General features: G+C 41.5%; 2 protein-coding genes, 1 long non-coding RNA gene and 4 pseudogenes across 8 annotated transcripts; 2 read left to right on the forward strand and 5 right to left on the reverse strand.

The window, feature by feature from the left end:
* Positions 1–96,585: 96,585 nt before the first annotated feature.
* LOC100354418 (interleukin enhancer-binding factor 2 pseudogene) lies at positions 96,586–97,698 on the reverse strand (annotated as a pseudogene).
* A 180,933-nt stretch (positions 97,699–278,631) lies between these two features.
* On the reverse strand, positions 278,632–540,026 carry ADCY8 (adenylate cyclase 8). Of its 4 annotated transcripts, none has more exons than XM_051844023.2 (18): positions 537,837–540,026; positions 482,859–483,008; positions 432,824–432,954; positions 425,373–425,484; positions 410,033–410,160; positions 382,676–382,834; positions 377,272–377,446; positions 356,714–356,911; positions 344,260–344,360; positions 334,403–334,604; positions 332,535–332,624; positions 324,197–324,369; positions 309,993–310,071; positions 301,594–301,752; positions 290,117–290,263; positions 283,740–283,832; positions 281,843–281,957; positions 278,632–279,201 (listed from the first exon to the last, which is right to left on the reverse strand). In XM_051844023.2, the coding sequence occupies exons 1-18, from the start codon at positions 538,794–538,796 to the stop codon at positions 278,714–278,716; spliced, it is 3,660 nt and encodes a 1,219-aa protein (XP_051699983.1). In that variant the 5' UTR covers positions 538,797–540,026; the 3' UTR covers positions 278,632–278,713. The 4 variants fall into 4 exon arrangements, with proteins under 4 accessions (XP_051699983.1, XP_002710595.2, XP_051699984.1 ...); XM_002710549.5 differs by having other exon boundaries at positions 377,176–377,446; positions 537,837–540,025; XM_051844024.2 differs by lacking the exon at positions 356,714–356,911 and having other exon boundaries at positions 377,176–377,446; positions 537,837–540,025.
* Positions 540,027–550,845: 10,819 nt separating this feature from the next.
* On the forward strand, positions 550,846–552,322 carry LOC138850032 (large ribosomal subunit protein eL8 pseudogene; annotated as a pseudogene).
* A 913-nt stretch (positions 552,323–553,235) lies between these two features.
* Positions 553,236–745,667, forward strand: LOC103348134 (uncharacterized). 3 transcript variants are annotated; one of them, XR_011389341.1, is made up of 9 exons: positions 553,236–553,984; positions 554,654–554,773; positions 576,979–577,199; positions 590,524–590,727; positions 598,694–598,844; positions 606,953–607,035; positions 723,154–723,197; positions 724,745–724,852; positions 744,840–745,667. It is a non-coding gene; the product is annotated as an uncharacterized lncRNA (long non-coding RNA). The 3 variants fall into 3 exon arrangements; XR_011389340.1 differs by lacking the exon at positions 598,694–598,844 and having other exon boundaries at positions 553,701–553,984; XR_011389342.1 differs by lacking the exon at positions 598,694–598,844 and having other exon boundaries at positions 553,701–553,984; positions 724,814–724,852.
* LOC100338131 (Y-box-binding protein 1 pseudogene) lies at positions 594,802–596,400 on the reverse strand (annotated as a pseudogene).
* A 25,215-nt stretch (positions 745,668–770,882) lies between the features above and the next one.
* LOC100338385 (neutral alpha-glucosidase AB-like) lies at positions 770,883–774,128 on the reverse strand. The gene is given in 4 exon segments (XM_051844030.2): positions 770,883–771,247; positions 771,382–773,151; positions 773,154–773,281; positions 773,283–774,128. Coding segments are annotated over 4 exon segments (2,826 nt in total). The 5' UTR covers positions 774,101–774,128; the 3' UTR covers positions 770,883–771,137.
* Positions 774,129–794,989: 20,861 nt separating this feature from the next.
* LOC100338637 (heterogeneous nuclear ribonucleoprotein F-like) lies at positions 794,990–796,215 on the reverse strand (annotated as a pseudogene).
* Positions 796,216–1,153,433: the final 357,218 nt, after the last annotated feature.

Consider the following 1,153,433-nt stretch of genomic DNA (forward strand, 5'->3'; position numbering starts at 1 on the left):
GGCCCTCATTCAGCTTGTAGTCGAGTGAGGAAGACCATAATCAAGTCACATAGACAAAGAAAAGTGAAATTCTACTACAGTGGTGCCACTAGAGATTCTAAAGTGTAATGGAGGGGCTGGTACTGTAGCGCAGTGGGTTAAAGTCCAGCCTGCAGTGCCAGCATCCCATATGGGTGTCGGTTCAAGTCCCAGCTGCTCCTCTTCTGATCCTGTTCTCTGCTGTGGCGTAGGGAAGCATCAGAAGATGGCCCAAGTTCTTGGGTCCCCACAGGAGACCTGGAGGAAGCTCCTGGCTCCCAGCTTCAGATCAGCTCAGCTCTGGCTGTTGCAGTCATTGGGGGAGTGAACCAAGGGAATGGAAGACCTCTCTCTGTCTGGCTCTATCTCTTTTTGTAACTCTGTCTTTCAAGTAAATAAAATACATCTTTTAAAAAATCGAAATAAAAGTGTAATGGAAGGGTTTTCATCTAATCAGGAGCAGAGAAAACTTTTCTGAGCCGTATATAAATTAACTAGGCAAAGAAAGAGGGAGAGTGTTTTGTGCAGAGGAAACAGTATGAGTACAGGTTCAAGAGCAAAACGGAGGATATCAGTTAGGCTTCCCTGCATAATAGACCATCTCCAAATGCAGTAGCGTAAACACAACCATCCAGCCTTTAATTCTGCACATCAGCAATTTGGGTGAAATTGCTGGATGGCTTTCCTCTGACCTGATCTGATTGGGGCCATCTAACGGACAGGAACTAGTTTCTTCTTTTTTTAAATACATATATTTTTAAAATATTTATCTATTTATTTCAAAGTCAGAGTTACAGAGAGAGGAGAGGTAAAGAGAGAGAGAGAGAGAGAGTGAGAGAGAGTCTTCAATCTGCTGGTTCACTCCCCAATTGGCTGCAACGGCCGGAGCTGCGCCGATCCAAAGCCAGGAGCCAGGAGCTTCTTCTGGGTCTCCCACATGGGTGCAGGGGCCCAAGGACTTGGGCCATCTTCCTCTGTTTTCCCAGGCCATAGCAGAGAGCTGGACTGGAAGTGGAGCAGCCGGGTCTTGAACCAGCACCCATATGGGATGCTGGCGCTTCAGGCCAGGGTGTTAACCCGCTGCACCACAGCACCGGCCCCTTAATACATATTTTTAATAACAGTTTTTTTTATTTATTTATTTGAAAGACAGAGTCACAGAGAGAGGTAGAGACACACACACAAAGAAAGGTCTTCCGTACACTGGTTCACACCCCAAATGGCTACAATGGCCAGAGCTGGGCTGATCTGAAGCCAGGAGCCAGGAGCTTCTGGATTTCCCACATGTGTACAGAGGCCTAAGGACTTGGGCCATCCTCCACTGCTTTCCTAGGCACATTAGCAGGGAGCTGGATCGGAAGTGGAGCAGCCAGGACTCAAACTGGCACCTGTATGGGATGCCAGCACTACAGGCTAGGGCTTTAACCTGCTCTACCACAGCTCCAGCCACGGGAACTGGTTTCTCTACCTTGAATTCCTTTTGTTGTTGTTTTTAAAGATTTATTTTATTTATTTGAAAGGCAGAGTTACAGAGACAGAGAAATCTTCCATTTCCTGCTTCACTCCCCACATAGCCAACCAAAGCCAGGAGCCAGAGCTACTTCCAGACCTCCCATATAGGTGCACTAGCCCAAAGATTTGGGCCATCTTCCACTGCTTTCCCAGGCACATTAGCAGGGAGCTGGATTAGAAGTGGAGCAGCAGGGGCCGGCGCCGCGGCTCACTAGGCTAATCTTCCGCATAGCAGCGCCGGCACACCGGGTTTTAGTCCCGGTCGGGGTGCCGGATTCTGTCCCAGTTGCCCCTCTTCCAGGCCAGCCCTCTGCTGTGGCCAGGGAGTGCAGTGGAGGATGGCCCAAGTGCTTGGGCCCTGCACCCCATGGGAGACCAGGAAAAGCACCTGGCTCCTGGCTCCTGCCATCGGATCAGCGTGGTGCACCGGCCGCAGTGCGCCAGCCGCGGCGGCCATTGGAGGGTGAACCAACAGCAAAGGAAGACCTTTCTCTCTCTCTCTCTCTCTCACTGTCCACTCTGCCTGTCAAAAAAAAAAAAAAAAAAAAAAAAAGTGGAGCAGCGGGGACTTGAACTGGTGCCTGTATGGGTTGCTGGTGCCAAAGGTGGCAGCTTTACCTGCTATGCCACATTGCTGAACACTTGAATTCTTTTTTTTATTTTTAATTTTATTCATTTGAAAGGGAGAGAGCAAGAGTGAGAGTGAGAGCAAGAGCGAGAGTGAGAGGGAGTGAGCGAGAGAGATCTTACATCTTTTGGTTCACTCCCCAAATGCTTACAACACCCAGGGCTGGGCCAGGCCAAATCCAGGAACCCAGAACTCTGTCCGTGTTCCCCATGTAAGTGGCAGGCGCTCAGGCACATGAACTGTCACCTGCTGCCTCCAAGCATGCACCTTAGCAGGAAGCTGGAACTGGAAATGTAGCCAGGACTCCAGCCAGGCACTCCAATTGGGATGATGGTACCCAAGCAGCATTTTTTGTTTTAAAGATTTATTTATTTATTTGAAAGGCAGAGTTACAGGGGGAGAGAGATAGAGGCCTTCCATCTGCTGGTTTATTCTCCAAATGGCTGCAACTGCTGGGGCTGGGCCAGGCTGAAGCCAAGAGCCAGGAGCTTCATCTGGTCTCCAACATGGGTGCAGGGGCCCTAGCACTTGAGCCATCTTCTGCTGCTTTCCCAGGCACATTAGCAGGGAGCTAGATTGGAAGCAAGCAGCCGGGACTCAAATCGGAGCCCCTGTGGGATGCTAGCATTGCTTAACCTGCTGCACCACAATGCTGGCCCCCTCAAGCAGCATCTTAGTCCCTGCGCCAAACGCCTGCCCCATACCTTGGGTTCTTTTCACCTTCATGTCCTTGCTCCCCTCCACAGTGAGGTCAGTGAAGTTTATCTAAAATGCAAAACTTACCTTATAACTTCCAGTGTTTCCCCAGTTCTGCCAAGCCTATTTGTAGGTCACAGTCACCAGGAGATGCTGTGGACAATACAGACTCCAGCCCACTACCTTAGATGCAAAGTGAGAAGTTCTGGGCTGGGAAACTGGGACTGATATTTTTCAGAAGGTTTCCCAAGGAGTTAGATGCAACTGATCCAGCTTTCAGGGATTACTGCCTACCAGGTCCTCCAGACTCAAATATTGAAAACAAATTCTCAGGACTGGCGCTGTGGCATAGTGGGTGGGGCCTCTGCCTGCAGTGCCGGTATCCACTGGCAGCTCCACTTCCAATCCAGCTCTCTGCTATGGCCTGGGAAGGCAGTGGGGGATGGCCCAGGTCCTTGGGCCCCTGCACCTGAGTGGGAGACCTGGAGGAGGCTCCAGGCTCCTGGCTTTAGAGGGGCTCAACCCTGGCCGTTGCAATCGTTTGGGGAGTAAACCAGCGGATGGAGGATCTCTCTCTCTCTCTCTCTGCCTCTCTGTAGCTCTGCCTTTAAAATAAATAAATAAATATTTTTAAAAGAAAGAAAAAAATTCTCTGTCTAGCATTATTGATCACACAGAACCTGCCTTCTTTAAGAATTTTCCCACCTCTTCCCCTGCACCATCCCCGGAATGGAAGTCTCACTTCACTGTATCTTGTGGAGACTTATCATGATTCACAATGTATCATTAAAGCTGGCTTCATTTAGATATCTGCTCTGTTCTTACCCCCCTTCATCCCAAGCCCTTTCATCCACTCCAAGCAAACTGTGAGTACCTGAGTGTGGTGTTCCTCATATTAACTTTAGTGTCTACTTTAAGGAGTGGCATAATATTGAGCCAATAAACCCAAATGTCTATGTTAAAAGTTTCTGAAAGTTTATTTATATGTTTGAAGAGAGACAGAGATGGAGAGATCTGCATCCACTGGTTCATTTCCCAAATGCCCACAACAGCCAGCTTTGGGTCAGGCCAAAGCCAGGAGCCCCAGACTCACTGAGTCTCTTAGCCATCATCTGCTACCTCCAAGAATGCACATTAGGAAGCTGGTTCAATAGCAGAGTCAGGACTCGAACCCAGGCACTCTGATATAGAATGTGGTTATCCCAAGCAGCAACCTAACTGCCGTGCCAGATGTCCATCCCCAAATGTCTGCTGATGGATGAACAGATAAACACATGTGGCCATGATGATAGGGTATTAGTCGGCCTTCTAAAGGCAGGTAGGGGGACTCTGACACGTGCCTCAACAAGAACCAACCTTAAGGACCTCATACTAAGTGAAATGTCAACCACAGAGGGGCTGGAGTTGTGGCAAGCACATTAAGCTGCCACTTATGACACTGGCAACCCATCTGAGCAACAGTTTGAGTCTCGGCTATTCTGCTTCTGATCAAACTCCGTGCTAATGCACTTGAGAAGGCAGTAGATGATGGCTGAAGTCCCTGGGCCTCTGCCACCCACATGGAAGACTCAGATGGAGTTCCAGACTCCTGGCTTCTGCCTGGCCCGGCTCTGGCCATTGCATGCATTTGGGGAATGAATGAGCAGATAGAAGATCTTAGAAGATCTCTCTCTCTTTCTCTCTCCTTCTTTCTGTAACTCTGCCTTTCAAATAAACAAATAAATATTTAAAAACTAGTAATTAAAAAGAAATGTCAGTCACCAGAGTGACTGTCAGAGTGGTCAAGTTCATGGGAATGGAAAGTTGAATGGTGGTTGCCAGGGGCTGGAAAGGAGGCAATAGGGAGTTAGAGCTTAATGGGTGCAGGGTTTCAGTTTTACAAGAGGTAGAGGGTTCTGGATATAGGTACTGTTGTTGACTACTCGATGGTGTGAATATATTTCATGCCTCAATTTTTAAGTACACTTAAAAATAGTTGAGATGATGCATTTTATGTTATATGTATTTTATCATGGTTAAATATTTATTTATTTATTTATTTTTGATTAAATACTTTAGAAAGAACTTGAACCATTGGGAGTATGGATGGTCACCAGGCATTCACTGAATACCTCCAGCCTGGGGACATTTCCTGACACAATGACTTTGCCAGAGACCAGCTCATGGCCTCAATTATAACTTGGATTCTTTAAGATAATGGTCTACATGTATTCTGTAGAGCCACTGATGGGTGACAGCCAGCTGAGGTTGGGCCAAGGCTGGTAGCTTTCCATCTATCTCTGCCAGCTCCCAAGGTTTGGCCCTGGTCCCACTCTGTAGTGCATTCCCATTGTGGTCTCTGTGCTGTTCTCACTCGCAGACTTGGCATGGCTCTGCCCCAGTGGCTGTCTCTGTCCCAAGACTCCCACAGCTAATGGACCCTGCCCCAGGCAGACTGCGAGGATTTAGACCCCACCTCACATCAATTTCCTTGGGAAAAGGAATCAGATAGAAGATTCTGTCTTAAACAGAACCAAGGCCCCATTCTGGCAACTTTCTGTGGGTCAGAATCCACTAGTTGGAATAACGGGGAAAATCCACAGAGCAGCTCTTCAGATGGTTGTATACAGCTCTTATGATCCCCAAGTATTCCCCAGCTCTTCAGTTCCTCAGAGACGAGATGCCAGATCCTTCTTCCCAGTTCCCACTCAGGACTCATAGCAGTGGATTCATGTCCTCTTGAAACATGGCTCGGAGGGAAGTGAAGGAGCCATTCAGCCTGCATCCCACGTTGGAGAGCCTGATTCTGATCCCTGGCTCCAGCTCTTGGCTCCAGCTTCCTGCTAACACAGACCCTGGGAAGCAGCAGATTGGCTCAAGTTGTTGGCTCCTTGTCACCCACATGGGAGACTTGGATTGAGTTTCTGGATGCCAGTTTTTGTTCCCTGTCCACTGTAGGCATTTGGGGAGTGAATCAGCAGATGGAAGTTTCTCTTTTTCTCTCTGTCTCCCTCTGAGTCTCAAATAAAATTTAAAAAAAATTAGAAGAAAATGAGTTCTCCAGCTGGCATCTGACCAGTACAGAGAAGAGCAGACTTGCTGTTTTCACAATGTAGACGCAAATCTGCTGACCCTTGTAATGACTCCAAATATCCATTATGTGTTTAAACTTAACTGTAAACCCAAAGCCTGCTTGTTTAGCCACACACTTCATAGTCTGCTCTAAGTAAAATTGAACCAATGTACAGAAAACTTCTTCTGAGCTCCCTAACTACACTTTGAGCAGCCATCTCTGTTGTGTTAATGTCTTTTGATTAATTTTTTTTGAAAAGTTAACTGACTTACAAAGGAAGCTGGGATCTCCATGGTCCTCGCTGGGTTATAGTCAGGACTCAGGAATCACAGACTTGTTGTCCTCATTTGCCCAGACAAGATCTCAGCTCCTTCCCATTGGAGTCTGGCCCAGTTATTTCAAGGATCCCCAAGGGGGTCTCACATGGGCTCTAAACAGGCCTCAGCTGCATCTATTCCAGGTCCCTGTTGCTGTCAGCTGCCCTGGGAGCCCTCCCACCAGACAAGTGAGCACCACCAAACTGAGTCTGTGCCCAGTCTGGCACCTGCTGGGAGTCCTGGCATCACCAAGTCCATGTCTCCCACCCTTGACCCTGGCCATGTGGTAGTTCTGGGAGGTTCTGCCCTGCTCCTGATGTCCCAAACCTCCTCTGGCCACAGCCCGCTTTCTGCAGGGGGGCCAATGAGATGATTGTGGCCAGACTCCTGGTCTCTCAGTCTCTATTCCTCACCCCAAGTCAAAGCACAGTAGGTAAATTACAACTAGACGTAGCTTTAGAATCCTTTGCTATTTCTGATCTCTGACACACTAAGAGAAAAGTGTGATTGCCATGCACGCATAGTACTAAAGTCTTGTAAGTGATCTAACACGTCCTTGTGCCCTCCTCCTACCCCATTCTGTTCCACAATAAAGTTGAGACCCAATAGGGACCCAGGGTTTAAATGTTAAAGCCAGAAATAAGTCCCACTCTCCTGAGACCTCTGGGAATCATTACCCCCTAAAAGAAAAGAAAAGAAAAAAGTTAAAAACCTTCATGATATTTATCTAGAACCTATAAGGTATTTTTAAAGATGTTACTGAAAAACTGGGGCGGGTGTTTGGCCTGTGGGTTAAGATACAGCTTGGGATTCCTGCATTCAGTATTGAAATACATGGGATCCTGTCCCAGCCCTGCTCAATTCCAGCTTCCTGCTACTGTGCACCCCCAGAGGCAGCAGGTGATGGGTCAAGTGTTTGGGTCCCTGACATACACATGGGAGACCTTCCATGTCAGCTTTGGCACGGCCCAGCACTAACTGTTGTGGGCATTTTGGGGATCTCCCTCTCTCTCTCGTTCTCTCTCTCTCTCTCTCCCTCCCTCTCCTTCTCCCTCTCTCCCTCTCCTTCTTTCTCTCCTTATATTCTTAAAAAATAGATAATTTTAGAAAGATATTGAGAAATTGTCATTTGTTTTAAACCCCAACACTTCATTCAGTTCATTGCCCCATCTTCTACTATCCTTTGCTGTTAGATACCAACTATGGTTCTGTTAGCAAGATTGACAAAGTCCTCCAGGGACGTAGCTAGAAAGCATGTTTTGTAAGCTGGAAGTTGGACAAGTTTCTCCTTCAGGGAAAGTGCTAAAATGAAGACAAGCAGGTGGACGTCTTGTTTTTTTTTTTCTGAGATTGGGAGTTGATGTTCCTTTCTACTCAATTTGCTCTTCTCTCTGAGTGTGGCGTCAGACTCAGACTTCTCCCTGAACTGTGGAAAACGCCTGACTCCTACCTACCTCACTATGCTCATGTAGAGAATTGGCTTTCACTGTGCCTTTAATGGAAAATGGAGCCTGGCAAGCCATGTGACAGAATCAATCCATCCATGCATGTGCTCAGAAGGCCTTATTACTTACCTCTTAGGTTCCTGCTTCCAACAAGTATTTACTGAGCGCCAACGATGTGGCAGGCCCTACTCTTGGTGCTGAGACTGTCTCCATCCAAGAACAAAACAAACACACAGTTGAACAAGGCAAAGATCCTTGCTCCTGTGGAGTTTACATTCTAGTGAGGACACGGGTAAGCATGAAACGCCAGCACGTGGTATATTGGAGGTGTTACTACGGTAGAGCAGGGTAAGGATGGATCAAGAGGGCTGGGTCTGGGTGAGGGAGTAGAGCCAAGGCCGCCATTTTTTTTAAACTTGCAGTAAAATAGCTACACCACAAAATTTGCATGTCAGCGATTTTTCTGTGTGCCGCTCAGTGGCAGTCAACACATGCACATTGTGTGAACTTTGACCACCATCCATCTGCAGAACTTTATTGTCACACCAGATTCAAACTCTGTCCCCATTAAGTACCAATTCCCATCCCCTCTCCCCCAGCCCCTGGCACCCACCATGCTGCTCCCTGTGCCTGTGAGTGTGACTGCTCTGGGGACCTGGTGTAGCTGAGAGGGACTTTCTCTGCTCACTCCTCACTGCCAGCAGCCAGCACAGCACTCAGTAGATGCTCAGGTAAGCAACATGGTTGACGCCCCCCATGGAACCCCTCTAAGAGAAGTGTGCTGTGAACACACATGTGTTCTTATGGCAATACGCAGTTATGATTACGTTCTTTTTTTTTTTTTTTTTTTACTTGACAGATAGAGTTATCAGTGAGAGAGAGAGACAGAGAGAAAGGTCTTCCTTCCGTTGATTCACCCCCCAATTGGCTGCTACAGCCAGAGCTATGCCGATCCGAAGCCAGGAGCCAGGTGTTTCGTCCTGGTCTCCCATGGGGTGCAGGGCCCAAGGACCTGAGCCATCCTCCACTGCCTTCCCGGGCCACAGCAGAGAGCTGGACTGGAAGAGGAGCAACTGGGACTAGAACACAGTGCCCATATGGGATGCCGGCGCTGCAAGGCGGAGGATTAACCAAGTGAGCCACGGCGCCGGCCCCATGATTACGTTCTTAAAGGCTGTACGTTCAAAGGCAGATTCGTGGACACTCCTTCAGACTTCTAGAAGTGGAACCCGAGGATTGAGATGAACAGTAAGCACATCCTGAGAGTACTTCTTACAGGATTCGAGGTTAGACCATGGCCTTAGGGTTGTACAAATGTGGTCAGGTGGGAGACCTTGAGCAAGTGACCTCCTCTCTGAACTTCAGTGTCCTTGTCTAGGGTTAGCAGTGTTTATGTGTTATGAGCATTAAGACGAAATCAGGCGAAATGCCCAGCATGATCCTGCCCTGTCTGAGGCCAGCGATGAGACAGAACTTCTCTTCCATGTCTGGTAGACCAGCAGGCCGTGGGGCTGGATTCTGGCTGGGCAGCACCCATTGACGGAAGTGCAGAAAGACAATCACACAGGAGGTGGCAGTGCAGGGAGGGGCTGCACGGCTGCTCTTTGCCCAGCGCCCATTTGTGGCCAGCTGCAGAGATCACAGCAGGTCAATAGATAGAATTCTGTTCTTTCCCTCCTGACTGTGGGACCAGTCGGGAGACAGAGTACATAGAGAGATGTCACCTTGGCACCTGATAAAACTGAGGGCAGGTCGAATTTTTCTGTATCTCTAAGATGTGTCTCTTGCAAGCAGCATATAATCACTTTTTAAAAATCCATTAGAACAGTCTTTCCCTTTTAATTTGAATATTTAGCTCAGTTACATTTAACGTAATTATTGATATATTTGGGGTGTGTGTGTGTGTGTGTGTGTGTGCCTAATTTTTTAGGTATGAGGACTGGCTCCTCATGATGTTTGAAACCCTGATCTTGCCTTAGTGCTTCGTTGCTGGGAAATAGAGTTGATAGAGCCAGAATGGACAGATTTAGAGAAATATAAATGCATAGCCCTCCCCACAGGTCATTCATTCACATTTTCACAGCTGCTACAATGCAGTAACCAGAAGAAATGGCAAATGCAGGAATTTCAGCAGCACCAGGGCAGGTGTGCCTTCTTCTGCCAGGAACAGCTGCCGGACTGTGTCCTCAGAACCAGCCCTGACCAGCATGACCAGAAAAGTTTAAACTGAAAATGGGAGAAGATTTCTCTAAGTCTTCTCTGGGTTGGTGTCTGATTTCTGTATTTGCTCTGGTGAGGAAGAGAGTCTATGGTAAAGCAAAAAAAGATGAGCTGCCAAGCCCCTTTTATGATGGAGACGGTGGCCACCTTGCTCTCCACTTGTCCTCCAATGCCCAGTACTGATTAAGATCTCATTAAATACTTGTTGAATGAATAAATGAACAACACAAAATATACAGCGTAATGACCTTCCTTTCTCTGTCATTACATTGCTGTCTGAACTTGGCCAATCAGTTCCCTATTTTGGATCTTAGTTCATGTTGTACTAATCCCACAATGTGAGCTGTAGGCCTTTTATGTGAAAATAAGATGATATTAATTAGAGGAATCACATAGTGAAAAAGTTGTCCCCTCTCTGATGATCTCATTAGTTGTTCATTTCAAAGAGAAAGTCTCAAATTTTTTTCTTAGTAAATTTTGGGGACCACTTAAGCACTCCTTTTTCAAATATTCTATTTTTAACGAATATAGGATAGCTTTGAGGTTCAGAGCCTTGCCCCAAATAATGAGAACTTAATAGTATTTTTTCATTTTCATCTTGTGTAACCATCTTACAAGCACTTGTGCTTGTGGCAAATAACGTTGTTTATGATGTCAATGTAAAATTTCCTTTGAAAATAAATCTAATTTAAAATATTTGTCTAAGGAAAGTTGTCAGTGTCAATGCATGTGATATGTGGTCAGAACAAAAAGCTTGAAGACGGTACGCTGCAGTTGGCATTTGCCCAAAGTTTGCTGAATGCCTGAACCTGACCTTGTTTGAAAGGAAATCCCAAAGTGTGAGTTTGTCTTGGTGGAAGGCAGCATCCGTCCCATCCTATGGAAGCTACTCCATGGCTATTAAATGGGGGCAAGAGAGCTCTGCTGGACTGATCGAGTGCTCCCAGGACTTTACAGGTGCAGAGACTGGTGCAAAGTTGCAGGTACAAGAGATCTTCTCCACAGTGGCTGCAAGAGATTCAAAAGAGCACCAACAAACGCAAGCCGCGGTGAAACAGCAATTCCACTAGAATCACTATACTTAAAAAAAACCAGTGCCTACATCTACCACAACTACAAGCATTTCCATTATAGAGTGATTTATCAAAACCCCAAACTAGGAATAATCCATATGTCCATAGAATGTAGATGGATAAAATATTTTGATATAATTGTAAGACAAAGCACTACACTACAGTATTAAAAAGTGAACTATGGGCCAGCGCTGTGGCTCACTTGGCTAATCCTCTGCCTGCGGCACTGGCACACTGGGTTCTAGTCCTGGTTGGGGTGCTGGATTCTGGCCGGTAGCTCCTCTTCCAGTTCAGCTCTCTGCTGTGGCCTGGGAGTGCAGTGGAGGATGGCCCAAGTCCTTGGGCCCTGCACCCGCATGGGAGACCAGGAGGAAGCACCTGGCTCCCGGCTTTGGATCGGAGCAGCGCGCCGGCCTTAGCAGCTATTTGGTGGGGGGGAGGCGAACCAACGGAAAGGAAGATCTCTCTCTCTGTCTCTCTCTCTCTCACTGTCTAACTCTGCCTGTCAAAAAAAAAAAAAAAAAAAAGTGAACTATGAGCTATTACTATCATTACTATAGCAACATCAGAGGTGTATCTTAAAGATATAACAAGAGGGAAAAAAATGACCATACATAAAGGAATATGCAGAGTAAATACAGTATAGTTCTACCTATACAAAGTTTGAAAACGGGTATAACTAATCTGTAATAGAAGTCAGAAAAGTAGTGGTGGTGGGGTAGCAGCATGAGAAGCCCTTCCAAGGTAGGAGAGCCATGAGTATTCTATATGTTGAAAAGGATGGTAGTTACACAAGTGTAGGTGCCTTTGAGATGTGCTTGTAAGATTGGTCTACACTTAACTCTACATATTGCTCCTCAACTGAAAAGAAAACAAAGCCCAGTAGCCGGAGTGGTGTCCACCCCTGGCAGCCGTGGTGCTGCACTCTAATTAGACATGCTTTTGGCTGTGTTCTCGGCTGCTCGGCCTCCCTTGATCCCTGCCTGCAGCCGGAGCCAGCTCCCTGGTCCGCCTGCTGAGTCTTGAGCGGCAAGCTTGCTGTCCTGCCAGTAACTCCTTCTCAGGCTCCTGTTAGCCCAAGCCAGTCTCTGCTGTTTGCAGTCAAGTCCCCCAGTGGGCACGGGCATGCACGGACTCACACACAGCTAGGTCACTGCCAACTCTGACCTGTGATTGTGCCACCCCAAAACAGGAGTCCACAGGCACTCCAACACGCTTGGAGAGGCTGAAAGAGGCTTTCGAGTGGGAAGACGTGGCTGTCTTCAAGGCTGTCAGCCGCAACGTAATCATGAGGAAGTCTGGCCAGGCTCCGATAGTGATCCAGGAGGCCCCTCTGGTACTTTACCGAGTTATTAAATTTAAATTAAACATTAAATTATTCAATGAAAAAAGCCTTGGTTATTACATTATTCTCGCTTTTGTCTTTTTCTTCCTCTCTCCCTGTCCCCATGACCCCTGCCTCTCCCTTTGTTGGTGACTTCGACTCTTGCCCTGCCATGTAACCTCTGGAAAGGAGAGTCAAATAAAACAGCAAATGTGACTGGATTTTATAAATTGTAGACCTGGAATGCATTATTATTAGTTTGAAGAAGGTAAAGGAAATTGATGTGTGAAATGTTCAGCTGGTTTGAAACAGTAAAATCATTTTAAATCCATGCTTTACAAGGATGCCTAATTGCAAAAGCTATAAAATGTCTTGGGAAAACAACCATTAAAAAAAAAGCATGACATTTCAAAAATGTGATACAAGTCAGGATCAACTATCTCATGATGGTTATTGTAGCAGAATTGTTATTTTGGTTTAATGGGACACTAAAAAATACAATTAGATTTTTAGAGCTGCCAGAATAAAAGCACACAGTGAAATTAAGATAGTAGGTATATTGGAAGATAATGTTACATAAAGAGATTATTTTGGTGAACTTTATTTGAATCATGATGATTCATGATTGTATAATTAGATACTTGAATTTAAACATGAAATATAATAAATTATTCAAGTAGCAAACAAATCTTCTCTCCCCGGTATTTTCCAATGAAATATATCAATGAGACACTGGCATTGGTTTTTTCCTCCAGACAACAAGTTGTGATTAGTTTATGGGGATGTCTGCAGACAGTCTTCTTAGGGTGAGACCTGGGAGCTCAGGTTTCCTTTTCTTGTAGCCACTCCCCATTCCCTGCTCTTGGTCTCCCCGAGGGCTCCTGAAGCAGCACAGCCTTGCGCCCCCGCCCCCGCCCCCGCCCCCTGAGTTCTGAACAGCGCGCTGTGGGGACTGTTCATAGCGTTGTGCGGATGTCCCAGGGCATGTTGCCCGCAGGCCCGACTTCCCTGCCTGCAGACCCTCTGCTTGCCGCTGGCTTGAGTGTCGGATGCTTTGACTCTGGAATCAGACTGGCTTTCCTGTCCTTTACTCCTGCGGCTTTTAGAAAGTTCTTTAATGAATCTTATTTGGGAGAGAGAGGCCAAGGGAGCGAGGGAGAGAGCACTCCCATTCAGTGGCTCACTCTCCAAATGCCTGCAACAACAAGGACGAAGCCAGGTTGAAGTGGGATGCTGGACACTCAATCCAGCTCCCCCATGTGAATGGCAGGGACCCAAAAACCTGCGACCATTGCCTGCTGCCTGCCACTGTGTGGATTAGCAGGAAACAGGAATCAAGGACGGAGCCATGACTCGAACCTAGGCACTCTGATATGAGATAGAGACATTCCAAGTGGCATCTTAACTGCTGGCTAAGCCAAACCACTACCATAGCACTACCAACACCCGGCCATCTTTGTTCAGCGGCTCCAGTCAGGATCTGCCTTGGGCAAAGGCAGACAAGAGGTAGCTAATTTGTTAGTTGAAAATCTGACATTTAGGTACAGTTTTACAAACCACACTTCTAGTCTATCTTACAGAGCCTCTTTGGAGGCTCTCTTTGGCCTCAGGATTAGACACGATTTTTTTTTTTTTTTTTTTACAGGCAGAGTGGACAGTGAGAGAGAGAGAGACAGAGAGAAAGGTCTTCCTTTGCCGTTGGTTCACCCCTCAATGGCCGCTGCGGCCGGCGCACCACACTGATCCGAAGCCAGGAGCCAGATGCTTCTCCTGGTCTCCCATGTGGGTGCAGGGCCCAAGGACCTGAGCCATCCTCCACTGCCTTCCCGGGCCACAGCAGAGAGCTGGCCTGGAAGAGGAGCAACCGGGGCAGAATCCGGCGCCCTGACCGGGACTAGAACCCGGGGTGCCGGCACTGCAGGCAGAGGATTAGCCTATTGAGCCGTGGCGCTGGTCAGACACCATTTTCAATATCTTTCCAGCCCTTTGCTTTGCAAATGGAGGAACCCACAGAAGGTTGCTGCCTTGCCTACAATGTAGCCTGTAGTGGCAAGAGCAGGATCAGAAAAGTTCTGGATTGGCTAGAAAATTTGGTTCTGGTGCAGAATGAAAATGCGGAACCCTCTGTTCGAAAATTATTAAGAATTGAGGAGAGCAGAGCACAAACCCAGCTTGGGACTTGCGAGCGCCTGTGTAATCCTCTGACATCCAGCTGGCTGAGTTTAGGTTGGTTGTTTTCCAAACACCAGTTCTTTAGAGAGTGGGCTTGGTGTTTGAGGAGGCAGCTTTTTTCCTGGCCAGAATTCTAAACCAACGGACACAACCAAATCTGCCAGGGAATGCTGATAGAAATGCAAACTTAAATTAGGGTAAAGGCCAGGCCGGAGGCTGTGATATGCCTAGGCGTGTGTCCACAGTGGGCTGCCTAACTCTGGACCTGGAATGAGAGGTGTCCCCAACCCCAGGTGGCTCCAGAAAACGAAAAGCCTCTTCCAGGAGGGACAGGGCCTTTTCTGCTTGTCTTCCAGCACAGCCAGGAGCAAAGCAGAGCGGGTTCTCCGTGATGGGCAGATCCCAAAGAAAAGAGAAAGAGGGGCTGAGCTACACCCACTGGTGCCTGTCCCAAGACTCAGAGGCAGAGCTGTCCTTTCATGGGGGAAGAGTCCCCCAGGTGGCAGAAAGAGCCCAGGTGCATCCTGTTCAGGATTATTCCTGCGTGTGACAGACCCTTCTAACATGGCACACAAGATCCCTGCCTGTGGTGTCCACACCCTTCCCTCTTGTTTAATCCCCTTGCTTTGAGAGTGGTGCGGATTGGAAGTGACGTACTTCCACAGTTAGGTAAAAAAAAAAAAGACCTCTCTCTCCTCTCTCTCTCTCTTTCTTTCTCTCTCTCTCTCTCTCCCTCTCTCTCGATTGCCTGGAGGAAGCCAAGGCTGTTCTGTTCTGTGGAGAGGCTCATGGAGCAAGGAGCAAGGCTCCCATCCCGCAGCCTCCATGGCATTGAGTCCTATCAACAGGCTGGTGACGGAGCTCGGAGGCAGATCCACCCCAGGTACTCAGTGATGATTGCAGCTCCCAAGAACTCGCTACGTCCCCCCTGCAAGAGACTCCTGCTTTTCTTCCCACCTCCTCCAGCCGCAGTTCCATCTCTCGTCCCTGCTGTTTCACACCTGCAAAATCAACTTGGCCCCTCCTAAAAGCCATCGGGATGCTTCCATTGCCCAAGTAAAAGTCAAACCCCTTAGCTTTCCCAGTTAAGTTTGGTCTCTCACCAGAGCCCAAAGCGACTCGGTCACTCTGATGTAGGAGGGGAACAGCTGATTAACGAGGCGATCAAACCAACTGAGAGGACTATGAAAGTGTCCACACACATAGCGAAGCTGTGTGCCAGGAAGTGGCAGCAGTCTCATGGATTCCAGCTTGGTTCATTAATTCATTTATTCACCCAGCAGATATTCATCAGCCAGGCATTTTTCTCGATGCTGAGGTACACAACAATGAATGAAACAAACAATTCTTGCTCTGTGAGACAATGTTCTCCTGGGGAGAAGCAGATCATAAACAAATAAGAAAACGAAAATATATATTATCCTGGGTATTGAGTAATGGCCATGTAGAAAAATAAATCAGGTAAGTGAGGCTAAGGCCTGCTGAGTATTGTGATGTAAAATAGGATGGCAGGAAGGCATTCAGTGAAAAAAATGACATCTGGACAAAGGCCAGACTGTGTAGGTCTTAGAGGCCATTGAGAGACCCCAGTGTGTGGAAGAGAAGTAGCATTGATCAAATGGTGATGCACTTCTGTACTGGCAAAGCAAGGAGGCTTTGCAAGTCACTTATCTCGGCTTCCACATCTGAATTACAGTGGTGCCCACCACAGAGGTGTTGCACGTGTAGGCAGAGCTTTCATTCATTTACTCTGTCCCCAAAAGTTTATTGAGTGCCTACTATGTGCCACAAATAAATACATACACACACAGTGGTGAGTATTAAAAAGAGTCAAACTGATAGGTGAGTTTTGTAATTAATTAATTAATTAATTTTTAACAGGCAGAGTGGACAGTGAGAGAGAGAGACAGAGAGAAAGGTCTTCCTTTTCCGTTGGTTCACCCCCCAATGGCAGCTGCGGCCGGTGTGCTGCAGCTGGCGCACTTCGCTGATCCGAAGCCAGGAGTCAGGTGTTTCTCCTGGTCTCCTATGCGGGTGCAGGGCCCAAGGACTTGGGCCATCCTCCACTGCACTCCTGGGCCACAGCAGAGAGCTGGACTGGAAGAGGAGCAACTGGGACAGAATCAAGCGCCCTGACCGGGACTAGAACCTGGGGTGCCGGCACCGCAGGCGGAGGATTAGTCTATTGAGCCATGGCGCTGGCTTGTAATTTATTTTTTTAAAATGGCAATTGCCACAATCTTGGCCAGGTTTATCAGGGACAAAGGGAATGATTTTCATTTATTGGTTTCTCTTCCCTCTGTTATCTCATAAGCTTTACTTCTCCAGGGGCCATAGTATCACTCAGTGTAAGATCATTTGACTGGAGTGAAGTCCCCAAAGACCTTACAGCAAATCAAATGCTAAATAATCAGTGATGCAATTGGCAACAATGGCTCCATGCTATAAGAGTACTTGGGCCTTCCAACTGTCAGTGCTAATAACCTCCAAGATTTTATTATCTTGAGCTTGATGGAAGGAATAGACCGGTAGCTTCAAGGCACAGACAAGAAATCCTGGGAAGGTTAAAAAAATCCATCACCTTTTGGGGTCACCTCCTTCTGAGACAATTCAGTGAGTTTCCTTGGGTAGATGCAGGGTTGCTTACACTAAGGAGTGGGGAAAGAAAACAACCAAACCCTGAAGATGCCAGGTTGATGCTTCACCCCCTAGATAAGTCATCTGAACTCAGGCTCTTTGCAGTGCAACAAAATTGCAAGCCTTTCCTACCAGGTGTTAGACACAGAGCTTGCCTTTGGGGGTCTCAAAATGAAATAGACAGCCATTGCCCCCTGAGAGAGCTGCTGTCTCTTAGGTGAGACGCACAGAAACAAACAACGATGATCCGCCCTGACAAGGCTCATGAAAGATGTAGACATAAAACGCGGTGGGAAAAAAGCTCAGACACGGTAATTCTGCTCTGTGCATGCTGCCGAGTGGTGTTTGCGAGTTAATGAAGGCTACGATTGTTTCCAGGATGCAGTTGATTGTAAGCTATTCTCTGATTTAATAACAGCTTCCGGGTAAACAACAAGGAGTTCTGCCACATTAGATGGTCACTTCAATTATGATGTGCGTGGCAATTACAGAAATGTTAACATCGTGAAAATGTGCTGCTTGAGCTCTCTCTCTGCTGAGCCCGGGATCTCCTGCCCCAGGGTGGAGACTCAGAATGTCTGACATCAGCACTGGGGTAGGCAGAACTAGCTTTGTGGCCTGTTTTATGGCTTAGAGAAACCTGAAAACAGGCAAGGTCCACTAGGCAGTCACCAAAACAGAACAAGGCAATGCCGGCGATAAGAGATGGGGGAAGCAATGACTCCCAGAACTCCTTCCAAAGAGAATGCAGTACAGGGCTGTAAGGAATCTTTCCAGGAGATGCTTTGGGGGTGTTGGAAGTGAGGGCTGCTGAAAGCCTGCTCAGGCTGCTGACCGCCTTCCAAGGAGGCTGCAATCGGGTGAGATGTGGGGACTTTAGCAAAGTGCGATGTGCACTTGCTGCAATAATTGAGGACAGGCTGGGGGCAGGCACTAGCAGCCTCCCCTTCCTATCCTGGCCCCTCCTTTAAATAAAAGCTGAATGAAATTCCAAGGATCCCCATTTGAAGGGGCATGGGATTATCTGCCACTACTGTTTCTATCCAAGGATCGAAGCAGGCAGTGAAGATGAAGAGTCAACCTGCAGGCTGGGTGGCCTGGAGGTGGGAACAGAGGGTGAAGCTATGCACAAAGTCACCAGAGCAGAGAAGGCAGGCTGAATGCATGTGTGAGGCTTGGAGCTACAGGGCCACCATAGGGCACAGGTGACCTCCTGGCACTGTTAAGGTGCTGAGGCTATTTAGATCATATGCACCGTCCAGCTTTGTGCATTTTGGTCAGCAACTAGGGGATTCCACACACACACTGTCATCTTCCTATCGTGTGTGTGTGTGTGTGTGTGTGTGTGTGAGTGGAGGAGTGTGGGCCAAGGAGTGCAGAAGGAAGCAAAAGGGATCCAGGAAGATCACTCAGGTAGCATCCTGGAGACCACTGTTGAGGTGGGACTGGGCCCTCAGGTAAGGGGAGAGTTGACCAGAGTGGCTGACAGCACAGTAGTGTGAACCTTCAGTCCTCGCAGTCTTGACTGGTGTTGGCCCCTGTGACCTTGGCCAAGTCGATTAATCTCTCCACAGTTTCAGTCTCCTTTTCTGTAATATCTATGTTGTAGGATTATTGACTGAATTAATTGAGATCATATATGCTAAAGGGTATATGGAATTGTATCTAGTGCATAGTGAATGCTTGCTGAAGAATAATTATATTAAGATATTCATACTAAGACACATTTTTGATCATTTGACTCAAACAAAATTCTGAAATAACTGCTCCCAAACAGTCATTAGGCCAAAGACTCTATCATGGATTTCCAAGTGAGACCATCTCTTCATTGAAAGTTAAAGTCAAGTGCAAAGGTCCAGATTTTTGAGTTTTCCTGCTGAAAGGCCATGAGGATCTCACTTGACTTCTCTGAGTGAACTTCCCTGCCTGATAAAGGAGATGGAAGCTCTTAGAACTAGTATTTTTGCCTAATAGCTCACATTCTGGAGAGCTGGAGATAACACTGGAACTCCATTCCCAGGAAAAGGAAAAGTTCAAGAAGTCTCCTATCAGGATTTCTACCTTGCTCCTCCTATGAAGGCCTACTCCCTAGAGCTTAGGACTGACTTATGGTCAGTGCTATAGAGATATGTGTTGAATGGACAAATGAGCAGATTAACCCATGTATCCATTTGTACATCTTTCAGAAAACACATGTTGGGGCCAGTGCTGTGGCACAGAGGATAAAGCCACTGCCTACAGTCCCAGCATCCCATATGGGCACCAGTTCGAGTCCCAGCCGCTCCACTTCTGATCCAGCTCTCTGCTATGGCCTGGGAAAGCAGTAGAGGATGGCCCAAGTCCTTGGGCCCCTGTACCTGCATGGAAGTCTGGAAGAAGCTCCTGGCTCCTGGCTCCGGATCAGCCCAGCTCTGGCCATTGCAGCCAATTGGGGAGTGAGCCAGCAGATGGAAGACCTCTCTCTCTCTCTCTCTCTCTCTGCCTCTCCTTCTCTCTCTGTATAACTCTGAATTTCAAATAAATAAGTCAATCTTTTTTTAAAAAATGAAAACACATGTGTCTCAAACAACATTTCTTAGCAAAGGGATGCTCCTAGCCTCTGGTGTCCTGGATGGCTCCCAGCACCTGTTCATGTTGGGCTCCTTCTCCTCCTTGTCAAGGGGGATTAGGGCTCCCCTGGCTCGAGGAAAGTTATAAAAATGGGAGAATGAATGGAGAGAGGAAGTATACCCAAGATATGGGGGAAAATGGGGAAGGACTCTTGCTTAAAGTAGAAAGGAAACAAAGGGCAGGCGGAAAAGTCAAGCTGATCTTCACAATAAAGAATGGAGAGAGATGGACATGGTGGAGGAAGAGGGGATTCAAAGAGGAAGAACAGGGGCCTGCATTGTGCTGCAGTGGGTGAAGCCGCCACCCCCAGCTATGCTGGCACCCCATGTGGGCTCCAGTTTGTGTCTTGGCTGCTCCGCTTTTTTTTTTTTTTTTTTTTTTGACAGGCAGAGTTAGACAGTGAGAGAAAGAGAGACAGAGAGAAAGGTCTTCCTTCCATTGGTTCACTCCCCAAATGGCTGCCACAGCCTGCGCGCTGCGCCGATCCAAAGCCAGGAGCCAGGTGCTTCCTCCTGGTCTCCCATGTGGGTGCAGGGCCCAAGCACTTGGGCCATCCTCCACTGCCTTCCTGGGCCACAGCAGAGAGCTGGACTGGAAGAGGAGCAACTGAGACAGAATCTGGCGCCCCAACTGGGACTGGAACCCGAAGTACTGGCGCTGCAGGAGGAGGATTATCCCAGTGAGCTGCGGCGCCGGCCAAGGCTGCTCCACTTTCAATCTAGCTCCCTGCTAATGTGCCTGGGAAACCAGTGGAATATGGTTCAAATACTTGGGCCCCTGCTGCTCACATGGCAGACCAAAATGAAGGTTCTGACTCGTGGCTTCGACCTGCCCCAGCCCTGGCCGTTGTAGCCATTTAGGAAGTGAAACAGTAGAAAAAAGATTCTCTCTCTCTCTCCCCTTCTCGCTCTCTCTTCTTTTTTTTAATGCTGCGTTTCAAATAAATACATCTTTAGAAAAAAAAAAAGAGGAAGAACTAGTCGCTCTGGCTGGTGTTAGAGACAGTGTGTGCGTGCATGCGTGTGTCTGGGTGAAGGAATTTGGGGTTGGCAGTTAGAGGCTCCAGAGTGATTGCAGAGTATGAGAGCTCAGGGGAGGAGAGCAAAGGCGTTTCAGAAGAGTGCCACTGTGAGTTATGCCTCCCAGCCCCTTTCCTGTTCTTGGACATACATGGGTAAGGAATGGGGCTCCTTTCCATTCTGTTGGCTGCTCGGCTCTAATTCTTTCAGTTCAAATGCACCCAGGAACAGCCACATGAGTCTCAGAATTTATAAACTTTATACAAATAATGGGCATTCTACCCATACCAGGAATTAGGTGGGGAATCAGGGAAATAGAAATAAGTCACACAGCAGGCATGCCTTTGGGAAGCTCACTACCTAGCAGAGCACTGGGCTTCTCACACACACCCACTCACATGCGTGTGCTCATACACCCACACTCACATATTCATCCTGGCACTGAGGCTCAATGCTTTGGCAGAGAATTAGACAAAAAGCTGTTGGTGGGAGCAAGGAAGGCTTACAGAGGAGGTGCATCTTGAGCTGGCCTCGAAGTGGGAGGGATCCAAGTCATTGTGGAGCCACAACCTACAAAGAAACAAGTATGCATATGTGTGTGTAAATATTAATAGTCATGTGTAACATGGGTTCTGTGTGATGAGCATGGTGTACTGGGAGCACAGAGGAAGGAGAGGCTGGGTTGGCAGAGGACTGACCCTTCCCCTGGGTCTGGCGGATTGCCAGGAATGGCATCTGAGTCTAGACCGAGGGAACATGTGTCCAAAGACCAGGAGGCGCAAGGACCTTGGTCCTGTGACTGGACAGCACAGCTCTCCTGAGGCTTAATCCTGGTCTGGCCATGTCTGATCAGCTGATGCTCTGACGTCTCCATGGCGGATAAGACCATCTCAGAGATGGTCACAACCAGCAGTGTTCCCAGTTCCATTCTGGTGACAGCAAAGTCACCTTTCCAGGAAGGTGAGGCCCCTTGGGTTTGGCTCCACACATCCATTCGGAGGAAGGCGGAACCCACCAAGGATTGCAGGAGCAGCAGTTTGGAGAACGTAAAACCTTTTCTAGTTGGTGGAATTTGGGGGGTAGGGACTGTGAAGAGGGGTCAGAGTTACAGCCTCACTCTGGTAGCAGCCCCTTGCATGCATTGCTCAACAAGTGTTTGGGTTTTCTGGTTCCAGATCTTATCTCCTGATTGCTCAGACAGTTGTCACCATAGGAATGTGGAGGAGCTGGAGGTGGCCAGGCTGGGGCAGTCATGGAAAGTCTCTTGTGTAACATGTGATTTGAGCTGAGCCCTGGGGGTTGGGGGGGGGCATTTGGTTATCTGGGCCAGGGGAAGTTGAGTTCATTGGTAGGTGACTTAATGTTGGTCAACTGTTCAATGTGCATTATCATGCTATTTTATGGAATTTGTCTAAGGATTAAATGAGATATTATGCTCCTACTATGTGCTGGGGGCAGGAATACCAGCCCCATTTTATAGTTGAGCAGGCTGAGGTCTGGCACACAATACGTACTCAGTAAATAGCAGTTGTAGTTTTCATTGTCATCCCAGGCATGTAGACAGATGTAAGGAGAACAGATGCAGGAGGCTTCTGACTATCTGGTTCACTGATATTTTCTAACTCTCTGGTTCACAGGAATAGTACCTGCATAAAGAAGGCGCTTAATAAAGATCAGCCCAAGGCACAAAATCCTAGCTCCTCCACTTACCACTTCTGTGACTTTGTGGAGACTGTGTAACCTCTCTGCGTCTGAGTTTCCTCCTCTAGACGATGGCGATAATAAATAGTTTCCACCTAGTGGGGTTATTGAAAATACCAAGATAGTGCCTTACTGAATGCTCCCTGCTTTTATTACTCCTTGGCAGCGATGAGAGAGTCACTGATGAGAAATTCTCACAACTGCTGCATTACATGTTTACAAACACTTCTGTGGACATGGGAGAATTTTTCCACTCATACGTTTAAGGGAGCACCCCTCCCTCTGAAGGCCAGGGCCTGAGAGCTGTTCTGTTGACTTCCTACCAGGAATAGAGGGATGGGAAATGGGGAAGTCTCGGGTTAAAAGAAGGGGGTATTGTGTGTAATGGTTGGGCACCCCCGTTATGGATGTATGATGGCTCTGCTGATTGGTATGTGACCTTGGCTGTGTCCTTTGACTTTGAGCTTCAGTCCTGCACCCACCCATGACCTTGGCATAGAGCAGCCATGAAATGGTAGTGGGCAAAGCACCTGAGCGGAGGCAGCAAGGCGCACACTTCCCTTTGCTTGCGTGTCTGTATCCTCGCAGGTGCTTGGGGCAACAGTCACTGACAAAGGGGACTCCATAACAGGGCAGGCGGGGGAAGCCACTGGTGGCCTGCAGTTCTTGTCACACTGAATTTTTGGAGACATGGGTAGCCGGGAAGATGTTGGAAGAGGCCTCTTCAGGCCTCGTCCTTTACTCCAAGTTCCTTTCCAGTTGGATTTGTTTTCTGCCAAGATGTTTTTTTTTTCAGTCTGCCTCCAAGGAGAAGCATTGACAAGATCTCCCAACAAGAAACAAATTATGCCGCTTGTAAACCACACACAGATTATGCTCATGCCTTGGATGTCTGACAAGGAACCTGTTGGCTTTGGTAGAGAGAGCCCTGACCGGGGACAGGTGAGGTGGAAATGGTAAGCCCTTGATTCAGCCAGCATTCATTTGGCATCTCTGTGTTGTGCTATGCACAGGATACACACAGACTAACCAAGACATGGTCCCTGCCCTCAAGTTGCTCACAGTCTAGAATGTGTTGGGGGAATAGAGGGGCAGCTCAAAGTCCTGAAAACACAGCACCAAAGGGACATTGGAGCTGGAAGCGCTGTACTGAGCAGGGAGGTCGAGAGGGTCGGAGTGTTTGCTTGATAAACCCTCTCTGGCTGGGAAAGAATATTCTACCCTTCATTACCACCTTGCACAGTGCCAGAGAGCTGCACCATTCACCTTACTATTCAGTGCGTTTCTTTTTTCCCAGACTTTCTTTTTTTTTTTTTTATTTTTTGACAGGCAGAGTGGACAGTGAGAGAGAGAGACAGAGAGAAAGGTCTTCCTTTTGCCATTGGTTCACCCTCCAATGGCTGCCGCAGCCGGCGCGCTATGGCTGGCACACCGTGCTGATCCGAAGGCAGGAGCCAGGTACTTATCCTGGTCTCCCATGGGGTGCAGGACCCAAGCACTTGGGCCATCCTCCACTGCACTCCCTGGCCATAGCAGAGAGCTGGCCTGGAAGAGGGGCAACCGGGACAGAATCCGGCGCCCCGACCAGGACTAGAACCCGGTGTGCTGGTGCCGCAAGGCGGAGGATTAGCCTAGTGAGCCGCGGCGCCGGCCCCAGACTTTCAAACCTCATCCTCACTCGATGTCTCCGCTTCTTCGAATGTGACTTATTATTTGGCTCCTTAAAGATCTACGCTCGTTCATTCCACAGGCTTTCATTAGGCCCTTGATTTGGGCAGGTGGATGGTGGATGGACCAAGCCTTGGAGAGGTCCTGGGGGAAGGGAGATGCTAGAGGAGGATCTGGCACTAATCCAAGGGGATTGGGGGATCTGAACCAAGGTGGCAATGATGACGAGGAAGAGGGAGGCGCTCAAGGGGCATCGAGGGGCAAAATCTATAGGATCTGATGACAGACTTCATGGTGTGAGGGGGAGGAAGGGGTCTGGACTGGGTTTTCCGTGGCTGATGTCCTTGCACTGAGGGCACTTTAGTGTTTTCTTGGTAGGTGAACCAGTGTTTCCACAGGACCATCTGGGAGCCACCAGTAAAACATGTCTTACATGCACAGAGTGGTTGACTTTTGGTGGTACCCCAACAGAGGATTACTTTAAAATGCAAAGTGAGGAAGTTTTTTTTTTTTCATTCTTTATTCCTTCCTGCAACAATGGAAGGGAAGTTTCATTTTGGAGTTAATATGAATACCTTTCTCACTCTTCCTAGTCTCTTGAACAAAGAATCGTAAATAGGCTGTGGAATTTGGCTAGAATTCAAAACAACTCCTTGCTTTCATTGTAGATCTTTTTAATTACCTTTTATGTATAACAAGCACTTTCCATTTTCTGTGTCAAGTTCCTTATGTAAATAAATTTATTTAAAGGTTAAAAGGGAGTTTCTCTAAAGAAAAAAAAAAACCTCTAAGCAGGTAATACAACAATTGTGCTGTTATCTGAATGACCAAAACTCGGGGACACACGTACCCTGTGTCTCTCCTCTTCTATTGCTGCTAGCAGAGAGCCACTGAAGGTTACAATTGAAAGGGGCCGAAGAATTGGCAGTATAATTAGTACTCTCTCCAGTAGCTGCCACGGCCGATCATCCTGACCTCCGTCTCCTGGGATAAATGAAAGACTACTCCTTGTACTCTGCATAATCATAAGCAATAATTTTATTTCCACTCAAATAGGCTTAATGTTTCCATGTCCTCTGATTTCTTTCAAGAAATAATGTCCTCAGATGAATTGCCAAATAAAGAAGGCGTGAAGGACCCAGAAAGAGGGGGGAGGGAGAAGTCATTCACAATTTATCCTACCACGGAGATTCACCTTATTGTGTCATATTTTCCCTTCTTTTGGGAGCAATTTCATGAAGGAGTCCAGGTGGTCTCAGCTTCCCAGGAATTGTGATTGTCACTGAGGAGATGCGAAGTGACTGATGACCGGCCAATGACTTGCTCACAATCACACAACTCTTGCCATGTGCTCAGCACCACCTGGGCACAACACACACTCTGTGCTCACGCAAACACCTGCAGCATCCCTGCTAGGCCAGGACGGTCACTACGACCATCGTCTTCATCTCTGAGTTAGGAACAAGGCAGCCGACTTTACTGAACTTGGTCAACATCACCCACACAGCAAGTTGAGATCTTATTTGAACTCAGTTTGGTGACAAGGTCTGTGCACCTAACAGCTTTGCTCTTGTTAACGCGTGTTAACAAGTTGTTTAACTGCTCTTGTTAACAAGTTAACAAGTTGTTTAACTGATGTGGTGGCCAGGACTTAGACTTGTGACCCTCTGGGACCCCAGAATCTGATGGGTAGAAGGAGAGACACACACAGAGTACAACATGACAATTGCCTGTAGGGGGGCAAGAGCAAGGTCGTGTCACAGCACAGAGACTTGCTTGGGAGGGTTCGCTGGAGTTGGCCTTCGTGGGTTAGTGTGAGGTCACCTACCTGGTGGATGGACATGGCCAGAGGTGGCATGAGGAGAGCATCTTGGGTGGAACAATAGCTGGTGGGGATAGTTACAGAGCAAGATGATATCTCTGGGGAAATGGGATATGGTCTGGCAGCAGCAGCCCTGAGAGCATCAGGAGAAAGGGGAACCGGGACATTAGAGGAACATGGGTGCCACAGGGTGTTTTGTCTGAAACATTTGGTAAGACAAAAGCATCCTCCCCATCTATCCACCACTAGGTAACAGCCAGGAGATGGCCACACAGAGACAGCATTGAGAAACATTCATAAGAAAATGCAGCTGCTAATGCAGCCTTAGAGCTGGTAGTGGAAACACCCACAGCAGGAAACAGGGCCCTGGACGCCCCTTAAACTCAACTCCTTTCAGCACTGGAAAAACGCTCTATCTCGTTTCCTTATGGAGACTCCATGACATTTGTCATTTGTCATTTTTCCATTCCCTTAATAAGATTGTTGCATTTAATTTTCACCTTCTCTGCATTTAATCATTCTCCTTTGAAGAGGGTTGGTGCCAAACAACCTCGATGCAGTCATGCAATTATGCTGAGTAGAGGAGAAAATTATCATCAGTATACCCTGCCAGCAAAGCCCCATGTTTACTCAACTCTACCATCCCTGCCATATTCGTCTCTGGAAATCATTTTTGCATAAACTCATAGTCATTTTGAACAGAGTGACAAGCTCGCTGTTTAGTATGCACAGACAGGCCATTCCAGATTATTCTGAGGCGTCTAACGACAGGCAACACCGCTGAGCATTGATGGAGCGCCAGCAGTACACAAGGCACTGTACCAAGGGTTGGGGGGGGGGGAATACTGAGATGAATGAGGTGAGGAGCTGGGTCTGGCAGAGGAGAGAAAAACTATAAATATCTACAGTGTGGACTGAAGACCTTAAGAGAGGCAGAGCGTGTGGCTTTGACATTCAGAGGAGGGCCAGTGTTTCTGGCTCAGGGACCCAACAAGGCTTTGGGGTGGTCCCATCCAAACTAGGTGCAGCTGAATTGGCAGTTAAACGGGGGGCCCCTGTTATAAAGGCCAGTCTCCTTACCACCACTGTTGTCCCCCATTGTTCAGTCTTCTGCTTCCTCATGGGGCTCACTGGCTGTGCCCAGGGTGGCTCCCAATCCGTGTGTCAAGCAGCTTTGTTTTCTGATGTGGTAGTGCATGCTGGGAGCTGTTTTGTTGTAGAACATGACAACGAGTAAGAAGCCTCAGGCCTGTTTTGAAATAGCTGTCGAGACTAATAAAGCAGGTTTTTCTGATTGCCAAGGAAATATCAACTCTCCTTGCAACACGCTGAAAAACTGCAAGTAAGTGAAAGGAAGGTAGTAAAACAACTGGCTTGTTTTCTCTGCCTTTATCCGTTTATATTAATCATTTATCAATTGCCTTAAGAATACTGTTCTTTGCATTCATAATTATGACAGATACTTTTCCCCCGTCCAGTGTGTTATTTGGTATTGCATTTTAAGAAGTGGTTTTGCCTGTTCGAAGTGGCTGCCCAGATTTTAATGGTCTGGTCCGTTGCCCTGCAGAAATCTGGTCTCAGTGTCCGGGCTGCCTGATCGGCAGTGGCCGTGTCAGGCCTTGACGCTGGCTGCAGCAAGTGTTTGCCCAAGGCTTTCAAGGTTCTTCTCACCCAGCTTGACCTGGAAAAAAACAGTCTTGTCCTCAAAAGTCCCATGCCATCACCACTCATTTTCTTTTCCTGGGCAAGTAGGGCTCTGCTTCGGCGGCTGAGAGCCAGGCCCTCAGGACTGGAGTTCCATCCAGGTTTTCAGAGCCTGTTGCATCAGCTCTGGATCAACTCGATCCTGCTACATCTCTCTTTCCATGTGCAGAGCTCCATTCAGTTTCCATTTGCTTTGAGTTCCAAAGCCCCTCTATAGGGACAATGCGCGCAGCTGGAGGACTATCTGTGGCCTAAACTCCCTCAGTGACCAGAACTCCTCCTGGTTGTGGTGTTCACACAAGATGGGTTTCCTGTCCCTCCCCGTATGCAGGAGGTAGGCAGAGTAATTGTGATTAGTTTACTTGGCACATGAGTAAACTGAGGCTCTGTGGTAGGGCTGTGTCTAGAATCTGAGCTCAAATGAACCTTCCTGGTACAAAAAAAAGATCTTGGTCCTAGGAGCTTGTGGGGAAAGGACTGTCTTAGAGTTTGGGAGATGAGGAGGGAGGAGGAAGACTCATCTCTGTGGGTACCTGGGCTGGAGACACAGAGTGCACCTGTTTTGCCCACTTATCCTGGTCAGTTCTGTCTCCTTCTGTTCCCTTGTGTCATTACAGTCAGGAACAAGACATGTCTGTGACCTTGATCCCTACTAGCAATGTCACAAGGCATAGCTGATGTGTTGAGGAAGAAGAAAAAGATAAAAGATGTATACCTTGAGGAGGAGACACACTCATTATGTGTAGACATGACTTCATGCTAATAAGATCTAAGATATTCAAATGAAAAAAATATTGCCAACAATAGAATCCAGGAAAGTGTCTGCCTAGCAAAATCAGTTTCTTCCAATCTAATAAACAGACCTCCAAAAAGTCCATTTACAATAGCAACAAGCAGATAACATACATGTTAAATTATGTGTAGGATATACATGAGGAATACTTGAACTTGCTACTGAGGAATACATAGAAACACACGGAAGAGCAGAAAACACATTCCAAGTGTGGCAGCTCTATTCTGCTCATGGGCCAAGGTTCCTAAGCTAATGTTTAAATGTAACATAATCCCAATTCAAAAATAGATTTTTATCTGAAATTAGGCATGCTAAAGTTTATATCAAAAAACAAACAAATGAGAATAATCACATAAATTCTGAAAAACAAAAGATGGCCTTGAGATATAGAGTCAAAAGGAACTAAGCAGCTTGTAACCCTGCGTGTATAGACAGACAGACCAACAGAACAGTGTGGGGAGTCCAGAAATAGACCCAAATATACATATAAATTTAGTTTGTCATGAAGAGGACATTTAAAATGGGTGAGAGCAAAGGAGATTATTTTATGAGTGTGTAATGTTTAGACACATGGGAGTCATCTAAAACAAAGTTTAGAGTGCTGCGTAGTTCCTTCCACCAAAGAACTTCCAGATGGAGCAAAGATTTAAATTAGGAAAAAAAAACCTCATGAAAGTATTAAAAGAAAACAAGGGAGATTTTATTTAAGTGATACCCAAAGGAGGAAGAACTTTGTCTTTTTTAACCTGCTACAAAATCCAGAATCTGTTTAAGAAAAGAAAATTGGGGCCAGCCTAGGGTACAGCAGTTAAGTTGATTATGAAGCCGGCATCCCATATTGGAGCACTAGTTCAAGTCTAGGCTGTTCTGCTTCCAATGTAGCTCTCTACGAAGGTACCTGGGAAGGCAGCAGCAGAAGATGGTCCAAGTGCTTGGACCTCTGCCACATGTATAGGAGACCTGGATGGAATTCCTGGCTCCTGACTTTGGTCTGGCCCAGTTCTAGCTGTTGCTCCATTTTGGGGAGTGAACCAGTAGATGGTAGCTCTCTCTGTCTCTCTCTGTCTCCACCCCTCTCTCTGATGCTCCACCTTTCAATTAAATTAATCAATCTTTTTTTTTAAGAAAAAAAAAAGAAGATTGACAAACATGGTATTATAAAATTAACTTTTCTGCATTGTAAAAATTACTGTGAAGTCATCAGATAGGCAACAAACTTGGTTGGAAAAATGTTTCCAACATATGAGACAGGAAGAGCTAATTTCCTTGATATTGACATAAACTCCTACAGAAGAATAAAGAAAAAAGACTAATAACTCAAAGGAAAAGCAAGGACATGAACAGGGAGTTCCAACTTCATAGAAAAAAGGATAAAAGGGGCCTTTAAACACAGGAAAAGTGCTCACTGTCCAGCTAAAAACGTGCACACTAAAACTCTGGTGAGATGCCACATTCATCTGCAGGCAGGCAGAAATGAAGATGTTTGCTAACACTTTTTTTTTTTTTTTTGACAGGCAAAGTGGACAGTGAGAGAGAGAGACAGAGAGAAAGGTCTTCCTTTGCCGTTGGTTCACCCTCCAATGGCTGCCGCGGCCGGCGCGCTGCGGCCGGCGCACCGCGCTGATCCGATGGCAGGAGCCAGGAGCCAGGTGCTTTTCCTGGTCTCCCATGGGGTGCAGGGCCCAAGCACCTGGGCCATCCTCCACTGCACTCCCTGGCCACAGCAGAGAGCTGGCCTGGAAGATGGGCAACCAGGACAGAATCTGGCACCCCGAACGGGACTAGAGCCCAGTGTGCCAGCGCCGCAAGGCGGAGGATTAGCCTAGTGAGCCGCGGCACCAGTCGCTAACGCGTTGTTGTTAAGGGCAGGGAAATCAGTAGCGCCTGCTGTTGCCTACCCTCTTTATATGGCCATATGATGATGGGTTTCAGAGTCAAACATGCGCCTTTCCCTGGACCTAGCAGTATCACCTCCAAGAATTTATCCTACATATATGTTTGCACACTTGCTAATGACATAAGGCTCTAACTAGTAGAGAAAAATCGCAAATAAATTCTACATGTATCAACAGAGGGCCACCTGAGGTCCGGTGCACCCTGCCTGTGCAAGAGCCTGCAGCTTTCAGAGGCGACGTGGCAGCCTTATCATGACCTGAGACAAGCTCCCAAACCACTGACTCTACGGCAGCCTGCACAGCTGGAGCTTTCCAGTGCTTTCAGTCATCACTTCCCAGAAGAACCACATTGCACCTCATGGACTGGTGCATTCGCTCCTTTTCTTCCAACAAATACGAAGTAACTACAATGTCCTTAGACATGAATTAGGCATTGAAGAGACAAAAGTGCATAAGACAGATGAAAATTTTCCTGCCATAATATATATAATGTGTGTGTGTATATGTATATATATACACACACACACACATATATATATATATACACACACACACATATATAAAACACTGAAGCAAACAAAGCTCTAGAAGTAGCAGGAGGCAGCTCACTGTTTACCAGGAGGGAAGATGAGGTGAAGGGGTTGACTTCACAGGATGTCAGGGTACTTTTTGTGGTCATGAAAATATGCCATATTGCAACAGTGATGGTAGTTACACGTCTGAAAACATGTCCTAAATCTCATCAAATTTTACAATTTATTAAAAGTGAATTTTATTGTTTGCAAAGTGTACTTCAATAAACTTGACTTGAAAAACTGAAGCAGAAGTTTCAGGAAGCAGTACTGGGGCTTTCCATACAGAGTGTTCTCTGATCCACTCCATTCACTTTTCATTACAGCAAAACAAATGTCAAATAAGACCTCACTGATGGAGGCCATATGGATTATGTAAACTATTAATACATTGCAATATTCATGGTCTATGTTACTACTAGTGTAAGTACAAGGTGACAAATATCATCTATGGAAATATATATTCATAGGTGTCTGTAGATACCTGTGTATACGAAGTGTCTCATGGGAACTATTGGGTGCTCTGGGACCTCAGAGGAAGACCACTACTACCACCTGGGAAGGTAAGGCAAAGCTTCTCAAAGGAGGTAAAATCTCAGGAGAGACTGGAGATAGAGTAGGGCAGGAATAGTGTTATAGAAAGGAGGCTGTGAGGTGAGGCCAGGAAGCACCACTAGTTGGGGAACCATGGGTGCTTTTGTGTTGCTGCATTGGAGATGAAGGGAGGGCAGATGGGAGAGGTCAGGTGGGAGGGAGGGCAAGGCTGGATGGGTGTATTCTTTGTCCTAGAGGGCTCTACTCTGAGCACACTGGGAGACTCTGAAATGGACAGTTGATGTGAGACATGTCAAAGGGCCGACTCATCAGTTAGGGTTCTCCAGAAATAGACCCTGGAGGCAATAATGCATGTAGACATGTACCCAATGCATGTGTACATTCATATCTGATCTCTCTCTATAAGTACATATGCAATACATGTACACGTGTATCCATCCTACTGTACACACTCCTATCTGATCTCTCTCTATATAAATATGTACGAATTACATGTACACACGTGTCCATCCTACTCTATACATCACATCTGATCCCTATATAAGTATAATTATACACATATGTATGCATTTATCTTACTGTTTATATGTTTGTGATCCCTCTATATAAGTACACATATAATGCATACTATATGCAAATACATACACACAAGGGATCTTCAAAATGGAAGATTTTCCTTCAATATGAAAAAACATATTATGAAAACACTATGCATAGATTTCAAACTATTTTTGCACCAAAATAAACATCTTTGTGTTCCACTTTCTAGAACTTTTTGAAGTTCTCCCATGTAATACATACAAACTCTGTAGACCAGCAGGCTGGAAACTGAGGCAGGAATTGATACTACAATCTGTAGACAGCACTTCTTCCCTGGGAAAACTCAATTTTCACTATTAAGTCTTTCCACTAATTGTATGGGGCCATCTCACATTACTGAGGAAAATCTGCTTCACTTCAAGTTGACTGATGGAAATATTCACCAAATCTGCAGAATACCCACATAGCACCTAGATTTGTGTTTGATTAAATAGCTGGTATTCAAGCCTCAACAACTTGACATAGGGAACTAACCATCAGAACTGAAGTGGTCAATACAGAGTTTTATCACCAAGACAGCCATCAGAGGGTACGGGTTAAGCACCTTAAGGCGAGTTGATGCCAAAGCTGATGATGCAGCCACTATAAATAAGGGAGGATCTGTTTGTGCTCACATGAGAAGGTCCCAAGATTTATTACCAAGTGAATAAAACTTCAAGATACATACAATTGCATCTCTGTGTGTGGAAGCACGCATTTGTGTGTATTTACATGGAATCATAATACATCTATGTGTGTGTGTAGAGACTTCTAGGATGGAAATGCAAGGCATGTAAGTTGTTACTTAGGAGAAAAGTGGTTGGAAAGAGAGAAAGAAGGAGACCTTTACTTTTCGGTCTTTATTATTTCCTACTGTTTGGGGGCATTTTTTTCTCAAACTCTATATTGATACATAAAGTTTCAACCAATAAAAGTTTAACACCTGGAGTGGAAGGCTTTGCCTTCTCTGCTTTCTGAGTATTTGAGTGGCAATCATGTCTCGCTTCCATGGTTAAACAGAACGAAGGTGATGAGTGGGAGGGCAGGCACGCCAGTGGGTGTGGGGGATGGGCTGGAGGGGCAGGAGTGGAAGTGGTGGGATGCAGGCCCGTCAGAAAGCTCTAGGCACAGCACACAGAGCCTGTAAGGCAAGCAGAGCACCAGGGATTCTGGAAGGAGACTTGCTTGTGGATTGCTCTTTTTCTGGGACATAAAAACTTATCTGGGCTGGGGGAATTGGGACTTCTCCTGTTGTCATGGAATTGGCATGTAGACCCAAATGAGGGCGCAGAGGTGCCGCACGTCTCACACTGGGGAGGGTAGACATCCCTCTCCCATGGTTTGTAAGAGGGCAGATGAGCCTGGTTCTCTGAGCCTTTTCCATCACTTCCTACTCATAGATCCAGGAGAAGGACCTGGTGATAATCCTGGAATCTTTTTCCCCAACTCAACACCTGCTAATGAAACAAACGGACTGATCCAGCCCTTCCACCTATGTGAGTAGGGGAGTAGAGTGGCCTTTTGTAGAACGCACGAGTTTCCTGAGAGCTGGTAGACACCTGGGAGGTAGAAGAGCTTGTGCTGTCTTGCAAGTGCCAGGGAATTCCAGAAACAAGAGGCTGGGGAAAGACAACGAGGAGCCAGGGGTTTGAAAGAGGCTCCATGGAAGCAGGGTCTCCGCGGGGAAGGCACTGTACACTGAGGGACTTGACATTCAGGAGATGACAGGAAGCAGCTGCATGTTCAGGGCTGATTGGGATTTGGAATATGTTCTGGGGATAAATAAACAGGTAGTATGCAAGCAGACAGGAGTGGCTGAACATATCAGAGAGAGTGTGTATGCTGGGTAGGCAAGAGATTAAGGCTGGCTGGAGCCCCGTGAACACTGCCATTTGAGAAGCGGGTTTCACAGGTTGTGCAAAGCATGGTCAGAGAGTCAGGAAGGAGATGGGAGAGGATGTGGCACATAGTCCCTGATGACTACTGACCAAAGGTCAGACAGCATCCTCTTGAGATGTGCATGGGATGTTTTGCAAGGTGAATTGGAGGAGGAATGACTTCAACAATGGAGCATCTCTCATTTTATATTCTGCATATTACAGCTTCCCATATGCTGTTTTGGCAGGCGTCTTTGCATAAACATATTTACATATGTACATACCCAGATCTCTGTAGGCATGCATATATTTCAATCGATTAAACTAATACATATTGAGTCTTTCCGATATGCAAATGTCTTTACATCCCAGGCAATGGATTTGACAGGTGCATTGCAATCTGCTCTACACTTAGATCCAGTGGTGGGGTGAGCAGAACAGATGGGTCCCAGGCAGGTGTCTGCCCCTGAGCACAGCACCTCACAGCAGACTTGTGACTCAGTGTTTCAGATCTACCTGGACGGAATCATGCATGGAGCAGAGAATCCCATTGCTATGGACTGAATATGGTTTGTCCTCTCTGGAACTCATGTTGAAATTTAATGCCCGTTGTGAGATATGAGGAGGTGTAACAAGGTGGACCTTTAAGAGGCCCTTATGGAGGGATGAATGGATGAATGAGTTAATGGGTTATTTCAAATGTGTTTGGCTAAGTCTCTCTCTTTTAAAAGATTTATTTATTTGAAAGCGGAGTTACAGAGAGGCAGACACACACACACACACACACACACAGAGGTCCTGCATCTGCTGGTTCATTCCCTAGGATGGCTACAATGGCCAGAGCTGGGCTAATCTGAAGCCAGGAGCTTCCTCTGGGTCTCTCATGTGAGTGCAGGGGGCCTAAGGACTTGGGACATCTTTTACTGCTTTTCTAGACCATAGCAGAGAGCTAGATTGGAAGTGGAGCAGTCGGGACTTGAACCGGCACCCACAGGGGATGCCAGCACTGCAGGCAGTGGCTTTACCTGCTGCGCCACCGCGCTAGGTCTCTTGCAGGCTCCCTGTCTCTTGCTGCATGCTTTCTCAGGACTGTGCTAGCAAGGCTGTCACAGATGCAGCCCCTTGCCCTTGGACTGCAGCTATGATTCAAAATAAACCCCCTTTCTTTATAACTTCCCCAGTCTGTGGTGTTGTGCTATTAGCAATAGAGAATGGATGAGGATATCTGTCTTCCCTGAAAACCTTCTGCCTAGGGAGAAATAAGCAAGACAACTATTAGTATCCTCACTGGTATTTGCAGACATGCAGCCCAAGGATCACTGCAGAGAAAGAGGGACAGCCTCTGAAGGCTGTCTATCATTAATCTGCACGGGATGGAATCTCAGTTTGGTAACTCGCTTTACTGATTTGCTTAAACCCATGTTTGGGTTTTGTTCCTGCTTTACCCCTGCCCTTCCTTGTTGCCTGATGATGACGCAGCTCACTCATGCAAGAGTCCTGGGTGAGCATTGCACTGCCTGGGAAAATGAAAATATCTCAGTCCACGAAGTCCAGAGCTGGGGGGTGGGTGGAAGAGCGGAAGCTGGACGTCAAGATGCTTTTTGACTAAGTTAGAACAACTTTGGGCACAGACATAGCAATTTTGGAAAGAGTGAGAAATGACTGACCTCCAGAAGCTTGTTTTTTGGCAGGTAAAGATAAAAAGGGCGTCCCTCATTCATCCCTCATTCAGTTTTATTTTGCTTTCACCATCCTGCGAGGAAGATGGCAGGTGCAAAGAGAGAGGAGCTTCTCCCAAGGCACTGCTCCTGGGGACAGTGTGACGGATGTCACGACTGAGCAGCCACAGGGCTCCTGGCAAGGCTGCTGTTACGCCTGAAGGGTCTTTTATTTGGGAGACACATCATTTTGCTGAATTTAATTTTAAATTTATAATCATGGGGAGGTTCTATTATTTATTTATTTGCATGCATTTCATAAGTATAATTTTACAACTTATGCATTTTGGTTATGTTTCTTGACAGTTCTTATTTTTCTCACTATACCTAGTGAAATATTAGTGAATGATGTTCTATGATCAGTATGAGTCAGTGTAATCTTCTGAACTTATGGTCATCCAGCCCCTGGCCTTGAACTTGTGACTAATCCTGCTACACCCCCTGCCTTCCTTGTTTATCATTCTGAAGCAAACAACAGGCATCATAGAACGTCATTCACTAATATTTCACTATGTGTCTGAGAAAAATAAGAACTTTCAAGAAACATAACCAAAATGCATTATCAACCTAACGAGGATGATTAATATTTCTTTCATATAATCAATTATTAAGATGGCATTCAAATTTTTATTCATCTAGTAAATGTCATTTTGTAACTTTTTTCCATTGTTATTGTTTGAATAGGGTATAGAGGAGACCCACATATTGTGATTGGCTTAATATATCTTTTAAGTATTTTTTCTTTCTTAATTTAAAAACAACTATTTATTTTTAAAATATTTTTGCAAATCCCTTTATTTTAAAAATTGTTTAAAAAAGATTTTATTTATTTATTTGAGAGGTTGAGTTACAGACAGAGGGAGGGAGAGACAGAGAGAAAGGTCTCCCATCCTCTGGCTCACCCCCTCAAATGGCTGCAATGGCTGGAGCTGGAAGATCCGAAGCCAGGAGCCAGGAGCTTCTTTTGGGTCTTCCACATGGGTGCAGGGGCCCAAGCACTTGGGCCATCTTCCACTGCTTTCCCTGGCCATAACAGAGAGCTGGATTGGAACAGGAGCAGCCAGGACATGAATCGGTACTCTTATGGTACTCAGCGCTGCAGGCGGAGGCATAGCCTACTGTGCCACAGTGCCAGCCCCTATTTTTTTAAATTTTTAATTAGTTCTTAACAATTCAATGTGGTTTGTAGATACAGCTCTGAGAACATAATGATATTTCTTTCCTCCCTCTCTCCCCCTTTTTTTCCTCCCACCCTCCCTCCTTCTCCCTTTCTTTTTTCTTTCTTTTTTTTTTTTTTTTTTAGTTTTTGAGATACCATTTTAAATTTACTTTACAGTAAAAAGGCTTAGTGGCCCTCTGTATCTCTGTTCTAATCCTTGCAGTTTATTTGTTGAAGAAACTGTTGCTGTTTTGGCCCTGCATGTTTTGCAGCCTGGATCAGGCTGGTTGCAGGCCACTGGAGTAGTTTATTTCTTCCATATTTCCTGTAAATTGCTAGTACATTATAGAACTTCATTGTCCCATCTAATAACCAGTAGCCACATGAGGCTATTTACATTAAATTAATTAAATGAAGTAAAATTGCAAGTGCTCTGTAACCATATGTGGGCTGCAGCTACCACATGGGACAGTACAAATTCTAGAACATGCCATCGATGCAAAAGCTTCAACTGAGCATGTAGAGGGCTAGAGGTGTCATCACATTTAAATGTAATGAAAATGTAAAATTACAACTTTATAGATGATCTGTGAGTCTGATGGAAGCGGTCTCTGAGGGTCATCAGTAGCCTTTGGTGCTAGCTCCACTTGTTCACTAGGAGAAAAATGTGGCTTTAGAGTCAGTGGCCCCAAAGTTGCCTCCAAACCATGTTCCTTCCCTCCATCTCTCCAGTCCTGTGAGTCACGCTTCCATAGTCATCCTTGGTATTTGCCTTCGAGTTTGCCTCTTGAGTACCTCTGGAATCAGGCCCCTTGTGTCCATTTTTGGTGCAAACCCCTGTTCCAAGACCCCTTCCTCTCTGAGTAATTGAAGGTACAGGGCGCTCCGTGCTGCCTCCGGGACTGATGCTTAAGGGCGCCCCTGCCCCCAGATATTGCCTTCTGCTTCTCAAAAAGGGCCACCTCCCCACCTGGGCCTCCAAAGACCAGTAGGGTCTTTGCCCAACCCCCTCCCTGCATGGTAATGCCTCCAGGGGTCAAGCAACTTAACTGTTGTGCAGGTGGGGTTAACTCTTCAACTGCTGGGGGTCTTGAGGGAAGAGCCTGGTTGCTGAGGGATTACCTGGGGTGCTAAGGCCGTGGCTGAATTTGCCAAATGGCACAGAAGCACTTTCCTATTGTAGCCACTGGTTAAGCTCTAACAGCGCATTTGGTGCATTTTTGGCTGTGTATCCCTCACCCTTTATTTGGCCATACTGGCTTTCTTCCAGCTGTTGGGACTTTCCGCTCTCCTGTCAGTCAATGGTGCTCTCTCCCCAACGCCTACTCACTCCTTGAGTCTCAGTTCCGGATTCACTTCCTCAGGGAGCCTTCCCCGGCCCATCAGCCTCCTTTGTAATCCTCCGAGGGGTGACATTTGCTTCTTGCCTCATTTCTGATCAGACCTGCGTTCCTGGCTCTTCTGTGCTTAGTGGGGCTGCAGAGCAGGTGCACGTCAACCCTTGTTGAAGGAGAAAGATGAGAATGAGTGAAAGACTGAACCTGTGACAGTATTTGCTGAAGTTTGCTTTGTTGTGTGTTTCCTGTTTGCACTTTGCACTTTGGAGCATTATTAGATTCCAAATAACAGTTTATCTTTGCCGACACTCTGTGTCTGTGTTTGATTTGTTGTTGGGGCAGTGTGGTTTGTACACATCCTGGAGAGACCCTTCTGCTCACCTGTAGCTGCTCAAGCTGCCTGGCGCTCAGGGACAGCTGGTGCCAGCTCCACCACGGGGCTTCAGGTCTCCCCAGAATGGCCTGCACCATGGGGAAGAATCTCACCAACACAACACACTGAACATGAATGTAGAGGACGGCATGCGATGTCTGGACCAGGGAATTGATTGAGGAGTTAGTCAAGGACTTTGCTTATTGAGTGCTAGGGTGGTTTCCAAGTGTGAGAGTGAATAAGTCAGAGAAGGCCCGTGCCCTCACGGGGCTGGTGAGGAGAGCCATACTCTAAGCAGGCAGACAAACAAACACAACAATATAGGTCATGTGGGGTTTTGAAAAGAAAACAGAGGATGGATGGAGAGGAGTGAGGAGTGGTGGGGAGATACTGCAGAGGACGGTGAGGGAAGCTTCTTGGAGGAGGAGGTGATATTTAAGCTGGGCTGTGAAGGAGGAGGGGATGGGAAGGATTTGGCTGCAGAAGAGCTGGGAGGGGAGAGTTTTAGGCAGAGGAGCAGCCACATAGAGAGGAGCAGCCACATAGAAAGAAAGGAGCAGAACTGGACAGGTTCCACTGGTGACTTAGGAGGGACACCCGGGGCCGGCGGTGTGGTGTAGTAGGTTGAGCCACCGTCTGCAAGGTGCTGGCATCCCATGTAGACGCTGGTTTGTGTCCTGGCTGCTCTACTTCTGATCTGGCTCCCTGTTAATGTGCCTGGGAAAGCAGTGGAGGATGGACCAAGAGCTTGGGCCCCTGCACTCACACGGGCGACCAGGAAGACATTCCTTGCTCCTGGCTTCAGGTTGGCCCAGCTCTGGCTGTTGTGACCATTTGGGGAGTGAATAAGAGGATGGAAGATCTTTCTTTCTCTATCTCTCCCTCTCTGTAACTTTGGCCTTCAAATGAATAAAATAAAACTTTATCAAAGAAAGGGAGGCCAACCTTAGCCTTGGTTTACTCATCTGTAAAATGGTGGCAACGGCACCTGCTGCAGAGGTTGTAGCTATCACACTAGAGATTATGATTATTGTTCTGTGCAGGAGTAGCTTTAACGAAGTGGATGCTGTCCAGGAAACATGCTGTGACTTTTGACAGAGAATGTGACTTTTCCAAGATAGAATATGACTTAGGCACTAGAACTGGCAATGATGCCAGGCCTAGCCCTCCCTCCAACACACACAGCACCCCCACTGGTTTTGAATCTCCCAGGCTCTGCTGGGGCGAGAGAATGCAGATTTTGGTAGTTAAGACTCCCAAGTATTCTCTCCCTTCCCCTCTCCGGCAGTCTGTGGGAGGAGCCAGCTGGCAGAGGCGCAGAAGGAGGGGGGCGAGGTGGTGGGTGGGGACCAAGCCACTTCATGAGCACACTGGGCTCAGGCTCGGGAAGCCTGCTCCAATGTGCCTCTGCACCACCCCCAGGGAGACAAGGGAACCTCCTGCAGCCCAGAGTAGACCCTAAAAGGGAGCAAGAAGCCGAGCCAGGCATAGACAAGGAACTGAGATGAGGCGAGAGAAGCTACGGTGTAGTAGGGCGGAGCAGGTGTTTCCTTGGGGAAGCAGAAGCAGGGAGAAGACAGGACAACAAGAGATGCAAAGGCCAAGAAAGAAACAAAAGAAACATGGAGCCAGTTCAATCTCTTTTTTTCTCCATGGGCTTTCTGGACTGCAGATTGGGGAGTACTTTTTTTTTTAAAGATTTATTTTGTTTATTTGAAAGACAGAGTTTCAGAGAGAGGTAGAGACAGAGAGAAAGATCTTCCATCCGCTGGTTCACTCCTCAGATGGCTGCAATGGCCGGAGCTGTGCTGATCCGAAGCCAGGAGCCAGGAGCTTCTTCTAGGTCTCCCACACGGGTGCAGGGGCTCAAGGACTTGGGCCATCTTGTACTGCTTTCCCAGGCCATGGCAGAGAGTTGGATCAGAAGTGGAGCAGCCGGGACTAGAACCGGCGCCCACATGGGATGCTGGTGCTTCAGGCCAGGATTTTAACGCACTATGCCACAGCGCCAGCCCCAGGGAGTACTTTCTGAAAGGATTCCTTCTCTCAGTAGAGCAGGCTCATCCTTCCAGCTGCTCACAGCCAGAGTGGGCCACCACCCTTGACTTCTCTCATTGTCTCACACTCCACATTCAATCTATCAAGATCTCTCATTGGTTGACCTTCAAAAGCCACCTGGAACATGGCCAGACCACTTCCCCTGGCTGTCCTGCTACCTGGCTGCTGTCAGCCCACGACGTGTCTCAGCTGGATTCATGAGTGTCCTTGCTGGTGCCCTGTTTCTACTTTGTCCCTTTGCAGTCTAGTTTTAGGGCCACAGGGACCCCATTAGAGGTCCATCAGGGCAGGTGGCTTGCACAACCACTTGCAGGGTTCTGGGAGGAGCCCTGGCAACATCTTCACATGCTCATATGTTTTTGTAAAATCTGCAAAAATAAGAGCCTCACACTGTAGTCAGTTATGATCACTGTCTCTTCCCACCCTGACTGTCCTCCCTTGCACCTCCTGTTTTGAGAGACAGTGTTGGAGTGGCTGGAGAATTTGGCGAATTTATGAGGGGTAAGTTGAATTGGGTTTGCACTTTTGTGTGGTGGTTCACAGTAACTTCTGAATAGAATAAGCTTGTCATTTGCTCCCCAGTGTAGGAATGGCTTTACAGAAAGACTTGTCCCACCCATGGGCCCATACCGAGCTTCTGTGGCAACATGAGCAAGCCCTATAGTGCCCTGGTGCTGAAGCCTGCGGGTAATAAATATGTATTAGTTTCCTGTTGCTGCTGTAATAGATGAATGCAATATGGGGTTTTAAAACAACAGAAATATGGGGAGGGTGTTTGGTGCAGTGGTATGCATGCATGCCATACTGTGGTGCTCGGGTTCAAGTCCTCACTCCACTTCCAATGCAGCTTCCTGCTACTGTACACCCTGGGAGGCAGCAAGGTGATGGATCAAACATGTGAGTCACTGCCATCTATAGGGTTTGGGGCTCCTGACTTCAGCCTGGCCTAGCCCTGGCTGTGGCAGGCATCTACTGGGTGGATAGAAGATCTCTGTCTGTCTTTGTCTCTCAAGTAAAGAAATAATAAAAGTAATAACAGCAAGTATTAACAATAACAAAACTATATTCTCCCATAGTTTGATAGGCCACAGTATCACCAAGCCAAAATCTGGGTGCTACCAGGGTCCTGTGTCTTCTGGAGACATTAGGGGAGAATCCATTTCTTGCTTCTCAGTTTTTGCTGGTTGATGACTTTCTTTGATTTGCAGCTGCCTCACTCCTGTCTCTGCCTTCCATGGTCCCACTGCATCTTCCCCTCATCTGGGTTTGTCTAATCTGCCTTTGCCTCTTGTGTATAAGGGTGTTTGTCATGACATTCAGGCCATACCTGGATAAATCTCCTCATATCAGGATCCTTAATGTAATCACAGTGTGGTCCAAGGAGATGCAAAGAGACCACTGCTGGGGCTTTTGGCAAAGAGTGTGCTTTTTCTTTGGAAAACAGGAAGCAGTGAAAATTCATGTTTAAGAACTTCTCTGGTCATTTTTGGCTCAGTGCAAGGAGGCGCTGAAGATGAAGCAATGCACAGAGAAAGGCAGGCTGTGCAGCAGCAGAGAGCCGGAGTACTACTGATGTGGCGTGAGCACCTGGGTCATGCACAGCCTGGAACCCCCTTCTCTGGTCTTCTCAGCCTTGGAACCCAATAAATCCCTTCTTTCATTTAAGCCAGTTTGAGCCAGATGTTCTGTCACTTATATTGAAAATAGTTCTCATTGATATTCTCTTTAAGGCTCAGTTTGTCATCTTTAAAAAGGGGGCTAGGGCCAGCGCTGTGGTGTATAAGGTTACACCTCCACCTGCAGGGCTGGCATCCCATGTGGGCGCCGGTTCAAGTTCCGGCTGTTCCACTTCTGATCTAGCTCCCTGCTAATGCATCTGGGAAAGCAGCATAGGATGGCCCAAGTCTTTGGGCCCCTGCTATCCCAGTGGGAGACCTGGAAGAAGCTCCTGGCTCCTGGCTATAGCCTGGTCCAGTCCCAGCTATTGCAGTCATTTGGGGAGTAACCAGGAGACGGAAGATTTCTCTCTCCTCCCTTCTTCTCTCTCTCTCTGTATCTGCCTTTCAAATAAATAATAAACAAATAAATCCTTAAAAAATGGAGTGCTAAATACCCTAAAAAGTTATGGTCAAATATAAATGAGACAGCTCTTGTAAAGCGTATATGTTGGTTCCTTATATAAAGAAATTCTCTTTATGAATGATGACTTAGTATTTAACAATTTAGTGTGATACACGCAGAACTAATATAACTTCCAGGAAACTGGCATGTATGTGTTGTATTTTAAAATCATAGATTCCTACTGGAACCCAATACCTCTTTTCAATGCTGCAAGAACTCCTTTGAGTGTTTTTTGGCCTGGGCAGGGCTACCTCCTGCAATGTCAAACTCATGACCAAGGAGGTCATCTCTCCTATCCAACTCTTCGATTGAGCTAGAACCTGCCTCCGCTGTTTCTGATTCCACTTGTTGGGGCTGTGAGTGGGGAGCAAAATGAGCCTGATGCTTTAGCCTCTACTGCTCTTTTTTTTTTTTTTAAGATTTTATTTATTTATTTGAGAGGTAGAGTTACAGACAGCCCATATGGCACGCCGGCGCTTCAGGCCAGGGTGTTAACCTGCTGTGCCACAGTGCCGGCCCTGATCCAATCACTTTTTCAGTGATGGCCATGTGCCCTGGGAGATCGGATGCGGGTCTCATCAGTAGACCATCATTTTTTTTCTCTCTCTCTTTTAAGTTCAAAACCTGTTAATCAGGCACCTTTTGTGTTTCAGGCACAGGGCTAGGAGGTGAACATATAACGGAAATCAAAGGCACAGTTCCCAGTGCTAGCAGAGCCCACAGTCTGGTGGAGGAGGTCTATACTAACCGTTTGACGTGGTGGTTATGGTGTTGGGGTGGGGTGGGATGTGGAGGACTCAGGGCAATGCAGGAAGGCTTCTTGAAGGCAATGGTGTTGACACTGAGACCTGAGAATTTGCAAAGGAATTCATTAAGGGAAGCACATTTGGGGCAAAAAGGGCATCATGTGCAGAAGCCTGTGACAAGAAAGTATAGGAGACTGAAAGCGGGCTGGAGAGGTCCAGAGAGGGCGGAGTGAGATGCAATGAGGAACGGAGGGTGAGTGGCTCAGGCCACGTGGGTGCCCCACAGGCCAGCTTGGGGATTTTGGTCTTTGCTGTAGAATCCATCAGAGTAGTATTTATGGAGAAGGGGCAGGTACACAGAAATCCAGAGACACGTGGAAACTGACCAGTACTCCAGCAAGTCAGAGGGTTCCAGCCTGCCCGTATCCTGTGTAACAGGTGTCCTGCCCCTCCCTCACGCTGGATTGCTAGCTCTGCAGGTGCCAGGACCAGAACTGCCCTCTCGCAGCTCAATCCCTGGTGCCCAGCACAGTACCCTACACCCTGACTAGTGCTTGATGAGTTCCCTGAGTGAAAAATGAAAAGATTTACAGACAAATAGCATCATGTGTGGGGCCAAGGGAGGAGACATTACTCGGCCTGATCGGCTGGAGAAGTTTGGAGTCAAGATCAGTTACATAAAGCTTAGGGCCCAATGCAAATTGAAAGTTTGAGGCCAGTAATTCGAAAGTGATTAGGGGCCAGCATTGTGGCATAGCTGGTAAAATCACCACCAGTGGCAATGGCATCCCATATGGGTGCCGGTTCAATCCTGGCTGCTCCACTTCTGATCCATCTCCCTGCTAATGCGCAAGCAGTGAAAGATGGCTGGGGTACTAGGGTCTCTGCTGTCCATGTGGGAGACCTGGAAGAAGCTCCTGGCTTTGACCAGGCCCAGCCCTGCCCTTTGTGGCCAATCAAGAGTGAACCGGAGGGGGGGCAGCACTGTAGTACAGTGGATTAAAGCCCCTGCCTGCAGTGCCGGCATCCCATATGGGCAGCGGTTCAAGTCCCAGCTGCTCCACTTCTGATCCAGCTCTCTGTTATGGCCTGGGAAAGCAGTACAAGATGGCCCAAGTCCTTGGGCCACTGCACCTGTGTGGGAGACGTGGAAGAGGCTCCTGGCTCCTGTCTTCGGATCAGCTCAGCTCTGGCTGTTGCAGTCATCTGGGGAGTGAACCAGCGGATGGAAGACCTCTCTCTCTCTCTCTCTGTAACTCTTTCAAATAAATGAAATAAATCTTAAAAAGAAAAAGAGAGAGTGAACCAGTGTATGGAAGATCTCTTTCTCTCTCTCTGTCGCTCCCTCTCTATCCATTTTTTCCTTTAATCTTTAAAAAAAAAAGGGGGTTGAGCATTTCAAGATGGCGACAGCAGAACTTTAAACCAAACAAGGTTCCTTCTGAGTGCACTGCATGTGTGACTGCACAGCTCACAGGTCTCGCAACCCTGGTTGAAGTTGATCATGGATGGCTTCATGGTGGAAGGGGCAGTTGAGTCCAGTCTGGACCTGGGGACAGACAGAGACAGGGATAGAGTTGCAAAGACAGGGGGAGGGGCAAGCATGTGCAGGGAGCAGCGAGGCTGAGCAGGGCCTGGGGGTGGGGTTGGGGTGCTTCAGCTTTTGCTTCGCTGTCTAAGCCTCACTCCTCTGAGCTCTATTTTGGGGTGGGTTTCATTAATAACAGATGAAGTCTGACTCTGGGGACATCAGAGGTAATTTTTCATTTGCATTCTCACCAGGGCTTAATGAGTCTTAAGGACCATGCAGGAACCTGTCCCTAAGCGTAGCAGCTTCTTTCCCTTTTCTCTGCTTTGCAAATAAACAGGAGCCACCAGCAAAGAAGGCTGCGGCTCAAACACACACCCCTGGCACAGTGCCTGCTGGTGTCAGCCACTGTGCAGCCTGGCAACTGCCCTGGCTAGCTCAGGTGTCGTGTGCTGCCTTATCTTCACCATGCCTCCCATGGCTTCTCAGACATAATATTGGGCAGGAGAAAAACATGTGAGGGCTGTGCTGGTGGCAGACAGTAGTCAGGGCGGAGGGCAGGTGGACTTGTCGGGCCAGCAGCGTGATTACCTGGCACTGGGGCTGCCGTAACTAATAACCCATGAGCTGGGTGGTTTAAAACAACAGAAACTCATTGTCTCCTGGATCTGGAGGCTGGGAGTCTGAAGGAAGTCTGGGCAGGGCCACGCTCTCGGGAGGCCGCCCCTTCCAGCTCTCGGTGGCTCCTGAGAGTCCTGGTGCTCTTTGGCTCACAGCTGCGTCTTTCGGATTCCTGCCCCTGCTGTCATAGGATGCTCTTCCTTCCGTGTCTGCTTTCCAATTTCCCTTCTTACAAGGACAACAGCCAGTGGATGGGGATCCCCCAGGTTGAGGATGACCTCACTTAAACGTATTACATCATTCAAGACCCTATTTATTTATTTTCTTTTTAAAGAAAGGCAGAGTTACAGAGAGAGGAAGAGAGAGCGAATGAGTGAGTCTGGAGCTCCATCCGGGTCTTCCATGTGGGTTCAGGGATCCAAGGACTTGGGCCATCTTCTGCTGTTTTCTCAGGTGCATTAGCAGGGAGCTGAATCAGAAGTGGAGCATCTGGGACTCAAACCGATGCCCATATGGAATGCCAGCATTGTAGGCGGCGGCTTAAGCCCACTGGTCCGCAATGCCGGTTCCAAAGATCCAATTTCTAAGTTGCTAATGGGTTGGCACTTGAATACGCCCTTTAGAAAGGCGTGGTCACAATCCAACCCATAGCACACTGCAAGTTTCCTTTGCTTCCAATTACTAAGCATCACCTGCACAGGGTACCCTTGGCAACGTGCGTCTGCATACCCCCTCCCTCGCTTATTCATCAGCTGCTCTGTTGAGTAGACTGGGAAGAGATCTTACCTGCATTTTGCAGTCAGGGAAATTGAGGTGTAAACATTTTAACTGGCAGCAAAGGGCACAGGTGAAGCTGTTAATAATACGTGGGCAAAGGCAGAATGGAGTGTTAAAAGAGAGAGAAAGGGGCCGGCGCCGCGGCTCACTAGGCTAATCCTCCGCCTTGCGGCGCCGGCACACCGGGTTCTAGTCCCGGTCAGGGCGCCGGATTCTGTCCCGGTTGCCCCTCTTCCAGGCCAGCTCTCTGCTGTGGCCAGGGAGTGCAGTGGAGGATGGCCCAGGTGCTTGGGCCCTGCACCCCATGGGAGACCAGGAGAAGCACCTGGCTCCTGCCATCGGATCAGCGCGGTGCGCCGGCCGCAGCGCGCTGGCTGCGGCGGCCATTGGAGGGTGAACCAACGGCAAAGGAAGACCTTTCTCTCTGTCTCTCTCTCTCTCTCACTATCCACTCTGCCTGCCAAAAAAAAAAAAAAAAAAGAGAGAGAGAGAGAGACAAAGGAGTTAAAGTGTGAGTAGAACTGGAGAAATGAGATGGTCTCCAAGACACCCTCCTGAATCAGGTTTTAGGACCACATTCCTGTCTGCAACTCAACACTGGTTAAATGCTTTCCATCTGATGCCCGCTGGGTTAGCCCTTCACCTGCATCCTTGAATTGCTATATCATCCTGATGCTGCGGCTGTTATTCTCACTTTGAGAGAGGGAACGGAGTGAGGCTCTGGGAGGGCTCACATGGAGAAGCTGGGGTTTATAACCATGTAGGCTAAACTCGAAGTTCACGCTCTGTCGCTGTGCTTTTTTTTTTTTTTAAGATTTTTTATTTATTTGACAGGCAGAGTTATAGATAGTGAGAGAGAGACACAACCATCTGATGGTTCACCCCCAAATGGCCGCAATGGCTGGAGCTAAGCCGATCAGAAGCCAGGAGCCAGGTGCCTCTTCCTGGTCTCCTATGCAGGTGCAGGGGCCCAAGCACCTGGGCCATCCTCCACTGCCCTCCTGGGCCACAGCAGAGAGCTGGCCTGGAAGAGGAGCAACCAGGACTAAAATCGGCGCTCATATGGGCTGCCGATGCCGCAGGCGAAGGATTAACCTAGTGCGCCATGGTGCTGGCCCCGCTTTTTTTTTTTTTTTTTTTTAAGTTTTATTTATTTACTTGAAAAGCAGAGTTACAGAGAGGCAGAGAGAGAGAGAGGTTCTTCCATCTACTGGTTCACTCCCCAAGTATCTGTAACGGCTGGAGGTGCGCTAATCCGAAGCCAGGAGCTTCTTCTGGGTCTCCCACACAGGTGCAGGGGCCCAAGGACTTGGGCCATCTTCTACTGCTTTCCTAGGCCATAGCAGAGAGCTGGATCAGAAGTGGAGCAGCCAGGACTTGAACCAGCACCATATGGGATGCCAGCACTGCAGGCGGCGGTTTTACCCGCTGTGCCACAGCGCCAGCCCCTCTGTGCTGTTCTTAAGGCCGAGACAAAGGGGTGGGGCAGCCGGTGTCCTGTTAGAACCCGCCTGGAGTTATGTGGATGGCCGGGGCTACAGTTCCATTCAGTAGGCAGGAGAGCTATCAGCGACAGCCGAGTTCCTGCTGCTAGGAGAGGTGTCCATCAGTGGTGTGTGTTGCAGGGAGGATGAGGCAGGAGTGTGGCACCGCCCACCCACCATTACTCCTCAGAAGAGCTGGGGAAGACAGGGAGCTGTGGGGCTGAAAGCTCGTCCTGCTCTCCAGGGCCAGCGTGGGAAGCGTTGGCAGCAGCTGCTGCTGAGTAGCTGAGCACAGCCCGGGGGTGTAGCATCGAGTGGGGTTGTGGGTGGGGGCTGGGATCGCTCTAAGCAGAAGAGGCAGGGAGGGAGCCCAGTCTTTCTTTCCCAGCTGGACTCACACCACCACCTTTCCGGGAGCTGCCATTGCACTAAGCCTGCTGGAGAGAGGCAGGTGAAAACAAACAAACAAACAAACAAAACAAACAAACAACAACAAAAAAACAAGGGCAGCTGCTCCCCACACTGAAAACAACCCAAGTGCCCATCAGCTGGAACACGAGGAAGAAAAATGCCATCTCTCCTTCCAACGGGATACTATCCAACAATAAAAGCAGATGAACTATTGATATGTGCCATGACCTGGATGAACAGCAAAAATACAGTTCTCAGTGAGGGCTGCTGGAGGCGAAAAGACGACCACTGTGTGCAATTCCTCACGGTCAGACAGCAGATCAGCGGGTGCTTAGGGCTGAGACTGGAAGTGGGAATTAATACCTGGGAAGCCTGCGGTGACGGACCTGGTTAAAAACTGGATTGTGATGGTGGTTGCCCACCTACACATTTCCTGGAAGTCATAGACTAGTGTCGCTCCAGTGGGGGCGTTTTAGGTATGTAAGGCTGTTAAAACAACAAGGGAAACAACGAGGAAGACACAGAGTCAGCTCCTGCCTTCATTCTGTTCTAACACCGATTAGCTGTGTGACCTTGGCAAACTTGCTGAACCTCCTACCCCCCCCCCCCCTGCCCCGTGAGGAAAGATGGAGAGCTGCCCCCTGGTGGTGGGGTTGTTTTGAGGATTTAGATCAGCGATGTCCCGTGCCTTGCTGGCGCACAGTGTGTCCTCAGGGAACAGCAGTGCTGCAGTGATAGGGCACACATCTGTCAAGATCAGGGGTCACTTTAAATGTAGAATTCATGGGAAAAATCCTGTGCTACCAAATCCAGGAGTGAAGTCTCCCTCCCAGCTGGCTCTCACAGGGAAGGTTGGCTTCCTAAATCCCACTTGATATGCAGAATCCCCGCCCCCTCCCTCCCCGCCCCTGCTGTTTTTGCTTCTCCCCCTCCTCCCCCTAACGACTAGCCCGCCCCTTCCCGGGGCAGACACAAGGAACTCATCAGACATTCGAAGGCGAGGATGGCACATTTTTAACAATTGAGTTGTAAAGAAAAAAATAATCGAAATTAAATCCAGCAATTAAGTTCTAATTGCGCAATTACTTCACTTTGTGGCTCGGTGCCAGGGTTGGGAGACCGACTCCCACAAATGGTGTTTTGTGAAAACCAGGGAAAAGGGGAGGTGGGGGGAAAGGAGATGATATCTGGGGACCAGGGCACAAAGACATTTTAAAAAGAAGACATCTCGCCACTGAGTTGATGCCAACGTTCTGACAAGCAGGATTGTGGGGTGGGGGTCTTTTCAGAAGTAGAATGAGCAAATACACTGCGCTCTGGGCTTTCTTGAAGGAATTCCCACTGGCTTTTCTTCCAAGGAGGCCCTCTCTCTGCTGGCCTGAGGTGAGTGCCCGTCTGCTCAGATCTCAGGTTGGAGACCCTCTCTGCAGCCCCGGGGTGGACCCTCTTCTGTTTAGACTTGGAGTGGGAGACCCTCTCTGCAGGCTGAGAGTCTTGGGGCCTGTGGCTGGTGCTGGAGCAAGAGCCACGACAGGACCCACACAAGGTTGCCCCCAACGGCTCCTAGGGAGCCAGGAGGCTCTTGTGGGATCAGCTGACCCCATGGGCCCATAGTTATGTGCTGAGATCTGGGAGAAGAGAGGTCAGTGTTTAAATCAGTGGACGCCATAGATGAGTGTTGAGAGCGGCTTCTCGGCCTCTCATTCATTCATTCACTCTTTTATTTACTTACTTATTCACGTATTTCCCTCACTTGCTAATTCTTACTGACATTTGTAGAGCATCTAATTTCCATAAGTCTCTGGCTCTATGGGGAAAAGAAAGATTTACAATGGACCTTACCCTCAAGGAAAAGATATGTACCATGATCTGGTATTTAGGGAGCACCTACTGTGTGCTACCTGGGCTTATGGTTAAACCCACATGGTCCCCACATATTGCTCTCGGTTCCATTTTGCACACAAGGGAACTGGAACTTAGGGGAGGTTGCAATGCCTCCCTCTCCAGGGTCATACCATAAAATCAGGCTAGGAGATCTGGGACTGGAATCCAACTAGGCTTGGATTCTAAGCCAGGACTTTTTCATGACATTAAGATACACAATGGGAGTGTTCCAAGTGAGAAAAGCCATACCAGGAACAGTGAAAACACAAACACAAGGGGTAGGTGTTTGGTACAGTGATTAAGCCATAGCTTTGAACATATGCAGCCCCTATCAGAGAGCCTGGTGCGAATTCTAGCTCCTGTGCTTCAAATCCAGCTTCCTGCTAACATGCACCCTGGGAGGCAGCAGATGATGATCAAGTGCTTGGGTCCCTGTTGCTCACAGAGAGACCTAGATTGAGTTCTGGGCTCTTGGCTTCAGTCTGACCCAGCTCTGGCTGTTGCAGGCATTTGGTGAGGGATGAAAGCTCTCTCTGTCTGTCTCTGTCTCTCTGCCTTTCAAATAAAAATGAAAAAAAAAAAAAAAAAAAAAAAACCCCAAATATGGTTGTTTCCAGGCTCTCCCTCCTCTTAATGGAAGAGACCAAAAGCAAAAACGGGGAGAGGAAGGGGACATGTTAGTGACACCACCACGGGAACAGTGGCACGCTCAGTCCCTCAGGCAGGAGTCCTGTCTGAGCAGCTGCCACAGCTGCCGCGGGGTGTCCTGGGCTCTCCCCAGCTGAGCGCCTGCCACGTCACCCGAGTAGGCCAAAATCTCGCTCCGATGGGTTGCCAAAGATAAAGGCTTGCTTGGGAGGGAAATTCTGTATCATCCTGCGCTGCAGCCAAACACAAAAGCTCCGGAACTCCAGCTCTAAAAGAAATCCAACGCAGGCATCAGAATCGCCTGTGTTGTTCACAGGAAACTCTCGGAGCAGAGCCACGGAAGGGAGGCGGAGGAGGAAGATGAGAATGGCAGACGCTCCTGTGATCATGTGGCCACAGCGCCACGGCCTTCCTCCAGCCACCCCCACCTGCCCTCTGGAAAGCTCTTCCATTTGTCAGTGGCTGCTAGAAAACTGCCCCCTGGGAACCCCTTCCTTCATCCACCCTTCCCCGAGACAATTAATTTATTACGATCAGTCCACGGGCACAGGTGTTAAGACTGTGGACTGAGCCCAGCTGGTTAGACTCCCAACTCTGCTACTTTCCGTGTGGCCTTGGAGCAGTGACCTTCCTCCTCTTCGCCTCAGTCTCCATATCTGTACACTTGGCACAACAGCGAGATTCCTCTCCCAGCGTTGTGTTCTTAGTTCTACTTGAGTGCCCAAAGGGTGCCCAGTGCTGAGGATACAACAGCAAACAGGGCAGGCTGGATTCTTCTAGGCTTTGATGCAGTGATTTATCTAACGGGTTCTAATCCAGTTCCTGGAGAGCTCAGTTAATGGATTATCTATGTCCTGTGGGATTCTACAGGCACCTCTGCTGGAAGTTGCATGGGATTCTTGTTCATGTGGTTTTCCTTCACAGAATCGGGGCTTGCTGAGTGTGGGGACGGTGGGTGATTGGCTCTGCATTCCCCTGGCCTGTTCCATTCCTCACTTTCAGCCCAGCCTCCCCTTCATGTTTCACTGCCAGAAGTTAATGATGGAAGACAGCAACCCTGCAGTGCTTTGGCTAAAGAGGTGGCCTACAAAGAGGTGGCCACCAAAGGCAGTGGAAGGTAGAAAGATCGTCACGAGGTAAGGGTTGTTACTTTTCCCATGGGATGTAGACTGGTGTTGAAAGGAAATATTTTCATTTTTCCCAGAAAACTGGAGCTGAGTCTTTAAAAATGAGTAAATGTTTTCCAAGAAAGGAGGGGAAGGCCAAGGGATGCATTTGGGGAGCAACGGGAACCCCCAGATTGTCTTCCTTTCTCCTTTGCTCCTGCTCCAGCCTCCTGAGATGTTGCAAGTCTGGAGGACCAGAGAGAGGAGAGGGCGGAAGGGAAGGAAGGAAGAATGGGTGGTGAGAGCAGACTTGAGCAGGAGATGGGCGGGAAGGAAAAGGTGACAGGGTAGGGGAGCAAGGACAGCAATCCTCCTCCCAGTGCTGACAAAGCACACGTGGCCTCGGCAATGTCCCCGGGGCCTTGCAGGCACCCTGGGTGGACAGCAGCGTCTCTTTCCAGCAGCTACTTCTGTGCTGCTGCCTTTACTCCTCTCTGGGGGACTGTGAGCAGACCTCCCCCCTGGCTTGCTCGCCCGCAGCCCATCCTCCTCCTGCGGTCTGTAAGATGAGGTTCTAACAGCCTCGTTCCTCTACTCCACAGGACCCTCAATACTCCCCGTGCTGCTCAGAAGAAAGCCCACGCTCCTGGGATCACAGTGAAGCCCCTCTGCTTTCTGACCCCTGCCAGTGCCTGGCTCTGGCCAACTCCTCTCCCCATGGCCACCGCTCCAGCCCCGCCCCGTGCAGTGCCACATGCTCCAGTCACTTGATCGTCCTCTTGCTCCCCAAATGCATCCCTGGGCCCTCCCTTCCTTTTTTGAAAGATATTTACTCATTTTTCAAAACTGTCCAAGCATCATGGCCTCCTTAAATATTTCCCTGACTCCCACATCTCCAGTGATAAAATTATTCACTGGAACCAGTACAAACTCCCCTTATGGTGCTGACAACACTGGAGCACACTTCATAATGGCCGCTAACCCTGTGTTGGTGAAGCATTTATTAGTATTGCTGTGTGCACTTAGAGTAGGTACTACAGAACACTTTTATGGGCAGTGAGTAAACAGCCAGCTCCAATGGAGAGACGTCAACTGGAGGAACAGACTGTGTTTCTTACTGGGGAACTCACATTCTGAGTTCTCTGAGCCCATTTGCTGCCTTCAGTTTTCTGGAGGGAGGTACAGAAAAGATTTGTCGTCATGACATCCAGGGCAAGGTTGAGGGGTTTTATATGTGTTGTTGGTTGAGAGATGAGAAGGGAAATTTCTGGTTGCAAAAACTAGTAAAATCTGATACCAGGAATTCTTCTTTTAAAGGTTTATTTATTTATTTGAAAGAGTTACAGAGAGAGAGAGAAGAGACAGAGAGAGAAATCTTCCATTTGCTGGTTTACCCTCCAGATGACTGCAATGGCCATAGCCAAGAGCCCAGAGTGTATTCTGGTCTCCCGCATGGGAGTAGCAGCCAAGGACTTGGACCATCCTCCACTGCTTTCCCAGATGCGTTAGCAGGGAGCTGGATCAGAAGTAGAGCAGTCGGGTCATGAACCAGTGCCTGTATGGGATGCCGGCATTGCAAGCGGTGGCTTTACTGGCTATTCCACAATGCTGACCAGGAATTCTGAGATGGGACTCAAATAGAAAATCATGAAAACAACTAATATTTATAGAGCATGTATGTACTGAACATATAGTCACTATCCAATACTTGTTTTTTTGGATGCAAATGTTTTCATTAACTCTTTCAACAATTATCATTGAAGATTTACTGTGTTCCAGTCATAGTTCTAGGGCATTTAGGGAGTGAGACAGCAGGTGGAAGTTATCTGTCTCTGTGTCTTTCAAATAAAATGAAAATAAATAAATATTTTTGAATATAGGTATTTATTTGAAAGGCAAATAGAGAAAGAAGAAAGAAAGAAAGAGAGAGAGAGAGAAAGAAGGAAATTGATTCACAATGGGCATTTGTGGAGTCCATGCTTCAAGGCTTGCATTTGCCCCTTGCTCAATCCATCTTTTGTGAGAGGTTCTAGTACTGAGAACTTGCACGAGGCCTGACACTGAGATTCCCAGTGGGGTCTTGGTCCAGAAAAGAAGGGACAGGAGAAACAATTTATTCTACCCTCAAGGGAAGTAGAAAATAGCAACTCACAATCACAAGTAGAGACAAATGGAAAGCCACTGGCAGGCTGTTTGATTGGGGCAGGAGGGTTGATGCTACAGAGAGTCCCTGTTGGGCTGGAGCTCAGGTCTGGGGGCCTAAAGATCTAGTTCAAAGCCCCAGTTTGAATACTGACCAGCTGTGTAGCCTTGGGCAAATCAGTGAACCTCTCCGAGCTGCTCGAGCTGCTGGTTTGCTGTAGGAACAAAAGACTTATTTTTCATTTATTTGAAAGAGTTAAAGAGAGAGGAGGAGAGATGGCGGTAGGGGGATGGGCTGGGGGTAGAAGGGGAGGGAGGGGGGAGGTCTTCTAGTCACTGTTTCATTCCCTAAATGTCTGCAATGGTCAGGGCTGGGGGAAGCGAAAGCCGGGAGCCAGGAGCTTCATCCTGATCTTCCACTTGGGTGCAGGGGCCCCAGCACTTGGGCCATCCTCCTCTGCTTTCCCAGGCCATTAGCGGGGAGCTGGATCAGAAGTTGAGGTCTCGAACGTATTCCCATGTGGGATGCTGGCACATTGCAGGCGGTGGCTTAACCTGTGGTGCCACAATACCTGCCCCAGAAATAATTTGTTAATGGTAACATCCAAATCCATACTAATTATCATCATTGATCTTATTTAAGTTTCCTCCCAAAGATAAATGGCAAGTTTGGGTTCTTTGGGTGCGAGTAACAGAAACAAGACTCTGGCTTCCTTGTATAAAGAAAGGGGTTCACTGGAAATACCTTGGGGAGCAGTGGGAAGAGGAGAAAAGCTGAATAACTGGGTCTTCAAGAGAACAGGGTTCATTTTGCTCTTGCTTGTTGCGGGGGAATCCAGTCCACCCCTACTCGAGGACAGCAGCCTCAGAGGGGATTATGCTCGGTGCCCAGCTGCTCGTCAGGGGAAGGAGGGGCATTTAGACTGACAGTCCCACCATGAGTAGGGGAGGGGTGGTTTCCCCAAGAGGAAGTGGGGCACTGCACTGTTACCAGCAGGAGCACAAGGGGTAGCGATGAAAACCATGCAAGTGCTTCAGTTCCTGTGCTCCTGGCTCTGTGTGTGCAGGACTCTGGGGGGGGAGCGAGGGCCAAAGAAACCATAATGCTCGGCGGGGTGGGGGGGATCGATTTTTCTTGCAGGTGGAACCGTGAGGGGGCTGGCTGTAAGCTTGAATGTTCTCTAATTCCACAATGTGTTGGGTCTGCAGGTTTGCTTAGCGCTCCCTCCTGGCAGTTATAGGACTAACGAGGCGAGTGCAGCCTTGTGCGGGTCAGCGTCAGAGCAGGCTGTCACCTCTCTAGGCCTGCCCGTGCTGTCCCCCCATACTTTAGAGGGTGCAGATTCTCTGCAGAGCAGGACTGGCTGCTGTGGCCCTCACGAGCTTTCCCACAGCAGCCACCACCTGGTGACAAAAGCCATTTCCGAGTCATCCCTCTGTTCTGTGGTCTTACCTTGTGACGCTGGTGAGCGGCTGGTGGTGTTGTCATTCTTCAGGGCACGTCCTGAGATGAAAGCAAGGGGAAGGGATGTGGGTGCATTTCTAGTTCCCTTTGGGCTTACAGGTCCTTTGCCCAGATAACACTGTAAAAATAACTCTATGCTTGCTTTTGTGACTAGAAAACGAACAGTTTTACAGCAGAGAACTTAAAAAGAACAAGAAAAGAGCTATATAAAGAACAAGGCAAGTGTCTCCCTTGATCCCACCCTGCAATGTCATCTTTTTGGGAAGTACACTGACTATTCCAAGATACATACATACCTCGACAAATGCAAGTATGTGGCGATTTTTCTACCCTCTGGTCTCCAGGGAGTCAATTGCCACTGGTGAAACCACACTGAATTATGCAGACCAGAGGAAGAAATTCGCTGTTCATCTGTGTTGCTGGGATGTAAATTAAAACAGAGGCCCAGTTGCATCATGGTGAGCAGCTTGACCTCTGCAATTATAGCACAAATGGTTAGCATGCATGAAGTGTTTCCTCTGTGTCAAGTATGTTTCGTGTACATAGTTTATTTAATCTTCACAGCAAGCAATGAGCTAGGACTGGTGATTGCTACTCCCATATTTCTAAAAATTCAAAAATACATTTTTATTTATTTAATTTATTTGGAAGGCAGGGAGAGTGAGATTAGAGACAGAGAGAGAAAGAGATCTCCCATCTGCTGATTCATTCCCCAAATGCCCACAATGGCCAGGGCGGGGCAAGGCTGAAGAAAGGAGCCAGGCGCTCAATCCGGATTTCCCACGTGCGTAGCATGGATGCAAGTATTTGAGCCATCTGCTGTCTCCCAGGGTGTTCATGAGAAGGAAGTTGGAATTGGGAGAAGTGCCGAGACACAAACCTAGACTCTCCCATATGGAATATGGACATCCCAAGTGACATCTCAACCACCATGTGAAATGCCTGTGTGTGTTTTTTTAATAAAAAAATTTAACAGACACACAGAAATTATATATATGTATGGGGTACCATGTAATGTTTAATATAGGTATGCATTCTATAATGTCCAATCTGGGTAAATAAACCTATCTTCTCAAGCATTCAACATTTTTATGGAGAAAACATTCAAATACCTATAGCCTAGGGTTTTTTTTTAATAGAGAAATATGTAGCACACACATAGATATATAGATAATGATTTATCCTCTCTCATTATTTATAGGTCACCTTATGGTGCGATAGAGAGAGAGAGAGAGAACTTCTTCCCGCTATCTTACTATAACTTATTACCCATTAATCAACCTTTCCCATCCCTCTCTCCCCCTCCCCTCCCCAGCCTCTGGTAACCACCATTGTGCTTTTACTTATATGAGATCGCCTTTTATTGAACTCCACGTAGAGTGAGATCATGTAGTACTTAGCTTTCTGTTCTTGGCTTATTTCACTTAACACTGTGACCAGATGGGGAAACAGGGCTTAAGGTGAGCAAGGAACCTGCCCAAAGTCCCATGGCTGCTAAGTGGCAAAGCTGGGCTGTCACAGGGCCACCTGGCTTTAGGCTTGTTCCTTTAAATGCTACGGTTCCCTGTTTCTCCATGATATGAGCTTCATGATGGTGGTGGCAAGGCTGTGTTTTGTTCACCCTTCCATCCCCGTGTCTAGCACAGACACTCAATATTTATGGAATAGACGAGTTGAGTTGGAGTCCTGGCTCTGGCTGTTATGAGCTATGCTAGCTTGATGACATGAAACACGTTTACTTATTTATTTGAGAAGGAGGGAAGGAGGGAAACAGAGAGGAGGCGAGAGATTGAGAGACAGGAGAGATTGATGCTGTTGCTAGCTCACTTCTCAAATGCCTGCAACAGTGGGGAGGAGGAGCAAACCAAGATCTCAGTTCAGATCTCTCCCTGGGGTGGTGCAGGAATGCAACTATTTGAGCCATCACCACTGCTACAAGTCTGCATTAGCAAGAAGCTGGAGGCAGGAGTCAGAGCGAGAGCCAGAGCCTGGAATCGCATCCAGGCACTCTGATGTGGTAAGTGGGTATCCTAACTGGCATCTTTATTGCTAGGCCAAACGCCTGCCCGTACTTCTTACCTACTCTGAGGAACTGGCTCAATCCAGGGTCAAGGTCCCTTCTTTCCCTTCTAAGTTTGAGCGTACTTCGCACCATGCCTACCACTGCCATCTTAGGTCAAGCTGCCATTGTTCCTCCCCAGGTCTTTTTCTATAGCCTCCTGCTGAGTTGTTAGCGGGCACACTTTAAATCTTGATGAAGCTGGTTCCTATCCAACAGTCAAAATGATCTCTGAAAAAACTAACACAGCTCATTTCTCCTCTACTCAAATCCCCTGGGGACATCTTACCACACTTGCTATAAAACACAGGCTCCCAGGATCTTACCTCCCCAACTGGCTTTGTCTCCGTCGCTTATGCTATAGCAGCCCAAGCAGAGTGACCCACATGGGTATGTACAGGTGGCTTATTTCTGGCTGTGGTACATTCTGAATAGTGAATGACCCAATATTGGAGCAGTTGGCTTCCACGATCTTCCACTTATAAAATATTTCGGATCTTACCCTGCCTGTAATTATTCATCAGTCCATCTTCTCCTACCCTGTCCTTGGCGCTGTGTGTTTGATTGCAGGAACTATATACTACTCACCTACATTTCCCAAGGTATCTAAAATGGCTATTAAATGATTGGACCCATCTTATTTCCCCCCCATAAATAAAAGGGTCACTCTCTTTAAAGATATAAAGCTCTGAGCATCTGTATTTGACTCAATATCCTTCCTCAACCTAGCCGTGGATTTCTGGGTGTGATTCTTGTGTAGAGTTAGCCCTGGGCAGATGGTCCTGTGCCATATTCAGAGTGTAACTTGTGCAGCAGGAGACACAAATGTTATCATATGTACATGAGCATGTATGTGTGCCTGTGTGTGTGCGTGCACTCTGCTGACTTCTATCAGTTTTAGGCTTACAGAAAAATTGAGCAGGAAATACAAGTTCCCATATATCTTTTCACCCCTGCCCTCAACCTTGCCCTATTATTAGCATCTTGTATTGGTGGCACTGGATGCAAGGGCTTCCAAGTACTGGGGTCCTTGACTTCACTTGAAGAAAAAAATTCAAGAGCGAGTCACCATTGCAGATAGTGAGCAATAAATGTTTTATCGAGAATGCAAAGATCCGCACTCCACAGAGAAGGTCTTAAACTATGTTTAACATTGTTTAACAATGTTAAAGTTAAATTATGTTTAACATCCTCTGGGTCACTTAATGAAAAGGTAGGTATGTTCTAATAAAGGGGAGATACATTCTAAGAAAGGGGAGTAATAAAGACTTTTCTAGGAAGTAGGTAGAGATTTCCCAGACTTTAGCTTACCACCGTTTTTTGCTCCCTTTATCATCCGATCTTTCTTGTCATGGCAATTGGAATGTGTGTCACGTGCATGTCATGTACTACAATAAGTGTATAATGAGATGTAGGTCAATCTGGATCAGCCTTGGCTCCCTAAACTGGTAGGAACTTGATCCATGTTGGGGGGTCTGTTTGTCTTCAGAGCAAGGGGAGCCAAACCTACATTCTGTAGGTCTTGAGACAGCAAGTACCACCCGCAGGTGGCTCCACGTCTCCCTCTGTCTCCCTATCTCATTTGTTAAAACTGATGAGCCAATATTGCTGCATTTTTACTATGTCCATAGTTTACATTAGGGTTCACTCTTGGTGTTATACATCCTATGAGTTTTGACAAATGCGTGGTAATAGCGTACACACTTCTGACCTAAAAATCCAAGACCTCCAACTATTCATGTACATGCACTTTTAATGCATTGTTCCTGCCAAAAAACAAACCAACCACCCTCAGTTGGAAATCTGACTATTCTCTTTTCATTTGCCCCAGCTAAGCCATAAGGTTAGGAGAACTGACTCTCTTCTAGAGACATTCATTGCTTTGCCTCCACCTTAGAGTGGGCATAATAATGTCTGCCCCACAGGGTTGTTATCCAGATTAAAATATATGAAAAAGAATCCCAGCTCTACAGATGTTAGCTATCACTGGAGTCTCTAATTTTGGTTTGGGGTTGCTCTGTCAGAGGTAAGTTAGTGTTTATTGTAACATGCAAAAGTGCTTGCTAAGCAAATCCTAGGACTGCACGGGAATGTTTAACTTAGAGAATGAGCTTTTTGAAAACAATGAGCAGTGGCCATTTGTGAATTAATGTGCCACCCAACTGGGTCATTCCCTAAGGCTTAGCTCTCCCTTTCTGCTCTCCTCCCTGACTCTCAACAGCAATTGTTGTCTTTGTGGCTTCTCTTTCTTACTGGGTAAGCTTCAAGTCTGTCTGCAGTAGGCTCATGTCACCTGATCATGGGTCCCTATCTCCTGGACAGTTCCACTCAGACTTTCTGTCTTCCTATCAAATTCATAAGGGACAATCCCACTCTTCTGTGGACTTGGGGAAATTAATAGTTTGTGCATAGGTGGTGGGAACATAAAATGGTGCAGCTGCTGTATGGCAATTCTTAAAAAAAAAAAAAAAACTAACAGTAGAACTACTGTATGACCTAGCAATCTCAATTCTGGGTATGTTTATTTATTTTTTCTTTTTTTAAAAAAGATTTATTTATTTACTGAGAGACAGAGTTACAGACACAGAGAGGGAGAGACAGAGACAGAGACAGAGACAGAGACAGAGAGAGAGGGCTTCCATATGCTGGTTCACTCCCCCAGATGGCTGCAATGGCTGGAGCTGGGCTGATCTGAAGCCAAGAGCCAGGAACTTCCTCTGGGTCTCCCAAGTGGGTGCAGGGGCCCAAGTAGTTGGGCCATCTTCCACAGCTTTCCCAAACCATATCAGAGAGCTGGATTGGAAGTGGTGCAGCAAGGACTCAAACTGGCATGCATTTGGGATGCTGGTTCCACAGGCAGATGCTTAACCTACTATGCCACAGTGCTGCCCCCGGGTATGCTTCTAAAGGAATTGGAAACAGGAACTGCAGGAGTTAGTTCACACTCATGTCCATGGCAGCATTCTTCTCAATAGCCAAAAAGTGGAAACAATGGGTGTACATCAGTGGATGAATGGATAAACAAAAGGTGGTCTACTCAAACGGTGGAATGTTGTCCGGCCTTATAAAGGAAGGAAGTTGAACACCTGCTGTCACATGAATGAACCTTGAAGGACTAATTGTAAGCAGAATAAGCCAGTTACAAAAAGACAAGTAGTGTATGAGTCCACCTGGATGAGGTACCAGGGAAGTCCAATTCATACAGACAGACAGAAGAATGGTGGTTGAAGGACTAGGAGGAAAGATGAATGGGGGCTTCTGGTTAATGAGTATAGGGTGCTGGCTTTTCAAGATGAACTATAATGGAGCTTGGTTGCCTAACAGTGTGACTATGCTTAACACAACTGTGCCAAGCCATACAACTTAAAATGGTTAAGATGGTCAGTTTTATGATATGTGTATTTTTATGGTCTGTGTAGTCTAGCACAATTTAAAGAAGACACCTAGCTTCTTAACTCAGAAGAGTCACATCATAGCCTAGTGAGAAGGATGGAGTATGGTGGCAAGTTCCTCAAGGTCTCTGTTTCAGTTTGCTCATCTGTGAAGTGTACTTAGTGGTATCTATTTCATAAAGTTATTATGAAGATTAAAGGAGTGACATACAGAGCTTAGAAAAATGATCAGCGTGTAGTATATGCTGATTAAACACTGTTAACGGATGGCCTCTTTTCTTTTGGAAATCCTATCTGAATTCTAGACCTATCCAAATCTCCCACATCTTAAGACCCAGGTGAGATTTCACTTTCTTCTTTAAGCTTTTTCTGACCATGACAGCCTGTAGAAATTGTCCTCTTGCCCAAACTGTCACAGTATTTACCGATTATAACACTCACTGATACATTATTGCTTTGTATTGTATATTATTAACTCTTATACTACATTTGTCTGATTAAGATGCTTTTGAAAGCCATTAATCATTGCAAAATGATTAAAAAATTGACGAGGAGTTGGAGGTTGGGAGAAGGATCACTGGTGTTGCATGAGGTATGTACTGAGTTCCCCTGAGAGCAGAGCATGAGATGAGGATTTGGGTGCACATTGTTTATGTGGGAAGTAATTTTAGGGAGCAGGAGCAAGGGATCAGGGAGGATGAAGGAAGGCAGGAAGGCCCAGAGAAGAGTATGTTATTGAGGTCTCTGCAGCAGAAATCCGGGGCTTGATCCTGAATAGGCTCTCCTAAGGACTGTCAAGAAAGCCTCTCAGACTTGCCTACTTGTCTGCCAGAGACTTTACCTCCAGAAGCTTTGGAATCCATCCCTGGCTTCTGTCTTCCCTGGTTGAGTGGCACCCAGGAGTGTTGATTTCCTGGCACTACTGGGCCGACAAGTACACTTGATGAGCAGGCTCCTGTTGGTCTCTGATGGCATCAAAGAAGCCCTAGGCCTGTTTGGGCAAGGAGTTGTCCACAAAAGCTTCAGGGACTACACAATATAGCTTTCTGTATAATCAGTAAGATGGCCACCAGTCCCTCCAAACTCCTCACTACCCACCAATGAACTCATTAGAGAGAGATTGATTTTTTCTTTTTTTCTGGTAGCATTGGCCAGACTCCTAGAATGTCCATGTTGAGGTCCTACACCCACTCTGAGTGATCCCTTTGGTCAGGGAATTGAAATTTTCTGTTTGGACAGGCTTGGGTCGAGACTTGAAAAATATACAGACTGAAGGTTGGACAGGAGTGGTTCCTCAAGAAGCTGCCAAGAAGGCAAAAGTCATTCTGATGAATCCACAGTTTCCATTTTTTAGGGTGAATGTGTAGGAAATGATGTAATTACAGTGGTTATTCAATAAAAAGCAAACCCACAAAAGCATCTGATTTGTTATTATTTTATTATATAGTCATTTATCATATAATCATGATCTGATGTCTTATTATTTTCATTGTACAGTTGACTCTATACATGTGGATTGCATACCCACAGGTTCAACTAACCAAGAATTGAAGAAATTTGGAAAAAAAAGTGTGCCAATTTTCTTCTCATTATTCTCTAAACAATACAGTACAGCAATCTATTTCAAAATATTTCCATTGTAGTAGGAATTATAAGTAATCTAGAGATGCTGTGCTTGGTTGAACATCTGTGGATTTTGGTGCCTGAGGTAGGTGCTAGGACAATTCCTCTTGGACGTGGAGGACAACTGTATCGTGGTTTCACCAGGGAAAATCCCGAGTTGGTATACAAAAAATAAATGGCAGGGGTGGTAGGGTCTTGCACAGCGTTCCTGCTGTGTTTGCCAGACATTCTTTGCTTCCAACAGTTTGCTCTTCTCTTCCCCTGCAATATTTTTAACATTGAACTAAGGTGAGAATTTCCAGTCTACCATTTTGTCCACCTCCCTGGCCCAAGTGTATGGGAGGAGGATCTGGTCAAAGTTTCCATTTTTTTTTCTTTTTAAAAATTTATTTTATTTATTTAAAAGACAGAGTTATAGAGAGAGGGGTAGAGACAGAGAGAGAGGTCTTCCATTTGCTGATTTGTTCCCCAAATGACTGCAATGGCTGGAGCTGAGACCATTTGAAGCCAGGAGCCAGGAGTTTCCTCCAGGTCTCCCACATGGGTGCAGGGGCCCAAGGACTTGGGCCATCTTCCACTGATTTCCCAGGCATATCAACAGGGAGCTGAATTGGAAGTGGAGTAGCTGGGACTTGAATTGGCACCTATGTGGGATACCAGCACCACAGGCCAGGGCTTTAACCAGCTATGCCACAGTGCCAGCCCCTCTGCGTTCTGACCTCCGCTGCATTCCTTCTTTCTGTGCAGTGCAGTGTGCCTATGAGGAGGGGGCAGCAGCATTGCCATGATTATTCAGGGGAAAGCACCCACATACAAAAGAACATAAACAAAGGTCTGTCAGACTCCAAATTGGGTTTCCTTTTTGTACATATTTTCAAACAATATAAAAGTCGGTAGAGAAAAGTTTCACTCCCACCCCATCTCTCCAACCACCCATTTCCCCATTTCCAACCAGTCCTCATCACTGTTATTGGCTTTCTCCTAGGGTTCATGTAATTATACAATATGGATATATAATATTTTCATCCATTTTGCTGAAATTTGATATGTTTACATGCTATTTTGAATTTTCCCTTTCCCAGAAATTTTTCTATTTAATAACTTAAGTCCTTCCTAGAGCAATTCATAGAGTGTCCTCATTTATCCTCCTGTTACTGTGTAGTATTCCAGCATATGGAAGAATCATAGTATTTATCCAGTCCTCTAGCATGAACATGTATTTATTTTAATCTACTTGAAAGTCAGAATGACAGATAGAAAGAGAGAGGTGGGGGGAGAGATCTTCCATCTGCTAGTTCATTCCTCAAATGCCCACAATAGCCAGAGCTGGGCCAGGCCAAAGCCAGGACCCAGGAACTCAATCCAGGTTGCCCAGGTGGATGGCAGGGACCCAAGTACTCAAACCGGCACCTATTGTCTCCCAGGGTGAGCATTAGCAGGAAGCTGGGATTGGGATTAGACCTGGGATTTGAACCCAGTCACTCCAATATGGGATGTGGGCCTCTTAAGCAGCATCTTAATTGCCATACCAAATGACTACCCAAACTTAGGCTTTTATAGCAGTTTGCTTTCCAGAGAAGTCACTCCAGACCCATAATTCTTGAGGGCATGCCCCTAGTGACCTAAGAACCTTCTTCCAAGCCCCACCTCTTGAAGGTCCCTCCGCCTACACCCAGACCCTTGGGGAACAACCACATCTGCATCTGAGTCAGGAACCAAGGCCAAGAATGGATGCTTGGCTGGAGCTGCAGCAGCAACAGCTTCTCCAAAGTAAACGGACTGGGAGTGGGAGGTGTGGTTGTCCTCATGAAAATCAGAATTTCTTCCCAAGGGAGGTGAGCAGATATGGGGGAGGTATCCATGGGGTGTCCTTCAGGATGAGTTTCCATCTGGGAACTAGTGTTTTGTGATTCTGTATGGATGAGATTTTTGGATGCGAATGTTACCTAATATGTTTGTGTCTCAGTTTGTCTTTTCTTTCCCTAGTCACGTGGCATCTTTTAGTTATTAAGGGGGACAGATTATATTTGCTTGAAAAACTCTTGTTCTGAAGTCTCTTGCTGACCATCTTATTTTGTGAGAAACAATTATTCAGTCATGGACAAATGGTCACTTGTTTAACAATAGAACTTACAGTAGAAAATAAGTTTCATTTTTCTTTGAAGAGACTATCTTCCTGAAGAGACTTGTGTGTGGGGGCTATTTGCTTCCTGTTGAACATGTGTCTATTTTTTTTTTTTTTTTTGGACAGGCAGAGTTAGACAGTGAAAGAGAGAGAGAGACAGAGAGAAAGGTCTTCCTTCCATTGGTTCACCCCCCAAATGGCCGCAATGGCTGGCAAGCTGCACCCATCTGAAGCCAGGAGCCAGGTGCTTCTCCTGGTCTCCCATGCGGGTGCAGGGCCCAAGCACTTGGGCCATCCTCCACTGCCTTGCCAGGCCACTGCAGAGAGCTGGACTAGAAGAGAAGCAACTGGGAGAGAACCGGCGACCTGACTGGGACTAGAACCCAGAGTACTGGCGCTGCAGGCGGAGGACTAGCCTAGTGAGCCACGGCGCCAGCAGAACATGTGTCTTTTTAATGTGCAGCATTGGTGTGGGGTGGGGTGGGAGATCTGTGGTGCTGCCTTAATTAACTGTCTGAAGCACATGGGAGCAAACCAGTTCAAAGTTTACCTTGTCAAGCCTCAGTTCCCTCATCTGTAGCATGGGATAGTAATTTCTCCATTATTTGTAAGTTATTACAAGATAGCCAGGACTGATAACACACTTTCTGGCACATAGAATATATTTGATAGACACATGTGTAAGTAAAGGAGCATCTCTTTTGCAGGGTTGCTATGACGATGAACTCTAACACTATAAAATTCAGCTTGGAGTATGCCCAGTAAGTGGCCCCTCTTATTACTATCATTATGATAACAATAGCAACAGGGGAGGGTTGGGAAATTGGGCTTGGATTCCACGGGATGGAGCAGATGGCATTGGCCTTGGTCAGTAAAACCACTCTGTGTGTCCTTCCTGCCAAATCTGGCGTCTTTCCCTTTGCCCTGCTGTCAGGGGAGGGGCCTGTGATTATTTCCCCCAGTTGGTGAATCTCTGAACTTTGAGGGTGAGCCTGCGGGTGGGGTTAGGTAATTCCCCAGGAGAGGTAAAACCCATCAGGAATCGCTTCTCCAACCCTGTTTCTGATTGTCAGAGAATGTAAGGGGCTCCCGTGGGCTTAGCTGACTTTTTTTTTTTTTTTTTTTTTTTTTGACAGGCAGAGTGGACAGTGAGAGGGAGAGACACAAAGAGAAAGGTCTTCCTTTTGCTGTTGGTTCACCCTCCAATGGCCACCGTGGCTGGCGCACTGCGGCCAGCACACCGTGCTGATCCGATGGCAGGAGCCAGGTACTTATACTGGTCTCCCATGGGGTGCAGGGCCCAAGTACTTGGGCCATCCTCCACTGCACTCCCTGGCCACAGCAGAGAGCTGGCCTGGAAGAGGAGCAACCGGGACAGAATCCGGTGCCCCGACTGGGACTAGAACCCGGTGTGCCGGCACTGCAAGGTGGAGGATTAGCCTATTGAGCTGCGGTGCCAGCTTAGCTGACTTTTAATTCACTAGAAATGGGTTGTGACTGCCCAACCAATCAGAGCTGCCTGCTTGGTCTTCAACCCACGACCAGGGCCTCTGCAGCCCAGATGAAACTAGAAAGGAAGGGAATGTGCCCAAGTCCCTAAGTTAGAAATGTCAGAAGTGCACCCACCTGGGCTCTTCCCAGCTCACTCTAGTGTGAACTGTAGCCCTGTGCCATACCCTGTGGGAAAGGGGTCCATAGTCGAATGCTTTTGATCACTGTCCACAGAGAACTGGAGAACTGGAGTTTGCATTAGGACTCTGAAGGTCCGAGGAGTCTGGCAGTAAGGAAGCCCATCAGACTCAGTTGAACCCAGCAATTCTCACATGACACAATCCCTGCCTCCAACTTCTTTTTCAAGTGTATGGGATGCGTATCTAGGAGACTTCAAAAAGTTCTTGAAAAATGCAATTTATTGTGGTGTAAAAAATTTGAAATCTATGCAAAGTGTTTACATAATACACATTTTCCTTGAATTTTTATAAAGATTTTATTTATTTATTTGAGAGGTAGACTTACGACAGTGAGAGGGAGAAACAAAGAGAAAAGTCTTCCTTCCATTGGTTCACTCTCCAAATGACTGCAACTGTCGGAGCTGCACTGATCCAAAGCTAAGAGCCAGGAGCTTCTTCTGGGTCTCCCAAGCGGGTGCAGAGGCCCAAGCACTTGGGCCATCTTCTATTGCTTTCCCAGGCCATAGCAGAGAGCAGGCTTGGAAGAGGAGCAGCTGGGACTTGAACTGGAGCCCATGTGGGATGCCGGAGCTGCAGGCAGAGGATTAGCCTACTGTGTCACAGTGCTGGCCCCCTCCATGAATTTTTTAAGACTCCTTAGGTATACACGTGTCTCTCTCTTTCTCCCTCCTTTCCTCCCTTCAATTCCAATTCAACACCATTGGGTTCATTCCATATTTGGAACTCTCTTCTTTCCCAGTGTTCAAACTGAGTCTCATTTGTTTAATCCTAGAATACATATTCTAAATTTTTGGAATTGCTCATCAATACCACTGTGAAAAACAAACTCACCACTTGAGGTTTAATATTTGCTTAGCATTCCTTTTGTTTTTAGCCTGAAAGTATAAAGTCAAGATACAATGTTGGCGATTACATGCGTTCTTTTTATGGCCTCTTTTAAGTTTGGTTGTGTTAATTCATTTGAAGCATAGTTAGGTTTATGTATTTCTATTTGAATTCCATTTTGCTTTTTCTCCTCAGACCATGCTGATTTTTCCCTGGAGGATGTGAAATGTTATACACTTCTAAAAGTCAGAACTATATAAAAAGATGCATCCAGAGACATGCTCATCACTCCCTCGCCTCCTCTCTTCCTCTTCCATCTACCTGTCTCTTCCATTCCCACCCACCCCTCGACCTAATTTCAGTTGTTTCTGATTTATTCTTCCAGTGATTCTTTTTGCTCAAGGTGGCATATTCTTTAAAACAAAACAAAACCTCTCCTTCTGTATTAGCTAGGGTTCTCCAAAGAAACAAGGGCAATAGATAGGTGTAAACATATACTGATACAGGAGGTGAAGTCCCAGGAGATGCCACTTGCAAGCTAGGGAAACTGGGAAGCTGGAGGTGAGGCTCAGCCCAAGGACCTGGAGCTCAGATGCCCAAGGGCAGAGAAAGGGGTCTCAGCTGCAGGAGAGAGAGAAGGATAATTTGCTTTTCCTCTGCTTTCTTGGTCATCTGGGCCCCTAGCTCAGATAGTGTATACACACTGGTTGAGATTCAAACGCAGGTCTAAAGATGAGCCAAAAGCTAGCCCTGTGGTTCCATTTAAAAAAAAAAAAAATTGTATTTCTGGATCTCTGATCCACTTGAGGTTATTTTTCAAAACAGACAGTGTGAGATATGGATCTAGTCTTTTTCTTTTCTTTTTAAAAAATTAATTAATTAATTTGAAAGACAGAGTTACAGAGAGGCAGAGGCAGAGAGAGAGACAGAGGTCTTCCATGTACTGGTTCACTCCTCAAATGGCTGCAATGGCTGGAGCTGCACCAATCCAAAGCCAGGAGCCAGGAGCTTCTTCCAGGTTTCCCACACGGGTGCAGGGGCTCAAGGACTTGGGCCATCTTCTACTGCTTTCCCAGGCCACAGCAGAGAGCTGGATTGGAAGTGGAGCAGCTGGGACTCAAACCAGCACCTGTATGGTATGCTGACACTGCAGGGAGCAGCTTCACCCGCCACACCACAGTGTCAGCCCCTAGGTATGGATCTAATTTTATCTTTTTCCAAATGGCTACCCAGTTGTCCTGGTAGCATTTATTAAAAAGTCAATTTTTTGCCTCTGAGAGTGTTTTTTAAACATGCAGAGCTATTAGTTTGGCTTCATAAAATGCTTGACTAAAATTTCTGGCTGGAATCTACTGCCCAGGCTTATTTCCATCCTCGCTGAAGTAACTGACCTCTGGCTGGCTAGCCAAGCACCTGCAGTCACACTGAGCTGGCTCTGTGATGTCAGGGCTGCAGCAGGGCAAGGCCCCGCGGCCCATTGCAGCCTCGGAACTCTCCTGGCCTGCGGACTGGCTCCTGTGAGAGCTCCCCAGCCTCTCTCTGGGTGTTTCTGTGTGCTGGAATGGCTCCAGCCACTCTTTGCCTTAAATTACCATGGTGTGTTTTCTTCTTTGGTCTCCAAAAAAACACAGGCCAACCTTTTAAACACTGATTTTCAAGTTTGATTTGCATTTTTGCATTATTCTTGATCTAAATCCAAGTAACTCAGTGAAGTGAAGAAGAGATAAAGGAACCAAGAAAGAGAAGAAGGCATTTCTCCTCCCGGGTTTCTCTTGGAATTCCCCTAACTTTTCTGGTTTGACGTTAGACTGGAGAAACTGGAGGTATGTGCCCTTCTTTATACAGTAAGCACTTATTGACGCCCGACTGTCTGCTAGCTCATGGATTAGCCTGGACAAGGCACAGTCTAGGCTTTCTTGAGCTCATGGTCTAACGGAGGAAATGGTTCAGAAAGCAATTGATGATAAAGCTAATACGTAAATAGATAATAGCAACTTTAAGATAGGATATAAAATGTGCTGGAAAACACAGGATATGAGAAATTGGTGATTTGAGAGTTTGCCAGTTGTGAAGGGAGGCTGGAGAAAAGCTTTCAAGATGATCCCCTCAAAGATAATAAAAATATATCCTGCTCTATGTTGGAAAGCTCTTTTACTTCTAGTATCTTACTTGACGCTTAGAGCACCACCATCTGGCAGATATTAATGGCACGCCCATTTTGCAGATGAGGAAACTGAGGTCTAGGGAAAGTAGTATACAAAGGGCATAACTGTGTGTCCAGAGCATTTGATTCCAGCATTTGTTCTTCCTGTGCCACGTGTACCCTCTTTGGCTGTGGTTTGCTGCCTCTTTTTCTTGGAATTGGAAGGAAGGTGTTGACACACAGTCTGGATACTTTGAGGCTGTGGTTCACCCAGTCCACTTAGGAGCAGGTGGAACGCTATCAAGAATTTGTTTCCTGTTTTTCCCCTCACCCCTCCCTTGTCTCCACTTCTCCTTCTGTTTTCTCCTTTTGAAACAGGAACAATGGTAGTAATGAAATCTCACTCTGAGGGCTGAAGGAGAACGAAGGGAGAAAATGCATGTGGCATGGGTGGGAAATGATAAAATACTCCCCAGGATGGCTGATTATTGTAATTTTCTCCAATGGCACACATGCACCAAGAACAGATGACAATAGCCAACAAGAGCGACTGGCTTTGATAGGTAGCATGTGCCTTTCTGTATTGGGCACTGTATATACGTTATCTAATACAGTCCTTGAAACAAACCAGCAAAGAATTATACGTGAAGAAACTCAGAAAAAAAATCATGCAACTAGAATTTGAATCCAGCGTGACACCAAAGTCTGCTCTCAAGGAACCTGGGTTAGATGGGGAACGGGCAAAAGCTATTCTGGTTCCTTCCTCAAGGCCCCCACAAACCCTGCTTGCTGACTGCCAGACTTTCCCTGACTGTTGGACATATCCAGTCTCTTCTGGGCCCTTTGAGGCTGGCCAGGGCACAGAGTGGCCCCCAGGTATGGAGGAGGAAAGGGTTCCCTCCAGGTCTGGGCAGAAGCTCAGGGGCCTGCCCAGTGGCTGACTCTTTGAGGGACAGCTTGCATGCTGGACTCCCAAACTGCAGAGTGACTGCTGTCAGCTCTGAGGCCTGAGACCATGAGAGAAGAGGACAATGGTGGCATCGGCAGCACCCCGGATGAGGGACCAGGTCTGTCTGGAGCTGAGTTATCTTTGTCTCGCTGGGCCAGCATTTCTGCGGCCACCCTATGCCACACTGCTACCGTCTTCAGCTTCTTCTGAGTGCCCTAAGGACATCCACAGGGAGATTCGGAGCATTGGGTTACTCTTCAGCTGCCTTCCTTAGAAACTGTAGGCTGTGGTTCTCAGGGGTACATAACCAGGGCTCGCCATCTATGGAGGTAGGGAGAGCACTTGTTATGGTGGTCAGAATGATGTGGGCATGGGTGAGAGAAATGCAATGGGGGTCAGCTTAGCATAAAGGAGGCTGGTGACTGGCTGTAGGGAGGGAGGGTGAGATCATTCCTCAAGGCTTCTCCAAAGTTGGAACCCTCGGTGCTCTTAATCCACCCTTGTCCTCCTTCCTTGCATCTTTGTGAAGGTCCTTTAACATAGGCAGACACTGTGCCCATGATGGGGTCCCTAGGGTGGTGTGAAGAGAAGTCTGGCAAGAGGAGCTTTTCTCCTAGTTTGCAACTTGATGAATCTGCACTGACAGAACTGGGCCCAAGATGGTGCACTGTGCATGCTGGTCAGATTTGTTGGGGATGGAGATGGAGTCAGAGAAAGGGGAGTCAGAGAAAGAGAGATTTCAAGCCCATTGCCTGGGCATGGACAGATGACTTGCCCCTCTTCTTTCCAGCTGGTTAAGAAAAGGCACCACTGAATCTCTCCCTGAGAAAGGCCATGTGAGTGGCTGGTGGCATGAGCCATCATCTCACCCTGTATTTCTCTCCTCTGTAAACTGAAGAGGGCTAAAATACTAAAAACAAACGTGGGAGAAAGATTGACTTCTGTTTCTTTTGGGGCCAATATTTGCCTAAAAATGCTTTTAAATTTTATTTTTTTGGTAATAAGACTTTTTCTCCCAGTTGACATCTTATCCAGAAGTTCTATGTGTCTGAGATTCATTGCTGCATCACCATTGACGCCAAAACATAGCACTGAGCCCTGAACACAACTCTATCTATCTATCTATCTATCTATCTATCTATCTATCTATCTATCTATCAGAGTTACACACAGAGAGAAGGAGAGGCAGAGAGAGAGAGAGAGAGAGAGAGAGAGAGAGAGAGAGGTCTTCCATCTGATGGGTCACTCCCCAACTGGCCACAACAGCTGGAGCTGCTTGGATCTGGACAGGAGCCAGGAACTTCCTCTGGGTCTCCCACGCAGGTGCAGGAGTCCAAGGACTTGGGCCATCTTCTACTGCTTTTCCAGGGCATAGCAGAAAGCTGGATCAGAAGTGGAGCGGCCGGGTCTTGAACCGGCACCTATATGGGATGCCGGCCCTGCAGGCCGCGGCTTTACCGGCTATACCACAGCGCCGGCCCCTGAATACAACACTTTTGATCTCACAGTCTCTGAGGGTCAAGAGTCGAAGCCTTTAGGTCCAGCTGTCTCACGAGGTTTCAGTTATCTCAAACTTTGGCTTTAGACTATGTTTCCTGATCTTTCCTGTAGACCATTGTCGTGGATTTGGTCTTTGCTTAGAAACCTTCTCAACATGTTTACATGGTTTGTCATCTGGAGAAGATGAGCAATTTCAACACAATCAAGTCTTCGCTCCTTTTTTGTTCATAGCCTTTTCCTCAATTTGTCTCTCTCCTCTCACCTTTAACCCCTAGGTAGCAGGAAGAAACCCAGCAGAATCTTTGAAGCTTTGCATGGAAGTAGTCGTGGCTGGATTACCCAGTCCATTTGGTGTATTCCACTTTTCATATAAATGCAAGCGAATTTGGCTAAGCTCTCTACTGCTTGGTTATAAGCATCTCTTCTTCAATTTCCAAGACAATATCCTTTGATTTCCTTACCTTAACATCCTTTACTTGTTTACTTGGTTTTACTCATTGAGCCATCTACCAATCCTTAATCCAATAGATGTTCCCTGAATCCTGGAATGGATGAATGAAAGTTGTGTTTAGCACGTGTCATACTGACAGCTGATGGTATAATTTAACTAGAATGTCAACATTATTAGAAGATGAAATCTCTTCATTGTTCCCTGATCTTATTGGGGTATCCACTGACAATGTTATTTACTAATACTAAAAGTGACAGCATATTATTGCTGTCATTTAAGTTTATGCCTGAGTGTGATGTTGCTCCCGGAATAAACATGATCTTTGAAGTGAAACAGAACTAGTTTCCAGTCCTGGCTTTTCTCTTTCCTGGTTGTATTGATTTAACCATGTTGAACCTCAGATCTTTCAGTGGGAGTATGGTACTAATATGACCTGCCTCTTAGGTTTGATGTGAAGATTGAATGACATAACACATGAAAGGCATTTAGTACAGGGCCTGGCACAAAATAAGCATTTTAGAAATGTTCGCCATTATTAGTATTACAATAAGAATAGTAAAAACTACACTGCCTGCCAATGAGATGCTTGACAGATGGTAGCTGTATTATTACTATGATTACAAAGGAATGCTGTGGTTTCATTGTAATGACTCTGAGATGGATTGGCAGGAAGCTGTTCTTTGGGGGTAGGGAAATGGGAACCAGTGCAAGGAAGGCTCTTCCCCTGGATTCCTGGATGCAGACCAACAGTGGCCTGGGCTGGGCCAAGGGAGTGCACTGAAAAGGAGTCGTTTAAAGGGCGGCATCTTCTCCTGGCCACTTGCTTCTTGGAGAGGCCTCTGTTGAGGAGCTTGGGAGCTTTCCTCCTGCCAGCCTGAAGGGATGAAGAAACAGCCCAGGGCTGCATGTAGAATTCCATGGTGCAGGCAGGGTGAGGGTGTTTAAAGAAAAAGACAGTATTTGTGAAGCTCTGTGGGGACCTCGTAGCCACCTCTTGGTAACAGGCACTAGAGTTGTTGGAGGTTTGACAGCTAGTCTGAAGACATTTTGGCTCTGGCCCGAGACTTAGCAAGGAGGTGACCTGGGCTGTAGAACCCCAGGGATTTTGATATTTAGAGTAGGCAAACCTGTTGGTGTCTGGCTTCTGCTTGAAAGAGGGCCCTAGCACCTCCCATGTGTGGAATTAGGACTTCTGCTTCTTTGGAGGGTGTGACAAGGAGCCAGAGTGTTGGAAGGAGCTAGGTTTGGGGTCTGAGCAGAGCTGAGTGGTCCTCATTCCACTTCTTTGAGTCCATGTTCCTCATCTCTAAAGGGGGGGGGGTCACAGCTTCCCTTCATTAAATTTTTGATATGTTTGGATTTAGTTCTACCATTTTAAAATTTGGTTTCCTTCATTTTCATTCTTCTCTTTTCTATTTCTTGACTTCTTTTGAATTATTTGACCTTTTTTTCAGTATTCTATTTCATTCATCTATGGAGTTGTTGAGCTTGAGGGCCAGCACTGTGGCTTGGTGGGTAAAAGCCACCACCTGACAACCTGGGTGCTAGTTCAAGTCCTGGCTATGACATTTCCAATCCAGCGTTCTGCTATGGCCTGGGAAAGCAATAGAAGATGGCCCAATTCCTTGGGCCCCCGCACCCACATGGGAGACCTGGAAGAAGTTCCAGGCTCTTGGCTTTAGATTGGCATAGCTCCAGCCACTGCAGCCGTCAGGGAGTGAACTAGTGGATCGAAGACCTCTCTCTCTCTCTGCCTCTCTGTAACTCTGTCTTTCAAATGAATAAATAAATCTTAAAGAAAATGTTCCTCAACAATTAAGACAAGGGCTCTTTAAAGTCATTGCATCTCAGAGTGTTAATTTCATTTTATAGATTACCTTTGAGGTGCTTTATTAGTTATCACAGGTTAGGGAGAACATACGGTATTTGTCCTTTTGGGACTGGCTTATTTCACTAAGTATGATGTTTTCCAGTTTCATCCATTTTGTTGCAAATGACAGGATTTCATTTTTTAAACTGCTGTGTAGTATTCCATGGTGTACATATCCCATAATTTCTTTATCCAATCTGGAGTTGACGAGCTTTAATTATTGTTTTGTTCCTTTGTTTTAGCAGCTTGATTATGAATCATCTGGGCCTGGAAGTCCATGTATTTGTCCTAGATATTAAAGATATTGGCAAATATGGGAGCTTTTCAACTAAAGTAGGAACTTCAGACTTTTGTACTAGAAGATTAGGTAACAATCCTTAAAAATATAAGCTAATTGCTCTCTTCTTGGTTATGGAAGAAAGGCTATTAACATTCATAAATGGGGCCACAAACTCAAATCAAGGTTGCATCTCTGTTAGTAGATGAAAACAGTGGCAACAAGAAACAGACCTCAAGTGGCCCAAGGCCCATTGCAATTACCATGATGAATGTGAGTGCTGTAATTCAAAGAACTATGGGGCTGCGATCCAGATGACACCATCAAAGGACAGTCTGTGGTGGCTCCAGTCCCTGGAGGACACGTTACTGTCTTTGTCCCAGGCACATCTCTATTTCAGTTCCTTCTCATTCTAAGTGTGACTGCCAGCACAACACTGCACTTCATGCCAGCTTTTTAACTCAGCCTGTAGATTGAATCTACACGAAGGAATTCTGGATAAAGAATTGCCTCTCATGTGGGTGGATTATGCTCTGTGAAATTATACCTAATAGTCATGCAAAGTGACTCTGGTATGAAGTCAGAGATCAGTGGACAGCAAGTCACTAGTCAAAACCATCACCAGAAAAAGGTGAGCTTAATTCCTCAGCTCACTACTCATGTCCAATCTTCATAGCCCCCAACCCCAAGTTTTTGTTACCTTATGATTTTATAGCAAGGTCTTGAAGAACTATCTCAAACCATAGCAACAATGACTTCTCAGGGCCACTGCTATAAACTGGAATAGCACTGAGCCAATATCAACCACGGAATTCCTAACAGTCTTTGCACAACTGTGAATTCCTACATCCACAATGGGGACTTGGAGTGGGGGAACAAAAAATGCCCCACATATTCTAAAGGTGAAAAGCTCAACAAGCAAACAACATTTTAACCTCTTAGTCTTCTAATGTCATATTCTCTTTGACTCTTCTGAAGGAATACTGTGACACTTTCTTTTTAAGTGCCTATCTACATTGCCTATATGTATATTTTGCCATTACTGGTACTTTCTGCTCCCTTGTTTGCAAAATCTACAGATGAATCACTATTTTTTTTTGACAGGCAGAGTGGACAGTGAGAGAGAGACAGAGAGAAAGGTCTTCCTTTTTCCGTTGGTTCACCCTGGCTGCAGCTGGCGCACCGCGCTGATCCGAAGCCAGGAGCCAGGTGCTTCTCCTGGTCTCCCATGGGGTGCAGGGCCCAAGGACTTGGGCCATCCTCCACTGCACTCCCTGGCCACAGCAGAGAGCTGGCCTGGAAGAGGAGCGACCGGGACAGAATCGCACCGCGACCGGGACAGAATCTGGCTCCCCAACCGGGACTAGAACCCGGTGTGCCGGCACCGCAGGCGGAGGATTAGCCTATTAAGCCGCGGTGCGGGCCCAGATGAATCACTATTAACATGTATATTTTTGGCCTCTTAAAAATTTCAGTGTGTCATAACAATGGCCACTTTCTCCTGAACATCACAGCACTAGTCCTAGGAACACAGTGGTGATACTGGGCTTTGGACTCCACTCATGTATAAACAGAGACCCATAAAATGGATGTGTTAAGATCTCAGATGGGGCCGGCGCTGCGGCTCAACAGGCTAATCCTCTGCCTAGCGGCGCTGGCACACCAGGTTCTAGTCCCGGTCGGGGCACCGGATTCTGTCCTGGTCACTCCTCTTCCTGTCCAGCTCTCTGCTATGGCCAGGGAGTGCAGTGGAGTATGGCCCAAGTCCTTGGGCCCTGCACTCCATGGAAGACCAGGAGAAGCACCTGGCTCCTGGCTTCGGATCAGCGTGGTGCGCCGGCCACAGTGTGCCAGATGAGGCGGCCATTGGAGGGTGAACCAACGGCAAAAGGAAGACCTTTCTCTCTGTCTCTCTCTCTCACTGTCCACTCTGCCTGTCAAAAACAAAAACAAAAAAATCTCAGATGGAATAGTTCCTGACTTTATTTTGGTTGCTAACCCTTCTCTTAAGTGACAAAAGCCAACATTTTCTGAGTTCTTAAACTGGGTGAAACCACATTTCTCTCTGAGTTCAAGGTCCAGATAGGCAGCCTAGGGCTTCTGGGATAACTACATTTGTGGGATTGCATTATTCTGTCTTGTAGCTGTCGTTTTCAGCATGCAGATTCCTTCATGTGATTCAAGATGGCTGCTCCAACTCCCATTGTTACATTTGTTTTCCAGACAAGGGAAAGGGGGAAGAAAAGGGAAGTTTGACTTCTTCCTTTTACCAATGAGAACACGACAAATTGTCTACTTTAACAAAATATTTTTGGTGACCTGCATTTATGTGACTTCATCATTCCATGAGCTTCTGGCTGAGGAAGATGGAATTGAAAATAAATTTATACTTGGTTTCAGGAATTTCCTTTCATTAGAAAAATAGACTATTTGTATAATTATCATTTGAGTAAATGCCTCTTCTCAGGAGGTTCAAAGAACCTGAAGATTGATGACTGGTTTCCTTACATCATGATGTTCATAATCCTAACTACTTTGTTTAAGATTTATTTACTTATTTGAAAGTCAGAGTTACACAGAGAGAAGGAGAGGCAGAGAGAGAGAGAGAGAGAGAGAGAGAGAGAGAAAGTCCATCCGCTGGTGCACTCCCCAATTGGCTGCAACAGCTGGAGCTGTGCCAAAATCAGGAGCCAGGAGTTTCCTCTGGGTCTCCCACACAAGTGCAGGGGCCCAAGGACTTGGGCCATTTTCTTCTGCTTTCCCAGGCCATAGCAGAGAGCTGGATCAGAGCTGGAACAGCTGGGACTTGAATGGAGCCCATATGGAATGCCGGCACTGCAGGCAGTGGCTTTACCTACTACATCACAGTGCCTCCCCCCCAAATCCTAAATATTATGTCACAAATTTTGCTCAATCTCAGTCTCACTGCCCTTCTCCCAATTGAAATATCCACCTGAAACCAGACTTTAGATCTCACCTTGACTTTCCTACTTTACGATGCTACAAAGATTGTGTTCAGGTAACGGTCTCTTTTATAGTGGTAAGCAGTAAACTCAGTTTTAGTTTATCAATTTTAATGGTGTTTCAGGGGATCAGCAGTTATCATACCTTGGAAATTGCACACACAACTTCCTTTTGGCCAAACTTGGTCATGTGGTCACATATAAATGCCAGACAGCTGGGGAATGTAGTCTTTAGATGGGTTGTTTTATGTTCAGCTGAAACTTCTATTGCTATAGTAAAATTGGAAAACAAAAATGGGAGAGAACAGTATTAGCTACGAACATTCATACCAACATAAAGACTAATAACCAGATGGGGTGCCGGATTCTGTCCCAGTTGCCCCTCTTCCAGGCCAGCTCTCTGCTGTGGCCAGGGAGTGCAGTGGAGGATGGCCCAAGTGCTTGGGCCCTGCACCCCATGGGAGTCCAGGATAAGTACCTGCCTCCTGCCATCGGATCAGCGCGGTGCGCCGGCCGCAGCGCGCCAGCCGTGGCGGCCATTGGAGGGTGAACCAACGGCAAAAGAAGACCTTTCTCTCTGTCTCTCTCTCTCACTATCCACTCTGCCTGTAAAAAAAAAAAAAAAAAAAAAGACTAATAACCAGGATTCACTGAAGCCTGCCTATGAAAATCACTTGAAAATCACTTTTCACTAAAATTGACTTAATTAAGTCTTTTGAACACCACAAAGTAAGCACTACGGTTATCCCTGTTTTATGGAAGAAATTGAGGCACAAAAAAGCTAAGTGATTGGCCAACTTTACAAAGCTCATCAGAGGTGGAACTAGGTTAAATTCAGGATGTTGGCAATGGAGCCCAGGGTGTAAGATGGGCAAGAAGGATGTTTGGTTTTGACTGAACTATTTCAGAAGGAATAGTAGGTGTAGCAGCTTTCTATTGTTATTTAACAAATGACTACAAAACTGTCAGTTTAAACCAATGCGCAGTTATTATCTCTGCTTCTATTGGTCAGGACTCTGAGCACATCTCATGTATAGATAGGAAAACAGGGACTCTCTGTTCAGGGTCTTACAAGTGTGCATCCAAGGTGTCATCTGAGCTATGTTCTCATCCGGAGGCTCAGATGGGGCAGAATCTGCTTCTAAGCTTGTTCACGTTGTTGACAGACTTCAACTGAGGATGCCAGAGTGTTGCTGGATGGTTGCTGGAGTCCACCCCGGAGTTCTGAAGGTTGCTAACAGTTGTTTTCCATGTAGATATCCAGATGAATTGTCACAACATGGTAGAGTGTTCCTTCAAGGTCAGTGGGGGTGCTTCTGCACATTTATAGAGTCTTCTATAACCAAAGATAAACACAGAGTGACATCCCACCACCTTTGCCACATTATAAGCAAAACACAGGTTCTCCATAGACTCCAGGGTAAGGGATTATACAAGGATATGACTCACTGGGGCTTAGTTTGGGGTATGTCTGCCATCCTGAGTTATAAGATAGATGGCCTGCATTTTTCCTTGACCTCACTGTCTACTGGATATATTTCTGTAAGCTGTATCACCTCTCTTGGTCAGAGTACTTGGGTCTCAAAATTGAAGCTAATAGTTTGCTCCCTGATCACATCACAGTTTCTGGGAAGGTTAAATGAGATAACGCATGTGCAGAACATACAGAATTATGGGATTACAATTTACCAGTAACATGCACTGATTACCCTGATAAAGCCTTGTTAGAACTAGTTATCGTCTTTGGAATTGAAAAAGAAATCTTGGGTTGCTTGAATTTCTGATCTATCTGACATTAGGGACTTTAAATGTAATTGGATAACAAAGAAATATGCTTAATTTTATACAGGCATTATTGCTTAACCAATTATGCCAATAGAAAATGTATATGCAAAAAGCTTGACAACTCTGAGACTCTTGACAGCACTTTTCCAGAATGATTTAAACATCATAAATATAGATTACACTGCTTTTGCATAATATCCTCCTAGCCAGATATGTCTGCCAAATAAATGCTGAGCTGGAGTCATGTAATGAATTATGAGTCCAAAGAGCACACTTCTGGATCCAGCTCCACGACCTTGGGAAAACGGACTCGCGACACTATGAACCTCAGTTCCTTCTCTTGTAAAATTGAGGAGAGTGAGTTCCAAAATCTCTGGGGTGGCTTGCAGCTCAATGATTCTAAGAACTAAAGCAATGATGCCATCTTGACTCAGCATAGTCAGGATTTTTGGTTATAGTGAGTGGAGCTAACTTTCATGCAATTCACTCAAGAGGGTCCATTTGTTTACACAACAACTTGAATTGGAGGTGATGTGTCTGTGGTGGGTGTTCTGGGAACAACGAGGTCATTCCCGCAGTTGCTGTCCATGTTGTCTGTTGATGGTTCATATGGTTCATAGCTGAGTTCTTCTCCAAGAACTGCTCTCAGAAGAAGAGAGCTTCTTATGTGTGTTAGTCAATTTTCTGTTGCTATAACAAACTACCTGACCCTGGGTAACTTCTAAGAAATGAGGTTTACTGAACTAAATGTTTTGGAGGCTGAACACACAAACACCAAGGTGCCAGCTCTGGGGAGGGCTGCCCTTGCGTGTCACATCGTGGCAGGTGGCAGAAGTGTGTGTAAGGAGGGGAGGTCATAGGCCAGACCAAAAGTCAGAGATTGGGGAGGGGCCAATCTTGCTTTTTTATACCATCTCTCATGAGAACTAACCAGGGAGCCATGAGAACTATGTCAGTGCCCTCTGAGAGCAGTGTCCCATGCCCTAATTACCTTGCATTGGGCCCCGTCTAAAAGGTTCTACCACCTTCCAACACTGCCACACTGAGGACCAATCTTCTCACACATGAACTCTTGAAGAACACACTCAAACCATATTCAAACCATGGTGCCACACCCCCTGTCTGGGAGCAACTCATACCCAAGGACTTGGCAATGAGGGAATCAGGAACCAGACGCACTGAGGCCTGATCTCCTTGCCTCCCCTTGGGACAGCTCTACACTTGCTCTTAGCCAAAAGCTCAGAACAGCTCTGATGATCTATCCTGGACCTAGACTTCCCCATGGATGGGCTGACAACTGTTTTGCAACAATATTGTACTCATCTCCTTCTCCCGGTCCTGTCAGCTTCCTCACAGGTGTGGATCTGGAAGGTATTCCCCATTCAACCACCATCTCAGTGTCTCTTCCAGGGACCCCAACTGAAGAGTTACTGGATAGTATCAGCTTCAAGGGACAGAAAATCATGCAAAATGCAGGTTAAGCAATGGAAACTAAGTTAGTTCAGTGGCTCAAGAATATCCTTACAGATCTAGCTGCTGTTCAACTTTTCCTTTTGCCATCACCAGGAAGGAAAGAAATGTATAGCTAAGCAAGTTTCCAATGTATACAGACCAAATGGGACCAGTGACAGCCTTAAACATTACTTTTTAAATGATTTTTGAATTTTTTAAAATTCAAAGTTAACATTTCTTTTTTTGGTAAAGATTTATTTGTTTTATTTGAAAGTCAGAGTTGCAGAGAGAGAAGCAGAGAGAGAGAGAGAGAGAGAGAGAGAGACAGGGGAGGAGAGAGAGAGAAGTAGGGAGTTAGAGAGAGAGAGAGAGAGATTGAGAGAGAGAGAGAGAGGTCCTGCATCTGATGGTTCACTCCCCAAATGGCTGCAACTGCCAGGGCTAGGTCAGGCAAAAGCCAGGAGCTTCTTCTGGGTCTCCCACACGGGTGTAGGGGACCAAAGACTTGGGCCATCTTCCACTGCTTTCCCAGGTACATTAGCAGGGAGCTGGATTGGAACTGGAGCAGCTGGGCCTTGAACTGGTGCCCATATGGGATGTCAGTGTTACAGGCAGAGGCTTAATCGGCTATGCCACAATGCCAGTCCCAAAACTTAGGCTTTCTAGATAATCACTGTGTTTGCTAAATCAGTGCTGACACAACCAGTATTGGTTGATTATTAGTTATTGAACACATTTTTCCCTTTTACTGTATTTAATGCTTACAATTATCTGTGAGAAGGGCATTATTTTTTTAAAAATATTTATTTCATTTATTTGAAAGTGAGAGTTACAGAGAGAGAGGTAGAGGCAGAGAGAAAGGTCTTCCATCCGCTGGTTCACTCCCCAGAAGGCTGCTACGGTCGGAGCTGCACTGATCTGAAGCCAGAAGCCAGAAGCTTCCTCCGGGTCTTCCACGTGGGTGCAGGGGCCCAGGGACTTGGGCCATCCTCCACTGTTATTCCAGGCCATCGCAGAGAGCTGGAAGGGAAGAGGAGCGACCGGGACTAGAACCGGCGCCCATATGGGATGCCGGTGCTTCAGGCCAGGGCGTTAACCCGCTGAGCCACAGCACCGGCCCTGAGAAGGGTATTATTAACCCTACTTTACATTTGAAGAAACTGAGGCTCAGAAATATGAATGATATGCCCAAGGTCACATGCTACTAAGAGGCCAAACTAGGTCTCCTGATCCTGAACAAGGCTTGAACTTTTCCTAGGATTATAGCTTAGTTCCTGTTAAGTGTCAACTCAGGCACTTATGGAGACGGTTCTGTGATTGCAACCTGTGGAAACTGACTTAGGTAAGCAAAGCAAAAAAAAAAAAAAAAAAAAAAAAAAAAAAAAAAAAAAGATTTGTTGGAAGTGTATCAATAACAATTTTGTGCAGGAATAGAATTCTATAGTTCTGATAAGATGGTGACTAAATGAGAGAATTAGAGGTCAACAAAGTCATTAGAAAGGCCGAGAGAGAAGATTCTAGGTGGAACCTCCAGAAACAACTGTGAACAACAAAGGAAAGCACAAGAGGAGTCATTCCCTCTGAGGCCACTATTGGAGCTACACTTGAACCAAGGGCTCACTGTTGATTCCACCCCACCACAGCCACTGCTGCTACTGCTGCTGCACACACAGAAAGCAGGAAAATGGACACTCGGAAGGTTCTTCAGAGAAACTTATATCCCATGTTCTGATTTGGAGAAGAAGCAGCCTAAAAAGGTTGTTTTGGTAATTGTTTCCCAAATCCCACTGGGGTGCATCTAATGGGTGGAACTAATTTGTATACAGAGTTGCATTTGCAAGAGACCATGCAAAGCTTTAATTTCTAGACTCTTCACCCAGCAGGTGAGTGGAAAGGAGGCTGGGAGTAACATTTAGCTCACAAAGGCATGGATAGCTCACAAAATGAAAGGGCATTTGAGAAAACTGATCTTGGGAAGAATGGGAACCAGAAAAGTCCCAGGGGTTTGGCGGCAGGGAACAGTGGCGAGTTTTGCTGGGATTTGACTTGGTAAGTTCTTCTGCTTTTAGCCGGATTGGCCATCAAGTCACAACAAAATTAACAGGTGTTTGGAGCCTCTGCAGTGTACACAGCCTAATGGTAGGCACTGGATGGGAATCCAGCACCAGTGTGAAAGTGTCTGGAAGTGCTGTCTGTATCATCAGGAACCAGCAGTTCTGTTGGGTTGTGCCATTCAAAACTCAGTATAAGTCATAGAATAGCTTTTGTACATGGTATAGGTTTTTCGTGAGTAATTGCTAGAATTTGGGATGATTTGTTTCCATATTGGAGGTTGTTTATAAACTGTTTCTTTATGACACCGTTTTATCTCAAGGTTCTTATAGTCATTAGAAAGTATTAATCCTTGTGCCATCTTCGTCTGAAGCCATCAGGAGCTGGGCTTATGCTCCACAAGGTTCAGTTAGACTCACAGAAGCAAGGTTGTGGTCTCCTGCTTTCCCTATAATGATGCGGTCATATCTTCCTGGCAACAGGACCTGATAATAAGAACCAGAGCAAAGCAATAACCCAGAGCTCTCTGCTGCTGCTATTTAGGGCAAAACAATTTAGTATTCATTATGGCCAAATCTCCTTAAACAGAGGCAATGGATTGATTTTCCTCATGTATAATGGAATGCAAATAGGTGAGTGCTCCTTCTTAGGGGAGAGGACTGGTCTTCTTCAATGTGGAAAGAGATTTTTAATCCCACGTGCTGATATGAATAAGTCACACTTCTTACTATATAAAACATATATTAGATAAAAATAAAAATTATAGTTCATCCCTCTGCATTCATGATGTCTACATCCATGGATTCAATTAAACTCAGAATGAAATATTTTAAAAATATTGTGTCGGGCAAGGGTTGTTGCACAGTGGATTAGGCTCCACTTACAATGCCAGTGTCCCATTTTGGAGCTCTGGTTTGAGAAATGGCTGCTCCACTTCTGATTCAGGTGCCTGATAATGTGCCTTGGCGGCAGTTGAAGATGGCCCAAGTGCCTGGGCTTCTGCCACTCATGTGGCATAGAAAGTATTAATCTCATGTGGGAGACCCGAAGGAGTTCTTGGCTCCTGGCTTCATCCTGGTGCAGTCCTGTCTGTTGTGGCCATTTAGGCAGAGAGCTAACGGATGGAAGATCTCTTTCTCTGTCCTTCCCTCTCTCTGTCACTCCACCTTTCAAAACAAGAAAATAAATCTTAAAAAAAAAAAAGTGCCTGTGCTGAATATATACAGATTTTTCTCCTGTCACTAATTCTCAAACAATATAGCATGACAACTATTTACATAGCATTTGCTCTGTATTATTATTACAAATAATCTGAAGAGGCATAAATCTTCAGAGGAGGTACATAGTTTACATGCAAACACTACACCATTTCAGACAACAGTCTCTCCTGGAGCCAATCCCTTTTTCTCATGATATGGAAGGGCCACTGCATCTTTCAGATATTGCAATGAATTAAGCTAGGTTACCTTTTCTTTTTTTAATGGCTTCTTCTGATCTTCTCTTCTATCACAGTTTGCAGATTGCACAATCATAGTATTGATTAGTTGTCTTCACTCAGAAATACCAAAATGTAGCTTTGACCAACTATAGGAATTCTGATTTAGCAGGTATAGGGTGGGGCCTAGAAAAGGGCATTTTTAAAAAGATTTATTTATTTATTTGAAAGTCAGAGTTACAGAGAGAGAGAAGGAGAGGCAGAGAGAGAGAGAGAGAGAGAGAGAGAGAGAGAGGTCTTTCATCTGCTGGTTCACTCCCCAGTTGGCTGCAACAGACAGAGCTGCGCTGATCTGAAGTCAGACGCCAGAGGCCAGGAGCTTCTTCTGGGTCTCCCACGTGGGTGCAGGGGCCCAAGGACTTGGGCCATCTTCCACTGCTTTCCCAGGCCATAGCAGAGAGCTGGGTTGGAAGTGGAGCAGCTGGGACTCAAACTAATGCCCACATGGGATGCCGGCACTGCAGGCGGCGGCTTTACCCGCTATGCCATAGTGCTGGCCCCGAAAGGACATGTTTAAACATGTTATAGGTGATTTCCACATACATTCGGGGTTGAGAACCACTGGATAAATATAAATCTGAGCGCACATGCACTTTTCTTGGACCTGCATAATGACCACTTCTTGTAATTGTAACTTTCTTGCCTAAGGAATGTTTTCCAGTTTCTGCTTTAATCATTTAAATGTTTTTGGTGAGAGATTTTTCCTTCTAAAACTGTAATTATGTTTCACAAACTCAAGTATTGTAATGCTTAGTCTTTTCTATTCAGACATTGTCACAAAAAAGAGGGAAGAGGCAGAAAAAAATTGAATACCTCCAAGCAATCGGGGACATGGACATTCCCTAATTCAGCAAATGCCACCTCTCATGCAACAGGGACATGCTTAATGCTGGGGAGCTTAGGACTATTAATCAAGAAAATGAGGCATAAAATGATTTTTGTAAAAGCAAGGAAAGCATTTAAGATTTTGAGGCAGGCATTGCTCCCGTTAGTCTTGCTGCACACATTCATTGGTCTCCATTGCATACTAGTCACAGTCCTAGGTATTGATGATGCAAAGATAATTACAGATCACAAACCCAAGAATGTATATCAAGCAAGTGCATGCATTTATGTTCTAAAAATTCTTTAAAAAAAGAAAATGCACTTCTTAGACAAAATGAACTTGATGTAATCATCTCAGTAAACGCCTTTAAGTCTGGGTGGGACCCTGAAGTGGGATCCTGAATGGATATACCCTGGGAGAAAGGATGAATCAGAAACAGGTCCTCTCAGGGACTTGGGCTCAGCTTTGAAACATTTCAACCCCTGAAACTGGATTAATGTGACTCTGGAGTAGTAATTCTTCAGGTAGCTGGCAATGGCAAACATGATCCTCTCTGGAGAAGAATGGATCATCTTAGACCTCAAATTGATTGTACAAACAGATTTACAAGAAGTGCATCAGGGGCACCAGCATGGGAGACCGGGAAGAGGCATCTGGCTCCTGGCTTCGGATCAGCACAGCTCCGGCCATTGCGGCCATTTGGGGAGTGAACCAGCGGATGTAAGAACTTTCTCTCTGTCTCTCACTGTCTATAACTACCTATCAAATAAATTAAAAAAAAATGGTCCTATACAAGAGCCTAGGGTGATTACTGATGCCATAAACAAGAGTGTCAATTTGTTAAGTCAACAACAGGAGTCACTGTGCACTTACTCCTCATGTAGGATCTTTGTCCTTAGTGTGCTGTACATTGAGATTTAATGCTATAACTAGTACTCAAACAGTATTTTTCACTTTATGTTTCTGTATGGGAGCAAAGTATTGAAATCTTTACTTAATGTATGCTAAACTGATCTTCTGTATATAAAGAGAATCGAAAATGAATCTTGATGTGAATGGAAGGGGAGAGGGAGTGGGAAAGGGGAGGGTTGCGGGTGGGAGCGACATTATGGGGGGGAAGCCACGGTAATCCAGAAGCTGTACTTTGGAAATTTATATTCATTAAATAAAAGTTTTTAAAAAAATGGTCCTATAAAGAAATAAGACAGAATGAATGAGTAACAGTAGAAGTAACAGACCTATAGTTAATTTTTTAATAATGCAATGTTTATGCATTTAACAGACTTTTTAAAAATTAGTTCATTTTGCATAAGAAATAGAACTTCATGCATTTAATATATACAGATTTGGGAAAATTATGATTATTTCTTCCCCACCCCCCATACTCCTGCCCTTCTTTCTCCTCCCTCTTCCTTTTCCATTCTTACTGTTTACAGAGATAATTTTTTCAGATAATTTTTACACTCATAAAATTAAACCTACACTAAGTAGAGAGTTTACTGATTAGTATGAAGAAAAAAGAAAAAGGACAAGAAAAAGCAAACAGACAAACTAATAAACAAACAAAAAAATGTTCCTTGACAGTCAAGGCACAGGCGGTTCAAAGTGTCAGTTTCACTTTTTTTTAAAGATTTATTTATTTATTTGAAAGTCATAGTTACACACAGAGGAGAGGCAGAGAGAGAGAGAGAGGTCTTCCATCCACTGGTTCACTCCCCAACTGACTGCAATGGCTGGAGCTGCACTGATCCAAAGCCAGGAGCCAGGAACTTCTTCTGGGTCTCCCACGTGGGTGCAGGGGCCCAAAGGCTTGGGCCATCTTTTACTGCTTTCCAAGGCCAAAGCAGAGAGCTGGATCAGAAGTGGAGCAGCTGGGACTTGAATGCAGCCCATATGGGATGCTGGTACTGCAGGTGGTGGCTTTACCTGCTGCACTACAGCACCAGCCCCCAATTTCCTCTTATAGATTACATTTTAGGTACTCTATTAGTTACCACAGATAGGAGAGAACCATAAGGTATTTGTGTTTGTGACTGGCTTATTTCACTAGTATAATGGTTTCTAGCTGCATCCATTTTCTTGCAAATGAAAGGATTTAATTTTTTTAACCACTGTATTATTCCATAGTGTATATATACCATAATTTCCTTTTTAAAGATTTATTTTATTTATATGAAAGAGTTACAGAGAGAGAAGTAGAGTCAGAGAGAGAGAGAGGTCTTCTATTCCATTGGTTCACTCCCTAAATGACTGCAACGGCCAGAGTTGAGATGATCTGAAGCCAGGAGACAGGAGCTTCTTCTGGGTCTCCTATGCGAGTGTAGACACCCAAGGACTTGGGTCATCTTCTACTGCTTTCCCAGGCCACAGCAGAGTGCTGGATCAGAAGAGGAGCAGCTGGGACTTGAACTGGTGCCAATATGGGATGCCAGCACTGCAGGCTGGGGCTTTAACCTGCTGAGCCACAGTGCTGGTGCCATACTGTAATTTTTTTTTTTATCCAGTCCTCAGTTAATGGACATCTGGGTTATCTCCATATCTTATGAAGGGAGGAGAGAACTTCCACTTTGTTTATTGCTCTGTCTAAATACTGACGGAGTTTGTGGACTCAAAAGGCTTCCATAGCTTTGGCAGCTCATAACAAGAGCCTTGGATGATCTGTATCTTTTAACTGGAGAGTTGAGGTCATTTACATTCAGAGTAACTATTGATAAGTAAGCACTTGGCCCTGACATTTTTCTGTGAATGTTCTTATCATTTTGTTTGGATTTCTTTTGTACTTTTACTGGGGGGTTTTCTGTCTTCGCATTCTTTCATGATGATGGCTTTCTTATTGTGTTCCTTTGTGTAGCACATCCTTAAGCATCTTTTGTAGAGCTGGACAAGTGGTGACAAAATTCTTTTGATTTTTGTTTGTTACTGAAGGTCTTTATTTCATCTTCATTTATAAATGAGAGCTTTACAAGGTACAGTATCTTGGTTGACAGTTTTTTTTTTCTCTTAAGATTTGGATTATATCTTGCCATTGTCTTTTAGCCTGTGGGGTTTCTGATGAGAAGTCAGCTGTGAGTCTAATTGGAGACCCCAGGGAAATTATCTGGTGTCTCTCTCATGTGCACTTTAGAATCTTTTCTTTATGCTTTATTGTGGAAAGTTTGATTAATATGTGTCATGGTGAAGATCTATTTTGGTCATATCTATTAGGAGTTCTGTGCATTTCCTGTACTTGGACATTCCTTTCTTTCTCCAAGTTAGGGAAGTTTTCTGTAATTATTTCACTAAGTAGGCCTTGTAGTCCCTTCTCTCTCTTTCCATACCTTTAGGAACTCCTAAAACCCATATGTTGGATCTTTTGATAGTACTCCATATATCTCCAACACTGTTTTCTATTTCTTCTTCTTGTTTTTTGTCTGACTATAAGATTTCCAGAAATTTGTCTTTTAGCTCAGATATTTTTTCTTCTGTCCCACCAACTCTTTTGTTAAGACTTTCTACTGCATTCTTTAATTTAATCTATTGCATTCTTCATTTCTAGTACTTCATTTTGATTTCTCTTTAAAATCTCAATTTGTTGGGAAAAATTTTTATTCATGTCATATATAGTTTTCTGTAGTTCATGAATTTGCTTCTGATTGCTTTTGAGTAATCTGATGATTAATTTTTTGAATTCTATTTCTGGCATTTTCTCAATCTCTCCATCTTCAAATTCTAATATTGAAATGTTGTAGTGCTCCTGTGAGGGGCTCATAATGTCTTCCTTATTTTTATTTCTTGAATTTTTGCCTTTATTTTGAGGCACTTGTAGAATTTTTTTTTGTCTGATGGCTTTTATCTTTGATCTGTGCATCTGTGGCTTAGTAGGACTTCTACACTTTCAGAGAATACCAAGAGGTATGTGCTGAGTATGGCCAGGGTGCTCTGTTCAGTGCTCCAGGATGGGGCAGGTATTCAGGGTAACACCCAAGTTGGGTTGGTAGCTCTCCTCTGGTTAACAGGATGGAGAGGAATGGTCACCTCTGTTGGTGTGACCAATCCTTCTCCTCCCAGCTGAAGAAAACGCTGATGCTAATACCCAGTGTGCTCAGCACTCATCAGCACCACTTTATGAGCTGCACATATGATCTGAGGAGTCTCTCCTGTGAGCACTTTCCCTCTACTGTGAACTGCTCTAGTCCACTGAGGATTTCGGAGAGTGTGGAGAAGCACTCTGCGGTTGCCCAGAACCTAGTCACACTCTGCTCTTAGGTAGTCACTGTTTTCTTAGTCCCAGCTCCCAGGGCTCTCAGGGCTGTAGATTGCCAGTTGGGTTACTCTACCCCCCTTGATAGTCCTATCTGCAACGAAACTAAGGTGTTCCCAAGGCCACTGTCTGTGTGTGTTCCAGACTGCTGGATCAAGTCTGGTCTTCCCAACCAATTTTGATGTCAACGAGGAACATGAGTTTTTCTCTTTGGTTATATCTGTGGTGTACAAAGTACCCACCCACTGCAGCCCTGGCCACTTCACAATTGTGTTTGGCGTGTAGAAGTGTCCCAAGGGTGGCACTTCTCCTCCACAGGGGCAGCTTCCCTCCCCTCCCATTGCAAGGCAACTGGCATGATGCAACTGGTGCAGTGGAAGCCCTCCTCCTCGATTTCTTCTGAATTGGTGTGGTTGCCCTTGCAGACTGGGCGGAGGGTGACCCCAGTATTTGCTGGGTGTATGCACAGGAGTTGGGGTGGCCACTATCTGCCAGTGTCCAAAAATGGTGCCAGCCCTCCCACCTCTGGTTGTAGGTCTCTGCTGTAGCAAGGAGGAGGTTAGGGAGAGAGGCACACCACCTTCCTGCTCTATCCACCTCCGTCCCAGTTTGTGATCTATCGTCTGCTATCTTGGGGGATTTGATTGGAACTCTAAAAGGTGCAGTTCACCAAGCTCTCCCTCCCGCTGTATCAGCAGCACAGTAGACCTGTCCGCTGTCACCTGGTTTGCCGGGGGTGGGGCAGGGGTGATCCAAGCTGGTGGATCTTTTGTTGCTTGTCTGCTCTTTCAGCATGGGTGCAGACCACTTCTACTGCTTTCCCTGGATCTCTCACTGCAGTTCCCCCACAGATTTACCCTGAGAGTGTACTTTTTCCCCTTTTTAAAATATTTTTAAAATATTTACTTATTATTTATTTGAAAGTCGGAGTACATAGAAGGAGAGAGAGAGAGAGAGAGAGAGAGAGAGAGAGAGAGAGAGAAACTCTCCCATCCACTGGTTCACTCCCCTGTTGGCTGCAGCTGTGCCGATCTGAAGCTAGGAGCCAGGAGCTTCTTCCAGGTCTCCCACATGGGTTCAGGGGCCCAAGGACTTGGGCTATCTTCCATTGCTTTCCCAGGCATAGCAGAGAGCTGGATCAGAAGTGGAGCAGCCAGGACTTGAACTGGAACCCATACTGGATGCCGGCACTGCAGGCAGCAGCTTTACCCGCTATGCCACAGTGCAGGCTACCCCTTTTTAAAATTTAATTTCGCCCAGCATAAATCAGACCATTCTGTTGCTATTCTGCCATCTAGGAACTCCCCACAGTTGATTTTTTTAAGGTTTATTTATTTATTTGAAAGTCAGAGTTACACAGAGAGACAGAGAGAGAAGAGGTACAGAGAGGTCTTCTATCTGATGGTTCACTCCCCAACTGACTGCAATGGCTGGAGCTGTGCTGATCCGAAGCCAGGAGCCAGGAGCTTCTTCCAGGTCTCCCAAGTGGGTGAAGGGGCCCAAGTACTTGGGCCATCTTCCACTGCTTTCCCAGGCTACAGCAGAGAGTTGGATCGGAAGTGGAGCAGCCGGGACTAAAACTGGTGACCATATAGGATGCTGGCACTACAGGCCGGAGCATTAACCTGCTGTGCCACAGTGCTGCCGCCCCCCCTCCCCAAGTTGATTTTATTTATTTTTTCTTTTTTTTTTTTTAAACTTTTATTTAATGAATATAAATTTCCAAAGTACAGCTTATGGAGTACAATGGCTTCCCCCCATACCTTCCCTCCTACCCGCAACCCTCCCCTTTCCTGCTCCCTCTCCCCTTCCATTCATATCAAGATTCATTTTCAATTCTCTTCATATACAGAAGATCAGTTTAGCATATATTAAGTAAAGATTTCAAGAGTTTGCACACACATAGAAACATAAAGTGAAAAATACTGTTTGAGTACTAGTTATAGCATTAAATCACAATGTACCGCACATTAAGGACAGAGATCCCACATGAGGACTAGGTGCACAGTGACCACTGTTGTTGACTTAACAATTTGACACTCTTGTTTATGGCATCAGTAATAACTCTAGGCTCTTGTCATGAGCTGCCAAGGCTATGGAAGCCTTTTGAGTTCACCGACTCTGATCATAGTTAGGCAAGGTTGTAGTCAGAATGGAAGTTCTCTCCTCCCTTCAGAGAAAGGTACCTCCTTCTTTGATGACCTGTTCTTTCCACCCAGTTGATTTTAAATAGTCACACTTATGGTCAAGAGGATAAAAAACATAACTTAGAATGTTAGCAGAATACTGCAAACTATTTGGAAACCAAATAGAAATTCTAAAACTGAAAAATTTAATATATAAATTTTGTAAGAAAACTTTTATTTATGGCTGGCGCTGTGGCTCAATAGGCTAATCCTTCGCTTGCGGTGCCGGCACACTGGGCGGTGCCAGATTCTGTTCTGGTGGCTCCTCTTCCTGTCCAGCTTTCTGCTGTGGCCCAGGAGTGCAGTGGAGGATGGGTCAAGTCCTTGGGCCCTGCACCTGCATGGGAGACCAGGAGAAGAACCTGGCTCCTGGCTTCAGATCAGCGCAGTGCACCGGTCACAGTGGCCATTGCGGGGTGAACCAACGGAAAAGGAAGATCTTTCTCTCTGTCTCTCTCTCACTGTCCACTCTGCCTGTCAAAAAAATAATAAAAAAGAAAAAAAGAGAAAACTTTTATTTAATACATATAAGTTTCGAAAATACAACTTCTGGATTTAGCAGTTTTCCCCCCATAACTACCCTCCCACCCGTAAACCATCCCATCTCCTTCTCCCTCTCCCATCCCATTCTTAATTAAGATTCATTTTTAGTTATCTTTATATACAGCAGATCAACTTAGTATATACTAAGTAAAGATTTTAACAGTTTGCACCCACACAAACACACAAAGTATAAAGTACTGTTTGAAGACTAGTTTTTACCACTAATTCTCAAAGTAAAACATGTTAAGGACAGAGAACCTATATGGGGAGTATGTGTACAGTGACTCCTGTTGTTGATTTAACATCAATATATAAAATTAAGAATTCAGTAGATGGAATTTACTAGCATATTAGAAAATGAAAAGAAAAATTGTAAATTTGAAGATTGCTTAGAGGAAAATATTGAGGATGAAAAAAGAAGATGCACAGAATGAATAAACCAGAAGGAAGAGCCTTAAATGAAACTGTAGGAAGGGCTAATTTATAATAAATGGGAGCCCATCTGAAATGGAGAAAGAAGTGTGATATTTGAATAAACAATAACTCAAAGTTCCAAAACTTATTAAAGACATCAAAACATGAATCAAGAAGTCCTTAAAAAATCTACGGAATAGATACAAAGAAAAATGCACCTAGATACTTTGTATATGTTTTGTTAAAATTCAGATCAAAGATGAATTCTTTTTTTTAAAATTTTCAACATTTATTTAATAAATATAAATTTCCAAAGTACAACTTTTGAATTATAGCAGTTTTTCCCCCTATAACCACCCTCCCACCCGCAAACCATCCCATCTCCCACTCCCTCTCCCGTCCCATTCATCAAGATTCATTTTCAATTATCTTTATATAAAGAAGATCAACTTAGTATATACAGAGTAAAGATTTCAACAGACTGCACCCACACAGACACACAAACTATAGAGTACTGTTTGAGTAGTAGTTTTACCATTAATTTGCATAGTACAACACCTTAAGGACAGAGATCCTACATGGGGAGTAGGTGCACAGTGACTCCTGTTGTTGATTTAACAATTGACACTCTTATTTATGACATCAGTAATCACCTGAGGCTCTTGTCATGAGCTGCCAAGGCTATGGAAGCCTCTTGAGTTCACCAACTCTGATCTTATTTAGACAAGACTATAGTCAAAGTGGAAGTTCTCTCTTCCCTTCAGAGGAAGGTACCTCCTTCTTTGATGGCCCGTTCTTTTTGCTGGGATCTCACTCAAAGAGATCTTTAATTTAGGTCATTTTTTATTTTTATTTTTTGGCCACAGTGTCTTGGCTTTCCACGCCTGTGAAACTCTCATGGGCTTTTTAGCCAGATTCGAATGCCTTAAGTGCTGATTCTGCGGCCAGAGTGCTGTTTAGGGCATTTGCCATTCTATGAGTCTGCTGTGTATCCTGCTTCCCATGTAGGATCATTCTCTCCTTTTTAATTCTATCAATTATTATTTGCATACACTGGTCTTATTTATGTAATCCCTTTGACACTTAATCCTATCTTCTTGATCAATTATGAACTTAAACTGATCACTTTAACAAGTAAGATGGCATTGGTACATGCCACCTTGATAGGATTGAATTGGAATCCCCTGGCACGTTTCTTTTCTTTTTTTTTTTTATTTGACAGGTAGAGTTATAGACAGTGTGAGAGAGAGACAGAGAGAAAGGTCTTACTTGGTTGGTTCACTCTCCAAATGGCCACTAGGGCTGGTGCTGCGCCAATCTGAAGCCAAGAGCAAGGTTCTTCTTTCTGGTCTCCTATGGGGTGCAGAGGCCCAAACACTTGGGCCATCCTCCACTGCCCTTCCCAGGCCACAGCAGAGAGCTGGACTGGAAGAGGAGCAACCGGGACTAGAACCCAGTGTCCATATGGGATGCTGGCACTGCAGGTGGAGGATTAACCAAGTGAGCCATGGCGCGAGCCCCTCCGGTCCCTCCCTTGGCACATTTCTAGCTCTACCATTAGGGATAAGTCCGAGTGAGTGTGTGCCAAACTGTACATCTCCTCCCTCAAAGATGAATTCTTAAAAGCAACCAGACAAAAAGATCCCATTTCCTTTGAAGGAGCAAAAGTAAGACCGACAGCCAACTATCACACAGAAACAGTGGACTCTAGAGACAAAGGAATCACAGCTTCAAAGAGCTTCAAAGAGAGAAAAGCAGTCTGCTAATGAAGAATACGATATCAAATGAAAATATTTTGTGCAATGAAGGCAAAATAAAGACATTTTCAAAAAACAAAAATGAGAGAATTTTGCATGTACTCTAAGGGAAATACAAGAGTATTCTCCAGACAGAAGGCAAATAAATAATACATATTATATTTAACAAATATTAAATATTTAATGAATATTAAAATCATGTGCACACTCAACATGGGGAAGTGCTAATCAATGGGCATACAGTTTCAATCAAGCAAGACATGTATGCTTTAGACATTTGCTGTACAACATTGCACTTACAGTAAACACCATTGTATTGTGCACTTCAAAAATTTTAAGAGAGTAGATCTCATGTTAAGTGTTCTTACCACAATAAAATAAAATATTCAACAGCAATGAGTTGGAAAGATGTTAACCCATTGTAAGAACTGCATTATCCTGGAAGTGGGTAATCTGAGACTTAAATAAATGAAGGCTGCATATTGTGTTTTCTAGATTAACCCCTGGAATAGCTATAAAAGTGTATGTAACTTCCATGCCAATGGATATGCTATAGAGTAAAAGTTAAAAACAAATTCAACTGCTATGGATGAAGGAAAGAAAGTTTTAAAAAAAAGTGAGAAAGGAACACAAAAGGTAGAATGCCTGCATCCCATATCAGAGTGCCTGGGTTCAGGTCCCAGCTCCACTTCTGATTCCAGCCTCCTGCTGCTGTGAGTCCTGAGAGGTAGCAGGTGACGGCTCAAGGGCTTGAGTCCCTGCCACCCATCAGGGAGACTGGATCGAGTTCCTGGAGCTGGCCTGGCCCCAACTGTTGTTGTCATTTGGGCAGTGAACTAGCAGACAGATGATCTCTGCATGTGTGTCTCTGACTTTTTGTCTCTCTGCCTTTCAAATAAAATAAAAACAAATAAAAATTATAGCAAAGAGCGTCAAAGTGGATTTTAGAAGTCAAACTTCAGATATGTATTTTATCTTTAAAAAGAGTAACATCTATTAAAAAGGGACATTTTGTAATAAAAGCTCAGTTTTCCAGGAAGATGTACATTTTTAATTTGTGTATATTTAATAACATAGTCTCAATGATATATAAAGTTAAATTTGACAGAACTATAAGGAAAAATATACAAATTTGCTACCTGAGAAATTCCTGCACATGCCTCTGTAGGTAATAAACAGACAATTTTACAGTGTTTTTCACAGAGAAAATATAAAGACCATTCAGTCTTCTCCCTACTACGGTTGACTGAAATTTGCTTTTCTGTTGATGATGTTTCAAGACTGTTTCTTTCAGCTTCACAATCTGTTATTGGCCTTGTCAGACTTGGGAAGCTCTCCATCAAATTTCTCTCACGTGTGAGTTACAAAATGAGGATGAATTTTCTGCCAACTTACTTTTCCATTTTTTCTTCTTCTTCTTCTTCTTTTTTTTTTTTTTTTTTTTTTTGACAGGCAGAGTGGACAGTGAGAGATAGACAGAGAGAAAGGTCTTCCTTTTTCCGTTGGTTCACCCCCCAGTGGCCGCTGCGGCCGGCGCGCTGCGGCCAGCGCACCGCGCTGATCCGAAGCCAGGAGTCAGGTGCCCCTCCTGGTCTCCCATGCGGGTGCAGGGCCCAAGCACTTGGGCCATCCTCTACTGCACTACCGGACCACAGCAGAGAGCTGGCCTGGAAGAGGGCCAATTGGGACAGAATCCGGTGCCCCGACCGGGACTAGAACCCAGTGTGCTGGCGCCACAGGCAGAGGATTATCCTAGTGAGCCATGGCACTGGCTCCATTTTGTTTTGTCTCCATATTTTTGATGCCAGCCACCACAGGAGCAAATAATTAATATATATATATATATATCTTTTAAGAATATTTATTTATTAGTTTGAAAGAGAGAGAGAAAGAGAGAGAGAGAGAGAGAGAGAGAGAGTGAGAGGGAGAGGTAAAGAGCAAACTTCCATCTCCAAGTGGCTGCAATGGCCGGACTTGTGCCAATCCGAAGCCAGGAGCCAGGAGCTTCTTCCGGGCCTCCTACTTGGGTGCAGGGGCCCAAACACTTGGGCCATCTTCCACTGCTTTCCCAGGCCATAGCAGAGAGCTGGATTGGAAGTGGAGCAACTGGCTCCATATGGGATACTGGCACTGCAAGCAGTGACTTTACCCGCTATGTCACAGTGCCAGCTCCATGAGAATATCTATCTATCTATCTATCTATCTATCTATCTATCTATCTATCTTTTTTTACTAGAAAGTACTTCAATCGTTTTTCTTAGAAAAAAAAAAAAATTCCCAGACACTAACAGTTCACAGCATTTCAACAAAGGTACTGGTTCAGAGGGGTTTCAGGAGTTGGGGACTCTAAGTACTAGGAAGAAATGTTGGTATCCTGCTTTATTATAGATGGATGGCACAGGTCATTAATGGAACACTTCTGCCTGCTAAGCCAATATCAAACCCCAATGGAATGGCATTTCCTTCTCCTTCTGGCTGCTCCCCTACCCCATAGAAACCCCACGATGGAGCCCAGCCATGGCTAGCAGAGGCTCCAGTGTTCCTGCTGGGTAGGAAAGGGCAGGTCACTCCTGAGTCTCCATGCGTTCCTCTTCCTCTCCTTGAGGTGGTTCTTTGGTGTTCTCCTCCTCTTCCTCACCTTCCTTCTTCTCTGGTGGCTTCTCATAAGCCTTTTCTGAAGGAGTCACTATCGCTCCGTCCCAGGTAGACATTTCAGAAGCAAGATAGCTCGTGTCCCCCTCCTGGCCGAGGATCTTCGTAGAGCCCCCGGGCGAGAGCATTCACACCAGAGTCTGAGCTGTGTAGCGCACCATGTCCTGCTGCTCCAGGGTCAGGACTGTGTGCACTCTGAAGTTGCCACTCTCACAGGGGTCAGTGATACCCACGGAACCTGGAAGGAACAGTCCTGCAGCCAGAATCTGCAAGCATCGCCTGTATGCCACGTTTAGGGCCGGAGGCTGTCTCATGGGGTTGTTTATCATGGCGCAGTGCCCAAGCAGATCAAGGATCCAGGGTGTGAGGGGCTCAAAGCTGGGAAAACGAATCCTCAAGTCCTTCAGCAGTCTAATGAGAACTTAGTGGACTGAGAGGCATTTTCCTCAAACCAGAGGGCGTGTCGGATGGTTGCTAAGGCACTCTGCAACACCTTGATATCCAAGTGGAATTCTGGGTTCAGTTTTCGGAGATTAGGCAGCACTGTGGTAATCAGAATCTTCACCGTGGCACCCGAAGAACTGATTTCAAAGCCAATTTCATTGGTCAGCGTGGTCAAAACTTCCAAAGGATTCTGTGCTCTCAGGCTTTCCACGACTTTGTTCCCCAGGTCAGTAACAGCTTCCAATGTTGGCAGGATCTTGAATATCACCACCGGGTCAGCCACATTGTGTCCTGTAGTCATGGTTCCCTTTATATAAGATCATGCCTGCCGGACTTCTTCAATTTGCACTTCAAATGTCCCTGGAGATACAATCAAATTGTCAATCACATTGTTTATTTTTGTCACCACAGAAGGGTATCTGTCTATCTTGATAGATATTTCTGACCCTGGACTTACTAGTATCCTGACTCTAAGAGGGCTGGGATAGTGGGCAGTAGGAGTATTTCTAGAAGTCATTCCTTTCTGGCACAGCTAACCACAATGTAGCCATATATGGAAGTGACTGAAGCCACATCAGTATATCACTCTAAACCATGTTTGAGCCTAAGGGGATCTGCAAAATTCTGCAACCACTCCCACATCAATCAACGTGAAGGCCAGTGAAGAATGAGGGAAAGATAGCGTGGAGATGGTGGGTCTACCCTAGTAAGGATCAAGTATCTCTTTGGTGGCCTTTACAAACACCTGTGACTGCATAAAAGGTTGGGAGGGGCCTGTCCCAATAAGCCCAGAAGACCACACTTGATTGACTTCATAGCGGATCTGCTCTTGCCTGGCACATGGTAGAAGCTCAGTAAATCATTGAATGAATGAATTAAACCTGTGCGACCGAGTCTTACCAGAACAGATGCTGGCCATAAATGATTAGTGCAGCCCTGCTGGTGAGTTCCAGGAGACCTCTGGTCATGACTGTTTCAGGGGGATCTCGTTTACAGATTTGCTTTGGCTGAAGAAACTCTCTCTTAGGGGAGATGGAGCCTCCATAAGTAATTAAACAGTCCAAATCCAGTTGGGAAACACATCAAAGAGCATGACTCTTGAGATTGTGAATAAGACACGTGAATCCAAATTTAGCTCCTACAAAATTGGCATCCTGGCCCCAAATGCAGAACGAAATTTGAGACAATTTAGCATTGCCTAGAGTTAACAATTTAGAGCCTCATCCCTAACAGTGTGCAAAAGAACACAGGAAGCTCGGCTGCCTTACAGTGGCAATGCTTTTGTATTCTGTTCTATTGAAATTTTGGTCTATCTTGTAGTTTGAATGGATTTTTTTACCCTTGTATGGTCTTGAACAGTATGTGCTGGTTGTTTGGAAAATATTGGCTTACTAAGCTATACAGATCCCCAATTGCTGACACTTTCCATCATGCAATCTGAAATCATCACATTTATTGCCACGACTGCCTCCGATCTGATCACAAGTCGTTAAGTATTGGGAAGCTGTTTGAAATTCTAATCTAGACTTAGAAAATTAAATTTTCCTTGGCAACAAACACTGTCAGTTGTTTGTTTGAAGTGACTGGCACACTTCATTCATTTTCAATAAAATGTCTGCCAAATACCAAGTCTGAATAATAGTAATTTGTCTTTTGGTGATCATTCAAGTAAGACTGGTGTTCTATGAAAAATGCAGCTATTTCAGCTTGCAACTGAAATGATTGCGCAAATGCGTTTCCTTGAGACAGCCATCCTACACTGCTAGGCAGCAGAAGTACTTTATGCATACTTTCCATATTTTATCAGAAATATAGAAGATGAATACTCAAAAGTCAAGATTAGACAGAGTTAATGGTTTTTACAGTTGCATTGAAAACATTCTAAAACGCACTTGGCTTCAATAAATGTTCAGAACTTTATCACTGCGGAAGGTGTTTAGCCTAGTGATGCCAGTTAAGACACTCACATGCCTTATCAGTGCCTGGGTTCAGTACCCACCCCTGACTCCAGCTTCCTGCTATGCACACCCTGTGAGGCAACCGTGATGGCTCCTCCACCATTACTGGAGATATTGGAGGTGTGAATTGAATTCCTGGCTCTTGGCTTCAGCTTGGGCCACCCCAGACTGTGAATAAGCCAGAAAATTTGGGTAGCAAAGCATCCGAATGAGAACTCTCTGTCCATCTCTCTGATTCTCAAATAAATTTAAAAATTCAAAAAAAAAAAAAAACCTTATCGTCATCAGCATTACTATTTTTATTGTGAGTTTAAGGCAGTCAGCAAGACAATCATTACTGTTAGTCTGGTGTCCCTGCTTTGACTTCCGCTGAGGTTTCAGCAGTTTTACCTGTTACTGATTTTGCTCCTTCAGTGCAAATGAAAACAGTGAAAAAGGCAAATCAGAGTGTGAACACCCTGAAAACATCGCTGAGACCCTGGAGGTCCTCAAATTACACGTTGGAAATCATTCTCCAGTGATGTATGGATTCTTCCTTGGTCTGAACACCAAGAGATGCCCAAAGCTGCCACCCACAACCTCCGGCTCAGAAGAGATAAGTGCAAGTGACCAGGGCAGGCCTGGGCTCAGTTTTTGGACCTCCCAGAGCGCCTGTTCTCATCTAAAGAGTGCGTAAGCGGATTGTAAGCTTCCTGAATGTCAGGCTGGAGAATGTGAATGGGTTGCAAAGTTTAATGACGTCTGTAGCTTCCTGAATCCAGTGGATTGAGTGCTTCAGTTTGTCTGGGGGCCTCTGTTGGCTGACTCCCCTGCTGCGAGAGCACAGCCATGATTCTCCGATGGCCCATCATGAACTGATTTTATGTAGCATGGAAACCAGTGATTTAAACACACCATAAAGAGTATTTTTATGGGGCATGCAACATAGCCACGAGGGAAAAGAATGGTTTTAGGAGCAGTAACTTGTCTCCTGTTGCTTGAAATGTTTAATCGCACTCATTTATTCCCAAATTACTCAATTTACACCTAAATTGCACAGCTACATTTTGATAAACTTGAAGACTTAAGTTTGCAAAGTTAGGACTTCAGGAGATGTTGGTTTTCTAAAGTGACTCTAATCTTGATTTTCTAGATTTCCTGATTTTTCTGGCTTTGGGGGGATTATTCGTGGTTTGGGTGGCAAGTACATGGCAACCTTAAAGCATCTGGGTTCTTTTAACTCTACCTGGACTTTTTGCTCTTCTCAGTTGACATGCGTTCCTGGAAAATGCCACCCACTCTGTTTTTCCCCTCCCTTTGTCCCTCTTCGAGGTGCTCACATAGGACAGGCTGCATCCACTCCAGAGCCTTTATCCATACTGGACCCTCGGCTTGGCGAGTCCTGCCCCACCTCTTCCACCTGGTTAATTCAGACTAGCTTAGTTCAAAGGAGACTTGCTTCAGACATCTTCCCTGACATTCCAGAGTAGGTCAGACCCTTATTCACTGCTTAAGGTTGTGCACTTCTTTTTTATAGCACTTACTACGAAGAAATTGCATCATTATTTCTATGTAGTAGCATCCCCTCTTATCTACAGTACAGAAATATTAATACTATTTTGTAAAAAAGCCAGAATCTCCTGCCTCATTCTAGCTCCACTTAATCAGAATCGCACTTCTACAGGATCTGCTGGTGATTTGCATGGGTATCACACCAGGAGTCTAATTGCTGACAGTGGTCTCCTGCGGTTGTTGTTAAAGTGACAAACATTGGGGGGAGTTTGAGAACCAGGAGTTGGGATGCCTAAGGGTATGCGAAGTTGACAAGCTTTTTGGGTGACCCTTGGGGACAACTGGGCAGTACTGTGTCTGGGCAATCACCTTACTCACAGCAGGTTTGTTTAGTGCTTGTATGTTCACACTCGTAGGGGCTGGAAGACACAAAAATGAACAGGAGTTAGTCCTTGCCTTTGAGAAGTGCAGATGCCAGTGGGGACATGCATGGAAGGCAGCACGTTCAGGATAAAGTGATAAGCACAGTGATGGATGAGCAGTGGTGCAGCCTTGGGCAGGGGACTGAGATTTTTGAGCCTCAGTTTCCTCACATGCAAGTTGGAGCAGTACTGCCAGGTATTCAGGCTTGTTTTGAAAGCTGATGAGTTCATGCATACAAATATGGAACCATCCTGGAAGAGAGGGTGATGCTGCACCTGCCGCCCAAGGTGCTGAGGGAGCAGGTGGGACTGCAGTGCAACCCCTCCAGGTCAAACATTCTGATTCATTCATTTTAATTGCTACAGACAACCAGAGAAGGGGAAAGTCAACACTAGCTAGAATTAGAGACGAGCATCTTGGGAGCAATGGGATTTGAAGCTGGAATCAAACGGAACTCTTAAAGAATTTGAATGTGAAGGTGTGGGGGAGAGCAGCGGTGTCTCCAGTAAAGGGAAAAGTCCCTGGGAAACCCGCATTTTTTTTCTCCTATTCAGGGATGAAAAGAGCTGCTCTGTCTATGTGAATCTGCATGAATGAGACTGGAATCCCAACTTTTGTTAGACTTTGTTTTGGAGTAGCACACAGCATTGTTGGGGAAACCATGTGGAATTTGTAGAAGGTGGGAGCTTTGAAAGACATGTCGAGTGTGCAAGAACTCTGAGTGGCTTCTTTGCAAGGGGAAGCCCGAGACAGGTGCGGATGAGAAACCCAGGACCACTGATGCAGATGGTGGGGCTTAGCAGCTTCCCGGAGGACGTGCACTGACGCTGTGCCTTTGGGAATGTAGAAGTACAGGGCAGCAAGGAGCATGTTGGTGTGTGAATTTCCAGACATTTATTTCTCTTCAGTTACACTTAAATCTGCTAGAAAGTCCTACAGGGTCAGCTCATTACTAGCAAGAAAAATAGTCTAACAAGCAACCAATCAAAAACAACCAGGAGTCTATAAGATGAGACCTTCCTACATTTTCCTGTGTGGGTCCTTCTGCAATCCCTTGAGAGTCTGGCTAAAATGGTTTACCAGGACCAGCACCAGGAATCTCCACCATTTTTTATCTGTGGCAGATAAACCTAACCCCTAGCCTAACCCTAAACCCAACCCTAACCCTTACACAAACACTAACCCTAGCACTAACACTAACCCTAACACTAGCCCTAGCTCTAAACTAACCCTAGTCCTAGCCGTAGCCCTAACCATAACCCTAACCCTAACCCTAATATTAAACATAGCCCTAGCAAACCCTAACCCTAACCGTAACCTTAGACCTAGCCCTAACCCTAACACTAACCCTAGGAATAGCCCTAACACTAACCCTAACCCTAACACTAGCCCTAGCTAGCAGAGGTGCCCTCTCCCCTGTTTTCTCTTCTTCCTCTGTTCTTTTCCCTTCTCTCTTTCCCTTTTTCCATCCTTGCCTTTAAGCCTTTTTGTTTGTTTAGATCTTTTAGGATGGAAGAGAAGCAAAGGATATGAGCACGACCTCAGTACTCTTACAGAAACTCCCTGTCACAGCATCACCCTGAATATTACTGTGCTAATAACACATTCAGTCCTCTCACTGAGTCACCCAAAAGATCTGAATGAGGAAAAAAGCAACCTTTATCCTGTCTTGCATTCAGTTTATAGTCTTCCACATTCTCACTAACATGAGAACTGGTGTTGCCAGTCTTTTCAATTTAGGCTATTTGGTAGGCATTCTTTGATTATGGTTTTAGATTTTCATTTCTCTGACAGCCAATGAAAGTGAGCATCTTTTCATATACTTACTGTCCATTTAAATGCCTTTTTTCATGAAATACAAGTTTAAGTGTTTTGTCCATTTGAAAAATTGGGGCATTGTCTTTTGCTATCAAATTAGTAGCAGTTCTTTATATATTTTTATTTTAAGTCCTTTGTCAAATACACGTATCATAAATATTTTCTCCTAATCTGTGTCTTGCTTTTTGTTTTTTGAAGATTTATTTATTTATTTGGAAGGCAGAGCTACAGAGAGAGAGGTAGAGACAGAGAGAGGAGGTGGGAGAGAAAGATTGGGAAAGAGAGAGGGAGAGGGAGAGGAAGTGGGAGAGGGAGGGGAATGGAGGGAGGGAAGGAGGGAGGGAGGGAGGAAGGGTGAGAGAGAGAGAGAGAGAGAGAGAGAGAGAGAGAGAGAGAGAATCTTTCATTATCTGGTTTACTTCCCAAATGCCAAATGACTACAACTGTCAGAGCTAGGCCAGGAACTCCATCCAGGTCTCCTACATGGGTACAGGGTCCTAAGCACTTGGGTCATCTTCTGCTTTCCCAGGCACATTAACAGGGAGCTGGATCAGAAGTGGAGCAGCTGGGACTTGAACTGGTGCCCATGTGGGATGCTGGCCCTACAGACATAACAGGTGGCGGCTTAACCCGCTACAACATAACCAGACATGGTAACTCGCCTTTTGATTTAATGTCTTTAGATAAACAGAAGTAATAATTTTGACAAAGCATCATTTATCAAGTTTTAATTTGTGGTCATACTTTTAATATACTAACTTTTTTTTCCTACTCCAAGTTTAAGGTGATGTTTTCCTACATTTTCATCAAGAAAGCTTGTAGTTTAGCTTTCACAAAAAGGCTTACCTTGAAGTGACGTTTGTGTGTTTGTGTGTGGTGTCAGAGAGATCAAGGTTTGATTTCTGCCTGCATATATTCAGTTGTTTCAACATCATTTGCTGAAAAGACCTTCTCCCTTGATTTTTACTGGTACCTTTGTCAACAAACAAGTGATTTTTATTTTCATTGATTTATTCATCTACTTCTTATCAACCACTATCTTCATTTATATAGCTTTGCACTAAGTTTTTAAATTTAGTGATACAAATCTGCCAAGTCTGTTCTTTTAAGATTATTTTGGCTAATCTAAATTCTTTTGATTTCTAAATACACATTTTAAAGTCAGCTTATAAATGATTAAAAAATCTTTTCTATCAATTCAGGGGGGAATTTACTTTTAAAAATATTTATTTTTTATTTATGTGAGTTACAGAGAGGGAGGGAGGCGGGGGGGGGGAGAGAGAAAGAGAGAGGGAGAAGGAGAATCTTCTATTCACTGATTCATTCCCCAAATGTCCACAATGATTGTGGTTGTGTCAGGTCAACATCCTGGTCTCCCACACAAGTCCTTGGGCCATCTTCCACTGCTTTCCCAGACACATTGGTAGGGGGCTGGATTGGAAGTGGAACAGCTGGGACTCGAATCAGTGCCCATATGGGATGCCAGTATCACAGGAGATGGCATAACTCCCTACGCTGTGATGCTGGATTTGAGAATTCACTTCTTATCTTTTCTCTCTCTCCCTCTCTCTCTCTTATTAAAGATTTTATCTATTTATTTGAAAGGCAGAGTTACCAAAAGTGAGGAGAGACAGAGAGAAAGGTCTTCCTTCCATTGGTTCACTCCCCAAGAGGCCACGACGGCAAGAGCTGCACCGATCCGAAGCCAGGAGCCAGGAGCTTCCTCTGGTCTCCCATATGGGTGCAGGGGCCCAAGAACCTAGGCCATCTTCTACTGCTTTCCTAGGCGATAGCAGAGACTGGACTGGAAGAGGAGCAGCCGGGACTAGAACCGGCGCCCATATGCTTCAGTGCTGGCCCCTTATCTTTTCTCTTTAAAGGTCTTCTTTAATTTCTCTGAACAATGTTTTGTAGTTTTCAGTGAAGAAGTCTTCAAATCTTTTGTGAATTTATTCCTTGATGACTATTTTTTTTGGTTTATCAGTGTTTATTTTTGTTAAAGATTTGAATTTATTTGAAAGGCACAGTTACAGAGAAAGAGAGAGAGTGGGAGAGACAGAGAGATCGTCCATCTTTCGGTTTACTCCCCAAATAACCCCAATAGCTAGGGCTGGGCCAGACTGAAACTGGGAGCCAGGAGCTTCTTCTTGGTTTACAACATGGGTGCAGGGGCCCAAGGACTTGAGCCATCTTCTGCTGCTTTCCCAGGCATTGAATGTGGAGCAGCCTGGACTCTCACTGGCACCTCACGTGGGATGCTGGCGTTGCAGGCAGGTGGCTTTACTCTCTAAGCCACAGCGCCAGCCTCCAGTGTTTTCTTACTGTCACAGTGCGGTTTTTCACTACCTTTTACATCCCAAATGTGAGCAGAATCCAGCTATGAGATGGTGTTTTTTTTTTTTTTTTTGACACATTTTATAATTTAATTAAAGAGTTCTTTACTGTTGGAGATTTAGGTTATTTAAAAATTTAGGTTATTCTGCTCATAAATAAAGATGAGCTGAGCATTTAAATGAAGTCTATTGAGCCAGATACTGGTCTTTCTTTAGGATACATCTCTGGATGTGGGGTTGCTAGAGAAAAGGGAATGTGTTTTTGCAAAGCCCTTGAACTTCACACCAAGTCATTTTTGTGTAGCCAGCCTAACAGGGCTGTACAGTTTGCACAGACAGGCACAGAGAGGTGGGGACAAAATTTTTGGAGTTAATTTCCCACTGATCTTTCAATTTCTGCACAACTTGTGAGCAGAAGCACTGAGAGTTTTTATTTGCTTTCTCTTTTCCAGGTTATGCGTATAAAAAACAGCCCTGCAACATAGAGGAAGTGTTTTCCTCTAGGGCAGAAGCAGATTTATCTGTCAGCCAGTAATGTCTCTTTCTAGAGCAAAGATTGGGCAGCCTTGCTTTGAAAGATTGTGATTTCCTAAGCTGGGGGTTCCCCTCCTGTAATGCAACCCCAGTGTGTGCAGGAGTGACTTGGCACTCTTGGTATTGCCCTATTAGAATTGGAGGTCAGGGAACCAGCACTTGTGATGATATTCTGGCTTCTCCTATTGCTAAGTAATACTTGTGCCTTATTTCTGACCCAGGAGTCTCATATCTTCTGCCAGCATCCATAAATTATAGCAGATTAACTTGTTAGATCTCAGGTAGAGTAGGGTCCTGGACTGAATGCAGGGTTGTACGTGAAGGTTGAAACTGAAGCACTGAATTTCCTACCATTTTCATGACCAATTGAAGCAATGAGATAAAAGTTAGCCTCATGCTCGGATCATTGATAAACCTGTCTCTGGGGAGTGAGGGAGGCAGTAGACAGACTGGAGGGCCGGCGCTGTGGCGTAGCGGATGAAGCTGCTGCCTGCAGTGCTGGTATCCCATATGGGTGCCTGTTGGAGTCCCAGCTGCTCCACTTCCCATCCAGCTCTCTGCTATGGCCTGGGAAAGCAGTGGAAGATGGCCCAAGTCCTGGCATGGGAGACCCTGGCTCCTGGTTTCGGATTGGTGCAGCTCTGGCAGTTGTGGCCATCTCGGGAGTGAATCAGCAGATGGAAGACCACCCCCCTCTGTCTCTCTGTAACTTTGGCTTTCAAATAAATAAATAAATAAATAAATCTTAAAAAAAGGCAGAGTGGAACAGGGACAGTTACACAAGAGGTAAGACTCAACTCAACGAATTCTTGTTGATTGACAACAACCTTCATTGAAAGCACAACAGTATGGTGGTAGTGAGGGGATAATGAGAAGAAGGTGGTGATCAAAAGTCCTGGGCAAATTCTGATCCTACGCATCCAAGTCTTTATTGCATCCTCATTGCAATAAGGGTCAGTAAGACCTGCAGAACTCCCTCTTCCAGAGTGGTACCAAGGCTCAGATGATATAGTGCATAAGACAGTTTTAAAGCAAGAGGTATAAAAGCAAGGATGCTATTCTGGTCCACTTCCCTGTTATTTGAAATAAATAAATCTAGGGCTAGATTAAATAAAATAATGGCTACAATTTGCGAAGCATGTATTGTTCTAAGTATGTTACAATCATATCATTTAATATCATACAGAGAGTAATATTATTATCCCCAGGTTAGGAATTGGGGCAATGGTTGTATGAGGCTCAGAATACAAAGGGAAGACCTAGCTCAGTCACCAGGGAATGAGGCTGACTGTGGGGACTGGTCCGTGGGATGACTGTGAGGCAGATTTCTCTACTCCACTCTGCTCTGGCACCACTTTTTGACTCCTTTGAAGATGCAGACACAGGGGAGGGGGCAGCACGCTGGCCAGTTGCTGTTAAAAGTGGCCCTGGCTGACTCTGTGCTAGATGGTTCCCCTCCTTAGAAACCTTGGTCAAGAAGTTTGAGCTCTTCTCATAGGTGACTCTGTCTCTCCCTCACCTGTGAACCTCACAAGATAGGACTTTTCCACACCTGAACTTCAATGGAGGAAGGAAGGTGCTCAAAGTGAGACTGGAAGGTAAGAAAGGGGAACTGGGCAGGGATGACAGGAGCTTGTTGAAACGCAGGTAAGGGTAAGTTATGAAGTTGGAGGGGACTCTGTTACCAGTCCTGGATTCAGAAGCCAGGCTGCACGAACATCAGGTGCACATATCTACTCCAAACCTCCCCTACCTGAGAATAGAGGGAAAGGAAGCTGAGTGTGTGTGATGAGGCATGGGAAATCCTTTCCCAGAATTTCCTGGTATGAAAGGAGAGAACAAAGCCTGTTCCTGGGGGATGCAAGTCCTGTTGGTGTCAGAGCCCATCTGGAGTGTGGCGTTCATTGTGGAAAACGTGGATGGTGCGGATAAATTGGAGCAAGATCAGATGGGAGTGGGCAGGAGGGTGAAGAGCCTCCCAAATGTCATGTGAGGAACTGCTGCCAATCTGAGGGAGAGGAGACAGTGCGAATGGGGTCCCAGGAAGGTCTGGCCTGAGAAGACCAGCTTGATGTGTCTTCAAGGGAGAGAAGAAACAGAAAAGGGAATTCAAGCTAGTTTCCAAGATCCTCCCCTAAAATGCTCCTGGAATCCTCTTCAGGGGAAGGTTCCCATTCTTGATGGTCTTCAAAGAATGTAGGATGATTGGCCACAAGCTGGGGCATAACAATTTGGAGTTTGGGTCCGGATAGATGAGAATTTAAATCCAGTTTCCAACACTTTAAAACTGTGATGTTGGACTAACACCTTGAGTTTTCTGAGCGTGTATTTCCCTGTGTGTTATTGGATATAACAACTTTTGGTAAAGTAGGTTTTTAAAAAAGACTTATTTATTTATTTGATAGCAGAGAGAGAGAGAGAGAGAGATCTCTTCCATCACCAAATGACTACAAATGGTCATGGCTGGTCCAGGAGCCAGGAGAATGGCATCCAGATCTCTCACATGGGTGGTAGGGCCCATTCTTTGCTGCTTTCCCAGGCACATTAGTAGGGAGCTGGATCATAAGTGGAGCAGGCAGGAGTTGAACTGGTACTCCCATATGGGAGGCCAAAATCCCAAGGAAGCAGTTCAACCTGCTTCCTTACAATGTCAGCCCAGCAAAGTGTGTGTGCACAATCTTTTTCTTTTTAGAAGTAAACTGATTTCCAGGTAGTCCTTATCATTACATCTATAATCAGCACACATAGTGCAAAAAGGAGCATTGTATCAAGTGGGTGAGGGTGGGAAGATAGCGATCAGAAAACCTCTAATGTCTTCTCCAGTATTCCAAGGAAAGGCCTTGGACTGAACGTGACTCTGGACAGTTAGTGTTGCTATTCCATGCCTTATGGAACATGATTATCTTCTATGTATTGATGCCCTGGTAATCCCACAAAGAGTTTGGTTGGTTAAGAAAGAAGATATGCCTAAGAAAGAACATGCAGATAAATAATTATGACCATCAAGTGAAAGTACTCCAGGTGACAATTTCAGTGAAAACATCCATCTGAACAGGTCTCTTGGACTAGGTCAGGTGTCCAGTTGGCATAGTCTCTCTCCTCCCCTGGGGTAGTCCCCTGTGCCAGTTGACAGCTGTGTGGTGATAGACAAGGCTCTATTTGACTCCATTTAAGACAAGTTGAATGGGTCTCATTAGAGAAAACTGAAGAAGTAATGGACAACTTGGTTGAAGTCACAGGAAGAGTGTGGATCCCTTTGCATTTGACTCAAGGCTGGGAGGCAGAGCTGAGCTGCTGAGTGAGATAACCCTGGCCCGTCCAAGTGATCTAGGCAGGTCACAGCCGTGAATTGGGTCACATTTAATAGAGAGAAAAGTTGACATCATGCATAAAGATTATAAAATGAACCAAACTTTGTAAACATATTGACAAGGACTGAAACTAAAAATCTAGGATTGATTAACTTGGGGTTAACAAACCACAAATCACACGTGTCAAAGACACTGTAAGCAAGCTGAAGATGAACTATAAACTGGGAGTAATAACAACAACGTATATGAGAGCAAGAGTGGGTTGCTAGTTTAAGGGATCTTTCCAAAAAATAAGAAAAGAAAAATATCTCACTATAAAACTGAAGAGTGATGTAAACAAACTGTTTAGATGCCAAGAAACCAAAATGGTTAGACAACACATGAAAAATGTTTACCCACAGTATGTATGTATGTATGTATGTATGTATGTATTATTAAAGTGTTGTGCTGTAATTTTATTGCATTTTTGGAAAGTGTTAAGTGGTAGGTATGATTGGGGCACATTTAAAAATATTTTTAATTATTCACTTTCATTTTATTTGAAAGGTAGAAGCAAACTAAGGGAGAGAAATGTTGGGGGGATAGGAGCAGTGGGACAGATCAAGATCTTCCATCTGTTGATTCACTCCTCAAATGGCCACAATAGCCAGGGCAGGGCCAGGCCAAAAACAGGAGACCAGAACTCAATTCAGGTTTCCCATGTGGGTGGCAGGAATCCAAGCAATTTGAACTGCGATCTGCTGCCTCCCAGGGTGCACACTAGTGGGAAGCTGGCTTGGAAGCGGAATGGTTGGGACTTGAACAATACACTTTGATAAGGAATGTGAGCAACTTAACTGCTGCACCAAATGCTTGCCCTCATCATCAGTATTCAAAAAATGCAAATAAACACAAATAATGAATATCCTTTTTCTCTATCAGATTGACAATAACTTAAAGGAGTACAGCTGTCCCACCTTCTCAGTGGGGAATGTAGACCCTCGGTGTATGCTTGGCATTGCAGATAGCACTGGCTCTCATAATACTGTTTTTTCCTGTGCATACACACCTAGGATAAAGTTTAATTTATAAATTAGGCACAGTAAGAGATTAATAACAAAAATAAAAAAGTAGAATTGTTGTAACGATACATTGCAATGAAAGATATTTAAAGCTGATGAATCATTTATTTCTGGAGTTTTCCATTCACTATTTTTGGACCACAGTTGTTGACAGAAAGCAAAAACAGAAGTTAGGGGGAACCACAGTAATGATATTTAGTGACAGCAGAACTCAGGAGAAGTGGAGAGGCTCAGCCACTTCAGGAGATTTGAACTGGCACCGTCTTGATCGAGATCAGTTTGGTAAGGTGTACCAAAAGCCTTAAAACTATACAGGTGCAGTTGTTCAGCCTAGAGGTTAAGAAGCCCGTCCCCTATTGGAGTGCTTGGGTTTGATTGCCACTTCTGGCTCCTGACTTCAGTTTTCCACCAGTGCAGATCCTGGGAGGCAGCAGGTGATGACTCAAGTGGTTGGGTTCCTGCCTCCCACTTGGGAGACCTGGACTGCATTCCTGTTTCCTGGCTCCGACCCCAGCCCAGCCCTGGCTGTTGCAGACATTTGGGGAGTGAACCAGTTGATGGGAGCTCTGTCTCTCTCAAATAAATCGTCAAAAAAAAATTGAAAATATCCAGCACTTTGACCTAGAATCTCCTTCTTAGAAATGTGTCCAGAGAGGAAAAAAACAGAGGAGACACAGGTGTAATTATATATAAGGTTATTTATGGTAGCATTATTTAGAACAGCAAAAAGTTGCAACCTAATGCTCACTGATAGAGGACTCATTAATTAGGATGATGAGGACAATGAAATAGTGTGCAATGATTAGATACTGCAGACTCGAGAGAATGTTCACAGTGCATTGCTGCGGTAGACACTAAGGCTGTTCAGATCCTCCTTCAAGGAAGGACTTGCTAACCACGTGTGTTAGCTCCTCTGGGATTTGTCACAACTGCAGAGAGCCGTCTTAGCCAAGAACATCCACTTGACTTGCCCCATATCCAGTGATCGTTTGGGGCAAATTTGTGAAAGCCCAGTCATTTCTGCCATTGCAGTACATTCTGTCATACTATTTACACTCCAGAACTCCCCAAGATATTGGACTATGTTGTTTTAAGCCTGCTACTGGGAGACAATTCTCTGCGAACATTTTCGTATATTCTGTAGAGTCCAGGATTTCTCAGCAAAGAGTGCCAGCAAATTTAGTTAAGAAGACTGAGTTATTATCCTGTCTTGCTAATTAGAGATTGTGTTGCATTGCTCCAAAGAGATTTGGAGACGTATCTCCCGTGGAGACATTAGCTCATATCTAAGGTAATAAATAAGTCTGAGGATGCTTCTTTCCTGTAGAAACATGTATTTATATCCCAGACTAAAGATCTCTCTTGCCAGCCTCCCTGTGTAAACTCTGTCTCATGATTTTGGGGTTGCAGTCTACGGAGCAACCCCGCTGAATGCAAGGTAATATCTACATCTCATTGCGTTGTCTGTGGGGATTGGGGTGTGGGGAACTGGAGCTAATATGCTATTGGAGTGCAAAAACAATCTGTTCCCTGAACCAGAGATTTCATGTTCACTGTTAGAATCACTCTTCATCTCCCACTCTCTGTGTAATGGATGCCTGCATGTATGCACCTATGTGTGTATATTTTGCACCTGTGATGATGTTTTTCTTCTCCCTCTGCCCAGTCTCTCTTCCGGCCCCTCCCTCCCCCAGGTGTCCACCCCTAGCAAGCATCTTGCCCACCTCCAAGACCGTCTCAGAGTCTGCTTCTGCAGAACCCAACCCACAGGAGTTGCCAAGCAGAAAGAAAATCAGTGTATAAAACCACATGTAAACACGAAGGCATTTTGTTCTTTCCATGAGGTGCTTTGAAAAAGAAAAATAACAAAACTACAAAATATTGATGACGGTTTTCTTTTTGGTGGTGTGAATATGAATAATTGCTTTCCTTTGTGCTCATCCCTGCTTTCCAAGTTTCCTGCATTGAGCATTTATTACTTTTAATTGCAGGGCCTGTCAGGCTGCTCTTGCCATAAGCCGGAGTTGGCAGGAAGTACAGGTGGGGATGAGCTTGGAGGAGCTAATGCTTACACACTGTTGACTCTGTGGCAGTACGGCTGGAAGCTCTTTGCATTTAATTTCTTCTAATAAGGAGCTATTAGTATATCTTTATCATAAACAAAAGAAACTGAGGTCCGGAAAAGACAGGAAAAAAAACCATAAAAAATGGCCAAAGTAGAGACAGGGTATAAGACTGACCTCTGTCCGCAGAGCCTGAGCTCCGAACATTCTCAGCGTTTGCAGCAGAACCTCACCCTTCCCTATACAAATCAGCGCCTGGCACACCTGCTCTTGTCAGTCTTGGAGGGCTCTTCTTTGTCCAAACTCATAAGGCTCATCATCCCTCCCCTGCCCCTTCTTCCATCTTCAAGCACCAGGTCCTTAGAGCCCCCGTCTGTGGAGACCTGTCCTACAGTGCTCTTCCTCACTGCCCTGTGGCACAGCGGTTAAGTCGCTGCTTTGGATATCTGTGTTCTATACAAGAGTGCCTGGGTTTGAGTCCCAGCTGTACTTCCAATACTAATGCGCGTCCCTCGATGCAGCAATTGATGGCTCAAGTAGTCGCCACCCATGTGGGAGACTCAGATTGAGTTCCATGTCCTGGCTTTGCTCTGGCCAAGCCCTGGCTGTTGCAGGCATTAAGAGAGTGAAGCAGCAGTTAGAAGATCTCTCTGCAGGTTTCTGTCTCTATGCCTATCAAATAAACAAAAATAGCCGGCGCCGCGGCTCACTAGGCTAATCCTCCGCCTAGCGGCGCCGGCAACACTGGGTTCTAGTCCCGGTTGGGGCGCCGGATTCTGTCCCGGTTGCCCCTCTTCCAGGCCAGCTCTCTGCTCTGGCCAGGGAGTGCAGTGGAGGATGGCCCAGGTGCTTGGGCCCTGCACCCCATGGGAGACCAGGAAAAGCACCTGGCTCCTGGCTCCTGCCATCGGATCAGCGCGGTGCGCCGGCCGCAGCGCGCTGGCCGCGGCGGCCATTGGAGGGTGAACCAACGGCAAAGGAAGACCTTTCTCTCTGTCTCTCTCTCTCACTGTCCACTCTGCCTGTCAAAAAATAAAAAAAAATAAAAAAAACAAAAATAAATAAGTAAATTTAAAAATAAATAAAAACCTCCCAGTCTCAAAAACAACAACAAAAAGAGCAAATGCAGAGGCAAAGGTTCCATAAATGCTCACTGAGGTGTAATGATTGACACTTTGATCTGACTGTGAAGCACTTAGTTTTGTTCTGAGTTTTGCATCTTCCTGGGAAGCGAACTGGTGTAATGAACCTGTGCTAGGCTGTGTCTGTGAACACCGAAGTCTAAGGATGCTGCTTGCAGAGCCTGAGGCTCACAAATGAACTTGAGGTCTGGTACACAGCTCATTTTTTAAAAAGATTTATTTATTTGAAAGAAGGAGTTACATAGAGGCAGAGGCAGAGAGAACGAGAGCAAGAGCGAGAGCGAGAGCGAGAGAGAGGTTTTCCATCCACTGGTTCACTCCCCAGATGGCTGCAATCGCTGGAGCTGCACCCATCCAAAGGCAGGAGCCAGGAGATTCTTTAAGGTCTCCTACGCAGATGCAGAGGCCCAAGAACTTGGGCCATCTTCTACTGCTTTCCCAGGCCATAGCAGAGAGCTGGATTGGAAGTGGAGCAGCCGGGTCTGGAATGGGCACCCATATGGGATATGGCACTACAGGTGGCAGCTTTACCTGCTATGCCCCCAAGCTCATTTTTTTTTTTCACACATTGGACTTAAACCTTTGAAGTGAGATAGATTTGGTGATCCCTTGCATAGCATTTGTGACCTCATCATTCAAGTAGGAACACATACTTTCCCTTCTCTTGTTAAATTAAGTACCTACTGCTGTTAAAAGAGCATTAGCAACTTCAGTTTAATTTCTCATCTTTGCTTCTCGTGGGTGACATAATCTTTCAGTAAGATTACCTCTTGTTCCATAATTGGTCCCCCATGCATCTCCCCTTATTTACCATGATCTGCTTGGATTCAGAAACTTCTTGTACATCGTTTCAGACACAAGTAAGCATTCAGTGCTTTGTGATGGAATAGATTAAATCTCACTAAGGCAGAACTGTGTTGTACTGATCCTTGTATCAGCAGCTCTAGCACAGTACAGGCACATAGCTGGTGTTCAACGAATGCAGTCAGCCATTCATCAGCCATTGCAGAGTGCATAACAGGTTCCAGGCAGAGTACTGGAACTAAAGAAATAGTGAACTCTGCATTTACTCTACCCTGGAAGGAAAATGTGAATGATCAAATGAATGAGTTGTTTTGCTGATTTGACTATCTTGGTTTGCACAGCAGCAAATACCATACTCCAACCTGAGGGATCCTGAAGCACTGACTCCCAGAGAAAAGATGGGGTACTGACAGGGAATGAGGGTGGCAGGCACTTAGCTGGAGGGTTAAGCAGAAGAAACTGCAAGATACAGACACGGAAAAGACCCAGGGAAGGGCTGCTATTTGCAGAGTGCAAAACCTAGAGAGAAGAATCAGAAACGCTGATAACTCAGAACCTGGTCTGGGTTGGGACATGAGAAGGATGTCAAGGATCGTGAGAGTAAGGGCTGTGGGGGTGAAGCCCAGACACAGCCTGTTGGCCCTAGCAGGAGGTTCTGGATGTGTTCCAGCTGTGGCTGCGATCAGTTGTCGGTTCTCAGTGAGACTGTGTCTTGCATGTGAATGTGGCGTGTCTCCCTTCTTTCATGGGACACACTCCTTTCCAAATAGCAGTGATGTCACCAGGAGTTCCAGGATTCAGATATTCATGTCATGATCATAGGAAAGGCCTTTTCTTGCTCACAGGTGCCATGCATGGAAACTGCTGAGTCTCCAGGCTCCAAAACCCGGGGCTTCTAGCCCCACCTGACTAACATTCACAAGGAAATGCACCAGGACGACCTTCCTGGGGATGAAATATTGGAACAAGTCCATGCAAACCGGTGCAAAGCCATGCCTTCACCACCACCCCTCCCCATCAGTGCCCCGTCTCTGCCACCTGGCACCCCAATCCTTCTCTGGGACCCGTAAGATTGATACTGAGCATAGGTGGGCATTCAGGACATTCTTCAGTCACCTTCCGTGCTGTTTGGTCGATGTGATTAGTGTTTGGTGATGTGATTTAGTGATTAATATTAATCACTAATGTTTTCAGTATCCCCTTGCCTCCTTGACACCATTTGTCTTTCTATATGGGTTATTATTAATTTCTGTGACTCATTATCCCCAATCCTTTCTCTAAACTGCAATCAGGGTAATCTTTCTAAAACGTAACTCCCACTCCTCTTTTGCTTAAAATGTTTCAAAGGTCTTGCAATGGCTTCATTAAAACATCTGGGTTCCTTAACCTGTCTTGAAGGCTCTCCATGACTCACTGCTGTCCTCCAACCCCACCTATGCCTGCAGTCCTCTCCCAGTCTCTGCTCCCACTGCACCGATCTTCTCCAACTCTTTAAGAGCTCTGTGTCTCCTCTTCAGACCATTCCTGTTCTTGACCAACCCTGCTCCAGTGAAGTCCAGCTTCTCCATTCCTGACACTTCCACGCTGCTCATGCACTGCTTCCCTGGAAAGCCCCTTCAGAGTGCTCAGCACCTCTCATTTCTTTTTTAAAGATTTATTTATTTCTTTGAAAGTCAGAGTTACACAGAGAGAGGAGAGGCAGAGAGAGAGAAGGCTTCTGTCCGCTGGTTCACTCCCTAGATGGCCACAACAGCCGGAGCTGCGCCGATCCGAAGCCAGGAGCCAGGAGCTTCTTTCGAGTCTCCCACATGGATGTATGGGCCCAAGGTCTTGGGCCATTCTCTACTGCCTCCCCAGGCCATAGCAGAGAGCTGGATTGGAAGAGGAGCAGCCGGGACTCGAACCAGCACCCATATGGGATGCTGACACTTCAGGCCAGAGCATTAACCCACTGCGCCACAGAGCCAGCCCCAACACCTCTCATTTCAATACATGCATAATGCCTGTCCTCAAATCGTGTTCTTCCCAAGGACAGAACCCTACCTGTCAGCTTTCTACCATCTTTCATGGTACCAAAGATGCAAAATTGGTGACATGGATGTTATCCAAATAAATTTTTCTCCCACTGGGATGTGAGCTCCTTGGGGTTCTGGATCTTACAGAAATGCCATTGTAAGGGGCATCACTAAGTGCTCAGTGGATATTGATCGCACCTTTGAACAGAAATAGATTTGGCTTTCTGTGGCTTTCCTTTATCTCACTGGTCTTCAGCAAGTCCTCTTCTGTCTTGGAGTTCAATGTGCTTGCAAGAGTGCTGCACAGTAACAATGGCTTTGTAGAGTCATTCAAGTGGAAAGTCAACACTTTATGTGAAGCTTTTCAGGGCCAGTCTCCCATAAGCTATAGGTATTTTGTCTGATTATAGCAATTCGTATGAGGCAGATATTATTTTCCTCTTCTGTAGAGATTCTGGGGGGAAGAATAATTTGCCCAAGATCATACACAGAGAAAAGTACTGAGCCAGGACTTCAACATCTACCTCACCTGACTGCAAAGTTTACACTCTTTTTGCTATCTTGTCCTACCCTGCTCTATGGAAGTACAATATGAGGATTTGAGATCTGTCTCTCTCATCTATTTGCTCACCTGCCTACCAACCTATGGTACCACAGTGCCTGACACACAGTAGGTGTGCGATAATTGATCATTGCAGATGTTTTAGGTTTCATCTTGCTGGAATGCAAGTTGTGAGCAATGTGATCCTAGTGGATTCCATTCACTCCTAGGACACCAATATGTGGAAGAGAGAGAAGATGAAGGTCATGGCAAGCTTGTTTCCTTTCAAGCCATTACCCTTTTCCTGATATGTCATTTTCATATTCCTCTAAGCACATGGCAGCCAGTTTCCAGTAGGGCAGGTGCACTAAGGGAGAAGTTATGACTTTTCTTGTGGTTGAACTTGATAATTCCTGGATCTCTCTTTACAGAAGGGGAGAAACACATTCATAGCTTATCCCTTCACTTGTTTCCTTAGTTAAGTCATAATAACCAGTGTTTATGAGAGTTGACTCCACGCCAAGGGCTGTGTGACAGCTGTCCTCACAACTGCTTTGACAGGCTGCAGCTATTGCTACAGAGACGGAGGCAGAAAGAGCTTCCAGGGTGGGAATTAAGAAACTAAACATAGGGAACCCAAATGTACCTGCCTTCCACATCTACAATCAACTGCAGATTGAAAATATTCGCAAAAAAATTGCGTTTGTACTGAATAAGTACATTTTTCTTTCTTGTCATTATTTTCTAAGCCGTGCAGTGTAACAACATAGCAAGTTCATCACATTAGGGGCTATGTGTAGTCTAGAGATGACTGAAAGTATCGGGAGCAGGCGTGAAGGGTATATGTGAATACTGCATCATTTTATACAGGGACTTGAGCATCCAAGGAGTTTGGTACTGGCTGGGGCAGAGGGTTATTTACCAACCCCTGTGGGGTTGCTCAGAGTCACCTCTCTTTTTAATTTATTTTTAAAAGAATTATGGAGAGAGAAGGGCAGAGAAAGAGAGAGAGAGAGAGAGAGAGAGAGAGAGAGAGAGAGGCTTCCATCCACTGGTTCAGTCTCCAGATGCAACAATGGCCAGTGCTGGGCTAGACCAAACCAGGAACTGTATGTGTGGCGGGGTTCAAACACCTGGACCATCTTCCACTGCTTTTCCCAGGCTATTAACAAGGAGCTGAGTTGGAAGTGCAGCAGCTGGGACATGAACCAGTGTACAGGTGGAATGCCAACCTTGCAGGTGGTGGCTTTACTTGCTGTGCCACAGCTCTGGCCCTAAAGTCACTCTATTGTAAGCATGAATCTGGGCCTTGGTGAATGTTCAAGAATGGGTAGAATTCAATAAAAAATGGGCCAGTGCTGTGGTGTAGCAGTTAAAGCCACCACCTTCAGTGCTGGCATCCCATATGGGTGCTGGTTCGAGTCCTGGCTGCTCCACTTCCCATCCATCTTTCTGCTATGGCCTGGGAAAGCAGTGGAAGATGGCCCAAGTCCTTGGGCCCCTGCACTCGTGTGGGAGACCTGGAAGAAGCTCCTGGCTCCTGGCTTTGGATCGGCACAGCTCTGCCATTGCAGCCAATTGGGGAGTGAACCAGTGGATGGAAGACCTCTCTCTCTCTCTCTTTTTCTCTCTGCCTCTCTTCTCTATGTAATTTCAACTTTCAAATAATAATAAATCATTAAAAAAAAACAAAATAAAACAAAAACAAAAAAACTCAAGGCTCCTGATTTTGGCATCAGCTGTCACATTGGGCAAAGTTGTTACTTGTCCTTTTGTCCTGTATCCAGTTTCTTTCTTTTTTACCCCTAAAAGAAAAACACAGGGAAATACAAATCACACAAGCAAAGCAGACTTCCATTCCCCTACAGAGAATGTTTCTGAGGGTTATTAGCTCAGCCATTTTCCATTAACAAAAATAAATGGCTCAGAAACATCTGGGCCACATTCGTCAAAATCCACTGTGCACTGGCATTTCACTTTCAAACTTAAAGTCATTTTGGACCTACTGCAAAGCCCTTGAGAAAACAGAAGTTTCCAGAGCCTGCCAGGGCTCCCTCTGCCACATCTCTCCTTTCGCTTCTGAAAAGTTCAGAGGCACCAGCAGCCAAATAGCATTTGGTTGGGCTGGTGGAGAAAATCTCTCCCTGGCTGCAGACAGTTCTTTTCCTGCCAGCACTCAGTCCCATGCACCTGGCCCCATGCCCTAAGGGAGAGGATTTGGGCTGGTGGTGGGAGCTGGAGCCTCAGGGAGCCATGGGAACAGGCAGCAAGGCCACATTTCCAGCTCAGAGGGAGCATCCAGCCCAGAACGGAGGGAACCCTGTTTACCTTCAGCGCTGCTTGCCACACCGCTTTTGATTCCCAAGCAGCTGACTTGGTTCATCACAGCAAGCATCGACTGAGGCTGTGAAGCAGCCAGCCCCAGCCTGAGGTCCTATGAAGATGCTGAGTGTGTTTGGTTGTCCTCTGGTGCTGTGGGTCCCAGAAGGGAGGAGATGGGAAGGACACTATCATTGTCCATTGGCTTCCATCAGCCTATGCCTTAACCCTGCAGACTGTAGGAGAAGGTTTTAGTATTTAGAGAATGAACCTAAATGCAAAGGGCCTCTGAGGCCATCTCAAATGAGCTTCCAGTTGACAGCTCCCACACGAGGAAAAGGATTTGCCCAGGGTCACATGTCTGAGCTTGGAAGACAGTTCTCAAGCCTCTCAGGCTGCCCATGGCAGAGCGCCCACAAAGGAGGAGGAAGTGTCTACAGAATGGCCACTGTGCTGGGGCTTCCATGGGCTGGAAAACGTTCATTCCTGCTGACCTGTGATCACATACGGTGTCCGATCATCCTGATGGCTGACAAAGGAGAAGAGAATCCAAGTAGGTGGTTTAGTGTGCATGTCTGCATGTGTACACGTGTGTGAGTCACACAGAGTCAATGAGTAACAGCTGTGTGGTATCTCATGGGGTGGGGCATTGGAGAGGAGCACGCAGTGGGGAGTGGGAAGGAGTGTGGTTCAAGAACAGTTCAGGACGCAGAGGTGAACAAAAACAGAGAGAAAAACGGGGCAGAGGTGAAAGTCGGGAGCATAGGGATCAATTAGATGAAAAAATTCAGTTTTTGGTTTCTCTTTTTGTGAAATGATTGATTTTACCATTTTTTCCCTGAAAGTAGCACTGGGCCTGTCAAACCCCATCATCAAACTAAGAACAGCAAGTAACAGCTGGGTGGAATCAATTACCTCTCCCGGAGGCAGGGTCAGCAGTCAGCCGCTGTCTGCCTCCAGCCCTTCCATTCCCAAGGTCTTCTTTCTGTCTCTTCCGGCCAGTTTCACACCTGGCTCCAGGTAATATCCACAAAGCTCACTTCCTGTGCTGCTGCTCCTGTGTGTAGTTCCCTACAGCCAGGAAAGCAAGCCTGAGGGGAAAATGTCTTCTTTTTCTGATTCCTGGCCCCGGGCTTCCCTGCCCACAAGTGCGGTAGAAGATGGAGTAATTGCTAGAATTCTGTTTTGATAGTTGAGTAGCTGGCAGTACAGCAAAGCTGAGTGCTTAGCACCTACCCCTGCCCCTCACCTCCATAGCAATTTCTCATGACCTCCAGGTCCAGGTGCATCTGGTGTCTTCCCCAGGTTCTTGTGCAGGATTTACCTTCATCAAATGTGAAGGTGGCTCAAGCCACCATGTTAGCTCTTTGCCCACTTCCCTATCACTTCTCTATCCTAAGGCCACACTGAAGAACCCATCTCCACTCTCACCCAGCCTGAAGCCTTCTACTATCCCTCTTCCATCACCTTCTGGTCCTTTGACTTGCTGGGCTGCCCAGGGTCCAAGGCTGGGACATGTGAATCTAGCCAATTTATTCCCACTGAGGGAACTCAACACCAGCAATCACCCAGTTACTCAAACCTGACATTCAACTAAAGGCTTCATGCTAGGCGAGATGGGAATGCCTGGGTTGGATGGGTAGTAGTGGGTAGTCTACAGGGGAGATGGGTCCTTGCACTGTCCTTTAAGTAACAAGGTGGTGGATGGCCAACCCTTCCTATTCATTCTTGTGTGAAGGAGGACTATTGTGTGAGGGGATGGACTATTGTGGAAAAAAAAAAAAAAAGCAATGAACTTGAGACTTGAGCAATGTGGTACTTTCAAGTTTCCTAACTGATCTTTTCTCCACTCTGCCTCAGATTCCCTGCATCTTAAAGGAGGGGTGTCTTCTATATATTTCTTAAAGATTTATTTATTTATTTGAGAGGCAGAGTTGCAGACAGAGAGAGAGTCTTCCATCCACTGGTTCACTCCCCAAATGGCTGCAACAGTGGAGCTGGGCTGATCTGGAGCCAGGAGCCAGGAGCCAGGAGCCAGGAGCCAGGAGCCAGGAGCCAGGAGTTTCTTCTGCGTCTCCCACATGGGTGCAGGGGCCCAAGCATGTGGGCCATCTTCCACTGCTTTTCCAGGCAATTAGCATGGAGCTGGATGAAGTGGAGCAGCTGGGACTCCAACAGGTGCCTGTATAGGATGCTGGCGCTGCGGGGGCTATACCACAGCACTGGCCCCGGGGGATGTCTTCTGAAGTTTGGTCTGGGTGCAACTTTCTGGTAACCCAGATTCGTGAGCTTCACCCCGTCTGTTAGCTGAGGTCCCACCCGAAGAGAGGACGTTGGCTGGTTCTCTAGGCTCCCTGCTAGAGAACTTGATCCAGGATCAACAGCTGCCCTTAGTTTCCCAGGAAAGATCCCAGCCATCACCCCTCTATCCTGGCAACATGAGCTGTGATTAATTTCCTTCCAGAGACAAGTACCAAAAATAAATTTTACCCTGCTCCCCATTTGGTTTGTACCTCTTTTTTCTTATGAAGAGCAAAATCGAGTGAATACAGGGCTGTTGAGGCTACTGGGTCCTGATGCAGGGGCCAGGGATGCAGGCAGGCATATGGCCAGCAGGCAGGCTGCACTCAGAGTGTTATTTTCAAAATTGATGTGGAATTTGCCTCAGGCCAGATCACGGTAGGTGGTCTCAGTTCTTGAATCATAAATCACTGGAGGGAACTACTTTTCCTGGCCCCCTTTATGATCTAATATAATGTTATTGGGATTGAAAGAATGATGGAGAAGGGGCTTTTCCCGTTTAGAATCTCTGGGGTTTATAAATCTTCGTACTTTCAGCGTCCTACGGACCACATAGGATGTTGTAGACAGCACTGAGGATTTACCCCTTCAGGTACTGGTGTTAAGTTCTCTGCCATTACTCTTTGTGTGACTTTGTTCAGATTGCTTGTATTGCTGAACCACATGTTTCTCATTTGTAACAGTGAGTCTGAACTGGTGGTCCTCCACGTCCCCTTCAGACCTAATATCCTGGGTCTTAATGATTCTGTGACAAGAGTCACTCCTGGAACCAACTCAGAGGACCACGTCTCAGACGACAGCATCACTGAGTGGCATGGGAGGCCCCTTGCGGCTGGGTCTCCTGTTGTGTTTGTGACTCCGTCGCCAGGCATCCCAACACCCATTCCTCCCTTTTCTCCCAGTTCTCTTCAATGCAACTTGTCCTTTCACTGTCTATGTCTAAAAGGAATGACCTTGCTGACACCTTGACCTTGGAATTCTGGCCTCCAACGCTGTGAGAAAACTGGTGTGTAAGCCACCCAGACAGTGGTCCTTTGTTATAGAAGCCTGAGCAGAACAATACAGACCGGCTCTTTAATGGTCCATGTGAGTCTCCACCTCCAGGCCATGAGCTCCTGGAAAGCAATGGCTATGTTTTATTATTAAATAAATCAATTTTATTTTTTAAATCCAGAGCTCATTGTTCCTTAAAATACTCAGTGTCACTGGAAAGAAGTCATGGCGTTCTTGTCTTTGTGCAAGAATGAATTCAGGCATGAGACGGAGAGCAAAGTAGCAAGGTTTTATTGGCGACAGGGCATTTGTCAGAATGGAAGGGACAGAGAGAGAGAGCACCCAGTCACCCAGACTGGGGGAAAGCAAGGTTACATGGTTAAATGGAGAAAACACACCTGGCAGGTTAGCAGAGAGTTGAGAGAGCTGAGTGCAGTCTTTGTTTAGGCTCAGAGCTTACAGGGAAGGGTCCAGTTCATTCTAGCTGTCTCTCTTCCTCCTCCTTCTCCTCCAAGACAAAAGGTTTGCTGAGTGTAAATTAAAAAATTCCTTCCCAGTTTTACCACTGGTGTTATCAGACAGGGGGAGTCTTGCTGGCACCAGGCCAAGGGGTTTCCCTAAGCTGCCTGCCTTGCATGAGAATATAGAGGTTTTACTGCTCCCTGTTAGCAGGCCATGTAACCCATTTGGTTGTGAGGAGAGAGCTTTCCCTTGGCGGAAGGGCTGGGACCACCTGGAAGGTTATCAGGGTCTGGGCAGGACTTTGAAGTGCGGATGTTGGGCTCCTGCAGATGTGGGTTTCCTCAGGCCCCTCTTGCACTCACATAGGCTAATTTCTAACTTCCTACCTAATGATGGGTCTCAGATCATCTGTATCAGAATCAATGTTCTTCATAACATAGTTGACACAAAATCAATTTAGTAAGTCTTAGCTGGCATGAAAACAATGAAATAGATAAAAAAAAAAAATCCCCCAGAGCGTGGAATAGAAAGTACTCATATGACTATGCATTGCAAGCCCTAAGGGAGATCATTGGGTAATCCCTGTTTTGTGAAACTTTTATTTTAGTTGTACACTGGTCATCATGTAATCTTTTAAAAAGTTGGAAAGAAAAAGGTTAAAAATACTGAGACAAAGGTACTTATTAAAAATGTGAGCTTTTTATCACTTGGCTGAGAGTTTATGTCCTTTGATTAATAACTTGTATTTCCTCCTTCTTCTCCACTCCCCACTGGCAACCACCAGTCCACTTTTGATTCAATGAATGTGACTATTTTGAGGACCCCATAAAAGTGGAAACATGTAGTATTTGCTCCCTGTAATTGGCGTATCACATTGAGTCTAATGTCTTCAAGGTTCATCCCTGTTGTTGAATATTGCAGAATTTCTGTTCTTTTAAAAATACTGAATAATATTTCATTTTTTATATATACCCCATTTTCTTTATTTATCTGTAAACAAAAATGTGTTAAGAGGGTCAATCTCCTGTTAGGTGCTAACAAAAATTTGTGAAGAGGCTAGACTTCATGTTGTGTCCTTATCACAATCACTTCAAAATAAAGCAGATTTTGAACATCACCCCAGACCTACTGAACTTGAATCACAAGTGGCTGCGGCCTTGGAATCTGTATTGCCTCTGAAAAATTCTCCTTTACACCAAAATTTGAAAATTACTCCTAATACCTAAAGCCAGTGTCATGCATAGAATTATCACATAATGTGTATTTGTTGAGCTGGTATAATTTTCACACTCATTAATTGTATTTTTTTTTTGACAGGCAGAGTGGACAGTGAGAGAGAGAGAGACAGAGAGAAAGGTCTTCCTTTGCCGTTGGTTCACCCTCCAATGGCTGCCATGGCCAGCACACTGTGGCCGGCGCACCGCGCTGATCTGATGGCAGGAGCCAGGTACTTCTCCTGGTCTCCCATGGGGTGCAGGGCCCAAGGACTTGGGCCATCCTCCACTGCACTCCCAGGCCACAGCAGAGAGCTGGCCTGGAAGAGGGGCAACCAGGACAGAATCCAGCGCCCCGACTGGGACTAGAACCCGGTGTGCCAGCACCACTAGGCGAAGGATTAGCCTTTTAAGCCATGGCGCCGGCCCATTAATTGTATTTTTACATTATCCAGAGAACCAGTGGAATACGATCAGATACTAAGATGCATAGCAAAGCACAACCAACAAAATGACTACTACCCTAGTTTCTGAACTGTATCTCCAAATAATGGAGTAGAAATTAAATTAATTGTTAAAGTAATGGTTTTTGCAGGTCATTGTCTCATTTACCTTTATTTAAAAACATTTCCATGTATTTCTTTTGATGTATTTGAAAGGTAGAGAGAGAGAGACAGAGATAGATAGAGATCGTCTGTCTTCTGATTCATTGCCCACATGCTTGCAATAGCTGGGGCTGAGCCAAGCCAAAGCCAGGAGCCAGGAACTCAATCCAGATCTTCCACTTAGGTGACAGTGAGCCACACACTTTCTGCCTCCTAGGGTGCACAGTAAAAGGAAATTGGAAGCAAAAGCAGAGTCAAGACTTGAACCCAAGGACTCCAGTATGGGATGCAGATGTCCCAAAGCAGTGTCTTAACCACTGTGCCAAATGCCCACCTCATTTATGTTTAAATCCACCCTGGGAGGTGAGTGTTTTCATTGCCATCTTATGGATGAAGAATCTGAAACTCAGAGAGGTGATGCCCAAATCACATCCCCCTGGAAAGGGGAGAACTAGGAAGCACCTGCTGATCGCATCCCATGCTGCCCACCAGCAGCCCTTGGTTCACCCGAGACTCTTCCCTGCCGTGGCTATTGTGGAGACATTTGAGAGGTCAAGGCCACTTCAAGAGGCTCCAGAGGCTGGACTTCCCTTTCTGCCTCAGAGAAAACGCATCAACCTCTGTGAGGGACCAGGTAGCATCCCACAGGGGCATCCAGGGGCACACCAGTCTGTACTTCTGGGTGGGCCATGAGAAAAATGTACATATCAAGATCCCCTCCCAAAACACAGTTCTTGCTGACTGTCACCAAGCCAGTTCCCTTTTTGGTCACAATGAACCAGGGTGAAATGGATGGTTTGGGACTTTTGGTGTTTAACTCAGGGAGCTCAGTGTGGTCACAAACCAGGGAAGGTTCCAGGCCCCAGTCACTTCCGCCCACCAGTTCCCCACAAGGAGGATTTCAATGAAGGGAGGATCCACTTGAGGGTTTGTCCCATTGTGACTGCTGGAGCCTCACTGATGGGTAAAACGCCAAGGCACCAGGCGAGACAACGTGACCGGGAAGCCAGCATTTGACTCATATCATATGTCTCTCAGGAAAATCACTGCCTACCAAAGTCAAGAAAACCCATTCTTAAAATTCCAATATCTGTTTATGTGTTTAAATATAAACCTCAGGCATTTTTTTTTTTTTTGACAGGCAGAGTGGACAGTGAGAGAGAGAGACAGAGAGAGAGAAAGGTCTTCCTTTGCCGTTGGATCACCCTCCAATGGCCGCCGCTGCAGCCGGCGCACCGCGCTGATCCGATGGCAGGAGCCAGGATCCAGGTGCTTTTCCTGGTCTCCCATGGGGTGCAGGGCCCAAGCACCTGGGCCATCCTCCACTGCACTCCCTGGCCACAGCAGAGAGCTGGCCTGGAAGAGGGGCAACCAGGACAGAATCCGGCGCCCCAACCGGGACTAGAACCCGGTGTGCCGGCGCCGCAAGGTGGAGGATTAGCCTATTGAGCCACGGCGCCGGCTACCTCAGGCATTTTCTAGCCCCAACTTTGTCTCTTCTCGCTACTCACCATCCCCTTCCTCTCTGCATCCTCAGACATGGAGTTTTTCTTTCAGTCCTGAAAAGAAGCTTGGATATTGTCGCTCCCCCTCTGCGTGGAGGAACGACACAGGACCCTGCGCTGTTCTTTTGTCTGCTCGGCCCTTCCCGGGTTTGCTGCTGGTTCTTCCCGGGTTGGCTGCCATCCCTCCACCTCCGTGGAGGGGCAGGCCCCCCGCCACTTTCCCCACTTCCGCGGGGGAGTGGCACACCACCGGCTGGCTCTCTCGGGGGCTGCTCAGATGTTATCCGGATGTTCCCTTTAGATGTTCCTGGTGCATGTTGTCTCTCTCCTCCTTTATAGTCCTCTTCCACCAATCCCAACTCTGCTACCCACACGCCGAGCACGCTGCTCTCCTCCAATCAGGAGCAGGATCAGCTCCTGCAGGTTACTGGTTGAACTGGAGGCAGCTGTGTAGAAGCTGTTTACTCCTCTCCCAGCGCCATATTGTGGGAGAGCAGATGCATAGAATAAGTCTTAATTCCAGTAACTTAGTCTAGTCCGAGTTGCTCCCCACAGATATTCCCCAGCAGTCAAGGGCCCCAAATCTCCTAGGGTTGTTGATGTTATTCCTTCCCAGCAACAGCCGCCCATGGCTGAATTTAAAATTGACAGCATCTTTGAAAACTATACGAGAACTATGCCAGCTCAGGACCATCTCTGGGGACAGACAGGTGACGAGAAGACCAGGCATTCTTGTTGGTTCCTGAATCATAAATTATGGGCCGGAGGGTGGAATGCGGCTCTGTAGCTGGTTTTCAGAACAGTTTTCAAACACAGGCTGCTAGCTCACAGGAGATAAAAAGAGGCTCAGTGCCAGGTGCCTTTTCTGCCTCTCTCCCACTGAAGGTTCCTGCTCCAGTGCCAAGGCCTGGTGGTCTCCAGGGGCCAGACAAAAGTTTACCAACGTCTTTTCAGCCACGAGTCATTGGTGCTTCCATGACTTGTCCTCTGGATGCCCCTTTGAGGAGCATTGTAATTACCGAATCTGAGATTATGGCTGTCCTTGGGGGGGTCATTTCAAGCCATCTGGTTCCCAACCTGTTCCCAAGTTACCTCTGTGCTCAGGAGGCTTTTGTGATTGCCTTGTGAATTCACCTGAGCATCCATGGGCTCATGGGCTCATGGCCCTCCATTGTGTCATTGACATTTTCTCTCTTATTATCTCCTGGGATATCATCCTGCCTGATGGTGCTGAGCTCAGTGCCTTAGGCAACACCCCAGCAACATTGACCATAGTAATATTTTTAGAGGCAGCCACCTGATGTCGCTCAGCAATCCACACCTGGGTTTCATTCACCTACTAGCTGGGCAAACGACCTAGATCTAAAGTGCCTCAGTTTCCCTGGGAACCTAATGAATATAGTTATACCAACCATGGGGACACAGTAGTTAAATGAGATAACCCAGAAAGTTGCTTACAGAAACTCACGGCACTTATTAGATCTCCCAAAAATAGTATATTTACTTCCTGGTTCCCGTGTGCTTTTATTTTAGCATCTCGTTTGGAAAGAATTGAATTAAAATGCAGCAGGGATTGCTTTCATCGAGTGCCAATGGATTTCTCAATTAGTTGTGGCAAAAGGAGAGTCACCTTGGGAGGAAGATGTGAAATACACAACAGCTGACATAGTCCTTGGGTCTTTTGCTTGTGCTGTGTCCATGGTCCTGGTTTGGGGGTTGCAGATGTGGACTTCATTTGTTACTACGAGGCTTTTAGCCTCTGTGTGGCTCCCTCCACTGGTGGGGCTGTCTGATCATAATCATAAATCATAAGAGTGTCAGTTGACACTCTTAATTATGGCATCAGTAATCACCCAAGGCTCTTGTCACGAGCTGCCAAGGCTATGGAAGCCTCTTGAGTTCACCAATTCCGATCTTATTTAGAAAAAGTCGTAATCAAAGTGGAAGTTCTCTCCTCCCTTCAGAGAAAAGTACCTCCTTCTTTGATGGCCTGTTCTTTCCGCTGGGATCTCACTCACAGAGATATTTCATTTAGGTAATTTTTTTTTTTGCCACAATGTCTTTCCATGTCAGGCATAATTTGATAAGGGATCTGGCTCTACTGCTGTGCAAAATCTCAGCTCCAATCTGTCCAGAATGTTAGCTTCTTCAGGCTAATTTCCTTCATGTATCAAGATACCTGAGTGGAGCAGCTTTCTCGTAACCAAAAGATGTTAACTTGAATTAGACCATTTTACCTAACGATCCATACTAGACCAGCATGACAGCATTTTGACCATTTGCAGCTCCCATTGCATCTGAGATTGGTTATAGTCAAATCATCTGCAATGCAGCGACAGAGAGGTGAGAAATGAAGACAGCCAGCACAAGACTCAGAGTGGGCTTTTGAGGTCTCAGGACTGGCTTGGTAGTACTAATAGCAGACAGTTTTTGAGAACTGATTTTGTGTCAGGTAAGTAGTGTCTCATTTACTTCTCACCATACCCAGCACCACGATAGCAGCTAGCACTAGAGAACACACTGTCAATACACCCACTCTCACCTCTGTTGTGCAATGCAGAACCCATCACTCTTATCCATCCATTTTCTCTGACACTGTCTTTAATTACAACATTTAAAATTTTTTTAAACTTTTATTTAATGAATATAAATTTCCAAAGTACAGCTTATGGATTACAATGGCTTCCCCCCCCATAACTTCCCTCACACCCACAACCCTCCCCTTTCTCGCTCCTTCTCCCCTTCCATTCACATCGAGATTCATTTTCATTTCTCTTATATACAGAAGATCAGTTTAGTATATATTAAGTAAAGATTTCAACAGTTTGCACCCACATAGAAACACAAAGTGAAAAATACTGTTTGAGTACTAGTTATAGCATTAAATCACAATGTACAGCACACTAAGGACTGAGATCCTACATGAGGAGTAAGTGCACAGTGACTCCTGTTGTTGACTTAACAATTTGACACTCTTGTTTATGGCATCAGTAATCTCCCTAGGCTCCAGTCATGAGTTGCCAAGGCTATGGAAGCCTTTTGAGTTCACCGACTCTGATCATATTTAGACAAGGTCATAGTCAAAGTGGAAGTTCTCTCCTCCCTTCAGAGAAAGATACCTCCTTCTTTGATGACCTGTTCTTTCCACTGGGATCTCACTCGTGGAGATCTTTCATTTAGGTCATTTTTTTTTTTTTTTTGCCAGAGTGCCTTGGCTTTCCATGCTTGAAATACTCTCATGGGCTCTTCAGCCAGATCTGAATGCCTTAAGGGCTGATTCTGAGGCCAGAGTGCTGTTTAGGACATCTGCCATTCTATGAGTCTGCTGTGTATCTCGCTTCCCATGTTGGATCGTTCTCTCCTTTTTTTGTTCTATCGGTGAGTATTTTCAGAGGCTAGTCTTGTTTCTGTGATCCCTTTGATTCTTAGTCCTATCATTATGATCAATTGTGAACAGAAATTGATCACTTGGACTAGTGAGATGGCATTGGTACATGCCTCCTTGATGGGACTGAATTGGAGTCCCCTGGTAACAACATTTAAAATCAATACTAATTGTACATATTTATAGACTACAGTGTTACATTTAAATACATGTGTGTGATGTATACTGATCAAATCAGTGTAATCAATATTTCTTCCTCTTTGACATTACTCTGTGATTGGAGCCTTGGAGTGCATCTCTTCTGCTTGCTTGTAAAATGTGTAATAGATTATCATGAACTATACTCACCTCCTGTGCTGTGTAATAGCAGGAACTTACTACTTCTACATACCTCTGGTTTGGTACCAGTCATCCAAGCTTCCTCTAGTAACCATTGTTCTGTGTTCAGATTCAATATTTTTACCATCTGCATGGGATGGAGAACATACAGTATTTGCCTTTCTGTGTCTGGCTTATTTTGCTTAACATGATGTCCTCTAGTTCCACTCATTTTACTGCATCAGACGTGAGAATAGGGCCCGTATCCGTAACCCTATCCTGTCTCCTTCTGATCCATCATGGATGCCAGCTGGCCTTTCCCTCTGCCTTCCTGCCCTCTTCCCAGCTGCTTGCCCACCCTGTACTTACTCATATTCCCATTGTTTTTAATGGATTCCTTACCCCTTGTGCCGGGCTCTGTCCTCCCTCACGAGCAGAACAAATGCCCTGGCCATTCCGTGTTCTATCCCATTTCAATAGCTAATCAATATTTTCCTCAGCCACTCCCAGAAATTTGCCACCTAAAACGGATTTGGTGATGTGGATTCTGGTGACCTCTTGGGAGGTTTATTGGCTTGGGGTTATGTTTAAATGTATAACCAGGCAGGTGCCGGCCTTATTGCATCTCTGTTTCACAACCACTCTTGGAGGAAGGTTCTCTTATTATTTCCATTCCATAGACCAAGAGAATCCTGCCTGGAAAGTTGCCCAGCTCATCAGTGGTGGGGATTGAATCCAAACCTGAGCAGTGTGCCATCAGTTACCTGCTTGTCTGATTGGGTAAGGTGGCATAGCAAAGGCCAATGGTGTCCATCAGGAAACAAAGCCAGGCATCAGGACACAATATACACAAGCATGTGTGTGCAACCATGTTGTGTAGTAACTCCCAGAATGCTCCAGGAATCAATGCTTCTTCTACAAAATAGAAAGAACTGGTAATAATGGCCTTATTGAGTGATAATAAAGACTTAATTCGAGGGACGGTGCTGTGGTGTAGTGGGTAAAGACACCATCAGCAGTACTGGCATCCCATATGGGCACTGGTTCAAGTCCTGGCTGCTCCACTTCTGATCCAGCTCTCTGCTGTGGCCTGGGAAGGCAGTAGAAGATGGCCCAAGTCCTTGGGCCCCTGCACTCGTGTGGGAGACCTGGAAGAAGCTCCTGACTCCTGGCTTTGGAATGGCGCAGCTCTGGTCAATGCAGCCAACTGGGGAGTGAACCAGTGGATGGAAGACTTCTCTCTCTCTTTGCCTCTCCTTCTTTCTCTGTGTAACTCTGACTTTCAAATAAATAAATCAATCTTTAAAAAAAAGACTGAGCCTTTGGATGGATGTTGTAATTGCATGGGAACCTTAAAAAAAAGAATTAATTGGATGAAAACAATTGAGTCTGTTTCTTTGTGCTTGCTCAGAATTATTATTTTACATATAGTATGTTTAGACATGTGTTACATAGCATGCAACATACATAGCGCTATGTGGTTTGAATAAAATGCATCCTCACCAAAACCTACATTGAGGCTTGGCCCCAGTGCAACAGTGTTGAGTGGTGTTGGAGACTTTGAGAGGGGCTAATGCTTTTCTTATGGGAGTGAATTCTCATCCTCTTGGGCCCGGCTTGGCTTCTGTGAGACGTGGTGGTCATGAATTGAGCTGGGCTCCTCCCCTTGGGCTCTTTGCTTCAAGTGCTCATCCTCACACTCCTGCTTCCCCACTCTGCTTTCCCACCATGATTTGAATGGCTCACCAGAAGCCGAGCAGTAGCAGGTGCCATGCTTTTGGACCCCCAGAGTGGTGAGCTACATACAACTCTTGTCTTTATGGAGTACTCATCATCAGGCATGTTGTTAGAGCAGTGGAAAATGCACTAAGACATATATCATCTTTATATGTCATATTCAGTTGCATAAAATTATATACATTAGTGACACACACACTAATTTCCTGTCTGTTATCACATCTCTCATAAACAAAAGGATGTATTTTCATTAAGTTTGAGAATTGAGGTGGCTTGGCTTACATATTGATGGGCACCACCCTTGGAATTCATGTTTTGGGGCTACAACAATGAGCATGTCAGTGAACTAGCCAAAACAGTTGCCCAGTGTGAAGCTGATGTGGCTGCTAGTGATGGACGGGATGTTACGGCCGCAGGGAAACAAAAAAGGACACCAACCCCAGGCTATGAGGCAGAGCCTCTATTGCAGGCGTCGGCATGTAATACAAGTGCTTCCACAAAGACAGCTCTTTGCCCCTGGGCAAGGAGCAACAGAGACCAACTCATAAAACCATTGCTCCAGGTTGCGGGGCTCAGTTTGCAGGTAACACAGACCTAGGAAAGGAGACTGAGAGTGGCTTACCTGGATTCAGGGATGAGGTTGGGAAAGTCTTATAAAGAGAACACAATGGCATTGAGTGGAGAAGTGGGGGTGGGGGGGTAAAGTGAGAGTGAGCACTGGGTCTGAGAAGTGGGGAGCGTAAGGATTGGGAGGGTGGGAAGCAGAACGTTGGACATAAGGAGGCAAGGAGCCCTACTCCAGGTGAACCTTTGTTGATAGGGGTAGCTTAGCTCACATGCTGTCTGGGAAATCCATGGGTTCCCTCCTGCAGACAAGACTGACAGATGGAACTGCTTAATGAGTTTAAATTTTGAGTTCCACCCAAGGCATTGACACTGTACTACCCAAAGCAGAAAGCTTTTTGAATTCATTATGTGTTGGCTTAAGGCCAATATTTTCCCCACCAAAGACACCTATAAATATTTTCCCACAGTGAACTGCATGTTTTAACAGGTCTTCCAATACAGTGTATTTATTAAATTAGACTTTGTTTTTGGTTTTTGGGTAAAATAACTTGCTAAGTGGAGCAGATATAATTTCAAGTGGAAAAGGTTATTTTAATCAGAAAATGTAGGATATCTTTGCCAATCTTTCTGAAATACTGCAAGTAGCTTAAGTAGCTTATTACTTCCTTCATGGCCCTTCATTTAGGAAGCTCTCATTGCATAAAGGAAGAAAAGCAGACACAGGGTTGAATAGTCTTTACCTAATGACAGCGATGGACACACGTATTGTGCATTAAGCATATGTATCACGTGTAGTGTATGGAGGAAGATGTCTGTGAAGGTTAGCTGTCTGTCCCATCTTGGCGGGGCTCTTGTGCTCAGTTTAATCAATCACTCAAATCTGTGTATGTGTATGGCAGATGAGGTGAACATCCACAATCAGGCGACTATCAATAAAGCAAATGTCCCTCAGAAACTGTGGGTCGGCTTCATCCAGCCCGTTGAAGGCCTTCAGAGCAAACACTGAGGTTTCCCAGAGAGGAAGCCATGCTGCCTGAGGACGGCAGCACCACCCCAGCCTCAGCTTCCAGCCTGGCAGCCTGCCTCGTGGAATCTGGACTTGGCAGCTCCACAGTCATGTTAGAGAATTCCTTAAAATAAATCTCTCTCTCTCACTTTTCATATCTATTTTATTTATTTGAAAGGCAGAGTTACAGAAAGAGAGAGGGAAAGAAGGAGAGAGAGAGAGAGAGAGAGAGAGAGAGAGAGAGAATGGGGTGTGGGCCCAGGAGTCGAATAGCCTGCAGCTCCTTACCCTTGAACTGACCTTGCCGAGAGAGAGAGAGAGAGAGAGAAAGAGAGAGAGAAAGAGAGAGAGATCTTCCATCTGCTGCTTCACTCCCCAAATGACTGTAATGGTCAGAGGTGGGCCAGACTGAATTCAGGAGCCAGGAGCATCTTCCAGGTCTCCCACATGGGTGCAGGGGCCCAAGGACTTGGGCCGTCCTCTGCTGCTTTCCCAGGCTCATTAGCAGGGAGTTGGATCAGAAGTGGAGCAACTGGGACTTGAACCCGCACCCATATAGGATGCCGGAACCTCCGGCAGTGGCTTTACCTGCTGTGACACACTGCTGCACACTCCCGCAGACAAACACATTCTCGCACACAAGCATGTGTGATTGATTCTGTTTCTCTGGAGAATACTGAATAACGATACAATGGTCATGAACAACAAAGTCAGCAGCACTCATGCTCGTGCAGATGCCAATTTCCAGGCACGAGATCAGACACATCCTATGTTATGCATAAGATTCTGGCTGGGAGTGGGGAGGGGTCAGCTGCTGTGTTATTTATTGTCGGATAGTTGCAAGTTTATTTGTGCAGCAGACCTCGTCATGGGACCTAATAAATTAAAACATCATGCGTATGTTCATTTATTTGTTAAATAACCAAATATGTATGGAGTGCTTACTAGGCACTGAGTTGATATAAGCATCTTCCAAATGAATATAGATATTGTTGTATATAATGAAATGCAAATGTATCCCAAACCACTTTTGAATTCAGAACCTTTATCTATTTGAATTACCAATAGATTCAAAAGTATAATTATTCTCATGTGGGTGTTTGTGATACTTTTTGATATTCAAAAGGTTTCTTTGTATTAGGAAATGTTGAAAATTAAAAATAGATGGCATTGGTTTATACATGACTACAGAATAGATGCAATGCATTCCACCTGAACTCTGATGGGATCCGAGGGGGATACAGTCACACCCAGCTGTGCTGACTTTCCATGCCATTGTGACATGGATACCAAAGTCAAATAGGGATACAAGTACTTACCGTTAGCCCTAGTGAAGATATATTAGAGATGGAGTGTGAACCCAAGAGTCAAATGGCCGGCTGCTCCTTCTCCTTGAACTGACCTTGCCTCCACAGAGCAGGTGCGCAACTGCAAGCCTCGTCCCATCCTGACACTGGGGTAGAGACTGCCCTGGGTGCTTACCTTGAGGCAGAGCCAGATGGAGAGATGTAGAGTAAAAATACTCACTATATTTAAGACATTCAGATTCTGGTAAAAGACATGGGTAAGTGGGGGCCAGCATTATGACAAACTGAGTCAAACCACACTTGAGATGCCAGCATCCCAACTCAGAGAACTCGTTTGAGTCGTGGCTGCTCCAACTCCCTGCTAGTGTATCTGGGAAAGCAGCAGAAGATGGCCCAAGTTGGGCCCCTACCACCTATGGGGGAGACTTGGCTTCTTGATTTCTGGGCTCTTAGCTTTGTCCTGGACCACCCCCAGGTGCTGTGGCCATTTGGAGTAAACCAGTAGAGGGAAGACCTCTCTCTTTCTGTCTCTCCCTCTTTCTATCATTATGTCCTCCAAATAAATAGCTAAATAGATCTTTCTTAAAAAAGAAATAATCTAGAGTGATAAAGTTAATGAGAAAGATGAATTCAAAGGATGTACAAACTTGACTGGGTCATGGAGTGCCCAGATATTCGGTCAAACACCACTCTGTGTGTTCCTGGAAGCATGGTTTTGGATGAGGTCACTGTGTAAGTTGTTACACTACAAAGCACGTTTCCCTTGCTAATAAGTGTGAGCCTCATCCAGTCCGTTGATAGCCTGAACAGAGCAAAAGGATGGCCTTTCCCAGAGTAAGAGGGAATTCCTCCTTCCTGGCTGCCTTTGAGTGGAGATACTGATTTTTTCCTGCCTTTCATCTCAGGCTGAAACACTGGCTCTTTCTGGGTGTCAAGACTGTTGGGTCTCCTTTGGTCTGGAACTACAGCACTGACTATCTTGGGTCTCCAGATTGCCAATTCACCCTGCAGATCTCGAGACTTGCTAGCTTCCACAGTCAGGTGAGCTACACACACACACACACACACACACACACACACACCCTATGGGTTTTGTTTCTCAGGAAAACCCTATTATAAGCGTCTTGCCCAGGTTGGGGCAAGAATTATGGAAAACTCTGTGGAAGGGAGGGAAAACAGATCCATCTAATGCCACCAAAGTTAAGGAAGAAAAATTTCCGGGACAATGAAAATTTAATGGTATGATAGCATAGAGTGAATATGGGAGTTGAGTGATGAAAAGTGCCAGCTGGGTTAGCTTTGATCAGGAGCAGGGTCTGTGGAGTGACAAGGCAGAAGTCCGGGGGTAGGGACCTCAGGTATCAGCTAAGTCGACGAGGTGCTGAGACGGAGAAGAGTTGAGTATGTTTTAAGGCTGAAATAGAGATGGAAGGGGCAATGAAAATGATGATGATAAAAGAGGGAGAGAAAGAGAGATGACCATCAACATCCCAAGAGACCTGTGGAGCTTGGAGCTGGATCTGTGCTTGGATCAGAGGAGGCCAGAGGAGACCAAGCCTCCCCTGGGCAGGAGGGAGGTTGGCAACCACAGGTTGGCTGCAGCTGGTTGTGTAGAGTGGTATCTGGATGTTGGGAATTTCCACCTGATGGATTCTAGCTGTGCGATGTGATGGATGCAAGGCCATCTGCTGAGGTAAAGGGTAAGAGGTGGAGTAAAGGAGGCTTGGGAGGAGTGTAGGGAGTGTAAAATAACCACCGTGGGGAAGGAGGAAGTGGTCAGACCAAGGAAATGCTGCATCTTTAGGGTCCCAGGAAAGCCAGAGACTTGGAAAATGCACTTTAATCCATGTGGTCATGAGCTGTCATTGAAGATTCTTTAGAGATGGCTGGATCTGATTGCTCCTATCTCCTGACCTCTAAACATCTCATGAGCAAACTGAGAAACAGAGGAGATTCTGTGATTTCAGAAACATTGCACAGCAGAACCTAACAGGAGCCACGTTGCTGGGCTCCAAGGCTCCTGATCAATTTGTTTTTAACTACATGTAAAAAATTGTGCATTTCTTATGGGGTGCTATCTGATATGTCTATTCATGGATACACTGAGTAATGTTCAAACAGGTCAACATATTCACCTCCTTAAACACTTAACATTCCTTTATGGTAAAGAATTCAAAATTCTTTTTTCTTTTTTTTTTAAGAGAAATGTGTAGCACCTTATCATTATGTATAGCACCCCCTACTGTGCAATAGCACAGCAGGGCTTCCTATTTCCATATAACCACGACTCAAAACCTGTCGATCAACCTTTCCCCATCTCTCCCTCCCTGATAACCATCATTATACTCTTTTTTTTTTTAAAGATTTATTTATTTGAAAGGAAGAGTGACAGAGGAAGGGAGAAAGAGAGATCAAGCTTCCCTCTGATGGTTCACTTACCAAATGACTGAAATGGTCAGAGCTGGCCCAACCAAAGCCAGGAGCCCAGGGCTCCATCTGGGTCTCCCACATGGGTGGCAGGGTCCCAAGTACTTGGGCCACCCTCTTCTGCCTTCCCAGGCACATTTGTAGAGAGCTAGATTGAAAGTGGAGCAGCTGGAACTCAAACCAGTGCTCTGATATGGGATGCCCGAATTGTGGGCAGCAGCTTAGCTCACTGTACCACAATGCCGGCCCACGCCATTGTACTCTTAAATTCTATGTGATCAACCTTTGTTAATTCTACCCATAAGATTCCAGCTGTCTCACAGTGCACAAACGTTCCTGCTTTGCTCTGTGGAAGAGCATTTGTGTTTAATGCTAACATGATTGGGGCTACATTTCCACTAACTGCAGAAATTTTTTTCCTTTGAGTTTTTTCTGTCTTAGAGATGACAGGAAAGGCTCTTTGGGTGTCTATCACTCATATATCATTGTGCTATGGCCAAGATTCGATGCTACACTGCTCATATCCCATTATTCTTTGAGATGCATGGCCTTTGTTCCATCATTCTGCTTTGCAAATAAACATTCTCTCCCACCAAGGCATGGCTGAGATTGCCTGCATCCACCTAAGGGAAAGAGTGCTGAGGAGACTTCCAGAAATGTTGACCAGGAAGACTGAATATGTCCTGCTTTTAAAATAACAATAAATCAGTGGTTTATTTAAAATGCAATGAAGAAAAAGATAATACCAGAAATTTGACCAAGCATGAACAAGCCAACAGCTCCTAATGCACTGTGAATTAATCATCAATGCATATATTGGTAGAAGACAATTTCAAGACATACATCAAAGCAAGGACTGACAGACTCAGAAGGCCTTAGCTAATCAGAGTAAGTCAATCCATTTTAAGATGACATTCCTCTTATGGGAAAGCATATTAAATTAACCTAGGTGCTAGTGAGCTGAGAGTACTTCTAGCTCAGTATCCACATGAAGGAGACATGGAAACACTTGATTTGGTATGTGAAATGGAGACTCCTGGGTAAAGTTCTGTGTTGCTGTGAAACATACACCTTGGTTCTTGATTCTTTTCCAGATAGAGCACATTGCCTTTTAGATGAATGAGTCCATGAAGGGAACAGTATGGGAACATTTGCCACAAAATATTCACGTTCTCCTGAGAGCATGGGTAGTGCTGAAAGGCAGTTCAAGCCTGGAATTCAATTATGTGTTGGGTTCCTGCACAGGAGAGCACCACTCTGCTAAGTGCTAGGATTGCAAAGGTAAATGGGGTAGGGTTTCTGATCTTGAAGGAAAGACTGACAAAGGAGTATTTTACACACTAACAGAGGCTCATGGAGACTTCCCGCCTTCCATCTCTCCCTCTTGGCCCCTATCAGCTGTGTTCCACTCCTGCATGCAGGGGGAAGATGGCTGCAGAGATCCAGTCCGATCATTCCATTCCAGGCACCTCAGTTGAAAGAGAAAGCATTGTTCTCCTAGGGTTCAGTAAAAATCCCAGGGCTCTGCCTGAGCCTTGTGAGCATCCCTGAGGCCAATCACTGTTCCCAAGTGGGTGAAATACTAAGACTGGCCAGAAGTAGAAGCCAGCCCAATGGCCCAAAAGCAATGATGCTCTGGTTGACAGCCTCTTCAGGATACGCAGAGTGAGAAATTGACATTGTGAGCAGAAAATCAGAAGATATTGGGAGGATAAGCAACAACAACAACAGCAAAAAAACAAACAATAAGATGTCTACTTTATAAGAGAAGCAGACCCATTGAGGTGCAGACCTATTGAGATGCTTGATTCTTTGACTTGTATTAAGCCAGTCCTTTAAGTCAGAGCTTCCTAGCATTTTCTCAGCCTCCTGTTACTGAGTCCTGTGGTAGCCTGATAAAGCTGCCCCAGAAGGAGATGAGCAACCTGGGGTTCCATCAGCTCCCAGCCCTTCCCTGTTGCCTGGGAGCCAAGAGGACCAATATCTTAATATTATCCATTAGTCAAGAGGTCCTGTTTTATGTTACTTTTGCTCTTAAGATCCTGAGGAAGAAATACATTAAGCCAACAATGGTCATTTGTTTAACTCCAACATCATGGTGTAGACACAAAGGACCACAATGGACAGAGAGGATAACAGTATCGAGTCACCTCCTCTGGTTGCAGAGGCTTCCTATTCATTCAGGGCAAAAGACTCACTTTCCTTCAGTGGGTATCTAGAAGCCAAGGGTAAATACTTTGTCAAGTGCCATAACAACCCCCCTGGGCAATGTCAGTAGCATGTTCCAAAAGTTTGCAGAAGACTGTGACATAGGCACCTTGCAGTGAATGGTGGGTCAGTGAGGTCAGGTGGCTGGGCAGTACCAGTGGGTCCCAGCAAGCAGAAGGCGGTAGCTCAATTATCGTCAGCAACAGAAACTTGTGCCTGAGGGGGAACTTCGACATGTGCTTGGAAATATGTTGCAGGGGCGAGTTGAATGCATAGAAAAGGCTGGGAATAGAATGGACACATGGCAGGTTTTTGTAAAAAGCAATTAAGCCCTTTAGAAAAATGATATTCCTTTTTAAAGCTCTCTTCTTCTCTCATCTTTCTTCCTTTTTTTCTCCCATCCTTCCCACCTCCCCCCACCCATACCTATACACATATACACAAAGTTAATGAGTGCTATGCTTACATTCTTATAGTGGGAATTCAGGGTGACTAGCACTAACAAAACAAGTCTGGAAAGAAGACTACAGAGCTAGAGAGAATCTTAGTGATTGCCTAGACTAGCACTGACAATTTACAGAGGAGAAAACCATGGTTCCCCGTCCACTTCTCTAACTTGAGAGGCAGAGGCAGGCAGGGTCTTTAGGATCCCAAAACAGTGCATGGCACTGCTGGGTGTGGGTCCTTTCCATATCTGGAAAGTGAAGAATGCATTGACCCAGAGTTTACTCAAAGTCCAAGAGATATGCCTGAGCTCAGAGCTCAACCACATAGCTGTGTGGTCCCTGGACAGATTACTTCACTTCTCCAAGCTCACTTCCTTTACCTATGATGGAAGAGTGTATATATTTTAGGGTATTTGTGAGACTATATAAGTTAATATAAAGGCCAAAATTATATTAATACAATGATATACCAAAAAAAGAGAAAGCTCAACTGTGTATGTAAAGCAAGAATTCTAAAGAAATCATGTTGGTATAGAATCTAGCCAGTGTCAAAAGAAGAATACACCAGGACCAAGCAGAATTTATTGTGGGAATAAATGGGTGTTTCAATATCAGGAAAGTGAGAATAATCCCTTACATAAAAGAAATAGAGTAGAAAGAAATCGATCAGATCAGTTGATGCTTACAGCATCATTCTACAAATGATGCAACATCAACCTTCTTAGTATCATGCTTAACACATAGTCATAGTAGTTCCTCATGCAATGGTACCTCTTATCAATTACAGGGCTGGGATTACTCTGTGCCAACTGAATTATACAAAGATACTTTTTTGAAGATTGAAGTTATTTCTTGGAAATTTCCCTAGCTGGATCTCAAATATAAGCCAATTTAATTGAAGATATTGAGAAAAAAATGTGGATTTTATTAGGTTCATATGATCCCCACCAGACCTGATCCTCAAGCAGAAAGTTATTTTTAACTCCTCTATGACAGTGTTCCTCCATTTATAAAGTGGAAAGGATAACGTGTCTCCGTTATATGTTTATGAGGATCAGACCAGACAATTGCTGCACCAGTGCTGGGCAGATTGCTTCCACAAGGCAATCATTCAAATGTGCTTATGTTCCCTGGGAGTGGCATTTGTTTCAATCTCTGAACAGCAACACAACTGCTGAATGAAAAGTCTCCCATTCAGGTTAAAATGATAAGGAGGGCAAGCTTCTGTGATGGGAGTTAGTGTGGTCTACACTGGCTATGGGTGGCATTAGCCATGGTGAAGTCCATGCAGGTAAATCCCAGGGTGAAAGGCAAAGGGCCATTGAAGGCAGAGGAAATACTAAAAAGAGGATACGCTGAAATAGAGCTTCAGAAAAATAGCAAGAATAGCCTTTGGCTTGAACTAGTGTAGTGGGAAAGACTTAAGAAATCCACAAAAACTCATGTCTTCCCTAAAGTGTTGACCTCAATATGTTTCAAAGAAATAGTTGGTTATTCATTTTTTAAATTGAAATAATTTCAAAATTATAGACCAATGCCTTTGACTAAGCAATAACAGTAAAGAATTTATTCCTTCCTCCTAGAGATACAGGCAACTTTTGCCAAGTGCCCCAATAACACCTTGTGTAACAAAGGAGTCAGGTCAGAATCAGTCACCCTTAACTCTCATGTCTCTTCCTGTCTCCTTCAAGGTGGAGTTCTTCCTCAGGCCTGCCTTGACATTCATAGCTTCAACATGTACTTTTCTCCTTAATATGACATTCCTTTGCTTCAATTTATAGCAGTGATTATGACAATAAGAAATAATACTTACTCGTGATGGAGGTAGATACCAGCCATGTTCAAGGTCCATTGTAAAGTTTTCTTAGGATTCATGTACTCTTCTTGGATGAAAACATTTTTTCAGAAATAATTTTTGAATACTATAGGCCATTTAATGTGTAGACTGTCCTTTGATTTGAATTTTTAAAGATTTATTTATGTATTTGCAAGTCAGAGTTACACACAGAAAGAAGGAGAGGCAAAGAGAGAGAGAGAGAGAGAGAGAGAGAGAGGGAGTCTTCCATCCGCTGGTTCACTCCCCAGTTGGCCATAATGGCCACAGCTGCGCCGATCTGAAGCCAGGAGCCAGGAGCTTCTTTTGGGTCTCCCATGGGGATACAGGGACCTAAGGACTTGGGCCATCCTTTACTGCTTTCCTGGGCCATAGCAGACAGTTGGATCAGAAGTGGAGCAGCTGGCACACGAACGGGCACCCATATGGGATGTTGGCAGTATAGGTGGTGGCCTTTACCTGCTATGCCACAGCGTCGGACCCCTTGATTTGAATTTGCCTGATCTATCCTGATGATTAGATTGAAGTCAGGCTTTTTGATGGGAGTTCACAGCAGTGTTCCTGGAATTCTCTTGCTGCATCCCCTAAAGTGGATACAATGTTTTTGTGCCATTGTAGATGTGATTTTTTTTTTGACAGGCAGAGTGAACAGTGAGAAAGAGAGACAGAGAGAAAGGTCTTCCTTTTTCCGTTGGTTCACCATCCAATGGCCGCCACGGCTGGCACGCTGCGGCCAGTGCACCGCGCTGATCCGAAGGCAGGAGCCAGGTGCTTCTCCTGGTCTCCCATGCGGGTGCAGGGCCCAAGGACTTGACCCATCCTCCACTGCACTCCCTGGCCACAGCAGAGAGCTGGACAGGAAGAGGGGCAACTGGGACAGAATCTGGCGCCCCGACCAGGACTAGAACCCAGTGTGCCGGCGCCGCAAGGTGGAGGATTAGCCTAGTGAGCCGCGGCGCTGACCAGATGTCATTGTTGATCCATTGATCACAGGTGCTGGTCTTCACCAATGTGAGGTTACTCTTTTTCCCTTTTCATTAATGAGTATTTTTGTAGGGAAACACTTTAGAACCGAATATATCATCTTTCTTGTTCAATTTTACCTCCTCTACATCCATACTACATCACCAGTTCATAGTTTCTGCCTGAATTTTAACTATGATGGTTACCAAATGGTAACTTTCTAATTCCATAGTTCTTCATATTTATTAGTTGGCTTTCTTTGGAAAGGAAGAGCTTTTCATTTTTCCCTACTTATTCATTTATGTATTTTTATCAATGCTGAAGTTTAGAATGTAACTTATCTAATGGTATACCAACGATTATTATTCTCCTTATTTATTTTGATACTCAGTCTTCTATTTGGCCAGTGGGAGCCCCTTCAGGCTGGCTCTTGTGTCCTTTTGATGTATTCCATCATTCTTGGAACACTTTGGGCATTTTCTAGCACAACGTGTTGTTCCAGACTCATCTTACATTTTCTCTGACTCAGCTCTGGGATTAGCCATTTCTTTAAGGAGCAGCACAGGCTCCCTTTAAGGAGAATGGTATTTAGAAACCAAGGTCTGAGTGCTGGGTGTGCTCACTACTACTTGGGGACAAGGCTTTTAGGCTCTCTCAGTCTGTAATTCAGTAACACATGGCTCATCCTAGCAGCCCCTTTTTCTATATTTGTAACTCTGTTTGATTGGAAGCAGCTTCACCCTTTTTACCCCAGAATCTTGTTTCCCATCCCTCCTACTCCCCACTATCTGTTCTCCCAACCTTGCTGGGCTAACAGGTCACATTATCTTTTTCTCATTTGAGTCCTGATGCTCACTGGGCTGCCTTCCTCATTTAGGATTGCCAAATGGATTTGGGAGTGAATTATTCAGGAAGGAAGGAAGAAAGGAAGCCAAAGAAATGGTAATATACATTTTTATTAATATCCAGTGTAGGCTTGGTGTGGGGAGATGGGCATGTTTGTAAATATCCAGAAGTACAGAATTGTACAATGTTTCTGTCTTAGTTATGATGCTCCACTACTGTACATCCAATATAGCTGATTACACATACATACATACCTTCAAACTCATGCACTTTACCTAGAAATTTCACTTCCAAGAAATTTCCAAATCAGTAGGTAATTGCACAAATGTGATAATATAACCACATCAGTATATTTTTTGCAATATCATAGATAATAGTAAAATTTGCAAGTGTAAATATTCAACAAATTATGGTTTGCCAATATAATGCATCAAGTAAGTGTAAATTAATACTGCGGCATATAAAATAACAGTAATATATTGTAAACTGAAAAGAGTAAATACAGGGGCTGGTGCTGTGGCATAGTGGGTAAAGCCACTGCCTGCAGTGCTAGCCTGCCATAGGTGCAGCAGTTTGAGTCAGAGCTGCTCCACTTCTAACCCAGCTCTCTGCTATGGTGCTCTTTACCCACATGTGAGACCCGGAAGAAGCTCCGGCTCCTGACTTTGGATTAGCCCAGCTCTGGCCAGTGCAGCCATTCTCTCTCTCTCTCTCTGCCTCTGCTTCTCTGTAACTCTGCCTTTCAAATAAATAAATCTTAAAAAAAGTAAATACAGAGGAAATATATAAAAGAGTAATTATATGCATGTGCACATTTACAACTCTGTTTATGGAGAATTATCTCAAAGGCCATTTATCACACAGTTTTTTATCTCTGTGTCATAGAATTTCAGATTGTCATATTTTACCTTGTTGGTTACTCTAAATTCAACAGTGGACAAGAATTTAAGTTTGAAAAAAGACTAAAAGCAATCAAGACACCTCGAACTCAATATTTTATCTGAAAAAATGGCATTGATCCCATAAACCAAATCCACACCATCATCACCCTACCACACACCACTGGGAAATGATTCCTAATGGTTTCTACCAAGCTTGGTTTACCATGAGACTAAAGAAATCATAGGCATTGCAGTGTGTAAGGTAGTGAAATGAAGCAAAGTATTGTTAATATCATTGCTGTTATCATCAACATTGCCATGAATTTCAGCTCTTTCTACAGATTCCTGATTTGTAAATTCAGAGGGGAAAAACGCCAGGTCTCTGTTGAGCTGTTTTGAAGGTAGAAGGTGAGCATTCGGAAAGGAACCTTCTCTGAAGGCACTCAGAATCTAGCCGGGAAGGTAATTTCCCAACACTGCCAGATCCCAGATGCAGCCAACAGTGAGATGCTATCCTGAGACTCTTGCTCCTAGCAGCCCGAGGCCAGAAGACTCCTGTGGGGCTGGGAGTAGAGGAAGGTTTCCGAGGTGTGCAGTAACATATTCTTGTTAGGCTGTGATAGTATATTGCTAATTGCGTTTCCAATGCTGTGACTGGATTTATTCACACTTTATGATAAATCTGAAGTGTAAGTTTAGAAACCAGTTAGAAGGCTAAAAATGATGCTGAGAATAAAATCTACTTTGTTCGTATTTTTAGACATCCTGCATAGTTTAACAGGCTCTAAAGCCCATTTTATCCAAGACAATAATATCCAAAAGATAAAAATATGAAAGGGTGGGTATAGATCTGTGTCATTCTCTCTCTAGCTCCTGTCCCTGAATCAGGAAGAAAAAAGTCAACCTCAAGAATATAAGCTAGAGGCTGGTGCTGTGGTGCAGCAGATCAAGTTGCTACCCTACAATGCTGGCATCCCATACGGCCGTCAGTTCGGATCAGTGCTGGCATCCCATACGGGCGTCAGTTTGGATCAGTGCTGGCATCCCATATGGGCGTCAGTTCGGATCAATGCTGGCATCCCATACGGGCGTCAGTTCGGATCATGGGTGCTCTACTTCCCATCCAGCTCCCTGATCATGCACCTGGGAAAGCAACAGAAGATGGCCCAAGTCCTTGGCCGCTGCACCCACATGGGGGACCTGGATGGGTTTCAGGCTTCTGGCTTTGACCTGGAAGTTGCAGCCATTTGGAGGGTGAACCAGTGGATGGAAGATCTCTATGTCTCTCCCTCTCTCTGTAATTCTCTTTTTTCAAATAAATAAATAAATCTTTAAAAAAAGAATATAATCTCAACATAGGAGAGTGATTTTGATTTCTCAATGATGAGTCCCATGTGTGTAGAACAGAGTGGGGCATATGGTAGGAGCTTAATGACGTGAGAATACTTCAAATACTTTAAATACCTAAAAGTGATCACAGGAAAATGGAATGAAAAATGAAGTATATTTTTGTCCTCCACCCCCAGTAAGATGTTTGAAATACACATGCCAGGGACAGCCAGGGCTAAACCAGGTCAAAGCCAGGAGCCCTGAATGCAATCTGAGCCTCTCATTTGGGAGGCAGGGACCCAAATATGTCACTTTTAGTGTGCAAAGGAGTCAGATTTCCAAACACATTGACTCTTTTTTTTAAAAATTTATTTGACAGGTAGAGTTATAGATAGTGAGAGGGAAAGACAGAGAGAAAGGTCTTCCATATGCTGGTTCACTCCCCAGATAGCTGCAACGGCTGGAGCTGGGCCAATCCGAAGCCAGGAGCCAGGAGCCAGGAGCCAGGAGCCTCCTCCGGGTCTCCCACATGGGTGCAGGTGCCCAAGGACTTGGGCCATCTTCTACTGCTTTCCCAGGCCATCAGCAGAGGACTGGATCAGAAAAGGAGCAGCTGGGACTAGAACCAACACCCATATGGGATGCCGGCACTGCAGGTGGAGGATTAACCTCCTGCACCACAGTGCTGGCCCCCACAGTGACTCTTTTATCACTAATGACTTGGCATTAGTGGATATTATTAATTAAAAGTGTGCTTGCTTTGTGCACTTTTACAGGTAAGGATTTCCTAGGGCTTGGCTTCATACTGGGAAGCCGGATTGCCTGTCACACACCTGAGGTCGGAGTGAAGCCTCCGTGACACATGGGGCAGCCATCCTCTGGATTTGAGGATTCCCACTGTCATAAGTTACTGACAGTTCTTCCTCCGCATGGTGACAAATGACTTTCAGGCTGTGCTTTGGAGACTTTCCCATGAAAAGGGCTCAGGTTTTTGTAATCCACATTAAGTGGCAAATTTTCTATCTGTTTTTTATGCTAAAGAAGCAAACAAATTTCCTTTAGTCTCAATTACATTGAGTTTCCTCACAGCACATTTATTGAAGATGAACTCTTTATTGGCCAAGTTTACCCTCAGGATTCAATCCACTTGCACCACCGGCAGCTGGCCTCTGCCTGCCTCCTCGTGCCCCTTCTCATCACCACAGGCATTCGCTTCCCCAGTCTTAGGGGATGATTTTCCTTCCTCACGTTGCCCTCCCCACCTTCATGACCTTGACCTGACTCTCAGCGTTCATTTTGCTGTTCCTCTGCGTATAACACAGCTCCAACCCTTGTCCTTTGACCAACTCCTTCCAACTTTTCCCCTTGACTCATCCTGTAGAAGAGAAAGGATGGCCCTGCTATAATCTCCCCAAGTCCTTTCTTACAGGGAAAATGCACTGTATTTTCTTGGTTTGCTTATTATCGTTGGGTTTATTCCATGTTTGTTTGGGGTGAAAACCATACTTGGGTTGAGATTTCCCATGACGAATGACTTTGGTAGAAGATAATTTACCTATTCTTTTTCTAGATTCATAGTAGTTCTGGATTTAGGTATCTTACCTTCCAAAAATACTTAATGGTAGATACTGAAGTAGGCAAAATAGATTATGACTGAGAATTCTCACCAGAGAGGAGGCTGGTGCCATAACTGTGGTCCTGTCTTTCCAGCCTCCTAAGCCACAATCAGCTGGTGGGTGAGGACCCACTGTATACAGCATAATGTTATGAACTGTGGAAAATTGTTTTTTAATTATCCAGAAGCATAATTTTTAGAATGGATGATGTTTTGAGAATTTTATATAGTCTCTGTTTCATTTGGATTCTTCTTGGATCTGGACCCCAAAATATACAATCTGATGCATGCATATAAATCAAATTGCTGTGGGTCTATTTACAACTCTGATGAGGATGATAATTTCTTAGCTTGTACTGAGAATGCGTGGTGCTTTCATAATGACTTTAATTCAGACAAGATGTTGGCTGAGGTTAGGAACATGATACCTGGAGGTTCAACCAGGTATCGATTGCTTCCTAACAGCAGTCATGACTGCAGTAAACACTGGAATCTCAGTTGGAAGAAACACTCGTAGCAGAGGTCTGTGACTAGCTCCCTGCTATCCTGCAGCTGCTGGGTCTCCGTCAGCTGAGTGCCTATAGGCTACTGGAGACTGCTTATCCTCTTTTCTACAAAAATCATATGTGTCTGGGAATTTCTGTCACTCCAGAGGCAGATCTTGACTAATGCTGAAGAGAACAAGGATATTCTATCTTCCTTGTCCTCTGAGTGGGACAGCTTGGGTGTGATTCATGTTTTCTCCGAAGCTCCCCTGCTAGATTGAGCCCAAGTTCCTCTCGGTGACACTTTGCTTGATCCTGAACCCTTGCTCCACTTTCTTCTCTTCCCTTCTTATGTCCCCAAAGCTCTGCTGTTGTTTTTTTTTTTCCTGAACATTTTTCCCAATTAATCACTTTCTTGAGCATTTTTTTTTTTTTGGCCAGGCAGAGTTAGACAGTGAGAGAGAGACAGAGTTTTAGACAATGAGAGAGAGACAGAGAGAAAGGTCTTCCTTCTGTTGGTTCACTCCCCTAAAGGCCGCTATGGCTGGCACCGTGCTGATCTAAAGTCAGGAGCTGGGTACTTCCTCCCGGTCTCCATGCGGGTACAGGGACCCAAGCACTTGGGCCATCCTCCGCTGCCCTCCCGGTCCACAACAGAGAGCTGGACTGGAAGAGGAGCAACCCAGTGCCCCAACCGGGATTAGAATTTGGGGTGCCAGCGCCGCAGGCGGAGGATTAGCCAAGTGAGCCACGGCGCTGGCCTTGAGCATTTTTGTGTCAGGGTTTGCTTCTAGAGGGATCCAACCTATGAACACACTTTACAAAGAACTGGAAACAAGGTTCTCAAAAATTGCTTATCAGTCCCCTACCAAAAGCACTAATCTAAATGGGTCTTTGGGAGGACCTCATAAGGTTTGTGCAGTTGACCTAACACATGAACAGATGCTGCTAAAACTACTGAGAACGCTCTCTTTCCTTCTCATGCTCAACCTTCACCTTCTCAGATTTATCTTCCCTGATGACCATGCCTAAAATAGATGCCAATTGCTGCACTATTCTCCAATCAGCATCTTGACAGTTTTCTTCAGGCCTCCTGTCACAGCCTGTAATTAGCCTATATATTTTTTCTCTAGTTTTGCCTGGCTTCACCCCTAAATTGAAAGTTCTGGTAGGTCAGGAACCTGTCTGTCTTGTTTCCTGCTGTGTGTTCTGTAGCTGGCCCAGTGTTCAGTGACAGTTTGTTGAATGAATGGAAACCACAAGTGACTGCCTCCCTGTTCACTTCACATTGTGCCCACCAACAGTGACCTTTGCTGAGGATGCAGACATAATTTTGTAGAACAGGTAAGAAACTAGTAGAAGTTTGATATGCAGAGATTTTGGAAAACTCACCTGACCCAAATAAGGAAACCAGACGAGCATGTGGATTTATAGGGATTGTTTAGGATGGAACAAACCAGCCAATGAACAGACAGTGCCTTACAAGTCTTCATGACAGGTGTGGATGTTTTGAAGTCAAACAGTTGCTGGCATTCATTTGATTCTTGGAAATCATAAACTCTTTTCTTCCTCTGAGCTCTTCTGCATGACTGTGCGTGGTGTCTCAGAATCAGATTCTCCCAAGCAACAGTTAGGCCAAGGGACAGAGATTTCTGTAGGTTGCACATGCACACTTCTGGGAAATTCTCCAAGGCAGTGAAGATGAGATGAGTTCTGAAATCTCAAAGAGGAAATAGAACACATTATCTCCAGGTGGGTCCCTCAGGACACACAGAAACAAAGCATCTGGGAGTGACTATATATATATATATACACATTATATATATATACGCTAATATAATGCTAGCAAATTTGTGACTATAACTATGGACCATAAAACCTTTTTTGCAGCTATTGTATGGTAAGAGTTTCTGACAGCAGAGACTATGAAATTGCTACTTTGTACATGGTCTTCATGGCTCTGAGTCTCCATACTTCTGACCTGAAAAAAGTCCCACGTGGAATATTTCTAGGGCCTCCTTCACCACTCTCTGATTCGCATCTTATGCTGTTTTCAAAGTGTATTCACTAGTCCATAAGTATTCTACCAATTTTTTAACTTTCACTTTATAAGAAATCAGCACAAAATTCAAAATGGCCTAGTCAGCACCAATTGATGGTTTAGGTTATGGATCTGCAGTTTGGGCAGGCTCAGACAGAAAGCCTCAATCCCATTTCATGCAGCATCCACTAGGGCTGCTGAACGGGACTGGAGAATCCACATCCAAGATGGCGCATTCACGTGGCTGGATTCTGAGAACCCACCTGGGGCTGTCAGTTGGAACAGCTTTGCATGGCCTCTCTCTGTGGTTGCTCGTGCTCTTCACAGCATGCCAAGTGGGTTCCAAGAGACAGGAAATGGACTGGGCTTCCTAAGGCCTGGGCTTGGAAGCAGCTCAGTTTTACTACCACTGAATTCCATTGCATTCCACTGCATTCCAAACAGTCACACAACTCAGTTTCTAGGGCAGAATGACTGTAACTCCAACTCTTGATGGATGGTGTGACAGAGAATTTTGAAGCTGTGATATAAATTGGCTGTAGAAATTCTATGAATTTGCTTTTAAAATTTCTTCTGCCTATAGTGTTTATTCATTCCTGTCCCTACATTTCCACCTGCAAAACTAACTGATTTTCCAAGGCCAAACTCCAATAAGACAGTTTCTAAAAATATTCCTGTTGTGCTTTCTTTGCAGGTTGCTTCATTTTGAGTCTCATTTTTAACACATTATAATAATCCTGGTTGTCTTCTTATTCATTCTGTATTCCAGTTCCTGGCACAGGGCTCATTGCTGAATTAATTAGTTCACTGATATTCCAGACCAACTGTTATCTTTACAACTACCACTTCATAAATGTTTATTGTTCGATTGGCCTTAAAATATACACCTTATAAATTTTATCTATCCTCATATAGATAAATAATCACAACCAGGGAGCTATCATTAGTCCCATTACATAAATGAGGCAGTGCTGAGAGAGTCAAGTCAGGACTCCTTGTCTCCCTCTGAATCTCCTTGCTATGTAAGTGAGACCCAGTGGGAAGCTGAGTCTTTCTCTCCACCTGTCCTCCAGGAGGCAGAAGGAACTGGTAGGAGGTAGAGCCGGTTGGCACTCTACTTCCCTCCTCCTCACCTCTGGTGTCAGCAAGGACCTGGTACTGAGCTTCTGGCTTGGTTCTGTAGCAGCAGAGTGGTGTGAACCAGCCCTCCGCCTTCCTCTCTCCCTGTTGGCAGTAGGCTTCAGCAGAAGGCCAAGCTTACAACCAACTTAGAGGCAACCACATGACACAGACAGTGCCCCACCTTCACCTGGAAGGTGCCAAGGGGAAGCTGAACTTCCACCCTAGTCACCTGCAAGGAGGCACTGAGTCAGCTGGGTGGGGCCCAGTATGAAGCCAAACACATATTCACCCAACAGGTCCTTGGTCTGCACCTCTACAGGGGGACTGCCCGTGAAAAAACAGACGACTAAATGTGAGGAGACACCAAAAAATTCATGGAAAATAGAATTAAAAGATAAGCTTATTTTGGTGCAAAAAACGTGAAAGCCAAGCATAGTTTCTTGGTAATACACATTTCCATGAACTTTTCAAAGACTCCACATGGGATCCAGAACTCATTATAAAAAAATATTCAAATGTCAATATATCAAATGTCTAGTATGCAATAATGAACTCATTTGTCAGTGAGTCAGTAAAATCACAATGCAAATAAGAGAAATGTTTAATACATGCCAACATTGGGGTGAGTCAGATATTGGAATGATCTGACAAAACTTTTAAGGGCAGTCGTCAAAAATGCTACACAAGACAAGCAATTATAATTTTTGTTAACATAAATGAAAAATAGACAATTAAAGAAATATGTTATAAAAATGAGCCAAATGAAAATTATAGAACTGAAATTTAAAATCACTTAAATAAAAGGTCTGCTGGATGGGTTCACTGGTAGAGTGGAGATGACAGAGCGTAGAATCTGAACTGGAGGACAGAGCAGTAGAATTTACCCAACAACAGAAAAATAGATTGAAAAAAGTCAACAGAGCTTGTGAGACATAACCAAAGAGTTAATATTTGCATCATCAGGATCTTAGAGGGAGATGAGAGAGTAGAGCTGAAACAGTATTCTGTAAACTAACAACTGACATCTTCCTCAACTGGGTAAAATGCACAACCTACAGATTCAAGGAGATGAGAAAACCAAGTAGGATAAATTCTAGGAAGAAATATCATAAACTTTCCCCCAAACAAACAAACGATGTGTTGTTTACATTGGAGATGCAGAGTAACAGAAGATTTCTCACCGGAAGCAATATAGTCCAGAAGAAGGTGGAACAACACTTTACAAATATTGAAAGAAAAGTACTATCGACTGCAAATTATGAGACTCTACTTGGGGACTAAAAGGGAAATACAGATATTCTCAGGGGAAAGAAAACCAAGAGAATTTGTTGCCTGCAGATCTTTTTGTAAAAGTGGCTGAAGGAAATTCTCTGCACAGAAAGGAAGTAATAACAGAAAAGGTGTAGAACTTCAGAAGGGAAGAGGGGCATTGAAACTGCAGATTTGGTTTTTAAAATTGCTCTTCCTAACTAATTATGTTAATGCATGTTAAGGTTTTCTCTGAACTGTGTGGCCTAAACAGAGTAGAACCCAATTGTATCTTAGAGTTGACCCGAGGTAAGAGGAAGCCCAGTGAAACCTCAAAGCTCAAATTCTTATGTTCTGAACAACCTGACTCTTGTCAGTAAAAGTGTTACACTTTCAACTCAGTTCTCAATTTTCAATCCAGACATATGCTATTCTAAAGTTTTTAAATGTTTGAAAAATATTACTGTCTTCTCATGATGTCCCTCTGCTCATAAGCATATCAATTTTTGAATTTATTGTAAACAACATATTTGCCTTAAAAGATAATTCCCTTTCATTTTTTGCAGACAGTAGCAAAAGCACAAGTTTACTCTTACTAATTTTAAGAATTATATTTTTATATGACTTGAATTTTATTTCCAAGCTATGGTAAGAGGTTGCTGAAATTTTCACGTTTGGAGTGATTTTCAGTTGTAAAACTCTTGAGCCACTACTGTCCTTACTAGGATTAATCATTATAAAATAAATGTTCAAACAAGCACTTCAAAAGAAAGAGGAGCCACAAAACTGAAATAAAGCCCTGCTGGTTCATTTAAAAACTGACAGACAAACTTTGGAAGATTCAGGCAATATCAGAAACAAATTTACAAAGCAAGCAACTTCACACAAGGCAGTTTCATAAATGAGGAGGAAAGTAATGTATGCTCCCTTTCCTTTAAGATGTTATGAAGTGACTCCACCACGCTGTGACCAGGGCTTAATGCTTCTAACTGTTTATCGGAAGACAATTCTGCATGGGTCTCTCATGTCTCAATGTCTTTCAAGCAGAGGCACTCATTGTTTTTATTCCAGATCATTTTTTCAAGGATGTTTGTATAGCAAACAGCCATGGAAGATATAGCATCTTCTAGAACAACAGGCAGATTGACAGTCTTGAAAGATAGACATAATGTCTCCCTTTGGAGCAAAGGACAAGAGTCCTTGCTGCCCCTTATAAAAGAACTGGGTTCCCTAAGCTCTTGGTGTATCTCCTGTAATGTGATACAACATCATGTACTGTGATACAACACCCTGCCCTCTTTGTGTTACTCTGTAGGAACTGGGGCTCAGCAGACCAAGAACAAGCCCACCCTAGTGCTATTGCTGTGAAGAACAAAGTCCCCATTCTCTGGGAGGGAATAGAACACCCCCTCAAGAAAACCCCAGGTCCAGAGAATGCCATGGTGAATCCTACCAACATTTAAGAAAAAATAATACTACCTTCATAGACAATCATTTAGAAAACAGAAGGGAACAAACATTTGCTCAGTCATCTTATGAGGTCAATGTTATCCTGTTGTGAAAACAAGACACAGACATTGTAAGAAAAAGATCATACATCATAACCATGTGAGCTTTATGGCAAGAATGGAAACTTGGTTTGTCAGAAACCAAACAAAGCTTCCCACCATATTAAAAGAATTAAGACCAGAAACCATCTGTACTGGTCTGCTCAGGCTTCCCATAACAAAATAATATCAATGGGGTGGGGACTAGAGTCCAAGATCAAGGGTCTGGCTCACTTGGTTTCTGCTGAGGGCTCTTCTCCTGACTTGCAGAGAGAGCTGCCTTCTCACTGTGTCCTCACATAGCATCTTCTCTGTGCGTGCATATGGGGAATGAGGGAGCCAGATCTCTGGTGCTGCTTCTTATAAAGACATTAACTCTATTGGATCAAAGTCCCACCCTCACGACCTTGTGTAGCCTTGATTACTTCCATAGAGGTTCCCACATCTAAATATAGCCGCCCTGGAAACTACAGCTTTAACACATGAATTTTGGGAGGACACAAACACTCAGGCTCTAACACCATATGACTATCATGTTGGAAAATGCAGTATCCAAAATATAAACTTGTAGCACACTAAGAATAGAAGGGAAATTTGCTTTTTGCATGAGATGTGATGTAACAAAAAACCTGTCCACCCTGAGGAGAGACAACAGGGAGAAATCCATGGGGATGTCACAGGGTTAACCACTAGAACCAGGGGATTTTTGATGTTCTGGAGCTGAGTATGGAACCTACCTTCTCTCAAGCATCTGGACATGGAGGAAATGCTTCCTCAGAGAAAACAGACGTGGTGTTCCTAGAAGGGTGTGCAGATGCTGAGTAGAAAAACAAGAGTGGTCCATCTCAGAAGCCTTGAGTTCAACCATATCAGGGCTGGATAACTGAGGAAACTGGCCCAGTGACGCATGTTAGTAAGTGATCAAGTCCAACTCAGGACCCACAGACACCCCAGTCCTCTTCTAGGGGAAGAAACAAACTGGCTTCTCACAAGTGCCTGCAGCTCCACTCACCGCAAGACCTCTGAGTCTTAGAACCATGGACACGTCTGTTCCCTGCATATATATGTTAACGTACATGTCTACATTTACTGGAATATATACTCATGTACATAAATAAATGTGTAGAAAACAACCTGGAAGTTTACACACCATGCTGTCAACACTGCTTAGCCCCAGAGAGCAGAGAGAGTGAGGACAGGGGGTGGTGTTTGTAATCCTGGGTAGTCTGAGACACACACACACACACACACACACACATTCCTAGATTATTTCTCCATTCTGCCAACTGGGACCCAGCCTGGCATCTTACCCACCTACAGGACTCACCTACAACACTGTTGTGTTGTGTCATAACTTTTTGAAGATAGGTCTTCTTGCTGCTGTCAGAATTAAGTTCAATGTCCTCCATTTGGTAAATTGGGCAAATTCGGCACTTACTAGTGACAATCTAACCAGCTCATGCCCTCACTAATACTGTTCCATCTCCTCCCAGGCCCCATCTGCAAACACTTTCTGCTCTGCTCACAACAGGCTCCATGTACCCTCTCTAACACACGTGTCAATAATCCTTTAGCCACTGGACTTTTCCCCCTGCACATGCTCTTCGCCTTCCTCTAATTGCTTCTATTCACTCCCTATACCTTTATGACTTCTGCTTAAACGTCAGAGCCTACCTCAAGGGTTACCACTACATGAAGCTCACATCAAGCCATGCCTTCATCTGGAGCTGGTCCCAAACATTCTCTGCTCCCAGTTCCCAGTTTTCTGTCCATGCTGCATGCACACCATTCTATTGTTCTTGGTTCCTTGCCTGTCTGTCTTCCCACTGGACTATGAGCTCCTAGAAGCCAGCTTCTGTCTGATGCATCTTGGTATCCTTAGTGCCTATGTCAAGTCCTTGAACAAGATAGTCCCTCAATAAATATCTGTTAATTAGTAAATCAATCTGGCCAGGGAATTGTCTGGCTTTCTGTCCTTGCTGAGATAAGAGGCAGAAAGGCTAGATACCTTTCTTAGTATTGTATATATGTAATTCTTTTCATCTTCACGATGACTTTATGAGGTGGACATAAAAGTATGTCTTCTGTTTTCAAGATAAATGGTCAGTAGAAAAAGGAGTAATCACATGGAAATCTGGAACCAGATAGCCTGGGTTTAAATTCTTGCTCTGTTATTTCAAGCTATATGAAATTGGGCAAGTGGCTCAACCTCTCCTTTTCTCAGTCTTTTGATTTCTAGAGTGGAGATAGTGATAGCAAAGGCACCCAGCTTATTAGATTCAATGAGTTTCAATAATGCAAAGCTATGACACACGGAATCGTTTAAGTGTGAGGAAGAAGAACACAAATTTATAGGTTAGACAATTGCAGGAGAGGTGAAGCCACTTACCCAATGCCTCCTAGCCTAAACAACCTGGATTTGGACACCAGTGGGTTGGCTCTAGGGACTAACCCCATGACCACTACTGTACCTTCCCTGTCAGGAATCAGATCACTGGTTGTCACTTTACTAGGAAAGCATCAGATTCAAGCTGGGTCTCCTCCCACACTGGGAGTCTTGCCTACTTGTCCCTGTTTTGTTTGGAAAGCTGGTGACAGGAAGTGCAGTCTGATACTAAGGCATGACTAAGTAACACTACCCCCACAGGTGCTTCTGAGCACCCCTGAACCGGCCAATCAAAATGAAAACCTGTGAGAGCAGGCATGGAAAGCCACGACATGGTGGCAAAAACAATCTAAATGAAAGATCCTGGTGAACAAGACCCCAGCGGAAGGAATAGGCCATCAAGGAGAGAGGCGCCTTTCTCCTAAGGGAGGAAGGAACCTCCACTGTGATACAGCCTTGACTAAACAAGTTCAGAGTTGGTGAACTCAAGGGGCTTCCATAGCCTAGACAGCTCATGGCAAGAGCCTCTGGTGATTGCTGATGCCATAAATAAGAGTGCCAATTGTTAAATCAACAACGGGAGTCACTGGGTACAGGCTCCCCACGTAGGATCTCTGTCCTTAATGTGTTTTACTATGAAACTTAAAGACAACACTACTAGTAGAACAATACCCTATACCTTGTGCGGTTGTGTGAGGGCAGCCTGTTGAAATCCTTGCTTAGTGTATACTAAGTTGATCTTCTGTATATGAAGGTAATTGAAAATGAAACTCGATGAAGGGCAGGATGGGAGAGGGAGTGGGAGAGGGGAGGGCCGCGGGAGGGAGGGAGGTTGGGGAGGGGGGAAGCCACAACAATACAAAAGTTGCACTTTGTAAATTCACATTTATTAAATAATAATAATAAAAAAAGAAAACCGTGAGAGGAGGAAGTTTCCCCTGATCCAGGTGGTCCCCAGATCTCCTCTTGCTGCTTTTTCTTTTCCAGACGCTGCTCCTGGAGCCCCAGGAGAGATGGACTTATAGGTCTCACAGCTCCAGGGGGGAGAGTAGAACTTTGGTCTGAGACTTCAGCCCCTTGAGGTGAATTCCCAAGAATAGGGCAAGGCACATAGTAGGTACCAAGAGTGGGGATCAGCACATAGTAGACTCTTGATGTGGATGAGGGAGGGATCTCAGGTTCTGCAGCCAAAGGGTGTCAGCATGGCTGACATTCAGAGAGATCCTTTCTCAACTCCCTTTTCAGCTCTTTCTCTGAACTGACTGCATCCTAAGCTTGTCTCTCTACTAAGTGGAGCAACAAAAGCCTCAGGAGAAACAGAAACTCCTCCCTCTTCCCTTCCGTTTCATTTCTCCTCTTCTTCCCAGCCAGGAAGCCACACCTATCTAGTGATGTGCTCCAGAATGAAAAACCCACCCTGCTTTGTAGTGCTGGTCAATTTCTATGGTGTAAATACTCTCACCATGGTGACATCAAGCTAACCAGCATGTGCCACTGAATGTGGGTTTGGGACAAGATGAGTGTGTTCCATCAACTCTCAAACTGGTTGCATGATATAGGGCTGTAGATGTAGGCTTTAAAAACACACAAGTCAGATACAGTTCAGACTCCAGCACTTAGTAGATAGGAACATTGCGTAGTCTCCATGCATCACAGTTTCCTTATCTGTAAAATGGGGCTAATAACAGTAATATTGCACAACATGGAGTTGTGTGCAGGGTAGTCAAGAAAATGTATGCAAAAGGCTTGTCTGACACGTCTAAGTAGCAAATATTAGTTGTTATAACCTTAAAATCACATAATATGATGACTCCTTCCCTTGCTCTCCAAATATTGTAAAAGACTGGCAGTATAGATAAAAACTGTCCCGCCCTCTAAGATGTCTGGATCACTTTGTGTGGCAGTCACAAGTTGGGACCAAAGCAGATGCTGACGAAGTGGGGGAGTCAGCCTTTGGGGATTCTAGTGGCTGGAAAGACACAATTACTGCAAAGATGCAATGACCTTCTTCCCTCTTCACTCAGAGTGCATTCTTGGCTAGTAAGCATTATCCAGTGAGCCCTTAACAACCTTGAAGAAAATAGATGATTTGGACCATAAAGAAGACTGCATTTCTGATGTATGCTGTGGCTTCCAAATGAAAGGGTGACTTTCCTCTTTGCTAGACAGGAAAGAAAGAGAGCAGAGTTCCCTGAACGGGAGACAGAGGTAGGTCACAAAGTGCCTCCCACACCTAGGGGCCTCTTTGTATTTGCATCCACAGAGCCTTGTCCAGTGGCTAGCACATGGTGACTAACAACATCAACACAAGTCTGCACGGAACACCTACCTTGTGACAGGCATTGTGCTCACACAAAGATAAAGGAGCCATGTACTTGGCCCTGAGGAGCTCATTATCTACTGGAAAACAAAGGTGTATACACACCAACAGCTGCTACTTCCTAATATGGTGTGAATGATAATGTCCTAGGATCACAGTGGAGGTCGTGATTTGATCTGCCTGGGAGCTATCATGAAAAGATTGGCACAGATGACATAGCGACCTGGTCTTGAACCATGAAGGTCCTCACCAGTCAAAGAAAGCAACAGAGCCATCCTTGTAGAAGACACAGCATTCAGGCAGCAGGTGCCATTTCAGAGTTAACGGGTGAATGGTTCTCCAATCTAGGCTCTGGCTCTCCAGCACTCCTCAAATTCACCTACTAGTCCCCAGAGGCAAAGCCAAACCAGCAAGTTACTGATGTGGGATGGGGAAGGTGCAGTCCCAGAAAAAGTAAATAGGGGTGCACTGACTATAGATAACTGAACAAGTTTAACAATAAAGTTAAATATTTTTTATCACATGGGCTGGCTATTGTAAACAATGTCAGCAATAAACTGCCTCCCTTCCTCTCTGTTCATCACCACTAGCAGGGCCAGATGATCCTCTCCCAGCCCCACGGACTTGAAATGTCATTGAACCAGATTCTTCCATTTGGGGTGGAACCAAATGATGCAAATGTAGGTCCGTGGGTTGGAGGAAACACATAAAAATGCACCACACTTGAGTAGTCCTCTTACTGTCCTACAGTCACACAATGTATGTCTCAGTCAAGGGGTTTTCTTCCAGTGCTTGGGTTTCCAACATATACAAAGTTACACAACATAACAACTAGCTTCCAAAACTTACGGACTTAAAAGAAGTAAGGTTTCTTTCTTGCTCACACGATAGGCCCATCACTCCTTGGAGAGGGCTGCTGCTCATTGTTTCTTCATTTGAAATTCAGGAGGATGGAGCCTGCACTTCCACAGGAGCTGCCAAATATCATTGGCAGGTGACAAGGAACGGCAGTACCAGACACCAGCCATGAGCACTTCTGTTCATGCTCCATCAGCCATGGCAAATCATTGCCTGAGATGATGATGGAGGAAACACGGGAGCTGGTGTGTGGACTCAAGAAAGGAAATGCCAGAACATTTGTGATCATGACTCCCACAGTCATGTACACGTATGAGCTTAAAAAAAGAGTTAAAAGGTGCCATTTCAGGGGAACATACGTAGTGGATATGGGGAGAGAAGTCAATGGCCTCATGCTTTTCCAACCTTCTGTTCAGGTTTCTTTCTAGGCCCTAGGACCTCCAGCCTCCAGCCTAGACTTTGGCCACCAACTTTGGAACTAGAAACAGAAACCCAAGGCCAGACTTTTATGCTCCAAAGTCACAGGTCAAAGAGAAAGGAAAAGATTTGCACACTTCTTTAAAAGCACATTTCCTATTGCAAGGGGTCAGATACAGAGACACATGGGCTGGGACGTGTTAGCACAAATGCAGATGAGGCTGGTCTAACAGAGACCCCCAGCACAGTAACCCCCATAGGACACATGCCACTTATTTCTCCTGCAGGCAAAACTTCAGGGATAGGAGGTCCATGGGATAGGCAGCTTTACCATCCTCAAATTTAATTTCCATCTCCAGATGGATCCAAGGTGACTCTTGTAGCTGTCACCAACTCCAGCCAGCAGGAAGGGAGGAAAGGATGAGGGAAATCCACACATACCCACTTTTAAGGACTCACTACTTCTGATCACATTTCCTGGGTCAGAAACCAGACACAAGTTTCACTTAGGCACAAGGAATGCTGGGAATGGGTGATTTATTTAGGCAGCCATGTGCCCAGGTGGAACATTGTCCATGTGGGAGAAGGGGGAAAGCTGTTGGAGTGCTCTCTGCAATCTGTCACACATGAAGGCTAAGGATAGATCCAGACAGAGAATGCGATTGAGGAAGCACCGTCCACCTGAGCAAGCAGCCTTGACCTCCAGTGTAGGGAGCTGTGGAAGGCTGGACAGATGGAGCCCCTCCTGGTTTTGCTGTCCCATGAGGTCTCCCAACAGGCAATAGCCATCCCACCCAGTGTGTTGGTGCAGTGAAATGCCTCTGTGCCCTAAATCTCTGCTTAGCTTTTTCCTCTACAGCTCAGCCTCCAACCCATAGCTTCCCCTTCCGCCAACCTTGAAGCTAAATAAGTTCCCACCTACCACCCCAGCAGGGAATTATGTGGTGTTCTCGAAGATGCCGACATGAGGGTCATGTGATCAAAAAGCAGTCATGCAGCCAGTTTCAAATGACCCCCCTGTGCAGGACAGTGGGGTCCACCTTAGTCCAGTTACCTGACAGCAGATGACAGACCAGTCATGAGTCAGGTGCAGTATTAGGACACCTGTAGGCAGTGCTTGGTGGCTGAGGCTCAGCAGGAATGTGAAGTGGAGGAGTCAACGGAGACAAACCAGAGTGAAGTTACACTCAGTTTGAGGAGGTCCTTGCCTCCTCCGAATGCCTGAATGCCCGTGGTATAGCCCCAATTCCCAGCGTGATTGCATATAGAGATAGGGCTTGTAGAGGGTAATTAAAGTTAAATGTGGTCATGAGAGCCGGCGCCGCGGCTCACTAGGTTAATCCTCTGCCTTGCGGCGCTGGCACACCGGGTTCTAGTCCCGGTCAGAGCACCGGATTCTGTCCCGGTTGCCCCTCTTCCAGGCCAGCTCTCTGCTGTGGCCCAGGAAGGCAGTGGAGGATGGCCCAGGTGCTTGGGCCCTGCACCCCATGGGAGACCAGGAGAAGCACCTGGCTCCTGCCTTCAGATCAGCACGGTGCGCTGGCCGCAGCGTGCCAGCAGCGGCGGCCATTGGAGGGTGAACCAATGGCAAAAGGAAGACCTTTCTCTCTGTCTGTCTCTCTCACTGTCCACTCTGCCTGTCAAAAAAAAAAATGTGGTCATGAGGATAGGGGCCTTAATTCAATAGATTGGTGGCCTTGTGAGGAGAGAGAGAGAATTTTAACTCTCCATGCACAAGCATTGAGGGCCGGCCATGTGGGGACACAGCAGGAAGGAGACTTGGAGCACAATAGAAAGAGGGCCCTTGCTAGGAGCCAACTTGACCACAATCTTGATCTTAGATTTCCTGGTCTGCAGAACTGTGAAAAATGCATTTCTGATGTACAAGCCGCATGGTCTATGGTATTTTGTTATGACAGCCTGAGTGGACTAAAACACCCTTTGTGTACTTTGTGAAATAAAAAGTAATAATTTATATTACAGGAAACAGGTACTGGTCAACTGTATTTTGGTTGAGCTGAGACATGGACAGATTGTGGTAGAGAAAGATGGTCTGGATGCAGAGCAAAGAGAATTTGAAAGTGGAGAAATTCAAGAAACAGGAGTCCAATGTGGAGTTTCTAGCATGAGGTTCTGGGCAGGAATCATAAAAGTTGAGCAGGATGTAGCAGCAAGAGTTCCAAGGAAGGGAATTGATTTCTGAGTCCTTTAGCAGTTAGGATTTAAAGGAAGTGAAGGATTGAAAATGATTGCTCAGATCCCAGAGAAGGTAACGGGCTCAGTGAACTCTGAGATTCCTGAGGAGTTTCAGGTCTTGAGTTAGTGACAGGGTTCTTCCCCAGGACAAAACGCAGGTGAGGTATGCCTGCAAGGAAAGTTAAGAAGCGTACAGGCTAAGTGAGGATGCACCCTGCTCCCTGAGCATCCAGTCGAGGTGGCTGGCCTGCAGATGGCCTTCTGCATGTGCTGTTGAATTTAACTGAGTTAAACTCAGTGTGCTGCATTGACACAAAGTCCTAATTTCACCAGTGATGGAGAAGAATCACATTGGCCACAGCACTGGACTCTTAGTTCCGGACCCACAGGATGGTGAATCTATCTCTGGAAGGGGAACACAGAAACAAAGGAAAGAAGGAATATGAGCATCGATTCTCTTTCCAGGGACATTTGCTTCCATTTGGATTCCATGTGTGTGTGGATAGAAGAAGGCTCAGAGATGTTTCCGTGGTTGGCAATAGATGTACCACGGCCCCGCTCCCCTGGAATCCACTTCCCTGCCTTGCCTGACCCTGCACCAATGTCAGCTTCTCTGACACAAGCACATCTCAGTGAAGATAAGCATCTTCTTGGCGTGGGGAGCTTCAGAGGGAAGTGGTTTGCGGTCACTGTTTCTGTCTGTGCCTTTTGTGTGGCTGCCATATGAAAGCAGTTCATTAAAAAGTTTCAGCTCAGGGTAGAGGTCTTCCTGTTGTCCTTTCCACTCCTGGGATGTTGCTGCTCTGGCTGGGAAAGCAGCAGAGTCTGGCCAGAGACAGCAGGGCCTGAATCACTGGGTCACCATCAGGTGAAGGAGATGGAGGTGTGGGGCCCACTGCGGGGTGGGTGGCTGGAGAGCACGAGCTCCAGCTGTCGGCTCGGCTCTCTCTTAAGGATGGTCTTGGCAAGTAATTGCACAGGCTGAGCGCATCTCAAAATTGATCTCTGTCTCTAGCAATCTACAGGTTGTTGGGATGTTAATGCCAAAAAGTGTGTGTGTGTGTGTGTGTGTGTGTGTGTGTGTGTTGGGGGGGATGCTTATGTTCTCGAAAGGATACTACAGCACAGAATGCTAAGAGAATCACAGATCTAGAAGAAACAAACCTCGGCATCCTCATTTCACATCCTGAGCCAAAGTATTTGGAGTGCTTACTTTGTGCGGAATACTGGGAACACAGAGCTCAAATGCAGTTTGGGGTGGGGGGGCAGATAGTGGCCAAATAGCTAGCATTTGTCAATAACCACAGCATTTTAGACACAGTATATAATATCTTGAAGCTCCTATTTCATAATAACCGCAGTTGATTTTCAGACAGTGTGCTATGCTGTTAAATGCATACTAGAATATCTACTATGGAGACACACATGGTTTTCACTTTGAAGATGCAAAGACTGAGGCCAAGCTGACCCAGTTGGCAGAAATCCCACAGCCACTCCACTCCAAAGTTCATACCATTGGCCTGTGCATAGTACACACTGCTTGCCTCCTCGATGCGTGTAATGAAGGTCATCTCCATTCACTCAGAAGTCACTTTGAAGATAATTTGAAGATGAGTTTGATGTGCTCATCCAGCAGCCAAGCACATGGCCATCCTCATTGCGTGGTGTTCTCACTGAAAAAGGGGTTTCAAGTTTAATTGACACGCTTCTCAGGCCTCTGGCACGGATGCCTCTGTCCCAGCTCCCACCCAAGGGGCTTCCCTTCCTCCTATTTCCCATTGCCTTCTCCAAGTTGAAAGAAAATGAGGGGCCGGTGCTGTGGCTTAGATGGTAAAGCCACCGCCTGCAGTGCCAGCATCCCATATGGGTGCCAGTTCAAGTCCCGGCAGCTCCACTTCCAATCCAGTTCTCTGCTATGGCCTGGGAAAGCAGTAGAAGATGTTCAAGTCCTTGGGGCCCTGCACCTACATGGGAGACCCTGAAGCAGCTCTGCAGGCTCCTGGCTTTGGACCAGCGCAGCTCTGGCTGTTGCAGCCAATTTGGGAGTGAACCTGCGGGTGGAAGACTCTCTCTCTCTCTCTCTCTCTCCGTCTCTCCTTTTCTCTCTGTGTAACTCTGACTTTCAAATAAGTAAATAATAAAATTACAAAAAAGAAAGAAAGTGAACACCAGGCTTCATGTTAGTTACAACAGCTGGGGCTGTATCTTTTCCATCACTGTATCTTACAGAAGGGTCTGGATGGTACAGTTTTTAAATAGAAATAGTTGCTGAGGGGCAGGTCTTGTGGTACAGCAGGTTAAGCCTGAGCTTGCTGGTATCCATACTGGAGTGCCAGTTCAAGTCCTGGCTACTCTGCATCTGCTCCAGCTTCCTGCTAATGCATTTGGGAAGGCAGTAGAAGATGGTTCAGGCGCTTGGGCCCCTGCCACCAGTGTGTGGGAGACTAGGTTGGAGTCCCTGGCTCCTGGTTTTGGTGTGGTCCAGATCTGGCTGTTATGGCCATTTGGGGATTGTGGTCATTTGGGGAGTGAACCAGTAGATGGAAGAGCTCTTTTTCTGTCTTTCCCTCTCTCTGTGTTGCTCTTCCTTTCAAATCAATCAATCAATCAATCAATCAATCTTTGAAAAATAGTTGCTAAGCTGATTGCATACCCTTTTAGCCTCATGGATAAGAAAGTCGTTTCCTTCTCTCTACCACTGATGTCACTGCTCCAAGCACCTAAACAAGGCACCATCCTGCCAGAGCATGGAAGCTGAATGGTGGACATTCCACTTCATCTAACCTCAGTAACCTGAGATAGTGACTATTGTCTAGCACAGAGGGTAGCCCCTAGAAGAAGCCCTGTGCCCTGGCCAGCAGCACCTTTGCGTCTTGTGGGTGGCAACCGGCCGTTGGCAGAGGTGGGAGCCTGGAGCCGATCTCCACACTCACTCAGGCTTTGCTGCTCTCACCCACTTCTGTGGTCTCACAGCAAAATTGCTGCCATATGTGCTCCTTGGCACCGGCCCTAAGGACCACCCAGGCGTTAAGGCAAATGCAAAATGCAGCCGCTGACCTCAACTCAAAGCGAGTGCCTCTTCCAGCCAAGCCCACCCTGTGGTCTCCCTTGGTGTAAGGTTCTCTCTTAGGTGAGCTCCCAGCAACCAGAAAGAGGAACAGTCACACCCATATGGCGAGGAACTGCAGAGGTCGGTGGGGATCCAGACAGCAGCTTTGCAGCCTGAGGACACTCACCACCTTCCTGGCACCGACTGGATGCCTGTCTTCCACTTCTTGGAACCAGTCCTTGCATGGCAGAACACTTTTTAACTTACAAGGACAGTTTATGCTTTCAAAGGTGTCACCCTGAAATCCTTTTGTAAAGAGAGCGCCTGCCCCATAACCTTCTTCTAAATCCTCCTGTGTGTATTTTGGATTTGCTTTATGCCGTATTTCCTTGCTGTGCCTGAGAAAACACCACTGATGAGCAGGCAAAGGTCTCAGAGTGTGTCAGAGTGTTTCCCTTGCTGGGTTTTTGGCCTTGACCTTGGGAGAGCACCTAACCTCTTAGACTTATTATTAAATGATGCAATGCATTTAAAATGACAGCATACTGCCAAACACCAATTAAGCACTCAATAAATGGTAGACTTTTAGGGCTAAGAGGAGGGTGTTATAGTTTTCCTCTCAGCAATATTGAAATATTACTTGACCTGCCTCCTCATGGGTTGCTGAGTATATACCTCACTGAGCAAATTAAGATATTATTTATTCATTCATTCAACACGTATTTTCGAGTGTCCACTAGAAATATATGCTCTATTTGGGAATAAGCGATCACCCACAGCTGGTCATTGTGTTGATGGAGGTGAGCAGAGAGCAGAGCGGGTGTGGAAAGTGTGTTTTGCAGAGCAGGGATGCATGATTGCTAAGGTAGTACATGGCTCTTGGCCACCAGGAGGGTAAGAGTCTGCTAGGCAAATGCCCGCAGGAGGAGGTTGTAAGCAGAGGGAGAAACAGCATGGATAATGCACAGGGCAATGAAAGTGAGCATGTTCTGGGAGGAATCTCTGGTGAGTGTTAGAATGTGAGTAACAGAACAGGGCTTCAGTGTTGCTGCGATGACTCGTATAGACTGGCCCGGCATGGCCTTTCACTATTGCTTTTGTTTGTGGCCTCGGGCTCTCATGCAGGGTGGTGGCACTTCCCTGGTCTGAGAGGCAGCACTATTTCTACCACGTTAGGGTCCAGAAGTGAAGGCTGTTAAGGCCCAGGGCTAGGGACATTAACCCCCCTGCAGTGCGTGGGATGGTCCCCCACAATGAAGAACTGGCATGCGTGAAATGCCAGGGCACCTCCTGGGGGCCACTCTGTGTGGTCCTTTCCTATCCTTATGCCTCTCACTGTGCCTGGGCCTTCCTGGGTCTTGCAAAGTATGTGTAGTTCAATCAGCAATTGTGGGGAACCTGAAGACTATCTCTGTACCGTCCAAAACATCTAAAATATTCTCAAAAATCGGCATTCCCACTCCCTCTGTGGGTTACATTTGGTTCAGAATGATCTTTCTGCTTTCTTGATTTCGACTGGCAGGGCTAGTAAGGAAAGAACCTTGTTGGTTTCAGGGCTACCTGGTTGGAGCCACTTCATTCTCTGGGCACCAAGCTGTGTGGACTCCACAGTCTCAATACTGCAGGAACTGAGCACCACTATCCTATCCATTGCCACCGCCCTGGGTTATGCTTTCTCCTTGCTTTTTGGGTTTCTAACCACCCCACAACCCTAGGGTCCCACACTCCACTGACTTCCTCTCTCTGCTACTGAGAAATTGTCTTTCCCTGCACAGATGGCACCGTCTCCCCTTCTGCTCTTCCTGTCACCTACAGAACCAAATCAAGGCCTTGGATCCTGGCCCTGGACCTCCTTCATGCTCCGTGGAAGGCAGAGAAGCCCAGTCCTTGAGACCATGGTGCCAACAGCTGGGCTGATCATATCCCCATTCCTGTTCTGCCACTGGCTGACTGCATGGCATTGAAAAGCTCCCTTGGCAATTTTGTGACTCACTTTGTTCATTTGTAAAAGTCATATCATTGGTTATGCCAATAACAGAACCAATTAAATCTTGAAACTCTTGGTTCCTGGCTTTGGCCTGGCCTAGCCTTGGCTGTTGTGGCCATTTGGGGAGTGGACCAGTGAATGGAAGATCTCTCTCTCTCTCTGTCTTGCCCTTTGTCTCTAAAACCCTGTCATTCAGATAAATGCAATCAATCTTTTTTTAAAGGTTTATTTTTGTTTTTATTCGAAAGGCACAGTTACAGAGGGAGAGAGAGAGAGAGAGAGAGATCTTCCATCTGCTGGTTCATTCCCTAAATGGTGCAATGGTCATCACTGGGCCAGATCAAAGCCAGGAGCCAGCAGTTCCTTCCAGGTCTCCCACATGGGTTCAGCGGCCTAAGGACTTGGGCCATCCTCCGTTGCTTCCCCACGTGCATTAGCAGGAAGCTTGATCAGAAGTGGAGCAGTCAGGACTCAAACAGGCACCCATATGGGATGTCAACACTGCAGGCAGCAGATTTACCTGTTACACCATAATGTAGATCCCTCAATAAATCCCTCCTCCTCCTCTTCTCCTCCTCCTTCTCCTTCTACCCCTCTCCCTGCCCTTTTCTCTTCTCCCTCTCCCTCCCCCTTCCCCACTCCTTCTCTTTCTCCTCACTCTCCTTCTTCTTCTTCTTCTTAAAAAAATACATGTGCGGGCCTGGTTCTGTGGCATAGTGGGTAGACACTGCCTGCAGTGCCAGCATACCATATGTGTGCTGGTTTGAGTCCTGACTTCTGATCCAGCTGTCTGCTATGGCTGGGGAAAGCAGTAGAAGATGGCTCAAATACTTGAGCCCCTGCACCCACGTGGGAGACCCAGAAGAAGTTCCTGGCTTCTGGCTTCGGTCAGCCCAGGTCTGGCCATTGTGGCCATTTGGGGAGTAAACCAGTAGATGGAAAACCTCTCTTTCTCTGCCTCTCTGTAACTCTGCCTTTCAAATAAAGAAAGAAATCTTTTTTTAAAAAAGAAATACATGTGCTTGGTTGAAGTGTTAACTTGTAAGATGCAATGGTAGGTCTAATATTTAAGGCAATTTCAAAGCACAATGAATATAAAGGCTGTTTGGAGATTCTGAAAAACCCTTATGGGAAACAAAAGCATCAGTTGTTCCTACTGGGGAGGAACCCACAGGTAGAAGCCCTGAGAACACTATGTGGCATGTGCCTATGTTGATGAATGAAGGGCAATCCAAAGTTCAGTTAAAGTACCACATTCCCCCAACCCAAATTTGGATTAAAGCCAGGCAGTTGAGCATTTGATGTGAAGTCTACCCTGTAATGGCCAAACCTACTTGTCTTTGGGCCACTTGGGAGCAGCATGGTCCCCTGGTTTTGTTGTTTCCCAAAGATGTCACGTGCTTTCATCTGTGGTCACTGGTCTCACGTAAGCCCTTGATCCCAGATGCCCGGCCCCTTCTTCACATCTCTACCTGGTCCTTGCAAATCCAGCCCCAGTGTTGCTGTCCCAGTAAGCTCTCTAGCTGGGGCTCTGGGCCTGCCCTTCTCTGCCTTCTCCTACAGCAACGCAGGCCTCTATCGCAGCAGGCACCACACTCTCCTCACTTGCGTGTTCACTTATCGGCTTCCCTAGTGGGAGGGTGGGCTCTCTGAGGGCAGGGGCTCTTCTGTTTTACATCCTCTCCCAGTCCTGGAAAGGGCTTAGCAAACGTTCTTTTGAAGGCATGAATGAGTTAAATGAATGAGTGGACCGCATGACTTCTAAGGTGCTTTTCAGTCCAAAGATGATCCTAGGGTTGGACTTCCCAATGCATTGGCAGGCCAAGACTTTGCTCACAGACAGGGCTGGAGCTAGGGGCATGGTAAAATGGGTAAGTGTAAAATATGAATGAAAGTACGGTGCTGCTTTCAGATTCCCACGTGAGGTTCCTCTGATAGTCTCTGTCGGGCAAATCTTCCTCCTCTGAGGGTGAATTTGACTTTTTTAAATAGACATAAATCATTTTGAACTGCTTTTTATAAACAAGATGGGAGAACAAGATGAGAAACAGCAGTTTTATCTTCCTACAATGGGCAATGTAAGACTGTGAGGGAATAAGACTGATGGTTTTGCCTAGCTTGTAAATCAACTATAATTTCCAAAGGAACATTCCAAACACGTTTGTGTGAAACAGCATCATTAGAGTAAGCCTACAGCTTAGTAGGAGAGAGGTAAAATGCTTTGAAAGGACCGAGGAGATGTCTGCATCATTTCCTTAAAAGATCGACCTCATTGTGTTCTCAAATCAAGCATTTGCAGAGGGACTTCTGAATTGGTTGTTTATTTAGACCTCACAGTAATGCTGTAAAGTAGTAGTAGCAAGTACTATCAGCCCCTTTTGACAGAAGGAAGTGGAAGATCAGGGAACCTGGTGATTTGCTGAAGACTAAAGAGCTAGACGGAGGCAGAGCCACCCCACACATGCTCCACCCTGCGTCCTCAAGGAGACCAATGAAGCACACAAGGCCATGCACGAGAGCCCAAGCTATTGCATCAGTGTCTCTAGTGGTACAGCCCTCACTGAGGTGACATGTGGGGGCCAATGTGTGCATCCAGCTCTACAGCTGGCTGGCTGTGTGACCTTGCACACATCATGTACCTTCTTGGTGACATAGCTGCCTCCTTTGTAAGAAACAGAAAACCACATACAGAGTGTTGTAAGTAATGTATTGGTGTATGTATAAAATATAAACAATGGTTGGTCTATTGAAAAAAGATTGAGTTAATTATTTCCTTTGAACTTCTCAACCGCGGTGAGATGGCTGTAGTATTTTCCCCTACATTTCAACTGGTAAAACTGGAGTTTATTTGCCCAAAGTACTAGAACTAAGGTTTGGAACTAGGTCTCTGTCTGCAATGATAATTTGTGTTATACTCTCTCGATTAATGTCCTCTTTCAAACTGTGCTCAGTGGTTGGCAAGTGACTATGTTCACGTTAATTAGTTTGTAGATGCAGGCAGTAAATCCCTTCTTTTGTTTCACTCATGTGTTCTTCAGAAAATGTGTGTGAAAGTCCATGTTTGAGAGTGAATGAAATCAGCAGATGAAGAGTTATTTGTACCCACATGTTTATAGCAACTCACAATAGCTAAGAAATGAAATCATTAACTGATGACTCTGATGACTGTATAAAGAAATTGTGATATATATAAACACAATAGAATACTACTCAGCCATAAAAAAGAATGAAATTCTGTCTTCTGTGAGAAAATGGATGCAATTGGAGATAGTTATGCTTAGTGAAATAGGCTGGTCTCCCAAAGACAAATACCATGTGTTTTCCCTGATTTGTGATAAGTAATATACAGAATACAAAAAGATGTAATGTATATGAGTGAAACTGACGTTGTGATATTTGATTATTATTTTTAGTGCTTGTCTATACTCCTGAGGAACAGTTGTTTTTCTACTTACTACTTGTTGAATTCTTTCTTTAGTGGAAGGTTAAACTTGTTATTATAAAGGACACTGGAAATGTGTCACTGTAGAAATTAAAAGAAAAAATAAGAAAGAAAGGAGGAGGGTGGATGGGAGCAAGGGAGTGAGGGAAGGTAGGGTGGGAGTTATCATTATGTTTTTTTGACAGGCAGAGTGGACAATGAGAGAGAGACAGAAAGGTCTTTCTTTTTCCGTTGGTTTACCCCTCAATGGCCACTGTGGCCAGTGCACCACGCTGATCCGAAGCCAGGAGCCAGGTGCTTCTCCTGGTCTCCCATGCGGGTGCAGGGCCCAAGGACTTGGGCCATCCTCCACTGCACTCCTGGGCCACAGCAGAGAGCTGGCCTGGAAGAGGAGCGACCGGGACAGAATCTGGCTCCCCAACCAGGACTAGAACCCGGTATGTCAGCACCGGAGGCAGAGGATTAAGCCTAGTGAGCCATGGCGCCGGCCCTCATTATGTTCTTAAAACTGTAAATATAAAATGTGTAAGATTTTCCCCTTATATAAATAAAAAATTTTAAAAAATACTCAGCAAAAAAAATTCAAATTCTATCCTTACATATTGCAAAGGGGACTCCATCCCCAGTGGACTGCAAAACAATTTAATCCTCAATTATAGCTTACTTTGCAACACAGTTCTCAATAATACAGTTTCAGAACCATGGACACACTCTTTGATCCTGTTTATTTCCTTCATAATCAAACAATGACTCATCTTGAGGCTCAAGATTTCTCAGTTTAAAACATGACTAACTACTTCCATCTCTGTCACAGGTGACTTGTTTATTTATGAACTCTATGCTTCTCATTGTTAAGGTTAGTACTGTCATTTTTTAAGAAAGCAGTTCATTTTTAGAATATAATGAATGCAATGCAACATTTAAGTAATTGAAATAGAAACCATTAGTACACAAATACAGAAAATCCACCAATGCTGACTGTTGGCTTTCAGGCCACTCCATTACATGACAGATAACTTGAATAACAGGGTTACAAAAGTCTGTTAAGCAAATGAAAGAGAAACAACAGCCTACATTACATCTAAAGAGAAGGAAGAAACAAGAATGAGTGAGGACAGGAATTTTAGAAAATTTTCCCAACCTTTTAAAAAAATATTTATTTTAAAAGCAGAGTTTGGGGCCAGTGCAATGCCACTCCCTCCACACCTCATCCTTCTTCTTTTCCTCCCTGAAGTTTTGTCTTGGCTTCCTTATGAATACAGTTATAGTTTTCTTCCTCTATTGAATTTAGACTGAGGGTGTTTTTGGCCAGTGGAATGTGGCTGGAAGTGGTATGAGCCAGTTTCAGACTGAAGCATTAAGATGCAAATTCCTTTTTTCCCATATTTATTTATTTATTTGAAAGAGAGAGTTAGAGGGAGAGGGAGGGAGGGAGGGGGAGAGAGATGGGAAAAAAGAGAGAGGGAGGGAGGGAGAGAGATAAATCACCCATTTGGTGGTTTACTCCCAAATGGTTGCAATAGCCCTGGCTGGGCTAGGCTGAAATTAGGAGCCTGAAATTCCATTTGGTTCTTTCACATGGGTGGCAGGGGCCCAAACACTTTGGCCTTCATCTTCTGCCTTCTCACATATATTAACAGGGGGCTTGATCAGAAGTGGAGCAGCCGGGACTCAAACTGGTGGTCATGTGGGATGCTAGTACTGTAGCAGGTGGCTTAACTTGCTGCGCTACAACACTGTCACACAAGGCAAATTTCTACCAGCTCTTTGCAGTTTACCACCATGAAAGATCTCACCAAGTGGTATTTGCTCCTTCAGTTTGGGTCCTGGAATGAAGACAAATCAGGATCTGAACATAACCAGAAGCATGGGTTACAATCTGGCCCAGCTGAACTGAGAGAAATATCAACGTTTTTTCACTCAATCACTGAAGTTGGAAATCACTTATTATGCAGTAGTAGCACTAGAACATAAAAACCTGACTAATACTCAAATTAAGATCACTTAAGTGTTGTTATAGAGATTATATGGATATGATTAAGTGGTAAAATGATTGTATAAATAGAACTAATTGTTTGGTAATAATAATAAACAGAATTAAAAAGAGTGAATACTACAACATGGGAAGCAGTCCATACAGCAGACTCATAGAATGATAATCACCTTAAGTAGCATTCTGACCTCAGAATTAGCTATAAAGACATTCTGGTCTGGCTGGAAAGCCTAGGGGAGCATTTCAGTCTTGGAAAGCCAAGACACTGTGGAAAAAATGTTCTACATGAAGGATCTCTATGGATGAGACCCCAGTGGAAAGAAGCAGCCACCAAAGAAGGATGTGCTTTTCTCTGAAGGGAAGAGAGAACTTCTACTTTGCTAATGGCCTTGTTGAGTTAGTGGATCCAAAAGGCTTCCATAGCCTAGGCAGCTCATGTCAAGAACCTCGGGTGATCACTGATGTCATACATAAGAGTGTTAACTTTTAAATAAACAACAAGAGACACTGCACTAACTTCCCATGTAAGACCTCTGTCCCCAAAGAGTTGTATTATGAGACTTTAATAGTAAAACTTGTTCTCAAAGAATTACTTGGTTTTAGTATATTAAGTGAAGGATATTCTTATGTCACATAAGTTATAGTTATGTCTAAGTGCTCACAAAAGATGTATTATTCTTGGGTTTTTCTTTAAACATAATGAAGTTTCTAAAAGGAAAGAAGGGGAAAAAGGGAAGGAAGAAAAGTTGAAATTACCTTAGAGATGCAGTAACTTTGAACAGCCCTTACCTGGACTGTTGAGGAACAGTTTCTTCTTCCTCCTCCTCCTCTTCTTCTTCTTCTTCTTCTTCTTCTTTCTCATACAAAGCATTGAACTCTTTGCCTAGAATAGAGTTAATCCTCTGTATATAAAGTTAGATGAAAATAGATCTTAATAAAAAACAAGGCAGGGAACAGGAGAGGGAAGAGGAAGAGGGGTGGGAGTGTAGGTAGGAGAGTGGGTAGGGTGGGAAGAATTATTTTGTTCCTCATGTATTTATGAAATGCATGCAAATAAATAAATAAAAATTCACTTAAGTGGAAAAAGAATGGCTCATGGAACAAGTTTATTTTATATCATGGACTCAGATTATGTTATCTTTCTCCAACTATCTACGCATCCATTCAGCCATTTGTCCATCCATCCACCTGACTATTCATATCTACTTTCTTCTCCTTCCTGATTCTGCTTTCCTTTGATGTGACCTCATTCCCTTCTCATGGAAACGGGTCAGTGTGCATTTGCTACCTCACAATACTTGCTTCTCCTTCCAGGCTTTAGATTCTCCTTTACAAAATGAAAGGGTTGGATTAGTTGGCCATTTAAGACTCTACCATGGCCAGCAATCTGTAATCCTTGTATTACGATGTAGTTCATGGAAGATAGGGTGATATGGTCTGTGAGAAGATGGCTAACTTTGGCCAGAGAAGCACCATCTGGAACTATGGATATTATTTCACCAGTTTTTATGGTCCAAGCATTATGGTCCAACACATTCAGAGTAAGGACGGTGGTGGGGATTTAGTAATGGAAGCTCTGTTTGTTCACCTTACCTGTGGACTTGGACCCTCAGTCTTAGATTTCCAGAGAGCTCCATATTCCCACCCACCTCACGTGGCACAGAGTCCCTCACCGTCTTCCTTATGCCTTTGTTCTTTGCCTCCATTTCTTACAACTACCCAGTCCTTCAGATCTCTTGTATCCCACCTTCCTCCTACGGTGCCTGTTTCTGGTTGTGCAGCCTGTGCAATGGGCTGTTAGCTATTCTCAGTGGTGTTCAGTTCAGCTGCTGGATGGGGGAGGAGAGGGAGGAGAGTCTGCTTTGAATTCTGTATTAGTCAGGATGCTTTTGGTGGCATAAACAAAGCCCTGACTCAAGCTGGCTTAAACAATAGGGAATTTATTATCTCACATATCAGGAATTCCAGGGGCAGGGTGGTTCCAAGGCTGCATGATTCAGCCATTCAACAATGGCAGGCAAGACCGGTTTCTCTCAGTTTCTCTGCTCTGTGCCCATGATGTGGTGGCTTCCTTCTTGTTGGTAACAAGAGGGCTGCAGTTCTGAACATTGTTTCCATACAAGTTGAGTTCCAGGGTAAGAAGGAGTCCAGTTCTTTCTGTGGTTCTTTCTTAGAGGCAAAGACACCTCCCCCAAAGCCCCTAAGCCACTGCCCACTCTGGAAGAAGACTTCTGCTCTGTGTTTCATCAGAGGACCACCATTTCTCAGTCAGCCACTGGCAGAGGGAGTAGGATTACCTTTAGAGCAGTCAACCCCATCCTTGGAATTGGAGGCGAGGCCAACTACCACTGAATCTGATCTATCTGGGAGAGCGAGCAAAACCCGAGTTGTGTTAGGAAAGAGCAAGGGAGAAATGAATGCTGCATAGACAACCAGCAGTAAGATCTTAAGGAAGGGGAAGGGAAGAGGCCCTTGGCATAAGCTGGCCTCAATCAAATCTTTTAGCTAAAACATTAACTTATTGCTGACATTTTTGGTGCCATATTGTGCTAAAAGAATATCAGTCTGCTGTTCAGCCCTGAGTTACATGACAAATGGACTTCTCCTTAGCCTCTGTATGTTCCAGGCTCCAGGAAAAGAAGTAAGAGGGAGAAATCTCATTCTACCTTACTTTAATAACCCTATTTATGCTACAAATGTTTCCCACATTTTAATGGTCCTGCCCACTAGCCCTGGAAAAGCCAGTCTGAGGGAGTCTGCTCCACATATAAGCAATCCCCTCCTGGTGTGTTGAGCCCTTATCTCCTCATGAGAGCGAGGGCAGCTTGGTCCTTATTCCCATAAACTGAAATACTATGCAAAGTAGCTGCACAGTACAGGCTCACATCTCCAGCTTCATGGATAGGCTGGTACAAGTTGGAATCTTACTTCTACCACTTCTTAGAAATGAAATCTTGGGTAAATTGTTTAATCTCTTTCTTCCCCTATTTGCTTCTCTGTATAGTAAAAATAATTTCCACTGCATAGAATTATTGTGAATGTTAAAGAAGTGAGGGCACATTAATGCCTTGGCACAGTGGGAAGTATCCAGTTGTCATTGATTGTTATTACTTTTCTGATCATAGGTATATAGGTGTTACGATGTCAGTGACAAAAATCCCAGGGCAGTCACTGGAGCCAAGCGGAAGCTTCTGACTCACCAAGAGTAGGCGCTTCTTTTCCTGTTGGTGCTCAGCTGGCACCCCCCTTGTGGAGGGACACAGCATTGCATGGCGGAGGGAGGGAAGCCAGAATTCACTTGATTCAGCAATGACTCCAGCTGCCAAGGACACTTTTGGAAAATGTCTTGCTCCCCCTCCTGGAGCATATTTTGGATGCCTGCTTGTCATATTGCAAAGTGGATGTGACACAATGATCAGGGATCTCACTGATAATAATTCCCTTTATGTTGTAGCTTGGAATCAGCGAGTGCTGTTGGCCTCAGAAACCCTGGCATAAAGGTAACCACCCAGCATGACGTCAGAGGCAGAGCAGGGTGGGAACCTGTGTGTACTAAACCAGGTGGACCTTCTTCCCCAGACACCTCACAGAAATTTCCTCTCTGTAGAAAGCAAGAGGCTTTCCAACCTTGGTTGCTCATAGAAGAGCAACAGCTAATAATATGAATGCACTTTGATTAAGTCCTGTTTAGTTATATAATATCGTTGTAACAAATTACCCCACACTTGGGGGCTGAAAATGGCATATTTATTGTCTCAAAGTTCCCGAGACCAGAATTCTGAAATCACAGTACCCACAGGGCCCTGGTCCCTCCAAAGTTGAATCTTCCAGCTTCTAGTGGCTCCAGGTGAACCTTGGCTTGAGTATGCACAATGCTCACCTTTGCTCCTGTCTTCACATGGCCATCCCCCCTCTTCCCTTCAATCCTTCTCCTCTCTTGGTACTGAGCATTGGTGTTAGGGCCCTTCCCTATTCCAGGACAATCTCATCTCGGAATTCTTAGCTTAATGAAATCTACAAAGAACCCCTTTCCAAATAGTACCACAACATATCTTGCATGGCCACTACTAATCCATTACAAGGCCTCTGTGCAGCTCCTCTATGCACATGACCCAGCTCCATCCACACAACAACCTTGAGTGTTTCCTGATTTTAGTCCCTCCTTCCAGGTGAGGAGCCTGAGCTGTCCCAACCACTATCCATGATTAACCCTTTTGGCCCTCACACAGCCCTTTGTGATAGGAACTTCTTAATCTCCATTTATAAGTGAAGACACGGAGATTCAGGGGAGTGACCTGAAAGCAAAGCCCAGTACTCAAATGTAGATATTTCTCATTAGCTACATAAAGATAACTCTTGCTCCTTCTACTATACTTTCTCAAAAGTATCTGCTGAATGAGTAACAACTTGAGGACAAGTTAGCCTGTTCAAATCTCCCAAGGGCCTCAGCAATTTCCCAATTCTAGCTTCCTGGTAAGGAGAAATTCTGAAACCATGGCTGAAGTTCCAAAGAGGCCTCGGAGACATGGCCACAACAGCACTGAGCTACAAGAAGCATCTTCAAGGGTTGCTGATAGGAGCTTCCCATAGCAGAGCTGGACACTTGTCTTAGACCAGCCGTGGCTTTCACACTTGAAGGCCCAGAACTGTCATCCAGAAATCCTTTCCGAGGATAGCTGATTCCTAAGTCTCAGTCTTTCTACACTGCTCACAGGAACGCAGGGAAAAGGAAGAGAACTATGAATCATTGGTCACTCCCTGCATGTCATATCCTATGAAGGGTCCTTTCAAACAAACAATTCCACGCAGTCCTCGGATATTATTATCTCCATTCCAAGATTTGGGGGTTGGGGACAGGAGTACTTAAGGAGGCACCCAACAACATTTCAACATGTATGGTTGAAAATCGGGCTAAAATTGTGTGTACCCCAACACGCAACCTAGGTTCTATGCAACCTGCACTCACAAGATGTGTCCCCGGGCCACCACTTCGGTCTTAAGGGTGTACACACAATGGAATGACCTCAGAAAAGAAAGTCTGCCAGACCCTGGACTTGACTCAGGACCACCTGGCAGGGAACTCTGTAGCCCTGCATACATGTAGCAGAGGCTGTCATAGTCCTTGGTCCCTTGTATTCATCCCCCTTGCTACAAAAGGCTTTGGCAGGAGAAGATAAGAGATTGGATGAACAGGAATGGTGCATCTTGTCTGAGTTAGGATGCTCTGCCTCCTGTTTTTTTTTTTTTAAACTTACAAAGCAGCTAGCCAATTAGTATAGTAGTTATTAGTTAACTTATATATAACTTTCTACCAAACTTAGTGACTTAAAGCAACCAACATCTATTTTTCTAAAAGTTTCTGTGGTCAGAAACCTGGGTGTGGCCTAGCTGGATTTTTGGATTTAGAGTCTGTCTTGGTTCATTTTCTTAAGAATGCTTGAGGCTGGATAATTTATAGTTAATTTGGTTCATGGTTCTGGAGACTGGAAATCCCAAGAAAAGACATGCATGACGTTGGCACTTGGTGAGGGTCTTTGTGATGCATCATAGCCTGGTGGAGGGCCTCCCAAGTGCGTCAGCTCCAGTCTATGTTTCTCTTCTTCCACGCTCAAGGTCTCATCTAATTCCAATGATCTCTGAAGGCTCACTCTCAAATACCATCAACAAGTGAATTTGGGGGCTGGTACTGTGGCATAGTGGGTAAAGTTGCCGCCTACAGTGCCAGCATCCCATATGGGTGCCGGTTCGAGTCCTGGCTATACTACTTCCAATCCAGCTCTATACTATGGCCTGGGAAAACAGTGTAAGATGGCCCCTGCACCCGTGTGGGAGACCCAGAAGAAACTCTTGGCTCCTGGCTTCGGATCTGCGCAGTTCCAGCCATTGCAGCCATCTGGGGAGTGAATCAGCAGATAGAAGACCTCTCCCTTTACTGCCTCTGCATCTGCCTCTCTCTAAGTCTGCCTTTCAAAAAAAAAAATAAATAAATATTTTTTTTTTAAAAAAGTGAATTTGAAGACTAACTTTCTAACACAGGGACTTTGAGAGGGACAAATTCAAACCATAGCAGGGCCTCTGAAAGGTTGCCTTCAAAACATTTCTCCACGATGGTGCGGCTGCTTTCAAACTCCCTCACATGGTTGTTGGCAAGATTTGATTCCTCCCAGGCTATTGGGCTGAGGGTCTCAGTTTCATATCACATGGGCTGTTCCACTGGGCAGCTAACAACATGGTAGGTGGCTTCACCAAAGCCAGCAAGGGAGAGGGAAGGAGAGAGAGTATAAGAAAGATGGAACTGGGGCCAGTGCTGTGGCATAGCGGGGAAAGCCACCGCCTGCAGTGCTGTCATCCCATATGGGTGCTGGTTCGAGTCCCAGCTGCTCCACTTCCAATCCAGCTCTCTGTTATGGCCTGGGAAAGCAGTAGAAGATGGCTCAAGTCCTTGTGCCCCTGCACCTGCATGTGGGAAGACCTGGAGGAAGCTCCTGGCTCCTGGTTTCAGATCGGCACAGCTCTGGTCATTGCAGCAAATTGGGGAGTGAACCAGCAGATGGAAGACCCGCCTTTCTCTCTCTGCCTCTCCTCATCTCTCTCTGCAATTCTGACTTTCTAATAAATAAATAAATAAATCTTTTTAAAAAAAGATGGAACTAGGAGATTTTAATAGATGCTCCAACACTGGGAATTCCTGAGTAAGCCATTCATAGAAAATTCCTCTTCAGATCAGTTGCAGCTTCAATTGAAGGGACCTTACCTGGTGCTACTGTGCTGCCTCAGTGAAATTAGGATTAAACTTTTACCTCTTAAGTCTTCACAGGTGAACTCAAAAGACATGGCTGATAATTCCGTAAGCCAACATAGACCTTAAGTACCTCTTCAAAAGATAGGTAAAGCTTTTGCTTTCCTCACATCAAGCTGCTGCACCTTAAGGCAGACATGCTGTACCTGTCTCTTTTGATTCTCTCTGGGAACTGTTATTGACAATAAAACTCCTAATGGGTTCTTCTGGTGTAATTCTCTATGCTCAAGCTAAATGAGTTTATAATCTGCATAAGGGTAGCCTATCATCACCCACTATCTGGGAGATGTGAGATATGTTCTTTCCATCTTAAGGGGCACACCACTTGCAATTGGTTTTGTTCTGGTTTTGCTTATGCTAATTAACAAACATATGTTTCAGAACTCAATGACTTCTGAGAATAACTGACCATGTAGGGAACACAGCCATTGGTGGTGACTGAAAGTGCTCTAGCTCACGAAACAAATTCGTTAGATAAGATAGGCGAAGACTTCCAGACCTAGAACAGGCAGGGCCTGTGCTATGCCCCTCATAAGCAGAAAGCAGCTATAAAAGATATGATTCTATGCCCCTCAACATCCTTTAGGATTTAGGGCTGGAATCTTAGGGGGGGAATGATGCAGGCAGGCAGATAGGATAAATTTGATTAGATTTGTGTGCTAGAAGACCATGGCTTCACCACACCCCCTGTGTGATCTCACACCCTTGCCTGATCCCACCTGTACGCCCACCTGCCAATCAGGCTATGTAACCACGCCCCTTTGGAAGTGGATAAAAGGCCTGGACCATCGTGGGCCCCTCCCTTTATTGCCCTTATTGCTTTGTGTGTTGCCCCACACCTCTGGGGCGCATGGCCTTTGGGCCACCCGCTCCCTGCCTTCCTGCCTACATGCTTGCTCCACACGGCTCCTGGCCTGCTCTCTGCTTGGTATGGACCCAACTTAGCTTCTAGACTTCTCTTTCTCCCCTAAATAAAGCCCTCACTCTCCTATGCATTTCTTTCACTGAATGAAGTCCTTAAAAACTTTAAAAAAAAAAAAAAAGGAAATCACAGTTCTTGTAACCTAATCAAAAAAATGATATTGCATCAACTTTTTCTTGAATCACTAGGTCCAGCAACAGAAGTCCTATTGGAGGGTGAACCAATGGCAAAAGAAGACCTTTCTCTCTGTCTCTTTCTCTCTCACTGTCCACTCTGCCTGTCAAAAGAAAGAAAAAAAAAGATACGGTGGATTATATATCTCTCCTGCTTAAAAAATGAATACAACCCTTTAGGACATCTTTTGGGTCCTACGGAATATGGTCTCTTCCACCATTAGTGGTCACACTTCCTACCTGCCTTCCACCCTTAGAAGGTCTCAGATACCTGGTGGGTTTTGTTTAGTATTTAATTATTTATGTATTTTATTTGAAAGACAGAATTAGAGCAGGATATATATATATATATATATATATATATAGAGAGAGAGAGAGAGAGAGAGAGAGATTGATTTTGACTTATTTTCCATCTGCTGTTTCTTACATCAAATACTGCAACTACCAGGACAGGACCAGGTGGAACTCCATCTGGGTCCTCTGGATGGGTGGCAGGGACACAAGCACTTGAGCCATCACTGGTTGCCTCCCAGTATGTGCTAGCAGAAAGCTGGATTGGAAGAGGATTAGCCAGGCTATGAACCTAAGCCCTCTTGCATAGGTTGTGGGCATCCAAGCAGCGGCTTATCCCACTATGGCACTCCATGGACCCACCAGACTCAGGCTCGTTCTGGCCTTAGGGCCTTCGCTGAGTGAAACTCAGCTCCTTTCACCTGGCTCTCAGCTCAAATGTCATCTCTTTGAAGACTCTTGGTTGACCACCCAAGTAAAGTAGCTGCCTCCTATGGCCTCTGTACCCAGCCACTTGCTTTCTTTATAATGACTGGTATTTTCCAATATTATATTATATTATATTAATCATATCGTATCATATTGTTTATTGTATGTCTCCCACAACTAGAAGGTAATGCCATAAGGGCAGGGCTTTTATCTGTTTTATTTTCTTTGCTCCTGTAGCTCCAACATGGAGAACACATCATAGATACTGGTTAGACAGTAGACTGGATAGAGAAATTATGGGATATGTACTCTATCGAATACTATACAGCAGTAAAAAACAATGAAATCTGGTGATTTGCAACAAAATGGGGGAATCTGGAAAACATTATGCTGAGTGAAATAAGCCAGTCCCAAAGGGACAAATATCATATGTTCTCCCTGATCGGTGACAACTAACCGAGCACCAAAAAGTAAACTTGTTTAAATGAAATGGACACTATGAGAAACGGTGACTTGATCAGCCCTTGCCCTGACTGTTGATGAACAACTTAATATGTTATCCCTTTTAGTATTTTTTGTTTGTTTGTTCTACTTAATACTATTGGTTGAATACTGTAATCAATACAGAGTTATTCTTAGGTGTTGAAACTTAACTGAAAAGTGATCGCTGTTAAATATAAGAGTGGGAATAAGAGAGGGAAGAGATGTACAATTTGGGACACACTCAAGCTGACTTGCTTCAAACGGTAGAGTTAGAAACACACCAGGGGATTCCAGTTCAATCCCATCAAGGTGGCATGTACCAATGCCATCTCACTAGTCCAAATGATCAATTTCTGTTCACAATTGATCATAATGATAGGACTAAGAGTCAAAGGGATCACATAAACAAGACTAGTGTCTGCAAATACTAACTGATAGAATAAAAAAGGGAGAGAATGATCCAACATGGGAAGCGAGATACACAGCAGACTCATAGAATGGCGGATGTCCTAAACAGCACTCTGGCCTCAGAATCAGCCCTTAAGGCATGCGGATCTGGCTGAAAAGCCCATGAGATTATTTCAGGCATGGAAAGCCAAGACACTCTGGCAAAAAAAAGAAAATGACCTAAAAGAAAGATCTCCACGAGTGAGATCCCAGTGGAAAGAACAGGTCATCAAAGAAGGAGGTACCTTTCTCTGAAGGGAGGAGAGAACTTCCACTCTGACTATGACCTTGTCTAAATATGATCAGAGTCGGTGAACTCAAAAGGCTTCCACAGCCTTGGCAACTCATGACAAGAGCCTAGAGTTATTACTGATGCCATAAACAAGAGTGTCAAATTGTTAAGTCAACAACAGGAGTCACTGTGCACTTACTCCTCATGTAGGATCTCTGTCCTTAATGTGCTATACATTGTGATTTAATGTTATAACTAGTACTCAAACAGTATTTTTCACTTTGTGTTTTTATGTGAGTGCAAACTGTTGAAATCTTAATGTATGCTAAACTGATCTTCTGTATATAAAGAGAGACGAAAATGAATCTTGATGTGAATGGAAGGGGAGAGGGAGCGGGAGAGGGGAGGGTTGCGGGTGGGAGGGAAGTTATGGGGGGGCGAAGCCATTGTAATCCATAAGCTGTACTTTGGAAATTTATATTCATTAAATAAAACTTAAAAAAATACCATAAAAAAGATGCTGGTTAGAGGGTTGGTGAGTGAGTGAATGAATGAATAAATGAATTAAATTTACCTTTTTTATGACAGCTGTTAAGATTTTGTAGAAGGCTCTCAGGGCAACCCGGGATCTTTTAAATGTAAACATACCCAGATTTCAACAATTCCTTGAGATACGGTTTTGGGTGTCCTCCATGTCCAGGGAGCCCTCACTCAGAAGAGTTTCAGTTGTTATTACCTTTGAAGTAAGGCACTCAGGGCAGAAAAAACATTCCAGACAATGTCTGAACCACTGTATAGGATAAATTTACATCACTACCGACTCTTCACTCTCTGGCTAAACCCTGCTACCACCAGCCCCTTTGGGTTTTTTTCTCTCTTGGAAGCCTCCCTCCATGCTGCTCTGGCTGGAAGTCTTTGACTCTAATAAATCTTGTTTTTTAAAAAGGGGGGGGGGGAGAGAGAATACATAATCACCTCTGATGTTTTGTGAATGTTTTTGACTTTAAGCTCGACCATGTCTAAAAATGTAGCAATGGGGCCTTTAAAAAATGATACATGTATATACCATGTACATACAAACACACCTGAACATACTCTCCACCTTGTACTGATTGTCTCTTAACAGAAGATGTGACTTTGAACAAGATCGTGTCAGTGCAGGAGAGAAGCCCCCACCTTTTTTTTTTTACATAATTCTCATAGTGTAGGGCCATTTCCTAATTGGTGTACTCAATAATTGCTCTATAATTCATCTGCTTAGATTGGTACTTTTCTCAAATTCCCACAAAGGAGCCATCTGCACTAGTATCAGTCCTACAGAACATTTGTAGGAGAAACAGCACTATAATTGGAAGCAAAAGATAGATCCATGTCCCACTCATTCATTCATTTGATTAGTATTTGTTGAGTACCTATAATATAATAAGGACTATTTCAGAGTATGAGGACATACATAGCTAGAGAACGTTCCCATCCTCATGAGGTTTACATAAACATGAGGAAATATTACAAGGATTGCCCAAATTATACAGGGACTCAAAAGCCATCTGGTGACAAATGACCAATGATGACTTCAGGGTGTGTGGTTAGGGAAGGCATCATTGAATGGTAAATTCTAACCTAAGTTCTGATTACTAAGCTGGAGCAAGCTATGAATGAGGGCAAAGGTGTTGAGATGGGAATACACTTGACCATGTAAAAAGAAGAAAAAGAAGACCGGGACCTCAGATTAGAGTGAGCAAGGGGAGCAGATAGCATGAGATGAGGTTAGCTGAGTTCATGAATTGCCCAGACCTGGACCTGGTTCTCCAAGTGGGAAGGAGCATTGACAGACGCTGAGCGGAGATGTGAGGATCTTGGGCCAAAAGGGAAGGAGAAGATGTAGTGTTTTCTGTGCAGCAGGAGGGCCAGCTTCAGTCTGGGTAACCTGCTAAGCCACTCTCCCCACTTCACCTCTGCCTTCTCCTGGGGGAACCATTGAGTACAGCCATCATTTAATATCCATGGTTATTGGTTCTGGGACACTCACCCACCAGACAGCAAAAACCTAGTTTGCTTAAATCTTTATATAAAATAGCAGAGTATTTACATATAACCTGTACAATTCTCCCATATGTTTTAGATCATCTCTAGGTTACCATAATGCCTAATGCAATATAAACACTGCATACATAGTATTGTTTAGGGAATAATGACAAGAAATAAGCTTGCATATGTTCAGTATAGATGCAATTTTTTTCTCAAAATTTTTCAACTTGCAGTTGATTGATGCAGAACCCACCACTATGGGTTCTGTCTCTGATCATCCTTCAAACAGCTCCCGTACTTCAATTTATCCACCTTTCATAGTTGTTAGGAACATTCAAGTTAGGAAGGTAACAACAATGCCTTAGACTTACTATGTCCCATAGTCAGTTCTCTCTCTCTCTCCTCTTTGGAGACAGAGGGCAAGAGAAAAGAGAGCTCCCATCCACTGGTTCACTCCTCGAATGCCTGCGTCAGCCAGAGCTGGGCCAGGCAGAGCCAGACGCCAGGAATTCAGTCCAGGTGTTGAGAATCTAATCACTTGAGCCACCTCTGTTACCTCCCAGAGTCTGCACTGATGGGAAGCTGGAGGCAAGAGTCAGAGCTAGGTATGGAACCCAGGCTCTCCAATCTGGGCTATGGTTGTCTTAACCACTACGCCAAGTGCCCTTCTGATACAGAGAACTCTAGGTGCTTGCCACAGTTTCTCAAGACAGTGTTGTCATCAGTATTCCCATTTCACAGTTGAGGAAAGTGAGGTCTAGAGGAACTAAGCAAGTTTGCCAAGATCACACAACTAGGAAGGGACAGAGCCAGTAGCCAAAACCAGCCAGGTTGGGACCAGTGCCTGTGTCCTCGAATGCTACACCAAGCTATCTCTCAAGGGAAGCCTGTGGCACTTGGGCCCTAGTAGCGATTACATTCTTTTATTTTGCTTGCATTTACATTATAGCTGGGCATGTGAACACAACTTCATCATCAGAATAAATTACCACCTTGAACAAGGATGACTGTGTCTCCTCTGCCAGAGGCATTGCGATTGAAGACCTGCCAGACACTCCGAGCTCTCTGTTCCAGTCTTAAAGAAAACATGTATTCCTCAAGCCCTGTAATTAGGTAGGTTCCAGCATTTGCAGCGGCAATAACAGATAATTAGTTTACCCCCAAACTATGTGATACAATTAGTGTTTTCTATGTGATGTTGGATAGATTTATTCCAAAGTCACAGAGGAGAACTGCAGGTAGAAGCTAAATTTAAGCTTCCTCTTTGGGAGAAGCCAACCTGGTAATTACTATTTTAAATTCCCTGCCGAAAATGAGTCAACAAATCACCTTGGTCATTAACCATAACCAAGGCAGGATCACCTGAAAGTCTGCTTGGAATAGCAAAAGCAGTGCTGGCTGCAGAGTTAGGAGCTGTGGGCTCGAGAGGGACACTCTACTACTTCCTCATCACAGGGATCACAGAAGGGCCAGGAGAAGATGGTCTGTTCTTAGGAAACTTGTGTCCACATGCAGTGTCAGGACATGTTGCCACCAACTCCAACCACGAGGGACAAGCTTGACTGGCAGAGAAAGATGGAGTGTCTCTGGTTCTCAATGATATTATTGAGGGACTAGATAAGTACACTGTGAAACTGCCTTATGTTCAGACATTTTGGTATCTGAGAAAATAGGTCTTTTGATAATTGTACCATTTTGAATGGGGTTTCTGTTACCTGGGGTTGAATGTGTACTAACTGATGTATTGGGCAATCATGAGGGGAAATTGAGACAGTGTATGTAAAATGTGTTGTATGTTGTCCAAAGCAAAATAATATTAATATAAAGTGAGGGTTCTGCAAGTCAGCATCTTTATGTTTTTGTTGTGATGCTTTCTTTACCTGTTATACAATGATGACATTTTAGGCGCAGGAGAAGAGAATGCAGAATATAGTACGGAAAGGCTAAAGATCATAATAATCATGCAGGAATGGGAACTGTGTGGTTGTGGGCTGTCACTGGCCCTATCTGAGCCCAGGGCAGACATCAATAATCAAACACAGAATATCTCTATGGGCTGGAAAATCTCTCAAGGAAGTAGCTACAGCCACTGTAGGCTCATCTTATTTGTTTTCTTTCTCCTACAGATCACTGCCTCTCCATGCCTGATGAGAAAGTTTACATACATTTTGTCATTAAAAAAGTTATTATTAAAGTATTATGTTTTATAATTGTGTAATGTATAACAAAGTCATATAACAGTAATATGCTACACATATATTATGTACATTAGTATGTGTTATATGCATAGATATACAATTCCATAATGTATTATATAATTATTGTAATAACCAACATCCTAGGGATTTATTATTTCAAAGATTTCTCACTGTGAAAGGAATGTTTGGTATTCCATTAAAGACATATACATCAGTATGTAGAACACATGACTCTAAAATTCATTATCAAATAGTAATAATCAGTTTCCTGATAATTAGTGAACTTTCAAACGTTCTTACTGTGAAAGGAGTGGCTTGGCTTTCTGTAAATGGAGTTTCAAGCAAGCAGGGCTTGGAGATGAGGTGCAGGACTGTCTCTTCTTTGCCTCCAGAGAGCACATCTCATAGAGGGAGAGTTGTGGAGCACAAAGCTGGGCTGGTTGGTGGCCTCTGTGTGATCTCGGCACATCCAGGTAATTTATGTGGCTGCAGGGCCTGACCCCTAAACCGCGGCCAGGACTGGGGTGGCTGAGCATGGACACACAACAGCTTCTGTTCTGGTTTACCCCCACTCCAGCCCTTAAACTTATTTGGAATAAAACAGTACAATTTAGAAATGAATGGATGGTGTTTTTCATTCCTGAAAGTAAAGAGTTGAAGACTTTGTGGTAAAGACACAAAGCCAGAGGGGCCAAGGGAGGGGGCAAAAATCTCTCTGTTCCCAGTCAGGGTAGCTAGCTTCCCCGAGCCTCCTCTTCCACCAGAGGTGGAGGATGGGAGTCCTGGCCCAAGCTGCCAGGTACACAAAAGGTTAGCCAAGGTAACGCCCCTTTAAATCTTCAAGGCTGTCTCTAAATTACTGAGGATAAATAATCCTCAAGTTCTAAATGGACAGGATTAATTCCACTTGGTAGGCCAACTGACTGCTACTTGGGGAAACTGTGGTCAATTGCAAAATGTCTCTCATTTCCTCATTCCTCCTCTCCTGCATCCCCTACCCTGTGCAGTGTGGCTTTGCAGCTCCTTTGTCTGCAAGATGGAGTCATGCCTCAGTCTTTGGTCCTGGGCTGGCCTTAGGCAGGCTTTGGCCAATAGAGTGTAATGGAAGTGACATGAGCCAGTTTCAAGCCTGGGCCTCCTACCGGAGACCTCTCTGTCTTGGAATCCCTCTAGACATCATATAAGTATGCTTGGGCTATCCAGCTCAAGAGTGAGGCAAGCCATTCTCAATCAGTGGCTTCCCACAGAGCCAGGAGTTGACCTGGTGGCTGCCTGCATATATACAAATATAATTGGTGAGACCAGATGAACTGCCCACTCTAAATATGACCTGCTTAAAGAATCATGAATGAAAACAAGCTTTTTAGGGTCACTGCATCTTGAGGTTTGTTACAAGACAGATGTAAACATTTTTCAGAAGGCTCACTGCTTTTACACATGTGCCTTTTCCTGCTGTGCACACATATCAGGAAGGGCAGATATTGAACAAGAAGTCAGAAATGTGGGTTCTGCAGCCTTTGCAAGTTCTGTAATAGCCCAAAAATTTCTAGAAAGGTCATGAGAGCCATGTCTCTCAGAATTTGCCTTCCAGATCCACACCCCCACATCTGAGTATATTAATTAATATTCGGGATGCAGTGAAACAGGCATTCTTGTGCTAATGGCAATGTGAGTAGGCACATTATTCATTAAATGAATATTTACTAAAATATATCCTATGTCCAGGCGTGGTGATATGAGATGGAGTTATAAGGTGAAAACACAGAGCTCCTGTCTTCACAAAGCCCACAATTTATAGGGAATAGCAGACAAAAAGTTAATCATGAAACCAGCTCATACATAAAATGAAATGTTGGAAAGGAACTTGGCAACATGTTCCACAGGCTTTAAATTATTTTTACTCCTTGGTACAATGATTTCTTTTCTGAAAATATATCATAGAGGAGTGATCCAAAATGAAAAAAAGGTCTTATTCACAAAATGTTCTTCTCTAAATATAAGTATAGGAGAAATAGATGAATTCCCAAGATCAAATTAGATTTGATATATAAACCAGCTAGAGCATTATGCAGTCATGAAAATTGTTTATGAAGAGTGTATTATAGCAAAATGACTATGCTATGTGCTCAGTAAAATAAAGAATACAGAAATATACCCACAACAGCATTAACCTTATGTAACAAAATAAAGGTTGGGATAGAATGTTCTTAGTATTTATAGTGGTTTGGACAAATAGTGGGAAAAAGTGATTAAAGATACTTATTGGGACTGGCACCGTGGTGTAGTAGGCTGTTTCCGCTTGCAGGGCCAGCATCCTGTATGGGTAATGGTTTGAGTCTGGGCTGCTTCGCTTCTGATACAACTCCCTGCTAATGTTCCTGGGAAAGTAGTGGAAGATAGTACAAGTGCTTGGGCCCCTGCACCCATGCGGGAGACCTGGAAGAAGCTCCTGGATCCTGGCTTCGAATCAGCCCAGCTTTGGCAATGTGGCCATTTGGGGAGTGAACCAGCTGATGGAAGACCTCTCTGTGTCTCCCCCTCTCTCTGTAACTCTGACTCTCAAATACATAAATCTTTTTAAAAAAAGTTGTCACATTGACTTTTCAAAATAATAATTATTATTTCCATTTTACAGATAAGTAAAATGAGCTCAGAGTAGCTGAATAACCTTTTCATGCTTATACAGTGGGTAGATGGTTTTGAATTGTGGAATGTTTGACTCTAAAGACTATTCCCTTTTCATTAGAACTGTCAGACTTATTATTAAAGAGATTATGGACGTTTCCATTTTCCTTGTTTCCCTCATATTGGAACTTCCTAATTCTTCTTCAATAAGTTTTATACCTTTAAATTTTAAATGTAATTAAAAAAACAAACTCTTTGTTCACTTGGTTTCCCTCTTGCTCAGACCCACAAGCCAAATGTGTAGCTGCCTGTACGGAAACTATAAGCTCTTTGAAAGGGTTCTTCTAGTCTCCCAGATGGAGAATGCCTGGAATTCTTTTAAAAAGGGTTGTGTTAGCCAACTTTTCCTTTCTGTAACTAAAATATCTGAGAGGCGTCACTCGGGAAGGAAGAAGGTTTATTTCAGCTTATAGTTTTAGAGGTTCTGAGTCCAAGGTTAGCCCCATTAGTGGCAAAATTTGTGTGTGTGTGAAGGGAGGATCACACAGGGAAGCAGAGAGAGGGTGGCCAAACTCTGTGTAATCAACCCACTTAAAGGAACTACCTTCCAAGGGCATGCCCTCAATGACCCAAGGACATCCCACTAGGTGCACCTCCCAGCCACTATGATTGAATCAAGCCTCTACTCTTAATTCATCAATCATTAACATAAGACTTTGGGATTTGAACATGAGTTGGGGAGCCAAATCCTGCTCTAACCATAACAAAGGGGCAGACCTTCCATTGCATAATTGGAGTCTTAACATGCATCAAGCCCAATCCTATTCTTGATGTCCCAGATCCCTGCCACAGTATCACTGTATACTTACAAAGAGGCTCCTCTTGAACACTCCAATAAATGTGAATTCTTTCTATTGCATTAGGCAGCCATCTTCCATGGTTCATGGAATGGAGACAATATTCCTTTGACTAAACTGATCCTTGTCTCCTAGTTCTATCCTTCCATGAGTGTTTGTCCCATAAAGCAGAAGGTGGCAGAGAGAAAGTGACAGAGCACTGTGGGGAATCAGAATGAGGACGAAAGGAGGCAAGTGGCCAGCTGCAGGTCTAAACCCCATCGTCCTCTTTCAGCTGTCCAGCATCCAGGTCTCCTGGAGAGGCCAAGAATTTATGGGGAAGGTAGGAGGCAGGACTGTTGTTGTTACCCACAACACTAAGGCCTTTTATCCTATCTGCTGTCACACACATGAGCCCTTACTCAGAGATTATGAAGTTAACACATAACAGCCAGACTGAACAGCCACAGCAAGGAGTCAGTCCAGATTTATTTCTATCCTATAATTTGGAAAGTCTTCCCTGACAGTCCTGAGTTTATGCTTCCACAACATAACTCTTCAAGGGCAATGTATGTATTTTGGTATATTGGGAAGCATATGGTTGGTGCTTCATAAATACCTTTTGGATCTATGATTGTATGGCCCAAATCAATCTTCAAGAAGAAAACTGGAAATCCAGTTCAATAACTGTATTGAATGTGAACATGGTAAATATTCTTCCTCAGATATTAAGAAAGAAGAAGTTATTATCAATACTAAATGAAATTTTACCAGACAGTTTGCTTGGTATCTTTATTGGTTATTTCATTTAAATACCAACATCATTGGGTCAGTAATATCATCTCAATTTTATAACTAAGGAAACTGATGCTTTGATAGATTAAGCAATTTGATCAAGTTCAAATAGAATTATCTGATTCCAACATCCATACCCATGTAATGGATGTGTGCTTCAAATATCTTGAACTTGCAAACTAGTTCCTTTTGGCCATTTCTGTTCTCTAGCAAACCAAATATTGGATGCTACAGCTGCCTTACACCTGAGCCTGCACAAATCTTAACAAAAGCACTGACTTGTAGAGTCTGCTTATTATTTCGGTTTTATGAGTGACTGTATGGTAATGATAATGACCATTAGCTGATTTTCTACTATAGAGCAAGAATTTTACACACAAGCACTGTGAATTCTAATTGGGAGGGCATTAGTCTTACCATTTGAAAGATGAGGAAATTGAAACTCAGTAGGGTTGAGTTCTGACTTAGATCTCTCAGCCAGCTACACCCTAGATCAAACTCCCACCCTGTGCTTTCCCATTTGATCAGTTTGTCCTATTGGCTCTAAACTCTGCAGGGATAAAAAGATGAGTGAGGTAGTTCTTGTCCCTTTGGGTCTTATTCTCATGTTGGAGCAAAAGCTGAGGCCCTGCTTCCTTGTGCTGCCCATTCTGCCCCATGTCCTCACAGTGGCTAAGGGATGGTCGGGAATATTCTGTCCTCTAAGTCATCATACTTTCCATCTTCCAGGCTCCTTGTTTCATCAGTTGGTCCTGCCACTTATTCGTCATGTGCTCATGGGACACATACTGAACTCGTGTTGGGCTCATTCTCTTCATCTGTAACTGGAGACATTGTTTGGGGATATGGCATGCTGTATTTTTTCAAAGAAAGAAGCCCCAGTGCATTCCATGTGCAGGTCCTATGATGTGGACTTGACACTATACCACTGAGAGAGAGAGTCCTTGTCCCCTTCTCTTGAACTTTACTAGATCTATGGACAGCTTTTTTTTTTTTTTTTTTTTGGACAGGCAGAGTGGACAGTGAGAGAGAGAGACAGAGAGAAAGGTCTTCCTTTTTCCGTTGGTTCACCCCTCAATGGCCGCTACGGCTGGTGCACTGCGGCCAGCGTACTGTGCTGATCTGAAGCCAGGAGCCAGGTGCTTCTCCTGGTCTCCCGTGGGGTGCAGGGCCCAAGCACTTGGGCCATCCTCCACTGCACTCCCAGGCCACAGCAGAGAGCTAGCCTGGAAGAGGAGCAACCGGGACAGAATCTGGCACCCCAACCAGGACTAGAACCCGGTGTGCCGGCGCCACAGGTGGAGGATTAGCCTATTGAGCCGTGGTGCCAGCTGGGATAGCTTTGATCAACACACTATGGCAGAACTGGTTCTGCCTGGCTTGCAAGGCCAGGTTCCAAGGAAATACAGCTTCTGCCTTGTCTTCTCTCATGAGCCATGCATGTTGGGAACCTGGCTGACCTGTAGGAAGACTTGAAACTATGATAGCACAGGCAATACCACATGGGAAGATCAAGGGATGTGTGAGGAGCCTCAGTTGGTCCATTTCCAGGTTCTGAGTCTACCTAGGCCAGGTGATGATGAGCCAAGGAGCCCTAAGATGACTCCAGCCTTCAGGCTGCTCCAGCTGAAGACAGACAAAACAGAGACGGATAGTGATGGAAGTTTCTGCTGAACTTTGTTGAAAGTTCTGCCGTGAATTATAGCTATTGTTTGAAGTTACTGAGTTTTGGGGTGGTTGATTATTCAGCCATGTTACCTGACCCAGAGGAGTAACTGAATCAAGGCATTTAAAGTGCTTAGTTCATCAGGTTTACCTGAGGTCACCTCTGTAATTTGGGATTGGAGCAGTCTCAGGAAACTTGGATTTCTGGTGCTGGGAAATCAGAAATCGGGGCTTTTCAAGTTACTCAATTTCTCAGGAGGTGGGTTTCATCCAATTTCAAAAGATACAAGTCCACAGGAATGTAAAACTCAGTTCAAAACACACTATAAACCGAGTCATTTTCACGAGACTATTTAAAAAAAGTAGAGCATATGCTTTAATTTTCTTAGAGCTTCCAAAAACAATAGGAAAGTCTTTCAAATGGAGCCATGTGTGTGTGCAGAGAATTTGTCCAGATTCCAAATTGTTCCCTAATTTCTTAGCCTAAGGAAAATTCTTTTGTTTCATTGAACCTGGAGGCAAAGAAAATTGTTGGACTGGAGACATGGCGTCTAGGCATGCATGCACTTTGAAAAGTGATATCAGACAGATTATAGAATAAACTAGGACAGTTTCCCCTTTGATAACTGTCTCTGATTTTAGGTCTTGATTGTATAAGATACACACGTGATATGATGACTCCTAAGTGGTGTGGAGGAATGAGGAAACTATAGGTTTGGTTGTACTCAGATTGTAAAGTAATTGTTAAAGTGAAAAGAGTTTTTAGGGATTCTATAGCTGAGAGCTGTTTCTAAATCTGAGAAGTTGTAAGCCAATTCCATGAATGTGACTTACAGGGCTGGTTTTGGAGCTGAGATAGGATCTGAAGGCATCTGCCTCTTTCCTGAGACACCCCAGCAGCCCAGCAGTAAAAGCACTTAAATCTCAAAAGAAAACTTTGAGCAGATCTTAAATGTTCTCATAAGAAAACAACAAAATTTATCAGAAAACTCAACAACAATAAAAAAGCAGTGACTACATGAAGTAATAGATGTGTTAACTAACTTGACTGTGGTAAACCTTTCACAGTATCTCCAATCACCTATACAATCTCATTTACTAATTATACTTCCATGAAGCTAGGAGAAAAAAAGAAGGAGGGCCAAGGTAAAGAGACAGTGAAAGTCAGTAGTGCAGAAAGATTTGCCCCATTGTTTCCTGGAATTCCAAGCCATTCTGAATAACCATCACTTCATTTATTTAACTCCTCTTGTGAGGATACATTTGAAATGCACTTCCTTAGATTTAATCATGCCACATTTTACAGGCTGGGCATCCTTGACCTGAAAATCAGAAATGTTCCCAAATCTGGAACATTTTGAGCCCAACATGACATGCACAAAATTACTTAAATAATTGTATGGCATTAGCTTTAGGTTATGTGTATAATGTAATGAAGCATACATCTACTGTTTAGACTTGGGTCCTATCCCCATGATATCTCATTATGTTTGGCAAATACATACTCCAAAATATGGAAAGGTAGAGTTTACAGAGAGAGATTGAGAGAGAGAGAGAGAGAGAGAGAAAGAGAGAGAGAGAGAGGCAGAGACAGAGAGATCTTCCATTTGCTGCTTCATTCCCCAAATGGCTGCAATGGCTAGGGCTGGGCCAGGCCAAAGCTAGGAGCCAGGAGCTTCATTGGGGTCTCCCACGTGGGTGGCAGAGGTCCAAATACTTGAGCTATTTTCTGCTGCTTTTGTAGGCACAACATCAGGGAACAGGATCAGAAGTGGGGCACGCAGGACCTGAACCAGAACCCATATGGGATGCCTGTGTTGCAGGTGGTTGCTTAACCCACTGTGCCACAATGCCAGCCCCTGGAAAAAAATCTTAAACACTCTGGTTCCAAGCATTTTGGATAAGGGATATTCAACCTATGTAATATATCAAAACATCACATTATACTCCATAAATGTAATAACCTTATGATTAATCTATTAAAGTAATACTAATAACAAAAAATTGGCAGCTTATAAAGGATTCACTCCTAAGATACAAGTTTCCAATACATGAGGTGGATGAAGTAGAGTGCCTGTGTGTGTATGTGTGTGTGTGTAGCATGAATGGAACATAAACAGGATGGCTGAATAAGTGGATGTGGATATGATGAGTATGTAAGCTGAGAACTGAAAGAGGAGGTTTCATTTGCCAAGAGAGGGAGTGGAATAGAGGGCGCTTGGTACTGACAGCCACCACTCCTGACTTGGTGGAGGGAGAGCGTTGTAGAGATCTGTGTTAGCTTTTTACTGTAACAGAATGCCCAAGAAGGAAGTTCGTTTTGGCTCATGGTTTTGGAAGTTCACAATCCACCATCAGGTTGGCCTCATTGTTTTGGTCATCTGGTGATGTTGGAGGGTGACAATCGAGTTTGTGCAGAGGAATGGTCTCATGGCAAGCCAAGAAGCAGAGAGAGAGAGAGAGAGAGAGAGAGAGAGAGAAAGGTTAGGCCCAACTCAGCTTTTACAACCAACCCTCTAGTGGGAATTACCTTCTGAAGTGATGTAAGGACCTCTCACTAGGCCAAACTCTCAGACACCATAACTGGAGCACGTTTCCACTCTCTTACTACCATTGACATATGACTTTGGATATTGGACATCCCCATGATTTCAAGAACCAAATCTTGTTCAAACCACAGCAAGACATCACTGAGAAAATAAGCAAAGGACAGGACTAGAAGACCTTGTAAGCCCTGGTAAGGAGTTTAGACTTTCTCTTGAGGGCAATGTGGAGTCACTGAGGGGATCTTAGAAGAGTTTCTCACACTTACTTTTTCAGAAAAAATATGGTAAAGAAACAGAGAAACATTTCTCTATTGAAGATAGTGGAACTGAGTTCTTGGAAAGAACTCATTCATTGTATTCTGGAAGGATCTGGGTGACCTCTTGACAGGAATGGCATGAGGAAAGTAGATGATAGTCTTTTAACTCTTTTTTTTTAAGATTTGTTTATTTATTTGAAAGTCAGAGTTACAGAAAGAGAGAGAGACAGAGAGATCTTTCATCTGCCAGTTCACTCCCCATATGATTGCAATGACTGAGGCTGGGTCAAGCTGAAGCCAGGAGGCAGTAGCTTCTTCTGGGTCTCCCATGTGAGTGCAGGTTCCCAAGGCCTTGGGCCATTGGCACGTTATCAGGGAGCTGGATTGGAGGTGGAGCAGGCCATGGTTTAACCTGCTGTGCCATAGTGCCGGCTCCTAGTCTTTTAACTCTTATGTCATGTGCCTTCTTCAGTTCACTGTATTCTTACATCAGTTGAAGATTTGGCTTTCACCCACCCTTATGGCAAACATTTTCATCACCTTTGATAAGTCAGGCACAGTATTAGGTGCCAGTGTGTGTGGCCAGTGCTCACTGAACACAGTTTTCATATGCAAGATGTGGTGTGGTGCCATGAACGGAGTGGCATGAGTTGGTGCACCACAGAGCTCTTCTCACTTAAACCTTTCCTTAAGGAAGTCTAAGGAGCTCTCTCACCTGATAGTGTTCCGAAGTCTCTCCTTTTGTTGCCATAGCAACAGTGTAGCATCCTGTGATTCTCATCTCTGTCCCTGCTGATCTTTGCTGGCTCGTGTTCAGTTCTTGTCACATCCTTCTGTGAGAGATTATTATTGATTGCTGATTCTCTGTAGTTGCCTACCTTTTTAGATAAAAATTGATTTTATTTATTTGAAGGACAAGAGTTACACAGAGACAGAGAAAGAGAGGGAGTGGCCTTTTACCTGCTATTCACTCCCCAGACAGCTACAACAGCCAGGGCTGGGCCAGGCTGAAGCTGGGAGCCAGGAGCTCCTTCGAGTCTCCCACATGGGTACTGGGGCTGAAGCACTGGGGCCATCCTCTGCTGCTTTGCCAGGTGTATTAGCAGGGAGCTGGATCAGAAGTGGAGCAACCAGGACACAACCTGTCATCCAAATGGCTATGGCTGGCGTGCTGCACCAATCTGAAGCCAGGAGCCAGGTGCTTCCTCCTGGTCTCCCATGAGGGTACAGGGCCCAAGAACCTGGGCCATCCTCCACTGCACCCCGGGCCACAGCAGAGAGCTGGACTGGAAGAGGAGCAACCAGGACAGAATCCGGCGCCCCGACTGGGACTAGAACCCGGTGTGCCAGCGATGCAGGCGGAAGATTAGCCTAGTGAGCCACGGTGCCGGCCGGGGAAAGGGTTTATTGATAGGGAAATCCCACAGGCCGGAGGGAAAGGGTGAAGAAGAAGGAAAGAGAGGGGCATCAAGAGAGACAGATCAGGAGAGAGAGAGAGGGCCAGAGAGCACGTGTGCAGGAAACAGGCCCTATTATGCGCTTGCAGGTGGAAGGGAGGTGGGAGCAATGAATGAATCCCATTAGGATGGGGTTGGATCTGACGCCTATGGTTGGACCATTTGGTCACCTGACTTTTAGTGAGCCAGGCTGGCATTGAGGGCCAGAGCCTGGGATGGCACTGCACATAAGAGACCATTTTACTAACGAGGAGTTGATCCTAGATACTTTCATATGGGAAGTGGGCATCCAAAGTGGCATTTTAAAATCTTCACTGAATGCCTGCCCTGTGAGACTAATTGGTTAGAAGATACATCATTATTTCTTTAACATCCTTAAGAGGTAAAAATACATATCTTATTCTATTTCATATACACTTGAATTCTAAGTCTCATCTCAGTTCCAGAGCTTGAAAATGTGAAAGACTGGTGGCTTAGGTGAGGAAGGCTTCTCATAGTATTGTGTGACATATCTGAACACTTACAGTGTGCTCAGCTGTGCATTTGAAAAATGGCCCCAAAGATGTTTATATCCAAGTCCTGGAACTTGGGACTGTTACCCTATATAGGGAAAAAGAGAGTCTTGGCAGATTAGTTAAATTAAGGATTTTGATATGGGGAGATTATCTTTTTTATTATTATTTATCTGAAAGAGTTACACACAGAGAGAAGGAGAGGCAAAGAGAGAGAGAGAGAGAGAGAGAGAGAGAGAGAGAAGTCTTCCATCCTCTGGTTCACTCCCTAGTTGGTCACAATGGCCAGAGTTGTGCTGATCTGAAGCCAGGAACCAGGAGCTTCTTCCAGGTCTCCCACGAGGGTGCAGAGGCCCCAGGACTTGGACATCTTCTACTGCTTTCCCAGGCTATATCAGAGAGCTGGATTGGAAGTAGAGCAGCCGGGACTTAAACTGGTGCCCATATGGGATGCGGGCACTGCAGGTGGCGGTTTTACCTGCTATGCCACAGCACCAGCCCTGGGAGATTATCTTGAATTACTCCAGTGGGTGCTAGTACAATCACATGTGTCCTTGTGAGAGGGAGACAGGGGAGAAGTGACACACCCAGAGCAGAAGGGGAATATGATCATGATACATGACATGTGTGTGTTACCTGTTGTGCTGCGTATGCTGCATTCTCTGACATGCTTCTCTAGCATTCAATTAATATATTTTAAAAATTTATTTATTTTTGGAAAGGCAGAATTACAGAGAGAGAAAAGGAAGGACAGAGAGAGATCTTGCATCTTCTGCTTCACTCCCCAAATGACCCCAATGGCCAGAGCTGGGCCTGTCCAAAGTCAGGAGACAGGCTCATTAGCAGGGACCTGGATTGTAAGTGTAACAGCCTGGACTTGAACCAGTGCCCGTATAGGATGCTGGCACTACAGGTGGCAGCTTTACTGGCTACACCACAGCACCAGCTCCCATTCACTTAATATTGACTGAGGATCTACTACTCTCTTCAGCATGGTTCCAGATGCTTCAGGTATATAGGTGAATGGAACAGATAATTATTGCTCTCACTGAGTGTTTTTTAGACCCATATTTTTTTTTACAGGCAGAGTGGACAGTGTGAGAGAGAGACAGAGAGAAAGGTCTTCCTTTGCCGTTGGTTCACCCTCCAATGGCCGCCACGGCCGGCGCGCTGCAGCCTGCGCACCCTGCTGATCCGATGGCAGGAGCCAGGTACTTTTCCTGGTCTCCCGTGGGGTGCAGGGCCCAAGCACTTGGGCCATCCTCTACTGCACTCCCTGGCCACAGCAGAGAGCTGGCCTGGAAGAGGAGCAACCGGGACGGAATCCGGTGCCCCGACCGGGACTAGAACCCGGTGTGCTGGCGCCGCAAGGCGGAGGATTAGCTTATTGAGCCACGGCGCCGGCCTTAGACCCATATTATTTATGATTTTATTTATTTATTTATTTGAGAAAGAGAGAGAGAGAGAGAGAGAGATCGTTCATCTTCTTGCTCATGGCCCGCAAATGGTCACAACTGCACAATTGTCAGGTATGGGCCAGGCTGAATCAGGAGCCAAGACCTTCACCTGGGTCTCCCATGTGAGTGGCAGGAGCTCAAGTACTTGAGCCATTATCTGCTGCCTCTCAGGTGCATTAGCAGGGAGCTGGATCAAAGCAGAGCTGCGGGGACTCTAACCTGGTGCTCCCATATGAGATGCCAACTTTGCAAGTAGAGGTTTAACCTGATGTACCACAATGCTGGTCCCTCTCTCAGTTTTCAAAGACAAGATGAAGGCACTATAATACTCCCCAAAACTATTTTTATTATTAAATGGCATGCAAGGTCATGAAAGCCTGGTAAGATGGAATTTGGGGTCAGAGAAGCGTCTCTGAGCAGATGACCGTGCTCAGATGCCTAGGGAAAGTGAGGCAGCTGGGGCATGAAAGCCTGCACGAATCCACGTACCAGGCAGCAGGCCCAGCCCGCACGAGGGCTTGGAGGCAGGGAGAGGCTGCTGGACAGCAGGAAGAAGGCACGGGGGGGAGTCCCACAAGCCAGAAGCAGCAGAGGTGAAGAGGCTGGGGAGAGGCACCGGCTCAGGCCCCACAGGGCACAGCGTGGACCTGCACGGAGTCCAGAGCCTGCTCAGCTAATAATGGGAAGCCTTGGGAGGACTTCAAGCTGGGCAGCCAGAAGCTGGAGAGATCCCTTAGGGCAGGGACACGGAGACCAAGAGGCAAGACACAGCCCTGAGAGCTGTGTCGGAGAAGCAGGGGAGGAGGAGGCCAGGGTTCTGGGACTGCGTGAAGCTGCTCTCTGCCCATCCCGGTTTTTCAGTTCCTGATCTCATTTCCTCCTCACTTCACTCCCATGACTAAGCAGTGAGGAAGTGACCACCTCTATTTTAAGACCGCAAACTGAAGTGAAGAGGGGCTGACTCACTCGGCCGAGGCCCCTGTTTGGATAGCTTGGGCAGGGTCCTGGTCCCCTGCACCTGCTCCGGGGCACTCTCTAACCCGGACCGTTGCTCTGCACAGGTCAGCAGGAGTCTCCCTGGGTGCTCCATGCACAGGTCAGCAGGAGTCTCCCTGGGTGCTCCACTGAGGACGTCAGTGCACTGCCTCTGAGGAAGCAGAAATGCACAGCCTCACAGAGTGGGCACGGTCACCCGTGAGTTATTGGCCACCTTGGGACCGTCTGCTTCACAGAGTAGCCCAGAGAGATGTTGGCGAGGCAATATGCAATGTGTGACAAATCTGCGCTGAAGCCCAGGGGGAGCCCCCCACACCCCTCACACGTGTGGACCCCTAAGAGGCAACTATGACCCAGGCTTGTGACTCAGGTGTGCTGGGAAGGTGACTGTTTTGGTTCTCCACCAGACAGTCTTGTTTTGATTTCTTTTTTTAAAAGATTTATTTATTTATTTGAAAGTCAGAGTTACACAGAGAGAGAAGGAGAGGCAGAGAGAGAGAGAGAGAGAGAGAGAGAGAGAGAGAGAGGTCTTCCATCCGCTGGTTCACTCCCCAGTTGGCTGCAACAGCTGGAGCTGCGCCAATATGAAGCCAGGAGCCAGGAGCTTCTTCTGGGTCTCCCACACAGGTGCAGAGGCCCAAGTTCTTGGGACATCTTCTATACTTTCCCAGGCCACGGCAGAGAGCTGGATTGGAGGTGGAGCAGCCAGGTCTCGAACCAGCACCCACATGGGATGCTGGCACTGCAGGCAGTGGCTTTATCCACTACGTCACAGTGCCTGCCCCTCATTTCTATTCCAAGCCGCTGCAGGTGAGGAGGTGAAATGCGACTTCCGGCCAGCGGGGCCTCTCTGCTGTGGACAGTGCTAAGGCCCGGAGCTTCACTGACCTCGAGGGGATTGAGTGGAGCAGATGTGTGGCGCTCAGCAGTGCCATCCCCCAGGCTGATGCTCCCGTTTGAGCTTCTGCCATTGGTTCAGCTGGGTCCTCTCTGACTCTGACCATGGGCGCTAAAACCTCCTACAGATTCCTGCCCCAGCCAGAGATAAAGGAAATGCCACTTCTGGCTCTTTCTGCTGCTCTCACCATGCACCAGGCTTGGGACTCACACACGTGTCCCATTGACCACCCAGATGTTTCTCCTGCTCCCACGCCGTTCTGAGCTCGGGCTTGCAACAGAGTCTTGCTGACCCCAGGATTCCCTAAAGCTGTCAAGTGACTGAACTACCTCACACCCCTCCTTGCACTCAGCTGGACTGTGGCAGGACCCTAAGTCTCTTTACTTCTCCCTTGTTTTTACCCCAGCCCAGGTAAGCGCCACGTAGTTTGTCCTTGCTACACATTCTTCTAACTCTACTGTCTTGTATTGGAGGGGTTAGGCTTTAAAAGCTGAAAGCCCCATGTTGCATCCTTGGTTCTGTTTGCCTTCCTCTTGGTCACCTCTTCCCTGAACAATAGACACTGAATGCTCTACTTGATGCTTAAGTGCAGGGAAAAGACCCTAGGGTACCAGGCACTGTGAAGACCACACAACAAAACAAAATCTTGTCGAGTTCAGCCCCGTAACCTTTCTACTCCATTATGGGCCTGATGTTGGCAACATCTGGTTTGGAATCAGGCAACCTGGTCTGAGTCTTAGCTATAAGGTGGTTGATTCAGCAATTCATACACACATAGGAACTCCAGTCTCTCATCTACAGACTGGAAGCAGTTATTTATGATGGGTTACTTTGAATCTTATAAAAGACAGTGTCTGTTAAGTTCCTGCAGTGCCGAGCCACTGTCTGCTGCTGCCCTGTGATCGTGGTCACAGTTAGTGTGGTGCTTCTCTACCTGGGCATTCTCAGAAACCTCCGAGACCACTCTCCCGTTCAGTGGTTTCCTAGAAGGCCCCATAGAACTCAGAAATGCTGCTGTACTCGTGTTTATGGTTTATTGCAGTCCACAGGCCAAATGTTTGCATCTCCTCCAAATCCACATGCTGACCTCCCAGCTGTGATGGTGTTAGGAGGTGGGGCCCTCGGGAGGCAGTTAGGTCACTAGGGCAGAGCCCTCATGAACAGACTCATGTCCTTAGAGAGGACACTGCAGGCGAAGCTCCTTCACCATGCCAGCAACAGCAAGAACACAGCTGTGTGTGAACGATGAAACAGACCCGCACCAGACAGCACATCTGTCAGCGCTGAGACCTTGGACCTCCTGCACTCCATAACTACGAGTAATAAATGTCTGTTGTTTATAAGTCACCCAGTTGATAGTATTTTGCTGCAGCCTGGATGGATCAGGACATGCAGTGAAAGGATGCGGATCAGAAAGGGCAAAGAGAGGAGGCATACAGGTTGGGAGGGTTCCAGACATTAGCTTCTGTCTGTCTCCTCCTGGTGGACTTGTGCAGGCAGCATTCACTTCTCCTAGTAACAATACATGGCAACCCTCACGGAGTGCTGCAAGCCAGGGAAGCTCAGCTGAACCTTGGTCTCAGAGTTTTTACTGGGGATTGGTCAGGTGGACATTGCTGTCTGCCCAAGTGGCTGACCTTGACCTACAGCCCCTCCTGAAGTCAAGTTGATACCATATGGCCAGATCTCCTATCAGAAACCACATTGCTAGCACAGACTATCTGCCATGGACCAATGCTCCCAGGTAAATAAAGATGTTCATCAGGTAGGATATTCCCAGATCTTAAAAGTTATCTCCTGGCCGGCGCTGCGGCTCACTAGGCTAATCCTCTGCCTGCGGCGCTGGCACACTGGGTTCTAATCCTGGTCGGGGTGCCAGATTCTGTCCCAGTTGCTCCTCTTCCAGGCCAGCTCTCTGCTGTGGCCTGGGAGTGCAGTGGAGGATGGCCCAAGTCCTTGGGCCCTGCACTCCATGGGAGACCAGGAGAAGCGCCTGGCTCCTGGCTTCGGATCAGCACGATGCACCAGCCGCGGCAGCCATTGGAGGGTGAACCAACGGCAAAGGAAGACCTTTCTCTCTGTCTCTCTCTCTCACTGTCCACTCTGCCTGTCCAAAAAAAAAAAAAAAAAGTTAAAAGTTATCTTCTAGGAGCTGGGGGCAAGGGACAAATCTTTCTTCAGGCGAAGCTGATCCCTTACTGGACAACCTCTGTCTTTATTCTCATCAAATTCACAACGTTCTGCCAATCCAGCATAGTGTGGGTATTTCATGTTTGTAATAGTTTTTATTGATAATATATATCTGAAAGGCAGAAAGAGAGAGAAAGAGAAAGAGAGAAAGAGATTGATTGATTGATTGATTGATTTTCCATTCACTAGTTCACTCCCCAGCAGCTGAATGAGATTGGGGCAAGCACAATTCAGGATTCTGGAAATTCATCTGGGTGTCCCATGTGGGTGGCAGGAACTGAAATCATGCTCCCTCCCAGGGTGTACATTAACAGGAAGCAGGAATTGGAAGCCGAGTCGGGACCCTACCCTATAAGGAACACGGATATTCTGAGCAGTGTTTTAACTACTGTGCCAACTAATAACCATAATCATCTTGGTTTGTCTTCCTTCCCCTCTTTTCTGCCATATTCTTACTTTCCTTCCGCAGCTAGAAAACCACCCACTCTGGAATCTATTTGCATTCTCAGGTCCAGGCAGGTGATCCAAGCCCTCCTGAGTATCTCTTGCCTCTGAACCTGCTCCCTATCCTCACTGCTGTGGTCACTGTTAGGTGACGTGATACCCCACTGGGACCAGAACAAGTACCTCCTAAGTGGCCTCTACACGAGACTTGCTCTACTCCACCTAGCCTTGCATCCTACTCCCAGATGGCCTCTCTGAACAGCACCAACCAGGTGTTATCCCGGGATTAAAAGTCTTGAGTAATTCCTGTTACCCATTAATTCCAGGCTGTCTTGGCAAACTAGGAGCTTTGCTTAATTTTCTGACCCACTTTTTGTCGCTTCCTCCTGACTATTCAAATGCAATTATTCAAACCTCTGGTCTTTGCTCTCTCCAACTGGGTCATTTTGTGCCTCTGCAAGTAGCTCTCCAAAGAGAGCTTTCTTGTGCCCCACTACCCACTCACCAGGACAGGACAGCTGCCTCTGGGCTCAGCTAACATGTCACCTGCCCTGAGAAGCCTGCCTGAGTGTCCCTGAGTGTTCCGAAAGGCCTTGGATAAGTCAGAGTCCTTTCCACATTATGCTCAAATGCTTTCAACTTTGGCCCTGGTGCACAGCAGACATTTGGTGATGCTTGTCTACTTAGCACACAGTGGGCAACTGATAAAATCTTCAGTGTATCTGACCTCATATTTTTTACACTGGACTTTATTCTGGTTATTCTCAAACATGTGATGTTAGATTTCTGGTTCTCATGTTTATTTATTTATTTATTTATTTTTGCAGGCAGAGTGGACAGTGAGAGAGAGAGACAGAGAGAAAGGTCTTCCTTTGCCGTTGGTTCACCCTCCAATGGCCGCCGCAGCCGGCGCGCTGCAGCTGGCGCACCGCGCTGATCCGAAGGCAGGAGCCAGGTGCTTCTCCTGGTCTCCCATGGGGTGCAGGGCCCAAGCACTTGGGCCATCCTCCACTGCACTCCCTGGCCAGAGCAGAGAGCTGGCCTGGAAGAGGGGCAACCGGGACAGAATCCGGCGCCCCGACCGGGACTAGAACCCGGTGTGCTGGCGCTGCAAGGCGGAGGATTAGCCTAGTGAGCCGCGGCACCGGCCTCTCATGTTTATTTTTTAAATGAGCTTCGGCCTTAAATTAAAATTTTTGTAGTTTAATTTTTAACCTCCTTACAGTTCATTCTTTACTCTCACCATTGCTTTCTGTTTTTCTACATATATTATTTCTTCCTTCTTCAGTGAGCTTTGCTTTGGGATTAGCAGGCTGCTCAGACGTTTTATCATGTATTATTTGGATGTAAAGAAAATCAAATACCCCAGAATGTTTTACTTTATGAGAAAATATGTATTATGTTTGAGCTCTGGCTATGTTTTAATATTGTGCTGTTTTTACCTTGTTGCTTCAGCTGTCTGCGGAGAGAAATCCCAATGGTCTCAGATGCTGCCACCTGGTGGTGAAGTGAGATGACAACCAGCTCTTCTATCAGAATTGGCTATCACTGCAGGCCAGACCCACCGCTGGGAAATTGCAGAGGCTGAGAAGGGGAGAGCTGTATCTCTTTAGGCATGGCACGTACTAGCTGTTGGTAATCTAGTTCCCGCCTTGGCGCTACAAGGGAGAGACCACAGTCTCAGTTCATGGGTGAGGAACAGGAGCGCCAAGGAGTTGTGTTGCGAGAGTCCTGAGGGTTAGGGGATTCCCATCCAGAGGCACCTGACCCCAAAGCCCATGTTCTTCCCTCCACCCCAGTGATGGCTTGTAGACAGAGTCAGCCATCTGGAAAGCTCAGACTCACCCCAAATCCTTTGCCCTCTGGGTAAACAGGGACAAACGTCCAGTAGATTCACATATCTGGAAGGATGTTGCTTGGCCGAGAAATTAGATTCATGTCCTAAAGGGATGAGAAACAGGTAGAAGCTGCACAAAGGAAACCTTCAGCTCCACACGGAGAAGAGCCTTTGATAAGATGTATCTGCCTTTCAGATATATATTATCAATAAAACATAAAATGCCCACACTATGCTGAGCTGGCAGAACATTGTAAATTTGATCAGGATAAAGACAGAGGTTGTCCAGTAAGGGATCAGCTTTGCCTGAAGAAAGATTTGTCCCTTGCCCCTAAGACCGCGTCTGTCCTTGGGCTGCTTCTTCTATCAGGTGATATTTACTCAGCGTGCAGCAATTTGGAGTGCACTCACTGTGTGTCTCACTCCAAAGACCCCTCCTTGGGTGAGAAGCTGTGTCCCAGGGTCTGGGACAGAAGCATGCCTGTTGCTCCTAAAACCAAGTATCAGGTGAGTGAAGGAATGAGTCAGAGCAGTGGCTCCCCTGGAGAGGTGGACACCCTTCCCTGCAGCAGGGTGCTCTAGGGCTGGAGAACCGCCCAGCGGGGGTGCTGTCCAGGTTCCTCTGGCTCTGGTGGGGCTTGGTGAGGTCTCTGAGGTGGAGCTTCCCTACCAGTGAGCTGTGCTGAGATGCTGATGTGTGAGCTCGAGGGGACAGCCAGGAGAACACGGGGGTGGCGGTGTTTCCTGGGCACAAATTATTTAGTCATGAGCAGCTTTGTCCATTTACTCCGTGTGCCACATGCAAGGACACACTGATCCAAGGCCTTTCCAGGTGCGGCAAGCTGGTGTTCCATGTCCACATGTCATCCCACGCTTTTTGCAACGATCACCTCATGGTCCCCATAAACAGGTCTCGAAGCTCTATCCCAGGCCTCCAGAAGATGCTCCTGGAATTAACATGTTGGAATCGTAACCCCCAGTGTGACTGGATATGGATGGAGCCTTTAGGAAAGTAATGAAGGTTAAACGAGATCATAAAGGCTGAATCCTAATCCAGCAGAATTGGTGGTTTTGTAAGAAGAGGAAGTGAGAGAGAGGTCTCTGTTTGTACCCCTGTGTGCACAGAGCAAAGACCAGGAGAGGGCACGGCCAGAAGGTGGCCACCTGTAAGTCAGGAGGAGAAACCACAGCAGCAGCCACATCAGCCAACAACCCCGTCTGCACCTCCCAGCCTGCAGAACCATCAGAAAAGATGTCGGGGGCTGGCGCTGTGGCATCGTGGGTAAAGTCGCCACCTGCAGTGCCAGCATCCCGTATGGATGCCGATTCAAGTCCTGGCTGCTCCTCTTCCTATCCAGCTCTCTGCTGTGGTCTGGGAAAGCAGTAGAAGATGACCCAAGCCCTTGGGTCTTTGCACCTGCGTGGGAGACCCAGAAGAAGCTCCTGGCTCCTGGCTTCGGATCGGCACAGCTCTGGCCATTGCGGCCAACTGGGGAGTGAACCAGCGGATGGAAGACCTCTCTCCTTCTCTCTCTGTGTAACTCTGACTTTCAAATAAATAAATTTTTTTTTAAAAGAAAGTCTGTTGCTGAAGTCACCTGGTGTGTGGTTTTTATTGCGGCAGCCCGAGCAGACCAAGACTCGGTATACTGTGCTCCTCTCTTACTCCTTCATCCAGGCAGTAAATTGGATAATTGATTATTAAAGTTAATATTGAATTTATTTAAAAATTAATAATGCATAAAATAATTTAAATACACTCACAAATGTCTACTGGAAGCAGTTATTTTGTGGAAATAGGATAAAGGCTTGTGTCTGAGTGAAATGGGCTAAAATAATTGCAAATGCAGATGTAGGCAGTGACTGGAGGGGCCTGGGAGAGAAAGCCTGGGAAAGGCACAGAAATCACAAAGAGGACTGTGGAATGATAAAGGCCGTGGGGGGAAACTGAGTTTACAATAAGCTTCTGAGCATCCAGTTGGCTGGGTTGCTCATAAACCTAATAAAATAAGTGACAGATTCCTTCCAAGTTATAAAGTGGACAGACCTCCCTGACGATTTTCATCAGGATTTTTGTGGTCAGGTCAGGAAAATCACAGGATGTTTTTCTTGTGACTCTTTCTTTCTGGGCATGATGCAGTTTGTATAGTACTGTAGAAAACCGCTAATGTAAGGTGTTTGTGTTACTATTATCTAGTGGAATAAACATTAATAAAGATCAGAATAAAAATATCCTTGCTTCTTCCAAGAAGTGTCTGCTGGAGGGAATTTTTTTTTAAGATTTATATATTTATTTGAAAGTCAGAGTTACATGGAGAGAGAAGGAGAGACAGAGAGAGAGAGAGAGGAGAAAGAGAGAGAGAGAGAGAGAGAGAGAGAGAGAGGTCTTCAGTCCACTGGTTCACTCCCCAGATGGCTGCAATGGCCAGTTCACCAATCTGAAGCCAAGAGCCAAGAGCTTCTTCTGGATCTCCTACGTGGGTAGAGGGGCCCAAGGTCTTTGGCCATCTTCTACTGCTTTCCCAGGCCATAGTAAAGAGCTGGATTGGAAGAGGAGCTGCTAAGACTTGAACCGGTGCCCATATGGGATGTTGACACTGCAGGCAGCAGCTTTACCTGCTATGCCATAGCACTGGCCCCGGAAATTTTGATGTGTGTGGGCAGATCAGGCTGACAGACCTGGGGTGGTGAAACTCCAAGTCCAATTGTGAGCAGATGAGTGGTCTCCTGCGGGAGAATTCATTCTAATTGGAGCAGAAATGGATTGGAGGAGGCAACTGATAAGAATCTGGGCCTTGTGACAAAGCTCTGGACGGCAGAGTGGAGACCAACTTGAAAACAAGTGTGGGCCCGGGTCTGAGCTGTGGTCTCTGGTCTCCACCATGGGCTTTCATCTCAGGAAGCTTGGGCGAGAGGCCAGAATATAAATGCCAAGGCAGTGAGTTAAAAAAATGGAAAAACTGTTTTTACTAAAACTCATGGACAACTGAGCCAAAGGGAGTACTGCTTGATTGCTCAGTGCCAGAGATATATGAAAAGGTCTCTTCCCTCTGAGTTACATCAAACAGTCTTCTTTGGATGTGTAGTAGTTAACAGTGAGAATCCAGGGGCTGCTGTTTGGTGCAGTAGCTAAGCTGCCACTTGGGACACTTGCATCCCATGTAGGAGTGCCTAAGTTCAAGTCCCAGCTCGGCTTGTGCTTCCAGCTTCCTGCTCATGTGCACACTTGGAGGCAGAGGTAGTAGCTCAGGTTGTCAGTTGTCCTTGCCACGCATGTGGGAGATCTGGCTTGAGTTCCTGGCGCCTGGCTTTGGCCTGGCCCAACCTTGGCCATTGCAGGCATTTGGGGAGTAAACCTCTGTCTTTCAAATAAATAAAGTAAAAATTTAAAAGGGAGTAAGAATACAGGGTTCTGTTGTCTTGGCTTTGAATCCTGGTGCTGACAATTTCAGCTACATGACCCTGGGCAATTTATTTAATTTCTCACAGCTTTGTTTTGCTGTCCTATTAAATGTAGGTAACTAGAGTTTCTGGTCATAGTGATGTAAGGGTTAATTCATGAATGCAGCTGGCCAGCAATCTGTGCTAGCCCCATGGGGAAGCGCTGGTGCCTTCCTGAGTGCACAGGTTTGGTGCTGTTGGGGATGGCCATAGTGGACATTGGTGCCCAGAGATGTCAAGACAGAGAGATGGAGAGGCGCTGGTGGTGACAAAAGTCCTTGGGAAGTGGCCCAAGCCATTGTTATCAGAGAAAAGGGGGACTGTTCTTGTTGTGGGAGTTTTGTTCTCATGGAGTCTTGGTAGCAGCTGTGGTGTGGGACCATGTTGGGCATGTGCATACTGACCCACAGCATTGCCCCTACTTCCTTGTTTATTTGGACATTGGCAGCAAGCTTAGAAAAGGAGGGCCAATCCTATTCCACTTGTGGGAGGTTGGTTAAGGGGTAGGTGAGTGATGCGTCTGGTCCAGTGATTGGTTAAGGGATAGGAGTGTGACTCATCTGGGTCAATGACTGGTTAAGGGCTAAGTGAGTGACCTATCTGGGTCCAAGAAATGAAATGTAAAACATTTTCTGGGCGGAGGGCTTCTGGAAGGAGTTTTCCTCTTCTTAAAGAAACCAGCAAGAAAACTTGCACAGTGGAGTCCACCTCAAGTGACTTTTTGGACACAGCCTGGAGATTCAAGGCAAGGGAGCCAGAGGGCAAGGTGAGCAAAACGGTGTGTCCCAGAGCGTTGGAGAGGGCTGTGCTTGGGCTCATGCAAGCACCTTGTTTTATGACTGAAAGAGTATCCCAGTTAACACCACGCCTTGGGAACAGTATAAATAGATGATTCTACAGTTAGCTAATCAGGTTGGTAAGGAAAAAGTATACAATTTTATGTAATAAACAATTATATGCAATTCCCATTCTCTAACTCATTTAAATGAGTTTTGTTTGAGTAGACAAGAGCTGGGGTAGACATAAGCTCATTGCCCTTCCAGCAGCTACTCCCTGCTTCCTGTGATATGTACAGGGGCAGTTATTGTATCATAGTCACATGTATGGGCTTCCAAGTTGCAGTGCATGGCTTAGAATCTCAGCTCCCCTGCTTCCCACTGTGTAAACTTAAGCATCTTACTTAACCTTAATCTCTCTGCTATACAATGGAGATCATGATAAAGCCTGGCTCACAAGATTGATGTCAGGATCAGGTGCGTATGTTGAGTTATTAGGACACTGCTTGGCACATACTCAATATTCAACCAAAGTTATGCCTGTTTACTCACTCCCCACCTCCTCTATTGTCAGGAACCCTGATTAGCATAAACCACCCTATACAATCCATGCACCTCGATACTGTGATTGGTTCAAGAACAGGCACATGGCTCAATTACAGATTGTTTCTTTCAACTATGGAGAGCAGTCTTCCCTCTCTGCCAGAACATTGCTCCAGGGGCTGCTGGCAGATACCTGGAGACCACAAGAGGAGAACTTGCTTAGAAAGGAGGCTCTACAAAGAAAACAGAGCTGAAAAAGAGAGATAAATTGTCTTGACCACATCACTTGAGCCCTAGATACAACTTTGCCTAAAGCCCGGATCTGTTTAGTTACACAAGCCGATCAATTCCCTTTTCACACAAATCAGTTTGGACTGTATTCAGTATTATTTGTAGTAAAGAATATTAATTAATAAACACTATGAACTGCAGATCAAAGAGACACATGGGACATGGATTCTGATTTCAGAGAATTTAGTCCAATGATTGGCTATTGCTAAACTTGCCTTCTGCTGCTGATTAAATCGTTAGCCAGTTAATTAGCTTATACACTGCAGCCAACTCAACATTCAATCAAATAATGTTGACATAGCATGATACGAGGAATTCAACAAGGTGTCACTTCCCCTGGTGGGTAGTCATACATGCTATTAGCCAAATATTTTCAGGCACTCTGTCATGTTAAGCTTCCTGAACTTCTTCATGGTTGGGTGGGGCCGTGGGTAGCACCAGCCAATGAATTGTGAATGGAAGCAGTTGGTATCACTTGGACAGCTTTGAGACCTGCTGATATTGTTTTCCCTTTGCACAATGAATGGCAAAGTTGCAGATGGTGGCTGCTCTGAGGCCTGGTTCCTGAAGCATTCTGGTGAGCGCAGAGCCACTTACCCACAGGGACTGTGTGGCGAGAGTAAGAAATAAACGCCTGTGCTTCTGAGCGGCTGAAACTGTTGGTGCTGTTGCTGCACCGTAACCCGGTCTTTGGAGTGGTACAATGAGGTCTTTACAAAAGCCATCCTCACTCCATGCACCTTTCCTGTGCCTTTAGTTAAAAATATGCCTGACAAGTAATGAGATGATTTGTCTTTCAAGGGGGTGGACATTTGGTAGATACCACTTGGAATGCCTGAATCCTACATTGGACTATGTAAAACAACATTTCATTAGATGCTGCAACGCATTCATCCTACTGTAAGCCTTGGAAAAGTTGATAGGAACACAGGATCAGATAAACCCTATTGGCTCAGACTTTGTCTTCTCCATACTAAATCAAATTTCCCTCTACATTTGACTTTTATTAGGAAGAGACAAAAAAAAAAACCAAGAAAACAGATATACAGATTTTTATACTTATATAGTTTTTTTTTAAAAAAGATTTTATTTATTTATTTGAGAGGTAGAGCCACAGAGAGAGGGAGAGACAGAGAGAAAGGTCTTTCATCCACTGGTTCATTCCTCAGATGGCCACAATAGCCAGAGATGAGCCAGTCTGAAGCCAGGAGCCAGGAGCTTCCTCTGGGTCTCACACGTGAGTAAAAGCACCCAAAGACTTAGGCCATCTTCCACTGCTTTTCTAGGGCACAGCCGAGAGCTGGATCTGAAGAGGAGCAACCAGCACTCAAACTGGTGACTGTTTGGGATTCTGGTGCTGCAGGTGGAGGCTTAGTCCATTATGCCACAGTGCTGGTCCCTTGTATAGTTTTTTTTAAAGATTTATTTATTTACTTGAAAGTCAGAGTTACACAGAGAGAGAAGGAGAGGCAGAGAGAGAGAGAGGTCTTCTATTTGCTAGTTCACTCCCCAGTTGGCTACAAAGACTGGAGCTGTGCCGATCCGAAGCCAGGAGCCAGGAGCTTCTTCTGGGTCTCCTATGCAGGTGCAGGAGCCCAAGCACTTGGGCCATCTTCTACTGCTTTCCCAGGCCATAGCAGAGAGCTGAATCAGAAGAGGAGCAGCTGGGACGTGAACTGGCGCCCATACGGGATGCTGGCACTGTTGGTGTTGGCTTTACTATGCCACAGTGCCGGCCCCTTGTATAGTTCTTTTAACTTTATCCAAGAGCAAAGCTCACAGGGCAATTGAATGTAATTTAGCACCTGGGGGAGAACAGATTTCATTAGTGTCTTGATGAGGACGGTTCCCACAATTCCATCAGGTGAATGAGCATGTTAGTGTTAATATTCCAGAAAGGTGACATGCTGAATGAAAGTCATACAACAAGATCATAGAAGAGTTGGACTGAGAGTCCAGAGGATCTGTGGTTAGAACAGTGCCTAGGGGCACTAGCTCAGGGCTTGGAGCTTCATTTCTCTCATAACATGGAACAATCTTATCCTTGTGGGGTTGTTAAGAAACTGAAAGTGATAATGTGTGCAAAATCACTTTATAAACCTTGAGCTATTTAAGTTTGTTGATGTTGGTAGATTGTAACATTTTTAATGTTTTGTGTTGTTTGTGAACCTAAATTCAGAAATGGATATTTTCTGAATAGATGCCTAAACATGTATAAAAAAATCATTCCAATTCATATAATCTCTCTCTCTCTTTTTAAAGATTTATTTATTTGTTTGAAAGTCAGAGTTACAGAGAAGGAGAGACACAGAGAGAGATATTCCATCAACCGCTTCACTCCCCAGATGGCTGCAACAGTCAGAATTGGGTCAGGCCAAAGCCAGGAACCAGGAGCTTCTTTCAGGTCTCCCACATGGGTAGCAGGGGCCCAAATATTGGGCCATCTTCCATTCCAGGCCACTAGCAGGGAGCTGGATCAGAAATGGAGCAGCTGGAACATGAACTGGTGCACATATGGGATGTGGCATCATAGGTGGTGACTTTACCTGCTATGCCACAATGCCAGCCCCAAACACTTTCTTATTAACCTGAGTGTAGACAAACTCTCCTGGTAATAAGTAGGCCAACTCTCATTAAATTTAAAAATTGAAGTACATTAATAATTTGCTCCTTTGTATTCTTTTGTAACACAATATACAGATGCTTCTTCTTACCCTATAGTAACCTTGAACTGTTCTTACTTGTTTTCCTATGTATCTCCCTCAAGTTGGAAGGATAGTGTATTGTCAAAATAGAAGTTTTGGAATCAGACAGACCTGAGTTTGGTGTCTGGCTGCCTGTGGTTCTGGACGCCATCTGATAGTCCTGGACACTTCTCATCCATTTCTGTGCTCTTCCCTGGCTTGCAGGGATCGGAACACTGGGCACTGTCCTCCTTCCTCGCCTGGGGCATGTTTCTAGATGCAGGTTAGGTTCTTCCAAAGAGAAGCCCTCAAATGAGACAGAAAGAAGAGGAGAAGCAGAAGCCATTTTTTTCCCTCTGGCAGCAGTGGCGAGTGTGTGGTTTGGGGAATGCAAGATTCTTTGTAGTGGCTTCTCTATGTTACTAAAGGCGGTTACCTGTTTGGGGCTTTGGAGGAGACAGCACTGACAGTGTGTGCCCAAATTATTCCCATCTTTTTTTTTTTTTTTTTTGACAGGCAGAGTGGATAGTGAGAGAGAGAGACAGAGAGAAAGGTCTTCCTTTGCCGTTGGTTCACCCTCCAGTGGCCGCCGCGGCCGGCGTGCTGTGGCCGGCGCACTGCACTGATCCGATGGCAGGAGCCAGGTACTTATCCTGGTCTCCCATGGGGTGCAGGGCCCAAGTACTTGGGCCATCCTCCACTGCACTCCCTGGCCACAGCAGAGAGCTGGCCTGGAAGAGGGGCAACTGGGACAGAATCCGGCGCCCCGACAGGGGCTAGAACCTGGTGTGCCGGTGCCGCAAGGCGGAGGATTAGCCTAGTGAGCCGCGGCGCCGGCCCCCATCTTTGAGTGTCAATCCTTGTACTCCTGCTCAATATCATTTCCTGGGTCCTTCCAAAAGTTTTGTAAACTCTCAATACCGAATGAGGATACACATGCCTTGTCTTTCTGCTTAGAACACCTGCACCATTTTCAGTTTGCCTCACCTGTCTCTGGGTGATACTGCTGTTGACCTGCTCTGGGATTTGGGGCAAGACAATTGACCTTTTTCAACCTTGGTCTCCTCATCTATGAAGTGGGAAAAATAACTCGTGAGAACCCTTCCAAGGATTAAACAAATGATACACATAAATTAGTCAACATAAAATAGAGGCTCAGTAAACTGTTGAAACACTTACTTAAGGTATACTAAGCTGATCTTCTGTATATTAAGATAATCGAAAATGAATCTTGATGTGAATGGAAGGGGAGAGGGAGTGGGAAAGGGGAGGGTTGTGGGTGGGAGGGACGGTATGGGGGGGGAAGCCATTGTAACACATGAGTCGTACTTTGGAAATTTATATTCATTAAATAAAAGATAAAAAAAAAGAAAAAAAAAAGAAAAAAAATAGAGGCTCAGTAATGTTAGTTTTGGTTTTTAGTCTCCCGCATGCCTTGACCCTTCCGGGCTCAGTGTCTTCTTTGAGGTCCAGGATTCCCCCCACCCCCCGATGTTTTTTCTGGAATTTATTAGAAACCTAAGTGCTTGAAGCTCTATGAGTGCTTTGTGGGTGAACTCAGTTTGGGATGGAGTTGGTGCTGGCTGCAGTCTTGATGCTCCACTTTTTTGGCCCAGATTCATCACTCCCCTCTCATGACAAGGACGGCTGATTGCCGTCAGAGACTTGGATGATCAGCTGGTGAAGCTATCCTAAGACAGTCCGTCAGCACTTTCCTCATGCACACCTCTCAGAGTCAGTTTTAGCTGGGTCAGATTCATTTGTCTTGTTCTGAAACGTAGCAAGAAAATTCCTAGCCAAAGGGGAAGTCTTCCAGGAGGAAAGTGGTCTTTTCATAATTCCTACTCTACTTATAGGCTCCCACCTGCTGCCGCATGATGTCTGTGTTTGGACTTGAAATAGCTGAGAAACCAGCTCCCTTGGCCTGTGGAGTGCAGTAAGCAGGAGTCCTAAGAGCTTCTCTTTTGGTCTTTGCTCTGCCTCCCCTGGATGAAGACCTAAGGACAGGAGCTCTCGCTCTTGGGCCTTGATTTCCTCCCTTGTAGAACTAGCAGACGAACCTCTGAAGGGACTTGGAAACTATCCATGGAATGAGCAGAGGGCTCTGGTACCTCTTCTGGAATTACCTCTGGGGCTAGCATCAGTGAAATCCATTGGTTCTCACTGACACTGTTTTTTCTGTCTCTCTGCCTGTCCTTGAGTTGAGTTCGCCAATAAGATGAGACTGATTTTCCAGAGTGTTCCCTAAATACCCAAGGCTGGGTGAATAGACCCATTCTGCAGTTGTTTGTTGGGTATCACGGGCAAGTTTCAACTGAATTCACTTCTGATAGTGTTTATTGCATGCCTGATGTGTGCCCGGTGTAGGCTCTGTGATGAAGATAAGAGGAGCTGTCCTTAGTTATGGAAGACAGACAAGAGATGCTGATGAAATGCATTGATGGGATTAGATTCTATGAGGTGCTTTTCTCCTTTAAGCATCTCTGCATCTGTGAAATCCCAGTGCCAGTGCATCTAGGTGGAGCCTTTCACTTCCACCTCCCATGGAGCACTCACGAGGTTCATGTCTTCAACAAAACCTGCCGACTCCGTCCATAGATGAGATTGCCAGACACCTATTACTGCTAATGGCAAGTCAGGGGTAGGCTTATGTGCTGGAGGCAACCTTTACAGGGCAGAGGAGTTGCAGATGGAGTTGCAGGCATTGATCCACATTTCTTTGAAAGCTAATGCTTATAGGGATGTGGTCCCTGGGCGAAAGATGTTGGACACGTGCTTCAGTTGAAAGGGCCATTAGCAGATTAATACCCTCTAGTGAAAGCCGGACTAGGGCATAAATGGTTTCTTTAGGGAGGGGCTCAAGGAAGTAACATTAACCCCAGCAACCCCAGGACCTTGAGGGAGCTGAGTCCATCTGGACAGGCGCCTGCTAATTCTGGAGGGGTCAGGATATGGACTACATTTGGCTCTGATTTTGTCACCTCCTAGCCAATGACCTTGGACCAGTTTCTAAACCCCTGAGATCAAGTTTCCCAATTCATTCAATGGGATCAATGACACCTAACACACAAGGGTTGCTGGCAGGACAAAATTGAGTAACAAATGAAGCCTACCCAGTGACTTGGCTGACATATACTAGATAGTCTATACATATTCATTCTCTTCTGCTTCCTTATTTTCCATCAAGGTTTATTTTAATTTCTGTTTCTCTGCCTAGAATTAGAACTGGAGGTAAAGCAAAGTAACTCAGAATTTATTATGAACTCTCATACATCACTCCTAAAGAGACAAACATTCTAAATAAAATGTCTGAATGGGCAAAAAACACATGCATAGACACTGTGAATAATAATATGATACTTTTCTGCATCAGCAGAATGGCCAGTATTACAAATGTAAGGTAGGTATTGCAGGCATGATGAGGGAGTGGAGTCAATGGAACCCCCTTACTTAACTGGTGAAATGAAAAATAGTACAAATACGAGTAGACTCCAGAAAGTCATAGAAAATTTGTGTGATCAACTAGGTCCATGTTCCCATGAGTTTTTTGAAGCTCCCTCTTATTTTGACAAACTCTTTGGTAGTTTCACACAGAGTAAAAAATGCATTTTCTGTAGGATACCAAATCTGATTCAAAAATTATGATTACATCTTCCTCTCTTTTTTTTTTATTTTTTGACAGGCAGAGTTAGACAGTGTGAGAGAGAGAGAGATAGAGAGAAAGGTCTTCCTTTTTCTGTTGGTTCCACCCCCAAAGTGGCCACTACGGCCGGTGTGTTGTGGCCTGTGCGCTGTGCCAATCCGAAGCCAAGAACCAGGTGCTTCTCCTGGTCTCCTATGCAGGTGCAGGGCCCAAGGACCTGGGCCATCCTCCACTGCACTCCTGGGCCACAGCAGAGAGCTGGACTGGAAGAGGAGCAACTGAGACAGAATCTGGCGCCCGAACTGGGACTAGAACCCGGAGTGCCGGCGCCGCAGGCGGAGGATTAGCCTAGTGAGCCGTGGCGCCAGCTACATCTTCCTCTTTCATGGCTCAGTTGAAAGTTCACTGAGTGATGGACTGAAATGTGTAGTTTGTGGTTATTAAAATTGATTATTACACATTCCTGCTTTTGAAAGTCTTGAGTCCTGTAAGGATAAATTCCAAAGAGTAGAGTGGTATACAAATATTGTGAGGCTGCACACAGCCTGCTCCCCATTCCTCTCTCCCTCCTGCCGTGTATCTTGTTTTTGTGCAATGTGGAAATGCAGATAATTTCTCTCCCACCTTCCTGTTTAAGCTTCCCCATCACTGCACGTTTTCCTCTCTTGCTGTAATTTTCCCACCTGACTCCCATCTCCAGCCTTAGTGAACTGCTGCTCTTTCTTGAAAGCCCATCACACAGGGCTGTCGCTGTCACCTCGGTCCAGTTCCTTCCAGGCAGAGGCAGATACCTCCTCCTCTGTGCTTTCATGGACCTCGATTGCAACACCACACCCTCTTTACTATTTAAATGTCTCCAAAGCTGATGTCCCTGCCATGTTTGCCTGATAACATAAATCCAATCATGGCAGCCCTCTGCATTCATTTTTTCTGTGTACTTCATAACAAAATCCAAACACCTTCCTATGGCATATAAGTAGCTCTGTAGTGTCTGGCTTCTCTCTCTTATCTCCTTCCACTTCCCCTTGCTCAGGGGATTCCAAACACTATGGGCTTTTCTAGTTTCTTGTCTGCACAAATTTCTCCTGCTGACTGGAGGCAGTGCCATTAGGTGACTGAGGGAATCAATAAATTGCTGATTCATCTTAATTTAAAGATGATGGTGTTGATAGAATTATTTAATATCTAAGATACATATTATATTTTTACATTATAAAGTAATATGTGATCACTGCAACAAGAACAACAAAATAAGAAAGGTATTAAAAAGGTTAATAGTTTCCCTCTCTTTCTGTTTTCCATTATAAAACCAATGTTAATAGTCTTTGTGTGTTCAGCAGACTCATAGAATGGTAGATGTCCTAAACAGCACTCTGGCCTCAGAATCAGCCCTTAAGGTATTCGGATCTGGCTGAAGAGCCCATGAGAGTATTTTAGGCATGGAAAGCCAAGACACTGTGGTAAAAACAAACAAACAAACAAACAAAAACCCTAAATGAAAGATCTCTGCAAGTGAGATCCCAGTGGAAAGAACGGGGCCATCAAAGAAGGAGGTACCTTTCTCTGAAGGGAGGAGAGAACCTCCACTTTGACTATGACCTTGTCTAAATAAGATTGAAGTCGGCGAATTCAAAAGGCTTCCATAGCCTTGGCAACTCATGACTAGAGCCTAGGGAGATTACTGATGCCATATACAAGAGTGTCAATTTGTAAAGTCAACAACAGGAGTCACTGTGTACTTACTCCTCCTGTAGGATCTCTGTCCTTAATGTGTTGTCCAATGTGGAGTAATGCTATAACTAGTACTGAAACAGTATTTTACACTTTGTGTTCTGTGTGGGTGCAAACTGATGAAATCTTTACTTAGTATATACTAAACTGATCTTCTGTATATAAAGATAATTGAAAATGAATCTTGATGTGAATGGAATGGGAGAGGGAGCGGGAGATGGGAGACGTGCAGGTGGGAGGGAAGTTATGGGGGGGGAAAGCCATTGTAATCCATAAGCTGTACTTTGGAAATTTATATTTACTAAATAAAAGTTTAAAAAAATAGTCTTTGTGTGTGAAGGTACTCTTACAGATTTTTGAGTATATACACATATTTATTCCTTCATGTATATGTAGTTCCACACTCACATGAGTATGTAGTTTTTTCTTTTATAAATGAAAAACTAGTTGATATTTTACACATTACACTGTAACTTGGTTTATCCACCAAACATTTTTCACTCAATAATGTGTCATGTCTATTCCTCCAATTCATACATAGATATCTCTTTATTTTCAATAGTAACATAGTACTTCATAGCATGGCTATCACAGCACTTCAACTAATTTCCTGTTGCCGAATGTTGAAGTTGTTCCCAGTTCATTGTTGTTACAAATAACAGTAAAAGTATGCAGTAAATACATAGTCTTGTATCAGAGAAGTAAATACACAGTCTTCTGTCAGTGTTTCCTTCTGCATTTGAGTTCTCCCAAAATAACACTAATGGTGTATGCATTTTAAAAAAGATACTAGCAGGCTGTTCTCTAGAAAGGTGATTAGAAATTCCTTCAGCAAGGGACATTTTCTCTCTGCTAACAGTGGACACTCTGGTTTCTAGAAACGCTTTTCAGTATCCTGTTATGGCCGATGAGAGCTTAAAGGGAAGTCATCATTCTTCTGGAGCCCTGAAGCCTAGGAACTTGAAGACAGCTTTCCTCTCCTAGCTTTACAGATGGAAAACAACCCCTCAGGGAATGGGGCCACTGTCTCACTCTGCAGCTCGGTTCACCCATGAATGCACAATGCTGACTTGGTACAATTTTCTGAGCATTGTTTACATGACCCCTCTAAACAAGTGCAGCCTGGTAATGGGAACAGACGGACATGTGACAGGAGATGCTTCCATTTGGGTATCAAGTTTAGTGAAATGCTGTGTCAGGGGAGATGTGATAAGAATTCACACTGGCTGCTTGACTTACTAGCATCACAAGAGGAATTTGTGTGCAGCATCTAAACAGTAGGTTCCCGGAAGGACAGATGGCAGGGAGAGGAGTAGAGTTCTGAAAATCCAAATTGGTGAAGCAGAGGCTACATCATCTCTGCAAATGGAGACTCTTTTCTTAGGAATTTTGAGGACATCTCAGACGTTCTTCATGCCACAAAAAACCCACAACTATTTCTGGTTTCTTCCTTTCAGTTGCATCTTGCACTTCACGCTTCCCTCTGGTGAAAGGGAAGGTAGCACCTTCGCAAAGTGTCAGGTGATTCTGGGAAAGACAGCAGAAAGAGAAGCTCTACACTTTTGCTTTTTTCAGATTTGTCATCTAGCACTCAACCGCCTCATCTGTGTCTGGTGGCAGCAGCTACCTGGTGGGGTGGGGAAAAGGGGACCCAGGATGGTTAAAAGGTGTTTCTCACATTTCAGTTTTCCCAGTAACGGTGACATAATTTTTGCCTTGTCTTCCCTTATCTTCATACTTTCTGTACTAATCACTACTGATTTTTTAAAAAGCTAATTCACTGTTTAACTTGACCTTGCATGAGAATAATGTATTTGAAATTCTGGCTTTGCATGCAGTAGTCCTGTATAGTTACCTATTCCACCCTCTAGAGGGTTTTTTTGTTTGATCTTGAACAGGCTAGACAGTATTACAATTCTGGACTTCTGATAGCGTCCGTCTCTGCCTTGTGATTGATTGTTAGTTATTATTCTGCTTAAAAGACCCCACTTAGACATGTTTCTTGGGTCTTGCTCTCCTGGAACCCCCCCTCCTGGTGCTACAGCAGATTTCTGACTTAAATAAATCTTGCTTTGCTCACAAAAAAATTCTTGCTTTGAAGTTATGGATATAGATATCTTCATAACTCTCCTCATTCTTCAGTGCAGACAGGAAAAAGGTACCACCCTAGATTTATATAGAAAACTAGACAATTGTTCAAGTATAAAATCAAAGTACAGATATTTTCAGGCATACAAAGAGTAAGAAGTTACAGCTGAAAGGACTGCAAAATGATGAAAAGCATTAAGAAAAATGAACATGGAAGGAAAAGTAAGGTGCAAGAAGAAACTATGGAAAAAGGAATTGGTGAAATATGTAATTAACTGTTTAGAGTAAAATACACACACATACACATTTTTTAAATTAAAATAAAATGAAGTGAAACTGAAACTTCCTCATAATATTTGCAAATAGGATAGAAATATTCAGTCTCTATCTCAGTTTCTTTCCCTTTTAAATAAGTAAAATAAATAGAAATTTTAAAAAGAGCTCATGGATAATGCATATAATGAAAAATGATAAATGATCTCAAAATATTTTTTATGAAAATAAACTTATCTTGTAATTCTGTTCTGCGTTTACTTAAGCCAAAATTTAGTATTTCAGGTTCTTGCCATTTACTTAGATAAGAATTCTGAGCACCAGCTCAAACAAGACAAGCAACATGGTAAGGTTTAAGATTTCTTTGGAAAGTGAGAAAAATACATAGGAATGTGAGGGTTTTATTAAGGGAGAGTGGGTCAGAAAGATTAAATGGGGAGTTCCATGCCAGTCTTTCAGGGGTCTACCCTGGGAGCAAGCCAGGGAGTGGGAGCAGGCAGACAAGAGTGCAAGTGAACAGCAGCAAAATGGGGGGTAGGCTCAGCGCTCTCCAGACTTTGTATTCACTTCCAAAAGGGGAGTGGTTATGTAGTCTGACTGACAGGTGGAAACAGGTGATAAGGGATGAAAGGGATAAGGGAGCGTGGCCTGAGTGACTAGTCCCATATCAATTCCATTTTCTTGAATATTTTGAAGTACCTATGTGAAGCTAAAAAATGATAGAATTATAAGGAAAACTGATACAGCTATGCTATTAAGAGGCAGTTTTAATAAATATATTTCTAAAATTACATATCAAAAATATATCAATTCATTGAGATTGTAGTTGTCTGAAAACTGAGAATAGATGCAAAATTATGTATACCCCAAAACTTCAAATTGATTAAAAATGGAATTAAAACATAAGGTTGGATTGGGCATCTGGCACAGTGATTAAGATGCTACGTGGGATGCTTGTGTTGTGGGATAGGTTGGGACAAAATTAATATCCCAGGCTCTTGCTTTTTACCTAGAGAAGAATTCTAGGTACAGGCACAAACACAGCATGGAGTGTGATAAGGTTTATTTACAAAGTGAGAAGGATACACAGGTGCATGGGGGCTTCATTTAGGGAGAGTGGGCCAGGAAGGGTGGAAAGGGGAATTTCATACCCTGCTCTGTTCATCCTAGGTCCAGAAGGGGAGAGAGAGAACGAGAGAGTGCCTCCTCCCCTTCACCAAACTTCTCAAGAGCTTCAAAAAGGGGAGTGGCTACACAGTACTGCTGCCAGGAGTGTATCTTGGGGAAGGGTCATCCGATTGATAAGTGGGTTGATAAGATTACATGTGGGGGGAGGTGTGGCTTTCAGCTCATGAACTACCTATTTCCCAGACTTGTCCCGCATCAGCTGCATCCCACATTGTATTGCCTGGGCTTGGGTCCTGACTGCTGCACTTCCGATCCAGTTTCCTCATAATGCTCACTTTGGAAGGCAGAAAATGTTGAATCAGGTGCTTGATTTCCTGTCACACATGTGGAACACCCCAAATGGGTTCCAAGCTCCTGGCTTGGGCTTGACACAGCCCTTGGTTATTGTAGGCATTTGGGGAGTGAACTAGTGAATGGAAGATCTTTCTCTCTTTTTCAAGTAAATTAATGGATTAAAAAAAGATGTATATTTTGATGCAAATTTTCTGAAATCTATGCATAGCTTTTGAATATACATATTTCCATAAACATTCTGAAGACCCTTTGTATCTTCCTTCATTCAAAAATCAGATAATGTGAATTCATTTAAAACACAAAGAGAGGCCTGTGCTGCAGCTCAATAGGCTAATCCTCCGCCTTGCGACTCCAGCACACTGGGTTCTAGTCCCAGTCGGGGCACCAAATTCTGTCCCTGTTGCCCCTCTTCCAGGCCAGCTCTCTGCTATGGCCTGGGAGTGCAGTGGAGGATGGCCCAAGTGCTTGGGCTCTGCACACCATGGGAGATCAGGAGAAGCAGCTGGCTCCTGCCTTCAGATCAGTGCGGTGCGCTGGCTGCAGCGTGCCGATTGGAGGGTGAACCAACAGAAAAGGAAGACCTTCTTTCTCTCTGTCTCTCTCTCACTTCTCTCACTGTGCACTCTGCCTGTCCAAAAACAAACAAACAAACAAAAAACAAAAAAACAAAAAACCAGACAAAAACCAACCAAACAAACAAACAAAAAACACAAAGAGAGGAGAGAGTTCCAAGATGGAGGAATAGGGAAGGAGCTTACTGATAGTTCAGGAGAAGATAGTTTACTAAAAGTGGAGATAGTGTAGTCTCACAGAAGAGTTAGGCAGAGGAAACTCTTCTGTAGATCCACATGGAAGGTACTGGCGCCCACGACTTGAGACCCCAGCTGCTGAGATCCTCCACACCAGCACTGGAAACAGAGGTGAGATGAAACTGCAGAAGCCTGAGACACTGCAGAAAAGTGGCAGGAAGAGCCTAGAGGGAACGAGGCTTGAGGGAAAGTACACCAGCCTAACTAGAGGAGAGAAAAAAATAAAAGGGAAGGTACAGGCATGATTCTTTCCAATCACCTTACAAAGGCATATGAGCAGACAGAGCAGGTAACATTTTGGACATATGTAACAGCTGTGCCAGCTCAGGGCTGTGCCCAGCAATCAGCCAAGCAGAAAAACCTGACTCTGGTGGGGAGTAATAACAGGAGACTAAGATGTAGTGAATGTATGGAACTTAGGAACTGGGACTGCGAAAAAAAAAAAAACTGAGGGTACATAGGAGAACTCTCAGGATGGCTGAGATGTGAGTAGTCTTGGTGGGAAGTGTCACAAGCTGAAAAAGAGAAAGAGAGAGAGAGAAGATTTACCATGCCAAACCTCGGTGTGTCACCTTAAGCACACCCTTAATCCTGAGGAACTGAACAGAGATCTCTGGCCACACCCACCACAAGCCTCAAGAGATTCACTGAAAGCAGACAGTCCACTTATCAACAGAGTCATAGTACAATTAGAAAAGCCACCAGAGCCGGCGCCGTGGCTCAATAGGCTAATCCTCCACCTTGCGGCGCCGGCACACCGGGTTCTAGTCCCGGTTGGGGCGCCGGATTCTGTCCCGGTTGCCCCTCTTCCAGGCCAGCTCTCTGCTATGGCCAGGGAGTGCAGTGGAGGATGGCCCAGGTGCTTGGGCCCTGCACCCCATGGGAGACCAGGAAAAGCACCTGGATCCTGGCTCCTGCCATCGGATCAGCGCGGTGCGCCGGCTGCAGCGGCGGCCATTGGAGGGTGAACCAACGGCAAAGGAAGACCTTTCTCTCTGTCTCTCTCTCTCACTGTCCACTCTGCCTGTCAAAAAAAAAAAAAAAAAAAAAAAAAAAAAAAAAAAAAAAAAGAAAAGCCACCACAGCAGAAAAGAAAAAGAAGAAACCAACGAGTATCTCCACAAATGTCAAGCAACAAACACAATAACCGAGGAAACAAGAACAAGGAAGAGAGCAAGATACTCCAAAAAGAACATGACACTCCAATACAAGATTTCGAAGATGATTAGATAGAAGAAATGAAAGTTACAGATTTCAAACAATTTATGATAAGAACATTTAGAAGTTCTCAAAAACAGATGCATGAACTACAGAAATTCATACAAGATAGGACAGAAAATCTCTCTCATGAAAATGAAATCTTAAGGAGGAATCAAAATGAAATGAGGAATTTAATAGAACATGAAATTGAGATATTGAAGAGAAATCAAAATGAAATGAATTCAATAGAACAAATAAAAAACACAGTTGAGAGCCTTAAAAATAGAATCAATGAGGCAGAAGAGAAAATATCAGACTTAGAAGACAGAGCACAGGAACGTATACAGTCAAACCAAAGAAAAGAAGAGGAAATCAGAAATCTAAAAAATATTGTTGGGAATCTACAGGATACTATTAAAAAACCCAACATTTGGGTTCTAGGAGTTCCTGAAGTCATGGAGAGACAGAAAGGATTAGAAGGCCTTTTTAGTGAGATACTAGCAGAAAACTTCCCGGATTTGGAGAAAGAAAGAGACATCCTAGTACAGGAAGCACACAGAACTACCAATAAACATGACCAGAAGAGATCCTCACCACGACACATTGTAATCAAAGTCACCACAGTGAAACCTAAAGAAAAGATCCTAAAATGTGCAAGAAAGAAATGCCAGATTACTCTCAGAGGATCTCTAATTGGACTCACAGCAGACTTCTCATCAGAAACCCCACAGGCTAGGAGGGAATGGTGAGATATAGCCTAAGTACTAAGAGAAAAAAACTGCCATTCCAGAATATCTGCAAAGCTCTCATTTGTGATCAAATGTGAAATAAAGATCTTTCACAGCAAACAGAAATTGAAAGAATTTGTCACCGCTTGTCCAGCCCTGCAAAAATGCTTAGAGATGTGTTACACACAGAAACACAGAAACACGATCATCAATATGAAAGAAGGTAAAGAAAGAAAACCTCACAGTAAAAGATCACAGGAAGTTCAAAGTATATATTAGAAATATCTTTGGTAAAATGGCAGGGCAAAGTCACTACTTATCAATAGTCACATTGAATGTAAATGGCCTCAACTCTCCAGTTAAAAGACACAGACTGGCTGAGTGGATTGAAAAACAAAACCCATCTATTTGTTGCTTAGAAGAAACACATCTTTCCAATGAAGGTGCATGCAGACTGAAAGTGAAAGGTTGGAAAAAGATATTCCATGCATAGCCATCTTAATATCAGACAAAATAAACTTTAACACAAAAACTATTAAGAGAGACAAAGAGGGGCACTATATAATGATTAAAGGATCAATTCAACAGGAAGATGTAACCACTATAAATGTATATGCACCTAATTACAGGGCACCGGTCTATTTAAAAGATATGTTAAGGGACTTAAAGGGAGACAGTAGATTTAATTGACACTATAGAACAAATTGATCTAACAGATATCTACAGAACTTTCCCTCCATAACCTCCCTCCCACCTGCAAGCATCCCATCTCCCATTCCCTCTCCCATCCCATTCTTCATCAAGATTCATTTTTAATTATCTTTATATACAGAAGATCAACTTAGTATATACTAAGTAAAGATTTCAACAGATTACACCCACAGAGACACACAAAGTATAAAGTACTGTTTAAGTAGTAGTTTTACTGTTAATTCGCATAGTACAACACCTTAAGGACAGAGATCCTACATGGGGAGTAAGTTCGCAGTGACTCCTGTTGTTGATTTAACAATTGAAACTCTTATTTATGACATCAGTAATCACCCGAGGCTCTTGTCATGAGCTGCCAAGGCTATGGAAGCTTCTTGAGTTCAAAACTCTGACCTTATTTAGATAAGGCCATAATCGAAGTAGAAGTTCTCTCCTCCCTTCAGAGGAAGGTACCTCCTTCTTTGATGGCCCATTCTTTCCACTGGGATCTCACTCACAGGGATCTTTCATTTAGGTCATTTTTTTGCCACAGTGTCTTGGCTTTCCAAGCCTGTGAAACTCTCATGGGCTTTTTAGCCAGATTCGAATGCCTCAAGGGCTGATTCTGAGGCCAGAGTACTGTTTAAGGCATCTGCCATTCTACAAGTCTTCTGTGTTTCCCGCTTCCCATATTGGATCATTCTCTTCTTTTTAATTCTATCAGTTAGTATTAGTAGTCACTAGTCTTCTTTATGTGATCCCTTTGTTACTTAATCCTATCATTATGATCAATTATGAACTTAAACTGATCACTTTACTAGTAAGATGGCACTGATACATGCCACCTTCATGGGATTAATTTGGAATCCCCTGGCATGTTTCTAGCTTTATCATTAGGGGTAAGTCTGAGTGAGCATGTGCCAAACTGTACATTTCCTCCCTCTCTTATTCCCACTCTTATATTTAACAGGGTTCACTTTTCAGTTAAATTTAAATACCTAAGAATAATTGTGTGTTCACAAATAATTGTGTGTTCTAGTTAAATTTAATTAATTAAATTTTGTGTTTCAGTTAAATTTAAACAGCTAAGAATAATTGTGTGTTAAAGAGTTCAACCAATGGTATTAAGTAGAAAAAATACCAAAAGGAATAAAATAGTAAATTGTTCCTCGTCAAGTCAAGGGCTAATCAAGTAATTGTTTCTCATAGTGTCCGTTTCACTTCTACAGGTGTTTTTTTTTTTTTTTTTTTAGGTGCTCAGTTAGTTGTCACAGATCAGGGAGAACATATGATATTTGTCCCTTTGATTGGCTTATTTCACTCAGCATGATGTTTTCCAGATTCCCTCCTTTTGTTGCAAATGACCGGATTTCATTTTTTTTTACTGCTGTATAGTATTCTATGGAATACATATCCCATAATTTCTTTATCCAGTCTTCTGTTGATAGGCATTTAGGTTGATTCCATGTCTTAGTTATTGTGAATTGAGCTGCGATAAACATTGAGGTGCAGACAGCTCTTTTATTTGCCAATTTAATTTCCACTGGGTAAATTCCAAGGAGTGGGATGGCTGGGTTGTATGGTAGGGCTATATTCAGGTTTTGAGGAATCTCCAAACTGTCTTCCATAGTGGTTTTATCAGTTTACGTTCCCACCAACAGTGGATTAATGTGCCTTTCCCCCTACATCCTCGCAAGCATCTGTTGTTAGTTGATTTCTGTATGTAAGCCATTTTAACTGGGGTGAGATGGTTTTGATTTGCATTTCCATGATTGCTAGTGATCCTGAACATTTTTTCATGTGTCTGTTGGCTGTTTGGATTTCCTCTTTTGAAAAATGTACATTGAGGTCCTTGGCCCATCTCTTAAGTGGGTTGATTATTTTGTTGTTGAGGAGTTTCTTGATCTCTTTGTAGATTCTGGTTATTAATTCTTTATCTGTAGCATAGTTTGCAAATATTTTTTCCCATTCTGTTGGTTGCCTCTTCACTTTCCTGACTGTTTCTTTTGCAGTACAGAAACTTCTCAATTTGATGCAATCCCAATTGTTAATTCTGGCTTTGACTGCCTATGCCTGTGGGGTCTTTCCCAAGAAATCTCTGCCTGTGCCTATATCTTGCAGGGTTTCTCCAATGTTCTCTAATAATTTGATGGTGTCGGCTCATAGACTGAGATCTTTAATCCATGTTAAGTGGATTTTTGTGTAAGGTGAAAGGTAGGGGTCTTGCTTCATGCTTCTGCTTGTGGAAATCCAGTTTTCCCAGCACCATTTGTTGAATAGACTGTCCTTGCTCCAGGAATTGTTTTAGATGCTTGATCAAATATAAGTTGGCTGTAGATGTTTGGATTGATTTCTGGTGTTTCAATTCTGTTCCATTGGTCTATCCATCTATTTCTGTACTAGTACCATGCTGTTTTGATTATAACTGCCCTGTAGTATATCTTGAAATCTGGTATTGTGATGCCTCCAGCTTTGTTTTTGTTGTGCAAGATTGCTTTAGCTATTCAAGGTCTCCCGTGCCTCCATGTGAATTTCAGGATCATTTTTTCCAGATCTGAGAAAAATGTCTTTGGTATCTTGATTGGTATCGCATTGAATCTATAAATTGCTTTTGGGAGAATGGGCATTTTGAAGATATTGATTCTTCCAATCCATGAGCATTGAAGACTTTTCCATTTTTTGGTATCCTCTTCTATTTCTTTTTTTAAGGTTTTATAATTCTCATAGTAGAGATCTGTGATGTCCTTGGTTAAGTTTATTCCAAGGTATTTGATTTTTTTTAGCTATTGTGAATGGGATTGATCTTAGAAGTTCTTTCTCGGCTGTGGCATTGCCTGTGTATACAAAGGCTGTTGATTTTTGTGCATTGATTTTATACCCTGCAACTTTGCCAAACTCTTCTATGAGTTCCAATAGTCTCTTAGTAGAGTTCTTTGGGTCCCCTAAGTAAAGAATCATATCATCTGCAAAGAAGGATTGTTTGACTTCTTCCTTGCCAATTTGTATCCCTTTAATTTCTTTTTCTTGCCTAATGGCTGTGGCTAAAACTTCCAGAACTATATTGAATAGCAATGGTAAGAGTGGGTATCCTTGTCTGGTACCAGATCTCAGTGGAAATGCTTCCAACTTTTCCCCATTCAATAGGATGATGGCTGTGGGTTTTTCATAGGTTTCTTTGATTCTATTGAGGAATGTTCCTTCTATCCCCAATTGCTTAGAGTTTTCATCATGAAAGGCTGTTGTATTTTATTGAATGCTTTCTCTGCATCTATTGAGATAATCATATGGCTTTTCTTCTGCAGTTTGTTAATGTGGTGTATCACATTGATTAATTTGCGAACGTTGAACCATCCCTGCGTACCTGGGATAAATCCCATTTGGTCTGGGTGGATGATCTTTCTGATGTGTTGTTGCATTCTGTTGGCCAGAATTTTATTGAGGATTTTTGTATCTATGTTCATAAGGGAAATTGGTCTGTAATTCTCTTTTTCTGTTGCATCTTTTTCAGGTTTAGGAATTAAGGTGATGCTGGCTTCATAGAAAGAATTTGGGAGGACTCCCTCTCAATTGTTTTGAATAGTTTGAGAAGAATTGGAATTAGTTCTTCTTTAAATGTCTGGTAGAATTCAGCAGTGAATCCATCTGGTCCTGGGCTTTTCTTTGTTGGGAGGGCTTTTATTACTGATTCAATTTCTGACTCAGTTTAAAGTGAATACATAGCTTTTCAGAGAAACGACTATCAGAATATGCCAGTGACTATAGATTCCTAGCTTAGACCACCGAAGATTAGGAATGGAACTGATCACCCCCTTGACTTGCATCCTATTAAAGGTGTCCTCTGGTCTACTTTATCAGAAACCAGGGGGAAAGAGAAGCAAGCTAGGCAACAGGAGCAATGGAAAGATAGATGGCAGGTCATTAATGGCTGCTTTACACATGATCTGCCATCAAGGAGACCCAATAGGCCAGTCCACAGCAAATGGTTTTCTATGTGGAAAGTCAGGGCTTTGGGTGGATACGGAAGTCAACTTATAAAGCTACCTGGCAGCTCTGCCAGCCAAGAATTGGGTCACTGGAAACAGAACTGCCCTAGGGGTTGAGGGACTTCTGGGTCAGAGCCACAGATGCCATTTGCTCTAAGCTGAAAAAAGCCCTTCACTCAGCCCAGCTTCCAAAGTAACCACCACTGTTTGGGGGACAGCCAAGGAGGGTCAGTAGCTTTGCAGAACTGTAAATTTCCTTTTAGAGATGCCACCTGCCTTCTGTACAGGCCAGCTCTCCACCCAGTCCAGCTAGGTAATGGAAATCAGTAGGATGCCTTCCCTAAGGAGATTCACATCTCCTTTTTGATGTCTCTTCCAGTACCCCATGTAAAGAGATAGATAGGTCTGGGCCTCACACTTGGCCAGGCCTTAAAGCCCACCTGATTATTATCAGGTCCCTTCTGTCAGTTTCCCTTTGCCCCTCAATGGGAAAACTTGCTTGTGGTTTAGACAGCACCTTTCTTAAGAGGACCTAAGAAAGGACCTGTTCTTTGTTTTAGACCCTGTGAGTTTAATATGCTTGTTAGACTTGTTTTCTCCAGACTTGAAACAGTGAAATTCTAGATGGCCATGCCATGCACGTGAAACCTTGGATGGAAGCAGTTTCTGCAAGCTGGCACTGCATCCTTCTCGTAGGCACCTCCTGCTGAGAAGCCATCTCCTGCTGGAACCCTGTCTTGACTGCCCTTCCCCATGATGCCCCATTTCAGCATGAAACAGCCAGAGTGGTCATTGCCCAGTTCCCCTAACAGAAGTTAGGGTCCATTCTTCTAGGGAGGGAGATGGGTTAATAGGCAATCAGTGTGGTCCCAGTGGAAACTGAGGGTGCAAAATCTTGAGCGAGGTCAAAAGTGCTTGCCTGCCCACTCCTTGAAAGCATCCAATCTTATCAAGAGAATAGAAAGGGAATAGTGATTCTTTCTGAGCTCCCAGTTCATTGTAAAGTAAATTAGATATCCCACCCTTCTGATGGCTCTATTTGTTTTATCATGAGCAAACCAGACAGGATAAAAAGATTGCAAATCATGTCTTTTGATGGCTTCTGTCCCAGCCTTGTAACTGTCTGTCAAGTTTTATTCTTCCTCAAAATTGTGCTTAAAAACCCCAGTACCACTGGCCTCTACAGATTTTTTCCTCTCTTGGAGTTCCCCTTCATGACACTCTGGCTGGAGGTCTTTGACTCTAATAAATCTTGCTTCTAAATCTAAAAAAAAAAAAAAAAAAAATAAGTAAAGAAGCTGTACGGTTTATTCCATTTCTGGGCTGAGTCTCCTAGTTTCTATTATTTAAATATTAAAGTAATAAACCAGAAAAAAACATTTTAATAAAAGATATCTTAATAAAGAATACCCTTTAAGATTGAGGCAAAGATATAAGTAAGATGAAATTAGATTAAAATCTGTGATACATAACAAGTTATAGATTGCTCTGACAAGTACGATTTGGTAGGGCTCAGAAAGCCTAGAAACATGGTGAAGATTGTGTATTTTTGGTACTGTTTTCTGATTGCTAATTTCATTGCTTTACATTTAGAGATAAAGAAGCAGCGGACGGTTTATAAAAACTAAATTGAGCAAATGATTTGAAGATTTTAATGAATAAATTACTTAAAAATAAACTTCTTTAATGTTTCTCAATTCTTCAGATGTCTTGTAAATGATATAATAGGACTTTAGATTTGCAAAAAAAACCTAGGAATTGTTATATAATGGAGGTGACAGTGCGGCGAGTAGTATCAAGTAAATATTTAATATGTAACTTATCAGGATGGAAAAATGTACTCTTCCCCTCGAATCTGTCCATGTAAAAAGCAAAACTTTACAACTTTAAAAACAAATATAGGAGAATGAATTTTGGATTTGATGGCTTTACTAATCTGTAAGGGCAGAGCCTGCAGAAGGGTAGTGTTTCTTACTCATGCTAGAGTTCAGCTGGGTGCTCACTGGACAGCCTTCCACTGGTGATCCAGGAATTCAGGGGCTTTTCATCTGCTGGTTCTGCCTTATAGAGTCTTGAGGTCCTCTGTGGATTTTTTCCCATCTACATTATGATGAAAGGGAAAAGAACATGGGGAATCCTGCAGAAGTTTTCAGAAGAGAAACATGCACCCTACTAGTCCTCCTCTGATAAGCTACACAGGTGGGGCTTGGGAAAGGTTGCAGTGTAGCAGCCCATTAGGGAAAAGAGAACATGGATTTTGGAAAACAGCCAAACCCAAGGGTGAATGCTTTCTTAAGACACAAGCATCTGAAATTCTAAGTGAAAACTGTGATAAATCTGACCATACTAAAATTAAACTTCTTAATGAGAAAGGTGGATTTGCAAAATTAAAATATAAACCAAGACTGGAAAAAGATACAACAACATATACAATAGAGTTATGCAGGACACACACACACATACATGCAAACGTACAGTCTCCATGGGTTAATCTGAAATAGGCAACGTAAGGAAAATGTGAGTATAATTTGGCATGAGCATTCACTGAAGAAGGTTATTGAATGACATTTAAGACAAGATGTTCACCCTTAACAGAATTCACAGAGATGCGAATTAAACAACAAAAGAAAACACCATTTTGTGTCATTCATAGCTTGGCAAAATTTAAAAGTTCTGAAAATACCACGTATTGGTAAAGGTATAAGGAAATAAAAACTTTTCATCCACTGCAATCTCCTTGGAAAATAACTTGGCAACATCTAGAAACATTGAAACGTGTGAACATTAGAGAGAATATGCTTGGAGTATCCAATTCTAAGTATACCCCTTGACAAAACTTTCTCTGGTTCTTACAAGAAAAGTCACATGGGGGTAGTTAATGAAGTGAAGTTTAATAACATAAATCTGGACAATCTACCTATATAGCAAAAAGTGAATGGAGGAATTATATTAATTCCTCATAGTTGTTGAACATATATGTATATTTGTAAATATAAGAAGAAATTTTAACGTTTTCTTTAAAAAAATTTTTTTTTTGTTTGACAGAGTTAGAGAGAGAGAGAGAGACAGAAAGGTCTTCCTTCCACTGGTTTACCCTCCAAATGGCCTCTATGGCTGGCATGCTGCGCCGATCCGAAGCCAGGAGCCAGGTGCTTCCCCCTGGTCTCCCAAGCGGGTGCAGGGCCCAAGCACTTGGGCCATCCTCTACTGCCTTCCCTGGGCATGGAATTTATGACAGTAGGTGCCTCTGGAGCAGGCGGATGGAGAGTTAGAATGGGGAGGGTAACATATAGGGCCCAACTTTGCATATTTGTGTATCTTTCATTTTTATAAAAGAAACTGAAGCAATTATTTATTGTAATATTGCCATATTTTATGTACTTTCAGCATTTTAACTTGCAGGAGGAAATCTTCATTTCATCCCCACTTATTGCAGGCCTCATTATTAGTATTCTTTGATCTTGGCACTGAAGCCATTTGATGTCTTAGAGAAAAACATGAACATGAGTATTTTATGCTCATAAGATTATAACAAACCATTGTGTTCTCATAACTTAAAGATTTCTTGGTTGGCGAGCATCACCCAAAAGCCTTATTCTGATGAAAGAGACAAATGTAGAGCATTAAGGAGTGTTTTAAGAAGTGGATGTGTGATACCTGGCCAAACTAGAATGATAGGGATATGCGCTAGATGGCTCTGAAGGATCGTACATCCATCAGTGTGGCTTTCTTGATCTGCCAGGAAGAAGTAGCTCTCTTGGCACTGGCATCAAAGTCAAGTCAGACCAGATGCTCTCCCATTAAAATATGGAAAAAACATAATTATAAATCAGGGTTCCAGTACACCCACCTAGTGATTTTGATTAGAAAACATTGCCGTACGGGAATTACTGCTTAAAATATTTTTTGTGGTATTTGAGATCTAGATTTGTGACACCTGGAAAAATACTATATAGCTCACCCGATGATGGGACTGTTCTGTCTGCCTTCATCTGTAGACTGCATGTCTGGGGTTCCCCAAAGGCAGATTGTGAGATTTGGGCTTAGGTGCTGGTAGTTCATATGCACAGTTATTGCAGAAAGCAAGGATGAGGACTGGGGAGACGGAGGCTGGGAGAAGGGGAAAAGCAACACAATATGCATTGATGCACAGGTTATTACTGTGGGCAACTGGAGCTCACTTCCTCCGGGATCCTGTTAGAGAGCCATTAGAAAGCATCTTGCAATTTCCCTTCCAAGATGAGAGGCTGTTACTTGTTGGTTTAGGCTTGGTGCCAGTGGAGTCAGCGTATTGAGACTTGTGTGCTCCATCTCCACCAGCTGCGAAGTAGTCCATGAGTTTTCATGTTGGGGGCTTGTGATGGGGTACAGGTACATGCCCACAGCAGCTGTGTTAAAGCAAAGTGGGGGAGGGGGTGTGACGTGGGCCATAAAACATGCTTGCTGTTTTGAGAAATCAGATTCTGTTTCTCAGTGGTTGATTTCATACTCACACTATAGTAGTCTGGGGCTAAGATTGACACTGCTGCAGTTGTTGGTTAAGAGCAAAACCATATCCAGGACCCTAGCTGCAAGGGAATCTGGAAATTTTGAATTTTAGATTTCTAATCTCTGCAGGACCAGACAAGACCTTAGAAGAATATTGGTAGAGAGGTAAAAGTTTAATTTGGTACAAACATTTTTGAAATCTAGCTATAGTTTTTTTTTTTTTTAATTTTTTTTTATCCGGCCTCCGCAGTGGTCCGCACCAGACGAAGCAGTGACGGGTTCCTGCAGCCTCCGGCGCAGCCTCTCCCACCGTCTCTAGCCTGGCAGCGGCATTCGAGCTTACGCGCCAGCCGGGGTGGAGGACCCGCCCCCAGTTTTTGTCCTAAAAAGCTTTTTCTTTCTTTCTTCCTTTCCTTTCCTTTCCTTTCCTTTCCTTTCCTTTCCTTTCCTTTCCTTTCCTTTCCTTTCCTTTCCTTTTTTTCCTTCCTTCCTTCCTTCCTTCCTTCCTTCCTTCCTTCCTTCCTTCCTTCCTTCCTTCCTTCCTTCCTTCCTTCCTTCGTAGAGTTAGAGGATGACAGAAAGAATTTTCCATCCAGGAGCCAGGAGCTTCTTCCAGGTCTGCCATGTGCATGCAGGGGCCCAAGTACTTGAGCCATTTTCTGCTGCTTTCCCAGGCAAATTAGCAGGGAGCTTATCTGAAGTAGAGCAGCCAGAATTCAAACTGGCACTTATATAGGATGCTGGCACCACAGGTGGTGGCTTCCCCTGTGCAGCCATAGTGCCAGCCCCAATAACACGCATTTTCCATGAATTTTTTGAACACCTCTTGTGCATGGATTTCAAAATTTTTCACACCAGGCCGGCGCCGCGGCTCAGTAGGCTAATCCTCCACCTTGCAGCGCCGGCACACAGGGTTCTAGTCCGGGTCGGGGACCCGGATTCTGTCCCGGTTGCCCCTCTTCCAGGCCAGCTCTCTGCCGCGGTGGCCATTGGAGGGTGAACTTTCTCTCTTTCTCTCTCTCTCTCACTGTCCACTCTGCCTGTCAAAAAAAATTTTTTTCACACCAGAAGAAATTTATCTTTTCAAAAAAGGAAATTAAGTTTTTCAACGTCTATTTATTTGAGAGGCAGATAAAAGACAGGGAGAACACTCACATGTTGTCTCACTCCTCAAATGACCCCAGCAACTAGGAGACAGAAGTCAGGAAGGAGGAACTCAATGCAAGTCTCCTACATGAGTGACAGGATTTCCAACCACTCAAGTCATCACCACTGCTTTCCAGGGTGCACGCTAGCTGGAATCAGGAGCCAGAACAAATTGAATTCAGGTACTCTAATGTGGGATGTGAGCATCCAAACCAGAGTCTTAACTGTTTGCTCAAATGCTCACTCAAAATGTATCTTTTAATTCAATTTTACATGAGCTTTTTGCAGTACCCTTATGCTGACCCAGCTGGACTTACCCAAGTGTCATGTATCGGACCTGCTGAGCCTTTCCTCCCAGTTCTGTTGCTTTGTGATTTTGCTTGGGTAGCATCTGCCCGTGAAGCCAGCCCTGTCCACCATCAGGCCCTTCACCAAGTTTAGCTCAGTGAAAGATGAGGTTGGGGTGGCATTGTAGTTCAGGGATCACATCGTTTACCTCTTCCACAATCTTAGAAAACTATTTTTTTTTTTGACAGGCAGAGTGGACAGTGAGAGAGAGAGACAGAGAGAAAGGTCTTCCTTTTGCCGTTGGTTCATCCTGCGGCTGGCGCACCGCGCTGATCCGATGGCAGGAGCCATGTACTTATCCTGGTCTCCCATGGGGTGCAGGGCCCAAAGACTTGGGCCATCCTCCACTGCACTCCCTGGCCACAGCAGAGAGCTGGCCTGGAAGAGGGGCAACCGGGACAGAATCCGGCTCCCCGACACGGACTAGAACCCTGTGTGCCGGCGCCGCAAGGCGGAGGATTAGCCTAGTGAGCTGCGGTGCCGGCCAATTAGAAAACCATTTTAACAGCTGTTGATTTACTCTCTGTCTCTCTGCTGGGTCAGAGACCTATTGAGGCAGAGATCTTGCCCCCGGCTTGTTTGCTGATATCTTTGGCACCTAGAATATGCCTGACTCTGAGAGACAGCTTCTCAATGCAAAGTCTTTGAATAAATTAATAGAAAACATGAACAACAGGGGATATGTTTCTTTCATCTGTAGATGGATGATTGATCAGTGCACCAGGAATAAACAACCTACATTCAGCACTGGTTTTGAAAACAAGGACAGGAAGAGAAGGGTCTGGTCTAAAGTGACTAAATTATTCCACTGAAGGAATGTGATATTTTTGGCTCCTGCTGTTATCTAAGGGCTGCTATTTCCAGTCCTTGAGTGCAACAGACATTAGTGAACAAGGCAGGTGGTTGCAGGGTATTTGGGAGAAAAGGCAGTGTGATAATTTCACACCCTGGTTTGTTTGGGGCCCTGAAGACAACATGCTGTGTGATACAAGAAAATATGGGACCCTATTAAGGGGAAATTTTCAAATAATTGGAATGAAAGGAAAAATGGCCTTTCAAAATGGGACGCATATGGTACAGAGTGTTTTGTAAGGACTTCTGTAATTTCAGCTCAGCTAACTCTAAATAGCTGTACATCTTCTAACACGTTAGAATGGGAATCCAGTACGTAGTGATGCCTACCATAATATGGGCTGTCTGATGTTTCAGGAAATGTTTGGGATTTATCATTTCTTCTAACCCTTGGAACAAACTTATTATATCCTCATGTTATAGAGAAGGACACTGACGCTTGGAAGGATTAGTAATATCTTCAAGGTCATACAGCCACCAGGTGAGGATTTCCAGGACTGACTCCAGAGCACCAGGCTGCTGGGTCTGCTGACCCGCTTTCAAATTCAGGATTTCCCTTCCCAAGTTGTGTGACTAAGAACAGCTGGAAACTGGTCTTCTGTATATAAAGAGAATTGAAAATGAATCTTGATGTGAATGGAAGGGGAGAGGGAGCGGGAAAGGGGAGGGTTGCAGGTGGGAGGGAAGTTATGGGGGGGGGAAGCCATTGTAATCCATAAGCTGTACTTTGGAAATTTATATTCATTAAATAAAAGTTAAAAAAAAAAAAAAAAGAACAGCTGGGCCTCAACTCCCTCAGCAATAAGGTGTTTCTGGGAATTGGTGCTGATGAAACAGAGCGCTTTCCCGGTAGGTGCTCAATCTGCAGTCTCAGCGCTGTGTAGATCATCTGTTTAGACAATGGGAGGGTAGGACACCAGGATATGGGGAGGTGCTGAAGAGCAGAGAGCACCACTTGTCCGGTGATATCAAAGGTAGGCTGTGAGCTCCTTACTTTTCCCATTTTCTCTCCTCTTCAGATTTGCAGAGGCAGGGCCATGCACCCATGCACTTACTTGGAGTGAGTGCGAGCTTCAGGACGCTACTCTCAGAAGTATCTTCATGTCTTACCAGTGAAATGCTTGTCCTCACTAGACTGTGAACATATCCCGCATCTCCCAGTTTCCTTGTACCCCTTTGTAATGTCTTCTTCCAGCCTCTGCCTCATGTCCCCAGGAAACATCTGATATGCTCTCCATCACTATAGATCAGTTTTTATTTTCTGGAATTTGACATTCATGCGATAATACAGTAAGTGCTGGTTTTTATCTTGCGTTTTTCACTCAGCATAATGATTTTGAGATTCATCCATGTTGTTGCTGATATCAACAACACCCTTTCACGTTGCTGATGAGTATTAATTTGTATGAGGTTTCCAGAGTTTTTGCAGTTTTTTGAATTTTATTTTGACAGTTTATTGAGATATAGTTGATGCACAAAACTGCACATATTTAATTATACAACTTGAAGAGTTTGGACATATGTGTATGTCTGTGAAATAACCAATACACTCAAGCTAATATACGTATCTATTCATATATATGGATATATACATAGATTATATATATTCACCATTTTCAAAAACACTGCTTCTTCATGCTTTTTGGTGGTAAGAACAGGTAACAAGATATCTATTCTCTTAGCAACAATTTTCAGCACAGAGTACCACACTGAACACTGTAGGCAGTGTGTTGTGCAGCAGATCCTAGAATGTATTCATCTTGTGTAACGGAAGCTTTATACTCACCGAGCAACAACTCTCCATTTCCCTTCCTCCAACCACCTGCCTACCACCATTTTACTCTCTGCTTCTTTGAGTGGGACGTGTTAGATATCTCATATAAATGATAGCATGCAGTATTTGTCCTTTTGTGACTTCTATGTCACTCAAAATAATGTCCTTTAGATTTGTCCATGTTGTAAATACCAGATTTTCTTTATCCATTTATCTGTTGATGGACATTTAGATTGTTTCCATATCTTGGCTATTATAAATAATACTTGGAATGAATATAAAAGTGCACATATCTGTTTGAGGTCCTAATTTCAATTATTTTAAGTATATAAGCATAAGTTGGATTGCTGGATCATATGTCCATTCTATGTTTAATTTTTTGAGAAACTTCCATACTGTTTTGCATAGTACCTGCACCACTTTACATTCCCACCAGCAATATATGAAGGTTCTAATTTCTCTACATCCTCTCCAACACTTCTTCCCTCCTCTCTCCTCCCTTCTTCCCTTCCTATGTCTGTTTCTGTCTCTCTCTCTCTTTTGGATGCCAGCCATTCTAACAATGTGAGCTGATATTTCATTGAGGTTTGATTTGAATTTTCCTGGTGGTTAGTGGTGCTGAGCATCTCTCTACATATTTTTGACCTTTTGTATGTCTTCTTAATGGAGAAATGTCTATTCAATTCTTTGTACATTTTCAAAATTGTTTTTCTCTTTGCTATTGAGTTGTACACATTCCTTATGTATTTTGGATATTAATTGTGTATCAAATCTGTAGTTCATAAAATTTTTTTCCATTTCTTAACTTGTCTTTTACTGTATTGTTTCCTTTATGGAGTAGTAGCTTCTGAATTTGATGTAATCCCATTTGTCTAATTTTGCTTTCTTTGCTTGTGCTTTGGCTATATCTGAGAAATATCTCAAGCCCAGTGTCTTGGAGCATTCACTTACTTGTACCTTTGGGTTGTTTTAGTTATTCTTACAAATGCAGCTGATATGAACATTTGTGTATGTGTCTTTATACAGATGTACGCTTTCATTTACTTTAGATAAATACCTATATGATCATGTGAGAGCTAAATGCTTATCTTTTCTAGGAATTGCAAAAGTGTTTACATCAGAGTGTCTTAATGTTTTACTCACATGAATGCCACACATTCCATATTAAGGTTATTTCTAAGAAGTTGTTCTTCTTTATTGCTGTTGTAGCAAAGTATTGGATTTTCTTAACTATTTTACATTTTAACTAATCATTATTTGTGTTCCTGAAGGATATTAGTTTCTGTAGTTGCTCCTTTTGCAATTTGCCATATTATTATTATGTTATTTATTTGAATTAGTTTTTTCATTGATCTACATCCCTGGAAACAAACATAGCTTTACCCATTCCTTTTTAATTCTCATTCCTATAACTGATTTGCTTTGTCTGATTACATTGGCTAACACTTCCGGTTCAATGTTGAATAGTCGAGGAGACAGTGAATATACTTTCTGTATTTTGATCTTGGCAGTGTTTCCTTACTAAATAAGATGCTGCTAAGACAGTATTTAGGGCTGGGCAGTTTTTGCTTTGGTTAAGTCTTCCCGGGGATGCCTGCATCTCAAGGCAGAGTGCTTGGTTCGAGTCTTGGCTTTTCTGCTTTGATCCAGATTCCTTCTAACACACACCTTGGGAGGTAGCAGATAATGGCTCAAGTAGTTGGTTCCCTGCCATCCACTGGGAGACTTTGATAGAGTTTCAGGCTTTGGCTTCAGCTTGGTTTAGCTCTAGCAGTTATGGGTATTTGGGAACTGAACTGGAAGATGGAAGATCTTTCTCTGTCTCTGTCTTGTCTCTCTTTGTCTAGCTACCTTTAAAATAAAGAAAAAAATAAAAAAAAATTTGAAGGGAAAAAACCAACAACATTAATGGCCAGAAATATAATATATATCTATATCTATATATATATATATGTGTGTGTGTGTGTCTGTGTGTGTGGATGAAAGTATTTAGCAGGTACATGAATTTTCATATACATATGAAAGAGTTCAGTGATGACAACACTGAGAACACACATTGAATATGGATGCTATTCAAGCATCTCTAGCAATAATCACATTTTTCTTTGATCTATTAATTTGCTGGGTTATACTAATATAATTTCTACTATGAAACCAACCTTGATTTTCTGGAATAAATGTCATTCAGTCATTTGCTTTCATTTTTGAAGGACTTTTTTGGAGAGGGGGCTGGGCATGAAATCTTGTTTGGCAGCTCTTTTATTTTCATATTTTAGAGATATCCTTCCATTGATTTTCTTCTCTAATTTCTGTTGAAAAGCCGGCTACAGCTGTTCCTTTGAAGGTAAGGTATCTTTTTTTATCTGGCTGCTTTTAAGGCATTTACTTTATCTTTGATTTTTAGCAGTTTTACTGTGATGTGCTTAGAAGTAGTTCTCTTTATATTTATGCCACATGTGGGTTAAAGAGTTTCTTTAATCTGTAGCAAGTTTTGGAAACTTATCGGTCAATACATTTGCAAATATTTGTTTGCCTAACCTGTTTTCTGATTTTGAGATTTCAATTATAGATACATGACAGGTATTCAATGTGTCCCATATGTCTCATGCACTTTTCTGCATTTTCCACTTCAAATTTTTTATTTGCTTTAATTTCTCTGTTCTCTAGTGATTCCTGGGCATTGATCTTCACTTCATTTTTAAAATGCTATTAAAGATGTGTACTGTTTTCTCAATTTTATTTAGCTTTTTAGTTCTAAAATTCTTTTTTTTCTTTTCAACTTTTATTTAATAAATATAAATTTCCAAAGTACAACTTTTGAATTCTAGCATCTTTTCCCCCCATAACCTCCCTCCCACCCGCAACCATCCCATCTCCCACTCCCTCTCCCATCCCATTCTTCATCGATTCTTTTTTTTTTTTTTGACAGGCAGAGTGGATAGTGAGAGAGAGAGAGACAGAGAGAAAGGTCTTCCTTTGCTGTTGGTTCACCCTCCAATGGCTGCCACGGCAGGTGCACTGCGGCCGGCGCATGGCACTGATCCGATGGCAGGAGCCAGGTACTTATTCTGGTCTCCCATTTGGGTGCAGGGCCCAAGCACTTGGGTCATCCTCCACTGCACTCCCAGGCCACAGCAGAGAACAGGCCTGGGAGAGGGGCAACCGGGACAGAATCCGGTGCCCCGACCGGGACTAGAACCCCATGTGCCGGTGCCGCTAGGTGGAGGATTAGCTTATTGAGCTGTGGCGCCGGCCCATGATTCATTTTCAATTATCTTTATATACAGAAGATCAACTTAGTATATACTAAGTAATGATTCTAACAGACTGCACCCACACAGACACACAAAGTATAGAGTACTGTTTGAGTAGTAGTTTTACCATTAATTCTCATGCTAAAATTCTTATTTGATGCTATTAAAATGAATTTCAATTTTCTAATGTTTCCCATTTTCCATCTATTTCTTTAAATAGCTCACTTTAGTCTCGGTGGCAGTTGAGTGCATGATACCCCCATGTGTGGATGAACTGCAGGACTCCTTGTGTCAAACCCTACCCTTGCCCTTGTTCAATTGTTTCCATCACTTGTCATGCCTCTAGATTTTTGACTGAATGCTGGATATTGTAAATAAAAAGCGTATATTCTTTGTGGAGTGATCTTTCTCCAGGTGGATTTAGTGTTCCTGTGGCAAGCAAGTGGGGACGAGCACATTACCTTGTCCCAGGTGAGGCTGGGCTTCAGGCTTCCTGGGATGGTGTGTTTCAGGTTTGTTCTTCATCCTAGTGTGTGTCTCAGTGGTGTCTATCAGGGTTCCTCTTCCTTCAAGGGGCTTGGTCTCTGACTTTGGCCTCCCTAGTGCTACATTGCTGAATGTCCTTTAATTTTTAGCCTTTTATTAGTTGCCTTATGCTAGGTCTAGATAAGTTACTTCAAAAAAGTTCATGGAAAATGGAATAAAAGGTAAGTTTATTTTGCTGCCAAAAAAAAAAAAAAAAACCCCAGAAACCCATGCATTGGAGGGCATCTTCAAAAATTCATAGAAATGCAAATTATGAAAAAATTGTGTATGGATTTCAAAATTTTTTGCATCAAAGCAACCTGATCTCTTAATTTTATTTTCCTACAAACTTTTTTGAAGCACCCTTGTATACACAGCTTGGGAATCAGACAATTTCTTGAAGGGAAATTTTGTGCAGAATTTCTCTAGGGTTCTATTTCTTTTTCTGGGACATTTCTCCCTGAAATCCTGACTGCATTGTTAGCCCTGAGCTTACATTTCCATCCGTCTATCACAGGGAGACTTCCACTTGCTCTAGGCTGCTTTTTTGGCCCTCTCTGCATTGTGCTATGAACTGGAAAATACCCTAAGAGCAGAAAACGACATCAGATGCAGGGGTCATCTTCAGGTCTTCCTCTTCTTGGGGAAATTTTGGTTTCTCTTGTCTTACTCAGCTCCCTTGATTGCTCTCAGGTACTTGCAACAGTTGTTTGCTTTTGTAGTTTGTAGCTGAATACAGTGGAAGAAAATATTTAGTCCACAGAAACAACCTACTAATGTTGATATATTTTAAGGAGTAGAGGAGACATCTCCATGTAAGGGACTACTTCAAAGTTCCCTTAGTCAAAGTACAAAGATCACTCCTTCCCAGGGTCTGCCAAGGATCACCAGGGACTGCCTAGGATCAACCTGCCCCGTCTCCAGGCCCTTACATACTGAATCTGATTTTGTATCTGTTTTTTTTTTTTTTTTTGAGAATATTGGTCTGATACAAGAAACTCCATTACAGGTGGAAGCAGAGTTCTCTTTAAATAGATTCACTTTGATATAAACCAATTACCTACTCTTCTAAGCAATAATATTCATGATATCGCTGGTTTGATGTGCTAGTGAACTTTCCTTTAGAAAGAAAACATATTGAAATAAATGCATATTAAAATATTCATCTGGGTGCATTCTAAAATAATTTCCTACCTTTTGAATATTTATACCACACTTGGGAATTTTTCTGGAGCATGCTCAAAAGGTCATTCTTAGCATTATTTCTCTGATACAGTAGGAATGCAGCAGGAACCCCCAGTCTAATCCCAGTGTTGCCATTTACTTGTTTGCTGTGGTCTGAATATCTGGCCCCCAATTTCCTGTGTTGAAATCCATCACTAGCAAGATAGAACTAAGAGGTGGTGTCTAGGAGGTGCTTACCTTGGACTTTCAGCCTCCAGAACTGTGAGACATAAATTTCTATTATTTATTAGTTGCACAGACTAAGGCATTTTGCTTAGTCTGCTATAGCAGACTACGACTGCTGGATCTGTGTCGACAAACCACATGACCTCTCTGAGTGTCTGTTGTAAAACCCAGGAAGTCTAGCATTCCCTAAACTGTTGCGCAGCATTAGCATTGCTTGTTGATTCCTGGCTCTGGATCCTGATACAACTCACAGACCTTGGTTGACTCTGGATTTCTGGCTTTTTCCACTTCTTCCCTCTTGGGAGGTTGTCTTTCTTCGTTTCTAGTGAACTTCAAGGTTTCCTACACCTATGCAGAATCCAGATTCAGTATATAAGGACCTGGTGACGGGGCAGGTTGATCCTAGGCAGTCCCTGGTGATCCTTGGCAGACCCTGGGAAGGAGTGACCTTTGTACTTTGACTAAGGGAACTTTGAAGAAGTCCCTTACATGGAGATGTCTCCTCTACTCTTTAAAAATATATCAACATTGGCCTGCGCCGCGGCTCACTAGGCTAATCCTCCGCCTTGCGGCGCCGGCACACCAGGTTCTAGTCCCGGTCAGGGCGCCGGATTCTGTCCTGTTGCCCCTCTTCCAGGCCAGCTCTCTGCTGTGGCCTGGGAGTGCAGTGGAGGATGGCCCAAGTGCTTGGGCCCTGCACCCCATGGGAGACCAGGAAAAGCTCCTGGCTCCTGCCATCGGATCAGTGCGGTGCGCCGGCCGCAGCGGCCATTGAGGGGTGAACCAACGGCAAAGGAAGACCTTTCTCTCTGTCTCTCTCTCTCACTGTCCACTCTGCCTGTCAAAAAAAAAAAAAAATCAACATTAGTAGGTTGTTTCTGTGGACTAAATATTTTCTTCCACTGTGTTCAGTAAGTGTCTGTGAGCACCTACAGAGACCACGGGAAAGGTTCTGTGAAGGGGTGATGTTTAGACTCTGCCATATGAAGATACAATGCACACTTGGCAATCTTCCACTGGGACCTGGACCCTCACTAGAACTCAGTCTTGCTGGCACCCAGATCTCAGATGTCAACCCTCCAGAACTGTGAGAAGTAAATTTCTGTTGTTTATAAGCTGTGCAGTCAACGTTACTTTATAATAACAGCAGGGCATGACTGAGACAGACAGATGAGTTTTCAGGCACAGGATTTGAATTTGATTCCAGGCACTGCTACTTACCAGCAGTATGACCTGGGATAAGTCCTGTGATCTCTGCTGCTCCTTCTAAATGTCAGTGATGTACCTTTTACATGTCCCGCAGTTATTGTGAGGGATTCCCAGGAAACCGATGGCAGTGGTTAACTGCAAAGGTAGGATGCAGAGGGGTGAACAGAAATAGCAATGCACTGGGAGTTCTCAGAGCATGTCTCACTGAATTGTTCTGAGTTTTGAAGCAAATGCATTGCAAACTCTAAAGCTGTTTTAGTAGTTATAGGCGAGGAATATAAAGATGTCACATAAAGATGACTACTTGAATCTTGATGCCTTTGAATTCCCTCTTGTTTCATTGTTCTGAAAAATCCAGTCTTTCAGATTTTTCCCTCCGAATCACAGCATCTGGCACACAGTGGTGCTCAGGAATGTTTGATCAACTCATCTGAATGGGTGAAGGCAATACCTGCATTTTGCAGATGAAAGGGAGGACCAGAGATTGACTTTTAATGTTATCTTGGGTCAGTGGTTTTTGCCTTTTTCTTTTTCTGAATGTCTCTCAAGTCCAGAGCCCTGTAGTAGAGGACTTGATAGGGCCCCTTTTTATTTTAATTGCATGTGCCTGGGCTACAGAGGGGCAAGAGGAAGACAAGGCAGAAACTGTGACTGTTGGCACTTCAGGGTCAGAGAGGCACCTCTGTAGTCTCAGGATCTTGATTCTGTTAGTTCTTCCAGGTGGAAGAGTTACAGACCTGTCCCATACCATCCAAATTGCCAAGAGCCTGATGGATGAACCAACGTGACACACTGATCATTTCCTCTGTGACATTTACATGACGTGAGGGACCAGGACAGAAAGTATTCACAGACCTCTTCTTGCTGGGAGAAATGTAACTGCCAGAGATCAAACCACTGGCCGGGGGAATGTTTGGGCAGCACAAAATCAGAGAGAGAGAGAGAGAGAGAGAGAGAGAGAGAGAGAGAAAGGGAGGGAGGGAGGGAGGGAGAGGGAGGAGAGTTATAAGGGACATGTGCATTGGGATGTCATAAAATGTGTTTCCCCTTTCTGCTTTACAGCTATTTTCACTCATTTGCTCATTTATTTACTCTATTCAAATCTCTGGAGCTTGCCCTATAATAGGAGCTGGAAATGCCATAATGAATAGTTTTAACCTTCCAATCTAAAGGTTCTAGTCCAGTGGGGGAAGATGGACAAATGAAAAATAGCACACTTGATCTCCTTGATCCTAAAGTATTATTGAACTTAGATGCACAGTTAATTTACTCACAGCTTGTGAAAATAAAGGAAATGCTATATTAAATATACACAGTGCTTTTAAAATATATCTTAATCTCAGTGTGGAAGAACATGTTCTTCTCATAGCTGAGGAAATGTGGTTCTTTTGATACTATGTGTTGTGTAGGAATGGAACTAAAATCACATAAAAACCAAAGTGGCAAGTTGTGTTTCAGCTCTTGGGAGGATGGCCCCTGTTGGTAACAGTGATCACACCATGGGGTGACTGCTAAGGACAGGATACTTTTGGTACCCCAAATTCTTAAGTTGAAATTTAATATCCAGTGTAACAGTAGTGAGAGTGAAGCCTTTGGGAAGTAATTAGCTCATGAGGACTTGGCCCTTATGAATGGGATAAGGGCCAGAGGGAGCCTGTTCACCCCTTTCTCCATGTAAGGACACAGAACAGAGCTGTCCTCAGACACTGGACCCATTGGAGCCTTGATTTCAGATTTCCCAGGCTTCAGAACTATGAGGAAGACCTCTTTACTGTTCATAAATTACCCTCTCCCAGGTGTTTTGTTATAGCAGCCCCAGCAGACTGAAACCCTGATGTTTTCCTCCGTGCTTTTCAGAGCTGTCTGAAGGTTGTGACTTGATGTGAAACAGTGTGCTCTCTCCCTGGATAGCTAGGGGTGAACACAGCAAATGCTCACCCTCCATGATATCCCCAATCTAAAGTCAGCAACAAGCCAGAACACAGCTGAACATGCCAAACAGGTGTGCTGTCTGGCAGAGAACCAGGAAGCTCTTTTTGGCTGGACACCAGCTCCAGGACTTTGAGCAGGTAGAAGGAGCTGATGGTGACCTCAGAGCCCTGCTCTGAGGACACAGGAGGGAAGAGTCTGGCACATCTTCTGTTTTTAGCCCCAAGAAACGTGTCTTCTGTGACCTCCCCCTGCCACTGCTGCGCTGGGTCCTCTTCCCACTTTCTCTCAGTTGAACCACCAGAGGATTCCTGTTGCTCTGTGGTACCAGGGCATGGATTCCAGCAAACACTACCATGTTGGACAAGCTACTTGAGTGCAGCCTTGGTGTTTCCCTGCCAGCACCGTTGTCCCAGTAGAAACAGAAGCTGGGCTGTTTCGAGTGTCTCAGTGCTGAGGTCACAGCCAGCTGTGACGAGGGCTCAGGAGAGATCTGCTTTGTCTGATGGCAGCTGTGTTTTCTAGGAGAGGGAGGACTTAAAGAATCCCTAGGGGAGAAGGGACCTTAGGTACGTTGGATTCAGACCTCCATTCCAGAAAGGAAGCTGGCCAGGGAGTTGCTACCTCCTTGGATTCCTCCAGTGATGGAGAACACCCTGCGAGTTAAGGGCTCTCATTCCATTGTTGGGTGCTAGTGGTGTAAAAGATTCCTTGTTCTCACTCACAGCTCATTCAAAGGGGCCCACTCTGTTACTAGTCTTCTTCTCTGTACCAGACGCTGTTTTGAGCACTCGAGATGTAACAGTAAGCAAAATAGAACAAAAAACTTATGCACTCATGGTTTGTATTCTAGCAGAGGGGCCATATACAAAAAATAGTAAGTACATTAGCATTATAGGTTGGGGTGTGGTACATGACAGTGTAATATTAAGAGGAGCTTCAAATTTGGCCTTCTGGGGAAGAACATCTTTGAGCAAAGATTGAAAGAATGTAAAGAAATGAGCCTAGAATCTATCTGAAGGAACAGTTTTTCAGTCAAAAGTTATAATTCGTGCAAAGGTCTTGAGGCAGATGTGAGCCTGGTGTGTTCATAGTGTGAGAGTCAATGTGTTGTCTGATAAAAGCATGGTGATAATAAGAAGGCTGCTGTAGCAATACAGGCAAGAAGTAACTGGAGTGATGGCAATGAGAATGAAGACAGAGACATTTAGGAGATGCCTTAGAGAAGCCCTGGATGGGATTTGGTGAGCAAGAAGCTTGAGAGGATGATGGTGGAGGATAATCTAAAATAGCTGGCTGACCTGGGTCATCAATTGGGGAGAGGTAATGTTTATGAGAGGATAGATATTTGGGGCCTATTTTGGAGTTGACAAGAGGAAGATCGTGATTCAGATTTGGTGCTGTTGAATGGAACACATGTGCGAGACACTCCAGTGGAAATGGAGAGTTGGATGCCAGTGGACCCTCCAAAGCCTCCATTATCAGCGAGGTCGCCTGGGGAAGTGAGAAGAAAAGAGGGTCAACAGCAGTACCTCAGGCCATGCTCCTAAGGATGCAGAATAGACTGTAGAGGGAGAGAGAGGCGGGGGACCTGGAGAAGCTGTGTTCTTAACATCAAGATTGGAAAGACGGTCAAGAAGAAAAGAATATATGCACAAAATTTGAAGGGTGATCCAGTAAGATGAACCTATCAAAGGAAATGTTTGAGTTCGGAGATCATTGCAGACTGGCATAAATCCTAGCAGTGGAAAGTTGGGCGCAGAAGGCAGCTTGAGATGGCTTGAGGAGCAAAGAGGGGAGTGAAGATGTGCGTTAAGCACGAGTCCTGTCACAGCCTAGCTGGATCCTTTGTCATACTTTGAGTTCCTATGTAATGCACTCAGCCCAACTTAGTCATAAACCAGCCTAACTAGTAGGTAAATGAACTGAAAGCCTAATTTAGGAGTATACTTTTGTAACAAACAACTGAGTCTCAGCCAATTACAGCAATCAAGCTTTTGTCTGTCACAGGCAGCCAGCAGATCAGACCATGTTCGGATAAGGCAAACACGGAGCTGTAACCAAACTACCTTTGTGCCTCACCCCCTCATCTGTGCAGAGATGCTGCCTGCCCTGCGTTGTGCAGCCAAGCACCTTGAACCTTCTCGGGTTCTGAGGGCTGCCCAATTTGCGAATTGTTCTTTGCTCAATTAAACTCTGCTACATTTAATTTCTCTAGGGCTTTTCTCTTAACACAGAAACTTGGAGCAGGAGGAAATTGAAGTACTTGAAAAAAATTAAGGTGACATAATACTTTGTTAAATGGATGACAATTTACTGAAACTTGTTTTTCCTGTGGCCATCTCTAGAACCTTGGTAGATGCCTTAGAGGAGCACGAGACACAGAGGCAGGTTTTACCCCAGTGCTGCCTTGTGGTCTTTCCAGGAAGCCTGTTAATGGGGGTGGGAGGTGGTGGTGATGGGAGGTGGGGGTGGAGTGGGGATTGGAGGGGGTATCCATCCTCAGGAAATGCTCATCAGAGTCTTGGAAATAATGCCGGCTGGTTGGGAGCTGAAAAAGGTTTAAGTAGTCATCAAGTTAAATTGGAAGAGCAGGAGAAGAGCCAGAAATTCAAACAGGGCTGTAAAATGGATGGTTATGTAAGATGACATTTGAGTAGATTGAAGGCTAGTTTTTGGAAACACCAAGCAGCCAGAATATTGTTTTTCCTGTATGTGGCATGTAGCATTTTGCTGAGCTGGGGACACCTGTGAAGGTTCCAGTGTGATGGTGCAGAACTTGGCCAAGAGTTAGTGAGACATGTCAGTTCATTGGAAAAGTGCATTAAATTCTTTAATGACCAAATGATAGCCATTATGTTCTTATTATTTTTAGTTTGGCTATAATTGTGCCTATTAGATGTTTTTGGTTTTAATCCTTCTCTTCTCCAAGATGCTCCACCCCCTGAGAACTGTCAGTCAGGTGAGTGGGCACCCAGCTTGAGGAAACAGCTGGGAGGGGGTGGGCTGGGGGTGGGAGAGTAAGACACAATCTGTATTCTTCCTAAAAATGGCTCTCCTGGGAGAAAATTACTAATCACTGTCATTATTCTGCATCTGGTGTTCATTATTCCAGGTAAAGGACACTGTAAATGGAATGCTAAGTTCTTAATTTAGTTTTTTTTTTTTTTTTTTTTTTTTTTGGAGGGGAGTTGTTTATTTTGGTAGTCACTATTCAAGGCATGGAAAGGAGCATGAAGTTTTGATATTAAAAGAAATAGATAACTTGGAAGGGCTGTGCAATGTTTCTTTTGAACATCCTAGTTGCCTATTAAAATAATTGCACCTTTGCTGGCTTTATAGATGTCTTTGGCATGCTGTAATGGTCAGAAAAGGAATGGGGATAGGTCCTGAGCGTCTTTCACTTTCACTTGGACTATTACAGTAGCCTGTTCTCCTGCTGCCATGTTACTCCCCTCCAATCCATTCTTCACACAGTAGCAGAGTGATCCCCTTAAAATCCAATGTGAAACTTAACAAATGCAGGGTCCTGTTACACTGAGTAAAATCACCTTCTTAATTTAGGACTTCAGAGTAATGTCTGCTCCTACTCATGTCCTTAAATACATTATCTCTTGCTTCTCTCTCTTTAGAAAGCTTTTATTTAATAAACATAAATTTCAAAAGTACAACTTTTGGATTATAGCGGTTCCCTCCCCCATAACCACCCTCCCACCCGCAAACCATCCCATATCCCACTCCCTCTCCCATCCCATTCTTCAAGATTCATTTTTAATTATCTTTATATACAGAAGATCAACTTAGTATATACTAAGTAAAGATTTCAACAGATTGTACCCACAGAGACACACAAAGTATAAAGTACTGTTTGAAGACTAGTTTTACCATTAATTTGCATAGTACAACACATTAAGGACAGAGATCTTACATGGGGCGTAGGTGCACAGTAACTCTTCTTTGTTTACCAAGCTCCAGGAGTGCTTGTCTCTTTTTAGCGCCTGAACTAAGATACTCTTGTTTTTGTACCTGCAAGAGCCCCTCTCATAATTATGTTCTTATTCTTTAGATCCCTGTTTAAATAATCTCTCTAAAGAGGTTTTCCTTGGTCACCAATTTAAAAGTAGGACCTATTATAACTTTAAATCTCACTAGACTGTGATGTTTCTTCTAAAGAGGTAGTAGTGACCTCAATAGATAATTATTCAGTTTTTCAAATTGCATAGTGCTTTGCTATCCCACCGGAGCTTATGCTACCAGTGAGCTGTGATCATATGTGTCTTGGTATTGCCTAGAGCAGAGTCTGTAGAGCCCAATCCCAGCTCAAAGTCCAGTGCTGTTAGTGACTGGCTGTGTGCCAATCCTGGGGCCAGTGCGTAATCCTCTCCTGCTCTGATTTCCTCATTTGTAAGATGGAGAATACACTACGATGGGGGAATAATAGAACCTGGTTTCAATTAGCATTGCTGAAAAAATATTAAAAATATGTAAAGAGAAAAGTATCCTCTGTAAAATAAGTTAAACATAGGTAATGGATGAGTAGCTTTCAGTAATAAAGGCCTTTCTGCTACAAAACGGCCCAAGTTTCTAGACATGAACCTGGAGGAGTCCAGGAGGGATACAAGTGCCAGGGCTGTTAATTGCTGGCTCACGTGCACAACAGAGGCGTCATCTCTTTCCAAGCACAGGCATGTGACTCACGCAATCTCTGGTTCTCCTTGATGTGACAGATACTATGCAGCCGTTAAATAACTAGACTCCTTTTCCTAGAGATGTAGCTTATGTATCTGAAAAAAAAAAAAAAAAAGAGAGCAACTGACATTATAGGATGAATCCTGACGTAGATGTCTGTGCAGAGGACTGCCAGAACAGAGGCTGGAGGCATTACCTCCCTTCTCGCTAAGTACCCATGAATTGTGTTTCAGGAGCTGTACAGTGGGTGCTGTTCCATTGCCTAGATTTCCACTTTTAGAACCACTGCTGGATGTGTTGGTTACTGAAGACTCAGATCACTGTTCTCGAGGACTGACTCAGTTTCCCCCTCATTTACCTCCTTAACTTCTCTCTTACCTTTGCCAATCCCACATCTAATCATGCAGCTACCATAAAGGGTGGCTCCCCCACTTCTCTAGAGGAGATCTCCTAACTCCCAGTTGCAGTATGAGCAGTTCCGCTGTTGGGTCGAATACTCCGGCAGCTGTTACAATATGTGAAATATGTGGCATAAGAAAAGGTACTGTGCCATGCTGTGTGGAGCTCACAGTAATCCACAACAGGACATTCACAATGGAGGGCTTTGGGTCCAGGGACACCTACGGTACAGAAGCATACACTATTTGAAAAGCATCATCCTGGGCTGGTGCTGTGGTATAGCACGTAAAGCTGCCACCTTTGGTGCCAGCATCCCATATGGGTGCAAGTTTGTGTTCCAGCAGCTCCACTTCCAATCCAGCTCTCTGCTAACGAGCTTGGGAAAGCAGCAGAAGATGGCCCTGCATCCACATGGGAGACCTAGAAGAAGTTCCTGGCTCCTGGCTTCAGATTGGCCCAGCTCTGGCTGTTGTGGGCATTTGGGAAATGAACCAGCAGATGGAGGTATCTCTCTGTTTCTCCTTCTCTCTGTAACCCTAACCCTGCTTTAAAAAAATCTTAAAAAGAAAAGAAAAGCATCATTCTATAATGGGGAATCAGGTGGTTCTGTGCCTAGAACTGCTCATCATGGCCTGAGTTCTATTAGAACACTGCGTCTTAAGGTCACTTCTGTCCAGAGCAGGTCCAGAGGGCAAAAGTAAGCTACACCAGCATGTGGCCTAGACTTGGTGTCATTCACCACTGGTCTACTGTCCTATCCTTTAGGAAATTCTGCCTGAGTCCCTTATGGCCAGTAGATGGAGGAGGACAATTATGTAGCTTGGGTCACAGGTTGGTTGACTCAGTATGTCTGTGCAGGACAAACTAAAATCCTATTATAGCTCCACTCAGGAGTGTCTTTCAGTGGTGGGGAAAGGTCATCCACTGAAAAGAACTTTAAAAAGTGTGCCCATTCATTTCCTTTGTGTGGAAAAAGAAGTGACCCAAGGTAAGAAATATATATATATATATATATATATATATATATATATATATATTTACTCATGGAAAGTGTCAGATGATTAATTAGTAGATCAGGAGACTGAGCATTGACAGATTAGATAAGGATATTTGGGAAGTAGCTGTAGATGAACATATGAGTTTCTCAAAGAATGGATCTTTTGTGTTATGTACTAATGCTGACCAGAAGAACTCCTTCATGAAAGAACTGAACCATCAAGTAGACAAGATGACATAACCAGGTGACAGCAGCCAATCTCTATCACTGGGCATGACACCAATGTGCGGATAATGAAAACTCTTTACTGTGACAGACATGGAGACCATGCATGGATCCAACATATGGGCTCCCTCTCACCCATGGAGATTTAGTTACTACTGCTGCTAAGTGGCTAAATGCCCAACCTGCCTGCTGAAGAAATCAGGGCTATGTCATTAATATGGTGCCATCCTTCAGGAACACCAGCCTAGCACCTGTTGTGTAAGTTGACTGCATTGGAAGGGGAAGTGGTCCATCTTGGCTGGAATGGATACAAATCCTAGATATATAGGCTGCTTTTCCCACCCATGAGATACAGGATGGTACCATAACCTGAGAGCTTACAAAACAATTGATCTACAAATGTAAGATCCTATGTAACATAAACACAGAACAGTGCACTCACATTACAGCAAAGTAGGGGCATCAGTGGTCACACGATCATGAGATTCATAGTTTCTGTCCTGTAACATGTCATCTAGAATCTGGTTGCCTGGAAGAGTGACGACACGGCTTGTTGAAAATACAAAGGAAACATTAGTTTCAGAAAAAACTTTGTGGAAATGAGTACTATCATCCAGAATGAACCTACATCAATGATCACAATGTGATGCTGTGATCCAATAGATAGGATAATTGGCTCCAGGATTGGAGCAGTTGAAGTAGGAATAGTCATGCTTACCATCACAGCAATCCACTGGGGAATTTGTCCTTTCCATGTCTGCAACTCTGGAGTCTACATGTTTAGAGATCCTGACTCCTGGAGATGGAATGCTTTTTCATCAAGCAGCAGAATAAGTACCCCTTGGACCTTTAACTATTACCTCCATTACTTTGGATTATGACCTCTTTAGCTATCTCATTGCAAAGATCAGAGTTCACCTTAATATTGTATAATTGGTATTTATTATTAGGAGGATACATGGTATGGCTTTAGGAGTCAGCTGCTCTGCTAGTTTAATTTTATTTCTTGAGAAAATCTGATTCATGCTGATCTTTTACTTTCTTATTACCCATATCACAAAAATTCTGTCATAATTTATGTGTTTTATACTCTCCCATCTCTCATGATTCCTTTTCTGTACTATGATTCTATCCAAGACTTTATTTAGCTAAGGATGTATATAGTTCAGCTCTTGGTACAGCATAGCATCTCTATAAGTATTTCTAGGCTCACACTAAATCAACATAGACCTCAGCAGCAGAAGTCATACAGAATACATAGAAGGCTTAAATAGGGAACGATATAACATTTCCGGTAAAAATTATTTATTTATCTGAAAGGCAGAGGGGGAGAGAGAGAGAGAGAGAGAGAGAGAGAGAGAAAGATGGAGGGAGGGAGATATCCTATCCCTAGGGTGGGGCCAGGTTGAAGCCAGGGGCCTGGACCTCCATCTGGATCTCCCATGGGAGGCAAGGACCCAGGTATTTGATCCATCAACTGCTGCTTTCCAGGGTGTGCATTAGTAGGAAGCTGAATCAGAAGTGGAGTAGCCTGAATTTGAACCAGACATTCTAACAGAAGATGTGGACATCCCAAGTGGTGGCTTAACTGCTGTGCCATTTGCCAATCCCGGCACACAATATTTCTTAGAAAAATAATGGTACATATTTTCTTCAAGGCAATCTTATTCTTCCTCTTGGATTGTATTTTGATGCTGTCTATAGAAAATGTAATTCAATTGCTTTCTCACATTTGATTTTATGTTGAATAATGCCATTGCAGGAGGGAACACATCCTCACGTTCCCATTGGTAAGATCAGTGCTACTCCCCAAAGGCAGGAGGATTTGTGGAACCCTCTGAATTCACTCTCTTCAGTACTCCATGAGAGGGCAAGCAGCTAATATGGTGAGATTGTTGGTGCTTAGCCTATTAAGAGAAGGGGGAACGGAGCCCTACTGATCGAACAGTATTTTGAAGTCTCCCATCTCTGGGGGTGTCTGATCATTGGCAGGCATGAGCTGGTGGAATTCCTCTCTTTTATTGTTTTTGCTGTAATCCAATAATTGAATGTATCTGAGTAAAATGAGACAGCATTCCATCAGAAGCACTAATATTGTGTTTGACAAATATAAGTACTTAGTAAATATTAGCTACAATAATAATTTCTCCATCACAGGTGACTGTCAAAATGAAACTCTGATTGACAGAATCTAAATTTCTCTGTTGAGATTTTCAGTCAGACAATAATAGATAGCTTAATGGTGGAGTCAATGGCCTACAATTGCCTGGTATATTTTCATCATAGGAAACAGAGTATTTCTTCATGAAAAGCAGCCCTGGGATGGGTGCATTTTCTCTTTCTCTCTCTTTTTTTGGTTCAGAAGTGGCCAACTGATGGGCTGGAGCCCATGATAAAAATGGAGGATAATATGAAGATAAAATTTTATAAAGGAAATTTATGGTCTTAAATTATTTTGAATACTTTGGGATCCACACATTCTCATTCAGAGTAAAACTATTTGGAAAACATGAATTCATCAATGAAAATTTTTCAGAATTATTCTTCTGATTGCTGAGCTTTGAGCATGTCTGCAGAACTTCTGGAAAGAACTTTTTTTTATTATTTACCTAGAGACCTTTTATTTAAGGTATACAAACTCCATGCATTTCATATATACAAATTTAGGAACACAGTGATTCTTCCCTCCCTACCCTCCCTCCCAACCTTCTTCCTCCTCCCTCTCCTGTTCCTGTTTTTAATTTCTACTAAGATCCATTTTCAATTAACTTTATATATATAGGATTAACCCTACACTAAGTAAAGAGTTCAAAAAATAATATAAAAAAACTGTTTCTTAACAGTGAGACAAGAGCTGTTCAAAGTCATTGCATCTCAAAAGTGTCAATTTCATTCTATAGATTACCTTTTAGGTACTCTGTTAGTTACTACAGATCAGGCAGAACATATGGTGTTTGTCTTTTGGGTCTGGCTTATTTCACTAAGTCTAATGTTTTCCAGTTGCTTCCATTTTGTTGCAAACAACAAGATTTCATTATTTTACTGCTGCGTAGTATTCCATGGTGTACATAACCCATAATTTCTTTATCCAGTCTCCAGTTAATGGACATGTGAGTTTATTCCATATCTTAGCTATTGTAAATTGAGCAGCAATAAACATGGGGGTACAGTCTGGGAAGAACTTTAACAAAGAAAGGTGACGGCCAAAAGACTAGCACAGTGACTTGACTCAGTGACTAGGTCTGGTTGATCGAGTTACTATCTGTGCACAGATTCTAGACGTTTTCCCTGTCTGTTGGAGCAAATCCCTCCTCTCCCCTTCCTGCCACCCTCACCAACTCAGCCCACATCTGCTTATAGGTAGCTGAGACTTCAGCAGGAAATACCCGAGAAGTGAACCACCACGACTCAGTCTCTAGTTTACATTTACTTTTCCTCTGGGATCCAATTTGGTGATATCCAACAAACTTGACACATACATTCGATAGAGCTAGGAAGCTGTGCCAGTGTGTTCCTGAATTTTCTAGTGCCCTGGTCTGGCTCAGAGCCACACCCTACCCTCAAAATGTTCATCCTCAAGAGATGTGGTAGAATACCCAGATTACATAAATGTGCATGGATAACATGGAGAATACTGATCTGAGCTCTAAATATGTAACAGTAGCCCAATCACAGAGGAACTTAACATTGTTTTTTGTTTGTTGAAAGAAAATAGCATCTTGTACTTCTGTCACTGTGGGAGGCATTCCACTTTATTATAATTAGCTGCCTTTCCTGTTACTGTGTAGGTTTGGGGAGTCCCTCCCCCCTTGCCTTCTCTGTATTCTTAAAACTTTGTGCAGAATGAATATATATTTGTTAAATAGGTAAATGAGTGAGTCTGGGTGTGCCAACATGGTTCCAAGTTATATAAAGAACACAGACCACCAGGAAGGTTTCAAAGCACGGGTTCTTGAGCAAAGAAGGAAGAAGTCAAACTGAAAATAAGAGTCCCTTATGCAGAAGACTCAGCACACTTCTTCCATATTCCATTTGTGAGTCCCCTGTTACATTTGCTCCACAGTAACATTTTGATGAATATCAAATTTTCAAAAATAGACACTGGCCATAGCAGGAGCTTTCCTGCTTCTACTCTGGTCTCTGGGGTTTACTTAGGCACGGTAATAACTGGCTGTCACTGTGGTGCAGGAGGTTAAGCCTCTGTCTGCAGTGTCCACGTCCCATATGGGTGCCGGTTCCAGTCCTGGCTGTTCCACTTCCGATCCAGCTCCCTGCTAATGTACCTGAGAAAGCAGCAGAAGATGGCTCAAATGTGTGGTACCCTGCACCCACATGGGAAACCTGGAAGAAGAAGCTCCTGGCTCCTGGCTTTTGTCTGGCCTAGCCCCAGTCATTGTGGTCATCTGGGGAGTGAAGCATTGGATGGAAGATCTCTCTCTCTCCTCTCTCTCTCTCTCTCTCTCCCCTTCTCCTTCTCTCTCTGTATCTCTGCCTTTAAAATAAATGAGTAAATCTTAAAAACAAAGAATTAGCTGATGCTGTGGAACAAGATGTATACTGATTATTAATGGCTGTTTTTATCAAGAGTATGAATGCACACGCATGTGCACACACACACACACACGAGTCAACAGAAGAAATTATGAATGACCCAAAACCTATTTGTCTCCAGCAAAGGACTATAAGCCTTTCTAGGTATGGTGGTCTGAAACAGTCAGTGGAACTTGCCCAAAAACATGTATACAACTGGAAAAAAAAATCATCAAAGAGTCGTTTCTGGTCTTTGAAAAACAACCATACCAGAAAAGAAATTGAGAACCAATTATTTTTCTTAACAGCTTTGTTGCGATGTAATTTACATACTTTGAAGTTCACCTCTTTAAAGTGAAAGATACAGTAATTTTTTTGTGTGTGTTCATGGTATTGCACAGATGTTTATTTACTTTGTGGTGAAGTTTTCTTTTTAACAAATCTGGATTAATAGATGATACTTGTACATTTTTAAGAGTACAGTGCAACTTTTCCACACACATACATAGCTTAAACCAACCATACTGGACAACCAGCCTTTCCATTTCCTATTCTTTTGTTTTTGTTGGGAGTCCACCATCTAGCTCCTATATGCCAGTTTTTAACACAGGATATAATTCATCATTGTGAGTCATAGTCCTCTCTCTGCACTGCAACCTACTAGTCCCATTAAACTCACCCTACTGGGTTTTGGTACCAACTATTTGTTTTTGGAAATGTACACCTATGCAGGAGAGTTGGGGTCTGTGACCCTTTTGCCTGGAGCTGTCCTCTGTACTCTCCCAATATGGGGATGAGAAGCAGCTGGGCCCAAATACCCACAGCTTGGCTGAAAGAGCCACTCAGAGCAAGGACTGAACATCTGAGCTATGACATCAAAAATCCACACACTTGGTACATGGATGGGGAAACAGGCCTGCTTTTCAATGAGCCCTAAAGAAAGGAAAAAAGCACTGCTAAATAAATCTGACATTGCTTGTACAAAACATCACAACAGTAGGGAAGTTAAATGTGAGTTTTAGAATGAGTAGTCTACTAGGTGTGTGGTCAGGAATACAGAAGGTGATAAGGCTGTCTTTGACCTACCAGTGGGACAGAGGCAGAGGTGTCGAGTGAGAGGTCTGAAGCTGAGGGAGGGCCCAAGTATGGATAGAAATTTAGGTGTGTCAGCCTGTAGGTAGAGTCTGGTACTCTGGGGAAAGGTGTGATGGTCTAGGAGGGTGTGAGGAGCGTGGCACCACTGATAATTCTGTGTGTCTGGAGTCATCTTGCATATTAATTGATGTTTAGCCTCTAACCATAGATTCCACTAAGTACTCTTCTCCCAACTGAGACAAACGAAAAATGTGTGTAGGTATTGTCAAATGTCCTGCCTTGCCTACTCCCAAGTCACCACTGAGAACTGCTAGTGTAGAGGGGGGCAAGGGGACAGGGAAGGTACCAAGAGGACACTCACATTTTTTAAAAAAGATTTATTTATTTTACTTGAAAGTCACAGTTACACAGAGAGAGGAGAGGCAGAGAGAGAGAGAGAGAGAGAGAGAGAGAGAGAGATATCTTCCATCCATTGGGGTTCACTCCCTAAATGGCCGCAACAACCAGAGCTGTGCTGATCTGAGGCCAGGAACCAGGAGTTTCTTCTAGGTCTCCCATGTGGGTGCAGGGACCCAAGGACTTGGGCCATCTTCCACCACTTTCCCAGGCCACAGCAGGGAGCTGCATCGGAAGTGGAGCAGCTGGGTCTCGAACCCGTGCCCTTATGGGATGCTGGCACTTCAGGCCAGGGCGTTAACCCACTGTGCCGCAGCGCTGGTCCCAGGACACTCACATTTAAGATGGGCTTAAATCCTGAATGTACACACAGACTGAGAAGGAATTTGGAATTGATTGAAGAATGAGGGACCTAGTTATGCTTCATACAATTTTTTCCCCTTTGTTCATTTTACATGGCACGAATTGCGTGGTCTTGAGGATACTGAACAGGCAGTGTTATAGCCAGACTTTCAGAGGTCATATCCCATGTTTGGCCATGCCCCAGCCTATGGCTTTGATCATGTCTACCTGCAGGACACTGACCACTCCCTTCTGGCAAGAACTTAATCACCCCCCTGCCACATGAACTTGGCCTCTCTCTAGCTGCATGGCCTTGACCACCCCAATCTACATGGCCTTGACCACTCCCAAGCTCATGACTGACCTTTCCTTAGCTACAGGACGGGTGGATCAGATTCTCCTTTCTTGTACTTCGGTCTATAACTGACTGTGAACAATCAATTGAGATAACTCACTACCTTTGGACCAGCCAGTCCTTTCTTGTATTTCCCTCCCTCCCCCCACCTTTCTGTCTCTCCCTCCCCAAGGCCTTCCTTTCCTAAGTATTAACTGAGAGCCAAGCAAGTTTGGAAGGGGAAACCATTAAAATGATAATGAAAAGGAATGCATTATTAAGAAGTGTTACAAATAGGGGCTGGAGATGTGACATAGCAGGTAAAGCTGCCGCTTGCAATGCAGGCAACCCATATGGGAGCTGGTTTGTGTCCTGGATGCTCCACTTCTGTCTAGTTCCCTGTTAATGGCCTGGGAAAGCAGCTGAAGATGGTCCAAGTGCTTAGAACCCTGGCATCAATATGGGAGACCTGGATGAGCCCCTGACTCCTGGTTTCCACCTGGCTCAACCCAGGCTTTTGCAGCCATCTGGGGAGTGAACAAGCAGATGGAAGATTCTTTCTCCTCTCTCTCTTGCTCTCTTTCTCTCCCTCTATCTCTGTGGCTATGACTTTCAAAGTAAATGAATCTTTTTAGAAAAAAGAATTGTTATAATTGCTATGGAAGAAAACTACTCCAATTGTCATTGAAAATTTCAATCAACCCTTACATGACAAAAAACCTATAATCAAGGGGCATTAGAATTCTCCAGGGATGACTACTTGGAGAATCAAAATTCCCATAGTGCCTCTGTCAGTGAATTTTGGAGGCATTTTACATTCCATGAATAAGATCAAAGCTTTGGAGATGAATTATTCTACTTATTAGCTCTGTGACTCTCGCCAAACTCCTCAGTTTTATCTCCCCTGGGATGCTATTACACAACTAATAGGATCATCGAGAGGAATAAATTAAATGATTTAAGAAAAGTGTGTGGAGCCCTCTCTAGAGTGTAGTCAGTGCCCAGTAAACATTGTGGCAATTGGAGAGGTTTAGGTCGAATGGCTAAAGAACGAGTTTCAGAATGGGGTGGCAGGCAAGGGACAACTTAATAGGAATAGAACTGAATTGATCAATACAGCCCATGTGACTGGACTACCCAAACCACATAGACAGTAAAAGGATGGGATGTGCAGATACTGCAGAGTGTGATGGGTCAGGAGCCGAGGGAGAAGCATCCATCAAGGCAGACACAGGCCATGCTGGGCTGTTTGCTCTTGGGAGCAGGAAAGGGCAGAGGGTGCAGCAGTGAGGCAGAGGAAACAGTGAGGTGGGCAGTCTGCTAGAAGGGTGTTTGGGGAAGGAAAGGATCAGGTTCCTGGCTGGAGGTGAGGGAGGTAACAGGGAGAGAGAAAGGATTCTTCACATTCCAGATGGGTTTAGTAGGTAATAGTGAAGTCTGGGGAGTTTGGAAAGAAAAAGGTCCAATCTGCATGGCTTTTCTGGCATTGCTCTGTCAGGGCTGGGGCTGGGGCAGGAGAGGGAGTAGGATGGCAGCTACCATGACTGATCATGGAGACCACTAGAAGTACAGAAGGGTGTGAGGGGAGGAGGCAGTCAGCTGGGGAAAGCTGGGGGGACCAAAAGGGGCAGGAGCCTTAAAGAGCAGAAAGGTTGAGTCTTAGAGATCTGGGAGGCTTGAGGCTGTGGCTTGCATGGCAAGGGTCCTGGAAGGGAATGACCTCAATTCATAGCACAGTGAGCATACATGCTAGGGATTAAATTAATGTTGACATTGGGATGAAGAAACCACAGGTCACATAGTTCTTTCCATGCCCATTTTGCAAATGACTAGAGATATTCACTGATTTTCTTAAGGTCACATAGCCAGAAAGTGGAAGGACTTAGACTTGAACTCAGATCTCCAGGGTTCTGGACCAGGGCTCTTTCCCTTCAGCATGCATCCTATTTTCTTAGAACTCACCATCTGTTTCTCAGCTTACATTCAACATCCTGTCTTCTGGACAGACACGTGGGAAGCCAAGAGGGCTCCATGCAAAGGGAGTGCTCAGTTCAAATTCTACTTCACAACTTGCAAGTGTTATCTCCTCATCTCCTCTCTCCGGTGGGAACAACTTGGCATTTCCACAGCTGTATCTGAGACAAGCAGCTGCCCAGGAGCTCCATGACTGCTGGACATTGTTGTGTTGTCCACTGCTCTGTCTCCAGTACCAACAGCTAGAACAGTGCCTTGTCATCCTGATGTCACTCAGGGTGTATTGAAGGAAAGCACCACCCCCCACTTCTGACTACTGTGCAAATTTGACCACAAGATGGCAGCAAAGGAAAACATGTCTCTGTCAATAGTGTTGGAATTCTTAGAACCTCCGCAGCGTTCCGTATTGCTGGTCTCCCTGCATTAAGGCAGCTTTCACTGCCTCTGAAGTTCACTGCCACCTGAGAGCTTGAGTGGAGCCTGCTTGCTAACCCTCTTTGCGGTGGTCTAGTGCTGCTCCGGTGTGAGGGGACAGCGCGTTCTGGACAGTGCTTTCTGGCTTTTATTTAGTAGAGCCGTGTGAACTCCCATGAAGAAGCTCTCCAGTCTTGTGTCTTAAATTGTCTCCCCTGGGGCACTGAGCTCTCTCTAGCCCCTTTCTGCACTTGTGGAAGAACAAAGCTCCGAGCCCTGCAGCAGCTCAGAGAAGGTGGAGGCAGCCTTCAGCCGGGGCCTCTGTGCCTCGCTGAACGCAGATGTGAAGGGAGTCGAAGGAGATAAGCAGTATTGTGACTTGGCTGAGTTGCTCTCATTTCTGGTTTCTTTTCCTGTGCCTCTTTACCTCGGCTCAATCCTGTTACCTGCACTTTGGGCCTCCTAAGAGGAGTCAAATCACCTGTCTGGCAGGCATTTGAATCAGGGTCCCTGCACTCCCTACAACTGGTAGCAGTGCATGCACTTGAAATAACCTCCCTCTCCTGGCAGCTCCCTCCCTGTCTCCTTCTTGAGCTCTGCAGAAGCCAGCTCAGAGCCAGCTCCCAGCCCTGCCCAGGATAGGACTCAGCTCTGACCTAGGCTTTCCTGTTCCTTGCTGAGCCTCTGTTCTCCTCCCTCTCCAAGAGCTCAGCCCAGGGGCAAATCCAGGCCATCCTTCCTGCCCTTGTGGACTTCAAGCCAATGGCACACCCTCTGCAGGCCTATAGATACCAGCTCCTCTGCACAGCCCTCGTCAAAACAATCAGAGAGACTGAACTGAGGCCAGTCCAGAGGGACTCTAATGAGCAGGGGAAAGGCTGTAATCCCAGGCCCAGGCTTGGGCTAAAGCAGCCTGTAGGCTCTTGCAGAAACAGAGAAATTCAACACCCTGAGCAAAACAAAAGGTAACAGCCCAGGGCCCACCGTGGTGATCTGAGATTCTGTCTAATGGTGATGTGTTGGCTCTCAGGTCCAAAGGAGAGTACAGAGTGAGGACTCCAGGGGCCTTCAGCTGGGAGTGTGGTGGTCTATGCCCTTTACACAGCTGTCCTCACCCTCTAGTTCAGAAGGCCGTCTTCAAAGACTTTTGGATGCAACTCTCCTTGGTCCTGTTGGGCTGTTCCCCTCCTCCCCATCCTCTTCCCATGCCTTCTTTCCATGGGGGAAATGGGCTTCAGCATAAGTCAGGTTCAGGACACTCACTGGGCTATGGTTTGCTCCTTGGCAGGTGACAGTACCGCAGTGTGGAAGCCCCATTCTCTGTCCTGTTCTTACACTGTCTCTTGATCTTGCGGAAGAAATGATACACTGAGTCAAAACCCCCTTTTGGCCTTCCAACTTCATATCTGGCCATCACTTTCTTCTCCTTCTGTCCCACCACCCTGGCCCAAGGTGTCCACTGGGTGGAGAAGTAGGAAGCATCTCACAGGTTGAAGATGGTTTTGAAACTCAGTTTTTACTTGTGGAAGTGCACTGGGGCCCCCATCTGCTGAATCTGGCAGAATTCTCCTTCTGTGTGTTGTGTTGTGTAAAGACTCTCTCCTTGACCAAACTTTGTCTAGGCCACTTTATGAGCCCTTGACTTTGGACTTCTTTGTCTATCCTGTTCTTGTTGAACCTCATTAGTCCACTGTTAGCATGAATCCTGCTAAGGTATCCTTTTTCCTCTTGATACACAATAACGCTTGATATATAATCAAGTTCATCCTTCCCCATTTTTGATGTTTATTTACTTATTTTTAAAATATTTATTTACTTATTTGAAAGAGAGAGAAGGAGACAGAGAGAGAGAGAGCGAGAGAGAGAGAGCGAGAGAGAGAGAAAAACAATGAGAATGAATATGTTTCATTCACTAGTTCATTCTCCAATTGGTCACAATGGCCATGGCTTGGCCAAGCTGAAGTCAGGAGTCAGGAACTTCATCCAGGTCTCCCACACTGATGGGAGCCCAAGCACTCAGGCAATCTTCTACTGCTTTCCCAGGTGCATTAATAGGAAGCTAGATCAGAAGCAGAGCAACCAGGGCTGAAATTGGGACCTGATATGGGATGTCAGTGTTACAGATGGTGGTTTAACCTGCTGTGTCTCAATGTTGACCTACACCTTTGTTGTTCAAGTTTTTGGTGTGCCTTGAGGAAGAATCCTGCCAGATCAGTTTGGCAGGAATCCCCCCACCCTGATGTCTTACTCCTACCCTGCTACCTGGCTATAGATCCTCACTTGTCCATTTTGTATTTGGAGTTGAGCCTGACCTCTGTCCCTTAGTACAACACACCTATTGTAATAGTCTTGAATAAGGTCTTTCTTGTCATTTTAGCCAGCATCAGCATATCTTTTACCTTTATCTGTGTGTGTATGTGTGTCTAGGGTTCTCTCAGCTTCTCCTAGGGAAGGCGGAGGTGATGGGGAGCGTGAGATTAGGGCATTCCTGGATCCCTAGTCCTGAGAGCATCGCCTTGAATACCTAATATGTTAGAATAATCACAATGGGTCAAATCAATCTGCTAGAACGTGAACTCCAGGGAGGTGGGAGTTTCCTATGCTTTGTTCACTACTTCTCTCTCACCACCTGGAGAAGAATAAATACTTATTGAATAAATGAATAACTACTTGCCCAGGGACCAGCACTGGGGGTGGAGTGTCACATGGGGAGGGGAAGGCCATGAAGATTTGCGGTGTGTGGGACCGTGAGTGGTGTTTCTAAGTCCAAGTTCAGAGTGACTTTGAGAGTCAGATGGACATGGTCCCTTCGTCATGACAGATACAATTTTGTTGAGGGTTGGGGTGGGATCAACGATTCATCAAATGTCAATGCAAAACGTGGCACGTTGTGCACCAAGAAAAGTACATTGTGTCTGGGAGCACTGACAAGAACACTAGGAGGTGCACACTCTGGAGGAAGTGGCTTCTGATGTGAGTCCTGAACTTAGAGTCAGCCAGGGGAGGAACAGACAGCAACCCTGATAAGGAGGCAAAGCAGGGAGACAGGAGCAGCTGCAGTGCCCCAGAGGAAACAGGATGATTTTGTCTGTCTGGAGCAAGGATGGAGGTGGCTGGACAGGGGCCAGGTAGTAGGGACCAGATCTGGAAGGGCCCTTCAGGGTGTTTAGGCTGTACCTGCTGGGTAGGCTGACCGGTTTCCTGCTTGTTTGTATCTTCCTTCCTGTGCTTACTTATCATGCAAAACCTGGCAGGGCCACCCTTGGCTCATGGACTGCAGGTACTTGGCCAGGGCTTAGACCAACCATGATTCATCACCAAGGACTGGGCATGAGATTGAGCAGATGAGGGGGCAGTCGATGGTGGTGAGTTCAGTGTCTGCCATGCTCAGGATGAGGTACTCTGGAGTCCAGGTGGCTCTGTCATCTGATGGCCCTGGGTTCAGGGTGACAAAGGGAGGAAGGCAGTGTCCTTTCTTTCCCTGACCAGACTTGTGTTCTTAGGAATGGATGGAGGCTGTGATGGTGCATTGGACCTATTGGTCCCAAAGTGCCATCAACACTAGCAGTGGGTCAGCTGACCAGCATCAAGGACATGGCTGCCTGGGGCACCCAAGATCAGCAGGTCAGGCCTCTCTGACACTGTCAGGGCTCCACTGGTTTTAGCAACCTGAGTGACCTGTAGGAATTCCTGTCTCACCAGTTCTAGTGGTCACAGCAAACTACAAGAAGCATGGGTGGGTGGCCGGCGCCGCGGCTCACTAGGCTAATCCTCCGCCTTGTGGCGCCGGCACACCGAGTTCTAGTCCCGGTCGGGCGCCGGATTCTGTCCTGGTTGCCCCTCTTCCAGGCCAGCTCTCTGCTGTGGCCAGGGAGTGCAGTGGAGGATGGCCCAAGTGCTTGGGCCCTGCACCCCATGGGAGACCAGGAGAAGTACCTGGCTCCTGCCATCAGATCAGCGCGGTGCGCCGGCTGCAGCGCGCCGGCCGCGGCGGCCATTGGAGGGTGAACCAACGGCAAAGGAAGACCTTTCTCTCTGTCTCTCTCTCTCACTGTCCACTCTGCCTGTCAAAAAAAAAAAAGGCCGGCGCCGCTGCTCACTAGGCTAATCCTCCGCCTAGCGGCGCTGGCACACCGGGTTCTAGTCCCGGTCGGGGCGCCGGATTCTGTCCCGGTAGCCCCTCTTCCAGGCCAGCTCTCTGCTGTGGCCAGGGAGTGCAGTGGAGGATGGCCCAGGTGCTTGGGCCCTGCACCCCATGGGAGACCAGGAAAAGCACCTGGCTTCTGGCTCCTGCCATCGGATCAGCGCGGTGCGCTGGCCGCAGCACGCCGGCCGAGCGGCCATTGGAGGGTGAACCAACGGCAAAAGGAAGACCTTTCTCTCTGTCTCTCTCTCTCACTGTCCACTCTGCCTGTCAAAAAAAAAAAAAAAAAAAAAGCATGGGTGGGTGGACACATGTCAACATGACTTGAGGGGCTGCCAAATGTTTTAGGAGGAGGGTGGGTTCTCTGGACAAGAAATAGATTCCTCCTATGTTAGCAAAAGCATTGTATTTGGAGCAATTAACGTGAACTATGATTCCCTCAGCAGTGGGGAAGCCACAGATAATTGGTGCCTTGCTACAAAGTTCTGGTGAAAGTATGAGCTTGCTTTCCTGGAGGAGAGAGGCAACGCACTGGGGGAAGATACCTGGTGTGCTACCTGTGTGTTGTCAACTGGGCCCTGTTGCCACCCTTTTCTAGGGTCTCCTCTGCATTGCAGAGAAGCTAGGAACTACATTGCCTGGCACCCCCTCCCCAGGTATCTTGGACCACGATTCTCTCAGGTTAAGGTATTGGAAGAATTTGGGATCTGATGAGGGAGACAGTCTGACCACTTGTTGTGCGGAAGAAGTGGGTCCAGGTGATGACCCTTAGCAGCACCAGGAAGAGGCACTGGGTCAGAGAGCTCCAAAGGGATTGGCCAGTCTCCAGGCTCTGTCTCATCAGGGGTGAACAGATGCTGGCTGTAGTTTTGTGGGGCATATAAAGCAGGCAGGCCCTAATAGCTAAAAATCTGCTTGTTTGGGCTGCTTTTGGAATAGCCAAATGTGTGAAAATCTGAGTTTACTGCTGGCAGGCTTTTGATCTAATGGGTCTCAGCATTCAGTGATGAAATAAACAACCCAGCAGCCAAGACACAAAGACCGTCATTGGCTCATTTATATCAGACAGAAAAAAAACACTCAGGCAAGAGCTGGGATTTGAAGCGAAGAGGCCAGCTGCAGCCCCTCATGTGGACAGAGGTATGGCCCCGGTGGCTCCTAGGGGAGACTCAAGAACCTGTTCACAGGGCTTCAGGCTGAGGTCTCCAAAGGTGCTTCCTGGCTCCAGAAGGCTCCCCTGGCTTGACTTTGCAGCTCTGCACAGGTGTGGGCTCCCAAAGGTAGCTGTCAGATTCAAGCGTTGGTGTTATTATGTTGCTCTTCCCTGGGAGGACAACCTGTCTGAGCCTTCACGTCCTCTTCTGTGAAATGGGAATAATATACTCTAGAATGTTCTCTGTGAGATATTTACACTAATGACTCATCAGAGTGTTTGACAAATAGCAGACGTGTGATGAACATGAACTCCTTTTTTTCCCTCTTCTGGCTTCAGAAATAAATGTCTGGGGGTTTGTGAATGGAGGAAATATTGGCACAGAGCCCAGACTACTCAGCAGGTGCTGGTGCTTTCTTTGCTTAGCAATGGCCTAGGATGGGGCGGTCCCTTGTCCAGGATGGTGGCTGATGAGTGTGGGAGGCATGGGTAAGCTCAGTTAGTGCTGGAAGGATCCTTGATGGGAGGAGCTCAGAGCGCATTCTTTCCCCAGAAGAGAGGAGCCCCTATTACTCTACCTCCGTCCTGTGCAAGGCACGTGGTTGATTGCTCTTGCACAATTTTTCTCATAAACTCTTCACAACAGGTCAGAGCTGTGGTCATTTCCCCCAGGTCACTACGTTACAACGTGGTGGGGTCTGCATGGGAAATCTGGAAGAAGCTCCAGCCTCCTGGATTTGGATCAGCCCAACTCCAGCTGTTGTGGCCATTTGGGGGAATGAACCTGCAGATGGAAGATTTTTTCTCTTTCTCTCCCCCTCATTCTGCCTTTCAAATAAATAAACCTTAAAAACAAACAAACAAACAAAAAAACAAAGTGGTGGATAACTGCTGACTTGACTCCAAGTTTCTTGTGCTAAACCACCTCCCACCTCCCTGTTCACAGCCTGGCTGTGGCTGTGGCTGAGGCCTCAGAAGTGAGTTGGTTGGGCCTTTTAGTGGCTCCCACTTGCAAGAGGATTGGTCTGTGTCCTTCTACTGGAGGCCCAGGACTCTATAATCAGGTGGACTTGCCTTTTGTCCACTGGGCTCACGATGTTAGGGTATAGAGACTCAAAATCCAGCTGGTGCCAGGGACTCAATTTCAGTAAGCCTGGCTGGAGATGACCCTGGTGCACAGCCGAGCTTGTCCTACTTCCAAAAGGACAGCCCCTTCCAGCTCCGGCCAGTTCCTGCCATGTGGATTACAGACTGTTGTTGGATTGTCCAAAATTTGTCTCTTCTTATTTTCTTTTTCTTTTCTTTTTTATTTTTTTTTTGACAGGCAGAGTGGACAGTGAGAGAGAGAGACAGAGAGAAAGGTCTTCCTTTGCCGTTGGTTCACCCTCCAGTGGCTGCTGCGGCCGGCGCGACGCGGCTGGTGCACCACACTGATCCGAAGGCAGGAGCCAGGTGCTTCTCCTGGTCTCCCATGTGGGTGCAGGGCCCAAGCACTTGGGCCATCCTCCACTGCACTCCCGGGCCACAGCAGAGAGCTGGCTTGGAAGAGGGGCAACTGGGACAGAATCCAGCGCCCCGACCAGGACTAGAACCTGGGGTGCTGGCGCCGCAGGCGGAAGATTAGCCTATTGAGCCGCGGCACCGGCCTTCTTATTTTCTTTTATCCTGTTTCATTTTAATGGGCAAAAGTGGTATGCATCTATGGTGTACACATGATGTTTGGAGACACGTACACACTGTTGGAATGGTCAAATTGAGCTAATCAGCATATACATTATATCACATACTTATTTTTTGTGATGAGAACATTTAAACCCTACAAATGTTCAATAGTTATTATCTTCAGTCAGCATGAGTCACAATAGCTCTCTTGAATGTATTCTTCCTGTCCAGCTGAAATGTTGTATCCTCTGACCCACGTCCCCCAGTACCCTCAGTGCCTGGGGACCATTGCTTTACTCTCTGCTTCTGTGAGTCTTACTATTTAAATTATTTACTTACTTAAAATTAATTTGTTTATCTGAGTGAGGGCAGATAGAGACAGAGAGAGGACTAGTGTGTTCTCATTCCCTGGTTCTTTCCCCAAATTCCTGCAGTGACCAGTGCATATGAAGCTGGGTGCTGGGAACTCAATCCAAGTCTCTCACATGAGTGGCAGGAAACCAAATACTCAGCCATTTCCACTGCCTTCCGGGTTCCATGTTAGTGCTGTTTGAATTGAGCAGAGCTGGAACTTCAGGCCGGGTGTCCTTGATATGGGATGTGGGCTTCTCAGCTGGTATCTTCACTGCCAGGTGAATTTCCCACCCTTAATTTTTAAAAATTCCAATTGTAAGTGAGATCACAGGGTGTTTTTTCTTCTACGCCTGGCTTATTTCACTTAATATAATAGCTCCAAGGTTCATCTAATCCTATTGTGATGGGATTGTCCAAATTTTTAGAAGCCAGAAAACCAGATATTGATGTACAAATTTTCTATGTTATAAATTCTGACTATGCATTTGATTACAAAAAAAAATCTTTGCCTCCTGTTCTCCTCCCTGCATAAAAGAATCTCTGGATGGTGACCCAATACTCCATTCAATCATTTGTTTAATGATTTGGCACATGTTTGTTCATTCTTTGTTCACTGCCAAGCCTGGGCCAGGCACTGCAGAGCTGAGAACAAGACAGGGGAGACAGACAATGTAAGAAGCAGCACCAGTCCAGGATGCCACAGACAAATGGGAAGTAGTTTTTGCAGAGTCAGGAGGTAGCATTTATTAATTCTTTAAATCCTTTTTAAAAGGTTTATTTATTTATTTGAAAGGCAGAGCTAGAGAGCGAGAGAGAGCGAGCTTCCATCCATTAGTTCACTCCCCAAATGGCAGCAATGACCGGACTGGGCCAGGCTGAAGGTAGGAGCCAAGAGTTTCCTCCAGACCTCTCACATGGTTGCAGGGGCCCAAGCATTTGGGTAATCTGCTGCTGCTTTCCCAAGCCATAGCAGAGAGCCGGATAGGAAGTGGAGCAGCCAGGACTTGAACCTGTACCCATATGGGTTGCCAGCACTGCAGGTGGTGGCTTTAGCTGTTATACCACAGTGCTGGCTCTGACATTTATTAATTCTTAAAGTTTATTATTTAGTTGAAAGGCAGACTGACAGAGATAGACAGATAGGTAAAATCTTCATCTATTGGTTTACTCCCTGAATGCCAGCAACACCCAGGGCTAGACTAGGCTGAAGCCAGAAGCCAGAAGCCAGAAGCCAGAAGCCAGGAACTCAATATAGGTATCTCACATGAGTGGCAGAGATCCAAGTAGTTGGGCTATCATCTGCTACCTCCCATGGTGTGCATTAACAAGAAATTGGGTGGGAAGCAGAGGCAGGATTTGATCCTAGGCTGTCTGATATGGGACGTGGGCATCGTAAGCAGAGGCTGAACCTGCTGTGCCACAATGCCCGTCCCCAGGGTGTAGCATTTATGATATTCTCAGTTGTGTTTTTGATAAAGTGGAATATGTTTGAGGTTATCATTATTCACAAGTTTTGGGGAACTGCAAATCTGCTCACCCCCTTTGACTAAAACTCTTAAACCAGTTGTTGGGAGAAGGAAATAGAAGGCTGTAAGTAGGGGAGTAACATGACTTGGCAAATACTCTGATTGCTCTGGCTGCTGTTGGAGACAGATGGAGAAAGTAGGGGGCAAATTACGCAGTGCAGTGAGGAGACAGTGGGAGGATCTACATGGGATGTGGGCTAGGCAGCAACTACGCAGACTAAGAGAAGCAGAGGTTGGAGAAACAGTTGGCTGTGGACTTGGGGTTGAAAGAAAAAGCTTGATGGAGGAATTAGTGATTGGAAGAATTGCTTTTTGTTGCTTTGGTTAAGTCTTGTGTGTTAGTTTGAATTAAACTTTGCTGCAACAGGACAGAGAACTCCTAATAATGAAAGCTTAAGCAAGGTAGTGTAATATTTCTGAATGTTACAGAAAGAAACAAAGTCTCTGGGTGACCCAGGGATGTCAGAATGTTCTATGATATAGCTTCAACCTTGTGAAATGTGGAGTTTAAAAAATGTGGTTTGTGTTCCCTTTGAACGTGGGCTGGACTCAGGGACTTGTTTCTAAATACTGGAAAGTGATGGAAGTGTTAGTGTGGGACCAAGTTATGAGCATGTATTGATTTCCTCTGAGATCCCTTGCTCGGAGGGAAGCCAGCTGCCATGTTGTGAGAATGCTCAAGCAGCCTTGTGGAGAGGTCCATGAGCCAGCGAAGTGAGATCTCTTGCAGAAGTCAGCAAGGAACGGCAGTCTCCCCTGTGACTACACCATCCTGCAAGTGGTTCTTCCAGTCTCCTTCAAGCCTGAGGCGATGGTGGCCCTGACGCTCAGCTTGGCTGCAGCTCAGTAGGGATCCTGAGTCAGAACCACACAGGGAAGCCTCTTCTGGGTCTCTGACTTGTGCAAACTCAGAGAAGCAAGGGTTCCTGTGTGAAGCTGCTCAGGGTTGAGGCGATCTGCCTGGCCCCAGATACTTAACACATGGTCCGAGGTGGCAGTATCCATATCCAAGATGCAGGTTGGAGGCAGAGGAGGAAGGTGAGTCTTTAGCAGGTGGGACCTGACACCTTACCTTACTTTCCATTGGTCAGGGCTTGGTCCTAATTGTCCACAACCAGTGTCAGTGGAGACTGGCAATGCTGGCTCCATTTTTGGTGACTTTGTCACCAGGGAAGGCAGGAAAGTGGGAGCCAGAGAACACTGAAGAATCTTCACTATGACTTGGTAGTGCTTTGTGTTCTGCCTAAAAAGAGTGCTTTGTGGGGGCAGGCATTTGGCGCAGTGGTTAAGCTGTTGCTTGGAACTTCTGTATTTCATCTTGAAGTGCCTGGGTTTGAATCCCAGATCTGCTCTCCATTCCAATTTCCTGTTAATGCACACCCTGGGAAGCAGCAGGTGGTGACTCAAGTCCTTGGGTCTCTTCCAACCATGTGGGAGATCCAGAGAGAGTATTAGGCTTCTGGTTTCAATCTGGCTGAATCCCACCTGTTGTGGGCACTTGGGGGAATTAACCAGTGAATGGGAGATCTCTGTCTGCATTTCAAATAATTACAATAAAGGCTTTCTTGTTGATGGAAAGTAATCACCTCTCAGTCATTACTTAACAGAGGAATTGGAGAGCTTACCTTTAAGAGGAGAAATACCATTTTCTTCCAGAAGGTGGCAGCAGAGGCAGTGTTTAACTCTGCTCTCTGGTGATGCCTCCAGTTGGACTGGGGTTTTTGTCCCTGAGATTGCACTTTACGTAGACCTAGGTTTGTGGTAACTGTGCTTGGCATCTCCCTGAAGGGCCCCACTGAGAGAAAGAGAAACCATAAGGGATTTTTCTGGTGAGACTGGGGAAAGCAGGACAAGAAAGGCTCTCATGGAAAAGATAGAACGTAGCAACTGGAAGAGGGAAGGGGATGGGTTGCACAGGGTGGGGAAGAAGACAGGGGAAGACGAAGAGCAGGAGTGGGAGGTGCGGGTCAGAAGTGGTTGCCAGTGGGAGGGGCTGTCGTCTCTGCAAGCTCTACCATGATGGGCTTGGTGTGGTCATCCTGGTCCACGCCATCTACCCATAGAGCTGAGTCTGGGGGAAGAGCCTGAGCGTGCTGAGAACAGCTCCTGTCTCTCATGGCGGTGGTCTTATGGGATAAGCTCAATTGGGTAGAGTTCTCCGCTGAAAGAGGTGCTTTGTATATGCAGATAAACCTGGAGTATGCTTGCTTCACACCAGCACAGTGGTCCAAGCACCTTCATCTCACCATGTTACTGTCCAGCCTCACCTGCTCATCCTTGTCCCACACTCACCTTTACTGATGCATTATTGGCTGTTGTAAAATCCTAAGTCCAGAGGCAACAACTTCTCTGTCTCAGTGTTCTCTGTCTCAACCTTCAGTGTTGCCCATGTCCTTTAAAGGCAAACCCTTCGCAACAGCCCAGCAAAGCAGAAGCCAGTGTCTTGTCAAGGGCATAGCCAAGGGTGAGAGGGCATGGTGAAGGGGACCTATCTGTTGTCAGCCTGGGTGCTGTGGGATTTGTTTAAATCTCAGTGTTCACCATCCCTATCCTAAAAACACGTTAGCCACCCCCAAATACAGGTTACTCCATGGGAGACCCGTTGCTTCATGCAGGCAGAGGCATATTTCAGCTGAACAAGCTCAGTGTCAGGAGAGACAAGCCCTGGCTCGAGGTGTTTCTGAGGACGGTCAGGGTCTGTTTTGCTGTCTCTGTGCACCCAGCAGAGGTCATCTGTCCTACAGTGTCCCAGTGCTGCTAGGAGAGGGCATCTCTGTCTGAGGCAGGTGCCCGAGGTGAGGTGTCCCAAGGATCCATAACTCAGCAGCTTCAACAGTTTCTTTGTTTTGTCTTCTCTGCAGGAAAGATGGAGTAAGCTGTCACTCAAAGAATCCTTGGTCCAGGTTTGGCCTAGTGGCTAAGCTCCTGATGTGGACACCTGCATCCCATATTGGAGTAGTTGGATTTGATGCCTGACTCTGGTCCTGAGTCCGGGTTCCTGCTAAAGCAGACACTGGCAGTCAGTGGTGATGGCTCAACTAGCTGAGTCCCTGGAACCCATGTGGGAGACCCGGATTGTGTTCCTGTTACCAACTGTGGCTCCCTGGCTGTTGTGGGCTTTTGGGGGAGTGATTGTTGGCTCTCATTTAGGCCCTTGGGCTGGGGGGATCTAGATGACCTCCTGGTGACAGGACTTGCTTATTTACAGCCAGCAAATGACAAGAAATCATGTAGGAGTCAAGCCACAAGGAATACAGTTGTCCATATTCTGCCCTAATTCTGCATTTGATTGTTGAGATTTGGTTGGATAAATGGTTTTCTTTCTTTGCACTTTAGTTTATTTATATGTAAAACCAAGATATTGGACCTCATATGATTTTTGGGTTCTTTTCGGCATTAACATTCCATTTTTAGGTAGAGTTTTATAATTTATTTTTACCACTTTTTAAGTTTCAATTTATTTTTATTTATTTAAAAGACAGAGAGAAGAGGGAGGGAGGAGGGGAGGAGGAAGGGAGGGAACGAGGGGGAGAGAGAGAGAGAGAGAGAGAGATGTTTTCTAAACTTTTGGTTGACTCCTCAAATGCCCAAAACAGGCAGACAGGGCTGGGCCAGGCCAAAACCGGGAGCCCAGAACTTAATCAAGGTCTCCCACTGGATGACAGGGGCCTAAGTAGCTGGGCCACCACCTGCTGCCTCCCAGGGTCTGCATTAGCAAGGGGCTGGAAGTGGTACCTGGGGCTTGAAGCCAGACACTCTGGTATTGGATGCAGGAGTTCATTTTAATTTCTGGGCCAAATGCCCATCCCTATTTTTATTATGATCCCCAGTTCCCTGGAAAATTAGGATAATAATCTCTTTCTCTGAGAGCTGTTATGAAGATCAGTTGAAGCCGTATTTGGCAATGCACTTTGCAAACTGCGAAGCACGCTACAAATGTTCGTGCTCATTGTTATGATAATGCCACGAAAGGGGTCAGTGTATTATGAAAAGATTGTGTCTGATATTACTATTTTCAGACAGAAACAGTTGGCGTTAGAGTCCTGCTGTCATCTGAAAGGCAGTACCCGGAGTTCACATGGAGTGCTTTGGGTGCTCACCCAGGAATGGCGATCTTATCTTCCCAGTGTGGGCGGGGGCAGGCGGCTGGTTGGCAGTGTGCGGCTGATGTGCCATTAATAATTCACACAGGCACATGGTGTTATTCTGCAGGGCACCCTGCCCCTGGTAACTCATCAATAAAATATGGGGTCCAGTTGTTTGGAGCCCAGAGCCAATCCGAGAGCCACTTTCTCACTTGGAAATGTGGCTGGCACAGGCTCCAGGGTGTCAGACAACCCCATGGCCTGGAGTAAGAATCAGGGAAGAAAACAGGCTTCAACACCCTTCTCTTAGGGCATGCAGAAGGGCAGGGGATGTCCTGAAATCTGGTCAGCAGTGTTATTTACTCTGACCCTGGGGGAAATCCTCTCTCTGTGCCTGCAGGGGAGCTCAAAGGGGAGGTCTAGCAGCTGGAGGCCCCTCTACAAGGTGCCCACGCCACCCAGACCTTTGAGTGTCGAATCACCAGGGTGAAATGAAACATTTTACAGTCCAAGAAGTAAACCCACTAGCTTTATTTTTGCTTAGTTATCGTTTTTCATTATTAAACTAACACAAGCTCAGAAAGGAAGAATTTGCAAATACAGAAAAGTAAAAAAAAAAAAAAAGATTTAAGGACACAAAAACATTGCAGATGGCCACTATTTTGATAAAATCACTGTGTGTTTAGTAACAGCACAACCAGCAACATTTGAGTGCAGCCCAAGGCCAAGCTGGTAAGTGCTTTAAACGCATCCCTGCCTGTTATCTTCATAGCAGCCTCATCATGGGCGGAGGCCTGGCACTCTTGTAAGCACGAGACCAAAATCCAAAGAGCTCTAAAAGCCAAAGTTCATTTTTAATGAACAAGTGTGCCAGACTGTTCTTGCTGTTCCATTTGCACAGACCATGCCTTGTAGGGAGTCTGCTAAGGCACCCAGCTTTCAACTTCGTTGAGTGGCTATTATTCCCCCCATCACAGGGCTGGGCTTTCATGCTTGGGACAGGACTCCTGCCTGGGCCAGACCATCTGTCTTTGAATTTCAGCACCACATTTTCAGGTTGTGAGTTCTTAGGTGAGTTGCTCAAACTCTCCCTGTGGCAGTTCCCTGGTGTGTAAAATGGAGATGATAGCTTAGTGCTTGCTTCCAATGGGGAGCAGCTACACTCACGTGGTTCCCAAAGACAGAAGGAAGAGGGTAGCTGATAAGGAACTTCTGGGCTCATGGTGATCTGTCTGGCGTTAAGGGATGGTGGCTCAGAAGGCAGCACCTGCTCAAACTCAATCCTTGCAGGAATGAATGCTGCACACAGCCTTGCCTATCCTCGAAGCAGGACTGTGCTTGTCTCAGGGAGCCTGTATTCCCTACACAGGCTGGTCAGTGGCAGCAGGGGTGTGTCACTGGATCAGCCTCCCAGATTCCAAGCCAGGGAGGCAAGAGCTATTGAGAAAGCCTCCCTATCAGACCCAGAGACACTTAGACTCCACCAACCATACTCTCGTTCTCTTTGTGTTTCACCATTTTGGACACCTTTCCCTTTGCAAGAATTTGACCTTGACAAAACCTCCAGTCTCACTAGCAGAGTTAAGGGGAGAGGGGTGACGGTGAGGTTGAACATGTTTACCAATTATGCAGCTTCCTAGCAACTGCTTGCCATTTCAAGTCCTTTCAATAAATGAACTGAACAGAGCAAACTTGTAGGCAACTAGAAGCACACTTCTAATTTCACAAGGACTGTTTGCTTTTATTCACTCTGCGGACTATTACAAAGCCCATGAAGAGGCTTGTTTCTTAGGCATCCAACCACAGCCAGTTTGCTGGTTCTGTCTCTTGTCTTCTTGCTCTTGGTGTGGGAAGACTGCACACTTGCTGGTGCTGATGAGGGAGCTGATCTAGAAGGCAGGGACTCAGTGCTTTGGAGTTGGGTGAATTGGCACAGAGGCCAATTGATGGGGGTTCTTGGTGGTCTCATGGAGATTCCTGGTGCCATCCTGCCTCCTTGCTCCATGCTTTGATGGATCCCCAAAGGAAACCACACCTCCCAGGTCCAGTTTGGGATGTCAGAATGTGGTCCTGGGCATGATAACTGGACAGTTGTCCAGGGATTTTGTCCTGAATCCCAGCTTGGGGGATAGGAACAAAAGCTGTCCTTGGTAACCTCTGTTCCTGGAGCTGTATTCATCTGTCTGCTCACTGAAGTCTCTGCTGAACACTGTTCTTACTCTAGAGCAGACCAAGGCTTGATGATTCACAAGTTTTCTCTGCCTGTTAGGTATTACGATTTCATTGTCTGGCTGTCTTTACTGAGTCAGCCTCTTAATGTGGTGTTATTTATCAGGCTTCTGACCTACTTGGACTCACTCCCTACTTCCATCCTGTGGTTCCAGGTCTCTGCATTCCTTTAGTTTTTCCTTCTTTAAATGTCCTCAGCAGGTTGGACTGAGGCTTTTCCAGCCTGAGATTCTCTGAGTTTGTGCAGATTATAACAAGTCCAGCACTTGTGAAGGGCTTTTTAACATGACATCTTCTCCACAATTCTACTGGGGCTTCCTGTGTATTTTGGAGGCACACATGGTTTCCAAGAGCAAAAGGCGTTCCAAGCATGGTTCAACGTTCAAGGTCCTCCTGAACCTCAGCTCCCTCTTTGTGTAGGAGAATATGGTTTCACTCTGACCATCGGGGTCTGAGACAGGTATTTCCTTGCCAGCTTATCTACTGTGGATTTATTATTGGAGCCACTTATTTTTCCTTTTTCTTTTTTTAATGGGCTGCTATTCAGAGTCAAGAATTTAGAGTATGATTGGGGTTTCATTCTTCCTGCTCATTTCTTGAATGTTTTACCTCCAACAGTGCATTTACCAGAAGAGCTTAGTGTTTATAAACACGGACTTTGGGCTTGGACAGATGTTCATTCTTGATTGTATTGATAGAGGCACTACTACCCACTGCACTTCATTTCAGTTTTGTAAGGAAGCCCAGGAAGAACCCATGTCTCAAGTTCCCTTGCAGAGTAAGTGTGGAAGAACAGTAACATAGGCAACTTCCTGGCCAGGCATCTGAGACCTTCTGAGTTATTCTTTTCTCCCCTCCTTTCTTAAATTGGCTGGAGAGGACCTAACTGAGGACTGCAATGCCCCGGGAAGGAGGTTAGGCCCTGAGGTCACCGCATGGAGGACCCCTGCAGACATCCAAATGACTGTGAACAGAAGCTCCTCTTCCGCTGTGCCTAGCCACTGAGCTTGGGAGTTGCTTGTTGCAGCAGTCAGCTTTGATTCGACAACATGGTGCTGAAGCTAGCTCAGCATGTTGACTGTATGGTTTTGGGCAAATCCATTCGTTTTTGTGAGCTTTATCATCTGTATGAAACTTTTCTGCAGCCTGAGGGTCGTAAGAGGATAACTTAGAATGCAGTCTTCCCAGGAGACGGTGGATCTGCCTGCAGCAGCTAACCCGGTTCTAATATATCTGGATTGAACTCATGTCAGGGCTTTTGCGTTTGCTGCTCTCTCTGTTTAGGTCACTTTTCTCTCAGGTCCTGTGTGGTGCTTCCTTCTTTGTATTTAGGGTTGATCTTGTACATCATGTCCTTGAAGAAGCCTCCCCTGTGACGACAGTTAAGTCAGCATCCCTGCCTTCCCACTCATTATCCCAACTGTCCTACTTCACTTTCTTTATTGTATCTATCTCTATCTGAAAGTAGATGACTTATATGTTGGTTTGTAAGCATATTGTCTGCTTTCTCACAACTAGAATGTCATCACCAAGAGGAAGACACTTCTGTTGGGTTTTTCTAAAACATGCAGGCACCAGCCTAGGCCAATATAAAATGCTCAGTGTACACTGGTTGAATGAATAGTACATACTGTGAGGATTACATGAGGTCATTATGTAAAGACTTTGACACTTGTCCTGGCATGACATGTGCTAAAAGCATGGAGATTGAACACGTGTTGTGGTATGGTGTTTGGGCCACCACCTGGGATGTGTGCCTCCCATGTGGGAGTGCCATTTTGACTCCTGGCTACTCTGCTTGAGATCCGGCTTTCTCCTAATGCAGCTGTTAAGGCAGTGAATGTTGGACCAAATATTCAACCCCTGCTACCAATGTGAAGAACCAGGATGGAGCTTCTGGCACCTGAATTTGGCCTGGCTCAGCCATGGCTGTTATGGACACTTGGAGAGTGGACCAATGAGTAGTCTCTCTGTCTCTCCCTCTTTCTCTGTCACTCTGCCTTACAAATAAATGAGTCTCTTAAAAAAATCATGAAACTTGTCATTGAATGTCTCGTTGTGCTAAGTCTCTGTTTTACAAGGCCTTTGTTCCCACGTAGCTGGGAGCCTCTCAAAGTCAGAAGCTTGCTCTTATGTATCTTGTTCCCCATAAACCTTGAACATGAGAGGTAGGCAATCAATGTGACTGAAGAGGACTTGGTGCATTCAAAGACCAATGAAACCATCCTTGTTCTAAAAAAAATTAAACCTTTTTATTAGTATATTTATTTTATATATAAAAGAAATACAAAAAAAAAGAAACACAAAGAAAATGCATTTATGGCAAATCGGATTTGTCAGTGCCTTCAGCTTGGGCCCCAGGCTCCGGCCCAGTGGGAGTCAGCAAAGTCCGTCGGTTGTAATGGCCTTTGATGATCCCCGTGTTGTTGTTCTCATTGAGTAGCTGCTTCTGCCTTTGCCGGTTGAGGGACTGGACAAGGCCCAGAACGACTGCAGCCAAGGAGTACTGCCCGGGTAGTCTTCTTGGGGGCAAGATGAATGGGTTGGGTTGGACTCTTCCTAGGAGAAAGTACGTTTTGATTTTCCCTTCCTGTTCACTGATGCCTTTCACGTAGATCTCCCCTCGGTAGTCAAAGGCAAAGCCCTGGTCCTTGAGGATGAGATAGGTCTCCTCTGGCACTTGGATCCGTCCGCTCACCCCTGTGCTGTCCATTCGGCTGGCCAGGTTCACGGTTTTGCCCCAAATGTCATATTGAGGTTTCTTAGCGCCAATCACACCAGCAACCACTGAGCCATGGCTGATGCCTGTGAATGAACCAAAGGAGCAAGAGATAAGAGAGAGAAGAGTGACAGCAAAGGTCTGTTAAGGAGCTGTGGGTACAGTATGGGGTGGGTAAGGGGCAGTGGATGAGGCTGGCAAATTAGACACCAACCAGATTGGAGCAGCCTTCATTTGTGATCCTAAGGAGCGCTGGCTTTATCCTATAGGTAAAGGAGCGCTGGTAGATGTTGGCGTGGGTTGTAACTGGATCCAATGTGCGTCTCATGGAGACTTTCCCTTCTGCAGCAGTGAGGGGACAATGGAGGACACAGGAGGCCTGTCAGGAAGCCTGCACCATGAACTAGGAAGTGGTGCTGAGCACTTGCTCAGCTCTCAGAGCGCTGTGTTGGCAGAGGCAAGAGGAGGTGCCACAGAAATGACCCCTGCCAGCCACTTCACACTCTTCCTCTCTGTCTTTCTCTCTGCTCAGACGCTCACTTCCTCCCAATCCCAGAGTTTATTTGGTAAATTATTTTAAAGGCAGTTGCAAACAAATGCAAACGTCTCCTCTAGAAGTTAAAACATTTCACTAAATGTGTTAGCAAGCATGCATGTCTCCTGCTAGAGTTTCTTCATTCTGTAGTCATTGACTAAGCACCTGCTGTGTTCCAGATACTATCTGGGCATTGAGAATAGTCTGGAAAAGAAGAGAGATATAGCCAGCCCTCATGCAGTTTACATTCTGCTGGGGAGAGACAGAAAATAATAAAGAAAAAATAAATCAGGCTATAGGAGTAGACAAAGACGGGAGAAGGTGCATTTGGGAGTAAGGTAGTAAAGAAAGACCATTTAACCAGGTAGAGATTTGGGTAAGGTTGTTCTAGTCAGCAGTGAGAGCACCACACACACACACACACACACACACGATATAAAGGACTAGAAACTTGCAAAACAGGCTATGGAACATATGGGAATCACAGTGATAGTTAACTCTTTAAAATTGCAGAGCAGTTTTTGACCATTATCACATTTTTTAAACATTTCTTTAAAATTTTTAAACTTATTTAATTGCAACATGGGGGGGCAGGAAGATGGAGGGAGAGAGAGAAAAAAAGAGAGAGAGGGAGGGAAAGTGCAATCATCCATCTGTTGATTCACTCCCCAAATGTCCACAACAGCCACGGCTGGGCTCTGGCAGGCTGAAGCCAGGAGCCAGGAGCTTAATCCAGGTGTCCTGCGTGGGTGGCAGAAACTCAACTGCTTTAGCCATCACCACTGCCCCCCAGGGTGCATGTAGCAGGAAGCTGGATCTGGGTGCTGAGCTGGGACTGGAACCCAGGCACTCTGATGTGCGACGCGGGATTCCCAAGTGGTGTCTTTACAGCTGTGCCAGACACCTCCCCCATTATTTCACGTGATCGTCATGTTCCTTCTGTGAGGAAGGCAGCCGGGGATGTAAAATAAAACAGCCAGCTCACACGCGAGGAAAGTGAGAGTCAGAGGGTTTGAATGCCTTGCTCAGAGTCACACAGCTGGTTAGAGCAGGTTCCGAAACACACACTGCGATGCCCAGTCCAACTGGAAAATTGATTTTCTAACCCTAGAGATTGATGAAGCTCTAGCAGCACTGCCACAGGTCACACCAAGGGTTGGCCCTGCTGTGGGCAACGTCTTCCGAGTTTGCTTAGAATGTCGCTCTGTGCAGGGTTAAAGATCGCTGTTCATTCCTGGGTCAGTTGTGTAGTCAATGATTTCAGAAGGGACAGGCAGGGTCGATGGGAGGCGTGGGAACAAGCCCTGAACGTCCCATCCGAGATCAGAAGCATGAACTATGGCTTCTTTTATTCCCAAGAACAAAGGCCCACAGCATTCCTCAGATCTGGCAAGGCAGATATTGGTATTTCTTGACCCCTTTTTTCTTGAAAGCTTCTAAGGAAGAACCGAATACAGCGGGGGTTCAGCAGTGACTGTTGCTCTAAATCACACCCTGGCTCGCTGTCAGAGGACTCTGGAGGTGCTGCGGGCACTGCCTGGCTGTGTGGTCTCAGGCCAGTTACTCCCCCTTCTGGGCCTGTGTCTAGTCATTTACACCCTGAGAATGTGGACAGAGGCTCCACGGAGAGGCAGAAGGACGCAGCACATTCCATGAACCATAAGAGATTTTTCATTTGCAGTGATAGTGGTGCTGCTGCTTTGCACAGAGGTGTCTGTGGGCCCACAGCAGGTGAGCTGAGGCTGAGTAAGGGGCTGGACAGCTCGCTGCCTGTCCCTGGGTCAGTATGAGTAGAATCCTGCTTTTGCCTGGAGGCAGTTTCTAGCAGAACCGGAGAGCAATACATGAAGTGATGCAGAAGTCAGAACTAAATGACTGCACTGTGGAAGGGATAGTGGACAGGCAAGTTGGAAGAGAGGTCACCACAGTCTGTGCTTGCTAATGACGGGCTGGTTTGTGTTTCTGCACACGGGTCAGTGTCCTTGCCTGGCTTCCAGAGTCTTACTTGAGAGAAAGCACAGGAAGGCCTGAGCTGACCCTGTCCCTGTCCTTGGCAGGGCCACACCGAGCCTATTGCAGTTTGTAGGAAAATGCTTCCCTGGGTTAATGTCCCAGGCATGGGAGGAGCTGAGGGAGCAAGGCCAGCCAGCTCCACACACTCACACTTGCCAGTTTTACCAGCTGCTACTCACCGATCCGGAGTTCAAAATTGTTGAAGGAATGCTTGTTGATCTCCTGTATGCTTTCAGTGAGGGCGAGAGAGAAGTCGGCCAGGGCACACAAATGTCCCCACTTGTCTTCACATTGCTGGAGCAAATAGGAGAGGAAATTCATTTAATGTGGCTGTCAGTGGCATTTCTGAGGCAGGGGCTTTATGTCATAATCCCACCTGCTCAGCCCTCAGCAGGAAATAACCCGTGTGTGAGCCTTTGTACCCTCAAGTCATGGGTATTCCAGAAATACAGGATTGCATGAGATTTTCTTATAAGAATGTGTAGGGGTGGGCCACCATATACCTTCCCTTCCCTACATTTATCTGAATCTCATGAATTCCTGAGTGTGTTCACTGATTGGCACGTGCCCACATGCATGTACCTATGCCTTTATGCGTAGCTTTTCCAGGCCAGGAATCATGCCTATAGCCTGTGAATTACTCACAGCATCCGTTTGAGGGATGTTTCACATAGACAGTTGCTCTCCAAACCCCTGAGTAAGTGCAGAATAAGCTTCTGTGCCTCTCTGAACCTTAGTTTCCAAATCTATAAAATGAGTATAAGAAAACTTGCCCTCTCTACTCTCAGGACTGGATGAGATGATGTTGGTGAGAGAACTTGGCATTCCTGTAGAGCAGAGGGTGGTAGCCAGTTTCAGTAAAAGGCCAGGTAGCAAAAATTCTCATCTTTGTCATGAATATTCAACACTGCCCATGTAGTTTGAAAGGGGCAATAGGCAAAATACAAATAAATGGGCGTGGCTATGTATCAATAAAGACTTAATTACAAAGTCAGATGGGAGAGTCACATTTGATGTGTGGGCCATAATTTTATGAATGCCACTGTTGTGTGCCCCACACATGTACCAAATTACCAGCATGACTTTCTTCCCATGTACTCTCTCTATGAGTTTTTTTAGGGTTTTTTTTTTTTTTTTTTTTTTTTTTTTTGACAGGCAGAGTGGACAGTGAGAGAGAGAGACAGAGAGAGAAAGGTCTTCCTTTGCCGTTGGTTCACCCTCCAATGGCCGCCGCTGCGGCCGGCGCACCGCGCTGATCCGATGGCAGGAGCCAGGAGCCAGGTGCTTTTCCTGGTCTCCCATGGGGTGCAGGGCCCAAGCACTTGGGCCATCCTCCACTGCACTCCCAGGCCACAGCAGAGAGCTGGCCTGGAAGAGGGGCAACCGGGACAGAATCCGGCGCCCCGACCGGGACTAGAACCCGGTGTGCCGGCGCCGCAAGGTGGAGGATTAGCCTATTGAGCCACGGCACCGGCCCTTTTTTAGGGTTTCGGTTGGGAAGAAAGTACAGGAAGGATGAGATGAAAATAATGAGGATTTCATCTCCCAGAGGAATTTGGACTTGTATTCATTTAATTTTGAGGATGTACGCGGTGCAAGGCTTTGTGTGGGGACATGGCATTATCTCAGGCAATTTGTGCATCAGCTGTGGAGTGTCCTTATTTAACACGAGTGCCTGGCACACGGTCAACACTCCCAAAGGCAGAAGCTGTTATTATTGGTACATACAACCTCTGAAGGCAAAAGCAAAAACAAGAAAAGAGGCTAGTATAAGGGCTTCAGTAACATCCCTAACTAATTTATTACCAGGGTATTTCTTAGATCTGATTTTGTTCAAGTGAACGGAGAGTGAGGCTCAGAACCAACCTAAACGCTTCTCAATAAAGTCATGTTGTTTCATCCAGGAGACTCTATCTGCCTTGGAGCAAACGTACATCACACGACCATTATGATCCAATTCTGAGGATTTTCTCCTCACTGTTCCCCAAGTCTCTTGGTGATGGTGATGTAACCACTTCCAGTGACAAGATCGTGGGGTCCCGGGCAAAGTCTGTGATTGATTCCAGAGTCCTTTACCTGTTTTTCTGGTGACAGGCCTGACACGGCCATGTAAGTGCTGCCAATGGTTTTGATCTTTTCAATGTCCTGGAACCGGTCTTCACCAAGCAACTGAAACAGACACAAGTAACACTCTTAGTCCTGGGGCTGATTCCTCTAGGAGGCTGGGGGCTGCTGATACAGGCCCTTGGCTCACCACGAAGATCGAATTCTAATGGTTTAGCATCCTTAAGGTAGCTGCTTGTCTCTCTGAGGATCATGAGATCATGCATTCTGTCACTACGTATATTTATTGAACAACTGCTAACCACCAGCAGCCACAGTCTTTAGGGAGTAAATCTGTTTGTATGAATCTTTGAAATAAGCAAAGCTATTTGATCAGCTTAAAGAAGGAATCACAAATGTTCCCCAATCCATCGAGAAGACTTTGTGGCTTTGCTGTCGCAATGTACTCTGCACTCTGCGGCTTCTCAGCACTTCTCTGCACACTGTTAGCCTTCAGTCCTCTGCGATAACTTGTCTCTTCCTGCTCTCACCTCCTCACTCCCAACACGGCGGCCAAGGCGACCCATTCACACGGAGTCAGCCCACGGCCCTGCTCTGTGCTAACCTCTCCTGTGGCTTTCTGTGATTTTCAGGTCAATGCCAGTCTTTCCTGTGACCTGAAAGGCTTGACACGTCCTGCCTCCTCCTGTGTCACTCTGCCCTTTGCCCTGGTCACCCAAGAGCCAAGCAGTCCTGGTGTGCCTCAGGAACCTTGCATTTACTGCTCCCCTGTTGGATTGCTCTTCCCTGAGACTACTGCTTGCTCTCCTCCCTCATCTCCTTCAGGTGTTTCCTGTCTTTTTGGTCACTGCGTCTAAAATTGAACACAGTGTCCCATCCTCGCAAACATAGTCTTATCTTCTATTCCTCTCCTATCTTCCTTCTCCAGCATCTCTCCCTGGCTTTGCTTATTCACCATCATCTTCCCCACCGGAATGGAAGATTCCTGGGGCAGGCAGTTTTGCCTGCTGTGTCAGTGACTACGCTTCTACACAGAGCCGAGAGAGACAGTGTACTCTTTGGTGTTTCTTCTTGCAAGAATACTAGTTCTGTATGATCAGGGCTCCACCTGTATGATCTCATTTGACGATAATTATCTCTGCATGGGTCCTGTTTTCAAACAGTCACACTGGGAGTTAGGGCTTCAACATGGATTTTGGGAAAGGAAACAATTCAGTTCTGGGCACAAAGATCAGTCTGAAGTATTTTCTGATCTTCGCATTTACGGTTGAATGACCCAGATTTATTTTCATCTTGTAGATGAGTAAACTGAGACACACAAAGGGATTAAATACTTTGCTTAAGCACATGGAATGAGAAAATGACCGAGTTATGTTATTTCAAATGCTCTCTTGATAACATTAAATTTAGAATCCCAATGTAGCTTATATTTTCAAGACATAAATGAAAAATTTTAAGAGATTAAAAGGCAGACCAGAAGAGGTAATGACCACGTCCACTGGGGCACTGATCTAAGGACGCCACCTCTGTCTCTTATTTGTTCTTCACAGCAGCTTTTTGCGCCCAGCGTTCTTCACTCCATTTAGCTGATGTATAAGCAGGGATCCAACATGGTCGAATAACATGTTCTAAGGCTTCAGGGTGAGAAAGGGGAGGCAGGGCCAGCTGCAGAGTGTACAGGGTCTGGGGCAAAGCGAGATGTGGAAGCCCTTAAGAATTATACAGTGGTGATAGCAGACAATAAGCCAAGAGCTACAAGTCCCTTGTAGCTGCCCAAATCACATGCCCATGACACTGGCCTTGAGCAGAAGAGCTACATCCAAAACAAAACCTCCCTGGCTCCCACATCTAAATTCTGGCCTCTTGTTTCCCCACTGTTGGCAGCAATCTGTGTGCAATCTCTTTGCCTCCCTTTAGTACTGTAATAAATGCAGGGTCTCATGTCGACCCGAGGGTGGACAAAGAGATGAGCCTGAGTGAGAGAAGACAAGCTATTTATGGGCTGTCTTGCTATAGGCAACAAAATTTGGAAAATTCCTGCTTCAGAGAAACTCTTGCTGGAACGTGCAGAACACAGGCAGGTGTTTTATAGTGATTGGCTGTGTGTGTGTGTCTAGCTTGATTTGCACTGGAGGCATCTTTGTCCATTATTTTATGTTTCTCTAATTAAAATGAAGCTCCCTTTCTTGCTGTTGCTGAGATTCTTCAAATGTGTCCAGGGTACGCAGGTCCCCAGCGTTGGGTATCTGGCATTTATCTTCAGACACCACAACAGGTTTGGTCTTTCAGCACAGCCCTCAGCTGCCATTATTTTAGCTTGAAGATCTTGGGATAGGTTGCCCACCTCTGCCTGCACACAATTTCACATCTGCAGCTTTCAGTTGTCTGTGGGCTGACATGGCCCTGTAGGGAGTGGGGACCCTTCCAACTTTCCTTCTCTTATGAATTACTTGGCAAACAACTAATTTCAGGTCCAGGCAGAGCTGTCCCTCTGAAAAGTCAACTTGAAGGTAGCAAAATACTTCATTATTTCATTTACTATCTATGTAACAACTTTACCTGCACTACAACTGATAAGAGGCACAGTGGGGTCTTGAGTCAACCCCTTGATGAATCCACGAGTGTGCATAGGGACCTGAGATGGGAAAAGGCCCTTTGTCGGCCCTTCCTCAGGCCGGGCCAGTGGGATGAGTAGCCTGGTGTTGGCTTGCTGCACACAGACTTGCAGAGGGTGCCCTGTGAATGGGTAACTCCTCTGAGCCAAGAGGGCATTTCACAGGATTTGAGACTCCTGTGGAAACCACATCAATAAGAGCAACATCCTTACTAAAGTGAGGACCACATATCTGGCTGGAGTTCAACCAGGAAAAATCTATAAGGCCCATCTTGACCCGAAAAAGGGCCTGTGTGGGTGTCCCCAGCATCCACAAGAGGAAGCTGGGTGCTTGGGAGTGGCAAGTCAAGAAATCCGTTTTTCCCATTGACTACATTCCCTTCCACCCTTCCTCCTCATCTGTCTTCCTCTACCACTTTCTCTCCCTTCACTTCTCTTTTCTCTCTCCTCCTCATCCCTGCCTCTCCTCTCCCTCCCTTTTGTAAGACAGCCTTCTGGACCGATGCCCTCAGCTGTGACTTCTCTCTGCAAACACTCATCTATGGCAGTAGAGGTGCTGCCCTCCTTTGCTTTGGGAAGACACCAGAGTGTCTACAGTTTGGTTTGTCAAGATGCAAATTTAGTTCAAACTTTATTACAATTTAAAAAGACACTAGTGAGCACTGTTGAGAATGGTTATAGAGTTTAAAATACAACAAAGCTTGATGTCTCTGCCATTAGTTTTAATAGAGTTACTTTTAAATGTGGAAGTGTGTTTTGGACCACACTAGCCCATTCTCACCTCACTATTTGCAACCAGGGTTCCATCTCCTCCTCTTAGTTACTTGGTTAACTAATTCCTCTGGGGAATACTTAGCAAACACCTGCTATGTGCATTTATTCTGTGCTAGGCCCCAGAGACACAATAAGATAAAAAGGAGTGTGGTTTCTATCTTCATTAGCATTTGGCCTAGCATGAAGGGCAGGCGTTGAAGATGCTCTTACCATGTTCTCTCTCCCCTCTCCACATTGCAAGGCCCCCTGCACCAGTGCAGGATCAGTGACTTCTTGCAGAAAAGCAACTTACAGTCAACCTGCCTCCCTTTGCATGGTAAAACCATGGGAGGCAAGGATGGATTGTGTTTTTTTTTTTTTTTTTGGACAGGCAGAGTGGACAGTGAGAGAGAGAAAGATCTTCCTTTGCCGTTGGTTCACCCTCCAATGGCCGCCGTGGCCGGTGCGCTGCGGCCGGCGCACCGTGCTGATCTGAAGCCAGGAGCCAGGTGCTTCTCCTGGTCTCTCATGTGGGTGCAGAGCCCAAGCACTTGGGCCATCCTCCACTGCAATCCCGGGCCACAGTACAGAGCTGGCCTGGAAGAGGGGCAACCAGGACAGAATCCGGTGCCCTGACCGGGGCTAGAACCCGGTGTGCCGGCGCTGCAGGCAGAGGATTAGTCTATTGAGCCATGGTGCCGGCTGGATTGTGTTTTTTTATCTTGGTCCCCACACTCCTCCCTAGGATGACTAAAATAGCCATTGCTGAGATTAGGACTTTAATGCAACCACATGAGATGCCACCAAGTGGGAAGCAGTGTAACATAATGATTAAAACAGTATGACATACATGGTTCAAATCTTGGCTTTGCCATTTAGTGCTGTGTGACCATGAGCACTCCCAGTATCTCTGAGTCTGTTTTGCTTATTTATAAAACATAGACCATTAATTCCTGTGCTGTGTGTTTCATGTGAGAGATAAATAGCAATTAAATGGTAAGAACAGTTAGGAGATGACTGCAGTGATTCAGGTGAGATATGATATGGGTTGAGGCGAGGCAAGGGCAGCACTAATGCTGGGAGTGGACCAGGTCCTGAGAGATCCAGACAAGGGTGATGGGATGTTTGTACGGCCATGTGCACAGCAGCTACCCACAGTTGCCAAAACACGAACTTAGATTTGCACTGGATTGATGGGACTCTCCCTGCTGGAAATGCCTGGGAGGTATACTTCTACAGGACCTCTCACAGCCACACGGACTGACTGGTACAGGTATTCAAAAGCCTGGCCCCCTTGCCCCAGTGGCCCCGGTGTGAGACAGTTGTGCCATCCATGTTCTGAGTCCTGGTGGGATCAGAATTTGGCCACAACACAGATGAGCCCGTGTCTTCGCTTGGATTCTTCCCTAGCATTTTCTCAGTAAATCACCTGATTCCCACTTCAGGCTCTGCCAATTGGATGGACACTGTGTCCTTCTTCCAGATGGCGTGGGGGATGGGAAGGCCCACTCCTGTCAAGTTTGTTCATGTAACTGAGGAGCAGCACAAGCATTTTCCCTCATATTATGGATTCATAACTCATGGAGGCTGGAGTAAGAAACTGATAATTGTTAGTGTTAGTTCTCTGACACAGTGCTAACTGCCTGGTTTCTTTATTTTTATTTTTATTTGACAGGTAGAGTTATAGACAGTGAGAGAGAGACAGAGAGAAAGGTCTTCCTTCTGTTGGTTCACTCCCCTAATGGCTGCTACGGCCGGCGCTGCACTGATCCGAAGCCAGGAGCCAGGTACTTCCACCTGGTCTCCCAAGCAGGTGCAGCACTTCTGGGCCACAGCAGAGCTGGACTGGAAGAGGAGCAACCGGGACTAGAACCCCGGGGTACTGGTGCTGCAGGCGGAGTATCAGCCATGTGAGCCATGGCGCCAGCCGCCTGTTTTATCTTTGACACATTGTCTTTTTATTTTTGATAAAGATTAGCTTATTTATTTGAACGGCAGAAATATAGAGAGAAGGAGGAAGAGAAAGAGAGAGCAAGAGAGAGTGAGAGTGAGAGCGAGAGAGAGAGAGAGAGAGCGAGAGAATTTTCCATCCGCTACTCTCCAATGGCCACTATGGCCAGGGATGGGTCAGGCCAAAGCCAAGAGTCAGGAGATTCTGCTGCTTTTCCTAGGTGCATTAGCAGGGAGCTGCGTAAGAAGTGGAGCAGCAGGGTGTGTGTGTGTGGTGGGGGGCAGGGAGAGAGGTTAGGTTGGGACTATGGGGTAGAAGGTTAAGCCTCCACCTGCAGTGCCGGCATCCCATATGCATGCTGGTTGAGTCCTGACTGCTCATTCCCAATCCAGCTCCCTGCTAGCACACCTGGGAAGGCAGTGGAGGGTGGATCAAGTGCTTGGGCCCTGGCACCCATGTGGGAGACCTGGAAGAAGCTCCTGGCTCCTGGGTTTAGCCTGGCCCCACACCAACTGTTGCAGCCATTTGGGGAGTAAACCAGTGGATGGAAGATCTCTCTCTCCTTCTCTCTCTGAATTTCTGCCTTTCAAATAAATAAATAAATAAAATCTTAGAAACAAGAAGTGGAACACCTGGGATTTGAATCAGTGCCTATATGGGATGCCGACACTTCAGGCAGTGGCTTTACCCACTATGCTACATCGTTGGCCCCATCTGTGGCACTTTGAATAAAAGGAGAAATGTCCCCATTGGCATCCAGTGCCTCTGTGATGCCAGTGCCTCAGAGAGTCCCCCTCATCAGATTCTGGTTTTGCTATTCGCTAGTTGTTTGACACTGGGTTAAGTTACCTAGTCTGAGGCTTACAGTCCTTTATCACAAAATAGAGAAACAACAGCATATATTTTAGATGCTAATTGTGATAATTAGAATGGATGATACATGTCTGTGTTTATAATGCAGTTTGAAATTCCATAAGTGCAGAAAAGTGGCCAATCTCCCAATGAGTAACACAGTACTATGACAATCAGGATGTGCATTTGTGATTGTATATTTCTGAGGGTTATCTTTACCTCATCGAAGTCAGCAATGATCTCATTCAGCAACCGTAGGCATTCCACTCCCTGGTTATTCATTTCAGTCTGAGAGTAAAAGTCTGCAAATCCTGGGATGGAGGCAAACATCACCCCAACGGCATCATAGGATTGAGAGTACAGTTCCTATATAGGGAGACACAGAGAGAGCACCACAGACCACCATCAGGTTCTGCAGTAGTGCTAATTGGATGTACAGTACATATATACATGTATGGGTGCTTACCAAAGAACAGAAAGTGGGAGCTGTGACACCATTATATCAACACCATATGTCTCAGTCTATTATGGCTGCTATAATGAAATAACTTAGACTGAGGGGTTTATAACAACAGACACACATTTCTCACAGTTCTGGAGACTGACAAATCCAAGATCAAGATGTTGGCACATTTGGTGTCCAGTGAAGGCTCACTCCCTTGTTCACTAATGATGTTGACCTCAAATAGTGGGAGGGGCAAGGCAGGTTTCTGGGGCAGCTTTTATAAAGGCACTAACTATTTTTACAAGGGATTTACCCTATGACCCAATTACCCCCCAAATGCCTTGCCTCCTAATGCTATCACCTTAGGATTAGCTTGTGAACATATGGATTTTGGAGGGACTTAAATACTGAATTTATTGTACCATATAGACAGCATCATTACTCTATCATTTGAGATGATAAAAAATTCTTGGTCTCCAGCCTCAGCTGGGTCCTGAATTCTGACTGCCCATTTATTTGTCCTTGGTTAGCTTCCTTTTTCGCTCTCCTCGGTGGTTTGGCCCAAACTCTGGCTAATTTCCTTGACTTAACCCTCTCCTCTATTCCGCTTGGTAGATTACCTTTTGCCCACTTCATTGAGATAATGGTGGTTCAGACCCCTGCTCATGTTCATGTTCATTTTCACCTCATTTATTATGACTCTAGATGATGTATTTTTCTTTCTCATACTCAAGGCCAAGGCGTCTGAGTCCTTGATCCCCTTATAATTGAAGAGATTATTGCCTCAACAATCCTTTCCTATCATTTCTCTTTTTGCCCTCTTTCTCTGCTCCTCCTTCTCTTAAGCATGTCTTCTAGGAAGAACAATGCTCCCAATACATAAACTTCTCAAGCTAGTTTCTTTACTGCCCCTCTCCACTCTCTCAATGCCTGTCACATCTCAGGCTGGAAAGAAATGAATCAAGAGTATGCAAGCATGCCAGTTGAAGTGGAAAGATCAATGCACATATGTCTGTTTATCTCCTACTAAATGCCTTTGCAGATTTCTTTATTGATCACTCTCAGGAGCTCAATCCTCTTGACTTTCTGTGTTTTAGAAATGTCCTTTGTTATTTGTAGCTTGACTCCTTAAATGATGCATATTATTTTGGTTTATCTTCTGCCTTCAATGTTTATAACTGTTATGGTTCTGTCCTTGACACAACACGTGTTTCAAATACTTACCTGGTCCCTCTAATTCAGTATCAGCCTTATGATATCAACACTTATGTGCTGACAGTTTCTAAATTTCGATCTTCAGGTCAGTTCTCCTTGGGCTTCCAAATTCCCTGTCTCATGCTTGGCTCTCCCCACCCTCCTAAGCTTGCATATGCTATCAGATCACCTCTCCAACTTGCACCCATGCTTGCTTCTTCATTCTCTACTTCAGCTGGTGGCTCCAGAGTTGTCAAATCATCCACATGAGAGATCCTCAAAGTCACCTTGGATTCCTTTCTCCCATCACATTCAAACTCAGAAAATCACCAGGTCCTGGAGGATTTTTCTCCTAGACACTTTTTTCTAACCTTTCTACCATTATTAGACTCTCCTCATTCTCCTACTAGACCACTACTGTAAGAACCTCCTTCTGAGTTCTTTGTTCCATTTAAAACCTCTGTCCACAAGCAAGCCAGAGAAATCTTTTATATATACATTGAGCATGTCTCTCCCCTTCTTAAAACTCTTCAATGTCTCACCCTTATTGCCAGGATAAAGATCAAACACTGCAGCATGACATATATTCATGCCCTCACCACCCATCTCTTCATTCTCATCGCCTGAAATTCCCCAAGTTGGACCTTGTTTTGCAGAAACACCAAGGCATTTGCACTGCTATGTGCATGCTGTAGCAGATGCTGGAGGAGCCTTGGCTGTCTTCTCTCACTCAAGGGTCAACAGTACTACTGTTTCTTTGTTGGAGTTTGTCTCCGGCCAGTAGAGGGCACTCTGCCCTTGTGAACAGCAGGCTGCATGCACAGGAAATCAAACTTCTCAGGAGCTGTCTTCAGTTAGTGATGATGTGAATTCATGGATATTACCAGCTCCTTCACCCATGGGCCAGTCAACTTTGAGATGTGCTTGTATACCATTTCCCCAGATTCTATAGTAGGAGTAAATTCCAGTTGCCCACAGAGGTAATGGCCTGATACTATGTCATTTATCGGTAGCTTTCCTTCTCTGCCTTCTTTTGCTCTCTCCTACCTACCCTTGCTTCCTGCGAACATCTCCAAGTAAATTATTTATACCCAAATCCTTGTCTCAAGGTTTGCTTCCGGAAGAAGCTAAAGACAGAAACATTTAAATACTTAAATGTTCTGTTTCACACTTACATGTTTTAGCTTCTACTGTCTATCCCTTCGTGGGGCAATCCTTTGTATCCTGAGTTTATCTTCCTTAACCAGGCTCATCCTTGTTTTTTGCTTTCCTAACCATTTAGAGACATTGTCTTCCATAAACCTTTCCAGACTCAAATTGGGTGGAGAGGTTGAGCTGAGCGCTATTGTAGCTCCCTGAGCCACCCTACCATAAACTCCCTGCCATCATTGCTACTGTCCTAATGTACATCTTTTCCATTAAATGTGGACTCCATGAGAGCCAAGACCAAATGCCATTCATCTCATGCATTCAAATTTTACAATGATTTTGGATACTGGAAATTAAGCACACACTCTCTGTAAGGTCTGTTCTAAAGTAAGCACTCAAAGCTGCTCAATTAATTACTCTCTGGTCTTTGGGAGAACTCCAAAGCTTAAAAGGTGCTTCCATATGAATTCAATGATTTTATCTTTGAAACAATTGTGATATATCACAATTGTGACTTCCACTTTACAGATAAGGAAAATTAAACAGAGTTGAGTCAGATTATTGATTTGGAACACATAGGTTGTAGTGGAACAGACAGGGTTAGGGGACTCCCAGGACCTTCCCCACTCTACACATATGTGTGTAGCTTGTCTATCTGTCAGGCCCCAGGTCTAAGAAAAGTGAGGTACTGACTCATGGTCAACTGGTCTTGAGCTTTAAGTGTAGATGAATGTGCCTTCTCTAGTCCTTGTCCCAAAGGGTACAGGTATCTCATGATGGCCTCAGTGAGACTGGATTGGAGTGTTATGGGGGAAGTATAGATCATAGCCAAAGAGAAGGGCAATGGCAGATGGCTTTCTAAGGGAGGGCCCTGTTCACCTTGTCCTTGAACAGTGTAAAGATGCTACTGAAGAAGCCCGATGCCCTTTGATGAGTCACAGTACCCATGCATATAACATAAGCTTACAGTATCACATCCTCTTAAAGGCTGTAATTTGAGAAAATGCCTTGGTTTACTCTGTTACCTATAAATTTAATTTTCTGGGGCTGCCATACCAAAATACCACAGACTGAGTGGACAACTAAAATAAATTTTCTCACAAATCTGGAGGTAGAAGTTCGAGGTCAACCTTGGCAGGGCTGGTGACTTCTGTGGTCTCTTCTCCTTGGCTTGAATGTGACAATTGTCTTTCAAGTCTTCATGTGGTCTTCCTTCCAGTATATGTCTGTATCCTATACTCCTTTTATACAGAAGCCAGTTGCACGGAATTGGGGCCCATCTTAATGATCTCTTTTCAACTTAATTGTCTCTTTAAAGACAATGTCTCCAAATACAGTCACATTGTAAGATTCTTGGGGTTAGGGCTTCAACATATGCATTTTTGGGAGACACAATTTAGTCCATAGCATCTAAATTTATATTTCTAATTTATGCTTAAAAATAGAGAAAATTCTTCCTTCTAAAATATATTCCATAATTACATCATCCAATTCCCCACCCACTTCAGTTTATGGCTTGCAATATAAATGTCTCTTTGAGATAAAGTGGCCAATCAGCAGGAGTTTTTAAACAACTGTCTAACTACCTGAGTGTTCTAACAAGTCCTAGTTCCTTCTATATTGTTCTCTTTAGCCTTCTATTTCTGAGCCTTGCAAATACCTAGAATGTTTTGATGGCTGAGATAATAAAATAATAATAATTATATTAGTTACTTTCATTGAGCACTTAGCATGTGCCGGACACAAAACAGAATGTTGCATATGCATCATCTTATTTAATGCCCACAATGACCTCATGAGAAAGATAAAATTAAGATCCTTATTTTAACCTATGAGAAGACTTAGAGGTTAAGTATTTCATCCAAGTCCTATAGTCCTTAAGTGCTGGAGTTGGAATTTATACAAAAACAGGCTGACTCCAGAGCCCTTGCTATTGCTAATAATAATAATAGCCATAACAACAATGACAACAACACAATGATAAGCAGCAATTTTATTGGATCTAGAAACTGGTTCTGGTTCAACTGTCTGAGTGGTTGTTTGATTTGATTTCAGAGGGACCCATAGTAGAAAGAGCACTGAACTTGAGGAAATATGGCCTGATCTTCACTCTGTTGTCTTCTATCAGAGGTTGAAGAGGTGGAAATAGGGTGAACTGAGACTCACACTTCTCCTCTGTGTCAGATGCCAACTGATAGAGGGAATAGTCCAAAGGGACCAGTGGCTAATTCAAGACCAATCCCACAAACACAGACTCTCTAGGAACAATGGGCTGGACAACCTGGCTTGGAAACAAGACCAGAGTGGGACCCTCTTGATTCTTACCATGAGACAGAGCTGGGTTGACTTGGCTGACCCACCTATTGGCAGGCAGGGAGCCTGTAGAATGGAGGTCTCCATATTCATGGGGTCAGCATAGAGGTATCTGTGCTACTGGGCTTCCTACATGGGAGGAGAAAGCCTGTTCATCTTGTACACAAACAGATCCATAAGGAGATAAGACAGCCTGAGTTACTCATGGGCCTTCAGCACAGTGGCTTCCACTAGTGACTCATGTTCCAGTGACTCTGGCTTTCCCTATTCATATCCTCCCTAATCAGATGGGTAAAGATAGAAACTCTTTCCCTAGAACTTCCCTGTAGGGTGGAAGGTATTGCAGGAAGCACTTTGCTCAGTGGGTCGAGACAGGAGTGTGGGAACAAAGGAGAGGATGGCCCTACAGAAGAGGTCCTGTGGCTATGGGCAGTGCTGGTGAATGTGCCTCCAAGGCCCACACATTACAGGCTTGATCCCCATGGTGATTACTGGGAGGTGGTGGCACCTTTAGAAGGTGAGGGCCAGGGGGAAGTCCTTAGGTCATTGGGGTGTGCCATTGGAAAGTAATACTCCTGTGGCCTCTTAAGTTCTCATGTGAGTTTGTTATAAAAGCCCAAGGTTGGACCTACTTTCTCTGTTCTTGTCTTGTGATGGGACCATCTCTCCAGCATGTGCTGCCATCACTGTCTTGTGCTGACTTCACCAGGCACCAAACCGAACAGGCTGCCTGATCGTGGACTTGAGCCTCCAAAACTGGGAGCTAAATCATCTTTTACTCTTATAAGCTAGTTGGCTCAGATATTTTGTTGTGTAATGGAAATCAGATAAAGTCTCAGGTCCCTCAGCTATGGAAGAAGAATTGTACTTTCATTCTGTTTTCGCCCCTGCTTGCACTGAGATGTTCTGCCTGAGTTATCCATTTGCTCATGCATCTGCTCTCATTGGTTTCACTAAGTGCTCTTACCACTTGTCCCTTTGGACCTGGACTTGGTGAGAGCTTCCCATGACTACTGAGCCCAGGAGGCTTTGGCTTTATCATCCCTTCATTATCTATATTGCTTAAGTTAAAGACACAACAGACAAGAGGTGCCACATTAAAATCAAGAATACTCAAGGAAGGTTAATTTTCAAAGGCCTTAATTAGAAAAATGAAGGAAGAACATAGAACTCTAAGAAATCTCTCAGGAACCTAGGACTAGTGTTAGTAGAGCTGTCACCCCTATAGGCTGAAAAGTATGAGAAAAGGTCAAAGGAGTGAGTTGATTTGACATTGGAAGCAGCTCCTTAGTGGCCTTCAGATGCGTTGCTAATTTCTGTGGAGGGACATGGTCAGCCTTAGGTAATCACAAGGAAGTACACTTCGTGGTCTTGCGCTCTTCCATTCCCCTGCCCCTGTCTGCCCAGAATCCCTTATTGCTGACCCTGAACTTGGTACCAGAGTCCATGGAAGGTCATTGAATACCCTAGGTAGATCACTCATCCACCACCCCCTGCCCATCTCAAACAGAACAGGGAGAAGATGGTGAAGGGATGCAGAGAGGCACACAGGAGGTGTCCCACCCACCAACCCACACGTTTGCAGATGGCCCCTTCATTCAACTTACTCCAATCAACTGCTTTGAATGTGCCATCTGTTTCTTGCTATTTCAGGCTTAAAGAAGATAGGCGCTTTGTAAACTCTGGAGGGATTGCTGAATGTAGAAACACTGTTATGTGTTATTGTCATCCTCCTGTGGTTGGTTGGAGTTACAGGATAGGACTTAGCGCAGCACTATCAGCACGTGTATGTGCCCACTTCTGCCCTCCACATGGCAATAAGAAGGCATCAGCATCCTCTTCCCCAGGGAACGATAATCTATCTGGTTCTTCACCTGCCCAGGACTGTGTGAATTCAGTCTTGTGTTTCTTATACATTGATAAACCAACTCCCAGAAAGGACTCTCCTGTCCTTGTTGGAGTCCTTTCCACAGCTCTTAATAAAGGCACGATGAGCCAGCAGATTTTCCAGGACTTAGCACTGGCCAGCTTGATTGACAGTGATGACTGCCTAGGCGTGGACTCCCTGCTGGCTTTATTTGCAAGAACGTCTTTCCCTGGAGAGATAAGCACTATTTTAAGCCCAAAGCCCAGCAGAATAGCAGAAGCTGCCCAAAACCTTGTGTGGGTGACACAGCTGGAAAAACCTTGGACAAGATGTATCTGGGAATGAAGTCCCATCCACCACCCTATGTATGGATGGCTTGAGTCATTGCTTGTCTCAAATCCCCTTTTCTGCCTATGCTTATGCTGTACTAAGGGAGAAAAAACACACTGGCTCTGGTGGTACCCATACTTGGGTTTGAATTTGAGCTAACTCCCCAGCATCTTTGTGAATCCTTCTCTGTGCCTAAGTTTCATTGTCTATGAAATGAAGTTCATACACTTGCCTACTTATTGCACAGAGAATAAAATACAAGCTTCTTCAATGCCCTTCAAGACTTGTCACTTTGTACCTAAGACTCCTCTATTCCTTCTCATTAGTAGGAAGGTCACAGCAAATAACCTTCTTGGCAGTGACACATTTCAATGTCTTCAATCATTTGGATCTGACTGCCTGATTAACATCTGTGTCTTAGGAGAATAAGTACAATTGCAGCCATTTTACAGATGAGAAAACTGAGGTGCAGACAGCTTAACTAATTTACCCCAAATCACACAGCTGGAGGAGCTGGTATTTGGATACACGTTTCTGTGGCTTAATTGCTCGGGCTGTTCCCACCGGGCCCCATGACCTCCTTTGGAAGATCTTAAGAGGAGTTAGAATTTGAGAGAGGTGAGAAGAGAGAGCCTGAGCTTGCAGCAATGATGCCTGCAGGAGCTCAGAACATACTGCTGTGGCCTGGGACACACATGTGCGTGCACACACACACAGATGGGTTACATGTAGGGAGTCATCCAGCTTGCCAGTCATTATCGTTATCTATCCTCTGAGTTATGGGTAGGTCCATTTGATGTAAACAAGTTAGCTGGAGTCTGAGTGTACCTGTGACTCCTCCAGAGCAGCAGATAGTTGGCCATGACCCTGGGTGGGTGGAGAAAGGTGCTGCCTGACCACAGTTGAATCTCAGAGATACCCTCAGTTAGATTTTCAGAGGGTTGTAGCTTAGTTCTGGTTTGCAGCAGAGGAGAAGCTAAAAGTGCCTTTGCCCCTTCATTTACAGGATATTACATTGAGAGTTCTTGTGGGTCAGAGCAGTTCCAGACCTGCCAAGATGATTTTCAACAATTGCCAATGTCAGTATCTGGCATGCAGTAGACATACAATAAATGATATTTCATGATAATGAGGAAATGCTCTAGTCAATATAAACATATTCAGTGTCTAATCTTAGTCAAATGTGAACTGTTTAAATATTTATAAAATCTCAAATCGTCTTGACAAGGGCTTTATTGGAAATGTCTTAGGCATCTGATGAGGGCGGAAGCTGTCATTTATATTGGCCTGGATGACAGCTGATGAACTGGAGTTTCAACATGAATCTTGGTTGGTTTATTTCCTTTCAGGATGAAATTAACACATCTTTGATCTTCCCCAGTGGTCCTCAATCCTCATTGTTTTGGAGTTTTTATCAAAAGCAGCTTTCCTTTCACTTCTCTCTGGGCTTTCCCTCTTTGGTTCTGGTTCTCCAACCTTGATTTGGTGGTCATGGCTCATGCACATCAACATTCTCTCTGTTTTTGTGGCTTTATCAAGAGGCTCTTGCAACAAAGCCTCTAACCTTAGGGAGCCTTGGGAACACATGGCCTGAACTTCATCTGCTTAAGAGGGTAGGTGGTGCTTTGATCCGCATCTGAGAGACCCTCAAGGGTCTGAGTACATCAAAATGCAATTAGCTGGTGACTCACCCCTTTGGTTTTTCTTCCATTGGTCTTTCTCGAGTGGCTTGGATGGACCCCACAGGTCTCTCCCAGTCCTACATTCTAGGATCCCAAGGCAAGGGTCACCAATCCAAATTCTTTAGGGTTATTGAAGGTAACAAAAATGGCAGGGTATAGATGTGGAAATTGGGAGCCCGTGCTATGCCTAAAGGCATCACATGCACAAATTGAAACCAATAAACCAACCAGCTAGGCATGATGTAGCCATGTGAATCACAGGAAAGATCTGTCTTAGGGTCACCCAGTTTGTGACCGTTGTTCTAATGTTTCTCAATCCCTATATATTTCAATTTGGAAAGGCTATCTTAGCCCAGCTTTAACAATCCATGCTGCTTTTATAGCATCCTTGGCAAGAGATTGTTTTCCCTATTTGAATGTTTCAACAAGGGAAATCACCACAGTTCATCTGTACACGTTTAGAGAGCAGGGGCTATGGGATAGGAACACCAGGTCCCAAGGATCAGTGATAATGGAGGTTGACACAACCACAGCCCTATGAATCTCACAGTCTTATGGGGACAAGGTGGACTGGTGGCTCCACTGGCTCTATCCTTTAAGGATCCTCTTGACACAGACCCCAAAGCTCTACCCTTTGGCTTTGTCCATGGTCCTAGGGCTGTCCCCTGGAGTCCCATAGACTTAAGTCCTCATATCAAGACCACTCAGGCACTACAAGCAACTTTAAGTTCTCTCTTGGATAACTGCCCCTTGGATATTAGAGGGGGAATCAAATTGTTTGATATTTTCATTTTTTAATTCCCATAACTGCTCCATATTTGAGTCTTAATGACTTCAAGTCTTAAATGTATCTGGAATTCATCTCACTTCTTCATCTCCATAGTCAACATCCTAGGCCTCATTGCTGGGGTCCCAACTAGGCTATTTCAGGATCTCCTGTCTCATTTCTGTGGCTCTTCTATCTACTATCTTCTTCTTTTTTTTAATATTTATTTTATTTATTTGAAATACAGAGTTACAGAGTGAGGTAGAGAGAGAGAGAGAGAGAGAGGTCCTCCATCTGCTGGTCCACTCCCCAAATGACCACAAAGGCTGGAGCTAAGCTGATCCAAAGCCAGGACCCAGGAGCCCCTCCTGGGTCACAGGTGCAGGGGCCCAAGGACCTGGGCCATCCTCGACTGCCCTCCCAAGCCACAGCAGAGAGCCGGATAGGAAGTGGAGCAGCCAAGTCTCAAACTGGCACCCATATGGGATGCCGATGTTGCAGGCTGAGGCCTTAACCCACTGTGCCACAGCTCTGGCCCCAAATCTATCCACTATCTTCTATCCACTAGGTAGCATCAGCCAATCAATTAGGTTATGCTTAAAAATTCCAGAGGCTCCCATTTCACTTGAACATGTGCCCAAATTGGACCAGAGCTCACCAAGTCCAAGTGCTTCCTTTCACATCTCTTGCTATTCTATCTCCATCCATGGAATGGCTGAATAGTGTACCCTCAAAATCATGTCTAGCCTATACCTGACAATGGTGGCTTATTTGGAATAGGGTCTTGGAAGATATAATTAAATTAAAATGAAGCCATACTGCATTGTGTTGTGCCCTAAATCTAGCAATTTGTATCCTTATGAGGGATGGCCATGTGGAGATGAAGGCAGATATTAGAGTAATGTGGTCATAAGCCTGGTAATATGTGGGGTTACTGGGGGCTGGGATAGATAAGGCAGGATTCTTTCTCAGACCACCTTGATTCAGATTCCAGGTTGTGCTCATTGAGAGGTCCTTCAGGTATAATATAAGAAAAAAGGCTTAAGGAAAGGAGCATTTCTGAGCACTTGTTACATACTAGGCAATGTGCTCAGAAGTTACAGCTATAGACAGACGTATGTGAGTATGTTTACACATACATTTCTATACATGTATTTACTATAATTATGGTAAATGTTTATTACATACAGTTTGCCCTCTTAGCATTATATATATAACTCAGTGGCATTAAGCACATTCATGTTGTTTTTCAACCATCACTACTTTCCATCTCTAGAAGTCTTCTCATCTTGCAAAACTGGAATTTTGTACCCATCAAACAACAACTCCACACTTCCCCTCCCTTAACCCTTGGAAACCACCATTCTACTTTCTAGGTCTGTGAATTTGGCTACTTTAGTACTTCATATAAGTGGTATCAAACAGCATTTGTATTTTATGACTGGTTCAGTCCATCCAGCATAATGTCCTCAAGGTTCATCCATGGTGTGGCATGTGTCAGAATTCCCTTCCTTTCAAAGGAGTCATAGCATGCCATTTAATATACATACCATTTTGTTGATCCATTCATCCACTGGTGGATTCTTGGGTTGTTTCTACCTTTTGGCTATTGAGAATAATATTGGTAGGTATACAAACATCTCTTTGAGGTTTTTCTTTCAATTCTTTTGAGTATACCCCCCAGGAGTACAGTTTATATCTACACATATAAAACTTTAAAATTCCAGTGGACATGCTATTATTCATCTTAGAGATGAGGTACCTGAAGCTGGGAGAGGCCATATGTAAATTTCATGGGGCTAACCAGTTTAAGCTGCCTGGCACTATGGGGTAGGCATGGTCTCCATTCTCTTGACTGAGACTGTGGACTGCCTCCAGAACTTGAGATCAATGTGACCAACAGGACAGACCCATCAGCCCTTCTCGCTTTCCAGAGAATCCTGGGCTTACCTCATTGTCTCGGTCTTTCTCCAGGAAATGTCGGGCCACGTGGCTGGGTAAGATATTCCGGAGCATGTTCTCATTGTGTTCCCTCAGCTCCTTCATTTCATTGATCTCCTCCTTGGCCTGTACTCGCCAGAGGAAGTCCAGGCGGGCTGTGTACTCCAGCTGCAGTTCAGAAGAGAGGAAGAGAAGACATGGTGAATTCTTGGAGTATAGTCTTTAGGCATCAATGCCCCAGAGGAGAAAAGGGTTCTCTGGAACTCTTCACACATGAAATAGAGTGCAATAGGAGCATTGTGAGAAGCATTGGCCCGCAGCCAAGCAACCTGAGTATGATCCAATTTCAAAGGGACCTTTGGGAAGTCATCAGGGTTAGATGAGGACATGCACATGTGGTCCATGAGATTATTGTAGTTATAAGAGGAGACAGGAGAGATCTTGCTTGTCGCCTCTCAATGTGTGCACACCAAGAAAAGACCTGGGGAGGGCACAGCAAGGAGGTGGTCATCCACCAATCAGAAATAGTCCTTATCAGAAACCAAGCCCTGTTGGACTTTGACCTTGTACACTAGGTCTCCAAAGCTCTAAGAGAAAAAAATTCTGTTGTTTAAGCCACCTGATCCATGGCGGCTCATTACAGTATTCTGAGAAGACTAACACACTATCTGTGAAGTAAAACATTTGTCACAGGGCAGGTACTTAACCAGTATTTGTTTGTTCAAGAGATAAATTACTATAATAAATATAGCTAACATTCAGTAGTGCTTCTCATGTGCCAGACACTATTCTAAGCAATATACTTCAATATATTGAACCCTTTAATCTACAACAACCCTCAGAGAAAGATATTATCAATCCTGTTTTACAGAAGAGAAAATCAAAACAAACATCAGGAAGTAAGTTGGCCAAAAATTACTCACAAGTTAGTATCAGAGATACAATTTGTACTTCCAAAATACAGCTCTGGAGTTTGAACTCTTGAGCAACAGACAATAAGGAAATAATGTATGAACTCATATTGGGAGGAACACGGATTTAGTTGTTAGAAAGATCTGACTTGGAGTTCTAGTTCTACATTCATACATTGTAACTGCACTAGTGACTCATCTCCTTGTTCTCAGCTACAAAATTGAAATGAACACCAATGACTTTCCAAGGTTGCAATAGGGATCATTTAGGAAGTTCCTGATAAAGCGTGTGGCTCGCAGTAGGGACCTGACACACATCAGTTCCCTCTTGGCCTAGCTTCCCTTTGCAGTGGAATGTAGGGCACCTCCTGTCCAGTGAAGCTCAAAAGCCATTCTCATCACAGCTTTGGGGATGTCATTACTTCTGTCTAACTGTTGAGATAAACAGTATGCTTCACTGGTAAACACATGATTAGATGCTCCAAATCAAAGGGCTGAAAGCATTCAGTGAATATTTTATCCTTTGCCTTGTTTTAAAGTCTCAATGGATGGCAAAAATATGAAAAGATAGAGATGCAAGTTGTTCATTCATTAGAATTGATAATAGCAAAAAAAAAATACACCATATTGGCTAGATAAACTACAGTACACCCATGCTATAGATTGTGATACATCTATAAAAAGAAAGGGGTGTCTCTCTGCAATTTTAAGGGCTTGTATGCCTTGAGTAGAAGGATGTGTATAGTAAGAAAGGGGGTGATATCTATCTTTCCCCCCGATCACTCCTGGTGCACCCATGCATGCATGCACCCGCACACACACACACACACACACTGGCACAGAGACACACATTTCTTAATTTATTCACTAAATTCGAAGTATAAACTGCAAAAATAGATTATCTATGAGATGAGATAAAGAATGAAAAGTTTTGGAATATGATAGAAAAAAGAATTTACTTGTCTTTACACCATATTTTAAGTAAAAACCATTAGAATTATGGTGACATTTTACTTAATTATAGAACTAAATAGGTTTCCAAGAAACCTCTGCAAAAATATATAAACAAATAAATGAACATACATATATTAGCCACATAGAGGAATTCCATATGCCAAATGTCTTTTTACCTAATAATTTACAAATATTTTTAAAAATGTACTTATTTTTCATTTTATATGAAAGACAGTGAGACAAGAGATACAGAGACAGAGACATCTGCTCATTTACTCCCTAAATGTCCACAATAACCAGAGGTGGGCAGGCAGAAGCCAAGGAGCTTGGAACTCCATCCAGGTCTCCCATGTGGATGGTAGGGACCCAAGAACTGGAGCCATCACCTTCTGCCTCTCAAGGTGCACAACAGCAGGAAGTTTGATTGGAAGTGGAGGAGCCAGGACTTGTACCAGGACTCCAATATGGGATACAGGTGGTATCTTAGCTGCTGCACCAAATGCCTACTCTTACATAGTTCTTTGTTGGCACATTCCTGGAGAGAAATACCCTAACGATAAAAAATTATTTTAAAACTGTTTAAAATAATCATGTTGTAGGTGGTAATAGTTGTATATTACTCTTAGACTATTTGAAGTATATGTTAAGGTGAATGAGTCATGGTGTTGGGTGTCATCAAAAGCCAGAGAAAAAGGATATATAGGTATATAATCCTATGTGCAGATATTAATGTGATTAAATCAAAGTCTTTGGTCCCAAATCTTAAATGGAAGTATCACTTTGAACTCACAATATAGGCATTTCCTAGCTCTGCTCACTGAAATCAAGGTCAACTGACAGAATGGGAAAAAATATTTGCAAACTATGCAACAGATAAAGGGTTAATAACCAGAATCTACAAAGAGATCAAGAAACTCCACAAAAACAAAACCAACAACCCACTTAAGAGATGGGCCAAGGACCTCAATAGACATTTTTCAAAAGAGGAAATCCAAATGGCCAACAGGCACATGAAAAAATGTTCAAGGTCATTAGCAATCAGGGAAATGCAAATCAAAACCACAATGAGGTTTCACCTCACCCCGGTTAGAATGGCTCACATGCAGAAATCTACCAACAACAGATGCTGGCGAGGATGTGGGGAAAAAGGGACACTAACCCACTGTTGGTGGGAATGCAAACTGGTCAAGCCACTATGGAAGTCAGTCTGGAGATTCCTCAGAAACCTGAAGATAACCCTACCGTTCGACCCAGCCATCCCACTCCTTGGAATTTACCCAAAGGAATTTAAATTGGCAAACAAAAAAGAGGTCTGCACCCTAATGTTTATTGCAGCTCAATTCACAATAGCTAAGACCTGGAACCAACCTAAATGCCCATCAACGATAGACTGGATAAAGAAATTATGGGATATGTACTCTTTAGAATACTATACCGCAGTAAGAAACAACGAAATCCAGTCATTTGCAACAAAATGGAGGAATCTGGAACACATCATGCTGAGTGAAATAAGCCAGTCCCAAAGGGACAAATACCATATGTTCTCCCTGATCGGTGACGACTGACTGAACACCAAGAGGGAAACCTGTTGGAGTGAGGTGGACACTATGGGAAATGGTGGCTTGATCAGCATAGCCCTGACTGTTAATGAACAACTTAATACATTATCCCTCTTAGTAGTTTTTTTATCTGTTCTACTTAATATGACTGGTTTAGATCTGTAATTGATGCACAGTTATTCTTAAGTGTTGAAAATTAACTGAAATGTGATCCCTGTTGAACATGGTGGTGGGAATGGGAGAGGGAAGAGATGTATAATTTAGGACATGCTCAGGCTGACTTGCCCCAAGTGGTGGAGTTGGAAGCATACCAGGGGATTCCAATTCAATCCCATCGAGGTGGCATGTACCAATGCCATCTCACTGTTCCAGGTGATCAATTTCAGTTCACAGTTGGTCATGGTGAAGGGACTGGGAGTCAAAGGGAGCACTTAGACAAGTCTAGTACCTGCTAACGCTAACTGATGGAGTAAATAAAGGGGAGAGTGATCCAACATGGGAAGTGAGATACTCAGCAGACTCATAGAATGGCAGATGTCCTAAATAGCACTCTGGCCTCAGAATCAGCCCTAAAGGCATTCGGAGCTGGCTGAAGAGCTCATGAGAGTATTTCAGGCATGGAAAGCCAAGACACTCTGGCAAAAGATCTCTGCGAGTGAGATCCCAGTGGAAAGAACAGGTCATCAAAGAAGGAGGTACCTTTCTCTGAAGGGAGGAGAGAACCTCCACTTTGACTATGACCTTGTCTAAACAAGATAAGAATTGGAGAACTCAGAGGGCTTCCATAGCCTTGGAAACTCATGACTGGAGCATAGGGAGATTACTGATGCCATAGACAGGAGTGTCAATTGGTAAAGTCAACAACAGGAGTCACTGCGCACTTACTCCTCATGTAGGATCTCTGTCCTTAATGTGCTGTACATCGAGATTTAATGCTATAACGAGTACTCAAACAATATATTTCACTTTGTGTTTCTATGGGGGTGCAAACTGTTGAAATCCTTACTTAATGCATACTAAACTGATCCTCTGTAAAAAAAAAAAAAATTATCAATTCCCAACTTGACTCTCACTGGGATTAAACATGACAATAGGTCTGCTCTGATTTCATCATCATTTTAAAAAATCATCTATTATTTTTCACTTTATGTTTCTGTGTGGGAGCAAACTGTTGAAATCCATACTTAATGTATACTAAGCTGATCTTCTGTATATTAAGATAATCGAAAATGAATCTTGATGTGAATGGAAGGGGAGAGGGAGTGGGAAAGGGGAGGGTTGTGGGTGGGAGGGACGGTATGGGGGGGAAGCCATTGTAATCCATAAGTCGTACTTTGGAAAATTATATGCATTAAATAAAAGTTTAAAAAAAAAAAGGTCTAAAAACAGTTAAAACCTAATAGCAACGAGTGCTCCTTGTGTCCACACAGTGGTTTCTAAATACTAATCCCTTTAAAAATAACCTCCACTCTTTCCATAAATGGCTAAAGTTTAGTTGCAAAATGTACAACCATAAAACATTTTGCTGTATTTGAGAGGCAGACAGAGACATACATGCAGAGCTCTCATCCAATGGCTCAATCCCCAAATGCCTGTAATGGCTAAGATTGGGTTAAACTGATGCCAGGAGTTGGGAACCCGATCAGGTTTCTCATGTGAGTAGAAGGATGCCAACCATTTGAGCTGTAGCTGCTGCCTCCAATGGTCTACATTAGCAAGAAGTTGCAGTCAGAGGCCACAGCCTCAAGCGCAACCCAGGTGCTTTAATGTGGGATGTGTGTATCTTAACTTGTGGCTTACCTGCCAGGCCAGATACCCAACCTGACACCGAAATTTTTAAAATAAAAATTCTTCAGCATTTTTCTCAAAAACCATCAACTGAATGGAGTATACTCCATTTCTTGATTTTACCAGACCACTGAGAAACTGGCTATTTAAAAAAATTACAAAGAAAATGAATACATATGAAAGTACTTAAAAAAGTTCACAGAAAAATGGAAATAAAAAAAGTTTATTCTGGTACAAAATCCATGCATAGCTTTTTAAAAAAATATTTTCAAAAATTTCCAGAAATTTTTTGAAGACCCTCATATGCGTAGATTTCAAAAACTTTTTACAAAAATGAATCTATTTTCATATTTCATTTCCTCACAAACTTTTGAGATGTCTTGCTTCTATATATTGTGCAAAGCTTTCACATAATGCTAGCCAATACTGAGTGAACTTTTGCCTCAACTGAATAAGGTGGGCATTCTAATATCTACATTTCACAGGAGGGAAAATGAAGAAACACAAAGTGAAATCCATCTCCTAGAGTCTCTCAAATTAAGGCTGGTTTGAACCAACAGCATTTTGACTCCAAGCTGCAACTCTTACCCCTTCTATAGGTCAAAGATCTCATTCATATATTCTCCAATCCTCAAAAGATCATCATTTTCATTTTAGATAAGGAAATGACAGCTCAGAGAGGTTATCTCAAAGTCATCTATCCAATATGTGGCACTGTTGGGACTCAAGCAAGACTATTTGCTTAGTAGGCTCAGGTCTTCCCTTCTGAGACAGTAGATCCCAGCACGTCTTTAGCAGACCCAGAAGCAGGTAACTGGAGACACAGCCTCATTGATTTCTGTCCCCACATGCTGGCGTGGCTTCCTCTGCTATAAATGAAGATGGCAAGGCACAGTCCCAAACTCCAGAGCTGTGAGTGAATCAGGCACGAGGTGGGAGGCTCTCCCTGCCCAACATCCAGAACGTTCACCTGCCTCAGTGTAGGAGGCAATGTTTGGCATATCATTTCCACATATGGGCAAAATGAAATCTCCCAATTATTCTGTTACATAACCGCCTCCGTCACTCTGGAGATGTATAATTACACATGCTCCCACCGGACTCTTTAGCAGCCATCAGTGGGCATTATTCAGCTTTTATTAAAAATAGAGGGCCTCTGAGTCACAAGGAGAAGCTGGTGAAGCAGGTAGCAAGCCCAGGAGTGGGCAGGTTTGATCCGGGATGAATAGGGCCCTGGAGGATGCTATAGATAGAAGACACCTGAAGTGACGCAGCCCTGCTAAAGGCCGCCTCTCACACAAGGAGGTAGCGGCATGCAGCAGAAACAGGGCGGAATGAGGAGCTGCAGCATTTGGATTCCTGCTGCAGTCTGGCTTCCCCTGCTCATTTTGTGACCTCAGGGGACTTGAGTCTCTGCTCTTGTCTTGGGACCAGATGGATAATACTTATTTTCCTATTGGTGTCATGGGCTTATTTTCAAAGTAAAATTTTAACAGCTAAAGATTTCTAAGTACTTGCTATATGTGCAAGCCACTGAGATACATAAAATCATATTTCATATGAGGCTTTAACAAGCCTGTGAAGAAGAATCTGTTCTCCATGTACTCAGAGGAAACTAAGACACAGAATATTGAAGAAATAGAAGGAGGTCATATTATCTATTAAGTGGCAGAGTTTGGGTTTGAATTTTATCTGCCCAATCCTAATGCCTGTACCTATAACTGCTACTGTTATGTGATTTGATTATGAATTTTAAAACCCTTTGAAAGTTAGAGATGAAAGGGAAAAAATTCAGATGTCACTTAAACCCTCAGACCCTCAGTAAGCACATACATTCTTCCACTTTATACATAATCTTAACATAACCGAGTTACCCAGGACAAATGAAGAATCAGAGGGCTAGAAAGGTACCATTTTAGAAAGGGGGCACTGATGGCACAAACAAAAACATCCTTCTTATTATAAAAGGAAGACTTTCATTCTGAATTTGTCCTCTCAGCTATTTCTGGACATCTCTCACTTGTCAGTCTTAAAACTGTGATGCAGTGAGTATATGCTTTTCTGCAGAACTGTCTGATCTGCTTCTGTCATGATAGCCCCTCATTGATTGCCATCTGTGTGTTCAGGTAAGGAGTTCTCCCTTATCGATGGAAGCCATCAAGACATGGGAGAGTGGATTCCATCCTCGCAGATAGCTGGAAAGAGCAAACTACAGGAATTTTGGGAAAGGCTAGACTCTGGCATTTGGCTTGTTCTTGCATTATAAATTCAGCTAAATGTGAAAGCAAGTCAAAGTCATATTGCAGGGTTTGTTACTTCCTTGTTTCCATGGTAATTTCCCAGTGATAAGTTCATATTTCTGCTATGGATGACAGTCTTCTTGTTTTGTTTTCACCCTTTTTGAAATGCACACAGACAGGAGAAAGATGGACTTGGTTCCAGAGCAGAGCATGGAGGCTGGCAGGGCCTGGTTTCTATTGAGAAGTGAAAGTCTTCCCAGGGGATGAATGTTCATGGATTGGGGTCCACCTGGAGAAGTCCTCCTGGTCCCTGAGAGCATGTGACATCCCTTGGATGAAGCCTTCCATGATGTCTGCATGCAGAATTGCTTCCTTTTATGAAGTCTTAGGGAAAGTGTGTTTTATTTTGCATTATTAGGATACAGTCTCCTTCAGGCACTTTATCTAATTAGGACAAATCAGCCATGAAGCTCATCCTAGCAAAACGCAAGGCAGTGCACAAACTGCTGTGCATGATAATCTCAGATGAACCCTTAAAATAGCCCTACTTGGATAATCCTATTTTACTCAGAGTTGAGTAAAGTAAGGCGCAGGGAGATAAGTAACTTTCCCACGTCCGCACACTGTGAGGTGAAGACCTGGGATTACAGCCCCTCAGCGGATCCTCTGAATGTTTGCCTCAGTTTGACTCAGACAGAAATCAAGAGCTCTTTTGTTAGCATGATGGTCTTTTGGGAAGAGATGTGCCTAAAGAGAATTTGGACCACGTTGTTTACCAAGTCATCTTCTTCAGCCTCCTTTTTCATTAGGTGGTCTTTGTTATAAATTGATCCATTAATAATCACACTTGTTGCAAGCAGGTAACCGTCATTTGAGGAGAAGAACAGTGGAGATTTTGCAGGGCATATTCATGGCAGCGGCTAACCAAGGGTAGATAGAGCAAAATGTCAGATTACCTGCTGTCCGTGGTAGAATACAGCAAGGAGGAACATGGCCATTAGCAACAGTGATGCTTCTTTGGTCCCCAGGAAATCTCTGCAGGAAAAACAAGTGCAAGATGGTGCATGGTTACTAATAACCAGAGGAGCACTTCAAGGAAACTCTTTAGAGAGCAAAGGTTTAGAAACAAACGGAAAGAAATGTTTTTTTGAGCATATACTGTGTGATAAGAGCTGCTTGAGGGCTTGCACCTTAGCTGATTCAGAAGTCAGCTGATCTCCAAGTGTATGTCACCAAGACATACCAGGTGAAAAGGATTCTACAGTCTAACATCTACAGTCTAAATCTGCCTCCTTAAAAATGATGTCTTCTATTTGCAAAGCACTTTTTCTAAGCTTCAAAGCTTTATATGTTCTCATTACAAAAATCCATGTGAAGAAAATTATCCCTCTCTTTCTGTTTCTTTTTAGAAAACTTTATTTGTTTATGGAAGGGGAAATGTATAAGTGTGTGTGTGTGTGTGTGTGTGTACATGTGTGTGTGTGTGAGAGACAGACAGGGAGAGAGAAACATGAATGCTCTCATTTGCTGGTTCACTCTCCAATGCCTGCAACAGCTCTAACTGGGCCAGGCCAAGGGCAGAAGCCAGAATTCAATTCAGATCTTGTTTATGAGGGGCAGGGATTTGATTATTTGGGCCACTACCTGCTACTTCCTAGGGTCTGCATTGGCAGGAAGCTGGAATCAGGAGCTAGAGCTTGGAATTGAACCCAGCCAGTCTACGTGAGACTAAGGATATTAACCAGCATCTTAACTATTAAACACTTGATCTCTTTATCTTGTTAAATATATTACTCTATTTAAGAGACCATTAAGCAATGTCTTCTGCGTGGCAGCGTGTATTCTAAGTGCCTTCATGTTAAGGTTATTATATTCATTCTGTGAGTTAGACCTTGTTTTATTTATCAATTCCTTTAATCTTTATTTCAGTTCTGTGATTTGGGGGACTCATCCCCATTTTAATTCCTCAGCATTTTAATAAATATTTTGCTTCCTTTGTCCTCTTCTCCAACCCTCAATTCCCAACAATAGTGGAGACACACATTGAGGTACTGCTGAGCTGGGATTTCCCAGGTGAGATTCAGCAGCAAGAGTAAATATAAACGCCGATAGGACTTCCAGTTGCCAGAGCAATTCAGACGACCATGGCAGCCATTGTTGGATTCTGAGTGCTTTCTCTCTTTCATTTTGGCTCAGAATGAAGTCTTTCTTAGAACAAATTAGGAGGCAAAAAGTTTGGAGGAGGAAATCTTGGACTTTGAATGTGGACATGGTTGATTTGTGTAAATACACAGTCTTTTGACAGGCTTTCATTGGCTAAAGAAAAAAACACAACATAAAACTTTCAAGTACATGGAAGACAATTTGGAGATTCCTAAGAAATCTCAAAATAGCTCTCTCTTATGACCCAGCCATTCCAGTCCTGGGAATTTACCCCAAAAAAATATAATCTGCACTTGAAAGAGTTATCTGTACCCCTATACAACTCAACTCACAATAGGTATGAAATGGAATCAACCTAGATGTCCATCAACTGATGACTGGATAAAGAAATTATGTTATATATACATGATGGAATACCACTCAGCCATTAAAAAAAGAATGAAATCCTGTCTTTTACAACAAAATGGATGCAACTGGAGACCACCATGCTTAGTGAAATAAGCCAGTCCTCCAAAAATAAATGTTTTCCCTGATTTGTGGTAACCAATATACAGCATACAAGAAAAGTAATGTATATGAGTGAAATTTACATTTTGAGATCTGATTATTGTTTATAGCCCTTGTTTATACTTTTGAGGAACAATGGATTTTATACTTCCTGCTTGTTAAATTATTTATTTAATCGCAGCTTATGAATGTGAGTATGAAGTAAACTGAAAGCATGTCATTGAAAAAATTATAATAAAAATAAGAAAATAAGGAGGGAGGGTGGGAGTGAGTGAGGATAGTGTGAGACATGTCATTATGTTCTTACAACTGTATATATGAAATACATGAAATTTGTTTTTTTTTAAATAATAATATTAAAAGAATTCACAATTAAAGATAATCTATCTCTGTGGATGTCATGTCTTGCCTGATCTCAACTAGCGTTCTATCTTCCCAAGATTACTCCATCTTAGGCAATGGTCCCCAAGCATTCATCCAGTTGCTTGAGTCAAAAGCAAAACCAAAACTCAGACAGCCCCCACCATTGCCCCCACCCAACCCTTAACCAAATCCTGTTCCCTCTACCACCAAAATATATCTCCAGTAGATTTACTTCTCTCCATATCCACTTCTGCCAACTCTCCATATCCAACTTCAGCCACTATGATATCCAATAGACTCATAATATTCCCCTCTATAATATATTTCAGAAAATTTTCACCATTAAAACCAGATGATGCTACACTCTTATTTAATTCCCTCCCAAATGCGAGCACATGTATCCTCAAAACTCACTCAGAGGTAACTTTGATGTGGCCATCAAGGATGAGATGCAGTATCCAGAGGGAATGGTAGACTCAGCATCAATATGGTGGCCCTAAAACAACCTCAAGCTTTCCATCTTCTTTTTTTAACTTTTATTTAATAAATATAAATTTCCAAAGTACAACTTTTGAATTATAGAGGCTTTTCATCCCCATAACCTCCATCTCATCTCCCACCATCTCATCTCCCACTCCCTCTCCCATCCCATTCTTCATCAAGATTCATTTTCAATTATCTTTATTTTTTAACAGTATAGATATTAATTTTTTTAAGATTTACTTATTTATTCACTTGAAAGTCAGAGTTACACACAGAGAGAGGAGAGGCAAGAAAGAAAGAAAGAGAGAGAGAGGTTTTCCATCTGCTGGTTCACTCCCCAATTGGCTGCAACGGCCGCAGCTGTGCTGAGCCAAAGCCAGGAGCCAGGAGCTTCTTTCCTGCATAGGTGCAGGGGCCCAAGCACTTGGGCCATCTTGTACTGCTTTCCCAGACCATAGTAGAGAGCTGGATCAGAAGAGGAGCAGCCGGGTCTCAAACTGGCACCCATATGGGATGCTGGCGCTTCAGGCCAGGGCGTTAACCTGCTGCACCACAGCACTGGCCCCAATTATCTTTATATACGGAAGATCAACTTAGCATATACCAAGTAAAGATTCCAACAGACTGCACTCACAAAGACACACTAAGTATAGAGTACTGTTTGGGTAGTAGTTTTACCGTTAATTCACATAGTACAACACATTAAGGACAGAGGTCTCACATGAGGAGCAGGTGCACAGTGACTCCCGTTGTTGATTTAACAATTAACACTCTTATTTATGACATCAGTAATCATCCGAGGCTCTTGTCATGAGTTGCCAAGGCTAGTGAAGCTTCTGGAGTTCACCAACTCCTATCTTGCTTAGACAAGGCCATAGTCAAAGTGGAAGGTCTCTCCTCCCTTCAGAGAAAGGTACTTCCTTCTTTGATGGCCCATTCTTTCTACTGGGATCTCACTCACAGAGATCTTTCATTTGGGTCATTTTTTTTGCCACAGTGTCTTGGCTTTCCATGCCTGTGAAACTCTTGTGGGCTTTTTAGCCAGATCTGAATGCCTTAAGGGCTGATTCTGTGGTCCCTCTTCTGTTTTGTTGTAGACTAGCAGCTCCAGTGAAGGGATCAGAGAAACTGGGTATGAAGTCAGCTGCTAAAACCAGATTTTCATTTGGCTTTATGCTAAAAGATCCTTCCAGCTTGTACTGGGTAAGCCTTAGTCCAGTTCACCAAGATTGAGCAAGGACTTCAGGAATGGAAATATGAATTTCCAGCATATACAGAGGGCCCAAGAGATACTGTGTATAGGGGTCCCAAGAGGATCAAAGAACTCTAGGCTGGAACAAGGTTCAGATCTGCAAATTTTTAGATTTATGTACTTTTTCTTGGAGATAAGATGCTGATAATATATGATACTCATTATTCTACTCCTCTATAGTGTCAGTAGGAAAGAGCGCTTGGCTCTCCTGGAGCTGTCCACCATAAGTGCTGAAGTGAAGAGGGTTGGACTGTGAGCCACGTATTGTCATAAGTGCTGTGTGTGTGTGTGTGTGTGTGTGTATGTGTGTATGTATATTTACGAGGTCCCATACATTCATTTACTCATTCACAGTCACCATTGCACTTGTTTTGGAGGGAATTGACATGACTTAATATTCTAGCTCCTGAAGTCTGTGGACCCCTGAGAAAATGATTAAAGACATGAGCTTTGGATTCATGTAGACCCAAGCCCCAATCTCAGCTTTGTTACTGATGAGTTATTTGATCACAATGCATTTAACATCTCTGAGCCTCAGTTTATTTATCTGTGAATGACTAATAGCATTTGTCTCCATAATTGCGAGGATTAAAGCGTGAATCACGGTAATGTACCTGACCCTGTGAAGCACCCGGTACATAATCTTGCTGCTGATGGAGGTGTTTTCAAAGGACCACTCATTCACAATGTATAGCTTGAATGAGAGAAGTCCTATGTTTAGCTCCTTCTGAATCTGTCCAAACTCCTGCTCTTCTTGGCACTTACGATTTCCTTTTCTTTGTGCTGCAGAAGACTTTCTTAAGGCTCACAATTTATCACTTGAAACACATTTTCCAGAGGAAACATAAATACCTCTTGAATCACTTTGAAAGCAGTGATTGACCAAAAATAGAGAGATGACTAGACCAAACTCAGAAGAAAAAGTAAAGGAAAATTGTGAACGATCTTTGAGTCTTTAGCTGTATTTTGGATGGAAAAAAATAGCTTGAGTAGAGATTGCGGAATCAACACAGTAAGTCAGCCAGGCTGAAAAGCATCCAAAAGGAATTGTGATTTGAATTTAGAAGAATCTTTTCCTTATTTTGTAACTTCTATAATTGTTTCAAATAATTTATGAAAAAAGCTAAATGAATGTATCATATTATAATGTATCTCTTGATTTTTGGTGTCAGGTACTTAAAAACAGGGCATTTTGAACTGATCCATTTGGATTAATAAAGTCATTAAATTAACCCTGTCATTTTCCTATGCTAATAGAAAAGAGCATCATTAAATGAAAACCCATGTAGAAAAATGTAATTCTCAGGGCTATAATAGTCCTGAGAGATAATGTTATTTAATGTATAATAAAAATGTTTGAGTGTTACTCGGTACAGAAAAGTTTATGCTAAATATCATGAATTTAGAACATAATAAAACTCACAAACAAGAAAATAAACAGCGCTCAAAATAGAAAACAATAAATATTTTGAAGTCAACAAAATACCATTTTCTTTTTCCCTGTGCAAAATGTATTTAAAATTTAGGTGCGTATGTTTCACAGTGTTTTCTAAGCCACTTTTTTGCATTTAGTAGATATTATGAATGCAACTCCATATAATTAAATATTTTAAACATAAATATGAACTTGGCAAATATATTCTATTCTGATATATATATATATATATATGACATACATAATATATCCTTTGCAAGACTTTTATTTTATAGGTAGGGGTTTGAGGTCTAGAGACAAGAAGTCTCAAGGTCAGATAGTTAATTTATGTTAGGGGCAGGATGAGAACTCACATCTCAGGCATCTTATTCCTTATTCAGAACTTTTACTACTGTGTGCTTACCTCTGAAAATTTAATTTAGTTATTAGTTTCAATTTGCCTCCATATTTATTCTGTTTTCTACTAAAGACAGTTTGCTATTTAAGCCATATTTTTAATAACCACTTTACAGATAGTGATAAAGTGCATCAATAATCAAGATATTATAAACTCTATTTTAGAAGAGAAGAAACTGAGGATTAGATGTTAAATAACTTATTCAGTTCACAGAACCAGTGAATGGTGTAGCCTGGCTATCAATCTAGAACTCAGTGATGTATTTCAGTTGCTACAATGCCCTTTTATATGCACCTACTTATAATTGCTTCGTCCTGTGCTCCCAAAGCATGTAAGCATAGTCATGCACTGATAGTGATTTGCTCTGAGAAATATATTGTTGTGTGACTTCGCATTGTACAAACATGATAGCATGTGCTTACCCAAAGACACTTTTGATGTTACAAACTGATATAATCTTAAGGGACATTGCTCTAAATGTGGCCTATTTCTGAACAATATGTTATTATGTGGCACAAAACTAATATCTTATTCATGTGTGAATCTGCAGAGCCTAGTGAAAGCCTGTACCAAAAAACATAGCATATATCAAATGGAGAGATAGATGGATGGTTGAAGGTTATGTGATCCTGTGTGATAATGTTTGGGTTATTCCCTGGTTATTTTTCCTTGTATCCACTATGATATCTCTTGTGAATGAATGCAATAGCAGAACTAGCTCCAGAGTTCATGAGGCCCAGTGCAAAAATTAAGAGGCAGTTAATCTCCATTTGCCCATTCTTGTCTTCCTCTAATTCTTTATAGTAGATAATGTTGCTTCATAATATCTCCATTTCCCTTTGTAAAGCCCTTCTGTTAATCACAGAACCTTTCTGATGCTCTAAGAGGCCTTCATGTTCTCATAGCTATGCCTCTCTCTCTAACTTCTACTCTGTACCACTTAAAAAACAAACTGTGAGCTGAACTTGTCCGGTAGACCACAGTTTGCTAATCCCTACACCAGCCCCTACAAAATGCCCCCTCCCTTGAGTGTTGGAGAGGAGACAAGGAAGTGCTTAATGGGTAAGGGTACTGGGCATGAGGGCTGAGCATGACCTCAGATCTCTAAGAAGGACTGATGTGCTAAACAACAGACAGGGAACAGGTACAGGCACCTGTTTCCATTATTGGAAAGCAAGACCTAGAAAACTGGTCCTAATTCTACATCTGTGTCACTGCAGTAAGAAAATTCACCATTTTCCTGATAGTCTGAGGATGATGGGTGGGAAGTTCATTCAAGTTTGAGTATAACTGTATCCTATGTTTTGTGATCATATTTTTCTTTGAGTAACCAAGACTGATGAAGTGCACTTGGGCCAAGTGAAGTGGTCTCAAGCATTGACCTGGGGAAGCACTTGCTTAAAGACCAAGACCTGAGATATCAATTAGACTCAAAAGATCCTTACACACGTTATTTTCTGCAACAACATGACAACTGATGTAGCATTTGAAGATGTGAAGCTTGAACCATCTTTGGAAAGTGTGGCTTATCTCTTTGCTCTGTGTCTTGCCTCTATTGATTTCATTTTACCTTTTTAGTTGAGCAGACCTGGATTGGCTTACTCCAGTGAGGTCTGTGCCTGGTATTCCTGTATATATGACTCACTATTTGTATTGGTCAGCATAGTGGCTACATAGGTGCTCCCACTGAGACCCCAGGAGACCTTGCTACTGGATGAAAGGCAACTGAAAGTCCATACATGTAAATATGAGGGAACTGGAAGTAGTTCAGGGAAAAGTGCTTAGAACATGAGTGACATTAAGACCTGCATTCCATAACCAGCATTGTCACTTACAAGTATTAATAGCTTCCCTGCCAATAAAAGGAGACTGAGGGTAGGGAAAGGTTGGTCAGTGGACACTAAGTTATAATTATATAGAAGAAAAACAGTTCTGGTATTGTTTGGTCCAATATGGTGACTACAGGTGACAATACATACTGCATATTTCAAAAAAAATCCCAGAAAGGATTTTGAATGTCTTCAATGGAATAAGTGAAAAATGTTTGAAGTGATAGAAATTCTTACCCTGATTTGAGCATTACCCAATGTATACATGTATAGAAACATCACATGGTGCCTCATAAATGCATATTTTTTACATGTCTTTTGGAAAAGTTTAAAAAAGGATAAAATGGAGTCTCCCATCTTTGAAAAGTGGATAACGACACCTGCATCAAAAAGTTAATATGATGTTTAAATGAGACTACGGTTTCTAAAGGGATATGTGAAATATTAAGCATTATATATTAATGAGCTTATCAATCTTGACAATTCTGGTTATTTGCCAGAATGGGATGGACAAATTGATCTTTCTAATGGAATGAACACATGGGACTCAAACTTATCATTAGATTCCCTTGCCACATGGCTTCTAGATACTGCCAGCATCAGTTTTCTTTGGTTCCCTCCAGGTGTCTGGATTTTCCCGACATATTTATTACATTCATTATGGTTTATGAAAGTCTCATCTGGTAACATAGTTTATGTCTGAAAGCTTTTCGATACCTAACATTCTTGATAGAGTCTTGTAAGGATAATTTTGGTAGCTGTATCTGTAGCCTGAAGGTCTCTAAGAAACCACTTGTGTTATTTGGCCTCCATGTACCAGAAAGCAGAAAGAGCAGTATCTGGAAGTGAAAGGTAGATGTGGTACAAATCCCTTTTGCAAGGACCTACTTTGTAACAAAATGCAAGTTAGATCTTGAGGCTTCTTTCTTTTTTGTTGTTAAATTAAAATAGGTGTCCTTTCTGTTCTCCTGGAAGGAGAGGAATAGTATGAATACTATCATTGCCACCTCCAAACTGTAGAGTGGAAATAGAATGGATATTGGAGGAAAACTGTCTTCCAACATCATCACTTACAGGATGGGCTAACAATTGCCAGAATCAGCAAAGCTTAGGCTCTTAGTAAGCATATTTTGTTACCTTCCTAAATTAACAAGGTGGTCACTGATGAGTAGAAACAAGTATCAGGATTTGATTCTAGGATTTCTAACCTCAACTACAATGCATCAATGCATTGGCATGTAAGAGGACTTCAGCAAGTTCATAGACAATGTCTATTATGAAAAAAGAAGTATGCATAGGTCTCGATTTCTTTGCATTCAGACTTACCTTTTAATTCAATTTTCTATGAACTCTTTGATGTACCTTTATATTTTTCTTTTATTTATTTTTTAAAAATTTATTTATGTTATATCATTTTAAGAAAGCAACAAGGCATAGGTTGTATGAAAATAGCATCTTTCTGATTATCAGTTATCTGCAGCTAATAAAGCCAATGAGAAAGTAAAGGTATATAAAGACAATTGAAAACGAATCTTGATATGAATGGAAGGGGAGGGAGAGCGGGAAAGGGGAGGGTTGCAGGTGGGAGGGAAGTCATTGGGGGGGAGGGAAAGCCAATGTAATCCATAAGCTGTACTTTGGAAATCTATATTCATTAAATAAAAGTTAAAAAAAAAGAAAGTAAAGGTCCTAGAGTAAGCTAGAAAGCTTGGTAGATATAACTTCATTCGGTATGAAGTTTGATAATTAAGTTCAAAAACAAACTGTGCTTACAGCAAGGAGAGCACACTGTTTAAGGGCAATAGGGAGAAAAAGATGATAGGGATTGTAGGTGATGGTTGGCTTACTGTGGATCAATAGTGTAATATGATTCTTAATGAGCTAATGTGTCTTTTAGTCATTGATTCATTTAGTATTTCACTCTACAAATATTTAAGTAGGCACCTACTGCCAGATACTCTAAGTGTTGAAAATATGAATATGAGTAATGATCCTTGCCTTCAAAACCTCCTATGTTAATGGAAGATAAAGACATGAAAATTAAAGACTACAACAGAGACAAAACTGTAAAGATACAAAACTATGAACATAGATTAGAAAACAAGGAATGACCAAAAAGAGATTCACCAAGGATAGTGTTCTTGGGTTGGGTTTTTAAAAAGCTGGGCTGGAATTAGGGAGTTATCAGGAGAGGGAATTTTTACATAGAAGCTCATATGGTAAAGAATATATTATTTTCATGGCTAGAAAATGGTGACTTGAGGAGTTGTGAGAAGATAGTGTGGGCCAGGTGAAAGAAGGTTTTCAAATCCTTAGCAAACTGGTTGAAATGTTGGCTTCTGAGAAGGGATAGGGAATCATTGAGGGGTTTAAAAAATATGCTTTTACCAGCTGGCTTTGGTAAGGGTGAACTGAGAGTGGATGCTGGGAGAACAGTTAGGAACAAAAGTTTGGATATGAGGATGATGATCTATCCAAAAAGGCTGAATTTGTAGTACAGAGGGGTCAACAGTAAAAGAAAATGGTAGTACTTGCTTCAAAATCTTAGCCATTGTCAATGGCTAAAATAAACATGGGAGTTTATTTTTGTATCTGCTTTTATCAGGTACCTGATGTTCAGGAATCCAGTAGGGATTCCCCGGAATTATTGTGAACTCCCAAAGGGTTGATTAAAACCCAAAAGCATGATTGTTCCGTGCTGCCAAGTCAGAATGCTGAGTGAACTTATAGTTTCTATGGATTTAAGTTGAGTTCTATTGGTAACAGAGTGAGGTAATACAAGACTAACCAGCGATTGATCTTGAGTCAGGAGCAAGCTGGAAAAAGCACTTGATGATCAGTAACAGTTAAAAATGAGCTTGGGATTACTTGTGCTTTCACAACCCCATTTAATGATTCAACTACAAACGTTTCCTTAAGACCTCAAAACAGGGGTTGGTGCTCTGGGATAGCAGGTTAAGCTGCCATCTGCAGCACCAGCATCCCATAGGGGTGCCAGGTTGAGTCCCAGCTGCTCGATTTTTGACCAATGCAGCTCCCTGTTCATGGGCCTGGGAAAGCAGCAGAGGATGGCCCAAGTGCTTGGGCCCCTGCACCCATGTGGGAGACCTGGGGGAAATTCCTGGTTTCAGCAAGACCCAGCCCTGGTCGTTGCGGCCATTTAGAGAGTGAACCAGTGGATGGAAGATTATCTATCCTCTCTCTCTGTCTCTCCCTCTCTTGCTGTATCTCTGACTTTCAAATAAATAAATAGATAATAAATAAATAAATCTTTAACAAAGCTTCTCGCAACAGAATTCAGAAGCATTTCCCTCTGAAGAAGAGAGGAGGGAATAAGAGTAATCATGTATTGAGTACTCACAATGTGCCAGGAAGATCAGAGTTTCACAGCTGTCATGGGACAGTGCTATGAACCGCATTATTTCCCTCTAAAATTCACATGTTGAAGTTCCAGTCCCCAATGTGACTGCATATATAGATAAGCTCTAAAAAGCTAAAATTAAAGTTAAATGAATTCATAAGAGGGGCTTCAAATAGGGCTGATGCCCTTCTGAGAAAAAAAGAGACAGTTTATCTATCGTTTGAAGACACAAGGAGCAAGCAGGTGGCTATCTACAACCCAGGAAGGCAGCCTTCACCTGAACCTGGAACTTCCTAACATTCAGAATTGTGAGAGATACCTGAGAATATGTAGGAAACGTGTGTTGTTTAAGCCATCTAGTCTCTGGTATTTTGTTATGAAGTCTGAAATGTTGAGTACAGATAGAGTGCTTATATTTCACTTTTACCCGTGAGCAAACTGAGGTCCAAAGACTGGAAGTGACTTTATAATAACACAAAAGAATCTGGATGTCAAGCCCAAATCTTGGCTTCTTCCATTAATGCTGTGTCTTTCTTTGAATAGGCTAATTTCATATGACTTTATTTTCACTAAAAAGGTAGTCTAGTTTGTTCATATCTCTGTTTTCTCTTTTTTTATGTTTATTTCTGTATGGCTGTGGGAATCTGTTGCCAATAACCGTCTTCTTTTGAATTGCTTTGATTTTCGTTGAATCCTGGATGGGATGCTCTTCAGCATGATTTAAAAGAAGGATATGCAGCATTCGTAAAGGTGGACTTTGGAGCCAGAAAGAACCTGGCTTGAATCCAGATGTGTTATTTACTAGAAACATGCACATGGGTAATTGCTAGCTTCTCTTCACCTATGTTCTTTAGAATGTTATGGCCCAGGTGCTTGGGCCCTGCACCCTATGGGAGACCAGGAGAAGCACCTGGCTCCTGGCTCCTGCCATCGGATCAGCGCGGTGCGCCGGCCGCAGCGCGCCGGCCGCGGCGGCCATTGGAGGGTGAACCAACGGCAAAGGAAGACCTTTCTCTCTGTCTCTCTCTCTCACTGTCCACTCTGCCTGTCAAAAAAAAAAAAAAAAAAAAAAAAAAAAAAAAAAAAAAAAAAAAAAAAGAATGTTACTGTGCAGACTAAATAGGGTAAAGCACACAAAATGCATCATAAAAGACACACATTGATATCTACAGTTTATAGAGAATTCTCATTCCTTTGCCCTTGTAGATAAGCTGCAATGAGCAGCCTAAGTATAATCAATTGATGAATGAATAAAGAAAATGTGAAAATGTGAGATACACACACATATAGGAATACTATCAGGCCTTAAAAAAAGAAGGAATTAGTGTAATTTGCTACAACACGGATGAACTTGGAAGACACTACTTTAAATGAAATAAGCCAGTCACAGAAAGTCAAATGTGCAAGCTGTCACTCATATGTGGAATCTAAGAGTTAAACTCATGGAAGCATCAATTGGAACGGTGGATTCCAGAATTTGGAGAGTTGGGGGAAGAACTGGGGAGATGTTGGTCAAAGGATACAAAATTTTAGTTAGGAGGAATAAGTTCAAGAGAACTACTGTTTAAAACGGTAAAAAAACAATGTTTTTTTTACTCAAAATTGCTAGGAGAGTAGAATTTAAGTATGCTCATCATGAAAAACATGCACGTGAGATAATACATTTGTTAATTAGATTAATTTAGCTACTTTATAATGTATATATATATCAAAAACTATATAGCATACTATGAATATATACAATTTTTCTGCCAATTAAAAACAAAATAATTTTATCAATTTGGTTATGAAAGAATCAACAACCTAATAGAAATTTGGGCAAAGGATATAAACTGTCAATTCATGTAAGGGGAAATTCACATGGTCAGTAATTACACAAAGTGATGCACAAAAATATTCATAATTTGGGAACTGCAAATGAAAACAAATAGAATACACACTCATAAATTCAGCAAGAATTTCCAAAGTCTAACAGTGGTCTGGACAAGAATGAGGAGCAGGGAACTGCTGCTTGTAAGAAGGAAATAGTTTCAGTTATGTTGGAGAGTAATTTGGCAATGCAGTGTTTTAAAAAGTGGAAAATGAAAAGATAACCTACAATCCAGCAAGTGTGTCATTGTATATTCCCCCTAGGAGACATGTTCAAGCTGGTCACTGAAGCATTTTTTATAAAAGGGAAGCCTTATGACAATCTAAACATCTAGAGTAGATCAAAGGATACATATATTTTTGCATGTTCATATTATGTAATATTACAAACAACAGCTAAAAAAGAAGCAAATCTATAGATATCAATCTACATGAATCAAAAGAAACAATACTGTATGACAATAAAGTAATATAAATAAATTATAGACAATGACTTAGGTAAACATGCATTTTAAAACATGAATTAGAACTATATTAGAGTATATTATGTTTAGTAGATTTTGTTCTTGGAGGAAAAGGAGAATATTGGATTATCTTGTCTTTCTCTCTGGCTGTTAGGCACTTATTTTGGCCTCAGCTGGACCTCTGTGCTTCCTATACATCATCCTGACACTCCATGTCTGGCTCCTCCATCTAGTGTAGGGTCTGTTTCCCCAGCGGCTATGTAGTTGATCAAGTGATGTCACCAGAAAGTGTGCCCGGAGTGTGAGAGCTGTGACCAATGGGGAAAGGGGAAAGAAGAAGCCAGAAGACACATCCCTCTGCCTTTGGAGTTATGTTTCCCCCACCTTCCAGCTTATCTAGGTATGTTTCAATCAGCCAAGGGAGGAGCTATACCACGGCATCCGCCCACTCTCTTCACAGCTCAGTTGCCAGCATGATATGACATTGACATTTACTTGCATTTGCCTCCCAGGCTTTTTTCCCTCACTTCCCTTTTCTCCCCAGTTTCACTGCCCTGGGGTTGTATTAGCATGTAAGCCTTGCTCCAGGCTCTTTTCTCTCTGAAATCTAGCCTAAGATTTTTTAAGATGATTTTATACTTAAAAAATAATCCAATGCAAGGTGCATATGAGCTCAATGCACAGTTAACATAATTAATATGGCTAAACACAAATTATAATTTGACCTTATAAGCCTTTGAGTTTCTCAAGTTGAAGAAATCTCAGATTATTAGGTTTGCAGAAGAACTGAGCGCCTATTTTGGTAATATTTAGTCCAAATTTTGATGAACTGATTCATTATCCATATAAATGGTACAACTAGAAAGTAGGGATTTTGCCTAGACTTTTAAACTAGAGGATGTCTGAGTTGAGATACAAATCAATATCCAGTCAGTCCTTAAGTTTCAATAACTCTATTGTGATCATTTTCCCTGTGGTTCCACTTCCCACCCACAGGGAGTTGAGCATATTTTGAACAGAGAATGGTGGGCACTTACTCGCCACTGTGGTTCAAGTTGTCATAACGCAGAAAGAGGCCAGCGTAGATGGTCTCTGTCAGCAGGGCATAGATGGCGATCATGATTAGCAGCACAGCTAGCTTCAGGACAGAGTTAAGTCGGAGGAACACTGCACAGGTCACCATGGCCAACACTCCGGTGAAGACAAAGTACTGCCAACAGAGAAGCAGCAGTCAGAACGAAGAGGAATGTGAGAGGCCCCCTCTCCTAATCATGGAAGCTGATGGATTCCCTTATACAGATGTTTGTTGATGTTTCTACCAGGAGATCCTAGGGCCTCCAGAAATTCAACGGATCCCAAACAGAACTCTTCACTTCCCTATCCCCTAACCCATGTCTCCTTTTCTGTGAATGATATCACTTTTCACATCTTCGCCAAGACAGAAACCTTGGTTTCATCTTTGTTGTGTTCCTCTTGCCCACACTTCGCGTTCCAGCCATCCTATCTGCAGGTTCTATTTAACAGAGTCCATATTCAGTCGATATTCTCCTTCTGCCCTGTTTCTATCTTTACCTCTCACCAACACCTCTGGAACAATTTTCTAGCAGCTCTGCCTGCTCTTAGGTCCCAATTCCCACCTAATCCACACGATCATTCTCTACCTGGTATTCCTAAGAAGCGATCATATCACTTCTTATCTAGGAGCCCTCCTATTGCTCTCCATTTCCTCAAGTTATTCTCTCCCTTTTGAGTAGCAGAGCCCACAAGGTCGTCATGTGTTAGATTTCCTTTCACATTCAATGCTTTTCCTATGCCTCTGTGTTCTGCATCCCCAATGTCTTGTGGATCAACTGTCGTCCCTGTGACCAAAGCTTATTCTGCCAATAAATGTCAGCTCAGGTATCTTCTCTAAGAAGCCTTCTTAGGTATTTCCAGATTCTTTTGGATCTAGCCTTATTCCTCTGTGTACCCTGCATGGACCAGCATAACAACTGTTACCCTCTATTAGAAGGCACAATTCAAATTGCAAAATTTACAACCATCCAAGAGCTGGAATGTTGGAGTAGCCCCCAGGTGTCACTGCTCATTCTGATTTCAGCTTTGGTTGGGGGCTCTTCAGCCTACTGAGATACCCCAAAACATCATTCTGTGTGGTGGGTTCAGATTCTGACTAGCCAATTGGAAAAAAGAGCAAAACCTTGAATATCAAAACTCCACTTTAAAGCAGTATTGTGATCTCTATCCATACTTTCTATTTTAATATTCAAATGAACTGATCAAAATTAAACACATATTTCCCATTTGGTAGGTGAAGAAACTGAGGCTCATAAAACTTTGGCAAACTGAGGCTCATAGCTAGAAAGTGGCATCTAGCTCACTTGGATACAACCAGTTTGTGTACATGGGACTCTGGTGGGTGGGAATACTGGACTTGATAATTTCTAAAATCCCTTCCAGTCTTGTCATGAATGACTTTTTATAACAATTTTTGTTTTTCCCTCCTATTATGTGGGGAGATATTTTCTATATGGGTAGAGGAGACGGGTAAGAATTTTCAAAAATCCATGAAGATGCGTTTACTGATTTATTAAGAGGAATCGACCATTCATGCATCCTTTCAACAACTATTAATATCAACAAATCTGGATGGTGCTCTGAGTTCCCAATGAAGGCACAGGCCTGGCCATTGAGATGCATGAAGTAGACTCAGAAATGAGTAAGATATCATCTCTGCTCTTAAAGAGCCCAGTGCCTGGTGCATCTTTGACTTTTGTTTCTCCCTTTTCTAATACACCCAATTATGTCATTTTCTCAATTGGGATAGTAAGCTTTCTTTATTGTCCTTTAAATTCCTCCTTTGGGCCAGATTGTCAGGTAATTCATTCCAATGCCTCTGTGTGGAGAAAGCTGTGTGAAATGACCAGGTGAAGAGTCTCATTCTTTGGAATTTATTTTCTCTATCCAGGGTCAAAGAAAAGAGAAGGAGATCTGAGGGCTTCAGTTCCACTGTTGCATGCATCATAGGTAAGGGTTGTCATTGCAAATTATGTATCATACTTTGAATCAAAAGCCATTGAGAGGATTGTACTCTTGGGACGAAAACTGATGGGGACCCAAGAACTAAGTTTTCTAAAAGTAATAAGCATTTATTGATGCCTACTCCAATCAAGGTATGATGCTAGCACTGCATGTTCAAAGGGGGATAGGATATGGCTCAGGTCTAAAGGAAGTGGTGATCTAAAATGAGCAGCAGACATGAAACTGCCAACAATTCACCATGCAAAGTGCTTTGTAAGCAATGTGACGAAACACAGCGGGAAAACAGAGGCAGGACAAGCGTACACTATCAGGGAGAAGGCTCCTCTGGGGAAGGCTGTTTAGGAGACATGAGTTTGAGCTGGACCTTGAACGATGGAGAGGCTTTCACATGATAGAAACTGGGAAGACTGGCTAGTATGAGTATAAAGTTATGAAGGAGCAGAAGAATTAGTTCCTCAGGTTATGTTAGAGGACCACGCAACTATTTATGAGAGGTATTATACAGGTGGGCAGAGCAATGTCAGAGGTTCTCTAAAGGGCTTCTGAAGGTTTACTAGGCAAAGATGATCATGTATTTGCAAAATGGATCAATAGGAACTAATTTTTTTTTATTGCCTCAACCAACTGGGTTAGTATCCTCTTGCCATCTCTGCTCACCATCCTGTGCTCCATTGAAAGAAATCACCTCATTGACTTCCCCTTCCTGCTTCACAGTGTGATGTTGAACCTTCTAGGAGTGCTGCAAACCATGAAACATCAACTGCAATGAGGCCCCTGGACAATATCAAGGACATCTCCTCTATCCCTTTTAAACCTTGATTGGATAGTGCAGGTGTGACCAGGAAACAGGAAAATAGGAAACTACGGAAATTGCAGCTTTGTGAAAACTTTTCTCTCTCCTTTGGTTTGGACTCCTCTATTGCACATTCCCTATAACTTGGGGAGATACTAGGCTTATTGCAATTACTAAGTTTCTATCAAACAACAGTTTCTGTGTTTTTATGCTACCCTATGAAGACAGATCAAGTTGGGAGATGCATTTTTAGGATTGCTCAGCCAAACCTACAGGTATGGAAAAGACCATCAAAGCAGAAGATTTAAAAATCAAAACAGAAGATACAGAGATTAAAATTTAGGAACTATCATATTTGAGGAATACTGGAAGAAAAAATATAAGTATACAGATTAGGAATTGTTAGAGATTTGAAGAGGAAAACTATAGGACAGTAGTGAAAAAGCACACAGGATAGCTCCAAGATTAGACAACGATTTTGAGATGAGCATTCAAATGGCAATGTAGAGTGATTTTAAAAATAATTAAACTAGAAAGTAGGTTATAAAATTGTGTGTATATCCTGATTACACAATTCAAAAAATGTACAGTAATGCAAAATATGTACATGATGTACAGCTTTTGAGCAAATTTTTTCCTTTTGTAATGTCCTTTAACATGCAATATTAAATGAGGGAGTGGATGAAATATACTGTTTGGAAGTGAGTCTTTGTACCCATTATCTTTTTAAAAAAGTTTTATTTATTTATTTTTAAAGCAGAGTGATAGGGATGGCGGGAGAGATCATCCATCTGCTGGGTCACCCCCCAGATACCCGTAACTGTTGGGAACTGGCCCAGGCAGAAGCCAGGAGCTAGAACTCCATCCTAGTCTTCTTCTTGGATGACAGGGATGCAGGCACTTAAGCCTTGGTTTGCTGCCTTCCTGGAGCACTATCAGGAAGCTGGATCAGACAGAGGATAGCCAGGACTTGAACCAGGCATTCTGATGTGCAATGCAGGCAACCTAAGTGGCTGCTTAACCTGCTGCTCCACAACGTCCACCACTCTTCTTAGACATTTTAATGGCATAAATTAGTAATACTGAAACATGTGTGAAAAAATGTTAGGGCCTGGAAAGGTTCCCAGGAATCTTTAATAAAGGAAACAGGCAATCTGCATTCTAAGGGTGTTACCTTTACTTTAGGAATGAGAAGAAGAGATTCAATGATAACACATTTAATTTAATTTAATCATTGAAATATTGAATTCCATAATGTTCAGTATCACTTTCCTATCCAAGCGAGGAAAAAGAGGTAAAAGGCAGCTTAGTAGGTATGGTGGAATGTGCATAGAAGAAGAAGGACAAACACCAGAGATGTGGAAATGTGATACAATCAGGTCTCTAAATTAGATGAACTCTAGGTAAGAAGGGGGTACCAGCTGGGAGTGGTGATATTTGTGCATCAGGGGAAAGTTGGTGTAGCATAGATGTAATAATTACAATTGAACATTTACTGGGCAAATATTCTGTGCAAGGTACCCTATAAATGACTTTCCCTGCTTCATTTTACTTAATTCTTAAAATGACTCAAGGATGAGTACTATTCTTTTGACTCTTTCAGAGAAGAGGGGAATATATGTAACATTTTTTTCTGCTACTAAATACAATTTTCTTCTGTCAGATTATATAGTGGCTTGGGATATCACAAGTGGAGCAATCTCTTCCATGTTTGGAAAAAAATGGAAATTTATGGTATGAGAAGGTGTTAAGGGGAACAATATGTGATTCTGTTTATGTGACATGAACATTTTATTAACTAAACCATGCTTTTGTTATTCTGCACTGCAATGGTTGACCAATGCACTACTCTGTGCCAAGAATTGCACCAGGCTGTAAGGCACCACACTAGTGTTAGGGCATTGTCATAATGTATTCTAAATTACCTTGGCAATATAGCAAATCTTCATAGAAGCGGTGGGGGAGGAATTTGGCAAATGATCACTGAAGAGGAAGCTGAGTCTCTACTATGCAAGTCATATAAACTGGGCTCCCTTCACCCATTGGTCGCTACCCAGATCCCACAGCCTTATGAACTCCAATGATGAGAACAATGAAATCAGAAAAAAATTCAAAAATTTCACTGTGATTCAAAGGAATAATCCAACTTACTGACTCACACAGAATCTAATTCTTAGCCATCATAACTCATGGTGCAAGCAGCACAGTGAAGTCCCAACAGGCAAAGGCAGAGGCTGTTCTACATCTCCCCGAACCTCAGCCCACATTGCCCATAGCCCAGGAATGAGGGTGTTGTAAGCCTGCGAGGGCACCACAAGGGCTGAGTTGAGACAACTGGACTGACTCTCCAAACTCCAGTCTAGATTGTGTCATGTAGGAAAAATAGAGCGAAGGTTGGGTAGTTACTGAATGAGTGGGAAAGAAAGGGGAGAAAACACCAGGATGCCAAGACATGGAAATACTGGCTTGCAGGGATCCTTTAAGCCAAGCTCCTATTGCTCTCACAAAACAGCGAACTGTTTATTCAGATGTGCCAGAACCTATCATAAAGGGGCTTCATTTGAAAATGAGGGTCTTTCCATGGAAGCCACTGAGAACCACATTTAGGTGCTGGAGTGAAAGACATTCTGTTTTGTGCATGTGATCTCCATTCATTTTACCAACAGAAGTCTTTTCCCTCCCTGAGACAATTTTACAGATCACAGCTGGAATATGCTTTTTTTCACTCTTATTTTCCCATTTTATGTATTTTCAGTAGCTGCCAGAATTCCAGTTCAGAACTCAGCTACATTTTACACCATATGCTACAGCAGCCTCAGGTTTATGTCACATCAAGCAGTTTGAGAATGTGACTTTGGACTGCGTATTGTTTCTCATGGGGCAGAGTAGAGCCATCACGGACTCAGAGGAGGAAACCAAGGCTCAAGTCTTTCCAGAAGTGAACATCTAGTTCCTTCAAGTTCGGCAGACACATATCTAGGCAGACAAGCACAGCTCTGTATTTGCAGAAGGCAAAGCCTGGGGCAAGCCAGGTGCTTGCAGTAGATGGCAAATATGTCCTGTGGCCTCAATTTATTGAGCAAGATGATCCTTTGGTTGTGGAGGAAAATAGTAAGATTGTGCCTCATATTTCTTTTATCTGACTTTTTAACATTTTTAATTTTTGACTATATTTCAAAACATGCATGTATGTTAGCACCACGCTACAGATGTGTACAGCTCTATGTTTACATATAGTGTAAATTGACAGTGCAGGTTTGAAGTCTTTTTACTGGAAACAAAAAATAAATCACAGTTGACGTTGAAGTAGCAGATACTTCCTGCCAGGAATGGCTCTAAATGTTCTACATGGATTAATTCACTTAATCTACAAAACCACTATGTTTAATCCTCATTTTAGAGAACAGAAAACTGAGGCACAGAAATTAAGCTGTGTGGGTAAGAAGCTTAACCACCACTTTTGTAGGACTGGCACATCCAGGATTTTTGTGGCTCTGAGTTCGGAAGCCCAGGTGTGAGGTCCAGAGTAGACAAAGTTAATGAAGAGTGAGGCTGAGACACATTTTAACAGCTTATAAGCATCTGCCCCAGATCAAATGCCATGCTAGTGACTAAACGTTTGCTAATTCATCTAGGCACTGTGAAAACAGGTAACTCCCTATTATCCGCTTGGAGAAGGTATTAATTTTCCCATTATACAGATGAGGAAACTGAGGCTTAGCAAAAGTAAGAAATGATCCTAGATTTCACTGCTAGCAAGGCCTGGTTGGAAGTAAAATCCAGCTTTTGTCTTGTTTTCATCATCCAATTCTGGGCCTACTTGCTGTCCCTTGAGCCTAAAACATTCCCCATGTTCTCCAAACTAAGAGGTTCTCAGGAATCTGACATCCCACAGTGAATGCTAACTAGGGCCCATTCCTTGCTAGAAGGAAGGGCTCATGTCCTGCCCATCCTGACACATGCCTAAGAAGAGCTTGCTCCGCATCTAGGGACAGGGCCTGGATTCAGAAATGTGGCATTAGGATAAGATATCCATCTTGGTTTGAAGTACCAAGCCTTGGTGACTATATAAAAAGAGAGGGAAGGAAAGACAGAAAAAGGCAGCGTCAAAGCAGTGAGGAAGAGAGGAAGCCAGGCAGGTGTGGTGCTGAGTGCACCTAGCAAGGTACTGTCTGGGGCCTTGCTTCCTTCTGTATGAAGTGGACAAAGCAGTCTCTGTCCCACCCATCTGCAGGATTCCTTCATCTTATGATTACCACGTAGGTGCTCTGCACATTCAGGTGCAGGGAGGTGGGGCTTGCCCTCCTCTCACAAGGCTTTTCAGAAAAGTTCCCAGGCCTAGAGGAGACTACCTAGAGCCTCTCCCCATACTGGGGGTCCCTGAGCCTGACAGCCCCTTAGAGAGCAAATCCACCCACAGGCCTCAGGGCATGGGGTTGGTTGGGGTGTGGTGTGACCACGCAGCTGCTCTTCCTCCTAACCCAGAACTGCTACACAGTCTCCCCTCCCTCCCTTCCTCCCTCCCTCCTTTCCTTCCTTCCTTCTTCCTTCCTTCCTTCTTCCTTCCTTCCTTCCTTCCTCCCTCCCTTCTTCCTTCTTCCCTCCCTCCCTCCCTTCCTTCTTCCTTCCTCCTTCCCTCCATTCCTTCTTCCTTCCTTCCTCCTTCCCTCCCTCCCTCCCTCCCTTCCTCCCTCCCTCCTTTCCTTCCTTCCTCCTTCCCTCCCTTCCTTCTTCCTTCCTTCCTTCCTCTTTCTTCCCTCCCTTCCTTCCTCCTTCCTTCCTTCTTCCCTCCCTTCCTTCTTCCTTCTTCCTTCCTTCCTCCCTTCCTTCTTCCTTCCTCCTTCCCTTCCTTCCTTCCTTCCTTCCTCCCTTCCTTCTTCCTTCCTCCTTCCCTTCCTTCCTTCTTCATTCCTTCCTTCTTCCCTCCCTTCCTTCCTTCTTCCTTCCTTCCTTCCTCCCTTCCTTCCTCCTTCCTTCCTTCCTTCCTTCCTTCCTTCCTTCCTTCCTTCCTTCCCTCTTCCCTTCCTCCCTCCCTCCCTCTCTTCCTTCCTCCCTCCCTTCCTTCTTCCTCCCTTCCTCCCTTCCTTCCTTCCTTCTTCCTTCCTTCCTCCCTTCTTTCCTCCTTCCTTCCTTCCTTTTTCAGTGCAAACACTGAGCAACAACTCTGTTTCATAATGGAGGCGACAGCACATTCCAGTATCGGATTTTGCAGAAGAGTTACTAGAAGTGAGTAGCAAAGGAAAAGATGAAAACGGGTGGAGGGAAAAGCAAAGCAGGAAGAATAAGAAGAGGGGGGAAGGAAGAGGGACAGGGAAAGGGTGGAGGTGAGAAAAAAGGAGAGCAGGGAGCAGGAAAGAAGAACAGTCGACGTCAGGGGGAAGGGAAGGCAGCAAAAGGGAGGAAGAGAGGGGAGGAGGAAGAGAGAGGAGAAGCAAAATGGTCTCTTGGGTGCTTTCGTGGGCTCTTTAGCCATTTCTGTATACTTGGAGCCGGCAGGGCTATCTCTGTCCGACTCTCATCATGGGGAGCCCATAAATAAATACCTCTGGGTAGGAGCAGATATCTGTAAACACAGCTGAGGAATTGAAAGTCAGGTTCTTCAAGGGTATCGACTTGTCAAAATCACACCACAGCTGCGGATTAAAAAAAAAAAAAGAACAACAACAACAAAAAAAAACAAAAACACACAGGAACAACAAAGTCAGTGTGAGTGCTGGCAACGGAGCAGTGTGCTATCAGCTGCTGGGCCTCAGCACAGCTGGGGTGGACTGGGCCCTGGAGGGGGTTGGTTTCAGAATGGCAGGACCAGCGTTGCTCTCTTTTATTTAGAAAATGAGTATTGGCTCAGAAAAAGCTTTTGCAAGCTGGTTGAAGCTAGTTGCTCAGTTGGCCCCATCACACAGGGTCACTGGCGTGTGCATGTGGGGCTTGGAAGAGAGAGGAAGATGGTGGGAGAAGTCCAGGGTGAGTTCACGGCCTGTCTCCAGATAAAGAGCAGGGCGCATTTGGGGATCGTAAGGGACACTTTTTCCAGGAAGACTCTTAATGTGGTGGGCGATGGGCATTTTCAAGGACAGAAGTAGCTGTTGGAGATTTTGTGGCACTTGGAAAAGAGCAACTACTGCTGGCCCAGTGCCTTCTCTGTGCCAGACACTTTGTACAAAGCCTCACAGCCACCTTGTGATGGAGCTGCTGTGTTAATCCCCATTTTACAACTGAAAAATATGGAACTCCGAGAAGTAAAGTAACTTGTCAGGGTCACTGAGCTGGTGACTGGTGGAGCTGAGATTTGAAGGCAGGTCTATCTGACTCCAAAGCCTTTGCTCTTCCTAACACACGCCTGTGGCAAGGGTGGCCCCAGTGGTTGCCCTGTCCTAGAGCCAGCGGGCTTATTTCCAAATCCCGTACCCCGGAAATATCTGACGCATCATCGAGGCAGCCTGTGATCAAGATCCTAGGTACTTTCATTTCAATTGTGATAAACTATAGGGTTCTCCGAGCGTCACTCAATGGTGATTTTCCTAACTAGCCCCTCTCCCTGGGCCAAGTTTAAGACGTGGAATCAGAGAAGTCACCTCTTACATCCAGCTGCCTGAGTCATGGACACACAGACTGCTTGTGTATGTACGGACAAGACCTGTAGCTACCCTGGCACCAGTCCAGAGAGAAAGTGAAATCGTTACAACGAGGGTCACCAAATTAACAACAGTGACATGTCACAGCGGTCGGGATTTCATCTATGTGTCACATCAGCTACGCACTGTGAGAAAGCCAGAGTTGAGATACTCAATCTTCCCCAAATGCCATTTCCTCATCCAATAAACAGGGATGATAATACCTACCTGTGGCACATAGCAGGTGCTCATTAAGTGGCAGCTCTATTATGTCCACGTCGCCCACCCCACTCCCACTCCAAGAGATCACTTAGTATATGAGAATGCGTGTGGGTCATGGAGTCAGACAGACCTCACTAGCAAGTTATTTCATGTCTCTGAGCCTCAGTTTCTTCAGCCATAAAGTGGGGATAATGAGACTTACCTCACGGGGTTTCTGTGAGGATTAAATACGAAAAATACACAAAGCTTCTCCTTCAGTGCATGGCACATAGTAGGTAGGTACTGGGAATAAGTGAATAGTGATGCTTATAAAATTATAATGGATTGGCCCAAGAGTAGGGAAACTGAAGGGCTTTTGGAGTTCCTTTGGAGTAGATAACTCCTGCACTGGGAAAAAGACAATTTTCCAACAGACAGTAGCCACATCTTTGTTCTCTGTCACTCTGTTTGGGGCTGGACAGGATCATAAGGGTAGCTGTTACTAAGGAAGGGAAATGCAATAAGCTATAGGCTCCATAAACTTTTGATCCCACTGTACACTAGACATAGAGGGTTGGAGGACTTGAGATGCTTACGATATTTAGGACGGCTCCCAGGAAATTAATCAAGATGGAGGCAAAGATGATGACGTTCCGGGCCAAGTAGTTCTCGTTAATCCAACAGCAAGTTTTCCTCAGGACCAGGGGCAAACACTTATAATCCTCTGCTGTGGTGATCAGGACCAGAGCTGAGTGCAGCATAATCAGAATGGAGAACTGGATGGTCATTGGCATCACTCTGTGGGGAAACACAGAACACTGGATCACAGGGGACCAAGCATCTGATCTCCACCTGTGGTGCAAAACTGTGGTTATGCCCATGATCTCTCTTCCCCACCCCTGCACCCATTACTTCTTCCAAAGTTCTATTTGTTCAAGATAAGCACTGTGTGCAAGAGATTTTTTTTTTATTACATCCATCAGGAGAATACTGTCTCTGTTGAGAAACTTTACAATAAGCATTAAATATTTGGCTTGATTTATAGCTGCTGTCTATGTCTCCCTCTTCTTTTATCATTCACTTTTCTCACGAGGCAACTGCTACTAAGGCAACACATCACTGGAATTTTATTTCAATATCATGGCTATGGGAGGAACATATATGTGCTTTCCCGTTCAAGACGAGTACCCTTATGCCAAGAACTAGACTTGGCACTGGTTCCATGTTGCCTGGTTTGGTTAGTGATGGCATGGAATATCCTGTATGCCAGTTGTGACGTGGGTGAGGAGAATCCATCCCTATCCAAGCATCACTCCAAAGCTTGTGCTTCAACTTTCAAGGTCTCTTTAAAGCCCTATCACATGGTAATCTGTCTGCTGCGCGCCTCTGCTGAGCGTCAGAATATTCCTAGCAACTCAGGGACCTACAGCTCCTTCTCCTTGGGAATTCATTTCTTGTTCTCTATCGAATGTCCAGTCATTCATGTCCTACACTGACATCTCCAATATTTTTCACCTAGTTTCAGCCAGCAGTCTGGTACAGGTAATAAAGTATATCTTGATAGATATGCTGGGAATTATTTTTAAAGATTTATGTATTTATTTGAAAGGCAGAATTACACAGAGGCAGAAGCAGAGAGAGAGAGAGATACAGAAGTCTTTCATCTACTGGTTCACTGCCCAGATGGCTACAAAGGCTGGAGCTGCACCATCTGAAACCAGGAGTCAGGAGCTTCTTCTGGGCCTCCTATGAGGGTGCAGGGGCTCAAGGACTTGGGACTGCTTCCCCAGGGCATAGCAGACAGCTGGATCGGAAGTGGAGCAGCAGGGACTTGAACCGGTGCCCATATGGGATGCCAGCACTGCTGGTGGTGGCTTTACCACTTTATGTGCTACACCACAGAGCCGGCCCCAGGAGATTTTATATCTGCTATTTATTTCATAAATTGAAGGTCATTCATCTGGCTTTCATCTCTCCTACTGCCTGATGTTTAGTGAATTAAATTGGACCTATGTCTTCTCTCATTATCTCTTAATATTGTCCTGTCTGAACTTGCTAATTTATTAGAATAAAACTAGTATAACTAATGTATTGATGTCTGACCATGTGCTATAGGATCTATGTTGAGCACTTCCTATATTCTCATTTCTAGTTCTAAGAACACACCTAGGTTGTGTTTTGATCGCTCTCTCTTTCTCATTCCCTCTGTGTTTTAGATGAAGACGTAAGGCTCAGAAGGAAGGCATTACTTCCCAGGGGCCATTCATTCGGTAAGTGTTACAGTTAGGATTTAAAGTCTACTCTGCTCTGCCATCCTGCCATTCTAATCACCTTGGTGACTAACAGTATCTGGTGAGTTTCCCACGCATGCAGTCATCTGTTTTCCTTCTGTGGTTTTGCCATAATAACTGTTCATTCACAGGTTTTCCCCCCAGGCACAGTGGTGGCATCAGGGGTACTGGGATAAAGGATGCATCGTCCTTCTAGGAGATCATGGTCCAGAGTGGGATGGAGGTGTGCTACTGATGAGCTACCATATAATGTGCTGTGATCTATGGAGAATTACAGAAAACAGGGAAGGGAGGTAAGGGAGTTTCACAAAAGAGGTGATATTTGGGTTAAAGATTGGGGTTTAAAAATAAAGAGAAGGTTCAAAGTGGGGAACATGAACAAAACATCAGAGGAATGAGAATGACCAGTGTTTTTAGGGGTTTCCAATAATCCAGGTGCTGAGGCTGTGGGACAGGAGGGGATAAGGCATAATACATGCTGTGCTATGGAACTAGGGCCCTATAGGTGATGTGCACATGTTTCAGATGTCTAATGAGAGAATGACCTGATCAGATACTTGTATTTGAAAGACAACTATTGTAGGAGGTGGAGGATGCACTGAAGAGGAAACATGCTTAGAAGGTTAAATTAACAGTGGCATGGGTTAACCAGGATGAGCCTGGGGCAACAGCACTGATATTGGGAAAGGCAGGAAAAAGTGTGGGGAAATTTCCAGCTGTGTGCACAGGGGTATTGAAGAGAGGGAAGTCAGGAGTGACAGTAATGTTTTTACCATCTTACCTGGTCAGTATAGGGAGAGCAGCTAGTTTTTCACAGGGGCCGGTGGATTTGATTCAGGGGAATGTAAATGTTTGGCCCTTGTGGATCACCCACTGGGATATTTGTGAGTGAACAGCTTGGGTGAACAGGGGTGGCTGGAGATTCTGTGAGTGGAAGGACTTGTCCAAGGAGGGAATGGACAGTAAAAAGACAGAGGATGCAGGATGGGACTGAGGGAGGAGACAATGGACTGGAAGAGAAGGCAGCAAAGGGAATTTGGGAAATGTGTTTAGGGCAGCCAGGGATAAGGAATTTACAAGGTGTGGGTAGCCAAGAGTGTCCATTCCTTCTTCCTGGTCAAGCAACTTGAAGGCTGGGATATGATTGCTTCCACAGCCCCAGGTATTGTTGTTGGAGGGTTTTGTTCTTTTTCATTTGCACAGTTTTGATTTTGTGGATCACCTTGACAAGAAATCTCTGTGGGAGTTGTAGATACAAACAGAAGGTTTGTGCAGCAGTATGTCCCCAGAGGGATTCAGGCAGATGGGAAGCCTCCCCCAAAGCAGACTGCAATAGCACTGCCTGACAATGCTCCATTATTCCTGGGTACCCAGGGGAGGCAAAGCAAGGAGAAGGCAGGCAATCGCTTTGTCAGGCAGCCCCACGAGAGGAGGGGCAACTTCCAAGGCTGATGTGTCTCAATAACGTGAGGCAGCCATGGAGAATGGAGAATAAGGATGTCTTGTTTCAGGTGTGAGGCAGAAGCAAACCCGAGGAAGGCAAGTCTGAAAGCTGCTTGGCAGGGCCTCTGAAGTCTACATGGTGACCACTATCAGCTAAAGTCTATGGTGTCAGCATGGTATCCTGGGGCTTTCAGAATGTTTATGGAAAAGTGCATATTATGGGAAAACTTGTTTGGATTTCAAATTCTTTTGTACCCAAATAATCTTTTAATTGAAAATTTCCATGAACTTTCTGAAGTTCCCTTGTGCAAGGACCTTAGAAAACTGATTTTGGTTCTCACTCCTACCTTTTCTCTCTCTCTCTGTCTCAGTACTCCAGGCCCAGGCCATATTGAAATAAATGCAGCCTGTCCCAAAGGCAATGCAATGTGTCTGCACTTAACTTGGGCATATTTATCCTGCAGGTCTCAGATTTCTTTTGGACACTTCTGTGACACCTGGCACAGTGCTAGTATACAGAAGGTGCTCAATGAATGCCATTGACATACTTTGTGAGGGTAGAGAAGACTCTGTTCCTCTCCTCACCGGCCTTTACAGGGAAGAGGACCGCTGCCTGCACTCCCAGGTTTGCTCTCTCCCCGCTTACTCTGTTCTCCAGGCAGGCGCAAGTACTAATCCAGACCTGTCTAGGGCTCAGTGGACCTCAATCTGCTCAGAGGAATAGGATCACTGTCAAAGGTTAGTGTTCTGCACAGTTAAGACACCTATCCTCTCCTCCTCTTAGCTCCATGGGGCTGATGCAGAAGCCAGAGCCTTGATCTGCCCTAAGGCGGAGGCCGAGTATGTCTTCCTTTAGGCAAGGAAGCCCAGATCGGCTTAGCCTTGGCCCTGGGCATAGATGCGCACCTTCTCAGGCGCACCTCACTCAGTTCTGGCACTGATGGCTGTGTCTTTGTTTGATCTTGGTCAGCATCACAGTGTGAAGATCTCACATGAGTTTCAAGGCAGGGTCTAAGGGTAGGTGCATTTTCAAGGGGTTCCTCATGGAGCAGGTGAATCACACTCTAAATTCTAGCTTTTACTGCAGTGTTGCCTGGGCTATTAGGCACCTGCTCAGAAGTTTATAAAATTGACACTATGTTGCTCATTTAGCTGTTGGGCTTTTGTATACTCTTTGGGGAATAGGAAGGGTCAGCAGAGAATGCTGCAGGGCTGTGTGAGAAAATTCTTTCACGGAATCCACTTGAATCATGACCCAGTATCAAATGACTTCCTAGCTTTGCTGCAGAAGGGAGAGGAAAGATAGGCAGGTATGGTTCAGTTCTAAGAGCAGAGCTATGTGTACTTGAACCTGAAGTTGTAAATCAGAACTGTAGCATGGCTTGGGTAAGGTAAGGAACTTTCTGAGCATAGTTTTTAAATATGTGAAATCAAGATTTTTAAGCTTGCCTTTGAAAGGAGGCTCAGCAGCTAAATCTAGTAATAAAGCCATTTAGTAAGAACTCAAAATATTAGTCCTTTTCCTGTGTTCATAGTGAAATTTGGGAAAAACAAGGAACTTTAAGGTTCTATGGGAAAAGTATTAATTACAAGACAGGCATTTGAAGCAAGATACTGGCACTGAGTACCTTGGTTAGCAAAGTAAAATGCCTCTGGAAAACTCTGCAGCAGCTCCTCCGTCTTCGTTTATTTCTGCACACATAAACATTATAACATCGTGTTGTAAATTTCATCTAATTATAGAGCTACTCAGGCATCCAGGGGTTCTGAATTTGCATTTGCATTGTTGGTGCACATTAAAGGCAAGAAAACCTTTCATTTTTGAAACTGAGTCTCAAAAAGAATGACAAGGAATTGGCAAACAGCTCTACCAAATCCTTTCTAGACATTAAGTGCTAATCACTCCCTGCAGTCTGTCTTCAGAGCAGGGTTTGGGTTGATATCATGCTTTGACGTTTGCTGGGGAGGCAGGGAGCAGTGAGCAACTGCATATGGTAGTTTGCGGTGTACTAGGACACAGAATCTCAGATCACAGCGAAAGATGACATTTGAGAGACACTTTAGAATGCGCAGAGAGCTTCTGAGCCTTGTTGCAACTCTTAGAGATACACATTCACAGACCTTTGAACAGGTGAAAATTCTATGGCCTAGAAAGGGAAAAGGGACTAAAATTTGCTAAAAATGAACATGGCTAATTTACTTCTTCCTGCAATACTGCAAAAATGGGCATTATTGTTTCCATTTTACAGATAAGGAAACTGAGGCCTCAGAGAGATTACATGCTTACATATAGCTGGTAAGATTAACAGAAAATAATAAGACCCAGTGCCTCTTTCATTCTTCTCTTCCTTCTGACCTTCCCTTGCTCACTACCCACCTCCCTCTCTCCTCTTTCATCATTTCTGTCTGTCTGCCTCTCTGGTACATTGAAGATACATTATTATGTAATCAAAAAAATCTTTTAAAGTGTTTTTCCAGAGTTTGCTCTCCTCAGAGCAAAGTCTATGTGCATGTGGAAAAGAAAGAATGGCACTGGGTATTGTCTTTCTTTGTAGGGTTCACTAACTTTGCTTTGGGGGCTGGGGATTAGCTGTGGTCCTATGAGTAGAGATGGCCTCATCTGCTAAAAAACCCATGCCAGAAGAAATGTGAAGGAGAGGCACCCACCATCTGCCTCGGTGCAAACATCAATCAGAAAGAAAATGAGTTGGCGAGGAAACCATCACATATTAAAGCGAGTTTTTGACGTGTCTGGGGCGAATGAGCCTCCCAATTCCCACAACAGGTGGACTGGCTGGTCCAAGCTCAGCTTTGAAATTTCCTTCATTGTCAGGTTTTCCCCTTCACTAAGTAGGTGAGGTTGGGCCCTGGCTGTATTTCAATTCCAGGCTGCAGCTTGAACCCAGGAAATCAGGAAACTCTGCTGGCTGGCTGCTGGGTAAAATTCTGGGCCTCTCTCTCTGTGACTCCAGGAATCAGGATGCCAGGGCTGGCTTCCCTCCCTGCTCATGCCATATGGGAAGGTGGCATGCCCCCAGTCCTCCTCTGTCCTCTTCTGCCTCCTAGAGAGCTCCTTCAGGAGGCATTTGCACAGCCACTGTCACCTCCTCTGGGAAGCCCACCTTGATCTCTTTTCCTCACTCCCACCCATATATCCTATCCCATCTTATCATTTCCCTATCGTGATTGTGAATGCCCTGTCACAGCTGCTCATCTGATTGCCTTTTATCCCTATTGTCTTGTAAGCTTCATGATTGCAAGGCCCTGACTGTGTCTCAACTGGCACAGATGGCACATAGTAGGTGTTCAGAGATGTTTGTTGGGAAAGTTAATACCACAATCCTCTTGGCTCCCACTTCCCCACAGAGAGAAGTGAAGAGGGGGTCCAGAAAGCTTGTGTGACTATGACAAGACTCCACCAACATTCACAGGTCTGTTCCGAGATCCCCTTTCCCAGATTCTCACAGGCTCCTGGATAGTCAGAGAACCCATTCTCTCCTGGTGCTCCCTAGTACCCTTCTGTATTTCATATGCATATATGCATGTAGCGTCCCAGAAGAATTTTTTGTCCCCTTTTTGTTCAGAGATATGTTCTGGTACATAATAAACTTTCAATGGCTGTTGTTGGAAGACTTTCCTAGCACACTTTTGGCAGAAGTACACAGGCCTTCTCTCTCTCTCTCTCTCTCTCTCTCTCTCTCTCTCTCTCTAAGACTTAAAAAACTTTAAAGCCTATCAGAGAGGCAGACACCCAAATACATACATATACACGTGGAGGGGGAGAGAGTGAACACACACACACATACACACACAGACAAAGAGGGAGAGGGAGAGGGAGAGGGAGAGAGGGAGAGGGGGAGAGAGGGGGGAGAGAGAGCGAGAGAGCGAGAGATTGCGTTGGATCCAGGAACTAGGAATGCAATTGAGGTCTCCCACATGGTTAAGAGGAAACCAATTACTTGAGCCATTTCCATTGCCTCTCAGGATTTGCATTGGTGGGAAGCTGGAATAAGGAGTCAGAGCCAGGAGCTGAACCCAGGGACTCCAATGTGGGATGCTAGGACACAAGTGTTTTAGCTGCCAGGTTAAATGCCTACTCCCAAGAACTTCTTCAAATTGTAAAATGAGGCATCAAGAAAACCACACAAAAACACAGCTTAACTAGTTATGAAGTGTTTGCCTGTGTAACAACTCCTGGCTCCTGAAATAGACCCTGCAGAGCACACCCAAGGCCCATCAGTGTGCCCTGTCCCAATCCCAATCCTTTCTACCAACTCCAATTAATCACTTTCCGTTTCTGGATAGTTTTATCATTCATTCTTGAATGTTATAGTTTATTCTTACTCATTTTTAAAAATCAAATTTAAATTCCCTTTTAAATCTTGAACAAAACTAAGTTCTCTCTCCCTTTATTTTCCTTGCAACTTATTTATTGAAGAATATGTGCTTTTGCTGCTGTCTGGATTTCACTGGGGCCACTCATTCAATACCCTCTGTGCTCTGTAATTCCTGCCAAACGGAATCTGGATTCAAAAGCCTGATCAGACTTGGGCTTAATCCCTCTCCTGTTCTTCCATCATGAGCTATGGTTGTCTCTCCATTTTGTGCTGAAGTTCCTTTGATGTTCAATTCCCAGATCCATTAATTCTTGGTGAGGGGGATTTGGCATATGGTGACATTTTAGCTATGAAATTTATTTAAAAATTATTGACCTGGATACTTTCATGATTTTTCTTTTTAAGGTACAGTTCATATGGGAAACAGAAAAAAAAAATACTTGCTTCATCTGTTCACTAATCTGCAAGATAATGTAATCAGTTTCCTATCATTCACCCCAAATTTTCAACTTTAAAAACTATCACTATAAACTCACAACATTTGCTGGGTTTTTGTTGAATGTTTGAATAATTATCTACAGTGAAGTTCAATCAAAGTTCAGTCAAAGTCAAAGTTCATCTCTGGACAGTGACGAATGTTCATCTTTGGACAGATCTTTAATATGGCTTCTGAATCCTTTTCATGGTTCCTTGCATTTTTGTAGGACACGCTTTCCACTTTGCCAGTGATGTTTCCTAAATGAGATTTGTCTTCCATTCTTATTCCTTCATTCTACTCAACTCAAAATGATGGCTTTTCTGCAAATAGTTCCTTGCACAATCCAGTTGGAATGAATTACTGATTGTGATACAAGGCAGTTACGTTGTCAAAAGCGAAGACTTTGGCCCTGGGTCCAAATTCCAGCTGACATGTTTTATAGAGGTGTGACCTGGGATAAATCTTCATCCATCAAATGGGTATTAGAAATGCTGCCTCTCATAATGCTTATCTTTGAGGCTTTACTGAGAAAATCCATGCAAAAGATTTAGCATTTTCCTGGCATATAGTAAATCCTTGGTAATTGCGAGCCATTTTTAATGTCTCCGTCTCCTTCTAAATTATATCTCACAGGCTAGAGATTTCCTTTTGCAAAATTACATCATGCTCAGGGGCTAGCATGTAATAGATATTTGTCTGTGATAAATACTTTTGTCTATAATGCATATTTTAAAAATTAATTATTTTTAACCACATGAGAGAAAACTCATGATAAATTTGGGAAGAAAAAATTTAACCCAGAAAGCAATCAGGAACTAGCTTGCAAGACAGGAAACAGGAAAAGGGAGGGTTATTGGACTAATCCAGATTTAGGCTCAATTTCTGGGTTTGACACCTAAAACTTGTGTGATATAAGCATGTGTCTAACAAGCATGAGGAACTGAGGCTTTAGGGTTAGGTTTGCTGGGCGTGAGGCTAGGCTGCAATATGATTCAACTGAGAATCTGGGCAACTGCATTCACCAGTCTGAGCTCCAGTTCTCTCCTCTTTAATGTGGCTATAACCATTGTGCCTAGGGTTGCCATGAGGATTCATGTGTAATTGTATGTAAAATATCTGGAACAGTACACATACAGACGTTTGTACTATTATTGAAGTGCCAGTTTTGCTGACCCAAGAAGCAATGATATTGTATCTGTGAATCACTCACATTAACAAATGAACAAATAAATGGCTGTAACAGTTTCCTTGTTCATGAGTGCTATGTCCAGTGAGAGTGGAGCCTATTCTGATTTTTGTGGCATTTTTATTTTGACTGGGGAAAGACTCTTGCCTTGGCAGAATAATAAGACTATTATTCAGGGTAGGATGATCAGAATAGACACTGCAGTTGTCAAACATTTTGATGTGAACTGTGTATCTTGACATTTTATTATTTATTTATTTATTTATTTATTTATTTTTTTTGACAGGCAGAGTGGACAGTGAGAGAGAGAGACAGAGAGAAAGGTCTTCCTTTGCCGTTGGTTCACCCTCCAATGGCCGCCGCGGCCAGCGCGCTGCGGCCAGCGCACCGCGCCTATCCGATGGCAGGAGCCAGGTGCCTATCCTGGTCTCCCATGGGGTGCAGGGCCCAAGTACTTGGGCCATCCTCCACTGCACTCCCTGGCCACAGCAGAGAGCTGGCCTGGAAGAGGGCAACCGGGACAGAATCCGGTGCCCCGACCGGGACTAGAACCCGGTGTGCCGGCACCGCAAGGTGGAGGGTCAGCCTAGTGAGCCGCGGCGCTGGCTTGTCTTGTCATTTTAAATACTGGTCCCTTGAAAAGGTCAAGTGGCTGACTCCAGGTGCACAACACCATCTCTAAGACATTGACCAGATAACTTAGTCCTTTTATACTTACCTTGAAGAAGGAAGCAAACTTTGTATTGTCGTGATAAATAGAAGAACAATAAATGCACAGACTAAGTTTGACTTGAATACTTCATCCCTCATTTGAGAATACTGTAATTAAAAAGAGAGAGAGAGAGCAAATGAATTACTTTGCAACAGAGTTGAGTTTTTGGAAGAGTTAAGTTTGAGGAGAGTTTGGGGTTGGGGGAAACAGTAAGAAGGAACAAAGCAGTTAAATCTTAAAACAGATAAACAAACAAGAATCCGTATCTTATAATCTTAATGGAACATTATCTTTCAGTGTGATACAATCTCATTCAAAATGAAGGTGGTATGGGAGGGGAACTTTGCATGAGCTTATCCAGTTTTTTGCCTCACTTTGAACTAATATCATTTTAACAGAACAGTAGAAAACACAACCACAGTGACTTTCTTCACACGTAAATGTAAGTCAAGCTCGGGATTTTGCTTTCTTTCTCGATTTGTTTAGGGATATGGGGAACTATTTGCCCAGGAGTCTTTCTGCCTCTATTTTTGTTAAACTATTGAAAATGAGTTCACAGAATCTTAGAATAGAAAGTAGCCTAAGAGATTTAAAAAATGTAGCCCTTTCATTTCATAGAGAAACCAAGACTGAGAGACCAATGTGTTTGACGCCCTTTGGTTGTCTGATAGAGGTGGCCCTGAGGAATAATAATAACGTTATTTCCATTACTCAGAGTACTTAGTAATTCCATTGCTGAGCTTAAAACCTTCTGGAAGGTCAGAACTGAATGTGGACTTCCCTTTTCCTGCCTTGTCTCCTGAACCATCTTGGAATTTTTAAGCTGAAGATTAATCTTTCAGAAGGAAGGAAGGATTGATTTTTTAAAAGAGTAAAAGATCTTAAAATTAACTAAATGAAACCTCTCATGTTACCTCACATATATCACATCATTGAAAATATACACAAAGTAGTACATTCAAAGGAAGAGACATGCCTGAATTCCTTCTAACAACCAACTGCACAAGATATAATTATTTTTTGCTGGCTGACTGATAATTTCAAACTGGCTTCATAATATGGATTTGTTGATGGTATTTTTTCAAACAACAGCAACAACCAATAACAGTTATCTTGGGTGTACTTCATCCTTCCCCTTTTTATTGTCAGCATCTTCATCTTTACTTTCTGTCACTGTCACTAACCCTCACAGCCTCTTAGACTTGTAGGGGACCATCACCTTCCCACTTCAGAGATCCTCTCCATAACATCCCTGTTGTCTACTCACATGGATGTTGATAATCCTCAGCTGATCTTCTCTGCTTTGTCTGGGGAAGTGGGTTTCTTTGTAAGCTGGGCCATAGCATGTTAAATATTCCTAGGTACTCCCAGTGCCTGAGCCAGAGACTTACTCCTTTGTGAAGAGTCCCTTTCCATCGCTGGCCGGTCCTCACTATGAAAAGAGTCTTTCCTATAGATACTAAACCTGAGGCTCTGTGAACCCTTTCCTGAATATTTCTTGGTGATGGCTTGAAAAAAGTCACAGAATCCTTATTTGCCCAGATTAAAGGTGCATATGGTTTCATGTTTTCCTTTTTCTTCAGATGGTAAGCTGTGTGAAGAGAAAGAAGGCTTGCTTTTCCTCCAAACCTGCAAGTCTTTTCCTGTGAACAAAGCCAATTTTTTGAACCTCACTTCTGTTTTTTTTTTTTCCTGTCAAATGGGGACATTAATACAAGTCACAGCTATTGCAATAATAAAACATTTGATTATTTTCATGTATGAAATCCAGCGTCTAGCATAGCGACACTACAGAAGAGCCCTATAGTTGTGAAGTTGCTGTCAATCAAATATAAAATATAGGGTTTCAGAATGGAGTCCTTTATTATTTTGAAAATGTAAGGAAAACAGGACTATGAAAAGAACATTCCTCATTAGCTCGGATTGATAGGGTACTGGGATTGAGTGGTGATTCATTTAACTTCCTCTTGACTTGTGAAAGTCTGAAAATTCTGATTCATAGTGATATTAGATTAGTTGTTTGCTCCTGCCTGCCAAAGTTAGACCCCCCTTGTTTTGCATCTGTTCTGTCCTCACCTGACATGGACTATTCTATAGCTAGACTACCTGTATTTGAATGCAAATCCAGCACTTACCAGCTATGCAATCCTGAACAGATTCACTAAGTTTTCTATTTTTGTTTCCTTATCTTGAAAATGGGTACAATAATATGAACTATTCATACTGTTTTTGGACTGAGTAGAACAACAAGCTGCTTAAGAGTAGTCTGATATTACAGTAAAAATAAAATCACAAAACATATCAGCAAAGTATCTGACATAGAAAAATGCAAAAAATAGCCATGACCATGTAGTTTAAGTTTTATGGTCTCACTTTATGCATCTAAATAAGAAATGGAATGGTTCAATAAGGTCTAAATGTCCTGAAGATAAAAATCTGTATTTATTCTCAATGTCTTATTCCAGAGTCTAGCATCCTAATCCATCAGAAATTTTATCCTTGTACCTGGCCTTCTTTTCTTTGCCACTTGCCTTCTTGATCATCTTAATGCAATCATTGTAAATCTAATAGGAGTTGGTGGGAAGAGAAATAAAACATTTGGAAGTTTATGGTGCATTTTTCTTCAAATCTTTAAGCCTCCCTTTAACTCTGATTTTCTTGAAAGGGGACAGAGAAAACTGAGAAATTCTAACTTAGATAAGAGCCCGTTGTACTCCATTGGCTGAAGGATTATGTAGATTCCCATGTGTGGCAATTCCTTGTTTTTATGTGGCTGCTGGTGGGGAAAACAAAGTCATGTTAAATAAAAACTTTGGAAATATTCAGCACAGAACTTGGTTCATGGCAAGTATTGTTTGTGATAGTTGTTATCACACAAAAAAATGGGCAAAATCTAGTAGCTGATTTCCATGTAAAAACTGAAGCTTATCTTTACTTTGGTCTGTTGTTGGGCCAAACTGGTTTTGCTGCTGCCTGAAAACATTCATTCACACAACTGACACTAGAATGCTTGAACTGATTTGACTTTGCGTGGAAGTCACAGCTTACACATCTTGTGAGTTCAAGGAATCATAATTCTCTTCCTTCTATCCTAAGAGAAATGGTGATTCATGTGTCCACTCATTCACTTAACTGACTTTCACAGGGGCATGGTTAGCCATGGTGATTTGCACTTGTTTTAGTCTATTTTTATCAAAATTTTGGATTCTTCAAGGACAATGCTTTAGATTGCTTGGGTATATTGTATAGACATATGTGTATGTTTTTGTGTGTGCAGAGTGAAAAGGGGATAAAAGAAATGTTCATGATTTCAGTTTTGCCATTTTTTTTTGCCTCTAAGGTATTTGCCTCATGCATTGCTTCATAACCCCTCCAACACATGCTACTTGCTACATTATCAACCCATTCCCAAAGGTATGGGAAACAGTCCTATGAAGATGTGGTAGGATCTTTCATTGTGATAGTACAGTCTGGACTAGGTGACACAGTGAATTTGATTTGAATGCTAATTCTGTTGCCTTCTACAGGTGTGAGTATTGGAAAACTGCTCACATTCTCTGTGTCTTCTTCACTTGCCAAATAGTAAAGTGAATACCTTCAGGTCAGGATGTTGCAATAATTAAATCAAATATATATATATATATATATAATATTCATGATAAGTTGGCAAGTGATCGACAAATACTAATTTACTTGTGACATCCCTGCATTAGCCTCTGAGGCACTTAATAAGGACACTTCAAAAAAAGTGCATGGAAAATTCAGTTAAAAGATAAGTTTATGGCTGGCACCGCGGCTCAATAAGCTAATCCTCTGCCTGCGGCGCCAGCACATAGAGTTCTAGTCCTGGTTGGGGTGCCGGATTCTGTCCCGGTTGCTCCTCTTCCAGGCCAGCTCTCTGCTATGGCCCGGGAGTGCAGAGGAGGATGGCCCAGATCCTTGGGCCCTGCACCCCATGGGAGACCAGGAGAAGCACCTGGCTCCTGCCTTCGGATCAGCACGGTGTGCCGGCCGCAGCACCAGCTGCAGCGGCCATTGGAGGGTGAACCAACGGCAAAGGAAGACCTTTCTCTCTGTCTCTCTCTCACTGTCCACTCTGCCTATCAAAAAAGAAAAAAAAGGTAAGTTTATATTGCTGTAATTTTTTTTAAATACACAGATATGAGGGGTCTTCAAACAGTTCATGGAAGTTGAGTATAATGAAATACCTATTCATGGATTCCAGCTTTTTGTATCAAAACAAAATTGCCTGTTAAAAGTTTACTTATTTGGGGCTGGCGCTGTGGCTTAGTGGGTTAAGACTCTGCCTGTGGTGTTGGCATCCCATATTAGCTCAGTTCATGTTCCAGCTGCTCCTCTTCTGATCCAGCTCTCTGCTATGGCCTGAGAAAGCAGAAGATGTCCCAAGTGCTTAGGCCCCCGTACCTGTGTGGGAGACCCAGAAGAAGCTCCTGGCTCCTGGCTTTGGATCTGCCCAGCTTTAGCAGTTGCAGCCATTTGCGGAGTGAACCAGCAGATATAAGATCTCTCTTTCTGTCTGTCCCTCTCTCTGTCTGTAACTCTTTCTTAAGTTTCTTAAATAAATAAATAAAATCTTTAAAAAATTTGTTTATTTGAGAGAGAGTGAGAGCGAGAGTTAGAGAAAGAGAGAGAGAGAGAAAGAGAGAGAGAATGCTATTATCTCCTGTTTCATTTCTCAAATGCTTGTCTGAACCTGGCCAAAGCTGGGAGACAGGAACAATCCAGATCTTTTTCATAGGTGACAAGGACTCAACCATTCAAGTTATTGCCATTGATTCCCAGAGTTGCAATAACAGATAGTTATAAGCAGGAACTGAAGCCAGATATCAAACCCAGCTACTCTAATATGGGATGTGGGCAAGCTAACCAGCATCTTTTTTTTTTTTTTAGATTTTTATTTACTTATTTGAGAGGTAGAGTTTCAGACAGTGAGAAGGAGAGACAGAGAGAAAGGTCTTCCATCCATTGGTTCACTTCCCCAGATGGCTGCAATGGCCAGAGCTGCGCTGATCTGAAGCTAGGAGCCAGGAGCCTCCTCTGGGTCTCTCATGTGGGTGCAGGGGCTCAAGCATGTGGGCCATCTTCTACTTCTTTCCCAGGCCATAACAGAGAGCTGGAGTGGGAGAGAGGTAGCCAGAACTAGAACCGGCATCCATATGGAATGCCAATGCCGCAGGTGGAGGATTAACCTACTGTGCCACAGTGCTGACCCCAACCAGCATCTTAAAGACTAAGCTAAATGCCTGCTCTCTAAACTCATCTTTTCCTATGAAATTTTGCAGTCCCCTAGTATTAACTGTATGTTATCTGGATAACACCCTTGTGAAATAGCCATGGATATTCCAATTTTTAGGAAAGAAAGTTCAATGATTAGCCCAAGATACAGCTGAAGTGTAGGTTCCTAGGGTGTGATGGACATTGCTTTTTATCTCCCTACAGCACATAGTATCTGATGCCTGGTGGAGTGTATACAAATGGAGAACAAACCAAATAGAGTGAAGGTTCTGAACTGGTCACATGGACTTCCTAGGAATCATAAGTATGGAAGGAAGGACAATTCTTGCCGATCATATTGAAACTTCCATGTGAAATAATGTAAACCCTTGGCTGGCTTGTTCTCATTGCAGAAGGCACAGTCTTCAAGGATGACCAAGCACTAAATGTCCTAAAAGAGAAAGACTATCTTTCACATCTCATTTGGAGGATGGTAATAATAGGGAATTTAATAATCAAAGCATTCGATAAAAGACAATCAAGTAATGGTTACATATTTGAACACATCTGGGGGGCCAAGGTGATCACTGCTTATGCTCTAATTGTCCAGAGACCTGGATGAGAACAATCCTCCTAATAGGCTATCAGTTTGTCCTTGGTTAGAGTTATGAAGGTTGGGAATCTGGTCCTGTTAAGATTGACCCTCTCAGCTCTAGAAGAAGTGTGAGATTTATTTTTAAGTGAAGATTTAGCCTCACAAGGTAAACAGCATAAGATTAATCAGGACGAGGGAAAAGAAAATCTAGTGCATTTATTCAAACTTCTATTACATGACTATAGTGTCATGACAATTTTCATACTAACCTCTAGGGACAGATGATTATCATCATGTCAGTGAGATCAAGGACCCCATCTGTGAGACAAATCATCAATGGCAGGAATTTACCCAGCAATCAAGTCTATGTTTTTTCTTCTTTTAACAAATGCTAAACACTTTTAAGTTAAATGAGGATTTTTCTTGTGCATGGCCATGTCTGGTTGAATGACAAAATGATATTGACTTGTTAGTACCTACTAATGGTCAGCTAACTGATAAATGGTCCTCTGTGCCCACTTCAGCTCCAAAGTGAGATTTGAACAAAGGTCTGTTTGATCTCGGAGTCTGTGCTTCTGGGTCCATTATGAGCCATATAGAGACATGCCCTGTAACCCTACAGGAGGCCATACTGATCTTCACTTTGGACCTTCTGATATGAGCTGATCTTTGATGGCAGGGAACCAGCAGAAGGTTTTAGTCTTCTCTCTTGAAACTTCACTGAAAAAGGGTCAGATCCAAATTGGCTTGTGTCTTTCGGTTCTTAGATTTTGCAGAAAATATCCTGAGACCAGGCAGTATCCTCCAATTATCTTCTTAACCTGAGTCTGGATGTGAGGTAGGTGATCTTCCCAAGTACACTCAGCCATGAACAGAGGAAGATGACTGACATTTCACAATGAGAGAATCTCAAAACAGTGTTTTTCAAAATGTACATCTTCCTTCAAAATCAGAAAGTTGGGGCCATTTGAAACAAGCTCCTCACTGATTCTTGAGTTTGAGAACTATTAATCAAGGGCAAAGAGGAATTCATTGCATAAATTTGTCACAAGGACGAAAGGGGACTTCTGTTGAAAAAAGATTTTCAGAATTATGCAGAAAGATATCAGCATTGAAAGAAGGAAGGGCATTTAATTTTCATTGATAACATTTGATTGAACACTTAACCTACTCAAAGACCCACATGTAAAACATAAGTACCTGATAAATTTTGAAGCTTATGTATCAAACGTCCTAATATTCATTCAGGATGAGTAAGCTGCCTCATTCTAAGGTGGTGACATTGTTTTTGGAACAGAAAGCTTCATGAGCTCATTCCAAATAAATGTTCCAATGCTATCAAGTTCTTTTAAGGCGGCAAAGGTTTGGGATTGGTTTCTCTGGTTTGGAAATATGTATAAATAATTGTAATTAATTTCCTTCCTCATCCTATGCTTCATTCAGACTCTTGTCCCAGAAAAGAAATGAGGACTAAAGACTGAGAAACATCATCTTCTTGTAAGTGTTTTTTTTTTTTTTTTTTTTTTTTTTTTTTTTTTTTTTTTTTGGACAGGCAGAATGGACAGTGAGAGAGAGAGACAGAGAGAAAGGTCTTCCTTTTGCTGTTGGTTCACCCTCCAATGGCTGCTGCGGCCGGCGCACCACGCTGATCCGAAGGCAGGAGCCAGGTGCTTCTCCTGGTCTCCCATGGGGTGCAGGGCCCAAGCACTTGGGCCATCCTCCACTGCACTCCCTGGCCACAGCAGAGAGCTGGCCTGGAAGAGGGGCAACCGGGACAGAATCTGGCGCCCCGACCGGGACTAGAACCTGGTGTGCCGGCGCCGCTAGGTGGAGGATTAGCCTATTGAGGTGCGGCGTCGGCCTGTAAGTGTTCTGAAAATGGGAAGGTTCAAGGGAAATGAGTCTGCAGAGGGCTGCATTCCTCACTGTGTAAAGAAGCTCACAAATCAGTGAGACAAAGATGAACGTCATCAGACAAGTGTGCAAATCCCAAAAGGAGAAATATGACCAAAACACATACAAAAGACCTTCAACCTCAATCAGAATTAAAAAAAAGATTAGGGAGACATTGTTTGCTTCCTATCAAATTGACAATTTTAAAAACATATGAAGTTTCAGATGTGTCTCAAGCATTTTAAAATGTGCATTATCTTGACCTACTTTTTGGATTTTACCCTAAGGAGATAAATGAGTCTGCATGGATGATTTAACTATGACAATGACCATTGCAGCAGAGTTGGTAATTTATAATAGTGAAAAACTGAAAAAAAAAATGATTAAAATGTACAATGCAGTAGTGTATAATCTAAAATTACTTTGCAATGAAATACTTAATAGTATGGGAAAAGGATATTAGCACTATATTACAAAGTACTATTTGACAAAATGATCCTTTTTATAAAAATTGCATAGATAAGTATATGGAGACTCACTGGTGTGAAAATAGCATGACAGATGCCAAAATATTCACAGTGCTTATCCTGGTATGAAAGATCAGAAGAAATTTCATTTTATTCTTGTTGCCTGATATGTTTTGTATAAACTTTTTTAGTGAAAATTCATCTCTTTTTTTTGACAAAGATCCAATATGATTAAAAATATGTAAAATGTTGTTTTCTATCTCTTTACCATAGTTCTAGCCTTTGATTGCTTATGAGATTTGTAAACTCCCTTGGGAAATAGCCTGACAAAAGATGGGCAGAAGACTGCTTTGTGAAATGTGGCAGGGGCTGAAAGGGACTCTGTGAATGGACTAGGTCCCCTCGCTGTGTCCAGGTTCTGCTCAGAGTCCTCATAAAGCTACTGGGGAGAGGGCGTGTTGAAAGGCACCCCAGGCTGACTGAGATCCAATCCTTGGGTGCCATGAGGTCTACACTGGGGACTCTATAGATTGGAATGAGGTGCCACTAACAATGACACTGGGAAAGCAGAGGTAAACCAGGATTGTCCCAGACAAAACTGGCATATAGTCATCATGATCATGGGGATTTGTGGATTCATAGCTCCTGTTGCTGACAGGTGAGGTACTGTCCAACCTTCTTACTCACAGAAACCAAGGACAAGAGGAGGGAAAATGTTTCGTCCAAACTTAGCTAAGCCACATGCGTCATGAGCATGCTTTTTCGGAAGCTTGACTCAAAACAACCATGGGGGAGGTGGGCTGGGGAGCCACCTTGCAATTCGATGGTAGGGAACTAGCAGAAGGCTACAGTCTTCTCTCCTCAAACTCCACTGAAAAAAGGTCAGATCCAAACCGGACTGTGTCATTTGGTTCTTAGAATTTGTAGAAAATATTCCCAGACCAGGCAGTATCACCCAATTATCTTCTTAACCTGAGTCTGGATTCAATTTCTTATTTACTCAAGAAGAGAATATGTTGCACTATATACTGATATACCAATTCTCATGGGCCTTAAACAGGAAATGTGAGAAAATTTGTATACATTCCAATGGAGCTTTTTATGTATTTTTTTGCTTTATAATTCACTCATAAAAGTGAAGAGGTAAGAGTTCTCTCATTTATGTATCTTGTTATTGTTCAAACAGCATGAAGCCGTTTCTTCTCTATAAAGTTTGCAAGGTATAATCATTGCTTACATTTTCATTTTTCCTTACAGAAAAAGTTTTATGTCCAAACTGGCTCCCAAGAAATAGGGTATGGTAGGAGGAAGAGAAGAGGCTTTAGATCATAAATACTGTATATATTTTAGAAATTTTAAGATGTGTATTTTAAGTTTGAAATGTAAACTTCTTGTTAAAAAGCACATTTTCACTCTCTGAATACAGAATGCACTTGTTTATCAGTGGTATCCTCACATCTTGAGCTATTTCTGGGGCCCTTTGCGATTGCTTCTGATGGTCACCAGGTGGCAACACCACCCCAGTTCCACTTTAAATGTAATTGCCCGAGGCTTTATTTAGACCACATTTAGGGTGGGAATTCAGGCGGCAAAGCTCTGCAGATTTCATTTGGGAGTTTTAATTTTGGGAGAGCTATTTTATTTTATCTAATCAATACCGTAGTAGTAGTAGTAGTATAGGTATGTTGATTTCCTCACTGCTGTTGTCTATTGTATGTTAATTTTTTTCTGTTCCTCTTTACTTCAAGGGTGTAAATTCAGCTTATTGTGTGTGCGCCTGTTTGTGTGTGTGTGTGTGTAGGTGGGGTGGTGGTGAATAAGTGTGTTTCCCCTTAGACTCCCAATATTGGGATATGTTTTCTTTCTGAGTACAGCATAGAAAATAGAGCACCTTGTAGTTGAAGGCATCTTATAGTCAATGAAAGATAGTAGTTGATTTTGATATCTATGACCTCTGCTTTGCATCTCGGAGACTCGGTTTTCTCTATTGTAAATGGGATCTTAAGATTGAGGGTGCAATCAAGTGATCTATGTAACACTAGGTACAGAGCAGCTGCACAAAAATACTATTCAAGAACTCTGGGGTCTTGTGCCTTTGAAAACATTGTTTTTGTTTTGCTAATTCTCTGGAAACTTCTACTTAATCTCCTCCAAACCCCTTCCTTGTGCATCTTGCTTCATCCAAAGTTCAGAAAACAGAGAATGAATGTAGCATAGGATTATCTTCTTCAAACAAGAGGCAGGGAGAGCAAGTCCTAGGGACTCCAGACAATAGTACTGGCTTCCGTGTCACAGCGGCCTCAGGTCCTGGTCCCCTAACTGACAGCTTGACTTCATAATTATTTCTCCAGGTCTTCTTTCATCAAGGGTAAGGTGAGAGTCATAACAATATCTACTTTGTACTGTGGTTGCCTCTTAAATTGTACAGAAAGCTTACAAATAGTGCCTGGGTTTTGGTAAATACTAGATGAGTGCTACTTATTACATGTTGTTTTCTTGCAGTATCACAGTCCCTCAACAGGATCTTAGAGATCTCTGTGACACGAGAGGAGTGAACATTTTCTGATGTGTCCCATTGATTCACTACCAGGGAACTTATGCAATGTGAAGAACCGGCTTGGTAGTGCATGGCAAGACTGTCCATTGGCAAGAGCTCTAACCATGTCCATTTTGGGTTCTGCTTTCTGATCCTCCTAGTCATGGAAATCAGGCTAAGATACCCTGGTCCTGCCCCTGGTCCATTCCTCCTACAGTGTCAGGGGGCTATACATAAGATTATACATAAGGGTATTCATAAAACCCACTAGAAACTAACTAGAGTTTGCAGGGGTTATGTCATTAGTGAAGCAAGTATATCTTTTGGCAGGAATGAATAAAAGGGTTTTGTATAACTCTGGACAGAGGTTTCTACACAGACTAATTGAGAAGATTCTTTGTAAAGCCACTCTGCTCATCATTCTAGCCCTTTCAATGTAGTAACCAGAAAAGAAAATGCATTTAATTTGGACCTAAAGCCCTTAATTATATTATGAATAGGCAAAGTGCACCTGGTATTTCTGGGGGATTGAGTAAGGCAAAATGTTTCTTTTCCTTTTGTTGGGTTAGTACATAGACACAATACATTTCAAATTGGGAATTGCCAGTGAAGGTATTAATTTTGCAGTTTGTAATCTGTAGGTAGTTATCACAGAAACTCATTGGGAATAGTGCATGTGCACAGAAGTGTGAATTTCCCAAACCAAAGAAAGCAGAATCTCCCAGGCAGCTGAGCAAACTCACACAAAAAATTGCTCACTGGAGCTTTACAGAGTATTGGATCAAACTCTGAAAATTTGCTTGCAAATTCCCTGCTGTTCTTGCCCGAGGCTCCGTCAGATGCCACGTCCTCCTGTGCTCAGTCAAGGAAGGTCTGTCAGCTTCCATCAGTGAAGAGGAGCAGCCCAGTTAGGCAGGGACAGCACCCTGTTTTCCCACTCCCCTTTGCAGGGCAGAGCTGGAGGGGCACAGGGCAAAGTCATCATTGATAGATTGATGGCTGCCAGCTTTGAACAACTCCCCTCATCAAGTCGCTACCTGGGAGCCTTCCTCAATAACTGATGAGGGAGGCAGTTTCATTACACTTGTTGTACAGAGAGGAACTCATACTCAGAGAGCTTGCCTCGCTTATCAAAGGTCACATAGCCACAGAAGTGGTAGAGGTGGAATTCAAACCTAACTACATCTACAGTCCATCTTCTTTTTACTATGCTGAGATGGAGGAGAGGAGCAAAAGGAGGAGTGAGATAGCAGACAACTGGGAACATGGGGAAATAGATGTCTAAAATCTCAAAAAGACAGCATAGAGCACTAGTGTTTACATCAAGTTAGTGGGTGCCCTCACGTATGAAAATGCAAGGCTTGTAACTGATGTGAATTCATCCAAAAGCAAAGCCAAGGCCGAGTGTTGTTAATGCCACTTGGCTTAATAATCTCAAAGTGGAAGATAATCCTTTGATGCTCACTGAGTTAAGGGATCCGATACTTTAGCCATCTTTTCCTTAAGGAGCTAAACTGTAGCTCTTCCTCTAACTAGCATCTCCTTTCAAAGCTGGCCTTCAGTCTACTCATGAGTTTCAAAGGGAAAAAGAAAAGACGGTGCCAAACTGAACCAAACCAAAGCAAACGAATAACAGACAAACAAAGAAACTGAAAACCACGGACCTTGGGTTCTCTCTCTAGTCCCACACACATTTACAACAATGTACTTAGAAAAAGAGCCACTCAGCTCTACCTTGTGCTCCAGGCTGGAGTCTTTAAACATCAGTGAGAATGGCTTGATATGCTCTCTTCTCAATTTATCGCCACTCCGCAAGTCGATGGTATGTTCTATTCTCTTGTTAATTTCCTCAGGCCCAGACTGGACATGCAAAGCTTGTGCAAGATGGTTTGGAAGCAGATTTATTGAATTTCTTGTTAGGGCAGCCAGAGTCTAGGGGGAAAGCACATGCAAACACAATAAACCTGCTAGTCCCCTTTGGATCAAAAAGAAATGAACTGTTTTTAGGTCATGTTGCATTGCAAACAGTAATAGCATTTCATGCAGTTGTATTCAGTGAAACCTACAGAAGCTGACTTGTTAGCATTTGGTTTAGAGAAACACAGCCTGGCAAAATACCACATTAATAGGGATACTTCCCTTCCTCTATGTAGGTGCACTGAATTCCCTGGGTTGAGTTATTTGGAGAATCATTGGCTTAAGAAATGTTATCAAGGGCCTTTCTCCAACCAGGTATATTCCAGGTTTAAGAGAAAGAGAACTCCAAAATAACAGAAAGCAAATATATCTGAAAAACCCACAAAATGATCATCTCCACGTTTTCATGTGGTTTTTGATTCCATGGTCGTGGAGAGACCTGGGGTCCCAAGGCTTGCATTTTTATTTTAGCATTCCTAACAGCCAGACAGCCAGATATGCCAGGATGTGCTCCTTCAATTTGATAAAGGCTGTTAAATTTTACACTTCACAAATACGCCCCCTCCAAGTAGACCATTATATATCTATATACTTATATAGATATATGTGTGTGATTTCCTTTTTGGAAAAAAATGCAAGCAGTCCCAGCCTCCCAGATTTTCTCAGGGCTCAACAAAATAAAGTGGTGTAAGGTACAGCCATCAAGGTTAGCAGCTGGATATGGGTACACAGATGCAGATATTGCATTGGCTTAGTGAAAACACACCAGCTCAGACAAGAGAACTTGTCTTCTGGTGACTTGATCCACCAGTGACAAGATCCACTGGTTGGATCTAGCCAAATGCAATGGTCACTCAGAGCTCCAGTTTGACTGCTACTTTGACAAAGTGTGATTTGGAGTTGAAGGGATGTGGTACAGGTGAGGGAAGCCCATTCCATCACTCCAAGAGACTTCTTTGAGGGGAAGGATGGATGGGATGCATCTGTGGAGCTGAGAAGTGAGCACTCTGCCTCTGTTCACATTCCTATAGCCTCTGCTATTCTTGGCTATGTTTAGAACACAGCTAGACTGCGATAAAATGATGATGCCACCAAATGGCAGACTGTGGGAGGAGACAGACTACCAGAAAGATCCTCCTGTACAAGCCTTTGTATATCTATGAGCCTCCAAGAGACTTGCTCAAGAGACTTTAGCTCACTTGCAGTTCAATCAGACCCATTGTTTCTAGGGCCAGAGTTGGCATGCGGGGCTTTGACCTCTGTGAAGCCATCCAGCCTACTCCATCCATATAGATATGGTGTTGTTGGATACTTCATGTTCATCTACATGGATGACCTGAATTGGAGGTCTCTAAAGAATTCTGCAGCAGGGCTTCATCACTGGCAGGATTTACTGAAACCCCCTTATCCAGCGCTGGACAAAGAATAAAGCTGCTTGTGCTAAAAATGAGAAAGCAGCTGTATGATCTTAGGGCACTGAAGCGTTAATTTCACCTCTGGGTATTAAGGAGACCACTGCAGGTTAAAAAGATAGTTGTTTGCAGGGGGCAGATACAGCAGGATGGGAGGTAAGGAGAAGGATTGGATTAGAGAGGGGGAAGCAGGGACCAATGTTCCAGAAAATTCAGCAGCAGGAGACACAAGGAGCTAAAGGGCTTGAGCTCTGGGACTTAAATGCTGTTAGTGCAGCAACCCTGAACGCAAAGGAAATGACCTGTTCCACTGGTTTATTGGGTAGAAATTCTTTCCACATAGCTTGGCAATTGGCAAAACTCAAGTTTTTTACGTTGTAGAGGATATGGAAAGGAAACTCAAGCTACCTTTGTTGGGATACATTCTGCCAGGATGCCCCCTGGACTGTACTTGGGACTGGCTTCTCAAAGCTGGAGATAAAATTTACTGAAATATCTAGGAATGTTCATAGTTAGGCATCTCTGACATTTTTGGTAATTTTAATTTGCTTATCCATTCTACCAGGTCCTCAAAGACCTTTGCATTTCACGGAGCAGGGGAGTTTCAGAAAATAGGTTTGGGACTGATTCACCTAAATTATAGTGAAAGCAACTGCTGCGACAAGAGTTACAACTGCACTGCTCTAATACAAGCTCTAATGCAAACTCAGAGTAACAGCCTCTTACATTTACTTTAATGAATTAACTCTCAACTTTGTCCCTACTTTGCTCCTATTGATACAGACTGGTCAAAGTGTCATCAGGGACAAATGCTGGTCTGTTGAGGACATTTGGCACTAGGAGTAGATGTTACCTCCTGGCTACCTGTACTTTGTAACCCTTTTCCACTCAAAAAAGGATTCAGCTGCCACTGGAGGCACAGAGCAACGAAATCTCCTTTCAGAGCTCCTTTATATGGTTGATTCAAATGAAATAGAACTTTGGAAGCACCAGCTCTTTCACCACTACCACCACCAGGTAGAGGAACCAGCTACGGAGGAAGCCTTTTTGTCAAAATGCCAATGATGTTGTAGTGGAAACTTCTTTTGTGGGCTAAGCAGTTATTTATATTTCGTGCAATTATATCCCTAGTACTTTGTGCAGGTAGGCAGTGCTCAGTGATCTTCTCTCTGATCATTTGTCCTGTCAATTGTATATGACAATTACACATGTGTACCTCCTCCCTTCAGAGCACACACTCACATACTCAAGAGATCAGCATCAATTCCAGAAGGCAACCAAATTGAAATCAGGAAGGGACATAAGGAAATATACAGCCTCCATTAACCTTTAATGAACTGCAACACATTCATGACTTTGGGGGCAACTATGGTTTGAGAGTATCTGTGATACTCCTCTCTTTCCACAACTAAAGACCACTAAGATTTGACCACATCTTCATCCTCAGTGGGATAATATCGCCAACACCCAAAATCCATGCACTGATGTCTCCAGTACGTCATTTGTCGAAAGTATTGTGGAAATGTTACATGCCTAATTAGCCCATTTAGGATCATGCTGGAATGAGTATTTTTTAATTATAATATTTTTCATTCTTTTTAAAAAGACTTAACAGCCCCAGTGTGAACTAGATTGAAGTTGTGTTAAAAATAGAATAAACTTTAAAATACAGTTCCAATCTTAAATTGACCTCCAAACTGTTAGATGGTTCTTTTATACAAACAACTTAAGCATTTGACTACAAAATAGGAAAAACAGAAAGATGGAATGGAAAGAAATGGCAAATGGAATTAGATTAAATATAATGTATATAATTGAACACCTAAATCCAAATATATGTTTCAATGTATGATTAAAGTATACACTATAGACTATATTTACACACAATAATAAATATATACATATTTATTTATTTTAGCTGGATTTTTTTAGATATTTGGGAGGTCAGATTGAAGCAGCAATGCTATAAATAATTATTATATTTATTTTATAAATATTGCTATAAATAATGATGTAAACATTTATAATGTTGTCTGTTTACTTTAGATATTGTTCTAGATGTTTGGGTGGTCAGATTAAACAGTAGAAATGTCAAAGTTTGGGGCCAGCATTGAGGCACAGCAGGTTAAGTTTTTGCTTATGATGCTGGCATCCATTATCAGAGTTCTGGTTCTTGTCCTGGCTGCTCCTCTTCCGATCCAGCTACCTGCTAATGCACCTGGGAAAGCAGTGGAGGATGGCTCAAATACTTGAGTTTCTTCCACCAGTGTGGAAGCCCTGGTATTCTTGGCTCCTGACTCTGGCTTGGCCCAGCCCTGCAGCTGTTGTGCCATTTGGGGAGTGGATTGGTGGATGGAAGGTATTCTCTTTCTCTCTCTCTCTCTCCATGTCTTTCAAATAAATAAACTTTAAACAAAGAGAAATGTCAAAGTTTGTGGCTGAGGTGGCCTCCTGTGGCTGAGTTCCTAAATAAGAAAGTATCATTGCCCCTGGATTCATCATAACTGGGACCTATGTGCCCTCTTTGGATCTCTCAGAAGTTAGTTCCTCCTTCACAAGTGTGTCAGACAGAGCAAAGCCCAAATGGGAGCCGAAGTCCCCTCTGAACCCAGGTTTCTGGTGATAGGGTCTTGCTTGAATTACTACATGGGTCTGGTGAGAATTATAATCAGAGGTCTGTGTAACCCTTGGCAAATTTTGTTGGAATGGGGTAGGAGTGGCCATGGTTTCTCTTAAACCCATCAGTTGGTTTATTCTCAGAAGACTTTGGATTTGTGTCTATCTGTGTACCCACAGAAGCCCTACTTTTTCTATAGGATGTATTACTTCGTGGTGGACACAGATTTTGGTATTCGTTAATGAGCTTGTCACAGTGAGTAAATTCTTTCCAATGGGATTTCAGGCTGAAGACTGACTCTTTAGAAACATTCAGTTTTTATGAGTCAAGAACCCTTTAGCTCTATGAAACACAAACTGCCATCTCAAAACCCTGAATGTCAGCCGGTGCCGCTGCTCATTAGGCTAATCCTCCACCTTGCGGAGCAGGCACACAGGGTTCTAGTCCCGGTCGGGGCGCTGGATTCTGTCCCGGTTGCCCCTCTTCCAGGCCAGCTCTCTGCTGTGGCCAGGGAGTGCAGTGGAGGATGGCCCAAGTGCTTGGGCCCTGCACCCCATGGGAGACCAGGATAAATACCTGGCTCCTGGCTTCGGATCAGCGCGGTGCGCTGGCTGTAGCGCACCGGCCGTGGCGGCCATTAGAGGGTGAACCAACGGTAAAGGAAGATCTTCCTCTCTGTCTCTCTCTCTCACTGTCCACTCTGCCTGTCAAACAAAACAAAACAAAACAAAACAAAACAAAACAAAACAAAAAAACGCTGAATGTCTCCAACATCACTGTAGAACTCAGGGTCAGAGCTGGAAGGTTCTGTTTCCTTCTCAGGGCTTCCTAATCCACTTTCTTGAAACTGTGTTCCAGAAAAGGCAAGAATGACAGCATGCTTTCTTTGAAATTGGTTCTGTGGTTTAGGCCATGGGGATCCATTATCTGTTTATCCTATTTCTGCTCACCAATCTCCTTGGGAAAAGGACTTTGCTCCCAGTGCTGGTGCCAATGTCTGATACTTTGGTGCCACTTAGTGATGAATTTATATTAAACTTTTGGAACCTTACAGTCCACATTACTCAGATAAAAGCACTGACAAGTTTTGCACAAAGGAGACATTTAAACTGAGTCTTTCAAACTTTTGTTAACAAAACCCCTCTTTTCTTGAATTTCCTTTATAAATTCTATGGAATGATAATTGGAAAACAATGCTGTAAAGTTCTTCCTTGCTTTATTCACAACTCTCACCTCCTGGACCTCTTCCTGTTCTCTGAAAAAGATCTTCTTATCTCCCTCCCGTGGCTGTCTTCTTTTTTTCTCCAGGCTAATGAGTAGGGTTTCTCCAATTGCTTCTCAGGTGACCAAGAGTTTCTACTTAGCTCACAATGTTTTCTTTCTTTCTTTCTTTCTTTCTTTCTTTCTTTCTTTCTTTCTTTCTTTCTTTCTTTCTTTCTTTTGACAGGCAGAGTGGACAGTGAGAGAGAGAGAGAGAGACAGAGAGAAAGGTCTTCCTTTTGCTGTTGGTTCACCCTCCAATGGCCGCCGCGGCTGGCGCACTGCGGCTGGCGCACCGCGCTGATCTGATGGCAGGAGCCAGGTACTTATCCTGGTCTCCCATGGAGTGCAGGGCCCAAGCACCTGGGCCATCCTCCACTGCACTCCTGGGCCACAGCGGAGAGCTGGCCTGGAAGAGGGGCAACCGGGACAGAATCCGGCGCCCTGACCGGGACTAGAACCCAGTGTGCCGGCGCCGCAAGGCGGAGGACTAGCCTATTGAGCCACGGCGCCGGCCACAATGTTTTCTTATTTGTGCGTTCTCCATGCACTACTGCACAGAGTATCTGGCCTGATGCAAATGACATTTGACCTTGAGCTGGAACTCAGACTCCTGACACAATCTGACCTCTTAAATAGCTGCTCAGTCCACCATATTTATGCATTGGACCATGTAGTATCTAGGCACATGTCTTACTGCTACTGCTACTTTAACAACCAATGCAGACGTTACTTCTCCAGGAAACTTGTTGAATATTTACTTGTCCTTAGCACGAAATTGCTGTGATTTTTTTTATAATTTCTTAATTTTATGTTTATTTCCTTTAGACTATGATCTCTTGAAGGTCATACACCATATCTTATGTATAACTTAGTTTCTAGCACCTGTTTTTTTCCCCCTAGGTGGAACCAATAGGTGAGTGGATGCATGGAATGGTGAATGTTTCTCTAAGAAAATTACTTCTAGGGCACTGTTTCTGGTCTTTTGCTGCTATAAATACTTTTTTTAAAAATTTTTCGTCTTCTCTCCCATGTGGACTCCACATTTAGAATGATTATTTTTATCAAGCTATATTAAACAAAAAGTAGTTTATTTTCCTACCACAAATCAAAATAGGCTGGAAAGCAGTGATCTTCAAACTTTTCTGTGGCCAGAACTTTGACTGACTTCACTCCGAGTGCTTTTCATGAGCCAACTTGCAAAGGAAGGTTAAATTCATTCATGCAAGGGCTTCAGCATTTCTAAGCTCCCTTATGGGGTGATGTGGCAGCCTTGACATTTAGCTATAGGTAGTTGTGACTGAAGTCCCACAGTCTGGCCCTGCCCACTGCTGATTTGGGAAAGACCAAGTGAGAAGGCCAAATCCAGCAAGTTCAGGGCATGGCAGTAGGATGTCCACCTCTTGTGTATGGACAAACTTTTGTGCTCAAATACTCTTTCAGGCTGGAGTCTGCACTCAGAAGTTGGAAAGCCAACTGGCGTCTTCCAGCAGTTTCAGAACCACCTTTCTTCAATCCAGTGGCAATATTTTCCAGTGCTAACTTGGCGGCCTCTGCAGATTCATTTCAAACTTGCTGCTCACAGGGTATAGATTCTAGAAAAGGTAGAAATTTTATCTTTCAGTTATCATTCCACTTCCTATGCCCTACAAGCTATAGGAAACATACTAACCCTGAGCACGAGCAAACCAGCTGTACACACTAGAACTACTTTCCCCTCAAGTATTAAAATCCCCTCTGACCTCTAAAAGGGAAGATTCCTACTTACAACAGGTATTTTGGGTTATTTTTACTTTTGACAAATTATAATTGTATCTAATGATAGAATACACAGTAATGTTATATAAGTATATGATGTAGAATAGTTTAATCAAGCACATTAACATTCTCATCACCTTCAAATTTACCATTTACTCTTTTTGAGAAAACTTACTCTTTGGGAAAGCTTTGAAGAAACCAGTCCACAGTGGTTTGCATTCAGAGCCTCAGGGAGAAGCCTTGTGTTCCAAACAGGCCCCGTTTCCCCCCTCAATTCTGGGGATAAAGAGTAGAGATTTCCTTGGGTGTGAGATGTAATATTTTTCTGGTAAGAAGGCAGTGAATTGTATTTCTGAGATTGATTTTGGGGGCCTTTGGGAAAATATACACACATGACCTCCAGAACATTCCCAAGGGAACTGATGTTAAGTAAGACAGGTCAGTCAGATTGCTGCCACATTTTTGTAGAGAAAAGGGAATGTCACATCCCTATGATCTGTTTGATGCTTTTGTAGCTAGGACTCTAGATTTTATTTTCATCATAATCTGTCTTCCAAACAAAACAAAAGAGCGTTTGATGAGATGTTACTGTGGAAGGGGGTCTATGGATTCCCCCATGGGAAGAGGTGGAAATAAACTTCATAATGGTCTCACAGCTGCTACCCTAGGAAGCAAGATAATGAAGATCAGAATGTCCACTCTGCTGGCATCACAGTCCAGACATTTCTAACAACCCAGTGGTAATATTCCAGCACCCTCCGCAGCCTGGCCTCACAATAATGAAGGTCAGATGGTACGCTCAGTTGGAATAATACTCCCGACATTTCTAACTACCCTGCAGTAGGTTTCTAGCACTTTCTGCAGCCTGGCTCCCAGCCCTGAACCACAACAAAATAATGTTGATCTGGGGCCCACACCATTTGGACAATTACTGCTTCCCTCTTGAAGGCAGAGTGTAGAATAAGAATGCTGTTTGCTGTGGATTAAAAGATCTGTGAAATACTTTGATTGACCTTTGTGTCCTGAACTTTCAATAATCCCTTAATAATGAGGAGAATAAAACAATGACAAGCAGGCTGATCGCACAGTAGGCACTTAGTAATTGACTACTCATTTGAACTCTACACCTCTCTCTTAACCTTTCAACTGATATTGGTAAGCTGGACTATTAAAACATCATTTTGAGATTTTGGTCCCAGGATGTTCAGGCAGGATATTCTCTGCCTGGTGGACTTTGCCTGGCATTAAATGGCTCACCTCTTGCTTCAGTTTATCCTACTGGTGTACTGTGTCTTTGGACATAACTCACTGGTCTTGGTACTCTTTGAATTTGTAGTGGGAAGACGGTCAGCTGTGGCTGACCTTCCCACCCAACCACCATTCCAGAGGGCTGGGCAGAGCACTCAGGACAGGAAGACGCAGAGCCTTTCGGGATATCTCCTGCATCCTGGATTTTGTCCTTGATCCCTGGTCCGAGTACCCCAGCCAGTTGAACTCTGGGCAAGTTACATCACAAAGCTATTCTGTCTAGCCTGAGAAACTTGCCTAGCTCTGTTTAACTGGTCTGCTTATCAGCTAATCCTGGGCCGCTGATCTGATATTATTCTTTGAGTTCATCAGAAAGAAAGCTCTCATCTCAGATGGGGAAATATTGTTATGTCTGAGTCATCCCATGTGTGGGCCATTTTTAATCAAAAAGAGTTGCTCCATTTCTACAGAACTGGCTGGAACATAACTTAGCATATCCATTTATTCATGACTATTTTGAAGTATGTTGTTTGAAGCAAGTTGTTAAATAAAAGTTTTAATTTTTAAGACATTCTACCCATGGTTATGTGTGGAACAAATAGGCAAACCCCAGCACTGATTTCATCTCAGGGTAAGAGGCTGTTTAGGTACGTGAATAGGGGATGATCTAGTGCTGGAGTAGGATGCCTGCTTTGCATGTGGCTTGTGAGTTGGAGACAGAGAAGTTGTAACATTAATGGTTTGTTGCAGGGGTAGGGAATGTCCAATGTATAAAGCCCACAAAATCATTTGGTCTTACCCTGCAAAAGCAGTTGGGACTCAAAAAAAAATTTTTTTTTTTTGACAGGCAGAGTGGACAGTGAGAGAGAGAGACAGAGAGAAAGGTCTTCCTTTGCTGTTGGTTCACCCTCCAATGGCCGCCGCGGCCAGCGTGCTGAGGCCGGCGCACCGCGCTGATCCGATGGCAGGAGCCAGGTACTTATCCTGGTCTCCCATGGGGTGCAGGGCCCAAGCACTTGAGCCATCCTCCACTGCACTCCCTGGCCACAGCAGAGAGCTGGACTGGAAGAGGGGCAACCAGGACAGAATCCGGCACCCCGACCGGGACTAGAACCTTGTGTGCCTGCGCCGCAAGGTGGAGGATTAGCCTAGTGAGCCATGGCGCCGGCCCTGGGACTAAAAATTTAATAAAACTATAGCAGGTTAATTTTATGTTGATAATTTTGAATGGCCCTTGAATTATGTTATAAATATCCAGTTGGCCCTTGTCAAAGAAAGGTTTGCCACCTTGGCGGCTGCAGGGTGGGCATAAATAAAAGAGCCAAAATATGGAGATGTCTGGGCTGAAATTGTCAAAGGCTGTCTTGTCGATGCAGTGAACCCTGCCTCTCTTTCTTTTCCCCAATTATGGTGAGGATAAACCAGGGAAAGAGGAAACCACCCATTGAGAGTCAAACTACATCTTTGGAGCTTTGTGTCTTATACTTGCTTTTTTGTTTTTTATCTGACAGAGATATAGACAGTGAGAGAGAGAGACAGAGAGAGAGGTCTTCCATCCACTGGTTCACTCCCCAAATGGCCGCTACAGCTGGAGCTGTGCTGATCCAAAGCCAGGAGCCAGGTGCTTCTTCCTGGTCTCCCACGCGGGTGCAGGGGCCCAAGCACTTGGGTCATCCTCCACTGCCTTCCCGGGCCACAGCAGAGAGCTGGCCTGGAAGAGGAGCAACTGGGACTAGAACCCGGCGCCCATATGGGATGCCAGCACCGCAGGTGGAGGATTAACCAAGTGAGTCACAGCGACGGCCCCATATACTTGCTTTTACGCTAACCTTTCTCCCACATACTTTTGTATCAAAATGTTTAATTAGTTTAGCTTTTCTGGGTTGCTATTATTCTCAGTGTTTGCCTTTGAATATATCACCTAAGTGTGTTTGAGTACTCCCAAAATACGGGGTATTGAGTGGGTGATACCACACTTGATGTTTCCGAAGCCCTTACTATATCATGTTCTGAAGAGATCCTTCAGGGGAATGAAGATGACATAAAAGTCACAGAATTGGAAGAGATGCACTAAATCGAGCAGTTCACAATCTGGAATTCTTAACAACAGTTTGGAGATCTTTGGAATGTGAGAGGATGTTGCAGAAAGTCCTATAAATAATGTACACTTACCCAAGATAAGCCACTTTTTGACCCTAGGTGAATTAAAAAGAAGTACATATAGAAATAGCCAAGATGAGCCCATGTAGGGCAAAAAAAAGTCAAGTGTTGTTGCTCATCTTGGAATTAAGTTACTTAGACTGGTAATAGTCTCTTATTTGTGCAGAACAGTAGTGGTGGCAGTCATGGTGTGTGTACAGAATCACTTTATAAAGTGGGGCTACAATTCATTCAAAGCAAATGCAATTTTATTTAGAAACAAAACCCTTCCCAGAAATGAACTGCACTGAATCAAAGTAACAGCAGTTATTTTTGGTGTCAAAACAGAGAAGGATCAGACTGTGGCTCAGTGAAGAAATTCTACGATGACTGATGTTAGCCCAATCATTGACAAAGTAAAAACAGCATGTGACTAATATAAGGCATACCTCTTTGTTTTCAAATAAATAAGGAGGTAAGAAAAAAAATCCAGACTTTTTTGCTCCTTCTCTTCTTATGTATCTTCACTTATTTAAAATATCATTATTTACTTCTACACATTTAAAATACTATATGCACAGTTACTAGTTCCTGTTGATCAGGCCATAGTTTTATGACTCTCCAAAAAACTAGTCAATCCCTGGTCAAAGAAGCATTTAGCTAGTTTGTTTAGAAAAGTTTCAGGCTGTGGAGTAACCACAGGTTGCACCTTGTTTGTTTGCCAACTTCAATGTCCATTTCCAGATAGGTAATTCTATATGAGCCACATACTCAACTCCTCCACCTTTATCTCTTCCACCTGCTCTACCTCAGGAGATGCAGAGAAGGAGAGGGTAATGAGGCAACGTTAATGGATCAAATTGCCTGCTTAATCCACTCAACGCTCCCCAGAAGGCTTCAAATCTACTTGCCTCTCAGCACAGAGTGAAAAACCAGACCCCCTCTAATTCTTCTGCCTGGCGGAACTCAGCAGCCATCCTCAGAGCCAGGGCTGAGGAGAGACAGCCTAGGGAGTTTTCTGATCAGAAAAAGGCATGTTACAGGAAGAGTGCAGACTGACTTCGGGGAAATTTCCAAAGCCTCTATGTTCTGGACCCTAAGCCCGCAGATGTACCATGCAATGAAAATCAAAACTTAATCTGATGTTAAAATCATTAAAAACAAATTACCTGTAAAGAAAATTTTGCCTCTGAATTTCTGAATACTGAGATTAAATAAGAACAATTAGGTATTTGGCAGCTTATACCAAAAGCAATAAACTCTGAATATATATATATATATATGTATATATGTATATATGTATATATATGTATGTGTGTATATATATATATATATATATACAGTTTAAGACAAAACCCAGTTTTACAGGTGTTTTTATAGGGAGGAATTTCAGTTAGAGTTTTGAGTAGGGATGAGAAGCCTGCTCCTTGGTCTTGAGGATTAGAAACCAAGACCAAAGTGGTGGACTTGCTTTTCCATCTTCCTTGGCTCCTGTTCTCTAATCCTTAGCTCCTGACTCTAGACCTCAGGGTCATTTCCTTGGGAACATATTCTTCCCTGATTACCTTGGGTAAGTTTTTCTTCCATCACAGCTCTGTTCTGAATTAATCACACAGTGCTCAACCTGAGTCTGCACTCACTGTTCTGCTGTAGTCACACAGTGCTCACACAGAAACTGTTGACTTGTTGCTAATGCCACCTAATTTTGATTTCCCTGTTTTATTTCTCACTGGTACTTTATACTTCACCTGGAAAATTATAGTTATTCAATAAGTGTTTGATAAATTTATGACCAAATGAGTGGGTGAAGAAATGACCATCTTCATAGAACTGACTTGCTCAAATTGAATGATAGAAGTAAAATGGTTCTTCATTTAGAGAATTCTCTTTTTTTTGGTTTTGGAATATACAAAGGTGGGGCTTGCACTTGGTGTACATTTGATCCTTAAGAGTCAGAAACAAGAAAGAAAGACAGCAAATCCCAGAGACGAGAGAACATAGTGTTCCAGCTGAAAACGCGACCTTGGAAGAAGTGTGAGTGTAATGATGGTAGAGTGTTCACACACATGAAATCAAAACCCAGTTAGGAAGGAGACTTTATTTCCTAGTGAGATTTTATCCCAAATAGTTTTATATTTTGCTTTAGTTTGATATTCATGTTTCAGACTGTTCACTAATGTAACAGCTTAAGTATAACTGTTATCCACACTTGGATAACTGTAATTGGTGGTTGTGCCCACCACTTCCTAGTTTTTTGAGTTTGGATGGTAGGATTCTGAAATGTGTGAAACCCAGCAGTATGGCCACAGATGTCCAGCATGTGTCTAATGTGGAGAAATTGAATGAGGCAATATCAGAGCTGGGAGAAAAGATTGGATTATCCAGTCCAGGTCTGTCACTACATCAATGAAACCCTGCCTGGGAGAGAGGAGTGCCTACAAGTAGGTGGCAAAGTTAAGGCTGTGACTCATTTCTCTAAGTTTCCTTTCAGTCACTTTCCACTATCACAGAAAACTTTGGTTCCTGCAGAAAATGACACCCAAATTTCAGGACTCGCAGGCTACAGAGCTAACCAACTTACTATGAGGAACTTGGGATCAGCATTGGGTCCATTTAAGAGCGTTACAACAGTGATCAGATGAGAATTCTTTTAATTCTCCCAGAGGATTAGAACAGTATCTAACAAAAGTCCCAACTGGCACTGATGAAGATACAGTGTAGTCTACATATGTTTTTACATCCTGCTAGTCAGTCCAGCCCACTCTCTCCACATTGTCTTTTCTTCCTTTCTCAGCACTCTCTAGTGCAAGTGGTTTTAATGATTGTTTTATACACACACACACATACACACTCCTCACATAACTCATATACACACTAACTACCATACACAAAAATACATGCACACCACATATACATACATGCACAACAGATACTACACATAGATTTATCCTTACTTGCACAATACATGCATTTACATGCATTTACATAGATTTATCCTTACTTGCACAATACATGCATTTACACCACACGCCACATACACACACGTGCAACACACATGCATGTAAACACATACACGACACACAAATCATACACAAACACATATACACGTATTTAATACACAACACACATATATATCACACAAACTATAAGTATGCACACACCACACATTCATATCATACATACACACTGTACACACATGCGCATATACCACATGCACATGACCACATGCAACACACACACATACACATACATTTGCACCTTCTGAGACTCACTTGAAAAGCAGGCAGAAGGTAGAAACCCAGTATACATCTTTGGTCCACAAGGGGGACCGGAGTGTGTGTTTGAGTCTGTGACTTTTGGACTCAGACATAACAGGGTTCTCATTCCAGCTTTGATATTGACTGGCTGCATTGCCTTCAGGGAATGAATGCATCTCTCTAAATTATAGTTTTCTCATTTGTAAAACAAGCACCTCACACCCTTTAAGGTTGGTGTTAGAATTAAATTGAAACAATTTGCATAAAGCTCCCAACATGATACCTGGCCCAGTGCTTTCTACTTCTAGTGTGAGAGATGCTATATATGTTTATCTGTATTCCAGGAAATGGGGCTCACTTCCTTCTCATTTGTCGGGTGGATTTTGGAAATCCCATATATGCTTATGATCCTTGTGGTAGGTACATGTACTTCAAAATAATAGTAATGGTTACAGACACTCTTGTGTAGAAATGACTAAAAAATACAATGAATGTACCAAAGTATACTTTTGTTTCTGTGACTCTTTAAAAAGACCTGAATGAGTAACACCAAAATGCCCGTATTTTGAAGCCAACATAAATATAAAAGGATGGGATGAAGGTGATGACTCTACAGCATATGGAAGGCAGACTCTGGGCTCTGAAATGGGGTCTCACTTCTAAAAAGGTGGATCCACTTCTCTTGGCACATCACTCATACAAGAATATCCTTTATACAATATATTTTCCAGCTATGTAAAAGCCTCACCCTTCAATCTCTTCTTGTAAATCACAAGTCCATGATGCATTTTTTTCTGATAAGTACACTCTTGGCCTCTACAATCCATTATCTGCAAGGCAGCCAAAGTGTTTTCCGAAAAATCTAAATCAGATCATGTCGCTACCCTGCCTCGAATCTTTCTATCACTCCCCTTGAGATAAAATAGAAAATCAACAAGGCTTTTAAAGTCATGCCTCTGTCTCCGTCAGCTTCCCTATTCAGTATGCTCCAGCCACTTAGGGCTCTTGGATCTTACAGTAGATTTTCCTCCACCTCAGGGCCTTTGTACTGGCTGCTTCCTCTGTTGAGAACACTCTGCTTCTGGTTGTTGGCATGCATAATCCTTGCATCACTTGGACTGAGCATTTAGAGAGTCCTCTTTTCACCATCCTATTTGCAGTAATTCTATCTTCATCCTGGCCACCAATCTCTTTCTATTTCCTTCATAGCACTTGTCTGTTTTGCTTAATTTTCTGCCTTCTTGACTCCCTGAAGATGTAAGCTCACAGAGAACAAGGATCAAGTCTGCATTTTTTTTTTTGCCAGGCAGAGTTAGATAGTGAGAGAGAGAGAGAGAGAGAGAGACACAGAGAGAGTTATAGACAGTGAGAGAGAGACAGAGAGAAAGGTCTTCCTTCTGTTGGTTCACTCCCCTAATGCTGGCTCTGTACTGATCTGAAGCCAGGAGCAGGGTGCTTCCTCCTGGTCTCCCATGCAGGTGCAGGGACCCAAGAACTTGGCTATCCTCTGCTGCCCTCTCAGGCCACAGCAGAGAGCTGGATTGGAAGAGGAGCAACCAGGACTAGTACCCGGTGCCCCAACCGGGACTAGAACCCGGGGTGCCAGCACTGCAGGCGGAGGATTAACCAAGTGTGCCATGGCGCAGGCTGCAAGTCTGCATTTTCATAACTGGACCTCCATCTAGGATATTGGAGTACCTATTTTTTTTTTTTTTTTTTTTTTTTTTTTTTTTTTTTTTTGACAGGCAGAGTGGACAGTGAGAGAGACAGAGAGAGAAAGGTCTTCCCTTGCCGCTGGTTCACCCTCCAATGGCCACCGCTGCAGCCGGCGCACCGCGCTGATCCGATGGCAGGAGCCAGGATCCAGGTGCTTCTCCTGGTCTCCCATGGGGTGCAGGGCCCAAGCACCTGGGCCATCCTCCACTGCACTCCCTGGCCATAGCAGAGAGCTGGCCTGGAAGAGGGGCAACCGGGACAGAATCCGGCGCCCCGACCGGGACTAGAACCCGGTGTGCCGGCGCCGCAAGGTGGAGGATTAGCCTATTGAGCCACGGCGCCGGCCTGGAGTACCTATTAAATCACTGAATGAACAAAGAGACCAAACCCAAATATAGTATGTATTTAGAGCATGAACCAACAGGGAAAAACCTAATATTTTAAACCAAGATCCTTTGTGAAAAGTCTTCCTTTCGTCTCCAATTTTGTTTTTATTGTGAGTGATTGAATGATCATGTTTATGACTCACCCAACAATCTAATCTTGAAATTTCTGGATATCTTCCCCCAAATGTGAAATTCTTGACTGTTGGTTTACTTTTTATACTTCCTCGTTTGTAATCTGAAGTTGCAATCATTTACGTGCCATCATAAATTTCTCACCTTCTAGTTTACTTGCTTTCATTCCCCTTGGAAGCTCAGGGCTTGGGAAGCCTCACTGGCACCTTCGTTCACGGAGTTCATGGGGCCACGGTACCAAATCAACATACAGAACATACGTCCTTGTCAAGAGCCAAGGATGCAAACCATAAGTACTCAGGATGTTCAAGGGCAACCGGAATTCAAGAACCCGGACTGGTTGAAACCAGAAATTTTAAGCCAGATACAGGGACAGGGAAGATGACCACAAGACCGAAGGAGTATGGTCAGGCATACATAGGGACTGGAGGACTCACGTGGGGATACAGAACTGTTAGTGATTTTCTGGACTGCTGAGATGGTTAGAGGGTCAGGGACTGGGATGAACTTGGAGTTCCTGGAAACCCAAAGCTCTCTCTTATCAACCGTAACACTCAGGGTTCTGACTTTACCATCTTACTAAGCCTGGCTCTTGCCAATGGTTCTCTTCAAATCAATTCCAATAGGTAGTTCTCAGCCTTTATCTTACTGAGCCTCTTTGCCATCATGTTTGATTTTGTTGATGACCCTTCTCCTCCTTAAGATGCTTTATGCTAGGTTTCCGTGATACCAGATCCCCTGGCTCTCTTCTGATCACTCTGACTGTTTTGTCTATGCCCAAGAATCCTAATCTTCTTTCACTTTCTATGTGGTGTCCTCAAGGGCTGCCCTCCGCCTTCTTATTTCTTAATTTTACACATTCCCCACAGTGATCTCTTTTACTTTCTTAGCTTCTACCAGGACTCAGACTCATATGATGACCAGATCCACATGTATTTCTAGTTCTTTTATGCCTGAGTTTCAGAAACATATACTCAGCTGTGTCTCTCTCTGTATTTCTTCCCCTGGCTCTTTTCCAGGTACCTCAAGCTCAGCATGTCCCAAACAGAATTTCTAGTCTTTCCTTTCCAAACTCTTTCCAGTAAAGCATTATTTCAGTTGGAAGTTCTATTATTTACAGAGTTATACAAGTAAAAATCCTAGAAGTCAAATTTGACTGGTTTTTCTCCCGTACCACCCACGTAGATCATTTCACCCACTCATTCAACACATTTTAATCATGTCCTGTGATTTATCAGTTATTATCCTAATCGAAGATTAATGGGTGATAGGCGAAAGAGATATAATTCTTTTCTTCATGCAGCACATCCAATTCTTGCTGACCTTGCCTCTAACATGTTTCCTTCCTTTGTCCCTCTTTCTTTTCTCTACCAGCAGTAGTTGACACATAGTATGCACTCAATTAATCCTCATTGAATGGATGAATATGTAAGGATGTAACTCTGAACATCTTCTGCATACATAGCATAGAATATGGCACAGTTACCTGATGCCATTAAAATATTTCTAGGCACACATTATGAATCAATAGAAATTAAAACATTGGGCTAATTTAGCTGGAAAATCCCCAAGGAAGCATTAGTATGTTTTATCTGTATTGTGCAAACACTCAGATGGTTTGGCCTTCTGTGGGATTGAAAGAGTGTTTTGGCACTTTGTAGGCTTAGCCAGATAAGTCTTGAGTTCCTTCAGGGACTCAGTATGCTTTTGAATTGCATACCATGGTTTGCTGACTGTGAGAGTTAAGTCTATGTACAAAGATGACACAGGTGGACTCAGGCATTGCAAGAAATATCCAGTATGGTTAAACATCAAGACTAATAATTTTGACCAACAATGACACATTTTATAATAATTTTTATGATATCAGCAAATATATTTAGGGAATAGGCAATGAAATATTTCAAGAATTACTATACATTTTACTACTAGATCAATCAATCATGGAATAAAGCCAAGCATCTCTATCACTCTCTTCTTGATTCTAAATTATCAATAGTAAGGTCAGGTATAATTCAGATTACAACAAGAATTATCCCAATTCCCACAATCAACTTAAATAGAGACAATTTTCCAAAATAAAAAATAAAAATACCAACAAAACAAAACCAAAAGAGAGAATTTTCTGCAGCGTTATGGAGGGAGGTATTCACAGTGAGGCATGCTCGTTGTTCTCTTTAAATAACCAGCATTCAGGTTCAAGCTGATAGGAAGAAAGCAGAGAGGGCACTGCTAGAAGAAAATGCACTCACTGCAGAATGTGTAAGACCCTTATTTTAAATAATAGCAAATTGTACCGTGCATACCACTCAGAGATGGAAAGAACTAGGCATTGGATTCAGAGATGATTAGTGGGTGTAAGAATTTTTGGGAAATTAAATACTCACTACATAGTAGGAAAGAACTAGGGTAACGCTTGCCAAACATGCAGGCCAAGTTCAGTCTGGAACGTGCAGCTTTTCCTGGTGGGATCTGGCCCATGCATTGATTCATAGCTCCTTCTCACAGAAGTGGAAGGAAACCCATTTTAACTTGGCTTCAGAGTGCCCCACCAATCTTCCAAAGGCAGAAAAGAGGCAAGACTTTCAGCATTTTAACCTTTTCTTTTTTTAAGTGTCTTCAAGGAGACAGATTTTTCTTTCCTACAATTTAATGAGACGTGTTCAAGACCTCATATTTAATAATTAACCTTCTGAAGCCTCATAAAGCTCCAGACACTACTATCAGTTTGTTCCATTTACTCTATAGTACTCTCAGCTGCTGTTCTGCTCAGGAGAGCCAGGCACCATCAGTTAAATCTTACATGATGACCTTTTTCATTTGTTTTTCAAAGACCTATGGACAAGACGCTGCTTGGAATGCCTGCCCAAATCCCATATTCAAGTGCCTGGGATTGAATCCCATCTCTGCTTTTGATCCAGCTTCCTGATAGTGCTCACCCTGGGAGGCAGCAAGCAATGACTCAAGTACTTGGGTCCCTTCCATTCATGTGGGAGACCTGGATGGAGTTCTAGGCTTCTGGCTTTACCCTGGCCCAGCCTTGGCTAATGTGGGCATTTGGGTCCAGAGGACAGTGAAATAGCAAATGGAAAATCAATCTCTCTCTCTCTCTCTCTCTCTCTCTTCCTTTCTCTCTCTCTCTCTCTCTCTCCACCTCCATCTCTCTTTCTCTAAGTAAAAGTTTAAAAAAGTACAGTGGAGTCACAACATCTAACTTACATGAATTCAACTATATGAGCTCTGTCTAAATGGTTAAAAGGAAGACCCACATCAGAGCAGGTAGGTTGGTGATGTTCTGAACCCACATCCTGGGAGAAGAGACTCAATCCCTGTATATACTATGGTCCTTTTGAAAATATTATTTATGTATTTGAAAGGCAGAGTTACAGAGGGAGGGAGAGAGAGAGAGAGAGTGAGAGAGCGAGAGAGAGAGAGAGAGAGAGGGAGAGATTCTTCCATTCACTGGTTCATTCTCCATTTGTCCACAAGGGCTGGAGTTGGGCTGATCTGATCTGAAGTCGGGAGCCTAGAACTTCCTCCAGGTCTCTCACGTGGGTGCAGGGTGCCAAGGACTTCTACTGCATTCCCAGGCCATAGCAGAGAGCTGGATCAGAAGTGGAGCAGTTGGGACTTGAACCAGCACCTATATGGAATGCCAACACTGCAGGCACTGCCACAGTGCTGGTCCCATACTATGATTCTTGACCTGGCTCAGCCTCAGTTCTCTAGTGCCTCACAGAGTCTGAGCATCTCATTGGGTAGAATGTATTTCTGATATTTGAAGAAATAATTTTTAAATATAATTTTGCTTACTGACGATTTACTCTTTATGTGCTGACTCTTTAGCTCTGTTCAAAATATAAGATGCAAATCTGTTATTATATAAAAATGGAATGATGTGATTGACTTTGAAATTGCATGCTGGGCTTGAGCTCCCTTACAGATACTTTAGCATCACTTGGTGCTTTCTGTGTTCCAAATCAAGGGTGTTCTACTGACTTTGAACCTCAGAAGCCAACTCAAAACTGCCTGCTGTCAGCTGCTTAAAAGGGTCACGCTCTTGCATTTGACCTTCCCCTCTTTTAATTTAATAACTTCAAATTTATCTCTTCCAACATGAGTGTTTTTGTTTGGTAAAATTATAAATGTCACATGACATTTAACATAAAAATTTCCTACCATTGCACACATTGGTTACTTCTGTCCTGAGAGAGAGAGCTGTTTGGTCATTTGCAGTTACGGTGCTAGGTGAAGAAAAGGTTAAAGAGGAATCAGTTTCCTCTGCAGTGTGTGGGTCGGAGATGCACTCTCGCATGCACTGGTGGCTAACCTGAACAAAGAAGCAAGGACTTACATTCTGCTTCCCCACAATGTTATCAAAGGGCAGTTCGGGGCTCCAGGATCCTTCAGTGAATGTTGCCCCACTGTTTCTCCTGTCAGAGGGGCTCACCGATTCCTTGACGATGTCTTCCGGCAGGGAGAGCAGACTCTCCTCAGGCTGCTTAATTAAATAGGTCTCTATATTATGCTTCCTCAAGAACTCATTTCGTTCTTTTCCATGGCCTTCTTCCACATTATAGTCACCATTGAGGCAGTCCAGAGTGGCTTTGGAAATGTGAATTCTCCTGTGTGTACAAAGCACAAGTCATACACATGGCTGATCTTGCTTGCAAAGAGTATTACTGCCTTCTATCCTGTGCAAAACTTTTGTTAGGCTGTACATGAGATACTGTTAGGACACATCACCAAGGACAACACTTACACTGCTTAAAAGTGGAAAGAGTAAAAGAGAATAGATGTTTAACTGTAAGTTCATCAATAGGGTATTACTGACTTTACCCCAAAGAATATTACAGTCTTTTTTAGCATACAGCCATGTTGAGCCACACCTGAGCACTTACTCTTGAGTTTTTTATGAGTGGCAGTCTTATTCCAGCAAACTTTAAGAATCAGTGTTTTTCTTCAGTGTATTGATTATGTTGGAAAAATAAGTGTCATAAATGTCTCTGGACCTTAATGACAACTATTGCCCAAATCACTATATAACAACAGTTGTGTTACCATCTTGGAATCTTTCTTGTCTCTCCAACTTGTTTAAACTCTTCTTAAGATCAAGTGCAAGTCTTATACCTCATGGGGCTCCACCACGGGTCCTTTGCAAAAACTATAGTAAGATGCACGTTCTCCTGTAACATGTGCATTGCAAGGAACATAGCAAAGCTACGGACACTTGCAGGCAGATAGCTGCCTTGGTTCACTCACAAGTTAAATGACTCATTACTGCATAACTGTCAGCCACTGCAGCGCAAGGTTTAAGTTTCTTTTTTTTTTCTTTAGTAAAGTAACATGTGACATCAAAGGCCTTAAGGAAAGCCTGACTCAAGGAAACTTATATGGTAAATACTTCTGGGGAAGAGTTGCTCTGTCCTCATAACTGTCAACTCAGGCAGATTACTTATGGAGCAGCATTATGGTTGGTGTAGACTAGACAGGAGGTTATATACATCGACTTTGTTGCAAAATTATCTGGATTCAGACTCCAGCTATACCACTTATTAGCTGAGAGATCTAGGACATATTACTTAACTTTTCTACAAGTCAATTTTCTCATCCAGAGAAATGGGAAAGATAATAGTACTTATCTCATAAAGTTATTGTTTTATAAGATTGATTGTATTATAAAAATATTTAAAACAGTTCATGGTACACTGTAAATATAAAAATATATAAATTATTAGGAATAGTCTCAAATTTCATTGTGTTCATATTATTACTACTTCATGCCTTATCTAGGCTTGCAGGAGATAGTCTAACTTTTGAATGAGGCCTCTGAAACTTCTGTTCTGTGCCCTATTACTCCCAAGCTCATTTCATGACATTCTTCCATGATATTTCTTCAAGTTCAGTGTGCTGCTGCATGCTTTCTAGTGGTTTCCTGCTCCTTATTCAGCTTCAGTCATTTCTCTAACCCAACGTCACTGGACTTTGGAATGGATGGATGAATGAATGAATGAATGAAGAAGATAGATGCTTAGACTTTGCTTGGGTTTTGGGACTCTAGAACCAATATATCTGTGGAAACAACGATGCTTTTCTTTTTAATTAAAATCACTTTAGAGTAGCATTTCCAAATGCACTGTATTTTAGTTTGTTTCTGTCTCTCACTCTTTTAACCCATTCTGTTAAATTCCTATTCACAAACAGAACAGTTCATTGCAAAGGACAAGTAAGGACATAAAAACTACGGAGAACGCATTGCTAATAATTTAAGGCACATTATCCACATCTTTCATATAAATACCCTGTACATAGTCACTGATTTAAAGCTAATGATATTAAAAGTGTGTGAAAGATGTTCGACTCCCTTGAGAAATGTGTTGAGCAAGTACAAAACACTCTCATTGATGCATTTTGTTAATAAGTAAGAACTTGGCAATATTGACCTGGAGGAACGACAAATCATCTGACCCTCTATGAAATGGATGGCCAATCTGCTTTTTCAGAAAAAGTTCAGAATTAGGTGCTGGAAGCCAGTATTTCTCTCCTGTGCAAAACAAACCTCCTGGAAGAATTTTGTAAAAGTCCAATGGCTCATTTTCTTCATATTCACTTATCACTGATCCTTCTGATGCAGGACTAATCAACAGACACTTAAATGCTTTGCTAGAAACTGGACTACAGATGTTTATTTTTAACCTTGCTACTAACTTGAGCTTTGGGGTAAGGCACTTATAGGTGAGTTTCTGGTGACTGCATTTCTCTCTAAGGGAATGAGTTCATTCTCTGGCAATATTTTCAAAAATTGAATGCTAGATAAACCTTACATTGCTAGGATATAGTAATCATGAGAGTGAATAAGATCTAACAATCATGTAACATTCATTTTTTTTATTTGACAGATAGAGTTAGTAAGAGAGAGACACACAGAAAGAAAGGTCTTCCTTCCATTGGTTCACCCCCAAATGGCCGCCATGGCTGGAGCTACGCCGATCTGAAGCCAGGGGCCAGGTGCCTCCTCTTGGTCTCCCATGCAGGTGCAGGAACCCAAGCACTTGGGCCATCCTCCACTGCCCTCCTGGGCCACAGCGGAGAGCTGTACTGGAAGAGGAGCAACCAGGACTAGAACCTGGCGCTCATATGGAATGCCGGTGCCACAGGTGGAGGATTAACCAAGTGAGCCATGGCGCCAGCCTCGTAACATTGATTTTGCACAAAACTTTTTTTTTTTTTTTTTTGCCACAAGTACTGGTGTATGCTCGATTCCATGGATTATCTCATGTAGGTGGTAGGCTTTTATTTTACTCACATTGCAGATGGTAAAACTGGCCCAGAGACAGTGACTCTGTCTCTGACTCAGGACTGTCAGTGGTTGTGGCAATGCTGGACTCACACAAGGACTTGACTTTCAGACTAAAGCCCTGCAACTCTATCAGATGATAAGGACTGTAACCATAACCATGATTATTATTTACTGAGCCCAGGACAAAGGACTTAATATCACGATCTCACATAACAAAAGCTCAAGAACAGCTATCCTCAAAGTGTGGTGCCACGGCCAGCAGTGTCCCCATCACTCAGGGACTTGGAAGAATTCCATTTCAGATACATTGGACCAGAAATTCTGAGAATGAAGAGCTCCACAATCTATGGTTTACAAGTCCTCCGGGGATTAATTCAAAAGCCTATTGAAGTTTGAAAACCGCTCTTCTAGGAGTCCAAAGCTCAGAGAAGTTAAAGTGTGGGGCATTTAAAGAGCAACAAAATACAGCCACACCAACCTCAAACTATGGAGAGTTTGCAGATCTGTTTTGGAATTTCTGCCTTTTTGCACGTTGGCACATCCCATTCTATGGAAGAGCTGGCTATTGTGTGCAAAGTCAGTATTTTTATAAATACTAGCGTATTTGGAGCTAGCTCTTTGAGACTGATGGTGCTTTCAACCGAATCTTTCAGGAAGAAACTGGATAGGAAGTGGAGGTACTTGTCTCAACCTTCACAGCCAGGCAGAAGTGAACCCATTGCTCAGATTCATGGCACATGATTTAAACTCAGTTATTTTTCTCTTTCTTAAGGTGATTGAAAACATAGTCTAAACTTGTTTCCAGATGTCAGAACATAATCTTGCAAGCTCTCAGAACTATATTCTGGAATTTGCAAAGGGAATTTATTGAGTATATTGATAATTCCCATGTTAAGTATGTTTTTAAGATACAGCCCTAGCAAGAGATGGATCAACTACATGGTTTGCTTAAATTCAGCAGGTAGCTACCAAAAATCTCAAAGAATTTAAGGACTTAGGGAACCCAGCAGTGACATGCCAGGCTTACCTTGGTGTTACAGTGAGGGATCCCTCACAAGAATGGGGATGTCCCTGCACACCTTGTAAAATGCTCAGGAGAGATCTGTGAGGTGGATTATGTCCAGGTAGCAGATGAGGAGACACTCTTGGAGGAAGGAAATGAATTCACAAGGTACAGTGTCACAGCATTGTGATCTCTCATTCTGCAGTGAGGAAAGTGAGACTCAGAGAAGTTAAGTATGGGCCCGAGATCACACAGGTGAGATGATGTAAGACAGATCTGCATGAAAGTCTCCTGCCAGGTTTTATGCTTAGTTTATATAACTTGAAGACAATAGAGCTAAGTACAGGGAGCGTGGTAATCTGATATTTCTCCTGTGATATAATATTACCTAATACTAAATATAACTGTCAAGGAATGATGGAAGATAGTAGAGAACTCTGCAACTCCAAAGACAGATCACTGAGGTGGAGAGAGGAATATATGTATTCTATTTGTCTGTCTATGTATCTGTCTGTCTATCTATCATCTATCTCTTTGCCTATCATATATCTTTTATCATTTTGACATTTAATTGCTCATTTATTTTCACTTTATTTGAAAGGTGGAGAGAAATATAGGGAGAGATCTTTAATTCACTGGACCACTCTCCAGAAGTCACAACAGTCAGGACTGGGCCAAGTTGAAGCCAGGAGCCCAGAACTCAATCCAGGTCTCCCACATGGATGACAGGGACTCAAGTATTAGATCCATTTCCTGTTGCCTCCCAGGGTGTGCATCAGCAAAAAGCTGGATTGGAAGTGGAGCTGGATCTCAAACCCAGGGACTCTAATGTGGATATGGGTGTCACAAGTAGCATCTAAACCACTGAGCCAAACACTCGCCCCATCACCCTTCTCTGTCTCTCTCTCACCTATTTCTATAACTGCTCATAGAGAGCAGCTGCAGAAAGTTAGTTCACTGGCTCACATGTATTTGAGATCGAATTAGGTCCAAGCTATGTAAACAGAATTACAACACTACTTCTTAAGGGCCAGTTGGCTAGCACCTTAGTGAGCTCTATACCAACCAGTCTTCCCAGCCAGATTTGGGGAGCTGAATTTTCAAGGAAGGTCCTGAATTTCCTGAATTAGGCCAATGGTTAAATACACACAGAAGCTCTTTAGGTCTTAACTTTGGCTTCCTGTAGACTTGATTCAAGAACTTAAAATAGATTCTCCCCGGGCTCTGCTTTAACTGAAGCAGCATGGAATTTGGACACCAGTATTTCTAAAATTCTCCTCTGCTGACTCTGATGTGCAGCCAAGTAAAATAACCAGCACTATGTGGGTCAGGGACCTGAACACCACAGTGTCATGTCATCATCTTTGTGGCCTCTGGTAGACTTTATTAGATATTGGGGACCAATATTTGTGTAATGTTGCAATGTGCAGTCTCTTCTCAAATTATTGCTTCTTAGGTTCATGACTCAGAGTCTGCACACAGCAAACCTTCTGTCACAAAGTCAGTTGAATGACAAGTGTTAAGAAATGAAAGCATGTTGCTTTGGCTTACCCAGGGATTCCTCCAGATTCCAGTTTATTTGCAATGTCCACATCCCAAGACCAGACATCGAACTGCCACTTCCTCAGGCCCAGCACACCACATAGCACGGAGCCCGAGTGGATTCCAATCCGCATATCCACATCATGCTTTGTCCTCGACCGGACATACCTGTTGACATGGATGGATGGAGAGACACACGTATAAGACAGTGAGCATTCTTGAACACCAGTGGCAGTCCCACTCTTGCCTACTCCATACATTTGTCTCCCACTCATTTAAATGTCCTCTATTCCATAAAGCCTTCTTGGATTCTTGGATAACAGGAACGATTCTCGGCCTCCCCTGAAACTCCTGCCCCTTTTTACGCATCTAAGGGTTTTTATTCACCTTCTCGTCATACCTGCTACAAACCTCTGTCTCAGGGTATGGCATTAGAACCTTTTCTATGCAAAAGTCTTTCCTGGGATAGGTTAGTGACTCCATACTTCATTTCTCGTTCCATTTACAACCCAAACTGCTGTTGTTTTCTTCTTGCTAGTGTATCTCTGAAGACCCTCGTTCAGGCCACCACTATGCCTCTGTCTGGGGTCTCTGCCTCAGCCTGATCTCCTTGCAGCCCATGGTTTGGTCTATGCGGCTAACAGAGGCTCCTTCTGAATATTAATGTGACCTCATCCCTCTATCATGTCCTGTATAAAACTCTTCCATGGACTGCCCCTGATGGTGCCTGAAGCAAAGTTCTCTAACTCCAGGGTTGAACTGGCTCATTCATAGAGATGCAGGGAGAAAGGTTAGAACTTCCATTCACAGCTTTTGCTTTGTATTTTGAAAAAGCTTTAACTCAATTTGATAGACAAATATCAGTTGATTTAAGCCACCTTACAGTGTCCATGCTGGGTTGCCCTCTAACAGTATCAATGGAGGAGGCATCTTGAGAAAAGAGGACTTCCACCATTGGAGGACTTTTCCAGGCACACAAGCCCTTCTTTTTTCTTTCTTCTCAACATTTCTGTCTATCAAACGTTATTGAAAAAAAGTACAAGCAGCAAATGAAAAAGGTGAATTGGATTTGTCGAAAGTACATTTGTTCTGCAAAGGACACCATCAAGAAAGTGCAAAGGCAACCCATAGAATATGTAGAAGTCTTTTCAAATCATATGGGGACTCTCTGAGTATTTTGAAAAAATTTTGTTTATGGTGAAATAATGCCATTTATGTAACAATTCAAGTGATGGAATTTGAAACTTTGAAACAGAATAATTAGAATAATCTTCAGTGCCCTAAAATATGATGGTTATTTAAATGCTTCAAAGAGTTGTCAAATCTGGAGATCAGTTATCTAACCCATTTTTCTTTGACAAAAAAGATAGATGTCTTAAATTAGTTGATTTTCTCTGATAATGGGTTGCCATTATATCACTTACAGCAAATATTTGAATGAAAACTAAGCTTTTATAATTTGTTTTTTGTTTCAAACTTAAGATGATGGTTTAAATTGTGTGAGAAAGTAACTGATTTTCAAAAGAAATTGATACTCTGAAGAGAGCATTTTGAAAATGGAAGTTTGGAAATACTCTCATCTTTATGAGAATTTTTGTCAAGCCTCAGTAATATTATGTCATCTATCAAATTTGTCAGAGCTGCACACTTACTAACCTGTTTACAAATCTTCCAAGTGAATTTTGGTAGCATTTGAGCCCATTTGTTAAAAATATGAAAATGTATTTCCTTCTCATGAGCTTGTAAAAGTAACTGACAGACATCAAGGAAGGAGAAAATTTACCAACCAGGCTTAGAACTTTGGCATAACTAATGAGTGCCTTGACAGTCAGGAATGCAAGTCCCACACAAAATCTGCCTAATTTATAATATTTTTTAACTCTGATAGGTATGTAAAATTGAGTTTAGAACCTCACTTTGACATGACTGTATCACAAACTACTGTCAATCCCTTACTTAGAGCTACTTAGAGTAGTTTAACTTGATAATTTTTTGACACAATGTTGTCAAAGCGATATGCATTCAACATTAGGAAAACTCAAATTTGTATTTCTGAATTGTTATCTTGTCTTGGGCCAGGGGTATGTAGTATGATATTGTCTAGAGTTGTTGGGTAGCAGCAGTGGGCTCCAGCTTCCAGGCAGCCCCACAATCAGAAGGATAATTGATTCTCCACACTGTGCCATGTTGCTAGGTTATGGTGTTGTATAAGTTAGGTATATTTTTGACCAAATGATATTTTCAACTTACAGTGAATTTATTATTATGGGACCCCATCATAAGTCAAGGAGAATCTGTGCTAAGATTTCTAGAAAAGGAACTTATTATGTTCAAACCAACTGCCTCCAACAAAAATGATTAAAGCAGAAAGATTTTTGAAGTTTAATTTAACTAAGAATATTTAAAAATACTATTACTTATCTCATCATTATCCTACAAAGTCTATATTCCTATACATTTTATGACAAATGCATTTTAAGTATATCAATATAATTAACAGACTAGATAATATCAATTTTTTTTGGACAGGCAGAGTTAGACAGTGAGAGAGAGACAGAGAGAAAGGTTCACCCCCGAAGTGGCCACTACAGCTGGTGTGTTGCAGCCGGCACACTGCGCTGATCTGAAGCTACTGATGAGCTACTGATGCATTTTCTAGTTTCCATAAGCAAAGTTATTGAGAGCAGTCATTTGTTCTGTCTGACAACTATGTCCACTACTAAAGTGTCCAAGAATATAGTAGGACTGCAATTTCCTGTACCTTTGATGCTATTTTTGATCAATGAAATGTGAGCAGACGTGAAACGTGTCACTTCTGGGCAGGAGCTGTAAGAACTTGATTAATCCCACTACCTTTTGTTTTCTCTCTTCCATATCCACCAACAACCACAGAGTTCAGGAATGCAGTCCCCTTGATCAGCACCCTTGAATGAGGATGGTGTATAGTGGTATGCCTACTCTCGCTTCATCCTCACTTAATGGGAATAACACATGAGTGAAAAACAAACTTCGTCATAAACAGGACTATTCTAGCTGGTATAATCACTAGTCCTAATTTACATTTTTCACATCATGTTATTGTCATTTAACTGTATGGGAGTTAAAACCACAGATTCTAATGCCAGACTACTGAATTTGAGTTTTGCTCTGTCATCTCCTGGCTACATGACCTTAGGGAAGCTACTTTACTTCTCTATATTTTAATTTATTCACCTATTTTAATAATAACAAAGATAAAAATGTTATTAATAATAGCATTGTCACGGTTAAGCAAATAAATGTATATAGAGAGTTTAGAATGTTGCCTGATATATACTAAGGATTACTTGATTAATTTTTTAGAGATTTATTTATTTATTTGGAAGTCAGAGTTACACACAGTGAGAAGGAGAGGCAGAGAGAAAGAGAGAGAGAGAGAGGTCTTCCATTTGCTGGTTCACTCTCGAATTGGCCACAACGGCCAGAGCTGTGCTGATCCGAAGCCAGGAGCCAGGAGCTTCTTCTGGGTCTCCCACATGCGTGCAGAGGCCTAAGGGCTTGGGCCATCTTCTACTGCTTTCCCAGGCCATAGCAGAGAGCTGGATGGAAGTGGAGCAGCCGGTACTCAAAACGTCGCCCCTACGGGATGCAGGCACTGTAGGTGGTAGCTTTACCTGCTGCTCCACAGCGCTGGCCCACTTCGTTAACTTTTAAGAAGGAACTGCAGCCTGGGAAAGTAAGACTACTTCTATGATCACACAGCTGATAAGCAGGATTCTCGGTTTAAATTGGCACTGTTTTGTTTTTAAGCCCCATACTCTTTGCAACATAGGCATGGCATCTGCATATGATCCTAGGCCAACAGCTTAGACTGACCTTGAGTTCCAGGGATTGTAAACTAAGGCTGGAGCTGATTGCTTCACTACAGAGCTGTTGGAGCCCCAGAGGAGATAATGGATGTTAAAGTGCTTTGCCAACAAATTGTGAGAGACTATTAAACAGTGCACTGTGCTGATGTTATTAGGTAATTAACATTATTCAGAGAATGCACTGGAGCATCTTAATGAAAAGACACTTAGATTTCTTATTTTTTCTACAAGGCAAAAATCACAACGAGAAGACTGAAACGTTCTTTCTGTTTTTTTCCCCTTTCGTTTGCTATGACTGAAATTTGACTTAAATAAAAGATAAGAATGAAACTATGCAAGCTGGCGCCGCGGCTCACTAGGCTAATCCTCCGCCTTGCAGCGCCGGCACACCGGGTTCTAGTCCCGGTCGGGGCGCCGGATTCTGTCCCGGTTGCCCCTCTTCCAGGCCAGCTCTCTGCTGTGGCCAGGGAGTGCAGTGGAGGATGGCCCAGGTGCTTGGGCCCTGCACCCCATGGGAGACCAGGAGAAGCACCTGGCTCTTGCCATCGGATCAGCGTGGTGTGCCGGCCGCAGTGCGCCAGCCGCGGTGGCCATTGGAGGGTGAACCAACGGCAAAAGGAAGACCTTTCTCTCTGTCTCTCTCTCTCTCTCACTGTCCACTCTGCCTGCCAAAAAATAAAAATAAAAAAAAGAAACTATGCAAAAGTCATTCATAATTTATAGGCATTGATCCTCTTTGGGAAAGCTACCATGTGGTTGCAAAAAACCACACACATGCCGTGGTTCAAGTTCAGCTCTTCAAGGGAGAACCTTTGAATTTTCTTGAAGCTAAAATGAAAGTAATTCTGCTCTGAGTTACAAATTTTGCTCAATCCTTCAGGAGCAGAGACATTTTGCTGTGATTTATCAGCCACAAATTAAGAGAAAGTGCCTATGGATCATTTGATTTACTAACATCTGCACTTTTTTTCCCCTCCATCAGCCCTGAGGTTCTTGAAGGAAAAGATCTTACTATTAATATCTGCAAAGCATAATACTCACACTGGGCGTCGTCAGTGCTGAGAAGCATTTATTGAGTTAATAGTCCAGGCTCAGTGGCTCTTTTGCTAAATATCCCTGTGGCTGTCAGAAGACTGAACTAAGAGCACCAGAGGAACCACTCAGTGCCTTTGGACCTGCTAGTTGGGGGAGGGGCATGACTCCAAACCATTTCCCTTCAAATACAGCAGCTCTGCTCTCTGTTTTTCATGGTAGGCCTTCATTGAAGATTTCCTTTAGATTTAAAAGATACACTGACTATTATTATTTTGCTGTTCTTTATGGGTAGGGACAAATAGTGTAATTATTAACAAGCAGAAAACTGAAGATTGTTTTTAATTGGAGCAATGTTACAGTTATATGGTAAAAAGATAAGAAATCTTACACTTTTTCATTTAACTTAAACACTTCAAGTAGTTGTTTTTCTAGTCAATTAATCAGTCCATAGAAGTTGCTGGAGGAATTACAGGAAGCATAAGCCACTAGAAGTCATTGATCTGTAAATTGGACTCTCTCTATTGTGAAATAAATAATCAAAGAAAGAGTAATTTCATCAGAGTAGTAGTTTCGCACTGTGGGATGAAGAGCCCCCGACTCCTCTATTTTGGGGACAGAGACTGGAGTTCCGGTGCCAATTTTATCATTGTTGAGGTGGTTGCCAGACCTAGTTAAATATTTTTTTTTCCTCCATGAACAGGAGATGTAGAATAATGCTGCACTGGCTGTGAAGTGATGCTTCTTACTTATTAGATGTGAATCAAAGGCTAGTTTCACTGGTCTCAGAATCTTGATTTCCTCAGGTACAATGAGGAGGAGGACTGGACCCATGTAGGGTTGTTAGGATGAGCCGTAAGATCAAGGATGTAGGGTGCTTAGCCTGGTGAATATTGCATGCTCAGAAATAGCAGCCGCTTCTAATTTTTGTCAGCTGTGACAACTTTCAATTACATAGGTTGAATCAGAGGAATGCAAAATTTATGAATCAGCCACTCTACCTTCCATTTCCTGTGAAAACTGTGACACCCTCCTCTATTTACATCAAAATAGCTCCACCTAATCCATTTAATACAGTTACCTGGAAGAAACAGTGCCTTGGAACATTCCAGAGCAAAGAAAAGGTGAGGAAGGTAGTTATGAAGGTCAAATTGTATTTGCAGAGTGTTGTTTGCAGATGTGGAATCTTTACAAAAATACAAATGAGGACACTGAGTTACAAGAAGTGCAATACTGGGGCTGGCGCTGTGGCATAGTGGGTAAAGCTGTCGCTTACAGTGCTGGCATCCCATATGGGCGTCAGTTAGAGTCCTGGCTGCTCCACTTCCAAATACAGCTAATCCAGCTCTCTGCTATGGCCTGGGAAATCAGTGGAATATGGCCCAAATGCTTGGGCCACCCATGTGGGGGAGCTGGAGGAAGCTCCTGGCTCCTGGATTTGGATCCGTGTAGCTCTGGCCATTGCAGCCATTTGGGGAGTGGGCCAGTGGATGGAAGACACCTTTCTCTCTCTCTGCCTCTGTATCTCTGCCTTTCAAATACATAAATAATCCTTAAAAAAAGAAATGCATTACTTTGGGTTAAACAGCTTTAGGTAGAATAGCTGGAGTTTTATCCCAGGTATGTGATTCTAAAATCAAGGGTCACTTTGTGCTACCCTGCATGGCTTCTTTCCAAAAAAAGTATGAGAAAAGTAGATGGACCAGAGTATGAGCTGGCTGGGCTTGGTATATGGATGTCAATCTTCACAGATTAATCTCCAAAACAAGAAAACTTATAATTGGCTCATTTTCCTGAGTTCTCTTAGGATTCTTCAAGAGTCACTGTGGAGTTGGGGATGCCAATGTGGTGTCCATGGAACCCTACTTTGTTTTCAACTTTGATCCACTTTCTGGCCTCTATTGGACTTGAGCATCCGATGGCATTACAAAATAGGGCCCATCTGAATCTTAGAAAGTTGAAAGCCACTATGTCTGCAATTTCACAAAGCACTTACATTTCCAAGGGCTCATTTTGACACACACAGTGATTCTGAAGTGTCATAAGTGTGCTGCAACTTTCCATCTTAGAGATGAGGAGGTTGAGGCTCCAAGAGAATTAAGATATTCCTATTACCTCTTCTGTGCAAGGTCTTTTAGCTTCATTAATCTTATATAATCCCCATAATCACCCTATGCTATATGCATAGCTCATCCATTCACCCATCTGTCCACCCATCCATCACCATCCATCCAAGTTGAAGATCTTGCTAGACGTAAGGAGTGAACCAAATAGACAAACCATTTTGGGTACTTATGGAACTTGGTTTGGGATGAGTTATTCCCATTTCCTAGCTAAGGAAGCTGGAGTGGAGAGAGGGTAAGTTACTCTTCCAAGATCACACAGGTGGTAAGGTATGGGGCTTGATGTGCACTCAAAATGCCAGACTCCAGAATAAATGTGGTTTGGACACTTTGCTGTGTGTGACTCTTTTAAGCTTCTGGGAGTGGAAACATGACATTCCAGCAACATCACATGTTTGTTCAGAAATTTTATAGGTCTTGTGAAAGGAAAGTGAGAACAGTGTTCTTCTTAGTCCTGACTTGCTGTTCTTGAGGAATTATATGATGCTGACCTTGCTTCCCTTGGTGCGCCTGAATATGAGAATAATGACAGACTGAGTCAAAGTGGCTGTGTACCCAGGTCAGCATTTCTTTGTTGAGCTAGCTTGGGGAAGGAGGGAATTCTGGATGTTTTAGAATAATTTATCTCCTTCACATAAATAAGACCAATGTCTGCTAATAATAATTGATAGAATTAAAAAGGAGAGAGCAACCGTAGATGGAAAGTGGGATACACAGCAGACTCATAAATGGCAAATGCTATATATAGCACTCTGGCCTCAGAATCAGCCCTTAAGACATTTGGATCCAGCTAAAAAACCCATGGGAGTTTCTCAGGCATGGAAAGCCATGACACTGTGGCAAAAAAAAAAAAAAAAAATGACCTAAATGAAAGATCTCTGTGAGTGAGATCCCAGTGGAAAGAACTGGCCATCAAAGAAGAAGGTACCTTTCTCTGAAGGGAGGAGAGAGCTTCCACTTTGACTATGGCCTTGTCTAAATAGGGTCAGAGTTTGTGAACTCAAGAAGTTTCCACAGCCTTGGCAGCTCATGACAAGAGCCTTGGGTGATTACTGACGTCATAAATAAGAGTGTCAACTGTTAAATCAACAGCAGGAGTCACTGTGCACTTACTCCCCATGTAGGACCTCTGTCCTTAATGTGTTATACTATGCGAATTAATGGTAAAACTAGTATTCAATCAGTATTTTATACTTTCTGTGTCTGTGTGGGTGCAAATTGTTGAAACCTTTACTTAGTATATACTAAATTGATCTTCTGTATATAAAGATAATTGAAAATGAATCTTGATGAAGAATGGGATGGGAGAGGGAATGGGAGGGGGGATGGTTTTTGGGTGGGAGGGTGGTTGTGGAAGGAAAAACTGCTACAACCCAAAAGTTGTACTTTCAAAATTTGTATTTATTAAATAAATTTTTTCCAAAAAAAGAATAATTTATCTCCTAAATTGGCACTTACAGAGGGATGTTGGAGACTCAGGCAGTTGTGAGTTTCCGGAGTAGGAGGGTAGCACTCATTAGCACATCTTTGATTCCTTTTAATCTCCTTCTCTATCACTTCTTAATGCCCATCAGTGTTTGTCTCCATGCTGGGAGCCTTGTTGCCTCCACAGCTGGTAACCATCAGCATCTCCTAGCATCTTCTAGGCCACATCTAGCCACAGGGGCAAAAGTTCTAAGTTTCCCAGGCCAGCCCTGTTTTTTGAATGTGTCCCCTGGGGAGATTCTAATTCAGCAGATCTGGGGTGGAGCCTGAATTTCTAGGTTTCCAAGAAGGTCCCAGGTGATGCCAGGGCTACTGATTAGGGATCACACCATGACCCATCTGTACATCAGCACAAACAACCATGGTCAGCCATAGTTAAGAGTTCTTGTCTTCTTGTTGGTCAAGACCTTGTGTCCTCTGATTCTCAGTGGCAACAATGGCCCCATCTCCTTTTCCAGCCTGAAGCTAAGCTTTCTTGCTATGTCCTCCCATGATGGACAGAGACAATGAATGGCAAACTCTCTGTCTGGTTCTTTTCTTCTCAGGGTATTAAGTCACCCTCATCACCTCATCTAAAACTAATTATTTCACATAGGGCCCAACTCCATATATCATCATCAGGATAAAGGCTTTAAAACATGAAGTTTTAGATGGCCAATATTCAGTCCATAGCAATGTACTTTATTAAACAAGACAGCAAAATCTATTTTATGAAAATCATATCATTAAATAAACTCTTATTATAGATTTTTCCCATCTTCTTTTTATTATTTAATACATTTAACTTCATGCAAATAAAATAAGAATAGTTTTATGATTAACAATTAGATATCAACTTAGAACTGTGTGACTGGTGTAGCTTTCAAAAGTGTTTGAAGGTGTATGGAGCAAGAAGTTTTTTGATCACCACTGAAAGAACCAGAATCAAATTCTTCTACTGGACCAATTCTGATTCAATGTTACCAAAAGTATGTATTGCAATGTGCATTATACAAAACATAAATCCCACTCTCCAGAAAAATAGCTCCTTGTTTAAACAAGATGACACGACAGTCAGGTTCTCATGTCTAGGCTTGGAGTGTGATTTAACTCCCACCCTCTCCTTGCTGGTTTCTAAAATGGCCCAGATACTCACAGTCCCTCATTCACATGTGGAGTGTGTGAAGACTTGGTCAAATATTTATGTGTATGTTATTTAACTTAACTCACAGGTACTCACATATAGATCATATATATAAACATAGAATATATGTAATGGGTTGTGGCCAGGCCAGTTGCAGGTGCACAGCTACAGGGAGAACCATAATATTGCTCTGACTGTGACAACAAGAATATCTTCATTTGTAATAGTGTTTATCTCTGATGCTGATGTGGCCTCTGTCCTATCCTATAGAAGTCTGAGTGCAGTGCTTGAGGGTTGAGCCCAGTGTTGTGTTGGTAAATGCTTTACAGCTGTCTCTCTGGGGGACAAACTATCTTGATTTGTAATGCTTGTCAATGTCTGCATTGTAAATACTCCTGTCATGGCTTATTTCAGGCTTCTAACTTGATGCCACCTGGCTTCTAAAATTCCTCCAAGTTTGACAACTGGTTCTTCCAAACAGGCAGGATCTAACTCCACCATGTTAATTGTTGAGGCTTCTAACTTGATGGATTTCTCCCTGTGTATGGGCATCAGAGACCTCTACAATTCTCTTGGGTTTCTGTGCAGAATAGAGGTGGGCATCACAGACTCAGTCCATGTGTGCATCCCTAGACCTTTGAACACTGCACACAGATTGTTTCTGCTGGGGCTGTGAGTTGACTGCATCACCACTGCCCTCCAGTATCCAAACCTAACTATTGTCATCTTCCTTCTCATATGATTATCACAATTTTTAGAGGAGGAAACAGGCCCAACATGTTAAAGATTCTTGGAAGTAGAACATCAGCCACAGTCTCCTGAATGCTCAAGTCTAAGCATTTTCCATTATATAATGTAGCCTCTCTTAGGTGCATCACTGGATTAGCATGAGAACTATGTCTCATGAGTAAAGTGAGGAATGGATCAACAGGGAATCATTCAGGTGCTCTGGGAGGAGTCTTACATTTGGAGTGAAAACACATTGATTCAAAGATGCTGATGGAACACAGCTCCATCCAATGAGATATTCCAGGCCTTTAAATGGGAAAGACAGCTTTAACTGTGCTGGACTCCTCTGCTTACCAACCTCCACAGGTCCTGTCCCCTTTACAAGGGAGCAAAAATGTTTTTGCTCCTTGTTGACAGCTGTCCAAACGCATGCATCTCCCCATATTCTAAATCAGTGCTGTTACAGATATCGCTGCCCCAGGGAGGGAAGAACACTGTGCTGGTTTTTTACGTGTCAACTTGGTTAGCGTATGGTCGCCAGATATTTGATCAAATATATGCTGCCATGAAGGTATTCTTTAAAACATGAGATGAACATGTACATCTGGAGATTTTGAGTAAAGCAGATTACCCTTCACAACGTGGGTATGCTGGCCTGCTCATTTGAAGACCTTAAAAGAAATGATACTGCCTTACACCAAGGAAGATGGAATTCTCACTGCAGACTGCCTGGGCTGGAACTGCACCATCAGCTTTCCTGAGTCTCCAGCCCAGTGACCTACCACACAGATTTCAGATTTCCTGGCCTATGCAATCTTTTGGCTGTTTCTCTGGAGAGCCCTAGTACAAGTGCCTTCCTGTTCATTGCTACTTGTAAAAACATCTTTTTTAGTTATTTCAGTTATACACGATGATGAGGGTCTTCAAAGTGTTCATGGCAAATGTACATTGTCTTTAATTCTGATTCTTCTAAGACTTTTTGAATACTCTCATGTTTTTGAAAAGCTAAAAATGCAGAAAAGAACACAGATGAGAACGATAACCACCTGTTTTCCATTACAAAGTTTTATATCCTCTCTTTTTGTAAAAGTAAAAGTAGACTTTTTTCCTAAAAGTTTGTGTATTTTTCCCAATGTGTGTTTATACATTCTATGATGTATGCTTTTTAAACTCATAATCATTTTCATACGCCATTGAATATTCATGTAAATTGTGATGTCTAGTGACTTCCCATTTATCTGTTTTGTATACATGTCAAACTTACCTGGCCATTTCCCTACCTTTAGATAGGCATGGATTAGGTTGCTGCGGATCAGAGTCTTTGATCTGTCACATACAAGCTATCTATCACTGGTCAGAAGTTTCTGTGCCCTATGGATGCTTCAGTTTTACTTAAAAATTAGGGAAAGTATGAGTAGTTTCTTTATATTGTTGTCAGTATTATGGAAAACAAGTTAAGAAGGTTTAGCTCTAGTCACATGGTGAATACTCAACCTGTATTGGCTTTATCAACTATTATTACTAGAGCTATTCAATTTTAGCCTTTATAAATAACTTTGTAAGAAAAAACCCTGAAAACATGCCTGTGTGCTGAAAGCTGTTCTAATTGCTGCATCCTTGAGAGGAGTGCAGACTTCTGAGTGCTATATTTAATAACATCATTTTGGGATAGGGTGAGAAATGGTGCTTTAGGGGGAGGAAATAGAAACAGTGAGAACAGGGGAAAAAGGGAGAGAGAGAGGGAAGCTGGTGAAAGAGAGAGAGAGAGAGAGAGAGAGAGAGAGAGAGAACATACAGGATGCTGAGGGCAGGCTTGGGAATTCTTGTCTCGGGCAGTGGAAAGCAAGGTAATTGCTGTCATTCTTTCCTAGTCTCACCATATTGCTTAGCAGGGCAACTCTGTTACAAGGATGAAAACCTTTGCTCTAATTAACTGTTGGAGAAAAGCCAGTTCCTACTTGTTATTCTGGTGTTATTGCTGTGACTTTTTAGCAATTGCACCAAAAAGCCCAGGCTCTGCAATTTTCATTAAGATGCACCAAGGACATTTTTGTAAATCATTAGTAAAGATATTATAAAAACAGAGACCAGTGTCAACTCTGACATCTTCTCAGCTATCAAGACTCCCAAAAATAGACTCAGATATGTGAAGAGGAGGCACCTGGAGCCACTTTTAAACCTATGTGCTAGAAATTGTTATCAAATCGTGTTTTAATTAATTTTATCAACAAGCATGCATGAGACAGCATTATTAGAAACAAAATTACATTTAGGATCTTTTTAGCCATTCATTTAGCTAATACCATATTTCTAAAATCAAATATTTTTGATGGGATGAATTTACTGTTAGGCCATTTTGATTAGGGATTATTATCTTGTTATTCTTGGATGTTTACTGACTTTCCACTCTTAAATATCAATTCTGCTAATTTACCGGGAATCTCTGTAAGAGCTCCTAAGCCATGAGTTGATCTTTCGGGTATCGATTGTAGATTTCAGGCATCAGAAGAAATTATTCATATTCAGAGCTGAGAGGCAAGATACTGCGATGGTTGAGATCTATTGCTATGTAGTCGTTTGGTTCCAGAATGGTACACTTGTTTTGCCACTGAGGATTTGTGTGATATTGGGCAGTTATACAACCTGTTTAAACTCAAGTTTCTCCACTGTAACGTAGGAATTCAATTCCAGAGTCTCAAAAGTTAGGAGGTACCCATAAGGCTGCAGTGATTGTTCATGGCTGACATCATTTTCTGGGTAGCTCTAAATTTCTCTTCTTTCCTTTTCTTTTCCTTTCTTTTCTTTTTTTTTTTTTTTTTTGACAGGCAGAGTGGACAGTGTGAGAGAGAGGGAGAGACAGAGAGAAAGGTCTTCCTTTGCCGTTGGTTCACCCTCCAATGGCCGCCACGGCCGGCGCGCTGCGGCCAGCACACTGCACTGATCCAATGGCAGGAGCCAGGAGCCAGGTGCTTTTCCTGGTCTCCCATGGGGTGCAGGGCCCAAGCACTTGGGCCATCCTCCACTGCACTCCCTGGCCACAGCAGAGAGCTGGCCTGGAAGAGGGACAACTGGGACAGAATCCGGCGCCCCAACCGGGACTAGAACCCGGTGTGCCGGCGCCGCTAGGTGGAGGATTAGCCTAGTGAGCCGCAGCGCCGGCCTTGCTGGGTAGCTCTAACCTATTCTGGTTAGTCCATGCTGTAGCCATATTATGAAGATTTAATGAGATAATGCATGTGAAACATTATCTCAGTGCTTGGCATGCAGAAAGAGATTAATGAAGTCAAATTGCTACCATTGTTTTACAAGCATTTAAAAGAAGACATAATAAAGAAACCTGTAACTTAACTAATTCAAATTTGCCAATATTCAAACTCATCTTGTCTTTCAACATACTACTAAAATATTTCTATAGTAATAATATGCATGTTCCCCATTGGGGTTTACAAAGTGGTATTCTGAAGTTGATATTATTTCCATTTTACAAAGAGGTTGTTGGAACTCTAAGTTAAGTCACCCATCCAAAGTCACATGCCTAATAAGAGGAAGAAGCAGGTCACATACTGGGTTTGTTGCTTCACGATCTGAACTCCTCCTCTGCATTCAGCAAGCTCCCCAAAAGTGACCTTACAATACAACAGGCAGTCCTTCAAAGAATATTTGCCATAATCACATCCAGCATCAAATGATGTTGCTCATGAAATGGAATCCTGCCTGGAATTCCAGGAGTATTGTTAATTCAAGTATCAACTTACTATTACGATAAGTGTTTGATTTTGTAAAAATTTGTATGTCACATATCATCTCTAGTGTGTTTCCCAGGGTCTCAGTTTTGGATAGTTATCATTCTTTTCCTTCTATTTCACAGTTCTATTCCAATTTCTTACTTTTTTTTTGTTAGGCTGGTTCAGAAATATCTCCTAAAAAGTTTCCTTTCCTTTGGCTTCTGCTTCTTCTCATTCAGTGTCAGGTGCAGAGACAGCTATCAATCTCCACAGTTATTTTTCTGACATACAATTCAGACCATGTCACTTTCCTACTGTAAGTGTCACTGACTTAATGTTGCCTATGGAATAAAGTCCCAGCATGTCTTACACTAGCCCCATTGTCTGAATTTAGAATTGTAATAATTACCGAGGCCTACTTCAATGCTTACTCCACCCCCAAACATACCAGCACATCTATATATAGCCACATGTATATATCCATGCTAAAACATTCACACCTCTTTCTATCTACATACATTCACATATATACACCCATGCAGACACAGATGTACACACACATCCACACTCACATACATACACACACACACACACACACACCATTCTTAACAGCTAGGTTGGTTCATTATTCATGCCTTTGTTTCTAGGAAGAAAAAATATCTTTTCTTGGTAAAAGTGTAAAATTCACATTATTATTTCAATAGATACAGAGAAAGCATTTGATGAAATACAACATACTTTCATGATGAAAACATTAAGCAAATTGGGTATAGAAGGAACATTCCTCAACACAATCAGTGCAATTTATGACAAATCCACAGCTAGCATCTTACTGAATGGGGAAACGATGGAAGCATTCTCACTAAGATCTAGAACAAGACAATGATGCTTATTCTTTTTTGTTTTATAGAAAGATTTTATTTAATAAATATAAATCTCATAAGTAAAACTTTTGGATTATAGTGGTTCTTCCCCCAATACCCACCCTCCCAACTCCAGGCCATCCCACCTCCTATACCCTCTCCCATCTCATTCTTCATTAAGATTCATTTTTAATTAAACAATGCCTATTCTTACCATTGCTATTCAATATAGTCCTGGAAATTTTAGTCAGAGCCATTAGGCAAGAAAAAGAAATCAAAGGGATGCAAATTGGAAAGGAAAAGTCAAACTATCCCTATTTTCAGATGACATGTTCTATATATAGGGAAACCAAAAGATTTTACTAATAGACTCTATAAAAGAATTTGGTAAAGTGGCAGGATATGAAATTAACACACAAATCAATAGTCTTAGTATACATTGACAATACCATGGCTGAAAAAGAATTTCCAAGAACAATTCCATTCAAAATAGCTGCAAAAAAGCAAATACCTTGAAATATATTTAATCAAGGAGGTAAAAGATCTCTATGATGAAAATTATAAAACATTAAAGAAAGAAACAGAAGAAGACACAAAAATTGTAAAAATCTTCCATGTTTATAGATTGGAAGAATTAATATCATCAAAATATCTATGCAACTGAGAGTAATTTACAGAGTTAATATGATCCCAATCAAAATACCAATGACATTCTGTGATCCCAATCAAAATACCAATGACATTCTTCTCAGATCTAGAAAAAATGATGCTAAAATCCATAAGGAAACATAAGAGACCCTGAATAGCTAAATCAATCTAATACAACAAAAACAAAGCCAGAGATATCACAATACCTGATTTCAAGAAATATTACAGGGCAGTTATAATCAAACATCCTGGTACTGGCAAAAATAATAAACATGTAGACCAATGGAACAGCATAGAAACTCCAGAAATCAATCCATACATCTACAACCAACTTGTATCTGACAAAGGAGCTAAAATAAGTCCCTGGAGCAAGGACAGTCTCTTCAACAATGGTGCTGGAAAAACTTCATCTCTGTACACAGAAGTATGAAACAAGACCCCTATCTTACACATTATACAAAAATCCATTCAAAATGGATCAAAGACATAAATCTATAACTTGACACCATAAAATTAATAGAGAATGTGGGGAGCAACTCGGACTAGACTAAGTTACTGGAATTAAGACTTATTCTATGCATCTGCTCTCCCACAATATGGCGCTGGGAGAGGAGAAAACAGCTTCTATGCAGCTGCCTCTCGCCAACTTGAGTGATGACCTGCAGGAGCTGATCCTGCTCCTGATTGGAGGAGAGCAGCGTACTCGGTGTGTGGGTAGCAGAGTTGGGATTGGTGGAAGAGGACTATAAAGGAGGAGAGAGACAACATGCACCAGGAACATCTATCTGAAGGAACACCTGAGCAGCACCCGAGAGAGCCGGCCGGCGGTGTGCCGCTCCCCCACGGAAGTGGGGAAAGTGGCAGGGGGAACCGCCCTTCCACAGAGGTGGAAGGGTCAGTAGCCAACCCGGGAAGAACCAGCAGCAAACCCGGGGAGGGCCAAGCAGACAAAAGAACAGCGCAGGGTCCTGTGTCGTTGCTCCACAAAGAGGGGGAGCGACATAATGGTGCCGTGACTCGGATAGGAAACCTAGGCAGGGTTTAGTGTCGTTCCTCCACGAAGAGGGGGAGCGACAGAGAACATTAGGGTAATGCTGCAAGACATTGCATAAGCAAAGATTTTTGGAAAAGACATCAGAAGCACAGGCAATCAAAACCAAATTTGACAATTTAGATTATATGAAGCTGAGAAGCTTCTGCACTGCAAAAGAAACACTCAGCAAAGTGAAGAGAACATAACAACCAACAAAATGAGAGAAAATATTTGCAAACTATGCAACTGATAAAGGATTAATATCCAGAATCTATAAAGAGCTCAAGAGACTCAACAACAACAAAACAAACAATCCAGTTTAGAAATGGGCAAAGGATTTGAACAGGCATTTTTCAAAAGAGGAATTTGAAATAGCCAACAAACACATGAAAAAATGCTCAGGATCACTAGTTATCAAGAAATGCATATCAAAATTACAGTGAGGGTTTACATCACCCAGATAGAATGGTTTTCATACAGATATCAACAAACAATAAATGCCGATGAGGATGTGGGGAAAAATGTACCCTAATCTACTGTTAGAGGGAATGTAAACTAGTGTGATCGTAATGGAAGACAGTATGGAGATACCTCAGAAATCTCAAAAGAGATATACCATATGACCCAGCCATCCCTCTCCTGGGAATTTACCCAAGTAAAAGAAATTAGCATATAAAAGAGTTTTCGATACCCCCACGTTTATTTCAGCTCAATTCACAATAATTAAGACATGGAATCAACCCATCTTAGGTCCATCTTCTTTATTTTTTTTTTGGCAGGCAGAGTGGACAGTGAGAGAGAGAGAGACAGAGAGAAAGGTCTTCCTTTGCCGTTGGTTCACCCTCCAATGGCCGCCGCGGCCGGCGCGCTGTGGCCAGCGCACCGCGCTAATCCGATGGCAGGAGCCAGGAGCCAGGTGCTTTTTTTCCTGGTCTCCCATGGGGTGCAGGGCCCAAGCACTTGGACCATCCTCCACTGCACTCCATGGCCACAGCAGAGAGCTGGCCTGGAAGAGGGGTAACTGGGACAGAATCCGGTGCCCCGACCGGGACTAGAACCCGGTGTGCCGGCGCCGCTAGGCAGAGGATTAGCCTAGTGAGCCGCAGCGCCGGCGTGGTCCATCTTCTTATGATTGAATAGAAAAATTATGGTATATATACACTATGGAATACTATTCAGCAATAAAAAATGAAATCCTGTCATTTGCAACAAAATGGATGCAACTGGAAACCATTATATTTAGTGAAATAAGCGTGTTGAGACAAATACCATATGTTTTTCCTAATCTATGGTAACTAATGAATACCTAAACTATAATGTACTGAATGAAATTGACACTTTGAGATTCAATGATTATTTATAGCCCTTGTCTCTACTGCTGATGAACAGTGTTTCTTTTTTTCCTTCATACTATTTTTTAAACTGCTTACTTAGTGTAGGGTAAATCTTATGAGTATAAAGTAAACAGAAAATAAATCTTTGTAAAAAAAATTAGGAGTGGGAATAGGAGAGGGAGGATGTAGAAGGGTGGGAATTTGGGTGGGAGGAGGGTATGGTGGGAAGAATTAATATGCTCTTAAATCTGAACATATGAAATGCATGAAATTTGTATGCGTTCAATAAAATTTTAAGAAGTGCTACTTTGTACATAACTCAGTCAGAGATAAATTGATGGAAAACCAATTTCCTTGAAGCTCCTACTTTCAGTTGTTTTGACTCTTGCCTACTTTGCATTTTGAAAGTTATTTTACATATATATACATTTACATTGACTAAATTTCATTTACCATGTACAAATGGATGTTTTGAAGTTTACATACATTCTGGAATGACTAAATGTAGCAAATTAACACATATATTACCTCACGTACTTATCATTTCTGTGATGAGAACACTCTAAAATACTAATCAGCTTAGCATTTTTCAAATATAGGACTAACTATAGTCACCACGTTGCACAGATAATTCCTGAACTCATTCCTCCAGTCTAACTAAAATTCCATATCCTTTGACCAACATCTTCTCAGCAACAACCATCCAATCAGCTCAGTACCTGGTAACCACCATTCTACTCTCCATTTAATGAGATCAACTTCTAGATTCCACATACAACTGAGAACTTGCAATATTTGTTTTTCTATTCCTGGCTTGTTTCAATTAACATAATGTCCTCCAGGTTCATTTATATTGTCACAAATGATGTGATTTCCTTCCTTTATGTCATAATAGTATTCCATTACATATATGTACTTCATTTTATTTATCTATTCATCTATTGGTAGATACTTAGATTGATTTTGTACCTTGGCTATTGTGAATAGTGCTACAATATACATAGGAGTACAAATAAATATCTCTTTCTCATACTGATTTCATTCCCTTTGGAAATTTATCCAGTAGTGAGATTGCTGGATTATATTAAACCTATATTTGGGTTTTTGAGGAACACCTATGTTATTTTACATAGTAGTGATATTAATTTATATTCCCACCAAAGAAGTACAAGTGTTTCCTTTAAACCACATCCTTTGCCAACTCATTACTTTTTGTCTTTTTGATTATAACCATTCTAACAGGCTTGAGGTGATATTTCATTATGATTTTAATTTGCATTTCTCTGATGTCTAGTGATGTTGAACATTTTTTCATATATCTATGATCCATTAGTATATTTTTTGTGGAGAAACGTCAATGAAGGTTCCTCGCTCATTTTTATTTAGGTTGCTTCTTTTCTTGCCATAGAGCTGCTTGAGTTCAATATATATTCTGGTTTTTAACCCCTTGTCAGATACACAAATTGCAAGTATATTCTCCTATCTTGTAGATTGTCTCTTTACTCTGTTGATTGTCCATCTCCTTGTGAAGAATCTTTTTAGTATGATGTAGTTCCACTTGTTTATTTTTACTCCTGCTAGTTGTGTGCTTGGGGTCATATCCAATAAGTCATTGTCCAGATCAGTGTCATACATCTTTTTCACCTCTGTTTTCTTTTAGTAGTTTCAGGTCTTACATTTAAGTATTTATGGCATTTTGAATTAATTTTTGTATATGGCAAGGTATAGGACTTATTTTCTTTCTTCTATATTTGACTATCAATTTCCCCAGCATCATTTATTGAAGAGACTTTCTCTTCCATTTTTTGTGATTTTGATTCCTTTGGCAATAATCAGTTGAATGTAAATGTGTGAATTTATCTCTGGGATTTATTTCCTGTTCCATTGGTCTATATGTCTATTCTTTGGCCAAACTCATGCTGTTTTGGTTACTAAAGGTTTGTGATATATTTTGAAGTTAGGTAGTATTATGACTTCTGCTTTGTTCTTCTCAAGAATGCTTTAGCTACTTGTGGTCTTTCATGATTCTACTTAAATTTCAGATTTTTTTCTATTTCTTTGAAGGTAGTCCTTGGTATTTTAATAGAGATTGTTTTGAGCCTTTAGATTGCTTTAGGTGGTATGGACATTTTTACAATATTAATTCTTCCAATCCCATGAACATGGGATGTCTTTTGATTTATTTGTGTCATCCTCAGTTTCTTACTTCATTGATTTATAGTTTTAGATATTTTACCATCTTAGTTAAATTTGTTCCTAAGTTTTTTCCCCCCTTTTTTGTATTTGTAAATTTTCCTCTTTTTTTGCTATTGTAAATGAAATTATTTTCTTGTTTTGCTTTTAAAATATTTCATGGTCAGTGCACAGAAATGTTGCTGATTTTTTCTATGTCGATTTTTTTATCCTGCAACTTTAATTATTTATTTCTGTTAGTTCTAATAGTCTATTTATTAATAGAGTATTTTCTAAAAATATATTTGTTGTTTGCAAACAGAGATAACTTACTTCTTCTTTTTTGATTTGGATGACTTTGATTTATTTCTCATGGTTATCTGCTCTGGCTCAGACATCCAATACTGTATTGAGTATAGGTGGTAAGATTTGGTATGTGTCTTTCTTGGATTTAGAAACATTTGAATTTTTCCATATTGACTGATGTTTGCTATGGGTATGTCACATGTCACCTTCATCATGTTGAGGTACTTTTCTTCCATACTTATTTTGTTGAGAATTCTTTTAATCATGAAGGAATTTGAATTTTGGCAAAATGCATTCAGCACCTATTAAAATTATTGTGTGATTTTTCCTTTTTATTCCATTAAGGTAATGTATCACATTTACTGATTTATCTGTGTTGAAGCTTCCTTGCATCCCTAGTATGAATCTTACTTGATAATCATGCAAAGTATTTTTGATTTGCTATTTAATTGTTTGCTAGTATTTTGTTGAGGATCTTTGTATTTTTGTTCATAAGTGATGCTGGTGTATAATTTTCTTTGTTTCTGTGTCTTTGTAGAGTTTTCGTATCAGGGTGATGTTGGATGCATGAAATGAGTTAGGAAGTAAACTGTTCTCTTAAATATTTCAGAAGAGCTTGACAAAAATTTTTGTTATTTCTTCCCCAAATGTTTGATATAATTCAGCAGTGAAAATATCATCTGGTCCTAAGCTTTTCTTTTTTTGGGGGGAGGGGGGATTTTTATAACTGACTCAATCTTCTCACTTGTTATTGAAATGTTAAAATTGTCTAGTTCTCCATGAATTATTCTTGGTAGGTTGTATGTCTCAAATAATTTGTGAATTTCTCCTATATTATTCAATTTGCTATTGCATAATTGCTTATAATACTCTCTTATGAGTTCTAGTTTTATACAATTGGGGTTACAAAATATACTTGATATGATTTCAATCTTTTAACATTTGTCAAAATTTGCTTTGTGTTCTAGCACCTGAACATATGGAAAATATCCTTTGGAGGTTTTTTCACAGCTGTTGGATGAAATATTCTGTAAATATATATTAGATCCAGGTGATATAAAATGTAATTTAAGTCTTATATTTTATTATGGATACTCTGCCTGATTGATTTACCCATTGTTTAAAGTGGGGTGTTGAAATTCTTTACGATTATTGTATTATTGCAATCTATCCTTCCCTTCATATCTGCTAATATTTGCTTTACATATTTAGGTGCTCTGATGTTGGGTGTATATACTTGAGATAATTATGTTCTGTTGCTTTATAACTATGTATTTGCCTTCTCTGTTTCTTTTTACAGTTTTAGATTTAAAGTCTACTTAATGTGATATAAATAAAGTTATTCCTTGTCTCTTTTGGCTTATATTTGCATGGAATATCTTTTTCCATATTTTCTTTTTTTTTAAGATCTATTTATTTATTTACTTGAAAGTAAGAGTTACAGAGAGAGAGAAGGAGAGGCAGAGAGAGAGAGAGAGAGAGAGAGAGGTCTTCCATTGCTGGTTCACTCCCCAGTTGGCCAAAGTGGCCGGAGCTGTGCCAATCTGAAGCCAGGAGCCAGGAGCTTCTTCTGGGTCTCCCACATGGATTCAGGGGCTCAAGGACTTGGGCCATCTTCTACTGCTTTCCCAGGCCATAGCAGAGAGCTGGATCAGAAGTGGAAAGTGGAGCAGCCGGGACTCAAACGGGTGCCCATATAGGATGCCGGCACTGCAGGTGGCAGCTTTACCCGCTATGCCACAGCATCACCCCCCCATGTTTTCATTTTTATTATTATTAGTTTTGCCATTTAACCTTTATACAGAGTATATAAATAATTTTAACACCACCACTGTATTATAATATTAGAATATTCTGAATTTGACTATGTGCTTATTTTTATCATTGAGTTTTATACCTTCAGATATTTTTGTCCTTTTCTGTCAGCTTGAAGAATTGCTTTTAGTATTTCTTATAACATAGCTCTAGTGAGGTTGAATTCTTTTAACTTTGTTTATCTGGGACAGTATCTCCCCTTCATTTCTGAAGGACAACTTCACTAGTTAAAAAAAAAAAAAGTAATGTGATGTCATTTGCACCTCAAAAACCTGTTAGAAAATAATTTCCTGTATTTGTATTTCAAAATAAAGCATTTTTAAAAAATAAAAAAATAATTATTGACTGTTGGTTTTTAAAATTAAGCTCTTTGAATTTGTCCTTCCACTCTTTCTTGGCCTGTAAGGTTTATACTGAAGTCTGTTGCTAACCTTATTTGAACTCTCTATATGCTTTTTGCTTCCTTTCTCTCTCTACCTCTGGTATCTTCTCACTTTCTTAGATTTTTAACAGTTTGATTATGATATGTCTTGAGGTATACTCATTTGTATTGAATCTTATTAGAGATTTTTGGCATTCCTGTACCTGGATAGTTTCCACATTCTTAATATTTGTAATGCTTTCTACCTCTATTTCCTTTTTCTGTTTTTTGATACCTTATGATTCATTTATGCATGTATGTTTAAATTTCTCCCATAAATCCTGTAAGCTTTCTTTATTCCTTTTCATTCCATTTTTCTCCTCTTACATTATATTTTCACAAAATCTTATAGTTTATTATTTCTTTCACCTGACCAATTTTGCTGTTCATGCTGTCCATTGTATATTTTCATTCATTGTATTTTTCAGCTTCAGGACTTCTTTTTCACTTATTTAATTTTATCTCATTCTATTAAGATTTTAATTTTAATAACATCATTTACCTTCGTTCATTGAATTGTTCCTGTATGTTTTCTTCAAGTTTGCTCAGCTTTCTTAATACAGCTATTCTGAATTTTGTGTCAGGCAGTTACTAGGTCTCTATTTGTTTAGGGTTAGTCATTGGAACCTTATTTTGTTTATTTGGAGACTATTTGGTTTCCTAGTTGTCTGTAGTCCTTGTGGTCATGCATTGATATACATGAGTTTGAAAAAGTAGGTACTTATTCCAGTCTTCAAAGACTGATTTTGCTTTGAAAACCAGAATCCAGGGGCCACTGAAGCCTTCCTACTGCTGAGCACTGTCCAGAGAAAACCTGAAAATATGATGTCAGAGGTGGTGCATACCAGGGACTGAACTCATCACTAAGCCTGACAGCTGAGGCTTTGTGGTTCTTCCTTGCATCAGGGCAGGTCTAAGGCTAAGTCCATAAGTATCATCCTGGAATATTTGACTGGGAATCTTCTGGGATTTTCTGTGGCAGGCCTAGTGTTGGAGTCCAAGGTAAAGTTGTCAGCTTACTTCTCTCTCTATCCCAAGGATACAATATCTTTCTCTACTGTGCTACCCAGGAGTTGGTAGAAGAATGATGTGTATGTTGTATAACTATTGTCCTTTTTGCTCTCAAATATGTCTTTTCTTGTTTTTGTGCTATAACTACACACTGTGATTTCTTTTTTGGTTTCTTCAGCTTAATGAAGTTATTTTTCTGTGTGGATAGTCACTTAAATTGATATTTCTCTGTGTGTATGGGATGATGTCCTGCTGCATCATCTTGTTCTTCTCCTTGCTCACTTTGAAACGTGCTGGTACTCTAATAGCAGCCAACCTTGGCCTTTCTGAACTTTGACACTCTGTCCTCATGTGTCTGATTCATAGAGTACTTTTGTTACACATTTGGAATGTCAGTGAGTGAAGGACCAGGGTCATTTTGAGTGTCTGCTTGTCATTTGTGTAAAAATGATAACTCTTACCCAGGCAAGGAAATTATAGGTGTTTCTGGGGCCTAGTGACGAGGATATGTCATTGAATCTGTTCTTTGTATTAATATCACATCAACATAAGAATTCATGAAATTGTGCTGTAGTAATTATCATTCATTTGCTGTGACCTGTTTTGCTGAGAATCTTAGGTATTCACAAATTCCTTAAAAATTTTAAACAAGAAAGCCCTGGAGTCATTTCAATATTCTAAATTTCACTTCTTACTCCCCAATTCCAACACACAAGAAGAAAGACTTTGATTGGATAAAATGGTCAGGGGGACCAGGTTCTCTCCAGGAATATAAATTATATTGCCATAGGTATCTTAAAGCATTTTCATAGTAGATATTCATTTATTTTGCAATGACATCTCTGCAGCAATTCTTATGCTTGCAGTCACTATACAAATTCCTATTGAAAGTCTGTGGAAAGTGTAGCACCTTATTTTTTTTGTGTTACCAACTCAATTTTCACAACTGTCAGAGACTTCAGAGCCACCACCTGACCTGATTTCCTGATTATGTGCCAAAAAATCCAGTGATCTCCTTAATGGACACCCATAAGCAAGGAACCCTGAGTGACAAGATCATCACTCTATTTTCAGGGCATTGTACAGTGTTTGGCACGTGGTAGAGCTCAACATGCATTTATTGACTGACCTATTGATTGATAGAATAAGGTTCGGGTTCCTAATTAGCTGTAAGGATATCCAGGCTTCTGGATATCAGTCCCATTACCTTCCTCAAAACCAGTTAACACATTATTACAGTTCATTTTAGTTTTCATGGGAAAATACCCATGTGTCCAAATTAGCAGTGTAAAACATCTACCACCTTTTCCATTTACCAATGGCTGGCCAAAAGGAAACTCATGGTTGGAATCTTTAGGATCCTCTCTCCATAGTGTTTAAAGGAGAGAATTCTTCCAACTTTACAGAAGACAGGAAAATCGTGCAGTGGACATTTTTAATCTCTTTACTCATCATCCTACGTGGTCACAGAGGTGGTGAAGGCTTAGTTTTAATCATGTGTCTTATAGAAAAATACCATAAGTTCATCTCACCTGCTTAACACCTGAATTCTCTTCTTGGCTTAGTGGGAGACTTTCAGAGGTATCCTTTGAATGGGGCATGAGAACTGTGGAATTGCTATTCAAAGATTTTCCTTCCCATGAGGAAATATGGGATGCACAGACTTAAAACTGTTTATTTTTCTAACATATATGTCATTTTGTAAAGATAGGCTGCTTTCTCTATAGTCACATTATTTCTGTTAAAGGAAAGGTCTCTGCCCAACACTAGAACAGTAATCTAACAGTTTGTACAGAAGTGTGGATGTAGATAGAATTATTCTGGATCCCCTGTCACCTATCTGGGCAACTCAGGACTAGTGTAGTGGCCCAGAACAGGGCTGAAAAACTTATATAGATAATACTTAGAATTATACTAGGTATCCCATAAATGAGTGTTTTTGTCTTCTTAACACCGAATTCTTTCTCATTTGAATAAAAATATTAAAATATGATCCTGCCAAGACAAAGAAGGGATCCCAGGTTTTGACCGTAAGACAGCAAGAACCGTGGCCCTTGGTTCTTCCTGATTCCCCACCTTCCTAAGCACTAAGCCCGGTCTGATGAACTCTTGTTGCTTCTTTATTGTAACCATTGTTTTCAACCAACTGAATACTCTATGTATTTGGGTGCAGAGTCCAGCAAAAGTTCACAAAGAGAACTTAGCTTGAAATGGCTTTTGAGTGTTTCTATTTCATTAATTGGATGTTATATCCCTATTACTAACAGCTCATCAAAATATTATTACAAGGTAGGAATGTGGCACCGTAGATGAGCTGCCATTTCTGATTCCTGTAGCTTACATAGGTTCACTTGGTTCAAGTCCTGACTGTGCTTTCAACCCAGTTTCCTGCTAACGTGCTCACTGGATGACAATATGTGATGGCTCAGCTACTTGAGTCCCTGACACTCTTGTGGGAGATATACCCGGAATTCAGGGCTCCTAGCTTCAGCTTGGCTTGGTGCCAATTGTTGTTGGCATTTGGTGAGTAACCAGAGTGGAAGGTCTCTCTGTCTCTCTCTGCGCGAGCACGCGCACGCACACACACACACACACACACACTGACAAGTCTTCAAAAAGTTCATGAGAAGTGTGCATTGTGAAAAAACTAAACATGGATTTCTAAATTGTTTTACGTCAAGATATCGATACAGTTTTTCCATAAAAAATTTAAATACTTGTATGTATGTGTGTTTGTGGGTATATATTTCAAAATGAAGACATTTCTGTTCTTGTATCTTCTTGTTAATGCCTTTGTTGTGGTTGTGTGAAGATGACATTTAGATCTCTGTCACTATTTTGAAATTTCAAAAGGAGTAAGACAGAACTGAGCTTCTATCTGAAAGCCACACACAGTTTAGGTCCCAGAGTTCTTAGTCTCGATAAATTCTCTCATTTTGATTAAGCTGCTATTCACCATATATGCAAGCTAAGCCCAAAATACTTGCCATATACCCGTGAAGCGAATCCTGGTGTAAGCCCTTTAATGATTTTCTATTTGCCTTATTGCAATGTGTGACTCCTTAACATGACTGGTAGAGCCCTGTAGGTCCTGGATACTCCAACCCATAGTTCATCCATATCACTGTTTCCAGCCCAGGTCTCATAAGCTACCATTGTATCACATCCTGATTCTTCATTCATCCACTCTCTTCTCAAATCTGCCCACTCTACCTCTAGAACACTGCTGATGTCTACTCACCTTTTAGGAAAACAGCTTAGACATCTCTACTCCATAAAAGCTTCACCAACATCCTTGGCTGAATCATCTATTCTTCACCTATTCCTCCCAAAGAACCTAGGTTTGATTTGTCACAAAACCTATTGCACAACATTGGAGTTGTCTATGCGTTCATCTTTGCTTCTACACTGTAACCCCCTGAAGGAAAGGACAGTCTTCATCTTGTTCTTTGTTGTAACCCCATGAGGACATTTATTATACCAACTCATGGCATAAAGTGAGTTAGAATTAGAGATGAAACTAATAGGTTCATTGGTTTCTATGGGAGAACTAATGGGCAAATAGCTTTTGTGAAATACGTTAAGGGGATCTACCTTTCATGATGCATTTGGTTTACTACAAAGGGTAGATGAAGAAGTGAGTTTTAGTCATCATGCATATTGAAGGCCCAGTTCACATTGAAGAAATTACAAATTACCTGATGGTTTTGATCATGCTGAGGCCCATTTCAACACAGCAGTGGGCATGGTCCTGGCGGGGCTCAGGCAGTCCGGAAACACAGTAGTAGCAGTCTCCCAGGATTTTAATACGAAGGCAGTGATGCTCCTAGAATGAACAGAGTGAGGATGACAGGACTGTGTCAAAAGTAGCACAAATTCTTTTCTTAAAAAATAGTTATTTATTTATTTGAAAGGCAGAGTTACAGAGAGGAATAACAAGAGCAAGAGACAGAGAGAGAGGTCTTCCACCTGCTGGTTCACTCCCCAAATGTCCACAAGGGCAGGAGCCGTGCCAATCTGAAGCCAGGAGCTTCTTCTGGCCCTCCCACAAGGGTGCAGAGGCCCAAGGACTTGAGCCATCTTCTACTGCTTTCCCAGGCCATTGCATAGAGCCGGATCAGAAGTAGAGCAGCCAGGTCTTGAACCAGAGCCCAAATGGGATGCTGGCACTGCAGGCGATAGTTTTACCCACTACGTCACAGCACCAGGCCTGGTCCAATTCCTCAGAGAGGCTTTAGTAAGAAGCAAGCAGGGTCAGGTAGTATGCTCCTTGGGATCAGCAACATCTCCTGTGATACGTACTTGTATCATCTTCTCAGGAAATAAGGCGTGCATCTTAAATTGGGGTTTGGATGGCTCAGAAGTAGGGAAGAATAATGGAAAAACGAATTTTGAGCTGAGCAGACACATGACCATATCCAAACTCTGCCATTGATCAGCTACATGACCTGTACACCCATCACTTGGATAGTCCTAGAAAAGAATGTTCCAAGTTTTTCCCTATGAATCTGATACCTGGAGATGTTTTTCTCAGAACTCAACTGGGAATGAACAGCTTTTAGCAGTCTTTTTTTCTGTAATAAGCAGTTCAAACGATAAATCATTTGGCAATTCCTATTACTTCAAGTCTGATTTAGGTTCCTTCCCAACTAGGATATTGGCACTCTAAGAGATGCTACTGTATCTTATACATTTTATGCATTATAAAAATTAATTTGCTTGATTACTGAAAAAAACCCCATCAACCGGGCATCTGTGATAAGATAAACATGGTTCCTGATACAACAGTGATTGATAATGGGGCCCATATTATGGTATAGCAGGTAAATCTGCTGCCTGTGAAGCCGGCGTCCGTATGGGCACTGGTTTGTGGTCTGGCTGCTCCCCCTCCAGTTCAGTCCCCTGATAATGACCTGGGAAAAGCAGCGAAGTATGGCCCCAGTATTTGGGCCCGACTACCCATATGAGAAACACAGTTAAAGCTCCAGCCTCCTGACTCAACCTTGGCAGTTGAGGTCATTTGGTGAGTGAATCAGTGGATGGAAAATCTCTCCCTCCCTCTCTCTCTCTGTAACTCCTTTAAATAAATAAATAAATCATTTAACAAGATGATTAATAATATTACCTCCTTTGTGCTATATATTAAACAGAACTAATCTTAACAACAGCTGTGTGAGGTAGATATAATTGATTTCTTCATTTCATAGGTAAGAATCAGGACACAAAAGTTAGTTTGATAGATTCCCAATCATAAGTATATAAGGAAACTTCAAACAGTTCATGGAAAAATGATACTAAAATGTTAATTTTGTTGCAAAAATTTTTGAAATCTCTGCTTGGTCTTTTCCTAGCATGAATTTTCCATGAACTGCTTGACGACACCTCAGATGATTCTTAGAAAATCTCAAAGAGCAAGAAGTATCAAGGAAATGGGGCATCCTTTGATATTGTGTGGGAAATGGCTAGATGTTTAAGGTTTTAGAGGAAAGAGAATACGAAGTTGTATAGCATGGGGCTAACAGCACTTACTTAGGAATCACACTACAGAAATAAATGTCTTCAATTACCCCCACCTATCTTTGTGTTGTGCCTTTCAGCAAATTACTCAACCTCTTAGTGTCAGTTACTCCATCTGTCAAATAGGATAATAATAGGACCTGCCTCTTTCTGTGACTCAGAGGAATAAATCAGATCATGCACGTGATGGCTTCATGAGGAAGGTGTGGCAGTTGGGGGGCTAAATTAATGCTGCTTCCCTTGGTGATGCCGACATGGAATTCTTGCTCTATCACATACCTATCTCTGCTCTCATGTAGGTGAGTTTCCTTGGATGGTTAGTTGCCACTGGATGACTTCTGAGATGCCTTCTATATGTGATATCCTAGGGACCTGTGGTTTGATGGGTGGAGCAGGGTGGAAGGGGTTTCTCCTGGGGAAAGCACAGTCCCAAGGGAGGAGATGGCAAATTGTTGATAGAAAAGATCCCATTGAGAGGAAAGTACGGTTGCCACCCCTGTAGTGCCAAACTGTAAAATACTGTGTTTGGATAAGAGTGGATACAATAATTTTCTTAATAAAAAATAAACATTAAGTGGGATAAGGAGAATTATAACTGTCTCAGGTGTTTCTTTGTCTGAATAAGATTTCCAGGGCTTTACTAACCTTCCCAAATGGGCACAGATGCAATCTTTACAACTCTGCGAGAGCACAAAAGCCATGCCAGGATTATTTTTAGGAGTCTGGAGTTCTTGGCTGTTGGCTCTTTGATTACAACTAATTTTGCAAGTGAACTGACAATAAGAATAAAAGAAGCGCACAACCTTCATTTGTTTCTGCTAAGAGCTCTAGAGTAGTATGATCAGAATGGAACTTAGAGAATAACTTTGCCCACTGGTGCAGGCAGAGCCCAGATTTTTGGAGTCCATGGAACTCTTTTAAAAACATCAGAGGAACTGAGGGCCTATTGTAAGATAAATTAAAAACACTTGTGAAGGAAGTATGGACAATTAATCTAAATCTAAAACAACCATCAAATCCAAGACAATTAATTTAAATCCCAAACAATAATTAATCTAAATCGAAAACAACAAAATAGTATTTGCTACCCTTATCACTTTACAAAAGCAAGGGCATTTTTAACACCAAAAATGTAAAAGGACATAGTCTTAAAATAAATGAACTTTCTTTACCTAAATAAATTCAACACCATAAAAATGTAGTATATTGCTCCTATATTTTCTTTTTCACTCATCTCATGCCCACAAGTTAAAATTTTCTAGTTTTTGTCTACAAGGAATTTGAGAAACTGTATTCTAAATCCCTATTCTTGCAAAGGGGTCCCAGGATGGCAGTATAGCAACAGGACAATCGGAGTCACGCGGGGCAAAATAGATAGTTAAAAGGAGAGAAGATACACTCTGGAGATTGAGCCAGGCAATTCGCAGTGGAAAGCCCAGGAGAGCAACACAGACTGGGCAAATCAAGGATGGAAGAGCAAATGAGAAAGGGAAACAGTGGAGGACTGCACCGGCAGGTCAGCACCAGTGCCAGCACCTAGCAGACCAGGTGAGATGGGAAATCCAGGGTCCTCGGAGCTGCGGATAGCAGTGGGAGGGAAAGCTTGGTGAATTGCTTTTGAAGTTCCATGCAGATAAAAAGAAATAGTATAGAGGAATGAATGCCCCGTGCCCACCGCCCCTACCCCCACCTGCAGCTGGCTGGGAGGAGCCTGTTTTTTGGTTTACTTTTCCTTCCTTCCTTCCTTCCTTCCTTCCTTCCTTCCTTCCTTCCTTCCTTTTTTTTTTAAAAAAAAGATTTATTTATTTATTTGAAAGGCAGAGTTATAGGCCGGCACCGCAGCTCAATAAGCTAATCCTCCGCCTACAGCGCCGGCACACGGGGTTCTAGTCCCGGTCGGGGTGCCGGATTCTGTCCCGGTTGCCCCTCTTCCAGGCCAGCTCTCTGCTGTGGCCAGGGAGTGCAGTGGAGGATGGCCCAAGTGCTTGGGCCCTGCACCCCATGGGAGACCAAGAGAAGCACCTGGCTCCTGCTTTCGGATCAGCGTGGTGCACCGGCCGCAGCGCGCCGGCCGCGGCAGCCATTGGAGGGTGAACCAACGGCAAAGGAAGACCTTTCTCTCTGTCTCTCTCTCTCACTGTCCACTCTGCCTGTCCAAAAAAAAAAAAAAAATGCAGAGTTTCAGAGAGGCAGAGGCAGAATGAGAGAGAGAAAGGTCATCCATCCATTGATTCATTCCCCAGATGGCTGCAGTGGCTGGAGATGCACTGGTCTGAAGCCAGGATCTAGGAGCTTCTTCCAGGTCTCCCAAGTGGGTTCAGAGCCCCTTGCTTACATTTTCAAATGTAAGCAGGGGACTGCCACCTTTGCCTTCTGTACAAACGCCCATCAATAGTGGGGGCCACCTCACCACACCCCCCCATGCAAGTATGAGGACAACATTTCAGAAGAATTTCTTCCCTAACACACAAGCTATACAACAAGGAAAAGTCCTGAATATTGAAAATTTGAGCCCGCTCCCTCCACCATTGAGAAGTGAGCCAGGCTCCAGTAGGTAGGGCTCTGTGCAGACCCATAGCAGCTCAGAACAGAGGGAAACCTCACCACAAGAAAATCTCCAAAGATTAGAGGTGCAGTTCCTTAAGCAGGGCAATATAACCCTGAACACACCAGAGACTAACACGGGGGTGTCCTGCAACTGTGAGGAAAAGGGCAAGTCAGAAGTGACGAACCTCCTCTAAAGCAATCTTATACAACACCCTTTCATGATGAAAAATAAGCACACTGGGTATAAAAAGAACATTCCTCAAGTCAATTTATGACAAAATCCGCGGCCAGAATGCTATTGAATGGGGACAAGTTGGAAGCATTCTCACTGAGAATTTGAACCAAAGACGCCTACTATCACCATTCCTACTCAATATAGTCCTGGAAGATTTAGCCAGAGCCATTAGGCAAGAAAAATAAATCACAGAGATTCAAATTTGGAAAGAGGAAGTAAAACTATCCCTATTTGCAGATGACATGATTCTATATATAAGGGATCAAAAAGACTCCACCAAGAGACTACTGGAACTCATAGAACAGTTTGGTAAAGTAGCAGGATATAAAATCAATACACAAAAACCAACAGCCTTTGTATAAACAGGCAATGCCAAGGCTGAGATTGAGCATCTCAGATCAATCACATTCATGATAGCTACAAGAAAATCCAATACCTTGGAATAAATTTAACCATGGATGTCAAAGATCTGTACAATGCAAATTACAAAACATTAAGGAAAGAAATAGAAGAAGATCCAAAAATATGAAAAAAATCTTCCATGTTCATGGATTGGAAGAATTAATATCATAAAAATGTCTCTTCTTCCAAAAGCAATTTACAGATTCAATGCGATACCAATCAAAATACCAGTCATCCTTCTCAGATATAGAAAAAATGATGTTGAAATTCATATGGAAACACAGGAGACCTCAAATAGCTAAAGCAATCTTACACAACAAAAACGAAGCCGGAGGCATCACGATACCAGATTTTAAGACACATAACAGGGCAGTTATAATCAAGCAGGCTGGTACTGGTATAAAAATGGATAGACCAATGGAACAGAATAGAAATGCCAGATCAATCCATGCATCTACAACCAACTTACATTTGACCAAGGAGCTAATGCAAATCCCTGGAGAAAGGACAGTCTCTCTTCAACAAATGATGCAGGGAAAAATGAATTTCCACACACAGAAGTGTGAAGCAAGACCTCTAGCTTATACCTTACACAAAAATACATTCAAAATGGATTAAAGACCTAAATCTATAACCTGATACCCTCAGATTATTAGAGAACATTGGGGAAACCCTGCAAGACTGGCACAGGCAAAGAGTTCTAGGAAAAGACCCCTGAGACACAGCTAATAAAGCCAAAATTAACAAATGGGATTATATCAAATTGAGAAGTTTCTGTACTGCAAAGAAACACTCAGAAAAGCGAATAGGCAACCAACAGAATGGGGGAAATTATTTGCAAATTATGCCACTGATAAAGGATTAATAAGTAGAATATATAAAGAGGTCAAGAAACTCCACATCAACAAAACGAACAGTCCAGTTAAGAAATGGGCCAAGGACTTAAACAGAAATTTTTTCAAAAGAAGAAATCCTAATAGCCAACAGACACATGAAAAAAAGTTCAGGATCACTAGCCATCAGGGAAATGCAAATCAAAACCACAATGAGACACAACTAACCCCTGTTAGAATGGCTTTCATACAGGAACCAATAAGCAATAAATACTGGTGAGGATGTGGGGACAAATGTACCCTAGTCCATTGTTGGTGGGAATGTAAACTGGTAAAGTCACTATGGAAGACAGTTTGGAAATAGCTCAGAAATCTGAATATAGACCTAGCATATGACTCAGCCATCCCACTCCTGGAAATTTATCCAAGGGAAAGAAATCAGCAAAGTGAAGTATTACCTGCATCTCCATGTTTATTGCAGCTCAATTCACAATAGCTAAGACATGGAATCAACATAAATGCCTGTCAACTGAAAACTGGATAAAGGAATTATGGAATATATACTCTATGGAATACTACACAGTGGTAAAAAATGAAATCTGAACATTTGCAACAAAATGGGTACATCTGAGAAACAGCATACTTAGTGAAATAAGCCTGTTTCAAAGGGACAAATGAAATATGTTCTCCCTGATCTGTGATAACTAATACAGCATCTAAAAGGAAATCTGTAGAAGTGAAATTGACACTTGGAGAATTAATGACTTGAACAGCCCTTGTCTTGACTGTCAAGGAATAGTTTTTTTCTTAATACTATTTGTTGAACTCTTTACTTAACACAGAGTTAATCACATGTGTATAAAGTCAATTGAAAATAGATCTTGGTGAAAAATAAGAGGGGGAATAAGACAGGGAGGAGGAAGTTTGTAACTGTAAAGCTGTATAGTTCTGCATTTATTCTTATGGACTAACTTCTAAGGGTATAGTTTAAAAACTTGCCATGGGACCCCAAATCCTATTAAGCTGTGTGGTAAAAGTGCCATCTTAAGTGTTAAAGTGATCATATAGACAGAATTAAGTGTTGAAGGGATCATATAAATAAGATCAAGTGTATTGTAATAATAGAATTAAAAAGGAGAGAATATTCCAACATGAGAAGCAGTCCACACAGCTGACTCATAGAATGACAATTGATCGAAATAGCACTCTGACCTCAGAATCAGCTCTTAAGGCATTCTGACCTGGCTGAAAAGCCAGTGAGAGCATTTCAGGCATGGAAAGCCAAGATACTGTGGCAAAAAATGTTCTACATGAAAATCTCTGTAGTTAGACCCCAGTGGACAGAAGTGGCCATCAAAGAAGAGTGTACTTTTCTCTTAAGGGAGGAGAGAACTTCCACTTTGCTTATGGCCTTGTCTAAATACTGGCAGAGATGTGGATCCAAAAGGCTTTCATAGCCTTGGCAGGTCATGTCAAGAGTCTCAGGTGATCACCTATGTCATACATAAGAATGTTAATTGTTAAATTAACAACAGGAAGCCGGCGCCGCGGCTCACTAGGCTAATCCTCCGCCTAGCGGCGCCGGCACACCGGGTTCTAGTCCCGGTCGGGGCGCCGGATTCTGTCCCGGTTGCCCCCTTCCAGGCCAGCCCTCTGCTGTGGCCAGGGAGTGCAGTGGAGGATGGCCCAGGTGCTTGGGCCCTGCACCCCATGGGAGACCAGGAAAAGCACCTGGCTCCTGGCTCCTGCCATCGGATCAGCGCGGTGCGCCGACCGCAGCGCGCCGGCCGCGGCGGCCATTGGAGGGTGAACCAACGGCAAAGGAAGACCTTTCTCTCTGTCTCTCTCTCTCACTGTCCACTCTGCCTGTCAAAAAAAAATAAAAAAAAAAAAATTAACAACAGGAGTCACTGTGCTGTTACTTCCCACGCGGGACCTCTGTCCTTAATGAGTTGTATTATGAGAATTAACTGTAGAACTTGTTCTCAAACAGGTTTTTTTTGTGTGTGTGGGTACAAATTGTTAAAATCTTTACTTAGTATACAGTTGGTCTTCTGTGTATAAAATTAATTGAAAATGAATCTTAATGGAGAATGGGACTTGGAATGGGAGAGGGAGGAGGTGGCAGAGTAGGGGTAAGGGCAGGAGGGTAGGTATAGTGGGAAGAATCACTATATTTCTAAGCTGTACTTATGAAATTTATACTCATTAAGTAAAAGGTCTCTTTGAGAAAAAAAAGACAAAGTAAAATAGAACTACCATATGATCCAACTATCCCACTTCTGGATATATATCCAAAGGAAATGAAGTCAGCATATCAAAGAGATACATGCTTTGTTTATTGCTGTACTCTATTGTCATAGTAGGTAAGATGCAGAAACAACCTAGAAACCTATCAGTGGATGCATGGATAAAGAAAAAATATATAGATATATACACACACAATCAAACATTATTCACCCATAAAAATGATGTCATTTGCAGGAAAACGGATGTAACTGGAGGAGATTAAGACAACATCAGGTCAATCTGAATGTGGAAAAGTAGTTAATAGAGACTGGGAAGGATGTGTGTGTGGGGTAATAAAGAGAGTGGACAATAGCTACCAAAATACAATTAAGCTAAAGGACAATCGAGAGATTATAGTTGATAATAAATTATAATATATTTGATAGATGCCTGAAAGGGAGGAGCTCCAATACTCTGACCCGTGAGGTAAGAATGGAGAGATGAAGCTGTTCATTGCTCGGATTTGATCAATACACAGTGCATGCTCACACACGTACTGGAGTGTCACATTGTATCCCAGACGCATGTTCTTTTATTTGTATTTATCAAAAATTGCTTAAACTGTTGAAGGAATTGAACATACCAACCATCCTATGTGATCATTCACCTTAAACCCATGTGATGAACTATCACAGTGTACTCTACAAAAAAGTACAGTAAAAATAACTACAGAAAACAAAAAAAAAATCCTTTTTCTCAGATCACAACACAGAGGCTGGAAGGCAGGGAATGGTGATTTCATCTGCAAATGATCTTTGTATGCCGAGTCGGGTGTGAGGTCTCAGGATAGTGGGGGTCTGGTGCTGTTAAATTCAGGTGTGCCATTTGCTTCTGTTGGCTGCGGGGAGGGATGAGGGAAAGAAGTGTAGCAGAAATGCTTTGGTATAGGATCGGACTTCTGAATTCCAGTTAAGTTTGCCAGCTTTTTGACCTTGAATGGCACCCTGACCTGAAACCACTGATATGTGGGTTTCAGCTTCCCATATGGGACAAGCACCGGAGCAATGTGCCTCGTCCATAACACGTACTAGAGCAAGCCTGTCATTTAGTGATGGCAATGACAGCAGCCACCAGGAAGGAGCTTTCTCAACGTTCAACATACTGCTCCTTATCTTGTCATTGGGTTCCTCATGGTGAAATCCTGAACATGGCAGGGCAAGTAGAAGTCACAATTATTCTGTCAATGCGAGGATTTCCACACAAGAGATTTGAGAAACTTCCATAGCCACAGATGAGCAGCTGAAAGTCACAACCTGGACCAGATGTGAAACTCCCCAGCTCCTAATCAGTGATCGTTCCATGAAAACAGAGATGAAAGCGTTTTGGAATAGTCTAAGTAGGGAGAAGAACTGGTACTTACGGAGCGCGTGCCCTGTGCCAGGCTATGCGTTAAATGCCTCACACTGGTCTCACATCAGGCTGATCTTCGAGTCATCACAAGCACTTGGAGGGGAGTGTGCTGTTTTACATTGAGAAGAAGCCAGTTTTAGGCCTGAAGGGCACACTGCAAGTCAGAGGCCGTGTCTGTCTGACAGTGGGGCTCTGTGCTCTTTCCTCACAGAACTGCAGGAATTATGGCAGAGTCCAGAATGCTAGATCTCCTGACAAAAATGTGTTTTGGAAGGAGATTGAATAAAACGGTTTATTACTCCTCTGGGGCAGACACTGAACAGTGATGTGAAGATGTTCATACCTAGGGTATGTTTTTCTTGTAAATAAAAGGTGAAACTGGTTGCCCCTATCAAATTCTGTGCAACCTCCAATAAATAGTATATATAAATTATACCCTATTCATAGTTTGTGTAGAACCTGACATGTATTTAGAGATACAGTCTCTATATAAAATATGCATATTGTATTGCATATTTCACATATAAGTATGTATAAATAAATGTGTGTGTGCATCTATCTTTGTAAGTAAGCATACATGCATATGTGTATATATGAAAGGCCTGGCTTCTTATCTGTCAAGCTCTGTAAGTTTGCAGACAGCTTTTTCTGACCAAATCCTATAAGCTGTCAGATGACTTCATAGTAATCCAAGCAACTTCTTTTAGCCAGAAATTTATTTGAAAACATCTAAGGAAAACACGCTGTTTTAGAAAAAGATATTTAAAAAGGAAAGTAAATCAGGGTGAGGATCTTCTTGCAAATTTTATTTAGTTTTATTATAATTCTTTCCCTCTCATCTTGATGTTTTGATATGAAGTCTCAGGAAAATCCAGAAAATTTATAAAATCGTATATGTCAATAGCAAATGAAAATTATGAAATGAATATATGAAATTATCAATGATGATTATATTATTGAGACCTGTTAGAGTTATAGGAATGTGTGCTTTTTGTGTAAATTAGAACATTTATTTATTTGAGAGGCAGTGAGAGAGAGAATGAGACATGATTCATTCCTCCAATATCTGAAACAAGCCAGCAGATGGCCAAAAGCAGGAACCTGACTGCAATTCAGGCCTTCCATGTGGGTGGCAGGAACCACATTACTGGAACCATCATTGCCACCTCTCAAGGTCTTCATTAACAGGAAGCTTGAGTCAGGAGCTATAACCAGGGGTAAACCCAGGTACTCTGATGTGGGCTGTGGGTAACAAGACTGACTTCTTAATGCTAAGCCAAGGGCCTGCCCCATGTACATTTTTTTTCTTTGACAGGCAGATGGACAGTGAGAGAGAGAGAGAGAGAGAGAGAGAAAGGTCTTCCTTTGCGTTGGTTCACCCTCCAATGGCTGCAGCGGCCGACGCACAACGCTGATCCGATGGCAGGAGCCAGGTGCTTCTCCTGGTCTCTCATGGGGTGCAGGGCCCAAGGACTTGGACAGTCCTCCACTGCACTCCCGGGCCACAGCAGAGAGCTGGCCTGGAAGAGGGGCAACTGGGACAGAATCTGGCGCCCTGACCGGGAGTAGAACCCGGTGTGCCTGCGCCGCTAGGTGGAGGACTAGCCTATTGAGCTGTGGCTCCAGCTCCCATGTACATTTTTGATGTTTGCATTTTATATAATTAATAAACATTACTTTAGTCAGTAGAAAAATGAATAAAAGGTGAAAAAAGGATTGTGAAAAACACTGGTGTTGTTAGTGTGCTTTTTAAAGAGGAGTTATGCTAAAAGTTGTGACAGATTTTATAGTATTTTATCCAACCTTAACCACACAAGTAGTAAGTGTGTCCTAGTAAAAACGAAACAGTGAACGAGGTTAAGGTTCAAGGTTAAGGCTCACTGTCAAGCCCCCTTTCATCAGGCACATAGTGCTTGGGAGCCTGATCTTGCCCCCTCCTCAATGCTGCTTTGCCTTCACCTGGACAGGTACACATGTAAACAGATGCGCTATTTTATTCTCTATAAATCTGCCATAGCATTCAGGCACAAAACAGGCCTTTTTCATGCAGGGAGATATCATGAAATCCTTTCTACATTGGTAAAAATTGCTGTCTCATTCTTGTTCATCTGTTGATTGGCTTCCCATAGTGTTTGTTCATTGCTGGAAATTTAGTTTGCTTATGGTTTTGACAGCAATTTAAGAAACAGTTTTAAGATACAGTGATAAAAATAGTATAACAACAAATATGTTCTTCCTTTTAAGGCCTAAGTTAGATGGGGAAGGAGTAGAGAAGAACTACTTTATTTAAAAGATCAAATAATAGAGTTATGGGTGTTGTCGAGGGCATGGTTAAGGGTCAGAATGTCCTATACTGGGCAGCTTGAACCACAACGGCACTGAAAAGTTCAATCCAACTAAAATGAATTTTAATAGAAGACTTTGAGGTTATCTCCACATTTTAATAATGCAGTGAATAAATGAGTACAGTGTATACCATTTACATTTGAGATGGATTCTTCCTGAACTTCAACATAATACAAATCTACTGCAAAGCATCAAGACAAAACAACTAAAGAGCATTATAGAGTCATGGAATTTTGGTGCTAAAAGACACTGCAAAAAGTGCAAATTCAACCCCTTTTATACATAGGTTGAGCCTGTCACCTAGCTGGTCAAGCGACTTGCCTAAATTTGGGGGCTGAAACGGGTAGACTTTCTTTTTGCAACCATAGCAGTGTTGTTTTCACTGGGAGAGTTTTTCATGCTTTTCCAAAGAGGATCTGATGTAGGTACTGATGAACCTGGGGTAGGCAGGGAGGCGGGAAAGGGTAGACTGGGAATTACTAAGGGCGAATTATGCTGAGTACTCATTTGGAGCTGTCTGCTGTATTGGGACACTGAAAACGTACTGTTTAATTTAGTCTTTACTTCAATTCTTTTAGGAAATAGAGTCAGCGAGATGATTTGCTCAAGTCACATTCAAGTCAAGCCCTTCAGCCCGTTCCACCTGAGCAGCCACACCTCTCTGCTGTCTTGTCCTCGATCCTGTGCCGTGGATCGGGGATCAAGAGCAGCCACCTAGTCTCAGTTGTTTGGGTTTAAACCATAGATGCCCAGCTACTAATGGTTCTGTGCAGATTATTTTGCTTCTTTGAGCCTCAGTCAATCATTCAGTAAAATGAGAACAATAAAGAACTTGCCTCATGGGTTTGTTATGAGAACTACATTAGTTGATTCGGGGAAAGCATTCAGCAGAGCACATCACACCAATCAGGCAGTTTATGAACGTTTAATATTCTTATCAAATCAATCAACAATAAGCCTCTTCATCATACATCTCTGCTTCATTTGATTTTTTTCTTTAAAATCATGTAATAAGATTCAGGCCTCAGACAATAATCACCATTCTTGCACCCACTAGTACTTGACTGATCGTATCTCCACTTCCATCACTTTCATCTCCCGTCCTGTGAATATGATGACCAGGGTGGAAACCCAAGGCTACAGAACAAAGTCCATGTTCCTTAAAATGCTGCTCCATGCCCTCCAGGGTTTGTTCAGCCTTTCCCTTTCAGGTTAATTTCTCACTGGCAAATCCCATGCCCTTCATGCTCCAGCAATTTTGAGCTCCTCGCAGCTCCCAAACAAGCAGTATGCTTTCACACTTGCCTGCCTCTGCACCACGACTCAGCCTAAAAGGCACTTCTTTGTCTAATCTGATGCCAGGAAAGCTCCTGCTCTTCATCAAACCCAGCCTGCATGTGGTTCTTCTCTGGATGCTGCCAGATTAGCCCCCACACAAGCACTGAGGACTCCTCCATCCATCAGTATTCCTGTGTGTATTTGTTACTTGCTTACACCACTCTGCTGCAATGATCAGGGACTGTTTTTGTCTCTTGCCAGCCTCTGAACATCTTGAGGGAAGGGACTGGTTTAGTCTTCCCAGAGTGTTTCATGGTGACTGGCACACAGTAAGTACTCAATAAATGGTCAGTTTTTACTTGGCTGCCTATTCTCTGGGCCAGTGGGATTTAATGTGACTGCAATTGACCTTGATCATATCTGTCAATTCTTATCGGAGGGCAACTTTTGTTCTACTTGACATCTTTGAGCAAAGAAAATTCAGAACAGCAATAGGAATCGCAAAACTATGTGTACATAACACTAACCACCAGCAATGCCAGAACTCAAGGAACTGGTATACATGTTTTTCTCCAAATTCTCCATCCTCTAGATAAACCCAACCCTCCCATTAGGAGACCTCAGCTTCTACCTCCCTCTCTGGTCAGGTTAGCATCCTTTCTAATGGTTGCTCAGTACATACAATTTTTTCATCCAGGTTCTTTTTCAGGTTCCTGCCTGTCTTTATAGCCTCATGATCACTTCTTAGCATATACTTTTCCTTCCAGCAACAGCTTTGGCTTTCTTCACATAAATAGAATAACATCTTTATTTTTGTTCTCACCCCTGCATAAAATATCCATTTCTGATTTCTTTACTTTGATAATTAGTGTTTAAATTGTTTACAATAAAATTCACTGTTCTGGCAAATGTGCACAGTCATGAAATCACCATAATTTGGACAAATCAGCCGTATCACCCCTAAAGCACCCCAGTCCGTACTTCCTTATCAATCATCTCACTTCAGGTACAGTGATTATTGCAACTGCTAATTTGTTTTCTGCCTCTCTAATTTTACCTTTTATAGAATGTCTTGTAAGTGGAATCACAAGATATCTAACTTGTTATGTGGCTTCTTTCTCCTGGCTTATTCTCCTGTCTTTGCCTATCTCATTAAGTGACTCTCAACTTAAGTGTCACTGTCTCCAGGAGAGCGTCCTGCTCCAAGGGTTGTGTGTTGCCTGTGCTCACACACTCCAGACATCCTTGACTTACCTTCATCATGCCACACAACAAACACATTGTGCTTTGGTTATCTATTTGTGTATGCCTGACCAGATTTAACTCTAGGAAAAAAGAATATATATATATATATATATATACACACAGACACACAGACACACACACAAAATTTTCATGTTCCCAACATGCACCAACATGCACAATATCTAGTAGCTCAGATGCAACTCTGAATGGATTTCCCTTAGAGCAAGGCAGACATAAAACAGTACATTTTGATACTGTAAAAATAAACTCCCACTTGTTGTGATCTTATTTAATTCTCATTATAGCCCTGTGAAGTTGGCACTAATATATACACTTTAGAAAGCAGGCAATTAGTCATGCCTATTTGAACTCAAAGCCCACTCTAAAACACAATGTGACAAGATTACTCCTCTGTAACTTCAGTGGCTTTAGGACTACAGATCTGGTTTGGTAGCAAATGTTCATCTCCTTTGATCTGTTTTCTCATTTAGCTCCGATTAAGCCAGCTGAAAAATGAAGGTGGTGTCTTTTTGGCTAAAAACAAAGCTCTTAAGTTATGTCAATCACAATGTTGGTGGGATGGCCTAGCAGATTACTGGTTCTTAGAACAGGCTAATTCATTCCAGATGGCCAGGGTTGTCTAGGAAGCTGCAGGCGGCCATCATTGCATGCATAAGCACCAAGGGCTGCAGCTGTATGGCACCTGGCCACGTGAGGAGAAAATAATGATGGGTAACTGGAAAGCAGATAAAAAAGACTGGCACTCAACCATCTGCCTCTCAGTTGGGAAAATTAATCTGAAAAAGTTCCCACCCAAGACCTGTAAATAACTGACATTAGTCCCCAGAATGTGAGAAGGTCAGGGGTTTCTGCCCAAGAAAAGGATGCAGAATGGTAACGGCATTGGTGATGGAAGCCTAAATCCTTCTCTTCCTTAATTCTACATGCAGTGCCTCACTCCTGCAGAGGACTAAGAGGGAATTAAATTCAACTCACATGGGCCAGTCGATCAAATCTGGCAAAGAGCTCGTTGAGCATCCTGACCAGCTCCTGAGCGGACAAGGTCGTGGAGAGGTTGGTAAATCCTTTAACATCTGCAAAAAGAATACTAAACATTGGGGAGGGGGGTGGGAGGAAGTGAATTAATATTTTAATCCATCCTGAAAGACACACAAAATAAATAATTATATCATTCAAATAAATCAATCATGTCTGTGGTCTGAGATTTTAGCTCTCCTTGCCATGGGAATCAGGAGGAATGCTTCCTATTTAACAAGTATCTCGGCGGTGAACATCCACCCAGGATTTCAGGAAGCACAAAGGAACACCAAAGGCCCTTCTTCCTGTGCAGGGGTGTGGAGTATAGGCAGTGCACACAACCCCAAAGGAAATTTATCTGTATGAAAAGATCAATTTGTTGTGAAAAGCAAAATGAAACTTCGTGAATTAGCTCTATATTTTCACAATAGATAGCAATGCAGGTGCTATGCTCATGGAGTAAAACAGACACAGGGGGATGGGGAGAGCAAAAAGTGTCACCATCTTGAGCCCAGGACATGTACTCTATTCTAAATGACAGGCAAACTGAAGTAAGTGTTTCTCAAAAATTATGAGGATAGGTGGCAAAGGTGGGAGGCCTCCAGTGAAATAACTACTTTCCTAAAATGCTCATATTTTCTGAGGATTTAAGTCAGGTGAAGTCGTGCTCCATGCATACGACTTGGCATAAGGGAAGAGGCCAGTCTTTGAAAGTTTTATAAAAGCCAGGCACTGTCTTAGTTTATCCATCCACAACCTGGTAGGGGCAGGCATAGTTCTTTCCATTCTGGAGGTGAGAAAACTGATGCTCTGAGAGGTAAGACTTTTCCAATATCCTGCAGGGACTATGTGGTCGAGTTGGGGTTTTCTACATCATTGAGTTGTGTTGAGGGCCATTCCTCCATCCCTTTGCCACACCATCTCAGGAACCTCTAACAGAAAGATGGGATCCCAAACAGGACACCATATTCATAATTTCTTAGGTTTCAACCTTTCAGAAACTGGGATATGCCTTAAAAATAATGGCATTTTATCAGTGTGAAACAGTTTCTTAGTGTTGCATGAAATAATAATGAGTGTACAATCAGTATGACTTAGTTTTAATGAAATAGGTAACTACCTAGAAAACACTGTGGAGTGTGTGATGACTTATACTGGTCACCCCTTTTATTCAGAAGTCTTCAAAGTTTGTGTGTGTTACAAACTCTTTAAATAAGCTTATATAGATGCACAGGTAGTCAACATCTTGCCCTTTATTTTAAGGGATTTGTACTTTCCCCTAATTCTGTTCTTGATGTTATTAAAAATCAGGTTTTTTACTGAGCAGTTGAGGCACTGGTTAATGTGCTCACATCCTGCACAGGAATACCTGAGTGCGACACCTGACTCTGGCTACTGATTCGTGCTTTCAGCTCATTCAGACCCTGTGGAGCAATACTGGTGACTCAAGTGATTTGGTTTCTATCACCCATGTGAGAGATCAAACTGGGTTTTTGGCTCCTGGCTTCTGCCCTGGCCCAAGGCTATGGTAGGCATTTGGGGAGTGGATCACTGGATGGGAGCTGTCTGTCTCTTTGGCTGTCTTTCAAATAAGCAAACAAACACATAAATAAATAATCAATTCTGTTTCCCAGTTTAGAAACTATTGTTAATTAGTTAATCTCTTAATTATTTTTAAAAAAGATTTATTCATTTATTTTGCAAGTCAGTTACAGAGAGAGGAAGAGCCAGAGATAGAGATAGATAGAGAGAGAGAGAGAGAGAGACAGACAGAGATAAAAAGAGATCTTCCATCTGCTGGTTCACTCTCCAGATGATTGCAACAGCCAGCACCGGGCAAGAGCAAAACTGGTGCTGGGAGACATGGGTGACAGGGGCCAAAACACTTGGTCCATCTTCTGCTGCCTTTCCCATGCCACCAACAGGGACATGAATTGGAAGTGGACATGAATTGTCATGCATATGTGATTCTGGCATCGCAGCAGTGGCTCTACCTTCTATGCCACAGTGCTGGCCCAAAGGCCTCAATTCTTGTAGAAAATATTTATATCTGCTAGGACATTGGATAGTGATAAATAAGACCTGGTGTCTGTCCTCAACATCCCAAGAGTCTGAAGAATGGAGATCAGCAGGCAAGGAGAACCTCAGTAACAATGGAGGGTCATGGGTACTATGACAGAAAGACAGGCTGGGGAATGAAAGGGGATCAAGAATAACCTAGTGAAGCAAAATCTCAGATGAATCTTGAAGTAAACATGGGATACAGGGAGTATAGGAAGGAGAAGGTTGAGTATTCTGAGCAGAAGGACCAGTACATACCACAGTCTGGTGAAACAGCAAGCAAACTCATCCACGGTCTATAGGAATTCAAGGACAGTAACAGGGTAGCACTGAGCAAGGAGGTTTGGAAAAGAAGGGGAGGGAAAGGAAAAGAAGAGAAAGGAGGATAAAGAAAGGAAAGGAGAGAGAGAAGCAGGGAGGGGGAGATAGATGAGAGAGGGAGAGGGGGTGGGAAAGGGGGAAGAGAAAGAGAGAGAGAGGGAATGAGAATGAGGGGAAGTGAATGCTAAAATGAGGCTGGTAATGAAGATGGATTGATAAACCGGGCTGAATATGGATTTTCTTCTGAAGATGACGAAGCTCCTAAAGGATCTCATACATGGGCATGATATAGCTAGATTTTCTACTTATTAAGTTCCCCTATAAGAGTCATCACACTGCCACTGTCCTGTACAGCTTTGTACTGGCAGAACATATTGGCACGTAAATAGGATTTGACTCTAGATGGATCTGAGTCCAAACCCCTGCTCATCACTTACAAATTCTATGACCTTGTATAAGTCCTGAATTTCTTCAAGTCCTTAGACCTGGTATGGCTCTGCGAGTTCTCCCTATAGTCACTCATTTATTCCACAAAGCAATCTACGTGGTAGAATCCATCACGATCATTTTCTATTTTACAGACAAGGGAACTGAGGCCTGAGTAACTTGCTCACAGTCATGAAGGGCTGGGATTTGAAGCTGGAAGCCTGGCTCTGGAATCCATAGTCATTGTCATTAAACTGCATTACAAGTGAAGTGAGACGATTCATTGTCATGGCAAGAGGGACGTGGAAAGGCTTTAGATCATGGTGGAAAGGCCTTAAATCATGGAATCCAACCTTCTGTCTTTATAGATCCAGACACCTAAACTGTTAGTGTCCACCTCTCTATGGCAAGGATAGCTCATTCATGTATTCCTAATTGAATGCCTGCTACACGTCAGTCACTGGAAGCACTGTGGAGTGCAGACTGTACCATCATAGCCTTTATGGAGCTTTATGGGAAATGGATTCCCTGGGAGGCAAAGTCATAACAGTTTTAGATGTACTCAGTGTTCCAGTGTCATGAAATTTCTTAGTCTTCTGAGTGTACCCTACTTTATGCACCCGTGATTTTGTATAGGATATACCTGCTTCCTAGCATAGTTTTCTTTCCTTTTGCTATCTATTGAAATCCTACTTGTCCTTCAATACTACACTCATATGTGAAGACTCTTCTTTAATGGAGAATTCCCTAAGAACAGCTAGTTAGTCCATCTACACCACTTGTCACCTGTGTGGCCTTGGCTATACCTCTGTCATGGTACTCAACACTCGAAAGCACAATCCCTATGAGGCTGTGTTCCATCTGCTCATATTAGCTAAAGAACAGGAAGAAAGTCGTCTCCATATTCCACCTGCTTAGCACACAGTAAGCTTCATTTTACGTGTCCTCAGTGTAGTCAGCAGAAATATTCAGGTTTAAGTCCCCCCTTTTCATAGTGTGGCCATAGCCACCACTGGCGTCTGCTGGGAGGTTCTTAGAACTACAGCATATCAGGCTCTCGGGCCCCATAACCAAACTGACTATATCAACATCCACTTTGACAAGAGACCTGGGTGGTTCATGTGCACATCCAAGACAACAGCACTGGTCTAAGTCACAGTTCTACAATAAGGAAATATCAAACTAAAGAGAAAGGCAGAAATGAAGGCTCTGATTCTCATTCCATTACTCACTCTGCTGCCCCTGTGTGCTATATTCAAGATCATCAGGTATTTTCATTCTTGGCATAAACTTGTCACCTCCCAAGATGAATATACCAGAGGGGCATAGTAGTTTTCAGCACTAATTGAGTTAAATAAGTTTTTTTTTTTGGCTAAAAATAAATCATGTTACTTAATAGTTCTGTAAATATAATTCTTAAGAAATATCTAGCACAATTCAGTAAAATTGTCAGGAACATCAGTACCATGTGTGTTCTTGGGAAAGTCAGTTAACCTCTCATTTTCTCAACAGTAAAGAAAGATCATTAAATCTACACCAGGAGACTACTGTAATGAGATAATTTTGTAAATCATAACATGGTCTTTTGCTGCAAAAAGCTGAATGGCCAGGTGGATCTTATAGCCTGAATCTGTTATAGTCTCAGGGGTTTGGAGCTGAAATCAACTTAAGAGTCCAGATGTTTTGTCCATTTCCAACCACACTGTTTTGGATTGGGTAACTAAAGTGCACAAAGATGAAATGATACGGCCAGAATCTTGCTGGAAGTGTGCTCACACGGAGGGAGACAGCTTTTAGAGAAGGGTCATAAACAACTAACATCAGAAACAACAGAGAACACAATTAGAAATGATTTTTAAAATTCTCCCACACTGCACAGGGTTTGCTCTGGGGGCTGCAGAAGGGGGCGTAGCAGCCGGTCTGGCTTTGTTTCTCAGTCATGGATTACGGAGTGTCCTCCTCTGCTTCCATCTCTCTGGTCTTATTTTAGCATCCTACAGTCTTGCAGTGGGCAGGAGAGGCCCTGCCACCCCTGGCTGAGTTCATCTTTCCAGTGCTACCAAGGACCTGGGCAGCTTGCCACCATTACTCTCAGAACAGCCAGGGAGAAGCCCAGGGTGGCAGCCGGTTTCTGAATTGATTCCTCTCCCCCTAGAAACTGTGATTATGACTAAAGACACTGAGAAATCTAGGGCAGGAAATTATACTTTAATTCAATACGGTGTGAATGTCTGAGAAAGGGTCATCAGCATAGGAACCCAGTTGGATGACTGAAAATGAATAGGCGAGGCTGGAGGAGGCAGAAAAATTTCAGCTGTTCTCCACCTAAGAGAGCACTGAGAAATGCTTAAGCAGAAAGAAAGTCTAATGTGTTATTGAGCTAAGGTTCTGAGTAGGTCAGTGCGGATGTGTGGCCTTGTTTATCCCCCCCTTTTTTTCCTTTATAAAGTTGCTATCATTTATTTTCTCTTTCCCCATGGTGACAGGCACTTTTATAATATATCATAAATGTTATTTAATGAACATATACAGGTTTATATAATAAATACACACATTTTTATTTTCTTTCAAAATATTGATCTGACTTATGCCTTTGTCATTGAGCCATGTTGTCACCAGGGAAGGCATATTGAGGCTATCTATGGTTTTCTGCATCCATCCTAGCTCTACATTGAGTCATGATGTTCACAATGCTCAGAATCTTGTCTTGGTTTTCTCGCTTGGCTAACTCAATCTCCATTAATGTCATTGAGGACCACTTCTCTCAGGAAGATTTCTAAGCCCATTCCCATGTCCTCACCCCCTCTTCCCAGCCTCAGGTCAGTCATAGAACTGTAATAGAACCCTGCCCCAGATTATGATTAATGGGTGCCCATTGTTCTAGAATTGGTATTGATGTGTTTCTATTTTCTAGGGGACCTGTTCCTAGATTGGGGTGCATATTTATTGGAGCTGCTGTTTCACAAAAAACTGCTTTGCAAACTCAAGCATCTACATCAGGGCAGCTCAATTTTTGAACAAGAACCCAAATAATAACGTTACTGCTATGCCCACTGAAGGGTTATATTAGCATCATGATCTCTGCTGGACATTGCATTACAATGTGTTCCTGCACACCAGGCAGAGAAAACCTAAAGAGGCTGCTAAGAGGGAAGAGTCGTGCTCTTTCCTCCTACAAAAGTTAGGAAGAAAGGAGCTCAGAGTATATCTTTGTAATTTTTGCAATGTATGGACAATGTTCAATGTAGAGATTTTACCCTATGTTTAGGAAATTTCCACCCTAATAGATTTGGAGGGAGGGAAATACAGTTCTACTGCGTAAACTGCAAATGCCGGAAACTTGCTTGAAAGTGACAGCTCAGCCAACCAAACTTGTCTGCCCTTCGTTTTAACTTGAGATGCAAAGGAAACAGGAGGAGCAGAGAATAGGGCAGAGCAAAGGCAGTCACATCTGGTTCTTGGGACTGCCGGAGAAATTACAATGGTGCACACTGTGTTAGGAAATAGGAGTTGGTAGCACAAGCTATGGTCTGTTCAGAAGCAGTGACACTGGCATTCTAGCTGCTCTTGTGCTCTGGGAAGATTTTGGCTATGCATCTGGCTCTGTGGCCTTGCTTTATTCTGACCCACTGCCCTAGTCTATTTCTCTGTCCTTCTTTGATTATTTTGTGAACTGCCACATGGCCTTGCAATAAATCTAATTTAATCCAGGATTGGATCCTTTTGTTTGCAAGATAGAAAACATGTCTGAAATGTGCCATACTAGAGGCTTAACCATGCCTGTTCTGTGCTTTGTATGCATTTTCACTTACAAAATCTACACATCACAGTTGTTAAAATATCCATTTTACAAAGACAGATCTTGACATTCAGGTTAATAAATTGCTCAAGGTCACAGACAGGAAGAAGCAAAACTGAGGTTCTAAAACTAGCCTTTCTCACTATGGAGTCTGCTCTTTGGTTTTCAATGTATGTCATGTTATCCAGTGTAGTACTGGGCATAATGAGGACTTAGATGGATAGATGGTCTGATAATTGGATGAGTGAGAGTGTGCATAGAAGGATGGATGGGTAGATGGATGTGTGAAAGGATGAATAAGTGCATGGATAGGTGGGTGAGTGAACGAATAGATTGGGTGAGTGGTTGGATAGATAAATGATTGCCTAGCAATATGCTTGCAAAGGGAAATATGGTGTAGTTCCTCTCTGTATTGTTTTGAAGACACTTCTGGGGAATGTAAGGAGAGACCTATATGATCACACCTGAAGCCCCCAGATTACATTTTAAGATATTTTTTCTTTCCAAGTATAGCCTAAATGACTTTTGCCTTTTCCACTCAAAGTGTGAAGGCAGGGAAGCCTCCTATAGGGGGAGCCAGGCAGTAAGTCAATTAGAAAATATAATTGAATTTTCTTACGTTCTTCTCCAGCCTCTATTTGAAATGTAGAAATCTCTGTTGAATAATCACTAGGTAATGAATTAATCAACTGAATGAAGGAAGACACTGACATTCAGGCAGATAGAAGTCATAGTGTGATGAGAGCTGTCAGGCACACAAGCAGCATATGGAAACCTGGGGCGGGGCTGTTGCATTTCTTACCTGACGTTCTCATAACGATGGATGTAGATTCGATGGAACTGGTGCTGCAGGTGCTCATCTTCCACATTGGTCATGTCGTTGATCATTTCCAGGACAACAAATCGGGGTAGCACAGACAGCACGAGCCGCTCCTGGAATGAAGCAATGAAGAGGGATAGGCTTGTAAGACTGAACTGCAAGTCTCAGATGGGTGGGTGGAGTGTATAGAAATCATGGGACTCTTGGATGAACTTCTTGTGCAATTGCTAATGTCACATCACTCTATGAGCATGACAAATATCCATTGAGAACTTATTTTTCAGACTTTGTGATGGGTACTGGCTATTTAGTGCGTTATTGGATGGAAATGATTCTTACTTTTTAAAAAAAGATTTATTTACTTATTTGGAAGGCAAAGTTACAGAGAGAGAGAGGGAGACGTAAACATACATGCACACACATACACAGAGCAATTTTCCATATGCTTGTTCACACCTCAAATGGGTATAATGTCCAGGGCTGGGCCAGACCAAAGACAGGAACCAGAAACTCCCTCTGGGTCATGAACAAGGGTGGCAGGGGCCCAAACACTTGAGCCATCTTCTGCTGCATTCCTAGATGCATTACCAGCGAGCTGGATCAGAAGTGGAGCAGCTGGGACTTGAGCCTGTGCTCATATCAGATTCCGCTGTCACAGGTGGCACCTTAACTAGCTACAGTACAATGTCAGTCTTGGTTCTTACTACTGAAGAACCCAAACATGCCCACACACATTGACAAAATGTGAAAAGTGCCATAAAGAATAGGTCATGATGAGAGAGTTTACTAGTTGATGACATGATTCAAATCAAGAGTTAAGAAAAATCTTTATTTGGAATTGCTGTTTAACTGACCTGAGAGTTTGTAATGAGCCAGTCCTGTCTAGGGCAAGGAGAAGTCCAGGAGGAAACATGAAGTGCACATGTCCTGAGGCAGACAAGAGCAATGGGGTTGCTGGGGGATTAGAAGGGCATAGTGACAACTCACAAGACTAGAGGTGAAGATAGATCTTTCAGGTTAGCCTAAGACCTTTGCATTTAATTCCTACTACAACTGGAAGACACCGAATGATACTCAGTAGAAGACTGACATAAACTGATTAACATTTTTAAAGATCACTCTGGTAATGAATCGTGGGGAGGGGCCAAAGGTGGAAGCAGAGAAGGCAGCTGGGAAAGTTCCTGCAGAGATGCAGGGGAGAGAGGTGGTGGTGGAGGTTAGATCCACCAAATTGGCAACCAACCAAGAAGGCAGCAGACAAAGAGGGTGTGGCCACCATGATGGCTGGTTTTGCCTTTGGCTCATAGGGAATGTGCTACATTTATAGAACGGAGGTACACAGGGGAGAAACTGAGTGAATGAGTCCCTAACTCTTTATCAAAGATGACAGGAAATGAAACATAAGCAACTTGAGAGAGAGGACTCCCTCCTTCCTTCTTCCTTCCTTCCTTCCTTCCTTCCTTCCTTCCTTCCTTCCTTCCTTCCTTCCTTCCTTCCCTTCCCTTCCCTTCCCTTCCCTTCCCTTTCTTTTCCTTCCCTTCCCTTCCCTTCCCTTCCCTTCCCTTCCCTTCCCTTCCCTTCCTCCCTTCCTCCCTTCCTCCCTTCCTCCCTTCCTCCCTTCCTCCCTTCCTCCCTTCCTCCCTTCCTTTCCAGATTTATCTATTTATTTGAAAGGCAGACAGAGAGGCAGAGAGAGAGAGAGAGAGAGAGAGAGAGGTCTTCTATCCACTGGTTCACTCCCCAAATGGCCGCAATGGAGCTGGGCCAATCTGAAGCCAGGAGCCAGGAGATTCTTCTGGGTCTCCCATGTGGGTGCAGGGACTCAAGGACGTGGGCCATCTTCCACTGTTTTCCCAGGCCATAGCAGAGAGCTGGATCAGAAGTGAAGCAGCTAGGACTCTAACCAGTGCACATATGGGATGCCGGCACTGCAGGCTGAAGTTTTCTCTGCTACACCACAGTGCTGGTGCCCAGAATAATTTTCTTTCTTTCTTCTTCTTCTTCTTTTTTTTTTTTTTTTGATAGGCAGAGTGGACAGTGAGAGAGAGAGACAGAGAAAAAGGTCTTCCTTTGCCGTTGGTTCACCCTCCAATGGCCGCCGCGGCCGGTGCGCTGCGGCCGGTGCACCATGCTGATCCGATGGCAGGAGCCAGGTACTTATCCTGGTCTCCCATGGGGTGCAGGGCCCAAGTACTTGGGCCATCCTCCACTCTACTCCCTGGCCACAGCAGAGAGCTGGCCTGGAAGAGGGGCAACTGGGACAGAATCCAGCGCCCCGACCGGGACTAGAACCCTGTGTGCCAGCGCTGCAAGGCGGAGGATTAGCCTAGTGAGCCACGGCGCTGGCCATAATTTTCTTTCTATTCTGATCATAGGAGCAAAGTAATTAGCTTACTAGCAACAGGAACTTAACCTACAATGTCACTGTATTGCAGAAACCAGGCAAGAATCTGGCTTCTGACTGTTGTTGGGTTGACAAAGTGTTGAGCTGAGCTTAAGATGGTGCTTCATAATGGTGGTTTCTCATATCTTTGTACTTATTTATGGATCTTAAACATTGCTACCTCCATTTTCTCGTATGTTTCTCAACCTGAAAATAAGCACACAGAAATAATTTTCATGTAATAGAGTCTAGGAGAGGTGAAATGACTTCTTTTCTTAAGATTTATTTATTTACTTGAAAGTCAGAGTTACGCAGAGAGAGAAGGAGAGGCGCAGAGAGAGAGAGGGAGAGAGAGAGAGAGGTCTTCCATCCACTGGTTCACTCCCCAGATGACTGAAGTGGCTGGAGCTGCATTGATCCAAAGCCAGGAGCCAGGAGCTTCTTCCAGGTCTCCTACACAGGTGCAGAGGCCCAAAGACTTGGGCCATTTTCTACTGCTTTCCAAGGCCATAACAGAGAGCTGGATAGGAAGTGGAGCAGCTGGGACTTGAACAGGTGCATCATATGGGATGCCAACACTGCAGGCAGAGGCTTTACCTGCTATGCCACATCGCTGGCCCCTTGTGAAATGACTTCTACAACCTGTACTGTGACCAAATGGCAGTGCTTGGCTCACCCTTTACCTCGTTATTCTTTACTGGGGTTCTTGGTGGATGAGTTGGGATCTCACGTCCATCACTTACTAGAAATGTAGTCTGTTACTTCTATGTGCCTTGATTCCCTAATTTGGCAAATACCAATACTATTATATATGTCCCAGTGTTACTGATAGAATTCAATGAAATAAAATATGTGAGTGACGTGGCATTGATTCTCTCATCCCTCCTCTCTGGTCTTCTTAATCCTGGATCTCATGCCAAGGGTTTTATTAAATGAAGTGTCCGCAGAGCATCCTAAGATGAAGCTGTTTCCTCATTGCACAGAGAGATGTGCTTTCAGCAAACACCCCTACACAGTGTCCTCATGTTCACTACTGCCAGTTGTCAACTTCCCAGATACTTGTGCCCCTATTCACACAATGGCTGGTGAAAGGGAGAAGGTCCCACTCATGGCTCTGAGGGCACCAGTGCTCTGCTGCTGGTGGGGGATATTTTATTAAGATGCCACCTACAGCACTTTGTATTGCTTATGGAAGGGAGAAAAAGGGCTGAACTACAAGTCCAATAACTTCCTGGGCCCCTCTGTCAGTTTGGAAGTGCTTAATTGTGAATTATGCTTTCACTAGTGCTGCACTGCATGGCTTCTAAGATATGGACTGACAAAGAAGGAATGGGTTCCATTAGGAATAGAGGCTAAGAAGGGAGTGATAGAGCACATAAAATGATGCAAGTGTAGGAGAGGATGCCACGAAAAAGGACATTCATTCCCCTGCACTATTTCGATGTTTCACCCTGAAAGTCAAGTCCATGGACACATTTATGAGGCTATGCTCTGGATCTGTACACTGCCCATCCATCAGAGTGGCCTAGAGTTCACAAAAGTTCAGCTGCCCTGGCACACCCCAGACCTACTGAATTGGGCTCTGTGGGGGAGTGGTGAGGCAAGTGGAGTTCTTCAAGTTGCCTCAGATGTCTGAGTACCAAGGTAAGGAATGGGACCCACATGGCAGAGGCTATGTTATGCACCTTGAGACACAGTAGTATACTTGGCTTTTACTATAGTGTTACCAGACAAGTATTTGCAGAAAACAAAACAAAAAAACAAAACCTAAAAACACCATGGTTTTAGAAAAATCAGATCACCTAACAACATGATCACCTAGATCATAAACAGCAAAGGATCTAACCACATTCTCCTGGCTCCAAAAATAACTCTCCCAATGCTAACTTCTTCAAAACATATTTTAATGACCTCTTACTTGATCAATAGAGTTCTTTAAAATAAACATAAATTGGCTGGTGCCGCGGCTCACTAGGCTAATCCTCCGCCTGTGGCGCTGGCACTCCAGGTTCTTATCCCGGTTGGGGTTCCAGATTCTGTCCCGGTTGCTCCTCTTCCAGTCCAGCTCTCTGCTGTGGCCCGGGAAGGCAGTGGAGGATGGCTCAGGTCCTTGGGCTCTGCACCTGCATGGGAGACCAGGAGGAAGCACCTGGCTCCTGGCTTCGGATCAGCGCAGCGTGCCGGCCATAGCAGCCATTTGGGGAGTGAATCAATGGAAGGAAGACCTTTCTCTCTGTCTCTCTCTCACTGTCTAACTCTGCCTGTCAAAAATAAATAAATAAATTAATTAATTAAGGCAGCTGCTGGGATAGTGATATGATAGGAATGAAAAGTATGCAAGGGTGAATTCACTAAGGAAGGTGGGGGAGAAGTTCCTAATTCAGGGTCCTGAAAAATGACTGAGCTTTCAAATGATTTCTCATGAGTTATTATATTTATTTATTCATTCAATTAACAAATATTTATTGAGAATATACCATATTCCATCTCCATTTCCAAGTATAGGGGATACAGAGGGAATAAGCAGGCATGACTCTAGAGGAAGGCTTTGCAGTTAGAGACTTCGAGGGCCCTGGGATTGCATGTCAAGATATGCATCTTTACTAGCTGCTGCTTATGGGGCTCTGAGAGCACCCACTGTGGGTCAGCAATAAGTTACAGAGCTTCACACTCAATTGTGTGCAATATTCACCATTCACATTATGGCAGGGGCATCTCATTTTGGATTCACAGTGAGAAAACCAAGGCTCAGAAAGATAAAGTCACTTCTTAAGGTCACACAGCTGGGATAGACCAGCGTCTGTCCTATCAGACTGCAGGACTAGTTGGAAGCTTCCCCTGACATTATCAATTATCTTCCTGCAAACATCCCTCAAAGCCTAATCCTCAGAATTGGAACATGTAATGAATACTGAAATTAGAGGATCACTAGTACGTCTATAGTTAAACAAAGTATACTCATTGATTACTGATACTATATTGCAAATAAGTAAAAATCATGCAGACTAGTACAGCTAAAGGAAATCCATGAATATATGCAAGTAATACCTGGGATCTTTGCTACCATATATTCTGCAGACTAAAAGCATCTTAAAAGGGGGCATTAGGGATTTTGCAACTGCAAAGATGACTGTGTGATAGATCTCTTTAATGGAGCTCAGCTGCTTCTGATACAAGTAGCTTCTGCCTGGCTATCCTGATGTGAGAAAATGCCACAGAAGCAGGTTATTAGTGCAGTTTGTTGGAAGTAAAATTTGTGGAGCTGCATAGTTTTGTGTTTGGATGTGAAAGTGCAGCTCTGCTTGGCTAACCCTGTTTTTTTCCCACATACTGTAGATTCTGCATGAAGGGACTGTTTGTCTATCTTTGTGAACTTGCAGCTGAGCAGGAGATCATGGGATAACTATTGTGATGAACTGAGAACAGGTCCCTCCGGTATTGCTATTGTTCCTTCTGCCTCAAAAGTCCTTCCCACCCTGGTTTTTCCCCATGGTTAGCCATGGACTGCTCATCTTCAACTTCTTTTTTTATAAGATTTATTTGTTTATTTGAAAGTCAGAATTGCAGAGAGAGAGGAAAAGTCAGAATTAGAGAACTCTTCCATACACTGGTTCACTCCCCAGGTGGCTGCAATGGCCGGGGCTGGACCAGGCTGAAACCAGGAGCCAAGAGCTTCTTCCAGGTCTCCTACATGGGTGGCAATGGCCAAACAATCGGGCCATCTTCTGTTGCTTTTTGCACACCATTATCAGGGAGCTGGATTGGAAGCAGAGCAGCTGGGACACAAAGTGGTGCCCACATGGCATGCTGGAGTTGCAGGCAGTGGCTTTACCTGCTAAGCCATAGCGCCAGACTCTCATCTTCAAATTCTTTCTTTCTTTCTTTCTTTCTTTCTTTCTTTCTTTCTTTCTTTCTTTCTTTCTTTCTTTCTTTCTTTCTTTCTTTCCTTCCTTCCTTCCTTCCTTCCTTCCTTCCTTCCTTCCTTCCTTCCTTCCTTCCTTCCTTCCTTCCTTCTTTCTTTCTTTCTTTCTTTCTTTCTTTCTTTCTTTCTTTCTTTCTGACAGGCAGAGTGGACAGTGAGAGAAAGAGACAGAGAGGAAGGTCTTCCTTTGCCGTTGGTTCACCCTCCAATGGCCGCCGCGGCCAGCGCGCTGATCTGAAGGCAGGAGCCAGGTACTTATCCTGGTCTCCCATGGGGTGCAGGGCCCAAGCACTTGGGCCATCCTCCACTGCACTCCCTGGCCACAGCAGAGAACTGGACTGGAAGAGGGGCAACCGGGACAGAATCCGGTGCACCGACTGGGACTAGAACCCGGTGTGCTGGCGCCGCAAAGCAGAGGATTAGCCTAGTGAGCTGCGGTGCTGGCCCATCTTCAAATTCTAGGGCAACTCTCCGCTTCACATGGAAGAGGGTTATTCGTTCTCTCCATCATCCTGTTCCTTCACACAGCTCTTTCTCACAACATTTACTTCACCACTTAGTACTTGCTTATGTGATGAATTGGTCTTTTTACTAACAAGCCCAAGCATAACACATTGCAACAAGAGACATCAACAAACGTACAAATAACAAAGGAGAAAACAAATCTCTGGTCTGAATATGAAACACTGGCACCAAGCAAATGGGCCCAGGCCCTGGCCTTGTGGTGCAGTGGTTTAGGCCAACACGTGTGATGTTAGCATCCCATTTTGGCTTGCTGGTTTGAGTCCAGTGGCTTTACTTCTGATCCAGGTCCCTGCTAATGCATCTGGGAAGGTAGCAGGTGATGGTTCAAGTATTTGGGTCCTTGCTACCCATGTGGGAGATCTGGTTGGATTTCTTGGCTCTTGGCTCCTGCCTGGCCTAGTCCTGGCTGTTGTGGTCATTTTGAGAAGTGTTCAGTGTATGGAAGATTCTCTCTCTCATCCTCCCTCTCTTTTAGTCATTTGAAAAATTAAATAAACAAATCTTCCAAATAAGCACAGTGAAGTTCTTTCACTTCTTAGAAAGGCTCCGTAGCTTCCTCACAAGACTCCCCCAAGTTCTCTACCAAATTCCCACCCGCCCTTCAGGGATCTTCTCTGAAGTTGTTCTGTGTTCTGTCTTTCATGAGGTTTAGATATGATTGTCCTGCACTACAGAGCATTCTATCCTTAGACTTTCCATCTTTAATGCTCATAGCATATTGTTAGTGTTTGCTCTTCTTAGCAAGAATATCAATGCTTTGAAGAATATAAATGTTCTGTTTTCTGTTTGCTCACCTCTGTATCTTCATCAGCTTCTTCAGTGCAAATGCATCAGGTGCTACCTAGATAGTTCCTAAACCAACACATGAACACATTGCAGACATGTGCCATTCTGCTCAAGACTGCATCCTCTACACTGGCCTGGTATAGAATGTCCGAAAATTATCCATTAAATAAATCTTTACGTGACAACACTCATTCTTTTTTCTTTTTAAAGATTTATTTATTTATTTGAAATTCAGAGTTACACAGAGAGCAGAGGAAGAGAGAGAGAGAGAGAGATAGAGAGAGAGGGAGAGATCCTCCATCTGATGGTTCACTCCCCAATTGTCTGCAATGGCTGGAGCTGCACCCATCTGAAGCCAGGAGCCAGGAGCTTTCTCCGGGTCTCCCACGTGAGTGCAGAGGCCCAAGCACTTGGGCCATCTTCTACTGGTATCCCAGGCCCTAGCAGAGAGCTGGATCAGAAGAGGAGCCAGGTCTTGAACTGGTGCCCATACGGAATGCCAGCACTTCAGGCCAGGACATTAACCCACTGTGCCATAGCGCCGGCCCCCACTCATTCTTTTTTAAAATTATGTTTTGATTTTTTAAGGTTAACAAATTTTGTGTCTTTTATGTATATAGATTTAGGAGCATACTGCTACTTCCTATCCTACCCTTCCTCTTCCTTCCTTTCACAATCCTTCCTTTAATTTTTATAATGATCTACTCTTGTTCTATTTTATGCTCATAAGATTAACCCTACACTAAGTCAGTTATTCAAAAACCACTAAGAAGAAAAAAAACACTGTTCCTCAACAGTAGAGAGATGGCTGTAAGCAATCATCAAAACTCAAAATGTCAATTTTACTCCTATGCATTATATTTTTGGTACTCTGTTAGTTACCACAGAGCAGGGAAAACATGACATTTGTCTTTTTGGGACTGATTTATTTCACTAAGCATAATGGTTTCCAGTTGCATCCATGTTTTCCCAAAAGACCAGATTTAATTATTTGGCTGAGTAGTATTCCATATCTATATGAGCATATATACACATATATATGCATATATATACACACACATATACAAACCACAGTTTCTTTATCCAGTCATTGGCTGATGGATATCTGGGTTAATTCCATATCTTAGCTCTTGTGAATTGAGCTGCAATAAATATGGGGTACAGAAAACCCTTTCATATGCTGATTTCATTTCATTTGGGTAAATTCCCAGGAGGGGGAGTGCTGTGTCATATGTTGGATCTATTTTCAGCGTTCTGAGGTATCTGCACATTGTCTTCCATAGTGACTGGGCTAGTTCACATTCCCACCAACAGTGGATTAGGGTACCTTTTTCACCACATCCTCACCATCATTTCTTGGTTTTTTATTTCTGTATGAGAGCCATTCTGATGGGTGAGGTGGAATATTATTGTGGTTTTGACTCGTGTTTCCTTGATAGCTAGTGATTCTGAGGATTCATTTATATATCTGTAGGCCATTTAAATTTCCGCTTTTGAAAAGTGTCCGTTCAAGTCCTTTGCCCATTTCTTACCTGGATTACTTATTTTGCTGTTGAGCTTCCTGAGCTCTTTAGAATTCTGAATACTAATTCTTTATCAGTTGCTTAGTTTGCAAATATTTTCTCCTATCTATCAGTTCCCTCTTCACTTTGCTGAGTTTCTTTTGCAGTGCAGAAGCTTCTTAGCTTGATGTATTCCATTTTTTCTATTTTTGCTTTGATTGCCTGTGCTTCTGGGGTCCTTCCCAAGATTTTTGTCTATGCCAATGTCTTGCAAATTTTCCTAAATATTCACCTCTAGTAATTTGATGTTATCAGATCATAGATTTACATCCTTGATTCATTTTAGTTGATTTTTGTGTAAGGTGTAAGGTAGGTCTTGTTTCATACTTCTGCACACAGAGATTCAATTTTCCCAGCACCACTTGTTGAAGAGACTGTCCTTTCTCCAGGGATTGATTTTAGCTCCTTCGTCAAAGATTATTTGAAAGGCAGAGTGAGAGAAAAACAGAGGCAAAGATATCTGAAATGGCTACAATGAGTGGGTCTAGGCCAGGCCAAAGCCAGGAACCAGGAACTCCATCTAGGCCCACCACATGAGTGGCAGTGGCTAAGGAGTTAGGCTATCTTCTGCTGCTTTCCCATGCACATTAGCAGAGAGCTGGATGGGAAACAGAGCAACCAGGAGTTGAACTTGAAATTCCATATGGTATAGTGTTATCATAGGAGCTGGCTTAAGCTGGTGCACTACAATGCTAGCCCCAGGAGATTTCAACAGTAAAATTTTCATAACAAAAATTCTTCAGAGGGCCGGCGCCGTGGCTCAATAGGCTAATCCTCCACCTTGCGGCGCCGGCACACCGGGTTCTAGTCCCGGTCAGGGCGCCGGATTCTGTCCCGGTTGCCCCTCTTCCAGGCCAGCTCTCTGCTATGGCCAGGGAGTGCAGTGGAGGATGGCCCAGGTGCTTGGGCCCTGCACCCCATGGGAGACCAGGAAAAGCACCTGGCTCCTGGCTCCTGCCATCGGATCAGCGCGGTGCGCCGGCTGCAGCGGCGGCCATTGGAGGGTGAACCAACGGCAAAAGGAAGACCTTTCTCTCTCTGTCTCTCTATCTCACTGTCCACTCTGCCTGTCAAAAATAAAAAAAAAAAAAAAAAAAAAAAAAAAAAAAAATTCTTCAGAGAACAGGCTTTCCAGCCTCTGGCAAGTTGTACTGTCTCAACCTCCTGCTTTCTAAAGCATTTTGTGCAAATGGTGCTTATATAAGCCCAAGTTCAACACTTGTTTTGGTCTTGTTCAGCGTTTGAGAAACATCATTCATATCCCCTGGAAATACAATATGAAAGAAAACAGGGAAGTTTGCCTCTTAATATGACTCTCAGGTCCTGATAACACACAACACAGGCCTTTCTGGCACTGGAGCTCAAAAGTACAGGCCTTTCTGCAGGATTCAGACTGTGGCTCTGGGTGGTTTTAGCACTCAGATTCTGCACATCTTTTTCTCCCTGGGCTTTTCCATTTGCATGAAAGAGACTGGGTTAATTCAAACTCCATCAGCAGCTGTGGGCTCATCCTGAGAGGCCCACACTGTTGGGATGATGGGGCGACTGTGTTCTTCGACAGGAAGCACTGGAGACAAGTTTTGGTAACATGTCGATTTATTAACAATTAAGCACAAGCTTTTAAACAGCTGGCAAGCGAGAGTAGTTCGGGGTAGCAACACTACCCAGGATAAAGCTGCCACTGGTGCCTCTATGCTTCCCCAATCAGCTTGAAGGTCTCATAGCCTACGTAGCCTTCCAGGTGGTCTGTATGGGTCTGGGCCACACCCCAGGAGCTTTTGACCTGATTGTCAATTACAAGGCCCTTCAACAGAAAGCAGGGGTGGGGGAAATGTGCCTGGGGCTCCTGCCACCTGCCAGCAGTCAGGTCATAGGGTCCATCCCTGGAGGTATGGTATGCCATGTCCTTTTTTTTTTTTTTTTTTTTTTTTTTTTTGACAGGCAGAGTTAGGCAGTGAGAGAGAGAGACAGAGAGAAAGGTCTTCCTTTTGCCGTTGGTTCACCCTCCAAATGGCCACTACAGCGGGCACGCCACGCTGATCCGAAGCCAGGAGCCAGGTGCTTCCTCCAGGTCTCCCATGTGGGTGCAGGGCCCAAGCACTTGGGCCATCCTCCACTGCCTTCCCGGGCCACAGCAGAGAGCTGGACTGGAAGAGGAGAAACTGGGACAGAACCAGCGCCCCGACCGGGACTAGAACCTGGAGTGCCAGCGCCACAGGCAGAGGATTAGCTAGTGAGCCATGGCACTGGCCTGTGCCATGCCATCTTAACTTCCTGCATGGGATAGACAGGCAGTCTCCCAGTCAGGCACAGGATCACCCACAAGCAGCTCCTCTCTAATGTCCCTTCTCATCTCACCTAACACAGTCTACTCATGTAATCAAAATGTGTCACAGGCATCATCTGCTGGAGGACACCTTGAGGGGAAGCCAAGGTGAAAACAGTGAGGGATTCAAGATCTTTATTTTATGCAAATGCATGCAATGGAGGGAGAGAATAGGAGCAGGGCAGCCCCGTGATGCAGGCAGCCCTTCTGGGCTCACACGCAGCGGTAGTCTTTGAATGGAGTCAGGGGGACCTGGCTACTTTCAGGCTCTTACAAACTGTGAGATCTCTCCTTAACCTCCCTCTCTCCATTTCAAACAAAGCAGTGTTAACTTCAGCCAAGGTCTGGGCACTAGAGAGAGACATATTCGGGGGTTATTGACAAGTGTCTTATTTCCATTGAACACACAATACGAAGTGGGCTGAGTGTCCATCATCCACTGTCCAATTGAGAAAGTAAGTTGCCATTTTCATCCCATTTTATATGTGAAGATACTGAGAATCAAAGAAGTTAAAGTAAATCAAGGAAACCAAAACCATGCATTGGTGAGCAGGCAATGAAGACGTTAGCCTATATTCTTTTTTTCTCTTCAAATTAAATCGTAATTTACCCAATCTTTTATTTGTCAAATCAAGGAGAAGCTGGCACAGTGCGGAGTGCGGAGAAACTGAAGAAAACAGAAGCAGACCTGGTGTTTGCCTGTGAGAACTCATGCCCTGAAGGTGATACACTATATGGTGAACACTGAAGGTAGTTATGTCCATGTGAACTGAATGGTCAGTGGAGGCCTCCTCACTGGTAACTTTTAAGCTGGAGCCTTAAGGATGGAAGACACAGTTCTGTGGAAAGCAAGGGGATCAGGCTATGGTGCACTGCCATACCCTTCATCCCAACAACTGTTAGTGAAATTCTACAAAGGAAGGGATGGACACTCAATGTGGGGTGAAGAAGGCAGACATCAGTGTGGACTTCAAAGGTGGCAATATTTTTAGTCTGGAGGTACCAGAAGGAGAGATGATACAAGCCATCAGAGAGGCCCAGCAAAAGGATCAGGCAAAGTGTGCGAAGTACCATGGCAGTAAATTAGAGGAGCAGAGCCACACTGGAAATGTGACTTGGGCAGAGTGCTCCATCTATAGCCGGTGATCCACCTGCTGGTGGGGTGGAGAGGGGAAAGAAGCATCAGAGCTGACAATGGAAAGGAGGAGAAGCTGGACTTCAGTTTAGCTTATAATCCAGACTTAGAGTCAACACAGGAAAAGTGGCTAGAATGAGCTACTGAGCCTAAACACTGGGTGTTTAGTCTCAGGAATTATGCATGTGTAGAACAAGAGTTTCCCACTGGTTTTGTTTTTAAAGACTCACTTATTTATTGAAAGGCAGAGTTAAGAGAGAGAGAGAGACAGACAGACAGAGAGAGAGAAAGAGACAGAGTGAGAGAGAGAAATTTTCTATCTTCTAGTTCTTTCCTGAAATGGCCAGAATGGGCCATTCTGAATCCAGGAGCCTAGAACTCCATCCGCGTCTCCCCTGTTGATGGCAGGGGCCCAAGTACTTGAACCATCCTCTGCTGATTTCCCAGGTCCATTTTCAGGGAGCTAGTTTGGAAGTGGAGCAGCTGGGACTTGAACAAGTACTCATAGGGGATGACAGCACTGTAGGTGGTGGCTTAACCTGCTATGCCACCATATTGGCCCCCACACACTCTGATATTTTAAAGTATGTCCTTACTCAGATGAGTCCCTCAATTCCTTTGATCACGGTGGATCTGCGGCTGGGATGTCTTCTCTAACTGGTTTACTGAAGTGACACTACCTCCATGAAGTTGTCCCTGAATCTTCCTGTGCCACATGGACATGCCTTATTTTGTTCCACTGAAACTCACACCAACCTTGAATCACCTTACTGTGCTAGAAGCTCTCCTGGTTGATCTGTCCTTAGCCAACTGTTTGATTTATCTGATTTGTTGAATCAATTTATTCTTTCCAGTTCCAACCTCACATATGTCAGTTGAGGAGGCCACTGTAGGGTGAAGGCTCATGATTGGCAGGAAGCTTTTTAAATGCTGAAAGCTTCGATTCTATCTGCAATCCATGAGTGCTGACCAAGAGTCACTAAGCTTTTTCCCAAACATAACTGATTTAATCATCTGTTAAATAAAAATAAGTAAGAAAAAAGAGATGACATTTGTACAAAAATGGAATCAAATAGTTTTAGAAAACTTGATAATGCAGAATAGCTAAAAAATTGCTATCAATTACAAGTGAACAAGAAAACTATAAATATGTATGGCAAAAATCTCAGAAATCCAGAAATCACCTTGATAATTTTGTAAGTATATGTACTTTTGTTTCATTTTAAGGAACTAGAAATCTTACCTGAGGCACTATAGCTATGGTCTCTGTAAGAGACAAAAGATCTATTCCAAAAATAAAAATAAAGGAAAGATGTTTTGACCTTACTTCAAAGACTAGGTGATGAATTGGTTATTACATATTTAAACTATCAATAAAATGTTAAATTTTTTCATAAGTTCCCTTTTTAAACTACTTTTTCAATCAAGCAAGCAAGTACCCACTCAGATTGCATCAGTCGAAAGCAATTTTATGATTGCTATTTGGGCTTCTGCCATCCTTCTTAGACTGTGAAGCAGTTTAGGGCAGAGAAAAGATCTTCTCCACAAGGAGAACCCGACATACACTCACTAAAGAACAGGTAGCTGTGGTTGTGTTGGTCTTATCGCCTTGCTATCAAAGACATAGGTACTCAATTCAATGTGACCTAGGCAACACCAGACTTTGTCATAAGTATACTGGGCTGCCTCATGGAATCTATGGGCAAAACTGAGGCAAGACCTTGGGAACAAAAGGCATGATGATTAAACTTGGATCTCTGTTTCTCCTGGAAGCTAACTTCACCCTCACTTCATACCCACAGAGACCTCTGGGACCTTACACCCTATATCTTGATTATCTCTAGGAGATTCTTGGTCAGTGCCAGTCTCAACATGCATGGGTCAAACAACTGCTCACAACCACTCTTGCCTAAGGCACATGGTCAGGGATGCACGGTCATGATAAGTAATGTGTCCAATACTGGGGTGACTATCAAAAGGAGGGTGGGCTGGGTGCAGAGAGGAAGCGAGAGATCCCAGGAAATGAATAGGCACAATGTAGTAGTCCATACATGTCTGTGGAAGGAACAGATGAATGTCAGAAAAATACCCGGCCCAAGCTAGCAACAAGTGACTAACTCTGAGAGGTCATATGCAAACAGGGAGTAGAAGTAAAGGCAAGTAAGTGATGCAAAGGGCCACACAGTACAGTGGTCATGTGTATGGCCCTGGAGCTGGGCAATGATGTAGAAGCCTACCTCTGCCCCTTCCCAGTTCTGACTTGGGACACCCATGCAACCTCTCTGCACCACAGTATCTCCATCTTAAAGTTGGAGGTGATGGTAATAGCAAGTGTTTTAGATGGTGGTTGGTATGGGGCTAAATGAGTTAATATTTGTTAACTTTTAAATGACATCTAGCACACTGTAACCATAGCCTAAATATCTGTTGAATTCACTGGCAAGCACACTGTCTTAAGCATTGTTTCAGAACTCTAATTATATATATTGAGTCTCTAGAGGAGGACTATTTTATGAGTAGTATAGAAAAAATGAATATACATTAATATGGGAAAAGACACTTGTGCTACACGGTAAAAAACATTAAGATCCAATAATTACAAATAAATTCATTGTCAAAATCTTGACTCTGGCATTTGGGTTAAATTTTAAAAGGTCTTTATGGAAGCTTTTGCCTAGGACTGTCTTGAGAGTTAAGTAAGCACAGTCATGCAGAAGCTTTTGCCTAATTGGGTCCTGAAAGTGTGTTCTGTAGGTGTACTTGACACTGACACAGCAAGAAGGCTGAAAGCCTGGACAACACCCATTCCTACTAGCTATGTCCCAAGCCCCTGGGAAGTCTGTATGAGGGGCAGATTGTCCACAGAGAATTTAAATAATAGGAAAGCAAGAAGGGGAAACAGCACAAGAGTTGAACTATTGTGACTGTCCATTGACAACTGACAGGGGCTTGCAGCATGGTGGCCATGGATAAAGCTGGATGGCTTTTAAATCTATTTTGGATTTGATGTGATGGAGCAGAAATGAGGGATGAAAGGAAGAAAGGCATTCTGGATAATTTATACAAAGGCTTGGCACATAGGAAGGATTCAATAACATGTGTCCATTGATGTCATTATTAATATGCTCTTTGAAGTCCTGTCTGGTGAACTGTATATTCAGTCATACATCTTTAGGCTTAGCAAAAGTTTTGTATACAGTAGGAGCCCCCAAAGTATGTGCTTATTGAGTATTTATGATATGTTTTGCTAACAAATTGTGTGTTCATATCGATTACTATACATTATTAGTAAACTTCTATCTATGGAATCTGTCACCTCCTTGTTTTTGGTACTTGTGTATAAATTATTTAGAAGTAAAAAAAAATGCTTCCAGTTTAAAATGTGGTACTGAGGGTAAATTTCTTACAACAAAGTTATATATGGATTAAATAGATACTGGTCATGATATTAATACATGTAGAGCACCCCCCCCCCCCATAATCTATAGCTCTGCCTTTTCCCATTCACATCTATGATCATAATTCTGCTAGGTGGTTCATTAAAATATTGTTAATTTACTCAAATATAATTGTAAATTAATTTAACCCTTTTCTCAAAATGATTCAACTTATTGAATAAAATATCACTGCCTTAACAGAGTTCCAGACAAATAAATTGGGATAATTTAGGGTGGCAAATGCAGAGATAGATGGAAGGTCAGAGAGAGAACAAGTCCAGTTCAGGATGGAAGAAAGTTAGAGACGGCTTCTTGGAAAAGGCAACCCTTGAGTTGAGTTTGGAGAACTGTAGACTTCAGCTGATGAATAAAAGGGAGAACGTTTTCAGTGGAGCAAAGTTTACATGTGAAATAATGATGATGTATCCATGAAGCTTCAAAAAGTTAGGTATAGAGTTAAAAAAAAGGCCATGTTGTAAACAAACATGTTTGTGTACTATGCTGGAGAATAATAATTTCATCTTGAAAGCTATAGAGAGTCGCTGAAGTATCTTTTCCTTATTTTACTGAGGTATAATTTATATAGAGAAAAGTTAACATCATATGGGTGCACAACTCCATGTATATTCAGAAACTAAGCACCCTCTTATCAAAAGAAGCCGGACTTAAAAGCAGAAATGGCAGGATCGCAGAAGCCCTCTGTGTCCTTATCCAGCCACCATTCCTGCAGGTAGTAGGGAATGAATGATTTCACTAGCAAAGCTAAAGTCTGAGACAGAATAGAAGGAGCATTCCCAAACATACTTCTACTGATCATTTACTAGGGGTTAAGGTCTGTACATGAGTTATTGCATCTAGTCCCAACAACAGCTGATGATGGATAGCTGTCTACTATTGCTGTTTTACACACATGCAAACAGAGAACTGAAAAGTTAGGTCATTGTCCCAAGGGCACAGAATAAGTAAGTGGCAGCACTTGGGAGCAAACCCAGTGTTTGTGTCCATGAATGGGTTCTCTGTGCCTTGCAGCCTGACTTGAGTTAATTCTTCTCTTGTGTGCAGTGGATCACCTGGTGTTGTTCTAGTCTATTCAATGACACTGTGCAACCTACTGGTGAAATACGTGATAAGGATGGAGACAGTGGCAGGCATTGTGCTGTGCACTGGGGAGTACAATGGGTAAAGCCTCATTTTGCCCTCACTGGCATATGCAGTCTAGATGGTGAGAAACCAAAAATGACTGCAATGAAATATTAATGACATTCTGATAGAACTTAGGACAGGGCACCATCTGTCTCTTGCATATTCCACAGAGATATTAGGATGATAGAAGTAAAGAGTGAAATATTTTGAGATTGCCTAGTGGTGACAGACTAATATTTTCTAGGTTGTTTTTTATAATTTTATTTATTTATTTTTATTGAGAGAGAGAGAGAGAGGGAGAGAGAGAGAGAGAAACTAACTTTCATCCATTGGTTCATTCTCCAAATGCCTGCAACAGCCAGGGCTGGGCCAGGGCTGGGCCAGGCTGAAACCAGGAGATTGGAATTCAATTTCAGTATCCTATATGGGCAGGAGAGACCTGAGTACCAGAGTTTGTTGTCTCTCTGAGTGCACATCAGCAGGAAACTCACAGATGCAGACAGGACTTGAATCCAGTTATATGACATGGGATGCAGGGTCCCAAGAGGCAGCTTAACCCCTGCACCACGACAACCTGTCTAGTTTTTTTTTTTAACTTTTATTTAATGAATATACGTTTCCAAAGTACGAATAATGGATTACTATGGCTTCCCCCCCATACCGTCCCTCCCACCCACAACCCTCCCCTTTCCCACTCCCTCTCCCCTTCCATTCACATCAAGATTCATTTTGGATTATCTTAATATACAGAAGATCAGCTTAGTATACATTAAGTAAGGATTTCAACAGTTTGCTCCCACACAGAAACATAAAGTGAAAAATAATAGATGATTTTTTTTTTAATGATGATGAAATCAGATCAGACCTATTGTCATGTTTAATCCCAGTGAGAGTCAAGTTGGGAGTTGATAGTTTCTTTTCTTTTCTTTTTTTTTTTTTTTTTTTTTACAGAGGATCAGTTTAGTATGCATTAAGTAAAGATTTCAACAGTTTGCACCCCCATAGAAACACAGAGTGAAATATATTGTTTGAGTACTCGTTATAGCATTAAATCTCAATGCACAGCACATTAAGGACAGAGATCCTACATGAGGAGTAAGTGCACAGTGACTCCTGTTGTTGACTTTACCAATTGACACTCCTGTCTATGGCATCAGTAATCTCCCTATGCTCTAGTCATGAGTTTCCAAGGCTATGGAAGCCCTCTGAGTTCTCCGACTCTTATCTTGTTTAGACAAGGTCATAGTCAAAGTGGAGGTTCTCTCCTCCCTTCAGAGAAAGGTACCTCCTTCTTTGAAGACCTGTTCTTTCCACTGAGATCTCACTCACAGAGATCTTTTGCCAGAGTGTCTTGGCTTTCCATGCCTGAAATACTCTCATGGGCTTTTCAGCCAGATCCAAATGCCTTTAGGGCTGATTCTGAGGCCAGAGTGCTATTTAGGACATCTGCCATTCTACGAGTCTGCTGAGTATCTCACTTCCCATGTTGGATCACTCTCCCCTTTATTTATTCTATCGGTTAGTGTTAGCAGGTACTAGACTTGCTTATGTGCTCCCTTTGACTCTTAGTCCTTTCATTATGATCAATTGTGAACTGAAATTGATCACTTGGACTAGTGAGATGGCATTGGTACATGCCACCTTGAGGGGATTAAATTGGAGTCCACTGGTATGTTTCTAACTCTACCATTTGGGGCAAGTCAGCTTGAGCATGTCCCAAAATATATATCTCTTCCCTCTCTTATTCCTACTCTTATGTTTAACAGGGATCACATTTCAGTTAAATTTCAACACTTAAGAATAACTGTGTATTAATTACAGAATTAAACCAGTCATATTAAGTAGAACAGACAAAAAAACTACTAAGAGGGATAATGTATTAAGTTGTTCATTAACAGTCAGGGCTATGCTGATCAAGTCACCGTTTCCCATAGTGTCCATTACACTTCAACAGGTTTCCTTTTTGGTGTTCAGTCAGTTGTCACCGATCAGGGAGAACATATGGTATTTGTCCCTTTGGGACTGGCTTATTTCACTCAACATGATGTGTTCCAGATTCCTCCATTTTGTTGCAAATGACTGGATTTCGTTGTTTCTTACTGCGGTATAGTATTCTAAAGAGTACATATCCCATAATTTCTTTATGCAGTCTACCGTTGATGGGCATTTAGGTTGGTTCCAGGTCTTAGCTATTGTGAATTGAGCTGCAATAAACATTAGGCTGCAGACCGCTTTTTTGTTTGCCAATTTAAATTCCTTTGGGTAAATTCCAAGGAGTGGGATGGCTGGGTCGATCGGTAGGGTTATCTTCAGGTTTCTGAGGGATCTCCAGACTGACTTCCATAGTGGCTTGACCAGTTTGCATTCCCACCAACAGTGGGTTAGTGTCCCTTTTTCCCCACATCCTCGCCAGCATCTGTTGTTGGTAGATTTCTGAATGTGAGCCATTCTAACCGGGGTGAGGTGGAACCTCATTGTGGTTTTGATTTGCATTTCCCTGATTGCTAATGACCTTGAACATTTTTTCATGTGCCTGTTGGCCATTTGGATTTCCTCTTTTGAAAAATGTCTATTGAGGTCCTTGGCCCATCTCTTAAGCGGGTTGTTGGTTTTGTTTTTGTGGAGTTTCTTGATCTCTTTGTAGATTCTGGTTATTAACCCTTTATCTGTTGCATAGTTTGCAAATATTTTTTCCCATTCTGTCGGTTGTCTCTTCACTCTCCTGACTCTTTCTTTTGCAGTACAGAAACTTCTCAATTTGATGCAATCCCAATAGTTAATTTTGGCTTTGACTGCCTGTGCCTCCCGGGTCTTTTCCAGAAACTCTTTGCCTGTGCCAATATCTTGAAGGGTTTCTCCAATGTTCTCTAGTAACTTGATGGTGTCAGGTGGTAGATTTAGGTCTTTAATCCATGTTGAGTGGATTTTTGTGTAAGGTGTAAGGTAGGGGTCTTGCTTCATGATTCTGCACGTGGAAATCCAATTTTCCCAGCACCATTTATTGAATAGACTGTCCTTGTTCCAGGAATTGGTTTTAGATCCTTGATCAAATATAAGTTGGCTGTAGATGTTTGGGTTGATTTCTGGTATTTCAATTCTGTTCCATTGGTCTATCCATCTGTTTCTGTGCCAGTACCATGCTGTTTTGATTACAACTGCCCTGTAGTATGTCCTGAAATCTGGTATTGTGATGCCTCCGGCTTTGTTTTTGTTGTACAAGATTGCTTTAGCTATTCGAGGTCTCTTGTGCCTCCATATAAATTTCAGCACCAATTTTTCCAGATCTGAGAAGAAGGTCTTCGGTATCTTGATTGGTATTGCATTGAATTTATACATTGCTTTTGGGAGAATGGACATTTTGATGATATTGATTCTTCCAATCCATGAGCATGGAAGATTTTTCCATTTCTTGGTATCCTCTTCTATTTCTTTCTTTAAGGTTTTGTAATTTTCATCAAAGAGATCTTTAACGTCCTTGGTTAAGTTTATTCCAAGGTATTTGATTGTTTTTGTAGCTATTGTGAATGGGATTGATCTTAGAAGTTCTTCCTCAGCCATGGCATTGTCTGTGTATACAAAGGCTGTTGATTTTTGTGCATTGATTTTATACCCTGCTACTTTGCCAAACTCTTCTATGAGTTCCAATAGTCTCTTAGTAGAGTTCTTTGGGTCCCCTAAATAAAGAATCATGTCATCTGCAAAGAGGGATAGTTTGAGTTCTTTCTTCCCAATTTGTATCCCTTTAATTTCTTTTTCTTGCCTAATAGCTCTGGCTAGAACCTCCAGAACTATATTGAATAGCAGTGGTGAGAGTGGACATCCCTGTCTGGTCCCAGATCTCAGTGGAAATGCTTCCAACTTTTCCCCATTCAATAGGATGTTGGCTGTGGGTTTTTCATAGATTGCTTTGATTGTATTGAGGAATGTTCCTTCCAAACCCAGTTTGCTTAGAGTTTTCATCATGAAAGGGTGTTGTATTTTATCAAATGCTTTCTCGGCATCTATTGAGATAATCATATGGTTTTTCTTCTGCAGTCTGTTAATGTGGTGTATCACATTGATTGTCTTGCGCACATTAAACCATCCCTGCATACTAGGGATAAATCCCACTTGGTCTGGGTGGATGATCTTTCTGATGTGTTGTTGCATTCTATTGGCGAGAATTTTATTGAGGATTTTTGCATCTATGTTCATCAGGGATATTGGTCTGTAATTCTCTTTCAGTGCTGCATCTTTTTCCAGCTTAGGAATTAAGGTGATGCTGGCTTCATAGAAAGAATTTGGGAGGATTCCCTCTTTTTCGATTGTTCTGAATAGTTTGAGAAGAATTGGAGTTAGTTCTTCTTTAAATGTCTGGTAGAATTCAGCAGTGAATCCCTCTGGTCCTGGGCTTTTCTTTGTTGGGAGGGCCTTTATTACTGTTTCAATTTCTGTCTCAGTTATGGGTCTGTTTAGGTTTTCGATGTCTTCCTGGTTCAATTTAGGTAGGTTGCATGTGTCCAGGAATCTATCCATTTCTGATAGGTTTCCCTGTTTGCTGGCATACAAGTCCTTGTAGTAATTTCTGATGATTCTTTTTATTTCTGTGGTGTCTGTTGTTACATTTCCTTTTTCATCTCTGATTTTATTGATTTGGGTCTTTTCTCTTCTTTTTTTAGTTAGTTGGGCCAATGGGGTGTCAATTTTGTTTATTTTTTCAAAAAACCAGCTCCTCGTTTGGCTGATTTTTTGTAATGTTTTTCTTGATTCAATCCTGTTGATTTCTTCTCTGATTTTAATTATTTCTCTTCTCCTACTAGATTTGGGTCTGGTTTGCTGTAGGTTTTCTAGATCCTTGAGGTGAATAGAAAGCTCATCTATTTGGTGCCTTTCCAATTTCTTGATGTAGGCACCTATTGATATAAACTTTCCTCTTAACACTGCTTTTGCTGTGTCCCATAAGTTTTGGTATGTTGTGCTGTTATCCTCATTTACTTCCAGAAAGTTTTTGATTTCTCTTTTGATTTCTTCTTTGACCCATTGTTCATTCAGGAGCATGTTGTTCAATCTCCATGTGTTTGCATATGCTCTAGGGATTCCTGAGTTGTTCATTTCCAACTTCATTCCTTTATGGTCTGAGAAGCTGCATGGTATGATTCTAATTCTTTTGAATTTGCTGAGACTTGCTTTATGGCCTAGTATGTGGTCAATCCTAGAGAATCTTCCATGTACTGCTGAGAAGAATGTAAAATCTTTAGCTGTAGGATTGAAAGTTCTGTATATATCTGTTAGATCCATTTGGGCTATAGTGTCGTTTAAATCTACTGTGTCCTTGTTGATCTTCTGTCCTATTGATCTGTCTGTTTCTGAGAGTGGAGTATTGAAGTCCCCCAGTACTATTGTATTGGGGTCTAAGTCTCCCTTTAAGTCCGTTAACAAATCTTTTAGATAAACCGGTGCCCTGTAGTTAGGTGCATATACATTGATAATTGTTATATCTTCCTGTTGAATTGATCCCTTAATCATTATGTAGTGTCCCTCTTTGTCTCTCTTAATGGTTTTTGTGGTAAAGTTTATGGTGTCTGATATTAAGATGGCTACGCCTGCTCTTTTTTCATTTCTGTTGGCATGGTATATCTTTTTCCAGCCTTTCACTTTCAGTCTGTATGGATCTTTGTTGGAAAGATGTGTTTCTTGTAAGCAGCAAATAGATGGGTTTTGTTCCTTAACCCAATCAGCCAAATGGTGTCTTTTAACTGGACAGTTCAGGCCATTCACGTTCAATGTGGCTAATGAAAAGTGGTAACTTTGCCCTGCCATTTGCCAAAGATAAGTTCTAATATATGCTTTGAATTCCCTGTGATCTTTTGCTGTGAGCTTTCCTTCCTTGGTTTCCTTCCTTTACCTTCTTTCATATTGATGACCGTGTTTCTTTGTTTCTGTGTGTAACACATCTTTAAGCATCTTTTGCAGGGCTGGACGAGTGGCAACAAATTCTTTCAATTTCTGTTTGCAATGAAAAGTCTTTATTTCACCTTCATTCACAAATGAGAGCTTGGCAGGATATAATATTCTGGGCTGGCAGTTGTTCTCTCTTAGTACCTGGGCTATACCTCGCCATTCCCTCCTAGCTTGTAGAGTTTCTGATGAGAAGTCAGCTGTGAGTCTGATTGGAGATCCTCTGAGAGTAATCTGACGTTTCTCTCTTGCACATTTTAGGATCTTTTCTTTATGTTTCACTGTGGAGAGTTTAATTACAATGTGTCGTGGTGAGGATCTCTTTTGGTCATGTTTATTAGGGGTTCTGTGAGCTTCCTGTACTAGGATTTCTCTGTCCTTCTCCAACCTGGGAAATTTTCTGCTAATATCTCACTAAAAAGGCCTTCTAATCCTTTCTCCCTCTCCATGCCTTCAGGAACTCCTAGAACCCGAATGTTGGGTTTTTTAATAGTATCCTGAAGATTCCCGACAATATGTTTTAGGTTTCTAATTTCCTCGTCTTTTCTTTGGTCTGACTGTATCCTTTCCTGTTCTCTGTCTTCTAAGTCCGATATTCTCTCTTCTGCTTCTCCCATTCTGTTTGTAAGGCTCTCTATTGTGTTTTTCATTTGATCTATTGAATTCTTCACTTCAGTCACTATCCCAGTTTCCTGTTGTACTAGTTGTTTTGTTTCATTTTGATTCCTCCTTAATATTTCATTTTCACGAGAGAGATTTTCTATCTTGTCCATTAAGGATTTCTGTAGTTCAAGAATTTGTTTTTGAGAACTTCTTAATGTTCTTATCAATTTTTTGAGATCTGCTTCTTGCATTTTTTCTATGTCATCATCCTCATAATCTTGAATTGGGGTGTCTTTTTCATTTGAGGGCTTCATGGTGACTTCCTTGTTTTTATTACCTTGGTTTTTGCGTTTGTTATTTGGCATATTGGAGATATTTGGTTTCTTCACTGTGGTGCTTTTTCTTGTTATACTATGACTCTAGATTAAGTGGACTATCTGTTTTTGATGGAGCCTTAGGGCTTGAGATGGGTGTGGCCTGAGACCTCTGTTTGGTGTGCCAAAGGTGACACTCCCAGGTTAGGCGTGGTAAACCTCTCTCTCTCTCTTTCTTTCTTTTTTTTTTTGATTCAAAAGGGAAGTAATTCTGCACAGCTGAACGAAGTTGGAGGTAGTTAGCAGGCAAATGATATACCCACAGGAGCCAGAGATCGGAAGCTCTTTCCCAAGGACCACACAGAGAATCTGTTCGGCCCTCGGAGTGGGCTCAAATTCTCCTTCAGTCTCCCACTGGGTTGCCAAAGTTACGGAATTGTAGCGTCTCTGGAGAGTGCTCACGTGAATTCCGTGAGTTCTCTCCCCCACCGTCTCTTTTTTCACAGTCTCAGTTCAGTAGCACCACAAATTTACTAGGTCCTAATCTCCTGTTAATTCGCCCCGCCCAGAGTCAGGTTTTTCTGCTAGGCTCAGGGCCGGTGCAGACCTGAGGTCGCTCTGCTTATGACGTATGTCCAAGATGGCGCCTGCTCTTTGTCTTGCTCGCCCTTGAGAGGTGAGTGGAGAGAGAGAAACCCGTGTCCGTACCAGTCACCTTTTTTTTTCCCTCTCTCTCTCTTCCAGTTAGCTTGGTGAAGTCCCCCCCACCCGGGGGTCGTTCCCTCTAGTCTCCTCTCTCCGCTTGCCTGCCAGTGTCTCGGGTTATTGAGGTTCGGCTCACCTCGCGTTCCAGCGCTGGTGTGTTGAGTCTGCCGCTGGTGTCCCGAACTGTGGGCTCCCACGCTCTCCACGCAGGTCTGCTCCCCTTCCAGCGCCGATGTGTGGACTCGGAGCCCTGGACGTCCCAAGTCTCCCCGCTGTTGCACTCCCCTTCGAGCACTTGCGCGCAGACCCTGCAGCTTGCGCAGCTCAGTCCCGCGGCTCGGCTTCCGCGGCTCAGTCCCGCGGCTCGGTCCTGCGGCTCGGCTTTCGCGCGCGGTGGGCGACCTTGTTCTCCCAGTAGGTCCTCCGATTCACGCCCACTGGATCCAGAAGAGTTTTGTCTGCAATATTTTCCTGGTTCTTTTTTCTGAGGCTACCGTAACTCCCCTTTTATTAAACTAAATTTTCCAGGACTATCGGTGCATGCCCTCACTATTCCGCCATCTTGGCTCCGCCCCCCCCCTTTTTTTTTCTGTTCTTGGACTTCTTATAATAGAAGTGCTCAGCACATTCTTCTTGGTGTCCAGCTTCTTTTACTCTACAACTAGAAAGACTGTGTCACTTGCAGGTCTTCATGTTCCTGACTTTTCAATATCCGTGACTCCCCCTTTGAGTTTCAGCTTCTTGGGCACATCACCCGTCTGGGTTTGTTGCAGTTGCTTGGACTGAGTTTTTAAAAAGTTGGTTTTTTTTTTTAACATTTTTAGTATTTTTTCTTGTGCTTTTTCCTCTGCTCACCCCTTTAAATTGGGGGAAAACTCCAGAGTTCAGTACTGCAGCTCCTTCCTTTCGTGTCTATACAATATTCCTCAATGCCTTCATCTAGGTGAGCAAATTTATTGCATATGTACATCAATCCAGATACTGTATACACACTTCTATCATAAACCCTAATCAGGACTCTATGCTCATATGTCGACTGCCAACTTGATGACTCCACTTGGATAAATCATTGATAATCTAAAGTCAACATAACCAAAATACCTGCTTTGGCCTTTTTTACCCATCACTGGTCCCTTTGAGTAAGACCATCCTAGCCAAACGGATCTTTCTGTACTATGAATATGGCAACCTTTTTCTCACCATGTGGCTGTTACATTAGGAACTCCTGCTGCCTTCAATGTTCTTCCCCAATAGCTTACCTTGTTTTCTCTTTTGATTGGGCTTCAGCTCATCAGTGCCTTGGGTTGGGATAATATTCCAGGTTCTCTTTATCAATTCAACAGCTTTTATAAAAATAATTCCACTCATCACCATATCATATTACTATCTGCATCTTTGCATTTACTTATTCCCTATCTCCTCTTGTCTTCTTATACCACAGGGATATTTCACATCCAGTGGCATCCTTAGGACTTTAAGCAATGTTTTAGGCCGATTTAGTGTTTAATAAATATCAGCTGACTAGCTATATGAATGGCTCATATTGAGTGTGGATAGACTGAAGGCGGGTGAACAGGAACCTTAGAGATGAGTTTAGCACATTTGAGAAGACCCAGCCTACATTGAGAGACTGCCAAACCTCGGTAGAATCAAGACAGAGCTCTAACAGTGTCTGGGGCCCTGGAGCTAAACATTTGAGAAGCACTAACCTAGACAGTGGCTAGCTTCTAATTGGCATATTCAAGTGTGTAGACATCCCATTCACTATGCCAGGAGAACAGAGATTTTAGTGTATATATGTCAGTGCAGATAAATATACATCCACAGCCTGTGATTGTCTCTTATCATGTGTGTTTTGCTAAACCTTTGTGTTCTGGCTGTCAGCAAGGCTATGCTCAATCTGTAACACACACACACACACACACACACACACATAGAGGCACACAATAAAAATGATTAAAACTTAGATTTTGATTCATCCTTCTTTACAGGACAAAAAAATATTGTGAGATAATTATAATAAGACCAAAAATAAATCATCATTTAAAACATTTAAATGGGCAAAGCATCTATCTTGGAATAACTTCCTGAGACTGAACAGTAACATTTCTTAAATTATCAGTGGAATACAAGTATTTTTATTTTCTCTCAGGATCCAGTTCATATTTATAACTCTGTTTTGTAGTCAGAGGATTGAAGTGCTTCATCCAAAATGAAAAAAAAAAAAAAACTACTTTTTTCTGGTAGGTATTTCGGAAACCACTGGAATGAGGTGAATGATGTGCCAGCCTCCTCTTCATGGTATTTGTGAGAAGGAGGAAATGTTGCTCTTCAGTAGGACAGACTAGGTGTTTTTTTTTTTGTTTTGTTTTGTTTTTTGTTTTTTGTTTTTTTTTTTTTTTTGACAGGCAGAGTTAGACAGTGAGAGAGAGAGAGAGAGAGAGAGAGACAGAGAGAAAGGTCTTCCTTCCATTGGTTCACTCCCCAAATGGCTGCTACGGCCGGCGTGCTGCGCTGATACCAAGCCAGGAGCAAGATGCTTCCTCCTTGTCCCCCTTGCAGGTGCAGGGCCCAAGCACCTGGGCCATCCTCCACTGCACTCCCTGACCACAGCAGAGAGCTGGCCTGAAGAGGGGCAACCGGGACAGAATCCGGCGCCCCAACTGGGACTAGAACCCGGTATGCCGGCGCCGTAGGCAGAGGATTAGCCTAGTGAGCGGTGGTGCTGGCCACAGACTAGGTTTTGACCCATTTCCTGGCTGGACACTTTTCCTTTTGTATCATTTTCTTCATCAGTAATATGAGGATAATAAGCAGCTTCCCATGGAGTGTCTCATGTGAAAGTGGTGACTACACTCACTGACATAAAGGCAAATTAGTAAATGTTAATGACTTTTCTTTCTCTCCTTTCCATCACCCCATTACTTTCATTCTGCACTTCAAAAGAAACACCAGAAAAATGTTAATATTAGAGTATTTGCCTCTATCCTTTACCTTTCCTGTTAACTCATAACTGTCTACAGTAACATTCTCTCTTCTGTAAGCCCATAGTTAGGGAGAACAAAGAGGGTTTCTCTGTTTTGTTTACTGTCAGGGACCATGCAGCATGTGGCCTCTTAGTGGAAAACTACTGAGGCAGGGCCAGACAGCCCAGGCTGGAGAGTACTGATAACGCAACCTTATGTGACCTTGTGCCTTAATAAGACCTTGTAACCTTTCCCCTACTTGCACAAGCATTGCGGCTACAAGATAAGCTCCCCCTCCTTCCCTCGCCTGATGTCCTGCCCTCCTAAACGCCCCTCCACCCCCACCCGACACCCTGCCTTTATGATATATAAGTGTGTGGTTGAAAAATAAAAATCGCAGCTTGATCAGGACCCTTGTCTTGCTGCCATCTTTGTGTCTCCTGTCCCTTCATTTCTCCTTCTAGCTGCTCGGCCCTAGTTGACATCCCCCGGGATGGGACAGTTTTCATTCAGCATCCTGTAGATATTTTGGGAAGAGAACTGTGGAAAACTGAAATTTACTAGATGTGGTAGATTGATTGGAAATCTGTGCATAATAACTCTCCTTGAGGAGTGCCTCCCACATTGATTCTTGGCTTGGTCATGTCCCTTGCTTTGGCCCAGTGGGACAATAGCAAATTTAGCAAAAGCAGATTCCTGGGAACTGCTTGCCCAGTGGGGTTCCTGTTTTCTTTTTCAAAACTTGGAATCCAGAGATCATCATGTGAATGCATCTGCATTTGGCTTCCCAAGGACGAGAGGCCACAGGGTAGAGAACTGGAAGCCCTTTCCAGTGTCTGCCAAATGCTGAGTATGTGGTGAGGCTGTTCCAGGTAACCCAGCAGCCAGGAAATTCATTGTCAGAGAACGAAAACGCCCAGCAGAGATCCAGGGCTGATCAGACCAGAAGGAAACTTTATGTAGCAACGCTACAAAATTGTGAGCAAATTAAAGGTGACTATTTTATGCCACTAGCTTCTGGTCATTTATTACAACGTAAAAGATTACTGGCACATCAAATTAACAGGCATGAGAAGACAGAGTGGCTTATTAGATACATGGCTAGGAAAGGGGACTAATATCTACTGAGCACACATTGTGTGTGACAGTTGTCAACAGTCGATGTCATTTGATCCTCACCGGTAGCCAATGAAACAAAAATCTTACTTTACAGCTAAGAAACGTAAGTCCAGAGAGATATTATACATTTTTAAAGGATATACCACAAGGTGAGTGTTATCATCTTTCATAGCTTAGAACTTCTTTCATATTGGCTTAGAACTGAAGAAATTTTCTCAAGAGATCAGACAACTACAAATGAAGATTTGAAAATTAGGTGATTTTCATACACAGGCCAGTGATCTTCAGCATACTCCTGATGGTGCTGTGTACCAAGTATTTCCAAAGATGTCTCCCTGCGTGTGAATGAAGCTATCAGCCTGCCCATCAGAACAGCGCTAGGCTCTTTGTTCTTTGATGGGTTCTCTACCTCCCCAACTACTAAGCTGTACAATCAAGAGTGGTAGCATTTCCTGGCTCCCATCTTGGATTAGGAAAAGATGCCTTGTTCCTGGGAAGCTTCTTTGTGGGGCCCAGGATCTCAAAGAGTCAGAATTACTAATAAGATAATGGCTCTACCCAAAGACGAGAGAGAGCTGAGCTCCAGCCACAATGGGACGTGAAAGGAACGTGGTGGGCATTGTGGACAAGCACTGCTTTCCTTTCCAACCACAGCTAGTGCAGGGTTTATTAAGTTGATAAACAGATAAAAAATAAAATTGATCCAAGAAGAAACATCAGACTCTGGTGACTATAAAAGCATTGTTTCATGAATATTTTATTTATTTTATAAATATCTTTGTGGCCTGTATCATCCAGTACAAGGAACATCTTATTGGGTGTTGTGGTTGAAAAAGTAAAAAGCCATGAATATCCATCCTTTCCTAAATTGAAGAGGCTAGAGAGCTCATGATTCTAATTTCTTAAATCCTGGCAGCTCTGGATATGATTTGAGTTTGGTCAGTGAGGTGCTCTCCTCCAAGATTTTGAAGGTGGAGGACAGAGATCATTTTTCAGTGACTTCTGCATCTTGTCTGCAGCCCTCCAGGATCCAGACTCTGTGTCTGTTTAGCCACACAGTGTCCATGTTTTGCCAAGGCAGATAGGGAAAGTAACATGTTTTGGAGCTAACAGCTGTGGCAGTGGTGGCTTGCTGATCCCTGCCCTTCAGAACAAATGGGAAGCTGGCTCACAAGGTCTAGAAGTGGAGCCTTGACCTCCAAAAAGAGGATTTCACTCATCTCCAAGGCCAGTGGAAAACAGGCCATTCTATTGTTTGAGAATAGCAAAGGTGAGAAGAGAACAGCATTTAATAACCACATCAACACTTTTAAAAGTCCTTCCTGAAATTATCAGGACTTCAGAAACGATGGGTGCCCTGGAGGTCTCCCTGACTATGTATCTGCATATGTCATACTATACATTTCTCTACTATTCCGTTACATACTTAAATAGAATGCTTATTTGATCTTATTTGACCATTCAACTTGATTTCTTTGGATAAACTGTAACCATGCCACAGGCTCTGAGTGTGGGCCTGGGTGCTAAATACAACTCTGGCCCTGAAGGTTACTCATAGCCTGTAGGAAATGCAGGTACAGAAATGTCCAAGCCACATGACATACTCCAACACAAGGGGTTCTCCAAATTCTGGAGGACTTGGAGTGACATGGAATGCAGGGAAGGGGTACACAATGGTGTTGGTCTCTGAGTTAGTCAGACCACAAGAACTAATTTCAAATAAGTCTCACAGTGATCCAACAAAGGTAGGCTTGATCATTCCTAATAACAGATCAGACAGCTGAAACACATAAAGTTACTTTCTTTTCCAACTTTATACATCTAATAAGGTGTTATGCTAGAACAAAAATCAGTTGTACTTACTCTACTGCCAATGTAGAAACCAAGTTACCTACAGGCAGTTGAGGTTCTCTCAGAAGTAATTTTTTTTCCAGTGAGATTAGAAACCATAGATAGACTTGATTAAACTTGCCTTTAGCTGTGTGTAATTCCCAGCTACAATTCCCTTAATTCTTATAAATTCCTTACATATTACAGTAACTTCAAACTCCCTTAAAATGCATACCATACTTGGTTCTGCAGGACAAGAAAAATACTATAACGGCTCTCAAATAGCAATTCAATATACCAAAATTGCATATCTCTTGGAAATCTGCAAATGGTAGTGTGGAAAAAAAAACTCTAAATTGTAAGTTTTATTTTTTTCCAAGAATATCTGGACACCTGTGAAGAATATATAAATTTTCAAACTGGCATCTATGTCTGAGGCAGTATTTACAAGGTGGAAGCTTAGATACTGATGATGTAACAGGGGAGAGAAATTCCATCCACCCCAAGGGGGCAGGGGCAGTGGCCTGATGCAGGTTTTGTGGGTCCTGAGACTTTTTTTTAAATTTTTTAAATTTTTTTTTTGACAGGCAGAGTGGACAGTGAGAGAGAGAGACAGAGAGAAAGGTCTTCTTTTGCCGTTGGTTCACCCTCCAATGGCTGCCGTGGCTGGTGCACTGTGGCTGGCGCACTGCGCTGATCCGATGGCGGGAGCCTGGTACTTATCCTGGTCTCCCATGGGGTGCAGGGCCCAAGCACTTGGGCCATCCTCTACTGTCTTCTCCCGGGCCACAGCAGAGAGCTTGCCTGGAAGAGGGGCAACCGGAACAGAATCCGGGCCCCCAACTGGGACTAGTACCCGGTGTGCCGGCGCCACAAGGCGGAAGATTAGCCTAGTGAGCCATGGCACCAGCCCTGAGACCTTTTTAAGTTATGAGTGGTCGTGGTGAGGGATTGCTCTTCAAGAAAACTGAAAATCATAACAGGTAACTTTCTAGCTCCCCTCAGAAGCGACTTGCAAGTGGAAGATCTTGACATTTAAGCTTCCTAATGAGTCCACTTCTGAACAGTCAACTGTGCTTCATTATTGCAAATGTTGCAAGATCTGACACCTTGGAGACCTACCTAACCTATGGCTGCCTGTGTATAGATGAAACAAATTATTGACCTTTCTAAGTATTAATATAAAGCTGTGCTGGTAGACATGTGATTATAACTATGAGATAGCAGGTGTTTCAGAAGGCAATTGGAACACCATCTTTAACACAGTTAATTGTTAGTTTATAGTTCATTGGCTATGATCTGGTGTCATTTTTCTTCATTGATACATATTTCATAGTCATCCATTGAAATTTAAAAATTATATTGAATTTATTTGTTGTGGAGCTGAGCTTTTCACATTTATTCAAAAATACTATATTTTAAAACACTTTCTTTTTCATATGTTTTATTTATTTGAGAGAGAGAGAGATAGAGAGAGAAAGAAAAAGCAAAAGAGAGAGAGAGAGAAGAACGTTATATTTTAATAGTGATTGGAGTAGCTAATTTGGAAGTTGAAAGATTGACTAAATTCCAAATAAGTAACTCTTTGCTTGCAGCATTATCAAAATACTGTATAGTCTTTTCAAATACAACACTTAATAATAACATCGATTAAAAAAACATCAATAGTATGTCTACAGTTAAAAAATAGTTTTGCTTGTGCTAGCCCATTTGCTGTCAAAACAACCATGTGAGGTAGGAATTACTAAAATCACTAAAATTTCATAAGTGAAAAAGCTAAGGCTCAGTCCTCGAAGTCACGAAGGGCACCTAATCAAATATCCTCCTTCTGTTGCTTCTCAAGTGGCGAAAAACAAGACTGTCAAGGCCGGCACTTCCCAATAGAAGTCAATCAGAGGCTGGAAGGCTTGGCCCCTTTGCTGCCACAGCTACACAAACTGTCTACAGAAATTACCCCCACTGGATGTGAGCATATGGTGTCTAAAAACCTCTCCTGAGCCTGCTAAACTGAGTGTCTGCCAAAGGCCTGTGTGTTAAAGTCTTGTTTTGTAAAATCTTGTTAATGGATTAAGGGTAGATACTGGATCTGATTATGATGTCTGGTTGGTGAGCCTACTGGGAGGCCTTTGATACTGAGGGGGCGCTGTGGCACAGTAGTTCTCATGACAGGGTTCTTGCGTAAGCTGTGTCCCAGCTTGCTCTGTGGTTGCTCCTCAAACATTGCACCTTTGTCAGCCTCTGTCAGACACCAGAATAATGTGGCTGCTCAGTCTTGGGCTGTGGACCTCCGAAGCATAAACTGGAATGCATGTTCTCTCCTCATAATGCATTGTAGTGAAAGTAACAAAAAACTGACTAATACAAAACCCAACTGGTTAATGAGTTGAGTCATCACCTAGTGTTTAACGATGTGCTTGTGTCAATTTTCTACTCACAAGAAGCATAGTTATCAGATAAACCCTTCTCATAAAATATCATAATCAGCAGACATATATAATTACATATTTGACATTATATATGTGTCAATGGACACTTAAGTTGATTCCATATCTTGGTTATTGTGAATAACACTGAAGTAAAAATGGGATTGCTGTTGTCTCTTTTATATGTTGATTTAATTTCCTGTAGACCTAAGTAATTTGAGCTGTTGGGGAATAAGGAGGTGTGAGATAAAATAGGAACCTGCTGGTGATTAACACACAGTAGTGATTTACAGATAGGCCAAGAGGAGTCAAAGGCCTCCCTACATTAACAAGAATACCCTCTGCAATATCTAGCATTCAACTGTCTAAGGAGGGGAAGTTCCATATTGTCCATAATACTCACATTTCGAGAAGGAGCCTTGTGAAAATCTCCTTAACTCAGACATGGTTTTCTCATTTGATACAATGCTACTGAATGTTTACCTTCATAGATATTACAGGGTGGTGGTGCAGGACACAAGTCCTCCATGGACCAAGGAACTTGCAATCTAACAGGGAAGATATGTACCACATGCAGTTCTAAGTTGGAAATTACAAAGCTTAACAGACTCCAGTTTAGTCTGGAAAAATTTCCCTAAAAATATCTGACTGTTATCTCTAGCATCTCACTAGGGGCATGTTCCATGGTATGCATCCTATAATGCACTAATCTAACTGAATAATGAACACACTTTTGTGTAATTTTGATTGGAATTTAATGTCGTAGAGGAGTTCAGAATAATGAAGTGAAATAAATGAGATGTATTCAATGGCCCTTGGCCCAATTTGTTCCTGAAATCTGCTTAGGAATGGAACTCAGACAAGTCCAAAGTTACTGGGAAGCAGAATTTCCCACCTTGCAGAAAATTACCTTCTGGGGTTATTAGCAGTTTATTGCACTTGGTGAGCAGGTAAGGACAGAGCTTGGGCTTTCAGAATAGTTGAGAAGGCCACAGGACACTAAAACCCCATGTGAGAAAGGGAAAGGAAATTTCCTGAAGAACCTGCCATCTTAGTTAGATCAGGATGTATTACTGGGGCTGGGAATCTTCATGGATCCTTTGTTGGAAGCTTGGACCTCCACAGGACACTGAACCTCTTTCTCTGGGTAGCTTCAGAATGTGTTGGACAGTATCTTTTCTCTACATTAAAAAAAGACTCATCTCCACGTCTTTATGTGTATTCCCTTTGATCACATCACAATCCTGTTGTGCCAATTCATGCCTGCTCCTTAATGTTCAGTAATATGAGGCAATACCCTCTCCTTATTTCCAAGATGAATTGAGTTGAGTTTCCTGTCACTGGAGACTAAAAGGGTGTCTCCAACAAGGAAGTGAGGACTGAGGTTATCTCAAGGGAGGAAAGGACGGTATATGATGAGACACTGATAATGAAGGCATTGGATGTTAAAGAGACATCATAGTGTCATTGTAGACTATATGGTTCTGGAGCAAGATTCTCTAGTTTTGAGTATCAGCTCTGCAACTTACTAGCTGTTATTTAATTTCTCTGTTTTTCAGTCTCCACACCTATAAATGGAGGTAAAAACATCATCCATCTCATAGGGTTTCTCTGAGAATTGAGTTTATATATATAGTATAGTTCAACACTTTCCAAAAAACAAAGGGCTAGTCGCTGTGAGTTCCATCCAGGTAACATTTAAGGTGCAGAGAGAGGTGAGAAATGGACTACATTTCATTGCAAAACTGATTGAGAGTTGTATGAGTGTCCTTGAGCTGCTGTAACAAATCAAAACAAATCCAGTGGCTGGAAACAACAAATTTATTCTCTCACCATTCTAGAGATCAGCAGTCTGACATGAAGGTGTTGGCAGAGTTGGTTTCTTTCTGAGTTTCTGATGGAGAATCTCTCCCAACTGCTGGTGGCTGTCAGCAAGCTTTGTAGGTGTACTGCTCAGTCTCTGCCTCCGTCTTCATATGACACTCTCCCTGAGTGTTTCTCCCTCCTGTATCTAGGTTTCTCTGTGTTTTCTCTTCTTCTTGTAAGGACATTACCATAGTAATTAGGCCCCACTCTGATCCAATATCAATTCAGCTTAACCTGGATACATCTGCAAAGATTCTGCTTCCAAACAAGATTCCACACTAAGGTTTGGGGAGACATGATTGTTTTGAGGGTGGGCACTGTTCAACCCAGTATAGAAGTTATATAGATGAGCTGAGGGGATTTAGATTTTGGAAGGATCACTGTGACCGCAGCATGAAAAATAACATTGCAGGGAGTTAAGGGACTGGGACAGTGGTGCAAGAGAGAAATGGAGAAGGGAGTACGGTGAAACAGGTGCATAAAAATGTGAACTATGGCAGGGAAAAGGAACCAACTGCTCATGGTTAAGACTGGATATCAGGAAGCAGAGAGTGGAGGGGCCAGTGTTGTGGCTTAGTGGGTAAAGCCGCCACCTGCAGTGCCTGCATCCCATATGGGCACCGGTTTGAGTCTCGGCTGCTCCACTTCTGATCCAGCTCTCTGCTGTGGCCTGGGAAAACAGAAGATGGCCAAAGTCCTTGGTCCCCTGTATGGGAGACTCAGAAAAAGCTCCTGGCTCCTGGCTCCTGGCTTAGGATCAGCCTAGTGCCAGCCATTGCGGCCAACTGTGGAGTGAACCAGCGGATGGAAGACCTCTCTCTCTCTGCCTCTCCTTCTCTCTCTTTGTAACTTTGACTTTCAAGCTTGAAAGGTGGTGCTATTTAGTAAGATAGGAAATACTTAACAAGTGGAGGATAAAATGATTATTTCACTGATGCCAGGTTTCTGCTTGCTCTGAAATCAGAGTTCTCAGCCTGAGTTTTAACTTCGTAGACTCCAACTACTAATCAAGAGTAATTTCAGTATGTTTTAAAGATATACCTGGAATTTCTGGATTTTCAAAAGTAACCTGCCAAACTGCCTTACATTATAATAGCTACCCACTTAACTGATTCACTAGCTTATTCTACTGATGGAGGCTCTCCATAACCAGTTGCAGATAACTGGTCTTATATAATCTACCCACCATTTCTGCTATACCAGTTACGAAGAGGCAGTAATATTTGTCCCTAAATCTGTGTATATTAGTTGTATTTGTTATCACTGCAAACAAATTAAGTATCATGTAAGCAACAAATAAGATTGGGAAAAGAAAGTAAGCTTTTGTTATTATGAAAGATAAATTGAATGCTATGGAAATACTCAAATATTTCATTCTAAAAATCTGTTTTCGGCCGGCGCCGCGGCTCACTAGGCTAATCCTCCGCCTAGCGGCGCCGGCACACCGGGTTCTAGTCCCGGTCGGGGCGCCGGATTCTGTCCCGGTTGCCCCTCTTCCAGGCCAGCCCTCTGCTGTGGCCAGGGAGTGCAGTGGAGGATGGCCCAGGTGCTTGGGCCCTGCACCCCATGGGAGACCAGGAAAAGCACCTGGCTCCTGGCTCCTGCCATCGGATCAGCGCGGTGCGCCGGCCGCAGCGCGCCAGCCGCGGTGGCCATTGGAGGGTGAACCAACGGCAAAGGAAGACCTTTCTCTCTGTCTCTCTCTCTCACTGTCCACTCTGCCTGTCAAAAAACAAAAAACTAAAATCTGTTTTCAAAAGATTAGGGAAAAAAAAACCAGAGAAATTCTCAAATGGTTTTGCATCAAGATTACTCTGAAACTACCTATAATTTATTTCCCCTATTTTATGGTCAACCTATATTTTTGGGTGTGGTTTATGCAAAACAGAGAATGTAGACTTCTGGTCATGGAATTGTACTCAAATCCACCTAAAATAAGCTATTTTCAGCATGGATCACTTTTCACAAAATACATATTCAGAAAATACATATTTTATTTTTCTTCTGCTTCATTCTACTAACACTTGTGACATGTGCCTTTAGCTGTATCAAGGCAGCAGAGCTTGTCTTCCCTTCAGCATTTTATAGCTGTGCTGTATTAAGTTTCTTGCTCCAATTTCTTTAGTCAAAATTCTCTGCACAGATTTATGAGATAAAATGCCCCCATGTGGCTCCCTGGCTGCTCCTCCGCTTCTTCACCTGGATCAAAGGTGCCCGGGCTGTGATGGTGATTGATGTCCTGTTTCTGGACTGCCTCTGGAAATGTTAATGGTATGCAAATGAGCACAGGGTGATAGCCTTTCTTAGGTTCAATGGGAGTATTTCAAATTAGTATTGCTCATGGGTGCCAATCTGAGTAAGAACACAAATAACAAGAAAGAAAACTACAGTTGGTGGAATTAGAGTATCTTCTGCTATGAAATAGGATTTAGCCCAGGTGATTCAGTAGCTCAAGAATCAACTACGGCCGTCCATTCTCATGAGACTGTGCTGTTCTAGCCAGTGGAGGCCAGGGATTCCTACGTGTTGCTTACTTTCCTCACAGCAATCTTGAGATGTAGATTTTCACCTTTGACAGATGAAGGATGTAGATTCAGAGTTTAAATGTTGTGCCTAAGGTTATCAAATATGGAATTAGAAGTAGGAATCAAATCCAGGGATGGTCTTCTTCAGAGCCTTCATGCCTTCCATCATGTCACAAAATACAAATAACCTGCTGGAAAGATTGCAGAGAACCAAGCAGCCAGACGAAGTGTGAGAGTTGGCAACCCACCCACACGGCATAGACTGTCTTTTGAGTGACATCAGCTATTACAGGAAGGCCTAAGATCCTTAGCTTTGGGACTCCTATCACCGCTCAGAACCTTCCTTGCAATTAGAGGAGACCATGGTGTTAAACTTGATACAAAACAGAGTGGGGAAAACCCACATTAACTAAAATTCTCTAAGTGCCAAGTTAAAAGAAATGTTACAACTGGAAGCATTAGAGGAGGCTTCTGAAAGAGGGACATCTGAGCATCAGATTGGGCGTTGGTGAGATTTTCACAGAAATAGCCTCAGCATTTGTAGAGTTCTTTACAGTTGAAATAACACTTGTTCAGACAGTATGTTATTTGTTTCTCAAAACACCCCCATGGGTTAGGGCAGGAATGATCATTTCTAATTGAGTGGTGAGGAAACTCATGCACAACATGGTTTGACAACGTGCCCAGAGTCACCTCAGCAAATTAGAAACAAAAATGGCACCAGCATGAAAGTCTCTGGTCGAAATACAATATGAGTCACATATAGCATTTAAAAATAGAAACTATTAAAATTAATTTTAAAAACATATCCTGATTAACTACTTAAACCCCAAATATCATTCTAATGTGTAATCAATATGTAAATAGCATGTAAAACGTTGAGAGTGCGATCTTAATCCTTTTTCTTAGTGTTGCCTTCAAAATCTGATGTAGGAGAAAATTTACACTCAAAGTATATTTTAGACCAGGGACATTACAGATGCCCAACATTCACCTAAGATAATAGCTACCCTATTGGATACAGCAGAGATATTTCTGATGCCTAGCCCAATATCTTTTTGTTTTACTAAGCTGCCTCACAAATACAGACAGAAAGGAAGCAGAGCATTCCATCAAAGGGAGCCACGGAAGCATTTCATTTAGGGTCCTGACACAACACAGTCATACTTCAAAAGAATATTAAAGATAATTTAATGAAGAGTTAAAATACCCAAGCAAGGGATCGAAAAGCACCCCAAGGCCCGAAAGTGAAAGCCACAATTTCTGAAACCTGGCAGACCTTCAGTATAGCAGAGGGTTTCCCTATAGGAACTGTGACCTTAGGTAGGGAACATAGACTCAGTGAATGCATCAGGGTGAGATGGAGTTATAAACACATGGACCTATCTGGCTTCTTACCTTGCCATCTCCTTCCAGTGCCTCCCATTGGTAATTAACCGATTTATGCAATCAATAAAGTTCAGCTTCTTGGAGCAAAGAAGGATGGAGACTGGATCTAGAGGGTACATGGGAAATGACCAGCAAAGAGTCGAAGGCATAAAAGTGCACAGCGTGTTTGCTGGTTGAGGTGAAGTGTTGCAATACAAGGAAGGAAGAAGCAAGTGACACAGTTGAATAGTCTGGCTGCACCTGGGTAGTGTTGGGCTGCAATGAGACTGGCTTGTGTTTGATGGGCAGTTGCAGACGAGGGGCATTAGTATAACATCAAGATCAGGCACTGAGAAGATGATCCTGATAGAGTAATAGTCCCTGCTGTGGTTTTGAGTTTTGGGTTAGTTATAACCTTACCTCTCAAATGAACCAGTTGAGAAACAGGTATGGAAACAGACTCTTTATTACTGGCAAGGGAACAGAGGCTTTGTTGTAAAGGAGTAAACATGGGTTTCCTTTTCCTTTTTTCTGCAGTAGCCACAGTTTCCTGGCCAGAGGCAGAGCAGGTTGGCTCCTGTGGGGTTCACAGCATTATGGGCTCCTGCTGAGGAGGGCAGTAGCCTGCATGGGTGAGTCCCATGGAGGAAAAGAAGGAGACATACTCTTACCCCACCCAAAGGCAATGAGTTTGTAACGATCTATAACCCAAGAATCCTACTCTCTGGAGAAATAAGGACCAATGGATCCTTGCCTCACGTGAGATACAAAGCGACAAGGACAATCAAGAGAAATGGTAGGTTTGGCTTTATGTTCCACACATTTCCATCAAACAATATATTTAGAGTTTCCTATTTCACAGCTCATAAGAAAAATTGGGAAAAGGAAAATACAGTTCCTTTTTCAAGAATAATTTTAGGGTGACATGATTCCAGGTTACTAGACCAGTTCACATGGTTAGAAACTGGTTAGTACCATATAGAAAATTATTTTGTGGAATGCTTTAGACCATACAGTCTTAGTAAAGGAAGCAAAGGTTCAGCTAGTACATATGTAGTAGAAATGGCATCACAGGAATCAGTGTCATGGTTAATGTGGATGGATATGTCATAGAGAAAGAGAGGCATTTTTGGGGGGCAATGAGAGTTCATAAATGGACTGAGCCATTGACAGCTATGGGATATGCCAGTGAAGACACCCAGGAGAATGCTGGTGTCAGGTATGTGAAGCTTAGAAGAGAACATGGTCTTTGGAGATATTGATGTGAGAACAATCATGAAGCAAAGGTTGAAGTCATGATGAATTACCAAAGAGGATCAATAGATGAACCAAAAAAAGGAGTCAAGAAAAGGCCTTTGGAGAAGGCCGATACTCAAGTATTTAGGAAGAGGAAGAAGGAGCTGTGAAGGACACACAGAAACCTGAAAGACAAGAAAGAAAATCAAGAGCTCCATAGAGCAATTAAAGGAAGAGAGTGCTTCACAGGAAGGGGGTGGAGGGTGAGTCAGCAGTCTCTGGAGCTGCAGAGATTAAGGAGGACAGGATACTGCTGATGTGTGATTGGAAGAGCAGGGATACTGAGTAAAAACTTTAGAGAATGGAAGACTATATTAGCACTTCCATTCCTCTCTGGAAATTACCCACCGCACAGAGAAGTGCTCCCAACAGCTGCTGTTCTGTTGTGCGATGCTGTCTCTCATGATTGATCTTGGGAAAGACACCTAGCCAAAGCCTATCTAACAATATTTCAACTCCTGTAGTTTTGGATTTTACCTCTACACTATGAACTCTTTGAGACTTTGAATATATGTTATTTTGTGGTCTCCCCAAAAAAGCTTTTACACTCTGGACTCCTATGCAGATCAAAGCAGGTGTAAACTTCTGAGGGTTTGTGGCAGCCATTTTCTACCATATGGCGTACATAGCAGAGAAAATTAACTTGTAGAGAAGGAGAGAATATAGCAGACATAGAGAAGGATTCAAGGATGGAAAGGAAGCTCTGTGGAAATTTAGCGGCTCTATTTATTGGTTCTGGGCCCTTCCAGGGCTCTGAATTACTTTTCTAAGAATTTTTTTACTTATCCTTACAATTTTAAAATAAATTACCCCTGTCTTTTTTCTTAAGTGAGAAGGAAGTGGTTATTGATACTCGTAACCATATCTAATTAATTAAGTTGTGTGGAAAAGTCTAGAATACAAGGATGCACCATCTAATATGGAGCCATTGGCCATATTTTGCTATTAAATTTTAAATTAATGGAAATAAAAAATTAGCTCCTTAATCACATTGTCCACATTTCACTTGCTTTCATTTGCTGCTCAATAGTCACAAGTGGTTTATAGCCTTTGGATAATGCAGATACAGAAAATTTCCAACATCACAGGAAGTTCTACTGGACATGCAAGAGTAGAGTATTATATACTGGGGAGGATAATTATAAGATCCCTGTTAAATATAAGAGTGGGAATAAGAGAGGGAGGAGATGTACATTTTGAGATATGCTCAATTGGACTTGCCCCAAATGGTAGAGTTAGCAACATGCCAGGGGATTCCAATTCAATCCTATCAAGGTGGCATGTACCAATGCCATCTCACTAGTCAAAGTAATCAGTTTCACTTCACAACTGATCATAATGATAGGATTAATAGTCCAAGGGATCACATAAACAAGACTAGTGTCTGCTAATAATAACTGATAGAATTAAAAAGGAGAGAACAATCCAACATGGGAAATGGGATATACAGCAGACTCATAGAATGGCAGATGTCCTAAACAGCACTCTGGCCTCAGAATCAGCCCTTAAGGCATTTGGATCTGGCTGAAGAGCCCAGGAGAGTATTTTAGGCATGGAAAGCCAAGACACTCTGGGGAAAAAAAAAAAAAAAAAAACCTAAACTAAATGAAAAATCTCTGTAAGTGAGATCCCAGTAGAAAGAATGGGCCATCAAAGAAGGAGGTACCTTTCTCTGAAGGGAGGAGAGAACTTCCACTTTGACTATGACCTTGTCTAAATAAGATCAGAGTTGGCATACTCAAAAGGCTTCCATAGCCTAGGCAACTCATGGCAAGAGCCTAGGGTGATTACTGATGCCATAAACAAGAATGTCAAATTGTTAAGTTGACAACAGGAGTCGCTGTGCACTTACTCCTCATGTAGGATCTCTGTCCTTAATGTGCTGTACATTGTGATTTAATGCTATAACTAGTACTCAAACAGTATTTTACACTTTGTGTTTCTGTGTGGGTGCAAACTGTTGAAATCTTTACTTAATATATACTAAATTGATCTTCTGTATATAAAGATAATTGAAAATGAATCTTGATGTGAATGGAATGGGAGAGGGAGCGGGAGATGGGATGGTTGCAGGTGGGAGGGAAGTAATGGGGGGTGGGGAAAGCCACTGTAATCCAAAAGTTGTACTTTGAAAATTTATATTTATTAAATAAAAGTTTAAAAAAAGAGCAGGAACAACACATATTCTGAGATTCTGCCACTTTGAGGTCAACTGTGAATTTTCTTTGAATAGATCGTTGACAAAATTCTTCCTTACTGGATAAAAGAATCTATAGCTTTAAAAAGCCCCCTAGATCTATGAGATACCAACATAAACAAAACCACCTAACTCAGAAGGCATTCACAAACCCAACTTTCTTCAACAATCTTTTCTTTGGACCATTAGCTTACACCGGTATTGTCTAACAGAGTTATTTAAGTTAAATGGAATCACTTTAATACAGCTGAAACATCTGCTGCATTTAAAAATAATCTTCCTGCTGCTATAACATATGGTGTAGCCAAGAACTTTATTCCAGTGCCCCCAGAGCCTCTGAGACACCTCGAAATGTCATGATTACCATACGGAGGTTTATACAATCCTCAAAGCTGAAAGAAAAACAATTAATTCATTTTAATATTAAAGATAAATATGGGTCATTTGGGCCATTTGGGAAGAGAAATGGGATTACAAAAACCATAATAATTAGAACCTAACTCTCTAAAGAGAGATTTTCCAAGCTGTAGCTTCCAGATGGAAAATTCCCCTCGCAGATTTTGTTGAGGACACTGCATGGTTTGTCCCAGTATCTACTGAATGGAATAAGGTTACTCCTGCAGCACATTTTTAATGAAGGTCACATTGGGCACAAACCTGTTTACACAGGTGAGTTTTTTTTTTTTTTTTGTAGGTAGAAACGAAACAGGAACCAAAGTTTGAATTCAGTGTAAATCAGTTAAATATACTTGAATCCAAAAGTCTTGTATTCTAGTCACTGTGGTAGATAAATACCAGGGAATCAGATGAAACACATAGAGAAGTTGCTTTCAAAAGAGTTTTTCCTAACAATAGTTATATATATTTATGAACTACCATGTGACATTTTAATACATGTATTTAATGTGCAGCGTAGTCAAAATCAGGGTAGTCAAAAAGTTCTCCTTTTTGAAATTATTTTAATTTTTAAGATCTATTTTATTTATTTGAAGGGCAGAGTCAGAAGGAGATCTATCTATCTATCTATCTATCTATCTAGAGAATGTCTACCATCCACAGGTTCACTCCCCAAATGGCTTCAACTTTCAATGGCCAGGGTTGGACCAGGCTGAAGCCTGGGGCCAGAACCTTCATCCAGGTCTCGAACTTGGGATAGGGGCCCAAGGACTTGGGCCAGCTCCCACTGCTTTCCCAGTTGCACCAGCAAGGAGCTGGATTGGAGGTGGAGCAGCTGAGACACAAACCGACACCCATATGATATGCCGATATTGCAGGCAGTGGCTTAACTCATTATACCACAATGCTGGTTCCAAAATTATCTATTTATTGAAGGCTTTAGTCTTTGTTCTAGTTGCTTATGACATATATAAAAGGTTATTGTGAACTATAGTCACCCCACTATGCTTATTCCTTTTTCTTAACTTTGATTTGGTACCCATTATTCAAACATTCTTTACTCTCCACCTACCCCTCCATGGTTCTAGTAATTATTCTGTATTCAGATTGAGGATTTTTTGGCTTACACGTATGAAAGAGAACATATGCTAGTTATCTTTTTGTATATGGCTTATTTCACTTTACATGATATTCTCTAATATTCCATTATATATATATATATATGTGTGTGTGTGTGTGTGTGTGTGTGTGTGTGTGTGTGTGTGTGTGATATTTTCTTTACCCATTCATCTGAGTAGTTACTTTAGCTACTTTCAGTAGTCTTTAGTGGTCTTGGAGAGACAGAAACACAGATTAGTATATGCTATCAAGTATGCCCCATTCTATAGAAAAGTTTATGCTCATTCTATGTGAGGGCATTAACAGAGGTTTTTTAACTCTAAGATCTAATGGAGGGAGTCATGCTGAAACAGATGACCAGAGACACAACAAGATGTAGGCTGACTTTCCTTGATGAAAAGACCCCATGTCACAAAGTTGGAAATTAGCAGCTCAAGGAGCTGGTGGTCATTTGGTACAATGGAAGAGGGAAGGGGATTGGGAAGAATTCTTGTGGAAAGAATATGCGCTAGATCCCAGAAACTCTGTTGCACCATGCATCAGGACTTTGAGGAAATGTGGTAGCTAGAGGGTTTTCCTGCTAAGATGAGAGATATCAATGTCACCACCATCACAAAAGTTTCTATAATATGCCTTAAGTATTTACACTGCTTTGGACTAAGAACCATTCATCCTTAACCATCACCACCAAAACATTGGAAGACAGGTTTAACCACTATGCTCATCTTATACCCATAAGATGTCTTCAGAGAAGCAGTTTGCATGAAGCCCCAAATTCAGGAAATACAGGAAGAGGGATTAGAACTCAGATTCTCCAAAGGCTGTTGGGTTTTTTGTTAACATATACACTACACTGGTTCTGGGCCATGCCAAGATCTGAAGACTGAGAACAGACTGGAGGAAAAGAGGCTGAGGACTGGGAAAACAGACAGCAGATAATTAGTATTCTCTGTGCTGGTTGAAAACTGTGGTTAAAAAAAGACAATGTGCTTGCCTTCCCAAAGGAAAGGGCTAATATGGATTCAGTCTCTTGTGGAAAATCATCTAAATTAAAAATTCTGGCTTTGGACTCACTCAATACATTCTGGTGGCACTGTACCAGCTTCCATGGAAGGGAAGTGAGATGTAAAATTGAGAATCATCTTCAAAGAGCTTAGTTAAAAACCTAGTTTTTAAAAACTTAGTTAAAAGCCTAGAAACATTGAACAAGGTGTTCTAACATTTCTTGGTTCTTGGACTTCAAGAACCATGCATAAAATTCAAGATATTGAAAAAATAAAACCTGTTTCCCAGAACATCACACATCACATTATATAATGGGGACCACAAAGCAAGAGAAAGCATGGATCGCATGCTTCTTTCTAGCTAGTGCTTGACCGTTTTTATTTGTAACAACAATTGGCAACCATCATGAAAGACTGATGATCCCAGTTACTTCATAAGTATATTTTCTGCAGTGGTTTTTGGTCACTGTCAGATGGGATATTTAGAGGAATGAACCATGGGGACATTCTTCAAGGGCTCACAGTTGATCCTGACAGATGTGCAGTAATTGAGATCCAGTGTAGCATGCTGTAATCGAGATCTGTAGTAGTGTTTCTTCACTTTCATGCATACAGCACTTTGAAGAACTCCTGATGCATAGTTGATATCTGATAAGTAGATTTTTTCACTGAGTGAAAAGTAGTAGTGTCTCATTGAAATACACATTTTTGAAGGTATCAAAGAAAACCTACCACCAGTGTTTCCATCCTTCTTGCCAGTAGTATTATTGCTGATTTCTGCCTTCCCTGTCTTCCAACAATCTATTCAACTACCAGGTTCCATGAGTAAGTATTAAGTTTATTTTTCACTGTATCTACATCATGAATTAATGAATTGGATAAATATTTAAATGGATGAATTATTCTAAATGTGCTCAAAAATTTTCCCCAACAAGCTATGCTCTTTCTTGGAGATATTTCCGTATGGTTTTGACCTTTACGGGGATGATTTTCACTTCTTTACTGAGCTAAATTCTTTCCATATGTCAGCTCAGGCAGCACTTCTTCTGTGTAGCCTTCTGCAAGGATAAAAGCTCATTTAGGTTTGACCCATCCAGCATTGTTGTAGGTCTATATAGTTGTCTGTTTTCTTATATACCTGGCAAACTCTGTCAGGCTAGGAACTGATAGCTAATCACTATTGTATTCCCAATGTCCATCAGACTTGCTGTTCAGAGAGACTCTCAATAAGTCAATTCATGATTTAAAAAATAAATCTTTTAAATATTAACTTTGTATTCTAACATGAGATAAAATCAGTGCTTGAAAAACACTACAAGGCTGGCGCCGCAGCTCACTAGACTAATCCTCCACCTTGCGGCGCTGGCACACCGGGTTCTAGTCCCGGTCGGGGCGCCGGATTCTGTCCCGGTTGCCCCTCTTCCAGGCCAGCTCTCTGCTGTGGCCAGGGAGTGCAGTGGAGGATGGCCCGAGTACTTGGGCCCTGCACCCCATGGGAGACCAGGATAAGTACCTGGCTCCTGCCATCGGATCAGGGCAGCGCGCTGGCTGTGGCAGCTAATGGAGGGTGAACCAACGGCAAAGGAAGACCTTTCTCTCTGTCTCTCTCTCACTGTCCACTCTGCCTGTCCAAAAAAAAAAAAAAAAAAAAAAAAACAAAAACAAAAACAAAACACAAAACTATATGTAATATGATCTCCTTGATTCTGCATTTCAAAAAATATCTTTTGACTCCTTTGGGATAATTATCCAAGAATAAAGTATATTCTGTCACTTTGGCACTTACAGTGTCTCTTTCAGAGGATAAAAGATTCTTAACAAGCATAATATTATAGTTAGCTCTGCTGAAAGGTAAATAGAAATGAATTTGTCAATGGCACATGATAATTTAAAATATTATATAGAGGCTTATTCTGAGGTCTGGTTGCTGTATACCTGAGGAGAACCACAATTTTGATTTGCCTCCATGTAAATAACTCTAAATTATTTCAATCCTTAATGTGTTCTCAAAAGAGTCCTCTTGGGACTGAGCTATGTTGGCTGACTCATAGAAATAATTATACACAATTTAGCCAAATAGAAACTCCTCACTGAGTTGTGCACAATATTTCTCACCATTAAGGAGATTTTTCAGGCAGGGTATTATTATCCCTATGCTATAGATGGAGAAATTAAGAATTGGAGCTTGTTCAGCCTCACTAAAATAGTAACAAAGGTTTCAAATCTAGGGCAGTCTCCTTTGAAAGCCTATATCCTCCACTGGTCACTGACCGTCTACCACTGAGGAAGTTCTCGGGGAAAACAGAAACCTGAAGCAGAGATCAAATGTTCATGGAAAGTAACTTTAGCACTGAATGACACAGAGCTGGCAATGTCAGACATACCCTGGAGGAAGGGAGTTTGTCAAGCACACTTTATCATGGTTGTAAACTTAGGATTCAAAAGCCCACAGCATATTTTACTTAATCCTCAACACAAAGAACCTTCTATCAAAAGTTAGTCTTTTTCTTATATTTCATCCATGAAAATAATGAGATCTACTTGTAGTTTGATGCTAATTTATACACAGCATCTCATCTGAGGAAAATGCAATGCTGAAAAAAAAAAAAAGGTACTTTGCCATGAGGAACTTAAGCTGAGAGTGAAGAGGCTTAGGTGAGCCAATTAAGGAGCACGACAGCCACAAAACCTAGTGGCCTAAGCTCTGCATTATTGTTTCCCCTGTCCTCACCTGTGTATGTTGTTATTTCTTCTTCCTTCTACCAACTTAATAAAAATAAAGATTTGCGAACAAGGTAGAAGATCCCTCCAACATGCTGGTTACTGGATCATTGTGATTCCAGGACATGAAATTTGAAGGGTGGAAAAAGAAGGGAATCTTACAGATATGGTAAGGCAATAACTTTCAGTGTCTTTAGTATTTCATTAACACTCGCTAGCAGATATCCCTGACAACTCACCCACAACTGTGGCTCCTGTTGTGACAGAGCATGGAGAAGAGTTGAATCAATTATTGATAGAGCAGCTTTCTCTGAATTGGCACAGATCCCATGGAAAGAGTGATGTGCCAATCTGGCAACTGTTCTGTTTTGCACAGCAACATAATACAAAGTTGTGGGATGTTCTCATGTTTATTGTACGAGATCCTTTCTTTCTTAAAGTTGTGTTTCTAAATTATTCCAAGAGCTATTCAGGAAAACTGCAATAAGATTATTATTGAGGTTCCACAATTGTTTTAAATAGTAACTGAGAAACTCCCCATTCTTAGCCTTGTGAATTCAAGGCAGGACTCGCAAATTCCATGGTTTCCTCTATGCTTCTGACAATACCTTGTGGTGATGATACCACGAGTCTTTGGCAGGTTTCCTCTGACCTGTCTTCCTCATCCATCATCATACAGATGTGACTCCATTCACTTCAAATATCCATGTTTTCTGATAATTTTATCAAGTTATTCATGAGGAAAAACACAGAGGGTTTTTTTGACAGCTATTTTTAAGTCATTTCTCAAGCCATCACTGTCTAAACCTTAAAATAGCAGGTGTGATATACATAGCAAGGCACAACTTTAAGAAACAAGCTTAGTAAGGCACAACCTGATGTTTGTGTTGAACAGAGAATTACCAGGAGCATTTGATTTAGGATACTCTATGTCAATTTTAAAATCATCTCTACAATACATTCTGGATATTTCTCTTTGAAAACTGTTTTCAGAAACAATAGTATGCACATAGTATGAATATATGAATAGTTTCAATAAAAGAAATATTTAGCCTTTGAAAGTTAATATCATTTCACTAATTTTTAAAAATTTATTTAGTTGTATTTATTCGTAAGACAGTCAGAGACAGGCAGAGACTGACAGAGAGAGATCTTCCATCTGCTGTTTACTTCCCAAATGGCCACAACAGCCCGCTGGGCCAGGTGGAACCCAGGGTCCTGGAACTCAATCCAGGTGTCCCATGTGGGTGGCAGGGCTCAAGTACTTGGGCCCTTACCTGCTGCCTCCCAGGATGCACATCACTAGAAAGCAGGGATTGGAGTCAGAACCAGGACACAAACCCAAGCACTGCAACATGGGTTGCAGGCGTCCTAAGTGACATCTAGGCTGACGTACCAAATGCTTGCCGTAGAAAGCTGGCCTTTCTCCAGAAACGTGGCCTCTGAGGCAAAAGCTATTTTCATAGTTCCTATAACATCCAGTCAATCAGGATGCCCAACAAACTCTTATCTCAGCCTCTCTAAAATGAAACTCATTGCCTTCCTCTAAACCAACCTAGTTTTCCCGTTTCATCCTTTATTCTGAGATTGGCATTATGTGTAATATGTATTTTGAAAATTAAGATGACCTATTATGGACTAGACATGTACAAGATTCTTCTAAGGGCTTTCTGTCATTTAAATCTCTATGCAGTGAAAAATGTTATCTGATAACAATGTACAGTTTCAGAGAAGGAGGGTAAAAATGAGATTGTTCATTTTTAGGAAGCATGATCCTGTTGACAAGCATAAATGATCATCAAAAGTGCCAGAAAGGGCTGGTGCTGTGGCTCACTTGGTTAATCCTCCGCCTGCAATGCCGGCATCCCATATGGGTGCTGGATTCTAGTCCTGGTTGCTCCTCTTCCAGTCCAGCTCTCTGCTGTGGCCCGGGAGGGCAGTAGAGGATGGCCCAAGTGCTTGGGCCCCTGCACATGCATGGGGGACCAGGAGGAAGCACCTGGCTCCTGGCTTCTGATCGGCACAGCGCTGGCCTTAGCGGCCATTTGGGGAGTGAACCAACGGAAGGAAGACCTTTCTACCTTTCTCTCTCTCTCTCTCTCTCTCTCTCTCTCTCTCTCTCTCTCTCTCTCATTGTCTACAACTCTGTCAAATAAATAAGTAGAAAAAAATTTAAAAAAAGTTCCAGAAAGCCGTGTTGTGACTATGATCATTTTATTTTTGTGGGAAACAAGTACCTGAGTGTGGAGAGCTAGTTGGACCCACTTTGACTTATCAGTCTAACATTACTATTTTAGATTCTGCAATCCCATGACAGGTACTTTGAGAGAACAAGTCAGGATGCAAGCTTCATGCAATTCAGACATTGACTAGGGGATAACTGGGATGCCCAGCCTTTCCAACTGGTACCTGTCTTTGATTCTCTGTCTCCAGGCGTAGCCTGGCCTCCACACACCTCCGCGTCTCCAGGAAGGCTTGACGCTGGGCCCGGTCTGAGAGGTAACTGATGAAGATTCCAGCCGTGTTCATACACATGAATAGCACTGCCTGGGCCACAACCTAAAACAGAATTTCAAACACAGTCTGGTCAGGTAAGTAAAACAAAAAGTGATGGGAAGTAAAGAGAAAAAAAAAAAAAAATGGGCCTTGCCTATAATGCTGCTGAGGGAGGGTGTTTTTACATTTTTGCTTGTTGAACTCTTTATTAATGGAGCCTTAAGCTTTTGAGTATAATGTAAATTAAAAGCATGTTATCCCCAAAACTAAAAAGGAAGGAAGGAAGGAAAGAAAGAAACAGAGAGAGAAAAAGAGAGAAAGGGGGGGAGGGAGGAGAAAGGGAATTGTCACATTCTTAGAATTTTATCTATGAGCTACACTGAATCTGTTCTCTTTGTATTAATATCACATTAACATGAGAATTGATGAGAGTTGTGTTATAGTAATTATGATACATTTTCTATGACCCCGAGAATCTAATTTGTCAATAATTCCTTAACATTTTCTCAAGGTAAATCTTTATGTAGTAATCCAAATGTTTTAAGCATGCTAATAGAACTATGCCTTTCACTCAGATCTTGAGTGAAATACCATCTGTTCAAAGATGTCTTCCTAGGCCACACTATCTGTTAAAGCCACTTCCTCTGCAAGTTTTGACTTTGAACTTGTATTGGAAACTTTAGGCAAGATTGGAGCCTGGTTGGCTTCTCTCTTCCTTATGCTGCCTCAACTTCCCCCTTTACTAGCTAAAGTCTATGAGCCTAAAGGGCTGGGGAATCAGTTGTGGGGAGGTGGGGGGGAAAAGAGATTAATAAAATAGAGGAAAGTTATCCACTGAAGGGAAATACTGTATTTTGACTTTAGTGCCCTTATGTGCCTTGGGATAGAATCCAACTCTTCTTTCCAATTCAAGAGAAGATATCAGATTTGTCTACTACTTAATCTTTGGCATCAAATACCTTTGCTGTACTCTCAAATTGGGCTTTGTAATTTCACGTTTTCTCACTTCCAAACTACTCTCAGTAAAGAAACCTGGGGAAGAGAATCAATACGTGGAAGAAAGGAACATTACAGTGTCAGTCTCCTTATTTTTATGACTTTAATCTGAGGGCAGATCATAGTTGGGTCAGAGTGCGGTAGCTGAGGGTCAAATAGAAAATTCAGGTGAGCTTAAGAAGCAAATAGCATCTATAGCTGCTGGAAAGTGATGGAAGAATCCAATAAAAGAGAGACTAAGTGTAAGGGAGCCTGAATCATACACTACCTGGAAGACAGCAAGCAGTGGTGGTAAGGATAAAAGAACTGAACTGAAAATTGAACTGCAGTTCAAAACACAGATTTCTATTTGATTTCAACAAAGTTAATTGCAGCCTTAAAAAAAGTCACCATCCCCAGGGCAATGTGAGAGGATCGAGCCTCTTAACCCAATGGCTTTCACAATGTCTTCAATATAATACAAAAATACATGACATAGGCATACATATTAAACAACAAACATTGAAATTACACTCTCAAGAGAAAAGATAATCAACAGATGGCTATTCTCATCTGATACAGATGCTGAATTAGCAGAGAAAAATGATAGCAACTCTGACAACTTTTCCCAGTGATATAACAATAAACGTGCAAATAATGAATGAAAATAGAGGAAATAAGCAGAGAAATAGAAATCACAATAAAAGGAAAGTCTAGAACTGAAAAATACAATATCGGAAACAAAAACATTAATTAGATGATATTAACATCAGAATGTAGAGTATAGAAGAGTCCATAAACCTGAAGTTGTGATATAGATAATGCCTATTCTGAAGAAACAAGAGAAAAATATTTTAAAAGGGTTTTAGTGATCTGAGTGACAATATTTAAAGGTCCTACATATAAATAATTGGATTCTCAGAAGGAAAGAAAGAATGGGAGACAATAATTTGTTTTAAGAAATATTCAGTATAATTCTATAAATTTTATAAAGACATATTTATAAATTCAGGAAGCTCAAAATACACACAAGATAAATGTTAATACAAACTATGCTGTGTACATCATAGTCAAAATGCTGAAAAGCAAAGAAAATCTTGGAAACAGTCAAGGAAAATGTTACACAAAGGGGACCTACTCTTCAATTATGATGATATTTTCAAATTAGACAAAAATAATTCAGCTAATATTTGTAAGAGATAGTCCTAAAATAAAGCAATATAAGAAGTTTGAAAGAAAGAAACAAAATAAAATTGATTTTGTTGTTTAAGTATCAGATTTAAGAGAATTTAAGAAATGAGGTATTATTAGGGATAAATGGGCCACTAAATAATTACAAAAGGTTTACTTACCTGGGAAGATTTAAAACTTTCAACTTGGATCCATTTAAGAATACAGCTTCAAAATATATGATGGAAATAGGATTTTCATCTTTGTAATTATTTACAAATCTATTTTAGCATAATTTTCAGCAGTTAATATACCAACTGGATAGAGATGTCATCAAAGATAGATAATTCAAATAGATCCGACAATTAATGATTTTGAAATGGAACATAATATACCACAATTAGTAAAATAATCATTTTAGGTTTATAATGAACATTTGTAAGAAATGTGCACACAGTGGGTCTGAAGCTAGCCTCATAGGTTTATAATGAACATTTGTAAGAAATGTGCGCACAGTGGGTCTGAAGCTAGCCTCAGGAAATGAAGTCAAAGAGAAGGAAACAGAAACCTCAGGTTTGTGTTTGCAAGATGATGCTGATGAAGATAAAGATGAATATGAATTTTAATCATGGAGAAGAGGAAATCTTATACAAGCAGAAAAATTTTTAAGAATATTATTTAGAAGAACAACTTTTTAAAATTATTTAAAGGAGCTAATGAGCCACAAATTAAAAATAATTCTTTAGCACAGTTGGTTTAAGGACAGTAAATTTGTTATTTAAACACATAACTGTACATAATATGAAAGCATCAAAGGCCTGGTGATTTTTACACAGTTGTGAAGATCTACAGGAATGATATGGGTAATCTCTACCAGTGCTGGATGATGATGTAAATGGTAGGGTGTTCAGAAATTTATTCTGGATTATAATCTGCTGATAACATTTCATTAAATGACAGAATTGCCAGGACTCTCCTAAGTCTCAGCTATTATGGATGGGTTGTTAGATAGGAAGAAATATATTTTTTAAGATTTTATTTATTTATTTGAGAAGTAGAGTTACAAACAGAAAGAGGGAGAGACAGAGAGAAAGGTCTTCCATCCGCTGGTTCATTCCCTAAATGATCACAGTGGCCGGAACTGAGTGGATCTGAAGCCAGGAGCCAGGAGCTCCTTCCCTGTCTCCCAAGTGGGTGCAAGGGCCCAAGCACTTGGGCTGTCTTCTATTGTTTTCCCAGGCCATAGCAGACAGCTTGATCAGAAAAGGAGTTGGACTGAAATGGAACCAGTGCCCAGGTGAGAGGGTGGCTCTGCAGGCAGAGACTTAATCCTCTAAGTCACAGAGCAGGCCCCAGTAGGAAATATTTGTAATTAAAATACTCTTTTGTTTTCAAGAGTTGTCTTTGAAGAAAAGTAAATTTATTTTAATTTTTTACTGTAGAAAGAGTCCAATTGTATTCAATCTAACTTTTTTTCTTTTTTTAAAGATTCAGTTCTTACTATTTGAAAGGCAGAGTTGCAGAAGAAGAGGGAAGAGATACAGAGGGAGAGAGACTTTCCATCCACTGATTCACTCCTCAAATGGCCAGGGCTGTGCCAAGCTGAAGCCAGGAGCCCAGAGCTTCTTCTGGGTCTCCCATGTGAGTGCAGGGGCCCAAGTGCTTGGACCACCTTTGCTGGTTTCCTGGGTGCATTAGAAGGGAGCTGGAATGGAAATGGAGCAGCCAGGATACAACTGGCACCCACATGGTATGAGGCATCACAGGCAGTGGATTAACCTTCTATGACACAATGCTAATCTATTCCATCTAAAATTTTTCAGGTTTTTTTATATGCAATAATACCATTTCAGTGAAAATTGTAACAAACTCAGTGTTATTAATTGCTATAGAATAATGGTAGCTAGCCCTGTGGTATTTCCATTTTCATCATATTAAGGCCTGTACTTTTCCTGTTATTGTTCTTTGCTTCGCCACTTAGTGAGCATTGGTTCGGTTGGTTCCTTGGTTTTTTCAGTAATATTTTCAGAATGTAAAAGGTTTTCACATATTGCCTCTTTCTTGTCCCCTTTTATTCCTCTTGCCTATTTATTAATAGGCTTGATGTGCTGATTATTAAGATAAGTGATTTCATTTTGGCCACCAAAAGTCAGTCCCCAACAAAAGATTTAAACTAACAAAATCAACAATAAAAGAAAATTTCAAAGAACTAGTGTTAAAAACTACAGTTAATGACTACAATTAATAAAGTTACAGATAAATATAAAATGAAAACCAGGAAAACACCAAGTGTTTGAAAGTTTAAAATATTTTTAAATAGCTCAATGACTTAAGAATATAACATAATGGGAAATATGTATAGACAAAGAATAATGAAAATACCATAGGGTAAGGAATCAATAGTCACAAAAGTTTCATTAGAAAAAGGAGAGAGTTTGAAATGCATGTCTAACCATTCAACTTACGAAATTAGCAAAGCTAAAAGCAACATCACACCACAGAAAGCAAGAACTTGAATCAACTCAAAGTATGTAGAAAAAATAGAATAAGCAGGTAATGAAATACAAAAACAAGTATACATTAAAGAAGATCAATAAAATCAGTAATTTGCTCTCTGAAAAGACTGTTTTTCTTAGAAGCTTAATAAAGACAAAAAGAGAAAAGGTACAAATATATGATATTAAGACAAGGAAATTAGATAATTAAAGATATTGCAGAAATCAAAGATAATAGACTATGAACTATAATGCTAATACATAATCTTAGATGGAATTCAGACATTTCTGAAAATATATCCTTACCAAAGCTGACTCAAGAAGAAATGAGGAAAATTAAATAAATGGAATCATAATTAAAAATCTTTCCACAAGGGAAGCAATAAGCTCTGATGGCTTCATCAGAGCACTCTGCAAGTAATTGTGGAATAAATAATTTAAATTTTCATTATCTCTTCCAGACAATAGAAAACAGAGAATACTCACCAACCCACTCAGTCTGAAAGGATAGTATAACCTTGATACCAAAACTAAGACAATTGATATAAAAAGGCAAAAAACAGGTAAATCTCACTCATGAACACAGGGAGAAATTCCTACTTATAATATTAGCAAATTGGATCTATCAATGTAGAGAAAAGATAAAGTAACTTGACTACACATTATCAAACTAATGTAATCTACTCTACTTACAACTTTTAAAAAACATACCACCATCTCTTTATATGTGGAAAGGAAGCATTTGTAAAATTCAATTTCTTTTCACTTAAAATATGATGTTATAAATAAGCTTTCTATTCATTGTGTAGGATACCTACAGAAATGAAAACAAAAACACTAAAAATAAATATCCTACTGAAGAGTAAAACGTTGAAATCATTTGCTTAAAGACCAGGAGACAATCTAGGAGAATATTCTTATTACCTTGATAGATTTTTAAAGTATGTCCAACCCAAACTATTAAGCTATAGAATCATGAAGACGTATATGGTTGCATTTTAAACCTCTGAATTTTGGAATGGAATTAATAGGTATTAATATGCTTTCCCAAGTTAAAAAATCTACAGAAGTAAATTGTATAGTACAAACCAAAAACCATAGATTAATACATTTACTGAATCAAAAGTAAGAATTTCTACTGCATCAAAAGTAATGTAAACAAAATGAGAATAAAAAATTACAGAAATGGAGAAAATAGTTTTGGGACACTACACCCAGCTACTAGGTTATGAAATGTTGAAAGGGGAGAATGGTGGTGAGAATGTGAACAGGTGCAGCTACTTTGGCTGTATACACTGATGTTAATTTGTGCATCCCTACAGCTGTGGCTTCTAACTCCACACTCCAGAGTCACCTTTGCAGGAGGGTCCTAGGAAATGTGCCCACGATATCCAGTGCAGCATGTTACATAGGGGCGGGAAATAATCTGAATGTCCATCAATAATAGAATGGATATTTTGTAAAGCATTAAAAAATACTACTCTGCAGAGAAAATAAGTGAATGTATGTATCAACATGGATGATTATTGGAATAATATTGAAGAAAAGTGTGATTCCAATGACAAATTCAAAGTGTTTATGGATATAAAACAGGAAATGTCATTTTTTACTTAACTAAGTTTCAATGATCAAAAATTTGATGATACACTACTCTGGTAAGGTTTTGAGGACAATAGTCTCTCTCATAACTATTTGAAGAATGTATGAGTTTGACAGCTTCTATAAAAATTGACAATACTCATTAGCCCAGTAACTCTACTTCTATACACTTTTTAACTACGACCACCCTTGTGTAAACATCAAAGGATTTCACACTACTGTATGATAGCATGCCATTGGAAATAACCTAAATGGCCATGAGCAGAGGATTAGACAAATTATACCCACGCAATTGAACAGCATGTTAAGAGAGAAAAAAGCAAAGGGCTAAGATTTGCTACCTTTATATGCAGACTCATTCAGTAAGGCACTGGATAATTCTGGGGACAGCAACTCTGAAGCCTGATTTACAATCTGAACTTTTTGTATTTTGTATATGTGCATGTAGTAATTACTCAAATATATAGAGTTTGAAGAAATAGACATTTGTTCAAAAAAGAGTAAAATGCAAACTCCTCATCCTAAAAACTGCCTGCTTGATCCACCTCGAGCTCTTTGTACCTTTCCTCTCCTTACTCATTTTGTTCCAATCAATCTGATTGACTTTCTGCTCCTCCATTAGATCTTTCCTATCTCTGGGTCACTCAAACACTGTTCTCTCTGCCTCAGACTCTCATGCCCACACTTTTTGCCTTGCTCGTTTCTCGAATCCAACTGTTTTTGGTTTTATTATAGTTTTCTCAGAGAGACACTCCCTGATCACTATATTAAAATGGAATTTCCCTAGTATTCTTTGTTCTTTCATCTTATTAATTTATTTGCTTGCTAAGTTGATGCCTGCTAGCCACACTGGACTTTTAATTCTAATAAAACAAAGATGATTGTTTTAGCCACTGATTAACAATGAATGTGGGCCGGCGCCGCGGCTCACTAGGCTAATCCTCCGCCTAGCGGCGCCGGCACACCGGGTTCTAGTCCCGGTCGGGGCGCCGGATTCTGTCCCGGTTGCCCCTCTTCCAGGCCAGCCCTCTGCTGTGGCCCGGGAGTGCAGTGGAGGATGGCCCAAGTGCTTGGGCCCTGCACCCCATGGGAGACCAGGAAAAGCACCTGGCTCCTGGCTCCTGCCATCGGATCGGTGCGGTGCGCCGGCCGCAGCACGCCGGCCGCGGCGGCCATTGGAGGGTGAACCAACGGCAAAGGAAGACCTTTCTCTCTGTCTCTCTCTCTCACTGTCCACTCTGCCTGTCAAAAAAAAAAAAAACAAAAAAACAAAAAAACAATGCATGTGTAGCACAGTAGATGGTAAGTACTAAGCGCTCAGTTTTTAGTAAGCGCTAGATATTTGATGAGTGAGTACATGAATGAGTGAATAGTTTGTCTGTGTACTATGGGTCACTTTTTAAAAGATATGAAAGAAAACCAGTCTTACTGACTATAACAATGTTAAGGAAAAATACCAAAGACTATTCTTAACAACGATCATAACACATGCGTGAGAGGTGGAGAAGACTTCACTAAAGACAGGGGAGGGAGTTATTTCTGGCACAGGAATGCTAGCTTTTGTTGACTATGTAAATACCACCCAGTTCCTTTACAGCTTTAATATTATTATGATCAAAATCTCATGTGCAATTTTCATAGGAAACCTTAAAGAGGATTTGGAAAGTCTATCTGAAGGGATATATTCATCAAAATATCAAATAAAATTTTACCAGAGGGATTAGAGTGAGAACCTGTCCAGCCAGAAGGTGCACAGTACAGGGCTAGTACAGATAGTGCACGGGACAGAAACAGACAACAGAAATCATAATGAGAATCTACATTATGTATAAGTTTCAATGAGTCAGTGGGAAAAAGAATTACCCATAAAATGATAATGGGTCAACTATGAGAGGACAAAGCGTCAACCGTCTCTTCATCATCTATGCTAAATTAAATGCTGATGGATTAGAGTTCAACATGCAAAATAAGGTAATTGAAAAGAGAAAAAGTGAAGAGGAATATGAATATTGTGCCAGTTTTCTAAGCAGAACAGTATGAACAAAGTCTTTTTTAAAGATTAAAGATTTCGTTTTAATTTTATTTTATTTGAAAGGTTGAGTTAGAGCGAGAAAGACATACACACACACACACACACAGAATCTTCAGTATCTTTTTATTTTTATTTTTATTTATTTGATAGGTAGAGTTATAGACAGTGAGAGAGAGAGACAGAGAGAAAGGTCTTCCTTCCATTGGTTCACCCCCCAAATGGCCGCTACGGCAGGCACACTGCGTCGATCAAGCCAGGAGCCAGATGCTTCTTCCTGGTCTCCCATGCCGGTGCAGGGGCCCAAGCACTTGGGCCATCCTCCACTGCCTTCCTGGGCCATAGCAGAGAGCTGGATTGCAAGAGGAGCAACTGAGACTAGAACTGGCGCCCGTATGGGATGCCGGTGCTGCAGGCGGAGGATTAACCAAGTGAGCCACAGTGCCGGCCCAGAGAATCTTCAGTATCTTCAGTCCACTGGTTCATTCCATTCTCCAAATGGCCACAATCACAATGGCCGGGGCTCGGCCAGGTCGATGCCAACAGCCATTAGTTTCATCAGATCTCCCAGCTGGGTGCAGGGGGGCCAAGTACTTGGGCCATCTTCCAGTGTTTTCCTAGGCACATTAGCAGGGAGGTGCATAGGAAGCAGAGCAACTTGGACTCAAACCATATGGGATGCTGGCATTGCTAGTGGCCACTGAACCTGCTAAGCCACAACACTGGCCCCTGAACAAAGTCTTAAAAATCAAAGATGGCCAGTCTTCATTTGTGAAAATGGTGGGTCCTTTGATGATATGGAGGCCCTTCACTATTATGCATCTGAAAAGCAGATTGGAAACGTTGAAAAATTCTTTTTATTTCTGTTGACCTGGTGACCCAGCTTCTAGAAATTTGTCTAGAGGAAATCATCAGATGTAAGATCAGAAATTTCTATTAAGGAATTTTCATTCAGCTTTAGTTATAAAAATAAAAAAAAAAAACCTCTATTTTAACCGTAGGTTGAACATGTGATATAAATCATGGTTGCAAGAAAACATTAAATTGCATTAAAATACTCAATGATGTGGCAAATCTCTAATACATAAAGTAAAAGGTAATATTTTAATCTTTGTTTACATACAAATCTAAAATTTCAACTGATGTTAATCTTTAAAATAAAAGGAAACATGTATATTATAAATGAAAGGAACACATATGTATATATTCGCCTATACATGATCATTCATTGATAGCTTTGGGATCCGCAAGCAGGGAAGGCCTACACTTCCGGAAATGGAGAGGCCTACTTCCGGGGAAGAAAGTCCTTGTCAAGGTCCCTGAGGGTGCCTAAAGGTCAACCAATGAGGATCAGACCCGCCTCAACCTTTAACTCCCATGCCCTGAATCTATAAAAGGAGCTCTCCCAATCTCTGATGCATGACTTCCCCAGCCCCCGCACTGTTGCTCTGTTGAGACTGGGGAACCTCTCCCGGGAGCAGAACCCCAATAAAAGCCTGTGAATTAATTGATTCGTCTGCCTGGGAAGATCTGTTACGCGCCAGACACCTTACAATTCATATCTGAAAATATGTGTGTATCTTGAAATAGGAATAGGTTGTGGCTGGCGCTGTGGCATAGCTGGTAAAGCTGCTGCCTGCAATGCCGGCATCCCATATGGGTGCTGGTTTAAGTCCCGGCTGCTCTGCTTCTGATCCAGCTCTCTGCTATGGCCTTGGAAAGCAGTAGAAGATGGCCCAAGTCCTTGGTGCCCTGCACCTGCAGGTAAGACCTGGAAGAAGCTCCTGGCTCCTGGCTTTGGATGGGCGCAGCTCTGGCCGTTGCGGCCAACTGGGGAGTGAACCAGCAGATGCAAGACCTCTCTCTCTCTCTCTGCTTCTTCTTCTCTCTGTAACTCTGACTTTCAAGAAAATAAATAAATCTTTAAAAAAAAAAAGAAATAGGAATAGGTTATTTATAAACTCACTTATGAAGACTTAAAAGGCAGTAAAAATAAAAACATGAGACGTCCAGATCTAAAAGCACCCTCAGACGGGAGATCCTAACATTTGGGGCAGCCTCCTTCCTGGAGGATTGCAGAGGAGACGACTGAGAGTCAGGGAAACAACAGAGCCAGGACACAAAAACCGAGATGCACAACAAACGAGGATAACTGCATTCAGACAGACCACCAAGATACAGGCTCCAGATCTTCAGTCGTCAGAAAAGCCTTTACATTTAACATCACACAAGTATCTAAAACTACCCAGATTGCTTCATTACTGTTTTTACTAAACATGATGAGAGTAGAATTGTCCCCCTGTGGTCACTGTGGATCTGTGACCCAGTAACTACATATTGCTAGGATTGTCTCAGATTTGCTGCGTTTTGTAATCCCACCAATCTACTGCTCTCTCTTGACCCAAACCCATATGCAAGGCACCCCAACTCAGAGCTGAACTGCTAAGTGTGAGACACTTGAGAAATATTTGTTGTTCAATATTTTCTTATATCTTAATACATTTGCAAACTACATTTGAGTAGCCTTCCTAAACCATCATGGATATTAATTAATGTATCTATTCAAAATTATTTATGGAGCAATTTCTGTGTATCAGACTGTTCTATAAACTGGCAGAATAAAACAGAACAAATCCTGTTCTCATGCTAGGGGTGGGAGATGGACTCCAAACAAGTAAACCAAGCAACATTGAATAATTGATGACAGGGGGTGCTGGTGAGAGTGGAGGTGGGGGTGGGTTTGGTGAATATTGTGATAAATGCCATGAAGGAGAATTTGGCAGTATAAAGAAAGAATGCCATAGACAGGAGTGTCAATTGGTAAAGTCAACAACAGGAGTCACTGTGCACTTACTCCTCATGTAGGATCTCTGTCCTTAATGTGCTGTACATTGAGATTTAATGCTATAACGAGTACTCAAACAATATATTTCACTTTGTGTTTCTATGGGGGTGCAAACTGTTGAAATCTTTACTTAATGCATACTAAACTGATCTTCTGTTAAAAAAAAAAAAAAAGAAATTATCAATTCCCAACTAGACTCTCACTGGGATTAAACATGACAATAGGTCTGCTCTGATTTCATCATCATTTAAAAAAAATCATCTATTATTTTTCACTTTATGTTTCTGTGTGGGAGCAAACTGTTGAAATCCTTACTTAATGTATACTAAGCTGATATTTGTATATTAAGATAATCGAAAATGAATCTTGATGTGAATGGAAGGGGAGAGGGAGTGGGAGGGGGGAGGGTTGTGGGTGGGAGGGATGGTATGGGGGGGAAGCCATTGTAATCCATAGGTCGTACTTTGGAAATTTATATTCATTAAATAAAAGTTAAAAAAAAAAAAGAATGTGGAAAGCAATGGAGAGGGGGCAGTGGGCAGATAGGTAATTGAGATCTCAGAGATTTCCCTGATATGCTTTTTGAACAAGGATCTGATAGAAGGGAAGGAATGAACCATGAAGACATTTGGGAAGAGCATTTAAGCAGAGGGAGCAGAGAGGACAAGGGCTGGGAGGCAGAAGCTGGTGTGGCATAGGGTTGTGGTGTTGTGGCATAGCCATTGTCTGTGAAGCCATCATCCCATATGGGTGCTGCTTAGCATCTCAGCTGCTTCATTTCTGATCCAGTTCCCTGCTAGCGACCTGGAAAAAGTAGTAGAAGATGGTCACTCATGTGGGAGACCTGCATGAAGCTCCTGGCTCCTGGCTTCGGCCTGGCCCAGCCCTGGTGATTGTAGCCATCTTGAGAATTGGGAATAAACCACCAAATAGAAGATTCTCTCTCTCTCTCTCTCTCTCTCTCTCTCTCTCTCTCTTTCTCTCTCTCTCCCCCTTCCTCCCTCCCCCCTCCATCTCTCCTGTAACTCTGACTTTCAAATAAATGAATAAATCTTTTTATTTTTAAAAGTCTCTGGAACAGGAGCAGCAAGAAGCCCACACAAGTCTAGCATGAAGCCCACTGTAGGTAGAGCAGAGAGGAGCAGGAGGGTTGGAGGGGCATCTTTTGGAGGTGAGCTCTAAAAGTTTACAAAGTGACAGACCATACAGGGTCTGCAACTATGATAAGAACATTGACTTCACTTTCCATGAGATGAGAAGGCCCTGGGGGTTCAGAGTGCAATGGTGGTATAACCTGCCACCCACATTTTCAGGGTCACACTGGCTGGTGTGATGAGAACAGATTGCAGTGTGGCAAGGAAGGCAGTAGGAAGATAAGATGGAAACCTCTTCTGAAAGCTTCGTTGCAAAGAGGTCTTGGCTTGGACCAAGGCGGAAGTCAGGCAGATAATGAAATAGGACAGACCCATGAACGTGTTTCCAACGAAGAGACAAAGGGATTTATTTGCTGATGGGTTTTTTGTGGACTATAAGAAACAAGTACAAGGATGGCGGCCAGCTAGCTGATTCCTTTGACTGCACATGAGAATTATTTGGGGAGTTAAAAAATGCAGACTCCCTTGGCTCTACTCCGATCTGCTGAATAGAAATGGCCTGGCATGTGGTCTGGGATCTTTATTTTTAGAAAGCTCCCAAAGCAATCTGCTCCAGTGAATCTGCAGGCTGGCATAAGGGAATCCCTGCTTCATGCAAATGACCTGGGGATGACAAGTTAGTGCTTGATCTACATTTGATATGCTCACCAGTCTTGCAAAATTCCAAATGGCTTGAGCGTAGAGCCTATGGACAACCTGCCTCCATTTTTTAGCTCAGGTCCTGGTTGTCAGAGCTCCATAAATACTTGTTGAAACCAAGTGGCTTGGCACAGTCATAGGAGCTAATTCCAACTGTCCATTGTTTTGCAATTACTGGGAAAAGGACAGTTTTCATTCTGACGTGAGGAGTCCTCCGTAAATTCATCCCCAATAGGAAGACTCCCTCTTCACCTTGTTCCACACTCCCCTAACCTCAGGCAGTAGAGCGGTTTTCCATGAGACATGAGGTCTCCTGTCTTTCCTCCTATGGTGGTATTCCTGGTCAGACTATTGCTGTTTGATGCCAGGAGTTCAGAGAAGGAAGAACTCACAGAGCCAGCTGCCTCGTGTGATACAAGACTTGTGATGGTCACAGCAGAAATATCCAGGGCTTCTCATTGCCAAGGGGTCAACTCATAGTCAAAGGGACAGCTCCATGCAGGGCATCCGCAGAGGCCTCCTTTTCCTTGTTCTTGAAGTGTGTGTTTTCTGGCACCTCAGAGACTTGTCCTGCATTTTCTCTGCAGCACATGCTGCTTAGGGAATAGCACCACAGTCTGAAGCCTGAGCTGTTGAAGGCCAGAGGAAGCCTGCTATATTCAGAACAGGGGCTAGGCTCCTCTTCCATGCATGTCTGGGTCTCCCCACAGCGTTCGCGTGAGGGCTGTTGTGTGTGTACCAAGACCAGCCCTAGGAAAGTGATTATTGGATTTGGCACCGGAGTTAGTTTCACTTTTAAAATTTGGAAAGGACATAAAAGAATGATGTGTTGCAACCCAGTTCTGGTTGATTTGCATTTGGATATTTTCCAATTTTTACAAAATGGATTTTTGTTTCCTGGTTTGTCTTTAGGACCATTACTTCATCATAAAGTCTGGAGGATGCACAAACTGAAAAGATAAATACCCTGCTACTTTGCCAAACTCTTCTATGAGTTCCAATAGTCTCTTAGTAGAGTTCTTTGGGTCCCCTAAATACAGAATCATGTCATCTGCAAAGAGGGATAGTTTGAGTTCTTCCTTCCCAATTTGTATCCCTTTAATTACTTTTTCTTGCCTAATAGCTCTGGCTAGAACTTCCAGAACTATATTGAATAGCAGTGGTGAGAGTGGGCATCCCTGTCTGGTTCCAGATTTCAGTGGAAATGCTTCCAACTTTTCCCCATTCAATAGGATGTTGGCTGTGGGTTTTTCATAGATTGCTTTGATTGTATTGAGGAATGTTCCTTCCAAACCCAGTTTGCTTAGAGATACCGAAGACCTTCTTCTCAGATCTGGAAAAAATGGTGCTGAAATTTATATGGAGGCACAAGAGACCTCGAATAGCTAAAGCAATCTTGTACAACAAAAACAAAGCCGGAGGCATCACAATACCAGATTTCAGGACATACTACAGGGCAGTTGTAATTAAAACAGCATGGTACTGGTACAGAAACAGATGGATAGACCAATGGAACAGAATTGAAACACCAGAAATCAACCCAAACATCTACAGCCAACTTATATTTGATCAAGGATCTAAAACTAATTCCTGGAGCAAGGACAGTCTATTCAATAAATGGTGCTGGGAAAATTGGATTTCCACGTGCAGAATCATGCAGCAAGACCCCTACCTTACACCTTACACAAAAATCCACTCAACATGGATTAAAGACCTAAATCTACGACCTGACACCATCAAGTTACTAGAGAACATTGGAGAAACCCTTCAAGATATTGGCACAGGCAAAGAATTTCTGGAAAAGACCCGGGAGGCACAGGCAGTCAAAGCCAAAATCAACTATTGGGATTGCATCAAATTGAGAAGTTTCTGTACTGCAAAAGAAAGAGTCAGGAGAGTGAAGAGACAACCGACAGAATGGGAAAAAATATTTGCAAACTATGCAACAGATAAAGGGTTAATAACCAGAATCTACAAAGAGATCAAGAAACTCCACAAAAACAAAACCAACAACCCACTTAAGAGATGGGCCAAGGACCTCAATAGACATTTTTCAAAAGAGGAAAATCCACTCATTCAATAAATTTATATTCAGTACATGCCCAGCAGACTGTAGGATGAGGTCATTGAGATGGCTCAGTCCCTAGTCGGGAAAGGGGAAGGCATTCTTAGAGGGACATGGCTATGATCTGCAGGACATTCCAGCAGAGTTCAGAAGAAAGGATGACATCTAAGTGGTTCAAGAAAATAGAATGGAGTCCCCTAAGGCAGGGAAAGGGTCTTTAAACACATCCTGAAAACCATTTCGTGATTGGATTCAGATACCCTTGGAGTATTTTACCATGACTGAGGCCAATTGCCTGTCAATGGTCTATATTCTTATCTCCTCTCCTCACATCATATAACCTCCGTCAATAGATGGCAAAACAAACAGCAGTGATTATAACACCCAGACTCTGATCTCAAAGCCTGTGCTACGTGCAACATATGTTGTATTTTCACAAGTTGTTCTCACAACTGGAGACATGTACCTGTGTTTACACCTCTCTGCTTTTGGCCTAAGGTCAGTCCTCATGGGGCCCACACTTAAGCATCAGCTGCTACCTAATTAAGCTTCAGACAGAGGGGAGGGCTGCAGCAGGAGGAGAAGATGAACCCAGGGCACAAGAGAGAATGAGAGAGAAATCCTAGAGGGAGGTTGTGATGCCCCCTACAGCATCCAGGGTGTGAGGTGAGGGGAGGGATCCTGACAAAGTATGTGTGTGTAGTGGTGGTGGTGGGGTAAGGGGTGGGGACAGCAATCCATCAAAAGACTCTGCACCTGTCAGATGCTGGAGCTTTTTTGAGACTTGGACTGCGCCAATTAGTAGCTACATGACCTTAGGAAAGTCACTTGATGTCTCTTTGGGCCTCAACTTTATCATCTGAAAAAAAATGGGAATAAAAATCTTGCCTCATCAAAGTGGGGTGCATACATGAGAATGTGGCTAACAGGATAACAGACAGTGAGTAAATGCTGGATATGTGTTGAAATTTGAGGTTATCTTTTTTAAAAGTCTGGTCTATGTTATCACATTCTGATATTTTATTTCTGAATAAACGATGTGTTATATATGTTCCTCCTCCAGGTTATAAAACATTGCAGAAGACCAGGGGTACTAAAGTCATCTGTATTTAAGCTACTTTACAAGGAGCATTTACATCTGCTGTTTACTGTACAGGGGTATAGTGGAGAGTGTGGTTGGGGAGGCATTCTGGAATCAGCAAGAATGAGTGTTAAACCTTGGCTGCACAATTTTCCTGCAGGTTGATTGTGGCAAGTCACTCTCTTTAAAGGAGTAGGTACTAAGTTTGGTTTGCTGTGTTCTATGAATAGAGGTTAGTAGTATAGTCCAGTGTTTAAGAATCTGAACAGCCTATAATGTCATTTAATTGCTAACTTCTGGTCCTCAACTTTCCCTACCTAGACATAGGAACACTTCCTTGCTCAGAGTGTTGCTGGATTATCAATAAAAGCAATTGGAGACAGGCCTGTAACTCAATAATTGTTCAACATGTGTTGGCTGCAGCACATATTGCAATTATTGTACCTATTATTGCTTTGTTGTCTCTATGTCACTGCAGTGACCCACCAAAAGGCTTGAGCAGATAAGCGACATGGTGAGGTTTGTGTTGTAGATCGGCCTTTGAGATGTGGCATGGAAACCAGTTACTGCCCAGGTTAGATTCCTAACGAATTCAGGGAAGAGACTGATGCAGAATCCACAGGAGTGGCTGCAGACCAACTGGAAGGGCGAATGGTGACTGCCAGCGGCCTTGGCCAGGGTTGTGGGCTCTCCTACAGCTGTCATTTCCGTGGCCACTCTTCCTGCCTTTCCTTTATAAATAGCACTCAGTGAATTGGAAAAAGAGTTATAAATAATACACAATGAAGGTTAGAAAACAACAGCGCAATAAAGTTGTAAACAAGTGAAAATCTATGTAAAAGATAAAATAATGAGGCACGCTAAACTCAGCTGCTTGTAATGAAAAGTAACACTGAATGACAAAGTCTTAAATAATAATGGGTTCAAAGAATGATATCCAGAGAAACTGAAAAGTAAGGAGGGAAAATGAGTTCTCTTCAAAATATAACAGAATTAAAAACTGAAAAGAATAAAAGAACATGGATATAAGATTTTTTAAAAATGGATTAAAAAAGTAAGACTTCATAGGGGTGGAGGGATAAAAATGTTAGAGGCTAAAAATGGAAAATTCTGGAGGTGAGAAAAAACAAGTGGTTAAACCTTTTAAAATAGGTAAAGTAAAAATCAGTGACATTGAGGTTGAAAAACAACAACTAAGAGAAGTAAAATAGGTAGCAGCACAAACCTGAAATATATATTAGGCTAATGTAAGGTAGTTCAAGATAATACTGCATGCAAGATCTCTAGTCCACTCTATTCAGAGACATGAGCAAATGAACAGCCATAATTATTGTAAGAGGTTGTTCCACAAGGAGACTGGAGGAGAGCTCCTGTTCGCACCTGACTGTGTTCTGGACACAGCTTTGGCCTTTTCCCATACTATTTTACAGATAATCCAACAGCAGCTCCTGTAGGTCTTATTTGCTGCATTTCATCAAAAAGGGAAAGTCAAGCTCAGAAACATTTGATATCATCCTCAGCCAAGAATTGTGAATGTTCCCAGGGCCAGAGCTGTGGTGTTGTAGTAAAGCTGCCACCTGCAAGGCCGGCATCCCACATGGGCACCACTTCAACACCTGGCTGCTCCACTTCTGATCCAGCTCTCTGCTATGGCCTGGGAAAGCAGTGGAGGATGGCACAAGTCCTTGGGCCCCTGCACTTGTGTGGGAGACCTGGAAGAAGCTGCTGGCTCCTGGCTTCGGATTGGCCCAGCTCCAGCCATTGAGACCATTTGGGGAGTGAACCAGCAGATGGAAGATCTCTCTTTCTCTGCCTCTGCCTCTCTGTAACTCTGCCTTCCAAATAAATAAATAAATCTTAAAAAAAAAGAGGAAGTGTGAGTGAGCCTAGGGTGCCCAACTCTCCTGGTGTGACTTGGGCACAGGACTTTATTTTACAATGTAGATAGTCTGGGGAAAACCATGAGGAATTTTCTCACTGTTCTTTGGGGATCTACAAACCAGCCCATGACCTGTTTCTGGGGATCTCATAAACTACGAACGGTTTATACATTTAAAAATCACTGTGGAAGAGAAAGGAGTCACAGGAGGAGGTGGTGGAGGAGGAAAAGGCAAAGGAGGAGAGAAAGAGGGAGAAGGACTTAACTCTGTTTTAGGAAAGCCAAACATAATTCCTTATTTGCTGTCTTCTTTGAAGAAAAAAAGGTGTTGCCCCCTGGATCTCCCATTGTTCTGAAGAAACCGCTGAAATAGAAGGTGGGCCCTCTGGTCTTCACAGTTGTCTGGAGTGTGGGGTACTAGCATGTGGGTGTGTGCTTGTGCTTGTTTGCACACGTATGTGTGTGCATGTGCACGCATGTTGGGTGTGGCTGTGTGTATAACTGTGCATGTGCAGTCATGTTGTGGTGTACATGTGCATGTGTGTATGTGCCTCTCCCATTCCCTCTCCTGACTCTTACTCCTCCCCGAAGTGCTCCTGGCTTCTAGTCACACTGGTAACTTGGAATCAGCTGGAGCAGGTTTGTTGGTTTTTCTCCTTTTACCCCTGAAAAACAGATTTTCTGTACCTGAGTCTGCTCTGAAGGGGGTTCTCTCTGAACAGCATCTGCTATCATGCGTCCTCAACCTCAGGTTCCATTTGGGTTCTTCTATGCTTAAAGGGGATAGATAGAGACAGAGACAGAGAGAGAGAGAGAGAGAGAGAGAGAGAGAGAGAGAGAGAGAAGGGGGAGGAGGAGAAGAGGTGGAGAGATTGGTGCAATAATTTATTTTTGCATCCTGCGCTACAGTTTGGGTAATGCTCCTCTACACAGTAGTTCTTAGTTTTTGCCTGGTCCTTGTCCTGGTAACATCATCTCTTACCTTGCCCTTTCAGGTCCCAGATGTGGAAAGGGCTACCTTTTTGCCTTGGATGCCTCATCAAGCCTTGCTGTCCTGTTCACTGTTCCTAGCCTTTGCCTGAGCTCACACCATTTACTCCTTTGAGTGTCTATTTCCTGCCGGAATCCTGAATGATACATAAAACACACCTTTTTACACCTCTGGGCCTTTGCACATTTGGTTCCCTTTGCCTAAAACATCTTCCTGTTTCCACTTCCAGTACACATACATGTGCATGCAGGTGCATGTGTGCGCACACACACACTCACACACACACGCACACCAAGAATTCCTCAAGATGCAGTGGAAGCATCTTCACTTTGAGGCTCCTTCAGGAAAGTCTCCTATCTTTTAGGCCACTCCTGTTTCACGTTTCCTGCCACCGCTTATCGTACTGCCTTGGAGGTCCTGTCAGTTCTTGGATCTTGTCTGTATGATCCTGAGGTCAATGGCTACTGCCATCCCTTGCTGTCTCACTGTACTTGACACACAGTCATTATTCTATAAATGTCTGTTGACAGGACACTCCTGGGGTTGTCTGTGGAAGAATTGGCAAGGGAGTCACCGACCAGGTATGAATGACATCTGTGTGCCTAAGGCTGTAAGCAAAGGTGTTTCTCAAGGGAGTTACACACCCTTAGCAATGGGCTGCTGTGCTGGGAGGTGGGACTTTTTAAAGTTTGTTTACCTCTTACCAGCTTATTTTTATTAATAAAGGACCTGCTACATAAAAACATCCATGTGACTGTGCAGGATTCTAGACTTCAGTATTTTTCCATTTGCATATGGGTCATAAAATGTTGGGAAACTCACATTTTCACATTATTACAATCTTTGATGGTTTAGAAGACAAATCAATTCTGGGTCATCAAAAATGGTGGCAGACATCAGAAAGGGAAGGAACTTCAATAAGCACAAAAATAACAGTAGCTGGTTCTTTTGCCAATTTTATTTAGACCTTCAAAAAATTATCAGAACTGATGGTTTTCAAAAGACTTTCTTTTTCTTTTCTTTCTTTTTTTTTTTTTTGACATGCAGAGTGGACAGTGAGAGAGAGAGAGACAGAGAGAAAGGTCTTCCTTTTGCCATTGGTTCACCCTCCATTGGCTGCCACGGCTGGCGTGCTGCGGCCGGCGTGCCGCGCTGATCTGAAGGCAGGAGCCAGGTGCTTCTCCTGGTCTCCCATGGGGTGCAGGGCCCAAGCACTTGGGCCATCCTCCACTGCACTCCCTGGCCACAGCAGAGAGCTGGCCTGGAAGAGGGGCAACTGGGACAGAATCTGGTGCCCTGATCAGGACTAGAACCCGGTGTGCCGGCGCTGCTAGGTGGAGGATTAGCCTATTGAGCCACGGCACTGGCCTCAAAAGACTTTCAATAATTTTCCCAGAAAGGCAAAGTCCAGACAGTAACCTTTCCATCAAGATATTTTGCTCAAATATGGGATTTTAGTTTCTTGATGTTTCCTATGGGTTTATCAGATTCTTTACTTGTTTGTTCAAGGAAGAGAAGAAAAATGTATTATGTCCAGTAGAGATAAAATGGAAAATGAAGAGAGACCATATCTGGTAAAGAGTAGGTGCACATTAATGAATGAACGTACAAACAGCAGAAACATGAAATAGTTTATGCAGAACTATCATTTTTCTCAAATTGATAGATTAAACTTTCTTTAGCTAAAAAGGAATGTATATTACTGAGTTAGCTTTTATGAATATTAATGATTCAGGGAGTAAAAAGGGGGCTTACATAAATCATCAATCTATTTTTCTTAAACACAAAGCCCACAAGTACTAGATCTTCTAGTCTCTCAACATTTCTGAGATGAAGAAAATTAAAAGAAAGAATAAGAAAGGAAGACCCATACTTTACACCCTATAAAAAATCAACTCACAGTGGATCACAGATCTAACCCTAAGACCAGAAACCATCAAATTATTAGAGAAAAAAACAGAAGAAAAGCTGTAAGACATTGGCCTAGGCAATGACTTGGATAAGACTCCGGAAGCACAGGGACTAAAAGCAAAACGGGCAAATGGAATTACATTAAGCCAAGAAGCTTTTACACGTCAAAGGAAACAATCAAGAAAGTGAAGAAATAACCAACAGAATGTGAGAAAATATTTGCAAGCTATGCATCTGATAAAGGATAACTATTCAGAATGTATGGGGAGCTTAAGAAACTCAACAACAGCAAAACAAATAACCCATTTCAGAAATGAGCAATGGATATGAGTGGACATTTTCCAAGGAGGAAATACAAATAGACAAAAGACACATGAAAAACTGTTCAGGGTCACTAGACAGCAGGGAAATGCAAATGAAAGCTACAATTAGGTTTTACTTCACCCCAGTTAGAATGGCTATCGCTACATACTTTAAAATAACAAATGCTGGTGAGTATGTGGAGAAAAAGGTACCTTTATACACTGTTGGTGGGAATGTAAACTGGTGCAACCATTTTGAAAGACAGCATGGAGGTTCCTCTGAAAACTAAAAATAGATCTACCATATGACCCATCTATCTCACTCCTGGGAATATATCCAAGGGGAATGAAAGCAGCGTATGAGTTACCTGCACACCCATGTTTATATTATCTCAATTCACAATAACTAAAGATACAGAACAAATGTAGATGTCCATCAACTGATGACTGGATGAAGAATATCAGTATATATACATGATGGAATATTACTCAGCTGTAAGAATGAAATTGAAATTTGCATAAAAACAGATGCAACTGGAGATCATTATGCTAGATGAAATAAGCTACACACAAAAGAAAAATATCCCACGTGTTCTCTTATTTGCAGTGGTTAATATATCCATATATACTACTGCATACAAGTGAAGTGGACAGTTGTTCATTTGGTTCTTGTTTATATCTCTGCTGTAGTATGGCCTTTATACTTTCTACTTGTTGAACTCTTTACTTAGTGGAGCATTAAGCCTTTGACTATGATGTAATTTAAAATGTTATCTCAATTGTTAAAAAAGAGAGGAAGACTGACTGAATGAATGAATGAAGGAGAGAGGAGGAAGGTTGGAAGGAAAGGAAGCATAAAATTCTTAGAATTGTATCTGAATTACATTGAATCTGTTCTCTTTGTATTTTTATCACATTAATAAAAGAATTAATGAGAAAAATACTCAAATTACAACAACAAAAAAAAACCTAAGAATTTTTAGAGTTGATTTTCCTCTTCCTCAGAGTTACATATTTGACAGAGGAGCTGTCAAATCCGTTCCATGTCACTACTCTCGATTTTTTATTTTTTTTTAGATTTAAAAAAATTTTTTTTTTGAAAGGCAGCTTTACAGAGAGAAGGGGTAAAGGGGAGAGATAGATAGATAGATAGATAGAGATTTCTCGTTTACTAATTCAGTCCTCAAATGCCTGCAACAACCAGAACTGGGCCAAACCAAAGCCAGGATCCAAGAATCAGAAATTCGGCCGGCGCCGCGGCTCACTAGGCTAATCCTCCGCCTTGTGGCGCCGGCACACCGGGTTCTAGTCCCGGTCAGGGCGCCGGAATCTGCCCCGGTCGCCCCTCTTCCAGGCCAGCTCTCTGCTGTGGCCAGGGAGTGCAGTGGAGGATGGCCCAAGTGCTTGGGCCCTGCACCCCATGGGAGACCAGGAGAAGCACCTGGCTCCTGCTATCAGATCAGCACAGTGCACCGGCTGCAGCGTGCCGGCCGTGGTGGCCATTGGAGGGTGAACCAATGGCAAAAGGAAGACCTTTCTCTCTGTCTCTCTCTCTCACTGTCCACTTTGCCTGTCAAAAAAAAAAAAAAAAAAAAAAAAAAGAATCAGGAATTCCACCTGGGTCTCCTACCTGGCTGGAAGAAGGGACATAATTACTTAATTACTTAGGTTATCACTGATCACTTCTGTCCTCCCTCACCCAGAGTGTGCATTAGCAGGAAGTTGGAATCAGCAGTGGAGCTGAGACTCAAACATAGATAATCTGGTATGAGATACAGGTGTCCTGAGTCGCATCTTAACTACTATGCCAAGAGTTTACCTGTGTGTGTGTGTGTGTGTGTGTGTGTGTGTGTGTGTGTAAGAGAGAGAGAGAGAGAGAGAGAGAGAGAGAGAGAGAGAGAGACTGAGATGGAGAGAGAAGGGAAGGGAATGGGAAGGGAAGTTGGAGAATGGAAAGTGAAAACGGGAGGGAGGAAGGGAAGTAGAAGGGAGGAGAGGAGGTACAGCAGGTGAATCAGTTGAGCAATGCTGTCTGCTCATAACCATCTGGAGTGAGGTGAGAAGAGGAGGATCAGTAGTCTGTTTCAGGCCTGTGGTCTCTGATCCACCAGTAGACTAGGTGTATCACTCGAGTTAAAGTTCCGTCTTTTTCACACTCATGGTCCCTAGATGCAAGCCAACTGCCTCATCTGAAGCTCAACCTCAATGGGGGAAACTGACTGTGTGGACATGCTGAACTATGGCAGATCCATTTGCTGAATTTTGTGAGCATTTAAGAGAATGTTTTCTAAAACATGATTTTTTTGAGTTGGCTGTTAGCTTTAAAACTCAACTCCAGTGCATTAGTGATTTCAGTGTAGTGTAGGTTTCACCCAAGTAGCAAAGTATAATGTATGTCAAAGTAACAGAAGACGTAAAAGTAAGCAAAAGAGACATTGGAAAAGCCAGTCTTTTGTTCCTCTAATCTAGGATAAATGCCTAAAGCCCCTGGCGGTATAGTCAGCAATGGGAGGTGCACAGTAAATGTTATTTGAATGAAAAAATGAATGAGCCGAAAGTTGCTTGCTACCAGAAAAGGCTCTTCATGTGAACAAAGGGACAGATTCAACACTGCTTTGGAAATGATATCTATAAATATTCACGAACAGGCAAATCGGGGATGTTTTGAAGACCAAAGCGGACACTGATTCAATTATCTTCCCCTTTATCTAGGGACCATGAGACATTGTACCCAGTGTGCTTTGTAAATGGGACTGGAAGCAGCAAAGGGCCTGCTGGGACTTGTGAGACTCAAGGGAACTGTTCCCCTTGTCAGGTCCCTGGCAGGGCCCTGATGACACTGCTGTTTTTACATGCTCAGTTCAAGACACACAGGGCAAGGCACAGCTAGGGATCTGCGTTAGGCACTTTTAAGAGTGCTATTCTTAGGTGAGTGAGATTTAATCATCTAAAAATGGGGGTGACAACATGTGCCTGGGATAGCTTTGTCATAGCTTTGGGGACAGATGTGTGTAGGAGTCTGGGGAGAATCCTGTAGGTACCTCCAGCAGTGCTGTGTCAGACCAAGGGACCTCCTTCACAGCAGAGGGGGTGTGTGAGTGGGTGTGTGAGTGTACTCAGGGATCCACTGATGACATCACCCACTCTAGGCCCAGAACCTAATGCTCTGACTGAGTGCAGCGACACCCTGTGAGGACACTGCTGAAGACCTAGCTCTTGTCAATGCTCTCTGAGAACTGGGGTGACCCTCCTGGGTACAACGGCCACTTTGAAACCAAGGTCTCTCAATGCTATGTCTCTGACCGAACGCATAAGTCTAGGAAGTAAGGAGTGGAAGCAAGGGTAGTCTCACTTATTGTCACTTCCCGAGATCAACATGGAGAGTTTGAAACACTAGGTTCTGTAGCTTTGGAGTCTCAGGTCATTAAAAATAAGTACTTGAGGCCAGCATTGTGGTGTAGTACATTAGGCCTCTGCCAGAGGCACCAGCATCCCTGATGGGCACTAGTTCAAGTCCAAGTTGTTCCACTTCTGATCAAGCTCCCTGCTAATGGCCTTGGAAACAGCAAAAGGTGGTCCAAGTCCTCGGGCCTCTGCATCCACATGGGAGACCTGGAGGAAGCTCCTGGCTTCTGACTTTGGATTGGCCCAGCACTGGCTGTTTCAGCCATTTAGGGAATGAACTAGCAAATGACCTTCTCTCTCTGTCTCTCCTTTCTGTAACTCTGCCTCTCAAATAAATAAGTGCATCTTAAAAATAAAGCAAGTGCTTTTACCAGATGACACCTAAGAATCTAATTGAACTATAAACTATGGCTTTCACCTGAGCATGCTGGACTCTTCATGCCAGATGAGCAAGAAATGTCACATTCTGGAAAGGGCTTCTTCCATGGCCTGGGACAGGAAGTGACATGACACCACCTCAGCCAGCATAAGTGCTCTCTGGCAGAGGTGTGAATATAATATAAAGGGCACAGGACAGAGATCAGCATGTTAGGCCATAAGGCAGCTACCCAGTAGAAACTATAATAAGTACCATTAGCTGTCCTTGTCTAAGTTTCCCCAAAGAAGACAGGCCATCAGGACCACAGAGGAATGGCTCAGAACTTGTGTGAAGGTGGATCCTAGTTTCACAAGGTGTGGACTGTGGTGGATCCTGAGATGAGCCACCAGATCATCCTTTAGGAATGAAGAACACAGTCTCCAAGGATTGCTCCTGGCAGAGAGACCTCAGCTGTCAGCGCCTTTAAGTGACGTCCATGACTGTGCCTCCAAGCTGATAAGCATGGAGGGATGAAGGTTCATAAATTTAACTCAGAATATGGCAGCTTCATGACACCCCACAGTATTGGCTGTGGTCTCTGTTGAAAGTGCATCACAGCTCACTTGTCCTTTTGTTACGGGGACTGATTCCAACAGTGTACGTGTTTCCCCCTTCAGGGCGGCTCTGTGGCCTGTAACCACCAATGTGCATTCATTGCTCTAACTGAGTAGTTTTAGCCGCCAACAGTTGTCAGAAGGATGACTGAATCAATGAATTCGTTTGTACCATCCAGACTATTAGTGGTGATGACTATTTTACAGGTAGTTTCTTCCTTATTTAATTCATTTTAAAATATTCACTGAGTTCCAAGTAGAACCCAGGTACTGAGATAACAGTGATAAATAAGATAACTATGATTTCTTCCCAATGGGATATACTGTTGGGCTTCAATTTAGACCAAGAAGTTGGGGAAAGCCTCTCTGAGGGTAGAACATTTGGAAGAAGCCTTAAGAAGGAGAGAAACTGGCCAAGAAAAGAGCAGGCAACAATCAAGCCAGGCAGAGGCCAAGTTTGGGGGAAGTGATCCTACGGACATGTTGGGTGAGGGAAGAGGAGACTTACAAGGAAACTTTGAGTTATGCTTCAAGCTCTTGGGTTGAGCCACTTCATGATCATCCTAAAAACTGCCCTAAGGGTACCGCAGAAAATGATTTTTGTTACCAATGTATCTCTGCTCCAAGACCTCTCTCCCAGAGATTTGCACAAAACCGTTACATTTTCTTGTCAAGTTCCCCCACCATCTCCTCTCTCTCATTAGAGAGCAGATGGAGGTGTCATGGAGGTGGTGGCAGCAGTTCCTAAGGAAGTCTTTGGTGTAAGATGAAGGATGTGTAGTGTAATGTGGTGGTTACTATGGTAATTTTTATTGGGTAGTTGGGTTTGAAGCAACATTTTGATTCATCATTAGTTACTGACCTAAAAATAGCAGCATAGAAAGAGCTTGCTTTCTCTTAAAATGCATCTGTTATTTAGAGTTGAAAAAGTACAATTTGTACCCCAAATTGAAGCAGTTCCAAAGTCACCTCTGTCATGATCCTGGCTCTTGCAAGGAAGTCCATATTATCTCCTGTTTTACTTTTAAAAAATGTGTTTGATTTTGTAAAGGACCGTAACATAGGCCTAAGAGAGATGAAAATGCAGTTTACTAGTTCCAAATTGGATAGTTTAATTCATTAGGGAGATGACTTAAGTGGAATAACTTTATAAAGTTTCTCAACCATATTATTTTATAGGGGGAGGGATTTGGTCAGCTCCCAACACTTCTTTTCTCTGATGAGTAGATTGTAGACTGGCTGAAAAATGTTGATGTAAGGGACAGATATTGTGGCACAAAGACTAAATTGCCACTGGGAAAAATCACATCCCCTGTTGAAGTGCTGATTACAGTCCCAGCTACTCGATTTATAGTCTAGCTCCTTGCTAATGCATCTTGGAAGACAACACATGATGGCTCAAGTGCTTGGGTCTCTGCCACTCATGTGGGAGACCTAGATGTGTTCATGGCTAACTGGCTTCAGCCTGGCTGAGTGCTGGCTGTTGCAAACATTTGGGATGTGGACCAGAGAATGGACAATCTTTTCTCTATATGTGCCTGTCTCTCTGTTGCTCTGACTTTTGAGTATATAAAAATAAAGCAATAAACATTTCAATAAAAGTGACAACCTAGCCAAGAGCAAAAATTGGTTAATATCTATGGTGGGGGTAAACTTCAGCAAAACTGTTAATGAGGGTTTCATCATTTTTATTTTTTCAAGTTTTCTCATTTAAAGTTTGAATCCAATAAATGGTCTTCCAAAATTTCGGTCCATGGTAGTTATGGGTAAGTGAAAATTGTTTTCATCTATAATGCTAAGTTACATACCTTGTGACACATCAGGCAGTAAAAATATAATGAAAGCTAGGAACATAGAATGTCTTCAGCCCATGATGACTCAGACCTAACACCATCCTGTTCACAATACTTTTTATAAATGTTTATTCTAGGTACAAATCCTAATTCTGCCACTTAACACAGCTAAGCCTATTTTGTCAATTTAAAAAGTAGAATAATTAATAACTGACTTCCAAGATTTCCACAGGAAAAAATGGGGTCACAAATAGAAAAGTCTCAGCATGGTGCCTGCAACCACAGCTCAGTTTTCCGTTTCTGGGATTTGAATCCCAGCTGTGCCTTTTCCTAGTTGTGGGAAGACAGGGAATCTACTTAAACTCTCTAAGCCTCAGGCTTCTCAAATGTTAAATGGGGAAAATAGTGGCAAGGTCCTTGTGATAGAGTGAGGTAATTACATAGGCTCTCGGCATGCAATGAGCATTCAACACCTGCAAACTATTACTATAGGTGGTGATTTCCTTCCCTTCCTTTTTCATCTATATAGCTTGATCCTTTAATGTGGGACTATGTGTCATAATTCTTCTGCACTCCATAGCTATTGTGATAATGTCATTGTGCAAACGAGGATGCTTTTCAGAGTCAAAGGAGACATAAATCTGGAGACTCTGAGCATGTCATGATGTGGGGTCATCCTACCCTTGGCCCATACTGCTATGCTAGGCACAGGCTGATAAAAACTATGTTCTTAGGAGATTGATGAACAAAGAGTAGGTTCTCCAGCTCAGTAAGGGCAGGCCCAAGTGTATACTCAGGCAATATGCAGATCAACAAAATACACTAAATCTCTCCCTCACTTACAAGGAGACGGACTATAAAATAAGAAAAAAAAAACACTTCCTGCACATTGATGAGAAGTACTATAGAGAAAAATAAAGTTAATTAGGAGAGCGGAATAGCAGAGCAAAAGAGTTCCTAGTTTATGTAGGACAGTGAGAGAAAGTATCTCTGACAAAACTGTGTGTGAGCAGAGACCCAGAAAAGTAGTAAATCACACAAGTATCTGAAGAACCAGTGTGGAAAACATATTTCATTATCTTTTTTTTTTTGCCATGCAGAAGTTAGACAGTGAGAAAGAGTGAGACAGAAAGAGAGTTATAGACAGCGAGAGAGAGAGAGAGAGAGAGAGAGACAGACAGACAGGCAGAAAGGTCTTCCTTCTGTTGGTTCACCCTCCAAATGGCTGCTACAGCCGGAGAGCTGCGCCGATCAGAAGCCAGGAGCCAGGTGCTTCCTCCTGATCTCCCATGTGGGTGCAGAGCCCAAGGACCTGGGCCATCCTCCACTGCACTCCCGGGCCACAGCAGAGAGCTGGACTGGAAGAGGAGCAACTGGGACAAAATCTGGCGCCCCAACCAGCACTAGAACCCAGGGTACCGGCACCGCAGTTGGAGGATTAGCCCAGTGAGCCTCAGCGCCAGCCAACATATTTCATTATCAACAGACATTTGTAGCAATGTCCTCAACAAGTGTGAATAGTACAAAAGGTGATAGAAAAGATAGAAACAAACCAACTTTCACAGAGACTGCCAACACTCAGGTCATATAGGCTTATTATCTTCTCTATAGTTTTGGCTATTTGATTTTTAAACAATTCATAATTTTATCCAGCTGTTAACATTCCAGAAATAATAGCTAAATTTACTAAGTTTCTCCTAGATGCCCAATGCTTTATAAAATTCTGTCAGGTCAGTCTGGTGGTTATTATGCCCACTTTTTTTTAAGACATATTTTTATTTATTTGAAAGGTAGAGTTACTGAGAGGCAGGGAGAATTATGGGTAAGGAGGAGGGGGAACAAGCAGAAAGAGAGGGAGAGAAGGGAAGGAGGGAGGGAGACAGAGCGAGAGAGTGAGGGAGAAAATCTTCTATCTGCTGGTTCCGAAATGGCACAATAGCTGCGCCTAGGCCAGGGTGAAGTCAGAAGCATGGAATTCCATCTGGATCTCCCGCATCAGCGCTAGGGCCCAGGCAAGGAGCTGGATCAGAAGCAGAGCAGCCAGGACTGGAACTGGTGCTCACATGGGATGCAGGCATAGCGGTGGTAACTTAACCTGCTGTGCCACAGTGCCAGCTCCTAACTCCACTTCTTAGGTGAGAAGTGTGAGGCTTGGGGGTGTGAAAACACTTGTCAATGCACATGGCTGGGTGGTGGTGGTCGAGCCTAAAATATGGACCGAAGTCTGCTGATTCCAAATTTCACCCTCCTTTCTGAAGGTTCTGCTTTTAATCTAACACCTGAATAAGATGCCTGTGTGTACCCAAGAATAAGAATGAATATCAAAATACAGTTATTGATGCAAATGCTTTTCTTTACTCATCACGTCACAAGTAATTCTTGTATGCGAGGTCTGTGACAGACACAGATGTAGACCTGAGATAGCTCAGTGGAAAATAGACACAATTTCTGCTCTCTTTGCCTGCCTTGCTAGGAGAGACAAATAATTTAAATTATTTGGAGTGATACTCAGTAAAAAGCTATTTTAAAGAAACAGGTAAAGTTCAAGAGCATTGTGGGGTTAGGCTGTGGATGCAGTGTGGGGAGAGGCTACACATTGGAATCAGATTGTTAGGGTAGATGCTCTCACTAAAGGGGTCGCTTTCAAGCCAAAGTTTGATTGAATTACGCAACCGTGCAGGGAGAGGGCATTCTAAGCAGAAGGAACAGCCAGTGGTAAGACCAGGAGCATATCTTTAAGGTGTTTCTGGGAAAGAGGTGGGGCTGGAACAGAGTGAATGAGGGGGGGGGGGAGAGAGAAGAGATAGGCTAGAAGAAGATACAGGATACAGGTAGGTCTTAGGAACCCTTCTTGATCATTGACTTTACCCAGAAAGAAATGGGGAGTCCTGTTAGATTTGGAACAGAGGAGGAGCTGGCTTCAGTTCAGGAGTTACCCCCGGAAGCCATTGGCTCCTCTGCTAGAATTGACAGAATACAAAATAACAGGCAGTGCTTCCTGCACTCCTCCTGAAGTTTCTGTAGCCTTGACTCACCCCCTTGCCTCCATCCAGTGCACTGAAGAAACAGAAGGGTTTTTGTTTTTTTTTTTTTTTTAATTTTAATTTTTTTTTTTTGACAGGCAGAGTGGACAGTGAGAGAGAGAGACAGAGAGAAAGGTCTTCCTTTGCCGTTGGTTCACCCTCCAATGGCCGCCGCGGCCGGCGCGCTGCGGCCGGCGCACCGCGCTGATCCGATGGCAGGAGCCAGGAGCCAGGTGCTTTTCCTGGTCTCCCATGGGGTGCAGGGCCCAAGCACCTGGGCCATCCTCCACTGCACTCCCTGGCCACAGCAGAGGGCTGGCCTGGAAGAGGGGCAACCGGGACAGAATCCGGCGCCCCGACCGGGACTAGAACCCGGTGTGCCGGCGCCGCTAGGCGGAGGATTAGCCTAGTGAGCCGCGGCGCCGGCTCAGAAGGGGTCTTTAGTGGCCATACGCATCACCTTCAATTTGAAATGCCCGTGATGCTAATAACAGAGCAGGAGAGTCCTCAGCTAGATGGGATTGGAGGCATTCAAACCTCTACCCAAGACCTTCTTCTCCAGATCAATGCTTGACTTTTGAATTTAAGTGACGCAATGTGTTTGCACATCTGCTGTTGATGGTGTCCTAGGTGAGCTCTTCAGAATCTCCTAGATGGGCTCATGCATGACCTCACTGCCTGTGATTGGCAGATGCGGTAGCCAACTGACCATCAGTGCATCCTTGGATTGCTGGTTACAGCCTGTTCACAGTGAATCTTCATTGCCTCTCAATGATGGCAGAGAGGTATGCTATTAAGAAAAAAAAAATCCACAGAGGTATGAACTGCCCAGAACTGTATCTACTCAATACTTAGATGTTAAGAAACCTTTCAGGCCCTTGTTTCCTGATCTGATAAGCAGTGTGCCTAGTAATTTGCCCTCTGCAACCAAGTTATTATACCATCTTGTACATTAAATATCAGAAAACGTTAAAATATAAATTGCATTGCAAATGCCAAGTGTACTTTTTTCAGTTTTAGAGCTCCAAGTGAGTGGGTCATTTGAAATAAGTGTTAGTTCAAGGGAAGGAAGAGATTTCTGAAATAAATGTTCTCATTCAATATTTAATCAAAATAGTGACTCAACATAGTTCCAAAACTGTCTCCTTTAGCTATTATTATTTTTAAAGGTCAAATAGAACATTTAAAGAAAGGTAGTCTTTTTCCCCCTTCGATAAAATACAGCATCTTGCAGAAATGCTATTTGCATTCAGTATATCATTTCAGTTTCAGTTGAATGATTTGGAGATGTCAGTTGAAATATTAAATGCATACATTTTTATTAATCAGGTTCTCAACTTGTGCTTTGCCCAAAGTCTCCTGCCAACATTCACACTGGTTGGCTGTGTTATCTGGTGGTTCTGTTTGTTCATTCAATAAATATACAGAGAGCATCTTTTATGTGCTAGGTATTGTTCTGGGGAGTGGAGAGATGGCAGCAAATTAAAGAATCAAGGTCCCTGATTCCATGAAGCTTCCACCACAAGCTGCACAATGACAGGCAACACTGATGGGATAGACACTGTTCCAAGACTTTACTTGCATGATCTGTTCATGCTCACACTTCTTCATAAGATACACCCTGAAATTATTCCCATGTTAAAGATGAGGGAACCAAGGCTCACAGTTGCTGAATAACTTGACTTGACATACAACCAGTAAGTGACAGTGTCAGGATACAAATCCAAATACTCTGACCCCAGGATATGTGTTCTTATGCATTTTGCTGAATCATCTTGCTCTATTTGAGACCACATACATATAGGGAGTAAGTTTCCTGAAGATTAAAATTAGTGAAGGACATTAATGCAGACAAATAATTTTTCTAGCAGTGGAGGTCTAACCTTATAATCACACAAATTTGTTGGTATCTCTAAATCTTATCCTTGAATATCAGTACATTTGCAACCTCTATTAGCGAGGTGTTCCCATCAGAATAATGACATATTCTTTCCAACTCAAAATATATGGAAATGCCATGCTCCTGTGGAGCTGATAAAGAAAAAGAGGAAGGTGGTGGTAGGAAAACTGTTGTCACATTGATAACAATGAAAATGAGGTTCTAGGGCATATTAGGCATTAGTGACCTTTTGCAATGGACAAACATGATAGCTGTTTATCTTACATCAGCAACAAACATTATTTTCTACAAGTAATGTTGTCACATAAAGCAAGGTGCTGTATGGGATGGAGTGAGTTCCCCATTATTGGTAATCAAGCCGAATTAAGACAAACATTTGATAGAAAATTTATAGATTCAGCGTATTGATCAATATTATGTGGTTGATTACTCATTTCAGTCCCATTCCTCAAGTTGAGATGATTGATGAATGACAATATAGCTCAAAAATCTTCCTCAGTAACATGTGTGTTCATGGGTGTATGTGTGTGATCCTATTATCTATCTATCGATGTATCTCTCTATCTATCATCTATCTATTATCTATCTTGTCTCTATATCCAACACTATATTATTGTCAAAATCTTTTTCATGAGGTCAACAAATTCCATTTTGATTGTATGACTTAGTCTTATTGAGAGCATAATAAATAATAAATAAGATAATGGTGGTGATGTTTAATCACATTTCTGTTTATTTCTTTAAATACTGTAGAAACCACAAGTATTTTTACCAGATCTTTGGCTATTAAAAGAAGAGCATCACCCTGGCACAGAAATTTTGTGCAGGATCATTGGCATAACAATTTGGCAGATTCATTAAGTCATCCACTCTTGGTACAATTCCTGCTAAACTGATGGTACTAAAAACACTTTATCTGCAATTTTTAGTCTTGCCCAGGATTTGAACCCCAGAGAAATGGACCAGAAGCCTGGCAGAAGCACTTACCTTAACTCTGATTCAACTCAGGCTTATCTCACCTTCTTGAACATTGAGCTCCTATCACCATACATGCTAACTAGCCCTGTACACACCTCTGGTAGTGCCATTCATTCATTCTTAAGTAAATATTTATCAAACATGGGATGCTGGACATGTTCAGGAGAGCAAACAATATGGTTCACTTCCTCTCTTCATTGCATTTCGTTTAGAGGGAAAGGAAGACGTGGAAAAAATATTCTTACAACTCCCTCTCTCTCTCTCTCTCCACACACACACACACACACACACACACACGGTTGGGAGGGAGAGAGAGGGAAAGAAAAAGAGAAAAGAGAGATGATTTCTTAGAAAAAATACAGGAAATTTGAAAGTGTGATTATGTTGTGACTTAAGAGAGGGCAAAGGAAGTTTCCCTGGGTAAGGTTCCTAGAAGAACGAGGGGGGACCATCTTGGGGTAAAGAAACACAGCAACTTACAGTCGATGGGCAAAGAAGGCAGAGATCCTTCTAGGAACTGAATGAATGACATTGTGACGTGAAGATTGCAAGCAAGATGAAGAATTACACCATCTGGGAGAGACCAAGGCCAGATCTGAGAGAACAGTACCTGAAAGGCTTTTGGCCTCTGTCTTAAGCACAAAAGAAAGCTACTGACATTTCCTGAAGGAGTCCAAGCTATTTTCCTAAGAAAGTCTCACTGCTAATACTGTAAGCAGTAGATTGCAAAGTGCCAAGGGGATGCTGGGAGGCTGCTATAATTTGGGTCAGGGATAGTGTCTTCTGTTCCCGAGTGCCAGGAGCAGTGGATGGACTTGAAGATACTCAGTAGAGACTTGCAGTGGATGCATCGTAGGCACTAAGAGAGGTAGATGTGTCAGGGATGCTCACTGAGCTTTCTGGCCTGGGCAAGTGTGATACTGGAACAGACAAGCCTGGATACATTGAGATCAAGATCTAGGAGGAGGAGAGGTAAGGCAAACAGCTTGAAGTAAATAGGATTTTCCTAGACTTGTTTTTGAGTCTAGCTGTTCTACATTTAACGAACTATTTGTAACTTTGAGAGCTGCAGAGGCCTGAGCTTAGAAGTCATTTAGTTCACCCTTTTTCTTTTGTCCCAAGTCCCTGACAATGGACATATGGCTTTTGCTGGATAACTCCAGGGATGAATTTTTAATCTCACAGGCCTGGTGCACTTTCAAAGAGTTATAAATAGGAAGGCCTCAGCATCTTCCCTTGGGAAACGGTTGCACATGTCTTCTGCAGCTGTAATTGCTGCCTGATATTTATTCTAACGCTATAAATTATACATCAGATGTCATAACATCTGACCTGGGTCTTTCTGTTCCCCATATCTCAAGTATGGAACAAATAAAATAAAATAAAACAACACTTACAAAATGAAAATTTCTATCCTTGCTTAGAAGATCATATTACCAAGCATAAGACAGAATTGTAATTGCAGTGTTCAGTCAAGGAGTAGTGAATGTTAACTTATTGCACAATGCACTGTGGTTGTATTTAGTAGGCAGTATTCATCAAAAATGGCATTGGATATTGGTAAACCAAAGTAAAACTGGATAAAGAAAACATGAACTTTTTCATTTTGGCAGGTAATGAGAAATAGAGAGATAAAGAGAGAAAGAGAGAGAGAAGAAGTCTTACTTCTACCGGTTTACTTCACAAATGTCCACAACAGCAGGGATTGGACCAAGCTAAAACCAGGCACCCAGAACTCTATCTGAGTTGCCCATGTGTGTGACATCAGCACAACTATTTGATGATCACCTGCTTCCTTGCAGGGTGCATCTTAACAGGAACCTGGAATTGGAAGCAAAGCTGAGACTCAAACCCAGACACTCTGCTATAACATGAAGGGTTCCAAATGGTGTTGTAATTGCTGTGTCAAATGCCTGTCCCAAATGCTTTCCCAAATCCTCCTGGAATGCAGCTGGAAATAAAGATAAAACTCTGGTTCTGTGTGCAAGGTAAAAGGGACAATTCCTATTGGTAGTCAGCTAGTTGAATATGAAACATTGCTGATGTTAAGAAATCTGCCCCAGGTTACCACGTATGCTCTCAAATGGTTTATCATTTTAAAGCACATATAGGAACAATTTCAGATAATTCAGAATTATTTGGGTAACTAAATCTGGATTACTTTCAAGAATATAAGCAGGAAAGCAAGGAATTTGTTTTAGCTTGTAGGGATCAGGATGAAAATAAGGGCTTGTTCTGCATATTTTGATAATTTATGTAATGATTCTTTTCATTTTCCATCTGGTGTGCACACCAATCTGGTCTTGAAGAAAGAGAACTGTGAAGTCATCAGAAGTTTAACCTAGTCTAAGTCTAGATTTCTTCCCTGTATCTTAGTTTTATTTCCTACATGTGAGGCATGGCCACAAGGTCAGGTAAATAAAGATATTATTTCTCAAGTCTTTAGAGCATCAGTGTATGGAATCCATGAGGCAGTTCAGGTACTAACAGATAGCTTTTCTGGTTTTTTTTTTTTTTTTTTTTTTTTTTTTTTTTTTTTTTTGACAGGCAGAGTGGACAGTGAGAGAGAGAGAGACAGAGAGAAAGGTCTTCCTTTTGCCGTTGGTTCACCCTCCAATGGCCGCCACGGCCGGTGCGCTGCGGCCGGCGCACCGCGCCGATCCGATGGCAGGAGCCAAGTACTTATCCTGGTCTCCCATGGGGTGCAGGGCCCAAGTACTTGGGCCATCCTCCACTGCACTCCCTGGCCACAGCAGAGAGCTGGCCTGGAAGAGGGGCAACCGGGATAGAATCCGGCACCCTGACCGGGACTAGAACCCGGTGTGCCGGCGCCGCAAGGCAGAGGATTAGCCTAGTGAGCCGCGGCGCTGGCCTAGCTTTTCTGTTTTGCCTTCTTGCTCTGGTAATAGCAAAGACTCAAGAGTATAAAATATGTTTAATTTGGCTTTTCATTCCTCAAATTTAGCACCCAGCGGACAGTTGATTAGTGAATGGAATATGAATGACTAAATGTGAATATAACTTTACTTAAGTGGCGACTGGAATGTCCAGGTTGAGAGTAGTAGCAGCAGGGGGAACCCATGAACATTTGGAGCCAAATAGACTTAGGCTTGAATCCTCACTTAGCCACACATAATCTGAACGACTCTAGCCAGGCTAATTTCTGTGATACTCACTTTTTTCATTTTCAAAATGGAAGTTACCATACTATCATTCAGAGTATCATTAGGAGTGGGCAGGATGTGTGTAAACCTAACACAGAGATATGGATATAGCCTGTGAACAGGAGATGAGGAGATGTTAGGCCTCACAACGGTGGGCTTGTACCAAGTATTCTCTGAAACAAATGGATCATTTTCTGATGCACACCGACCAATGCTAGTACCAACACCACCACCAACAGCACCAATAAGTCACTGTCAAAAGTGGGTGTGTTCTGTTTCCTTACTTTCTCTTTAAGAATATATGTTGGCCGGTGCTGTGGCTCACTAGGCTAATCCTCCGGCTGCGGCGCCGGCACCCCAGGTTCTAGTCCCAGTCGGGGCGCCGGATTCTGTCCCGGTTGCCCCTCTTCCAGTACAGCTCTCTGCTGTGGCCTGGGAGTGCAGTGGAGGATGGCCCAAGTGCTTGGGCCCTGCATCCACATGGGAGACCAGGAGGAAACACCTGGCTCCTGGCTTCAGATCAGCGTGGTGCCACAGCTGCAGCGCGCTGGCTGCAGCGACCATTGGAGGGTGAACCAATGGTAAAGGAAGACCTTTCTCCCTGTCTCTCTCTCTCTCTCACTGTCCACTCTGCCTGTCAAGAAAAAAAAAAGAAAGAATGTATGTTAAGACTTTAGTGTTCAAACACCTAGACGGAGGGGTTTTCTAGAGGAGTATTTTCAATCACTTGGTGGACAATTGCAGTGCCTTGTGGGTTATGGAGAAGAGGATGACAAGCAACAAGGAGAGAGCAGATCTTCAACGTGCCCAATAGGCAAGCACCCCTTTCATCTGATTTGTATGTTAGTGCTTAGTCTAGCCTGAAACAGGACCTCCTGTCACTCTAAAAAATTTTTTTCTCATTCTGTTTTTTTTTTTTTGGAATGAACTTGATATTTAACTTGCCATGAGTTTTTCTACTAGTCTTATTGTCAATGGATTAGTTTTGTAATCATTTTTAAAAATTTATTTATTTGACAGGCAGACAGATGGAAAAACCTTCATTTGCTGGTTCACTCCCCAAATGTCCACAATGGACAGGTCTAGGCCAGGCCAAAGCTAGGCACCAGGCACTCAGACAAGGTCTCCCATGTGGATAGCAGGGAGTCAACTACTTCAGTCTTCACTGCTACCTCTCACAAACTGTGTTGGTAGAAAGGGAGAATCAGGAGGTGCAGCCAGGAATGCACTCCAATATGGGATAGAGTCTCAACTGCTAGACTGAATGTCTGCCCTGAGTTTTGCTGTGATTTAGTTGCTGTTGATATTAGGATACGTTCACAGTTTGAGATGACTCCATGTGCATGAGATAAGCCAAAGGAGCTAAATTTTGTTAGTTAGATTTTAAATCATCGTTTTGACCTTTTTTCCATCAAAATTATCCTGAACCAATGTGGTCAAGTCTTTTTTTTGTAGAAAGCTGAATGAAAATTTGTATCTATCTTCCTCAAAATTAGGAAATGATTTTAACACAGGGAAAGACTTGCATTTGGGATCTTTAGGAAGATATATCAGCATTAAGGGCAAATGTTTTTTTTTTTCCACATAAAATGTTCGGATACATGTCAAAGGAATGAGTCCTGAAGAGAGTCAGTTGTATCTGGTGGGGGGAATGCTGTAGTAACATGCAGTTTGAAACCGTCTCTTCTTGAGGTGTGTGTTCGCTCCTAGTATGCAGTGAATACTGCTGCCAGCAATAGCTGACATGGTAGAGCCCTCCTGTGGATTTCACACCACTCAGGTGGTCCTAGGTTAACTCACCTGTTGACAACTGTCCTGGGTTTGGCAGAGTTTCATGCCAATCAAACAGCAGTGCAGCCTGATCCTGTGTGATCACATTAAGCACACTTCTGATTTTACAGAAATGTTAATACCACTGCCACTGGGTGCTTGCTGATTGCCATTTATTGGTTCAAAACTCCTCAATATTCATAAACTCCTTTATTAGCAGTGAGGTTTTAATAGCAAGTATCTTATTCTCATCTTGTTAAGGATGATGTGACTAAAAAGTACAGCAGGATTAAATGAGTTCCTGAAGGCCATATTGTCTGTTTCCTGGGGTCCACAAATAAGAAGAAACCACAAAAGCCAAACTCCCAGTTATGATTCTCAAGCTGTATAAATGCCTAGCTCAATCACTGCTGGGCAATATTGACATACAGTGGCTTGTTGATCGCAAGTAACATGCACATTTTGATAAAAACCAGATAGGCAGTTCTGACAAGTACCATGATGTCACTAATTACACACTGAAAAGAAACAATTGTCTACCAATTAAGTATTACTGTTACCAGTCCCTTCAAAACACACTGAATGTCTGTAGTAACATAAGATTTTACAACTGATGGTGCCAATCCAATTAGGCCAATAGAAAGAATTAAATACATTAAATATTAACCACCATCTAGTAAGTAATTCTCTCAGTATTTGCTAAATCATTACTCATAATCATCTTCCCAAGTTTCTCAGAAGTCAAAGTCCACAACAAACTACGTTTTCCATGAGGATTGCCATTATCTGATCTTGGAAACCAAATAAACCAGGAAAGTATACAAATACCCATATTCATAACAACTCATGGGAAGCATTTCTTAAAGCTGTGAGGAAACTCAAAAATTGTTTCATAGTGATAGAATTTTGGAGCAATGAGAAATTCTTTTTTGCCGCCAAGACAATTTGATTGGCCTGTACAAAGCTACCCTGTGTTGGATATAAAATCTTAGGTGGGTGTTCTGTGGGCTATTTGGATGCTCTTTTCAACGTGATGTACCATCTGCCTGGCTCCACTGTTCAATAGAAATTATCATAAGCATGGCTACTACTAAGAATACAATTTTCATTTTTCTTTTTCTTTATTACTTTTAACTTACTTCCTCGGGAACTAGCATATTTAATTGAGACAAAGTGGCCATAACAAACCATCAAGCCCAGGGGGCAACTTTGAAATGAGACAGTTGTAGATTGGAAGCTCTGATTAGTCATGTGACTGAAGGGAAATGATGCAACCACTCTGAGCTCAGCATCTTCATGCATAAAAAAGGAAGCAGCAGTATTGATGCTAATGTGATTGACAGGCATTTACTCAACAAGGCGCTGCTACAAGCTTCCCTTGGGATGTGTCAGTGTCTATTTCAAAGATATAGAAAAGGACAGACCCTGTCCTCAGAAAGCACATGGCTTAGTAGCAGAAATAAGAAATGCATTATTCCAATCGTACTTGGTATCTCCTTTTTCTCCTTCAGATTTTAATTGAAAATAATTTCTGCAAGGCAGTTCTAGTCAGATTTTTCCTTTCCGATAGAATCAGTGACCAGGATTAGAATGAGGCAAACTGGGTACCAGGAACACAAAACTGGATTAATTGCACCTTCTGTTTTTCATTTTTCTTTTTTTCTTTATTATCAAAAGAAGATGGCTGCCGGCGCCACGGCTCAATAGGCTAATCCTCCACCTAGCGGCTCCGGCACACCAGGTTCTAGTCCCGGTCGGGGCGCCAGATTCTGTCCCGGTTGCCCCTCTTCCAGGCCAGCTCTCTGCTATGGCCCAGGAGTGCAGTGGAGGATGGCCCAAGTGCTTGGGCCCTGCACCCCATGGGAGACCAGGATAAGCACCTGGCTCCTGCCATCGGATCAGCGCGGTGTGCCGGCCGCAGTGTGCTGGCCGTGGCGGCCATTGGAGGGTGAACCAACGGCAAAAGGAAGACCTTTCTCTCTGTCTCTCTCTCTCTCACTGTCCACTCTGCCTGTAAAAAGAAAAAAAAAAAAGAAAGAAGAGCCACAGAGAGAGAGAGAGGGAGGGAAAGAGAGAGAGAAAAATGATTTTCCATCTGCTGGGTCACTCTCCAAATGGTCCCAAGGGCCAGAGCTGGGCTGACCCGAAGACAGGAGCCAGGAACTTCCTCCAGGCCTCCCACATGGGTGCAAGGGCCCCAAGCACTTGGGTCATTTTCTGCCGCTTTCCAAGACACAGTAACATTAACAAAGAGCTGGATCAGAAACAGAGCAGCATGGACTCTGAACCAGCACCCCAGGCAGCGGCTTTTACCTGAAACACCACAGCATGGGCCCTGGGGATTGCTCCTTGTAAGGTTTGTAAAGGTGCAGGATTGGTGCCTGAGAGTAAGCGCCTCATTGAGTTTTACACCCTCACTCCCATTACCCTAGTCATGGCCCTGCAACAAATCTGCCTGAAAAGCAGTTCACTGGGTTCAAAATCATTTACTTATCAAGGTTGTTATCTGATGGCTATCACTAGCTCTGGGTTATAAACTAGTAGCAGGGTCCTGGATTGGTCTCCTTGCCATAGTGTTTTGCTATCTTTTGATGGCTGTGTCTTGCAAGCCATGGTACTCCATAAGTATTTGTCATTCAAATGACTAAATGAAGGAATGAATAAATGACGGATAAATGTTGCCACGGTCTGAAACGTCTGTATCCCCTCCTCAAGATTCAAATGTGCAAATGCTGAGTCCCTGGGTGACGGTATTAAGAGCTGGGGTCTCTGGGCGGTGATCAGGTCATGAGATGATGGGGCTCTCATGAGTATGATGGCTGCTTTATAAATGGACCTCTGAGAGTGCCTCATTTCTGCCACTCTGTGAAGACATCGAGAGAAGATGGCCATAATAGACGAGAAGCAAACCCTCACCAGACACAGCATTTGCTGGTGCTTTGACCTTGGCCTTCCCAGCCCCCAGCACAATGAGAAATAAATGTTTCTTGTTTATAGTCCACCCAGCATATAATATTTAGTTATGGTAGCCTGAATGGACAAAGACCAATTTAAAGGCATTAGAACCAGAGGACGGGGACTTGACACCTACTTGGTGGAATAGCAGAGCTCCACTGCAGAGAATGTGGGGTCTGCTGAACACCAACACCTTGCCCTCTGAATGATAATCTGCAGCCTACATCTCCTACCATTTGTTTTGAATTTTTTATTTGGTAGAAGGTTAAGCTTGTGATTATAAAATAAACTGAAAGTATGTCATTGTAAAAATTAAAACAAAAATATGAAAGGAAGGAGGAGGGAAGGTGGGAGCATGGGTGGGAAGTATCATTATGCTCTTAAATCGGCATGTATGAGGGGCCAGGGCTGTGGCTCTGCCTGCAGTGCTGGCATCCCATATAGGTGCTGCCGCTGTCCTGGCTGCTCCTCTTCCAATCCAGCTCTCTGCTATGGTCTGAGAAAGCAGTAGAAGATGGCTCAAGTACTTGGGCTCCTGCATCTCATGGGAGACCCGAAATAAGCTCCTTGTTTTGGACTGGCCCAGCTCTGGCCATTGTGGCCATTTGGGGAGTGAACCAGTGGATGGAAAGACTTTTCTATCTCCCTCTTTTTCTGCAGTTTATTCTCTCAAATAAATGAATAAATAAATCTGCATATATGAAATACATGAAATTTGTTCACCTTATATAAATAAAATTTTAAAAGAAAAAAATGAAATTCAGAATCTTGGGTGTCTCCCAAATCCAAATTCTGCAAAGAGATTTAAGTGATTTCTACTCATACTAGAGTTGGAAAAGCCTGTGTCAAAGGTGCAATGAGTTTTGCCAGGTGAAGCCTGGAAAAGGGCTGCTTTGGGCAGAGGACTCATGGAAAAAAGTGAGTAATCTGAAACAAATGATAATTACAAATAAAATGCATTGCATGATTCCTCCTTACCAGGCCTTGATCTAAACACTCCATTGTATTAGTTTATCTCTTCAATAACCTTCTGGGATTCTATTTTTTTTTTTCATTTTGTAGTGAAGGAAGTGAGGTAGAGTAAGATTGAGGCCCTAGTTGGAGCCATGAAATCAATAAATGGCAGGCGAATCCCAGGTGTTCTAAATCAACACCTTCTGCCATGATCCCTATACAGTGCTTTCTTTGTGAAATGTGCTGGCCTGATTCATAGCCTGCCTCAACAAAATATTCTCCCATTGGCAGAGTCTTATGTGAAGGACTGCCTGTCTTTTTGTCAAACTCTGTAACATTTACATTCCCCTCTTCTCTTAAAAATCTAACCTGAGGTCAGATCGTGAATGTCAAAAAAATATTATTCTCAAATTAAGCACATGCCACACATTTTAAGCTGGCACTTGTCTTGGAGAAAGAGTCTAAGAGGATTTCTGGAACTGGTGATACCTGAGTGAATGCTGACAGACAAGAAGGGAAAGAATTTTTCTAGAAAACACAGGTAGGCAGAGGCAACAGACTATATAGAAACTGGTGATGAGATTCAACAGAATTTTCCCAATGGAGTGATTTGATAAACATACTAGCATTTGGGGAAGGTCGCATTGGGTGGGAGGTGGGGAATGACAGACTTGAGAAATAGGGGAGGGGGGTAAAACACTAAAACAGAAAGAGTAGGACAGAGACCTGTGAATGGACCCCAGCAATGGGAGACAAGATCATCAGACTTTCATACAGATGTGGAGTAGGAGGGGGTTAGTATTATGAGCTGACGTTGAGCTGCCTATGGGACTCTTAGATGGAGGTATTGAGAAGGTCGCTAGATTTCCTGGTCTTAGGCTTGGCAGAGAAAACTGTGTTGGAGATAATGTGTGAGGAGTGAGCAGCACAGAGGCTCATGGTTGTTAATGGAGAGGGGGCTTTGATTATTGCTCAGCAGGGATTATACAGTGAGAAAATAGGGAGACATATGGGATGGAAATCTAAGGAGTACCAACATTAAAGTCCTAAAGGAATCCGAGAAGGAATAGCATGTAGTCAGTGCTATGCTATGTTGTAGAAGCTCAACAAGGACTCAGGTACCACTTGACTTTGTGAGGGCCACTGTCCAGCTGGCAAGAGGGACTTGGAGGCTAACAGCTGTGCAACATGGGGCGGGAAGGATGGGCAGGCAAAGAATCATGTTGTAGGAAGAGAAGGGACGTCTAGCTCAAGAATTCTGCATTTTTTCCCACTGTCCTTATAGGTATGAAGAAATTTTTGCCCAAAGAAGCCACTCTATTTATTTTGCCAAAGTCACTGAGAAAAATCCATAGCAAATATAGGATGAGAATGTGTGGTTTGTACATTTTTAAGGAAATGGACTTCCATGATTTCAAAAATGTCTCTGTCCATTGGCACAGTTCTACTCTGGCTGAGATGGCTAGGGCACAGCCCCAAAAGCCACATATGATGTCATTATTTCACTTTGTAAGAGGGCAATATCTCTCTGTGTTATAAACAGAAGAGACCTTGTGCCAATTGAAGACTGACCACTGGACTGTGAATTCATTTTCCAATGAATAGTTTACCACCAATAGATCAAGAGGACTCACTAAAGTAATGGGGGAGAGAGGTGCTTAATTTTGAGCAAATTTGCTTTTCCTGAGTTTGTTTTTTAAACTAATTGACTGCAGAAAAATGAACTAAATGGGATAATGCTTCACAGAACTAAAACCAGAAGAGTTTCTCATAATTTTATTCAGACTTTATAAAGATTGTTTTAGTTAACTGTACTAGGCTCCAATACCTAAAACTGGTCCTTCATTTGCTTCTTGTCAGTCAGCAGATAACTGATCTAGTTAGGGCAAAACCTGGTCTTCAGGCAATAGGTTTTATGCTGCAGGACTAATTAATTATCTAGTTTTATGCTCAACAAAGTCAGCCTGCTTTGTTCAATGTCCTCCCCTGAGGAATGAGTCAGGCCATCTCTGTTCAGAAGTCCAGGAGTCAGGTGGAAAGGCTGCGGCACCTTCTCCCTACTGTTGTACCCTTGTAATGCAGGACGGTGAGTATCTGGCAGACAGGGGTTAAGCCAAAGAACATGCCAGTGAAATCGGACATGACCCCCTAAAATTTGTACAAAAATGTGGCCCCTTAAAGTTCCCCAGAAGTGCTATCTGAGGTGCCGCATGTGCTACCAGAATTTGGGGTGCCATACGATTTCTCCATATGCTTATTAATAAATCCCCAATATTAATAAGCCCGAGAGGGTTCTTGCCTAATATTTAGAGAAGAATTCTAAATACCAGCACAGATAAACGAGGCAGCATGGCACGTTTTAAGCTTCTATTTAGTGAGAAAGATGCATAGAAGAGTGAGAGCTTTATTTAAGAGAGAGAGGTGAATAGGGGTTCATACCAAGCACCAGGAACTAGCCACGTGGAGGAGCATCTAGGCCTGGAAGCCTTGGAGGCGCTGGGCTACAGCAAGGCCCTCCTGGCAAGAGGCCAGGGAAAAGAGAAGGGCCGGGACACACCGTGTCCCAGGGCTTTTAACCCACTTCCAAAGGGGAGTATTAATTAACCTGATTGGCTGGTGGGCACCCAGGTGTGGCCAGGTAGGGGCAGGAGGTCACACAGGGGCGTGGTGAAGGCATGGTCTTCCAGCTCACAAACCTAATCAATTTTAACCTGTATGCCTGCCTACTTCACCAGCATTTGGGAAAGGTCACGTACCTAAGAAACCAAGCTAAACGTGTGATTTTGAGTGTGCCATACAGTGAGGAACTCCTGGGCTACAGACTGGGATTCAGAACCGTTGCACTAAAGCACAAAGAAGGATGACAGGGTGATGTACTTGGACTCTATTTTAAGTGGGTTAACCTGATCCATTTAAAATTTTCAGGTCCATATTTTTTTCTTTAAATAGTGTGGATACTCACTTGCATTTTTCTTCCCATTGTTTATAACAACTGATTTAGCATTTGTATAGCAAAAACTGAGCTTCCAGTTCTTTGCATAACTGCACTAAGTACTTGATAGAATAATTCCTGGTGTACTTTTGCCTATACTGAACAGAGAAACTGATTTCTCTTACCAGTTTCTCATTCTATGTTAATGACTGTGTGACTGTGTGTGAGGAAGGGAGAGATGGAGAGATGGTAGGGGGAGGGAGATAGTTACATCATATTCCTCATCCCATTCCCTTAAAAGTATGGTTTTTAGAGTCATCCATGTGCCAGGTGCTATGGCAGATGCTAAGGACACAAAGATGAGCAAGATACAGCCCTTGACTTCTAGGAGCTCACAGTCTGGTTGGCATGTGGGCTCTCAATGATGTTGCTGTTTTAGAGGAACATGGAAGGCACAACAATGTACCAAGCAAATGGATGTGAGCCTTGTGGGAGCTCCTTGCCAGCCTTCCCTTTATTGGTGGTTGGGTTTCCTGGGGCTCCAGAGAAGCTCTTCAGGTTTTAGATGTGGTTATTGTAAACACAGAGTGACCGCCAGCTCTCAGAGCTGAAGAACAGCCTGACCTTCCCCTGCATAACGCAGACACTCCCTCAAACCATGTCCTCAGGTCACCAAGTTTGGTAGGCACTCAGATTGTGACAATGTGATGCTGAAATAACTGGCATCTTACCTCTTTCAAAGGGTTCTTTTACCCTCCATTATTAGTAAGGAAGAGTTACATACCACTATTTCTTTTAGAATCTGACTTTTGACTTTATGCAACTCCTAAAAGAAATTCACTTCAGCTTTGATGTTTCATGCTTCAGATGTCTATAATAAAAGAAATCCCAAGACTTGCATTAGTGTAATATATTTGCTGCATCCTGGGCTACAGGTAGGTTTGAAAAATCAGGTACAAACCACTCAACCACTCACCTGAGTAAAAAACTCCCGCCCCAAATCCATGTAAGTATAAGCTCCATTAGCGCAATGACTTTATCTGTACAGTGCATGCGTCCCAAGCCCTGGAACCTAGAAAGCAGTCAATAAATATCTGTTGAACAATTTACCTACTCAATATGCACTCTCCCTTTCTTTCCAACGAAATACTAATTTTTTGAGGAACAGCAGCATTGAATCTATTTTTGCCATCCTTTCCTTCTTTGGGAGTGGCAATGTGCCACAATTCTGGTCCCTAAAATACAAGCAGAGGTCATTGGGCAGTGATGTTAGAGAGATCCTAAAAGGGAAGAAGAGTCCATTGGCCCATGCCTTTGACCACTTTGGCTTTTGCCCTTCTCCTTGTCATCCTGTAAGGTAGCTTATGTCGGCTTGCATGTAGAACCAGTGGCTTTCAATTTACCTTGAAAAAGAGCTCCCTTGAATCTCAGCTTTCCTGTGCAGAAACGTCATAACAGAGATCCCATCATTTCAAAAAGCAGCCCACTGAACGTGTCTATTGGTTACAAAGCCTTATCTTATAAGAAATCAAAACCAATCCTACTGTAGTGGGCATTCTTTGGTCTTTTAGGACATACCCATAAAATGACCAATCTTTTTGTTGTGGCAGAACCCTAAGTATTCCAGGACAGTCAGTATATTCCTGTATTCCTTCTATCATCAGGACTTCCAATGGCATTAGTCTTCTTTCCCAACTGTTCTTTTAGAATTTTAATGTTGCATTTCTCCTCTTTGTGGCCCGAGTTAAAGAAATACATGCATTTTTACTACGCATTTCCTAATCCTTAATAGTCTCTATTTTATAAGCAATCATGTGCATTCAGCATGTAATCACATATGCACACACAGATACACATATAAATCAAGAAAATATTTTGAAACAGTTTCTTCTAGTCAACTGGAAAGCCAGCTGACACAGGACAATGATGTGCTGTTTACACAATGAGGTGGTTATAGTTTCTGTTTTCACATGAAAATTTCACAGTGTAGGCATTTCATATAAAGATGATAATTTTTAAAAGTCACTCATTGAAAAACAAGCCTCAGAACATTAGTGTGATTTATTTTCTTATCTAGTCCATATCTTTACAATCATTTCCTGGTATGGGGGAATTTGTGCTTTGAAGATATTTTGCAATTAGTAGTACTTGAGCCTGGGCATATAAGGCAGGAAGGGGAGGAATGGGACAGAAATACCAGAGGCTAATGAATGTGTAAAGTATTGCAAGTTATTAAATCTGAAAATGGGTGATCCAGCTGAATGAAATTCAAGTTTTAATTTGCACACATGCCTATTTTGGTGCCCAATGAATAGATATCCAAAAAATAAGCAAATGCGGGTTTATTTGACAACATGTCCTGTCCAAAGTTCATTTTGTCTGTAGAGAAGGAAGTCTCATGATGATGTTTGCTGGTAAAATGGCTTTTATTCCCATCAGGATGTGGCTGAGCTGTCTTTGGAATGTCTGGCATCTCCATGGTTAATTAACCTACTCAGCATTCTTCCTCTACCCCACAGGGCTGACTGTGAAAAATCTTGCAGTGAGAAAAGCTGGCTTCTGAAGTGTTGCTTAAGTGACCTGACTTCTTAGAATAGTCCTTCATAAACAAAACTCACATGCATAATTTGAATGTGTAAATCCAATTACATTTCCTGGAGAAGTACAGGACCCATTCCACTGGCTTCCCTTCTCTGTTCAGGCTGGCTAATGTCACATTCTTCTACACAAGCCCCAAGAAAATCTAGGGAAAGAAATTATCTACATAATCTTCTCTCTTGCTAACTCAGGTTCAAACCTATGTATCAAGAAAATTATTCAACCTTCAATTTTGCTGTCAACCTTCAAGTTCTGTTTCTTAAATTCCAGCTCAGGGAAAATATTAGGAATAAGCTTCAGATGCAATATGTCATGTGAACTGATATGTTGTCCAACGGCTTATTCTAGGCCTATCAGTCTCTCAGAGAATCAATATTGTGCCCATTTGCTGGTGTGAGGGAAGGTTTGGTATGAATGTTGCAAATGTTGCCTATGTTTTGGGAATAAACACATCCACTCAAATAGACATTTGTGAAGTGAATAAATTAGCATCCTAAGAAATATTTAGGCAACAGTGAAATGTCACATCAGCATGATCATGGTAGTGTCCTGATTACACATTGCCAGCAGCAGTACTCAATCTGGGATAAAATGTTTTTTAAAGTCTTCCTTTTTATGCTTGATTTCACTTATTTTTGACGAGCTCTTAAAACACCATCCATCATGAAAGTGTAAATATGATTAAAACATTTGTCCCACTTTGCATGACATTGCGGCAGCTGCTCCAGAAGTGAAGTCCCCCAGGTCCTCCCAGTTCTAATCTCATTATTCCCTGGCCCACTGATACCAGTCAGGTGATATTACAGGATATGAAGGAAAACAAATTCGTAATTCAGTCTTGCAAAGCACATGTCACAGAATCATTTTACAAGTCTCTCTAAATACACAGACACCAAATCTGCTAGTATCTTCAGGGCAAAGATTTCTACAGGCCAGGGCTGAAGTGCTTTAATTGGTCATTTCAGTCACTAAAAATATCCTTTGCAAAACTCATTCTCTATCAACACACACATATACATAGAAAGAAAACAAAAGAGGAAGGGAAGAAGAAGATAAGTAGGGAAGGATGGGAAAAAGGGAGGGAAGGAGAAAGAAAAAAAAAAACAGGAGAAAAGGTAGGAGAATGAACAGGAGAGTCTTAGATATTTTTCCATTTCCTGGCATTCAGAAGGATCTCCTGGGAAGGCTAACACTCAAACCTGTTTTTGAAAGGCATTTTTCTCAGACATTCTGAAATGTTGTAATTATTTTTTATAACATATATGAGTTTACTAAAGAAAAATGTATAGAAATGGGGATCTTTGGGGGTTTTAAAAATGTGTACCATAAGTGAGGTGCATTAAATTGGAGCCCAGCTATGTTCATTTAACGTAAATTTATGTTCTTATGTGAGTGTTTACTTTGATATAATCTACCAAATTGGGATGATTTAAGTCACATTCTAATTGTGATATATTAAGTAGTCACAGAACTCTGTCTATTTGAGTTAGCTTCAAAACTCCTTAGACTTAGACAGAGAACATATACTATCATTCACTTATGTTTAAATTTTATAAATCGGAGAGATGCTGCTAATCTATTACACTAATTTTATCTTTACTATGCAGTGAAGCCTTCACTTAAATGATCAGAAATGCATACTTAAGTCATATACAAAGCCTGCCCCTTTCTTAATCACTACCTTCTTATATCATACACCACCATCATACCAAGTACAAAAAATGCATTTTTACTCAAAGAAATTTTTAAAGGCCAAATGGTAGGCTAAATGCCCCTCATTATTAGTCAAGTTTGAGGATCATTATTTAATTAGCATTTTTCTGGCTCTAGTCTCTACTGTTTGATGGGGTGTGCATTAAGACAGGGAAGAAAATGTTGCATGGGAAATTAAAATCTGGCAGCATGACCTTGAACACTAACTAGCTTGGATTTGCAGACCTGGCTGCCTTTGCTTGTAGAGTGATCTTGGAGAAATCACCTACACACTGACACTTTCACTTATCTCCCTCAGCAAGAGGCAGACAAGACTAATTAGCCACTGGCTGTAACATTTTAGAATCCTCAAGAGGGAGGCATAATGCAATCATCTTTCTGGTTAAATATTACTGCCTCTCAGCTTTCCAATAACTAAATGATTTCCACCATCTTTTTACTAATGAGCTGAAGAATGAGAACAAGATGAGTTTCAAATGTTAGGTAGCTCATATTACTTTCGCCAGTAATTAAAATAGTATCAAATACTAATTGTAACAACAGTGATGTCAATTTATCTACCATGTGAAAGAATCTAATAAATATAATCTAATAAATAAATCTAATAAATATAACCTTATCATTAATATTTTATTTAAATAGATAATATCATTTTATAATGAATTTCCTGATGGATAAATTGAACTACCAGGATAAACAGTTGGTTTAATAACTGGAAAGAGGGGCCAGCGCTGTGGCACAGAGGGTTAACGCACTGGCCTGAAGCTCCAGCATCACATATGGGCTTCGGTTCAAGTCCTGGCTGCTCCATTTCTGATCCAGCTCTGAGAAAGCAGTAGAAGATGGCCCAAATCCTTGGGCCCCTGCATCCGTGTGGGAGACCCGGAAGAAGCTCCTGGCTCCTCTAGCTTTGGATCAGCGCAGCTCCAGCAGTTGCAGCCAATTTGGAGAGTGAACCAGCAGGTGGAAGATCTCTCTCTCTCTCTCTCTCTCTCTCTCTCTCTGCCTCTCCTCTCTCTGTGTAACTCTGACTTTCAAATAAATAAATAAATCTTTAAAACAAACAAACAAACAAAAAGAAGTGGGAAGAAATCAAGGTTTTAGAGAGAATCTGTATGAGGCATCCCTGTCATTGGCTTGAATCACAAACATATAGTTGATTTAACTTGAATTGGGTAAGGCTTCTCAAAGAATCAATAACTGTAGCCCTAAGTTTACCTGTTGCTAAATATCATTAGGGTGAAATAAAAGGGTCCTTTGAACTGGGCTCAGGATTCCCAATGACATTCTGGACCCCAAAACAAATGTGGGTCATAGACAATAACATGTGTTTGGGTGGGAAACTGAGGACTTTTACTGTTAATTGAGTGGAGGAGACCTAACACTCTCTTTGCTGATGGCAAGAAATCTACTGGATGTCCTGTATTCACAGGGTAAAGCAAAGGGTGGTCCAACTGAACATGGGATTTGTCCTTCATCTCGAGAGTTTACAGGTATTTGTAGCTTGCATGTTGCGTGGTCAAGCCACAGGTTTCCTTGAGGAGGCAGGGAGGAGAAGCAGATTCTCATATTTTGGATTAAGGGAAGGCTGGCTCATTTGTTATGTTTGAAAATGGCATTTTCGGTGAAGTGAAAAGGCTGCCAAGGTGATCTGACTGTACTACCATTTCCGTCTCCTAGTTCTTGAAAATGCGAAATTTAAACATGAGCCATCTTCTTAAAGGGAATTAAATTAATGCAGAGAAAGATGATATTCTTGTGTTTATGGCCTTCAGTTGACACATTTGTATCTAGCTGGGTAGGACGATAAGAACTATGCCCATCAATTCCATTATTTTCCCCTCATAATTTTCCTTTGGCTTTTTCATTAAATGCTCATTCATGTGCTATATGGAGTATTACTCTCTTAAATAGTAAAACATGTACTCCTGGTTCTTGAACAATTTTAAATGCTGGTATGTTTGGAATGAGAAACCCTAAAATGCTGCTGACGAATGACTGGCAGTGGAACCAAGGTTTGAATCCTTTCCCTACTAGGCTCCTGATCTTCAGACTGTCCCTTTAATACTTCTAAGAATCTGCTATTTCTTCTCTGAAATAAAAAGGAAGGACTATGCCACATGTTTGTCATCCTTTGATTCAATAATGGACATAAAGGTGCTTAGTTATGTGTGAAAATTGTGCAAACTCAGATGATCATCATTGTCCTTCGATTTCTCCAAGAGGTGTTTATGAGTAAATGACTGCTTTACACACAGGCAACTTAATTGTATGTGTATAAGTGTGTGCATATGCATCTTTGGGAGAGTTTTGAACAACACAATATTGCTTATACGCTGAAGAGTTTTATTCATTCATGACAGTTGAGTGTCTACCATGTGCCTAGCATTTTCCTAGATTCTAAGGATAAGTAAACATTATAGACAATGTCCTTTTGCCTTTATGGTATTTACATTCTTGTGATGATGGGGAGGAGAAACAAAGTAAATACAAACAAAGAAGATAATTTCAGATAGTGCATTGTTCTGGAGAAAATAAAACAAATCATGCAATGAAGAGCACGGTATATGACAGTCTAGACCCGTGAGAATGTGACAGTCATATGAAGGCCTGGGAGAAACTGTTCTAGGCAATGGTGCAAAAATAAAGGGGTAAGAAAAGAGCTTGGGGATGGGGCTGGCACTGTGGCTCAGTGGCTTAATGCCCTGGTCTGCAGCGCCAGCATCCCATATGGGCGCTGGCTCAAGACCCAGCTGCTCCACTTCCGATCCAGCTCTCTGCTGTGGCCTGGGAAAGCAGTTGAAGATGGCCCAAGTCTTTGGGCCCCTGCACCCTCGTGGGAGACTGGAGGAAACTCCTGGTTCCTGGCTTCGGATCAGTGCAGCTCCAGCCATTGCGGCCAATAGGGGAGTGAACCATTGGATGGAAGACCTCTCTCTCTCTCTCTCTCTCTCTCTCTCTCTCTCTATTTCTGCCTCTCCTCTCTCTGTGTAACTCTGACTTTCAAATAAATAAATAAAAATCTTCAAAAAAGAAAAGAGCTTGGGAAATTTGAAGACAGAAGAATGGATGATGTGTTTAGAGTCTGAGGAGGAGCAAAGAAATATGCAGAAACAGTAACCAGCTCAGAGGATTGAGTGTACCTGACGAGAAGCAAGGATTTTACTCTTGTTGCTATGAGAACTAGTGGTCATGTTTTGGCTATGTCTTAAAATATTACCAACTATGGAAAATGAAATAGTACCTTCTCAAAAAATGACATTTAAAGCAAGCAATTAGGTCTCCGTTTCATCCATGTGCAAGACATAGGAAGGAATCTTGAACCCATAGAGGGCGCCAAAGGAAAATGTTTAAAAAGGCTCCTTCAGCACCGAAGTGAAAGGAGAGCGCTCTGGTTTTCCCTTCAGAAACTGGAAAGGGGGCTCAACCTATGTAACCATAGTTTACCTACAATTCCTATCTGAGCCAAAAGTTGAGTCAGCGTGGCTTGCATGTACCCGGACTTTGGTGTTCACAGTGGAGGATTGTTTATGATGAGGTGGGATTGGAAGACATTTGGGGGTTATTTTTAATCCTTGTCCATCTGGTAGTATTTGAGTAGAGTATAAAACAAAGATGGAGCCAAAATTTACTTTCTGGATTCATTTGGCAAGAAAAGTATCTCTATACTTAGAACTTTGAAAATATTCATACTTTGCCACTTTGGATGTGTTATTCTAAATACTATTCCAAAGTTACTTGATGAAGTCTTTTAGTAATGTGTACCAAGAAAGGCTACTGTATGAAAGGCAGTGGGTTATAACAAATGAAATTTTATGCACATAATCCTACAGTTGCAATATATTATGAAAAAACTCAGTGAGTTACATGAAGAAAGAGGAGGGGAGAAGGGAAATAGCTAAGATGAGAGGGAGAAAGGGGAAGAGGAACAAGTGAGGGAAGAAAAGATCACTGATTCTAAATATATGATACAGAACCATGCAAAAGAGATTGAGAAATCTGAGAAGAAGGCAGATTCTTATGTTTTGGGATTCAGATCTGGGTGCATGCAGGATTGAGAAACACGGTTAGTACATTGCATAGTTTCATATAATCCTAAAGAAAGTATATGACTTCTTTGAAAGTCAAGAATGCACTATAAGTGGGTATTGCAAGTTCATGATGACTTTGAGATAAAATTCATTATTGTCTTTAACAAGGAGAAATGTAACTGATAAGCCCTTAGAGCAGCTTTCATCTTCCCATTTCATGACGGATGATCACAGCCATGCACTTTATATACTCTTTTTTTTTTCACCCAGAGAGACTTTAAATGGCAGCTAAACAGATAAGTAACCTGAGGAAATGGATTTAGAGCCATCAGAGAGGAGATAGGGCACCAAATAGACCAGAAGCCCAGAGGTCAGTGATGAATAAAGACTCTAACGATGCCAGATCTAAAAACCAAGAGTCGTCTTCTTGTACCTGCTTCTTTTAAAACCCATTTCTTCAAACCTGACCAGAAGGAAGAGGAACTTTTAAGTTTCTAATATGGAAAAAGGGACACTGAGTTTGAGGACAGACCAGAGACACATAAGGTGGATCCCTGTCCACGCACCTCACCTCAACCTTCTAAGTGAAAACACTTTAGCTGACATGCTGCCCTAATTTTCAAGAAGCCCTCAAATTCAGTCTCCTGGTACCTACCAGCATTTGGTGAAGAAGTGCTGGGCCATTAACGATGTATTGGTTTAGTGAGTGTAAACAACAGAATCATTGTCTAACTTCTCAACCTCAGACAGCATGAACTTTGTTCACAGGAACACATCCATATTTAATAAGGAAGTACAGGGAGAAAAAAAGACCTAAGAGTGAGATTCCACCTACATATTTCAAATAATCTACATCAAAATACCCCCTTTCAGTGACTCAAAATACGCATTGTTTGTCAAAGATTTTGGCTTCTCCAACTCCTGAGATTCATTTATTGGGTTTTGGATCCTGTAATGAGAGATGATATCTCAGATCCCCAAGGCAATAAACATAATAAACATTTTCCCAAAAACTCATGTGTCACAGGATTGTTTTAAAGACTGGGTGAGATTAACACATGGATGGTATCCAGGACTGGCGACAAGTCTGTGTTTAGCAAATGTTGGTTCCTTTGCAAACTCAGGATTTGTGGCATGGAGATAGACAGATACCCAACTCTGAACTCCAGGGTCCTTCCCACACCAAGCTGTGACTCCTAGGGGTAAAGCTGATAGAGAACAGGTGCTTCCCTTCCCTTTCTGTCTCCTGCTCCAGGGATGGCAGGTCGAGGGTGGGGTGGGAGGGCATGAGGAGCAGAGAGACTTTCTTAGCTGATGTCAGAGAATTACAAAGAGCATCACAGTAGAAGCGTAGAGAGTTGGTCAAAACTTTTAGAGGTCATTTGGCTCCAGATCCCCTGAGAAAGAGAGATACCATCCCACTCACAGCCAAGGCTCCCCTTGGTGTCAGGCACAGTGCCAGGCTGGGGGAGGGGGCCCACAGAGAGGGAGGCAACCCTGGATCGCTCTGAGCGATTCCTAAACAAGTCGAGGGGGTGGGGCGGAAGAGCAGGGCAGGCAAGCTTTACCTGGTTGATGGAAATGACTGCCAGCCGAGGGATGACCACTTGGAGGACCACCTGCAGCAGCGAGGTGCCCAGGCCAGCCAGAATGGCCCAGGTAAGCGGCAGCGGCAGCATGCTGTACGTGGCGAAGAGCGTGAAGAGCACGTAGCCTATGCCATCACCTAGGAGCCCGTAGCCGAGACCTGCTGCCAGGATCTGGGTGGTCATGGCCACCCAGGTGACCACGCCGCTGTACTGCAGGTACGTGTGCGAGGTGGTGTCCTTCCTGACCACCACCAGGGCACAGATCACCACCTCGATGCCAGTGAAGAAGCCCAACAGGATGCCTTTGAGCGGGTCCATGGGTGCTGAGGCCAGGCTCAAGTGCAGAACCAGGAGGGTGAGTTTGGTCAGCACATCCAGCACGTTCATCACCACCTCCGACTTGCGCCTTTGGCCCAGGAAATAGCGCTGGTACAGGCGTTCCAGATCCCGGGACTTGAAGGAGTTGCGCAAGGTGGGGAAAATGACCCCTCGATAGCTATAGCCCCCATTGAGGAAGAAATCGGAGTTGCTCGGGGCGCAGTCAAGGTGCAGGAAGCCCAGGTCACCCCCACCCCCGCTGCCACTGGCGCTGCCGCTCCCGCTGCGTTCCGGGAAGACTTTGGAGCCACCGGTGCTGTGCGCCCGCTCCCCGGGGCCCAGCGAGTAGAGCGGCAGCGCGGACTCGCCGGACAGCTGAGGTGCGTGGTGGTTGGGGCCGCAGCCCGCAGGGTTCGAGCCTTTCCCGGAGCCTCCGCTCCCGCCGCCGCCGCCGCCCCGGTGCCCATGAATGAAACGCTGCTCGGTGATGTGCCGCACCGCCGTCTGCCACAGCAGCCGCTGCGGCCGGGAGCCGCTCCCGCCGTCGCCGGCCGGGGGCGTCGGGTGGATGGTGTAGAGTTCCTCGCTGCCGCTAAGGAAGCGCACATCGGAGAGCTCCATGGCGCCCGTCCGCCGGCGCTGGACCTGGGGGAGGCGGCTGGGGAGGGGGTCCTGAAGACCCGAAAGTCTCCTGTTGGGTGCTTGGCAGAAAGCCCTTCTTTCCTCAGCTGCACCGTTGCAGGTGCCCTTGGCAGGGTCCTGGTAGGTCAGGTCATATTGCGCCCCGGGGCAAAGGGCTCCTGGAAGATCGAAGTGGACTCTCGCGTCCTTGCGCGCCGCCCTCCCGCCAGCCGGCGCAGCCCCCGTGCGCAGCGGCGCTGGCGGCTTTTTGTCCGCAGAAGCCGCGGAGCTCAGAGCCACTCAGCCCCTTCCCGGGCTCTGGCTCCGTGGCTGGTTCTAGGCTCAGCGTCTTGGCGCAGCCTTTGCTCTCCAAGAGGCGCCCAGGCGCCGGGGCGCCGTGCTTCTGCTGCGCGTCGGGCGGGTCCCTGGCTGCGGCACTGGGCTCCGGACGCCCACGGCTTGGCGGCTGCAGGGGGATGGCCGGGGGCGACCAGCGGCGGCGGTGGTAGCGAAGTTAGCAGCTGTGCATTACCCTTCGGAGAACTCCATTGCGCCGGGATGGGAGCCGGGGCGGAGCTGGGGGCGGGGGCAGAGAAGAAGGAGGAACGGGGGTCCGAGAGGTGGCTGGACGCCCCGCGGGAGTGTCGGAGAGGTGGTAGGCTCAGCGCTAACAAGTCACCAAACAGTTAATTTGGAGGAAGGGGTGTGCCGAGGCTCCCTCCTTGGCTCCTTCCTGGCTGTCGCCACTTCCACGGCGAAGACTGACAGCGCAGCGCAGTATCTGGCCAGAAGCCTCCCCCGGGAAGGTGGGGGGCTGGTGGCGCCAGCCCCAGGGTCCCAGCCTCGGCTAAAAGGCGCGCTCAGTGCTTCCAGCTGTGCTTCGGAGAGGTCGTAGCGCACCGTTCCCATCCCCTTCACTTCGCTCTTTGGAGTCCATTTGGCCCGGAGCTACGAGGAGCGGGAGGCAGGGGAAACAAAAAGTGAGGAGGGCTCCAAAGCAGACAGCTCCGAGAAACTGATGGTGCGGGTCCCTGGGGGTTTTAGAACCGAAGCTCGGCGGGGGCGGTGGGTGCTAGGTTTGGGCGAGAAAGGAGGCCCGAGGCAGCGTGGAGGTCACCCGGGACGCCTCCCGATGCAGGCGAGCGCCGCGTGCCACCCTGGCGCTCCGAAGCGCGCTGCGGGTACCCGGCGGTCGGGAGGAATTTAGAGACCTGTCAGAGCGGTCAGACACCGGCGGCGACTTAGACCCGCCCCCGAGCTAAGCCACGCCCCCTGAACTGGCGGAGGGATGAGGAGGGGGAGCGGCTGGGACCTGGCATCCAGATCTGGCCAGGACGCCCCCAGGTCTCGGAGGCAGCCGCCCGCACGGCCTGGCGTGGAAGCAGACCCCGGCAGGTTGGCGCGGGCGGCTCGCCGGCGTGCTCCAGCAGCGCTGCTGTCCAGCGCTGCCGCTGGCCGCCCGAGCCCGTTCCTCCGCTGTTCTTTTTTAGGCGCTGGCTCTGCTCCTAGGCAGGTGCAGAGCCAGGACCCTTAGGCCGCTTTCCCCAAGGACTCCCAGAGCCCGGAGAGGTGGGAAGGAAGTTCTCCTTCCTGCCCTCCGCACCTGGGCGTCATTTGGCGAAACCAACTTTTCCACTAAAAGCAACCCCCCCCCCCCCCCAAGAAGATGCAATGCCAGGAGCAGGCGATCTGTTTACTACATCACATAGGAGAGCTGGAGGGCGCAGGGCTTAAAAATAGGGCCGTCTCCGGCAGGCCTCACGCACCAAGTTTCTCCCCAATTACAGTAAGGGTCGAGGAGGACGACGTCAGAATGGCATTTTCAGGGGACAGCCTGGAACCTAGGTTTCCCGCCCACCCGGGATCTGCGGAGCTGCTGCCTACAAAGCCCAGGGCGGCGCTGGCCGCGGACCAAGTCACAGTGCCATAGGCGTCCAGTGCCGGCGCCAACGCCAGGCAGAGAGGGTTCCCTGGGTGCCGGTGCGCAGGGCGAGAGCGGCCGCAGCTTCGCGAGCCGGGCTGCAGGTGGCAGAGCAGGGGAGGTGTGACTGCGGCTGTAGCCAGCGGAGCACAGTCAGCTGATGGCCAATGACGTCAGGTCCTGAGCGCTTTCGCGCTCCCCGTGGCGCCCCGTGGAAGCCCAAATGACCTCCTCTCCTGGCCGCCCCCGCAGCCTCTCCCGAGAGAGAGAGAGAGAGAGAGAGAGAGAGAGAGAGAGAGAGAGAGAAATTCCCTTGCCCCAGGGGAGAGAACTCCCCTTCCTCCTGCCGGCCAGGAGCCAGAACGGCGTTCCACGTCCCAGTCCCACCCCATGCTCTACTTCCAGCGTTATGAGTGAAGCCTGTGTATCAGAGACAAGAGGTTTAATTCTTGACTTTGCAATTCTTCCTTCTTCTCGCATATGGACTCTGGTTTAAACTCATAACGGGTCGTGAGTCTTGCACAGAGAATTCCAGAACGAGGAACAAGCAGTGAGGGAGCTCAGACAGGCCTGGGAGTTGGGAGGATTATTATTTTTTTTATGTTTTGTAAAGCCTAAGCCAGGATGTGTGGAGAGCTGTGTCCTCTGTGTGTGGGCATTGCCCCGAGTGTGTGCTAGTGGCCATGTTAGAAACTTGGCAGAGGAAAACACCTCTTTAGTTTCTTAACTCTTTCTCCAAGAGGGCCCAAGGACCCAGCCTGAATAAGTGAGAGGTTGAAGGCAGATGGAACTTTCCTATAAAAATCCTTCTCCAACCTGGACATAGCCCAGGATGATTTATTCAGCAGCAAAAGGAGGCGGGCCAAGGAGGGGGAGATTGGGCCCAATCAGATAAAATGACTCAGGCTGATGAATGAGCACAGCATGCTACGGAAAGAAACTCAAAGAATTTCATGAACTCAGAGGTTGGAGCTAGTGGATCAGGAAAGAAAACATTACATCTGTTCTACTGACTCTGAGTGTTCCTTTGCTGTGTAGTGTTACCATAGGATGTTTTAAAATTAGGACATGAATGACACAATTAGACTCAAATGTTATTTTTTCCATTGGGGAGGCACAGTGCCATTTAACCCACAAACCATACTGCTTGTGAATGACAGCATTAGCTCAGTATAAATATTGACTTTCTGGAATATGCAAGCCACCAAACCATCCTCACGGAAAGCAAGGGAAGTCCACAGTCTGTGTTGAAGCTATGACAGATCTCTCATCACACTTTGATTTGTTCCCTGCGTATTTATGAAGCCTGAGTTTTTACTGATCCAGGGATAGCCTTTTGACAACTCCGTATCTTTTTGTACTTGATTTCCTCTTCTGGCAATGCCCTCCCTCTAACCACTGCTGTTACAGATGGAACAGGATTTAGTTCCCCACACTCAAACAGGTGTTTAAACCAGTTAGTTAATGGATTAATGGTTGGAGGCTTGATCCAATGAGGGTGTCTGAAGGTGGCGTCTTTGGGAAGTGATTGGATTGGATTAGGTTGCCAGGGTTTAGCTCTATGATCCATCACAAGGCTTTATCAGAGAGACCACCAAGAAGTAGAGGAACAGTGTGCTTCTTGTGCCCCTCTGCTTCCTGGCTTGCCATGCAACAGACCATCTGCACACATTCTGCAATGGCCAGCCTTCACCAGGAGAGAAGGCTGATCATGGAGTGTGAACCTCCAAACTCTACGCTGAAACAAAACTTCTTGCCTCCTGGCTTTTTCCCCTCAGGTATTTTAGGTAAGGTAACAATAAGTTGACAACAAAGCACCTGTCTTTCAGAGTCTGAATAATGCTGTCTTCGCATGAAGCCTTTGCAAATAGACCCACTGAGAATTAACACTTTCCTCCTCTGCTGTCTAATAGAGGCATCTGGTATTTTTATCCTGGTCCTTACCACAGGGACTGGATATACCCTATTTGCTTGCATGTTTATAATTTTCCCCAGAGAAACAGTGAGATCCTGGAAGGGGAGGACTGATTTTTGAGGGGTTCACATTCCCAGCTTTTAGCAACTGTAGCTTTCATGGAGACAATAATGAAAGCAACAGTTTATCCAACATTTATTAGCTGTCAGACTCTTTCAGAATATCTTTAATAAATATCTTATTTAATCATCCAAGTAATCTTATGAATTAGGTCCTTCTTTATTTTCATTATTCCCATTTTTCTGACTAAGATATGGAGTATTGAGGCTTCATGTTGATAAATACCTTGTCTGGCATCTCACAAAGAATGGATAGCAAAATTCTAGTAAATACTTTAGGATCTTATAAATCTAGCATATAGATGCTCAATAAAATGCTGTAATAGTGGTCAGTGACTAACAAACTAGACTGATAGAAATGAAACTGTTGGATATATTTTGCCTTTCCTAAAGCAAGTTAAATAGGAAACAGCTGAGATATTTAGACTTTGAGAAATCTGTTAAGACTCAAAATGGCAGAGAAAGGCTGTAGAACTCATTCTTATTTGGATGGAGGCTTATTAATTTTTCCTCAGTTTAAGCCATAGATTCTCTCTCTACAACTTGTGGATTTTCACATACTGGGTTTAACCAAAAAAATTGATTTGGTCTTTAAGGGTAACTGTGGGGGTGGGAAAAACATCTTGCCTCATTGGAAAATAAAATATTTGTATTGTGATGCTGATACAAACCATTAGCCACATTTACAGTAGCTGTGTTTAAGAAAGGGAAATTTGTTTCCCCTGATGTACCTTTGACTCCCTAGGTTGATTATATTGCTATATGAATTTAAATTTTTTTAAGATAATGCCCTTTGCAAAACACCCACAGAAATCCTAACATGAGCAGAGGATATATAAAATATTCACTTGCAAAACAAAAGATGGGCTCAGTTCAGGAAGGAGACCTGACACCAGAGAGATCCTGTTTCCAAAGGGAAGGTAACTGGTTGTGACAAGGCAGCTTACAAAACTGGACATCCTTAAAGGCAAATGACATGCTTCCCTTACCTGGAAACACTGTTATTAGGAACTAACAGAGGCATTCAGCACTTTGACATAACTCCAGGAAGAGGAGATGTCTCAGGTAAGCAGAGCTCATTCACATAAAGGTCTGGGAATTAAAAGCTTTGTGTTCACATTTCATCTGAAGCAGTGCCATGGATAACAGAAAAAACAAAATGTTCTGTTCCTATCTTATGTTTTCTCTGTCTTGAAAAGTGCAGGAGAGAAAAAAAAGTCTTTGCAGACATTTTGGATCTTCACAGGAACTAGTTTAAATTAGATTCTAGGGCCCAGAAGAAGGGCATCACACCGGTGGGAAAACATTCGTGTGACAAGAAGCATAGCTCATCAGTAAGCCAAGTCAAAGGGAGAGAGCTTTAAGGCAGAGAGACAAGTATTTTTCTTCATAGTATTTGTTGAACTCTTTACTTTAAAGGCTAATTTTATGAGTATAAAGTAAACTGAAAACAGATCATTCTAAAAATGAAGAGAGAGCTTAGGAGAGGAAGGAGGAAGAGGGGTGGGAACTGGATGGGAGGGAGGGTAAGTTGGAAGTATCACTATGACCCTAAATCTGTATACATGAAATTAGAATGCCTTAAATGAAATTTTAAAAAAAGAGAAAAAGTTGTAGGAAGGGAATATAATTATTTTCTTAGCATTGTATCTACAAAGCACATTGACTCTGTTAATAAGTAGTTTAAAAATTAAAATTAAAAAAATGGAAGAAGAGCAAAAGCAAAACAAGTTGATTCTCTTGTCTTTGGTTTAAGTAGAGAATGAGCTATTTATGACATCACTAATTAACAGTTTTTCGCTCTCACTGAAATCCTGCAATAACAAGAACACACACATATACACACCCCACATTGGGGAGGTGCTTAAAGAGCTAGCTCAAAGAAACAGTAACATAGAAATGATAGAAAAAAAAAAATGGGTTTCCAGCTCCTGCACTCGTATTGCCAACATTTTGGGCATGGTTTAAGGCCTGGTTTTTAGACTGACACACACAGGAAGTCTTAGAGTAAAATGAGCAAATTCAATGAAGGATAAAGCAGATTTTCACCATAGTTCTGTAAAAAAGTCACATTATTATTATTGTAACATTGTAAAACTTAATTTTAAAATTTCACGTTATTTCCATTTTCCCCTTGGAAACTTTTGGAGTTAGGTAGAATATTTAAGCTAATCTTTATAGATATCATTATAATACAAATATATTTATATACACTTGGTACAGCTACACATAGGAATCTCAGCTCACTAATTTTTTGTAAAAGAAATATCTCTCCTTACATTTAAAAATCATTGTATTTGTTTCTACCCAACTGGGGAGACATTTAACCTGGGTCTTTCACCTAGACTTTCACCTGTATCCTCATAATCCCAGGAAAATATCCTTTTAGGCTTTCATGCAGTGCTCCTGTGTGTATGTGTGTGTGCGCGCACACATGTGTACAAGGGCATACATCCATCTATGAGCTTTCCCAGTGATCTTTGGCTATCTATTCACAAAGGTCACCGCTGAGGCCTTCTTTAATCCTAAATACTTGATCCTAACCCATGGGACCGGCAGCATTCTGCATTGCTTTCTTCTACCCATAGAGAAGAAAGTCTACAGGTTTGCCAATGGTCTCATTTTCCTGATAGAACACATTGCTCTTACACTCTAGGGTGCTATGCCTTCCCCAGAGCAATATCAGGGAACCATTTTTAGTATGTGCAGATACCCCCAGTCTCTGCCTCTCACCAGTTTAGGAGTATCTGCCTCTTATTAGTCTAGAGAGAACCCTTGTTTTCCAAGTTCATTTGGTTTTTCCTGTATACGCCTATTGTTCCTTGTACATTGTCACTTCTTATACCCTCTAAAACCCTGAAGATCTTTTTTGGGATTATGCTTTTGGGAAGAGAAAAGCTGGAAAGATGGAACTATTACTAACTTTGCTTAATGTTCCTCCTTTCTGGAAATGATTTACAGAAAATTTGAGTGAGTGAAAAGAAAAATGAGGACATCTAGGGAGTAAGTATCATAAATAAATATCTCAAAATCCCTTAAACAAGTGTCTCAAAATGGAGTTTACCACTAGAAAACAGACGATGAAAGCCTTCCAGGTCAGTTTTTTTTTTTCTATGCTGTTTATTCCAATTGACTTTTGGGGTTGCAAAATCAACTTAGTGAGTGAGTCAAAATAGAATTTAAAAAAAAAAACCAGAATAGTCAAATAGAATCATAAAGATAATTCTGTTACTCTATACAAAGGCATTCTTTAGAAATTCCTCTTCTTTGAAGTCAATAACCAAAGAATGCTAGATAAAATTTCAGAAAAAAATACCTTAAAAAATTCTTGATATTGCATTACCTGAATATCATAAAACACAGTTTGGCTTAACATTGTATTTCTCACTATGCAACTTGTTATCCAGTTTTAAATCAGTAGATTTGGAAGGCATGAGGCACAGTCACACACAAGTCCATGTGTATCAGGCACAGTATCAACTAGATTTCACAATGTTGATTGCAATAAAAATCATTTAGAAGGCATTGGTCTAGCCCTGAGATCCTTATTGGAATCATTGAATATCATGTACTGAAGTTATGGTTTACTGAAATGAGTCAATCTCACAGTCAGATTTAGTCTTGATTTCTTATTTATAATGTGCTGTCATTTAAGTTTTAAGCTTTTTCAAACTTGTGACATGATGAAAAATGAAAATGTTGCCATGTTTTGTGATGATTATACGAAGCATCAGGACACTGTACTTCACATATCATAAGTGCTCACTCCACCCTACCCACCCAACAAATAAGATCTTATGACTACTAGAAAAATAGTTTATAATTTTCTTCTGTTTCCTCTAACTCCACTGATGTTTTCTTACTTTGGGCCATGATGTCCCTTACTTAGATGAGTCTAGTAGGCTCAGAACATGCCTCTTTGTCTGCTGTTTGTTTCTCCAGCTCCTGGGATCATTCTAAATTAAAAATATCACTTTGTCACACTATTTTTTGTTAACTGTGGGGAAAAACCCAACATAACACAAAATTCGCCTTCCCAACAAGCTCCAGGTGTATAGTGCAATGTTATCAACCACATGCACATTGTTGTACAACGAGTCCCCATAACTGTTCCTGTACCATTCTTCAAGTGTATACCTATCAAAGAACAATACTTCCCTCGCCTCCCCACCAATGATCAGGTCATTTTCTTGATTAAAACATTGCAGTTACTCAGTTTTGCTTTCAACTATCTTAAGAGGAAAGACAGCTGTCTCCAGGGATAGCTATTGTTTCAATCCCCAGCTCCATCTCTCACTATTACCCATTTTGCCCTCAGTGCTTCATTCACACCCAACCTCATCCACTTCCTTAAATATGTCCTGTCCTCTTTTTAATGAATCTATAGATTTTCCATCTTCTTTGCCTGGAGTCCTCTTCCTATGCATCTTTCCATTCTTGGCATGGAGGTCGCCTCCTATGTTATGTTAGATTTCACTCTAAGTTAGAAATGTTTTTGCCTACAAAAGTGGGGAAACTGAAATAAAAGTTACCTAAGCCAAAAGGAGTTTGTCTTATAAAACAAGAATGATAGATATAGGGGTCTGTTGGCTCAGTTCAAGAAGCAGACTATATCAGGGGCTTTGTGTTGTGAACTCTGGACTTCCTTTGGTCTTAACCTCATTGTCATAGGACAGTTACAGCTTCTCTAAGGATTCATTCTCTCTCAACACATAGTAAGGAAAAAGTCATAAAAACATAGCTAAGGGGTGAAAATGAGTCTTTCCAGAAGCCCATAGAAGACTTCCACATATATATCATTGTCCAGAACTGTATCCTGTGCATACCCCTAAGTGAGAACCTGGGACCACCCTCCAATGATCAAGAGAACTCACAGAGAAGTATGTGGGTGCTGGATCTCAGAAAAAGCAATACAGAATTTTTATAGCCCATACTAGCTCTTTGATTAGAAAGCTATGTTTCTCCATCTCAGCCCTACCCAGATGCATATTTGATCATCTATGATAGCTGGACTCCATGATGATCCTCGATAATACCACCTGTCAGTAGTTATGACCTTGCATAATCTGCTTCAATACTGTTAAAGTTAGTTGATGTGGCCAGCAGAGTGCAATAAAAAAATGGTGAAATATCATTTCTAGGGCTAGAGCATAAAGACATTGTGGTTTATGGCTTCATCTATAGAATGACCCATTCTTGGTGAAGTCAGTCGCCAATGCTAGATACTCAGGAAAACCTTATGAAGAAGCCTACATGGCATGTTGCTGAGGCCTCAAAGCAACAACCATCCAGGAACTAATGCTTTTTTTCAGCAGTCTTTTGAGTGAGTCATCTTGGAAGTGATTTTTCCAGCTCCAGCTAAGAGCTTGTCTACAACCTCATGGGAGAATCTGAACCAGAATTACCCACATTGGCTGTTTTTAAATTCCTGGCCTACATACATCATGAGATAATAAATGTTGGTTGTCTCAAGTTTCTAAATTTTGGGCTCACTTATTATGCAGCAATAGATAACTAACACAGATCTGTCTGCCCAGTACACTTTAAGCTTCTTAAAAAAACAAAACAAGGCCATTACAACTACCACTTCAAGTTATACCCTAGTCACAATGGCAGAAATTCATTTCTTCATTTTTAATTCATTAGAAATTCATAGAAATTAGAAATTCATAGAAAGCAGAAGTCTGGTGTGGTTACAGTGATAATTTTTATTTTAATAGAGTCATGAGTGGGGCTGATATTGTGGCTTAGTGGGTAAAGCTGATGCTTGCAATGGCTGCATCCCATGTGGTTGCAAGTTCATGTCCTGGCTGCTCCACTTTTGATCCAGCTTCCTGCTGGTAGCCTGGAGAAAAAAGCAGAGGATGGCCTGAGTGCTTGGGCCCCTGAATCCTGTTGGAGACCTGAATGAAGCTCCTAGATCCTGACTTCAGCTTGACCTAGCCCTGGCCATTGAGGTCTTCTGGTGAGTGAACCAGCAGATGGAAGACCTCTCTTTGTATCTCCTCTTTCTGTAACTATAGCTTTCAAATAGATAAATGAATATTAAAAAAAGAAGTGATTAGCTCATGTGATTGAAAAGAGAAGCAAGGTAGATCCAGCTTCAGTTAGTCCTACTAGACCTTCACTTCCTTCATTTGAGGATTCTTTAAACAAAAGAGAGTCATGAATGACTTCGAGTAAGGGTCAACATGTAATTGTGATAATACAATTCATAAGTCACACTTCTTACAATTAAGGTTAATTAATTAAGAAACAAATGGGGAATACCAGAAGACATTGGTACCTGGCTTTGAGAGGTACACAGACTCTGATGTTCAATTATTAGTCAAGAAAAAAAGCAGGGACCAATGCTGTGGCTCAGTGGGTTAAAGTCCCGGCCCAATGCACTGGCATCCCATGTGAGCACCAGTTCGAGTCCCAGCTTCTCCACTTCTGGTTCAGCTCCCTGCTAATGCACCTGGGAAGGTAGTGGAAGATAGCCCACGTCCTTGGGCCACTGTGCTCACATGGAAGACCTGTAAGAAGTTGCTGGCTAATGGCTTCGAACTGGCACAGCTGCTGTCATTGCAGCTGTATGGGGAGTGAACCGGCGGATGGACGACCTCTCTCTTTCTCTCTGCCTCTCCTTCTCTCTGTAACTGTGTCTTTCTTTCTTTCTTTTTTTTTGACAGGCAGAGTTAGACAGTGAGAGAGAGAGAGAGAGACAGAGACAGAGACAGAGAGAAAGGTCTTCCTTCTGTTGGTTCACCCCCCAAATGGCTGCCATGGCCGGCGTGCTGCACCATTCCAAAGCCAGGAGCCAGGTGCCTCCTCCTGGTCCCCCATGCAGGTGCAGGGCCCAAGGGCTTAGGCCATCCTCCACTGCCTTCCCAGGCCACAGCAGAGAGCTGGACTGGAAGAGGAGCAACCGGGACAGAATCTGGCGCCCCAACTGGGACAAGAACCTGGGGTACCGACGCTGCAGGTGGAGGATTAGCCTAGTGAGCCGCGGCGCTGGCCCTGTAACTGTGTCTTTCAAATGAGAAAGAAATCAAAGAGCACAAGCTGCCTTCACTGCTGCTTGATGTTGGTTGTGTCTAAAGTGCTTTTCTTTATAGCTGCTCAGCCCCTTCACTTTAGTCTCACGCAGGAATCACCTTCTCAGAAAAGTGATAATTGACCATTCCACTTAACTTACTCTCAGGATTTTCTAAACAAAAATACTGATTTCTTTCCTGTATAGAACATCTTACTATCCTAAATGATCTTATTTAGATGCTTGTTTACTTGTTTTTTGCCTTCTCTGACTAGAATCTAAGCTCTTGGAAGACAAGAACAATTTTTTCAGTGCTTGGAAAGATAAAAGCTTGGTAAACCTTGGTAAACAGACTTGGAATGAACGAATGCAAAATGATGTAGTATTGGTAATTAACTAACTCTGATATTGGCAATCCTTAGGATCAGTCACCAGATGAGGAGAAAATGTGCACGTTTAACAAACTGGAGCACAAGAACCCCAAAATAAGATACGGAGAATCTACACCCATGGGAATCTTTTATTGAGTTCTGATGGGGACATCTCTTTACTGGGCAGTATTTCTCAAGAAAAATGAGGTAAGAGGGTTAGAGTATCTACTACATGCCAGATTTATAACTATTCCTTTACTTACTGTGCCTGATTTCATCCTTGTAAGAACTTTAGAAAGGTACTTCCAATGCATGTGCATGCATTCACAGTAACTTTTCCTCTCAGATCTGGGTTGTGGGAGACTGGGAATCCAGCTTGTCTCCGAAGAATATTGACTAGTAATACTTTTGGTTACAAATTACAGTATGCCTGAAGAGTTAAGTAGATAGTGGTTTATTTTTTACAAAGTAGGCAGTTGCAAGCATTGTGTCAGAATTGCAAAGGTAGTTGAGTGGAAATACACTTGGGCTTCATGGTCATAAGATTGTGCCTGTATGCCCAATCATTACAAGGAGGCTTGAAAAAGTTAATGGAAAGATGCAATTAAAATATAATACACATTTTCATGAATGTTTTGAAGCTCACTGATAATTTGCATTTAAGATGGAAAGAATGAGGGCAAAACTATACCTGCCAGTCTATCCATGTATCCTATTTTGGTTAGAAAAGCAAAAGCTTTCTCTTAATCCACCCTGGCAGACTCTATCTAGATGTCATTGTCAATAAGAGGGTCATATGGCCAAGTGAAACAGCAAGTGGAGCTGGAGAAGTGAGACACAGAATTCATATGAGTGCTTCACCTGTCTTGAGCACTGTGAGAAGGGAAATTCAATGGGGCCTATAATTTAGACAGCAAGAGAAAGTGGATCTCAGCTAAAGTGTGTTCTAAAAACAATCTGCCTACACATAAACATCAAAAGCAAAAATTCCTGTAGATTTACTTATAGATGAGCTAAGATTATATTTTTCACTGTCAATAGATTTAAAATGCCCTGATAGAGGTAAGTGTCTAGCCCAGCAGTGAAGATGCCTGCATCCCACTCTCCTCTAGCCACCAGAGATACCAAAAGGAAAGAAGGCCAAGGGGAAGAATGTGGCCCTGTTGTCATGAAGAAGAAAGAGGTCAAGAAGGTAGTGAATCCTCTGTTTGAGAAAAGGCCTAAGAGCTTTGGCATTGAACCGGACACTCAGCCCATGTGGAACCTCACTCACTTTGTCAAATGGTCCTGCTACATCCGATTGCAGAGCAGAGGTCACCTTGCAGAAGCAGCTAAAGGTGCCTCCTGCCATTAACCAGTTCACAAAAGCCCTGAGCCACCACACAGCTACTCAATGGCTGAAGGTGGCTGACCCACAAGTACAGGCCAGAGACCGCACAAGAGAAGAAGCGAAGGCTGTTTACTCAGACCGAGACTAAAGCTGCTGTCCTCTGGGCAGGTATCAGCACTGTCACCACCTTGGTGGAGAATAAGCAGGCTCAGCTGGTGGTGTTTGCATATGATGTGGATCCCATCGAGTGGGCTGTCTTTTGCCTGCCCTGTGTTGTAAGATGAGGGTATCTTATTGCATCGCCGAGAGAAAGGTCTGCACTGTGATGCAGTAGGCTAAGCCTCTGCCTGCGGGCCTGATGCTAGTCCCGGCTACTCTTCTTCCTATGCATCTCTCTGCTATGGCCTGGGAAAGTAGCGGCAGATGGCCCAAGCACTTGGGCCCCAGAACCCAAATGGGAGACCTGGAAGAAGCTGCTGGCTCCTGGATTTGGATTGGCCCAAATCTGGCCACTGTGGCCATTTGGGGAGTGCACTAGTGGGTGGAAGACCTCTCTGTCTCTCCCTCTCTCTGCCTCTCACGTAAATAAATAAAATCTTAAAAAAAAGAGAAAGGCCTGGCTGGGTGTCTTATCTACAGGAAGACCTGCACCATTGTCACTTTTGCACAAGTAAACTCAGAAGAAAAAGCGGCTCTGGCCAAGCTGGTGAAAGCCATCAGGCCGATTACAATGACAGATGCGATGAGATCCACTGCCGCTGGGGAGTTACCATCCTGGGTCCCAAATCTGTGGCTCCTATTGCTAAGCTGGAAAAGACCAAAACTAAAGGACTGGCCATGTGCACTGTTGCGTTTCCTGTACCTAGTAATAAAGATTTTCCCTCTCCCTCAAAAAGATGTTTGCATCCCATAATGAACTATTTGAGTTCCACAACTGACTGGGCTCCTGATTCCAGTTTTCTGCTAATGCAAACCCTGGGAGGTGGCAGTGTTAGATGGCTAAAGTAACTGCATTTCTGCTGTCCACAAGACCTGGATTGAATTCCTTCTCCTGGTTCCAACGCTAACCACTGTGGGCATTTGGAGCGTGAGTCAACACAAGAGCTTTATCTATCTACCTATCAATAAATCTACAATCTTTATATAAATATATAATCTTTCTTTCTTTCTTTCTTTCTTTCTTTCTTTCTTTCTTTCTTTCTTTCTTTCTTTCTTTCTTTCTATGTCTCTGGGCTAAAAAAGAGGTCAAATATTTGAAACTTGTAAGTATTGGGCATATTTGTTTCCCAGCATTGAGTCAACATAGCAAATAAAATGAGAGGCTGGTCCTTTTCTTTCTCCTCAACTCCTCAGTCTCTTGCTTTATCTCCTCACTGTCAGATGTGCTGGAAAAGCTGGTCTTATTGTGAAAACAAACAGCAAACACTTTTATCCGTCTGCCACTTCGTGTGCTATTCTTGAGTTTTAAACTTTTCAGTGTTTATTGGTCTTTGTAGACATCCACAGATTCTCATATCTACTGTGATGGACTTCAGTGGAGATGGCAAGGAAAATAAAAAACTCAGAAGAGGAGAAGAAATAATGGAAGAAGCAAATAAAAGAGGAGAGAAATAAACTGGGTGAGACAAAAGCAGGAAAGGAGAGGGGACTGGAGGAAGGGAGGACAGGACGGTGGAATGGGTTTTGGAAACAAATGGTTTAAAAGGGAAGAGGAAAGAAGAGCAGAGGAATGGCTGAGAATGGCAAAAGGGGGAGAGGGCAATGAGGTATCCTGTGTGACACCTGGCACTCCAAATACTGTATTGTATTTAATCTGAATGATAGTCCTGCAAGAGGGATAGCCTTGTCCCCCAGTGCAGGTGAGGAAACCGAGTCACATGCCGCCTTCACACTGATTCATTCAGACGACTCAGGAACAGGACTTAGTACCAGCAGAGGCTTTAAGAATCAAATGCTTGCCACATCATCTCAGGAGAAAGGATACCAGGAAGTACAACAGGAAATGAATTGGCCTAGGAGGAGGCCTGCCAGGAAAGAACAGGGAGGGTTGAGACAAAGTAACTGGAGTTACCATCAAAGGGGACATCTGGTGCCCTACAGCCTTCATTAAAGTTGTGGTTACTCTTTAACGACTGTGTACACTATTAGATTAATTAATTAGATTCTAGTATACTCCTTATAGACCCCAGGAGGGCTGCCAATAAAGAGTTCAGATGTTATGGTTCTGGAACCCAGAAGGTTGGAATCATAAACAAAGCAAGGTTCCTTGGATTCAGTTCCTGGTGAAGTTTATGGCCCTAAGGCAGGATTAGGTAGTGCGTTCTCCTTGTGCCCAGGGCTCCAAATCCAAACCAAACTATCTGAGCTATCTCCTGGGAAGATGACTAAGCAGGGGTCCCAACATAACCAGGCTGCTTCGTCCTGAGTTTTCCGATTGACATAGGACCACAAAGCCAATATTTGATTTTCAATATGCACAAGATTGTCTAAAAATCCTGCTCTTTACATCATCTGGTAAAATTTAGGAATTCAAAGAATGAGGCTGGGTTGTTTGGAAGAGCTTCTGGGAGACAACTGCAATCACTGTTTGAAGAAATGAAATGATGCAGCACTCTTGATGGCATAGAAAATAATATGTTCTGCAAAATGTGGACACTAATGTCTTTGAATTGTAGAGTTATTTAGAAGAATGTACTTTGAAAGTTTTAGAAATATGTTTCCCAATTTATGTCACTTATGTTTTCAATTTGATGCATATTGAAATGTGATATATGATAAATTTTATTTACTTATGCTTAATATTTAATTTTTTTGATAAATAATTAAATTGAAATTCACAGTGATAAACCATTGCTTTATTGTTTAATTAGCAGCATTTTTGTTTCTTAGTAATGTATAAAGAAATTTTGAATCATGTCCTAAGAAATATGGTATGCTGTAGTTATAAGTAATCATTTATTTATAGCAGAAAGGGACATTAGAGACTCAGAGCCTTCTATCTTATAGGTGAGATACCTGAAACACAGGAAAGTTAAAAGAGCTTCTCACAATCAAGATACCAGCTACTGGCGAAGCCAGCATTAGAACTCACATGTCCCCATTGTAGGACAGGCAGATCAATCGGATATTACCACAGTCTAGAAGTAAGATGTGGCTTCAAATTCTGACTTTTCCTCTTGGCAGGTCTGCGACCTTGACCTTGGTCATGTAACTTGTCTTCTCTGCACATAAGAGTTATTACCTGCAAACTGAGAATAATAATACTAAATGTACATAACATACCCTGTGATGTCCTTGGCACAGGTAAGCATTCATTGTGTATCAGGTCATGGTGCTACCATGAAGCTGCCAGGAGGTGTTTTTTTTTTTTTTTACTACATCTTTTGGGAATGGGTAATCTTGTACTGTGACCTGTCCTCTCCTTTATCCTCCCCTCATCTTCCTTTCTTTCCATCTGTCCATTGCTTTTACTCTTCTTTCTGTTATTCAGAAATAAAATACTTTTCAGTGGGCGTTTTATTTCTATAAAAGTAAAACAAATTCCTACCTGCTCTGGAATGAGAGAGTTCAGGATCCTGGTAATAAGGTAAAGTTGAAACTGCAAGAATGTTCTGATTTCAGTGATCTGCAGAAAAAGAGGTCTGAAGAGCGAGACAGAATGGAGGGAAGGCTGGCCCAAGAACACTGGAGCAGATTGAGAATGATGGGCCTTGTATTCATCAGACACTAGGACTGGTTTTACAAGTTGCGAGCTCCTGCTCTATGCCAGGCTATGGGCTAGGGCTTCCTTTCAGCTTTCTTTTGTTTGTTTAAACTCTTTTCTGTTATGTCAGATCTTCAGTAGAGCTTTGTTAACCATCATGATCTTGTCTTAATAGTGCTTTGGAGGAATTAAGGGGGAATTGTGGGTCTATATTTAGAGGAATGCGTGACAACTGGATAAGCCACTACAAGATGTCAGGTGGTGACTTGTGCAGAGCAAAGTTACTCCTGAGCTGAATAAGGGTAACAAACTTTAGAACCGGGATTGGCAAAACATTGCTATAACTGGTGAGATCATAATTATTACAGACTTTGATAGCATATAGACTTTGCCATATCCATACAATTCTGTCATTGCAGAATGAAAGAACCATAAACAGTACATAAAAGCTCAAAGAATATACATGGCTGTGTTTCAATAAAATGCTTACAAAAATCTTTAGCCTGTAATTTGCTGATCTCAGCTTTAGAGGGTTCTCATACACTTCAATGTTTGCCATAAACTGGTTATTTTTCTTCTCTCCTTCTCCAACTTGCTATTTTAATAATTATGTGTGCACCCCTAAGTTTTCCACAACTACTCATACTCTTCCATCTTAGTTTAGTCTACTATAATAAAATGCCGTTGATGAGGTGGCTTAGACAACAGATAGTTACTTCTGTGAGAAGTCTTAGAGAAGTCTGAGATCAGTGTGCCAGCATAGTTAGGTTCTGGTGAAGGTCTTCTTCCTGATTTGCAAATGGCTTGGTTTGCTGTATCTTCTCATGGCAGAGAGAGAGTCATCATCTCTCCAGTTTCTCATATTATAAAGACACTAATCTTATTTCTAAGGGCTCCACATTCATGATCCAATTCTCTGCCTAAAAGCCTCATCTCCAGGTACCATCACATTGGGTATTGGGGTTTTAACATAGCAATTTGAGGTGTTGGGGGCATAAACATCAAGTCCATAGAACTTTCCAATATAGGTATTAGTGAATTTTATTAGCTAAGGTGTGCTGGTTACAAACTAAAGAAAATAAATTCTGAATAGTTTAAACTAATAAACCTAGGAAGGGTAGGATTTCATGGTAAGAAATTGAGGTGACTCATTGAGTAAAATAAAGAAGCCAACAGTAAAACTTAGTACAGAAATCGGGAATCTCTGAAGCTCTCTGCAGCAGGAGTTAATTATCTTCTCTCCAGATTATATGTGTGCATGTAACTACTCTCCCAGGATGCTCAGTTCTTGGAACTTCCATTCAGGTTTCCCATTCCCAGGATACAAATGTGGATTACCTGGCAACTAGATCAGGGGCGTCTGTCTCGGTGGTGTCATCTTGGCTCTGGTAGTTACGGTTCCTTGATAACCATGTGATTACTGAGATGTGAACAAGGGATCACCTGAATTGGTGTTTACTGAATACTTCAGCATTTAGTGTATTCTGTATATCAAGGAACACATAGATTAGAGCAACGTAGTTCCTTTGTTCAATAGTTTATTGCATTCTTGTGGAATTGTTTTTATATTTTCTTATCATTTCATAATCTGTTTTCATTTGACAATCTCAAAAATTTTGACTCCTGGTACCGTTATCTTCTTTGACAAATGTGTAGGATTAGAAGCAAGAGCTCCGTCTCCAGAGTTGGAAACACCTAGGTTCAACTTGCTTTAATTGTAGCCCTAGATGTGTTATTTAGGTTCTCTCAGCTTCTTTATTTATAAACTAGGATTATAGTACTAGGAGAGAGAGGAAAAGACAGAATGTTAAATAGGATAATGTATGTGTGTGCCCCAGGCATGTATGTGTAATCTATTGATGCTATTACTCATGTGGCTCCAATGCTATTGATCACCAGAGCTTAGGAATTGACTTTCAGAAAAGTTGTGTGACTTGAGTAATATCACTCACTATTGGAACATAAATTTTACTGTGAGAGGAAGTGAGGAAGTGCCTATGAAAAAAATGAATCCTAACTCCAAGACAACATAACTGCCAAGATGGCAGAGCACCAGTCAGATCATGCTTATCCAGGCCCATAGGCGATGATGCTAATGACTATAGCTATTATATAGACTATATAGCTATATTGAAGTTTTGGTGACATTTTCAAAATAGTTTTTGAATACTCTGTGTGTGCCTGCTCATTAACATGTGTGTGCATACATGTGCACATGAGTGTTTGCATGTGTGGAGCTCTTTTCTATTCCAGTTAGCTCTTAAAATACATTTAAAAGGGATGTTCTCATGGAAATTACAGAAAATTTGAAAATTAAACATTTTTATTTAGAAATTATTAAATGGGCCTTTAAGAACCCTTTGTCCAAATTCTCTCAGACATGTAAGAGGAAAAGTTTGACAGAGCTGGGACAAGTTGAAAATTTAAAGCTAGAACTCACACAACATTTGGCATTTCATTCATTCATGTTCCAAGCATTTGTTCATGGTTAAAAACTTACTTGGTCATTAAAATACTGGAGAGTCCTGATATGACTCCTTAGAAAGCAGTTACACCAAATGTCCAGATAAAAGCTAAAGCACATATAGTTCTTCAATAGTCTTCATTCATTCATTCATTTGTTACTCATTCATCTGACTATTCAAAATAACAGACCAGAATTATCATCATTAACAGTGTTTTTGAGAAAGGGGAGTCCCGAACAATGGGGGCCTCTTTTTCTACTGGGCCAGTTGGGTGTTGAAATTTGGAGTTTTTGAGAATTGAAGGAGCGCTGAGGGAGAGAAAAATTAGGGTCTCAAGGAGCAATTTGGAAGTATCAGAGTAAGGAAGAGATGACTGCGGGTTAAGGGGTTTATTGTCAGATGAACTCTAGGTTTTCATTAGAATTCCTCAAATTTATAAAATATTTAATTTTCTCCAAGAAATTATAGCAGTTGGAGATTGAATTTTGGCACACAAACCTGTTGCATATAGTAGGGATAATACAAGTGGATTATAGATAAGGGTCAGAGGGACTACAGATGAATTAGTAGAAAGTTGGTGAAAAAGTGGTGGTTATTAGGTCTGTTCACCAACATTTAGATTTTTTTTTTCTGAACATGTGGCAATATTTAGCCTCCTCCCCTTCTTTGAAATTTCTCATGATGCTATAATTTGCAAGACAAATGAAATACAAATAGAAGCATCGTGTATCTTTCTGGGAGAAGCTGCAAGATCCTGTGTGTGACTCTCCATGTTCCCTTGTCACTGTAAGGGATCAGATGTTAAGAAGGCATCTCTGTGTTTTCAAGTTCTTGAGAACTCCAGTGAGCAGATCCCTCTGCCTATATCTATTCAACGTGTTGCATGAATGAGAAATAATTATCATTTGCATTAAGTGGTTAATATTTATTTGCTTGTTTATTTTTAATTTATGTGAAAGACAGGGAGACCCAGAGAGACAGAGAAAGACAGAGATTTTTCAACTGCTGGACTCCAGTGTATTCAACAGGTAGGGGGCTAGGCCAGGCCAAAAGTAGGAGGCCAGAACTTAATACAGGTCTCCCAGTTAGGCTGCAGGGATCCAAGTACTTAAACCATCACTAGCTGCCTTCCAAGGTCTGCATTAGCAGGGATCTGGAATCAAAAGCATATCTGGGACTCAAACCCTGGCGCTCCAATATGGGATGCAGGTTTCCCAAGTGATGTCTTATTTATTTATTTATTTATTTGACAGGCAGAGTGGACAGTGAGAGAGAGAGACAGAGAGAAAGGTCTTCCTTTGCCGTTGGTTCACCCTCCAATGGCTGCCGCGGCCGGCGCGCTACAGCCGGTGCACTGCGCTGATCTGATGGCAGGAGCCAGGAGCCAGGTGCTTTTCCTGGTCTCCAATGGGGTGCAGGGCCCAAGCACCTGGGCCATCCTCCACTGCACTCCCTTGGCCACAGCAGAAGGCTGGCCTGGAAGAGGGGCAACCGGGACAGAATCCAGCGCCCCGACCGGGACTAGAACCCGGTGTGCCAGTGCCGCTAGGCGGAGGATTAGCCTAGTGAGCCGCGGCGCCGGCCTCCAAGTGATGTCTTAAACTGCTGCACCAAGTACCTATCCCAAACCATTGGAATTTGAGGATGTGGAACAACCCATCCTATCTTGAACAACACTGAAAATGTTGAACATTTGCCAGAGTGTCTTGGCTTTCCATGCCTGAAATACTCTCATGGGCTTTTCAGCCAGATCCGAATGCCTTTAGGGCTGATTCTGAGGCCAGAGTGCTATTTAGGACATCTGCCATTCTATGAGTCTGCTGAGTATCTCACTTCCCATGTTGGATCACTCTCCCCTTTATTTATTCTATCTGTTAGTGTTAGCAGGTACTAGACTTGTTTATGTGCTCCCTTTGACTCTTAGTCCTTTCATTATGATCAATTGTGAACTGAAATTGATCACTTGGACTAGTGAGATGGCATTGGTACATGCCACCTTGATGGGATTGAATTGGAATCCCCTGGTATGTTTCTAACTCTACCATTTGGGGCAAGTCAGCTTGAGCATGTCCCAAATTATACATCTCTTCCCTCTCTTATTCCCACTCTTATGTTTAACAGGGATCACATTTCAGTTAATTTTCAACACTTAAGAATAACTGTGTATTAATTACAGAAATAAACCAGTCATATTAAGTAGAACAGACAAAAAAACTACTAAGAGGGATAATGTATTAAGTTGTTCATTAACAGTCAGGGCTATGCTGATCAAGTCACCATTTCCCATAGTGTCCATTTCACTTCAGGAGGTTTCCTTTTTGGTGTTCAGTCAGTTGTCACCGATCAGGGAGAACATATGGTATTTGTCCCTTTGGGACTGGCTTATCTCACTCAGCATGATATGTTCCAGATTCCTCCATTTTGTTGCAAATGACTGGATTTCTTTGTTTCTTGCTGCGGTTTAGTATTCTAAAGAGTACATATCCCATAATTTCTTTATCCAGTCTACCGTTGATGGGCATTTAGGTTGGTTCCAGGTCTTAGCTATTGTGAATTGAGCTGCAATAAACATTAGGGTGCAGACCGCTTTTTTGTTTGCCAATTTCATTTCCTTTGGGTAAATTCCAAGGAGTGGGATGGCTGGGTCGAATGGTAGGGTTATCTTCAGGTTTCTGAGGAATCTCCAGACTGACTTCCATAGTGGCTTGACCAGTTTGCATTCCCAGCAACAGTGGGTTAGTGTCCCTTTTTCCCCACATCCTCGCCAGCATCTGTTGTTGGTAGATTTCTGCATGTGAGCCATTCTAACTGGGGTGAGGTGAAACCTCATTGTGGTTTTGATTTGCATTTCCCTGATTACTAATGACCTTGAACATTTTTTCATGTGCCTATTGGCCATTTGGATTTCCTCTTTTGAAAAATGTCTATTGAGGTCCTTGGCCCATCTCTTAAGTGGGTTGTTGGTTTTGATGTTGTGGAGTTTCTTGATCTCTTTGTAGATTCTGGTTATGAACCCTTTATCTGTTGCATAGTTTGCAAATATTTTTTCCCATTCTGTCGGTTGTCTCTTCACTCTCTTGACTGTTTCTTTTGCAGTACAGAAACTTCTCAATTTGACTGCCTGTGCCTCCCGGGTCTTTTCCAGAAATTCTTTGCCTGTGCCAATATCTTGAAGGGTTTCTCCAAAGATCTCTGTGAGTGAGATCCCAGTGGAAAGAACAGGTCTTCAAAGAAGGAGGTACCTTTCTCTGAAGGGAGGAGAGAACCTCCACTTTGACTATGACCTTGTCTAAACAAGATAAGAGTCGGAGAACTCAGAGGGCTTCCATAGCCTTGGAAACTCATGACTGGAGCATAGGGAGATTACTGATGCCATAGACAGGAGTGTCAATTGGTAAAGTCAATAACAGGAGTCACTGTGCACTTACTCCTCATGTAGGATCTCTGTCCTTAATGTGCTGTGCATTGAGATTTAATGCTATAACGAGCACTCAAACAATATATTTCACTTTGTGTTTCTATGGGGGTGCAAACTGTTGAAATCTTTACTTAATGCATACTAAACTGATCTTCTGTAAAAAAGAAAAAAAAAGAAATTATCAATTCCCAACTTGACTCTCACTGGGATTAAACATGACAATAGGTCTGATCTGATTTCATCATCATTTAAAAAAATCATCTATTATTTTTCACTTTATGTTTCTGTGTGGGAGCAAACTGTTGAAATCCTTACTTAATGTATACTAAGCTGATCTTCTGTATATTAAGATAATCGAAAATGAATCTTGATGTGAATGGAAGGGGAGAGGGAGTGGGAAAGGGGAGGGTTGTGGGTGGGAGGGACGGTATGGGGGGGAAGCCATTGTAATCCATAAGTCGTACTTTGGAAATTTATATTCATTAAATAAAAGTTAAAAAAAAGTTGAACATTTGAACTTGACAGTGCAACTTAACAGTGGAAGCCAGTTATGTGCAGATCTTCAGTCTTGAGGGACTCCAGTTGAGATAGGGATTGCCCAATAAATGCTTGCTAAGCACCTAAATGTTGTAGTCATGTTAGCGCCTAATGTGCAAATATGTCACAGTCTCCTCAAAGACAGAATGAAGCAGTCACAGTAGAGAGGAGGAAACAAACTGGCAAAGTCGTGAGTACAGATCAGGGGTGCTTAGTATGTTGTTGGACTCCAGAGTAGGGCTTTTTGCATCATCCTGGAATTGTCATGGAAATTCCCATGGAGATGTATTTCCTGAATTAGTCTTGATACACAAGTGAGAGTGAGTTAAGGCAAGAAACAGTAGGAAAGTATTTCAAGGAGAATGAATATCAGTGTGAGGTCCAGACAGGGAAAATGCTAGCTCACTTGGGGAACCCTGAAGAATTCTTATACTTGGTTCAAGTAACTGAAGTGAAGCTATAGATTCTAGAGTTCCTGGATGCTGTGTGCAGGGTTTGAATTTCATCTGGCATAACATAGAATGGTACTAGAAGATTTTTGTTACATCTCATCCTCACAGAAATCCTGTGAGGCGAGTGCTATCACCCCCAGGGAGCCACAGAGGGCAGGTGAAGTGCTTTATGTCCATGTGGCTATTAAGCAACCAGATGAGACTTAAATAACTGTTCTCTGAACTTCTCAAATTCTTGTCTAATTTCTTCCTTAGGACACTCTTTTTTTTTTTCTAAAGATTTATTTATTTATTTGAAAATCAGAGTTACACAGAGAGAGAAGGAGAGGCAGAGTGTCGCTCCCCCTCTTCGTGGAGGAATGACACTAAACCCTGCCTAGGCTTCATATCCGAGTCACGGCACCATTATGTCGCTCCCCCTCTTCGTGGAGGAGCGACACTAGACCCTGCGCTGTTCTTTCGTCTGCTCGGCCCTCCCTGGGTTTGCTGCTGGTTCTTTCCGGGTTGGCTACCGACCCTCCACCTCCGTGGAAGGGCGGTTCCCCCTGCCACTTTCCCCACTTCCGCAGGGGAGCGGCACACCGCCAGCCGGCTCTCTCGGGGGCTGCACAGGTGTTCCTTCAGATAGATGTTCCCCCTTAGATGTTCCTCGTGCATGTTGTCTCTCTCCTCCTTTATAGTCCTCTTCCGCCAATCCCAACTCGGCTGCCCACACGCCGAGTACGCTGCTCTCCTCCAATCAGGAGCAGGATCAGCTCCTGGAGGTCATCACTCAAGTTGGCAAGAGGCAGCTGCGTAGAAGCTGTTTTCTTCTCTCCCAGCGCCATATTGTGGGAGAGCAGATGCATAGAATAAGTCTTAATTCCAGTAACTTAGTCCAGTCCGGGTTGCTCCCCACAGATCCCCCTTTCTTTTTATTTTTTGGCGTTGATACGCGCCTGTCTTTGGTGTCCTGCGGCACACACTCTGCTCTGCTTGCTAGAGTTGCCCACAGGTGCTTACAAGTCCTATCAATCAGGCAAACCGAATCCGGGTCCTCTCTTCGCCATGTTGTGAGGAGGTTTTTAGGCGCTGATGCGTGCCTGTGTTCGGTGCCCTGCAGCGCATGCTCTACTCTGCTAGAACTGCCTGCAGGTGCTTACAAAACCTAGCAATCAGGCAAACCGAATCCAAGCCTTCTCATTGCCGTATTGTGGGGAGACTTATTGATGTTAATTCGTGCCTGTCTTCGGTGACCTGCGGCGCATAAGCTGCTAGCCGCCCGCAGGTGCTTATCATCCTAATCAGGCAGACTGAATCCAGGCTCTCTCATTGCTGTGTTTTGGGGAGGCCTTTCTCTATTTCTCTATCTCCGGGCATTCCTATTTTACTTCTATCTACCAGCATTCCTATTTCTCTCATTTTACTTCTAAAACTTCTGTTTCTCTTATCCCTGCGGCTTCCCGGCGCCTGCCCCGAGGCTGCTTCTCAGCGGCTTCCCGGCTCTGAGCCGCTTCAGCCAGCTTCTCTCATCTGCGCGGCTTCCCGGCTTCGTGCCCGCACCACGACCTCGCACTAGCCCAGCGTTCCCTATCTACTTGTGCCCTGCACGCTCTCTCTGCGCGCGGCAGCCTCTGCAAGTCACACAGCCCCAGCTCACATTTCCGCCACTAGCGTTCAATCCAAGTTCCCCGGGCTAACCTGGCGAATTCAACCCAGCTCACGTTTCCGCCCCACGATTTGGCTTCCTGTCCTTTGCTCCCTGGGCTAATCTGACGGATTCCAACCTGGCTTACGTTTCCGCTTCTGGTTTTAACTTTTCGCCCCTTATTCCCGGGCTAACTCGACGAATCCCAAAGTAGCTTTCGTCTCCGCCTCAGCCTGCCCCCGCGGCTACATCCTCCCTAACATATTTTTCTCTACCCGGTATGTTTCCCTAAGTTTTCTTCCAACAATATTCCTCCCTCATTTCTCCTGGCTTCTCCCCACAGTCTGTATCCAAGTCTAAATTTCTTATAGGTTTCACTTTCACTTTCAACCTGCAGTCCGTATCTGAGTCTAAGTTTCTTCTTGCTTTCACTTTAAATCCTAACTTCTTTCCCACAGTCTGTATCCGAGTCTGTTTGTTCTAGCTTTCACTTTCGCTTTCGACCTTAGAGATTTCTCCCAGCTTCCCCCCGTAGTCCGTATCCGAGTCTATGCCTAGGCTTTCAATAGCTTCTTCCCTCCTAAGTTTCCTATCCGAGTCATGGCACCATTATGTCGCCCCCCCCCCCCCCCTTCATGGAGGAACGACACTAAACCCTGCACTGTTCTTTCGTCTGCTCGGCCCTCCCCGGGTTTGCTGCTGGTTCTTCCCGGGTTGGCTACCGACCCTCCACCTCCGTGGAAGGGCGGTTCCTCCTGCCACTTTCCCCACTTCCGCAGGGGAGCGGCACACCGCCGGCCGGCTCTCTCGGGGGCTGCACAGGTGTTCCTTCAGATAGATGTTCCCCCTTAGATGTTCCTCGTGCATGTTGTCTCTCTCCTCCTTTATAGTCCTCTTCCGCCAATCCCAACTCGGCTGCCCACACGCCGAGTACGCTGCTCTCCTCCAATCAGGAGCAGGATCAGCTCCTGGGGGTCAGCACTCAAGTTGGCAAGAGGCAGCTGCGTAGAAGCTGTTTTCTTCTCTCCCAGCGCCATATTGTGGGAGAGCAGATGCATAGAATAAGTCTTAATTCCAGTAACTTAGTCCAGTCCGGGTTGCTCCCCACAGCAGAGAGAGAGAGAGAGAGAGAGAGAGAGAGAGGTCTTCCATCCGCTGGTTCACTTCCCAATTGGCAGCAATGGCTGGAGCTGTGCTGATCCGAAGCCAGGAGCTTTGTCCGGGTCTCCCACGTGGATGAAGGGGCCCAAGGATTTGGGCTTTCTTCTACTGCTTTCCCAGGCCATAGCAGAAAGCTGGATTGGAAGTGGAACAGCCGGGACTTGAACCGGTGCCTATGTGGGATTTCAGCACTGCATGCGGTGGCTTAACCTGCCACACCACAGCACCGGCCCCTTAGGACACTCTGACCACAATGACCTATATGTATGTGTTCTTCAAGTCTTCAAGATCTTTTGGGTATTAGGAAACTTGAGCTTGCCACTGCCTGTGGCTGGTCAATGGGTATCCAGATCTTCCACTGCCTTTATTTTGCCACATGATGTCCTCTAAAGGATCATTTCTTGAGATCACCTTATTTGAATTACCTCTTTATCTTAGTTTTTCACATTGTCTTGATATCCAGCTACATGTTTTTATTCTATAATAATAACTATTTTTTGAGAATTTTCTTTGACATGTATTTATATGCTTTTCTGTGTATTTTTTCCTTCAGAATCTCTAAGCTACAGCAAAACTGCACTGCTGTTATTTTCATCTACCTCTGTATCCCTTGCATTGAGAGTAGATCTTTGACTTATGGAAGATGGCTGAGGAAAGATTGTGGAAGGAATTCATGGTGCAATACATGAATACTTCAAGGGCACTGCCTAGAAAAACAACTCTGTGCATTATATTGAAGGATAATATGGGATGTCTGTGCATCGGAGAAGGTTTTTACTCATTTGGGGACTTCCTGAATTCCTATATGTCACCCATATAGGAATTGAAAAATTCAGCAAAGAATTCCCTTTTATAAACAAAACAAACAAGAAAAATATCTTCCCAAAATAAAGAAGGCTGTATGTTTAGCAAGGATCCTTCTTTGAATTCACTAAATACTACTGAACACTGACTACATACCAAAAGTCCCTGAGTATGTATGCACAGATGTGCAACACCACATTCCTGCCAATGTTATACAGATCTTATGTCTTTTGATGCTATTATTTTATTGTCTTGACTTTCAGTGTTAATCTGAATAACATTTTACATTGGAGAAAATGCAGTTCCCGAAGAAAATAATCCAAGTCAATTGAGTAATGTGAGGAAATAAATCAAAGATAACATTGTGGAATTTTAGTGCTATGTGGCCTCATACATAATTTCAGCTCATATCTTTGGTTTATAGCTGGAACACTGAATCACAGATTTTAAGTGGCATGCCTGAGGCCATCTGCAAGGCAATGGGGGATTGGGTTCTTCTCATTCCTATTTTAGTTTTTGCAGTGCAGAAAATTAAGAATTAGAGAAAAAGAAAATAGAGAAATTTCCTTCCATTAAGAGAAATATTTAACCACTTTTAAGGGACATTACTTTTGGAATTTATAATGAATCATGATTTCCACTTGATAATTGTTCAATCATGCAAAAGCCATCAGTTGAATTATATTGAACATTTTAAAACCTGACAAGAGCTGTGAAATATGAGTGAATCTTATTTCTACTAATCTCTGTTTGAGGTATTACTTGGATGCAATTGAGCCTTTAGTAATTTTAACTCGTATGTCTAATACTCTGTTGATGCATATTCGCCTTTAAGGTTAAAAGCTCATTTTTTCTAGTAATTAAAATTCCTGCAGTACTTAGTTCTGAAGGTAGAGTTAGGATCTTTCTGGAGAGCTGCTGGTGAGAGGCACCAGTGGGCGGTGGTGAGTGCAGTTAGGCCTCTGTGCTGTGAGCAGTTAGGCAGCAACCTCATGCCCAATGACCATAACAGTGACTTTAGGAGGCTTCCAATATGGCTGAAAAGGGAAAAGACATGATGATTCTGGTAGCAGATGGTAATAGAAGAAAAATGGAGGAAGTGTACTCCCAGTGGGGAGCTGGAAAGACTTTTGCAGTGGAAACTCTACAGAAAGAAGAGGAATACTGTGGAGGAGTGTGAAAGGTGAGGACTCACAGCAGCAAGTGGGGCTAGCATCCACAACTCTTATAGCCAGGGCTGGAGGAGACACCAAGTTCTGAGAGTGAGGTGAGGGCAGATTGAGGCAGCTCATGCCACTGGGGATATTGGATGAGGGAGATCCTTGTGTACCACACTGACTTTGAGTCTGGCCTCAAGACCTAGCAGGGGGCAGGGAACCCTCTAATCCAAAGCATATTTCCTTCTCTGCATCCACACACAATGTTACCCTGGATTCTCATCCCACACTTGAACACTGGCCAGAGCTCCCTAGCTCAACCCAGCACATACCTCTGGGTATCCATTGATAGATCAGACACTGCTAAGACATAGAGGCATACAAAGATAAAACCCATCAACAGAGAAAACCAAGTGTTTTCACAAATGCCTAAAAATAATTTCAGGAATACAAGAAACAAGAACAAGGAAGACAACATGACTCCCCCAAAGGAACAAAACAACACTTCAATATTAGAATGTGAAGATGAAGAGATTGGTGAAATGCCTGAAAAGGAATTCAAGAGAATCATCATAGGATTACTGAGAAGCAATGAGAAGCAAATACATGAGATGAAGTAATCCATACATGACATGGATGAAAAATTCTCCCATGAGATAGAAATCTTGAAGAGAAATCAAACAGAAATATTAGAAATGAAGAATTCAGTATGTCAAATTAAAAAATAGGAGGAAGCCTTAAAAACTTACTTGGTAGGCCGGTGCCGCGGCTCAGTAGGCTAATCCTCTGCCTTGTGGTGCTGGCATACTGGGTTCTAGTCCCGGGCGGGCCCCAGATTCTGTCCTGGTTGCCCCTCTTCCAGGCCAGCTCTCTGCTGTGGCCCGGGAAGGCAGTGGAGGATGGCCCAAGTGCTTGGGCCCTGCACCCCATGGGAGACCAGGAGAAGCACCTGGCTCCTGCCTTTGGATAGGCACGGTGCGCCGGCAGCAACACGCCGGTGATGGTGGCCATTGGAGGGTGAACCAACGGCAAAAGGAAGACCTTTCTCTCTGTCTCTCTCTCACTGTCCACTCTGCCTGTCAAAAAAAACCCAAAAAACAAAAAACAAAAAACAAAAAAACAACTTACTTGGTGAGGCAAAAGGAAGGATATCTGAGCTAGAAGACCAATCTTTGGAAACATCTCATCTGACAAAAAAAAAAAAAAAATAAGGAAGAGAAATTAGAAAAACTAAAAACCATGTTCAAGGTTTATGGGATTCTCTCAAGTGACCCAACAAATAGGTTTAGGAGTTCCTGAAGGAGTGGGAAGAGAGAATGGATTAGGAGGCCTATTCAGTGAAATAGTAACAGCAAACTTTTCTAATTTGGAGAAAGAAAGTGCAGGAAGCACATAGAGCTCCTAATAGTCATGACCAGGAAAATCTTCACCATAACTCATTGTAGTCAAATTTTCAACAGAGAAAACATAAAAAAGATTCTAAAATATGCATGAGAGAAATACCAGATTGCATTTGGAGGATCTCCAATTAGAATGACCGAAGATTTTTCATAAGAAACCCTATGGGCTATGAGAGAATGGAGAGACATAGTCCAAGACTTAAGAGAATAAAACTGTCAACCCAGAATACTATATACTGCAAAGCTTTCATTTGTGAATGAAGGTGAAATAAACACCTTCCATAACAAACAGAAATTCAAAGAATCTGTCACCATTCATTCAGCCTTACGAAAGATGCTTAAGGATGTGCTATATAGAAGCACAGAAAGACAGTCTTCTCTATGAAAAAATGTGAAAGCAGAAAATCTCCTAGGAAAAGTACAATGAAATGCAAACCAAACAATAGGAATATTTACAGAAAATGGCATGGACAAACAGTTACTTAGCAATAGTAACCTTGAATATAAATGGTCTAAATTCTCCAATTAAAGATCTTATGTATATAAAGATAATTGAAAATGAATCTTAATGTGAATGGAATGGGAGAGGGAGGGGGAGATGGGAAGGTTGTGGGTGGGAGGGAAGTTATGGGGGGGAAAAAGCCATTGTAATCCATAAGCTGTACTTTGGAAATTTATATTTACTAAATAAAAGTTAAAAAAAATACAGATCAGCTGAATGAATTAAAAAAAAACACCTATTTGTTGCCTACAGAAACATACTTTACTATCTAAGACACACACAGACTAAAAGTGAAAGGATGGAAAAAAATATTCCATGCTAATAGACAGCAAAAATGAGGAGATTCAGCCATTTTAACATCAGACAAAATGAAATTTAACACAAAAACTTTTTTATAGAAAGCTTTTATTTAATAAATATAAGTTTCATAAGTGCAACTTTCGGATTATAGCAGTTCTTCCCAAGGGGCCGATGCTATGGCGTATCGGGTAAAGCTGCTGCCTGCAGTGCTGGCATCACATGTGGGCAACAGTTCGAATCCCTACTGCTCCACTTCTGATCCAGCTCCCTGATATGGCCTGGGAAGCATAGAAAATGGTCCAAGTCCATGGGCCCCTGCATCTGCATGGGAGACCTGGAAGAAGCTCCTGGCTACTGGCTTCAGATTAGCTCACCTCTGGCTGTTGTAACCATTTGGGGAATAGATCAGGGGATCCCCACCCCACCTTTGCTTTTGCCTCTCTGTAGCTCTGCTGTTTGAATAAGTAAACAAATCTTTAAAAAAGAGAGACAAAGAAGGGCATAATATAATGATTAAAGGACAAATTCAACAAGAAGATGTGGCTATAATAAATATATATGCACCCAATACCAAGGTGTCTGGCTATTTAAAAGAAATATTAATGGATCTAAAGGGTGACATAGACTCCAATACAATAATAATGACGGACTTCAACTCTCCACTTTCATCAATGGACAGATCCACTAGACAGAAAGTCAACAAAGAAACAACTGAGCTGACCTACACTATGAACCAAATGCACGTAACGGGTATCTACAGAACCTTTGATCCTACACTTAAAGAATACACATTCTTTTTTTTTTTATTTGACAGATAGAGTTAGACAGTGAGAGAGACAGAGAGAAAGGTCTTCCTTCTGTTGGTTCACCCCCGAAATGGCCGCAGCAGCCAGCGCTGGGCCATCCGAAGCCAGGAGCCAGGTGCTTCCTCCTGGTCTCCCACGTGGGTGCAGGCGCCCAAGCACTTGGGCGATCCTCCACTGCCTTCCTGGGCCACAGCAGAGAGCTGGACTGGAAGAGGAGCAGCTGGGACTAGAACCCAGGGCCGATATGGGATGCTGGCGCTGCTGGTGGAGGATTAGCCAAGTGAGCCATGGCACCAGCCCCAGAATACACATTCTTTTCATCAGTTCATTGAATTTCCTCTAGAATAGATCATATGCAAGGCCATAAAGCAAGTCTCAGCAAATTCACAAAAACTGAAATCATACCATGTATCTTCTGACCACAATACATTAAAGCTATAAATTAATAACCTAAGAACATCTGGAAAATATACAAATACATGGAGACTAAACAACATGCTCATAAAAAAATAAAAAGGGAAATTGATCACTGGGACTAGTGAGATGGCATTGGTACATGCCACCTCAATGGGATTGAATTCGAATCCCCTGGTATGTTTCTAACTCCACTGTTTGAGGCAAGTCAGCTTGAGCATGTCCCGAATTGCACATCTCTTCCCTCTCTTATTCCCACTCTTATATTTAACAGCAATCACTTTTCAGTTAAGTTTCAGCACTTAAGAAGAATTGTGTATTGATTATAGTATTCAACCAAAAGTATTAAGTAGAACAAACAAAAAAAAATACTAAGAGGGATAACATATTAAGCTGCTCATCAACAGTCAGGGTGAGGGCTGATCAAGTCACCGTTTCTACTAGTGTTCATTTCACTTTAACAGGTTTCCTTTTTGGTGCTCAGTTAGTTGTCACCTATCAAGGAGAACAAGTGGTATTTGTCCCTTTGGGATTGGCTTATTTCACTCAATTGAAAAATTCCTGAAAATTAAAGATGGCAATATAACATATGAAAACTTATGGGATACAGCAACACCAGTGTTAAGAGGAAATTTATAGCATTTAATGCCTACATGCAGAAATTAGAAAGGCATCAAATAAATAAGCTATCAAGGCATCTCAAGGACTTAGACAAATAATAACAAACAAAACCCCAAATTAGTAGGAGGTAAGAAATAATTAAAATTAAAGAATAAATAAAAATGCCTGAGAAAGGACCTGTAAGATCAGTTCCACTCTCAGTAACTACAAAAACTTAAATACCTTGGAATAAATTTAACCAAGATGATGAAAGATCTCTACAATGAAAATTGCAAAACATTAGGAAAAGTAATAGAAGGCATAAAAAATGGGAAAATCTTCCATGTTCGTGGATTGGAAGAATTAATATCATAAAAATTTGCATACTACTGAAAACAATTTACAGATAGAATGTGGTCCCAATCAATCTACCAATGATGTTCTTCACAGATTTTAAAAAAAATGACGCTAAAATTCATATGGAAGCACAAGAGATCCAAAATATGAAAGCCAAATTCAAATAACTAAAGGAAAGCTGGAGGCATCATGATACCAGATTTCAAGACATACTACAAGGCAGTTATTATCAAAACATCTTCTATTTATACAAAAATAGACATGTAGACCAATGGAACAGAAAAGAATCCCCCAAAACAACCAAATAATATTTGACATATGAGCTATAGTCAATCCCTGGAGAAAGGGCAGTATCTTCAGCAGGTTGTCCTGGGATAATTGGATCTTTTCATGCAAAAGTATGAAACTAGACCCTTACCTTATATTTTATACAAAAATCAACTCAAAATAGATCAAGCATCTAAATCTATGACCTGATACAATTATATTACTAATGGAGAACATTGAAGAACATCTGCAAGATATTGGCATAGGAAAGACTTCTTGGAAGAGACCCCAGAAACACAGGCAGTCAAAGCAAAAATAGACAAATTGGATTACATCAAGCTGAGAAGCTCCTCCCGTGCAAAGGAAACAGTTAACAATATGAAGAAGCAACTGACTGAATGGGAGAAAATATTTGCAAGCTATGCAACTTACAAAGGATTAATATCTAGAATCTGTAAAGAGCTCAGGAAACTAAAAAAATAATGAAACAAGCAATCCAGTTAAGAAATGGGCAAAAGACTTGAACAGACATTTTTCAAAAGATGAAATTCAAATGGCCAAGAGATACATGAAAAAAAAAAAAAAGCTCAAGATCACTACCCATCAGGAAAATGCAAATCAAAACCACTATGAGGTTCTACCTCACCCCAGTTTGAAAGACTCTCATACAGAAATCAAAAAACAATGAATGATGGCAAGATGTGGGGAAAAGTGTTCCCTAATCCACGGTTGGTGGGAACGCAAACTGGGATAGCCAATGTGGAAGACAGTATGGAGATATTCAGAAAGCTGAAAATAGATTTACCATATGATCCAGCCATCCCGCTCCTGGGATATTATCCAAACAGAATGAAATTAGCATAATAAAGAGTGACCTGTATCCTCATGTTTGTTGCAGCTCAATTTACAATTTGTAAGACAAGGAATCAACCCAGACGCCCATCAAACAATGACAGGGTAAAGAAAATGTGATATATATATATATACACGATTGAATAGTACTCTTCATGAAAATAATGAAATCCTGTCATTAGCAACAAAATGTATTTGACTGGAAGCCATTATACTTGTGAAATAAGCCAATCTCAAAAAGACAAATACCATCTGTTTTCCTTGATCTGTAGTAACTGATAGAGTATAAAACTAATAGATTGCATAACAATCTGCCTAAAATTATTTTTGTGCATAACTGTTGATAGAAAGTGGCTTAAAATCTAAATTAACTTAATTATGATCTTGTAACCATATGAGAAATATTTAGATGTTATATTATCAATGATTCTATTTTGTTCAAAGAAATTATGAATGACTCAGAGATACTATATATGGGTGAAATGGTCATTTTCTATTCAATAATAGTTTACAGTCATTGTCTATATGCCCACTAAACTAGTGTCTTTTTGCCTTTTATTCATTAAGCTTCTTATTTGGGGAAGTATTAAACCTTTTTATTGTAATGCCATTTAAAATATGTTATCTCAAAAACTGAAAGCAAATGACAGAAAGAAAATTAAAAGAAAGGATGGTGGGAGTGAGGGAGGAGGGCTATATCACTTTGTTCTTAGACATATCTACAGATGTTACTGAATGTGTTAAAAAGAAATTTAAATTAAAATAATAAAAAGGAAGGGAGAACTGCACTTCACTGCATGCAGATGAGGGCACTTGTGGAGGCTCCAGGGCCTATTTAGTGACTCACAACGAATAATAATTTAATGATTATCATTTCTTCTGGAATGTCAGCAGAGCTCATGTGCTAATACTGAATTTACAAGTCTGTCATGTGCAAGTCAATAGTCCGCTCTTATTCACATTTTTGCTGTCTTTAGTTTCAGTTAGCTGAGGTCTACCATTGTCTGAAACTATAAAATGGAAAATTCCAGAAATAATTCATGTATTAAATTTTGTTACAGCATATTGTTGTATTATTCTATTTTTGTTAGTTACTATTAAATCCTTTTGTGCCTATTTTATAAATTAAACAGAATTGTAGGTATGTATGTTTAGGAAAAAAACAGTATGGCATCCGGCAAGAGAAGGGGGCTACTGTGCTCTTGACTTTCTCAGTACTGCAGGTAAAGGAGATTCCTCTAAGCCAGAGTTTTCAAGAACGTGGTTTGGAGTAGGTTGCTGGCATGCCTTTGTCATCCAATATTGCTTAGGTAGCAGAAACCTGTGATCTTGGTTTTATAGACTCAGGAGATTTTGGATGAAGGGTGGCAGCTGATGGCTGAGGTCAAGTTGGGCAACTAGAGGCAATGACATGAAGCAGATAAACCTGCCTTTTGCCCTACTGTGAGATGGGCAACATGGCCACAGTAGCCTCAGTCATAGAGGACTGTTCTGCACTTTGTGGACCAGATGCCTGTAGAGTCCATGGGAAAGTTCATGTTGGAAGACAGACTGCACCCCAGCAGGCAGGGTTGGTGAAGCTGGGAGTCAGCTTCCGTAAGATCTGGAGGCTCCAACTGTAGGGGCTAGACCAGAGTGTCTGTGCTTTCATAAATACTGTGTTCATCTGTCCTATTCGTGTTTGATATGTTCTGCTAGTGATAGCTCTTTTGTGCTTTTTTGTCCAAACTAGCTGTAGAGTATAATAAATTTAACAATTTAGGTGTTTTCAAATAAGAACTTCTTCATTGTTTAGAAATACTCTATATTAAGACACTTGATGGCTTTTGAAATCCATTCACATTATCATAAGGAATGTCCTCAATACTTTTGTCATTGAAATAAAAGAAAGGTCTACTGCATTCCGTAAATTAATTTCAGCTGTTGTAATTTTGAATAGTTGTAAAAATGGTTTTACCTTTTATTATCACCTACTCAAATAAAGACAGTTTTTAGTTGTTGTGAATATTAAAATTTTAAAAGAGTTTCATTAAAAATATCAATCAGCAAGTGTATGTGACCAATTCAAGCATAAAATCCACTAAAAAGTCATCATCATAGAAGCAAGTTAATCTGCCTATTAGAATTTTGATGGGATTTTATTTGGATGCTTCACAGAAGTTAATATTTAATATTTTCCACAAGACTTTGCATTTTATTTTATAGTTACATTTTATAAAGAAAATTTATTGGCTTTTTTCCTCTATTGCTGGCATTACTGCACCGAATAATAGTATCGTATTTCCTATTGTGGCAAAAATCAAGTCCTGCATTATAGTGCACTGAACTAAATAATGCTTTTGCAATTTGCTATTGTGGCAATCATAATGATTCTTGCTGTATGTGATTTATAGTTTATTTGAACAGACAACTCTCACTAGCTTACATGACAATGTGGTGAGTCAAGCAGAGTGTTTCCTGACCTTGAGAAGATGAGTATGGGGCAGCAGTAGGGATGAGTCTTGTCTGCATTCTGGCAAAATAAAGCAGACCCATGTCTTTTGCAAAGTTCTCAACAATAGAAATGACTGCCTCCATTCAAACCAGAAAAATAAGATGATGGTGGTTATTATGAATATGCTTTACCGTCATTACTGTTCCTTTTAAATTAATAATCCCAGAGCTCATGTAAGCACACATCTTAACATTATTAAATATTGGAGGAGAGGGAAGGAAGTACAGAAGAACCTTTTATGTGTGGAAGATGCATTGCTTTTGGGCAGTGGCATACCTGCCTGATAGGAAAAAGTGCTTCACTAAGTCTCAGGAGAGGATAACAGGTGTATGATCCAGAATAGTGTAAAGTGATGCACTCTCTCAACTCCTTCTGCTTTTACTTTGAACTCCACCATCTCTGCCTCAGTTCCAAGCCTTGATGATATCTTCATTGGTCCTGCTGAATCCTTTCTTTCTTTGGTTTATTTTCTTTCCCACCATCAGTGTGGTCTTCTGACAATGCTAATCTGGTCAGCAATTTAATGCATGATGAACCTGCTACACTCATCTCATAAATTCCTACTACTATCATGGAAGTAAAAACATGGAATCCCAATGTGCACTTCACAGTCTCCTTCAACACAGTCTGTGTCTAAGTCTCTATCTTCAAGTGGCCTCAAACTCATCTTTCATCACATCCCTTGGACCCCTGCTCTTCACTGCTATCCACCATTGCTCTCTGTGTTTTCCTTTCTCTTGGGCCTTTGATCATTACTTTTCATTTTTAATGTCTGGACTTCATTGGATTTCTTCAGAACATCTTTCCCTGACTCTGGTTTGTGAGCAACAACCTATCACAGGTCCTGTAAAGATGACATCACTTTTCTCTTTTTGTGTGCTTTTCACATTTGCATGTTTTCATATACTTGATGATTCTTTGATGATTCTTTGATTGATGTCTGCTCTCCTCATCACACGATTCAAGCACTATAAATAAAGTTTTTTCCCTTTTACCATTTTAGCCCAGGGTCCAATTTGAGTTTGCTTCAATGTAAAGGCTTCATTTAAAATGCTATTTGCTACTAATCATTTTTTAACAGATCCAGCTGATGCACCTGTGATGTGTTGCTTGGCTATTTGTAATTGATTCTTTCCTCATTATGGCTCCTGCAGTTCCTGCAAGCAAACCTGTCGCTCCCCGTCTTCGTGGAGGAACGACACAGGACCCTGCGTTGTTCTTCTGTCTGCTCGGCCCTCCCCGGGTTTGCTGCTGGTTCTTCCCGGGTTGGCTACTGTCCCTTCCACCTCCGTGGAAGGGCGGTTCCCCCTGCCACATTCCCCACTTCCGCGGGGGAGCGGCACACCACCGCCGGCCGGCTCTCTCGGGGGCTGCACAGGTGTTCCTTTAGATAGATGTTCCTGGTGCATGTTGTCTCTCTCCTCCTTTATAGTCCTCTTCCGCCAATCCCAACTCTGCTACCCACACGCCGAATACGCTGCTCTCCTCCAATCAGGAGCAGGTCCTGCTGCTTATTGGTTGAACTGGAGGCAGCTGTGTAGAAGCTGTTTCCTCTTCTCCCAGCGCCATATTGTGGGAGAGCAGATGCATAGAATAAGTCTCAACTCCAGTAACTTAGTCTAGTCCGAGTTGCTCCCAGTTGCTCCCCACACAAACCTAGTTCCTACCTCCCTCATTTGTATCTTGCAGCTGCCACCTCTGGTGACAAGAATCAGACTTCAGCGTGGCCTTCATGGAGCCCTCAGTATTGAGAACTATAGCATCAGTAGGGTTCATGTTTAGTCCAAATATACTAAGGAGATTACAGCTTCCCAAGAGGCTATTTGGAGGGACAATGTAGCATAGTCTAGCACCATTGGAGTGCTGATGCTCATTTGGTAAACTCGGGCCACTGAGGGACAAGAGAGGGGCATGAACTGGCAAATAAATTGTTTTCTCTTCTTTCTCAAGACAGTGGAACATGGTGACTTCTTTCTGCTTTTGCAGGGATATACTACATGGCCAACTAATCTCTTACGTAATGCTCACCCTGTAATTCTTTTCCCCTATTCCTCTTCTATTCCTTTTTTGTGTTCTATCATTGTACTCCTGTTGAAGGCTACCCATTAATATTTGCTTCAGGCTGTTTTCTGGGAATCCCAGGCTTAGACACTTTTCTTTATTGATCTAAATATAATTATATTCTTCCCTAGGGACACCAGCCTAAACAATCAGAAAATATTGGCCCTCATTCAGGTATTTATTAACTAAATACCTATTGCAGTTGTACAAGGAAATAGATGTTGCTCCAGGCTTCTTAGGTATAACAAAAAGAATAAAGAAAAGGAACAAAACGAAAGTTATTTAACAAGAGGCCACTTTTCTCACGGAACAAAGAAAAGTAAACATATGAACAAGAATTCCAGAGACCATGGTAAGTGCTCAATAATGAAATAAACACTAATTTTGCCCTAGGTTTAACCATGGGATACTCACATGTGGATCCTGAAGGATGACGTGGGTTTTCTAGGAGATCAGGTGGGTCAGAGAGGGAGTGTGGAAGGCTCTCAGGTATAGGGCAGAATAGACACACAGGTAAGGAGTGAGGAAAACCATGGTGTATCTGGGGAACCCATGAGGGTATTTGGATGATTGAAGGTGGGAGGATGTTAGGCCCAGAGCTACAAAGAAACACTATCTTGTAGGCAGTCCACATTTCTGAGAAACAAATCATGAAGCTCCAGTGAGCCGTTGGAAGAAAATTTGGAAGGTGGCTATTAGATCTTGTAGATGAGGATTTTGATTACTTATTCCATGCTTCATTTTGTAGGATTTCAGGCACTCTGAACTGTCCATATTCAGAAATAGGATGACATAGAAGTGATATGATAATAAGACATGACATATCAGAAAGTCTGTTTCTCCTGAGAAAGAGCTAAGAGGAAAATCTAGCAATTCATTCCTGAAGCTGATCTGATTTTGCTATCTCCTTCTTTAGGGAGGAATTTTTTTCCAGTAGTAATCTTCAAAGAGGGTGAATATATTTCATGGATAACTGAAGTGTATACTTGGTAAATAAAAACTTTATATTTTGCGTTTCACACTCTGTTTAATTGCCTGACGTTTTAGATGTCACAGGGGGTGACAGAATTGAAGCAACCCAAACTTTTTTCTTCATCCTTGCCATCACTGTGCTGTCATTGTTCATCTGTCACTTGCTGGTTAAAAATAGCAAGGTGTACTATGACAGTGTGGACTGAAAGTGAGTCCAAATGCTTCTTAATTGTTGTAACTTACTCTCTAATCAACGTGTAAAGTTGATTCTGCCTGTATTAGGGGCCTCTCTAGAACTGGAAGTTTTCTGAATTAACTTCCATTTTATTAATAGAGAATAGACATAGCCATTTTGAAGCCTGTATACACATTAGTCACACCAATTGCTTAGAACCTGGAATGTATTTTTTTCCTTGACATCATTTAGAATTGCCAGCTGGATGGTGACAATAAATACAGACTGATGATCACTCAGGTGTATTATTGCTCTTAAATTCTTTAAGACAATTTGTTTCCTTTTCTGGATGAGGGACAGCTGCTTCCAGTCCTACCTTGGGAGCCACTGAATGGATCATGGATTCTAGAACTAAACAAACTGGTTCAAATTCTGCTTGTTTCACATCCTAGCTGTGCAAATTTGGATAGTTGCTTAACTGTTCAGTGTCCCAGTTCCCTCACCTGAAAACTGCAGAGGTAGAAATAGATACCTCATAAATTATAATTACAATTGCTTAGAAGAATGCAGAGAATATATTAAACTATACATACTCGTGCTCAGATTGCTTGTTTAGGAGGGTAAAGTGACTCTAGGGGCAAAAAGAGCCGATAGTAGAGACAGGACTAAAACCCAGGTCTGCTCAGTTTTAACAATTCTCCCATCTCTAAACAATATTGATTAATATGATTAGGGTGAAAAATGAATGCTGCTCAAAAGGACCTGAAGACTCAGAATTTAAAGTATGGGAGGCATTGTTTTGAGGAAACTAGTTCATACAATTGGCACATAATTATTTTCGGTGTTGAACAGGTACATAATTCCTTCTGATTCTGTTTTGTGTGTGCTGCTACAGCAGCCAATTGCCATCTGCACCTGTTTTATGTTGAGTAATTATTATTTGTTACTACTATTACATATGGATGCACGCTAGTAGACATATAATGTGAGCCAGAAAGGCAAGCCATTTGTAATTTTAAATTTCTTGTAACTACTTTACAAAAAGTATAAAAATCAGCTAAAATGAATCTTAATAATCTCTACTAAATCAATATGCTCAAATATTACCAACATCTAATTAAAGTAAAATTCCCATTCTTATTTTTTATAGAGATCTATTTTATGGATATAAAATTAACCCAACACTGGTTAAAGACTTCAACAAATAGTATGAATGGAAGGGGAGGGGGAGTGGGAAAGGGGAGGGTTGCGGGTGGGAGGGACGTTATGGGGGGGAAGCCATTGTAATCTATAGGCTGTACTTTAGAAATTTATATTCATTAAATAAAAGTTAAAAAAAAGAAAAACAAACAAAACACAGTTTCTCAACAGTTGAGACAATAGCTATTCAAAATCATTGAATCTCAAAGTGTCAATTTCATTTCTATAGTTTACCTTTTAGGTACTCAGTTTCCACAGATCAGGGAGAAAATATGATATTTGCTATTTGGGGACTGGTTTATTTCACTAAGTATAATGGTTTCCAGTTGCATACACTTATTTGCAAATGACAATATTTCATTTTTATTACTCCTCTGTAATATTCCATAATGTATATATCCGATAATTTCTTTATCCAGTTTTTAGCTGATGGCCATCTGGGTTGATTCCATATCTTAGTTATTGTGAACTGAGCTGCAATAAACATGGAAGTACAGATCACTCTTTCATATGCTGATTTCATTTTGTTTCAGTAAACCCCAAGGAGTAGGATAGCTGGGTCATAGTGTAGGTCTATATTCAGATTTCTCAAGTCTCTCCATACTGTATTCCATAGACTGCACCAGTTTATATTCCCATCAGCAGTGGATTAGGGTACCTTTTCATCTACATCCTTGCCAGCATTTGTTGATTGATGTATTGTGTTTGGAAGTCATTCTAACTGGGTGAGATGAAACCTCATTGTGGTTTTGATTTGCATTTTCTTGATGGCTAGTGATTCTGAGCATTTTTTCATGTGTCTGCTGGCCATTAATTTCTTTTTGAAAAATGTCTGTTCAAGTCCTTTGCTCATTTCTTAACTGAATTGCTTGTTTTGTTGTTGTTGAATTTCTTGAGCTCTATATGAATTCTGGATACTAGTCAGATATCAGTTGTATAGTTTGCAAATATTTTCTCCCATTCCATCAGTTGCCTCTTCACTTTGCTGAGTGTTTCTTTTGCAGTGTCAAAATATTTTCAGTTTGATGTAATCCCATTTGTCAATTGTGGCTTTGATTGCCTGTGTTTCTGGGATCTTTTCAACAACTCTTTGCCTATGCCAATGTCTTGCAGGGTTTCACCAATGGTCTCTAGTAATTTGATAGTATCAGATCATAGATTTATGTCCTTGATACATTTTGAGTGGATTTTTGTGTAAGGTGTAAGGTAGGGGTTTTGCTTCATATTTCTGTATGCAGAGATCCAGTTTCCTCAACACAGTTTATTAAGGAATATGTCCTTGCTCCACAGATTGATTTTAACTCATTGTTGAAGATAAGCTGGTGGTAGATACGTGGATTGATTTCTGGAGTTTCTATTGTGTTCCATTGATCTACACATCTGATTTTTTTTTTTTTTTTGTCAGAACCAGGCTGTTTTATTTATAATTGCCTGGTAGTAAGTCTTGCAAACTGGTATTGTGATGCCTCTGGCTTTGTTGTTATATAAAATTGCTTTGGCTATTTGTGGTCTATTGTGTTTGCATATGAATTTTGGCATGATTTTTTTCTATATCTGAGAAGAATGCTATTTGTATTTTGATTGGGATTGCACTGAATCTGTAAATTACTTTTGGGAGTATGGACATTTTGATGATGTTGATTCTTCCATTCCACAAGCATGGAAGATTTCTCCATTTTTTTTTGTATCTTATTCTATTTCTTTTTTTTTAGAGTTTTGTAATTTTCATTGTAGAGATCTATGACATATTTGGTTAAATTTATTCCAAGGTATTTGATCCTTTTTTGAGTGTTTGTGAATGGGATTGATCTTAAAAGTTCTTTCTCAGCCATGACATTGTCTGTGTATGCAAAGGCTATTGATTTTTGTGTGTTGACTTCATACACTCAACTTTACCAAACTCTTTTATGAGTTCCAATAGTCTGTCAATAAAGTCTTTTGGGTCTCCTACATATGGAACCCTGTCACCTGCAAATAGGAATGGTTTGATTTCCTTCTTTCCAATTTGTCTGTCTTTGATTTCTTTTTTTTTGCGTAATGTCTCTGGCTAAAACTTCTAGGACTGATCTTGTGTATTGTTTTTTAGTTTCAATTTTGTTTTTTTTTCTTCAATTTTAATTATTTCTTTACTCCTACTAATTTCCTCCAACCAATTTTAATTTTTTATTTCCTCCTAAAATTTGGTTTGTTGCTTTTTTTTTTAGGTCCTTGAGACACACTGATAACTATTTATTTAGTGCCTTTCCAATTTCTTGATGTGGGCACCATTTGTTGTAAACTTCCTTCTTAACACTGCTTGCTGTATCCCTTAAGTCTTGATTGGGTTGCATTGTTATCTTCCTTCATTTCCAGGAATATCTGGATTTCTCTTTATTTCTTCTTTGATCCACTGTTCATTCAGGATCATGTTTCTCAGTCTCCATGTGTTTGCGTATGTCCTAGGGATTCTTGAGTTGTTGATTTCAAGCTTCATACAATTCTTCTCAAAGAAGATGCATGGTTTGCTTTTGATTTTTTTGAATTTGCTGAGACTTGTTTTATGGCCTAACATGTGGTCTATCCTAGAGAAAGTTCCATGCACTGGTGAGAAGAATGTGTGTTCTGCAACTGTAGGATAAAAAGTTCTGTAGATATCTGTTAGGTCCATTTGGCCTATAGTGCTCTTGGCAGCTGGAAAATGAAAACCTAAGTCCTGACTGGAGTGAGTAGCACACTACTCCTTGCTCGACATAGATCTTCTTGCTTGACCTCTTATCCAATCTGGGACCAGATTGTTTCTGGAGAAACATAAGAAAAAGTAAACGTGATGAACAACAACCCTTGCTGTTTCAGGTGGTCTTGGGGCTGTAACTGAACCACATCACTTTGTTTATCTGGTGTCCTTTCACCGTTAGTTGACACCTAAGTGATCTAGATGTCTTAACCTGTCAGTGGTGTCCCTGAGAAGTCTGTGCCCTCGGTCACCATGCTTTTCTTACACAGTGTCTTCAGGACCTGATAGTTTATTATGAAGATTAGGCAAGGAGTACCAAGTGACACTCCTGAGCACCTGAATATCAAACTCATCCTTCCCTGTGACCATTGTGAACAGCAGAGGGGGGTGTTATAGATAACTAGAGTCCATTACCTAGCTCCTCTAGTTAATCAGCCAATTACCCCTGCCAGCATAGTAGTGCTTCGCTGCTGGCTGGTGGCTTGACAAAATATCTAAAGTGACTGGATGACTGCCAGGGCCTAACGTTCTATGGGATTTTACTATTTCTCCTGGTGTGTTATTTGGGTGTGAGGATGACAACCTCACAACCAAATTGGCAAAGTGGGTGTGTATGCTGTATTGTAGGCTCCATGGGCATGCACGGCCCTCAGTTGTAGTTAGCATGGGGAAGGCACACTTCTACTCTATTTAAACCAGTGCAGAGATACTTGCAGGAAAGCAAAAACCAACATCTTTGCATTGGATAAGAATATGCCCATCAATCAAATAGTATGAAAGTGTAGTGCAAACCTTTGAGAATGGTTGATAAGAATTGACAAAGGTCTCTGGACTTGAGCCAAAGGAAATAAAACTCAGGGCAGTTTCCTCCGCCCCCACCCCCAGTCCAGGTATGGAAATATAATCAGGAAACCATGGGAGATAAGAACTGGTAGTCAATTTGGAGAAAGACTGTGGCCTGAGAACTTGCCTCATGCTACAGACAGAGCAAAGGCTATGATAATAAAAAGGTTAAGAAAGTAGTTTTCTCTGCCATCAACCAACTCTTTGGTCTTCTCAGAGGTTCAGTTCTCCCATCTACCATATGGGAAAATAAATATATCTTCCACGTCATCAGACTTATTTACTGGAAAATGAAGTTTAGAGATAATATATGTAAAATGTGCATCCTACCCTTCTCCCTCTTCTGTCTGAAGTATGCAGGCAGCCTCTGAGGTAAGTTCTTTAGAACGATTCTTACCTAGAAAGTTAGAGGAGGCAACCAAAGAGAAAGGAAGAGCATGACTTTCCTAAATTATCAGTTTCATTTGATCCCTATATATGTTTGACATAGAAATGGCAGATGAAAAGATGCTGGATGTCAGTCCCAATGCTACTGCCGATGCAGACTTCAGTGAAATTATGAGCAATCTGGATTGGGGCTGCTGCTGGTGCAATGTTGAGGAGTAAGCCCAAGCCTCATTAGAAGTAAAGAACACTGAGACTGTATTGAAAAGAATGTTCCATGGAATAAAATATTGGGCTTTTTATGGCTAGTCATTTAAAACTAGGAAAGGTTAGAACCAGTAACCAGCTTTTATTCTTTGCACCAAAACTATTTTTAGAATAAAGGACCAAAGAATCAACTTACTATTTTGGTTCAATTAATTTTCATAACCACTTTATGGAAAATAGTTGGTTCTCATTAAAGGGGTAAAGCAACTGAGGAATAATGGAATAAGATTTTCACTATCACACAGCTAGAGTAGAGTTTGAAATCTCAGAGCCTTGTCAATTCTGTGTTTCATGCACCTTCATTGTTTACCCAAGTTTTCCCTTTTGATTCATTTATTGTTCTCAGGAACTTAAGAAATTAAGTTGAATTTAATTTTTTGGCTTTTTTCAACTTTTATTTATATAAAGTGGACAGATTTCATGCATTTCATATATATAGATTTAGGAGCATAGTGATACTTCCTAACCTGCCTTCCCTCTTACCCACACTCCCACACTCCCTCCTCTTTCCTTTCTTATTCTTTTAATTTTTATAATGACATATTTTAAGTTTATTTTATAATCATAATCTTAACCTGCCACTAATAAAGAATTCAACAAATAGTAAGAAGAAAAATACACTGTTCCTCAACGGTAGAGACAAGGGCTGTAAACAATAATGAAATCTCAAAATGTCAATTCACTTATGTACATTACATTTTTTTAAAACTCTATTAGTTACCATAGATCAAGGAAAACATGTGGTATTTGTCTTTTTGGGACTGGCTAATTTCTCTACCTATAATTGTTACCAGTTGCATCTGTTTCATTGTGAAAGACAGGTTTCATTCTTTTTTTTTTTTTTTTTTTTTTTTTTTTTAAGGCTGAGTAGTATTCCATAGTGTACACATAACACTTTTTCCCGATCTGGTCATCAGTTGATGAACATCTGGTTGATTCCATATCTTAGCTATTATGAATTGAACTATAATAAACCTGGAGGTACAAATCACTCTTTCATATGCTAATTTCATTTTGTTTGGGTAAATTGCTAGGAGTAAGATGGCTGGGTCTATTTTCAGGTTTCTGAAGAATCTTCATATTGTCTTCCACAATGGCTGTACTAGTTTACATTCCCACCAACAGTGTATTCTAGCCATCAGGCAAATTTAATTAAAAACCACAGAGATTTTTGCCTCACCTCAGGTAGAATGGCTCTCATACAGAAACCAAAAAACAATAAATGCTGGCAAGGATGTGGAGAAATGAATATTTTAAAGTGTGTTATTGAAAGAATGTTTTGATCCTCTTCAAATTCATATGCTGAAATCTAACCTCCAATGGGATGGTATTGGAAAGCATAGACTTTTGGGGATGTTTACGTCATGAAGGTAGAAACCTTATCAAAGAGATTAGCGCTTTAATTAAATAAGCCCAAGTGGATTCAGTTATCTCTTCAACTGTGGGGGGAAACACCAAGAAATTACTGGTAACACATCAGAAAGTGGCCCCTGGACCTGGAATCTGCTTATGTCTTTGTCTTAGGCTTCTCAGCTTCCAGTACTGTGAGAAATAAATGTTATTAAACCACTCAGACTGGAACAATTTATTTGAGAAGCCCTAGCTAGCTGACACAAGTGATTCTTGGAAAATTTGTAACACATTCTTGAGCAAAACAGTTAATATGTGTGTAATACCATCAATTACAAAAAACAACCTGCAGATTATTCTCCAAATGATAAGTTGTCAGTTCAACAACCACAGGTTGAGGGTCCATCATGCTGAACTTGACTTCCATTTGGGGACATTTTAGTCCACATTTCAAGTTCTAAGAGCTGTCACTATTAAGTATGAAAATTGAAAATTTCTTTTTCCACATAATTCCTTACACTGCATTCCAAATTATTTTCACAATTCTTTATGTGAACTTTTAAATTAAAGTAATTTAAATTAATACAATTAACTGAATTGATTTAAGTTAGTTGCTCATTTAGTTGGCAATTAAATTGCCAGGTTACTACTGTTTTTTTCCCATTTCTATATTACTCCTGATAGCATTCCAGCCTTCTCTATTTTTCACTGCTATTAATTACCTTCCTTAGTATTTAAAAAATAATTCACTTTCATTTTAAATTAGCAATTTGTAATTGTGTACATTTAGGGATTAAAAAGTGATGTGATAACCTATTAATGCAATATAGAGAGGTCAAATCAAGTTATTAACATATCCATCACATCAAATACTTAACATATTTGTCATGAGAACATTTGAAATTTGCTGTTACTTAGCAATATTGAAATGTGCAACACTCTGTCATTAACTCAATCACCATACTATGCAGTAGAACCACAAACTCTGTGTTCCTCCTGCTCTAATTTTCATTTCCATGATGATTTTAAAACCAAATATATTGAAACAAAAATGATTTCATACATGCAGTTGCTGGGAGAAATCTCTGGTTATAGATGCTGGCCTTCTTTACCTCTGAACTTAATAGTTATTTGTAATGTTTTCCGTGTTTTTTTTATTTTTTCTTTTTATTTTTTATTACTTTTTTTGACAGGCAGAGTGGACAGTGAGAGAGAGACAGAGAGAAAGGTCTTCCTTTTCCGTTGGTTCACCCTCCAATGGCCGCTGCGGCCGGCGCACTGCAGCCAGCACACCGCGCTGATCCGATGGCAGGAGCTAGGTACTTCTCCTGGTCTCCCATGGGGTGCAGGGCCCAAGCACTTGGGCCATCCTCCACTGCACTCCCTGGCCGCAGCAGAGAGCTGGCCTGGAAAGAGGGGCAACCGGGACAGAATCTGGTGCCCTGACCGGGACTAGAACCCGGTGTGCTGGCGCTGCAAGGCGGAGGATTAGCCTAGAGAGCCACGGTGCCGGCCTCGTTTTCCATGTTTTAACAACTGCAAAGGAGAGATGAATCAGAGGTTTCTGCCTGCTAGGGGTTCACGGCATAGTTGATTTAGTACTGCAGATGATTATCAAACATCCACAGTACATTATGACAAGTGTTCTAGTAACAGTGAGATCCAAGTATTGATAGACCACTCAGTGATCACCTGATTTTGACCAGGAGAATCAGGAAATATCTCTGAGAAAATAAAATTTGAGCAGGAAGTTGAAGATTACATAGGATTTCTCATGGTTAGAGAAGCTGAGGGGGAAGATCGCTCTTGTGTGTTTGGCGGTTGACGCATAATTTTGGCTTGATGTGGTGTTTACACTCCATGGCCTTTAGGACAGAAGCAAAAACAGCAGAGTGAGCTATGGAAGATAAATCAGCCTAGAAAGCTAGATTGGAATCCCATTTTCAAAGAGAATCAATTAAATGAGACCTTGGGTGGATGGGCGATAACAGGATGGAGGTCTGCAAAGTGAGATCGAGCAGCAGAGAAGGCTATGGAGGATCTTCTGTGACATGCTTGCCTTTCATCCCTTAGGTGATGGAAGATATTGGTAGTTTCTTTGAATAGAATGGATACAGAATGTTTCAGTTGAGTATGGACAGTAAGTTGGACATGAGAAGTTAAAGGGAAAAGTATAGTTAAGCAGCTATTTAAGTTACCCAAAATAAAGATGCTAAATGTATGAACAAAGAATGTTATGAAAGGAAACAGCCAGAGTCCCTGATCTGGCAGGATTTTCTATGTATTTTGGAAGAACAAACTGTACAGTATTAGCAGTAATTTTATGGTGCTTTAATTGAACCGCTGTGGCATCAAACCAGATATTTCTTGAGAATGTGTTAAGTATATGGCACACACTTTGTGCTAAATGTTGTGTATAGTTTAACCCAATTTAATTTTGTTTTCCCAATAGACTTCTAAAGGGGATAGGGCATATATGATTCTGATATGGCAGAGGAAGATGGATTATTCAAATCTGTGTTGTTAGGTAAGGACTGAAATGTTACATGAACTAGACTCATACTTCCCAGGACACTGGAGTGAACTCCGTGTGTCAGATATGTTAATATGTTAAAATGTACAGGCAGCACTTGGTGAATGATTTCAAAGGCCTTTGCTTGAGTCTAGGAAGTTACAGGTTGGACTCTAAGATGCAGAGGAGCAAGTGGCAGATATGCTCAGTGGAGAAGCATAAATCTTGAGGCCAGTGCTATGGCATAGTAGAGTAAGCCTCCACCTGTGGTTCCGATTTATGCTCTAGCTGCTCCTGTTTTAGCCTCTGCCTATGGCATGGGAAAGCAGTGGAGGATGGCTCCAGTGCTTGGGCTCCTGTACCCATGTGAGAGACCCAGGGGAGGCTCCTGACAACCTGGTTTTGGATTAGCTCAGCTCTAGCAGTTGCAGCCATTTGGGGAATGAACCAGAAGATGGAAAACTTTTCTCTCTGTTTCTGTTTGTCTGTCTCTCTCTCTCCAACTCTGTCTCTCATATGAATAAAACATTTTAAAATCTCTAAATCTTTATTTCCTCTTATAATTTCTGGAAGGATTTTATTTTGGTTTTAATTAATTAGTGAAATATTTATTTCCAATCTATGTTCTCATTGTTAAATATAAAAGCTGACAGGTTCCGTTTCCCATGTAGTCCCCTCTTAAACTGTTTTACAACCTAGAATTCTTTTTGTGAACAGTTTTAGTTAAATTAGTTGCTCATTTTATTGACAATTCTGTAGTCACCACTGCTTTTTCACACGATTCCAATTCTCATTTTGGTCTTTTGCATTTTTCACTGCTATTATTTATTTATTCTTCTGATGATTTTAGTGGTAGTCCAATTATATTCAAAAAGAAAAATTCCATATACAAAATTATTGGGAGAGGTCTCTAATGAACCAGAGTTTATACTTGCTAGGAGTTTTCAGTATAGATATTAGGGTGGTGTGGGCATGCATCACCCATCCACAATATAATATGATGAATGACATAATCAATATGAGACCTAAAGATTGATGAGCACTCTGCTCATTTGATTTTGTCTGGGAGAGCAAGGAAATAAATTCCTGTGACAGTATTATTTGTATTAACATTCACTTCTCCCTATAATTCCTGGGCGGACATAACTCTCATTTTAGTTAATTACTTGTTCATTTTACTTCTATCCTATTCCAGAAGCTTTGTCAGTAGCAAGAGTTCTCTCTACCTGCATGAAGCTGTGATCTTGCCTTTGAGAAACAGGCAACAGCGTTGCCAGGTCCTGGTCTCAGGGGTACCTGGGGTTTAGTTCTGACACCAACATTTTGCAGACAGATAGCTTCGAGAATGTTCCTTAGCTTTCCTGACCCTACACTTACTCGTGTGCACAACAGAGTTAGTGGCACACCGATTTCAGGGTTGCCATAAAGATGACGTTTGTGAATTAATGTGCTTTGAGTAGAGAGAAGCTGGAAACTGGTCCTAAATCAATTATTGTTTAGGCCCTTTAGATATAGTGAAGAAATGTAGAAAGGAATGACAAAGAACGTGTGAACCTTCCTGCAGGAATCAGACAACTGTAAAAGTGAAAGCTTGTTGCCACAGGGAATGGGTTCGAAGATTCTGAAGCATGTAATTGTGATGTCTGCAAGAATCTTCGAGGCCAACTGGTCCCACTCACCATCCACTATTCAGCTGAGGATAGGAGGCACAGGAAAGAGGATGGGTTTTCACATTCATTGCTGTTCTATTCCTTCCAGCTATTGACAAGGGAAAGCATTGTTGTCTAGAGAAAAAAAGTCATACAGGTCTAGGCAGTGGGAAGTCAGATGCCAAGCAACTGTTGAATGGAGGCAGAGACAGAGCAATCTGGGACACACCAGTCATATTTCTCAAGGATTAAAACATACTGATGGTGGCAGTGTCAGACAAACTGGAAAGAGAGCAGTTCGAGGAGTTATGGAATAACTAAAGTGGCAAATGAGATTCCAGGTACAGCCTTTTGGCGATGTCAGGTTCAGACTTGGCTCTGTCTTTTCTCTGAAAATGATGCTGTGATGGTGTCATCACCTTTGTGAAGGCAGACAAAACTGGTGCATCACATCAGACAGGTGCTGTGTGGGCCATGGAAGAAATGGATGCTAGAAATCAAACGCATAACACTGTGAGCTGAAAGGCAAGTCTGAAAAGGTGTTTGTTCTTATTATGCTTTTGAAAAAGTCCAGCCCTTGTGATACCGGGAGAGTGTGACTCCAGGTATGCCCTGGAAGGAAGTTCCTGAGAAAGCCACAAGTATTCGTTTTACTCTGCCATTGCAGGTCCTTCTTCCCCAGTGCAAAACAGGCCTTGATGCCCTCTTTGTTCATGTCCCCTTTTCCCTTCTGCACTTGCTGAGGTCCATTCCAGGGACCATCCTGGGCAAACAAATGGTTAGAAGCTCAAAATCAAATGATTTTTATCTGCCTGAAGCCTGACAACCGCACAATGCATGTGTGAACCTGATGTGGGAACCCTTGAGAAGTGAACCCGATGCGTGCTGTTGGCAAAGAGGCTGGGGGTAGAGTGTTTGCTGCGTGAGAACCAGGACAAAGTAAGATTGGAGAGTGGTTGACAGAATGGACCCTTGCATGGGCCACAGGTTTCCTAGTGGCCCAGTGGTCACGCATGGCAGCTCTTCCACTCAGGTGATCAAACACACTTTTTCTTTTCAAACTGAAAATTGCAAATTACAAGGTTTCATCCTTTTTATGGCTGAATAGTATTCCTTTATGCCATGCTTTCTTTATTCATCAGTGTATAGATGCCTATGGTGTTTCCATTTCTTGACTTTTTTGAACAATGCTATAATAAATGTGAGAATGTGGGTGTCTCTTTGTTAGAGTTACCTCATTTTCCTTGCTTATATACCCAGCAGTGGGATTGCTGGGTCATTGTAGTACTTCTATTTTTAGTTTTTCTGGAGAACCTCTGTGCTGTTTTCCACAATGGTTGTACTAATTTACATTCCTACCAACTGTTTGAAAGTGCTTTTTCTTTCATCCTCCCTGGCACCTGCTATCATTTGTCTTTCTGATAGTAGCTAATGTAACTGGAGTGAGGCGATATCTCATTGTCATTTTGATTTGCATTTCCCTTTTGATTAGTGGTGCTGAGTACTTTTTCATGTACCTGTTGTCCATTTGTACTTTTTCCTTTGAGAAATAAATGCCATTATAGATCTACTGTCCATTTTTATTAATAAAAATTTGCATGTTTATTCAAGAAACAGAGAGAGGGAGAGATGGAAGCATCCATTCTTGGATTCACTCCTCAGATGCCTGCAGTGGCTGGGACTAGGCCAGGCTGAAGCTGGAAGCCAGGAGCTTAATACAGTCCTCAACATGGATGGCAGGCATACAACTATTTGAGCCATCACCTGCTGCCTCCCACAGTTTGAACTGACAAGAGGTTGGAATCAGAGCTGGAGGTGGGTATCAAACTCAGATACGTTGGTTGATGAGGCAATTTGTCTGCTAGGCTGAAGGCCCACCCCGACTGCCAACTTTTAAATATAGAATTTGAGTTTCTTCTATATCCTGGTTATTAATCCTTTGGCAGTTGCATAGCTTGCAAATATTTATCTTATTCTATAAGCTGTCTTTTCATTCAATTGATTTTTTTTTTGCTGCACAGAAATTCTAATTTAATGAAGTGTCATTTATTTTTTTTTTTTGTTTCCTGTGCTTTTGGGGTAAGATCCAAAATCATACTGTATAGTTTTCTTAAAACACTAGAAGAAAGAATTTTGAATGTTTTTGTCATAAAATATGATAAATGTTTGAGAGACAGATGTGTTTACCCTGATTGGACATTACACATGTATACATGTATTTAAATATCATATGGTGCCCCATAAATATGTCCTTTTTTAAAAAAGACCCTCATGTTAGCCATTCTTTTAAAAAGGTTCATTTATTCACTTGAAAGGCAGGTGACAAAGAGAGAGGCAGGGAGAACTTCCATCTTCTGATTCACCTCCCAAATGGCTGCAGCAGCCAGGGCTGGGCTAAGATAAAGCCAGAGCCAGAAACTCCATCTAGATCTCCAACACGGATGGCATGGGCCCAGGTGTTTGGGACATCTGCTGCTGCTTCTCCCAGGCACATTAGCCAAGACTCAGGTTAGAAATGGGACTTAAACCAGAAACCTGATATGGGATGCCTGTATCCCAAGTATCAGTTTAACTCACTGTGCAACACTGACCTAAATATGTTCAATTTCTGTATAGCAGTTAAAATATTAAAAATCAATTTAAACTGTTGTTTTACTGGCATTTGTGATTGCAACAAAGGTACTATCCCACTGCGACAGTTTCTGACAATATCAAAACTGATCTTCTGTATATAAAGAGAATTGAAAATGAATCTTGATGTGAATGGAAGGGGGGAGGGAGAGGGAAAGGGGAGGGTTGCGGGTAGGACGGAAGTTATTGGGGGGGGGAAGCCATTGTAATCCATAAGCTGTACTTTGGAATTTATATTCATTAAATAAAAGTTAAAAAAAACTCAAAACAATTAAAAAAACTTTCAAAGAAGTGGAATATTCTTGAGGATCTGGCCCTGCTCCTTTATTATCCGTGTCCTTGGGCGAATATCGTCAGTTCTGTGTCTCAGTTTCCTTGTCTGTACATGGGGACCAATAAGAGAAGACATCTCACTGTGCTATTGAGAGGTTTAGGTGAAATTTTGGACATTCTGCCTTTAGATTAGTATTTGGTATGTTAAGAGTTCCTTAATAAACACTGGCTTTTGTTGTTATGCTGTTCCCTATTCTTCCATTCAACTATTACAAACGTAATTTTATATGTAAATAAATCATATTAAGTGTGCTATTTTAAACTGCTTTTTCAGTATTATATTAATTTTATTAATATAAAGAGAACAGATTTCATGTATTTCATGGGTACAATTCTAAGAAGGCAACCACGCTTTCCCTCTTTCTCTCTTTCTCCTTTAATCCCCCTCCTTCCTTCCTTTTTTTTTAAATTCAGTTTTTGCAAAATCATGATTTCAATCCACTCCATAATTAGTCATATTAAGCCTGTGATGATAGATTGTTCAACAGGAGTATAAACAAGGGCCAAAAAGAACAGTTAAATCACAAGATGTTTTTTCATATTCTATGTTAATTGCCACATATCAGAGAAGATATATGATATTTGTCTTTTTGGGACTGGCTTATTTCACTAAGCATGATGGTTCCCAGTTGCATCAATTTTGTTGCAAAAGACAGGATTTCATTTTTTTTTAACCAAAGTGTTCTATTCTGTAGTGTATACATACCACATTTTCTTTGTCCATTGGTTGATGGGTACCTGGGTAGATTCCATATCTTAGCTATTGTGAATTGAGCTGGAATAAACATGGGGGTGTAGATAACTCAGCTTTCATGTGCTGATTTATTTTAGTTAGGCAAATTCTTAGGAGGGAGATTGCAGGTCATACAGTAGATCTATTTTCAGATTTCTGAGGAAACTCCATGCTGTCTTCTATAATGATTGTACTACTTTACATTCACACCAGCAGTGTATTAGGGTACTTTTCCCCAACATCCTTTCCAGAATTTATTATTTTTGGATTTTTGGATGACAGGCATTCCTTTTATAAAAAAAGATTAATTAATTTATTTGAAAGTTAGAGTTACACAGGAGAGGGAAGGAGAGGCAGAGAGAGAGAGAGGTCTTCCATCCACTGGTTCACTCCCCAATCAGCAGTGGCCAGAGATGTGCCCATCTGAAGCCAGGAGCCAGGAGCTTCCTCTGGGTTTTCCCAATAGGTGCAGGATCCATCTTCTATTGCTTTTCCAGGCCATAGAAGAGAGCTGGAATGGAAGTGGAGCAGCTGGGACAAGAATCAGTGCCCATTTGGAATGCCAGCACCGCAGGTGGCGGCTTTACCCACTGTACCCGACAGGCATTCTGATTGGAGTTAGGTTAAACCTCACTGTGGTGTTTATTTGCATTTCCCTGATGGATAGTGATCCTGAGCACTTTTTATGTGTCTGTTGGCCATTTGTATTTCATCCTTTGAAAAATGCCTGTTCATATCCTTTGCCCATTTCTTTTTTTCCAAAAGAAATCATTTATTTAATGAATACCAATTTCCTAAGTACAACTTTAGGAATATAGTGATTCTTCCCAACATATCCGCCCTCCCACCCACACTCCTACTCCACCTCCTATTCTTTCTTCCATTCCCAGTTTCATTCTCCATTAAGATTCATTTTTAATTACTTTATACACAGAAGACCAACTCTATACTAAGTAAAGGTTTCAACAATTTGCACACATGCACACACAAAAAAAAACTTTTGGGGAACAAGTTTTATGGTTAATTCTCATTATACAACTCATTGAGTATAGAAGTCCTGCATGGGAAGTAAGTGCACAGTGACATCTGTTGTTAATTTAACAATTAACACTCTTATGTAGGACATCAGTGATCACCTGAGGCTCTTGACATAAGCTGCCAAGGCTATAGAAGTCTTTTGAATCTACAATCTCTGTCAGTATTTACACAAGACCATAAGCAAAGTGGAAATTCTCTCTTCTCTTCAGAGAAAAGTACATCCTTCTTTGATGGCCACTTCTTTCCACTGGGGTCTCTCTCACACAAATCCTTCATGTAGGACATTTTTTGCCACAGTATCTATGCTTTCCATTCCCAAAATGCTCTTATGGGATTTTTAGCCAGACCGGAATGCCTTAAAGGCTGATTCTGAAGTTAGAGTGCTGTTTAAAGTGATTGTCATTCTATGAGTCTGCTGTGTGGACCACTTCCCATGTTGAAACATTCTCTCCTTTTTAACTCTATTATTATTACCAGACATTTGATCTTATTTATATGATCCCTTTAACACTCAATGATATCTATATGATTAAGTTAATACTTAATATGGTCACTTTAACACTTAGGATGACATTTTTTACCACCCAGCTTAATGGGGATTTGGGATTCCATGGCAAATTTCTAAACTATACCCTTAGAAGTAAGTCCATAGGAATGTAAACAAACAATACAACATTAGAGTTACAAACTTCCTCCTCCCTCTCTTATTCCCACCCTTTTTTACTGAGATCTATTTTTGATTGACTTTATACACATATAATTAACTCTATGTTAAGTAAAAAGTTTAACAAATAGAATGAAGAAGAGAAGAAAAAAAAACAACAACCCTGATCCTTGACAATCAAGACAAGTGCTATTTAAGTCATTGCTTCTCAAAGTGTCAATTTCACTTTTACAGATTTCCTTTTAGGTATTCTACTAGCTATCACAGATCAGGTCTCTATACATATTTCTGAGGTATCTCCAAATTGACTTCTCTAGCAGCTTTTCCATTTTCCATTCCCACCAAAACTATATTAGGGCATTTTTATCCACATCTTCACCAGCATTTGTTTTTTGTTGAATTCTGTATGAAAGCCATTCTAACCGGGGTGAGGTGAAACCTCATTGCTGTTTTGCATTGCATTTCCTTTACAAAAAGTAATCCTGAGCCCTTTTTTATTTTTTTTTATTTTTTATTATTTAAGACCTTTATTAGCAGGTGCTTGCAGTTTGTTGACTTTTTTGAGAAAATCAAGTTGTAAACTTTTATTACAAATTAAAAATGAAGTTCTTAAAAATCTCAACTTGACCAGATATGAAACAATTTAAAAACCTTTAAAGGTGTATTGAGAAAAACCAGGCTTTTTTAAAAAACACGTTTGTCGTTACCAAAAAGAGACATCTTTAGGTAAAAACAATAAAAACCCCATGCTGCATAGATAATGCAGATAGTTCTAGTAATCTGGTCAACGGGCAAAAAGCAAGCACTTAAGGTCTTCAGCTCCAATCTTTTGTTCATTTCTTATTGCTGGAATTTCATATTCATTTCTTCTTGTTGGATGACTAAACCGGATGATGGTAGAGATGTTAAGCCGGCATTTACTCAGCGCCCCCCCTGCTCAGCCTCGGGAGCGGACGAATTCTCAGCTGGTGGATCGGCTGCTTTTGTCTCTTTGCCATCTTGTGGTTTAGGGTTATCTGGGCATCTGCGTCGGTAGTTGAAGTTGCGGCGGTACCGCCGCTGAGGTGGCTGCTGACCCTGGGTCTCATCTCCTTGGTTTTCCTTATCTTCTTCATTGCTGTCCTCTCTTCATTCCGACCTCTGCGGAATCGTGGTCTATAACCCCGATACATATTCTGTCTCACTGGTCTACCTTGTTCTCCTGCACCCTGGTTGTCAGCACCTTCCATCACTTCTCCCTGCACAGGAGGGTTGGAATACTATGGTCGACGCCCATAGGGTCTCCGCATGTAGTAAGGTGGGAACCTTCGCCTGCGGTAGGGCCGGCGTTGTTGGGCCTGGCCTTCAGGAGCGCTCTCTGATCCCTCATTCTTTTCCCCACTCTCACTATTCTGGTAATTCTGCTGGTAATTGCGTGGAGGACCCCTACAACGTGGGTAGCGTCTATAATGGTTACGGTCTGCTGCATATTTACTGCCTTGCACTGGAACTCCACCAGGACCTGTAACATTTGCTGCCTCCACACCCTTTTCTCCTTCAACAACATCAAACTCCACAGTCTCTCCATCTCCTACACTGCGAAGGTACTTCCTGGGGTTATTCTTCTTTATGGCAGTCTGGTGTACAAATACATCTTCCTTGGTGTCATTCCTGTTGATGAAACCATATCCATTCCTTACATTGAACCATTTTACTGTTCCCAAAACCTTCCTTGCGATGACCTTCTTGAACCCGCCGGCGGGCGCCGCCGATGTGAGGCCGCCCGGGCCACCGCTCCCTGCGCTGCTGCCCATGGTGCCGGGCTTGGTTTCGGCGGCGCTGAGGGCAGGGACAGCGGGGGGGGGGGGCGGCGGGCGGCTGCTGGGTCTCGGCCTCGCTGCTCATAGTTGCGGTGATGGTGACTGGGGCCAGCTGCGGCAGCTGCGGCTCCTCCCGGGGTGTGATGGTAACTAGGCCGGCAGCGGCAGTGGGGCTGCTCAGGGCTCTCTGGGGTCCGCTCTCCGCTCCCGCTATGGATCGAACTCCTGAACGCTTTTTTATTTGTCTGTTGGCCATTTGGATTTCCTCTTTTGAAAACATCTGTTTACACTCTGGCCTAAGAATCAGCCTCTAAGACATTTGGATCTGGTTAAAAAGCCCATGAGAGTATTTCAGGCATGGAAAACCAAGACATTGTGGCAAAAAAAAAAATGACCTAAATGAAAGATCTCTGTGAGTGGCATCCCAGTGGAAAGAATGGGCCATCAAAGAAGGAGGTACCATTCTCTGAAGGGAGGAGAGAACTTCCACTTTGATTATGGCCTTGTCTAAATAAGGTCAGAGTTGGTGAACTCATGAGGCTTCCATAGCCTTGGCAGCTCATGATAAGAGCCTTGGGTGATTACTGGTGTCATAAATAAGTGTTTCAATTGTTAAATCAGCAACAGGAGTCACTGTGCACTTACCATGTAGGATCTTTGTCCTTAATGTGTTGTACTATGCAAATTAACGGTAAAACTAGTACTCAAACAGTACTCTATACTTTGTGTGTCTGTGTGGGTGCAAACTGTTGAAATCTTTAATGAGTATATACTAAATTGATCTTCTGTATATAAAGATAATTAAAATGAATCTTAATGAAGAATGGGGTGGGAGAGGGAATAGGATATGGGATGGTTTGTGGGTAGGAGGGTAGTTATGGGGAAAAACTGCTATAATCCAAAAATTGTACTTTCAAAATTTATATTTATTAAATAAAAGTTTAAAAAAGAATTAATAAAAGGTGTACTTGATGGTTAATAAAGGGACATGTTTGTTGAAAAAAAACAAGAAAATGTCTGTTTAAGTTCTTTGCTCATTTCTTAACTGGGTTGTTTGTTTTGTTGTTTTGGAATTTCTTGATCTCTTTGTATATTCTGTTTATTAATCCTTTATCAGCTTCATACTTTGCAAATAATTTTCCCATTTTGTCAGTTGGCTCTTCACTTTCCTGAGTATTTCTTTTGCAGTGTGGAAGCTTCTCAATTTGATGTAATACTGTCTGTTAATTTTGGCTTTGATTGCCTGTGTCTCTGGGATGCTTTCCAAGAACTCTTTGCCTGGGCCAATATCATGCAGGGTTTCCCAATGTTCCCTAATTATTTGACGGTATCAGGTTGTAGAGTTAGGTTTTTAATTGATTTTGAATAGATTTTTGTGTAAGGTGTAAGTTAGGGGTCATACTTACTTAACATAATTACATAGCATACTTACATACATACTTCCATTGCTTCATACTTCTGCATGTGGAAATCCAGTTTTCCTAGCACTATTTGTTGAAGAGACTGTCCTTGACACAGGGATGGATTTTAGCTCCTTGGTCAAAGCTCCTTGGTTGTAGATGCTTAGATTGATTTCTGACATTTCTATTCTGTTCCATTGGTCTATCCATCTCTTTTTGTACCAGTACCAGGCTGTTTTGATTATAATTGTAGTATGTTAAGGCTTCCACTGCATTTTTAATTAGTTCTATTGAATTCCTCATTTCCAAAATTTCATTTTGATTTCTCTTTGAAATTCAATTCTCAATTTCTTTTTTTAATAGAAAACTTTTATTTAATAAATATAAATTTCAAAAGTACAACTTTTGGATTATAGTGTTCTTCCCCCATAACCACCTTTCAATCTGCACACTATCCTACCTCCTCTCTCCCGTGCAATTCTTCATTGATATTCATTTTAAAATTTCTTTATATATAGAAGATCAACCTAGTATATACTAAGTAAAGATTTCAACAGACTGCACCCACACATCACACAAAGTATAGAGTACTGTTTGAGTACCAGTTTTACCGTTAATTCGCATAGTACAATGTATTAAGGACAGAGATCCTACATGGGGAGTAGGCACATAGTGACGCTCCTTGTTGATTTAACAATTTGACACTCTTGTTTGTGGCGTCAGTAATCACCCAAGGCTCTTATCATGAGCTGCCAAGGCTATGGAAGCCTCATGAGTTCACCAACTCTGACCTTATTTAGACAAGGCCATAATCAAAGTGGAAGTTCTCTCCTCCCTTCAGAGAATGGTACCTCCTTCTTTGATGCCCATTCTTTCCACCAGGATCTCACTCACAGAGAACTTTAAGGTCTCAATTTCATGAGAGAAATTTTCTTTCATGTCGTGTATGGATTTCATTAGTTTATGCATTTGCTTCTGATTATTTCTAAGAAATTCTATGATCAATTTTTTGAAGTCCAATTCTGGCATTTCTTCAATCTCAACATCTTCACAATCTGGTATTGAAGTGTTGTGTTCTTTTGGGGGCAACATGTTGTCTTCCTTATTCTTACATCTTGAATTGATGAGTTTATTATTTGGCATTTGTTGAGATACTCATTGGTTTCCTTGCTTTTTTCCACAGGGGTGGCTTATATCTTTGGACTATGTGTGGATTAGTGGAATGTCTGCTTTCAGGGTATACCTAGAGGTGTGTGGTGGGTGTGGCCAAGATGCTCTGTTCATTGCTCCAGGATCAACTGCCTGACTGAGGTGACAAGCCCAGGTTTGGCATGGTAAATCTCCTCTCTCTCTCTCTCTCTTTTTTTTTTTTTATCAGAGGGTACGTTTGTTCTTGTCTGTTGGCAAAGGAGACCAGTGCCTTTGTGCTAGCCTCGGTGGATATATTATTATTCTGCTCTGCCACAAGGACCACACAAAGCATCTGTGCACTCTTCAGTATAAGCACAGATTCCCCATCAATAACCCTCACCAGGTAACCCAGGAACCCTGATCGTGTCGAGCCTCCCACAGTGATTGCCCAAAGTCCCATTCATACCCTGAGTCCTCCCACATAGCCCCAGTGTATTGACAGTCTCAGCACACAAGCCTCCCACTGTCATGAACCCCAGCCTCCTGTTTGGGCTCCCCACCAGACTCAGGTGTCTCTGCTTGACTGGTTGCTGGGTGTGGACACAAGCTGACACAGCTGTCACATATCTCCAAAATGGTGCCTGCTATCTATTAGTTCATTACAGGATGTAGTTGCAGGGTGATCAGGAGAGAGAAAATACACTGTCCCCTTATCTTTCCCTCTAGTTTTACAGGTGCACTATTCCCCATAGGGCTCCAAGCCAGGTTCCCTCTAGGCTCTTCCTGCAGCTTTTTTGCCAGTGGCTTGGGTTGCTGCAGTCTGGTCTCACCTCATTCTCCAATGCTGATGTGGAGGCTCTTGGCTGCTGGGCTCCTGAGGTGTGTGTGTCCTCGCCTTCCACATAGGTCCACTGTGTCCCTACAATTTGAGTAGAGTTCCCTCTGCTGTTTTCTCCCTAACTCTTCCCTGAGACTGCATTCTTTCCACTTTTTTTTTTAAACTATCTTCTCTTAGACTAGAGCAGTAAGTGCCCTCCCTACTCTGCCATCTTAATCCCTCCTTCCATCTCTGCCTATTTCTTAATTGGATTGTTTTGTTGTTGTTCAGTTTCATGAACTCTTTATAGATTCTGGATATTACTCCTTTATCAGTTGAATAGATTGCATACAACATTGCTTCATGATAAAAGCCTTAAGCAAATTGGGTGTAGAATGAATATTAGTTTACATAATCAAGGAAATATAAGGCAAACTCCCAGCCAGCATCCCACTGAATGGTAGAAAGTTGGAAGTATTTCCACTAAGATTCAGAACTATCTCCCTTGTGAGGACACTACCTCTTACCCATTTGTCCATGGGAAAGTTCTGGGATGTTGGAGAAGAAATTCCCACTGACAGAGCAATGAATGAGGCCAGTGTTGACCTACAAAATCTGTAGTTTCTTCTGGCCTCACAGGTGTCAGGCCAGATCTACACTCATGCTTCTCTGCAAGAAATACTGAAAAATCCTGCTGTCCAGTCTGACTAAGCCAATGGGAATGAATCGTGAGATATTGGTGGTCATCCACCATGAGAACAGCATTTCATATCCCCAGCTAAAACTCTCACATCTCCCAAATCCTCAAGTCTGTCCCATCCACAGTCTGCCCCACCACCATTTTCATAGTTTCTGAAAGATATTGACTGCACTCCCACCACACAAACATCCATTAATAAAATCTCTTGCAAGTTCCTCCAAATACGTCCAGAATCTGACCACACTCATCATCTCTTCCGATGGCATCCTGGGTCAAGAGCCTGCCTTCTCTCACTGGGAGGATTGCAAAACCTCTCAACTGCCTTCCTTATCCACTGTCTGCAAAACCTCTTTTGTGATTTTCTATGCTGGTAAAGACTTAATGTCATTCTTCCATTCAGAGCCCTGCAATGATTTCCTATTTCTCTTGGGGATAAAAAACAATGCCTTACAGTGATCTACATGGGTCTGTCTACTTTAGCTCCTTTATTTGACCTCTTTTCCTTCAACTTTCTCCAAAGATCATTTCACTTGCTTTATCATGCATTATATTATGCTGCATGATCATTTATCTGCATGAATATTTTTTACTAGTGCAATCGTAAGTGTGAAAATATATTATCATTATAAAATCTTGACCATGATGCTGGAATACAAGGTTGAAGTACTTACATTTTCCTTTACTATTTTGGGGGAAGTTAAGGGAGTTATTTAATATTTATGAGCCTCTAATACAAAAAATTCTGCATTACTTTATCACAAATAAATGATTTCTATCCGATCGATGTATCTGGTACAAAATAGAAGTTCAGTAAACAAATGCAAGGCATCAAGTGGCAGAATAGAGCAATAATACTCTAACACTGTAAAAGATCATTTTCATTTGGAACAAACTTTCAGGTCTTTAGAACTTGGGAAAATGCAAGATCTAATGATATATACGCAAGTTTATTTATTTGTTTTAATACGAGACAGCTGTCTTCTATTTCAGCCTAGTATTAAAAGTATTACAATTCAAATTTCTGTAAATGGTGAGTTACTCAATATTAGTATAGCAGGATTTTTGTACGGAGACAAGACACTAAGGCCTTTAATAGGAAGTAGTCTTTTATTATTTATGTTGGCATAAGAACCAGGTGGAATTTCTTATCCAAAAGCCCAAGCCCAGAACAAAGAGGCACATTTCCTTATATATGGCCTTTGCTTCTTTGTCTCCTTTATATGGCTATGTACATACATTTGATTGCATATTCTAATGTTACATTGTGGCCGCAAGAATACATACTGCATAAGAACACATATTCACTGATAATGTTTCTTTTTTTTTAATTGTATTTATTTATTTTTTGACAGGCAGAGTGGACAGTGAGAGAGAGAGACAGAGAGAAAGGTCTTCCTTTGCCATTGGTTCACCCTCCAATGGCTGCCACGGCCGGCGCACTGCGGCTGGCGCACTGCGCTGATCCGATGGCAGGAGCCAGGTACTTCTCCTGGTCTCCCATGGGGTGCAGGGCCCAAGCACTTGGGCCATCCTCCACTGCACTCCCTGGCCACAGCAGAGAGCTGGCCTGGAAGAGGGGCAACCGGGACAGAATCCGGCGCCCCGACCGGGAGTAGAACCCGGTGTGCCGGTGCTGCAAGGCGGAGGATTAGCATAGTGAGCCGCGGCGCTGGCCCGATAATGTTTCTTTTACACATCTATTGATGTGGTACACAGTCTAGCTCAGAGACAGCAAGCAAAAATACAAAACAAAACAAAAAACAGATAGTAGCTTCACAGGCTAGCAGATAACAACACATTTCATTCTCAGGACAGATTTCTCTCGTTTTCTTCCTCTGACCTTGGGAAAGCTTCTACAAGAAATTTAATCATGTTAATTAGAAATAAGTTTAATTAAAAGACAAAGGCCTCTAACACATTAGTTTTTTTAAGAAAACTTTTATTTAATGAATATAAATTTCGAAAGTACAACTTTTGGATTATAGCGAGTTTCCCCCCCACAACCACCTTCGCACCCACCCACCATTCCATCTCCTACTCCCTCTCCCATCCCATTCTTCATTAAGATTCATTTTAATTATCTTTATATACAGAAGATCAGCTAAGTACACTAAGTAAAGATTTCAACAGTTTGCACCCATGTGGATACACAAAGTATACAGTACTATTTGCGTAGTAGTTTTACCATTGATTCACATAGTACAACACATTAAGGACAGAGGTCCTACATGGTGAGTAAGTGCACAGTGACTCCTGTTGCTGATTTAACAATTGCCATTCTTATTTATGAGTATCAATAATCACCCAGGGCTCTTGTCATGAGCTGTCAAGGCATGACAAGTTCACAAACTCCGACTTAATTTAGACAAGGGCATAATCGAGGTGGAAGTTCTCTCCTTCCTTCAGAGAAAGGTACCTCCTTCTTTGATAGCCTGTTCTTTCCGCTGGGATCTCACTCACAGAGATCTTTCATTTAGGTCATTTTTTTTTTTTTTTTTACCACAGTGTCTTGGCCCTCCCTGCTTGACAAACTCTCATGGGCTTTTTAGCCAGAGCTGAATGCCTGAAGGGCTGATTCTGAGGCCAGAGTGCTGTTTAGGGCATTTGCCACTCTATGAGTCTGCTGTGTATCCCACTTCTCATGTTGGGTCGTTCGCTCATTTTTAATTCTATCAATTATTATTAGCAAACACTGGTCTTATTTATGTGATCCCTCTGACACTTAATCCTATCTTTATGGTCAGTTATGAACTTAAACTGATCTCTTTAACTAGTAAGATGGCATTGGTACACGCCAACTTAATGGGATTTGGAGTCCCATGGCATGTTTCTAGTTCTACCACTACTCAGTTTTCCTTTTCTTCATGGGGATTTTGGTGACTGGAACACAGTCCTCTTGCACTTGGACAGGAATACATGATGAGTTCTGGCCAATGAAGAGACAAAGAGTGACCACTGATTCTAGACTGAAATTGTGTGAAGCTTCTGCACAATCTTCAGGTTGGTCTTACATGTGCCTAAGGTGGCATTCATGGAGAAGATTTCATACAGAATTGGCAGAGCACTGATGAGTAACCTAAACCCAGGGCAGCATTTTGTGAGTGAGAAATAAACTTTAGCATGAAGCCTCAGGATTTGGAGTTTTCCTCAAGGCAACTGTTAACAATGCAGGAGGGTAGAAACTTTAATTCTATGACACTTGTAGTCAGACTGCAATTATAGCCTATTCTGTTTACCACACACATCTTTTATTTATTTATTTATTTATTTATTTATTTAACTTTTATTTAATAAATATAAATTTCCAAAGTACAACTTTTGGATTAAAGTGTCTTTTTCCCCCCTAACCTCCCTCCCACCCACGACCATCCTATCTCCAACTCCCTCTCCCATCCCATTCACATCAAGATTCATTTTCAATTATCTTTATATACAGAAGATCGACTTAGTATATACTAAGTAAAGATTTCAACAGTTTGCACCCACACAGAAACACAAAGTATAAAGCACTGTTTGAGTACTAGTTATACCGTTAATTCACATAGTACAACACATTAAGGACAGAGATCCTACATGGGGAATAAGTGTACAGCACACACATATCTTGACTATTGCTGCTCTTCATTAAGATGTGACTTTCTCTACTACAGTTTCTGTTCCTACAGAAAGATTGTTTTTAGAATCTGAAAAGCACAAGTTAAGGGGCTGGTGCTGTGAAGTGGCAGGTAAAGCGGCCACCTGGAGTGCCAGCATCCATATGGACACAGGTTCCAGTCCCAGCTCTCCACTTCTGATCCAGCTCTCTGCTGTGGCCTGGGAAGGTAGTAGAAGATGGAGAAAGTCCATTGGCCCCTGAACCCATGTAGAAAACCTGGAAGAAGCTCTTGTCTCCTGGCTTCAGATCAGCCTATTTGTGGAATAAATCAGAAGATGAAAGACCTCTCCCTCTCTCTGCCTCTCCCTCCTTCTCTGTGTAACTCTGACTTTCAAATAAATAATTCCTAAAAATAAATATAATACTTCCTTCTTTCTTCCCTCTGTTCTTCCTTTTTGTCCCTTCTTTCTTTCTTTATGAGCATGGAATGCATGGTTTTGAATCCCAATCTGACCATTTATTAGCCGAGTGGTCTTGTGTTACTTTCATAAACTCTAAACTCTTCACTTTCCTCAAATGAAAATGAACACATCAATGGAACCTATCACACTGAGTGCTAATGTACTAATATTATGTTTAAAATGATTAGAAAAATACTTGATAGAATAATTGCTCAGAAATTGTAGCTTTGTTGTAGTTGTCATCCTCCTGTTCATCGTCATCATTTCAGTTTGGTTTGTGAACTCATTCTTAGTGCAGCTTTATCTCACAGAATCCCATGAGTCCTGGTGATCTATCTGTGCATTCCTACATGGTGGTTTTCCACTTATTTATTTTAGCCTTCTCAAGAAGATTACCAATAAGGATCTATTTTATATTTTAACGTATTTTATATGTTATAGGGCTTTGTGGTGATAAATAAGGGATGATATAAATTGAACTTCCAAACATGAGGATCAGAGGCTCATATGGAGGAGACTCAATAAATAGTGATTGTAAATAAGCATGGTGAAAATATTAGGAAGGCTGGTCATCTAGTCATAAACATAGCTGAGCTATTGTCTATAAAACTCAGGGCATGAGTAAGCCAAGAAAAATTTAGGCTTTCTGAAACTTAACAAGTCTCAAATGATAGATTATAAAGGAAAATACTGAAGTGAAACACATCCCATTCATTTCCCAAACTCTTAGATAAAATGCTCTTCCTCTCATGGAATGACTGAGTGATTACGAAAGGACAGTGGAGTTACACTAAAGGAATCCTTCCATGTGGAAACATGAAGCCAAGTGAAAGAAAGAAGTTCCCTTTACTATGAACACCTGGCAACAGCCTATCAAAGTTCATCTATATTCCAGTCTGCTTGTGCTGTGGTGTTTGTGTATTTGCGTGTTATATTGCATGGTCTGTGGATATCTAGGCTCATGGGTGACGAAGTCATTTACTGAGGTTTTAGTACTTTAAAGTTCTTTGCTTTGAAGAAGTCTGAGTTTCCACTCTTCATCTGTCACAGTCCAAAGCCCTAGAATCTGTTTAATGGTGGGTGTTAGACTCCAGTTTACTGTTCACTAGTTGAGAAATCTTATTTCTTAAACGTCTACTTTCTTGAAAACTCAGTTGCATGTTGAAAAGACTTGTGCTTTTCTCCAGGAATCATAGTCATTTTGAAACAGGGCAGCATAGATTATCTAGGCTGCCATGGTGTTAGAAAATGAACCCCTCTTTGGTATGCCTGGCACACTCATGCTGTCTGCTTTGTGCTTGGCCCTGTTTTGCCTTTTGCTTGTTATTTTCTTCACCCTTTTTGTTTGATTGTCTGTGTTTCTCTGTCTTTCTATATTTCACTACATTTCTGTTATGTCTGTTTTTCTTTCTCCCCATGTCTCCCACTTGTATATTTTTCATTCACAGCTTCTTTTTACAATTTATGATCATATTGTAAGAATTTGTTACTTTATTCCTAGAGGTTCAATACTTAATGCAGAGTAAGAACTCACTGAATATCTGCTGAATGAATGAATGAATAAATAAATTTCATGCTTTAGGAATTAGGTAATTTGCTGCTTTGGATCTAAGGTAAAAGACATCACCTTCTGGAAGCCATCCCTGCTACCACGCTGTTTTTATTCCTATTTCTTCTACCACTTCTACTGATATAAGTAGCTCAAAGGGTTTTAATGCTTAATCTCTGCCAGGTGTCTTTGTAAAATGTATGTATGTGTTCATAAAATCCTCATATTCATTGTAGAGGAAAATACTATAATTATCACCCTTTTATTGTTGAGGAAATTGAGAATTAATATATTATATTTTGAAAAGTGTTTTTCAAATAGGGGGCACATTTTATCACATATTAGGAGATGCTTGGAAACATTTGGAGATATTTTTGGTTTTCACAACTAATGAGGGGGATGCTACTGGCATCTTCTGGGTGAAATCCAAGGCTGTTGCTAAACATCTTATAATACACAGAAAATGCACTTAACAAAAAACAATTATTTGTCAATGGTACTTATGTCAAATGTCAATGGTACTAAAGTTGAGAAATCTTGGTTTCAAAGAATATACCATTTTTTTGTTCTTGCTGTTATTGTTATATTTAACTTCATATGGACTTTATTTATTTATTGAACTTCCAAACATGAGGATCAGAGGCTCATACTGAGGAGACTCAATAAATAGTGATTGTAAATAAGCATGTAAGAATATTAGGAAGGCTGGTCATCTAGTCATAAACATAGCTGAGCTATTGTCTATAAAACTCAAGGCATGAGTAAGCCAGGAAAAATTTGCATTTAAAAAATAAAATATGTATGCATTATTTAAGCCTAATGCATTATTCTCTATCTCTTAATGAGTGAGTTTGGTTAATTCATATTTATGAAATTATTGATACATTTGAGCTTATAACTCCCTGTTAATTTATAATTGCAGTCTGCTACTTTAATCTCTCATTTCCTTCAAAAGCTTGTTATCTGTATTAGACCCCCAAATCCTCCTTAGTACTCTTATGGATAATGAAAGAACTAGATGAGAGGTTATTAAATGGCAATTAAATTGTGTAATGGAGGAAAACCTTCCCTTTTTAGCCTATTGACAAAATGAGATGACTGAATTAGACAATTTAAAAATACTAACTAAAATTAAATTTAGATTTTGTTTATAACAGAGATATTGATGTTTCCTTCTTTCTACACTCAGACTTTTACACATTCTTGCTGGAAGAATGGGTCATATTGATCCTTCAGCCAAGACTGCTCCTGGATTGAAGCATTTAAGAACTAGTAAGTGATCTTCTGTCTACTTCATTTCTTTGCCATGAAAAACTAAAGCTGCTTCTGAGATAAATCCTTCATCAGCGTGGGTTTCTAGAGACTCTGTTGGTCAGAGGCCCTGGATGCATTTCATATGGGTACAAGTAAGTCTTTTTTTAAAAGATTTTATTAATTTTACTTGAAGGTCACAGTTACACAGAGAAGGAGAGGCAGTCTGCTGGTTCATTCCCCAGATGGCTGCAACAGCCAGGAGCCAGGAGCCAGGAGCCAGGAGCCAGGAGCCAGGAGCTTATTCCAGGTCTCCCACACGGGTGCAAGGGCCCAAGCACTTGGGCCATCTTCTACTGCTTTCTCAGGCTGTAGCAGAGAGCTGGATCAGAAGTGGAGCAACCGAGTCTCAAACCGGTGCCCACATGGGATGCCAGCACTTCAGGTGGTGGCTTTACCCTCTATGCCACAGTGCCTGCCCCAATAAGCCAATAAGATTTTACTGTATCCAGCCACTGAGATTTTGGAATTTGTTTGCTATTGTCACACAGTTTGTCTTTTACCTTCTCAGTATTACAGTTTGTGGTAAGAAGGCTTGATCCATACTTTCTGTGAGCTTTACTGCAGTATAATTGATAGATAAAATTTGTACATATTCAAGCTATACAATGGGTAATTTGATAAAAAAAAAATAGCAAACCCACCATCTATGTAAGAGAAATGATTGGTAAGTGCAGAGAGGGTGGTAGAATTATTTACTCTCTTCTTTGTGTTCTCATGTATTTTCTTACCTGAAATGTGGAATGTTCCCAACTGATTTATGGTGTGTATTTTACACAATACTCATTTTCTCTAGACTGTGAGATCCTTGCTCTGAATTTTGAGTCAGGATTGTGCCTTATCCGTCCTTATAATCACAGAACTAATATGATCCTGGGCACAGAGTAGGTTCATAGGTGTTGAGCACAATAATGAATATGAAACTACATTATAACAATGGACACAGAACCCTACTCACAACTGGATGTCCAGGAAATACTCTGTTGAATGATGAATGAATTTCTGAATACATGAAAGAATGAGTGAGGCCACTGTACATCAAGAGAGAGGGGTGAAAGTTATAATAGTTGTAAACAGGACCTGAAAGGCATGTGTAAGAAGTTCCGTGAGATGGCCGACTGTTTCATGCTTTTTTATGCATCCAATAATGCTAAGTGTACTTGGCCCCAGTAAGAGATGTGTCAGTGAACCATCTGCCACTTCCCTGTTGTGATGTCCTTGGTGGTAGTGGAAGACAGGGCAGAGTTCCTTGGACTCATGAGGGTGAGGGCGTTTTATTTCTAGAGGGTACAGCACATATATTAGGAAAGAAACTGCTATAAAATTCATGGTAAAGAAGGAAGATAATGCTTCTAAAGCTTGAACTAACATGATTAGTTACTCCAGCTTTGGCTTGAAGTCTGGGAGATTGCTGTGCTGCGGGACTGAAGAGAACAATTGTACAGAAGGTTAAGCTTCATTACTGCTTCTGGGTCCAACTTCAAGGAAGCAGCCAAGAGCATATCCCATGCAGTTGCAGATCCCCATTACCTGAACTTTCCAAGTGAATTGAGGAGATCTGGTTTCTGTGCATCTGCTTTGAGATTGCTCCTGGAAATCACTCACTCCAGTACTTGAAATTTTTCCATGTCATGCTTGCTTTTTCACCAGCTGTGAAATGGGGTGGGATGGTTGGTGCACTCAAGCATTGCTCTCTGGGGACATATTGTAGCATTTGGTTGACTCTGAGCTTTGAGGGATGTGGGGTGGGGAAAAACACTCTGGCTATTCTACTTGCTATAAAAGTCTCACATCAGAAGTCTCTAGATGCTTGGATGCTCTGCTGAGGACATTTTCTTAACAGCGAGACTCCTGGACTTAAATCCAGCAGTGGGACATTGTGAGAATCATTTAACTCAGGCTTTGCCTTCCGCATACCAGACATGGGATAATAATTCCATTATGTTATGCATGTGCTGTAAGTGTGAATGAGGTAATGCAAGTAAAGGACTTAGGAAAGTCTGATACACGGTGAGCCCTCAGTCAAACTGATTTGCTTTTATCATCTAATCCTTAGCATAATTCAGTGGGTTCTATTGTTACTCTTCCTTTCCTTCTACAGAAATTGAGGCAAGATTCATGAGGCTGGCAAGTGAGGGAGCTATGATAGGATCTTATACCTGTCCAACTTTGGAGCTTGCTCTCTGAGACACTGGATTGAGGTTGAGTGTGTCTAACTCCCCTCCCCCAGTTAGTGGAACCTCAGGATATGACTTTATTTAGAAATAAGATCTTTGTAGCTATAAATAGGCAAGATGAGATCATACTGGATAGATGGGCCCTAAATCCAGTATGCCAGGTGTCCTTAAAATACACAGAAACACACCCTGGAGAACGTCATGGAAAATTGGAGGCAGAGCCTGGAGTGATGCCATCAGCATGCTAAGGAACTTCCAGTGATGCTCAAGTGACCAGGAGCTACAAGAAGGAAACATTCTCTCCTAGACCCTCCAGAAAAACCATGGTCCTGCCAAGATCTTGACTGCAGATTTCTAGTCTCCAGATCTGGAGAGAACAACATTCTGTTGTGTTAAGCTGCCTGACTGTAGCACTTTGTGTGGGCAGCCCTAGGAGTCTCAGACTAGCACTTGGCTCCCTCTGGACTTCCTACTGGGGTCATCAGATGCCCCAGCTGCAGCTTCTGTTTTGGGTGAGAGAGGGCCTGGGATTCTCTGTGCAGCCTTTCCTGTGCCTGACTGGCAAGGTTATTTTTAATTGTAGCTTGTGAAGCTCATATTGAGGGATTTTCTCACTTTTCAGTAGGAGTCAGACTTTACACCCCAGCATGCAGGTTTTCAAAATGATGGAATTGCACACAGGGCTTGTGAAGATGCACACAGGGTAAGAGAAGCCTTTGTCTTTGATGGTTGTATTCTCTAAGCAAAATCCATTGTTATCATCATCAAAATAATTTCAAATATTGCTGTGTCAAACACTATGCTGCACACATTAAGTGACTTATCTCATTTAATCCTCATTAAACCCTATGAAATTTTTACTATTATTCCTATTTTATGGATTAAAATGTTGGCTTAGCATATTAGAAGTGTCATGCTAGGATGAAGTACAGCTGGGCTGTGGCTTTTGTCCCACAACTTAAATGTTAGCCCTGATGCATGGGGCCTTCTCAGGAAGTCTCAGGGGAAATAAAATCACTGGAAGCAGTCAAATCTCCTCCCATAGCTAATGGTTTCTGTTCCCCATTACATTGCATCAGGATGAAAACCATGCCATGCACCTGAGTTCAGCATACTGTAAATGGTGGGAACTCAGCAAAAATAATATTGCTATTTTTAGTTTGGAAAGTTACAAAAGAAAAGTAAAGAAAAATACAGAATAAGAATATGTTCTGGAATATGAAGGTTAGCAATTCTTTATATTCCACTGGGAAAATAATTTGTTGAAATAATATCAGAGATTTTATATGGCTCAGTGTAGGTAAAGTTTCTCCACAGATAATTAACCGAATACAAAAATCTTAAATCAAGAAAGAAAATGATAATTTAATACCTTCAAAATGTCAGACAGATCTTAGTTCATCTTTCTTTTTTCACACTGCTGATTCTTGCTACAACATGCACTGTAGGCATCAAATATTCCTATTTTGTAAATAATGGAAGTATAACTTGTAGATGTCATGTGTTCTGCTTTAGATAAAAAAATTCTCATCATCTATGACTTCAGATGATACCTACATTTCACATGGATGATGGACTTATGTTCCAGAAACAATTTCAAGGATATAATCTAGATATACTCATCTTATCCTAGTAGCATCCCTTGTTATTCCTGTTTAAGGTAGAGTCATTCAGATGGGTTGAAACACTGTCCCATATCACCACATGGCCAAGCCAGGGTTGGAACCTTGGGGGCCTGGTCCCAGAGAACGTGCTCTGTGATCTTTTATGCCCTTAAGCAAATAATATGCAGTAGAGCAACAGTAGCAGTTTTTCTAGTAGTAGTAATAATAAAAAAAATAACCTGCAATCAAGCTAAGGAACTTCTGTTAATGAGAATTTCTCTTAGAAGCTCTGCCCAAGAAACCTGCATCCCATATGGACTACGGTACAAATCCTTGCTGTTCCTCTTCTAATCCAGCTCCCTGCTAGTGTTCCTGGAAAAGCAGTAGAAGATGTTACAAGTGCTTGGGCCTGGCCGGCGCCGCGGCTCACTAGGCTAATCCTCCGCCTAGCGGCGCCGGCACACCGGGTTCTAGTCCCAGTTGGGGCGCCGGATTCTGTCCCGGTTGCCCCTCTTCCAGGCCAGCTCTCTGCTGTGGCCAGGGAGTGCAGTGGAGGATGGCCCAGGTGCTTGGGCCCTGCACCCCATGGGAGACCAGGAAAAGCACCTGGCTCCTGGCTCCTGCCATCGGATCAGCACGGTGCGCCGGCCGCAGTGCGCGGGCCGCGGCGGCCATTGGAGGGTGAACCAACGGCAAAGGGAAGACCTTTCTCTCTGTCTCTCTCTCTCACTGTCCACTCTGCCTGTCAAAAACAAACAAACAAAACAAACAAACAAAACAAAACAAAACAAAAAAAAACAAGTGCTTGGGCCCCAGATACCCATGTGTGATACCCAGAAGTAGTTCTTGGCTCCTGGCTTTGGATTCGCTCAGCTCTAGCCATTGTGGCCATTTGGGAGGTGAACCAGTGGAGGATGGTAGATCTTTTCTGTCTCTCCTTCTCTCTGCCTGTAACTCTGCCTATCAGGTAAATAAATAAATGAATAAATAAATAAATTTTTGCCAAAAAAAAAGAAGTTCTGCCCAGACTTGAGAGGGTGGTATGGTATGAGTCAGACCATAAAGGTAGAAGAAAGAGCATGTTCTCATAGGCAGGGAGAAGAAGAAGAAATATGGGGGAGAGGGTTTGAAGGAGGCAACCATTTTTGTTCTGTATCATAGCTCCAATAATTCTGGGTAGATTCTGCAAAAACACCCAACGAGACAGATGTAGAATGGGCCAGAAAGAATATTGGAGGAAGTTGGAACCCCGTGTATGGAAGAGATCTGAATTCAATCACCCAGAAATTCGGAGAAAATCTTTGGAGAGACAAAGAGATTGAAAGGCAATGGCTTTGGGGTTGGGGGAGCTTACAGCTTTTTTTCCCCCCAGGCTTTTAAGAATGCTGGAAAGCCCACTCATTGCCTGACTTCCTGGGTGGCAAAGTTTATTCAGATCCTACAAAGTCATACAACTAGGGCTTTTGCTATTATTTTTTTTTATCCTGTATTTTTTTTGTGTGTGTGTGACACTATTCTATCCTTAACTCTGTCCTTCTTGGAAACAAGGAACAAAAAGGAAAACTAACAGGTGTCTTATGCCTGCTGTGTGCCACCTTGTCCTAGAAAAATCAACATTACAAAGTTTGGATTAAATGCTCTGGGAAATCCTAATCATTCCAATTTGAGAGGTGAGGGGGCAAGTCTCAGGTTCATTGACCTCCCCAACATCATTCAGTGAAATGACTCACTCCTGAGGTACAGTAACTTGCTCAGAAAGTGACCAAGATGTTGGATGACCTTTCTCAAGATTTTTCAGATTTTGCTCCAAAATCATGCTCTCTTGTCCTGTGCTGCCTCCCTGTGCCCCATCACTTCTCTCTGTCCCTTTAACACTGAACACAGAGATGAATTCTTACTGGACGCTCAATAAACAATTTTCTTATTTTGGTAATTGGGGGATGACCAGCCTGTACCAGGATGGGCCTTTGCTATATTTTTTTCTATCTGGATATCATGGAAACAAGTCAAGAACACCTAGCTTCCTTCATTTACATCTAATGATGTGAATTCTGCCCCCAGTCCTCAAGGCTGCACTCAGAGAGAGTACTCATTTTCTCCTTAGAGGTTCCTGCCAGCTGTTCACAGTTAATGGAGGAACCATGATGACAAGTTTGGTTTCCAACCAGATGCCTGTGGAGTATGGAACACTGCCTGGTTGTTTCTCTTGCTTATCTTGTGACCAGGTTCTGGTCTCTTGTGGCCAGAGAGAATTAATATGTACATGTTGATGCATTTGGATATAATCAAGTCAATCCAATCAAAGTGTTCCAACCACAGAAGTAAAATGAAAACAAAAGAACACAAGGAAATTTTGGGCAATCTTGAAAGTCAGAGACAGACACCTGCTTTGGAGTCCTGATTTTGTCTGTATAAATTGGATTCTTGAATGTGTTCTTAATCTTCAAAGCCACTATTTCCTTAATCATAAGAATAGAGGGAGAAGGAAATAAGAAAAAAAAAATGGAAAGGGAATTTCTGAAAGTGCCCTTCCAGACTCCCCGCTGCTGTGGTAGCCATATGCTGCCTTAGATAACTCACGCAGAAAAGGTGATGATGGCCCCCAGCATTTGGTGTTTGCTGCATGCTTTGCCACTCTCATTGGGGTCATTTAACTTACTCACACTTTTGAAAACATTTCCATCATAAATCCTCCCTGTTGGGACCGGCATTATGGCGTAGCAGGCAAAACCACCACCTGTGACACCAGCGTCCCATATGGATGCCGCTTTGAGTCCCGGCTGCTCCTCTTCTGATCCAGCTACTTGCTAATGTGTCTGGAAAAGCAGCAGGTGATTTCCCAACTACCTCTACCACAGCTACCATGCGGGAGACCCTGATGAAACTCCTGGCTTTGGCCTGGCATTTTGGCCATTGTGGACATCTTGGGAGTGACCCAGGGGATGGAAGATCTCTCTCTCTCTCTCTCTCTCTCTCTCTCTCTGTAACACTGAATTTCAAAATAAGTAGATAAAATCTTAACAAAAATCCTCTCTATATTTATCCCATTTGAATGTTCTGTCCATTCGTCCAGGAGCTGGATGTAACCTCATTTTGAGGTTATAACATCCTGACCATAACCAATACAGTGGCATCAGCCACTGCCTCTCCTATCCCTCTTGTAGGCCTCCTCACTGCCACACCCATCACAGTGCACTGTCACTGAGCCCTTTATATGTTTGCGACTGTGAGTTCCTGAAAAGCAGAAGTCAGAAGTTAGATATCAATCCCTTATGGGACTTCTCTGTTGGGGGACACTACTGGGATTTTCTGGGCAGGATCACGGATGCTAGGCATTCTGCAGGCCCAGGACAATCCTGAGGCAGAAAGTTTGTGACAACCCATCCTTCATGGGATGGGAAAACCCATCTGCGGTGACCAAAGCCTGGTATCCAGCCCAGCTTTACAAGTAAACACTCATTTTATTTTTTCTTTTGGAAACTTACAAAAATTGTTTACCATTTCAAAAATCATATCCTTGATGACAGAGTAGATATCTAGCTGGTGTTCTCTGTTTTTTTTTCTAATTTAATTTTTTAAAAAAATCAACAAATTTAAAAAATAAGTGAGAGAGAGAGAGAGAGAGAGAACACTCATCCTCAGGCCCAGGCATCTGTAATTCAATCCTTGTCTCCTCCATGGATAACAGGGAATACAACTAGTTGAGTCCTGCCTGTTGCCTCCTAGGGTGTAATTAGCAGGAAGCCAGTGTTGGAGTGGAGCCAGTACTGAAACCCAGGCACTCTAATATGGGATGCAGGTGTTCCAAGTTGTGTCTTAACCACTGCACCAAAGGCTGTGCCCAGCTGCTCTGATTTTAATGCTGGCTTCCATGATGACTACTTCTACATTGGTCACATCAACATCATTTGTGACAGTTGCCTCTCAGAAAGTCCAGCCCACAGTAGTATTTGAATCGCCAGCTGATTCTTCACCTATAGGGTATGTCAATAAATATACGTTTGTATTTGGTTCTTAGTGCTACTGTAGAAAATTGGCACTTTTGTGGTAGGTCAAGACAACATGGACTTATTAACTTGCAGTTCTAGAGGTCACTGAGCTAAAATTAAGCATTGGATTCTTTCTGAAAACTCTAGAGGCAGACTCATTTTCTTGCCTCCCCTAGATTCTGGAGGCTGCCTGAATCCTTGGGTTGGGTCCCTCTTCTAGTCTCTTCTAGGCTTGACAGTCATACACTCTCATTCTCCTCTTTCACTTACAAGGACTCTTGTGATTACACTAGATCCTTCTGGAGAATACAGAGCAACCTCCCTATCGCAAGGTGAGGTGGCTAGCACTCTATCTTCTGTTTGTAACCTCAATGCTCCATGGCCATGTCGCATAGAGTGCTCACAGGTTCCAGGGGTTAGGAAGTTAATATTTTCTACTACACAGAGATAGAGTTCTTTTTAAAAATCAAACAGAAAGAAAAGTATCACCTGCAATCAACTAGGAATTATCTTGCTTCTTTTAAATCCTTACATTTTTCAGTATAAGCAAGGGTAAGCACCCAACAATTCCCATCTCTTTGTGTATTTCTCTTTTATACTACACTTGGAGAATTCTATTGATTTGAAAAATTTTGTGTAAGAGTAGGCTACAGTATACATGAACTTTTTTTTTCAGAGTAGCAGTCATTAGATTTATTTGTAAAAGATGAGACTATAAGGTCTGGTGGGTCTGAGAATTGCTCTGTTAGATAATTCTTGCATCCTTGCTAGTCTTATGACTGAAGCTGGCATACAGCAGAAGTGCCTAAAGTGTGGGGGGACTGCATGAACCAGCAGCTAAACTGCCTGCTTTCAACAGCAGAATAAGGACTCGTTAAGCATTTTCTGTGTGTTGTTTGAATGACATCTTTTAAAGCAGATATAAAAATTTCTGCTACTAACTTCTGGTGTTGGAGACAATTTATTCAGTATTCTATTCCCTGAGAATAAGGCAAAATCTCACGGAATGAAGTTGTTTTGCAGGTGGTCTTTTTGGGGAGATGAAACAATCTCTTGTGTGCTCAGTGTAAATGTCATTAAAAAAGAATTGCAGTTTGACAGTCACGAGCTCAGGACTGGAACACAGAATAACAAACATGTAAGAAGTTCCCAGTGCTCTTTGGAAATATGTTGTTCCTAGCGACCATTGATTTACCCAATTCTTAGAATTCTTTCCTGTGCTTTTCTCGGGTTGTTTCCTCTCTTCTGCCCTGGAGTTGATTTCATGTTCTATGCATCTGCCAGTCCTCTCCAGTCAGCTCCTATGCATCTGCTGTGACACTGTTTCCTGTTGCTGGGTCCCTGAGCTGCCTGCGTCCCAGAGATTTGCAGCAGCTGCTGGACATGCAGTAAACCTTCAAATTGCAAATAATCCTGGAACCTCAACTTTTCCACTTTGCTGAAGGATAATTGGGGATTTACAAAGGTGTGATGACATGTCTTGGGTTACACAGCTGGTTAGAGAGAAAGCTGAATTACAAAGCCTTGACTCTGTTCTCAGAATGTAAAATTTTGTGCTTGGGAAGGAGGAGGATACAAAAGAAAATATTTTTAATACCAAAATGTAAAGATGTGATTTCCTTGGTTGTTAAAATTTCAGAATATATATTATACATATATACACATAATACATATATAATTATGTAATTTTATTTGAAATAGTTCACTGAAAGGCACTGTCAAATTATGGAGGGAATTTGCATAAATTATACATATTTAAGTATGAATAGGGAACAGTTATATGAGAAAAAATGGAAAGAAGAGGGAGAACTACTTGTACTAAGTAATTTACATATGGACAGCAAGTTTCTTTGAATTGGACATCCAAATATATGTAAATTGGCCTGCTTATTTAAGAAAAAAATAAGCAAATAGGCATTGACAGAAATCTGCAATCTTTCATATTGAATTAGAAGACAAAATGCTTAGTTTCACTCAATTATTTTTCTTCTTTCTAGAATGTCCAGGTCAGGACATTCTAGGATCAAATTCTTGCATATCTAACACTCTAGCCATCCATTCATTCATGTGTCTATCTTACAGGCACTCTGGGCCAAACATTAGACAGGGTGCTGAAGTTACATTAGTGAGTAAGAAGCAGAAAGCACCAGTCATTGAAGAACTTAGAATGTATCAGGGGACAGAAGATGCCCATGGTCTCTCTGATGCACCACTGGGATCCTTGTGTGCCCATGATATGTGCACCCTGTGCAAGTGCAATTGAGACACACACGTTATTAAATTTACTTGCAATAAAAGTGTAGTGCTGTATCTGCCAAGGGTCAGAGCTACTGTATTGATATTTCTCAAGTCCCTGATTTTGCAGTTATTGTTGGGCCCTTGTTAACGCTCTCACTTTTTGTTGAGTTCTCTTCTCTTATTTTCTCTTCCATATTTCCTAAATTCTCATTTTGTGTTAACTTCTTCAAGTGTCTCCTGGCTGTCTTTAAGCCTAACCAAGATGATGGTACTCATTCTAAGATCATATTTCTAAACTTTTATATTAATCTTACTACAAGTTGTCCTACAGGGGTTAAACTAAGAAGGTAAATGGCGGAGAAAAAGGGAACTGATTCCTCTAGAAGAATCCATTTCCTAAAGGCATAGACATTGGGAGGGTGAATTTGGATGCAAAATTAATTTAGTCCTTTCATAATTGTGTGATCATGGGTACATTTTAACCCCTTTGAAACAAACCAGGGGGGATATTACATATCTTAAAGTTTTTGATTAACTTTTAATAGTTGTATGTGTGTATGTATGGAGTATTGCACAATATTTTCACAAATAAGGCTGGCGCCACTGCTCACTAGGCTAATCCTCCGCCTTGCGGCGCCGGTACACCAGGTCGGGGCGCCGGATTCTGTCCTGGTTGCCCCTCTTCCAGGCCAGCTCTCTGCTGTGGCCAGGCAGTGCAGTGGAGGATGGCCCAAGTACTTGGGCCCTGCACTCCATGGGAGACCAGGATAAGCACCTGGCTCCTGCCATCGGATTAGTGCGGTGCACCGGCCACAGCGCACTGGCCGCAGTGTGCCGGCCGCGGCAGCCATTGGAGGGTAAACCAACGGCAAAAGGAAGACCTTTCTATCTCTCTTTCTCTCACTGTCCACTCTGCCTGTCCAAAAAAAAAAAAATTTCACAAATATACAAAGCATAGTCAAATCAGGCAACCAGCCTCTCATTTCTTTATCTTTTCTTCATGTTTAGAATCTACCACTCCTTCTCATGCAATTTTTCCTGTAAGATATAATTCAGATAAGATATAATATGTTACTGTTAACTATATTCGCCTTAATGTGCTGTGGAACATTAGATCCTATTACCTCTATTCTGGTACTCACTGTCCAACCTCCATCTTATTCCTACAATTCCTAACTTCTAATAATCATTACTTTAAGTTCAGATCAACTTTTGTTTGTTGGTTTCTAAGTTCCACATATGAGAGACAATATTTTTTTTCGGTGTCTGGCTTCTTTCACTTAACACAATGATCTATAGTTCCATCCATTTTGTTGCAAATATCGAGATTTCATTATTGTTACAACTGAATAGCATCCAATTGTGCGTATATATTCACCACATTTTCTTTACCCATTCATCCAACTATGGACATCAAGGTTGACTTTCTATTCTGACTATTGTGATTCGAGCTCCAGTGAATATAAAAATGCAGGTATCTCTTTCATAAATGGATTTCATTTCCTTTGGATATATACCCAGAAGTCAGGTTGCTGAGTTAGATGGCATTTTACTTCTAGTTTTTTGAGGAACCTCCATACTGTTATCCTTAATGGATACAATAATTTGCATTCCCACCAAAATATATAAGGATTCCATTTCTTCACACTCTCACAAGTATTTTAATTAAAAAAAAATTTGAAATGCTGAGAAGCACAGAGAGAGAGAGAGAGAGAGAGAGAGAGAGAGAGAAACATAGAAATCTCCTATCCATTGGTTCACTCTCCAAATGCATGGAACAACCAGCTAAATATGGGTCTGCCACGTGGATGACTACTGTAGCTGCCTCCCAGGTTGTACCTGATCAGAAACCTGGCATTGGAAGCAGAACCCTGGCATTGTGGTAAGGGATGTAGAGTCTAAGAAACAACTTTTATTGTTGCACGAAAGTGCAGTTTTTATTTAATGTTTTTTAAATCTGAACTTTTGCTTTCAGTTTCTTTCTTTTCTTTTTTTTAAGGGATTTATTAATACTGTAGATCTTCAGGATCACAACAAACGCATGATAATTACCACAACATAATTCTTATCAATTCTCATGTTAATGTGATATTAATATAAAGAGAACAGATTTTATGTAGTTCATAGATGGAATTCTAAGAATATGATATTTCCTTTTTCTCTCTCTTTCTCTTTTTAACTTTATGAGATAACATCTTTTTAACTTATATTATAGTCTGACTTAACACTCCAATAAATAAAGAGTTCAATTAGTAAAAAGCAAAAAATTGCTGCATAAAATAACTACCTTTTTTATCTTTTGGATAACAACCATTCTACCTGGAGTGAGATAATACACTTCTTTGAAATTTGAATTGAAATTCCCTTGATTGCCAGTAATACTGAATTTTTTTTCATGTGTTTGTTCTCCATTTGTATTTTGTTTTCTGAGAAGTGTCTAGTCCTATTCCTTGCCCATTTCTCAATTGAATTATTCATATTTTGTAATTTATTTTTGAGTTCTTTATATATTTTGAATATTTATTCTTTGTCAGATACATAATTTGCAAATATTTTCTCCCTTTCTATTGGTTTTCACTTTGTTGATTTTTGTTGTTGTTTTTCTTCTTTTTAAAACTGTATTTCTAATATTTTTTAAAAAATTATTAATATAAGGAGAACAGATTTCATGAATAGGCACAATTCTAAGCTGATAACCACGTTTGCCTCCCTCTGTGTCTCCCTCCCCCAGTCTCTCTCCTTCCTTCATTTCTTTTTATTCCCTTAACTTTTGCAAAAACATTAGTTCAATCCTGTGCAGAAGCTACTTTAACACAACCCTATTTGTCCATATTTGTTTTTGCTGCCTCTGCTTTTGAGATCTTATCCAAAAAATAAATCATTGCTTATTGTGGCCAATGCTGTGGCATATATGGTAAAGCCACTGCCTGCAGCATCGGCATCCCATAGGGGTGCCAGTCCAAGTCTTGGCTGCTCCATTTCCAATCCAGCTCCTCTCTAATATGTCTGGGAAATCATTGGAAGATGGTCCAAGTGCTTGGGCCCCTGCACCCACGTGGGAGACCTGGAAGAAGCTTCTGGCTTCAGGTCTTGGTCTAGCTCAGGCTTGGAAGATTGATCTCTCTCTCTCCATATGTGTATATATATATATAAAATATGATATATGTATATGTATATATTATATACATGCCTATGCCTCTCTGTAATCCTGCCTTTCAAATAAATAAGTAAATAAATAATAAATCTTTAAAATAATCATTTCATTTATTTTGACAGGCAGAGTGGACAGTAAGAGAGAGAGAGAAAGGGAGAAAGGTCTTCCTTTTACCGTTGGTTCACCCTCCAATGGCTGCTGTGGCCAGCATGCTGCAGCCAGCGCACCGCGCTGATCCGAAGCCAGGATCCAGGTGCCTCTCCTGGTCTCCCATGTGGGTGTAGGGCCCAAGGACTTGGGCCATCCTCCACTGCACTCCCGGGCCACAGCAGAGAGCTGGACTGGAAGAGGGGCAACCAGGACAGAATCTGCTGCCCCAATTGGGACTAGAACCCGGTGTGCCAGCACCACAGGCAGAAGATTAGCCTATTGAGCCACGGCACCAACCTAAAATAATCATGTCTTAACAGAATTGTTTGTTTTTGTTGTTGAATTTCTTGAGCTCCTTGTAGATTCTGGATGTTAAGCCTTTATCAGTTGCAAAGATGGCAAATATTTTCTCCCATTCTGTCAGTTGCCTCTTCACTTTGCTGAGTTTTTCTTTTGCAGACTAGAAGCTTCTCAGCTTGATGTAATCCCATTTGTCAATTTTGGCTTTGAATGCCTGCACTTCTGGGGTCTTTTCCAAGAACACTTTGCCTATGCCAATATCTTGCAGAGTTTCCCCAATGTTCTTTAGTAATTTGATATTATCAGATGCAGATTTAGGTCTTTCATCCACTTTGAGTGGATTTTTTCTGTAATGTGCAATGTATGGGTATAGTCTCATAGTTCTGCAAGTTGAAATCCAGTTTCCTCAGGACCATTTTGCTCAAGAAAGTGTCCTTGCTACAGGGATTGATTTTAGCTCCTTTATTGAAGATAAGTTGGTTGTAGATGCATGGATTGATTTCTGGAGTTTCTATTCTGTTCTATTGGTCTGCAAGTCTGTTTTGGTGTCAGTATCAGACTGTTTTGATTATAATTGCCCTCTAGTATGTTTTGAAGTCAGGTACTGTGATGCCTTCAGCTTTTTTTATCAGCTTTGTTTTTGTTGTATAAGATTGCTATAGGTATTCAGGGTAGCTTGTGTTTCCATATGAATCTTAGCATGATTTTTGTCTAGATATGCAATGAATGTCATTGATATTTTGATTAGGCTTCATTGAATCTATAAATTGCTTTTGATAGTATGGACATTATGATTATGTTAATTCTTCCAATCCACGAACATGGAAGATTTCTCCATTTTTTGTTTCTTCTATTTTTTTCTTTAGTAGCTTATACTTTTCATCATAGATATCTTTGACATCCTTGGTTAAATTTATTCCAAGGTACTTAATTCTTTTTGGAGTTATTGTGAATGGGATTGAATTTAAAAGTTCTTTCTCAGCCATGACATCATCTGTGTATGCAAAGACTATTGATTTTTTGTGTGTTGATTTTATATCCTGCCACTTTACCAAACTCTTTTATGAGTTCCAATAGTCTGTCCCTGGATTTTTTTGGGTCCCCAATATATGGAATACTGTCATCTGCAAATAGGAAGGGTTGATTTCCTCTTTTCTAATTTGTCTTCCTTTAATTTCTTATTCTTGCCTTTTGTCTCTGGCTAAAACTTCCAGGACTATCATGAATAGCAATTGTGACAGTGAATGTCTTTGTCTGGTTCTAGATCTTAGGGGGAATGTTTTCATCTTTTCCTAATTCAATAGGCTGCTGGCTGTGGCTTTGTCATAAATTGCTTTGATTGTGTTGAGAAATGCAATGTTTTTGGTTTTTCCTCATTAAATATGATATTGGCTGTGAGTGTCATATATACATGTTGAATATATACATGATGAATATTTCTTTATATTTAAGTCACTTAAAGTTTTCGTTATGAAAGTTTTCTTTATGAAAGTTGCTTAAAGTTTTCATTATGAAACCACTGTGAAGTTTCACCCAGTTAGAATGGCTTTCAAGCAGAAATCAACAAACAGCAAATGCTGGCAAGATTGTGGGGACAAGATTGTGGGGACAAGACCATGGCCTTGTCTAAATATGATCAATTGTTAACTGAAATTGATCACTGGGACTAGTGAGATGGCATTGGTACATGCCACCTTGATGGGATTGAATTAGAATCCCTGGTATGTTTCTAACTCTACCGTTTGAGGTAAGTCAGCTTGAGCATGTCCCGAATTGCACATCTCTTCCCTCTCTTATTCCTGCTATTATATTTAACAGTGATCACTTTTCAGTTAAGTTTCAGCACTTAAGAAGAATTGTGTATTGATTACAGTATTCAACCAAAAGTATTAAGTAGAACAAACAAAAAAATACTAAGAGGGATAACATATCAAGTTGCTCATCAACAGTCAGGGTGAGGGCTGATCAAGTCACCGTTTCTCCTAGTGTTAATTTCACTTTAACAGGTTTCCTTTTTGGTGCTCAGTTGTCACCTATCAAGGAGAACAAGTGGTATTTGTCCCTTTGGGATTGGCTTATTTCACTCAGCATAATGTTTTCCAAATTCCTAACAGGGATCACTTTTCAGTTAAAATTTAAACACCTAAGAATAATTGTGTGTTAATTACAGAGTTCAACCAATGGTACTGGAACAAAAAAATACTAAAATGGATAAAGTATTACATTGCACATCAACCGTCAGGATAAGAGCTGATCAAGTCACTGTTTCTCATAATGTCCATTTTATTTCAACAAGTTTCCCCTTTGGTGCTCAAATTTTGAAAATCACTGATTGTTATAGCCCATGTGTCTTCTGTTGAGGAACAATGTTTTTTTTTTTTTTTCTCTTAATACTATTTGTTGAACTCTTTTACTTATTTTAGGGTTAACTATGAGATCATTAAGTAAACTGGAAATAGATTTTCATAAAAGTTAACAGTGGGGATGTGAGAGGGAAGAGGAGGAAGTGTTGGGGCATTGGCAAGAGGGAGGGTATGGGGAGAAGTGTCACTTTGTTCCTAAATCTGTATATATAAAATACATGAAACCTGAATAACTTAAATAAAATTAAAAAAATCATTGCTTTTGCCAATGTCTTGAAGTGTTTCTTTCATGTTTTATTCTAGTTGTTTCATAGTTCCAGGTCTCACACTTAATTTTTATTCATTTTTTAGTTTATTTTTGTAGGAGTAAGAGGTGGGGTGTAAGCTGCAATTCTCTGCATATAGGTATCCCAGCACCACTTACTGGAGAGATTGTTGTTTTTCCATCATATGTTTTTGGCAACTTTTTCAAAGATCTGCCATCTTTAGATGCATGAATTGATTTCTAAGTTCTCTATTCTGTTCCACTGGTCTATATATCTGTTTTTAACAGTGCCTTGATGTGTTGGTTACAGTAAATGTGTCTTATGTCTTGAAATCTGATATTATGATGTCTCCACATTAGTTCTTTTATTTAAGATTGCTTTTAATATTCAGGGTCTTTTGTGCTTCCATATGAATTTTAGGATTGATTTTTCTAGTCCTTTCAAGACTACTATTGCTATTTTCATTGGATTAGCATTGTATTTATAAATTGCTTTAGATAATATGAACATTTTTTTTTATCTTTTATTTAATGAATATAAATTTCCAAAGTACGTCTCATGGGTTACAATGGCTTTCCCCCCCATACCGTCCCTCCCACCCACCACCCTCCCCTTTCCCACTCCCTCTCCCCTTCCATTCACATCAAGATTCATTTTCGATTATCTTAGTATACAGAAGATCAGCTTAGTATACCTTAAGTAAGGATTTCAACAGTTTGCTCCCACACAGAAACATAAAGTGAAAAATAATAGATGATTTTTTTTTAAATGATGATGAAATCAGATCAGACCTATTGTCATGTTTAATCCCAGTGAGAGTCAAGTTGGGAATTGATAGTTTCTTTTTTTTTTTTTTTTTTTTTTTTAACAGAAGATCAGTTTAGTGTACATTAAGTAAAGATTTCAACAGTTTGCACCCCCATAGAAACACAAAGTGAAATATACTGTTTGAGTACTCGTTATAGCATTAAGCCTCAGTGTACAGCACATTAAGGACAGAGATCCTACATGAGGAGTAAGTGCACAGTGACTCCTGTTGTTGACTTTACAAATTGACACTCTTGTTTATGGCATCAGTAATCTCCCTATGCACCAGTCATGAGTTTCCAAGGCTATGGAAGCCCCTTGAGTTCTCCGACTCTTATCTTGTTTAGACAAGGTCATAGTCAAAGTGGAGGTTCTCTCCTCCCTTCAGAGAAAGGCACCTCCCTCTTTGAAGACCTGTTCTTTCCACTGGGATCTCACTCACAGAGATCTTTTTGCCAGAGTGTCTTGGCTTTCCATGCCTGAAATACTCTCATGGGCTTTTCAGCCAGATCCGAGTGCCTTTAGGGCTGATTCTGAGGCCAGAGTGCTGTTTAGGACATCCGCCATTCTATGAGTCTGCTGAGTATCTCACTTCCCATGTTGGATCACTCTCCCCTTTATTTATTCTATCGGTTAGTGTTAGCAGATACTAGACTTGTTTATGTGCTCCCTTTGACTCTTAGTCCTTTCATTATGATCAATTGTGAACTGAAATTGATCACTTGGAATAGTGAGATGGCATTGGCACATGCCACCTTGATGGGATTGAATTGGAATCCCCTAGTATGTTTCCAACTCTACCAATTGGGGCAAGTCAGCCCGAGCATGCCCCAAATTATACATCTCTTCCCTCTCTTATTCCCACTTTTATGTTTAACAGGGATCACATTTCAGTTAATTTTCAACACTTAAGAATAACTGTGTGATAATTACAGAATTAAACCAGTCATATTAAGTAGAACAGACAAAAAAAAAATACTATGAGGGATAATGTATTAAGTTGTCCATTAGCAGTCAGGGCTATGCTGATCAAGTCACCATTTCTCATAGTGTCCATTTCACTTCAGGAGGTTTCCTTTTTGGTGTTCAGTCAGTTGTCACCGATCAGGGAGAACATATGGTATTTGTCCCTTTGGGACTGGCTTACTTCACTCAGCATGATGTGTTCCAGATTCCTCCATTTTGTTGCAAATGACTGGATTTCGTTGTTTCTTACTGCGGTATAGTATTCTAAAGAATACATATCCCATAATTTCTTTATCCAGTCTACCATTGATGGGCATTTAGGTTGGTTCCAGGTCTTGGCTATTGTGAATTGTGCTGCAATAAACATTAGGGTGCAGACCGCTTTTTTCTTTATCAATTTAAACTCCTTTGGGTAAATTCCAAGGAGTGGGATGGCTGGGTCGAACGGTAGGGTTATATTCAGGTTTCTGAGGAATCTCCAGACTGATTTCCATAGTGGCTTGACCAGTTTGCATTCCCACCAACAGTGGGTTAGTGTCCCTTTTTCCCCACATCCTCGCCAGCATCTGTTGTTGGTAGATTTCTGTATGTGAGCCATTCTAACCGGGGTGAGGTGAAACCTCATTGTGGTTTTGATTTGCATTTCCCTGATTGCTAGTGACCTTGAACATTTTTTCATGTGCCTGTTGGCCATTTGGATTTCCTCTTTTGAAAAATGTCTATTGAAGTCCTTGGCCCATCTCTTAAGTGGGTTGTTGGTTTTGTTTTTGTGGAGTTTCTTGATCTCTTTGTAGATTCTGGTTATTAACCCTTTATCTGTTGCATAGTTTGCAAATATTTTTTCCCATTCTGTTGGTTGTCTCTTCACTCTCCTGACTGTTTCTTTTGCAGTACAGAAACTTCTCAATTTGATGCAATCCCAATAGTTGATTTTGGCTTTGACTGTCTGTGCCTCCCGGGTCTTTTCCAGAAATTCTTTGCCTGTGCCAATATCTTGAAGGGTTTCTCCAATGTTCTCTAATAACTTAATGGTGTCAGGACGTAGATTTAGGTCTTTAATCCACGTTGAGTGGATTTTTGTGTAAGGTGTAAGGTAGGGGTCTTGCTTCATGCTTCTGCACGTGGAAATCCAGTTTTCCCAGCACCATTTATTGAATAGACTGTCCTTGCTCCAGGAATTAGTTTTAGATCCTTGATCAAATATAAGTTGGCTGTAGATGTTTGGATTGATTTCTGGTGTTTCAATTCTGTTCCATTGGTCTATCCATCTGTTTCTGTACCAGTACCATGCTGTTTTGATTACAACTGCCCTGTAGTATGTCCTGAAATCTGGTATTGTGATGCCTCCGGCTTTGTTTTTGTTGTACAAGATTGCTTTAGCTATTCGAGGTCTCTTGTGCCTCCATATGAATTTCAGCATCATTTTTTCTAGATCTGCGAAGAATGTCTTTGGTATCTTGATTGGGATTGCATTGAATCTATAAATTGCTTTTGGGAGAATGGACATTTTGATGATGTTGATTCTTCCAATCCATGAGCATGGAAGATTTTTCCATTTTTTGGTATCCTCTTCTATTTCTTTCTTTAAGGTTTTGTAATTTTCATCGTAGAGATCTTTAACGTCCTTGGTTAAGTTTATTCCAAGGTATTTGATTGTTTTTGTAGCTATTGTGAATGGGATTGATCTTAGCAGTTCTTTCTCAGTCATGGCATTACTTGTGTATACAAAGGCTGTTGATTTTTGTGCATTGATTTTATATCCTGCCACTTTGCCAAACTCCTCTATGAGTTCCAATAGTCTCTTAGTAGAGTTCTTTGGATCCTCTAAGTACAGAATCATATCGTCTGCAAAGAGGGATAGTTTGACTTCTTCCTTCTTGATTTGTATTCCTTTGATTTCTTTTTCTTGTCTGATGGCTCTGGCTAAAACTTCCAGAACTATGTTAAATAGCAGTGGTGAGAGTGGGCATCCCTGCCTGGTGCCAGATTTCAGTGGAAATGCTTCCAACTTTTCCCCATTCAATAGGATGCTGGCTGTGGGTTTTTTATAAATTGCTTTGATTATATTGAGGAATGTTCCTTCTATACCCAATTTGCTTAGAGTTTTCATCATGAAAGGGTGTTGAATTTTATCAAATGCTTTCTCTGCATCAATTGAGATAATCATATGGTTTTTCTTCTGCAGTCTGTTAATGTGGTGAATCACATTGATTGATTTGCGAATGTTGAACCATCCCTGCATACCAGGGATGAATCCCACTTGGTCTGGGTTAGATAATATGAACATTTAAATATTAATTCATTCAATTCATGAATGTGGGAGATTTTTCCATTTTTGTGAGTATTCTTCAGTTTATCTTATCAGTGTTTTATAATTTAATTGCAGAAGTCTTTCACATACTTGGCTAAATTTATTTCAAGGCATTTTTAGTAACTGTTACGAATGTGGTTGCTATTATAATTATTTCCTCAGTGAGTTTATTCATGTATAGAAGCACTACTAGTGTTTGTGTGTTGGTTTTGTATTTTGAAACTGTATTAAATTCATTTATCAGTTCTAATAGTCTCTTGTTGGAGTTTTAGGCTTCTTTCTATATCAAATCATGTCATCTAAAACCAGTGATAATCTGACGTCCTTCTTTGTTTTTTGTATGTCTTTTCTTTCTCTTGTGAAATGGCTCTGACTGAAGCTTCCAATACTATATTGAACAACAACATTGGAATATTTGGTCCCAGATCTTAGGGTCAATGTTTTTGGTTTTTATTCATTAAATTTTAGGATATTGGCTGTGAGTGTGTTGTATATACATGTTATCATGTTGGTGAATATTACTTTATATTTAAGTTGCTTAAAGTTTTCATTATGAAAGAATATTGAGTTAAAGAAAATGTTTTTCCTGCAACAATTGATAATATGATTTTTATCCTTCATTATGCTGATGTGATGTATTTACATTCATCAATTTTCATATGTTGAAGCATGCTTGCATCTTTGAGACAAATATCACTTGATCATGCTGAAGGATCTTTTTTATTTGTTGTTGGAGTTGATTTGTTAGTATTTAATCCAGAATTTTTACATCTGTGTTCAGAAAAGATATTGGCCTACACTTTGCTCTTTATTGCTGACTGAATCTCATTACTTATTACTAGTCTGTTCACATTTTCTGTGCTTTCATGGTTTAATTTTGGCAAGATATATGTTTACACAAATTTATCCATTTCTTGTAGATATTCCAATGGTTGGCAAATAGTTGTTTATAATAGTCCCTATTGATCTTTGAGTCTTTGGGGTATCAGTTGTAATATCTCCTTCTTCATCTTGATTTAGTTAATTTGAATCTCTCTTTTTGTATTAGCTTAGTTAATAGTTTAACAATTTTATCTTTTCTTAAAATGAATTTTTCATTTCATTTTTATATTGTTCTGTTAGCTTCTATTTCATTTATTTCTACTTTTTAAAAAATTTTAAAAAATTTTTGTTTTTGTTTATTTTAATTAATAAATATAAATTTTCAAAGTACAACTTTTAGATTATAGTGGCTTTTCCGCCCATAACCTCCCTCCAACCTGCAACCATCCCATTTCCCACTCCCTCTCCAACCCCATTCTTCATTAAGATTCATTTTTAATTGTATTTATACACAGGAGATCAACTTAGTATATACTAAGTAAAGATTTCAACAGACTGCACCCACACAGACATACAAAGTATAGAGTAATGTTTAAGTAGTAGTTTTACCATTAATTTGCATAGTACAACACATTAAAGACACAGATCCTACATGGGGAGTAGGTGCACAGTGACTCTCCTTGTTGATTTAACAATTGACATTTTTACTTATGACGTCAGTAATCACCTGAGGCTCTTGTCATGAGCTGTCAAGGCTATGGAAGCCTCTTGAGTTCACCAACTCCAATCTTGTTTAGACAAGGCCACAGTCAAAGTGAAAGTTTTCTCCTCTCTTCAGAGAAAAGTACCTCCTTCTTTGATGGCATATTCTTTCCACTGGGATCTTACCCATTAGGGGTAAGTTCGAATTAGCATGTACTGAACTGTACATTTCCTCCCTCTCTTATTCCCAGTCTTATATTTAACAGAGATCACTTTTCAGTTAAATTTGAACACCTAAGAATAATTGTGTGTTAATTAAAGAGTTCAACCAATGGTATTAAGTAGAACAACAACAACAACAACAACAACAAAAAACACTAAAAGGAATAAAATAGTAAGTTGTTCCTCAACAGTCAGGACAAAGACTGATCAAATCATTGTTTTTCATAGTGTCCATTTCATTACTACATGTTTCTGTTTAAGTGTTCAGTTAGTTGTCACTGATCAGGGAGAACATATGATATTTGTCCCTTTGGGACTGGCTTATTTTACTCAGCATGATGTTTTACAGATGCCTCCATTTTGTTGCAAATGACCAGACTTCATTGATTTTTACTGCTGTGTAGTATCCTATAAAGTACATATCAAATAATTTCTTTATCCAGTTTTTCTTTGATGGGCATTTAGGTTGATTCCATGTGTTAACTATTGTGAATTGAACTGCAGTAAACATTAATGTGCGGACAGCTCTTTTATTTGACAATTTAATTTCCCTTGGGTCAATTCCAAGGAGTGCAATGGCTGCGTCATGTGCTAGGGTTACATTCAGGTTTCTGAGGAATCTCCAGACTGACTTCCACAGTGGCTTTACAAGTTTTCATTCCCACCAATAGTGGATTAGTGTCCCTTTTCCCCCATATCCTCACCAGCATCTGTTGTTAGTTGATTTCTGTATGTAAGCCATTCTACCCAGGTTTAGGTAAAACCTCATTGTGGTTTTGATTTGCATTTCCCTGATTGCTAGTGATCCTGAACATTTTTTCATGTGTCTGTTGACCATTTGGATTTCCTCTTTTGAAAAATGTCTATTGATGTCCTTGGCCCATCTCTTAAGTTGGTTGTTTATTTTGTTGTGGTGGAGTTTCTTGATCTCATTTTTTTTTTTTTTTTGACAGGCAGAGTGGACAGTGAGAGAGAGAGACAGAGAGAAAGGTCTTCCTCTGTCGTTGGTTCACCCTCCAATGGCTGCCGTGGCCGGCGCGCTGCGGCTGGCACACCGCGCTGATCCGATGGCAGGAGCCAGGTGCTTCTCCTGGTCTCCCATGGGGTGCAGGGCCCAAGCACTTGGGCCATCCTCCACTGCACTCCCTGGCCACAGCAGAGAGTTGGCCTGGAAGAGGGGCAACTGGGACAGAACCTGGCGCCCTGACCGGAACTAGAACCTGGTGTGCCGGCGCCACTAGGCGGAGGATTAGCCTGTTGAGCCGCAGTGCCGGCCTTCTTGATCTCTTTTTAAATTCTGGTTTTTAACCTTTATTGGTTGCATAATTTGCAAATATTTTTTCCCATTCTCTCGGATGCCTCTTCACTTTTCTGATTGTTTCTTTTGCAGTACAGAAACTTCTCAATTTGATATAATCTCAATTGTTAATTTTGTCTTTGACTGCCTGAGCCATTGGGGTCTTTTCCAAGATGTCTTTGCCTGTACCTATATCTTGAGGGGTTTCTCCAGTGTTCTCTAATAATTTGATGCTGTCGGCTCATAGATTTAGATCTTTAATCCACATTGAGCGGATTTTTGTGTAAGGTGTGAGGTAGGGGTCTTGCTTCATGCTTCTGCATGTGGAAATCCAGTTTTCCCTGCACCATTTATTAAATATACTGTCCTTGCTCCAGGAATTGGTTTTAGATTCTTGATCAAATATAAGTTGGATGTAGATGTTTGGATTGATTTCTGGTGTTTCTATTCTGTTCCATTGGTCTATAAATCTGTTTCTGTACCAGTACCATGCTGTTTTGATTACAACTGCCCTGTAGTATGTCTTGAAATGTAGTATTCTGATCCACCAGCTTTGTTTTTGTTGTACAAGATTGCTTTAGGTATTCGAAGTCTTCTGTGCCTCCATATGGATTTCAGCATCATTTTTTCCAGATCTGAGAAGAATGTCTTTGGTGTTTTGATTAGTATTGAATTGAATCTATAAATTGCTTTTGGGAGAATGGGCATTTTGATGATATTGATTCTTCCAATCCATGAGCATGGAAGATTTTTCCATTTTTTGGTATCCTCTTCTATTTCTTTCTTTAAGATTTTGTAATTCTCATCACAGAGATCTTTAACGTCCTTGGTTAAGTTGATTCCAAGGTATTTGATCCTGTTTGTGGCTTTTTTGAATGGGATTGATCTTCGAAGTTCTTCCGCAGGCGTGGCATTGCCTGTGAATACAAAGGCTGTTGATTTTTGTGCATTGATAATATATCCTGCTACTTTGCCAAAATCTTGTATGAGTTCCACTAGTCTCTTAGTAGAGTTCTTTGGATACCCTAAATAAAGAATCATATTATCTGCAAAGAGGCATACTTTGACTTCTTCCTTCCCTATTTGTATCCCTTTAATTTCTTTTTCTTGCCTGATGGCTCTGGCCAAAACTTCCAGTACTGTATTGAATAGCGATAAAAATGGTGAGAGTGGGTATCCCTGTCTGGTACCAGATCTCAGTGGAAATGCTTCCAACTTTTCCCCATTTAATAGGATGCTGGCTGTGGGTTTTTCATAAATTGCTTTGATTTTATTGAGGAATGTTCCTTCTATACCCAATTTGCGTAGAGTTTTCATCATGAAAGGGTGTTGTATTTTATCAAATGCTTTCTTTGCATCTATTGAGATAATCATATGGTTTTTCTTTTGGAGTTTGTTAATGTGGTATATCACATTGCTTGATTTGCGAACATTGAACTATCCCTGCATATCAGGGAAAAATCCCACTTGGTCTGGGTGGATGATTTTCCTGATGTGTTGTGGCATTCTATTGGCCAGAATTTTATTGAGGATTTTTCTGTCTATGTTCATCAGGAAAATTGGTCTGTAATTTTCTTTCTCTGCTACATCTTTTTCAGGTTTAGGAATTAAGGTGATGCTCACTTCATAGAAAGAATTTGGGAGGATTCCCTCTCTTTCAATTGTTCTGCTTATTTCTCTCCTTTCACTAGTTTTGGGTTTGATTTGTTCTTGTTTTTACAGGTCTTTGACATGGATATTTAGATTGTTTACTTGATACTTTTTTTGGGGGCAAAGGGCAATTATTGCCATCATAGTACTGCTTTTGCTTGTATCCACTAAAATTTTGTGTTCTGCTTTTCCATTTTTCATTAGCTTCAGGTCATGGAATTTTTAAATTTCCCCTTTGATTTAGTCATTCAAGTGCATGTTTTTCAGTCATCATATATTGGACTCTGTGTGTCTTTACTGATGAAGTAAGCTTATGTTATGCATTGTCTTGTTAGGCCTTATTTTTCAATCTGTTCGTCCAAACTGCATATTTTAGTAGAATGATTTATTGCATTTGAATTAAAGGTTATTAATTACTACTAGTGACATGTTCTGTTATTTTAAAAAGGCTTTATATGTATTTTGAATATAAATTAGTTCTTTTTCTCATGGTTTTATACTTTCGCTTGTTTTCATGTTTGTTATCTTTCTTTTGCTTCTATATGTAGGACTTGCTTAAGCATCTTATGCAAGTCTGGTCTATTGTTGATGAATTTTTTTCAGTTTTTGCTTGTCTTGGGTACTCTTTATCTCTCCTTCATTTGTGAAAGATAATTTCGCCGAGAAAAGTGTTCATCTTTGACTTATTTTCATTGAGAATTTGGAATATATCATTCTATTCCTTCCTGTTCTGTAAGATTTCTTTTGAAAAAACCATTCTTAATCTAACGTGGGTTCCCTTAAAACTGACTTTTTATTTTGCATATTTTAGGATTCTCTCTGTGTTGCACTACTGAGTTTGACTATCATGGATCATAAGAGGATCTTTTCTGATCATGCCTATTTGGAGTTCTCTACTTGGATGTACACCTCCCTCTCCAGATTGGGGAAGTTTTGATCTCAGATGTCATTGTCATTGAATAGGTTTCCTGAGTGTCTATTACTCTATTCACCCTTGAGAATACCCACAATTCAAAAATTTTTTTTCATTTAATGGTGACCAAAATCTCAGAATCTGTCTTCTTGCCTTTTTATATATTTTTTATTTGACTAGGATATTTCAAAAGATCTTTCTTTAAGTTCAGATAGTCTGTCTTTTGATTTTTATAGTTTGTTGAGGCTTTCAACCATTTTTTTTGTTGGATTGAGTTTTTCATTTCCAAGACCTGTATTTGGTTCTTTTTCAAGATCTGTATTACTTTGCTGAGTTTGTCAGCAAATACATTGTTCTTTTAATTTCATCCAACAGTCTGTATTCTCTTGTATCTTTATAATCATTCTTTTGAATTTTTTTCAGGCACTTCATCATCTCTCTTTTTTGGAGTCTGTTACTAATTCATTATTGTGTTAAGGCATTATATTGCCTTACTTTTTCATATTTCCTGTGTTGCTACATTGTTTTTGCACATCTGTCAGGTTGTTTCTGTCTTTTTAAATGAACTGCTTTCATGATTAAAAGCTCTTCTCCTGCAGATACTGTTTTGGTAGGAAATTTTGGCTTTATCTCTAGTTATGTGCTATAGTATATTCTCATTATATCTTTTGTCACAGAAATTAATGACAGTGACAGTGACAACATGACGCCAGTAGTGGTGTGTGGGTCTCATTTTCAGCGTAAAAGGCAGAGTTTAGGTCACCAGCTTTCAGTCCAGTGGGGCAGGGGTTATGAGAAGAGCAGCCTGGAATCCTGGAAGAGTTGTTCAGGTACCTGTGTTGACAGCAGAGCTGTGCAAGTCCCTGGAGTTCTAGCCCCAGATCTCTATTAGATGTCTTGGTACCCATCAACATTTTCTTTCCTTAAGCAGACAATTATTCTCTCCATGTTATGCTACCTATGGGTAGGGAAGAATGAAATGTATGATCTGTTACTAACCTACATCAAGATGCTACTTTATACTCACAGCCCATCAAGACCAGCACAGCGTGGCATAGAACCAAGACCCACTTTTCTATGGACTCCCTTCCATTGAGATGGACTTGCAACCTGATATCACGAGAGTTGTCCACAAGTGATGCTGACCAGGATATAAGTCCAGTTGTCTGGGGTTTTGGGTCCCCATCTGAGACCAGAGCTGGTCAAGAACTCCATCTGCAGGCACTGGCCTGAGGACAAGGTCCATTAGTGTCTTCTAACTGTTGGATTTGCTTGGTCTAAGACACAATCCTGTGCTCATTTTGATGCCCTGCACTACAGTTCTTGTTTAATACTCTCCGTCTGTGGTTGAGGAAGGGGTGGTTAAGGCAGTTCCTTGGCTACTCAGGCCTGAAACTGAGCTGGATTTTGCACCTGAGTCTCACAGTTACAGGCCCCTCTGCTGTCTTGTGCATACCGGTCCATGAAAGGCTGCAGATGATACAGACTGAAACACTCATCCACCCTAGTAGAGTCTGCATCTGAAGCTGGAGCAGCTCTAGAGGCTGTATTAGTACTGGCCTAAGGATAGTTCTGGTCTCTCTGGTGCTGGGTCTTACTGCTGTGCGACTGGCACTGAGTGTTGAGACAAAGCCCTGTCCTTATTTGCCTGACCCAATACTCTCTGTAGTTCATTCTTATCCTTTATTCTTATGTATGCCTGAGATAGAAGGAGAGGAGGTGGAGGCAGCTGGGTCATACTTGGTCTCACAGTCACCAGGTCCAGCACAGTGTGGGAGTGTGTGCCTGGCCTGCACAATGCTAGTGGGGATAAGGCTAAAACGAGTCAATCTCCCTAAGGCTCAGATCTCTACCTGATACCTGGGCAGATATTGGGACTGTTTCTTTGAGCACTGGCCTGGAGACTGAGGCCGATATGCTTCATTGAGTGCTTGGCCTCACGGTAGCAGTCCTGATTCTGAGCTTCAAGGCAAAGTTCCTGGTATATTTCCCACCCTACTTCCCAATGGATGGAATCTCACTGGAGGATGAAGGCAGGATGATGGGTGCAGTCTCTTGGCTGCCTTGCTGAGGATGATCCAAAGGCTCATGACTGACAAGTACAGAAGATGGATGGAAGAGGCTCCTATCAGACTCTAGTTTAGCCATGACTGGCCTGGTACTGGGTTCAAGTCTAAGGCCTGGATTTTGATCTCTTTTTGTCCTCCAAGTTGGAGGCATCTCTCTTCACCTGTGCTAATTGGAGCAGGAGGAGAGGTGATGTGGTGTCTCTCTCCTTTTTGCCTCCTTAATTCTGTGTTTTGTTACTATCATGCCAAGACCAGGCATTGTGGTCCCTTACCTGGCTTCTTTCACTCCTTTTCAGGTGATGGTGCATGAACAGGTACACAAGTTGGTGTCTCTGTGGGGAGAGGTCTCCAGAACTTCTCATTGAGCCACCCTCTTGCTCTGCCTCCCCAAGAAAGTCAATTTATACCACAATTCCAGACCTTTCCCTCAAACTCCAGGCTCAAATGATCAATTGCTTATGAGAGAACGCCACATGGACATGAAAGCTTAATCTCAAAACAGGTCTAAAACTGAACTTCTGATCTTCTGCAGTAAATTTCCACACACCCTTACATGTTAGTTGATGGCCACTATGTGCATCTAGTTGGTTAGGCTAAAACACTTGGAATTGTTTTTGAATCTTTCTTTCACACATCATACTTAATACATGAGAACATCTTACTGTCTTCACCTTCAATATGCAATCAGAATCCAAGCCTTCTTATGAACTCAAATCAATCCCAGTCTCTCACCTGTTACTCTAATAGTCTCCTTTTAATCTCCATGTTTCTGTGTATATGCCCCATATAGTTCTTATCTGAGAAGCCAATATGATCCAAGATCTTAAGCCAGATCATGTCACTGTTCAAATCTTACAGAGGCTTTCCACTTCAATCAGAGTACATTTAAGGTCATCACAACGACTTATGGCACCCGACAAAATGATCTTTCAGTTCCTTTCTGAATTTATCCCATATCTCTCTCCCTTGTCCTTGTTTTATTTTTTTCCCATCTTGCTATCCTGGTCTCTTTTCTGATCCTTGAATAGCACAGAAACATTGCCTCTGCGGGGGCTTTGCACAGCTCTGCCCTTTGAATTACACCTTTTTTGCATGCAGTTGTGGTTTATTGTCCCATTTTTCTTTTTTTTTTTTTAGTTGATAGTTTCTTTTCTTTTTTTTTTTTTTTAACTTTTATTTAATGAATATACGTTTCCAAAGTACGAATAATGGATTACTATGGCTTCCCCCCCATACCGTCCCTCCCACCCACAACCTTCCCCTTTCCCACTCCCTCTCCCCTTCCATTCACATCAAGATTCATTTTCGATTATCTTAATATACAGAAGATCAGCTTAGTATACATTAAGTAAGGATTTCAACAGTTTGCTCCCACACAGAAACATAAAGTGAAAAATAATAGATGATTTTTTTTTAATGATGATGAAATCAGATCAGACCTATTGTCATGTTTAATCCCAGTGAGAGTCAAGTTGGGAGTTGATAGTTTCTTTTCTTTTCTTTTCTTTTTTTTTTTTTTTTACAGAGGATCAGTTTAGTATGCATTAAGTAAAGATTTCAACAGTTTGCACCCCCATAGAAACACAAAGTGAAATATATTATTTGAGTACTCGTTATAGCATTAAATCTCAATGCACAGCACATTAAGGATAGAGATCCTACATGAGGAGTAAGTGCACAGTGACTCCTGTTGTTGACTTTACCAATTGACACTCCTGTCTATGGCATCAGTAATCTCCCTATGCTCCAGTCCTGAGTTTCCAAGGCTATGGAAGCCCCTTGAGCTCTCCGACTCTTATCTTGTTTAGACAAGGTCATAGTCAAAGTGGAGGTTCTCTCCTCCCTTCAGAGAAAGGTACCTCCTTCTTTGAAGACCTGTTCTTTCCACTGAGATCTCACTCACAGAGATCTTTTGCCAGAGTGTCTTGGCTTTCCATGCCTGAAATACTCTCATGGGCTTTTCAGCCAGATCTGAATGCCTTTAGGGCTGATTCTGAGGCCAGAGTGCTATTTAGGGCATCTGCCATTCTATGAGTCTGCTGAGTATCTCACTTCCCATGTTGGATCACTCTCCCCTTTATTTATTCTATCGGTTAGTGTTAGCAGGTACTAGACTTGCTTATGTGCTCCCTTTGACTCTTAGTCCTTTCATTATGATCAATTGCAAACTGAAATTGATCACTTGGACTAGTGAGATGGCATTGGTACATGCCACCTTGATGGGATTAAATTGGAGTCCCCTGGTATGTTTCTAACTCTACCATTTGGGGCAAGTCAGCTTGAGCATGTCCCAAATTATATATCTCTTCCCTCTCTTATTCCTACTCTTATGTTTAACAGGGATCACATTTCAGTTAAATTTCAACACATAAGAATAACTGTGTATTAATTACAGAATTAAATCAGTCATATTAAGTAGAACAGACAAAAAAACTACTAAGAGGGATAATGTATTAAGTTGTTCATTAACAGTCAGGGTTATGCTGATCAAGTCACCGTTTCCCATAGTGTCCCTTTCACTTCAACAAGTTTCCTTTTTGGTGTTCAGTCAGTTGTCACCGATCAGGGAGAACATATGGTATTTGTCCCTTTGGGACTGGCTTATTTCACTCAGCATGATGTGTTCCAGATTCCTCCATTTTGTTGCAAATGACTGGATTTCGTTGTTTCTTACTGCAGTATAGTATTCTAAAGAGTACATATCCCATAATTTCTTTATCCAGTCTACCGTTGATGGGCATTTAGGTTGGTTCCAGGTCTTAGCTATTGTGAATTGTGCTGCAATAAACATTAGGCTGCAGACCGCTTTTTTGTTTGCCAATTTAAATTCCTTTGGGTAAATTCCAAGGAGTGGGATGGCTGGGTCGAACGGTAGGGTTATCTTCAGGTTTCTGAGGAATCTCCAGACTGATTTCCATAGTGGCTTGACCAGTTTGCATTCCCACCAACAGTGGGTTAGTGTCCCTTTTTCCCCACATCCTCGCCAGCATCTGTTGTTGGTAGATTTCTGAATGTGAGCCATTCTAACCGGGGTGAGGTGGAACCTCATTGTGGTTTTGATTTGCATTTCTCTGATTGCTAATGACCTTGAACATTTTTTCATGTGCCTGTTGGCCATTTGGATTTCCTCTTTTGAAAAATGTCTATTGAGGTCCTTGGCCCATCTCTTAAGTGGGTTGTTGGTTTTGTTTTTGTGGAGTTTCTTGATCTCTTTGTAGATTCTGGTTATTAACCCTTTATCTGTTGCATAGTTTGCAAATATTTTTTCCCATTCTGACGGTTGTCTCTTCACTCTCCTGACTGTTTCTTTTGCAGTACAGAAACTTCTCAATTTGATGCAATCCCAATAGTTAATTTTGGCTTTGACTGCCTGTGCCTCCCGGGTCTTTTCCAGAAACTCTTTGCCTGTGCCAATATCTTGAAGGGTTTCTCCAATGTTCTCTAGTAACTTGATGGTGTCAGGTCGTAGATTTAGGTCTTTAATCCATGTTGAGTGGATTTTTGTGTAAGGTGTAAGGTAGGGGTCTTGCTTCATGATTCTGCACGTGGAAATCCAATTTTCCCAGCACCATTTATTGAATAGACTGTCCTTGCTCAAGGAATTAGTTTTAGATCCTTGATCAAATATAAGTTGGCTGTAGATGTTTGGGTTGATTTCTGGTATTTCAATTCTGTTCCATTGGTCTATCCATCTGTTTCTGTACCAGTACCATGCTGTTTTGATTACAACTGCCCTGTAGTATGTCCTGAAATCTGGTATTGTGATGCCTCCGGCTTTGTTTTTGTTGTACAAGATTGCTTTAGCTATTCGAGGTCTCTTGTGCCTCCATATAAATTTCAGCACCAATTTTTCCAGATCTGAGAAGAAGGTCTTTGGTATCTTGATTGTTATTGCATTGAATCTATAAATTGCTTTTGGGAGAATGGACATTTTGATGATATTGATTCTTCCAATCCATGAGCATGGAAGATTTTTCCATTTCTTGGTATCCTCTTCTATTTCTTTCTTTAAGGTTTTGTAATTTTCATCGTAGAGATCTTTAACGTCCTTGGTTAAGTTTATTCCAAGGTATTTGATTGTTTTTGTAGCTATTGTGAATGGGATTGATCTTAGAATTTCTTCCTCAGCCATGGCATTGTCTGTGTATACAAAGGCTGTTGATTTTTGTGCATTGATTTTATACCCTGCTACTTTGCCAAACTCTTCTATGAGTTCCAATAGTCTCTTGGTAGAGTTCTTTGGGTCCCCTAAATAAAGAATCATGTCATCTGCAAAGAGGGATAGTTTGAGTTCTTCCTTCCCAATTTGTATCCCTTTAATTTATTTTTCTTGCCTAATAGCTCTGGCTAGAACCTCCAGAACTATATTGAATAGCAGTGGTGAGAGTGGACATCCCTGTCTGGTCCCAGATCTCAGTGGAAATGCTTCCAACTTTTCCCCATTCAATAGGATGTTGGCTGTGGGTTTTTCATAGATTGCTTTGATTGTATTGAGGAATGTTCCTTCCAAACCCAGTTTGCTTAGAGTTTTCATCATGAACGGGTGTTGTATTTTATCAAATGCTTTCTCGGCATCTATTGAGAGAATCATATGGTTTTTCTTCTGCAGTCTGTTAATGTGGTGTATCACATTGATTGTTTTGTGCACATTAAACCATCCCTGCATACCAGGGATAAATCCCACTTGGTCTGGGTGGATGATCTTTCTGATGTGTTGTTGCATTCTATTGGCGAGAATTTTATTGAGGATTTTTGCATCTATGTTCATCAGGGATATTGGTCTGTAATTCTCTTTCAGTGCTGCATCTTTTCCCGGCTTAGGAATTAAGGTGATGCTGGCTTCATAGAAAGAATTTGGGAGGATTCCCTCTTCTTCAATTGTTCTGAATAGTTTGAGAAGAATTGGAGTTAGTTCTTCTTTAAATGTCTGGTAGAATTCAGCAGTGAATCCATCTGGTCCTGGGCTTTTCTTTGTTGGGAGGGCCTTTATTACTGTTTCAATTTCTGTCTCAGTTATGGGTCTGTTTAGGTTTTCGATGTCTTCCTGGTTCAATTTAGGTAGGTTGCATGTGTCCAGGAATGGAATCTATCCATTTCTGATAGGTTTCCCTGTTTGCTGGCATACAAGTCCTTGTAGTAATTTCTGATGATTCTTTTTATTTCTGTGGTGTCTGTTGTTACATTTCCTTTTTCATCTCTGATTTTATTGATTTGGGTCTTTTCTCTTCTTTTTTTAGTTAGTTGGGCCAATGGGGTGTCAATTTTGTTTATTTTTTCAAAAAACCAGCTCCTCGTTTGGCTGATTTTTTGTAATGTTTTTCTTGATTCAATCCTGTTGATTTCTTCTCTGATTTTAATTATTTCTCTTCTCCTACTAGATTTGGGTCTGGTTTGCTGTAGGTTTTCTAGATCCTTGAGGTGAATAGAAAGCTCATCTATTTGGTGCCTTTCCAATTTCTTGATGTAGGCACCTATTGATATAAACTTTCCTCTTAACACTGCTTTTGCTGCGTCCCATAAGTTTTGGTATGTTGTGCTGTTATCCTCATTTACTTCCAGAAAGTTTTTGATTTCTCTTTTGATTTCTTCTATGCTCCATTGTTGATTCAGGAGCATGTTGTTCAATCTCCATGTGTTTGCGTATGCTCTAGGGATTCCTGAGTTTTTCATTTCCAACTTCATTCCTTTATGGTCTGAGAAGCTGCATGGTATGATTCTAATTCTTTTGAATTTGCTGAGACTTGCTTTATGGCCTAGTATGTGGTCAATCCTAGAGAAGGTTCCATGTACTGCTGAGAAGAATGTATAATCTTTAGCTGTAGGATTGAAAGTTCTGTATATATCTGTTAGATCCATTTGGGCTATAGTGTCGTTTAAATCTACTGTATCCTTGTTGATCTTCTGTCCTATTGATCTGTCTATTTCTGAGAGTGGAGTATTGAAGTCCCCCAGTACTATTGTATTGGGGTCTAAGTCTCCCTTTAAGTCCGTTAACAAATCTTTTAGATAAACCGGTGCCCTGTAGTTAGGTGCATATACATTGATAATTGTTATATCTTCCTGTTGAATTGATCCCTTAATCATTATGTAGTGTCCCTCTTTGTCTCTCTTAATGGTTTTTGTGGTAAAGTTTATGGTGTCTGATATTAAGATGGCTACGCCTGCTCTTTTTTCATTTCTGTTGGCATGGTATATCTTTTTCCAGCCTTTCACTTTCAGTCTGTATGGATCTTTGTTGGAAAGATGTGTTTCTTGTAAGCAGCAAATAGATGGGTTTTGTTTTTTAACCCAATCAGCCAAACGGTGTCTTTTAACTGGACAGTTCAGGCCATTCACGTTCAATGTGACTAATGATAAGTGGTAACTTTGCCCTGCCATTTGCCAAAGATAAGTTCTAATATATGCTTTGAATTCCCTGTGATCTTTTGCTGTGAGCTTTCCTTCCTTGGTTTCCTTCCTTTACCTTCTTTCATATTGATGACCGTGTTTCTTTGTTTCTGTGTGTAACACATCTTTAAGCATCTTTTGCAGGGCTGGACGAGTGGCAACAAATTCTTTCAATTTCTGTTTGTTATGAAAAGTCTTTATTTCACCTTCATTCACAAATGATAGCTTTGCAGGATATAATATTCTGGGCTGGCAGTTGTTCTCTCTTAGTACCTGGGCTATATCTTGCCATTCCCTCCTAGCTTGTAGAGTTTCTGATGAGAAGTCAGCTGTGAGTCTGATTGGAGATCCTCTGAGAGTAATCTGACGTTTCTCTCTTGCACATTTTAGGATCTTTTCTTTATGTTTCACTGTGGAGAGTTTAATTACAACGTGCCGTGGTGAGGGTCTCTTTTGGTCGTGTTTATTAGGGGTTCTGTGAGCTTCCTGTACTAGGATTTCTCTGTCCTTCTCCAAACCTGGGAAATTTTCTGCTAATATCTCACTAAAAAGGCCTTCTAATCCTTTCTCCCTCTCCATGCCTTCAGGAACTCCTAGAACCCGAATGTTGGGTTTTTTAATAGTATCCTGAAGATTCCCGACAATATGTTTTAGATTCCTAATTTCCTCTTCTTTTCTTTGGTCTGACTGTATCCTTTCCTGTTCTCTGTCTTCTAAGTCCGATATTCTCTCTTCTGCTTCTCCCATTCTGTTTGTAAGGCTCTCTATTGTGTTTTTCATTTGATCTATTGAATTCTTCACTTCAGTCACTATCCCAGTTTCCTGTTGTACTAGTTGTTTCGTTTCATTTTGATTCCTCCTTAATATTTCATTTTCACGAGAGAGATTTTCTATCTTGTCCATTAAGGATTTCTGTAGTTCAAGAATTTGTTTTTGAGAACTTCTTAATGTTCTTATCAGTTTTTTGAGATCTGCTTCTTGCATTTCTTCTATGTCATCATCCTCATAATCTTGAATTGGGGTGTCTTTTTCATTTGAGGGCTTCATGGTGACTTCCTTGTTTTTATTACCTTGGTTTTTGCGTTTGTTATTTGTCATATTGGAGATATTTGGTTTCTTCACTGTGGTGCTTTTTCTTGTTATACTATGACTCTAGATTAAGTGGACTATCTGTTTTTGATGGAGCCTTAGGGCTTGAGATGGGTGTGGCCTGAGAGCTCTGTTTGGTGTGCCAAAGGTGACACTCCCAGATTAGGCGTGGTAAACTTCTCTCTCTCTCTCTCTCTCTCTCTCTCTCTCTCTTTTTTTGATTCAACAGGGAAGTTATTCTGCACAGCTGAACAAAGTTGGAGGTAGTTAGCAGGCAAATGATATACCCACAGGAGCCAGAGATCAGAAGCTCTTTCCCAAGGACCACACAGGGAATCTGTTCGGCCCTTAGAGTGGGCTCAAATTCTCCTTCAGTCTCCCACTGGGTTGCCAAAGTTACGGAATTGTAGCGTCTCTGGAGAGTGCTCACGTGAATTCCGTGAGTTCTCTCCCCCACCGTCTCTTTTTTCACAGTCTCAGTTCAGTAGCACCATAAATTTACTAAGTCCTAATCTCCTGTTAATTCGCCCCACCCAGAGTCAGGTTTTACTGCTAGGCTCAGGGCCGGTGCAGACCTGAGGTCGCTCTGCTTATGACGTATGTCCAAGATGGCGCCTGCTCTTTGTCTTGCTCGCCCTTGAGAGGTGAGCGGAGAGAGAGAAACCCGTGTCCATACCAGTCACCTTTTTTTTTTTCCCTCTCTCTCTCTTCCAGTTAGCTTGGTGAAGTCCCCCCCGCCCCGGGGGTCGTTCCCTCTAGTCTCCTCTCTCCGCTTGCCTGCCGGTGTCTCGGGTTATTGAGGTTCGGCTCACCTCGCGTTCCAGCACTGGTGTGTTGAGTCTGCCGCTGATGTCCCGAACTGTGGGCTCCCACGCTCTCCACGCAGGTCTGCTCCCCTTCCAGTGCCGATGTGTGGACTCGGAGCCCTGGACTTCCCAAGTCTCCCCGCTGTTGCACTCCCCTTCGAGCACTTGCGCGCAGACCCTGCAGCTTGCGCAGCTCAGTCCCGCGGCTCGGTCCTGCGGTTCGGCTTTCGCGCGCGGTGGGTGACCTTGTTCTCCCAGTAGGTCCTCCGATTCACGCCCACTGGATCCAGAAGAGTTTTGTCTGCAATATTTTCCTGGTTCTTTTTTCTGAGGCTACCGTAACTCCCCTTTTATTAAACTAAATTTTCCCGGACTATCGGTGTGCGCCCTCACTATTCTGCCATCTTGGCTCCGCCCCCCTATTGTCCCATTTTTCTTAAATCTTTGCTCAGCTATTATCGTTTCAATAAAGTTTAAAGTGACCACTGAATTTAATGCTACAATTTTCTCTGCAGGACTCTATTCCCCTTGTTCTGCTTTATTTGCTCTTTTTCCTCAAAAACTCACCTAGGAAGTATAATTGATTTACTCTTTATTGTTAACTGCGCCCTTTTGCCCTCAATCCTCACCTAGAGCAGTGAGCTTTTTGAGATTTGCATCCTGACAAGCATAAATCTCTGTCTAGAAGTATAGTAGGAGCTTCCTTAGTATTTGTCAAATGAAAGAACACCTGGCTTACATCAAGGGCTCAGAAGTAATTTGTTTTCTCACTTTGGCCTGGGCTTCGAGTGAAAAGCTGTAGAATGTTTGTTAGAATTAAAGGAGGAGATGGCCATCGGCCACCATCCCTCTCTGACCTTACTGTGACAAGCCCCCATTCAGTCTGGAAAATTATCAGCTCTCCTGAAGTTACATTTTCCACCTGGGGAGACATGCGTTGTTCTTGGCATGAGTTCGTCTCTTGAAAGGACAAATAGCATGTCCCTCCCCTCCTCATGCCGGATGCCACGTACAACTGCACCGTATGAACAAAGGCATTGTGCTCCTCCCCAGAACACACTCATCCTCTCTTCTGCTTCCCATTCCCAGTGACACACACTGGATTATTCAGGCCTGGGCTTCACAGCTTTTCTCTGTTGAAAGAATTTTTCTCTGCCTACATGTGAGAAAACTTTCTTCCCCTGTGGTTACATGCACTGTGGCTTCCTAGCATGCTTGAGCTATCTCTTCCTCCTGACATGGGCCTTTCAAAGGATGCAATGGATGACTGGTTAATAATTACAGTACATTGCCCAAATAATGCATGATATATTAAAGTTTAGGTATCACTTCCCTATTCTTTGACTATTTATTTTCACAAAATTATTGATATTGCTTGCAAAGGTGGAAAGTCAGTGATATTTAACCTCAGATAATTCTGTATCTATTGCCTAGTTGTCCACTTGTTAGCTATGTGATCTTTGGTGTCCTTCATGGCTTCTCTCAGCCTTCTTTGGATCAGGATTAATTGCAGTAGTCATAAAGGGTGTCATCTAAATCTAGATATTTTTCAGATTGAAAGTGAGTAGATTTTTAAAAAAATTTATTTGAGAGGCAGAGAGGTAGATAGATAGTGAGCTCTCATCTGCTGGTTTGCTTTCTGTAAATCTACAGGAGGGCTGAAGCCAGGAGCCTGGCACTCAATCCAGGTTTCCCACATGGCTGGCAGGAACTGAACGACTTGAGGTGTCACTACTGACTCCCAGCCAGGGTCTGCATTAATAAGATGCTGGAGTCAAGAATCCTACCTAACAACACTGTCCTAGCCTAACTTTCATTTGCTCAGCAATGAACTTGGAGGCAAGGCCAGTGTCCTGTTCATGTGTGTGTTCTCAGTGTCATTTAGCCTGCCTGACACTAAATGTGCTTGATGGTGCAGGCAGCATCATCTATGTGATTGAATTGTTGGAGAGCAAATATCTGGATGAGTAGTCTGTACAACAATACTTCTTTTTCCCAAGAGATCAGGTAGAAAATCTTCAGAATGTAGGTTACAATCTAGGTGAGAGATTCTATATCAGCTGAAAAAGTAAAATCCCAGACTGATGGCCATAAGGTCTATCTAATCCGTACCTGCACTGCCAGCATCTAGCAGATGTTCTCATGCTGACGTTTAGCAGCTTTTTACTAAATGATGACTGAATGAGTGAATCAATGCCCACAGTTTAAATCTGTATGATTTGAAGAGGAAGGTGTAGGTTTCTACAATTAATTAGCTTCTACAATTAATTCTACAATAAATTAGCTATGGACCTTTAAGAACTGGACATCCAGGAAATGTGTAGGAAGATGTCAGCATACAACACCATTTTTGGAACAGTTTTCCATGCCACACTTTGATGGATGGTCTCATGCATTACTGATCTCTCACAACAGGAAATACTAGTTGCTGTCTCTTTTGCACTGAGATAACCTAAACCATTTCAGAAGTACAATATAAAACTCCCCAAACCTCACATCTAAAACTGTATGGCAAGCTTTTGATCAATGCTTACTCCATTAAACATCTCATCAAATATTTATTTCTTATAATTTATCTTTCCATAAAGTTTCAATTAAAGAAATCTCTGGGAATTTCAGTACACCCAGCATACATAACTATTCTCTGATCAAAGTGGCTTCCTTATATGAAATAAGACTAGAGCAGCATTCCCAAACTGGTGTCCTATGGATCATTAATCCAGCGTTTAACAAGATGAGAAGCTGCCCTGTACTGTTTGCCCCCTTAGAGACTCTCAGTGTATCTCAGAGACTCTGAGATGTCCTTTGACAAGCAAGCCTAATTAATTTTGTAAAGTCTAGCATTTTTCATACTTATTTCATCCAAATTCACCCATCCTTTCCTATCTAATAACATCTTGTAGCTCCGGAGTTTAGCTTAACCTACATTGGGAGATGTTGGGCTGGGAGAATTTCTCATGTTCTTTTTAACTCTAAAATTATACTGAAATGATCTCTTTTAAAGAGAGCAGCTGGTGGCCTACCTAGAGAACCTGAGTAAATGATATTGGTTCCTGACCCACATTTGGGGGATTTTTATTATATTTATAGCTGGGCTTAGGGTGCAGGAACAAATAGAAAACATGAACCATTTTCACCCAAAGAACCTCTCAAAGAGTTGAAGTCTCTCAGAGGCTGTCTGATAGGGCCCTGTGTCCCCTTGTTTCCAGGGAAATGTTTGAGATGCATGGGGCTACCTGCTCCAGGGGGCTCAGTGGAGCATGAGACGAAGAGATTACCAATTACACTTTAGTGACTGGTCTTGCCCTCAGATTTCTGGGATCCCTATATATAAGAACTGAGACCCTCTAAGAAAGAGACTGGACAACAGACAGCAGGAGGTTGGTGTTGCATGAGAATGTGTCTTCTGTCTTAATTGCTTGCTCTGTTAGGCTATTCTGACTTCTTTTATTATTTATTGTTATTTTATTATCTTCTATTATTGATGCCCCTGGCAGTGTTTCCTGCCCTTGCTTGAGGGTTTCAGTGGTGCAGAGAATAGGTAACCAGGGAAAGGGCAACTTCAGCTCTTGGTCATCTGCTAGGCTGCACCCTGAACTTGACATCTGTTAGCACCTGGACATATGTGGGTAGCAGGCTGTCTTCAGAGAAGCTCGCTTCAGTTGTTGTGGCTGTCTGAAACTAGATTTGGTGGCTTTGTGGGAAGACAATGGCAAAGAGAAGCTGATGACAGTGAAGATGGGACCACTGAAGACACTGTTCCCAGCCTGGCCCTGTACTATTCCAGCTTAGATTTTGAGCATAGTTTTAGGCACTAGGGTTTCAGACAAAGTCTTATTGTGCTGGAGCTGAGAGTCTCAAGGGTCAGGCAGAGGCAAAGAGGATGACAAATAATGTATACACAAATGCAGAGAAGAATAGCATCAAATGGGTGTAAATGCTCTGAAGAAAACACAAAGCAGTAATAGAATGCAAGCATGAGTGGATAGGGGTGTCCAGTGGATGATGAGTGATGGCCCTCTGAAGAGTTATCATTTGAGCTGAAACCTGAATGTATGTGAGAAGGCCCCATGAGAAAATCCAAACGCAGCATCTTCCCTGCAGAGGGAGAAGTAACATTTGGGACAACACAGGGGTGAGAGTTGTCTTTTCACAGAATGGAAAGATGTCCAGATGACTGAAATTTGTGGAGTGAGTGGGTGGTGAGAGTTTTTTCCCCATGCACAACCTGCAGCCATTGGAACTTTTGAGTAATGTTGTCACATAATGTGATTTTTGCCTTAAAAATCTAGTCTGTCTCTGAGAAGATAGGTTGTTGGGGTGGAGTGGAGAGCAGAAGCAGTGAAATAACAGAGAAAGGTTGATAAAGTTATCCAAGTTGGATAAGTGGTTTGGACATGGGGCAATCAAGGTAGTATAATCTCGAGCAGGCAATGTAGTGCTTGTCACGCAAGTGATCAACAAATAAAATTAGCTTTGCAAATACTCGTATGTGACATATCTTTGCTTCTATGCCCCACAGAGTTCCCAGTGGCCCTCAAATCCTTTGTCTTAAAAAGAGGCACAATATTGTTATGCTTTTGGAAGGCAACCATTTTTTAGATCTAGGTAAAAGTGGCAGTGGCAACCAAGGTGTCAGAGATGCTATGAGGGGAGCTGAGGTTGGGTCGGACAAGTACCAGGAAAGCCCATTGGTTACTCATAATGCTTACAGGCTTAGCCCAGGAGGACAACAGCATGAAAAGAATGCAGAGGACCTGTCTGTTACATGGGAGCTATGTGGGACATGTCTTTTTCAGGCTTTCAGGCTATTACTGTCCTTATTGGAAATGTGTATAATTGTCCATACATAAACAGTTTCCAGTGCCGCTCACATACAATAAATTACCTTAACCTCCAGCAAATCTTAAATCTTTTGAATTTTTAATCAAAGTCTCTATTTTTAAGCACTCCTTTTATCTAGCTTAAAATCATGTGGGCAAAACTTACCTTTGATGTTATTTTCCTTGTTTTGATTTGTCTGCAGTTGATTGAGTTCAAGATGTTTCTCTGTGCAATCTCCCACTACCTCCTTTACAAGGAAATTTGAAAAGGTTTTTGGACAATTGCTGATTAAGACTCTGCATGAGGTGTTCACAGTGTCTGGGTTCAAGTCCTGACTTGCATCTGCTTTTAACATTCTGTTAATGTGCACCCAGGGAGGCAGCAGGTGATGGCTCAGGTAATTGGGTCCCCACCCCCCACATAGGAGATGAGGATAAGTTCTAGCTTTGTTATAACCCAGTTCTGGCTGTTGTGGGTAATTGGGCAGTGAACCAGAATCTGGAAAGTGCCTCTGTTTGTTTTTATCTTTCTCTTTGCCTTTCAAATTTATAAAAATACATAAATAAAAATTTGCAAAAGAGTTTACGAAAATTTGCATGATTTTTGAAGTTCACTTTCCTTGAATTCTTTGAAGGCCTTATATATTATCTATGTATGGTTATCATTTTATTTTACTTCTGTGCCCTTTCCATAACTCTCTTTTTCTTTATCGACTTGTAGAGAAATGTGAGCAGAAAAATTATTTCCAAACCAATGGCAATAACATTAGAGGCAGGCGATTGTCCTCTTCCTCCAACAATGTTTTTGCAACAATGGGCCAATCAACTACCAGACAGCATTCCCTGGAGAGATATTGGATAGGTCCCAAATGCACTTAGAATATTTCTATTGAAATATCAACTCTATTCTTTTTGCAGTTGCGATTTAATCTCCATCTCTACACACATTCATAAAACTCTGACTAAGAAGCCACAATGTGCCAAGTATTCCACTACTCAACCCACACAGGATTTACTTATTATTTTATTGTCAGATTTACTTCAGACACAGAAGTGATGGTGTCTATGGAAAGAACAACAGGTTAGGAGACTGGAAACTTTAGCCTTAGTGTTGGCTCTGATTCAAAAAACTGTGTGACCTTGGGAAAATAAGTTTCAATTTCTGTATTTAATTTTTCTTATTTGAGATGACTTAAATTTTAGCTCTAAACCTCCATCTGATGCTAAATCATGGGTCACGAGTCTTCATCATCTAAATTCTTAGAGGGTTGATCATAAAAACCTGAACTTCCCTAAATTAAAATGCATTAATACTTGTAGGGTGTATTGGCCACCTGGCCACAACCAGCCTGTTTTTCATGCCTTTATTTTTGGACAGGCAGAGTTAGACAGTGAGAGAGAGAGAGACATAGAGAAAGGTCTTCCTTTTTTTGTTGGGTCACCCCCCAAATGGCCGCTGCGGCCGGTGCGCTGCAGCCAGTGTGCTGCACCCATCCGAAGCCAGGAGCCAGGTGCTTCCTCCTTGTCTCCCATGTGGGTGCAGGGCCCAAGCACTTGGGCCATCCTCCACTGTTTTCCCGGACCACAGCAGAGAGCTGGCCTGGAAAAGGAGCAACCTGGACAGAATCCGGCGCCCCAACCGGGACTAGAACCCGGAGTGCTGGCGCCGCAGGCAGAGGATTAGCCAAGTGAGCTGTGGCCTTTCATGCCGTTCTTTTGAATCATATGTGCAGCGCTCTGAAGCAGGCACTTCTGTACTACTTATACAGATGACAGGGTGGCTTAGTACTTGCCCAGATTCACCCAACTGGGACTTGTTTTGAATACATTTGCCTAAATCCAAGCCCATGCTCTTTCCCCTGAGCAATGCAGCTCCTGGAGTCAATGTTTTTGTCCCCTGAGGTTGCAGCTCTTCTATGCCTCTCCCTGGAAATGATTACCTTCTTAATCAAGGTCTTAAGTCCATCTGCAAACCCTCAGGGAACATTATTTGCTTCTTTCTTTAAAATATAAATATCTATAGGTTTTAATTCTACTCACAAGGAATGTGAACTTAAAAATTCAACTGAAATATGTCATTGTAAAAATTGAGAGAAAGAGGGGGCCTGTGGTGTGGCATAGTCCACTAAGCATTCTGCCTGTGGCACCAACATCCCATATGGATACTGGTTCGTGTCTCAGCTGCTTCTGTCCTGATCTAGCTCTCTGATATGGCCTGGGAAAGCAGTGGAAGATGGCCCAAGTGTTGGGCCCCTGCACCTGTGTGGGAGACCTGAAAGAAGCTCCTGGCTCCTGACTTTGGATCGGCCCAGCTCTGGGTATTGCTGCCATTTGGGGTGTGATCCAGCAGTTGGAAGACCTCTCTCTCTGTCTGTCCCTCTCTCTGTCTGTAACTCTGCCTCTAAAATAAATTTTAAATATGTTAAAAATAATGGAAGAAACAATAAGAAAAGACGGAGGAGTAAGGGTGGGAGCATCGGTGGGAGGGAGGGTAGGGTGGGAAGTATCACTCTGCTCCTAAATCTGTATATAGAAAATACATGAAATCTGTTCACTTTACATAAATAAATCATTTAAGAAAATTTAAAAGTTAAAAATAGAAAAAAAAAAAACAAGGAGAAAACATGGGGGATGTCTTACTGCATCTACTTTTGTCCCAGTTGTGTCTTTGAAATTTCAAAGCAGCAAGTGCTTTTTTTACTTTTTTTTTTTTTTTCCCAGCATTGACTGTTCTTGTCCTAGCTTGTTCTTCTCTGGCCATATGATCATTGCTTGCTAATTCAGATTTGCTGAGCTTGCTTCCAGGTCAGGGCCTTTACACTGCCTCCCCCACCCTGCCCGAAATCCTCTCCGTGTTAGATTTCAGCAGATACCTGGGACTCAGCTCCATGCACTCTCCTGTCACTCATCTTACCTCCTGCCTCCCCAGATCTTCAAATAGCTGTGGCCAGCTCCTTCTCTTTTAGGGATCAATAGCGCTCCCGTGGATATCTCAACTAAAGAAGCCATTCTCAATCATATTCTGATTTTTGCTTTCTAATATTATCTTTTTATGTAACTATCTTGGCTATCTGTGTTTTCCTCTTTGTGTTATCTTATGGAATGGAATTCCTGGACAAACTGAGAAGCCCTCAGGCTCAAAAAGCTTCTGAATTTTTCTCAATTTCAAATCCAACTTACTACACACAACGGCCTGCCCTGGGAAACAAAATACTCTGTAGATGCTTACTTAGATTGTTTTCTAGTATATTTATGACTCTATATTTTGCCTTGCTCTCTGCATGATGCATTTCATGGAAGAAGTTATTTAGAATAGACATTTATGTTGTGCCCTTCACAATATTTGAATACACAAACCTGAGATCAGTGCTGAGTGTGTGAGCAAATGAATGCATCTCTAAGATTTAAAATCCTTCCTGTTGACACTTCTATTAACACCTTACTGGATATTTTGATGGGCAGAGGATTATTCTTCCCTGCAGCTCGGGTACATATCACAGTGCAAGGCACAGAATAAATGGTCAACAAATGCTTATGAATGAAGGCTTGGTGGCCTGAGTGTTGACCTTATTACAAGTTACATTTCCCAAATTATCTCTAAAGTCATTAACAAAATAGAAGCTTTGAAATTCAAGACATAGGAAGACCAGAAGGTCTTCCAAATTTAAGACTGAGATGATCTATTGTAGGAAATTTTCTTTTTTCTTTATTTTTTATTTCCAATTTTTAAATGTATATAAAGGGAACAAATTTTATGTATTTCACATACACAGTTTTATGAACTTAATGATTTTTCCCTCTTTGCCTTCCTTCCCTCCCACCTTCCCTGCTCTTTCCTTCCTTATTTCTATTATTTTATTTTATTTTTAAAAAATGATTTCTCCATCTACCCAAAAGTCAGAGTTACAGAGAAAGGAGGATAGAAAGAGAGAGAGAGAGAGAGAGAGAGAGAGAGAGAGAGAGATCATTCATCCTCTGATTCATTCCCCAAATGGGCTCAGGGCCTGGGCTGGGCAGGGCCAGGTGAAAGCCAAGAACTTCAATGGGTCTCCCACATGGGTGTAGGGGACCAAGCACTTGGACCATGCTCCACTTTCCTTCCAGGTACATCAGCAGGAGGCTGTATCAGAAGCAGAGAAGCTGGGACTTGAACCAGTAACCACTTGGGATGCCAGGGTCCCTGGACATGGCTTCACTAGCTATACCATGACACCGGCCCCTCTTATTTGTCTTTTAATTTTTGCAATACCATTCTTTCTTCTTTTCCTCTTTCTAATCCTCTTCCTCTTCCTTCTTTTTATCCTCCTTCTTCTTTATAAAACAAAAGAATCCTAGTGTATTGGGAATATAGACAATGTCAATAAGTAGTAATTGAACGGAAAAATGACCATTACACCCATATTCTATAAATTTTAAAGTAATCACAAAGTTTACAGAGGTATATTTACAACAATACTGATACACATAAGCATTTCTTCTTTTCTTTTTAAATTTTAGCTCCCACATGTAAGGGGGCATATGTAGCATTTTTCTTTCTTTGTATAGCTTATTTCACTCAACATGATGTACTCCAGTTGCATCCATTTTGCTGCAAATGGTAGAATTTTATTTTTTCTAGATGAATTTAATACATAATTCCATTGTGTATATGTACCATGTTGTCTTTATTCATTCATCTGATGATGGGTATATTTGTTGATACCAAATTTTGGCTATTGTAAACAGTGCTGCTATAAACATGGTGGTATAGATATCTCTCTGATAAAATGTGCTCATGTCTTTTGGGTCATACTCAGTAGTGGAATTGCTGGATCATAAGGTAAGTCTATTTCTACTTATTTTTTAAATCTCCTTACTGTTTTCCACAGTGGTTGCAATAATGTACATCCCCACCAGCAGTGTATAAGTGTTCCCCTTTCTCTAGATCTTCACCAGCATTTGTTGCTCTGTCTTTTGAATCTTAACCCTTCTGACAGGGGTGAGGTGATCTCTCACTGCAGTTTTGATTTGCTTTCCCTTATGGCTAGTGATGTTGAACTTTTTTTCATATGCTTGTTAGTCATTTGAGGTTCTTCTTTTGAGGACTGTATGCTCATTTCTTAACTGGATTGGTTGTTTCTTCATTGAGTATTCTAAGATGCTGATATATTTTAGATATTAATCCATTGCTGGTTAGGTAGCTTACAAATATTTTTTCCCAATCTGTTGGATATCTCTTCACTCTGTTTTTGGTTTCATTTTCTCTGCAGAAGCTTCTGAGTTTGATTTAGTCCCACTTGTTTAGTTTTGCTTTTGTTGCCTGTGCTTCAGGAAGTCTTCCTCTCCACCCATGTCTTGGAGTGTTTCTTCTGCGTTTTCATCCAGCAACTATACAGTCTCAGGTCTTAAATTTAGGTCCTTGATCTATCTTGAGTTGATTTTTGTTTATTGTGAGAGGTATGGATCTAATTTCCTTCAGAAAGATAGGAAAACAGATAGATGATAGATAGCTAGATAGATGATAGTTAGATAGATAGATAGATAGATAGATATAGTTTTGCCAGCACCATTGATTGAAGAGAGTATCCTTACTCACAGTATGATCTGTGCGTATTTGTCAAAGGTGAGTTTCTTGTAGGAAGCATATAGCGGGGTCTTGGTTTTTTATCTATTTAGCCAGTAAATCTTTTGGCTGGAGAATATAATTCATTTAGATTCAAGATTAGTATTAATAGATAAGAAGAAACACCTCTCATTTTGTTGAGTGGATACTGATTCTACTTGCTCTGTTAGTGAATTTGTTGATGTCATGTGTTTGCATGATGTTTACTTCCAATGCAGGATGCCCTTTATAATTTCTTATACAGCTGATCTGGTGGTGGTGCATATCTGAAAAATACCTATGTTCTCCTTCACTTTTTTTAAATTTTTTAATTTATTTTTAATTAATTTTTTTTTTTTTATTTTTTGACAGGCAGAGTGGACAGTGAGAGAGAGAGACAGAGAGAAAGGTCTTCCTTTGCCGTTGGTTCACCCTCCAATGGCCGCTGCGGCCAAAACGCTGCGGCCGGTGCGCCGCGCTGATCCGATGGGCAGGAGCCAGGTACTTCTCCTGGTCTCCCATGGGGTGCAGGGCCCAAGCACTTTGGCCATCCTCCACTGCACTCCCTGGCCACAGCAGAGAGCTGGCCTGGAAGAAGGGCGACCGGGACAGAATCCGGCACCCCGACCGGGACTAGAACCCGGTGTGCCTCCGCCGCTAGGTAGAGGACTAGCCTAGTGAGCCGTGGCACTGGCCCCTCCTTCACTTTTAAAAGATAACTTCTCTGGATAAAATATTCTTGCTCGGAAGTTTTTTTTCTTTTCTCTCTCTCTCTCTCTCTCTCTCTCTCTCTCTCTCTCTCTCTCTCTTTTTTTTTAACAACTTGACTATATCATCCCAGTGTCCTCTGGTATGCAGGGTTTCCACTGAGAAGTCTTATGTTAATCTAATCTACTTTCCTTTACATGTAACTTGACACTTTTCTCTTACTGTCTTAAGTATTCTCTCCTGTCCTTAACTTTTGACAATTAAACTACAATATGCCTTGGAGAAGATTCTTTTTTTGGTTGAATCTATTTGGGGTTCTTTGAACTTCTTTTATCTGGACATTCATGTCTTTTTCAAGACCTTGGAAATTTTCAGCTATTATTTCATTTAGCAGGTTATCAATGCCTTTTTCCTTTCCATCTCCTTTGGGAACACCCACAATATGAAAATTTAATAATTTAATGGTATCCCATATTTCACATAGACTTTCTTCATCATTTTAAATTCTTGTCTATTTATTTTTGTCTGATTGGGTCATTTCAAAATTCTTGTCTTCAAGGTCAGAAATTCTTTCCTCTGTTTGATCTGCTGTTAAAGCTTTCAATCATATATTTTATTTCAGAGATTGAAGATTTCAACTCCAAAATTTGTATTTTGTTCTTCCTAATGAGTTCTATCTCCTTAGTAATATTTTCATTCATTCTTTAATCTATCTGTAATCTCTTGCATCTTATTGAGTTTCCTGACAATTATTAGTTTGAATTCTATATATGTCACTTTATAGATTTCCTACTAGAGTTCACAATCTAATTCTGGAGCAGTACTGTGTTCTTTGGGTGGCATCATGCTACCTTGCTTCTTCATGTCTCCTCTGTCTCTATGCTGATGTCTGCACATCTGGTGTAATTCCCTTATTCTTTATGGAGTAGGTTTTATTGGAAAGAGTTTATGGTCTAGCTGGAATGAAGGATGTCACTTGGCTTATTGCTTTGACTTTGGTTCTAGGTCAGCCCAGGAGTATAGCCTCTGAGTGATCTTCTTGTCTCATTTAATGTCAATTTTGTCAATAAGTTATACCGTGGTCTAGTCTGCCACAATTTATAGGGATAGAAGTGTGGCTTTGAGAAGAATATTAGCTTCCTAAGATGGGTATCTTTGTTCTGCAGAGAGTCTGATGGCAATTTCCCTGGTGATTGTGATAGCCAGTGCCTTGTTCTTGGTGCTGAGGGAGACAAAGGTGGCTGTCCCCTTGGCCCATTGGCAAGCCTGCATGATGCCAGAGCTTGTGGCACCAATTGCTGTGGCTCCATTACTGTGTGATGTAGAAGGAGCCTTTCTTAGGTCCTGCTGGGAGAGTCCAACTGATGCTGTGTCTTATAATACCAATAGCTACAAAACTGGTACTTGTGAACTGAATCCTGCGCCGGTCCAACATGATGACTGCAAGGCAAGGAGACTTTGTTCTGGAGGATATGAGTTCAGAGAAGAGGAATGTAGGTATGTTCTTCCCAAGGTCCACTGGATAGATTCCAGAGGGACTGAGAAATTTAAAACTGTTACAGTTCTTTTGTTGCAGGGTATAGTGGGGTCATTACCGAGATCTCACAGGGTGGGAGGGGATTTTTATAAAAAATATTTTATGTATTTATTTAAAAGGCAGAGCTACAGAGAGGCAGAGGCAGAGAATGAGGGAGAGAAAGAGGGAAGGAGGGAGGGGAGAGAGACAGAAAGAGTCAGAGAGAGAGAGAGAGAGAGAGAGAGAGAGGAGGTCTTCCATCTGCTGGTTCACTCCCAAGATGGCTTCAACAGCTGTGACTGAGCTGATCTGAAGCCAGGAGCCAGGAACCAGGAGCTTCTTCTGGGTCTCCCAAGCAGGTGCAGGGGCCCAAGGACTTGGGCCATCTTTTGCTGCTTTCCAGGCCATAACAGAGAGATGGATTGGAAGTGGAGCACCGAGGACTTGAACTGGTACCCATTTGGGATGCTGGCACTGCAGGCGGTGGCTTAACCCATTACGCCACAGTGCCAGCCCTGGAGCAGATTTCTTTATGGACTGCTTCTGGAGTTAGCCCCCAGAACCTAAGATGAATCTCCCTGGCTCACATAGAGTGCATGATCGTAGCTGTGGGGTTAGTGCCCAAAAACTCCCAGTTGCAGGATGCAGAGGATTTGTGCTTTGCCCTACACTTTGCCCCAAATCTGACTCTAATTCTGGTAGGAACAGAACAGAGGCACACTGTGTGACATTCTGCTGCCAAGTGTGGCACTCTGCGGGGAGGTGGGGAGAGGAAGGAAGCAATGTGGCTTTTCTGCTCCAAACCTAACAATTATTCAGACCCCAGTCAGCTCCCAGGCTGAAGTAAAAGTCAGCGAGGGGCTATGGAATTCCCTCTCAGCTAAAACTGCAAGTGGTGGGCATGGGGCAATTTCTTCCTACCACGAGGTGGCAAGGTGCAGACTTGCAGCAGGAAGCTGGCTGTGCCAGCAGGCTCTACGCAGTGGTTTATTTGTGTTCGCTCCTCTTGTCCCACAGAGTTGTCATTTTTTTTTTTGCTTCTTCTCTGAGAATGTCCATCAGTCAAACCCCTGGACACATGGTCTTCCGTTGTTCTTACTGTATCCCAGAGCAGCTGGAGCTAGTGCAGTTTACCAACTTTTGAGCCATCTTGGATCTCTGTAGGACAATTTCAGCTGGTATCGTCTTTCTCCTGGAAGATGCCTATTTCTCAGACTAATTAAGGGTGAGGGATGCTTCTATTCACCCCTTTCATGGTATGATGGGGCAGAGGGGGAAAACGTTTCCAAATAAGGTAGAAAGAGTACCCAAAATCCGTCCTGCAAGGAGTCCTAACTGTAGATGGTGGTCAAGCAAAAGAGAGAGTGTGACAAATCCACTCCTTGTACTTTTTGTGAACTTTTCATGATTGAGGGGAATTTGTGCAAAACCTACCCCCCCTTGGGTGACAAGAGGTGGCTTGGATAGGTCACTCTGTATTTAGATGAACAGATGAGAACTGTTTACTGGTTTCTGAAGAGCTGTATATAGCTCTGTATAGAGGATTCTACTGTAGTGGAATGTGGGGAGGGCTCATGGGTGGAGTTTCAGGAGAGGGCACTTGGTGGGTCAATGATTATTATGGAGAGTGTGCTGTTGGATGCCAGGAGCTTTTGGTGTGGCTTTTCAACCTGGAACTGACAAGCAGAGAGAAGTGTAATGTAAGGCTCTGTGCAACTAGGGGAACTTTGGGCTGTCTTCCATATGACTAAGAAATGCTACTGACTCTGATTCCTGATTTTATATGTTCCCAGCTGAAAGATGCCAATTGATCAATGAAAATGGTGAAGAATAATTTTGCAACCCCCCTTAGTGTATTATTTATTCCTTGTTTAAGAGGCATTCAGAGGCCACAAGGTTAGGAGTGAAGAATTTGTCTAGACATATTTTAAATCTCTTACTGAGAATTAGAGAATGTCAGAGGTCAGAAGAAACTTAGAATTCACAGAACACTCCCAGGTTTCAAATTTTGTGGAGAAGGGAAGGGAGACTGGGCCGTACTCTGAGTGATACTTTACCTACCAGCTGCATATGGCTGGTGCGAATGGAGTTCTGCAGAGTGTGTAAAACACCTGCCAGATTTCGAATACTTTGAAGAAATGTAAAGGGTACCTTTAATAATTGTGAACTGATTTTCAGTAAAAGTTGTTGGGATATGTTGTTTAAATTTGAATAATGCCAAATTAATTTCACCCGTCTCTTTTTACTTTTGAAATGTGGCTACTGAAAGATTTCAGATCATACACTTGGTTTGCATTGTATTTAAGGCAGAGCTTGCTCAAAGGAAGGAAACTACTTGCCTGCATCCATGGAGCCCACTGGGGGCTAGAAACCTGGTGTCCTGACGGGCTGACTTTGTCCCTCCCTCTCTCTCTTTACTGGGTACTCTTTTTACATACTGGGTTTGTGACACATTCTCATCACTGCTCCACGCAGGGAACCTCCAGATTCTCCATTCGCATGATTTTCCCTGTAATTCCCATTCACCTCTTCCTTCAACTCTGTCAGTGGCAGCCAGTGTTGTAAGATGGAGTCATCTCTCACTAGAAAGTTCCAGAGTCTGCCCTTTATACTTCAGGGACACATTGGCTATTCAGTAATCTGGAGTTCCTGTAAATTCAGTAAGCTAAAGATAAACCAAAATTTTATCATTAAAATGATTTATTACTTGCTTCTGTATCAAATTAGCACTGTAATGCATATGAACAGAAACCAAAATAATGTTTTATTTGAAATAATATTTTATTTCACATTTTTAGGATCATAATTAAAATTTTTAATTGATTTACCATTACAAGTAAGGCAAGGTAGAGCAAATTTCTTTTTCTTTTTTTTTTCTCTGTCTCTCTCTTTTTTTTTAACTTTTATTTAATGAATATAAATTTCCAAAGTACAGCTTATGAATTACAATGGCTTCCCCCCCATCAACGTCCCTCCCACCCACAACCCTCCCCTTTCCCGCTCCCTCTCCCCTTCCATTCACATCAAGATTCTTTTTCGATTCTCTTTATATACAGAAGATCAGTTTAGCATACATTAAGTAAAGATTTCAACAGTTTGAAGGTAGAGCAAATTTCTAAAATCAAACTAGGAAAACAGCTTACATCATAAAACCTTTAGAAATAGCAAAGAGTCTTAATATGTTTGTACTACTTTTTTAAGATTTATTTATTTATTTATTTGAAAGAGTTACACAAAGAGAGAAAGAGAGGGAGAGAGAGGGAGAGGGAGAGAAAGGGAGAGAGAGGGAGGGAGAGGGAGGGAGAGGGAGAGAGAGAGGAGAGGGAGAGGGAGAGAGAGAGAGAGAGAGATACTTTCATTCCTCAACTGGCCGCAGCAGCTGGAGCTGTGCTGATCTGAAGCCAGGAGCCTGCAGCTTCTTCCAGATCTCACATGCAGGTACAGGGGCTCAGGGACTTGGGCCATTGTCTACTGTTTCCCAGGCCACAACAGAGAGCTGGATCAGAAATGGAGCAGCCAGGACTCAAACCAGTGCCCATATGGGATGCCAGCACTGCTTCAACAGCTTTACCTGCTACACCACAGCGCCGACCCTATGCTTGTACTATTTTTAAAATGCAAGATTACTTCAACTTTTAAAAAGGTAGCTGTTTTAAAATACAGTTGACATACTGTACAATTCATCCATTTAAGACCTCCAATTCAATTATTTTTAGTAAATTCCACAGTTTGCTACCATCAATCATCTTGGTCAAGTTTGTAATGTTTTCATCACCTCTATAGCAGATCCTATGCACTTTAGCTGTCACTTCCTTACCCTCATTCCTCATGAGCCCTGGAAACCTTGCTTTCTCTATAGATTTCCTCATTTTGGGCTTTGATATGAATGGATTCATGTAACATGTGGTATTTTACTGTTTGCGTCTCTGGAGAGTACTCACATGAATTCCGTGAGTATCAGTCAAGAGTAGAGATGGGTCACTCATGCCTCTAGTGACAGACATACATAAATGGATCCTATCACAAAGCCAATAGTCCATGCCATAATTGCTTTCAGCATTTCTTTTATTTTTAACTTTTATTTAATGAATATAAATTTCCAAAGTACAGCTTATGGATTACAATGGCTTCCCTCCCCCCATAACTTCCCTCCCACCTGCAACCCTCCCCTTTCCCTCTCCCTCCCCCCTTCCATTCACATCAAGATTCATTTTCAATTCTCTTTATATACAGAAGATCAGTTTAGCATACATTAAGTAAAGATTTCAACAGTTTGCACCCACATAGAAACACAAAGTGAAAAATACTGTTTGAGTACTAGTTATAGCATTACCATTATAGCAGTTACCCCCAAGTCACTGTCAGTGTTGTTGCCTCTAGTGGCCCAGTTTAATTTTCAACGTCATGTAGCCAAATTTCTAAACAGAGATAAAGAAGAAAGCACCAGTAATGAGGTTTTTTTTTTTTTTTACTTTAGAACATCAATTTATGAATGGAAGTGGAACTGTTATGATTTTCTCCAATTCTGAAATTGAGATAAAAACTCAAGTTTACTGGTACCTGTTCTGATTTATTACACTCCTGCTTGTTAGTGGCCTTGGAGATGAATGTGCCAATGGACACCTCTGTTCAATCTGAGGATTTTTTTGAAGATTTTATTTATTTATTTGAGAAGTAGAGTTACAGACAGAGAGGGAGAGATAGAAAGAAAGGTCTTCCATCCACTGATTCAATCCCTAAATAGAAGCAACACCTGGAGCTGTGCTGATCCAAAGTCAGGAGGCAGGAGCTTCTTCCAGGCCTCCCACATGGTTGGAAGGGCCCAAGCACTTGGGTCATCCTCTACTGCTTTCCCAGGTAATAGCAGAGAGCTGGATCAGAACAGTAGCATCCAGGACATGAACAGGCACCCTATATGGGTTACTGGAGCCACAGGTGGAAGCTTAGCCTACTACATCATAATGCCCACCATGAGTTTGTTCTATCAATAGGACTCTCTTCCACTTGTTTATATTTCTGTAGTCATGAACTGCTTGTTTTCCCCCATAACTCTATTTTTCTATGTGTTATAAAAATATGAGTCATTGAACAGTTTTTTTTTAACTAGGACTTTTTTGTTCTTTTGAGAGACAGAGAGGGAGACACATGGGGAGGGATAGACAGGTTGAGAGAATGTCTATCAACTGATTCACTCCCCAAATGTCCAGAGTAGCTGGGACTGGACCAACCAGAAGCTTGAAGTTGGGTACTCAAACTAGATTTTTCACATGCATGACATGAGTCCTACTATTTGACACATCTCTTGCCTCCCACGGTCTACACTGGCAGAAAGGTAGAATGAGGAGTGGAGTTCAGACTTAAATCCAGGAACATCAATATTGATTATGAACATTTAATTGGTGTCAGCTGCTACACCAAGTGCCTACCCCATATTAAGCAGTGTTAATCAATAGGGTAACAGTCATATTTCCATTTTTGAAAGATGCTCTGGCTGCTTTGTAACAGATCATTTGGGCAGAGCATGAATTTAGCTGGACACAGAGCTATCCGGGTGAAGATAGTAGCAGTTCACTGGCAAGAAAAGGGAATCCAAGAGCAGATAGTGATTGTTGGTGACTGCATACATAAAAGAGACTAGCGCATCAGTGGTAATGATCAAGTTTTGGTGAATGGCTTCTTCCTTTACTGAGACAAGAATTGCAGGAAGATAAACACATATAGTGTAGAAAATGGGTCATTAAGTTGGCTTTCCTTTTTGAGATTTAAAAGCAAGATTTATTAGAGTCAAAGACCTCTAGCTAGAGTGGCATGGCGGGGGGGACTCCAAGAGAGACAACACTTGAAGGGGCCTGTGGTACAGAGGTTTTTAAGCACAATTTTGGGGAAGAAAAAAACTGGACATTCCGTTACAAGGCAGGAACAAACCCATCAAAAAACCTGATTTGTGATCTTTAATACTGTGATAGCTGAGAAGACATAATCAGATAGAAACTCACCAGTATTCAATATATTGATGGTTGCAATTACACAGGAAGAGTAGGGGGATGTTTGTGGGGAACATAACATAATACAAGAATAGGCTAATTTTTTTTTAATTTTTTTTTGACAGGCAGAGTGGACAGTGAGAGAGAGAGACAGAGAGAAAGGTCTTCCTTTTTGCCGTTGGTTCACCCTCCAATGGTCGCCGCGGCCGGCGCGCTGCGGCCGGCGCACCGCGCTGATCCGATGGCAGGAGCCAGGAGCCAGGTTCTTTTCCTGGTCTCCCATGGGGTGCAGGGCCCAAGCACCTGGGCCATCCTCCACTGCACTCCCGGGCCACAGCAGAGAGCTGGCCTGGAAGAGGGGCAACCGGGACAGAATCCGGCGCCCCAACTGGGACTAGAACCCGGTGTGCCGGCACCGCTAGGCGGAGGATTAGCCTAGTGAGCCGCGGCGCCGGCCAAGAATAGGCTAATATTAATTAATGAAAGAGGCTGAGATAGGTTGGCCAGAAAGCTTGGAGAAACTATTGAATATTGCGTGGTGGTAGAAGCTAAGGGATAAGGAAGCATGTGCTCATGTTAATGAAGTTAAGAAGCAAAAGTGTCCGCTGGCTTTGTGAGAAAGTGGTCACTGGTGAGTTTGCTGAGGGTGATATAAGCAGAGGGGGATCTTGATCTTAGATTGCAGTGGGTTGAGGAATTTCAGGGAGGTAAGGACATGCTAAGTACAAATAAGCAAGCTGGCTACATAGGTTGTAACTCGAGGGTAGAATGGAGTAAAAGGAAATTATTTTTGAGTTAGCAGAAAGTGCCCTAAGTGCATAGCATCCTATACTGGCCTCTGGCACAGAGCTCTTCACACTGTGTGTCTATCTTCCCAGCCTTTGAGCTTGAACTCCTTAAGAACAGGGATACTATTGTGTCCAGACTAGAACCCACAGTCCCTAACACACCATGAGTAGACCATGCCATTGTTATTCTTAACACATGTTTAGTAAGAGAACCGGATATGCTATTTTGTTCTTGACAATGCAGGGACTAAAAGGAATAGTTCTCAAAAATCAAAGCAGATTACTCAGGATTTTCTTTGCTGGCATCCAGTGTCTTCATGAGTTTTCGTTTTTGGGTAACACAATGCTGAACACTTAATGGGGCATTCCAAAGTCTTCTTGCTTTGCATACCAGTGAGGTGACTGAGTAGACTGGATGGAGAGCACATGCTTAGTCTGAGACAGAGCTGAGGAAAAGAAGGTTCAGGGGTTCACAGTCACTTTCTTCAAACGTTTGAGGCCCTTTTAGGTGTAATAAACATTATATTGAGAGTATTACAGGCATGGAAAGCCAAAACACTCTGGCAAAAAACAACAACAACAACAACAACAACAACACCACCTAAATGAAAGATCTCCGCAAGTGAGATCCCAGTGAAAAGAACAGGTCATCACAGAAGGAGGTACCTTTCTCTGAAGGGAGGAGAGAACTTCCACTTTGACCAGGACCTTGTCTAAATATGATCAGAGTCAGTGAACTCAGGGGGCTTCCATAGCCTTGGCAGCTGATGACAAGAGCCTAGGGTGATTACTGATGCCATAAACAAGAGTGTCAATTTGTTAAGTCAACAACAGGAGTCACTGTGCACTTACTCCTCATGTAGGATCTCCGTCCTTAATGTGCTGTACATTGTGATTTAATGCTATAACTAGTACTCAAACAGTATTTTTCACTTTGTGTTTCTATGTGGGAGCAAACTGTTGAAATCTTTACTTAATATATGCTAAACTGATCTTCTGTATATAAATAAAGAGAATTGAAAATGAATCTAGATGTGAATGGAAGGGGAGAGGGAGTGGGAAAGGGGAGGGTTGCGGGTGGGAGGGACGTTATTGGGGGAAGCCATTGTAATCCATAAGCTGTACTTTGGAAATTTATATTCACTAAATAAAAGTTAAAAAAATAAAAACCAAAAAAATAATATCTGTATATATAATAATATATAATAAAGACTAGGGGTCTTTTCTACTACCTCAAGTATTTAATATACACTGAACAAAGGAAAAAGTAAGTAAATATCATTCAGTGAATTAATTTAATTATTTTTGCTCATGTCTGGATATTTTGTTGATGGATCACCAAGATTCAGCTGTATAATTTGAAAATAAATATACGCTTATTTCACAAAACAGATTTTATTGACTTAATTTCAACAAAATCATTATGCTTTTATAATAAAAATGTCATGTTAGTTGTGTTCTATTGACAGTAGTATTATAACAGATTAAAATGTATAATAAAGTTTACTTGAAGTGTACAAAATCTGAATATATTTCCATGAAAAGGAAACTAAATGCAAATTAAAATGTAAATTACATTTCTTTAAAATATAAACATTTGAAAAATTAAAATAATTTGGCATATGTTTATGAAAAAGTCATTCCCCAAAAATATGCAGCAGCAGTGGCCTGGGCCAAGCCAAATGCAAGAGCCAACTGGGTGGCAGGCAACTGAAGACTTGAGGCATCACCACTACCTCCCAGTGTGCACATTAGCAGGAATCTGGATCATAAACAGAGCTGAGACTTGAACATGGGCACTCTGATATAGGGTGAGGGCATCCCCTATAGCATCTCAACTGCTATACCGAATGCCTATTCCTGTCCCTTCATTGTTTGCATTGGCAACTTGATGGGTACTGAGTGCATGAAACTGAATATTTGATTATTATAAAATAGAAATTAACTTACATAGCTTTTATTTGAGTAATTTCTACTTAAATTGTGTTTATCACTTCACAGTAATTATATTTCATATTTCAATTTAAAATAATATTTAATAGTTTAACTTTTATTTAGTGAATATAAATTTCCAAAGTACAGCTTATGGATTACAATGGCTTCCCCCAATAACGTCCCTCCCACCCGCAACCCTCCCCTTTCCCACTCCCTCTCCCCTTCCATTCACATCTAGATTCATTTTCAATTCTCTTTATTTATATACAGAAGATCAGTTTAGCATATATTAAGTAAAGATTTCAACAGTTTGCTCCCACATAGAAACACAAAGTGAAAAATACTGTGCGGCTGGCACACCGCGCTGATCCGATGGCAGGAGCCAGGTGCTTCTCCTGGTCTCCCATGGGGTGCAGGGCCCAAGGACTTGGGCCATCCTCCACTGCGCTCCCTGGCCACAGCAGAGAGCTTGCCTGGAAGAGGGGCAACCGGGACAGAATCCAGCGCCCTGACTGGGACTAGAACCCGGTGTGCCGGCGCCGCAAGGCGGAGGATTAGCCTGTTGAGCCGCGGTGCCGGCCCTGAGTTTTTCTAGCACAGAACTGCCCTGCATGTCATGACCAAGAGAAGTGTCAGCCACTTAGCCCCTGGATCACAGATATGATGGCATCTTCCTGGACCAACAGAGATATAGCCATCTCTTCACCTTTGTGCTCCTTTGTGCCTTTAGCAAACCTGGAAGCTCTCTTGGGGTGGGGTGGGGGAGATGTGAACGATGCTGTTTTATGTGCAAAAGTTCTGCAGGGTCCAGTGGCTTGAGGAGGGAGATGAAGTTCAGGCACTGAGAAGGAAGAAAGAAGAGAGCCAGTTTTCAGTGGGTGCACACTCTCTGTGTCCTCCACCACATAATTGCATTTCAGTTCTTATCTCATTTAATGCCACCAACCCACTTATTTCATGGATAAATGATGTATTAAAGCATCTAACATTTATTGAGGTCCAAATATGAACAGGCCTTGTCCAATTGCTTTCAAATTTATCCTTTCAATGAGTTCTCACAGCAAAGCTTTGAACTATTGATCTTTATTTTATAAATGAGGAAATTAAAGCCGAGCTGGATTCACGCCACATGGTCCATAATGGCAGAGGTGATTTGGAGCTTCTTTTTCTTATTATTTCCAACTTTAAATCCCTGGCTCCAACACATGAGGGATGGACTTGCAGTTGGAGAGTGCAGATGACTTATTTAACTCTTTGCAGAGTGTTAGGACAGCTCTGTTCACATCTTCTGCAAATTGACACTGTCCTCTTTGCCTGCAAAGACATAGCAGTGCTTTATCCTCTTTAAAAATTGTGTATTGATTTTTTTTGTCATGAAATTATCTTTATTAGGAATTTATTTGAAATAATTTGGGTAACACATGAGAATGAAAAACAGCATGAAAATTATTGGATTCCCACTATCACCAAATAACCACTGTGTCTAGGATTTTTTCCTGTATCGATGAATACATGCAATTAAGCTGTATAGCTCAGACTTTTAAATAATCAACTCATTTCACATAACAATTGCTCATAGTAATTTCCTACATCTTTATTTTTTCCTGTATCAATAGTTTAATAGACACTTGCTTCTATTTAGTTGGTATGGCATATTTATTTCACTGGTGTAGCAAGTTTGAGTGTTTCTTTTCATGCTATTTGTAGACTCTCCCACACATGGTATTTCTTCACATGCTTAATGATTTCTTTAGAAATAGGGTATTGGGGTCACAATATGTTGAGGAGCAATTCATATATATTACGAAAGTACCTTCCGAAAGGATGTATCTTATTTTTCTCATCAATATTACATGAGAGGCAATGTTCTATCCCTACATTGCTGTGATTACTGTCATCTTAAAAAAGTAAAATATCTTTATCTTCTTAAAGAGGAAGTTATCTTTAACTTAATTAAGTTAAAGCCACATTAAAATTGAGTTGTTCAGGGGATGAAGGAAGTTTTTGATTTTTCCTTTCATTTTCATACATTCTTCATGGTACTTTAAAAGGATGTCATCTCCTTTACACTTACTTATAGTTAAAAATGGCATGCTGGGGCCGGTGCTGTGGCACAGAGGGTAAAGTTGCTGCCTGTAGTGCTGACACCCCTTTTGGGCACTAGTTCAAGTCCTGGCTGCTCTACTTCTGATGCAGGTTTCTGCTATGGCCTGGGAAAGCAGTAGAAGATGGGCCATCTTCTTTGGCCCCTGCACCCACTTGGAAGCCCCGAAAGAAGCTCTTGGGTCTTGGCTTCGGATCACTGCAGCTCTGGCCATTGCAGCCATCTGGGAGTGATCCAGCTGTTGGAAGGCCTTTCTCTCTCTCTGCTTCTGCCTCTCTGTAACTCTGTCTTTCAACTAAATAAATAAATCTTTTTATTTTTTTAAAAATGGCATGCTAATACTTGTCTCTGCCTCACACCCTGAGTGAAATTTCATCTCCACCATCAAGATGTGACAGCATGTCTGGATCAAACCTTTTTAAAATTTCATCTCAGTATGAGTTTCCTAAAATCTAAACCCATATAGACTGTGATGTAAATTATCAATTTAAGAAAACAGTAGACGCATCCCTAAATATCTGAACCATGCCAGAAAATTCTCAGAGCTGATTGTAGTGTACTTATTTTTTTTTATTTTTATTTTTTTATTTTTTGACAGGCAGAGTGGACAGTGGGAGAGAGAGACAGAGAGAAAGGCCTATGCTGTTGGTTCACCCGCCAATGGCCGCTGCGGCCAGCACGCTGCGGCCAGCGCACCGTGCTGATCCGATGGCAGGAGCCAGGTGCTTCTCCTGGTCTCCCATGGGGTGCAGGGCCCAAGCACTTGAGCCATCCTCCACTGCCTTCCTGGGCCACAGCAGAGAGCTGGCCTGGAAGAGGGGCAACCGGGACAGAATCCGGCGCCCCGACCGGGACTAGAACCCGGTGTGCCGGCGCCGCAAGGTGGAGGATTAACCTAGAGAGCCGCGGCGCCGGCCTAGTGTACTTATTTTTAAAATTTTGGTTTATACCTAACACTTTGATGTTTCCCAAATTCTTTTTGCCATCATCAGAATCAATGTTGATTGAGGCACTTGTCTGGGCAGAAGGATACTTCTGTGGGACCTTTGACTGGTAATGTATAAAGTACGAAGAAGAAAGTATACTTCATATCTGACACTGTAAGAAATCTGAATGTCATTGGTCCAATCACTCTCAGTCTTGCACTTGAGATCAAAGGATGATGCCTTCTGTTTCCCCTGGCGAAGAGTTCAGCAGTAACAATTGTAGTTGTATTATGCAAGCTCAATCACCTTACATGCATTATCTTACGTGTTTTCACATAAGGATGTCTTTAAAAAGGGTCTATTATTATTGCAGTTTTGTAGATAAGAAAGTGGAGACACAAAAAGATTCATTATCCTGAATAATGCAAATAAGTGGAAGGATCCAGATGCTAACCTGAGCAGTTTCACCCCAGAGCTCCTATTGCTTTACCACTTTGCTCTTCACCTTGGTGATGGAAAGGAGCTGGAAGGAGACTGAAGTTCAATACTGACGCCTGGTTAGCATCTCTGTTCTTCTCTCCAAGCTCTCTTGTGTTCTAGGGTGTACTGATAGGGACTGTGATGCGGGAACAGAGGCTGTGCTTCCGCTTCCTCCCAGTCTGGACCTTGACCTTTCCATCATGACTCTGGGCAGATGCCTCAACCCCTTCTCACTGTTACCTTTTCATGATAAGCATTACAGAGTAGTCATTTGGCATAGTAATTAAGGTGCTACTTGGGATCCCTGCATCCCACATTGGAGTGCCTGTGGTTGAGTTCCAGCTCTGCTCCCAATTCCCAACTTCCTGCTAATGCAGACCATGGGGTGGATCAGGTGAGAGCTCAAGATTTTGGCCTATGTGGAAGACCTGGATTGAGTGTCCAGTTCCTGGATTCAACTTGGCCCAGTCTTGGCTGTTGTGGGCTTTGGGGGAGCAAATTATCTCTTTCTGTTTCTCTCTGTCTCTATGCCTTTCAAATGAGTTAATAAATAAATAAATAAACATATATGAATTAATAAAAATGGCAAATGTCATCTTTACATAAATCTTCCTGGTGTGTGAGCTCAGATAGTTCTCACTGCAGTTCTGTGAGAGCAGCAGTGATATTATTGCCATCCCCATTTGACAGAGAAGGAAATGATGGCTCAGAAAGAGCGCAGGACCTGGCTGAAGTTATGACAACTCCATGTGATCAAGTCCACATCTTGAAAACAGGCCACTTTGCCACCAGGGGAAGAACTCTTTTTAGTACACTTACAACCTCCCATTTCTCATATCACTTGTTTTATGCTCTTTTCCTTCTACCTCTGGCTTCTTTCTTCTTGGTATGGTTATTGTCAATAACTTCTTGGAGGTAGCCAGGACCAATTGCAATATTTCTGATATTGTCTACCCAATACTACACATTTTATGTCTGTTCATTCTGCATCCCATGGTGCCTAGAAAAAAATAAGTTTTAGTCTATGCTCTGTCTCTCATATGTTGAATAACATTGGTCAAAGTGCTTTGCCTCCATAGTTTTTGGCTTCCTCATTTGAAAAAGTGACAATTGTACAACAATGCCTTCCACATTAATGGCTCTCAATAAAACTTGAGTTAGTGAATGAATACATTAATGAATAAGCTAGATGGTTTCCTATTTTTCTGAACTTTATATTAAAAGCAGGTGTTTGGGGGTAACCATTCGATCTTGTTTAAGCTGCTGATTGTGATGTTTATATCCCATATAAGAGTGCCTGGGTTCAAGTCCCAGATCCACTCTTGATTCCAGTTTCCTGAAAATGTGTACTACTGGAGACAGCAGATGATGGCTCAAGTATTTGGGTCCCTGCCATCCAGATCAGAGACTTGGATTAGGTTCCTGTCTTTTGTCTTCTGCCTGACCTTTCCCCAGCTCTTGGCAGGCATTTGGGAAATGAACCAGTAGATAGGAGAGCTAGTGGGCATGCTTGCTATCTCTCTCTCTCTCTCTGTCTCTCAAAACAAATAAACAAAAATTCCAAAAATCAGACATTTAATAATTAGTGCAATTGTATTCACATGCCTGATTTAATTGCTTTATAACCACCCTAAAGTGAGCCAAGATTTTAATAGTTCAGAGATGAATTTCCTTCCTCCTTGGCTTCATGTTTGCATGCAGTAGGTGCTTTATTTGTGCAACATCTTGGTCTCTTTCTCCACTGTATCCCAAGGGAGGAAAGGGTGATTTAGTTGACTGGTGACTTGCTGAGTCCATTTTGGTCCTCCTTTGGAGGATATACATGTTTGTAAAGAGGAAATACCTAATGCATTCTCTCCATTAAGAAACAACTTATTGGGGCAGGTTTCATATGTCCATGGAGAGAAACAGGCATGTCAATAGATACAGCTTTAAACAGTAATAAGGCTGACATTTATCTCAAACTCTCCAATCTTAAATCCATTACACATTTAACTCTTTAATTAGGGAAGAGTGAGGTGTTACTTATTAATTTCAAAAACTCTATCACTTAGTGAAAGCAGGTAATCTTAAATTATAGATAAAAAGTGATATTTTGGGACAAAATAAAAGGTGCTGGGATAGAGATTTTTGTTGGTCAGGGTCATGAAATGGGGTGTACATCTTTGGCTTGTGTTATTCATGTTAGATTTTTGGTTACTTTTCATTGACTTGTGTTATACTATGGGGCTGATTCTGGTTTTAGAATGTGCATTTAGTCCTTCCGGAAGCTTTGTCGACAAATAAATGGTTGTTATTAGTATAAGAAATGCAACATTTTAATAATAATGGACTTTAAAATATATTGGCCATTTAGATCCTCACTTTGGGCTGCTGTACACTGACCTTGAACCAGACAGATATGAATTGCTACAGCACTTAAGGCAAGGCTGGGGGCAGAGGTTATAATAGCTTGGCTTTGATGAGTGGCACAAAATTTCTGCTTTTCCTAAGGTCATCAGCCAAGTGTCCAGTCTATAACTGCAACTTTAATCTATCAAGGCAGCTGTGTTCTATTTGCACTCCAGAGCCCTAATGTGTAAAGTTCTTGCTTTAAAGTGTTCTTGACAGGACCAGATATGCGGCACTGAACTTGTTGCTCAAAATTCTCTTTGATGCACAAAAGACCAAAAGGAATAACCTGGAGGTCATAACTTCTTATAAATATGGGCTTGTCTATGGATTTTTGAGAGCTACTCTCCAGCACGTGGTCTGCAATTAGCATAGAGTTTGTTGTTTGTTCATTTTGAGGGTTTTGATTCTGATTTGTTTCCCAAGGCTAAAACTGGGGATTTACCCACAGAATGTGATAGAATTGATCAGTAAACAAATAAAATAAAGGAAGAGCTCTGTTGAAAAAAGCAACACAATGTTCTTTTACAGGGAATGATTGAAAACACGGAAATCAAGAGGGTAAGTGAAAAAACTGCTTGCCCTTGGAATATTGAGCATATAGGAATATTTTACTCAGGAAATAATCAAATTATTAGAATATCTCAATTAGTGTGCTTTAATCTTACTATTTGGACAGCAGCAATGGAAGAACTAAAATGAAGCACATATATGAAGTTTAAGCAGAAATTGGAAAGAAACCTTAGGACATCCTAGAGGAATAATCAGACTGATAGATAAATGAGCTGCTGAGGGCTATGAAAAGCAGGTACAAAGGTAAAAGTAGCTGTACTTAGGTGTGATTGTGAGAAAAGAGGGTATTGAAACAGAGGAGGCATTTTAGTTGTTATTAGATCAGAAAGTGTGACAGATGTACAAAGAAATCTAATAGAGGGAAAGAGGAGAGATCTCTGAAAGCAGGCTATTAGGAATGTGACAGTTTGCTGGAACTCACTGAGAGGTGACGATTTAAGGGGTCTATACAAAGAAACACGGCTTGAAGACCTGTAGAGACATGTAAAAATGCGGAAAAGCTGGACGGACCTTGTGAGATCAATTGAACATACTTAAAAGAACTTCTGGGTTGCGTTGATATCATGATGAAACAGATGTTGCAGGTGGAGCAGCAGATATGTGTATACCACTAGAGAACATGTTCAACATACCTTTGGACTTAGGATTCTAAGACTACCACCCAGGGATGGGACTTAAATAAATATATTAACTATATGATAATAGAGGTAAGCTTCCTTTTTGTTAACCAAGTGTCAACTGATGAGTAACTTCATATTTTGCAAATTCTTTTTGCTCTGTGAAGTGTACAATCAACTATATGATATCATATTTGTAGTACTAAGGATTAGGGTGGATTATCTTGGTGAATATTGGGGGATTCTGCCTTACCACATCTCTTGTTACAGGAGGTCTAGGCAGTGTAATGACAGATTCGCTCCAGCCTGGGTTAGAGGTAGCCTGATAGGGAGATCATCTCCTCAGTGGTATGATTCAGCTCAGGCAAGGATAATAGGAAAAGATTTGTTGGAATGGTCAGGGCTCTTGGCAGACCAAGTAATTGTTGATTTCTTATCTCTGTTTGGGAAATCTATAAGATAAAATTTAGAAGATGATGTTGGATGGGTAAATACCCTGACCAAAAAAGCAGAAATAAAAATTCAAAGGAAAGAAGAAAGACATTCAATTTCAGCAAATAGTAGAACTCCTTCATTTGTTAGAGGAAAAAAAGGGCCAAGGAAGGAAGCAGATTAAATATTTAGACATTCAATGGAGCATTCTCCTGAGACTTAGCAGAGCAACAGAGGGAAAAGAAACATCAGAGGCATAGCTTACTACTGTAAAAAAGGATGTAGCTTAAAGAAGTTCTTCTGAAGTCCAGGATCACTGAGAAGGAGAAAAGACAGTATCTTGGGCTCTGGGACCCTGGAACAAACATTTCTGATGCATCAACAATGACCTTTGTGCTGGAATATGCTAATGTGTGGCTCCTTAACTGAAACAAGTGCTTGGGAGAGGAGAAGCCTAGGATGTATTAGACCTGAGGAATTCCATTATAAGAAGCCACAACTACCTTTCAGAAAAGGATGTTCTTGCTTACAAAGATGTGGAGGCTGTGAGAGAACTACTGATGGTGGAGTCAGGAACATTGAACTCAACATGATCAAGGAAATTAGGAACTGGCTTCTACAATGTGTATTTTATACTTTGGTGGAACACATGGGTTTCATAAATGCATGCATTTAAGACAGAATATAATATAGGTTATTGAGACCTTTCTGATATATGGCAAAGACACCGCTAGCACTTGAAAAAATTCTCTTAAATGAATTTTGGTCAAATCTACAGACTCTAAACTGTGCAGACTGCCAGCATCTTTGTGAACATGGTGCTTGTGGCCTCGGGTACCCCTGAGTCTCTGTTATATCTGTGGCAATTAAGTAACACAATAAAACTTCACCTGGGAGGGACTAGCATTGTAGTGTAGTAGACTAGGCCTCCTCCTGTGGTGGTGGTCCCATATGGGCATTGGTCTGTGTCCTGGTTGCACCTCTTCTGATCTAGCTATATGCTATGGCCTGGGAAAGTGGAAGATGGTTCAAATGCTTGGGCCCATGACCTATGTAGGAGACCCTGAAGAACTCCTGGCTCTGGATTGGCCCATCTCCAGCCACTGCAGTCATTTGGGGACTGAATCAGTGAATGGAAGGCCTTTCCCTCTGACTCTTCTTCTCCATCTATAACTCTGCTTTTCAAAATAAATAAATAAATAAATAAATAAATCTTTAAAAATTTTCACCTGGGTTAAGCTTCATGCTTTCAAATTTTGTGGGTGTGAAATGTATGCCAAAATAATGGATTTTAAATTATTATTTATTATTTTCACTCTCTGAAAAGGGGAACTTGTAAGAGATTTCAAACTGAATTCATGTAAGTTTTGAGACCCTGATAGAATACACTCAATATGGTAAGAAAGCCTGGTTGGTAGATGTTAAGGGGTACTTCTCTTTCTCAGACATCAAAAATCCTTCTGGGAAAGACTGTGAAGAATATGACATTGGGAGATATTTCAATTTTCTTTCTTTCTTTTTTTAATGAGAGAGAGGACACTCTCATCTACTGGTTTACATCTCAAATGTCTGCAGCATCTGGGGTTGGGTCAAGTGAAGCTGGGAGCACAGAAATCAATTTGAGTCTCCAACATGGGTGACAGGTACCCAACTACTTCATCCTTCATGGCTGCCTCCCAGAGTCTTTGTTAGCAGGAAGCCCAAGTCAGGAGCTAGAACTGGGTTGAACTCAGGTGGGATATATCTTAACTGGTGTCTTAACTGCTACATGGTTGGTTTTTAATTTTTTAAAAGATTTATTTATTTATTTATCTGAGAGGTAGAGTTATAGACAGCGAGAGGTAGAGACAGAGAGAAAGGTCTTCCTTCCGTTAGTTCGCTGGTTCACACCCCAAATGGTTGCAATGGCGGGAGCTGCGACATGCTGCAGCCAGGAGCCAGGAGCTTCTTCCGGTCTCCCATGTGGGTGCAGGGGCCCAAGCATTTGGGCCATCTTCTACTGCTTTCTCAGGCCATAGCAGAGAGCTGGATAGGAAGAGGAGTAGCCAGGACTAGAACCGGCACCCATGTGGGATGCGGGCGCTATAGGCAGAGGATTGACCTACTTTGCCATGGCCCTGTTCCCTTGGCTTTTAATTTTTTAAAATGGACCTTAATTTGAATGTCAATGGACTTTTATTTAAAGGTCAATTACTTTGATTTAGTAACAGATTCCTTGGGATTTTAACATGCAAGGGCACTTGAACTTTGAGCATTTCTTCCTGAGACTTTGATAATATGAGGGTTCTTTGTGTTTCCAGCATTGCAGAGTTGGAGCACCAGTAGAATATCATTTGAGCTCATTGCAGAACCTCTGATGGACAACATGATTGAAAATAATTTGGTAGGATAGAGAATAAAGCATAAATTTCCATTTGAAGTATAAAGCACCCTTAGGGTTAATTTAATTAATATCTGTCTGACATATTTTAGGAATGTCTGAATATTTTGGTATTTAGTATCTTACTAGGAGGAAAGCTTCAGAGTTAGTAGTTAGTATTGAAGGAGAGGCCTTATGAAAAGGGAAGTTAAATTACTTGGTAGATTATTGATTTTCTCTTGTAAGTTGTTGGCTCCCCTCTGTGAGACCCTGGATGGAAATTAAGCTCTATGAATTAAAAAAAAAAAATCTTGAACTTTTAAGCAGGAACCTACTTTCTCTTGGCTTCACGTCTTCTGTGAAGAAGCTCTAGTAGAATAATATTGTAGTTCTTGCTCACATTTTATCTCTCACTCTTTCACTCCACTACAGAAGATGACTAACCAATCTGGTGAGTTTTAGAAAAGGCATGAAAGGCTTAACCTATTCAAGCTTTTCTTTGGTGGACTGTCTGTCTGAAATGGAAAAGCATTATGACATTTCACTCTGCAGAGTGGCTGTCTTAACGAAGCAGGATTCCCTGCCTACAGGGAAGGTCTGAGTTTTAGGGGCTAAGTTCAATGCAGAGGAATCTTATCAGGTCCATGTGTCTACTCAAGGTCAAAGGTAGTTTCCATCCATGATGCAATTAGGAGCAGTGATCTTCATGTCTTACCTCTTGAGTCCTTCTCGGCTGTTTTCAATACATTGACTGAAATCCAGTGGGTACAAAGGCATTAGACAGTAGTGATGAGTTATGGATTCTAAATGTGGCCCTGTCACTGATGTTCTATGGGACTCTGGGAGATCATATCTATTATCTTGGTCTGTGGGTCTCAGATATACAGTGAAGGGGGTAGGTCAAGACCTCTGGTTTCTTCCAACTTTGCCTGTGGCATGTGTTGGAGAACACTGTGGGAAAGGAAGCAGTCTATGCTTGCAGTTTGAGTTTCACATTGATCCATTGACTTCGAACATCACAGTTTTTACCCATTAATTATGGTCAGATTCTGGGAAATGTGTTTCCCGAGAGTGGTGCCGTGTATGGGCCAATTAATTACTGCTATTAGGGTCAGCCTGGCTGTAGCCTGTAACAATAGAAATAGAACATAGACTTTTTTGGACGCCCTGTCCTCTCCTGTTTAGATACTTCTGATAAAGAAGATTCTGATCATCTAGACATTTTTTTTCCTCAGAGCAGAAATGAAAATACTGCCAAAACTTCCAAGTGTGTCTTGTTTGAATTTGGCTGGATTTAAGAAGTATGTCTGCAAGTTTTAATGATCTCCTTCCCTTAAGAATTATTTTAGAGCTGATCTTCCTGCTTTTGCCCTCATGATTTTATATTTTTATCTCCGAATTTCTCTTTCATCAACATTCTCTTTCTCAGTCCCATTTTTATTTCCAATTTACGTAGCACCTATGCACCTTGGCAATTCAGCCTTTGATTTTAGTGTGAAGAAGAGTGAGAGAAATACAGGAAAGCACAGTGCCAAGTAAATCATGGGCATCTGTATGGTTTTTTGAAATATTTTTGAACATTGAAAGTTAAAAAAGGGAGCTAGGACTGTTTTTTTCCTAACGTGTGATTTTTATATGAGATATTCTTCCTTGTGCTCATGTAGACATGGTGATGAAAGAAGGGTAGTAAGTGAATCTCACTGGACTGGCAGAGTTGGGAGAAAAGTCTTTGCTTTGAAATCTGCCTCTGTGGATTTCCTATTACGATACCTCTGATAAATGCTATTTTTTTTTTTTTGACAGGCAGAGTGGACAGTGAGAGAGAGAGAGACAGAGAGAAAGGTCTTCCTTTACCATTGGTTCACCCTCCAATGGCCACTGTGGCTGGTGTGCTGCAACTGGCGCATCGCGCTGATCCGAAGCCAGGAGCCAGGTGCTTCTCCTGGTCTCCCATGGGGTGCAGGGCCCAAGGACTTGGTCCATCCTCCACTGCACTCCTGGGCCATAGCAGAGAGCTGGCCTGGAAGAGGGGCAACCGGGACAGAATCCGGCGCCCTGAACAATACTAGAACCTGGAGTGCCGACGCTGCAAGACGGCGGATTAGCCTATTGAGCCACGGCGCTGGCATAAATGCTATTTTTGATATTTGATTGAACATCTAGCAATTGTTGACATAAAACTGTTTAATATTGATGTCTCACTGCTTATGAAGGCTTTTTTTTTTTTTTTTTTTTTTTTTTTGGACAGGCAGAGTGGACAGTGAGAGAGAGACAGAGAGAAAGGTCTTCCTTTGCCATTGGTTCACCCTCCAATGACTGCCACGGCTGGCGCGCTGTGGCCAGCGCACCGCGCTCCAGGTACTTCTCCTGGTCTCCCATGGGGTGCAGGGCCCAAGCACTTGGGCCATCCTCCACTGCACTCCCTGGCCACAGCAGAGAGCTGGCCTGGAAGAGGGGCAACTGGGACAGAATCCGGCACCCCGACCGGGACTAGAACCCGGGGTGCCGGTGCCGCAAGGCGGAGGATTAGCTTAGTGAGCCGCAGCGCCGGCCTTATGAAGGCTTTTTACATAAGGCGACATATAGAGGTAATAGAAAAAGTTCATGGAAAATCGAATTAACAGACAAGTTTACTGTAACAAAAACTGATATCCATGCTTAATCTTTTCACTCCAAGTATTTTCCACCAACTTTCTGATGGGTTGTCACATTGTACTTCTTCCCTGAGGCTGGCAATGTCCCAGATTAAGATTGATAGAGGCCAAATATTTTTACCTGAGTCCTGAAGTGAAGCGGACATAAACAAAGCTGCACTGGGCCCATAAGGACAGACTTGTGGGACAGAAATAAAAGCTGCATTTCTCCAAGTCAGTGAGTTTTGGGGTGTTTTTTCTTTGTTACCATGGCATAATTTAGCAACAGTGAATGTTAGTTATGGCCACACCAAGGAATCATTTTGCAAGGAGTTGAAGGTGGTCTAGAAGAGAGGAGCTCAATCCTGCCTGCAAATTCAATTCCCAGGAAAACAAACAAACAAACAAAAAACAAAATCACAGTGAGATAACAACAGAAATTAAGATATTACATAGCCCTACAGCAAGCGAATTCAATTAGAAACTCTTGAAACACAGGAAGTGGGATCCAAATATAAGATATTCACATTATTAAAAAGAAACTCAAATAATTTTCATATATTATGAGAGTGGTAAAGCCACTATAGGAAAAATGGAGATAGATTTTTCTCTCTTACCTGTATTATTTAGAAGATTTAGGCCTATTTCCTTTTTAAGACTTTTTTTTTTAAAATTTATATTTACCTTTTTGAAAGCTAGAGAGACAGATAGAGATCTCTCAACTTTTGAATCACTCCCTAAATGTCTGCAACAGCTGGGACTGGATCAGGCAGAAGCCAGGTTCCAGCAACTAAATCCTAGTTTCTCATATGCATGGCAGGGACCCAACTAATTGAGCCATCAGGACTGTCTTCCAGGGTACACGTTAACAGGAAGCTGGAATCAGATGCAAATCTAGCACTTGAGCCCTGGCTCTTCAATATGGAGCGGGGCTGCCCCAAGCAGTATCTTAACTGCTGCACCAAATACTCACCCCAGATCGACTTCTTAAGTCATCAAAGTACTAATTTGTGACCAATGAACTTTTCTGGGGGCACAAATCCACACTAGGATTCAGGGTCCAATTTTCTGCTAACATTAGTGACCTTTTGTCTGGCTTTAAGCAAACGTATAGTCATATAGTTCCCTTAAGGTCTCAGAAGCTGAGCACCGGAGGAGGATTCGGCTTCATTCTTTCCATGGGTGTGTATTTGTTAAGTTGCATACTATGTATCTGGCTCAGTGACAGACATAGCATCTTCCTTTCCACAAAAACTACAAGTATGAAGAGAGATACCAAAAGTATCCACAGGCTGTGAAGGGATGCCTGGTGGGAGAGTTAGGCAAGGGGTGAAAAGAAAATCTCTGTTCAGCATATTTAGGCATTGCCTTCTTGTCCCATTGTTCCAGAAACATGGTTGTCAGGGGGAGTAATGAAAATAAAGACATTGTCATGGGAATGACAATCTAACAATATTGATGGCTACCATTTGCCATTGTTTTTAAGTAGCAGGCATTGAATTATTTAGGGATTAGGAGCATCATGTGTGTGATTTATTCTAATGTTTTATGAAAAAATATACTTAGATATGTGGGAGGATGGGAGAGAAGAAGGAGAGAAAAGAAGAAAGCAAAAAGTAGCATTTGGGAAATCTGGGTGAATGTTATATGAGGCTTTTTATTCTTGCAACTTTTATGTAAATTTGAAATTATGTCAAAAGAAAATGAGAAAAATCATGATTTTTTCTAGATACAAAAGTATCCTTTGGACTACCTTAAGGAAAACTGTACTTCTAATGGTACAGCTTAAGATGGATGGTTTATTCATGGAACCAGTAAGGAATATTATACCTGGGTAAAGTTCAGATTACCTAGATCTATTTTAAGGCATCCTGAATTTCCACTGAACTTGATACGTGTCTGGACTTTCTTCAGCGGACCAAGGGGAAGGCACTGTAGTTTTTTTTTTTTTTTTTGGAAAGGAAAATGGTAGTGCTGATTTTTCTCATTCTGCTTCACATTTCTGTTTACAGCTCTATCACCTTCCAGTTACTAGAGCTAAACCCTTGGGTTCATCTCTAACTCCTCCTACATCCATTCAGATACTAATTCCTAAAAATTCTTTCTTTGGGGTCTTTTGAGCCCTCCTTCACCTGCTACCCATCTGCATTCCTAATGCCCCAATATAACTGTTTGTTACAGATACCTATATCTTCCACTCAAATTCCTTGTTGCAGTCACAGTGACCTTCCTAACATACACAGTTCTCAACTCAACACCTCTACACATGTAAAAAGCATCAATGGTTTCTCAAGATATGCAAAACAAAATACAGAAGCCTTCATTGTTCCCATGGTGTGTGTCCAGAGTTCTTTGTCAGTCTCCTTGTTACTAACACATTCACACACATAGCCTCTGTGTCACTCTCTTCTCTTTCATTTCTGTTCTTTGATTCATTTTATTCACTGTCTGGTGTTCTTGCATGAATTCATTCTTTTCTCCAAGGATGAGCACCTACTATGTGTCTGTTACTACCTATTGAGAATAGAGTGGTGAATAAAGTTGACCCAATGCTTCCCTCCTCTCACGCACCTGCAGTTTAATGTGAAAGAGCATACTTTAAATAAAAATAAAACATATTTATGTATGTTATAACTGCAAAAAATTTACAAAATAGTATAAATGGAAACTAACTTCTACTACAAGTAGTCATGGGGATAATTCACCAATATTCTCCTATTCTCTGTTGTGCCCACTTTTTTTTATCATTTTTTCAAGGTCCCAAATTTACTTCCTTAAATAGATTTTTCATTGTAACTGATGTAGCATCTTCCTCTTCTGCATGGTAATCATTCTCTGTTTGAACATGTTCTATGGCTTTAGGCCAATCTTTGTATTTATTATCATAATTCTCTGATGTATTTCATTGTATAATCTATGTCTGTTTGTTCTTCCATTTGCCTCAGAGCGAACCATGTTGCTTTCCTTATAATAGAGAATTCATTGTTCAATATATTTTTTGAATGTGGGTTGGGTATTTAAGCAGTAATTAAGAAACCACTTTGGATGCTACTATCATATACCAGAATGCCCTGGTTTGAGTCCGCGGTCCACTTCTGGTTTTAGCTTCTTGATAATACACACTGTGGAAGGCAGTGGTGATGGCTCAGGTATTTGGGTCTGTAACATCATGTGTGAGACCAGGATTGAGATCCTGGCTCCTTGTTTTGACTTGTCCCAGACAGAGTTATTGTAGGTTTTTGTGGAATGAATCAGTGTCCTTCTATATCTCTCTCTTTCAAATAAAATAAATAAAAGCTAGAAATATATTGATTGAATAAATACATGAACAAACTCATTTGTAACGCTTCGAAATATATTGCAAAACTTTCCTTCCATGATATGATTTGATTGTATTAACTTAATCCCTGTTAGAAGCTTTAAAAATACTGATTTTTAATAGAATACAATAATTGCATATTTTGGTTTGGAATACCAAATCAAGATCATTTTTAAGATTCCTGAGCAAAAACAAATTGTAATTTTTTTTTAAATTTTAGTATCTACTTTAATTTTTATTAATATAAAGAAGACAGATTTCAAGTACATCATAGGTACAATTCTAAGAAGATAACCACACTAGGAAATTAAAAAATATATACAAAATATTAAACATTTATACACATTTTGACACTTGAATAAACCTATCAGAAAAAAATTTGAAATATTAAGTGATCTTTATTTATCTATTATTACTGCCTATTTTTATGTCCTTTCTTCCTTCTCTATTGAGGCATAGCTAAATCCAGATATCCTTTTATTTCTCAGTTCATTGCCTCAGGGAAGGAACATGGCAGGAGAAATGTAGGTAACAAAATGAAGGAAGACATTTCCTGACTTTGGGGGTCCGTACACTAAATTTTAGGGAAAACAGAATGAACAATTAAAAGTATCCTGTCTTTCCTGTTTCTATTCACACTTCAAAAATGACTTGAAAATTAAAGAGAAAGTGATAGGATTTGGTTAGACCTGGAAGAATTCCTGGAAATTATACCTTGCCTCATCCTCCCTGGCCTAAGCCTGGAGAGGTAGCGAGCGACCAGATATGTCCTGAAGTAGAGCCTCAAGCAGACCACAGACCTCCACATAAGACATAGCACTGTGTTGAGTATTTACTGATACAATGTCAGCTGTGCAAATTCTAATGCTTGGTTGGCACAGAGTTAGCAGAATTCTTGGGTTTTCAAAAGTGACCCAGGAGCATATAAAAAAGTCCTTGTGGTCATTGATAGTAGCATGCCTGAAGCAATGACAAAGGATACATTGAGGATGCCATGGGTGAAGGACATGAGAGGAGGTGACACTGGAGACTTAACTTTAAGAACAAGGTGATCTCCAATACAGGACTTGTCATTAAATGCACACTGCAAATGTTGGGGGATAGAGCCAGCCACTCTCCACACATTTATAGAATTTTATTTCCTCATTGGTCTGGGGAAAACTGTTTTGTAAGAACAATTGTTCCTTATTTAGAAAGCATTATGGGTTGGTTTCTGTCACAGTGTTTAAGATGCCATTTGGAGCCGGCGCCGCAGCTCACTAGGCTAATCCTCCGCCTAGAGGCACCAGCACACCGGGTTCTAGTCCCGGTCGGGGCACCAGATCCTGTCCCGGTTGCCCCTTTTCCAGGCCAGCTCTCTGCTGTGGCCAGGGAGTGCAGTGGAGGATGGCCCAAGTGCTTGGGCCCTGCACCCCATGGGAGACCAGGAGAAGCTCCTGGCTCCTGCCTTCGGATCAGCGCGGTGCCCCAGCCGCAGCGTGCCAGCCGTGACCGCCATTGGAGGGTGAACCAACGGCAAAAGGAAGACCTTTCTCTCTCTCTCTCTCTCTCACTGTCCACTCTGCCTGTTAAAAAAAAAAAAAAAAAAAAAAAAAAAAAGATGCCATTTGGAACATTAGCATCTCACACCAGAGCGTCCGAGTTTGAGTTCTGGCTTCTAATTCCAACTTCCTGTTAATGTGCACCCTGGGAAGTAATAGATGGGGGCTCTGGTAATTAGGAAACTCAGATTAAGTTCTTGGCTTCTGGATTTGACTTCACTGAACCTTGGCTTTTGTAGGCATTTGTGGGGTAGACTAGTGTTTGGGAGACCTCTGCCTATCTCTCTGTCTCTCTCTTTGTCTCTTCCTTTCAGTTAAAAATTTAAAGAAAATAAAGCCATGAATTCAACTTTTTGTTTCAAATCTGGATGGCTTCTCTCTTCCTTTAACTGAATTTAATTATAGAAAATTTAAAAATAAAATATCACATACACGGGTTTGTAGACTTGATAATGTACTTCATATGTGCCTATAATACGAGCTTCCAAAAGCTCATATCTATTTTGAATATTGGCTGCTGGACCACAGAATTTTTGGAACAGTGACATATAATGTAAGAAACATACAAATAATGATGAGACGCTCATTTGAAAGAGCTCAGTAAATGAAATTCCTTTTATTTTGTGAATACATAAATGAAGTTCAACAGAAGTTAAGGAGAAGCTCAACAAGTCACAGAGAGGTGAAAGGAGTACTCCAATCTCCTGTCTCCCAGAGGAGCCCTTGGTTGCATGCCTCCACTCCCTAATGTGAATGGGCTGCTTATCTCTTATCTCTTTTCACATTAGGCCGTTGGTGGTCAAATTTGAGTTCATCACAACCATCCCCTCTTGTTGGCCCCAACTCCACAATTTCTAACTCTCCTGATTTGGTATGATGTCTAAGAATTTGCATTTCTAGAAAGTTCTCAGTTGAGGTTGACTCTGTTGGCCCAAGAACCACTGTGTTAGGTGTTCTGACCAACAACATTGAGTTATGGTTGGTTATGAGACATAATATAATTTCCAGCCAAAATGTTACTGCATTAGGAAGTGTTCCTGGAGCTGTCAACCCGGAAGGCCTGCATAGCTCTCCATGGTATTTCCTACACTTACAATCACACGTTGTGATTCTATTGGCCATACTAGATTCCAGATCAGCTGGAGGCTGAAATTCTATCTGCCTTATTCACCATTATATTCAAAGTTCTAGAACAGTGTTCAAAAAAATGATTAAGAATTATTTATTGAATAGTTTAATTTACTAATGTGGAAATGGGCTTGTTGAAAATACATTCCTCACTGCTATTGTTTCTTTTTATCTGAAAAGATATTTTCAACTTTCTTATTTTTATTTGTATGTATCTCATAAAATGCAGCATTAGGAACATAATAATTCTTCCTACCATACCCGCCCTTCTACCCACTCCTCCTGCTTCCTCCTCCCTCTCCTGTTTAGTCCAAGAAAGAAAGGGAAACAGAAAGAAAGAATAAAAGAAGAAGAAAGAATGGAATGAGGGCATCTCATTGCTCTCATGTCTTCCCTACCTATGGGGGAAGACTGGCTTATTCAACACGGGATACAGAGGGACTGAATACATAACTCAGCCTGACTCTTGGGAGCTGAACTCACAGCAGCACCCTTGACTTGCACTCTGTTCCTCCTCTTCTCTGAGTTTCCAAGGTATGATCACCTGAGGGAAATCTGGCAGGTGTTCAGAATTAGGAAGCCCTTTCCATTTACCATAGTCACTTCTTCAGTTCAACTTTTATCAGTAACAAAACCAATTTAAACTCCTACCTGTCTTACTCCTTGTGTAATGTTTTAACTAGCAAAGAGAAGGGAATGTTTATTAGACTCTGCAGATCCCAGCAGAAAGCATGATATTTTTGCTTATTAAAGGGATTTTTACATGGGTAGAAACAGTGTTGTTGTTAACGTGGCACTTTGAAAGATATTGTGCAAAGCACTAACATAATCAGATTCTGCAATCTGGCAACATTTGTTGAGTATCTTCTCGTTACAAAGGGCTGCACTTGACACCGTGGGGTATACAGAATGAATACGAGCTATTCCTGGTGTGTTGAGAACTCACAGTCTATCAGGGTAGGCAAACACATATATAAATAACTGTAATTCAAAAGAAGAATGTGATAAGTGTTATCATAGGAGAATAAACAGAATACTATGGGGTTTGAGGAGGCAGCAACTAGCTGAAAATAGGAGTCTTAAGAGAACTTGTAAGAAGAGGAATTTGATTTTGACCATGGGGGAAACACACGGAATTTGTTTCTCTTCCTATTTACCCTAGGGATGGGAAGAGGTAAAGGCCATCAAGTTTGGGGGGTTCCTTGGATTCCAATTTCTGGCCCAGAACAAAGAAAAGTGTTTGGAATGTGGTCATTAAGGATCCATGTCCAGAATATGTTGTGCTAAAGTGAGAAATGTTCCCTAAAGTGTCTGTTTCCAAATGGCAAACAGTTTGCAATGGGATAATTAGTGGGAAACTATCAACAATTTGTACTGAGGAATTTTTTTACCTTTCAAAGTTTTATGAAGGTTTTTCTTCCCATAATTTTGTCTCATACATCCCTCTTTTGGTAGATTGAAACTTCTTTCCAATGCATACGTTTTCTTCTGAATAATTGATGTTGAGTGAATATTGCATGTGTGTACTATCAAGCAGATGTTTTACTCACAAATATAGCAAGGAATGGAATGACACCAAGGATGGGAGCTGTAAGTGATCAGAATTAACCCCAGTCCACAAAACAGGAGAAAACAATACCAAGTTATGGAGAAAGAACAATGTCAAAAGATGTTATCTATATACTAGCACTTAGCTAGACATGAAGGCAGAAATACTCATGGATTTTTAAACTATATGAGAGAATGTTTCTGTTTCTGTTATGTTTCAGGTTGGTTTGAATTTGTCCTCTCAATTATAACTGAAATAATACTGATTAATACAGATTAATTCACCCATGTCTGGAATGCAGCCTTCATGTCTTTTAATCTTGTGAAACTTCATTTTAGGATTCCACTTTCATGTTGATGATAAGTTGACCTTATTTGGATACCTTCTAAATTTCTTTTTTCTTTTTTTTGACAGGCAGAGTGGACAGTGAGAGAGAGAGACAGAGAGAAAGGTCTTCCTTTTGCCGTTGGTTCACCCTCCAGTGGCTGCCGTGGCCGGCGCGCTGTGGCTGGCGCACTGCGCTGATCTGAAGGCAGGAGCCAGGTACTTATCCTGGTCTCCCATGGGGTGCAGGGCCCAAGGACTTGGGCCATCCTCCACTGCACTCCTGGGCCACAGCAGAGAGCTGGCCTGGAAGAGGGGCAACCGGGACAGAATCCGGCTCCCCAACCGGGACTAGAACCTGGTGTGCAGGTGCCGCAAGACGGAGGATTAGCCTATTGAGCCGTGGCACCGGCCCCTAAATTTCTTTTTTTAAACATTATTTACTTATTTATCTGAAAAGCAGTTACAGAGAGAGAGAGGGACACAGAGAGAGAATCTTCCATCTGCTGGTTCACTCCCCAAATGGCCACATTGACAGGAGCTAGGCTGGTTTGAAGCTAAGAGTTCGTAGCTTCTTCCAGATCTCCCATATGGATGCAGGAGCCCAAGTACTTGGGCCATCCTCTGCTATTTTCCCAAGTGCATTAGCAGGGAGCTGGATCTGAAGTGGAGCAGGCAGGACTGGAACCAGTGCCCTTATGGGATGCTAGTGTCACAGGCAGTGGCTTTATGCCACAACATTGGCCCTTTGAACTTCCTTTCTAAAACAAAGAAGGACTCTGGGCACTGGGTAGCTAGGATGAACAATGGGTGTGGCATGAGCTACCAAATATGGAGGCATAGTACTTCTGACAACCAGCATCCAGACTTTTCCTGGGACCATCTTAAACCACAATCCCACAGAAACTTCAGCTCACACCCTATGTTGCTCAGGCATTGAGACAAGGACCACAGAGATAGGGCCACCTAATGAAGGGTGGTGAGTCTGAGATTGAGCCAGATGGCTGATGTCTGTTTATGAACTAGAGATAGAGTGGGTCCATAAACAGAGTTTCTTGGAGAATGTTTTTGGAACTAGCTTGGAGGGGTAAAGAAGAGCCAATTTTTAGAGCACTTAGAAAATCAGGCTGAAGAGTTTTGAATTTATAGACAAAACAATTTTTAATTCTGGAAATAAGGTACAGGGACTGATGACAAGGAAATCCATTAGACAGCTCCCTCCCTTTGAATCTAGGAGAGTACTGGCATCATAGCTCAGGAAAAGGGACTCCATCTAGGAAGTTGGTTTTGCAGGACAAAGGGAGGAGAGTTAGATTCTAGACACATGGAATTTGTTCCTTTAGATGGTGAAGAAAATGTGCAATCACTGACCTCATGATCCTGAGACAGAGTTGAACTGATGACAGAGCATGGCCATTTCCTCATAAGGACAAAATGAGACTATGTATGTGACTGATTTTCTGGGAGAAAAACGTGTCATGAAAATTTGTGACTTGATTCTTCCATGTGCTTTGTGGAAGAAGACTGGAAATTCATCTTCAAAAAATGTACAGTGATTTAGAGGAGTCTGGAATAGGATCTAACTGGCTGCGTGGAGTGATTCCCTTTTGGGAAGTATTTGGAGCTGTGTTGCAACCCTTTCTGACAGCAACGCTACTCTCTGCCAAAGACCACACACAAACTGGAGTTTAGGAAGAAATTGAGAAAAATAATACACAAAGCAAGTACCATACAGAAAGCATTACTCATTTTTTTATCTTTTGTCTGCAACTTCATGCAGAAAGCCTTCCTGCAAGAAATCACAGCTGACAGGTTATATCAGTTTGTAAAGGATGGGAGGATCATTTATGGATGGCAAGAGCAGAAACACTATTTTAATGAAGCAGAATAAACTGCTCTCAGGGATTCTCAATCATCAGCTTTCACCCTCCTTTGCCCCAGTGTTCCATTGGTCATTAAAACTTCATGTCTAGTATCTCTTGGAACAGTTCACTTACTTGTATTTATTGTGAACCCACTGTGTGCCAACCTACAGCATAAATCAGAAGAGAGGGGATAAGAAAAGTTTTTTTACCTTAGGTTTGTTCAGAACAGTAAGCACAACTTGTTCACTGGCACCTCTGGTAAATCTGATGTTGTGTTAAGGTAATAATGAAGAGATCATTTCAGTTTTGGTTGACAGAAAACATTTCTTCTAAGAAGTGATATTTCATAAGCGACTTCTGCCATGACATAAATTAGGAGTAGAAATTTTTCAGCCAAAGAAACATAAGGCATTCAAAGTATTGGGAAGAATTTATTAATCCATTCTTCCTATAAATACTTATTAAAGAATTAGACATAGTAAAAGGCACCACAGATACAGAAATAAATGAAATGTACACAGAGCAGCAGGTATTAGGTCTAGAATCCATTTACTATAACCCTATGGTGTTGGTTTTACATGTTTCTCTTTGTCTTTCTTGGATCCCTGTTTCTATTGACACTCCTTTAAAATAGAAATGGATTATTCATGGTTTTGTGAGAGCAAAACTGAGCCCCTTTACACTATGAGCAGAAAATTTCATAATGAGTTCGCTGTTTGGTGGGGCTGTTTATATATTTTGAAACCTCAATTTTTCTACCTTAGAATTAATTGTCTCTTTGCCAGGCAGTTGGGATAAGCTGGGATGGTTGCTGTAACTTTGGATACCAAGAGCAATTAGAAGTCCTCTTGTTCAGACGCCTAGAGACATGCTTGGTTTCAGTGCTGTCATGTATAATCCTGCCTTGGTCAAGATGAGGTGGTGTTTGAGATGACAACATAAACCCTCTGCCCTGTGTGGCAGATGCAAAAATAGATTCATCGCTGCTGGGGAGCGGGGGAGCAGTGAATGTCACCTTTCCGTTTCTTGGTTATCTGTTCTTCTTTTTCTGATTCTCTCCCTGCCCAGACTTTGTGAGCCTTCAACATACACAAATACAGTCAATATCCTGGGAGAAAGAAAAACACCCTGTGTTGCCTGGGGTCATATTCTAAGCCTTCACTATCCTGGCTCAATTTATTGTTTTACAATGGCCAGTTTGATTAATTTGGGTCAGGGAAGCACTATGAGTGCATCATTCTTTCTTTTGCTTCAACACAGGGCAATGACCAACAATTGGGCTTAATTTTAGAGCAGAACAGCTGGATGTAACATTGTGTGGACACAGTCCCAGATGACATTGTGGTGACTCAGGGGGAGTGTAAGTTCTTCTTGTCCTTCACTTGTCAACCCAACAGCAACTTCCTGCCACAGTGACAGGTACAGACGTGAATTCTGACCTTGACCTTGCTCTTATTGTTTCTATCATTCTCCCAGTCCAGGTGGCTTCATTTCTCTAACCCCAGCCTCCAATCAGTTTTCACTCCCTACTGATTCTGTGCCATCTCTCTCCTATCAAACCTTGCTTTCTCATTCTCACCCTGTTGACCAAACTCAGTCATTTGTTATCTCCTGTCACAATCATGTTGCCAGGGTCGGTGGGGTGATACAACTGGTTAAATCACTGCTTGGTTGCCAACATCCTATATCAGAGTTCCTGGGATAGATTCCTGTTCTATTTTCCATTCAGCTTCCCAATTACATGCCTGGGAAGCAGCAGATAATGGCTCAAGTAGTTGGATCCCAGACACCCATGTGGAAGACCCAGATAGTTTTTGGCTCCTGGCTTTTCTCTAGCCAATCTCTAGCTGTTGCAGGCATTTGGGGAGCAAACTATCTATCTCTCTGCCTCTGTCTCTCTGTCACTCTGCCTTTCAAATGAATAAATAAATTGTTGTTTACAGAAGATCATGTTGCCTGCTTACTTCTAGACACATTTGTCCAATCCACATTTCACGTGCCTGTGAGCTTTCTGTTCCACAGGGTTGGTGTCTGTCCCTTTCCCAGTAAAAGTAGACCATGAACTCCCATGAATGCCTCATCTTCTGGAAGATATTTAAAACATTTCTCATTCCTGCTTCCCACAGCTCTGCATCCATTCTTCCATCAGCCCAGGGTTCCATACTCTGCTTTCTCTTTCCCTGTGCCGGGGAAGGACGGCCCATTTGTTCAAAACTATTTCTTTGGTTGCTTCTGTCCTACGTTGAAATCATCCCAGAGGGACTGTCAGATTGAGCACCCTTAGTCATAAGAAGAGGCTTTCGCTTCCTTAATATGGCAGGCTGCTTGCCTTCTTTTGTCACATGTCATTGTCCTAAGACTTTTTTTTTTTTTTTTGACAGGGAGAGTGGACAGTGAGAGAGAGAGACAGAGAGAACAGTCTTCCTTTTGCCATTGGTTCACCCTCCAATGGCCGCCACGGCCGGCGCACTGCGCTGATCCGAAGGCAGGAGCCAGGTACTTATCCTGGTCTCCCATGGGGTGCAGGGACCAAGCACTTGGGCCATCCTCCACTGCACTCCCTGGCCACAGCAGAGAGCTGGCCTGGAAGAGGGGCAACTGGGACAGAATCCGGCACCCTGACCGGGACTAGAACCCGGTGTGCCGGTGCCGCAAGGCAGAGGATTAGCCTAGTGAGCCGCGGCGCCGGCTCCTAAGACTTCTAAGTGACATTGATGCTACTGGTGTTTCTCTGGACTCATGCAATTTCCTAATACTTAGTGGAACATATGAGCTTGAAATTGGAGAAAGCAACAGGGAAATTCATATTTATTAAGCACCAACTGTGTCCCAGCCTCTTGTACTACTTTTTTTATATAGTCTCTGCGGATGTATGTTTTCACATATTTGCTTAATGACAACGAAATGCCCATTTTCTATCTCAGAAGATTGTAATATTTTTGAGGGTTAAATATGACATAGGACTGAATACCTTGCAGTCAATATGTTCTCAAGAAATATTAGCTCACTACTGTTTACATTGTAGTCTTCAGCAAACAGGTTTGCCTTTATGGTTACTATAGACTCTATCCTGCAGCTGGCCTATCCCAGAAAATTATCTCAAGTCTGATATGGAAAACTATAGCAATCACTTCTCGGCCTTTTGGCTAAGATCAAGTGTGGAAAACTATAGCAGTGGAATGGTGTCGGTACATGCACGTGCTCATTTTTTTTTTTTTTTTTTTTTTTTTTGACAGGCAGAGTGGATAGTGAGAGAGAGAGAAAGGTCTTCCTTTTTGCCATGATCCGATGGCAGGAGCCAGGTGCTTCTCCTGGTTCCCATGGGGTGCAGGGCCAAAGCACTTGGGCCATCCTCCACTGCACTCCCCAGCCACAGCAGAGAGCTGGCCTGGAAGAGGGGCAACCGGGACAGAATCCGGCGCCCCGACCGGGACTAGAACCCGGTGTGCTGGCGCCGCAAGGCGGAGGATTAGTGTATTGAGCCACGGCGCCAGCCTGTGTTCATTCTTAATAGATGATCAGTTGTGCTGCATTTTACCTCAGCTGGGGAGATATGTAAGTCCAGTTATCAGAAATACATATGCATGAATGGCATTTGATCAGTATCAAAGTGGCAATGTCCATTCACTAGACTATAGTCTGTGCACTAATAGAGATATCTTCAGGGAAAATCAATCTCTTTGGCTGCTAAGTTGAATGCCAACTGGAGCAGCACAAATATGAAGAAACTTGGGTTAGAGCCCATCAGAATGACATACACATACACACACATATATATATATTCATGCTGTCATCCATCAACCTACCAAATGGTCGGCTTGTCTAGCACCAACTAGCAGAATATATCATTTCTTGCTCTATTAGGAGAGGAGCTTTGACTTTCAGATTTTTGTAGCACTTTTCAATTTTACTAGTGCTTTTCTTAAGCCTCTCCTTTCAGATATTTGCTTTTAGGCATTAAAAATATGTCCACTGGGAACAGCACTGCTTTTAAGTTTCTGAGGTCCTTAAGGCAGTGGTTGGAACTAGGGAAAAACAGATTCTAATTTCTTTTCAAAACCATGAATTCTATTTACTTACTTCTGGGAAACAACAGCAACAAAAACCTAGATAGTTTAATTTTTGGTCTCCCCCTAGCCTTCTTCCTCCTCTAACAGACCTGGATGATGAATGTGTAACCTGCTATGACCTCAGGACATGAGTGGAATTTAAAAAGAGAAAGAAAGGATTCAGAGAGGGAAAGCAACCTGCCCAAGCTCACCTAACTACAAAGCTGTAGAGCCAGAAAAAATCCAGTTTCTTAATTCCTGTTCAGGATTTTTTAGGGAGTGAAACTGGTACATTTTCTTTTACTGCTTTCTAGCTTGGTGTGAAACCTGCCAACCTTATTCCTTAAGACCTGTGCCACACTCCCAGGGGTCATCAAAATTCCTACACCATTTCCAGCCATATGAGGACTCCTGAGGTCCCAGATTTCACTGATCATGCCTGACCAAGTCACTGGTCCTCTTTCTGTTTTATTTATTTATTTATTTATTTGACAGAGTTAGTGAGAGAGAGAGAGAGAGAGAGAGAAAGGTCTTCCTTCTGTTGGCTCACCCCCCAAATGCTGCCGTGGCTGGTGCTGTGCCGATCCAAAACCAGGAGCCAGGTGCTTCCTCCTGGTCTCCCATGCAGGTGCAGGGGCCCAAGCACTTGGGCCATCCTCCACTGCCCTCCTGGGCCATAGTAGAGAGCTGGACTGGAAGGGAAGCAACCAGGACTAGAACTCAGCACCCATATGGGATGCCGTCACCGCAGGAGGATGGGTTAACCAAGTGAGCCACAGCGCTGGCCCCCCTCTTTCTATCTTAATGTCTTTGAATCTGAAGAGAACAGTGTTTCCTTCTATTTCTATTTATAGATAAAATATGGACAGCCCTTCACAGAAGGGAGCTATTTATAGTGCTGTAGTTTAAGTGACTGACAATTTTAAACTCACTCATATCCAGTCTTTCACCACCCTTCCAGGCATTCTTGCCTCTTCCTGTTTCTAAACGCTCCATCCTCAAAGCCTTTGCACATCTCCTTGTCTCTTCCTAGAACACTCTGCTCCCTGGCATCTTCAGAATTCACTCTGTCTCCTCTTCCAGATCCCTGCTCAAGTGAAAGTCTCTCACTGATCCCTTCCCTAAATGGCTTATTTTACATAGCCACCATTGCCCCCAGCACTACTTACTTAAAATCATCTGCTTATTATTTCAGTGGTACTTATAACTGCAAATTTAATTTTTGTATTTAAAGCACTACTTAAGAAAGGAGAAAGAGAAAGAATGTGCACTTCTGTCCACTGGTTCGCTCCTCAAATGCCATGTTGGAATAGGGTTGATCCTGGGGCTAAAGCTGGAAGTTTGAAACTCGATCAAGGTCTCCCACCTGGAGTTAGGAACCCAATTACTAGAGCCATCGCCGTTATCTGCCAGGATGCGCTTTAGGGGAATGGTGGAGTAAGGCGTCAAAACTGGAAATCAAACCCAACTACTCAGATGTGGGACATGGGCATCTTAACTGATGTATTAACCACGAGGCTAAATGCATGTCCCTGAGCAGGGCTTTCCATGTTCTGTTCTCCATTGTACTAACAGTCCCACATACATGGCATTCAACAAATATTTACTTAAATGTGTGAATGAGTGATTAAGTTAAAAAGTACCATACTATACAGCAGTAAAAAACAATGAAATCCGGTCATTTGAAACAAAATGGAGGAATCTGGAAAACACCATGCTGAGTGAAATGAGCCAGTCCCAAAGGGACAATTATCATATGTTCTCTCTGATCGGTGACAACTTACTGAGCACTAAAAAGGAAACCTGTTAAAGTGAAGTGGACACTATGAGAAATGGTGACTTGATCAGCCCTTGCCCTGACTGTTGATAAACAACTTAATACTTTATCGCTTTTAGTATCTTTTTTGTTTGTTCTATTTAATACTATTGGTTGAATTCTGTAAATATTACACAGTTATTCTTAAGTGTTGAAACTTAACTGAAAAGTGATCCCTGTTAAATATAGGAGTGGGAATAAGAGAGGGAAGAGATGTACAATTTGGGACATGCTCAATATGACTTGCCCCAAATGGTAGAGTTAGAAACATACCAGGAGATTCCAATTCAATCCCATCAAGGTGGCATGTACCAATGCCATCTCACTAGTCCAAGTGATCAATTTCAGTTCACAACTGATCATAATGATAGGACTAAGAGTCAAAGGGATAACATAAACAAGACTAGTGTCTGCAAATACTAACCGATAGAATAAAAAAGGGAGAGAATGATCCAACATGGGAAGCAGGATACACAGCATACTCATAGAATAGCAGATGTCCTAAACAGCACTCTGGCCTCAGAATCAGCCCTTAAGTCTGAAGAGCCCATGAGAGTATTTTAGGCATGGAAAGCCAAGACACTCTGGAGAAAAAAAAAAAAAAAAAAAACCTAAATGAAAGATCTCTGCGAGTGAGATCCCAGTGGAAAGAACAGGGCGATCAAAGAAGGAGGTACCTTTCTCTGAAGGGAGGAGAGAACTTCCACTTTGACTATGACCTTGTCCAAATATGATCAGAGTCAGCAAACTCAATGGCTTCCATAGCCTTGGAAACGCATGAATAGAGCCTAGGGTGATTACTGATACCATAAACAAGAGTGTCAATTTGTTAAGTCAACAATAGGAGTCACTGTGCACTTACTCATCATGTAGGATCTCTGTCCTTAATGTGTTGTACATTGTGATTTAATATATAACTAGTACTCAAACAGTATTTTTCACTTTGTGTTTCTATGTGGGTGCAAACTGTTGAAATCTTTACTTAATATATACTAAATCGATCTTCTGTATATAAAGATAATTGAAAATGAATCTTGATGTGAATGGAATGGGAGAGGGAGTGGGAGATGGGAGGGTTGTGGGTGGGAGGGAAGTTATGGGGGGGAAAGCCATTGTAATCCATAAGCTGTACTCTGGGAATTTATATTCATTAAATAAAAGTTAAAAAAATAGTAACTATAAAAAAAACCAAAAAGTTAATTATTTAATTAAAAAGTACCACATTCCTTCTATTAGTAGTGTCTTTCAATATCATCAGTGAGCTGAGTCCCAGTGATTTCTCTGTTAATAGAGCTGAATCTTGGTTAGTCCTCATGTCTTCTGCCATCACTGAAGACTTATAGAATTCTATTTTTTTTATTTGACAGGTAGAGTTACAGAGAGAGAGAGAAAAGCGAAAGGTCTTCATCCTGTTGGTTCACTCCCCAAATGGCCACCACGGCCAGCACTGCGCCAATCCGAAGCCAGGAGCCAGGTGCTTCTTTTTGGTCTCCCATGTGGGTGCAGGAACCCAAACACTTGGTCCATCCTCCACTGCCCTCCCAGGCCACAGCAGAGAGCTGGACTGGAAGAGGAGCAACCGGGACTAGAAACCTGGTGTGCATATGGGATGCTGGCGCTGCAGGCGGAGGATTAACTAAGTGAGCGATGGTGCCAGCCTATAGAATTCTATTTTCAAGCTGCATCACTGGAGGGAATGAGATCCATTCTTACCTCCCACTGAGTTTTCACTAGATGATTTAAAGAGAGTACTGCACTGCACATCAGGAAGCCAGAGTTCGAGCACCGTCCAACTCCCTTAGCCTGTGTATGTCTCCTGTCTTTGGGTCTTGATTCCTTTACCTTGAATCTCTTCCTGACAGTTTCTAACCTCTGATTGGAGGAACATCAGCATCAGGAAGAATTTAAACATCAGGCTCCAGCTTGGGGAAATTAGAATTTAACAAAAAGGAACAAGAGAGGGTCTTGGGCATGGAAAATAAAACAGGAACATAGCTACCCATAATCAGACATAGCTTGGCTCCTTGGTTAATATCTGCTATTAATATGTACAACTTTTGTATATCTGTTTAAAAATAAAGAGTGAGCAGTGAAAGCGAGAGAGAGAGAAAATCACTACTGAATCATCATGTCAGAGAAGGACCAAGGATAGTTTCAATTTGCTCATTAGTGCTCTAAATTTTCCCAAGTTACAGTACTGGTGGAGGAGTTTGGGGTAGGGTCAAGTACTGAATGCCCCAGGGTTTTGCACTATTATATGGGTTAACGAATCATTATGGGCCTTCGTGCAGCCATTCAGTCTTCTGGAACGGGGATGCAAAAGGAGCTCCTCTGCACTCTTGGGCCCTATAAAGAAGTAGTGTCTTCCATGTTTCTTTTTTTAAGATTTATTTATTTATTTGAAAGTCAGAGTTACACAGAGAGAGCGAGAGCGAGAGAGAGAGAGAGAGAGAGAGAGAAAAGTCTTCCATCTGATGGTTAACTCCCCAGTTGCCGCAACGGCCAGACCTTGGGACTTGGGCCATTTCCATTGCTTTCCCAGGCCATAGCAGAGAGCTGGATCGGAAGTGTAGCAGCCGGGTCTTGAACCGGCACCCATATGGGATGTCAGCACTCAGGCCAGGGTGTTAACCTGCTGCGACACACGTTGGACCCTTGAACAGTTCTAAATGACTTTCTATTCCTCAGTCATCCAATGGCGGGGGTGGGGGGTATATCTGATTGCTGAGTTTTCAAAAGGAGATGGGCACAAACTGGCCAGTCTCTTCCTTTTGCTTTATCTTAGGGATCATGCTGTAACTTCAACTTGGGGAAGCTTGTGATTTTACACTTCTGCCCTGATAGAGTGAGAAAATCTCTTAATCTTGAGGTTTAGTCATAGGTAGTCCACTTGCCCAAAGGTAGAAGCTGCATTATCTGGAGCTGGAGTTTTGGAAGAGGGGTAAGCCATCCCATATTAGAGAACCTGTTCAAGTCCCAGCTGCTCTGCTTCTAATGCAGCTCCCTGCTAATGGGCCTGGGAAAGCAGCAGACAATAGCTCAGGTCTTGGACCTACATGGGAGACCAATATGGAATGTCAGGTTTGTAACTTCAGCTCGGCCTAGCTCTGGCTGTTGCAGCCATTCGGAGAGTGAAGCAGCAGTTGGAAGAGCCCCCCCCCCCCCCAATCTTACTGCTTAGTCCTACTAAGCCACACTGTCGGGGATGAGCAAGGCGGCAGTGACTTTTCCCTCCACAAAGACACCGGAGACAGGCTTCTGTGAACATGTCTGTGTTTAATCACAAGCATGTACATTATAAAGGGCAGACAAAAGGTTTTGTAACCAATTCTGGGGAACGCTGACCATAGGGCAGAATGGACACTGGCACCAATATGCCTATACAATCAGCTTGAAGGTCACGTAGACAGGATGGCTCTCCAGTGTGCCTAATGGGCCTGGGTTGCATCTGGGAGTAGTTTACCAGATTGGCAGAAGGTGGGGGTGGGGAGAAATGTGCCTGGGCTCAGGTAACTACTGAGATAGCCCACACTCTCTCACTTTGCCTTTCCTTTCTTTTCTTTTAAGATTTATTTATTTATTTGAAAGACAGAGTGACACACACACAGAGAGAGAGAGAGAGAGAGAGAGAGAGAGAGAGAAATTTTCTATTTGCTGGTTCACTCCCCAAATGGCTGCAACTACTGGAGCTGCTCTGATATGAAGCCAGGAGCAAGGAGCATCTTCCATGTCTCCTACATTGGTACAGAAGCCCAAGTACTTGAGCCATCTTCTGTATTCCCAGGTGCATTAGCAGCGAACTGGATTCAAAGTGGAGCAGCTGGGACTTGAACCGGTACCCATGTGGGATGCTGGAGCTACATCCAGAGGCTTTACCTGCTATACCACAATGCTGACCCCTGCCTTTCAAATAGATAAAGTAAATCTTGGAAAACAAGCTGTATTATCCATTATCAGTGTCTCATTAATAATAATATTAAAGATAATATTTTACCTTTCATAAGTCTTATTCTTTTTTTTTTTTATTTTTTTGACAGGCAGAGTGGACAGTGAGAGAGAGAGAGACAGAGAGAAAGGTCTTCTTTTTGCCGTTGGTTCACCCTCCAATGGCCGCCGCGGCCGGCGCACCACGCTGATCCGATGGCAGGAGCCAGGTACTTATCCTGGTCTCCCTGCACTCCCTGGCCACAGCAGAGAGCTGGCCTGGAAGAGGGGCAACCGGGACAGAATCCGGCGCCCCGACCAGGACTAGAACCCAGTGTGCCGGCGCCGCAAGGCAGAGGATTAGCCTAGTGAGCCGCAGTGCCGGCTAAGACTTATTGTTCTTAAAATTTATTTATTTATTTAATAAATGGGTAGCAGGGGAAGAGGGATAGGGAGAGCTCACATTAGTTGTTCCATTTCTCAAATGCTTGTAATAGCAGGGGTAGGCCAGGGCTGGACCCAGGAGACAGGAACCCTATCCATGTCTTCCACATGAATGCCAGAGACCCGAGTACTTGAGCCATCATCTGCAGCCTTTGAGGGTCTACACTGGTGAGGATATGGAATCGGGCCAGAGTGAGGAATCAAACCCAGGAATTCCAATGCAGTTTGTGGACATCTTAACGTGTCATATTTGATGCCAAATAACTTCCCCTAGCTGTGTTTTTAAGTCTTATATGTTGTTTAGGTTTGAGCTTGATGGGAAAGAAGAGTGCTATTTATTGGGTCCCTTCAACAGTCACATCATCAGTTTTATCAGTCAGTTGCCAGCACCCTCTGAACACCTACTCCATGCCTGATGTGGTGGCAGGAGGGCAAGGGCTTAGGGAACTAGTATTTGTCAACCATGTGCAATTAGGTGGAATGCTCTGGATCCATTGCACATGTTCTCATTTATATCACACAGTGATTTTGGAGGTAGGATTATTATTTACTTTTACACATGAGATAACTGTGGCTCAAAAATGTAAAAAGAAATAAAATAAAAAGTTAAAAGCATTGCTTCATTTTTTAAAAAAAGATTTACTTACTTACTTGAAAGTCATAGTTACAGAGAGAAGGAGAAGCAGAGAGAGAGAGAGGTCTTCCAACCACTGGTTCATTCCCCAGTTGGCCACAACAACCAGACCTGCACTGATCCGAAGCCAGGAGCCAGGAGCTTCTTCAGGGTCTCCCATGTGGGTGCAGGGGCCCAAGGACTTGGGCCATCTTCCACTGCTTTCCCAGGCCATAGCAGAGAGCTGGATCGGAAGTAGAACAGCCAGATCTCGAACCGGCGCCCATATGGGATATCAGCACTGCAGGTGGTGGCTTTACCCACTATATCACAGTGCTAGCCCCAAAAGCATTGCTTTTGTTAAGTATAGGTAACATATGTAGAAGTCAGAATATACATTTTACTATGTTTTATGCTGAAGTCATATTATCAGATGTGGTTTCTGCTGGACTCATAGTTTACTTGTGTCAACAAGTAAATGAATCGCATATGACAACCTGTTCCCTACTGTAGCCCTATATTTTTATGCACAGCTGCAATCAGAGTAAAAAAAGAAAAGAACTATCAACTCAGATTGAAGGAGGTGGGGTTGAAAAGACTGCAGCATGTTGATAATTGAGTTGACTTTTATAATTTGAGTTTCAACTATTATCTTTTCATTTACTGTCTGTTTGATTTTGAGAAGTTATTTAAACTCTCAGATTCTCACTTTCCTCATTTGTAAAATATAAACAATTGTAGCCCCTGGTTTATAGGGTGGATTAAATCAAGTTACATAACATTAGTAAAGCTCCCAACACACACCTTGACCCAGAGTAAGCATTCTTTAGTGTTGGTGTTACCTGTATTAACTCTTTAGATATTAACCATAGAAAAAGGAAGGTTGTGGAGTCAAGAAATTCATTTTTTCCTGGATATATGTGATTCTGTTGGACATAGCCTTGATTTCTGCATGACTCTATTGATAGAGATTTGTATAGCTGATTTCTATGCATTCAGATGTGAGACTGTTTCATAAAAGGATCCTACTCACCACCTTGCAGCCTGCCACAGAATGTCCTAATGCTAGCTTTATCTGACTCTCACATTTTGAAGTAGGCAGGTCCAGATGTTTAGGCGACTTTTATTGCTTCTGCTGCAGTTTGTACAACTCTGATGAGACTGTTACAATCCTGGTGTCCCCATGTTTACCCCAGGAAAGCAGAAGGTAATTATCATTTCAGTGAGTGTGCAGAATGCTTTAAGACATCTTTCATCACCAAAATATGAAAAGGAGGTAATTTTCATTTCATTTGTCTAGCTCCTGAGTCTTTCCTCCTCTGGTTTATGGTATCAAAAGAGAGTGTTGCATGCTACATTTGGCTTGGTATTAAAACAAAACTATAAATCATTTTGTAGACTAGCTGCATTGTTTTCTGGACTGGGTGGTAAAGTGGTTAGATATTGCAAAAAAAAGTAATTGAATGTAATGATGGACTGATTGTGTCCTGTGATTTTTTTTTTCTCTTCCTCCCTCCCCCTGGTAGATTCTAAGTAGGACAGAATGCAGAGAATAAAATAAAGCAAAAACTCCAATGCAAATTTCAAATTCCCTTCTTGGTTCGCATCAGATTGCTTGTCATGGAGGAAAGGAATGTAAGCATTTTTGGAACTGGCTCAATTGTCAGTTACTCTGCTCTCAGCTTTGGCAGAGACTGGTTGTGATCATGGAGAGAGGATACTCCATCTACATTTGGAGAATGTGATTATGCTTTAAGATGAAAAACCCTGGTCCAGGTCCAGATAAACTGCATCAATAGCACTAGGGATGTAGCCTGGGGATCTCTTTATTAATTAATTAACTGATTAATTTTAAGGATTTATTTATTTGAAAGGCAGAGTTGAGAGAGACAGAGAGATCTTTCATTTGCTGCTTCACCAACCAAATGGCCATATTAGCCAGGATTGGGCCAGACCAAAGCCAGGAACCAAGAGTTTCTTTCGAGTCTCCCACACGGGTGCAGGAACTCAAGCACTTGGACCATTCTTTGCGGCTTTCTGAGGCACATTAGCAGGGAACTGGATCAGAAGTCTAGCAACCAAGAACTGGAACAGGAACCTATATGGGATGCCAGTGTTACAAGCAGAGGCTTTACTTGCTACACCATGACACTGGTCCCTAATTTATTTTTTAATAAGCTTCTTTGGTGTCTTATTCAATCGTGAAGCTTGAGAAGCATGGATATCCAGTTTTTGTTTTTGTTTTTGTTTTTGGCTAAAGCAATAATATCAGACACTAACAACTCAATAATTTGACTTGATTTGGAAAAGATGTGTGATGTTCTACAAAGGAGAACATACATACTATCTCACTAATCTTTATGATATACCCTAGTTGGTTTTTTTATTTCTTATTTATTTATGTATTTATTTTTTTGACAGGCAGAGTGGACAGTGAGAGAGAGAGAGAGAGAGAGAGAAAGGTCTTCCTTTGCTGTTGGTTCACCCTCCAATGGCGCTGCAGCTGGCACGCTGCGGCTGGAGTACCGCACTGATCTGAAGATAGGAGCCAGGTGCTTCTCCTGGTCTCCCATGGGGTGCAGGGCCAAAGCACTTGGGCCATCCTCCACTGCACTCCTGGGCCACAGCAGAGAGCTGGACTGGAAGAGGGGCAACCAGGACAGAATCCGGCGCCCCGACTGGGATTAGAACCCCTGGTGCAGGCACCGCAGGTGGAGGATTAGCCTATTGAGCCATGGCGCCAGCCTCTAGTTGTTTTTGTTTTTGTTTTCCAAGATTTATTTTATTTATTTGAAAGACAGAGTTATAGAGAGAGGGAGAAACAGAGAGAGAAGTCTTCCATCCACTGGTTCACTCTCCAAATGGCCACAATGGCCAGAGGTAGGCCAATCCAAAACCAGGATCCAGGAGCTTCTTCCATTTCTGTCATGAGGGCGCAGGGGCACAAAGGCTTGGGCCATCTTCTGCTGCTTTCCCAATCCATAGCAGAGAGCTGGATCAGAAGTAGAGTACCTGGGACTCGGACCAGTATGCATATGGGATATGGGATGCCGACACACAGGCTGGGGATTTAACCCACTGCGCCACAACACCAGCCCCCATAGTTGGGTTTTAGAACTCGCCTCGGCTTAAGATTATCTAGTGAGGCTCCAGGACACCAAGATCAGAAAACTAGTTAATGCTAGAGGCACATTTAACTTCCACTGCATTATTTTTCATACAAAGTATATCGTTTTCGGCTTCCTTTATCAAAGTTCAAATTTAAAATTAATAAACTATATGTGTCAGAAGCATATTAGATGCTATGAGATATAAATGTGTCACTGAATACTCTTGCATTAAGAAATTTACAGTCATATTAGATCATAAATCAGAGTCACACATTACTTTTACTCTGTATTGTAGTTATTTATTTTTTCTCCTCCAAATATTTTAGATATTCATATATTAGATAATATAACAAGAATTAGATACAGTTAAAAAACCATTGTACAAAAAGTAACTATCATTAAGAATAGAAGGGCATAGGAGAAACTGACACAAAGCAGATCACAGAGTGTGTGTAAAATTGTGGTTAAGAGCTTGGTATTTAGATGTAAAACTTTGTTTACTATCTCTGCCATTTAATTCCTGTGTGGCCTTGGGCAAGGACTTATTATGTGTTACTCCTTGAAGATTAGATATTTGTGAAAGAACTTAGAACAGGTCCTGGTATAGTTTATGTTTGAGTAAGTATTAGCAACAAAAATACTACTAGTAACAGCTAGATATTATTATTGTTATAAGTCTTTGGCCAAATTTGGAAAGATACTAGATATTATCTTTTTAAAAGCTGTTTCTTCATTACTGTTTCTTCTTTCTTTCTAGTACTGTGATAATGTGAATTTTTGGCTATTGTCTTAATAGCACTACTGCTTGATTTATTTTTCAGTTTCTCTGTGGTATAGACTGGATAATTTCTGCTGATCTATCATCAAGTTTGTTAACTTTTTCTGCTGTTATGTTCTTCTTTGTCAAGCTTATCCAGTGATCATTTTTGTTTTCATTATTTTTGAATGTTCCTTTTGTTGTTAGTCCTTATGCTTATGAGATATTGTTCATCTCAAGAGTATTTATATTTACTTTTCTAAGTATGGTTAAAATAATTGGTTTGAAATATTTATCTAAAGACTCCAAAACCTATGTCATCTTGGGGTCAACATCCATTGATTACCTTTTTTCTTGCAGCATGTTAAAATTTCCTGGTTCTTTTTGTTTAATAATTTTGAGCTACATATCAGAGATTTTGGATATTTTGCTATGAGTGACTCTTATTGAAATCCTATGCAGAAATTTTTGTTAATTTACTTTGCCAAAACCAAGGCTGTAATTTCCTACCTTACTTCCCTTTTTGAAAAAATTTCTTTATTTGGAAGGCAGAGTTATAGAGAGAGGATAGATAAAGAAAGAGAGGTAGAGCTTCCATCCACTGATTTATTCCCAAGGTAGTCCCAATGGCCAGGGCTGAGTTAGGCTGAAGCCAGGAGTCAGGAGCTTCATCTGGGTCTCCCACATGGGTGCAGGTGCCCAAGCACTTGGACCATCTTCTACAGCTTTCCTGGGTTCATTAGCGGGGAGCTGTATTAGAACTGGAAGAGGGGCCAGCCTCATGGCTCACTTGGTTAATCCTCTGCCTGCAGTGCTGGCATCCCAAATGGGTGCCAGGTTCTAGTCCTGGTTGCTCCTCTTTCAGTCCAGCTCTCTGTTGTGGCCCGGCAGGGCAATGCAGGATGGCCCAAGTGCTTGGGCACCTGCACCTGCATGGGAGACCAGGAAGAAACACCTGGCTCCTGGCTTTGGATCAGCGCAGTGTCAGCCGCAGCTGCCATTTGGGGAGTGAACCAATGGAAGGAAGACCTTTCTCTCTGTCTCTCTCTCTCACTGTCTGTAACTCTACCTGTCAAATAAATTAAAAAAAAAAAAAGAACTGGAAGAGCCCACATTGGATTTCAGCATCACAGGTGGTGGCTTAACCTAATGTGCCACAATGACCTTTCCCCATGTCTGACTTCTCTCTGGCCTGTGATTTCAATTTATGTTTAATTTTCAAAGTTCTTGAAGTACAATTAAGATCTTACACACTTATGCAGTGCTCAATGGCCAGTAAAAATGTAGCATATATGTGTGAAATTGATATTTTAAGATTCAATGATTACTTACATCACTTGTCTCTAATTTTGAGGAATGGTGTTTCTGCTTCTATTTGTTGAACTCTTTACTTAGTGTAGTGTTAAATCTTATGCATACAAAATAAACTGAAAACAGATCATTCTTCTAATTTTAAAAAGAAACTATAAAGAAAGAATAACAAAGGAAGGAGGAGGGAGGTGGGAGTGTGGATTGGAGGGAAGATTGGATGGGAAGTATTCTCTTTATATATGAAATACATGGGCCAGCGCCGTAGCTCACTAGGCTAATCCTCCACCTGTGACGACGGCACCCCTGGTTCTACTCCCCGTCGGGGCGCTGGATTCTGTCCTGGTTGCTCCTCTTCCAGACCAGCTCTCTGCTGTGGCCCGGGAAGGCAGTGGAGGATGGCCCAAGTGCTTGGGCCCTGCACCCCATGGGAGACCAGGAGGAAGCACCTGGCTCCTGGCTTCGGATCAGTGCAGCACCAGCCGTAGTGGCCATTTGGGGGGTGAACCAACGGAAGGAAGATCTTTCTTTCTGTCTCTCTCTCTCACTGTCTAACTCGGCCTGTCCAAAAAAAAAAAACAAAAAACAAAAAACAAAAAACAAAAAAAACATGACCTTCGTTCACCTTAGAAAAATAAATTTAAAATGCTAAAAAATGACTATGGTGAGGATTTACCAAGTATAGTTCCACAAGTAGGAAATTTGGGGCCAAGGTCCCTCAGTTCACAGCTTGGAGGTGATCACTATTCCCTCACCAGCCTGTGGGACTGGTTTCTTTCCTTGTGATTTCCCTGACAGATTCTGGCCGAACAGCCATACTATTCAACTCCCACTGCGGCTTTGGTTTTAAGTGTGGGAAACTGAAATTTAAGGAGTCCTGCCCTGCCATGCACTCCTTGTAGCTGAGTTTGTATCAACCATGACGGGATAGAAAATAATATAAAGCAACAGATATTCCTTCCACATTTTGGTTCCAAAATTCTGCTAGGTAAGTTTCCTCTAACCTTGGAATTTTAGGTTCCTACTAGGTCTCTGCTCCCATTTTTACTGCTACTTCCATGGGATGACCTGTAGCCTGGGTTGGGAGAGAAGGAAAAAACAAAGTCAAACTTTAAAGGACTTACTCCATTCTCTTTGACTCCCTTCCTTTTCCTTTGATTGAACGCAGAGGTTTTTAATGGATGTGGCTATGTGATGAATTGGGTGCCCTCAAGATTCATAGGTTGAAAAAAAAAAGACCTAAATGAAAGATATCTGTGAGTGAGATCCCAGTGGAAAGAACAGGTCATCAAAGAAGGAGGTACCTTTCTCTGAAGGGAGGAGAGAACTTCCACTTTCACTATGACCTTGTCTAAATAAGATCAGAGTCAGCAAACTCAAAAGGCTTCCATAGACTTGGCAACTCATGACAAGAGCCTAGGGTGATTACTGATACCATAAACAAGAATGTCAATTTGTTAAGTCAACGACAGGAGTCACTGTGCACTTACTCCTCATGTAGGATCTCTGTCCTTAATGTGTTGTTCAATGTGAATTAATGCTATAACTAGTATTCAAGCAGTATTTTACACTTTGTGTTTCTATGTGGGTGCAAACTGTTGAAATCTTTACTTAATATATACTAAATTGATCTTCTGTATATAAAGAGAATTGAAAATGAATCTTGATATAAGCCAGTCCCAAAGGGACAAATATCATAAGTTCTCCCTGATCGGTGACAACTAACCGAGCACCAAAAAGAAAACCTGTTGGAGTGAAATGGACACTATGAGAAACAGTGACTTGATCAGCCTTTGTCCTGACTGTTGATGAATAACTTAATACTTTATTCCTTTTAGTATTTTTTTCTGATTGTTCTACTTAACACTGTTGGTTGAATTCTGTAATTAATACACAATTATTCTTAAGTGTTGAAATTTAATGAAAAGTGATCCCTGTTAAATATAGGAGTGGGAATAAGAGAGGGAAGAGATGTATAATTTGGGACATACTCAAGCTGACTTGCCCCAAATGGTAGAGTTAGAAACATACCATGGGATTCCAATTCAATCCCATCAAGGTGGCATGTACCCATGCCATCTCACTAGTCCAGGTGATCAATTTCTGTTCAAAATTGATCATAATGATAGGACTAAGAGTCAAAGGGATAACATAAACAAGACTAGTGTCTGCAAATACTAACCGATAGAATAAAAAAGGGAGAGAACGATCCAACATGGGAAGTGAGATACACAGCATACTCATAGAATGGCAGATGTCCTAAACAGCACTCTGGCCTCAGAATCAGCCCTTAAGGCATGCGGATCCAGCTGAAAAGCCCATGAGAGTATTTCAGGCATGGAAAGCCAAGATACTCTGGCAAAAAAAAAAAAAAAATGACCTACATGAAAGATATCTGTGAGTGAGATCCCAATAGAAAGAATGGGTCATCAAAGAAGGAGGTACCTTTCTCTGAAGGGAGGAGAGAACTTCCACTTTGACTATGACCTTGTCCAAATATGATCAGAGTCAGCGAACTCAGGGGGCTTCCATAGCCTTGGCAGCTCATGACAAGAACCTATGGTGATTACTGATGCCATAAACAAGAGTGTCAATTTGTTAAGTCAACAACAGTAGTCACTGTGCACTTACACATCATGTAGGATCTCTGTCCTTAATGTGCTGTACATTGTGAATTAATGCTATAACTAATACTCAAAGAGTTTTTTCACTTTGTGTTTCTATGTGGGTGCAAACTGTTGAAATCTTTACTTAATATATACTAAATTGATCTTCTGTATATAAAGAGAATTGAAAATGAATCTTGATGTGATTGGAAGGGGAGAGAGATCGGTGGGTGGGAGGGATGTTAAGGGGGGGAAGCCATTGTAATCCATAAGCTGTACTTTGGAAATTATATTCATTAAATAAAAGTTTAAAAAAAGAAAAAAAAGAAAATGAATCTTGATGTGAATGGAATGGGAGAGGGAGTGGGAGATGGGAGGGTTGCATGTGGGAGGGATGTTATGGGGGGGGGGGAGGGGAAGCCACTGTAATCCAAAAGCTGTACTTTGGAATTTTATATTTATTAACTAAAAGTTAAAAAAAAAAAACAATCCCTAGCACTTCAAAATGTGATCTTTTTTGAAAACAGGCATTGTAGATGTAACCAAATAAGGAGTAGGGTGGTCTGCTAATCAAATGATTTTCATTCTTATTGAAAGGAAAGTTTGGGCATAGATGTGTGCAAAGGGAAGAAGGGAAGGCAGATTACATGCAAGGAAGTGAGGCCTAAAACAGACCTGTTCTCCATGGCCGTCAGAAGGAATCAGTTCTGCTGTCACCTTGGCTGTTTATTTCTAAACTGTGATTTAGTAAATGTTTGTTGTATGAGGCTTTGGCAAACCAACGATAGCAATGTGGTACTATTTTTGTCCACACATATGAATTTTAGACTGTGTTTGTGTCCAAGCTGAGAGACAGTAGAGGGAGGAAAATGAAGTAAGTCATCCCCAACATGCCATCTAAATTCCTCAGATGACTGCTGAACACATTATGTTCCTGGTTTCTAGTCGCGTGTAGTGGGAGAGTAGAATGTGTTACTCAATCTTGACCAGAACCCAAAATCAGTGTTCCAAGGTTTGTTGTGTACCTAGTCCTTGCTTAGATTTTTAGGGTTGACTTGAGGGAAAGGATTTTACGCTATCCCATCATTTCGTCCAGCAATGGAAGCAAGGAGCTCTCGATCACTTTTGCCACTGAGATTAATTCCCTTCAACATCAGTGTAGAGATGTTATCATATTTGATTGTAAGTTAAACTTCTGAGTTTGTTCTGTTCATCATAGTTCAAGGATGAGGGCCTTTGTACTTTGGGGGAATACAAGCGAATTGTCTCTCTTCACCTTTAATGATAAAGAATTAGGCTCTTAGTGATAAAGGCGTTCAGGTGGACTCTGGTCTTGATTCATCCAGATTTTATCCAGTTTTGGAAATATTTATTAATCCCCTATTTCTTCTTTTTTAAAGACATCCATTTATTTGAAGGCATAGACACACACACACACACAGACACAGAGAGAGAGAGAGAGAGAGAGAGAGAGAGAGAGAGAGAGATTTCCCATTCCCTGATTTACTCTTTAGCTGGCCATAATGGCCAGGACAAAACCAGGAGCCAGGGTCTTCTTCCAGGTCTCCAATGCAGGTAGCAAGGACCCAAATACTAGGGCCACTTTCTGCTGCTTTTCCAGGCTCATTATCAAGGAGCTGGATCAGAAGTGGAGCAAACTGGCTCTCATATGGAATTTTTGCATTGCAAGTGGTAGCCTAACCCACTGTGCCACAATACTGACCCCACTCCACTATTTTAAAAAGTTATTAATGACACTTTAATTTGGCCCAGTCACACTTACTAGGGAAACTATTTTCAGAGCCCTGCTGCCTTAAATTTCAAGAAGTAATGTTATTCACCATACAGAAGTTTTAGGGATCCACGAAAAAGTTTTTGTAAGCATAAGCATCATGATAATGAAGAGTAATGAAATTTTATTTGTCCTAAATGTGCCTTCTTTTGAGTTTTTTATTTTTTTACTTCAGAAGAATTAAAAAATGAGATTGTGGGTTTTGTTGAATAAAATCTACTCCCTCTAAACCACTCCAGATTTTGTTCCTACCTCTTCTAAACCTAATATTTCAAGGCAGAAAAGTCCTGTGTTGTCAGTCTGGAATTGAACAGCTACCTTGACTGGCCCTTGCCCTTTCAAGGAATATCTCAGGCACCATTAAGTCTTTCTGAAAGAACAAGTATCAGAAGCGCATACAATATTCCACCAACAGATACCTGTGACTTGTAAAATGAGAGAATATGGTGTATCCATATTTAAGAGAAAAAATGGGGTGCGAAAGCTTATAGCCTCTTGTACTGATAGGTAATTTGCCTTTTTCCTTGAAGCCAGCTTTGGTCTCCGATGTCTTTACTGTCTGTTCTTCTCCACCTGTTAAAAAAATAGTCATTTATTTAATAAGTATTGCAAAGGAAAAGTTTCTTCACAAATAATTTTTGAAACCATGTTTTGTGGCTATGTAAGTGACTAAGATAAAAGGGCTCATGTTTTCAAAAGGCTTGCTTGCTAATGTGAGAGGGTAGAAGGAAAAAGAAAAGGTGGAAAAATGAGAGGGGAAAAGGAGAGAGACAGAGATAGATAGATGGAAATATCAACTAATGACAAACGCAATTGGAGAATTACAAAGCGTGTTATTATAGAGTCTAATGGGTATCAGAAAAGCCTCTCTGAAACACACATAGGTCAAAATCCCTGTAACAGGGATCATCTTGACAACTGAAGATTAGACAATAAGTCAGAGTCTAGGATGGAGATGACAAAGAGGCAAGGGGTACAAAATGAAATCAGAAGGATTGTCACAAGCCAGATTACTGAGGGCTATGGAAGTCAGGAAAGAAGTTTGATTTTATTCTTTTTTTTACTTTTATTTAGTAAATATAAATTTCCAAAGTACAGCTTATGGATTACATTGGCTTTCCCCCCATAACTTCCCTCCCACCCGCAACCCTCCCATCTCCTGCTCCCTCTCCCATTCCATTCACATCAAGATTCATTTTCAATTCTCTTTATATACAAAAGATCAATTTAGTATATTAAGTAAAGATTTCAACAATTTGCACCCACACAGAACATAAAGTGTAAAATACTGTTTGCGTATTAGTTATAGTATTAATTCACATTGAACAACACATTACGGACAGAGATCCTACATGAGGAGTAAGTGCACAGTGACTCCTGTCGTTGACTTAACAATTTGACACTCTTGTTTATGGCATCAGTAATCACCCTAGGCTCTTGTCATGGCTGCCAAGGCTATGGAAGCCTTTTGAGTTCGCTGACTTGATGTTATTTAGACAAGGTCATAGTGAAAGTGGAAGTTCTCTCCTCCCTTCAGAGAAAGGTACCTCCTTCTTTGATGACCCATTCTTTCTACTGGGGTCTCACTTGCAGAGATCTTTCATTTATGTCCTCTCTCTCTCTCTCTCTCTTTTTTGCCAGTGTCTTGGCTTTCCATGCCTGAAATACTCTCATGGGCTCTTCAGCCAGATTGGAATGCCTTAAGGGCTGATTCTGAGGCCAGAGTGCTGTTTAGGACATCTGCCATTCTATGAGTCTGCTGTGAATCCTGCTTCCCATGATGGATCGTTCTCTCCCTTTTTGATTCTATCAATTAGTATTTTCAGACACTCGTCTTATTTATGTGATCCCTTTGACTCTTAGACCTATCATTATGATCAACTGTGAGCTGAAATTGATCACTTGGACTAGTGAGATGGCATTGGTACATGCCACCTGGCACATTTCTAACTCCACCATTTGGGGAAAGTCCAATTGAGCATGTCCCATAAGTATTGTGGAAGCCAATCACGGTTTTCAAGAAGGGAAGTAAGAATTTCTAATTTGCTTTTTAAAATAGTCATTCTTCCAGCTATATGTAAAGTATGTTATACTTCTTCTTCAGGACTGATTATTTTAAATGTTTTTATTTCTGTTTTACATTCTTCCCTGAAAGTTCTAGGCAAAATCAACCCCCCTTCTTCTTATGCTTGAGCTCAGATCCACCAGTACAAAGGGTCACTTGGACACTGATCCAGTTTGAGTATGTTCTCAAGTGATCATCTCAGATTTGCAAAGATTAGACTCAACTAATACAAATCATATACTTGTAGTATCTGTCATCTCATAGTTCATTTGTTGTGTTAATCATTAGAATGTGAGACTCATGAAGGTCAGGATTTTGTCTTTCTTCATCATTTGTGTATTCCCAGAACCTTTTATAGTACTTGGCACATAGTTGGTCCTCACTAAGTATTCAATGGATAAATTAATGAAGGGCCAGTGTGAAATGGAATAAGAATCCTGTGAAGTTACATGATTTCTTGATGCCAAAATGTCTAGGCCATGTGTAAGCCTCATACAATTCAGGCAAGGAAGATCCAAGACTTCATTTTAAGTGTGAGAGTCCATCATTACCAAATCACCTAGGGGGACCTCTCAAAAACCCTGGGTTGTCCTCTCTAAAGCTCTTTTCTGAAACTTTGTCCCAGTGTCTTATCTGTGGACTCTGCATGCTTGAATCCCTGTTCGGACTTTGATGCCAGCCCCTCTACCAATCTCGGGGACATCCTGACTTGACTGAATTCTAGTTATTAACTAGGGTAGTTCTTGATTTTGACTTGCACTTTTATCTACTGGTTTCCCTTTCCTAATGACTACTGAGGGATTATGACTCCAATAATGAAAATTCATATTGTATGATGAATGACAGAAAACTAGTGAAAAATCTGTATTATGATTGTGTTTGGGTGATATATTGGTGATTTTTTTCTGTTTGAATTTACTGCTCACAGATTTTCCAGATTTGTTACGATAAGCATAAGCTACATATATGAGAAAAGTAAATGCTTTAAAAATACTATACGATGTTTGATAAAGAAATATATAGCATGCTATACCAAATTATAACACATCATACAGTAGTCCCTGTTCTATAGTATATGTATTGGTAAGACTTGAGGCACAGGAAGAATAAATAAGAGTCTTTCTTCTTTGTGCACTTTGATAAACTACCGGAACTATACTGTCTCCTTTCTTATACTCACTACAAGTATTTTAGAGAATTCCCAAAGGAAATCTAATATTCTGAGGATTAGCATCATATTTTTCATTTTCCCAATTTGCAAATTTCCCTCTGTTATATGTCTCTGTGGTGTTGTCCACTGCCCAGAAATCTGAGAAAAGGGTCAAGGTGATAGAGGCCGGGCTGCGGTCTCCAAGCTCTGCTGAAGTTGCCATCTTCCTTTGCTCCCCAAACTGCTGAATCTGCATCTCTTACTAGTTTTCCCAAGGGTACATGTTGGTTTTTTCTGCTTTATTTGGAATCCTTTCTTTGTAGGAAGTAAGAGTGTGTTCAAGAAAGCAAGGCTGTTAGATGTAATTGAACATTTCCTGTGTATTCAGAATTACTGCTTCCCCATCGCTGCCTCACTGCTTTGGAGCAGATGTTAGTGCTGCATCTCTCTTTTCCCTCCAGAAAAAAATTATTTCAAGATATTTCTTGGTTCTCCATGCAAATAATTTCCTTTAAGATATTCCTTGCAGTCTGTGTACTCTTCTCAAGCAACCTGAATTTTATAGTTAATATGCTGTTGGATGCCAAGTTGGAACCCTGCCACACATATGACTATGTTTTGATTTGATTGATTGAATTTATTATGGACATGCCTCTTGTTTTTTATATTCCTGATTCTTGGAAGATCTGAAGGCCAAGATATTGCATGAGTATTACATTACAACTCAGAGAGGAGTCAGAGTAACTTTGCAGAAAAGGAATATTCAACTGCTTTTCTTACATGCAATATGGTGTCTGCATAGGAGCCTGCCATCCTTCAGTGTACACCTTTCATCACTACATCAAGACTCAAATGAACTTAGTGTTAAGGCCAATCTTGGATTGCCTTTTACAAACATGGAATAATTAGGACTAAGAGACATTTGGATTACAAATATTTTTATAATTTATGAAAAAGTGTTGGCATAATAATAGACAACAAGATTAGTCCTCAGACATATTGCCTATGTTCTAGGCTCTATGTCAGGAGACTTATCAGGAGACTTACCTACAGTAACATATTTAATCATTATTGCATGTGTATGAATTAGAAATATGATTGTCACTCAAAAAAAAAAAAAGGAATCTTAACATTGGAGAGGTTTAATAACCTGCCAATTGACCAGTCACTTAGAAGTGGCAGAAACTTCTCTATCTCCAAATTCTGTTCTTTTTAATAATTTTGTGATTAATACAGTGTTGGAAAGTATATTCCCAGATGTTGGTGAAATTGTACTAACACCAACATCGAGGGTCTGGCTATAGATAAGATTATCCAAATCCAATTCCCATTGTTGAGGAAAACAAAATGAACCAAGGGTAGCACAGTCAAGCACCAAACGGGAGACTGAGGAAGAAGACATATCAAATGTATGAGGAATTCTCCAGCTCAGACTTCAAATGACTTAATGTCAAGAACTCCAGAACTCAACCCAGCCCTCAAACACTGAAATTGGACCCATGTGTTGATGAGGTTGAACCTGCAGACAGAAGTTCTGCAATGGTAAGGATGGTTCGGGAAGTAGTCCTTGGATGCACATGCTGCGCTCACCACACCTAGTACACATCTTTTCTCAAACAAAGCAGCCTGAGCCACCTAAAGGTCAAGAGCATTTGATCCTACTTACCAAAGATTATTGCACTATTCACTCTTCATCTCTGACTCAGAACTTCTGGGGTAAGCCACTCCATTTTACCAGGACAGATTTATTTCTGAAAATTCTCACTTCTCTTGGTTTCCATGGGGGGAAAACATTTTCTAGAATATGTTACTTTTTTCTTAACTTTTATTTAATAAATGTAAATTTCCCAAGTACAGCTTATGGATTACAGTGGCTTTTTCCCACCATAATTTCCCTCCCACTTGCACCCCTCCCATCTCCCGCTCCCTCTCCAATTCCATTCACATCAAGATTCATTTTCAATTATCTTTATATACAGAAGATTGATTTAGTATACATTAAGCAAAGATTTCAACAGTTAGCACCCACACAGAAACACAAAGTGTAAAGTACGGTTTGAGTACTAGTTATACCTTTAATTCACATTGGACGACATATTAAGGACAGATCCCACATAAGGAGTAAGTATATAGTGACTCCTGTTATTGACTTCACAATTTGACACTCTTGTTTATGGCCTCAGTAATCTCCCTAGGCTCCTGTCATGAGTTGCCAAGTCTATGGAAGCCTTTTGAGTTTGCCGACTCTGATCTTATTTAGACAAGGTCATAGTCAAAAGTGGAAGTTCTCTCCTCCCTTCAGAGAAAGGTACCTCCTTCTTTGATGGCCCTGTTCTTTCCACTGGGATCTCACTCACAGAGATCTTTCATTTAGGTCTTTTTTTTTTCCCAGAGTGTCTTAGCTTTCCATGCCTGAAATACTCTCCTGGGCTCTTCAGCCAGATCCAAATGCCTTAAGGGCTGATTCTGAGGCCAGAATGCTGTTTAGGACATCTGCCATTCTGTAAGTCTGCTGTGTATCCGCTTCCCATGATGGATCGTTCTCTCCCTTTTTTATTCTATCAGTTAGTATTTTCAGACACTAGTCTGTTTGTGTGATCCCTTTGACTCTTAAACCTATCAGTGTGATCAATTGTGAACTGAAATTGATCACTTGGAATAGTGAGATGGCATCGGTACATGCCACCTTGATGGGATTGTATTGGAATCCCCTGGTATGTTTCTAACTCCACCATTTGGGGCAAGTCCAATTGAGCATGTCCAAAATTGTATATCTCCTCCCTCTCTTATTCCCACTGTTATATTTAACAGGGATCACTTTTCAGTTAAAATCCAAACACCTAAGAATAATTGTGTGTTAATTACAGAGTTCAACCAATAGTACTAGAACAAATAAAGTACTAGAAGGGATAAAGTATTACATCGTACATCAACAGTCAGGACAAAGGCTGATCAAGTCACTGTTTCTCATAGTGTCCATTTCACTTCAACAGGTTTCCCCTTTGGTGCTCAGTTATTTGTCTCCGATCAGGAGAACATAGGATATTTGTCCCTTTGGGACTGACTTAATTTACTCAGCATGATGTTTTCCAGATTCCTCCATCTTGTTACAAATGAACAGATTTCATTATTTTTGACTGCTGAATAGTATACTATAAAGTACATGTCCCATAATTTCTTTATCCAGTCTACTGTTGTTGGGCATTTGGGTTGGTTCCAGGTCTTAGCTATTGTGAATTGAACTGCAATAAACATGAATGTTCTGACAGCTTTTTTGTTTGCCAATTTAATTTCCTTTGGGTAAATTCCAAGAAGTGGTATGGCTGGGTTGAATGGTAGGGTTATATTCAGGTTTCTGAGGAATCTCCAGACTGACTTCAATAGTGGCTTGACCAGTTTGCATTCCCACCAACAGTGGGTTAGTGTCCCTTTTTCCCCACATCCTCTCCAGCATCTATTGTTGGTATATTTCTGAATGTGAGCCATTCTCACCGGGGTGAGGTGAAACCTCATTGTGGTTTTGATTTGCATTTCCCTGATTGCTAGTGATCTTGAACTTATTTTCATTTATCTGTTGGCCATTTGCATTTCCTCTTTTGAAAAATGTCTATTGAAGTCCTTGGCCCATCTTTTAAGTGGGTTGTTTGTTTTGATGTTGTGGAGTTGTTGATTTCTTTGTAGATTCTGGTTATCAACCCTTTATCTGTTGCATAGTTTGCAAATATTTTTTCCCATTCTGTCGGTTGCCTCTTCACTCTCCTGAGTGTTTCTTTTGCAGTACAGAAACTTCTCAATTTGATGCAATCCCAAATGTTAATTTTGGCTTTGACTGCCTGTGCTTCTGGGGTCTTTTCCAAGAAGTCTTTACCGGTGCCTATATCTTGTAGGGTTTCTCCAATGCTCTCTAATAATTTTATGGTGTTGGGTTGTAGATTTAAGTATTTAATCCATGCTGAGTGAATTTTTGTGTAAGGTGAAAGGTAGGGGTCTTGCTTCATGATTCTGCATGTGGAAATCCAATTTTCCCAGCACCATTTATTGAATAGACTGTCCTCACTCCAGGGATTGGTTTTGGATCCTTGATCAAATATGAGTTGGCTGTAGATGTTTGGGTTGATTTCTGGTGTTTCAATTCTGTTCCATTGGTCTATCCATCTGTTTCTGTTCCAGTACCATGCTGTTTTGATTACAACTGCCCTGTAGTATGTCCTGAAAACTGGTATTGTGATGCCTCTGGCTTTATTTTTGTTGTACAAGATTGCTTTAGCTATTCGAGGTCTCCTGTGTCTCCATATGAATTTCAGCATCATTTTTTCCAGGTCTGAGAAGAATGTCTTCGGTATTTCGATTGTTATTGCATTGAATCAATAAATTGCTTTTGGGAGCATGGACATTTTGATGATGTTGATTCTTCCAATCCATGAGCATGGAAGATTTTTCCATTTTTTGGTATCCTCTTCTATTTCTTTCTTTAAGGTTTTGTAATTTTCATCGTAGAGATCTTTAATGTCCTTGGTTAACTTTATTCCAAGGTATTTGATTCTGTTTTTGGCTTTTTTGAATGGGATTGATCTTAGAAGTTCTTATTTAGACAAGGTCATAGTTAAAGTTGAAGTTCTCTCCTCCGTTCAGAGAAAGGTACCTCCTTCTTTGATGGCCCGTTTTTTCCACTGGGATCTCACTCGCAGGGATCTTTCATTTAGGTTTTTTTTTTTTTTTTTACCAGAGTGTCTTGGCTTTCCATGCCTAAAACACTCTTTTGGGCTCTTCAGCCAGATCTGAATGCCTTAAGGTTTATGTTACTTTTCCTTTTACAGCAGAAATAAGACCAAGCAGAATAAAGAGAAGACAAATACAACAAAAAAAATTGTTTTCTTATGCTCTTGGGAGTTAGGACTGCATCAGAAATAGTTGCATTTTAGTTGCACTTTGTGAACTTGAGAGTTATTTTAGGTAGAGAAGTGTAGATGTCCCTTTGACCTCTCCTATTACTCCTGTGTGACACCAAGAGCAAGACTAAGTCTGAGAGACGGAAGTTTCTGGGGAACCAACTCTGCTTGAGTAATGGATAAGTATTGCAGTCAGAATGTCCAGAAATGGAATGAGTTATATCAGATGTGTCTGCACATCAAAAAAGGACATGTCCAGACATGTGGTCTAACAGAGGCAAGAAGAAAAATGGATAGAGAGCTGGAGATAGAGTTACAACGTTGTGTGGGAGACTGAACTAGATTCTTTAAATTTATTTGTTTTCTTTTCTTTTTTTTTTTTTTTTAAGGGGTGAGGGGTGGAAAGAGAGAGAGAGCACGCACTAGATTTCACCGTCTCTCTTCTTGCCTGTCCTATCACTGTTTTATTTTCAAAATCCCTGCTGCAGCTGGTACTAAACTAGCCCCAAAGCCAGGAGCCAAAGTCTCAATCTGGGTTTCTCATATGAAGTCAGGAGCATAAGTACTTGTGACATTACCTGATGCCATTAGCAAGAAGCTGGATCTGGGAATGTAGCGAGAACGTGAACCCAAACACTCAGATACGGAAGTCCAAGTGGCTTCTTAACTGCTAGGCCATCCTCTGCCTCCTGAAGTAGGTGTATTTTAAAGTTCCTGTGTCGGTTAGCTATTATTGTATTTAAAAAAATCACGTAAACATTCAATGGCTTAAAGCCACAAGTATATTTAAGTTCACATTGTCTGTGGGATAGATGAGAGAGTCTAGGGATGCTGGGGATCCAATAGAACAAAAGGACCCATAGGCTGTTGGAGCTTTATGCCTGGAATTGGCAGTTTATTGCAACCCAGAAATCAAAACAAGTCACAAGGCCAGGGTAGAGAGAAGGGGTGGGGAGGCTCTGCCTCTTTAGTGAGAGGGACTGCAGACATTCATTACTTGAAGAGTGAAAATTATTGGCCATTTGTATGCACTTTGACCACAACCCTCCTTCCATTCCAGAGAGTGTGTGATTCTTGTAGGCTCATGGGCCTATCTTACTCATTTTACTCATAGGCTGTGGCTTCTAATTATTTTTCATTCTACTGATATATTACGTGTGTTATGACTTAAGGATTTATGGCTCCTAATAATGATAACTTGCAGATACCAACTTTGGTTCCTTGCACAATTTATAAACATAGTTGAAATTTTGTCCTGTATATGTTTTTTACAGAATTGTTCAATATCCAAATCAACAATCCAACAACATGTGTTGTTGATTCAGTCATTATTTTAGAACTTATAAACACAAGGTTGTATGTGACCTGCACCACTAACTTTTGGTGCAGGTAGGCCATCCATTTAATGAGGGGAAAGAGTTTAAGAAAATTATCTATGATCATCCAATGAAATGTCAAAATCAATCCAAAGTCAATGTCTTAGGTTCTTTCTCAAAGTTCAGTTGTGTTTTACTGAGAAGATCTCTGCTTTGAAATAATGATATTCTCTATCTCACATAATAAGGAGACTATTATGCTATATTAAGAAATCGTATCCTCAGATCCTGAGTTCATCTTCCATTTCACAATAAATGACATGTTCCTTGGGGGTAGAAAGATGATGTACTTATAATTTAAGTCAATGTAGTAATTGTCCATTCTATTTTTCTTGTTGTACATGTTCTATTTTAACACATTGTTGAAATGTTTAAGCTTCAGCAAGTATTCACTCAAAGTTTCAGGAAAATCTAAATATTTTATATAAATCTAATTCCTCATTATTACCCAATGCAATTATAATACTATATAATGTTATAATAATTATGATATCTTGGAAAGTAAGCTTTTAAAGGAGTTAAATAGCTTGTAAAGTTCAACAGGAGTGAACTCAGAATTTGGGGCTAAGTTTAATCCTAAATCTTATATTCTTTCTACCACATCATAGATCTCTTTATTATCTTATTTTCTTGAAAATATAATAAAATATTGCATCTTGATGGCATTTTGGATTTTTTAAAATATTGTTATATTTATAACTTCGTTTGTTCTTTACAAAATAGTTTGGGGAAAAGATAATGTTGAGTGTAAGAATTTCTCTCCCTGCTTGACACTTAGACATACCAGGGTGCAGATTGAACAATTGAGTTGTCCAAAGCCTCATGGCTATTTATGGCAGAGCTGAGACTCATAATCAGATCTGTCTCAAATTCTAAGATAGGTTCTCTTTCAAATATCTTTTAAAGTTTTCAGATATGATGATATGTGCCTTCTATCTGATCATTTTAAATTTATAGTAGCCATTTCCTTGTTTTTTATTGGGAAAGAAGCACTATCATATTATACATTCTAATTTGAAGATAGATATCTCTTCCCTACATATGACATTAAGTGAATCTATCCTCATAAGTCCAGTGAGCATTTTTCAATGGAATAATGTGCATGATTCTACCATCCCTCAAGAAGATCAGATAGAGCAGTAAAAATCTGTTCCTCTGTGAAGCATTTCTTGGGGGTATGGAATAACAGCAAGAATTAATGATTTTGTATCAAATATTTACTCTTCTCTTCAAATTAATTGATGAAGCATAACACCCAGCATGATAAATGAGAAGCAAAATATTCATTTTGTTGTATCTGAGCAAGAATTTGATATCATATCTTAGTAAAATTTAATTAGATTGATCAATTTATGTAGCTAAAAATCTAGACATTGTATATAAGAAGTCTTAGCAAGTATGTGTGTGTGTGTGTGTGTGTATGTGTATGTGTGGAGAAAGAGAGAGAGAGAAAGAGAGAGAGAGAAAGAGAGAGAGAGAGAGAGAGAGAGAGAGAGAATCTGTTATGTGGACTGGCTCGTGTGATTTTGGAGGCCAAGCAGTCCCATGATCTGTGGTCTTAAAGCTGAAGAACCAGGAGAACCAGTGTTATAATTCAGTCTTGGTCTGAAGGTATAACAACCAGGGGAGTTGATTGTCTACTTTCCCATTGGAGGCCTTTAGTAGGACAGTGGCAAGTGGGGAGCCACTATTGTAAGTTCTAGATTTGCATGGCACAGGAGTCATTGTCTACAGTGTTCAAGGACAGAAGATGAATGTCCTAACACAAGAAGAGAGGGAGTGAATTTACCCTTCCTCTGTCTTTTTGTTCTATCTGGTCCTCAATAGACTGGAGGACCAGATAGAACAAAAGCCCTCACATTGCTGAGGGCTTATCAACTTTGATCTGTCTACTGATTCAAATGTTGCTATTCTCCAGAAATGCTCCCACAGACATATTTGGAAATACTCTCCTATCAGTCTTCTGAGTGTCTTTTAGCCAATAAAATTCACACATAAAAGTAACCATCACACCATCTATAAAATGGAAATCAGGATTCTTTCATGAGCTCTCAAAAAATGGTAGAGTCTTCTCCATTTCTGTTCTACCCTCAGCTTTCCCTGGTATATCATTTTGAATTTTTCAGTTTCTTGACTTTGCACTTTGACTCAACTCATGTCATCTGTGGAATGAAAGGATTCTATCTGCTTCAAGATTCTTAATTGACTTGAAATTCCTGTAGATAAGAGGGATTAGCATCCTCTGAAGTGGGAAGACAAATACAAAGCAACGTTGAGGAAATTTTCTTATGATCACTGCTATTGTTCATTTCTGCCTGTGATTTTCTCAAATGTTCCAAAAGGTGCCTGGGAACATAATACGCTGTAAAATTACAGATCTCAATCATGATCATAATCATGGTTATTTGTATACTAAGCTTCTCTGGACCTGATAAAGACAGTTGATCAAATTGTTACAAAGGCAAATTTTTAAGAAAAACACTGCCATTAAATGGACACTCTACTAAGAACTTATCATCTCATTTAGAGTCCAGTGTAACTCTGTGAGGTTTTTAAGTTATTATATAATACATATTTTCAAGTAAACTGAGGTTATGAGAAGGTGAATAACTAGACAAGGATTAGTTAGTAAATCTGCAGCTGAGCCAGATATAAATCCAAATGGATTTATATAATGCCTGACTTCGTTTCTGGTAGTCTCTGAGTTATTTTTTTCTCATTTCATATCAGTGAAATCCTGCTAAAATTTATTTTATTTTTTCCATTTATACTTTTCTCATATCTTTTATACTTAAAAATTGAATAAACAATAAATGTATGTCTTTTTTAACTTTTATTTAATGAATATAAATTTCCAAAGTACAGCTTATGGATTACAATGGCTCCCCCCCATAACTTCCCTCTCACCAGCATGGGCAACAGTGCAATAAATTTTTTAAAGATTCACAGTACAAAAATTTGATACATGTATACAATGTGTACGGATGGAATCAGGGCAGTCAACATTTCTCCTTTTTGACAATAATTTATGACTAGAGACTTGGAGCTGCTTCTTTCATTTGTTCATAAAATATGTAATAGGTTATTATATTATGTTGTATAATACTAACACTTAATCCTTCTTCAATCCCCAATACCATTTCCAGCCTCTTGTAATCAACATTCTGTGGTCAGACTGCATTTTTAAGCATCCACACATGAGCAAGAACATGTTACTTTTCTTTATGTCTGGCTTGTTTCACCTAACATGATGTCCAGGAATTCTGTTCATTTTGCTGTAAATAACAAGACTTCATTCTCTTTTATGGATGAATAATATTCCAATGCATATACATATATATGCATATATAATGGCATGTTATTTCTTTATATATGTTTTGTAGATATGTATATATATGCAATGCAATAGTATTTACATATATATCACATTTTCTTTATCCATTTATCTGTGATGGACTCCTTGGTTTATTCCATATCTTGGATATTATGAATAGTTTTACAATAAACAGTGGAATACGCATCTTTTTGTATAATGATGTCATGCTTTTTTACATACATAGTCAGCAGTGAGATTGACAGATTATATGGAGGTTCTAAAGGAAACTCCATACTGTTTTCCAAAGTGAGTGCACTAATTTATTTTCCCACAAACAGTACATTATAATTCCCCTTTCTTAACATCCTCATCTGCATTTGTTACTTTCTGTCATTTTTGGTAGTAGTCAACCTAACAGGAGTGAGGTAACATCTTGTGGTTTTGATTTGCATCTTCCTTGTGGCTAGTGAGATTGAGCATTTTTTTTCCTTATCTTTTATATTTCTTCATTTGAGAAATGTCTTTTCAGATCCTTCACTCAATTTTTATATGGAATTATTCTATTTTTATTGTTGATTTTTTTAATTCCTTATTTATTCTGGATATTTATCAGGAACAGTACATGGCAAATTTAGTGAGAAATCGATACTATTCTATATTATCAGGGAAATTCTAAACAGATCTGCCATCCTGGGCACAGCAACCAAGTCTACAATCAGGTCACATTTAATCCATTTCACATAGGTGTCTCCAATGCCAAAAGGGTTTCTTAAATATCAGATTTTAAAAAGACTAAGTAAGACTTTGTCAGGAAGATTGCACATATCTACTTACTTGGTTCATGTAAGCAAACAACTTTCTGATGTTCCACAGGAAGACCTGGTATAAACTTAGAAAGATCCCTCCTTAAAGAAAAAGTAGAAACTCTCTGGCATTTGGTCCCTTGGGACACTGACTTTCACTTTTTCCGTTGCAGCTGTCTCAGTTCTTTGTCTTCCACCCTTTCTCTGCCCTTGCCTGTCTGTTCTGGAATGCCACATCCGTAGCCTTCACCTTCACTTGCACACGTGGGCAATGCTCACCTTTAGTTTTTTCCTGGAACGTTACTTCCTCCAATAGCTCTAGCATGTATCTGGCTCCTGGATTGCAGGTTACCTGAGCAAGAGTTTCTTGCTTTCTTGGTAGAATTCCTACTGGATTCATCACTAGAATTTTGCACTTGATTTCTTTTTGTCTACAACGTTCTCTCCTATGAATTGTGTGAGCAAAGGGGGCATGATTAGGAATCTTGGAGTATACTTCCTTATTGGGATCAAATCCTGTCATTGTGAAGAAAGAAGCTGGTTGATTGCAGTTTAGAGAATGTTTACTGAAGGATTACTATCAGCAAATCCACACATCCCCAAGGTGAACAGCTTATGTTCAAAACAGTTTTAGGTAGACTAAAGATAGCCTTTTAGTAGGTATGCATTTAATGTGTTTTCACGAGTTCTATTAGATTTTTTTTGCATATACAAATTCTGATTTCACAGATATTAGTGCTTAGGACCAGTTAAGTGCTCTCTTGAGATGCTGATGCAGGGTATCAGCAACACCAGGGGAGCCCAGAAAGCTAGAAGACCTGGTAACGTCATGAAATAGGCTGAGGGATGAGTGTAGTTTTAGAAATACTGGTCTGGACATATGGATATCAAGACACACTCCATGGGCCATTGTCCATCTTCCTGCTACTGTCCCCATAGCAGTTTGTGGTGCTCTCCTATTTTCCCAGTTTATTTGCTTAGATAAACTGGACCTAAATTAAATGTAGGGTCTACCAACTTTATTGCTGTGTGACTTACCACTCTGAGTCTGTGTTTTCAGCGGTAACCCGCGTGCCATGGTGAAGATGAAATGAGAGAATGCTGTACCTGGTTTAGTTTCTGGCATGCTACAAAGGCCTAAAAGGTGCTAACATTTTTAATAAGGGGTAAAATACATGCGAAATTATTTTAAGTTTAATAAACCAAAATTTCAGGGTGTCTACAAAAGTAGAAATGATCTCCAAATGGTCTTCTAGTTGAACAGAGTGTCAGTCTAGGAGTATAGGGTAGGCTAATAGGAATTATGTGAGTTTTTGGTGGTCATTGAGAGTCCCAGAGTCAAGTTCTATCTCATATTAGGATTCCATGTCTAGAGTTCTTTCTGTTGTTCTAATTCTCCTCTGAATCAAACTTATTTTTCTTGTTGATAACCTGATTCCTTTTTTAAATTAGCAAAATATTACAAGTAAATGCTTCAGCCCAGAGAATCTTAAAAAAATCTAATTATAACAATCCCCCAAAACATAATAGAGTCAAAGGTAGAATCCTGTGTTATCTACACCTCAGAGATGCATTGTTCAAATGCCTTGCAAACAAAAAAAATAGGGAAGGGACAGGCATTGTGTTGTAGTGGGTAATGCTGCTGCCTGTGGTGCCAGCATCCCATGTGGGTGCCAGTCCGAGTCCTGGCTGTTCCACTTCTGATCTAGCTCCCTGTTAATGTAACTAGGAAAGCAGCAGAGAATGGACCTTGCCCAGCGCTGGCCATTGTGACCATTTGGGGAGTGAAGATCTCCCTTTCTCCCTCTCACTCTATAATTCTGATTTTCAAATAAAATAAACAAATCTTTAAAAAGGACAGGGAAGTAGGGACATTTCCTCCTCTCCACCCAAGGCAATAAAAAATAATAAACAAAACTTTTATAAATGTCACAGTGCCGCCTTTTGTTAAGATCACCAGCCTCACGATTCATTACCTTATTTATTGTGCTTCCTTTCTTTCTAGCCTGAGCATAGGCACTTATTGTTATATCCTGAAATGGGGAAAGAGTGTGTGCCTTTGTTTCTTGATATATGATAAAAATCAGTTGTTGCCATTACTCTAGTTCCAAGATGTTTGTTGAGTCATTTTTAAGAGAAGAGTTAACTTCTACACTCTTATATAGTTTGAAACATGCCAATGTTCAAAACTTTGCTTCCTTAGAATCTGGGAAACTGCACAAGGTCCTCAAGTTTATGGAAGGGAAGGTAAGTGATACTTGTTTATAAAACCTGGTGCAGGATTTTTATGATTGTGACAGGGAACCCAAGATCGAGCCCTGCTAAGATGGAGGAAGACAAGATGCTTATAATTCATGGTAGCTGTGTTGCCCACAGGTTAAATCATATACATAAAAGAAACATGCTAGACAGACTCCTTGATGGACAAGTGATCATAGAAATAACACATAGTACACTATTAATATTTTATTTTTCAGATGAAGAACATAAAGTTTAGATAAAGAGAAGGATTTGTTCAAATTCAACTACTCAGTAGTTAGTTGAATTCATTTAATGTTCTTTCAATTGGGTCAACACTTTTTTTTTAACTTTTATTTAATGAATATAAATTTCCAAAGTACAGCTTATAGATTACAATGGCTTCCCCCAATAACGTCCCTCCCACCCGCAACCCTCCTCTTTCCCACTCCTTCTCCCCTTCCATTCACATGAGGATTCATTTTCGATTCTCTTTATATACAGAAGATCAGTTTAGCATACATTAAATAAAGATTTCAACACTTTTTTTAGCATCATGAAAATTTGGACATATAACTGAAGCTCCAAACCTCACTTTTCTAGCCTAGGAACTAGAACCATAGTCCCTACTTTAAAGAGCTTTTGTGTGTGGTTATGAGTTCCTATACATAATACATATCATGCGATGCTTTCACAAAGTAGTAGAATCAAAACAAACCAATTCTTACTCCTAACAGTCATTTGCAAAGGTGGATGTTTTGATTGTTTTCATTTATATGTTCATGCTTTTATTATACATGTGTATGTTAAGCAAATACTTTGTCAGGTTTTCTGTGTGGCAGTTTCATCAGAAGTGGGACTCAGAGTCCAGAAGGAAAAATGATGTCAATGTCAATACTCAAATTAGATGCTAAAAGAGGCAAATGTTTGTAGAGTTGGACAGTATTATGCAAAGGCTTTTTATTTTGCTACTTTAATAAATTTTTAAGTTATCACAAATAATTTTAAAAGATGTATTTTTTGTTTATTTGAAAAGGCAGAGTGACAAAGAGAATGAGAAATAGGAGAGAGAGAGAGAGAGAGAGAGAAAGAGAGAGAGAGAGAGAGAGAGAGAGAGAAAGAAAGAGATATTCCATCTACTTTCTCACTCCCCAAATGGTCACGACAACCAAGTCTGGGCAAGGATGAAGCCAAGAGCCAAGAACTACACCCAGGTCTCCCACATGGATGTCAGGGCCCCAGGTAGGTGGCCTAACTTCTGCTGCCTTCCATGAAACATTAGCAGGAAGCTGTATCAGGGGCTTGGCAGCTGAGACTCAAACCATCACTCCAGTATAGGAAGCTGGCATCCTATGTGGTGGCTTAGTCTGTTGCACCACAATCCTGACCCTTAAAATTAATTCTTACATGATAGAAAGAATAGATTAATAAATTCAGTCAAAGCATTGCAGCATTTATTTGGGAAAAAGCTGTACTTTTTTGTGTTTTTGCTCTGTATTTGTGTTTATTGTTTGTGACTGGGGATGTAACATTGGGTTCATCACATCTTCTTCTAGTGCTATAGAATTTGTATGTAGTCACATAGAATCCCAGAATTGAAACATACTTCCTAACTTTTCCTGTAGCTTGATGAGGCCATGTGGCTAAGTTCTGCCTAATGAAAGGTAAGTTTAGAAGTTTTTAATCTTATGAAATTTAATTTATAATTTTTAAAATTTGCCAGTCATGGTATGATTATTATTAATAAACATTTAATTAAAAAGTTATCAGTTATGGATTCCCAAGGTATTGTTACTCTTGGTCTCTTATCTGAATTCTTTCTTGTGCAAATACAAGAACCTCTAAAAGCTGTCTTTTTTTAACTTTTATTTAATAAATATAAATTTCCAAAGTACAGCTTATGGATTACAGTGGCTTTTTCCCACCATAACCTCCCTCCCACCCACAACCATCCCATCTCCTGCTCCCTCTCCCATCCCATTCACATCAAGATTCATTTTCAATTCTCTTTATATACAGAAGATCAATTTAGTATATACTAAGTGAAGATTTCAACAGTTTGCACCCACATAGAAACACAAAGTATAAAGTACTGTTTGAGTACTAGTTATACCATTAATTCACATAGTACAACACATTAAGAACAGAGATCCTACATGGGGAATAAGGGCACAGTGCCTCCTGTTGTTGATTTAACAATTGACACTCTTGTTTATAGCGTCAGTAATCTCCCTAGGCTCTTGTCATGAGTTGCCAAGGCTATGGAAGCCTTTTGAGTTCATCGACTCTGATCTTATTTAGACAAGGTCATAGTCAAAAGTGTAAGTTCTCTCCTCCCTTCAGAGAAAGGTACCTCCTTCTTTGATGGCCCGTAGAAGCTGTCTTTGATAACACTTTCCTTGTTTGTCCTCTCCCCCCACCCAGTTATGAGCATACTCGTCATGTTTAATGAGGACATTGCGCCTGACAAACTAGGGAGGCATCTCAGGAAAGAACAGAGAGCCCAGTTGGTATTCAGATTGGAGTTTCTATGGATACAGGTATTGGCCTTCTGTTTCTTCTCCACCCACTCCCTTTCTGCGTTATTGCTGGGTGAGGGCTTCCTGGAGGTAGGATTCCTGAAATTCCTCCCAGAATTTCATCAACATTGTGTTACTGGACTTAATAACCCATTTGGTGCAAGTCAGGGAAGATTCTGCTAAGCTGTCACCAGGAGAGGGCTAAGGCTTACCCACCAAGATTATTGAACAAAGGCAAGACTTTTTTGATATGCAAATACTGATCTGCTTCCAAGGCTTGCTTCTACACTTTTTTCTCATTCAGACACACAAAAATTCTAATTTAGTTCATTGTCCCTCCTCACACACTTAGGTTAAGTCTACCTTGGTACTTCACGTTCCTGTAGGATTCTGGGAGGAATCTTATAGGAAAAGGATGGGTGAAGGTCCATCTTCAGTGTCTAAGCAGCATATGAGAGTAGAGCTTGTGATGGGTATTCTTCTCCTGCTGTCTGTGCTACGTGTTTGGAAGTGGTCTGGGAAAGATTGTCCTGCATAGTCTGGAGGGAGGGCCAGTCATGTTGTCCAGCTGGATAAACTGAAAGCCCTGCCTCACAACCATTTGGATCTGGACAGCTTGTATTTTTCCAGAAACAAAACAAACAAGTGCATTAAAGACACATGGTCCAGAGAGAAGCAGCAAGAGTGTGTGAAGTATAGGCCAAGGAGAGGAAATAGTCACGAATTCCATGACCCAGCAAGGGACCAGAAATGCTAACCCTATTCAGCCTAATCATGGAATTGTCTGGCTTCATCCAACAAATGGTGAATATGGTTTTGTACTTGTGTAGTTGAACCCCAAAGCATTTTTCATGGAACATGATACAGATACTCCCATGGGCATGAGCTACCATGTCTAAGGCCTGCCTTTTTTTTTTTAAGATTTATTTATTTATTTGAAAGGCTGAATTATATAGAGGAGAAAAGACAGAGTGAGAGATCTTTCATCCACTGCTTCACTCACCAAATGGACACAATGGCCAGGGTCAGTGAGGCTGGAGCCAAGAGCAGAAGCTTCTTTCAGGTTTCCCAGGTAGGTTCAAGCATCCAAAACTTGAGCCATTTTCCTCTGTTTCCCAAGTGCATTAGCAGGGAGCTGGATCAGAAGTGGAGCAGCCAAGACTCACACCAGTGCCCATTTGGGATGCCAGTATTTTAGGTAGTAGTTTGAGTGACTACCCTACAGCACTGGCCCTTAGGCAAGCTTTTTATGAAGTACTGAGTTTAGTAACTTCTATTATGGTAGCTTTTAACTGTATGAAATTTGTGTTTTGTTCTCTTTCACCCAGGAAGAGGCCTGGTTTTGTCTTGCTCTTGAGAGCCTAGTTTAAGAGTTTTACTGTACCTAGAGATCCATAATCTGTTAGTATAAGAAATGCCCAGAACTGTCTTGAATAGGAATAGGAATATGCTGTGTGGCCTGGAACCTCCCTGGGCCAGTCTTTTCTCCAGAGGTGAGGATAGGATCTGAATACTTTACTTCCTGACAGATCAATAGTGCTTTCTCCTTGCATACCTTGTAACTACATTTAGTTATGAAATTAAGGATGATAGTCCTATGCCCAAAACTGGGGTCCCAAGTAGAGCAATAGACTAGAAACTAAACTACCTTTTAGATCATCTGTCCACCCACCTCAAAACATTGGTCTTTTAGGTCCTCTACAGGGGCCTGTCAAAATAGGTGAGGGCTGTTTCTAAATCTTTGTGGCATCACTGTCCAAGTAAGCTGCTACGTTATGTCCCATTTCTACCCTTCCAATGGCAAACAGGACTGACAGAGGGGTTTTAGTATTAATAATAATCAGGCAGATTTTTAAGTCCTGACCAGGTATGTGTGAGGCCAAACATTTTGGTTAACCTCTAGATAAGCCTATTCATGTACGTTACTGAAAAAGCATAAGTGAGGTGTGAATCTTTTGGGGAAGGTACCCATTGACTCCAATTACCTGGCTGGACTGGAAGGAGAGCTGACCTGAATAGCAGGTTAGCAGAGTAGGTAGCTACTATTATCTAAAAGAAAATTCATGGTCCCACATGCATTGTCAACAATGACCCTAGACTCAGTCCCATCAGTTGTGATGGTTGACTTGGGAACAGGGTCTAGAGTACTGATATGGGGGTCCTTCAAAACTCAAGGTAGTTCCACTTCCGAGGACCCCAGTTTTACATAGCAGACAGAGCTCTACTAGTGGTCACCTTCTGTTACAATATTTGCTTGCCCTATAGCCTAGTATTCCACATTGATACAGGTGCTATCTGAGGTGGACTGATTATGTTGGCTCCTTGGATGCCTGATCACTGCATAATGCAGCCATGAGATGAGCCTGCTGCCTGTCCTTACAGGGATACTTCTGCCTAACTTGCCCTTCTTCCTCCTGGTTCTGCTACATTACACCACGGAGGCAGCTTTCAGGATATCAGCCAAAGAGGTGCTCAGCCCTTCCCTAATTTTTGAAGATTTCTGATAGCAGGAGTGACCTGAACTGGAGATCTGTAGTCACTGGCATGTTCTGATACTATTTATCCTTCCCTGTGAGTATTTATGGTGCCTATGAGAACTCACTTTCCTTGTTTTTGATGAGCCTAAGAGTTTAAAGGAGCAATGGCTGGGCATTTTGTGAAACATCCCTCTGTTGTGACTTGTCTGATTTCTGTGTGTGTGTTTGACTAAGATTGCATGTTTTGGGCTGGAAAAGCACAGAGATAAAATGTTGTCTCATAACATCACATCAATTGACTTTAATCTCAACATGACCCATCATTGGTAATGTTAGCTTCCTCCTTGTTAAAATTGGTTATTTCCCCCCTTTGCCTACTGTATTCTCTGGAAGAAATTCACTATGTGTAGTCCATAATAAGAATGAAAATGTCCCATCTTCTGACCGTGAATTATATACACAAATTATTTGGAATTCTTGGGCATGGGAGATGTGTCTTATGAATTATGTATTTGTTAATTCATTATATATTTATATTTCTATGGGCTCATGGATATTTATTTAGACTTTGCCACCATTTCTGAGAATGGGCAGACTGACAGTGCTAAGGATTCATAAAGTATTTAAATCAAAATTGTAGAAGACCACTTTTAGAAAACCACCAAGAATCTGCAAGTCTAACTTTGACCTTAATGTTGAGGAAGATCTGGCCAGAGATCCACTGCATTATTTAGGCTCTTTCATGCAACATAATAGAATAAATGAAAACAAATTATAGTGAATAAAGGATTAGATCACAGGCCAGAAAGGCTGGGTTATAAATTGGATGCTGGGAAATTAAACACAAAGATTGCAGCGCTTGGTACTGTTCATTATAGGCTTTTTAATCATTTCTTCACATTAATACATTGGACATTTTCCAGGAACATCTGTTAAGATAATCAGAGTTGTGTATGAAGCAAAGGAAAACATAGTATTTGAAAACATAATTGTGCTCCTAGTTTTTCATTGTATTCTTTGCAAATTTGCTGAGTAAATAATCTCTGTTAGAACTCACCATGACTCCTCTGTTGACTACATTCACTTCCTTCCACACAGCAAATCAAGGTGGTTTGGACTTTGAGTTCTGAGATAAACCATGTTATGATGTCAGTGGGAACTCAAATGGAAGAATAGGTGATGAGGTAGGGAATTGAGCTCTTTGAAGAGGAGAACAAGTTTAGTATTTCCTTATCTCTCAGTTTCCAAATTTTGAAAATGAGGATAACCATAGCATAGCTAATAGGGTCTGAGCATTAAATAACGTAAATTAAATTAAAGCACTTGTAGTAAAAAACATGGAAAACACATAATAAATTAAACCATTGTTACTATCACAGCTATCCCTATAATCATCCTTATTAATTCAATAATCTTATGACTTGAGTCAACACATTTTGATTATTGAGCAAGTTCAAATATTGTGATATAGTTTTAGCAACAGAAATAAATTTGCACTTCAGACAGGACCCTATCTTATACAAAAGGTGTTGATAAATGTTATTAAGTAAATTACAGGACAATGAGCACTGATATGTCATAGGAGAGTATCAGGTTTAAATTAGAGGAGCTGAACAGCTGTGTTAAGGGCTGATCTAACTAAACATGGTTAGTTCCCATGTGTGCTATATAGATATGTTATTCTTTCTCTTCAGAAGAATAAGTTTTAGGAAAAAAGAGAATCCAGGAGTGTGACGCCAGTGTGATTTTCTTTGATTAGAATCATAAGTAAAGTGGAATAAGTGTTCCTACTATAAGTAGCAATTGTTGTCTCTTGAGTTTGTTGTGAAAACCAGTAGTAACTCATGATTTTTTTATTTAATATGTACAAGGATTTAGGTACTTTTTGAGAATTAAAATTTTTGCCTGAGGACCTTTTTGTATTTTGTATTTGTGATGAACAACTGAAAAGGATTGGACTCATTTTTAACTTTGAAAATGAGTTAGACAACTTTGCCAGAAAGCATAGTATAATGGAAATTGGACACTTCCTGGTATAATAAGGGATTTAATACCTGTTATATCCATATTAATATTGTGCTCTTGGACAGTGTGTGTGTGTATATATATATATATATATATCTTTCAACTTCAATAGACTTACTATTCATGAATACTTGAAAATATGAGACAATACATGTATATGCCTGGCATAGAGTAGGCACTCAATAAAAAAGTAATTTCCACTTAGATTTTTTTCTTTTTCATAGGAGATGTTCCTGGAAATTAAACTGTCTGATGCTGAGATTGCCTCTTCATTCAGTTTCCCAGCAAATTTATTCTTCTGAGTGTCAGTTGTATAATTTAATTAAGAATAGAATAATATGAACCCAAATGCACCAACTTATTGTCACTGATGGGAAATGGTTATAATATATGAAATTGATTTTCACACAACCATCCCATAAATATAACATTCTTACATTATTTTTCTCACAGTTACAGTATGAAGATTGTTAATATTCATCAGGAAACACTGAAGGAAAGTATGTCAGTGATTTCCAAATCATCAAAAAGAAAGAAATACCATTCAGTTGTATTAAATTGTAGCAATTTTCATTAAGTTTCATATTGCTGAAAAATTTACCCTTACCTAGCTACTTGATTTAAAAATAAACTTCTTTGGTAAATTTGTGCTTATAGCCATCATGGACTAAGAAATCAAAAGTGCTTTTCATTGCAAGTGACTGAATAACTGTAAAATGCCATGAAACAGTGATAATCATGTATCGGGCAATAGGAAGCATGAAATCATGGACCGTTTTGTCTGTTCTGCCTTACTGCCCGGCTAGAACTCCAAAGGCACATCTCAAGCAGTGAGAACTCCAACTAACCAGCAGACTACCTGCATTGAATAGAGTTAGAATGTGGGGAAGCTAATACAGCAGGGGTTTTCTTATAAGAATTCGAAACAGAGACCTGAAAGGAAAGGTGATATTTTCACAGACAGAGCAAACTCTAGAAAACTCAAAAGTGCCTTCTCCTCTTGCCTTCAGCTGAGAACTCAGAAGTTTACACTTGCAAGGAAACTATGAAAGACCTAAGAATCAGTGGAAATGAACAGGCAGAAGATTCAAACCTAAATGCTCAAAGCCATACACACAGAGGTGATAATAGTTCATGTGGAAAACCTTGTGACATAGGACATTAAACAGAATCCTCAGCAAGCCATAGCTTTTGAGATTCCTCAATAGTGGCACAAAATTAGCCCTTAAAAGATTCTTGCATAAAATGTTAAAGTAAGCTTGAAGCAATTACATTTTTTAAATAATTTAATACACTGCAAGAAAGTACTCAATGCTAAACAAATAATTTACCATGTCTGTCACGCAGTTAAAAACATACAGGCATATAAAGAGATATTAAATATTTTCATGAGAGGAAGAGGAAGTCAACAGAAGCAAGTTTAGAAATTTACTGAGTATATGATTAATAAATAAGGATATTAAAACAATTTTTGGCGGGGGCGGAGCCAAGATGGCGGAATAGTGAGGGCACGCACCAATAGTCCGGGAAAATTTAGTTTAATAAAAGCGGAGTTACGGTAGCCTCAGAAAAAGGATCAGGAAAAAAATGCAGAGGAAACTCTTCTGGAGCTATTCGCTGTGACCCAAAGGACCTACTGGGAGAGCAGGGTCGCCCACCACGCGGAAGCCGAACCGCGGGAGCCGCAGAGTCTGAGCGCCAGTGCGGGAAGGGGAGTCTATGTGACAAAGACAGCAGCAGGGAGAGGAGGGACGCTAAGGGCTCTGAGTCCACACATCGGCGCTGGAAGCGGAGGTGAGCTCAGTAACCGGAGACATTGGCGGGGAAACGGCAGACAGAATTTTAGAGGGACTCAGGTTTTGAAGCGGGAAAGCCCAACAGACTACAGGAGAGAAGGAAAAATAAATAAATAAATAAATAAGTAAAAAGGTGGGGGCATACTGGTACAGACAAGTTCCACTCTCCACCAACCTTGCAAAGGCAAGCAAGAGACAAACAGCTGGGATATACATAATAAAAGGGGAGAGTTAAGCCTACAATTCAGTAGCCTAGGCAACCCAGTGGGAGTCTGCAGGAGAAATGGAGCCTGCACAGACTCTTTGGGTAGAAGCCAGCGGAACCTAAATACCATCCATTCTGCTCAGCCTTGCAGTATTACTTACCTCCTGAACAAAAAAATAAAATAAAATAAAATAAAATAAAATAAACAAATGAATAAATAAATAGAGAGAGATTTACCACACATAACCTGAGGGTGTCACCTTTGCACACCTGTAACCCTGAAGAACCAAGCAGAGCTCTCAGGCCACACCCATCTCAAGCCTCCAAGGCTCCTCCAACAGCAGGCAGTCCACTTAACACGGACATAGTATAATAATAATAAAAAAAAACCTCACAGTGAGGGAAACAGAATTAACCATGCCAAGCAATAAACACAGAAATCGAGGGAACAAGATCAATGATGACATTATGATGCCTCCAAATAAACAAAACACCCCAAGCCAAGATTATGAAGATGATGAGATAGAAGAAATGCAAGATACGGATTTCAAAAAATTTATGATAAGAACATTTAGAAGTTTTCAAAAGCAAATCGTTGAACTACAGAAATACTTATTGGACAGGATTGAAAATCTCTCTCATGAAAATGAAATTTTAAGGAAGAATCAAAATGAAACACAGAAACTAGTAGAGCAGGAAAGTGTGATAGTGAAGAGAAATCAAAATGAAATGAAGAGCTCAATAGATCAAATGACAAACACATTAGAGAGCCTTACAAACAGAATGGGTGAAGCAGAAGAGAGAATATCGGACTTAGAAGACAGAGAACAGGAAAGGACACAGTCAAACCAAAGACAAGAAGAGGAAATTAGAAATCTAAAAAATATTGTTGGGAATCTACAGGATACCATTAAAAAAACCAACATTCGGGTTCTAGGAGTTCCTGAAGGCATGGAGAGAGAGAAAGGATTGGAAGGCCTTTTTAGTGAGATACTAGCAGAGAACTTTCCGGGTCTAGAGAAGGACAGAGACATCCTATTACAGGAAACTCATAGAACCCCCAGTAAACATGACCAAAAGAGATCCTCACCACGACACATTGTAATTAAACTCACCACAGTGAAACATAAAGAAAAGATCCTAAAATGTGCAAGAGAGAAACGTCAGATTACTCTCAGAGGATCTCCAATCAGACTCACAGCAGACTTCTCATCAGAAACACTACAGGCTAGTAGGGAATGGCGAGACATAGCACAGGTGCTAAGAGAGAAAAATTGCCAGCCCAGAATATTATATCCTGCTAAGCTCTCATTTGTGAATGAAGGTGAAATAAAGACCTTTCATAGCAAACAGAAATTGAAAGACTTTGTGGCCACTCGTCCGGCCCTGCAAAAGATACTTAAAGATGTGCTACACTCAGAAACACAGAAACACGGCCATCAATATGAAAGAAGGGAAAGGAAGAACACCTACCAGTAAAAGAGCATGGGAAGCTCAAAGGATATACTAGAAAATATCTCCGGGAAAATGGCAGGGCAAAGTCACTATGTATCAATAGTCACATTAAACGTGAATGGCCTGAACTGTCCAGTTAAAAGACACAGACTGGCTGACTGGCTTAAGGAACAACACCCAACTATCTGTTGCCTACAAGAAACACAAAGATGCATGCAGACTGAAAGTGAAAGGTTGGAAAAAGATATTCCATGCCAACAAAAAACAAAAAAAAGCAGGTGTAGCCATATTAATATCAGACAAAATAAACTTTAATACAAAAACTGTTAAGAGAGACAAAGAGGGGCACTATATAATGATTAAGGGTTCAATTCAACAGGAAGATGTAACTATTATAAATGTATATGCACCTAATTACAGGGCACCAGTCTATTTAAAAGATATGTTAAGGGACTTAAAGGGAGACTTAGATTCCAATACAATAGTACTGGGGGACTTCAATACTCCACTCTAGAAATAGATAGATCATCCGGACAGAAGATCAACAAGGAAACAGCAGATTTAATCGACACGATTGCCCAAATGGATCTAACAGATATCTACAGAACTTTCAATCCTACATCTAAAGACTTTACATTATTCTCAGCAGTGCATGGAACCTTCTCTAGGATTGATCACATACTAGGTCATAAAGAAAGTCTCAGCAAATTTAAAAGAATTAGTATCATACCATGCAGCTTCTCAGACCACAGTGGAATGAAGCTGGAAATTAGCAACCCAGGAAACCCCAGAAAGTATGCAAACACATGGAGACTGAACAACATGCTCCTGAATGAACACTGGGTCATTCAAGAAATCAAAAGAGAAATCAGAAACTTTCTGGAAGTAAATGAGGATAACAACACAACATATCAAAACTTATGGGATACGGCAAAAGCAGTATTGAGGGCAAGTTTATAGCAATAGGGGCCTATATCAAGAAATTGGAAAGGCACCAAATAAATGAGCTTTCAGCGCATCTCAAGGACCTAGAAAAACTGCAGCAAACCAACCCAAATCTAGTAGGAGAAGAGAAATAATTAAAACCAGAGAAGAAATTAACAGGATTGAATCCAAAAAAACATTACAAAAAATCAGCCAAGCAAGAAGCTGGTTTTTTGAAAAAATAAACAAAATTGACACCCCATTGGCCCAACTAACTAAAAAAAGAAGAGAAAATACCCAAATCAATAAAATCAGAGATGAAAAAGGAAACATGACAACAGATACCACAGAAATAAAAAGAATCATCAGAAATTACTACAAGGACTTGTATGCCAGCAAACAAGAAAATCTATCAGAAATGGATAGATTCCTGGACACATGCAATCTACCTAAATTGAACCATGAAGACATAGAAAACCTAAATAGACAACATAACTGAAACAGAAATTGAAACAGTAATAAAGGCCCTCCCAACAAAGAAAAGCCCAGGACCAGATGGATTCACTGCTGACTTCTACCAGACATTTAAAGAAGAACTGATTCCATTTCCTCTCAAACTATTCAGAACAATCGAAAAAGATGGAATCCTCCCAAATTCTTTTTAAGAAGCCAGCATCACCTTAATCCCTAAGCCAGAGAAAGATGCAGCACTGAAAGAAAATTACAGACCAATATCCCTGATGAACATAGATGCAAAAATCCTCAATAAAATTCTCGCCAATAGAATACAATAACACATCAGGAAAATCATCCACCCAGACCAAGTGGGATTTATCCCTGGTATGCAGGGATGGTTCAACATTCGCAAATCAATCAATGTGATTCACCACATTAACAGACTGCAGAAGAAAAACCATATGATTATCTCAATAGATGCAGAGAAAGCATTAGATAAGATTCAACACCCTTTCATGATGAAAACTCTAAGCAAATTGGGTATAGAAGGAACATTCCTCGATATAATCAAAGCAATTTATGAAAAGCCCACAGCCAGCATCCTATTGAATGGGAAAAGTTGGAAGCATTTCCACTGAGATATGGCACCAGACAGGGATGCCCACTCTCACCACTTCTATTTAACATAGTTCTGGAAGTTTTAGCCACAGCCATCAGACAAGAAAAAGAAATTAAAGGAATACAAATTGAGAAGGAAGAAGTCAAACTATCCCTCTTTGCAGACGATATGATTCTTTACTTAGGGGATCCAAAGAATTCTACTAAGAGACTATTGGAACTCATAGAGGAGTTTGGCAAAGTGGCAGGATATAAAATCAATGCACAAAAATCAACAGCCTTTGTATACACAAGCAATGCCATGGCTGAGAAAGAACTGCTAACATCAATCCCATTCACAATAGCTACAAAAACAATCAAATACCTTGGAATAAACTTAACCAAGGACGTTAAAGATCTCTACAATGAGAATTACAAAATCTTAAAGAAAGAAATAGAAGAGGATACCAAAAAATGGAAAAATGTTCCATGCTCATGGATTGGATGAATCAACATCATCAAAATGTCCATTCTCCCAAAAGCAATTTATAGATTCAATGCAATCCCAATCAAGATACCAAAGACATTCTTCTCAGATCTGGAAAAAATGGTGCTGAAATTTATATGGAGGCACAAGAGACCTCGAATAGCTAAAGCAATCTTGTACAACAAAAACAAAGCCGGAGGCATCACAATACCAGATTTCAGGACATACTACAGGGCAGTTGTAATCAAAACTGCATGGTACTGGTACAGAAACAGATGGATAGACCAATGGAACAGAATTGAAACACCAGAAATCAACCCAAACATCTACAGCCAACTTATATTTGATCAAGGATCTAAAACCAATTCCTGGAGCAAGGACAGTCTATTCAACAAATGGTGCTGGGAAAACTGGATCTCCACGTGCAGAAGCATGAAGCAAGACCCCTACCTTACACCTTACACAAAAATCCACTCAACGTGGATTAAAGACCTAAATCTACGACCTGACACCAGCAAGTTATTAGAGAACATTGGAGAAACCTTTCAAGATATTGACACAGGAAAAGAATTTCTGGAAAAGACCCGGGAGGCACAGGCAGTCAAAGCCAAAATCAACTATTGGGATTGCATCAAATTGAGAAGTTTCTGTACTGCAAAAGAAACAGTCAGGAGAGTGAAGAGACAACCGACAGAATGGGAAAAAATATTTGCAAACTATGCAACAGATAAAGGGTTAATAACCAAAATCTACAAAGAAATCAAGGAACTCCACAAAAACAAAACAAACAACCCACTTAAGAGATGGGCCAAGGACCTCAATAGACATTTTTCAAAAGAGGAAATCCAAATGGCCAACAGGCACATGAAAAAATGTTCAAGGTCCCTAGCAATCAGGGAAATGCAAATCAAAACCACAATGAGGTTTCACCTCACCCCGGTTAGAATGGATCACATACAGAAATCTACCAACAACAGATGCTGGCGAGGATGTGGGGAAAAAGGGACACTAACCCACTGTTGGTGGGAATGCAAACTGGTCAAGCCACTATGGAAGTCAGTCTGGAGATTCCTCAGAAACCTGAATATAACCCTACCGTTCGACCCAGCCATCCCACTCCTTGGGATTTACCCAAAGGAAATTAAATTGGCAAACAAAAAAGCGGTCTGCACCCTAATGTTTATTGTAGCACAATTCACAATAGCCAAGACCTGGAACCAACCTAAATGCCCATCAACGGTAGACTGGATAAAGAAATTATGGGATATGTACTCTTTAGAATACTATACCGCAGTAAGAAACAACGAAATCCAGTCATTTGCAACAAAATGGAGGAATCTGGAACACATCATGCTGAATGAAATAAGCCAGTCCCAAAGGGACAAATACCATATGTCCTCCCTGATTGGTGACAACTGACTGAACACCAAAAAGGAAACCTGTTGAAGTGAAATGGACACTATGAGAAACGGTGACTTGATCAGCATAACCCTGACTGTTAATGAACAACTTAATACATTATCCCTCTTAGTAGTTTTTTTGTCTGCTCTACTTAATATGACTGGTTTAATTCTGTAATTAATACACAGTTATTCTTAAGTGTTGAAATTTAACTGAAATGTGATCCCTGTTAAACATAAGAGTGGGAATAAGAGAGGGAAGAGATGTACAATTTGAGACCTGCTCAGGCTGACTTGCCCCAAATGGTAGAGTTAGAAACATACCAGGGGACTCCAATTCAATCCCATCAAGATGGCATGTGCCAATGCCATCTCACTAGTCCAAGTGATCAATTTCAGTTCACAACTGATCATAATGAAAGGACTAAGAGTCAAAGGGAGCACATAAACAAGTCTAGTACCTGCTAATACTAACAGATAGAATAAATAAAGGGGAGAGTGATCCAACATGGGAAGTGAGATACACAGCAGACTCATAGAATGGCGGATGTCCTAAACAGCGCTCTGGACTCAGAATCAGCCCTAAAGGCATTCGGATCTGGCTGAAATGGCCATGAGAGTAAGTATTTCAGGCATGGAAAGCCCAGACACTCTAGAAAGAAAAAAAAAAAAAAACCTAAATGAAAAATCTCTGTGAGTGAGATCCCAGTGGAAAGAACAGGTCTTCAAAGAAGGAGGTACCTTTCTCTGAAGGGAGGAGAGAACCTCCACTTTGACTACCACCTTGTCTAAACAAGATAAAGAGAATCGAAAATGAATCTTGATGTGAATGGAAGGGGAAAGGGAGTGGGAGAGGGGAGGGTTGCGGGTGGGAGGGACGTTATGGGGGGGAAGCCATTGTAATCCATAAGCTGTACTTTGGAAATTTATATTCATTAAATAAAAGTTTAAAAAAACAATTTTCATAAACATTTATTTATTTATTTGACAGGTAGAGTTATTGACAGCGAGAGAGAGAGAGAGAGAGAGAGAGAGAGAGAGAGAGAAAGGTCTTCCCTCTGTTGGTTCACTTCCCAAATGGCTGTCACGGCCGGAGCTACACTGATCTGAAGCCAGGAGCCAGGTGCTTCTTCCTGGTCTCCCATGTGAGTGCAGGGTTCCATGCACTAGGGCCATCCTCCACTGCCTTCCCGGGTCACAGCAGAGAGCTAGACTGGAAGAGGAGCAACCGGGACTAGAACCCTGCGCCCATAAGGGATGCTGGCGCCACAGGCGGAGGATTAACCAAGTAAGCCACAGCACCGGCCTCAATTTTCATAAACATTTAATATGTTTAAGAAAAAGATGAAATATGACAATATTTAAGAGAAATCAAAGATATAAAAAGCATCTAAATCAGACTTTTAGAGATGAAAATGCACTAGACAGTGTTAATGGCATATTTTGACATTGCTAAATAAAGTTTAATAAAGTTGAATAAGTAGCAATAGGAATTATCCAAATTAAAAAATTAAGAGAAATGAGTCTAAAGGATTCCTAGTGAAAACGTAAACTATAGGATAACTAATAGTATATAGTATTGTATATATATTGCATATATTTAAGTGCAATTCAAGTGCAGAACAAGGGATATAGAACCAGAATAAATTTTCACTAAAACCAGAACGAAAAATCACAGACAAGTGACCCTTATAAACATATAGCTGATATTCTTAATAATTTTTTAAGAAAATTCAATACAATAGAATAATTAAGAAGAACGGGACTGGCACCATGGTGCAGAAGGTTAAGCCTCTGCCTGCAGAACCAGCATCCCATACAGATGCTGGTGTAGGTCCCAGCTGATCCACTTCTGATCCAGCTCCCTGCTAATGCACCTGGGAAAGCAACAGAAGATGGTCCAAGTCTTTGGGCTCCTACACCAATGTGAGATGAAGCTCCTGGTTCCTGGCTTCAGCCTGGCCCAGCCCTGACTGTTGTGGTCTTTTGGGGAGTGAAACAGCAGATGGATGATCTATAAAGAGTTTATACTTAGCTTCATAATTAATGGTGAAGGGCTCAATTCTTTCTTCTTAAAGACAGAAAACATGTGACGATGTCTGCCCTCATTGTGCTGGATGTTCTAACAAGTGCAATAAGGTAAGGAATAGAAATTAAAAGCACACAGAAAAAAAAGGAAGAAGGAACATTACCAATTTTAATTTGACATGATTTGCTATATAGTGACTCTTAACAAACCGGTACAAACTAAAAGAACTAATACTCAAATTTAGTGAGTTTTTAGACTACAAAGGCAAAATACAGAAACACAACAGAACAAGACTTCATGATACAAGCATAAAATTCAATTATATTTCAGTACTCAAAAAAGTTGTTAAAAACCAAAAAATAGGTATAATTTAAAATTGTAAATGCAAACATAAAATTAGATGGATAATTTTTAAAACTATTTTAACAATATGAATATTACATCAAATTTTCAAGGAATAGTTATCTATTATTCTTTTCTAAAGGGAAGATGATTTTTATTAAATAATGTAAAAATGTATATTTGTATATTTGATGATGTTATAGATTATGGATGCTTTTTTTCATGAATCAAATATTCTTTGGAACAAAAAATTGCTGAGAGGGGCCGGCGCCATGGCTCACTTAGCTAATCCTACTCCTGCGGTGCCAGCATCCCATATGGGCGCTGGGTTTTGGTCCTGGTTGGTTTTCTTCTGGTCCGGCTCTCTGCTGTTGCCCGGGAGGGCAGTGGAGGATGGCCCAAGTGATTGGGCCCCTGCACTCGCATGGGAGACCGGGAAGAAGCACCTGGCTCCTGGCTTTGGATCGGTGTAGCTCCGGCTGTGGCAGCCATTTGGGAAGTGAACCAACGGGAAGAAGACCTTTCTCTGTCTGTCTAACTCTATATATCAAATAAATTAAAAAATATATATATATATTTTAAAAATTGCTGAGAGACATTTTATGCTATTGATGTTGCATGTAGCATTTTTATATTGTTTATCCATTAGCAAATTATTATGATTATGCTTATTTCTAATCTTATAGTTCAAATTTAATATACAATTAAAAATGATTAACACTGAGTAGATGTTTAGTCTGATAATTAAGACTTCATTTAAAATAACTTTACCAAATTGGAGTGCCTGGGTTCAATGCCTAGCCTTGGGCCCTCAATGTAGCTTTCTGTAAATAGAGACCCTGAGAGACAGAGGTGAAGGTTTGAGTGATTGAGTCCTTGCCACTACATGGGGAACCTGGATTGTGTACCTGACTCCCAGGATCACCGGACCCAGCCTCAGCAGTTTTATGTGGGGAGTGAACCAGATGAGTGCTCTTGCTTCTCTCTTTTTCTCTCTGCCGCTCAAATAAATAAATAATTTTTTGAAAGTGATGTATGCTTTGGCAGTCATTATGGTATAACTGATAAAGTTGCTGCCTGAGATGCTGGCATCCCATTTGGGTACCAGTTAATGACCACTTCTGATGCAGGTTCCTGCTAATGGCCTGGGAAAGCAGTGAAAGATGGCCGAAGTGTCTGGATCCTTGTTACCCGTATGGGGGACCTGGGTGAAGCTCCTGGCTCCTGACTTCATCGTGGCTCAGCACTGACCATTATGGTCATTTGGAGAGTGAACCAATGAATGGAAGATCCATTCTCTCTCTTTCTCTTTCACTCTCTCTTTTTCAGTCTCTCCCTTTCTTTCTGTAACTCTTTCAAGTAAATAAATAAATCTCTTAAAAATACTTCAACAATTACCATATTAGGGTTCTGAATTTGACTATATATTTACCCCTTATGCTGAATTTTATACTTTTTAAAATTCTCATATTGTTAGTGTCCTTTTGTTTCAATTCAAAGGACTCTACTTAGCACTTCTTAACATTTCTAAGGGTGACAAATTACCTCAGATTCTGTTAGTGTGCGATTGTCTATATCTCCTTCAGTTCTTCAGGATAATTTTACTATGGCTAGTCTTGTCTGACAGGATTTTCTTCTTTATCAGTCTCTCGTAGTCTGCAAAGTTTCTCCTGAGAACTCCACTGATAGCATTGTGGACTTTGCCTTATATATGGTGATTATCACTACCTTTATTGCTATTGAGATTTTCCTTGTTTTTGATGTTTGAAAATTTGATTAAGATTTATCTCAGAATATTCTTCTTTGGGTTGATTTTCCCTAAAATTCTCTCAGATTCGTTCATATGGATTTCTCTCTGTCTCTCTCTATCTCTCTCATTATTTTTGAAGTTTGGGCTTTTTTTTTTTTTTTTAATAAGCTCTATTTTGTTTTTCCATCTCTTCTTCTTTTGAACATCTCAGAATTTGTATATTTTTATACTTGATAATATCATATAAATACTTACACTTTCTTCAAATTTTTTATTTCTTTTTCTTTTTGTACCTCTAATTAACTAATTTCAAGCAACTTGTCTTCAAGTTCCCTAATTTTTCCTTCTGTATGATTGAGTATGCTATTGAAGATCTCTGTTTTTTTCCATTTTGTCATTGCATTCTTCAGCTCCAAGATCACTGTTTTTTTTTTTAACTTATTTTGTAAACTTCTTGCATTATGTTCCTAATATCATTTAGCTTTCTTTTTCCACGCATTTCATTGATCTCCTTTAAGAAGTTTATTTTTAATTGTTTGACAGGCAATTTGGAGACCTTTGCTTCTTTGGGATTAGTTACTGGAGCTTCATTAATTTTCTGTTGTGTCGTCTTATTTACCTGATTCTTAAACATCTGTTTTCCGTGGATTTAAAGAGGCAAATACCTTTCCAGCCTTTAGAGACTGATTTCAGCAGGTGAAGGCCTGTTGCATACTTGGACTGATGGAAAGCATATGGGATCGTGGTCATGCTGGGTAGCAGCCCAGTTACACAGTTGCTGCTGGGTCCAGATTGAGGCCCATACTTTACAGGTGTATTGCCAATGGCTCAAGTGGGTGTGGAAACTGTCAGGTCTTTGGAAGGACTGGATTTCTCTAGGACCTTGGTCAGTTGTGCTAACACTGGGATAAAGATCTGCCTCTGTGAGTCTATTGCCAGGTATATGGATGGATGTGGTTACTTCTGGCTCCATTGGGGGGCTCATATTAGGTGGGTCCCTGGACAGGCAAGTCTAGCCCTGGACTGAGGCTGAAAGCACCTGCAATGAAATCACTGGGCAGATTCAGGGTTCACAGTGAAGAACAAGGTCTGTGGACCTGTCACTGCACTGTTCCTGCTCAGCCTCTCGATAGATGGTTCAGATGGTGAAAATCAGAACCAGCTGGTGCTGTAGCACAGTCCTCAGGAGGATGAGGATGCTTATGGACTTGGAGCTGGAATTATATCAGTTAGCCTGCCACCTGGGTGTGTGTCTGTCCTCTCTGACTCTCCTAAACCTTGGATTCTACTGGGATTTTGCGAACTTCTACTTGAATCACAAAGCTCCTCGAAATACTCTTTCATCTATGAATGGTTGTGAAATTACTGCTACTTTGTGGAATCTAAGTGGAATATCTTCTATTTTGCCATCTTCCTGAAATCTTTAATGCCTCTTAAAAGTATACAAAAATGGGAAAATTATGAAGGAGAGTCAAAACTGGCAGAAATGACCAACATTGCAGTGTGTTTTGAGCGATAATTTCTCCTATTTTTGGCTTTGTATAAACAGTGAATCTTTGTTATGAATCATGCAAATGGTAGCTGACACTCAGGTAGAAACTCACTCAAGAGACTTTCTGGATACAGAACCCAAGAAAAGAATATTTTGTGGGCCCAAAGTAAGAAGGAGAAAACAAGAAAAGTGATACACTTTTTTTTTAACCAACATTTATTAGATTTTAGTATTAGCTTTTTACTTGAATAAATGTTTCTCAACATGATGTATGTGTCTGGTCAATTTCTAGCTCTGAAAGAGTTGTTTTGGCAAAATTTGTCTACTTTTAATGTTGACTTTTGAAGAAAGAATTTTTCTAAGCACCTTGCTGACCCATTTCAGAAGTAGCATCAACAATTAAGAAAAAATGAAAAATCAAAAATGCTTTTGGTGGAGGAATAAAAATAGTGACATCCTTGTTAATTTATCAAAAATAAAGCGAAGCTAATAAAAGCAGCATGAATTATGTTGCATTGTTTTATAAAGAGGAAAAGCAAAATTAGGCAATTTTGCAACAGGACAAAGAGAAAATGAGTACCTGAAAAAAATGTTGTTATGTGACCTGAAGATAGGAGAAGTACATCAAATCATATCAAATCAAATATTATATGAGTGATTTGTGGGCATGAACAATAAAAATATTTAACATAAAAGAAACACATCAATTGACATCTGTGCATTTATCTTTGCAACCTGTTTAAATTCTTTCAAATCTGTTAATTACTTTTGAACATCATCAATTCCTGATTAAAAAGGGATATATAATTCAAGTGAAAATCTCACTATAAAGTGGGTGTATATTATGTTTATCTATTTTCATCATGTTCGTTTCTCTTTATCTTTTTAGTCATAAATGGCAGAAATGTAACAAGAAGCACCTGTACAATGAAAAAGTGCTCCTAGAATGAGTTGATTAGGAAATAGGACCTTAGGAGGACAAATTAAAGGAAGAGTAGTCTTGAATAGTAACTGTTAGGAAAGGATTTGGAGTTGCAGAGATTTGCTTATTCTTTCACATACTCACATACTTATTGGAATTTTATGAAGACTCATGTATTGTTGAGTATACTGCAGAGGATAATAGAATAAAATTTACTGCCTTTCTGGGTTTTACATTCCAGTGGGAAAGACAGGATACAACCAGGGCAAGCAAGTGAATTTTATAATCTGCTAGAAGGCATCCATTTGATGGCTAAACACTAGATAGAATACAGTGAATAGGAGGTAGTGCTGTGATTTTAAATTGAATAGAACTCACTTAGGTTTAATGTTTGAGCAAAGGCTTTGAAAGAAGAGAAAATAAGCCACATGAGCTTCTAGGCAAAGCAGTTGCAAGCAAAAGGGAGAGCTACTGAAAGATTGCTTGGCAGATTAGGTAACAACAGGGGGAGTGTGGTAGCAGACAGACTATAGGGAAAAGTAGAGGTGATGAGGTCAGGCAAGATTCTGCAGGGCTCAAAAACTACCTCCAAGGCTTTGGTTTTAATAATATGTAAAATGCAGAACAAGAGAGGTAGCAGAAAGAGTGAAGTCACAAGATCTTCACAAAGAACATTAAGAGATCTGTGTGTTATTAGGAAATAGTCTAGGGCTTTGATCCGATTGAGAAATGATTGATAACCTTTGTATGCCTTCTTTGGTTTTTGTTCCCTCAGATTTTATTGCTGGTATTAAATCTACAGAATCAAGTCTCATCTTGTCAGCATGGCATATGAAGCTCATCTTGACACATCTTCTGCCACTTCTCATCTGCCACTGCTCCTCATTGCCTGCATGTCACTACTCCATATTCCAAACACATTAAAGGTGCTGGCCAAGAAAACAATGCATATGGCTCTGCCCTATTTGTGTCTGGAACTCCCATTTCTTCTGTGGTTAGTATACATCATCACATCCTATGGCAATTGCCATATTCCTGTGTCCCGCCCCCACCTCCAGCAACAAAACTCAGCACACAGGAGATACACTGTGTGAATCCACTATACTGGATGTAATGAGAATGAATCTAACCATTTGATTCAAGTTTAGAAGATATTCACAATTATGCTAAGGCTAATCTCAAAATCAAAAAGTCTGCATTTTAGAGGATTTGAAATAATGATAAACATTGAAAATCTTTATTGAGAAATCAGTGAGGTATTAGGAAAGAAATGGGTATCGCAAAATCTTAGGCTAAATGCATCTTTTATTCAATATGCTTCTTATTATTTGATTTTATATTATAATTTACTCACATCACAAAGGCTTGACTAAGGATCATTGACAAAAAGAGCAGTCAACATCTTTATGGATAGATACATAGAAATTTCAGAAGTGTCCTTCAGCCAAATGAACCCAGACACCTGGATATGATATGTGGGTGTCCAAAGTGGCATCTTAGCTGCATCAGGGGCTGGCGCTATGGCATAGCAGGTAAAGCTGCTGCCTGCAATGCCGGCACCTGTTCAAGTCCCAGCTGCTCCTCTCCTGATCTAGCTCTCTGCTATGGCCTGGGAAAGCAAATAGAAGATGATCCAAGTACTTGGACCCCTGCGCCCGTGTGGGAGACCCAGAAGAAGCTCCTGGCTCCTGGCTTCAGATCAGCACAGCTCCAGCCTGGGGAGTGAACCAGTGGATGGAAGACCTCTCTCTCCCTCTCCTTCTCTCTCTGTGTAACTCTGACTTTCAAATAAATAAATAAATCTTTTAAAAATAGCTGCATCAAATACTCGCCTCTTGCCCAAACATTAAAAACCAACATAGTGGGCGTGTATTAAAAATTGTATTAGTTATATTAATTATAATTATATAATCAATTATATTATACAAAGAGTACTTCAGAAATTTGAAAATGCTTATGATGAAAAAAACTATGGGAAACGGTGGCTTGATCAGCATAGCCCTGACTGTTAATGAACAACTTAATACATTATCCCTCTTAGTAGTTTTTTTATCTGTTCTACTTAATATGACTGGTTTAGATCTGTAATTGATGCACAGTTATTCTTAAGTGTTGAAAATTAACTGAAATGTGATCCCTGTTGAACATGGTGGTGGGAATGGGAGAGGGAAGAGATGTATAATTTGGGACATGCTCAGGCTGACTTGCCCCAAGTGGTGGAGTTGGAAGCATACCAGGGGATTCCAATTCAATCCCATCGAGGTGGCATGTACCAATGCCATCTCACTGTTCCAGGTGATCAGTTTCAGTTCACAGTTGGTCATGGTGGAGGGACTGGGAGTCAAGGGAGCACATAGACAAGTCTAGTACCTGCTAACGTTAACCGATGGAGTAAATAAAGGGGAGAGTGATACAACATGGGAAGTGAGATACTCAGCAGACTCATAGAATGGCAGATGTCCTAAATAGCACTCTGGCCTCAGAATCAGCCCTAAAGGCATTCGGAGCTGGCTGAAAAGCTCATGAGAGTATTTCAGGCATGGAAAGCCAAGACTCTCTGGCAAAAGATCTCTGTGAGTGAGATCCCAGTGGAAAGAACAGGTCATCAAAGAAGGAGGTACCTTTCTCTGAAGGGAGGAGAGAACCTCCACTTTGACTATGACCTTGTCTAAACAAGATAAGAGTCGGAGAACTCAGAGGGCTTCCATAGCCTTGGAAACTCATGACTGGAGCATAGGGAGATTACTGATGCCATAGACAGGAGTGTCAATTGGTAAAGTCAACAACAGGAGTCACTGTGCACTTACTCCTCATGTAGGATCTCTATCCTTAATGTGCTGTACATTGAGATTTAATGCTATAACGAGTACTCAAACAATATATTTCACTTTGTGTTTCTATGGGGGTGCAAACTGTTGAAATCCTTACTTAATGCATACTAAACTGATCCTCTGTAAAAAAAAAAAAAGAAAAATAAAAAAAAAAGAAATTATCAATTCCCAACTTGACTCTCACTGGGATTAAACATGACAATAGGTCTGCTCTGATTTCATCATCATTTAAAAAAATCATCTATTATTTTTCACTTTATGTTTCTGTGTGGGAGCAAACTGTTGAAATCCATACTTGATGTATACTAAGCTGATCTTCTGTATATTAAGATAATCAAAAATGAATCTTGATGTGAATGGAAGGGGAGAGGGAGTGGGAAAGGGGAGGGTTGTGGGTGGGAGGGACGGTATGGGGGGGAAGCCATTGTAATCCATAAGTCATACTTTGGAAATTTATATGCATTAAATAAAAGTTTTTTAAAAAAAAAAGAAAGAAAAAAACTCTGCATGAATTTCGGTCTTGAATCATGACTCAGCTAAAGCTAAATCTATTCCTGGATATTTTAGCTTACCTGAACACCCACTCCCCTTCTTTCTTAGCTTGTTTGAATCAAGTTTTCTGCTCTAGCAAATAAAGGGTCCCAGCTGACGCAGACCATAACTAGTTTAAGGACTTGAGGTCTATCAGGTGACCTGCCCATCTTTCTTCTCAGGTTCCCTTTCTACTGGGTGGGAATGATTCTTGTCCAAAAGTGGTAAAGATTGTGAGAATATATTTGAATGTGCTATTAATTGATATATAAATCAAATGGGATGCCTGATTCTTCTGGCCAACACACTTTTTTTTAGTATTTAATTTTCCTGATGGGTGCTTATTATTCATGGATGTCTGAGATACACATATCTGCAATCTTTCACTTACTTGTTTGCAACTATATATCAGAAACTTATAGGGCTAGGAATGCTTTTGCAAAGGATTGGTTACCTTCAATAACTTTCTACTGTGGGCAATTGGAGGAGAAGTGGGCAGAAATGACTATTATGTTAGAGTTCAAAGATAAGTGCAGGTAGCATTTAGCGCTGTATGTATGTAGGAGGAAGCACTTGCTTCGGCTTTAGTTGGAAGATAGATTAAAAATGAAAGAAAAATCCATTTTGAAAAAAATGATGGTCTTTGTACTCATCATGGACTATCTCATTTATTTGTTGTTTCATTCGATGGTAATAAATGCATGAGATCTCCCTTTTACAGATAAGGAAATGAAAGCCATTAGAGCTGGAATAATATTTTATAGCTAATCCGTGACCACATCAGGATTCAAGCCCATGTCTAAGCCCAGAATCTATGTTCTGTAAGACGTTTTCCTTACACTGAGTGGAGAAGACGATTGGGAACTCAGGGCAGGAGAGAACGGAAGTCACGAGGAAGCGACCTCTGGCTCTCTCCTAGGGTCCGGTGGTGATGTATCAGGGCCAGTGCAGTTCGGGTAGCCTCTGCACCACTAGATCCCTCATCTGGGTATAAGACAGGTGAACTGCCGTGCAGGTGACAGCATGATATGAATGACTGCATTCCTTACTGAGGATTTGAGACTGTTCACAGTACAAGCACGTTTGCAATTTACAGGGTGCCCAGAGCTCCAGTGAAGTGCTTGAATAATGTGGATGATCGAAAGAGCACAGAGTGGTGAACGCACAGCCCTTCCACTTTATCTTGAGGTTGTTATCTGGATTGCCATTTAATACCCATGAAATCCAAAATACAAACACTTTATACCTGAAGTCATTTAATCCGGTTTTCATATTTGAATTTTACTACCGCTATTGCATATAGAAAAATATCCTGCAAGGTTTTACAAAAGTAATTGTCACATAAACATTAGTATCAGAATTGCACACCTGTTAATCATCATGTTTCTCCATCATGATTAATTTAAAGTAACTTTAAGGCATTAAAATAACATATTGAAAGCTGTCTGCTCTGATTTCATCATCATTTTAAAAAATCATCTATTATTTTTCACTTTATGTTTCTGTGTGGGAGCAAACTGTTGAAATCCATACTTGGTGTATACTAGGCTGATCTTCTGTATATTAAGATAATCGAGAGTGAATCTTGATGTGAATGGAAGGGGAGGGGGAGTGGGAAAGGGGAGGGTTGTGGGTGGGAGGGACGGTATGGGGGGAAAGCCATTGTAATCCATGGGTCGTACTTTGGAAATTTATATTCATTAAATAAAAGTTTAAAAAAAAAAAAATAAGAAATAAGCAAGAATAGTTCAGTTGAACATACAAGAGAAAAGAACTAACATTTAAATTTTCATTACATGTCAAGCACTGTATTTGAGCTTCCAAATATCACATCAGTGGATTTTCCCAAGACCTTTGAGATAACCGATTTTAGCTCCATCTCACAGAAGAGGCTTAGAGGGAAAAGAAATCATTCTAAAATTACAATTCAGAGAGAAAGGCCAGGGTATTTTAAATGCTTACTGCTCACCAAGTATTCTGCTAAGTGACAAACAGAGTGTAATGTAATCCTAAGTACACTCACTGAGCCCACTCCTTACATGCAGGGACTCAGGCTGTGACACTAATGTGACACGGGGAGAAAGCACTGGAGTTGAATTTGAACCCAGCACTGGCATACTCAATATCAGTGAAGATGCTGATTCCACTTGCCCTAACATCTCCACTCTCTAAAGGGCCCCTTTCAAAATTATTACTCTAAGATGGATACCAACAGTTTGGATGCTAAATGTCTCCCAAAGGTCGTTGTAGTAAAGTCTTGGTTCCCAAAGTCTTAGGGTGATGGCACCAAGAGGATGAAAACTCAATCCAATTATAATGTTTGGAAGTGGGGCCCTGGGAGGTGTTTGGATTAGACTATCCTGCATGATGAAATCCTGACGGCTTTCTAAGGGGGCACATACAGAGACACACGTGCTCCGGGTCACTTGTCGCCTGATGCCCTGTGCTGCTTCAGGACTTCACCAGCAAGATCACCGCAAGCAGAGGCTGAACCCATGGGGCTGCCTGACTTGGACTGTGAGCCTTTACAACTGTGAGCTTTACTTTTTTAAATTTTTAGAAAATATTTATTTATTCATTTGAGAGGGAGATGCAGAGAGAGGGAGAGGGAGAGAGAGTGAGAGAGCGAGAGCGAGAGCGAGAGCGAGAGAGAGAATCTTCTATCTGCTGGTTCACTCCTCAAATCATCACAATGGCCAGGACAGGCCTAAGCCAGGAGCCAGGAGCTTCATCTGGGTCTTCCATATGGGTGCAGGGGCCTAAGAACTTAGACCACTTTCTGCTACTTTTCCCAGGCCATTAGCAGGGAGGTGGACTGAAAGCGGAGCACCTGGGACTCAAGCTGATGTCCACATGGGGTGCCAGTTCTGCAGACAGAAGCTTTACTCACTACGCCACAGTACTGGCCCCATCTACGGGCTCTTTGTAAAGTTAGTTGCCTCAGCTGTTTTGTTATGTGACAAACAACTGACTAATGCAATCATGAAGTAGCATTTAAATAATGTAGATAGTATGACCTAGCTACATTTGATTTCGAGAAATACCATTAGAAATTCTTGAAGAACAAATGCATGAAATAAATTAATTTATAATACAACAAAATCTATAATCTAATAAGCAATGCATAGTAATGCATTTTATTTTTTATATACATAGTTTTTATTATTGTTATATTTTATATGTTTGACTCACACATGAGCACTCTGCAAGATGGAGTGAACTGTCAGAAACTCAGTTAAACGTAGCCTGATCTGAGTGCATCGCATTGACAACTCAAATTTCTCACCTTCATTCTGTTCACAAATTTCTCAATACAGAACAATCTTTAGTAACATTATGCAAATAAAAATTAGGGTTTGAGCATTTGGCATAGCAGTTAGAGCTGCTTTGGGTAACTGCAACCCTATCAGAGCGCCTGAATTGAAGTCTTGGCTCTGTTACTAATTCCAGCTTCCTGCTGATGCCCATCTTGGAAGGCAACAAGTGATGGCTTAAGAACTGAGTCTCTGCTGCCCATGTGGGAGACCAGGATTAAGACTCTGGCTTCTGGCTCCCACCAGGCCCAGCCATCATGGGCATCTAAGGAATGAACCAGCAGGTAGGAGCTTGCTCTCTGGCTGTCTGTCTCTCTGCTTCTCAAATACATAGACAAGCAAATAAATAATTTTCTTTCAAAGATAACAGATTATTCTCTCACTTTCCATAGTGGTTACATTCTTGAACAATTATCTATTTAATTTTATTATTATTTAATAGTGACTTTTGAGTGGTTTTTAATATTTTTCCTTCCTTCTTTTTTTATTCTTCTTCCTTTCGTAGAGAGAGGGAGAGAGAATGAGAGAGGGGAGAGAGAGAGAGAGAAAGAGAGAGAGACCATTGGTTCTTTCCCTAAATGTTAGCAATAGCTAGGGCTGGGTCAGGCCAAAGCCAAGACCAGTTCCTTCACATGTGTGGCAAGGACCAACCACTTGAGGTATCACTTCTGACTCCCAGAATCTGGAATTGGGAGCAGAGCTGGAACTTGGACTTAGTCACACTGATATGAGATGTGGACATTGCAATTGGTAGCTTAACCACTGCGCGGAATATCTTTATTTTAACATCAGGAGATGCCTTGTGTGTTTGTGTGTGTGTGTGTGTGTGTGCATAATAACTATAATTAATTTACTAATGACTATACAGAAGAAATTTTGAAAATCATGTGAGGTAGAACCAACTCTTTGTGTGAGGGACCATCCATGTCAGGGCAGAGCATCTAGCATTTCTTATCTCTACACACCAAAATTGTCCATTACGTGCAAATCTTGGGAAAAACAAAAATGTGCACTATAAATTTCTAAAATGCACTGTGGAGAGTCACACTCCTCCCTTTTATCTTCAAGCTCTCAAATGTCGTATTTTCGGGCAGGCATGTGGGGTAGCAGTTAAAATTACTGTTTGGGATACCTGCAACCCATGTTAGAGTGCCTAGTTTGAGTCCCAGCTACTCTAGTTTGTACTAATGAATATCCTGGGAAGCAGTAGATTACGGCCCAAGTATTTGGGTCCCTACCACCCAGGTAGGAGGCCATATTGGAGTTGTGAGTTACTGGCTTCAGCTTGACCCACCTCTGGCTGCTACAAGCATTTGGGAAGTGAATGAGCAGATGGGAGATCTCTCTTTATCTCTGGCTCACTGTCTTTCAAATGAAATAGGGAAAAATTTAAACACTTCATTTGTCTGTTTTCCTAGGCAGAATCATGACAGGTGAGTGTAGAAATGTATCTAAGAATAAGCAGATTGCCCCTTGATTGAGGTAGTAATTCTCAAATATCAACTATTTCTTTGTCATAGTCAGGATGTATGCCATAAATGCAAAATATTTAATTTTTTCTTTCTTCTTTTAAATTTATTTGACAGATAAAGTTAGACAGTGAGACAGAGAGACAGAGAGAAAGGTCTTCCTTCCGTTGGTTCACTCCCTAAATGGCCACTACTGCTGACGCACTGTGCCGATCCAAAGCCAGGAACCAGGTGTTTCTTCCTGGTCTCCCATGCAGGTGCAGGGCCCAAGCCCTTGGGCCATCCTCCACTGCCTTTCCCGGCCACAGCAGAGAACTGGACTGGAAGAGGAGCAACTGGGATTAGAACCTGGCGGCCATATGGGATGCCGGCGCTGCAGGTGGATGATTAATCAAGTAAGCCATGGCACCGGCCCTAATTTTTTCTTTCAATACATTCAATTTTTACTCTAAGAAAAATCAATTATTTTTAATTGAAATTAAGAATCACTTAATGTTAGTGAAATGCAAACATAAAAATGAAGTGGTGAATAAAACAAGTGCAGCAACAACACATGGAAGACAATGTTTCTGAATTCTCACACCTTCTGTTGCCAGCCACAGAATCTCAGCTTAATGTCTGCTCTCTTCCAACTAATCACTGCGTTGAGCCTCATTTGTCTCCTAAGAACTTCAGTGTCCCAGTTCTTGGTGTGGCTTACAGAAGAGATGGGAAATCTATTCTCTTTACTCCATGACAACTCAGCTGCCTTTACTTTCCACTCTCCCGGATAAACATGATGCTTCTTTTTGCTTAAAGAGCATTATTCTTCCCCAAGCGTATCACCTCTTTTATAAAAATTCTTTCTTTTTCATAAGAGAACCAATGAGACATTTTTATTCCTAGCATTATTCTAGAGATTTAAAATATAGTTTTTTCTAGTCCTTTATGCAATACTCCAAGGTATGCCTTAAGGCTCCTATTTTACATATAAATAAATTATTGTATAGTACATTTGCATCTAGCTAATTTGCCCAAAGCCTCACATCTGGTTAGTGGCAATGCCAGGAATCCAAGTCAGGGCTAATTAAAAACTCAGAGAGCTCTTTACTTTTTCTACTGTTAATTAGCATGGAATTAAAAGCCATAGTGACAAAAACTTGCCTGACTATGTGGAGATAAATATTTAAGTCAATTTAAGTTCCCTGTGCCTATAGAGAGATGTGTTAAACTTATAAACCTCAAAGTGAATTAATATCACTCAAGGAGTCTTATTTTAAACCTCATTGTGTTATTTAAGAGAGTAATTAACCCCATTAACCAACTTAATAGTTCCGTTGTTTTTCCATGCCTCTAAAATGTTCCACAGGTGCAGCTTCTAAAGGGAATTAGAGTCCAATAGAGAGTGAACAAAATTGAATGCTGGCTGCTGTGAAAGTTGGCTTCATCCCTAAACATCGGTCTTCATGTTGATTGCTGCACAGTGGTTGAGGCAGATGTTAAAATCAAGTAATAGGCAAGGGTCAGGAGCTTTAAATGGCCTTAATTCTTTCCTGTCATTCTCGGCTGCACACACCAGTCACCCTGAAATTAAAATATGCTTTTTCCCTCTCATTCTAGCCAGCATCTGCCCTTTGCCTTGGAACACTGGTATTTCAAGCTTTCATTTTGCTTTTCAAATCTGACTCTTCAAACCTCCCCTTCTTCATCTTAGTACATCGGTTTGTCTCCTTTACTCTGAGAAAATACAGCTACAAATTCCACATTGTACCTGTGTCTACCTATATTTTCCTTATTCTCTTCCTGACAATGTGTTTTTCTCTAAGTAAAGCTAATATTCTTACATGATGAATTTTATCCCCAACTCAGTGGCCTTGCTTCAGTCATTGGCCCTCACTATGCTTATATGTACTCAATCCTTTCCTCTCTAGTGGCTTCTTGTCATCATTTATACTGACACAAATTCCCTCTGCTCTCTGCAACTCTGTTATCTTTCTCTATTACCCCATCAGTTGCATAACTTTACTAATTTTTTAAGATTTATTTATTTATTTATTTGAAAGGCAGAGTTAGAGAGAGGCAGAGAGAGAGAGAGAGAGAGAGAGAGGTCTTCCATCAGCTCTTCACTCCCCAGATGGCCGCAATGACTGGAGCTGTGACGATCCAAAGCCAAGAGCCAGCAGCTTCTTCCAGGTCTCCCAGCTGGTGCAGGGGCCCAAGCACTGTGGCCATCTTCCACTGCTTTCCAAGGCCATAGCAGATAGCTGGATTGAAAGTGGAGCAACCAGGACTCGAACCGACACCTATATGGGATGCCGGCACTGCAGGCAGAGGCGTTACCTGCTATGCCATAACACCAGCCCCAGTTGCATCACTTTAATTGTAAGCATTTATTCATTATTCCTAAGTGTGCATCCCAATATGAAGCCCATTTTATCTGCAGATGGCTGAATGGATGTCCCCCAGGCACTTTATCCATCTTCCTCATCCCAATGTGGCCATCTGGCCAGCATATAAAACAGGACCTAGAAAGCTGACATTGACTTTTCCCCTCCCTCTGGTTCACAAACCATACACTCCAAACATCTGTCAAGTAGCTTGTATCTCAACATCACCATTACTACTGAACTCCAGGCCCATCATCTCTCCTTGCTGTTGGGTTTCTTCAACAATTATCTTGTGAATCACCTTCAGCCAGCCCCAGTCTCTGAAATCAGTTCTCAGCACTGCAACCTGACTGGCCGACAGAGAAAACCCATCTGAGAATGTTCATGCTTTGCTTAAAACTTCCTGGGTAAAATATTAACTAGTAAGCACAGCATGTAAGTCTTATCCTGTTCTTACATATATAATAATAAGTTCATGAAATAAGTTCATGAAAATTGCATATTATGAAACAGTTATGTATTGGTCTTTATTTCTTTTTTGCATTAAATATATCTTCTAATTCCATTTCCAAAAACTTTTTATAGAACACTTATATCTCCTAGTCTCTCCTGCTTCCCCTTAACACAACTGAATGCTTATCATTGCTCCTAGCTAAGACCTATATCTCTCATCTCCTTGGGATCCTTGTGTGATTGGCCAATCTCTTTGTTTCTTGTCTCTACCAGACACAATGTATAGATTTTTCAAAAGGGCATAAACTTTTTTCATTACAAGAAACAAATCAATCACTAAAAAAGTAACAAAAACTGTCCTACATAGTCTATGCTCAACCAATACCGATTGGTTTTGGCTTCTCAAATGTGTCACCTTTATCATCCTGCCACCTCTTTGCTCCTGTTCCTGCCTCTGCGTACTGCCTTCTGCCCTCACCAGTTCTTTCTACTCCATTTGTAGTTGCAAGAAGGAAGTTGGTGGAATTATGCAAAAAGAACCAGAGCTAACACGATGGTCCAGGAAGGAAATAGATTCCAGTGGTTGTAGAAGTGTTGACGGACTTTGCTATGCAAAAGTCTCTCAGGAATCCTAGATGCCTATGGGCAAGATTCATGCACAAAAACAGCATGTGTGTGTTGTAGAACACTTCTTAGGAATACTTCTTCCAGTGACCCTGATAATGTAATGTATTAATAAATTCCTTTTAAAAATTGCATGTGATAAATAGGTTTACTTCACATTTCAGTTATACTCAGAAGTTTCAGGTAATAAGGGTGAGAATCCTCTTGGCTACATTTCTGTGGAACAGTAGTGCTTCTACTTTTTACTTGTTGAATGCTATATTTGGTGGAGTAATAAGCCTGTGATTGTAAAGTTTGTTATCACAAAAATTAAATGAAAAAAGAGGAAGGAGGAGGGAAGGAAATATCCTTATGTTTTTATAATTGTATCTTTGAAATATATTGTCTGTCCTATTTATATTCATAAAATATTAAAAACAGCAACATTTGTCAAGTGCTAACTATTTGTCAACACTGGTGTCATGTGTTGAGTAGTACTCGTCTCCCAAAAACTCACACACATGTTTAAACTCTGATGGCTTAATGCTGATGGCTGATGGATTAGGGGTGAAGACTCTGTCTCCTTATGGCATCTGAGAGGTGGGTCTGGGAAGGTATAAATCATGTGGCTGTTTCCTCAAAGGATAGTTCTTGTTCAGGAGAGTTGATTATTTCGAGTTAGAGTGTGGCCTATTCTCTCTCTTTCTCCTCCCTGCCTTATCATTTCTTCTTCCGCACACATCATTATAAACCTCCACACATGCTGGACTCTAGGGTCATCTGCTCCTGACCTGCAATCTCCAAACTGGAATTCTTGGAATTCTCCAAGAATCTCTTCTTGGGTAGTTAAAGTAATAAAAAGAGGACTAATAACTTGCTTTGGTGGTTTGGACCATATTTTATATTCACAATACCCAGCGAGGCTGTCACTAGTACCATCATTTTTATTAATGTCCAATAACTTAGCTAAAATCACACAGCTAATAAATGAAATAGCAGGAGTCAGTTGAATGCAGTTATACTCCAAAACCTGTAGCTTGTAAGTACATTGTACTGAAGCATCTCAAAGACTTAATAAAAGTGAAATAGAAAATGATAATTACAAATCACATGTATACGTCACACAAATAATATGCTATGTAATGCATAATATAAAATATTTTGTGGTTTTAAGTGTTATATGCTTACATGTAATGCATAATATAAATGTTACATATAAGTAACTATTAGTCCATACTTAGTAAGCACTTACCACAAAAGAGGTATTGTGCTAAGCCTCTAACATATAGCTATCTCACTTAATTTTAATGCTCACTTTTGGTGTCATTATATTATTCTTATACATAATGATAGGTTGAGCTAAGTTGAACAGATTTTTGTCTATTTGTCTGAAATCTTGCAGTCATAGCAGAGCTGATATTTGAACTTCGGTTGCCTCACCTCAAAAATAATAGTTAATCTCTGTGCAATGTAAAGCATATTAGTCATTAATATGTTATGAATAAAAATGTCAGGGAAGAGATTTTATTTACCAATATTATGATTCAAATGATCTAATTCACAGTGTTCCTTAAGGTGAACCCAGTATGGAGCAAGAGATACGTGTTATAATTTGTTTGGAAGTGAGGATGGAGTATCCCTACAATGTCTTAGAATGACCTTGAAGAATTCTAAGACAAAGGAAACCATGCTGGATAGTAGTCTCATATAGCAACCAAGAGCTTAGGCTTGGGAGCAAGAGCTAGAGTTGAATTCTGGATGAATGACAATTATGTGATGAAAATTACTTCTTTGTTCTTCAGAGTGTTCAATATTAAAATGAAGACAACAGTGGATGTTGATTCTCTGGTTATTTTATAGATTATGATAATGCAGAGAAAATATTTAGAAAATGTCTGAAACACATTAAGTGCTTAATAAGAATTAGTTATTATTCTGCTTCTCAATGTAGCTTGAGATGAGCCTTTATGGTGTTCATCTGTAAGCCTGGATTTCCTCACATCTGGCCACCATAAGCTACTTTGTGTAAAAAGTATATGCATTTTCCTGTCCTAAAACACTACTGTGAATCTACTTATTCATTCCTCTCAATGTTCCAGGCATTCCTCAAAGCACTAAGAATGAATAACAGCATATGGTTTATGCCCTAAATGACTACTCCCAGAGTAACAGAGGTAGGAAGCTACATATGCAAATCACATATAACTGTTTGAATGCTGCAACAATTCAGGTCCTCCACTTGCCAGTTCCTTATGCATCCTTTAAGAGGAGGAAGTGTAGATATCACCTATCTGAAGCCTTCAGTTCATGAAGAAAACATTTTTGCATCCTCAACTGTCACCATTTCCTTATTGACACAATGGGACCCTAATATTTTATAGTTATTCATAGTAAATAAAGGCTCATTGGGAGGCTGATACTTGGAGAGTGTTTTTTATTTTCTTTTATCTACCCTGAAGGACTTTAGGATTTTGGACAGTGCCCAGAATATAGGAGCCAATGTTGGAAGAAAAAAGGAGAGATGAATGGTAGAAAGGAAGAGAGGGGAGAGATGGACAAATGAGTGAATAGCTCCAAGGAAAACTTAGGGGAAGAAAACATACATTCTCAAGATAAGAAAAAGAAGGGAGACTTCACAGTGCAGCATGTAGAGGGCATTGGCGTTATAAGCACAAGATGAGAAAGATTTCAGCACAGTGAAGTCTGCATGTGTATTTGGAGGCTGGTGGTACCAGAGACATTTGAGACAGCAGGGGAAAGGCAAGGATAAAAACACAGAGACATGAGATTGAGGAATTTATTAACTGGGTAGCAAGTACATTAGGGCTTATAGAGTTGGGATTGGAAGCTGGAGGGGACAGGCAGATGAAAAAGGTTTTAGACCATGAAGGCCCTTGGAAGCCATGCCAATGACTTTGGACTTTCAAACCATAGTGATTCCTCACTAGGTGAACTTGCCTGTCTCTCTAAAAGGCTTAACGGTGATTGAGGACATCATTTCCTCACTTCCAGCTAAGTACTAAGCGCTTGATTAGAACTGAGAGCGGGCAACAGCTCCAGTGATATTTCCTGAGAGCCTAAATCACAGGTTTTGGCATCTCTGACTTTACAGGGAAATTGAAATGCTTCAATACTCATTCAGGCTGAAACTACTTTTAGAATTTCCAAGAAGAACAATTGAAAACACAAATCTGTCTCCTAACAATGCTTCTGCTTCAGGATTCTTCCTGCCTTTATTCTGCTGAATGAGACAGAAGGGAAGAAATAACAATACCTGACATGCCCTTACATTGCATTTGTAGAGCACTCTCACAGAAATGATCTCATTTGATCTTCATAAAAACCCTGTAAGCTGAACGCGATTTTCTTCATTCAATAGCAAACAGAGAAATAGAAAGGTAGGCAAGTCTTGATTTCCTACCTCCCTTTTTCTCTGATCCTCCCAGCTGGACAGGGTCTAAGGATCTCCACATGCAGATTAAGATGCCCTCACCCCTTGCTGGGTGCCCAAATCAATCACAAAAGAGGCAGAAGGTAAGGGGGCTATGTAACATAGGCTAGAAATGTGCTCTGTTGGATATTCTCCATGACTATCATTATATGGTACTGCCAGAATTCTTGGACTTCTGTATAATTGTGTCTACTTGGGGGACAAGGACACTGAAGCACAAAGAAGATGATAAACTTGGTCAGGGTTTCCCAGGAGTGAAATGGTAAGGCCTCCAACACACATTCCCCTACGTCTCATCATACTGTGATGATGGTCAAGAGAGTAACTCAGAACTCAGACTACACTGTTTGACCACTGACTAACCCTAAGGTCATGAGGATATCTTTATAACCCTGGGAGCCTAGGCTTTGGTTTTTGTCTTTAAAATGCGACACCACTATAACTTATGTCCAAAGGGGTACTCTGCAGAGGAACTCCCATGTTAGAACGTGCCAATTCCCTAGCACAGAAGCAATACCAGGCAACTGCTGTCAGCAGGTACCCAGCGTCCTTTTCCAGACCCAGAGCCGATTCCTTGATCTAAATTTGCTGGTGCTGGGCCACAGTTGTCAAACAGATACAGAATGAGTGTGCCTAGAGCCCGCCTGATTCCTGAGCAGGTCTCCTGAAACCTCTCAGTGTCTCAGCTCAACACGAAAGCTGGGATTTACCATCCAAACCTCCCTTGATTGTTTCCCTTGAGTTCCAGTTGCCTTGAGTTCCAGCTCATTGGATTAGAGCCTAGAATCTCAAATTGCTAGACCTCTCCTAGAGAATTCCATCTTAGTGCCTTGTTCCTGGCATATGGGCCACTGTGCCTCTTATTTAACATACTCTTGGAACAATCAGGTATGCTCTTTGTCATACAGATATTGCTGAATATTAACCCTGTTGTCTCTAAGCTTGCTCTTCTTCTCTGTTTGAATTTTACATGGAAAACTTGGTATACATCAGAAAATAACTCCACCAACCAATGATTGATGGGTTCTTTCCTCCGACGGTGTAACTAGACTTTAAGAAATCAATACACAAATATCTGTTTAAATATAGTAAGAAATTTCTTTAATAGAAAATGGAGGGTGGTCTGATAAAATATAGCTGAAGGACTCCACCTAACTGAAAGTTCAGGGGAAAATGTCTTGAGTAATTATAAACAAATGATCTATGACACTCCAAAAGGCAGATTTGCTTATTTCCATTTTACTAATATATAGTATAGAGTATATATAGTATTCAGTGTATATATTGTATACATTACATTTATATACCTATATTATATACATATAGTATATGCAACACATTTTTTAATCTATATGTGAATGATTTTTATAGCATGATTAAAATAAGTACACACCAGGTATATTTGATACCATCACAGGTGTGTATACATGCACACTCACACACCTCCTATACTCATGTTGCCTATTTGCATGCGGCACAGTAGCAATTGATTTTGATCATCCCACATTATTTCTGTAATTTCCCACATCCTTGAAATAAAGAGTAGAGCTCTGTTTAGTCATCTAAGTTTCTCCCATGCATTCCGCTAGTTCTCAAGACAAAGCATCATTGTCCTCCCACTTTTGCTTCAAGAAAGCACCCCTTACTCTCTCAGCTCACATATGTCATTGCTCCTGGTGGCTCCTCAACAATAGGTTATGTTCAACAGGTTGTTTCACTATTAATTTTTAAACTCATTTAAAATAAAAATGTGGTTTATTTGCATTGCTATCTCTACCAAGTATCATGGTGGCAGGAACTTTATTCTCAGTTTTACTTTAGCTTTGACATCAAGTACAGGATCTGGTACTTAGCAGATTCCCAGTTAGCATTTCATCAATTAATAATTAGACTTTACACTAGTAGGTTTGGGGCTTAGCTGGGTGCCAAATGGGAGGGGTAATATTAAGTCTTTCTTTAGGGCTTCTTTATTTTCCTAACTCAAGTCATATTCTATCATTCTTAGATGCCATCCTTTGCATTCTGTTTATTAGATAACTCTATCAAAATCAGGGAGAAAGAAACTTGTTTTTTTTGAATTTGTTGAGAGTCTGCTTTCCATAATTCATCCCACAAAGTTGGCCGTCTTGCTTTTTCATACTCCCTGTCCTCACACAAGCTTCTTTTTTGGAGGGAAAGGCAAGAAAACAAAACGTGTTGATTAGATTTTCTAGAGGTCGCATAGGGTGTTCTCAACACATATTTTTCCACTAAGTCCACAGCAATTCACAGGTTAGGTATTTTTATTCCTGTTTCAAAGTCAAGAAGATGAAGATGAAATGGTTGTGCTGTTGAGTTAAGAGTTGCTGAGCTAGGGCGTGGCAAGGCTAGGGAAGTGTTCACTCACAGGGCTTTAAAATCCTTGCCACTTTGCCTCATCCTGACATCTCTCAAACATATTCCTTTGAGGAAGACCTTAGTAACTGTCTTCTATTTTGTACATGAGGAAGATGAGTTGCAGGAATGCGAAATTCCTCTGCCTTTTCATAAGTCTTCCCTTGCCTTGTTGAAAAATAGACTCATGGGCTGGCGCCGTGGCTCACTAGGCTAATCCTCTAGTCCTGGTTCTAGTCCTGGTTGGGGCACCGGATTCTGTCCTGGTTGCTCCTCTTCCAGTCCAGTTCTCTGCTGTGGTCCGGAAAGGCAGTGGAGGATGGTCCAGGTCCTTGGGCCCTGCACCCACAAGGAAGACCAGGAGGAAGCACCTGGCTCCTGGCTTCGAATCAGCACAGTGTGCCAGCCGCAACGCACTAGTCAGAGTGGCCACTTGCGGTGAACCGTTGGAAAAAGGAAGACCTTTCTCTTTGTCTCTCTCTCTCTCTCGCTGTCTAACTCTGCCTGTCCAAAAAAAAAAAAAAAAAAAAAATAGACTCATGGTGCTTGGGTAGCTAATCCAGTAGAGCAGAGGCTATAGAAAATAATCCCTGAGATGGCTGACTTAATTTGGTATTTTATTTCAAATGCAAAAATTTGATGTTAGGAAGGTTCATGTTCAAATCCCAACCCTACCTATGATCTTACACGACAGTTTGCCTGTTGAAATAGATTATCTCAAGCTGTTGCAAGTGTAGTGGTGCAAAAATCTCAGAGTCTTTGGAGTCAAGAATACCAGTTTTTAAACCGCAGGATTATCACTTATAAGCATGACTTTGGAAAGACAAGCCCTCTGCCTCGCAGATTTTTATTCCTAAAGGAGAGATTTTAATATCACTTTTGCAATATTGTTATGAGTATAACTGTAAGTCAAATATCCAGGGTCTCTCACATGGAGTGAACCCATAAATTATAATTCTGTCTTTCATTATTTGAAGCCAGAGTCCCCTGTGTCTGATCCCAGCTCCACTACTGGGTACCTACATGCCCAAGTCACTTCACTTATTTGGACTTGAGTATTCTGTATGTAACATGGAGGTAATAATACCTACATTATGTCTGACATGCACTTGAAATTAATGAATTTAGGAATAATGTCCAGCATAGGGTAGTGATTCCATGAATGTCTTCTTACCTCTTTCCCTTTCTTTTTAATTCCTTTTCCCTTCCCTCTTGACGGCTCCACTTTACCCAGGGATAACTATTAATGTGCTGGGATATTGTCTCAAGCATAAGGATGCCTAATTTCAGTAGTGTAATTACCTCATGTCCCTTTTTCCTAGAATCATAGTCACCAGAAGCCTGTCTTCTCTCCTTCATTTCCATGAACTAAGGTTGTGCTTCCAATAAGAGGAGCATGACATGCCATCAGTTGTCTCCATTGCCATGTCTCTCTCTATGAGAAACCTGAGGGTCTAGGGCCAGTGACTCACTGTCATCAATGCATTTTCATGAAGTTTCAGATTTGCTGCACTCTGATGGACCTAGGACCATAGGACCTGGGACCTCCTAGGACCTAGGACTTCTTTTACCAGAGTGGCTGCAATAGACAAGCATGAGCTCGCCATGCTCTGAATCTGACTTGCTAACCACTAATCCACTTCATTCCAGGTGCATCAGAGAGAAATGTTGCTGAATGTGGTCTAGTTGATTATATTCTTGTAGTTCATACAGTTATTCAAGCATTACTTACAGTGCATCTTCAGTACTTCAGTACTATGCACTGGAGTTACAGCAATCCATAATATGACCAATAATCTACATCACAATTGGGTGTGCAGTTGAAGAATGGAAGAGGGACAGACAATGCACAAGTAAATTTTAAAAAGCAAAATCATCATGAAGTGTTATTGGCTCCTACTTGGACTCATGTCATTTAAGTCACATAGGATCAGATAGACTTTGTTTCAAAAATCAAATCCTCTATTATTTGCTGTGTGGTTTAGACCTCTCTGAATGTCAATGATCTTGTCTCTAAAACAAGGATTGCTGTCAGGTTTAAACAAAATGCAATATACAGGTTCCTAATATGTGTTTGATGCTTTCTTTTAATGTTTTAGGAAACTGAGAGGGCTGATTTTGAATCTCAGTTTTATAAACACACACACACACATACACACACTTATAGGTAAAGACATAGATATTCATGCTTTCCCTATTCTACCACTAACTCACCACCCATATTCTCCTCATTATTATTTTGCCTTTCTTTGCTTGTAACATTTCTTTTTCCACTTACTAGTCATATGGCTTCATGTGTCTTCATTTTCCTTTCAGTAACTCCATATGTAAAATAATACTTCACACAGCTGTAGTAAAGATTAAGTAGCAATACATGCAATGTACCTGCCCCAATACTGGAAGGATACCAAATGTTGATTTTCTTCCTTTCTCATTCTTTAAGAAATGCCTGCTGCAGTGTTTGTGAAAAATAAATCAACAGAAATCCTACAAGAGTGTGAAAGAGTACTTAGACTATCTCAGCAGAGTATTCACAGTCTTATGTGCAATTATCTTCCAAACTCAAGGTCAACTACTTTCCTCCTAGGACCAAATGCTGAATCAATGACCACTTAAATATTTGATAACACCATTTGAAATAGTTGTATTAGTAGAATTCCTGCACGTTTATTAGGTACATGCTGAGGGCAGGGACTCCCAGGAGGAAAACTGAGCTCTGTAAAATCTCTGGCATGAGACTATCATGGTGGATTTTTATGATAATGGAGGTATTATCATATCTGAACAAATTTGCAGTACTAATTTAGCTAAAAATATTAGGCAAACAAGCATAAGAGTCATATAACAATCTTTAAGGTACCATTGTTTAAAAATTAATAAGGTTAATATTAAAGGGCTAAATGTATTTTTCACCATTTATATATTGTTCACAGTTCCCATTTTCTCTAAAAATAATATAAGCTTTCCTAAACACACCAAATTCTCTAGCATTTTTCATAACTGACAATCGATACTTTCATTTTTAAAATTGGATGCTATTTTCAAAGGAAGGTAATTGGTAGATGTCATTCATTTGCTGTTGAATTATTGACTTCTAGTGGTTTGCAGATGAATGTGTAACAATCATCTTTCATTTCAGTTGGGGAGCTCAGATGTGTAGTGTTTATCAATTTCCGTGGTAAATATATTGCCTTTATGCCCAACATTAAGATAACAACTGACCTGCAAAATTGTTTATCTGGTTCCAGTCCACCACTGACTCTGCATGAAGTGTTCTGGTAAGTAGTAGGGTTATGGATGCACATGAAGCATTAAGTTCATTCAAATTTTTAACACATTCGGTGAGCTTTTCAGAATATATAAAACACTGATTTTGAAATGTAAAAATCTAGATTTGGTTTTGCTAATTTTCCTAAATATTATTAACAGTAATAGATATGCAGAATGCTGAGTGTTGAAAAAATAATGTTGATATGGTTAATTTTCACTATGCTCAGATTTTTCACATGTTTAAGAATAGGACTGACAAGTTCCAAGATCTTAACACGTATGAGTTAAGATAGAACTGTTAAGTACACTGAAGAGTAGCTGGAAGTACATTTTTAAGAATATCTATTTGCATCTAAAAAGTAAATATTTGGATTTTGGTTTCTGAACAAAGAAAACAAAATCAGACAAGAAAGAGTGATCCAGCTTGTCATGATTTTTTAAAATATTTTATTTATTTGAAAGTCAGAGTTTATGGAGAGAGAGAGAGAGAGAGAGAGAGAGAGCTCTTCCACCCACTGGTTCACTCCCCAGATGGCAACAGTGGCCAAAGCCAAGACAAGCTAAAGCCAGGAGCTTCATCCAGGTCCCCTACATGAATGGCAGAGGCCCATATACTTGGGTCATCTTCTGTAGTTTTCCCAAGTCCATAAGCAGGGATTTGGGTCTCAAAGTGAAGCAGCCAGGACTTGAACCAGTGTCCAGATGGAATGTCAGTGCTGCAGAAGACAATGGCTTAGCCTACTGCACCACAGCACTGGTTATCCATCTTCTTATGATTAAATATTTTATGTGTATCATTTCAATTTTAGTTCATGTGCTGCTAAAGTAAACATATGGTTAAATATTTTCAGCTCAAAACTAAATATGAATGATGTAGTAATGGAGAATAGGATATTTGTGTAAACTTAACCAAGGACGTTAAAGATCTCTTTGATGAAAATTACAAAACCTTAAAGAAAGAAATAGAAGAGGATACCCAAAAAAAGGAAAAATCTTCCATGCTCATGGATTGGAAGAATCAATATCATCAAAATGTCCATTCTCCCAAAAGCAATTTATACATTCAATGTAATACCAATCAAGATACCGAAGACATTCTTCTCAGATCTGAAAAAAATGATGCTGAAATTCATATGGAGACACAGGAGCAATCTTGTACAACAAAAACAAAGCCAGAGGCATCACAATACCAGATTTCAGGACATACTACAGGGCAGTTTGTCGCTCCCCCTCTTCGTGGAGGAACGACACAGGACCCTGCGCTGTTCTTTCGTCTGCTCGGCCCTCCCCGGGTTTGCTGCTGGTTCTTCCCGGGTTGGCTACTATCCCTTCCACCTCCGTGGAAGGGCAGTTCCCCCTGGCCACTTTCCCCACTTCCGCAGGGGAGCAGCACACCGCCGGCCGGCTCTCTGGGGGGCTGCACAGGTGTTCCTTCAGATGTTCCCCTTAGATGTTCCTGGTGCATGCCGTCTCTCTCCTCCTTTATAGTCCTCCTCCGCCAATCCTAACTCGGCTGCCCACACGCCGAGTACGCTGCTCTCCTCCAATCAGGAGCAGGTCCTGCAGCTTGTCAAGTTGGTGAGAGGCAGCTGGGTAGAAGCTGTTGCCTCCTCTCCCAGCGCCATATTGTGGGAGAGCAGATGCATAGAATAAGTCTTAATTCCAGTAACTCAGTCCAGTCCGGGTTGCTCCCCACAGCAGTTGTTATCAAAACAGCATGGTACTGGTACAGAAACAGATGGATAGACCAATGGAACAGAATTGAAACACCAGAAATCAACCCAAACATCTACAGCCAACTTATATTTGATCAAGGATCCAAAACCAATCCCTGGAGTAAGGACAGTCTATTCAATAAATGGTGCTGGGAAAACTGGATTTCCACATACAGAAGCATGAAGCAAGACCCCTACTTTTCACCTTACACAAAAATTCACTCAGCATGGATTAAATACTTAAATCTATGACCTAACACCATCAAAATATTAGAAAACATTGGAAAAACCCTGCAAGATATAGGTACAGGCAAAGACTTCCTAGAAAAGACCCTGGATGTGCAGGCAGTCAAAGCCAAAGTTAACATTTGGGATTGCATCAAATTGAGAAGTTTCTGTACTGCAAAAGAAACAGTCAGGAGAGTGAAGAGACAACCGACAGAATGGGAAAAAATATTTGCAAACTATGCAACAGATAAAGGGTTAATAACCAGAATCTACAAAGAGATCAAGGAACTCCACAAAAACAAAACAAACAACCCACTTAAGAGATGGGCCAAGGACCTCAATAGACATTTTGCAAAAGAGGAAATCCAAATGGCCAACAGACACATGAAAAATGTTCAAGATCACTAGCAATCAGGGAAATGCAAATCAAAACCACAATGAGGTTTCACCTCACCCTGGTTAGAATGGCTCACATTCAGAAATCTACCAACAATAGATGCTGGCGAGGATGTGGGGAAAAAGGGACACTAACCCACTGTTGGTGGGAATGCAAACTGGTCAAGCCACTATGGAAGTCAGTCTGGAGATTCCTCAGAAACCTGAATATAACCCTACCATACAACCCAGCCATCCCACTCCTTGGAATTTACCCAAAGGAAATGAAATTGGCAAATAAAAAAACTGTCTGCACCCTAATGTTTATTGCAGCTCAATTCACAATAGCTAAGATCTGGAACCAACCCAAATGCCCATCAACAGTAGACTGGATAAAGAAATTATGGGACATGTACTCTATAGGATACTATACAGCAGTCAAAAACAATGAAATCCGGTCATTTGCAATAAGATGGAGGAGTCTGGAAAACATCATGCTGAGTGAAATAAGCCAGTCCCAAAGGGACAAATATCATATGTTCTCCCTGACCAGCAACAACTAACTGAGCACCAAAGGGGAAACCTGTTGAAGGGGAAGGGACACTATGAGAAACAGTGACTTGATCAGCTCTTGTGCTGACTGTTGATGCACAATGTAATAATTTATCCATTTTAGTATTTTTTTTGTTTTGTTCTATACTATTGGTTGAATTCTGTAATTAACACAATTATTCTTAGGTGTTTAAATTTTAACTGAAAACTGATCCCTGTTAAATGTAAGAGTGAGAATAAGAGAGGGAGGAGATGTACAATCTGGGACATGCTCAATCAGACTTCCTGCAAATGGTGGAGTTAGAAACATGCCAGGGGATTCCAATATAATCCCATCAAGGTGACATGTACCAATGCCAGCTCACTAGTCCAAGTGATCAATTTCAGTTCACAATTGATCGCACTGTTAGGTCTAAGAGTCAAAGGGATCACACAAACAAAACTAGTGTCTGCTAATACCAACTGATAGAATCAAAAAGGGAGAGAACGATCCATCATGGGAAGCGAGATACACAGCAGACTCATAGAATGGCAGATGTCCTAAATAGCACTCTGGCTTCAGAATAGCCCTTAAGGCATTTTGGATCTGGCTGAAGAGCCCATGAGAGTATTTTAGGCATGGAAAGCCAAGAAACTCTGGAAAAAAAAAAAAAAAACCTAATGAAAGATCTCTGCGAGTGAGATCCCAGTGGAAAGAACGGGGTCATCAAAGAAGGAGGTACCTTTCTCTGAAGGGTTGAGAAAACTTCTACTTTGACTATGACCCTGTCAGAATAAGATCGAAGTCGGCAAACTCAAAAGGCTTCCATAGCCTTGGCAACTCATGACTAGAGCCTAGGGAGATTACTGACACCATAAACAAGAGTGTCAAATTGTTAAGTCAACAACAGGAGTCACTGTGTACTTACTTTTCATGTGGGATCTGTCCTTAATGTGTTGTCCAATGTGAAGTAATGCTATAACTAGTACTGAAACAGTATTTTATACTTAGTGTTTCTGTGAGGGTGCAAACTGATGAAATCTTTACTTAATATATACTAAATCAATCTTCTGTATATAAAGATAATTGAAAATGAATCTTGATGTGAATGGAATGGGAGAGGGAATGGGAGATGTGAGGGGTGCGAGTGGGAGGGAAATTATGGGGGGGGAGCCATTGTAATCCATAAACTGTACTTTGGCAATTTATATTTACTAACTAAAAATAAATAAATAAATAAATGAAAATGTAAAACCAAAGTAAATTTTTATTCATCTCCATTCATAAACATAGTACATGACCATGAAAATAAATTTCCAGATACATCCAAAGTACACAGGGAAAAATGGTAAATTATCCATATTCTCAACATCAAGAGATATGACTAAGCATATTGTTAGCACACAAGGGGAGTTCAACATTCATGTCAAATTCACATTATGAAAAAGTTATGTATAGTTTTCAAAAATTTTGTATGAAAATAAAATTATCTTATATTATTAAAAGGGAATACATTGCATGAAAATGTAGCCCAAGTGATAGAGTATGAAGTTATTAAACAACGGAAAAAAAAACAAATAGGGAGAAAGCTTTCTATCAAAAGGAGAAATTAACATACAAATGCTAATTTGAAAGACAGAGTTACAGAGAGAGATAGAGACAGAAAGAATCTTCCAAATGCCGGTTTACTCCCCAGATTTCTGCAATGGCCAGAGCTGCCCCCATCTGAAGCCAGGAGTCAGGAGCTTCCTCCGGGCCTCCCACGCAGGTGCAGGGACCCAAGGAGTTGGGCCATCTTCCACTGCTATCCCAGGCCACAGCAGAGAGCCGGATCAGAAGAGGAGCAGCTGGGACTAGAACCGGCGTCCATGTGGAATGTCGGCGCTTCATGCCAGGGCGTTAACCCACTGTACCACAGCGCCGGCCCTGCTCCTCAGATTTTTATGGGATGATGTCCCAGTAAACTTACCATAGATTAAAATGTTGTGAGCTAAAAATGCACTGTATACATCTCACCTACCAGACATCACAGCATCCTGTGGAGTGTCTATTGTTTCCCTGGAGATGGAGGGACCCTCAGAAGTGACTATAGTAATACAAATCATTAGCCTTCCGGGGGGGAAATCAACACTTAAAAGAATGGTTTCTGGTGAAAACATATTGCCTAAGTACCATAGTGAAGTTGAAAAATCTCAAGCCTAACTGTCATTGAATTGGAGACCATCTGTACAGATTTAGAGAGAATAAACCCGAGTGAGGCTACAAACACAGGATGAAATGTTTGGATTAAAGATGACAATTGCAGCATAATTAATATAAGCTAATAATCATCTAGTGCTTACTGCACACATGAATATTGTTTTTCTTCAAATACCTTATTTAACCCCTAAACAATCCATCAAAATGGCAATTAAAAGTTCCACTAAATTGTTTTCTATTTTGATCCATTTTCTAGATTCAGTGAATTTTCAATAAGAAAATGAAACACGATGTCAACAATGAGTTTTAGAATCTGAAGCTTCTTCCAGAAGAAGAGAGATTACCCCACTTTTTTATTTTTTACTTATGGTTTCTTTATTGTTTTTCCTTTTATCAAAACCTGTCACAGCTGGGGGCCAAGAAGTAAAAAGAATTCCCACAAATATTCCCATTCATTCTCCATTAGTCTTCCCCACTTCACCCCATCCAGGGCTTCTGGCCAGCCCTGGGCACACATGATCATCTCCCCCCACCCTCAGCCTTTTCCCAGCAATAAATACAGGTGTTCGTGATTCAATGAAACCACAACTGATTTCTCCATCTTGAATGCCCCTCAAGGGGACAAGAAGGGGGCAAAAGAAGTTTAATGCCCATCCCTCTTAAGGAGGCATAGGAACTTTTTCCCCCCAAGGGACAGGAGAGGTAGAACTGCCCCCATCAGAACTGCAGCAGCTCTAGAAGGAATTGAGGAAAGGAAACGTGGGGATGAGAGAGAAGAGGGTCTTCTCCAGCAACCTCACTCCTTTGATCCATTCATCCCTTACAGGTAAAAAGGGTGGTCCCAGTGTATCAGTGGGGCATAAAAAATGGATGGGTAGTGTCAGGAGGAAGAAATAAAAGGAGGGACGGAAAAGCAGTGTGGTGGGGAAGAAGAGCAAAGACAGAAGGAGCCTTAAAGCTCGGAGTCTTCATCTTCCAGGAAATGGCATCAACCCTAGAGGTATGAATGAATTAGGGCCTGTAGGAGATTGAGGGCCCCAAGAAGGCAAGGCAAGGGCCCTGCGGTCCTCATGTCTTCCTAAGTCGATGTGCTCCAGCTAGAGTTGGAGTGGGGAGCAGGACAAAGGGAAAGGCTTGGAATCAACCAAGTGGGACGGCTCAAGAGATCACAAGAGGAATTTGGAGACCAGGGACAACCCTCTCATCCTGCCCAGATGTTGGCAGAATCTGGATCTTGGGATAAGAAAGGTCAAGGCTAGGGTGTGTGTGTGTGTGTGTGTGTGTGTGTGTCAAACACCAAAGCAGAAGAAAGGATAACTCTTCCCACTGCTTCACCTCTTCCCAACCCAGAACATCCCTAGGGTTATCGCAGCTGAAGGCTCCAGTCAGAGGCCACACTGACACCAGGCCTGCGCAGAATCAACACAGAGGTCTCGGGATCATGCTGGGACTCTAGGCAGCTTTCAGGAGATCATGGGGGAGGAAGAGGAGCATCACAGTTACAGTATTAGGCAAAGGACAGCAACTACTTTCCCAGAGACAAAACCATCCCCAACCATACCCGCTTCCCCTCTTTGCCCATCCAGGCAGATGGACTGGGCACTCACCTTTTGTCTGGAGTACCACAGCTGCTGGCTTTCCAGCCCCCAGGACCACCACACGCTCAACCCAAATTGGGGTCTCAAAGTGGCCTTTGGAGTCTGTTGAGCTGGAAACAAGGGTGTTGCCAGAGAATGAGAATCCTCGCAGCAGGAATTCCTGGCGAGTCTGATAGTTGAACGTGTGCCCATCATCCAAAAAGAGTTCTCCTTGGGCTGTACCCTGGGGGCTGAGGGCAACAAAGGGAGTGAGGGGATCATCCTTCATGCAGCCTGAAGAATGCCACACTCACATCCATTGAGGCACGATTGTCCCTCCACGCTGGAACACAGGACTACTGCTTAGAGTTACAGGCAGGTACAGGGTCTGGGGACCATGATGCTTCTGGTAGCTCTGAATGTCGTACCACACCTCCCCCTGGCCAGGCAGATAAACCTGCACACCATGGGCCCCAGAGTCGGATACAGGGTGAACCAGCAGTGCATCCCCAAGTAGGAACTGATCATCTATACTGAAGGTAGTCACGTCTTCAGGATAGTGCACCCACATGGGCCTCATGACAGGAACCCCTTCACGATGGGCCTGATAGAAGAGGGTGTACCAGAAAGGCAGCAGGGAATATCACTGGCCTAGGGCATCCCAGATTATGTCTTGGTGCTGAGAGGATAACAGCCAAGGCTCTCGCCACCCAGTGTCCAGGTGGGCATGTGCCCAGAAGAATGGCTGTTATGCACCCATCTGGTACCAGCGTACAAGCAGCCCTCGCTCTGAATTTTTGAAGAAGCTGCCCACATCCGCCCCACAGAAGGTAAGTCCCACCAACCCCAGGCTGAGACACATAGGGACAGTAATCTTCAAATGGTCCCACTCTGCAGTGTTGTCCCCTGTCCACACTGCACCAAAGCGCTGGGAGCCAGCGAAGAAAGCCCTACTCAGGACAAAGGGGCATTCTACGCCCCCAGAACGCAATATTAGCCCATCAGCAGTTGCCATGTGCACATAGAAGCCATAGATAATATGGACATCCCGGTGCTCCCAGCCGCCATAATGCTGGGCATCTTTGAACGTGATGACCTCAGGACCATTGAACACAGATGGCTCATTCATGCCATTCCAGATGTAGAGGTTGGGAGCTGAGCCCCCGTAATTGTTGAAGTTGAACATGTGAGCCCACCAGGTCCTCATCATGGGATTAGTGAAGTCAGGGTAACCAGCTGAGCCTGCCCAGTACAAACCCTCATAGTCAGAGCCGTCCCGAGTTTTAATGTACAGCCCCTGGTTCCGTAGCTCTTCATGAACTCGGTAGTTAGAGTCCACCTGGATGTGGGGGTCCACAATGGCCACCAGCTTCTGCCTCTTGGAGGCCAAGTGCTCTAGCATGGTGCGCGGCTGTGGGAAGTGGCTGGGGTCCCAGGTGAAGTACCGCTTGCCATCGGCATGTTCAATGTCCAGCCAGATGACATTGCAGGGCATGTTGTGATCATCAAAGCCCTGATCCACTTCCAGCACATCAGCCTCGTCCCGGTAGTTCCAGCGGCTCTGGTGGGAGCCCAGGGAGAAGAGCAGGGGCAATGCCTGGGTGCCTGTGAGGCTAGCGTACTGCCGAAAGACATCAAAGACAGAAGGCCCGAGCAGCAGGAAGACATCGATAATGCCACTTTCTGGCATCCAGCGGACATCTGTCTGTGGGGTCTCCCCAGAGCCTTGCAAGTAGTCCAGCATCTTCCCAAACAAGGTCTTCCCTGTGGTGTTAGACGATATATCAACCCAGGTCTCTCCGCATTAAGCCAGAAGATGCCCAAGTCACAATGAGGGTTATGAGCCAAGAGCACAGGAACAGACCCATAGAGGGCCATGGGGTTGTACAGCTCATGCTGGAACACATCCAAATTGTAGAGGCGATACGGCTTCAGTGACCTTGAGCCTCAGGCTGTCCGCATGCTCAGGGATTCCATACACATGTTCCATGCCTGGCAGAGAGAAGTCCAGACCCACAGACATGGGGCCATGTGGCTTGCTGTCAGAGTGAGTTTTGAATGTCTCCTCCCAGGCTCCTGGCTCCTCTTTCTCTGCCTTCCCCTGGGTCTCCTCTGGCTTGTCACCATCCTCAGGCATCTCCTTGGGCTGGGCCTCATCGTCCTCAGCTGGGTCTTTTGATCCTTGCGGGACCCTGCGGGCCCTCTGGTGCTCAAAACCCATGAGTCCTCGGGCATTGACACTGTGCAGCAGGCTGCGGTCTTCTAGCAGGTCAAGCCGGAAAGGCTTTGCCGTCAAGACGATTTTGTAGGGTCCCTCAGCCACTGTTAGCTCCACACTATTGTCATCACGGCCAGAGATAGAAAGCCGAGCTGTGGGAGGATCAGCCACCAGAACATCTGGCACACGGTACCGGGGTCGCAGGGGCTCCAGCTCATCAAGGCTGATGCGAGTCATGTTCTTCTGAAGCCCCTGGAGTTCCAGCACCAGTAATACCTTGGTGACCTCGTGGATCAGATGAACCGCGAGGGCATCAGGACCAAGCTGAAGAGTGTGCAGCAAAGCTCGGTATGGAGAGAGGCCTGGCTGTATGCTTCTTCGCTGCCTCTTGCAGAAGGAACTTTCTTCACAGGTCTTGAAGTTGCTTCTATCCACAGCAAGGGCAATCCCCAGGCAGACCCCTAAAGAAGCCAGTACCAAACCTGCCCAAGACCGCCTCCTACGCGCCGCCACTGCCACTACCGCCGCCATCGTGTGCCAGGTTTGCTCCTTGACCCCAGGCCTCGAGATTACCCCACTTCTAATCTGAATTTCAACATCCTCCCCAAATGCTTGGAAAACATTAACACGTTAGAAACATTTCCTCACAGTATTTCTACTTCACTCCTAACACACCAGTTGTTTGGAATGAACTCTCTAAGTTCCTAATTTCTTTCAGTTGACTTATTAATGCGCTGAGGATCTGTTAAAATGAGTGTGTGCTCAAAATATCTGCCAACCTTACATCTTGCTAATTGCTATGGTTTTCAGATTTATAGTAATAATATTTACATATATAAATCAAATTTCATTTAATTAGCATTATAACTTTTTCAATTCCTCATCTAGTCTATCCTCTCTATTCAGCTCCCATATGTATATCATTAACTTTCTAGTCTTGCCTTGTCAGCCTAAACCTTGAAAGTTTAAACTCTGTAGTCTACAGAATTAGTTAGAAAAATTGTCAGGCACAAGCAATCCTATGCATCAGATTCTAGTTTCCTTTTCCAACTTTCTTCTTCATAACAGACACACACACAAACATATGTGCACATTTATTTGCTTATGTACATAAAATTATAGGCACAAATACTAGACACATTCAAACTTATCTACTTTTGACCCTTCATTCTCTGATCTAATTCCCTGTTCTCTCCCTTCCTGTGCTCCCACACAAATGGTCATCAAAAATTCATGGAAAATACATATTATGAAAAATTTATACATGGATTCACTTTTGGAAGAAAAATAAACTTATCTCCTTTTACTAAACATCTCTTAATTCTGTTTCCCTTGAACATTTTGGAACACCCTCATAGGTTTTTACTCATTGTACTCCTCATTACAGGAATCACCCTCCATCTCACATTGCCATATTAATCCCATTAATTTAGATTCAGCTCTGAAGTAATCTCTTGCAAGAAGCCTGTTTAGAACTTCCCTCTACCACAACATGGACACTGTCACTTTTTCTCCCCTGAGCTACATTAGCATTTTATCTGAGGTTAACATTGAGCACAGGTTTCTCATTTGCATTAATTAATTATGGTATGCTGCTGGTATCTCTCCCAAGCATTTTTCAGGAGAATATGCCATATATAAGTCAATTTTTCACTCACAAAGTGCCTTGTAGATTTCTTGGGAATACAGGTGCACATGTATACACACACAAGCACATATATGCACCATATGTATATGCATGTATATGCATATGCATGAGCACAAACTTCCCAAAAGTTGTTAGATAGCCAGTTTTTCCAGTCACAAATTTTCTGTCAAAGTCAAGAACTTCCCTTGGGAAATTTGCAAAGAATTTTTCCTATCTTTACAAAAAAAAATCACCGCTGATGCCTTGAATCAAAATGAAAGTGACAATATGGGATGGTAAATAATAAATAGATGTTTAAAGGACTATAGACTCAAAGCAGGCAGCGGACAGTGACTCAGCTTCTGCTGAGGGAAAAGGGGATGCTGAGGAAGCCTTTACTTTGGGAATTCGAGGTTGAATGTGCCAGACAGTGAGGTGTGGAGAGGGACGAGAAAGAGTGGAGAAGCAAAGAGAATTCCAAGAAGACTGGAGAGATGAACTTAAGGCATAAGGAGAGAGTGTAGAGACTCATTGAGGGTACTCACAGAATTACCTACACAGTGGTAAGTGCTTCAATTTTAATAGGTTTATGGCAATGACGGTTTCCTAATTCTGTGATAAATTCATTACTATGTCAAAACCAGTCAGTAATTTGAGCAACATGTCACTAAAAAGTCGTTCTGTTGGATTCTGAGTCTCCAGCCCACTTCTGTAACTACTTACCTTTTACCCAGAGTTGACACTGGTGTTTCTTGAGTGGTAGGTTGTGCACTGAACTCAGCACATTGCACGAATCATTAAAGTGAAAATAAGAGGGGCCAGTGCTGTGGCATAACAGGTAAAGCTCCTGTCTGCAGTGCCAGCATCCCACAGGGGCAGCAGATTGATTAATAATCCTAGGATATCAGTACAATCAATGCCTTCCCATTGTACAGAATGGAAAAATTACGGTTCAAAGGGAGCTGATTGATTAATAATCCTAGGATATCAATACAATCAATGCCTTCCCATTGTACAGAATGGAAAAATTACGGTTCAAAGGGAGCTGAGATGTGCCTAAACCTCACAGTTAGTGATCTGCAGATCCAGACAACTTCCTTCCTGAAATTGCATTCTACATACTAAACTAATTCCAGGGAAAGCTACAAACAGCTTAAAAATGGACGTGAATTAATAAATATTTGCTCCATGGATGGATGAGTAGATTCTTACTACTGAAGAAAGATGTATAAGCAAAGTCAGGAGCAAGCACAGGAATCATGGGATCTGGTACCAGGCACTTACAGAGCCAGTACAAGGGAGGCCAAGCTTCAAAGTGTTGGTAACAAATAAGTCAGACCACACTGCTATTCCGTCTTCTTTTTGCTGCCAACAGTGTGTAAACTCCATAAGAGCACAGAGGAAGGAGCCCCAGAGAAACATAATTGCTGATTTTTTTTAGTTTTGGAGCTCTAAATGTCCACTCACCCTCTATTTTTCTTGTTAAATTTGTTCAAGTGGAAATCTCTTGACAGGTGTAATTAAGATCATTTTAAGAGCAAATAAACACTTGCTGTTTTTCAAACTCACTTGCTCTGTAGTGTCTCTAGACATTTGCCAAGCTGCATCTCCCCTCTCCCCCGGCCTCATGTGAGTAGCTAGCAGATTATAAATGAATGTATAGTTCTCATGGGGCTAAAATTTGTCACCCTAAGCTCATGCAGCTTGTGAAGTTAGGGTTGGAGGTTGTTCAGAGGTAGGTAAACACCCTCTGTGTGTGCTGTTCCCAGCCTACCAAAATGATGATTCTTACGAAAATAAAACATTGGTGGAGAGGTCAGGACATACTATCTCAGGCACTCGCTTGCCAAGTGACTTGTAGTTAAGACATTTCTCCTAACTAGAAACCAGTTTTCTCATTTGCAATGCACCATAGTTGCTTAAATCGGGGGCTTTAAATAATTTTCATGACCTGAGTTGTCTGGAAGCTGAGACAGTTCAGGCCTCTGTATTGTGATACATGGGAAGGATAGTAAGAAGGTGGACAGGAGTCTGCTACAGTGAGTTTAGTGTCAAGGAGAAAAAGAGCTTTTGGCTCTGCCACTGACCAGCTGGATTGTTTTGGGCAAGGTCTCTGAGCATCCAGTCCATTAAAGAAAACAGTGTTACCGACATGAAAATAGTGCCATCTATGTGACTGCGTGCTGGTAATGAAGAATTAGTAAGTAGATTCAGCTTCTAGCAGTCTCTGGCTGGATGCATGATGCATACTAGGGCATTCCCTTCCTTCTTCTCAATAAAGTACCAGGAAACAAGCTGCCCCCTCAATTTCTTCAGCAGAGGGTTTCCCAGGGCATCTACTCTCCCCAGCGGGGAAATGTCCCAGGCACCCAGCGTGCTTAGAAAAATGGTTGAAAGGGAGAAATAATTTTTGAGAACGGCTCAGAAACCACCACTCAGACTTTCCTTTGTCCCAATCAGCTGGAATCTTTATACTCTTCCACCGAACTTACAGAAGACTTTCTCCTAGAAGTGAGAGAAAAGAAACTTCAAATGACAACGAGTTTATCTCAGAGGATAGTGGGAAGGTTTCCTTAATGAGGTACATTAGATATGACTTCTAGTGCATAGGGAAATGGAAATTAAGGAGCTCAAGTTTCACAAGGTACACGTTGGCCATCAAGCCTTATAATAGAGGATGCCCAGGAGATAAGCAATATTCCTCATGTATCCTAGTGCAGAAATTTCTAAGGACCCAGATCTATGGACCATGCCAATAGTACAGGTGATATCCTTGCAGGAGCCTGTTAATCACTCTTCTGTGCTGGGGCAACAGAGGGAAAGGATGACATATGACATAGGCCAGAGAATTGATGTTTGGAAGTACAAGTGAGGTTCTCCAGGAGAACTGAATTTTCTCATATGAGAGTTAGATGATAAGAGAGACACAGAAACTTAACTCTTTGGAAACAGAAATGAATTTATCCTTTTTTTTTTTTCAACCTAATTGTATATGTCTCTCCTACCATCTCCAATATAAGCAGGTCATGATAGCCTAGAAAATACTGAAATTGGCCTTTAGGGGCCGGTGCTATAGCACAGTGGGTGAAAGACCCAGCCTGCAGTGCCAGCATACCATATGGGCACCAGTTTGAGTCCCAGCTGCTCTTCTTCCGATCCAGCTCTCTGCTGCAGCCTGGGAAAGCAGTAGAAGATGGCCCAAGTCCTTGGGTCCCTTCACCCACGTGGGAGACCTGGAAGAAGCTCCTGGCTCCTGGCTTAGTATCAGCTCAACTCTGCCCATTGTGGTCATTTGGGGAGTGAACCAACCAGATGGAAGACCTCTCTCTCTCTGGCTCTACCTCTCTCTGTATCTCTGTCTTTAAAATAAAATAATTCTTTTGAAAAAAAGGAAATTGGCCTTTAAGCAAAATCTAGGGGAGGATGTAAAAATGATCAATGTGTGTACTTAAAAGTGAGTATCACACAGAAATGGTGGTCAGTGCAAATGCCCTGGGGTCAGGTGGGCCTAGGAAAAGAGGAGGAGTCCGTGGCATCAGCAAGAGAAAGAATTATGAAACATGATGTCGGACTATGAAGGGTTTCATAAAAAAGCAAAAGCCAATAATAATTTGGGATCTTACTCCTCAAGAATAACTAAAATTTCCTTAGGTAGAATCAAAGTACTTTTACTCTTTTCTAGTCATGTGAACATGCTTTACAGTGATGTTGATTGAGTTGTCTCTATCCTAACATTGTATCTACATGATACAAAGAATATGGTGATGTTTACAGGAATACAGAGACAGAGAGTAATAAATCACAATGTAAACACTAATCAAATATACTACTGTGAAGTCTTTCTTTTTTTCTTTCAAATTTTAGGCCTGGAAACAAAGTGCTTTTATTCTGCGATAATTGAATGAATGTATTGCGTGATGTTAGCATTTATTCTCTGATCCATAGAATCAACGGCCAACACAGATGCTAATTTCAATTCTACCCTTTGTTAGGTGTGTGATGTTGGACACCTTAGACAACTCTGTTAGTCTAATTTTTCATCTTTAAAATATGAATGTTATGCTCACCTTGAGGCAATGTTGTGAGAATTTATTTAATTTTGTTGAAAGGGAATGAGAGAGAAACAGAGAAACAGAGACAAAGAGATAGAAATCCTATTTGCTGGTTCACTGCCCACAGTGGCTGGCATTGGGCCAGGCCAAAGGTCAAAGTCAGAAACTCAAGTCAGGTTTCCTACCCACATGTGACAGGGGCCCAAGTACTTGAGCCATCAACTGCTCCTTCCCAGGGTATGCATTGGCACAAAACTAGAATTAGATGCTGAATTGGATCTTCAAATCCAGGCATTCTGATATTAGATGCAGATATCCCAAGTGGCATCTTAACCTCTACACAACTCATTTTGTGAGGATTAAGTGGAATAATTAGGTCAAGTGCTTACACAGTTGTGGGTAGCTCCATTTATAGTTTATGTGAGTCTCACTATCACTGTTATTGTAGTATTAGTCAGGACCCTTAGATTTCTCATGTTAGAAAATCAAGTTAAACTGCACAAGTAACAAAAACACCACCATAACCATGTATCACAAATGTTTTTCAGACTGTAGAGAATAGGAACACACCTGGGTGATATGAGAAATCAAAACCAGAGACTTGGTTGGTAGTAGGATTCTTGATAAATTGTCTTTTCCCTCTTTATAAATCTTGATAAATTGTCTTTTTCCTCTTTATAAATCTCGTCTAATTGCTCTCTGTTTTTAAGCTAGATGTCATCTACCCTAAACCTTATCCCATTTTTCAGGCTCACACATGCAACAAAATGGCAAATGGCAGTTTCCAAAATGGTCTCCAGTTAGTGTTTCTGGCATGTCTGTTCTTTACAAGTCCAAAATTTCCAGAACAGGACACATTGGCCCAATCTCTGGGCCACTCAAATGTATCCAGAGAGTGGACTTGCATACAAAAGCTGCAAGGTACAGTAGCTGCTTCAAGAATATAACAAATGGGAAGGGAAGTAACCACAAAGGACCAACAGGAGCAAAGATATCCTTTGAAGAAAGCATACTTATCATAAAATAATAATTGGGGCTGGTGTTGTGACGTAGTTGATTAAGCATCTGCCTGTGGCACTGGCATTCCTTATGGCCTCCAGTTTGAGTTCCTACTGCTCCACTTTCCATCCAGCTCCCTGCTGCTTACCTGGGAAGGCTATAGAAAGTGGCCCAAGTTCTTGGGCTCCTTCCTGTGCCCACGTGGGAGACCCAGAAGAAGCTCCTGGCTCCTGGCTTTGGATAGGCCCAGCTCTGGCCATTGCAGCCATTTGGGGAATGAACCAGCAGATGGAATACCTCTATCTCTGTCTCTCCCTCTCTCTGTCTGTATTTATACCTCTTAAGTAAATAAATAAATCTTAAAAAATAGTAGTTGCATACTGTAATCACCATGCTTATTTTTACTATCATAATTATCACATTTCTGAACAGTTTTCTAGTATTTATAAAGTTCTAGGCTCTTAAAAGTTATAGATTAGAAGGGATTTTTTTAAAACAAGGGCTGTGTACAATCTGACACAGAACTATTGCTAGTTGTTCTCAAGAGGTGGATGAATGTGCTTTGTGATGACTTTGTCATGTGCTCATGGTCTGACCAACCACCTCAAACTTTGATGACAGGATGCTCTGCCTTTTCTCCGTTTCTGCATTTCATGGTAGGTTCCCTGGGAGTTATATTTAAAGATGACAGGAAATAGCTGCTCATCATCTTTAGTATAATGGTGCTTGATGTGTCTGAAGACTGCTATCAAGTCAATATCTTTGCTTCACCATGACTAAAGAAATTCAGTCATTTCAGATTTCCCTCTAAGTTGAATCAGTGCAATTTCTACCCTTCTGACTGCTCTAGTTTCTCCTCTTGGTGATATAAAAGCATGTTTTGGCCACTAGCCCTGATGAAGTCCAAGGCCAAGTTTGACATTTCATTGCTTTTTCAAGGACAGTTCATTCCTAGAATGTTGAAGGGAGGAGAGTTAATAGTGCATAAAGAATTATGAACTCTACAGCCCAAAACAGCTATTACTGGGCTGACATTGTGTTCTGGACACAAATGAAAGTTTCACAGAAATAATTGAAATCTTTATTCTATCATTTTTTATCATGGGTAAGTGATTCATTTCTCTGCCTAATTTCCTTCATCCATGCTGTGGAGATGAGTGTACTAATGGTATTTAGCGGATTAAATGGGGTGATTCATGTAGAGTGCCCAATAAAGTGTCAGATACCAACTAGTTGCCCAATAGAATCTTAGTGCTCTTTCTTTTCTCCTTATCTTAATGGGCTTTATAGGAAACCAAAAGTGATAGCAGCCAGATTAATTAGCATGGAATTTCATGTTCTAGTCACAACCCTCTTTAGTAATTACTACACCTTGGAAAAGTTAGCTTATTGTAGCACACTCATCACTAACTTAGGAGAGCTGGAAATAGAAATGAAGTTTATTCCCAAAGCTGGTAACACCTCTAAAAATATGTTATATTCCTGACATGAGTACAGTTTGGCAGCTTTCAAATAATTAAGAGGTATACATTTGTTATAAAAGCATCACTGAACGGAAGTGGGGATTTACCTTGGCAGTTGAGATGCTCATGTCCCACATTAGAGTACTTGAGTTGCATACACGGATTTGGCTCTTGATTCCAGCTTCTTGCTAATACAGATCTTAGTAGGCAGCAGTGAGAGCCTAGGTAATTGGATTCTTGCAACTCATCTGGGGGACTTGACTAAGTTCTCAGCTCGATTTGGACTAAGTTCTCAGCTCCCATCTGCAGCCTGGACTAGCTCTGGCCATTGGCGGCATTTAGGGAGTAAAGAAGCAGATGAACACACTCTCTTTCTTCCCCTTTCTCTATCTGTCAAATAATTTAAAAATTAAAAAGAAACCAACATTGAACATAATAGTTTTTTTAAAAAAAGATTTATTTATTTGAAAGGCAGAGTTACAGAGAGGCAGAGGCAGAGGCAGAGAGAGAGAGAGAGATTCCATCTTCTGGTTTACTCCCCAAATGATCACAATGGCCAGAGCTGAGCCAATCTGAAGCCAGGAACCAGGTGCTTCTTCCTGGTCTCCCACATAAGTGCAAGAACCCAGGTACTTGGGCCATCTTTTACTGCCTTCCCAGGCCATAGGAGAGAGCTGGATTGGAAGTGGAACAGCCAGGACTCGAACTGGCACCCATAAGGGAGGCCGGCACCACAGGCAGCGGCTTTATCCATTACACCACAGTGCTGGCCCCTGAACATAATAATTTTAATTCACAGAGTAATGTTTGCTGCATCTTTGGTTGTGTTAAACATGTCTTCCAAAGAAACTTCACTTTAGGTTTTCAGTTTTTTTTTCCTTTTGCTATTTTTAAACTAATATAAAGAGAACAGATTTCATCAATTTCAAAGATGCACTTCTGAGAACATAAGGTACTTCCCTCCTTCTTTCTCTCCTTCCTTCCTTCTTTTTTTCTTTTAATTTTCGTGATGACATACTTTAAGTTTACTTTATAATTGCAGGCTTAATACTCCACTCAATATGATGTTCAACAAGTAAAAATGTAGAAAGATTACTGTTCCACAGGAATATAGTCCAGGGCTCTAAATGATAATTAAATCAAAAATGTTAAATTTCACTCTAATACATTCAGTTTTTATATATAATGATTATATAATCTACCTAATCAGCTACCATACATCAGAGAAAACATATGAAATTGTCTTTTTGGGTTTTGCTTATTTCATTAAGCATAATGGTCTCTAGTTTCTGTTTGTTTCTTGTGCTCTGTTGAGGGACAGAGGTGGGGACTTAGAAGAGTGGGAACTGAGTCACAAATATGAGGAGGTTGCCTTCAGTTCTGGGAAAGAAATGTCAAAGCTGAGTGCCCCAGTGAACATTACTAATGAGAAGACTCGGGCCAAGATTCAGAACCTTAGGCAGGGCAACATAATAGAAGCAGAAAGCCCTTAGATTAACTGTCAGAACTGGAGAGTCTAACAAATCTGGCTCAGAATTCTGTCTGTATTACTACTTATAAAATGGAGATGATAACTCTTATATAGAAGTGCTGTGAAAGCATTAAATAAGATAATGCATGAAAATATCTAAGATAAGGTCATTATGCTGTCAACTGTGGCTTGTATTATTGTCAGAATCAATAGCAGGAGCTCGGTAGGATGATACTTAAAGAAAACCAAGAGATATATACTGCATACCCCACCCTCCTCTGGTTCCTTCCTGTTGGAGGGGTTTCTTGATGTCAATAAGCCAAGTGATCTATGGCAATGTTTTGAGTATAGACAAAAAAAAAACTTTACTATATTTGCTTTTTAGGAGGAATTTAATAGATGATTATTTTGGCAGCACAGTTGGTCCTCGACTGATACAAACTGGCCGTTTAACTTAGCAATATTACTAAATGAGCTTGACTTTCTCAAACATATGCCAAAACTGGAAGACGGAAACAGTCTTGAAGTCTGGGGTTAAGATTTTGTCACAGACAATCTGTGAAATTGAAAAAGAACAGTGAAATATTCAAGCATTCATGAAATCATCCTATTTAAGTATATAAAAATTAAAAGCTTCCATTAAGTGACAAACTAAGAATAAATAAGATAAATGACAAGTTCTGGAAACCGTATTCAATAAAAACTTGGAACTTTTGAACTGACAATTAAAAAAGCAACATAAAATTCTAAGATCCCAATAGATGCTTAGGCAGAGCACATGAAGAAATGTGACCCAGCTAAGAAAACATAGGGGAAAATATACTCTTGGAAATAATCATGGGAGATATGAAACACAAAACCACAATGCTGTTTTAGCTATTACTTACCACCTCATCCCCAAAATAATTGTGCTCAATGCTAATGACAGAGAGGTGAGTGTAATGGCCTCAAACTTTGTGGGTAGTGTTTTGCATTTCTACAAGTATGGGGAAAAGCCAGTGTGTCTCAGGAGCTGCAGCTGGAACACTGACCTATACAAAGAATCCAAAATTCAAAAAAAAGAAAAATATCCATTTTTAAAAATGTGTGTGTTTGTATGTATTTTTTTTAAAAAAAGCAGAATCATAGAGAGATTTATTTCATCTGATGATTCACTCCTCAAATGGCTACAACCGCCAGGGTTGGGCCAGGCAGGAGCCAGGAGGTCCTGGAACACCATCCAGGCCTCCCACACCGGTGACAGGAGCCCAGGTATTTGAAATTTTTTTCTTTTCTCATATTCCTTGATTTTTCAGTTTTTTTTTTTTCATAAAATTGATCATCATCTCCTTTCTGGACTCTTGGATTCCCTTGACGCCACTCTGGAATTTTTCCCGCCTGGGTGACCATTCTCAAGGTTCTTGCTAGCTCATTTTCATTTCTTTGACCGCAGAACACTGGAGTACTGCAGACATAAGTCTCTGGAACCTATTGTCTTTGCTTTTTGTGATTTCCCCTAAAATAGGTTCACACAGTGAAACGGCTTGAGATGTCACCTTTACATTTGGAGTCCCGCCTTTCTGCCGAGCTCCAGACTTGCATATCTAACTGCTTATTCGGCATCTTCACACGCATATTCAGCATGCATCTCAAACACAAGGTGACTCAATCAAAATATTCTTTTCAGATATTATTTTGTTGCGTCCTACTTCTGTTATGGAAAAGTTATTAACTCTAAACGATGCATAATCAAGACACTTTTGTTTACTGAGTGCTTTCACTACTATTTTCATTAGATCTTCACATATAAGCAGGACAGGTATCAATATGTACATTCCAGTAGACTGAAGTCATACACTTATGCAAAGGCTCATCAAAACTAAGCGTCATACTTCTCAATAAGCTGGTCTAGATACACATTCATGGAGACGAGGACATGCGGATTTCATGAGCAGGTATTTTGGTTTTCTCAGGATGTTTACTGTCTACTCTGGCTAGTCCTACCAAATATTGCTACTCACTTTCCTCTTCACCGATTTTATCAATTGTTGTCTGCCCTTTTTTGTAAAGTGCACCCCTAACCACCTCCTTGCTCAAGTTGGAGACTCAGAGTGTTTTTCCCTCCAACTGCAGGTTGGGTCATCTTTAGCCTCCTGAATAAGTGTGATTCTCCTGTCTCTGTATAATCACATTAATACATACTATTAAAATTTCTTTTCAAAACCACTGCTGTAACATTGAAATGGTCTCTCTACTTCCACTTTTGCCCATCTCAGGCATTGCTGAGTTTTTTATAAGCAATGTGATTTTATTAAAAAATTGTTTTGGGGCTGGTGCCATGGCAAACTAGGTTAATCCTCTGCCTGCGGCGCTGGCATCCCATATGGCGCAGGGTTCTAGTCCCGGTTGCTCCTCTTCCAGTCCAGCTCTCTGCTATGGCCTGGGAAGGCAGTGGAGGATGACCCAAGTAGTTGGGCCCCTGCCCCCGTGTGGGAGACCAGGAGGAGGTTCCTGGCTCCTGGCTTTGGATCAGCGCAGCTCTGGCTGTTGCGGCCATTTGGGGAGTGAACCAACGGAAGAAAGACCTTTCTCTCTGTCTCTCTCTGTCACTGTCTGTAACTCTACCTGTCAAATAAATAAATACAATCTTTAAAAAAATTGTTTTGATCCTGTTACTCTATTTTAAGGTTCTGCAATGACCTTCCATTGGCTTTTAGGGTCAATCACAAGTGTGATGCAAGGATAACTTGGCTTTCTTGACTGAACTTATCTTTCACTAGCTTTCCTCTTGACATCCATTGTTCTGTGCTGCAGGCTCCAGACTGAGCTCATTCAAACCATACAATCTTGGTGTTGCTGCTTTTCCACTGGGGACACTTCAGTTCTAAATTGAGTGATCCTAAACTCTCTGTGATCTATATCTAGGTTCAATTACCATCTTCTTAATGATGACCTTCCTGACACTCCCTCAGCTTGTTTTTTTCTCTCACTAGATCAACTTCTTTGTTATCATCCCATTTACATCTCACTTTCTGCAGTCATTGATTATTTTTGTTGAGTTGTTTATTGTCTTCCTACATACCTCAGGAATGTAAACCATGTGGATGTGAGTTCTTTTGATCATCACTGTGTCCCCATCATCTCAGTGAGTGCTCCATACACAGTAGAGTCAGTATTCAATATGTTGTAACTGCTCAAAGGCTATATATTGCATAACTATGGGATTTTCCTCCAAACTTCTCATTATTTGTATGCTAATTTTAGAGTTAAAAATAAACTTCTATGTATAGTTTAAAAAAGTGTAAGTATAACAAAATATTTTAAAATTTTATTAAAGAAGGCATTGCCACCACATTATTTAGCTGATCCCTACTCTGTGTGTCTAAATTATTTAATTTCCTTGAAACTCATTTATCAATCTGCAAAATTTGGCTAGTAATTTCATTAGCTTTGTATACATTTATGAATTGTCATTGAGAGCCAAATGAGAAAATGTGCATAAATTGCATATTGAGTTGTTCAAAGCTTCAGAAATAACTCAAGTTTTTTTTTTAACCTTTATTATTTTGATTCTTTTTTTCTAGTCTCCATTCTTCCAGAGGGCATATAAATTAGGGAAATTCCTGAGAGTCCTCAGACTGAACTAAGGTGGGTGGGAAAGTTGGAGAGACTGGCTACAATTATAAAATCAAATGCTATTCAATTTTCAAATGGCCCATCTCCTTTATCTGTGATTATCTTTTCCTTGATTTCAGTGAAAAATCCCAAGCCTGGAAGAATGTCTGACTTGAGCGCTAGACACATTATGCACTTTACCTCCTATTCTTTCACTTTGCTCCTGGATTCATTTCACTGCATATGTAATCAAAACAGCAGCAGCTTCTGCCAGCAGCATTTATAACCCCAGAGAGACGTCAAGTGGTTGTGCAGCCGGAGCAGATGTTTGACAGAACCATGAATCAAATGACTATTGGCCAGATTACCAGTGTAGCTTCCTACGGTTCCTTAGAGATGATTCTGTGCAGGCCCCAACGGAAAGAGGCTTCAGGAAAACCATAAAACTGCAGTTTACCCCGAAAGGCCAAATGTGGAGTCTAGAGTGGCATTTTAGCTCCGACTTTTACCAGTTGTGTGACCTTGGGCAATACAGAGTGATTGTAAAGTGTAACTGAAATAATGCCTGTGAAAATGCTTTGTAAGCTATAGCATGCTAAATAAATTAATATGTCGTCAGAAACAATCTGATTTACCAAATTGATATGTCAAAGAAAATAAGTTCTGCTTGGCTGTACACGTTTGGGGAATGCGCTTACCTGAGTCAAACTACGTAACTTCTTCTGTAAAATTATGCAGAGCAGGACACAGCCATCTCTAAGTTTACCTCCAGTTTTTCCTTTTTTTCTAAGGGTTCGATGGGAGAAACATTGCTTTGGTGTATCATCTTCCAGTAGGTGGGGCTATTCAGCACCAAATTTTCTCAGAAGTGACTTTTTATCTTTTTTTTTTAATGAAACGGATTCCCCAGTGTTGATTTTTTAAATATAAAGCATTTCTCAGATATACTAGTTTTGAAACCATAAAAATATAAAAAAGAGGAAATTTTTCTTAATGTAGGCCATGAATACAAGTTAGTTTATCAAATTCTCTCACTGTTTGGAACCCCTCAAATTTGTGTGGACCACAGGATATTTACTGAAATGCAGTTAGTCTATGCTAGAGGAAAAGGGGAGGGCATTTTCCCTCTCTTGGTAAGTTTTATATTTATCTAAATAAATGGGCATGCTTCATAATTTTCATTAGGAATTTTCCTAAAGCTCTCATCTATGTGGATGAAATGGTATGTAAGCTAGGAATGGGGATAGTAACAGTTAAAGAATGCCTAGTTTGAGTATTTTATCTACAATTGCTATAGCAATTGTTGGAGTTAAGTATTCTCATTTATATTGTTAAGATGACAAAAACTAGGCTGAAGATTTGCCCCTAAAAAAGTATACAAAATCTCAATCCACCCTGGCTATTCATAAAAGAAAAAAAAATCTGTAGACCCACAGTGGTATTCCACGCCACTTTGTAACGTCTTGAATGTACAAAAAGTGAAAACCATGAGACTTGTGATTGTGGCGAGATGCCATGAGCAGTAAATGAATGATTTGGTACAGGATGGTTTGCCAGAGGCGTGGCTAAATGAAAAGTGAAGACAAGACGATAGGAGACAGGCAATAAAAGGTATCTGAAAGGAAATCCTTGTACTGTCAAGTCAGGTGTTCGATGTTATTACTGATCAGTGGCCAAGAGGTAAGGACTGGAATGACTTTACATGCCTATCAATCATTGACACATTAGCCAGAATAAATCTCAGACTCCATCTAAACTTATGATAAGTAGTGAGGCTAAGTAGAAAGAGTTTGAGCTCTGGATTTGGATTTTATCTTCCAGATAATGTGATTCTGGTCAGATGATTAAAGTTTGGAATTTTGAAAAATTGGGGTACCTACTACCTGATTTTGAGGAAAGAGCTAAATAAGATCAATGAGATCAAAGCAAAACGATCTGATGGGAATGCTTTAATTCTTACTATTGATATTTATTATTTCTAATGAGTGATCTACAGCTAGCCTAGTGACCATTTGCTCCCAGGATAGAAACCCTAGGTAGCAGTGGAATGAGCACCTTTATTTCCTAGCTGGGGTTGGGAAGAATAGGAAGAGGGTGAAAAGGAAAGAAGTAGATGCGAGATGGATAAAGCCCCCTTCCAATTTCCATTTATTTTCTAATCACCCTGCATTACCACAGTCCCTGCTTCCCAGGTCAATGGTGATCCAACAGATGGTGCTGTCTGCTGCTGATTGTCAAAGCCTTCTATTCAGAAATGGCCGTATGCTCCAGCTCTCTTTCACTGAGGCTGTTCAGCCCTGGCTAGACGGGGTTGTTCAGAAACTTCAAAGTAAGCAGTCGCTACAATCATTGTATTTTTAGTCATGCATTGTGTTGCAAATGCAAGTAATTGCAAACTATAAATTAACAGCAAATCAATTTAAATCATTGTTATTTCCAAAGATTTTGCTTGCAAAACATGGTTCTGACTCTCTCTACATTTTTAATTCTGTTTAGGATACTCTTTTATCTAGCTAGACTCCTTTGAGAGTATCAACTTTATAGACAGTGTTTTTGTTACGTAAGTTCTGTTTCATTAGTTTATGTGTATGTGGATGAATTTTTATTGGATGTCTTTCTGTTTGCCATGGGTGCCATCATTGCTGTCTCTCCCAGCAGTGGGGATTTATCACTCTGTGTTGGTCATGACAGAGTAGAAGTAGGCATAAATATAGTATAGCTTTTAGGGTTGGGAAATAACATCTCAAGCTTCAAGACTGAATTGCAGAACACATAGTTTTCAGTGAATTTACATGTTGAGCAAATGCCTGCCACATTTACTTTAGGCTAACTTCCTCTGAAGGCTTTAACAGGTGTCACCATTACTGTCATGGCTGATGCACTGTTACTGACTTACATGGGAACTCAGCACCTGAAAAGGAAGACAGGTGACCACAAATTCCCCTTTTTCCTGGTAATGCAAATAATTTGGCAGAGATTGAGGCAAGAACAGAATATTTTAATGTCTGTTTATGTTTAGATAACGTTGCTGGCTATGGCTCCATTTCATGACAAGAAAACTATGTCAGCATATATAATGCTCTTTATCCTGCATTAGCAAAGTGTTATTAGCCCAAGAGAATGAAACTCCAACATACAGGGTCATAACAATAAACTATCTTTTTTCATTCACATCAAGACAGGTGGCCTTCTGCCATCTTTTAATTCTACCATATATTAAACTTAGCCACCGAGGTAATCATGGTAGTCAATGGGTAATATAAGAGACATATGGCTGTTCCTGTCTTGGACAGAACATCACAGTTGTCATGGTGCAATGAACATAGCTAGTGACATGGTTCTAACTTCAGTGCAGGGGAAAATGAAAGGCAGCACATATGACATTTGATGATCATTTTATCTGCACTACTATCTCAATCCTTTTACATCAGATTTATTCACAAAGGAATAGCATCATCTGCATAAGTTGTTTCCTAATTTCTAAAAAATAAATAAGTAAAGCACATACAAGGATGTCTATCTCACAATGTTGAATGAAATGAAGTTTGAAAAGCTTAACCTAGTACCTGGTACAAAAATAGGTATTCCATATGTACTATCTCTAGTGCTACATCCTTGATGGGAATTCAGCTGATATATTTCTATTGCACATGATTGAACACATAACACAAAATTGAGAAGAATTCACAATACAATTATGTATTTTGAGCGTAAGTCATTTATTCTGTAGTGAAGTTAGTGTGGATGCCAATGTTGCTATTTGCTCTTCAATTTACCTGCTTATTCTTAAAGGGTGCTGTTGTCATTGACCAAGATCTGTGGCTCTCACATCCTAGGGGATGTCGCTGAAAGCTAGAGTTGTGAGAGCCACTACCCCTGCTTGCTTCCTAGCCTTTTCACATTCGTACTCCTTCTCTGAATTCCATCTAAATAATATACAAGAACATGCTCATTACCTCTAATTTTCTGCTACCCATTTTCACCATCTTCATCTCCACCTTCATCAATAGCGTTTTTGTACAGAACAAGTTTCTGAAAATCGCGTCTCCATTTTTATTAAGACCACTAGAATACCAGGTTCTCGCTTACAAATTGGTGAAGAATTTCACAAGCATCATGTATAGTGAAAAAAGCCACACACAGGAAGACAAATGATGTATGTTGTTCCTTATATGTGAGGCTACTGTTAAGAAAAAAAAAACTCAATTGGATCCTAGAATGTTGATTACTCAAGGCTGGGACGGATAAAATAGTTTCGGGTAAAGAAACAAAGAAAGCTGGGTGTTGTTCATTAATTGTGACAAAAATACTTCTATGAGATGTAAAGGGGGAAAGGAGTGAGAGATATATGGGAACTCTTTGCATTACTACTCCACGATTTTAGTTTTATTAATTTAAAAATAGTTTTGTTAGTTTAAAACTATTTAAAAAAGAATTTCAGAAGCAAAGAGTTTTATTCTCATTTTGTAATGAGGAAACTAAAACTCAGAGAGATAGTATGATTTATGCAAGGTCACAGAGCTAGTAAAGAGAAGAATATAGTCAATACAGTCTTGACTTCCAGTTTCCTGTGCCTTTGCAGCCATATCATGAGTCTCCTAAAGTTGGGATCCCTGGCTTTGAAAAAAGAAGTTGCAATGGCTTGCAAAGGGTGACTTGCAAAGGGTGACTAGCATCAGATGAGCAAGTGAGGCATTTCCTAAGGCAAATCAGTGTGGCCTCATAAGGACTGAATCTGTATTTTTTTTTCAATTGCCTTAATAGTCAGCTAACAATTTGCTTTAAGTGGTTTGCTAGAGACATTAAATGAACAAAGTAACTGAACTGACCATTTATGCACTGCTTCTTTTGTTCATTAAGAGTGGCCTTTGAGAAATGAATTTGCTTAACTGCAAATAACTTCATCCCTAAGTGCTTCAGATCCAGGAAGTCTCAAGAGCTGAGCAAAGCAGGTACCTCCGCCATATTTAATGCATGTGTTCCCCAAGGGATGTCCAAGGGACCCAAAATAAATATACTGTCCTAGATCCCAATCTGATTTGCTTCCTTCTCCTAAGAGAGGATCTGTCTGGCAACTTTCTGAATATTGAATTCTCCAGGGGTCAGCACAACTTAGAAGGTTCAGCTTCTACCTTAATTATCAGTGGTTCACTAAAGCTTAGATTTAAGTGTGCTAGCATATAAATAGGCTAGAGGGAATTAAAAATCAAAGGGGAAGTTCTTTGAGGAGAAGGATGAGGAGCAGTTGGTCAATAGATGCAAAGTCATAGTTAAAAAGTAGGAATGGGGCTGGCTCCGTGGCTCACTTGGTTAATTCTCTGCCTGCGGTGCCAGTATCCCATATGGGAGTTGGTTCTAGTGCCAGCTGCTCCTCTTCCAGTCCAGCTCCCTTCTGTGGCCCGGGAAGGCAATGGAGGCTAGCCCAAGTGCTTGGGCCCTGCACCAACCTGGAAGACATGGAGGAAGCACCTGGCTCCCCGCTTCAAACTGGTGCAGGTCCAGCCGAAGGGGCCATTTAGGGGGTGAATCAACGGAAGGAAGACCTTTCTCTCTGTCTCTCTCTCTCACTGTCTCTGACTCTACCTGTCAAATAAATAAAAAAAAAAAAGTAGGAATAAGTTCAGATTTTTCATTGCACCATGGGGTGATTACAGTTACCAGTAATGTATATTCCAAAGTAGCTAGGCAAGAGGATTTTTTTTTTAAACTTTAAAACTTTCAACTTTAATTTCTTGATAGTTTTCCTTTTTTTCAATTTTATTTAAAGAAAACAAGCTTTATGCATTTCATGTATACTAATTTAAGAACATAGTGATTCTTCCCACCTGACCATCCCTCTGCCCATATTTCCACCCTTGACAAGAGGATTTTGAATGTTCTCAACACAAAGAAATGATGATGGATACACTAATTACCTTGACTTGATCATTACATAATACATGTATCACATTGTATCTCACACATAAATATAATTACTATGTGTTAAAAATACAAAATTTTAAAAAGAGGTGTTATTTATTAGAATAATCAATACACACCAAATCTAAAAGCAATAAATTTTGTAGACACTATGTCCTGAAAAAGGAAATGCAAAACTCCCTACTCCTTGAGTATATGGGCAGCACACAGTGAATTCTTTCAACAATATACAGTTGAAAATAAGGGGAAATAAACAATTTGACAGTGGAGGAGTTTTAATAATACTATGTCATCCAGGTGATCAAAGTCAACATTAATAACTAACTCACATTATCACTGCATGCTCTTTATATGTGGTGAAAATGGTGCTTGATCACTGAGGCCTTCCTTCTCAAACCCAAGACCTCAGTGTAATCATTACAAAGCCATAGACAATTCCCAGTAGAGTGGGATTCCACCAATGCCTGACTACTACTCCTCAAAACTGTCAAGGTCATCAAACACAAGGAAAGTAGGAGAAAATATCACAGCCATGAAGAACCTAAGGACACATGACCATTGTGACATGAGCCCCAGATGGGATCCTAGGGCAAAAAAATCATTAGATAAAAACTAAGGAAATATGGATATACTATGAATGCTAGTTATTAATAGGTTAATAAAGGATAATTGATTATAACAAGTGTACTACACTAATGTAAAATATTTGTGATAGGGAACTCATATATATATATGAGTGTTGGAGTGGAAGTTGTATGGGAAATCTAGATCAACTGCTCCATTTTTCTGTAACCTAAAACTTTCCTAAAAGTTAAACTCTATTACTAAAATACAAAAATAATAATAGTAAGTTCTTACATGGCCCCAGGCATTGTTCTGATCATTTATTTTTTGTGTGACAACTCAGTTAAATATGCACAAAACTGTATAAATTAGATGCCAGTTACATCCCCATCTCATAAATGAGAAAATAGAAGCACAGACAGAATCAATCTGGCAAATCCACACAGGCAGGAAATGCTGAGGCGGGTTAGAACTCAGAGACACTGTGTTCAGTTTCTGAGTCTTAAGCACTAGACAATGCTCCTCTGAAATCTATTTTCTTGTTTGTCCATCCTAGGCCCACCTTGAAGGACCTCTCTGAAGTCAACTTTGATCTAAACAAAAACTCAGCTTACCTAAAGAGTGGAAATTTAGTTTTTCTTTACTGGAATTAATTATCAATTTTTTCAGTTTCACTTATTGCTACTTTGCTTCTGTATTAACTTCTTCATACACTTTCCACATAAATTCCTCTATAGCAACCCATGAGATTTGGATTGTGTTGACCTTACTCTCAGTTTCAGGATCAGACCCTGACTGGACTCAATCAAGCAACCTAGAACACCACCCCTGGCTCTGGCTACCGTGATTGGCTGCTGAAAGCCATGTGACACCATTATGGCAATGAGAAACTAAAGAAATCGTTGTGGGATTACTGAGAGAGTGACCTTCTCGTCTTCTTCCCTGGATGTGGAGAAGTAAGCATATCAGGCTTGTTGCTGTGGCCTTATTGTTACTATGAAGGGAACAATTCTGGAAAAAAAATATTGACATCTGAGAGACGACAGAGGAAGGTGATCCAGAGAAATTGACTTCTGTGGGTATACAGATCAATCAATTCTCTTCTCTTTGTTAATAAATTTTTTTTGTGTGAAAATGTCTTTATTTTAAGAAAAAAATTTGGTTAACAAAAAATTTAACAAGTTATACTTGGGAAAATACACCCCCAAAGGAAATCCCAGTACAAAGAAACTATTAAGTCAAGGCATCACTAATTCTTATAGTATTACTATTGTGTCTCAATTCTCAAAACTAACTTTTAAAAAGCTTAAACATAACCCAAAAGATTTTAAATGAAAATAAAAATTATAATGAACAAACATGAGACATATTTCTTTTTGAATCAGGGATCTAGCACCTTTGTTTTTTCCAAGAGTCATCTCCTCAAGGCGTTCACTGTGGTGTGGTGTAAAAGATCCACAATTAACATACTCAAACTACTTTAACTCAGATAACATCACTCTGAAGGGTACTACTAAAATGTTAATAGAGAAAAGTAGAAAACAGTTTTAGTTTACTCAATATCATTTGCTAGAAGAAAAGTTTGCATGACAAAACACTAAAGAGGTACATTTTTAATCCAGATTTCACAAACTCATGGTACAAACTGAGTCCCCCAGCTTCCTCTAACTGCTTTTCACTGCATGCTGGCTGCCTATGAAAATTTAAAATAACTCAAATGCTTCAACAAAACTAGTCATATCCGCCCATGCTGTTCGGACTGCCATAGCCATCGCCGTAACAGCTACTCACTGACTGGCTCTCTAGGCCACTGTAGTTGTCCTGGGCCACAGACACGCCCATGCCCTGCATCACCTGGCTACTGTAGGCCCTGTTGCTGGCCCTTGTTGTGGAATTTAAGAATAATTCTATGTATCTGTGATGCATATTGGCCCCATCTTTCAACACAGCTGCCACAGCTTCTTCATAGGTGGCAAACTCCACATCAGCTTTGCCTGTCACTCTTCCATCTGGGTTAATCTCAATATGGACTCTCACCAGGTTAAGTAGAGAGAAGAAGTTGTAGCTGTCGTTCTCGGTCACTTTGTATGCCAGCCCTCTCATGTGGATGCAATGGCCAGTGGTGTTCTGCACTGCAAACTCACAGTCTCTGTTTCTGTGGTCCTACATTCCCTAGACAGTAGCTGAGGTCAGTGGTGAAGCCCTAGCCATCGCTGAGGCCGCTGCACCCCTCATAGCCCCGTATCTGGTGCTGCAGGCATCAGGCAGCATTCTCTCCAGGCCTGCCTGCTTCACAGTGCCAATGTACCTCTGGGCTGTGCCAGGCCGGTCATAGGGCCCCAGGGTCACTAAACAGACATGAACCTCAGAGGAGGCTCTGAGGATGACCTCACTTCTTCCTGACTGCTCTTGAACACTTCAATGTATCTGTGCCCTATTTTCTCCTTGTGCATCCCTAGCACCTTCTCTGGTAGCTCCTGCAAACTGCACGCAATCTGCAGGAAGGCCTCCCCTGTCATATTGCTCTCAGGGTCCTGTTTGGCGAGATTTCCAACCCTGAGAAAAACTGAACAGTTTCTTCCTTTGTGCCTCCAAATGGGAGTCCTCGAAGCCACATGAAGCCTTCTATCATTAGCGGTGTCAGCGCTGTTTGGACTACCGTGCTTCAACACCCAATCCATCTCGTTTCTGTGAGACTTGAACACCTCAATGTACAATTGCTCCATGTTTTTCCTGTCTTTTTTCAGGACGATTTTGACATCACCTTCTTATTCAAGTTCAACAAATGCCTCACCACACTGTCTGGTTTCTCTAGTGCAGATAAAATGACTACCTACGGCCCCATCACGAATCGTGCAGTTGGACAAGAAGTTCTGCACATCCTCAAAAGAGCAGGATCAGGGCAGGAGATGGAGCTTGACCACAAAGCCTCCAGTTCCCTGGGGACCGAGTATCATGGACACTTCACAGGGCAGATGTCAGACAAACTTGGGTGCACGTTGTCAGTTTATGGCTTATGTTATCACCAGACACTTCTGGTAGGTAACCAACTGTCCACTGAGGAGGGTAGGACTGGTTTCTATTTTCATCCAGCAAAAGAACCCCAAATTCCTCCTGAGGCTTGGAGACACAGAGGGCTCCAGGAAAACTGCAGGTGCAGGTTTTTGTTGTTAACCTTGGGCTCTGAGTCTCCATGCTTCCACACATGTCCGCCATCTCAGCCGTCCCTCAAAGCACCTCATCAGTAAATTTGAGTTGAGATTTTTTTTAACTTTTATTTAATGAATATAAATTTCCAAAGTACAGAATACGGATTACAATGGCATCCCCCCCATAACGTCCCTCCCACCCGCAACCCTCACCTTATCCACTCCCTCTCCCCTTCCATTCACATCAAGATTCATTTTCTATTCTCTTTATATACAGAAGATCAGTTTAGCATACATTAAGTAAAGATTTCAACAGTTTGCTCCCACACAGAAACATAAAGTGAAAAATATTGTTTGAGTACTCGTTATAGCATTAAATCTCAATGTACAGCACACTAAGGACAAAGATCCTACATGAGGAGTAAGTGCACAGTGACTCCTGTTGTTGACTTAACAAATTGACACTCTTGTTTATGGCCTCAGTAATCACCCTAGGCTCTTGTCAGGAGCTGCCAAGGCTATGGAAGCCCCCTGAGTTCACTGACTCTGATTATATTTAGACAAGGCCATGGTCAAAGTGGAAGTTCTCTCCTCCCTTCAGAGAAAGGTACCTCCTTCCTTGATGACCCATTCCTTCCACTGGGATCTCACTCGCAGAGATCTTTCATTTAGTTTTTTTTTTTTTTTTTCCCAGAGTGTCTTGGCTTTCCATGCCTGAAATTGAGTTGAGATTTTTGACATCAACAAGAGGAGTTCTGGCTGCTGAACCATTTCTCTGTGGACCCTAATTCCCATTAAGTCTGATTTTCCTATGGGTTTTTCCTTTCTGTAGGTGAGATCAATTTTTCAAGCCCTGTTTCATCCATGTGTGGTCCCCTCCCCATCTCCCTTTCACTCTGCCTGGGTTTTGTTTTTCATGTGTCCAAGATCTAAAGACCACTGCAAGATCTAATTCAAACTCATTATTCTTAAACACATTTGGTGTTCCTCATTTGGTTTTGACCTCTTTTCTTTCCTTGTACTCAAATATCCACACTTTCTTTATCCATGAGCCTCTGTCTTCACCTTCCCTCATCTAACTTCAAATATATTTTTATTTTGAAAAGAGAATGTAAAATTAATCTCCCACAAAATGTTTTTCTATTGCTCTATCCCAAGTCCCACTGAGTGCTTCCAACAGCCATGCAGATCCTCAAGACATAGATTGGGCCTCATTTTTTACCCTTCCCTCTTCTCCATGTATCCAGTGTATTACCATACTGACTTCATTATGTTTCTTAAATCTCTCTCAGATTCATCAGCTTTTGTCTATTCCCCGAGTATCCTCATTTATTTCTTTAAGGACTTGGAGCAATAACCTCTTAACTCATATTCCGGCTCTAAGTATTGAGAATTATGAATTCATAGATGCTTGAGACTTGGGGAGATCTCAGAAATATTCTTTTCCAATCCTGAGTTAGAATCTTAGATATACTTGCTACCTACCACTGTATCACTTCTGGTGCTCAAAGCCCTCTATCCCACACATCTTGTCCATAGCTCCAGCCTCTTCCCTCCTTGGGCTTGTAGATACCTGAACTACTATTACTTACATCTCACCAAATATAATTAGTAAATTTTGACTTCTGGCTGTTTTTCTTCTTTTCACCTCTCTCTGGAAATTTTATACAACCCCTTTATTATCTGACTACACACACTTTTTCATAATTCTGTTCAAAGTCTGCCTCCTATAAATTTCTTCTTGATGCTTCCTTTTCCTTTATGTACAAACTTTGTGCAGAGAATTGTTTTTTCCAACTACATGCCTCCTGTGGACTCTATGGATTACCTTCACAGTGGGAGCCAGCCCTGGTGCTCTGACCCAGTTACATTTGTGGGGAGCTGGATCAGAAGTAGAGAAGCCAGGACTGGAACTGGCACTTAGACATGAGATACCAGCACTGCAGGATGGTGGCTTAACCCTCTGTATGACCACAACAGCCTCCACATCCAGAGTTTCTGATTCAGTAGATAAGGGTGGGGCTTGAATATGTGCATGGATAACAAGCTCTAAGGTGATGCTGAGGCTACACCACAGTTCCATGATCACTTAAGCTCTCTTATTTGAATGCTGCTTTTGAGGATCCTGTGTTCTGATAGAAATAAAACATCATGAATCATGGACACCTCATGGTTTTCTTTAGTAACTCAAGGGCAAGTGAATGGACCAGGCATCATTACCCAGACTGTGTAGGTTACTTAGGGTGGAACTTTATTTATTCAATCATCAATATAATGTTTCTTGCATGCTGCTATATGACAGATATTATGATTGATAGAGGGACAAAAATATGAAATAATATTCATCTCCAACCTGCAAACATCTCAGTCTAGACAAGGATACAGAAGCATAAATGATCAGATATGGTGAAGGTTTCTAGGTAGGGTGACAGCAATCTGTAGAGTCCACAGAGGAGGCACGTATTTGAAAGAAACCAACTCTATGCATAAAGTTCAGGCACAAAGAAAAAATAAGCATCAAGAAGAACTTTAGGGACTGGCGCTGTGGCATAGCAGGTAAAGCTGCTGCCTGAAGTGCCAGAATCCCATATGGACGCTGGTTCAAGTCCCAGCTACTCTACTTCCGATACAGCTCTCTTCTCTGGCCTGAAAGCAGTAGAAGATGGCCCAAGTCCTTGGGCCCCTGCACCAGTGTGGGAGACCCAGAAGAAGCTCCTGGCTCCTGGCTTTGGATTGACGCAGCTCCAGTGGCTGTGGCCAATTGGGGAGTGAACCAGCGAATGGGAGACCTGTCTTTCTCTGCCTCTCTTTCTCTCTCTGTGTAACTCTGCATTTCAAATAAAAAAATAAATCTTACAAAAAAAGAACTTTATAGTGAAGCAGAGAAAACACAGACAGTAAGACAAGGAAAGGAGAAAAGATCTTCAGTTAAACTACATAGAAAATCTCCAAATCATCCCTCTGAAGGGAGGAAGGTTTACTCATAGAGCACTAGCCCTTGTGTATATTTTCCTAGTGCCTTGCTGTCCTCCCAGTCTGTATTATTCTGGTTTGCAAGCAAATGGACTCCTATGGGGAGCGAAACCTAGAGGTGTCAAGCAGATAAAGAGCAGAGATCAACACAAGTTGCCACAAGAATCAGTGCACTTCTTTCAAGACTCCCACTAAGTCAGCATGAAATTATCAGGAGTTGTTTTCCAGGAGAAAACCAAGATATCATTACCAGAAGAGGGAAGATCCAGGCAGACAAAGTGATAGAATGTGACCTCAGGAAAAGGGATAAGAAATGGAGAAGAGAGGCTTACTGAAAGTGCTGGGGGAGATCTGCGGGGTACAGTTGATCCACTTAGGGAAAATCATGGAAAACTTCATTGAGATGTTGGTTTTTGCTCACCAAATGTACTTTCTTAACCCAACGTATCAAAATTTACCTTTCTGGCCTCTCATCATCAAGCAGCAAGGGTGTGAATGAGTTATGCTAGATTTGATGATCACAGCATAATTCAAAGATAATTTAAGTGAACTTAACAAGTCATTAGTGTTGTGTGTTTGCTTAGATATCGTTGATGCTATTTCCAGGTGAATAATTGCTAATTTAATCACTGCTGAGAAAATAACATTGCACTCAAATTCCTATGTGAAAAAAGGTGCAAATGACTAGACAGACTCAGGTTTCCATGGCAACATATTGCTCTCAAGGATCAAGTAGAATATTAACATAGTGGTTCATTAGGTGGAACCAGTTTATTTTTAAATTTATTACATATGTAATGCACCAGTAATGTAATCCATGATTTAGGATCTCTAATACATGCTCTAGAATAGTGAGTCTTATTTTCTTAAGACATTTTGCTTTGTGAAAAATTATATCAGACTTGTGGCTGCATCATCACATCCCTTTGCCTCTACTTAGCTAATTCTCTCTATATACATCTCTCTATCTCTATCTCTGTCATAGATGTTTTCCTTGCACCTACAAAGCCAGAAAAAATACGAGAAGAAGGGAGAAACTCTTACTGTTGCTCACTGCAATGTTCAATGGGCCTGACATTCTGAGGCTTCTGGGATGTGCCATGTCCTTACTGCATTTCCCTGCATCCAAATACCTTCATTTGCATCTTTTCGAGAATGTTCTTTGCTTTTTATTCTGCGAGCCATTGATTGAGTTATCTCCTGTTCCTAGAAGGTTCTCACATCACTCCTTAGCTTGTTGAGAGTTCGCCCAGTCATGAAGTGCCACTTAAAATGTTCCATTCGTTGTTCTCTCAGACCTCCTTCAAAGATCTGATCAGAAATCTCTGACCCTTTTTCTGCATGATACAAGTCTGTATTTGCACTTCTGTGATGATCCTATTAGCTGGATGCTTTGGCCCAAGGTTGATCAGAGTCAGAGCTGCTTGTTTCTTTCCTCCTTCCTTAAAATGAACAGCATTGACATAAAACAGACCTGTCTGTGAATTGTATTTTCTCATCTTCTAATTACCTATGTTTCCTTAAGATATAGACAGAACCTTTCTAAATCTCAACTGTATTATCTATAAAATGGACTTACTAATGGTTTTTATTTGGTGGAGTTCCTATACAGGTAAAATGAAATGCTAATTGATGAAGATGATGACAATGTCAATGGAGAGTATGACATGACTACACTGGTTTAGATGTGCTGGAATAATCAAAAATATTTAGATTGTATACATGGTGAACACAGTATAGTATGCAGTGCATTAGTGCCTCAAAGAATGAGTGTATTTGCTAAAATTCATTGAGCATTTGTTAATTCTTCCTATATGCTTCCCTCTGAGAGTAAAGATAAATAAAGTGGGTGCTTAAAACCCTGAAGTGGGGGTGGGCATTGTTGTGTGGTAGGTTATGATGCCACTTGGGACACACTGGAATCCTGGTCTGAGAGCCCGGGATCCAGCCCTGTCTCTTCTGACCCAGTTTCCTGATAATGTATCTGGGAGGTAGCAGATGATGGCCCAAATGCTTGGATCCCTGCTACCCACATGGAAAACGCAGAAGGAGTTCCTGTCTCCTGACTTTGGCCTGACCCTGTCTGAGCTGTTGTGGACATTTGAGGAATGAAACAGTAGATTCAAGATTCTCTCTCTCTCTCTGCTTTTCAAATGAATAAAAATAAATAAATAAGCATTAAAAATTTATGCAATTATGCACCAATCTTTCAAAATTAAATTCTGTTTTCCAGCTTAGGATGCAAGTTGATTGAATCCTGCTAGCATCTGTAGAATTTCGTTCTAAAGATTTTTCCTACATTTTGCCATTCTTCCACTCTTCCTTTTCTCAGCTGAAGTTTTCTTTTTTCTGGAATATTCTTCTTTGTCTTCCTCACACTCTATGCATTAATATCCCTCATGATTTTGCTTGAAAGTTGTGATTAACCTCCTCTAACAGTTTCTGTGATCCAACCTCCTCTAAGGATTAGCTGGAACACAAACAAGTCTTCACATTTTGCTTATATACCTTCTGTACATATGAATCACTTCACTTTTCTTCTGGATTTTAATTGATGTAACTTATTAATTTTCAATGCAAACAAATTAGAATTAGTTCTTTATCTCCATAGCCTGAACATTTAGCACAGTGTCTGGGTCTTAATATTAACAGAGTAATAAAGAAGCACATAAATGGAGTAGTAGATATTAGTGTTTTTGGTGAATGTGACATATTAGATTAGTGCTCAGAAAATATTTATTCTCAACCTCTTCACCTTCATGGGAGAAAACAGTAGTCTTGCCCATATGGCTTTAGTTATAGGCTTGCATGTTACAAGAAGACTGGAAATGTGATTATGTGACCTGATTCTTTCCTTATTTCTGAATTCTTCCATGAAGATAGTGTGGTTTTGGTAGTCATCATATCAAAGGAAAAAAAAGATGTAGGGAAAATCTATATTTACCTAGACTGAGATTGTCACATCTTTAGAGTTTCAATTATCAAAACAGCAAAAAAAAAAAAAAAAAAACAAACATAAGCAAAATAAAGGTGCTAGTAAGAGTGTGGAGAAATTGGAATCCCTACCCACTATAGATTGAAATGTAAGATGGCATTGTTCTTATAGAAAACTATATCAAGACTTGACAAATGTTATAACAAGAAATACCACATAACCCAGAAATATCACTTGTGGACATTTAGTCAAAATAATTAATTAGGAGTTTGGAAGAATATTTGCATTCCTATGTTCAATGCAGTACTATTTACATGTTAAGACATGGAAACAACCTAAATTTCCATTGATGGATGAATAAAAACAATGTAGTACACAAATGCAACAGAATATCATTGAGCATTTAAAAAGAAGAAAAACCTCCCATAGTTGATGAAATGGATGAAGATTGTGAAATAAATCAGCTACAGAAGAAAGTATACTGCATGATCCCACTTTTATATAGTTTCTTTTGAAAGTCAAGAGTTACACACACACACACACACAGAGAGAGAGAGAGAGAGAGAGAGAGAGAGGTCTTTCATCTGCTGGTTCACTCCTCAATTGGATGCAATGGCTGGAGCTGAGCTGATCCGAAGCCAGAAGCCAGGAGCTTCTTCTGGATCTGCCACATGAGTGCAGGGGCCCAAGGTCTTGGGTCTTCTTCTACTGCTTTCCCAGGCCATAGCAGAGAGCTGGATGGATGTGGCACAGCTGGGAATCAAAACAGTGCCCATATGGGATGCCAGCACTGCAGGTGGTAGCTTTACCCACTATGTTACAGTGCTGGCCCCATATGTAGTTTCTAAAATAGTTCAATTCAGTTGTCAGAATAGAATAGAGTGAAATATTGGTTTCCAGAGACTGGAATGAGGAGGGTGAAGAGTTGCTATTCCATGGGTATATAACTTTTCAGTTATGCATGGTGATTAAGTTTTAAGATACCATGCACAATATTATGCCACATATATATTGCATAATATTATGCAAAATATTATGAACATCACTGTATTGTATGTACAAACTTTTAAGAGGGTAGATCTCATGTTAAAAAAAGGAATAAATTAAATTATCCCAATCTCATATGCATAGCCACATGGTGGGCTAAAAGAGATATAGACTGCTGAAGGTGTAAAAATATCCCTGGTTTCCATCTCTCTACAGGGAGGAATCAGGCTGGAAAATTTGCTCAAATACTGAGAAAGCATGTCCTTAGATCTCTTTTTAGTTTTTTTTTTTTTTTTGACAGGCAGAGTGGACAGTGAGAGAGAGAGACAGAGAGAAAGGTCTTCCTTTTTCCGTTGGTTCACCCTCCAATGGCCGCTGCAGCTGGTGCACGGCGGCCGGCGCACCGTGCTGATCCGATGGCAGGAGCCAGGTACTTCTCCTGGTCTCCCATTGGGTGCAGGGCCCAAGTACTTGGGCCATCCTCCACTGCACTCCCTGGCCACAGCAGAGAGCTGGCCTGGAAGAGAGGCAACAGGGACAGAATCCTGCGCCCCGACCGGGACTAGAATCCGGTGTGCCGGTGCTGCAAGGCAGAGGATTAGCCTAGTGAGCCGCAGCACTGGCCCTAGATCTCTTCTTAAGAAGCAGCAACAGATCAGGGTTTTCACAGTGTAGAACCATGAGCTGTCGAGAAAAGACAATTGTTCAGAATGAGGTCTAATCAAAGAACAGCTTACCAGGCAATACTTGCCTGGTGAGACTTCACAGTTGCCCAAAGTCATTTACTGACATGATAAGTACTTCCTACCCCTTTTCTTCTCAAAAGTGTTCCAACACCGTGTGCTGGAAAAAAGGAGGAAAATCAGCATTTCTTTGTGTTCCTTAGTCACTCTATCACAAGATGCTCAAACTAGAATTAAATAGTTAAATAGTGTTATGGATTGAATAGGATTTGGCTCCAAAAATTCACAGAGGCATTTAACCTCCAAATTCTTATATTAACAGTTGATAAAACAAGGATAGAGGCTTGATCTAATTATGATATTCGAGTGGTGGGTCACTGGGGCTCACTCCCAGAAGATGCTATGCACGAAAGGGTTAGCCCAGCTATGTTTCCAGTGTTTTTCTGCTCAGTGTCTCAGCATGTGCTTATTCCTCCACCACTGCAAGCCTCTACCAGATGCCATACTGGTGGGGCCTCCGATCTTGAACTGGAAACCAAAAAGTGTAAGTTGAAATAAACCTTTTCCTTTCCAAGATGCTTGTTTTATATATTTTGGTCAAATCATTGGAAAGCTGAATAATATATAGAGAACATATGGTTTCAGATTTGAATATGATGTCCATATTGGATGAAATTTGGGAGAGATCTTAGTGTGGGTCAGAGTATTTGGCAGTGTGAATATTTATTGTTTTTGTGGATATTGTGCCCCCTTACTCAGATCTCCCTTATGCAGGACCAAAGTACTCAGTTCCCTAAAATCAGGATCGTTACCTGCTAATAGCTCACAACTGAGAATTTTCTAGAGTTGGTATTACCTTACACAACAAACTCCCCAAGTCTGCAACCCCTTCCTCTTGAGATGGCCTACACCATTTGAACTTGGGGAAACTCTGAAGGGCTGTTCCAGACCCAGACCTCCACACTGAAATCCCATTTGTTTTGCATCACAATTTATCATTTCCTTCTGCCTAGCTTACTTATTTTATTCTTACAAGTGTTCCTGAGAGCACTGTAAGTAAAGTTCTCCTAAGAAAATACCTATATCATAGTTAATTTCCAGAAAATATGACCAAAGCGAGTTGGATCTTAGAAAGTAGAATTTAAAATAAAATTTTATTTATTTGAAAAGTAGAGTTACAGTGTGTGTGTGCATGTATGTGTGTGTGTGATGGGGGTGGTTTGATCTTCCATCTGATGGTTTACTCCCAAATGGCTGCAACAACAAGGCTGGGACAGGCCAAAGCCAGGAGCCAGAATTCCATTCAGGTCTCCCATATAGGTGGCAGGGGCCAAGTACTTGGGACATTTTCTGTTGCTTTCCAAGATTCAGTAAAAGAGAGCTTGATTGGAAGTGGAGCACCTGGGGCATGAACTGGTACCCATATGGAATGGCAGCTTTGCAAGTGGTTATTTAACCCACTGTGCCACAATGGTAGCCACTAAAAGTAGATATTTTTAAAACTGGCTTACTTGTCTACTGACTGATAATGAAGATCCAATCACTATTGATAGGTGGGATGTGGATGACCCTTTGAAAGCTGTAGTGGTGCAATTCAATTGTTATACTGGAATTTGTTTGTGGTAGGAAGGAATGTACTGGCATTTCAGAAATTTAGTGAATAGTAGTACACTCTGAGTGGAAACAGATATAGGTTGAACACACACACACACATGCACACAAAGACCACACTTACAGGCAGAGAGAAATTGCTGAACTGGTTCATCTAATTATGAAGGAAGAAATATCAGATTATCAAGAGTATGGAGGTCTTACAAAGATTCATGTGGATGGACTTATGAGAGTAGGTATATATTGCATCACATTTTGAAGCATCCCAAAGAGTAGCATCATGTAAGAAATGCTAAATAACAAGAAGAGTGGTAACTTGGCTAGTTGGATCAGCTAACCTAATGCACACATGAACGTAATAGCCATCAGGGCAGGAATGGAGACCATACATTGTAGCATCTGTCCCATATCTGGTCTACCAGCAATAGATATAAAACACACAGACTCAATATAGCACCTTCTTTCAAGGTAACCAGTCGGCTACTTAGTAGCAAGTTGTTTACATTGGACCCTGTCTTACCGAGCACAGGAAATGATTTATTTTGACTTGAACTTACAAATATTCTGTTTAAGTTTGCATTTTCTACCTTAAGGGCCTCAGTCAGTATGTTTTGCTAGGAATTATGGATTGTTTGGGCCACTAACATTAGATGATATCACACCAGACCTGGGACATTCCTTTAGAACAAAAAGGGTGGACAGTGGATACTTGCTCCACTGGTCACATCACATACTGTACATCACCAGAAAACCACTGATGTTATGGTAGCTGAGGCACTGTCCTGGAGATATTACCCTATGATAATGGGGCACCATCCTCAAGGAAGCAGCATCAACTTCAGTGATCATTATACGGTACAGCATCCACAAAATTTATAATATACATAGTCATACACTAAAGACTGAAATACTAGTGGGCTGTATGTTGGGCCATAAATGGGTACTTCAGGAATTTGTGCTCCCGGACTCTGCAACTCTAAGTTCTGTAAGACTAAAGATCCTGATTCTCTAGTACCTAATGAGTATTCCATTGAGATGGAATGCCTCCATCTGAGGGTACAAAAATGGACTCATTAAACATTATACAATGAATGTAGTCTAATAACTACAAGCTCTATGACAAGAGACCATCAGGTAAACAGTCTCTGTTCTGACAGAAGCAACTAACCCTGATCATCAGGAGGAGGTAGTCATGTTGCTAGACAATGGTGAGTAGAAAGAAATAATCACCAAATTAATTCACAGATCTACCTTTTACCCAGCCTTGATTGTGAATTGAGAAGTCAGCCTCCACAGCTTGGGAATAGAATGGCTATGCACTCAGAACCCTAGGAGATGAATATGTCTGAGTCACTGGAGTAGGCAAGCATCCTACACCAGCAGAAGTGTTAGAAGAGAATGTGGAAATCTGAAAGAGATCTAGAAGAAGGTAAAAGACAGGATTTGCTGCTTGTAGACAAGCTATAATTTTAGGAGCAATAGTACATCCTAGAAAGAGACATGATTCAGAATTCTCAAGGTTGGAAAAATTTACCAGAAGTAAATGGTTGTGACTGGTGTAAGGGGTGTTCCTCTGCACTACCCAAGTTCTTCCAAGCAGGAGACACTCATTCTCCCAATTAGTTAGAATATTTTCAGTGTATAGCTCATAGCTGAATCCCTTCCCAGAGTTTTTCCTGTTTAGGGAAGCTGCCTCACCTAAGTAGGTATCACCTCTTCATGGGCAGCTCTAAACCAAGTGTTTGGTCAGTTCAGTGGTACAAAGTTTAGCTTTTACGTCTCAATTTTGGGCCATAGAAACTTGACAGGTCTTTTTGCTATAAGTTGAATGCCTTTATGTAATTCTGGCGGAGGTGGGATGGTGGTGGTGGTGGTGGTCATATTGTCTTTCTTCCTAATCCTGCTTCTCACTTCTCTCATAGTTGTTGTTTCTGAGATCAACACTTCCAACCAACTGTTCACATGCAAATCCATGCATCAGACTTTTTCACATAGACATAAGAGGGGAATTGTTAAAGATTATTCCTGTCGTCAGCAAGTAGTCTCTCCTTCTGCACTACTTTCTTGGAAAGTGTGTGCTTCCTTATCCCATATGGGTTTTGCCGAATGACTTGCTTTAGACAATGGAACATTCATGGACATGGTATAAACTAATAATTCACATCTTTTATGTCTTTATTCTGGTTAGTTAATCTGTGGGAAATTAGAAAAACTTGGAGTAGACCTAGGCCCAACATGATCTTAGAACTATCCTAGGTCCAGTATAAGTTAATAAAACTATAGTTGTAGGAGCAAGATGCAAGAGCAAGAAATAATTATTGCATTCCTGAATGTTGTGATGATTTGCTAAACAACTTTATTTCATCTGTAGTGATGAATACTCAATGTTTCCAATTCTCCATACTGGACACATGACAGGATAGTTGTCCTCTGCTCTATGTTGTGTGGAACAATGTGACTAATTCCAGGAAGTGAATTGTGAGGAGACAGCCATGTTAAGTCTAGGATATACATTTATCCACTGTCCTGAAATCCTTTAGAATTATCTCTTATCCTTGGCGCAGTGATTGACAACCCTCACAATGGTAGTAGCTTTACTTGCTGTGTTTCAATAAACATAACCAACAGAATCCTCTCCTGACTCATGATAGTAGTGTACTATGAAAAATAAACTTTTGGCATTTTAATCCTCTCAGCTTTGTTATGTTTTGTTATAGTAGAATAATCTAGGCTGTCTTGACTGGTAAAATAAATGAATGCTTGAATGATCAGATGAGCACAAGGTCCCCTGAATACATGAAAGATAGTGCTTCTGACCTCCACTGACCATTGTGGGAAAAAAACAATCTATCATGACTCAGCTTATATTCCAAGTTCTCAAGTAAGCCTTCACCTGATGATGATGATGTGATGACACAGAGGAAGAACCACATTCCAGGAATACTTGTAAGTGCTTTAGGTATATATATGTACATTGATTCATTTTATTTTTGCAACAAATTCATTATATGGGTATTATTTTCTTTGTTTTGCAGAAGAGGAACCCTAGACATGAGGGGGTTGTCTTAGTTGATTTTATACTGCCATAGCAAACTATCTGAGACTGGATAATTTATAAAACACAAAGATCTGAAGGCTGGGAAGTCTAAAATCAAGGTATCAGCAGCCTGATTGCTCCATGAGAGCTGCTCTCTCTGCTTCCAAGATCAACTCTTATCATGGTTTTCTCTGGAAGGGAGAATGCTGTATACTCACTTTGCAAAGAGGGTAGGGTAAGCAAGCCAAGCATGAAACTTCTTTTATGAGGCTTAATCCCATCTAAGAGAGGAGGCACCTAATCATCCTTAAGCACTCCACTATCACATCAACCATTAAATTCCAACATCTGAATTTTGGAAGGAACACATTCAAAATAGCTTGGATCAAGTCACTTCTGAGTCACACCACTGATTGACAAAGCCATGATTTGAGCACGGACCACATGACTATATAATCTGCATAGTTTATAAATTTGTCTGATATTTATTTCATTTAATTCTCATAATCAAATGTTACGATAAATGCTTTTCTCATTTATAGAGGAATCAAACTGAGTCTTAGATTAAATCACTTACCTGATTTCATATGATTAGTATATTATATCAGTTGCTGCACAGGTCACTATCCCAAAACTTAGTGATTTCATTCAACAGCAATCAACTCTGCTTATGAGTCTCTCTACTATTTGAATCCACAAGGATACAAAGAACTATGAAGGGTCTCAGATTTTACATTACTTGTAAAGTAACAAGTCAATCTGCCAGAGTTTCCTGGTTACTGGCAGAAGATATGAACTTGTTTTCCTCAAATGGAGATGAAAGACTTCATTTCACATAGTACAGAAAGCAGCATGGGGCCGGCGCCATGGCTCATTAGGCTAATCCTCTGCCTTGCGGCGCCCGCACACTGGGTTCTAGTCCTGGTCGGGGCGCTGGATTCTGTCCCAGTTGCCCCACTTCCAGGCCAGTTCTCTGCTGTGGCCAGGGAGTGCAGTGGAGGATGGCCCAAGTGCTTGGACCCCTGCACCCCATGGGAGACCAGGATAAGCACCTGGATCATGCCATCGGATCAGCGTGGTGCGCTGGCTGCAGTGCGCCAGCCACGGCGGCCATTGGAGGGTGAACCAACAGCAAAGGAAGACCTTTCTCTCTGTCTCTCTCTCTCACTGTCCACTCTGCCTGTCAAAAAGAAAAAAAAAAAAAGCAGCATGGCCCTCCAGCTTGCGTTAGTTCCCCTCTCTCCAAGTCTCATGGGGACTATGCTGAAATGCCTACATAGTGGTTTTGCACTGCAGTGGAGGAATCCTAAGCTTATGGAACATGGATTTTCTAAAAAGTCGAACAAGCAAACGTGCCTGCTGCTATGGAGGGAGACTAGATCTTCTAAGGCTGTTCACTATGTAAGCATCTTTTAAGTTCAACTTGCATTGCATTTGAAACTATAGTCAAGTTGCCACTTGAGATACCTGCATCTCATGTCAGCGCCTGGGTTCAAACCCTGGCTTTATTTCCAATTCCAGCTTCTTGCTAGTGTACACCCTGAGAGGCAGCAGGAGATGGATCAAATGCTGGGTTCCCTATCACCGACACGGGAGACCTATGTGGAATTCCAGTCTCCCGGCTTCACCTTTCCTCAGCCCTTGTTCCTATGGGCCTTTGGGGAAGTGAACCAGTGCATACAGGATCTCTCTCTCTCTCTCTGTGAATATGTCTCTCTGCATTTCAAATAACAAAAATGTGGCTGGCGCCACGGCTCACTAGGCTAATCCTCCTCCTAAAGCGCCGGTACCCCGGGGTTCTAGTCCCAGTTGGGGCACCAGATTCTGTCCTGGTTGCTCCTCTTCCAGGCCAGCTCCCTGCTGTGGCCTGGGAAGGCAGTGGAGGATGGCCCAAGTGCTTGGGCCCTGCACCCGCATAGGAGACCAGGAGGAAACACCTGGTTCCTGGCTTCGGATTGGTGCAGTGCGCCGGCCATAGTGGCCATTTGGGAGGTGAACCAACGGAAGGAAGACCTTTCTCTCTGTCTCTCTCTCTCACTGTCTAACTCTGCCTGTCAAAAAAAATCAATCAATACAAAATTTTAAAAGAAACAAGAGTATTTAAAAAGTAAAATAAATAAAGTTTAGTCTAGACTAAAATGACATTTGGGCCCTCACAATCAAGGTGAGGAGAAATGTGAAAGACCACAAAAAAACTCACCTTACACAGGGACTGCTTGTCCCTATTCCATTTAGAATTGCCTTACGCCCCTTAACTGAAGGCGAGTTGACATTGGCTGCTGGTTGGGAGTTCAGCAGAATAGTAGCTAGTGGCCTACCTTCCTCCCAAGTTTTATCACTGTATTGGCTTTGTAAGTTCTCTCATGCATTGTGACTGGGTTATGTGTTAGCCTTAAAAGTCACAAAACACCATTTCTATTGTACACACAAATTAACACAAATTTAATCTTCTGATGAGCAAATTATCAAAATCAATATGTATGAGGAACATACAGAGTGGGAAATATTGGGTCATTTTTTTAAAAACACATCTGTCATAACGTCCTTTCATGTAATAGCCATGAGCATTGAGCACCTATTATATGGAAGGAACTGAACTGAGTGGTTAACATTCAGGGAAGATTGACAAGGTCACTGCTGTGAGTTCTGAATATAATGGAAGGAATGCAGACACAAACTGAACTATATGTTCAATGACAGACAAATATAGAATGACACAGATAGAGCCAGCACCATGGCTCACTTGGTTAATCCTCCGCCTGTGGCGCCAGCATCCCATATGAGCACCAGGTTCTAATCCCGGTTGCTCCTCTTCCAGTCCAGCTCTCTGCTATGGCCTGGGAGGGCAGTGGAGGATGGCCCAAGTGCTTGGGGCTCCTGCACCCGCATGGGAGACCAGGATAAGCACCTGGTTCCTGGCTTTGGATCAGCACAGTGCCAGCTGTAGTGGCCATTTGGGGAGTGAGCCAATGGAGGGAAGAGCTTTCTATCTCTTTCTCTTTCTCACTGTCTATAACTCTACCTGTCAAATAAAAAAAAAAAAGAAGAAGAAGAACACAGATATACAGTGCAGGGACATGGATTAAAAGGTCTGCTGTTCTGATTATAAAGCCAGTGCCTGTCCTTAGGGTTTTATCATTGACTTTTGGTGCTCAGGGCATCTGATACTGCATTTAGCTGGGCACATGTCTACATGAGCTGAACACTAATACCAATTCTTGATCACTAAGCACTTAATACATGATGTATCATTTTTGTTATGATAAAGCCCAAAGAGTAACACTGTACCACTTAAAAATAAAGTTTCATAATGAGTAATAATATGACTAAAACCCCAATACTCATAGGTGGTAGACCTTGAATTAATTCTCAAATATTTCAGTTTCCAACATCTGTCCCTGTAACCACTATTTGATCAGGCCATATGTGGTTTATGTAGATTTTATGTCACAAAAACTGAAGTATTAGTGCATGAATATCCACAACCCCACCGCTCTGCCCTTTAAAAGAAAGAGTTCCATTTCGTCTTTATTGTTTGTGGACTTTATTATGGAATTGATCAAAGTACTGAATAGGGCTGGGAATCAAGCTAGGCCAGATTGATTTGCATTGGAAAGGGCAGAGGACATGCTAGATAAATATTAGAAGATGAAGGAAATAGACATAAGAGAGCATAATATAACCAAAGGTCTTCCCCAGCCCTGCCTGTTGTGGGCATTTGGGCAGTGACCCAGTGGATGAAAGGCAAATTATGTGAATTCTGTTTAGAGAATTTTACAAAGTTGTAAGAGGAGATTGAAATGCAATAGAAGGGAAGATATTAGATCATTTTACTGTGAATCTGCTTATGAAATCTTTTCTTGACTTTTTTAAAAAAGAAATTATCATAAATATTTAATTTTTTTCCAGGTTGTTTGGAAGCCAAATTTGAGTTTCTTCTTTTTATTTAACGTGACACCATTCAGAAACACAAGGACCACAAACAGTTCCATTTTGTTGGGTTGTATTTGTACCATAGCTTTCAGATCATTAAGCACCCATCAAGTCACTTCTATGCGCAAGTTACAGTGCTGGTTGTCGGTTTGCAGAGATAAAGAAAAATCCATCTTTTTAGTAAGTTTATTGCCTGTTGTGGTGAAACTGACACCAGAAACTGCAGTATATGTAGTGGTTGAGGAAAACCTTGGAGCTTGTAGGGGCAGAGAGGGTGGGTTCACAACCCAAACTGTAGAGTTGGTTGAGTATGGGAGTTGCTGGAGAATAATGGATGCATAGTTCCTAGCTCTTTATCATATTAAAAACATTTAGCATATCTCAATTGCATTGAAACGTAAAGGGAGGTATAATTCAGAAAAGGATGTGAAGATTAGAAAGGAATTTGTGTAGTTAACTTGATGTCAGAGTACCTTAAGCAAGAAGGAAGATTTAGTTCATTAGCTGCTCAGTCTAGCTGAGGAAATTGGGACAAGCCTCTCATGCAGAGATTCCACAGCACAGCAATGGAGAGGAGCCAGGTCCATCAGGTTCATATTAATAAGCTTGTCTCTGTAAGGCTTCAAACGGAAGCAAGGTTTTCCTCTATGTACACTGTGCAACAATCCTTGAGCACTACGGTAAGGTGTAGATGTGAGCTGATCTGCCATCCGTGATGCTTATGGGAATCCTCTTTAAAATAACTAGGTGTTTGGTCTACTGGTTAAAATGCCCACATCCCACCTCTGAGTATCTGGGCTGAATCTTGACTCAAGCTCCTAACTCCAACTTCCTGCAAATGCAAATCCTGGGAGGCCACAGTGATGACTCAAGTAATTGGGTTCCTGCCATCTACATGTGAGACCTGGATTGAAATTCTTTTGTTGATTGTGTGCTTACTGAAGAATAACAAAGAATTTTATACATTTGGTACATCTAGAGTTTTGTGTGGACACTAGCACTGGTAGAGAGAAAGAAAATGACCTTCCATCTTGTGAAATGAATATTTTCTTCATAACTGTTCCTATGATGTAAGCAAAGGGAAAATGGCTCAGCCAGGGCAGTTCCCTCAGCTATGGTAAAGTGTTGATACTGGATTCAAACCCTTGGATCCCATATTCTGAAGCCCATATATTTTCCACAATGACATATTATCTCATTATGCTTCTTCAAATTTACTTGAATACAAATATATGCTTTACTATGTTTCCTTTTAATCAATTGGACTTGTTAGTCCACTTCTTTTCTATGTGATACAAAAATAATCAGTATTGATATAAACTCTATGGATGACATGGAAAAAACTCTATTATGTATGAAACTAAAAAAAAAGAAGATAGACAGGTATGCAGATATGCCAAGTGTGGTTGTGCTTCTACATAATGCAGTGTGTGGCAGAGTGTGTCTGAAATCCTGAAGGTTACTTATAACAACGATAACTATATTTATCTCTGAATGTCAGAATTACAGGAATCTTTTTTATCTTATTTTCCTTTATGAATTATTTATGGTGGGGGTAGGGGTTGTGATCGGCATATTTCCCTTTTATAAAGAGATTAAGTAATACAGGTATTTCATTTTGTAAAAGAAGTCTCTTGAACATTTGGTACCTTGTGATTTGGATTTCAGTGCTCTTGGAAAAGCTGGGATTAGGTGCAATGACAAAAGCTGCTTAAAGTGCAGCAACTGGGAGCTGGGTGACATGGCACCCCTGGCTCTGAAGGATCATTGTTCACACCCACCTGTGTCCAGTTAGAGGAGAAAAATAGAACTTTCATTTACTGGTTCTATTCCCAAATCTCTGCAAAAGCCAGGGCTGGGCCAGGCTAAAGCCAGGAGCTGGAAATTCAATCCAGGTCTCCTTACCTGAGTCATCGCTGCTACCTCCCAGGGTGTGCATTATCAGCAAGCTGCAGTCAGGAGTGGAGCTGAGACTTGAACCCAGGCTGTCTGATATAGAAAAGTGGGCGTTCCAATAGGTAGCTTAACCACTGTGCCCAATGCCCACCCCCAGGAGCGATTCTTGATGAGCTCCAGCCTCAGCTTCAACAATATATTTCCAACAATTTAGAAAGTTCTTTTCTCTGACTTCTAATAACTCAAACACCCTTTGTACAGGAGAAGGTCAGGCATTGTTTCTCTTTCCTTTTTTCCAATACGTAGGGCAAGGAAGCGAGGTTCAGAGTAGTTGTTAGTTACTGTGTCACACACTGAGCTGAGTGGTAGAATGGCAAGGAGCCTTGAGGAGGAGTCACCAAAGGCTGTGAATCATCACACTATTGCATTTGCCATTTGTTTTTTCTTCTCCACGTCCCCAAATGGAATTAGACAGTCTCTCTTCTAATAAATATTGCACATACTCTAACATGAATAAAGCATTTGCTTACATGCATCTCCTTGAGGGACGATAACATTTCAATTCCATAGCGCTTAACTCAGTCTCTGTCATGCAGCGCTTTTTCAATATATATTTATGGAATGAGTGCATTTCTTGTGTTCTGGAGACCTAGAATACAAAACCAATTATGAAAAGAGATAAAGAAAAAGGATGGTCCCTTCATTAACGTTATGGAGCCCAAGGAGGAGATGGGGGTGAGGATTGGGCCCTGGACTCTCACCTAATCTCTAAATCGTTGCAATAGCTATCTCTATTCTGATGCACCAGAGTAGGCTTGTGTCAACTCATAATATCTCGTCCTTAAAATTTTTTTTAAAATTCATTTGACAGGTAGAGTTATAGACAGTGAGAGAGAGAGACAGAGAGAAAGATCTTCCTTCTGTTGGTTCACTCCCCAAATGGCCACTACAGCTGGCCGGTGCTGTGCCGATCCGAAGCTAGGAGCCAGGTGCTTCTTCCTGGTCTCCCATGTGGGTACAGGGGCCCAAGCACTTGGGCCATCTTCCACTGTCTTGCCAGGCCACAGCAGAGAGCTGGACTGGAAGAGAACCTGGTGCCCATATGGGATGCTGGCGCTGCAGCACCCCACTGTGTCACTACACTGGCCCCCTCATCCTTAAAATTTTAAGAAATTTTTTGAGCATTCAGTTCACATTGGTAATTTAAAATTGACCATTCTGGGAAAATTCTTTTTTTTTTTGACAGGCAGAGTGGACAGTGAGAGAGAAGAGAGACAGAGAGAAAGGTCTTCCTTTGCTGTTGGTTCACCCTCCAATGGCCACCGCGGCCGGCGTGCTGTAGCCGGTGCGCTGCGGCTGCCGCACCGTGCCTATCTGAAGGCAGGAGCCAGGTGCTTCTCCTGGCCTCCCATGGGGTGCAGGGCCCAAGCACTTGGGCCATCCTCCATTGCACTCCCTGGCCACAGCAGAGAGCTGGCCTGGAAGAGGGGCAACCGGGACAAAATCCGGTGCCCTGACTGGGACTAGAACCCAGTGTGCCAGCGCCGCAAGGTGGAGGATTAGCCTACTGAGCCATGGCATCGACCATTCTGGGAAAATTCTACAAATTAAGGTTTTTGTTCTTCAGTTCTTGGGCTGAAGCACTCAGTATTGTGTTTCTCTCTTCATATCATCAGCCTGGTTCCCTCTCCCCATAGCAAGCTGACACACCAGGAGTATTGGGGTGACAGCCCTGGGGACAAGTGACTTGTGTTGGTTTACTCATAGGTTTCAATAAAACAAGGAAAGGATTTTAATCCTGCCTTTCAGCTCCTGTGTCAATGCTTTGTCTTCAGCACAACCATCATAGCGGGGCTTACACATCCTCATGAAGAGCGACTCTACCCTGCCTGCATTCGTGTTGCCTTCTGCAGTAGCAGACAACCCAGCTGCTTGCCTCCACTTCAATGTGGATTGGGGGGTGGGGACAGGGATAGCCACAAAACAGCTGGCTGCTCTGAGAAATATGAAGATGACAATGATGGTGGTGATGGCAGTTCTATGTGCTGGGCCCTGTGCTGAGTATTTTCATTTACAATAGGACTTAATCCTCTTGGCAATCCTGAAATAACTGTAATAAAAAGAATCTGTTAAGCAGGTATTTTGTGTGCTAGTCCTCCAAGGATAAGAGGCAGAGATGACTCATGAACAGCTAATCACAGAACATTATAGTCCACTTAAACTATACGTCAGCAATAATAGCAGCAAAAAAAGCCATGGTAGTAGATTGTGACTCACTTTTTACTATGTGACGGGAATCTTTTATTGTCTCACCTATCTCTCCTCTGTGAGTGAGCTCTCATTATTATCCCCGTTTTAGAGAGTAAGAAACTGAGTTTCAAGAAATCTAAGACTGGTTTTCCAAGACCACACAATGCTACTGATATTTGGTAAATAAGTAAAAGAAACCTAGAAAGAGGTAAAGTCCTCCAAGCTGCACAGCTACCAGTGATGGAGATGGTATTTCATCCACGATTTTTCAGCTTCAGAGAAGGGATTCTCTTAATAGCAAAGATAATGGAGCCTATGGTGAAAAACTGTCTTACTACTTTAGTGATGGGAGGAAATGACCTAAATGTCATTAATTTTCTTCCATGGACAGTAAGTCAAGTCAGACAGTCAGAGTCACAAAACCAATGATGCTGAGTGCAAGCGCCCAGCCTCTGGCCTGTGGCTCCTCCTCACACCCCTAGACACTCCATTGCTTTACCGTTGGACACTTGACACAGGCTATCACTTCTTGGATATAGAGTTACTAAGAATTTGGAGTCCTGCGTTAGGATCTGTGGTCTCCAGTCATCTACTGCTTGGTCTTAGGCCCCCTTTTATTGCCTCCCTGAATTTCCATTTCCTCCTGGTGAATTGGTGTACATTAGGGGACACACTTAATGATCATTAAGGTTCCTTTCAGAACCAATGTTCTTCTTTTTTTTTTAAAAAAGATTATTTTTTATTTTTTTATTTTTTGACAGACAGAGTGGACAGTGAGAGAGACAGAGAGAAAGGTCTTCCTTCTTTGCCGTTGGCTCACCCTCCAATGGCCGCCGCGGCCGGCACACTGTGGCCGGCACACCGCGCTGATCCGATGGCAGGAGCCAGGTGTTTCTCCTGGTCTCCCATGGGGTGCAGGGCCCAAGCTCTTGGGACATCCTCCACTGCACTCCCTGGCCACAGCAGAGAGCTGGCCTGGAAGAGGGTAACCGGGACAGAATCCGGCACCCCGACCGGGACTAGAACCCGGTGTCCAGGCGCCGCAAGGTGGAGGATTAGCCTAGTGAGCTGCGGCGCTGGCCTAAGAACCAATATTCTTCTAAGTTTAGCTGAGGAAATAGAGTTTTCAGAGAGAGTCACACTCTAAAGCTTTAGATGGGGTAGAGCTTTATAGCATGAGATTTAGGAGAATTAAGAAATCAGCTTAGCATCACTGAGTAGGCTGTAAATGGAACAATACAGGAGAATCCTCCGGGAGAGAGTAATTAAATCAGAAGCAGATTACAGTTCTCTTAAAAGAGATGTCAGCAAAAGTGGTGACATGTCTGACAGCTTCTAAGAGACCTCAAAGGTTTGCAAGTAAGGAAAATGGTCTAGACCACAGGGCATGGATGAGGTAATACTACAGAGAATTCAATGCAATAGGAAATACAGAACAAGGTCACATCAATACAATGAAATGATATTAGAGGGCTGGCACCGTGGCTCAATAGGCTAATCCTCCACCTTGCAGTGCCGGCACACCGGGTTCTAGTCCCGGTCGGGGTGCCGGGTTCTGTCCCGGTTACCCTCTTCCAGGCCAGCTCTCTGCTGTGGCCCGGGAGTGCAGTGGAGGATGGCCCAAGTGCTTGGGCCCTGCACCCGCATGGGAGACCAGGAGAAGCACCTGGCTCTTGGCTTCGGATCAGTGTGATGCGCCGGCCACAGCGTGCTGGCCGCTGCGGCCATTGGAGGGTGAAACAACGGAAAAGGAAGACCTTTCTCTCTGTCTCTCTCTCTCTCTCACTGTCCACTCTGCCTGTCCAAAAATAAATAAATAAATAAATAATATTAGAGAACACTAACATCAGGAGAACAGGTCTTTCATCAAGTTTTCTCAACTGTCAGGAACAAGTGAAAAATACAGAAAACTCTCATGGTCTTTGCTAACCGCCATCCCAGTAACTGTACCAGAATTTCAATGCCATCCAAGTGTTTTATATTCCAGTTTACAGTAGAGTGGAACTACTGCTTTAGAACTTTGGCATCACTTTTCTGGGGGTGATTATGGTAGTACCCTAGTTTGATTTTAATACGGAGAAAAGTTAGTACTGAGAAATTAAATAAAACCAAAGGCTTTGACTGGGGTCTTGAATTTAGCCATTCCTAAAGCCATACTCCCTCTTTCAGGGATAGTCAGCACTCTTCTATGATGATTTAAGCCTGGTAGGTTAGTTGCCTTTCATTTGCAAGTCAGAAGAGTGCCAGTACCTAACATAAAATCAAGATTCCATGTGAGTACATACACATAGCACCTGCATTTTGAAAATCTAGGAAAATATAGCATTCCCTTGGTAACAAACACTGCATTGTTCATCTCTTCCTTTGTAAATATCATTACACAATGAAAAGAGCCAGAAATCCTTGGAGAAATTGCTGATTTCCAGGCTTGTGGCAAGTAAAGTAACAGATGAGCCTGGGATTATCTTTTTCTAGACATCAAGAAAAAAGGACCAGTGGACCATGTCCAAAGCATATAGGAGCAGTGGCAAAGGGGTCCCAATGCCCAATTTGGGGGAGTTTAAGTGCCCAAAAGGAGAATCATTATAATTTACTGTAGTGGGTTTATTTTTTAATTCATTAATCTGTAATGGAATGAGAAGAGAAGGAGAGTGATAGAGAAAGGCAACTAAAAGAGAAAAAAACTCTTCTATATAAAAAAAATGTAAGTTTAAATTTGTAGAACTAATCACAAAAATGGAAAAACTATTTATTTTGTTGATTTAATTATCTGTTGATTTATTTATCAGTTCGTTTATCTGAAAGGAAGAGAGAGAAGCAGAAACAGAGATAGAGTTTCCAGCTGATGGATCAATCCCCAAATGTCAAGTGCGAACTGTGTGAAAGCCCAGAATCGCAGACCCACTTCAGGTCTCTCATATGAGTTGCAAGAACCCAATCATTTGAACCATCACTGGTTCCTCCTAGGGTCTGCTTTATAAAGAAGGTGGAATCAGGAGCCAGGTTTAAATATTCAATCCATGTACTCTGATATAAAATGCATGAGTCTTACCTTTTTTAGGATTTATTAATTTTTTTTAAAAGCCTGTGAGTGGGAGAGTAGAGAGAGAGAGAGAGAGAGAGATACGAGAGAGATTTCCTATCTACTAGTTTACTCCCCAAATGGTCAGGATTGGGACAAGCCAAAGCCAGGAGCCAGGAACTCCATCCTGGTCTCCCATGTGAGTAGCAAGTGTCCAAGCACTTGGGCCACACTCTGCTGCTTTCCTAGGCACATTAGCAGGGAGATGGATTAGAAGCAGAACAGCCAGGACTTGGACTGGCATTACCATACGGGGTGAAGTTTACACTGGCCTCAGTGCATGGGTCTTCATACCTTAACTCCTAGGCTATATGGCTGCCCTAATAGTTGTTTCCATTGATTTAGGCAAAGATAATCAATGGAAGTAGGACCTGTTTATACTCTCAACACTCTTGACACCAAATATGTGGGTTTTTTCCATATCAACAACCAATTTTCCTCCCAAATTTCCCCTTGAAAATTGGTAGTCCAGTGATTCAATTCAGTTTGGAAGCTAATTACATAGATTAAATATAGATTTCATAGGTGAAGGGTCAGTCCCATAAAATTACCCCAATTTCAGATGAAATTACAAATCCTATGGTTTCTCAGAGTTCTGAGTGATCAGAGGTCAACCAGGGATTCTCATAACACTCCTTTAGTCTGATCATTTGTAGAATAGTTTACAGAACTCAGGTAGGTACATCATTTGCATTTACTATTTTATAATAAAAAAAATAACATAGGAACAGTCATGTGGAACAGATGCAGAAGGAAAGGTGGAGATATTTTGTGTCTTGTCTGCGTTCATCACCCTCCAAGAACCTCAATGTGTTCATCAACCCTTAAGTTTATGGAATGCATGCTTTAGGGTTTTTAAGGAAGGGCCATTATATGGTTGTGATGATCAAGTCTCTGGTCATTGATTATGAAATCAATATTCAGCCCCTGTGTCCTCAATGTGGTTTGGGGATGGAATCTGAAAGTTCCAACTTTCAAATCATGCTTTTCTCTATCTCACTGCCTTTCAAATAAATTTTTTTTTTAAAAAAGAACCAGGTACCAAGAGAAAATACATATTTCTTTTTTTGTCACAATATCACAAAGATCAAAAGTCATTAAATAGGCTGACGCTGCGGCTCACTAGGCTATTTCTCCGCAAGGCACACCGGGTTCTAGTCCCGGTCGGGGCGCCGGATTCTGTCCCGGTTGCCTCTCTTCCAGGCCAGCTCTCTGCTGTGGCCAGGGAGTGCAGTGGAGGATGGCCCAAGTGCTTGGGCCCTGCACCCCATGGGAGACCAGGAGAAGCACCTGGCTCCTGCCATCAGATCAGCACAGTGCACCAGCTGCAGCACGCCGGCCGTGGCGGCCTTTGGAGGGTGAACCAACGGCAAAGGAAGACCTTTCTCTCTGTCTCTCTCTCTCTCACTATCCACTCTGCCTGTGAAAAAAATAAATAAATAAATAAAAATAAAAATAAAAAAAGTCATTAAATAAAATGTTTTAGGAAATCCAGGTATCTCATGATGCCAAAACAAAACAAAACAACAACAACAACAAAAAAAAAAACAACAACAACAAAAACCCTTTCAGCGTTCCCAGTAGCCCTGTAAATGCCTAACAGCAGAAGGAAAGATGTACCTTCCCATGCAAAGATCAGTTGGCTAAGACCTCAACCAAATGATCAAACTTTATCTTAGTAATAGCTGCAAAATGTAAATGTATATGCTTACATATATGAATATAGGCAAAGTGAGTATGCTAAAGTATCAATTTTTGATGATTGCTTGACAGTATAAGAGCATTCATTATACAAGTCCAAAGCTTGACATACATTTTTTGTAAAAGATAAATGCTACCTTTATAAGTAGTAGCCTGTACTATCTCCAGACGGGTAAATGTACCTTTTCATGATTTATGGGCCATTGTGTCTCTGATGCAGCTACTGCTGTTTAGTGACCAAAACAGTTACAGATGATGCATTCAGGAATGATCATGGCTGAATTTGGCCCTTAGGCATAGTTTGCCAGTTCCAAGTCTACTCTCTTAATTGTGTGATGTCTCATTATTTGAAGTTTGAAAGCAAATAGGAACTTGACGTTCATCTTCAGAGTGCTTATCAAGAATGAAGTATGCAATATACACAATCGAGTAGTGATGGACAGGGTTCAGAGGGCATCCCGTGATCCATGCTGAGGGTCTTGGTCTTTGAGCCAGGGAAAATGTTCTATATTCTCCTTTCAGCTGCCTGTTTGAGTTCCAGATCATTCTGGGGTTTCACATTTGCATCCTCCTTGGATCCCTTGGCTTCTTTAAATGTTATCGTTGATTCTTGTTTGCTTCCACATGCCTCTGGTACATATTTACCACAACTCAAAAATCTCCAAACTTACTCAAGTCTGCATTTATTGATTTCCCGAGTTAGTCACTATGTGAAAAAGAAGAAAAGGCCTTGACAATATGAGAACTGATTGTAGGTGATTACTTCATTCCTAAAGGCCTTATCTCAATGTTCTGCTCTTTAGTAAGACTTATCTACGTTGACAGCTGGGGACTCTGGGACCTCCCTTTGCGTGACATGAGCTTCAAGTATACAAGGAGCTATTAAGGGAATTCATTGGTTTGGAAAAGAGAACGCTCAGAGGTCTCAGGTAAATAGACAGGAAGTGTTAAATTGCTGTCCCTTCAGTATCAATTAGCATTCAAGCAGTGTTATCTAAGTAAGTTATACTGAGAGAAAGTGGGGGTGTTTTGATTAGTTAAGCTACTGTTTCAAAGATCTCCATGCACCCCTGCTTGCACAGGGCCTCCACTCCTGCTTTCTCTGGACCACCTTATCAAACAGCGAGCTTAGGAAAGAGTCAGCTTCATCTGGCAATTAGACTGCAGACAACTTATTCATCTGTCTGATATTTTCAAGTAAAATCATGCTTTCCATTCAAGGGGTTCGCTCTTGGATAGACAGCATTTCTGACATGACTGAATCTTTGAATGGTATCATTGACACTAGATTGGGAATTGAGAGATCAGAGCTCTACTCATGGCTATGCATGAGTTATCTGAGTTATTTGAAAGGCAGAATATCTCTCTCTTTTTCTCTATATGTGTGTGTGTGTGGGGGGGGTGTGAATGTGTTTGTGCATGAGAGACAGAAAGAGAGATTTTGCAACCTGTGTTTTTACTCTCCAAATGGCTACAATAGCCTAGTCTGGGCCAGGACAAAGTCAGAAACCAGGAACTCCATCCTGGTCTCCCACATGGGTGTAAGGTCCCAAGTATTTGGCCATTTTTCTCCTGCTTTTCCATGCACATTGGTAGGAGGATGGATCAGAAGAGGAATAGCCATGATCCCAGTGGAAAGAACAGGTCATCAAAGAAGGAGGTACCTTTCTCTGAAGGGAGGAGAGAACTTCCACTTTGACCATGGCCTTGTCTAAATATGATCAGAGTCAGTGAACTCAGGGGGCTTCCATAGCCTTGGCAACTCATGACAAGAGCCTAAGGTGATTACTGAGGCCATAAACAAGAGTGTCAATTTGTTAAGTCAACAACAGGAGTCACTGTGCACTTACTCCTCATGTAGGATCTTTGTCCTTAGTGTGCTGTACATTGAGATTTAATGCTATAACGAGTACTCAAACAATATTTTTCACTTTATGTTTCTGTGTGGGAGCAAACTGTTGAAATCTTTACTTAATGTATGCTAAACTGATCTTCTGTATATAGACTCAAAAATGAATCTTGATGTGAATGAAAGGGGAGAGGGAGTGGATAAGGGGAGGGTTGCGGGTGGGAGGGACGTTATGGGGGGGGAAGCCATTGTAATCCATAAGCTGTACTTTGGAAATTTATATTCATTAAATAAAAGTTAAAAAAAAAAGAAATGTGCCAGGGGATTCCAATTCAGTCACACCAAGGTTGCATGTGTACCAACGCCATCTCACTAGTCAAAGTGATCAGTTTCAGTTCATAATTGATCATGATGATAGGATTAAGTGTCAAAAGGATCAGATAAACAAGACTAGTGTCTGCATATACTAACTGATAGAATTAAAAAGGAGAGAATGATCCAACATGGGAAGTGGGATACACAGCAGATTCATAGAATGGCAGATGTCCTAAACAGCACTCTGGCCACAAAATCAGCCCTTAAGGCATTTGGATCTGGCTAAAAAGCCCATGAGAGTATTTCAGGCATGGAAAGCCAAGAAACTGTGGCAAAAAAATGGCCTAAATGAAAGATCTCTGTGAGTGAGATCCCAGTGGGAAGAACAGGAGGGAGGAGAGAATTTCCATTTTGACTGTAGCCTTGTCTAGATAAGATTGGAGTTGGTGAACTCAAGAGGCTTCCATAGCCTTGGTAGCTCACCACAAGGGCCTCGGGTGATTACTGACATCATAAATAAGAGTCATTAAATCAACAACAGAAGTCACTGTGCACTTATTCCCCATGTAGGATCTCTGTCCTTAATGTGTTGTACTATGTGAATTAAGGGCATAACTAATACTCAAACAGTACTCTATACTTTGTGTGTCTGAGTGGCTGCAAACTGTTGAAATCTTAGTAAATACTAAGTAGATCTTCTGTATATAAAGATAATTGAAAATGACTTGATGATGAATGGGTTGGGAGAGGAAGTGGGAGATGGAATATTTGCACGTGGGAGGGAGGTTATGGGGTGGAAAAGCTGCTATAATCCAAAAGTTGTACTTGAAAAACTTATATTTATTAAAAAAGTTAAAAAATAAAAAAACAATTATTATTATTATTATTATTATTATTTTTGGACAGGCAGAGTTAGACAGTGAGAAAGAGAGAGACAGAGAGAAAGGTCTTCCTTCCGTTGGTTCACCCCCCAAACGGCCGCTATGGCTGGCACGCTGTTGCTGGCGCCGCGCTGATCCGAAGCCAGGAGCCAGGTGCTTCCTCCTGGTCTCCCAAGCGGGTGCAGGGCCCAAGCACTTGGGCCATCCTCCACGGCCTTCCCGGGGCCACAGCAGAGAGCTGGACTGGAAGAGGAGCAACTGGGACAGAACCCGGGGTGCTGGGGCTACAGGTGGAGGATTAACCTAGTGAGCCGCAGCGCCGGCCTCCAATCATTATTAAAAATGCTAATAACCTTGGGAGATCTCAAGTGTCGATTATCAGACATCCAGCCTTTAATTTAAAAGAAATATCTTGTTCCAGTTGCACATGTTCCTTTTCAGAGTTTAAATACCAATCACTATGGAGAAACAGATGGGGAATGAGAATCAGGAATAAGGGGGAATTAGGACATGTAAAGTGATCTGACAGTTTTTGCAGAGACAGCACAGTCGCTGTACCTCCCAGCACCCTTTTCCTGTTGTTAGGTAGGAAAATCAGCATATCACTAATTTGTGCATTACTCCACTCTTCAGGACAGAAACACCTTCAACTCTTAAAGGAAATAAACTCAAATTAATAACTAGAGGATTGCTGTTTTAGGATTTGAGGTTCTGTCCAGCAAACCCAATTTACTTTTTTAAACCATAGATAGGAGAACATTAGAGATACACATACAAACACATATGTGAAATTAAATTATTTAGAACAAAAGAAAATGTGCATTTCAAAGGAAAGCATGTATGTGAAGTTCTTAGAGTAGTCAAATTCAGAGACAGAAAGTAAAACAGAGGTTACCAGCAGCTGGGAAGAGTGTATAATACAGAGATACTGTTTAATGAGTACAGAGATTCTACTTGCAGTGATGTAAATGTTTGAGGCATAGATCAGTGAAAGTTTTTCAACATTGTGGGTATATTTAATACCATTACATATTATACTTACAAGTTGCTAAATTGATAGATATTATGTCCATTTTAGTACAATCAAAGAAGTGAAATACTTCAAGATTAAAAAAATACTATTATTATTCTGTGATTAGATGATATGTCAACTCCTTGTTTGGGACAGGTGTTGCAGAGTGTAGTTTAGGAGTAGAGGAAGAGAGGAAATCTGATTGATGCCCCCACTTAGGCTGTCAAAATAGGGAAGGATTGTTCACCTAGTGAAAAACCAGGATGGAGCTAAGGAATCAAAAGTAAATGGGTTTACTGCAGAGATAGTTGAATGGAGACTAATTCTCTGTACCCACATGCAATGAATCTCTTAAGTTTGCCTCTGCATCAACAAAAGAATGATTCAGCTTACTTTGGCACATGCAATTTTCACCTTCTGTTCTAAATATCACTTATCCCTGGCAATTTAACACACAACTCACTTGAGTCACTTCAAGTGAAAGACTTCTTATAGAAGGGATCAAAAATGTTGTCATCAAAAGAAATAATTTTTGAGTTATCATACTTGAATTTCTTTAAACAGACAGTATCCAGTACATTTCAAGTCTAACAATCTCTCTTGTATCTTATATTTCTTATATTTCACCTAACCCACTGTGACTACTCCAGTTCCAGAAGCCTATGGCATTGAAGATATGTGAAGAGAGCCCTGGCATCTTCTAAGCACTGGAGGGAAGAAGGCGTTGGGTGGAAGTATAACTCTATCTATCCCAGGTACTCTCTATGACTGTCACACTTTTCCAGAGCCCCTGTAGCTCTTTCTCTAGCACTTATTATTACTTTCAGTTGCATATATTTGCTCATTTGCTGTCTTTTTCCTTACCTAGACTGTGCTTTAAATGAGAAGACAAGCTTTGTGTTGTTCACTGCTCCTCTTGAAACATACTTTGCCAGCCCAAAATAAGTAGACTATAAATATTTGGTGAAAGAATAATTCCAAAACCACATTCTTAAAAGTCAACTTTCTGAAACTTCCTCCAACACCTTCCTCCTCCACAAAATGAAAAATATGTCTGAGTCAGAGAGTTTCATGTAGCACTACCTACTAACTTTTATTATAGCAGATAAACATACTACAAGAAACACATTTGTTCACTTGCATGTCTTTTCACTGCATTCTCAACTATTCAAACATTTTCAGCGAATAATTTTTGAAGGAATGAAGTAAAGTAAAGTAGGATTTGGTGTGTGAACTTTACCCAAGAGTGGACACTAAAAATAGATTTGTGGTAGACTGTAATGCTTCTCTTCTGTTATTATTCATTAAATTCAAGAAAGTACATTGGTTCTGATTTGTTGTCCTAGTTACTTAAGCTTTTTGCTTCCAGCAGAGAGATGTCTGGATTAAAAGATAAAGGTTGAGATAAAGATGGATTGTAGAGTTCTAAAAATAGTCGTTATTGTCTTTTGGATAGTTCTATTATAGTAGGATTCTAAATTAATCCTAGAGTACTAATATCAAATGGTCAGTCATATGAAAGGTGACACAAAGGCCATATTAAACATTTGATCTTCATAAACTAGTTCCTATTGTTCATGGAAATTCAAGAATATATGAATAAAAGAAACACAAACACTTATAAAAAGTGTTTTATCATTTAAGGAAATTTGTTCTTCTCTAATTATCAGAGGAATGCTTGAACTTAGAATTTAGAAAATATAGAGATTGAATATATAGTCATGTGTATGTATATATATCACAAAACATAATATGAACATATATTAGTACAGTTTAATATTTTATGCATTTAACTTTACCTATGCAAGTTCCTTCATTTCAAAAATATTCTCTAAAAATGCAGTAATTTTTAATTTTTACTACCTTATTACAGGGAGTTTGTATTCAAACAGATTGCAAAAATGGGTGTAAATTTCTATCTTTTTTGGTGTTCCAACTATTTTTCCTTTTTTAAAAAAAGATTTATTTATTGATTTGAAAGGCACAGTAACAGAAAGAGAGATGGAGAGAGAGAGAGAGAGAGAGAGAGAAAGAGAGAGAGAGAGAGAGGAAGATCTACCATCTGAGAGAGATCTTCCATCTGCTGCTTCACTCCCCAAATGACCTGAAAGCCAAGGCTGGACAAGATCAAAGCCAAGAACCAGGAGCTTCATTTGGGTCTCCAACATGGATTGCAGGGGCCCAAGCACTTGGGCCATCTTCTGCTGCTTTCCCAGGAACATTAGCAGGGACCTGGATTGGAAAGTGGAACAGTTGGCACGGGAACCAGGACCCATATGCACCCCCAACTATTTATCAGTGTTATTATGAATCTCTCCTATCAAGGGATCTGTTCTATTCTCTATGTGTCTGTATGATTTGTTTTGACTAACAGAATATAGTGTAAGTAACTCTACTGGCTCAGAGTCTGTGAAACCCAGAGACTGTACATACTTCTCCATCCTTGAAATCCTAGCAAACCATTGGGTAAGCAAGTCTTTTGTATTCTTCTGGTTATGGTGGCATAGGATTGGGTGGGAAACATGGGGCCCAGTTTCTTGGTTGCTCCAGCTGACTGCCATTAAACACTTGGACAATGAGCTGCCCAGGTAAACCAGCTGGTCACAGATGAACAAGCAAGCCCAGTGGGACAGAGAAGAATCAACTGACTCACACACAGTGTTTTGCAATGGTTGTTTATCTGTTTCACTAACATTTTGTTTCACTGTCTCTTTTTTTCTTTTTTAAGAATAGTATTAGTTTTTCTTATGATGTAAAATATACATCATGTAAGATTTACTGCTTAATCCTTTTAACTGTATAATTCAGTGGAATTAAGGACTTCCAGAATGTTGTGCAAACTTTACAACTATTTCCAGAATTTCCCATTTTCACAAACAGAAATTCTATACTCATTAAGTAATCACTCAGTTCTGGCTTACCCCCAGCCCCCGGTAATCTCTATTCTACTTTCTCCCGCTATGAATTTGACTACTCTGGGCATCTCACATCTGTGAAATCATATTACAGTTGCTCTTTTGTGTGTGACCTAACTCATTTAGCATGTTTTCAAACTTCTTCCACATTGTAATGTGGGTCAGAATGTCATTTCTCTTTATGGAAGAATAATAATCCAGAGCATGTATCTAACATATTTTATTTATTCATTTATTTACTGAAGGACATTTGGGTTGTTTCTATATTTTGACTGTGTAAATAATCCTGCTATGAACATTGGTGTGTAAGAATCTGTTTGTGTGTCTATGTTCAATTATTTTGGGATGAGTACCTAGAGGTAGAATTGCTGGGTCAAATGGTAAATTTATGTCTGCAGCACCGGCATCCGGGTTCTAGACCTGGTTGGGGCAACGGATTCTGTCCCGGTTGCTCCTCTTCCAGCTCAGCTCTCTGCTGTGGCCCTGAAAGGCAGTGGAGGATGGCCCAAGTGCTTGGGCCCTGCACCCGCATGGGAGACCAGAAAGAAGTACCTGGCTCCTGGCTTCAGATCGGTGCAGTGCGCTGGCTGCAACATGCCGGCCATAGCGGCCACTTGGCAGGTGAACCAACAGAATAAGGAAGACCTTTTTCTCTCTCTCTCTCTCTCTCTCACTGTCTAACTCTGCCTGTCCAAAAAAGAAAAAAAATCCATGTTTCACTTTTTTCTTTATTTGACAGATAAAGTTAGACAGTGACAGAGAGAGACAGGTCTTCCTACTGTTGGTTCACCCCCAAAATGGCCGCTACTGCCGGAGGTGCACCAATCAGAAGCCAAGATCCAGGTGCTTCCTCCTGGTCTCCCATGCAGATGCAGGGGCCCAAGCACCTGGGCCATCCTCCACTGCCTTTCCGGGGCACAGCAGAGAGCTGGACTGGAAGAGAAGCAACTGGAACTAGAAACCAGTGCCCATATGGGACACAGGAACAGGTGGAGGATTAACCAAGTGAGCCACAGCGCTGGCCCCTATGTTTAACATTTTAAAGAACTGTCAAACTGTTTTCCACAGTGGTTACACCAGTGGTTACACCAGTTCACATGAGTTCCAAATTCTTTACATCCTTGTTCACACTTAATATTTTCTGGTGTTCTGATAGTATTCATAGCAGTGAATGTGAAGTGGCATTTCATTATGGCTTTGATTTGTGTTCCTCTAATGGGAACACTGCAGGTGTTGAGCCTACTTTCATATGATTATTGGCCTTTTGTTTAACTTCATGAGAAAGTCTATCAAGATCTTTGCCCACTTTTTATTTGGGCTTTCTTTTGTCAATGCATTATACAATTTTTGTATAATATAGTTTCAATTACTTAGCCAATTTTCATTTTCAAATATTCTTCTATTTTGTTACTTGTCTTTTTTTGACTTTTATTTAATGAATATAAATTTCCAAGTACAGCTTATGCATTACAATGGCTTCCCCCCTCCATAACTTCCGTCCCACCCGGAACCCTCCCCTCTCCCACTCCCTCTCCCCTTCCATACACATCAAGATTCATTTTCAATTATCTTTATATAAAGAAAATCAATTTAGCATATATTAAGTAATGATTTCAGCAGGTTACACCCACACAAAAACACAAAATGTAAAATACTGTTTCAGTACTAGTTATAGCATTAATTCACATTGTAAAACACATAATGGACAGAGATCCTACATGAGGAGTAAGTGCACAGTGACTCCTGTTGTTGACTTAACAAATTGATACTCTTGTTTATAGCATCAGTAATCTCCCTAGGCTCTTGTCATGAATTTCCAAGGCTATGGAAGCCTTTTGAATTCATTGACTTCAATCTATTTAGACAAGGTCATAGTCAAAATGGAAGTTCTCTCCTCCCTTCAGAAAAAGGTACCACCTTCTCTGATGGCCTGTTCTTTCCACTGGGATCTCACTCACAGAGATCTTTCATTTAGGTGTTTTGGTTTTGTGTGGTTTGGTGGTTTTTTTTTTTTTTTTTTCCCAGAGTGTCTTATACTCTCACAGGCTCTTCAGCCACATTTGAATGCCTTAAGGGCTGATTCTGAGGCCAGAGTGCTGTTTAGGACATCTGCCTTTCTATGAGTCTGCTGTGTATCCTGCTTCCCATGTTGGATGGTTCTCTCCTTCTTAATTCTATCAGATAGTATTAGCAGACACTAGTCTTGTTTATGTGATCACTTTGACTCTTAGTCCTATCATTATGATCAATTGTGAACTGAAATTCTAGCTTGGTTTATATTTCAGCACTTTATGTATTTCATTCCACTTTCCTCCTACTTGTATTGAATTCGGCAGATGTACTCTAGTAGGCCAGACCTATGAGATGAGCCCCTGAAAAATCCAGATGCTGAATGGTTTACTGATGGCAGCAGCTATATGAAGGAAGGAGTTAGAAAGTCAGGCTATGCCATAGTGGATCTTACTCAGACAATAGATGCCCAAACACTATCACACAATACTTTAGCCCAAAAGGCGCAGCTTATTGCATTGACTAGGGCTTTATAACTGGGAAAAGGCCAGCGAAGTAATATATATATGGATTCCGGATATGCTTTCCTTGTGTTACATGCACATGCAGCAATCTGGAAAGAGAGGGTCTTTCTGACCCCTGTTAAATGTGGAAAAGAGATACTGGCTCTACTTCAGGCAGTACTGGAGCCTTTAGAAGTGGCCATCATCCACTGCAAGGGATATCAGAAGGGAGATAATTATATTAACCAGGAAAATGCATTAGCAGATAGAGCAGCTACACAGGAAAGTTTGGAAATGGCCCTTGTACCTCAATCTGTGGAAGTGGTTAAGGAACCTCACTATACGGAGCCTGAGAATGAATGGGCCCAACAGCGAGGCTATACTAAAAACACAAAGGGATGGTGGATGCTAAACCATAGAGTTATGCTACCAATGGCTGCTCAATGGAAAATTATAAAGGAGATACACAACTCTACCAATTTTGAAAGAGATGCCTTAGTACAACTGGTCTCCTGAGCTTTTGTGGGAAAGGGACAAAATATGGTCATAAAGGAAGTAACTCGTTCTTGGCCACTATGTTTACAGAGTAACCCTCACCACATAAGGCCAACTCCCCTGTTGACTCCTGCAGAGGAGGGGAACATAAACAGGTGAAGATTGGCAGGTTGATTTTACCAATATGCTCCCAACAAGCAATTATAGGTACCTTCTAGTCTTTATTGATACTTTTACAGGATGGATAGAGGCCTTTTCAACCCAAATGGAGAAAGCACACGAGGTACTTAAAACCTTGTTGAAAGACATTGTGCCACTGTTTGGACTCTCAGGATCACTCCAGAGTGACAATGGACCTTCATTTACATCTAAAATAACCCTGCAGAACCCAGCAGCTTCTGAGAATAATGATGACCATGCAGGAGACACTGAGGATGGTGATGACTGAAACGAACTCATTAGATGAGATAGGCAGAGACTTCCAGACCGAGAACAGGCAGGGTCTGTGCCCCTAATAAGCAGGAAGCAGCTACAGAAGATGGTGACTTAACGCCCATGAACATCCCCTTAAGATTAAGGTTTGGAGTCTCTGAGTGGGGGATGAAGTAGGCAGGCATACGGTTAAAATTGATCAGATTTGTGATCTGGAAGACCACGCCTTCACCACGCCCCTGTGTGACTTCACACCCTATCTGTTGCTTTTGCCACGCCCCTGTGTGGCCACATTCCCCTACCTGGCCACACCTCGGTGCCCACCAACCAATCAGGTTAATTAACCACTCCCCTTTGGAAATGGGTTAAAAGCTGGGACACAGTGCAGCCCAGCTCTCTCTTCTTCCCTGGCCTCTCGTCAGGATGGGGCTTGCTGTAGCCCTGCGCCTCCAGGGTGCATGGCCTTCTGACAATGTGCTCTAGGCTTCCTGGCCCAGATACAGGCCTAAAAACTCCTCCACGTGGCTGGTTCCTGGTGCTCGGTATGAACCCTATTTACCTCTCTCTCTAAAATAAAGCTTTCACTCTCCTATGCATCTTTCTCACTAAATAAAAGCTTAAAATGTACCATGCTGCATCGTTTATCTGTGCCGCTATTTAGAATTCTTCTCTAAATATTAGGCAAGAACCCTCTCAGGCTTATTAATATTGGGGATTTAGTAATAAGCCTGTGGTGAAATCGTATGGCACCCCAAATTCTGGTAGCACATGTGGCACCTGGTAGCTTTGGGATGCACATGGAAGGAAGGCCTATATTTCCAGGAATGGAGAGGCCTACTTCTGGGGAAGAAAGTCCTTGTCAAGGTCCCTCAGGGTGCCTAAAGGTCAACCAATGAGGATCAGACCTGCCTCAACCTTTAACTCCCATGCCCTGAATCTATAAAAGGGGCTCTCCCAATCTCTGACACGTGACTTCCCTGTTCCCAACAGAGCAACAGAGCGGGAGCGGAACCCCAATAACAGCCTGTGAATTAATTGATTCCTCTGCCTGGGAAGATTTGTTATGTGCTGGACACCTTACAGATGGTGCCGAAACTTGGGAGCTGAGGTTTAGAGCCTCCCCTCTCTGGGTTCAAGGCCCCCTTGCTCATTGAACCTGTCTTGTGTCCCAGGCTGACTACGGACTGCTCTCCACCAACTGTAACTCCTCCCTTGCTCTCCCTCCCTCCTCTGGGTTGGCCCAGTCTCTGTGATCTCCAGCTAGCTCTCCGTCCAGACAGAGACCTCCAGATCGTGCGCAGGTGGCCTCTGTTCTCTGCTGTTTAGCCTCCCAGCGGCTGTTGGAGATGTCCCGCTGCTGGCCTGGCCCCGTAGAGGACTGACCTCTAATCCAGCTGCTGAAGTCTGGGACAGGGGATGCCTTGACCGAATTTCAGTAGATCGAGGCTACCAGAGAGACCATGGGATCTGGCCAATCTCGAGGGTGGGATTCAAAATGCCCCCTGGCCTGCCTCCTAAAGAACTTGAAGAAACTGGGACTGGCCCAGGACCTACGGAGTAAACGCCTAATCTTCTACTCCACCCAGGCATGGCCTAATTACCTTGAGAATTTCTGCCACAGGGAGAGAAAATGGTCAGAGGTTCCATATCTCCAGGCTTTCTGAAACCTCCGCTCCTGTCCTACTCCCTTCTCTCCTACTTTCCTCTCTGCCTGCTCCATGGCCCAGGTCTTGCTGGCCAAGATCGGGCCCCCACCTCTTAAGGATGCCTCTTCTGTGTTACTGCTGAACTCTTGACCCTCTGCCTTTTTTGGACCCTCCTGAGTTCCTGGGAATCCCACAACTAGCCAGGAACCTCCCCCCCATATGCGCATTCTTCTGCCCTGCCCCACCCCATGTCCTGCCCCCCTCCCCCCGCAATTGCTGGAAGCCAGGAAGCCACGTGGCCCAACCACCAGTGTCAAGCTCCCCACCCCCATCCTAATGAGATTCCCTGCTCCTGCTTCCCTGGCCACCCTCCGGCAAAGTTTTAAAAGGACCTGTTCCTGAACCTGTTCCTGAACCTGTTCCTGGCTGTCTAGCCTCTTCCTCTGGTTTCCTTTCTTTGAATCTAGGAAGATCACTACCTTTGAAAATATTGCTTTGTAACTTGCTGAGCTTATTTTTGCAATTTATTTTAACAGGTTTCCTGGTAATCAGTACTCAATAAAACAACAATGGGTAATTAGTACTTGTTTTAGATGGATGCAATTTTAATTTTAATTGAATTCAAGTAGAGATATATCAACATCTTAAGTCATTAGGTGTAATTGCTAATTTATTGTAAACTCTTGTATACTCAGCATGTTAAATTTGTGTTAAAAATGTTATAGAAATGTATATTTGGTAAGGAAGGTTAAAGGAAAGAGTTATTTTGAATAAAGAAAGGACAAAGTTTGTAAGATTTACTTCATCCTGATGGCTAGTTTACTCTAGACTGGAATGGAAATGATGGAATGTTTCAAGTAAGTTGAAGAGGGTGTGTGGAAGTCACAGAAGGTTATGAAAGAAATCTTGGATCTTAATGAGAAAGCCACAGAGGCCTAAAGAGTTAAATGTTCTGTAAAATCCTACAGGTGCTTTCAAAAATGCTATGTGAAGTAAGCAAGTGCCTCTTGTTAAGTTTATAATAAGTTTATAATTTTAAACGTGGCAACTGAAAGTCTTTTGTCACCCACAGTTTTAAATATCAGATTTGCTGCTCATAAAACTAAAGTGTTGTTGGTTCTGTGCTTAGCTGTCCTCCTATAGGTTCTGATGGACTTTTTCCAGCCACTTCTGTTGTATTCAGTACTTTGGGATGGTGCTGTAAAGAGATGAAGCCAATAATGTATTATAGGTACCAACTGAGAGAAAGTATGGTTAACTGAGGTTACTAAGAGCAGAAAGTAATTCAAATCAATTGGTAAATTAAAAAACAGTTAAAAAGTTTAAAAAGCTAGTATTGAAACTGCTATATTTGTTATCTAATGATTGAAACTGCTTTCTAAATTTTCATTTGATATTACTATTGTCAGTAAGTGATCTGGGACTTGAGCACCCCCTTGACTTGCATCCTCTGGTCTGCTTTAACAAAAAAGCAGGAGGAAGAGAAAGCTAGGCATCAGAAATGTAAAGATAGTTGACAGCCTATTAGAAGCAGCTCTGTACAGTGATCTGCCCTCAAGGAGACCCAACAGGCCAGTCCACTGCAGTGGCTTTCAGTTTGGAAAGCCTGGGCTTCAGCAGAAATCAGCTTGTGAAGAGCCCTGGCAGCTCTGCCAGCCAAGAGTTGGATCACCGGAAATGGACCTGCCCTGGAGTTGAAGGATGACCAGGTCAGAGCCACAGATCTTATTGGCTCTAAGCTGAAAAGCCCTTCACTCAGCCCAGCTTCCAAGGTGACGACCGCTGCTGAGAGGAGACGGCCAAGTAGGGTCCGCAACACTGCAGGCAGAACTGTAAATTTCCTGTTAGAAAGGCCATCTACCTTTACCTGGCCAGCTCCCCTCCCAGACCAGCTAGGTAATGGAAGTCAACAGGGTGCCTTCCCCAAGAAGGTTCACACCTCCCTTAGGATGTACCCTATGTGAAGAGATAGATAAGTCTGGGCCTCTTAACTTACAAGGCCTAAAGCCCACCAGATTATTATCAAGCCCCTTCTGTCAGGTTCTATTTGTCTCTCAATTGGAGAACTTATTTGTGGCTTAGACAGCACCTTCCTTTGTAATCATAGCCTCTACTCTAACATTAATGGCTCTACTCCCAACCTTTGTGTACTGATGGTCCTCTCCCTCACTTAATGTTGTATGATTATTCAGAATTTCTCTTCAGACAAAGCCCTCTACCTGCAAAAGTTGAGTGGCCTTTCTCCTGGTCTCAGCTGGGATCAGATTTAAATCACGTCCATCAAACCATCCTCACAAGGGTCCAGAGACCCCCCTCATTTCCTCTCCTCTATGAAATCCTTTCATTACCTGGTTAATGTCACTCTTAGGATCATTGGTTACTATTCTCACCCTGACTTGTATACTACAGTGTCTGTTTAAGTGTTTACAGTGGGTGACAATGGAATGAACCGAGGCCTTCAGCAACCAGGCAGTCAACCAGATGTTTCTCCATCCATACATGCCTGTCCCTGTGGAGCCCCAAGATACCCCCAGCGGGCCCCTGTAGACAACATCCCCAGTCAGCAGAAGTAGCCAGAGAGACTCATCGTCGCCCCCTTTCCTATCATCAAAAGGTCGGGATGGTAGCTTTGGAATGCACATGGAAGGAAGGCCTATATTTCCAGGAATGGAGAGGCCTACTTCTGGGGAAGAAAGTCCTTGTCGAGGTCCCTCAGGGTGCCTAAAGGTCAACCAATGAGGATCAGACCTGCCTCAACCTTTAACTCCCATGCCCTGAATCTATAAAAGGGGCTCTCCCAATCTCTGACACATGACTTCCCCGGCCCCCGGCTCTGTTGCTCTGTTGGGACCGGGGAACCTCTCCCGGGAGCGGAACCCCAATAAAAGCCTGTGAATTAATTGATTCCTCTGCCTGGGAAGATTTGTTATGCGCCAAACACCTTACAGCACCCCAGATAGCACTTCTGGGAAACTTAAGGGGCCACATTTTTAGTGTTGATTTTAGGTCTTCTCTGATTTCAGTATGGTTTCTGATGAGAAGTCTGATATTCTTACCCTTGCTTCTCCATAGAGAGATAAAGCATTTTTTTTATAGAGATTGACGTGAGAGAGAGAGAGAGAGAGAGAGAGACAGAGAGAAAGAGAGATAAAGCATTTTATTTCTCTGGCTTCTTTCAACATTTTCTCTTATCTTTGATTTTCTACAGTTTGAATATGATGTACTTAAAATGAGTGTTTTGCTGGTGCTGATGCTTGGTTTTTGTTGGTTTTCTTTACTCCTGATGTTCTCTGAATACCCTGGGACTGTGATTTGGTGTCTGTCACCAATATTTGGGAAGCTCTTAGCCATTATTACTTCAAAGGTGTTTTTCTGCTTGATTCTGTATCTCTTCATCTACGGGTGCTCCTGTTCTGCATGTGTTGTATCTTTTGAAACTGTCTCCCAGTTTTGTAATTTTGTCAAAGCTTGGACTTTTCTTGGTGTATGTTAAAGGATTGGTCTACCTATATGTTTATCAAATGGTACAGCATTTCCTCTTACCTCATCTTTCTCCCTTTCTAGCTACAGCATTTTGCCCTGCACAAGTGAGACAGAAAATCTAGACTGGGATGGAATGCAAGGAATGTCCTCCCTATGGGGGAAAAGGCTCTGGAAATCTCCCTGTGCAGGGTAGGCTTTTGTCATGGAGAACACCCTGGATTTCTTTCACACTGTCCAGTCTTCCCCCATCTGGGGCCAGAACCAAGAGAGGATCTCCTATGATCTTTACGATTCCTTAATGTGAGACTCATGAAAGTATGGGGTGCCCTATGTTGTGACCCACAAGTGGCCCTAACCCTCATGTGTAGTCCACACTCTGCCTGCATTACGGTGGTAAAATTACTAAATAGTATTCCTGCTTGACTTGGCGCTGTTGGGTTCCCCTCCACTGTTGCTGTATTTCTCTGAAAGTACCTGTCTCTCCAGTGAGTTTCAGTTTGCCCTGTGATCTCAGTTCTTTAATGAGTATGAGGAAAGGTGATTTTTCATGGTTGTAGCTTTTTCTCTTACAAGGATGGGAGTAGAACTTCTGAACTCTTTAGATATTGGAGCTAAAATGAGTTTATGAAAAATAGTGATCATTCTAGAGAATCACTGTGATATTAGTTGGAAGTACATTTAAGAAACATCCTTATTTTGTTTAATGTGAGATCCTGTATGGCTCCTATCCCTCTCTCATCAGTGCGAGGGAGGGCCTGTGGTCCTCTGTTCCTACATCAAAGAGTAGCAATTACAGGGGAGATTTCAGGAGCCTCGTCTTTACATTATGTTGAATTCAATCCTTCCTTTGACTGTTAGTCTGGTTTTTACTTAATTTCCCCACTTCTAATTATGGGAATTATTTCTTCCAGCTGGAAATTCATAAACAAACAAGGAATCTGTTTTTTATTTCCTAATATTGAACTTGACTTTCTTACCTCATACAGGTTGTTAGGACTTGATTCTTGTCACTAAACCCCACCTGAGTGATCGATCTTTGAGTTCAGTCTTTGGAAATAGCTACATTCTACCTATATCATATGGAAAAGGACAAATTATGGTGACCTGAGAATGGAATTTAGCCCTCAGAGAGTACCTTGAATGCAGCTGCTAGGTGCCATCAGGCACTGGTCTTCCAGCCCCTCTAAAGTGAACTGAGAGAATGGTACAACTGACTACGAGATTCTAATCACCAGATCCATGAGGTCATTTGCTTCTCCAACACATAAGACTTTGGTGGTATTGTCCTGAGGGATTCTCTATAGGGGAATCCAGATCTGGGCAGGGGAATTCCAATTCCATACCAGAAAGGAACCAGCACCTGCCCATAGCCCCCACGCGGACTGAAACCCTCTTGGCCTTCATACAAACCAGGTGACATGCATGGAACTCCTGAAGAGCATCGCATTTATGCTTCAGGCCTGGGCTGCTAGCTTACTGCTTGCCCATGTCCTGAGTACACACTGCCTTGTTCCTTATCTCAACTTGTTTGCAGATAACCAGAGCATGAAACAGAGAGAGAAGCAATGTACAAACCTCAGTTCCTGGCCAAAGCCAGAGGCTTACAGCTCCTTTGTGAGTTCATCAGACCAGACCTCCTCCCACTACCCACCACCCTTGCCACCTACCTTGTAATTTTTTTAAAGACTTATTTATTTATTTGAAAGGCAGAGTTTATAGAGTGAAAGAGGCAAAGAGGGAGAGACAGACAGAGATCTTCTATCTGCTGATTCACCCCTCATGTGGCGGCAATGGCCAGAGTGGGCCAATGTGAAGCCAGGAGCTAGGAGCTTCTTTCAGGTCTCCCACATGAGTCTAGGGTCTCAAGGACTTGGACCATCTTGCTCTACTTTCCCAGGCATATGGGCAGGAAGCTGTATCAGAAGTGGAGTGGTCAGGACTCGAACTGGTGCCCATATGGGATGATGGCTCTGCAGGTGGAGGCTTTACTGCCTGTGTCAAAGTGCCAGTCTCCCTTGTAGTCTTTTAAAAATACACTTACTCGGGAGGATAATAGTTCTTGAGATCCAGAGGTTTGCTACGCCCCCTGTCTGTCAGCAAATTAAATGTCCACTTTCCTTCACCCCCAAAACTTGTCCTTGTTATTTTGCTTTGGCACCAGGAACAGGATTTAGATCCTGCTACTCCCTTTAACTCCTAGCCCTACATTCCACTCCACCTCAATCTACTTCCTGAGCTGGGATGCTCTCCCTCTCTCTGACCCTGTTAATGAATTTTGGAATTGAGGGCTGTACTAGAATTTATCTCTACTTTTATGAAACTCACTGGTGCTATAAACATCAATATTTTCTCATTAAAAGCAATATTTTGATTATGTAAATTGTACAGATCTTCAAAAATATCATTCACTTGAGATTTCAGATAATTGAGTCTAGCAAACTGAGGGAGACAGAACATGATCAACTCTGTTCTTTAAGTATCCAGGCAGTTTGCACAAAGATGCAGAGTGTATACAAGTCCTTATTTTTATTCCAAAATCTATCATTATAAACAGCATGTTATACACATTGAATGCTAGCATATTCTGTTCTTGAATGCTCAAAAACTTATTATGCCTGCTGATGCTACATGCATGCCTCAGATCCTCAGTGATGATCTCATTGTAATAAAATACTTTTCACCCTATATGTATATGTGTGTGTATATCTGTATATATACATATACATATGGATTTTTGCATAGCTACAATGGTATCTGCCAGCTATGCAAGCAGAATTACACTTACATGTAAACCTCTCATAATAAACCTTAGACCCAGATAGTGATAGCCATTTACTATAACTGCCATTGTAGAATTTTGCATATAGCAGCCTCTCAACAGACACTGAATAAATTAAATTTACTATCAAGTTATGGTCATTGTAGTAGAATAACAGATATGCTGACATTTTTCTACATTTCCTTTTTTTATCATTTGAAAGGCAGGGTGAAAGAGAGAGAAGGGGAGACATATAGAGAGAGATCTACCATCTACTGGTTCACTCTTCAAATGCCAGCAACAGAATCCATCAGGGTATTCCACGTGGGTGGCAGGGACCCAAGTACTCGAGCACTTATCTCCTGACTCTCAGATGAATTAATAGGAAGACGGATCAGAAGCATAGGTCAGATTCAATCCCAGGCACTTCAATACGGAATGCAGGTGTACCAAGTAGCAGTTTAATTGGCTTAGCTACAGCACCTGCCCCATGACATTTCCATTTAAACTCAAATGAATGCATCTCTGACAGGTGCTATGTGTTTTTAATCAGCATTTATCATGTAATAAGCATTTATTATTCAATTTGAGGGACTTAGCACATTCCATAAATTAAATTAGCATTCTCATAAAAAGGAAAATGGAAAAAATTAAAGATTGAGGAAAAAGAAAGAAGGGAGAGAGAGAAAGGGAGAGAGAGGGTGAGAGAAAATTGAAAGAAGTCACATAATAACAACTAAAAACTTTTGGCTCTAGTTATCAAAGCAATAGGTAGCATTTGCACATTTTTGTTTTGCTGTTGCCAAAAAGAAAGAAATGCTACAGCTTAGTTAGTCTGGAGAAAAGGCAAACAAATAAGAAACATAGAGCTTCTCAGATTACACATGAACAGAAAAGTGAAGGAGAAAACCCTTGAAGCATCACACTGGTCCTCTGGTGTAGCTCAGTGTCTGATTCTCTGAGGTCTAGGAAACTGAGGGCAACAAAGGAAATTGGGTCTTCCATGGTTCTCATTAAATGCTTGAGGGGCCCGAGACTGCTGAGCTGAGTACTTCAAGGGCTTTGGAAAAGGAAGCTCACCACCTTCACTGAGCTGAAGGAAATAAGAAGCAGCTCTGAGACTAATAACAACAGAAGCAGCAGCCATGGCAGCAAAGCCCAGTCGCACTTCCTAAAGGCAGTATAAATAATTAAGTGCTCTACAGGCAAACCACTAGGAATAAAAGAAAAAGAAAGGCACGAGGTGCTGATGCCATTTCAACTCAGTTCTGTCCATATTCCTTAAAGAGAAAGGTCACCGGAGAGCCAATAATAATGAAAGGGGAGAGGGAGTGGGAGAGGGGAAGGTCATGGGTGGGAGGGAAGTTATAGGGAGGAAAAGCCATTGTAATTCATAAGCTGTACTTCGGAAATTTATATTCATTAAATAAAAGTTAAAAAAATTTTAAAAATCCTCGAACTTGAAAGAAGATGTATTTGTTCATTGATTCATTCGTTTATTTGGTTGTTACTGAGCACTTACTGCAGACCATTTGTTATACTGCTTTGTAGGAACTTTAATTGCTATTCCTTCTGCTTTGGATGAAGAATCAGCTAAATTGTGAACTCAGAAGTGAAATACTGTACACAGGGTGACACCTGGTTTGTCTAAATATGGGATTATACTCGTTTTCCAACTTCCCCATGAAAATATTTTCAAGTGTGTTCCACTTGAGCTCAAGCATGTGACTTGATAATTAATTGCTGACTGTTAATATTCTTGACCATATTAATCACACAAAAAGAACAGAAGACCTATTTCAAACATTAAAAGTGTAAAAGATAACTCTCCAAGGTGCTACTGCTGATAACTCCATGTCCCCATTTGAGACAATTCATTGCCCTTTGGGTCCATGCTGCCTAGATTCATCCCTTGTATGCTGGCTGTCCTTTTTCTGCTACCTTTCCTGTGTTCTCTCATCCTCCTGACCTCTAGAATGTGGGTGTCTCAGGACTCAGCCCTTTGACTTCTTTTATTTCCCTTCTCTGCACATACCCTAGGTTAACTCATTCAATGTCACAATTTTAAATAACATCAATATCCTGATGTTCCCCAAGTTTATATACTTGGTTCTAGCCTCTCCCTTTTTTCTGCACTTATATCAGACAGTCTAATTGACTTCCCCACTATGATATCCAGCCAGCATGATGACTTTAACAGCTATAAAATACACTCTGCCCACTCCTTCCTCTCCTTTATTCTATGACTATCCATCTCAGGAAACGAAAACCTCTTCCATTTGCTCAGGGAGATACTTGATTGATTTATGATTCCTCTAGTTCCTCATTTCCCATATTCAATCCACCATCACATTTTACTAGCCCCAACTCTGGAATACACATAGTGTCCTACACTTTTCTCTACCTCTACCCACTATGGCTATGGTCCAAGCTACTTCTACATTTCACCTGGGTTATTGCCAGTCTCCTTCCTGGTTTTTCTACATTCTTCTTTTGCCTGCCTCTAGTCTATTCTTCATACAGCAGCCTAATATTGTCCTCTATTCAAAATGTTCCAATGGCCACCCATTACTCTTGTCTAGTAATCAGAACCTTAACTATTGTTTAGAAGACCCAGTGTGCCTACTGCATGTCAGGCCAGTTGCAAGAGGCACAGGATGTAGGAAAGACTCATATTCTGAAGGCTATGATGGCCTGTCACTGTTTCTCACATGCTAAGTGAGCCTATCTCTGAGGGTATTCACATTGGCTGTCCCCACTGTCTGAAGGTTCTTTGGCTGTACATGTAGAGGGTTCATCTTCAGTCTTCAGAGGTCTTTGCTTACACTAATACCTTCTTATTCTCTGGCTCCATCCCCTGTCTTATTATTTTTTCTTGGTGCTTAATCACTCATTTGACACATACTTTGTGTTTTTTCCCCCATTCTGGAGCATAAGCACCATGAGAGCAAGAATGCTACTTTCTTTATTTTTATTTCTTCCTATACAATTGCATCATTTTTGGAACCCTAGTCTTTAATTTTAAAGAGGAAATTTTCTTCTTCCAGCTTCTATGAAAACTACTTGTATATCAAGACTAAAATTTCTTGAACCAAGGAAAAGGGTAAAAGATTATGTAGCTAGGAGTCAGGGGGTAAGGTAATGGTGGAAGACAAAAAAGAAAAATATTTCCTTACGAAGAAAAATGGTTAGTCTTGAATGGGGGAGGGAGAACAATTGGAATTCTAGAGAAAGAGGGCAATATTTTTATACTAATAGACAAGTGAAAATACTTCCATGAGGCAGCAGGAGAAATGAACCAGGAAAACAGCTCAGAGTGGAAGTAGTCACTTCTGCTAGGAGAACTTGAAGAGTGGAAACAGAAGACAGTGCCTTCTTGCACAGTGAGAGGGAAGAAGTGTTAGTTAACTGGAAAAAGAGAGCTGTTAAACCCCATGGGGCTGTTTGTTTAAGAGACAGTTTGTTTAAATCCATTAATTCCAAAGGGATTTAGATGGATGTTTTCAAAATACTTCAAAGTGATAGGATGTTGGGTTACTTGATGCCAACAGTTCTGTTTCTGTTTCTTGCACTAGATGTAAATATGGTTATCTTAATTGATGTTTAAAACGCACTTTGGGAAAATCAACAACTGTTCATAATAAAAGAGGTAAGTACACAATTATTTCAGAACAGAAGAATATTTTCATAATTTTATGAATATTCTTATTTTAACATTATTGTCAAAAATAAGAAACAAAGATAGGAACAACAAGATTACTACTTTTGGTAAAAAGCCAGACATGAAGTTCACATGGAGTTATGCTTATTTGAAAGCACCTAAATTTTCTTATTTTCACTATTATTATTTATAAACATAATGAGAAAATTGATGTTTTTGAAAACTATTAAAATCAACAAGAAATGTAAGGCAGTGTTATATTAGATTAAATGACTGGTGTTTTTCCTATACCCCAGCTATAACCAAAAGACAATTTTATGAATAATACCTCATTCTCATAACAATAACTGATTTAAAGAAATACATAAATATACATTTATCAAAGAATATTCAATATTTAAATGGGGGAATTACAGAGAGACATATGACTCATGCAACTAGCATGAAAACTGCACTGTTGAAGAAAAATTACTGATCTAATAGCAAATCTTTCTAACATACAGAGTAAACCATGTCCTACACTGAATCTATAATTTCCCAACAATGAACTTGTATATTTATAAAAGAAAAATTATACTTATATATAAGTTATTGAAGGTATGTGAAATGTTAGTCAACAATTATATGTTCCATAAGTCAATAAAATAAAACATTTATGAATAAAAATTACCTTATACAAATTCTAAATAAAGACTAAATAAGGATAAATAAGGACTCATTTTAAAAACTGTAGGAACAAAGGAATCTTCCATAAATAACAACTTTCTTTGATGGAAAAACAGCCTCAATTCCATCCATGTGTTAGTCATTTGTGCTCTGGTAATAAGCTGTCCATAATCTCAGTGGCTTATAACAAGTACTGATTATCTCTCCTCCAAATGTCCCCCTCCACATTGAAACTTAATCCCCAATTCAACACTGTGAAGAGGGAGGACCTGAGGGAGGTGATTAAGTCATGAGAGCTTTGTGGATGGGATTAGCACTGTTTGGCCCTCCCATCCCTTCCACCACATGGAAACATAGCATTTGTCCACTTCTGTCTTTCACTACCTGAGGATGCAGGAACAAAGCAACTTCTTGGATTCAGACAGCAGCCCTCATCAGACAGGGTTCCTGATGTTGATCATGGACTTCCCAACCTCTGGAAACACAAATATTAAATACCTATTGTTTATAAATTACCTAGTCTCAGGTATTTTGTTATAGCAGCACAAATGGACAAAGACATCAAGGAAGCTTTAGTTCACACTCAGACTAATAGGCCACAGCTTCAGAGTTTCTTCTATGCTCTGCCCCATGCATCTTCTCATCTTGGGACACAGCTAGAATAAGCAGTCTCTCCTCAAAGAATATTATAATCCAGGAAAAGGGAAACAACAAGAATCTCGTGAGAAGTTATGCTCTGTCTAAAACTTCATCTCAGACTGACAAAGATCCAATCTGCACACCTTCTGTTGGTCAAAGAGGGTCATAAGGCCAAACTGAACACTGAGCGGAGAGGATTGAAAACTTTCATGGTGAGGGAGGACATTGCAAGTTACAGGGCAGCAAGAGCAAGGGAGAGGGGTGATTGGTAGCAAAAGCACAGCTACCACAAATATGTCTGTTATCCTGATCATGCAGAGTTAAGGTCAGTGAACCATCCACACGAGAATACCTGAGAACATGCAGGTAAAGCCTTCCTTAGAAACGTTTCCATTGTCAGTCTTTGTTTCAATATCATAATTCCACTTTTGTCATTCTGGACATGCTACTTAAATTATCTGTGCTCGAGTTTGCTTAACTCTAAAGTATTGATTAAAACACTAGTTTTTTAAGTCTTCAGAAGTGCCTACAATTGAGCATATTCATGTTTATCTCTTTTCACAATTTTTAAATGTATGGTGCTTCTTTTCCCTTTTGGCTAATGTTTCAGAGGATGCTCTCTGACTGTTTGGACTTCACTCCCCTGGCCTCTCTTTCAGGGCTCACTTTATTGCAGGACGTTGGTAGATGCAGCCTGTTCCAAGGGTGACTCCCAACATATAATTTCCATTTCTAGAAACTGAACCATGGATCTGTGGTCAGAAATGTAAACATGTGAGTGTGTAAGACTGCTCATTGCTGTATTGTCTTGTGAGGGATACTTACTAAGGGATAGGTAGTGGTGTAATTGTTGGATGAAATCCAATGTTAACCTATGAGTGAAGTTTGGTTATTCTACCACCATCCTAGCTGTAGCTTAAGAGACCAAAATAGTTGGCAACTTTAAATCGGTGTTAAAAAATAAAAGAAAAAATTAAAATCATAAGATCAGGCCACATCCCTGCTAAAATCCACAATGATAATTCTTTGCCTTTTAGATAGAATCCAAGTTGTTTAGTAACGTCATTGAGCATTTGTTCCCATTTCTCTACACATTGATCCAGTCTTCCAACAACTGGAATTTCCTTTTTATAGAACTTTGATCACTTCTGTATTATTGTGGGATTTGCTTATGAAGTTTCTTTCCTTCTTACCATTAAGCTCTCTGAATGTAGGAGCTATGTTTGCTTTGTTTTCCATTGTATCCTTGGCTAATAAAATGTCTAATACATGGCAAGTACCCAATAAATATTAACTGTCTGAGTAAAAATTCAAAAGAAATCAGTTTCTAGCCTGGCAAGCAAGCTTCTCTCTTGTTCAATGTGCTCTTCTTTTTGATCAAAGTATACTCTTCTCTGAAGAGAATTTCTATACTAAGATTTTTTTATGATACGAATCCTTCAGACAAATATACATCATTGTTAATGCTGAAACTTTCCTACTTATTTAAAAGAAAAATTTTGAACTTTAATTAATAAAGAAATGGCAATAACGTACATACATTCATTCCACTAAGCACCGATAGCAAAGTTGTCAATGCATATTGAGAGCAACATATGTACTTCCTATAATTTCAAATAAGAAATAATTATTTTTTCTCTTTATGCTCAGTTAAAACCACTCTACTAAAACAAGTCATACATTACACATCAGGAATCATATTGGGTTCCTCAGTGACACAGAAATGTGTTTCTCTTTTGAAAGTTAACTAGCCAAAAGAAAATTAAGGAGAAAAAGATAGAGAAAAAGAAGCAGAAAAGCCAAATAAGAATTTTGTGAAGGTATTTTCCAGATAAACACTCATTATTGATCCCAATTTGTTTCAATAATGTGTAGTTTAAGGAGACTGAGGTGAATGGTGATGAAATGGTGAGACACCTAATGGATCCTAGAGAAAAAAGCCCTGGCAATAGTATGCAATATGCCTTTACAAAGTGAATATTGGGTAACTTCAGGGTCCTTGACTTGTGAAATTGTTGAAGTGACCTCTCTATAAACCACCTGTATCACCTTGGTTATCTCTTTGCTTATTGGTTTCCACATTTGTAAGATTAGGAAGTTGAATTATTTTTATGGTTTCTTTCAACTCTTATTGCTTACTTCTAAACATTTCTTCGTATATTTAAACATTTCTTTCTGCCTCTAGTGGCTTCTGACACTCAACTTGTCTGTTTTGCTGGCTCAGTGTTCAGACACCTGCAGCACTGTGGTCATCAGCTGAACAAGGACCTCTCCAGCTTTGTTTGTAACTGTGACATATCAAGGGGAATAATGAACTGAGAGTGTTTTCATAATCAGATCCAATCTACAGCAATTAAATCCACAATAAATGATAAAGCCTTGTATTACTTCTGTCAGGGTTGTGGATGTTTTGAGTCAAATATTATGCTCAGTTGCAGGACAGAATAAACAATTTGAGGGAAGATACGCATTGGTGATATGATATTTAATCTGTCTGTCTCTCTCTGTAATACAAGTAAAAAGGAATTTGAAAAAATTTGAAAAGAATTAGCAGCAAGCTTATACTTCAGAGAGTCTCTATCTGAGCCTGTAGAGAATTTGAATTGTAGAGAAAGTATTGTAGATCTTTATGAGGGATACAGATTTTTTTTTTTTTTTTGACAGGCAGAGTGGACAGTGAAAGAGAGAGACAGAGAGAAAGGTCTTCCTTTGCCGTTGGTTCACCCTCCAATGGCCGCCACGGCCGGCGCACGGCACTGATCCGATGGCAGGAGCCAGGTACTTCTCCTGGTCTCCCCTGGGGTGCAGGGCCCAAGCACTTGGGCCATCCTCCACTGCAATCCCGGGCCACAGCAGAGAGCTGGCCTGGAAGAGGAGCAAAGGGACAGAATCCGGCGCCCCGACCAGGACTAGAACCCGGTGTGCCGGCGCCACAAGGTGGAGGATTAGCCTACTGAGCCGCTGCGCCAGCTGGGATACAGATTTGAATGTAATAAATGCAAAGTTCTTAGTCTGTCTCACATTATATACTTTGTTGAAATAACTCTTATCACTGTTATTATTATTATAACAATGGATCTCAGATAAATTAACCTGTTCTATGCCTCAGACTTTGTGTCAATCAATTCAAACTCAAAACATGAAAGACTAAAAAGGATTTTATTTTGGATGTTAGGAATTGCAATTTATGAGACACTGGTTCAGATAGTTCTACGTCAGTTTTCTGAGGAAGCAAGGAAAGTGGGAGTTTGTGTGGCATGGAATAAAAGAACATTAGATTCTAATATGAAGCCATGTGAGTAAATCAGAATTTCAAGAAAGATAAATATATGGGAAATTATAAAAGCTAATTATTATTATTATAACAATAATTTGTAACTACTTATCTTCTACATGATTTATGAGACTAATACATTTTTCAAAATATTAGTCAAAGATTTAGCACTAATACAATTTTGGGTTATAATTCTATGTTTTGTTTTCTACATAATTTAAGAGATTCATGGAAATAAAGAATCATTGTCTTATGTTTTTGTGCACACAGTAGGTGAAGACATAATTTTGTGACATATCTGAAAAGGAAAGACAGGAGGTCGAACTGTAAAGGAGCAGTGTTTTTATTATTGTAGAGGCTTAAATGGTATAAATTGAAATCTGAGTACTAAAATTTTAAGATTTTAAATGTAATCCCCATAGCAACTAAGAAGGAAATGACTCTAGAACTTACACAACAGGAAATGAGAAAGAATTTAAATACTTAATGGAAAAAGATCAACTAAACACAAAAGATAATAATGCAGAAAACAAGCAACAAGAAAGCTACCAGGCTTACAAAAAATAAATAACACAATGAAAAAAGTAAGTTTCTTTTCATGAGTAATTACCTTAAGTGTGAATGGATTAAATTTTGCAATAAAAGAATCAATGAAAACTCATGATCCATTATATATCATTCATAAGACACTCAATTTAGATCTAAAGACACAGATTGTAAGAGAAATGTTGAGAAAATACATTCCATACCAGAAGTAACCCAAAGATAGGCTGGATGATACTACTATCAGACAAAATAGAAACTGTATCAAAACACTTAACATATAAATAAAAGATGCAATTAAGCAAGAAGAAAATATAATAATTATTATTTTTTTGACAGACAGAGTTAGACAATGAGAGAGAGAGAGAGAGAGAGAGAGAGAGAGACAGAGAGAAAGGTCTTCCTTTTTCCGTTGGGTCACCCCCTCCAAGTGGCCGTTGCGGCTGGCGTGCTGTGCTGATCTGAAGCCAGGAGCCGGGTGCTTCCTCCTGGTCTCCCATGTGGGTGCAGGGCCCAAGAACTTGGGCCATCCTCCACTGCACTCCTGGGCCACAGCAGAGAGCTGTACTGGAAGAGGAGCAACGGGGACAGAATCTGGCGCCCCGACCAGGACTAGAACCTGGGGTGCCAGTGCTTCAGGCAGAGGATTAGCCTAGTGAGCCGTGGTACTGGCCAGAAAATATATATGAACACACCTAGTGACAGATCATTAAAATATATGAGCCAAAAATTAACAATTGAAGGAAGAAATACATAGTTCTATGATAATAGTTTAGACTTCAAAATCACCACCTCAATAACACACTGAACAACCACACAGAAGTTTAAATAAGGAAATAAATGTTTGAGGCAACTCAATAAACCAACCATATCTAACAGACATATGCAGAATATATTGCTTATAAACAATAGCATACACGTTGGGCATCTATCAAAACAGATGATATGTTAAGCCACAAATTAAATGCCAATAGGTTTAAAAAGATAGATTTTACAGAAAATATCTTCTCTGACCACAACAAATTGATGTTATATATCAATAACAGAAGTAAGACTGAAAACTTTACAAATTTGTGGATATTAAATGACACACTTGAACAATGAGCTGATAAGAAAGTAAAAACAGAGAAAATCAGAAAAGACTTAGCGATGAATGAAAATGAAAACAGAGCACACTAAATCTTTTGAGATACAGCAAAAGCAGTGTTCAGGGGAACATTTACAACTCCAGATGTTTATACTCAGAAATGTAAAAAGGTGTGAGCACTGTGGCATGGTGGATTAAGTCACCAGTAGGGATGCCCAAGTCCCATATTGGGACTGAGTCCAATATTCCCTATGATTGAGTTTTTTCTCCATTTCTGATACAATTTCCTGCAAATGTGTTTGGGAGACAGTAGATGATGACTCAAATACTTGAATTCCTGCCATCCATATGGGAGATCCAGATGCAATTCCTGACTCCTGCCTTGGCCCTGGCAGAGCCTCAGTAGTGGGCATTTGGAAAATGAGCCAGCAAATAGAAGATTCATTCTCTCTCTCTCTGCTTTTGTGTTTCTCTTTCACTATGCCTTTCAAAGAAATAAAAAACCTTGAAAAAAAGAGGCATAACAACAGCAAAAAGATTTACTAGCGGAAATCAATGAAACCAAAAATTGATATTCATTTACAAAATCAACAAATCAGAAAATCTTTAGGTAGACAAAGCACTAAAGAAGAGAATTGTTAGAATCAGAAATGAAAGTGGGGACATTATTACCAATTTAACAGAAAGAAAAAGGATTATATAATAGTACTATAAACAAGTCTTTTAACAACAAATTAGATAACAGATAAACTGCACAAATTCCTAGAAATACAAATCCTACCAATACTAAATCACAAGAAATAGAAGCTTTAAATAGATTCTTAAAAAAAAAAGAGAGTGAATGCATAATCAAAAACCTCTTGAAAAATAAAATACCTGAATCTGGTGTCTTCACTGGGGAATTCTACCAAACATTTAAAGAAAAACTAATACCAAAACTTCCCGAGGCTTTCCCAAAATTTGGAGAGGAGACAGTGCTACTGAATTCATTCTATTGAGGCTTTTTCTTGTGTGGAAACCAAAACCAGACAGACACAAGCCAATGGTCTAATCTCAAAATGTCAATTTCCCTCATATATTTTACTTTTTGGTACTCTGTATATTTGTTACATTGCTTTTTGACAATGGTGCCAAGAATATTCCATAGGGAAACCACAGTCTTTTCATCAAATGATGCTGGTAATACTGCATATCTGCATACAAAAGAAAGAAGGTGGTCCCTCAACTAGCATCATATACAAAAATTATCTCAAGATTGGTCAAAGACTTACATGTAAAAACTGAAACAGCAAAGCTTGTAGGCCAGCGCCGTGGCTCACTAGGCTAATCCTCTGCCTGAAGCACTGGTACTCCGGGTTCTAGTCCCAGTTGGGGAGCCAGGGTCTGTCCCAGTTGCTCCTCTTCCAGTCCAGCTCTCTGCTGTGGCCCAGGAGTACAGTGGAGGATGGCCCGAGTGCTTGGGCCCTGCACCCCATGGGAGACCAGGAGAAAGCACCTGGCTCCTGGTTTTGGGTAGGCGCAGCATGCTGGCCGAAGCGGCCATTTGGGGAGTGAACCAACAGAAAGAAGACCTTTCTCTCTCTCTCTCTCACTCTCTGCCTGTTAAAAAAAAAAAAAAAAAAAAAAAAAAACCAACACCAAAACTTGTGGAAGAAAACCAAGGACAAAAAGGCTGTTAACATTGGATATGACACAAAGATGACACAAAGCAGAGAACTTTTAAATATTCTTCATGTCTGACAAGGATTTAACATCTGCACTTTATAGAGAACTTCTAAAACTCAGCAACAATACACAAATAATCTGATTGAAATATGGGCAAAGGACTTGAATAGCATATTTCCATAGAAGACATACAAAGACCAAAACATGTATGAGAAAATGCTCAGTATTATTAGGAAAAGACAAATGAAAACTGAAATGACGTATTACCTCATTCCAATTAGGATGACTGATATTTTTTTTAAAAAAAATCTAAAAATCACGAATGTTAGGTTGTGGAGATGTTGTACCTGTGTACATCACTGGTGGCAGTGTAAAATAATAGTCTTTGTAGAAGATAGTATGGTGGTTCCTTTAAAACTAAAACTAGATTTACCATATGATCCAACAATTTCACATTGGAATATATCCCTTAACGTTTGAAAAAAAAAAAAAGAGAGAGAGACATGAAGTATTTATACGTGTGTTCATAGTAGCATTACTTGCAACAGCCAAAATGTAGAAATGATCCAAGCCATCATTGATGGACCAATGAATATGTTAATATGGTATAACTATGCAATCAAATATTATCCAACATTAAAACAAATAAAATATGTGTTAACATGGATGAAACTTGAAGACATTACTGTAAGTGAAATAATACAGCCATAGACAAATATGATATGATTTCACATATATAAGTTGTTTATATAGTACAAATCTCCCCTCTTTTTTTTTTTTTTTGACAGGCAGAGTGGACAGTGTGAGAGAGAGACAGAGAGAAAGGTCTTCCTTTGCCGTTGGTTCACCCTCCAATGGCCGGCACGGCCGGCGCACTGCGCTGATCCGATGGCAGGAGCCAGGTGCTTCTCCTGGTCTCCCATGGGGTGCAGGGCCCAAGCACTTGGGCCATCCTCCACTGCACTCCCGGGCCACAGCAGAGAGCTGGCCTGGAAGAGGGGCAACCGGGACAGGATCCGGCGCCCCGACCGGGACTAGAACCCGGTATGCCGGCGCCGCAAGGCGGAGGATTAGCCTAGTGAGCCGCGACGCCGGCCTATATAGTACAAATCATAGAGGCAGAAAGTAGATGGGTGGTTTCCAGGAGCAAGGGTGAAGGGATAATGAGGAATTATTGTTAAAGGAGATAGAACTTCAATTTTACAAGTTGAAAGAATTATGGAGATGGATGATGGTGATGGTTATACAATGCGGTGAGTGTATTTAATTCCAACAAACTGTACACTCTTCTCAATGATCAATACTTTTACCCACAATGTTGGTTCACAGTCAGCCATTTGTCACATCATAGTGTAATAATGTCAATAACTATAGCTAACAATTATTTGAACACTTATGTGCCAAATATGTTTTAAGTATGTTACCTGCATTAATATTTTGAAGTATTACTGTTATTCTCACTATATGGTTGATATAGCTGAGCAGGAGTAGTCAAATAATTTTCTTGAGACAAAAAAAAATAATAAGCTATATTTGCATTTTTGCTCTAATTCAGACTATTAAAAATGTGGTGATAGGGGCTGATTTTGTGACTTAGCTGGTAAAGAGACCACCTATGGGGCTGGCATCCCAAACAGGGGACATATTCTAGACCTGGCTGGTCTATTTCTCATCCAGCTCTCTGCTAATGTGCCGGGAAAGCAGCAGAGGATGGCCCACGTGCTTGATCCCTTGCACCCACATGGGAGACCTGGCAGAAGCTCCTGGCTCTTGGTATTGGACTGGCCAAGCTCCAGCCATTGCGGCCATTTGGGGAATGAATCAGCAGATGGGAGATCTTGCTTTCTATGTCTCTCTCTTTGTGTAATTCTATCTTTCAAATAAAATATAAACAAATATTTCTTTAACATAGGTGGTCCATGGATCAGCAACATCAACTTCACTAGAAGCTGGCTAGAAACAAAAACTCACAGTTCACCACAGGAATCTGAATTTAACAGGATGTGCTACCAGCTGTATCTTCGTTTCCACCAACTCAAATGGAAGAGGCTGCCCATCTCTGCAATCATCTCTTCCCACTAAGAAGTGTCAGGATCCTCTGATCGAGATCAGCTGGGCCCGCCCTCACCTCCACCTGCACTACTGCTCTCCACATGTGATTTTGTTTTCAAAATGCTAGGTGAAAAAAAAAAAAAACACCATATCTAGGGCATTATGATTTCTATTTACACTAGAGTGATAACTCATGATTTTTCTTCTTCATTTCTACTTATACACCTTTCTGTAAATTCAGTGATTGACTATGACTGGAATCATTGATGAGAGAAAACACAAATATCTACAATGTGAACCATTCCCTCTGGGAGATTAATGAAGGGATACAAAGAAAGACTACTAATTTGTTGACTGACTTTTCTCCATGAGTGGTTCCAACAATTGCCAGCAAAAGCAGTTTTCAGAAGTTCAGAGAAGTTAAGGAAGTTACTCAGGGTCACACAGCTACAAAGTATTCAAAGTGAAATTCAAACCCATCAATTACTTAAGAGGCCAAACCATTAGGATTTCACCCTTGCTTTGCCTTTTACCAGTTGTGCAAATCAATAATTGTATTTCTGTTTGATTATTCATGAAATCTACATAAAAAATCTGCCTATTAAGGGTTTTACGAGTTTTAAATGAAACAACATAATCAAAGGGATGGCACACATTTTAATACGCTCTATCAGTGTTATAAAGAAGGCCCATGTTGGGCCGGCGCCGCGGCTCACTAGGCTAATCCTCCGCCTAGCGGCGCCGGCACACCAGGTTCTAGTCCTGGTCAGGGCGCCGGATTCTATCCTGGTTGCCCCTCTTCCAGGCCAGCTCTGTGCTGTGGCCAGGGAGTGCAGTGGAGGATGGCCCAGGTGCTTGGGCCCTGCACCCCATGGGAGACCAGGAAAAGCACCTGGCTCCTGGCTCCTGCCATCGGATCAGCGCGGTGCGCCGGCCGCAGCACGCCGGCCGCGGCGGCCATTGGAGGGTGAACCAACGGCAAAGGAAGACCTTTCTCTCTGTCTCTCTCTCTCTCACTGTCCACTCTGCCTGTCAAAAAAAAAAAAAAAAAAGAAGGCCCATTTTGTCTAGTTCTAAATGTATGAGAGTGTGTTTAATAAACTCTTCAACAGACTGAAACTAACTTTAATCGGTTTCCTTAATTATCATTATAGTGTGCTTCTAATTTGCAGAGAAAGAGGAAAATTATAAGAGAATGAGCTGACATCAGCACTTATTTTTTAAAAGTCCAAGAAATACTCGGGGGTAATATTAATTCAATTACATCTAAAATGTCTTTTTTATTTCCTCCTGACCTTGATAATGAGAACTATCATTTGCATTCCACAAGACCAAAATACTAGAAAAATATTTGTGTGTGTTTGTGTGGGGAAGGTGGGGGAAGAAGGGAGGGGGGGAGGGAGAGAGAGAGAGAGATAATTCAAGGAGGTACTGTTGGCATCCAGGCATCCGACTGAGATCACTGTTACCAATGTTCAGTTGGGGAAAGGGCTGAGTGGAGAACATGACAAGAAATAAGGACAAAAGGTGCTGGAAGTTGCCATAGCAAACACATCTGCTTACCAGGAGCCAAACACAGGCTTTAAGTGTTTTCCTATGTTAATTCACTTAATCCTATAAACAACCCTGTGCTTTAGGTACTGTTATTAAACCTAATATATAGATAGAAATAGAGGCCCAGAAAAATTAAGTAACTTGCATTAGATCACACAGATAGAAAGTAGGAGCAGCAGGGTTGAACCTGGGCATTCCGTACATTTTGCATTCTTCCCAGTTGCTTTAAACATAGTCTTTGACTTGGTCATAAATCTTGAGTGAGAGTTCAGATTTGTCATCTATTACATTCCAGGAACTTTCTCTCCTTTTTCATACTTCCCAATGCTACCATCTTTTTGATTCTTTCCTTCAATTGACTGATGATTTAGCGCCACAGATAAAGGTAATCCTTTTATGTCCATCCCCATTTGGGGAAATATTTTGATGCTCAGAGGTTCATTATCCTTCTCAAAGTCTCATAGCTTGTAAGGGACACAGACAAAATTTGATCTCAGGTCATTATGACTTTGTTCCGCTCCCTGGGAATATGAAACCAAATGTACCTGTTATGTAAGACACAGAAATATTGTCCCCTAGTATTGATGTAACAAATGTGGCTTTTCAATGATATATGTGGGGCAGTTTGAGATATTTGAGAAAAAATGATAACTGTATTGTCTTGTGTGCACAAAAGAAGATTATGCATGAAGATAATTTATTTGTTTACCAATGGCTGGTGAATGCCATTTTCCTTCACATAGGATTCCAGCTCTGGAAGAATTAAGAGAATACAGATATTGAAGAGGGAAGCAAGGAGTTGCAGATGATTTCTTTGGATTTGCACTTGAAACAGTTTAAGTAATCTGAAAACACAGCAGGAATATGGAAGGTGGGAAAAGACAAAATGCAATACTGTGTGCCCTGAATCAAGTGGAATTTCAAGGACAGCAGATGGCTAGGCCAAGTTGCTAAGCAGTCGTTCTATCTACCTAGAGCTGGGGTGCTGGTAAAGATGTCTGAACCTTGACCCTGGAAATCTGTTTGTCATCTCTGCACCATTCCACAATCTGTTGACATTTTGTGAAGTTTCCTTCTTGAATGTTGACCTTCCTGGCTGCATCAAGGAGAAATATAAGGGAGCTTGGATATGTACTTTAGAGGGGTAAGAAGTGGTTTTATACAGGCCAAAAAGGCAGAAGAATCAGGGAGGGAGACAGAGACAGAACTCAAAGGACAAGGTGAAGCACAAGTATGTGTTGCAGCTACTTATACTACTCTTGCTTTCATTCCTTCATTTAGGAGAGAAAAACCCTTTGGACTCATCTTTTAATATAATTAGTGTGTGGTGCTTGGGAACTAGAAATAGTTCCTATTTTCCATGAGCTCACAGTAGTCCTGGAAAGCTAAAGTTTCTAAAACCAGGGAAGGTTTCATGTCTTGTTTTAGTGAGGGAATTTGTATTCTTGTTGAGTTCTTTTTTGGGGAAAAGCAGGTGGTGTAAAAGAATACACAACAGATTTACCCTCTATTGTATGAAGGGTGATAGAGAATCCATCTCCAGAAATCTTAGAATGTACCCTTTTGCCTTAAGAAAGGAAACAAAACAAGCAAAAACTATAATCAGAATCACTCAGACAAGGGAAATTTAGTTCTAGTTTCCCTACTACACTTGCAGAACTTCCTCGCTTCCCTCCTTCTTCTTCACTCTCCTTTCGCAACCCCATCAAGTCTGCTTTGTTTCTAACTAAATGTAGAACCGGTCTTGGACTTGGAAATTACTCTTCCTTTTCTAGTTCTATTTCTAGTTCCTAATTGTATCTCCAGAGCACTACATACTAATTAGACTCAAAGATGAGTCAAAAGGGTTTTTCTCTCCTAAATGAATGAACGAAAAGGAAGAGTAATTTCCAAGTCTACAGTTGGATCTCAGACCCTGCCCTGCTGTACTTTCTCCAACCTCAATCTCATTCTCACCATGATTAAATATCCCCTTGCACAGACAAAACTGTTGACAACATGTTTGGGATTTAAGAAGCATACAATAAATACTGTTTCTCTCTCCATCCCTTCTCTCTCTCTCTCTCTCTCTCTCTCTCTCTCTTTTGACAAGCAGAGTGGACAGTGAGAGAGAGAGAGACAGAGAGAAAGGTCTTCCTTTTGCCATTGGTTCATCCCCGCAATGGTCGCTGCGGCCAGCGTGCTGCAGCCGTGATACCACGCTGATCCAAAGCCAGGAGCCAGGTGCTTCTCCTGGTCTCCCATGGGCTGCAGGGCCCAAGCACTTGGGCCATCCTCCACTGCACTCCCGGGTCACAGCAGAGAGCTGCACTGGAAGAGGAGCAACCGGAACAAATCTGGCACCCGCCCGGGACTAGAACCCGGGTTGCCAGCGCCGCAAGCGGAGGATTAACCTATTGAGCGGCGGCGCAGGCCATTTCTGTCCCTTCTTAATTTTTTCTTCTATTTTTCTTCTTTGACACATTTCCAATCTACAGATCACTAGCTATAATATCATACATCACTCCTACAAGGCATTCACATACAAATGCCTGTGGGAAGGCCCAAGTTAAAAACCCGCATACACATGTCTAGTCTCACAGGTTGGTGCTGTAATCGGTAAGCATGAGTAGTCTAAAGGTAAGAGTTATAGAAAAGCTAGTAGTGAATGTCTGATAGCTTTCCCTGTAATTGTTTATACACAATGCTTGGAGTGAGAGTTGAGTAGTGGTATTTACTACTGGACCTACAAAGTTTTCTGGTGAGAACTCTCCTCAGCCCACAAGGATTTGTCACGGATAAGGTTGGGTTCCTGTTACCCAGACCCATGTGATTCGCCTCCTCAAAGCCTGTAATTTGCTCAAGTCACTGGGTTTGTGTGAGTCTCCCAGGTCACTGCCATTCCTGATTTTGTCTGAAAAGCGCACTTTGTCTTCTCTCAAAATTATCCCATTGCTGGATTCTCTGAAGAAGGCTTTTGTCCTTATATTGCTATCACAGGAATTGTGCTTTCTTATTTGTTGTTTTCCCCTGAATGTATAGTTGAAAGAACACTTCTAGAGCTTTGCTTTGAGCCATGTACTCTTGGACAGATTTAGGCTTGGCAATCGCAATGGCTCCAGACCCATAAAACTCTGGGCCATCACATCCCGCTCAATGTCCTGAATGCTGAGGCCCAGACTCAACAGTAGAAATGTTCTGATTCTGTGTAGCAACTCACCAACCATGCACTGAAGGTGTACAACTTGCCATGTTCTGAATGTACTGATGAAAGAACTCAGCCAGAATCCCAGGGACAGTCAGAGACTCATTCACTCTCATAGATGCAGATACTACCAGAAGACAGAAAAGAAGAAACTAGCTAAGAGGCCCAGATGGACACAACTGGAAACCATTATACTTAGTGAAACAAGCCAGTCCCAAAAAGACAGATATCATATGTTCTCCCTGATCTGAGGTAACTAACAGAATACATGAAATGTACTATATTGGAGTGAAATAGAGATTTTGGGATTTAATGATTGTTTACAGCCCTTGTCTCTTCTGTTGAGGAACAGTGGGTTTCTTTCTTTTTTGTTTTGGTTTCTTTTTTTTCTTCGTACTACTTGTTGAACTCTTTCAGTAAGTGTAGGGTTAACTCTACGATCATTAATTGAACTGAAAATAGATCTTTGTAAGAATTATGAGTGGGAACGTGATAGGGAGGAGGGGGAAGGGATAGAGCATGGCAGGAGGAGGAAGAGGGGGAAGTGTCACTATGTTCTAAATCTGTATAAATGAAATACATGAGACTTATATAACAAACAAAATTTTAAAAAGAGCAAATTTGTTATTGCTGGGTCTTCAAGGATAACAGTGAATTATTCAGTCTGTTAAAGATGACAGGACAAGGCATTCTCAACAGAGAATTAGATGCCAGAAGCAAAACACTGAACAACACAGCATTTTAAAGAAAACAAGAAAGTAGTTAAAGGAGATCTTAAAAAGAAGAAGGACAGTTAAAAGGGGCCAAATCATTCTGAGCTCTGTTGGAGTTACCTAAGCCTACAAGTTTTGAGAGAAACCGAAGGTATCTCATCTAGCCAATGAGTGAATGATCGTATCTGTGTTTTAGAAACACTTCTCCAGTAGTGACAAAGAAAGACTTTTAGGAGGAAAGTTCAGAAGTGAGAAAATGAGTTAAATAAGTCCTTGTAGACAACGGAGGGCTGATGTGGCCATTGGCAGTGAACATGGAACTAGGATGAAGTAATGGGATTTTTCACTGGATAAAAACATTAGTAGTTAAGGAAAGGTGACATTTATTAGTCTCTCAGGAAAGCTCTTATATCAAAATAAAATTCAGGTTTACATATTTAAAATGCTTGGACAAGTTAAAATAACTAGCGCTTATTCAGCACTCACTATGAGTTAAACACTGTTCTCAGATTACATTCTATGCACTCACATGTATTATAAGTAGTTAAAATATTGACAAACACATAAAAATGAGGCAGAAATTAGAGTGAACATTTGTAGCAAAGACAATACAATTTCAGGAATCCTTGATATTAATATATGACAAATATAATTAGTTAATTATCATTTACTGGTCTCCTATTATCTTATGGAGAAGAAGAGAACACACTCAAGAATTAAGCAATTTACCCTTTCACTTCCCAACCCTCCATTCTTTTTTTTTTTTTTTTTTTTGACAGGCAGAGTGGACAGTGAGAGAGAGAGAGAGAGAGAGAGAGAGAAAGGTCTTCCTTTGCCATTGGTTCACCCTCCAATGGCCGCCACGGTTGGCATGCTGCAGCCGGCACACTGTGCTAACCCGAAGGCAGGAGCCAGGTGCTTCTCCTGGTCTCCCATGGGGTGCAGGGCCCAAGCACTTGGGCCATCCTCCACTGCCTTCCCGGGCCACAGCAGAGAGCTGGCCTGGAAGAGGGGCAACCGGGAAAGAATCCTGTGCCCCGACCAGGACTAGAACCCGGTGTGCTGGCGCCGCTAGGTGGAGGATTAGCCTATTGAGCTGCGGCGCTGGCTCCAACCCTCCTTTCTTAGTTGAATTGCTAAAATATCCAACAAAATTCTTAAGATTGATTTCCCAGAATCAGTAGACAGTGAGAGGAGCCTGGGGTAAGGCTGTTCAGCTGATTGAATTGACTCAGGAGCAAACCCACTGCTATGGCTTCATTACAGGTTTGGGTGTGCCCCAAAGGTCATGAGAAAGGACTTTTTCCTCAGGGTGGTGCTATTGGGAGGTTATGAAAGCTCAGGAAATTGAACCTGATGGGTGGTCTTTAGGTCACCGGGGGTGCATCCTCAGAAAGGATCGTGGGAAGCTAGTCACACATGTGTTTCTGCCAGGAGATACTGTCATATACCATGCTTAATAGAAGCCAAACCAAGGGGCGTCACCCAATTTTGGAATTTGAATCTGAAACAGTGAGCTAAATCAATCTTTTCTCTTCAAGAAGTTAGCTGCCTCAAGTATTTTGTTATAGTGAGGAAAAGCAATTAGTCAATATATCTACCACCATAATACAGTTCTGCAAGATAAGGAATGCTCATCCCATATTTACAGGTAAAGACATTGAGGCTAAGAGATTAGCTGACTTTCCCAGTGCCATATTGTGAGTGAATTGAGGCCAGAGTTCACCTCAAAGCCTGCACTTTACATTACATCATTCTGTCCTTAACAACAGTTCAATAGACCTCAATTTAGCAAATATTGGTTAAACATTCTCATGTGTCATATAACTTTTTTAAGATCATAGATAAATAAGGTATATTGTTTACCTTAAGGAGAAAATATGGAAGGAGAGATAGGTATGAGCAGCACTCCAATACAAAGAAGTAAAATGTAGGTGGATGAAGAGAGGGCTTTGAAGAATATGGTGCATCAGCAGGCTCTAGGATAATCCATATGATTTGGTGAGATTGGGTAGGGTAAGGTAGGAAGTGAGTGACAGGAAATGAAATGAAACTTGAAAGGTAGTCTAGATCAGGTCATACAGAGGTCATGCAGATGTTCAAGGTCATGTGAGCCTTGAATATTTTCCCAAATTTAACTTCATCTTTGACAACGGCCAGCCCTTTATAGGTTTCAAGCCAGATTTGCATGCCAGAGAGATCATCTTTTTAATTAAGAATAAAATAGCTTCATTTTTTAAAAGATTTACTTATTTGAAAGTCAGAATTATGGTGGGGGGGGAGAGAGAGAGAGAGAGAGAGAAATGGATCATTCATCTGCTGGTTCACTCTTTTTTTTTTTTTTTTTTTGACAGGCAGAGTGGACAGTGAGAGAGAGAGAGAGACAGAGAGAAAGGTTTTCCTTTTCTGTTAGTTCACCCCATAATGGCCACTGCGGCCAGCATGCTGTGGACAGTGCACCACGCTGATCCAAAGCCAGGAGCCAGGTGCTTCTCCTGGTCTCCCATGCGGGTGCAGGGCCCAAGCACTTGGGCCATCCTCCACTGCACTCCCGGGCCATAGCAGAGAGCTGGACTGGAAGAGGAACAAACAGGAAGAATCCAGCACCACGACCGGGACTAGAACCCGGGGAGCCGGTGCTGCAGGGGGAGAATAGGCCTATTGAGCTGTGGCACCAGTCTGCTGGTTCACTATCTATATGAGCACATAAGCCAGGACTGGATCTGGTCGAAGCCAGGAGTCAGGAGTTCCTTCTGGATCTCCCACATGAGTGCAGGGGTCAGGCACAAGGCCATCTGCTGCTGCTTTCCAAGGCTCATTACCTGGGAGCTGAAATGGAACTTGAGCAGCCCAGTCTCCATCCAATGCCAATACGGGATGTCAGAGTTGCAGGCGGCAACCTCAACTGCTACATCACAACGCAGGTCCCAGAATAATAACTTTTAAGGATTAGAGGAGATGGATTTTTGAAAAAATAAACAAAATTGACACCCTATTGGCACAACTAACAACAAAAAGAAAAGACCCAAATCAATAAAATCGGAGATGAAAAAAGAAACATAACAACAGACACCACAGAAGTAAAAAGAATCATCAGAAATTACTACAAGGAATTTTATGCCAGCAAAAAGGGTAATCTATCAGAAATGGATAGATTCCAGCACATGTAACCTACCTAAATCGAACCAGGAAGACATCGAAAACCCGTAACTGAGACAGAAATTGAAACAGTAATAAAGGCCCTCCCAACAAAGAAAAGCCCAGGACCAGATGGATTCACTGCTGAATTCTACCAGACATTTAAAGAAGAATGAACTCCAATTCTTCTCAAACTATTCAGAACAATCAAAAGAAAGGGAATCCTCCCAAATTCTTTCTATGAAGCCAGCATCACCTTAATCCCTAAGCCAGAAAAAGATGCAGCATTGAAAGAGAATTACAGACCAATATCCCTGATGAACATAGATGCAAAAATCCTCAATAAAATTCTCGCCAATAGAATGCAACAACACATCAGAAAGATCATCCACCCAGACCAAGTGGGATTTATCCCTGGTATGCAGGGATGGTTCAATGTTCACAAAACAAGCAATGTGATACACCACATTAACAGACTGCAGAAGAAAAACCATATGATTATCTCAACAGATGCAGAGAAAGCATTCGATAAAATACAACCCCCTTTCATGATGAAAACTCTAAGCAAATTGGGTATAGAAGGAACATTCCTCAATACAATCAAAGCAATTTAGGAAAAAACCACGGCCAGCATCTTATTGAATGGTGATAAGTTGGAAGCATTTCCACTGAGATTTGATACCAGACAGTGAGGCCCACTCTCACCACTGTTATTAAATATAGTTCTGGATGTTTTAGCCAGAGCTATCAGGGAAGAAAAAGAAATTAAAGGGATACAAATTGGGAAGGAAGCAGTCAAACTATCCCTCTTTGCAGATGATAAGATTCTTTATTTAGGGGATCCAAAGAACTCTACTAAGATTCTATTGGAACTCATAGAAGAGTTAGGCAAAGTAGCAGGATATAAAATCAATGCACAAAAATCAACAGCCTTTGTATACACAAGCAACGCCACAGCTGAGAAAGAACTTCTAAGATCAATCTGATTCACAAAACCCACAAACACAATCAAATATCTTGGAAGAAATTTAACCAAGGATGTTAAAGATCTCTACGATGAACATTACAAAACCTTAAAGAAAGAAATAGTGGAGGATATCAAAAGATGGAAAAATCTTCCATGCTCCTGGATTGGAAGAATCAACATCATCAAAATGTCCATTCTCCCAAACGCAATTTATACATTCAATGCAATACCAATCAAGATACCGAAGACCTTCTTCTCAGATCTTGAAAAAATGATGCTGAAATTCATATGGAGACACAGGAGACCTCAAAAAGCTAAAGCAATCTTGTACAACAAAAACAAAGCTGGAGGCATCACAACACCAGATTTCAGGACATGCTACAAGGCAGTTGTAATCAAAACAGCATGGTACTGGTACAAAAACAGATGGATAGACCAATGGAACAGAATAGAAACACCAGAAGTCAATCCAAACATCTACAGCCAACTTATATTTGATCAAGGATCTAAAACTAATTCCTGGAGTAAGGAAAGTCTATTCAACAAATGGTGCTGGGAAAACTGGATTTCCACATGCAGAAGCCTGAAACAAGACCCCTACCTTTCACCTTACACAAAAATCCACTCAACATGGATTAAAGACCAACACCATCAAATTATTAGAGAACAGTGGAGAAACCCTCCAAGGTGTAGGTACCGGCAAAGACTTCTTGGAAAAGACCCCGGAGGCACAGGCAGTCAAAGCCAAAATTAAAAATTGGGATTGCATCAAATTGAGGTTTCTATACTGCAAAAGAAGCAGGAAAGTGAAGAAGCAACAACAGAATGGGAAACGTGTTTGCAAACTATGCAACAGATAGAGGTTTAATAACCAAAATCAGCAAAGAGATCAAGAAACTCCACAACAACAAAAGAAGCAAACTACTTAAGGGATGGGCCTAAGATCTCAATAGACATTTTTCAAAAGAGGAAATGCAAATGGCCAATAGGCACATGAAAATACATTCAAGATCACTAGCAATCAGGGAAATGCAAATGAAAACCACAATGAGGTTTCACTTCACCCCGATTAGAATGGCTTACATACAGAAATCTATCAACAATAGATGCTGGAGAGGATGTGGGGAAAAAAGGACACTAACCCACTGTTGGTGGGAATGGAAACTGGGAAAGCCACTATGGAAGCCAGTCTGGAGATTCCTCAGAAACCTGAATATAACCCTACCGTTCGACCCAGCCATCCCACTCCTTGGAATTTACCCAAAGGAAATGAAATTGGCAAACCAAAAAGCCATCTGCACCTTAATGTTTATTGAAGCTCAATTAACAATAGCTAAGACCTAGAATCAATCTAAATGCCCATCAACAGTAGACTAGACAAAGAAATTATGGGACATGTACTCTATAGAATACTATACTGCAGTCAAAAACAATGAAATCTGGTTATTTATAACAAAATGGAGGAACCTGGAAAACATCATGCTGAGTGAAATAAGCCAGTCCTGGAGGGACAAATATATGTTCTCCCTGATCGGTGACAACTAACTGAGCACCAAAAAGGAAACCTGTTGAAGTGTAAGGGACACTATGAGAAACAGTGACTTGATCAGCCCTTGTTCTGACTGTTGATGTACAATTTAATACTTTATCCCTTTTATTATTTTTTGTTCTACTTAATACCATTGGTTGAACTCTGTAATTAACACACAATTATTCTTAGGTGTTTAAATTTAACTGAAAAGTGATCCCTGTTAAATATAAGAGTGGGAATAAGAGAGGGAAGAGATGTGCAATTCGGGACATGATCAAGCTGACTTTCCCCAAATGGTAGAGTTAGAAACATACCAGGGGATTCCAATACAATCCCATCAAGGTGGCACGTACCAATGCCATCTCACTAGTCCAAGTGATCAATTTCAGTTCACAATTGATCACACTGATATGTCTAAGAGTCAAAGGGATCAAATCAAGACTGCTGTCTGCTAATACTACGTGATAGAATCAAAAAGGGAGAGAACAATCCAACATGGGAAGTGGGATACACAGCAGACTCATAGAATGGCAGATGTCCTAAACAGCACTCTGGCCTCAGAATTAGCCTTGAAGGCATTCGGATCTGGCTGAAATGCCCATGAGAGTATTTTAGGCATGGAAAGCCAAGACACTCAGACAAAACAAAAACAAAACAAAAAAAAAAACAAAACAAAACAAACAAAAAAAAAAAACAAAAACACTAAATGAAAGATTTCTGTGAGTGAGATGCCAGTGGAAAGAACAGGGCCATCAGAGACGGAGGTACCTTTTTCTAAACGGAGGAGAGAACTTCCACTTTCACTATGACCTTGTCTAAATAAGATCAGAGTCAGCGAACTCAAAAGGCTTCCATAGCCTTGGCAACTCATGACTAGAGCCTAGGGAGATTACTGACACCATAAACAAGAATGTCAAATTGTTAAGTCAACAACAGGAGTCACTGTGCACTTATTCATCATGTAGAATCTCTGTCCTTAATGTGTTGTTCAATGTGAATTAATGCTATAACTAGTACTGAAACAGTATTTTACACTTTGTGTTTCTGTGTGGGTGTAAACTGTTGAAATCTTTACTTAATATATACTAAATTGATCATCTGTATATAAAGAGAATTGAAAATTAATCTTGATGTGAGTGGAATGGGAGACGGAGCAGGAGATGGGAGGGTTGTGGGTGGGAGGGAAGTTATGGGGGGGGAAGCCATTGTAATCCATAAACTGTTCTTTGGAAATTTATATTTATTAAATAAAAGTTAAAAAAAGAATTAGAGGAATGAATGCAGTATGAAGACAGGAAACTGATTAGCAATTGTAGCAGAAATAATTTATTCTCCTCTTTGTGATCCACGCATCCCTCTCTCGAATAAGTCTATTGATACTCATTTCTAAGGTACTAGTTCCTCTTTCAATTCCCATCCATGTGTTTCAGTTGGAACTGCACAAGCAGTTTACATTTGACAAATGAGAACATTAGACTCTCTTGATGTCACTATTATTTCAGGGATGGCCAGTAGATCCATGTTAAGTCCACGAGGAGCAATGAGACTTCCATCAGTGCTGCTCCAGGTAGGTGTCATTTCTGTTGGGTTTGAACCTAGAACATGATAGGCCTGGTATTGTGGGCATCCTTTTTATCACCATGTGGAGTTTGAAAATGCTATAACCTAATGTGAGCAGAACCAAAGGGGATAGGTGCTATTGTTCACTGCCTGGATCAAGTCATGAAGGAAAAATATTCAGGGTATGTTTTCAGTTAACAACTTATACACTCTGTTTAAACCCAAGATAAAGTTGAAACATTTGCCATTTGGAAACAAAAAGGCAGGGTGAAAATCACATATATAGGAGTCATTTTGTGTACTCCAAGCCAACAGAAACGTGAGATGTGGCATTGGACAATGTCTGGGTGTTTTACTTCTTTCTGGACCTGAGTTTTCCTCTCTGTAAAATTGATGTGGTTGAATGACATTTAAAGTCTTTCCCTATCTGATGGTGTGTGCAGTACTGAGTTCATTGATGTATTTGTTGCAATCACATAGACTGAAAATCCATCCTCCCTACCCAGTTGCACTTCCCTTGAGTTTTCTTCATTCATTTTCCAGCAGAGAACTTCAAATTTAGCCGAGATCCAGTAGGGAGACTTACAGCTAAGGCGAAACTTTCAAATGACTGTTCAATTATCCTCTTTTCTGGAGAAGTTCATGAGAACTCTGAGCTGGCTATACATCCTCTTCCCCTAACAGTAAGGAAGACTGTTACATGAAAAATTCATTAATGCTCTGGGTTTCAAGTGCTCAGTTCCCACTGGAAAAGACAGAGAATTTAATCTGCAAGAATGAATGCATCTCTGAATACTCCATCTTGCCAGGGCAGGAGGTAAGATATGTATTTGCTTCTCTGTGATATTCTGAATAGCACTGCTTTTTGTTTGCAGCAATAAGAACTTGGAAAAGTTATTAACAGATGGTGCAAAAATGGATTCATTTGAATTATATGGCAACATCCACAGTGTGAATTTAAAGTCATGTGCTTATGCTTTCATGCACAGCAATAATTCTATGGGTTATAGCCTAGTGCATTTGAAGCAAGAAAAAAAAAACCCTTTTTATGATACAGAGTTGATGGAAATCCTTCCTAAACTTACTTAATGAAGTCATGCCTCATCCTTTTCAGACAACACATTTCATTCGATGCAATTCCTCCAGCACTATTGAGCTCTAGTTTAGATGCTGGGATTACAAACATGAAGAACGAGTGATTCCTGTTCTCATGAAGCCATGAATTTGAAAGTATAGAGGCAAGCAAGCACAGATTTAGAGTCCACACAGCAAATGCAATGAAATGGAATTGTAAAAGTGCAGGGAATTCACAAAGGAAGGAGTGATGGACCATGCAGTAGTAAGAACCAGGAGAAATATCATCTGTGATGGATCTTATAAATATTAGTTCAAATGAGTGAATATGGCACAGGCTATTATTATACTCCAGAGAAAGAAAACAGCAGGTGCAAAGACATGGAGGCACAAGCCAGATTGGTGTTTCACTAGCAGCAAATGTTCCTTTATGACCGTAGGTAAGTTACCTAAAGAGAGATTACAATAGCAAAGGAGGCTGAGGAGACTCAAGTTGAGTAGGAGGAGAAATGAGAGGCAATTAATCAAGAATGGAGTGGAGGCAATAGACTGGGTGGAATCAAGGTTCCCTTACAGGTCTGCCTTGAGTATCTGAGCATGTTCCTTTACATTGGCACATGAAACCTGCTTTCTGTGAGCACACATCTTAATCAACTTTTGGCTCATCAGCAAACTAAGTAGTGCACCTCTTTCCCTGCAGAATTGGCTCGTTGTTTCTGAGACCAAGTTTAACTTTTGGATAAAGTATTCAGAAGTCCTCTTAACCTCACACCTGAGCCAAGTTTCTAATCTTATTTTAAAAGGTGACATTTTCATCTCCATTTATCTGGCTCTTCTGTCTATATCTCATTTTACTTGGGACTCAGGTGGGAAAGAAAGGAGTATTATAATCTCCTTCCAACATCAAGACCTGAGTTCAGTTTTCCTTTTCATTTATTTTAAAAATTTATTTATTTTATTTGAAAGGCAGAGTTACAGAGAGAGAAGGAGAGATGGAAAGAGAGAGCTCTACCATCCATTGGTTTGCTCCCCATATGGCTGCAATGGCCAGGGCTGGGCCAGACCCAAGCCTGGACCCAGGAGATTCATCTGGGTTTCCCATGCCAGTGCAAGGGACCAAGGACTTAGACCAACTTCCGTTACTTGCCCAGCTACATTGGCTGGAAGCTGGACTGGAAGAGGGCAGTTCAGACTTGAACCGGTGCCCATTTGGGATGTCAGCATCATAGTCGACAGCTCAATCAAGTACACCACAATGCTGACTCCCTAGTTTTCCTTTTCAGTAACACTCTCCCTTCTTATTTATTCCAAGAATGAAGGTGATATCTAAATTAGATAAAGAGCTCTTCAATGATGTTGTGTTTCCTCCTTTGCATGGGGATCCCTGGCACAGACTCTGATTTCTAAAGCCCTCTATCCCTCAGCCCTCTGAATAGGCAGAGGCCATAACCCTGAGTCTGTAGGTTTCATGGAATAGTGAGCCACTTGGATGGACATTTCTATCCCTCAGTCAGCCCTACCATACATGTCTAATCGGGGGGAGGCTTATGAGACACCCTGTCTCAATGTTTCATAATTAATAAGGTGACTACATGGGAGAATCAAAGTTCAAAAATTCAAAACTATTCCACTAATGTCTTGAAGATTTTAAGTTGTTTACCAGCTGACTGAAATGACATCCTAGGGTTTTCTAGGAAGATCTAGTTAATTACTTCTTAAAAATCAATGATATACCCTCTAAGTTTAATGATCACATGATACTTAGAACAATATTATAAAAATTCATTTCAAAGGTGCCAAATTAGTGCAACTCTTGATTATGCTATCAAATAATCCAGAGATTCCTGCTAAAATAATTATATCAAGTTGGACTACTATTGCACTTTTATATGTACAGAGTGCTGTTATACTAGATGTGTTTAAGTCATAACATTGATAATTTTGTTTTAACAAAATGATTTGTACCCAGTGCTCAAGGGTGGGAGCTGGTGTGAATATTGTTAGAGTTTATAATATGCACAGTATTTAAGGCCCAAAATACATTATCTCATTCAATTCTCACATGCCTATTTTGAAGGTAAAGAAGCCAAGGTTCTGAGAGGTGAAATGAGTTGCCTAATGCAACATAGTAATCCATAAAATACTAACTGGGACCCATGGCTTCAAAACTCAGGTTCTTTTCAAACACTAAATACCCATCCAGCGAAAGCTTTTCTGGTCTAAAATGTGAAATGGGCAAGAATGTAGTAATGGCTTTGAATTCCCCAGAGGTCTCTATGTTACCTTTGTACTTTCTGAAATGAGTTGTGAACCAACTTATTAACAAACAGCTTTTATAGATGATAGATGGAATTCACATAGGGAAAAATGTGAAAAGAGTCAAATCACATCTCACATTTAAGAAAATAGCACCCTATTAGGTAACTCGGAGAAATACTTCTGTCTGCAAAAACAGGACTGATTTTCTTACTACAAGGAATCAACTTAAGGAGCTCACAATACACCCAGAAAATGTGTGCAATTATTTACGGTGTTGGCTCAGGGAAAGGAAATTTAATCATTGCATTTAAGTCTATAACGATAATGAAACTGTAGCATTGTTCTTGTTCAATAATAATAGCAATTCCCCAGAACATGCACACTGCTGTTCATTTAACAAAGTGCTTTCCTTCATGTGAGTTTCTTTGATCTTCACAACAGTACTAACAGGATTAACATCCTGTCTTCGGCAGAAATAAAATTGAGGCTTCTCAAGGTCAAATGCTGTCTTCAGGCATAGCAGATCCGTGGCAATCCTGGAGATGGAGCCTAGGATTTTAACTTCAGACTCTCCCCTCTATCACACACTGCTCCCAGAAAACGAGTGTTCCAACCTGTGGGCTTTACAGAGCATTTAGACTCTGTTGAATTTGTTTTGAGTCCTGGAATGCTGGGAGTTTCTAGATAGAACACTTCTTCTCTGCCCAGGTGCTGAACAAATCAATGATGGAAAACACTTTTCTCTTGGCTGATAGAGCACTGAGCCTTCTCAGGGCTGAGAAGCAGAACTGGGGAATGTAGTTTGAAGTGAGAGCCTGGGAGACCTGCTGTCTACACCCCTGGTTGTAGGCTGCCTTGGGTGGGGAAGACATCCCCGCACTGGGGACAGCCTGCTTCTCTGGAGGAGGAATAGCAGAACGTAGGTCTGTAATTCACTTACAAGAAGTAAGGAGCATCTGGGCTGATCATGCCTGGTTTACGCTTCTCAAATTTACTAAGAAATTAAATTTCTCTGCTACCTTTGGGGAAAAATAAGTAAAAGGGTGAGTATCTGCAGGCAGTGGAGCTCCATATCGCCCTTTCTCGGGAGCAAGCAAGCAAGCCCGACAGTCCTGAATGTTATTCACCTGCTCACCATCCGGGATTTACTGAGTGCTTTCTCTCTTCCAGGCCCTGTTGACAGAGGCAAAGCCATCCAGTTCTTGCCTTCCGTTTCCAGGCAGGACTATAAACACCATCAACAAGCACACAGTCTACCAGATGGTTTTCCCAGACAACAAGGGCTATGAAATAAACACCACAGGCTATTGTGAGAGATGCCTACCTCACCATCCTCCCCCCTTCCTCAGGTCCAGGTGCACAAGAAGAGCAGAGCTGTCCATGTGAAGCATTTCATTTCTCCAAGCCTTTGTTTTGTCTGTCCTCAGCCCCCTCTCTGCATAGCCACTACATGGAGGTCCACCTTAGTTCCCCAGACCTAAATTGAGTGTTAAACTTGCAGGTTTATGGCACCATTGCTCCTTCATCCTTCCTGCAAAAATGCCTGTGACCAGTGCCCCAGAATCTGCACCATACAGATAATACATATCACACAAAGTTGCTCCAGGGATACAGGCAGCTCCAGACCCCATTGGCCATCAAGCCTTTCTAACAAGTCACACTTTTCCATCATTCTGTTGTGTTGAAATTCCAGCTCTACAACTGTGCAGCCTCAAAAATGTTGCTAAGATTTTCTTTGTCTCAGTTTTCACTTCTGGAAAATGAGAAAAAAGATTTTATCTCTGAGGACTGGTTTACCACTTGGCTAATCCTCCTCCTGTGGCGCTGGCATCCCACATGGGCGCCGGGTTCTAGTCTCGGTTGCTCCTCTTCCAGTACAGCTCTCTGCTGTGGCCCAGGAGTACAGTGGAGGATGGCCCAAGTGCTTGGGCACCTACACCCGTGTGGGAGACCAGGAGGAAGCACCCGGCTCCTGGCTTCAGATCGGCATAGCTCTGGCCGTAGCGGCCATTTGGGGGGTAAACCAGCGGAAGGAAGACCTTTCTCTCTGTCTCTCTCCCCCACTGTCTGTAACTCTGTCAAATAAATAAATAAAAAATATTTAAAAAAAGAGTTAATATCCATCATATTGTCAAGTGCTGGGAATCTGGAAGATACTTGCAAATATGCAAGAAGTCAAAAGAGTAAATGAATACATTAATGCCGTGTCTTTAAAACATATTTCAATTTCATTGCTTGTTTTATTTACAGGAACTTCTTTTCTTCCCATGCTTCAGTTATTCATTCCTAGTAACAGACTAATACTGTGTCCTTAAGTGCCAAGGGCCCATATTTGGACCTAACACTTTGCCTACACCAAGTCCTTGACCTCACAGAAGTCACTGACTCTGTTATCTACCTAAATGCCAGGAATTAATTTAAAATCTCCCACTTGACTGGTGGTTGGCATGGTTTTGGGGTAGTGAGATTTTAGGTGAATTTTTGGCTGAAGCTTGAAGTTATATCTTCACCACTGTGCTGGCTGCACTATGCAGCTCAATGTTCTGCACACAGTGATTGCTTGAATGACAAATAACTCAGCAACACTCCCAGCCAACACTGAAGCATCTGTCTTCATTCTGTGTGAAGGCTTGCACATGACTAAGATCCTGATTTGTGAGATAACACACAGCACAGAGTATGGACTTAGTCTGTCATGAAAATGGGCTGGGAAGTGAAAAAAAATTGGTTAGTGCTGTACAAAGTGTCAGAAAAGCACAGAGGAAGAAGAGAAGTAGAAAGGTGCAGAGATGCAAGTGTTTGGGTTATAAGCATCAGGGAAAATGTTTTTGGAGGCAGTGTTCAGACACTACAACAACACAGTCCCTTCATCAATACTGTTTCCTCATCCAACTGGTATCTTTTTTATTTATTTGTTATTGCCTGAGTGGTCTGCCTTAAAATCTATTGATTATGGCATTGGTGAAGTACAATGGTTGAAAGAATAGGCTCTGAGGAGAGAATGAGGGTTAATGACAAAGTGGCCTGGGGCATGCTGCATATCCTGGATCCTGTCAATTCTCTCATTTGTAAAACGGGAGCATGAAACCTGGTTTGTGATGCTCATGGAGGACGCTGACATAAATTACCTGGAAGAATGGCCTGTTCTTGGTGAGCACACAGTATATTTTCACTTCTCTGATCTTCAGTACTTTTACATTGAGCTGCATCCATAGCTCAGGACCTCTGGAGAAAGTAGACAAAGACCTATTTCCTACCCCAAATAATGAAGAATTTGACCCTCAAATTCTTGATGTTTAACTATTGCTCATTGCATCAGAAAGCCCCTTCCTGATATCCAGTCTAGAGGCACAGTTCCTCCCTCCAGGGCCATTCTTTGCCCCTTTCTCTTATTCATTTTTCTCCACAGCACTAATCATTCCTGGCCACACTGTTTATTTTCATATTTACCCTCACTCAGTAAGTTGTTAAGTTTTATGAGAGCGAGGACTTTGTTTCATTCACTGTGCTTTTCCCAGAGGCTGACTCATCAAAGGGACTCAGAATATTTGATGAATGAATGAAAGAAGAATCCTTACCTCGTGAAGACGTAAGGAGGATGTTAAGAACTGTTAGTCTCCATGGTGCTTAGCAGTAAAGTAAAATTGGAGTCAACTGGGGGAAGAGGTGTAAGGTACACTTTTTTCTGCCTACTCCCATTTTCTATTTTGAATAGCTTTGATGGTTACACATTGTTGTAGAAACCTCTGCTTCTTCCCACATGCCAGAGAGAGAAACATCACCACAGATTTGCAAAATGTGAACATCCCCAAGAAGCAAGACAGCTAATCCACAAAGCATTCAGGTTCCAACATACTTTGGTGTCATCTGAAAAAACAATTAGGATCAATAGGGATTTCATAGGGAGCTCGTAGTGGTTAAAGGAGACAGTGCATACAAGCATGAAGTACAAGGTCTGGGACATATTAAACAGTAAAGCTTGGCTGGTATTACTAACACTATCTCCAAAAGATAAAATCATACCTGCTAGTGGATGTACAAGCATAGCAGGCCATAGATTCTTAACAGCTCCCATGTCAAAGGGCAGTTTAGACTTCTTACATTCCCATTAATTCCAAGATGTATATATTCCTGCTATAACACTTCATAAATTAGAATGGCTATCACAATTGCTAACTGTCATGCAACAGTCATAACCTAGATCTTGTAGCCCCTTTGCATCAAAACTTGTAGAAGGCTTATTAACAGAATGGAAATCAATTCCACAAATAATAATGGAGCATCTTTGGAGAGACGCTGCAATTCTACGCTAATAGATACAGATATTGGTACTGCAAAGAAACCTCAAGGCAAAGAGGTTTCCATTTCTTGTGTCTAAATGTAATATTGAAAAATCAGATGCTGTAATAATTTTTAGAAGAAACTTAACCAATATATTTCATTTTTATCTTCCTTTTTATGTATGCACATAGTACTATCGTAAAAAACTATTTTTGTAAGTATAAAAGTGATATCTTTCACTATGTATAAAATGGAAATTTCACATGGTGAGAAAATACTGCAGCATCATTTGACTGACAACATTCTTATTTATTAGACACGCAAAACTTAATGGTGTCAATTGCAATTGATGCCATTTAAGATCCAATAGCATTTATTGTGTAAATTGCCATGGAAAGCTACAGTGTATAAATTGGAAAAAATATTATTCTTAGTATATTTACAGACAATTTACCCTTCAGAGTCTGACTCCTATTATATGGTAGAAAAGATGTGGCCAATGAAATCCTCAGAAGTTATTCTAGTCTAATATACCCAACTCTGTATTATTCTATCACTCTTAAGCTCATAGTTGCAGGAGAGATTAAGTTTTCTGCTAATAAAATATATGTGTTTTGGAATGAATTGGCAAGTCAAGTAAATAAAACATTAAATACCAGTAATAATGGAAACAGTAGACTAGACTAGAATTGAATTTAAGCTTCATACACTTTATGATTTGGACATTGTAGCTCAAGAATAAACAGCTTCTGCTCAAGCCAACAGCTTCTGCTTATCTTTGTTGTTGTTGTTTTGTTTTCAAGATTCCATGACTTGACCTCTCTCAACTTACCTAAGCCTATTACTCGTCTTCCTCAATTACAAGTGTGCTTCAGAGATTTTGTGAGACATTGAAAGAAAGGTAAATTTATTTTTGTGCAACAATTTTTTTGAAATCCATGCAGATGAGAGATTTCAGAATGTTCATGGAAAATGTGTATTGTGCAAAAGCTATGTATGGGTTTCAAATTCTTTTTGAAACAAAATTATTATTTAACACCATTTTCTACAAACTTGTAGTTTTCTCATATTTATTTTCTTTAGGTGATCCTATAGTCTGTCATTGAAATCTGGTCTACATGTGAAAATGAAATAAAGAGTTCTAAAATTTATTCTGATGCATTGTACAGACAAGGACTGTTGTGAGAGAACAGACATATGTTAACCCTCTTTAATTGTTCCTATTTGAACATTTCTTTGGTCAGCTTTAAAACATCGTATTCCATTCCCCTTGGATATCTTTCCCTCCTTCTTTCCCCATTAGGGGTCAATTTCCTACTCTGTATGTTTGCATATTCAGAGGACTCCAATTGGATTCCAATTTAGGATCCACTGGCTGGACTGGAGTTCAAAGTATGGGATGTATGACCTCAAAGACAGTTAACTTTCCAGCACTGATTTTCTGTAATAAAGTGTTATTGAGTCATTTTATTTCACTCTGTTTTCTTTCTATAACTAGATATTTGACATAAAACTACTCTTAAAAATTCCCCATAACATTTATCAGTTCCAGAAACTTCCTAGACTTCCTCAGGTTGAGTAGAATGCATCTTGGTCTATGCTGGCCTGTAATCACCCCGACATCTCCCTCCTGTGCACCTGATCCTGTGTCCTATGTGTGTGAATACTGGAATTTCCCCCAATATAGCCTGTGAAACCCATCAGATTAGTATGGGGTATGCTGAGGTGCGTTGTTGATTTCTACCATAAAGTACTTAAAGAGAGGCAGATTCTTAGAAATGTTCAACCAGAACTCAGAGGACAAATTCTAGTAGTATGGGAAATGAGACTTCTCCTTGTCCTCAGTATTTCAATCTCCTGAGTCTAGATGTTTTGGGGGAAGAGTTATGATGGTGTAATCCTGGATAAAGACATTAAATTACGTGTCCTGCCCATAGTGGCAGGCAGAGAGCAAAGAAATGAACACATCCAAGAATATCAAGGTGCCAATTTCTCTTGGAAACTTAACTAGCTTCCCAGGGTTTCTTGTTTATCATTTTACTGTTTGTTGCTGAAAGGCCATGGAAATTTTGCCTGTGTGCTCACATTTTGTCTCAGCTAAACCTAAAAGCAAAATACTGAAAGATAAAGACATAGCAAGCATGAGAAGAGAAATAATGACCCTTTCTTTTCCACCTCCTCTTAAATCTCATGGGTAAAACTGGTCAGAATAGCAATCAGTGAGACATAGCACAGAGCCTGCAAGGTGAATGGGTGCCTCTTCCCATTTGGAGACATTTCTGTCTTTCTTTTCCTTACAATAGATGGAATTTCCTTTTCACTTAGTTAACTTGAATTTAAGTTACTAAATTACAAAAATTCTTGAGAGGACTAAAGTTTATTGATGGCTCTTTATTGTTTTATTGAAAATCCAAAATGCATACTAGCCTTTGTTCAACAGTAAACATTGATAAACAATAAAACATGATTTAATTAGATGTTACTCATAACAACACCCTAAAAAGTACAAACAGAGCAAGAAATTAGATTTCTCATCCTATCTTTTGGATGCCTGCAAGGGTTTTACATAACCAAAACTATTACTAATATCCAATTTTGCATTTTTGTTTTTGTCATTTGGCATAAAATCATGAGAGTCCATCTTGCATGCTGTTTATGTACTTTGTACTTGTTGTATTTTTAGCAGGCTTGCAGTAATTGTACATTTTTATAGGGCACAGTACATATACATGTCTACAGTATACATAATGATCAAGTCAGGTTAATGAATATTTCTATCACCTCAAATGTTATCATTTCTTCATGTCAGACGTATGCAAAATCCTTTCTTCTGCCCATTTTGAATTGGTGTTAACTAAGGTCATCCTGCTGTGCTATGGAGTACTATAACTTCCTCTTCCTAACTATGCTGATCCTTCCAATTTAAAATTAGTTGACACACAGATTACCGATACAATGTTTGCCTTCAGGTCAGTTGTTTTGTTCCTGTTTACACTTTGTTTCAGAAAGTAGCATTCAAATAACATCTGGAAGTGTTTTCCCAGAATGACCTTTCATTTGTCCAGAAGGAAAATGTTTAGAAAGATGGAATAATGATGGAAGGAATACAGCATAATAATTCTAAAAAGAGAATTGGAAGCCAGCTTGGCCTGCAAACCTCTGAACCTGAGGCAGGTGACAGAAAAGCCTGGGCAAACAACTTTCCTATTGGTCTGCAAAGGAAAAGAAAGCCCGATTTGCTCTTCTGAACCCCTAGCAAGAGGCAGAATAGTGTTCCCCATTGTAGCCTGGCACTATACAGGACACTTTCACACATTTATTCTGACAGCTACATATTTATTCTAAAGGACGTTAGAAATGTATTACCAATATGTTGAACGTGAATGCATCTTTTAAGTACATTTTTGCTCATCACAAGACTAATTTAAAAGTGTGTTGATTTAATGTTAATTAAGGGAAGGCATTTGGTGTAGTGGTTAAGACTCTTTAATGTTTATAACTTTTAAAATTTTGTTTAAAGAATACAATTTCATGTGGCCGGCGCCGCAGCTCACTAGGCTAATCCTCTGCCTGCGGCACCGGTACTCCGGGTTCTAGTCCCAGTTGGGGAGCCAGGGTCTCTCCTGGTTGTTCCTCTTCCAGTCCAGCTCTCTGCTGTGGCCCGGGAAGGCAATGGAGAATGGCCCAAGTGCTTGGGCCCTGCACCCACATGGGAGACCAGGAGGGAGCACCTGGCTCCTGGCTTTGGATTGGTGCATCCTGCCGGCCACAATGCACCGGCTGTAGCGGCCATTTGGGGGGTGAATCAATGGAAGGAAGACCTTCCGCTCTCTCTCTCTCACTGTCTAACTCTGCATGTCAAAAAAAAAAAAAAAGAATATAATTTCATGCAACTAATATATACAGATTTGGGAACATGATGATTCTTTCCCCACTGCCTCCATTCCACCCATACTTCTGTCTTTCTTTCTCCTTCCTCTTCCTTTAAGACTTATTTATTTATTTATTTATTTGAAAGTCAAAGAAAGTGAGGAAGACATGGGGTGGTGGTGGGAGGGAGAAAGAGAGAGAGAGAGAGATCTTCCATCTGCTTGTTCAGTCCACAAACAGCCACAATGTCCAGGCCTGGTCCAGGCTGAATCCAGGAACCAGGAGCTTCTTCCACATCTCCTACATTGGTGGCCATTACACCAAAATTGGGTCATCTTCCACTTCTTTTCCCAGGAAAGTAGCAGGGAGCAGTACCATAAGTGGATCAGCCTGGACACAAACTGATGCCCATGTAGCAGGCCAGCATCTCAGGTGGCAGCTTTTCCTGCTAGACCACAATATTTGCCCCAATGTTCTTCTTGGGAGGCCTGCATATTATATTGGAGTGCCTGGTTCTGGTCCTGGCTCCTCTGATTCTGATGTAGTTCTCTGCTAATGATACTATGTGTAGCAGCAGACGATGGCTCAAGTTCCTGGGTCCCTTCCACCCACTTGGGACATCTCTTTTGGTTTTTGGATCTCAGATCCATGTAACTCTAAACCTTTCATTGGTTTATACGGAGACTTTTATTTAAGGGTTTTATTTATTTATTTGAGAGGTAGAGTCATAGGGGCTGGGGGAGACAGAGAAAGAGGTCTTCAATCAGCTGGTTCACTCCCCAAATGGCAGCAATAGCCAGGGCTGGGCTGATCCGAAGCCAGGAGCCAGGAACCAGGAGCCAGGAGCTTCTTATGTTTCCCAAGTGGGTGCAGGGGCCCAAGCACTTGGGGCATCTTCTACTGTCTTCCCAGGCTATAGCAGAGAGCTGGGTTGGAAGTGCTGCAGCCAGAACATAAGCCTGTGCCCCTATGCGTTGCCTATGCCGCAGGCAGAGGCTTAGCCCACTAAGCCACAGTACAGGCCCCTGTATGGAGACATTTGATCTGGAGAAGTTGTAAAGTCCACAACAGAAGGAATGCTCACTAGGATCCTCTTAGAGAGTGAGTCACTACAGTCCTCTGGTTCTGCTTTCATCTGTAGTGTGGGGAAAAGAGGGCAGGTATTCAGTGGTATCCATCTTCTCTTCTACGGTTTTTCTAAGCCCACACTCTTCCCAGTGCACCACTACTCATGAGTTACCTACACTCACAACGGGCGTCATCCTGGACTTCTACCTACACCTTCACCGATGGTCAGTCACTAAACCCCACAGGTATTTCTTCCCCTGTTTCTCTGATGCATACCTTGCTTTCCATTGCTGGTGCTTTTGTCCTAGTCCAGAGTGGCTGTGTCTTCTGCCTAAATCACTGCCATGACTTCTTAATTAGTGTCCCTAAATTAGTTCATGCAATGGATAGGTAGGGGTTTTGTAGTTTCACTTTTAAAGATGTGAAATATTTATCAATTGTAGAGAAACGTAACAATAGAATATATATATATAATTACATTCAAAATGAACAAATGTGACTTTCTCCAATTGCTTCAGAAAGCTTTAAATAAATCAAAAATAATTTTTATTGAAATCTCAATTTGTGTGTCTCACAGTTTTTCTTCCTTTCCTCCAGCCACAGAGATTCACACTACTTAAAAGATGTGATGTAATATCTGGCTTATCATTTTTATTGGAGTCCTGGAAATAATGCCCATTCATGGGATCTAAAGCTTATGTAGTCTCAGAACTCAATTTAAAGAAAAAAAACTGAATTCAAAATTAAGCACCAACATTTATATTTAGAAAGTGAAATAATGACTTTTAAAAATGCAAACTGATAAATATTACATAAATCACAAAGTCCAGAAAAGCAAAACTGTATTTTATTAAGTAAGGGCTTTGACTCACTTCTGTAATACTCTTTTCAAATAGTTTTGGTTATATATTCTTTGATCCTCACTTCAAACTGGAATGCTTTTGTAATGCAATTTTCTACAGAGAAAAATAGAAAGATAATTTAATCTTTCTTCTAGCATGGTCAATTAAAACTCACTTCTTTATTACTGATGTTTAGAATAACTTATTTAAGCTTTACTTCATCTTGTTAATGTCTTGTAGGTTTGGGAAATTGTTGTTCAATTTGGGGAAAACTTGATCTCAAATTTCCTTCATATATGAGCTGGAGTAATTCATGGTGAATCAAATTTTCTTGTGTAATGACTAATCTTCAATGTTGCCTGAGCTGACAGCACTGAATAATCACTACCCACACCTTGCAAGGCGTCAGAGACTCTCTGGCCCTCACTGCTGTGTCCAAACGCCAGGTTGCTAGCACAGGGAATGGCAGGAGTATTCCTGGAAGCATCCTGGCAAAAGGATTGTTAGCAATGACATATGTGCACAGAGAAGCAACTGAACCATAGCTACATTTTCTTCTAAATCCAGATGGAGCATATGTCCAGTTAGACATTCCCTTGGCAGATCCTAAATACGCTGTTGGCCATTCCAAAGCCATGGGCACCAGGGAACATTCCATGAATAGACATATGGAGTGGAGTGGAGACAATGATGCTAACTCACTAAGGAAAAAATACCTGAATTTTGCAAAATTCACAGAAGACCTTGAGAATGATAAGCCAGAGTACCAGCCAGAGCTATGGAATGGTCTCATAAGGAAAAAGCCTGAAGATAAAATTTTAATTAGCATCAAGACAATTGTGCCTCCAAGGACCACATGCAAAATTCTAATTATTCTGCCACAGTGACTTTGTGAAAATTGCTGAAAATGTACTCATCTAGACGGATATACCTCTGAAAGTGAATGAGTGACTTTATGAAAACAGTATCTTCATGTCATCAACGTGGTGCTGCAAGCCCTGGCAGCTCAGCCAGAGGAGAAAGGCATGGCAAGCAGGTTGGGTAGTAGGGTGTCTGCTGCTCACTCCTTCAGCTGGCTGTCAAACGTAGGCACAAGGAACATAGCCCAGCGCACTGCTTTCTTTGTGTCTGCGTCCAGAGCAGTTTATCATTGATTCATTTAACTTTCATTAAGTGCAATCACATTGACATATCATTCTGTACTTATCTTTCTTATACGATTGTTTTTCAAGAAATACTTATGATGCTTTGAACTGATATGTGGGTAGATATAATTCAATTATTTTGCTTGCTATAAATCATTCCATTGTTAGTATTTCAAATTGTAATTATTCATCCACATATTACTTATTATTTAGACTGTATCCAGTACTCCCCCCACCTTTCTGTATCCTTTTATTTATTTCTTTTCTTGTCTTTGCAAATAAGCAGCAATATGCATCTTAAATATATTCCCAGTGTTTATGAAAGTTTCTTGTCTATTTCATTGGAAGTGTGATTGCTGAGTTGTATAGTTTGGCATATATACACTTAGAAGATATTCTCAAGTTCTCCAACTTGTTCTAAATAATTTCTCTTCCCACGAGTAATGCAGAAATTTGACTGACTGCCTACAGTGTTAAAAATATTATTTTTGTAAAGAAAATTTTTTTTACCAGTTTGAAAGGCATTGTGTTTTGTTTTAAATTACATTTACTGTGAATGTAGCTAAGATTTAGAAAATGTTTAAATATTTATTAGATCCAAATAACTGTTTATATGACATTTTCAGTTCTCTGTTGAGTTATATAATTTAAAAATAATTTGAAGTGTTTCTTCACACAAAAACTTAATTTTAATGTAGTTATATTTATTAGTTTTTCTATTTATGATTTTCACTTTAAATATCTTTCTTAAGTTTTATAATTTATCCCATGATAGTAAATATAGTCTGTTTTTTCTAATTTTTAAATCCTTTAAAAATAATTAGCATGCCTGATCTTTTTTCTGTGTTGTATAATGTATTAACATGTTTATATTTATTTCCATATAAAAGTCACCAATTTTCCTCAAAGCCATTCATCTTCGACCTGCATTGACAACTCTACCCCATGTTAGATTTCTTTGTGTGGTTTTGCTGACTTCTGGGTTTTTTATAATGCCCCATGTGTCACTTTGCTTTTTCTTAAAACATACAACCCATTTAATTTCACCTTCTTTAAATAACTAGATATTTTATTAAATAGATCCTCTTTAATCTCCATTTGAAAAATTGTTCACCAATTCTTAACTCTTACTTTTCTATACACATTTTAGAATCAACTTCCAGACATATGCACATACATATATCAAATTTACTATCACTTTGTTTTGGAATTTCATTATGCTTATTGATCACCTACACACAAAATTGCATGTTTGTGATAGCTTCTTCTTCTGATGCATGGCAGAGTCTGTATTTCTGTTAATTTAGATCTTTAAAGTAGTTTCAGAGGCATTTAGGGATAGACAGATTAAATTAGTTGAGAAGTAGAGAAATTTGTCTATAAGTAGCAATACTCTGGAAATTTTTTTAAATTCATTTGAAAGGCAGAGAGACAGAAAGAGATAGAGACAAAGACAGACACTCCCCAAATGCTTTTATCAGTCAGATACGGACACTCTGAAGCCAGGAACTCAGTCTGGGTCACTCATGTGGGTAGCAGAGACTAAAGTACTTGAGCCATCACCTGCCATCTCCCAGGGTAAGCATTAGCAGGAATGTAAATTAGAAACAATATCAGGACTTGAACCCCGGGCACTCCAATATGATATGCCAGTATCCCAAGTGGCATCTTAACTGTTGAGCCAAATGCTCACTCCAGAATTTCTCTCTGGTGGTGCCTGGGCACTGACTCTTCTTTCTTTGCTGGGTATTAGAATGTGACCTAAGGAGAGGTTGATTGTAAACAATACGCGTTAAGTGTACAGAGTGTTAGAATGGATTATACTTCTAACACTCACCTATGGTGTAAGACTGGAAGTATTAAACTACAAAAATGTCCTATTTTCCTTCCTCCACAAGTCCAACAGAACATCCTCCACATGAAGAGAGGCACTTGCATTCTGAGTCCTGTATGTAGTGTAGAGCTGGGGAAAGACGAAGTTGTGTAATGGTCAGATAATCTCAGACCCATTAAAGTTTGAATGCTGGCTGAGTATAATCAGAACTTGAATTAGAAATGTAGGCGGTCCATTTCCACCATTGCAGAGGGTCTAACTTTCACTGAAACACAAATTTTTACTTTTTAACTTTTTTCAGCATTTGGTGAATCCCCTCGGCCCAAGGATTCATGTGTATGGAAATTTCTGAAATAATTTCTCTTTGAATATTATGTCAGCCCCATAATATTCTCCATTCATTTATTTGATTTAGAATTTTGTTTAGGCATAATTTTGCCTTTTCAATCTATTTTATAACATTTCTTTATATTTTATATATTATTTCTTTCTTTACATTTCTGAACTGCACTCTATTTGGTGTCCTGGGATTGCTCCTTGAATAACATGAAGAGTTTCAGAATTTAGGTAAGCAATCAAGTCAACTTATATCATATAGGACGTGATGTGCTGGCAGTAAAACAGAGGTTTCTAGATTGAAGATAAATAATTTTGTTACTCACAGGGAAAGCAACATGCAAAATAACATTGCAACTTTGTATCCCTGAGCCTCAAGGACTACCAGGGCTACCTGACACTAGCACATAATGTGCATTGGGATGAGTGACAGGAGAGGAACTCCAATATTAAGAGTCTCTTATCCGATATAGAGGACTGCTGACCAACCTGACCCTCCAGATAACATTAAGCATGGATTTCAAAAACCTAAAAGCTCATGGAAAGATATAATAAAAGATAAACTGTTTTTGGTGCGATAAAATTTGAAATTCATACAAGTTTTCTTTCATAGTTGTCTTTTCCATAAACTTTTAAAAGTAGTCTCATATTTGTATTACCTGTCCATGGAAGCAGTAATCTGGGGGCAGCAGGTTAAAGCCCTGGCCTGAAGCACCAGCATCCCATATGGGTACCAGTTCTAGTCCTGGCTGCTCCTCTTCCAATCCAGCTCTCTGCTGTGGCCTGGGAAAGCAGTAGAAGATGGCCCAAGTGCTTGGACCCCTGCACCTGCACGGGAGACCAGGGAGAAGCTCCTGGTTCCTGGCTTCGGATCGGCGCAGCTCTGGCTGTTGTGGCCATTTGGGGAGTGAACCAGAGGATGGAAGACCTCTCTCTTTGTCTCTACCTGTCTATGTAACTCAGTCTTTCAAATAAATAAAATAAATCTTAAAAAAAAACAGTGTTGGAATATATGGACTGTTGGGGTCTGGCTATGTATAATTGTGACAAGTTAATGGAGGATTGGGAGGATTGCCTCTGAAAGTAGATTGATTTTACCATCTGACTTTTTTTTTTTTTTAGAAAAAATAGATTTATTTATTCATTTGGATGGTACAGTCACAGATAGAGAGCAGGAAAGACAGAGAGAGAGGTCTTCCATCCAATGGTTCACTCTCCAGATGGCCACAACAGCCAGAGCTGAGCTGCTCCAAAGGCCTGAGCCATGAGCTTTCTCCAGGCTCCACTGTTTTCCTAGGCCATAAGCAGAGAGCTGGATTGAAGGAGGAGCAGCCGGGAAAGGAACCTGCGCCCATTTGGGATGCCAGTGCCACAAACAGAAGCCTAGTCTACTATGCCACTGCACCAGCCCCTGACTTCTTTCTTAGGTTGTTAAATCTACTTTCTAGCTCATATACTAACTATTTTATCTATCTATATATTTCTCATTTCATAATTTATTACTTTTTCAAATGTTTTTAAGCGTCTTCTGTCCTTGACTTAATTACTTTAAAAAAAATCCAGGGTAGACATTTAGACTAGCAGTGGAAACACCAAGTAGGATTCCCATGGGTCATGACGAAGTAACAGGATTCCATGCCTGGCTTCCTTCCTGACTGCAAGACCTGATTGAGTACCCGGATCCTGGCTTCTTCCAGCCCAGTCCAGCCATTGCAGGCATTTCTGGAGTAAGTGGAAGGGATATGTCTCTCTTACATAAACAAGTAATAAAAAATCCGTAAGTCTATAAATCTTACTTCAGAATCTTTTTAAAGCTGTTCTGTTCCTCTTAATTCTTGTTTTGCTAATTTTCCTTTGGGTTGAGTTGAACAATTTCTCCTGCTCTTGGTGGTTTTACACATAGATTATCTCTGTGTTCTTGTTTGTTTCTTTTCTTTTGTGAGAGAACCACATTCTGAGTCACACAGGTGTCTCATTGGTCTTTTGTTTGCCACTGACAGATCTGCAGAATTTCTCCACCTCTGAAACAGTTATTCCACTAACTTGGCTATTGATTTGTACTCAAAAAGAGTAGTGTAGACCATACATTTGTACCCATAGTTCCAGCTTAATTTTTGGTTTTCTATTGCCTTCTCTTTCCCTAGCATTTAGAAACTAAAATGTATTGGAAACATGTTAGGTACTGTATTCAGTGCTTTCTATTTAATATCTTACTTTATTCTTGCTAGAATCATAAAATATAGATAATTATTAGCCCTATTTTATAGATGACAGATTGAGGTTTATAAAATTAAATTATCTTTTTGTGATAACCACTACACTATGGAAACCAGGCAATTAAATTATCTTTTTGTAATCATAAATTATTCATTAATGAAATAAGATTCAATCCTGCACAGTAGGGCCTCAAGGCCTCTACTCTTAAACTGTCAATTAAATATTCTTGAAAGAGGACAAAAAGAATATGTACTGAGACTCATATGAGCAAGATAGCAGAGTAGGCAGTTCCAGACCTTACCCCCAGCACAAATATGGAAAGGATAGCTTCTTCAATGAATCTTGTTAGGACAAATTGGGTATACACAGGTAAAAGAGTAAGATTGGTCCCTTAAATCATACTATATTCAAAATCAGCTCAAAGTGATCAAAGGCTGAAACATAAAACAGTAAAATCACAAGAATAAAATAAAGGGAAAAAATCTTCTTGACACTGATCTGGGCAAAGATTTCTTGCATATGACACAAAAAGCAAAAATAGAAAAATGGGATTGCATCAAACTAAGAAGTTTCTACACAGCAAAAGAACCAATAGAATGAAATGGAAATAAAGAGAACATTTTTTTCAAACTATATATCTCACCAAGGGATAATATACAAAATATACAAGAAAAGGTTATATAACCAAAGTAAAACAAAAAACTAAACTAAATAAAGCAAATTAAAATGGGCAGATGTTCTTAATAACAAGTTGCCAAGGAAGCTATAAAAATGGCCAATGAGTGCCTGAAAATATGCTCAATACTAGCAATCATCAGAAAAATGCAAGTCTAAGAAACAATGTGATGTCGTCTCATGTCTGTTAGGATGGCTGTCATCTAAAAGATAAGTGACAAGTATTGGCAAGGATGTAGAGAGAAGGAATCCCTAGTACCTTGTCTATACGTATGTAAATTGTACTTGGATGATGGAAAACAATGTAGGTGTTCCTCAAAAACTTAAATATAGAACTACCATATGATCCAGAAATCTCACTGCTTTGTGTATTTCCAAAGAAAAAGAAATCAGTATTACAAAAAGACATTTGGGGGCCGGCACTAGGGCATTATAGGTTAAGCCTCCAATTACAACACCAGCATCCTATATGAGCAGCAGTTTGTGTCCTGGATGCTCCTCTTCCAATGCTCTGCTAGTGGCCAGGGAAGGCAGTGGAAGATAGCCCAAGTGCTTGGGCCCCTGCACCCATGTGGGAGACCTGGAAGAAGCTCCTGGCCCCTGGCTTCACATCAGTCCAGCTCCGGCCTTAGCTGTCATTTGGGGAGTGAACCAGAAGATGGTAGATCTCTGTCTCTGACTCTCTGTCTCTCTGTCTGTAACTCTGCCTTTCAAATAAACGAATAAATAAATCTTCAAAAAAATACAGGTGAATTTCTGGGTTCATTGTAGCGCTATAAGAGTTAGACATAGAAACAACATACATGCCCAGCAATGGATAAAGAAATGAAATATTGCTGAACCCCTAAAAAGAATAAAATCTTTACATTTAAAACAACGTAAATGAACTTATAAGAGATTAAGCTAAATACATAAAGATAAATACTACATATTTCCACTTATATATAGATTCTAAAAGAGTCAAACTCACAGAAACAGAGAATGGAATCCTGGCTCAAAAAGGATGGGAGAAGTGGGAAAGGGGGAGCTGTTGGTAAAGGAGTATAATGTTTACTTTTTCAGGATGAGTATGATCTGGAGATCAAATGTACAGTAACATGCCTATAATTAGCAATACTGCGTTGCATACTTCAAATTTTCTAAGACCTCAAGTGTTCTACCATGTTCTCTCACAATGGCAACTGTGTGAGTTGATAGATAATTGACTTGTGGTCATTATTTCATAATGTATGTATTTATAAAACATCACATTGTACCCCTTATATAATTTTTATTGGCTAACTATGCCTTAATAAACCTGGCGTGAAAAAGAATATGTAAGTGAAGAAAAGGAATGACAGTATAATAAAAAGCAGCTAGAAGCTACCAGCATCCCTAGTCCCCAGAATTTCCCATATCCTTCTCCCAAGGCTGATGCCAGAATGTCTATTCTCTCATCAATTCATCCATAATGATCATGATGACCCAGAACTTGCAGAATATTCATAACTACTGCAGCCCTCACAGAAGGATAGAAATGCATTTCATCTTTACCACTATCCCAACCCCACTCAGGCAGGTAAAAAGCCAGTAAAAGATTGTGTTGAGAACTATCTGAGCATTAGTGTATTTAGCCTTCACAATGCTGGCATCCTACCAACACCTGCAGCCTTGGTTTGTTAGGATGATATGTGGCACTTTTGAAGAGATCTGGGCCTTCAGGCAATGCAGGTCTTGAGTGAAGAGAAACCTGAAGAAGACCTGAGTTAGAGAACCATTATCGAGTGAGGAAGGAGTGACAGAATGGACTATCCATAAAAGGCAGTCAAGTGTCCCAGCTCTGCAATCGCCACGCAGCAGCATCACAGCTGTGAAACTGACCTCAGTCCTGTGTGGATTTATGGTGATTCTGCTCTAAATTAAGAGTAGGAGTGAATGATATGGATTGATCCTTTTCCAGAGTCACTGGGGACCAGATCAATGAAAGTTCTGGTCCCAGACATTGCCAGGACATATAGAAGAATCCTTGGTAGTCTGTTGCCTATTAAAAACTCACCTCTTTTAAATGTGTTTGACTAGATTTTTGAAATTACATTGGTAATTCCTAATGGGCAAATCTACTTCTGTGAGCTAACTATGTTAATTTCTTTTTGTGTGTGTGTCACTCCATACTTTATACACTTAGAACATTGAATATATATTACATGGAATGCAAAATACTGGAAGGCAGGCATTTTTCTCTGTTTTGTTTACTGTTGTAATTACAGTTCCTAGAGCAGTGTGTTGTCTAAGCCAATGCATAATAACAGATTGTGCATTCAATCTGCTGAGATACTGTGTACATATAGATATAAGGTTTTATTGTTTTTCCTTTAAAAAAGCATTCCTTTGACTCTTAGACCTATCAGTGTGATCAATTGTGAACTGAAATTGATCACTTGGACTAGTGAGATGGCATTGGTACACACAAACAAGACTAGTGTCTGCTAATACTAACTGATAGAATAAAAAAGGGAGAGAATGATTCAACATGGGAAGCGGGATACACAGCAGATTCACAGAATGGCAGATGTCCTAAACAGCACTCTGGCCTCAGAATCAGACCTTAAGGCATTCAGATCTGGCTGAAGAGCCCATGAGAGTATTTTAGGCATGGAAAGCCAAGACACTCTGAAAAAAACAACAACAACAACAACAAAACCCTAAATGAAAAATCTCTGCAAGTGAGATCCCAGAAGAAAGAAGGGGCCATCAAAGAAGGAGGTACCTTTCTCTGAAGGGAGGAGAGAACTTCCACTTTGACTACGACCTTGTCTAAGTAAGATTGAAGTCGGCGAACTCAAAAGGCTTCCATAGCCTTGGCAACTCATGACTAGAGCCTAGGGAGATTACTGAGGCCATAAACAAGAGTGTCAAATTGCTAAGTCAACAACAGGAGTCACTGTGTATTTACTCCTCATGTGGGATCTCTGTCCTTAATGTGTTGTTCAATGTGAATTAATGCTATAACTAGTACTGAAACAGTATTTTACACTTTATGTTCTGTGTGGGTGCAAACTGATGAATTCTTTACTTAATATATACTAAATTGATCTTCTGTATATAAAGATAACTGAAAATGAAAATAAAAAGCATTCCTTATACAACAATAAAATGCTATGCTGTTTAAAAGTGTTTCATGGACATTTTCCCAGGTCAATGTGTCTAGCTCATTCTTTTTAATACAGATACACTATTCCATAGAATAGCTGTAACAGCTTACTTATCCAATCTCCTACTGTAGACATTTCGTTTATCCCCACTATGCTTCTCATTCTACACAATGCTGAGGTAAAGATCCGTGTGTAACTTTTGTAAGTTGTAACTTACAAACTATAGGACTGGGGACATTTAAGGTATCATCATTGTTAACTTTAAATGATTCGCTACATTATCTTTCAAGTAAATTCTAACAAGTCCTAATTTTACCAGCAACCTAACATTGTGTTGATTTCTTTACATTCTCACCAGCTTTAATTATAAGGCATAATTTAAGTTTAAAAATTATTCATATTATGGACTTTGGAAACATCTTATCTCTAATGTTCTGGATATTGAACAAGGATGGTAAAATAGCAAAATCTTAAAATTTGATAAGGTCTTGGAATAAATCTCTGTTCTCCCTTCTAAGAAATCATCTTATTGTGGTCAAGTTGTTTAAATTCTATTCTATGCAGTAGTTTTCTATTCTAAGATTCAATGTAGCCATTCATTCATTCACTCAACTAACATCTCTATGTCCCTATTATGGTGTCTAAGCAGATACTGATATTGCTAGGATGTGTAAGCTAAATGCCCTGTTGCAAGGTGTGTATGTTATATAGTGTGGGGAATGGAACGGATTGGGGAAAAAAGAAATCAAGGAGAACAGTCAGAAGTCATTAAGTGAGAATTGGTGAGAGAAAATGAAGATATGAATGAGACAATCAGCTGGAGGGAAGGGACCAGAAGGAATAGTTACTTAGAACAGGAACTATTGATCAAATTACTACTGAGCGTGAGCAGGGGTAGGGATACAATGGAGGAAAAACAACTCTTCTGAGAATCAGATATGGACAGACTGGGAAACCAGGAGACAGAGAGGTCCATTCTGTAAACAGAGCTGGATTAATGGAGGTTGTTTCACTGAGAAGTTAAATGCAGAACCTGGAGAGGTTCTCCAGCACACATCTCTGAAATGTCTGATTATTGAGAGTTTGCTACATCCTGTCTTCTGTCTCCTGCTTCTTCATTTCTTTTTACACTCTATAAAATACAGGCACTTTAAGGGTGGGACAGTATCTTTTTTTATATTGGTATTGTCAATATCTATCACAGAGTCTATTTGTAATGTGGACTAATGAATATTTGGTGAATGAGGAAAGTCAGAATCTGAATGCAAGCTGACTCTAGTTCCTATTGACTATATTTTATATTTGTGAAAGATTAAATGCTACAAGATAAGACTGATTTATCATGATTATTTTATAAGATGATTTTTCATCCTCTTTCTCTTCCATCTTCCTCTTTGATTTTCCATTTCCCTCTGTATCTTTTTAAATATGAAGTTATTTGAATTGCCATTTATAGATAACGCAAAATATATTTTAAGATAATAGTGATTGATATAGGTTAACAGGACTAGCCTTTGGCTGTACGATCTTTTCCTAGTCAAGTCCATAATGATTTGTTGACTTTACACTCTGCATGATCCAAACAACAAGCAGGACCAGTTAGAAGGGATACTTCTGTGAGAAGGGCAATTATCTGATGAAGGAAGATAACAGAAACATGACAACTGCTGATACATGATCAGTGGCTCCAAGGGTGCTGCTCTTGGTACAGATACAGGCAGACTTGTCTACAGTTTGATGTGATAAGAGCTTTTGATAATGTCTAAAGGCAATGTGATTGAGGCATGATTTCCCTGGGTAGGGAAGGACACTAGAATGGATTAAATAGGAAAATTAAACATGAAGACCTGTAAGGGCTGTTAAGCAAATCTAGTACCACAAATACCTGATATTTATTGTTTTTATGTATAACTAACATTTGTCCAACCCTTCAAAGGCAACAGAACACATTCATACATCATTCACTATGAAACATTTTATCAAGCAGGTCCTGAATTTCAGGAAGAAGGAAAGAATGTGACTCATAAGGTACCTGAAATTAATAAAATAATAGCCCTTCCTTCTAAAACATGATCTGATAAAAGTACTGGGCTCTAACTGGCAATTCTTCCTCTCTTAGGAGTCGGCAAAGGGGATGAATTAATGCAGCAGAGGCATAGAAAGTGTCTTGCCACATTGAGCAGTGCTATCCCTAAAGAACTAATTGGAAAGTCAAGCAAGAAGAGACCATTTCAAAGGTGTGTGATAAATGCTACCAAAGAGTAATGGGGGATGTTCTAGGAGCCCCATGGAGACAAACCAGCCCCTTGTGGCCACTGGAGGCTCTTCAGAAGATCCAGGCTCTATTCTGCACTAACAAGCAGATGACAAAACCAAGGAGTCAAAGAGCTTGGATGTGCGGCCATGTCAGTGATCAAGTGCTGCTTTTTATTTTAAATCATAATCTTTTTATTCCAGAAAAATCAACATTTTCAACCACTTATTGGATAATCACTCTCCCAATATCATTTAAAATAATCCTTGGAACTTGATTTGTACTAGAAATTATTTTAAGTATCTAAAAATATAACATATTTAATTCTTCCCAAAACTCTGTAAGGTTGATATCAATAAGGTTCCTCCTGGGGGAGGTAATGACAAATTTTGTAACTCAAGAGTTAAGTTTTAAATTCAGTTTTCCTTTGATGTTTACAATCTTAACTAGTAAGTCTTACTACCTGAGCTTGTCAGCAATAGATCCTCACTTAGTGGGCTTATGGAATTACACAAAAAAAGTAGGAGAAACACTTTGAGATATTGGTGTTGGTAATAACTTATTGGATAAGACAACAAAACAACATAAACAAAAGGAAAACTAAACAAATGGCATTTTATATCAAACTCAGAAGCTTCTGCTCATCAAAAGAAATAATCAATAGCCTGAAGAGACAGTTGACAGAATGTGAAAAATGTTTGTAAGCTGCTTATCCAACAAAGGATTAATATTGAGAATAGGTAAACAACAAAAATCTCAAATAGAAATAAATTAAACCTTGAAAAAAATATTAAAATGCAACAAAGTACTTTGTGCAAAGAAATAGGCAAAAGGGTCTGCTGAAGCAGAAATATTTGTATAATACAATAATAGAACTATTAAAGATGAACTTTATGGCAGAAAACAATGAGATGTAAAATACAGAACATAATAACAAGCAAGAAGGGAAGGAAATGCTAAGACTTTATGTATTTGGAGTCCTTATAATTTTCTTTTTTTTTTTTTAAAGATTTACTTATTTATTTGAAAGGCAGTCACAAAGAGGCAGAGGCAGAGAGAGAGAGGTCTTCCATCCGCTGGTTCACTCCCCAGATGGCTGCAATGGCAGGAGCTGTTCCGAAGGCAGAAGCTGTTGCGATGCCAGGAGCCAGGAGCTTCTTCCAGGTCCCCCACGTGAGTGCAGTCCTTGGGCCATGTTCTACTGCTGTCTCAGGTTATAGCAAAGAGCTAGATTGCAAGTGGAACAGCCAGGACTTGAACAGGAACCCATATGAGATGCCGGCACTGCAAGTGGTGGCTTTACCCCCTACAGCGCCAGCCCGGTCCTTATAATTTTCAAGAGGCAAAATGAGCTTTTATTAGAATCTTTTTAGTGCAGATGTTAATATTTCATGCATCTAAGAGAAGATATAAAGCCTATAATCTTGAACAGAGAATACAGAATTTAAAAAAAAAAAACACTTAAAACAGGAAGGGATAAAAAAAGAAAAGATCTATTTAAAGCATAAAATAAGATGATAAAATAATTGAAAATATATTCACAATTGCCAACCTGGAAAGTAAGAATGAAAGAGACTTGGCACTAAAGAATAAACTTTGGATTATTTAATTACATATTATCTACAAGTATGCAAGTGTTCAAAATTACTATAATTAAAAAAGTGAGAAAATATGCATTAGGAGAACACCAACAACAGAAAACACACACAAACTGTACTAAAACCAGCAAAATAAATTCCAAGGAAAAATTCGCTGTTAAGATAAAACTTTTAGTATATGGTGATAATAAATATGTTACCACTCATTGGAAAGATAGATCAATTATTAAAATCAATATAATTGAGTTGAAATTAAATCCACCTAATATGTAGGAGTTAAATATCCTTTACTTGAGGAATGAATACAATGGTAAAAATAGGGATGATTTGAGCAATCTTTATCCCATAAATAGAGCATTCCTTTCAAGCACAGATAAAATTTTCACACTAAGGGAAGAGATATCAGACCATAAAACAAGTCTGAGTGGTGTAAAATTGGTGTTATTTTAACTTTGTCTAAGCTATAAGAACCAGTGTTGGGGTGTATAGTAAGTTGTTTAAGGCAATTCAGTTTTTCAAATGGCAACAGCTTCTATTCTAGAAGGCAATTTAAAGTCGGGAGTCCAAGAGTGAAACGAGGTGAAGAACTACAGGGAGTAAATTAAAAACAACAGACACAAACATAATCTCAGTCCTCTGGCTGCTTATGTACCTCTGGTGGAAAGCACCAATTGACCCTCAACTGGAAGGCATTTTAATGCACCTGTCAGTAGGGACTTTGGACAGAGAATGCCAGGGTGAAATATGGAGTCCAGAGTGGAATTCATGCTATAGAATTGGGACTTTCCATGCTTCTCTCCAAATTTTAGTCACACTCACCAATTTGATGAAAATGAGAAAGATGTTACCATATTGCTCAGGCAAAGGAAGACTCTATTTGTGAAAATATATGTAGATAATGCCTTTCCTTGGAGTTTCAGAACAAGTCAAAATATTTCAACCTGTATATGAAGCAAGATGGTTATTGCCTTCCTTTCTAAGCCTCTGATTTTAAAAGAAAATCAATATGGATTGTATTGGGAGCTAGTGAGACTCTACTCCTATAGTAATTTCAAATATATTGCTTTTTATTTATTTCATACATTTTCCAGTCTATAGAGCATTGTTCTGGCAAATCAAATCACAATAAAAGATCAATAGAATCCTCTAGGAGCATACAAAACAGTCTATTGAGTATTGTAAGAAATGGCCACTGGTTCAATCACATCACTCAAAAGACTTTCATGACTCTGACATTCTACAAAGTCACACCTGAATCCTATAATACAGCTTTAAAATATGTAGAATGTGTGTAATTTAACTTAATTGCCAAAAGATTGGAAAAATCAGCATACAAAATGGAAGGAGAGGTTAAAGATTAGAGTCACAAGATTTTAGGGGTGATCTATGATTTCAAAGACCCATGTTCTGTGAGTCTAGAACTTCTTTAAATTCTTCATTTGGGGATTTCTAACGAGTGTTTTTTTTTTTTTTTTAATTTTCCCTGAAAAGAACAAGGGCAAATATAATTAAATATATTTTCTTTTGGATCTTTGATCCAAAAAAATCTATAGGTATTTAATTTTAGTGTGTTCTCTGAAGTTGTCATATTTTGTGGCTTTGCTTTTATGTAGAAGGCCTGAAATTCATTCCTTGTATTGAATTGTTTAATCTCTATCCACATGTATCTTTTTGAAACAAAAGCTTTGGGCAGTCCCTGATTGGAATATTTACTCAGCACTATGAATGTGTTTCTATATGTTTTAGTCTAGGAATAATTTCCTTACCCTTTACCACATCACATATTGTGTGAGGGCTCTCCAGAGAAATAGAACTGATAGGAAATGATAGAGAAGGAGAGAAATGTATAAAGAGATTTATTATGGAATAGGATCGTGTGATATTGAGTGACCCATGCTATAGCAGCTGCAAACTGAAGGAGAGAAGAACTAGTGCTGCTATTCAGCCCAAGTCTGAAGATCTGAGTATCAGAGAAACCAATGATGAAATGCTCAGTCCAAAGCCAAAGTTCTGAGAGTGGGGTGGAGGGGGACATTGCTTGGTCTAAGACCTGCAGTCCAGATGCCTGAGAACCAGGTCTCTCTGAGAGCAGGAGAAGATGGACGTCCCTGCTCAACAAGAGAGAATTTGCCTTTTCTTAACCTTTTGGTTCTAGTCAAGCCAGCCTTCAAGGCTGGTCTTTACTCAGTCCGCTGATTGAAATACTACTCTCCTACAATAACACCCTCATAAACAAAATAACAAGCACATCTTTATCATTCTTCTGGGTATCCCTCACACAGTCAAGTTAACACATAAAATTAACAGTTGTACATACACATATCAAAAGATCCCAAAACTTTTTGTGCATGTTGTCTTAGCTTGGATTATCCTAAAATAGAACCTGAGACAAGAGCTTGTGTTTAAGTGATGTGCTTTAGGTAGAGATCTCAGGGTACTGAGGTGGAGGGACTGGAAAGAGTGAAAGCATGCACAAGACAGCCAGTTCCACTGAGTGAAGCAGCTTACTCCTCTGGACACCTGGGTTTCCCTTCCACTGGGCACCTGTGGGAACCCTGTAAAATCTACCAGGGGAGCATTACTCAGCAATTTTAGGCCCATAACCTCAGGTTATAATCTGTAACCTTGAGGCTAACAACCTCAGAAAGGACAATATTTTTTTTTTTTTTGGATTCTTTGGTGTGTGCATGTGTAAGAATGTTCAACCAGACTGTTGTCAGGACTCCCATGATGATGTGAATCAGGATACACTTATATATAGATAGTTACTATGCTGCATCTGTCAGAGCAGTAAGATGTGATAAAAGTATAAAACAAAACAAAACAAAACAAAACAAAACAAAACAAAACAAAACAAAAAAAACCAAAAGTATAAAACAGAGCATTAGCCAGGCCCACTGCATGCATGCCTTAGAGAGGATGTAATGGAGGCTTGTATGCTGTATTGGCGGAATACTACATTATGTCTTCATTCTCAGATTTGGTATTTTGGCAAGCGTAATTTAGAATAAGAGCAACATTGACCACTTATCACAGCACTCCTCATTAAATTTGCTTTATCATGTCCACAACCTGCTTTACCTCAACATTATGACTTTCTCAACTTTATATAATCCTAGAAGGAAAAAATATGCTAGAAAAACAAGAGAATCTCATTGCAGTTTATCTTATTACTGTTGCTGAAACAATAGGAGATGCACTCATCCAAAGATCCTGGGATCCAGACCAGAGATAGTTGCTAGAAGTTATGAGAGAAAAATACTACATGGGTGAATTGCACCTAGGTGGAGAAATCAGATGCATTCAGAAGACACAAAGAGGATGTTTTTAGGTTAGGTGGAAATCCAAGCTCCTGTAATCAGCACTACCTATGGAGGGTTTCATAGTTGTCACATCAAAATGCAAGTTCCTGTCAGGTATACTAGCACTTGAAGAAAAGAACCTTGCGTTCTTTCTGATATGTCTTAAAATGGTTCTTATATACTAAATAGTTAGTAAACATTTAGTGAATTAAAGGATGACTATCATGATCCTATTAATTATGTACAGAAAATATGAAAAGATGTCATGTGTTGACTTACATGATGTAGTGGAAAAGAGGAAGACTTGACATAGGGTGACAGGTCTGTATTCTAATCCAGTTTTATGTTTGATCATGCTCAGAACACAATTAAGTCTTCCTGAATTCCTTATAAAAAACAGTGTTGGCGGCTGGCACCGCGGCTCACTAGGCTAATCCTCCACCTAGCGGCGCCGGCACACCGGGTTCTAGTCCCAGTTGGGGCGCCGGATTCTGTCCCGGTTGCCCCTCTTCCAGGCCAGCTCTCTGCTGTGGCCAGGGAGTGCAGTGGAGGACGGCCCAGGTGCTTGGGCCCTGCACCCCATGGGAGACCAGGAAAAGCACCTGGCTCCTGGCTCCTGCCATCGGATCAGCGCGGTGCGCCGGCCGCAGCGCGCCGGCCGCTGCGGCCATTGGAGGGTGAACCAACGGCAAAAGGAAGACCTTTTTCTCTGTCTCTCTCTCACTGTCCACTCTGCCTGTCAAAAAAAAAAAAAATATATATATATATATATAAAAAACAGTGTTGGTAAAAATGCAGTGGAAGTGAAACATAGATGTACAAAGGAATGTGCCTGTCAATCCAGCACATTTTCTCCTTGTTATTCAAACCTACCATTCACAGTTACAAGCCTCTGGGAGCTGAAATATATGTAGATTCTTAGTGTGCACTTGTGGAATTAATAAAAGAATGAATGAGAAGTTTGTGGGTTCTTTGAGAATGAGAACTTCCCCTAAACAGCTTGCAAAGCATTTAAGAGAAACCTCTACTAAGACCCATCTGAAGAGTATCATGGGCAGAGCTGTCAATATCCACTAGGTCAATTTCCAATGGATGATGTACACATAGCATGTTTCATGTTAACCGGCTTGAGCAATCTTGCACAATCTTTTGTTCTTTATACATTCCACACCTATGTTCCCAGAAATGTCCTTCTTAAAATTTGCCAGCATCCTCCTTTTCAGTGTCTCCTGTCTCTGAAGGTGTTTGTGACCAATCATGCTTTAAAGACAGCCATCTCCAGTGGCTCACCTCCACTTACCTAAAGCCCACTTTTTTTGGCCATGCCATGCGTGTTCACTAAAAAATGATAAATGATAGCTTACTGCCCTGGAATACATAAATTCTCACGAGAATTTAAACACTTTGCAACACTTCCTAGGACTCACTAAAAGTTATTGGACTTGGGTCTCCGGGGCATAGATCACTCATATCCTGCCCTGGATGAACCTCTTTACAGAAACTGTTTATTTCCATCCACAAGAGCAAGAACATAATCTTACGTTCCCAGGCCATATTCTAGAAACACAGACGGACAAGTACCTCATCTATTTCAATCACCATCTATTCCCCATCCAGTGCTTAGTGCCTTGTACAAAAGAAACTCAACAGACATATTTTGAATGAATGTGTTGAGTGAATGAATATATATTTTTGGTCTTTGAATGGATAATTGAATGATAAATAAATGTGTAGAAAGTACTTCTTTCCAAAGACATGATTCTATACCACAGAGAAAATGTTCACCAAACCCAATTATTATTTTTTGCGATGATTCTATAGCATGTATGAATCCCAAATGACACTTGGAATGTGAGTTTTATATCCTGTACTTTATGCCGCAGATAATGGCCTCACTGATTCAGAAGCACTTTAAAAGGAAACAATTGCCCTTTAGCAATTTAGGTCCCAAATAATGGCTGGGAATGGAAATGAGAGAAGGCTCAAAGGGTCTATTCACAAAAGACTTGGCTCTGGCTTTTCTGAGCATCTTCTGGTAAAGTTCCTGCCATTTATCTCACTTGAATAAGGTCAGAAGGTTTTTAAATATGTTGTCAAAATGTAATCTCTCTCAAATATTCCCCTTTGGATTCTCTGAGTAGTAACTTCTCCATTCATGACAGGCTGAATTTATATTCTATTCTTTCAGTATGAATTTTTAAAATTGTGAGAATAGCATTTAGATCCATGTTTGCATCAGAGCATAGGTGAACAATAGGGGGTCATCCAGTCAGGTTTGAGGCCTGAATCTCCTCCATGCTGGGTGATCTCATGGGGTGATATGGGCCTCTGTTTCTCATCTCTACAAGGAAGTGCAGCTCATCCCAAAGCTGTTTACTCAACAGTTAATAAATGCTAGGCCTTGGCAATATGGAGACACAGTAGGTCTGACCCACAGCTTCTAAGATCAATGGGCTGATAAATATGCAAACATAGTACTTTCTGAAATGTGAGTCAAATACTAGAGAATAAAAGTGAAGCATTTGAGGAAAATACATTTTTACAAGACAAACAAGCACACTATATTTGACTATGATATGGAGACGATATTGTAGAAGACCTTAATGAAAGGAATTTGAACTTCATCTGCGATTACGATATTAGGTATGTGGACTATAGGCTCAGATGAACCACATTTAATTCTTGACTTCTCCATTATCAGTTGAGCAGCTTGGTTAATAAAATCAGCTAATAATAGTAGTGAACTGTGTACAGTAAAGTGTGTAAAGCTGCCCATTAAGTGTCTCAGAGTGCTTCATGTGTTTTGAAAACTTAACTCATCATTGCTATCACCATTATTATTAGCGGCAACAACAGCGGAAACAGCAGCATTATGAACTCAATGATGACTTCTCTTTTCATTTTGGGAAGAGGTAGATTCTAAAATTCAGCTGAATGAACAATAAGGAGCACAGAGATGGATCTACATACTTTTCTTGCCCCAAATCTCAGAGGAGCCCTGGATGGTTGGGAAGCCGTCCACTGTTCATGACAAGGTACACCTCATAAATGATGATCTCAATGCCTTAAGACAATCACCTGTAATCAGAAGTGAAGTTAAGGTAAAGCTTTGTTCCAGTTGTTTTTCCTTACAATGATCCATGCCCACTGTTGTGGAAATTGAGCACCTAGAATGCTCTTGTAAAAAGAAAGTCATCTTAATCTGTTTCAACATTTGTCTTTATGTGGGCTGGAATCATCGCACAGTTTGTTTCCAGGATGCCAGTGGACGTTATCAAGATAACAGATATCCCAGAGGTCTCTGTGGGAGATGACCTCCACATTATCTGTCATTGATCCCCAAAGGGTGAGCCATGTGCCAACATCACCAGTTTCGTATGGGAGCTTGTTAGAAATGCAGAACTTCCTTCAAGAACCAACACCACCAATATGTGAATCAGGATATCAATTTCAACAAGCTACTTGGGTCATTGGATTGTGTATTCCACTTTTTTTTTTTATTTTGACAGGCAGAGTGGACAGCGAGAGAGAGACAGAGAGAGACAGAGAGAAAGGTCTTCCTTTGCCGTTGGTTCACCCTCCAATGGCCGTCGCGGCCAGCGCGCTGTGGCCGGCGCATCGCGCTGATCCGATGGCAGGAGCCAGGTACTTCTCCTGGTCTCCCATGGGGTGCAGGGCCCAAGCACTTGGGCCATCCTCCACTGCAATCCCTGGCCACAGCAGAGAGCTGGCCTGGAAGAGGGGCAACCGGGGTGTATTACACTTTAAGAAATATGACCCTATGTCATATTTGGATTCCAGGGATGGCCAGCTAATGAGCAAATTATACAGATTTGGCAACTAAGAGTTTGACCAAGCAATTTTAGAACAGATGTGCAAAAAAACCACAAGGGCACAGGAGTGCTTATACTACACTTTTAAGATTATGACACTTGGGGCTAACATTGTGGCACAGTGGTTAAACCCCACCTGCAATGCTGGTGTTCAATATCGGAGCATTGGTTTGAGCTGTGGCTGCTCTACTTCTGATTCTGCTACCTGCTAATGTGCTTGGAAAAGCAGTAGAAGATGGCTCAACTATTTTGGCTCCTGTCTCCCAGATGGAAGACCTGGATGGAGTTCCTGGCTCTTGGCTTTGGCCTGGCCCAGCTGGCTGGATCGATCTCTCTCTCTCTCTCTCTCCCTCTCTCTCTCTGTAACTCTTTCTTTCAAATAAATAAATTTTTTAGGGGATGGTGTAGTGGCACAGTAGGCCAAGCCTCCGCCTGTGGTGCTAGCATCCCATATGGGCACCAGTTCGTGTCCTGGCTGCTCCACTTCCCATCCTGGGAAAGCCGTGGAAGACGATCCAAGACCTTGGACCCCTGCACCCACGTTGGAGATTCAGTAGAAACTCCTGGCTCCTGGCTTTGGATTGGCACAGCTCTGGTCTTTGTGTCCATTTGGGGAGTGAACCAGTGGATGGAAGATCTTTCTGTCTGTCTCTCCCTCTCTTTGATTGTAACTCTACCCCTCAAATAAATAAATTCTTAAAAAAATAAATCTTTTAAAAAACGATGAGGCTTGACTAGAACCTGGAAACAATGACCTTTCACTGAGACTGTACTTGGAGAGTCTAGCTTCAAACCAATGTCTTCTGAATTGGAGTTTATTATTCTTTCTAGTGTGAAGGGAGTGGGGGATGTGTATTCTAGGCCTACCTCACTTCTTACTAGCTGGGTGACCTATGACTTGTCATTTCACCTCTGATCTCCAGTTTTACATCTGACACTGTGATTGGTTGACAGGACGTCCTCTAATGACCTCCCAAGTGTATTAATTCTCTTGGTGTCTGGCCGGACTGGACTCTCATGCTGTCAGGTACTTGTGTTTGAGAAGGTGACCATTGTTTATTCACAAATCAAGTTTGCCCTGATGCCAGCTTTCTGAATCAGCTTTCCCCACATGTCTGCTTAATTATTTCAGACTTTTTTTTTAATTCAAGGGGAAAATTTTCCCCGGAGAATGACTTCCCATTAATTCATGGCTTTGCTTGGCTGTCAAATTAATTGCAGTTATTTTCATTGCTGATCAGAAGGGCCCACATGCTTTGGATTCAGTCTGATGCTGATAAAAGTTATTATCTGTTTGGAAATCTGCCTGCCTTTCCTACCCTGCCTGCTGTCGGATTTTAATAGCATTGACTCAGCCTCCTAATAAGAATTGTAATGACAACCTACATTTTATAGTCCTTTATACTTTCGAAGGCACTTTCAAGGGAATTATACACATGCATTATCTCACTGATACTTTGTGTCAGGTAGGGAGAAGGAGACCATGTGTTTGGTTTGCATGAAAGCCTGGATTAGCTTCTGTGATTGAGCAATTGACATCTATTTTCACCCTGCAGAGAGCAGAGGCTTGGCGTCAAATTTGGCTCTTATTTATTGCAGGTCATTGAAGCTTTTGTCCAGATATTATCTCATTTACTACTCAACCCCATGTGTGGAGCTGGTTATCTTGTTTGCTGTTTTTCAGGTGAAGAAAACAAAAGCTCACATAGGTGAAGTGCCTGATGCAAGGTTCTAAAAGAACTCAGGATGCAGATCCCAGACACTTGGCTCCCTGCCAGTGTCCTCTGACATTCCTACAGAAATGGAAATTCGGTGTTACCTGAGTTGTCTGTCTGGGAGGGCTGGTGTGTGGTGTTAAAGGACAACCTCTGACACAGGATTTGTTAAAATCGGAATAATCGCACTACTAACAGGTCTGATTCCAGAAGCACTTTTATTGACATTTTGTTTGTCAAAATAACATTATGCGCTGATATTGCTAAACTCATGTTACAGATGTGGAAGTGGGAAAAATAATGATTTCACCCTGGATTGCTTAGCTAGTAAACAGAAGAACCAGAAATTCACTCACAAAGCCTGTGCTTTTAACAAGCCACCATTGTCTTGAGGTTATGCTTATTTCATTAACCTTTCTGCTGAGCCCTCATTATCTATGACCCCAGTAGATAATGTTGGCTTTTACATTTATTAGCAAGTTCTTACTTACAATTATTTATGAAGACATTAGGATGGCTGTTATCAAAGAAAGAAAAAGATAACAAGGGTTGGTAATGTTAAATAGTGATGTTAAATGGCGCAGCCACCATGGCAGACAGTTTGGTGATTCTTCAAAACGTAGATCTAGAAATACCATAGGATCCACAAATCCCACTTCTACACATTTGCACACAATAGTTATTAGTACACTGATGTTCATTGCAGTATTGTTTACAATAACCAAAAAGCGGAAATAACACAAATGGTACAGACAGCTAAATGTGTAAACAAAATGTAATACTTATCCACAATGGAATATTACTCAGTTTTTTTAAAAAAAGAATGCAATTCTCATTCATGCTACATCATGAATAAATTTTGAAGACATTATGCTAACTAAATTAGGTCAATCACAAAAGAATAAATATATGATTCTATTTAAATAAAGTACCTAGCATAGTCAAATTTGTAATGTCACAAAGTAGAAAAGAAGTTACCAGGGGTTGCTGGAAAGAGATAATGTGGAGTTAACTGTTCAATGAACACATCTAAAAGATCTTGAGATGGACAGTGGTGATGTTACACAAAAATGTGAATCAGGTATTGACACTAAAGTGGCTAAAATGGTAAAATTTGCTCTCTGTGTTTATCAGTTTGGAAAAGTGAAGCATTTTAAAAGTATCTATGAAGCATATTTAGTTTTGTCCCTGTTGAAAGAAGCAATGTTAGGGAAGAGGTGACCAATTATTCTAAGAAAATTACCATTCTGGGTAGGTACATGCATAAACAATCCAAAATGTGCAGGATTCTGACAGTTACAATTTGAGACATAATATAATATAATATAATATAATATAATCAATGAATCCTTTTGAATACTGACAGTACTCTGTTAAATACCCAAAGCATTTGAAAGCTGTAACAACTTGTGGTACAAACCTTTCAAAACCACCATGTGTTTCCCAAATTGCACTGAGAAAATTGAGCATCCATTCATTATAATGTATTAACATCCTATTTTTGTTCCTTGACACACATGATTGGACAAATGCTATATAACAAGCATTGTTCAAGGTCTTGGGTCAAGGAAATGGATAAGACTGGTCTAGCCCCAACATGACCAAAAATCTGCAGATACACTGAGAAGATACATGCAGAATGGACACGATGAGCAGGAACTCTGTTGAAATGTGCACAGACTGGAGCAAAGGATACAGAACTGGAGAGGCCAGTGCATTTGGGCAAAGAGGTGGTCAAAGAAGTCAAGTCAGAGAAAGTCACAGCTGCACTGAATCTTGAAAAGTGAGGATGATTTTGCCAGTGAATATTGTAAAGTACAATGCTTGGGCAGTGAGAAGAATGAGCTAAGGCCTGGAGGTTGAAACATAGGTTTCTCCATTTGTTTGGCAATAAACTGGGCATAGTGGCAAAGGCCAAAGCATGCAGGACTTTATATGCCAGTTTTAGGTATGAATGGTGCTCATTAACAATTTCATCACCAAAAGATCAATGTGATATCACTGGAGGGCGTGTATTAGGGTACCGAATGTTAGGAGGAGATAAGACAGATAGGACATTGATACAATTGTCCAAACATTAGATAATATGAGTGTGATTTAAGAAAGTAGCACAGGAAATATCAATATAGAAAATGATAAGGAAGGGTAATTGATAGGAGTTGATCATGAGTTAATTTGGGAAAGGCATGATAAAAAATCAAGTCCTTTCTCAATGTATCACTTCTACATATAAATAAACTATATTACCTTTAGCATGGAGAGATCTCTGGAGATTATGATACTTTTCTGAATCAAGATTTATCTGTGTTCTCCCCGCTTTCAGTCATCACTCAGTTTTAACTTTTAGCAGATTGTTCACTTCTATTGTCTGTTACAACCTAGAACAAATGAACCTAATGAAGGTGCTGACTTACTAAATACCACAGGAGCAGCCTTAGAACATGATGCTGGAAGGAAGCCATCAAACACAGTCATCACTTGTTCATTTCTGTTGTCTCAAGAGTAGTGCATAACATAAAATACCCCCAAAAATGTTTGTCAAATAAATAAGGAGATGAACAAATGAACTATAGCAAATCCAACACTTTATAAATTGGGGCTGGTCTGAAGGCTTCAGGCTGGTTTGATGCTTCTTTCATTAAAAAAAGCTTTTGATGAGAGTGGAGAAAACTAGAATGATAACCTAGGGCCTGATCTAGATCGAGTCATATTTATTTGTGAAAATAGTGATTTCATATTGTTGGATATTGTAATTATGATTGTGGGCAAAAACTCTGTGTGTTTTGTTTACCTGGACAATGAATTATCAATTTTATTGAATTGTTCTGAAGATACTGGTCCACTAATAAAAATAACCAAAGTTTGTAAATAAATGAAAATAACCATTACCTTCCACCCTGATGAGATTGCCCACAGCCTCTGGTAACTGCACAACTAGTCCTGCAAGGCAGTGGGAGCATAAAACTGAATAGATTGTCATCTGCACCACCAAAGTCCTAGGCTCATCCATGCTTCCCAATCTGCCCTGCTGTTATGCGTGCAAAAAACAAGCAAACAGTCTGAAAGTGCAAGGGGATGGGAGGGACAGAAGGTGCTGAGAATAAGGATGCCCACCACAAGGCTTTGAAAAGGTTCAGACATGTCCTCTGGTTCTTCTCAGAGACTAAGACACATAAACTAGAACACTGTGAAGAGTGCTCAGAAAGGAATCCTGGACTTAATTCCATTTCTAGGTTGAAAAAAGAACAGCCATGAATAAAAATAGCCAAGCATAAAGTAGTAAAGATGCTAGAACTGGCAGGTAGGCTGGGCTGAGCTTTGGTTTAGTAAATCTTTCTGGGACATTTGTATTCCCAATTTGAAATCTGGACTCTTGGGCATCACAGCCTGGGAGCAGTAGCTGAGTTTCTCTGCCTCCAGGAATTCCTCCATTCCCATCCACAGTCTTCCTCCTGAGCCACTCTTCAGGGCCCACATACCAAAGCTCACAATCCATGACAGCCTTCTGAGGTCTTTTGTGAGGAGCGCTTGTCTTTCTCTTTCCCTTTCTTCTCCTACTTCAGGCTTTGCTATAGTTTGAGCATGATTTGGCTCTCCAACTCATGCAGGCATTTAAATCCCAAATTTCATCTTAACAGCTAATGGATGAATGAAATGACTGATGAATCAAGAATGAAGTTTTGATTCAATTATGGCCTGTTGGCAGTGGACATGGTGAGAGGTCCTTGGATCATTGGGTCTCTCCTTTAGACTGTATTTCTTGAGAGACGGCTAGTTTCATAAGCTTCTTTTGGTCTGATTTTGCTCTCTCTGCTTCTTGGATCTCCACATAATCCTTCCTCTGCACATATTCCACCATCCACCACCTCATCAGGTGTCATTGGGGCCACTTGATCTTGGCCTGTGGACCTCCAAATCCAAGAGCAAAAATAAAACCTTTTCCTTTGTGTTATATATAAAGTAAATAAATAAATATAGGTAGATAAAATAAGCTGGTTTCTCTCGGATATTTTTGTTGTAATAATGAAAAGCTGACTAACATAGGCTCTAATGTTATACTAGCATAGTGAGCTACTCCAAAGGAATCAGCTTACTTATTTCTTCAAAGACTTTCCTATTCCTAAAAACCAGTCTCTTCTTTTCTTAACCTCCAACTGAGAAACACAACCCACAGTTTAGAATTACAAGACAATCCCATATTGCCTCTTTTGTAGCTGTGATCCCGATCGCTATAGTTGCTTGCTTTCCACTTGCTGTTTTCTCCTTTGTATCCTGGGCTCCAAATCCTTTTGATTCTGTTAATCTAGTTTAAAAGGATGCCTGGAATATAGGCAGCATCAAATAAAAGTGATTCATTTACTTGTGCTTTTAGAAGGCAGCATTTGTAATTTAGAACAAATTTCAATTTGTTCAGGTTTATCTACCTTATTGGAGTGAATCAAATATTCACCAACAATGCATACTAGGACAACAACAATGATTGTGTGTGTGAATGAAAACAAAGAGATAGAAATGGCATCAAACACATGGTCACATTCTGCTAACCTTAGAAAGAGGGTGTCAGGTGGTTGTAGACTGAGCTATAATGCCTACTTCCCCACCCCAATCACATCTGCCTCAGAATGTGACTGTCTTGTATATAATGTCTTTTTTTTTTTTTTTTTTGACAGGCAGAGTGGACAGTGAGAGAGAGAGACAGAGAGAAAGGTCTTCCTTTGCCGTTGGTTCACCCTCCAATGGCCGCCGCGGCCGGCGTGCTACGGCCGGTGCACCGCGCCGATCCGATGTCAGGAGCCAGGTACTTATCCTGGTCTTCCATGGGGTGCAGGGCCCAAGTACTTGGGCCATCCTCCACTGCACTCCCTGGCCACAGCAGAGAGCTGGCCTGGAAGAGGGGCAACCGGGACAGAATCCGGCACCCCAACCGGGACTAGAACCCATTGTGCCGGCGCCGCAAGGCGGAGGATTAGCCTACTGAGCCGCGGCACCAGCCATATATAAGGTCTTTAGAGAGACAATTAGATTAAAATGAATTCATCAGGGTGGGATCAAATCCAGTGACCAGTGTCCTCATAAGACGAGATTTGGCCACAGACAGGCAAACAGAGGGAAACCACATGAAACCTTGGAAAAGATGGCCATCTTTGAGCCACGGAAAGGCCTCAGAAGGAAGCAAGTATGCCTTAGAACTGAAGGAACACAAATTTCCACTGTTTAAGGCTCCCAGTCTGTAGTACCTGGTTATGAATCCCAAGCAGACTAACCTAGAGAAGAGATGTCTGCACTGTGCCCCCCATTTGGAAATAATGCCCTACAGATTCAAGTTCCTCCTGTAGGACCCCATCTGGACTATCCTGCAGGAGTAAGTGTGGATCTCAAGGATGTACCTTTAGCTGTGGCCAGCCATCAGGTCTTCATTATGCCTAGTGGCAATCCTTCCCATCAGAGAGAACCCCTTTGGTTCTGACCCTCATGGTTCCTTCCCCCTGATATAGAGCTGCCATCTGTAAGTTGAGGAGTGATGTTTAACTTTCTTACTATCTCACACAGAATAAAATGAGAAATACCTTATTTTGTATTGGCAATTAATATTTCATGTTACATGGAGTGTCAAATTTAATAAATCAAAAATTACCTCCATCTGAGTCTTGTTGACTATTATAAGGATGTATTTTGAGTTATGAAGTTATATAAATAAAACTGTACATGCTGTGAATTTGGACTGTCAGGAAGACTTGCTCTTGGTTTTCTTTTTCAAAAAGGGAAAAAACTAACAGAAGTTGAAATTGTTTCTCAGTTTTCATCTCTATTTTTAAGCAATGACATTCACAATTCATCATGGTCATCATCATCTTTGCCATCATCACCATCATCTCTGCAGCATAATTACTCTTCTATGGAATATGAAAGGAAAGCTCAGGGCTTTCCAGTCATACAAAATGTAAATGACAGAACTAGGATCTGAGCTTGGGTCTTTCTGATGCTACAGACTAGAAGGATTGCTACGATGTGATGACCATCCTTGAAAAAGGAGGCCACGTTGTGGTTAACACACTCACTTACTCTGCCATATGAAAGCCTTTACATCCCCTTGGATTTCATTTCATTTTAAAATAGGTTTACTGTGAGGCCGGCACCGCGGCTCACTAGGCTAATCCTCCGCCTTGCGGCGCCGGCACACCAGGTTCTAGTCCCGATTGGGGTGCCGGATTCTGTCCCGGTTGCCCCTCTTCCAGGCCAGCTCTCTGCTGTGGCCAGGGAGTGCAGTGGAGGATGGCCCAAGTGCTTGGGCCCTGCACCCTATGGGAGACCAGGATAAGTACCTGGCTCCTGCCATCGGTTCAGCACGGTGTGCCGGCCACAGCGCGCTGGCTGTGGCAGGCATTGGAAGGTGAACCAACGGCAAAGGAAGACCTTTCTCTCTGTCTCTCTCTCTCTCATTGTCCACTCTGCCTGTCAAAAAAAATAGCTTTACTTTGAAAAGCAAGAGAGAGATAGAGTTAGATATATATATATATATATATATATATATATATATATATATAGAGAGAGAGAGAGAGAGAGAGAGAATCTATCCTCTACTTGCTGATTTGCTTCTCAAATGTGCAGAATAGCTGGGGCTGAGTCACGTTGAAGCTAGGAGCCCACAACTCAATCCGAGTCTCCCACATGAGTGGCAAAGTTCCAACTACTCCTGCCTCCGATGATCTGTGTCTGCAGTGAACTTGAAACAAGCAGAGCCGGGACTCAAAGTCAGACCCTATGATATACAGTCATTCCAAGCAGCAACTTATTTGCCAAGCCAAAAGCTTGTCCCTAATATTGAGTTTTAATTCATAGTGGAACAGAGATTGGATTTTTGTCACATCTTTAGTAATGTGCTTATGGTTACAAATGGATTCTAATCTTGAGAGCAATGTCAGAGAACACAGGAATGGTTTGTTTCACCTTGTTGCAAAGGAGAACAACTCATACACAGAATGAAGATCTGACCCAATGACCTCACAGGCTGTAACTGGTAGGGCTTTTGTTTTTCTGAAAGAGATGCTATTGTCAGTGTTAATACTTGAAAAAGCCTCAGACATCGTCACAACTAAACTCTCACTTTATAGAGGTAAGTAGATTTGGGAAAGGGAAAGTGGCCATCTGATTTCTTTGACTAGTTACTGATTGGGGCGAGATAAGAACTACATGTGTAGGTTTTTTTTTTTTTCCTTCAGACACTCATTTCATGTATGTCACCCACTATGGGAGTGGGCAAGCCCCTTCTGTGCCCTCCGTTTTGCAAGCAACAAGCCCGGGGTGACAAGAACATTCACACAGAGCAAAGGAGCATCACCTCGCTGGTTTCTTATGACTTCCAACCTTGGTGACCTTCCGCAAGGAGTGGAATCATTGACCTCTGTCCTCAGTATAGGTGGAAGATAACTGACAAAGAAAAGGCAACCTGTCACAGTTTAATTTTTGGTCACATATTTTAATGTCAAAAAATATAACTGAAGCCAGCCCTGAAAATCAGTATCTTGCTGTCTTCCCATTCTGGTTCATAAACTCAACATTGGAGCTTTAGAGGTGCAGGGATGTTCGTGAAACAGAAGCTGACAGATTATTGGACTTGAAGGCAGACTGTGAAGAATATTAGCATTTTTGTGCAGTTCACTCAAACTCTGAGCCTGCAGATCCTGATCTGCATGTTAGAATGAGAGTTTAGCCATTACCAGGTACACTCAAGCATGGGAGGAAAGCTTAAGTCTGTGACCAAGCAGATGAATATAAAGTGCTATGGAATACACACGACAGTGACAGCTGACCAGGGTGATGAGTTTCTGCACCAAGGGAGTTGATTTAGTCAGGGAGTTAATGGACTCCTCAGGGAATTAAAACTTGAGACAAGAAGATCTCAACAAAATCCCAATGAAGTCCATTTTCAACTCTTGTAAAACCCTTTATAAAATGAGAAAACTGAGACTCAGAGCAGTCAAATGGTTTTCTGCAATCCCTACTATAAACAGCAAAATTTGTATTCAGAGCCAGGACTTGATCCCACTTTCCTGCCCCCACACAATACCACAGTAATACCACAGTAATACCTTCACAGTCCATGTGCCTAGGTTTCTGTCCCTTGTTCTATTGTCACTGCATATATATATATATATATATATATATACATAATTTTTTTCCTGACACAAAACTGGATTTTGTAGAAGGAACATGAATCTGAGGAACCTGGTGTCAAAATTTTGTCCCTTTAGCTGTTGGATGAACATGGCCAAGTTATTTTAACTTTCTGATACTGCTTTTCTTCAATAAGCAACTGGTAATAATGCTGTTTGCATAACAGGATTGTTTGCAAGATTAGAAATAAAAACCACAAGGTTCTCTGCGAAATCACAATGTTAAAAACAATAAATAAAATGGTACCATTTGTTGTGCACCTACCATGTGCTAGACACAAAAGTGTTGACCTATATTACTTGAAACAGTCCTAGGAAGTCAGTACATCTATTGTCTTCATTTTGAAGAGAAAATTCTGTCACTAAGTATTAAAGTAAGTTGTCCAAGGGCATAATGTCAGGGAGTGGCAGAGGTAGAGTAAAAATCCAGGTAGCAGTCCGTTACACAAACAGAAGGTGTAGGAGGTTATATGGGGGTGTTCCTTCCAGGATGAACTTTGCTGATGACACACACTCCCCTCTGCACCAGAAGTTCTAGCTGGGCTCCTGAGGCTGGCTCTCGCTGGCAATCCTAGTTCAAGGTTTCCATAGAGGCTTCATTGGTTAACTCCTTTGTTTTCTTCCACTTGCAGCTATGAAAACAGATGATATTTTTAGTGGCTTCTATTTTCTGAGCAGAAACCAATGCAGGCTGCTGTCTGGACACTCTGAAAAATCACTTCAACCAACTCCAAGAATAGCCAACTCATTTTTGTTCAGTATCTCAATTCAGACAATGGATTGGTGGAATGTGCAGGGAAGAGGCATGAATAAAGTAATTACAGTGGTGGAGGAGGTGGTGAGGAAGAAATGATCGTGAACCTGGCCTGCTACATTGCAGTTTGGCTTAGTAACTGCACAGTGGGATCCTGAAAGCCCTACTTATTTAGTGACATTTGAGCTTCCCAACGTTCTGTCATATTTTCTGCTGCAGTGTCTGGACAAATCTTGAATCGTTTGGTCCAAAAAGAGCTCCCCAAATCTCGGTCTGCCTGAGGACAAGAACATCAAGATTACACCTTCCCATGTCACCCCCTGGAAGCTTTCTTTAATTTCTTTCTTCCTGGAACTGTCATATTTTAGATTAACATACATATTTTAAATTCAGAAAAGCTGAAGACTCTAATTCAAATTCACTAATTATTAACTTTTTTGAGGATGATAAAATTTAGCAAAACTTTTAAAGTTTCATATCATCACAAAAAGAAGCATTGTGAGACAACCTATCTGATAACTTACTCATGAAGATTCATGTGAGAGTTGATGTGAGAAGATAATGCAGGTGACAAAATAGTGCCTGGGATGGGAAGACTCTTAGTAAATATTTGTTAAAGGAATGAATAAGAGAAAATGGTAGCACAGAGCTTGCACATGACCAGTGCTTCCCAAAAGCTGCCCATTACAAATCCCTTCTCTACTTTCTCCCTTCCTCCACTGATCTTCCATGGCTGGAGCCCCTCATGCCATTCTTGTACCCATTAAAATTAGCACGGCACATGGCATGTGCAAGACCCTCAGTGACTGCTTTATAAGGGCATTCACACTTCAAAATGTTTGCAGAAAATGGAATAGAAAGGTAATGTGCATTTTCCATTAACACTTTGAAAGCCCCCTCCTATGTTGCTTCCTACTTTACAAATCAGTTTTGCACATTTATTTTCATTGTAAAATCCACTATATGAATTATTATTGTCTCTACTTTACATGCAAAAATCTCTGAACTTCGGGAATGAAAACACTTCCCTAATTTCAAATTTAGCAAAAAGTAAAGTAGAACATATACTCAACCCTGAGTAGGCATTGAGTGCTTTCCATTTTTTCATGGATAGAAATCACATGACTTGTATTGATTCTGTATAAAAGTTACTTGTGCCTTACGAGTTTTTATTCTTATGTTTTCATAACTTTCCAGGTACTAGCACATCATCTGATACTATAAATTTTATTTTGTCATTCTATAGTTCAGGACTTGCAATGAATTATTTCTTTTTTTTTTTAAATTTTATTTAATGAATATAAATTTCCAAAGTACAGCTTATGGATTACAATGGCTTCCCCCCCATAACGTCCCTCCCACCCACAACCCTCACCTTTCTCACTCCTTCTCCCCTTCCATTCACATCAAGATTCATTTTCGATTCTCTTTATATACAGAAGACCAGTTTAGCAATAAATTATTTCTAAAGGAGGTTTAAAAGTGGAAAGAATTGTTTTATTTTCTAATAGGAGTTGCTAATTCATTAAGGCTTTTTGCATTTGTATAAATTTTGCAAAAATGTTGCCATTTGTTATTAATATTGCTTTGTAAAGATTACTGAAATTTAATAAACATTTGCAAATGATAAAAAAGACATATTGCAACTTGTGATGACAGAGACTACATATAACCTACTCCCATTGTCTTCATTGATGCCCAGATTGCAGAGCCACTTGGCCAGTGATTACATTTTCTGAATGTTCCAACAGTTCAAGAAAGGGAGGCAAGTTTATTGTGATAAATAAATCTAATAGTTACTACTCACCAGTGAAAATGGGTTGTGTTTAAAAATGCTAAATATTTATGGACGACAAGGAAAAACTGAATTTGTTAATGCCTCTTCTGACAAATTGGTTACCTCATGTAGAATAATTGCTGCTTTTACTCACAGTACGTGAATTCTACTCTGCACATTACTGAGTCATAGCTTAGTTAATGCCTGATTTCGGTTGGCAATGTACTATTTATGGAAGAAAACAAAAGACTGTAGTGTTTTGAATTGAAACCAATATTTTTTTTTCTTTGAACACTGAGTGAATATCATGGAAGATTTTCAAATCTCTAACCTAGTTTCAAGTAACAGAAAACTGATTCATTGAAAAGAACAACATCGTGTTGTGTGTGTGTTCTCTAAAAAGCATCTTCATTCAATGACACATTTGAGAAATGCTTGCCTGTGTTGGGATTCAAGACCTCTGTCTTTTCAAAGATTGTTGCTCATAACCCAGAAGCATTGAAAATTGCTTTCCATCAACAGAAGATGGGGTCATGTTTAACTACCTTCAAGATACTTGATGAGTATTTCAAAGCTGCAGCATGAAAAAATTTTTTTTTAAAAAACTGCCTTTGAAACAATACTAGAAACAATGTCTGTCTCCATCCAGGAAGGGCACACAGAAATTGTGAGAGTTTACACTCAGCCAAGCACAATTCAAAGAATTGTATGTTTTGTGAAGGAGGAAGTCAGGAGACATGACTTTTAGAGCTGATTTTGACATTTGCTCTGTTCTACTTGTGGCTGTCACTCTTTGTCACCTATGAAACCATCATTGCCACTCATCCTTTTAAAATATTCATTTTTTTGCTTGCTAACTGAACCCAGGTTTTATTCAAGGCTGTCATGAGCCCAAAACCAGTAATTAGGTCATATCTAAAGCAACCATGCAACCCATGGCGGTTGAGATTCTCTGCATTCAAAGACCATATTCTTCGCTCCTCCTGGAATTAATGGTGTCCCTGAAACAGGAGTTTCACCCTGAGAGAGTGTGTTACGGTGCTGGCTTTGAGAATCAGGAATGGGGAATTTGCCAAACACAGCACACAGCCTCTAAGAAGCTTGAAAAGGCAAGAAAACGGATTTTCCTCTAGAACTCCCAGAAGCAGCCCTCTCTGCCAGTACCGCAATATTGGTGTAGTAAGAGTGATTTTGGATTGCTAAGTCCCAGAACCATAAAACAGTATATTTGTATAACTAAGATTTTAGCGCTTTGCTACGGCAGCAATAGGAAATTAATATACTTTGGAAGGAGAGCTATGCATCTCCATTCCATTGAACCCTGAGTAGGCATGTGACTTGGTGTAGCTAATGAGAAGTGGATAACAGTGGCATTCACTGCTTCTGAGGAAATTCTTTGATGCAGCTTTTCATCACGTTTCTCTTTCCATCAAAGCAGCAGTTCCCCAGAGAGGGTCTGCCTAATCATTCTGTGTACAAAATGGCACAGTGACCCAGAAGGGAGCAGAGTTACCTCACAACAGCTATATAGCAAGCCCGAGAGTTCAAGGGTCACTTGTCCTCATGTGTGGTATAGTTTATCCTGACTGACATACCATGTGTGTACTTTTCCAGCTTGTGAGGTTCTAGGGGCAGGACAAGTGGAGTGTACAGGAGGAGCACTGGCAGATCTGGGGCAGAATCCTGATTTTACCACCAGTCCAAATTTATTTTTTGATAAAACTCACTTTGTTTATACAGTTTGGTTACATAATTAGTTAATATACAAGAGTACTCTGCATAATATCTAGGATGTAGTGATTCTCAATTAAGAATTAGCCAATAAATACTAGTTAAATAATACATTTTATAATAATTTATTCAATTATATAGTTATGACTTTATTCCCTTCTTTTATGGACTTTGTTTTTTCCAGATTTATTGAGGTTTAATTAGAAAATAAAGCATTGTTTATGCATGAGGTAGACATGTATAGCATGGTATTTTGACATAAGTATACTTTCTTTAATGATTCTGAAAATCAAGATTAATATATACATCACTTCACATAGCTATCTTTTTTTGGATAAGATCCTTTAAGATCTACTCTCTGATTAAATTTCAAGTACCCAATACGGTATAAATAACCCTAGTTATCCTGCTGTAGAGTACATCTCCAGAATTTATTCTTCCTATAAACGGAAGTTTATACCCTTCGACCAAATGCTCCCCATTTTCCAAATCCCCAGCTTCTGGAAACCATCATTCTACTTTCTCTGTGTTTGGTTTTTCTTTAATATTCTGCATGCAAGTAATATCACGTAGTATTAGTCTTTGTGTGACTGGCTTATTTTATTTAGCATAATGTCCTCCACATGCATCCATATTGTTGTAGTGGCAGGAATACCTTTTCTCCAAGGTTGAATAACAGTCCTACATGTGTGCATGTTTGTGTGTGTATCACAAATTCTCTATCTACTCATCCATCGATGAGCACTTGTTTCCATATCTTGGCTACGGTGAGTAATGTTACAATAGACGTGGAAGTGCAGATATCTCTTTGAGAAGCTGTTTTAATTCCCTTTGGGTATATACCCAGAACTGGGATTGCTGAATCATATGGTAATTCTATTTTTGATATTTTAGGAGACTTTTGTAGTGTTTGGTTATACAATTTACATTCTTACCAACAGCATCCAAGAATTTGCTTTGTGCACACATCCTTGCCAACAGTCATTATGTTTTATGTTTTGTCAACAAGTGTGAGATGACACCTCAATGTGGTTCTTGATTTGTATTTCTGTGAAAAGTAGTGATGTTTACCATATTTTGATATGCCTGTGAGTCATTTGTAAGATTTTTTTGGAAAAATATCTATTTGAGGTCCTTTGACCATTTTTAATTAAATTATTTGGAATTTCTAAAAAGATTGATTTATCTGATATAAAAAGAGAGAGAGAGCGTGCACACTGGTTCTATGCACTGGTTCTGTTCCCAAATGTCTGCAACAGCTGGGGCTGGGCCAGGTTAAAGCCAGGAGCCCAAAACTCCATCCAGGTCTCCCATGTGGGTTGCAGGGGCCTAAGAACTTGAGCTGTCATCTGCTGTTTTCTCAGAAAACGGAGCAGAGTTGGATGAGACAAATGCCAACCCTTATTTGGGATATTTTACATTGAGTTATACAAATTCCTTGTATATTTGGTTATTAGCACCTTATCAGATACATGGGTTGCAAACTTGTAGATTCGTCTTTACATTTTGTTGATTGTATTTTTTGTTGTGCCAAGTTTTGATTCTTTAATAATAAATATTATTATATATTAATTATATATATAATTATATATATAATTATATATATAATTATATATATAATTATATATATATAATATATATAATTATATATATAATATAAATAATATATATAATTAATATAATAATATATTATAATAAAGCCCTTTACCACGGCTTTTATTCTGTTCTAAGTCCCTGACTTATTGCAATGGAGATGGGGAACAGAGACTTCTGATGTGGCCAGGAAGAAACAACACAACTGGGAGTTCAGTTGCTCTCTGCCTTTCAAGTTATATTGTAGTGTAAATCTTTTATCGGAATAGGCTCACTCCATGATATGGCCCAAAGGACATAACTAGCATAAACACTTTTAACTTTGTATTTTATTTTATTCAACTTATTGTTTTATTTATTGCTTTTGAAGCAGCATATTTTAAATATACATTTAAATATACATTTTAAATATACATTTAAATATACATTTAAATATACATTGTAGTCAAATTTTTTGGAATTTATTTTGTGGAATGCTCCACAAAATAAAGAATTTTACAAATAAAATGTAAAAAGACCATAGTTGAGGAAGAAAACAGGCCAGGGCTACAAACAAGAATCAAATGAAAAGATGTCAACTTCTCTCACACACTAATGAAGAGGAATGTGAACTAATACAACCATTATGGAAAACATAGAAATTCCTCAGAAATCTGAAAATAGATCTACCATATGACCAGGCCATTCCACTCTGGGAATTTACCCAAAGGAAGTGAAATCAGCATATGAAAGAGTTCTGTGTACCCCATGTTTATAGCAGCCAAACTCTCAATAGCTAAGATATAGGATCAACATAGATAGCCATCAACTGATGACTGGATAAAGAAATTGTGATATATATACAAGATGGAATGCCACTGAACCAAAAAAATAATAAAATCCTGTGCCTTTGCAACAAAATGAATGCAATTGAATACCATTATGCTTAACGAAATAAGCCAGTTCCCAAAAGACAAATATCCTATTTTTTATAGTAGAATAATATTCCTCTGTGCGTATGTGTGTGTGTGTGTGTAGGTGTGTGGTTTTCTTTATTCAGTCATCTGAAGATGGAATCTTTGGTTGATTCCATACTTTGGCTATTGTGAACAGTGTTGCTATAAATATTGTGATGTGGATATCACTTATAGGACCTGTTCATGTTTTGGGTATATACCCTATAGTGGGATTGCTGGATAATATGGCAATCTCTTTTTAGTTTGTATTAAGAAATCTCCATACTGTTTACCACAGTGGCTGCACTAATTTATATTCCTACCATCGAAGTACCCTTTATCTATATCCTTGCTACCATCTGTTGTTCTGTCTTTTGGATAATAGCCATTCTGACAGAGGTAAGGTGATAGCTCACTGTGGTTTTGATTTGCACTTTCCTGATGCCTAGTAATATTGAGCATTTTTTCATATATTTGTTGCCCATTTGTATTTCTTACCTGGATTTTGTTTTGCTGTTGTTGGGTTTTTTGATTTGCTGTATATTCTGGATATTAGCCTGTTGTGGGATAAGTAAATGCAAGTATTGTTCCCATTCAGTGGGTTATCTCTTCAAACTGTTGTCTCTTTCACTGTGCACACTTCTGAGTTTGATACAATCCCATTTGTCTAGTTTTGCTTTATATCCTATGCTTTGGGATCTGATCCAGGAAGTCATTTCTTGTGCCAGTTACAACTTTATCATTTTATATGGGGAATAAAACTGTATACATTGGGGGGTATGTAAGACGGTAAAACAGTATTATAAATGATGTCAAGTGCATGGACCGCTGTAAGAGAGGGACTGAGACTAAGAAGGGCAATTTTGGTGCTGAAAGTTCATGAAATGAACATAGGGAACTTGAGAGGAGAGAGGGCATCAGATGGAGAATTGTTGCTTCATAGTTTGACTTAGTTGTATCATTTTTATCCTGGAGACAACTAGGCTATTATCATTGCTTTATTCCTGGTACAAGATTCAAAGCTCTGATTCTTTCCCAGTTAATATTAGTTAATATTCATAAAACCACATATTTTCAGTATTTGCTTCCAACATTTATCACTTACAATTTTTTGTCATTCTTACAGATAATAAAAACAAGAAATCAACATTTGAAGCCCTTCATTTCTGTAACATTGTGAAGAAATAAGACTTTCCACATAAATGAACATTACAAGAAACTGAAGATTACCACTTTTATGTTTGCAAACTATCTTCCAACATTATCCAGTCTTGATTTTGAAGCATTTTGAAATGTGTATTTCCTGTTTTCTCAAAGCCAAGAATTTTCTTTAATATTTGTTGATTTCTTTGTTTATTTCATCCAAAGGACATTTATTGGTCCTCTACCTGCAGCAGGCACTTTCCTTAAGTTTTTGAAGCCCAATCTCAGGGCCTGTGCTATGGTGTAGCAAGTAAAGCTGCCGCCTGCAGTGCCAGCATCCCATATGAGTGCTAGTTTGAGTCGTGGCTGCTCCATTTCTGAGCCAGCTCTCTGCCATGGCCTGGAAAAGCAGTAGAAGATGGCCCAAGTCCTTGCACCCACATGGGAGACCAGGAAGAAGCTCCTGGCTCCTGGCTTACGATTGGCACAGCTCTGGCCTTTGTGGCCATCTGGGGAGTGAACCAGCAGATGGAAGACCTCTCTCTCTCTCTCTCTCTCTCTCTCACTAGCTGCACCGCTACTTCCCTATAACTCTGCCTTTCAAATAAATAAATAAATAAATAAAATAAAAGAAACCCAGTCTGAAAGAAAGAAGAGGAATGGATGCACACGAATATTCCTTCTGCATCATCATGAGTCTATGTGATGATATATTATTATGCATCTTCCCTAGCCGTGTAGTCTTGGCTGGAAGGGGCCAGGCACCCTCTGTGTTTCCATATTTGATCATTTCCATATCTTCAGTGTGGGGAGCAACTTGGACTAGACTAAGTTACTGGAATTAAGACTTATTCTATGCATCTGCTCTCCCACAATATGGCGCTGGGAGAGGAGTAAACAGCTTCTACACAGCTGCCTCCAGTTCAACCAATAAGCTGCAGGAGCTGCTCCTGATTGGAGGAGAGCAGCATACTCGGCGTGTGGGTAGCAGAGTTGGGATTGGTGGAAGAGGACTATAAAGGAGGAGAGAGACAACATGCACCAGGAACATCTATCTGAAGGAACACCTGAGCAGCCCCCGAGAGAGCCGGCCGGCGGTGTGCCGCTCCCCCGCGGAAGTGGGGAAAGTGGCAGGGGGAACCACCCTTCCACGGAGGTGGAAGGGTCGGTAGCCAACCCAGGAAGAACCAGCAGCAAACCCTGGGAGGGCCGAGCAGACAAAAGAACAGCGCAGGGTCCTGTGTCGTTCCTCCGCGAAGAGGGTGAGAGACACTTCAGCACTTAGCAGACTGCTGGTTACACAGTAGGATCAAATAAAGAAAAGTGTGCTTCAAAAGTTTCATGAGAAATCGAATTAAAAATTGAGTTTATTTTGGTACAAAAAGATTTTGAAGTCCAAGAATACAAACAATTTTCAAAAAGTTTATGAAAATGTGTATTATGAAAAATTCCAAATAAGCTTATCTTTTACTCCAATTTTCTATAAACTTTGTACCTTTGTATAATTATTTAACATGTTTTCCACTCTGCACCTGATGCAAATCATTTTTCTTTTGCCTACGAGTCTAATTTATTTCTAGTGTAGCCTAGTGGTTAAGACCACTCGTAGAGCCAGCATGCCTGGGATCAAATCCTAGCTTTTCAACCTCTAGCTTCTACAAAAGTTATTTAATCTCTTTGTATCTATATTCAAACCTGTAAAAATAGGAAATCAGGATGCTTAGCTCATAAGTTTGCTAGGTGCATTAAATGCTAGTGTTTGCAAAGTATTTACTATAAGGTGGGGGTCATATAAACCTTAAAGTGTTTGTCAGGGGGTAAAATCTTGCTGGATTAGGTAACTGTTAGCTTCCCATTCTGGGTTGGCAGTTAATAGAGTTACTTTCTTCTTCTGGTTCCACACGTGTGGGTATAAAGTCAGGGCCATGTTCTACAGAACATAATAGCTTGTGTGTGAAAAGACTTCCTGAAAAATGGTACTTAAGGAGGAACCATATAAGTGAGTTGTGACTGGCACAATGACTGCCTAGCAGATGTTGTTGTAAGAAGACTAAAACCAAAGACATTAAATAAATTTCACACACATACACACACACACACACACCGTCACTGGCAGAACTAGGATATGGACTCAGTTTTGCTAACTCCAAAAACTGTACTATTTGCAGAACACCTAGCCTTACACATTTATTGAGTATCTATCATGTTCCAGTTACTGTTAAAATGCTAACTTAATAGTGAACAAACAGAGCAATATTGAACTTAAATGACCTGCATAAGGAACATTGCAGAATTTCTGTGAAGATGAAGACACTTCCATGACACCAAGTTTTGTTTTTATTTTACTATTAAAATAAAAAACCACCATCAATAACCTTGTTTTTTTTGTTTTTCATGGTTTTATGGTTCCAAATTACCCAGACTACATCAGAGCCATAAATGCATTTCACAGTTAAGTAGATCTTCCACTTAGAATTTATTGTAGTTTGTGGCAAGAGTTTGAAGGTTGTGAAAGTCTAGCAATAAAGCTCCGTGAAACTTGCAGCTTGAGTGAGATTTTATGAAATTGATATTGGTAGAGTTATAATTTGCCTTACAGATTTTCCACAGGTTCATGAAACTGCATATTTCTCTTTCATGGAATATACAATTTTTTCTATAAATCACTGTTTTCTTTTATTTAAGTGTGTCTTTTTTGAATTAATTAATTCATTATTTCAACATGTATTAGGACATACTCATATGCCATGCATTAATTTAGATATTGGAAACCTAAAGATAAATAACAAATATTAACATAACTCGAAACATACAGAGTACGGTGGAAACAATACTAGTGTCTGAAGTTTTATATTATTGAGAAAATAAGTGAAAACTTTATTCGTCCGTTGGAATCTAAGACCACATTCTCCATTGTGTGACATTTATGCAGTAAAGGCATAGTATAAATCTTAATTCTATTGACAGGTGTTTTCACTTCAAAAGTTTAGGGCTTTATTCTTTTCTCAGATTAGGTAGAAAGAGAGATTGATTGCCAGGAGATGGAAACATTTTGAATTTATACAGTTGCAAGCTTGATTCTAAAACTGAGCTCACTAAAATGTAATCTTTGTACATGTAAACTTTTTCTAGTCTGTTTATTCACAGGTACTTATTTAATGCTATAATGAGTACTCAAACAATATATTTCACCTTGTGTTTCTATGGGGGTGCAAACTGTTGAAATCCTTACTTAATGCATACTAAACTGATCCTCTGTAAAAAAAAAAAAAAAAAAGAAAAAGAAATTATCAATTCCCAACTTGACTCTCACTGGGATTAAACATGACAATAGGTCTGCTCTGATTTCATCATCATTTAAAAAAAATCATCTATTATTTTTCACTTTATGTTTCTGTGTGGGAGCAAACTGTTGAAATCCATACTTAATGTATACTAAGCTGATCTTCTGTATATTAAGATAATCGAAAATGAATCTTGATGTGAATGGAAGGGGAGAGGGAGTGGGAAAGGGGAGGGTTGTGGGTGGGAGGGACGGTATGGGGGGGAAGCCATTGTAATCCATAAGTCGTACTTTGGAAAATTATATGCATTAAATAAAAGTTTAAAAAAAATAAAATAAAATACAATGACTGGCTCATAATAGATGTGCATTAACTATTGTTGAAAAAATCCTAAGAACACACAATGGAGAGAGGAGAGTCCCTTCAACAAGTGGTGTTAGGAAAACTGGATATCCACATTCAAAAGCCTGAAATTCAAGAAGGGAAATCAAAGGATTATAATCCTTTCTTTACTAAGGAAAGCAAAGCTCAAGAAGTTATTTGCTCTTGGATTAAAATCCAAGCTTGATTTAAATTCATTTCATTCATTCAAAGTAATCTTATTGAGTACTTACTATGTGTTAGTCCCTGCCCTTAGGACTGGAGTAGAGTTCAAACAAGGTAGACATTCTGTTCCTGGAGCTTACAGTTTATCTGCACCACACTGTCTTCCTAACAGACTAAACAAGCTACAGTTTCAATGTAGACAGAATTGTCATATATATGTTCTGCAATCCTCTAATTGGTCAGCACAAATTGAATTCATTCTTCAAACTTTTGAGTATCTTGTTCAAATTGAGCTAGATTTACTGTAGGTTCAGTGAAAAATCTTTGAAAATTTTAAATAGCACATTTGAAAAATATTTTTATCAACATCAAACAAAATCTCAACCCTCATGTGACTTTCAGGTTGGAGAGTCAATATTCTATTTTTATGTATTCTCATTTGAGAATATGGAGACAAAATTAGTTAATTTTATTATTCAATAATGTTCTAATACAGAATCTCTCAATTGTTTGGAAGCAGAAATTCTTTTTTATTGAAATAACTCAAATATAATTATTTGATATTTAATTAATAATTATCTAACTTCTGATAGTCGTATATAGGGTAATTCTCCCTCTTAATGTCACACATCCCACTGTTGTGTAGATTGTCCTCAGATGGAGCTCAAATGCCCTCTATAGCCTCCTCTCCTCCACCCCAGCATCGTTTTATAGTTATTTTGAATAAATGTATATTTTTAAAATCTCAGTAATTCAAATCTTTTAAGAGTACTATAAGCCCCACACTACCAATTATTAGCTTAGCTAAATCTCCTAGATTTTAGCTATCCTTCCATTCTAACTGTACAATTTTAAAGTTCACAGAAATTGGATCCCATATTCAGCCTTGTTAGTAAGACATTGGTGTCCCGCGTTGCTGTGCCTGGATTCGTTGGCTCCAGCTCCTGACACCAGCTATCTGCAGTGCTGACCCTGGGAGGGGTCGCATTCATTCCTGCCACTCCTGTGGAAGACTTGCATTGCATTCCAAGATCCTGGTTTCAGGCTCCAGCCCAGTCCTAGCTATTGTTGGCATGTGGGGTGTGAAACAGCAGCAGGGAGGTCTATCTTTTCGTCTCTTTATCTCTCTACCTCTCAGATTAATGGAAAGAATATCTTTTAAACTCACAGAAATAAAACTAACAGAAAAGTTAATTTCAGAAAATATCTCTTTACTTGCAGCCTTTATTAACCACCCATACTTTTCTTACATACATATATGATTTATTAATAAAAATTAATTGTTTATAGAATATAAACCTTCTTCCACCACTTCATAACATTCTAAAATTTCATTCAGTGACTGCAAAATCAAGGGTAGTTCAAAAACTTTGTGGCAAATGGATTAAAAGATATGTTTAATTTGTTGTAAAAAATGAAATTCATGCATAGATTTTTATAACATTCATTTCCACCACTTTACACTTTTTGCTTTAAAGTATTTGTTTATTATGTGGAAGACAGAGAGACAACAAGAGAGACAAAGACAGCTTATCTTTTTCTTTGCGACTCAAATGCCCACACCACCTGGAGTTGGGCCAGCCGGAATTCAGGAATGGAACTCAATCCACATGTCCCAGATGGGTGACAGGGAGCCATTACTCCTGAGCTATCACTGGTACCTCCCAAAGTGCAAATTAGCAGGAAGCAGGAATAGGGAGCAGGCTCCAGACTCAGACCCAGGCACTCTAATAAGGAGTTTTGACAGTGTCTTAACCACTGCGTCCAAAGGCTGCCTCCCCTGCTATTGAAGAGTCTTTGCATTTCATTTATTTTTTCCCTTTTTTAATTTTAATTAGTTTTTCAAAAGATTCAATGAGCTTTGTGAATAGAATTCTAAGAATAATGCACTTCAATATTATTGCATCAACAATAAACTTATCTTTTGGCTCAATTTCTCACGAAGTTTTGGAAGTACCTCTGTTCATAACTTTGAACACTACAATGTATTTAGCTAATCCCCATTTAAAAAATGTATTTAATTTCCGGGAGCTGAAAATGACAAAAAAAATCCAGGTTGTAATACACCTTTGGTGCTCTGGGAATGTGAGAATTGTGTCATGGAGCACACACAGTTGATAAAGCCCTGGGGTGTGCCACCAAGGTAGCTCCAAGAATAGTGCAGCATTCAATGTCCATTTCAATCGTGCACGAGAGAGACTGTTCCTTACCAATCACACTGACATTGAGCATTATCATTTTAGCCCTTGAAACAGTGTGCAATCTGTCATCTCTGTGTCATGGGGAGCTTCTTGTGTGCTGTGTTAGTAACTAAGCATGCTAGGTTCAGTGTGGTATGACTGTTGCAGAGTAGAACAGAGCTGTATCTGCCTTGCCTTGCTCTCAGTCCAATTTATTTTGCAGATGACAAAGGTGGCTCTGGCAGCACCATCTATCTTACCAGGGAGGAGTTGTACTCACTGAAACAATGAATAGGTCCCTGTCTTCTCTCTTATACTTTCTTTTTTAAAAATTTAAAGATGTATTCATTAGGACCAACGCTGTGGAGTAGTGGGTAAAGCCACCGCCTTCAGTGCCAGCATCTCATATGGGCGCTGGTTCGAGTCCCAGCTGCCCCACTTCTAATCCAGCTCTCTGCTATGGACTAGGAAAGCAGTAGAAGATAGCCCAAGTCCTTGGGACCCTGCACCCTCATGGGAGACCTGGAGGAAGCTCCTGGTTCCTGGCTTTGATCATTGGCCATTACGGCCAATTGGGGAATGAACCAGCAGATGGAAGACCTCTCTCTCTGTCTCTCTCTTTCTCTCTCTCTCTCTCTGCCTCTCCTTCTCTCTCTGTGTAACTTCGACTTCAAGTAAATAAATAAATAAATAAACCTTAAAAAAAGAAATGTATTTATGAGAGAGAGAGAGAGGAAGGAAGAGGGAGAAAGAGAGACATCTTCCATCAGGTGGTTCATTCCCTAAATGTCTACATCCAGGGCTAGCCCATAGCTCCACTGGGGTCTCCCACATGGGTGGCAGGGCCCAAGTATTTGAGCTACCTTCTGATTCTTTCCCAGGCACAGTAACAGGGATCTGGGTTGGAAGCAGAGCAGCGGGGACTCAAACACTTTGATTTGGGATGCTGGCATTGCAAGCAGCAGCTTAACCCACTGTGCCACAAGGCCAGCCCCACCTTCATACTTTCTTATGTTGAATTTTTCAACCCAAAGCACTCCTTTAAAATTAAACAAGTTAACTCCAAACTTCAGAATTAGAAAAACCTTATTGTGTATGTCATTACAATAGGAATCTGCAGTGCAATTCAGAGAACTTAAAAAATTGGCTGTAATAAAACATCCAAAAGGAAACTTAACATGGAAAACAATTAGCTTTGCTTTTCCAGCAGGCTAGAGAATAGCATGGCTTCAAATTTTTTTTTTGTTCTATTTAATTCCCCTTCATGAGCAATTATCCTATTAAAATGGTTCTTCTGTTTTGGCATAAGTAATTAAACTCTCAGGGCTCTGTCATAGCAAAATTTAGCACTGTCCATATATTCATACATTTTTGGGAGGAGTATTTAGGCTTCAGAACTATTGTAAAGGTGTCTGTGCTCCAGGACCTGCAGAGGCTCCTGGAGAAGGAAATTCCCTGAGGATTTCTGCTAGGAGAGAAGGAAGGTGTACAAATTCTGTCATTTCTATGTGTAAGATTTTTCCCACAATCCAAATAAGAAACCTGTGCTCTCACTCTGCAACTCAAATTCACTTTAACCAATGTTTCTTCAGCACCTCCAACTTGCTCAGGTCTGAGGAATCAGAGACAGGATCATTCCCTCTCTTAAAAATAAAGAAGGAAACATAGTCGGGAAATAGACATAATATTTTGAAGGAGAAAGGTCCATAGCTTTGGAATCAAGCAAATTTGGGTTCGTCCTGCTATTCCTGCCTGGTTCTTCTCTCACTTCCGTTTCTTCCCTCTCCAATAGTAGGGAAGAATTTCAATTTACTCTCTTTTTACGGCTCAATCTGTGAAACTGTGGAGAGCATTAGTAAGGAGATTGTGAGCTGGCATTAGTCTGCTTGCAATAGCCCTCCATTCTGGAGTCTGGCACAGGGTCTCCACCCCGCCCCCAACATGCACAAATATGCACACACACACATGCACAAGACATGTGGTTGGGCAGAACAGTCTGAAAGGTTTCAGGGAGCAGGACCACAAATAGCAGCCAGAGTGACATCCTTGGGAAAGACGCCTGGCCAGAGCTAGAAGGGAGGCCTCAGATCATTTGGGAAATCAGGTATCAACAGAAAGGTCTTTTTCAGAAGAGATATTTCTGATGTTATCTTTCAATTCAGAAACTTGCTCAAAATCCACAGGTGTTAAGAATTTCCCAGTTGGGTCTCAGAGATCAATCAATCTACACACAGCAACAAAAAAGCAGTGTTTCTGGACAGATTGTGAGTAAGGTGCTTCAAAAAGTTCATAGAAAATCGGATTAAAAATATCTTTGGTGCAAAAAATATTTGAAATCCAAATATATGAGAGATATTCCAAAAGTTCATTGCATATTATGAAAAAATATACATGGATTGCAAAAAATTGTGCACCACAATGACAATCTGTGAATTAAAATTTTCATGAACTTTTTGAAATTCCCTTGTATGATTTTTTCAAAGATATTCATTTTTTTCTGAAAAGAAAAACTAGCTGCTTTAACCAGAAGAAGCTATTCCTCATGCGTTAAACCTGGAGCTAATGGGCATACAGCTGGATTCAAAGGGATGTTTTCAGATTTCACACTGCATCTGGTGAGCTTATAAGATATTAAGACAGAAAAACAAACATGAGGGGAGGGAGGTTTTTTTTTTTTTTTTTTTTTTTTTTGACAGACAGAGTGAACAGTGAGAGAGAGACAGAGGGAGAAAGGTCTTCCTTTTACCGTTGGTTCCAAGCACTTGGGCCATCCTCCACTGCACTCCCTGGCCACAGCAGAGAGCTGGCCTGGAAGAGGGGCAACCGGGACAGAATCCGGCGCCCCGACCGGGACTAGAACCCGGTATGCCGGCGCCGCAAGGTGGAGGATTAGCATAGTGAGCCACGGCACCGGCCAACTTGAGGGAGTTTTAAGAGCTACTGGAAGGCACTTAGAATCTGTCCAGAAAGATGAACACTTGACCTAATTACTAAAAATTCTCCTGTGACTCTCAAAGCATTTTAAACTGCCCACCTCATTGTCTGCATTACCTTAAAACACTCAACATAATTACTGTTACATAAATAAAGGCCATAGGAGCTGTGGCAGAGCATAATTAATAGGATGTTAGAATTGAGAGGAAGCTTTTCAAAGCTAAAATGTGCAGCTCATTGTCAGCCTGCTTTTCCCCAGCATCACTGAGTCTATTACTTTCTTTTTGTTTACTTTGCAAATAGGTCACTATTGAGTAACAGTGAAACAGATGAGGAAGTTATCCCAGGGAAGCACCCTGTATTAGAGAAATATGGAGATTCCAAACAAGGAAAGAACTAGATAGACCAATTCAAGAAAAATCTCAAAGTGTACCATTCTGGAAGTGAATATTCCTATATACTTCAATAGAAGTTTGAACAGTAACTCTAATGAAACTATTGAACTACCATGTTTTGATGTTTTGTCTCTTTTGAAACATAAGGGTATTGGGTATTTTGGACATTTGGACATTCTGTGCACTTTTGTGCTTGTCTTTTAATCTCTCCAGGTTGGCTTTCTCCGTGGTTCATTTCAAATATATAAAGTGATAGTATGTGGAAAGGAGATAGAAATGTTTTGTGCGATTTCAGAAGAGGGAGCTACGATGAGCTATTAGAAAGCTGATTTGGCCTCAACACCCATGCACTCTCTATGGAAGGCGATTCATGTCTGCCCAGAAGGGTGGTTGCAGGGAGGAGGAACATTTTAAAGGTCATTCAAGGGTTTCTACTTCATCTCAAAGAATGTTGGAAAGCTGTTTTTTTTTTTACTAATTTGTGCTAAATTTATGGAGAAAAAGCTTCTTACTGAAGTAGTGAACTAAACTTTATAAAGCTGTTCATATTAGGTATGGCAACTCATCAGGATATTATAAAAGGACTTACGCATTTAATTAGAATTTAAAATAGCAAATCATGGTCTGGCACTGTGGCGTAGCTGGTAAAGCCACAAACTGCAGTGCCGGAATCCCTAATGGATACCAGCTCGAGCCCCGGCTATGCCACTTCCGATCTAGCTCTCTGCTACGGCCTCAGGAAGCAGTGAGAAGATGGCCCAAGTGCTTGGGCCCCTGCACTCATGTGAAGACCTAGAAGAAGCTCCTGGCTCCTGATCAGCCCAGCTCCGGCCTTTGTGGCCATTTGGAGAGTGAACCACTGGAAGGAAGACCCCTCTCTCTCTGCATGTGCCTCTGCCTCTCCTTCACTCTCTATATAATGTTCAAATAAATATATAAATCTTAAAAAATAGCAAAACATATTTAATCTATGATCAAAGAGGTTGATTCAAGCAAGTACAAGAGAATTGCCTTACCAAGTCCTGTGCATCTCCATGTTTGGTCTCAATACCCAAGCATTTTCTGTGGTAGGTGATTCCTGTATGCTCACAGAAAGGTGGGAGCAGGGAGGAGGTCACTCAAGGGTTTTTTTTTTTTTTTCATAATGAAAAGTTCAATGGCAGGGAGGTTTCTAATTCCGTGCATCTCCCTAGCCAATCCTTTAGCACCATAGAGATTGAATGGGATATGCTAAGCCCCTGCCTCAAATCCCATAGAACCAAGTGCTATGGACTGTTTAGATCCCACATTCCATCTGATCAGAAAAACAAAGTAAATTTTAAAAATTACCCATAGTTCATAACTTACCAATAAACCTAAAAGGGAATAAAGGAGAACCACAAAACACCCCCACTACAGTCAGAGAAGAAGATCAGAGATTGGGGAGGAGGACCTGGCCATCCTTGGAGAGATCAGCTGCCACAAGTAATTATGGGTTTTATAGATGGAAGGGACTTTTTAATAAAATTTACTTGTAAGAAGCAAAAGCTGAGAGTTTTTTTTGTTTGTTTGTTTAACATGTATTGATTTGTTAATAACACGTTGGAAAGTTCTAACTAATAATATTTTTAAATCATTCCAAGAAAAATAGAAGTATTTAATCCTGGAGCTGTAATACTGTTAAAGATCTAACAGTGTCTTCCTCCCATTAATAGAGAAAGAAATTGAGGCCCAGAGAGATGAAGCCCCGCCCTCAGAATTAGACTGTAATAGAGAAGCAGTTCAATGACCAGAAACCAGGTATCTCGGGTCAATCATTCTGCTCTTCCACCCTACATTCCACCTTATTCTTTTAAAATGACAGAACTTCTGTGGGGAACACACAGTGGACTTCTTCCTTGTTTATTCATGTTTAGACCTGCTTTTTCCTGAAGTCTTGGAGGGTTCACATTCAATATTTTTAGGGTGAGAAAAATCACAAGTATCCGGTAAAAAGGCACCTCTTTCTGTGGAACTGACTGCATAATTGAGGATTTCACACTTCAGCCTTCTTCAACCTTAATCTTCAGTGAACTTAGCAAAATATCATTTATCAGAATAGTCCCCATATTATTACATGACTTCCCAGCCGTAATTGGATTCCTTGGGCACCACAGGAGTTCTAATTGCAAATGCAGAGCAATTTCAGAATCAGCCACTCGTGTTGTCCATGTTGAAAGCCTTAGAGGAGTCTAAAAAAGGAGTCATTTCCTTTCTGCGTGAATTTCAAAAGCTAACGTAATGCCATTACAGTTTCCTCTCACAATTTCTAGAAGGCTTGAGCAACTCATGCAATTTTCAATCCCTCCCCTTCTAAAGGTTTCAGAAATAACATATTAGAGACAAAGTTAATAGAAATGCCACAGAGCCTAAGTAAGTACATGGGAGTTTTGAAGAAGCAGTGAGATGACACACACCTATAAATTCTGATACGGCCAAGCATCCCCCGTGTTCAAGGTTAGACAGGACGTAAGCACCTGCCTCACAGCATGGTCAATGAGAGGACTTGTTAATGGAATCTTAATACTTTAATTTAATCCCCTCAACCACACAGCCTGGAATAGATTCAAGCAGCAGGCCTGGAGTCACACTCCCTGGGCTCTCGTGTCATTCTGCTACTGCCATTATTTTCCCTGAATGAGTCATTGTGTTTTTCTGCACCTCTGTGACTTCATGCACTGGAAATGAACATAGAAAATCTGGGCCTCTCCCACAGATCCTGTGCTGATGAAACGATGCTAGATAGGAGAACAGGCTTTATCACTTAAAACCCACCTAAATACAAGATGGTGCATTTATAGTAACAAGAAAACTTTTTCGGAGTGCAGTGCACTCTGGGAACTGTGCTGGAGCGGTAAGAGATGATCGGAAGCCAGAGCCGTCATCTTGGTTACTGTTCCAATGCTGACATCAGTACTCAGAAGGCAAGAGGGATGGGATGCCGGAATAGGAGGAATGTATATGCTGTTTGGGGTTTCAATGTGTCCCTCCCAACATCCATATGTTGGAATTTTAACTACCAGTACTTTAGAATGTGGCCTATTGTGAAACAGAGTCATTGCAGATACTGATTAAGAGGGGTTGTACTAAAGTTGTGTGGGCCTCTAATCCAATATGACTAGTGTTTTTTATGTAAAGAGAAATGCAAGGGCAGGCATCCACACAGAATTTCAGGGGAAGCTTGGAATTATGCTACCATAGCCAAGAAACCATCAGGAGCTTGAAGAGAGGTTTGAGCAGATCTTTGTCCTTTACAGAGAGCACAGCTGTGCTGACACCTGGCTATCGAACTTCCAGCCTCCAGAACTGTGGAACAACAAACTCTTGCCCTTTGATGCACTCCGTTTGTGGTGCTTTGTTAGGGGATCCCCTCAACATGGATTCATAGATGTTTATGGTTTAGGAAAGTCAATTCTCTGTCATGTATCTATCCTTTGTGAATCATCAAAGGGAGGCACTCTTGTAGAGTATCAGGGATCTGACTGCAGAGCAGCCCAAGCTAAGTGGAGAGTGGACCATGAACTTTCAGAGACACTGACTCCGAGCCCTTCCTGAGCCATCTGTGAAGCAGAACCCAGTACCAGCCACAGGAATGGCAACGAGGGTGCTGAGGGCCACACAGGGAAGGCTAGGAGGGCCATGATGAATGGTTCTGTTCTTAAGCACTGGACAAGAAGTGCTCTTTGCTTGACTCTGTGACAGAAACCTTGGGTTTTCCTCCCACCTCCAGGCCACTCCTCCTTGGTGGTCTCTGTAACCACCTTGCAGCAGCCCATCTCTATTATGTTGGGACGTCTAAGGCTCACTCTCACAATGAGTGAATTCCTACGTATTATCTTCTTCCATGATGAAATGGCCCTATACGGTGCTACATTTTACTTTAGTTTCTATTAATTATTGATTTTCATTTATATTGGGAAGGGAGAAAGAGACAGAGATCACTGGTCCACTACAGTGGACTCATTACAGTCCACTACATCTGCTCGTTACAGATGGGGCTGGTTCAGGGTGGAGTGAGGAGCCCACAATTCTGTCTTGATCTTCCATGTGAGTGTTTGAGACTCAAGTACTTGAACCATCACCTGGTGGCTGGGTGATTAGCCACATGTGGGTGTCTAATGGAAGCTGAAATCGGCAGTTGAACCAGGACTCTAACTGACACACTCTGATACGAGCCATACTTGTTCCAAGTGGCATCTTTTTTTTCAGACTTATTTTATTTATTTGAAAGGAAGATTTACAGAAAGAGAGCTTTCATACACTAGTTCACTCCCCAAATGGTCACAACACCTAGGACTGAGCCAAGGCAAAGCCAAGATCCTGGAACTCCGTTTGGGTCTGCATGTGGGTGGCAGGGGCCCAAACATTGATTTCCCAGGTGCAGCAGCTGGGACTTTACCTGGCATGCATATGGGTCGCTGGAGTCACAGACAGTGGCTAAATCAGCTACGCCACAGCACTGGTCCTGATAAGAGACATCTTAAGTGCTGACACCCAGCACCTGATCCTTGTGGTGCTGCTCCTGCACAATGCAGTGGTGAATATCCTCATTGTGCCATTGCCCAGCTGTGAAACTAGAGGTAAATTTCCTGACACTCTGTGTCTCAGTTTCCTCACTTATGAAACAGAGATACAAATAATGCATTCTTTTTTAAAAATTATTTTTTTATTTGAAAGGGAGTGTTACAGAGAGAGAGAGAGAGAGAGAGGTCTTCCATCCTCTGGTTCACTCCCCAGATGACTGCAATGGCCAGAGCTGCGCCGATAGGAAGCCAGGAGCCAGGAGCTACCTCCAGGTCTCCCACGCAGATGCAGGGTTCCAAGGACTTGGGACATCCTCTACTGCTTTCCCAGGACAAAGCAGAGAGCTGGATTAGAAGAGGAGCAGCCGGGACTCGAACCAGCACTTATACGGGATGTTGGTGCCACAGGCAGCGGCTTTACCCACTACACCACAGTGCTGGCCCCCAAATAATACATTTTTTTATAAATTTGTTGAGAGCATTTAATGAAGTATTGTGTGTTTCCTACGTATCTATAAAGGAAAACAATCATGAACTCTTGAAGTTTAAAATCTGAGAGTGAACGTAGACAAACATATATATTATATATAAATATATGCAAACATAGGTTCAGAAATAGGAAAGATTAAAGCAAGGTAGGGAGAGAGTGTCTAGTGCAGAACTGTCAGCCAGGTTGCTCACAGAGTTGTTATTTTTTAAAAATTTACTGTTATTTATTTAAGAGTCAGAGTTAGAGAGGGAACGACAGAGAGAGAGGAGAGAAATCTTCCATCTGCTGGTGCACCCCCCAAACAGCCCCAGTGATCAAGGCTGGGCCAAGCCAAAGCCAGGAGCCAGGAGCTTCATCCAGGTCTTCCACATGGGTGCAGGGGCCCAAGCACTTGGACCATCCTCTGCTACTTTCCCAGGCACATTAGCAGGGATAGGGATAGGAAGTAGAGCAGCTGGGACTTGAACTAGCACCCACAAGTGAGCGTTGCAGGCAGTGGCTTAAACTATTCAGCAACAATGCCAGTCCCTCACAGAGGTCTTTGTGTAAGGAACCAGGTGAGAAAAATCCCTTGGCACTGAAGACTTGCCGTATCACCCTGGGAGCAAGTAGGTGGCTAGAGAAAGGTCAGATAGGGACCTCTGAAGCCACTGGTTCCAGTCCCCAGGGTGTTTTCAAAGGCAACAAACTTGATTGCTCAGCATCTATTAAACACCTGTCGTTTATACTATGGTTTGTCTACACAACGGCAGGGCTGGATACACATTTCCTGACAAACTACTGGCTAATTTTCGGGGATAGTCAGATAAAGAGGCTGCCACAGATTGGAACAGTGTTTCCCTGGGCAGTTGGAGAATCAGCAGGGAATTTTTGGGATTTTTTTTCCCTCCTCCTGGCCAATTTTCATCCCAGAAGAGTTGATGCCCTTGCACTTCAAGATTATCACCTGGTTCCTCATCAGGTGCTTCAAAAGCCCAAAGAGTTAACTTCTGAAGGAAGCTGATTCAAGTCTGGCCAAGGAGCTAGATACCTGAGACTGCACCCACAGGTCAGGTCAACCTAAGAGCAAAGGTAGACACTGCGGTGTCCATTTGGAAAACGTTGTGTGTGAGAGAGAGCTGGGTGCTCATGCTGAGTCTGTGAACAAAAAGTACACAATGTGGAACAAGTGGCCAACGGCCCTGGAGAGAAATGAGGCCAGTGGATCTGTGTGTGAACAAAAGCTGTCAGCTATAGATATTCTGTGGTGCTAGGGAGACCTCAAGTGCAATTAATGGGCTACCAAGTCTGTGAATTAGTTACTGTGTCTCCATTCAACATTTAGCAGTCTTGAGCAGAAGTCAGATATGTAAAGTGTCAGAACAGGATCCTACAAAAGTCTGGACTTCAAACTCAGAAGCTCTTGCCCTGTATTTTGTTACCATACTTTCACATGCAAAGATATATGCTGCATAAGGGGATCCCAGCCTTAATACTCGTAACTACTCTCTTACTAAAAAAAGTCCAGAGTGATTTAATTTTAAGTGAGCAAAGCAACTGAATAGTCCATCAGACAGGATATAGAGATGTTTTCCAAGATTTTGGATCCCTTGGAGTATACATAGCTTCTCCCAGATATACAAGCAAACACTTAGGTAGCTGCTTTTATAAAAAGTTTTGAGATGTCAGTTAATGTCAGTTAACGTAGTTAATCCCAAGTGACCTTGGGATAGGGAGATTGTCTTGATGCACCTGACCTGATCACAAGAGGTCTTAAAGTCTGGGTCTAGAGACCAGAGATAGCATCAGAGATTCAAAACATGACAAGGACTCTGTACGCACTGCTAGCTTGTAAGTGGATAACCCTCATCAGAAAGAATGTCTGTGGCTTCAAGTCACTTTCAGGTTAATTTGTGCAAATATCTCATCCTATAAGAAAAACTGGGACCCCAGTCATAGTAGCAGTTATGGTGATAATGGCTAACAGTCAAGCATGTATTTTGAGTTGGTAATTTGACTTACAAGTGCTCAGGGACTACTTACTGCACATCCAGGATATGGGGTGAGGAAATTTCTGTAAATGACGCATACATAGTACATTTTATAAGTTTTGTGGCCATTATATTCTTGTTCAAGATTACTGGCCTCTGACATACTAGGGAAAAAACAGCAATAAAGAATATGCGAAAGAATGAATGTGGTTGTGTTCCAATAAAACTTTATTTACAAAAACAAGTGTCAGGAAGGATTTGAACAGTGAGTCAACAGTTGCTGAATCCCATTATAGAGGAAGTGGATGCTGAAGGCAGCAGCCACACCCAGGATTCCCTGCACTTAATGTATGTAATGTAATACATATGAAGAAGCTCCCATATCAGTTGAATGATATTAAAACGATTGAAGTAGTGGTTTATGTGGTAATATAGCTGGATCTCAAAAATATTATATTGATGGGAAAAAAGTAAATAGCATGATATCTGCATAATTGCATGACTAATCACAAAACTTCTCTATTTTTAATAGATCCATGTCTATTTCCCTAACACCTCCTTATTTCCTTAATGGTTTCCAGAATTGTGTGACTGTTAAAGATAGGACATATTCCAAAGTGTACTGATAAAAATCAATGAATATAAAACTTCATGTGTAGTAAGATAAAATGGTATACTAAAAATAAGAATTAAATAGGAAATGAAAAATAATCAAACCTGGATGAAATGATAGAGAAAACACAAGAAAATCTACAGATTGAATCTTACAGTGATGAAGGATGTTCATTATGTTTGCTGTATATAAAAGTAAATCGTGAAACAAGAGAAATGAATACCAATTGAAATTTTTAAAAAGTGAAGATAAATCTGCAATAAGCTCCAAAATAAAATAATATAGAAAATAATTTAACAATGTCCAAAATACTTACTGAGAAAACAATAAAGTTTTTGAAAGACATTCATTAGCTTGAAAATGAGATATCATAAACATTGATGGGATGTTCATTTTTTTTTTATTTTTAACTTTTATTTAATGAATATAAATTTCCAAAGTATAGCTTATGGATTACAATGGCTTCCCCCCCATAACTTCCCTCCCACCCGCAACCCTCCCCTTTCCCACTCCCTCTCCCCTTCCATTCACATCAAGATTCATTTTCAATTCTCTTTATATACAGAAGATCAGTTTAGCATATATTAAGTAAAGGTTTCAACAGTTTGCTCCCACACAGAAACATAAAGTGAAAAATACTGTTTGAGTACTAGTTATAGCATTAAATCTCAATGTACAGCACACTAAGGACAGAGATCCTACATGAGGAGTAAGTGCACAGTGACTCCTGTTGTTGACTTAACAAATTGACACTCTTGTTTATGGCATCAGTAATCACCCTAGGCTCTTGACATGAGCTGCCAAGGCTATGGAAGCCCCCTGAGTTCACCAACTCTGATCATATTTAGACAAGGCCATGGTCAAAGTGGAAGTTTTCTCCTCCCTTCAGAGAAAGGTACCTCCTTCTTTGATGGCTCCATTCTTTCCACTGGGATCTCACTCGTGGAGATCTTTCATTTAGATTTTTTTTTTTTTCCCCAGAGTGTCTTGGCTTTCCATGCCTGAAATACTCTCATGGGCTTTTCAGCCAGATCCGCATGCCTTAAGGGCTGATTCCGAGGCCAGAGTGCTGTTTAGGACATCTGCCATTCTATGGGGCTGCTGTGTATCTCACTTCCCATGTTGGATTGTTCTCTCCCTTTTTGATTCTATCAGCTAGTATTTGCAGAGACTAGTCTTGTTTATGTGATCCCTTTGGTTCTTAGTCCTATCATTATGATCAATTGTGCACAGAAATTGATCACTGGGACTAGTGAGATGGCATTGGTACATGCCACCTTGTTGGGATTGAATTGGAATCCCCTTGTATGTTTCAAACTCTACCGTTTGAGGTAAGTCAGCTTGAGCATGTCCCAAATTGCACATCTCTTCCCTCTCTTGTTCCCACTCTTATATTTAACAGCGATCACTTTTCAGTTAAGTTTCAGCACTTAAGAATAATTGTGTATTGATTACAGTAATGTTTATTTATTTGAAAGAGAGAGAGAAAGAGGGAGAGAACTGCCATTTGGTAACTCATATTCCTAAGGACCACAATAGTCAGGACTGGATCAGGCCAAGCCAAGAGCCTGGAACTCAATCTGTATCTCTCATGGAGACCCAAATACTTGAGTCATCACCTGCTCACTCCCAGGCTGCATAAGCAAGAAGCTGGAATTGGCAGTAAAGCTGAGACTTGAACCCAAATATTTTGCTTTGGGATATCAACATCCCAAGTGATGACTTAACCACTAGGCCAGAGGCCTGTCTTTCATGAATGTTCATTTTATAACTCTTTATATCTGCTTATGTGCATGAAATAATTTTGATTAAAAGTTTAGAAACACTCAAGTGGTATTTAAATAGCAAATAAACACAAAATGTTTTTGTGTGCAAGTGCTTGCATGGCAACAGTTGGAGTATATTTTCATTTCACCTTTCTTGCCTTTTCAGTAAATCATTTGTTTCCCTGGGTAGATGAATATATTCAAGCCCAAAGTAGTAAGTGGCCTCCCAAAATCATGTTGCTAAGCTGATACCTCTTCCCCCCAACTCTCTCCTGGCCCAGTGTTCACTACGCAGGCATTAACACCGTAGGTCCCAGGTCAACCTAATGACACATCAATTCTGGAGCTGGGAATCCAGTTATCAGTGTTTCCTTTGGCAAGTGTAGAACATCGGTGGTGGTTTCAGTTTAAATAACGGGCAATTTAATGCCATGCGCTCGGACTGGTACAAGGTGCAACTGGGCTGTGAAAGACTGGCTGTCTGCTTTTTGCCCCTTGCTGCATCTGAGAGCTGTTTGCAGGCATTCATCAAGTCGGGCACTGCTGTCATTCAAGTCACTGTAGCTACTCATTACTGAGCTCTGAAGTCCATCCCTGGAAAACAAGAGTGAACAAACGACAACTGGTGCTGCTGGACACACTCATCCTGATCAGAAATAGCATCTGAACACCCCCATGAGCAACTTTGGAAATTTCTCTGGGGCTTACAACAGACAGATACGAATGTTTGCTATTAAAGTGCTACAATTCAGTTCATTTCTCCTGGCATCAGTAAATATTTACAGAGTGTTTATTTGTGCCATGCACTATGTCAGTCCCTGAGAATACCTTGGGAATAAAAAGAAGTATGAGGTCCCTGCTCTCAGAGAGCTTATAGAACTGAGAAGATGTTAAGTAAACAAGTATAAATATCTATCCATGTATTCATGCCAAAAGTGGGAGGGAGGAACAGAGAATAAGGACTAAGTCCTTAGATAAATACCTTCAGGGAATCACTTTTTTGAAGAAGCTGCATAAAAGTCAAGCCTAAGGGAAGAGCGTTTGATCCCTTCGGTATTTCAGGTTTCTTGGGAACATACTCTTGTTTCTAGTTCATTTTTGCATCTCTAGAACCTGCTACTTATTATGATACAGTTGAGGTCAAAGAGAACACATTAAGGGGCTGGCATTGTGGCATAGTGGGTTAAGTGGCTGCCTGCAATGCCAGCATCCCATGTGGATGCCAGTTTGTGTCCCAGATGCTCCACTTCCAATCCAGCTCTCTGTTAATGTCCTGGGAAAAGCAGTGGATGACGGCCTGAAAGCCTGGGCCCCTGCACTCATGTGAGAGACCTGGAGGGAGCTCCTATCTCTTGGAGCTCACCTAGTGGCCCACCTCAGCCCAGCCAAGAGCGTACTACTGGATGAAAGATCTCTCTGTCTTTCTCTCTCTCTCTCTCTCTCTCTCTCTCTCTCTCTCTCTGTGTGTGTGTGTGTGTGTGTGTGTATGTCTTCCTCTCTCTCTGTAACTCTGCTTTTAAATAAATAAATCTGAAGAGAAAGAGAGAGAGGGAGGGAGGGAGAGAGAACACACTAGGTCTTGTGGTGTCAAGTGTAAGGTTTACTAGATCTGAATATCCAGCTGCATTTTTGGCTCAAGGGACCCAAAGCTCAGGCCTTTCACTAGTCACAAACATTCACCTATACTTCAAAGCAGCCTTTGTCTACCTATATTATGTTGCAAACCACATGACCAAAGTCATGAACCTATCTAACACATTCCTAGTACATGTAGACCAGAGGTATGCATCCATATTAACTAACTTTTATTGACCCATTCAAGAAAATACATCAGAAGGCAAGTGAGTAAGTGCAATTTTATCAATGAAATAATACTTGAACCAGTTTACTTAAAACCTCAAAGTAAAATATTAATACACTATTAACAACAAATTACTTGTAGAAAACACCAGAGTTATGACACACCAAATTTTCTGATACTACCACTCTGCATAGATCAGGCTCTGTCCCTCAAGTACTGTTTTCATAAATTTAGTGCCTCATTGCAGAGTTAATCAATGATCACTTTTCCATGAGACTATTCTCATCTAAACCAGACTAGGCTGGTTAATTGTTTCCACCTTCCAAGTGCATCCTTTATTTAAAACTAACATCCTTGTATCCTAGCCTACTACCCCCTATCAACTACCCAATCTTTAATTCTGTATCTTTGATGTTGAGGCTTTTCAAGGATTTTCACTGTAACCCTATTCTGAGTTAGGGTCATCATGAATATTTTTAATGCATCATTTGTCGACTAAACATTTTGAGGATTCTTAAGTTTCTGTTATCATCATCATCATCATTATAACTATTTTGTGTAAGGCTTTTGAGATGCATTGAGCCACCAGCAGTGAACATAATACACGTAGTCCCTACCTCTATGTAGTTCATGGAGATTTCAAAATGAATGAAATTCCAAAAATTAGAGCTAGACTGTATGTTTCTTGAAACAAGAGATGGACTGAGTAAAACACTAAAGTTGTAAAATAAAACAACGCTGAAAAGGGTGTTCTTTTGAGATTGGAGGATAAGATGGGTTGTGAGATATAATGAAAGATAAAACTTTAAAGGAAGTCTTGCAGACATGTCTTAGTGACCCTGAAATACCCTGTTAAGGAATCTCACCATTTGCTTTTGGGCGAGGGAAGACTGGACAATTATTAGGAGATACAAACAAAACAAATATATCATGAAGATTAAATTAGTTTTTTTTTTTTTTAGGAAACTGATATGCTAGACAAAATAGCACAGTGTTCCTTATTTATTATTCCTAACCTAATTATCCAATGCTGCTTTGGTATTAAATATTAAGAAAATAAAAAGGAAAGGATTCTCTAGTATGTAGATTTATGACTTGTCATGGCTAGGATATAGACCTAGTAACCAAAAGATTTAACAATCTAAATTTTAAAAGATTTATGTATTTATTTGGATATTCAGAGTTACAAAGAGAGAGAGAGAGAGAGACCTCTCATCCACTGATTCTCTCCCCAGATGGTTGCAGCGGCAAGCTCTGGGCCAGGCTAACCTTCGGAGCCAGGAGCTTCATCCTGATTCCAAACATGGGCAGCAGCATCCGAAACTCTTGTGCTATCTTCTGCTGCTTTGCCCAGGCCATTAGCAGGGAGCTGTATCTGAAGTAGAGCAGCTGGGACACAACTCAGCGCCCATATGGGATGCTAGCATTGCAGGCAATGGCTTTACCTGCTACACCACAATTCCAGCCCCAACAGTTTAACTGTTATTAGGAACAGTAGATTCTGTTTTGCTGTTCCAAAACAAAGTAATCCTTTTACACGTAATAAACTACATTAGTTTACAATGCACAGTCAAGGCGGCTGTGTCACCAGCCACACCTGTATCTAATGCGACTTGCTCCTGATTTGGACATGCCATCTTTTCCAAGGTAGAATGAAGGTGCTGTGATACCCTGCAACCAGCAGCTTTAACTGAGAGAGAATACCATGGTCCCCACTGACTTCAAGTCCAAGTTGATGAGCTGACAGAGATCTGAGCAACCACTCTGCTTCAAAAAGGAAGCCACATTGTCTCCTTTCCCTACCCCCACCAAAGCAGCAGACTTGATTTACTGTGGTAAAGTTGCTACTAAACTCTGTTCTGACTCGGGGATCGTGAGCAGTTCCATTGCTGCTGGAGATCACCTGAGCCAGGACAGTGCAGTTTGCAGGGCTGAGAACAAACTCCATGTGATGTGGAAGTCCAGGGCATAAGGCCTGGAGCTAAGAAGAGCATGAGCTGTATCAAGGTAACCATGTACCTGCCTGGTCTGACTGTCGACTTGGAATTCCCTGCACACTGGAGACAGGTCTCATGGTGGGAACAGAGGAAGCACTGTGGTGTGAGTTGGTGCTCCAGATGGTGTGCACACCTGCCTAAATGGCTAAAATGTGTAGGCACCTTGAGTTTAATCTGGGCTGCAGGTCATCTGGTTTACCCTAGAACAGAGAAAACTGGCCAGCTCCCATGGCCTGCACTGAATCTACCCAGAGATGCTACATTACACCCATTTTGGATGTCACTCTGGGCTCTTGTCACCCCCACAAACAGAGCCAGATCTCTCTGGCCCCACCCAACACACACCCCTGGAACTCAAGTATAAGCTGTAGGTGTTCCTTTGAGCCTCAGTTCAATTAAAAAAAAAATCCACCAGAAAATATAGAAAGAGGAGCCCTAGAGATGCACAAACATCAACACAGAAAAACAAGAAACTTGGACAAGGGAGGCACTATGACTTCCCACAAGGAACACAATAATACATCAATATTAGATTGTGAAGAAGCAGAGACTGATGAAATGCCTGAAAAAGAATTCAAAAAATTATTTTAAGATTACTCAAAAATACAAAGAAAAGTGAGATGAAATTAGGAAATTGGTACATGACATGGAGGAAAATCAGCAAAGAGAGCTATTGGGAAAAAAATATTAGAAAAAGTATTAGAAAAAAAGCATAGAAAAAACAGAAGTATTAGAAATAAAACATTCAATAAATCAAATAAAAAATACAATGGAAAAGCTAAACAATTACATGGTGAATCAGAAGAAAGAACACTTAGTTTGGAAGACCAATCTTTTGAAATATCTTAGTGAGACAGAAAAGAAGAAGAAAAAATCAGAAAGACTACAAAGAGCATTCAGAATCTTTGGGATGCCATCAAAGGACAAAACATGCAAGTCTTAGGAGTTTCTGAAAGTATGGAAAAACAGAATGGTCTGGAACACCTATCAATGAATTCGTAGTGGAAAGTATCCCCAATTTAGAGAGACATATGGACAACCAAATGTGGGAAGTACATAGAACCACAAAAAGTTATGATAAGAAAAGATCATCACCATTACAATCTTTCAAAAGTAAAACATAAATATCTTAAAAATTGCAAGAGAGAAATGCCAGATCACTTTTAAATAAACCCCTATCAGATTGACAGATTTCTCAACAAAAGCCTACAGGCTAAGAGAGATTGAAGAGATATGGTCCACACTCTAAAACAGGGAAAAAAAAAAAAAAAACTACCAACACAGAGAGATTTACCAAGCAAAGCTTTAACTTTAAATGTAGATGAAATAAAGACATTCCAAGACATTGAAAAATTGAAAGAATTTGTTACCACCCATCCGGCCTTCGAAATGATACTTAAGGATGTACTAAACACAGAAACTGAGAAGTGAAGTCAGAAAACATCCTAGCAAAAAAAAACTGAGGGGATTCAAAAAGTAATAGGAATATTTATGGAAAAACTGTGGAACTAAGTCATTACTTATCAATGATAATCCTGAATGTAAATGGATTAGATTCTCCAATTAAATGATACATACTGGCTGAATGGATAAAGAAAAAAATAAAGACTCATCTATATGCTAATTACAAGACATACAATAAAGATACACACAAACAGAGTGAAAGGATAGAAAAGGGTATTCCATGGCAAAGGGAAGCCAAAGTGAGCAGGAATAGCTATCCTCTTATGACACAAATAGACTTTAAGAAAAACACTGTTAAAAGGCAAAGAAAGTCATTACTAAATGATTAAGTGATAAAGTTAACAAGAAGATGTAACTGTGGTAAATGTACATGCATTTAATCTCAGGACATTCAGTTTTACCAAATAAATATTTGTGGATTAAAAAAATCAAAATGCCTATACTACCCAAAGCAATTACAGATTCCATGTGATCCCAATCAAAATTCCAAAGACATTCTCTCACAGAACTAGACAAAATGACTCTAAAATGTCTATGAAAATACAAATACCCAGAACAGCCTGATCAACCTACACAATAGAAACAAAACATGAGGTATCACAATGCCAGATTTCTAGACATACTACAAGGTTGTTGTAATCAAAACAGCCTAGTACTGGCACCAAAATAAACACACATACCAATGAAACAGAATAGAAACCCCAGAATTAACTGACCATCTAAAACCAACTAATCTTTGACAAATGACCTAAAATCATTGTCTGGTTGAAAGGACAGTCTCGGCTGGTGCCGCGGCTCAAAAGGCTAATCCTCCACCTGTGGCTCTGGCACACCGGGTTCTAGTCCCGGTCAGGGCACCAGATTCTGGTCCGGTTGCTCCTCTTCCAGTCCAGCTCTCCGCTGTGGCCCGGGAGTGCAGTGGAGGACGGCCCAAGTGCTTGGGCCCTGCACCCGCATGGGAGACCAGGAGAAGCACCTGCTCCTGGCTTCGCCAGCAGCAGCAGCCATTGTGGGGTGAACCAACGGAAAAGGAAGACCTTTCTCTCTGTCTCTCTCTCTCTCACTGTCCACTCTGCCTGCCAAAAAAGAAAGGAAGGAAGGAAGGAAGGAAGGAAGGAAGGAAGGAAGGAAGGAACTGTCTCTTCATCAAATGATGTTGGGAAAATTGGATTTCCATATGCAGAAGTTTGAAGCAAGATCCCTACCTTACACCCTGCCTTTACAAACCTGTGCAAAAAGCAACTCAAAATGGATCAACAATCTAAATTTAAAACCTGAAACTGTCAAATTAATAGAGGAAAATTTAATAAAGATGCTGCAAGACCTTGACCTAGGCAAAGACTTTTTGGATAAGACCCCAAAAGCACAAGAAATAAAAGTAGAAATAGACAAATGGGATTGCATCAAGCTAGGATGCTTCAGCACAGCAAAGAAATGATTAAGAAAGTGAAGAGGCAATCAACAGAATGGGAGAAAATATTAGCAAACTGTGCATCTGATAAAGGATTAATATCCAGAATATATAAGGAGCTCAATAAATTAAACCACAAAACAAGCAATCCATTTAAGAAATGAACAAAATGTATGACCAAAAATATATGAACAAAGGATAACATATAAATGGCCAACAGACACATGAGAAAAATTCTCAGAATCATTTAGCCTTCAGGGAAGTGCCAAATAAATATCACAACAAAGTATCATCTCACTCCAGTAAGAATAGTTATTATCCAAAAATCAAAAATCAACAAATGCTGACAAAGTTACTGTTGATGGGCATGTAAGTTGGTCCAACCATTATGGAAAAACAGTATGGAGATTCCTCAGAAAATTAGAAATAGATCTGAAATAGGGACCAACAATCCTACACCTGGGAATATATCCAAGGGAAATGAAATCAGCTTCTGATAGTGTTACCTACATTTATTTATTTGTTTGTTTATTTATTTATTAACAAGCAGAGTTAGACAGACAGAAAGAGAGAGAGAGAGAGAGAGAGAGAGAGAGAAAGGTCTTCATTTTCTGTTGGTTCACCCCCCAAATGGCCGCTACTGTCCGTGCCCTGCCGCCAGCGCACTGCGCTGATCCGAAGCCAGGAGCCAGGTGCTTCCTCCTGGTCTCCCATGGGGTGCAGGGCCCAAGCACTTGGGCCATCCTCCACTGCACTCCCAGGCCACAGCAGAGAGCTGGACTGGAAGAGGAGCAACCGGGACAGAATCCAGTGCCCCAACTGGGACTAGAACCCAGGATGCCGGTGCCGCAGGTGGAGGATTAGCCAAGTGAGCCGTGGCGCCGGCTGCATGCCTATATTTATAAAAGTTCAATTCCAAATAGCACAGTTATGGGATCAACCTAGATGTCCATCAATATTTGGATAAAGAAAATTATACACACACATATATATATATATAAATGTGTGTAAACACACATACACACACACGATGGAATATTACTCAGCTTAAAAAATAATGAAATCCTGACATCTGCAGCAAAGTGGATGCAAGTGGAGATCATTATGCTAAGCAAAATAAGACAGACCTACAACAGCAAATATCACATGTTCTCTCTTATTTGTGGAAGTTTATATGTAGAGAGAGTATAAAAATTGATTGAATGTCCTATCATTTTTAAACAACATTCTTTAAGTATAATTCAAATATATTTTTTCATTTTAAGAATGCATTGCTGCTTTTTTTAAGTACAGTCATATCCTACCATCAAAATTGATTAATAAAAATTTCTTATCACCCCAAAACATTTTCACATAATCCTTTGCAATTAATCTCTTCCTCTAACTGCAACCCTGGAAATCTCTGATCTGTTTCCATCACTAAACTGTTTGATTTTGTATAATTTAATGTATATGCATTCATATACTATACAATTTTTTTGTTTGTATACTTTCTTTAAAAATACATTTATTTATTTTTGAAAGAGTCACAGAGAATGAGTAGAGACAGAGAGATTTTCCATCTGCTAGTTCACTCCCCAGGTGGCTGCAATGGCCACCACAGGACCAGGCCAAAGCCAGGAGCCGGGAGTTTCATCCAGGTCTCCCAGTTGGGTGGCAGGGGCCCAAACACTTAGGCCAAATTCCATTGCTTTTTCCATGCCATTACCAGGGAACTGGTTTAGAAGTAGAGCAGCCAAGACACAAACCACACCCATATGGGATTCTGGTGCAGGGTTTACCCTCATTCCACAATGCCAGCCCTGGTGTCTATATTCTCTCACTAGCATGATGATTGGGAGATCGATGAAGATTGCCGAATGTATGAGTAAACCATTCTTTTTTATTTCTAACTAAATCTCCATCATGTTATCTGTCCATTCTTCTGTTGATGAACATTTGAGTTGCTTCTAGCTTGAGGCTGTTATTAATTACTTATATAAACATGCATAAAAGTCTTTACATGAATGTGTTTTCATTTGATCGCATGAAAAGTCTTTTCAACTTGATTAGAAATTAACCATGTTTCTCATAAATTGTGAGAGTTCCATCAATATTTGCTATTGTCCTCACCAACGTATTATATTGTCAGTGATTTTATCCATACTAGTGCGTGTGTGGTGGTATATTTTGGGAGACTTAATTTTATTTCTGATGACTAGTGATATTTTTCTGTGTTCATTGGGCATCTGTATATCTTTTCTGAGGAATCCTCAATGTTTTCCACTTTTACTATTCTTATTGAATGATCCTTTTTATTATCAAATTCTAAAAGCTATTTAAAGAAGAAATTCCCCATCTGCAATGGATGTTGTGTTATTTACCCCTAGCCTGGGGTTGCTGTACATTCTTTTCATTATATATCCTAAAAATGATATTTTTGTTTTATTGTTTTGTATTTCAAAGCTTAATTGGGACATAAGTGACATACAATAAGTCACACACAAACACTGTCTTAAATTCTAAGTTCTTTTAAGTTTTTTTAAAAACATTATTTATTTGAAAGGCAGAGAGAGAGAGAGTGGGAGAGAGAAAGAGAGTGAGAGAGAGAATCTTCCATGCACTGGTCCACTTCTCAAATGCCCACAATGGCCAAAACTGAGCCAGGCCAAAGCCAGGAACTTGGGAGTCCATCTGAGTCTCTCATTGGTTGTTAGGAGTCCAATCACTCAGGCCATCTTCTTCTGCTTTCCTAGATTCCTAAGCAGGGTCCTGGATCAAAAGCACAGCAGTAGGTGCTCAAACTGGTGCTCATACAGAACACTGGCACCACTGGCAGCAGCTTAACCTGCTACTCCACATGTCAGCCCCAAGATTTATATATATATATATATATATATATATATATGAATACATATATATGAATTCTCAGATTTTTCAAATATATTTTTATTTTATTTGAGAGAGAGAAATAGTATGTGTGAGAGAGGTATCTTCCACCTATTTTTACTAATCAAATGCCCACAACATCCAGAGCTGTGTCAGTTGAAACCAGGAGTCTAGAACTCAGTCCAGATCTCCAAAGTGGATGGCAAGGCTCCAACACTTGAGCCATCGTTTGCTGCCCCCCAGAGTGTACATTAGCAAGAAGCTGGAGGCAAGCCTGGTGCCAGAACTTGAAGTCAGGTACCCAGATATGGAATGAGGGTTTCCCGAATGACATCCTAACCACTGTGCCAATAGTGAATTTTTGTCACCAAAAAGAGTAAAAATATTGATTAAAAGTTTGCAGGAAATAATTGCAGCATCTATACTATATATAAGGTTTGTATCTAGACTATATAAAGAATTTGTATCAGTAAGAAAAGAAAATTAAAAATGGGTAAAAGACAAGAACAGACATTTTACAGAGTATAACTGAAACAAAACCTATAAAAACGCTTGGTTACATGGAAATGGCCTAAATTATAGCTTTTTATCCTAGGATTGAAAAACACTGTAAAATCTATCAGAGCTTTGCTGAGGGTATAACAAAGATAAACATTCATGTACTGCTCTAGGAGACAGTTTGGATTATCTGGTAAAATAGAAACTACACAACACATACCCATGGCCCAGCAGTGAGTACATTTCTACACAAGATCTCCTTAGGATGGATTGGGAGTGCATTAAACCTATAGATACAGAATTTGTCACTAGCAAACTTCCCCTAAAGACTAAAATAAATTCCCTGAATATAAATAATCTAATAAAAGAACAAAGTTTGGAACTTTGGAAAGAAAAAAAAAAGAACATAAAATGCATTACTGAGCTCTTGTTTGTCAGATGCTTTTCTGAGAGCTGAACATAGGCAATTACCTTTTTCTCAAGGGACTTGCCTTCTCATAAGAAGAAACAAAAATGATGTCAAAAAGCAAATTATATAGAGTGTGTGTCCTTATAAACCCTATGGAGAAAAATAAAGTCGAAATGATGTATGGAGTGGCAGTAGACGGAAAAATCAATTTTAGATTTAAAAAATCAAGAAATGCTTTGCTGAGAACAAACAACTGGGCTGGACACATTCGAGAAGCACACACTGGGCCGAATAAAGAGCATTTACAAATTCCCCAAGGCGGAAGACACCTTTCCTGTATAAGGAATAGGAGGTCATTGTGAACAGTCAGAGGAATGAAAGCACAGGATGCAAACAGGGAGGACAGAGGCATGACAAGGGGCCCAGATCCTGAAGTTTTGAGAGAGAGAGTGAGAGAGAGGTATTGATCATTGTAAGAACTCACACTTTCACCTTGATTGAAGTGGAGAGACACTGGAACATTTTAAGTTGAGAAACGATGTCTGAAAACATTTATTTCATCTGTGTTACCCAGGAAGATGTCTAGATCTGTATCAGTCAGCCATAATATCTAGACATGAAAGCCCTGCCTTATGCTTTAACAAGATCCCTCTGGCAGCTACACCGGGAACAGATTGTTTGGGCTAGATGTCAATGAATCATCATCCACATGAGTAATCCAGGAGGTGTGTTGGTATTTTAGCCTGCAGTGGTGACATTAGAGAGGCTGAAAAGAGCTGGATTCTGGAAATCCAGATTATCCAAATGTTTTGAGTATAGAGTGGTTTGTGTTGTTGTTATTGAGATTGCAAAGAAACTGTACATCGTGTAGGAGAAATTGCAAGCACCATTTGCTCCATATCCCTCTTTCCTTCTCTGTTCTGTGTTCCTTGAGGACAGGGAATTCACAACTTTAACTCTGTAACCCACAGTACTCCAACATTGATCTGGAAGCTGCCTCACTAAACTCTACCCATTGATTCCTTTTTTGCCCTTGAGGTTTGTACAGAAAAACCTTATTTATCATCTGCATAAGTGTCCTCTGTGTAATTGAAGCCACCTCTTTCCTGTCATTCTACACATGTAGAAAGCAGTAAGGGCAGATGAAGGTGAGCATCTAATAGGTTTGAGGATTTCAGTGGAATTGCATTGAGCTTTGAGGGCCATTTACCAGCCACAGGAAGGAGACCACAACCTGCTCAATAAAGATACAATCTTTAGAGGTCTAGGTTAAGTAAGAATAAAAATGAAAATAAGGAAAACATAAAGAAGACAACTGTTTGAAAGTATACACCCCATGGGAGACCAGGAGAAGTACCTGGCTCCTGCCATTGGATCAGCGCTGTGCGCCGGCAGCAGCATGCTGGCCATGGCGGCCATTGGAGGGTGAACCAACGGCAAGAGGAAGACCTTTCTCTCTGTCTCTCTCTCTCACTGTCCACTATGCCTGTCAAAAAAAAAAAAAAAAAGAAAGTATATAATTCAGTGCCATTAAATATATTCACAATATTGTATAAGTATCAATTCTATCTATACCCAGAACTTTGTCATCATCTCCAGTTAAAACTCTTTGCCTAATAAACATTCAAGTATTTTTCCTCTTTACCCTAATATCTGGTAACCGTTACTCTACTTTTTAAAAATTATTTTATGTATTTTTAAATTTTGGATTAACATGTAATACTTGTACATTATACACTTACAAGCGATTAAAACAATAAAAATTATGCTCCATATATTTCATCACAATGGAAGAAAACTAAAAAACAAAGACAGACAATTTTCCCATTCAGGAAATCTAATTCATCCCATTCAGAGTCCCCTTTCTCCTGTACATAAACAAGCAGCTTCCACACTCTCCTGAGAAGGTTGCTGGCCTCCATAACTGCCCTGATTCTCTGGGGATCTCCATTGTGCCCTTGGTAAGTGAGCAGGGGCTGATATCAAACCTACCACGATGTAGGCTGACCTACTGTTTACCTTCCTTGCTCCTTCCTGACTTTGAAGGGGGGGAGATTATAATCTGAGGATTAACAATACAGCGACTTTATTACTAAGCCTTGCCAGTTCTATAGCTCTGTGTAGTCTATAAAGCACATTCACATGTATTGACTTAAATACACACAGCAGATTTGTGGGATAGATTTTATCTTATTGAATTTGTGGAAGAATCAAAGACTTTATAAGGTCATCCAGAGGTACTTTGAGTTGCTTCCTTATTATTTCTATGGGGCTCATAGAAAAAGAAAGTTGAGTTCTTGATGTAGATTCTAGAAGAGAATGGGAGGTTTAGTGCACATACACAAAAAACTGCAGGGATTCTAAATCAAAATAAAATTTAATTAAAAATATAATAAAATCAAGAAAAAAAGATGCACTGCTTCTGTATCAGAGGCCTGGGCATTTCCTGCCTAGCATTTACCAAATAGGTCCTTGTTGTAGCTCTTCTAAGGGGCATTTACAGTGGTCTTAGAGACAGAAAAGTGAAGCAAGTTGTTAGCTATAAGGCAAGAAGAAATTTGTATTTCATTTAGATCTGTTATCATGGAATACAAAGTAGAAATGAAAGCAAAAAATAGTAAATATCAGGTTTTAAGCACCAATTATGTATCAGGCCATGTAATATGCATGTGTCATCTCAACTAAATTCACCTGAATCCTTACTGGCATGAACTGTGAATATCCCTTATTTTAGATGAACACAGACCTGAATTTGGAATGTTAAGGTAATTGTTCAAGGTCACCAAACTAATAATGGCAAGGCTGGAATTTAAACTACTCATAGTCTACCTTCGGTAATAGGAATTCAGCCATCAATTAACATGACTCCACCAAAAACAAAGGGAAAAGTCAGGCTCTTCAAAATTCAAGGTATAGCATCAGCCATGGGCTTAAAGGTCAACTCAGGGTTCTGTATTAGCAGAAATAATTATATCACTGTAAATTTGAAATAGGATGAATTACATAGACTTCTTCCACAAAACCAAGATCTAATAGCTACCAAATGTATTAAGTTAAACTATTCTATGATGGGATAATAAAGCAACATCCAAATTTCATTTGATTAAACCAACAAAAATATAGTTCTTACTCATGAAAAATCCAGTGGGGTTCTGGGAAAAGCTCCATGACAAATGTTCTCAGTGTGGGAACTCAACAAAACCAGCCCTGGAGCACTCCAGAATTCTGCAGCTGCCTCACTTGCAAATTAAGGCATCTTTAAACACCAACTACTGAAGACTCCTCACCAGCAGTGAACCACTTTGGCCCCACAGAATGCATTATGATTTCCAGTCACATCCCATTGGCCAAGTTTGTCACATGGCCTGGCCAAGCTACAAGTGAGTGGAGATGTATAATTTACCCATGGGCTGGGAAGGGGATGGGAGCCAAGTATGAGCTGTTATGCAGGTTCATGGTATACTGGTTAAATCCAAGGAGACATACCACACACAAACAACAAATTACACAAAGTGGGTTATATTATTTAGGGGTAGGCAGCAGTGAATAACAGGATCCAAGGAGACATTGCAAGGCAGTGCCTGAAGGTGCAGGAAAGCCTTCTGGAATCTCATCCGCAAATTCCCTGCCTGCACTAAAGCTAAAGGACTAGAAAGCAGCCTGCTCTGGGTTTTATACTCTGATGATACTACATGCTGGACTTTGGAGGAAATCCTGCCGCTGGGATTGGGTAAAGACTGATTAAAAGTCCAGGCTGTTGCAGCTAGTACCCCTTATTTCAGGGGTTATATTTCCACCACATCCTACAGTTATTCTTGAGAACTATAGTGAGAACTGGATCAGCCTAGGGTCACCCAAAGAGCTCTTCTGGGCCAATACTAGAAACTGCTTTTATGTGAAGTCTTAGAACATCCAAATTGAATTTAAACACTACTAAGTGTGATCCCACTGATTTGCAAAATCCTCATTTTCAAGAGCTATAACATCAGCTTACATTTAGCGAATGCCTTATCTGAATCCTTGCACATGTATCACCTTTTCTAACTCCTCACAATTCTGTGAGGGAGATACACTAGACATTCTTCAATCATCTATGAGCTCCTTGAAGGAAAGAATCGGTCTTGTCTTTACTGAACCACCTCTGAGTACAGCCTTTAACTCTTACCAGATATTCATTAACCAATCAGTGAATCTGGTTCATTTGTAGCGTGAGAAATAGAGATTCATAACATTGACATGACTTACATAGGCCCACACCATCAGTAGGTAGATAAACCAGGATTTGAACTCAAATTCCTAACTCTAAAGTCTCTGTACTTGCTGCCTCCATGACATTGCTCATGGGGAATTTCTGGCCATCTATTAATTGAAATGTGTGCTGCCTTTCACCAGGACCCAAATTAAAGCATCCATCAAGCATTCAGGGCAGCCTGAGATGAGGGAGGCCAGACCACTCGGGCATGATAATGATTGCCGTGTTTAGTGAGGCAGCTGGAAGCAAAGACATGGAGCAGGACGCCAAGGGTGCTTGGCCTCTTTCAGGCGTGCACTGATAGATGACTCCTGCAGAGTGGCAGCAGATGTGCTGACATGCTAAGACCACTGGCCTCATCTGTCAACTGCCCAGCACTGCCAGGCGATTCTCCTCCTGTGATGTTATTTGTGCAGTGGATACTCCTAAAGAGTGGCTTTATCTGAACATAAACAGCTCAGCAACTAAGTCTGGCAGAACAGACTTTGATTTCATCAGCTCTTTAACATAACAACTCTCTTTCCTAGGAACATTGACAATATGAGTAAAATGACTGGAATTGAAGGTGCAAGAGAATGGATCTTCTATTTATTTTGTTAAACAAACCCGAAGGAAACCAAAATAATTCTGCAAGTAGCTTGCAGTAGCAGGGTTGTTTTTTGAAGGCTCAGGTTTAGCACTTGCTCTGAAAATTTTCCACATGTTTCTATGGAGGGATTTCTTAGCTCTTGGAGACTAAGCTAAGGTAAATGTGTTCCTGACCTATGAATTGTCTTACACTAATTCATCTCACTGTCAGAGTTTGGCACTGATGACAGGCTCTTACATGCCAGACCTTGCTGATTGCTCACTCACTGAATTCTAGTTTCTAGAACTCTGAGTACATCACAGAACACAAACTGTATCAAGTGCAAGTCAGTTTGTTTGCATGAAATAGAAAATTCCCAAATAACAAAGGATGAAACAAAAGAAATTATCCCTCACATAGAAGTACAGTGGTAACAGACCAAGGCTGATGGCACTGCTGCAAGATCCCTGTCCAATTCCTCATGTCAGTCTTCCCTAACACCCACAGCTCCACCTGCTTTAATGATCTGGAGGCAATCAGAGGGGCTCTTACTATGCACTTTGCACTTTTAATCCTAGTCCCACAAAAACAGTAAAACTGCCAGGACATCTTCCATCTCTGCACTCCTCAGCTTCATCCAACTTTCTCTATCTCCTTTCTGAATCCATCTTTCTCCCCTCCCTAATTCAAGAAACTTCCATGAGGCTGCTGGAATGTAAGTTTCATTCACCAATAACACCCTTCAAGCCTTCAACTCAGTTTTCTGTATGTCCCCTTTACCTTTTCACTCAAACAGAAATCTGCCTTTCCATGAAAACATTCGCACTGTTTAGGATGCCAGTATCTCCCCTTGCACGTCTTGGCTTGAATCCCCTTAGATCCACAATGACACTGTTAGGTCATTCTCTCTTCTTCCTTCCTAGATCTCTCATTTCGAATTCTAACAGATTCTTGGTGCAGAACATCTTTTTGTGACAATCATCTGCAGACACGGAAGTCATCCCTCTATAATCTCACCAACAATTTTAATGATCAGCTTTTGAACTTTACCCAATTATAGTGTTACCCAACTGTTCTCAGGGCCAGTGCCATGGTGTAGCGGGTAAAGCCACCAGCTGCAGTGCCAGCATCTCATATGGGCACTGGTTTGAGTCCTGGATGCTCCGCTTCCCATAAGCTCTCTGCTATGGCCTGGGAAAGCAGTAGAAGATGATCCAAGTCCTTGGGCCCCTGCACCCGTGTAGAAGACCCAGAAGAAGCTCTGATTACTGATTTCAGATTGGCACAGCTATGGCCAACTGTTATCATTATTGTTTAAATGTGCATTTCCCTGTTGACTACTGATGTTCAGTGTCTTTTATTTACTTATTGATTAATCCCATATTTTCTTTTAAAAATGTCTGCAAATCTTTGACCTAATTTGTAGATTCAATTCTTTGATTTTCATTCAGTTGCAAGAGATTTTATATATCCTGAACAAAAATTCCTCTGTCCAAGGTACATGTTGCAAATATTTGCCCCTTTCTGTGGCAATTTTTGCTGTTTCCTCTCTTTTTAAACTTTTTATTCAGAAGTAATTAACATAAAGTAAGCTGCATATAAAGCATAGTGCTTTAAATGTTGGCACATACAGACACCATAAAGCCATCAACACAACCATAACAGTAAATTTATCCATCAACCCAGAAGTTTACTCCTGCACATCTGTAGTCATCCCACACAGAAAACTGGGCTGTTTTCCACTATTATAAATCAGCTTGCATGTTCTAGATTTTTATTTACACCTGCTTTTGTCTGGCTTCTTTCACCCAACATAAGTGTTTGGAAGCCATTCACAGGTGGCACTAATGCAGATGTGTCAATAGACTATTTCTACTGTGTTTTATACCATTATTTATCCATTCTCTTGTTGAGATAGTTTTACTTGTTCTTTTCTAATCTAGATGCCTTTTTGGTGCCTAAATAAAATCAGGCTAACAAATTTAGCACACTATTGAATGGAAATGAGCGCAGTCATCCTTGATATGCTTGTAATACTGTGAAGAAATCACTTAGTCTGTCATCATTAACTCTGATGTTAGCTGCTAGACTGTTGCAGAATCCTGTGGCTAGTTTAAAGAAATTTCATTCTTCTCCTAGTTTGATGAAAGGTAATATTAGGAATACATGTTGACTTTTGAAAATGACTTTTTCTGTGCTATGAAGATGACCATGCAGTCTTACTTTTAGACGAACAAACATTGGATCACACTGATGGATGTTATAAAAGATTTATGCATTTACTTGAAAGGCAAAGTGGCATAGAGAGAGAGGAAGACAAAGAGAAAAAGAGACCTTCCATCATCACTCCTCAAATGCTTGCAATAGCAAGAGCTGAGCCAGGCCAAATCCAGGAGCCAGGAACTCTGTCCAGGTCTCTCAAATGTGTTGCAATGAGTCAAGTACTTGAACCATCTCTTGCTGCTTCCTGCTGCAATAGTAGTAGCAAGTTGGATCAAAGGCAGAGATGGGATACTCTAATATGCAGTAGAGGTGTCCCAAGTGGGGGCTTAACCCAGTGAGCCACGTAACCACTACTATACTGATTGATTTTGAATGTTAAATAAATCGCACTGCCCTGCAAAATCCTACTTGATGTATTATTAAATACCCTTGGATTTCATCTACTAAAATTGCTTAGAATCTCTGCATCTTTGTTCAGAAGGGAGATTGGTCTATAGATTTCTTTATAATATTTTTATCTGATTTGATATGAAGGTAATATTGATCTCACAGAATGAATCGGAAGGTATTCCCTTCTCTTTTGGAAAACTTTATATAAAATTTATATTGCTTCCTCCTCAAATATGTGGTTGAAGTCATTACTGAAGGTGTCTACATCTTGAGTTTTCTTTGTGTGAAGTTACGTTTTGTATGAAAACTGAATTTCCTATTACAACTGAAAAATTTGATTTTACTTAATATAAAATATAACTTTTAATTAAAATTTTACTTTGAGATCATTGTAAATATTCATCTACTTGAAAGAAGTAATGTAGAAATACTCTACATTCTACCCAGTTTCTTCTTGTACTATAATACAATAACACAACTGATATTGACATTGATAGAGTCAAGATACAGGAGCACTTTTGGCCTTGCTCAAGGATCAGTTAGAATGCCTGCATTCCATATCAGAGTACCTGAATGGGATACCTGGGTTTGCTCTGACGTCAGTGAACTACTAATGAAGACTATAGGAGACAGGGTGAGATGACTCAAGCGTTTGAGTTCCTGCCACCCACCTGGAGATGTGGGATGACTGCCAGGCCATGATTTCAGCCTGCCCCCACTCTGGGAACCACTGAAAGTATTTGGGGGGTGAGTCAGCACATGGAAACTCTCTCTCTGTTCCATTGTTGCTCTGTCTCTCCAAAACAAAATAAGGCAAAACAGACAAAGACAAAACAAAACAAAACATTTCCACTCGGAAGTCTAGCTTCCTATGAGGTCTCCATTGACACCTTGAAGAGTGGCGCCCCAGTTGTCAACTCTGTATTTGGAATTTTTTAACACCAACTCAGCAGCAGAATGGGCATCTCATCTTAGCTTGAAGAAAGTAGATTTCTGCAGTAGGGCAGTGATTGTCTAGAAATGCTCTGTCTTGCTGGGCTGGGCTGCCCCTTTGCTCATCAGTCAGCAGAGAAAGCAGGTGGCTGAGCGGACTTTCTGGGCACTTCCTGTGAGCACTTTCAACCTGCCAGCTTCGTCAGTTGTAAGTCCACAAAAAACCCGGGAATCTCACATTTCTTCCTCAGGTTTCAGGACTCTACTTGTTCTGCCTTTTCTCCATTTATTAGAGGGTTCTTATGTTTGTTTTACACATAACATCCAGGGTTTTTACTTGTTTCTACTGACAAGAACAGGGGGAAATATTGAAACAGGGAAAAGTATTCCATGTTCCCTAAACAACTGGTGATACAATTTTAAACTACAACCTCACTATCTTTCCTAAATGTGTGTGATTTTTTTCCTAGATCGATTTGGTGGGTTGAGGAGTGTGTATCTCAATGATATGATATTCATGTTATACAAGTTGTCAAAATCATTGCCATAACATTGTTCAAAATATTCCATCATTATCTTCTGTATCTATATATAGAGAGAGAAATTTATACCGATACTGAAATTGTCCAGCCTTATTAATAATTTTTAATATTAATATTTTGAGAGTTCTTGCTGTCTATTCAGATAAAAATTTTGAATATAAGCTCAAATAAACCGGGTGACATGGTAAGTTTTTAACATTTATTCAGTGAAAGAAATGCACAGGAAAGTGAGGACTTTATTTAGGGAAGAAAGAAGTCTAGAAGCGTAAGCGGGGTCCATACCAGGCAGAGAGCCGGCCAGGAGCCACATCGTTGAGTAAAGCATGCAGGCAGGAAAGCAGAGGCAGAGCAGTGGCCAAAAGGCTGAGGCACAGAACAACAAGGGAAGGGGCCCACCATGCTCCAGGCCTTTTATTTACTTCCAAAGGGGAGTGCTTACTTAGTCTGATTGGCAGGTAGGTGTACAGGTGAGGTCAGGTAGGGTCATGAGATCACAAAAGGGGTGGGGTGAAGGCATGGTCTCCAGCTCACAAATTTAATCAGATGAATCGTATCTGCCTACCTACATCAATCTCATCTCTCTCATTCTTGATGTTAACAATTTGTATCTTCTCTCATTTTCCTGATAAATATATCTAGCCATTTATCAGTTTTATAGATCTTAAGGACCAGCTTCTAATTTAATTAACTCTCTATTTCTTTAAATTTTATTTCACTGATTTCTCTTGTGGTCTATGTTGGTTTTTTTTCTCCCATATATAATTTTATTTAAGTTGATGTTTTCCTTCCTGGTTTCTTCTTTTTTAAATTTTTTTTATTTGGCAGGTAGAGTTATAGAGAGTGAGAGAGAGAGACAGAGAGAGAGAGAGAGAAGTGAGCCATGGTGCTGCCCCACCTAATTTCTTAAAGAGAAAGCATGATTATTAATCTGAGATATTCCATATGTCATTTCATATTATAAATTTCCATATAATTTTTAATATATCTCACAAAATATGTTATATTTATTTTTATTTTCATTCAGTTTAAAATATGCTTTCTAATTTCTCTCATAACATTTTTTTATGTATTTGTAATTTAGAAGAATATTCTTTAGTTTCTAAATAGTTTGGATTTGCTTCTTGAGATCTCTTGTTATTAATTTCTACTTTAATTCCATTGCTATAAGAGAATACACTTTGTATAAACTGAAATTTTTAAAATTTATTGAGGTTGTTTTGTGACTAGGAGTTAAGCTCAGTTTGCCAAAGAAAATGCTGAGTGGACTACTATCCTAAAGTTCGTAATATTTATATCTGCACAATAGCAACTTAACCTGATGTAATATTATACTACTGCATGTATAATATAAAATACACATTGCATACTTACTTTCACTCCTCCTGTCCTTTGAGCTATTTACCTCTATATATTTTACAAATCCATTTATAAATGTCTATTTAATACATTAAATTATTTTAATGAATATCAACTTATCTTCCCTTGTGTTTAGCAATAACATTTTTTTTTGACAGGCAGAGTTAGACAGTGATAGAGAGAGACACAGAGAGAAAGGTCTTCCTTTTTCCGTTGGTTCACTTCCCAAATGGCCGCGATGGCAGGTGCGTTGCGGCTGGCACACTGTGCCGATCCGAAGCCAGGAGCCAGGTGCTTCTCCTGGTTTCCCATGCGGGTGCAGGGCCCAAGCACTTGGGCCATCCTCCACTGGCTTCCCGGGCCACAGCAGAGAGCTGGTCTGGAAGAGGAGCAACTGGGACAGAATCTGGCGCCCCAACTGGGACTAGAACCCAGGGTGCCGGCACCACAGGCGGAGATTTAGCCAAGTGAGCCGTGGCGCCTGCCAGCAATAACATTTTGTCATTCAACATAATTTTTAAAAAATTTTGAGAAGAAGAGAGAGACAGAGAAAGTAAGAGAATTCCCAGCCACTGGCTCACTTTCTGTCTCTCCATTCTCAGCACACTTGCCTGGTGAAGCCCTTCATCACTCGTGGCCAAGAAGAATCTTTCCCTCATCTCCTTCAAGTGTTCACTCCATCTTACTATAAAGGTAGTACCTTCTATAGCCATACTACTTAGCTAGCCACCACCTTCTACACAAATGCTCTATAACACAATTGTCTGATTATTTTTATTGATAATACTTATCAGCATCATTTATTTGTTGCCTATACCTAACTAATGCTCAAAGACATTAATCACAAAGTCAATGATTTCTCCTTTCGTATAATTCACTATTGCTTCATTCTTAGAAAAATGTCCCTAACATATAGGAAAGCTTGCAGACACATATGTAAAATAGAAAAAAAGGATGGAAGGAAGAAAGGAAAGAAGGGAGGGGAGAGAAGAAGAGGAAGAAGAGAGAGTAAAGGAAGTATTGTTAACAGGATCCTCAGCAAGGTCACAAGGTTGTAGTCCAATATGCAAAAAATATTTGCCTATATGGATAAAACAGAATTACCGATTCAGTAAAAAGGGTCATTTGTAACAGCACCCAAAATATAAAATGCTTATTTATAAATATACCAAAATATGTGCAAGATTTGTATACTGCAAGCTGCAAAACGCTGATGAAGGAAACTTAACTGATTGGAGAAGAAAATTATACTCATGGATTAAAAGATTACATTGAGGATGTCAATCTTCTTCAAAAAAAATTTTATCCAAATGGAATACAGCTCCAACAGAAATCCTAAAAAGTACACGAAAAGATGAAGGAATTAGATGACGAAACATTTTGAAAGAAGATGAATAAAATTGGAGGACTTGCACTACCTAATAACAAGACTTACTATATAGCTCAATCATCAAGATTATGTAATACTAGAAAAGAAAAAATATAGAGGATACAATAGAAAAGCCAAGAAAGATTCATAGATACATAATCCGTTTATTTTTAAAAAAAATTTCAAAGGCATTTAAAAGTAGAAAGGATACACTTTTCTACAAATAGGACAAGAATGATTGAGATTCCAAGATGGCTGAAGAAGGAAAGTATACACTGATTTCACAGAAATTCTACAGAAAGAAGAGAAACGTTGTGGAAAGTGTGGACAGTACAAACATGCAGCAGTGAGCAAGGACACTACCCAAACTTCTACAGCCGGGGGCTGGAGGAGATCCCAGCTTCTAAAAGTGAGGTAGAGCAGACAATGTCAGCCCCGTGTCACTGGTGATGTTGCCTGAGGAAGAACCATGCAAACTACACTGACTTCGAGTCCTGCTTGGAGCCCTACCCGGACAGGGGACCCACCTAACCCTGGGAAGGAAGAGCACATTTCTTCCTCCCCATCCCCCCACAAAAGTGCCTGGTGACCAGCAGGGAGAAAGCACCATCCTAACTCCAGTAGAGGCATTGGAAGCTCTAGTGCACATGACGAGGGGATTTTACCAGAGCGATAAACCTGCATTCCCCTCTGACTTTGAGTCTGGCTCAGAGGGTTGGCAAGGGTTGTGCAACTACTTAGGGCTATGAGGGGATCCCATGCCTGGACTCCATCACAGGCTCTGGGGCTCAAACTGCCAATGCAGAGCACCCATAGACAGCTGGTTCTGAGAGCACCAGCTCTGTGGATGGGGCAGGCTCATGGCGCTGAGAGTGGATTCCCTGCACCTGTCACTATGAGCCTCGCACGCTATGACTGTGGAAATTCTGTGACTGCATAACAGTGTGCGGGATACAGCTGGGTCTCTGGGCACAGTGTCTGGATTCAGAGGCTCAGTGTTCCCCGGTGGTCTGGACTGGGTCATTGCAGAGGGTTCCATGCTCACACTAAAAACCATGTAGATCCATCATGTGGTTCATGCACCTGCAAGGGTGGAGGGCTGTAGCCATTGTGGGCTAACCCTGGGCATTGATCACCTTGGAAGAGAGGAGGTGAGGTTGCAAATATGATCATACCCTTTCCCCTGCTGACAATAAAGGAGATCACCATGTCCAACTAGGGTGTCACCTAGGACTCAGATGTTAAACTGCCCTTCTGCTCTGATCTTAAATCATCCAGTGTATTTGCCTCTTCTTCAAGTTTTAAATTTAAAGATTTACTTGGCACTGGTGAAAAATGTTATATTGAATAAAGCTCTGTGAAACTTTGTTCATTAAAGAAGACTTCGAGTTATGCTAGATTCCCTAATATACAAATCCAACTGCAAAATTCAAGTGCTAATAACTTATCAGGAGAGGCAGTTCAGAGTGTAAGATCGAGGGGAACATAAGTGAAGAGAAAAGAAGATAGAAATCAGACAAAAGTAAGTTCACTTATAAGATAGCCACAAATCAATAAAAATACAATCAGTCATTTGGATATGTATGTTAGCTCCAGTCAGGCCCAACTGAAACATGTTAGGCCGTCACAAAACACAGCAAACACCGGAGTAAGGGAAAGGCTTTATTGGGGAAAACCCAGCAGATCGGAGCGAAGGGGCGAAGAAGGAAAGTAGGTCTTATATCCCTTTTCCAGGGGCAGGCAGGGAAGTAGGAATAGCGAATCCCAGTAGGTTGGGGGTGGAGCTTGACACTGGTGGTTGGGCCATGTGGCCACCTGGCTTTCAGCAATGGCGGAGGGGGCTAGGGCCTAGGATGTAGATCAGGGTGTAGATCGCACCTAGCAATGTTGTCTTAGAATAGTCCTTCAGAGAAGACAAAGAGAGATGTTCACTTGATGGCCCTCTCTTTTTTCTTATCTGTCATTCATCAATGATAATACCAAGGACATTGACACTGCTATATTTCCATATGTGGAATATGCATGCATTCTTTTAGGAAAATAGCTGTTCCCTTCAATGTTGTAAGAGATCAAATATAATCAACTTTTCATCCACTGATTGGCTGATTGCCATGAGAAACAACCTCTTAACTACTGCTCAACATCAGTCTCCATTGCTGGCAGCACACGAATCAGCTTCTGTAAGTAGAAACCCATGTGGTTGAATCCCTGCATGTCCACACATTTCTGAAGCCAGAGTAAACATATACCTTCTTGCTATGCAAAGGTAACCTGTATTTGAAGAAAAAAAAAGAAAAATGTTTATTTAGTTGTTGTTTGTCCCTGGCCAAGATAATGTACACAGCCACTACAACAAAGGATTTGACCTGCTTGGTGTCTGTAGACCATTGTCATCTACCATGATAGTTCAGGCCTTGTGGAGGGGGGACTTAATAGGAATTTGAGGGACTAAAACCTTTTGGATCTTTCATATCTTTGACGGCAGCACTGGTTTTGATGGGGTTTTGCCACAAACAGAGCTTGAGACTAAGATTTCAACTCAGATAGTTTATTGGGGAAGTTATCACAGCAATTAAAAATGAGGTAGAAGAAAAAAGTAGGGCTGCAAAGATGGAAATGCTAATAAGCTTTGGGCGACTGAGCTAATCCACAGTATTAGAGATCAATCACCTGGGAGGAACTAAGGAATTCTGTAGAATGGGTTTCAGGACTTTCCGTTCAAGCAGTCAAAGCCTGGAGCATTTACACACCAACACCCAGGCTCACTGGTCCAGGATTGCCTGTGTGAGTGCTCACTTCTCTCTCACCTGACTCCAGGTTTCATTTGCCTGAGGAATGAGTATGGGAGTGGCTGCAGGTGTGATGCTGTCCCTGCAGACAGCATCTTTCCACCACAGATAAGATTAAAGGCTGTGGTTGGCTGCTGGACATGACAACTATAGACACTAACCTCTAAATCAGTCATCCAGGATTACTATTTTGGTACTTAGTTTTAGGGCAGTTTCAAGGGCTCCACTTGTTTATTCCTGTCATGAGGCTATTATAAATCCCAATTATTCATCTAGGGTATAGATAAGTAAGTATAGGAAATGATGAGAGAAAATACATATAGTATTGTTACTGGTGAAATGGCAGGAGGAGAAAAGATTAACTCGGTTCTTTGTCTCACATAGAAAAAAGAACTTCCAACTGGACAATGCGAAGAGAAAAGCAAGATGTATTTAAAAGCAAGATTTATTTAATTCAGAGAACTCCAGCCAGAGTGGCCTGGAGGCGTGGGGCTTCAAGAGAGGCGAAACTCATGGGGTTGGTTGTAGTGGGGTTTTAAGCACTATTTTGGGGAAGAAACTGTCAATCAGTACAAGGTAGGAGCAAACTCATCAAAAGACCTGATTTTTAATCTTATTTACCCTGTTTTGTTTGTTCATGATAAAAAAAAAAAAAAGCCACCCGGAAGCTTGGGATACCTAACTTGCTTTGCAGTAAGCTGTGAACTCAGAATGATGCAATTCTCATGGTAAAACTGGAAATTCCTAAGGAAAGGGGTGGGTACTTTTAACCTTGCTAAATGTAACTTTTGGGGAAGCAAGCATTTCCCACCCTCATTGTCCACAGAGACCAACTTGACTTCTTATTAACCCATCTGACTTCCCACAGTATGAATGTGTGGACTGACTGTATCCATATTGAGGAAGATCAGAGCCAGTCTAATTTACCATACAGATTATTTATTCTCAAGTCTTTTTTTAAAAAGAGGACCACATTAAAAAAAGAGGACTAAAATTGCATTTTAGTTTAACAATGTAAGTTTATATTTTTTAAAAAGAATTTCTTTATTTATTTAAAAGGTAGAATTACAGAGAGGCAAAGACAGAGAGAGAGAGAGAGAGAGAGAGAGAGAGAGAGAGAGAGAGGCAGAGAGAGATATCTTCCATCTGCTGATTCACTCCCCAAAATGACCACAATGGCCTTAGCTGTGCCAATCAGAAGCCAGGAGCCAGGAGCTTCTTCCCGGTCTCCCATTTGGGTGCAGGGCCCTAAGAACTTGGATCATCTTTTACTGTTTTCCCAGGCCATAATAGAGAGCTGGTTTGGAAAAGGAGCAGCTGAGACATGAACCAGCACCCATATGGGATGCTCATGCTACAAGCAGAGGCTTAGCCTACTATGCCACTGTGCCTGCCCTAAAATGTCAGTTTAGTCTTGATATTACTCAACATATGGCACATTTTTATGGGGAAAGTTTGGAAGATACCCTATTATATATACTCTATGTATATTTGATGGAACATAGGAGCCTTTAAAAATTTTAACAATAAAAGGAGAAATGATTTCATGTTTCATAGGTACAGTTCTAAGAAGATAACCACCACTCCCTCCCTTCCCTTCTCCCTCCCTCTATCGCCCCCCTCCTGTCGCTCCCCCTCTTCGTGGAGGAACGACACAGGACCCTGCGCTGTTCTTTCGTCTGCTCGGCCCTCCCCGGGTTTGCTGCTGGTTCTTCCCGGGTTGGCTACTATCCCTTCCACCTCCGTGGAAGGGCAGTTCCCCCTGGCCACATTCCCCACTTCCGCAGGGGAGCGGCACACCGCCGGCCGGCTTTCTCGGGGGCTGCACGGGTGTTCCTTCAGCTAGATGTTCCCCTTAGATGTTCCCTGGTGCATGCCGTCTCTCTCCTCCTTTATAGTCCTCCTCCGCCAATCCTAACTCGGCTGCCCACACGCCGAGTATGCTGCTCTCCAATCAGGAGCAAGTCCTACAGTTTATTGGTTGAACTGGAGGCAGCTGTGCGGAAGCTGTTTACTTCTCTCCCAGCGCCATATTGTGGGAGAGCAGATGCATAGAATAAGTCTTAATTCCAGTAACTCAGTCCAGTCCGGGCTGCTCCCCACACCCTCCTTCCTTTCTTTTTTTAACTCTTAAAGTGGATGACTGAATGAGGGTCCATTATTTTCAGTTTTGGTGACTGATGTCAGCCTTTATCTCCCCAAGTCTATATTCCTTCTAATTTGGAAAACCAAGTAATACCTGGTTAAGTATCTCTTCATCTGTCTCTAGTAATGTCTATTAACCAAAGCCATAAATTCCTATGGGTAAGTGTATTATGTACTATTGATATTGGAAATGACCTCCTAAAATCTATATCAAAATGTGGCCCCTTAGAGTTCCCCAGAAGTGCCATCTGAGGTGCCACATGTGCTACTGGAATTTGGGGTGCCATACGATATCACCATATGCTTATTAATAAATACCCAATATTAACAAGCCTGAGAGGGTTCTTGCCTAATATTTAGAGAAGAATTCTAAATACTGGCATCAATAAACGAGGCAGCATGGTACATTTTAGGCTTTTATTTAGTGAGAAGGATATGTAGGAGAGAGCTTTATCTAAGAGAGAGAGGTGAATCTGGGTTCATACTGAGCACCAGGAACCAGCCATGTGGAGGAGCATCTAGGCCAGGAAGCCTAGGGCAGGTGGCCCAAAGGCCACTTTACCTGTTAGCACAGATGTCATGAATAGAGATCATTGTCTTCTGTAAGAAAAGAATTTCAGATACAAGATGGAGAGAAGCCGTAAGCAAGGTAGCGAAGTGTAAGGAGCCTGTATGTCAGAGAGGGCAAACGGGTAACTCCTCAGATGGGCTTGACAGATTGGCCCCAGCTCCATTCAGACTGCAGTGTATATGGGTATGGTGTGCAGTTACTCCCCTCTCCTTCTTGGGACAAAAGTCTTCCAGATTATGAAATTTGTGAAATTTCTCCCAAGATTTTATTGCCCAATGTTACCAGACTGGTGATACTTTCGGAGCCCATGTTATAGGCAGGCATATACAACAAAATTGATTAGGTTTGTAAGCTGGAAGACCACGCCTCCACCTTGCCCCCTGTGTGACTTCATGCCCTTACCTGGCCACACCTGTGTGCCCACCTGCCAATCAGGGTAATTAAGTACTCCCCTTTGGAAGTGGATTAAAGACTTGAAATACGGTGGGCTTGGCCCCCCTTTTTTTGCGTGGCCTCTTGTTTTTTCTCCTGGCCCTTAATCCTCTTGGTATCCTGGGCCTTCGGGATGCATGGCCTTTGGGCCACCTGCTCCATGCTTCCTGGCCTGCATGCTTCTCCACGTGGCTGGCTCCTCAGCTCTGTATGAATCCAGATTTTTTTCTTTTCTTTTTATGCATTTCTATCACTGAATAAAAAGCTTAAAACTTATCTTGTTGCCTGGTTTATTTGTGCCAGTATTCAGAATTCTCTGAATATGAGGCAAGATCCTACAAGGCTTTTTAACAATGCAAATTATTAATAAGCAAATCAGTAACACCCAGACCCAGGAAGATTCTCCTAGGGTGTTTCTAAAGGCTGATGGTGGGGACCACCAACAAAGCTATGGGGGTGTGGGCAGGACTTCGATGTGTAAAATGCTGAGCTGCAAGGCTGCCATATTCTTCCCTGCAGGAAGTTTCTTTCTTTTCCCATCTACCCTTTCACACACAGGCTAATGTCGACCTTCCTACCCAACATATCCTTCCTGCTCATGAATGATGTTTAAGTCTTACAAGCTGGCTTCTGCTGTTACAGAATCCCATCATCTCTCAGATACTGTGATATTTAATTTCATGGTAGGATCACCACTCTCAACCACGACCTGCAGAAGAGAGAGCCACTATGGTGTATCTCAAAGGTGTGTTCTGTTGAGACCTCTCACCAGTGGATTCCTTATTGTCCTAATAAAAAAGATGGCTCTACTATTTCTGGGGAACATGTGAATATTCAAGTGATGGGTATGTTATATTCAAATAACATAATAAACTCATCCTATCATTTTTTACCTCTCAAGATCTCTGAATCCTTCTCTAGCATATAATAAGGAAATTTTAGAGTTTCCATCATCAACTATTAAAAATTTCAGGCTTTGGATCCATCTTCAAGGCTTCTAGTGATAATTTCTAATATCCTCCCCCAAAATACTAAATCCCAAGAAAGGGGTTAGTGCTCACTTGACAGTGAATGCCAACCTGGTGTTAGAGTCCATGTTCTTGGGTATGGCACCTTCAGGATACATTCCCATATGTCCTCCTTATCTCCTTGTATCTATTAACTATGACCTATGATTCTTGTGACATATAGACTATTCCTGTGAAGGAACTATAATTTCCTTGTGGTCTCTGCTGAGACTTGACTCTGATTGTCTTGGAGGCAATAAATGGTGATTAGATTAGTTGTCAAAATAACAAGTATTATCTTGCAACACACTGCCCTGTGGTAATAGGAGATAATGGTCTTTTTAAAGCTGTTATAATGGCTTTCTGGTTTTCTGAGTTATATTGACTATTAACTGCATTAAACCTATCATTTTCTGCTAATGCAGCCTCCAATATGATCAAAAGAAGTTATCATACTGTATAATCATTTAATTGCTATTCTATTCATGTAGATTAATATAGTGCCTACTTGATCTTGCAATGACTTGGTCTTATCCTGTAACTCCCCATATTATTCATAGATAGAAATTCTAATAAGTGTGATGTATACATGCCAGAGTACACTAACACTACATTCACTTGCAAAAACAGGGTACCCATTGTTTCTGGACACAGATTCAACCTTTGCACAAAATCTAAAACTATAGGCCTGCTTTCAGTACTACTCCCAAAAACAACTGCCTATTTCTAGTTTCCCTGCAAAACAGACTGAATTAAAGTATAAATGTTGGGGCCAGCGTTGTGGTGCACCAGGTTAAGCAGTACTTGCAACACCAACAACCCATATCAGAATGCCAGTTGAAGAGCCAGCTACTCTGCTTCTGATCCGGGTTCCTGTCAATGTGCCCAGGAAAGTAACAGAAGATGGCCCAAATACTTGGGCTCTAGCTATCTAAGTGGGAGACCAGGATGGAACTCCTGGCTACAGTTTGGCTTGTTGCCAACATCTGGGGACAGAACCAGCAGATGGAAGATATCTTCCCCCCATCCCCATATCTCCCTCCATCTCTCTAACTCTTCCTTCTAATTGAATAATCTTTAAAAAATATTTTAAAAAGAAGCCTTGAGCCAGCACTGTGGCAGAGCAGGTAAAGTCACTGCCTGGTGTACTGACATCCCATATGGGCATTGGTTTGGGTCCTGGCTGCTCCACTTCTGATGCAGCTCCCTGCTAATCTGGAAGATGGCCCAAGTACTTGGCCTCCTGTACCCATGTGGGAGACCTTGATAAAGTTCCTGGCTCCTGGCTCCTGGCTCCTGGCTTTAGCTTGGCCCAGGTCTGGGCATTGTGGCTGTTTGGGGAGTGAACCAACCAATGAAAGACCTCTCTCTCTCTCTGTCTGCCTCTCTCTCATTCTCTGTAATTCTTTCAAATAAAATTAAAAAAATGTTTTCAAAAAAGAAACCTCAATCTTGCTGCCTTATTAGGAGATTCATTCCAGTCTAACAAGAATAGGAAGAAAGGCAGCAAAGCAAGACAGAAGGTGAAGGAAATCAAGGAGGTATATTTTATAGAAAACTTTATATATATTTAATAAAGTTTAATATAATAATATTATATATATTATATAATAAATATATTATTTGTAATATAATAATAAAGTTTAATTAAACTTCATATATTTAATAAATATAAATTTCATAAGTACAACTCTTGGATTATAGTGGTTCTTCCTCCCCCACCTGCCCTCCCACCCCCAAACCCTTCTACTTCCTACTCCCTCTCCCATCCCATTCCTCATCAAGATTCATTTTTAATACAGAAGTTCAACTCTATACTAAGTAAAGATTTGAACAGATTGCACCCACACAGACACACAAAATATAAAGTACTGTTTGAAGACCAGTTTCACTGTTGATTCTCATTGTATAACTCATTAAGGTCAGAGGTCCTACATGGGGAGTAAGTGCACAGTGACTCCTGTTGTTGATTTAACAATTGACACTCTTATTTATGATGTCAGTGATCACCCGAGGCTCTTGTCATGAGCTACCAAGGCTATGGAAACCTCCTGAGTCCACAAACTCCACATTATTCAGACAGGGCCATAAGCAAAGTGGAAGTTCTCTCCTCCCTTCAGAGAAAGGCACCTCCCTCCCTGACGGCCCCTTCTTTCCATCTGGATCTCACTCACAGAGATCTTTCATTTAGGTTTTTTTTTTTTTTTTTTTTTTTTTTTTTTTTTTTTTTTTTTGCCAGAGTGTCTTGGCTTTCCATGCCTGAAATGCTCTCATGGGATTTCCAGGCAGATCTGAATCCCTTAAGGGCTGATTCTGAGGCCAGAGATCTGTCTAGGGCATTTGTCATTCTGTGAGTCTGCTGTGTGGCCCGCTTCCCAGGTTGGGTTGTTCTCTCCTTTTCAATTCCACCCATTATCATTTGTAGACACTTGGTCTTATCCTTGTGATCCCCCCTGACACTTAATCCTATCTTTATGATCAGCCATGAACTTAAACTGATCACTCTAACTAATAAGAAAGCATGGGTACCTGCCAACTTAATAGGATTTGGAGTACCATGGCAAATTTTTAGCTTTACCCTTAGGAGTAAATCTGAGGGAACTTGTGCCAAACTGCACATCTCCTTGCTCACTTAATCCCACTCCTATTTTTTTTTTAACAGGGATCAATTCTCAATTGGATTTAAACACCTAAGAATAATTCTGTGTTAGCTAAAGAGTTCAACCAATGGTATTAAGTAGAAAAAGAAAATAGTAAAATGAATAAAATAGTAAGCTGTTCCTCGACAGTCAGAACAAGGGCTGATCAAGTCACCATTTCTCATAGTGTCCATTTCACTTCTACAGGATTCCTTTTAGGTGCTCAGTTAGTTGTCACTGATCAGGGAGAACATATGATATTTGTCCCTTTGGGACTGGCTCAATTCACTCAGCATGATGTGTTCCAGATTCCTCCATTTTGTTGCAAATGACCAGATTTCATTTGTTTTTTACTGCTATGTAGCATTCCATAGAGTACATATCCCATAATTTCTATATCCAGTCTACTGTTGATGGGCATTTAGGTTGATTCCAGGTCTTAGCTATTGTGAATTGAGCTACAATAAACAGACAGCTTTTTTGTTTGCCAATTTAATTTCCTTTGGGTAAATTCCAAGGAGTGGGATGGCTGGGTCTTTTGGTAGGGCTATATTCAGATTTCTGAGGTATCTTCAAACTGACTTCCATAGTGGCTTTACCAGTTTGCATTCCCACCAACAGTAGGTTAGTATGCTTCCTCCCCCACCCCAATCTTGCCTGCATCTGTTGCTTGTTGATTTCTGTATGACAGCCATTCTAATCTGGGGATATATTTTCACACTACATCTTCCCAAAGAGATAAGCCAGTTTCTCTGTTGTTTGGGGATATCTAGCTAGGCCCCAGGAGTAGGAATGGAACCATTATTCATATGTCATCTGTGTTTCTCTATACGTTATCTATCTTTGTAGACACATATAGCAGAATCACATGCATGCATGTATATATACATGCCTACAGTCTTCAGTCTTTTTTTTTTTGTTTGTTTTCAAGGTCAATCACTCAGCTGGTGAAAAGAAGAATTTCCATAAAGCATCCAAAAGAAACTGGATTAGAAAATAAGCATTGGGATGTTGTTTCTAGAAAAAGCACCTTATGGATTAGCATCTATTATTAAGTATTTTTGTGACATACACACACAAAAATATCAGCCTGCCACCGTGAAAGCACTCTGAAAAGAACAGTAGATCAAAGTGACACAGAATATTCATTTTTTGACAAGCGGCTAGATTTTGGAAAGCACATTGGGGCACATATTAATAGCTGGACTCAAAAAGGAATTCATGGCTGCGTTCCAATTGCTTGACAAATGAAGAGTAGGAGAAAATATAACTCAACAATGCAAACAGCCACTTCTCACTTAGCCTTTACTATATATTAGGTTGTAGGTTAAACAATCCACATAAGATATCTCAATTGCTTTCACAACAACCCTAAGTGCAGTTATCATTAGTTCACCAAGTAGAGAAAGTGGAACCCTGAGTTTAGATAAATTAATCCAATTGGGATAATATGTTCATTGAGAGCTGTGTGCTGAAAGTCAGCACCACACTGCGTGCTGCCTCCCTAGCATTTGCATGCTCCTACAATATGCCAGGTATTTTACATTCAGGATTTCAGGCACTGTGCCAGCCACATCACATTCAGTGGTTAAGAGCTGTGGGAGTCTGTACAGAAAAGTGCCTTTTCTAAAGCCATGCACGACTAATGGCCAGAGGCCAGTTCAACCACAGGAAGTCTCATTTCACCTCCCCAATTCTTCCCACCACTGTGTGTTATTGCCTACTTTCCCAGGCGATGCAGCACATTTAGCCTTACATATGAGTCATGTCAATAGCTTCTTTCTAGTCCATAGTTCACTGGATCCAGAAAACATACATGCACATAAGTGACATGATCAAATCAGCATTAGCTGATGGGATCAGTGATGACTGAAATCATGTATGCTGTCCTCCATTTCTAAAACTACCACTGATATCCCAAATTTAAAGGCAAAATTTTAAACAAGTCACTCAAGCATTGCTGAATTCAGATATGATTTTAAAAGTTCATGGAAAATAGAATTAAAAGGTATGTTTCGCTTGGTTAAAATGTTTTGAAATCCAAGCATAGTCTTTCTTAATTTGCATTTTTTGTGATTATTCTGAAGGCTCCTCATCCATAATTTGGTATGTTAAAGATGGAGCTCCTATCTAAATATGAAATTCATTTGTATTTCCTATGCATCTGAAACACATAGAGCAAAGATAATCCTTTTCATAATTTTATACATGAAAACAAGTTTCATGGTATAAAATTTTCCACTGCTAACATCCTATCAGTGCTCACAAGGTTTTAAATTTTAGATCATTTTGAATTTTGAATATTTGAATTAGGGATGCTCAACCCATAGTAAAAAGCCAAGCTACTATTTTTGCTTGGAACGTAAACCCCAATGCTTATATAAACAAACTGTCCATCCAAAGATCCAAAGGAAGAGGACTAGGAGGCAAGCTGTTCTTTCCTTTAAAATCCAAAGACCATAGGTGCTGTAGCTCTGAGTTAGAGGACCTAGCTTCTCTGGTCTGGCTGGAGACCCACAAAGAAAGCGCTTACTCCAGGCTCAAGTGTTGAGAGTGTTGGGCTCCTTGGAAAACTCCTTCTGCCATTCTTTGGGGTAGGGGTGAGATTGGTAAGGAGTATAAATTCCGCTTTCCAACCATCCAAGAGATGCTGGCTACAAGGCTTCCTGTGCCTCAGAACACACTTGGCAATACCACCGGCACATGCACAATGTTTGCAACAAGACTGAGGAAATCAAGTATCACTTTCCCTCCAGATATCCACTGCAGGTGACTTGCAAACTCAGAAGTGTCCTGTGACTTAGAACGGATAGTTATAATGTGAATTATATAAAATTGCTAATGTTTGTCATTTTTAACCCACAAAAACGACAGTTACTTTATGGTAATGGCACTTTATTCAATAGAAAACTATATAACCACCAAAGATGACATGTATAAAGATTTTATAAGCTATAAAAAGTGTTTTTATTATCATTTTAAAAAGTAGGCTGCAGTATTACAAATTAAACATGCTCCCAAGGCCATAAATAAGGATGTAAAGGCAAAACTCTGAAAGTAAATGCATACTTTTAGCTCTCTTTTTCCTTACTTCCTTTCTCTAAAGCCATAAAAACAAAATAAATAGATAGAAACCCTAACATTTTTTAGAAGACCAAATATAGAATATACTGAGCTAAGAACTGGCCCACCTGGCTTCATCAGTTTTAGCTCTGGCATCTGTTCACTGCCTGAGCTATCTGGAGAAAGATCCATTCAAATTTCTCCATTTCTAGGCTCATTGTCCCACCTGTAAGATAGGAGGGATGTTGTAGATGATACTTGAGGGCCCCAAAGCAACATTATTTCAATGAAAAAATTAACACATGACTCTCTGTTTTAGTAAACTATGACTTTGTTAGGTCTAGAAAAGCAAAAACCGGCCTTGTTAAACTTCACAGAAAACAGGGACTGTTGCACTTTCATATTTACAACTCAATTTTCTGATTTAGGATTATTTTGGCCTACCCTGGTACTCATTTTAAAAGCTATGTTTTAATTAGTCATTTGAAATTGTCTAGTTTAATTGATTCTGGATTCTCAGAGAGGCAAAACGTGAATTTTCTTGATGTCAAGATATAAACAAAACTTCCTTTTGGGCATGGAAATGATTTCATTTTAACTGTTTTTCTTCTTGTTTCCTTGAGATTTTGGTGTCATAAATAGGATTTGAGAAATAATGGAATATAGTCCAGAGTTCAATATTTTAATCAGAAAAAGGTCATTCAAAATATCTCACACACAATGAAATAAACATGTGAAGAGTTTAAAAAATAACAATTTAAACATAACAATAGATCACAGAATATAACAGAAACTGCAATACTCTGTAAGTCTGGTCATTTCAAATATTCAACTTGAAATATATATATATATATATATATATATATATAGACAGGCAGAGTTATACAGTGAGAGAGAGAGAGACAGAGAAGACAGAGAGAGAGGTCTTCCTTCTGTTGGTTCACTCCCCAAATGGCTGCTACGGCCGGCACACTGCGCTGATCCAAAGCCAGGAGCCAGGTGCTTCTCCTGGTCTCCCATGGGGTGCAGGGCCCAAGCACCTGTGCTATCCTCCACTGCCATCCCGGGCCACAGCAGAGAGCTGGACAGGAAGAGGAGCAACCGGGACAGAATCCGGTGCCCCAACCAGGACCAGAACCCAGGGTGTTGGCACCTCAGGCGGAGGATTAGCCTAGTGAGCCTAGGATTAGCTGGCCGACTTGAAGTATATTTAAACATGCAATTTTTCCTTATCATGTTTAGATGTCATTTGTCTATTTTTATAATGAGTTTGTACTCCATGACATAGAATAGAAATTGACCAATTTATGTTTTGCTATCTATCTTGCGTATGGTAGATGGTGTAAAATCAAACCCAATCATTCCTAAAATCCTGGTAAATGTCAAATTTTCTCACATTTTAAAGAAAATCTCAAATCAATATGTGGAGTTTTACGATTTCTGTTATATTTTAACCAATGTCCAAGTGACATTTTCTACATAATGAACAATGTGTTGGGTGTTGAGTATTCAATAGTGAACTCAACCTAGGGTGCAAATGCATTTTAATAAAGCAATTGCAATACAGAGGTGATTGCAATATAATGTGGGGTGTCACAGGCATTGCCACTGGTCCAGAGGAGGAAGATGGTCTTGTGGAACGGAGGAATTAGTATAAAGAATGTCGATACTATTCTCTCCTGTAAGGATCATGAGAGGTATAGAATTTTAGGTTTGGGAAGCAAATGAAGGTTCATCACACTAACATTGTGATTGAACTTTGAGACAGAACAAACAGCACAGTGTAGGTCACCAGAAGAGGCGTGCCAAGTCGCTGCTGCATAATCTCCACACGACCATGGTGACAGTGACACAGCTCCTTAACACTCTGAGATCTGTGCTGATCATCTGCTGCTGTCCAACCTGGCTTGCTCAGCACTGTCGGTTTGGGCACTGAAAGTCTCTTGTTCCACAGAAACCTTCAATCTTCAGCCAATAGGAATAGTTGGTCACCTACTAATAAATTACTGCAAAACCTAGTGGCTGAAACTGTCCACCTATTATTGCCTGTCACGGTTCTCTAGTGTCCCTGGGACTGGTCGCAAGGCTGTTAACTTAGTCACTTATTTCAATGATAGCAGCAGTCTATCTGCTCAACACAGATAGCGCCTATGAGCTAAGGCTCTTTGAAGTTTGTTGAATTGATAGATGTATAAAGAGCTTAGCGTGATGCTTGATACACCCAAAGTACAAAAGAAGTTGAGTTGCTGGTAAGAGTAGAATGAAGGCAAAAGACGGGGGAGTGATGGTCGTAGGGGAGGGAAGTCAGTGTTCCAGGGTCTACGCTGGCAACTGGTGTTATGGATGATTTTCACATGATCTCCCATTTCTCTCCACAGTGTCGATGCTATTATGATCCCCACTTTATAGATGAGGAAACGGAGGCTTTGAAGGTGCCCTCTCTAAGATACCTGCAGCGGGGCTAAAATTTAAGCCAAGATTCGAGTTTGCAAAGTTTGCATTCTTTCCACCTCTGTATCTGCTTTGCAGGGAGCCACAAACGAGTTCTCAAAAGCTTTTTCTAAAATGTTACTTCTGCCAAGAAGTTGCTTGGATAAAATTACCCTCCTGTATCTAACATGCAAAAAATGGGAACAAAACATGAAAACTAATTTTATTTTTTTAATTAAAAAATGTCAAGGTGGACAAATTTTGTGTTTTTCATATATACATATTTAGGAGCATAGTGATACTCAAATCCTACCCTTCCTGCTCATGTTGCCACTCTCCCTCCTCTTTCCTTTCACATTCTTTCTTTTATTTTTTACATTTTTAGTTTATTTTATATTCATAAGATTAACCATTCACTAAGAAAAGAATTCAACAAATAATAACAGGAAAGCAAACACTATTCCTCTACAATAGAGAGAAAAGCTGTAAACAATCATTGGATCTCAAAATGTCAATTTCATTCATATATATTACATTTTTTTCAAGACATGCAGTGGAAGGACAGCTATTTCTGAGAGGAGGCACAGGTGAGATTGGCCATGATTGCATCAGTTTGTTATCTTGACAGATTTTCTGGCTCTCAGACACGAGGAACCTAGAGCTAGGCACTCTTGCTGGGCTGAGGAAGCAGAACAAAGAGGCAGGGGAGATGAAGATGCCTTGAAATTTCTGGAGAGTTCCAGAGAGCATAATGACTGAATGAAGAGAGCCCTCTGCAAGGATCTGCAAGGATCTTCTGTAACTCTTCAGCTGGGTATTGGCCAGCACGTGTATCTGAGAACATCATTGTAAGGACAGGGGAAAAAAACATATGGAAGGAGTAATGGTAACACTGCCTATTGCCCACAGGAAAATGAATAGTTCATAGAACCTCCAGCCACGCTGGGGAACCTCAGGATGCAGGGGCACTGAATAAAGTGCACAAAACACTTTTGCCTCATTGGTGGGAAATGATGTACACTAGACAAACCACTGCCCCACCCACACCTAACAATTCTTAAAAGCAAGGCCGACACCGAGGCTCACTAGGCTAATCCTCTGCCTGCGGCGCCAGCACCCCCGGGTTATAATCCCAGTCGGGGAGGCGGATTCTGTCTCGGTTGCTCCTCTTCCAGTCCAGCTCTCTGCTGTGGCCCGGGAGTGCAGTGGAGGATGGGCCCTGCACCTGCTAGGGAGACCAGGAGAAGCACCTGGCTCCTGGCTTCGGATCAGCATGGTGTGCCAGCTGCAGCGGCCACTGCGGGGATGAACCAACGGAAAAGGAAGACCTTTCTCTCTGTCTTTCTCTCTCACTGTCCACTCTGCCTGTCAAAAAAAAAATTCTTAAAAAGCAAGAAACTGTTTTCTTGAAAGAAATGAATTAAACTGTTTGCAATGTCTATTCTGAGCCCAAGAACAAAGCTTAAGAATATTTATAGGAATAAATATACCAAATGCCAAACACACACGCCAAGAAAGACCACAAGGTAAAATTCAGAATGTTTGCAATTTAATAAAAGATTACAACCATTCAGAAAAGCAAGGGAATTTTCCCATATGAAAAAGAAAAATCATTATATCTAAATCAATCAGAACTGGCACAGATATTACAATTAGTATTCACTGGCAGTTAAACAGTTATTAAGGCCATATTCCATATATCCAGATATACTTGTGTTCTATAAAGATAATTGAAGATGTCTTCTTTTGGCAGGGAGAGAAAGAGAGAGAGAGAGAGAGAGAGAGAGAGAGGTCTTCCTTCCATTGGTTCACTCCACAAATGGCTGCTATGGCTGGCACTGCGCTGATCCAAAGCCAGGAGCCAGGTGCCTCTTCCCGGTCTCCCATGCAGGTGCAGGAGCCCAAGCACTTGAGCCATCCTCCTCTCCTCTCCCAGGCCACAGCAGAGAGCTGGACTGGAAGAAGAGCAACTGAGACTAGAATCCGGTGCCCATATGTGATGCCGGCGCCCCAGGCGGAGGATTAACCAAGTGAGCCAGGGCACCGGCCCAATGTCTTATTTAAAAGGCAAAGAGATGCATCAGAGACAAAGAGGTATCTCCCATCTACAGGGTTATTCTTCAAATGTCCAGGCATTCTCAAATATCCAGGGATGCTCCAGGCCAAGCCCAGCTCAGTCTGGGTCTCACTTATAATGGGAGGGACACAAACACTTGAGTCATCACACACTGCCTACCAGGGAACATTACTAGCAGGAAGCTGGAATCAGGAGAGGGGCATGAACTAGAACCAGACACTCTGACAAGTGACAGCTTAGCCATTATGCCAAATGATCAGTCCAAGAAGTTTTTTTCAAAAGAGTTTTGTAAGAATATTTTCATGGGCATTAACCAGGATGCCACACAGTTCTGCTTCTGGAGTTTTGCGTTGGTAGTATTTATATTAGTCTTTTTTACAGAGATGCTAATTGTGATTCTCACTCTCAACCTTGTGGAACTGCTGGGTGTAGACTGTGGCAACCATTCTCTTTCTATGTTGTATGGAGAAAGCCAGAAATACAGACTGTCTGGCACTCTTATCAAGGACTTTACTTTGGCTGTGAAACAAAAGGGTGTTTCCCTTTAAACCTACCTTGAGCTGACTAAACACATATATGCTCCTGATTGGTCCTTCAGTATATGGTTTTTTTTTTTCTTTTTTATTTTTTTGTCAGATTAAGTTGCCGCCTCTATACTTGAACATCAATCACATTCCCTCTGATATTTTGTGGTCTCCCAGAATTTGGGTGAGACACTGGAAGGAAGCACCTTGGGTCCTGCAGATGATGGGGAGTTCGATATTAGTGTTTTGAAATGCAATTTAAAAAAATAAAAATGTCCAAGAACTCTGCACCTTAATATTTAGGTGCCAATTGCAGAGAAGTGGAGAGAACTGGAAAATCTCTAAGTATGTGTCAATATTTAGAAAAACAGGCTGTCCACATGACAGTGAGAGCTCAGATGTGAGGTTTTGCAAGTGACCAGCCCCCAGCTGCAGCAACTATCCAGAAGGTTCTGAGACATGGGTGTTGTGCACGCAGAAGCCTGAAGAAATTGCGTAAAAGCTGAGTACTCAGGAGACCCTACTACTGATTCCTGGTGCCAGGCAACTGACCTTCCATCACCTTCCCCTAATTTCAGTGATCATCTTTGTTAGCACCCTTGCTACCACCACTACTGTCATCGAGTGCTGCTAATTCTGAGACCCTGTCACTCCTATGCATCCGATACACCAATGCTTCATGAATCAATATCTCCTAGAATGGATTCAAGGTTTCTTATCTCTTTTAGGACATATTTTGCCTTCCCATTCTGCAGAGTGGAGAAAAACTCATCCCAATAATCTTTCACATTCAGTGCTTTTTTTAAACTTTTATTTAGCAAATATAAATTTCCAAAGTACAGTTTATGGATTACAATGGCTTCCCCCCCCAGAACTTCCCTCCCACCCGCTACCCTCCCAATTCCCACTCCCTCTCTCATTCCATTCACATCAAGATTCATTTTCAATTATCTTTATATACAGAAGATCAATTTAGTATATATTAAGTAAAGATTTCAACAGTTTGCACCTACACAGAACATAAAGTGTAAAATACTGTTTGAGTACTAGTTATAGCATTAATTCACATTGAACAACACATTCAGGACAGAGATCCTACATGAGGGGTAAGTGCACAGTGACTCCTGTTGTTGACTTAACAAATTGACACTCTTGTTTATGGCATCAGTAATCTCCCTAGGCTCTAGTCATGAGTTGCCAAGGCTATGGAAGCCTTTTGAATTTGTGGACATCGATCTTACTTAGACAAGGTCAGTCAAAGTGGAAGTTCACTCCTCCCTTCAGAGAAAGGTACCTCCTTCTTTGATGACCCGTTCTTTCTACTGGGATCTCACTCACAGAGATCTTTCATTTAGGGCCTCAGTTAAATTTAAACACCTAAGAATAATTGTGTGTTAATTACAGAGCTCATCCAATAGTATTAAGTAGAACAAAAAAATACTGAAATGGATGAAGTATTAATTTGTACATCAACAGTGAGGACAAGGGCCGAGTTACCCTGTTTCTCATAGTGTCCATTTGATTTCAACAAGTTGTCACCAATCAGGGAGAACATGTGATATTTGTCCCTCTGGGACTGGCTTATTTCACTTAGATGCAGTGCTTTTTTAACAGGTTAAAATGTGGCTACATTTCCTTGACTGCCATGCCTGGTATACTGTGCCGCTGACACTGGACCAGAGAAGGCAAACTCTAAGATTCAGTGTCCCCATCTTTCCCCACTCTTGTGCTACCGTCAAATGTTCTTTTGCAGTACTCTGAGTGAAAATTTACTGGATGGGATTTTGGAGACATAGGGTCTAGTTAATGCATTGCCATGAACTCAATTAATGACTTTGAGAAAATGACTTAATTTCTCTGCTTCTGTACACACAGGCCAGTGGAACTCAGTCAGCTCCTCTGAATATTCTTTAGTTGATGGATATGTTTAGTGAAGTAAAATCATAAAAAGAAAGTATGGATGATAAAATCAGAGCTCTAATTTAATAGTAGGTGCTGGTCAGATGCAGGGGAGATTTGCTAGAGCTGCAGCCAATAAGACCCTCCTGCTCATTCCTCTCTTCTCTGAGGTGTGTTCACAGAGTGCCACAACCTCATGGAGCACAATGAGAAGCTTCCGGTTCACAACAGAAGACAATGTCTTCATCCATTCTGCCCCTGAGGTCGCTTGGGTCTTATTTTTCTTAACTTATGTACTAGCTCCCCATTCTTGAAAAAATAAAAATTCTGTTTATCACATAGCTTAATTTAATTGTACCTACCCAGCACAATTTAGGTCACAGGCTGGGTTTTAGCCATGGGAACATCACATCATAGCTGCTGAGATTTGGGGCAAATAATTAAATGTTTGGGTTGTCAATTGTGAAACGAGGGTCTCAGTTTAGACCATCTCGATATTCCTTTATAGCTCCCTCATTCTAGCATCCAATCCTTTCCACAGATCCTTATCAGCTCATTTGCTGATGCGCTTATAAAAGGATAATTTTCTAGGACAAAATATATTGTAATGAGTAGGCGGGAAGTGTGTGCCCTCACAGCCAGAACACATTCTAGTGTGTTTGCAAATATGCAAACTTAGTGTTCAGATTTATGTTGTTCCACTTGTTTTTTAGCATTTTAATGAGTAAACTAACTCCAAACCAATTTGGAACAAACAAAATATGTTATCATGAGATATTTGTTTTCTCAAATAATTGTCCTTATATGTCTCTCTCCTCTCTTTCTCTTTCCCTGCCTTTCCTTTGGTCTGTTGGTAGGGAATTATTACCAGAAAGCTGCTGCTCCAGGATAACACAGATCCCAGACCCAAGGACATTGGAAATTGGCATGTGTGAACCAAGGCACAGGAGAAAATGAGTAAATTAAGAGAAAACACAGAGGAAGGGTAAGAATGATAATGATTGACAGAAATCAAAGTATTGTTACCCCTTAATTGAACTTTCAAGCCAGGAATAGCCACAATGCCAGCTCCAGATGGAGAAAGAATGGTTTGTTTGCCATCTGCAGAGACAAAACAGCACAGTGAAACTGCAACTTAAAAGGCCAAAGTCGTTTGGAATAGTTAAGTAACATATGTTAGAATTAAAGAATTTAGTACAAAATCCTTTGCTAAGGCCCTGGTATGCAGGTGGGTGGGTGTGGTTCCGAGTGTGAAAGTTAAACCCTGTGACAACCAAACAATAAATGTGGGGGATATTTAGAGCTAATAAAAAGAATATTCCATGTGAAAATCACACTTTACTGAGGATGGGAATTAATAACACTTGTCCTGAAGGATTTGCTAATTTTATGAGCTGAACATAGCCTCCCACTGAAGACTCCACTCATGATGTGTGTGTTGCATTATTTTAAAAGAGCAAGGCTAATTCAGAAATCCAGCTGGGAAAAATGCTACTGAGAAGGTGTTATTCTTGAGATTCTATAATCAGGGTCATCGTCCAGGGAGAGGGAGGAAGAAGAAGCTCATGATAATGGGTGGTTCTTCATTGCCCCGATTCCTATGCCACTGGCAGTGTGTTTAGGAAATCACATGGATTGTGTAATCAGAAGGACCTGGCTTTGCATTTCTTTGCCCCTATTCATTAGCTGGGTTGACTTGGACTAATTCCTTAACTCATGTGGTCTATGGTATCCTCTCCTATAAAATAATGGTTGCAAAACCAATAGAGAGGGCTTACAGGTGGCACACACTTTTGCAAGGGCTTCATATAAATTAATTTGTTTCATCCTTACAACAGCTCCACAAAGAAGATACAGATAATATTATTACCTCTAGTTCATAAATGAGGAAATTGGGTAACAATAAATTAAATTTCTTCCTCAGGGCCACACACTAAACATGAAAGTTCATCAAAAGTTTATTTTAAAAAATGCTCCAAAATGTTTTTGAATCCCATGCAATTTGTTTTCTTAATATGGGCTCTCCATAAATTTTTGAAGATCCTTCATAAGTAGTCAAGACATGACCCCTGAAAAGTACAGCTCTCAAGTATTGAACCATGGCATATGGCTAGTCTAACCTTTTAGAATATGTTAGAAAACAGAGGCTTGACTTAGAACCTCACAAATATTAGCATGTTACTTTTCTTCTTAATTAATAATGCGTATATTTAATACATATTTTAAAGATGCTATGATGTGTTTAAAAACCATTCCAGATACTAACAGCCAACATTTCAAGCTATTTATTAACTCATTTAATTCTCAAAATTCTAAGCACCAACGAGTATAACATCAGTGCTGTCAACAATCAGCTCTCTTTTCTTAAAATGTTTTTCTCCCCAATCTTCACGTGGCTCAAATCTATGCCATTTAGGTGTCTGAGGTGCCTTCCTTAGACACTAGGATTAAAACAGTATTTCACGCTCCTGTATCCCCTTACCTTACTATATTTTGACTTTGAAATATATATATATATATATATATATATATATATATATATATAAACACCTGGCATTATATTATACACTCCTTTATTGTCTGTCTTCCTCAAAATAGTGGAAGCTTCATTAAGGCAAGAGGGTGTTCTATCTTACTAACATCTTTGTTGTACCCCTAGCCACTATTAGGCACATATTTGCTGAATAAATAAATGAATGATCTTCATTCCACAGTTGCAGAAATTGAAGCACATAGAATTTAATAAATTTTCCAAAGGTACAGGGTAGAAAGTGGCAAAGCTGAAATCTAAAATCAGGCCAACCCTTTGGAGCTAATGTTCTTAGCCATCATGTCATCCTGAGAACCCAGAGACATATACTCAGCTACTACACTTATTGTGCCCAAAATTCAACAGTAACAAGTCTCATACACAGAATACCTCATTCATTAAAATTGGGTCCATTCAATCAATAAGCCCTGAACACCTGGCCATTGTAAGACATCACAGATGTCCTTGTAAGGACATAAAACCATGTAAGACAGTGTACTGAAAGAATGCATAACTTAATAGCATAAATAGTATTTTTACAATCTAGATAAATACAAAAGAGGGGGAAAGGTAAATGCTAATTGAAGGTAACATTCAAATGGTGTGGATGTGTGAAATGAACTTTTTTTTTTTAAACTAATAGTCACAGAAGAGTCAACAGAGAAGGCAGCGTTTGACTTAAGATGAAATAATCTTCACTCTTTGGGAAAGAGAAATAGGATTACAAGTGAGTGTATAAACAGAGAAAAGGAACTGAAAGCCAAACTGAAGAACAATAAACTTTTTAGAATTCAGATCCATCAAAGAAAAAAGAGGAACTAAAATACTGGATTGAGACAGGATCATAGAGAGTCCTAATTACCATACTTAAAATCTTGAAATTTATGTAAAGTAAATTACCTGGAGTTTGGGAGGCTTCTATAGAAGGAAGTACTATCTTTTAGAGAAGTAACTGGCAGGATGCTGAGGGTGAATAGCAGAGGTAAGAAACAGAGAAGTTGTGTAACTATCTGGAGAACAGAGAGTGAAGACTTGAACAGGGAAAGATGCTGTGTGGAAGAGGTCAAGGAGGAAGATAAACCGAAGAGTTGATCCCTACACCTTGCCTTCAGAGATTGATAGAATAGGATGAAATCCAAGAGTTTGAAGTTTGAAAATTGGCAATGAAGTTGGAGACAAAGAAGGAAAGCAGGTCTGTGGAATACAAAAGGGAAGGAGAGGTCTGAACAGGTAGTTGGAAGAGAAGGAGTCAGACTTTGGACAGAAAAGACAACATAGGGTGGGCAGAGCACAATCCACTGCTTGCTAGCTGATTTCTTTTGGCTTTCCTCAAGTTTCTCAATCTGTCTCATCATGGTACACGCAGAATATGTTAACATTTGTATGGCACCTGGGATAAGCAGATAAAGGTGTTGTGCTCTGAAAATCTTCATCTGTCAGATACCACAACCCAAAGATCTCCCTTTTCCCAATGCTGAGGAGACACATCTTGTAGCTATCAGACACTTATGACACACAAGTTGGCCATGGGACATCAGTCAGAAGGCACTATAATACATGACTTTGAACTTAGGGAGCAAATAAGCAAGTAGATCTTGATTTGTAGAGACTACTATGCTTCCTTTGTGTAGACACTCAATGTGCTTTTGGTTTTTCTACCCTCCATCACAATGATGGAGGAAACGAAAGAGTGGATAAAATGGCAGCACTGCATGCCCGTAAGAGGTTGGGAATCACTGAATAGGCTACCCATTCCAGAAATTTGCATGTCCTATAGAACCTGCATCAACCTTTTCATTATGGGCTTTCTTGAAGAAGGAGAGAAGGAAAGAATGGAGGGAGAGAGGGAGAAGGAAGGAAAGAAAAAGAGAGGAAGGGACGGAAAAGACAAGGAAGGAAAATTGAATTGCCAGACTGTAACTATTGCCAATTATTCTTAATTAAATCTCACTCACTAAGCTCCAGATGGCCCTTCTGAAAAGATAAGTTATGCCTATTTCAACAAAGCATTAAAAATACGTAACATTGGAAATACTTGTCTCTGTTAGAAACTACATTTCCAATGTAATGAGGAAAAAGATTCATCTCATTGATCAAGCTCCAATAAGGTCATGAACATATGGTTGGACATCACCACAGCTCATCATCTCTTCCTTAAGAAGATAACAAAAGCAGCAAGAAAATCTGCTCCTTTCAAAGTCATGGCTTTAGAGTGTTCCTAGATCGATCTGACCATTTATCCCAATGAACCTTGTCAGTTTGAAGACTACAACCAAGTGGGAGTAAGAAAAAGGTCAGGGGTGACTCTCGAAGTAGTTTGGACAACGCTTCATGTTTCTTAGCACTGCATTGGACAAGATTTATGACTTGATGTCCTGGCTCTTGGACATCTTTTAAACACATAAGGAACCACTGTGTTTCTCTGAATTTCAGTATCTTCATCAGAAAAATAACAAGACTGGACTGACTTCTTGGTCAGTGGGCCTCTTAGCAGATTCTGATTGGCACATTTCGGGGATGGATGCATGGAGCTCAAAATGCAGAGGGCTGAGGTCATCTGTCTCAACGTTAGCATATAATCGTAGCTTTCCTCTGTGCTGCACTGACAGCTCCCCAGTAAAACTTCAACTGAGCAAAACGACCAGCTACTTCAATAGTCTTTGGAAACTATTGCTATAGTGCCCAATAACAGCTAAGGGACGAGTTATTTTCCAGTGGAAGTGGCATCCAATTTTTAGCTCCTCCCCCAAAAAACTGTGCTGAGTTTAACTTTTTAAGTTAATTATCATAACTGAAAAAATGTTTAAGATATTTAAAGCTTTCCTGAAAACTTTTTAAATTTCTCTAAATTTGAGTTTCTCGTTGTTTCATTGGTTACCTACCAACCCTTTGTTTTGATGAACATAATAGATCCACAGTATTACAAGCAAACCATAAAGTAATGTGGAAAGAATGCAAAACAGGGACATTTAAACAAGGAGTTGGACCCTCAAGAGGGTCTTAGAATCTCTGTGGATATCCAGTGCTCCTCCTTAGAGGATCTGCAAAGAAAGAAAGAGAGGGGAAAAGATATGGGGCAAGGGGGAAGGAAGCAAAATAACAGATAAATTTTCCCTGCTCCAGGGACACTGGGGCACAGCACAGGGAACAGGACAGGGAGACCAGTACCTACTGATGGAAGCAAAAGAGGTTTTTTCCCTGAAATTGAGCACAAGAAGGAATACGTCAAAGATTTGTGCATGTGATGAGACATTGGATGTTGGAAGGCTATGCACCAAAACAGCACAAACGACAGCTCTTAGACCACTTGGAGGAAAAATAAAGCAATGAAGGCAGACTTAGGCCACCCAGAAATTCTGAGTCTCCAAGAACCTCAAGCAGTCTGCTCAGGTAGTGCTGAAGAAGGTGTCACAGAGTGTTTTCTGCGTGTTAAATTTCTGAAAATGACTTCATGGCAAGAAGGCTTACCCTCAGTTTCAGGAATTTACTAGAGGTCTAGGAAGGGAGACTATGCCACCTAACAATTTCCTTTGAAGACAATGACCTGAGGGTTTTAAAGGGTTTGTATCTGGTGTGTAATGAGATGAATCTAGGTGTACTCTGGTGTAAAACCAGTCCCTCTTCTTGGATGGAACTTATTACAATATGTTAGAAATGCTGATTTTCCCAACAAGCTTGTCTACTGGCATGCTGGAAGGACATCTGTTGGCCAGGGCATGCTATTCATCAGTGTTTCCACTGTACCTAGTAGAGCTTGACACGTAGAACATTTATAATTTGGGTTTCACTGATGATTAAATTATGGCATTCTTAATTGAATTTGCATGCCTATATCATCCAAAATTGATTCTCCTTCAAAGCTATATGTCTTTTCATAATCCTGACTTCTTCTTTTCAATATATCTGCAAAATGAGGATAATATGTCAATCATTTCTTGGCATGAGTCATTTCAGCTGACATATGTCAGACAGGCTTATCTTCCAAACATGTGCTCTGTCTGGGAGACATTGGCAGACTGAGTGGTAATAAGTTAGCTGCCACAGCCCCCCAAAAGAATTCAAATTCCAACACTTTCTTCTGGTGATATTTTCCATGTGTTTTCCAATAAGATCTTCCTAAAGAAGGCTAACTGTTCTGAACCTGGAGTCTTCTAAAGAGTAGGCCAGATATTTTAGCCTACAGGAGACATACGGAAAACTTCATCAAGCCAGGGTGGTGACCGTGGATTTGGAAAGAGAAAAACTAAGGCAAAATCAATAGGATAAAGAGAGGTAGAAAAGGCTTGACTTACTGAAAAATGGTGGTAGATTTGAGAGAGACAGAAACAGAGATTTGAAATTCCAAAGAGAAATGGAAAGAGACACATAAATGGAAAAAGTCAAGCCCTTTCTGCAACATCTATTTAACAGCTAGTTAAATTCTAGTTCCTGCGTTTAGTGCTCAATCAAACATGAAAAGTTCAAAGGTAGCAAAATGTATGACACTGTAGAAAACAGCCTAGGCATCTGAGAAGAAGGTAGGGAGAAGAACTGGAGCTAGGGCCCTAAGCCCTTCCCACCTAAGTCACCTTCCCTCTACTCTGGCTATGTTGAGGTCAGATCATCTTTCCAAAGCAGATACCTGATCACCTTTTATCTGTTCCGTGGCTACTGAGTTGGCCTAACAGAACAGATAATTTTTTCCTCTCTTTGTGTCAGCAGACAGAAGCAGACACAAGTGAAACTTATGAGATTCTCAGGTTCTGGTTCCATTCTGAGAGCAGAGTATCAGCAGATGGGGATATTTTCAAGACAAACTTCTACAAGCAGAGGCTTTGGATGGATTATTTTCCATGGGATTTTAGGGAAGGAATGTAATATCAATCATGTATCTCCTCTAAAACACAAGACAGTTTTTTTTTTTTTTTTTTTTTTTTTTTTTGCGGTAAGTGAACAATTTCCCCAAGATGAGAAGTATTCAGAAAGATGAAAAATAGCCCAGGACAGTAACCACTTACTGGAATCTAGTGAATGAGAATCTCAGACCCATGGATTTGAAATAATCAGTATCTAACAGAATTAATCTCTCAGTAACGGTCAAGGGCTATAAAAGTGCCCTACTTGTCCTAAGATAAATGGATGGAATTTTTCTTTAAACAGAACATGAGCTTTCTGATAACAACTTCCCGAGCTGATATGCTGTGGGACATGATTTCTCAGGTTATAAACATTAAGAACAACTCCACTGAGAAATTTTGATCATGACCATCCATGTGGTGTCACATTAGATTTACACACACACACACACAGAGGATTTATTTAAAGATGAATACCTTACAGATGGAGAAGCCAAGCTCTGTGAGATTAAACTCTGCTACAAGTCCTCCTATATTCCACTTGGGATACTGTGGATTTGAGCTCAAGCAGAGGTCCTTCTGACTCAAGAACCAATTTCTGTCCTACCAAGGCCTGGCAGATTTCTAACCAGATGTGGAAATGAGCCTTGTTCTTACTGCCATCTGGTGCTGCTGAATAAGCTTAGCCCTTTGGAAGCCACTGAAGAAATTCAGATGCAAGTAGATCCCTTGTCACGTCAATAAGCCAATACTGAAGTGTACATGCATCTACCTGACTAATCAACATATTTACTGCTCCTTGGAAATATCAGGGCACAAAGAACATGAGCTGATATTCTTGGGAGAAAAGGAACCTTAAATTAACTGCAAATCTAAACCATGATTTCATCAGACATTTTGAAAATTAAAGAGACTGAAGGAATTGAGCTTGTCAAGGCCTGAGTTCAAGCAGATCTGATCAGCTTGGGTTCTACGATCCACATGACTCGGCCAAGTACCTTAAATTCTGAGTGCTAGTTTACTTGTATGTAAGAGTGGGCTGTGAATATCTAACTCATAAGATTTTGAAAACTAAGTAAGTTAATTTTTTAAAGATTTATTTATTTGAAGGGAAGAGTTACAGAGAGAGGGACTGAGAGGGGAAGAGAGAAAGATATATATGTGTATATATATATATATATATAGAGAGAGAGAGAGAGAGAGGGAGAGAGAACTTCCATCTGCTAGTTTACTCCCCAAATGGCCAGAATGGCCAGTGCTGGGACAGGATGAAGCCAGGAATTCCATCTGGGTCTCCCACATGAGTGTTAAGGGCCCAAAATCACATGGGCCATCTTTCACCATTTTTCCATGTTCAGTTTAGGAAGCAGGATTGGAAGTGGATCGGATCATATGGGATGTCAGTGTCCAAAGCAGTGGCTTAACCAACGGTGCAACAATGCTTACCCTGTAAGTTAATGTTTGAATAAATTCTATACTTGTCTTTAACACCTTTGAATATAACCATAATTACATTTTGCCTTTATGGTCAAGAATAACTTGTACTCCTGTAGAATTTACATTTCTCCAAGACAATTTCTAAAACAGCTTATCTGTTACTCCGTTGGATGTCCCAGTTACACTGTGTTGCAAGCATGCACATAGTATGTCTCCTTATTGACGAGGAAATTAAGGCTAGAGAACATTTTGACTCACCTCTGTCCTTTCAGCTACCAAGCCACCCAGAGTTCTAGTTCTGAGCATTTTTCTCTTACCTGAAGTACATCAGTGTGGGTGATCCCATGGGACTGGCTGCCCAGCTCATGCAGGAGGTTGGGAGGGGCCCCAGAACCTGGCTGCTGGCAGGCTCATTTCGCCCCTCTACCTTACCTGTTGGAAACCTTGTAGCTGTGCCTTCAGGGTTGATAAACAGAGAGCCACTAAGCAACTCCCACGTTCCAGATGTAGGCTGATTGTACAAAGGAGCCCAGAGGCCTACGTGGCCTACGTGAACTATAAGTCAATTGGTTAGGGGTCTTTTGGCACACTGCCCCTTCTGCCCTATAGAATTGCTGTTACTACCCCGGGATTTTCTTCCCCTCTTACCCTATAAGTCTGTGATTGCTAATAAACGGACATACTCATCGGGCAGGCCTGTCTCTGGTGTTTCATGTCAAGAGATGCCATCACTCCTCTAGCCCAATAGCTGAGGGTCTCACACAAAAGGACCACATATCCAACATATCAGGTTAATCATATACTTTACATCTTAAATAACCAACACAATTATTTTCACACTTCTCCCAGCAGGTGAATGGCCAATGTTACCTACACTTTCCACTATCCGTACCTAAGATATAGAAGTCACTTGAATGCAGCAATGCATATACAATTGTCCCTTCGTGTCTTTGGGGGATTGCTTCCAGGACTTTCCTTGCATATCAAAAGCTGAGAATGTACAAACACCTTATTAAAATGACATTATATTTGCATGTAACCTACACACAACCTCATGTATACTTTGTCATCTCTAGATTGCTTAGGATATATCAAATATGTAAATGTTATGTAATGAGTTATAATACGGTATTGTTAAGGAAAAATATGTATATGCTCAGTAAAGATGTAATTAAAGTATTTTCTATGTTCTGTTGGTTGAATCTGGGGTTGTGGGGATGTGGAAGGCAAGGATATGGACAACAAAGTGTATAACAATGGTTAGTGAATACTGAGGGGAGACATACATTGTAATGACACTAAACAGGGGGAAGTCCTTGCCTTCTCTCAATAAAAGGAATGCATTTTCCCTTTGTACCAGGCAGTGGATGTTTCAGTTTGGCTATACTCAAGGGAACAGGCAAGGAAGAAATATATAATGTGAATCATAAGTAGTCATACTCACTATCTTAAATTAATTCCTTAAAACAAATAAACCAACAGGCAAACCAGCAAATACATCCTGTGTGAGATTTCAGCAGAAAAAGGCTTTGACTGTGACAGCATGAGTTATGCCTCAATCCAGACATTTTCAATTTTTTAAACTTTTAATGAAATGCTAGGTGAGTGGCTAATCTGAAGTTTCTCTCTATCCAAAAGCCTTACAATGATTTTTGTCTTTCTTTTCACTTAACTAGTTCTCATTTATTCGTCAACAATCAATTCACATAATTTTCCTCAAGGACCCCTAGCTACTTCCTACTCAATATTGTTTTTTTCTTTTGAACAGGCAGAGTTAGACAGTGAGAGAGAGAGACAGAGAGAAAGGTCTTCCCTCCATTGGTTCACCCCCCAAATGGCCACTACGGCCAGCATGCTGCGCCGATCTGAGGCCAGGAGCCAGGCACTTCTCCTGGTCTCCCATGCAGGTGCAGGGCCCAAGCACTTGGGCCATCTTCCACTGCCTTCCTGGGCCACAGCAGAGAGCTGGACTGGAAGAGGAGCAACTGGGACAGAATCCGGCACCCCGACCGGGACTAGAACCCGGTGTGCCAGCACCGCAGGCGGAGGATTAGCCTAGTGAGCCGCGGCGCCAGCCTATATTGTTTTATTAGTCTGCTATACTTCGTCATAGTGCCCTTGACTTCTCCTTTGTAGCATATTCAACAATTTCAAGAAGTAACTGATTGGATACATATTTAATGTTTTCTCTACAATTATAAATGTAAACAACATAAAGGCTGAGATAGTCCTGTGGAGTCGGTCTCCATCTAGCACTGTGCTTAGTGCAGTCAGTGTATGATGAATAAAACACAGTTCTTGGCCTCAAGGCACCAACAGTCCAGTTAGGGAGATGGACAAATAAACAAATAAATGGCAGAACAAGTGATCAACATCAAAAAGAAATGACATATTCTCTCTGAATTATTAAAGAGGTGCTTTGTGTCACCTCTTCTATGCACAGCAACATAAAAGGGAATATTTAGACCAAGTAAATTGCTCTGTCAATCCAGATATTTCTCTCAGGACCTCATTTCTGGCAGCGTTGTCCAAATTGTCCTCCAAGAGAGAATTCCGGACTTGAGTTTATAAACAGTGTTTCACTGGCAGAAGAAAGCAGGCTATGGGAGACTGACACATCTCCTTGTGTTATGTGAAGCAGAGATTTTGAAAAATTCCACAACTGCCGCTCTTCACTGGCTAAAAATATGTGCTGCTTTGCAGTATGCCAGATGTCCCTCCTCACTGGAAGTCCAGTGCGACAGAGGCAGAGAATAGACGCAGTCAGAGAGGCAGCCTGTCCCTGGAGTAAATGAGTCTTAACTGCAATTTCAGATAATTTAATTTGGAGGTCACATACGGAATATGTGTAATTCTAATTTTTCTTCTCATTGTCAAAGACATGAAAACGCCAAAAAGTTCCCTCTTAGAGATAAAAAATATTTATCCTCTTTATTTTGTTCTGCCTGATAAGCTATAGTTTTCTCATATCTTTTCATCAAAAGCTATAATTTTTTCCCTTCCAGTTATCAAACTAAGCATAGTCAGATATCAGAATATTAAGTCGACCCTACATAATTCATCATATTTATGTTGCCTTTACATATGTTAATGAGATGATATAAATACCCTAATACTGGACACTATTATTGGCAAAGAAATACTGTCAACAGACATGCGACAAAATCACAGAAGAAAGAGAGCAAAGTGACTTTTGTTGCCCACAGTGCAGTCTTGTTCCAAAAGAGATTTTAAGAGCTAAAGAAACTATGGAGTTCACTCTAGCATTATGTAAGTGAAAAAAAAATCAGAGTATAAAAAGATGTAAGAAAGATGAAAATATTGCTTTTATTTTTTCATGATTATTATCTGGATTTTCACACAAAACTTCAGATATCTAGTTTTTAAAAATTGTTGTATCAGATAGTCATTAAAATGTGACCCTCAGATCTCCTGATCCAAGGAGCACAGATAGTGTATGGCCCCAGGTTTTGTCCCTAAGATATCTATCATATTTAATTAGACTAGACCCACCACTGTTTATTAACAAATATCAAGTTTAGTCAGTGACTGAGCATCACAGAGATACTGATCCAGGTTCATTGGGACCCCTAAAGTTAGTGACTTTGCTTTGAACACTTCCTTCAACTCAGCAAATTTCTTTCTTGAAATTGCATTGCTATCTGAGACTTCACTTCCTTCTCTCTTTCAAGGGTTTCAGATCTGTGCTGCAGTCTGGAAACTTTCCCACATGCTACAATTCTCTCCCCTTTCTCTTTCACTGGGGTGGCACCCAGCAAACACCCTGCACATTTAGGTATATCTGCTCCTAAAGGACCAGAATTAACACTATGTGTGTGCTTGAGTGCGTGCACTCTCCAACTTTGCAGGAGCCTCGAACACTTATTTTGTTTACCCAATAGAGAACACAAACCCGAATATGGTAGAAAATAAAGATAATAACTTTTAGTCAGACTTGACTGTGAATCCTAGTTGCATCAGCTTGAGTGTACTTTGGCCTTGGTGGCTTTTTTCTTATCATTTGTAAGGATATTCATCTGCAAGAATTCCAACAAGGCTTGTGTGAGAATTGTCATGCTAAAATAAGTATTTTACTTTATCTGGTAGTGAAAACTTTCTTCTTTAAATCTTTTGTGCCATTAAGCCAATACTGTATTTATGATTTTTAGAAGTTATTGGCTTCTGTTCAACATACTGAATTAACCACATAAATCCATTTCCACTTCCCTTGAAGCTTCTTAAAATGATAACAGTTTATTTTTTAAGATTGATGAATTTAAAAAGGCAAAGACAGAATTTGGGGGTCAGTGGATGAGAAACTTTTCCACGCTTTGGAAACATGATGAATGGAGAAGCAATGACTGCAGGAGAAGAGATGAGGAAGCTGCAGTGTGGTGGCGCAAGAGAGTAGTAAGTAAGGGTGCCCCCATCACCCCCAGAAACCACATTTGGATTTAGAATTGTGTGGTCCAGAGCATCACCAAAGTCAGAGGTGATGGGGCTTACAGTTGACAGTATGTGACGCTGGATCCCGTATCCCACCGCCCCTACCAGCCCTTAAGGAAGAAAACTGGGAGTGAGAATCTTGAGACTCAAGGAGAGCAGGCAGAATAAATGGGGCAGGGGGAGCAACAGCATCAAAGAGTGATATTTGGTTGGGGGAACTCTTTCCCCCTAAATACTGAAAATGCAGTTTCAATATATGAGTTTCTGCAGAAACCTACAGGCCTTACAGAGAAGAGTTTGTGCTAGGAAGAGGTCAGTCTCAGTGAGTTTGGCATTGAGAAGTCAGATGCTGCTGTTAAAATTACCTAAAAATGTGGAAATATCTTTGAAACTGGGTAATAGGTAGACTTGAAAGAATTTTGAGGCGTGAGAAAAAGCTTAGACTACCAGGAAGAGACAGCTGATTGGTAGAAATGTAGAGATAATAGGTAATTCTGGTGGATTCAAAGCAAAGTAAAGAACACAGAGAAAGTTCCTATTGCTTTAGAGAATGCACACATTGCAAAGAGCAGAATGTTGGTAGGAATATTAATGTAAAAGCTGCTTTTGGTGAGGCTGTAGAAATGAATGAGTAATACATTATCAGAAACTGGAGAAAAGAATCCTCGTTATAAAGTGGCATAAAAATTCACTGAATTGTGTTCTATTTTAGAATGGAATGCACAATAGCTGATGATATTCCCAAGCAATGCGTTTAAAATTAGACCTTGTTTCTCCTTGTTACTTAGAGTAAAATTTGAGGGGAAAGAGATATTTGCAGAAGGATCATTAAGCAAAACAGAATCAGCACTTGATGACTTGGGAGCTTCCTGCTTGTCTGTATTTCAAAGGATGCTAAAAGTAGTAAATTCACTGATGGACAACCATGCTCTACAAGTATAGTTGCATAATCCGGATCTAAAGAGATTAGGAATGTGACTCATGGACTCCAAAGCATTTTAGCAGATTCAGGTGCAGAGGATGACTTCAGGAAGGACTTGTGGATACTCACTTATTAAATCAGGAAAATATGAGTGACAGACGTGGCATGCTCACAGGATTTTTAAGAATGGTACACAACAGGGATATTGTAAACTTGGACTGGAAGAGACAGAGTCTGAACAGAATGAAAGAAGGTTGTCAGACTCTTCCAATCCTACAGGCAGGAAACACATAGTGATTTTCATCACTCTACTGAAACTCTGCAGTAGGTTAACCCATCTCACAGGCACAGCGCTTCAAAGGAGTTTTTCAGTGTCCATTCTTCAAATTCAAACAACTAATCAGCTATGAGGCATCTTCAACATATTCATCTCCAAAATGTGCATCAAAAACTTTAACACTTCCTCTTATGGGGTCCCAGATTTAAAGACTTTCATTTTCCTGGCCAAAATTTTGCTTCCTTCCACTTAAACTTCAGGTCTTACCTTAATTCTCATTTCCTTAGGTACCTCTCTTCTCTCTAAAACTTCACTACCACAGCATACATTGGCTTTACAACTATCGTTGGCTTAGCTGTCTTGATGCCTGTTTGTAAATATTATGTTCATTCATGCCTGACACAGAACATTGAATGAAAAATACTAAATTAACAAAGGATTGTGCAAATGGAGACAGATTCCTGCAACATGAAAATGAAACTTTTGATAAAAAATCCACTTCAATAACTTAGTGACAATTGCAGACTATGTGCACTATTTTAAGAAGCAAGTGTAAGTTGGTTGATTTTTTTTTTTTTGACAGGCAGAGTTAGACAGTGAGAGAGAGAGACAGAGAGAAAGGTTTTCCTTCCGTTGGTTCACCCCCCAAATGGCCATTACAGCCGGCGCGCTGTGCCAATTCGAAGCCAGGAGCCATGTGCTTCCTCCTGGTCTCCCATGCAGGTGCAGGGGCCCAGGCACGTGGACCATCCTCCACTGCCCTCCCAGGCCACAGCAGAGAGCTGGACTGGAAGAGGGGCAACCGGGACAGCATCCGGCACCCTAACCGGGACTAGAACCTGGGGTTCTGGCGCTGCAGGCAGAGGATTAGCCTAGTGAGCTGCGGCACCAGCCTGGTTAATTTTTTATGTGTGTGTATTTGTGTGTTTCTGTGTCAGTAAATGATTCTGAAATTTACCAGAGCCAAATATCTGAAGTTTAGTACACAGAAGTGAAATTATGCTCAAGTCAAAGGGAAACTACTTTTTTCTGTAAATATTGGTTTTTTTCTAATAGTATAAGGAATCACTAATATGTCTTCTTGAGTTAGAAGAATGACTAGAGCAAATGATATGTACCTGTAGTTATTGACCAAAGAAGTGTCTACAAATCTCCCAATTCCCCTTTCTTTTTTGACTTCTTTCTCCCTGTATTCTTGTCCAGTCTTGCTTTTTCTTTCAGTGCTAACTCCATGGAGTTGTATGGGTTTGTATCAGACCACCTTGCTGAGATTAATTCATATATAAAAAAGGGGTAATTCCACCCACCCCACTGAACCAATAACCTAATACCTAAACCAACAACCTAACTACATAAAGTCGCTCAGATGCTGTATCCTGATCATCTCCACCTATCATCAAATATTCAGTGGGGATTTACACTCACCAGGGATAATACTAGGATCCGGTTTCTCAGAGATGAATGTAAGACATTCATCCGAGGAATAGCACATAACTTAGGAACACAGACATGGCAGTTATTATTTAGTTACGTTATTTATTGTTATGATAATTTTCTTCTGACTTATTTGGAAAACAAGATTCCTAGACCAAATCTGACTGTGGATAAGTAAGAACCTCTAAAAGACAAACCTAATATCAGGACAGTTCCTGAAAGGTAGGCATTTAGCCTATCATCTAAGACACTGATGAGGATTACTACATCCCTATTAGAAAACCTGTGTTTGATGCCTGCTTTCTACCCTGACTCCAGTTTCCTGCTCATGCAGATCTTAGGAGGCATAGGTAATGGCTCAAGCAACTGGATTCCTCCCACCCCCTTGGCAGATGTGGATTGAATTTTCTGCTCTTGGCTGTGGTCTGTTGTAGACATTTACATGAACCAGCAGATGGGAGTACTCTCTCTCCCTCCCTCCCTCTCTCTCTCTCTCTCTGTGTGTACATGACTGACTCTGTAATTAAAAAAAAAAAAAATAAAACTGTTTACTTAGCCATATTCTGTGCAGCACAGTGTGAATTCATTTTCTCTGAGAACCAGGCATCACTTTTCTATTTCCGAGACAGTGTCCATGCTGCATGGGTGAGGAAGGTAATGAAATGAAGATGCTCAGTGAAACTCTCTCAGAACCCCCAATGGTGCCAGAGTTCCAGGTCATGCTTTAGCCAAGAATAGCACTACAAACAAATGGCATATCTGTTCTATTTAGCAAATTTAGCTACTGATCCCAGAGTGTGCTACAGTATTACAAAAACTGAGTAAATAGTTACCCTAAGAATATTATCTTAGAAATCAAAGATAATACTGGATTTTTGATTCAAATTCCTGGATATCTGCAAAAAAAAAACTTAGTAAGACGAATCACTTCATCCTATCCCACGTCCACTGAAGCTCATTCTCTCCTTGGTGAGGTGGAAGGCATAGGTATGCTGCAGTCTGACAACTGGAGTTGAAAATCTTTGGTTGGCTACATGGTAGCCAAGAGAATGTTGCTAATTCTTTAGCAGGTTTCTGTTTTTTCCTTCCAAGGAGTTGCTCAGCAGTGTTTTTAACATAGCCTTCTAAATTAGCCCCTTAAATGAGACTGAATATATTTGAATTTGTTGCTAGTCTTCGTTAACTAGGTGACTATGGTGAGTTACTTAATTTTTCTTTTTTAATTTTTTTAACGTTTATTTAATGAATATAAATTTCCAAAGTACAGATTATGGATTACAATGGCCTCCCCCCCACAACTTCCCTCCCACCCGCAACCCTCCCCTTTCCCGCTCCCTCTCCCCTTCCATTCACATCAAGACTCATTTTCAATTCTCTTTATATACAGAAGATCAGTTTAGCATATATTAAGTAAAGATTTCATCAGTTTGCACCCACATAGAAACACAAAGTGAAAAATACTGTTTGAGTACTAGTTATAGCATTAAATCACAAGGTACAGCACATTAAGGACAGAGATCCTACATGAGGGGTAAGTGCACAATGACTCCTGTTGACTTAACAAATTGACACTCTTGTTTATGGCCTCAGTAATCACCCTAGGCTCTTATCATGAGTTGCCAAGGCTATGGAAGCCTTTTGAGTTCACTGACTCTGATCATATTTAGACAAGGTCGTAGTCAAAGTGGAAGTTCTCTCCTCCCTTCAGAGAAAGGTACCTCCTTCTTTGATGACCTGTTCTTTCCACTGGGATCTCACTCGCGGAGGTCTTTCATTTAGGTCATTTTTTTTTTTTTTGGTAAAAGTGGAGTTACTTAATTTTTCTACACCTTATTTTCTTCATTTTTAAAACTGAAACTAAGACAGTGATTATCTTCTGCAATTGCAAGGTGTGTTAATTCACCTATAATTATTAGAAAAATGCATTGCACAAGGTAAACATCCAATAACATGAACTTTTATTATTGCCAGAAAAATGGAAAAATAATACATTTGTACTCTATTTTCATTAAGATCCATAAAATTGTAGACTTGCAATTCCTTTTTAAACTACAAATTTCTTAGTGAATATAAGAAGGAATCACTTGCCTTATTATTTTTATTGCAAATCAAAGTGTTTAGAGTGTTTCTACAGCTATTGTTTTCATTGTATCTATCTCCATAAATGAATGAAAGTGACTATTCTTTTCCTAATTTCCATTTTGGTTTTGACATTCTCATATCCAAATAATCAAATAGCTGTTGATTTAAAGTTTTCATTTAAATATATTCTTAGTTATGTTATATAATATTCTACTTGACTTTTTAAAATCAACTGAATTAAATTACTGTCACTATTTTGAGGAAGAAACATGTCAAGAAACATGGCTGGCCTCATGAGAAAAGGCAGTATTTATGATATCTTGAGAAAACAGGAAGAACAATTGATCAATTATTTCTTCATTTAGTAAGTTTTTGTTGAGTGGCTTCAATATGTATGATCTCTTGATCAAAAGCTACTAGAAAGAGAAGCCAACCAAGCATCTCAGGATGGGAAAAAATAGCTACCACATTTTGATACTATACCTGCAAATATTCTTTTGTACCTTTTTAATTTTCTTAGACTTGCTTTCCCCAACCCCCTTTCAATGTTTTCCAACAGAATTGCAAGGTAAAACCTGTGAGAAATGTGAGAAAGATCATTGTAAAAAGACACTACTCTGCCTTAGCTCTAGAAAGTGATTGTCTGAAATGTTGACAGCATGTTGAAGTTAATTGCTGTCCTATGCAGAGAGCTATGTGTGAGAGTGAAACCCTGTTCTTCTTGCTGTTAAAACCACTCCAGGGCCGAGATTGTAGCCTGGTGTTTTAAGCCACTGCCCACAGTGCTGGCATCCCATGTGAGTGCTCATTCAGGTCCCAGCTGCTCCACTTCTGATATAGCTCTCTGTAGTGTGCCTGAGAGGACAGCCGAGGATAGCCATGTCCTTGGGTCTCTGCAGTCACATGGGAGAACCAGAAGAAGCTGCTGGCTAATGGCTTTGGCCTGGCCCACCTCAAGTTATTGCAGATATTTAGGGCATGAACCAGATGATGGAGGATCTGCCGCCTCCCCTTCTCTTTCTCTGTAGCTCTGCCTTTCCAATATATAAAATAAATCTTTAAAAACAAACAATAACTGCCCTCAGCAACATGGCACTGTCAGAACCATAAACACACAGAAGAGAATGCAGATGTAAACCCATATAAACATGGTCAATTGACTGTTGATAGACTGTCTGAGGTAATTGTTGGAGATGGGATAATCTACTTAACAAAGCACATTAGAATGATTGAATACTCATTTATAAAAAGGAAGCAAATTGAACCTTTACTTTTACATCACACTACATGTAGAAACTACCTTGAAATGAGTCATTGATCTAAATATAAGGGTGAAAACTGCAAAGGTTCTAGAATAAAATATGGGAGAAAAATATTTTGACCCAATAATAAGCAAAAATTACGTAATTAAAAAAGAAGGAACAAAAAATGAGCAGAACAGAATAATTTGATTAACTGGACTTCATCAAAATTAAGCACATTTCCTCTTCAAAAGAAATTTCTAAGTGAAAAAAAGTGATAGGACCAGCATTATGTCACAGTGGCTTAAGTTGCCACCAGCAAGACCGGCTTCCCATATGAGTGTCAGTTGCAGTCCTAGATGCTCCACCTCCACTTGTGATCTAACTCCCTGTAAACGTGCCTGGGAAAGCAATGGAAGATGGCCCAATTCCAGATTGCATCCCAGGCTTCTGGTTTCAGCCTGACCCAGGATTGGCTAATGTGGTCATGTAGGGGATGAACCTACAGATGGAAGACATCTCTCTCTCTCAGTGTGTGTGTGTGTGTGTGTGTGTGTGTGTGTGTATCTCTGACTCTCTATGACCCTCTCTCTCTCTGATTCTCTCTCTTTCTCTGTAACTCTGCCTTCCAAATAAAGAAAGGAATAAGTCTTTCCACAAAAAAGTGAGAGAGAGGAAGAGTACTTTCTATGAAAATCCACATGACAGAGGGCTACATAGGATTGCAAATTGCCTAAAAAGTTGAGTGACACTCATGAAATAATTACAGAAAACTTCCCATGTGGAAAAACAAAGGGAGGTTCAAGTACAGGAAGCACATAGAACTCCTAATAGAATGAACAGAAATGATCTTCAGCATGACACATTGTAGTCAAACTTTCCACAGTAAAACAAAAAGAAAAGATTCTAAAATTTGCATGAAATAAACACCTTACTTTCAGAGGATATTCAATTAGATTCCCAGCTGATTCTCATCAGATACCCTACAGTCTAAGAGAGAATGGAGAGGCATAGTCCAAATCTTAAGAGAACAAAACTGTCAACCCAGAATAACGTTCTCTGAAAAGCTCTCATTTATTAATGAAAGTGAAATAAAGACCTTAGGTAACAAACAGAAATTGAATTTGTCACCACTCATCCAGCCTTACAAAAGATGCTTAAGGATGTGATACACACAGAAAAAGTCATCATTATGAAATATGTGAAGGCAGAAAACCTTTCACTAAAAGTACGAAGGAAATCCAAAGAAAACAATGGGAATATTTATGGAAAAAAAGCAGGGCCAAGTCATTATAAATCAACAACAACCTTGAATGTAAATAACCTAATCTCACAAAAAATGACCTAAATGAAAGATCTCTGCGAGTGAGATCCCAGTGGAAAGAACAGGTCATCAAAGAAGAAGGTACCTTTCTCTGAAGGGAGGAGAGAACTTCCACTTTGACTACAACCTTGTCTAAATATGATCAGAGTCGGTGAACTCAAAAGGCTTCCATAGCCTTGGCAACTCATGACTAGAGCCTAGGGAGATTACTGATGCCATAAACAAGAGTGTCAATTTGTTAAGTCAACAACAGGAATCACTGTGCTCTTACTCCTCATGTAGGATCTCTGTCCTTAATGTGCTGTACCTTGTGATTTAATGCTATAACGAGTACTCAAACAGTATTTTTCACTTTGTGTTTCTATGTGGGTGCAAACTGTTGAAATCTTTACTTAATATATGCTAAACTGATCTTCTGTATATGAAGAGAATTGAAAATGAATCTTGATGTGAATGGAAGGGGGGAGGGAGAGGGAAAGGGGAGGGTTGCGGGTGGGAGGGAAGTTATGGGGGGGGAAGCCATTGTAATCCATAAGCTGTACTTTGGAAATTTATATTCATTAAATAAAAGTTAAAAAAGAAAAAAAAGAAAAAAGAGAGAGAAGAATGAAATCAATAAAATTACAGATGAAAAAGGAAATTTAGCAACACATACCCTATAAATAAAAATAATCATCAGGAAATACTACAAATGCCAAGAAATCATGAAAATTAAAAGAAATGGAAAAGTTCCTGGACATACACAACCGACTAAAATTGAGCCATGAAAACATAGAAAACCTAAACTGACCAGTAACCAAGACAAAAATTGAATCAGTAATAAAGACCACACAAAAAGGAAAATCCCAGGACTGAACAGCTTCACTGCCTAATTCTACCAGACATTTAAAGAAGAACTAATTCCAATTCTTCTCAAGCTATTCAAAACAATTGAAAGTGAGGGATTCCTCCAAAGTCCTTCTATGAAGTCTTCATCACCATAATTCTTAAACCAGAAAAAGAAAGAACAGAGAAAGAGACTATACACTAATTTCTCTGATGAAATTTTTGTGTCTACAAAAATCCTAAACAAAATACTAGCCAATTGAATCCAACAACACACAAGAAAGATCATTCACCCAGACCAAGTGGGATTTATCCCTGGTATGCAGGGATAGTTCAACATCCAGAAATCAAATAATCACATTAAAAATCTGAAGAACAAAAACCATATGATTATCTCAACAGATGCAAGAGAGCATTTGTTAAAATACAACATCCTTCCATGATGAAAAACTTAAGCAAATTGGTTATAGAATTTACATTCTTCAAGACAATCAAGACAATCAATGAGAATCCCATAACCAACATCTTATTGAATGGAGAAAAGTTGGAACATTTCTCACTAAGATCTAAAACCAAACAAGAATGTGAACTCTCACCATTACTATTTAATATAGTTCTGTATGTTTTATCCATAGCCATTAGGCAATAAAAATAAAACAAAAGGCTACAAATTGGGAAGGAGGAAGTTAAACTATCCCTGTTTGCAAAGGCATGATTCTATATGTAAGGGATCCAAAAGACTACATTAAGAGACTATTGGAACTCATAAAAGAGTTTGGTAAAGTGGCAGGATATAAAATAAACACACAAAAATTACTGTCCTTTGTATACTCAGACAATGCCATGGTTGATAAAGAATTTCTAAGATGGATCCCATTCACAAATGCTACAAAAATTTTTAATACCTTGGAATAAATTTAATCAAGGATGTCAAAGTCCTCTAAAATGAGAATCATAAAATATTAAAGACAGAAATAGACACAAAAAGTGGAAAAATCTTCTATGTTCATGGATTGGAAGAATCAACATCATCAAAATATCCATACTACCAAAAACAATTTACAAATTGAATATGCTCCCAATCAAGATACCAAGGACATTATGCTCAGATTTAGGAAAAAATAATGCTAAAAATCATATGGAAACACAAGAGACTCTTAGTAGCTGAAGCCATCTTAAACAACAAAACAAAGCCTTAGACATCAAAATAACATATTTCAAGACATACTACAGAGCAGTTATAATCAAAGCAGCCTGGTACTGGCAAAAAAGAAAAAAAATGTGTAAACCAATGGAACAGAATAGAAACTCCAGAAATTAATCTGTGGATCTGCAACCAACTTATCTTTGACAAAGGCACTAAAACCAATCCCTGCAGCAAGGACAGTCTCTTAGAATAATGGTGCTGGGAAAACTGGATTTCCCCATGTATAAGTATGAAAGTAGACCCCTACTTAATGCCTTTACAAAAATCTACTGAAAATGGACCAAAGACCTGAATCTACAACCCTATAACATAAAATTACTAGAGAATATGGGGAAACACTGCAAGACATTGGTATATACAAAGACTTCTTCGAAAAGAACCCAGAGGCACAAGCAATCAAAGCCAGAATTAACAAATGGGATTACATCAAATTGAGAAGCTTCTGTACTGCAAAAGGAACACTCAGGAAATTGAAGAGGCAATTGACAGAAGGAGAGAAATTATTTGCAAACTCTTCAATGATAAAGGAGTAACAACCCAAAATATATAAAGAGATTAGGAAACTCAACAACAACAATACAAAAGATCCACTAAAGAAATAGACAAAGGACTTAAAGAGGCATTTTTCAAAGAAATTAAGGGACATGTACTCTATAGAATACTATACATCAGTAAAAAAAAAAAAAAAAAGAAAGAAATCCGGTCATTTGCAACAAAATGGAGGAATCTGGAATACATCATACTGAGTGAATTAAGCCAGTCCCAGAGGGACAAATATCATATGTTCTCCCTGATTGGTGACAACTAACTGAGTAAAAAAAGGAAACCTGTTGAAATGAAATGGACACTATGAGAAAGAATGACTTAGTCGGCCCTTGTCCTGACTGTTGATGTACAATGTAATACTTTATCCCCTTTAGTATTTTTTTTTCCACTTAATACTATTGGATGAACACACAATTATTCTTTGGTGTTTAAATTTAACTGAAAAGTGATCTCTGTTAAATATAACAGTGGGAATAAGAGAGGGAGGGGATGTACAATTTGGGAAATGCTCAAGCTGACTTGCCCCAAATGGTAGAGTTAGAAATGTGCCCGGGAATTCCAATTCAATCCCATCAAGTTGGCATGTACCAATGCCATCTCACTAGTCCAAGTGATCAACTTCAGTTCACAATTGATCACATTGATAGGTCTAAGAGTCAAAGGGATCACATAAACAAGACTAGTGTCTGCTAATACTAACTGATAGAATCAAAAAGGGAGAGAACAATCCAACATGGGAAGCGGGATACACAGTAGACTTATAGAATGGCAGATGTCCTAAATAGCACTCTGGCCTCAGAATCAGCCCTTAAGGCATGCGGATCTGGCTGAAGAGCCCATGAGAGTATCTTAGGAATGGAAAGCCAAGACTCTCTGGCAAAAAAAGGACCTAAATGAAAGACCTCTGCGAGTGAGTTCCCAGTAGAAAGAATGGGCCATCAAAGAAGGAGGTACCTTTCTCTGAAGGGAGGAGAGAACTTCCACTTTGACTATGACCCCGTTGGAATAAGATCAAAGTCGGTGAACTCGAAAGGCTTCCATAGCCTTGGCAACTCATGACTAGAGCCTAGGGAGATTACTGATGCCATAAACAAGAGTGTCAATTTGTTAAGTCAACAACAGGAGTTACTGTGCACTTACTCCTCATGTAGCATCTCTGTCCTTAATGTGTTGTCCAATGTGAATTAATGCTAAAACTAGTACTGAAACAGTATTTTACACTTTATGTTCTGTGTGGGTGCAAACTGTTGAAATCTTTACTTAATATATACTGAATCGATCTTCTGTATATAAAGAGAATTGAAAATGAATCTTGATGTGAATGGAATGGGAGAAGGAGTGGGAGATTGGAGGGTTGCGGGTGAGAGGGAAGTAATGGGGGGAAAAAGCCATTCCATAAACTGTACTTTGGAAATTTATATTTGCTAAATAAAAGTTAAAAAAAAAGAGGAAATCCAAATACCCAACAGACACATCAAAAAATGCTCAGGATCACTAGCCATCAAGGTAATGCAAATCAAAACCACAATGAGGTTTCACCTTATGCTAGTTAGAATGGCTTTCATACAGAAATCAACAAATGACAAATGCTGGCAAGGATATGGGGAAAAAGATACCCTACCCCATTGTTGGTGGAAATGTAAACTGCTGTACCCACTATAGAAGACAGTATAGAGATACCTCAGAAATCTGAATATAGACCTGACATGTGACTCAGGCATTCCACTCCTGGGAATTTACCCAAAGGAAATTAAATCAGCATATGAAAGCATTATGTGTACCCCCATGTTTGTTGCAACTCAATTCACAGTAGCTAAGATATGGAATCAACCCAGATGTCCATTACTGAAGGCCAGGTATAGAAATTATGATATATGTACATTATGGAATATTACACAGTAGTAAAAAAATTAAATCTTTTCATTTGCAACAAAATGAATGCAACTGCTTTGTTTGCAAAAAAACAAACAAAAAAAAAAAAACCAGAAGCAACCATTTTGATTGAACGGGAAACCATTACACTTAGTGAAATATGCCAGTCCCAAAAAGACAGGTTTTTTTGAAACATATCTTTTTGTCATATGTTTTACTTCATCTTTGGTAACTCAGGGTACCTAAAATGTAATGTATTGCAGTGAAATTGACATTCTGAGATTCAATGATTGCTTAAAGCCCTTGTCTCTTCTGTTGAAGAACAGTGTTTTTTTTCTTCATAGTTTTCTTGATTTCTTTACTTAGTGTAGCATTAAACTTATGATCCTTAAGTAAACTGAAAGTTGATCTTTGTAAAAACTAAGAGTAGAAATGGGAGAGGGAGGAGGAAGAAGGTTTGGAACATGGGCAGGAGGGAGGGTAGGGTGGGAAGTATCACTATGTTACTAAATCTATATATATATATGAAATACATAAAACTTGCATAACAAACAAAATTTTAAAAATATAAAATATAAATAGAATTAAGCATCAAAAACATTCAGAAGTTGAAATTAAAACAAATATATTGGGGCTGGTGCTGTGGCGCAGCAGGTTAACACCCTGGCCTGAAGCGCTTGCATCGCATATGGGTACTGGTTCTAGTCCTGGCTGCTTCACTTCTGATCTGGCTGTCTGCTATGGCCTGGGAAAGCAGTAGAGGATGGCTTAAGTCCTTAGGCCCCTGCACCTGTGTAGGAGACCCAGAGGAAGCTCTTGGCTTCTCGCTTCAGATCGGCACAGCTCCAGCCATTGCGGCCAACTGGGTAGCGAACCATCAGATGGAAGAAGGTCTCTCTCTCTCTCTCTCGCTCTCTTTCTTTCTCTGTCCCTCCTCTCTCTGTGTGTAACTCATACTTTCAAATAAATAAATAAATCTTTAAAAAAACAAATATATCTGTGAAAATTGAAAAATATAATGGTAAAAAAAATCTCAAATTTAATAAAAGTTACTAATCAACATACCCAGAAATCTCAATGAGTCCCAAGGAGTATGAAAGCAGAGAAAACCTAACCTAAATTCCTTTAGTCAAGCTGCTGAAAAAAAAGCTGAAGAGAAAATAGTGAATGTGGTGAGAGAAAAAGAACATGATATGTAGAGTAGAACAATTGCCCAAACTCTCATCAAAAGGAATGGAGGCCAGAGGAGAGTAGAATGACTCATATAAACTTAAGGGAGGTAAAAATCATCCATTAAGGTTGAAAATTTTGCCTTTTCTTTCAAGTTGTTGAAAGTTCTGAGTATGAATTTGCTCGTATTTTACCTTTTTTACCTGTATAATGGATGTGGTTGGATACTAATAATGTTTATCTCATTTCTGATATCAGTAACCTGAGTCTGTTCATTTTTTTCAGTTTTGATAGATGTTTATCAATTTGATTGATTTCTTTTGAAAAACTATACTGAGTTCCCATCTTCAACTTCATTAATTTCTGTTTTTTTTTTTTTTAAATACTGATCATTTCTTTTCTTCTTTTTTGGTTATATGTTACTATTTCTTCTCCAGTTTCTGGAGGTAAGCATTTAGGTTATTGATTCAGTTCTTTCCTTCTTTCTAATATAAATAGTGCTATACAGTTCCCTTTTGACACTGCTGTCATCCTCTAACCTTTGAGATACAATGTTTTTATTTTCAATCAGTGTCATTTAATTTCTATTTCCTTTAAGGTTTCCTTTTTAACCTATGGGTCATTGCAAAGTGTTTGTTTAAGTTCCACAAGATTTTCCTATCATCATTCTGTCAATGATTGAGTCTAACCTGTAACTGTTTCAATTCTTTTACGTTTGTTGAGGTTTGTCTCCTGCACTAACATTCTTCAGGCTGCAGCTCCCAATCACTCTGAGATCTCACCCTACCCCAGGCCTCCTCTGTTAGAAGAACTCCTGCCTGGACACCATGCTTCAACCCTCCATTCTCTCTTATGTCCAAATAATCTCTCCAAATTGTTAATCTATTCACCCCTTTCAAAATCCTCCAGTGACTCCTCATTGTCCACAAAGACAAATGCCAACAAGATACCTAAACATTACCAAAGGAAGACTATGGTCATGTAAGTAACGGGACAATTCTCCTGAGTCTAATTGCTAATGGCCACTGGCTTCAGGGAACATGCTTCTGAAAGCCAGCCAATGAATGACATATGCACCTTTGCTGCTCAGCCAATCACACCAGGCAAAGATTCTGAGAGCCTCACCTGAGTAATGATGCTTCTGAGAGGATGTCAACCCCCTGCGGACAATTCCTGACACACAGGCCCTGGTGAGCGTTGCTTGGAATGCTGTGCTAGATTGCCTTGCCCTTCCTTATCTAAGACAGGGAGGTACATCAAAAACCTCCAGGAAAAACAGAATTAAAAGATACATTTATTTTGGTTCCAAACACTTTTGTTTCATTAAATGTATTTTCCATGAACTTTTTAAGGGCATCTCATGTATATAGGTATCATACATAAGTCAGTTTTATCTTCCTCTCAGACACTCCCTGATTTGAATCTTGTATCTAGATTTAATGAAGCATCAGTATTTTAAAAAAGAGTTTTAACCTCTCTACAGCTCCCTACAATGTTGCTCCAGCTGCCTCCTTTGCTGAGATGTGTGTCTGTAACTTTCTACCTGGCTAATTGTGATTCACTGCGAGGATCTGCCCAAGCATGCTTCCATGTCCAGGCTGTCCTCCCTGACTGCTGACCTCCTGTACATGAACTGTCTTCTTTCTGATGCCCCATCCCGCCTCTTATCTTAAATGTTTATCACCAGATGCTAATCTCTGTCACAGAGTATTTACAGCTACTTGTATATTTTTCTGCATTCCTTACTAGGCTGTGAAACACTTCAGGCAAAAAGACTAAGGTCTCTTTTTTCCTTTGAGCCACAGCACCTATCAAGATACAACATTAATGTTGTAATAGGCTCTATTCTACAGAGAACCTATTCATTTCTGAAATAAACAGATATACATACTACCTCCCGTATCCTAGAAAACGTACTATGAATGCAGATTCAACAGCAGTGGTGGCTAGTCATCTTCTCTAAGGTTGGTTAGTTTTGTGAGGCCAGGCAATCTGTTTACAAGAGCCAGAAAACTTGTCTAGAGGGATAGAAAGACCTCGGCTTGTATTGGATTAGGTTACTGTAAGAACATTCAAGACTGCCTGGGGGAGAGACGGGGGACTATGTGAAAAGATTTATCTCCCTCTCTATACTGCTGAGGATGCATTGCAACTGGTGAGCCCAGCGGCAGCAAAAGGAAAACTGGAACCAAAGAAGTGGCTTGTTAAGTCAGAGGATCTGCTCCCATGAGGTGAGTTTTGAATCAAGACTCAGAATCAGCCCTTAAGGCACGTGGATCTGGCTGAAAAGCCCATGAGAGTATTACAGGCATGGAAAGCCAAGACACTCTGGCAAAAAAAAAAAAAAAAATGACCTAAATGAAAGATCCCCACGAGTGAGATCCCAGTGGAAAGAACAGGTCATCAAAGAAGGAGGCACCTTTCTCTGAAGGGAGGAGAGAACTTCCACTTTGACTATGACCTTGTCTAAATATGATCAGAGTCAGTGAACTCAGGGGGCTTCCATAGCCTTGGCAGCTCATGACAAGAGCCTAGGGTGATTACTGAGGCCATAAACAAGAGTGTCAATTTGTTAAGTCAACAACAGGAGTCACTGTGCACTTACTCCTCATGTAGGAACTCTGTCCTTAGGTACATTGTGATTTAATGCTATAACTAGTACTCAAACAGTATTTTACACTTTGTGTTTCTGTGTGGGTACAAACTGTTGAAAGCTTTACTTAATATATGCTAAACTGATCTTCTGTATATAAAGAGAATTGAAAATGAATCTCGATGTGAATGGAAGGGGAGAGGGAGCGGGAAAGGGGAGGGTTGCAGGTGGGAGGGAAGTTATGGGGGGAGAAGCCATTGTAATGCATAAGCTGTACTTTGGAAATTTATATTCATTAAATAAAAGTTAAAAAAAAAAAAAGACTTAGTTTGGAACTGAGGAGGGGAAACACCCCTCGCCCAGCTCTCAGGATGCCGAATGGGTGAGCTGTTAAGAGTAATGGGCCCAAACCCTGCTGCCAACTTGCCTTGCATGCATAGCTGTTTAACAGTGGAGGAAGATGTTATTTTCTGCTTAAACAACACCGAGGGCTGCCTCCTTTTCTGTCAGCTTCCAAGCTACAGTTTACAATAGGGAACACAGGGAAAAGACAGCACTACCTTTCAGCTTGCCAATCAGAAGTGCTAGCGGTCAGTCACTGCGAATCCAGATTCCAGCTGAGTGTTCGATACTACACAATCAAATAAGCCCTGCTTTTCTCTTCATTTTTGTTCTGTTTCTCCCTTTTCTCCCTTCTTAATTCCTCTATCCCTCACTCCTTCCACTTTCTCTCCCCTTCTCTTTCTTTCTTCATCTTATCAAAAATATTTTTGAAATGACGATCATAGGTCTGTTAAAATAATTTATCCTCTATTTATAGACAACCGTACCAATTTTTGGAAACGAGTCTACACATCACCTTGACTAGAGTAAAACTTGGAGAATGGAAGATTCCTCTGCTTGTTAAAGGGAAAAGGACTAAAATATCACATATAGGAGTGAGCATTTGGTGCAGTGGTTAAGTCATTGGTTGGGACGATCATAATCATATTGGAGTGGCTGGGTTCCAATATTGGCTCCAGCATAAGGTAATGACTAAAGAACTTGGGTCCTTACCACCTATGTGATTGTTACAGAGTTCCTGACTTTTCTGATTTTGGCCTGGCTCAGTCCCACTGCAGGCATCATGGGAGTGAACGAGCAGATGAGATCTCTCTCTCTCTCCCTCTCTCAAATTTAAAAAAGCATACACAGACCTATCCATATCTACACAAAATTACACGTGTGTGTCTGTGAATATAGACACATACACACAGAAAGAGTGATTGACCATAGCTCTAAAATAACCAAGGTGTGAACTCTAAAGAGGATACTGATTAGGAAGCAGCCTATTTTTTCCAGAAAGGAATAAGTCTTCTAAGAGGGAAGCTTGTCTTTGAATTTAGCATTGAGGGATTGTTGGGACTATACTTGGGCAGTGAGAGATTTCACAGCAAAGGCAGAAGTATGTAAAAATATGGACAAATTGGGAAATTTGCAATTCTTTTCATATGTCTAGAGTCCTAAGTGTGCAGTCAGCAGTGTTGAGACATAACGAAGAGAGGTGCAGGGTCAACCTACATCTCATTATCAGGAATACCATGGGGGCCCTGGCGGGTTGTAGATAGAAGAGAAACCTCCTAAGATTTGACTTTTAGGATATCTTTATGGCTCTCCACATAAATATGCTGTTTTAATACACTCTTCCTTCTTTTCAAAGAACAATAACTGCTACTCTCCAGCATTTTAAGATAAACTCATTCAGCCCTAACTTCCTCTTCCCTTTTGTGCTAAATGTTTGTCCTGGCCTGGAGTCTCAAGGTTCTGTTCTCTTACCTGGTTAATGTTCTTTTATCTAGTCCCCTCATGGCAACTGCTGTTACTAGACTGACTGCTTGGCCACAGTTGAACTTGGACTCCCAATATTATATCAGATCTTCCTCAGTTTCACACTCTGCAATCTGTGGCACTGTCCTTCCCCACATCAGAGACACAGGAAACCAGTTTGCATGCAAGCAACAGGTGTGTCCTGGTAAATAATTGATATCAGCATTGAGATTGACAGAAAAAGAATAACAGTGCATAAAAGTAGATCAGCTGCTATACTTGAATAACCATCATCACAGAAAAAAATTCCAATTCAACATAATTGTCAGCATTTCCATTTTACTTTGAGAAAACCAAGGCTCGGAGTTGAATAACTTGGCAAAGTTTAACAGTAAATAAACTTAGGAGGATACTTCAAAAAGTTTACATAAATTAGGAATTATCTTTTAATTTTTAAAATCTGTTTGAAAGAAACAGAAAGAAATCCCAAGAGTTGCAGAGACTGAGACAGAGATCTTTCTTTTGCTGATTCACTTTCCAAATACCTGCAACAGCCAGTGCTGGTCCAAATCAAAGCCAGGAGCCAGGAACTCTATCCCGATTTCCCATGTAGGTTGAGAGAAGCCAGTTCTTGAGCCATCACCTGCTGCTTCTCATGGTACATTATTAGCAAGAAGCTGGAAGAGCTGGGACTCCAGTCTAGGACTTTGATATGGGATATGGGCATCCAAAGCAGTAGCTTCAACAGTTGCCTCTGCACTATATTTTATTACCATTTTTCATGAACTGTTTGAGATATACTTTGTACCTGAGATTTTTACAATAGATCAATGGAATCTCAGCTACATCACTGCTTTTGAGGAAGGTAATAGCAAAGATACTGGAAAGAATAGATGCCTTGACTGAGGGCATAGGAGAGGGAATAGAGAGAAGGGGTTATACCTGAGAAACCATTTCCAGGAGAGAATGCAGGAGCTAATGCCCCACCTCCTGACTGATGGAGCCATTTCAAGGACTGCTCACAGGGAAGAGACATCCCTGGATCCCCAACACTGATGCTATGTGAAGCTGGCAAACATTGCAGTGAGAATAAGAGGTCTAGAGCTGAAGATTCAGAACAGTCGTTAGAGCTCACTCCTGTCCTATCCATTTCCCTTGCAAGCAGAAAGTTGTTCTAAAGTGCAGCAGTGATAAAGCCATTCCTTTGCTTACGACTTCCAGTTACACCTCTGAGACCTGCTGGAAAATTTTGAGAATTTCCTAGACATCATTTCTCAAATTTTAACGTGTATAAGAACCACTTGGGATTTTGTTGCAATGCAGACTCTGATTCAGGGGATGTAATGTAGGATCTGAAATTCTGCAGTTCTAACATATTCCCTGCAGCTGATGCACAGACCACATTCTGGCCACCAAGAATCAAAGGCACAGCAAAATTTAATACCAACTCACCTCTGCTTTGCCTCCAGACTCCACCCCTTTCAACCTAACCATGCTGAGCTTCTCTCCGTCCTGTGGATATGCAAAGATCTTTTCTGTTTCATAGCTTCTTCGCATGCACTGCTCCTTCCAGTTGGAAATTTCTTGGTTTAACTAATTCCTGCAGCCTTCAGATCTTCATTTATATGTAACTCCTTCCAGAGAATCCTTCCTTAGGTTCCTTTTCGACTGAATCCATACCTGTTCTTTTTTTTTTTAAGATTTTTTATTTATTTATTATTTGAGAGGTAGAGTTACAGTTAGTGAGAGGGAGAGACAGAGAACAGGGTCCTCCCTCTGTAGGTTCACCCCCCCACCAAATGGCCACTACAGCCGGAGCTACGCCGATCCAAAGCCAGGAGCCAGGTGCTTCTTTTTGGTCTCCCACACGGGTGCAGGTGCCCAAGCACTTGGGCCATCCTCTACTGCCTTCCCGGGCCACAGCAGAGAGCTGGACTGGAAGAGGAACAACCGAGACTATTACCCAGTAGCATTTCTTGCACTGTTACAATTCCTTCTTTGGCTCCTCTGATGTATCACTTCCTTGTTATTCTTGTCTTGTTTGCAGTTCCTGACCCATGGTCCATAGTCAATAGATACATACTAGATGACTGGAACGTTAGATAAATGTATCCTGTTAATCAAGTGGAGGTATCTCTGAGGGGTGAAACTCAGTTCCTGGTCAACACCTGGTTCCAGAAGACAGGAAAAATGAGATTATTAAATATATGAATCTAGTTCTTTTTTAAAGATTTATTTTATTTATTTGCAGGACAGAGTTACAGAGAGAGGCAGAGACAGAGAGAGGGGGAGGTCTTCCATCCGCTGGTTCACTCCCCAGATGGCCACAACAGCTGGAGCTGCACAAATCCGAAGCCAGGAGCCAGGAGCTTCTTCCAGGTCTCCCACGTGGGCGCAGGGGCCCAAGGACTTGGGCCATCTTCTACTGCTTTCCCAAGCCATAGCAGAGAGCTGGAACGGAAGAGGAGCAGCTGGAACGGAAGAGGAGCAGCTGGGACTAGAACCGGCACCCTTATGGGATGCCAGTGCTTCAGGCCAGCGCTTTAATCCATTGCTCCACAGTGCTGGCCCCTGACTCTAGTTCTAATAGTGAAGGCTACTCCTCAGGAAAATGGCAGTATAAGCTGGATGGACATACAGTTCTTATCCTGGGTCACCTTGAGAGAGGCAAGGCCAGAGAATCCCAATAGTGAATAATTCTCATTGGGAATCTAGGCTCTAGCTGCTCTGGAAGATAGAGTGGTGATAAATTCACCAGGTAAGGGGCAGGAACAGAGCAGGATGTGTCCCACCTCTGTCTTGCTTTATATCATATTTTTCGGGCTCAGTCTTTTTTGAGGAAAGGACATAAAATGATCTGCTAGAAGATCTGAAAGGGTGTAGAATTGGGCAGAAGGAAAAATCAGGATTAATGAAAAACGTCACAGTAAGAATTTTCTAATAAAAGTTCCTCAGAAAGGAATGGGATGTCTAGTGAGAAAAGCCTCTTGCCTGAAAGTATAAATAAATCATATTGCAGGTGGGAAATGTTTAATTGAAGTGTTCCAGTCTTCATAATTCAAATGAAGACAAAGGTGATAGATTGGGAAGGTTTATTCCACATAAGTTGTTACCTATGCCTAGCTCAACATCTGGCACAAGAGAGGTGGTCAATAAATATTTTAATTTAAATACGTTTTTCAGAAATCCTGGGAGATTAGAGCCTCTTCATATCTATTTTACCTAATTATCTAAGTGGAATAAAATCCTTGAATCCTCTCAGGAAACAAATAATTAATTTGTCCTATTTAGAATTAAGCCATTCTGTTTTTACAGTTTGTATTACGCCTTGCAAATGTTTTTGCATTTTGACTTTCATAAAAAATCTTGGAAACAGATTGACCAGACGTAGGCTCAGTTTTTAGTTTTATTATTTTTTTATCCTCTATAGTCACACAGGTTATGAAAAGCATAAATATGATTGGAATAGAGGTATCCTGGTGCAAGAGCAGTGTTCACACTATATCGTGCCACTCTTTGTTTCCTTGATCGAAAAACAATTTATAGCTAGATTGCTCCATTTCAGTGTGTGGGACCAAATACTATGGCCCACATTGGAAGATGCTCTGTGATATAGTTTTATCAAATTCCTTGTTGTATCTATTATAGAGATGGGATTGAAGATACTATCCATTAGTTTCCAGTGCCCATTTCTGAATCTTTCACATCTCTCGTAGCATTATGAACATTTTGACCACAAAGACTCAGAATTATTTTCTTGTACTATGGTAGCATCCTCCGAGCCCTGTGTGTTTCTCTTCTCTATACTTGCAGCAACAAATATTGTGCCTTCTTGGAGGCCAGCTGTCCATTATATTCATTCCTACTTTATGTCATATATTTTCTTTCATTTACTCTTTTTTTTCACTTGCATTTTATTTAAATTCACCCACATACATATTCTTGTACTTTATATAATCTTACAGTCTAGGCAAATTATTCAATAACAGGAAAAATTTAAGCAAATGCATCATTTTACAAATGTTTATTATGAACCTCTGATTATCAGCTGCATTCACTCCTCTTCTTTATTCTATAAAGTGTTTTACCTTAAACACTGCAGATCATTTATATGCTGAATGTATGTGGAATATTTCAGTGAGTTTCATAGAGACATGAAATCTCTATTTAGAGCATTAATTTCTGGAAGTCTTCTGAATACTCACATACAGAAATGGCTCTTATTAAAGGAACAGTTCTAAGCTAGAACATTTTGGCAAGTGTTAATCATCCTCTTCATATTCAGTCAAACATGTAACTAATATTAACTCTTGTGAATCATTAGCAAAAGTATATACACTAACCGAGTTATGATCCATGCTCTTCAATAGCTAGAATAAAAATGACACCTACTTAGCATGACTTTTAAAAATCTGTACTTGTGCTTGGCAAGATTTAATGTGAGCCAGAGCTCTGTGTTTATGTATTCATATTGAATAATTCAAGTCATAATTGGATAAATATGTAATATTAATTGTCAGAATCTGTAACATAGAATCCTGCTGCATATTGAAATAACATACCAGATGCATCAGAAATTTCACTATTAAAACTTTCCTTTTTCTGTTATTTATCCTTTATTGGATTCAATTTGCATTTGTTTATTCATTCATTGAAAAAATCTTGTTAAATATTTGGGTTACTGATTGCCCCAAGTAATTTTTTAAACACAGAAAAGTTAGAAGACATATCCAACCTTTACAACACAAATGGGAAGCTACCTCAGTCAACAGATTATAAAGTGATAACTTTTTTAAAAACTTTTATTTAGTAAATATAAATTTCCAAAGTACAGTATATGGATTACAATGGCTTTCCCCCCCCATAACTTCCCTCTCGCCCACAACCCTCCCATCTCCCACTCCCTCTCCCCTTCCATTCATATTAAGATTCATTTTTAATTATCTTTATATACAGAAGATCGATTTAGTATATATTAAGTAACCCACACAGAAACACAAAGTGTAAAATACTGTTTCCATACTAGTTATATCATTAATTCACATTGAACAACATATTAAGGATAGAGATCCTACATGAGGAGTAAGTACACAGTGACTCCTGTTGTTGACTTAACAAGTTGACACTCTTGTTTATGGCATCAGTAATCACGCTAGGCTCTAGTCATGAGTTGCCGAGGCTATGAAAGCCTTTTGAGTTTGCTGACTTCAATCTTATTTAGACAAGGTCATAGTCAAAGTGGAAGTTCTCTCCTCCCTTCAGAGAAAGGTACCTCCTTCTTTGATGGCCCGTTCTTTTTTTTTTACTTGGATCTCACTCACAGAGGTCTTTCATTTAGGTTTGTGTGTGTTTTTTTTTTTTTTTTTTTTTTTTTTTGCCAGAGTGTCTTGGCTTTCCATGCCTAAAATTAAAGTAGTAACTCTTAAGACAGGTATGAGCACAGTGCTGTTGGAAGACAGATAAAAAATTATTCATTCTAACTTTAATCAAGAAAGGACTTCTGGAAGAGGTGGCTTTTGTAGTGAATGATAAAAAACACCTAGATCTTCAATAGCTTAAAAGGAAAGAGGATGTGTGAGGGAGGGAACATCAAGAGTGAAGACAGGGAGGTGGGAACTGTGTGTGGAATAGCAAAGGAGATAACCACAGGTGCTACTGCCATCCCACGACTATTGCTATTATACTCTTATGAAAGCAATGATTCTTGTAATGGTACTACTCTTATTAAAGCAATGTGTTCTTGACTACTGCTATTAGCAGTGCTACCAGACGGCGCCACGGCTCACTTGGCTAATCCTCTGCTTGTGGCGCTGGCATCCCGAGTTCTAGTCCCTGTTGGGGCGCTGGATTCTGTCCCGAAGGCTCCTCTTCCAGTCCAGCTCTCTGCTGTGGCCCGGGAAGGCAGTGGAGGATGGCCCAAGTCCTTGGGCTCTGTGCCCGCATATGAGACCAGGGGGAGGCACCTGGCTCCTGGCTTCGGATCGGTGCAGTGCACAGGCCATAGTGGCCATTCAGGAGTGAACCAATGGAAAGTAAGACCCTAAAAAAATAATAAAAAAAGTAGTGCTACCAGATAACATTGATTGAGAACCAGGAACTGCCCTCTTACAACCTCTAAAATCCGATGTGGCTTTCTATTGCCAAGGTAACCGTACTACTTCAACATCTCATGGGTAGATCTGTACAATTATATTTATCCTATGTTCCCTTTATGTTTTGTGTGAATCATGTGTAAATTTTCCAGATCATATAGTATTAATTTCTTTTGCCTTTTCTGCACAGATTTAACTTCTTGTGTTTTAGTCAGCAAATTCTACCAATCTTAGTCCAAATAGAGACACCATTAAGTGATGGACTCAAACAACAGATAAACTATCTAAGATAGACATGAACTCACAAGCAAAAAGCAACAACAACAACAAATAAGGAAACAACAAGAATTCTCTGGTCATATCTGTATGGTCAAGAATGACATGAACATGATCATTTCAACCAAGAGTGGAAGGAATCAATCAGCCCCATCCAGTGGTCTTCTTGGATTTCTACACATAAAAACACAGTTGTTCTCCATTATAATTTTAGACTGGCCAGAAACAAGCTAGGTAGGAAGTGACAGAGAATGAAATTTCAGTAGACCAAAACTCAGACTCATCAATCTGTTAGTTGTTTTTTCTCCCAGAAAACTTTTATTGAAGGTCAACCTGCTGTTCTTTAGTGACGTTTACTTCTATGAAACAGAGGGAGGAAGGTATTGGAAGAAGCTTGGTTTTCTTCCAGTATGAGAATTAGGTAGGGATAAGCCTCCTTTATTGTTGGGTTGGGATGGACGTGGACCAAGAGCCTTACGATACAAAGCAAAACCAGATATGTCTTGTCTCATCTTCACCGTGCCCTCTTGAAAAGACTCACATAAGGGTGAAATTGGAAAGATTTTGGAGATATGGGGATCCGACCAAACTCAAATTCATTATCAAGTAATCCTCCAGAAGTGACTAAAGAAGAAATCCCATCTTAGAGTCCTTCAAAAAATTCAAGGAAAATGCATACTTGAAATAAATCTATACATGGACTTAAAAAATTTTTGCACCAAAATAAACACAATTTAATTTCATTTTTCATTTTTCATGAAATTTTGAAGTGTTAGAGAACCACAAGTCCTTCATGTGAGTCATGGTTCTCCCTGAAGGGAAAATGAGGTCGTCTCATGACTTAATCTGTCTATCATAAAGCTATGAGTAATGATTCATTATATAGAAATAATATTATTATAGCATTATAATGAAAGATAATTACTGTAAATCATTGTTACAAATTATAACACACCAAGAACAGATGTAGTCATTACAAAACTGTAATAATGGCTACCTTAGACAAAATTATTTTTTCATTATCTGAGAAAATTCTAGTTGTGCCATAAAAATGAACATAGAATATGATACAAAGGAGGCAAACAACTCATCAGAAAGATTTCCAGTCTCTAGGGCTCCTTATAAGTATTCAGTAGTAACTCTATAAACTTCCACTTGGAACCAGTTTTCGGCAGATTTTAAAAAACTTTCATGAGTAACTCATAGAGTAGTTCAGTGACAAGCCCAGCTGCTCAACAGGGAAATCAGTAGCTCCCTGGACAGTTCTGACTTAAAGGTTAATGCATGCACTCAGCATGCAAGTTTGAAATTACAGAAATGTAACCAGAATTTCTCATTTTTAAATTGTGAAAAGTCACCAAAAGACATAGAAAACACTTGAATTCACTGGTGAAAGACTGCTGGAGCTAAATTAGTTACATACATGAGTCACTTATGCATACCGAGTAGAAGAACTAGATTCTGAACTCTACAGAAGACATACCTAGATGAGAATCCTAATCCTATGACATACAAGTTCTGTGTCCTTGGGCAAGCCACCTAACCTCTTTTGTGCCTTGATTTATCATTTTTAGAGATGGTTAAAATGATCTTTGCCCTGTGTGGTGGTAGACTGTATAAATGATTACAGTTTTCCATCTTCCCTGTATTTGTACCTTTTTTTTGGCAATGTGATTTTTATGTGTTAGAGCATAGAATCAATTTCTCTGCTATTGGATCCACGTGGCCCTACAGATTTCTTTAGACAACAAAATCTTAAGAAAGGCACTGTGAGCCAGTTCTGAGCCCAAAACTCAAAAAGACCCATATATTTCTTTTGGGACCCTGATGTCACTATGGGAACAAACTTGAAATACTCTGCTGGATGAGAACAGGTATGTATCCCACTCACTCTTGTCACCCTATCAGCTGACAGCCAACAATCTAGAGGATATATGATAAGGCCATCAGGGTTTGGTTATCTGTGGTGGTAAACAACTCAAGAACTTAGTAACATTTAGAAAATTAATTATTTCTTGGAATTTTTTTGTGTTGATTTGGCTTACTTGCATTCTTCATATGTTTTACAAATTGTTGTCTGGGGTTTCAGTAATTTGAGAGTTCTGCTGGATTGGGAAACTCTAGATAGGTCACTCACTCACGTGTCTGGATGTGTGGTTGATTAGGGAAGTGTGGAATACTGAGACACAGGATCCTCCTCCTTTCCTTCTCTTTGTCTCCTTTTGTCTGTCTCTCATATCAAGGCCTTTGATGAAGGTATTCACATAATCCAAATAATTGGTGGCTCTCAATGTCTACAGAACAAAGTCCAAACTCCTGATCCACTATAATCTACATTTTAGTACCTGGTTACAATTTAAATTTCCTTTAATGCCCATTGTAGAACCCTTTGTTTTGCATGTGTCCATATGAAATTCTACTTCTTTCTAGTGTTCCAAGTAGCTCAGTCATCAGGCATTGCATCAGCCTATTTTGCTGAGGGTTTTCCATGAGTCTGGCACTGTACCATATGCTGAACGTGCAGAGATAAACAAAGAAGTTGCACTTCTTGCCCCTAAGAAGCTTTAAATTTAGCATAGAAATTTATATTAACAACATTAAAAGCATAAAGAGCAGTAATTAAGTTTATGACCATTATACAAAATGAAAAATAGAATTCTTGAGACTGATATGGGAATTGGCCCTAATATATGAAAACTGAATATGGTCCCCTAAGAGTCCCATCTGGGGTGCCATATGATATCATCAAGTGATTATTAATAAATTCCCAATGTTGATAAGTCTGAATGGGTTCTTGCCTAATATTCAGAGAAGAATTCTGAATACCAGCATAGATGAATGAGGCATCATGATGCATTTTTAAGGTTTTATTCAATGAGAAAGATGCATGGGAAAATGAGCGTCCTATCTAAAAGAAGAGAGGTAAATCTGGGTTCATACCGAGTACCAGGAGTCAGCCATGTGGAGGAGCATCTACGCCAGGAAGCATGGGGCAGGTGGCCGGAAGGCCACACACCTTGGAGGCGTAGGGCTGCACAGGCCCACACTGGCAAAGGGTCAAAGAAAGGAAAGCTGAGCACACCATGTCCCTAGCTTTTAATCCACTTCCAAAGGGGAGTGGTTAATTAACCTGATTGGCTGGTGGGTGCACAGCTATAGCCAGGTAGGGGCATGAGGTCACACAGGGGCTTGGTGAAGGCATGGTCTTCCAGCACACAAACCTGATCAGTTTTGTTCCATATCCCTGCCTACAACAACACTATAATAAATTGATGCAGGCAAACCTTTAAGTTCAAGTTAGTAGAATGACTAAGAGTTAAGTATTAATAATCATGATAAGAAATATGAAATACGTGAAAACTCTAAAACAAAGAAAAAAACAAGTTTGTATATTTGGGGAATTGTTAGACCTTGGAAAGCTATGTAACCTTCTTTAGCTTCCTTTACCTTGATGAGTATATTGACATTTGTTTATGGTTACCGTAAAGAGAAGTGAATGGATAATAATTTCACATGCTATATAAAAGTATCCAGAAGAGGAATTATATGGCAGTATATAAAAGTTGCTGAATAAGCAATATTTTGCCTGATTTTTTTTATTTAGTAAATAAAAGTTTACAAAGTAGAGTTTATGGATTACATTGGCTTTCCCCAACCATAATTTCTCTCCCACTCATGCCCTTAAATCTCCCACTCCCTCTCCCATTCCATTCACATCAAGATTCATTTTCAATTATCTTTATATACAGAAGATCGATTCAGTATATATTAAGTAAAAATTTCATCAGTCTGCACCCACACAGAAACACAAGTGTAAAAATACTGTTTCAGTACTAGTTTTAGCATTACTTCACAATGGACAACACATTAAGGACAGATCCCACATGAGAAGTAAGTACACAGTGACTCCTGTTGTCGACTTAACAATTAGACACTCTTGTTTATGGCGTCAGTAATCTCCCTAGGCTCTAGTCATGAGTTGCCAAGGCTATGGAAGCCTTTTGAGTTCGCTGACTTTGATCTTATTCCGACAGGGTCATAGACAAAGTGGAAGTTCTCTCCTCCCTTCAGAGAAAGGTACCTCCTTCTTTGATGGCCCCGTTCTTTCCACTGGGATTTCACTCGCAGAGATCTTTCATTTAGGTCTTCTTTTTGCCAGAGTGTCTTGGCTTTCCATGCCTAAAATACTCTCATGGGCTCTTCATCCAGATCCGCATGCCTTAAGAGCTGATTCTGAGGCCAGAGTGCTATTTAGGACATCTGCATTCTATGAGTCTACTGTGTATCCCGCTTCTCATGGTGGATCATTCTCTCCCTTTTTGATTCTATCAGTTAATATTTGCAGACACTAGTCTTGCTTGTGTGATCCCTTTGACTCTTAGACCCATCAGTGTGATCAATTGTGAACTGAAATTGATCACTTGGACTAGTGAGATGGCATTGGTACCTGCAACCTTGATGTGATTGTATTAAAATCCCCTGGCAGGTTTCTAACTCTACCATTTGGGGCAAGTCAGCTTGAGCATGTCCCAAATTGTACATCTCCTCCCTCACTTATTCCTACTCTTATATTTAACAGGGATCACTTTTCAGTTAAAATTTAAACACCTAAGAATAATTGTGTGTTAATTACAGAGTTCAACCAATAGTACTAGAACAAAAAAAAAATACTAAAATGGATAAAGTATTACATTGTACATCAACCGTCAGGACAAGAGCTGATCAAGTCACTGTTTCTCATAGTATCCATTTGACTTCAACAGGTTTCCCCTTTGGTGTTCAGTTAGTTGTTGCCAATCAAGGAGAACATAGGATATTTGTCCCTTTGGGACTGGCTTAATTCACTCAGCATGATGTTTTCCAGATTCTTCCATCTTGTTGCAAATGACCGGATTTCATTGTTTTTGACTTCTGTATAGTATTCTATAGAGTACATGTCCCAACAAACTGTTGAAATCCTTACTTAAGGTATACTAAGCTGATCTTCTGTATATTAAGATAATCGAAAATGAATCTTGATGTGAATGGAAGGGGAGAGGGAGTGGGAAAGGGGAGGGTTGTGGGTGGGAGGGACGGTATGGGGGGGAAAGCCATTGTAACCCATGAGTCGTACTTTGGAAATTTATATTCATTAAATAAAAGATAAAAAAAAAACAGTTTATTAATAAACCCATAAAATTTAAAAAAAAATAGAGTACATGTCCCATAATTTCTTTATCCAGTCTACTGTTGATGGGCATTTGGATTGATTCCAGGTCTTAGCTATTGTGAATTGAGCTACAATAAACATTAAGGTGCAGGCAGCTTTTTTGTTTGCCAATTTAATTTCCTTTGGGTAAATTCCAAGGAGTGGGATGGCTGGGTTGAATGGTAGGGTTATCTTCAGGTTTCTGAGGAATCTCCAGACTGACTTCCATTGTGGCTTGACCAGTTTGCATTCCCACCAACAGTGGGTTAGTGTCCCTTTTTCCCCACATCCTCTCCAGCATCTGTTGTTGGTAGATTTCTGTATGTGAGCCATTCTAACCGGGGTGAGGTGAAACCTCACTGTGGTTTTGATTTGCATTTCCCTGATTGCTAGTGATCTTGAATATTTTCTCATGTGCCTGTTGGCCATTTGGATTTCCTCTTTTGAAAAATGTCTATTGAGGTCCTTGGCCCATCTCTTAAGTGGGTTGTTTGTTTTGATGTTGTGGAGTTTCTTGAATTCTTGGTAGATTCTGAATATCACCCTCTATATGTTGCATAGTTTGCAAATATTATTCCCATTCTGTCAGTTGCCTCTTCACTTTCCTGATTGTATCTTTTGAAGTACAGAAACTTCTCAATTTGATGCAATCCCAAATTTCAATATTGGCTGTTACTGCCTGTGCTGCTGGGGTCTTACCAAGAAGTCTTTGCCAGTACCTATATCTTGCAAGGTTTCTCCAATCCTCTCTAATAATTTGATGGTGTTGATTCATAGGTTTAAGTCTTTAATCCATGTTGAGTGGATTATGGTATAAGGTGTAAGGTAGGGGTCTTGCTTTATGCTTCTGCACGTGGAAATCCAATTTACACAGCACCATTTATTGAATAGACTGTCCTTACTCCAGGGATTGGTTTTGGATCCTTGATCAAATATAAGTTGGCTGTAGATGTTTGGATTGATTTCTGGTGTTTCAATTCTGTTCCATTGGTCTATCCATCTGTTTCTGTACCAGTACCATGCTGTTTTGATTACAACTGCCCTGTAGTATGTCCTAAAATCTGGTATTATGATGCCTCCAGCTTTGTTTTTGTTGCACAAGATGCTTTAGCTATTCGAGGTCTCCTGTATCTCCATATGAATTTCAGCATCATTTTTTCCAGTCTGAGAAGAAGGTCTTCGGTATCTTGATTGGTATTGCATTGAATCTGTAAATTTCTTTTGGGAGAATGGACATTTTGATGATATTGATTCTTCCAATCCATGAGCATGGAAGATGTTTGCACTTTTTGGTATCCTCTTCTATTTCTTTCTTTAAGGTTTTGTAATGTTCATCATAGTGATCTTTAACGTCCTTGGTTAAGTTTATTCCAAGGTATTTGATGGATTTGTAGCTATTGTGAATGGGATTGATCTTAGAAGTTCTTCCTCAGCCATGGTATTGCCTGTGTATACAAAGGCTGTTGATTTTTGTGCATTGATTTTATACCCTGCTACTTTGCCAAACTCTTTTATGAGTTCCAATAGTCTCTTAGTAGAATTCTTTGAGTCCCCTAAATGAAGAATCATATCATCTGCAAAGAGGGATAGTTGAGTTCTTCCTTCCCAATTTGTATCCCTTTAATTTCTTTTTCTTGCCTAATAGCTCTGGCTAAGGCTTCCAGAACTATATTGAATAGCAGTGATGAGAGTAGTCATCCCTGTCTGGTACCAGATTTCAGTGGAAATGCTTCCAACATTTCCCTATTCAATAGGATGTTGGCCGTGGGTTTTTCATAGATTGCTTTGATTGTTGAGGAATGTTCCTTCCATACCCAGTTTGCTTAGAGTTTTCATCATGAAAAGGTGTTGTATTTTATCGAATGCTTTCTCGGCATCTATTGAGATAATCATATGGTTTTTCTTCTGCAGTCTGTTAATGTGGTGTATCACATTGATTGTTTTGCGCACATTGAACCATCCCTGCATACCAGGGATCAATCTCACTTGGTCTGTGTGGATGATCTTTCTGATGTGTTGTTGCATTCTATTGGCCAGAATTTTATTGAGGATTTTTGCATCTATGTTCATCAGGGATATTGGTCTGTAATTCTCTTTCAATGCTGCATCTTTTTCTGGCTTAGGGACTAAAGTGATGCTGGCTTCATAGAAACAATTTGGGAGGATTCCCTCTTTTATGATTGTTCTGAATAGTTTGAGGAGAATTGGAGTTAGTTCTTAAATGTCTAGTAGAATTTAGCAGTGAATCCATCTGTTCCTGGGCTTTTCTTTGTTGGGAGGGCCTTTATTACTGTTTCAATTTCTGTCTCAGTTATGAGTCTGTTTAGGTTTTCTGTGTCTTCCTGGTTCAATTTAGGTAGGTTGCATGTGTCCAGGAATCTATCCATTTTTGATAGATTTCCCCGTTTGCTGCAATACAAGTCCTTGTAGTGGTTTCTGATGATTTTTTATTTCTGTGGTATCTGTTGTTACGTTTCCTTTTTCATCTCTGATTTTATTGATTTGGGTCTTTTCTTTTTTTAGTATTTTGGGCCAATGGGGTGTCAATTTTGTTTACTTTTTCAAAAAATCAGCTCCTCGTTTGCCTGATTTTTTGGTAATGTTTTTTTTAGATTAAATCCTGTTTATTTCTTCTAAGATTTTAATTATTTCTCTTCTGCTACTAGATTTGGGTCTGGTTTGCTGCAGTTTTTCTAGATCCTTGAGATGAATTGAAAGCTCATTTATTTGGTGCCTTTCCAATTTCTTGATATAGACATCTATTGATATAAACTTTCCTCTTAACACTGCTTTTGCTGCGTCCCATAAGTTTTGGTATGTTGTGCTGTTATCCTCATTTACTTCCAGAAAATTTTTGATTTCTCTTTTAATTTCTTCTGTGACCCATTGTGGATTCAGGAGCATGTTGTTCAATCTCCATGTGTTTGCATACTCTCTAGGGATTCCTGAGTTGCTAATTTCCAAATTCATTCCTTTATGGTCTGAGGAGCTGCATCATATGATTCTAATTCTTTTGAATTTGCTGAGACTTGCTTTATGGCCTAGTATGTGATCAGTCCTAGAGAAAGTTCCATGTACTGCTGAGAAGAATGTAAATGCTTTATGTGTAGGATGAAAAGTTCTGTAGATATCTGTTAGATCCATTTGGGCGATAGTGTAGTTTTAATCTACTGTATCCTTGTTGATCTTCTGTCCTGTTGATCTGTCTATTTCTGAGAGTGGAGTATTGAAGTCCCCCAGTACTATTGTATTGGGGTCTAAGTCTCCCTTTAAGTCCCTTAATAAATCTTTTAAATAAACCGGTGCCATGTGATTAGGTGCATATACATTGATAATCATTATATCTTCCTGTTGAATTGATCCCTTAATCATTATATAGTGCCCCTCTTTGTCTCTCTTAACAGTTTTTGTGGTAAAGTTTATTTTGTCCGATATTAAGATAGCTGCGCCCATGCTTTTTTCATTTCTGTTGGCATGGTATATCTTTTTCCAGCCTTTCACTTTCAGTCTGTATGCATCTTTGTTGGAAAGATGTGTTTCTTGTAAGCAACAAATAGATGGGTTTTGTTCCTTAACCCAATCAGCCAATCTGTGTCTTTTAACTGGACAGTTGAGGCCATTAATGTTCAATGTGACTATTGATAAGTGTAACTTTGCCCTGCCATTTGCCAAAGATATTTTCTGATATATGTTGTGAACTTAGTGTGATCTTTCACTGTGAGGTTTCCTTCCTTTACCTTCGTTCATATTGATGACCGTGTTTCTGTGTTTCTGTGTGTAACACATCTTTAAGCATCTTTTGCAGCGGTGGATGAGTGGCGACAAATTCTTTCAATTTCTATTTGCTGTGAAAAGTCTTTATTTCTCCTTCATTCAGAGATGAGAGCTTTGCAGGATATAATATTCTGGGCTGGCAGATTTTCTCTCTTAGTACCTGGGCTATGTCTCACCATTCCCTTCTAGCTTGTAGGGTTTCTGATGAGAAGTCAGCTGTGAGTCTGATTGGAGATGCTCTGAGAGTAATCTGACGTTTCTCTCTTGCACATTTTAGGATCTTTTCTTTATGTTTCACTGTGGTGAATTTGATTACAACGTGTCGTGGTGAGGATCTCTTTTGGTCATGTTTATTAGGGGTTCTATGATCTTACGGTACTAGGATGTCTCTGTCCTCCAAACTTGGGAAGTTCTCTGCTAATATCTCACTAAAAAGGCCTTCTAATCCCCTCTCTCTCTCTCTCTCTCTCTCTCTTTCTCCATGCCTTAAGGAACTCCTAGAACCCAAATATTGGGTTTTTAATAGTATCCTGAAGATTCCCAACAATATTTTTATATTTCTAATTTCCTCTTCTTTGCTTTGGTTTGACTGTATCCTTTCCTGTTCTCTGTCTTCTAAGTCTGATATTCTCTCTTCTGCTTCACCCATTCTGTTTTTAAGGCTCTCTAATGTGTTTTTCATTTGATCTATTGAATTCTTCATTTCATTATGATTTCTCATCACTATCACAGTTTCCTGTTCTACTAGTTGTTTCATTTCATTTTGATTCCTCCTTAATATTTCATTTTTACGCGAGAGATTTTCTATCTTGTCCATTAAAGATTTCTGTAGTTCAAGAATTTGTTTTTGAGAACTTCTTAATGTTCTTATCAATTTTTTGAGATCCACTTCTTGCATTTATTCTATCTCATCATCTTTATAATCTTGATTTGGGGTCTCTTTTTCATTTGGGGCATCAAAGTGTCTTCCTTGTTCTTGTTACCTCGGTTTTTGCGTTTGTTTGACATTGTGGAGATATTCTTTGGTTTCTTCGCTGTGGAGCTTTTTCTCGTTATACTATGACTCTAGATTAAGTGGACTGTCTGCTTTTGATGGATCCTTAGAGGCTGTGATGGGTGTGGCCAGAGAGCTCTGTTTGGTTCTTTAGGGTTAAGGGTGTGCCAAAAGTGACTCACCCAGATTGTTCTCTCGCTCGCTCTCCCTCTCTCTCTCTCTCTCTCTCTCTCTCTCTGTCTCTCTCTCTTTTTTTTTTTTTGACTCAGTTGGGAAGTAATTGCACACAGCTGAGTGGAATTGAGGGTAGTTGATGTATGAAATCTGGCCCCTGTGTGTATTCGTCTGCTCTACCCCTGGGACCACACAAAGAGTTTATGCAGCCCTCAGTGTGGTCTCAAATTTCTCTGCAGTCTCTCACTGAGTTGCCAAGGTTACTGAGTTTGTGTCCTTGGTGAGTTCTCTTGCCCCCCCCTCCTTGGATTTTCACAGTCTCAGTTCGCTAGCTCCACACTTTCACTAGGTCCTAACCTCCTGTTATTTCTCCCCACCAGAGTCAGGTTTTTCTGCTTGGCTAATGGCGGGCGCCACTTTACATACATAAAATGGCACCTGCTCTTTGTCTTGCTCAGCTTTGTAAGGTGAGTTGAAAGAGAGGCTAGTGTCCATGCCAATGCCCCTTATTTATTCATTGTTTTCTCTCCTCCAGTCACCTGGTGAACTTTCCCCAGTGGGGCTTCAGGCCTCGTTCCCTCTAGTCTCTTTCTGCCTTTCCCCACCTATGTCTCGGGCTACCGAGGTTTTTGTCTCACTTCTGCTTCCAGCGCTGGCGCGTAGACTCTGCGGCCGGGCTTCCATGCGGTGGCCTTGCTCTCCCCGTAGGTCCTCCGTGTCATATCCACTAGATCCGGAAGAGTTTCCTCTGCAATTTTTTCCTGAGCCTTTTCCTGAGGCTACAGTAAGTCCACTTTTATTAAACTATCTTTTCCTGGACTATCGGTGTGCACCCTTTCTGTTCAACCATCTTGGCTTTGCCCCTCCATTTTCCCTGAATTTTAAGAGAATGTGCTTGAGGTCAGCAGTGTAGTGCAGTGGGTTAAAGCCCTGGCCTGAAGTGCCAGCATCCCATATGAGTGCCAGTTCGAGTCCCAGCTGCTCCTTTTCCAATCCAGCTCTCTGCTATGGCCTGAGAAAGCAGTAGAAGATGGCCCAAGTCCTTGGGCACCTGCACCCATGTGGGAAACCTGGAAGAAGCTCCTGACTCTTGGCTTTGGATTGGTGCAGCTCTGGCCACTATGGCCATCTGGGAGGTGAGCCAGCGGATGGAAGACCTCATTCTGTCTCTACCTCTTTCTGAAACTCTGTCTTTAAAATAAATAAAATAAATCTTAGAAAAGAGAGATAGCGAGAATGTGCTTATTACATTTTTCCAATTGCAGTGCAAATATTCCAGGGATGTGGCTATTTTTCACTTTGAAATCTAAGCATCCCAGGTTCCAAAATACACTGAGCTTGAGCACAATCATCCCTGTCAAAACCACTATGGTTTTCAGGGCCCTGGCCTACCCACCTTTTCTGAAGGGGGTCTCTATTTGCTTCCAACATCCCTTGAATGTCTCTGAGAATGTCCTGTAAGCTCTCCAAACTCAGTTCTGTGCATCAGTCCAGGCTGAGGGCCCCACCACTGACCCGGTGTCTACTCACAGGAGCTGGCTTGAGGACGCTGGTGCTCATGAGCTTGTATACCTTCCCAGTGACTGTATTGAGCTCTCAATGTGGCCAACGTGAATGTGCTATTTGGAGAAAGAGTTCACCTCTCTTCTGTATGCAAGGATTCACGTGAAGTCTTTGGCTACAAAAAAAGAAATAATAATTGTGTCCTCAGTGTCACCAAACCAATAAATTTCTGGCTCCAGTCTTATGCCTGGCCCAAACCTGGACATTGCAGCCATTTGGCTGGGTAGAAAATTTCTCTCTCACTCACTCTTGCTTTCTTTCTCTCCACCCCCCCCCCGCCTTTCAGATAGGTAGATAGATAAATAAATAAATAAATCCTAAAATATCAATTGACTGTGAATGTGTAGAATGATTTCTGAGCTCTTCTTTACATTGCCTTGGACTATATTTTTATACCAACACCATGATGATTTTTTGGTTTCTATAACTTTGCAGCATACTTTTAAATCAGGTAGTGTGATAGTTTAGCTTTGTTTTTGGTTTTGTTTTGTTGCTGTTCAAGCTCGCTTTAGCTATTGTGATTCTATATACATTTTAAGATTTTTTTTTATTTCTGTGAAGAATGCACTTGGTATTTTGATAGAGGATTGAATCTGTAGATTATTTTGTGTAGCATTTGTATTTTAAAATACTATCTTTTCAATATGTGAGAACAGCATAACTACACATTATAATCAACTGATGCTCTATAAAGGTATCAAGCATAAAAAACTAGGAAAGGACAGTATCTTCAATAAATTGTGCCAGGAAAATTGGGTATTCACATACAGAAGAATGAAGATTAAACTCTCATTGCATATTATATACAAAAACAAAAGTAAGGTAGAATAAAGACTTAAGAGTAAGACCTTGATTTAAAACCACATGAAGAGTACATAGAAAGAAAATATCCATGGCCTGGGTTTGGGAATTTTTTTTGGATTATCCCAAAGCACAGACAGCAAAAGAAAAATAAACAAAAATGGGATTGCATCAAATTCACAAGCTTCTGTAGAGTCGAGGAATAATGAGAGTAGGATGACAATCTACAAAGTGGGAGAAAATATTTACAAAGCATACGTCTGGAAAAGGGTTAATATCTAAAATGTGTAAGGGATCAAAATAACAATAGCAAAAGCAAATAACCTAATTTTTAAAGTGGGCGAGGTTCCTGAATAAATATTAGTCACAAGAACATATACAAGTGACCAATGGATGTGTATAAGGGTACTCAACACCACTGATTATCAGGAAAACATGAATTAAAACCACAATGCAGTTTCATCTCATATCTCTTAAGATAACTTATCAAAAAGACAAAAGATAGCAAGTGCTGTCAAGGATGTTGAGACAATGGAACCCTTACACTGTTGGTGGAAATGGAAATTGATACAGCCATTGTGAAAAACAAAGTGAAGGCTCCTTGAAAATTAAAAATAAACTACTATTGTGACAGGGTGGTTTTAAGTTTAAAATTTTACCGCAGGACATAGCCCGCCTGGGTGTTATAGGATATCTTGCTTGGTTGCTTCAGAGCAGGGACTTTTCCTTTGAGAGAAACAAGTTACAGATATCCATCTGCTCATCCGGCTGTAACCGGCACATTTCTGGCTTCTGTACTTCTGCCTGCTTGCTTGATAATGGCCAAGGCCACCAAAATGTAGTTTCTGCCTTTAAAACCTGCCCACCACTACAACCGGGGCTGTCTTCTCTGGACTTGCTCTGTGACAGGACAGTCACCAGCTGGCTAATAAAGACTCTTAATGTGACCTCAAATCTCACTGTGTTTTTGATCTGTGCACCCCACAACATTTGGAGGCCCCAGTAAGATTTTCCCCTGCCCTTCTTGGGATAGGTGGGCTAGCTCCAACACTGTGCTGTAGCCCAAGAAGGTGGCTGCTGAGAGACTTCTGGTACTTCGGCACAGTTTCTTGAAGTCTCTGTTAAATATAAATCAACGGAGTCATCTGGTGCCTCACCAGTGAGTAGAAACCATTTTTTTTTATTTCTTCTGGTTTTCTGGTCTGTGGGTCTATCCATCTGGGGATGTCGGAAGGCTGGACGCAGCATTACTTCCACAACCAGGTCTGAGTTTGAGACATCATCTCAAATCTCCAGTTTTGGACCTCCGGTTTTGGGCCTCTGATTTTGGTTCTCTGGTTTTGGTTCTTTGGTTTTGGTTAAGTCTAATTTGTGTAAGACTTCTGGTTTTAGTTAAGTCCAATTTTCCTAAGAGTCATCTTTGTCTGTTTGTTCACTGTTGTGTCTTGCATACTCGATGTTTTACTCAGTAAGGACTCTTCCAGATGACCCCTCATTGGGCTTCTTCCTGAAAAACTTTAATGAAGTCAAAAAGCATGCAACTGAATCTATTGGATATGCTATAAATGTTCTTGATTTCCACCTTTTTTTGTGAGTGGGTGTTGGGTGGCCACCGGAAGGAACCACTAATTTCTCTATAGCTTTACAGATACAAAGGGTGATTTTTCTGGAAACCAGGACATCCTGACCAGGCCCCATATATTGAGGTCTGGATGGATTTTCTCTTCAAGCCCCCAACATAGCTAAAAGTCAGCCTAAAAAAAACAGATAAGGTCATCATAAGGAAAGAGTGTTTTGGAGGCCTGAGGAAAGGATAAACCACTCCCTCCAGTCATTCCAAGTGTGCCAGAGGATTCAGACATCCTAGACCCTCCCCAATATGGGATTGTGCCGACGACCCTGACTGCCCCTGACTCTTCCACTTCAACATCCACTGCAGACCCACAGACACCTGTAACTCTGAGGACCTCGGAGCATCCCCTGATCAGGGACAGGAGGAGACCGGCCTCATTAGCCCTCCACACATGCGGAGTGCGACGAGGTATAAGCTTTACACACAGGTGCCAGAGGTTCAGGATTCCACTCAACCCCTTACCCCAGTCCTTCCTTTACAGCAGGTTGCCTCCCCACTAGGCGAAGGCAGACCTCCCTGCATGGTGTATGTTCCCTTTTCCATTAGTGATTGAACAACTGGAAACAGCAAAACCCTTCTTTCTCGGGAAAACTGCAGGATCTAATCTCCCTTCTTAAGTCTATTTTCATCACTCACCAACTGACTTGGGACGATTGTCAGCAGTGTCTTCAGACTCTTCACCTTGGAGGAGAGAAATTGCATCTGGAAAGAGGGCCAAAAACTGGCCTTGGGCCCTGATGGACAGCCTTCCTCTGAACCCATCAGAAGGGAGAGAGTATTTCCCCTTAGCCATCCTGATTGGGACCCAAATGGTGATGGAGGTAAGGAGGCTCTTGGTCAGTATTGCCAGATTCTCATAAGGGGGGTACAAGCAGCAGCAAACAAGCCAACTGCTTTATCTAAAGTAAGAGAGACCACACAAAAGCCAGAGGAGTCCCTGGCAGCTTTTCTTGAGTGCCTTTTTGAAGCCTACCGTGTGTTTACTCCCATAGGCCCCGAAGCCCGTTGAAATAGTTGTACAATTAATGTGGTGTTTGTATCTCAGTCACCCCCCAATATTAGTCATAAGTTACAAAGACTGAAAGGGTTCGAGGGAAAGCTTTTTTCTGAATTGGTAGAGGTGGCTCAATGGTTCTATAATAATAGAGATGACTCTGTTACTACTCAGACAAAAAAGATGGCCAGAATTATGGTGGTAACCTTTAAAGAACAGGAAAGAAACACTGGAGGTTGGGCCAAACAAGGGCCCACTAGGGCAAGATTGCCCTTAAAAAATATCTGTGTGCCTTTTGCAAGGAAGATGGACATTGGAAAAAAAAGTGCCCTAAAAGAAAGCAAAGGGAGCAAGGATCAAAGCCTGCCCCAATTCTGGTGGAAGAATGTGACTGATGGGGCCAGGGCTCCATACCTTTAAGCCCCCAGGAGCCCATGGTCATGTTAGAAGTAGGGGCAAGCTCAGAAAACTGCAGGCTACCATATCTTTCCATGGAATATTGGCTGAACCTTTTTTACTTTTTAAAAAAGATTTATTTATTTGTTTGAAAGAGTTACACAGACAGAAGGAGAGGCAGAAAGAGAGAGGTCTTCCATCTGCTGGTTCACTCCCCAATTGGCCACAATGGCAGCAGCTGCACTAATCTGAAGCCAGGATCCAGGAGCTTCCTCCCGGTCTCCCTCTTGGGTGCAGGGGCCCAAGGACTTGGGCCATCTTCTACTGATTTCCCAGGCCACAGCAGAAAGTTGGATTAGAACTGGAGCACCCGGGTTTCCAATGGTGACCATATGGGTTGCCAGCATTGCAGGGGGTGGCTTTAACCACCACAGCACCAGCCCCTGAACTGTCTTTTAACTCATCTTGCTTACACACTGCCTGTCTGATGAGTCTTTTTTGATGACTGGAACTGAATATATTTCACAAAACACTGATTATTGCCAGAGATTAAAAAACAAAATCCCTGAGGTTTGGGCAGAGGACAATCCCCCTTAGCTGGCCACCAACCAGGCCCCCCATTATTGTCCAACAAACCAGCTCTGCTGAACCAATTGGGTTCAACTATACTCAATAAGCCTAAAGGCAAAGAGAGGGATAGCTGTTCACGTTGACAGACTCCGGAAGTCAGGCATCCCTGTTCCCTGCCAGCCAGCATGGAATACATATCTGTTACCTATCCAAAAGCCTGGGACCTCCGATTATAGGCTAGTACAAGCTCTACAGGAAGTCAACAATTGGGTCAAGACCATCCACCACACAGTGCCTAACCCATATATACTTCTAAGTCTCTTGCCTCCTAGCCACCAGATGTACTTCATCCTGGATTTAAAGGATTCCTTCTTCAGTCTTCTTCTGGCCACAGTAAGTCAACCTATTTTGCCTTTGAGTGGACAGACCTTAAAAAAGGTTTTTTTGGGACAATTGACATAGACTAGATTGCCACAGGGGTTTAAAAATTCCCCCACCTTCTCTGATGAGGCTTTAAGCCAAGACTGACCCACTTCAGGCAACAACACCCAGAGGTCATACTGCTACAGCACGTAGATGACCTCCTCTTGGCAGCAAAAGCTGAGGCTGAGTGCCCCTGAGGACCTGCTCCAAGAATTGGTGGGCCTAAGATACTGCGTATCTGCTCAGGAGGCTCAACTCTGTATGCCCACAGCCACCTACTTGGGATATGAGCTAAACACAAAGCAGAGATCATTATCTTCCAGCTGCGTAGAGGCCATTCTTAAAATACCCCAAGCAAAACAAAACATCAGGTGAGGGAGTTCTTAGGGGCCATAGGCTACTATCGCCTTTGGATTCCAGATTTTGCAGAAATGGCCTGACCCCTATATGTAAGCACTGGGGGATGAAAGGACACTCTCCATTGGACTGAGACTGAGACTGAGGGCTTCCAAGCCTTAAAGAAGGTCCTCACAAATGCCCCGGCCCTGACCCTCCCAGACTTGTCAAAGCCCTTTCAGTTGTATGTGGCAGAAGTTTGGGATATTGCAAAGGGGGTCCTAACCCAAGTCTTGTGACCATGGAATAGGCTTCTGGCCTATCTATCTAAAAGACTGAACTATGTAGCTGCTGGATGGCCAGGATGTTTGAGGGCTGTGGCAGCTAAGGCTATTTTCACCAAGGAAGCCTCAAAGCTGACTCTGGGTCAGAACTTACAAATAGTGGTGCCCCACTCAGTGGAAGCTTTATTGTGGAACCCCCAGATAGGTGGCTCTCAAATGCAAGAATCACCCAATATCAGCTACTGCTCTTTGATCCACCAAGAATCAAGTCTAAAAACTTCTGCTTTAAATCCTGCCACCTTGCTTCCTGATGATGATCCTTCAGAGCCCATCCATGATCGCAAGGAAGTGCTGGAGTCTTCAACCAACATGGGGGCAGATCTGATTGACTGGAAGACCCAAAAGCTGTTTTGTTCACTGACAGGAGTAGCTTAATCTCCAAGGGAGTGAGGTATGCAAGCACAACTGTAGTCACCTTCACAGAAATTATCTGGGCCCAGGCATTGGGACATAGAACTTCTGTTCAGATGGCTGACTTAGTAATACTAACCCAGGCTTTACAGCGAAGCAAAAATAAATCTGTTAACATCTACATGGACAGCTGATGTGCTTTTGCCACTGCCCATGTCCACAGAACCCTGTATCAAGACTATGGACCATTAACATCTGGGGAAAGATGGATCAAAAATGTGTCCTAGATCCTAGCCCTTCTGGAGGCAGTGTGGTTGCCAAAGAAAAGTGGCCATCATTCATGACAGAGGGCAGCAAACTTCAGCTCTCTGGTGGTGAAGGGAAATGTGTTCTCCAATAAAGCAGATTGGAAAGCTGCCTTAAAACCAGTGGGGCCCCTCCAGATTCTCCCTGTTGTGCCCATCCAAACTTTGCCAAAGGCCCTCATCTATATGGAAGAGGAAAAAAGTAAAAGGACAGTCACTGGGGGCTACAATAGACCATGAGGGATGGATGTGCCTTCCTGATGGGAGGCCGCTCCTCCCAATGGCAGTCAGCTAAAGACTGATAGAACAAGTCTACTGTAGCACCCATCTAGGAAGCACAAAATTAACCGAGTTACTGCAACTCCACTATTATATCCCTGGATTGGATTAGCAGAAGCACTAAGTCTCATCCCAACGTTGTAGCTGCACCCAGGTTAACCCAGGATTAAGAGGGAGTTGGTCAAGGGATATAGCTGTGGGAAGAGGCCCCTGGAGAACATTGGGAAGTGAATTTTACTGAGATATTACCTGGAAAATATGGTTACCATTATCTTCTGTTTTTTTTTTTTTTTGCTGATACATTTTCTGGGTGGGTAGAAGCCTACCCTACCAAGACAGAAACAGCCCAAGTAGTAGTAAAGAAATTAGTCTCTGAAATTTTCCTCAGATTTGGCCTTCCACTAATAATGGGGTCTGACAATGTTCCTGCATTCATCGCTCAGGTGACTCAATTACTAGCTTAGGTGTTAAAAATAAATTGGAAGCTAAATTTGACCTATAGATCCCAGAGTTTGGGACAGTTAGAAAGAAAACAAAATTAAAGTTAGAAACTGGCAAAAACTGGATGAGCCTCCTTCCCTTCGCCCTATTATGGGCACAATATACTCCTGATTCAAGAGGTCTAACTCCCTATAAAATAATGTTTGGAAGACTGCCACCCCTACTCCCAAAACTAGAGGAGGATTGTTTGGCAGAATTGGATAATGACTCCCTTCTTAAGTTTTTACAGGCTCTTCAGATGGCCCTCCATCAAACCCACACTCTACTGAGAGCCATGTGGCCAGATCTTTCCCAATGAACCCCTGGTTTTGACGTCTGCAACTTTAAACCTGGAGAACTAGTGTGGTTAAAGAAACACAATCCCTCAAACTTTGAGGCACAGTGGACTGGACCCTTGCCTGTAATCTTGAGCACACTAACAGCAGTGAAAGTAGTGGTAAAATGCCATCGGATGCACCATACTCAGATGAAGAGTCTCATCATCTAAAGCCTCAGAGTGATGGATGGCCAGTTCTACAAGAGACCCGCTAAAGATAAGACTTTCCAGCACTTTATAAGTATTTTGGTGTTTAACATGCTATCAACAGGGGAGAGTGTGAACATACCTCATCTACACCAATTAGTAAGCTATACCTGGGAATTGTGAAGGACTAGGAATGGCACTGTTATTGTGAAAAACTCCTCCTTCAAGAGGTACAATTCTGCACATGCTCACTCAGACTTACCCCTAATGGTAGAGTTAGAAATGTGCCAGGAGATTCCAATTCAATCCCATCAAGGTGGCATGTACCAATGCCATCTCACTAGTCAAAGGGATCAGTTTCAGTTCATAATTGATCAAAAAGATAGGATTAGGTGTCAAAGGGATTTCATAAATAAAACCAGTGTCTGTCAATACTAACTGATATAATTAAAAAGGAGAGAGCATTCCAACATGGGAAGCAGGATACACAGCAGACTCATAGAATGGCAAATGCCCTAAACAGCACTCTGGTCTCAGAATCAGCCCTTAAGGCATTTGGATCTGGCTAAAAAGCCCATGAGAGTTTCTCATGCATGGAGAGCCAAGACACTGTGGCAAAAAAAAAATGACCTAAATGAAAGATCTCTGTTATTGAGATCCTAGCAGAAAGAATGGGCCATCAAAGAAGGCACTACCTTTCTCCAAAGGGAGAATAGAACTTCCACTTTCACTATAGCCTTGTCTAAGTAACATTGGAGTTGCTGAACTCAACAGGCTTCCATAGCCTTGGCAGCTCATGACAAGAGCCTCGGGTGATTACTGATGTCATAAATAAGAGTGCCAATTGTTAAATCAACAACAGGAGTCACTATGCACTTACTCCCCATGTAGGATCTCTGTCCTTAATGTGTTGTACTATGGGAATTAACGGTAAAACTACTACTAAAACAGTACTCTATACTTTGTGTGTCTGTGTGGGTGCAAACTGTTGAAATCTTTACTTAGTATATACTAAACTGATCTTCTGTATATAAAGAGAATTGAAAATGAATCTTGATGTGAATGGAATGGGAAAGGGAGCGGGAGATGGGATGGTTGCGGGTGGGAGGGAATTTATGGGGGGGCAGCCATTGTAATCCATAAGCTGTACTTTGAAAATTTATATTTATTAAATAAAAGTTAAAAAAAAAACTCCTCGGCCAGCACCGCGGCTCAGTAGGCTAATCCTCCGCCTTGCAGCACCGGCACACTGGGTTCTAGTCCCGGCCATGACACCGGATTCTGTCCCGGTTGCCCCTCTCCCAGGCCAGCTCTCTGCTGTGGCCAGAGAGTGCAGTGGAGGATGGCCCGAGTGCTTGGGCCCTGCACCCCATGGGAGACCAGGAGAAGCACCTGGCTCCTGGCTTCAGATAGGTGCGGTGTGCTGGCCACAGCACGCTGCCAGCGGCGGCCATTGGAGGGTGAACCAACGGCAAAGGAAGACCTTCCTCTCTGTCTCTCTCTCTCACTGTCCACTCTGCCTGTCAAAAAAAAAAAAAAAAACAAAACAAAAAACAAAAAACAAAAAACAAAAAAAACTCCTCCTTCACATCTCACTGGTTTCAATTTGATTTCTTTAAACTCTTTGGATCTAGTAGTGAGAAACTTTGCTATCCTGGGTCAAGCCCAAGCCTATGTAACTTGGTGGGACCCTTCCCACTGGCTCTGTATTGTGGGGAAAATTGGGTAGAACAAAATCTCTCAACAAACCAGGTCTATGTCTGTCCCCAAGAGTGTCCTGAATGTGAGGGAACAGACCAATATCACTGTGCTAGCTGGGGTTGTGAGACCGCAGTAGACTGGGCTAACAGAAATCACCTTACAAGCCCCTTAAGGGCCCCAAAAATGGTGCCAAAAGGGCTGGTATAATCCCATTATCATAAAAGTAAAAGATGGACATGGAAAGGGGTGGGCAACTGGGCACATTTGGGGTCTTAGACTGTATGTACCTGGATATGACTCAGGAATAGAATTCACCATTCAATGTTACCCCATTGGACCAGGAAGGGGGATGAAGCTATAGTTACCACCTGCAAGGCTCCTTCTTGCCCCCCAACCCACACCTGGTAACTCTCCAACCCTTCTGCCAACATCATCTTTAACATCTGTTATAGAGAGGCCAACAAAGCAGATGGAATTAAACAAATCCTGTTGTCTCCTACTGGACATGCTGACTTCTGTTTTTACCTTCCTAAATGAAACTAATCCTAATGACACCCAGGATTGTTGACTGTGTAAGCCCAAAACCCCCTTATTATGTAGGTGTGGGAACTAATGCTTCTGGGGGCATTAATTCTTCTGACATTCAGAACATCACTGCCAGTCAAGCCCATCAACAAAACCTTTACCATTGGGGAAAAATACCAAAACTCACTCTTGGTGATATCAGAAGTAAAAGCTACTGTCTTGATTAGAGGGTTTCAAGTACAACATGTTCCCTATCAGGATCTATATAGTCAATCTACGTCCTTGAACCCCTCCAGCCTTGAAGATCAAAACTGCCTTATAGCCACAGAGGGAACCTGGTTTGCATGCACCCTGGGAATTATTCCTTACTTCTTGAAGGTGAGACTCAATAAGTCAAATCAGAGAGAACTACATGTACTTGTACACACAATACCCCAGGTGTGCTATTATTCTGGAGAAGGTGGAAGGGAACATCTGGAATTCCTCCACTGAGAAAAGATTACTCTGATACTGATCCTCTGCTAGTTGGATCAGGGATTCCAGGCTCAACTGCACTTGGAACATCGGCCCTTGTCACAGGTCAACAAAATTTCAAGACCCTGAGCAGGAAGGCAAATTGTAGTCTAGCAGAGTTAAAACATCTATAATGCAGTTTGAATCTCTACCTCCTTGGTAGAGGTAGACCTACAGAACTGAAGGGACTTAGATCTTTTGTTCCTAAAACAAGGAGGGCTATGCATGGCTATGGGAGAAACTTGGTGTTTCTATGCTAACCAATCAGGGATGATTAAAAACAGTTAAGCACTAGTTTAAAACAATTAAAAGAAAAATTTTTTAAAAGAAGGGATTTAAATCTTTAATCCATGTTGAGTGAATTTTTGTGTAAGGTGAAAGGTAGCGGTCTTGCCTCATGATTCTGCACGTGGAAATACAATTTTCCCAGCACCATTTATTGAGTAGACTGCCCTTACTCCAGGGATAGGTTTTAGATCCTTGATCAAATATAAGTTGGCTGTAGATGTTTGGATTGATTTCTGGTGTTTCAATTCTGTTCCATTGGTCTATCCATCTGTTTCTGTACCAGTACCATGCTGTTTTGATTACAACTGCCCTGTAGTATGTCCTGAAATCTGGTATTATGATGCCTCCGGCTTTGTTTTTGTTGCACAAGATGCTTTAGCTATTCGAGGGCTCTTGTGTCTCCATATGAATTTCAGCATCATTTTTTCCAGATCTGAGAAGAAGGTCTTCGGTATCTTGATTGGTATTGCATTGAATCTATAAATTGCTTTTGGGAGAATGGACATTTTGATGATGTTGATTCTTCCAATCCGTGAGAATGGAAGATTTTTCCATTTTTTGGTATCCTCTTCTATTTCTTTCTTTAAGGTTTTGTAATGTTCGTCATAGAGATCTTTAACGTCCTTGGTTAAGTCTATTCCAAGGTATTTGATTGTGTTTGTGGCTTTTGTGAATCGGATTGATCTTAGAAGTTCTTCCTCAGCCATGGCATTGCCTGTGAATACAAAGGCTGTTGATTTTTGTGCATTGATTTTATATTCTGCTACTTTGCCAAACTCTTGTATGAGTTCCAATAGTCTCTTAGTAGAGTTCTTTGGATCCTCTAAATAAAGAATCATAATATCTGTAAAGAGGGATAGTTTGAGTTCTTCCTTCCCAATTTGTATCCATTTAATTTCTTTTTCTTGCCTAATAGCTCTGGCTAAGGCTTCCAGAACTATATTGAATAGCAGTGGTGAGAGTGACATCCCTGTCTGGTACCGGATCTCAGTGGAAATGCTTCCAACTTTTCCCTATTCAATACGATGCTGGCCACGGGTTTTTCATCCATTGCTTTGATTGCATTGAGCAATGTTCCTTCCATACCCAGTTTGCTTAGAGTTTTCATCATGAAAGGGTGTTGTATTTTATCAAATGCTTTCTCTGCATGTGTTGAGATAATCATATGGTTTTTCTTTTGCAGTCTGTTAATGTGGTGTATCACATTGATTGTTTTGTGCACATTGAACCATCCCTGCATACCAGGGATCAATCCCACTTGGTCTGGGTGGATGATCTTTCTGATTTGTTGTTGCATTCTATTGGCCAGAATTTTATTGAGGATTTTTGCATCTATGTTCATCAGGGATATTGGTCTGTAATTCTCTTTCAATGCTGCATCTTTTTCTGGCTTAGGGATTAAGGTGATGCTGGCTTAATAAAAAGAATTTGGGAGGATTCCCTCTTTTTCAATTGTTCTGAATAATTTGAGAAGAATTGGAGTTAGTTCTTCTTTAAATGTCTGGTAGAAATCAGCAGTGAATCCATCTGGTCCTGGGCTTTTCTTTGTTGGGAGGGCCTTTATTACTGTTTCAATTTCTGTCTCAGTTATGGGTCTGTTTAGGTTTTCTGTGTCTTCCTGGTTCAATTTAGGTAGGTTGCATGTGTCCAGGAATGTATCCATTTCTGATAGATTTCCCTGTTTGCTGGCATACAAGTACCAGCCATCCCACTCCTTGGAATTTACCCGAAGGAAATTAAATTGGAAAACAAAAAAGCTGCCTGCACCTTAATGTTTATTGCAGCTCAATTCACAATAGCTAAGACCTGGAATCAATCCAAATGCCCATCAACAGTAGACTGGATAAAGAAATTATGGGACATGTACTCTATAGAATACTATACAGAAGTCAAAAACAATGAAATCTGGTCATTTGCAACAAGATGGAGGAATCTGGAAAACATTATGCTGAGTGAACTAAGCCAGTCCCAAAGGGACAAATATCATATGTTCTCCATTATCAGCAACAACTAGCTGAGCACCAAAGGGGAAACCTGTTGAAGTGAAATGGACACTATGAGAAACAGTGACTTGATAATCCCTTGTCCTGACTTTTGATGTACAACTTACTACTTTACCCATTTTAGTATTTTTTTTGTTCTAGTACTATTGGGTTTACTCTGTGATTAACACACAATTATTCCTAGGTGTTTAAATTTTAACTGAAAAGTGATCCCTGTTAAATATAAGATTGGGAATAAGAGAAGGAGGACATGCACAATCTGTGACATGATCCAGCTGACTTGCCCCAAATGGTGGAGTTAGAAACCTGCCAGGGGATTCCAATACAATCCCTTCAAGGTGGCATGTATCAATGCCATCTCACTAGTCCTAGTGATCAATTTCAGTTCACCATTGATCACACTGATAGGCCTAAGAGTCAAAGGGATCACACAAACAAGACTAGTGTATGCTAATACTAACTATAGAATCAAAAAGGGAGAGAAGGATCCAACATGGGAAGTGGGATACACAGCAGACTCATAGAATGGCAGATTTCCTAAATAGCACTCTGGCCTCAGAATCAGCCCTTAAGGCACTCGGATCTGGCTGAGGAGCCCAGGAGATTATTTTAGGCATGGAAAGCCAGAAAAAAAAACTAAATAAATGATCTCTGTGAGTGAGATCCCAGTGGAAAGAATGGGGCCATCAGAGAAGGAGGTACTTTTCTCTGAAGGTAGGAGAGAACTTCCACTTTGACTATGACCCTATCAGCATAAGATCGAAGTCAGCGAACTCAAAAGGCTTCCATAGCCTTGACAACTCATGACAAGAGCCTAGGGAGATTACTGATTCCATAAACAAGAGTGTCAATTTGTTAAGTCAACAACAGGAGTCACTGTGCACCTAGTCCTCATGTAGGATCTCTGTCCTTATTGTGTTGTCCAATGTGAATTAATGCTATAACTAGTACTCAAACAGTATTTTTACACTTTGTGTTTCTGTGTGGGTGCAAACTGATGAAATCTTTACTTAATATATACTAAATCGATCTTCTGTATATAAAGAGAATTGAAAATGAATCTTGATGTGAATGGAATGGGAGAGGGAGTGGGAGATGGGAGGGGTGCAAGTGGGAGGGAATTTATGGCGGGGTGAAGCCATTGTAATCCATAAACTGTACTTTGGAAATTTATATTTACTAAATAAATTAAGGAAAAAAATAAAAATAAATTGACTTCAACAACAACAAAAAAAGCAGGGATAATTGGTTAATTGGTACAATTGGTACCAAAGCTTGTTTTCATGGTCACCTTGGCTGACAACACTTATTTCAGTTTTGGCTGGACCACTGGCCCTTGTTCTTATAAGACTTTTTATGGGGCCATGAATCCTCAATTGTTTCTCAAGGTATATTACCAGAATATAGGCTACAGTCAAATTTTTTGTGCTCTGAACTCACAACCAACAACTAAGTCAGGAAAAAGAAGTAGAGCCTCAAGGAGAGTCAATGGTTTGAATCCCAAGCAAAACCAGTGGGGAATGTTACAGGGTAGCTTTAAGTTTAAAATTTTCCCACAGGATATAGCCTGCCTGGGTGTTATAGGTTATCTTGCTTGGTTGCTTCAGAGAGACTGCTCCTTTGAGATAAATAAGTTATGGATATCAGTCTCCTCATCCATTATAGCTGGCATATTTCTGGCTTCAGTACTTCTGCTTGCTTGCTTGATAATGGCCAAAGCCAACAAAATGTAGTTTCTGCCTTTAAACCCCCCCACACTGCAACTCAGGACTGCCCTCTCCAGACTTGCTCTGTGAGAGGATAGTTGCCATCTGGCTAATAAAGATTCCTAATTTGACCTCAAAAGTCTCTCTGTGTTTTTACTCTGTTGCCCCACATTGCTATATGATCCAGTAATTTCACTACTTGTTGTCTATCCCAAGAAAATAAAATCAGTTTGTAGGAGATATATTTTCACTCACATGTTCACTACAGCACTATGCACAGTAGCAAAGAAATGGAAACAACCTATGTGTCAATAAAAATTAATGAAGAGAATATGATATTTATACACAATGAAATGGTATTCAGCTTCGAAAATGGAATTCTGTCATTTGTAATAACATGGGTGAACCAGGAGGACATTGTGTTAAGTGAAATAAGCCAGGCACAGGAAGGAAAATATCATATGATGTCACGTCTTTATGAAACTTAAGGAGTCAATGTAATTGAAGCAAGATGTAGAATGGTAGTTTTTAGGGACTGGAAAACAGGAAGTTGGGAAGATGTTGGTCAAAGGATACAAAATTGCAGTTAGAAAAAATGAATAAGTTCAAGAAATCTGTGAATATTATGCCATGCATTGACTGTAGCTAATAATAATGTGTGCTTGAAAATTGCTAAGAGAGTAGACTTTAAGTATTCTCACCACTTAAAAATGACAAGTATATGAAGTAATAAATATGTTATACAGCTTGCTTTAGCCATTTCATAATGTATAGCTATTTAGAAAGATCATCTTGTACACAAAATATAGTTTTATCAGTTAAAAGTATAATTAAAATGATATTCAAAAGATACATGCTATAAGTAATGATCAATGCTATTAATATGTATTTCTATTTAAATTATTTCTAAATATTGCTTAATATTCATTATGCCATGATTCCTGTTTTTAAGTGTACTTGCAAATTAAAACTCCATCAATAAATCTACCCCTTGAGTCTCATTTATGGTAGCTCTTAGTCTCAAATAACCAATGAGAATCTATTCAACATTTATAGTACATAGAGTCAGGCACATTCATCAAGTGAAAGGGCAGGGGAGTGACAGGCTTTCAAGGAAGGTTGGTAAAAGATTTATGATTACTGGCAGCAGCTTGCACAGCAGTCTCAGCAACAGGTATTCTGCATCAAGACTTTGCCCTGCTTTCCAATGGGAGATGGGATTTGCTTTTAGAGGTCGATCCAATTACCTTCCTAGTCTCGCTTGAAAAGACTGAAGGAGTCATTTCTACAGTTTGATTGGGACTAGCTTCATCCATCAGATTATTTTAGGGGTCCTGTGGGTGGACATTTGTGGTAAGAAATCTGGAGCCATTTGGAAAATTAATAGCAAAAGTCCCCTTGAAGATGGATGTAGCTGTAATCCAAAGCTTTATCTATTAACTTTGTTAATTCTACATTTTTGTGGGGTACAGTATGATACTTCAATATTCTTATACTTTGTGTAATCACCAACCAGGGCAGTTAGCATTTCCTTCTTCCTAAATAATGCTAAATGTTTATTAACATGTGTAATTGCACATCATGGGGTTTTGCATGATATTTCAATACAAGTATACAATATGTATGATCAAATGAGGGTAACTAGCATTTCTGTCTCCCTGACTATACAGAAGAGAATGACTACTGGAACTGTGTGCAAGGGGTGTGATTGATCACTCTGTTGTCTCTCCCAGGTCTCAGAAGAGGGTAGAATTTGTCCATGAGGAGCACAGAGAAATATCCACATTTAGACTTTATATTTACTTCCAATTCTGGACAAAGTTCTGAGACAGGAGCATGTATGTGCAGCAAGAGAAAGAGAAATTGAAAATGAGCTTTTTAAGTTTAAGATAAACAAAGATGTGGCTGCCCTTGGACTCTGTGACAAGTGTGGACACCATAGCAGAGCCAGAGGCTTAGAGGCAGGTCACTCTGAGTTAGAATCCCATTTCTGTCTTTCTCTAGCAGTGTGACTAGAAGGGAAGTGATCTCTCTGAACACTCATCCTACACAAAATGAAGGAAATAATAGCTACCCACAATAGTTGCTCAGACTTATGTCTGAAGCAGATGAGGTTGCCTAGGAGTCAGTACTCAAAGGACAATAATGAATAGAAACTTCTAGCTACTTTCTAGCATGGAACAAAAGTGAACTTGGATCTTTGTCTACTACATTTGTTTTCTTAGGCAATCATAAAATGAAATCATTCCACATGGACCTGGGTGGAGCATACAAGTTCTTGACAAAACCTATGCATTCCCAATATTATTGAAATATTTTAAGCCATTTTTAATTAATTTATTTTCCCCCCAAATAAACCATTTATTTAAGGAATACAAACTTCATAATTCCATAAGTATAACTTTAGGAATATAGTGGTTCTTCCCACCATACCTGCCCTTCTACCCACTCTCCCACCCCTCCACCTCCTCCCACACCCATTCCCAGTCCCATTCTCCACTAAGATCCATTTGATTAACTTTATACACAGAAGAACAACTCTATATTAAGTAAAGAGTTCAACAATTTGCACACACACAATAAAAACTTTTCCTCAACAATTGAGAAAAAGGCTGTTCAAATTCATTGCATCTTAAATTTAATTTTACTTCTTTTTTTAGAAACTTAATTAACTTTTAAAAAGCACCCAAAAATAATACGTGCTTTGTGAGCACTTAGACATAATTATAATACAACTCTTTGAAGACAGAGGTCCTGCATGGGGAAGTTAGTGCACAGTGAGTCTTGATAATTTAACATTCTTATGTATGATGTAAGTCATCCAAGGCTCTTGACATGAGCTGTCTAGGCTGTGGAAGCCTTTTGAATCCACAAACTCTCAGTATTTAGACAAGACCATAAGCAAAATGTAAGTTCTCTCCTCCCTTTAGAAAAAAAGTACATCCTTCTTTGATGGCCACTTCTTTCCACTGGGGTCTGACTCACAGAGATCTATCATGTAGGACATTTTTTTTTTGCAACTATGTCTTGGATTTCCATTCTGGAAATGCTCTCATGGGCTTCTCAGTTAGACTAGAATGCCTTAAAGGCTGATTCTGTGGTCAGAGTGCTATTTAAAGCTATTGTCATTCTGTGACTCTGCTGTGTGGACTGCTTCCCATGTTGGAGCATTCACTCCTTTGCAATTCTATCCATTATTATTGCCAGACACTTAATCCTATCCATGTGATCATTTTAACACCTAAGATGCTATTTTTACCACCCAGCTTAAGGGGATTTGAATTCCCATGGCAAGTTTTTAAATTGTACCCTTAGAAGTAAGTTTTTAGGAAAGTTTACAGAACAATACAGCTTTACAGTTACATGCTTCATACATTTTATAATTACAACTTTAGGAACATGATGATTCTTCCCACCATACCTGCCCTCCTACCCATACTCCCACCCCTTTTCCTCCTCCTTCTCTTTTTACCACTCTTATGTTTTTACTGAGATCTATTTTGAATTGATTTTATACATATATGTTTAACTGTAAGCTAAGTAAAGAGTTCAACATATATAAACTGTTCCTCAACAGACAAGATAAGGGCTGTTCAAGACATTGCTTCTCAAAATGTGAATTTCACTTCTACAAGTTGCATTTTAAGGTGCTCTATTAGTTATCACAGGTTAGGTAGAACATATGGTATTTATCACTTTGGGACTGGCTAATTTCCCTAAGTATGATGTTTTCCAGATTCATCCATTTCATTGTAAATGGCTGGATTTCATTTTATTTTTTTTCAAAACTTTATTTAAAAAATTAAACAGGAGGTTGTTTTTTGTTTTTTGTTTTTTGTTTTTTGTTTTTTCCTCCAAGGGTTATCATTAGCTGACCCATGCTGTAAAGGCTGAATGTTGTGTGTTGGTCTGGAGACTCCAATTAGAATGCTCTCAACAGAATGTTCTCCATTAAACATCTCCTAAGAAAGAACCATGACTGCTCAATCATCACATGTTTTCTGATTTTTTTCCAAAGCATGAGGCACTGCTGGGCAAATGGTAATACATAGATTGTTCTTTTCTCTTCTTTTAGAATTTATTTTATTATTTGAAAGAAAGAGTTACAGAGAGAGGTAGAGATAGAGAGAAAGGTCATCCATATGCTGGTTCACTCCCCAGATGGCTGCAATGGCCGGAGCTGTGCCAATCCGAAGGCAGGAGCCAGGAGCTTCCTATGGGTTTCCCACATGGGTTCCAGGGCCCAAGGACTTGGGCCATCTCTACTGCTATGCCAGGCCATAGAGGAGAGCTGGATAGGAAGAGGGGCAGAAGAGACTCGAATCAGCATGCAGATGGGATGTCGGTGCTTCAGGCCAGGGCTTTAATCTGCTGCACCACAGCGCCAGCTGCATAGATTCTTCTCTTCAATAGCTTCCTGGCCTTGAAGAGGTCACATCCTGATAGTGAAACTCTTACTTTAGAATCTGCTACCATAGTGCCAGCAATTACTGATTTTTAAGTTGCTGAATCCAATGTCTAGGGGTGTGGTAGAGCAGAGCATGAGAGATGTTAAGGATTTTTCTGGAAACTTCAAATAAACATATTGCTGCAACATAGGACTCATCACACAGGTCCTAGGAGTTGGAGGGGGCATGACTGGGATAATTGATAGGAATGCAAACTGGTAAAGACACTATGGAAGTCAGTTTGGAAATTCCTCAGAAACCTGAACATAACCCTACCATACAACCCAGCCATCAATCCTTGGAATTTACCCAAAGGAAATTAAATTGGCAAATAAAAGAGCTATCTGCACCTCAATGTTTATTGCAGATCAATTTACAATAGCTAAGACATGGAATCAACCTAAATGCCCATCAACAGAAGACTGGATAAAGAAATTATGGAATATGTACTCTATAGATTACTATACAGCAGTAAAAAAAATGAAATCCGTTCATTTGCAACAAAACGGAGGAATCTGGAAAACATGATGCTGAGTGAAATAAGCCAGTCCCAAAGGGACAAATATCATGTGTTCTCCCTGATCGGTGACAACTAATGGAACACCTAAAGGAAATCTGTTGAAGTGAAATATACATTATGAGAAACAGTGATTTGATCAGCCCTTGTCCTGACTGTCAAGGAACAACTTACTATTTTATTCTTTTTAGTATTTTTTGTCCTACTTAATACTATTGGTTGAACTCTGTAATTAACACACAATTATTCTTAGGTGTTTAAATTTAACTGAAAAGTGATCCCTGTTAAATATAAGAGAGGGAATAAGAGAGGGAGAAGTGTACAGTTCGGCACATGCTCAACCGGACTTACCCCTAATGGTAGAGCTAGAAATGTGCCAGAGAATTCCAATTCAATCCCATCGAGGTGGCATATACCAATGCCATCCTACTTGTTAAAGTGATCAGTTTAAGTTCATAATTTTGATCAAAAAGATAGGATTAGGTGTCAAAGGGATTTCATAAATAAGACGAGTGTCTGCAAATAATATTTGATAGAATTAAAAAAGGAGAGAATGATTCTACATTGGAAGCAGTATACACAGCAGACTCATAGAATGGAAAATGCCCTAAACAACACTCTTGCCTCAGAATTAGCCAGCCCTTAAGGCATTCAGATCTGGCTAAAAAGCCCATGAGAGTTTCTCAGGCATGGAAAGCCAAGACACTGTGGCAAAGAAAAAAAATGACCTAAATGAAAGATCTCTCTGAGTGAGATCCCAGTGGAAAGAACAGGCCATCAAAGAAGGTACTACCTTTCCCTGAAGGGAGGAGAGAACTTCCACTTTGACTATGGCCTTGTCTAAATAAGACTGGAGTTGGTGAACTCGACAGGCTTCTATTGCCTTGGCAGCTCATGACAAGAGCCTTAGGTGATTACTGACATCATAAATAAGAGTGTCAACTGTTAAATCAACAACAGGAGTCACTGTGCACCTGCTCCTGATGTAAGACCTCTGTCCTTAATGTGTTGTACTATGGGAATTATAGGTAAAACTACTACTCAAACAGTACTATCTATATAAATATCTGTCTAAATCCTTTGCCCATTTCCTTACTGGGTTACTTGTTTTGTTTGAGCTTCTTGATCTCTTCATATATTCTGGTTATAAATCCTTTATCAGTTGAATAATTTGCAAATGATTTTGCTCGTTCTGTTGGTTGCCTCTTCACTTTCCTGTTTCTTTTGTATTACAGAAGCTTCTCAATATGATGTAATCCCATTAGTTAATTTTGGCTTTTACTACCTGTGCCTCTGGACTCTTATCCAAGAAGCCTTTGCCTATACCAATGTCTTCCAGGGTTTCCCCAATGCTCTCTGTAATTTGATGGTATCGGGTCATAGACTTAGGTCTTTACTCCATTTTGAGTAGATTTTTGTGTAAGATGTGAGGTAAGAGTCTTGATTCATACTGCATGTGGAGATCCAGTTTTCCCAGCACCATTTGTTGAAGAGACTATCCTTGCTCCAGGGATTGGTTTAGCTCCTTGGTCAAACATAAGTTGTTTGTAGATGCTTGGATTGATTTCTGGTGTTTCTAATCTGTTCCATCTGTCTTTCCATCTGTTTCTGTACCTGTACCATGTGTTTTGATTATAACTGCCCTGTAGTATATCTTGAAATCTGGTATTGTGATGCCTCTGGTTTTGTTTTTGTTATACAAGATTGCTTTATCTATTTGAGGTCTCCTGTGCCTCCATATGAATTTCAGCATCACTTTTTCTATATCTGAGAATGACCTTGGTTTTTGATTTGTATCACATTGAATCTGTAAATTGCTTTCAGGACAATGGACATTTTGATGATAATGATCCTTCCAATCCAGGAACATGGAAGATTTTTCCAATTTTTGTATCTTCTTCTTATATTTCTTTCTTTAATGTTTTATAATTCTCATCATAGAGATCTTTGACATCCTTTTTTTTTTCTTTTTTTGACAGGCAGAGTGGATAGTGAGAGAGAGAGACAGAGAGAAAGGTCTTCCTTTTTGCCATTGGTTCATCCTCCAATGGCCGCCACAGCTGGCGCACTGCGGGGCACCATGCTGATCCGAAGGCAGGAGCCAGGTGCCTTTCCTTGTCTCCCATGGGGTACAGGGCCCTAGCACTTGGGCCATCCTCCACTGCCTTCCCTGGCCACAGCAGAGAGCTGGCCTGGAAGAGGGACAACCGGGAAAGAATCCGGCGCCCCGACTGGGACTAGAACCCGGTGTGCCGGTGCCGCTAGGTGGAGGATTAGCCTATTGAGCCATTGCACCGGCCAACATCCTTTGTTAAATTCTTCCAAGCTATTTGATTTTTTGTAGCTATTGTGAATGAGATTGATTTTAGAAGTTCATTCTTAGCCTTGGCATTGTCTGTGTATACAAAGGCTATTGATTTTTTGGTATTGATTTTATATCCTGTTACTTTACCAAACTCTTCTGTGAGTTACAATAGTATCTTTTTTTAAGGATTTATTTATTTTGTTTGAAAGTCAGAGTTACACAGAGAGAGAAGGAGAGGCAAAGAGAGAGAGAGAGAGAGAGGCAGAGAGAGAGACAGAGTTTTCTATCCGTTGGTTCACTCCCCAAATGGCTGCAATATCCGGTGCTGTGCTGGTTGGAAGCCAGGAGCCAGGAGCTTCTTCTGGGTCTCCCACTTGGGTATAGAAGCCCAAGGATTTCGGCCGTCTTTCATTGTTTTTCCAGGCCATAGCGGAGAGCTGGATCGGAAGTGGAGCAGCCAGGACTTGAACTGGCTTGGGATGCCATCACTGCAGGTGGCAGCTTTACCTGCTAAGCCACAGTACTAACCCCTCAAATAATGTTAGTGGAGTCTTTTGGATCTCCTATATATAGAATCATGTCATCTGCAAATTGGAATAGTTTGACTTCCTCCTTCCCAATTTGTATCCCTTTTATTTCCTTTTCTTGCCTAATCATTCTGGCTAGAACTTCCAGGACTATATTGAATAGCAATGAGGAGAGTGGGTACCTCTGTCTGGTACCAGATCTCAGTGGAAATGCTTGCAACTTTCCCCCATTCAATATGATGCTGTCTGTGGGTTTGTCATAAATTGTCTTGATTGTATTGAGGAATATTATTTCTATATGCAATTTGCTGAGTTTTCATCATGAAAGGATGTTGTATTTTATCAAATGCTTTGTCTGCATCTATTGAGATAATCATATTTTTTTCTTCAATTGTTAATGTGCTGTTTCACATTGATTGATTTGCGGATGTTAAACCATCCCTACATAAGAGGGATAAATTCCACTTCATTCAGGTGAATGACCTTTTTTGTGTTGTTTGATTTAATGTTTAAGCCATTTTTTAGTGTAAGTATAGGGTTAAAGATTAAAAATACCCAGGGAAAGGGAGGTTGAGATTTTACTTTCATTCCCCCGAGTCAATACTCTAATAATTGCTTTGTTGATCAATTAGAATATTCTAAATGTAGTTAATCAGCAGGAAAGAACTCCATAATTTCTCCTGGGGAGTGGAGACACTGCAGGTCTCCATTTCTAATTCATGTTCAACTCCAGCACATAGTGTTTCACATCATGTAAGATGGACCATGAGATCTTCTGGACCTTGACTCAGTACTATGCTTTGGGAATGATAACTGAAAATGTGGGAATAATACCACAGGGGGAAGCACAGAGAAAGAGATAAGTCCAGGCATCAGTGTAGCAGACGGCAAGGTGAGGTAGGACCAGGTGACTATAATCAAAGATACGCATTTCATGTATGTGTAAGACTTTCTGGTTTTGTACATGATTGCAACAGATCTGGCATCTTGGGGCTGCACAGGATCTCAGGATAATTGTAAATTTCAGAGTGTGGAGGACACTCAATTGATAGATACTGGATTTTCTGCTAGCGAATACAAGTGGAGATCGAAAGAACAAAACAAGTGCAATATTTATAATTCTATAATAATTTGGATCATTTAAGTGTACAGATACTATATGTAAAGTACCTGGCACATGCATGTATGAGATAAACTCTAGACATCACAATTACTGCTACCCTTACATTTGTAAATATCCCTGGAAATTATTTTTGTCTCAGTCTTAGAAAGGCAGAAGACAAGCAGAAAGAGTAAACAAATATTCAATCACTTATTACAGTTAATGTTTGAATATCAAGTAGCTCAGAGACATTGATGTTTCTTTTTGCTATTGTGCATGCAAACATCAGAAGCAATAAATAAAGATACATTTATAGAGAGCAGAAAATATTAGTTTTGCGCAAACTCTGTATAAAAAGCCACCAAGTTCTGACCAACTCTTTAAGTATTGTGGGGTTGGTGACATAAGCAGTCCTTTCTCTCATGTGAAATCAATAATAACAATTTGCTTACTGTACCTATTTGACTATAGTACAAAAGGAAATAATTATAATTAAAATGACTAATATTTGGCTATCAATTGTGTACTAATCACCATACCACGTGTTCTAAATGTAGCATTTCACTTAAATCATCACAACAACATCATAATAGTCCATTTTATTTTCTCCATTCTAGGTGAGAGAATTGCAGACTAGAGAGATTTACAGACTTGTCTTGTGTTACACAGAAAGTGAGTAGGCAAGTGGAATCCCTCAGACTGAAAGAAAATGTATTTGTCGCAAAAAGCTCTAGATATGTATTTTCACCCAGAACTCTTTCAATAATTGCCTTAAAGTTCTCCAAGCTTCAGCAGATTGTTTTATGCCTGGAGATAGGAAAGAAAATATCAGCAAGCTATTGGTCTAACAAGGGATTAGACATCAGAATATTTAACAAACTAAAGCAACTGAATACCAAAACCCATAAAATAATACTTAAAAATTAGTTTTTTGGTAGATCTCAACAGACATATTTCAGAGGAAGACATATATGTCAACAATATAAAATAAACTGTTCAACATTACCAATCATCATGAAAATGCAAATCAGACTACAATGAGATATTACTTCACTCTAGTTTATTATCAAAAAAAAATGAAAAGTAACAAGCGCTGATCAGGATGTGGAGTAAGAGAACCGCTAAATACTATTTATGGGTATGCATATTGGTACAGTCATTGCAGAAAACAGTATGGATATTTCTCAAAATAATTAAAAGCAGAGTTATGTGTATATCAATATTGCTGCAAATATGGTTCTTAAAACTTCGTTTTGTACTTTTGTCAAACCAGTGATGAAGAATATCATACTACTATAGTTTGAATGATCTGGGATTACTTTAAAAAATTTACTGTATATGGGTGAAATGGTCATTTTTCCATTTAATTAATGTTTATAGCTTTTGCCTATATTCCAACTAAACTAGGGTCTTTTAACTTTTTACTTCTTTATTTATTTATTTATTTTTGACAGGCAGAGTTAGACAGAGAAAGAGAGAAACAGAGAGAAAGATCTTCCTTTTCTGTTGGTTCACCCTCCTAGATGGCCGCTACAGCAGGCGCGCTGCACTGATCCAAAGCCAAGAACCAGGTGCTTCCTCCTGGTCTCCCATGTGGGTGCAGGGCCCAAGCACTTTGGCCATCCTCAACTGCCTTCCCAGGCCACAGCAGAGAGCTGGACTGGAAGAGGAGCAACCGGGACAGAATCCGGTGCCCCAACTGGAACTAGAACCTGGGGTGCCGGCGCCGCAGGCAGAGGATTAGCCAAGTGAGCTGCGGCGCCAGCCCACTTTTTACTTCTTAAACTTATTAGGTGAAGTATTAAGCCTTTTTACTTTAATGTAAATTTAAAATATGGATGTCAAGATGGCAGAATAGGAAGGGAGCGCACTAATAGTCTGGGAAGAGACAGTTTAATAAAAGAGGAGATACTGCAGGTTCAAGGAAGAGTTGGGGAAGAAACAGCAGAGGAAACTCTTCTGGAAGTAGTGATTCACAGTGGACCTGCGTGGAGGGCGTGGGAGCCCATGGCTCAGGACATCAGCAGTGGAATCTACACACCAGCGCTGGAACGCAAGGTGAGCCGAACCTCAATAGCCCAAGACACTGACAGGAAAGCAGAAGGAGGAGCCTAGAGGGAAAGAGGTTTGAAGCCCCATGGGGAAAAGTTCACGAGGACAACCAGAGGATAGAGGAAAAAAAAAAAAAGGGACTAGTACAAACATGAGTTTCTCTCTCTCTGCTCACCTCTCAAAGGCAAGCAAGACAAAGAGCAGGCGCCATTTTGATCAAACATAAAAGCTGTGTGACCTCAGGGCTGTGCCCACCCACAGCCAAGCAGAAAAACCTGACTCAGGATGGGGGTGAAATAATAGGAGATTAGGACCTAGTGATGTGTGGAGCTAATGAATTAAGACTGTGAAAAAAAGAGATGGTGGGGAAGATAACTCACGGAGTTCACATGAGTATTCTCCAGAGACACTACAGTTCAGAAACCTTGGCAACCCAGTGGGAGACTGCAGGAGAATTTGAGCCCACACTGAGGACAAAACAGATTCCATGTGTGGTCCTTGGAAACAGAAGGGGAATGTTATACCCACAGGAGCCAGAAATTGGAAGCTGATTACTTTCTTTTTTTTTTTTTTTTTTTTGACAGGCAGAGTGGACAGTGAGAGAGAGAGACAGAGAGAAAGGTCTTCCTTTTGCCATTGGTTCTCCCTCCAATGGCCGCCACGGCCAGCGCGCTGCAGCTGGCGTACCACGCTGATCCGATGGCAGGAGCCAGGAGCCAGGTGCTTTTCCTGGTCTCCCATGGGGTGCAGGGCCCAAGCACTTAGGCCATCCTCCACTGCACTCCCTGGCCACAGCAGAGAGCTGGCCTGGAAGAGGGGCAACCAGGACAGAATCCGGCGCCCTGACCGGGACTAGAACCCAGTGTGCCGGCGCTGCTAGGTGGAGGATTAGCCTAGTGAGCCACGGCGCCGGCTGGAAGCTGATTACTTTCAATTCCTCTCAGCTGTGTGGAATTACTTTCCTTCCATATCAAAAGAGAGAGCGAGAAAGAACTATTTACCACTTACCATGCCTAACTGGGGAGTGTCACCTTTGGCACACCCTTAACCCTGAGGAACCAAACAGAGCTCTCCGACCACACCCATCTCAAGCCTCTAAGGCTCCATCAAAAGCAGACAGTCCACTTAATACAGTCATAGAATAACAAGAAAAAAAAAAAAACACCACAGTGAGGGAAGAAAAATCCAAAGAATATCTCCACAGTGCCAAGCAACAAATGCAGAAATCACAGGGAATTCAAAGCATATATTAGAAAATATCTTTGGCAAATGGCAGGGAAAAGCTTCTACTTATCAATAGTCACATTGAACGTTAATGGCCTCAACTGTCCAGTTAAAAGACACAGATTGGCTGATTGGCTTAAGGAACAAAACCAATCTATTTGCTGCTTACAAGAAACACATCTTTCCAACAAAGGTGCATACAGACTGAAAGTGAAAGGCAGGAAAAGGATATGCCATGCCAACAGAAATGAAAAAAGAGCAGGTGTAGCCATCTTAATATCGGACAACATAAACTTTAACACAAAAACTGTTAGGAGAGACAAAGAGGGGTATTATATAATGATTAAGGGATCAATTCAGCAAGAAGATATAACGATTTTCAATGTATATGCACCTAATCACAGGGCACCGGTTTATTTAAAAGATTTATTAAGGGACTTAAAGGGAGACTTAGACCCCAATACAATAGTACTGGAGGACTTCAGTACTCCACTCTCAGAAATAGACAGAGCAACAGGACAGAAGATCAACAAGGAGACAGTAGATTTAAACAAAACTATAGCCCAAAAAGATCTAAGAGATATCTACAGAACTTTTCATCCTACACATAAAGAATTTACATCACCTTAATTCCTAAACCTGAAAAAGATGCAGCATTGAAAGAGAATTACAGACCAGTATCCCTGATGAACATAGATGCAAACATCCTCAATAAAATTCTGGCCAATAGACTGCAACAACACATCAGAAAAATCATCCACCCAGACCAGGTGGGATTTATCCCTGGTATGCAGGGATGGTTCAATGTTCACAAAACAATCAATGTGATACACCACATTAACAAATTCCAGAAGAAAAACCATATGATTATCTCAATAGACGCCGAGAAAGCATTTGATAAAATACAACACCCTTTCATGATGAAAACTCTAAGCAAACTGGGTATGGAAGGAACATTTCTCAATGCAATCAAAGCAATGGATGAAAAACCCGTAGCCAGCATCCTATTGAAAGGGGAAAAGTTGGAAGGATTTCCACTGAGATCTGGTACCAGACAGGGATGCCCAATCTCACCACTGCTATTCAATATAATTCTGGATTTCTTAGCCAGAACAATCAGGCAAGAAAAAGTAATTAAAGGGATGCAAATTGGGAAAGAAGAAGTCAAACTATCCTTCTTTGCAGAGGGATATTTAGGAGATCCAAAGAACTCTACTAAGATTCTATTGGAACTCATAGAAGAGTTTGGCAAAGTAGCAGGATATAAAATCAATGTACAAAAATCAACAGCCTTTGTATACACAGGCAACGCCATGGTAGAGGAAGAACTTCTAATATCAATCCCATTCACAATACCTACAAAAACAATCAAATACCTTGGAATAAACTGAACTAAGGACGTTAAAGATCTCTACGAGGAGAATTACAAAACCTTAAAAAAGAAATAGAAGAGGATACCAAAAAATGGAAAATCTTCCATGCTCCTGGATTGGAAGAATCAACATCATCAAAATGTCCATTCTCCCAAAAGCAGTTTATAGATTCTATGCAATATCAATCAAGTTACCAAAGACATTCTTCACAGATCTGGAAAAAATGATGCCGAAATTCATATGGAGACACAAAAGCCCTTGAAGAGCTAAAGCAATCTTGTACAACAAAAACAAAGCCAGAGGCATCACAATACCAGATTTCAGGACATACTACAGGGCAGTTATAATCAAAACAGCATGATACTGGCACAGAAACAGATGGATAGACCAATGGAACAGAATTGAACCACCAGAAATCAACCCAAACATCTACAACCAACTTATATTTGATCAAGGATCTAAAACCAATTCCTTGAGCAAGGACAGTGTATTCAATGAATGGTGCTGGGAAAATTGGATTTCCACATGCAGAATCATGAAGCAAGACCCCTACCTTACCCCTTACACAAAATTCGCTGAATGTGGACTAAAGACCTAAATCTATGACCCGACACCATCAAATTATTAGAGAACATTGGAGAAACTCTGCAAGATATCGTCACTGGCAAAGACTTCTTGGAAAAGTCCCCGGAAGCACAGGCAGTCAAAGCCAAAATTAACATTTGGGATTGCATCAAATTGAGAAGTTTCTGTACTTTAAAAGATACAGTCAGGAAAGTGAAGAGGCAACTGACAGAATGGGAAAAATATTTGCAAACTATGCAACAGATAAAGGATTAATAACCAGAATCTACAATGCGATCAAGAAATTACACAACAAACAAACAACCCACTTGAGAGATGGGCCAAGGACCTCAATAGACATTTTTCAAAAGAGGAAATCCAAATGGCCAACAGGCACATGAAAAAATGTTCAAGGTCACTAGCAATCAGGGAAATGCAAATCAAAACCACAACAAGTTTTCACCTAACACGGGTGAGAATGGCTCACATACAGAAATCTACCAACAACAGATGCTTGCAAGCATGTGGGGAAAAAGGGATACTAACCCACTGCTGGTGGGAATGCAAACTGGTCAAGCCACTATGGAAGTCAGTCTGGAGATTCCTCAGATACCTGAATATAACGCTGTCGCTCCCCCTCTTCATGGAGGAACGACACTAAGCCCTGCCTAGGCTTCATATCCGAGTCACGGCACCATTATGTCACTCCCTGTCTTCGTGGAGGAACGACACAGGACCCTGCGTTGTTCTTTCGTCTGCTCGGCCCTCCCCGGGTTCGCTGCTGGTTCTTCCCGGGTTGGCTACTGTCCCTTCCACCTCCGTGGAAGGGCGGTTCCCCCTGGCCACTTTCCCCAATTCCGCAGGGGAGCAGCACACTGCCAGCCGGCTCTCTCGGGGACTGAACAGGTGTTCCCTCAGATGTTCCTCTTAGATGTTCCTGGTGCATGCCATCTCTCTCCTCCTTTATAGTCCTCCTCCGCCAATCCTAACTCGGCTGCCCACACACCGAGTACGCTGCTCTCCTCCAATCAGGAGCAGGATCAGCTCCTGGAGGTCATCACTCAAGTTGGCAAGAGGCAGCTGCATAGAAGCTGTTTTCTCCTCTCCCAGCGCCATATTGTGGGAGAGCAGATGCATAGAATAAGTCTTAATTCCAGTAACTTAATCTAGTCCGAGTTGCTCCCCACAAATGCTAACATACAACCCAGCCATCACACTCCTTGGAATTTACCCAAAGGAAATTAAATTGGCAAACAAAAAAGCTTTCTGCACCTTCATGTTTATTGCAGCTCAATTCACAATAGCTAAGACCTGGAACCAACCCAAATGCCCATCAACAGTAGACTGGACAAAGAAATTATGGGACATGTACTCTATAGAATACTATACAGAAGTCAAAAACAACGAAATCTGGTCATTTGCAACAACATGGAGGAATCTGGAAAACATTATGCTGAATGAATTAAGCCAGTCCCAAAGGGACAATATCATATGCTCTCCCTGATAGCTGACAACTAACCAACCACAAAAAAGGAAACCTGTTGAAGTAAAATGCACACTATGAGAAACAGTGACTTGATCAGCCCTTGTGCTGACTGTTGATGTACAATTTAATACTTTATCGCTTTTAGTATTTTTTTTGTTAAAGTTAATACTATTGGTTGAACTCTGTAATTACAAGATCGAAGTCAGCGAACTCAAGAGGCTTCCGTAGCCTTGGAAACTGATGACTAGAGCCTAAGGTGGTTACTGATACCATAAACAAGAGTGTCAAATTGATAATTCAACAACAGGAGTCTGACGGTTGATGTACAATGTAATACTTTATCCATTTAGTATTTTTTTTGTTCTAGTACCATTGGTTGAACTCTGTAATTAACACACAATTATTCTTAGGTGTTTAAATTTTAACTGAAAAGTGATACCTGTTAGGAATTTGGAAAACATTATGCTGAGTGAAATAACAATCCCAAAGGGACAAATACCACATGTTCTCCCTGATAGGTGACAACTAACTGAGCACCAAAAAGGAAACCTGTTAAAGTGAAATGAACACTATGAGAAACGGTGACTTGATCAGCCCTCGCACTGACTGTTGATGAACAACTTGATATGTTATCCCTCTTAGTATTTATTTTTGTTTGTCCTACTTAATACTTTTGGTTGAATACTGTAAACAATACACAATTCTTCTCAAGTGCTGAAACTTAACTGAAATGTGATCGCTGTTAAATATAAGAGTGGGAATAAGAGAGGGAAGAGATGTGCAATTCAGGACATGCTCAAGCTGATGTACCTCAAACGGTAGAGTTAGAAACATACCAGGGGATTCCAATTCAATCCCATCAAGGTGGCATGTACCAATGCCATCTCACTAGTCCCAGTGATCAATTTCTGTTCACAATTGATCATAATGATAGGACTAAGAACGAAAGGGATCACATAAACAAGACTAGTGTCTGCAAATACTAGCTGATAGAATAAAAAAGGGAGAGAACGATCCAACATGGGAAGTGAGATACTCAGCAGACCCATAGAATGGCAGATGTCCTACACAGCACTCTGGCCTCAGGATCAGCCCTTAAGGCATGCGGATTTGGCTGAAAAGTCCATGAGAGTATTTCAGGCATGGAAAGCCAAGACACTCTGGGAAAAAAAAAAAAAAAAAAAAAACCTAAATGAAAGATCTCTGTGAGTGAGATCCCAGTGGAAATACAGGTCATCAAAGAAGGAGGTACCTTTCTCTGAAGGGAGGAGAGAACTTCCACTTTGACCATGGCCTTGTCTAAACATGATCAGAGTCAGTGAACTCAGGGGGCTTCCATAGCCTTGGCAACTCATGACAAGAGCCTAGGGTGATTACTGATGCCATAAACAAGAGTGTCAATTTGTTAAGTCAAGAACAGGAGTCTGTGTGCACTTACTCCTCATGTAGGATCTTTGTGCTTAGTGTGCTGTACATTGAGATCTAATGCTATAACTAGTACTCAAACAGTATTTTTCACTTTAGGTTTCTGTGTGGGAGCAAACTGTTGAAATCTTTACTTAATGTATGTTAAATTGATCTTCTGTACATAAAGAGAATCGAAAATGAATCTTGATGTGAATAGAAGGGGAGAGGGAGTGGGAAAGGTGAGGGTTGCGGGTGGGAGGGATGTTATGGGGGGGAAGCTATTGTAATCCATAAGCTGTACTTTGGAAATTTATATTCATTAATTAAAAGTTAAAAAAAAAAAACAACAGGAGTCACTGTGTACTTACTCCTCATGTGAGATCTCTGTCCTTAATATGTTGTCCAATGTGAATTAATGCCACAACCAGTACTCAAACAATATTTTACACTTTATGTTCTGTGTGGTGGAAACTGATGTAATATTTACTTAATATATAGTAAATCGATCTGTATATAAAGATAATTGAAAATGAGTCTTGATGTGAATGGAATGGGAGAGGAAGCAGGAAACAGGAGGGGTGCGGGTGGGAGGGAAGTTATGGGGGGAAAAAAGCTGTTGTAATCCATAAATTGTATTTTGGAAAATTACATTTGCTAAATAAAAATGTTTATAATAAAAAAGAAAGATAAAAAAGATATACAATTCCAAAAAAAAATAAAATATGTTATCTCACATCTATAAAAGACAAATAGGGAAAATAAGGAGCATGAGTTTGAGGAAGGGAATATAATTGTGTTCTTATTGAATTGTTTGAAAACAAATTAAAAATTTAAGAAAAATTTTAAAAAATTATCTAATATACCAATTTCACTATTCGTTATGATTCCAAAGAAAGGAAACAAATCTTTTGAAATGACACCTGAACTCCCAGGTTTACTATAGCACTATTGACAAAAATCAATACATGGAGACAATTTAAATGTCCATCACAACAGGAGTCACTGTGCACTTACTCCTCCTGTAGGATCTTTGTCCTTAGTGTGCTGTACATTGAGATTTAATGCTATAACTAGTACTCAAACAGTATTTTTCACTTTATGTTTCTGTGTGGGTGCAAACTTTTGAAATCTTTACTCAATGTATGCTAAACTGATCTTCTGTATATAAAGAGAATCGAAAATGAATCTTGATGTGAATGGAAGGGGAGAGGGAGTGGGAAAGGGGAGGGTTGCGGGTGGGAGAGACGTTATGTGGGGGAAGACATTGTAATCCATATTCTGTACTTTGGAAATTTATATTCATTAAATAAAAGTTAAAAAAAAATGTCCATCACCTAAGAAATACAGAAAATATGGTACATGTACACAATGGAATACTCTTCAGCCATAAAAAAGGATTAAATTTGTCATCTCCAACAATATAAATGGAACTGGTGGTCATTATGTTATATGAAATAAACCAGGTTCAGAAAGATAAGTGTCAACTGATTTTGTGTGCATATAAAAAAGTTGATCCCATGAAAGTTAGGAGTAGAATGATAGTTATCAGAGGCTCAGGAGAGTCTGGGAGAGAGAAGGATTGGGAAGCTTCATTAATAGATACCAAGTTATAGCTAGTTAGGAGAAAGAAGTTTTGATGTTCTGTCACACAATAAGGCTACCATAGATAATAATATATTGCATATTTTTCTTTTAAAAAAGCTGAGAAAAATTGTGTACGCTTTCACCATAAAATAATAAATGTAGAGGAAATAGATATTTGTACTCTGAGTGTTACACAGTGTTTATGGATACTGAAACACTACATGATGCCCCATAAAAATATGAAATTTGTGGGTAGCATTAAATATTAAAATTTTTTTAAGGTGCTACTGCTTTACCGGAAACTAGAATACCAGAGAAGCAAGAGTGAGGCAAACAGGAAATGAGGCAAGCAAGAATAAGAAGCAAACACAAAATGATATCATGCCACACTTGCCACTCTTTCGTGGCTACCCCTGGAGAGACCTAACCCACGATTTCTGTTGTCCCTCCTTGCCACACTGTGTGCCTCTTCTATGGTAAAAAGATATGTTTGACATGGCCCAACAGAGAGGAAGAGAAAAGAGTTTACCTTTGGATTCGTTCCAGATTCCTTCAAAGTATGTTAAGAAGCAACTTACTCTCCTGATCCTCTTGGCTTTTCTGAAGCTGCCGTGAGGCAGATCCCACAATTTGTGACCTGATATTCCACGTCCAGGAGTAGGTTGAAGAGAGAAGAATGCAGCTGGTCTTGAGCCTCAGTGGAAAGCACTTAGTTGGTTTTCAAGGTGCCAACTAAGACTGAGCAAGACACTGAAGTTCTGGGACATGGATAAGGCCATAAATCCAGAAAAGGGTGTGTTCAAGTCAAAAGAGGTATAGGAACTGAGAGAGGGGAAAGACAGAATGCATGAGGTGCTTCCAACAATAGGAAGAAAGTACTTGAAATGATATTTGTTAAAAAGCATTGGTGTGTTGGACACATCTGGAGAAAGGTAAGTAGTCCCAAATGTCTGGAGATAGCACCATGTTGGAGATGGTTGTGGAACTAGACAATGAATGGATGTAAATGCCATGTTAAAAACTTGGAAGTAAAAGCACCTCCAAGTTACCTCCAGCAATAAGATAATAATGGGAGCAAACACTTGTGCAGATTATATGTCAGAAAAAGGTAGAACCAGCATTTGGATGCAAATGGACTGCCTGGAAAAGGCATTCCCTAAATCCCAGTACTAAATTATATCATTCAGGTAAGAGTTTGAAATCTGGCAGGCACAGGCTAATGGCAGGATCAGCGAAGAGGCTCTCTCAGAGTCTTTGTTTCAATATTTAATCTATTTACCCAGATGCCAGTGTTTTCTGCAGTAATTGTTGTGGAAAACGTTGCAGTCAAGGCTCGCCACCTGTTAATTACTGAACAGAAACAACAGGGTCCAAGGTCATTATCGCTTGCCACAGATAATTACTGCTACATAATGGTGAGGAGTACTCTTGGCTCCTTCTCCAAATGTGCTGGCCTAGGTGTCGAGCAGGTAAGAATGATTTACCAGAATAAACATAAATGCCAGTGGGACACAGGTAATTAAGACAAGTAGGCTTACAGACAATGTACTCTATTTAGATCTGGAAACAGACCAGGAGCGAGAGGAAGCTTCCATCCCATATAGATTGAATCTGAAAAGATCAACCAGCATATTTAGTGAGTGCAATTCCCTTAATATGCAAAAAGTGAGAAGACGGTAAGCTCAGACTAATTTAGTAAATAGCATCCCCAGTGTGGAAACCAGCCTGACGGTTCACCCCTGCTTGAGTGCAGACATGAAACAAGCATGACTATGGAAAAAAAATGTTGAGGTGAATGTAATGTCATAAACCACCAACAGCTGACAAACATAATGAAGATGACTGGAGACATCTGCATTGCTGGAGTGAAAGCTAAAAATCAAAATCAAAACGACTTCCAAATTTTATTTTGGAACTTGGCATGTAAGACAATGAACCATTCAGTATTTCATGTCCAAACCTGGGCTTGACTTCTGCCAATAGTTCAGGCTTATGACTTTTGAAGTCAAACCTATTCACTAACACCAGACTCTATTTTACCTTCTGCCAGATGTGGCCAATATCTCTAAACTTAAATGCATCATAAGAAATCTGTGGGAAAAACCCAAAATGTTCTATAGAAAATAAAGATTTTTTTTAATTTGAAAGGCAGAGTTATAGAGATGGGGGGTGGAGACAGACAGAGAGAGATCATCCACCTGCTGGTTCACTCCCCAAATGACAGCAACAGCCAGGGATGGGCCAGGCCAAAGCCAGGAGTCAGGAGCATCCTCTGGGTCTCCCACATGGATGCATAGACTCAAACACCTGGGCCATCTTCCGCTGCCTTTCTAGGCATATTGGCAGGGATTTGGATTGGAAGTTGAGCAGCCAGGCCATGAACCAGTGCTCATGTGGGATACCAGCATTGCAGATGGCAGCTTAACCCACTGCACCACAGTGCCTGTCCCACAAAATTCTTTTGAAAATAAGACAAATGGTTCTGATATACTCTAGAGTTTCACTTCCATTATTAATGTTTTAGGTTAATATGGTATTTTTTCATGATTAATGAACCAATATGTATACATAGTTACAGTCAATCTATACTTTATCCAGATTCCCTCAGTTTTTCTCTAATATCCTTTCCACACATGGTACCACTCAGGCTGACACTTAAATTTAGTCTTTGTGCATGGTTAGGTTCATGTTTGTTGTAACCATTTACCAGAATTTTCTTGCTCTTGGTGATCTTGACAATTTTGATAATTGCAATCATATATTTTATGAAATGATCCTCAATGCAAGTGTTTAGTTTTTTTTTCACTGATGAGATATTATCACACACTATAAAATCGAACCTTTCAGAATATGCGATTCAGTGTTTTTAGGGTATTCACAAAGTTTTGTAGTCATCAGCACTATATAATTACAGAACATTTTCTTCAATGCAAACGGAACTGTGCCAATTGGTAGTCACTGCCCATTCCCTCCTGCCCAAAGCCCCTGCAACCAAAATGTACTTTCTGCCCCCATGGGTTTGATTATTCTGAACTTCTGTACCCTGAATTCATGAGGGAGTGTGGGCACCAAAGTGTTATGTTAACAGTACTAAAAGAGTGGACACTTAGTACACTTGAAATGTCTAGAGGTGAAGTTTGGTGGAAGTTATTAGATTTGATCAGGTCAATGGGTGGAGCTCCCATTATTGGATTTTGTGGCTGTATAAGACTACAGAGAATCAGGAGTTCCCTGTCCCTTGCTCTGTGATACCCTGTGACACCTTGGCAGTCTGCCACCAAGGACCCCAACACCAGAGAATGAACCAATGGGGCCCACATAACCTTGGACTGTGAACTGCCAGAATCATTTGACAAAATTAATCTCTTACGACTGTTACATAAACACATACAGCACTGCACTTATCAGTCTAACTTCTCTGACTTGCCATATTTTAAAAGCTCATGCTGTTGTTGCATGTATCTTTATGTATCTGTGCTTTATGAATTGAATTTTTATGACTCAATAATATCCCATGATTTGAATGTATCATATTTTGCTCATCCATTATTGTGTTTATAGGTATTTGAGTTTTTGGTACTTTTTAATTGTTATGAGTAATGCTGCTAGGAATGTTCATATACAGGTTTTATTTGGATATATAGTTTTAACTTTATTGAGTATATTCGAGGGAACTTGAAAAACTTTGCTTTTTGAAAAATTTAATTGAAAGGTCAGTTTTCTATGTGAAAAAAGTGTTGGAAACTATGCATGGCTTTTCATTGTATGCTTTTCTCCAAGAATATTCTGAAGGCCCCTGTTATCTAGGAATAGATTTGTTTGGTGACATATTAACTTCTTGCTTAAATTTAAAACTCTTTTACAAACAGCTTCACCATTTTGCATTCCCAACAACGTTTGAGAGTTTTAATTCCCTCTCTTCATCTGCAAGATTTGTTGCTATATGTCTTTATTTAATTTTCTCATTTAGATATTTCTTTTTAAATTTTATTTAAGGTATATAAGCATCATGCATTACATATATTCAAATTTAGGAACATAATGATATTTACCCACCTACCCTCCCCCTCATCCTATTCCACCACCTATTCTCATTCTTATGTTTTACAAAGTTCTACTTTCAGTTAACTTTATACTCATAAGATTAACCTCAGATTACACTAAGTAAAGAGCTCAACAAATAGTATGAAAAGAAAACACTATTCTTCAACACTAACGATAAAAAAAAAAAACACTATTTCTCAACAGTCAAGAAAGAGCCATTCAAAATCAACACATCTCAAAGTGTCCACTTCACTTCTATAGGTTACTTTCTAGATAAACTATTAGTTACCACAGATCAGAGAGAACATATGGTATTTGTGTTTTGGGGACTGGTTTATTTCATTGAGTACAATGGTCTCTAGTTGCATCCATTTTGTTGCAAATGACATGATTTCACTTTTTTACTGCTGTGTAGTATTCCATAGTGAATATATAATATGATTTCTTTATCCAATCTTTAATTGAAGGACATCTGGGTTGATTCCATATCTCAACTACTGTAAATTGAACTGCAATAAACATGGGGATACAAATCACTCTTTCAGATGCTGATCTCATTTTCTTTGGGTAGTTTCCAGAAGTGCAATGGCTAGCTCCAATGGTAAGTCTATATTCAGATTTCTGAGATATCTTCATACTGTCTTCTACAATGGCTGCATCAGTTTATATTCCCACCACCTGTGTATTGGGGTACATTTTCCACCACATCCTCACCAACATTTGTTGTTTCTTGATTTCTGTGTGAGAACAACTAACTGGGATGAAGTATAACCTCATTGCGGTTTTGATTTGCATTTCTCTGATGGCTAGTAATCCTGAGCATTTTTCATGTGTCTGTTGGCCATTTGAATTTCCTCTCTTGAAAAATGCCTGTTTAAGTCCTTTGCCCATTTCTTAACTGGATCATTTGTGTTGTTGTTGTTGAGTTTCTTGAGCTCTTTATAGATTCAAGATATTAATCCTTATTAATTGCATAGGTTGCAAATATTTTTCCCATTCTGTCAGTTGTCTCTTCACTTTGCTGAGAGTTTCGTTTGCAATGCAGACACTCCTCATCTTGATGTATTCCTATTTGTCAATTTTGGCTTTGTTTGCCTATGCTTCTGAGGTCTTTTCCAAGAAGTCTTTGCCTATGCCAATGTCTTGTAGGTTTTCCCCAATGTTCTCTAGTAGTTTTATGGTATCAAGGCCATAGATTTAGGTCTTTGATTCATTTTGAGTGGATTTTTACATAAGGTGAAGGGTAGGGATCTAGATTCATACTCCTGTATATGGAGATCCAATTTTCCTAGGACTATTTGTTGAGGAGATTGTCCTTGTTTCAGGAATTGATTTTTAGCTCCTTTGTCAAAGATAAATTGGTCGTATGTGTGTGCATTGATTTATGGAGTTTCTTTCTGTCCCATTGGTCTATACACCTGTTTTTGCCAGTTCAAGGCTATTTTGATTATAATTGTCTTGTAGTACATCTTGAAATCAGGTATTGTGATGCCTCAGGCTTTGTTTTTGTTGTGTAAGATTGCTTTAGCTATTTGGGGTCTCCTGCATTTACATATGAAGTTTAGCATCATTTTTTTTTTCTAGATCTGAGAAGGATGACCTTGGTATTTTCATTGGGAGCACATTGAATCTGTAAATTAGTTTTGGTAGAATGGACATTTTGATGATAAGGATTCTTCCAATTCATGAATATGCAAGATTTTTCCATTTTTTTGTGTCTTTTTCTATATCTTTCTTTAATGTTTTATAATTTTCACCATAGAGATCTTCAACATCATTGGTTAAAAATATTCCAATATATTTAAATTTTTGTAGCTATTGTGAATGAAATTCATTTTAGAATTTCTTTCTCAGCTACCATGTGGTCTGTGTATTCAAACACTATTGATTTTTGTATGTTGATTTTTGTATCCTGCCACTAACCAAACTTTATGAGTTCCAATAGTTTCTCAGTAGAGTCTTTTGGATTCCCCTTATATAGAATCATGTCCTCTGCAGACAGGGATAGTTTGACTTCTTCCTTCACAATTTGTACTCCTTTGTTTTCTCTTTATTGCTTAATGACTCTGGCTAAAACTTCCAGGACTATATTGAGTAGCAATTTGGAGAGTGGATATCCTTGTCTTTTTCCAGATCTTAGTGGGAATGGTTCCAATTTTTCTCCATTCAGTAAGATGCTGGCCATGAGTTTGTCAGATTTCCTTAACTGTGTTGAGGTATGTTCCTTCTGTATCCAATTTGCTTAAGGTTTTCATCATGAAAGGATGTTGTGTTTTATTGAAGTCTTTCTTTATACCCATTGAGATAACCACATTTTTTTTTGTTCTTCAAGTTGTTAATGTGAAGTATAACATATATTGATTTACAAATGTTGAAACATTCTTGCATATCTGGGATAAATCAAACTTTGGGTGACTGATCTTTCTGATGCTTTGTTGGATTAGATTAGGTAGTATTTTGTTAAGGACTTTTGTGTCAATGTCCATCAGGGATCTTGATCTATAGTTCTTTTTTTGTTATATCCTTTTCTGGATAGGCATTAAAGTTATGCTGGTTTCATAGAAGGAATTTAGCAGTATTCCTTCCCTTTCAATTGTTTTGAATAGCTCAAGAAGAATTGGAATTTGTTCTTCTTTAAATTTTTTATAGTATTCAGCAACGAAGCCATCCAGTCCTGGGCTTTTCCTTGTTGTACAAGTCTTTATTACTGACTCAATATCCATCTTGATTATTGATCTGTTTACTTTTTTTGTCTTCATGGCTCAGTTGCTTTCTTGGGTAGTATAAGTCCAGGAACCTATCCATTTCTTCTAGATTTTTCAATTTGTTGGCATACAGCTCTTGGTAGTAATTCTTGATGATTCTTTTTATTTCTGTGGTATGTATTGTTACATTACCTTTTTCATCTCTGACTGTATTGATTTTGGGTCTTCTCATCTTTTTTGGTTAGTTAGGTTCCAGGTGTATCGATTTTCTTTATTTTTTCAAAAAACCAGCTCTTAATTTCAGTACATTTTTTATTTTTTTGTTTTGAATTTGTTTATTTCTTCTCTAATTTTTTCTTTCCTCCTACTAAATTTTGGGTTTGGCTTGTTGTTTTTCTAGGTACTTGAGATGCATTTATTTTTAAAAGATTTATTTATTTATTTCAAAGTCAGAGTTACACAAAGAGAGGAGAGGTAGAGAGAGAGAGAAAGAGAGAGAGATTTTCCATCCATTGGTTCATTCCCCAGTTGGCCGCAATGGTCAGAGCTGCACCATCTGAAGCCAGGAGGCAGGAGCTTCTGCCAAGTCTCCCACAAGGGTGCAGGGGCCCAAGGACTTGGGCCGTCTTCTACTGCTATTCCAGGCCATAGCAGAGAACTGGATTGGAAGTGGAGCAGCTGGGTGGTCTCAAACTGGCACCAATATGGGATGCTGGCACTTCAGGCCAGGGCATTAACCTGCTGCGCCACAGCGCCAGCCCTGTGAGATGCATTTACAACTCATTTATTTGGTGCCTTCCCAATTTCTTATTGTAGGCACCAGTTGCTATAAACTTACTTCTTAAACCCACTTTTGCTGTTTCCCATAAGTTTTGATATGTTGCAATGTCATCTTCATTCATTTCCAGAAATTTTTTATTTCCCTTTTATTTCTCTAAGACCCACTGTCCATTCAGCAGCATGTTTTCAGTTTCAATATGTTTGCATATGTTCTAGAGATTCTTAAATTGTTGTTTTCCAGCTTCATTCCACTGTGGTCAGAGAATATGCATAGTACGATTTTGATTACTTTTAATTTGCTGAGAGTTGCTTTATGGCCTCACATACAGTCTATACTAGAGAAGGTTCCATGTACCAGTGAGAACAATATGTATTTTACAACTGGAAGATGAAAAGTTCTGTAAATATCAGTTGAGTCCATTTGGTCAGTAGTGTCGATTAGCTCTGTTGTTTCTTAATTGATTTTCTTTCTGATTGATCTGTCCATTGCTGAAAGAGGGTGTTGAAGTCCCCCATTACTATTGTATTGGAGTCTTTGTCTCCCTTTAGAACCATTAACACTTCTTTTAAATAGCCAGACACCCTGTATTGATTGCATATGCATTTATTATAGTCACATCTTCCTGTTGATTGATCCCTTAATCATTACATAATGCCTTCCTCTGTCTCTTTTAACACTTTTTTAAATGTCTATTTTGTCTGATATTGCAATAGCTGCATCTTCTCTTCTTTGCTTTCCATTAGCATGGAATATCTTTTTCCAATCTTTCACTTTCAATCTGTGTGTATCTTGGCTGCTAATTTGTGCTTCCTGAAGTCAGAAAGTAGATGGATCTTGTTTTGTAACCCACTCAGCCAGCCTGTATCTTTTGGCTGAAGTTTAGGCCACTTACATTCAAGGTGACTATTAATAAATAATGAAGGCCCTGCCACTTTTCCATAAATACTCTTTTTGTTTACTTTGGATTTCCTTTATACTTTTACTGGGTGATTTTCTGCCCACACATTCTTTCATAATGATGGTATCTTTCTGTGTTTCTGAGTGTAGCTACCCTTAAGGATCATTTGTAAGGCAGGACAGGTGGTAAGAAATTCTTTCAATTTCTGTTAGCTATGCAAGTTCTTTATTACACCCCCACTCATACATGAGAGCTTGTCAGGGTATAATATTCTGGTTGATTTACTTTTTCCATTAAGAATTGGACCATGTCTCTCCATTCTCTCCTAGCCTGTAGGGTTCTGATGAGAAGTCAGCTGTGAGTTTAATTGGAGATCCTCTGAAAGTAATCTGTTTTCTCTCATGCACATTTTAGAATCTTTTATGTTTTATTGTTGAAAATTTGACTACAATGTGTCATGATGAAGATCTTTCTCGTCATGTCAATTAGGAGTTCTACATGCTTTCTGTACCTGGAAATCTCTTTCTTTCTCCAAATTGGGAGTGGTTCCTTTGTTTATTTCTCTAAATAGGCCTTCTAATCCATTCTCTGTTCCACACTTTCAGGAACTCCTAAAATCTGTATGTTGGGCCATTTTGTAGTATCCAAAAAATCTCCAACCAGTCTTTTAAGTTTTCTAGTTTCATCTTTTTTGGTCTGACTAAAATTTCCAAGGATTTTTCATCTAGTTCAGATATTTTCTTCTTCTTCACCAAGTCATTTGTTTTGGCTTTCCACCACATTTTTATTTGATCTATTGAATTCTTCATTTCCAGTACTTCATTTTGATTTCTCTTTAAAATCTCATTTTCATGGGAAAAATTTTCATTCATGTCATGTTTGGATTTCTTTAATCATGGATTTGTTTCTGATTTCTTCTGAGTAATCCTATGTTAAGTTTTTTGAATTGCATTTCAGGCATTTCATCAATCTCTTCATCTTCACATTCTTTTTTTTTTTTTTTTTTTTTTTTTTTTTTTTTTTTTTTGACAGGCAGAGTGGACAGTGAGAGAGAGAGAGAGACAGAGAGAAAGGTCTTCCTTTTGCTGTTGGTTCACCCTCCAATGGCTGACATGCCAGCGGGCTCATCACGCTGATCCGAAGCCAGGAACCAGGTGCTTCTCCTGGTCTCCCGTGGGGTGCAGGGCCCAAGGACATGGGCCATCCTCCACTGCACTCCCGGGCCACAGCAGAGGGTTGGCCTGGAAGAGGGGCAACAGGGACAGAATCTGGCGCCCCCACTGGGACTAGAACCCGGTGTGCCAGCGCTGCAGGTGGAGGATTAGCCTAGTGAGCCACGGCGCCAGCCCCATATTCACATTCTAATATTAAAGTGTTGTGTTCCTTTGGGGGAAATCATGTTGTCTTCTTTAATGTTGTTTCTTGAGTTTATTTTTAGGGCTTTATGGAGATACTTGTTGTTTATTTCCTCTGATGGCTTTTATATGTGACTATGCCTCTGTGACTTCGTGGAATGTCTGCTCTTTCAGTGAATATCAAGAAGTGTGTGCTGGGTGTGGCCAGGGGGCTCTGGTCAGTGCTCCAGGATAGAATGAGTATCAACGTTCTACCTGGCTCTATCCAATTTTTCAATCAGAAGGGAAGATTCAATCAGCCTTTTGGCATAATCACAATCTCACGGTGATCAATGTCTGGATGTTAGCAGACAGCGTGTGCAACACTCATATGCACTGCTGTAGGAACTGCACAAAGGATTGTGTGGTCCTCAATGTGAGCACGGATCCTGCAGCAATGACCCACTCTGGTTAATCAGCTGGCTGTTGGCATGTGGAGCTACTCCTGGGGAATTCCCAGAGACCCAACCACAATCTGTACATTCTTGTGCAAAGTTCTCACAGTCTCAGCGCACAAACTCACACAGTCTCAGGACAGAGGATTCACTCTGCCCAACTAGACTGTCCCATGCACAGAGAGGCAGTGATGTTTCAAGAGCCAGCTGCCTGTGAGTGCTCTGCATACGTGGTTTAAGCCCCAGGGCCTGTGATATGTTAGGACACTGGGGGTACCTCATAGTCCTACATGAATGCCCAGTTCCTGTTAATCCTCCTAGCCAGACTCAAATTCAACAGGGAACGTATATTTTTCCTTCTGATAAAATCCCTGGAAAATATGCATACACAAGCTCCATGGTTGGAGCCCATCCTCATTTCAAAATGGTGCTTTCTCACCCCTCATTGTGGGTGTACAGCCCCTGAGCCATTGCCACAGCTACTGACAAGATGGCACCTGTCTCATCTCTGCCAGTTGTTGGGCAAGCACACAAGAGCTGGTGCAGCTGTTATGCTACCCAAAATGGTACCTTCCCAGTCTCAGCCAGTTGTTGTGGATCCCTTATGGTGAGGACAAGGAGGGAGAAACATTCTCTTTTCTTTCTGCCATATCAACAGGTATCCTGTCCCCCACAGGGCTCTAGGCTGGATTCATGCCAGGCTCTCCTCCCCAGCTATATTGCCAGTGGGATGGGTTGCACCAGTCTGATCTCACCTTACTCTCCATAGCTGGTATTCTCTCAGGCTCTTGGCTGCTAGGGTCCTGTGTTGTGTCCATGTTTGTGCTGCACATCCACACCCTCCACATAGATCCAGGAGTACCTCTTCCTTTAGTATAATTTCCACTCCAGTTTTCTTCCTAACTCTCTCCATGAGAATGCATGTTGTCTCCATATTTTTTTTATTTGACAGGTAGAGTTAGACAGTGAGAGAGAGAGAGAGAGACAGAGACAGAGAGAAAGGTCTTCCTTCCATTGGTTTACTCCCCAAATGGTCACCATGGCCAGTGCTGAGCCAATTCGAAGACAGGAGCCAGGTTCTTCCTCCCGGTCTCCCATGCGGGTGCTGGGGCCCAGGCACTTGGGCCATCCTCCACTGATCTCCTGGGGCACAACAGAGAGCTGGACTGGAAGAGGAGCAACCAGGACTAGATCCCAGTGCCCATATGGGATGCCGGCACCGCAGGCGAAGGATTAACCAAGTGAGCCACGGTGCCGGCCTCTCTGTCTCCATTTTTTAAACTATCTTTCCCTAGCCTACAGCAGTAATCTTCCCCCCTATTCTGAAATCTTGAATATCTGTATTGTCTACCATCTACATTTTAAGTATAGTTTCCTAGTATAAAGTAATATCACATTCTTTATAAAATTTAAACAATTTAATTGAAATATGAAGATTGAACATAACAGGATGTTTTTAAATATGAATATATTCTTGAATGCTATATCAACATGTACATTATTGTACTTATTTTTTCTGAGATGACACAAAATCTACTCTTTTGCAAATTTCCATTGCATAGAAATGTTAAAGAGACATTATTCTCTGATTTGCTTTTCCCTATTGACCAATAATGATGAACATCATTAGGTGTGTCTATTGATCATTTGTGTATCTTCTTTAAAGGACATTTCTGAAATGAATTATTTGTCATCTTCTTGTTGAGTTATAAATGCAATTTATAACTGCATGCAATTTATCTTTATGCAATTCCGTTGCAAGAGATGATTCTAAAATATCTCTTCCCATGCTGTGGGTTCCTTTTTCACATAGCCTATTGAAAGTATGTGATTATTAAGTTCATTGACCAGCCTTCTTTCAGAATGCTGATTATCAATATGGTTGCAGATTGGCTTTTTGTACTTATTTATTTGATAGTCAGAGAGACAGACAGACAGAGATCTCTCCTTTACTAGTTGATATACCCACAACTCAAATACCCACAGTAACCAGGATTGGGTCATGCCAAAGCATGTTCCAGGATCTCAGTCCAAGTTTTCCATGTATCAGGGACCCAAGTACTAGAGCCATCATCTGCTGCTACCCAGGGTGGTTATTAGCAGGAAGTTGAAATCAGAAATAGAGCTGGGATGCAAACTGAGACACTCTTATATAGCATGTGGTCATCTCAAGTTCTGTCTTAACTATTGGATAAAACGCCAGTTCAGGGTTCAGTTTTAGAGACCCCTGTGTTGCAGAATAGGTGGTTATGGAATCGCAGTAAGAAACAACGAAATCCAGTCATTTGCAACAAAATGGAGGAATCTGGAACACATCATGCTGAGTGAAATAAGCCAGTCCCAAAGGGACAAATACCATATGTTCTCCCTGATCGGTAACAACTGACTGAACACCAAAAAGGAAACCTGTTGAAGTGAAATGGACACTATGAGAAACTGTGACTTGATCAGCATAGCCCTGACTGTTAATGAACAACTTAATACATTATCCCTCTTAGTAGTTTTTTTTGTCTGTTCTACTTAATATGACTGGTTTAATTCTGTAATTAATACACAGTTATTCTTAAGTGTTGAAATTGAACTGAAATGTGATCCCTGTTAAACATAAGAGTGGGAATAAGAGAGGGAAGAGATGTACAATTTGGGACATGCTCAAGCTGACTTGCCCCAAATGGTAGAGTTAGAAACATACCAGGGGACTCCAATTTAATCCCATCAAGGTGGCATGTACCAATGCCATCTCACTAGTCCAAGTGATCAATTTCAGTTCACAATTGATCACAATGAAAGGACTAAGAGTCAAAGGGAGTACATAAACAAGTCTAGTACCAGCTAATACTAACCGATAGAATAAATAAAGGGGAGAGTGATCCAACATGGGAAGTGAGATACTCAGCAGACTCATAGAATGGCAGATGTCCTAAACAGCACTCTGGCCTCAGACTCAGCCCTAAAGGCATTCCGATCTGGCTGAAAAGCCCATGAGAGAATTTCAGGCATGGAAAGCCAAGACACTCTGGAAAAAAAAAAAAAAAAACAAACAAACAAACAAACAAAAAAACCTAAATGAAAGATCTCTGTGAGTGAGATCCCAGTGGAAAGAACAGGTCTTCAAAGAAGGAGGTACCTTTCTCTGAAGGGAGGAGAGAACCTTCACTTTGACTATGAGCTTGTCTAAACAAGATAAGAGTCAGTCGGAGAACTCAAGGGGCTTCCATAGCCTTGGAAACTCATGACTGGAGCATAGGGAGATTACTGATGCCATAAACAGGAGTGTTAATTTGTAAAGTCAACAACAGGAGTCACTGTGCACTTACTCCTCATGTAGGATCTCTGTCCTTAATGTGTTGTACATTGAGACTTAATGCTATAACGAGTACTCAAACAGTATATTCCACTTTGTGTTTCTATGTGGGTGCAAACTGTTGAAATCTTTACTTAATGTGTACTAAACTGATCTTATGTTAAAAAAAAAAAAAGAAGAAGAAATTATCAATTCCCAACTTGACTCTCACTGGGATTAAACATGACAATAGGTCTGATCTTATTTCATCATCATTTAAAAAATCATCTATTATTTTTCACTTTATGTTTCTGTGTGGGAGCAAACTGTTGAAATCTTTACTTAATGTATGCCAAACTGATCTTCTGTATATAAAGAGAATCGAAAATGAATCTTGATGTGAATGGAAGGGGAGAGGGAGTGGATAAGGGGAGGGTTGCGGGTTGGAGGGACGTTATGGGGGGGAAGCCATTGTAATCCATAAGCCGTACTTTGGAAATTTATATTCATTAAATAAAAGTAAAAAAAATTATAAAAAAAAAACAAAGAATAGGTGGTTATGGACATAGGGCAAGCTCAAACACCACAAAAGTTGCTTCACTGCCTTTTATTAATTTCTGGATTTCTGTACAGGTTCATTCTGACAATTTTTGCCAGTGTTTCCATTTCTTTTATGGGGATGAACATTTTTTCATGGGTCCTATTTGGAGCCATTCTACTCTAAATTCATATTTTGCCTCTGTCCAGTTGTGTGTACTTCAATAAATCAGCTTAACATAATTTCTCTCATCTGAAAAAAGGAAATAATAATAATGTATGCATATAAAGCATACAAAGGAAAAAGTAAGACTCTGCTGTATACAATCTACTATGCAGCTCATTCCCTTGACAGATAGCTTTGGCTTTCAAAAGATTCTATTGTGCCAAAATTGCCTCTAGTCACTTTTATCTTTATGCTCTCAATTCTGCTCTCTGGAACACATATCATTTTCTTACATGTGAAAATGATTCTAAGGTTAGAAAAAGATTTACATCCACTCATCTAGAAATAAAATATTCCAAGTTTATTTATTTAACTTTTGTTTAAGATAAGGTTTTGCAGGTACAATTGGTTACTTTTTTTCATAAAACATGTAACTTCAGGTATTGTTTCCCACTGATGATGACAATATATGCCTGTGTCTTCCCAGATAGATGAGCCCAACATGTCCTTTGACACAGGAGCAAGGAATAGCTCCACTATCCTACTTACTCTGAGTCACTTTGGAATTGATGAAAATTTCTGGATTTTTCCACATGAGTTACTATAAGCTAAACCTCATGCAACCAGCTCTTGTGAGATTTTATTGTAACCTGTAACCTGAATTTTTATTTCATTTTCAATTTCCTATAATTTTTCAATTTACTGTTCTAGTCTATAGAAGTTACTTTTTACATGTTGGTATGACATTAAATGTATGGGTGTTAATAAGTTACATTTTGTACTTCATAAGCCTGATGAGTAGCAGTTGATGTCCCATTTCCGTTAATTGAATTGATAAAAATCTTGAACATGTGGAAGATAATTTCTGAGCCTGATGGCACAGTGATGAAGTCAGCACCACTTCCACCCACAACTTCTCTTTCACTCTTTGTTATTGTTTTCAATCCATCATAATCCTACTTTGTTTACAGTCATCCCACATTGTTCTGGCATGTTCTTCAAGGATAAAGAGTAAGAAAAAAATTTTAAAACAAAACAGCAATGATAGAGGGATGAATGGGACTCATTCATTTTCCTCAAATGCTTAGTTAAAATAAATCTAGCCAGTTGACTTGAGCCTGAAACTCAACTGCCCTGGTTCTATCCGTGAAAATGAATTTCAGCTGCCTAATGTGTACAATGAGAATAATCATGCCTGTTTGAGAACAGATGCAGGAAGAAGAAAATGGCACCTCTTTCTCCTACATCTACTTTGACATTGTTCATTCTCCTATCTGCTTCATTTCCCCTATATTATTTATTACTTTAATTATTGCATAATTTATTTAGTTATATCATTTATTATCTGCCCCTCTAATAGCATGGCTGTGCCATAGGCAAAAATATTGTTGTTTTCTCCTTTGTTTAAGCCCCCAGTGCTTAAAATAGCACTATTTATTTCTGGGTGAATGAATGACTTAAAGAACAAACCAGTGAATGAAGTACACACACAGACAGACACACATATTGCTTGTACAGCAAATGGTACCTGTAAGGCACCCAGTAAATACCGATTTCTCTTCCTTCCTCAAGCCAGAGATAAAGACAGAAGACAAATCAGTGAGGGAAAAGAGATATTTGATTGATGTGGCTTTTGATTAAAATACCATTCTGTGTTCTCAATGACTACATCTCCCTTTGTCATAAGGGATCCAGTGGAATGGATGATATATAAAGAATAATAGCATAAATAATGGAAAATTTTTAACTTTTTTAATAAATGTAAATTTCCAAAGTACAACTTTTGGATTATAGCGGGTTTTCCCCCAAAACCTCCCTCCCACCCACAACCATCCCATCTCCCACTCCCTCTCCCATCCCATTCTTCATCAAGATTCATTTTCAATTCTCTTTATATACAGAAGATCAATTTAGTATATACTAAGTAAAGATTTCAACAGTTTGCACCCACACAGAAACACAAAGTATAGAGTACTGTTTTAGTAGTAGTTTTACCATTAATTCCCATAGTACAACACATTAAGGACAGAGATCCTACATGGGAGTAAGTGCACAGTGACTCCTGTTGTTGATTTAACAATTGACCCTCTTATTTATGACATCAGTAATCACCCGAGGCTCTTGTCATGAGCTGCCATGGCTATGCAAGCCTCTTGAGTCGCCAGCTCTGATCTTATTTAGACAGGGCCATAGTCAAAGTGGAAGTTCTCTTCTCCCTCCAGAGAAAGGCACCTCCTTCTTAAAAACCAGGAAATGGAGGCCAGCGCCGCGGCTCAATAGGCTAATCCTCTGCCTGCGGTGCTGGCACACCTGGTTCTATTCCCGGTTGGGGCACTGGATTCTGTCCCAGTTGCCCCTCTTCCAGGCCAGCTCTCTGCTGCGGCCAGGGAGTGCAGTGGAGGATGGCCCAAGTGCTTGGGCCCTGCACCCCATGGGAGACCAGGAGAAGCACCTGGCTCCTGACTTTGGATCAGTGTGGTGCACTGGCTGCAGTGTGCCGAACGCACCAACGGTAAAGGAAGACCTTTCTCTCTGTCTCTCTCTCTCACTGTCCACTCTGCCTGTCAAAAAAAAAAAAAACAAAAACACCAGGAAGTGGGATCCAAGTTTTTTTTTTTAATATGTCCATGTCTAAATTGAGCACTAGGTATCAATAAACATTGTAATAGGAATGACTATAGATATTAGGGAAAGAGTATGGCCACTCCTGGTTTAACTATGGTTGAATATTTGTTAATAACTTGATAAAACAATCATCACTTATACATCTATAACATGCTGTTTGCTAAATATGCAAAACTGAAGAAAAACAAAGTCCTTGATCTTAAAATACTTAGTGTCTCACAAGGCAAGTAACATTAAATCAAATGTTACACACCTTATTTTCAAACTTTAATAATGAAGAATATAAAAAGGAAACTATAGCAGGCAATATGAATGTATAACAAGAAGCTTACCCTGGTCCATGCAATCAGGAAGTGTTGTTAGTGAGCAGGATTTTATCTACCCATGAGGATCAGTGATCTAAAGCAAATGTTGGAAAATATTGGCCCAGTAGACAAACCTAGTCTATTCCTTGGTCTCATAAACAAAATTTTGTTGAAACATGCCTATTCTCATTTACATACATATTATGTAAGGCTGCTTTTATGTTACAAGGGCTCAGTAGCTATGATAGAGATTATCTGGCCCCAAAGCCTAAACATTCTTACTATTTGTGTCTTTATATAAAATGTTTGCTGGTCCTTCATCTAAAATTATAGAAATTAGACATATTTTGAACATATAAATTACTAAAGTATAATTACTAAAAAGCAAAAACCCTGTATATATGTGTATATATATATGTATATATTATGATCAATGATAACAATTTCACCCGCATCATCCTATTCAATCCTCATGATAAAACTGTGTGCATGATATTTTCACCCACTTTTTATGGGAAAGGAAATTTTTCTCTTCACTGTCAACAAAGCAATAACAATAGACACACTATATCATCTGTGCACTTAAGGCTTGAAGCTTAAAGTGATATCCAGCCTGCAAAGATGTTTTGTTTGTTCCACACAGTGTTTCAAAAACCAAATCAAATTAGCTGCCAACACTAAACATATGTGAGAAAAATCAGACTCATTCAAGTGTCCAAATTCTCCCTCATGCTTAGCGTTAGTTGCCCCTGTGAAAGGGTCATACATTACATACACTCTCTGGTTAACTGTATTCCCACCGTCATCTTTGACTACTATTGGCTTGAGTTACACTTGTCCTGCTTCCCTCAGTTATTCTATTTTACTTGTCTTGAATGGACTTAGTATTGAAACCCCCAATAAAGATTATAAACTCATTAATTTTTCAGCCATATCAAAATAAGACAAAATTTCCATGTGCATGCATCCGGAGTAACAATTAATGAAGTAAAAATTTCAGCTCCCTCCATATGTGGGGTTAGTAAATATTTACCAGCTCCTGTGCCAGTGTTGCACAGAATCAAGCTATCTGTTGAGGGTGCTATTAACACCGCCTGGAGTATGAGTCAGTGCAAGCCAATAAAATATCAACTGAGAGCTCTTGGTTTCCAAAATAAATTGTTAAGCCTCACTGAGTGTTAAGATGGATCATGGTGATATGCCACAGGGATATTTGTGGATGGTCAGATGAAATTTAGAAATTGCTGCTCTGATTACTGAATAAAAATATTGCCATCATTCACTTCCTAGCAAATGTACCTTGACTTGTTAATTGCACGGTCACTCATTATTAATAATTGAAGACTTGAATGCACTCTTACTGTGTAATCCAATTCTACACTTACCATTCAAGATAATATTAACAAGGGCACTTCTCATGAGAAAATACATTAATGCATCATTCTGTTAAAACTAAAAATGAACATTCTTGTAAATGGAAAGAAAGCTGTAATGGATCCACAGAATATATCCAAAACGATATGAACAGGATGTCTGAAAGGGTTGGATAAAGTGGAAACAAGACATTTCTTGTGAGCTTGTGATGTATAGTATCAGTCCTCATTTAAACAAAAAAAAAATCAGTCTTACAAGTGATTAATTAGTATGGTAATATAATCAAGTTTCTTTTTTAGAGATTTATTTATTTATTTGAAAGGCAGAGTTACAGAGAGGCAGAGGCAGTGGGGTTAGGCGAGGGAGAGGGGGCAGGTTTCCATCCCCTGGTTCACTCACCAGATGGCTGCAATGGCTGGAGCTGTGCTGATCCAAAGCCAGGAGCCAGGAGCTTCTCTCAGCTCTCCTATGTGGGTGCAAGGGCCCAAGGACTTGGACCACCTTCTACTGCTTGCCCGGGCCTTACAGAGAGCTGGATCAGAAGTGGAGTAGCTGGGACTCTAACCGGTGCCCCATATGGGATGCCGGCACTGCAGGAGGTAGTTTTACCTGCTATGCCACAATGCTGCCCCCCTAGAATCAATTTTCTATCCCTGATTCATGGTTGAGTTGAAATGTGAGAAAACAAATGAGCATGATCAATAGAAACTTTGCATAATGAATGTAAAAACAAAGTGCAAAACTTGGGAGTAGCAAACATTTCTTGCCTGAGTATGTGAGGCTTGAACTAAGTGAAGAGTTGCATACTATGCCAGTGTACATGTATAGCATACTTTCTTAACTTATTTATCTGTCAATGGACATTCTGACTGGGTTTATATTTTCATTATTGTGAATAATGGTACAATGAACATCTAGTTACACATTTCTCAGATATATGCACTTCAATTCTTTTAGATATCTATCCAGAAGTAGAATTGTTGGATTATACGATAGTCTTATATTAAATTGTTTGAGAAATCTACATATTGTTTTCCATAGCAGATGCACCATTTTGCAGTTCCCACCAATGATGTACAATGCTTTCAATTTCTCCACAATCTGGCAAGCATGTTAGTGATGGCTATGCTAAGAGCTATGCAGTCATTATGCACTGTAGTTTTGATTTACATTTCACTGATTATTAGTATGTTGAGCATATTTTCACTTTGTTCACCATTTGTGTGTCTGTTTGAGTGTTTTGCCTAATTTTTAATCATTTTTGTCTACTGAGATTTAGGAGACCCTTACACATTTAGAAATTAGACCCTTGCAAATATATGGTTTTAAATAACTTTCTCCCATTCTGTAGGTTACCTTTTCAACTATATAACCTTAAAAAAAAAAAAAAAAAAAAAAAAAAAAAAAAAAACCAAGAAAACTGTGGCAGGTTAGGAGAGGAGGGCATTTTAGCACAGTGTGGTAAACCACCACTTGCGAAGCCCGTATCCCATACTGGAGTGCCTGCATTGAGTTCCAGTCACTACATTTCCCTTCTAGCTTCCTGCTAATGACACCCTAAGAAGCAGCAGATGATGCCCCAAGTACTTGAGTCCATGCTACCTGCCACACAAGAGAAGAACCTATATGGAATTGAGTTCCAGGCTTTGGACTGAGTTATTCTCAGCTATTGAAAGCATTTTGGCAGTGAATCAGCAAATCAAAGATTCTCTCTCTCTCTCTCTCACTCACTCTGTCTTTCAAATAAATAGATAAGCATTTTTAAAAGACCATTTGCAACATTATGATAGATCTGGAAGATATTTAAGCTAAATGCAGTAATTCAGTCACGTAAAGACAAATGCTGTATGATTTCCCTTACATTAGGCATTTAAAATAGTGAAAGGTTTAGAAACAGGTAACAGAGTGACGGTTACCAAGGAATGGGATTTAGGGGATGGGTAGGGAGGCAGTACGTATAAAGTTAAAGTTATATGAGTAAGTTCCAGGTATCTGCTGTATAGTATAGTGCCTATGTTTTTCAATGAGGTATTGTGGACTAAAAATTCTCAGCAGGGTAGATTGATGCTCTTACCAAAAAACAAAAGCCTCCCATGGAAACTTTTGGAGTGATGGATATGTTTATTACTGAGGTTGTGGCAATGGCTATATAACTCACCACATTGTATACATTAATTATGTGCAGGTTTTTGTAGTTTTATACTTCTCAAAGAAAAGATATAATTCTTTATTTGAAAGGTAGAGTGCCAGAGATGGATACAGAAATACAGAAGTGTGGGGGAAGAGATCTCATCTACTAGTTTACATCCCAAATGGCTGCAACAGTCAGTTCTGGACCAGGCTGGAGCTAGACATCAGGAACTCAATCTTTTTTTTTTAAATTTTTTTAACTTTTATTTAATGAATATAAATTTCCAAAGTACAGCTTATGGATTACAATGGTTTCCCCCCCCATAACTTCCCTCCCACCCACAACCCTCCCCTTTCCCAATCCCTCCCCCCTTCCATTCACATCAAGATTCATTTTCAATTCTCTTTATATACAGAAGATCAGTTTAGCATACATTAAGTAAAGATTTCAACAGTTTGCTCCCACACAGAAACATAAAGTGAAAAATACTGTTTGAGTACTAGTTATAGCATTAAATCACAATGTACAGCACACTAAGGACGGAGATCCTACATGAGGAGTAAGTGCACAGTGACTCCTGTTGTTGACTTAACAAATTGACACTCTTGTTTATGGCCTCAGTAATCACCCTAGGCTCTTGTCATGAGTTGCCAAGGCTATAGAAGCCTTTTGAGTTCACCAACTCTGATCATATTTAGACAAGGCCATGGTCAAAGTGGAAGTTCTCTCCTCCCTTCAGAGAAAGGTACCTCCTTCTTTGATGACCTGTTCTTTCCACTGGGATCTCACTCACAGAGATCTTTCATTTAGGTGTTTGTTGTTGTTGTTGTTGTTGTTTGTTGTTTTTTTTTTTTTTTTTTGCCAGAGTGTCTTGGCTTTCCATGCCTGAAATACTCTCATGGGCTTTTCAGCCAGATCCACATGCCTTAAGGGCTGATTCTGAGGCCAGAAGGAACTCAATCTTGATCTTCCACACAGGTGGCAGGGGCACAAGCACTTAGGCCATCTTCTTCTGCCTTAGCAGGAGCATAATCAAGAAGCTGGATTGGAAGCAAAGTGGCCAGGCCTCATCCCAGCACCCCAATATGATATGCTGGCATAGCCAGCAGTGACTTAACCTGCTGTGCCTTGATTCTGAACTCTAAGCATGTGCAGTCTTTAATGTACCAGTTATTTGTTGATAAGACTGGGAAATGTTGTTTTTCAATAATTTAGAACCATTTCTTGATCATATCAGAAAGTTAACAAAGAGCTCAAGAGTGTTCATTGAGCACCTACCGAAATAAAGCCACCACTACCACTAACAAAAACTGGAATTTGCCAGTTGAGTAAAGGAATAAAAGCAATAAATATGTAACTAGCAAAAGACATGAATATGTAAATGTTAAGAGTACAATTCAATATTATTAATTATAAACACTATTCTTGATAGCAAACATTTAGTTCTCATTCATGTTGTAACTGAAACTTTGTACCTTTTCATGATCACATTCCTATTTCCTCTACCTCCCGGATGATGTAGATCAACATTCTACTCTCTGCTCCAGCGAGTTTGGTTGTTTGCATTTCCATGTATTGGTAGGATCACGTGGTAACTGTCCTGTGTCAGGCTTGTCTTACCACGCTATGATAGCTCTTACGTGAAGTGTCACTATCACAGATGAGGATGCTTTTGAAGATCATAAATACTCATATGGCATTGATTTCAGTGATGTACAAGCTGAGTACATGGAATATGGCAGTGTGTATATCTTGCAGCTTTTATACATCAACCATACTTCAACAAGCTAGTTTACAAAAGTCTTGAATCTGCAAAGACCGTGAGGTATAAGAGGACCCAGACCATCATTCAAGGTGGACTGGTTTAGAAAGAAATGTTGTTTTTACAGTCCAGCAGAGTGCTGTGGCCCGGGAAGGCAGTGGAGGATGGCCCAAGTCCTTGGGCCCTGCACCTGCATGGGAGACCGGGAGGAAGTACCCGGCTTTTGGCTTCGGATCGGCAAAGTGTGCCAGCCATAGCGGCAATTTGGGGGGGGGGGTGAACCAGCAGAAGGAAGATTTTTCTGTCTCTCTCTCACTGTCTAATTCTGCCTGTCAAAAAAAAAGTAAGAAGATGCACAGTTTCTAAGGGATTGGTTGGTAGTCAGGCAATCTATAGAAGTTATTCACAAAAGAGAACAATAAAATATTCACAAATGTCACTTTTTCTTCAGAGAACAGTCCTGTATTGATAACTGGGTAAACTAGAAATTAACATGCTGTCATGACTGCCATCCAAAAGGCATGGAATTGAGAGGTTAGAGTTGTGGTGCTGTTGAGTTCAAGCTGTCATCTGCAACGTGCCCATCCCACACTGGAGAGTCTGTTCAAGTCTCGGCTGCCGTGCTTCTAATTTATCCCCTGCTAATGAGCCTGGGAAAGAAAAAGAAAATGGCTCAAGTTCTTGGGCTCTTGCCACCCGAGTGTGAGACCCAAATGGAGCTCAGGGATTCTGGCTTTGGACTGGATCAGCCTCAGGCATTGCAACCCTTTGTGGAGTCAAACAGTGAATGGAAGATATCTCTCTACCTTTGTGTCTCTTTTCCTCTCCCTCTCCCTCCATCACTCTACCTTTCAAATAAATAAATAAATAAATAAATAAATAAATAAATCTTTTTAAGGTGTTTAGCCAATACTGACTGAGTAATTATGTGCTGCACTTTGACAGCCAAAAGGCAGAAGGCTCAGACTAACCTGGATGTTAGTAGATAGGATTCTCTCTTCAGAACACTCATAATCTATCAGGACACTCTATGTAAGTCTCATGGAAAGTGCTCCTACTAGGCTTGAAATCCCAGGATCATCTGCCTAATTCTACAATTTTCAGGCTGCATCCTGAACCTAACGCTCCTCTTGGTCCACATCCATTGCCTTTACATGATTGTTGTCTTAGCTATTGTGAATATTGCTGAAAGTACAGATAACTCTTTCTTATACTGATTTCTTTTGGTTTGGGTAAATTTCCAGGAGTGGGATGACTGGATCATATGGTAGGTTTATATTCAGATTTCTGAGGTATTTCCATATTGTCTTCCACAGTAGCTGCAGCAGTTTATATTTCCACCAACAGTGGACCAGGGTACCTTTTTCATCACAACCTCACCAGCATTTGTTGTTTGTTGATTTTTACGTGAGAGCCATTCTAACTGGGGTGAGGTGAAACCTCACCATGGTTTTGATTTGTATTTTGCTGAAGGCTACAGATCATGAGAATTTTCTCAGGTGTCTGTTGGCCACTTGAATTTACTGTCTTGAAAAATGCCTATTCAAAGCCTTTGCTCATTTCTTAGCTGAATTGTTTGTTCTGTTGTTGAACTTCTTGAACTCTTTCTAGATTCTAGATGTTAATCCTTTATCAATTGTATAGTTTACAAATAATTCTCCCATTCTGTCAGTTGCCTCTTCACTTTTCTGAATGTTTCTTTTGCAGTGCAGAAGCTTCTCAGCTTGGTGTAATCTCATTTGTCAATTTTGGCTTTGATTGCCTTGCTTCTGGGGTCTTTGCTGAGATCTGTCTAACACATGTGACTGAGATAGAGTCTGGGAATGACTGAAGGATTTCAGGCCAAGATAACACCCCAGCATTACTCAAAGACTGTCAGACTGAACCCACACTCCAATTCCTGAAGTTTAAATTCTATCCTCTGCTGATTCCTACTCAACCACTTTCTCAATTTTCCTCTTGTCTCCATGCCTTACTCTCCTAATGATTTCTAGCCATTCCCTTTGCCCTGAAACCTCTCTGCTGTTCCTCCAACAAGTTCTCTTGACCTATCTTCCACCTTCTCTTAATCATTCTCTTCTGGGGTGCCTTACTTAACCCAGACAAAACTTAGCCAATCTGTAGGCTAAGATCATCAGTTCCTTCTCTTTGTCTCCCTAGACACCAGTCACCTGACTCCCCATACTCACCCAACTCTCTGTTGTCATTCCCTGAATGGTACTAGTGTGAGGACCATGAGGATTCACTTCCACCAAGTTCTCTTTATATCTCACCCTTTAGAGGCCTGTGGGGGAAGTGTCTTTCTTCCTCCTGAACCCTTCTTCCTGATAGTGTTTTTGTCAAATTATCCTTGCAACAAGGAAACTTATGTTCCTTGCAAACTCTTTTCTTTAAGAGTCCCAGTTGAGAAGATTTTTCAGGAGGCCCAGTTTCAGATCATAGCCTTCCAGTTATGGAAAAGCAAAAGGTAACGTAAGAAGGGTGTTCACATTCCAGGGAACCAAGGAAAGGGTGGAGAGACAGGTAAGACTGTCCATTACTTCCTTCATCTCTCCCTGCAGTGGGTTCCATGACAGAATGTTCCCACAGCCAAGGAACTTGAGAGATGCCTCAAGTGGAGAGAGACAAAAACTTAGGGAAAACATTGTTTTTTCATCTCATTTCTGATGGGCAATAGGTCATCTTTGCCATGCACCATTTTGGAGTGCACTGTCCGGCACTGGGGTTCTTTTGATTCTCAAACCATGAAGAAAAAATAGCTGGTATTTTTCATCACCATAACATGGTCATGATCAGGATAAATCTGAAGGATGGAGAGACCTGGCTCCCAGAGGGAGGTATTAACTATAATGCCATCTTCCAACTAGACTTCTTTCATAAGGCAGAAAAATGGTTGGAGGTCCCTTTCATCTAGTCATTCTTTGCTCTGCAGGATAAGTCACATCTTTGCCAATTCTATAAAATATACCTAGCACTTTTAAGCAACAGTGACCCTCAAGACCCTGTCTCCCCCCTCTACCTGGAACCTGATGCACATTCTACACCAATCCCTCCACCACAACTCCCCTTCTTCGTGCCTCCATCTCGACTGTTAGCATGCAGGACACCAGCCCACTAACTTGTATATTACCCAACCCATAAGATTCCTGGAAGGCTAGGAGGCCTCCCAAGTGTCCAGATCCCCTTTCTCTGCACCACCTTACACAGACAAAGGGATACTTGGGTAAAATTTCAGTGACTCTGATACTTACGTAGAGGATTTCCAGATTTTAAATCGAGTTTATGAACTCTCTTGGAAAGATTTAATGTCACTCCTAAATCAGACCCAACAAGGACTGAGAAACAGTCTGCTCTCCAAGCTGTATAAACTTTTGTGGGTGAACTTTACATGGCTTTTGCATCTTCACCTGATCAAGGAGGCCAATGGCTGCTATATCCTACAGGAAAGCAGGCTGTCTCTCAGGAGGAGCCTACCCTAAATGGAAACCAGATGATCCTTTAGATTACTGGGAGTGAAAGCATTTAATTGCTGTGTCTTGGGAGGACTGATGACCAGGATCAATCTGTTACATTACTCATAGTTATCTACGATAGACCAGGTCCCTGAAAAAGTCCCTCAGCCTTCTTAGAGAGACTGAAAGAGGCTTTAAGCAAACTTCTTGATCTCTCAACTCAGTGGAAGGGCAAACAATCCTAAAGTATAATTTTATTACTCAGTCAGCCTCAGTCAGCCTCAGTCAGCCTCAGTTTTCAATGGCCTTGAAAACAGGCCATTGGATCTGAAAATACATCAGAAAATCTGCTTAAGTTCACCATTTTGGTCTTTTACAATTGGCACCAGGAGGAGATACAACAACAACAAAAGGTATAGGAAAAAGGTCACAGCTCTGGTAGAGGTCTTAGGGCCACAGCTTCCTGAGGGTTCCCAGGGATCTCCAAGTGCCATGTTTGTGATCAGGTAGGACACTTCCATACTGCCATAAGGCATGTCCACATTCCCATTGCTGGAACCACCTCCTACCCCTCCCCCATACACAGTGCTGCCCTATTTGCAATAGGGATCATTGGAAGAATGACCGCCCTTGGAAACTAAGTCCTCTGAGGTTGGTCCCCTTTCTTGGATGACCAACAGGTCTAAAAGGACCCAAGGCTTCTACAGGCTCCCACCACCCAGACCATCAGAACTCAGGAACCCCATGTTGTCCTAGCTGTCAGGGTGAAGGAAGTAGATTTCCCCCTGGATACTGGAATCATCTTTACTGCCTTATATCTAAAATGATCTTGTCCTCTTCCTTTAACAGAACTATGAGAACTGTCTTGGGAAAGCTTCGAGCTAGATATTTCACCCATCTACTAAGTGTAATAATTTATTTTTGACCCATGCCTTCTGATTATACTGGAGAGCAAAACAGCACCACTAGGGAGAGATCACTTAGCCTGGATGGGAACCACCGTCCTCACTGCTCCAGGGCAATCTTTATGTTTTCCCCTAATTGGGGAAAATATTAATCCAGGGGTTTTGCAATTCAAGGAAAAAATGACTAAGCAATAACTGCCTAACCAGTAGGGATTCATCTCGAAGATCTCTCCTCTTTCCCTAATCAGAGACAATATCCCTGCAAGCCAGAGACACTGCAATTTTTAAAAGTCATAGAAGACAATTTAAAGTCACAGGGTCTTTTAAAGCCATGGAATAGTACCTGCATCACCCAATCTCAGGAGTCCAAAAGCCAAATAGAGAATAGAGATTAGTACAGGAAATTCACCTCTTTAATGAGGCTGCAGTCCCCATTCACTGGTGTTCCCTAATATTACACTTTACTGTCACAGATTCATGAATAAACTAAATGGTTTACAATTTTAGATTTAAAAGATGCATTTTTTCAATATATACTTACACCCTGAGTCCAAATACATGTTTGTTTTTGAAGACTTGTTAACTCAGTCCACCTAGTTAACTTGGGCTGTGCTGCCACAAGCGTTCTGGGGCAGTCCTTATTTGTTTGTAGAGGTCTTGTCCAAAGACCTGTCAGAGTTTTTGCATCCACAGGTCTCTGTCACAGTGCTTGATCTGAGGAAGATTCCCAAATGAGCAGTAAGGCTCTTCTCAATTTCCTGGTGGAGAGAGGCTACAAGATCTCAAAATCCAAAGCCTTATTCTGCTCACTTTCTGTAAAATATCTAGGTTTCAACTTATCTAGAGAAACTTGTGGGCCGGTGCTATGGAGAAGGAGGTAAGGATGCCGCCTTGCAGTGCCAGCATCACACATGAGCGCCGGTTCGGGTCCTGGCTGCTCCATTTCAGATCTAGCTCTCTGCTATGGCCCGAGAAAGCAGTAGAAGATGGCCCAAGTCCTTGGGCCCCTGCACCCACATGGGAGACCCAGAGGAAGCTCCTGGCTCCTGGCTTTGGATCAGTGCAGTTCCAACCATTATGGCCAACTGGGGAGTGATCCAGCAGACGGAGTACCTCTCTCTCTCTCTTTCTCCCTCTCTCTCTCTCTCTCTCTCTCCTTCTCTCTCTATGTAACTATTACTGACAAGCAAAAATAAATAAATATTAAAAAAAAAAAAACGTTGGCATGGGAAGAAGATATAATTAAGCCTATAGCCACATTCCCAATTCCTAAAACCCTTAACCAGCTTAGAGGCTTCCTGAGCATTACAGGTTCTGCTGACTCTGGGTCCCTGGGAAACAGCCCATCCTCTGCACCAACTTATAAAAAGAAGGGGCCCGTGTTTTTACATGAAGTACAGAGGTCCTACGGACCTTTATCCAACTTAAAAAGGCCTTACCCAAAGCCCGGATTTTGGCTCCCATTGAGCAAAACCTTCATTCTATAGAGACCAAAAAGAAAAGGGATAGATTGAGGGGTTTTGACCTAGATTAAAAAACCAGATAAACAGTCTATAATGTATCTTTTAAAAAAAGTTGATCTGATGGCAAAAGGGTGGCCATCTTGCCTCTGAGTGGTGGGAGCCATAGCCCTCTGGGTCCCTGAAACCACCAAATTGGCCTTAGAGAAATATTTAATTATGTACATTTCCCATAATGTGCCAGGGTTGAGAGCCTCAAGTGGAAGCCTCTGGTTAAGACATTCACCTTCTCAAATACAAGGCATTCCTGTGGAAAGGCACTGCACTCCAGCTCAAGACTTGCTCCTCTCCCATTACAGTTCTCCCAGCGGAAATGAAGAGCCTAGAGCAGGATTGTGAACAGGTAACTCTCCTAAACAACTCCACCAGACAGGACCTCGAGGAGACCCCATCAGAGGGCCCAGACTGAATCAAAAACAAAAGCTACTCTAAAGCAACCATGGGTTAAAATGCTATAAAAGATGTTTTCTCCTAATTCACAGGTGTTAGAAGACTATTTCAGAATATGAATTAAAGGAACCAGTAGGTGGGAAAAAGGTTATGGAGAAAGCTATGAAAATTTATTCATGATGAAAAAGATTCAGGCAGATAAAAATAAGAAAAAAGTATGTTTTAGAAGGTTTATAAAAATTAAATGCTGTGGGAGATTTGAAAAAGTTGTAGAGAAAGCTATAAACTTGAGAATGTATTGTTTATGAAAAAATTAAGAAATGGAATTCATAAAAATGTATTGTTAAGATGAAAAAATGAAGGAAAAATTGGTAAAATTTGTGGAATTTAAATGCTTAGGGTGGGTCCTGTGGCACAGCGGATTAAAGCCCTGCTCTGCAGTGCTGGCATCCCATATGGGTGCTGGTTTGAGTCATGGCTGCTCCACTTCTGATCCAGATTTCTGTTATGGCCTGGGAAAGCAGCAGAGGATGGCTCAAGACCCTGGGCCCATGTACTCATGTGGGAAACCCAAAAGAAGCTCCTGGGTCCTGCCCATATCCAAATTGTGGCCATCTGGGGAGTGAACCATTGGATGAAAGATTCTCTCTCTCTCTTTCTCTCTCCTTCTCTGCCTCCCTGTAACTTGGCCTTTCAAATAAATAAATACATCTTTTAAAAAAATAAAAGAAATTTAAATGCTCTGGGGGATAAGAGCAATAGGAAATTATTTTAAAGTTAGACCTGTATCTAAAAAGTTAAAAAAAAAATGCTTGCTTGATTTTCCATGGCATATTTAACTAATCTTTATATTGCATTCAGGAGTCAATGAGATGAGAGTCCTGAGTTGACCCATCCCCCATGGTTTTGTACTTGTCTTTACAGCCTTAATAGGCCAACAACAACAACAACAATAAAAACAATAAACCAAGAAACAGGCAATCCAACTACAAATGATACTTCACCCTGAGCCATGGAAAAGAATTCCTTCTATTCAGGGCCCCTGGACCACCCTGAGAGATATTTCTCTTCACTGACCCACCTTGCTGCCGCTTGCCAGCATAAAGTAGTTAAAGCAGTTATCATCCTGTTCCCTAATGGCAGTTAAAAATATCTCTCCAGAGGGGGAATTGATAGAGATATAAGAGAGGTAAGATGTAATCCCAGGCAGATAGTCAGGGACACAAAGGCCCAAGAGACTCAAGCCTAATGTGCAAAGCAATGTATCTAAAACAAACTCCCCAACTACTCAGAGGGAGGGAAGGAATAGAGAGATAGAGATAGAGATAGAGATAGAGATAGAGATAGAGATAGAGAGAGAGAGAGAGAGAGATAGAGATAGAGATAGAGATAGAGATAGAGATAGAGATAGAGTGAATCTGGCTGAAAAGCCCATGAGAGTATTACAGGCATGGAAAGCCAAAACACTCTGGCAAAAAAAAAAAAAAAAAAAAACCACCTAAATGAAAGATCTCCACGAGTGAGATCCCAGTGAAAAGAACAGGTCATCAAAGAAGGAGGTACCTTTCTCTGAAGGGAGGAGAGAACTTCCACTCTGACTACGACCTTGTCTAAATATGATCAGAGTTGGTGAACTCAAAAGGCTTCCATAGCCTTGGCAACTCATGACAAGAGCCTAGGGTGATTACTGAGGCCATCAACAAGAGGGTCAATTTGTTAAGTCAACAACAGGAGTCACTGTGCACTTACTCCTCATGTAGGATCTCTGTCCTTAATGTGCTGTACATTGAGATTTAATGCTATAACTAGTACTCAAACAGTATTTTTCACTTTGTGTTTCTATGTGGGTGCAAACTGTTGAAATCTTTACTTAATATATGCTAAACTGATCTTCTGTATATAAAGAGAATTGAAAATGAATTTTGATGTGAATGGAAGGGGGGAGGGATTGGGAAAGGGGATGGTTGCGGGTGGGAGGGAAGTTATGGGGGGGGAGCCATTGTAATCCATAATCTGTACTTTGGAAATTTATATTCATTAAATAAAAGTTAAAAAATAAATAAAAATAAATAAAATAAAAAAAAAGATATAGAGATCAAGGTAGAGGTAGAGATAGAGAGAGACTAAAAACAGATAGAGAGATAGAGAGAGAGAGAGAGACTAAAAACAAAACCGGATGCAATTACAGGTCTATCCGTTCTGTTCCAGATGTTGAATCCCCAACAATGTTGGTTGTACAGAACCCTGTATGAACTTCCTTAAAGTCCGAAGAATATAAATTCCTAGAAAATTTCCCCTGAAGAGTATCTTTGCTCAGAGACCCCTCCCACCGTGACAGCTTTCCTTTGCATCAATAAACTATGTTTCTCTGCTCACCCTTCTTTGTCCATGGTCCTCATTCTTCATGGTCATGGGACACAAACCATAATGGCTAGAACTACTGGCTCCTGCAACAATATTGAAATAGAAGGAGATGGGAGGAGTTAGATGTGCAAATGGGCAGTTAGTTAGTCCAGTGGGAAGGCAGTTAGGTCAGTAAACTGAACTTAGTTTTTCTTAAAGCTAGACAGGATTTTAACACCTGCCTTCTGATTAGCTTTCATTCTGCTCTTCCCCAACTGGTAAACTCCAGGTTTGATATTCAGAAAAGTCAATCAGAGAGAGTCATTTTGTAGGTAAAAAGGACAACCTCCACTAGTTTACCTGGCAACTCTTCCCTTGGAACCCTCCTCTTGACTGCTGTGACAAGAAGTTTGTCACTTTCTATACATCTTGTTTTGCTCACTGTCTGTGCAGAAAATCTTCTTTGATGTGAGTCAAGAACCAAGATTGCCCTCGTCCTTACCCTCCCACAACAATTTGGTGATGTGACTTGGATTTTACTTGAATCTGACTCAGATCAGCCTCAGATCATATCACCAGATGGGTGAGCAAACGGACTGCTCCTGCCTTTGTTTTTGGAGAACCTTACTCTCCCCCATAGCAGCTCTCCCTCTCTCAAGAGCACCCAGTCCCTGTCAGCCAGTTAAAAGCAGTTAGTGCGGCTGCCAGTCTTAAGACTAGGGAGTCAGGCTTGCTGACTAAGTCTGGATTAATGCCCCATAGCTGAGACTCTGTTCTAATCTCTCTCTTTCATGGATCAATCCTTCATAAGGAACTAGGAGAAGGTCTTGAGATGACTGACAGATCCTAGCTGGGGCTACACCCCAGTGCTTTCTGAAAGAGAGACACCTCACAGAGCAAGGCTATGAAGTACAAAGTACAATAAATTCTAATAAAGACATTTGCTTTTATAAAAATATGTACATGAACTTTTCTAAGATAACTTAGATAATTTTATAAATTTTATTTATTTATTTGAGAGGAAGAAAGACACAGAAAGAGGTGAAACAGAGATAGACAGACAGAGAAAGAGAGAGCTTCCATCCATTGGTTCAATTCCCAAATGCTGGCCACGGCTGGGACTGGGCTAGAGCTGGGTAAAGTCCAAAGCCAAGAGCTGGACATGTAATTCAGGTCTCCCACATGGAATCTGAGTTATTACTGCTGCTTCTCTGGGTCTACATTGGCAAGAAACTGGAGTCAGGACCACCTGGAACCAGGCATCAAACTCACGTACTCTTAACAAATTGAACATTGGCTCCAAGATCTGGTATTATCCATAGTTAAAGAATAAAGGGGATACTCACGGGAAAAAAACCGGCAAGATGGCGGAATAGGAAGGGAGCACACTGATAGTCCGGGGAGAGATAGTTTAATAAAAGTGGAGATACTGCAGGTTCAAGGAAGAGTAGGGGAGGAAACAGCAGAAGAAACTCTTCCGGAATGCGAGATTCACAGCAGACCTGCTTGGAGAGCGTGGGAGCCCACAGTTCGGGACACCAGCGGCAGACTCAACACACCAGCGCTGGAACGCGAGGTGAGCCGAACCTCAATAGCCCGAGATGCTGGCAGGCAAGCAGAGAGAGGAGACTAGAGGGAACGACCCCCGGTGGGGGGAAGTTCGCCAGGCTAGCTGGAAGAGAGAGAGAGAGAGAAAAAAAAAAAGGTGACTGGTACGGACACGGGTTTCTCTCTCTCCGCTCACCTCTCAAGGGCGAGCAAGACAAAGAGCAGGCGCCATCTTGGACATACGTCATAAGCAGAGCGACCTCAGGTCTGCACCGGCCCTGAGCCTAGCAGAAAAACCTGACTCTGGGCGGGGCGAATTAACAGGAGATTAGGACCTAGTAAATTTGTGGTGCTGCTGAACTGAGACTGTGAAAAAAGAGACGGTGGGGGAGAGAACTCATGGAATTCACGTGAGCACTCTCCAGAGACGCTATAATTCCGTAACTTTGGCAACCCAGTGGGAGACTGAAGGAGAATCTGAGCCCACTCTGAGGGCCAAACAGATTCCCTGTGTGGTCCTTGGGAAAGAGCTTCCGATCTCTGGCTCCTGTGGGTATATCATTTGCCTACTAACTACCTCAAACTTCGTTCAGCTGTGCGGAATTACTTCTCTTTTGAATCAAAAAAAAAAAAAAAGAAAGAAAGAAAGAGAGAGAGAGAGAGAGATTTACCACGCCTAACCTGGGAGTGTCACCTTAGGCACACCAAACAGAGCTCTCAGGCCACACCCATCTCAAGCCCTAAGGCTCCATCAAAAACAGACAGTCCACTTAATCTAGAGTCATAGTATAACAAGAAAAAGCACCACAGTGAAGAAACCAAATATCTCCAATATGCCAAATAACAAACGCAAAAACCAAGGTAATAAAAACAAGGAAGTCACCATGACGCCCTCAAATGAAAAAGACACCCCAATTCAAGATTATGAAGATGATGAGATGGAACAAAAGCAAGATACGGATTCCAAAAAATTTATAAGAACATTTAGAAGTTTTCAAAAACAAATGCTTGAGCTACGGAAATCCTTACTGGACAGGATAGAAAATCTCTCTCGTGAAAATGAACTATTAAGGAGGAATCAAAATGAAACGAAACAACTAGTACAACAGGAAACTGGGATAGTGACTGAAGTGAAGAATTCAATAGATCAAATGAAAAACACAAAAGAGAGCCTTACAAACAGAATGGGTGAAGCAGAAGAGAGAATATCGGACTTAGAAGACAGAGAACAGGAAAGGATACAGTCAGACCAAAGAAAAGAAGAGGAAATTAGAAATCTAAAACATATTGTCGGGAATCTTCAGGATACTATTAAAAAACCCAACTTTCGTGTTCTAGGAGTTCCTGAAGGCATGGAGAGGGAGAAAGGATTAGAAGGCCTTTTTAGTGAGATATTAGTAGAAAATTTCCCAGGTTTGGAGAAGGACAGAGAAATCCTAGTACAGGAAGCTCACAGAACCCCTAATAAACACGACCAAAAGAGATCCTCACCACGACATGTTGTAATTAAACTCTCCACAGTGAAACATAAAGAAAAGATCCTAAAATGTGCAAGAGAGAAACGTCAGATTACTCTCAGAGGATCTCCAATCAGACTCACAGCTGACTTCTCATCAGAAACTCTACAAGCTAGGAGGGAATGGCAAGATATAGCCCAGGTACTAAGAGAGAAAAACTGCCAGCCCAGAATATTATATCCTGCAAAGCTATCATTTGTGAATGAAGGTGAAATAAAGACTTTTCATAGCAAACAGAAATTGAAAGAATTTGTTGCCACTCGTCCAGCCCTGCAAAAGATGCTTAAAGATGTGTTACACACAGAAACACAGAAACACAGTCATCAATATGAAAGAAGGTAAAGGAAGGAAACCAAGGAAGGAAAGCTCACAGCAAAAGATCACAGGGAATTCAAAGCATATATTAGAACTTATCTTTGGCAAATGGCAGGGCAAAGTTACCACTTATCATTAGTCACATTGAACGTGAATGGCCTGAACTGTCCAGTTAAAAGACACCATTTGGCTTATTTGGTTAAGGAACAAAACCCATCTATTTGCTGCTTACAAGAAACACATCTTTCCAACAAAGATCCATACAAACTGCAAGTGAAAGGCTGGAAAAAGATATACCATGCCAACAGAAATGAAAAAAGAGCGGGCGTAGCCATCTTAATATCAGACAACATAAACTTTACCACAAAAACTGTTAAGAGAGACAAAGAGGGGCACTATATAATGATTAAGGGATCAATACAACAAGAAGATATAACAATTATCAATGTATATGCACCTAACTACAGGGCACCAGTTTATCTAAAAGATTTGTTAACGGAGTTAAAGGGAGACTTAGACCCCAATACAATAGTACCGGGGGACTTCAATACTCCACTCTCAGAAGTAGACAGATCAATAGGACAGAAGATCAACAAAGAGACAGTAGATTTAAACGACACTATAGCCCACTATAGCGACACTTCTCAGCAGTACATGGAACCTTCTCTAGGATTGACCACATACTAGGCCATAAAGCAAGTCTCAGCAAATTCAAAAGAATTAGAATCATACCATGCAGCTTCTCAGACCATAAAGGAATGAAGTTGCAATTTAGCAAATCAGGAATCCCTAGAGCAAACGCAAACACATGGAGATTGAACAACATGCTCCTGAATCAACAATGGGTCATAGAAGAAATTAATAGAGAAATCAAAAATTGTCTGGAAGTAAATGAGGATAACAGCACAACATACCAAAACTTATGGGACGCAGCAAAAGCAGTGTTAAGAGGGAAGTTTATATCAATAGGTGCCTACATCAAGAAATTGGAAAGGTACCAAATAAATGAGCTTTCAGTGCATCTCAAGGATCTAGAAAAACTGCAGCAAACCAGACCCAAATCTAGTAGGAGAAGAGAAATAATTAAAATCAGAGAAGAAATCAACAGGATTGAATCAAGAAAAACATTACAAAAAAATCAGCCAAACGAGGAGCTGTTTTTTTGAAAAAAATAAACAAAATTGATACCCCATTGGCCCAACTAACTAAAAAAAGAAGAGAAAAGACCCAAATCAATAAAATCAGAGATGAAAAAGGAAATGTAACAACAGACACCACAGAAATAAAAAGAATCATCAGAAATTACTATAAGGACTTGTATGCTAGCAAACAGGGAAACCTATCAGAAATGGATAGATTCCTGGACACATGCAACCTACCTAAATTGAATCAGGAAGACATCGAAAACCTAAACAGACCCATAACTGAGACAGAAATTGAAACAGTAATAAAGGCCCTCCCAACAAAGAAAAGTCCAGGACCAGATGGATTCACAGCTGAATTCTACCAGACTTTTAAAGAAGAACTGACTCCAATTCTTCTCAAACTATTCAGAACAATCGAAGAAGAGGGAATCCTCCCAAATTCTTTCTATGAAGCCAGCATCACCTTAATCCCTAAGCAGGAAAAAGATGCAGCATTGAAAGAGAATTACAGACCAATATCCCTGATGAACATAGATGCAAACATTCTCAATAAAATTCTGGCCAATAGAATGCAACAACACATCAGAAAGATCATCCACCCAGACCAAGTGGGATTGATCCCTGGTATGCAGGGATGGTTTAATGTGCGCAAGACAATCAATGTGATACACCACATTAACAGACTGCAGAAGAAAAACCATGTGATTATCTCAATAGATGCCGAGAAAGCATTTGATAAAATACAACACCAGTTCATGATGAAAACTCTAAGCAAACTGGATTTGGAAGGAACATTCCTCAATACAATCAAAGCAATCTATGAAAAACCCACAGCCAACATCCTATTGAATGGGGAAAAGCTGGAAGCATTTCCACTGAGATCTGGTACCAGACAGGGATGTCCACTCTCACCACTGCTATTCAATATAGTTCTGGAGGTTCTAGCCAGAGCTATTAGGCAAGAAAAAGAAATTAAGGAATACAAATTGGGAAGGAAGAACTCAAACTATCCCTCTTTGCAGATGACATGATTCTTTATTTAGGGGATCCAAAGAACTCTACTAAGAGACTATTGGAACTCATAGAAGACTTTGGCAAAGTAGCAGGGTATAAAATCAATGCACAAAAATCAACAGCCTTTGTATACACAGGCAACACCATGGCTGAGGAAGAACTTCTAAGATCAATCCCATTCACAATAGCTACAAAAACAATCAAACACCTTGGAATAAACTTAACCAAGGACGTTAAAGATCTCTACGATGAAAATTACAAAACCTTAAAGAAAGAAATAGAAGAGGATACCAAAAAAAGGTAAAAATCTTCCATGCTCATGGATTGGAAGAATCAATATCATCAAAATGTCCATTCTCCCAAAAGCAATTTATACATCCAATGCATACCAATCAAGATACCGAAGACCTTCTTCTCAGATCTGGAAAAAATGGTGCTGAAATTTATATGGAGGCACAAGAGACCTCGAATAGCTAAAGCAATCTTGTACAAAAAAAACAAAGCTGGAGGCATCACAATACCAGATTTCAGGACATACTACAGGGCAGTTGTAATCAAAACAGCATGGTACTGGTACAGAAACAGATGGATAGACCAATGGAACAGAATTGAAATACCAGAAATCAACCCAAACATCTACAGCCAACTTATATTTGATCAAGGATCTAAAACCAATTCCTGGAGCAAGGACAGTCTATTCAATAAATGGTGCTTGGAAAATTGGATTTCCACATGCAGACTCATGAAGCAAGACCCCTACCTTACACCTTACACAAAAATCCACTCAACATGGATTAAAGACCTAAATCTACGACCTGACACCATCAAGTTACTAGAGAACATTGGAGAAACCCTTCAAGATATTGGCACAGGCAAAGAATTTCTGGAAAAGACCCGGGAGGCACAGGCAGTCAAAGCCAAAATCAACTATTGGGATTGCATCAAATTGAGAAGTTTCTGTACTGCCAAAGAAACAGTCAGGAGAGTGAAGAGACAACCGACAGAATGGGAAAAAACATTTGCAAACTATGCAACAGATAAAGGGTTAATAACCAGAATATACAAAGAGATCAAGAAACTCCACAAAAACAAAACCAACAACCCAATTAAGAGATGGGCCAAGGACCTCAATAGACATTTTACAAAAGAGGAAATCCAAATCGCCAACAGGCACATGAAAAGATGTTCAAGGTCATTAGCAATCAGGGAAATGCAAATCAAAACCACAATGAGGTTTCACCTCACCCCGGTTAGAATGGCTCACATTCAGAAATCTATGAACAACAGATGCTGGCGAGGATGTGGGGAAAAAGGGACACTAACCCACTGTTGGTGGGAATGCAAACTGGTCAAGCCACTATGGAAGTCAGTCTGGAGATTCCTCAGAAACCTGAAGATAACCCTACCGTTCGACCCAGCCATCCCACTCCTTGGAATTTACCCAAAGGAATTTAAATTAGCAAACAAAAAAGCTGTCTGCACCCTAATGTTTATTGCAGCTCAATTCACAATAGCCAAGACCTGGAACCAACCTAAATGCCCATCAATGGTAGACTGGATAAAGAAATTATGGGATATGTACTCTTTAGAATACTATACCGCAGTAAGAAACAACGAAATCCAGTCATTTGCAACAAAATGGAGGAATCTGGAACACATCATGCTGAGTGAAATAAGTCAGTCCCAAAGGGACAATACCATATGTTCTCCCTGATCGGTGAGAACTGACTGAAGACCAAAAGGAAACCTGTTGAAGTGAAATGGACACTATGGGAAACGGTGACTTGATCAGCATAGCCCTGACTGTTAATGAACAACTTAATACATTATCCCTCTTAGTAGTTTTTTTGTCTTTTCTACTTAATATGACTGGTTTAATTCTGTAATTAATACACAGTTATTCTTAAGTGTTGAAAATTAACTGAAATGTGATCCCTGTTAAACATAAGAGTGGGAATAAGAGAGGGAAGAGATGTATAATTTGGGACATGCTCAAGCTGACTTGCCCCAAATGGTAGAGTTAGAAACATACCAGGGGATTCCAATTCAATCCCATCAAGGTGGCATGTACCAATGCCATCTCACTAGTCCAAGTGATCAATTTCAGTTCACAATTGATCATAATGAAAGGACTAAGAGTCAAAGGGAGTACATAAACAAGTCTAGTACCTGCTAACACTAACCGATAGAATAAATAAAGGGGAGAGTGATCCAACATGGGAAGTGAGATACTCAGTAGACTCATAGAATGGCAGATCTCCTAAATAGCACTCTGGCCTCAGAATCAGCCCTAAAGGCATTCGGATCTGGCTGAAAAGCCCATGAGAGTATTTCAGGCATGGAAAGCCAGGACACTCTGACAAAAGATCTCTGTGAGTGAGATCCCAGTGGAAAGAACAGGTCTTCAAAGAAGGAGGTACCTTTCTCTGAAGGGAGGAGAGAACCTCCACTTTGACTATGACCTTGTCTAAACAAGATAAGAGTCGGAGAACTCAGAGGGCTTCCATAGCCTTGGATACTCATGACTGGAGCATAGGGAGATTACTGATGCCATAGACAGGAGTGTCAATTGGTAAAGTCAACAACAGGAGTCACTGTGCACTTACTCCTCATGTAGGATCTCTGTCCTTAATGTGCTGTGCATTGAGATTTAATGCTATAACGAGTACTCAAACAATATATTTCACTTTGTGTTTCTATGGGGGTGCAAACTGTTGAAATCTTTACTTAATGCATACTAAACTGATCTTCTGTAAAAAAAAAAAAAAAAAAAAAGAAATTATCAATTCCCAACTTGACTCTCACTGGGATTAAACATGACAATAGGTCTGATCTGATTTCATCATCATTTAAAAAAAATCATCTATTATTTTTCACTTTATGTTTCTGTGTGGGAGCAAACTGTTGAAATCCTTACTTAATATATACTAAGCTGATCTTCTGTATAGTAAGATAATGGAAAATGAATCTTGATGTGAATGGAAGGGGAGAGGGAGTGGGAAAGGGGAGGGTTGTGGGTGGGAGGGACGGTATGGGGGGGAAGCCATTGTAATCCATAAGTCGTACTTTGGAAATTTATATTCATTAAATGATAGGTTAAAAAAAAAGAATAAAGGGGTGTTTAGCCATCATGTCACTCCCCCAAGTAGGCCAAGTGAAAGTGGCATCACTTTCCCTGAACTTTAAGGGAGACTGTGATTCCAAAGTTGTCAGTATCCTTCAATAAAATAATTGCATATTTTGTATTATATTTAAAAAACAAAAACAAAGTTACAGCATCAAAAAGAAGTGAAGCCCCAGGTTGGACTGCATGTGGGCAGGCATGAGGTGTCACCAGTATAATTAGGCATCTAACAGTAGATCTCATATTAAAGCTACATTATTATGACAGATATTGACTCTAAGGTAACTAAACTTGAATCTGAATCATTCTCTGATGAAGACTGACCATTTTCTTACTTGCTGTGAAAAAAAAAAAAAAGACAAGTAAACTTCAGAACCATCTTCCAGGTTTTGCTCTGCTGTAATACATCCTTAATCCTTATTATGGTTGCAGATATAATCAAGTTTTCTGATCCTGAGTGGAGAGCCTGAGACTTCAGAATATAATGATCATGTGATGATCAGGTGATCAAGTGACCTCTCCCTTACAAAAGAACTCTTATTTATTGGAAATTTCCATCAAGGCTTAATTAAATTGGTGATGCTGGTGGCCCTTAAGAAGTGCTGAGAAGCGTAAGTGACAGAAAAGATTACAAGAATAAAAGGCTCCCTGTTCTAAGAAACACTTAACTCCCTCCACCCACACACAACCAGCATTTTACAACAGCCATTGGAAACCAACTAGATGAGAAATATAACTGTAGTGCTGTATATCACAGTATAGTATCTGAAATATGAAAGTTCTAAGACTGAATTCCAGCTCTTTACAAGACTTGTTTAATTCTCTTATAACGATACCACATACACATATACATTATACAAATATGTACATATACTACCATATAAATGTATTTGTAGCAAAAGGCTGATAATTATTAATTTCCTTCTCAGTTTGACTTCCTTTATATCTTCAACTACTGATTTTTTACCTGGACATTCCTTAGTAAAATTAACTATCTTTGCTCTCAAGATTTAGAGTTAGGCTGGCATTGTGGTATAGTGGATTAATCTGCCACCTGTGATGTCAGTATCCCATATGAGTGTTAGTTTGGGTTCAAGCTTCTCCATTTCCAATCCAACTCCCTGGTGATGTGCTTTAGAAAGCAGTGGAAAATGACCCAAGTTCTTGGGCCCCTGCCATGCACATGAGGACCTGGATGGAATTCCAGAGCCCTGGCTTCTACCTGGCCCAGTCATGACCATTGCAGTCATCTAGGGAGTGAACCAATGGATGGAAGTTTATCTCTCTCTCTCTCTCTCCCTCTCCCTCTCCCTCCCCTATCTCCTCAGTCTTCCCTTCTTCCCCTCCCTCTCCCTCTTTCTCTCTTTCTTTCTATGTCTTTCTCTCTCTCTCTCTCTCAATGATTTTGCCTTTCAAATAAATAAATAGATCCTAATAAAAAGATTTAAAGAGTTAATGAAAATGGTAAAAAATAGTAAAAATAGTCTAATTAAAATGCATGATAATTCTGTCTTTGAAGGAGTAAAAATCACATCATATAGGTTTTAATATATGTATAATTTAATTTTACTTATTTATTATTTGCATTCATTTGAAAGGCATAGAGGCAGAGACTGACATAGATCTTTTATTTGCTGGCTCAATCCCCAAATGTCTGTAACAGCTGAGGCTGAACCAAACCGAAGGCTGGAACTGGGTAATTCCAACCAGGTCTCTCAAGGGGATGGCAGGGACCCAACTACTTGAGCTATTATTTGCTGCTTTTCAGAGTTTGCATTAGCAGAAGCTAGAGTCATAAGTAGAACTGAGACTCCAACCAAGGCACTTAGATTATGGGATTAAGAGTTCCAAGTGACATTTACACATGGCTCCAAACTCTTGCCCTATATGCAGAATGTAAATAGAATAATAATACAAAACTGGGAGTGAATAAACAAACTGAGCTATCCCAAGGATTTTACATTGTCATAGAATGTCAAATTAATTTTTATTATAGTCTAACAAACTATTTGTGTTTTGGTTCATAGGGTAATCATTAAAAGCAAAATAATGTATATTCAGTTAATGAAAGAGAGTGAAATAAAAATAAATTACTTAACTAATTCTAAATAAACAATAGTCATGTAAATGTATAACCAAAAAATCAAAATATATAACAGCAATAAAAAAGATTGGAAGCTAGCAATTAGAATTAGTTCAGAGATTGCAGAAAGTGAGGGTGTGGGCCTGTTTTAGAGCCATGAGGAGAGATCAAACAATGAAATGACTGTGCTCTTATGAGATGTGGTTGAATTGGAGTGGAATGGAGTCCACCTATTTCCTGGTAAACATAGTACACTAGACTATATAATGTTAGAACTCTATGGACTAAATATTTACAGAGGAAGAGATTAAAATGAACAGTGATTAAGAAAATTAAATTGCATTATTGGGTTTGTTTTCTTCAAGCATGTTTCGGAAACAATCACTCGAAACTATTCTCTGCCACTTATGAGAGCAATTTGGGAACTTAAGCCTCATCCTCCATATTTGCACAATGCAAATAGCAACAGAATTAAAATACAAGGATAAGATGTCCTGACAACAAAATCAGAAATGTAAAGTACTCAGTAAGATGGGAAAACCGTGCTTTAGAGTTAACTCGTAAAGTCACTGTCTTAGATATCCCATATGACAAAATTGGGAGATGATGTTGTAATCTGAGTTATATTTTCCTAAATTCTGCTCCTCTGCTCCACCTCACTCTCTGATAAAATACCATAAAGGTGAACATTAAGGCTGTAGGTGCGGTAAGAGGAATAGGGCAGCCATACTCCTGAGAAACAGTGGCTTTTCTACTTGCTACTTGTTGAATTCTAAATTTAGTGGTGGGATAAGCTTGTGATTATAACGTAAATTGAAAGTTCATAATTTTAAAAATTAAAAAATAGTAAGAAAGGAAGGAGAAGGTTGGATGGGAGTGGAAGAGGGAGTTAAGGTAGGGTAAGAAGCATCATTATGCTATTAAAACTGTATATATGAAACACATGAAATTTGTTCACTTTATGTAAGTAGAAAAAAGGGGGAAAAGAGGAATGACAAAGGATACAATGCACATCAGAGGGACTGAGATAGGTTTGGTCCTGGGGAAGGACTCTCAGAGGAAGGAGTGTTTGAGCCAAGCCCGTGAGCATGAGGAGCCTTGACTTCTCTTGTTTTCATTCAGGAACGTTTGCTCTCAGAGACATTTACTTAGAACACAAACATGTTCTTTCCTGCATGATAGTATAATTCTGTCTTTGAAGGAGTAACTTTGTTTTCTCAGTTACATGTTTTATGACAGTGCCTTGCCCTCTTCGTAATCACTTAAGAGCAGGTAGCTTTCTCAAACACAGCTTGTATTTGTTTCATCACTACCAAGCACCAGGCACTAGGCTGAAGAGATATCTGTGTAAGTTCTCCTATACATGATAACAGTGTACATGGGGCATTCAGTGAGCATGGTTGAGTTAAAGTGCATGCTGAACACTCTCTATATACTTATTAAATTGATGCTGAGTGATATAATGATATAAAAATACAACTGAAATGAATATATAAATGATGGATGGGTAGATAAATTTGTAAATGGATAGCTGAGTAGATGGAAAATGGAGAAACACAAGTGAAATGATTCTTCTAATAGTTTTCACAGATTAGGGTAACACATTTGAGCTATGTCTGATTTCAAGTTTCTATGACTTGTGAAAAGATGCCCACAGAACTTATTGTCTCACACTTTTATCCTAACTGCCATGGAAACAAACAGTGCTTGTTCTGTTATCTAAAACTTTTGCTCCAATGCATCATCAAGTAAATCAGATTTCACATCACGTTTTGTTGTTCTCTTTTGTTTTCAATATATTCAGTCTCCCATAACCAACTTTCTTTTTCCTGTCATAACAAACAATTCACTAATCCTTGATGGGAGCAGACAATCTCTAAGAAGTAATCCTAATAATAATACAGCAATATTTTCTGTAAACAGAAGTAAAAATAAGTAAAGTTGATAAAAATAGATGTCTTGCTGTCTCCAGCAAGAAAGGTCCATGATGAGAGTTAGCAAGATCTAGGTTTAAATTTGAACATGTACCAGCTGTGGGTTTTAGAGAAAGTTACCCAACACATTTTAACTGTCTGTACTTTGGAATCCTACATCCCATGGTTAAATTATAAATTTAATTAGATTAACTAACTTGTGAAAGTACTCTATTTAGTGCTAGATATGTTAAGTTCTGAATAGAAAACAGCTATTAAAAATTTGATTTTTTTGTAAAAACCCATTGAAAATGGATTAGTTACAGTCCGTATAGATATCTAACAATTTACAAGGTATAAGCCATATACAAATATATTATTTAATTTTTATTTTTCATCTCCCTGTTATTGTCAAGAAAAATATTGTCTCAGAGTGGTAAAGTGATTGACCCAGTTCAAATATCTGGAAGTAAAATAGGGATTCAGTTTCTCAGATCTTTCCTCTCCAAAAGTATTTGTCATCATCTCTCATATCCCTGAGTGTGCTGTCAATAGGAAATAGACCTAATGAAAGGGAGTAGAGTCCACAAGGCAACCTGAGCAACTAGATTTCACTCTTATGCAGTGTAAATCATCAAATTTCCCCCAAAAGTAAATTGCATGCCCTAGTTCTAACTGGTGGAAGTATAAGTAGATTGGACCTTAGTTACTTCTCATAAGTCATAGCAATTTGTGATGGGAAATGTAGCAACTGTCTCTGGTGTCTCACTCATTTCATAAAGCCTTTCAATGAGGCTCCATAGCTTACAGCAATACTCCCCAGATTAGTGGGCATATCAACCCTTGAGGAGCTTCCCAGTCCTGATTCTCTAGATGTCAGGAAGGTTCAGAGACCACGTCAGTTGATTCTAAAATAGAAAACTCCTAGCATACAGCATGAAAATGCTGATTCACACAATGAAGATAACACTTGGTAGTGCAGCATTCACATCTTTTTTTTGCCTGTCTTTGTCTATCTCTTCAAAACCCAGCTCTGCCACTAAGCAATGACATCCCATTCATGCTGGACTCTTTGAGAAGCCATACAACCTATCATGCTCTCTCAGGACTTGTTCTTTTGCTCAGGTTAACTTAATACAAGTGCCTTGGCCCCATATATGGATATATTAATTTAGCTGGTTTCTGATGGCACCCTAGCATTGTTCATTTTAAAGTTGTCCTGAGCAATTTCATGTGTTCCCACTGTTTAAAATCAGAGAAGTAATCTCAATTTGTTCTTGAATTTGGCTCCTAGAGTTTATTGTCCTGTTTCTACTTTGTGTCCCCATCATTTCTTTTTTCTGGTTTAATTAATAACTAATTTAAGAGGTAGAAAGAGAGAAGGAGAGAGACAGAGACAGACAGACAGACAGAAAGAGAAGAGAGAGAGAGATACTATATTCTTGTCCACCGATTCACCCCCCAGAAACTCACAACAGCTAGGCCTGGGCCAGACTGAAGCTGGGAGCCGGGAATTCAGTTCAGTTCTCCCACATGAGGGGCAGGGAGAAGGATACTTTAGACAACACCACTGCCTACCATGGTGGGCACTAGCAGGAAACTGAATCAGGAGTCAAATTGAAAAGTCAACCCAGGCACTTCAACATGGGATGTGAGCATCCCAATATTCCTCCATTTTCAATTCTCTCTACTTGTTAACCCTTATTTACTGCACTGTCATTTGTTTAATAGTCATGTATTTATCATTTCTACTGGAATTCAATTTAATAAAGATGAAATAATATCCCTCTCCAACAAATAATTGTACATTACACAGACACTGCATGCAACAGAGAACAAACTCCTTGTATAATCAATGACAAGTCTACCTTCTCAAGATTTAAATATTTTCTCTTCAAGGCAGCCCATTAAGCAAAAAAATCATGGGAAGAGTGTGTATGTGTGTGTGTGTGTGTGTGTGTGTGTGTGTTTAAGGGGCAGAATGAAGCAATTTCTTTCATACTCAACACAAAGATTTTTCATGCTGGGGTCTAACTCATGGAGGCTCAGAGATTTTGTTGGATGATTGGCTTAACTATTCTAATATGCGAATGCAGACTATCTCTTGGGACTTTCCTCTAAATTGGGAAACCTATTCCATGGTACTAATTAAATGAACAACTGAAGCTTTCTCCTATTGCATAGCCATTTCACCAGATTGAGTTTGATGAATATGGAATTTGGGCTCTTTCTGGATAAGCAGGCAGACTCATTTACACGTATTGTGTTCAGGTCTGGAGGACCATGAGAAACCCCGGTTCATACATCGTTGCCATTGTGAACTTGGATTTTCATGTGTCATAAACACTGGGAGAAGTTCTATGAGATGGGGGAAAGATAGCACCAGGGTAGTTATTGAACAGAGCTTTGTAGAATCTACTGTAAAGGTAATAACGATAAAAGCTAAATTCCAGGTCTGATAAATGCTGTAGCCACAAGCATGTTCCAGGAACTACAGGCTAAATGCAGAGTACCTGGCTCTTCTTCCTGGACAGGTTCGTTTATGAAGAGGGTTAAGGTGTTCCCCACCAGTCTAGAATTAGACCTAGCAAGGCAGTGGTTCAGTTATCTCAAAGTGGGAAAAGCCAGAGAATGGCACAATAAACAGCATGCCAACCAGTTCTTGGAGTCAAAGTTGAGGAAGTTGAATGTTATCAATTTTGAACTTAGGACTTGAAATTGACACAAAGCTAAGAGGTTCCAAGGTTGATTGGGTTTTGGAATTGAATATAAAACAACACTATGAGAAATGGTGACTTGATCAGCCTTTGCCCTGACTGTTGATGAACAACTTAATACGTTATCCCTCTTAGTATTTTTTTGTTTGTTCTACTTAATACTTTTGGTTGAATACTGTAATCAATACACAGTTATTCTCAATTGTTGAAACTTAACTGAAAAGTGATCACTGTTAAATGTAAGAGTGGGAATAAGAGAGGGAAGAGATGTGCAATTTGGGACATGCTCAAGCTGACTTACCTCAAATGGTAGAGTTAGAAACATACCAGGGGATTCCAGTTCAATCCCATCAAGGTGGCAGGTACCAATGCCATCTCACTAGTCCCAGTGATCAATTTCTGTTCACAACTGATCATAATGATAGGACTAAGAGCCAAAGGGAGCACATAAACAAGAGTAGTGTCTGCAAATACTAGCTGATAGATTAAAAAAGGGAGAGAATGATCCAACATGGGAAGTGAGATACACAGCAGACCCATAGAATGGCAGATGTCCTAAACAGCACTCTGGCCTCAGAATCAGCCCTTAAGGCACGCGGATCTGGCTGAAAAGCCCATGAGACTATTTCAGGCATGGAAAGCCAAGACACTCTGGGGAAAAAAAAAACCTAAATGAAAGATCTCCGCAAGTGAAATCCCAGTGAAAAGAACAGGTCATCAAAGAAGGAGGTACCTTTCTCTGAAGGGAGGAGAGAACTTCCACTTTGACCATGGCCTTGTCTAAATATGATCAGAGTCGGTGAACTCAGGGGGCTTCCATAGCCTTGGCAGCTCATGACAAGAGCCTAGGGTGATTACTGAGGCCATAAACAAGAGTGTCAATTTGTTAAGTCAACAACAGGAGTCACTGTGCACTTACTCCTCATGTAGGATCTCTGTCCTTAATGTGCTGTACATTGAGATTTAATGCTATAACTAGTACTCAAACAGTATTTTTCACTTTGTGTTTCTATGTGGGTGCAAACTGTTGAAATCTTTACTTAATATATGCTAAACTGATCTTCTGTATATAAAGAGAATTTAAAGTGAATCTTGATGTGAATGGAAGGGGGAGGGAGAGGGAAAGGGGAGGGTTGTGGGTGGGAGGGAACTTATGGTCGGGGGGAGCCATTGTGATCCATAAGCTGTACTTTGGAAATTTATATTCATTAAATAAAAGTTAAAAACAACAACAACAACAAAAAAATCCAAGCAAGAAGATCCAAGGAAACAGTTGGAGTCAGAATGAAGATTCAGCGGGATTTTCCAACAGTTCTGTAGGGACATGGTTCACAGGTGGCCCATCCTAAAATAAAAGACGCAGAGTCAAAGCTGATGACTTCACTCTTGGCATTGCTGAATAATACAGGATAATCAGTGGTTTCTCACCTTTACTCTTAAATCAGTCTAGTGGTCCATGACCTGAGAAAAATGTGTCAATGATGGGGGGTGGGAGGACACATGCATACAAGGCCTGCCTCATGACATAAACTTCCAATGTATGGTCTACAATATGAAGTTTTTTTCTACTCAACTCTCGTTTTCATTATAAGGCTCATTAAGTTATTTTTTTTTCACTTCAGTTCTACCTCATGTCTCAAATCCTGTGTGTATCTATCTTCCCTCTGAGCCAAAACCATGTAAAATACAGTAGTTTCTCCTTTATCCCAGAGTCCAAGCTGTAGGAGACATAGGGAAGTTCATGCCTTCCCCAAGATACTAGTGGTAGTAGTGTTCCTCCAGACTCCAGTGAACACGATGTGGGATGAGAGCAGACAAAAGGAGTGATGTTTCATTGTTCAGGAAGGTGAGATATCATTCCTCATAGATAATAAATTTCATAAGTTGAGTAGATGAGACATCTAAGATAGTGCTCTTGGGACCTTTGCCTGTTAGATTATTTTGCTAAACATCCAGTTCAGTTCATACCAGATTACACCTCACCCTCACCCTTGCCAAGCTGAATGAAAGGAAGAACTGTATCCTACAGTGGGGCCCCGTGCAAGAATCTGAACTCATGAACATCCACTCTGATTTGGGAAGTGAAGAAGAGATAGAGTTGGACTTGGAGTTCACACAGTGTTCAACCAAAGCTGACATGACACAGAATCAGAAAAACTGTCTTATCAAAAATTATAGTCTACAGGGGTAAAATGGAGCAAACTTTCACAGAAAAAACATCTTAATTCCTATTCCAGGGAAAGAAATAGAAAGAGATATGTAATGATTTGTAGTTCCAGTGAGCCCATTTAACTTCTTATGCTGGCTTTCTGGATGATTCTTTCCCAAAACTCCCAAAATCGAACACAATAACTTTTCCTCAAACTTGTTAGAGAGATTTTCCTTTACTAAAATGTCCCAAAAATGACTGAGTCTCATGGATTGGCAGATAGATCCATGGAATGTGTATAAGTTATTTAAAAAATAACCTCAATGATCCATCATGGAAATGCACATTTCCAGCTGATTTTTAGATTAATTAGCACATGCAGCCTGCAGATTGTTCATAACTAACTACTGCCACTGCTCTACCAGTGATAGGCACTGTACACCCAGGTGTAATACTGAGTGTCTTGGATCAATTAATTATTGAAATTAGAACTCAATGCAATTAAGGATGGTTTTGAGTTTCTCAAAAACAACTCCATTACGTGATGAATAAAAGGACATAATAAAAATCCATTGACAGTAAGAAAATAGACAAAAATAAATCTTTTAAGTACTTTTGAATAATATTTGCATCGTGTATATTGCCTGTGCAAAGAGGAAGGGTCATATTGAGCCTTTATAACATGCTTTATTATAAAAAAAATCATCTTTATATGTGCTGGTGTTATAAAGAAATTAATGAGCCCAGTATACATGTGGAATCATATTGATGGGACCCAGTTTGAAGAATACATGAATGTACATGATTGTCATATTGTGATTCATCTAAAGAGGGTATAAGGATCCTATATGAGTAGGTTTTCTTAAGGCATGTCATTAATGGATACTTATTTTATACCTTGTCCAGTTATTTCATTGACTTGCTCTTTTGTCTTGCTGCTACAAGCATTCACCACACCAATGCCACATCCACATAACAGCTAGACCAACTTTTCCAACATATAAATCAAACAAGGCTCCTCTCTGCTTGTAACTTCTTAGCTATCGCGGCATGATTCTCAAGCTGTCACGTGGGTAGCAATCACCTGGGTAAATTGTTATACACACATGCCAGGGGCCCACATTCAGAGATTCCAATATGGCACATATCTGTTGGAGTCATAAATATGATATTTAATTAGCATCCCTAGGAATTCCAAAGCAGTGCCCCAGAAATAAATTTCATTGTCTTTGTCAGCCACAATGGCTTGCAACATAAGTCCATGACTCCTCAGCACAATAAGCCAGGACCCAACATGGTCTATCTTTCATCTGTGTTCTGTCCTCATATCCCACATCTCCATGGTTTATCATAGACCCTATCTAGCCTCATCAAAACCTTCCTGCTTCCCAAGTCCCTTGCATTTTCTTCCAGGCCTGACTACTTTTTTCCTGGTGCTCCCACTTTCTAGAATGCCTTTCTTCATACAGCTCCACTGAGATGGGGTAATGACTGTGCGGGTCCTTACCAGTGAGTGACGGCTTAGGAGCTGAAATCCATAATGTCTCAGGATTGTGATATCTTGGAGGTAAGGACATCCTTATCTAGTTAATATTTGGGGTGTGTGTGATTTTTTTATTTATTTTCTCATAGAGAATGAGTTTTCTAATTTTGAAGGAAGGCTTCTGTTGGAGGAAGAAGCTCTGTCACTTCTCCAAGTCTATTTATTCTCTAAGATCCGGCCAAGTTGCCACTGTTTACAGGGTGGGATGCTGTTTCTTTCTACCCTGAAATACCTCTGTTCTTCCCTTACCTCACAGTACTATCATCACCGTGCCTGTTTCTAAGGCTGTGGCTAATTCTAGCTGTTACATAAATATATGATACTGTAAGGTATCTCAAAAGAAATTTTGGTGACTCGCTAACACATCCAAGATTAACAAGAGCAGCTGCTCTGGTTGTCAGTTACCTTTCCCTTTCATAAAAATTATCCAACACATTCTTGAGTGCTAACCCTGTACTTAGTACTTTACCCATCTTTGGAGAGCAGAAGTGGACTCTCCTATGGCTCCCTTAAAGTCCCCTTACCTCTTCCCCTGAAGGAATCTTCTGGCTTCTTTGCATTCATCCTCAGCAGTACCCTACCCCTCCAGTGCAGGTCCCAGGAAGACCAAAACAGCCACTGCCACCGGTCCTTCATCCATGGTGTTCCTCACGCTACTCAAATCCTCTCATGTGCTTCATTAGTACTTAACTGTGCTTCGAGAACCAGCTCATGGTTAATCTTCTGGGATCCCTTCTGTATTTGCTACTCCACTCCAAGCAATACTTTCCATGAGCCCAAAGTTTGGTGATGATGCCATGCCGAAGGCACAGTATACACTGCGTAAGGGAAGAAAGTACCTGGGTGTCACCTAGTGCTTCTCCCCAAGCATTATTTTCAGGCATGAGATTCCCTTTGTACAGAAGGGCCTGCTCACCAAGCCCTCCACTCTCACAATTGGTTCCTCTTGAAGAGACCCCTTTTCCTAGTTTAAACAAAAACTCATATGGTGACTGTCCTCCCCTTAGCGCCTATAAATTCTTGGAACTTACCTTGATTGCAGTGCATAGACTTCTGCTTAGTGTTTGAGTGTGTAGATTCTCAGTGCTTTATGAGGTTGGAGACTTCATCTTGCTAATTTTGTGGACTCCAAGCAAAATGTCTCATTTGACAGAGAATGCATTTTTAAATTAATGTATTTATCAAGTCAATGACGTAAGAAGCCTAAGGAAGGTTCCCACTCACTCACACATGTGTGGCTCACACATCTGCTCACTTACTTCTCATTCATTTCATGCATAAGAATCCCTCTGGGTGCCTCTGTTTCCTCAGCTATAAAATGGGAATAATGATACTTCTCTGATCATCTCACTAGAAATTTTTGAAAGTCAAAAGAGATAATATTATTAAGGACTTTAAGACTTCACAATTTTGTTTAACTTTTATTTAATAAATATAAATTTCTAAAGTAGAACTTTTGGATTACAGTGGCTTTTCCCCCACATAATTTCCCTCTCACCTGCAACCCTCCCATCTCCCATTCCCTCTCCCATTCTATTCGCATCAAGATTCATTTTCAATTATCTTTATATACAGAAGATCAATTTAGTATACATTAAGTAAAGATTTCAACAGTTTGCAATCACACCAAAACACAAAGTGTAAAATACTGTTTGAGTACTAGTTATAGCATTAATCACAATTTTTAAAAATACTGCAGTGAGCCAGGTATAAAAACATATAGACACATTCTAGAATTTTTCCATGAAGTTAATGTTTATTTTAAAGCAGCAATATCTAAAAAGATTTTTATAATATGAGGTATTTCCTAAAACAAGATTTTGTGGAAGCCAACTTTGGTAAGAATGCATTTTTAGGACGCTGATGAAGCTTTTACACCAAGAATTTCAGAGTCTTCAGTATGTGAATGCTATTGTACACAGGCCAGAGTTACTGATGCACAGATTCTCCGTATTTTGGCCAGAGAACCTTGCTGGTCTGGAATCAGCTAATACAACATTCCTATCTGCCCAAGAACACATTGTGGAGAAATGTGCAGGAAGATATTCCATTCAGATCCATATTCCTCAGCCAAGTCAGCACCAACTACACACCACAAAAGATCATTTTTCCAAATTTACAAAATAGGAGATCTTCAGAAAACAGATGAGACTCCCAAGAGAGGCAGTAGAGGATATTAGATTATCTCCGGAAGCCCAATAAAGCTGCAGCATATTTCAAGACAAGTTTAGTCTTATCACTATGACTGTTTTGCACCATTTGCCATCCATGGCAGAATGCATTTTCCATATTGCCTTTTCCTCTAGCCATATTTCTCTGTGTTTTTAAGAGTTATTTATTTATTTGAAATGCAGAGTCACAGAGGGTGGGAGAGACAGAGAGATCTTCCACCCACTGATTCACTCTTCAGATGGCCACAACATTAACAGCTGGGCCAGATTAAAGTCCAGAGCCTGGAACTCCATCCTGGTCTGCCAGATGGGTAACAGAGACCCAAGCACTCAAACCACCTTCTGCTGCTTTCCCAGGCACATCTGCAAGGAGCTTTATCGGAAGTGGAGCAGGTGGGATTTGAACCAGCACTCATATGGGATGCTTGCATTGCCTGGGGCAGCTTAACTTGGGCCATAACACCACCCTCTTAACTCTCCACCCTTCTTAACTTCAGACCACTAAATGACAGACTTTTTTTGCTGAGTGAGGTCTGTCTGGCAGTTATAAACCCACTTGCCTCCCCACTATTCACTGGCAGGATTCTTTGCCTCCTCTCTAACCAGTTTGCTCAGTGCTTTCCCGGTTATTCCACTCAGTTGCCATCTCTGGGCTCACCATAAAGGTTTCCTTCCTCTGCTTCATACTCCTTTCCTTTTCCTCCTCTCCCCTTTCCTCTTTTCTCTTTATTTCATCCACTCATTAGCACACAAGCATCCACCTATTACCATCTTAACTATTGGAAACACAAACACAACTAAAACTGCGTTCTTTTCCTTCAAGAAACTTAAAGAGGCAAATATGCAAACCTGAAGTCTGCAGTGCAATGTGCTCAGCTTAAAATGGACAAGATACAGTGGTGCTCACACACATGTATCAGGGAAAGAAATCTTCTAGGGAGAACTAAAGGAGATCGGGAAAGCCTTCCCAGAAGTGCCTAAGAGACATACCTTGAATAATAACATCACTGCACAGACCAGGAGATGTCTAGTCAGGAGGACAAATGTGTGCGAAGACACAAAACTCAGAAAGCAAAATATATACAAGGAATTGCTGCTAATAATAAGAGCTGACACTTTGGGACGCATACTGTGATCAAGGCACTGCCCTATGCCTTACTCAGTAACTCTTTGGTTATGTTTTTTTTTTATTATGCTCATCACACAGACGAGAAAATTGAAGCAGAGGGACACAGATCTAGTTAATTGTTGGAGTGGTGATTGGACTTTAGAGATTTTTAAAAGCTTAAAATCTAAAGTCCAATCACCACTCCAACAATTAACTAGATCTGTGTCCCTCTGCTTCAATTTTCTCGTCTGTGTGATGAGCATAAGAGTATTTCAGGCATGGAAAGCCAAGACACTCTGGGGGAAAAAAAAAAAACCTAAATGAAAGATCTCTGTGAGTGAGATCCCAGTGGAAAGAATGGGTCATCAAAGAAGGAGGTACCTTTCTCTGAAGGGAGGAGAGAACTTCCACTTTGACCATGGCCTTGTCTAAATATGATCAGAGTCGGTGAACTCAGGGGGCTTCCATAGCCTTGGCAGCTCATGACAAGAGCCTAGGGTGATTACTGAGGCCATAAACAAGAGTGTCAATTTGTTAAGTCAACAACAGGAGTCACTGTGCACTTACTCCTCATGTAGGATCTCTGTCCTTAATGTGCTGTACATTGAGATTTAATGCTATAACTAGTACTCAAACAGTATTTTTCACTTTATGTTTCTGTGTGGGAGCAAACTGTGGAAATCTTTAGTTAATATATGTGAAACTGATCTTCTGTATATAAAGAGAATCAAAAATTAATCTTGATATGAATGGAAGGGGAGAGGGAGCGGGAAAGGGGAGGGTTGCGGGTGGGAGGGACGTTATGGGGGGGAAAGCCATTGTAATCCATAAGCTGTACTTTGGAAGTTTATATTCATTAAATAAAAGTTAAAAAAAATCTAGGCATTCAATCACAGTTGTGTGCCTGTAGGAGTGACTGATACTAATGAATATGAAAGCATATAAGGAACAGTCACAGAGGATTTTTATGTCCCTCTCAGGTGTCTGAACATTCTGAATCGCTTCTCTGGTTACTCTGACTGTATCACTCTCCACTTTTTAAATCCCAAGTACTCACTGTTTGTGGGTTGGCCCTTTACTTCCCCATAATCTACCCACATCCCTTGAACTGAACAAGTTGATGATTGATGCGTCTTTCATTCCTCACCTCCTAATTAGATGGTGAGTCCTCTGGTTGCAAGCATCGCATATTTTCTTTATCCCCTTGGTATGCAACATAAAGCTCTGCATATCACAGATATTTAGTTGAAATGGAAACAGGGAATGAGCCTGTGAATCAGTATTAGAAGTAGTAACTCAAGGCTTTATTATTTGTGGAGCATTTTCATATACAATCTTTGCTCTGATGGTAGGTATGTGCTTAATCCCTATTTCAGAAATGAGAAAACTTGGGCTCAGTATGTGGGGATGAATAGTGGCATTCAGTGTTGGAATAGCAAAAGAAGTGATACCAATTGAGGTTCTGAACCCCTCATCATTGATAGTCATGTTCAAAAATGCCTTAACAGAAAGGAACAGGCGTTACTGGAATGGAGTCTCTATTGATGTGTTTAATCTTGAGTCCCTTTCTAAAGTCTCTCTCATCCCTGGAAGCTGGCCTATGATCCAGGTTTCTTTCACTGCAGCAAAAGAACAGTTCATGGAGGCAAAAATGCATGATGTTGGCTGAGTTGCTAAGAAACCCAGAACGTTTTTAAATATGCCAGGTCACTGTCCCACAGAGAGACCAATAATATGTCATGTCTCCATAGTAACCCACTGCGAACAGGATGTGAGTTGAAAATAGAAGAAACCAAGAGGGTAGTAATCAGCAATAGGTAAAGCTGGAGAACGCTGAGTAAGAAACTAGTATGTGTAAAATACCGAGGGAATTAGTAGTCACACCTGTGTATTGGAGTCAAAGAAACTGGGTTAGCATCCATACCCCACCACTGAAAGTTGTAAGACTTAGGCAAAACAATAAAACTCTTTGAATTGCATGTTCCCCAGCTGGAAAGAAGTGCTGTATGCTGCCCTACTTAACTCCCAGGGATGTTGTGAGATAAAGGCCTATGAAGATAGAAAATATTTTTTGAAGAACATTAGAATCTTTGCCTTTAAAGGGGTATACTCTCCCACATAAACTGGAGTGGTAAATAACTTAAAGTTCAATTTTTTTTTTAGTTTGAGAGAGGGGGAGAGAGAGAGAGAGAGAGAGAGAGAGAGAGAGAGAACCAATTAGAGCTGAAGTCAGGTGCCAGGAATAACCCAGGCACTCTAATATGGGATGTAAGCTTCTCAAAAGCTAGGCTGAATGCCTACTGCTAAAAGTTCATTTTAGTTGGCTTTGGTTTATATTACTCAGAAAAAAATTTATGTTGCCAACAGATTGTCCTTCAGATTTGGCTTCACGAGGCGGATGTTAATTTCCCCGGCTGTTTGCTGGAAAGGGTATGTATTTGGGGATTTGAACCCAGATTTCAGCCCATTTCCCTATTTGTATGATCTGGATCTAGTTATTTTGCCTCTTAGCCATAGGTTTTTTTTTTTTTTTGTAAAGTAACAATGGAAATATTGACAAGTAGCATGCTTACACTCTTGCAAGGATGCCTCTGCATGATCCCTGTGTCTCATTGGGCTCAGGACTTTTCAGCCCCTCCTCAAAGCAGCACCAGGATTTCTGTCTATGGGTTTATTACAGGGCCTGGCCCTAATTCCTGGAGTATGGACTGGGGAGTAGATCATTATCTCTAGCCAGTGTGGCTTTTCTTTCATGGGATATGGCAAGATTCAGTTACCAGAATGTATTAATATGCAGATTCAGGATGACTCCCTCACACTGGTCACAGGACAAGTTCAGGGCTCTGGGATAGCAGCAGCCAACTGCTAACCCTCAGGCTAGAACTACAAGTATAGATCAATGCATCAGTTCTCATCCATCTGCATACAAGTGTGGTGTCAACTCTGATCTACATCACCTTAGGGTGGTAGTATAGAGGCACATGTGTTTTACCGTGCACACTCCTTCCCATTGACACCCAGGGGGGCCACCTCCTATACTGCAAGTGTCATATGGAAGGCAGGACTCAGAAGTTGGCTATACCTGTATCCTATGAGGTCTTTGGAGAACACAGCTGATCAAAATCAATGAGCCCTCTAATTGGATGCCTCTGTTTGACTGATTGAGTGATGTTATGCTTTCCCCAGAGTTGGTCTTAAGTCATGCTGAATGTGTGATGAACTTTTCTTGCATGAAGTATATTAATTTTTTTTCTACTGCTCACATTTCTCCATGCTGGTGACAGTAGATGAGAGGCAGGAATATGTTCAACATTGAAGGAGATGTTGATTAGAATGTCCATAGTCCATATCAAAGTGATTGGGTTTGAGTCTCAGCTCCACTGTCAATTCCAACTTCCTGCTCATATCACCCTTGGAGGCAGGAGGTGATCAGTCAGCTCTCTGGGTCCTGGCTATCCATGTAGGAAGACCTGCACTGAGTTTCCAGCTCCCAGCTTTGGCCTGGCCCAGCCTCACCTGTAAAAAGAACTAAAGGAGTGAACGAGAAGATGGGAGACTTGTCTCTTTCTGTCTTTCTCATTTTTGCTGAAGGAAGGGAGAGAATGAGGGAGGGAAGAAGAAAGAGAAAAAAAAATGGGAGAGAAAGCACTTTACTGAGTGCAGTGATTATAGCCTTAGGAGTTCAATAGAAGGCATACTGGAGCAGTATTATATGGTTCTACTCTCAGACTGTGAAATCTAAGTAGTTAATATAATATGACTAGAAAATACACTATCATTCAAATGTCTCTACATATTTTGAGTTAGATGGCCATTTGCAGCCATCATCAACAGAGCATTAGGGTCACAGGAAACAGGTATCCATGGATGACTTAAAGGCTGATACTGTGTCATGAGCAATGTTATAATTGATGATTGCTGACAAATAATGCTAGGGAGCTGCTGACCCAAGGAGATCTATGTTGTTCTGACACAAACAGATTACAAAGAGCCATGGTATTATAAGTAGTGCTTCATTAATTTGCAATGTGAAATATGAAATTTGAACAATGCTGGTATATTTGACAATGAACAGCATGGAGAAACTCTTGAACTTGAACACACAAAAAAAGATGCCCAGACACTATGAACCTATATAAGCACAATGACTGAATAATAAACAAATACCTAAGTACCTCATCTCTGCCCATTATTCTAAATCACCATGCATAAAATACAGTGCTTCTCTTGGGGCAATTAGTTCTATAATATATTTTTAATAAAATTGCATGTACAGACAAGGATCCCACCAAAAACATTTCTACAAGGCCCCATAAATCCTAAGGTGACTTATATTTACTATACTTTTACCCAAGGAATATTGAAAATATCATTTCTATCACCATTACTTCCAATACTACCACTCCCATAATAACAATAATTATAATGATGACCATTAAATAGTTAAGAAGCCTTTCTTGGCCCATGCCTCTCTCCCACCCCTGAGAAAAAAATGACCCCTCTCTCCTTCCCCTCTCCTGCTTTTCACAGTGTCAAGGGTTCCACACTGCACCTGTTTCCTGACATCTTGCTCTCACTCTCAGATGTATGAGTGCCTGGACAGTGGCCAAATACAATTCCCTTCTGAATTCACAGAATTTACCATAAATTCTGGTGCTGCATAGGCACTCAATAAAGGTTTGATGAGTGAATGAATTATGGATGAATTAATCTATAAATTATAAAATGAGATAGAAATGACAATATGAGTACAGTAACATTATCATTTCCTGACAGAATCATATTTTAGGACAGGATGGTCCAGAATCCTGAAAGCATGAAAGGATACAAAGGTACAGAGTTTATTTTCAGGTTAAAAAAAGAATATTAAAAATATTCCTCAGCAGGTGCCTTAAACAAACATTTCTAGGAGTCTTAAAGCCTTTCACCACCACTGGAATCAGCTGCAGTGCCCTAAAAACTACAAATTGCTGAACCCCACATCCATCCTCCTGCATCATGGAAAATGAGGGCTTGTGCCTTGGAATCTGCCTACTTAAAGAAGCTTTTCAGTTGTTTTTTCGTACTCTGATGTTTGAGACACATTTCTGTGTACTTACACTTTCATCTCAAAACTTGCATTCATGTGATTTAATTTAATCACATGAATTCTTGATCCTTTATTTAGAAGGGAAATAGGATTCGATCCCAGGACTCTCCATGAGTCGATATTGTAGAGTCCTTTACCTGCAATTGCATTCTTTTCTTTAGATATCATGTTAGTATTTCTAACATTTTGCTTTTATTGCATGTCATGTGGCTCATGTGGCTCCTTGTCTACAGCGTAGGCTCCTGGGGTTGTTGATTGTGACAACCTTGTGTATTATTGTGTTTCCAAACACGATCACAGTACCTGGTCTTTGTGAGTGAATGAATGAATGAATGAATGAGTCAGTAGAAATGACTGGATAAGTAAATAATGGGATGAAGAAAATATTTCTACTTGATGTTAATTTCACCACATTCGATCTATTTATACTTTTTGTTTGAAGTGAATGGAGGGAAGTTAGTGGGGGGGGGAGCCATTGTAATCCATAAACTGTACTTTGGAAATTTATATTTACTAAATAAAAGTTTAAAAAATATTTCTCCTACTAGGTTGCTTTTCTCTTCTCAGCTAGTTCCTGAGAAAAGTACATTTTTATAGCTGCTTAATTCAGAATAGCACATTTTCTGGGAAAAAAGAACGGAAAAAATAGAACACAATCAGCAGACCACTACCCTTCCTCTCTGTGTTATCCACATAGAAGCATTTGGAACCTGAATGCATCTTAACAAGAACAGAAAATGTCAAATGTGAACCAAGGCCTGCCAAACAAGAAGATGGGCAGGTAAATCAATCAATTTTCAAGACAATCAAAAGTATGAAGGATATCTCATGACACAGCCTTCAATTCTGAACTCATTCTATCCTGAGGTTAAACTAAGTCTGACACCTCCTCTTATATCTACAGTGCTTGATAATATGTCTTTGATGTGCTTAAGAGGAGAAGAAACAGTTGGCTTGTCTTAACCCTTAAATCTTTGACCAAAAGGGATTTAAACTTGGTAGGAGGGGGCAGAAATTAACCATGCTATTATATTTCTTCCATCTCCACCCATCCCCACAGTTGCAATGTGATGGAACCTGAGGAGTTGGAGGAGGTAGGAAAGAATAAGGGGGTATAATTACTGATCATTTTTCATTTGATACATATTTATTGAGTACATACAAAGTACCAGATACTGACATATACACTAAGAGATGCAGATGTAACAAACACTGTCCCATGAACCTTAGAGTCTAAGGTGGAAACCCACATTACTCAGTCACACACACACAGATTATTAAGAGTTGTTGAATGTCTTGAAGAAAAACTAGCAAATGGATACGATGTATATTGAAGGCCCGTGGATTGAGAACATGATGCTATAACATTGAAGTTGAGCCCTAAGGAATGAATAGGAGCAACTGGGAAAACAGTGGAAAGGAGATGTGTGTTCCAAGCAAGGAAATAACACATTTGAAAGTTTCAAGTGTGGGGCAGAGCTTGATCAACATCATAAAATAAGAATATAATAAAATGTAATTGTTGTGTGGATTCCCAAGAGAAGAAAAGCCTGAAACAATGGCTCATCTGCGGTATCACTTTATTACTGAACGCAACTCCAGGGACTCCAGGGAACAGAAGTGACGGAAAAGTACAGTGAGGTAGAGAAGGAAAAAAGTGATTCAGATGAAGATTCCAAATCAATTTGGCAGCCAGGGACCTTCTGGAGAGATGCTGCCATTCAGGATGATACCTGGGGCAGTGGGGCATGAAGATAAACATGGATTCATAGCTCTTTCCGTTGGTTAAGAAGCATTCTGTATCCTTCAATCTGAGGTGTATGTGTGCAGGTATGAAGCTGTATCTAGGATCCTGGGGCAGGACATGAGAGCTGCATTGTGTACAAGGCCAGGTCTGTGATGTGGCACTAGGAGCCCATTCAGAGCTGCCTATAGCAATGAGGAAGGAGTGGGAGGCAAGGAAGCCTCAGAATCTTAAGTGGCACACAGCTGGCACATGCTCAGATATTAGAAGAACCAGGCATGAACATTGCCATCAGGTCTCAACTGCAGATGAAATGTGGGACCTTGAATAAGTAAGTCCTCATCTACAAATCATGAAGCAATGCCTGCTTCTTGCCCCACCTCCTCATTTCCCATTTTCTGAGATAACTCATGGTCATCTGACCTCCAGACCCTGCTCATGGAGGTCGCCAGTTGTAGGCATGGTCCACATTGCTCAATCCCTTCTCCAGTTCTCACCTGGTTGAGATGGCACAGACACCTGGCTCTGTTCAAGAATTGCTCTTCCATTAAGGCACACGTGGCTAGATTCTCTTGCACCTCATAGTCAACCCACCTCCACCTGGCTCTCAGGTGTTCTAGGTCCATTATTTCCCAGGAAATATCAGGAAACCCCAGGAACTTTATATACAGCCTCATCCACCCTTAAGCTTCAGATCTGGATTTCCACCTGCCAAATCCACATTAAATGAAAAAATCTAGTATGGAATTCTCTGTTCCTATCTCCCCTTTGACATGGTCTTTCTCAATGACCTTTCCCTAAGAGAAGTAAACCCTAATATCCCAAAATATCAACTGTATTCCATAAATTGGCTTCTCTCCTATACATGTGGATGTTACCACTGATGTAGTATCCTGAGGAAACGAGATAATGTTCATGGAGATATTTTCTGGGTTCCAGGGTTTTGTTAAATAGCCACAATTGAATAACCTACTTCTATAGCAGCTTTTACCATTCTGAGAATTGTAGTCTTCATATGTAAAATAATATTTAACTAGTTGATAAGTTGATTAATTTTAGTCATTTAAAGACCTAACTATGAAAACCAAAGCTCTAAAATAATTGGGAGTTGTATTGAACAATATCTGTATATTTGGATAAGGAGATATGTTTTATTAAACTCTAAATAAAAGCAGAAATCATTTTATAAAATTTTGATCTATTGAGCTACATGGTACTGAACATCTTTTGTTCACAAAAGACACCATACACTGAAGCCGAGAAGATAAAACACTGGGAGGTGAAACTTGTTCTGCTTGTTTCTTGTGTTTTCTTCTGAAGTCTGCATCCCCTAGTACAGTGTTTACTACTATACTAGCGTTGCTCTAATGAAAAATTAAAAACCTGGTGGTTTAAACATCAGAAATGCATTGTCTGAGTTCTGGGGCTGGAGGGCTGAGACAGAGTCAATGCTGGCCCCATCTGAAGCTGTGAGAGAGAATGTGTTCCATGGCTCTTTCTGGGTGTCTGGTGGGCGGAGGGCGATCTTGGCATTCCTCAGCCTGTTGCTGCATCAGCAGACCCTGATCTCTGGCTATGTTCATGTAATATTTTCCCTGTGTGTGTGTGTGTGTGTCTGTCTGTCTGTCTCTCTGTCTAAATTTGCTCCTTTTATAAGGAGCAATGGATGAGGAGCTCACACCCTGCCATATGAAACCATCTTATTGCATCTTCAATAATTCCATTTTCAACTAAGGTCACATCACAAGGATTGTAGGTAAAGATACACCATAGACATTTGGTGGGGAGGGGTCACAATCAACCTCTATTACAATGTAAGCTTCAGGAGAATGAAACAACTTTTCCTTTAATCATTGCTATGCCTGCAAAACAGAGAAGAGTATCTGGAATGTAGTAGAAGGCATATATATATATATATATATATGTATATATATATATAATAAATCCGTGTATCAATCAATCAGCCCAATCCATTTCCCCAGAATTAATGTTCTCCACTTTACAATTGTGTCTCATCTTCTTTTTATGTTATACCTTCCAGCCTTTCTAAGTTTACTCCTAATTAATCTCTATAAAACTGTTCTCCCATTGATATTACAATAAACATCCTAATTAATCATTAAATCATAGCTAGAATGATAATCATGAACATAATCATTAGTGTAATATCGAAAAAGTTGCGCTCTGCTCACTAGCATAATTATGGTTAATTATGTGTCAGCCCAAAAGTATGTATTTCTTCTAGAAGTGAAAAAAGGGCACCATCAAGACATCAATCTACATACCAGCCACGTTTGGCATGGATAACTTAGCTGTCCTCTCAGGCTTAGAGAACCCCTTTCATTCCAACAGGTCTGTCTCTGCCTGATAAATCTTAAACTAAACAAGTTGGGAGCTAAACAAATTCCTGTTCAACTGAGGCACACATTATAGTTAGACTACAGAAGAGAATCTTCAAGACAGGGACCTAAAACTTTAATGACTGCCCAATATTTAGGAAGGAAAAGCCAGATTCAGAATGTAGGGATAACCCAAAGAATTATTTTAATTCTCAGATTTTAAAAGGTAGAGTGTCATTTATTCATTCAAAAATAAAAATGTTTTGGGGACGCCTACTGTATAGCTGGCACTGTGCCAAAAAATGGGACCGTGGCAGAAGAGAAGACAACAATGTTCCCTACTTTACGGAATTTGTAATCTAACAGATGGGAGAATACATTCATGAGACAAGTGACTGTAGACAAAAGTAATGGATTCCAGTTATTAAACAGGAGAAATAAATGATTATTAAATAGAATGCAATAAGAACTAATTTTTAGTTTATTTTAGGAAATGAAGGAGGGCTTTCAACCCCAAAATGTAATGACTTTTAAAATAAAATTAAAAGACATCCATAGTCTCTGGGTTTCATGGATAAAACAGTAATGGGCAATATTTGACTCATAGTAAAGAGCCTGTGATGATTATAATTAATGGGATCTGTCGCCACTGAACTTTAACTGTATTACACCAAAATTCAGACTGCTGAACTGGAAAACCGCTGTGCAGGTATGCACTCTTGGATTAAAGGAGAGAGCCCATTTTTGCTCTCTCTTCATGGAATCTGATCACCCTGGCAATGCATTCAATGGGCGGAGTCTGTGAGGTCCAACTTCTTACTAAAATAGGCCCTTCTCCCTCTGGATAGTGGATCAGAAGTTTATACCATGAGCTTCTGCCTAAGTCCAACATCCAAGTCTCTCCTAAATGGGCATTTAACCTAAGAGGTCAGGGGTGCTGACCACCAGGCAATTTGTCCAACGGGCCTGCACTAGACCTTCCTTGAATTTTCATGCCTTTAGATGAAGGTGGCTTTGGAGCTAATATTCTTAATCCCAAAAGTGAATGTTTGAATGAGCAATAAGAGCTCCTGGCATATATTTGCATGCAAGGAAGAGAACACCTGGAGAAACTCTTTGAACTAGATTCTGACCTTCAAGAGAGTGCATTTTTAGTTTAAAAGGTGGGATTTAGAATCAGGTGGTTGTGGCCATGCATCTTGGCTCTGTCAACTGCTGGAAACATGACAATCAGAATTTCTTCAAATGTTTAAGCTTCAGCTTTATAATCTGAAAATAGAGTTAAGAACAGCACTTGCTTCGTAAGAGCTTGTAAGGACAAAAGTAGGTGAAACATGTAAGTAAGTGTCTAGAACAATGATTAACACACTGTATATGTTCCAGAAGTATATACTCTGATTATAGTCCATGGCAGAATTTTTTCAGCTGTATACAAATTCCAATACAGGCAAATTAGGAAAAACTACTAGTAATCTATTGGTTCATATGCTGCACCGCTGTTCCCATAGGAATAGACTGTCTTATTCTCACGGAAGCTAGTGCATTAAACATATCCGTGTACCATCCCAGGTAGTCTCAGCCTCCGCTATCTCCCAGACCTCCACGCACTAGCTCTTCCTCAGCAATCACTATGACCCACTGACCCCATGTAGGTCTAGGTAAACACAGACTGCGTGTTTGCAGTCTGGCTCTTCCTATCTCTTTTGTTTCAGGTGAAAAACCACACTGTAGGTCGTGGGACTTGAGTTTTTCATCAGCTGCCCAAAGGACTGATTCAGAAATGCATTAAAGTAATTCCTGGTGTTGCAGAGTCTGACAGAGGGGGCCAGAGAAAGGGAAAAGCCCACTGTGAATTTTCTCTATTTCTTTCTCTGGTGAGCTGCTTCAATGTATTATTCTGTGTGTGCAGAATAGTCAAAAAGAAAAAAAGTCCACATAGCCAGGTAGAAGCATCTTCATAGAAACCAATGGGATCTCTACCTGGTCCATCACAATAGAGGCCACTCAGCATGATCCATGTATTAGTGCATACATTTTTCTGCTTTACTTCACTTTTCTCTCACTCTTGCCATTCTCATATTGTATTTCCCAATTTAATCCTCAATGCCTAATTTCTACTTCAGAATTTGTCTCTGGAAAAATCTTTCCTGAGGCTCTTGCTCACAGGCATAGTCTCACAAGATTCTCAGACAGTGTTTGGGGATTGGGTTTCCCACTGGTCTGAAGGAAGTCTAAACTCTATTTCAGGTGGTAAGTGCAATTCATTGGCACTGTGAGTACCTGGGATCCTACATAGGATGAAGGGGAGAAGAAGAAGGTTTGGGAGACTGGGTTACCATGGAGCTTGGTCAATTTGGTAGCATGAGAACATATAAAAATTGTGAGGTAGATTGAGATTTTCTTTTATGGGCAGTGGGGCATGGCACCCAAAAAATGACATACACAAAAACCCATAAATAGTCCAATGATGTTAATTGCCAACTTAAAGCATGATCTAAAAGCTTGAAACCTCCATGATAAACTAAAAGAAATGTTTTAGCCTTGCCTCCAGACACCAGACTGTACAGTAAAATGGGGGTGAGAGAATTGCCAATGTTAAAAAAAAAAGTCTCAACTATTCTCATGTAAAAATCAGAGCCTTGATATGCACCTTGATTTGCAAAAAAATGGAATCTTGGCTCCTGACTAGATGAGATAGAAAAAGGCATAAGAATAGTTGGGTTAAGAAGCATGAGAATCTTGAACCTCATAATTCTCTGAACACCTCTCATGGAATAAGAAGCTTTTTATGTTATTTTCCAAGTGAGAAATTTTCCTTTGCCTGGAAACCATGCATTAGATTTTCCTGAAACTTGTGCTTTGCATGATGATACTTGATCTCATATCACCCTCCTTCCTCTCTCCATACGCTGCTTGATAACTGCAGTCCTGTCCATCAGAGATCTGTAGGTAAGAAATGCACATTGAAGGACTTGCAAGATCTAGCTGATATGTCCTGGCAGAAACTGCAATAACACAGATGAGACTAAGTCTCAATTCTTCATAGTGTTAAACCAGTTTAGCAAAATAGAATACTGAAGAAGAGAGAATTCCCTAGCATGAGAGTACTTACTTAATACTTGAAATTCGTTATCCAGGAGTAATCCACATAGTTGGCTGGAATTGTTGACTCCTTAAGCCCCAGACTTTAATGTGGCTTTCAGTAAAATGAAGTAGAAGTGCCAGAACTTCTTTGGCATAATATCAATTAAAGGTTTTCTATTGAGTTTGATTTTTTCATCATTCAAGACAAACACACCTGCCACCCTTATTGTCATAGCAGAAGCAGCAATGGTTTGCTAGGTCCCCTTGGTGGCAAGCCAGCTTGTTATAGCTACCATGGCCAACACTACAATGAGCCACACGCAGAGAACCACCTGGAAGAGACTGCTCATCTGCATAATGGCTAGACTGTACTCATGGGACCTCGTTCAACTTGCCAGAATACTATGTCTTCTTCCATTTGCCTGAAAACATGCAATAACCTTACCATAATTAGATGCCTCACAAGATGGCTATTTTTTCTCACTACCTCCAAGCCAATAATGAGGATTTGATCTTGGCTCAATCTAAGTGAAGACACATAATCTGTTCTCCAGGATAAAAGAAATATATACCAAATCAATGCAGCAGTCACTAATATATATCAGAGTAGACTTGGAGAACTCATCTGTAATTCGAGAATTATAGTCTAGGAAGGAATATCCAATAATTGCCTCAGTTGGCTCATCAGTATTGGATACAATGATTATCTACAGTAAATGAGATGAAGATGTTGGAACTCCATTAGCATAGTACTGATGAACAAACAGAATGATTAGGAAAGTGGGGTGTTACAACGGATGTAACTGAATTCCTCAGCGATGCTTCTTCAACCAAGGTGACAAGGAACATAATGGTGGGAGTTACCAGGTATTTTTGAAGTTCAGAGGAGGCTGCCCTTTAGATGGTATTTGGGGCCCATTTTGAGTTTGAGGTGCCTTCAAGAAGTGACATTAATTGGCTTAATCTTTATTGACTCCCCTTGCTTTATGGCTAGTAACAAAAACAGGTATTTAAAGAATTCCTGCAGGTTGAAAGAATTTAGACCAAATACCAGAAATGTCTCAGCCATGGAGCTGAACTTAAATGAACTTCTATCTCTGTTTTCTTTCCCCTAGTTTTATGAAAAACATGAGGTCACATATATACACACACACTCAACTTTTTAGTACATTTCTCACCAATAAACTTTTATTTCCACAGTAGTCTAGTTAAAACAGTGCCCACCAAAATGAACTCATGCTTGCCTATCTGCCTTTGAAAATTCTCTGTTTTCTTTCCTTTGATAGATAGGAGAGAAAATTTAAAAAAAAAAAAAAATGTTGAGCTCTCTGTTCCACTAAAGGCAAAAGGAAAAGGTCGCTGGAGTTCTTCTTCAAATTCTCTTCTTTGTGGTGGATGAAACTTTCTAAATCAGGGTCAAATCACTTCAGGCAATCCACTATAAAGTAGAACATTCTTATGAAATTGCACTATTTTGGAGATATCCAGGTGCTTTTTTTATTCCACCAATACAACTTCCTCCCACTTGTTTGCTATTTATAAAGACCCCCTTCATTTCCTCACCAAATGGTTGAGTTTCAACTCATCTCAACAACCAAAAGCCCAGCTGTCTTTTGAAACAAAGAAAAATATCCTCCTGTAGAATCTGAAATGGCTGTTCCCAGGGCAGAAGAGGATTTAGGCATACATGTCTAGCAGTGGTTCAGCCATTTGGAACTTCTCATGGTGGAATGGGGGATGTCACCTATGTCTACTCCCCTGCCAAGCTGAGTCAGCTACAGAGGAAGCACTCAGTAAATTGTGAGTTGATTTACTATGTGCCTGGGACTGGTTCTAAGCATGAAAAGTCAACAGCATGCCGTAACTAATTCCAGTCAATGTTGTTGAATGCTTCTGTGTGTTGACCACTCGTCCCACATGATAACCTGCTATTATCTCTAGTCTCTAGATGAGAAAACAGAGGCCTGTTGCTGTTGCAGAATCCATCTAAGGTTATATAGTTTCTGAGGAATAGAAACAATATTTGAACACAGGCTCCCAGCTGTAGGGTGGCACAAGATATAGGGTCACTCACTGAAACAGAACTACAGAAACTATGCCTTAAGAGCTCAGCAAGTCCACAGGAGTTGTACTTCCAGTTCCTAAAATCGGTGTCCAGGAATATTTCTTGATAATTCCTGCATCCTCACCCAGATCACTGATAAGTAAGTCCTACCACACCTCAACTTTCTCTTTCTCTTCCCAACCTCCCTGACTACTTCCACGCACATGCCTGTCTATACTCGGTATCTGTCTGGTTGTATAGATTCTAGGACTCAGCTTTCATCAGCTCCACACTGACTTTAATGTTTAAAAGGCTCGGTTCATCTGCCTCAAGACAACAGACACAATTTATTGGTGACACTGAATGACATATTTAGCTGTATCTTCCTATATCTTAGCAAAATATATCAGAGTGCACATAAGAATATTCAAATAAGCAACTCATGCCCTTAGTTAAGTTAAAACAAATGTCATTCTCATGAGCTTTCCTAATGATGTGAAAGCTTTTTTTGTTTGTTTGGTTATTGCTTAAATTTATATGAGTGCTAACTATATCAACATTTATCTCTTGAACCTAAGTCTCAGACAGCTGAGTTTAAGTTGTTATTTTTCAGTCACTTCACTTTGTTATTTAATATCTTGGATAGATTTTGTATATTGAATCAATTCTGAATTACATATCACAGATTTGTATCGTGAAAAGATCTTAAATAATTTTCCATAATAATGTTACTGCCTTCTCTGGTCCCTCCACCATTGAGCATTCATTGTTGTATGAGTGCATTCTTAGAGATTCCCTAACATGTGAACGCACTAGCCTTCTGAATCGCAGGCTAACATGTGGTCACTAAATTATTCATTCAACCATAGTAGTTTCCCTAAACTGTGCTCTGTGGTCAAAAACAGTTTCCCAAGATAGACTTAATCTTTGTCCTCATGGAGCTTGTACTCAAGAAAACATTGGCAGCAATTTTTGGACTATAAGATACAATCAAACTCAGGTTGAAACCAACCCAGAGGAAGGCAGGTAAAGGATTCAAGAAGGGTATAGATCCTGGTGACATTTACTTATGCCCTCAGGCTGTGTCTGAACATAGCATTATCAAAGCACTTTCTACATCTCCTGTAGCTTTTATATCCATTTGTATCAGGTTCTGTTTTGCATCACAGCTGCCATGCTTTTAGTAAAGCCAGAATTTAATGATAAATTTATGACATTACAAGAAGACCAAAAAACAAATATCTCAGAGTAAAGACAAAAGACCTAGTATCAAGTTCAGTCTCATTCCTGCCTTCAACCCATACCCACCTATAGATGTGAGAGGGTCAGTGTACAGTGACAGAGTAGTCACTGCTGACAGAAGATGGAGGATTTGAGGTAAGCATGAGGTGTTATGCTACCAATGTAAAAAGAAATGTTTTGTTTGTAAAAGCCTTTCTCTCTAAGTCAGTATTGGCCAGGATATGGCCTGACTTCTGTGCCATGGGAGGTGCAATGTGGGCCGTAAAATCCCTCAAGATTCAGCCAAACCTGTTCTACCTGTTGTGTCTTCAATACTGAATATAAGGGTCAGTTACATAAAAGCTAGAGAAATTTCCCTGGAGTGCCGCTTGGAGTAGTTCATTAAAGAGAAAGGTAAAATTCAATAATTAAATATTATCAAAAATCTGTCATTCCAAGGTTAAAAGCAAAACTAGTTATTTGCCCCAAGGATTTTCAAAGACCTCCTCACTGAGATTGGAGTTTCCTTATAAATTGAACCTAAGTAAGTAATTCAGTAAGGTAGACAAATGTGTTTATGAATTGCACGAGACTTCTCTGTGCTTGTCTTCTCAGTCTTATCCCCTCCTCATCACCCTAGGGAAGATGCTCTACTCTGATCTATTACAGTACAAAGTCTCTAATCTTTTCATACGTATCTTCCCATGCCTAGAAAAGCCTGGTATGTAGTATCAGTTCAACAAATATTCAACAAAAAGAAATAAAATATGATTCTGTTAAAATTCACTCTTCAAATCATGACAATAAGTAGAACTTGTACTAGCTATAAATTGTTAAAGTGAACTTCTGTGTATTTCCATTCACCCTCCTCTATACTGCCCATCTTTCTTTTAATAAATTAATGGATTTCTTTCTTACAACAAATCTTTATATTTGTAACACTTTTCATGTGTCAAAGAATGTGATAGGCTTTAAAGTTTAAAACCTTCCCAGAGGAGTGACTAGGACAGGGGGGAGTTAGAAATGCAAACATTGGGCCGGCGCCACGGCTCACTAGGCTAATCCTCCACCTTGTGGCACCGGCACACAGGGTTCTAGTCCCAGTCGGGGCGCCGGATTCTGTCCCAGTTGCCCCTCTTCCAGGCCAGCTCTCTGCTGTGGCCAGGGAGTGCAGTGGAGGATGGCCCAGGTGCTTGGGCCCTGCACCCCATGGGAGACCAGGAGAAGTACCTGGTTCCTGGCTTTGGATCAGCATGGTGCGCCGGCCGCAGCGCACCAGCTGTGGCGGCCATTGGAGGGTGAACCAACGCCAAAGGAAGACCTTTCTCTCTGTCTCTCTCTCTCACTGTCCTCTCTGCCTGTCCAAAAAAAAAAAAAATGCAAACATTGGAACCTTTGGCAAATCGATTAATAGCTGACATGCCTTTTTTGATCAGTGTCTTCCTCATGTGTTCTAAGCGCCATGATGCCAGGTACCAATTCTGGTTTTTCTTGCATGTGGTATTACCAGTGCCTATTCAGAACCCAATTCATGGTGCATACTTAGATGTATGACTGAGCTGAGAGTAATAAGTGCGAATTTTGATCATTCTGTTTCTTCAGATCTAGAAATTATGGACACAAACCTCCGATTAAAAAACAGGGAACTCCAAGGTGTGTGTACGTACACACGCACACTCACACATACACATACATTTGTTATAAGAAATTCCCCACCTGGTTACGGAAGGTGAGAAGTCCCGGGATGAGCATTCTGCAATCTGGAGATGCAGGAGAAACAATATTGTTGCTCTAGATTGAATCTGACAGCCTGAGAATCAGCAGTCATGGTGTGAACTCCAGTCTAAATCTAAAGGTTGGACAAGACCCTTGTCCCGTCTCAAAGACTGAAAGAGCACATTGCCCTCCCTTCACCTCTGTTGTTCTCTTCAGTCTTCTAATAGATTGATTGAGAAACACCCATACTGTGGAGAGAAATCTTCTTTACTCAGTCTACTGATGCACATGTTGATGTCATCCAGAGGCACTCCCATAGAATTGCCTTAAACCAAAGATCTGAACCCAGCCATGTTGATGCATAGAGTTAACCATTCCCTTACTAATCATATTTTCCAATAAAATACATGGGCTTTTAAGAATAAATATCTCAGCCAGTGCCGTGGCTTACTAGGCTAATCCTCCGCCTTGCGGCGCCGGCACACCGGGTTCTAGTCCCAGTCGGGGCGCCGGATTCTGTCCCAGTTGCCCCTCTTCCAGGCCAGCTCTTTGCTGTGGCCTGGGAGTGCAGTGGAGGATGGCCCAAGTGCTTGGGCCCTGCACCCCATGGGAGACCAGGAGAAGTACCTGGCTCCTGCCATTGGATCAGCGCGGTGCACCGGCCGCAGCGGCCACTGGAAAGTGAACCAACGGCAAAGGAAGACATTTCTCTCTGTCTCTCTCTCTCACTGTCCACTCTGCCTGTCCAAAAAAAAAAAAAAAAAAAAAAAAAAAAGAATAAATATCTTGTACTTCCTATTTCCTAATTTAGAAAACTCAAAACATTTTCTCTTTCACTTACTCCAATAACATATGGCATATTTCAGTGGCTATCAATGCTTGGTGGGTTAATCTGGTCTTTCAGGGGCTGAAGGAGATAAAGAGCAGTAACTGATTTGAGGAACAGTGTATAGTTCATCCATACATGAGTAAGTAAGCCCCTTTACCTTCACTGAGGATCCAAGGGTAAGAGCCAGCCATCTCAAGAGCTAAACTTAATATGTAGCAACAATTCAACTGTGTAGATACACTAAAATTAACTACTTTATCAGCAGTCATATTTTATGGTAAGCAAGAAATTACCTAAAATGTTTACAAAAATACTATGTCAAGGAAAATGGAATAACTAATTCTAATTTAGGATATAGTAACCTGTTGCTAACATCTATAGCATTAAACTCAATCCTGGACTCCATTGAGAACATCGACAAGCTTAATCCAGACAGAGAAAAGATAGCAAGAAAAATAAGTCTTCTCCCTGGAAGAACTGTAGAAGCACCTAGTGGTGTTTAATCAAGCCAGAGGAGTACTTAAACAGGAATAGATGTGTTCTCGAGCCCATCAGTAAGAAGAAGCAGAAAAGTAGTGACCAATTTCTAAGCATTTGCAGAGTGCCAGACCCTAAGCTTCATCACCTAATCTTTTCTTTAACAGTGTCAGGTGCATAGAATTGTTCACATTCTTAATTAGGAAACAGGCTCAGGTAATCAAAGTTTTGCTCATCCTCACATAGATTCTCAATGAAAGAGCAAATAAAATCATCTAACTTCTTCTGAATCTCCTGTTTCTATTATATAAAGATAATGATATATAGGTAAGGCTGGTTGAAAAACCAAAGTAACTAGGTTAAACAATCAAAAAAGGAAAAACACAGCAGAAATTAGAACTGTACAGCAATAGACATGGTTCCTTGTTGAAATGTAAATGTTCCTCAGGTGTTACTGGCAAGAATGTGTAGCAACTTCTCCAAGATACTATATAGCAAATTCCTATTATGGAAATAATAATTGTACATGCCCACAAAGGTCAGCCTCAAATCTGGGACTGTATGATTTTAAATTGCACTTCAATTCCTTGCTATTCAGACATAAAGCAAAATGCCGAATGTGTGGGCACTCAGAGGCAAGAAAGTGGCAACTGTTTGTATTTGTATGATCTAGGACAACGGTGCTAAATAATTGTTTTTGAATTAATGAATAAGTGAAAATACTGACTAAAGCAATTATAAAGCATGACTACAAGAAATTTTTTGGCTTCAAGAAATGGGAATGAGCCTTCCTGAATAGATGGGAAAATATTTTAATGAAGTATCATAATTCTCACTTTATTACCTAACATCAATTTTAGTCATTTCTTGAGAATTTTTTAAAAGATGGCTTTTTTCATAACACATTACCTCAGAGACATAGCAATTTTTTTCAGGAAGCACATTTTCTGACAGCCTTTTATCAACCTCTTCAGGCACTGAACTAACAGCTATTCATGCATCATCTGATTAAGTCCTCTCAATAGTCCTAGGAGCAATAGGCAGTTTCAGCCTTCTTTAAAAAATTTTTATTTATTTATTTGAAAGGCAGAGTTACATAGAGAGAGGGAATGACATAGAGACAGATCTTCCATCTGCTGGTTCCCTCCCCAAATGGCTGCAAAGGCCAGAGCTGAACCAGGATGAAAGCCAGGAGCCTGTCCCTGGGTGGCAGGGGCTCAAGTACTTGATTTTGCTCTTAGCAAATTTAAAACCAAGGTTCTGAGGACTCAGTCATTTCCACAAAAATTACACAGCCCCTAACCAAGGTGACCACAGGCTGCTACATAATGTCAAGCGGTTTTTAAATATCAAGTGTTCAGAGGTAACATCTGATAGATGATATGATCAATTCTATTGCCAGGTAAGCTTCCTATTGCTCTCATGTAAAGGATCAACTATTCTGTTAACTGTATAAAAGAAGACAATTGGAAGTATTTTTCAATTCTGAATTTCTAACCAAGAAATAAAGGCTTGGTCTTCCATGAAGCAGTTGTTTTGGTCTATCCAATAAATGTTGTCATTGGAGTTCTGCACAGGAGGATACCAAGGATCAGAGGTTTAAGATGACTTTAGAATTATACTACAATTTCCACCTACGCTTGAGACTACAGGCACCTACATTCTGAAGTGTGAAGAGAGTTCCACTGCCATCCCGTGTTTGTTTGACTTTGGTTGAATCACTCACATTTCTCGGTCAGTTTTCTCATCATCTACAAAGTGACACCTGAAGAACAAATCACCTAGAAGCACCCAATCATATCCCTCAAATGAAGCTTGGATTTTCTGGCAAATGACTGTAGGTGACAATTTAAAATCAAGACTCAAGACTTAAAAAACTGCACCAAACTGCTTAATCCATCAAATAACTGAGGAAACCAGACACTCAAAGCAGGTTGCTTTTCTTCTCTCTTATATTAATTAAGAAATATCAATCAATAAATTTACTCTAATTTGATACTCAGTACACTTAGCTCCTAGATGGATGGAAAGCCAACATATTTAGCTGGAGTATGATAACTGTTCACATTTGGCAGTGTGAGCTTAGTACTTGCAAAAAGCTGTCAGATTGAAGCTGAAGTGGCTTAAAGCCGATTTCTGCAAATCCAGATTAAAGAGCTTGGGAAAATGCAGGATTGCTCTGAGACGCTTTAAGGGTGTGGAACGAGGCAGGGACTGTCACCTTTGAAATTAATATCATCTTTAACATCATACTTTGATTCTGACTCTGGGGTCACCTAAGAAGTTAGAAGTATTTCTTATTGTTTGTGCACAGAGTTTCAGGGTCACACAGCCTGAGTGTGAACCTGATCTCTGACACTTACTTGCGGGTGATCTTGACCCTAGATATACTTGCTGGTAACTCTGTAGCCCACATCTCTCCCATGCCCAGATCTGAATATATCCAGCCTAAATATCTCAAAGAGAAATCAAGGACATGAGCAGAATGGGAGTGATGATTCTCTTCTCTTTCCTATATTTCTGGTCTTGGTAGAACATATCTGTGAAACAGAAGGTTGTTGAGCCTTTTTCTCCAGTTACTCAAATTAGACCTGATTCTAGCTATCACATGTGTTGAGCTATCATGCAAACAGGATGCTATTTCCTTTAAGGAATCCCTAAACTTACAAAAATCAAGTGTGTATGAAGATGAGGATGAAGAAGAGGATAGGAATAAAAGATGGAGGGAAAAAAATAAATACAGACAATTGAGAAAGTTGTGGCATAAAGGACATGAGGTGAAGAGAATGTGTGGCACCTGGTAACTTGATTTTGTGCATTTAAATTCCAGATCCTGAAAACAGACTCCAGGTGCCCCAAGAAAGATTTTGTAATTTCTAGCAGCTCATTTACAAATTGGAAAATTATAAATGCAAACCTCAGCCCTAAAGTACCAAGTTAAATGGGGTAACAATTGATAATAACCCAGAGCTGATCTTTCCATTAGCCTGTGTGAAGACTGGGAAATGTTATCAGCTGCAAGACATCTACTGAAAGTCAAGAAAGGAGGGCAGGAAATGGCAAATTCCTCTTGACATCATGAAAGCCTATAGTTGCCTGCCAGTGCACAGAGGATCTAGAGAATATGAAAACTCCACCACTGTTCTAAGCACAAGGTTGGAATAGCAATGACTAGCCTAGAAAAAAATAAATCATTTTCAAAATTGAGGAGGTAGATACAGAGTTACATAGAAAATTACAAAATATGCAAAAAAGCAAGCAAATGCAAATTCAATCGTGATGAGTTAATTAAAATTTAAAAATTAATTAATAGAAATCAAAAAATTGATTTTTAAAGTATATAAACAAGAAATGAAATTCTTCTCCAGTCTAACCTTTCCATTGCCGAGGTTTGAGATTGTACTGTAAATGGTAAACAGCTTTCTTTTCACAACTAACTGTGTATCATGGATGCCCTCCCATTGGGTCCTTCACCATCAACTCCACTTCATTATTTTTAGTGGTAGTTGAGCATCTCACTATAGAGTATTTCTCATAGATTTGTAGGACATAATTTTAAATTTTCCTTTAAATATTAACTTTAGGGGGCAGGCATTTTGTGCAGCAGCTAAGTCATTGTTTGGGAAGCCCACCATCCCATGATTGGATCATGTCTCACAACTTTGTTGCTGGTACAGCTTCCTGCCAATGCACACCCTACTGATGATGGTTCAAGTACTAGGGTTCCTGCCACCCAGATGGAGTTCCAGGTCCCAACTTTGGTCTGACCTATCCCCAACTGTTATGGGTATATGGGGATGAACAAGTGGATGGAAGATCTTTCTTTCAAATAAAATTAAAATGAATAATATTTGAAAAATATATTAACCTTGGTTTTCAAATATATCTCAAATCTGACATAAATAATATTATATATTATACCAAACAAATTAAATTTTTAAGAATTTGTATCTTTTCTTTCTTTCTCTGTTTCTTCAGGAGTTTGTATATAGAAAGTTCTTCCCCAATCTTAGGAAATGTAAGTATTAAACTTATTTTTTCTTATAATATTCATAGTTTCTTTTTCAATATTTTTATTGTGGTAAAGTACAGATGATATAAAGTTTGAATTGTTAAGAGTCAATGACATTTAGCACATTCACAACGTTGTGCAACCATCACCACTAACTAGTTGTCAGATGATTTCCTCACTTGATAGGAAACCCTGTAACAATACAGCAGCTACTCCCACTCCCCAGGTTTCCAGGCAAACACCGGCTTTCAGTTTCTGTGGATTTACCCATTGTGTATATGCCATATAAAGAAAGTCAGACAACAAGCGGTCTTTTGTGTCTGACTTCTTTCACTTAGCATAATGCTATAAATATCAGCCCTGTTAGAGCAAGTGTCCATTCTTCCTGCTCTCTATGGCTAAATAATATCCCATTGTCTGAAAATACCGTGTTTTATTGAGCCATTCATCAATTCATGCTATTCGCTCACAAAATTTAGTTTGAACACCTGTTTTCTATTCTTTTGTATATGTACACAAGAGTGGAAATGCTGAATCATAGGGTAATTCTATACTCAATGGGAAACTTCCAAGTTGTTGTCCATAGCAACTGTCCTGTTTTATACACCAACCAAGGATGTATTTGAGATTGCAATTTCTCCACACCCTCGCCAATATTTGCTATATTCTTGTATGTATGTGTGTATGTGTACGTGTGTGTGTGTGTAGCCATTCTAGTCAGTCTATGGTGGTTCCTCATTATGGGAAGCACGCTTTCCACACCAGCAAAAACATGGAAACAATCCAAATGTTCATTCACAGATGGATCGATATATTAAAAGGTCTTACATTCAGATAATATTCAAGTCTTATTTTGGATAATTTAGTTTCTTATTTGAAAATAGATTTTACTGCATTTAATATGCTAATTTATATTTTAATTCAACTCTGGGCTTTCTAATCATTAAATTGACCTGTTCTACTATTTCTATGCTATGTCATAATATGTTTATCCTCATTGATTTATTGTATGCTTCAGTATTGATTAAAGCAAATTTTTCTTGTTGTTCTTTTCTTCCTCAAAAATGTTCCAGTGAATGTACATACATTAAAGCCACATTAAAGCAGTTTGATGAGTCAGATACTCCGTCAGAAGTGTTTACTGGAGGTTAAAATGTGCATAGATCTTTCTAGAATCTCCCTCTGCTGTTGTCAGCAAAGTGATCTACAACCTCCTCATGCTAATGGATACCATAAAAGTGCCTAGGATAGACAGACTAGAAATTTGACATCGGTATCTTACATCATCAGACTGACTGCAGCATATGCATTAAACATCATTTTGCCATGTTTTGGGATTGTGAATGTTAATTATTCTGCTATTTCTGAAAATTACTTTCATCAATACTGAAGTTCTCCTTAACTTTAGGGCCAATGGATAGCTAAAAGGGTGAAAGCAAGTGGTACTTTCTGTTTTGAAGGGAGCAGATAGTGGGAAGACACAGCTTTGTTAATTATGTGAATTCATATAAGATATTTGTAGTTATCAACAATGCTAAAAAACATAATTTGTGTATATTCTAGCATTATTTCATCATTCAACTCAGAAGCAATTTTAGGTACAGGGAAATAGAAAAAAAAATCCATCTTATATTGAATCAATATTAAACAGATTTATCTGTAGTTTTGGAGACCAGGAAAAGGTATGACATAGAATAAGTGTCACTTTCAAAGTGCATGCACCAGCGCAATAATACCTCCTACATACTTGTCTGTGGAATATGACAAGCGATTAATACTTATAGACACCTCAAGGAATGGGTTGAGTGATGGATGGGGTTGTAAAAATTGGTCTGCTCACCCATTTTCTAATTCCCAAAGGAAAAATTAGGTCGACACAGGTAGAACAAAGAGGTAGATTTAATAAAATTTAATAATCAATGTTTTCTTTCACAGATAATACTGTACATGAAATTCCATCATCAAAGCCAATGATACTGAGATTGCATTATGCATTTTGCTTTTGCAAGTGTTATTTTTGACATCTAGGTTCAAATCCATCTTGAGTTAATTTTTGTGAAAGATGTAAAGGATGTCTGTGCTACATACTTTTTATTGAGCGTGGATAGTCACTTGCTCCAACCTCATTTATTAAAAAGACTCCCTTTTTCCCATTGACTTGTCCTTGGTGCTTTGTTAAATATTAGTTGACTTTATTTGTGTGTTTTTATTTCTGAATTTCCTCTTCTGTTTCATCAATCTACATATATGTGCTTTCAAAAGCACTATCTTGACTACTGTATCCTTAGAGTAAGCCTTAAAGTTAATTAATGTGCATCTTCCAAATTTAATCTTCTCTTGTGGTATCATTTGGCCATTCTAGGTTTTTTACTATTCCATCCAGCTTGGTATCCATTTTCTTTTAAAAAAATTATTCATTTATTTCAAAGTCAGAATTAGAGAGAGAGAGAGAGAGAGAGAGAGAGATGGAGAGAGAGATCTTCCCTCTACTGGTTACTGGTTCATCCAGATGGCCTTGGCAGGCAGGAGCCAGGAGCTAGGAGCTTCATTTTGGTCTCCCACATGGGTGGCAAGGGCTCAAACAGTAGCATAATCGTCCACTGCTTTCAAGTGTCCACTGCTTTTCCCAGGCCATTAACAAGAAACTGGATTTGAAGTGGAGAAGCCTGGACACAAATTGGTGCCCAAATAGGATGCTGGCTTCACAGGTGGTGGCTTTACCCACTACGCCACAATCCTGGCCCCAGAATCCATTATCAATATCTGAAACACAGGTTGCTAAGATTTTGATTAGGACTTCATTGGTTCTACAAATCAGTTGAAAATAGTTGGCATCTTGAGCCGGCGCCGTGGCTCAATAGGCTAATCCTCCACCTTGCGGCGCCGGCACACCGGGTTCTAGTCCCAGTCGGGGCGCCGGATTCTGTCCCGGTTGCCCCTCTTCCAGGCCAGCTCTCTGCTATGGCCAGGGAGTGCAGTGGAGGATGGCCCAGGTGCTTGGGCCCTGCACCCCATGGGAGACCAGGAAAAAGCACCTGGATCCTGGCTCCTGCCATCGGATCAGCGCGGTGCGCCGGCTGCAGCGGCGGCCATTGGAGGGTGAACCAACGGCAAAAGGAAGACCTTTCTCTCTCTGTCTCTCTCTCACTGTCCACTCTGCCTGTCAAAAAAAAAAAAAAAAAGAAAATAGTTGGCATCTTAATGATGTCTTTGTAATTAGCAACCATGAAATATTTCTCCATTAATTTAGCTTGTTAGTTGCATGAGTTTTCCATCATATTTCTGTATATTAACATATATGAATAATATATATGCATTGTTAGGTTTATACTATTTTATTTTTGGTGATATTGTAAATATTATTTTGCCAATATAAAATCCCAATTGTTTGTTGCTAGCCTGTATGAAACCAGTTGCATTTTTTAATAATCTTTTATCCTGCTACATTGCTGTAGTAACTTGTTATTTCTAGATGTTTTTTCATTGATTTTTTTAGTTTCTTACAATCATGTCATCTTCAAATAAAAAATGGTTTTACTTCCTTCTTAACCTGTACCCCTTGTAATTTTCTTTCCCTAAATCAGACTTCTAGTACAATGTTCAACAGAAGTGAAAGAAGGCTCCCTGTTTTATCCTCAATTTTAGGGAGAGAGCATCCAGTTATCACTTTTATTTACTGTATTAATGTAGCTGTTATATAGATATTCTTTATCAAGTTGACAAAGTTCATTCTGTCCCCACTTTTCTGTATGTTTTATGAGTAGTAATAGGATTTAACTAAATGCTTTTTCTGCAACAATTGATAAATTATATGCTATTTGTTTATATACTGTTGGTGCAATGATTACATTTCATGACTTATGAATATTCAAGCAGATTTACATATCTAGAATAAATCTCACTTATTTGTTACTTATTCTTTTACACACTGGATTTGATTGGCTAATTGTCGCTCCCCGTCTTCGTGGAGGAACGACACAGGACCCTGCGCTGTTCTTTCGTCTGCTCGGCCCTCCCCGGGTTTGCTGCTGGTTCTTCCCGGGTTGGCTACCGTCCCTTCCACCTCCGTGGAAGGGCGGCTCCCCCTAGCCACTTTCCCCACTTCCGCGGGGGAGCGGCACACCGCCGGCCGGCTCTCTCGGGGGCTGCACAGGTGTTCCTTCAGATAGATGTTCCCCTTAGATGTTCCTGGTGCATGTCTCATACTATTCCTTTACTGTCCTTTTTAATGTCCACAATGTGTCTGGTGCACATACATCCTTCAATTTTTTTCTTGATTATCTTGGCTTGAAGTTCATTAATTATTTCTATATTTTCAAAGAATTAGCTGCTTTAGCTCTATTGTTTTCATTTAGACATTTCATTTAAACATTTTAAGGAAATAAAACATACATACCCAGAAACTTCCAAATACTTAGTTAACAAGGGAACAAAGTCAAACTAGAGACTGCTTAGAAAGGAAAGCCTATTTTTTCAATACCTATTATATTCCATTAGAAAAGACAGAAATGGTTCTCCATCAGTCACTGGAGCCTAAAATCTTTGGGGGAATAGAAATAAGGTTGGATGTAAAATAGTCAATTGATGAAAGTAGAAGATGGATGACAAATCACACCTATGAAAAATGAAAATGGAATTAGGAATCAATAGCCAGCAGGATCATGAGAGATTCTTCAGTATAAACATGTCATTTTTACTGGTGGGAAAAATAAAATTCAAAGAAAGTAGTTTTAACAATGGTAATCACAAAATAACTGTCACAACTAATTTATGTTCATATGTTGGATGACCTGGGTCCTTAACTATATTCCTACTAGGAAAGAAGAGGGTAAAATATTGAAGCAGGGAGGAAGGCAGTTAACGCAGAGTAGCATCAGTCCTTGGGGGTGGTCAGAGAAAGGGATGTGTGAAGAAGTACTTGTGAGCCTGATGATAGCTCCTAGAGAGACTTAGTCAACCAAAGTTTGCTCCAAGTAGTTGTCAATTTCCAGTGCAGTTAGAAAGGTAACAGTTGCATGGATCTTTGTTATCAGCAAGCTTTTACCTGAGAACATAGTAATGAGAAGTAGAATTGGATCCAACTGCTCTGAGACATAAGCATGGTACAGCAATAAACTTGCATTACATGTCAGGGATTTGGCATGAATAGGTAGAGGTGAAACTGGCATATAGTAGAAAGAGGATGGAAGAGAACTGTGACAAACTGATGAGTTACATTTATTTGTATGAATCTAGTTAATAACAACTGAGTAGTAAAAAGCTATGGGCCGGCGCCGAGGCTCACTAGGCTAATCCTCTGCCTTGCGGCGCTGGCACACCGGGTTCTAGTCCCAGTCGGGGCGCCGGATTCTGTCCCGGTTGCCCCTCTTCCAGGCCAGCTCTCTGCTGTGGCCAGGGAGTGCAGTGGAGGATGGCCCAAGTGCTTGGGCCCTGCACCCCGTGGGAGACCAGGATAAGTACCTGGCTCCTGCCATCAGATCAGCGCGGTGTGCTGACCGCAGCGCACTGGCCACGGCGGCCATTGGAGGGTGAATAACGGCAAAAGGAAGACCTTTCTCTCTCTCTCTCTCTCTCTCACTGTCCACTTTGCCTGTCAAAAAATTTTAAAAAAGCTATAATTTGATAGTCAAATGAATTCACCTCAAGTTAAATGGCTACCTACTTTTCAGCAGTGATAGTATCTCCAGATTTTGCCCACTAAGGGACTGGGATAGATTATGTGCTACTATCCTGGTGAGAACTGGCTGGAAATTGGTTGGAACTAAGCAAGTAGAAAGAAATAAATGATTGGATTGAAAAGTGCTGGAAATGATGGGCTGACAGCTGATGCCTGGCTTTACCCATTGCCAAGGTCAAGTCAAACTGGCAGGTTGGAAGCTATGCTATCTACCCCAACATTAGAACTTTAAGCCAGAGACACCAGCTGTGATGTTTCTGGGACATTTCCAGAGAAACCAGAGCTGGTCCCAAACAAAAATGCAAAAACAAGAGGGGACATATGAAGGTTGGTAAACACAGAATAACACTGGCTGTTTGGTCCAAAAGACTTTTTAAGCCCATAATCATGGGTTCAGGCAAAATGTCAAGAACAGCAGAAAATTGAAGAAAAGAGTCCAAACTAGGATATAGTGAGGGAATTCAGGGTGAAATGTGCATTGATCTAAAATGGTGAGATTTTTATTTTTTATTGGATGCTAGCTGTAGGATGCCCCAATTTTTCATTTATTCCACAAACATGTATTCAGTGGTTACTATGTTTAGACACTGTGTTCAGTTGAAGAGGTACAACTGTAAATTCTAAAGTGTGTTTCCTTCATGCAACCTCAAGTCCATTAGGAGAAATCATGAGGAAAGTTACATTCACTGGACAATGTGACAAGGGTTATTACAAAGAAGGTATATGGTACTGTGGAAATCCTAGATAAGGCCCCAAGACTTCTATTGGAAAATAAAGGAAATCTTCTCCAAGGAACTGATATCTAAGTTGGGAGCATAATGTAAAGTAAGAATCAATTTGGTGAGATGAGCTTAGGAGAATCCTTTAGGCAAAAGCTGACACCAATGGAAGCATGGCACAAACGTGTATTTTATTCAGTATAACTACAGTTCAGTGCATGTGATGTGCATGATGCAAATCCATATGCATTCATACATTCATATACATGTGTAGGAAGTGAGCAATGAGAGACAAAGGTGGTTAGGTAACCACAGACCAGGTTCCAAATGGCCCTGCACAAAATACTTTTTGTACCCAAAGCAAGGAAGACTTTTTAGTTTTTCAGCACATTGATTTGTAAAGAATTGAGTTTTAGCAAATGACAGTTAACCCCACTCAAACCAGTTACTAGAAGGAACTGACTCATAATATCAAGAGCAAATGAATAAACAGGTCTAAAAGGAATCAAAATAACTATGTGATGATAAAGTTCTACTTTTTCCTTTCATTGTTTGCCTGTTGGTTTCCCGTCTCTATTTTGTCAGCATTTCTTTATATGAGAGAGACATGCACACTACAGTCTTACCTTTTTGTTTAAAATAATTATTTTTTATTTTAAATGCAGAGTTAGAGAGAGAGAGAGAACTCTTTCACCTTCTGGTTCTTTCCCCCAAAAGGCCACAGTGGCCAAGGCTGGGCCACACGAAAGCCAGGAGCCTGGAATTCCATCTGGGTCTCACATGTGGGTGACAGAGACTTAAGCACTTCATGCATCTTCTACTGCTTTCCGAGATACACCAGCAGGGAGTTGGATCAAAAGTGGAGAAGTCAGGGCATGGCAGATAAAGTCCCTGCCTGATATGCCAGCATCCCATAGGGATGTGGTGCTGGTTCCTGTCCAGCAGCTCCACTTCCAATCCAGCTCCCTACTGATGACCTGGGAAAAGCAGTGGGAGATGGCCCAAGTGTTTGGACCCCACCATCCACATGGGAGGCATGGATGAAGCTAGTAGCTTCAGCCTGGCCCAGCCCTGGCCATTGCAATCATGATGAGAGTGAACCAGCAGACGGAAGACCTGTGTATGTGTGTGTGTGTGTATGTGTGTGTGTGTGTGTGTGTGTTTCCCTCTCTCTGTAACTCTGACTTTCAAATAAATAAAATCCTTAAAAAATGTGGAGCAGTGGTGACTCAAACAGACACTCATATGGGATGCCGGAGTTGCAGGTGGGACTTAATATTCTGCACTACAATACCAGCCCAACAACTTTACTTTATAGTATTTTGTAGGTATTAATAGCTACTAGAAGAAGGATAATGAAATAGGCAAAATTCACATTTTTTAGATTATGTTATATGGCATAGTTTGACCTAAAGATAGAAGAATAGACAAGAGAGGCTTGATCTAATTGTATTGGCAATATCATTTTGAAAGACACAGATACAGAGAAAACACAGAGAGAGAAAGAGGATGATATATATATATATATATATATATATATATATATATATAAATTCTATCCATGGGTTCATTCCCCCAGATGCCTGCAACAGCTAGAGTTGTGCCAGGCTGAAGCCAGGATCCTGGTACTCAATCTGGATCTCCCCCATGAATGCCCAGGATCCAAGTATTTGAACAATCATCTGCTGCCTCCCAAGTGCCCATTAGCAGGAAGGTGGATGAGAACCAGGACTAAAAACAGGCACTGTAATATGGGATTTGGCATCCCAAGTGGCAGCCTAATTGCTGAGCCAAATGCCTGCCCTGTGTGAGCTCTTCCAAAGCTGAATATTTTCTCCAAATGTTGGCAGAAGAATTTAGAAATCCAAAGCATGAGGCATATTTGACGTGCTATTGTTGGCTTGAAGCTAGAGGGGATACACTGGTAAATAATACAAACAGTTTCTAGCAAGTAAAGTGTCCCCACCCTTAGTCCTCCCCTTTGATATCCAGCAAGGAAACTGGGAGTTCAGTCCTAGGACTGAGTAACTGGGATCTGCCTCCAAGAGTGACCTTGTAAGTGAATTATTCTTCAGACTCCAGAGAAAATGCAGACTGGCAAGAACACTAATTTCAGTCTTGTGAAATCCTGAGCAGGAAACTTAGTCATTTTGTGTCAGACTACTCATCTAGTTACGTGTGAACTAATCAACCAGTATTGCTTTAAGCCACTAAGTTTGTGGAAATATTTCATGTAGCAAGAGAAAAGTAACACAAAGAGTCTGTGCCATGAAACTTGCTTCCACTCTGTAGGTTCTCAGAAAAATATTCTCATTGGCCCTTGTATGGTATGTGCCTAAATCTGAACCAACCACTGAATCCAAGGTAAAGAGAATACTCTGATTTGCATAGATAGGTCATAGGTCCACCCTCTAACCAGTCATTGGAATCAAAGTGGGAAGTGCAACTTATAAAAGGTAGATTTCTTACGAAACATTGTCAAAAATGTGGATGAGGTAGAGGATGTACAATGTGTGGATGCTGCATATAGAAGATGGAAGGATTATGCTACAACAAGAGAGAAGCACTTTCAGCATCAAAGTTATGAATGATCAACCTATCTGAAGACTGAATAAAGGATTAGACACAGACAAGACAGGATAGAGGTGATGAATGTGGAGATTATTGCAATAATCTCTTAGAGAGATGACTATCATCTGAACATGAGCAGTGGTGGTAGGAAGTAACATACCTCCTAGCCCAAAGGTTGGCGCAAAGTAAACACTAAATAACTTGCTGAATAAGTAAATGCATGAATGAATGTAGAGAGTGTTGGTGGTACTGTGAATGCTTCTAGTGGTACTTAAGAGCTTTAACCAAAACTGAATGAAACCACTAGGAAAAAAGTCATTCTTTTAAATGTTTCTTGAGTGACGCAAACTGTATCTTCAAGCTGCAGAACCCCAGGCTTCATCCGCAGAGCAAGCGTGTCAGACTGTGCACATTAGAGTGCGCAATGCCTTCATGCGTCACTGGGGCATAATTACATAACGCCCTCCATGCCTACAATCTGCCTTCACAGACCTCTTGCTGTTACTTATGAAACGCAGCAAGCTGACACACTTCGCATTTCCTCCTTTGCCATATGTCTCCAGTCTCTTGTCATCATTGTTCATCACCAAGATAACCCCTCCCTACTTCCTTTCCACTAATTTGCATGACCAAAATGTCCTCCCAATCAAATCAAGCCCCTTGTCCTCAGGTGCCTGCTGTGGCTGCCTTGCCTGAAAGCTGTGTCTGGACTGTGATCTTGTTTTGCTCTGTGTTTTCCACTTCATTAACTCCAAAATTGTCCTTAGATGCGCAAAGCTATTTCTCTCCATTAACTCTCAGCAATATGGCCAAGTGTTCAGATGTAGATCCTATTAAGTACACAGAGTTGGGAGAGGGGACTGGACCACAGCTGATATCTGGATATGAACTCTCTTCTTTTTACCCATCTTGAGGTTGCAAAACCTTAGCAGGAAGTATCAGTGAATCATGTGAAGTCCCACTGAAAAAACTGTAAGACTTAGGGACAGGAAACATATTTAACAACTATTTGAGGAATGTCCCTGTGTCTGTTGTCATGCCAAGAGCTGGAGATAAAATGATTTGGAAAATAGGAGTGGTCTCAGCATTTTTGAAGTTTACAGTTGAGTGGTGAGATGAACATTAGTCATATAATCAGACAAAGGTAATAATCAGCTGTAGGAATGCTCTTTAGAAGCATGATAGTAAAGAAATCCCTACCAAAGTGAAATGATATTGACTTAAGATCTGATGGATATGCAAGGCTTAAGTCGCTAAAAGGGGCAGAGGAATTAACTGATACGGGGTCTGTCTTCTGAAGCCATTCCTAATAAATTCTTTCACTTATATATGACTTCTCTCAAATAATATCCAATTTATCCTATCCATGTTTGTTTATTTTTGCTTTCACAAAATAAGGAAAATATGCTAGTTCCAAATCTTATCCTTGCTATCTAACTCTTTTTTTTCCTCACGGTGGTTCCTCATTTGTTTGTTAACGCCCTGATCTAATTTGCTCATTGTGAATTCAGAAATGTGCCCAATTTAAAAGTTAAATTATCTTAGATAGGTATGTAGAGGCAAAAGCAAAATATGTGAGACTTCAATATCTCTGTGGTTTCAAACATTCACTGAGATCTTAGGACATATCCCCTGCAGACAAGGGGGAATTCTTGTATACACTTTTGCGACTACAAAAAGATTTATGTAAACCTCACAGTATCTACAAATAAATCCTCTAGTGTAGACAGAAAGATAAAGCGAAAGGAAGCAAAGCATACTAATACCCACATACAAAGAAAAAATCACTAAATGATAATGGAAAACACAGAGGAAGAAAGGAAACTGGAAAAGTAAAAAAAAAATAGCTTAAAATGGCAGCAGTATAGGTGTTTTAAGTGTAAGTAGATTAAATTCTCCAATGAAAGGACACAGCATGCCTAAATAGATTTAAAAAGAAAGATCCAGCAAAAATCTATGCTGCCTACAGGAGTTTCACTTTAGCTTTAAAGATACACATAGCTCAAAAGTGAAGGGATAGAAAAAGTCCATGAAATCATGATCAAAAGACAATAGGTGTGGTAATAATCATCAGAAAATCAGATGTTTAGTGAAAATCTGTCACTACGGACACTCTATACGCTCTACAATTATAAAAGGTTCAGTTCATCAAAAAGATTTGAAGGGGCAGACATTTGGTGCAATGCTTAAGTCTCTTTGGGTACCCACGTTTTATATTGGAGTGCCGGGTTTGAGTCTCAGCTCCTCTTCAAATCCAGCTTCCTGTTAGTGCACATCCTGGGAGGCAGAAGGTGATGGCTCAAGTACTGGGTCCCTGACACACACATGGGAGACCTGAATTCAGTTCCAAGCTCCTGACTTTGGCTTTGTCCAGCTAGCTGTTGGAGGAATGAAATAGCAGATGAAAAATCTCACTCTCTCTTCACCTCTCTCTCCTCTCTCTGCCTTTCAAATAAAATAAAAACAATTTTTATCTGTATAAATAGAATAGATTTAATGTAGTTCATAGATACAATCCTAAGAATATGATACTTCCCTCCTTCCCTTCCTTCTGCCTGCTTCCTTACTCCTCTCCCTCCTTCCCCTCCTTCCTTCATGATCATGTTAATATTTAACTCACAAAAATCCAATGGGTCAAAGATAAAATCAACAGGGAAATTTTAAATATATATCTTGAGATAAATTAAATTAGAAACACAACATATAAAAATGTTTGGGATGCAGCAAAATCAACTCTAAGAGGAACATCTATAGCTATAACTGCCTACATTAAAGAAAGATCCCAAACAATAACTGAATTTTATATCTTAGTGATGAGTAAATACAACAGAATTGATAAACTGTTAGCTAGGCTAGCAAAGAAAAAAAGAGAGGACTCTAATAAATAAAATCAATAATTGCAACTGATCTGACAAAAATGCAAATGTTCGTAAAAGACTTTGAGCAAATAATTTACCAACACATTGGATGACCTAGAATAAGTGGAAAAATTACAAGAATGATGCAAAATACTAGGGTCCAATCATGGGAACTAGAAAAGCTGAACTTACCAATAATGTGTAAGAAGATAGAAACAATAGTAATAAAAAAATTACCTCTCAAAGAGGAAAGCCCAGACCAGATGGCTTCATAAATGAATTCTACCAAGCATTTAAAGTATAATGGATTCCAATCCTTGAAGAGCATTCCAGTGGCCAGCTTTGTGGCACAGTGATGTTTTTGTTTTGTTTTTGTTGTTGTTGTTGTTTTGACAGGCAGAGTTAGACAATGAGAGAGAGAGAGAGAGAGAGAGAGAGAGAAAGGTCTTCCTTCTGTTGGTTCATCCCCAAAATGGCCGCTACGGCCAGTGCACTGCACCGATCCGAAGCCAGGAGCCAGGTGCTTCCTCCTGGTCTCCCATCAGGGTGCAGGGCCCAAGCAGTTGGACCATCCTCCTCTGCACTCCTGGGCCACAGCAGAGAGCTGGACTGGAAGAGGAGCAACCGGGACAGAATCCGGCACCCCAACCAGGACTAGAACCTGGGGTGCCGGCGCTGCAGGTGGAGGATTAGCCTAGTGAGCCGCGGTGCTGGCCAAGCACAGTGGTTTTATGCCACTGCCTGCAACCTCAGAATCCCATATCAAAGCATTGGTTCTAGCCCTTTCTGTGCCTCTTCCAATCCAGTTCCCTGTTAATGTGCCTGGAAAAGCGTAGGAAGATGACTCAAATTCTTGGGCCCCTGTTCCCACATGGCAGACCTGGATGGAATCCTGGCTTTGGTGTCATCCAGCCCTGGGCCATTGAAGCCACTCTGGGGAGTGCACCAGCTGATGAAATGTAGGCTAAATATAAAAAGCTGGCCACTCACATCCTGTTCAAGGGTATGATGAAAACATTCATTTAAGATCAAGCTCAATACTAGCGTGCCTACTCTCTCCACTATATGTCAACACGGTATTATAAGTTCTAATTGAAGCAATTACGCAAGAAAAGATAAATAAAAATTAACCAGCTTAAAAGGGAGAGCTTGAATTGTTTGGAGATGACATTATTTTATATATTGAAACCCTGTGTACTCCACCAAAAAACCTTTTAGAACTAATAATGGGATTCAGTAAAGTTGCAAGATACAAAATCAAAAACAAAAATCAGTTGTTTCCATCTACTAATAATAAACTATACATAAAAGCAAATTAAGAAAAAATTCCATTTTCAATAGCATAAAATTTTTTTTTTTTTGACAGGCAGAGTGGACAGTGAGAGAGAGAGACAGAGAGAGAAAGGTCTTCCTTTGCCGTTGGTTCACCCTCCAATGGCCGCCGCTGCAGCCGGCGCACCGCGCTGATCCGATGGCAGGAGCCAGGATCCAGGTGCTTTTTCCTGGTCTCCCATGGGGTGCAGAGCCCAAGCACCTGGGCCATCCTCCACTGCACTCCCTGGCCATAGCAGAGAGCTGGCCTGGAAGAGGGGCAACCGGGACAGAATCCGGCGCCCTGACCGGGACTAGAACCCGGTGTGCCGGCGCCGCAAGGTGGAGGATTAGCCTATTGAGCCACGGCGCCGGCCTAGCATAAAAATTTTAGAATTAATTTTGCCAGGGGAGGGGCCAGTGCTATGGCATAGTAGGCTAAGCTTCCATGTACGATACCAGCATCCTCTAATGGCTCTAGTTCAAATCTCGACTTCTCCTCTTCTGATCCAGCTCTCTGCTTATGGCCTGGGAAATTGGTAGAAGATGGCCAAAACTGCTTAGGCACTTGAACCCACATGGGAGACCCAGTAGAAGCCCCCAGATCTTGGATTCAGATCCACTTAGCTCTCACCATTGCAGCCACTGGGGAGTGAACAAGCAGATGGAAGACCTTTCTCTCTCTCTCTCCGTCTCTCTCTGTCTGTAACTGCCTCTCAAATAAATAAAATCTTTTAATAAAATTCTTTTAACCATAGGAGTAAAAGATCTGCATTGTGAAACCTATAACATATTGATTAAAGAAATTGCAGAAGACTGAAATAAATGGAAAGATCACCTGTTTACATGGATAGGAAAAATTAATATAGCTAAAACGCCTATACTACCCAAATCAGTCTACTGATTCAATGCAATGCCTATCAAAATTCCAATGGCATTTTTCACAGAAAGAATAAACACTATTCTAAATTCTGTGTGGAACTTCAAAAAGACCCAAATAGCCAGAGAAATATTGAGTAAGAAGAATAAAACTGGAGCATCATGCTTCTTGATTTTAAACTATATTATCTAGCTGTAGTATTCAAAACAATATAAAACCATCATGACAACAAGCATGTTAATCAATGTAACATTTTTACTAAAAAAAATGTAAGCTATGTTAGTTGGGTGTGTTAACTACCTGGATTGTGGCAATAATTATATGATGTATGTGCATATCACACCATCAGATTATATACCTAAATATATACACATTTTCAAATATATACCTCAAAAAACTAGAATCATTAAAATTAAAAAGAACCAAAAGGAAGATATGCCCCAGAGCCTCCTTGCGCCAGTCTGTGTCCACTGTTCTTGCTGTATGCTTCCTAATTTCAGAATTTAATACTATCATTTCACTTTCATACTATGTGATCCGATTTCTTCATGGCCAAGAAACAAGTTGAGTGAAAGTACATTTAACTGAATCAAGTTGGCATCTCTGAGCTTCACTGTGCCTTCTGAATGACAGTAAAGCAGGAATGAGGGCATAAACTCCTACAGACTTTCCTATTCTCTGATATCGAGCACCAATGCTATTCCATTCTAATTGGTGGTGTGCCACTTTCTGAAGAAGCTTGCCTTTCACACTTTGTGTTCGCTCAATGCACACTTAGTGCCTCCAGGGTTATTGACACTAGTTGGTCAAATCTGCCACTTCACCAGCACTGAGAGCAATCATATAATTTTCCAGCTTTGAAGAAGCACTAATTTGGTTTCCTGCACTGCAAACCAATGACACTGAAACTGACTGAAGTCCTCTGAATGACACCAAAGGAACAGAAGATATGAATCTTCAAAAAGATATGGCCAGGAATTCATAGGCCCACAAAGCTTATGGCCATGATAGATATGGATTCAACCAAGACCATTTGAGGTGCTGGATTCTCTCCTTCACTCAGTTTTGCACCATATTACAGTCCAATATGATTATGACCATTTCAGAAAAAAAGTCACTGCCAGGCCACCAATAAGGCACCTGTGGAACAGGTAAAGGTTTCTGAGGGTCACCTTGCTCTTACCTTGTGAGAGATCCAATGAGACCTTCTTTTCTTTGCTTGCCAGAGCACCAAGTTATTTTCTGTCTGCAACCATGACTTGGTTATTGATTTTCCTTGCCACTAAGATGTGACATCTAATCTATATCCGCACTTACAAATCCATCTATGGCTGTAATTTATTGATCTCGGTTTTGAGACACTGTATACACTTCAATTTGTCTTATCTTTATATAAAATCCTGCAAGTTATGAATCATTAGCCTCACTTTCTAGTTGAAGGATTTGAGGCATACGAACAGCAAATAACTCGTCTCCGAAATATAGTTACTAAAGGCAGAGGTGGGATTCAGATCCTGGATTTGCAATCCAGAGGCTCTGTTTTAAATCACTAATCTATACTACCTTACTAGCTGTGCGACCACTTGCCCTTCCATGATGCTTTCCTAACCTAGTCTTCAATGGAATCTTTTCTTTTAGAATTAGATTTTTTATGAAGAGGTGATCTGGAACCATCGGGGTTCAGTGCCCTACCCTGTCTGCTACTGTATAATAATTAGCAAGTTATATAACATGTTTTTCTTTGCAAAAATTGAAACACTAACAGAACTTACTGAAAGAGATTTTTTCTATTTTAATCTTTATTAGTATAAATAAAGCAGATCATGTATCTCATAACTACAATTCTAAGAGGGTAACCATACTTCCCCGCTTCCTATTCTCCCTCCTTCAAGCTACTTCCTTTCTTCCTTTCTTTGTTTCTTCAGTTTTTGCAAAAACAATTTCACTCCTCTCTATAACCATAGGCTTAATGCACCACTAACCATAATATTCAATAAGTAAAAAATAGAAAGATCACAGATCCACAGGGATATAAACAAGGGCTAAAAGATAGCAATCGAATCATAAGATGTCCATTCCTACACATTTTTTATATTCTATATTAACTACCACATATCAGAGAGAACATATGATATTTGCATTTGGAGACTGGCTTATTTCACTAAGCGTAACAGTTCCTGATAACTGAGTCAATGAACAAAGCATTTAGAAGGTTGTTTATTACCTGTTAGACATTTCTTTTTTTTTTCTTTTCTTTTCTTTTTTTTTTTTTTTGTTGACAGGCAGAGTGGACAGTGAGAGAGAGAGAGAGAGAGAGAGAGAGAGAAAGGTCTTCCTTTTGCCGTTGGTTCACCCTCCAATGGCCGCCGCGGCCTGTGCACTGTGGCCAGCGCACCGCGCTGATGCGATGGCAGGAGCCAGGTAATTATCCTGGTCTCCCACGGGGTGCAGGGCCCAAGCACTTGGGCCATCCTCCACTGCACTCCCTGGCCACAGCACGGAGCTGGCCTGGAAGAGGGGCAACTGGGACAGAATCTGGCGCCGACCGGGACTAGAACCTGGTGTGCCGGTGCCTCAAGGCGGAGGATTAGCCTGTTGAGCTGAGGCGCCGGCCCTGTTAGACATTTCTAAGAGTTAGGACGTTACTTCTACGTTAGTGGTACAGCCTACTCTACCCTATGGTCCAATTGTGCTGCTTGTTTTATTGTTTTATCCTCACATACACAAAGGCACAGAGTAGGAATTCATTACTTATTCATTCAGTGACTGATGGAATGAAAGACCAGAACGATTCAATTTTGTACCACACCTGTAGCTACATTGCCTGGCATTCACCTTCTAGATAACTTTCCCAAGTTTAACAATGCAATCAAGTAATTTAAGCTAAGAAATAGCTGATAGTAGGGCCGGCACTGTGGCATAGCAGGTAAAGCTGTTGCCTGCAGTGCCAGCATCCCACATGGGTGCTGGTCTGACTCCAGGCTGCTCCACTTCCAATCCAGCTCTCTGTTATGGCCTGGGAGAGCAGTAGAAGATGGCCCAAGTCCTTGGGCCCCTCAACCTGCATGGGAGACCTTGAAGAAGCTCCTGGCTCCTGGCTTCAGATAGGCACAGCTCCAGCCATTGTGGCTGTCTAGGGAGTGAACCAGTGGATGGAAGGCTTCTCTCTCTCTCTCTCTCTCTATCTCTATCTCTCTCTCAATCTCTCTCCCCCGCCTCTGCCTCTCTAAAACTCTGCCTTTCAAATAAATAAATACATCCTTAAAAAAATAACTGATAGCAATGAAATATTAAACCATCAAAGGGGATCTCACTACACTCCCAGACTATCTTAATTTCAAAAGGGAATCCTTGGGGCCAGTGCTGTAAGGCCACCGCCTGCAGTACCAGCATCCCATATGGGCACCAGTTCAAGTCCCAGCTGCTCCACTTCAGATCCAGCTCACTGCAGTGGTCTGGGAAAGCAGTAGAAGATAGCTCAAGTCCTTGGGCACCTGCACCCATGAGGGAGACCAAGAAGAACCTCCTGGCTCCTGGCTTTGGATTGGCTCAGTTCTGGCTGTTGCAGTCATCTGGGGAGTGAACCAGCAGATGGAAGACCTCTCTCTCTCTCTCTCTCTCTCTCTCTCTCTGCCTCTGTCTCTCTGTAACTCAGCCTTTCAAATAAATAAATAAATCTTTAAAAACAAAAGAGAGAGAATCCTGATTTCCATTATTACAGCTAATATTTATGGAGCATTTACTTGGGTTAGGTATTGAGGAAAGCGCTGAGAGTTATACAAAGGGAAATATAGCATGCAGTATGTGTTCAACAAAATGACATTCTTATGGGAAAAGAAAGATATTTCAGATACTGTAAGAGAAGGGACATGAGAATTGGTGAAAACTCAGTACGTCTTAGTCACATTTTGTTTACTCAAAATTTTATATGTGTTGTCTCATTTAATGTGTAGAACTATTGTAATTGGGAATGCATTTATCATTGCTTTGAAGATACACAAACTGAGGATCCAGTAAGTTAAATAATTTTCCCAGAGTAGTACAACAGGAAAGTAATCAGGCTAGAGTTTGAATCCATGCTGGTTAGTAGCATAAATGAAGCAGAACAAACATCATGGGGAAAATGGATATAGAAATTTAGTCAAGTCATTTTACCCTACTTGGACCTATTTCTTTGTATAAAAGATCTAGGTTATAAAAATGATTTAGAACTAAAATGAGACCCTAAAGT

The sequence above is a fragment of the Oryctolagus cuniculus genome, chromosome 6, assembly GCF_964237555.1.
Source record: "Oryctolagus cuniculus chromosome 6, mOryCun1.1, whole genome shotgun sequence".
Lineage (NCBI taxonomy): Eukaryota > Metazoa > Chordata > Mammalia > Lagomorpha > Leporidae > Oryctolagus > Oryctolagus cuniculus.

Excerpts from the sequence above, each read along its gene's own strand:
- ADCY8 (XM_002710549.5), bottom strand. The coding sequence starts at position 538,796 with ATGGAGCTCTCCGATGTGCGCTTCCTTAGCGGCAGCGAGGAACTCTAC. Across the intron at positions 483,009-537,836 it reads CAGTCATTTCCATCAACCAG|GTTGTGGCCCAGGCAGTGCT; the intron begins GTAAAGCTTGCC and ends ATTCTGTTTTAG. Across the intron at positions 332,625-334,402 it reads TGGGAGCCGTCCTAAATATC|CTGTGGTGTGATTTTGACAA; the intron begins GTAAGCATCTCA and ends TTTAATCCGCAG.